Below are 1,022,472 nucleotides of genomic sequence, written 5' to 3'. Positions count from 1 at the left end.
TAGAATCCATCATAGAATCCATCGTAGAATCCATCATAGAATCCATCATAGAATCCATCGTAGAATCCATCATAGAATCCATCATAGAATCCATCGTAGAATCCATCATAGAATCCATCATAGAATCCATCCTAGAATCCATCATAGAATCCATCATAGAATCCATCGTAGAATCCATCATAGAATCCATCGTAGAATCCATCCTAGAATCCATCATAGAATCCATCGTAGAATCCATCATAGAATCCATCATAGAATCCATCCTAGAATCCATCATAGAATCCATCATAGAATCCATCGTAGAATCCATCGTAGAATCCATCATAGAATCCATCATAGAATCCATCATAGAATCCATCGTAGAATCCATCGTAGAATCCATCATAGAATCCATCATAGAATCCATCATAGAATCCATCATAGAATCCATCGTAGAATCCATCGTAGAATCCATCATAGAATCCATCATAGAATCCATCATAGAATCCATCGTAGATTCCATCATAGAATCCATCGTAGAATCCATCGTAGAATCCATCATAGAATCCATCGTAGAATCCATCATAGAATCCATCATAGAATCCATCATAGAATCCATCGTAGAATCCATCGTAGAATCCATCGTAGAATCCATCGTAGAATCCATCATAGAATCCATCATAGAATCCATCATAGAATCCATCATAGAATCCATCATAGAATCCATCGTAGAATCCATCGTAGAATCCATCATAGAATCCATCATAGAATCCATCATAGAATCCATCGTAGAATCCATCGTAGAATCCATCATAGAAACCATCATAGAATCCATCATAGAATCCATCATAGAATCCATCGTAGAATCCATCATAGAATCCATCGTAGAATCCATCGTAGAATCCATCATAGAATCCATCATAGAATCCATCATAGAATCCATCATAGAATCCATCATAGAATCGATCATAGAATCCATCGTAGAATCCATCATAGAATCCATCGTAGAATCCATCATAGAATCCATCATAGAATCCATCGTAGAATCCATCATAGAATCCATCGTAGAATCCATCATAGAATCCATCGTAGAATCCATCGTAGAATCCATCCTAGAATCCATCATAGAATCCATCATAGAATCCATCATAGAATCCATCATAGAATTCATCATAGAATCCATCGTAGAATCCATCATAGAATCCATCATAGAATCCATCATAGAATCCATCATAGAATCCATCATAGAATCGATCATAGAATCCATCGTAGAATCCATCATAGAATCCATCGTAGAATCCATCGTAGAATCCATCATAGAATCCATCGTAGAATCCATCATAGAATCCATCGTAGAATCCATCATAGAATCCATCATAGAATCCATCATAGAATCCATCATAGAATCCATCGTAGAATCCATCATAGAATCCATCGTAGAATCCATCATAGAATCCATCATAGAATCCATCATAGAATCCATCATAGAATCCATCGTAGAATCCATCGTAGAATCCATCATAGAATCCATCGTAGAATCCATCATAGAATCCATCATAGAATCCATCATAGAATCCATCGTAGAATCCATCGTAGAATCCATCATAGAATCCATCCTAGAATCCATCGTAGAATCCATCATAGAATCCATCGTAGAATCCATCATAGAATCCATCATAGAATCCATCCTAGAATCCATCATAGAATCCATCTAGAATCCATCATAGAATCCATCATAGAATCCATCCTAGAATCCATCGTAGAATCCATCATAGAATCCATCCTAGAATCCATCATAGAATCCATCCTAGAATCCATCGTAGAATCCATCATAGAATCCATCATAGAATGCATCGTAGAATCCATCATAGAATCCATCATAGAATCCATCATAGAATCCATCCTAGAATCCATCCTAGAATCCATCGTAGAATCCATCCTAGAATCCATCCTAGAATCCATCATAGAATCCATCCTAGAATCCATCATAGAATCCATCCTAGAATCCATCGTAGAATCCATCGTAGAATCCATCCTAGAATCCATCGTAGAATCCATCATAGAATCCATCCTAGAATCCATCATAGAATCCATCCTAGAATCCATCGTAGAATCCATCATAGAATCCATCATAGAATGCATCGTAGAATCCATCATAGAATCCATCATAGAATCCATCATAGAATCCATCATAGAATCCATCGTAGAATCCATCATAGAATCCATCGTAGAATCCATCATAGAATCCATCATAGAATCCATCGTAGAATCCATCATAGAATCCATCATAGAATCCATCATAGAATCCATCGTAGAATCCATCATAGAATCCATCATAGAATCCATCCTAGAATACATCATAGAATCCATCATAGAATCCATCATAGAATCCATCGTAGAATCCATCCCAGAATCCATCATAGAATCCATCATAGAATCCATCGTAGAATCCATCATAGAATCCATCGTAGAATCCATCATAGAATCCATCATAGAATCCATCATAGAATCCATCATAGAATCCATCATAGAATCCATCGTAGAATCCATCGTAGAATCCATCGTAGAATCCATCATCGAATCCATCATAGAATCCATCGTAGAATCCATCGTAGAATCCATCGTAGAATCCATCATAGAATCCATCGTAGAATCCATCGTAGAATCCATCATAGAATCCATCGTAGAATCCATCATAGAATCCATCATAGAATCCATCATAGAATCCATCATAGAATCCATCATAGAATCCATCGTAGAATCCATCATAGAATCCATCGTAGAATCCATCGTAGAATCCATCATAGAATCCATCGTAGAATCCATCGTAGAATCCATCATAGAATCCATCGTAGAATCCATCATAGAATCCATCATAGAATCCATCGTAGAATCCATCGTAGAATCCATCGTAGAATCCATCATAGAATCCATCATAGAATCCATCATAGAATCCATCATAGAATCCATCATAGAATCCATCATAGAATCCATCGCAGAATCCATCATAGAATCCATCATAGAATCCATCGTAGAATCCATCGTAGAATCCATCGTAGAATCCATCGTAGAATCCATCATAGAATCCATCGTAGAATCCATCATAGAATCCATCCTAGAATCCATCATAGAATCCATCATAGAATCCATCGTAGAATCCATCGTAGAATCCATCACAGAATCCATCATAGAATCCATCATAGAATCCATCATAGAATCCATCATAGAATCCATCATAGAATCCATCGTAGAATCCATCCTAGAATCCATCGTAGAATGCATCGTAGAATCCATCGTAGAATCCATCATAGAATCCATCGTAGAATCCATCATAGAATCCATCGTAGAATCCATCGTAGAATCCATCATAGAATCCATCGTAGAATCCATCGTAGAATCCATCATAGAATCCATCGTAGAATCCATCGTAGAATCCATCATAGAATCCATCATAGAATCCATCATAGAATCCATCATAGAATCCATCATAGAATCCATCATAGAATCCATCATAGAATCCATCGTAGAATCCATCATAGAATCCATCGTAGAATCCATCATAGAATCCATCGTAGAATCCATCATAGAATCCATCATAGAATCCATCATAGAATCCATCATAGAATCCATCGTAGAATCCATCATAGAATCCATCGTAGAATCCATCATAGAATCCATCATAGAATCCATCGTAGAATCCATCGTAGAATCCATCGTAGAATCCATCATAGAATCCATCGTAGAATCCATCGTAGAATCCATCGTAGAATCCATCGTAGAATCCATCGTAGAATCCATCGTAGAATCCATCGTAGAATCCATCATAGAATCCATCATAGAATCCATCGTAGAATCCATCGTAGAATCCATCGTAGAATCCATCATAGAATCCATCGTAGAATCCATCGTAGAATCCATCATAGAATCCATCATAGAATCCATCGTAGAATCCATCGTAGAATCCATCATAGAATCCATCATAGAATCCATCATAGAATCCATCGTAGAATCCATCATAGAATCCATCGTAGAATCCATCATAGAATCCATCATAGAATCCATCGTAGAATCCATCATAGAATCCATCATAGAATCCATCGTAGAATCCATCATAGAATCCATCGTAGAATCCATCATAGAATCCATCATAGAATCCATCGTAGAATCCATCATAGAATCCATCATAGAATCCATCGTAGAATCCATCATAGAATCCATCATAGAATCCATCCTAGAATCCATCATAGAATCCATCATAGAATCCATCGTAGAATCCATCATAGAATCCATCGTAGAATCCATCCTAGAATCCATCATAGAATCCATCGTAGAATCCATCATAGAATCCATCATAGAATCCATCCTAGAATCCATCATAGAATCCATCATAGAATCCATCGTAGAATCCATCGTAGAATCCATCATAGAATCCATCATAGAATCCATCATAGAATCCATCGTAGAATCCATCGTAGAATCCATCATAGAATCCATCATAGAATCCATCATAGAATCCATCATAGAATCCATCGTAGAATCCATCGTAGAATCCATCATAGAATCCATCATAGAATCCATCATAGAATCCATCGTAGATTCCATCATAGAATCCATCGTAGAATCCATCGTAGAATCCATCATAGAATCCATCGTAGAATCCATCATAGAATCCATCATAGAATCCATCATAGAATCCATCGTAGAATCCATCGTAGAATCCATCGTAGAATCCATCGTAGAATCCATCATAGAATCCATCATAGAATCCATCATAGAATCCATCATAGAATCCATCATAGAATCCATCGTAGAATCCATCGTAGAATCCATCATAGAATCCATCATAGAATCCATCATAGAATCCATCGTAGAATCCATCGTAGAATCCATCATAGAAACCATCATAGAATCCATCATAGAATCCATCATAGAATCCATCGTAGAATCCATCATAGAATCCATCGTAGAATCCATCGTAGAATCCATCATAGAATCCATCATAGAATCCATCATAGAATCCATCATAGAATCCATCATAGAATCGATCATAGAATCCATCGTAGAATCCATCATAGAATCCATCGTAGAATCCATCATAGAATCCATCATAGAATCCATCGTAGAATCCATCATAGAATCCATCGTAGAATCCATCATAGAATCCATCGTAGAATCCATCGTAGAATCCATCCTAGAATCCATCATAGAATCCATCATAGAATCCATCATAGAATCCATCATAGAATTCATCATAGAATCCATCGTAGAATCCATCATAGAATCCATCATAGAATCCATCATAGAATCCATCATAGAATCCATCATAGAATCGATCATAGAATCCATCGTAGAATCCATCATAGAATCCATCGTAGAATCCATCGTAGAATCCATCATAGAATCCATCGTAGAATCCATCATAGAATCCATCGTAGAATCCATCATAGAATCCATCATAGAATCCATCATAGAATCCATCATAGAATCCATCGTAGAATCCATCATAGAATCCATCGTAGAATCCATCATAGAATCCATCATAGAATCCATCATAGAATCCATCATAGAATCCATCGTAGAATCCATCATAGAATCCATCATAGAATCCATCGTAGAATCCATCATAGAATCCATCGTAGAATCCATCGTAGAATCCATCGTAGAATCCATCATAGAATCCATCATAGAATCCATCATAGAATCCATCGTAGAATCCATCGTAGAATCCATCATAGAATCCATCATAGAATCCATCGTAGAATCCATCATAGAATCCATCATAGAATCCATCGTAGAATCCATCGTAGAATCCATCATAGAATCCATCGTAGAATCCATCGTAGAATCCATCGTAGAATCCATCCTAGAATCCATCATAGAATCCATCATAGAATCCATCATAGAATCCATCATAGAATCCATCATAGAATCCATCATAGAATCCATCGTAGAATCCATCGTAGAATCCATCGTAGAAGCCATCATAGAATCCATCATAGAATCCATCATAGAGTCCATCGTAGAATCCATCATAGAATCCATCATAGAATCCATCATAGAATCCATCATAGAATCCATCATAGAATCCATCCTAGAATCCATCGTAGAATCCATCATAGAATCCATCGTAGAATCCATCATAGAATCCATCGTAGAATCCATCATAGAATCCATCGGAATCCATCGTAGAATCCATCATAGAATCCATCATAGAATCCATCGTAGAATCCATCGTAGAATCCATCATAGAATCCATCGTAGAATCCATCATAGAATCCATCATAGAATCCATCATAGAATCCATCATAGAATCCATCATAGAATCCATCATAGAATCCATCATAGAATCCATCGTAGAATCCATCATAGAATCCATCATAGAATCCATCGTAGAATCCATCATAGAATCCATCGTAGAATCCATCGTAGAATCCATCATAGAATCCATCATAGAATCCATCAGTAGAATCCATCATAGAATCCATCGTAGAATCCATCATAGAATCCATCGTAGAATCCATCATAGAATCCATCGTAGAATCCATCGTAGAATCCATCATAGAATCCATCATAGAATCCATCGTAGAATCCATCGTAGAATCCATCATAGAATCCATCATAGAATCCATCATAGAATCCATCGTAGAATCCATCGTAGAATCCATCATAGAATCCATCGTAGAATCCATCATAGAATCCATCATAGAATCCATCGTAGAATCCATCGTAGAATCCATCGTAGAATCCATCATAGAATCCATCGTAGAATCCATCGTAGAATCCATCATAGAATCCATCATAGAATCCATCGTAGAATCCATCGTAGAATCCATCGTAGAATCCATCATAGAATCCATCATAGAATCCATCGTAGAATCCATCGTAGAATCCATCATAGAATCCATCGTAGAATCCATCGTAGAATCCATCGTAGAATCCATCGTAGAATCCATCGTAGAATCCATCGTAGAATCCATCGTAGAATCCATCGTAGAATCCATCGTAGAATCCATCATAGAATCCATCGTAGAATCCATCATAGAATCCATCGTAGAATCCATCGTAGAATCCATCATAGAATCCATCGTAGAATCCATCATAGAATCCATCGTAGAATCCATCGTAGAATCCATCATAGAATCCATCATAGAATCCATCGTAGAATCCATCATAGAATCCATCGTAGAATCCATCGTAGAATCCATCGTAGAATCCATCGTAGAATCCATCGTAGAATCCATCATAGAATCCATCGATAGAATCCATCATAGAATCCATCGTAGAATCCATCATAGAATCCATCATAGAATCCATCATAGAATCCATCATAGAATCCATCGTAGAATCCATCGTAGAATCCATCGTAGAATCCATCATAGAATCCATCGTAGAATCCATCATAGAATCCATCGTAGAATCCATCGTAGAATCCATCGATAGAATCCATCATAGAATCCATCATAGAATCCATCATAGAATCCATCGTAGAATCCATCGTAGAATCCATCATAGAATCCATCATAGAATCCATCGTAGAATCCATCGTAGAATCCATCGTAGAATCCATCATAGAATCCATCGTAGAATCCATCGTAGAATCCATCATAGAATCCATCATAGAATCCATCGTAGAATCCATCATAGAATCCATCGTAGAATCCATCGTAGAATCCATCGTAGAATCCATCATAGAATCCATCATAGAATCCATCGTAGAATCCATCATAGAATCCATCGTAGAATCCATCATAGAATCCATCGTAGAATCCATCATAGAATCCATCGTAGAATCCATCATAGAATCCATCATAGAATCCATCATAGAATCCATCATAGAATCCATCATAGAATCCATCATAGAATCCATCGTAGAATCCATCGTAGAATCCATCATAGAATCCATCATAGAATCCATCATAGAATCCATCATAGAATCCATCGTAGAATCCATCATAGAATCCATCATAGAATCCATCATAGAATCCATCATAGAATCCATCATAGAATCCATCATAGAATCCATCGTAGAATCCATCGTAGAATCCATCGTAGAATCCATCGTAGAATCCATCGTAGAATCCATCGTAGAATCCATCGTAGAATCCATCATAGAATCCATCGTAGAATCCATCGTAGAATCCATCGTAGAATCCATCGTAGAATCCATCGTAGAATCCATCGTAGAATCCATCGTAGAATCCATCATAGAATCCATCGTAGAATCCATCATAGAATCCATCGTAGAATCCATCGTAGAATCCATCATAGAATCCATCGTAGAATCCATCAAAGAATCCATCGTAGAATCCATCATAGAATCCATCATAGAATCCATCGTAGAATCCATCGTAGAATCCATCGTAGAATCCATCGTAGAATCCATCATAGAATCCATCATAGAATCCATCGTAGAATCCATCGTAGAATCCATCGTAGAATCCATCGTAGAATCCATCATAGAATCCATCATAGAATCCATCATAGAATCCATCGTAGAATCCATCATAGAATCCATCGTAGAATCCATCATAGAATCCATCGTAGAATCCATCATAGAATCCATCATAGAATCCATCGTAGAATCCATCATAGAATCCATCATAGAATCCATCGTAGAATCCATCATAGAATCCATCGTAGAATCCATCATAGAATCCATCATAGAATCCATCATAGAATCCATCATAGAATCCATCGTAGAATCCATCGTAGAATCCATCGTAGAATCCATCATAGAATCCATCATAGAATCCATCATAGAATCCATCGTAGAATCCATCGTAGAATCCATCATAGAATCCATCGTAGAATCCATCATAGAATCCATCATAGAATCCATCATAGAATCCATCATAGAATCCATCATAGAATCCATCGTAGAATCCATCATAGAATCCATCGTAGAATCCATCATAGAATCCATCATAGAATCCATCGTAGAATCCATCATAGAATCCATCATAGAATCCATCGTAGAATCCATCATAGAATCCATCGTAGAATCCATCATAGAATCCATCGTAGAATCCATCATAGAATCCATCGTAGAATCCATCGTAGAATCCATCGTAGAATCCATCATAGAATCCATCATAGAATCCATCGTAGAATCCATCATAGAATCCATCATAGAATCCATCGTAGAATCCATCATAGAATCCATCATAGAATCCATCGTAGAATCCATCATAGAATCCATCGTAGAATCCATCGTAGAATCCATCATAGAATCCATCGTAGAATCCATCGTAGAATCCATCGTAGAATCCATCGTAGAATCCATCGTAGAATCCATCGTAGAATCCATCGTAGAATCCATCGTAGAATCCATCGTAGAATCCATCGTAGAATCCATCGTAGAATCCATCGTAGAATCCATCGTAGAATCCATCGTAGAATCCATCGTAGAATCCATCGTAGAATCCATCGTAGAATCCATCGTAGAATCCATCGTAGAATCCATCGTAGAATCCATCGTAGAATCCATCGTAGAATCCATCGTAGAATCCATCGTAGAATCCATCGTAGAATCCATCGTAGAATCCATCGTAGAATCCATCGTAGAATCCATCGTAGAATCCATCGTAGAATCCATCATAGAATCCATCATAGAATCCATCATAGAATCCATCATAGAATCCATCGTAGAATCCATCGTAGAATCCATCGTAGAATCCATCATAGAATCCATCGTAGAATCCATCGTAGAATCCATCGTAGAATCCATCATAGAATCCATCGTTAAATCCATCGTAGAATCCATCGTAGAATCCATCGTAGAATCCATCGTAGAATCCATCGTAGAATCCATCATAGAATCCATCATAGAATCCATCATAGAATCCATCGTAGAATCCATCATAGAATCCATCGTAGAATCCATCATAGAATCCATCATAGAATCCATCGTAGAATCCATCATAGAATCCATCATAGAATCCATCGTAGAATCCATCATAGAATCCATCGTAGAATCCATCATAGAATCCATCATAGAATCCATCGTAGAATCCATCGTAGAATCCATCATAGAATCCATCGTAGAATCCATCATAGAATCCATCATAGAATCCATCATAGAATCCATCATAGAATCCATCATAGAATCCATCATAGAATCCATCGTAGAATCCATCGTAGAATCCATCATAGAATCCATCATAGAATCCATCGTAGAATCCATCATAGAATCCATCGTAGAGTCCATCGTAGAATCCATCATAGAATCCATCATAGAATCCATCATAGAATCCATCATAGAATCCATCGTAGAATCCATCATAGAATCCATCGTAGAATCCATCATAGAATCCATCGTAGAATCCATCGTAGAATCCATCATAGAATCCATCATAGAATCCATCGTAGAATCCATCGTAGAATCCATCATAGAATCCATCGTAGAATCCATCATAGAATCCATCGTAGAATCCATCGTAGAATCCATCATAGAATCCATCGTAGAATCCATCATAGAATCCATCATAGAATCCATCGTAGAATCCATCGTAGAATCCATCGTAGAATCCATCATAGAATCCATCGTAGAATCCATCGTAGAATCCATCATAGAATCCATCATAGAATCCATCGTAGAATCCATCGTAGAATCCATCGTAGAATCCATCATAGAATCCATCATAGAATCCATCGTAGAATCCATCGTAGAATCCATCATAGAATCCATCGTAGAATCCATCGTAGAATCCATCGTAGAATCCATCGTAGAATCCATCGTAGAATCCATCGTAGAATCCATCGTAGAATCCATCGTAGAATCCATCGTAGAATCCATCGTAGAATCCATCATAGAATCCATCGTAGAATCCATCGTAGAATCCATCATAGAATCCATCGTAGAATCCATCATAGAATCCATCGTAGAATCCATCGTAGAATCCATCATAGAATCCATCATAGAATCCATCGTAGAATCCATCATAGAATCCATCGTAGAATCCATCGTAGAATCCATCGTAGAATCCATCGTAGAATCCATCGTAGAATCCATCATAGAATCCATCATAGAATCCATCATAGAATCCATCGTAGAATCCATCATAGAATCCATCATAGAATCCATCATAGAAACCATCATAGAATCCATCGTAGAATCCATCGTAGAATCCATCGTAGAATCCATCATAGAATCCATCGTAGAATCCATCATAGAATCCATCGTAGAATCCATCGTAGAATCCATCGTAGAATCCATCGTAGAATCCATCATAGAATCCATCATAGAATCCATCGTAGAATCCATCGTAGAATCCATCATAGAATCCATCATAGAATCCATCGTAGAATCCATCGTAGAATCCATCGTAGAATCCATCATAGAATCCATCGTAGAATCCATCGTAGAATCCATCATAGAATCCATCATAGAATCCATCATAGAATCCATCATAGAATCCATCGTAGAATCCATCGTAGAATCCATCGTAGAATCCATCATAGAATCCATCATAGAATCCATCGTAGAATCCATCGTAGAATCCATCGTAGAATCCATCATAGAATCCATCATAGAATCCATCATAGAATCCATCGTAGAATCCATCGTAGAATCCATCATAGAATCCATCATAGAATCCATCATAGAATCCATCGTAGAATCCATCGTAGAATCCATCGTAGAATCCATCATAGAATCCATCATAGAATCCATCATAGAATCCATCATAGAATCCATCGTAGAATCCATCATAGAATCCATCGTAGAATCCATCATAGAATCCATCATAGAATCCATCGTAGAATCCATCGTAGAATCCATCATAGAATCCATCATAGAATCCATCATAGAATCCATCATAGAATCCATCATAGAATCCATCGTAGAATCCATCATAGAATCCATCATAGAATCCATCATAGAATCCATCGTAGAATCCATCATAGAATCCATCGTAGAATCCATCATAGAATCCATCATAGAATCCATCATAGAATCCATCATAGAATCCATCATAGAATCCATCATAGAATCCATCATAGAATCCATCGTAGAATCCATCGTAGAATCCATCGTAGAATCCATCGTAGAATCCATCGTAGAATCCATCGTAGAATCCATCATAGAATCCATCGTAGAATCCATCGTAGAATCCATCGTAGAATCCATCATAGAATCCATCGTAGAATCCATCGTAGAATCCATCGTAGAATCCATCATAGAATCCATCGTAGAATCCATCGTAGAATCCATCATAGAATCCATCGTAGAATCCATCATAGAATCCATCATAGAATCCATCATAGAATCCATCATAGAATCCATCGTAGAATCCATCGTAGAATCCATCGTAGAATCCATCGTAGAATCCATCATAGAATCCATCATAGAATCCATCGTAGAATCCATCGTAGAATCCATCGTAGAATCCATCATAGAATCCATCGTAGAATCCATCGTAGAATCCATCGTAGAATCCATCGTAGAATCCATCGTAGAATCCATCCTAGAATCCATCATAGAATCCATTGTAGAATCCATCGTAGAATCCATCGTAGAATCCATCGTAGAATCCATCCTAGAATCCATCGTAGAATCCATCGTAGAATCCATCATAGAATCCATCGTAGAATCCATCCTAGAATCCATCATAGAATCCATCCTAGAATTCGTCCTAGAATCCATCCTAGAATCCATCCTAGAACCCATCACAGAACCCATCGTAGAATCCATCGTAGAATCCATCGTAGAATCCATCGTAGAATCCATCGTAGAATCCAACGTAGAATCCATCGTAGAATCCATCGTAGAATCCATCGTAGAATCCATCGTAGAATCCATCGTAGAATCCATCGTAGAATCCATCGTAGAATCCATCGTAGAATCCATCGTAGAATCCATCGTAGAATCCATCCTAGAATCCATCCTAGAATCCATCCTAGAATCCATCCTAGAATCCATCGTAGAATCCATCGTAGAATCCATCGTAGAATCCATCGTAGAATCCATCGTAGAATCCATCGTAGAATCCATCGTAGAATCCATCGTAGAATCCATCCTAGAATCCATCGTAGAATCCATCGTAGAATCCATCGTAGAATCCATCGTAGAATCCATCGTAGAATCCATCGTAGAATCCATCGTAGAATCCAGCGTAGAATCCAGCGTAGAATCCATCGTAGAATCCATCGTAGAATCCATCGTAGAATCCATCGTAGAATCCATCGTAGAATCCATCGTAGAATGCATCGTAGAATGCATCGTAGAATGCATCGTAGAATGCATCGTAGAATGCATCGTAGAATGCATCGTAGAATGCATCGTAGAATCCATCGTAGAATCCATCGTAGAATCCATCGTAGAATCCATCGTAGAATCCATCGTAGAATCCATCGTAGAATCCATCGTAGAATCCATCGTAGAATCCATCGTAGAATCCATCGTAGAATCCATCGTAGAATCCATCGTAGAATCCATCGTAGAATCCATCGTAGAATCCATCGTAGAATCCATCGTAGAATCCATCGTAGAATCCATCGTAGAATCCATCGTAGAATCCATCGTAGAATCCATCGTAGAATCCATCATAGAATCCATCATAGAATCCATCGTAGAATCCATCATAGAATCCATCATAGAATCCATCATAGAAACCATCATAGAATCCATCGTAGAATCCATCGTAGAATCCATCGTAGAATCCATCATAGAATCCATCGTAGAATCCATCATAGAATCCATCGTAGAATCCATCGTAGAATCCATCGTAGAATCCATCATAGAATCCATCATAGAATCCATCATAGAATCCATCGTAGAATCCATCGTAGAATCCATCATAGAATCCATCATAGAATCCATCGTAGAATCCATCGTAGAATCCATCGTAGAATCCATCATAGAATCCATCGTAGAATCCATCGTAGAATCCATCATAGAATCCATCATAGAATCCATCATAGAATCCATCGTAGAATCCATCGTAGAATCCATCGTAGAATCCATCGTAGAATCCATCATAGAATCCATCATAGAATCCATCATAGAATCCATCATAGAATCCATCATAGAATCCATCGTAGAATCCATCATAGAATCCATCATAGAATCCATCATAGAATCCATCGTAGAATCCATCGTAGAATCCATCGTAGAATCCATCATAGAATCCATCATAGAATCCATCATAGAATCCATCATAGAATCCATCATAGAATCCATCATAGAATCCATCGTAGAATCCATCGTAGAATCCATCGTAGAATCCATCGTAGAATCCATCGTAGAATCCATCGTAGAATCCATCGTAGAATCCATCGTAGAATCCATCGTAGAATCCATCGTAGAATCCATCGTAGAATCCATCGTAGAATCCATCATAGAATCCATCGTAGAATCCATCGTAGAATCCATCGTAGAATCCATCATAGAATCCATCGTAGAATCCATCGTAGAATCCATCATAGAATCCATCGTAGAATCCATCATAGAATCCATCATAGAATCCATCATAGAATCCATCATAGAATCCATCGTAGAATCCATCGTAGAATCCATCGTAGAATCCATCGTAGAATCCATCATAGAATCCATCATAGAATCCATCGTAGAATCCATCGTAGAATCCATCGTAGAATCCATCGTAGAATCCATCATAGAATCCATCGTAGAATCCATCGTAGAATCCATCGTAGAATCCATCGTAGAATCCATCGTAGAATCCATCCTAGAATCCATCATAGAATCCATCGTAGAATCCATCGTAGAATCCATCGTAGAATCCATCGTAGAATCCATCCTAGAATCCATCGTAGAATCCATCGTAGAATCCATCATAGAATCCATCGTAGAATCCATCCTAGAATCCATCATAGAATCCATCCTAGAATTCGTCCTAGAATCCATCCTAGAATCCATCCTAGAACCCATCACAGAACCCATCGTAGAATCCATCGTAGAATCCATCGTAGAATCCATCGTAGAATCCATCGTAGAATCCAACGTAGAATCCATCGTAGAATCCATCGTAGAATCCATCGTAGAATCCATCGTAGAATCCATCGTAGAATCCATCGTAGAATCCATCGTAGAATCCATCGTAGAATCCATCCTAGAATCCATCCTAGAATCCATCCTAGAATCCATCCTAGAATCCATCGTAGAATCCATCGTAGAATCCATCCTAGAATCCATCGTAGAATCCATCGTAGAATCCATCGTAGAATCCATCGTAGAATCCATCGTAGAATCCATCGTAGAATCCATCGTAGAATCCATCGTAGAATCCATCGTAGAATCCATCGTAGAATCCATCGTAGAATCCATCGTAGAATCCATCGTAGAATCCAGCGTAGAATCCAGCGTAGAATCCATCGTAGAATCCATCGTAGAATCCATCGTAGAATCCATCGTAGAATCCATCGTAGAATCCATCGTAGAATGCATCGTAGAATGCATCGTAGAATGCATCGTAGAATGCATCGTAGAATGCATCGTAGAATGCATCGTAGAATGCATCGTAGAATGCATCGTAGAATCCATCGTAGAATCCATCGTAGAATCCATCGTAGAATCCATCGTAGAATCCATCGTAGAATCCATCGTAGAATCCATCGTAGAATCCATCGTAGAATCCATCGTAGAATCCATCGTAGAATCCATCGTAGAATCCATCGTAGAATCCATCGTAGAATCCATCGTAGAATCCATCGTAGAATCCATCGTAGAATCCATCGTAGAATCCATCGTAGAATCCATCGTAGAATCCATCGTAGAATCCATCGTAGAATCCATCGTAGAATCCATCGTAGAATCCATCGTAGAATCCATCATAGAATCCATCATAGAATCCATCGTAGAATCCATCATAGAATCCATCGTAGAATCCATCGTAGAATCCATCGTAGAATCCATCGTAGAATCCATCGTAGAATCCTTCATAGAATCCATCGTAGAATCCATCATAGAATCCATCATAGAATCCATCATAGAATCCATCGTAGAATCCATCGTAGAATCCATCATAGAATCCATCATAGAATCCATCATAGAATCCATCGTAGAATCCATCGTAGAATCCATCGTAGAATCCATCGTAGAATCCATCATAGAATCCATCGTAGAATCCATCGTAGAATCCATCGTAGAATCCATCGTAGAATCCATCATAGAATCCATCGTAGAATCCATCATAGAATCCATCATAGAATCCATCATAGAATCCATCGTAGAATCCATCGTAGAATCCATCATAGAATCCATCATAGAATCCATCGTAGAATCCATCGTAGAATCCATCGTAGAATCCATCGTAGAATCCATCGTAGAATCCATCGTAGAATCCATCATAGAATCCATCATAGAATCCATCGTAGAATCCATCGTAGAATCCATCGTAGAATCCATCGTAGAATCCATCGTAGAATCCATCATAGAATCCATCGTAGAATCCATCGTAGAATCCATCGTAGAATCCATCGTAGAATCCATCGTAGAATCCATCGTAGAATCCATCATAGAATCCATCATAGAATCCATCGTAGAATCCATCGTAGAATCCATCATAGAATCCATCATAGAATCCATCATAGAATCCATCATAGAATCCATCGTAGAATCCATCGTAGAATCCATCGTAGAATCCATCATAGAATCCATCATAGAATCCATCGTAGAATCCATCGTAGAATCCATCGTAGAATCCATCGTAGAATCCATCATAGAATCCATCGTAGAATCCATCGTAGAATCCATCATAGAATCCATCATAGAATCCATCATAGAATCCATCATAGAATCCATCATAGAATCCATCATAGAATCCATCGTAGAATCCATCATAGAATCCATCATAGAATCCATCATAGAATCCATCGTAGAATCCATCAGAGAATCCATCGTAGAATCCATCATAGAATCCATCATAGAATCCATCATAGAATCCATCATAGAATCCATCATAGAATCCATCGTAGAATCCATCATAGAATCCATCGTAGAATCCATCATAGAATCCATCGTAGAATCCATCATAGAATCCATCGTAGAATCCATCGTAGAATCCATCATAGAATCCATCATAGAATCCATCATAGAATCCATCGTAGAATCCATCGTAGAATCCATCGTAGAATCCATCATAGAATCCATCGTAGAATCCATCGTAGAATCCATCGTAGAATCCATCATAGAATCCATCGTAGAATCCATCGTAGAATCCATCATAGAATCCATCGTAGAATCCATCATAGAATCCATCATAGAATCCATCATAGAATCCATCATAGAATCCATCGTAGAATCCATCGTAGAATCCATCGTAGAATCCATCGTAGAATCCATCATAGAATCCATCGTAGAATCCATCGTAGAATCCATCGTAGAATCCATCGTAGAATCCATCATAGAATCCATCGTAGAATCCATCGTAGAATCCATCGTAGAATCCATCGTAGAATCCATCGTAGAATCCATCATAGAATCCATCATAGAATCCATCATAGAATCCATCGTAGAATCCATCATAGAATCCATCGTAGAATCCATCCTAGAATCCATCCTAGAATCCATCATAGAATCCATCCTAGAATCCATCGTAGAATCCATCGTAGAATCCATCGTAGAATCCATCCTAGAATCCATCACAGAATCCATCCTAGAATCCATCCTAGAATCCATCCTAGAATCCATCCTAGAATCCATCCTAGAATCCATCCTAGAATCCATCCTAGAATCCATCCTAGAATCCATCCTAGAACCCATCACAGAACCCATCGTAGAATCCATCGTAGAATCCATCGTAGAATCCATCGTAGAATCCATCGTAGAATCCATCGTAGAATCCATCGTAGAATCCATCGTAGAATCCATCCTAGAATCCATCCTAGAATCCATCCTAGAATCCATCCTAGAATCCATCCTAGAATCCATCCTAGAATCCATCACAGAATCCATCACAGAATCCATCACAGAATCCATCACAGAATCCATCGTAGAATCCATCCTAGAATCCATCCTAGAATCCATCCTAGAATCCATCCTAGAATCCATCCTAGAATCCATCGTAGAATCCATCGTAGAATCCATCGTAGAATCCATCGTAGAATCCATCGTAGAATCCATCGTAGAATCCATCCTAGAATCCATCCTAGAATCCATCCTAGAATCCATCCTAGAATCCATCCTAGAATCCATCGTAGAATCCATCCTAGAATCCATCGTAGAATCCAATGTAGAATCCAGCGTAGAATCCAGCGTAGAATCCAGCGTAGAATCCATCGTAGAATCCATCGTAGAATCCATCGTAGAATCCATCGTAGAATCCATCGTAGAATCCATCATAGAATCCATCGTAGAATCCATCGTAGAATGCATCGTAGAATGCATCGTAGAATCCATCGTAGAATCCATCGTAGAATCCATCGTAGAATCCATCGTAGAATCCATCGTAGAATCCATCGTAGAATGCATCGTAGAATGCATCGTAGAATGCATCGTAGAATCCATCGTAGAATCCATCGTAGAATCCATCGTAGAATCCGTCGTAGAATCCATCGTAGAATCCATCGTAGAATGCATCGTAGAATGCATCGTAGAATCCATCGTAGAATGCATCGTAGAATCCATCGTAGAATGCATCGTAGAATCCATCGTAGAATCCATCGTAGAATGCATCGTAGAATGCATCGTAGAATCCATCGTAGAATCCATCGTAGAATCCATCGTAGAATCCATCGTAGAATGCATCGTAGAATGCATCGTAGAATCCATCGTAGAATCCATCGTAGAATGCATCGTAGAATGCATCGTAGAATCCATCGTAGAATCCCTCGTAGAATCCCTCGTAGAAGCCATCGTAGAAGCCATCGTAGAAGCCATCGTAGAAGCCATCGTAGAAGCCATCGTAGAAGCCATCGTGGAAGCCATCGTAGAAGCCATCGTGGAAGCCATCGTGGAAGCCATCGTGGAAGCCATCGTGGAAGCCACCGTGGAAGCCACCGTGGAAGCCACCGTGGAAGCCACCGTGGAAGCCACCGTAGAAGCCACCGTAGAATCCACCGTAGAATCCACCGTAGAATCCACCGTAGAATCCACCGTAGAATCCCCCGTAGAATCCCCCGTAGAATCCCCCGTAGAATCCCTCGTAGAATCCCTCGTAGAATCCCTCGTAGAATCCCTCGTAGAATCCCTCGTAGAATCCATCGTAGAATCCATCGTAGAATCCATCGTAGAATCCATCGTAGAATCCATCGTAGAATCCATCGTAGAATCCATCGTAGAATCCATCCTAGAATCCATCCTAGAATCCATCCTAGAATCCATCCTAGAATCCATCCTAGAATCCATCCTAGAATCCATCGTAGAATCCATCGTAGAATCCATCGTAGAATCCATCGTAGAATCCATCGTAGAATCCATCGTAGAATCCATCGTAGAATCCATCGTAGAATCCATCACAGAATCCATCACAGAATCCATCACAGAATCCATCACAGAATCCATCGTAGAATCCATCACAGAATCCATCACAGAATCCATCACAGAATCCATCGTAGAATCCATCGTAGAATCCATCGTAGAATCCATCGTAGAATCCATCGTAGAATCCATCACAGAATCCATCACAGAATCCATCACAGAATCCATCACAGAATCCATCACAGAATCCATCACAGAATCCATCACAGAATCCATCGTAGAATCCATCGTAGAATCCATCGTAGAATCCATCGTAGAATCCATCGTAGAATCCATCGTAGAATCCATCGTAGAATCCATCACAGAATCCATCACAGAATCCATCTCAGAATCCATCCTAGAATCCATCCTAGAATCCATCCTAGAATCCATTACAGAATCCATCACAGAATCCATCACAGAATCCATCACAGAATCCATCACAGAATCCATCACAGAATCCATCACAGAATCCATCGTAGAATCCATCGTAGAATCCATCGTAGAATCCATCACAGAATCCATCACAGAATCCATCATAGAATCCATCATAGAATCCATCGTAGAATCCATCACAGAATCCATCACAGAATCCATCACAGAATCCATCATAGAATCCATCGTAGAATCCATCGTAGAATCCATCGTAGAATCCATCGTAGAATCCAGCGTAGAATCCATCGTAGAATCCATCCTAGAATCCATCCTAGAATCCATCCTAGAATCCATCCTAGAATCCATCCTAGAATCCATCCTAGAATCCATCGTAGAATCCATCGTAGAATCCATTCTAGAATCCATCCTAGAATCCATCCTAGAATCCATCATAGAATCCATCGTAGAATCCATCGTAGAATCCATCGTAGAATCCATCGTAGAATCCATCGTAGAATCCATCGTAGAATCCATCGTAGAAGCCATCGTAGAAGCCATCGTAGAATCCATCGTAGAAGCCATCGTAGAAGCCATCGTAGAAGCCATCGTAGAAGCCATCGTGGAAGCCATCGTAGAAGCCATCGTGGAAGCCATCGTGGAAGCCATCGTGGAAGCCACCGTGGAAGCCACCGTGGAAGCCACCGTGGAAGCCACCGTGGAAGCCACCGTGGAAGCCACCGTGGAAGCCACCGTAGAAGCCATCGTAGAATCCACCGTAGAATCCACCGTAGAATCCACCGTAGAATCCCCCGTAGAATCCCCCGTAGAATCCCTCGTAGAATCCCTCGTAGAATCCCTCGTAGAATCCCTCGTAGAATCCATCGTAGAATCCATCGTAGAATCCATCGTAGAATCCATCGTAGAATCCATCGTAGAATCCATCGTAGAATCCATCGTAGAATCCATCCTAGAATCCATCCTAGAATCCATCCTAGAATCCATCCTAGAATCCATCCTAGAATCCATCGTAGAATCCATCGTAGAATCCATCGTAGAATCCATCGTAGAATCCATCGTAGAATCCATCGTAGAATCCATCGTAGAATCCATCGTAGAATCCATCACAGAATCCATCACAGAATCCATCACAGAATCCATCACAGAATCCATCACAGAATCCATCGTAGAATCCATCACAGAATCCATCACAGAATCCATCACAGAATCCATCGTAGAATCCATCGTAGAATCCATCGTAGAATCCATCGTAGAATCCATCGTAGAATCCATCACAGAATCCATCACAGAATCCATCACAGAATCCATCACAGAATCCATCACAGAATCCATCACAGAATCCATCACAGAATCCATCGTAGAATCCATCGTAGAATCCATCGTAGAATCCATCACAGAATCCATCGTAGAATCCATCGTAGAATCCATCGTAGAATCCATCGCAGAATCCATCACAGAATCCATCTCAGAATCCATCCTAGAATCCATCCTAGAATCCATCCTAGAATCCATTACAGAATCCATCACAGAATCCATCACAGAATCCATCACAGAATCCATCACAGAATCCATCACAGAATCCATCACAGAATCCATCATAGAATCCATCACAGAATCCATCATAGAATCCATCACAGAATCCATCGTAGAATCCATCACAGAATCCATCACAGAATCCATCATAGAATCCATCATAGAATCCATCGTAGAATCCATCACAGAATCCATCACAGAATCCATCACAGAATCCATCATAGAATCCATCGTAGAATCCATCGTAGAATCCATCGTAGAATCCATCGTAGAATCCATCGTAGAATCCATCGTAGAATCCATCCTAGAATCCATCCTAGAATCCATCCTAGAATCCATCCTAGAATCCATCCTAGAATCCATCCTAGAATCCATCGTAGAATCCATCGTAGAATCCATTCTAGAATCCATCCTAGAATCCATCCTAGAATCCATCGTAGAATCCATCACAGAATCCATCTCAGAATCCATCCTAGAATCCATCCTAGAATCCATCCTAGAATCCATTACAGAATCCATCACAGAATCCATCACAGAATCCATCACAGAATCCATCACAGAATCCATCACAGAATCCATCACAGAATCCATCATAGAATCCATCACAGAATCCATCATAGAATCCATCACAGAATCCATCGTAGAATCCATCACAGAATCCATCACAGAATCCATCATAGAATCCATCATAGAATCCATCGTAGAATCCATCACAGAATCCATCACAGAATCCATCACAGAATCCATCATAGAATCCATCGTAGAATCCATCGTAGAATCCATCGTAGAATCCATCGTAGAATCCATCGTAGAATCCATCGTAGAATCCATCCTAGAATCCATCCTAGAATCCATCCTAGAATCCATCCTAGAATCCATCCTAGAATCCATCCTAGAATCCATCGTAGAATCCATCGTAGAATCCATTCTAGAATCCATCCTAGAATCCATCCTAGAATCCATCGTAGAATCCATCGTAGAATCCATCGTAGAATCCATCGTAGAATCCATCGTAGAATCCATCGTAGAATCCATCGTAGAATCCATCGTAGAATCCATCGTAGAATCCATCGTAGAATCCATCGTAGAATCCATCCTAGAATCCATCTTAGAATCCATCGTAGAATCCATCGTAGAATCCATCGTAGAATCCATCCTAGAATCCATCGTAGAATCCATCGTAGAATCCATCGTAGAATCCATCGTAGAATCCATCGTAGAATCCATCGTAGAATCCATCACAGAATCCATCACAGAATCCATCGTAGAATCCATCATAGAATCCATCGTAGAATCCATCGTAGAATCCATCGTAGAATCCATCCTAGAATCCATCATAGAATCCATCCTAGAATCCATCATAGAATCCATCGTAGAATCCATCGTAGAATCCATCATAGAATCCATCGTAGAATCCATCGTAGAATCCAACATAGAATCCATCATAGAATCCATCGTAGAATCCATCATAGAATCCATCATAGAATCCATCGTAGAATCCATCCTAGAATCCATCCTAGAATCCATCATAGAATCCATCCTAGAATCCATCCTAGAATCCATCATAGAATCCATCGTAGAATCCATCCTAGAATCCATCGTAGAATCCAACATAGAATCCATCGTAGAATCCATCGTAGAATCCATCGTAGAATCCATCGTAGAATCCATCGTAGAATCCATCACAGAATCCATCACAGAATCCATCACAGAATCCATCCTAGAATCCATCCTAGAATCCATCCTAGAATCCATCACAGAATCCATCACAGAATCCATCACAGAATCCATCACAGAATCCATCACAGAATCCATCATAGAATCCATCACAGAATCCATCATAGAATCCATCGTAGAATCCATCGTAGAATCCATCGTAGAATCCATCATAGAATCCATCGTAGAATCCATCGTAGAATCCATCGTAGAATCCATCGTAGAATCCATCCTAGAATCCATCCTAGAATCCATCCTAGAATCCATCCTAGAATCCATCCTAGAATCCATCCTAGAATCCATCGTAGAATCCATCGTAGAATCCATCCTAGAATCCATCCTAGAATCCATCGTAGAATCCATCGTAGAATCCATCGTAGAATCCATCCTAGAATCCATCCTAGAATCCATCCTAGAATCCATCGTAGAATCCATCGTAGAATCCATCGTAGAATCCATCGTAGAATCCATCGTAGAATCCATCGTAGAATCCATCGTAGAATCCATCGTAGAATCCATCGTAGAATCCATCCTAGAATCCATCGTAGAATCCATCCTAGAATCCATCCTAGAATCCATCCTAGAATCCATCGTAGAATCCATCGTAGAATCCATCGTAGAATCCAACATAGAATCCATCATAGAATCCATCGTAGAATCCATCGTAGAATCCATCGTAGAATCCATCGTAGAATCCATCCTAGAATCCATCGTAGAATCCATCGTAGAATCCATCGTAGAATCCATCGTAGAATCCATCGTAGAATCCATCGTAGAATCCATCGTAGAATCCATCCTAGAATCCATCCTAGAATCCATCACAGAATCCATCCTAGAATCCATCCTAGAATCCATCCTAGAATCCATCCTAGAATCCATCCTAGAATCCATCCTAGAATCCATCCTAGAATCCATCCTAGAATCCATCGTAGAATCCATCCTAGAATCCATCCTAGAATCCATCGTAGAATCCATCGTAGAATCCATCGTAGAATCCATCGTAGAATCCATCGTAGAATCCATCGTAGAATCCATCCTAGAATCCATCATAGAATCCATCCTAGAATCCATCCTAGAATCCATCCTAGAATCCATCCTAGAATCCATCCTAGAATCCATCATAAAATCCATCGTAGAATCCATCGTAGAATCCATCGTAGAATCCATCGTAGAATCCATCGTAGAATCCATCGTAGAATCCATCGTAGAATCCATCGTAGAATCCATCACAGAATCCATCGTAGAATCCATCGTAGAATCCATCGTAGAATCCATCGTAGAATCCATCGTAGAATCCATCCTAGAATCCATCGTAGAATCCATCGTAGAATCCATCGTAGAATCCATCGTAGAATCCATCGTAGAATCCATCGTAGAATCCATCGTAGAATCCATCCTAGAATCCATCCTAGAATCCATCGAAGAATCCATCCTAAAATCCATCGTAGAATCCATCATAGAATCCATCCTAGAATCCATCCTAGAATCCATCATAGAATCCATCGTAGAATCCATCGTAGAATCCATCATAGAATCCATCGTAGAATCCATCATAGAATCCATCGTAGAATCCATCGTAGAATCCATCGTAGAATCCATCCTAGAATCCATCCTAGAATCCATCCTAGAATCCATCCTAGAATCCATCCTAGAATCCATCCTAGAATCCATCATAGAATCCATCGTAGAATCCATCGTAGAATCCATCGTAGAATCCATCGTAGAATCCATCGTAGAATCCATCGTAGAATCCATCGTAGAATCCATCGTAGAATCCATCGTAGAATCCATCGTAGAATCCATCGTAGAATCCATCCTAGAATCCATCGTAGAATCCATCGTAGAATCCATCGTAGAATCCATCGTAGAATCCATCATAGAATCCATCGTAGAATCCATCCTAGAATCCATCCTAGAATCCATCCTAGAATCCATGGTAGAATCCATCCTAGAATCCATCATAGAATCCATCGTAGAATCCATCGTAGAATCCATCGTAGAATCCATCGTAGAATCCATCGTAGAATCCATCGCAGAATCCATCGTAGAATCCATCGTAGAATCCATCGTAGAATCCATCGTAGAATCCATCGTAGAATCCATCGTAGAATCCATCACAGAATCCATCGTAGAATCCATCATAGAATCCATCGTAGAATCCATCACAGAATCCATCACAGAATCCATCGTAGAATCCATCGTAGAATCCATCGTAGAATCCATCGTAGAATCCATCACAGAATCCATCGTAGAATCCATCGTAGAATCCATCACAGAATCCATCGTAGAATCCATCGTAGAATCCATCGTAGAATCCATCGTAGAATCCATCGTAGAATCCATCACAGAATCCATCGTAGAATCCATCCTAGAATCCATCGTAGAATCCATCATAGAATCCATCCTAGAATCCATCCTAGAATCCATCGTAGAATCCATCCTAGAATCCATCGTAGAATCCATCGTAGAATCCATCGTAGAATCCATCGTAGAATCCATCGTAGAATCCATCGTAGAATCCATCGTAGAATCCATCGTAGAATCCATCGTAGAATCCATCGTAGAGTCCATCGTAGAGTCCATCGTAGAATCCATCGTAGAATCCATCGTAGAATCCATCGTAGAATCCATCGTAGAATCCATCCTAGAATCCATCCTAGAATCCATCGTAGAATCCATCGTAGAATCCATCGTAGAATCCATCCTAGAATCCATCCTAGAATCCATCGTAGAATCCATCGTAGAATCCATCGTAGAATCCATCGTAGAATCCATCGTAGAATCCATCGTAGAATCCATCGTAGAATCCATCGTAGAATCCATCACAGAATCCATCACAGAATCCATCACAGAATCCATCACAGAATCCATCGTAGAATCCATCGTAGAATCCATCGTAGAATCCATCGTAGAATCCATCGTAGAATCCATCGTAGAATCCATCGTAGAATCCATCGTAGAATCCATCGTAGAATCCATCGTAGAATCCATCACAGAATCCATCACAGAATCCATCGTAGAATCCATCGTAGAATCCATCGTAGAATCCATCCTAGAATCCATCACAGAATCCATCACAGAATCCATCACAGAATCCATCACAGAATCCATCACAGAATCCATCAGAGAATCCATCACAGAATCCATCACAGAATCCATCACAGAATCCATCATAGAATCCATCACAGAATCCATCGTAGAATCCATCGTAGAATCCATCATAGAATCCATCATAGAATCCATCATAGAATCCATCGTAGAATCCATCGTAGAATCCATCGTAGAATCCATCCTAGAATCCATCGTAGAATCCATCGTAGAATCCATCGTAGAATCCATCCTAGAATCCATCCTAGAATCCATCCTAGAATCCATCCTAGAATCCATCCTAGAATCCATCCTAGAATCCATCCTAGAATCCATCCTAGAATCCATCACAGAATCCATCCTAGAATCCATCCTAGAATCCATCCTAGAATCCATCCTAGAATGCATCCTAGAATCCATCCTAGAATCCATCCTAGAATCCATTCTAGAATCCATTCTAGAATCCATCCTAGAATCCATCCTAGAATCCATCCTAGAATCCATCGTAGAATCCATCATAGAATCCATCATAGAATCCATCGTAGAATCCATCATAGAATCCATCATAGAATCCATCGTAGAATCCATCGTAGAATCCATCGTAGAATCCATCGTAGAATCCATCGTAGAATCCATCGTAGAATCCATCATAGAATCCATCGTAGAATCCATCATAGAATCCATCATAGAATCCATCGTAGAATCCATCATAGAATCCATCGTAGAATCCATCGTAGAATCCATCGTAGAATCCATCGTAGAATCCATCATAGAATCCATCATAGAATCCATCATAGAATCCATCGTAGAATCCATCGTAGAATCCATCGTAGAATCCATCCTAGAATCCATCCTAGAATCCATCATAGAATCCATCGTAGAATCCATCGTAGAATCCATCGTAGAATCCATCGTAGAATCCATCCTAGAATCCATCCTAGAATCCATCCTAGAATCCATCCTAGAATCCATCCTAGAATCCATCACAGAATCCATCCTAGAATCCATCGTAGAATCCATCGTAGAATCCATCATAGAATCCATCATAGAATCCATCCTAGAATCCATCCTAGAATCCATTCTAGAATCCATCATAGAATCCATCCTAGAATCCATCCTAGAATCCATCGTAGAATCCATCATAGAATCCATCATAGAATCCATCATAGAATCCATCATAGAATCCATCATAGAATCCATCATAGAATCCATCGTAGAATCCATCATAGAATCCATCGTAGAATCCATCGTAGAATCCATCGTAGAATCCATCATAGAATCCATCATAGAATCCATCGTAGAATCCATCATAGAATCCATCGTAGAATCCATCATAGAATCCATCGTAGAATCCATCATAGAATCCATCATAGAATCCATCATAGAATCCATCGTAGAATCCATCGTAGAATCCATCATAGAATCCATCATAGAATCCATCATAGAATCCATCGTAGAATCCATCGTAGAATCCATCATAGAATCCATCGTAGAATCCATCGTAGAATCCATCGTAGAATCCATCGTAGAATCCATCGTAGAATCCATCGTAGAATCCATCGTAGAATCCATCGTAGAATCCATCGTAGAATCCATCGTAGAATCCATCGTAGAATCCATCGTAGAATCCATCGTAGAATCCATCGTAGAATCCATCGTAGAATCCATCATAGAATCCATCGTAGAATCAATCGTAGAATCCATCGTAGAATCCATCGTAGAATCCATCATAGAATCCATCATAGAATCCATCATAGAATCCATCGTAGAATCCATCGTAGAATCCATCGTAGAATCCATCGTAGAATCCATCCTAGAATCCATCGTAGAATCCATCATAGAATCCATCATAGAATCCATCGTAGAATCCATCGTAGAATCCATCGTAGAATCCATCATAGAATCCATCATAGAATCCATCGTAGAATCCATCGTAGAATCCATCGTAGAATCCATCGTAGAATCCATCGTAGAATCCATCGTAGAATCCATCGTAGAATCCATCGTAGAATCCATCATAGAATCCATCATAGAATCCATCGTAGAATCCATCGTAGAATCCATCATAGAATCCATCGTAGAATCCATCGTAGAATCCATCGTAGAATCCATCGTAGAATCCATCATAGAATCCATCATAGAATCCATCGTAGAATCCATCGTAGAATCCATCGTAGAATCCATCGTAGAATCCATCGTAGAATCCATCGTAGAATCCATCGTAGAATCCATCGTAGAATCCATCGTAGAATCCATCGTAGAATCCATCGTAGAATCCATCATAGAATCCATCGTAGAATCCATCGTAGAATCCATCGTAGAATCCATCGTAGAATCCATCGTAGAATCCATCATAGAATCCATCGTAGAATCCATCGTAGAATCCATCATAGAATCCATCATAGAATCCATCATAGAATCCATCATAGAATCCATCATAGAATCCATCGTAGAATCCATCGTAGAATCCATCGTAGAATCCATCATAGAATCCATCGTAGAATCCATCGTAGAATCCATCGTAGAATCCATCACAGAATCCATCATAGAATCCATCGTAGAATCCATCGTAGAATCCATCGTAGAATCCATCGTAGAATCCATCGTAGAATCCATCGTAGAATCCATCGTAGAATCCATCATAGAATCCATCATAGAATCCATCGTAGAATCCATCATAGAATCCATCGTAGAATCCATCGTAGAATCCATCGTAGAATCCATCGTAGAATCCATCATAGAATCCATCATAGAATCCATCATAGAATCCATCGTAGAATCCATCATAGAATCCATCGTAGAATCCATCATAGAATCCATCGTAGAATCCATCGTAGAATCCATCATAGAATCCATCGTAGAATCCATCATAGAATCCATCGTAGAATCCATCGTAGAATCCATCGTAGAATCCATCGTAGAATCCATCGTAGAATCCATCATAGAATCCATCATAGAATCCATCGTATAATCCATCATAGAATCCATCATAGAATCCATCGTAGAATCCATCGTAGAATCCATCATAGAATCCATCATAGAATCCATCATAGAATCCATCGTAGAATCCATCATAGAATCCATCGTAGAATCCATCGTAGAATCCATCATAGAATCCATCGTAGAATCCATCGTAGAATCCATCGTAGAATCCATCATAGAATCCATCGTAGAATCCATCATAGAATCCATCATAGAATCCATCGTAGAATCCATCATAGAATCCATCGTAGAATCCATCATAGAATCCATCATAGAATCCATCATAGAATCCATCATAGAATCCATCGTATAATCCATCGTAGAATCCATCGTAGAATCCATCGTAGAATCCATCGTAGAATCCATCGTAGAATCCATCGTAGAATCCATCGTAGAATCCATCATAGAATCCATCATAGAATCCATCGTAGAATCCATCATAGAATCCATCGTAGAATCCATCATAGAATCCATCGTAGAATCCATCGTAGAATCCATCATAGAATCCATCGTAGAATCCATCATAGAATCCATCATAGAATCCATAATAGAATCCATCATAGAATCCATCATAGAATCCATCATAGAATCCATCATAGAATCCATCATAGAATCCATCATAGAATCCATCGTAGAATCCCTCATAGAATCCATCATAGAATCCATCGTAGAATCCATCATAGAATCCATCATAGAATCCATCGTAGAATCCCTCATAGAATCCATCATAGAATCCATCGTAGAATCATCATAGAATCCATCGTAGAATCCATCGTAGAATCCATCATAGAATCCATCGTAGAATCCATCGTAGAATCCATCGTAGAATCCATCGTAGAATCCATCGTAGAATCCATCGTAGAATCCATCGTAGAATCCATCGTAGAATCCATCGTAGAATCCATCGTAGAATCCATCGTAGAATCCATCGTAGAATCCATCGTAGAATCCATCGTAGAATCCATCGTAGAATCCATCGTAGAATCCATCGTAGAATCCATCGTAGAATCCATCGTAGAATCCATCGTAGAATCCATCGTAGAATCCATCGTAGAATCCATCGTAGAATCCATCATAGAATCCATCATAGAATCCATCATAGAATCCATCATAGAATCCATCATAGAATCCATCGTAGAATCCATCGTAGAATCCATCGTAGAATCCATCGTAGAATCCATCGTAGAATCCATCGTAGAATCCATCGTAGAATCCATCGTAGAATCCATCATAGAATCCATCGTAGAATCCATCGTGGAATCCATCGTAGAATCCATCGTAGAATCCATCGTAGAATCCATCGTAGAATCCATCGTAGAATCCATCGTAGAATCCATCGTAGAATCCATCATAGAATCCATCATAGAATCCATCATAGAATCCATCATAGAATCCATCGTAGAATCCATCGTAGAATCCATCGTAGAATCCATCGTAGAATCCATCGTAGAATCCATCATAGAATCCATCATAGAATCCATCATAGAATCCATCGTAGAATCCATCGTAGAATCCATCGTAGAATCCATCGTAGAATCCATCGTAGAATCCATCATAGAATCCATCGTAGAATCCATCATAGAATCCATCATAGAATCCATCGTAGAATCCATCATAGAATCCATCGTAGAATCCATCATAGAATCCATCATAGAATCCATCGTAGAATCCATCATAGAATCCATCATAGAATCCATCGTAGAATCCATCATAGAATCCATCGTAGAATCCATCATAGAATCCATCGTAGAATCCATCGTAGAATCCATCGTAGAATCCATCGTAGAATCCATCATAGAATCCATCATAGAATCCATCGTAGAATCCATCATAGAATCCATCATAGAATCCATCATAGAATCCATCATAGAATCCATTATAGAATCCATCGTAGAATCCCTCATAGAATCCATCATAGAATCCATCGTAGAATCCATCATAGAATCCATCATAGAATCCATCGTAGAATCCCTCATAGAATCCATCATAGAATCCATCGTAGAATCCATCATAGAATCCATCGTAGAATCCATCGTAGAATCCCTCATAGAATCCATCATAGAATCCATCGTAGAATCCATCATAGAATCCATCGTAGAATCCATCGTAGAATCCATCGTAGAATCCATCGTAGAATCCATCGTAGAATCCATCGTAGAATCCATCGTAGAATCCATCGTAGAATCCATCGTAGAATCCATCGTAGAATCCATCATAGAATCCATCGTAGAATCCATCGTAGAATCCATCGTAGAATCCATCATAGAATCCATCGTAGAATCCATCGTAGAATCCATCGTAGAATCCATCGTAGAATCCATCGTAGAATCCATCGTAGAATCCATCGTAGAATCCATCGTAGAATCCATCGTAGAATCCATCGTAGAATCCATCGTAGAATCCATCGTAGAATCCATCGTAGAATCCATCGTAGAATCCATCGTAGAATCCATCGTAGAATCCATCGTAGAATCCATCGTAGAATCCATCGTAGAATCCATCGTAGAATCCATCGTAGAATCCATCGTAGAATCCATCGTAGAATCCATCGTAGAATCCATCCTAGAATCCATCGTAGAATCCATCGTAGAATCCATCGTAGAATCCATCGTAGAATCCATCGTAGAATCCATCGTAGAATCCATCGTAGAATCCATCATAGAATCCATCGTAGAATCCATCGTAGAATCCATCGTAGAATCCATCGTAGAATCCATCGTAGAATCCATCGTAGAATCCATCGTAGAATCCATCGTAGAATCCATCGTAGAATCCATCGTAGAATCCATCGTAGAATCCATCGTAGAATCCATCATAGAATCCATCGTAGAATCCATCGTAGAATCCATCGTAGAATCCATCGTAGAATCCATCGTAGAATCCATCATAGAATCCATCATAGAATCCATCGTAGAATCCATCATAGAATCCATCGTAGAATCCATCATAGAATCCATCGTAGAATCCATCATGGAATCCATCATAGAATCCATCATAGAATCCATCATAGAATCCATCATAGAATCCATCGTAGAATCCATCGTAGAATCCATCATAGAATCCATCATAGAAACCATCATAGAATCCATCGTAGAATCCATCATAGAATCCATCGTAGAATCCATCATAGAATCCATCATAGAATCCATCATAGAATCCATCGTAGAATCCATCATAGAATCCATCGTAGAATCCATCACAGAATCCATCATAGAATCCATCATAGAATCCATCATAGAATCCATCATAGAATCCATCGTAGAATCCATCGTAGAATCCATCATAGAATCCATCATAGAATCCATCATAGAATCCATCGTAGAATCCATCGTAGAATCCATCGTAGAATCCATCATAGAATCCATCATAGAATCCATCATAGAATCCATCGTAGAATCCATCGTAGAATCCATCGTAGAATCCATCGTAGAATCCATCGTAGAATCCATCCTAGAATCCATCCTAGAATCCATCGTAGAATCCATCGTAGAATCCATCGTAGAATCCATCGTAGAATCCATCGTAGAATCCATCGTAGAATCCATCCTAGAATCCATCCTAGAATCCATCATAGAATCCATCATAGAATCCATCGTAGAATCCATCGTAGAATCCATCGTAGAATCCATCATAGAATCCATCATAGAATCCATCGTAGAATCCATCGTAGAATCCATCGTAGAATCCATCGTAGAATCCATCATAGAATCCATCGTAGAATCCACCGTAGAATCCATCGTAGAATCCATCGTAGAATCCATCGTAGAATCCATCGTAGAATCCATCGTAGAATCCATCGTAGAATCCATCGTAGAATCCATCGTAGAATCCATCGTAGAATCCATCGTAGAATCCATCGTAGAATCCATCGTAGAATCCATCGTAGAATCCATCGTAGAATCCATCATAGAATCCATCGTAGAATCCATCGTAGAATCCATCGTAGAATCCATCGTAGAATCCATCATAGAATCCATCGTAGAATCCATCGTAGAATCCATCGTAGAATCCATCGTAGAATCCATCGTAGAATCCATCGTAGAATCCATCGTAGAATCCATCATAGAATCCATCATAGAATCCATCGTAGAATCCATCGTAGAATCCATCGTAGAATCCATCATAGAATCCATCATAGAATCCATCATAGAATCCATCGTAGAATCCATCGTAGATTCCATCATAGAATCCATCGTAGAATCCATCGTAGAATCCATCGTAGAATCCATCGTAGAATCCATCATAGAATCCATCATAGAATCCATCATAGAATCCATCATAGAATCCATCGTAGAATCCATCGTAGAATCCATCGTAGAATCCATCATAGAATCCATCATAGAATCCATCATAGAATCCATCGTAGAATCCATCGTAGAATCCATCGTAGAATCCATCGTAGAATCCATCGTAGAATCCATCATAGAATCCATCATAGAATCCATCGTAGAATCCATCGTAGAATCCATCGTAGAAACCATCATAGAAACCATCATAGAATCCATCATAGAATCCATCATAGAATCCATCGTAGAATCCATCGTAGAATCCATCGTAGAATCCATCGTAGAATCCATCGTAGAATCCATCATAGAATCCATCATAGAATCCATCGTAGAATCCATCGTAGAATCCATCGTAGAATCCATCGTAGAATCCATCGTAGAATCCATCGTAGAATCCATCGTAGAATCCATCGTAGAATCCATCATAGAATCCATCGTAGAATCCATCGTAGAATCCATCGTAGAATCCATCGTAGAATCCATCATAGAATCCATCATAGAATCCATCATAGAATCCATCATAGAATCCATCATAGAATCCATCGTAGAATCCATCATAGAATCCATCATAGAATCCATCATAGAATCCATCATAGAATCCATCATAGAATCCATCATAGAATCCATCGTAGAATCCATCATAGAATCCATCGTAGAATCCATCGTAGAATCCATCGTAGAATCCATCGTAGAATCCATCGTAGAATCCATCGTAGAATCCATCATAGAATCCATCATAGAATCCATCATAGAATCCATCATAGAATCCATCGTAGAATCCATCGTAGAATCCATCGTAGAATCCATCGTAGAATCCATCATAGAATCCATCATAGAATCCATCGTAGAATCCATCGTAGAATCCATCATAGAAACCATCATAGAATCCATCATAGAATCCATCATAGAATCCATCGTAGAATCCATCATAGAATCCATCGTAGAATCCATCGTAGAATCCATCATAGAATCCATCATAGAATCCATCATAGAATCCATCATAGAATCCATCGTAGAATCCATCATAGAATCCATCGTAGAATCCATCATAGAATCCATCGTAGAATCCATCATAGAATCCATCGTAGAATCCATCGTAGAATCCATCATAGAATCCATCATAGAATCCATCATAGAATCCATCGTAGAATCCATCATAGAATCCATCATAGAATCCATCGTAGAATCCATCATAGAATCCATCGTAGAATCCATCGTAGAATCCATCATAGAATCCATCATAGAATCCATCATAGAATCCATCATAGAATCCATCGTAGAATCCATCATAGAATCCATCATAGAATCCATCATAGAATCCATCGTAGAATCCACCATAGAATCCATCGTAGAATCCATCGTAGAATCCATCATAGAATCCATCGTAGAATCCATCGTAGAATCCATCATAGAATCCATCGTAGAATCCATCATAGAATCCATCGTAGAATCCATCGTAGAATCCATCATAGAATCCATCATAGAATCCATCATAGAATCCATCGTAGAATCCATCATAGAATCCATCGTAGAATCCATCATAGAATCCATCATAGAATCCATCATAGAATCCATCATAGAATCCATCGTAGAATCCATCGTAGAATCCATCGTAGAATCCATCGTAGAATCCATCATAGAATCCATCGTAGAATCCATCCTAGAATCCATCGTAGAATCCATCGTAGAATCCATCATAGAATCCATCATAGAATCCATCCTAGAATCCATCGTAGAATCCATCGTAGAATCCATCCTAGAATCCATCGTAGAATCCATCATAGAATCCATCATAGAATCCATCATAGAATCCATCATAGAATCCATCGTAGAATCCATCATAGAATCCATCATAGAATGCATCGTAGAATCCATCATAGAATCCATCATAGAATCCATCATAGAATCCATCGTAGAATCCATCATAGAATCCATCATAGAATCCATCATAGAATCCATCATAGAATCCATCGTAGAATCCATCCCAGAATCCATCATAGAATCCATCATAGAATCCATCGTAGAATCCATCATAGAATCCATCGTAGAATCCATCATAGAATCCATCATAGAATCCATCATAGAATCCATCATAGAATACATCATAGAATCCATCGTAGAATCCATCGTAGAATCCATCGTAGAATCCATCATAGAATCCATCATAGAATCCATCATAGAATCCATCATAGAATCCATCATAGAATCCATCGTAGAATCCATCATAGAATCCATCGTAGAATCCATCATGGAATCCATCATAGAATCCATCGTAGAATCCATCGTAGGATCCATCGTAGAATCCATCATAGAATCCATCGTAGAATCCATCGTAGAATCCATCATAGAATCCATCGTAGAATCCATCGTAGAATCCATCATAGAATCCATCATAGAATCCATCATAGAATCCATCATAGAATCCATCGTAGAATCCATCATAGAATCCATCGTAGAATCCATCGTAGAATCCATCATAGAATCCATCGTAGAATCCATCGTAGAATCCATCGTAGAATCCATCGTAGAATCCATCATAGAATCCATCGTAGAATCCATCGTAGAATCCATCGTAGAATCCATCGTAGAATCCATCATAGAATCCATCGTAGAATCCATCATAGAATCCATCATAGAATCCATCATAGAATCCATCATAGAATCCATCATAGAATCCATCGCAGAATCCATCATAGAATCCATCATAGAATCCATCGTAGAATCCATCGTAGAATCCATCGTAGAATCCATCATAGAATCCATCGTAGAATCCATCCTAGAATCCATCCTAGAATCCATCATAGAATCCATCATAGAATCGATCATAGAATCCATCGTAGAATCCATCATAGAATCCATCGTAGAATCCATCGTAGAATCCATCATAGAATCCATCGTAGAATCCATCGTAGAATCCATCGTAGAATCCATCGTAGAATCCATCGTAGAATCCATCATAGAATCCATCATAGAATCCATCGTAGAATCCATCATAGAATCCATCGTAGAATCCATCATAGAATCCATCATAGAATCCATCATAGAATCCATCGTAGAATCCATCGTAGAATCCATCATAGAAACCATCATAGAATCCATCATAGAATCCATCATAGAATCCATCGTAGAATCCATCATAGAATCCATCGTAGAATCCATCGTAGAATCCATCATAGAATCCATCATAGAATCCATCATAGAATCCATCATAGAATCCATCGTAGAATCCATCATAGAATCCATCGTAGAATCCATCATAGAATCCATCGTAGAATCCATCATAGACTCCATCGTAGAATCCATCATAGAATCCATCATAGAATCCATCATAGAATCCATCATAGAATCCATCGTAGAATCCATCATAGAATCCATCATAGAATCCATCGTAGAATCCATCATAGAATCCATCGTAGAATCCATCGTAGAATCCATCGTAGAATCCATCATAGAATCCATCATAGAATCCATCGTAGAATCCATCATAGAATCCATCGTAGAATCCATCATAGAATCCATCGTAGAATCCATCGTAGAATCCATCATAGAATCCATCGTAGAATCCATCGTAGAATCCATCGTAGAATCCATCGTAGAATCCATCATAGAATCCATCATAGAATCCATCGTAGAATCCATCATAGAATCCATCGTAGAATCCATCGTAGAATCCATCATAGAATCCATCATAGAATCCATCATAGAATCCATCATAGAATCCATCGTAGAATCCATCATAGAATCCATCGTAGAATCCATCATAGAATGCATCGTAGAATCCATCGTAGAATCCATCATAGAATCCATCGTAGAATCCATCATAGAATCCATCGTAGAATCCATCGTAGAATCCATCATAGAATCCATCGTAGAATCCATCGTAGAATCCATCATAGAATCCATCATAGAATCCATCGTAGAATCCATCATAGAATCCGTCGTAGAATCCATCATAGAATCCATCATAGAATGCATCGTAGAATCCATCGTAGAATCCATCGTAGAATCCATCGTAGAATCCATCGTAGAATCCATCGTAGAATCCATCGTAGAATCCATCGTAGAATCCATCGTAGAATCCATCGTAGAATCCATCGTAGAATCCATCGTAGAATCCATCGTAGAATCCATCGTAGAATCCATCGTAGAATCCATCGTAGAATCCATCGTAGAATCCATCGTAAAATCCATCGTAGAATCCATCGTAGAATCCATCGTAGAATCCATCGTAGAATCCACCATAGAATCCATCGTAGAATCCATCATAGAATCCATCCTAGAATCCATCGTAGAATCCATCGTAGAATCCATCGTAGAATCCATCGTAGAATCCATCCTAGAATCCATCCTAGAATCCATCACAGAATCCATCATAGAATCCATCGTAGAATCCATCATAGAATCCATCGTAGAATCCATCGTAGAATCCATCATAGAATCCATCATAGAATCCATCGTAGAATCCATCGTAGAATCCATCGTAGAATCCATCGTAGAATCCATCCTAGAATCCATCGTAGAATCCATCGTAGAATCCATCGTAGTATCCATCGTAGAATCCATCGTAGAATCCATCGTAGAATCCATCGTAGAATCCATCGTAGAATCCATCGTAGAATCCATCGTAGAATCCATCATAGAATGCATCGTAGAATCCATCATAGAATGCATCATAGAATCCATCATAGAATCCATCATAGAATCCATCGTAGAATCCATCATAGAATCCATCGTAGAATCCATCATAGAATCCATCGTAGAATCCATCATAGAATCCATCGTAGAATCCATCGTAGAATCCATCGTAGAATCCATCGTAGAATCCATCGTAGAATCCATCGTAGAATCCATCGTAGAATCCATCGTAGAATCCATCGTAGAATCCATCGTAGAATCCATCGTAGAATCCATCGTAGAATCCATCGTAGAATCCATCGTAGAATCCATCGTAGAATCCATCGTAGAATCCATCGTAGAATCCATCGTAGAATCCATCGTAGAATCCATCGTAGAATCCATCGTAGAATCCATCGTAGAATCCATCGTAGAATCCATCGTAGAATCCATCGTAGAATCCATCGTAGAATCCATCGTAGAATCCATCGTAGAATCCATCGTAGAATCCATCGTAGAATCCATCGTAGAATCCATCGTAGAATCCATCGTAGAATCCATCGTAGAATCCATCGTAGAATCCATCGTAGAATCCATCGTAGAATCCATCATAGAATCCATCATAGAATCCATCATAGAATCCATCATAGAATCCATTCTAGAATCCATTCTAGAATCCATCGTGGAATCCATCGTAGAATCCATCGTAGAATCCATCGTAGAATCCATCATAGAATCCATCATAGAATCCATCATAGAATCCATCGTAGAATCCATCGTAGAATCCATCGTAGAATCCATCGTAGAATCCATCATAGAATCCATCGTAGAATCCATCGTAGAATCCATCGTAGAATCCATCGTAGAATCCATCGTAGAATCCATCATAGAATCCATCATAGAATCCATCATAGAATCCATCATAGAATCCATCGTAGAATCCATCGTAGAATCCATCATAGAATCCATCATAGAATCCATCATAGAATCCATCGTAGAATCCATCGTAGAATCCATCCTAGAATCCATCGTAGAATCCATCGTAGAATCCATCCTAGAATCCATCGTAGAATCCATCGTAGAATCCATCATAGAATCCATCGTAGAATCCATCGTAGAATCCATCGTAGAATCCATCGTAGAATCCATCGTAGAATCCATCGTAGAATCCATCGTAGAATCCATCGTAGAATCCATCGTAGAATCCATCGTAGAATCCATCGTAGAATCCATCGTAGAATCCATCGTAGAATCCATCGTAGAATCCATCGTAGAATCCATCGTAGAATCCATCGTAGAATCCATCGTAGAATCCATCGTAGAATCCATCGTAGAATCCATCGTAGAATCCATCGTAGAATCCATCGTAGAATCCATCGTAGAATCCATCGTAGAATCCATCGTAGAATCCATCGTAGAATCCATCGTAGAATCCATCGTAGAATCCATCGTAGAATCCATCGTAGAATCCATCGTAGAATCCATCGTAGAATCCATCGTAGAATCCATCGTAGAATCCATCGTAGAATCCATCGTAGAATCCATCGTAGAATCCATCGTAGAATCCATCGTAGAATCCATCGTAGAATCCATCGTAGAATCCATCGTAGAATCCATCGTAGAATCCATCGTAGAATCCATCGTAGAATCCATCGTAGAATCCATCGTAGAATCCATCGTAGAATCCATCGTAGAATCCATCGTAGAATCCATCGTAGAATCCATCGTAGAATCCATCGTAGAATCCATCGTAGAATCCATCGTAGAATCCATCGTAGAATCCATCGTAGAATCCATCGTAGAATCCATCGTAGAATCCATCCTAGAATCCATCCTAGAATCCATCGTAGAATCCGTCATAGAATCCGTCATAGAATCCGTCGTAGAATCCATCGTAGAATCCATCGTAGAATCCATCGTAGAATCCATCATAGAATCCATCATAGAATCCATCGTAGAATCCATCGTAGAATCCATCGTAGAATCCATCGTAGAATCCATCGTAGAATCCATCGTAGAATCCATCGTAGAATCCATCGTAGAATCCATCGTAGAATCCATCGTAGAATCCATCGTAGAATCCATCGTAGAATCCATCGTAGAATCCATCGTAGAATCCATCGTAGAATCCATCGTAGAATCCATCGTAGAATCCATCGTAGAATCCATCATAGCATCCATCATAGAATCCATCGTAGAATCCATCGTAGAATCCATCGTAGAATCCATCATAGAATCCATCATAGAATCCGTCATAGAATCCATCGTAGAATCCATCGTAGAATCCATCGTAGAATCCATCGTAGAATCCATCGTAGAGTCCATCGTAGAGTCCATCGTAGAGTCCATCGTAGAATCCATCGTAGAATCCATCGTAGAATCCATCGTAGAATCCATCGTAGAATCCATCGTAGAATCCATCGTAGAATCCATCGTAGAATCCATCGTAGAATCCATCGTAGAATGCATCGTAGAATGCATCGTAGAATGCATCGTAGAATGCATCGTAGAATGCATCGTAGAATGCATCGTAGAATGCATCGTAGAATGCATCGTAGAATGCATCGTAGAATCCATCGTAGAATCCATCGTAGAATCCATCGTAGAATCCATCGTAGAATCCATCGTAGAATCCATCGTAGAATCCATCGTAGAATCCATCGTAGAATCCATCGTAGAATCCATCGTAGAATCCATCGTAGAATCCATCGTAGAATCCATCGTCGAATCCATCGTCGAATCCATCGTCGAATCCATCGTCGAATCCATCGTCGAATCCATCGTCGAATCCATCGTCGAATCCATCGTCGAATCCATCGTCGAATCCATCGTCGAATCCATCGTCGAATCCATCGTCGAATCCATCGTCGAATCCATCGTCGAATCCATCGTCGAATCCATCGTCGAATCCATCGTCGAATCCATCGTCGAATCCATCGTCGAATCCATCGTCGAATCCATCGTCGAATCCATCGTCGAATCCATCGTCGAATCCATCGTCGAATCCATCGTCGAATCCATCGTCGAATCCATCGTCGAATCCATCGTCGAATCCATCGTCGAATCCATCGTCGAATCCATCGTCGAATCCATCGTCGAATCCATCGTCGAATCCATCGTCGAATCCATCGTCGAATCCATCGTCGAATCCATCGTCGAATCCATCGTCGAATCCATCGTCGAATCCATCGTCGAATCCATCGTCGAATCCATCGTCGAATCCATCGTCGAATCCATCGTCGAATCCATCGTCGAATCCATCGTCGAATCCATCGTCGAATCCATCGTCGAATCCATCGTCGAATCCATCGTCGAATCCATCGTCGAATCCATCGTCGAATCCATCGTCGAATCCATCGTCGAATCCATCGTAGAATCCATCGTAGAATCCATCGTAGAATCCATCGTAGAATCCATCGTAGAATCCATCGTAGAATCCATCGTAGAATCCATCGTAGAATCCATCGTAGAATCCATCGTAGAATCCATCGTAGAATCCATCGTAGAATCCATCGTAGAATCCATCGTAGAATCCATCGTAGAATCCATCGTAGAATCCATCGTAGAATCCATCGTAGAATCCATCGTAGAATCCATCGTAGAATCCATCGTAGAATCCATCGTAGAATCCATCGTAGAATCCATCGTAGAATCCATCGTAGAATCCATCGTAGAATCCATCGTAGAATCCATCGTGGAATCCATCGTGGAATCCATCGTGGAATCCATCGTGGAATCCATCGTGGAATCCATCGTGGAATCCATCGTAGAATCCATCGTAGAATCCATCGTAGAATCCATCGTGGAATCCATCGTGGAATCCATCGTGGAATCCATCGTAGAATCCATCGTAGAATCCATCGTAGAATCCATCGTGGAATCCATCGTGGAATCCATCGTGGAATCCATCGTGGAATCCATCGTGGAATCCATCGTGGAATCCATCGTGGAATCCATCGTAGAATCCATCGTAGAATCCATCGTGGAATCCATCGTAGAATCCATCGTAGAATCCATCGTAGAATCCATCGTAGAATCCATCGTAGAATCCATCGTAGAATCCATCGTAGAATCCATCGTAGAATCCATCGTAGAATCCATCGTGGAATCCATCGTGGAATCCATCGTGGAATCCATCGTGGAATCCATCGTGGAATCCATCGTGGAATCCATCGTAGAATCCATCGTGGAATCCATCGTGGAATCCATCGTGGAATCCATCGTGGAATCCATCGTAGAATCCATCGTAGAATCCATCGTAGAATCCATCGTAGAATCCATCGTGGAATCCATCGTGGAATCCATCGTGGAATCCATCGTGGAATCCATCGTGGAATCCATCGTAGAATCCATCGTAGAATCCATCGTAGAATCCATCGTGGAATCCATCGTGGAATCCATCGTGGAATCCATCGTGGAATCCATCGTGGAATCCATCGTGGAATCCATCGTAGAATCCATCGTAGAATCCATCGTAGAATCCATCGTAGAATCCATCGTAGAATCCATCGTAGAATCCATCGTAGAATCCATCGTAGAATCCATCGTAGAATCCATCGTAGAATCCATCGTAGAATCCATCGTAGAATCCATCGTAGAATCCATCGTAGAATCCATCGTAGAATCCATCGTAGAATCCATCGTAGAATCCATCGTAGAATCCATCGTAGAATCCATCGTAGAATCCATCGTAGAATCCATCGTAGAATCCATCGTAGAATCCATCGTAGAATCCATCGTAGAATCCATCGTAGAATCCATCGTAGAATCCATCGTAGAATCCATCGTAGAATCCATCGTAGAATCCATCGTAGAATCCATCGTAGAATCCATCGTAGAATCCATCGTAGAATCCATCGTAGAATCCATCGTAGAATCCATCGTAGAATCCATCGTAGAATCCATCGTAGAATCCATCGTAGAATCCATCGTAGAATCCATCGTAGAATCCTTCGTAGAATCCATCGTAGAATCCATCGTAGAATCCATCGTAGAATCCTTCGTAGAATCCATCGTAGAATCCATCGTAGAATCCATCGTAGAATCCATCGTAGAATCCATCGTAGAATCCTTCGTAGAATCCATCGTAGAATCCATCGTAGAATCCATCGTAGAATCCATCGTAGAATCCATCGTAGAATCCATCGTAGAATCCATCGTAGAATCCATCGTAGAATCCATCGTAGAATCCATCGTAGAATCCATCGTAGAATCCATCGTAGAATCCATCGTAGAATCCATCGTAGAATCCATCGTAGAATCCATCGTAGAATCCATCGTAGAATCCATCGTAGAATCCATCGTAGAATCCATCGTAGAATCCATCGTAGAATCCATCGTAGAATCCATCGTAGAATCCATCGTAGAATCCATCGTAGAATCCATCGTAGAATCCATCGTAGAATCCATCGTAGAATCCATCGTAGAATCCATCGTAGAATCCATCGTAGAATCCATCGTAGAATCCATCGTAGAATCCATCGTAGAATCCATCGTAGAATCCATCGTAGAATCCATCGTAGAATCCATCGTAGAATCCATCGTAGAATCCATCGTAGAATCCATCGTAGAATCCATCGTAGAATCCATCGTAGAATCCATCGTAGAATCCATCGTAGAATCCATCGTAGAATCCATCGTAGAATCCATCGTAGAATCCATCGTAGAATCCATCGTAGAATCCATCGTAGAATCCATCGTAGAATCCATCGTAGAATCCATCGTAGAATCCATCGTAGAATCCATCGTAGAATCCATCGTAGAATCCATCGTAGAATCCATCGTAGAATCCATCGTAGAATCCATCGTAGAATCCATCGTAGAATCCATCGTAGAATCCATCGTAGAATCCATCGTAGAATCCATCGTAGAATCCATCGTAGAATCCATCGTAGAATCCATCGTAGAATCCATCGTAGAATCCATCGTAGAATCCATCGTAGAATCCATCGTAGAATCCATCGTAGAATCCATCGTAGAATCCATCGTAGAATCCATCGTAGAATCCATCGTAGAATCCATCGTAGAATCCATCGTAGAATCCATCGTAGAATCCATCGTAGAATCCATCGTAGAATCCATCGTAGAATCCATCGTAGAATCCATCGTAGAATCCATCGTAGAATCCATCGTAGAATCCATCGTAGAATCCATCGTAGAATCCATCGTAGAATCCATCGTAGAATCCATCGTAGAATCCATCGTGGAATCCATCGTGGAATCCATCGTGGAATCCATCGTGGAATCCATCGTGGAATCCATCGTGGAATCCATCGTGGAATCCATCGTGGAATCCATCGTGGAATCCATCGTGGAATCCATCGTAGAATCCATCGTAGAATCCATCGTAGAATCCATCGTAGAATCCATCGTAGAATCCATCGTAGAATCCATCGTAGAATCCATCGTAGAATCCATCGTAGAATCCATCGTAGAATCCATCGTAGAATCCATCGTAGAATCCATCGTAGAATCCATCGTAGAATCCATCGTAGAATCCATCGTAGAATCCATCGTAGAATCCATCGTAGAATCCATCGTAGAATCCATCGTAGAATCCATCGTAGAATCCATCGTAGAATCCATCGTAGAATCCATCGTAGAATCCATCGTAGAATCCATCGTAGAATCCATCGTAGAATCCATCGTAGAATCCATCGTAGAATCCATCGTAGAATCCATCGTAGAATCCATCGTAGAATCCATCGTAGAATCCATCGTAGAATCCATCGTAGAATCCATCGTAGAATCCATCGTAGAATCCATCGTAGAATCCATCGTAGAATCCATCGTAGAATCCATCGTAGAATCCATCGTAGAATCCATCGTAGAATCCATCGTAGAATCCATCGTAGAATCCATCGTAGAATCCATCGTAGAATCCATCGTAGAATCCATCGTAGAATCCATCGTAGAATCCATCGTAGAATCCATCGTAGAATCCATCGTAGAATCCATCGTAGAATCCATCGTAGAATCCATCGTAGAATCCATCGTAGAATCCATCGTAGAATCCATCGTAGAATCCATCGTAGAATCCATCGTAGAATCCATCGTAGAATCCATCGTAGAATCCATCGTAGAATCCATCGTAGAATCCATCGTAGAATCCATCGTAGAATCCATCGTAGAATCCATCGTAGAATCCATCCTAGAACCCATCACAGAACCCATCGTAGAATCCATCGTAGAATCCATCGTAGAATCCATCCTAGAATCCATCGTAGAATCCATCGTAGAACCCATCGTAGAATCCAACGTAGAATCCATCGTAGAATCCATCGTAGAATCCATCGTAGAATCCATCGTAGAATCCATCGTAGAATCCATCGTAGAATCCATCGTAGAATCCATCGTAGAATCCATCCTAGAATCCATCCTAGAATCCATCGTAGAATCCATCGTAGAATCCATCGTAGAATCCATCGTAGAATCCATCGTAGAATCCAGCGTAGAATCCAGCGTAGAATCCATCGTAGAATCCATCGTAGAATCCAGCGTAGAATCCAGCGTAGAATGCATCGTAGAATCCATCGTAGAATGCATCGTAGAATGCATCGTAGAATGCATCGTAGAATGCATCGTAGAATGCATCGTAGAATGCATCGTAGAATGCATCGTAGAATGCATCGTAGAATCCATCGTAGAATCCATCGTAGAATCCATCGTAGAATCCATCGTAGAATCCATCGTAGAATCCATCGTAGAATCCATCGTAGAATCCATCGTAGAATCCATCGTAGAATCCATCGTAGAATCCATCGTAGAATCCATCGTAGAATCCATCGTAGAATCCATCGTAGAATCCATCGTAGAATCCATCGTAGAATCCATCATAGAATCCATCGTAGAATCCATCATAGAATCCATCGTAGAATCCATCATGGAATCCATCGTAGAATCCATCATAGAATCCATCGTAGAAACCATCATAGAATCCATCGTAGAATCCATCATAGAATCCATCGTAGAATCCATCATAGAATCCATCATAGAATCCATCATAGAATCCATCGTAGAATCCATCGTAGAATCCATCGTAGAATCCATCGTAGAATCCATCGTAGAATCCATCGTAGAATCCATCGTAGAATCCATCGTAGAATCCATCGTAGAATCCATCGTAGAATCCATCGTAGAATCCATCGTAGAATCCATCGTAGAATCCATCGTAGAATCCATCGTAGAATCCATCGTAGAATCCATCGTAGAATCCATCGTAGAATCCATCGTAGAATCCATCGTAGAATCCATCGTAGAATCCATCGTAGAATCCATCGTAGAATCCATCGTAGAATCCATCGTAGAATCCATCGTAGAATCCATCGTAGAATCCATCGTAGAATCCATCGTAGAATCCATCGTAGAATCCATCGTAGAATCCATCGTAGAATCCATCATAGAATCCATCGTAGAATCCATCGTAGAATCCATCGTAGAATCCATCGTAGAATCCATCATAGAATCCATCGTAGAATCCATCGTAGAATCCATCGTAGAATCCATCGTAGAATCCATCGTAGAATCCATCATAGAATCCATCATAGAATCCATCGTAGAATCCATCGTAGAATCCATCATAGAATCCATCATAGAATCCATCATAGAATCCATCATAGAATCCATCATAGAATCCATCATAGAATCCATCGTAGAATCCATCATAGAATCCATCATAGAATCCATCGTAGAATCCATCGTAGAATCCATCAGAGAATCCATCGTAGAATCCATCATAGAATCCATCATAGAATCCATCATAGAATCCATCATAGAATCCATCGTAGAATCCATCGTAGAATCCATCATAGAATCCATCGTAGAATCCATCGTAGAATCCATCATAGAATCCATCGTAGAATCCATCGTAGAATCCATCATAGAATCCATCATAGAATCCATCATAGAATCCATCGTAGAATCCATCGTAGAATCCATCGTAGAATCCATCATAGAATCCATCGTAGAATCCATCGTAGAATCCATCGTAGAATCCATCATAGAATCCATCGTAGAATCCATCGTAGAATCCATCATAGAATCCATCGTAGAATCCATCATAGAATCCATCATAGAATCCATCATAGAATCCATCATAGAATCCATCGTAGAATCCATCGTAGAATCCATCGTAGAATCCATCCTAGAATCCATCCTAGAATCCATCCTAGAATCCATCCTAGAATCCATCACAGAATCCATCCTAGAATCCATCCTAGAATCCATCCTAGAATCCATCCTAGAATCCATCCTAGAATCCATCCTAGAATCCATCGTAGAATCCATCGTAGAATCCATCGTAGAATCCATCATAGAATCCATCATAGAATCCATCATAGAATCCATCGTAGAATCCATCATAGAATCCATCGTAGAATCCATCCTAGAATCCATCCTAGAATCCATCATAGAATCCATCATAGAATCCATCCTAGAATCCATCCTAGAATCCATCCTAGAATCCATCCTAGAATCCATCACAGAATCCATCCTAGAATCCATCCTAGAATCCATCCTAGAATCCATCCTAGAATCCATCCTAGAATCCATCCTAGAATCCATCCTAGAATCCATCCTAGAATCCATCATAGAACCCATCACAGAACCCATCGTAGAATCCATCGTAGAATCCATCGTAGAATCCATCGTAGAATCCATCGTAGAATCCATCGTAGAATCCATCGTAGAATCCATCGTAGAATCCATCGTAGAATCCATCCTAGAATCCATCCTAGAATCCATCCTAGAATCCATCCTAGAATCCATCCTAGAATCCATCCTAGAATCCATCACAGAATCCATCACAGAATCCATCACAGAATCCATCACAGAATCCATCGTAGAATCCATCCTAGAATCCATCCTAGAATCCATCCTAGAATCCATCCTAGAATCCATCCTAGAATCCATCGTAGAATCCATCGTAGAATCCATCGTAGAATCCATCGTAGAATCCATCGTAGAATGCATCGTAGAATCCATCCTAGAATCCATCCTAGAATCCATCCTAGAATCCATCCTAGAATCCATCCTAGAATCCATCGTAGAATCCATCCTAGAATCCATCGTAGAATCCATCGTAGAATCCAGCGTAGAATCCATCGTAGAATCCATCGTAGAATCCATCGTAGAATCCATCGTAGAATCCATCGTAGAATCCATCGTAGAATCCATCGTAGAATCCATCGTAGAATGCATCGTAGAATCCATCGTAGAATCCATCGTAGAATCCATCGTAGAATCCATCGTAGAATCCATCGTAGAATCCATCGTAGAATCCATCGTAGAATCCATCGTAGAATCCATCATAGAATGCATCGTAGAATGCATCGTAGAATGCATCGTAGAATGCATCGTAGAATGCATCGTAGAATCCATCGTAGAATCCATCGTAGAATCCATCGTAGAATCCATCGTAGAATGCATCGTAGAATGCATCGTAGAATCCATCGTAGAATGCATCGTAGAATCCATCGTAGAATGCATCGTAGAATCCATCGTAGAATCCATCGTAGAATGCATCGTAGAATGCATCGTAGAATCCATCGTAGAATCCATCGTAGAATCCATCGTAGAATCCATCGTAGAATGCATCGTAGAATGCATCGTAGAATCCATCGTAGAATCCATCGTAGAATGCATCGTAGAATGCATCGTAGAATCCATCGTAGAATCCATCGTAGAATGCATCGTAGAATCCATCGTAGAATGCATCGTAGAATCCATCGTAGAATGCATCGTAGAATGCATCGTAGAATGCATCGTAGAATGCATCGTAGAATGCATCGTAGAATGCATCGTAGAATGCATCGTAGAATCCCTCGTAGAATCCCTCGTAGAAGCCATCGTAGAAGCCATCGTAGAAGCCATCGTAGAAGCCATCGTAGAAGCCATCGTAGAAGCCATCGTGGAAGCCATCGTAGAAGCCATCGTGGAAGCCATCGTGGAAGCCATCGTGGAAGCCACCGTGGAAGCCACCGTGGAAGCCACCGTGGAAGCCACCGTGGAAGCCACCGTGGAAGCCACCGTGGAAGCCACCGTAGAAGCCACCGTAGAATCCACCGTAGAATCCACCGTAGAATCCACCGTAGAATCCCCCGTAGAATCCCCCGTAGAATCCCCCGTAGAATCCCTCGTAGAATCCCTCGTAGAATCCCTCGTAGAATCCATCGTAGAATCCATCGTAGAATCCATCGTAGAATCCATCGTAGAATCCATCGTAGAATCCATCGTAGAATCCATCGTAGAATCCATCGTAGAATCCATCGTAGAATCCATCGTAGAATCCATCCTAGAATCCATCCTAGAATCCATCCTAGAATCCATCCTAGAATCCATCCTAGAATCCATCCTAGAATCCATCCTAGAATCCATCCTAGAATCCATCGTAGAATCCATCGTAGAATCCATCGTAGAATCCATCGTAGAATCCATCGTAGAATCCATCGTAGAATCCATCGTAGAATCCATCACAGAATCCATCACAGAATCCATCACAGAATCCATCACAGAATCCATCGTAGAATCCATCGTAGAATCCATCACAGAATCCATCGTAGAATCCATCACAGAATCCATCGTAGAATCCATCGTAGAATCCATCGTAGAATCCATCGTAGAATCCATCGTAGAATCCATCACAGAATCCATCACAGTATCCATCACAGAATCCATCCTAGAATCCATCCTAGAATCCATCCTAGAATCCATTACAGAATCCATCACAGAATCCATCACAGAATCCATCACAGAATCCATCACAGAATCCATCACAGAATCCATCACAGAATCCATCATAGAATCCATCACAGAATCCATCATAGAATCCATCACAGAATCCATCGTAGAATCCATCGTAGAATCCATCGTAGAATCCATCACAGAATCCATCACAGAATCCATCCTAGAATCCATCGTAGAATCCATCGTAGAATCCATCACAGAATCCATCACAGAATCCATCACAGAATCCATCATAGAATCCATCGTAGAATCCATCGTAGAATCCATCGTAGAATCCATCGTAGAATCCATCGTAGAATCCATCCTAGAATCCATCCTAGAATCCATCCTAGAATCCATCCTAGAATCCATCCTAGAATCCATCCTAGAATCCATCCTAGAATCCATCCTAGAATCCATCGTAGAATCCATCGTAGAATCCATTCTAGAATCCATCCTAGAATCCATCCTAGAATCCATCGTAGAATCCATCGTAGAATCCATCGTAGAATCCATCGTAGAATCCATCGTAGAATCCATCGTAGAATCCATCGTAGAATCCATCGTAGAATCCATCGTAGAATCCATCCTAGAATCCATCGTAGAATCCATCGTAGAATCCATCGTAGAATCCATCGTAGAATCCATCGTAGAATCCATCGTAGAATCCATCGTAGAATCCATCACAGAATCCATCACAGAATCCATCGTAGAATCCATCGTAGAATCCATCGTAGAATCCATCGTAGAATCCATCGTAGAATCCATCCTAGAATCCATCCTAGAATCCATCCTAGAATCCATCATAGAATCCATCGTAGAATCCATCGTAGAATCCATCATAGAATCCATCGTAGAATCCATCGTAGAATCCAACATAGAATCCATCATAGAATCCATCGTAGAATCCATCATAGAATCCATCATAGAATCCATCGTAGAATCCATCCTAGAATCCATCCTAGAATCCATCCTAGAATCCATCCTAGAATCCATCCTAGAATCCATCATAGAATCCATCGTAGAATCCATCCTAGAATCCATCGTAGAATCCAACATAGAATCCATCGTAGAATCCATCGTAGAATCCATCGTAGAATCCATCGTAGAATCCATCGTAGAATCCATCACAGAATCCATCACAGAATCCATCACAGAATCCATCCTAGAATCCATCCTAGAATCCATCCTAGAATCCATCACAGAATCCATCACAGAATCCATCACAGAATCCATCACAGAATCCATCACAGAATCCATCACAGAATCCATCATAGAATCCATCACAGAATCCATCATAGAATCCATCACAGAATCCATCGTAGAATCCATCGTAGAATCCATCGTAGAATCCATCATAGAATCCATCGTAGAATCCATCGTAGAATCCATCGTAGAATCCATCGTAGAATCCATCGTAGAATCCATCGTAGAATCCATCGTAGAATCCATCGTAGAATCCATCGTAGAATCCATCGTAGAATCCATCCTAGAATCCATCCTAGAATCCATCCTAGAATCCATCCTAGAATCCATCGTAGAATCCATCGTAGAATCCATCGTAGAATCCATCGTAGAATCCATCCTAGAATCCATCGTAGAATCCATCGTAGAATCCATCGTAGAATCCATCGTAGAATCCATCGTAGAATCCATCGTAGAATCCATCGTAGAATCCATCGTAGAATCCATCGTAGAATCCATCCTAGAATCCATCCTAGAATCCATCCTAGAATCCATCCTAGAATCCATCGTAGAATCCATCGTAGAATCCATCGTAGAATCCAACATAGAATCCATCATAGAATCCATCGTAGAATCCATCGTAGAATCCATCATAGAATCCATCGTAGAATCCATCGTAGAATCCATCGTAGAATCCATCGTAGAATCCATCGTAGAATCCATCGTAGAATCCATCGTAGAATCCATCGTAGAATCCATCGTAGAATCCATCGTAGAATCCATCGTAGAATCCATCGTAGAATCCATCCTAGAATCCATCCTAGAATCCATCGTAGAATCCATCCTAGAATCCATCCTAGAATCCATCGTAGAATCCATCGTAGAATCCATCGTAGAATCCATCATAGAATCCATCGTAGAATCCATCGTAGAATCCATCCTAGAATCCATCATAGAATCCATCCTAGAATCCATCCTAGAATCCATCCTAGAATCCATCCTAGAATCCATCCTAGAATCCATCATAAAATCCATCGTAGAATCCATCGTAGAATCCATCGTAGAATCCATCGTAGAATCCATCGTAGAATCCATCGTAGAATCCATCGTAGAATCCATCACAGAATCCATCGTAGAATCCATCATAGAATCCATCGTAGAATCCATCGTAGAATCCATCGTAGAATCCATCATAGAATCCATCCTAGAATCCATCGTAGAATCCATCGTAGAATCCATCGTAGAATCCATCGTAGAATCCATCGTAGAATCCATCGTAGAATCCATCGTAGAATCCATCCTAGAATCCATCCTAGAATCCATCGAAGAATCCATCCTAAAATCCATCGTAGAATCCATCATAGAATCAATCCTAGAATCCATCCTAGAATCCATCATAGAATCCATCGTAGAATCCATCGTAGAATCCATCGTAGAATCCATCGTAGAATCCATCGTAGAATCCATCGTAGAATCCATCCTAGAATCCATCGTAGAATCCATCCTAGAATCCATCCTAGAATCCATCCTAGAATCCATCCTAGAATCCATCGTAGAATCCATCGTAGAATCCATCGTAGAATCCATCGTAGAATCCATCGTAGAATCCATCGTAGAATCCATCGTAGAATCCATCGTAGAATCCATCGTAGAATCCATCGTAGAATCCATCCTAGAATCCATCGTAGAATCCATCGTAGAATCCATCGTAGAATCCATCGTAGAATCCATCGTAGAATCCATCCTAGAATCCATCGTAGAATCCATCCTAGAATCCATCGTAGAATCCATCCTAGAATCCATCGTAGAATCCATCGTAGAATCCATCGTAGAATCCATCGTAGAATCCATCGTAGAATCCATCGTAGAATCCATCGTAGAATCCATCGCAGAATCCATCGTAGAATCCATCGTAGAATCCATCGTAGAATCCATCGTAGAATCCATCGTAGAATCCATCACAGAATCCATCGTAGAATCCATCGTAGAATCCATCGTAGAATCCATCACAGAATCCATCACAGAATCCATCGTAGAATCCATCGTAGAATCCATCGTAGAATCCATCGTAGAATCCATCACAGAATCCATCGTAGAATCCATCGTAGAATCCATCACAGAATCCATCGTAGAATCCATCGTAGAATCCATCGTAGAATCCATCGTAGAATCCATCACAGAATCCATCGTAGAATCCATCCTAGAATCCATCGTAGAATCCATCCTAGAATCCATCCTAGAATCCATCCTAGAATCCATCGTAGAATCCATCCTAGAATCCATCGTAGAATCCATCGTAGAATCCATCGTAGAATCCATCGTAGAATCCATCGTAGAATCCATCGTAGAATCCATCGTAGAATCCATCGTAGAATCCATCGTAGAATCCATCGTAGAGTCCGTCGTAGAGTCCATCGTAGAATCCATCGTAGAATCCATCGTAGAATCCATCGTAGAATCCATCGTAGAATCCATCCTAGAATCCATCGTAGAATCCATCGTAGAATCCATCGTAGAATCCATCGTAGAATCCATCCTAGAATCCATCGTAGAATCCATCGTAGAATCCATCGTAGAATCCATCGTAGAATCCATCGTAGAATCCATCGTAGAATCCATCGTAGAATCCATCGTAGAATCCATCACAGAATCCATCACAGAATCCATCACAGAATCCATCACAGAATCCATCACAGAATCCATCACAGAATCCATCGTAGAATCCATCGTGGAATCCATCGTAGAATCCATCGTAGAATCCATCGTAGAATCCATCGTAGAATCCATCGTAGAATCCATCACAGAATCCATCACAGAATCCATCACAGAATCCATCGTAGAATCCATCGTAGAATCCATCGTAGAATCCATCCTAGAATCCATCATAGAATCCATCACAGAATCCATCACAGAATCCATCACAGAATCCATCACAGAATCCATCAGAGAATCCATCACAGAATCCATCACAGAATCCATCACAGAATCCATCGTAGAATCCATCGTAGAATCCATCATAGAATCCATCATAGAATCCATCATAGAATCCATCGTAGAATCCATCGTAGAATCCATCGTAGAATCCATCGTAGAATCCATCGTAGAATCCATCCTAGAATCCATCCTAGAATCCATCCTAGAATCCATCCTAGAATCCATCCTAGAATCCATCCTAGAATCCATCCTAGAATCCATCCTAGAATCCATCACAGAATCCATCCTAGAATCCATCCTAGAATCCATCCTAGAATCCATCCTAGAATCCATCCTAGAATCCATCCTAGAATCCATTCTAGAATCCATCCTAGAATCCATCCTAGAATCCATCCTAGAATCCATCCTAGAATCCATCGTAGAATCCATCATAGAATCCATCATAGAATCCATCGTAGAATCCATCATAGAATCCATCATAGAATCCATCATAGAATCCATCGTAGAATCCATCGTAGAATCCATCGTAGAATCCATCGTAGAATCCATCATAGAATCCATCGTAGAATCCATCGTAGAATCCATCGTAGAATCCATCGTAGAATCCATCCTAGAATCCATCGTAGAATCCATCGTAGAATCCATCGTAGAATCCATCGTAGAATCCATCGTAGAATCCATCGTAGAATCCATCATAGAATCCATCATAGAATCCATCGTAGAATCCATCGTAGAATCCATCATAGAATCCATCGTAGAATCCATCGTAGAATCCATCGTAGAATCCATCGTAGAATCCATCGTAGAATCCATCGTAGAATCCATCGTAGAATCCATCATAGAATCCATCGTAGAATCCATCGTAGAATCCATCGTAGAATCCATCGTAGAATCCATCGTAGAATCCATCGTAGAATCCATCGTAGAATCCATCATAGAATCCATCATAGAATCCATCGTAGAATCCATCGTAGAATCCATCATAGAATCCATCATAGAGTCCATCGTAGAATCCATCGTAGAATCCATCGTAGAATCCATCGTAGAATCCATCGTAGAATCCATCGTAGAATCCATCGTAGAATCCATCGTAGAATCCATCGTAGAATCCATCGTAGAATCCATCGTAGAATCCATCGTAGAATCCATCGTAGAATCCATCGTAGAATCCATCGTAGAATCCATCGTAGAATCCATCGTAGAATCCATCGTAGAATCCATCGTAGAATCCATCGTAGAATCCATCGTAGAATCCATCGTAGAATCCATCGTAGAATCCATCGTAGAATCCATCGTAGAATCCATCGTAGAATCCATCGTAGAATCCATCGTAGAATCCATCGTAGAATCCATCATAGAATCCATAATAGAATCCATCATAGAATCCATCATAGAATCCATCATAGAATCCATCGTAGAATCCATCATAGAATCCATCGTAGAATCCATCGTAGAATCCATCATAGAATCCATCGTAGAATCCATCATAGAATCCATCATAGAATCCATAATAGAATCCATCATAGAATCCATCATAGAATCCATCATAGAATCCATCATAGAATCCATCATAGAATCCATCATAGAATCCATCATAGAATCCATCGTAGAATCCCTCATAGAATCCCTCATAGAATCCATCGTAGAATCCATCGTAGAATCCATCGTAGAATCCATCGTAGAATCCCTCATAGAATCCATCATAGAATCCATCGTAGAATCCATCGTAGAATCCATCGTAGAATCCATCGTAGAATCCATCATAGAATCCATCGTAGAATCCATCATAGAATCCATCGTAGAATCCATCATAGAATCCATCATAGAATCCATCGTAGAATCCATCGTAGAATCCATCGTAGAATCCATCATAGAATCCATCGTAGAATCCATCGTAGAATCCATCGTAGAATCCATCATAGAATCCATCGTAGAATCCATCATAGAATCCATCGTAGAATCCATCATAGAATCCATCGTAGAATCCATCGTAGAATCCATCGTAGAATCCATCGTAGAATCCATCGTAGAATCCATCGTAGAATCCATCGTAGAATCCATCATAGAATCCATCATAGAATCCATCATAGAATCCATCATAGAATCCATCGTAGAATCCATCGTAGAATCCCTCATAGAATCCCTCATAGAATCCATCGTAGAATCCATCGTAGAATCCATCGTAGAATCCATCGTAGAATCCATCGTAGAATCCATCGTAGAATCCATCGTAGAATCCATCGTAGAATCCATCGTAGAATCCATCGTAGAATCCATCGTAGAATCCATCGTAGAATCCATCGTAGAATCCATCGTAGAATCCATCGTAGAATCCATCGTAGAATCCATCGTAGAATCCATCGTAGAATCCATCGTAGAATCCATCGTAGAATCCATCGTAGAATCCATCGTAGAATGCATCGTAGAATGCATCGTAGAATGCATCGTAGAATGCATCGTAGAATGCATCGTAGAATCCATCGTAGAATCCATCGTAGAATCCATCGTAGAATCCATCGTAGAATGCATCGTAGAATGCATCGTAGAATGCATCGTAGAATGCATCGTAGAATGCATCGTAGAATGCATCGTAGAATGCATCGTAGAATCCATCGTAGAATCCATCGTAGAATCCATCGTAGAATCCATCGTAGAATCCATCGTAGAATCCATCGTAGAATCCATCGTAGAATCCATCGTAGAATCCATCGTAGAATCCATCGTAGAATCCATCGTAGAATCCATCGTAGAATCCATCGTAGATTCCATCGTAGAATCCATCGTAGAATCCATCGTAGAATCCATCGTAGAATCCATCGTAGAATCCATCGTAGAATCCATCGTAGAATCCATCGTAGAATCCATCGTAGAATCCATCGTAGAATCCATCGTAGAATCCATCGTAGAATCCATCGTAGAATCCATCGTAGAATCCATCGTAGAATCCATCATAGAATCCATCATAGAATCCATCGTAGAATCCATCGTAGAATCCATCGTAGAATCCATCGTAGAATCCATCGTAGAATCCATCATAGAATACATCGTAGAATCCATCGTAGAATCCATCGTAGAAACCATCGTAGAATCCATCGTAGAATCCATCATAGAATCCATCGTAGAATCCATCGTAGAATCCATCGTAGAATCCATCGTAGAATCCATCGTAGAATCCATCGTAGAATCCATCGTAGAATCCATCGTAGAATCCATCGTAGAATCCATCGTAGAATCCATCGTAGAATCCATCGTAGAATCCATCGTAGAATCCATCATAGAATCCATCGTAGAATCCATCATAGAATCCATCATAGAATCCATCGTAGAATCCATCGTAGAATCCATCGTAGAATCCATCGTAGAATCCATCATAGAATCCATCATAGAATCCATCATAGAATCCATCATAGAATCCATCATAGAATCCATCGTAGAATCCATCGTAGAATCCATCGTAGAATCCATCGTAGAATCCATCGTAGAATCCATCATAGAATCCATCATAGAATCCATCGTAGAATCCATCGTAGAATCCATCGTAGAATCCATCATAGAATCCATCGTAGAATCCATCGTAGAATCCATCGTAGAATCCATCGTAGAATCCATCGTAGAATCCATCATAGAATCCATCATAGAATCCATCATAGAATCCATCGTAGAATCCATCATAGAATCCATCATAGAATCCATCATAGAATCCATCATAGAATCCATCGTAGAATCCATCGTAGAATCCATCGTAGAATCCATCATAGAATCCATCGTAGAATCCATCGTAGAATCCATCGTAGAATCCATCGTAGAATCCATCGTAGAATCCATCATAGAATCCATCATAGAATCCATCGTAGAATCCATCGTAGAATCCATCATAGAATCCATCCTAGAATCCATCCTAGAATCCATCCTAGAATCCATCGTAGAATCCATCCTAGAATCCATCGTAGAATCCATCGTAGAATCCATCGTAGAATCCATCGTAGAATCCATCATAGAATCCATCGTAGAATCCATCATAGAATCCATCGTAGAATCCATCATAGAATCCATCGTAGAATCCATCATAGAATCCATCATAGAATCCATCGTAGAATCCATCGTAGAATCCATCATAGAATCCATCCTAGAATCCATCCTAGAATCCATCCTAGAATCCGTCATAGAATCCATCGTAGAATCCATCGTAGAATCCATCGTAGAATCCATCGTAGAATCCATCGTAGAATCCATCGTAGAATCCATCGTAGAATCCATCCTAGAATCCATCCTAGAATCCATCATAGAATCCATCATAGAATCCATCATAGAATCCATCATAGAATCCATCATAGAATCCATCGTAGAATCCATCATAGAATCCATCGTAGAATCCATCGTAGAATCCATCATAGAATCCATCATAGAATCCATCGTAGAATCCATCGTAGAATCCATCGTAGAATCCATCATAGAATCCATCGTAGAATCCATCATAGAATCCATCGTAGAATCCATCATAGAATCCATCATAGAATCCATCATAGAATCCATCGTAGAATCCATCGTAGAATCCATCATAGAATCCATCATAGAATCCATCCTAGAATCCATCATAGAATCCATCATAGAATCCATCATAGAATCCATCCCAGAATCCATCCCAGAATCCATCATAGAATCCATCGTAGAATCCATCGTAGAATCCATCATAGAATCCATCGTAGAATCCATCATAGAATCCATCATAGAATCCATCATAGAATCCATCATAGAATCCATCGTAGAATCCATCGTAGAATCCATCGTAGAATCCATCGTAGAATCCATCGTAGAATCCATCGTAGAATCCATCATAGAATCCATCATAGAATCCATCATAGAATCCATCGTAGAATCCATCGTAGAATCCATCATGGAATCCATCATAGAATCCATCGTAGAATCCATCGTAGGATCCATCGTAGGATCCATCGTAGAATCCATCGTAGAATCCATCGTAGAATCCATCGTAGAATCCATCGTAGAATCCATCGTAGAATCCATCATAGAATCCATCATAGAATCCATCATAGAATCCATCGTAGAATCCATCGTAGAATCCATCGTAGAATCCATCGTAGAATCCATCGTAGAATCCATCGTAGAATCCATCGTAGAATCCATCGTAGAATCCATCGTAGAATCCATCGTAGAATCCATCGTAGAATCCATCGTAGAATCCATCGTAGAATCCATCGTAGAATCCATCGTAGAATCCATCGTAGAATCCATCGTAGAATCCATCGTAGAATCCATCATAGAATCCATCATAGAATCCATCATAGAATCCATCGCAGAATCCATCGCAGAATCCATCGTAGAATCCATCGTAGAATCCATCGTAGAATCCATCGTAGAATCCATCGTAGAATCCATCGTAGAATCCATCCTAGAATCCATCCTAGAATCCATCCTAGAATCCATCGTAGAATCCATCGTAGAATCCACCGTAGAATCCACCGTAGAATCCACCGTAGAATCCATCATAGAATCCATCATAGAATCCATCGTAGAATCCATCGTAGAATCCATCGTAGAATCCATCATAGAATCCATCATAGAATCCATCATAGAATCGATCATAGAATCCATCGTAGAATCCATCGTAGAATCCATCGTAGAATCCATCGTAGAATCCATCATAGAATCCATCATAGAATCCATCGTAGAATCCATCGTAGAATCCATCATAGAATCCATCATAGAATCCATCGTAGAATCCATCATAGAATCCATCGTAGAATCCATCATAGAATCCATCGTAGAATCCATCGTAGAATCCATCGTAGAATCCATCGTAGAATCCATCGTAGAATCCATCGTAGAATCCCTCGTAGAATCCCTCGTAGAATCCCTCGTAGAATCCCTCGTAGAATCCCTCGTAGAATCCCTCGTAGAATCCCTCGTAGAATCCCTCGTAGAATCCCTCGTAGAATCCCTCGTAGAATCCCTCGTAGAATCCCTCGTAGAATCCCTCGTAGAATCCCTCGTAGAATCCCTCGTAGAATCCCTCGTAGAATCCCTCGTAGAATCCCTCGTAGAATCCATCGTAGAATCCATCGTAGAATCCATCGTAGAATCCATCGTAGAATCCATCGTAGAATCCATCGTAGAATCCATCGTAGAATCCATCGTAGAATCCATCGTAGAATCCATCGTAGAATCCATCGTAGAATCCATCGTAGAATCCATCGTAGAATCCATCGTAGAATCCATCGTAGAATCCATCGTAGAATCCATCGTAGAATCCATCGTAGAATCCATCGTAGAATCCATCGTAGAATCCATCGTAGAATCCATCGTAGAATCCATCGTAGAATCCATCGTAGAATCCATCGTAGAATCCATCGTAGAATCCATCCTAGAATCCATCGTAGAATCCATCGTAGAATCCATCGTAGAATCCATCGTAGAATCCATCGTAGAATCCATCGTAGAATCCATCGTAGAATCCATCGTAGAATCCATCGTAGAATCCATCGTAGAATCCATCGTAGAATCCATCGTAGAATCCATCGTAGAATCCATCGTAGAATCCATCGTAGAATCCATCGTAGAATCCATCGTAGAATCCATCGTAGAATCCATCGTAGAATCCATCGTAGAATCCATCGTAGAATCCATCGTAGAATCCATCGTAGAATCCATCGTAGAATGCATCGTAGAATGCATCGTAGAATGCATCGTAGAATGCATCGTAGAATGCATCGTAGAATGCATCGTAGAATGCATCGTAGAATGCATCGTAGAATGCATCGTAGAATGCATCGTAGAATGCATCGTAGAATGCATCGTAGAATGCATCGTAGAATGCATCGTAGAATGCATCGTAGAATGCATCGTAGAATGCATCGTAGAATGCATCGTAGAATCCATCGTAGAATCCATCGTAGAATCCATCGTAGAATCCATCGTGGAATCCATCGTAGAATCCATCGTGGAATCCATCGTGGAATCCATCGTGGAATCCATCGTGGAATCCATCGTGGAATCCATCGTGGAATCCATCGTGGAATCCATCGTGGAATCCATCGTGGAATCCATCGTGGAATCCATCGTGGAATCCATCGTAGAATCCATCGTAGAATCCATCGTAGAATCCATCGTAGAATCCGTCGTAGAATCCGTCGTAGAATCCGTCGTAGAATCCGTCGTAGAATCCGTCGTAGAATCCGTCGTAGAATCCGTCGTAGAATCCGTCGTAGAATCCGTCGTAGAATCCGTCGTAGAATCCGTCGTAGAATCCGTCGTAGAATCCGTCGTAGAATCCATCGTAGCATCCGTCGTAGCATCCGTCGTAGCATCCGTCGTAGCATCCGTCGTAGCATCCGTCGTAGCATCCGTCGTAGCATCCGTCGTAGAATCCGTCGTAGAATCCGTCGTAGAATCCGTCGTAGAATCCGTCGTAGAATCCGTCGTAGAATCCGTCGTAGAATCCGTCGTAGAATCCGTCGTAGAATCCATCGTAGAATCCATCGTAGAATCCATCGTAGAATCCATCGTAGAATCCATCGTAGAATCCATCGTAGAATCCATCGTAGAATCCATCGTAGAATCCATCGTAGAATCCATCGTGGAATCCATCGTGGAATCCATCGTAGAATCCATCGTAGAATCCATCGTAGAATCCATCGTAGAATCCATCGTAGAATCCATTCTAGAATCCATTCTAGAATCCATCGTGGAATCCATCGTAGAATCCATCGTAGAATCCATCGTAGAATCCATCGTAGAATCCATCGTAGAATCCATTCTAGAATCCATCGTGGAATCCATCGTGGAATCCATCGTGGAATCCATCGTGGAATCCATCGTGGAATCCATCGTGGAATCCATCGTAGAATCCATCGTAGAATCCATCGTAGAATCCATCGTAGAATCCATCGTAGAATCCATCGTAGAATCCATCGTAGAATCCATCGTAGAATCCATCGTAGAATCCATGGTAGAATCCATGGTAGAATCCATCGTAGAATCCATCGTAGAATCCATCGTAGAATCCATCGTAGAATCCATCGTAGAATCCATCGTAGAATCCATCGTAGAATCCATCGTAGAATCCATCGTAGAATCCATCGTAGAATCCATCGTAGAATCCATCGTAGAATCCATCATAGAACCCATCATAGAACCCATCGTAGAACCCATCGTAGAATCCATCGTAGAATCCATCATAGAATCCATCGTAGAATCCATCGTAGAATCCATCGTAGAATCCATCGTAGAATCCATCGTAGAATCCATCGTAGAATCCATCGTAGAATCCATCGTAGAATCCATCATAGAATCCATCGTAGAATCCATCGTAGAATCCATCGTAGAATCCATCGTAGAATCCATCGTAGAATCCATCGTAGAATCCATCCTAGAATCCATCGTAGAATCCATCGTAGAACCCATCGTAGAATCCATCGTAGAATCCATCGTAGAATCCATTCTAGAATCCATTCTAGAATCCATCATAGAATCCATCGTGGAATCCATCGTGGAATCCATCGTGGAATCCATCGTGGAATCCATCGTGGAATCCATCGTAGAATCCATCGTAGAATCCATCGTAGAATCCATCGTAGAATCCATCGTAGAATCCATCGTAGAATCCATCGTAGAATCCATCGTAGAATCCATCGTAGAATCCATCGTAGAATCCATCGTAGAATCCATCGTAGAATCCATCGTAGAATCCATCGTAGAACCCATCGTAGAACCCATCGTAGAACCCATCGTAGAACCCATCGTAGAATCCATCGTAGAATCCATCGTAGAATCCATCGTAGAATCCATCGTAGAATCCATCGTAGAATCCATCGTAGAATCCATCGTAGAATCCATCGTAGAATCCATCGTAGAATCCATCGTAGAGTCCATCGTAGAGTCCATCGTAGAGTCCATCGTAGAGTCCATCGTAGAATCCATCGTAGAATCCATCGTAGAATCCATCGTAGAATCCATCGTAGAATCCATCGTAGAATCCATCCTAGAATCCATCCTAGAATCCATCCTAGAATCCATCCTAGAATCCATCCTAGAATCCATCGTAGAATCCATCGTAGAATCCATCGTAGAATCCATCGTAGAATCCATCGTAGAATCCATCGTAGAATCCATCGTAGAATCCATCGTAGAATCCATCGTAGAATCCATCGTAGAATCCATCGTAGAATCCATCGTAGAGTCCATCGTAGAGTCCATCGTAGAGTCCATCGTAGAGTCCATCGTAGAGTCCATCGTAGAGTCCATCGTAGAGTCCATCGTAGAGTCCATCGTAGAGTCCATCGTAGAGTCCATCGTAGAGTCCATCGTAGAATCCATCGTAGAATCCATCGTAGAATCCATCGTAGAATCCATCGTAGAATCCATCGTAGAATCCATCGTAGAATCCATCGTAGAATCCATCGTAGAATCCATCGTAGAATCCATCGTAGAATCCATCGTGGAATCCATCGTAGAATCCATCGTGGAATCCATCGTGGAATCCATCGTGGAATCCATCGTGGAATCCATCGTGGAATCCATCGTGGAATCCATCGTGGAATCCATCGTGGAATCCATCGTGGAATCCATCGTGGAATCCATCGTGGAATCCATCGTGGAATCCATCGTAGAATCCATCGTAGAATCCATCGTAGAATCCATCGTAGAATCCATCGTAGAATCCATCGTAGAATCCATCGTAGAATCCATCGTAGAATCCATCGTAGAATCCATCGTAGAATCCATCGTAGAATCCATGGTAGAATCCATCGTAGAATCCATGGTAGAATCCATCGTAGAATCCATCGTAGAATCCATCGTAGAATCCATCGTAGAATCCATCGTAGAATCCATCGTAGAATCCATCGTAGAATCCATCGTAGAATCCATCGTAGAATCCATCGTAGAATCCATCGTAGAATCCATCGTAGAATCCATCGTAGAATCCATCGTAGAATCCATCGTAGAATCCATCGTAGAACCCATCGTAGAACCCATCGTAGAATCCATCGTAGAATCCATCGTAGAATCCATCGTAGAATCCATCGTAGAATCCATCGTAGAATCCATCGTAGAATCCATCGTAGAATCCATCGTAGAATCCATCGTAGAATCCATCGTAGAATCCATCGTAGAATCCATCGTAGAATCCATTCTAGAATCCATTCTAGAATCCATTCTAGAATCCATCGTGGAATCCATCGTAGAATCCATCGTAGAATCCATCGTAGAATCCATCGTAGAATCCATCGTAGAATCCATCGTAGAATCCATCGTAGAACCCATCGTAGAACCCATCGTAGAACCCATCGTAGAACCCATCGTAGAACCCATCGTAGAACCCATCGTAGAACCCATCGTAGAACCCATCGTAGAATCCATCGTAGAATCCATCGTAGAATCCATCGTAGAATCCATCGTAGAATCCATCGTAGAATCCATCGTAGAATCCATCGTAGAATCCATCGTAGAATCCATCGTAGAATCCATCGTAGAATCCATCGTAGAATCCATCGTAGAATGCATCGTAGAATGCATCGTAGAATCCATCCTAGAATCCATCGTAGAATCCATCGTAGAATGCATCGTAGAATGCATCGTAGAATCCATCGTAGAATGCATCGTAGAATCCATCGTAGAATCCATCGTAGAATCCATCGTAGAATCCATCGTAGAATCCATCGTAGAATCCATCGTAGAATCCATCGTAGAATCCATCGTAGAATCCATCGTAGAATCCATCGTAGAATCCATCGTAGAATCCATCGTAGAATCCATCGTAGAATCCATCGTAGAATCCATCGTAGAATCCATCGTAGAATGCATCGTAGAATCCATCGTAGAATCCATCGTAGAATCCATCGTAGAATCCATCGTAGAATCCATCGTAGAATCCATCGTAGAATCCATCGTAGAATCCATCGTAGAATCCATCGTAGAATCCATCGTAGAATCCATCGTAGAATCCATCGTAGAATCCATCGTAGAATGCATCGTAGAATGCATCGTAGAATGCATCGTAGAATGCATCGTAGAATGCATCGTAGAATGCATCGTAGAATGCATCGTAGAATGCATCGTAGAATGCATCGTAGAATCCATCGTAGAATCCATCGTAGAATCCATCGTAGAATCCATCGTAGAATGCATCGTAGAATGCATCGTAGAATGCATCGTAGAATGCATCGTAGAATGCATCGTAGAATGCATCGTAGAATCCATCGTAGAATCCATCGTAGAATCCATCGTAGAATCCATCGTAGAATCCATCGTAGAATCCATCGTAGAATCCATCGTAGAATCCATCGTAGAATCCATCGTAGAATCCATCGTAGAATCCATCGTAGAATCCATCGTAGAATCCATCGTAGAATCCATCGTAGAATCCATCGTAGAATCCATCGTAGAATCCATCGTAGAATCCATCGTAGAATCCATCGTAGAATCCATCCTAGAATCCATCGTAGAATCCATCGTAGAATCCATCGTAGAATCCATCGTAGAATCCATCGTAGAATCCATCGTAGAATCCATCGTAGAATCCATCGTAGAATCCATCGTAGAATCCATCGTAGAATCCATCGTAGAATCCATCGTAGAATCCATCGTAGAATCCATCGTAGAACCCATCGTAGAACCCATCGTAGAATCCATCGTAGAATCCATCGTAGAATCCATCGTAGAATCCATCGTAGAATCCATCGTAGAATCCATCGTAGAATCCATCGTAGAATCCATCGTAGAATCCATCGTAGAATCCATCGTAGAATCCATCGTAGAATCCATCGTAGAATCCATTCTAGAATCCATTCTAGAATCCATTCTAGAATCCATCGTGGAATCCATCGTAGAATCCATCGTAGAATCCATCGTAGAATCCATCGTAGAATCCATCGTAGAATCCATCGTAGAATCCATCGTAGAACCCATCGTAGAACCCATCGTAGAACCCATCGTAGAACCCATCGTAGAACCCATCGTAGAACCCATCGTAGAACCCATCGTAGAACCCATCGTAGAATCCATCGTAGAATCCATCGTAGAATCCATCGTAGAATCCATCGTAGAATCCATCGTAGAATCCATCGTAGAATCCATCGTAGAATCCATCGTAGAATCCATCGTAGAATCCATCGTAGAATCCATCGTAGAATCCATCGTAGAATGCATCGTAGAATGCATCGTAGAATCCATCCTAGAATCCATCGTAGAATCCATCGTAGAATGCATCGTAGAATGCATCGTAGAATCCATCGTAGAATGCATCGTAGAATCCATCGTAGAATCCATCGTAGAATCCATCGTAGAATCCATCGTAGAATCCATCGTAGAATCCATCGTAGAATCCATCGTAGAATCCATCGTAGAATCCATCGTAGAATCCATCGTAGAATCCATCGTAGAATCCATCGTAGAATCCATCGTAGAATCCATCGTAGAATCCATCGTAGAATCCATCGTAGAATGCATCGTAGAATCCATCGTAGAATCCATCGTAGAATCCATCGTAGAATCCATCGTAGAATCCATCGTAGAATCCATCGTAGAATCCATCGTAGAATCCATCGTAGAATCCATCGTAGAATCCATCGTAGAATCCATCGTAGAATCCATCGTAGAATGCATCGTAGAATGCATCGTAGAATGCATCGTAGAATGCATCGTAGAATGCATCGTAGAATGCATCGTAGAATGCATCGTAGAATGCATCGTAGAATCCATCGTAGAATCCATCGTAGAATCCATCGTAGAATCCATCGTAGAATGCATCGTAGAATGCATCGTAGAATGCATCGTAGAATGCATCGTAGAATGCATCGTAGAATGCATCGTAGAATCCATCGTAGAATCCATCGTAGAATCCATCGTAGAATCCATCGTAGAATCCATCGTAGAATCCATCGTAGAATCCATCGTAGAATCCATCGTAGAATCCATCGTAGAATCCATCGTAGAATCCATCGTAGAATCCATCGTAGAATCCATCGTAGAATCCATCGTAGAATCCATCGTAGAATCCATCGTAGAATCCATCGTAGAATCCATCGTAGAATCCATCGTAGAATCCATCCTAGAATCCATCGTAGAATCCATCGTAGAATCCATCGTAGAATCCATCGTAGAATCCATCGTAGAATCCATCGTAGAATCCATCGTAGAATCCATCGTAGAATGCATCGTAGAATGCATCGTAGAATGCATCGTAGAATCCACCGTAGAATCCACCGTAGAATCCACCGTAGAATCCACCGTAGAATCCACCGTAGAATCCACCGTAGAATCCACCGTAGAATCCACCGTAGAATCCATCGTAGGATCCATCGTAGGATCCATCGTAGGATCCATCGTAGGATCCATCGTAGGATCCATCGTAGGATCCATCGTAGGATCCGTCGTAGGATCCGTCGTAGGATCCGTCGTAGGATCCGTCGTAGGATCCGTCGTAGGATCCGTCGTAGGATCCGTCGTAGGATCCGTCGTAGGATCCGTCGTAGGATCCGTCGTAGGATCCGTCGTAGAATCCGTCGTAGAATCCGTCGTAGAATCCGTCGTAGAATCCGTCGTAGAATCCGTCGTAGAATGCGTCGTAGAATGCGTCGTAGAATGCGTCGTAGAATGCGTCGCAGAATGCGTCGCAGAATGCGTCGCAGAATGCGTCGCAGAATGCGTCGCAGAATGCGTCGCAGAATGCGTCGCAGAATGCGTCGCAGAATGCGTCGCAGAATGCGTCGCAGAATGCGTCGCAGAATGCGTCGCAGAATGCGTCGCAGAATGCGTCGCAGAATGCGTCGCAGAATCCGTCGCAGAATCCGTCGCAGAATCCGTCGCAGAATCCGTCGCAGAATCCGTCGCAGAATCCATCGTAGAATCCATCGTAGAATCCATCGTAGAATCCATCGTAGAATCCATCGTAGAATCCATCATAGAATCCATTAGAATCCATCATAGAATCCATCGTAGAATCCATCATAGAATCCATCGTAGAATCCATCGTAGAATCCATCGTAGAATCCATCATAGAATCCATCGTAGAATCCATCATAGAATCCATCATAGAATCCATCATAGAATCCATCGTAGAATCCATCGTAGAATCCATCGTAGAATCCATCGTAGAATCCATCGTAGAATCCATCGTAGAATCCATCGTAGAATCCATCGTAGAATCCATCGTAGAATGCATCGTAGAATGCATCGTAGAATGCATCGTAGAATGCATCGTAGAATCCATCGTAGAATCCATCGTAGAATCCATCGTAGAATCCATCGTAGAATCCATCGTAGAATCCATCGTAGAATCCATCGTAGAATCCATCGTAGAATCCATCGTAGAATCCATCGTAGAATCCATCGTAGAATCCATCGTAGAATGCATCGTAGAATGCATCGTAGAATGCATCGTAGAATGCATCGTAGAATCCATCGTAGAATGCATCGTAGAATCCATCGTAGAATCCATCGTAGAATCCATCGTAGAATCCATCGTAGAATCCATCGTAGAATCCATCGTAGAATCCATCGTAGAATCCATCGTAGAATCCATCGTAGAATCCATCGTAGAATCCATCGTAGAATCCATCGTAGAATCCATCGTAGAATCCATCGTAGAATCCATCGTAGAATCCATCGTAGAATCCATCGTAGAATCCATCGTAGAATCCATCGTAGAATCCATCGTAGAATCCATCGTAGAATGCATCGTAGAATGCATCGTAGAATCCATCCTAGAATCCATCCTAGAATCCATCGTAGAATGCATCGTAGAATGCATCGTAGAATGCATCGTAGAATCCATCATAGAATCCATCATAGAATCCATCGTAGAATCCATCGTAGAATCCATCGTAGAATCCATCCTAGAATCCATCCTAGAATCCATCCTAGAATCCATCCTAGAATCCATCGTAGAATCCATCGTAGAATCCATCGTAGAATCCATCGTAGAATCCATCGTAGAATCCATCGTAGAATCCATCGTAGAATCCATCGTAGAATCCATCGTAGAATCCATCGTAGAATCCATCGTAGAATCCATCGTAGAATCCATCGTAGAATCCATCCTAGAATCCATCGTAGAATGCATCGTAGAATCCATCGTAGAATCCATCGTAGAATGCATCGTAGAATGCATCGTAGAATCCATCGTAGAATCCATCGTAGAATCCATCGTAGAATCCATCGTAGAATCCATCGTAGAATCCATCGTAGAATCCATCGTAGAATCCATCGTAGAATCCATCGTAGAATCCATCGTAGAATCCATCGTAGAATCCATCGTAGAATCCATCGTAGAATCCATCGTAGAATCCATCGTAGAATCCATCGTAGAATCCATCGTAGAATCCATCGTAGAATCCATCGTAGAATGCATCGTAGAATGCATCGTAGAATCCATCCTAGAATCCATCGTAGAATCCATCGTAGAATGCATCGTAGAATGCATCGTAGAATCCATCGTAGAATGCATCGTAGAATCCATCGTAGAATCCATCGTAGAATCCATCGTAGAATCCATCGTAGAATCCATCGTAGAATCCATCGTAGAATCCATCGTAGAATCCATCGTAGAATCCATCGTAGAATCCATCGTAGAATCCATCGTAGAATCCATCGTAGAATCCATCGTAGAATCCATCGTAGAATGCATCGTAGAATGCATCGTAGAATGCATCGTAGAATGCATCGTAGAATGCATCGTAGAATGCATCGTAGAATGCATCGTAGAATGCATCCTAGAATCCCTCGTAGAATCCCTCGTAGAATCCCTCGTAGAATCCCTCGTAGAATCCCTCGTAGAATCCCTCGTAGAATCCCTCGTAGAATCCCTCGTAGAATCCCTCGTAGAATCCCTCGTAGAATCCCTCGTAGAATCCCTCGTAGAATCCCTCGTAGAATCCCTCGTAGAATCCCTCGTAGAATCCCTCGTAGAATCCCTCGTAGAATCCCTCGTAGAATCCCTCGTAGAATCCCTCGTAGAATCCCTCGTAGAATCCCTCGTAGAACCCGTCGTAGAACCCGTCGTAGAACCCGTCGTAGAACCCGTCGTAGAACCCGTCGTAGAACCCGTCGTAGAACTCGTCGTAGAACCCGTCGTAGAACCCGTCGTAGAACCCGTCGTAGAACCCGTCGTAGAACCCGTCGTAGAACCCGTCGTAGAACCCGTCGTAGAACTCGTCGTAGAACCCGTCGTAGAACCCGTCGTAGAACCCGTCGTAGAACCCGTCGTAGAACCCGTCGTAGAATGCGTCGTAGAATGCGTCGTAGAATGCGTCGTAGAATGCGTCGTAGAATCCATCCTAGAATCCATCGTAGAATCCATCGTAGAATGCATCGTAGAATGCATCGTAGAATCCATCGTAGAATGCATCGTAGAATCCATCGTAGAATCCATCGTAGAATCCATCGTAGAATCCATCGTAGAATCCATCGTAGAATCCATCGTAGAATCCATCGTAGAATCCATCGTAGAATCCATCGTAGAATCCATCGTAGAATCCATCGTAGAATCCATCGTAGAATCCATCGTAGAATGCATCGTAGAATGCATCGTAGAATGCATCGTAGAATGCATCGTAGAATGCATCGTAGAATGCATCGTAGAATGCATCGTAGAATGCATCGTAGAATGCATCCTAGAATCCCTCGTAGAATCCCTCGTAGAATCCCTCGTAGAATCCCTCGTAGAATCCCTCGTAGAATCCCTCGTAGAATCCCTCGTAGAATCCCTCGTAGAATCCCTCGTAGAATCCCTCGTAGAATCCCTCGTAGAATCCCTCGTAGAATCCCTCGTAGAATCCCTCGTAGAATCCCTCGTAGAATCCCTCGTAGAATCCCTCGTAGAATCCCTCGTAGAATCCCTCGTAGAATCCCTCGTAGAATCCCTCGTAGAACCCGTCGTAGAACCCGTCGTAGAACCCGTCGTAGAACCCGTCGTAGAACCCGTCGTAGAACCCGTCGTAGAACTCGTCGTAGAACCCGTCGTAGAACCCGTCGTAGAACCCGTCGTAGAACCCGTCGTAGAACCCGTCGTAGAACCCGTCGTAGAACCCGTCGTAGAACCCGTCGTAGAACCCGTCGTAGAACCCGTCGTAGAACCCGTCGTAGAACCCGTCGTAGAACCCGTCGTAGAACCCGTCGTAGAATGCGTCGTAGAATGCGTCGTAGAATGCGTCGTAGAATGCGTCGTAGAATGCGTCGTAGAATGCGTCGTAGAATGCGTCGTAGAATGCATCGTAGAATCCCTCGTAGAATCCCTCGTAGAATCCCTCGTAGAATCCCTCGTAGAATCCCTCGTAGAATCCCTCGTAGAATCCCTCGTAGAATCCCTCGTAGAATCCCTCGTAGAATCCATCGTAGAATCCATCGTAGAATCCATCGTAGAATCCATCGTAGAATCCATCGTAGAATCCATCGTAGAATCCATCGTAGAATCCATCGTAGAATCCATCGTAGAATCCATCGTAGAATCCATCGTAGAATCCATCGTAGAATCCATCGTAGAATCCATCGTAGAATCCATCGTAGAATCCATCGTAGAATCCATCATAGAATCCATCATAGAATCCATTAGAATCCATCGTAGAATCCATCGTAGAATCCATCGTAGAATCCATCGTAGAATCCATCGTAGAATCCATCGTAGAATCCATCGTAGAATCCATCGTAGAATCCATCGTAGAATCCATCGTAGAATCCATCGTAGAATCCATCGTAGAATCCATCGTAGAATCCATCGTAGAATCCATCGTAGAATCCATCGTAGAATCCATCGTAGAATCCATCGTAGAATCCATCGTAGAATCCATCGTAGAATGCATCGTAGAATGCATCGTAGAATCCATCGTAGAATCCATCGTAGAATCCATCGTAGAATCCATCGTAGAATCCATCGTAGAATCCATCGTAGAATCCATCGTAGAATCCATCGTAGAATCCATCGTAGAATCCATCGTAGAATCCATCGTAGAATCCATCGTAGAATCCATCGTAGAATCCATCGTAGAATGCATCGTAGAATGCATCGTAGAATGCATCGTAGAATCCATCGTAGAATCCATCGTAGAATCCATCGTAGAATCCATCGTAGAATCCATCGTAGAATCCATCGTAGAATCCATCGTAGAATCCATCGTAGAATCCATCGTAGAATCCATCGTAGAATCCATCGTAGAATCCATCGTAGAATCCATCGTAGAATCCATCGTAGAATCCATCGTAGAATCCATCGTAGAATCCATCGTAGAATCCATCGTAGAATCCATCGTAGAATCCATCGTAGAATCCATCGTAGAATCCATCGTAGAATGCATCGTAGAATGCATCGTAGAATCCATCCTAGAATCCATCGTAGAATGCATCGTAGAATGCATCGTAGAATGCATCGTAGAATCCATCGTAGAATCCATCGTAGAATCCATCGTAGAATCCATCGTAGAATCCATCGTAGAATCCATCGTAGAATCCATCGTAGAATCCATCGTAGAATCCATCCTAGAATCCATCGTAGAATCCATCGTAGAATCCATCGTAGAATCCATCGTAGAATCCATCGTAGAATCCATCGTAGAATCCATCGTAGAATCCATCGTAGAATCCATCGTAGAATCCATCGTAGAATCCATCGTAGAATCCATCGTAGAATCCATCGTAGAATCCATCCTAGAATCCATCCTAGAATCCATCGTAGAATGCATCGTAGAATCCATCGTAGAATGCATCGTAGAATGCATCGTAGAATCCATCGTAGAATCCATCGTAGAATCCATCGTAGAATCCATCGTAGAATCCATCGTAGAATCCATCGTAGAATCCATCGTAGAATCCATCGTAGAATCCATCGTAGAATCCATCGTAGAATCCATCGTAGAATCCATCGTAGAATCCATCGTAGAATCCATCGTAGAATCCATCGTAGAATCCATCGTAGAATCCATCGTAGAATCCATCGTAGAATCCATCGTAGAATCCATCGTAGAATGCATCGTAGAATGCATCGTAGAATCCATCCTAGAATCCATCGTAGAATCCATCGTAGAATGCATCGTAGAATGCATCGTAGAATCCATCGTAGAATGCATCGTAGAATCCATCGTAGAATCCATCGTAGAATCCATCGTAGAATCCATCGTAGAATCCATCGTAGAATCCATCGTAGAATCCATCGTAGAATCCATCGTAGAATCCATCGTAGAATCCATCGTAGAATCCATCGTAGAATCCATCGTAGAATCCATCGTAGAATGCATCGTAGAATGCATCGTAGAATGCATCGTAGAATGCATCCTAGAATGCATCCTAGAATGCATACTAGAATCCATCGTAGAATCCCTCGTAGAATCCCTCGTAGAATCCCTCGTAGAATCCCTCGTAGAATCCCTCGTAGAATCCCTCGTAGAATCCCTCGTAGAATCCCTCGTAGAATCCCTCGTAGAATCCCTCGTAGAATCCCTCGTAGAATCCCTCGTAGAATCCCTCGTAGAATCCCTCGTAGAATCCCTCGTAGAATCCCTCGTAGAATCCCTCGTAGAATCCCTCGTAGAATCCCTCGTAGAACCCGTCGTAGAACCCGTCGTAGAACCCGTCGTAGAACCCGTCGTAGAACCCGTCGTAGAACCCGTCGTAGAACCCGTCGTAGAACCCGTCGTAGAACCCGTCGTAGAACCCGTCGTAGAACCCGTCGTAGAATCCGTCGTAGAATCCGTCGTAGAATGCGTCGTAGAATGCGTCGTAGAATGCGTCGTAGAATGCGTCGTAGAATGCGTCGTAGAATGCGTCGTAGAATGCATCGTAGAATCCCTCGTAGAATCCCTCGTAGAATCCCTCGTAGAATCCCTCGTAGAATCCCTCGTAGAATCCCTCGTAGAATCCCTCGTAGAATCCCTCGTAGAATCCCTCGTAGAATCCCTCGTAGAATCCCTCGTAGAATCCCTCGTAGAATCCCTCGTAGAATCCCTCGTAGAATCCCTCGTAGAATCCCTCGTAGAATCCCTCGTAGAATCCCTCGTAGAACCCATCGTAGAACCCGTCGTAGAACCCGTCGTAGAACCCGTCGTAGAACCCGTCGTAGAACCCGTCGTAGAACCCGTCGTAGAACCCGTCGTAGAATCCGTCGTAGAACCCGTCGTAGAACCCGTCGTAGAATCCGTCGTAGAATCCGTCGTAGAATCCGTCGTAGAATCCGTCGTAGAATCCGTCGTAGAATCCGTCGTAGAATCCGTCGTAGAATCCGTCGTAGAATCCGTCGTAGAATCCGTCGTAGAATCCACCGTAGAATCCGTCGTAGAATCCGTCGTAGAATCCGTCGTAGAATCCGTCGTAGAATCCGTCGTAGAATCCACCGTAGAATCCACCGTAGAATCCACCGTAGAATCCACCGTAGAATCCACCGTAGAATCCACCGTAGAATCCACCGTAGAATCCACCGTAGAATCCACCGTAGAATCCACCGTAGAATCCGTCGCAGAATCCGTCGCAGAATCCGTCGCAGAGTCCGTCGCAGAGTCCGTCGCAGAGTCCGTCGCAGAGTCCGTCGCAGAGTCCGTCGCAGAGTCCGTCGCAGAGTCCGTCGCAGAGTCCGTCGCAGAGTCCGTCGCAGAATGCGTCGCAGAATGCGTCGCAGAATGCGTCGCAGAATGCGTCGCAGAATGCGTCGCAGAATGCGTCGCAGAATGCGTCGCAGAATGCGTCGCAGAATGCGTCGCAGAATGCGTCGCAGAATGCGTCGCAGAATCCGTCGCAGAATGCGTCGCAGAATCCGTCGCAGAATCCGTCGCAGAATCCGTCGCAGAATCCGTCGCAGAATCCGTCGCAGAATCCGTCGTAGAATCCGTCGTAGAATCCGTCGTAGAATCCGTCGTAGAATCCGTCGTAGAATCCGTCGTAGAATCCGTCGTAGAATCCGTCGTAGAATCCGTCGTAGAATCCGTCGTAGAATCCATCGTAGAATCCATCGTAGAATCCATCGTAGAATCCATCGTAGAATCCATCGTAGAATCCATCGTAGAATCCATCGTAGAATCCATCGTAGAATCCATCGTAGAATCCATCGTAGAATCCATCGTAGAATCCATCGTAGAATCCATCGTAGAATCCATCGTAGAATCCATCCTAGAATCCATCCTAGAATCCATCGTAGAATCCATCGTAGAATCCATCGTAGAATCCATCCTAGAATCCATCCTAGAATCCATCCTAGAATCCATCCTAGAATCCATCCTAGAATCCATCGTAGAATCCATCCTAGAATCCATCCTAGAATCCATCGTAGAATCCATCATAGAATCCATCGTAGAATCCATCGTAGAATCCATCGTAGAATCCATCGTAGAATCGATCATAGAATGCATCGTAGAATCCATCGTAGAATCCATCGTAGAATCCATCGTAGAATCCATCGTAGAATGCATCGTAGAATGCGTCGTAGAATGCGTCGTAGAATGCGTCGTAGAATGCGTCGTAGAATGCGTCGTAGAATGCGTCGTAGAATGCGTCGTAGAATCCGTCGTAGAATGCGTCGTAGAATGCGTCGTAGAATGCGTCGTAGAATGCGTCGTAGAATGCGTCGTAGAATGCGTCGTAGAATGCGTCGTAGAATGCGTCGTAGGATCCGTCGTAGGATCCGTCGTAGGATCCGTCGTAGGATCCGTCGTAGGATCCGTCGTAGGATCCGTCGCAGGATCCGTCGCAGGATCCGTCGCAGGATCCGTCGCAGAGTCCATCGCAGAGTCCATCGCAGAGTCCATCGCAGAGTCCATCGCAGAGTCCATCGCAGAGTCCATCGCAGAGTCCATCGTAGAGTCCATCGTAGAGTCCATCGTAGAGTCCATCGTAGAGTCCATCGTAGGGTCCATCGTAGGGTCCATCGTAGGGTCCATCGTAGGGTCCATCGTAGGGTCCATCGTAGGGTCCATCGTAGAGTCCATCGTAGAGTCCATCGTAGAGTCCATCGTGGAATCCATCGTGGAATCCATCGTGGAATCCATCGTGGAATCCATCGTGGAATCCATCGTGGAATCCATCGTGGAATCCATCGTGGAATCCATCGTGGAATCCATCGTGGAATCCATCGTAGAATCCATCGTAGAATCCATCGTAGAATCCATCGTAGAATCCATCGTAGAATCCATCGTGGAATCCATCGTGGAATCCATCGTGGAATCCATCGTGGAATCCATCGTAGAATCCATCGTAGAATCCATCGTAGAATCCATCGTAGAATCCATCGTAGAATCCATCGTAGAATCCATCGTAGAATCCATCATGGAATCCATCGTAGAATCCATCCTAGAATCCATCGTAGAATGCATCGTGGAATGCATCGTGGAATGCATCGTGGAATGCGTCGTGGAATGCGTCGTGGAATGCGTCGTGGAATGCGTCGCGGAATGCGTCGCGGAATGCGTCGCGGAATGCGTCGCGGAATGCGTCGCGGAATGCGTCGCGGAATGCGTCGCGGAATGCGTCGCGGAATGCGTCGCGGAATCCGTCGCGGAATCCGTCGCGGAATCCGTCGCGGAATCCGTCGCGGAATGCGTCGCGGAATGCGTCGCGGAATGCGTCGCGGAATGCGTCGCGGAATGCGTCGCGGAATGCGTCGCGGAATGCGTCGCGGAATGCGTCGCGGAATGCGTCGCGGAATGCGTCGCGGAATGCGTCGCGGAATCCCTCGTGGAATCCCTCGTGGAATCCCTCGTGGAATCCCTCGTAGAATCCCTCGTAGAATCCGTCGTAGAATCCGTCGTAGAATCCGTCGTAGAATCCCTCGTAGAATCCCTCGTAGAATCCCTCGTAGAATCCCTCGTAGAATCCCTCGTAGAATCCCTCGTAGAATCCCTCGTAGAATCCCTCGTAGAATCCCTCGTAGAATCCCTCGTAGAATCCCTCGTAGAATCCCTCGTAGAATCCCTCGTAGAATCCCTCGTAGAACCCGTCGTAGAACCCGTCGTAGAACCCGTCGTAGAACCCGTCGTAGAACCCGTCGTAGAACCCGTCGTAGAACCCGTCGTAGAATCCGTCGTAGAATCCGTCGTAGAATCCGTCGTAGAATCCGTCGTAGAATCCGTCGTAGAATCCGTCGTAGAATCCGTCGTAGAATCCACCGTAGAATCCACCGTAGAATCCACCGTAGAATCCACCGTAGAATCCACCGTAGAATCCACCGTAGAATCCACCGTAGAATCCACCGTAGAATCCACCGTAGAATCCGTCGCAGAGTCCGTCGCAGAGTCCGTCGCAGAGTCCGTCGCAGAGTCCGTCGCAGAGTCCGTCGCAGAGTCCGTCGCAGAGTCCGTCGCAGAGTCCGTCGCAGAGTCCGTCGCAGAGTCCGTCGCAGAATGCGTCGCAGAGTCCGTCGCAGAGTCCGTCGCAGAGTCCGTCGCAGAATGCGTCGCAGAATGCGTCGCAGAATGCGTCGCAGAATGCGTCGCAGAATGCGTCGCAGAATGCGTCGCAGAATCCGTCGCAGAATCCGTCGCAGAATCCGTCGCAGAATCCGTCGCAGAATCCGTCGCAGAATCCGTCGTAGAATCCGTCGTAGAATCCGTCGTAGAATCCGTCGTAGAATCCGTCGTAGAATCCGTCGTAGAATCCGTCGTAGAATCCATCGTAGAATCCATCGTAGAATCCATCGTAGAATCCATCCTAGAATCCATCCTAGAATCCATCGTAGAATCCATCGTAGAATCCATCGTAGAATCCATCGTAGAATCCATCGTAGAATCCATCGTAGAATCCATCCTAGAATCCATCCTAGAATCCATCCTAGAATCCATCCTAGAATCCATCCTAGAATCCATCGTAGAATCCATCGTAGAATCCATCGTAGAATCCATCGTAGAATCCATCCTAGAATCCATCCTAGAATCCATCCTAGAATCCATCCTAGAATCCATCCTAGAATCCATCGTAGAATCCATCGTAGAATCCATCGTAGAATCCATCCTAGAATCCATCCTAGAATCCATCGTAGAATCCATCGTAGAATCCATCGTAGAATCCATCGTAGAATCCATCGTAGAATCCATCGTAGAATCCATGGTAGAATCGATCATAGAATCCATCGTAGAATCCATCGTAGAATCCATCGTAGAATCCATCGTAGAATGCATCGTAGAATGCATCGTAGAATGCATCGTAGAATGCATCGTAGAATGCATCGTAGAATGCGTCGTAGAATGCGTCGTAGAATGCGTCGTAGAATCCGTCGTAGAATCCGTCGTAGAATCCGTCGTAGAATCCGTCGTAGAATCCGTCGTAGAATCCGTCGTAGAATCCGTCGTAGAATGCGTCGTAGAATGCGTCGTAGAATGCGTCGTAGAATGCGTCGTAGAATGCGTCGTAGAATGCGTCGTAGAATGCGTCGTAGAATGCGTCGTAGGATCCGTCGTAGGATCCGTCGCAGGATCCGTCGCAGGATCCGTCGCAGGATCCGTCGCAGGATCCGTCGCAGGATCCGTCGCAGGATCCGTCGCAGAGTCCGTCGCAGAGTCCGTCGCAGAGTCCGTCGCAGAGTCCGTCGCAGAGTCCGTCGCAGAGTCCGTCGCAGAGTCCGTCGCAGAGTCCGTCGTAGAGTCCATCGTAGAATCCATCGTAGAGTCCATCGTAGAGTCCATCGTAGAGTCCATCGTAGAGTCCATCGTAGAGTCCATCGTAGAGTCCATCGTAGGGTCCATCGTAGGGTCCATCGTAGGGTCCATCGTAGGGTCCATCGTAGGGTCCATCGTAGGGTCCATCGTGGAATCCATCGTGGAATCCATCGTGGAATCCATCGTGGAATCCATCGTGGAATCCATCGTGGAATCCATCGTGGAATCCATCGTGGAATCCATCGTGGAATCCATCGTGGAATCCATCGTAGAATCCATCGTAGAATCCATCGTAGAATCCATCGTAGAATCCGTCGTGGAATCCGTCGTGGAATCCGTCGCGGAATCCGTCGCGGAATCCGTCGCGGAATGCGTCGCGGAATGCGTCGCGGAATGCGTCGCGGAATGCGTCGCGGAATGCGTCGCGGAATGCGTCGCGGAATGCGTCGCGGAATCCGTCGCGGAATCCGTCGCGGAATGCGTCGCGGAATGCGTCGCGGAATGCGTCGCGGAATGCGTCGCGGAATGCGTCGCGGAATGCGTCGCGGAATGCGTCGCGGAATCCCTCGCGGAATCCCTCGCGGAATCCCTCGCGGAATCCCTCGCGGAATCCCTCGCGGAATCCCTCGCGGAATCCCTCGCGGAATCCCTCGCGGAATCCGTCGTAGAATCCGTCGTAGAATCCGTCGTAGAATCCGTCGTAGAATCCGTCGTAGAATCCGTCGTAGAATCCGTCGTAGAATCCGTCGTAGAATCCATCGTAGAATCCATCCTAGAATCCATCCTAGAATCCATCCTAGAATCCATCCTAGAATCCATCCTAGAATCCATCCTAGAATCCATCCTAGAATCCATCGTAGAATCCATCGTAGAATCCATCGTAGAATCCATCGTAGAATGCATCGTAGAATGCATCGTAGAATGCATCGTAGAATGCATCGTAGAATCCACCGTAGAATCCACCGTAGAATCCCTCGTAGAATCCCTCGTAGAATCCCTCGTAGAATCCCTCGTAGAATCCCTCGTAGAATCCCTCGTAGAATCCCTCGTAGAATCCCTCGTAGAATCCCTCGTAGAATCCCTCGTAGAATCCCTCCCAGAATCCATCGTAGAATCCGTCGTAGAATCCGTCGTAGAATCCGTCGTAGAATCCGTCGTAGAATCCGTCGTAGAGTCCGTCGCAGAGTCCGTCGCAGAGTCCGTCGCAGAGTCCGTCGCAGAGTCCGTCGCAGAGTCCGTCGCAGAGTCCGTCGCAGAGTCCGTCGCAGAGTCCGTCGCAGAATGCGTCGCAGAATGCGTCGCAGAATGCGTCGCAGAATGCGTCGCAGAATGCGTCGCAGAATCCGTCGCAGAATCCGTCGCAGAATCCGTCGCAGAATCCGTCGTAGAATCCGTCGTAGAATCCGTCGTAGAATCCGTCGTAGAATCCGTCGTAGAATCCGTCGTAGAATCCATCGTAGAATCCATCGTAGAATGCATCGTAGAATGCATCGTAGAATGCATCGTAGAATGCGCCGTAGAATCCGTCGTAGAATCCGTCGTAGAATCCGTCGTAGAATCCGTCGTAGAATCCGTCGTAGAATGCGCCGTAGAATGCGCCGTAGAATGCGCCGTAGAATGCGCCGTAGAATGCGCCGTAGAATGCGCCGTAGAATGCGTCGCAGGATCCGTCGCAGGATCCGTCGCAGGATCCGTCGCAGGATCCGTCGCAGGGTCCGTCGCAGGGTCCGTCGCAGGGTCCGTCGCAGGGTCCGTCGCAGGGTCCGTCGCAGGGTCCGTCGCAGGGTCCGTCGCAGGGTCCGTCGTAGAGTCCGTCGTAGAGTCCGTCGTAGAATCCGTCGTAGAGTCCGTCGTAGAGTCCGTCGTAGAGTCCATCGTAGAGTCCATCGTAGAGTCCATCGTAGGGTCCATCGTAGGGTCCATCGTAGGGTCCATCGTAGGGTCCATCGCGGAATCCGTCGAGGAATCCGTCGCGGAATGCGTCGCGGAATGCGTCGCGGAATGCGTCGCGGAATGCGTCGCGGAATGCGTCGCGGAATGCGTCGCGAAATGCGTCGCGGAATCCGTCGCGGAATCCGTCGCGGAATCCGTCGCGGAATCCGTCGCGGAATCCGTCGCGGAATCCGTCGTGGAATCCGTCGTGGAATCCGTCGTGGAATCCGTCGTGGAATCCGTCGTGGAATCCGTCGTGGAATCCATCGTGGAATCCATCGTGGAATCCATCGTGGAATCCATCGTGGAATCCATCGTGGAATCCATCGTGGAATCCATCGTGGAATCCATCGTGGAATCCATCGTGGAATCCATCGTGGAATCCATCGTGGAATCCATCGTGGAATCCATCGTAGAATCCATCGTAGAATCCATCGTAGAATGCATCGTAGAATGCATCGTAGAATGCATCGTAGAATGCATCGTAGAATGCATCGTAGAATGCATCGCAGAATCCATCGCAGAATCCATCGCAGAATCCATCGCAGAATCCATCGCAGAATCCATCGCAGAATCCATCGCAGAATCCATCGCAGAATCCATCGCAGAATCCATCGCAGAATCCATCGCAGAATCCATCGCAGAATCCATCGCAGAATCCATCGCAGAATCCATCGTAGAATCCATCGCAGAATCCATCGTAGAATCTATCGTAGAATCCATCGTAGAATCCATCGTAGAATCCATCATGGAATCCATCGTAGAATCCATCGTAGAATCCATCGTAGAATCCATCGTAGAATCCATCGTAGAATCCATCGTAGAATCCATCATGGAATCCATCGTAGAATCCATCGTAGAATCCATCGTAGAATCCATCGTAGAATCCATCGTAGAATCCATCGTAGAATCCATCGTAGAATCCATCGTAGAATCCATCGTAGAATCCATCGTAGAATCCATCGTAGAATCCATCATGGAATCCATCGTAGAATCCATCGTGGAATCCATCGTGGAATCCATCGTGGAATCCATCGTGGAATCCATCGTGGAATCCATCGTGGAATCCATCGTGGAATCCATCGTGGAATCCATCGTGGAATCCATCGTGGAATCCATCGTGGAATCCATCGTGGAATCCATCGTAGAATCCATCGTAGAATCCATCGTAGAATCCATCGTAGAATCCATCGTAGAATCCATCGTAGAATCCATCGTAGAATCCATCGTAGAATCCATCGTAGAATCCATCGTAGAATCCATCATGGAATCCATCGTAGAATCCATCGTAGAATCCATCGTAGAATCCATCGTAGAATCCATCGTAGAATCCATCGTAGAATCCATCATGGAATCCATCGTAGAATCCATCGTAGAATCCATCGTAGAATCCATCGTAGAATCCATCGTGGAATCCATCGTGGAATCCATCATGGAATCCATCGTAGAATCCATCGTAGAATCCATCGTAGAATCCATCGTAGAATCCATCGTAGAATCCATCGTAGAATCCATCGTAGAATCCATCGTAGAATCCATCGTAGAATCCATCGTAGAATCCATCGTAGAATGCATCGTAGAATCCATCGTAGAATGCATCGTAGAATGCATCGTAGAATGCATCGTAGAATCCATCGTGGAATCCATCGTGGAATCCATCGTGGAATCCATCGTAGAATCCATCGTGGAATCCATCGTGGAATCCATCGTGGAATCCATCGTGGAATCCATCGTGGAATCCATCGTGGAATCCATCGTGGAATCCATCGTGGAATCCATCGTGGAATCCATCGTGGAATCCATCGTGGAATCCATCGTGGAATCCATCGTAGAATCCATCGTAGAATCCATCGTAGAATCCATCGTAGAATCCATCGTAGAATCCATCGTAGAATCCATCGTAGAATCCATCGTAGAATCCATCATGGAATCCATCGTAGAATCCATCGTAGAATCCATCGTAGAATCCATCGTAGAATCCATCGTAGAATCCATCGTAGAATCCATCGTAGAATCCATCGTAGAATCCATCGTAGAATCCATCGTAGAATCCATCGTAGAATCCATCGTAGAATCCATCGTGGAATCCATCGTGGAATCCATCGTGGAATCCATCGTAGAATGCATCGTAGAATGCATCGTAGAATGCATCGTAGAATGCATCGTAGAATCCATCGTAGAATGCATCGTAGAATCCATCGTAGAATCCATCGTAGAATCCATCGTAGAATGCATCGTAGAATGCATCGTAGAATGCATCGTAGAATGCATCGTAGAATGCATCGTAGAATGCATCGTAGAATGCATCGTAGAATGCATCGTAGAATCCATCGTAGAATGCATCGTAGAATGCATCGTAGAATGCATCGTAGAATGCATCGTAGAATGCATCGTAGAATGCATCGTAGAATCCATCGTAGAATGCATCGTAGAATCCATCGTAGAATGCATCGTAGAATCCATCGTAGAATCCATCGTAGAATCCATGTAGAATCCATCGTAGAATCCATCGTAGAATCCATCGTAGAATCCATCGTAGAATCCATCGTAGAATCCATCGTAGAATCCATCGTGGAATCCATCGTAGAATCCATCGTAGAATCCATCGTAGAATCCATCGTAGAATCCATCGTAGAATCCATCGTAGAATCCATCGTAGAATCCATCGTAGAATCCATCGTAGAATCCATCGTAGAATCCATCGTGGAATCCATCGTAGAATCCATCGTGGAATCCATCGTGGAATCCATCGTAGAATCCATCGTAGAATCCATCGTAGAATGCATCGTAGAATGCATCGTAGAATCCATCGTAGAATGCATCGTAGAATGCATCGTAGAATGCATCGTAGAATGCATCGTAGAATGCATCGTAGAATGCATCGTAGAATGCATCGTAGAATGCATCGTAGAATGCATCGTAGAATGCATCGTAGAATGCATCGTAGAATGCATCGTAGAATCCATCGTAGAATGCATCGTAGAATGCATCGTAGAATGCATCGTAGAATGCATCGTAGAATGCATCGTAGAATGCATCGTAGAATGCATCGTAGAATGCATCGTAGAATGCATCGTAGAATGCATCGTAGAATCCATCGTAGAATCCATCGTAGAATCCATCGTAGAATCCATCGTAGAATCCATCGTAGAATCCATCGTAGAATCCATCGTAGAATCCATCGTAGAATCCATCGTAGAATCCATCGTAGAATCCATCGTAGAATCCATCGTAGAATCCATCGTAGAATCCATCGTAGAATCCATCGTAGAATCCATCGTAGAATCCATCGTAGAATCCATCGTAGAATCCATCGTAGAATCCATCGTAGAATCCATCGTAGAATCCATCGTAGAATCCATCATGGAATCCATCATGGAATCCATCGTAGAATCCATCGTAGAATCCATCGTAGAATCCATCGTAGAATCCATCGTAGAATCCATCGTGGAATCCATCATGGAATCCATCATGGAATCCATCGTAGAATCCATCGTAGAATCCATCGTAGAATCCATCGTAGAATCCATCGTAGAATCCATCGTAGAATCCATCGTAGAATCCATCATGGAATCCATCATGGAATCCATCGTAGAATCCATCGTAGAATCCATCGTAGAATCCATCGTAGAATCCATCGTGGAATCCATCGTGGAATCCATCGTGGAATCCATCATGGAATCCATCGTAGAATCCATCGTAGAATCCATCGTAGAATCCATCGTAGAATCCATCGTAGAATCCATCGTAGAATCCATCGTAGAATCCATCGTAGAATCCATCGTAGAATCCATCATGGAATCCATCATGGAATCCATCGTAGAATCCATCGTAGAATCCATCGTAGAATCCATCGTAGAATCCATCGTAGAATCCATCGTAGAATCCATCGTAGAATCCATCGTAGAATCCATCGTAGAATCCATCGTAGAATCCATCGTAGAATCCATCGTAGAATCCATCGTAGAATCCATCGTAGAATCCATCGTAGAATCCATCATGGAATCCATCATGGAATCCATCGTAGAATCCATCGTAGAATCCATCGTAGAATCCATCGTAGAATCCATCGTAGAATCCATCGTAGAATCCATCGTAGAATCCATCGTAGAATCCATCGTAGAATCCATCGTAGAATCCATCGTAGAATCCATCGTAGAATCCATCGTAGAATCCATCGTAGAATCCATCGTAGAATCCATCGTAGAATCCATCGTAGAATCCATCGTAGAATCCATCGTAGAATCCATCATGGAATCCATCGTAGAATCCATCGTAGAATCCATCGTAGAATCCATCGTAGAATCCATCGTAGAATCCATCGTAGAATCCATCGTAGAATCCATCGTAGAATCCATCATGGAATCCATCAGGGAATCCATCGTAGAATCCATCGTAGAATCCATCGTAGAATCCATCGTAGAATCCATCGTAGAATCCATCGTAGAATCCATCGTAGAATCCATCGTAGAATCCATCGTAGAATCCATCGTAGAATCCATCATGGAATCCATCGTAGAATCCATCGTAGAATCCATCGTAGAATCCATCGTAGAATCCATCGTAGAATCCATCGTAGAATCCATCGTAGAATCCATCGTAGAATCCATCGTAGAATCCATCGTAGAATCCATCATGGAATCCATCGTAGAATCCATCATGGAATCCATCGTAGAATCCATCGTAGAATCCATCGTAGAATCCATCGTAGAATCCATCGTAGAATCCATCATGGAATCCATCGTAGAATCCATCGTAGAATCCATCGTAGAATCCATCGTAGAATCCATCGTAGAATCCATCGTAGAATCCATCGTAGAATCCATCGTAGAATCCATCGTAGAATCCATCGTAGAATCCATCGTAGAATCCATCATGGAATCCATCATGGAATCCATCGTAGAATCCATCGTAGAATCCATCGTAGAATCCATCGTAGAATCCATCGTAGAATCCATCGTAGAATCCATCGTAGAATCCATCGTAGAATCCATCGTGGAATCCATCGTGGAATCCATCGTAGAATCCATCGTAGAATCCATCGTAGAATCCATCGTAGAATCCATCGTAGAATCCATCGTAGAATCCATCGTAGAATCCATCGTAGAATCCATCGTAGAATCCATCGTAGAATCCATCGTAGAATCCATCATGGAATCCATCGTAGAATCCATCGTAGAATCCATCGTAGAATCCATCGTAGAATCCATCGTAGAATCCATCGTAGAATCCATCGTAGAATCCATCGTAGAATCCATCGTAGAATCCATCGTGGAATCCATCGTGGAATCCATCGTGGAATCCATCATGGAATCCATCATGGAATCCATCATGGAATCCATCGTAGAATCCATCGTAGAATCCATCGTAGAATCCATCGTAGAATCCATCATGGAATCCATCGTAGAATCCATCGTAGAATCCATCGTAGAATCCATCGTAGAATCCATCGTAGAATCCATCGTAGAATCCATCGTAGAATCCATCGTAGAATCCATCGTAGAATCCATCGTAGAATCCATCGTAGAATCCATCGTAGAATCCATCGTGGAATCCATCGTGGAATCCATCGTAGAATCCATCGTGGAATCCATCGTGGAATCCATCGTGGAATCCATCGTAGAATCCATCGTAGAATCCATCGTAGAATCCATCGTAGAATCCATCGTAGAATCCATCATGGAATCCATCATGGAATCCATCATGGAATCCATCGTAGAATCCATCGTAGAATCCATCGTAGAATCCATCGTAGAATCCATCGTAGAATCCATCGTAGAATCCATCGTAGAATCCATCGTAGAATCCATCGTAGAATCCATCGTAGAATCCATCGTAGAATCCATCGCAGAATCCATCGCAGAATCCATCGCAGAATCCATCGTAGAATCCATCGTAGAATCCATCGTAGGATCCATCGTAGGATCCATCATAGAATCCATCATAGGATCCATCATAGGATCCATCGTAGAATCCATCGTAGAATCCATCGTAGAATCCATCGTAGAATCCATCGTAGAATCCATCGTAGAATCCATCGTAGAATCCATCGTAGAATCCATCGTAGAATCCATCGTAGAATCCATCGTAGAATCCATCGCAGAATCCATCGCAGAATCCATCGCAGAATCCATCGCAGAATCCATCGCAGAATCCATCGCAGAATCCATCGCAGAATCCATCGCAGAATCCATCGCAGAATCCATCGCAGAATCCATCGTAGAATCCATCGTAGAATCCATCATGGAATCCATCATGGAATCCATCGTAGAATCCATCGTAGAATCCATCGTAGAATCCATCGTAGAATCCATCGTAGAATCCATCGTAGAATCCATCGTAGAATCCATCGTAGAATCCGTCGTAGAATCCGTCGTAGAATCCGTCGTAGAATCCGTCGTAGAATCCGTCGTAGAATCCATCATGGAATCCATCGTAGAATCCATCGTAGAATCCATCGTAGAATCCATCGTGGAATCCATCGTGGAATCCATCGTGGAATCCATCGTGGAATCCATCGTGGAATCCATCGTGGAATCCATCGTGGAATCCATCGTGGAATCCATCGTGGAATCCATTGTAGAATCCATCGTAGAATCCATCGTAGAATCCATCGTAGAATCCATCGTAGAATCCATCGTAGAATCCATCGTAGAATCCATCGTAGAATCCATCGTAGAATCCATCGTGGAATCCATCGTGGAATCCATCGTGGAATCCATCGTAGAATCCATCGTAGAATCCATCGTAGAATCCATCGTAGAATCCATCGTAGAATCCATCGTAGAATCCATCATGGAATCCATCGTAGAATCCATCGTAGAATCCATCGTAGAATCCATCGTGGAATCCATCGTAGAATCCATCGTGGAATCCATCGTAGAATCCATCGTAGAATCCATCGTAGAATCCATCGTAGAATCCATCGTAGAATCCATCGTAGAATCCATCGTAGAATCCATCGTAGAATCCATCGTAGAATCCATCGTAGAATCCATCGTAGAATCCATCGTAGAATCCATCGTAGAATCCATCGTAGAATGCATCGTAGAATCCATCGTAGAATCCATCGTAGAATGCATCGTAGAATGCATCGTAGAATGCATCGTAGAATGCATCGTAGAATCCATCGTAGAATCCATCGTAGAATCCATCGTAGAATGCATCGTAGAATGCATCGTAGAATCCATCGTAGAATCCATCGTAGAATCCATCGTAGAATCCATCGTAGAATCCATCGTAGAATCCATCGTAGAATCCATCGTAGAATCCATCGTAGAATCCATCGTAGAATCCATCGTAGAATCCATCGTAGAATCCATCATGGAATCCATCATGGAATCCATCATGGAATCCATCGTAGAATCCATCGTAGAATCCATCGTAGAATCCATCGTAGAATCCATCGTAGAATCCATCATGGAATCCATCGTAGAATCCATCGTAGAATCCATCGTGGAATCCATCGTGGAATCCATCGTGGAATCCATCGTGGAATCCATCGTGGAATCCATCGTAGAATCCATCGTAGAATCCATCGTAGAATCCATCGTAGAATCCATCGTAGAATCCATCGTAGAATCCATCGTAGAATCCATCGTAGAATCCATCGTAGAATCCATCGTAGAATCCATCGTAGAATCCATCGTAGAATCCATCGTAGAATCCATCGTAGAATGCATCGTAGAATCCATCGTAGAATCCATCGTAGAATCCATCGTAGAATCCATCGTAGAATGCATCGTAGAATGCATCGTAGAATGCATCGTAGAATGCATCGTAGAATCCATCGTAGAATGCATCGTAGAATGCATCGTAGAATGCATCGTAGAATGCATCGTAGAATGCATCGTAGAATGCATCGTAGAATGCATCGTAGAATGCATCGTAGAATGCATCGTAGAATGCATCGTAGAATCCATCGTAGAATCCATCGTAGAATCCATCGTAGAATCCATCGTAGAATGCATCGTAGAATGCATCGTAGAATGCATCGTAGAATGCATCGTAGAATGCATCGTAGAATGCATCGTAGAATCCATCGTAGAATCCATCGTAGAATCCATCGTAGAATCCATCGTAGAATCCATCGTAGAATCCATCGTAGAATCCATCGTAGAATCCATCGTAGAATCCATCGTAGAATCCATCGTAGAATCCATCGTAGAATCCATCGTAGAATCCATCGTAGAATCCATCGTAGAATCCATCGTAGAATCCATCGTAGAATCCATCGTAGAATCCATCGTAGAATCCATCGTAGAATCCATCATGGAATCCATCGTAGATCCATCGTAGAATCCATCGTAGAATCCATCGTAGAAATCCATCGTAGAATCCATCATGGAATCCATCATGGAATCCATCATGGAATCCATCATGGAATCCATCGTAGAATCCATCGTAGAATCCATCGTAGAATCCATCGTAGAATCCATCGTAGAATCCATCGTAGAATCCATCGTAGAATCCATCGTAGAATCCATCGTAGAATCCATCATGGAATCCATCGTAGAATCCATCGTAGAATCCATCGTAGAATCCATCGTAGAATCCATCGTAGAATCCATCATGGAATCCATCGTAGAATCCATCGTAGAATCCATCGTAGAATCCATCGTAGAATCCATCGTAGAATCCATCGTAGAATCCATCGTAGAATCCAACATGGAATCCATCGTAGAATCCATCGTAGAATCCATCGTAGAATCCATCGTAGAATCCATCGTAGAATCCATCGTAGAATCCATCGTAGAATCCATCGTAGAATCCATCGTAGAATCCATCGTAGAATCCATCGTAGAATCCATCGTAGAATCCATCGTAGAATCCATCGTAGAATCCATCGTAGAATCCATCGTAGAATCCATCGTAGAATCCATCGTAGAATCCATCGTAGAATCCATCGTAGAATCCATCATGGAATCCATCGTAGAATCCATCGTAGAATCCATCGTAGAATCCATCGTAGAATCCATCGTAGAATCCATCGTAGAATCCATCATGGAATCCATCATGGAATCCATCATGGAATCCATCGTAGAATCCATCGTAGAATCCATCGTAGAATCCATCGTAGAATCCATCGTAGAATCCATCGTAGAATCCATCGTAGAATCCATCGTAGAATCCATCGTAGAATCCATCATGGAATCCATCATGGAATCCATCATGGAATCCATCGTAGAATCCATCGTAGAATCCATCGTAGAATCCATCGTAGAATCCATCGTAGAATCCATCGTAGAATCCATCGTAGAATCCATCGTAGAATCCATCGTAGAATCCATCGTAGAATCCATCATGGAATCCATCATGGAATCCATCGTAGAATCCATCGTAGAATCCATCGTAGAATCCATCGTAGAATCCATCGTAGAATCCATCGTAGAATCCATCATGGAATCCATCATGGGATCCATCATGGGATCCATCGTAGAATCCATCGTAGAATCCATCGTAGAATCCATCGTAGAATCCATCGTAGAATCCATCGTAGAATCCATCGTAGAATCCATCGTAGAATCCATCGTAGAATCCATCGTAGAATCCATCGTAGAATCCATCGTAGAATCCATCGTAGAATCCATCGTAGAATCCATCGTAGAATCCATCATGGAATCCATCATGGAATCCATCATGGAATCCATCGTAGAATCCATCGTAGAATCCATCGTAGAATCCATCGTAGAATCCATCGTAGAATCCATCGTAGAATCCATCGTAGAATCCATCGTAGAATCCATCATGGAATCCATCATGGAATCCATCGTAGAATCCATCGTAGAATCCATCGTAGAATCCATCGTAGAATCCATCGTAGAATCCATCGTAGAATCCATCGTAGAATCCATCGTAGAATCCATCGTAGAATCCATCGTAGAATCCATCGTAGAATCCATCGTAGAATCCATCGTAGAATCCATCGTAGAATCCATCGTAGAATCCATCATGGAATCCATCATGGAATCCATCATGGAATCCATCGTAGAATCCATCGTAGAATCCATCGTAGAATCCATCGTGGAATCCATCGTGGAATCCATCGTGGAATCCATCGTGGAATCCATCGTGGAATCCATCGTGGAATCCATCGTGGAATCCATCGTGGAATCCATCGTAGAATCCATCGTAGAATCCATCGTAGAATCCATCGTAGAATCCATCGTAGAATCCATCGTAGAATCCATCGTAGAATCCATCGTAGAATCCATCGTAGAATCCATCGTAGAATCCATCGTAGAATCCATCGTAGAATCCATCGTAGAATCCATCGTAGAATCCATCGTAGAATCCATCGTAGAATCCATCGTAGAATCCATCGTAGAATCCATCGTAGAATCCATCGTAGAATCCATCGTAGAATCCATCGTAGAATCCATCGTAGAATCCATCATGGAATCCATCATGGAATCCATCATGGAATCCATCGTAGAATCCATCGTAGAATCCATCGTAGAATCCATCGTAGAATCCATCGTAGAATCCATCGTAGAATCCATCGTAGAATCCATCGTAGAATCCATCGTAGAATCCATCGTAGAATCCATCGTAGAATCCATCGTAGAATCCATCGTAGAATCCATCGTAGAATCCATCGTAGAATCCATCGCAGAATCCATCGCAGAATCCATCGCAGAATCCATCGTAGGATCCATCGTAGGATCCATCGTAGGATCCATCGTAGGATCCATCGTAGGATCCATCGTAGGATCCATCGTAGGATCCATCGTAGGATCCATCGTAGAATCCATCGTAGAATCCATCGTAGAATCCATCGTAGAATCCATCGTAGAATCCATCGTAGAATCCATCGTAGAATCCATCGTAGAATCCATCGTAGAATCCATCGTAGAATCCATCGTAGAATCCATCGTAGAATCCATCGTAGAATCCATCGTAGAATCCATCGTAGAATCCATCATGGAATCCATCATGGAATCCATCATGGAATCCATCCTAGAATCCATCGTAGAATCCATCGTAGAATCCATCGTAGAATCCATCGTAGAATCCATCGTAGAATCCATCGTAGGATCCATCGTAGGATCCATCGTAGGATCCATCGTAGAATCCATCGTAGAATCCATCGTAGAATCCATCGTAGAATCCATCGTAGAATCCATCGTAGAATCCATCGCAGAATCCATCGCAGAATCCATCGCAGAATCCATCGCAGAATCCATCGCAGAATCCATCGCAGAATCCATCGCAGAATCCATCGCAGAATCCATCGCAGAATCCATCGTAGAATCCATCGTAGAATCCATCGTGGAATCCATCGTGGAATCCATCGTGGAATCCATCGTGGAATCCATCGTGGAATCCATCGTGGAATCCATCGTAGAATCCATCGTAGAATCCATCGTAGAATCCATCGTAGAATCCATCGTAGAATCCATCGTAGAATCCATCGTAGAATCCATCGTAGAATCCATCGTAGAATCCATCGTAGAATCCATCGTAGAATCCATCGTAGAATCCATCGTAGAATCCATCGTAGAATCCATCGTAGAATCCATCGTAGAATCCATCGTAGAATCCATCGTAGAATCCATCGTAGAATCCATCGTAGAATCCATCGTAGAATCCATCGTAGAATCCATCGTAGAATCCATCCTAGAATCCATCGTAGAATCCATCGTAGAATCCATCGTAGAATCCATCGTAGAATCCATCGTAGAATCCATCGTAGAATCCATCGTAGAATCCATCGTAGAATCCATCGTAGAATCCATCGTAGAATCCATCGTAGAATCCATCGTAGAATCCATCGTAGAATCCATCGTAGAATCCATCGTAGAATCCATCGTAGAATCCATCGTAGAATCCATCGTAGAATCCATCGTAGAATCCATCGTAGAATCCATCGTAGAATCCATCGTAGAATCCATCGAATAATCCATCGTAGAATCCATCGTAGAATCCATCATAGAATCCATCGTAGAATCCATCGTAGAATCCATCGTAGAATCCATCGTAGAATCCATCGTAGAATCCATCATAGAATCCATCGTAGAATCCATCGTAGAATCCATCGTAGAATCCATCGTAGAATCCATCGTAGAATCCATCGTAGAATCCATCGTAGAATCCATCGTAGAATCCATCGTAGAATCCATCGTAGAATCCATCGTAGAATCCATCGTAGAATCCATCGTAGAATCCATCGTAGAATCCATCGTAGAATCCATCGTAGAATCCATCGTAGAATCCATCGTAGAATCCATCGTAGAATCCATCACAGAATCCATCACAGAATCCATCCTAGAATCCATCCTAGAATCCATCCTAGAATCCATCCTAGAATCCATCCTAGAATCCATCCTAGAATCCATCCTAGAATCCATCCTAGAATCCATCCTAGAATCCATCCTAGAATCCATCACAGAATCCATCACAGAATCCATCACAGAATCCATCACAGAATCCATCCTAGAATCCATCCCAGAATCCATCCCAGAATCCATCCCAGAATCCATCCCAGAATCCATCCCAGAATCCATCCCAGAATCCATCCCAGAATCCATCCCAGAATCCATCGTAGAATCCATCGTAGAATCCATCCTAGAATCCATCCTAGAATCCATCCTAGAATCCATCCTAGAATCCATCCTAGAATCCATCCTAGAATCCATCCTAGAATCCATCCTAGAATCCATCCTAGAATCCATCCTAGAATCCATCCTAGAATCCATCCTAGAATCCATCCTAGAATCCATCACAGAATCCATCCCAGAATCCATCCCAGAATCCATCCCAGAATCCATCCCAGAATCCATCCCAGAATCCATCCCAGAATCCATCGCAGAATCCATCGCAGAATCCATCGCAGAATCCATCGCAGAATCCATCGCAGAATCCATCGCAGAATCCATCGCAGAATCCATCGCAGAATCCATCGTAGAATCCATCGTAGAATCCATCGCAGAATCCATCGTAGAATCCATCGTAGAATCCATCGTAGAATCCATCGTAGAATCCATCGTAGAATCCATCGTAGAATCCATCGTAGAATCCATCGTGGAATCCATCGTGGAATCCATCGTGGAATCCATCGTAGAATCCATCGTAGAATCCATCGTAGAATCCATCGTAGAATCCATCGTAGAATCCATCGTAGAATCCATCGTAGAATCCATCGTAGAATCCATCGTAGAATCCATCGTAGAATCCATCGTAGAATCCATCGTAGAATCCATCGTAGAATCCATCGTAGAATCCATCGTGGAATCCATCGTGGAATCCATCGTGGAATCCATCGTAGAATCCATCGTAGAATCCATCGTAGAATCCATCGTAGAATCCATCATAGAATCCATCATAGAATCCATCGTAGAATCCATCATAGAATCCATCGTAGAATCCATCGTAGAATCCATCGTAGAATCCATCGTAGAATCCATCGTAGAATCCATCGTAGAATCCATCGTAGAATCCATCGTAGAATCCATCGTAGAATCCATCGTAGAATCCATCGTAGAATCCATCGTAGAATCCATCGTAGAATCCATCGTAGAATCCATCGTAGAATCCATCGTAGAATCCATCGTAGAATCCATCGTAGAATCCATCGTAGAATCCATCGTAGAATCCATCGTAGAATCCATCGTAGAATCCATCGTAGAATCCATCGTAGAATCCATCGTAGAATCCATCGTAGAATCCATCGTAGAATCCATCGTAGAATCCATCGTAGAATCCATCGTAGAATCCATCGTAGAATCCATCGTAGAATCCATCGTAGAATCCATCGTAGAATCCATCGTAGAATCCATCGTAGAATCCATCGTAGAATCCATCGTAGAATCCATCGTAGAATCCATCGTAGAATCCATCGTAGAATCCATCATAGAATCCATCGTAGAATCCATCGTAGAATCCATCGTAGAATCCATCCTAGAATCCATCGTAGAATCCATCGTAGAATCCATCATAGAATCCATCATAGAATCCATCGTAGAATCCATCGTAGAATCCATCGTAGAATCCATCGTAGAATCCATCGTAGAATCCATCGTAGAATCCATCGAATAATCCATCATAGAATCCATCATAGAATCCATCGTAGAATCCATCGTAGAATCCATCATAGAATCCATCATAGAATCCATCATAGAATCCATCGTAGAATCCATCGTAGAATCCATCATAGAATCCATCGTAGAATCCATCATAGAATCCATCATAGAATCCATAGAATCCATCGTAGAATCCATCGTAGAATCCATCGTAGAATCCATCGTAGAATCCATCGTAGAATCCATCGTAGAATCCATCGTAGAATCCATCGTAGAATCCATCGTAGAATCCATCACAGAATCCATCACAGAATCCATCACAGAATCCATCACAGAATCCATCACAGAATCCATCACAGAATCCATCACAGAATCCATCACAGAATCCATCCTAGAATCCATCCTAGAATCCATCCTAGAATCCATCCTAGAATCCATCCTAGAATCCATCCTAGAATCCATCACAGAATCCATCACAGAATCCATCACAGAATCCATCCTAGAATCCATCCTAGAATCCATCCTAGAATCCATCCTAGAATCCATCCTAGAATCCATCCTAGAATCCATCCCAGAATCCATCCCAGAATCCATCCCAGAATCCATCCCAGAATCCATCCCAGAATCCATCCCAGAATCCATCCCAGAATCCATCCCAGAATCCATCGTAGAATCCATCGTAGAATCCATCGTAGAATCCATCCTAGAATCCATCCTAGAATCCATCCTAGAATCCATCCTAGAATCCATCCTAGAATCCATCCTAGAATCCATCCTAGAATCCATCCTAGAATCCATCACAGAATCCATCACAGAATCCATCACAGAATCCATCACAGAATCCATCACAGAATCCATCACAGAATCCATCACAGAATCCATCCCAGAATCCATCCCAGAATCCATCCTAGAATCCATCACAGAATCCATCACAGAATCCATCACAGAATCCATCACAGAATCCATCCTAGAATCAATCCTAGAATCCATCCTAGAATCCATCCCAGAATCCATCCCAGAATCCATCCCAGAATCCATCCCAGAATCCATCCCAGAATCCATCCCAGAATCCATCCCAGAATCCATCAGAGAATCCATCACAGAATCCATCACAGAATCCATCACAGAATCCATCACAGAATCCATCACAGAATCCATCCTAGAATCCATCCTAGAATCCATCCCAGAATCCATCCCAGAATCCATCCCAGAATCCATCCCAGAATCCATCCCAGAATCCATCCCAGAATCCATCCCAGAATCCATCACAGAATCCATCCCAGAATCCATCCCAGAATCCATCCCAGAATCCATCCCAGAATCCATCACAGAATCCATCACAGAATCCATCCTAGAATCCATCCTAGAATCCATCCTAGAATCCATCACAGAATCCATCACAGAATCCATCACAGAATCCATCACAGAATCCATCCCAGAATCCATCCTAGAATCCATCACAGAATCCATCCTAGAATCCATCCTAGAATCCATCCTAGAATCCATCCTAGAATCCATCCTAGAATCCATCACAGAATCCATCACAGAATCCATCACAGAATCCATCCTAGAATCCATCCTAGAATCCATCCTAGAATCCATCCTAGAATCCATCCTAGAATCCATCCTAGAATCCATCCTAGAATCCATCACAGAATCCATCACAGAATCCATCACAGAATCCATCGTAGAATCCATCGTAGAATCCATCGTAGAATCCATCGTAGAATCCATCGTAGAATCCATCGTAGAATCCATCGTAGAATCCATCCTAGAATCCATCCTAGAATCCATCCTAGAATCCATCCTAGAATCCATCCTAGAATCCATCCTAGAATCCATCCTAGAATCCATCCTAGAATCCATCACAGAATCCATCACAGAATCCATCCTAGAATCCATCACAGAATCCATCACAGAATCCATCACAGAATCCATCACAGAATCCATCCTAGAATCCATCCTAGAATCCATCCTAGAATCCATCACAGAATCCATCCTAGAATCCATCCTAGAATCCATCCTAGAATCCATCCTAGAATCCATCCTAGAATCCATCCTAGAATCCATCCTAGAATCCATCCTAGAATCCATCACAGAATCCATCACAGAATCCATCACAGAATCCATCACAGAATCCATCACAGAATCCATCACAGAATCCATCACAGAATCCATCACAGAATCCATCACAGAATCCATCACAGAATCCATCACAGAATCCATCACAGAATCCATCCTAGAATCCATCACAGAATCCATCACAGAATCCATCACAGAATCCATCACAGAATCCATCACAGAATCCATCACAGAATCCATCACAGAATCCATCCTAGAATCCATCCTAGAATCCATCCTAGAATCCATCCTCGAATCCATCCTCGAATCCATCCTAGAATCCATCCTCGAATCCATCCTCGAATCCATCCTCGAATCCATCCTAGAATCCATCCTAGAATCCATCACAGAATCCATCACAGAATCCATCCTAGAATCCATCCTAGAATCCATCCTAGAATCCATCCTAGAATCCATCCTAGAATCCATCCTAGAATCCATCACAGAATCCATCACAGAATCCATCACAGAATCCATCACAGAATCCATCACAGAATCCATCCTAGAATCCATCCTAGAATCCATCCTAGAATCCATCCTAGAATCCATCCTAGAATCCATCCTAGAATCCATCCTAGAATCCATCACAGAATCCATCACAGAATCCATCACAGAATCCATCACAGAATCCATCACAGAATCCATCACAGAATCCATCACAGAATCCATCACAGAATCCATCCTAGAATCCATCCTAGAATCCATCCTAGAATCCATCACAGAATCCATCACAGAATCCATCACAGAATCCATCACAGAATCCATCACAGAATCCATCACAGAATCCATCGTAGAATCCATCGTAGAATCCATCGTAGAATCCATCGTAGAATCCATCGTAGAATCCATCGTAGAATCCATCGTAGAATCCATCGTAGAATCCATCGTAGAATCCATCGTAGAATCCATCGTAGAATCCATCGTAGAATCCATCGTAGAATCCATCGTAGAATCCATCACAGAATCCATCACAGAATCCATCACAGAATCCATCACAGAATCCATCACAGAATCCATCACAGAATCCATCACAGAATCCATCACAGAATCCATCACAGAATCCATCACAGAATCCATCCTAGAATCCATCCTAGAATCCATCCTAGAATCCATCCTAGAATCCATCCTAGAATCCATCCTAGAATCCATCACAGAATCCATCACAGAATCCATCACAGAATCCATCCTAGAATCCATCCTAGAATCCATCCTAGAATCCATCCTAGAATCCATCCTAGAATCCATCCTAGAATCCATCCCAGAATCCATCCCAGAATCCATCCCAGAATCCATCCCAGAATCCATCCCAGAATCCATCCCAGAATCCATCCCAGAATCCATCCCAGAATCCATCGTAGAATCCATCGTAGAATCCATCGTAGAATCCATCCTAGAATCCATCCTAGAATCCATCCTAGAATCCATCCTAGAATCCATCCTAGAATCCATCCTAGAATCCATCCTAGAATCCATCCTAGAATCCATCACAGAATCCATCACAGAATCCATCACAGAATCCATCACAGAATCCATCACAGAATCCATCACAGAATCCATCACAGAATCCATCACAGAATCCATCACAGAATCCATCACAGAATCCATCCCAGAATCCATCCTAGAATCCATCACAGAATCCATCACAGAATCCATCACAGAATCCATCACAGAATCCATCCTAGAATCAATCCTAGAATCCATCCTAGAATCCATCCTAGAATCCATCCCAGAATCCATCCCAGAATCCATCCCAGAATCCATCCCAGAATCCATCCCAGAATCCATCCCAGAATCCATCCCAGAATCCATCCCAGAATCCATCCCAGAATCCATCAGAGAATCCATCACAGAATCCATCACAGAATCCATCACAGAATCCATCACAGAATCCATCACAGAATCCATCACAGAATCCATCCTAGAATCCATCCTAGAATCCATCCTAGAATCCATCCCAGAATCCATCCCAGAATCCATCCCAGAATCCATCCCAGAATCCATCCCAGAATCCATCCCAGAATCCATCCCAGAATCCATCCCAGAATCCATCCCAGAATCCATCCCAGAATCCATCACAGAATCCATCACAGAATCCATCCTAGAATCCATCCTAGAATCCATCCTAGAATCCATCACAGAATCCATCACAGAATCCATCACAGAATCCATCACAGAATCCATCCCAGAATCCATCCTAGAATCCATCACAGAATCCATCCTAGAATCCATCCTAGAATCCATCCTAGAATCCATCCTAGAATCCATCCTAGAATCCATCACAGAATCCATCACAGAATCCATCACAGAATCCATCCTAGAATCCATCCTAGAATCCATCCTAGAATCCATCCTAGAATCCATCCTAGAATCCATCCTAGAATCCATCCTAGAATCCATCACAGAATCCATCGTAGAATCCATCGTAGAATCCATCGTAGAATCCATCGTAGAATCCATCGTAGAATCCATCGTAGAATCCATCGTAGAATCCATCGTAGAATCCATCGTAGAATCCATCCTAGAATCCATCCTAGAATCCATCCTAGAATCCATCCTAGAATCCATCCTAGAATCCATCCTAGAATCCATCCTAGAATCCATCCTAGAATCCATCACAGAATCCATCACAGAATCCATCACAGAATCCATCACAGAATCCATCACAGAATCCATCACAGAATCCATCACAGAATCCATCCTAGAATCCATCCTAGAATCCATCCTAGAATCCATCACAGAATCCATCCTAGAATCCATCCTAGAATCCATCCTAGAATCCATCCTAGAATCCATCCTAGAATCCATCCTAGAATCCATCCTAGAATCCATCACAGAATCCATCACAGAATCCATCACAGAATCCATCACAGAATCCATCACAGAATCCATCACAGAATCCATCACAGAATCCATCACAGAATCCATCACAGAATCCATCACAGAATCCATCCTAGAATCCATCACAGAATCCATCACAGAATCCATCACAGAATCCATCACAGAATCCATCACAGAATCCATCACAGAATCCATCACAGAATCCATCCTAGAATCCATCACAGAATCCATCACAGAATCCATCACAGAATCCATCACAGAATCCATCACAGAATCCATCACAGAATCCATCACAGAATCCATCCTAGAATCCATCCTAGAATCCATCCTAGAATCCATCCTCGAATCCATCCTCGAATCCATCCTAGAATCCATCCTCGAATCCATCCTCGAATCCATCCTCGAATCCATCCTAGAATCCATCCTAGAATCCATCACAGAATCCATCACAGAATCCATCCTAGAATCCATCCTAGAATCCATCCTAGAATCCATCCTAGAATCCATCCTAGAATCCATCACAGAATCCATCACAGAATCCATCACAGAATCCATCACAGAATCCATCACAGAATCCATCACAGAATCCATCCTAGAATCCATCCTAGAATCCATCCTAGAATCCATCCTAGAATCCATCCTAGAATCCATCCTAGAATCCATCCTAGAATCCATCACAGAATCCATCACAGAATCCATCACAGAATCCATCACAGAATCCATCACAGAATCCATCACAGAATCCATCACAGAATCCATCACAGAATCCATCCTAGAATCCATCCTAGAATCCATCCTAGAATCCATCACAGAATCCATCACAGAATCCATCACAGAATCCATCACAGAATCCATCACAGAATCCATCACAGAATCCATCACAGAATCCATCCTAGAATCCATCCTAGAATCCATCACAGAATCCATCACAGAATCCATCACAGAATCCATCACAGAATCTATCCTAGAATCCATCCTAGAATCCATCCTAGAATCCATCCTAGAATCCATCCTAGAATCCATCCTAGAATCCATCACAGAATCCATCACAGAATCCATCACAGAATCCATCACAGAATCCATCACAGAATCCATCACAGAATCCATCCTAGAATCCATCCTAGAATCCATCCTAGAATCCATCCTAGAATCCATCCTAGAATCCATCCTAGAATCCATGCTAGAATCCATCCTAGAATCCATCCTAGAATCCAACCTAGAATCCAACCTAGAATCCAACCTAGAATCCATCCTAGAATCCATCCTAGAATCCATCCTAGAATCCATCCTAGAATCCTTCATAGAATCCTTCATAGAATCCTTCATAGAATCCATCATAGAATCCATCATAGAATCCATCACAGAATCCATCACAGAATCCATCACAGAATCCATCACAGAATCCATCACAGAATCCATCACAGAATCCATCACAGAATCCATCACAGAATCCATCCTAGAATCCATCCTAGAATCCATCCTAGAATCCATCCCAGAATCCATCCCAGAATCCATCACAGAATCCATCCCAGAATCCATCACAGAATCCATCCCAGAATCCATCCCAGAATCCATCCCAGAATCCATCCCAGAATCCATCAGAGAATCCATCAGAGAATCCATCACAGAATTCATCACAGAATCCATCCCAGAATCCATCCCAGAATCCATCCCAGAATCCATCCCAGAATCCATCCCAGAATCCATCCCAGAATCCATCCCAGAATCCATCCCAGAATCCATCCTAGAATCCATCCTAGAATCCATCCTAGAATCCATCCTAGAATCCATCCTAGAATCCATCACAGAATCCATCACAGAATCCATCCCAGAATCCATCACAGAATCCATCCTAGAATCCATCCTAGAATCCATCCTAGAATCCATCCTAGAATCCATCACAGAATCCATCACAGAATCCATCACAGAATCCATCCTAGAATCCATCCTAGAATCCATCCTAGAATCCATCCTAGAATCCATCCTAGAATCCATCACAGAATCCATCGTAGAATCCATCGTAGAATCCATCGTAGAATCCATCGTAGAATCCATCGTAGAATCCATCGTAGAATCCATCGTAGAATCCATCGTAGAATCCATCGTAGAATCCATCGTAGAATCCATCCTAGAATCCATCCTAGAATCCATCCTAGAATCCATCCTAGAATCCATCCTAGAATCCATCCTAGAATCCATCCTAGAATCCATCCTAGAATCCATCCTAGAATCCATCACAGAATCCATCACAGAATCCATCACAGAATCCATCACAGAATCCATCCCAGAATCCATCCCAGAATCCATCCCAGAATCCATCACAGAATCCATCACAGAATCCATCACAGAATCCATCACAGAATCCATCCTAGAATCCATCCTAGAATCCATCCTAGAATCCATCCTAGAATCCATCCTAGAATCCATCACAGAATCCATCCTAGAATCCATCCTAGAATCCATCCTAGAATCCATCCTAGAATCCATCCTAGAATCCATCCTAGAATCCATCCTAGAATCCATCCTAGAATCCATCCTAGAATCCATCCTAGAATCCATCACAGAATCCATCCTAGAATCCATCACAGAATCCATCATAGAATCCATCATAGAATCCATCACAGAATCCATCACAGAATCCATCACAGAATCCATCACAGAATCCATCACAGAATCCATCACAGAATCCATCACAGAATCCATCACAGAATCCATCACAGAATCCATCACAGAATCCATCACAGAATCCATCCTAGAATCCATCACAGAATCCATCACAGAATCCATCACAGAATCCATCACAGAATCCATCACAGAATCCATCACAGAATCCATCACAGAATCCATCACAGAATCCATCACAGAATCCATCACAGAATCCATCCTAGAATCCATCCTCGAATCCATCCTCGAATCCATCCTAGAATCCATCCTAGAATCCATCCTAGAATCCATCCTAGAATCCATCACAGAATCCATCACAGAATCCATCACAGAATCCATCGTAGAATCCATCCTAGAATCCATCCTAGAATCCATCCTAGAATCCATCCTAGAATCCATCCTAGAATCCATCACAGAATCCATCACAGAATCCATCCTAGAATCCATCCTAGAATCCATCCTAGAATCCATCCTAGAATCCATCCTAGAATCCATCCTAGAATCCATCACAGAATCCATCACAGAATCCATCCTAGAATCCATCACAGAATCCATCACAGAATCCATCACAGAATCCATCACAGAATTCATCACAGAATCCATCACAGAATCCATCACAGAATCCATCACAGAATCCATCCTAGAATCCATCCTAGAATCCATCCTAGAATCCATCCTAGAATCCATCCTAGAATCCATCCTAGAATCCATCCTAGAATCCATCACAGAATCCATCACAGAATCCATCACAGAATCCATCACAGAATCCATCACAGAATCCATCACAGAATCCATCACAGAATCCATCCTAGAATCCATCCTAGAATCCATCCTAGAATCCATCACAGAATCCATCACAGAATCCATCACAGAATCCATCACAGAATCCATCACAGAATCCATCCTAGAATCCATCCTAGAATCCATCCTAGAATCCATCCTAGAATCCATCCTAGAATCCATCCTAGAATCCATCCTAGAATCCATCACAGAATCCATCACAGAATCCATCACAGAATCCATCACAGAATCCATCACAGAATCCATCACAGAATCCATCACAGAATCCATCACAGAATCCATCCTAGAATCCATCCTAGAATCCATCCTAGAATCCATCCTAGAATCCATCCTAGAATCCATGCTAGAATCCATCCTAGAATCCAACCTAGAATCCAACCTAGAATCCAACCTAGAATCCAACCTAGAATCCATCCTAGAATCCATCCTAGAATCCTTCATAGAATCCTTCATAGAATCCTTCATAGAATCCTTCATAGAATCCTTCATAGAATCCATCATAGAATCCATCACAGAATCCATCACAGAATCCATCACAGAATCCATCACAGAATCCATCACAGAATCCATCACAGAATCCATCACAGAATCCATCACAGAATCCATCCTAGAATCCATCCTAGAATCCATCACAGAATCCATCACAGAATCCATCACAGAATCCATCACAGAATCCATCACAGAATCCATCCTAGAATCCATCCTAGAATCCATCACAGAATCCATCACAGAATCCATCACAGAATCCATCACAGAATCCATCACAGAATCCATCACAGAATCCATCACAGAATCCATCCTAGAATCCATCCTAGAATCCATCCTAGAATCCATCCTAGAATCCATCCTAGAATCCATCCTAGAATCCATCACAGAATCCATCACAGAATCCATCACAGAATCCATCACAGAATCCATCACAGAATCCATCACAGAATCCATCACAGAATCCATCCTAGAATCCATCCTAGAATCCATCCTAGAATCCATCCTAGAATCCATCCTAGAATCCATCCTAGAATCCATCCTAGAATCCATCACAGAATCCATCACAGAATCCATCACAGAATCCATCACAGAATCCATCACAGAATCCATCACAGAATCCACCACAGAATCCATCCTAGAATCCATCCTAGAATCCATCACAGAATCCATCACAGAATCCATCACAGAATCCATCACAGAATCCATCACAGAATCCATCCTAGAATCCATCCTAGAATCCATCGTAGAATCCATCCTAGAATCCATCCTAGAATCCATCCTAGAATCCATCCTAGAATCCATCCTAGAATCCATCACAGAATCCATCACAGAATCCATCCTAGAATCCATCCTAGAATCCATCCTAGAATCCATCCTAGAATCCATCCTAGAATCCATCCTAGAATCCATCACAGAATCCATCACAGAATCCATCACAGAATCCATCCTAGAATCCATCACAGATTCCATCACAGAATCCATCACAGAATCCATCACAGAATCCATCACAGAATCCATCACAGAATCCATCACAGAATCCATCACAGAATCCATCACAGAATCCATCCTAGAATCCATCCTAGAATCCATCCTAGAATCCATCCTAGAATCCATCCTAGAATCCATCACAGAATCCATCACAGAATCCATCACAGAATCCATCACAGAATCCATCACAGAATCCATCCTAGAATCCATCACAGAATCCATCACAGAATCCATCACAGAATCCATCACAGAATCCATCCTAGAATCCATCCTAGAATCCATCCTAGAATCCATCCTAGAATCCATCCTAGAATCCATCACAGAATCCATCACAGAATCCATCACAGAATCCATCACAGAATCCATCACAGAATCCATCCTAGAATCCGTCCTAGAATCCATCCTAGAATCCATCCTAGAATCCATCCTAGAATCCATCCTAGAATCCATCCTAGAATCCATCCTAGAATCCATCCTAGAACCAATCCTAGAATCCATCCTAGAATCCATCCTAGAATCCATCCTAGAATCCATCCTAGAATCCATCGTAGAATCCATCGTAGAATCCATCGTAGAATCCATCGTAGAATCCATCCTAGAATCCATCCTAGAATCCATCCTAGAATCCATCCCAGAATCCATCCCAGAATCCATCCCAGAATCCATCACAGAATCCATCACAGAATCCATCACAGAATCCATCCTAGAATCCATCACAGAATCCATCACAGAATCCATCACAGAATCCATCACAGAATCCATCACAGAATCCATCACAGAATCCATCACAGAATCCATCACAGAATCCATCACAGAATCCATCACAGAATCCATCCTAGAATCCATCACAGAATCCATCACAGAATCCATCACAGAATCCATCACAGAATCCATCACAGAATCCATCACAGAATCCATCACAGAATCCATCACAGAATCCATCACAGAATCCATCACAGAATCCATCACAGAATCCATCACAGAATCCATCACAGAATCCATCACAGAATCCATCCTAGAATCCATCCTAGAATCCATCCTAGAATCCATCCTAGAATCCATCCTAGAATCCATCCTAGAATCCATCACAGAATCCACCACAGAATCCACCACAGAATCCACCACAGAATCCATCCTAGAATCCATCCTAGAATCCATCCTAGAATCCATCCTAGAATCCATCCTAGAATCCATCCTAGAATCCATCCTAGAATCCATCCTAGAATCCATCCTAGAATCCATCCTAGAATCCATCACAGAATCCATCCTAGAATCCATCCTAGAATCCATCATAGAATCCATCACAGAATCCATCACAGAATCCATCACAGAATCCATCACAGAATCCATCACAGAATCCATCACAGAATCCATCACAGAATCCATCATAGAATCCATCACAGAATCCATCATAGAATCCATCATAGAATCCATCCTAGAATCCATCCTAGAATCCATCCTAGAATCCATCCTAGAATCCATCACAGAATCCATCCTAGAATCCATCACAGAATCCATCACAGAATCCATCACAGAATCCATCACAGAATCCATCACAGAATCCATCATAGAATCCATCACAGAATCCATCATAGAATCCATCATAGAATCCATCATAGAATCCATCATAGAATCCATCACAGAATCCATCCTAGAATCCATCCTAGAATCCATCCTAGATTCCATCCTAGAATCCATCCTAGAATCCATCCTAGAATCCATCCTAGAATCCATCCTAGAATCCATCACAGAATCCATCACAGAATCCATCACAGAATCCATCCTAGAATCCATCCTAGAATCCATCCTAGAATCCATCCTAGAATCCATCCTAGAATCCATCCCAGAATCCATCACAGAATCCATCACAGAATCCATCACAGAATCCATCACAGAATCCATCACAGAATCCATCCTAGAATCCATCCTAGAATCCATCCTAGAATCCATCCTAGAATCCATCCTAGAATCCATCACAGAATCCATCACAGAATTCATCACAGAATCCATCACAGAATCCATCACAGAATCCATCACAGAATCCATCACAGAATCCATCCTAGAATCCATCCTAGAATCCATCCTAGAATCCATCCCAGAATCCATCCTAGAATCCATCCCAGAATCCATCCTAGAATCCATCCTAGAATCCATCCTAGAATCCATCCTAGAATCCATCACAGAATCCATCCTAGAATCCATCACAGAATCCATCACAGAATCCATCACAGAATCCATCACAGAATCCATCACAGAATCCATCCTAGAATCCATCCTAGAATCCATCCTAGAATCCATCACAGAATCCATCCTAGAATCCATCACAGAATCCATCCTAGAATCCATCCTAGAATCCATCCTAGAATCCATCCTAGAATCCATCCTAGAATCCATCACAGAATCCATCACAGAATCCATCACAGAATCCATCACAGAATCCATCACAGAATCCATCACAGAATCCATCACAGAATCCATCACAGAATCCATCCTAGAATCCATCCTAGAATCCATCCTAGAATCCATCCTAGAATCCATCCTAGAATCCATCCTAGAATCCAACCTAGAATCCAACCTAGAATCCATCCTAGAATCCATCCTAGAATCCTTCATAGAATCCTTCATAGAATCCTTCATAGAATCCTTCATAGAATCCATCATAGAATCCATCATAGAATCCATCACAGAATCCATCACAGAATCCATCACAGAATCCATCACAGAATCCATCACAGAATCCATCACAGAATCCATCACAGAATCCATCCTAGAATCCATCACAGAATCCATCACAGAATCCATCACAGAATCCATCACAGAATCCATCACAGAATCCATCACAGAATCCATCACAGAATCCATCACAGAATCCATCCTAGAATCCATCCTAGAATCCATCCTAGAATCCATCCTAGAATCCATCCTAGAATCCATCACAGAATCCATCACAGAATCCATCACAGAATCCATCACAGAATCCATCACAGAATCCATCCTAGAATCCATCCTAGAATCCATCCTAGAATCCATCCTAGAATCCATCCTAGAATCCATCCTAGAATCCATCACAGAATCCATCACAGAATCCATCACAGAATTCATCACAGAATCCATCACAGAATCCATCACAGAATCCATCACAGAATCCATCACAGAATCCATCCTAGAATCCATCCCAGAATCCATCCTAGAATCCATCCCAGAATCCATCCTAGAATCCATCCTAGAATCCATCCTAGAATCCATCCTAGAATCCATCCTAGAATCCATCCTAGAATCCATCACAGAATCCATCACAGAATCCATCACAGAATCCATCACAGAATCCATCACAGAATCCATCACAGAATCCATCACAGAATCCATCACAGAATCCATCACAGAATCCATCACAGAATCCATCACAGAATCCATCACAGAATCCATCCTAGAATCCATCCTAGAATCCATCACAGAATCCATCACAGAATCCATCACAGAATCCATCACAGAATCCATCACAGAATCCATCACAGAATCCATCACAGAATCCATCACAGAATCCATCACAGAATCCATCACAGAATCCATCCTAGAATCCATCCTAGAATCCATCCTAGAATCCATCCTAGAATCCATCCTAGAATCCATCCTAGAATCCATCCTAGAATCCATCCTAGAATCCATCCTAGAATCCAACCTAGAATCCAACCTAGAATCCATCCTAGAATCCATCCTAGAATCCATCCTAGAATCCATCACAGAATCCATCACAGAATCCATCACAGAATCCATCCTAGAATCCATCACAGAATCCATCACAGAATCCATCACAGAATCCATCACAGAATCCATCACAGAATCCATCACAGAATCCATCACAGAATCCATCACAGAATCCATCACAGAATCCATCACAGAATCCATCCTAGAATCCATCCTAGAATCCATCACAGAATCCATCACAGAATCCATCACAGAATCCATCACAGAATCCATCACAGAATCCATCACAGAATCCATCACAGAATCCATCACAGAATCCATCACAGAATCCATCCTAGAATCCATCCTAGAATCCATCCTAGAATCCATCCTAGAATCCATCCTAGAATCCATCCTAGAATCCATCCTAGAATCCAACCTAGAATCCAACCTAGAATCCATCCTAGAATCCATCCTAGAATCCATCCTAGAATCCTTCATAGAATCCTTCATAGAATCCTTCATAGAATCCATCATAGAATCCATCATAGAATCCATCACAGAATCCATCACAGAATCCATCACAGAATCCATCACAGAATCCATCACAGAATCCATCACAGAATCCATCCTAGAATCCATCCTAGAATCCATCCTAGAATCCATCCTAGAATCCATCCCAGAATCCATCCCAGAATCCATCACAGAATCCATCACAGAATCCATCACAGAATCCATCACAGAATCCATCCTAGAATCCATCCTAGAATCCATCCTAGAATCCATCCTAGAATCCATCAGAGAATCCATCAGAGAATCCATCACAGAATCCATCACAGAATCCATCACAGAATCCATCCTAGAATCCATCCTAGAATCCATCCTAGAATCCATCCTAGAATCCATCCTAGAATCCATCCTAGAATCCATCACAGAATCCATCACAGAATCCATCACAGAATCCATCACAGAATCCATCACAGAATCCATCACAGAATCCATCACAGAATCCATCCTAGAATCCATCCTAGAATCCATCCTAGAATCCATCCTAGAATCCATCCTAGAATCCATCCTAGAATCCATCCTAGAATCCATCACAGAATCCATCACAGAATCCATCACAGAATCCATCACAGAATCCATCCTAGAATCCATCACAGAATCCATCCTAGAATCCATCACAGAATCCATCACAGAATCCATCCTAGAATCCATCCTAGAATCCATCCTAGAATCCATCCTAGAATCCATCCTAGAATCCATCCTAGAATCCATCACAGAATCCATCACAGAATCCATCACAGAATCCATCACAGAATCCATCACAGAATCCATCCTAGAATCCATCACAGAATCCATCACAGAATCCATCCTAGAATCCATCCTAGAATCCATCCTAGAATCCATCCTAGAATCCATCCTAGAATCCATCCTAGAATCCATCACAGAATCCATCACAGAATCCATCCTAGAATCCATCACAGAATCCATCACAGAATCCATCACAGAATCCATCCTAGAATCCATCCTAGAATCCATCCCAGAATCCATCACAGAATCCATCACAGAATCCATCACAGAATCCATCACAGAATCCATCCTAGAATCCATCCTAGAATCCATCACAGAATCCATCCTAGAATCCATCACAGAATCCATCACAGAATCCATCACAGAATCCATCACAGAATCCATCACAGAATCCATCCTAGAATCCATCCTAGAATCCATCCTAGAATCCATCCTAGAATCCATCCTAGAATCCATCCTAGAATCCATCACAGAATCCATCACAGAATCCATCACAGAATCCATCACAGAATCCATCACAGAATCCATCACAGAATCCATCACAGAATCCATCCTAGAATCCATCCTAGAATCCATCCTAGAATCCATCCTAGAATCCATCCTAGAATCCATCCTAGAATCCATCCTAGAACCAATCCTAGAATCCATCCTAGAATCCATCCTAGAATCCATCCTAGAATCCATCGTAGAATCCATCCTAGAATCCATCCTAGAATCCATCCTAGAATCCATCCTAGAATCCATCCTAGAATCCATCCTAGAATCCATCACAGAATCCATCACAGAATCCATCACAGAATCCATCACAGAATCCATCACAGAATCCATCCTAGAATCCATCCTAGAATCCATCCTAGAATCCATCACAGAATCCATCCTAGAATCCATCACAGAATCCATCACAGAATCCATCACAGAATCCATCACAGAATCCATCACAGAATCCATCACAGAATCCATCACAGAATCCATCACAGAATCCATCCTAGAATCCATCACAGAATCCATCACAGAATCCATCACAGAATCCATCACAGAATCCATCACAGAATCCATCCTAGAATCCATCCTAGAATCCATCCTAGAATCCATCACAGAATCCATCACAGAATCCATCACAGAATCCATCACAGAATCCATCACAGAATCCATCACAGAATCCAACCCAGAATCCATCCTAGAATCCATCCCAGAATCCATCCTAGAATCCATCCTAGAATCCATCCTAGAATCCATCACAGAATCCATCACAGAATCCATCACAGAATCCATCCTAGAATCCATCCTAGAATCCATCCTAGAATCCATCCTAGAATCCATCCTAGAATCCATCCTAGAATCCATCCTAGAATCCATCACAGAATCCATCACAGAATCCATCACAGAATCCATCCTAGAATCCATCCTAGAATCCATCCTAGAATCCATCCTAGAATCCATCCTAGAATCCATCCTAGAATCCATCCTAGAACCAATCCTAGAATCCATCCTAGAATCCATCGTAGAATCCATCGTAGAATCCATCGTAGAATCCATCGTAGAATCCATCGTAGAATCCATCCTAGAATCCATCCTAGAATCCATCCTAGAATCCATCCTAGAATCCATCCTAGAATCCATCACAGAATCCATCCTAGAATCCATCACAGAATCCATCCTAGAATCCATCACAGAATCCATCACAGAATCCATCACAGAATCCATCACAGAATCCATCACAGAATCCATCACAGAATCCATCACAGAATCCATCACAGAATCCATCACAGAATCCATCACAGAATCCATCACAGAATCCATCACAGAATCCATCACAGAATCCATCACAGAATCCATCCTAGAATCCATCCTAGAATCCATCCTAGAATCCATCACAGAATCCATCCTAGAATCCATCCTAGAATCCATCCTAGAATCCATCCTAGAATCCATCCTAGAATCCATCCTAGAATCCATCCTAGAATCCATCCTAGAATCCATCCTAGAATCCATCACAGAATCCATCACAGAATCCATCACAGAATCCATCACAGAATCCATCACAGAATCCATCACAGAATCCATCACAGAATCCATCACAGAATCCATCACAGAATCCATCACAGAATCCATCACAGAATCCATCACAGAATCCATCACAGAATCCATCACAGAATCCATCCTAGAATCCATCACAGAATCCATCACAGAATCCATCACAGAATCCATCACAGAATCCATCACAGAATCCATCACAGAATCCATCACAGAATCCATCCTAGAATCCATCCTAGAATCCATCCTAGAATCCATCCTCGAATCCATCCTCGAATCCATCCTAGAATCCATCCTCGAATCCATCCTCGAATCCATCCTCGAATCCATCCTAGAATCCATCCTAGAATCCATCACAGAATCCATCACAGAATCCATCCTAGAATCCATCCTAGAATCCATCCTAGAATCCATCCTAGAATCCATCCTAGAATCCATCACAGAATCCATCACAGAATCCATCACAGAATCCATCACAGAATCCATCACAGAATCCATCACAGAATCCATCCTAGAATCCATCCTAGAATCCATCCTAGAATCCATCCTAGAATCCATCCTAGAATCCATCCTAGAATCCATCCTAGAATCCATCACAGAATCCATCACAGAATCCATCACAGAATCCATCACAGAATCCATCACAGAATCCATCACAGAATCCATCACAGAATCCATCACAGAATCCATCACAGAATCCATCCTAGAATCCATCCTAGAATCCATCCTAGAATCCATCACAGAATCCATCACAGAATCCATCACAGAATCCATCACAGAATCCATCACAGAATCCATCACAGAATCCATCACAGAATCCATCACAGAATCCATCCTAGAATCCATCCTAGAATCCATCACAGAATCCATCACAGAATCCATCACAGAATCCATCACAGAATCTATCCTAGAATCCATCCTAGAATCCATCCTAGAATCCATCCTAGAATCCATCCTAGAATCCATCCTAGAATCCATCACAGAATCCATCACAGAATCCATCACAGAATCCATCACAGAATCCATCACAGAATCCATCACAGAATCCATCCTAGAATCCATCCTAGAATCCATCCTAGAATCCATCCTAGAATCCATCCTAGAATCCATCCTAGAATCCATGCTAGAATCCATCCTAGAATCCATCCTAGAATCCAACCTAGAATCCAACCTAGAATCCAACCTAGAATCCATCCTAGAATCCATCCTAGAATCCATCCTAGAATCCATCCTAGAATCCTTCATAGAATCCTTCATAGAATCCTTCATAGAATCCATCATAGAATCCATCATAGAATCCATCACAGAATCCATCACAGAATCCATCACAGAATCCATCACAGAATCCATCACAGAATCCATCACAGAATCCATCACAGAATCCATCACAGAATCCATCCTAGAATCCATCCTAGAATCCATCCCAGAATCCATCCCAGAATCCATCACAGAATCCATCACAGAATCCATCCCAGAATCCATCCCAGAATCCATCCCAGAATCCATCCCAGAATCCATCAGAGAATCCATCAGAGAATCCATCACAGAATTCATCACAGAATCCATCCCAGAATCCATCCCAGAATCCATCCCAGAATCCATCCCAGAATCCATCCCAGAATCCATCCCAGAATCCATCCCAGAATCCATCCCAGAATCCATCCCAGAATCCATCCTAGAATCCATCCTAGAATCCATCCTAGAATCCATCACAGAATCCATCACAGAATCCATCACAGAATCCATCACAGAATCCATCCTAGAATCCATCCTAGAATCCATCCTAGAATCCATCCTAGAATCCATCACAGAATCCATCACAGAATCCATCACAGAATCCATCACAGAATCCATCCTAGAATCCATCCTAGAATCCATCCTAGAATCCATCCTAGAATCCATCACAGAATCCATCGTAGAATCCATCGTAGAATCCATCGTAGAATCCATCGTAGAATCCATCGTAGAATCCATCGTAGAATCCATCGTAGAATCCATCGTAGAATCCATCGTAGAATCCATCCTAGAATCCATCCTAGAATCCATCCTAGAATCCATCCTAGAATCCATCCTAGAATCCATCCTAGAATCCATCCTAGAATCCATCCTAGAATCCATCCTAGAATCCATCCTAGAATCCATCACAGAATCCATCACAGAATCCATCACAGAATCCATCACAGAATCCATCCCAGAATCCATCCCAGAATCCATCCCAGAATCCATCACAGAATCCATCACAGAATCCATCACAGAATCCATCACAGAATCCATCCTAGAATCCATCCTAGAATCCATCCTAGAATCCATCCTAGAATCCATCACAGAATCCATCCTAGAATCCATCCTAGAATCCATCCTAGAATCCATCCTAGAATCCATCCTAGAATCCATCCTAGAATCCATCCTAGAATCCATCCTAGAATCCATCCTAGAATCCATCCTAGAATCCATCACAGAATCCATCCTAGAATCCATCACAGAATCCATCATAGAATCCATCATAGAATCCATCACAGAATCCATCACAGAATCCATCACAGAATCCATCACAGAATCCATCACAGAATCCATCACAGAATCCATCACAGAATCCATCACAGAATCCATCACAGAATCCATCACAGAATCCATCACAGAATCCATCACAGAATCCATCCTAGAATCCATCACAGAATCCATCACAGAATCCATCACAGAATCCATCACAGAATCCATCACAGAATCCATCACAGAATCCATCACAGAATCCATCACAGAATCCATCACAGAATCCATCACAGAATCCATCCTAGAATCCATCCTCGAATCCATCCTCGAATCCATCCTAGAATCCATCCTAGAATCCATCCTAGAATCCATCCTAGAATCCATCACAGAATCCATCACAGAATCCATCACAGAATCCATCACAGAATCCATCCTAGAATCCATCCTAGAATCCATCCTAGAATCCATCCTAGAATCCATCCTAGAATCCATCACAGAATCCATCACAGAATCCATCCTAGAATCCATCCTAGAATCCATCCTAGAATCCATCCTAGAATCCATCCTAGAATCCATCACAGAATCCATCACAGAATCCATCCTAGAATCCATCACAGAATCCATCACAGAATCCATCACAGAATCCATCACAGAATTCATCACAGAATCCATCACAGAATCCATCACAGAATCCATCACAGAATCCATCCTAGAATCCATCCTAGAATCCATCCTAGAATCCATCCTAGAATCCATCCTAGAATCCATCCTAGAATCCATCCTAGAATCCATCACAGAATCCATCACAGAATCCATCACAGAATCCATCACAGAATCCATCACAGAATCCATCACAGAATCCATCACAGAATCCATCACAGAATCCATCCTAGAATCCATCCTAGAATCCATCCTAGAATCCATCACAGAATCCATCACAGAATCCATCACAGAATCCATCACAGAATCCATCACAGAATCCATCCTAGAATCCATCCTAGAATCCATCCTAGAATCCATCCTAGAATCCATCCTAGAATCCATCCTAGAATCCATCACAGAATCCATCACAGAATCCATCACAGAATCCATCACAGAATCCATCACAGAATCCATCACAGAATCCATCACAGAATCCATCACAGAATCCATCCTAGAATCCATCCTAGAATCCATCCTAGAATCCATCCTAGAATCCATCCTAGAATCCATGCTAGAATCCATCCTAGAATCCAACCTAGAATCCAACCTAGAATCCAACCTAGAATCCATCCTAGAATCCATCCTAGAATCCATCCTAGAATCCTTCATAGAATCCTTCATAGAATCCTTCATAGAATCCTTCATAGAATCCTTCATAGAATCCATCATAGAATCCATCACAGAATCCATCACAGAATCCATCACAGAATCCATCACAGAATCCATCACAGAATCCATCACAGAATCCATCACAGAATCCATCACAGAATCCATCCTAGAATCCATCCTAGAATCCATCACAGAATCCATCACAGAATCCATCACAGAATCCATCACAGAATCCATCACAGAATCCATCCTAGAATCCATCCTAGAATCCATCACAGAATCCATCACAGAATCCATCACAGAATCCATCACAGAATCCATCACAGAATCCATCACAGAATCCATCACAGAATCCATCCTAGAATCCATCCTAGAATCCATCCTAGAATCCATCCTAGAATCCATCCTAGAATCCATCCTAGAATCCATCACAGAATCCATCACAGAATCCATCACAGAATCCATCACAGAATCCATCACAGAATCCATCACAGAATCCATCACAGAATCCATCCTAGAATCCATCCTAGAATCCATCCTAGAATCCATCCTAGAATCCATCCTAGAATCCATCCTAGAATCCATCCTAGAATCCATCACAGAATCCATCACAGAATCCATCACAGAATCCATCACAGAATCCATCACAGAATCCACCACAGAATCCATCCTAGAATCCATCCTAGAATCCATCACAGAATCCATCACAGAATCCATCACAGAATCCATCACAGAATCCATCACAGAATCCATCCTAGAATCCATCCTAGAATCCATCGTAGAATCCATCCTAGAATCCATCCTAGAATCCATCCTAGAATCCATCCTAGAATCCATCCTAGAATCCATCACAGAATCCATCACAGAATCCATCCTAGAATCCATCCTAGAATCCATCCTAGAATCCATCCTAGAATCCATCACAGAATCCATCACAGAATCCATCACAGAATCCATCCTAGAATCCATCACAGATTCCATCACAGAATCCATCACAGAATCCATCACAGAATCCATCACAGAATCCATCACAGAATCCATCACAGAATCCATCACAGAATCCATCACAGAATCCATCCTAGAATCCATCCTAGAATCCATCCTAGAATCCATCCTAGAATCCATCCTAGAATCCATCACAGAATCCATCACAGAATCCATCACAGAATCCATCACAGAATCCATCACAGAATCCATCCTAGAATCCATCACAGAATCCATCACAGAATCCATCACAGAATCCATCACAGAATCCATCCTAGAATCCATCCTAGAATCCATCCTAGAATCCATCCTAGAATCCATCCTAGAATCCATCACAGAATCCATCACAGAATCCATCACAGAATCCATCACAGAATCCATCACAGAATCCATCCTAGAATCCGTCCTAGAATCCATCCTAGAATCCATCCTAGAATCCATCCTAGAATCCATCCTAGAATCCATCCTAGAATCCATCCTAGAATCCATCCTAGAATCCATCCTAGAATCCATCCTAGAATCCATCCTAGAATCCATCCTAGAATCCATCCTAGAATCCATCGTAGAATCCATCGTAGAATCCATCGTAGAATCCATCGTAGAATCCATCCTAGAATCCATCCTAGAATCCATCCTAGAATCCATCCCAGAATCCATCCCAGAATCCATCACAGAATCCATCACAGAATCCATCACAGAATCCATCCTAGAATCCATCACAGAATCCATCACAGAATCCATCACAGAATCCATCACAGAATCCATCACAGAATCCATCACAGAATCCATCACAGAATCCATCACAGAATCCATCACAGAATCCATCACAGAATCCATCACAGAATCCATCACAGAATCCATCACAGAATCCATCACAGAATCCATCACAGAATCCATCACAGAATCCATCACAGAATCCATCACAGAATCCATCACAGAATCCATCACAGAATCCATCACAGAATCCATCACAGAATCCATCACAGAATCCATCCTAGAATCCATCCTAGAATCCATCCTAGAATCCATCCTAGAATCCATCCTAGAATCCATCCTAGAATCCATCACAGAATCCACCACAGAATCCACCACAGAATCCACCACAGAATCCATCCTAGAATCCATCCTAGAATCCATCCTAGAATCCATCCTAGAATCCATCCTAGAATCCATCCTAGAATCCATCCTAGAATCCATCCTAGAATCCATCCTAGAATCCATCCTAGAATCCATCACAGAATCCATCCTAGAATCCATCCTAGAATCCATCATAGAATCCATCACAGAATCCATCACAGAATCCATCACAGAATCCATCACAGAATCCATCACAGAATCCATCACAGAATCCATCACAGAATCCATCATAGAATCCATCACAGAATCCATCATAGAATCCATCATAGAATCCATCCTAGAATCCATCCTAGAATCCATCCTAGAATCCATCCTAGAATCCATCACAGAATCCATCCTAGAATCCATCACAGAATCCATCACAGAATCCATCACAGAATCCATCACAGAATCCATCACAGAATCCATCATAGAATCCATCACAGAATCCATCATAGAATCCATCATAGAATCCATCATAGAATCCATCATAGAATCCATCACAGAATCCATCCTAGAATCCATCCTAGAATCCATCCTAGATTCCATCCTAGAATCCATCCTAGAATCCATCCTAGAATCCATCCTAGAATCCATCCTAGAATCCATCACAGAATCCATCACAGAATCCATCACAGAATCCATCCTAGAATCCATCCTAGAATCCATCCTAGAATCCATCCTAGAATCCATCCTAGAATCCATCCCAGAATCCATCACAGAATCCATCACAGAATCCATCACAGAATCCATCACAGAATCCATCACAGAATCCATCCTAGAATCCATCCTAGAATCCATCCTAGAATCCATCCTAGAATCCATCCTAGAATCCATCACAGAATCCATCACAGAATCCATCACAGAATTCATCACAGAATCCATCACAGAATCCATCACAGAATCCATCACAGAATCCATCACAGAATCCATCCTAGAATCCATCCTAGAATCCATCCTAGAATCCATCCCAGAATCCATCCTAGAATCCATCCCAGAATCCATCCTAGAATCCATCCTAGAATCCATCCTAGAATCCATCACAGAATCCATCCTAGAATCCATCACAGAATCCATCACAGAATCCATCACAGAATCCATCACAGAATCCATCACAGAATCCATCCTAGAATCCATCCTAGAATCCATCCTAGAATCCATCACAGAATCCATCCTAGAATCCATCACAGAATCCATCCTAGAATCCATCCTAGAATCCATCCTAGAATCCATCCTAGAATCCATCCTAGAATCCATCACAGAATCCATCACAGAATCCATCACAGAATCCATCACAGAATCCATCACAGAATCCATCACAGAATCCATCACAGAATCCATCACAGAATCCATCCTAGAATCCATCCTAGAATCCATCCTAGAATCCATCCTAGAATCCATCCTAGAATCCATCCTAGAATCCAACCTAGAATCCAACCTAGAATCCATCCTAGAATCCATCCTAGAATCCTTCATAGAATCCTTCATAGAATCCTTCATAGAATCCTTCATAGAATCCATCATAGAATCCATCATAGAATCCATCACAGAATCCATCACAGAATCCATCACAGAATCCATCACAGAATCCATCACAGAATCCATCACAGAATCCATCACAGAATCCATCCTAGAATCCATCACAGAATCCATCACAGAATCCATCACAGAATCCATCACAGAATCCATCACAGAATCCATCACAGAATCCATCACAGAATCCATCACAGAATCCATCACAGAATCCATCCTAGAATCCATCCTAGAATCCATCCTAGAATCCATCCTAGAATCCATCACAGAATCCATCACAGAATCCATCACAGAATCCATCACAGAATCCATCACAGAATCCATCACAGAATCCATCCTAGAATCCATCCTAGAATCCATCCTAGAATCCATCCTAGAATCCATCCTAGAATCCATCACAGAATCCATCACAGAATCCATCACAGAATTCATCACAGAATTCATCACAGAATCCATCACAGAATCCATCACAGAATCCATCACAGAATCCATCACAGAATCCATCCTAGAATCCATCCCAGAATCCATCCTAGAATCCATCCCAGAATCCATCCTAGAATCCATCCTAGAATCCATCCTAGAATCCATCCTAGAATCCATCCTAGAATCCATCCTAGAATCCATCACAGAATCCATCACAGAATCCATCACAGAATCCATCACAGAATCCATCACAGAATCCATCACAGAATCCATCACAGAATCCATCACAGAATCCATCACAGAATCCATCACAGAATCCATCACAGAATCCATCACAGAATCCATCACAGAATCCATCCTAGAATCCATCCTAGAATCCATCACAGAATCCATCACAGAATCCATCACAGAATCCATCACAGAATCCATCACAGAATCCATCACAGAATCCATCACAGAATCCATCACAGAATCCATCACAGAATCCATCACAGAATCCATCACAGAATCCATCCTAGAATCCATCCTAGAATCCATCCTAGAATCCATCCTAGAATCCATCCTAGAATCCATCCTAGAATCCATCCTAGAATCCATCCTAGAATCCAACCTAGAATCCAACCTAGAATCCATCCTAGAATCCATCCTAGAATCCATCCTAGAATCCATCACAGAATCCATCACAGAATCCATCACAGAATCCATCCTAGAATCCATCACAGAATCCATCACAGAATCCATCACAGAATCCATCACAGAATCCATCACAGAATCCATCACAGAATCCATCACAGAATCCATCACAGAATCCATCACAGAATCCATCACAGAATCCATCACAGAATCCATCCTAGAATCCATCCTAGAATCCATCCTAGAATCCATCACAGAATCCATCACAGAATCCATCACAGAATCCATCACAGAATCCATCACAGAATCCATCACAGAATCCATCACAGAATCCATCACAGAATCCATCACAGAATCCATCCTAGAATCCATCCTAGAATCCATCCTAGAATCCATCCTAGAATCCATCCTAGAATCCATCCTAGAATCCATCCTAGAATCCAACCTAGAATCCAACCTAGAATCCATCCTAGAATCCATCCTAGAATCCATCCTAGAATCCTTCATAGAATCCTTCATAGAATCCTTCATAGAATCCATCATAGAATCCATCATAGAATCCATCACAGAATCCATCACAGAATCCATCACAGAATCCATCACAGAATCCATCACAGAATCCATCACAGAATCCATCCTAGAATCCATCCTAGAATCCATCCTAGAATCCATCCTAGAATCCATCCCAGAATCCATCCCAGAATCCATCACAGAATCCATCACAGAATCCATCACAGAATCCATCACAGAATCCATCCTAGAATCCATCCTAGAATCCATCCTAGAATCCATCCTAGAATCCATCAGAGAATCCATCACAGAATCCATCACAGAATCCATCACAGAATCCATCACAGAATCCATCCTAGAATCCATCCTAGAATCCATCCTAGAATCCATCCTAGAATCCATCCTAGAATCCATCCTAGAATCCATCCTAGAATCCATCACAGAATCCATCACAGAGTCCATCACAGAATCCATCACAGAATCCATCACAGAATCCATCACAGAATCCATCACAGAATCCATCCTAGAATCCATCCTAGAATCCATCCTAGAATCCATCCTAGAATCCATCCTAGAATCCATCCTAGAATCCATCCTAGAATCCATCACAGAATCCATCACAGAATCCATCACAGAATCCATCACAGAATCCATCCTAGAATCCATCACAGAATCCATCCTAGAATCCATCACAGAATCCATCACAGAATCCATCCTAGAATCCATCCTAGAATCCATCCTAGAATCCATCCTAGAATCCATCCTAGAATCCATCCTAGAATCCATCACAGAATCCATCACAGAATCCATCACAGAATCCATCACAGAATCCATCACAGAATCCATCCTAGAATCCATCACAGAATCCATCACAGAATCCATCCTAGAATCCATCCTAGAATCCATCCTAGAATCCATCCTAGAATCCATCCTAGAATCCATCCTAGAATCCATCACAGAATCCATCACAGAATCCATCCTAGAATCCATCACAGAATCCATCCTAGAATCCATCCTAGAATCCATCCTAGAATCCATCCTAGAATCCATCCCAGAATCCATCACAGAATCCATCACAGAATCCATCACAGAATCCATCACAGAATCCATCCTAGAATCCATCCTAGAATCCATCACAGAATCCATCCTAGAATCCATCACAGAATCCATCACAGAATCCATCACAGAATCCATCACAGAATCCATCACAGAATCCATCCTAGAATCCATCCTAGAATCCATCCTAGAATCCATCCTAGAATCCATCCTAGAATCCATCCTAGAATCCATCACAGAATCCATCACAGAATCCATCACAGAATCCATCACAGAATCCATCACAGAATCCATCACAGAATCCATCCTAGAATCCATCCTAGAATCCATCCTAGAATCCATCCTAGAATCCATCCTAGAATCCATCCTAGAATCCATCCTAGAACCAATCCTAGAATCCATCCTAGAATCCATCCTAGAATCCATCCTAGAATCCATCGTAGAATCCATCCTAGAATCCATCCTAGAATCCATCCTAGAATCCATCCTAGAATCCATCCTAGAATCCATCCTAGAATCCATCCTAGAATCCATCCTAGAATCCATCACAGAATCCATCACAGAATCCATCACAGAATCCATCACAGAATCCATCACAGAATCCATCCTAGAATCCATCCTAGAATCCATCCTAGAATCCATCACAGAATCCATCCTAGAATCCATCACAGAATCCATCACAGAATCCATCACAGAATCCATCACAGAATCCATCACAGAATCCATCACAGAATCCATCACAGAATCCATCACAGAATCCATCCTAGAATCCATCACAGAATCCATCACAGAATCCATCACAGAATCCATCACAGAATCCATCACAGAATCCATCACAGAATCCATCCTAGAATCCATCCTAGAATCCATCCTAGAATCCATCACAGAATCCATCACAGAATCCATCACAGAATCCATCACAGAATCCATCACAGAATCCAACCCAGAATCCATCCTAGAATCCATCCCAGAATCCATCCTAGAATCCATCCTAGAATCCATCCTAGAATCCATCACAGAATCCATCACAGAATCCATCACAGAATCCATCCTAGAATCCATCCTAGAATCCATCCTAGAATCCATCCTAGAATCCATCCTAGAATCCATCCTAGAATCCATCCTAGAATCCATCACAGAATCCATCACAGAATCCATCACAGAATCCATCCTAGAATCCATCCTAGAATCCATCCTAGAATCCATCCTAGAATCCATCCTAGAATCCATCCTAGAATCCATCCTAGAACCAATCCTAGAATCCATCCTAGAATCCATCCTAGAATCCATCGTAGAATCCATCGTAGAATCCATCGTAGAATCCATCGTAGAATCCATCGTAGAATCCATCCTAGAATCCATCCTAGAATCCATCCTAGAATCCATCCTAGAATCCATCACAGAATCCATCCTAGAATCCATCACAGAATCCATCCTAGAATCCATCCTAGAATCCATCACAGAATCCATCACAGAATCCATCACAGAATCCATCACAGAATCCATCACAGAATCCATCACAGAATCCATCACAGAATCCATCACAGAATCCATCACAGAATCCATCACAGAATCCATCACAGAATCCATCACAGAATCCATCACAGAATCCATCACAGAATCCATCCTAGAATCCATCCTAGAATCCATCCTAGAATCCATCCTAGAATCCATCCTAGAATCCATCCTAGAATCCATCCTAGAATCCATCACAGAATCCATCACAGAATCCATCACAGAATCCATCACAGAATCCATCACAGAATCCATCACAGAATCCATCACAGAATCCATCACAGAATCCATCACAGAATCCATCCTAGAATCCATCCTAGAATCCATCCTAGAATCCATCCTAGAATCCATCCTAGAATCCATCCTAGAATCCATCCTAGAATCCATCCTAGAATCCATCACAGAATCCATCACAGAATCCATCACAGAATCCATCACAGAATCCATCACAGAATCCATCACAGAATCCATCACAGAATCCATCACAGAATCCATCCTAGAATCCATCCCAGAATCCATCCCAGAATCCATCACAGAATCCATCACAGAATCCATCACAGAATCCATCCTAGAATCCATCCTAGAATCCATCCTAGAATCCATCACAGAATCCATCACAGAATCCATCACAGAATCCATCACAGAATCCATCACAGAATCCATCACAGAATCCATCACAGAATCCATCACAGAATCCATCCTAGAATCCATCCTAGAATCCATCCTAGAATCCATCCTAGAATCCATCACAGAATCCATCACAGAATCCATCACAGAATCCATCCTAGAATCCATCCTAGAATCCATCCTAGAATCCATCCTAGAATCCATCCTAGAATCCATCCTAGAATCCATCACAGAATCCATCACAGAATCCATCACAGAATCCATCACAGAATCCATCACAGAATCCATCACAGAATCCACCACAGAATCCACCACAGAATCCACCACAGAATCCATCACAGAATCCATCACAGAATCCATCCTAGAATCCATCCTAGAATCCATCCTAGAATCCATCGTAGAATCCATCGTAGAATCCATCGTAGAATCCATCGTAGAATCCATCGTAGAATCCATCGTAGAATCCATCGTAGAATCCATCCTAGAATCCATCCTAGAATCCATCCTAGAATCCATCCTAGAATCCATCCTAGAATCCATCCTAGAATCCATCCTAGAATCCATCACAGAATCCATCACAGAATCCATCACAGAATCCATCACAGAATCCATCACAGAATCCATCACAGAATCCATCACAGAATCCATCACAGAATCCATCCTAGAATCCATCCTAGAATCCATCCTAGAATCCATCCTAGAATCCATCCTAGAATCCATCCTAGAATCCATCCTAGAATCCATCCTAGAATCCATCCTAGAATCCATCCTAGAATCCATCACAGAATCCATCACAGAATCCATCACAGAATCCATCACAGAATCCATCACAGAATCCATCACAGAATCCATCACAGAATCCATCCTAGAATCCATCCTAGAATCCATCCTAGAATCCATCCTAGAATCCATCCTAGAATCCATCACAGAATCCATCACAGAATCCATCACAGAATCCATCACAGAATCCATCACAGAATCCATCACAGAATCCATCACAGAATCCATCCTAGAATCCATCCTAGAATCCATCCTAGAATCCATCACAGAATCCATCACAGAATCCATCACAGAATCCATCACAGAATCCATCACAGAATCCATCCTAGAATCCATCACAGAATCCATCACAGAATCCATCACAGAATCCATCACAGAATCCATCACAGAATCCATCACAGAATCCATCACAGAATCCATCACAGAATCCATCACAGAATCCATCCTAGAATCCATCCTAGAATCCATCCTAGAATCCATCCTAGAATCCACCACAGAATCCACCACAGAATCCACCACAGAATCCACCACAGAATCCACCACAGAATCCATCCTAGAATCCATCCTAGAATCCATCCTAGAATGCATCCAAGAATCCATCCTAGAATCCATCCTAGAATCCATCCTAGAATCCATCCTAGAATCCATCCTAGAATCCATCACAGAATCCATCACAGAATCCATCACAGAATCCATCACAGAATCCATCACAGAATCCATCACAGAATCCATCCTAGAATCCATCACAGAATCCATCACAGAATCCATCACAGAATCCATCACAGAATCCATCACAGAATCCATCCTAGAATCCATCCTAGAATCCATCCTAGAATCCATCACAGAATCCATCACAGAATCCATCACAGAATCCATCCCAGAATCCATCCCAGAATCCATCCCAGAATCCATCCCAGAATCCATCCCAGAATCCATCACAGAATCCATCACAGAATCCATCACAGAATCCATCACAGAATCCATCCTAGAATCCATCCTAGAATCCATCCTAGAATCCATCCTAGAATCCATCCTAGAATCCATCACAGAATCCATCACAGAATCCATCACAGAATCCATCACAGAATCCATCACAGAATCCATCCCAGAATCCATCCCAGAATCCATCCCAGAATCCATCACAGAATCCATCACAGAATCCATCACAGAATCCATCACAGAATCCATCACAGAATCCATCACAGAATCCATCACAGAATCCATCACAGAATCCATCACAGAATCCATCACAGAATCCATCACAGAATCCATCCTAGAATCCATCCTAGAATCCATCCTAGAATCCATCCTAGAATCCATCCTAGAATCCATCCTAGAATCCATCCTAGAATCCATCACAGAATCCATCACAGAATCCATCACAGAATCCATCACAGAATCCATCACAGAATCCATCACAGAATCCATCCTAGAATCCATCACAGAATCCATCACAGAATCCATCACAGAATCCATCACAGAATCCATCACAGAATCCATCCTAGAATCCATCCTAGAATCCATCCTAGAATCCATCCTAGAATCCATCCTAGAATCCATCCTAGAATCCATCACAGAATCCATCACAGAATCCATCACAGAATCCATCACAGAATCCATCACAGAATCCATCCTAGAATCCATCCTAGAATCCATCCTAGAATCCATCACAGAATCCATCCTAGAATCCATCCTAGAATCCATCCTAGAATCCATCACAGAATCCATCCTAGAATCCATCCTAGAATCCATCCTAGAATCCATCCTAGAATCCATCCTAGAATCCATCCTAGAATCCATCCTAGAATCCATCCTAGAATCCATTACAGAATCCATCACAGAATCCATCACAGAATCCATCACAGAATCCATCCTAGAATCCATCCTAGAATCCATCCTAGAATCCATCCTAGAATCCATCCTAGAATCCATCCTAGAATCCATCCTAGAATCCATCACAGAATCCATCCTAGAATCCATCCTAGAATCCATCCTAGAATCCATCCTAGAATCCATCACAGAATCCATCACAGAATCCATCACAGAATCCATCACAGAATCCATCACAGAATCCATCACAGAATCCATCACAGAATCCATCCTAGAATCCATCACAGAATCCATCACAGAATCCATCACAGAATCCATCACAGAATCCATCACAGAATCCATCACAGAATCCATCACAGAATCCATCACAGAATCCATCACAGAATCCATCCTAGAATCCATCCTAGAATCCATCCTAGAATCCATCCTAGAATCCATCCTAGAATCCATCACAGAATCCATCACAGAATCCATCACAGAATCCATCACAGAATCCATCCTAGAATCCATCCTAGAATCCATCCTAGAATCCATCCTAGAATCCATCCTAGAATCCATCCTAGAATCCATCCTAGAATCCATCCTAGAATCCATCCTAGAATCCATCCTAGAATCCATCACAGAATCCATCACAGAATCCATCCCAGAATCCATCCCAGAATCCATCCCAGAATCCATCCCAGAATCCATCACAGAATCCATCACAGAATCCATCACAGAATCCATCACAGAATCCATCCTAGAATCCATCCTAGAATCCATCCTAGAATCCATCCTAGAATCCATCCTAGAATCCATCCTAGAATCCATCCTAGAATCCATCCTAGAATCCATCACAGAATCCATCACAGAATCCATCACAGAATCCATCCTAGAATCCATCCTAGAATCCATCCTAGAATCCATCCTAGAATCCATCCTAGAATCCATCACAGAATCCATCACAGAATCCATCACAGAATCCATCACAGAATCCATCACAGAATCCATCGCAGAATCCATCACAGAATCCATCGCAGAATCCATCGCAGAATCCATCACAGAATCCATCCTAGAATCCATCACAGAATCCATCACAGAATCCATCACAGAATCCATCACAGAATCCATCACAGAATCCATCACAGAATCCATCCTAGAATCCATCCTAGAATCCATCCTAGAATCCATCACAGAATCCATCACAGAATCCATCACAGAATCCATCACAGAATCCATCACAGAATCCATCACAGAATCCATCACAGAATCCATCATAGAATCCATCCTAGAATCCATCCTAGAATCCATCCTAGAATCCATCCTAGAATCCATCACAGAATCCACCACAGAATCCATCACAGAATCCATCCTAGAATCCATCCTAGAATCCATCCTAGAATCCATCCTAGAATCCATCCTAGAATCCATCCTAGAATCCATCCTAGAATCCATCCTAGAATCCATCCTAGAATCCATCCTAGAATCCATCCTAGAATCCATCACAGAATCCATCCTAGAATCCATCACAGAATCCATCATAGAATCCATCATAGAATCCATCATAGAATCCATCACAGAATCCATCACAGAATCCATCACAGAATCCATCATAGAATCCATCACAGAATCCATCACAGAATCCATCATAGAATCCATCCTAGAATCCATCCTAGAATCCATCACAGAATCCATCCTAGAATCCATCCTAGAATCCATCCTAGAATCCATCACAGAATCCATCACAGAATCCATCGCAGAATCCATCGCAGAATCCATCACAGAATCCATCCTAGAATCCATCCTAGAATCCATCACAGAATCCATCACAGAATCCATCACAGAATCCATCACAGAATCCATCACAGAATCCATCACAGAATCCATCACAGAATCCATCACAGAATCCATCCTAGAATCCATCCTAGAATCCATCCTAGAATCCATCACAGAATCCATCACAGAATCCATCACAGAATCCATCACAGAATCCATCACAGAATCCATCACAGAATCCATCACAGAATCCATCCTAGAATCCATCCTAGAATCCATCCTAGAATCCATCACAGAATCCACCACAGAATCCATCACAGAATCCATCCTAGAATCCATCCTAGAATCCATCCTAGAATCCATCCTAGAATCCATCCTAGAATCCATCCTAGAATCCATCCTAGAATCCATCCTAGAATCCATCCTAGAATCCATCCTAGAATCCATCACAGAATCCATCATAGAATCCATCATAGAATCCATCACAGAATCCATCACAGAATCCATCACAGAATCCATCATAGAATCCATCACAGAATCCATCACAGAATCCATCATAGAATCCATCCTAGAATCCATCCTAGAATCCATCACAGAATCCATCCTAGAATCCATCCTAGAATCCATCACAGAATCCATCACAGAATCCATCACAGAATCCATCCTAGAATCCATCACAGAATCCATCACAGAATCCATCACAGAATCCATCACAGAATCCATCACAGAATCCATCACAGAATCCATCACAGAATCCATCACAGAATCCATCATAGAATCCATCATAGAATCCATCACAGAATCCATCCTAGAATCCATCCTAGAATCCATCCTAGAATCCATCCTAGAATCCATCCTAGAATCCATCCTAGAATCCATCACAGAATCCATCACAGAATCCATCACAGAATCCATCACAGAATCCATCACAGAATCCATCACAGAATCCATCACAGAATCCATCACAGAATCCATCCTAGAATCCATCCTAGAATCCATCCTAGAATCCATCCTAGAATCCATCCTAGAATCCATCCTAGAATCCATCACAGAATCCATCACAGAATCCATCACAGAATCCATCACAGAATCCATCACAGAATCCATCCTAGAATCCATCCTAGAATCCATCCTAGAATCCATCCTAGAATCCATCCTAGAATCCATCACAGAATCCATCACAGAATCCATCACAGAATTCATCACAGAATCCATCACAGAATCCATCACAGAATCCATCACAGAATCCATCACAGAATCCATCCTAGAATCCATCCTAGAATCCATCCTAGAATCCATCCCAGAATCCATCCTAGAATCCATCCTAGAATCCATCCTAGAATCCATCACAGAATCCATCACAGAATCCATCACAGAATCCATCACAGAATCCATCACAGAATCCATCACAGAATCCATCACAGAATCCATCACAGAATCCATCCTAGAATCCATCCTAGAATCCATCCTAGAATCCATCACAGAATCCATCACAGAATCCATCACAGAATCCATCACAGAATCCATCACAGAATCCATCCTAGAATCCATCCTAGAATCCATCCTAGAATCCATCCTAGAATCCATCCTAGAATCCATCCTAGAATCCATCACAGAATCCATCACAGAATCCATCACAGAATCCATCACAGAATCCATCACAGAATCCATCACAGAATCCATCCTAGAATCCATCCTAGAATCCATCCTAGAATCCATCCTAGAATCCATCCTAGAATCCATCCTAGAATCCATCCTAGAATCCAACCTAGAATCCATCCTAGAATCCATCCTAGAATCCATCCTAGAATCCTTCATAGAATCCTTCATAGAATCCTTCATAGAATCCATCATAGAATCCATCATAGAATCCATCACAGAATCCATCACAGAATCCATCACAGAATCCATCACAGAATCCATCACAGAATCCATCACAGAATCCATCACAGAATCCATCACAGAATCCATCCTAGAATCCATCCTAGAATCCATCACAGAATCCATCACAGAATCCATCCTAGAATCCATCCTAGAATCCATCCTAGAATCCATCCTAGAATCCATCACAGAATCCATCCTAGAATCCATCCTAGAATCCATCCTAGAATCCATCACAGAATCCATCACAGAATCCATCACAGAATCCATCACAGAATCCATCACAGAATCCATCCTAGAATCCATCCTAGAATCCATCCTAGAATCCATCCTAGAATCCATCCTAGAATCCATCACAGAATCCATCACAGAATCCATCACAGAATTCATCACAGAATCCATCACAGAATCCATCACAGAATCCATCACAGAATCCATCACAGAATCCATCCTAGAATCCATCCCAGAATCCATCCTAGAATCCATCCCAGAATCCATCCCAGAATCCATCCTAGAATCCATCCTAGAATCCATCCTAGAATCCATCCTAGAATCCATCCTAGAATCCATCACAGAATCCATCACAGAATCCATCACAGAATCCATCACAGAATCCATCACAGAATCCATCACAGAATCCATCCTAGAATCCATCACAGAATCCATCACAGAATCCATCACAGAATCCATCACAGAATCCATCACAGAATCCATCACAGAATCCATCCTAGAATCCATCCTAGAATCCATCCTAGAATCCATCCTAGAATCCATCCTAGAATCCATCACAGAATCCATCCTAGAATCCATCCTAGAATCCATCACAGAATCCATCACAGAATCCATCACAGAATCCATTACAGAATCCATCCTAGAATCCATCCTAGAATCCATCCTAGAATCCATCCTAGAATCCATCCTAGAATCCATCCTAGAATCCATCCTAGAATCCATCCTAGAATCCAACCTAGAATCCATCCTAGAATCCAACCTAGAATCCATCCTAGAATCCTTCATAGAATCCTTCATGGAATCCTTCATAGAATCCTTCATAGAATCCATCATAGAATCCATCATAGAATCCATCATAGAATCCATCACAGAATCCATCACAGAATCCATCACAGAATCCATCACAGAATCCATCACAGAATCCATCACAGAATCCATCACAGAATCCATCCTAGAATCCATCCTAGAATCCATCCTAGAATCCATCACAGAATCCATCACAGAATCCATCACAGAATCCATCACAGAATCCATCACAGAATCCATCCTAGAATCCATCCTAGAATCCATCCTAGAATCCATCCTAGAATCCATCACAGAATCCATCACAGAATCCATCACAGAATCCATCACAGAATCCATCACAGAATCCATCCTAGAATCCATCCTAGAATCCATCACAGAATCCATCACAGAATCCATCACAGAATCCATCACAGAATCCATCACAGAATCCATCACAGAATCCATCACAGAATCCATCACAGAATCCATCACAGAATCCATCACAGAATCCATCACAGAATCCATCACAGAATCCATCCTAGAATCCATCCTAGAATCCATCCTAGAATCCATCCTAGAATCCATCCTAGAATCCATCCTAGAATCCATCACAGAATCCATCACAGAATCCATCACAGAATCCATCACAGAATCCATCACAGAATCCATCACAGAATCCATCACAGAATCCATCACAGAATCCATCACAGAATCCATCACAGAATCCATCCTAGAATCCATCCTAGAATCCATCCTAGAATCCATCCTAGAATCCATCCTAGAATCCATCACAGAATCCATCCTAGAATCCATCCTAGAATCCATCACAGAATCCATCACAGAATCCATCACAGAATCCATCACAGAATCCATCCTAGAATCCATCACAGAATCCATCACAGAATCCATCCTAGAATCCATCCTAGAATCCATCCTAGAATCCATCCTAGAATCCATCCTAGAATCCATCCTAGAATCCATCCTAGAATCCATCCTAGAATCCATCCTAGAATCCATCCTAGAATCCATCCTAGAATCCATCCCAGAATCCATCACAGAATCCATCACAGAATCCATCACAGAATCCATCCTAGAATCCATCCTAGAATCCATCACAGAATCCATCCTAGAATCCATCACAGAATCCATCACAGAATCCATCACAGAATCCATCACAGAATCCATCACAGAATCCATCCCAGAATCCATCCCAGAATCCATCCTAGAATCCATCCTAGAATCCATCCTAGAATCCATCACAGAATCCATCACAGAATCCATCACAGAATCCATCACAGAATCCATCCTAGAATCCATCCTAGAATCCATCCTAGAATCCATCCTAGAATCCATCCTAGAATCCATCCTAGAACCAATCCTAGAATCCATCGTAGAATCCATCGTAGAATCCATCCTAGAATCCATCCTAGAATCCATCGTAGAATCCATCGTAGAATCCATCGTAGAATCCATCCTAGAATCCATCCTAGAATCCATCCTAGAATCCATCCTAGAATCCATCCTAGAATCCATCCTAGAATCCATCCTAGAATCCATCACAGAATCCATCACAGAATCCATCACAGAATCCATCACAGAATCCATCACAGAATCCATCACAGAATCCATCCTAGAATCCATCCTAGAATCCATCCTAGAATCCATCACAGAATCCATCACAGAATCCATCACAGAATCCATCACAGAATCCATCACAGAATCCATCACAGAATCCATCCTAGAATCCATCACAGAATCCATCACAGAATCCATCACAGAATCCATCACAGAATCCATCACAGAATCCATCACAGAATCCATCCTAGAATCCATCCTAGAATCCATCACAGAATCCATCACAGAATCCATCACAGAATCCATCACAGAATCCATCACAGAATCCATCACAGAATCCATCACAGAATCCATCCTAGAATCCATCACAGAATCCATCACAGAATCCATCACAGAATCCATCACAGAATCCATCCTAGAATCCATCCTAGAATCCATCCTAGAATCCATCCTAGAATCCATCCTAGAATCCATCCTAGAATCCATCCTAGAATCCATCCTAGAATCCATCACAGAATCCATCACAGAATCCATCACAGAATCCATCACAGAATCCATCACAGAATCCATCCTAGAATCCATCCTAGAATCCATCCTAGAATCCATCCTAGAATCCATCCTAGAATCCATCCTAGAATCCATCCTAGAATCCATCCTAGAATCCATCCTAGAACCAATCCTAGAATCCATCGTAGAATCCATCGTAGAATCCATCGTAGAATCCATCCTAGAATCCATCCTAGAATCCATCCTAGAATCCATCCTAGAATCCATCCTAGAATCCATCCTAGAATCCATCCTAGAATCCATCCTAGAATCCATCCTAGAATCCATCCTAGAATCCATCACAGAATCCATCACAGAATCCATCACAGAATCCATCACAGAATCCATCACAGAATCCATCACAGAATCCATCACAGAATCCATCACAGAATCCATCCTAGAATCCATCACAGAATCCATCACAGAATCCATCACAGAATCCATCACAGAATCCATCACAGAATCCATCATAGAATCCATCATAGAATCCATCACAGAATCCATCACAGAATCCATCACAGAATCCATCCTAGAATCCATCACAGAATCCATCACAGAATCCATCACAGAATCCATCCTAGAATCCATCCTAGAATCCATCACAGAATCCATCCTAGAATCCATCCTAGAATCCATCCTAGAATCCATCCTAGAATCCATCCTAGAATCCATCCTAGAATCCATCCTAGAATCCATCCTAGAATCCATCCTAGAATCCATCCTAGAATCCATCCTAGAATCCATCCTAGAATCCATCCTAGAATCCATCCTAGAATCCATCCTAGAATCCATCACAGAATCCATCCTAGAATCCATCATAGAATCCATCACAGAATCCATCACAGAATCCATCACAGAATCCATCACAGAATCCATCACAGAATCCATCACAGAATCCATCACAGAATCCATCACAGAATCCATCACAGAATCCATCACAGAATCCATCCTAGAATCCATCCTAGAATCCATCACAGAATCCATCACAGAATCCATCACAGAATCCATCACAGAATCCATCACAGAATCCATCACAGAATCCATCACAGAATCCATCATAGAATCCATCCTAGAATCCATCCTAGAATCCATCCTAGAATCCATCCTAGAATCCATCCTAGAATCCACCACAGAATCCATCCCAGAATCCATCCCAGAATCCATCCTAGAATCCATCCTAGAATCCATCCTAGAATCCATCCTAGAATCCATCCTAGAATCCATCCTAGAATCCATCCTAGAATCCATCCTAGAATCCATCCTAGAATCCATCCTAGAATCCATCCTAGAATCCATCACAGAATCCATCATAGAATCCATCATAGAATCCATCATAGAATCCATCACAGAATCCATCACAGAATCCATCACAGAATCCATCATAGAATCCATCACAGAATCCATCACAGAATCCATCACAGAATCCATCATAGAATCCATCCTAGAATCCATCCTAGAATCCATCCTAGAATCCATCCTAGAATCCATCCTAGAATCCATCACAGAATCCATCACAGAATCCATCACAGAATCCATCACAGAATCCATCCTAGAATCCATCACAGAATCCATCACAGAATCCATCACAGAATCCATCACAGAATCCATCACAGAATCCATCACAGAATCCATCACAGAATCCATCCTAGAATCCATCCTAGAATCCATCCTAGAATCCATCACAGAATCCATCCTAGAATCCATCCTAGAATCCATCCTAGAATCCATCCTAGAATCCATCCTAGAATTAATCACAGAATCCATCACAGAATCCATCACAGAATCCATCACAGAATCCATCACAGAATCCATCACAGAATCCATCCTAGAATCCATCCTAGAATCCATCCTAGAATCCATCACAGAATCCATCACAGAATCCATCACAGAATCCATCACAGAATCCATCACAGAATCCATCCTAGAATCCATCCTAGAATCCATCCTAGAATCCATCCTAGAATCCATCCTAGAATCCATCACAGAATCCATCACAGAATCCATCACAGAATTCATCACAGAATCCATCACAGAATCCATCACAGAATCCATCACAGAATCCATCCTAGAATCCATCCTAGAATCCATCCTAGAATCCATCCCAGAATCCATCCCAGAATCCATCCCAGAATCCATCACAGAATCCATCACAGAATCCATCACAGAATCCATCACAGAATCCATCACAGAATCCATCACAGAATCCATCACAGAATCCATCACAGAATCCATCACAGAATCCATCACAGAATCCATCACAGAATCCATCACAGAATCCATCCTAGAATCCATCCTAGAATCCATCCTAGAATCCATCCTATAATCCATCCTAGAATCCATCACAGAATCCATCACAGAATCCATCACAGAATCCATCACAGAATCCATCACAGAATCCATCACAGAATCCATCACAGAATCCATCACAGAATCCATCACAGAATCCATCACAGAATCCATCCTAGAATCCATCCTAGAATCCATCCTAGAATCCATCCTAGAATCCATCCTAGAATCCATCCTAGAATCCATCCTAGAATCCAACCTAGAATCCAACCTAGAATCCATCCTAGAATCCTTCATAGAATCCTTCATAGAATCCTTCATAGAATCCATCATAGAATCCATCATAGAATCCATCATAGAATCCATCACAGAATCCATCACAGAATCCATCACAGAATCCATCACAGAATCCATCACAGAATCCATCACAGAATCCATCACAGAATCCATCACAGAATCCATCACAGAATCCATCCTAGAATCCATCACAGAATCCATCACAGAATCCATCACAGAATCCATCCTAGAATCCATCCTAGAATCCATCCTAGAATCCATCCTAGAATCCATCCTAGAATCCATCCTAGAATCCATCCTAGAATCCATCACAGAATCCATCACAGAATCCATCACAGAATCCATCACAGAATCCATCACAGAATCCATCACAGAATCCATCCTAGAATCCATCCTAGAATCCATCCTAGAATCCATCCTAGAATCCATCACAGAATCCATCACAGAATCCATCACAGAATCCATCACAGAATCCATCACAGAATCCATCACAGAATCCATCACAGAATCCATCACAGAATCCATCCTAGAATCCATCCCAGAATCCATCCTAGAATCCATCCCAGAATCCATCCCAGAATCCATCCTAGAATCCATCCTAGAATCCATCCTAGAATCCATCCTAGAATCCATCCCAGAATCCATCACAGAATCCATCACAGAATCCATCACAGAATCCATCACAGAATCCATCACAGAATCCATCACAGAATCCATCCTAGAATCCATCACAGAATCCATCACAGAATCCATCACAGAATCCATCACAGAATCCATCACAGAATCCATCCTAGAATCCATCCTAGAATCCATCCTAGAATCCATCACAGAATCCATCACAGAATCCATCACAGAATCCATCACAGAATCCATCACAGAATCCATCACAGAATCCATCACAGAATCCATCCTAGAATCCATCCTAGAATCCATCCTAGAATCCATCCTAGAATCCATCCTAGAATCCATCCTAGAATCCATCCTAGAATCCATCCTAGAATCCAACCTAGAATCCAACCTAGAATCCATCCTAGAATCCATCCTAGAATCCATCCTAGAATCCTTCATAGAATCCTTCATAGAATCCTTCATAGAATCCATCATAGAATCCATCATAGAATCCATCATAGAATCCATCACAGAATCCATCACAGAATCCATCACAGAATCCATCACAGAATCCATCACAGAATCCATCACAGAATCCATCCTAGAATCCATCCTAGAATCCATCCTAGAATCCATCCTAGAATCCATCACAGAATCCATCACAGAATCCATCACAGAATCCAGCACAGAATCCATCACAGAATCCATCCTAGAATCCATCCTAGAATCCATCCTAGAATCCATCCTAGAATCCATCCTAGAATCCATCACAGAATCCATCACAGAATCCATCACAGAATCCATCACAGAATCCATCACAGAATCCATCACAGAATCCATCACAGAATCCATCACAGAATCCATCACAGAATCCATCACAGAATCCATCCTAGAATCCATCCTAGAATCCATCCTAGAATCCATCCTAGAATCCATCCTAGAATCCATCACAGAATCCATCACAGAATCCATCACAGAATCCATCACAGAATCCATCACAGAATCCATCCTAGAATCCATCACAGAATCCATCACAGAATCCATCACAGAATCCATCACAGAATCCATCCTAGAATCCATCACAGAATCCATCCTAGAATCCATCACAGAATCCATCACAGAATCCATCACAGAATCCATCACAGAATCCATCCTAGAATCCATCCTAGAATCCATCCTAGAATCCATCCTAGAATCCATCCTAGAATCCATCCTAGAATCCATCCTAGAATCCATCCTAGAATCCATCACAGAATCCATCACAGAATCCATCACAGAATCCATCCTAGAATCCATCCTAGAATCCATCCTAGAATCCATCCTAGAATCCATCCTAGAATCCATCCTAGAATCCATCCTAGAATCCATCCTAGAATCCATCCTAGAATCCATCCTAGAATCCATCACAGAATCCATCACAGAATCCATCACAGAATCCATCCTAGAATCCATCCTAGAATCCATCCCAGAATCCATCACAGAATCCATCACAGAATCCATCACAGAATCCATCACAGAATCCATCACAGAATCCATCACAGAATCCATCCTAGAATCCATCACAGAATCCATCACAGAATCCATCACAGAATCCATCACAGAATCCATCACAGAATCCATCACAGAATCCATCACAGAATCCATCACAGAATCCATCCTAGAATCCATCCTAGAATCCATCCTAGAATCCATCCTAGAATCCATCCTAGAATCCATCCTAGAATCCATCACAGAATCCATCACAGAATCCATCACAGAATCCATCACAGAATCCATCACAGAATCCATCACAGAATCCATCACAGAATCCATCCTAGAATCCATCCTAGAATCCATCCTAGAATCCATCCTAGAATCCATCCTAGAATCCATCCTAGAATCCATCCTAGAATCCATCCTAGAATCCATCCTAGAATCCATCCTAGAATCCATCCTAGAATCCATCCTAGAATCCATCCTAGAATCCATCCTAGAATCCATCCTAGAATCCATCCTAGAATCCATCCTAGAATCCATCCTAGAATCCATCACAGAATCCATCCTAGAATCCATCACAGAATCCATCATAGAATCCATCCTAGAATCCATCCTAGAATCCATCCTAGAATCCATCACAGAATCCATCACAGAATCCATCACAGAATCCATCACAGAATCCATCACAGAATCCATCCTAGAATCCATCCTAGAATCCATCACAGAATCCATCACAGAATCCATCACAGAATCCATCACAGAATCCATCACAGAATCCATCACAGAATCCATCCTAGAATCCATCCTAGAATCCATCCTAGAATCCATCACAGAATCCATCACAGAATCCATCACAGAATCCATCACAGAATCCATCACAGAATCCATCACAGAATCCATCACAGAATCCATCACAGAATCCAACCCAGAATCCATCCCAGAATCCATCCCAGAATCCATCCTAGAATCCATCCTAGAATCCATCCTAGAATCCATCACAGAATCCATCACAGAATCCATCACAGAATCCATCACAGAATCCATCACAGAATCCATCACAGAATCCATCACAGAATCCATCACAGAATCCATCCTAGAATCCATCCTAGAATCCATCCTAGAATCCATCACAGAATCCATCACAGAATCCATCACAGAATCCATCACAGAATCCATCCTAGAATCCATCCTAGAATCCATCCTAGAATCCATCCTAGAATCCATCCTAGAATCCATCCTAGAATCCATCCTAGAATCCATCCTAGAATCCATCCTAGAACCAATCGTAGAATCCATCGTAGAATCCATCGTAGAATCCATCCTAGAATCCATCCTAGAATCCATCCTAGAATCCATCCTAGAATCCATCCTAGAATCCATCCTAGAATCCATCCTAGAATCCATCACAGAATCCATCACAGAATCCATCACAGAATCCATCACAGAATCCATCACAGAATCCATCCTAGAATCCATCACAGAATCCATCACAGAATCCATCACAGAATCCATCACAGAATCCATCACAGAATCCATCATAGAATCCATCACAGAATCCATCACAGAATCCATCACAGAATCCATCACAGAATCCATCACAGAATCCATCACAGAATCCATCACAGAATCCATCACAGAATCCATCACAGAATCCATCACAGAATCCATCACAGAATCCATCACAGAATCCATCACAGAATCCATCACAGAATCCATCATAGAATCCATCCTAGAATCCATCACAGAATCCATCACAGAATCCATCACAGAATCCATCACAGAATCCATCACAGAATCCATCACAGAATCCATCACAGAATCCATCACAGAATCCATCACAGAATCCATCCTAGAATCCATCCTAGAATCCATCCTAGAATCCATCCTAGAATCCATCCTAGAATCCATCCTAGAATCCATCCTAGAATCCATCACAGAATCCATCACAGAATCCATCACAGAATCCATCACAGAATCCATCACAGAATCCATCACAGAATCCATCACAGAATCCATCACAGAATCCATCCTAGAATCCATCCCAGAATCCATCCCAGAATCCATCACAGAATCCATCACAGAATCCATCACAGAATCCATCACAGAATCCATCCTAGAATCCATCCTAGAATCCATCCTAGAATCCATCCTAGAATCCATCCTAGAATCCATCCTAGAATCCATCCTAGAATCCATCCTAGAATCCATCCTAGAATCCATCCTAGAATCCATCACAGAATCCATCACAGAATCCATCACAGAATCCATCACAGAATCCATCACAGAATCCATCACAGAATCCATCCTAGAATCCATCCCAGAATCCATCACAGAATCCATCACAGAATCCATCACAGAATCCATCACAGAATCCATCACAGAATCCATCCTAGAATCCATCCTAGAATCCATCCTAGAATCCATCCTAGAATCCATCCTAGAATCTATCACAGAATCCATCACAGAATCCATCACAGAATCCATCACAGAATCCATCACAGAATCCATCCTAGAATCCATCCTAGAATCCATCACAGAATCCATCACAGAATCCATCACAGAATCCATCACAGAATCCATCACAGAATCCATCACAGAATCCATCACAGAATCCATCACAGAATCCATCCTAGAATCCATCCTAGAATCCATCCTAGAATCCATCCTAGAATCCATCCTAGAATCCATCACAGAATCCATCACAGAATCCATCACAGAATCCATCACAGAATCCATCACAGAATCCATCACAGAATCCATCACAGAATCCATCACAGAATCCATCACAGAATCCATCACAGAATCCACCACAGAATCCACCACAGAATCCATCACAGAATCCATCACAGAATCCATCACAGAATCCATCCTAGAATCCATCCTAGAATCCATCCTAGAATCCATCCTAGAATCCATCGTAGAATCCATCGTAGAATCCATCGTAGAATCCATCGTAGAATCCATCGTAGAATCCATCACAGAATCCATCACAGAATCCATCACAGAATCCATCACAGAATCCATCACAGAATCCATCCTAGAATCCATCCTAGAATCCATCACAGAATCCATCACAGAATCCATCACAGAATCCATCACAGAATCCATCCTAGAATCCATCCTAGAATCCATCCTAGAATCCATCACAGAATCCATCACAGAATCCATCCTAGAATCCATCCTAGAATCCATCCTAGAATCCATCCTAGAATCCATCCTAGAATCCATCCTAGAATCCATCCTAGAATACATCACAGAATCCATCACAGAATCCATCACAGAATCCATCACAGAATCCATCACAGAATCCATCCTAGAATCCATCCTAGAATCCATCCTAGAATCCATCCTAGAATCCATCCTAGAATCCATCCTAGAATCCATCACAGAATCCATCACAGAATCCATCACAGAATCCATCACAGAATCCATCACAGAATCCATCACAGAATCCATCCTAGAATCCATCCTAGAATCCATCACAGAATCCATCACAGAATCCATCACAGAATCCATCACAGAATCCATCACAGAATCCATCCTAGAATCCATCCTAGAATCCATCCTAGAATCCATCCTAGAATCCATCCTAGAATCCATCACAGAATCCATCACAGAATCCATCACAGAATCCATCACAGAATCCATCACAGAATCCATCCTAGAATCCATCCTAGAATCCATCCTAGAATCCATCCTAGAATCCATCATAGAATCCATCATAGAATCCACCACAGAATCCACCACAGAATCCACCACAGAATCCATCCTAGAATCCATCCTAGAATCCATCCTAGAATCCATCCTAGAATGAATCCAAGAATCCATCCAAGAATCCATCCTAGAATCCATCCTAGAATCCATCCTAGAATCCATCCTAGAATCCATCCTAGAATCCATCACAGAATCCATCACAGAATCCATCACAGAATCCATCACAGAATCCATCACAGAATCCATCCTAGAATCCATCCTAGAATCCATCCTAGAATCCATCCTAGAATCCATCACAGAATCCATCACAGAATCCATCACAGAATCCATCCTAGAATCCATCCTAGAATCCATCCTAGAATCCATCCTAGAATCCATCACAGAATCCATCACAGAATCCATCCCAGAATCCATCCCAGAATCCATCCCAGAATCCATCCCAGAATCCATCCCAGAATCCATCCTAGAATCCATCACAGAATCCATCACAGAATCCATCACAGAATCCATCACAGAATCCATCACAGAATCCATCACAGAATCCATCCTAGAATCCATCCTAGAATCCATCCTAGAATCCATCCTAGAATCCATCCTAGAATCCATCACAGAATCCATCACAGAATCCATCCCAGAATCCATCCCAGAATCCATCCCAGAATCCATCCCAGAATCCATCCCAGAATCCATCCCAGAATCCATCACAGAATCCATCACAGAATCCATCACAGAATCCATCCTAGAATCCATCCTAGAATCCATCACAGAATCCATCACAGAATCCATCACAGAATCCATCACAGAATCCATCACAGAATCCATCACAGAATCCATCACAGAATCCATCCTAGAATCCATCCTAGAATCCATCCTAGAATCCATCACAGAATCCATCACAGAATCCATCACAGAATCCATCACAGAATCCATCACAGAATCCATCACAGAATCCATCCTAGAATCCATCACAGAATCCATCACAGAATCCATCACAGAATCCATCACAGAATCCATCACAGAATCCATCCTAGAATCCATCCTAGAATCCATCCTAGAATCCATCCTAGAATCCATCACAGAATCCATCACAGAATCCATCACAGAATCCATCACAGAATCCATCACAGAATCCATCCTAGAATCCATCCTAGAATCCATCCTAGAATCCATCACAGAATCCATCCTAGAATCCATCCTAGAATCCATCACAGAATCCATCACAGAATCCATCCTAGAATCCATCCTAGAATCCATCCTAGAATCCATCCTAGAATCCATCCTAGAATCCATCCTAGAATCCATCCTAGAATCCATCCTAGAATCCATTACAGAATCCATCACAGAATCCATCACAGAATCCATCACAGAATCCATCACAGAATCCATCCTAGAATCCATCCTAGAATCCATCCTAGAATCCATCCTAGAATCCATCCTAGAATCCATCCTAGAATCCATCACAGAATCCATCACAGAATCCATCACAGAATCCATCACAGAATCCATCACAGAATCCATCACAGAATCCATCACAGAATCCATCACAGAATCCATCACAGAATCCATCACAGAATCCATCACAGAATCCATCCTAGAATCCATCCTAGAATCCATCACAGAATCCATCACAGAATCCATCACAGAATCCATCACAGAATCCATCACAGAATCCATCACAGAATCCATCACAGAATCCATCACAGAATCCATCCTAGAATCCATCCTAGAATCCATCCTAGAATCCATCACAGAATCCATCCTAGAATCCATCACAGAATCCATCACAGAATCCATCCTAGAATCCATCCTAGAATCCATCCTAGAATCCATCCTAGAATCCATCCTAGAATCCATCCTAGAATCCATCCTAGAATCCATCACAGAATCCATCACAGAATCCATCACAGAATCCATCACAGAATCCATCCCAGAATCCATCCCAGAATCCATCCCAGAATCCATCCCAGAATCCATCCCAGAATCCATCCCAGAATCCATCACAGAATCCATCACAGAATCCATCACAGAATCCATCACAGAATCCATCCTAGAATCCATCCTAGAATCCATCCTAGAATCCATCACAGAATCCATCACAGAATCCATCACAGAATCCATCACAGAATCCATCACAGAATCCATCACAGAATCCATCACAGAATCCATCCTAGAATCCATCCTAGAATCCATCCTAGAATCCATCCTAGAATCCATCCTAGAATCCATCCTAGAATCCATCACAGAATCCATCACAGAATCCATCACAGAATCCATCACAGAATCCATCACAGAATCCATCACAGAATCCATCCTAGAATCCATCCTAGAATCCATCACAGAATCCATCACAGAATCCATCACAGAATCCATCACAGAATCCATCACAGAATCCATCACAGAATCCATCCTAGAATCCATCCTAGAATCCATCCTAGAATCCATCCTAGAATCCATCCTAGAATCCATCCTAGAATCCATCCTAGAATCCATCCTAGAATCCATCACAGAATCCATCACAGAATCCATCACAGAATCCATCACAGAATCCATCCTAGAATCCATCCTAGAATCCATCCTAGAATCCATCACAGAATCCATCCTAGAATCCATCCTAGAATCCATCCTAGAATCCATCCTAGAATCCATCACAGAATCCATCACAGAATCCATCACAGAATCCATCACAGAATCCATCCTAGAATCCATCCTAGAATCCATCCTAGAATCCATCCTAGAATCCATCCTAGAATCCATCCTAGAATCCATCCTAGAATCCATCACAGAATCCATCACAGAATCCATCACAGAATCCATCACAGAATCCATCCTAGAATCCATCCTAGAATCCATCCTAGAATCCATCCTAGAATCCATCCTAGAATCCATCACAGAATCCATCACAGAATCCATCACAGAATCCATCCTAGAATCCATCCTAGAATCCATCACAGAATCCATCACAGAATCCATCACAGAATCCATCACAGAATCCATCACAGAATCCATCACAGAATCCATCCTAGAATCCATCCTAGAATCCATCCTAGAATCCATCACAGAATCCATCACAGAATCCATCACAGAATCCATCACAGAATCCATCACAGAATCCATCACAGAATCCATCACAGAATCCATCACAGAATCCATCCTAGAATCCATCCTAGAATCCATCCTAGAATCCATCCTAGAATCCATCCTAGAATCCATCCTAGAATCCATCACAGAATCCATCACAGAATCCATCACAGAATCCATCCTAGAATCCATCCTAGAATCCATCCTAGAATCCATCCTAGAATCCATCCCAGAATCCATCCCAGAATCCATCCTAGAATCCATCCTAGAATCCATCACAGAATCCATCACAGAATCCATCACAGAATCCATCACAGAATCCATCACAGAATCCATCACAGAATCCATCACAGAATCCATCCTAGAATCCATCCTAGAATCCATCCTAGAATCCATCCTAGAATCCATCCTAGAATCCATCCTAGAATCCATCCTAGAATCCATCGTAGAATCCATCACAGAATCCATCACAGAATCCATCACAGAATCCATCACAGAATCCATCCTAGAATCCATCCTAGAATCCATCCTAGAATCCATCCTAGAATCCATCCTAGAATCCATCACAGAATCCATCACAGAATCCATCACAGAATCCTTCACAGAATCCATCACAGAATCCATCACAGAATCCATCACAGAATCCATCCTAGAATCCATCCTAGAATCCATCCTAGAATCCATCCTAGAATCCATCACAGAATCCATCACAGAATCCATCACAGAATCCATCACAGAATCCATCCTAGAATCCATCCTAGAATCCATCCTAGAATCCATCACAGAATCCATCACAGAATCCATCACAGAATCCATCACAGAATCCATCACAGAATCCATCACAGAATCCATCACAGAATCCATCCTAGAATCCATCACAGAATCCATCACAGAATCCATCACAGAATCCATCACAGAATCCATCCTAGAATCCATCCTAGAATCCATCCTAGAATCCATCCTAGAATCCATCCTAGAATCCATCCTAGAATCCATCCTAGAATCCATCCTAGAATCCATCACAGAATCCATCACAGAATCCATCACAGAATCCATCACAGAATCCATCACAGAATCCATCACAGAATCCATCACAGAATCCATCCTAGAATCCATCCTAGAATCCATCCTAGAATCCATCACAGAATCCATCCTAGAATCCATCCTAGAATCCATCACAGAATCCATCACAGAATCCATCCTAGAATCCATCCTAGAATCCATCCTAGAATCCATCCTAGAATCCATCCTAGAATCCATCCTAGAATCCATCCTAGAATCCATTACAGAATCCATCACAGAATCCATCACAGAATCCATCACAGAATCCATCACAGAATCCATCACAGAATCCATCCTAGAATCCATCCTAGAATCCATCCTAGAATCCATCCTAGAATCCATCCTAGAATCCATCCTAGAATCCATCACAGAATCCATCACAGAATCCATCCTAGAATCCATCCTAGAATCCATCCTAGAATCCATCCTAGAATCCATCCTAGAATCCATCACAGAATCCATCACAGAATCCATCACAGAATCCATCACAGAATCCATCACAGAATCCATCACAGAATCCATCACAGAATCCATCCTAGAATCCATCCTAGAATCCATCACAGAATCCATCACAGAATCCATCACAGAATCCATCACAGAATCCATCACAGAATCCATCACAGAATCCATCACAGAATCCATCCTAGAATCCATCCTAGAATCCATCCTAGAATCCATCCTAGAATCCATCCTAGAATCCATCACAGAATCCATCCTAGAATCCATCACAGAATCCATCACAGAATCCATCCTAGAATCCATCCTAGAATCCATCCTAGAATCCATCCTAGAATCCATCCTAGAATCCATCCTAGAATCCATCCTAGAATCCATCCTAGAATCCATCACAGAATCCATCACAGAATCCATCACAGAATCCATCACAGAATCCATCCCAGAATCCATCCCAGAATCCATCCCAGAATCCATCACAGAATCCATCACAGAATCCATCACAGAATCCATCCTAGAATCCATCCTAGAATCCATCCTAGAATCCATCCTAGAATCCATCCTAGAATCCATCCTAGAATCCATCCTAGAATCCATCACAGAATCCATCACAGAATCCATCACAGAATCCATCACAGAATCCATCACAGAATCCATCCTAGAATCCATCCTAGAATCCATCCTAGAATCCATCCTAGAATCCATCCTAGAATCCATCCTAGAATCCATCACAGAATCCATCACAGAATCCATCACAGAATCCATCACAGAATCCATCACAGAATCCATCACAGAATCCATCACAGAATCCATCCTAGAATCCATCACAGAATCCATCACAGAATCCATCACAGAATCCATCACAGAATCCATCACAGAATCCATCACAGAATCCATCCTAGAATCCATCCTAGAATCCATCCTAGAATCCATCCTAGAATCCATCCTAGAATCCATCCTAGAATCCATCCTAGAATCCATCACAGAATCCATCACAGAATCCATCACAGAATCCATCCTAGAATCCATCCTAGAATCCATCACAGAATCCATCCTAGAATCCATCCTAGAATCCATCCTAGAATCCATCACAGAATCCATCACAGAATCCATCACAGAATCCATCCTAGAATCCATCCTAGAATCCATCCTAGAATCCATCCTAGAATCCATCCTAGAATCCATCCTAGAATCCATCCTAGAATCCATCACAGAATCCATCACAGAATCCATCACAGAATCCATCACAGAATCCATCACAGAATCCATCCTAGAATCCATCCTAGAATCCATCCTAGAATCCATCCTAGAATCCATCCTAGAATCCATCACAGAATCCATCACAGAATCCATCCTAGAATCCATCACAGAATCCATCACAGAATCCATCACAGAATCCATCACAGAATCCATCACAGAATCCATCACAGAATCCATCACAGAATCCATCACAGAATCCATCACAGAATCCATCCTAGAATCCATCCTAGAATCCATCCTAGAATCCATCCTAGAATCCATCACAGAATCCATCACAGAATCCATCACAGAATCCATCACAGAATCCATCACAGAATCCATCACAGAATCCATCACAGAATCCATCCTAGAATCCATCCTAGAATCCATCCTAGAATCCATCCTAGAATCCATCCTAGAATCCATCCTAGAATCCATCACAGAATCCATCCTAGAATCCATCACAGAATCCATCACAGAATCCATCCTAGAATCCATCCTAGAATCCATCCTAGAATCCATCCTAGAATCCATCCCAGAATCCATCCTAGAATCCATCCTAGAATCCATCCTAGAATCCATCCTAGAATCCATCACAGAATCCATCACAGAATCCATCACAGAATCCATCACAGAATCCATCACAGAATCCATCCTAGAATCCATCCTAGAATCCATCCTAGAATCCATCCTAGAATCCATCACAGAATCCATCACAGAATCCATCACAGAATCCATCACAGAATCCATCACAGAATCCATCCTAGAATCCATCCTAGAATCCATCCTAGAATCCATCCTAGAATCCATCCTAGAATCCATCCTAGAATCCATCCTAGAATCCATCACAGAATCCATCACAGAATCCATCACAGAATCCTTCACAGAATCCATCACAGAATCCATCACAGAATCCATCACAGAATCCATCCTAGAATCCATCCTAGAATCCATCCTAGAATCCATCCTAGAATCCATCCTAGAATCCATCACAGAATCCATCACAGAATCCATCACAGAATCCATCACAGAATCCATCACAGAATCCATCACAGAATCCATCACAGAATCCATCACAGAATCCATCCTAGAATCCATCCTAGAATCCATCACAGAATCCATCCTAGAATCCATCACAGAATCCATCACAGAATCCATCACAGAATCCATCACAGAATCCATCACAGAATCCATCCTAGAATCCATCACAGAATCCATCACAGAATCCATCACAGAATCCATCACAGAATCCATCACAGAATCCATCACAGAATCCATCACAGAATCCATCACAGAATCCATCACAGAATCCATCCCAGAATCCATCACAGAATCCATCACAGAATCCATCCCAGAATCCATCACAGAATCCATCACAGAATCCATCACAGAATCCATCACAGAATCCATCACAGAATCCATCCTAGAATCCATCCTAGAATCCATCACAGAATCCATCACAGAATCCATCACAGAATCCATCACAGAATCCATCACAGAATCCATCACAGAATCCATCACAGAATCCATCCTAGAATCCATCCTAGAATCCATCCTAGAATCCATCCTAGAATCCATCCTAGAATCCATCCTAGAATCCATCACAGAATCCATCACAGAATCCATCACAGAATCCATCACAGAATCCATCCTAGAATCCATCCTAGAATCCATCCTAGAATCCATCCTAGAATCCATCCTAGAATCCATCACAGAATCCATCACAGAATCCATCCTAGAATCCATCCTAGAATCATTCCTAGAATCCATCCTAGAATCCATCCTAGAATCCATCACAGAATCCATCACAGAATCCATCACAGAATCCATCACAGAATCCATCACAGAATCCATCCTAGAATCCATCCTAGAATCCATCACAGAATCCATCACAGAATCCATCACAGAATCCATCACAGAATCCATCACAGAATCCATCACAGAATCCATCACAGAATCCATCCTAGAATCCATCCTAGAATCCATCCTAGAATCCATCACAGAATCCATCACAGAATCCATCCTAGAATCCATCCTAGAATCCATCACAGAATCCATCACAGAATCCATCACAGAATCCATCACAGAATCCATCCTAGAATCCATCCTAGAATCCATCCTAGAATCCATCCTAGAATCCATCCTAGAATCCATCCTAGAATCCATCCTAGAATCCATCACAGAATCCATCACAGAATCCATCACAGAATCCATCACAGAATCCATCACAGAATCCATCACAGAATCCATCCTAGAATCCATCCTAGAATCCATCACAGAATCCATCACAGAATCCATCACAGAATCCATCACAGAATCCATCCTAGAATCCATCCTAGAATCCATCCTAGAATCCATCCTAGAATCCATCCTAGAATCCATCCTAGAATCCATCCTAGAATCCATCCTAGAATCCATCACAGAATCCATCACAGAATCCATCACAGAATCCATCACAGAATCCATCACAGAATCCATCCTAGAATCCATCCTAGAATCCATCCTAGAATCCATCCTAGAATCCATCACAGAATCCATCCTAGAATCCATCCTAGAATCCATCACAGAATCCATCACAGAATCCATCACAGAATCCATCCTAGAATCCATCCTAGAATCCATCCTAGAATCCATCCTAGAATCCATCCTAGAATCCATCCTAGAATCCATCCTAGAATCCATCCTAGAATCCATCCTAGAATCCATCCTAGAATCCATCCTAGAATCCATCACAGAATCCATCCTAGAATCCATCCTAGAATCCATCCTAGAATCCATCCTAGAATCCATCCTAGAATCCATCCTAGAATCCATCCTAGAATCCATCACAGAATCCATCCTAGAATCCATCCTAGAATCCATCACAGAATCCATCACAGAATCCATCACAGAATCCATCACAGAATCCATCACAGAATCCATCACAGAATCCATCACAGAATCCATCACAGAATCCATCACAGAATCCATCACAGAATCCATCCTAGAATCCATCCTAGAATCCATCCTAGAATCCATCCTAGAATCCATCCTAGAATCCATCCTAGAATCCATCACAGAATCCATCCTAGAATCCATCCTAGAATCCATCCTAGAATCCATCCCAGAATCCATCCCAGAATCCATCCCAGAATCCATCCCAGAATCCATCCTAGAATCCATCCTAGAATCCATCACAGAATCCATCCTAGAATCCATCACAGAATCCATCACAGAATCCATCACAGAATCCATCACAGAATCCATCACAGAATCCTTCACAGAATCCATCACAGAATCCATCACAGAATCCATCCTAGAATCCATCCTAGAATCCATCCTAGAATCCATCCTAGAATCCATCACAGAATCCATCACAGAATCCATCACAGAATCCATCACAGAATCCATCACAGAATCCATCACAGAATCCATCCTAGAATCCATCCTAGAATCCATCCTAGAATCCATCCTAGAATCCATCCTAGAATCCATCCTAGAATCCATCCTAGAATCCATCACAGAATCCATCACAGAATCCATCACAGAATCCATCACAGAATCCATCACAGAATCCATCACAGAATCCATCCCAGAATCCATCCCAGAATCCATCCCAGAATCCATCCCAGAATCCATCACAGAATCCATCACAGAATCCATCACAGAATCCATCACAGAATCCATCCTAGAATCCATCCTAGAATCCATCCTAGAATCCATCCTAGAATCCATCCTAGAATCCATCCTAGAATCCATCACAGAATCCATCACAGAATCCATCACAGAATCCATCCTAGAATCCATCCTAGAATCCATCCTAGAATCCATCCTAGAATCCATCCTAGAATCCATCCTAGAATCCATCCTAGAATCCATCACAGAATCCATCCTAGAATCCATCCTAGAATCCATCCTAGAATCCATCACAGAATCCATCACAGAATCCATCACAGAATCCATCACAGAATCCATCACAGAATCCATCACAGAATCCATCACAGAATCCATCCTAGAATCCATCCTAGAATCCATCCTAGAATCCATCCTAGAATCCATCCTAGAATCCATCCTAGAATCCATCACAGAATCCATCACAGAATCCATCCTAGAATCCATCCTAGAATCCATCCCAGAATCCATCCCAGAATCCATCCCAGAATCCATCCCAGAATCCATCCCAGAATCCATCCCAGAATCCATCCCAGAATCCATCCCAGAATCCATCACAGAATCCATCACAGAATCCATCCCAGAATCCATCCCAGAATCCATCCCAGAATCCATCCCAGAATCCATCCCAGAATCCATCCCAGAATCCATCCCAGAATCCATCCCAGAATCCATCGCAGAATCCATCGCAGAATCCATCGCAGAATCCATCGCAGAATCCATCGCAGAATCCATCGCAGAATCCATCGCAGAATCCATCGCAGAATCCATCGCAGAATCCATCGCAGAATCCATCGCAGAATCCATCGCAGAATCCATCGCAGAATCCATCCTAGAATCCATCGCAGAATCCATCGCAGAATCCATCGCAGAATCCATCGCAGAATCCATCGCAGAATCCATCGTAGAATCCATCGTAGAATCCATCGTAGAATCCATCGTAGAATCCATCGTAGAATCCATCGTAGAATCCATCGTAGAATCCATCGTAGAATCCATCGTAGAATCCATCGTAGAATCCATCGTAGAATCCATCGTAGAATCCATCGTAGAATCCATCATGGAATCCATCGTAGAATCCATCGTAGAATCCATCGTAGAATCCATCGTAGAATCCATCGTAGAATCCATCGTAGAATCCATCGTAGAATCCATCGTAGAATCCATCGTAGAATCCATCGTAGAATCCATCGTAGAATCCATCGTAGAATCCATCGTAGAATCCATCGCAGAATCCATCGCGGAATCCATCGCGGAATCCATCGCGGAATCCATCGCGGAATCCATCGCGGAATCCATCGCGGAATCCATCGCGGAATCCATCGCGGAATCCATCGCGGAATCCATCGCGGAATCCATCGCGGAATCCATCGCGGAATCCATCGCGGAATCCATCGCGGAATCCATCGCGGAATCCATCGCGGAATCCATCGCGGAATCCATCGTAGAATCCATCGTAGAATCCATCGTAGAATCCATCGTAGAATCCATCGTAGAATCCATCGTAGAATCCATCGTAGAATCCATCGTAGAATCCATCGTAGAATCCATCGTAGAATCCATCCTAGAATCCATCGTAGAATCCATCCTAGAATCCATCCTAGAATCCATCCTAGAATCCATCCTAGAATCCATCCTAGAATCCATCCTAGAATCCATCCTAGAATCCATCCTAGAATCCATCCTAGAATCCATCCTAGAATCCATCACAGAATCCATCCTAGAATCCATCCTAGAATCCATCCTAGAATCCATCCTAGAATCCATCCCAGAATCCATCCCAGAATCCATCCCAGAATCCATCCCAGAATCCATCCCAGAATCCATCCCAGAATCCATCCCAGAATCCATCCCAGAATCCATCGTAGAATCCATCGTAGAATCCATCGTAGAATCCATCGTAGAATCCATCCTAGAATCCATCCTAGAATCCATCCTAGAATCCATCCTAGAATCCATCCTAGAATCCATCCTAGAATCCATCCTAGAATCCATCCTAGAATCCATCCTAGAATCCATCCTAGAATCCATCACAGAATCCATCACAGAATCCATCCCAGAATCCATCCCAGAATCCATCCCAGAATCCATCCCAGAATCCATCCCAGAATCCATCGCAGAATCCATCGCAGAATCCATCGCAGAATCCATCGCAGAATCCATCGCAGAATCCATCGCAGAATCCATCGTAGAATCCATCCTAGAATCCATCCTAGAATCCATCCTAGAATCCATCCTAGAATCCATCCTAGAATCCATCCTAGAATCCATCCTAGAATCCATCCTAGAATCCATCGCAGAATCCATCGCGGAATCCATCGCGGAATCCATCGCGGAATCCATCGCGGAATCCATCGCGGAATCCATCGCGGAATCCATCGCGGAATCCATCGCGGAATCCATCGCGGAATCCATCGTGGAATCCATCGTGGAATCCATCGTGGAATCCATCGTGGAATCCATCGTGGAATCCATCGTGGAATCCATCGTGGAATCCATCGTGGAATCCATCGTAGAATCCATCGTAGAATCCATCGTAGAATCCATCGTAGAATCCATCGTAGAATCCATCGTAGAATCCATCGTAGAATCCATCGTAGAATCCATCGTAGAATCCATCGTAGAATCCATCGTAGAATCCATCGTAGAATCCATCGTAGAATCCATCGTAGAATCCATCGTAGAATCCATCGTAGAATCCATCGTAGAATCCATCGTAGAATCCATCCTAGAATCCATCCTAGAATCCATCCTAGAATCCATCCTAGAATCCATCACAGAATCCATCACAGAATCCATCACAGAATCCATCACAGAATCCATCACAGAATCCATCACAGAATCCATCACAGAATCCATCCTAGAATCCATCCTAGAATCCATCCTAGAATCCATCCTAGAATCCATCCTAGAATCCATCCTAGAATCCATCCTAGAATCCATCCTAGAATCCATCCTAGAATCCATCCCAGAATCCATCCCAGAATCCATCCCAGAATCCATCCCAGAATCCATCCCAGAATCCATCCCAGAATCCATCCCAGAATCCATCCCAGAATCCATCGTAGAATCCATCCTAGAATCCATCCTAGAATCCATCCTAGAATCCATCCTAGAATCCATCCTAGAATCCATCACAGAATCCATCACAGAATCCATCCTAGAATCCATCACAGAATCCATCACAGAATCCATCACAGAATCCATCACAGAATCCATCCCAGAATCCATCCCAGAATCCATCCCAGAATCCATCCCAGAATCCATCACAGAATCCATCACAGAATCCATCCTAGAATCCATCCCAGAATCCATCCCAGAATCCATCCCAGAATCCATCCCAGAATCCATCCCAGAATCCATCCCAGAATCCATCCCAGAATCCATCACAGAATCCATCACAGAATCCATCCCAGAATCCATCCCAGAATCCATCAGAGAATCCATCACAGAATCCATCACAGAATCCATCACAGAATCCATCACAGAATCCATCACAGAATCCATCCTAGAATCCATTCTAGAATCCATCCCAGAATCCATCCCAGAATCCATCCCAGAATCCATCCCAGAATCCATCCCAGAATCCATCCCAGAATCCATCCCAGAATCCATCCCAGAATCCATCCCAGAATCCATCACAGAATCCATCACAGAATCCATCACAGAATCCATCCTAGAATCCATCCTAGAATCCATCCTAGAATCCATCACAGAATCCATCACAGAATCCATCCCAGAATCCATCACAGAATCCATCACAGAATCCATCCTAGAATCCATCCTAGAATCCATCCTAGAATCCATCCTAGAATCCATCACAGAATCCATCACAGAATCCATCCTAGAATCCATCCTAGAATCCATCCTAGAATCCATCCTAGAATCCATCCTAGAATCCATCCTAGAATCCATCCTAGAATCCATCGTAGAATCCATCGTAGAATCCATCCTAGAATCCATCGTAGAATCCATCGTAGAATCCATCGTAGAATCCATCGTAGAATCCATCGTAGAATCCATCGTAGAATCCATCCTAGAATCCATCCTAGAATCCATCCTAGAATCCATCCTAGAATCCATCCTAGAATCCATCCTAGAATCCATCCTAGAATCCATCCTAGAATCCATCCTAGAATCCATCCTAGAATCCATCCTAGAATCCATCCTAGAATCCATCCTAGAATCCATCCTAGAATCCATCCTAGAATCCATCCTAGAATCCATCACAGAATCCATCCTAGAATCCATCACAGAATCCATCACAGAATCCATCACAGAATCCATCACAGAATCCATCACAGAATCCATCACAGAATCCATCACAGAATCCATCCTAGAATCCATCCTAGAATCCATCCTAGAATCCATCCTAGAATCCATCCTAGAATCCATCCTAGAATCCATCACAGAATCCATCCTAGAATCCATCCTAGAATCCATCCTAGAATCCATCCTAGAATCCATCCTAGAATCCATCCTAGAATCCATCCTAGAATCCATCCTAGAATCCATCCTAGAATCCATCCTAGAATCCATCACAGAATCCATCCTAGAATCCATCACAGAATCCATCATAGAATCCATCACAGAATCCATCACAGAATCCATCACAGAATCCATCACAGAATCCATCACAGAATCCATCACAGAATCCATCACAGAATCCATCACAGAATCCATCCTAGAATCCATCCTAGAATCCATCCTAGAATCCATCACAGAATCCATCACAGAATCCATCACAGAATCCATCACAGAATCCATCACAGAATCCATCACAGAATCCATCACAGAATCCATCACAGAATCCATCACAGAATCCATCACAGAATCCATCACAGAATCCATCACAGAATCCATCACAGAATCCATCACAGAATCCATCATAGAATCCATCACAGAATCCATCACAGAATCCATCACAGAATCCATCCTAGAATCCATCCTAGAATCCATCCTAGAATCCATCCTAGAATCCATCCTCGAATCCATCCTCGAATCCATCCTCGAATCCATCCTAGAATCCATCCTAGAATCCATCCTAGAATCCATCCTAGAATCCATCACAGAATCCATCACAGAATCCATCACAGAATCCATCCTAGAATCCATCACAGAATCCATCCTAGAATCCATCCTAGAATCCATCCTAGAATCCATCACAGAATCCATCCTAGAATCCATCACAGAATCCATCACAGAATCCATCACAGAATCCATCACAGAATCCATCCTAGAATCCATCCTAGAATCCATCCTAGAATCCATCCTAGAATCCATCCTAGAATCCATCACAGAATCCATCACAGAATTCATCACAGAATCCATCACAGAATCCATCACAGAATCCATCCTAGAATCCATCCTAGAATCCATCCTAGAATCCATCCTAGAATCCATCCTAGAATCCATCCTAGAATCCATCACAGAATCCATCACAGAATCCATCACAGAATCCATCACAGAATCCATCACAGAATCCATCACAGAATCCATCACAGAATCCATCACAGAATCCATCACAGAATCCATCCTAGAATCCATCCTAGAATCCATCACAGAATCCATCACAGAATCCATCACAGAATCCATCACAGAATCTATCCTAGAATCCATCCTAGAATCCATCCTAGAATCCATCCTAGAATCCATCCTAGAATCCATCCTAGAATCCATCACAGAATCCATCACAGAATCCATCACAGAATCCATCACAGAATCCATCACAGAATCCATCCTAGAATCCATCCTAGAATCCATCCTAGAATCCATCCTAGAATCCATCCTAGAATCCATGCTAGAATCCATCCTAGAATCCATCCTAGAATCCAACCTAGAATCCAACCTAGAATCCAACCTAGAATCCATCCTAGAATCCATCCTAGAATCCATCCTAGAATCCTTCATAGAATCCTTCATAGAATCCTTCATAGAATCCTTCATAGAATCCATCCTAGAATCCATCCTAGAATCCATCCTAGAATCCATCACAGAATCCATCACAGAATCCATCACAGAATCCATCACAGAATCCATCACAGAATCCATCCTAGAATCCATCCTAGAATCCATCCCAGAATCCATCCCAGAATCCATCCCAGAATCCATCCCAGAATCCATCACAGAATCCATCCCAGAATCCATCCCAGAATCCATCACAGAATCCATCCCAGAATCCATCCCAGAATCCATCCCAGAATCCATCCGAGAATCCATCAGAGAATCCATCACAGAATCCATCACAGAATCCATCACAGAATCCATCACAGAATCCATCACAGAATCCATCCTAGAATCCATCCCAGAATCCATCCCAGAATCCATCCCAGAATCCATCCCAGAATCCATCCCAGAATCCATCCCAGAATCCATCCCAGAATCCATCCTAGAATCCATCCTAGAATCCATCCTAGAATCCATCCTAGAATCCATCCTAGAATCCATCACAGAATCCATCACAGAATCCATCACAGAATCCATCACAGAATCCATCCCAGAATCCATCCCAGAATCCATCACAGAATCCATCCTAGAATCCATCCTAGAATCCATCCTAGAATCCATCCTAGAATCCATCCTAGAATCCATCACAGAATCCATCCTAGAATCCATCCTAGAATCCATCCTAGAATCCATCCTAGAATCCATCCTAGAATCCATCCTAGAATCCATCGTAGAATCCATCGTAGAATCCATCGTAGAATCCATCGTAGAATCCATCACAGAATCCATCGTAGAATCCATCGTAGAATCCATCCTAGAATCCATCCTAGAATCCATCCTAGAATCCATCCTAGAATCCATCCTAGAATCCATCCTAGAATCCATCCTAGAATCCATCACAGAATCCATCACAGAATCCATCACAGAATCCATCACAGAATCCATCCCAGAATCCATCACAGAATCCATCACAGAATCCATCACAGAATCCATCCTAGAATCCATCCTAGAATCCATCCTAGAATCCATCCTAGAATCCATCCTAGAATCCATCCTAGAATCCATCCTAGAATCCATCCTAGAATCCATCACAGAATCCATCACAGAATCCATCACAGAATCCATCCTAGAATCCATCCTAGAATCCATCCTAGAATCCATCCTAGAATCCATCCTAGAATCCATCCTAGAATCCATCCTAGAATCCATCCTAGAATCCATCCTAGAATCCATCCTAGAATCCATCACAGAATCCATCACAGAATCCATCACAGAATCCATCACAGAATCCATCACAGAATCCATCACAGAATCCATCCTAGAATCCATCCTAGAATCCATCCTAGAATCCATCCTAGAATCCATCACAGAATCCATCACAGAATCCATCACAGAATCCATCACAGAATCCATCACAGAATCCATCACAGAATCCATCACAGAATCCATCACAGAATCCATCACAGAATCCATCCTAGAATCCATCCTAGAATCCATCCTCGAATCCATCCTAGAATCCATCCTAGAATCCATCCTAGAATCCATCACAGAATCCATCACAGAATCCATCACAGAATCCATCACAGAATCCATCACAGAATCCATCCTAGAATCCATCCTAGAATCCATCCTAGAATCCATCACAGAATCCATCACAGAATCCATCACAGAATCCATCACAGAATCCATCACAGAATCCATCACAGAATCCATCACAGAATCCATCCTAGAATCCATCCTAGAATCCATCCTAGAATCCATCCTAGAATCCATCCTAGAATCCATCACAGAATCCATCACAGAATCCATCACAGAATCCATCACAGAATCCATCACAGAATCCATCACAGAATCCATCACAGAATCCATCCTAGAATCCATCCTAGAATCCATCACAGAATCCATCCTAGAATCCATCACAGAATCCATCACAGAATCCATCACAGAATCCATCACAGAATCCATCACAGAATCCATCCTAGAATCCATCACAGAATCCATCACAGAATCCATCACAGAATCCATCACAGAATCCATCACAGAATCCATCACAGAATCCATCACAGAATCCATCACAGAATCCATCCCAGAATCCATCACAGAATCCATCACAGAATCCATCACAGAATCCATCACAGAATCCATCACAGAATCCATCCTAGAATCCATCCTAGAATCCATCACAGAATCCATCACAGAATCCATCACAGAATCCATCACAGAATCCATCACAGAATCCATCACAGAATCCATCACAGAATCCATCCTAGAATCCATCCTAGAATCCATCCTAGAATCCATCCTAGAATCCATCCTAGAATCCATCCTAGAATCCATCCTAGAATCCATCACAGAATCCATCACAGAATCCATCACAGAATCCATCCTAGAATCCATCCTAGAATCCATCCTAGAATCCATCCTAGAATCCATCCTAGAATCCATCACAGAATCCATCACAGAATCCATCCTAGAATCCATCCTAGAATCATTCCTAGAATCCATCCTAGAATCCATCCTAGAATCCATCACAGAATCCATCACAGAATCCATCACAGAATCCATCACAGAATCCATCACAGAATCCATCCTAGAATCCATCCTAGAATCCATCACAGAATCCATCACAGAATCCATCACAGAATCCATCACAGAATCCATCACAGAATCCATCACAGAATCCATCACAGAATCCATCCTAGAATCCATCCTAGAATCCATCCTAGAATCCATCACAGAATCCATCACAGAATCCATCCTAGAATCCATCCTAGAATCCATCACAGAATCCATCACAGAATCCATCACAGAATCCATCACAGAATCCATCCTAGAATCCATCCTAGAATCCATCCTAGAATCCATCCTAGAATCCATCCTAGAATCCATCCTAGAATCCATCCTAGAATCCATCACAGAATCCATCACAGAATCCATCACAGAATCCATCACAGAATCCATCACAGAATCCATCACAGAATCCATCCTAGAATCCATCCTAGAATCCATCCTAGAATCCATCCTAGAATCCATCACAGAATCCATCACAGAATCCATCACAGAATCCATCCTAGAATCCATCCTAGAATCCATCCTAGAATCCATCCTAGAATCCATCCTAGAATCCATCCTAGAATCCATCCTAGAATCCATCCTAGAATCCATCACAGAATCCATCACAGAATCCATCACAGAATCCATCACAGAATCCATCACAGAATCCATCCTAGAATCCATCCTAGAATCCATCCTAGAATCCATCCTAGAATCCATCACAGAATCCATCCTAGAATCCATCCTAGAATCCATCACAGAATCCATCACAGAATCCATCACAGAATCCATCCTAGAATCCATCCTAGAATCCATCCTAGAATCCATCCTAGAATCCATCCTAGAATCCATCCTAGAATCCATCCTAGAATCCATCCTAGAATCCATCCTAGAATCCATCCTAGAATCCATCACAGAATCCATCACAGAATCCATCCTAGAATCCATCCTAGAATCCATCCTAGAATCCATCCTAGAATCCATCCTAGAATCCATCCTAGAATCCATCCTAGAATCCATCACAGAATCCATCACAGAATCCATCCTAGAATCCATCACAGAATCCATCACAGAATCCATCACAGAATCCATCACAGAATCCATCACAGAATCCATCACAGAATCCATCACAGAATCCATCACAGAATCCATCCTAGAATCCATCCTAGAATCCATCCTAGAATCCATCCTAGAATCCATCCTAGAATCCATCCTAGAATCCATCACAGAATCCATCCTAGAATCCATCACAGAATCCATCCCAGAATCCATCCCAGAATCCATCCTAGAATCCATCCCAGAATCCATCCCAGAATCCATCCTAGAATCCATCCTAGAATCCATCACAGAATCCATCCTAGAATCCATCACAGAATCCATCACAGAATCCATCACAGAATCCATCACAGAATCCTTCACAGAATCCATCACAGAATCCATCACAGAATCCATCACAGAATCCATCCTAGAATCCATCCTAGAATCCATCCTAGAATCCATCCTAGAATCCATCACAGAATCCATCACAGAATCCATCACAGAATCCATCACAGAATCCATCACAGAATCCATCACAGAATCCATCCTAGAATCCATCCTAGAATCCATCCTAGAATCCATCCTAGAATCCATCCTAGAATCCATCACAGAATCCATCACAGAATCCATCACAGAATCCATCACAGAATCCATCCCAGAATCCATCCCAGAATCCATCCCAGAATCCATCCCAGAATCCATCCCAGAATCCATCCCAGAATCCATCCCAGAATCCATCACAGAATCCATCCTAGAATCCATCCTAGAATCCATCCTAGAATCCATCCTAGAATCCATCCTAGAATCCATCCTAGAATCCATCCTAGAATCCATCCTAGAATCCATCACAGAATCCATCACAGAATCCATCCTAGAATCCATCCTAGAATCCATCCTAGAATCCATCCTAGAATCCATCCTAGAATCCATCCTAGAATCCATCCTAGAATCCATCCTAGAATCCATCCTAGAATCCATCCTAGAATCCATCCTAGAATCCATCCTAGAATCCATCACAGAATCCATCACAGAATCCATCACAGAATCCATCACAGAATCCATCCTAGAATCCATCCTAGAATCCATCCTAGAATCCATCCTAGAATCCATCCTAGAATCCATCCTAGAATCCATCCTAGAATCCATCACAGAATCCATCCCAGAATCCATCCCAGAATCCATCCCAGAATCCATCCCAGAATCCATCCCAGAATCCATCCCAGAATCCATCCCAGAATCCATCCCAGAATCCATCCCAGAATCCATCACAGAATCCATCACAGAATCCATCACAGAATCCATCCTAGAATCCATCCCAGAATCCATCCCAGAATCCATCCCAGAATCCATCCCAGAATCCATCCCAGAATCCATCCCAGAATCCATCGCAGAATCCATCGCAGAATCCATCGCAGAATCCATCGCAGAATCCATCGCAGAATCCATCGCAGAATCCATCGCAGAATCCATCGCAGAATCCATCGCAGAATCCATCGCAGAATCCATCGCAGAATCCATCGCAGAATCCATCGCAGAATCCATCGCAGAATCCATCGCAGAATCCATCGTAGAATCCATCGTAGAATCCATCGTAGAATCCATCGTAGAATCCATCGTAGAATCCATCGTAGAATCCATCGTAGAATCCATCGTAGAATCCATCATGGAATCCATCGTAGAATCCATCGTAGAATCCATCGTAGAATCCATCGTAGAATCCATCGTAGAATCCATCGTAGAATCCATCGTAGAATCCATCGTAGAATCCATCGTAGAATCCATCGTAGAATCCATCGTAGAATCCATCGTAGAATCCATCGTAGAATCCATCGTAGAATCCATCGTAGAATCCATCGTAGAATCCATCGCGGAATCCATCGCGGAATCCATCGCGGAATCCATCGCGGAATCCATCGCGGAATCCATCGCGGAATCCATCGCGGAATCCATCGCGGAATCCATCGCGGAATCCATCGCGGAATCCATCGCGGAATCCATCGCGGAATCCATCGCGGAATCCATCGCGGAATCCATCGCGGAATCCATCGCGGAATCCATCGCGGAATCCATCGCGGAATCCATCGCGGAATCCATCGCGGAATCCATCGCAGAATCCATCGTAGAATCCATCGTAGAATCCATCGTAGAATCCATCGTAGAATCCATCGTAGAATCCATCGTAGAATCCATCGTAGAATCCATCGTAGAATCCATCGTAGAATCCATCGTAGAATCCATCCTAGAATCCATCCTAGAATCCATCCTAGAATCCATCCTAGAATCCATCCTAGAATCCATCCTAGAATCCATCCTAGAATCCATCCTAGAATCCATCCTAGAATCCATCCTAGAATCCATCCTAGAATCCATCGTAGAATCCATCCTAGAATCCATCCTAGAATCCATCCCAGAATCCATCCCAGAATCCATCCCAGAATCCATCCCAGAATCCATCCCAGAATCCATCCCAGAATCCATCCCAGAATCCATCGTAGAATCCATCGTAGAATCCATCGTAGAATCCATCGTAGAATCCATCGTAGAATCCATCGTAGAATCCATCGTAGAATCCATCGTAGAATCCATCCTAGAATCCATCCTAGAATCCATCCTAGAATCCATCCTAGAATCCATCCTAGAATCCATCCTAGAATCCATCCTAGAATCCATCACAGAATCCATCCCAGAATCCATCCCAGAATCCATCCCAGAATCCATCCCAGAATCCATCCCAGAATCCATCCCAGAATCCATCGCAGAATCCATCGCAGAATCCATCGCAGAATCCATCGCAGAATCCATCGTAGAATCCATCCTAGAATCCATCCTAGAATCCATCCTAGAATCCATCCTAGAATCCATCCTAGAATCCATCCTAGAATCCATCGCAGAATCCATCGCAGAATCCATCGCAGAATCCATCGCAGAATCCATCGCAGAATCCATCGCAGAATCCATCGCGGAATCCATCGCGGAATCCATCGCGGAATCCATCGTGGAATCCATCGTGGAATCCATCGTAGAATCCATCGTGGAATCCATCGTGGAATCCATCGTGGAATCCATCGTGGAATCCATCGTAGAATCCATCGTAGAATCCATCGTAGAATCCATCGTAGAATCCATCGTAGAATCCATCGTAGAATCCATCGTAGAATCCATCGTAGAATCCATCGTAGAATCCATCGTAGAATCCATCGTAGAATCCATCGTAGAATCCATCGTAGAATCCATCGTAGAATCCATCGTAGAATCCATCGTAGAATCCATCGTAGAATCCATCGTAGAATCCATCGTAGAATCCATCGTAGAATCCATCGTAGAATCCATCGTAGAATCCATCGTAGAATCCATCCTAGAATCCATCCTAGAATCCATCACAGAATCCATCACAGAATCCATCACAGAATCCATCACAGAATCCATCACAGAATCCATCCTAGAATCCATCCTAGAATCCATCCTAGAATCCATCCTAGAATCCATCCTAGAATCCATCCTAGAATCCATCCTAGAATCCATCCTAGAATCCATCCCAGAATCCATCCCAGAATCCATCCCAGAATCCATCCCAGAATCCATCCCAGAATCCATCCCAGAATCCATCCCAGAATCCATCCCAGAATCCATCCCAGAATCCATCGTAGAATCCATCGTAGAATCCATCGTAGAATCCATCCTAGAATCCATCCTAGAATCCATCCTAGAATCCATCCTAGAATCCATCCTAGAATCCATCACAGAATCCATCACAGAATCCATCACAGAATCCATCACAGAATCCATCACAGAATCCATCACAGAATCCATCACAGAATCCATCCCAGAATCCATCCCAGAATCCATCCCAGAATCCATCACAGAATCCATCCTAGAATCCATCCTAGAATCCATCCCAGAATCCATCCCAGAATCCATCCCAGAATCCATCACAGAATCCATCCCAGAATCCATCACAGAATCCATCCCAGAATCCATCACAGAATCCATCACAGAATCCATCCCAGAATCCATCAGAGAATCCATCACAGAATCCATCACAGAATCCATCACAGAATCCATCACAGAATCCATCACAGAATCCATCCTAGAATCCATCCCAGAATCCATCCCAGAATCCATCCCAGAATCCATCCCAGAATCCATCCCAGAATCCATCCCAGAATCCATCCCAGAATCCATCCCAGAATCCATCCCAGAATCCATCACAGAATCCATCCTAGAATCCATCCTAGAATCCATCCTAGAATCCATCACAGAATCCATCACAGAATCCATCCCAGAATCCATCCCAGAATCCATCACAGAATCCATCACAGAATCCATCCTAGAATCCATCCTAGAATCCATCCTAGAATCCATCACAGAATCCATCACAGAATCCATCCTAGAATCCATCCTAGAATCCATCCTAGAATCCATCCTAGAATCCATCCTAGAATCCATCCTAGAATCCATCACAGAATCCATCACAGAATCCATCGTAGAATCCATCCTAGAATCCATCCTAGAATCCATCGTAGAATCCATCGTAGAATCCATCGTAGAATCCATCGTAGAATCCATCGTAGAATCCATCGTAGAATCCATCCTAGAATCCATCCTAGAATCCATCCTAGAATCCATCCTAGAATCCATCCTAGAATCCATCCTAGAATCCATCCTAGAATCCATCCTAGAATCCATCCTAGAATCCATCCTAGAATCCATCCTAGAATCCATCCTAGAATCCATCCTAGAATCCATCCTAGAATCCATCCTAGAATCCATCACAGAATCCATCCTAGAATCCATCACAGAATCCATCACAGAATCCATCACAGAATCCATCACAGAATCCATCACAGAATCCATCACAGAATCCATCACAGAATCCATCACAGAATCCATCCTAGAATCCATCCTAGAATCCATCCTAGAATCCATCCTAGAATCCATCCTAGAATCCATCCTAGAATCCATCACAGAATCCATCCTAGAATCCATCCTAGAATCCATCCTAGAATCCATCCTAGAATCCATCCTAGAATCCATCCTAGAATCCATCCTAGAATCCATCCTAGAATCCATCCTAGAATCCATCACAGAATCCATCCTAGAATCCATCACAGAATCCATCATAGAATCCATCACAGAATCCATCACAGAATCCATCACAGAATCCATCACAGAATCCATCACAGAATCCATCACAGAATCCATCACAGAATCCATCCTAGAATCCATCCTAGAATCCATCACAGAATCCATCACAGAATCCATCACAGAATCCATCACAGAATCCATCACAGAATCCATCACAGAATCCATCACAGAATCCATCACAGAATCCATCACAGAATCCATCACAGAATCCATCACAGAATCCATCACAGAATCCATCACAGAATCCATCACAGAATCCATCATAGAATCCATCACAGAATCCATCACAGAATCCATCACAGAATCCATCCTAGAATCCATCCTAGAATCCATCCTAGAATCCATCCTCGAATCCATCCTCGAATCCATCCTCGAATCCATCCTCGAATCCATCCTAGAATCCATCCTAGAATCCATCCTAGAATCCATCCTAGAATCCATCACAGAATCCATCACAGAATCCATCCTAGAATCCATCACAGAATCCATCCTAGAATCCATCCTAGAATCCATCCTAGAATCCATCACAGAATCCATCCTAGAATCCATCACAGAATCCATCACAGAATCCATCACAGAATCCATCACAGAATCCATCCTAGAATCCATCCTAGAATCCATCCTAGAATCCATCCTAGAATCCATCCTAGAATCCATCCTAGAATCCATCCTAGAATCCATCACAGAATCCATCACAGAATCCATCACAGAATCCATCACAGAATCCATCACAGAATCCATCCTAGAATCCATCCTAGAATCCATCCTAGAATCCATCACAGAATCCATCACAGAATCCATCACAGAATCCATCACAGAATCCATCACAGAATCCATCACAGAATCCATCACAGAATCCATCACAGAATCCATCACAGAATCCATCACAGAATCCATCCTAGAATCCATCCTAGAATCCATCACAGAATCCATCACAGAATCCATCACAGAATCCATCACAGAATCTATCCTAGAATCCATCCTAGAATCCATCCTAGAATCCATCCTAGAATCCATCCTAGAATCCATCCTAGAATCCATCACAGAATCCATCACAGAATCCATCACAGAATCCATCACAGAATCCATCACAGAATCCATCACAGAATCCATCCTAGAATCCATCCTAGAATCCATCCTAGAATCCATCCTAGAATCCATCCTAGAATCCATGCTAGAATCCATCCTAGAATCCATCCTAGAATCCAACCTAGAATCCAACCTAGAATCCAACCTAGAATCCATCCTAGAATCCATCCTAGAATCCATCCTAGAATCCTTCATAGAATCCTTCATAGAATCCTTCATAGAATCCTTCATAGAATCCTTCATAGAATCCATCACAGAATCCATCACAGAATCCATCACAGAATCCATCACAGAATCCATCACAGAATCCATCACAGAATCCATCACAGAATCCATCCTAGAATCCATCCTAGAATCCATCCCAGAATCCATCCCAGAATCCATCCCAGAATCCATCCCAGAATCCATCACAGAATCCATCCCAGAATCCATCCCAGAATCCATCACAGAATCCATCCCAGAATCCATCCCAGAATCCATCCCAGAATCCATCCGAGAATCCATCAGAGAATCCATCACAGAATCCATCACAGAATCCATCACAGAATCCATCACAGAATCCATCACAGAATCCATCCTAGAATCCATCACAGAATCCATCCTAGAATCCATCCCAGAATCCATCCCAGAATCCATCCCAGAATCCATCCCAGAATCCATCCCAGAATCCATCCCAGAATCCATCCTAGAATCCATCCTAGAATCCATCCTAGAATCCATCACAGAATCCATCACAGAATCCATCCCAGAATCCATCCCAGAATCCATCCCAGAATCCATCACAGAATCCATCCTAGAATCCATCCTAGAATCCATCCTAGAATCCATCCTAGAATCCATCCTAGAATCCATCACAGAATCCATCCTAGAATCCATCCTAGAATCCATCCTAGAATCCATCCTAGAATCCATCCTAGAATCCATCCTAGAATCCATCCTAGAATCCATCGTAGAATCCATCGTAGAATCCATCGTAGAATCCATCGTAGAATCCATCGTAGAATCCATCACAGAATCCATCGTAGAATCCATCCTAGAATCCATCCTAGAATCCATCCTAGAATCCATCCTAGAATCCATCCTAGAATCCATCCTAGAATCCATCCTAGAATCCATCACAGAATCCATCACAGAATCCATCACAGAATCCATCCCAGAATCCATCACAGAATCCATCACAGAATCCATCACAGAATCCATCACAGAATCCATCCTAGAATCCATCCTAGAATCCATCCTAGAATCCATCCTAGAATCCATCCTAGAATCCATCCTAGAATCCATCCTAGAATCCATCACAGAATCCATCACAGAATCCATCACAGAATCCATCCTAGAATCCATCCTAGAATCCATCCTAGAATCCATCCTAGAATCCATCCTAGAATCCATCCTAGAATCCATCCTAGAATCCATCCTAGAATCCATCCTAGAATCCATCACAGAATCCATCACAGAATCCATCACAGAATCCATCACAGAATCCATCACAGAATCCATCCCAGAATCCATCCCAGAATCCATCCTAGAATCCATCCTAGAATCCATCCTAGAATCCATCCTAGAATCCATCACAGAATCCATCACAGAATCCATCACAGAATCCATCACAGAATCCATCACAGAATCCATCACAGAATCCATCACAGAATCCATCACAGAATCCATCCTAGAATCCATCCTAGAATCCATCCTCGAATCCATCCTAGAATCCATCCTAGAATCCATCCTAGAATCCATCACAGAATCCATCACAGAATCCATCACAGAATCCATCACAGAATCCATCACAGAATCCATCCTAGAATCCATCCTAGAATCCATCCTAGAATCCATCACAGAATCCATCACAGAATCCATCACAGAATCCATCACAGAATCCATCACAGAATCCATCACAGAATCCATCACAGAATCCATCCTAGAATCCATCCTAGAATCCATCCTAGAATCCATCCTAGAATCCATCACAGAATCCATCACAGAATCCATCACAGAATCCATCACAGAATCCATCACAGAATCCATCACAGAATCCATCCTAGAATCCATCCTAGAATCCATCCTAGAATCCATCCTAGAATCCATCCTAGAATCCATCCTAGAATCCATCACAGAATCCATCACAGAATCCATCACAGAATCCATCCTAGAATCCATCACAGAATCCATCCTAGAATCCATCCTAGAATCCATCACAGAATCCATCACAGAATCCATCACAGAATCCATCACAGAATCCATCCTAGAATCCATCCTAGAATCCATCCTAGAATCCATCCTAGAATCCATCCTAGAATCCATCCTAGAATCCATCACAGAATCCATCACAGAATCCATCACAGAATCCATCACAGAATCCATCACAGAATCCATCACAGAATCCATCCTAGAATCCATCCTAGAATCCATCCTAGAATCCATCCTAGAATCCATCCTAGAATCCATCCTAGAATCCATCCTAGAATCCAACCTAGAATCCAACCTAGAATCCAACCTAGAATCCATCCTAGAATCCATCCTAGAATCCATCCTAGAATCCATCCTAGAATCCTTCATAGAATCCTTCATAGAATCCTTCATAGAATCCTTCATAGAATCCATCACAGAATCCATCACAGAATCCATCACAGAATCCATCACAGAATCCATCACAGAATCCATCACAGAATCCATCACAGAATCCATCCTAGAATCCATCCTAGAATCCATCCTAGAATCCATCCTAGAATCCATCACAGAATCCATCACAGAATCCATCACAGAATCCATCACAGAATCCATCACAGAATCCATCACAGAATCCATCACAGAATCCATCACAGAATCCATCACAGAATCCATCACAGAATCCATCCTAGAATCCATCCTAGAATCCATCCTAGAATCCATCCTAGAATCCATCCTAGAATCCATCCTAGAATCCATCACAGAATCCATCACAGAATCCATCACAGAATCCATCACAGAATCCATCACAGAATCCATCACAGAATCCATCACAGAATCCATCCCAGAATCCATCCCAGAATCCATCCTAGAATCCATCCTAGAATCCATCCTAGAATCCATCCTAGAATCCATCCTAGAATCCATCACAGAATCCATCACAGAATCCATCACAGAATCCATCACAGAATCCATCCTAGAATCCACCACAGAATCCATCCTAGAATCCATCCTAGAATCCATCACAGAATCCATCACAGAATCCATCACAGAATCCATCACAGAATCCATCACAGAATCCATCACAGAATCCATCCTAGAATCCATCGTAGAATCCATCCTAGAATCCATCCTAGAATCCATCCTAGAATCCATCCTAGAATCCATCCTAGAATCCATCACAGAATCCATCACAGAATCCATCACAGAATCCATCCTAGAATCCATCCTAGAATCCATCCTAGAATCCATCCTAGAATCCATCCTAGAATCCATCACAGAATCCATCACAGAATCCATCACAGAATCCATCCTAGAATCCATCACAGATTCCAACACAGAATCCATCACAGAATCCATCACAGAATCCATCACAGAATCCATCACAGAATCCATCACAGAATCCATCACAGAATCCATCACAGAATCCATCCTAGAATCCATCCTAGAATCCATCCTAGAATCCATCCTAGAATCCATCCTAGAATCCATCACAGAATCCATCACAGAATCCATCACAGAATCCATCACAGAATCCATCACAGAATCCATCCTAGAATCCATCACAGAATCCATCACAGAATCCATCACAGAATCCATCACAGAATCCATCCTAGAATCCATCCTAGAATCCATCCTAGAATCCATCCTAGAATCCATCCTAGAATCCATCCTAGAATCCATCACAGAATCCATCACAGAATCCATCACAGAATCCATCACAGAATCCATCACAGAATCCATCACAGAATCCGTCCTAGAATCCGTCCTAGAATCCGTCCTAGAATCCATCCTAGAATCCATCCTAGAATCCATCCTAGAATCCATCCTAGAATCCATCCTAGAATCCATCCTAGAATCCATCCTAGAATCCATCCTAGAATCCATCGTAGAATCCATCGTAGAATCCATCGTAGAATCCATCCTAGAATCCATCCTAGAATCCATCCCAGAATCCATCCCAGAATCCATCCCAGAATCCATCACAGAATCCATCACAGAATCCATCCTAGAATCCATCCTAGAATCCATCCTAGAATCCATCCTAGAATCCATCACAGAATCCATCACAGAATCCATCACAGAATCCATCACAGAATCCATCACAGAATCCATCACAGAATCCATCACAGAATCCATCCTAGAATCCATCCTAGAATCCATCCTAGAATCCATCACAGAATCCATCACAGAATCCATCACAGAATCCATCACAGAATCCATCACAGAATCCATCACAGAATCCATCACAGAATCCATCACAGAATCCATCACAGAATCCATCACAGAATCCATCACAGAATCCATCACAGAATCCATCACAGAATCCATCACAGAATCCATCCTAGAATCCATCCTAGAATCCATCCTAGAATCCATCCTAGAATCCATCACAGAATCCACCACAGAATCCACCACAGAATCCATCACAGAATCCATCCTAGAATCCATCCTAGAATCCATCCTAGAATCCATCCTAGAATCCATCCTAGAATCCATCCTAGAATCCATCCTAGAATCCATCCTAGAATCCATCCTAGAATCCATCCTAGAATCCATCACAGAATCCATCCTAGAATCCATCACAGAATCCATCACAGAATCCATCATAGAATCCATCACAGAATCCATCACAGAATCCATCACAGAATCCATCACAGAATCCATCACAGAATCCATCACAGAATCCATCATAGAATCCATCATAGAATCCATCCTAGAATCCATCCTAGAATCCATCCTAGAATCCATCCTAGAATCCATCCTAGAATCCATCACAGAATCCATCACAGAATCCATCACAGAATCCATCACAGAATCCATCCTAGAATCCATCACAGAATCCATCACAGAATCCATCACAGAATCCATCACAGAATCCATCACAGAATCCATCACAGAATCCATCACAGAATCCATCACAGAATCCATCACAGAATCCATCCTAGAATCCATCCTAGAATCCATCCTAGAATCCATCCTAGAATCCATCCTAGAATCCATCCTAGAATCCATCACAGAATCCATCACAGAATCCATCACAGAATCCATCACAGAATCCATCACAGAATCCATCCTAGAATCCATCCTAGAATCCATCCTAGAATCCATCCTAGAATCCATCCTAGAATCCATCACAGAATCCATCACAGAATCCATCACAGAATCCATCACAGAATCCATCACAGAATCCATCACAGAATCCATCCTAGAATCCATCCTAGAATCCATCCTAGAATCCATCCTAGAATCCATCCTAGAATCCATCACAGAATCCATCACAGAATCCATCACAGAATCCATCACAGAATCCATCACAGAATCCATCACAGAATCCATCACAGAATCCATCACAGAATCCATCACAGAATCCATCCTAGAATCCATCCTAGAATCCATCCTAGAATCCATCCCAGAATCCATCCCAGAATCCATCCTAGAATCCATCCTAGAATCCATCCTAGAATCCATCCCAGAATCCATCCCAGAATCCATCACAGAATCCATCACAGAATCCATCACAGAATCCATCACAGAATCCATCACAGAATCCATCACAGAATCCATCCTAGAATCCATCCTAGAATCCATCCTAGAATCCATCACAGAATCCATCACAGAATCCATCACAGAATCCATCACAGAATCCATCACAGAATCCATCCTAGAATCCATCCTAGAATCCATCCTAGAATCCATCCTAGAATCCATCCTAGAATCCATCACAGAATCCATCACAGAATCCATCACAGAATCCATCACAGAATCCATCACAGAATCCATCACAGAATCCATCACAGAATCCATCCTAGAATCCATCCTAGAATCCATCCTAGAATCCATCCTAGAATCCATCCTAGAATCCATCCTAGAATCCATCCTAGAATCCATCCTAGAATCCATCCTAGAATCCATCCTAGAATCCATCCTAGAATCCATCCTAGAATCCTTCATAGAATCCTTCATAGAATCCTTCATAGAATCCATCATAGAATCCATCATAGAATCCATCATAGAATCCATCACAGAATCCATCACAGAATCCATCACAGAATCCATCACAGAATCCATCCTAGAATCCATCCTAGAATCCATCCTAGAATCCATCCTAGAATCCATCACAGAATCCATCACAGAATCCATCACAGAATCCATCACAGAATCCATCACAGAATCCATCACAGAATCCATCACAGAATCCATCCTAGAATCCATCCTAGAATCCATCCTAGAATCCATCCTAGAATCCATCCTAGAATCCATCACAGAATCCATCACAGAATCCATCACAGAATCCATCACAGAATCCATCACAGAATCCATCACAGAATCCATCACAGAATCCATCCTAGAATCCATCCTAGAATCCATCCTAGAATCCATCCTAGAATCCATCCTAGAATCCATCACAGAATCCATCACAGAATCCATCACAGAATCCATCACAGAATCCATCCCAGAATCCATCCCAGAATCCATCCCAGAATCCATCCCAGAATCCATCCCAGAATCCATCCTAGAATCCATCCTAGAATCCATCCTAGAATCCATCACAGAATCCATCACAGAATCCATCACAGAATCCATCACAGAATCCATCACAGAATCCATCACAGAATCCATCACAGAATCCATCCTAGAATCCATCACAGAATCCATCACAGAATCCATCACAGAATCCATCACAGAATCCATCACAGAATCCATCACAGAATCCATCCTAGAATCCATCCTAGAATCCATCCTAGAATCCATCCTAGAATCCATCACAGAATCCATCACAGAATCCATCACAGAATCCATCACAGAATCCATCACAGAATCCATCACAGAATCCATCCTAGAATCCATCCTAGAATCCATCCTAGAATCCATCCTAGAATCCATCCTAGAATCCATCCTAGAATCCATCCTAGAATCCATCCTAGAATCCAACCTAGAATCCATCCTAGAATCCATCCTAGAATCCATCCTAGAATCCATCCTAGAATCCTTCATAGAATCCTTCATAGAATCCATCATAGAATCCATCATAGAATCCATCACAGAATCCATCACAGAATCCATCACAGAATCCATCACAGAATCCATCACAGAATCCATCCTAGAATCCATCCTAGAATCCATCCTAGAATCCATCACAGAATCCATCACAGAATCCATCACAGAATCCATCACAGAATCCATCACAGAATCCATCACAGAATCCATCCTAGAATCCATCCTAGAATCCATCCTAGAATCCATCACAGAATCCATCACAGAATCCATCACAGAATCCATCACAGAATCCATCACAGAATCCATCACAGAATCCATCCTAGAATCCATCCTAGAATCCATCCTAGAATCCATCCTAGAATCCATCCTAGAATCCATCACAGAATCCATCACAGAATCCATCACAGAATCCATCACAGAATCCATCACAGAATCCATCACAGAATCCATCACAGAATCCATCCTAGAATCCATCCTAGAATCCATCCTAGAATCCATCCTAGAATCCATCACAGAATCCATCACAGAATCCATCACAGAATCCATCACAGAATCCATCCTAGAATCCATCACAGAATCCATCCTAGAATCCATCACAGAATCCATCACAGAATCCATCACAGAATCCATCCTAGAATCCATCCTAGAATCCATCCTAGAATCCATCCTAGAATCCATCCTAGAATCCATCACAGAATCCATCACAGAATCCATCACAGAATCCATCCTAGAATCCATCACAGAATCCATCACAGAATCCATCCTAGAATCCATCCTAGAATCCATCCTAGAATCCATCCTAGAATCCATCCTAGAATCCATCCTAGAATCCATCCTAGAATCCATCCTAGAATCCATCACAGAATCCATCACAGAATCCATCACAGAATCCATCACAGAATCCATCCTAGAATCCATCACAGAATCCATCCCAGAATCCATCCCAGAATCCACCACAGAATCCATCACAGAATCCATCACAGAATCCATCCTAGAATCCATCACAGAATCCATCACAGAATCCATCACAGAATCCATCACAGAATCCATCACAGAATCCATCACAGAATCCATCACAGAATCCATCACAGAATCCATCCTAGAATCCATCCTAGAATCCATCCTAGAATCCATCCTAGAATCCATCACAGAATCCATCCTAGAATCCATCACAGAATCCATCACAGAATCCATCACAGAATCCATCACAGAATCCATCACAGAATCCATCACAGAATCCATCCTAGAATCCATCCTAGAATCCATCCTAGAATCCATCCTAGAATCCATCCTAGAATCCATCCTAGAATCCATCCTAGAATCCATCCTAGAACCAATCCTAGAATCCATCCTAGAATCCATCCTAGAATCCATCGTAGAATCCATCCTAGAATCCATCCTAGAATCCATCCTAGAATCCATCCTAGAATCCATCCTAGAATCCATCCTAGAATCCATCCTAGAATCCATCCTAGAATCCATCACAGAATCCATCACAGAATCCATCACAGAATCCATCACAGAATCCATCCTAGAATCCATCCTAGAATCCATCCTAGAATCCATCACAGAATCCATCCTAGAATCCATCCTAGAATCCATCACAGAATCCATCACAGAATCCATCACAGAATCCATCACAGAATCCATCACAGAATCCATCACAGAATCCATCACAGAATCCATCACAGAATCCATCCTAGAATCCATCCTAGAATCCATCCTAGAATCCATCCTAGAATCCATCACAGAATCCATCACAGAATCCATCACAGAATCCATCACAGAATCCATCCTAGAATCCATCCTAGAATCCATCACAGAATCCATCACAGAATCCATCACAGAATCCATCACAGAATCCATCACAGAATCCATCACAGAATCCAACCCAGAATCCATCCTAGAATCCATCCTAGAATCCATCCTAGAATCCATCACAGAATCCATCACAGAATCCATCACAGAATCCATCACAGAATCCATCCTAGAATCCATCCTAGAATCCATCCTAGAATCCATCCTAGAATCCATCCTAGAATCCATCCTAGAATCCATCCTAGAATCCATCACAGAATCCATCACAGAATCCATCACAGAATCCATCACAGAATCCATCCTAGAATCCATCCTAGAATCCATCCTAGAATCCATCCTAGAATCCATCCTAGAATCCATCCTAGAATCCATCCTAGAATCCATCCTAGAATCCATCCTAGAACCAATCCTAGAATCCATCGTAGAATCCATCGTAGAATCCATCCTAGAATCCATCCTAGAATCCATCCTAGAATCCATCCTAGAATCCATCCTAGAATCCATCCTAGAATCCATCACAGAATCCATCACAGAATCCATCACAGAATCCATCACAGAATCCATCACAGAATCCATCACAGAATCCATCACAGAATCCATCACAGAATCCATCCTAGAATCCATCACAGAATCCATCACAGAATCCATCACAGAATCCATCACAGAATCCATCACAGAATCCATCACAGAATCCATCACAGAATCCATCACAGAATCCATCACAGAATCCATCACAGAATCCATCACAGAATCCATCACAGAATCCATCACAGAATCCATCACAGAATCCATCACAGAATCCATCACAGAATCCATCACAGAATCCATCACAGAATCCATCACAGAATCCATCCTAGAATCCATCCTAGAATCCATCACAGAATCCATCACAGAATCCATCACAGAATCCATCACAGAATCCATCACAGAATCCATCACAGAATCCATCACAGAATCCATCACAGAATCCATCACAGAATCCATCACAGAATCCATCACAGAATCCATCACAGAATCCATCACAGAATCCATCCTAGAATCCATCCTAGAATCCATCCTAGAATCCATCCTAGAATCCATCCTAGAATCCATCCTAGAATCCATCCTAGAATCCACCACAGAATCCATCACAGAATCCATCACAGAATCCATCACAGAATCCATCACAGAATCCATCACAGAATCCATCACAGAATCCATCACAGAATCCATCCTAGAATCCATCCTAGAATCCATCCCAGAATCCATCCCAGAATCCATCACAGAATCCATCCTAGAATCCATCCTAGAATCCATCCTAGAATCCATCCTAGAATCCATCACAGAATCCATCACAGAATCCATCACAGAATCCATCACAGAATCCATCACAGAATCCATCACAGAATCCATCCTAGAATCCATCCTAGAATCCATCACAGAATCCATCACAGAATCCATCACAGAATCCATCACAGAATCCATCCTAGAATCCATCCTAGAATCCATCCTAGAATCCATCCTAGAATCCATCCTAGAATCCATCACAGAATCCATCACAGAATCCATCACAGAATCCATCACAGAATCCATCACAGAATCCATCACAGAATCCATCACAGAATCCACCACAGAATCCACCACAGAATCCATCACAGAATCCATCCTAGAATCCATCCTAGAATCCATCCTAGAATCCATCCTAGAATCCATCCTAGAATCCATCCTAGAATCCATCCTAGAATCCATCGTAGAATCCATCGTAGAATCCATCGTAGAATCCATCGTAGAATCCATCGTAGAATCCATCGTAGAATCCATCGTAGAATCCATCGTAGAATCCATCACAGAATCCATCACAGAATCCATCACAGAATCCATCACAGAATCCATCACAGAATCCATCCTAGAATCCATCACAGAATCCATCACAGAATCCATCACAGAATCCATCACAGAATCCATCACAGAATCCATCACAGAATCCATCACAGAATCCATCACAGAATCCATCCTAGAATCCATCCTAGAATCCATCCTAGAATCCATCCTAGAATCCATCCTAGAATCCATCCTAGAATCCATCACAGAATCCATCACAGAATCCATCACAGAATCCATCACAGAATCCATCACAGAATCCATCACAGAATCCATCACAGAATCCATCACAGAATCCATCACAGAATCCATCCTAGAATCCATCCTAGAATCCATCACAGAATCCATCACAGAATCCATCACAGAATCCATCACAGAATCCATCACAGAATCCATCACAGAATCCATCACAGAATCCATCACAGAATCCATCACAGAATCCATCCTAGAATCCATCCTAGAATCCATCACAGAATCCATCACAGAATCCATCACAGAATCCATCACAGAATCCATCCTAGAATCCATCACAGAATCCATCACAGAATCCATCACAGAATCCATCCTAGAATCCATCCTAGAATCCATCCTAGAATCCATCACAGAATCCATCCTAGAATCCATCACAGAATCCATCACAGAATCCATCACAGAATCCATCACAGAATCCATCCTAGAATCCATCCTAGAATCCATCCTAGAATCCATCCTAGAATCCACCACAGAATCCACCACAGAATCCACCACAGAATCCACCACAGAATCCACCACAGAATCCATCCTAGAATCCATCCTAGAATCCATCCTAGAATGCATCCAAGAATCCATCCAAGAATCCATCCTAGAATCCATCCTAGAATCCATCCTAGAATCCATCCTAGAATCCATCCTAGAATCCATCACAGAATCCATCACAGAATCCATCACAGAATCCATCACAGAATCCATCACAGAATCCATCACAGAATCCATCCTAGAATCCATCCTAGAATCCATCACAGAATCCATCACAGAATCCATCACAGAATCCATCACAGAATCCATCACAGAATCCATCCTAGAATCCATCCTAGAATCCATCCTAGAATCCATCACAGAATCCATCACAGAATCCATCACAGAATCCATCACAGAATCCATCACAGAATCCATCACAGAATCCATCACAGAATCCATCATAGAATCCATCCCAGAATCCATCCCAGAATCCATCCCAGAATCCATCCCAGAATCCATCCCAGAATCCATCCCAGAATCCATCCCAGAATCCATCCCAGAATCCATCCTAGAATCCATCCTAGAATCCATCCTAGAATCCATCACAGAATCCATCACAGAATCCATCACAGAATCCATCACAGAATCCATCACAGAATCCATCACAGAATCCATCACAGAATCCATCACAGAATCCATCACAGAATCCATCACAGAATCCATCACAGAATCCATCCTAGAATCCATCCTAGAATCCATCCTAGAATCCATCACAGAATCCATCACAGAATCCATCACAGAATCCATCACAGAATCCATCACAGAATCCATCCCAGAATCCATCCCAGAATCCATCCCAGAATCCATCCCAGAATCCATCACAGAATCCATCACAGAATCCATCACAGAATCCATCCTAGAATCCATCCTAGAATCCATCACAGAATCCATCACAGAATCCATCACAGAATCCATCCTAGAATCCATCCTAGAATCCATCCTAGAATCCATCCTAGAATCCATCCTAGAATCCATCCTAGAATCCATCACAGAATCCATCACAGAATCCATCACAGAATCCATCCTAGAATCCATCCTAGAATCCATCCTAGAATCCATCACAGAATCCATCACAGAATCCATCACAGAATCCATCACAGAATCCATCACAGAATCCATCCTAGAATCCATCCTAGAATCCATCCTAGAATCCATCCTAGAATCCATCCTAGAATCCATCCTAGAATCCATCCTAGAATCCATCACAGAATCCATCACAGAATCCATCACAGAATCCATCACAGAATCCATCACAGAATCCATCCTAGAATCCATCCTAGAATCCATCCTAGAATCCATCACAGAATCCATCCTAGAATCCATCCTAGAATCCATCCTAGAATCCATCCTAGAATCCATCCTAGAATCCATCCTAGAATCCATCCTAGAATCCATCCTAGAATCCATCCTAGAATCCATCCTAGAATCCATCACAGAATCCATCACAGAATCCATCACAGAATCCATCACAGAATCCATCCTAGAATCCATCCTAGAATCCATCCTAGAATCCATCCTAGAATCCATCCTAGAATCCATCCTAGAATCCATCCTAGAATCCATCCTAGAATCCATCCTAGAATCCATCCTAGAATCCATCAGAGAATCCATCCTAGAATCCATCCTAGAATCCATCACAGAATCCATCACAGAATCCATCACAGAATCCATCACAGAATCCATCACAGAATCCATCACAGAATCCATCACAGAATCCATCACAGAATCCATCCTAGAATCCATCACAGAATCCATCACAGAATCCATCACAGAATCCATCACAGAATCCATCACAGAATCCATCACAGAATCCATCCTAGAATCCATCCTAGAATCCATCCTAGAATCCATCCTAGAATCCATCCTAGAATCCATCCTAGAATCCATCCTAGAATCCATCCTAGAATCCATCACAGAATCCATCCTAGAATCCATCACAGAATCCATCACAGAATCCATCACAGAATCCATCCTAGAATCCATCCTAGAATCCATCCTAGAATCCATCCTAGAATCCATCCCAGAATCCATCCCAGAATCCATCCCAGAATCCATCCCAGAATCCATCCCAGAATCCATCCCAGAATCCATCCCAGAATCCATCACAGAATCCATCACAGAATCCATCACAGAATCCATCACAGAATCCATCCTAGAATCCATCCTAGAATCCATCCTAGAATCCATCCTAGAATCCATCCTAGAATCCATCCTAGAATCCATCCTAGAATCCATCACAGAATCCATCACAGAATCCATCCTAGAACCCATCCTAGAATCCATCCTAGAATCCATCCTAGAATCCATCCTAGAATCCATCACAGAATCCATCACAGAATCCATCACAGAATCCATCACAGAATCCATCCCAGAATCCATCACAGAATCCATCCTAGAATCCATCCTAGAATCCATCCTAGAATCCATCCTAGAATCCATCCTAGAATCCATCCTAGAATCCATCCTAGAATCCATCCTAGAATCCATCCTAGAATCCAACCTAGAATCCATCCTAGAATCCATCCTAGAATCCATCCTAGAATCCTTCATAGAATCCTTCATAGAATCCATCATAGAATCCATCACAGAATCCATCACAGAATCCATCACAGAATCCATCACAGAATCCATCACAGAATCCATCACAGAATCCATCACAGAATCCATCACAGAATCCATCCTAGAATCCATCACAGAATCCATCACAGAATCCATCACAGAATCCATCACAGAATCCATCACAGAATCCATCACAGAATCCATCACAGAATCCATCACAGAATCCATCCTAGAATCCATCCTAGAATCCATCCTAGAATCCATCACAGAATCCATCACAGAATCCATCACAGAATCCATCACAGAATCCATCACAGAATCCATCCTAGAATCCATCCTAGAATCCATCCTAGAATCCATCCTAGAATCCATCACAGAATCCATCACAGAATCCATCACAGAATCCATCACAGAATCCATCACAGAATCCATCACAGAATCCATCACAGAATCCATCACAGAATCCATCCTAGAATCCATCCTAGAATCCATCCTAGAATCCATCCTAGAATCCATCCTAGAATCCATCCTAGAATCCATCACAGAATCCATCACAGAATCCATCACAGAATCCATCCTAGAATCCATCCTAGAATCCATCACAGAATCCATCACAGAATCCATCACAGAATCCATCACAGAATCCATCACAGAATCCATCCTAGAATCCATCCTAGAATCCATCCTAGAATCCATCCTAGAATCCATCCTAGAATCCATCCTAGAATCCATCACAGAATCCATCACAGAATCCATCACAGAATCCATCACAGAATCCATCACAGAATCCATCCCAGAATCCATCACAGAATCCATCCTAGAATCCATCCTAGAATCCATCCTAGAATCCATCCTAGAATCCATCCTAGAATCCATCCTAGAATCCATCCTAGAATCCATCCTAGAATCCATCCTAGAATCCAACCTAGAATCCATCCTAGAATCCATCCTAGAATCCATCCTAGAATCCTTCATAGAATCCTTCATAGAATCCTTCATAGAATCCATCATAGAATCCATCACAGAATCCATCACAGAATCCATCACAGAATCCATCACAGAATCCATCACAGAATCCATCACAGAATCCATCACAGAATCCATCCTAGAATCCATCACAGAATCCATCACAGAATCCATCACAGAATCCATCACAGAATCCATCACAGAATCCATCACAGAATCCATCACAGAATCCATCACAGAATCCATCCTAGAATCCATCCTAGAATCCATCCTAGAATCCATCACAGAATCCATCACAGAATCCATCACAGAATCCATCACAGAATCCATCACAGAATCCATCCTAGAATCCATCCTAGAATCCATCCTAGAATCCATCACAGAATCCATCACAGAATCCATCACAGAATCCATCACAGAATCCATCACAGAATCCATCACAGAATCCATCACAGAATCCATCACAGAATCCATCACAGAATCCATCCTAGAATCCATCCTAGAATCCATCCTAGAATCCATCCTAGAATCCATCCTAGAATCCATCCTAGAATCCATCACAGAATCCATCACAGAATCCATCACAGAATCCATCCTAGAATCCATCCTAGAATCCATCACAGAATCCATCACAGAATCCATCACAGAATCCATCACAGAATCCATCACAGAATCCATCCTAGAATCCATCCTAGAATCCATCCTAGAATCCATCCTAGAATCCATCCTAGAATCCATCCTAGAATCCATCACAGAATCCATCACAGAATCCATCACAGAATCCATCACAGAATCCATCACAGAATCCATCACAGAATCCATCACAGAATCCATCACAGAATCCATCCTAGAATCCATCCTAGAATCCATCCTAGAATCCATCCTAGAATCCATCCTAGAATCCATCCTAGAATCCATCCTAGAATCCATCCTAGAATCCATCACAGAATCCATCACAGAATCCATCACAGAATCCATCCTAGAATCCATCCCAGAATCCATCCCAGAATCCATCACAGAATCCATCACAGAATCCATCACAGAATCCATCACAGAATCCATCACAGAATCCATCACAGAATCCATCCTAGAATCCATCACAGAATCCATCCTAGAATCCATCACAGAATCCATCACAGAATCCATCACAGAATCCATCACAGAATCCATCACAGAATCCATCACAGAATCCATCACAGAATCCATCCTAGAATCCATCCTAGAATCCATCCTAGAATCCATCCTAGAATCCATCCTAGAATCCATCACAGAATCCATCACAGAATCCATCACAGAATCCATCACAGAATCCATCACAGAATCCATCCTAGAATCCATCCTAGAATCCATCCTAGAATCCATCCTAGAATCCATCCTAGAATCCATCCTAGAATCCATCCTAGAATCCATCCTAGAATCCATCCTAGAATCCATCCTAGAATCCATCGTAGAATCCATCGTAGAATCCATCGTAGAATCCATCCTAGAATCCATCCTAGAATCCATCCTAGAATCCATCCTAGAATCCATCCTAGAATCCATCCTAGAATCCATCCTAGAATCCATCCTAGAATCCATCACAGAATCCATCACAGAATCCATCACAGAATCCATCACAGAATCCATCACAGAATCCATCACAGAATCCATCACAGAATCCATCACAGAATCCATCACAGAATCCATCACAGAATCCATCCTAGAATCCATCACAGAATCCATCACAGAATCCATCACAGAATCCATCACAGAATCCATCATAGAATCCATCCTAGAATCCATCCTAGAATCCATCCTAGAATCCATCCTAGAATCCATCACAGAATCCATCACAGAATCCATCACAGAATCCATCACAGAATCCATCACAGAATCCATCACAGAATCCAACCCAGAATCCATCCCAGAATCCATCCCAGAATCCATCCCAGAATCCATCCTAGAATCCATCACAGAATCCATCACAGAATCCATCACAGAATCCATCACAGAATCCATCACAGAATCCATCACAGAATCCATCACAGAATCCATCCTAGAATCCATCCTAGAATCCATCCTAGAATCCATCCTAGAATCCATCACAGAATCCATCACAGAATCCATCACAGAATCCATCACAGAATCCATCACAGAATCCATCCTAGAATCCATCCTAGAATCCATCCTAGAATCCATCCTAGAATCCATCCTAGAATCCATCCTAGAACCAATCCTAGAATCCATCCTAGAATCCATCGTAGAATCCATCGTAGAATCCATCGTAGAATCCATCGTAGAATCCATCGTAGAATCCATCCTAGAATCCATCCTAGAATCCATCCTAGAATCCATCCTAGAATCCATCCTAGAATCCATCCTAGAATCCATCACAGAATCCATCACAGAATCCATCACAGAATCCATCACAGAATCCATCACAGAATCCATCACAGAATCCATCACAGAATCCATCACAGAATCCATCACAGAATCCATCACAGAATCCATCATAGAATCCATCACAGAATCCATCACAGAATCCATCACAGAATCCATCACAGAATCCATCACAGAATCCATCACAGAATCCATCACAGAATCCATCACAGAATCCATCCTAGAATCCATCACAGAATCCATCCTAGAATCCATCACAGAATCCATCACAGAATCCATCATAGAATCCATCATAGAATCCATCACAGAATCCATCACAGAATCCATCACAGAATCCATCCTAGAATCCATCACAGAATCCATCACAGAATCCATCACAGAATCCATCACAGAATCCATCACAGAATCCATCACAGAATCCATCACAGAATCCATCCTAGAATCCATCCTAGAATCCATCCTAGAATCCATCCTAGAATCCATCCTAGAATCCATCCTAGAATCCATCACAGAATCCATCCTAGAATCCATCCTAGAATCCATCACAGAATCCATCACAGAATCCATCACAGAATCCATCACAGAATCCATCACAGAATCCATCACAGAATCCATCACAGAATCCATCACAGAATCCATCACAGAATCCATCATAGAATCCATCACAGAATCCATCACAGAATCCATCACAGAATCCATCACAGAATCCATCACAGAATCCATCACAGAATCCATCACAGAATCCATCCTAGAATCCATCACAGAATCCATCACAGAATCCATCACAGAATCCATCACAGAATCCATCACAGAATCCATCACAGAATCCATCACAGAATCCATCACAGAATCCATCACAGAATCCATCCTAGAATCCATCCTAGAATCCATCCTAGAATCCATCACAGAATCCATCACAGAATCCACCACAGAATCCATCACAGAATCCATCCTAGAATCCATCCTAGAATCCATCCTAGAATCCATCCTAGAATCCATCCTAGAATCCATCCTAGAATCCATCCTAGAATCCATCCTAGAATCCATCACAGAATCCATCCTAGAATCCATCACAGAATCCATCCTAGAATCCATCACAGAATCCATCATAGAATCCATCATAGAATCCATCATAGAATCCATCCTAGAATCCATCACAGAATCCATCACAGAATCCATCACAGAATCCATCACAGAATCCATCACAGAATCCATCATAGAATCCATCATAGAATCCATCCTAGAATCCATCCTAGAATCCATCCTAGAATCCATCACAGAATCCATCACAGAATCCATCACAGAATCCATCACAGAATCCATCACAGAATCCATCACAGAATCCATCACAGAATCCATCACAGAATCCATCACAGAATCCATCACAGAATCCATCCTAGAATCCATCCTAGAATCCATCACAGAATCCATCACAGAATCCATCCTAGAATCCATCACAGAATCCATCACAGAATCCATCACAGAATCCATCACAGAATCCATCACAGAATCCATCCTAGAATCCATCCTAGAATCCATCCTAGAATCCATCCTAGAATCCATCCTAGAATCCATCCTAGAATCCATCACAGAATCCATCACAGAATCCATCACAGAATCCATCCTAGAATCCATCCTAGAATCCATCCTAGAATCCATCCTAGAATCCATCCTAGAATCCATCACAGAATCCATCACAGAATCCATCACAGAATTCATCACAGAATCCATCACAGAATCCATCACAGAATCCATCACAGAATCCATCACAGAATCCATCCTAGAATCCATCCTAGAATCCATCCTAGAATCCATCCCAGAATCCATCCTAGAATCCATCCTAGAATCCATCCTAGAATCCATCCTAGAATCCATCCTAGAATCCATCACAGAATCCATCACAGAATCCATCACAGAATCCATCACAGAATCCATCACAGAATCCATCCTAGAATCCATCCTAGAATCCATCCTAGAATCCATCACAGAATCCATCACAGAATCCATCACAGAATCCATCACAGAATCCATCCTAGAATCCATCCTAGAATCCATCCTAGAATCCATCCTAGAATCCATCACAGAATCCATCACAGAAACCATCACAGAATCCATCACAGAATCCATCACTGAATCCATCACTGAATCCATCACAGAATCCATCACAGAATCCATCACAGAATCCATCACAGAATCCATCACAGAATCCATCCTAGAATCCATCCTAGAATCCATCCTAGAATCCAACCTAGAATCCAACCTAGAATCCAACCTAGAATCCATCCTAGAATCCATCCTAGAATCCTTCATAGAATCCTTCATAGAATCCATCATAGAATCCATCATAGAATCCATCATAGAATCCATCACAGAATCCATCACAGAATCCATCACAGAATCCATCACAGAATCCATCACAGAATCCATCACAGAATCCATCACAGAATCCATCACAGAATCCATCCTAGAATCCATCACAGAATCCATCACAGAATCCATCACAGAATCCATCACAGAATCCATCACAGAATCCATCACAGAATCCATCACAGAATCCATCACAGAATCCATCACAGAATCCATCCTAGAATCCATCCTAGAATCCATCCTAGAATCCATCCTAGAATCCATCACAGAATCCATCACAGAATCCATCACAGAATCCATCACAGAATCCATCACAGAATCCATCACAGAATCCATCACAGAATCCATCACAGAATCCATCCTAGAATCCATCCTAGAATCCATCCTAGAATCCATCACAGAATCCATCACAGAATCCATCACAGAATCCATCACAGAATCCATCACAGAATCCATCACAGAATCCATCCCAGAATCCATCCCAGAATCCATCCCAGAATCCATCCCAGAATCCATCCCAGAATCCATCCCAGAATCCATCCCAGAATCCATCCTAGAATCCATCCTAGAATCCATCACAGAATCCATCACAGAATCCATCACAGAATCCATCACAGAATCCATCACAGAATCCATCACAGAATCCATCACAGAATCCATCCTAGAATCCATCACAGAATCCATCACAGAATCCATCACAGAATCCATCACAGAATCCATCACAGAATCCATCACAGAATCCATCCTAGAATCCATCCTAGAATCCATCACAGAATCCATCACAGAATCCATCACAGAATCCATCACAGAATCCATCACAGAATCCATCACAGAATCCATCCTAGAATCCATCCTAGAATCCATCCTAGAATCCATCCTAGAATCCATCCTAGAATCCATCCTAGAATCCAACCTAGAATCCATCCTAGAATCCATCCTAGAATCCATCCTAGAATCCTTCATAGAATCCTTCATAGAATCCTTCATAGAATCCATCATAGAATCCATCATAGAATCCATCATAGAATCCATCACAGAATCCATCACAGAATCCATCACAGAATCCATCACAGAATCCATCACAGAATCCATCACAGAATCCATCACAGAATCCATCACAGAATCCATCACAGAATCCATCCTAGAATCCATCCTAGAATCCATCACAGAATCCATCACAGAATCCATCACAGAATCCATCACAGAATCCATCACAGAATCCATCCTAGAATCCATCCTAGAATCCATCCTAGAATCCATCCTAGAATCCATCCTAGAATCCATCCTAGAATCCATCACAGAATCCATCACAGAATCCATCACAGAATCCATCACAGAATCCATCACAGAATCCATCACAGAATCCATCACAGAATCCATCACAGAATCCATCACAGAATCCATCCTAGAATCCATCCTAGAATCCATCACAGAATCCATCACAGAATCCATCACAGAATCCATCACAGAATCCATCACAGAATCCATCACAGAATCCATCCTAGAATCCATCCTAGAATCCATCCTAGAATCCATCACAGAATCCATCACAGAATCCATCACAGAATCCATCACAGAATCCATCACAGAATCCATCACAGAATCCATCCTAGAATCCATCACAGAATCCATCCTAGAATCCATCACAGAATCCATCACAGAATCCATCACAGAATCCATCCTAGAATCCATCCTAGAATCCATCCTAGAATCCATCCTAGAATCCATCCTAGAATCCATCCTAGAATCCATCCTAGAATCCATCACAGAATCCATCACAGAATCCATCACAGAATCCATCACAGAATCCATCACAGAATCCATCACAGAATCCATCCTAGAATCCATCCTAGAATCCATCCTAGAATCCATCCTAGAATCCATCACAGAATCCATCACAGAATCCATCACAGAATCCATCACAGAATCCATCACAGAATCCATCACAGAATCCATCACAGAATCCATCCCAGAATCCATCCCAGAATCCATCACAGAATCCATCACAGAATCCATCACAGAATCCATCACAGAATCCATCACAGAATCCATCCTAGAATCCATCACAGAATCCATCCTAGAATCCATCACAGAATCCATCACAGAATCCATCACAGAATCCATCACAGAATCCATCACAGAATCCATCACAGAATCCATCACAGAATCCATCCTAGAATCCATCCTAGAATCCATCCTAGAATCCATCCTAGAATCCATCATAGAATCCATCACAGAATCCATCACAGAATCCATCACAGAATCCATCACAGAATCCATCACAGAATCCATCACAGAATCCATCCTAGAATCCATCCTAGAATCCATCCTAGAATCCATCCTAGAATCCATCCTAGAATCCATCCTAGAACCAATCCTAGAATCCATCCTAGAATCCATCCTAGAATCCATCCTAGAATCCATCCTAGAATCCATCCTAGAATCCATCCTAGAATCCATCCTAGAATCCATCCTAGAATCCATCCTAGAATCCATCACAGAATCCATCACAGAATCCATCACAGAATCCATCACAGAATCCATCACAGAATCCATCACAGAATCCATCACAGAATCCATCCTAGAATCCATCACAGAATCCATCACAGAATCCATCACAGAATCCATCACAGAATCCATCCTAGAATCCATCCTAGAATCCATCACAGAATCCATCACAGAATCCATCACAGAATCCATCACAGAATCCATCCTAGAATCCATCACAGAATCCATCACAGAATCCATCACAGAATCCATCACAGAATCCATCACAGAATCCATCCTAGAATCCATCCTAGAATCCATCCTAGAATCCATCACAGAATCCATCACAGAATCCATCACAGAATCCATCACAGAATCCATCACAGAATCCATCACAGAATCCATCACAGAATCCAACCCAGAATCCATCCCAGAATCCATCCTAGAATCCATCCTAGAATCCATCACAGAATCCATCACAGAATCCATCACAGAATCCATCCTAGAATCCATCCTAGAATCCATCACAGAATCCATCCTAGAATCCATCCTAGAATCCATCCTAGAATCCATCCTAGAATCCATCCTAGAATCCATCCTAGAATCCATCCTAGAATCCATCCTAGAATCCATCCTAGAATCCATCACAGAATCCATCACAGAATCCATCACAGAATCCATCCTAGAATCCATCCTAGAATCCATCCTAGAATCCATCCTAGAATCCATCCTAGAATCCATCCTAGAATCCATCCTAGAATCCATCCTAGAACCAATCGTAGAATCCATCCTAGAATCCATCGTAGAATCCATCCTAGAATCCATCCTAGAATCCATCCTAGAATCCATCCTAGAATCCATCCTAGAATCCATCCTAGAATCCATCCTAGAATCCATCCTAGAATCCATCCTAGAATCCATCACAGAATCCATCACAGAATCCATCACAGAATCCATCACAGAATCCATCACAGAATCCATCACAGAATCCATCACAGAATCCATCACAGAATCCATCCTAGAATCCATCACAGAATCCATCACAGAATCCATCACAGAATCCATCACAGAATCCATCACAGAATCCATCACAGAATCCATCACAGAATCCATCACAGAATCCATCACAGAATCCATCACAGAATCCATCACAGAATCCATCACAGAATCCATCACAGAATCCATCACAGAATCCATCACAGAATCCATCACAGAATCCATCCTAGAATCCATCCTAGAATCCATCCTAGAATCCATCCTAGAATCCATCCTAGAATCCATCCTAGAATCCATCACAGAATCCATCACAGAATCCATCACAGAATCCATCACAGAATCCATCACAGAATCCATCACAGAATCCATCACAGAATCCATCACAGAATCCATCATAGAATCCATCACAGAATCCATCACAGAATCCATCACAGAATCCATCACAGAATCCATCACAGAATCCATCACAGAATCCATCACAGAATCCATCCTAGAATCCATCCTAGAATCCATCCTAGAATCCATCCTAGAATCCATCCTAGAATCCATCACAGAATCCATCACAGAATCCATCACAGAATCCATCACAGAATCCATCACAGAATCCATCACAGAATCCATCACAGAATCCATCCTAGAATCCATCCCAGAATCCATCCTAGAATCCATCACAGAATCCATCACAGAATCCATCACAGAATCCATCACAGAATCCATCCTAGAATCCATCCTAGAATCCATCCTAGAATCCATCCTAGAATCCATCCTAGAATCCATCCTAGAATCCATCACAGAATCCATCACAGAATCCATCACAGAATCCATCACAGAATCCATCACAGAATCCATCACAGAATCCATCACAGAATCCATCCTAGAATCCATCCTAGAATCCATCCTAGAATCCATCACAGAATCCATCACAGAATCCATCACAGAATCCATCACAGAATCCATCACAGAATCCATCCTAGAATCCATCCTAGAATCCATCCTAGAATCCATCCTAGAATCCATCCTAGAATCCATCCTAGAATCCATCACAGAATCCATCACAGAATCCATCACAGAATCCATCACAGAATCCATCACAGAATCCATCACAGAATCCATCACAGAATCCACCACAGAATCCATCACAGAATCCATCACAGAATCCATCACAGAATCCATCCTAGAATCCATCCTAGAATCCATCCTAGAATCCATCGTAGAATCCATCGTAGAATCCATCGTAGAATCCATCGTAGAATCCATCACAGAATCCATCACAGAATCCATCACAGAATCCATCACAGAATCCATCACAGAATCCATCCTAGAATCCATCACAGAATCCATCACAGAATCCATCACAGAATCCATCACAGAATCCATCACAGAATCCATCCTAGAATCCATCCTAGAATCCATCCTAGAATCCATCCTAGAATCCGTCACAGAATCCGTCACAGAATCCGTCACAGAATCCATCCTAGAATCCATCCTAGAATCCATCCTAGAATCCATCCTAGAATCCATCCTAGAATCCATCCTAGAATCCATCACAGAATCCATCACAGAATCCATCACAGAATCCATCACAGAATCCATCACAGAATCCATCACAGAATCCATCCTAGAATCCATCCTAGAATCCATCCTAGAATCCATCCTAGAATCCATCCTAGAATCCATCACAGAATCCATCACAGAATCCATCACAGAATCCATCACAGAATCCATCACAGAATCCATCACAGAATCCATCACAGAATCCATCCTAGAATCCATCCTAGAATCCATCACAGAATCCATCACAGAATCCATCACAGAATCCATCACAGAATCCATCACAGAATCCATCCTAGAATCCATCCTAGAATCCATCCTAGAATCCATCCTAGAATCCATCACAGAATCCATCACAGAATCCATCACAGAATCCATCACAGAATCCATCACAGAATCCATCACAGAATCCATCCTAGAATCCATCCTAGAATCCATCCTAGAATCCATCCTAGAATCCATCATAGAATCCATCATAGAATCCATCACAGAATCCACCACAGAATCCACCACAGAATCCATCCTAGAATCCATCCTAGAATCCATCCTAGAATCCATCCTAGAATCCATCCTAGAATGCATCCAAGAATCCATCCAAGAATCCATCCAAGAATCCATCCTAGAATCCATCCTAGAATCCATCCTAGAATCCATCCTAGAATCCATCCTAGAATCCATCACAGAATCCATCACAGAATCCATCACAGAATCCATCCTAGAATCCATCCTAGAATCCATCCTAGAATCCATCCTAGAATCCATCCTAGAATCCATCACAGAATCCATCACAGAATCCATCACAGAATCCATCACAGAATCCATCACAGAATCCATCCTAGAATCCATCCTAGAATCCATCACAGAATCCATCACAGAATCCATCCCAGAATCCATCCCAGAATCCATCCCAGAATCCATCCCAGAATCCATCCTAGAATCCATCCTAGAATCCATCACAGAATCCATCACAGAATCCATCACAGAATCCATCACAGAATCCATCACAGAATCCATCACAGAATCCATCACAGAATCCATCCTAGAATCCATCCTAGAATCCATCCTAGAATCCATCCTAGAATCCATCACAGAATCCATCACAGAATCCATCCCAGAATCCATCCCAGAATCCATCCCAGAATCCATCCCAGAATCCATCCCAGAATCCATCCCAGAATCCATCACAGAATCCATCACAGAATTCATCACAGAATCCATCCTAGAATCCATCCTAGAATCCATCCTAGAATCCATCCTAGAATCCATCCTAGAATCCATCACAGAATCCATCACAGAATCCATCACAGAATCCATCACAGAATCCATCCTAGAATCCATCCTAGAATCCATCACAGAATCCATCACAGAATCCATCACAGAATCCATCACAGAATCCATCACAGAATCCATCACAGAATCCATCACAGAATCCATCACAGAATCCATCACAGAATCCATCACAGAATCCATCCTAGAATCCATCCTAGAATCCATCACAGAATCCATCCTAGAATCCATCCTAGAATCCATCCTAGAATCCATCACAGAATCCATCACAGAATCCATCACAGAATCCATCACAGAATCCATCCTAGAATCCATCCTAGAATCCATCACAGAATCCATCACAGAATCCATCCTAGAATCCATCCTAGAATCCATCACAGAATCCATCACAGAATCCATCCTAGAATCCATCCTAGAATCCATCCTAGAATCCATCCTAGAATCCATCCTAGAATCCATCCTAGAATCCATCCTAGAATCCATTACAGAATCCATCACAGAATCCATCACAGAATCCATCACAGAATCCATCCTAGAATCCATCCTAGAATCCATCCTAGAATCCATCCTAGAATCCATCCTAGAATCCATCCTAGAATCCATCCTAGAATCCATCCTAGAATCCATCCTAGAATCCATCCTAGAATCCATCACAGAATCCATCACAGAATCCATCACAGAATCCATCACAGAATCCATCACAGAATCCATCACAGAATCCATCACAGAATCCATCCTAGAATCCATCACAGAATCCATCCTAGAATCCATCCTAGAATCCATCCTAGAATCCATCACAGAATCCATCACAGAATCCATCACAGAATCCATCACAGAATCCATCCTAGAATCCATCACAGAATCCATCCTAGAATCCATCCTAGAATCCATCCTAGAATCCATCCTAGAATCCATCACAGAATCCATCCTAGAATCCATCACAGAATCCATCCTAGAATCCATCCTAGAATCCATCCTAGAATCCATCCTAGAATCCATCCTAGAATCCATCCTAGAATCCATCACAGAATCCATCACAGAATCCATCACAGAATCCATCACAGAATCCATCACAGAATCCATCCCAGAATCCATCCCAGAATCCATCCCAGAATCCATCCCAGAATCCATCCCAGAATCCATCACAGAATCCATCCTAGAATCCATCCTAGAATCCATCCTAGAATCCATCCTAGAATCCATCCTAGAATCCATCCTAGAATCCATCCTAGAATCCATCACAGAATCCATCACAGAATCCATCACAGAATCCATCACAGAATCCATCCTAGAATCCATCCTAGAATCCATCCTAGAATCCATCCTAGAATCCATCCTAGAATCCATCACAGAATCCATCACAGAATCCATCACAGAATCCATCACAGAATCCATCCTAGAATCCATCCTAGAATCCATCACAGAATCCATCACAGAATCCATCACAGAATCCATCACAGAATCCATCACAGAATCCATCACAGAATCCATCCTAGAATCCATCCTAGAATCCATCCTAGAATCCATCCTAGAATCCATCCTAGAATCCATCCTAGAATCCATCCTAGAATCCATCCTAGAATCCATCCTAGAATCCATCCTAGAATCCATCACAGAATCCATCACAGAATCCATCACAGAATCCATCACAGAATCCATCACAGAATCCATCCTAGAATCCATCCTAGAATCCATCCTAGAATCCATCACAGAATCCATCCTAGAATCCATCACAGAATCCATCACAGAATCCATCACAGAATCCATCACAGAATCCATCCTAGAATCCATCCTAGAATCCATCCTAGAATCCATCCTAGAATCCATCCTAGAATCCATCCTAGAATCCATCCTAGAATCCATCCTAGAATCCATCACAGAATCCATCACAGAATCCATCACAGAATCCATCACAGAATCCATCACAGAATCCATCACAGAATCCATCCTAGAATCCATCCTAGAATCCATCCTAGAATCCATCCTAGAATCCATCCTAGAATCCATCACAGAATCCATCACAGAATCCATCACAGAATCCATCCTAGAATCCATCACAGAATCCATCACAGAATCCATCACAGAATCCATCACAGAATCCATCACAGAATCCATCACAGAATCCATCACAGAATCCATCACAGAATCCATCACAGAATCCATCCTAGAATCCATCCTAGGATCCATCCTAGGATCCATCCTAGGATCCATCCTAGAATCCATCACAGAATCCATCACAGAATCCATCACAGAATCCATCACAGAATCCATCACAGAATCCATCCTAGAATCCATCCTAGAATCCATCCTAGAATCCATCCTAGAATCCATCCTAGAATCCATCACAGAATCCATCCTAGAATCCATCACAGAATCCATCCTAGAATCCATCCTAGAATCCATCCTAGAATCCATCCCAGAATCCATCCCAGAATCCATCCTAGAATCCATCCTAGAATCCATCCTAGAATCCATCCTAGAATCCATCACAGAATCCATCACAGAATCCATCACAGAATCCATCACAGAATCCATCACAGAATCCATCACAGAATCCATCACAGAATCCATCCTAGAATCCATCCTAGAATCCATCCTAGAATCCATCCTAGAATCCATCACAGAATCCATCACAGAATCCATCACAGAATCCATCCTAGAATCCATCCTAGAATCCATCCTAGAATCCATCCTAGAATCCATCCTAGAATCCATCCTAGAATCCATCCTAGAATCCATCACAGAATCCATCACAGAATCCATCCTAGAATCCATCCTAGAATCCATCCTAGAATCCATCACAGAATCCATCACAGAATCCATCACAGAATCCATCACAGAATCCATCCTAGAATCCATCCTAGAATCCATCACAGAATCCATCACAGAATCCATCACAGAATCCATCACAGAATCCATCACAGAATCCATCACAGAATCCATCACAGAATCCATCACAGAATCCATCCTAGAATCCATCACAGAATCCATCACAGAATCCATCACAGAATCCATCACAGAATCCATCCTAGAATCCATCACAGAATCCATCACAGAATCCATCACAGAATCCATCACAGAATCCATCACAGAATCCATCACAGAATCCATCCTAGAATCCATCCTAGAATCCATCCTAGAATCCATCCTAGAATCCATCCTAGAATCCATCCTAGAATCCATCACAGAATCCATCACAGAATCCATCACAGAATCCATCACAGAATCCATCACAGAATCCATCACAGAATCCATCACAGAATCCATCCTAGAATCCATCCTAGAATCCATCACAGAATCCATCACAGAATCCATCACAGAATCCATCACAGAATCCATCACAGAATCCATCACAGAATCCATCCTAGAATCCATCCTAGAATCCATCCTAGAATCCATCCTAGAATCCATCCTAGAATCCATCCTAGAATCCATCCTAGAATCCATCCTAGAATCCATCACAGAATCCATCACAGAATCCATCCTAGAATCCATCCTAGAATCCATCCTAGAATCCATCCTAGAATCCATCCTAGAATCCATCCTAGAATCCATCCTAGAATCCATCCTAGAATCCATCACAGAATCCATCACAGAATCCATCACAGAATCCATCACAGAATCCATCCTAGAATCCATCCTAGAATCCATCCTAGAATCCATCCTAGAATCCATCCTAGAATCCATCCTAGAATCCATCCTAGAATCCATCCTAGAATCCATCACAGAATCCATCACAGAATCCATCCTAGAATCCATCCTAGAATCCATCCTAGAATCCATCCTAGAATCCATCCTAGAATCCATCACAGAATCCATCACAGAATCCATCCTAGAATCCATCCTAGAATACATCACAGAATCCATCACAGAATCCATCACAGAATCCATCACAGAATCCATCACAGAATCCATCACAGAATCCATCACAGAATCCATCACAGAATCCATCCTAGAATCCATCCTAGAATCCATCACAGAATCCATCACAGAATCCATCACAGAATCCATCACAGAATCCATCACAGAATCCATCCTAGAATCCATCCTAGAATCCATCCTAGAATCCATCCTAGAATCCATCCTAGAATCCATCCTAGAATCCATCCTAGAATCCATCACAGAATCCATCACAGAATCCATCACAGAATCCATCCTAGAATCCATCACAGAATCCATCCTAGAATCCATCCTAGAATCCATCCTAGAATCCATCCTAGAATCCATCACAGAATCCATCACAGAATCCATCACAGAATCCATCACAGAATCCATCACAGAATCCATCCTAGAATCCATCCTAGAATCCATCCTAGAATCCATCCTAGAATCCATCCTAGAATCCATCCTAGAATCCATCCTAGAATCCATCACAGAATCCATCACAGAATCCATCACAGAATCCATCACAGAATCCATCACAGAATCCATCACAGAATCCATCACAGAATCCATCCTAGAATCCATCCTAGAATCCATCCTAGAATCCATCCTAGAATCCATCCTAGAATCCATCCTAGAATCCATCCTAGAATCCATCCTAGAATCCAACCTAGAATCCAACCTAGAATCCAACCTAGAATCCATCCTAGAATCCATCCTAGAATCCATCCTAGAATCCATCCTAGAATCCTTCATAGAATCCTTCATAGAATCCTTCATAGAATCCATCATAGAATCCATCACAGAATCCATCACAGAATCCATCACAGAATCCATCACAGAATCCATCACAGAATCCATCACAGAATCCATCACAGAATCCATCACAGAATCCATCCTAGAATCCATCCTAGAATCCATCACAGAATCCATCACAGAATCCATCACAGAATCCATCACAGAATCCATCACAGAATCCATCACAGAATCCATCACAGAATCCATCACAGAATCCATCCTAGAATCCATCCTAGAATCCATCACAGAATCCATCACAGAATCCATCACAGAATCCATCACAGAATCCATCACAGAATCCATCACAGAATCCATCCTAGAATCCATCCTAGAATCCATCCCAGAATCCATCCCAGAATCCATCCCAGAATCCATCCCAGAATCCATCACAGAATCCATCACAGAATCCATCACAGAATCCATCACAGAATCCATCACAGAATCCATCACAGAATCCATCACAGAATCCATCCTAGAATCCATCCTAGAATCCATCCTAGAATCCATCCTAGAATCCATCCTAGAATCCATCCTAGAATCCATCCTAGAATCCATCACAGAATCCATCACAGAATCCATCCTAGAATCCATCCTAGAATCCATCCTAGAATCCATCCTAGAATCCATCCTAGAATCCATCCTAGAATCCATCCTAGAATCCATCACAGAATCCATCCTAGAATCCATCCTAGAATCCATCACAGAATCCATCACAGAATCCATCACAGAATCCATCACAGAATCCATCACAGAATCCATCCTAGAATCCATCACAGAATCCATCACAGAATCCATCACAGAATCCATCACAGAATCCATCACAGAATCCATCACAGAATCCATCACAGAATCCATCACAGAATCCATCACAGAATCCATCACAGAATCCATCACAGAATCCATCCTAGAATCCATCCTAGAATCCATCCTAGAATCCATCACAGAATCCATCACAGAATCCATCCTAGAATCCATCCTAGAATCCATCACAGAATCCATCACAGAATCCATCACAGAATCCATCACAGAATCCATCACAGAATCCATCCTAGAATCCATCCTAGAATCCATCACAGAATCCATCACAGAATCCATCACAGAATCCATCACAGAATCCATCACAGAATCCATCACAGAATCCATCACAGAATCCATCACAGAATCCATCCTAGAATCCATCACAGAATCCATCACAGAATCCATCACAGAATCCATCACAGAATCCATCACAGAATCCATCACAGAATCCATCACAGAATCCATCCTAGAATCCATCCTAGAATCCATCCCAGAATCCATCACAGAATCCATCACAGAATCCATCACAGAATCCATCCTAGAATCCATCCTAGAATCCATCACAGAATCCATCACAGAATCCATCACAGAATCCATCACAGAATCCATCACAGAATCCATCACAGAATCCATCCTAGAATCCATCCTAGAATCCATCCTAGAATCCATCCTAGAATCCATCCTAGAATCCATCACAGAATCCATCCTAGAATCCATCCTAGAATCCATCACAGAATCCATCACAGAATCCATCACAGAATCCATCACAGAATCCATCCTAGAATCCATCCTAGAATCCATCCTAGAATCCATCCTAGAATCCATCCTAGAATCCATCCTAGAATCCATCCTAGAATCCATCACAGAATCCATCACAGAATCCATCCTAGAATCCATCCTAGAATCCATCCTAGAATCCATCCTAGAATCCATCCTAGAATCCATCACAGAATCCATCCTAGAATCCATCCTAGAATCCATCCTAGAATCCATCCTAGAATCCATCCTAGAATCCATCACAGAATCCATCACAGAATCCATCACAGAATCCATCACAGAATCCATCACAGAATCCATCCTAGAATCCATCCTAGAATCCATCACAGAATCCATCACAGAATCCATCACAGAATCCATCACAGAATCCATCACAGAATCCATCCTAGAATCCATCCTAGAATCCATCCTAGAATCCATCCTAGAATCCATCCTAGAATCCATCACAGAATCCATCCTAGAATCCATCACAGAATCCATCCTAGAATCCATCACAGAATCCATCACAGAATCCATCCTAGAATCCATCACAGAATCCATCCTAGAATCCATCCTAGAATCCATCCTAGAATCCATCCTAGAATCCATCCTAGAATCCATCCTAGAATCCATCACAGAATCCATCCTAGAATCCATCACAGAATCCATCACAGAATCCATCACAGAATCCATCACAGAATCCATCCTAGAATCCATCCTAGAATCCATCCTAGAATCCATCCTAGAATCCATCCTAGAATCCATCCTAGAATCCATCCTAGAATCCATCCTAGAATCCATCCTAGAATCCATCACAGAATCCATCACAGAATCCATCACAGAATCCATCACAGAATCCATCACAGAATCCATCACAGAATCCATCACAGAATCCATCCTAGAATCCATCCTAGAATCCATCCTAGAATCCATCACAGAATCCATCACAGAATCCATCACAGAATCCATCACAGAATCCTTCACAGAATCCATCACAGAATCCATCACAGAATCCATCACAGAATCCATCACAGAATCCATCCTAGAATCCATCCTAGAATCCATCCTAGAATCCATCACAGAATCCATCACAGAATCCATCACAGAATCCATCACAGAATCCATCACAGAATCCATCACAGAATCCATCACAGAATCCATCACAGAATCCATCACAGAATCCATCACAGAATCCATCACAGAATCCATCACAGAATCCATCACAGAATCCATCACAGAATCCATCACAGAATCCATCCTAGAATCCATCCTAGAATCCATCACAGAATCCATCACAGAATCCATCACAGAATCCATCACAGAATCCATCCTAGAATCCATCCTAGAATCCATCCTAGAATCCATCCTAGAATCCATCCCAGAATCCATCCCAGAATCCATCACAGAATCCATCACAGAATCCATCACAGAATCCATCACAGAATCCATCACAGAATCCATCACAGAATCCATCACAGAATCCATCACAGAATCCATCACAGAATCCATCCTAGAATCCATCCTAGAATCCATCCTAGAATCCATCCTAGAATCCATCCTAGAATCCATCCTAGAATCCATCCTAGAATCCATCCTAGAATCCATCACAGAATCCATCCTAGAATCCATCCTAGAATCCATCCTAGAATCCATCCTAGAATCCATCCTAGAATCCATCCTAGAATCCATCCTAGAATCCATCCTAGAATCCATCACAGAATCCATCCTAGAATCCATCCTAGAATCCATCCTAGAATCCATCACAGAATCCATCACAGAATCCATCACAGAATCCATCACAGAATCCATCACAGAATCCATCCTAGAATCCATCACAGAATCCATCACAGAATCCATCACAGAATCCATCACAGAATCCATCACAGAATCCATCACAGAATCCATCACAGAATCCATCACAGAATCCATCCTAGAATCCATCACAGAATCCATCCTAGAATCCATCCTAGAATCCATCACAGAATCCATCACAGAATCCATCACAGAATCCATCACAGAATCCATCCTAGAATCCATCCTAGAATCCATCCTAGAATCCATCCTAGAATCCATCCTAGAATCCATCCTAGAATCCATCCTAGAATCCATCCTAGAATCCATCCTAGAATCCATCACAGAATCCATCACAGAATCCATCACAGAATCCATCACAGAATCCATCACAGAATCCATCACAGAATCCATCACAGAATCCATCACAGAATCCATCCTAGAATCCATCCTAGAATCCATCCTAGAATCCATCACAGAATCCATCACAGAATCCATCACAGAATCCATCACAGAATCCTTCACAGAATCCATCACAGAATCCATCACAGAATCCATCACAGAATCCATCACAGAATCCATCCTAGAATCCATCACAGAATCCATCACAGAATCCATCACAGAATCCATCACAGAATCCATCACAGAATCCATCACAGAATCCATCACAGAATCCATCACAGAATCCATCACAGAATCCATCACAGAATCCATCACAGAATCCATCACAGAATCCATCACAGAATCCATCACAGAATCCATCACAGAATCCATCACAGAATCCATCACAGAATCCATCCTAGAATCCATCACAGAATCCATCACAGAATCCATCACAGAATCCATCACAGAATCCATCCTAGAATCCATCCTAGAATCCATCCTAGAATCCATCCCAGAATCCATCCCAGAATCCATCACAGAATCCATCACAGAATCCATCACAGAATCCATCACAGAATCCATCACAGAATCCATCACAGAATCCATCACAGAATCCATCACAGAATCCATCCTAGAATCCATCCTAGAATCCATCCTAGAATCCATCCTAGAATCCATCCTAGAATCCATCCTAGAATCCATCACAGAATCCATCACAGAATCCATCCTAGAATCCATCCTAGAATCCATCCTAGAATCCATCCTAGAATCCATCCTAGAATCCATCCTAGAATCCATCCTAGAATCCATCACAGAATCCATCCTAGAATCCATCCTAGAATCCATCCTAGAATCCATCACAGAATCCATCACAGAATCCATCACAGAATCCATCACAGAATCCATCACAGAATCCATCCTAGAATCCATCACAGAATCCATCACAGAATCCATCACAGAATCCATCACAGAATCCATCACAGAATCCATCACAGAATCCATCACAGAATCCATCACAGAATCCATCACAGAATCCATCCTAGAATCCATCCTAGAATCCATCCTAGAATCCATCCTAGAATCCATCCTAGAATCCATCACAGAATCCATCCTAGAATCCATCCTAGAATCCATCACAGAATCCATCACAGAATCCATCACAGAATCCATCACAGAATCCATCACAGAATCCATCCTAGAATCCATCCTAGAATCCATCCTAGAATCCATCCTAGAATCCATCACAGAATCCATCACAGAATCCATCACAGAATCCATCCTAGAATCCATCCTAGAATCCATCACAGAATCCATCACAGAATCCATCACAGAATCCATCACAGAATCCATCACAGAATCCATCACAGAATCCATCACAGAATCCATCCTAGAATCCATCCTAGAATCCATCCCAGAATCCATCACAGAATCCATCACAGAATCCATCACAGAATCCATCATAGAATCCATCACAGAATCCATCACAGAATCCATCCTAGAATCCATCCTAGAATCCATCACAGAATCCATCACAGAATCCATCACAGAATCCATCACAGAATCCATCACAGAATCCATCCTAGAATCCATCCTAGAATCCATCCTAGAATCCATCACAGAATCCATCACAGAATCCATCCTAGAATCCATCCTAGAATCCATCCTAGAATCCATCCTAGAATCCATCCTAGAATCCATCCTAGAATCCATCACAGAATCCATCACAGAATCCATCCTAGAATCCATCCTAGAATCCATCACAGAATCCATCACAGAATCCATCACAGAATCCATCACAGAATCCATCCTAGAATCCATCACAGAATCCATCACAGAATCCATCACAGAATCCATCACAGAATCCATCACAGAATCCATCACAGAATCCATCACAGAATCCATCACAGAATCCATCACAGAATCCATCACAGAATCCATCCTAGAATCCATCCTAGAATCCATCCTAGAATCCATCCTAGAATCCATCCTAGAATCCATCACAGAATCCATCACAGAATCCATCCTAGAATCCATCCTAGAATCCATCCTAGAATCCATCCTAGAATCCATCACAGAATCCATCACAGAATCCATCACAGAATCCATCACAGAATCCATCCTAGAATCCATCCTAGAATCCATCCTAGAATCCATCCTAGAATCCATCCTAGAATCCATCACAGAATCCATCCTAGAATCCATCCTAGAATCCATCCTAGAATCCATCACAGAATCCATCACAGAATCCATCACAGAATCCATCACAGAATCCATCACAGAATCCATCCTAGAATCCATCACAGAATCCATCCTAGAATCCATCCTAGAATCCATCACAGAATCCATCACAGAATCCATCACAGAATCCATCACAGAATCCATCACAGAATCCATCACAGAATCCATCCTAGAATCCATCACAGAATCCATCACAGAATCCATCACAGAATCCATCACAGAATCCATCACAGAATCCATCACAGAATCCATCACAGAATCCATCACAGAATCCATCACAGAATCCATCCTAGAATCCATCCTAGAATCCATCCTAGAATCCATCCCAGAATCCATCCCAGAATCCATCCCAGAATCCATCCCAGAATCCATCACAGAATCCATCCCAGAATCCATCCCAGAATCCATCCCAGAATCCATCACAGAATCCATCACAGAATCCATCACAGAATCCATCACAGAATCCATCACAGAATCCATCACAGAATCCATCACAGAATCCATCACAGAATCCATCCTAGAATCCATCCTAGAATCCATCCTAGAATCCATCACAGAATCCATCACAGAATCCATCACAGAATCCATCACAGAATCCCTCACAGAATCCCTCACAGAATCCCTCACAGAATCCCTCACAGAATCCCTCACAGAATCCATCACAGAATCCATCCTAGAATCCATCCTAGAATCCATCACAGAATCCATCACAGAATCCATCACAGAATCCATCACAGAATCCATCACAGAATCCATCACAGAATCCATCACAGAATCCATCCTAGAATCCATCCTAGAATCCATCCTAGAATCCATCCTAGAATCCATCCTAGAATCCATCACAGAATCCATCACAGAATCCATCACAGAATCCATCCTAGAATCCATCACAGAATCCATCACAGAATCCATCACAGAATCCATCACAGAATCCATCCTAGAATCCATCCTAGAATCCATCCTAGAATCCATCCTAGAATCCATCCTAGAATCCATCCTAGAATCCATCGTAGAATCCATCGTAGAATCCATCCTAGAATCCATCCTAGAATCCATCCTAGAATCCATCCTAGAATCCATCCTAGAATCCATCCTAGAATCCATCCTAGAATCCATCCTAGAATCCATCCTAGAATCCATCCTAGAATCCATCACAGAATCCATCACAGAATCCATCACAGAATCCATCACAGAATCCATCACAGAATCCATCCTAGAATCCATCCTAGAATCCATCCTAGAATCCATCACAGAATCCATCACAGAATCCATCACAGAATCCATCACAGAATCCATCACAGAATCCATCCTAGAATCCATCCTAGAATCCATCCTTGAATCCATCACAGAATCCATCACAGAATCCATCACAGAATCCATCCTAGAATCCATCACAGAATCCATCACAGAATCCATCACAGAATCCATCCTAGAATCCATCCTAGAATCCATCCTAGAATCCATCCTAGAATCCATCCTAGAATCCATCCTAGAATCCATCCTAGAATCCATCCTAGAATCCATCCTAGAATCCATCCTAGAATCCATCCTAGAATCCATCCTAGAATCCATCACAGAATCCATCACAGAATCCATCACAGAATCCATCCTAGAATCCATCACAGAATCCATCCTAGAATCCATCACAGAATCCATCCTAGAATCCATCCTAGAATCCATCCTAGAATCCATCACAGAATCCATCACAGAATCCATCACAGAATCCATCACAGAATCCATCACAGAATCCATCACAGAATCCATCACAGAATCCATCCTAGAATCCATCCTAGAATCCATCCTAGAATCCATCCTAGAATCCATCCTAGAATCCATCCTAGAATCCATCCTAGAATCCATCCTAGAATCCATCCTAGAATCCATCACAGAATCCATCACAGAATCCATCACAGAATCCATCACAGAATCCATCACAGAATCCATCACAGAATCCATCACAGAATCCATCCTAGAATCCATCCTAGAATCCATCCTAGAATCCATCCTAGAATCCATCCTAGAATCCATCCTAGAATCCATCACAGAATCCATCACAGAATCCATCACAGAATCCATCACAGAATCCATCACAGAATCCATCCTAGAATCCATCCTAGAATCCATCACAGAATCCATCACAGAATCCATCACAGAATCCATCACAGAATCCATCACAGAATCCATCACAGAATCCATCCTAGAATCCATCACAGAATCCATCACAGAATCCATCACAGAATCCATCACAGAATCCATCACAGAATCCATCCCAGAATCCATCCCAGAATCCATCCCAGAATCCATCCTAGAATCCATCACAGAATCCATCACAGAATCCATCACAGAATCCATCACAGAATCCATCACAGAATCCATCACAGAATCCATCACAGAATCCACCACAGAATCCATCACAGAATCCATCACAGAATCCATCACAGAATCCATCACAGAATCCATCCTAGAATCCATCCTAGAATCCATCCTAGAATCCACCCTAGAATCCATCCCAGAATCCATCCCAGAATCCATCCCAGAATCCATCCCAGAATCCATCCCAGAATCCATCACAGAATCCATCACAGAATCCATCACAGAATCCATCACAGAATCCATCACAGAATCCATCACAGAATCCATCACAGAATCCATCACAGAATCCATCCTAGAATCCATCCTAGAATCCATCCTAGAATCCATCCTAGAATCCATCCTAGAATCCATCCTAGAATCCATCACAGAATCCATCACAGAATCCATCACAGAATCCATCACAGAATCCATCACAGAATCCATCACAGAATCCATCACAGAATCCATCACAGAATCCACCCTAGAATCCACCCTATAATCCACCCTAGAATCCACCCTAGAATCCATCCTAGAATCCATCCTAGAATCCATCCTAGAATCCATCCTAGAATCCATCCTAGAATCCATCCTAGAATCCATCCTAGAATCCATCACAGAATCCATCACAGAATCCATCACAGAATCCATCACAGAATCCATCACAGAATCCATCACAGAATCCATCACAGAATCCATCACAGAATCCATCCTAGAATCCATCCTAGAATCCATCCTAGAATCCATCACAGAATCCATCACAGAATCCATCACAGAATCCATCACAGAATCCATCACAGAATCCATCACAGAATCCATCACAGAATCCATCACAGAATCCATCCTAGAATCCATCCTAGAATCCATCCCAGAATCCATCCCAGAATCCATCACAGAATCCATCACAGAATCCATCCCAGAATCCATCGCAGAATCCATCCCAGAATCCATCGCAGAATCCATCGCAGAATCCATCGCAGAATCCATCGCAGAATCCATCGCAGAATCCATCCTAGAATCCATCCTAGAATCCATCACAGAATCCATCACAGAATCCATCACAGAATCCATCCTAGAATCCATCCCAGAATCCATCCCAGAATCCATCCCAGAATCCATCCCAGAATCCATCCCAGAATCCATCCCAGAATCCATCCCAGAATCCATCACAGAATCCATCACAGAATCCATCACAGAATCCATCACAGAATCCATCACAGAATCCATCACAGAATCCATCACAGAATCCATCCTAGAATCCATCCTAGAATCCATCCTAGAATCCATCCTAGAATCCATCACAGAATCCATCCTAGAATCCATCACAGAATCCATCACAGAATCCATCACAGAATCCATCACAGAATCCATCACAGAATCCATCACAGAATCCATCACAGAATCCATCACAGAATCCATCACAGAATCCATCCTAGAATCCATCCTAGAATCCATCCTAGAATCCATCCTAGAATCCATCCTAGAATCCATCCTAGAATCCATCACAGAATCCATCACAGAATCCATCACAGAATCCATCACAGAATCCATCACAGAATCCATCACAGAATCCATCACAGAATCCATCACAGAATCCATCACAGAATCCATCACAGAATCCATCCTAGAATCCATCCTAGAATCCATCCTAGAATCCATCCTAGAAACCATCACAGAATCCATCACAGAATCCATCACAGAATCCATCCCAGAATCCATCACAGAATCCATCACAGAATCCATCACAGAATCCATCCTAGAATCCATCCTAGAATCCATCCTAGAATCCATCCTAGAATCCATCCTAGAATCCATCCTAGAATCCATCACAGAATCCATCCTAGAATCCATCGTAGAATCCATCGTAGAATCCATCCTAGAATCCATCCTAGAATCCATCCTAGAATCCATCCTAGAATCCATCCTAGAATCCATCACAGAATCCATCACAGAATCCATCACAGAATCCATCACAGAATCCATCACAGAATCCATCACAGAATCCATCACAGAATCCATCACAGAATCCATCCTAGAATCCATCCTAGAATCCATCACAGAATCCATCACAGAATCCATCACAGAATCCATCACAGAATCCATCCTAGAATCCATCCTAGAATCCATCCTAGAATCCATCCTAGAATCCATCCTAGAATCCATCACAGAATCCATCACAGAATCCATCACAGAATCCATCACAGAATCCATCACAGAATCCATCACAGAATCCATCACAGAATCCATCCTAGAATCCATCCTAGAATCCATCCTAGAATCCATCCTAGAATCCATCACAGAATCCATCACAGAATCCATCCTAGAATCCATCCTAGAATCCATCACAGAATCCATCACAGAATCCATCACAGAATCCATCACAGAATCCATCACAGAATCCATCACAGAATCCATCACAGAATCCATCACAGAATCCATCCTAGAATCCATCCTAGAATCCATCGTAGAATCCATCGTAGAATCCATCGTAGAATCCATCCTAGAATCCATCCTAGAATCCATCCTAGAATCCATCCTAGAATCCATCCTAGAATCCATCCTAGAATCCATCCTAGAATCCATCCTAGAATCCATCCTAGAATCCATCCTAGAATCCATCCTAGAATCCATCCTAGAATCCATCCTAGAATCCATCACAGAATCCATCACAGAATCCATCACAGAATCCATCACAGAATCCATCACAGAATCCATCCCAGAATCCATCCCAGAATCCATCCCAGAATCCATCCCAGAATCCATCCCAGAATCCATCCCAGAATCCATCACAGAATCCATCACAGAATCCATCCTAGAATCCATCGTAGAATCCATCGTAGAATCCATCGTAGAATCCATCGTAGAATCCATCGTAGAATCCATCGTAGAATCCATCGTAGAATCCATCGTAGAATCCATCCTAGAATCCATCCTAGAATCCATCCTAGAATCCATCCTAGAATCCATCCTAGAATCCATCCTAGAATCCATCCTAGAATCCATCACAGAATCCATCACAGAATCCATCACAGAATCCATCACAGAATCCATCCTAGAATCCATCCTAGAATCCATCCTAGAATCCATCCCAGAATCCATCCCAGAATCCATCACAGAATCCATCACAGAATCCATCACAGAATCCATCACAGAATCCATCACAGAATCCATCCTAGAATCCATCCTAGAATCCATCCTAGAATCCATCCTAGAATCCATCCTAGAATCCATCCTAGAATCCATCCTAGAATCCATCCTAGAATCCATCCTAGAATCCATCACAGAATCCATCCTAGAATCCATCACAGAATCCATCACAGAATCCATCACAGAATCCATCACAGAATCCATCACAGAATCCATCCTAGAATCCATCCTAGAATCCATCCTAGAATCCATCCTAGAATCCATCCTAGAATCCATCCTAGAATCCATCCTAGAATCCATCCTAGAATCCATCCTAGAATCCATCCTAGAATCCATCCTAGAATCCATCCTAGAATCCATCCTAGAATCCATCACAGAATCCATCATAGAATCCATCATAGAATCCATCACAGAATCCATCACAGAATCCATCATAGAATCCATCATAGAATCCATCATAGAATCCATCATAGAATCCATCACAGAATCCATCATAGAATCCATCACAGAATCCATCACAGAATCCATCACAGAATCCATCCTAGAATCCATCCTAGAATCCATCCTAGAATCCATCCTAGAATCCATCCTAGAATCCATCCTAGAATCCATCCTAGAATCCATCACAGAATCCATCACAGAATCCATCACAGAATCCATCACAGAATCCATCCTAGAATCCATCCTAGAATCCATCCTAGAATCCATCCTAGAATCCATCCTAGAATCCATCCTAGAATCCATCCTAGAATCCATCCTAGAATCCATCCTAGAATCCATCCTAGAATCCATCCTAGAATCCATCCTAGAATCCATCACAGAATCCATCACAGAATCCATCACAGAATCCATCACAGAATCCATCACGGAATCCATCGTAGAATCCATCGTAGAATCCATCGTAGAATCCATCGTAGAATCCATCGTAGAATCCATCGTAGAATCCATCACAGAATCCATCACAGAATCCATCACAGAATCCATCACAGAATCCATCACAGAATCCATCACAGAATCCATCACAGAATCCATCACAGAATCCATCACAGAATCCATCACAGAATCCATCACAGAATCCATCATAGAATCCATCACAGAATCCATCGCAGAATCCATCGCAGAATCCATTAAGGAATCCATCCTAGAATCCATCCTAGAATCCATCCTAGAATCCATCCTAGAATCCATCCTAGAATCCATCCTAGAATCCATCCTAGAATCCATCCTAGAATCCATCCTAGAATCCATCCTAGAATCCATCCTAGAATCCATCCTAGAATCCATCCTAGAATCCATCCTAGAATCCATCCTAGAATCCATCCTAGAATCCATCCTAGAATCCATCCTAGAATCCATCACAGAATCCATCACAGAATCCATCACAGAATCCATCATAGAATCCATCACAGAATCCATCACAGAATCCATCACAGAATCCATCACAGAATCCATCACAGAATCCATCCTAGAATCCATCACAGAATCCATCACAGAATCCATCACAGAATCCATCACAGAATCCATCACAGAATCCATCATAGAATCCATCATAGAATCCATCATAGAATCCATCCTAGAATCCATCCTAGAATCCATCACAGAATCCATCACAGAATCCATCACAGAATCCATCACAGAATCCATCACAGAATCCATCACAGAATCCATCACAGAATCCATCCTAGAATCCATCCTAGAATCCATCCTAGAATCCATCCTAGAATCCATCCTAGAATCCATCCTAGAATCCATCACAGAATCCATCACAGAATCCATCACAGAATCCATCACAGAATCCATCACAGAATCCATCCTAGAATCCATCCTAGAATCCATCAAAGAATCCATCATAGAATCCATCATAGAATCCATCACAGAATCCATCACAGAATCCATCACAGAATCCATCACAGAATCCATCACAGAATCCATCCTAGAATCCATCCTAGAATCCATCCTAGAATCCATCCTAGAATCCATCCTAGAATCCATCCTAGAATCCATCCTAGAATCCATCACAGAATCCATCATAGAATCCATCAGAGAATCCATCACAGAATCCATCACAGAATCCATCCTAGAATCCATCACAGAATCCATCACAGAATCCATCACAGAATCCATCACAGAATCCATCACAGAATCCATCACAGAATCCATCACAGAATCCATCCTAGAATCCATCCTAGAATCCATCCTAGAATCCATCACAGAATCCATCACAGAATCCATCCCAGAATCCATCCCAGAATCCATCCCAGAATCCATCCCAGAATCCATCCCAGAATCCATCCTAGAATCCATCCTAGAATCCATCACAGAATCCATCACAGAATCCATCACAGAATCCATCACAGAATCCATCACAGAATCCATCACAGAATCCATCCTAGAATCCATCCTAGAATCCATCCTAGAATCCATCCTAGAATCCATCCTAGAATCCATCCTAGAATCCATCCTAGAATCCATCCTAGAATCCATCCTAGAATCCATCCTAGAATCCATCCTAGAATCCATCACAGAATCCATCACAGAATCCATCACAGAATCCATCACAGAATCCATCACAGAATCCATCACAGAATCCATCACAGAATCCATCACAGAATCCATCACAGAATCCATCACAGAATCCATCACAGAATCCATCACAGAATCCATCACAGAATCCATCACAGAATCCATCACAGAATCCATCCTAGAATCCATCCTAGAATCCATCCTAGAATCCGTCATAGAATCCGTCATAGAATCCGTCATAGAATCCGTCACAGAATCCGTCACAGAATCCGTCACAGAATCCGTCACAGAATCCATCACAGAATCCATCACAGAATCCATCACAGAATCCATCACAGAATCCATCACAGAATCCATCACAGAATCCATCACAGAATCCATCACAGAATCCATCACAGAATCCATCACAGAATCCATCACAGAATCCATCACAGAATCCATCACAGAATCCATCCTAGAATCCATCACAGAATCCATCATAGAATCCATCCTAGAATCCATCACAGAATCCATCCTAGAATCCATCCTAGAATCCATCCTAGAATCCATCCTAGAATCCATCCTAGAATCCATCATAGAATCCATCACAGAATCCATCACAGAATCCATCATAGAATCCATCATAGAATCCATCATAGAATCCATCCTAGAATCCATCCTAGAATCCATCACAGAATCCATCACAGAATCCATCCTAGTATCCATCCTAGAATCCATCCTAGAATCCATCCTAGAATCCATCACAGAATCCATCACAGAATCCATCACAGAATCCATCACAGAATCCATCCTAGAATCCATCCTAGAATCCATCCTAGAATCCATCCTAGAATCCATCCTAGAATCCATCCTAGAATCCATCCTAGAATCCATCCTAGAATCCATCACAGAATCCATCACAGAATCCATCACAGAATCCATCACAGAATCCATCACAGAATCCATCCTAGAATCCATCCTAGAATCCATCCTAGAATCCATCCTAGAATCCATCCTAGAATCCATCACAGAATCCATCACAGAATCCATCACAGAATCCATCCTAGAATCCATCCTAGAATCCATCGTAGAATCCATCGTAGAATCCATCGTAGAATCCATCGTAGAATCCATCGTAGAATCCATCGTAGAATCCATCGTAGAATCCATCGTAGAATCCATCGTAGAATCCATCGTAGAATCCATCGTAGAATCCATCCTAGAATCCATCCTAGAATCCATCCTAGAATCCATCCTAGAATCCATCCTAGAATCCATCCTAGAATCCATCCTAGAATCCATCACAGAATCCATCACAGAATCCATCACAGAATCCATCACAGAATCCATCACAGAATCCATCACAGAATCCATCACAGAATCCATCCTAGAATCCATCCTAGAATCCATCCTAGAATCCATCCTAGAATCCATCCTAGAATCCATCCTAGAATCCATCCTAGAATCCATCCTAGAATCCATCCTAGAATCCATCCTAGAATCCATCCCAGAATCCATCCCAGAATCCATCCCAGAATCCATCACAGAATCCATCACAGAATCCATCACAGAATCCATCCTAGAATCCATCCTAGAATCCATCCTAGAATCCATCATAGAAACCATCATAGAATCCATCATAGAATCCATCACAGAATCCATCACAGAATCCATCACAGAATCCATCACAGAATCCATCACAGAATCCATCACAGAATCCATCACAGAATCCATCACAGAATCCATCCTAGAATCCATCCTAGAATCCATCCTAGAATCCATCCTAGAATCCATCCTAGAATCCATCATAGAATCCATCACAGAATCCATCCTAGAATCCATCACAGAATCCATCCTAGAATCCATCCTAGAATCCATCCTAGAATCCATCCTAGAATCCATCACAGAATCCATCACAGAATCCATCACAGAATCCATCACAGAATCCATCCTAGAATCCATCCTAGAATCCATCCTAGAATCCATCCTAGAATCCATCCTAGAATCCATCACAGAATCCATCACAGAATCCATCACAGAATCCATCACAGAATCCATCACAGAATCCATCACAGAATCCATCACAGAATCCATCACAGAATCCATCCTAGAATCCATCCTAGAATCCATCCTAGAATCCATCCTAGAATCCATCCTAGAATCCATCCTAGAATCCATCCTAGAATCCATCACAGAATCCATCACAGAATCCATCATAGAATCCATTACAGAATCCATCCTAGAATCCATCCTAGAATCCATCCTAGAATCCATCCTAGAATCCATCCTAGAATCCATCCTAGAATCCATCCTAGAATCCATCCTAGAATCCATATTAGAATCCATCACAGAATCCATCACAGAATCCATCACAGAATCCATCACAGAATCCATCACAGAATCCATCACAGAATCCATCCTAGAATCCATCCTAGAATCCATCCTAGAATCCATCCTAGAATCCATCCTAGAATCCATCCTAGAATCCATCCTAGAATCCATCCTAGAATCCATCACAGAATCCATCACAGAATCCATCATAGAATCCATCATAGAATCCATCATAGAATCCATCCTAGAATCCATCCTAGAATCCATCCTAGAATCCATCCTAGAATCCATCACAGAATCCATCACAGAATCCATCATAGAATCCATCATAGAATCCATCCTAGAATCCATCCTAGAATCCATCCTAGAATCCATCCTAGAATCCATCCTAGAATCCATCACAGAATCCATCACAGAATCCATCACAGAATCCATCCTAGAATCCATCCTAGAATCCATCCTAGAATCCATCCTAGAATCCATCCTAGAATCCATCCTAGAATCCATCCTAGAATCCATCCTAGAATCCATCCTAGAATCCATCCTAGAATCCATCATAGAAACCATCATAGAATCCATCATAGAATCCATCCTAGAATCCATCCTAGAATCCATCCTAGAATCCATCCTAGAATCCATCATAGAATCCTACACAGAATCCATCCTAGAATCCATCCTAGAATCCATCCTAGAATCCATCCTAGAATCCATCCTAGAATCCATCCTAGAATCCATCCTAGAATCCATCACAGAATCCATCATAGAATCCATCACAGAATCCATCACAGAATCCATCATAGAATCCATCCTAGAATCCATCCTAGAATCCATCACAGAATCCATCACAGAATCCATCACAGAATCCATCACAGAATCCATCACAGAATCCATCACAGAATCCATCACAGAATCCATCCTAGAATCCATCACAGAATCCATCACAGAATCCATCACAGAATCCATCACAGAATCCATCACAGAATCCATCACAGAATCCATCACAGAATCCATCCTAGAATCCATCCTAGAATCCATCCTAGAATCCATCCTAGAATCCATCCTAGAATCCATCACAGAATCCATCACAGAATCCATCACAGAATCCATCACAGAATCCATCACAGAATCCATCCTAGAATCCATCCTAGAATCCATCCTAGAATCCATCACAGAATCCATCACAGAATCCATCACAGAATCCATCACAGAATCCATCACAGAATCCATCACAGAATCCATCCTAGAATCCATCCTAGAATCCATCCTAGAATCCATCCTAGAATCCATCACAGAATCCATCACAGAATCCATCACAGAATCCATCACAGAATCCATCACAGAATCCATCCTAGAATCCATCCTAGAATCCATCCTAGAATCCATCCTAGAATCCATCCTAGAACCCATCCTAGAATCCATCACAGAATCCATCACAGAATCCATCACAGAATCCATCACAGAATCCATCCTAGAATCCATCACAGAATCCATCACAGAATCCATCACAGAATCCATCACAGAATCCATCCTAGAATCCATCCTAGAATCCATCCTAGAATCCATCCTAGAATCCATCCTAGAATCCATCCTAGAATCCATCCTAGAATCCATCCTAGAATCCATCACAGAATCCATCACAGAATCCATCATAGAATCCATTACAGAATCCATCCTAGAATCCATCCTAGAATCCATCCTAGAATCCATCCTAGAATCCATCCTAGAATCCATCCTAGAATCCATCCTAGAATCCATCCTAGAATCCATCCTAGAATCCATCACAGAATCCATCACAGAATCCATCACAGAATCCATCACAGAATCCATCACAGAATCCATCACAGAATCCATCACAGAATCCATCACAGAATCCATCACAGAATCCATCCTAGAATCCATCCTAGAATCCATCCTAGAATCCATCCTAGAATCCATCCTAGAATCCATCCTAGAATCCATCACAGAATCCATCACAGAATCCATCACAGAATCCATCATAGAATCCATCATAGAATCCATCATAGAATCCATCCTAGAATCCATCCTAGAATCCATCCTAGAATCCATCACAGAATCCATCATAGAATCCATCCTAGAATCCATCCTAGAATCCATCCTAGAATCCATCCTAGAATCCATCCTAGAATCCATCCTAGAATCCATCACAGAATCCATCACAGAATCCATCACAGAATCCATCACAGAATCCATCCTAGAATCCATCCTAGAATCCATCCTAGAATCCATCCTAGAATCCATCCTAGAATCCATCCTAGAATCCATCCTAGAATCCATCCTAGAATCCATCCTAGAATCCATCATAGAATCCATCATAGAAACCATCATAGAATCCATCATAGAATCCATCCTAGAATCCATCCTAGAATCCATCCTAGAATCCATCCTAGAATCCTACACAGAATCCATCCTAGAATCCATCCTAGAATCCATCCTAGAATCCATCCTAGAATCCATCCTAGAATCCATCCTAGAATCCATCCTAGAATCCATCCTAGAATCCATCCTAGAATCCATCACAGAATCCATCACAGAATCCATCACAGAATCCATCACAGAATCCATCACAGAATCCATCACAGAATCCATCACAGAATCCATCACAGAATCCATCACAGAATCCATCACAGAATCCATCACAGAATCCATCACAGAATCCATCACAGAATCCATCACAGAATCCATCACAGAATCCATCACAGAATCCATCCTAGAATCCATCACAGAATCCATCCTAGAATCCATCCTAGAATCCATCCTAGAATCCATCCTAGAATCCATCCTAGAATCCATCACAGAATCCATCCTAGAATCCATCACAGAATCCATCACAGAATCCATCACAGAATCCATCACAGAATCCATCACAGAATCCATCCTAGAATCCATCCTAGAATCCATCCTAGAATCCATCCTAGAATCCATCACAGAATCCATCACAGAATCCATCACAGAATCCATCACAGAATCCATCACAGAATCCATCACAGAATCCATCCTAGAATCCATCCTAGAATCCATCCTAGAATCCATCACAGAATCCATCACAGAATCCATCACAGAATCCATCACAGAATCCATCACAGAATCCATCACAGAATCCATCACAGAATCCATCCTAGAATCCATCCTAGAATCCATCCTAGAATCCATCCTAGAATCCATCCTAGAATCCATCCTAGAATCCATCACAGAATCCATCACAGAATCCATCACAGAATCCATCACAGAATCCATCCTAGAATCCATCCTAGAATCCATCCTAGAATCCATCACAGAATCCATCACAGAATCCATCACAGAATCCATCACAGAATCCATCACAGAATCCATCACAGAATCCATCATAGAATCCATCATAGAATCCATCATAGAATCCATCCTAGAATCCATCCTAGAATCCATCCTAGAATCCATCCTAGAATCCATCACAGAATCCATCACAGAATCCATCACAGAATCCATCACAGAATCCATCCTAGAATCCATCCTAGAATCCATCCTAGAATCCATCCTAGAATCCATCCTAGAATCCATCCTAGAATCCATCACAGAATCCATCCTAGAATCCATCCTAGAATCCATCCTAGAATCCATCCTAGAATCCATCCTAGAATCCATCACAGAATCCATCCTAGAATCCATCCTAGAATCCATCCTAGAATCCATCCTAGAATCCATCCTAGAATCCATCCTAGAATCCATCCTAGAATCCATCCTAGAATCCATCACAGAATCCATCAGAGAATCCATCAGAGAATCCATCAGAGAATCCATCAGAGAATCCATCCTAGAATCCATCCTAGAATCCATCCTAGAATCCATCCTAGAATCCATCACAGAATCCATCCTAGAATCCATCCTAGAATCCATCACAGAATCCATCACAGAATCCATCACAGAATCCATCACAGAATCCATCACAGAATCCATCACAGAATCCATCACAGAATCCATCACAGAATCCATCACAGAATCCATCCTAGAATCCATCCTAGAATCCATCCTAGAATCCATCCTAGAATCCATCCTAGAATCCATCCTAGAATCCATCACAGAATCCATCACAGAATCCATCACAGAATCCATCACAGAATCCATCACAGAATCCATCACAGAATCCATCACAGAATCCATCCTAGAATCCATCCTAGAATCCATCACAGAATCCATCACAGAATCCATCACAGAATCCATCACAGAATCCATCACAGAATCCATCACAGAATCCATCACAGAATCCATCACAGAATCCATCCTAGAATCCATCCTAGAATCCATCCTAGAATCCATCCTAGAATCCATCCTAGAATCCATCCTAGAATCCATCCTAGAATCCATCCTAGAATCCATCCTAGAATCCATCCTAGAATCCATCCTAGAATCCATCACAGAATCCATCACAGAATCCATCACAGAATCCATCAGAGAATCCATCAGAGAATCCATCAGAGAATCCATCAGAGAATCCATCAGAGAATCCATCCTAGAATCCATCCTAGAATCCATCCTAGAATCCATCACAGAATCCATCACAGAATCCATCACAGAATCCATCCTAGAATCCATCACAGAATCCATCACAGAATCCATCACAGAATCCATCACAGAATCCATCACAGAATCCATCACAGAATCCATCACAGAATCCATCACAGAATCCATCACAGAATCCATCACAGAATCCATCACAGAATCCATCACAGAATCCATCCTAGAATCCATCCTAGAATCCATCCTAGAATCCATCACAGAATCCATCACAGAATCCATCACAGAATCCATCACAGAATCCATCACAGAATCCATCACAGAATCCATCCTAGAATCCATCCTAGAATCCATCACAGAATCCATCACAGAATCCATCACAGAATCCATCACAGAATCCATCACAGAATCCATCACAGAATCCATCCTAGAATCCATCCTAGAATCCATCCTAGAATCCATCCTAGAATCCATCCTAGAATCCATCACAGAATCCATCACAGAATCCATCACAGAATCCATCACAGAATCCATCACAGAATCCATCACAGAATCCATCCTAGAATCCATCCTAGAATCCATCCTAGAATCCATCCTAGAATCCATCCTAGAATCCATCCTAGAATCCATCCTAGAATCCATCCTAGAATCCATCACAGAATCCATCACAGAATCCATCACAGAATCCATCCTAGAATCCATCCTAGAATCCATCACAGAATCCATCACAGAATCCATCACAGAATCCATCACAGAATCCATCACAGAATCCATCACAGAATCCATCACAGAATCCATCACAGAATCCATCATAGAATCCATCCTAGAATCCATCCTAGAATCCATCCTAGAATCCATCCTAGAATCCATCCTAGAATCCATCACAGAATCCATCACAGAATCCATCATAGAATCCATCCTAGAATCCATCCTAGAATCCATCCTAGAATCCATCACAGAATCCATCACAGAATCCATCACAGAATCCATCACAGAATCCATCCTAGAATCCATCCTAGAATCCATCCTAGAATCCATCACAGAATCCATCACAGAATCCATCACAGAATCCATCCTAGAATCCATCCTAGAATCCATCCTAGAATCCATCCTAGAATCCATCCTAGAATCCATCCTAGAATCCATCCTAGAATCCATCCTAGAATCCATCCTAGAATCCATCCTAGAATCCATCCTAGAATCCATCCTAGAATCCATCCTAGAATCCATCCTAGAATCCATCACAGAATCCATCACAGAATCCATCACAGAATCCATCACAGAATCCATCAGAGAATCCATCCTAGAATCCATCCTAGAATCCATCCTAGAATCCATCACAGAATCCATCCTAGAATCCATCCTAGAATCCATCACAGAATCCATCACAGAATCCATCACAGAATCCATCACAGAATCCATCACAGAATCCATCGTAGAATCCATCGTAGAATCCATCGTAGAATCCATCGTAGAATCCATCGTAGAATCCATCGTAGAATCCATCGTAGAATCCATCGTAGAATCCATCGTAGAATCCATCGTAGAATCCATCGTAGAATCCATCGTAGAATCCATCCTAGAATCCATCCTAGAATCCATCCTAGAATCCATCCTAGAATCCATCCTAGAATCCATCCTAGAATCCATCCCAGAATCCATCCCAGAATCCATCCCAGAATCCATCCCAGAATCCATCACAGAATCCATCACAGAATCCATCACAGAATCCATCACAGAATCCATCCTAGAATCCATCCTAGAATCCATCACAGAATCCATCACAGAATCCATCACAGAATCCATCACAGAATCCATCACAGAATCCATCCTAGAATCCATCCTAGAATCCATCCTAGAATCCATCCTAGAATCCATCCTAGAATCCATCCTAGAATCCATCACAGAATCCATCACAGAATCCATCACAGAATCCATCACAGAATCCATCACAGAATCCATCCTAGAATCCATCCTAGAATCCATCCTAGAATCCATCCTAGAATCCATCCTAGAATCCATCCTAGAATCCATCCTAGAATCCATCCTAGAATCCATCCTAGAATCCATCATAGAATCCATCACAGAATCCATCACAGAATCCATCACAGAATCCATCATAGAATCCATCACAGAATCCATCACAGAATCCATCACAGAATCCATCACAGAATCCATCACAGAATCCATCACAGAATCCATCACAGAATCCATCCTAGAATTCATCATAGAATCCATCCTAGAATCCATCCTAGAATCCATCCTAGAATCCATCCTAGAATCCATCCTAGAATCAATCACAGAATCCATCACAGAATCCATCCTAGAATCCATCCTAGAATCCATCCTAGAATCCATCCTAGAATCCATCCTAGAATCCATCACAGAATCCATCACAGAATCCATCACAGAATCCATCACAGAATCCATCCTAGAATCCATCCTAGAATCCATCACAGAATCCATCCTAGAATCCATCACAGAATCCATCCTAGAATCCATCCTAGAATCCATCCTAGAATCCATCACAGAATCCATCCTAGAATCCATCACAGAATCCATCACAGAATCCATCACAGAATCCATCCTAGAATCCATCCTAGAATCCATCACAGAATCCATCACAGAATCCATCACAGAATCCATCACAGAATCCATCACAGAATCCATCACAGAATCCATCACAGAATCCATCACAGAATCCATCCTAGAATCCATCCTAGAATCCATCCTAGAATCCATCCTAGAATCCATCCTAGAATCCATCACAGAATCCATCACAGAATCCATCACAGAATCCATCACAGAATCCATCATAGAATCCATCACAGAATCCATCATAGAATCCATCCTAGAATCCATCCTAGAATCCATCACAGAATCCATCCTAGAATCCATCCTAGAATCCATCCTAGAATCCATCCTAGAATCCATCCTAGAATCCGTCACAGAATCCACCACAGAATCCATCCTAGAATCCATCACAGAATCCATCACAGAATCCATCACAGAATCCATCACAGAATCCATCCTAGAATCCATCCTAGAATCCATCCTAGAATCCATCCTAGAATCCATCCTAGAATCCATCCTAGAATCCATCCTAGAATCCATCCTAGAATCCATCCTAGAATCCATCCTAGAATCCATCCTAGAATCCATCACAGAATCCATCATAGAATCCATCATAGAATCCATCATAGAATCCATCATAGAATCCATCATAGAATCCATCCTAGAATCCATCCTAGAATCCATCCTAGAATCCATCCTAGAATCCATCCTAGAATCCATCACAGAATCCATCATAGAATCCATCACAGAATCCATCATAGAATCCATCACAGAATCCATCCTAGAATCCATCCTAGAATCCATCCTAGAATCCATCCTAGAATCCATCCTAGAATCCATCACAGAATCCATCACAGAATCCATCACAGAATCCATCACAGAATCCATCCTAGAATCCATCCTAGAATCCATCCTAGAATCCATCCTAGAATCCATCCTAGAATCCATCCTAGAATCCATCATAGAATCCATCATAGAATCCATCATAGAAACCATCACAGAATCCATCATAGAATCCATCACAGAATCCATCACAGAATCCATCACAGAATCCATCCTAGAATCCATCATAGAATCCATCACAGAATCCATCCTAGAATCCATCCTAGAATCCATCCTAGAATCCATCACAGAATCCATCCTAGAATCCATCCTAGAATCCATCATAGAATCCATCACAGAATCCATCATAGAATCCATCACAGAATCCATCATAGAATCCATCCTAGAATCCATCCTAGAATCCATCATAGAATCCATCATAGAATCCATCATAGAATCCATCACAGAATCCATCACAGAATCCATCACAGAATCCATCACAGAATCCATCCTAGAATCCATCACAGAATCCATCACAGAATCCATCACAGAATCCATCACAGAATCCATCACAGAATCCATCACAGAATCCATCACAGAATCCATCCTAGAATCCATCACAGAATCCATCACAGAATCCATCATAGAATTCATCATAGAATCCATCACAGAATCCATCACAGAATCCATCATAGAATCCATCATAGAATCCATCATAGAATCCATCATAGAATCCATCATAGAATCCATCACAGAATCCATCACAGAATCCATCCTAGAATCCATCCTAGAATCCATCCTAGAATCCATCCTAGAATCCATCCTAGAATCCATCCTAGAATCCATCCTAGAATCCATCCTAGAATCCATCCTAGAATCCATCCTAGAATCCATCCTAGAATCCATCCTAGAATCCATCCTAGAATCCATCACAGAATCCATCACAGAATCCATCACAGAATCCATCACAGAATCCATCACAGAATCCATCCTAGAATCCATCACAGAATCCATCACAGAATCCATCACAGAATCCATCACAGAATCCATCACAGAATCCATCACAGAATCCATCACAGAATCCATCACAGAATCCATCACAGAATCCATCACAGAATCCATCCTAGAATCCATCCTAGAATCCATCCTAGAATCCATCCTAGAATCCATCCTAGAATCCATCCTAGAATCCATCCTAGAATCCATCACAGAATCCATCAGAGAATCCATCACAGAATCCATCAGAGAATCCATCACAGAATCCATCATAGAATCCATCAGAGAATCCATCCTAGAATCCATCCTAGAATCCATCACAGAATCCATCATAGAATCCATCCTAGAATCCATCACAGAATCCATCACAGAATCCATCACAGAATCCATCAGAGAATCCATCAGAGAATCCATCAGAGAATCCATCACAGAATCCATCACAGAATCCATCATAGAATCCATCATAGAATCCATCACAGAATCCATCATAGAATCCATCATAGAATCCATCACAGAATCCATCACAGAATCCATCACAGAATCCATCACAGAATCCATCATAGAATCCATCATAGAATCCATCATAGAATCCATCATAGAATCCATCACAGAATCCATCACAGAATCCATCACAGAATCCATCCTAGAATCCATCCTAGAATCCATCACAGAATCCATCACAGAATCCATCACAGAATCCATCACAGAATCCATCCTAGAATCCATCCTAGAATCCATCCTAGAATCCATCCTAGAATCCATCCTAGAATCCATCCTAGAATCCATCACAGAATCCATCATAGAATCCATCATAGAATCCATCATAGAATCCATCCTAGAATCCATCACAGAATCCATCACAGAATCCATCCTAGAATCCATCCTAGAATCCATCCTAGAATCCATCCTAGAATCCATCACAGAATCCATCACAGAATCCATCCTAGAATCCATCATAGAATCCATCACAGAATCCATCACAGAATCCATCACAGAATCCATCACAGAATCCATCACAGAATCCATCACAGAATCCATCACAGAATCCATCCTAGAATCCATCCTAGAATCCATCCTAGAATCCATCCTAGAATCCATCACAGAATCCATCACAGAATCCATCACAGAATCCATCACAGAATCCATCACAGAATCCATCATAGAATCCATCACAGAATCCATCATAGAATCCATCACAGAATCCATCCTAGAATCCATCCTAGAATCCATCGCAGAATCCATCGCAGAACCCATCGCAGAATCCATCCTAGAATCCATCCTAGAATCCATCCTAGAATCCATCCTAGAATCCATCCTAGAATCCATCCTAGAATCCATCCTAGAATCCATCCTAGAATCCATCCTAGAATGCATCCTAGAATCCATCCTAGAATCCATCCTAGAATCCATCCTAGAATCCATCCTAGAATCCATCCTAGAATCCATCCTAGAATCCATCCTAGAATCCATCATAGAATCCATCACAGAATCCATCACAGAATCCATCACAGAATCCATCACAGAATCCATCACAGAATCCATCCTAGAATCCATCCTAGAATCCATCCTAGAATCCATCCTAGAATCCATCCTAGAATCCATCCTAGAATCCATCCTAGAATCCATCATAGAATCCATCATAGAATCCATCACAGAATCCATCATAGAATCCATCACAGAATCCATCACAGAATCCATCACAGAATCCATCATAGAATCCATCATAGAATCCATCACAGAATCCATCACAGAATCCATCACAGAATCCATCATAGAATCCATCACAGAATCCATCCTAGAATCCATCCTAGAATCCATCCTAGAATCCATCCTAGAATCCATCCTAGAATCCATCCTAGAATCCATCACAGAATCCATCACAGAATCCATCACAGAATCCATCACAGAATCCATCCTAGAATCCATCCTAGAATCCATCCTAGAATCCATCCTAGAATCCATCCTAGAATCCATCCTAGAATCCATCCTAGAATCCATCACAGAATCCATCACAGAATCCATCACAGAATCCATCACAGAATCCATCCTAGAATCCATCCTAGAATCCATCACAGAATCCATCACAGAATCCATCACAGAATCCATCACAGAATCCATCCTAGAATCCATCCTAGAATCCATCCTAGAATCCATCACAGAATCCATCACAGAATCCATCCTAGAATCCATCCTAGAATCCATCCTAGAATCCATCACAGAATCCATCCTAGAATCCATCACAGAATCCATCACAGAATCCATCACAGAATCCATCACAGAATCCATCACAGAATCCATCCTAGAATCCATCCTAGAATCCATCCTAGAATCCATCCTAGAATCCATCCTAGAATCCATCCTAGAATCCATCCTAGAATCCATCCTAGAATCCATCCTAGAATCCATCACAGAATCCATCACAGAATCCATCACAGAATCCATCACAGAATCCATCCTAGAATCCATCCTAGAATCCATCACAGAATCCATCACAGAATCCATCACAGAATCCATCACAGAATCCATCCTAGAATCCATCCTAGAATCCATCCTAGAATCCATCCTAGAATCCATCCTAGAATCCATCCTAGAATCCATCCTAGAATCCATCCTAGAATCCATCCTAGAATCCATCACAGAATCCATCACAGAATCCATCACAGAATCCATCACAGAATCCATCACAGAATCCATCACAGAATCCATCCTAGAATCCATCCTAGAATCCATCCTAGAATCCATCCTAGAATCCATCCTAGAATCCATCCTAGAATCCATCCTAGAATCCATCACAGAATCCATCATAGAATCCATCCTAGAATCCATCCTAGAATCCATCCTAGAATCCATCACAGAATCCATCACAGAATCCATCCTAGAATCCATCATAGAATCCATCCTAGAATCCATCCTAGAATCCATCCTAGAATCCATCCTAGAATCCATCCTAGAATCCATCCTAGAATCCATCCTAGAATCCATCACAGAATCCATCACAGAATCCATCACAGAATCCATCACAGAATCCATCACAGAATCCATCCTAGAATCCATCCTAGAATCCATCCTAGAATCCATCCTAGAATCCATCCTAGAATCCATCACAGAATCCATCACAGAATCCATCCTAGAATCCATCCTAGAATCCATCCTAGAATCCATCCTAGAATCCATCCTAGAATCCATCACAGAATCCATCACAGAATCCATCACAGAATCCATCATAGAATCCATCACAGAATCCATCCTAGAATCCATCCTAGAATCCATCATAGAATCCATCACAGAATCCATCCTAGAATCCATCCTAGAATCCATCCTAGAATCCATCCTAGAATCCATCCTAGAATCCATCATAGAATCCATCATAGAATCCATCACAGAATCCATCCTAGAATCCATCCTAGAATCCATCACAGAATCCATCCTAGAATCCATCCTAGAATCCATCCTAGAATCCATCCTAGAATCCATCCTAGAATCCATCCTAGAATCCATCATAGAATCCATCACAGAATCCATCATAGAATCCATCATAGAATCCATCATAGAATCCATCATAGAATCCATCATAGAATCCATCATAGAATCCATCACAGAATCCATCATAGAATCCATCATAGAATCCATCATAGAATCCATCACAGAATCCATCATAGAATCCATCACAGAATCCATCCTAGAATCCATCCTAGAATCCATCCTAGAATCCATCCTAGAATCCATCCTAGAATCCATCCTAGAATCCATCCTAGAATCCATCACAGAATCCATCACAGAATCCATCCTAGAATCCATCCTAGAATCCATCCTAGAATCCATCCTAGAATCCATCCTAGAATCCATCACAGAATCCATCCTAGAATCCATCCTAGAATCCATCATAGAATCCATCATAGAATCCATCATAGAATCCATCATAGAATCCATCACAGAATCCATCACAGAATCCATCACAGAATCCATCCTAGAATCCATCCTAGAATCCATCACAGAATCCATCACAGAATCCATCACAGAATCCATCACAGAATCCATCACAGAATCCATCATAGAATCCATCACAGAATCCATCACAGAATCCATCCTAGAATCCATCATAGAATCCATCACAGAATCCATCCTAGAATCCATCACAGAATCCATCACAGAATCCATCACAGAATCCATCACAGAATCCATCATAGAATCCATCCTAGAATCCATCATAGAATCCATCCTAGAATCCATCCTAGAATCCATCATAGAATCCATCACAGAATCCATCACAGAATCCATCACAGAATCCATCACAGAATCCATCACAGAATCCATCACAGAATCCATCCTAGAATCCATCCTAGAATCCATCACAGAATCCATCATAGAATCCATCATAGAATCCATCACAGAATCCATCACAGAATCCATCACAGAATCCATCCTAGAATCCATCACAGAATCCATCACAGAATCCATCATAGAATTCATCACAGAATCCATCACAGAATCCATCATAGAATCCATCACAGAATCCATCATAGAATCCATCATAGAATCCATCATAGAATCCATCATAGAATCCATCATAGAATCCATCACAGAATCCATCACAGAATCCATCACAGAATCCATCACAGAATCCATCCTAGAATCCATCCTAGAATCCATCATAGAATCCATCATAGAATCCATCCTAGAATCCATCCTAGAATCCATCCTAGAATCCATCCTAGAATCCATCCTAGAATCCAACCTAGAATCCATCCTAGAATCCATCCTAGAATCCATCCTAGAATCCATCACAGAATCCATCACAGAATCCATCACAGAATCCATCACAGAATCCATCACAGAATCCATCACAGAATCCATCACAGAATCCATCACAGAATCCATCACAGAATCCATCATAGAATCCATCACAGAATCCATCATAGAATCCATCACAGAATCCATCACAGAATCCATCACAGAATCCATCACAGAATCCATCACAGAATCCATCATAGAATCCATCCTAGAATCCATCCTAGAATCCATCCTAGAATCCATCACAGAATCCATCACAGAATCCATCATAGAATCCATCACAGAATCCATCACAGAATCCATCCTAGAATCCATCATAGAATCCATCACAGAATCCATCCTAGAATCCATCCTAGAATCCATCCTAGAATCCATCCTAGAATCCATCCTAGAATCCATCCTAGAATCCATCCTAGAATCCATCCTAGAATCCATCACAGAATCCATCACAGAATCCATCACAGAATCCATCACAGAATCCATCCTAGAATCCATCCTAGAATCCATCCTAGAATCCATCCTAGAATCCATCCTAGAATCCATCCTAGAATCCATCACAGAATCCATCACAGAATCCATCCTAGAATCCATCACAGAATCCATCACAGAATCCATCATAGAATCCATCATAGAATCCATCACAGAATCCATCACAGAATCCATCACAGAATCCATCCTAGAATCCATCCTAGAATCCATCCTAGAATCCATCCTAGAATCCATCCTAGAATCCATCCTAGAATCCATCCTAGAATCCATCCTAGAATCCATCCTAGAATCCATCACAGAATCCATCCTAGAATCCATCACAGAATCCATCACAGAATCCATCACAGAATCCATCACAGAATCCATCACAGAATCCATCCTAGAATCCATCCTAGAATCCATCCTAGAATCCATCCTAGAATCCATCCTAGAATCCATCCTAGAATCCATCCTAGAATCCATCCTAGAATCCATCCTAGAATCCATCACAGAATCCATCACAGAATCCATCACAGAATCCATCACAGAATCCATCCTAGAATCCATCCTAGAATCCATCACAGAATCCATCACAGAATCCATCACAGAATCCATCACAGAATCCATCCTAGAATCCATCCTAGAATCCATCCTAGAATCCATCCTAGAATCCATCCTAGAATCCATCCTAGAATCCATCCTAGAATCCATCCTAGAATCCATCCTAGAATCCATCACAGAATCCATCACAGAATCCATCACAGAATCCATCACAGAATCCATCACAGAATCCATCACAGAATCCATCCTAGAATCCATCCTAGAATCCATCCTAGAATCCATCCTAGAATCCATCCTAGAATCCATCCTAGAATCCATCCTAGAATCCATCCTAGAATCCATCACAGAATCCATCATAGAATCCATCCTAGAATCCATCCTAGAATCCATCCTAGAATCCATCACAGAATCCATCACAGAATCCATCCTAGAATCCATCATAGAATCCATCCTAGAATCCATCCTAGAATCCATCCTAGAATCCATCCTAGAATCCATCCTAGAATCCATCCTAGAATCCATCCTAGAATCCATCACAGAATCCATCACAGAATCCATCACAGAATCCATCACAGAATCCATCACAGAATCCATCCTAGAATCCATCCTAGAATCCATCCTAGAATCCATCCTAGAATCCATCCTAGAATCCATCACAGAATCCATCACAGAATCCATCCTAGAATCCATCCTAGAATCCATCCTAGAATCCATCCTAGAATCCATCCTAGAATCCATCACAGAATCCATCACAGAATCCATCACAGAATCCATCATAGAATCCATCACAGAATCCATCCTAGAATCCATCCTAGAATCCATCATAGAATCCATCACAGAATCCATCCTAGAATCCATCCTAGAATCCATCCTAGAATCCATCCTAGAATCCATCCTAGAATCCATCATAGAATCCATCATAGAATCCATCACAGAATCCATCCTAGAATCCATCCTAGAATCCATCACAGAATCCATCCTAGAATCCATCCTAGAATCCATCCTAGAATCCATCCTAGAATCCATCCTAGAATCCATCCTAGAATCCATCATAGAATCCATCACAGAATCCATCATAGAATCCATCATAGAATCCATCATAGAATCCATCATAGAATCCATCATAGAATCCATCATAGAATCCATCACAGAATCCATCATAGAATCCATCATAGAATCCATCATAGAATCCATCACAGAATCCATCATAGAATCCATCACAGAATCCATCCTAGAATCCATCCTAGAATCCATCCTAGAATCCATCCTAGAATCCATCCTAGAATCCATCCTAGAATCCATCCTAGAATCCATCACAGAATCCATCACAGAATCCATCCTAGAATCCATCCTAGAATCCATCCTAGAATCCATCCTAGAATCCATCCTAGAATCCATCACAGAATCCATCCTAGAATCCATCATAGAATCCATCATAGAATCCATCATAGAATCCATCATAGAATCCATCACAGAATCCATCACAGAATCCATCACAGAATCCATCACAGAATCCATCCTAGAATCCATCCTAGAATCCATCACAGAATCCATCACAGAATCCATCACAGAATCCATCACAGAATCCATCACAGAATCCATCATAGAATCCATCACAGAATCCATCACAGAATCCATCCTAGAATCCATCATAGAATCCATCACAGAATCCATCCTAGAATCCATCACAGAATCCATCACAGAATCCATCACAGAATCCATCACAGAATCCATCATAGAATCCATCCTAGAATCCATCATAGAATCCATCCTAGAATCCATCCTAGAATCCATCATAGAATCCATCACAGAATCCATCACAGAATCCATCACAGAATCCATCACAGAATCCATCACAGAATCCATCACAGAATCCATCCTAGAATCCATCCTAGAATCCATCACAGAATCCATCATAGAATCCATCATAGAATCCATCACAGAATCCATCACAGAATCCATCACAGAATCCATCCTAGAATCCATCACAGAATCCATCACAGAATCCATCATAGAATTCATCACAGAATCCATCACAGAATCCATCATAGAATCCATCACAGAATCCATCATAGAATCCATCATAGAATCCATCATAGAATCCATCATAGAATCCATCATAGAATCCATCACAGAATCCATCACAGAATCCATCACAGAATCCATCCTAGAATCCATCCTAGAATCCATCATAGAATCCATCATAGAATCCATCCTAGAATCCATCCTAGAATCCATCCTAGAATCCATCCTAGAATCCATCCTAGAATCCATCCTAGAATCCAACCTAGAATCCATCCTAGAATCCATCCTAGAATCCATCCTAGAATCCATCACAGAATCCATCACAGAATCCATCACAGAATCCATCACAGAATCCATCACAGAATCCATCACAGAATCCATCACAGAATCCATCACAGAATCCATCACAGAATCCATCATAGAATCCATCACAGAATCCATCATAGAATCCATCACAGAATCCATCACAGAATCCATCACAGAATCCATCACAGAATCCATCACAGAATCCATCATAGAATCCATCCTAGAATCCATCCTAGAATCCATCCTAGAATCCATCACAGAATCCATCACAGAATCCATCATAGAATCCATCACAGAATCCATCACAGAATCCATCCTAGAATCCATCATAGAATCCATCACAGAATCCATCCTAGAATCCATCCTAGAATCCATCCTAGAATCCATCCTAGAATCCATCCTAGAATCCATCCTAGAATCCATCCTAGAATCCATCACAGAATCCATCACAGAATCCATCACAGAATCCATCCTAGAATCCATCCTAGAATCCATCCTAGAATCCATCCTAGAATCCATCCTAGAATCCATCCTAGAATCCATCACAGAATCCATCACAGAATCCATCCTAGAATCCATCACAGAATCCATCACAGAATCCATCATAGAATCCATCATAGAATCCATCATAGAATCCATCATAGAATCCATCATAGAATCCATCCTAGAATCCATCCTAGAATCCATCCTAGAATCCATCCTAGAATCCATCACAGAATCCATCATAGAATCCATCACAGAATCCATCGTAGAATCCATCGTAGAATCCATCCTAGAATCCATCCTAGAATCCATCCTAGAATCCATCCTAGAATCCATCCTAGAATCCATCACAGAATCCATCACAGAATCCATCATAGAATCCATCATAGAATCCATCACAGAATCCATCCTAGAATCCATCACAGAATCCATCCTAGAATCCATCCTAGAATCCATCCTAGAATCCATCATAGAATCCATCATAGAAACCATCATAGAATCCATCATAGAATCCATCACAGAATCCATCACAGAATCCATCCTAGAATCCATCCTAGAATCCATCCTAGAATCCATCCTAGAATCCATCACAGAATCCATCATAGAATCCATCACAGAATCCATCATAGAATCCATCATAGAATCCATCCTAGAATCCATCCTAGAATCCATCCTAGAATCCATCATAGAATCCATCACAGAATCCATCACAGAATCCATCACAGAATCCATCACAGAATCCATCCTAGAATCCATCCTAGAATCCATCACAGAATCCATCACAGAATCCATCACGGAATCCATCACAGAATCCATCACAGAATCCATCACAGAATCCATCACAGAATCCATCACAGAATCCATCACAGAATCCATCACAGAATCCATCATAGAATTCATCACAGAATCCATCATAGAATCCATCACAGAATCCATCACAGAATCCATCATAGAATCCATCATAGAATCCATCATAGAATCCATCATAGAATCCATCATAGAATCCATCATAGAATCCATCACAGAATCCATCACAGAATCCATCCTAGAATCCATCCTTTAATCCATCATAGAATCCATCATAGAATCCATCCTAGAATCCATCCTAGAATCCATCCTAGAATCCATCCTAGAATCCATCCTAGAATCCATCCTAGAATCCATCCTAGAATCCATCCTAGAATCCATCCTAGAATCCATCCTAGAATCCATCACAGAATCCATCACAGAATCCATCCTAGAATCCATCCTAGAATCCATCCTAGAATCCATCACAGAATCCATCACAGAATCCATCACAGAATCCATCACAGAATCCCTCACAGAATCCCTCACAGAATCCCTCACAGAATCCCTCACAGAATCCCTCACAGAATCCCTCACAGAATCCCTCACAGAATCCATCACAGAATCCATCACAAAATCCATCACAGAATCCATCACAGAATCCATCACAGAATCCATCCTAGAATCCATCCTAGAATCCATCCTAGAATCCATCCTAGAATCCATCCTAGAATCCATCCTAGAATCCATCCTAGAATCCATCACAGAATCCATCATAGAATCCATCATAGAATCCATCACAGAATCCATCACAGAATCCATCCTAGAATCCATCATAGAATCCATCACAGAATCCATCCTAGAATCCATCCTAGAATCCATCCTAGAATCCATCCTAGAATCCATCCTAGAATCCATCACAGAATCCATCACAGAATCCATCACAGAATCCATTATAGAATCCATCACAGAATCCATCACAGAATCCATCACAGAATCCATCACAGAATCCATCACAGAATCCATCACAGAATCCATCACAGAATCCATCACAGAATCCATCACAGAATCCATCCTAGAATCCATCCTAGAATCCATCCTAGAATCCATCCTAGAATCCATCCTAGAATCCATCCTAGAATCCATCCTAGAATCCATCATAGAATCCATCATAGAATCCATCATAGAATCCATCATAGAATCCATCACAGAATCCATCACAGAATCCATCACAGAATCCATCACAGAATCCATCACAGAATCCATCACAGAATCCATCCTAGAATCCATCCTAGAATCCATCCTAGAATCCATCATAGAATCCATCACAGAATCCATCACAGAATCCATCATAGAATCCATCACAGAATCCATCACAGAATCCATCACAGAATCCATCACAGAATCCATCACAGAATCCATCACAGAATCCATCACAGAATCCATCACAGAATCCATCACAGAATCCATCCTAGAATCCATCCTAGAATCCATCCTAGAATCCATCCTAGAATCCATCCTAGAATCCATCCTAGAATCCATCCTAGATTCCATCCTAGAATCCATCCTAGAATCCATCACAGAATCCATCACAGAATCCATCCTAGAATCCATCACAGAATCCATCCTAGAATCCATCCTAGAATCCATCCTAGAATCCATCCTAGAATCCATCCTAGAATCCATCCTAGAATCCATCACAGAATCCATCACAGAATCCATCACAGAATCCATCACAGAATCCATCCTAGAATCCATCACAGAATCCATCACAGAATCCATCCTAGAATCCATCACAGAATCCATCACAGAATCCATCACAGAATCCATCACAGAATCCATCACAGAATCCATCACAGAATCCATCCTAGAATCCATCCTAGAATCCATCCTAGAATCCATCCTAGAATCCATCCTAGAATCCATCCTAGAATCCATCCTAGAATCCATCACAGAATCCATCACAGAATCCATCACAGAATCCATCCTAGAATCCATCCTAGAATCCATCCTAGAATCCATCACAGAATCCATCACAGAATCCATCACAGAATCCATCATAGAATCCATCACAGAATCCATCCTAGAATCCATCCTAGAATCCATCATAGAATCCATCACAGAATCCATCCTAGAATCCATCCTAGAATCCATCCTAGAATCCATCCTAGAATCCATCCTAGAATCCATCATAGAATCCATCATAGAATCCATCATAGAATCCATCATAGAATCCATCATAGAATCCATCACAGAATCCATCACAGAATCCATCACAGAATCCATCACAGAATCCATCCTAGAATCCATCCTAGAATCCATCTGTTGTGGTTTAACCCGGCTGGCAGCTAAACACCACACAGCCGTTCGCTCACCCTCCCCCCTCCCTCTCTGGGATGGGGGGAGAGAAACGGGAAAGTGAAGCCTGTGAGTTGAGATAAAGACAGTTTATTAAGACAGGAAAATAATAATAACAATAATAATAATAATAGTGATAATGGTAATAGTATTAACAATAATAATGTGTAAGAAAACAAGTGATGCACAATGCAATTGCTCACCACCCGCTGACCGATGCCCAGCCTATTCCCGAGCAGCCGGCCCCCCCACCCCGGCCAGCCACCCCTATATATTGTTTAGCATGACGTCAGATGGTATGGAATACCCCTTTGGCCAGTTTGGGTCAGCTGTCCTGGGTCTGTCCCCTCCCAGCTCCTGCTGCACCCCCAGCCTGCTCGCTGGCAGGACAGAGCAAGAAGCCGAAAAGTCCTTGGCCTGGTGTAAACACTGCTCTGCAACAATTAAAACATCAGCATGTTATCAGCGCTCTTCTCATCCTAATCCAAAACATAGCACCCTACCAGCTACTATGAGCTACTTAACTCTGTCCTAACTGGAACCAGGACAGATATCCACCCCTTATTCCATACCATTTATGTCATGCTCAGGTTACACTCTGTCCAATACATTCTAATTAATCACCATTTTCATCTATGATATATAGCAATCATGGTAGTGATGACATACATTATTATATAATAATTAACATACTACAATTCAACTCATGGGCTATTCTCACCCAGTATCAAATCCCCTTGAGGTACACACCGGACCTCCCCATTCTTTTGCATTACCCACCAAGTGCATCCAGGTCCCTGAGCAAAAGCAATTCCACGAATGGGTTTGCCTTTTCCTGAGGCAGGAGTAGCCCAGACTGTTTTACCCAGCATGTTTCTTACGTGCACTACAGGAACTTTATCCCCTTCTACAGTGCGTAACAGGTTTGATTGGGCAGGTCCAGCTCGGTTGGCAGATCCCCTGGTATTGACTAACCAGGTGGCCTTTGCCAAATGTGTATCCCAATTTTTGAATGTCCCAGCACCCATTGCTTTCAGTGTAGTCTTCAACAGTCCATTGTATCGTTCAACTTTTCCAGAGGCTGGTGCATGATAGGGGATGTGATACACCCACTCAATACCATGTTCTTTGGCCCAAGTGTCTATAAGGTTGTTTCGGAAATGAGTCCCGTTGTCTGACTCAATTCTCTCTGGGGTGCCATGTCGCCATAAGACTTGCTTTTCAAGGCCCAGGATAGTGTTCCGGGCGGTGGCATGGGGCACAGGATATGTTTCCAGCCATCCGGTGGTTGCTTCCACCATTGTAAGTACGTGGCGCTTGCCGTTGCGGGTTTGAGGGAGTGTGATGTAATCAATCTGCCAGGCCTCTCCATATTTATATTTCAGCCATCGTCCTCCATACCAAAGAGGTTTTGACCGTTTGGCTTGCTTGATTGCAGCACATGTTTCACAGTCATGAATAACCTGTGCTATAGTGTCCATGGTCAGGTCCACCCCTCGATCACGAGCCCATCTGTAGGTTGCATCTCTACCTTGATGGCCTGAGGTGTCATGGGCCCATCGGGCTATAAATAATTCACCTTTATGTTGCCAGTCCAGGTCCACCTGAGCCACTTCAATCTTAGCAGCCTGATCCACCTGCTGGTTGTTTTGGTGTTCTTCAGTAGCCCGATTCTTGGGCACATGAGCATCTACATGGCGTACCTTTACAACCAGGTTCTCTACCCGGGCAGCAATATCTTGCCACAATGCCGCAGCCCAGATGGGCTTGCCCCTGCGCTGCCAGTTGTTCTGCTTCCATTGCTGTAACCACCCCCACAGGGCATTTGCTACCATCCATGAATCAGTATAGAGATAGAGAACTGGCCACTTTTCTCGTTCAGCAATATCTAAAGCCAGCTGAATGGCTTTTACTTCTGCAAACTGACTCGATTCACCTTCTCCCTCAGCAGCTTCTGCAACTCGTCGTGTAGGACTCCATACAGCAGCTTTCCATCTCCGATGCTTTCCCACAATACGACAGGACCCGTCAGTGAACAAGGCATATTTCTTCTCATTTTCCGGTAGCTTGTTGTACAGGGGGGCTTCTTCAGCACGAACCACCTCCTCCTCTGGTGATATCCCAAAGTATTTGCCTTCTGGCCAGTCCATAATCACCTCCAAGATTCCTGGGCGACTGGGGTTTCCTATTCGAGCCCGCTGAGTAATCAGTGCAACCCACTTGCTCCATGTAGCATCAGTTGCATGATGCGTAGAGGGGACCCTTCCTTTGAACATCCAGCCTAGTACCGGCAGTCGGGGTGCCAGGAGGAGCTGCGCTTCAGTACCGACCACTTCCGAAGCAGATCGAACTCCTTCATATGCTGCCAATATCTCCTTTTCAGTTGGAGTATAGCGGGCTTCAGATCCTCTGTATCCCCGACTCCAAAACCCCAGGGGTCGACCTCGAGTTTCCCCAGGTTCTTTCTGCCAGAGGCTCCAGGTGGGGCCATTCTCTCCGGCTGCGGTGTAGAGCACATTCTTTACATCTGGTCCTGTTCGGACTGGCCCGAGGGCTACTGCATGAACTATTTCCTGCTTAATTTGTTCAAAGGCTTGTCGTTGCTCAGGGCCCCATTCAAAAGCATTCTTCTTACGGGTTACTTGGTAGAGCGGGTTTACAATCAGACTGTAATTTGGAATATGCATTCTCCAAAACCCCACGACACCTAGGAAAGTTTGTGTTTCTTTTTTGCTAGTTGGTGGAGACATAGCTGTTATTTTGTTGATCACATCCATTGGGATTTGACGGCGTCCATCTTGCCATTTTATTCCTAAAAACTGGATCTCTCGTGCAGGTCCTTTAACTTTATTCTGTTTTATGGCAAAACCGGCCTTCAGAAGGATTTGGACTATTTTCTTCCCTTTCTCGAAAACTTCTTCTGCAGTGTCACCCCACACAATGATGTCATCGATGTACTGCAGGTGTTCAGGAGCTTCCCCCTGCTCCAGCGCAGACTGGATCAGTCCATGGCAAATGGTAGGGCTGTGTTTCCACCCCTGGGGCAGCCGATTCCAAGTATATTGGACTCCCCTCCAAGTGAAAGCAAACTGTGGCCTGCACTGTGCTGCTAGAGGGATGGAGAAAAATGCATTAGCGATATCAATTGTGGCATACCACTTGGCTGCCTTTGATTCCAGTTCATACTGGAGTTCTAGCATGTCCGGCACTGCAGCACTCAGTGGTGGCGTGACTTCGTTCAGGCCACGATAGTCCACTGTTAGTCTCCACTCACCATTAGACTTTCGCACTGGCCATATGGGACTATTAAAAGGTGAATGAGTCTTGCTGATCACTCCTTGGCTCTCCAGTTGACGAATTAGCTTATGGATGGGACTCAGGGAGTCTCGGTTGGTGCGATATTGCCGCCGGTGCACAGTTGTGGTAGCGATCGGCACTTGCTGTTCTTCAACCCTCAGCAACCCCACAACAGAAGGGTCCTCTGAGAGACCAGGCAAGGTAGACAACTGTTTAATGTCCTCTGTCTCCAAAGCAGCTATGCCAAAAGCCCAGCGGAACCCTTTTGGGTCCTTGAAATATCCTCTTCTAAGATAGTCTATGCCAAGGATGCACGGAGCATCTGGGCCAGTCACAATACGGTGCTTTTGCCACTCATTACCGGTTAGACTCACTTCAGCCTCCAATACAGTTAACTGCTGGGATCCCCCCGTCACACCATAAATACAGATGGGCTCTGGCCCTTTATAGCTTGATGGCATTAGAGTACATTGTGCACCGGTGTCTACCAAAGCCTTATACTTCTGTGCGTCTGACGTGCCAGGCCATCGAATCCACACAGTCCAATAAACTCGATTGTCCCTTTCCTCCCCCTGGCTGGAGGCAGGGCCCCTCTAGTCCTGGTCAGAATCTTCATTTCTGTGTTTAAAGGACTGCCTGCTGGAAGTTGGAGCAGCAAACCTTTCAGAGAACTCCTTTTTCCCAATTGTTTTCCTTTGCAATTCACGTACCCGTGCCTCTAGGGTCGCAGTAGATTTTCCATCCCATTTTCTCATGTCCTCTCCATGGTCACGTAGGTAAAACCACAGGGTGGCGCGGTGTGTGTGCCCACCATATTGTCTTCCTTGCATAGATGAACGTTTACCCCTAATAGCTGAGACACTGGTTTGTACAGGTGGGGAGGAAAATAAACTCTCTTTAAGTTGGTGGATCTCTTCAGAAAGTTTCTCCAAGGTATTCTCTTTTAGCTGGTGGACACTAGTTCGTTCAGGTGAAGGGGAAGATAATCTTTCTTCAAGTTGGTGGATCTTTTCAGAAAGTTTCTCCAAAGCATTCTCTTTTAGCTGGTGGACACTGGTTCGTTCAGGTGAAGGGGAAGATAATCTTTCTTCAAGTTGGTGGATCTTTTCAGAAAGTTTCTCCAAAGCATTCTCTTTTAGCTGGTGGACACTGGTTCGTTCAGGTGAAGGGGAAGATAATCTTTCTTCAAGTTGGTGGATCTTTTCAGAAAGTTTCTCTAAAGCATTCTCTTTTAGCTGGTGGACACTGGTTCGTTCAGGTGGAGGGGAAGATAAATTCTCTTTAAGTTGGTGGACCTCTTCAGAGAGTTTCTCCACAGCTGAGACACAGGCCTTTAGGGAAGAGGAGAGATTTCCTTCGTACTGCCGGAGTCTTTTAGTCACTTCATTCACTGTGGGATTCTCCTCCGTTTTCCAGGCTAGTATTGCCAATGAGTTGGCATATGATGATGGGGCACTCCGTACAAACTTCCGCCACATGGGTGGTGTACACTGGACTGCATCTGGATCTGTGGATGTTTGTGCGTCATCTAGGTCCTTATAAATTACTTCCCGTACGGCCAATTCCCTCAGGTACTGAATTCCCTTCTCCATGGTGGTCCATTTGCTTGGTAAACATACAAGTTCTTCCTTGAAGAGATACCTTTCCTTCACAGCTGACAGGAGACGCCTCCAGAGGCTGCGAGATTGTGCTCCATCTCCAATTGCTTTGTCAATGCATGCGTCCCTAGCAAGGGATCCCAGCCGCCTGGCTTCCTTGCCCTCCAATTCCACATAATTGGCTCCCGTGTCCCAGCACCGGAGCAGCCAGGTGACAAGCTGCTCGCCTATACAGCGACCAAAATCTTTTCGCACATCTCGTAGCTCACGCTGGTATAGAGTCCGGGTAATTACTGTTGATTTTCCGACATCCTCATCCTCATCTTCAGTCTCCTGCACCTTTGATGGCTGGTATGGAGTCCGGGTAGTTACTGTTGATTTTTCGCCATCCTCATCCTCATCTTCAGTCTCCTGCACCTTTGATGGCCCAGCCTCGTCTTCACTTCGCCCAGACTTAGCAGAAGACTGTCTGCGTTTTAAACGACCTGAGCCTCTATACCATTTTTTCACCTTGTCTACAGGGGCAACTTGCACTGCTACAGCTCGTTTCTCTGACCCAGCCACAGGGTCTGCCACAGGGGTTGGAATACCCTCTGCGGGGTCAACTTGCACTGCTACAGCTCGTTTCTCTGACCCAGACACAGGGTCTGCCACAGGGCTTGGAATACACTCTGCGGGGTCAACTTGCACTGCTACAGCTCGTTTCTCTGACCCAGCCACAGGAGCGGGAGCAGCTGCACGAGCTGGGGCAGCTGCAGGAGCTGGGGCTGGAGTAGCTGCAGGAGCTGGAACTGGAGCGGCTGCAGGAGCTGGAGCGGCTGCAGGAGCTGGAGCTGGAGTAGCTGCAGGAGCTGGAACTGGAGCGGCTGCAGGAGCTGGAGCTGGAGCTGGAGCGGCTGCAGGAGCTGGAGCTGGAGTAGCTGCAGGAGCTGGAACTGGAGCGGCTGCAGGAGCTGGAGCGGCTGCAGGAGCTGGAGCTGGAGTAGCTGCAGGAGCTGGAACTGGAGCGGCTGCAGGAGCTGGAGCGGCTGCAGGAGCTGCAGCTGGAGTAGCTGCAGGAGCTGGAACTGGAGCGGCTGCAGGAGCTGCAGCTGGAGTAGCTGCAGGAGCTGGAACTGGAGCGGCTGCAGGAGCTGGAACTGGAGCGGCTGCAGGAGCTGCAGCTGGAGTAGCTGCAGGAGCTGGAACTGGAGCGGCTGCAGGAGCTGCAGCTGGAGTAGCTGCAGGAGCTGGAACTGGAGCGGCTGCAGGAGCTGCAGCTGGAGTAGCTGCAGGAGCTGGAACTGGAGCGGCTGCAGGAGCTGCAGCTGGAGTAGCTGCAGGAGCTGGAACTGGAGCGGCTGCAGGAGCTGCAGCTGGAGTAGCTGCAGGAGCTGGAACTGGAGCGGCTGCAGGAGCTGGAGCTGGAGTAGCTGCAGGAGCTGGAACTGGAGCGGCTGCAGGAGCTGCAGCTGGAGCGGCTGCAGGAGCTGGAGCTAGGTTGCTAATAACATCAATTGCAGCTCGATAGGCACAAGCCAGACCCCAGCACGCTACAGTGATTTGTGTCACTTTGGAACTGCCAGAGTCATGACACCTTTTTTTCAAGCATTCTGCCAGCTTTTTAGGATTTTGCAGTTGTTCAGGGGTGAATGTCCAAAACACTGGAGGTGACCACTGCTCTAGAAACCTGCCCATATCCTCCCACACTCCCTGCCACTCGCAACTATCCCGCCTCAAGACAGATCTCCGGATGAGATTCCTAAGTAGTTGTTTAACCCTCCACAAAATCTGAAGCGCATTCAGGAGACATAACAACAAGAGCAGGCTGGTCTGAGTATCCCAAGGATATTCAACATCTCGGAGAACCACCGTAACTAACTCGGGGGATAAGAGGGTGGTGGTGAAGGAGAAAGGGAGAGTGAACAGGTAGGGAAACATGTCTTCCCCTGTCCCCTTCACAGATTGGCTCCCTAACGAAAACAGGCAATAGGTGTAATTGCTAATAGTTTCCGAGATATGGGTTCCAAAGTATAGAGTCGACGTCAGTGCTGAGTACAAATACCAGGTTAAAGTCGTGACCAGATATTTCATCATTTCATAAGCCATTGTTACACCGCACAGTACCATAACAATCTTAAACCAGGGCCCGGAAAGGATAAACAGTGCAACAGGGAGCACATACAGAAAGTAACGCACCATAAAACTCAATTTGGAATACAGGTACAGCAGACTGGAGATTAAGGCAATCAACATCGTGACTAGCAACTATTAAGCAGGTCCAATACTTATACCAATTTTAGTTTAACACACTCTGGTCAGATTTGTCGATATCTCAACCCTTCGGGCCCCACGTTGGGCGCCAAAAAGACTGTTGTGGTTTAACCCGGCTGGCAGCTAAACACCACACAGCCGTTCGCTCACCCTCCCCCCTCCCTCTCTGGGATGGGGGGAGAGAAACGGGAAAGTGAAGCCTGTGAGTTGAGATAAAGACAGTTTATTAAGACAGGAAAATAATAATAACAATAATAATAATAATAGTGATAATGGTAATAGTATTAACAATAATAATGTGTAAGAAAACAAGTGATGCACAATGCAATTGCTCACCACCCGCTGACCGATGCCCAGCCTATTCCCGAGCAGCCGGCCCCCCCACCCCGGCCAGCCACCCCTATATATTGTTTAGCATGACGTCAGATGGTATGGAATACCCCTTTGGCCAGTTTGGGTCAGCTGTCCTGGGTCTGTCCCCTCCCAGCTCCTGCTGCACCCCCAGCCTGCTCGCTGGCAGGACAGAGCAAGAAGCCGAAAAGTCCTTGGCCTGGTGTAAACACTGCTCTGCAACAATTAAAACATCAGCATGTTATCAGCGCTCTTCTCATCCTAATCCAAAACATAGCACCCTACCAGCTACTATGAGCTACTTAACTCTGTCCTAACTGGAACCAGGACACCATCCTAGAATCCATCCTAGAATCCATCCTAGAATCCATCCTAGAATCCATCCTAGAATCCATCCTAGAATCCATCATAGAATCCATCACAGAATCCATCACAGAATCCATCATAGAATCCATCCTAGAATCCATCCTAGAATCCATCATAGAATCCATCACAGAATCCATCACAGAATCCATCATAGAATCCATCATAGAATCCATCATAGAATCCATCACAGAATCCATCCTAGAATCCATCCTAGAATCCATCCTAGAATCCATCCTAGAATCCATCACAGAATCCATCACAGAATCCATCACAGAATCCATCCTAGAATCCATCATAGAATCCATCACAGAATCCATCCTAGAATCCATCCTAGAATCCATCCTAGAATCCATCCTAGAATCCATCCTAGAATCCATCACAGAATCCATCCTAGAATCCATCCTAGAATCCATCCTAGAATCCATCACAGAATCCATCACAGAATCCATCACAGAATCCATCACAGAATCCATCACAGAATCCATCACAGAATCCATCACAGAATCCATCATAGAATCCATCCTAGAATCCATCCTAGAATCCATCATAGAATCCATCACAGAATCCATCACAGAATCCATCCTAGAATCCATCCTAGAATCCATCCTAGAATCCATCATAGAATCCATCATAGAATCCATCACAGAATCCATCATAGAATCCATCATAGAATCCATCACAGAATCCATCACAGAATCCATCACAGAATCCATCCTAGAATCCATCCTAGAATCCATCCTAGAATCCATCCTAGAATCCATCCTAGAATCCATCCTAGAATCCATCCTAGAATCCATCCTAGAATCCATCACAGAATCCATCATAGAATCCGTCATAGAATCCGTCATAGAATCCATCCTAGAATCCATCCTAGAATCCATCCTAGAATCCATCACAGAATCCATCACAGAATCCATCACAGAATCCATCACAGAATCCATCATAGAATCCATCATAGAATCCATCATAGAATCCATCATAGAATCCATCACAGAATCCATCCTAGAATCCATCCTAGAATCCATCCTAGAATCCATCCTAGAATCCATCCTAGAATCCATCCTAGAATCCATCACAGAATCCATCACAGAATCCATCACAGAATCCATCACAGAATCCATCATAGAATCCATCATAGAATCCATCCTAGAATCCATCCTAGAATCCATCCTAGAATCCATCCTAGAATCCATCCTAGAATCCATCCTAGAATCCATCATAGAATCCATCATAGAATCCATCATAGAATCCATCCTAGAATCCATCATAGAATCCATCATAGAATCCATCACAGAATCCATCACAGAATCCATCCTAGAATCCATCCTAGAATCCATCATAGAATCCATCACAGAATCCATCATAGAATCCATCACAGAATCCATCATAGAATCCATCATAGAATCCATCACAGAATCCATCACAGAATCCATCACAGAATCCATCACAGAATCCATCACAGAATCCATCACAGAATCCATCCTAGAATCCATCCTAGAATCCATCCTAGAATCCATCCTAGAATCCATCCTAGAATCCATCCTAGAATCCATCCTAGAATCCATCCTAGAATCCATCACAGAATCCATCACAGAATCCATCACAGAATCCATCACAGAATCCATCCTAGAATCCATCACAGAATCCATCACAGAATCCATCACAGAATCCATCCTAGAATCCATCCTAGAATCCATCCTAGAATCCATCCTAGAATCCATCCTAGAATCCATCCTAGAATCCATCCTAGAATCCATCCTAGAATCCATCCTAGAATCCATCCTAGAATCCATCACAGAATCCATCACAGAATCCATCACAGAATCCATCACAGAATCCATCACAGAATCCATCCTAGAATCCATCCTAGAATCCATCCTAGAATCCATCCTAGAATCCATCCTAGAATCCATCCTAGAATCCATCCTAGAATCCATCCTAGAATCCATCCTAGAATCCATCACAGAATCCATCATAGAATCCATCCTAGAATCCATCCTAGAATCCATCCTAGAATCCATCACAGAATCCATCACAGAATCCATCCTAGAATCCATCATAGAATCCATCCTAGAATCCATCCTAGAATCCATCCTAGAATCCATCCTAGAATCCATCCTAGAATCCATCCTAGAATCCATCCTAGAATCCATCACAGAATCCATCACAGAATCCATCACAGAATCCATCACAGAATCCATCACAGAATCCATCCTAGAATCCATCCTAGAATCCATCCTAGAATCCATCCTAGAATCCATCCTAGAATCCATCACAGAATCCATCACAGAATCCATCCTAGAATCCATCCTAGAATCCATCCTAGAATCCATCCTAGAATCCATCCTAGAATCCATCACAGAATCCATCACAGAATCCATCACAGAATCCATCATAGAATCCATCACAGAATCCATCCTAGAATCCATCCTAGAATCCATCATAGAATCCATCACAGAATCCATCCTAGAATCCATCCTAGAATCCATCCTAGAATCCATCCTAGAATCCATCCTAGAATCCATCATAGAATCCATCATAGAATCCATCACAGAATCCATCCTAGAATCCATCACAGAATCCATCACAGAATCCATCCTAGAATCCATCCTAGAATCCATCCTAGAATCCATCCTAGAATCCATCCTAGAATCCATCCTAGAATCCATCATAGAATCCATCACAGAATCCATCATAGAATCCATCATAGAATCCATCATAGAATCCATCATAGAATCCATCATAGAATCCATCATAGAATCCATCACAGAATCCATCATAGAATCCATCATAGAATCCATCATAGAATCCATCACAGAATCCATCATAGAATCCATCACAGAATCCATCCTAGAATCCATCCTAGAATCCATCCTAGAATCCATCCTAGAATCCATCCTAGAATCCATCCTAGAATCCATCACAGAATCCATCACAGAATCCATCCTAGAATCCATCCTAGAATCCATCCTAGAATCCATCCTAGAATCCATCCTAGAATCCATCACAGAATCCATCCTAGAATCCATCCTAGAATCCATCATAGAATCCATCATAGAATCCATCATAGAATCCATCATAGAATCCATCACAGAATCCATCACAGAATCCATCACAGAATCCATCCTAGAATCCATCCTAGAATCCATCCTAGAATCCATCACAGAATCCATCACAGAATCCATCACAGAATCCATCACAGAATCCATCACAGAATCCATCATAGAATCCATCACAGAATCCATCCTAGAATCCATCCTAGAATCCATCATAGAATCCATCACAGAATCCATCCTAGAATCCATCCTAGAATCCATCACAGAATCCATCACAGAATCCATCACAGAATCCATCATAGAATCCATCCTAGAATCCATCCTAGAATCCATCCTAGAATCCATCCTAGAATCCATCATAGAATCCATCACAGAATCCATCACAGAATCCATCACAGAATCCATCACAGAATCCATCACAGAATCCATCACAGAATCCATCCTAGAATCCATCCTAGAATCCATCACAGAATCCATCATAGAATCCATCATAGAATCCATCACAGAATCCATCACAGAATCCATCACAGAATCCATCCTAGAATCCATCACAGAATCCATCACAGAATCCATCATAGAATTCATCACAGAATCCATCACAGAATCCATCATAGAATCCATCACAGAATCCATCATAGAATCCATCATAGAATCCATCATAGAATCCATCATAGAATCCATCATAGAATCCATCATAGAATCCATCACAGAATCCATCACAGAATCCATCACAGAATCCATCACAGAATCCATCCTAGAATCCATCCTAGAATCCATCCTAGAATCCATCATAGAATCCATCATAGAATCCATCCTAGAATCCATCCTAGAATCCATCCTAGAATCCATCCTAGAATCCATCCTAGAATCCAACCTAGAATCCATCCTAGAATCCATCCTAGAATCCATCCTAGAATCCATCACAGAATCCATCACAGAATCCATCACAGAATCCATCACAGAATCCATCCTAGAATCCATCCTAGAATCCATCCTAGAATCCATCACAGAATCCGTCACAGAATCCATCATAGAATCCATCACAGAATCCATCACAGAATCCATCACAGAATCCATCACAGAATCCATCACAGAATCCATCACAGAATCCATCACAGAATCCATCATAGAATCCATCACAGAATCCATCATAGAATCCATCACAGAATCCATCACAGAATCCATCACAGAATCCATCACAGAATCCATCACAGAATCCATCATAGAATCCATCCTAGAATCCATCCTAGAATCCATCCTAGAATCCATCACAGAATCCATCACAGAATCCATCATAGAATCCATCACAGAATCCATCACAGAATCCATCCTAGAATCCATCATAGAATCCATCACAGAATCCATCCTAGAATCCATCCTAGAATCCATCCTAGAATCCATCCTAGAATCCATCCTAGAATCCATCCTAGAATCCATCCTAGAATCCATCACAGAATCCATCACAGAATCCATCACAGAATCCATCACAGAATCCATCCTAGAATCCATCCTAGAATCCATCCTAGAATCCATCCTAGAATCCATCCTAGAATCCATCCTAGAATCCATCACAGAATCCATCACAGAATCCATCCTAGAATCCATCACAGAATCCATCACAGAATCCATCATAGAATCCATCATAGAATCCATCATAGAATCCATCATAGAATCCATCATAGAATCCATCCTAGAATCCATCCTAGAATCCATCCTAGAATCCATCCTAGAATCCATCACAGAATCCATCATAGAATCCATCACAGAATCCATCGTAGAATCCATCGTAGAATCCATCCTAGAATCCATCCTAGAATCCATCCTAGAATCCATCCTAGAATCCATCCTAGAATCCATCACAGAATCCATCACAGAATCCATCATAGAATCCATCATAGAATCCATCACAGAATCCATCCTAGAATCCATCACAGAATCCATCCTAGAATCCATCCTAGAATCCATCCTAGAATCCATCATAGAATCCATCATAGAAACCATCATAGAATCCATCATAGAATCCATCACAGAATCCATCACAGAATCCATCCTAGAATCCATCCTAGAATCCATCCTAGAATCCATCCTAGAATCCATCACAGAATCCATCATAGAATCCATCACAGAATCCATCATAGAATCCATCATAGAATCCATCCTAGAATCCATCCTAGAATCCATCCTAGAATCCATCATAGAATCCATCACAGAATCCATCACAGAATCCATCACAGAATCCATCACAGAATCCATCACAGAATCCATCCTAGAATCCATCACAGAATCCATCACGGAATCCATCATGGAATCCATCACGGAATCCATCACAGAATCCATCACAGAATCCATCACAGAATCCATCACAGAATCCATCACAGAATCCATCACAGAATCCATCACAGAATCCATCATAGAATTCATCACAGAATCCATCATAGAATCCATCACAGAATCCATCACAGAATCCATCATAGAATCCATCATAGAATCCATCATAGAATCCATCATAGAATCCATCATAGAATCCATCATAGAATCCATCACAGAATCCATCACAGAATCCATCCTAGAATCCATCCTTTAATCCATCATAGAATCCATCATAGAATCCATCCTAGAATCCATCCTAGAATCCATCCTAGAATCCATCCTAGAATCCATCCTAGAATCCATCCTAGAATCCATCCTAGAATCCATCCTAGAATCCATCCTAGAATCCATCCTAGAATCCATCACAGAATCCATCACAGAATCCATCCTAGAATCCATCCTAGAATCCATCACAGAATCCATCACAGAATCCATCACAGAATCCATCACAGAATCCATCACAGAATCCCTCACAGAATCCCTCACAGAATCCCTCACAGAATCCCTCACAGAATCCCTCACAGAATCCCTCACAGAATCCCTCACAGAATCCATCACAGAATCCATCACAAAATCCATCACAGAATCCATCACAGAATCCATCACAGAATCCATCCTAGAATCCATCCTAGAATCCATCCTAGAATCCATCCTAGAATCCATCCTAGAATCCATCCTAGAATCCATCCTAGAATCCATCACAGAATCCATCATAGAATCCATCATAGAATCCATCACAGAATCCATCACAGAATCCATCCTAGAATCCATCATAGAATCCATCCTAGAATCCATCCTAGAATCCATCCTAGAATCCATCCTAGAATCCATCCTAGAATCCATCACAGAATCCATCACAGAATCCATCCTAGAATCCATCACAGAATCCATCACAGAATCCATCATAGAATCCATCATAGAATCCATCATAGAATCCATCATAGAATCCATCATAGAATCCATCCTAGAATCCATCCTAGAATCCATCCTAGAATCCATCCTAGAATCCATCACAGAATCCATCATAGAATCCATCACAGAATCCATCGTAGAATCCATCGTAGAATCCATCCTAGAATCCATCCTAGAATCCATCCTAGAATCCATCCTAGAATCCATCCTAGAATCCATCACAGAATCCATCACAGAATCCATCATAGAATCCATCATAGAATCCATCACAGAATCCATCCTAGAATCCATCACAGAATCCATCCTAGAATCCATCCTAGAATCCATCCTAGAATCCATCATAGAATCCATCATAGAAACCATCATAGAATCCATCATAGAATCCATCACAGAATCCATCACAGAATCCATCCTAGAATCCATCCTAGAATCCATCCTAGAATCCATCCTAGAATCCATCACAGAATCCATCATAGAATCCATCACAGAATCCATCATAGAATCCATCATAGAATCCATCCTAGAATCCATCCTAGAATCCATCCTAGAATCCATCATAGAATCCATCACAGAATCCATCACAGAATCCATCACAGAATCCATCACAGAATCCATCACAGAATCCATCCTAGAATCCATCACAGAATCCATCACGGAATCCATCATGGAATCCATCACGGAATCCATCACAGAATCCATCACAGAATCCATCACAGAATCCATCACAGAATCCATCACAGAATCCATCACAGAATCCATCACAGAATCCATCATAGAATTCATCACAGAATCCATCATAGAATCCATCACAGAATCCATCACAGAATCCATCATAGAATCCATCATAGAATCCATCATAGAATCCATCATAGAATCCATCATAGAATCCATCATAGAATCCATCACAGAATCCATCACAGAATCCATCCTAGAATCCATCCTTTAATCCATCATAGAATCCATCATAGAATCCATCCTAGAATCCATCCTAGAATCCATCCTAGAATCCATCCTAGAATCCATCCTAGAATCCATCCTAGAATCCATCCTAGAATCCATCCTAGAATCCATCCTAGAATCCATCCTAGAATCCATCACAGAATCCATCACAGAATCCATCCTAGAATCCATCCTAGAATCCATCACAGAATCCATCACAGAATCCATCACAGAATCCATCACAGAATCCATCACAGAATCCCTCACAGAATCCCTCACAGAATCCCTCACAGAATCCCTCACAGAATCCCTCACAGAATCCCTCACAGAATCCCTCACAGAATCCATCACAGAATCCATCACAAAATCCATCACAGAATCCATCACAGAATCCATCACAGAATCCATCCTAGAATCCATCCTAGAATCCATCCTAGAATCCATCCTAGAATCCATCCTAGAATCCATCCTAGAATCCATCCTAGAATCCATCACAGAATCCATCATAGAATCCATCATAGAATCCATCACAGAATCCATCACAGAATCCATCCTAGAATCCATCATAGAATCCATCACAGAATCCATCCTAGAATCCATCCTAGAATCCATCCTAGAATCCATCCTAGAATCCATCCTAGAATCCATCACAGAATCCATCACAGAATCCATCACAGAATCCATTATAGAATCCATCACAGAATCCATCACAGAATCCATCACAGAATCCATCACAGAATCCATCACAGAATCCATCACAGAATCCATCACAGAATCCATCACAGAATCCATCACAGAATCCATCCTAGAATCCATCCTAGAATCCATCCTAGAATCCATCCTAGAATCCATCCTAGAATCCATCCTAGAATCCATCACAGAATCCATCACAGAATCCATCACAGAATCCATCACAGAATCCATCAGAGAATCCATCAGAGAATCCATCACAGAATCCATCACAGAATCCATCACAGAATCCATCACAGAATCCATCACAGAATCCATCACAGAATCCATCCTAGAATCCATCCTAGAATCCATCCTAGAATCCATCCTAGAATCCATCCTAGAATCCATCATAGAATCCATCATAGAATCCATCATAGAATCCATCACAGAATCCATCACAGAATCCATCACAGAATCCATCACAGAATCCATCACAGAATCCATCACAGAATCCATCCTAGAATCCATCCTAGAATCCATCCTAGAATCCATCATAGAATCCATCACAGAATCCATCACAGAATCCATCACAGAATCCATCACAGAATCCATCACAGAATCCATCACAGAATCCATCACAGAATCCATCACAGAATCCATCACAGAATCCATCACAGAATCCATCACAGAATCCATCACAGAATCCATCCTAGAATCCATCCTAGAATCCATCCTAGAATCCATCCTAGAATCCATCCTAGAATCCATCCTAGAATCCATCCTAGATTCCATCCTAGAATCCATCCTAGAATCCATCACAGAATCCATCACAGAATCCATCCTAGAATCCATCACAGAATCCATCCTAGAATCCATCCTAGAATCCATCCTAGAATCCATCCTAGAATCCATCCTAGAATCCATCCTAGAATCCATCCTAGAATCCATCACAGAATCCATCACAGAATCCATCACAGAATCCATCACAGAATCCATCCTAGAATCCATCACAGAATCCATCACAGAATCCATCACAGAATCCATCACAGAATCCATCCTAGAATCCATCACAGAATCCATCACAGAATCCATCACAGAATCCATCACAGAATCCATCACAGAATCCATCACAGAATCCATCCTAGAATCCATCCTAGAATCCATCCTAGAATCCATCCTAGAATCCATCCTAGAATCCATCCTAGAATCCATCCTAGAATCCATCACAGAATCCATCACAGAATCCATCACAGAATCCATCCTAGAATCCATCCTAGAATCCATCCTAGAATCCATCACAGAATCCATCACAGAATCCATCACAGAATCCATCATAGAATCCATCACAGAATCCATCCTAGAATCCATCCTAGAATCCATCATAGAATCCATCACAGAATCCATCCTAGAATCCATCCTAGAATCCATCCTAGAATCCATCCTAGAATCCATCCTAGAATCCATCATAGAATCCATCATAGAATCCATCATAGAATCCATCATAGAATCCATCATAGAATCCATCACAGAATCCATCACAGAATCCATCACAGAATCCATCACAGAATCCATCCTAGAATCCATCCTAGAATCCATCTGTTGTGGTTTAACCCGGCTGGCAGCTAAACACCACACAGCCGTTCGCTCACCCTCCCCCCTCCCTCTCTGGGATGGGGGGAGAGAAACGGGAAAGTGAAGCCTGTGAGTTGAGATAAAGACAGTTTATTAAGACAGGAAAATAATAATAACAATAATAATAATAATAGTGATAATGGTAATAGTATTAACAATAATAATGTGTAAGAAAACAAGTGATGCACAATGCAATTGCTCACCACCCGCTGACCGATGCCCAGCCTATTCCCGAGCAGCCGGCCCCCCCACCCCGGCCAGCCACCCCTATATATTGTTTAGCATGACGTCAGATGGTATGGAATACCCCTTTGGCCAGTTTGGGTCAGCTGTCCTGGGTCTGTCCCCTCCCAGCTCCTGCTGCACCCCCAGCCTGCTCGCTGGCAGGACAGAGCAAGAAGCCGAAAAGTCCTTGGCCTGGTGTAAACACTGCTCTGCAACAATTAAAACATCAGCATGTTATCAGCGCTCTTCTCATCCTAATCCAAAACATAGCACCCTACCAGCTACTATGAGCTACTTAACTCTGTCCTAACTGGAACCAGGACAGATATCCACCCCTTATTCCATACCATTTATGTCATGCTCAGGTTACACTCTGTCCAATACATTCTAATTAATCACCATTTTCATCTATGATATATAGCAATCATGGTAGTGATGACATACATTATTATATAATAATTAACATACTACAATTCAACTCATGGGCTATTCTCACCCAGTATCAAATCCCCTTGAGGTACACACCGGACCTCCCCATTCTTTTGCATTACCCACCAAGTGCATCCAGGTCCCTGAGCAAAAGCAATTCCACGAATGGGTTTGCCTTTTCCTGAGGCAGGAGTAGCCCAGACTGTTTTACCCAGCATGTTTCTTACGTGCACTACAGGAACTTTATCCCCTTCTACAGTGCGTAACAGGTTTGATTGGGCAGGTCCAGCTCGGTTGGCAGATCCCCTGGTATTGACTAACCAGGTGGCCTTTGCCAAATGTGTATCCCAATTTTTGAATGTCCCAGCACCCATTGCTTTCAGTGTAGTCTTCAACAGTCCATTGTATCGTTCAACTTTTCCAGAGGCTGGTGCATGATAGGGGATGTGATACACCCACTCAATACCATGTTCTTTGGCCCAAGTGTCTATAAGGTTGTTTCGGAAATGAGTCCCGTTGTCTGACTCAATTCTCTCTGGGGTGCCATGTCGCCATAAGACTTGCTTTTCAAGGCCCAGGATAGTGTTCCGGGCGGTGGCATGGGGCACAGGATATGTTTCCAGCCATCCGGTGGTTGCTTCCACCATTGTAAGTACGTGGCGCTTGCCGTTGCGGGTTTGAGGGAGTGTGATGTAATCAATCTGCCAGGCCTCTCCATATTTATATTTCAGCCATCGTCCTCCATACCAAAGAGGTTTTGACCGTTTGGCTTGCTTGATTGCAGCACATGTTTCACAGTCATGAATAACCTGTGCTATAGTGTCCATGGTCAGGTCCACCCCTCGATCACGAGCCCATCTGTAGGTTGCATCTCTACCTTGATGGCCTGAGGTGTCATGGGCCCATCGGGCTATAAATAATTCACCTTTATGTTGCCAGTCCAGGTCCACCTGAGCCACTTCAATCTTAGCAGCCTGATCCACCTGCTGGTTGTTTTGGTGTTCTTCAGTAGCCCGATTCTTGGGCACATGAGCATCTACATGGCGTACCTTTACAACCAGGTTCTCTACCCGGGCAGCAATATCTTGCCACAATGCCGCAGCCCAGATGGGCTTGCCCCTGCGCTGCCAGTTGTTCTGCTTCCATTGCTGTAACCACCCCCACAGGGCATTTGCTACCATCCATGAATCAGTATAGAGATAGAGAACTGGCCACTTTTCTCGTTCAGCAATATCTAAAGCCAGCTGAATGGCTTTTACTTCTGCAAACTGACTCGATTCACCTTCTCCCTCAGCAGCTTCTGCAACTCGTCGTGTAGGACTCCATACAGCAGCTTTCCATCTCCGATGCTTTCCCACAATACGACAGGACCCGTCAGTGAACAAGGCATATTTCTTCTCATTTTCCGGTAGCTTGTTGTACAGGGGGGCTTCTTCAGCACGAACCACCTCCTCCTCTGGTGATATCCCAAAGTATTTGCCTTCTGGCCAGTCCATAATCACCTCCAAGATTCCTGGGCGACTGGGGTTTCCTATTCGAGCCCGCTGAGTAATCAGTGCAACCCACTTGCTCCATGTAGCATCAGTTGCATGATGCGTAGAGGGGACCCTTCCTTTGAACATCCAGCCTAGTACCGGCAGTCGGGGTGCCAGGAGGAGCTGCGCTTCAGTACCGACCACTTCCGAAGCAGATCGAACTCCTTCATATGCTGCCAATATCTCCTTTTCAGTTGGAGTATAGCGGGCTTCAGATCCTCTGTATCCCCGACTCCAAAACCCCAGGGGTCGACCTCGAGTTTCCCCAGGTTCTTTCTGCCAGAGGCTCCAGGTGGGGCCATTCTCTCCGGCTGCGGTGTAGAGCACATTCTTTACATCTGGTCCTGTTCGGACTGGCCCGAGGGCTACTGCATGAACTATTTCCTGCTTAATTTGTTCAAAGGCTTGTCGTTGCTCAGGGCCCCATTCAAAAGCATTCTTCTTACGGGTTACTTGGTAGAGCGGGTTTACAATCAGACTGTAATTTGGAATATGCATTCTCCAAAACCCCACGACACCTAGGAAAGTTTGTGTTTCTTTTTTGCTAGTTGGTGGAGACATAGCTGTTATTTTGTTGATCACATCCATTGGGATTTGACGGCGTCCATCTTGCCATTTTATTCCTAAAAACTGGATCTCTCGTGCAGGTCCTTTAACTTTATTCTGTTTTATGGCAAAACCGGCCTTCAGAAGGATTTGGACTATTTTCTTCCCTTTCTCGAAAACTTCTTCTGCAGTGTCACCCCACACAATGATGTCATCGATGTACTGCAGGTGTTCAGGAGCTTCCCCCTGCTCCAGCGCAGACTGGATCAGTCCATGGCAAATGGTAGGGCTGTGTTTCCACCCCTGGGGCAGCCGATTCCAAGTATATTGGACTCCCCTCCAAGTGAAAGCAAACTGTGGCCTGCACTGTGCTGCTAGAGGGATGGAGAAAAATGCATTAGCGATATCAATTGTGGCATACCACTTGGCTGCCTTTGATTCCAGTTCATACTGGAGTTCTAGCATGTCCGGCACTGCAGCACTCAGTGGTGGCGTGACTTCGTTCAGGCCACGATAGTCCACTGTTAGTCTCCACTCACCATTAGACTTTCGCACTGGCCATATGGGACTATTAAAAGGTGAATGAGTCTTGCTGATCACTCCTTGGCTCTCCAGTTGACGAATTAGCTTATGGATGGGACTCAGGGAGTCTCGGTTGGTGCGATATTGCCGCCGGTGCACAGTTGTGGTAGCGATCGGCACTTGCTGTTCTTCAACCCTCAGCAACCCCACAACAGAAGGGTCCTCTGAGAGACCAGGCAAGGTAGACAACTGTTTAATGTCCTCTGTCTCCAAAGCAGCTATGCCAAAAGCCCAGCGGAACCCTTTTGGGTCCTTGAAATATCCTCTTCTAAGATAGTCTATGCCAAGGATGCACGGAGCATCTGGGCCAGTCACAATACGGTGCTTTTGCCACTCATTACCGGTTAGACTCACTTCAGCCTCCAATACAGTTAACTGCTGGGATCCCCCCGTCACACCATAAATACAGATGGGCTCTGGCCCTTTATAGCTTGATGGCATTAGAGTACATTGTGCACCGGTGTCTACCAAAGCCTTATACTTCTGTGCGTCTGACGTGCCAGGCCATCGAATCCACACAGTCCAATAAACTCGATTGTCCCTTTCCTCCCCCTGGCTGGAGGCAGGGCCCCTCTAGTCCTGGTCAGAATCTTCATTTCTGTGTTTAAAGGACTGCCTGCTGGAAGTTGGAGCAGCAAACCTTTCAGAGAACTCCTTTTTCCCAATTGTTTTCCTTTGCAATTCACGTACCCGTGCCTCTAGGGTCGCAGTAGATTTTCCATCCCATTTTCTCATGTCCTCTCCATGGTCACGTAGGTAAAACCACAGGGTGGCGCGGTGTGTGTGCCCACCATATTGTCTTCCTTGCATAGATGAACGTTTACCCCTAATAGCTGAGACACTGGTTTGTACAGGTGGGGAGGAAAATAAACTCTCTTTAAGTTGGTGGATCTCTTCAGAAAGTTTCTCCAAGGTATTCTCTTTTAGCTGGTGGACACTAGTTCGTTCAGGTGAAGGGGAAGATAATCTTTCTTCAAGTTGGTGGATCTTTTCAGAAAGTTTCTCCAAAGCATTCTCTTTTAGCTGGTGGACACTGGTTCGTTCAGGTGAAGGGGAAGATAATCTTTCTTCAAGTTGGTGGATCTTTTCAGAAAGTTTCTCCAAAGCATTCTCTTTTAGCTGGTGGACACTGGTTCGTTCAGGTGAAGGGGAAGATAATCTTTCTTCAAGTTGGTGGATCTTTTCAGAAAGTTTCTCTAAAGCATTCTCTTTTAGCTGGTGGACACTGGTTCGTTCAGGTGGAGGGGAAGATAAATTCTCTTTAAGTTGGTGGACCTCTTCAGAGAGTTTCTCCACAGCTGAGACACAGGCCTTTAGGGAAGAGGAGAGATTTCCTTCGTACTGCCGGAGTCTTTTAGTCACTTCATTCACTGTGGGATTCTCCTCCGTTTTCCAGGCTAGTATTGCCAATGAGTTGGCATATGATGATGGGGCACTCCGTACAAACTTCCGCCACATGGGTGGTGTACACTGGACTGCATCTGGATCTGTGGATGTTTGTGCGTCATCTAGGTCCTTATAAATTACTTCCCGTACGGCCAATTCCCTCAGGTACTGAATTCCCTTCTCCATGGTGGTCCATTTGCTTGGTAAACATACAAGTTCTTCCTTGAAGAGATACCTTTCCTTCACAGCTGACAGGAGACGCCTCCAGAGGCTGCGAGATTGTGCTCCATCTCCAATTGCTTTGTCAATGCATGCGTCCCTAGCAAGGGATCCCAGCCGCCTGGCTTCCTTGCCCTCCAATTCCACATAATTGGCTCCCGTGTCCCAGCACCGGAGCAGCCAGGTGACAAGCTGCTCGCCTATACAGCGACCAAAATCTTTTCGCACATCTCGTAGCTCACGCTGGTATAGAGTCCGGGTAATTACTGTTGATTTTCCGACATCCTCATCCTCATCTTCAGTCTCCTGCACCTTTGATGGCTGGTATGGAGTCCGGGTAGTTACTGTTGATTTTTCGCCATCCTCATCCTCATCTTCAGTCTCCTGCACCTTTGATGGCCCAGCCTCGTCTTCACTTCGCCCAGACTTAGCAGAAGACTGTCTGCGTTTTAAACGACCTGAGCCTCTATACCATTTTTTCACCTTGTCTACAGGGGCAACTTGCACTGCTACAGCTCGTTTCTCTGACCCAGCCACAGGGTCTGCCACAGGGGTTGGAATACCCTCTGCGGGGTCAACTTGCACTGCTACAGCTCGTTTCTCTGACCCAGACACAGGGTCTGCCACAGGGCTTGGAATACACTCTGCGGGGTCAACTTGCACTGCTACAGCTCGTTTCTCTGACCCAGCCACAGGAGCGGGAGCAGCTGCACGAGCTGGGGCAGCTGCAGGAGCTGGGGCTGGAGTAGCTGCAGGAGCTGGAACTGGAGCGGCTGCAGGAGCTGGAGCGGCTGCAGGAGCTGGAGCTGGAGTAGCTGCAGGAGCTGGAACTGGAGCGGCTGCAGGAGCTGGAGCTGGAGCTGGAGCGGCTGCAGGAGCTGGAGCTGGAGTAGCTGCAGGAGCTGGAACTGGAGCGGCTGCAGGAGCTGGAGCGGCTGCAGGAGCTGGAGCTGGAGTAGCTGCAGGAGCTGGAACTGGAGCGGCTGCAGGAGCTGGAGCGGCTGCAGGAGCTGCAGCTGGAGTAGCTGCAGGAGCTGGAACTGGAGCGGCTGCAGGAGCTGCAGCTGGAGTAGCTGCAGGAGCTGGAACTGGAGCGGCTGCAGGAGCTGGAACTGGAGCGGCTGCAGGAGCTGCAGCTGGAGTAGCTGCAGGAGCTGGAACTGGAGCGGCTGCAGGAGCTGCAGCTGGAGTAGCTGCAGGAGCTGGAACTGGAGCGGCTGCAGGAGCTGCAGCTGGAGTAGCTGCAGGAGCTGGAACTGGAGCGGCTGCAGGAGCTGCAGCTGGAGTAGCTGCAGGAGCTGGAACTGGAGCGGCTGCAGGAGCTGCAGCTGGAGTAGCTGCAGGAGCTGGAACTGGAGCGGCTGCAGGAGCTGGAGCTGGAGTAGCTGCAGGAGCTGGAACTGGAGCGGCTGCAGGAGCTGCAGCTGGAGCGGCTGCAGGAGCTGGAGCTAGGTTGCTAATAACATCAATTGCAGCTCGATAGGCACAAGCCAGACCCCAGCACGCTACAGTGATTTGTGTCACTTTGGAACTGCCAGAGTCATGACACCTTTTTTTCAAGCATTCTGCCAGCTTTTTAGGATTTTGCAGTTGTTCAGGGGTGAATGTCCAAAACACTGGAGGTGACCACTGCTCTAGAAACCTGCCCATATCCTCCCACACTCCCTGCCACTCGCAACTATCCCGCCTCAAGACAGATCTCCGGATGAGATTCCTAAGTAGTTGTTTAACCCTCCACAAAATCTGAAGCGCATTCAGGAGACATAACAACAAGAGCAGGCTGGTCTGAGTATCCCAAGGATATTCAACATCTCGGAGAACCACCGTAACTAACTCGGGGGATAAGAGGGTGGTGGTGAAGGAGAAAGGGAGAGTGAACAGGTAGGGAAACATGTCTTCCCCTGTCCCCTTCACAGATTGGCTCCCTAACGAAAACAGGCAATAGGTGTAATTGCTAATAGTTTCCGAGATATGGGTTCCAAAGTATAGAGTCGACGTCAGTGCTGAGTACAAATACCAGGTTAAAGTCGTGACCAGATATTTCATCATTTCATAAGCCATTGTTACACCGCACAGTACCATAACAATCTTAAACCAGGGCCCGGAAAGGATAAACAGTGCAACAGGGAGCACATACAGAAAGTAACGCACCATAAAACTCAATTTGGAATACAGGTACAGCAGACTGGAGATTAAGGCAATCAACATCGTGACTAGCAACTATTAAGCAGGTCCAATACTTATACCAATTTTAGTTTAACACACTCTGGTCAGATTTGTCGATATCTCAACCCTTCGGGCCCCACGTTGGGCGCCAAAAAGACTGTTGTGGTTTAACCCGGCTGGCAGCTAAACACCACACAGCCGTTCGCTCACCCTCCCCCCTCCCTCTCTGGGATGGGGGGAGAGAAACGGGAAAGTGAAGCCTGTGAGTTGAGATAAAGACAGTTTATTAAGACAGGAAAATAATAATAACAATAATAATAATAATAGTGATAATGGTAATAGTATTAACAATAATAATGTGTAAGAAAACAAGTGATGCACAATGCAATTGCTCACCACCCGCTGACCGATGCCCAGCCTATTCCCGAGCAGCCGGCCCCCCCACCCCGGCCAGCCACCCCTATATATTGTTTAGCATGACGTCAGATGGTATGGAATACCCCTTTGGCCAGTTTGGGTCAGCTGTCCTGGGTCTGTCCCCTCCCAGCTCCTGCTGCACCCCCAGCCTGCTCGCTGGCAGGACAGAGCAAGAAGCCGAAAAGTCCTTGGCCTGGTGTAAACACTGCTCTGCAACAATTAAAACATCAGCATGTTATCAGCGCTCTTCTCATCCTAATCCAAAACATAGCACCCTACCAGCTACTATGAGCTACTTAACTCTGTCCTAACTGGAACCAGGACACCATCCTAGAATCCATCCTAGAATCCATCCTAGAATCCATCCTAGAATCCATCCTAGAATCCATCCTAGAATCCATCATAGAATCCATCACAGAATCCATCACAGAATCCATCACAGAATCCATCCTAGAATCCATCCTAGAATCCATCACAGAATCCATCACAGAATCCATCATAGAATCCATCATAGAATCCATCATAGAATCCATCACAGAATCCATCCTAGAATCCATCCTAGAATCCATCCTAGAATCCATCCTAGAATCCATCACAGAATCCATCACAGAATCCATCACAGAATCCATCCTAGAATCCATCATAGAATCCATCACAGAATCCATCCTAGAATCCATCCTAGAATCCATCCTAGAATCCATCCTAGAATCCATCCTAGAATCCATCACAGAATCCATCCTAGAATCCATCCTAGAATCCATCCTAGAATCCATCACAGAATCCATCACAGAATCCATCACAGAATCCATCACAGAATCCATCACAGAATCCATCACAGAATCCATCACAGAATCCATCATAGAATCCATCCTAGAATCCATCCTAGAATCCATCACAGAATCCATCACAGAATCCATCCTAGAATCCATCCTAGAATCCATCCTAGAATCCATCCTAGAATCCATCATAGAATCCATCACAGAATCCATCATAGAATCCATCATAGAATCCATCACAGAATCCATCACAGAATCCATCACAGAATCCATCCTAGAATCCATCCTAGAATCCATCCTAGAATCCATCCTAGAATCCATCCTAGAATCCATCCTAGAATCCATCCTAGAATCCATCCTAGAATCCATCACAGAATCCATCATAGAATCCGTCATAGAATCCGTCATAGAATCCATCCTAGAATCCATCCTAGAATCCATCCTAGAATCCATCACAGAATCCATCACAGAATCCATCACAGAATCCATCACAGAATCCATCATAGAATCCATCATAGAATCCATCATAGAATCCATCACAGAATCCATCACAGAATCCATCCTAGAATCCATCCTAGAATCCATCCTAGAATCCATCCTAGAATCCATCCTAGAATCCATCACAGAATCCATCACAGAATCCATCACAGAATCCATCACAGAATCCATCACAGAATCCATCATAGAATCCATCCTAGAATCCATCCTAGAATCCATCCTAGAATCCATCCTAGAATCCATCCTAGAATCCATCCTAGAATCCATCCTAGAATCCATCCTAGAATCCATCATAGAATCCATCCTAGAATCCATCATAGAATCCATCACAGAATCCATCACAGAATCCATCACAGAATCCATCCTAGAATCCATCCTAGAATCCATCATAGAATCCATCACAGAATCCATCACAGAATCCATCACAGAATCCATCATAGAATCCATCATAGAATCCATCATAGAATCCATCATAGAATCCATCCTAGAATCCATCCTAGAATCCATCCTAGAATCCATCCTAGAATCCATCCTAGAATCCATCCTAGAATCCATCACAGAATCCATCCTAGAATCCATCCTAGAATCCATCACAGAATCCATCACAGAATCCATCACAGAATCCATCACAGAATCCATCACAGAATCCATCACAGAATCCATCACAGAATCCATCACAGAATCCATCATAGAATTCATCACAGAATCCATCATAGAATCCATCACAGAATCCATCATAGAATCCATCATAGAATCCATCATAGAATCCATCATAGAATCCATCACAGAATCCATCACAGAATCCATCCTAGAATCCATCCTAGAATCCATCCTAGAATCCATCCTAGAATCCATCCTAGAATCCATCATAGAATCAATCATAGAAACCATCCTAGAATCCATCCTAGAATCCATCCTAGAATCCATCCTAGAATCCATCCTAGAATCCATCCTAGAATCCATCCTAGAATCCATCCTAGAATCCATCCTAGAATCCATCCTAGAATCCATCCTAGAATCCATCACAGAATCCATCACAGAATCCATCACAGAATCCATCACAGAATCCATCCTAGAATCCATCCTAGAATCCATCCTAGAATCCATCCTAGAATCCATCACAGAATCCATCACAGAATCCATCACAGAATCCATCACAGAATCCATCACAGAATCCATCACAGAATCCATCACAGAATCCATCACAGAATCCATCACAGAATCCATCACAGAATCCATCACAGAATCCATCACAGAATCCATCACAGAATCCATCATAGAATCCATCATAGAATCCATCCTAGAATCCATCCTAGAATCCATCCTAGAATCCATCACAGAATCCATCACAGAATCCATCATAGAATCCATCACAGAATCCATCACAAAATCCATCCTAGAATCCATCATAGAATCCATCACAGAATCCATCCTAGAATCCATCCTAGAATCCATCACAGAATCCATCCTAGAATCCATCCTAGAATCCATCACAGAATCCATCACAGAATCCATCATAGAATCCATCACAGAATCCATCACAGAATCCATCACAGAATCCATCACAGAATCCATCACAGAATCCATCCTAGAATCCATCCTAGAATCCATCCTAGAATCCATCCTAGAATCCATCCTAGAATCCATCCTAGAATCCATCCTAGAATCCATCACAGAATCCATTAGAGAATCCATCACAGAATCCATCACAGAATCCATCACAGAATCCATCACAGAATCCATCACAGAATCCATCACAGAATCCATCAGAGAATCCATCAGAGAATCCATCATAGAATCCATCCTAGAATCCATCACAGAATCCATCACAGAATCCATCCTAGAATCCATCACAGAATCCATCACAGAATCCATCACAGAATCCATCACAGAATCCATCACAGAATCCATCACAGAATCCATCACAGAATCCATCATAGAATCCATCCTAGAATCCATCACAGAATCCATCACAGAATCCATCACAGAATCCATCACAGAATCCATCATAGAATCCATCCTAGAATCCATCACAGAATCCATCATAGAATCCATCATAGAATCCAACATAGAATCCATCATAGAATCCATCACAGAATCCATCACAGAATCCATCATAGAATCCATCATAGAATCCATCCTAGAATCCATCCTAGAATCCATCATAGAATCCATCATAGAATCCATCACAGAATCCATCACAGAATCCATCACAGAATCCATCATAGAATCCATCCTAGAATCCATCCTAGAATCCATCCTAGAATCCATCCTAGAATCCATCCTAGAATCCATCACAGAATCCATCACAGAATCCATCCTAGAATCCATCACAGAATCCATCCTAGAATCCATCACAGAATCCATCCTAGAATCCATCCTAGAATCCATCCTAGAATCCATCCTAGAATCCATCCTAGAATCCATCCTAGAATCCATCCTAGAATCCATCCTAGAATCCATCACAGAACCCATCATAGAATCCATCATAGAATCCATCATAGAATCCATCATAGAATCCATCACAGAATCCATCCTAGAATCCATCCTAGAATCCATCACAGAATCCATCACAGAATCCATCATAGAATCCATCACAGAATCCATCACAGAATCCATCACAGAATCCATCATAGAATCCATCCTAGAATCCATCCTAGAATCCATCACAGAATCCATCATAGAATCCATCACAGAATCCATCACAGAATCCATCACAGAATCCATCACAGAATCCATCATAGAATCCATCATAGAATCCATCATAGAATCCATCCTAGAATCCATCCTAGAATCCATCCTAGAATCCATCACAGAATCCATCACAGAATCCATCACAGAATCCATCAGAGAATCCATCACAGAATCCATCACAGAATCCATCACAGAATCCATCATAGAATCCATCACAGAATCCATCACAGAATCCATCACAGAATCCATCCTAGAATCCATCCTAGAATCCATCCTAGAATCCATCCTAGAATCCATCCTAGAATCCATCCTAGAATCCATCCTAGAATCCATCCTACAATCCATCCTAGAATCCATCCTAGAATCCATCCTAGAATCCATCCTAGAATCCATCACAGAATCCATCACAGAATCCATCACAGAATCCATCACAGAATCCATCACAGAATCCATCACAGAATCCATCACAGAATCCATCACAGAATCCATCACAGAATCCATCACAGAATCCATCACAGAATCCATCCTAGAATCCATCCTAGAATCCATCCTAGAATCCATCCTAGAATCCATCACAGAATCCATCACAGAATCCATCACAGAATCCATCACAGAATCCATCACAGAATCCATCACAGAATCCATCCTAGAATCCATCCTAGAATCCATCCTAGAATCCATCCTAGAATCCATCCTAGAATCCATCATAGAATCCATCATAGAATCCATCACAGAATCCATCACAGAATCCATCCTAGAATCCATCCTAGAATCCATCACAGAATCCATCACAGAATCCATCACAGAATCCATCACAGAATCCATCACAGAATCCATCACAGAATCCATCATAGAATCCATCCTAGAATCCATCCTAGAATCCATCCTAGAATCCATCCTAGAATCCATCCTAGAATCCATCCTAGAATCCATCCTAGAATCCATCACAGAATCCATCACAGAATCCATCACAGAATCCATCACAGAATCCATCACAGAATCCATCCTAGAATCCATCCTAGAATCCATCCTAGAATCCATCCTAGAATCCATCACAGAATCCATCACAGAATCCATCACAGAATCCATCACAGAATCCATCACAGAATCCATCACAGAATCCATCACAGAATCCATCACAGAATCCATCACAGAATCCATCACAGAATCCATCACAGAATCCATCCTAGAATCCATCCTAGAATCCATCCTAGAATCCATCACAGAATCCATCACAGAATCCATCACAGAATCCATCACAGAATCCATCACAGAATCCATCACAGAATCCATCACAGAATCCATCCTAGAATCCATCCTAGAATCCATCCTAGAATCCATCCTAGAATCCATCCCAGAATCCATCCCAGAATCCATCCCAGAATCCATCACAGAATCCATCACAGAATCCATCACAGAATCCATCACAGAATCCATCACAGAATCCATCACAGAATCCATCCTAGAATCCATCACAGAATCCATCACAGAATCCATCACAGAATCCATCACAGAATCCATCACAGAATCCATCACAGAATCCATCACAGAATCCATCACAGAATCCATCCTAGAATCCATCCTAGAATCCATCCTAGAATCCATCACAGAATCCATCACAGAATCCATCACAGAATCCATCACAGAATCCATCACAGAATCCATCACAGAATCCATCATAGAATCCATCATAGAATCCATCACAGAATCCATCACAGAATCCATCATAGAATCCATCCTAGAATCCATCCTAGAATCCATCCTAGAATCCATCCTAGAATCCATCCTAGAATCCATCCTAGAATCCATCCTAGAATCCATCCTAGAATCCATCCTAGAATCCATCCTAGAATCCATCCTAGAATCCATCACAGAATCCATCACAGAATCCATCACAGAATCCATCACAGAATCCATCCTAGAATCCATCCTAGAATCCATCACAGAATCCATCACAGAATCCATCACAGAATCCATCACAGAATCCATCACAGAATCCATCCTAGAATCCATCCTAGAATCCATCCTAGAATCCATCCTAGAATCCATCCTAGAATCCATCCTAGAATCCATCACAGAATCCATCACAGAATCCATCACAGAATCCATCACAGAATCCATCACAGAATCCATCACAGAATCCATCACAGAATCCATCACAGAATCCATCACAGAATCCATCCTAGAATCCATCCTAGAATCCATCCTAGAATCCATCCTAGAATCCATCCTAGAATCCATCACAGAATCCATCACAGAATCCATCACAGAATCCATCACAGAATCCATCACAGAATCCATCACAGAATCCATCACAGAATCCATCACAGAATCCATCACAGAATCCATCCTAGAATCCATCCTAGAATCCATCCTAGAATCCATCCTAGAATCCATCACAGAATCCATCACAGAATCCATCACAGAATCCATCACAGAATCCATCACAGAATCCATCACAGAATCCATCACAGAATCCATCACAGAATCCATCACAGAATCCATCACAGAATCCATCACAGAATCCATCACAGAATCCATCCTAGAATCCATCCTAGAATCCATCCTAGAATCCATCCTAGAATCCATCCTAGAATCCATCCTAGAATCCATCCTAGAATCCATCCTAGAATCCATCCTAGAATCCATCCCAGAATCCATCCCAGAATCCATCCCAGAATCCGTCACAGAATCCGTCACAGAATCCGTCACAGAATCCGTCACAGAATCCGTCACAGAATCCGTCACAGAATCCGTCACAGAATCCGTCATAGAATCCGTCATAGAATCCATCACAGAATCCATCACAGAATCCATCACAGAATCCATCATAGAATCCATCATAGAATCCATCACAGAATCCATCACAGAATCCATCACAGAATCCATCACAGAATCCATCACAGAATCCATCACAGAATCCATCCTAGAATCCATCCTAGAATCCATCCTAGAATCCATCACAGAATCCGTCACAGAATCCGTCACAGAATCCGTCATAGAATCCATCATAGAATCCATCACAGAATCCATCACAGAATCCATCCTAGAATCCATCACAGAATCCATCATAGAATCCATCCTAGAATCCATCACAGAATCCATCACAGAATCCATCCTAGAATCCATCCTAGAATCCATCCTAGAATCCATCATACAATCCATCATAGAATCCGTCACAGAATCCGTCACAGAATCCGTCACAGAATCCGTCATAGAATCCGTCATAGAATCCGTCACAGAATCCATCACAGAATCCATCACAGAATCCATCACAGAATCCATCACAGAATCCATCCTAGAATCCATCACAGAATCCATCCTAGAATCCATCCTAGAATCCATCCTAGAATCCATCCTAGAATCCATCACAGAATCCATCATAGAATCCGTCACAGAATCCGTCACAGAATCCGTCACAGAATCCGTCATAGAATCCAACCTAGAATCCATCCTAGAATCCATCATAGAATCCATCACAGAATCCATCACAGAATCCATCACAGAATCCATCACAGAATCCATCACAGAATCCATCCTAGAATCCGTCACAGAATCCGTCACAGAATCCGTCACAGAATCCGTCACAGAATCCGTCACAGAATCCGTCACAGAATCCGTCACAGAATCCGTCACAGAATCCATCCTAGAATCCATCACAGAATCCATCCTAGAATCCATCCTAGAATCCATCACAGAATCCATCATAGAATCCATCCTAGAATCCATCACAGAATCCATCACAGAATCCATCACAGAATCCATCACAGAATCCATCACAGAATCCATCCTAGAATCCATCCTAGAATCCATCCTAGAATCCATCCCAGAATCCATCCCAGAATCCATCACAGAATCCATCACAGAATCCATCACAGAATCCATCACAGAATCCATCACAGAATCCATCACAGAATCCATCACAGAATCCATCCTAGAATCCATCACAGAATCCATCACAGAATCCATCACAGAATCCATCACAGAATCCATCACAGAATCCATCACAGAATCCATCACAGAATCCATCACAGAATCCATCCTAGAATCCATCACAGAATCCATCACAGAATCCATCACAGAATCCATCATAGAATCCATCATAGAATCCATCATAGAATCCATCATAGAATCCATCATAGAATCCATCACAGAATCCATCACAGAATCCATCATAGAATCCATCCTAGAATCCATCCTAGAATCCATCCTAGAATCCATCCTAGAATCCATCCTAGAATCCATCCTAGAATCCATCCTAGAATCCATCCTAGAATCCATCCTAGAATCCATCACAGAATCCATCCTAGAATCCATCCTAGAATCCATCACAGAATCCATCACAGAATCCATCACAGAATCCATCATAGAATCCATCACAGAATCCATCCTAGAATCCATCCTAGAATCCATCCTAGAATCCATCCTAGAATCCATCCTAGAATCCATCCTAGAATCCATCCTAGAATCCATCACAGAATCCATCACAGAATCCATCACAGAATCCATCACAGAATCCATCACAGAATCCATCACAGAATCCATCCTAGAATCCATCCTAGAATCCATCCTAGAATCCATCCTAGAATCCATCCTAGAATCCATCACAGAATCCATCACAGAATCCATCCTAGAATCCATCACAGAATCCATCCTAGAATCCATCACAGAATCCATCCTAGAATCCATCCTAGAATCCATCACAGAATCCATCACAGAATCCATCACAGAATCCATCACAGAATCCATCACAGAATCCATCACAGAATCCATCACAGAATCCATCCTAGAATCCATCACAGAATCCATCACAGAATCCATCACAGAATCCATCACAGAATCCATCACAGAATCCATCACAGAATCCATCACAGAATCCATCCTAGAATCCATCCTAGAATCCATCCTAGAATCCATCCTAGAATCCATCATAGAATCCATCCTAGAATCCATCCTAGAATCCATCCTAGAATCCATCCTAGAATCCATCCTAGAATCCATCATAGAATCCATCATAGAATCCGTCACAGAATCCGTCACAGAATCCGTCACAGAATCCGTCACAGAATCCGTCACAGAATCCGTCACAGAATCCATCACAGAATCCATCACAGAATCCGTCATAGAATCCGTCACAGAATCCATCACAGAATCCATCATAGAATCCATCATAGAATCCATCATAGAATCCATCATAGAATCCATCACAGAATCCATCACAGAATCCATCACAGAATCCATCACAGAATCCATCACAGAATCCATCCTAGAATCCATCCTAGAATCCATCCTAGAATCCATCCTAGAATCCATCACAGAATCCGTCACAGAATCCGTCACAGAATCCGTCATAGAATCCATCATAGAATCCATCACAGAATCCATCCTAGAATCCATCCTAGAATCCATCACAGAATCCATCATAGAATCCATCCTAGAATCCATCACAGAATCCATCACAGAATCCATCCTAGAATCCATCCTAGAATCCATCATAGAATCCATCATAGAATCCGTCACAGAATCCGTCACAGAATCCGTCACAGAATCCGTCACAGAATCCGTCACAGAATCCATCACAGAATCCATCACAGAATCCATCACAGAATCCATCACAGAATCCATCACAGAATCCATCACAGAATCCATCACAGAATCCATCCTAGAATCCATCACAGAATCCATCCTAGAATCCATCCTAGAATCCATCCTAGAATCCATCCTAGAATCCATCCTAGAATCCATCACAGAATCCGTCACAGAATCCGTCACAGAATCCGTCACAGAATCCGTCACAGAATCCGTCACAGAATCCGTCACAGAATCCATCATAGAATCCATCACAGAATCCATCACAGAATCCATCACAGAATCCATCCTAGAATCCATCCTAGAATCCATCCTAGAATCCATCCTAGAATCCATCACAGAATCCGTCACAGAATCCGTCACAGAATCCGTCACAGAATCCGTCACAGAATCCGTCATAGAATCCATCACAGAATCCATCACAGAATCCATCCTAGAATCCATCCTAGAATCCATCACAGAATCCATCATAGAATCCATCCTAGAATCCATCACAGAATCCATCACAGAATCCATCCTAGAATCCATCCTAGAATCCATCCTAGAATCCATCATAGAATCCATCATAGAATCCGTCACAGAATCCGTCACAGAATCCGTCACAGAATCCGTCATAGAATCCGTCATAGAATCCGTCATAGAATCCGTCACAGAATCCATCACAGAATCCGTCACAGAATCCGTCACAGAATCCGTCACAGAATCCGTCACAGAATCCGTCACAGAATCCGTCACAGAATCCGTCATAGAATCCGTCATAGAATCCGTCATAGAATCCGTCATAGAATCCATCCTAGAATCCATCCTAGAATCCATCCTAGAATCCATCCTAGAATCCATCACAGAATCCATCACAGAATCCATCACAGAATCCATCACAGAATCCATCACAGAATCCATCACAGAATCCATCCTAGAATCCATCCTAGAATCCATCCTAGAATCCATCCTAGAATCCGTCACAGAATCCGTCACAGAATCCGTCACAGAATCCGTCACAGAATCCGTCACAGAATCCGTCACAGAATCCGTCACAGAATCCGTCACAGAATCCGTCACAGAATCCATCACAGAATCCATCACAGAATCCATCACAGAATCCATCACAGAATCCATCCTAGAATCCATCCTAGAATCCATCCTAGAATCCATCCTAGAATCCATCCTAGAATCCATCCTAGAATCCATCCTAGAATCCATCCTAGAATCCATCACAGAATCCATCACAGAATCCATCACAGAATCCATCACAGAATCCATCACAGAATCCATCACAGAATCCATCACAGAATCCATCACAGAATCCATCACAGAATCCATCCTAGAATCCATCCTAGAATCCATCCTAGAATCCATCCTAGAATCCATCACAGAATCCATCACAGAATCCATCACAGAATCCATCACAGAATCCATCACAGAATCCATCACAGAATCCATCACAGAATCCATCATAGAATCCATCACAGAATCCATCACAGAATCCATCACAGAATCCATCCTAGAATCCATCCTAGAATCCATCACAGAATCCATCCTAGAATCCATCCTAGAATCCATCCTAGAATCCATCCTAGAATCCATCCTAGAATCCATCACAGAATCCATCACAGAATCCATCACAGAATCCATCCTAGAATCCATCCTAGAATCCATCACAGAATCCATCACAGAATCCATCACAGAATCCATCACAGAATCCATCCTAGAATCCATCCTAGAATCCATCCTAGAATCCATCACAGAATCCATCACAGAATCCATCACAGAATCCATCACAGAATCCATCACAGAATCCATCACAGAATCCATCACAGAATCCATCACAGAATCCATCACAGAATCCATCCTAGAATCCATCCTAGAATCCATCACAGAATCCATCACAGAATCCATCACAGAATCCATCCTAGAATCCATCACAGAATCCATCACAAAATCCATCACAGAATCCATCACAGAATCCATCACAGAATCCATCACAGAATCCATCACAGAATCCATCACAGAATCCATCACAGAATCCATCACAGAATCCATCACAGAATCCATCCCAGAATCCATCCCAGAATCCATCCCAGAATCCATCCCAGAATCCACCCCAGAATCCATCCCAGAATCCATCCCAGAATCCATCACAGAATCCATCACAGAATCCATCACAGAATCCATCACAGAATCCATCACAGAATCCATCCTAGAATCCATCCTAGAATCCATCCTAGAATCCATCCTAGAATCCATCCCAGAATCCATCCCAGAATCCATCCCAGAATCCATCCCAGAATCCATCCCAGAATCCATCCCAGAATCCATCCCAGAATCCATCCCAGAATCCATCCCAGAATCCATCCCAGAATCCATCACAGAATCCATCACAGAATCCATCCTAGAATCCATCCTAGAATCCATCACAGAATCCATCACAGAATCCATCACAGAATCCATCACAGAATCCATCACAGAATCCATCACAGAATCCATCACAGAATCCATCCTAGCATCCATCCCAGAATCCATCCCAGAATCCATCCCAGAATCCATCCCAGAATCCATCCCAGAATCCATCCCAGAATCCATCCCAGAATCCATCCCAGAATCCATCCCAGAATCCATCACAGAATCCATCACAGAATCCATCACAGAATCCATCACAGAATCCATCCTAGAATCCATCCTAGAATCCATCCTAGAATCCATCCTAGAATCCATCACAGAATCCATCACAGAATCCATCACAGAATCCATCACAGAATCCATCACAGAATCCATCACAGAATCCATCACAGAATCCATCACAGAATCCATCCTAGAATCCATCCTAGAATCCATCACAGAATCCATCACAGAATCCATCACAGAATCCATCACAGAATCCATCACAGAATCCATCACAGAATCCATCACAGAATCCATCACAGAATCCATCACAGAATCCATCACAGAATCCATCACAGAATCCATCACAGAATCCATCCTAGAATCCATCCCAGAATCCATCCCAGAATCCATCCCAGAATCCATCCCAGAATCCATCCCAGAATCCATCCCAGAATCCATCCCAGAATCCATCCCAGAATCCATCACAGAATCCATCACAGAATCCACCACAGAATCCACCACAGAATCCATCACAGAATCCATCCTAGAATCCATCCTAGAATCCATCACAGAATCCATCACAGAATCCATCACAGAATCCATCACAGAATCCATCACAGAATCCATCACAGAATCCATCACAGAATCCATCCTAGAATCCATCACAGAATCCATCACAGAATCCATCACAGAATCCATCACAGAATCCATCCTAGAATCCATCCTAGAATCCATCCTAGAATCCATCCTAGAATCCATCCTAGAATCCATCCTAGAATCCATCCTAGAATCCATCCTAGAATCCATCACAGAATCCATCACAGAATCCATCACAGAATCCATCACAGAATCCATCACAGAATCCATCACAGAATCCATCACAGAATCCATCCTAGAATCCATCCCAGAATCCATCCCAGAATCCATCCCAGAATCCATCCCAGAATCCATCCCAGAATCCATCCCAGAATCCATCCCAGAATCCATCCCAGAATCCATCCCAGAATCCATCACAGAATCCATCCTAGAATCCATCCTAGAATCCATCCTAGAATCCATCACAGAATCCATCCTAGAATCCATCACAGAATCCATCACAGAATCCATCACAGAATCCATCACAGAATCCATCACAGAATCCATCCTAGAATCCATCCTAGAATCCATCCTAGAATCCATCCTAGAATCCATCCTAGAATCCATCACAGAATCCATCACAGAATCCATCACAGAATCCATCACAGAATCCATCACAGAATCCATCACAGAATCCATCACAGAATCCATCACAGAATCCATCACAGAATCCATCCTAGAATCCATCACAGAATCCATCCTAGAATCCATCCTAGAATCCATCACAGAATCCATCACAGAATCCATCACAGAATCCATCACAGAATCCATCACAGAATCCATCCTAGAATCCATCCTAGAATCCATCCTAGAATCCATCCTAGAATCCATCCTAGAATCCATCACAGAATCCATCACAGAATCCATCACAGAATCCATCACAGAATCCATCACAGAATCCATCCTAGAATCCATCCTAGAATCCATCACAGAATCCATCACAGAATCCATCACAGAATCCATCACAGAATCCATCACAGAATCCATCACAGAATCCATCCTAGAATCCATCCTAGAATCCATCCTAGAATCCATCCTAGAATCCATCCTAGAATCCATCCTAGAATCCATCACAGAATCCATCCTAGAATCCATCACAGAATCCATCCTAGAATCCATCCCAGAATCCATCCCAGAATCCATCCCAGAATCCATCCCAGAATCCATCCCAGAATCCATCCCAGAATCCATCCCAGAATCCATCCCAGAATCCATCCCAGAATCCATCACAGAATCCATCACAGAATCCATCACAGAATCCATCACAGAATCCATCACAGAATCCATCACAGAATCCATCACAGAATCCATCACAGAATCCATCACAGAATCCATCCTAGAATCCATCCTAGAATCCATCACAGAATCCATCACAGAATCCATCACAGAATCCATCACAGAATCCATCACAGAATCCATCACAGAATCCATCCTAGAATCCATCCTAGAATCCATCCTAGAATCCATCCTAGAATCCATCACAGAATCCATCACAGAATCCATCACAGAATCCATCACAGAATCCATCCTAGAATCCATCCTAGAATCCATCCTAGAATCCATCCTAGAATCCATCACAGAATCCATCACAGAATCCATCACAGAATCCATCCCAGAATCCATCCCAGAATCCATCCCAGAATCCATCCCAGAATCCATCCCAGAATCCATCCCAGAATCCATCCCAGAATCCATCCCAGAATCCATCCTAGAATCCATCACAGAATCCATCACAGAATCCATCACAGAATCCATCACAGAATCCATCACAGAATCCATCACAGAATCCATCACAGAATCCATCCTAGAATCCATCCTAGAATCCATCCCAGAATCCATCCCAGAATCCATCCCAGAATCCATCCCAGAATCCATCCCAGAATCCATCCCAGAATCCATCCCAGAATCCATCGCAGAATCCATCGCAGAATCCATCGCAGAATCCATCGCAGAATCCATCGCAGAATCCATCGCAGAATCCATCCTAGAATCCATCCTAGAATCCATCACAGAATCCATCACAGAATCCATCACAGAATCCATCACAGAATCCATCACAGAATCCATCCTAGAATCCATCCTAGAATCCATCCTAGAATCCATCCTAGAATCCATCACAGAATCCATCACAGAATCCATCACAGAATCCATCACAGAATCCATCACAGAATCCATCACAGAATCCATCACAGAATCCATCACAGAATCCATCACAGAATCCATCACAGAATCCATCACAGAATCCATCCCAGAATCCATCCCAGAATCCATCCCAGAATCCATCCCAGAATCCATCCCAGAATCCATCCCAGAATCCATCCCAGAATCCATCCCAGAATCCATCCCAGAATCCATCCTAGAATCCACCACAGAATCCACCACAGAATCCACCACAGAATCCACCACAGAATCCACCACAGAATCCACCACAGAATCCACCACAGAATCCATCCTAGAATCCATCCTAGAATCCATCCTAGAATCCATCCTAGAATCCATCCTAGAATCCATCCCAGAATCCATCCCAGAATCCATCCCAGAATCCATCCCAGAATCCATCCCAGAATCCATCCCAGAATCCATCCCAGAATCCATCCCAGAATCCATCCCAGAATCCATCACAGAATCCATCACAGAATCCATCACAGAATCCATCACAGAATCCATCACAGAATCCATCCTAGAATTCATCACAGAATCCATCCTAGAATCCATCCTAGAATCCACCACAGAATCCACCACAGAATCCACCACAGAATCCACCACAGAATCCACCACAGAATCCACCACAGAATCCATCCTAGAATCCATCCTAGAATCCATCCTAGAATCCATCCTAGAATCCATCCTAGAATCCATCCTAGAATCCATCCTAGAATCCATCCTAGAATCCATCCTAGAATCCATCCCAGAATCCATCCCAGAATCCATCCCAGAATCCATCCCAGAATCCATCCCAGAATCCATCCCAGAATCCATCCCAGAATCCATCCCAGAATCCATCACAGAATCCATCACAGAATCCATCACAGAATCCATCACAGAATCCATCACAGAATCCATCACAGAATCCATCCTAGAATCCATCACAGAATCCATCACAGAATCCATCCTAGAATCCATCACAGAATCCATCACAGAATCCATCACAGAATCCATCACAGAATCCATCACAGAATCCATCACAGAATCCATCCTAGAATCCATCCTAGAATCCATCCTAGAATCCATCACAGAATCCATCCTAGAATCCATCCTAGAATCCATCCTAGAATCCATCCTAGAATCCATCCTAGAATCCATCCTAGAATCCATCCTAGAATCCATCCTAGAATCCATCCTAGAATCCATCCTAGAATCCATCACAGAATCCATCACAGAATCCATCCTAGAATCCATCCCAGAATCCATCCCAGAATCCATCCCAGAATCCATCCCAGAATCCATCCCAGAATCCATCCCAGAATCCATCCCAGAATCCATCCCAGAATCCATCCCAGAATCCATCCCAGAATCCATCCCAGAATCCATCACAGAATCCATCACAGAATCCATCACAGAATCCATCCTAGAATCCATCCTAGAATCCATCCTAGAATCCATCCTAGAATCCATCCTAGAATCCATCCTAGAATCCATCCTAGAATCCATCCTAGAATCCATCCTAGAATCCATCCTAGAATCCATCACAGAATCCATCACAGAATCCATCACAGAATCCATCACAGAATCCATCACAGAATCCATCACAGAATCCATCACAGAATCCATCGTAGAATCCATCGTAGAATCCATCCTAGAATCCATCCTAGAATCCATCCTAGAATCCATCACAGAATCCATCACAGAATCCATCACAGAATCCATCACAGAATCCATCCCAGAATCCATCCCAGAATCCATCCCAGAATCCATCCCAGAATCCATCCCAGAATCCATCCCAGAATCCATCCTAGAATCCATCCTAGAATCCATCCTAGAATCCATCACAGAATCCATCACAGAATCCATCACAGAATCCATCACAGAATCCATCACAGAATCCATCCCAGAATCCATCCCAGAATCCATCCCAGAATCCATCCCAGAATCCATCCCAGAATCCATCCCAGAATCCATCACAGAATCCATCCTAGAATCCATCCTAGAATCCATCACAGAATCCATCACAGAATCCATCACAGAATCCATCACAGAATCCATCACAGAATCCATCACAGAATCCATCACAGAATCCATCCTAGAATCCATCACAGAATCCATCCTAGAATCCATCCTAGAATCCATCCTAGAATCCATCCTAGAATCCATCCTAGAATCCATCCTAGAATCCATCCTAGAATCCATCCTAGAATCCATCACAGAATCCATCACAGAATCCATCACAGAATCCATCACAGAATCCATCCTAGAATCCATCCTAGAATCCATCCTAGAATCCATCCTAGAATCCATCCTAGAATCCATCCTAGAATCCATCCTAGAATCCATCATAAAATCCATCCTAGAATCCATCCTAGAATCCATCCTAGAATCCATCCTAGAATCCATCCTAGAATCCATCACAGAATCCATCATAGAATCCATCCTAGAATCCATCCTAGAATCCATCATAGAATCCATCATAGAATCCATCCTAGAATCCATCACAGAATCCATCATAGAATCCATCATAGAATCCATCATAGAATCCATCATAGAATCCATCATAGAATCCATCACAGAATCCATCACAGAATCCATCACAGAATCCATCCTAGAATCCATCACAGAATCCATCCTAGAATCCATCCTAGAATCCATCCTAGAATCCATCCTAGAATCCATCCTAGAATCCATCACAGAATCCATCACAGAATCCATCACAGAATCCATCCTAGAATCCATCCTAGAATCCATCCTAGAATCCATCCTAGAATCCATCACAGAATCCATCCTAGAATCCATCACAGAATCCATCACAGAATCCATCACAGAATCCATCACAGAATCCATCATAGAATCCATCACAGAATCCATCACAGAATCCATCCTAGAATCCATCACAGAATCCATCACAGAATCCATCACAGAATCCATCACAGAATCCATCACAGAATCCATCACAGAATCCATCACAGAATCCATCACAGAATCCATCACAGAATCCATCCTAGAATCCATCACAGAATCCATCCTAGAATCCATCCTAGAATCCATCCTAGAATCCATCGTAGAATCCATCGTAGAATCCATCCTAGAATCCATCCTAGAATCCATCACAGAATCCATCACAGAATCCATCATAGAATCCATCCCAGAATCCATCACAGAATCCATCCTAGAATCCATCACAGAATCCATCCTAGAATCCATCACAGAATCCATCACAGAATCCATCACAGAATCCATCACAGAATCCATCACAGAATCCATCACAGAATCCATCACAGAATCCATCCTAGAATCCATCCTAGAATCCATCCTAGAATCCATCCTAGAATCCATCCTAGAATCCATCCTAGAATCCATCCTAGAATCCATCCTAGAATCCATCCTAGAATCCATCACAGAATCCATCACAGAATCCATCACAGAATCCATCACAGAATCCATCACAGAATCCATCACAGAATCCATCACAGAATCCATCACAGAATCCATCACAGAATCCATCACAGAATCCATCCTAGAATCCATCACAGAATCCATCACAGAATCCATCCTAGAATCCATCACAGAATCCATCACAGAATCCATCATAGAATCCATCACAGAATCCATCACAGAATCCATCATAGAATCCATCATAGAATCCATCATAGAATCCATCATAGAATCCATCATAGAATCCATCACAGAATCCATCCCAGAATCCCTCACGGAATCCATCACGGAATCCATCACGGAATCCATCACGGAATCCATCACGGAATCCATCACAGAATCCATCACAGAATCCATCCTAGAATCCATCACAGAATCCATCACAGAATCCATCACAGAATCCATCACAGAATCCATCACAGAATCCATCACAGAATCCATCCTAGAATCCATCCTAGAATCCATCACAGAATCCATCACAGAATCCATCACAGAATCCATCACAGAATCCATCACAGAATCCATCACAGAATCCATCCTAGAATCCATCCTAGAATCCATCCTAGAATCCATCCTAGAATCCATCCTAGAATCCATCCTAGAATCCATCACAGAATCCATCCTAGAATCCATCACAGAATCCATCACAGAATCCATCAGAGAATCCATCACAGAATCCATCACAGAATCCATCATAGAATCCATCATAGAATCCATCCTAGAATCCATCACAGAATCCATCACAGAATCCATCATAGAATCCATCCTAGAATCCATCACAGAATCCATCATAGAGTCCATCATAGAATCCATCACAGAATCCATCACAGAATCCATCCTAGAATCCATCCTAGAATCCATCACAGAATCCATCCTAGAATCCATCCTAGAATCCATCCTAGAATCCATCCTAGAATCCATCACAGAATCCATCCTAGAATCCATCCTAGAATCCATCCTAGAATCCATCCTAGAATCCATCCTAGAATCCATCACAGAATCCATCACAGAATCCATCACAGAATCCATCCTAGAATCCATCCTAGAATCCATCCTAGAATCCATCCTAGAATCCAACCTAGAATCCATCACAGAATCCATCACAGAATCCATCACAGAATCCATCACAGAATCCATCATAGAATCCATCCGAGAATCCATCCGAGAATCCATCCGAGAATCCATCCGAGAATCCATCCGAGAATCCATCCGAGAATCCATCCGAGAATCCATCCCAGAATGCATCCCAGAATCCATCCCAGAATCCATCCCAGAATCCATCCCAGAATCCATCCCAGAATCCATCCTAGAATCCATCCTAGAATCCATCCTAGAATCCATCCTAGAATCCATCCTAGAATCCATCCTAGAATCCATCCTAGAATCCATCCTAGAATCCATCACAGAATCCATCACAGAATCCATCACAGAATCCATCACAGAATCCATCCTAGAATCCATCACAGAATCCATCCTAGAATCCATCACAGAATCCATCACAGAATCCATCACAGAATCCATCACAGAATCCATCACAGAATCCATCACAGAATCCATCACAGAATCCATCACAGAATCCATCACAGAATCCATCACAGAATCCATCACAGAATCCATCCTAGAATCCATCACAGAATCCATCACAGAATCCATCACAGAATCCATCACAGAATCCATCACAGAATCCATCACAGAATCCATCACAGAATCCATCCTAGAATCCATCCTAGAATCCATCCTAGAATCCATCCTAGAATCCATCCTAGAATCCATCCTAGAATCCATCCTAGAATCCATCACAGAATCCATCCTAGAATCCATCACAGAATCCATCCCAGAATCCATCCCAGAATCCATCCCAGAATCCATCCCAGAATCCATCCCAGAATCCATCACAGAATCCATCACAGAATCCATCACAGAATCCATCCTAGAATCCATCCTAGAATCCATCGTAGAATCCATCGTAGAATCCATCGTAGAATCCATCCTAGAATCCATCCTAGAATCCATCCTAGAATCCATCCTAGAATCCATCCTAGAATCCATCCTAGAATCCATCACAGAATCCATCACAGAATCCATCACAGAATCCATCACAGAATCCATCACAGAATCCATCCTAGAATCCATCATAAAATCCATCCTAGAATCCATCCTAGAATCCATCCTAGAATCCATCACAGAATCCATCATAGAATCCATCCTAGAATCCATCATAGAATCCATCATAGAATCCATCATAGAATCCATCCTAGAATCCATCACAGAATCCATCATAGAATCCATCATAGAATCCATCATAGAATCCATCATAGAATCCATCATAGAATCCATCACAGAATCCATCACAGAATCCATCCTAGAATCCATCACAGAATCCATCCTAGAATCCATCCTAGAATCCATCCTAGAATCCATCCTAGAATCCATCCTAGAATCCATCACAGAATCCATCACAGAATCCATCACAGAATCCATCATAGAATCCATCATAGAATCCATCCTAGAATCCATCCTAGAATCCATCCTAGAATCCATCCTAGAATCCATCACAGAATCCATCACAGAATCCATCACAGAATCCATCACAGAATCCATCATAGAATCCATCACAGAATCCATCACAGAATCCATCACAGAATCCATCACAGAATCCATCACAGAATCCATCACAGAATCCATCACAGAATCCATCACAGAATCCATCACAGAATCCATCCTAGAATCCATCCTAGAATCCATCCTAGAATCCATCGTAGAATCCATCGTAGAATCCATCCTAGAATCCATCCTAGAATCCATCACAGAATCCATCATAGAATCCATCCCAGAATCCATCACAGAATCCATCCTAGAATCCATCACAGAATCCATCCTAGAATCCATCACAGAATCCATCACAGAATCCATCACAGAATCCATCACAGAATCCATCACAGAATCCATCACAGAATCCATCCTAGAATCCATCCTAGAATCCATCCTAGAATCCATCCTAGAATCCATCCTAGAATCCATCCTAGAATCCATCCTAGAATCCATCCTAGAATCCATCCTAGAATCCATCCTAGAATCCATCACAGAATCCATCACAGAATCCATCACAGAATCCATCATAGAATCCATCACAGAACCCATCACAGAATCCATCACAGAATCCATCATAGAATCCATCACAGAATCCATCACAGAATCCATCACAGAATCCATCACAGAATCCATCCTAGAATCCATCACAGAATCCATCACAGAATCCATCCTAGAATCCATCACAGAATCCATCACAGAATCCATCATAGAATCCATCACAGAATCCATCACAGAATCCATCATAGAATCCATCATAGAATCCATCATAGAATCCATCCTAGAATCCATCATAGAATCCATCACAGAATCCATCACGGAATCCATCACGGAATCCATCACGGAATCCATCACGGAATCCATCACGGAATCCATCACGGAATCCATCACGGAATCCATCACAGAATCCATCACAGAATCCATCCTAGAATCCATCACAGAATCCATCACAGAATCCATCACAGAATCCATCACAGAATCCATCACAGAATCCATCACAGAATCCATCCTAGAATCCATCACAGAATCCATCACAGAATCCATCACAGAATCCATCACAGAATCCATCACAGAATCCATCACAGAATCCATCACAGAATCCATCACAGAATCCATCACAGAATCCATCCTAGAATCCATCCTAGAATCCATCCTAGAATCCATCCTAGAATCCATCCTAGAATCCATCCTAGAATCCATCACAGAATCCATCACAGAATCCATCCTAGAATCCATCACAGAATCCATCACAGAATCCATCAGAGAATCCATCAGAGAATCCATCACAGAATCCATCATAGAATCCATCATAGAATCCATCCTAGAATCCATCACAGAATCCATCACAGAATCCATCATAGAATCCATCCTAGAATCCATCACAGAATCCATCATAGAGTCCATCATAGAATCCATCACAGAATCCATCACAGAATCCATCCTAGAATCCATCCTAGAATCCATCACAGAATCCATCCTAGAATCCATCCTAGAATCCATCCTAGAATCCATCCTAGAATCCATCACAGAATCCATCCTAGAATCCATCCTAGAATCCATCCTAGAATCCATCCTAGAATCCATCCTAGAATCCATCACAGAATCCATCACAGAATCCATCCTAGAATCCATCCTAGAATCCATCCTAGAATCCATCCTAGAATCCATCCTAGAATCCATCACAGAATCCATCACAGAATCCATCACAGAATCCATCACAGAATCCATCCTAGAATCCATCCTAGAATCCATCCGAGAATCCATCCGAGAATCCATCCGAGAATCCATCCGAGAATCCATCCGAGAATCCATCCGAGAATCCATCCGAGAATCCATCCCAGAATGCATCCCAGAATCCATCCCAGAATCCATCCCAGAATCCATCCCAGAATCCATCCTAGAATCCATCCTAGAATCCATCCTAGAATCCATCCTAGAATCCATCACAGAATCCATCACAGAATCCATCACAGAATCCATCACAGAATCCATCACAGAATCCATCACAGAATCCATCCTAGAATCCATCCTAGAATCCATCCTAGAATCCATCACAGAATCCATCACAGAATCCATCACAGAATCCATCACAGAATCCATCACAGAATCCATCACAGAATCCATCACAGAATCCATCACAGAATCCATCACAGAATCCATCACAGAATCCATCCTAGAATCCATCACAGAATCCATCACAGAATCCATCACAGAATCCATCACAGAATCCATCACAGAATCCATCACAGAATCCATCACAGAATCCATCACAGAATCCATCACAGAATCCATCACAGAATCCATCCTAGAATCCATCCTAGAATCCATCCTAGAATCCATCCTAGAATCCATCCTAGAATCCATCCTAGAATCCATCACAGAATCCATCACAGAATCCATCCTAGAATCCATCACAGAATCCATCCCAGAATCCATCCCAGAATCCATCCCAGAATCCATCCCAGAATCCATCCCAGAATCCATCACAGAATCCATCACAGAATCCATCACAGAATCCATCGTAGAATCCATCGTAGAATCCATCGTAGAATCCATCGTAGAATCCATCGTAGAATCCATCCTAGAATCCATCCTAGAATCCATCCTAGAATCCATCCTAGAATCCATCCTAGAATCCATCCTAGAATCCATCCTAGAATCCATCACAGAATCCATCACAGAATCCATCACAGAATCCATCACAGAATCCATCACAGAATCCATCCTAGAATCCATCCTAGAATCCATCCTAGAATCCATCCTAGAATCCATCACAGAATCCATCACAGAATCCATCCTAGAATCCATCACAGAATCCATCACAGAATCCATCACAGAATCCATCACAGAATCCATCACAGAATCCATCACAGAATCCATCACAGAATCCATCACAGAATCCATCACAGAATCCATCACAGAATCCATCCTAGAATCCATCCTAGAATCCATCCTAGAATCCATCCTAGAATCCATCACAGAATCCATCCTAGAATCCATCACAGAATCCATCACAGAATCCATCACAGAATCCATCACAGAATCCATCACAGAATCCATCACAGAATCCATCACAGAATCCATCACAGAATCCATCCTAGAATCCATCCTAGAATCCATCACAGAATCCATCCTAGAATCCATCACAGAATCCATCACAGAATCCATCATAGAATCCATCCTAGAATCCATCCTAGAATCCATCCTAGAATCCATCCTAGAATCCATCCTAGAATCCATCACAGAATCCATCACAGAATCCATCCTAGAATCCATCACAGAATCCATCACAGAATCCATCCTAGAATCCATCACAGAATCCATCACAGAATCCATCACAGAATCCATCACAGAATCCATCACAGAATCCATCACAGAATCCATCACAGAATCCATCCTAGAATCCATCCTAGAATCCATCACAGAATCCATCACAGAATCCATCACAGAATCCATCACAGAATCCATCACAGAATCCATCCTAGAATCCATCCTAGAATCCATCCTAGAATCCATCCTAGAATCCATCCTAGAATCCATCCTAGAATCCATCCTAGAATCCATCCTAGAATCCATCCTAGAATCCATCCTAGAATCCATCCTAGAATCCATCCTAGAATCCATCACAGAATCCATCACAGAATCCATCACAGAATCCATCACAGAATCCATCACAGAATCCATCACAGAATCCATCCTAGAATCCATCCTAGAATCCATCCTAGAATCCGTCCTAGAATCCGTCCTAGAATCCGTCCTAGAATCCGTCCTAGAATCCGTCCTAGAATCCGTCACAGAATCCGTCACAGAATCCGTCACAGAATCCGTCACAGAATCCGTCACAGAATCCGTCACAGAATCCGTCACAGAATCCGTCACAGAATCCATCACAGAATCCATCACAGAATCCATCACAGAATCCATCCTAGAATCCATCCTAGAATCCATCCTAGAATCCATCCTAGAATCCATCCTAGAATCCATCCTAGAATCCATCCTAGAATCCATCCTAGAATCCATCACAGAATCCATCACAGAATCCATCACAGAATCCATCACAGAATCCATCACAGAATCCATCACAGAATCCATCACAGAATCCATCCTAGAATCCATCCTAGAATCCATCACAGAATCCATCACAGAATCCATCACAGAATCCATCACAGAATCCATCACAGAATCCATCACAGAATCCATCACAGAATCCATCACAGAATCCATCACAGAATCCATCACAGAATCCATCACAGAATCCATCACAGAATCCATCCTAGAATCCATCCTAGAATCCATCCTAGAATCCATCCTAGAATCCATCCTAGAATCCATCCTAGAATCCATCCTAGAATCCATCACAGAATCCATCCTAGAATCCATCCTAGAATCCATCACAGAATCCATCACAGAATCCATCACAGAATCCATCACAGAATCCATCCTAGAATCCATCCTAGAATCCATCACAGAATCCATCACAGAATCCATCACAGAATCCATCACAGAATCCATCACAGAATCCATCACAGAATCCATCACAGAATCCATCACAGAATCCATCACAGAATCCATCACAGAATCCATCCCAGAATCCATCCCAGAATCCATCCCAGAATCCATCCCAGAATCCATCCCAGAATCCATCCTAGAATCCATCCTAGAATCCATCACAGAATCCATCCTAGAATCCATCACAGAATCCATCCTAGAATCCATCACAGAATCCATCACAGAATCCATCACAGAATCCATCCCAGAATCCATCCCAGAATCCATCCCAGAATCCATCCCAGAATCCATCCCAGAATCCATCCCAGAATCCATCACAGAATCCATCCTAGAATCCATCCTAGAATCCATCCCAGAATCCATCACAGAATCCATCACAGAATCCATCACAGAATCCATCCTAGAATCCATCACAGAATCCATCACAGAATCCATCACAGAATCCATCCTAGAATCCATCACAGAATCCATCCTAGAATCCATCCTAGAATCCATCACAGAATCCATCACAGAATCCATCCTAGAATCCATCACAGAATCCATCACAGAATCCATCACAGAATCCATCACAGAATCCATCACAGAATCCATCACAGAATCCATCACAGAATCCATCACAGAATCCATCACAGAATCCATCCTAGAATCCATCCTAGAATCCATCACAGAATCCATCACAGAATCCATCACAGAATCCATCACAGAATCCATCACAGAATCCATCCCAGAATCCATCCCAGAATCCATCCCAGAATCCATCCCAGAATCCATCCCAGAATCCATCCCAGAATCCATCCCAGAATCCATCCCAGAATCCACCACAGAATCCATCCTAGAATCCATCCTAGAATCCATCCTAGAATCCATCCTAGAATCCATCCTAGAATCCATCCTAGAATCCATCCTAGAATCCATCGCAGAATCCATCGCAGAATCCATCGCAGAATCCATCGCAGAATCCATCGCAGAATCCATCGCAGAATCCATCGCAGAATCCATCCTAGAATCCATCCTAGAATCCATCCTAGAATCCATCCTAGAATCCATCACAGAATCCATCACAGAATCCATCCTAGAATCCATCCTAGAATCCATCCTAGAATCCATCACAGAATCCATCACAGAATCCATCACAGAATCCATCACAGAATCCATCACAGAATCCATCACAGAATCCATCACAGAATCCATCACAGAATCCATCCTAGAATCCATCCTAGAATCCATCCTAGAATCCATCCCAGAATCCATCCCAGAATCCATCCCAGAATCCATCCCAGAATCCATCCCAGAATCCATCCCAGAATCCATCACAGAATCCATCCTAGAATCCATCCTAGAATCCATCCTAGAATCCATCCTAGAATCCATCGTAGAATCCATCCTAGAATCCATCCTAGAATCCATCCTAGAATCCATCCTAGAATCCATCACAGAATCCATCACAGAATCCATCACAGAATCCATCACAGAATCCATCACAGAATCCATCCTAGAATCCATCCTAGAATCCATCCTAGAATCCATCCTAGAATCCATCACAGAATCCATCACAGAATCCATCACAGAATCCATCACAGAATCCATCACAGAATCCATCACAGAATCCATCACAGAATCCATCACAGAATCCATCACAGAATCCATCACAGAATCCATCCTAGAATCCATCACAGAATCCATCACAGAATCCATCACAGAATCCATCACAGAATCCATCACAGAATCCATCACAGAATCCATCACAGAATCCATCACAGAATCCATCCTAGAATCCATCACAGAATCCATCACAGAATCCATCACAGAATCCATCACAGAATCCATCACAGAATCCATCACAGAATCCATCACAGAATCCATCACAGAATCCATCCTAGAATCCATCCTAGAATCCATCCTAGAATCCATCCTAGAATCCATCCTAGAATCCATCACAGAATCCATCACAGAATCCATCCTAGAATCCATCCTAGAATCCATCCTAGAATCCATCCTAGAATCCATCCTAGAATCCATCCCAGAATCCATCCCAGAATCCATCCCAGAATCCATCCCAGAATCCATCCCAGAATCCATCCCAGAATCCATCCCAGAATCCATCCCAGAATCCATCCCAGAATCCATCCCAGAATCCATCACAGAATCCATCACAGAATCCATCACAGAATCCATCATAGAATCCATCACAGAATCCATCACAGAATCCATCATAGAATCCATCATAGAATCCATCCTAGAATCCATCATAGAATCCATCACAGAATCCATCACGGAATCCATCACGGAATCCATCACGGAATCCATCACGGAATCCATCACGGAATCCATCACGGAATCCATCACAGAATCCATCACAGAATCCATCCTAGAATCCATCACAGAATCCATCACAGAATCCATCACAGAATCCATCACAGAATCCATCACAGAATCCATCACAGAATCCATCCTAGAATCCATCACAGAATCCATCACAGAATCCATCACAGAATCCATCACAGAATCCATCACAGAATCCATCACAGAATCCATCACAGAATCCATCACAGAATCCATCACAGAATCCATCCTAGAATCCATCCTAGAATCCATCCTAGAATCCATCCTAGAATCCATCCTAGAATCCATCCTAGAATCCATCACAGAATCCATCACAGAATCCATCCTAGAATCCATCACAGAATCCATCACAGAATCCATCAGAGAATCCATCAGAGAATCCATCACAGAATCCATCATAGAATCCATCATAGAATCCATCCTAGAATCCATCACAGAATCCATCACAGAATCCATCATAGAATCCATCCTAGAATCCATCACAGAATCCATCATAGAGTCCATCATAGAATCCATCACAGAATCCATCACAGAATCCATCCTAGAATCCATCCTAGAATCCATCACAGAATCCATCCTAGAATCCATCCTAGAATCCATCCTAGAATCCATCCTAGAATCCATCACAGAATCCATCCTAGAATCCATCCTAGAATCCATCCTAGAATCCATCCTAGAATCCATCCTAGAATCCATCACAGAATCCATCACAGAATCCATCCTAGAATCCATCCTAGAATCCATCCTAGAATCCATCCTAGAATCCATCACAGAATCCATCACAGAATCCATCACAGAATCCATCACAGAATCCATCACAGAATCCATCCTAGAATCCATCCTAGAATCCATCCGAGAATCCATCCGAGAATCCATCCGAGAATCCATCCGAGAATCCATCCGAGAATCCATCCGAGAATCCATCCGAGAATCCATCCCAGAATGCATCCCAGAATCCATCCCAGAATCCATCCCAGAATCCATCCCAGAATCCATCCTAGAATCCATCCTAGAATCCATCCTAGAATCCATCCTAGAATCCATCCTAGAATCCATCCTAGAATCCATCCTAGAATCCATCCTAGAATCCATCACAGAATCCATCACAGAATCCATCACAGAATCCATCACAGAATCCATCACAGAATCCATCCTAGAATCCATCCTAGAATCCATCCTAGAATCCATCCTAGAATCCATCACAGAATCCATCACAGAATCCATCACAGAATCCATCACAGAATCCATCACAGAATCCATCACAGAATCCATCACAGAATCCATCACAGAATCCATCACAGAATCCATCACAGAATCCATCCTAGAATCCATCCTAGAATCCATCACGGAATCCATCACAGAATCCATCACAGAATCCATCACAGAATCCATCACAGAATCCATCACAGAATCCATCACAGAATCCATCACAGAATCCATCACAGAATCCATCCTAGAATCCATCCTAGAATCCATCCTAGAATCCATCCTAGAATCCATCCTAGAATCCATCCTAGAATCCATCCTAGAATCCATCACAGAATCCATCCTAGAATCCATCACAGAATCCATCCCAGAATCCATCCCAGAATCCATCCCAGAATCCATCCCAGAATCCATCCCAGAATCCATCACAGAATCCATCACAGAATCCATCGTAGAATCCATCGTAGAATCCATCGTAGAATCCATCGTAGAATCCATCGTAGAATCCATCGTAGAATCCATCCTAGAATCCATCCTAGAATCCATCCTAGAATCCATCCTAGAATCCATCCTAGAATCCATCCTAGAATCCATCCTAGAATCCATCACAGAATCCATCACAGAATCCATCACAGAATCCATCACAGAATCCATCACAGAATCCATCACAGAATCCATCACAGAATCCATCCTAGAATCCATCCTAGAATCCATCCTAGAATCCATCCTAGAATCCATCACAGAATCCATCACAGAATCCATCCTAGAATCCATCACAGAATCCATCACAGAATCCATCACAGAATCCATCACAGAATCCATCACAGAATCCATCACAGAATCCATCACAGAATCCATCACAGAATCCATCACAGAATCCATCCTAGAATCCATCCTAGAATCCATCCTAGAATCCATCCTAGAATCCATCACAGAATCCATCCTAGAATCCATCACAGAATCCATCACAGAATCCATCACAGAATCCATCACAGAATCCATCACAGAATCCATCACAGAATCCATCACAGAATCCATCACAGAATCCATCCTAGAATCCATCCTAGAATCCATCACAGAATCCATCCTAGAATCCATCACAGAATCCATCACAGAATCCATCATAGAATCCATCCTAGAATCCATCCTAGAATCCATCCTAGAATCCATCCTAGAATCCATCCTAGAATCCATCCTAGAATCCATCACAGAATCCATCCTAGAATCCATCACAGAATCCATCACAGAATCCATCCTAGAATCCATCACAGAATCCATCACAGAATCCATCACAGAATCCATCACAGAATCCATCACAGAATCCATCACAGAATCCATCACAGAATCCATCCTAGAATCCATCCTAGAATCCATCACAGAATCCATCACAGAATCCATCACAGAATCCATCACAGAATCCATCACAGAATCCATCACAGAATCCATCACAGAATCCATCCTAGAATCCATCCTAGAATCCATCCTAGAATCCATCCTAGAATCCATCCTAGAATCCATCCTAGAATCCATCCTAGAATCCATCCTAGAATCCATCCTAGAATCCATCCTAGAATCCATCACAGAATCCATCACAGAATCCATCACAGAATCCATCCTAGAATCCATCACAGAATCCATCACAGAATCCATCCTAGAATCCATCCTAGAATCCATCCTAGAATCCATCCTAGAATCCGTCCTAGAATCCGTCCTAGAATCCGTCACAGAATCCGTCACAGAATCCGTCACAGAATCCGTCACAGAATCCGTCACAGAATCCGTCACAGAATCCGTCACAGAATCCGTCACAGAATCCGTCACAGAATCCGTCACAGAATCCGTCACAGAATCCATCACAGAATCCATCACAGAATCCATCCTAGAATCCATCCTAGAATCCATCCTAGAATCCATCCTAGAATCCATCCTAGAATCCATCCTAGAATCCATCCTAGAATCCATCCTAGAATCCATCATAGAATCCATCACAGAATCCATCACAGAATCCATCACAGAATCCATCACAGAATCCATCACAGAATCCATCACAGAATCCATCACAGAATCCATCCTAGAATCCATCCTAGAATCCATCACAGAATCCATCACAGAATCCATCACAGAATCCATCACAGAATCCATCACAGAATCCATCACAGAATCCATCACAGAATCCATCACAGAATCCATCACAGAATCCATCACAGAATCCATCACAGAATCCATCACAGAATCCATCACAGAATCCATCCTAGAATCCATCCTAGAATCCATCCTAGAATCCATCCTAGAATCCATCCTAGAATCCATCCTAGAATCCATCACAGAATCCATCCTAGAATCCATCCTAGAATCCATCACAGAATCCATCACAGAATCCATCACAGAATCCATCACAGAATCCATCCTAGAATCCATCCTAGAATCCATCCTAGAATCCATCACAGAATCCATCACAGAATCCATCACAGAATCCATCACAGAATCCATCACAGAATCCATCACAGAATCCATCACAGAATCCATCACAGAATCCATCCTAGAATCCATCACAGAATCCATCACAGAATCCATCACAGAATCCATCCCAGAATCCATCCCAGAATCCATCCCAGAATCCATCCCAGAATCCATCCCAGAATCCATCCCAGAATCCATCACAGAATCCATCCTAGAATCCATCCTAGAATCCATCCTAGAATCCATCACAGAATCCATCACAGAATCCATCACAGAATCCATCACAGAATCCATCCCAGAATCCATCCCAGAATCCATCCCAGAATCCATCCCAGAATCCATCCCAGAATCCATCACAGAATCCATCCTAGAATCCATCCTAGAATCCATCCCAGAATCCATCACAGAATCCATCACAGAATCCATCACAGAATCCATCCTAGAATCCATCACAGAATCCATCACAGAATCCATCACAGAATCCATCCTAGAATCCATCACAGAATCCATCCTAGAATCCATCCTAGAATCCATCACAGAATCCATCACAGAATCCATCCTAGAATCCATCACAGAATCCATCACAGAATCCATCACAGAATCCATCACAGAATCCATCACAGAATCCATCACAGAATCCATCACAGAATCCATCACAGAATCCATCACAGAATCCATCCTAGAATCCATCACAGAATCCATCACAGAATCCATCACAGAATCCATCACAGAATCCATCACAGAATCCATCACAGAATCCATCACAGAATCCATCACAGAATCCATCCCAGAATCCATCCCAGAATCCATCCCAGAATCCATCCCAGAATCCATCCCAGAATCCATCCCAGAATCCATCCCAGAATCCACCACAGAATCCATCCTAGAATCCATCCTAGAATCCATCCTAGAATCCATCCTAGAATCCATCCTAGAATCCATCCTAGAATCCATCCTAGAATCCATCGCAGAATCCATCGCAGAATCCATCGCAGAATCCATCGCAGAATCCATCGCAGAATCCATCGCAGAATCCATCACAGAATCCATCACAGAATCCATCACAGAATCCATCCTAGAATCCATCCTAGAATCCATCCTAGAATCCATCACAGAATCCATCACAGAATCCATCACAGAATCCATCACAGAATCCATCCTAGAATCCATCCTAGAATCCATCCTAGAATCCATCACAGAATCCATCACAGAATCCATCACAGAATCCATCACAGAATCCATCACAGAATCCATCACAGAATCCATCACAGAATCCATCACAGAATCCATCCTAGAATCCATCCTAGAATCCATCCTAGAATCCATCCCAGAATCCATCCCAGAATCCATCCCAGAATCCATCCCAGAATCCATCCCAGAATCCATCCCAGAATCCATCACAGAATCCATCCTAGAATCCATCCTAGAATCCATCCTAGAATCCATCCTAGAATCCATCGTAGAATCCATCCTAGAATCCATCCTAGAATCCATCCTAGAATCCATCCTAGAATCCATCACAGAATCCATCACAGAATCCATCACAGAATCCATCACAGAATCCATCACAGAATCCATCCTAGAATCCATCCTAGAATCCATCCTAGAATCCATCCTAGAATCCATCACAGAATCCATCACAGAATCCATCACAGAATCCATCACAGAATCCATCACAGAATCCATCACAGAATCCATCACAGAATCCATCACAGAATCCATCACAGAATCCATCACAGAATCCATCCTAGAATCCATCACAGAATCCATCACAGAATCCATCACAGAATCCATCACAGAATCCATCACAGAATCCATCACAGAATCCATCACAGAATCCATCACAGAATCCATCACAGAATCCATCACAGAATCCATCACAGAATCCATCACAGAATCCATCACAGAATCCATCACAGAATCCATCACAGAATCCATCACAGAATCCATCACAGAATCCATCACAGAATCCATCCTAGAATCCATCCTAGAATCCATCCTAGAATCCATCCTAGAATCCATCCTAGAATCCATCACAGAATCCATCACAGAATCCATCCTAGAATCCATCCTAGAATCCATCCTAGAATCCATCCTAGAATCCATCCTAGAATCCATCCTAGAATCCATCCCAGAATCCATCCCAGAATCCATCCCAGAATCCATCCCAGAATCCATCCCAGAATCCATCCCAGAATCCATCCCAGAATCCATCCCAGAATCCATCCCAGAATCCATCCCAGAATCCATCCCAGAATCCATCACAGAATCCATCACAGAATCCATCACAGAATCCATCACAGAATCCATCCTAGAATCCATCCTAGAATCCATCCTAGAATCCATCCTAGAATCCATCACAGAATCCATCACAGAATCCATCACAGAATCCATCACAGAATCCATCACAGAATCCATCACAGAATCCATCCTAGAATCCATCCTAGAATCCATCCTAGAATCCATCCTAGAATCCATCCTAGAATCCATCCTAGAATCCATCACAGAATCCATCACAGAATCCATCACAGAATCCATCACAGAATCCATCACAGAATCCATCACAGAATCCATCACAGAATCCATCCTAGAATCCATCCTAGAATCCATCACAGAATCCATCACAGAATCCATCACAGAATCCATCACAGAATCCATCACAGAATCCATCACAGAATCCATCCTAGAATCCATCCTAGAATCCATCCCAGAATCCATCCCAGAATCCATCCCAGAATCCATCCCAGAATCCATCCCAGAATCCATCCCAGAATCCATCCCAGAATCCATCCCAGAATCCATCCCAGAATCCATCCCAGAATCCATCCTAGAATCCATCCTAGAATCCATCCCAGAATCCATCCCAGAATCCATCCCAGAATCCATCCCAGAATCCATCCCAGAATCCATCACAGAATCCATCACAGAATCCATCACAGAATCCATCACAGAATCCATCCCAGAATCCATCCCAGAATCCATCCCAGAATCCATCCCAGAATCCATCCCAGAATCCATCCCAGAATCCATCCCAGAATCCATCGCAGAATCCATCGCAGAATCCATCGCAGAATCCATCGCAGAATCCATCGCAGAATCCATCGCAGAATCCATCCTAGAATCCATCACAGAATCCATCACAGAATCCATCACAGAATCCATCACAGAATCCATCCTAGAATCCATCCTAGAATCCATCCTAGAATCCATCCTAGAATCCATCACAGAATCCATCACAGAATCCATCACAGAATCCATCACAGAATCCATCCTAGAATCCATCCTAGAATCCATCCTAGAATCCATCACAGAATCCATCACAGAATCCATCACAGAATCCATCACAGAATCCTTCACAGAATCCTTCACAGAATCCTTCACAGAATCCATCACAGAATCCATCACAGAATCCATCACAGAATCCATCACAGAATCCATCCCAGAATCCATCCCAGAATCCATCCCAGAATCCATCCCAGAATCCATCCCAGAATCCATCCCAGAATCCATCCCAGAATCCATCCCAGAATCCATCCCAGAATCCATCCCAGAATCCATCCCAGAATCCATCCCAGAATCCATCACAGAATCCATCCTAGAATCCATCCTAGAATCCACCACAGAATCCACCACAGAATCCACCACAGAATCCACCACAGAATCCATCCTAGAATCCATCCTAGAATCCATCCTAGAATCCATCCTAGAATCCATCCTAGAATCCATCCTAGAATCCATCCTAGAATCCATCCTAGAATCCATCCTAGAATCCATCCTAGAATCCATCCTAGAATCCATCACAGAATCCATCCCAGAATCCATCCCAGAATCCATCCCAGAATCCATCCCAGAATCCATCCCAGAATCCATCCCAGAATCCATCCCAGAATCCATCCTAGAATCCATCCTAGAATCCACCACAGAATCCACCACAGAATCCACCACAGAATCCACCACAGAATCCACCACAGAATCCACCACAGAATCCACCACAGAATCCACCACAGAATCCACCACAGAATCCATCCTAGAATCCATCCTAGAATCCATCCTAGAATCCATCCTAGAATCCATCCTAGAATCCATCCTAGAATCCATCCTAGAATCCATCACAGAATCCATCACAGAATCCATCCTAGAATCCATCACAGAATCCATCACAGAATCCATCCTAGAATCCATCCTAGAATCCATCCCAGAATCCATCCCAGAATCCATCCCAGAATCCATCCCAGAATCCATCCCAGAATCCATCCCAGAATCCATCACAGAATCCATCCCAGAATCCATCACAGAATCCATCACAGAATCCATCACAGAATCCATCACAGAATCCATCACAGAATCCATCACAGAATCCATCACAGAATCCATCACAGAATCCATCCTAGAATCCATCACAGAATCCATCCTAGAATCCATCCTAGAATCCATCACAGAATCCATCACAGAATCCATCACAGAATCCATCACAGAATCCATCACAGAATCCATCACAGAATCCATCACAGAATCCATCACAGAATCCATCACAGAATCCATCCTAGAATCCATCCTAGAATCCATCCTAGAATCCATCCTAGAATCCATCCTAGAATCCATCCTAGAATCCATCACAGAATCCATCACAGAATCCATCACAGAATCCATCCTAGAATCCATCCTAGAATCCATCCCAGAATCCATCCCAGAATCCATCCCAGAATCCATCCCAGAATCCATCCCAGAATCCATCCCAGAATCCATCCTAGAATCCATCCCAGAATCCATCCCAGAATCCATCCCAGAATCCATCACAGAATCCATCACAGAATCCATCCTAGAATCCATCCTAGAATCCATCACAGAATCCATCACAGAATCCATCACAGAATCCATCACAGAATCCATCACAGAATCCATCACAGAATCCATCACAGAATCCATCACAGAATCCATCACAGAATCCATCACAGAATCCATCACAGAATCCATCACAGAATCCATCACAGAATCCATCACAGAATCCATCACAGAATCCATCACAGAATCCATCACAGAATCCATCCTAGAATCCATCCTAGAATCCATCACAGAATCCATCACAGAATCCATCACAGAATCCATCCCAGAATCCATCCCAGAATCCATCCCAGAATCCATCCCAGAATCCATCCCAGAATCCATCCCAGAATCCATCCCAGAATCCATCCCAGAATCCATCCTAGAATCCATCCTAGAATCCATCCTAGAATCCATCCTAGAATCCATCGTAGAATCCATCCTAGAATCCATCCTAGAATCCATCCTAGAATCCATCACAGAATCCATCACAGAATCCATCCCAGAATCCATCACAGAATCCATCCCAGAATCCATCCCAGAATCCATCCCAGAATCCATCCCAGAATCCATCCCAGAATCCATCCTAGAATCCATCCCAGAATCCATCCCAGAATCCATCCTAGAATCCATCCTAGAATCCATCCTAGAATCCATCACAGAATCCATCACAGAATCCATCACAGAATCCATCACAGAATCCATCACAGAATCCATCACAGAATCCATCACAGAATCCATCCTAGAATCCATCCTAGAATCCATCCTAGAATCCATCCTAGAATCCATCCTAGAATCCATCCTAGAATCCATCCTAGAATCCATCACAGAATCCATCATAGAATCCATCACAGAATCCATCACAGAATCCATCACAGAATCCATCCTAGAATCCATCCTAGAATCCATCCTAGAATCCATCCTAGAATCCATCCTAGAATCCATCCTAGAATCCATCCTAGAATCCATCATAAAATCCATCCTAGAATCCATCCTAGAATCCATCCTAGAATCCATCCTAGAATCCATCCTAGAATCCATCACAGAATCCATCACAGAATCCATCCTAGAATCCATCCTAGAATCCATCATAGAATCCATCATAGAATCCATCATAGAATCCATCCTAGAATCCATCACAGAATCCATCATAGAATCCATCATAGAATCCATCATAGAATCCATCATAGAATCCATCATAGAATCCATCATAGAATCCATCACAGAATCCATCCTAGAATCCATCCCAGAATCCATCACAGAATCCATCCCAGAATCCATCACAGAATCCATCCTAGAATCCATCCTAGAATCCATCCTAGAATCCATCCTAGAATCCATCACAGAATCCATCACAGAATCCATCACAGAATCCATCACAGAATCCATCATAGAATCCATCATAGAATCCATCCTAGAATCCATCCTAGAATCCATCCTAGAATCCATCCTAGAATCCATCACAGAATCCATCATAGAATCCATCACAGAATCCATCACAGAATCCATCATAGAATCCATCACAGAATCCATCCTAGAATCCATCCTAGAATCCATCACAGAATCCATCACAGAATCCATCACAGAATCCATCATAGAATCCATCACAGAATCCATCACAGAATCCATCACAGAATCCATCACAGAATCCATCACAGAATCCATCCTAGAATCCATCCTAGAATCCATCGTAGAATCCATCGTAGAATCCATCGTAGAATCCATCCTAGAATCCATCACAGAATCCATCACAGAATCCATCCCAGAATCCATCCCAGAATCCATCCCAGAATCCATCACAGAATCCATCACAGAATCCATCACAGAATCCATCACAGAATCCATCACAGAATCCATCACAGAGTCCATCCTAGAATCCATCCTAGAATCCATCCTAGAATCCATCCTAGAATCCATCCTAGAATCCATCCTAGAATCCATCCTAGAATCCATCCTAGAATCCATCCTAGAATCCATCCTAGAATCCATCCTAGAATCCATCCTAGAATCCATCACAGAATCCATCACAGAATCCATCACAGAATCCATCATAGAATCCATCACAGAATCCATCACAGAATCCATCACAGAATCCATCCTAGAATCCATCCTAGAATCCATCACAGAATCCATCACAGAACCCATCCTAGAATCCATCACAGAATCCATCATAGAATCCATCACAGAATCCATCACAGAATCCATCACAGAATCCATCATAGAATCCATCATAGAATCCATCCTAGAATCCATCCTAGAATCCATCACAGAATCCATCACGGAATCCATCACGGAATCCATCACGGAATCCATCACGGAATCCATCACGGAATCCATCACGGAATCCATCACGGAATCCATCACGGAATCCATCACGGAATCCATCACGGAATCCATCACGGAATCCATCACGGAATCCATCACAGAATCCATCACAGAATCCATCACAGAATCCATCACAGAATCCATCACAGAATCCATCCTAGAATCCATCACAGAATCCATCACAGAATCCATCACAGAATCCATCACAGAATCCATCACAGAATCCATCACAGAATCCATCACAGAATCCATCCTAGAATCCATCCTAGAATCCATCCTAGAATCCATCCTAGAATCCATCCTAGAATCCATCACAGAATCCATCACAGAATCCATCACAGAATCCATCCTAGAATCCATCACAGAATCCATCACAGAATCCATCATAGAATCCATCAGAGAATCCATCAGAGAATCCATCACAGAATCCATCATAGAATCCATCCTAGAATCCATCACAGAATCCATCACAGAATCCATCATAGAATCCATCCTAGAATCCATCACAGAATCCATCATAGAGTCCATCATAGAATCCATCACAGAATCCATCACAGAATCCATCCTAGAATCCATCCTAGAATCCATCACAGAATCCATCACAGAATCCATCCTAGAATCCATCCTAGAATCCATCCTAGAATCCATCCTAGAATCCATCACAGAATCCATCACAGAATCCATCCTAGAATCCATCCTAGAATCCATCCTAGAATCCATCACAGAATCCATCACAGAATCCATCACAGAATCCATCACAGAATCCATCCTAGAATCCATCCTAGAATCCATCCTAGAATCCATCCTAGAATCCATCATAGAATCCATCATAGAATCCATCACAGAATCCATCACAGAATCCATCACAGAATCCATCACAGAATCCATCCGAGAATCCATCCGAGAATCCATCCGAGAATCCATCCCAGAATCCATCCCAGAATCCATCCCAGAATCCATCCCAGAATCCATCCCAGAATCCATCCCAGAATCCATCCCAGAATCCATCCCAGAATCCATCACAGAATCCATCACAGAATCCATCACAGAATCCATCCTAGAATCCATCCTAGAATCCATCCTAGAATCCATCACAGAATCCATCACAGAATCCATCACAGAATCCATCACAGAATCCATCACAGAATCCATCACAGAATCCATCACAGAATCCATCACAGAATCCATCACAGAATCCATCACAGAATCCATCACAGAATCCATCACAGAATCCATCCTAGAATCCATCCTAGAATCCATCCTAGAATCCATCACAGAATCCATCCTAGAATCCATCACAGAATCCATCACAGAATCCATCACAGAATCCATCACAGAATCCATCACAGAATCCATCACAGAATCCATCACAGAATCCATCACAGAATCCATCCTAGAATCCATCCTAGAATCCATCACAGAATCCATCCCAGAATCCATCCCAGAATCCATCCCAGAATCCATCCCAGAATCCATCCCAGAATCCATCCCAGAATCCATCCCAGAATCCATCCCAGAATCCATCCTAGAATCCATCGTAGAATCCATCGTAGAATCCATCGTAGAATCCATCGTAGAATCCATCGTAGAATCCATCCTAGAATCCATCCTAGAATCCATCCTAGAATCCATCCTAGAATCCATCCTAGAATCCATCCTAGAATCCATCACAGAATCCATCACAGAATCCATCACAGAATCCATCACAGAATCCATCACAGAATCCATCACAGAATCCATCACAGAATCCATCCTAGAATCCATCCTAGAATCCATCCTAGAATCCATCCTAGAATCCATCCTAGAATCCATCACAGAATCCATCCTAGAATCCATCCTAGAATCCATCACAGAATCCATCACAGAATCCATCACAGAATCCATCACAGAATCCATCACAGAATCCATCACAGAATCCATCCTAGAATCCATCCTAGAATCCATCCTAGAATCCATCCTAGAATCCATCCTAGAATCCATCATAGAATCCATCCTAGAATCCATCCTAGAATCCATCACAGAATCCATCACAGAATCCATCACAGAATCCATCACAGAATCCATCACAGAATCCATCACAGAATCCATCCTAGAATCCATCCTAGAATCCATCCTAGAATCCATCCTAGAATCCATCCTAGAATCCATCACAGAATCCATCCTAGAATCCATCACAGAATCCATCACAGAATCCATCATAGAATCCATCCTAGAATCCATCCTAGAATCCATCCTAGAATCCATCCTAGAATCCATCCTAGAATCCATCCTAGAATCCATCATAGAATCCATCACAGAATCCATCACAGAATCCATCCTAGAATCCATCACAGAATCCATCACAGAATCCATCACAGAATCCATCACAGAATCCATCACAGAATCCATCACAGAATCCATCCTAGAATCCATCCTAGAATCCATCCTAGAATCCATCCTAGAATCCATCACAGAATCCATCACAGAATCCATCACAGAATCCATCCTAGAATCCATCCTAGAATCCATCCTAGAATCCATCCTAGAATCCATCCTAGAATCCATCCTAGAATCCATCATAGAATCCATCATAGAATCCATCATAGAATCCATCACAGAATCCATCACAGAATCCATCACAGAATCCATCACAGAATCCATCACAGAATCCATCACAGAATCCATCACAGAATCCATCACAGAATCCATCACAGAATCCATCACAGAATCCATCACAGAATCCATCCTAGAATCCATCCTAGAATCCATCCTAGAATCCATCCTAGAATCCATCCTAGAATCCATCCTAGAATCCATCCTAGAATCCATCCTAGAATCCATCCTAGAATCCATCCTAGAATCCATCCTAGAATCCATCCTAGAATCCATCCTAGAATCCATCCTAGAATCCATCACAGAATCCATCACAGAATCCATCATAGAATCCATCACAGAATCCATCCTAGAATCCATCCTAGAATCCATCCTAGAATCCATCCTAGAATCCATCCTAGAATCCATCATAGAATCCATCATAGAATCCATCACAGAATCCATCACAGAATCCATCACAGAATCCATCCTAGAATCCATCCTAGAATCCATCACAGAATCCATCATAGAATCCATCACAGAATCCATCACAGAATCCATCCTAGAATCCATCACAGAATCCATCCTAGAATCCATCACAGAATCCATCATAGAATTCATCACAGAATCCATCATAGAATCCATCATAGAATCCATCACAGAATCCATCATAGAATCCATCATAGAATCCATCATAGAATCCATCATAGAATCCATCATAGAATCCATCACAGAATCCATCACAGAATCCATCACAGAATCCATCCTAGAATCCATCACAGAATCCATCACAGAATCCATCACAGAATCCATCACAGAATCCATCACAGAATCCATCACAGAATCCATCACAGAATCCATCACAGAATCCATCACAGAATCCATCACAGAATCCATCACAGAATCCATCACAGAATCCATCCTAGAATCCATCACAGAATCCATCCTAGAATCCATCACAGAATCCATCCTAGAATCCATCACAGAATCCATCACAGAATCCATCACAGAATCCATCACAGAATCCATCACAGAATCCATCACAGAATCCATCCTAGAATCCATCACAGAATCCATCCTAGAATCCATCACAGAATCCATCCTAGAATCCATCACAGAATCCATCACAGAATCCATCACAGAATCCATCACAGAATCCATCATAGAATCCATCCTAGAATCCATCCTAGAATCCATCATAGAATCCATCCTAGAATCCATCCTAGAATCCATCCTAGAATCCATCCTAGAATCCATCCTAGAATCCATCACAGAATCCATCATAGAATCCATCATAGAATCCATCACAGAATCCATCACAGAATCCATCCTAGAATCCATCATACAATCCATCACAGAATCCATCATAGAATCCATCCTAGAATCCATCCTAGAATCCATCACAGAATCCATCACAGAATCCATCACAGAATCCATCCTAGAATCCATCATAGAATCCATCATAGAATCCATCATAGAATCCATCATAGAATCCATCCTAGAATCCATCCTAGAATCCATCCTAGAATCCATCACAGAATCCATCCTAGAATCCATCATAGAATCCATCACAGAATCCATCACAGAATCCATCCTAGAATCCATCCTAGAATCCATCCTAGAATCCATCCTAGAATCCATCCTAGAATCCATCATAGAATCCATCACAGAATCCATCATAGAATCCATCATAGAATCCATCACAGAATCCATCCTAGAATCCATCATACAATCCATCATAGAATCCATCATAGAATCCATCATAGAATCCATCCTAGAATCCATCACAGAATCCATCACAGAATCCATCACAGAATCCATCCTAGAATCCATCATAGAATCCATCACAGAATCCATCACAGAATCCATCACAGAATCCATCACAGAATCCATCACAGAATCCATCACAGAATCCATCCTAGAATCCATCCTAGAATCCATCCTAGAATCCATCACAGAATCCATCCTAGAATCCATCCTAGAATCCATCACAGAATCCATCCTAGAATCCATCCTAGAATCCATCATAGAATCCATCCTAGAATCCATCACAGAATCCATCACAGAATCCATCACAGAATCCATCATAGAATCCATCACAGAATCCATCACAGAATCCATCAGAGAATCCATCACAGAATCCATCATAGAATCCATCATAGAATCCATCCTAGAATCCATCATAGAATCCATCACAGAATCCATCATAGAATCCATCCTAGAATCCATCACAGAATCCATCACAGAATCCATCACAGAATCCATCACAGAATCCATCACAGAATCCATCACAGAATCCATCACAGAATCCATCACAGAATCCATCATAGAATCCATCCTAGAATCCATCCCAGAATCCATCCCAGAATCCAACACAGAATCCATCATAGAATCCATCATAGAATCCATCATAGAATCCATCATAGAATCCATCACAGAATCCATCACAGAATCCATCCTAGAATCCATCCTAGAATCCATCCTAGAATCCATCCTAGAATCCATCCTAGAATCCATCACAGAATCCATCACAGAATCCATCACAGAATCCATCATAGAATCCATCCTAGAATCCATCCTAGAATCCATCCTAGAATCCATCCTAGAATCCATCCTAGAATCCATCCTAGAATCCATCACAGAATCCATCACAGAATCCATCACAGAATCCATCACAGAATCCATCCTAGAATCCATCCTAGAATCCATCACAGAATCCATCACAGAATCCATCCTAGAATCCATCCTAGAATCCATCCTAGAATCCATCACAGAATCCATCACAGAATCCATCACAGAATCCATCACAGAATCCATCCCAGAATCCATCCCAGAATCCATCCCAGAATCCATCCCAGAATCCATCCCAGAATCCATCCCAGAATCCATCACAGAATCCATCACAGAATCCATCACAGAATCCATCACAGAATCCATCACAGAATCCATCACAGAATCCATCACAGAATCCATCACAGAATCCATCACAGAATCCATCACAGAATCCATCACAGAATCCATCACAGAATCCATCACAGAATCCATCACAGAATCCATCACAGAATCCATCACAGAATCCATCACAGAATCCATCACAGAATCCATCACAGAATCCATCACAGAATCCATCACAGAATCCATCACAGAATCCATCACAGAATCCATCCTAGAATCCATCCTAGAATCCATCACAGAATCCATCACAGAATCCATCACAGAATCCATCACAGAATCCATCACAGAATCCATCACAGAATCCATCACAGAATCCATCACAGAATCCATCACAGAATCCATCACAGAATCCATCACAGAATCCATCACAGAATCCATCACAGAATCCATCACAGAATCCATCACAGAATCCATCACAGAATCCATCACAGAATCCATCACAGAATCCATCACAGAATCCATCACAGAATCCGTCCCAGAATCCGTCCCAGAATCCGTCCCAGAATCCGTCCCAGAATCCGTCCCAGAATCCGTCCCAGAATCCGTCCCAGAATCCGTCCCAGAATCCGTCCCAGAATCCGTCCCAGAATCCGTCACAGAATCCGTCACAGAATCCGTCACAGAATCCGTCACAGAATCCATCCTAGAATCCATCCCAGAATCCATCCTAGAATCCATCCCAGAATCCATCCCAGAATCCATCCCAGAATCCATCCCAGAATCCATCACAGAATCCATCACAGAATCCATCACAGAATCCATCACAGAATCCATCACAGAATCCATCCTAGAATCCATCACAGAATCCATCACAGAATCCATCACAGAATCCATCCTAGAATCCATCACAGAATCCATCACAGAATCCATCCTAGAATCCATCACAGAATCCATCACAGAATCCATCACAGAATCCATCACAGAATCCATCACAGAATCCATCACAGAATCCATCACAGAATCCATCACAGAATCCATCACAGAATCCATCACAGAATCCATCACAGAATCCATCACAGAATCCATCACAGAATCCATCACAGAATCCATCACAGAATCCATCACAGAATCCATCACAGAATCCATCCTAGAATCCATCCTAGAATCCATCCTAGAATCCATCCTAGAATCCATCCTAGAATCCATCCTAGAATCCATCCTAGAATCCATCCTAGAATCCATCCTAGAATCCATCCTAGAATCCATCCTAGAATCCATCCTAGAATCCATCCTAGAATCCATCCTAGAATCCATCCTAGAATCCATCCTAGAATCCATCCTAGAATCCATCCTAGAATCCATCCTAGAACCCATCCTAGAACCCATCCTAGAACCCATCCTAGAACCCATCCTAGAATCCATCACAGAATCCATCACAGAATCCATCACAGAATCCATCCTAGAATCCATCACAGAATCCATCACAGAATCCATCACAGAATCCATCACAGAATCCATCACAGAATCCATCACAGAATCCATCCTAGAATCCATCCTAGAATCCATCCTAGAATCCATCCTAGAATCCATCCTAGAATCCATCCTAGAATCCATCCTAGAATCCATCCTAGAATCCATCCTAGAATCCATCCTAGAATCCATCCTAGAATCCATCACAGAATCCATCACAGAATCCATCACAGAATCCATCACAGAATCCATCACAGAATCCATCCTAGAATCCATCCTAGAATCCATCCTAGAATCCATCATAGAATCCATCACAGAATCCATCACAGAATCCATCACAGAATCCATCACAGAATCCATCACAGAATCCATCACAGAATCCATCACAGAATCCATCACAGAATCCATCCTAGAATCCATCCTAGAATCCATCACAGAATCCATCATAGAATCCATCACAGAATCCATCACAGAATCCATCACAGAATCCATCACAGAATCCATCACAGAATCCATCACAGAATCCATCCTAGAATCCATCCTAGAATCCATCCTAGAATCCATCCTAGAATCCATCACAGAATCCATCCTAGAATCCATCCTAGAATCCATCATAGAATCCATCACAGAATCCATCACAGAATCCATCACAGAATCCATCCTAGAATCCATCCTAGAATCCATCGTAGAATCCATCGTAGAATCCATCGTAGAATCCATCGTAGAATCCATCGTAGAATCCATCACAGAATCCATCACAGAATCCATCACAGAATCCATCCTAGAATCCATCACAGAATCCATCACAGAATCCATCCTAGAATCCATCCTAGAATCCATCCTAGAATCCATCCTAGAATCCATCCTAGAATCCATCCTAGAATCCATCCTAGAATCCATCCTAGAATCCATCCTAGAATCCATCACAGAATCCATCACAGAATCCATCACAGAATCCATCACAGAATCCATCACAGAATCCATCACAGAATCCATCACAGAATCCATCCTAGAATCCATCCTAGAATCCATCCTAGATTCCATCACAGAATCCATCCTAGAATCCATCCTAGAATCCATCCTAGAATCCATCACAGAATCCATCACAGAATCCATCACAGAATCTATCATAGAATCCATCACAGAATCCATCCTAGAATCCATCCTAGAATCCATCCTAGAATCCATCCTAGAATCCATCCTAGAATCCATCCTAGAATCCATCCTAGAATCCATCCTAGAATCCATCCTAGAATCCATCCTAGAATCCATCCTAGAATCCATCCTAGAATCCATCCTAGAATCCATCCTAGAATCCATCCTAGAATCCAACCTAGAATCCAACCTAGAATCCATCCTAGAATCCATCCTAGAATCCATCACAGAATCCATCATAGAATCCATCACAGAATCCATCACAGAATCCATCCTAGAATCCATCACAGAATCCATCACAGAATCCATCACAGAATCCATCCTAGAATCCATCCTAGAATCCATCCTAGAATCCATCACAGAATCCATCACAGAATCCATCACAGAATCCATCACAGAATCCATCACAGAATCCATCACAGAATCCATCACAGAATCCATCCTAGAATCCATCCTAGAATCCATCCTAGAATCCATCACAGAATCCATCACAGAATCCATCACAGAATCCATCCTAGAATCCATCCTAGAATCCATCACAGAATCCATCATAGAATCCATCACAGAATCCATCATAGAATCCATCCTAGAATCCATCCTAGAATCCATCCTAGAATCCATCCTAGAATCCATCCTAGAATCCATCATAGAATCCATCACAGAATCCATCACAGAATCCATCACAGAATCCATCACAGAATCCATCCTAGAATCCATCACAGAATCCATCATAGAATCCATCACAGAATCCATCACAGAATCCATCACAGAATCCATCACAGAATCCATCCTAGAATCCATCACAGAATCCATCCTAGAATCCATCACAGAATCCATCATAGAATCCATCACAGAATCCATCACAGAATCCATCATAGAATCCATCATAGAATCCATCATAGAATCCATCATAGAATCCATCATAGAATCCATCACAGAATCCATCACAGAATCCATCACAGAATCCATCACAGAATCCATCCTAGAATCCATCCTAGAATCCATCCTAGAATCCATCCTAGAATCCATCCTAGAATCCATCCTAGAATCCATCCTAGAATCCATCACAGAATCCATCACAGAATCCATCACAGAATCCATCACAGAATCCATCACAGAATCCATCACAGAATCCATCACAGAATCCATCACAGAATCCATCACAGAATCCATCACAGAATCCATCACAGAATCCATCACAGAATCCATCACAGAATCCATCACAGAATCCATCACAGAATCCATCACAGAATCCATCACAGAATCCATCACAGAATCCATCACAGAATCCATCACAGAATCCATCATAGAATCCATCCTAGAATCCATCCTAGAATCCATCCTAGAATCCATCCTAGAATCCATCACAGAATCCATCATAGAATCCATCATAGAATCCATCACAGAATCCATCACAGAATCCATCCTAGAATCCATCATACAATCCATCACAGAATCCATCATAGAATCCATCCTAGAATCCATCCTAGAATCCATCACAGAATCCATCACAGAATCCATCACAGAATCCATCCTAGAATCCATCATAGAATCCATCATAGAATCCATCATAGAATCCATCATAGAATCCATCCTAGAATCCATCCTAGAATCCATCACAGAATCCATCCTAGAATCCATCATAGAATCCATCACAGAATCCATCATAGAATCCATCCTAGAATCCATCCTAGAATCCATCCTAGAATCCATCCTAGAATCCATCCTAGAATCCATCCTAGAATCCATCACAGAATCCATCACAGAATCCATCACAGAATCCATCACAGAATCCATCCTAGAATCCATCCTAGAATCCATCATAGAATCCATCCTAGAATCCATCCTAGAATCCATCACAGAATCCATCACAGAATCCATCCTAGAATCCATCATAGAATCCATCATAGAATCCATCACAGAATCCATCACAGAATCCATCACAGAATCCATCACAGAATCCATCACAGAATCCATCACAGAATCCATCACAGAATCCATCACAGAATCCATCACAGAATCCATCCTAGAATCCATCCTAGAATCCATCCTAGAATCCATCCTAGAATCCATCCTAGAATCCATCACAGAATCCATCACAGAATCCATCACAGAATCGATCCTAGAATCCATCCTAGAATCCATCCTAGAATCCATCACAGAATCCATCACAGAATCCATCACAGAATCCATCACAGAATCCATCACAGAATCCATCACAGAATCCATCACAGAATCCATCACAGAATCCATCACAGAATCCATCAGAGAATCCATCACAGAATCCATCACAGAATCCATCACAGAATCCATCACAGAATCCATCACAGAATCCATCACAGAATCCATCACAGAATCCATCACAGAATCCATCACAGAATCCATCACAGAATCCATCACAGAATCCATCACAGAATCCATCACAGAATCCATCACAGAATCCATCACAGAATCCATCACAGAATCCATCACAGAATCCATCACAGAATCCATCACAGAATCCATCACAGAATCCATCACAGAATCCATCACAGAATCCATCACAGAATCCATCACAGAATCCATCACAGAATCCATCCTAGAATCCATCCTAGAATCCATCACAGAATCCATCACAGAATCCATCACAGAATCCATCACAGAATCCATCACAGAATCCATCCCAGAATCCATCCCAGAATCCGTCCCAGAATCCGTCACAGAATCCGTCACAGAATCCGTCACAGAATCCGTCACAGAATCCGTCACAGAATCCGTCACAGAATCCGTCACAGAATCCGTCACAGAATCCGTCACAGAATCCGTCACAGAATCCGTCACAGAAACCATCCTAGAAACCATCCTAGAATCCGTCACAGAATCCGTCACAGAATCCGTCACAGAATCCGTCACAGAATCCGTCACAGAATCCGTCACAGAATCCGTCACAGAATCCGTCACAGAATCCGTCACAGAATCCATCCTAGAATCCATCCTAGAATCCATCCTAGAATCCATCCTAGAATCCATCCTAGAATCCATCACAGAATCCATCACAGAATCCATCACAGAATCCATCACAGAATCCATCACAGAATCCATCACAGAATCCATCACAGAATCCATCCTAGAATCCATCACAGAATCCATCACAGAATCCATCACAGAATCCATCACAGAATCCATCACAGAATCCATCACAGAATCCATCACAGAATCCATCACAGAATCCATCACAGAATCCATCACAGAATCCATCACAGAATCCATCACAGAATCCATCCTAGAATCCATCACAGAATCCATCCTAGAATCCATCCTAGAATCCATCCTAGAATCCATCACAGAATCCATCACAGAATCCATCACAGAATCCATCCTAGAATCCATCACAGAATCCATCACAGAATCCATCCTAGAATCCATCCTAGAATCCATCACAGAATCCATCACAGAATCCATCACAGAATCCATCACAGAATCCATCACAGAATCCATCACAGAATCCATCACAGAATCCATCCTAGAATCCATCCTAGAATCCATCCTAGAATCCATCCTAGAATCCATCCTAGAATCCATCACAGAATCCATCCTAGAATCCATCCTAGAATCCATCACAGAATCCATCACAGAATCCATCGTAGAATCCATCGTAGAATCCATCATAGAATCCATCACAGAATCCATCCTAGAATCCATCCTAGAATCCATCACAGAATCCATCGTAGAGTCCATCGTAGAATCCATCCTAGAATCCATCCTAGAATCCATCCTAGAATCCATCCTAGAATCCATCCTAGAATCCATCCTAGAATCCATCCTAGAATCCAACCTAGAATCCATCCTAGAACCCATCCTAGAACCCATCCTAGAACCCATCCTAGAACCCATCCTAGAACCCATCCTAGAACCCATCCTAGAATCCATCCTAGAATCCATCCTAGAATCCATCACAGAATCCATCACAGAATCCATCACAGAATCCATCACAGAATCCATCACAGAATCCATCACAGAATCCATCACAGAATCCATCACAGAATCCATCACAGAATCCATCACAGAATCCATCCTAGAATCCATCACAGAATCCATCACAGAATCCATCACAGAATCCATCACAGAATCCATCACAGAATCCATCACAGAATCCATCACAGAATCCATCATAGAATCCATCACAGAATCCATCACAGAATCCATCACAGAATCCATCCTAGAATCCATCCTAGAATCCATCCTAGAATCCATCCTAGAATCCATCCTAGAATCCATCACAGAATCCATCCTAGAATCAATCACAGAATCCATCACAGAATCCATCACAGAATCCATCCTAGAATCCATCCTAGAATCCATCCTAGAATCCATCCTAGAATCCATCCTAGAATCCATCCTAGAATCCATCCTAGAATCCATCACAGAATCCATCACAGAATCCATCCTAGAATCCATCCTAGAATCCATCACAGAATCCATCACAGAATCCATCACAGAATCCATCACAGAATCCATCACAGAATCCATCACAGAATCCATCCTAGAATCCATCCTAGAATCCATCCTAGAATCCATCCCAGAATCCATCCCAGAATCCATCCCAGAATCCATCCCAGAATCCATCCTAGAATCCATCCTAGAATCCGTCACAGAATCCGTCACAGAATCCGTCACAGAATCCGTCACAGAATCCGTCACAGAATCCGTCACAGAATCCGTCACAGAATCCGTCACAGAATCCGTCACAGAATCCATCCTAGAATCCATCACAGAATCCATCACAGAATCCATCACAGAATCCATCACAGAATCCATCACAGAATCCATCACAGAATCCATCACAGAATCCATCACAGAATCCATCACAGAATCCATCACAGAATCCATCACAGAATCCATCACAGAATCCATCACAGAATCCATCACAGAATCCATCCTAGAATCCATCACAGAATCCATCCTAGAATCCATCCTAGAATCCATCCTAGAATCCATCCTAGAATCCATCCTAGAATCCATCACAGAATCCATCACAGAATCCATCACAGAATCCATCACAGAATCCATCACAGAATCCATCACAGAATCCATCACAGAATCCATCACAGAATCCATCCTAGAATCCATCCTAGAATCCATCCTAGAATCCATCACAGAATCCATCACAGAATCCATCACAGAATCCATCACAGAATCCATCACAGAATCCATCACAGAATCCATCACAGAATCCATCACAGAATCCATCACAGAATCCATCACAGAATCCATCACAGAATCCATCACAGAATCCATCACAGAATCCATCCTAGAATCCATCCTAGAATCCATCCCAGAATCCATCATAGAATCCATCACAGAATCCATCCTAGAATCCATCCTAGAATCCATCACAGAATCCATCCTAGAATCCATCCTAGAATCCATCCTAGAATCCATCCTAGAATCCATCCTAGAATCCATCCTAGAATCCATCCTAGAATCCATCCTAGAATCCATCACAGAATCCATCACAGAATCCATCACAGAATCCATCACAGAATCCATCACAGAATCCATCCTAGAATCCATCCTAGAATCCATCCTAGAATCCATCCTAGAATCCATCCTAGAATCCATCCTAGAATCCATCCTAGAATCCATCCTAGAATCCATCCTAGAATCCATCCTAGAATCCATCATAGAATCCATCACAGAATCCATCCTAGAATCCATCCTAGAATCCATCACAGAATCCATCACAGAATCCATCACAGAATCCATCCTAGAATCCATCACAGAATCCATCACAGAATCCATCACAGAATCCATCACAGAATCCATCACAGAATCCATCACAGAATCCATCCTAGAATCCATCCTAGAATCCATCCTAGAATCCATCCTAGAATCCATCCTAGAATCCATCCTAGAATCCATCCTAGAATCCATCCCAGAATCCATCACAGAATCCATCACAGAATCCATCACAGAATCCATCACAGAATCCATCACAGAATCCATCCTAGAATCCATCCTAGAATCCATCCTAGAATCCATCCTAGAATCCATCCTAGAATCCATCACAGAATCCATCACAGAATCCATCCTAGAATCCATCCTAGAATCCATCCTAGAATCCATCACAGAATCCATCCTAGAATCCATCACAGAATCCATCCTAGAATCCATCCTAGAATCCATCCTAGAATCCATCCTAGAATCCATCCTAGAATCCATCACAGAATCCATCACAGAATCCATCACAGAATCCATCCTAGAATCCATCCTAGAATCCATCACAGAATCCATCACAGAATCCATCACAGAATCCATCACAGAATCCATCACAGAATCCATCCTAGAATCCATCACAGAATCCATCACAGAATCCATCACAGAATCCATCATAGAATTCATCACAGAATCCATCATAGAATCCATCACAGAATCCATCACAGAATCCATCACAGAATCCATCATAGAATCCATCATAGAATCCATCATAGAATCCATCATAGAATCCATCATAGAATCCATCATAGAATCCATCACAGAATCCATCCTAGAATCCATCCTAGAATCCATCACAGAATCCATCACAGAATCCATCACAGAATCCATCACAGAATCCATCACAGAATCCATCACAGAATCCATCACAGAATCCATCACAGAATCCATCATAGAATCCATCCTAGAATCCATCCTAGAATCCATCCTAGAATCCATCCTAGAATCCATCCTAGAATCCATCCTAGAATCCATCCTAGAATCCATCCTAGAATCCATCCTAGAACCCATCCTAGAACCCATCCTAGAACCCATCCTAGAACCCATCCTAGAACCCATCCTAGAATCCATCCTAGAATCCATCCTAGAATCCATCCTAGAATCCATCCTAGAATCCATCACAGAATCCATCACAGAATCCATCACAGAATCCATCACAGAATCCATCACAGAATCCATCACAGAATCCATCACAGAATCCATCACAGAATCCATCACAGAATCCATCACAGAATCCATCACAGAATCCATCACAGAATCCATCACAGAATCCATCACAGAATCCATCACAGAATCCATCACAGAATCCATCACAGAATCCATCCTAGAATCCATCCTAGAATCCATCCTAGAATCCATCCTAGAATCCATCACAGAATCCATCACAGAATCCATCCTAGAATCCATCCTAGAATCCATCATAGAATCCATCATAGAATCCATCACAGAATCCATCCTAGAATCCATCACAGAATCCATCACAGAATCCATCACAGAATCCATCCTAGAATCCATCCTAGAATCCATCACAGAATCCATCACAGAATCCATCACAGAATCCATCACAGAATCCATCACAGAATCCATCACAGAATCCATCCTAGAATCCATCCTAGAATCCATCATAGAATCCATCCTAGAATCCATCCTAGAATCCATCCTAGAATCCATCCTAGAATCCATCCTAGAATCCATCCCAGAATCCATCACAGAATCCATCACAGAATCCATCACAGAATCCATCACAGAATCCATCACAGAATCCATCACAGAATCCATCCTAGAATCCATCCTAGAATCCATCCTAGAATCCATCCTAGAATCCATCCTAGAATCCATCACAGAATCCATCCTAGAATCCATCCTAGAATCCATCCTAGAATCCATCCTAGAATCCATCACAGAATCCATCCTAGAATCCATCACAGAATCCATCACAGAATCCATCCTAGAATCCATCCTAGAATCCATCCTAGAATCCATCCTAGAATCCATCATAGAATCCATCACAGAATCCATCACAGAATCCATCCTAGAATCCATCCTAGAATCCATCACAGAATCCATCACAGAATCCATCACAGAATCCATCACAGAATCCATCACAGAATCCATCACAGAATCCATCACAGAATCCATCCTAGAATCCATCACAGAATCCATCATAGAATTCATCACAGAATCCATCATAGAATCCATCACAGAATCCATCACAGAATCCATCACAGAATCCATCATAGAATCCATCATAGAATCCATCATAGAATCCATCATAGAATCCATCATAGAATCCATCATAGAATCCATCACAGAATCCATCCTAGAATCCATCCTAGAATCCATCCTAGAATCCATCCTAGAATCCATCACAGAATCCATCACAGAATCCATCACAGAATCCATCACAGAATCCATCACAGAATCCATCACAGAATCCATCACAGAATCCATCCTAGAATCCATCCTAGAATCCATCCTAGAATCCATCCTAGAATCCATCCTAGAATCCATCCTAGAATCCATCCTAGAATCCATCCTAGAATCCATCCTAGAACCCATCCTAGAACCCATCCTAGAACCCATCCTAGAACCCATCCTAGAATCCATCCTAGAATCCATCCTAGAATCCATCCTAGAATCCATCACAGAATCCATCACAGAATCCATCACAGAATCCATCACAGAATCCATCACAGAATCCATCACAGAATCCATCACAGAATCCATCACAGAATCCATCACAGAATCCATCACAGAATCCATCACAGAATCCATCACAGAATCCATCACAGAATCCATCACAGAATCCATCACAGAATCCATCACAGAATCCATCCTAGAATCCATCCTAGAATCCATCCTAGAATCCATCCTAGAATCCATCCTAGAATCCATCCTAGAATCCATCCTAGAATCCAACCTAGAATCCATCCTAGAATCCATCACAGAATCCATCACAGAATCCACCATAGAATCCATCCTAGAATCCATCCTAGAATCCATCCTAGAATCCATCCTAGAATCCATCCTAGAATCCATCCTAGAATCCATCACAGAATCCATCACAGAATCCATCACAGAATCCATCACAGAATCCATCCTAGAATCCATCACAGAATCCATCACAGAATCCATCCTAGAATCCATCCTAGAATCCATCCTAGAATCCATCCTAGAATCCATCCTAGAATCCATCCTAGAATCCATCCTAGAATCCATCACAGAATCCATCACAGAATCCATCACAGAATCCATCACAGAATCCATCCTAGAATCCATCCTAGAATCCATCACAGAATCCATCATAGAATCCATCACAGAATCCATCACAGAATCCATCACAGAATCCATCCTAGAATCCATCCTAGAATCCATCCTAGAATCCATCACAGAATCCATCCTAGAATCCATCACAGAATCCATCACAGAATCCATCACAGAATCCATCACAGAATCCATCCTAGAATCCATCCTAGAATCCATCCTAGAATCCATCCTAGAATCCATCCTAGAATCCATCCTAGAATCCATCCTAGAATCCATCACAGAATCCATCATAGAATCCATCATAGAATCCATCACAGAATCCATCACAGAATCCATCACAGAATCCATCACAGAATCCATCACAGAATCCATCACAGAATCCATCACAGAATCCATCACAGAATCCATCACAGAATCCATCACAGAATCCATCACAGAATCCATCACAGAATCCATCACAGAATCCATCATAGAATCCATCATAGAATCCATCATAGAATCCATCACAGAATCCATCACAGAATCCATCACAGAATCCATCACAGAATCCATCCTAGAATCCATCCTAGAATCCATCCTAGAATCCATCCTAGAATCCATCCTAGAATCCATCCTAGAATCCATCCTAGAATCCATCCTAGAATCCATCACAGAATCCATCACAGAATCCATCACAGAATCCATCACAGAATCCATCACAGAATCCATCACAGAATCCATCCTAGAATCCATCACAGAATCCATCCTAGAATCCATCACAGAATCCATCACAGAATCCATCACAGAATCCATCACAGAATCCATCACAGAATCCATCACAGAATCCATCACAGAATCCATCCTAGAATCCATCCTAGAATCCATCCTAGAATCCATCCTAGAATCCATCACAGAATCCATCCTAGAATCCATCACAGAATCCATCACAGAATCCATCACAGAATCCATCACAGAATCCATCACAGAATCCATCACAGAATCCATCACAGAATCCATCATACAATCCATCACAGAATCCATCACAGAATCCATCCTAGAATCCATCCTAGAATCCATCCTAGAATCCATCCTAGAATCCATCACAGAATCCATCCTAGAATCCATCCTAGAATCCATCATAGAATCCATCCTAGAATCCATCCTAGAATCCATCCTAGAATCCATCCTAGAATCCATCCTAGAATCCATCACAGAATCCATCACAGAATCCATCACAGAATCCATCACAGAATCCATCACAGAATCCATCACAGAATCCATCCTAGAATCCATCATACAATCCATCCTAGAATCCATCCTAGAATCCATCACAGAATCCATCACAGAATCCATCACAGAATCCATCACAGAATCCATCACAGAATCCATCACAGAATCCATCACAGAATCCATCACAGAATCCATCACAGAATCCATCACAGAATCCATCACAGAATCCATCCTAGAATCCATCCTAGAATCCATCCTAGAATCCATCCTAGAATCCATCCTAGAATCCATCCTAGAATCCATCACAGAATCCATCCTAGAATCCATCACAGAATCCATCACAGAATCCATCACAGAATCCATCATAGAATCCATCACAGAATCCATCACAGAATCCATCACAGAATCCATCACAGAATCCATCACAGAATCCATCACAGAATCCATCACAGAATCCATCACAGAATCCATCACAGAATCCATCACAGAATCCATCACAGAATCCATCACAGAATCCATCACAGAATCCATCACAGAATCCATCACAGAATCCATCATAGAATCCATCACAGAATCCATCACAGAATCCATCACAGAATCCATCACAGAATCCATCATAGAATCCATCATAGAATCCATCCTAGAATCCATCCTAGAATCCATCACAGAATCCATCCTAGAATCCATCCTAGAATCCATCACAGAATCCATCACAGAATCCATCCTAGAATCCATCCTAGAATCCATCACAGAATCCATCACAGAATCCATCACAGAATCCATCACAGAATCCATCACAGAATCCATCACAGAATCCATCACAGAATCCATCCTAGAATCCATCCTAGAATCCATCCTAGAATCCATCCTAGAATCCATCCTAGAATCCATCCTAGAATCCATCCTAGAATCCATCCTAGAATCCATCACAGAATCCATCACAGAATCCATCACAGAATCCATCACAGAATCCATCCTAGAATCCATCACAGAATCCATCACAGAATCCATCACAGAATCCATCACAGAATCCATCACAGAATCCATCACAGAATCCATCACAGAATCCATCCTTGAATCCATCCTTGAATCCATCACAGAATCCATCACAGAATCCATCACAGAATCCATCACAGAATCCATCCTAGAATCCATCCTAGAATCCATCCTAGAATCCATCCTAGAATCCATCCTAGAATCCATCCTAGAATCCATCACAGAATCCATCACAGAATCCATCACAGAATCCATCACAGAATCCATCCTAGAATCCATCACAGAATCCATCACAGAATCCATCACAGAATCCATCACAGAATCCATCACAGAATCCATCACAGAATCCATCCTAGGATCCATCCTAGAATCCATCCTAGAATCCGTCCCAGAATCCGTCCCAGAATCCGTCCCAGAATCCGTCCCAGAATCCGTCCCAGAATCCGTCCCAGAATCCGTCCCAGAATCCGTCCCAGAATCCATCACAGAATCCATCACAGAATCCATCACAGAATCCATCACAGAATCCATCCTAGAATCCATCCTAGAATCCATCCTAGAATCCATCCTAGAATCCATCCTAGAATCCATCCTAGAATCCATCCTAGAATCCATCCTAGAATCCATCCTAGAATCCATCCCAGAATCCATCCCAGAATCCATCACAGAATCCATCACAGAATCCATCCTAGAATCCATCACAGAATCCATCCTAGAATCCATCCTAGAATCCATCCTAGAATCCATCCTAGAATCCATCCTAGAATCCATCCTAGAATCCATCCTAGAATCCATCCTAGAATCCATCCTAGAATCCATCCTAGAATCCATCGTAGAATCCATCCCAGAGTCCATCCCAGAGTCCATCCCAGAGTCCATCCCAGAGTCCATCCCAGAGTCCATCCCAGAGTCCATCCCAGAGTCCATCCCGGAGTCCATCCCGGAGTCCATCCCGGAGTCCATCCCGGAGTCCATCCCGGAGTCCATCCCGGAGTCCATCCCGGAATCCATCCCGGAATCCATCCCGGAATCCATCCCGGAATCCATCCCGGAATCCATCGTGGAATCCATCGTGGAATCCATCCTAGACCCCATCCTAGACCCCATCCTAGACCCCATCCTAGACCCCATCCTAGACCCCATCCTAGACCCCATCCTAGACCCCATCCTAGACCCCATCCTAGACCCCATCCTAGACCCCATCCTAGACCCCATCCTAGACCCCATCCTAGACCCCATCCTAGACCCCATCCTAGACCCCATCACAGAATCCATCACAGAATCCATCACAGAATCCATCACAGAATCCATCACAGAATCCATCACAGAATCCATCCCAGAATCCATCCCAGAACCCACCCCAGAACCCACCCCAGAACCCACCCCAGAACCCACCCCAGAACCCACCCCAGAACCCACCCCAGAACCCACCCCAGAACCCACCCCAGGATCCACCCCATGATCCACCCCAGAATCCGTCACAGAATCCGTCACAGAATCCGTCACAGAATCCGTCACAGAATCCGTCACAGAATCCGTCACAGAATCCGTCACAGAATCCGCCCCAGAATCCGCCCCAGAATCCGCCCCAGAATCCGCCCCAGAATCCGCCCCAGAATCCGCCCCAGAATCCGCCCCAGAATCCGCCCCAGAATCCGCCCCAGACCCCGCCCCAGACCCCGCCCCAGACCCCGCCCCAGACCCCGCCCCAGACCCCGCCCCAGACCCCGCCCCAGACCCCGCCCCAGACCCCGCCCCAGACCCCGCCCCAGACCCCGCCCCAGACCCCGCCCCAGACCCCGCCCCAGACCCCGCCCCAGACCCCGCCCCAGACCCCGCCCCAGACCCCGCCCCAGACCCCGCCCCAGACCCCGCCCCAGACCCCGCCCCAGACCCCGCCCCAGACCCCGCCCCAGACCCCGCCCCAGACCCCGCCCCAGACTCCGTCCCAGGATCATAGAATCTATCATAAAATCTAACAGAATGTATCATAGAATCTATTATAATATTATATCTTACATAGAATCTATTATAGAATCATATTATTGATCATAAAATCATAGTTTATAACAGTATCTATCAAAGAATCACAGAGTCTCTCACAGAATCATAGAATCTATCATAGAACCATAGAACATATAACAGAACATATCAGAGATTCCATCAGAGATTCCATCATAGATCCTACCATAGAATGATAGTATCTGTCATAGAATCTATCATAGAATAATATTATTTAACATAGAATCATAGAATTTGTAATAGAATCTATCATAGAATCAAAGAATCCATCACAGACTAATAGAATCTATAACAGAATATATCATGGAATCATAGAATACATCAGAGAATCCATCATAGAATCTATCATAGAGCCATAGAACCTATCACAGAACCTATCATAGAATGATAGTATCTGTCATAGAATCATATTATTTAACATAGAATCACAGAATTTATAACAGAATCTATCACAGAATCATAGAATCCATCATAGAATAATGGAATCTATCATAGAATCTACCATAGATTCATGGAACACATCAAAGAATCCATCACAGAATCTATCATAGAACCTATCATACATTCTATTATAGAATGATAGTATCTGTCATGGAATCTATCATAGAATCATATTACTTAACGTATCATCATAGAATTTATAATAGAATCTCATAGAATCCATCACAGAATAATAGACTCCACCCCAGACTCCACCCCAGACTCCACCCCAGACTCCACCCCAGACTCCACCCCAGACTCCACCCCAGACTCCACCCCAGACTCCACCCCAGACTCCACCCCAGACTCCACCCCAGACTCCACCCCAGACTCCACCCCAGACTCCACCCCAGACTCCACCCCAGACTCCACCCCAGACTCCACCCCAGACTCCACCCCAGACTCCACCCCAGACTCCACCCCAGACTCCACCCCAGACTCCACCCCAGACTCCACCCCAGACTCCACCCCAGACTCCACCCCAGACTCCACCCCAGACTCCACCCCAGACTCCACCCCAGACTCCACCCCAGACTCCACCCCAGACTCCACCCCAGACTCCACCCCAGACTCCACCCCAGACTCCACCCCAGACTCCACCCCAGACTCCACCCCAGACTCCACCCCAGACTCCACCCCAGACTCCACCCCAGACTCCACCCCAGACTCCACCCCAGACTCCACCCCAGACTCCACCCCAGACTCCACCCCAGACTCCACCCCAGACTCCACCCCAGACTCCACCCCAGACTCCACCCCAGACTCCACCCCAGACTCCACCCCAGACTCCACCCCAGACTCCACCCCAGACTCCACCCCAGACTCCACCCCAGACTCCACCCCAGACTCCACCCCAGACTCCACCCCAGACTCCACCCCAGACTCCACCCCAGACTCCACCCCAGACTCCACCCCAGACTCCACCCCAGACTCCACCCCAGACTCCACCCCAGACTCCACCCCAGACTCCACCCCAGACTCCACCCCAGACTCCACCCCAGACTCCACCCCAGACTCCACCCCAGACTCCACCCCAGACTCCACCCCAGACTCCACCCCAGACTCCACCCCAGACTCCACCCCAGACTCCACCCCAGACTCCACCCCAGACTCCACCCCAGACTCCACCCCAGACTCCACCCCAGACTCCACCCCAGACTCCACCCCAGACTCCACCCCAGACTCCACCCCAGACTCCACCCCAGACTCCACCCCAGACTCCACCCCAGACTCCACCCCAGACTCCACCCCAGACTCCACCCCAGACTCCACCCCAGACTCCACCCCAGACTCCACCCCAGACTCCACCCCAGACTCCACCCCAGACTCCACCCCAGACTCCACCCCAGACTCCACCCCAGACTCCACCCCAGACTCCACCCCAGACTCCACCCCAGACTCCACCCCAGACTCCACCCCAGACTCCACCCCAGACTCCACCCCAGACTCCACCCCAGACTCCACCCCAGACTCCACCCCAGACTCCACCCCAGACTCCACCCCAGACTCCACCCCAGACTCCACCCCAGACTCCACCCCAGACTCCACCCCAGACTCCACCCCAGACTCCACCCCAGACTCCACCCCAGACTCCACCCCAGACTCCACCCCAGACTCCACCCCAGACTCCACCCCAGACTCCACCCCAGACTCCACCCCAGACTCCACCCCAGACTCCACCCCAGACTCCACCCCAGACTCCACCCCAGACTCCACCCCAGACTCCACCCCAGACTCCACCCCAGACTCCACCCCAGACTCCACCCCAGACTCCACCCCAGACTCCACCCCAGACTCCACCCCAGACTCCACCCCAGACTCCACCCCAGACTCCACCCCAGACTCCACCCCAGACTCCACCCCAGACTCCACCCCAGACTCCACCCCAGACTCCACCCCAGACTCCACCCCAGACTCCACCCCAGACTCCACCCCAGACTCCACCCCAGACTCCACCCCAGACTCCACCCCAGACTCCACCCCAGACTCCACCCCAGACTCCACCCCAGACTCCACCCCAGACTCCACCCCAGACTCCACCCCAGACTCCACCCCAGACTCCACCCCAGACTCCACCCCAGACTCCACCCCAGACTCCACCCCAGACTCCACCCCAGACTCCACCCCAGACTCCACCCCAGACTCCACCCCAGACTCCACCCCAGACTCCACCCCAGACTCCACCCCAGACTCCACCCCAGACTCCACCCCAGACTCCACCCCAGACTCCACCCCAGACTCCACCCCAGACTCCACCCCAGACTCCACCCCAGACTCCACCCCAGACTCCACCCCAGACTCCACCCCAGACTCCACCCCAGACTCCACCCCAGACTCCACCCCAGACTCCACCCCAGACTCCACCCCAGACTCCACCCCAGACTCCACCCCAGACTCCACCCCAGACTCCACCCCAGACTCCACCCCAGACTCCACCCCAGACTCCACCCCAGACTCCACCCCAGACTCCACCCCAGACTCCACCCCAGACTCCACCCCAGACTCCACCCCAGACTCCACCCCAGACTCCACCCCAGACTCCACCCCAGACTCCACCCCAGACTCCACCCCAGACTCCACCCCAGACTCCACCCCAGACTCCACCCCAGACTCCACCCCAGACTCCACCCCAGACTCCACCCCAGACTCCACCCCAGACTCCACCCCAGACTCCACCCCAGACTCCACCCCAGACTCCACCCCAGACTCCACCCCAGACTCCACCCCAGACTCCACCCCAGACTCCACCCCAGACTCCACCCCAGACTCCACCCCAGACTCCACCCCAGACTCCACCCCAGACTCCACCCCAGACTCCACCCCAGACTCCACCCCAGACTCCACCCCAGACTCCACCCCAGACTCCACCCCAGACTCCACCCCAGACTCCACCCCAGACTCCACCCCAGACTCCACCCCAGACTCCACCCCAGACTCCACCCCAGACTCCACCCCAGACTCCACCCCAGACTCCACCCCAGACTCCACCCCAGACTCCACCCCAGACTCCACCCCAGACTCCACCCCAGACTCCACCCCAGACTCCACCCCAGACTCCACCCCAGACTCCACCCCAGACTCCACCCCAGACTCCACCCCAGACTCCACCCCAGACTCCACCCCAGACTCCACCCCAGACTCCACCCCAGACTCCACCCCAGACTCCACCCCAGACTCCACCCCAGACTCCACCCCAGACTCCACCCCAGACTCCACCCCAGACTCCACCCCAGACTCCACCCCAGACTCCACCCCAGACTCCACCCCAGACTCCACCCCAGACTCCGTCGTAGACTCCGTCGTAGACTCCGTCGTAGACTCCGTCGTAGACTCCGTCGTAGACTCCGTCGTAGACTCCGTCGTAGACTCCGTCGTAGACTCCGTCGTAGACTCCGTCGTAGACTCCGTCGTAGACTCCGTCGTAGACTCCGTCGTAGACTCCGTCGTAGACTCCACCCCAGACTCCGTCGTAGACTCCGTCGTAGACTCCGTCGTAGACTCCGTCGTAGACTCCGTCGTAGACTCCGTCGTAGACTCCGTCGTAGACTCCGTCCCAGGATCCGTCCCAGGATCCGTCCCAGGATCCGTCCCAGGATCCGTCCCAGGATCCGTCCCAGGATCCGTCCCAGGATCCGTCCCAGGATCATAGAATCTATCATAAAATCTAACAGAATGTATCATAGAATCTATTATAATATTATATCTTACATAGAATCTATTATAGAATCATATTATTGATCATAAAATCATAGTTTATAACAGTATCTATCAAAGAATCACAGAATCTCTCACAGAATCATAGAATCTATCATAGAACCATAGAACATATAACAGAACATATCAGAGATTCCATCAGAGATTCCATCATAGATCCTACCATAGAATGATAGTATCTGTCATAGAATCTATCATAGAATAATATTATTTAACATAGAATCATAGAATTTGTAATAGAATCTATCATAGAATCAAAGAATCCATCACAGACTAATAGAATCTATAACAGAATATATCATGGAATCATAGAATACATCAGAGAATCCATCATAGAATCTATCATAGAGCCATAGAACCTATCACAGAACCTATCATAGAATGATAGTATCTGTCATAGAATCATATTATTTAACATAGAATCACAGAATTTATAACAGAATCTATCACAGAATCATAGAATCCATCATAGAATAATGGAATCTATCATAGAATCTACCATAGATTCATGGAACACATCAAAGAATCCATCACAGAATCTATCATAGAACCTATCATACATTCTATTATAGAATGATAGTATCTGTCATGGAATCTATCATAGAATCATATTACTTAACGTATCATCATAGAATTTATAATAGAATCTCATAGAATCCATCACAGAATAATAGAATCTATCATAGAATCTACCATAGAATCATAGAATCCACCCCAGGATCCGTCCCAGGATCCGTCCCAGACTCCGTCCCAGACTCCGTCCCAGAACCCGTCCCAGAACCCGTCCCAGAACCCGTCCCAGAACCCGTCCCAGAACCCGTCCCAGAACCCGTCCCAGAACCCGTCCCAGACCCCGTCCCAGACCCCGTCCCAGACCCCGTCCCAGACCCCGTCCCAGACCCCGTCCCAGACCCCGTCCCAGGATCCATGACAGGATCCATGACAGGATCCATGACAGGATCCATCCCAGGATCCATCCCAGGATCCATGACAGAATCATAGAATCTATCATAAAATCTAACAGAATGTATCATAGAATCTATTATAAAATTATATCTTACATAGAATCTATTATAGAATCATATTATTGATCATAAAATCATAGTTTATAACAGTATCTATCAAAGAATCACAGAATCTCTCACAGAATCATAGAATCTATCATAGAACCATAGAACATATAACAGAACATATCAGAGATTCCATCAGAGATTCCATCATAGATCCTACCATAGAATGATAGTATCTGTCATAGAATCTATCATAGAATAATATTATTTAACATAGAATCATAGAATTTGTAATAGAATCTATCATAGAATCAAAGAATCCATCACAGACTAATAGAATCTATAACAGAATATATCATGGAATCATAGAATACATCAGAGAATCCATCATAGAATCTATCATAGAGCCATAGAACCTATCACAGAACCTATCATAGAATGATAGTATCTGTCATAGAATCATATTATTTAACATAGAATCACAGAATTTATAACAGAATCTATCACAGAATCATAGAATCCATCATAGAATAATGGAATCTATCATAGAATCTACCATAGATTCATGGAACACATCAAAGAATCCATCACAGAATCTATCATAGAACCTATCATACATTCTATTATAGAATGATAGTATCTGTCATGGAATCTATCATAGAATCATATTACTTAACGTATCATCATAGAATTTATAATAGAATCTCATAGAATCCATCACAGAATAATAGAATCTATCATAGAATCTACCATAGAATCATAGAACACATCAGAGAATCCATCAGAGAATCCATCATAGAATCTATCACAGAATCTACCATAGAATCCATCACAGAATCCATCACAGAATCCATCACAGAATCCATCACAGAATCTACCATAGAATCCATCACAGAATCCATCACAGAATCCATCACAGAATCCATCACAGAATCCATCACAGAATCCATCACAGAATCCATCACAGAATCCATCACAGAATCCATCACAGAATCCATCACAGAATCCATCACAGAATCCATCACAGAATCCATCACAGAATCCATCACAGAATCCATCACAGAATCCATCACAGAATCCATCACAGAATCCATCACAGAATCCATCACAGAATCCATCACAGAATCCATCACAGAATCCATCACAGAATCCATCACAGAATCCATCACAGAATCCATCACAGAATCCATCACAGAATCCATCACAGAATCCATCACAGAATCCATCACAGAATCCATCACAGAATCCATCACAGAATCCATCACAGAATCCATCACAGAATCCATCACAGAATCCATCACAGAATCCATCACAGAATCCATCACAGAATCCATCACAGAATCCATCACAGAATCATAGAATCTATCACAGAATACATCATAGAATGAATCATACAATCAATCTATCATTTAATCACAGAATCTATCATCGTATCTATCATAGAATCTATCACAGAATCTGCCAAAGAACCATAGAATATATCATAGAGTCTATCGTAGAATCCATCATAGAATCCATCACAGAATCTGTCATAAAATCTAACATAGAATCTATCATAGAGTCTATCATATAATCTATTATAGAATGATATCTGTCATAGAACCTATCATAGAATCGTATTATTTATCATAGAATCATAGAATTTATCATAGAACCTAGCATAGAATCATAGAATTTAGCATAGAATAAACCATAGAATGAATCATACAACCAAAGAATCTATCATAGAATCAATGAATCTATCATAGTATCTATCATAGAAATTATCACAGAATCTGTCAAAGACTCTGTCAAAGAATCTATCATAGAATGATAATATCTGTCATAGAATCTATCATAGAATCATATTATTTAACATAGAACCATAGAATTTGTAATAGAATCTATCATAGAATCAATCACAGAATAATAGAATCTATAACAGAATATATCATGGAATCATAGAACACAGAGAATCCATCATAGAACCTATCATACATTCTATTATAGAATGATAGTATCTGTCATAGAATCTATCATAGAATCATATTATTTAACATATCATCGCAGATAGATAGAATCCATCGCAGATAGATAGAATCCATCATACAATCAGAATCTATCATTGAATCAATGAATCTATCATAGAATATATTATAGAATGATAGTATCTGTCATAGAATCTATCACAGAATCATAATACTCGCCACAGACCCCGCCACAGACCCCGCCACAGACCCATAGAATCTATTATAGAATGATAGTATCTGTCATAGAATCTATCATGGAATCATAATACTTATCATAGAATCATAGAATTTATAATAGAATCTATCATAGAATCACAGGATCCATCACAGAATCATAGACCCCACCAGAGACCCCACCAGAGACCCCACCAGAGACCCCACCAGAGACCCCACCAGAGACCCCACCAGAGACCCCACCAGAGACCCCACCAGAGACCCCACCAGAGACCCCACCAGAGACCCCACCAGAGACCGAGAGTATCTGTCACAGAATCTATCATAGAATCATATTATTTAACATAGAATGATAGAATTTATAATAGAATCTATCATAGAATTGTAGAATCCATCATAGAATCTGCCATGGATTCATAGAACACATCAGAGAATCCATCATAGAATCTATCATAGAACCATAGAACATATCAGAGAACATATCAGAGAATGATAGTATCTGTCATAGAATCAAATTATTTAACCTAGAATCATAGAATTTGTAATAGAATCTATCATATAATCATAGATTCATCATAGAATCATAGAATCTATCATAGAATGATAATATCTTATGTAGAATCTATTATAGAATCATATTATCGTAGAGTTTATAACAATCTGTCACAGAATCATAGAACACATCATAGAACACAATCTATTACAGAATGACAGTATCCGTCATAGAATCTATCACAGAGTCATAATACTTAATTATAGAATCATAGAATTTGTAATAGAATCTATCACAGAATCATAGAATCCATCATAGAATAGTAGAACCTCCCAGAGAACCTCCCAGAGAACCTCCCAGAGAACCTCCCAGAGAACCTCCCAGAGAACCTCCCAGAGAACCTCCCAGAGAACCTCCCAGAGAACCTCCCAGAGAACCTCCCAGAGAACCTCCCAGAGAACCTCCCAGAGAACCTCCCAGAGAACCTCCCAGAGAACCTCCCAGAGAACCTCCCAGAGAACCTCCCAGAGAACCTCCCAGAGAACCTCCCAGAGAACCTCCCAGAGAACCTCCCAGAGAACCTCCCAGAGAACCTCCCAGAGAACCTCCCAGAGAACCTCCCAGAGAACCTCCCAGAGAACCTCCCAGAGAACCTCCCAGAGAACCTCCCAGAGAACCTCCCAGAGAACCTCCCAGAGAACCTCCCAGAGAACCTCCCAGAGAACCTCCCAGAGAACCTCCCAGAGAACCTCCCAGAGAACCTCCCAGAGAACCTCCCAGAGAACCTCCCAGAGAACCTCCCAGAGAACCTCCCAGAGAACCTCCCAGAGAACCTCCCAGAGAACCTCCCAGAGAACCTCCCAGAGAACCTCCCAGAGAACCTCCCAGAGAACCTCCCAGAGAACCTCCCAGAGAACCTCCCAGAGAACCTCCCAGAGAACCTCCCAGAGAACCTCCCAGAGAACCTCCCAGAGAACCTCCCAGAGAACCTCCCAGAGAACCTCCCAGAGAACCTCCCAGAGAACCTCCCAGAGAACCTCCCAGAGAACCTCCCAGAGAACCTCCCAGAGAACGATAGTATCTGTCATAGAATCTATCACAGAATCATATTATTTAACATAGCATCATAGAATTTATAATAGAATCTATCATAGAACCATAGAATCCGTCATAGAATCTACCCTAGAATCATAGAACCATAGAATCCGTCATAGAATCTACCCTAGAATCATAGAACCATAGAATCCGTCATAGAATCTACCCTAGAATCATAGAACACAGAGAATCCGTCATAGAATCTACCCTAGAACCATAGATCCTATCAGAGATCCTATGATTCTATGATAGATTCTACCATATATTCTAACACAGAACCCACCACACAGAACCCACCACACAGAACCCACCACACAGAACCCACCACACAGAACCCACCACACAGAACCCACCACACAGAACCCACCACACAGAACCCACCACACAGAACCCACCACACAGAACCCACCACACAGAACCCACCACACAGAACCCACCACACAGAACCCACCACACAGAACCCACCACACAGAACCCACCACACAGAACCCACCACACAGAACCCACCACACAGAACCCACCACACAGAACCCACCACACAGAACCCACCACACAGAACCCACCACACAGAACCCACCACACAGAACCCACCACACAGAACCCACCACACAGAACCCACCACACAGAACCCACCACACAGAACCCACCACACAGAACCCACCACACAGAACCCACCACACAGAACCCACCACACAGAACCCACCACACAGAACCCACCACACAGAACCCACCACACAGAACCCACCACACAGAACCCACCACACAGAACCCACCACACAGAACCCACCACACAGAACCCACCACACAGAACCCACCACACAGAACCCACCACACAGAACCCACCACACAGAACCCACCACACAGAACCCACCACACAGAACCCACCACACAGAACCCACCACACAGAACCCACCACACAGAACCCACCACACAGAACCCACCACACAGAACCCACCACACAGAACCCACCACACAGAACCCACCACACAGAACCCACCACACAGAACCCACCACACAGAACCCACCACACAGAACCCACCACACAGAACCCACCACACAGAACCCACCACACAGAACCCACCACACAGAACCCACCACACAGAACCCACCACACAGAACCCACCACACAGAACCCACCACACAGAACCCACCACACAGAACCCACCACACAGAACCCACCACACAGAACCCACCACACAGAACCCACCACACAGAACCCACCACACAGAACCCACCACACAGAACCCACCACACAGAACCCACCACACAGAACCCACCACACAGAACCCACCACACAGAACCCACCACACAGAACCCACCACACAGAACCCACCACACAGAACCCACCACACAGAACCCACCACACAGAACCCACCACACAGAACCCACCACACAGAACCCACCACACAGAACCCACCACACAGAACCCACCACACAGAACCCACCACACAGAACCCACCACACAGAACCCACCACACAGAACCCACCACACAGAACCCACCACACAGAACCCACCACACAGAACCCACCACACAGAACCCACCACACAGAACCCACCACACAGAACCCACCACACAGAACCCACCACACAGAACCCACCACACAGAACCCACCACACAGAACCCACCACACAGAACCCACCACACAGAACCCACCACACAGAACCCACCACACAGAACCCACCACACAGAACCCACCACACAGAACCCACCACACAGAACCCACCACACAGAACCCACCACACAGAACCCACCACACAGAACCCACCACACAGAACCCACCACACAGAACCCACCACACAGAACCCACCACACAGAACCCACCACACAGAACCCACCACACAGAACCCACCACACAGAACCCACCACACAGAACCCACCACACAGAACCCACCACACAGAACCCACCACACAGAACCCACCACACAGAACCCACCACACAGAACCCACCACACAGAACCCACCACACAGAACCCACCACACAGAACCCACCACACAGAACCCACCACACAGAACCCACCACACAGAACCCACCACACAGAACCCACCACACAGAACCCACCACACAGAACCCACCACACAGAACCCACCACACAGAACCCACCACACAGAACCCACCACACAGAACCCACCACACAGAACCCACCACACAGAACCCACCACACAGAACCCACCACACAGAACCCACCACACAGAACCCACCACACAGAACCCACCACACAGAACCCACCACACAGAACCCACCACACAGAACCCACCACACAGAACCCACCACACAGAACCCACCACACAGAACCCACCACACAGAACCCACCACACAGAACCCACCACACAGAACCCACCACACAGAACCCACCACACAGAACCCACCACACAGAACCCACCACACAGAACCCACCACACAGAACCCACCACACAGAACCCACCACACAGAACCCACCACACAGAACCCACCACACAGAACCCACCACACAGAACCCTCTTATGAATATATCATAGAATCTATCATCAAAGAATCCATCATAGAATCTATCATATAACCATAGAACATATCATAGAATCTATCACGGAATCTATCATAGATTCTATAGTAGAAATTATGATTCTATGATAGATTCTATCATATATTCTATCATAGAATCTGTCATAGACTCTATCATAGAATTGCAGAATCTAACATGGAATCTATCATAGAATCGTAGAATGTATCATAGGATCTATAACAGAATGATAGAATCTATCATAGTATCTATCATAAAATCATATTATTTAACATAGAATCATAGAACTTATCATAGTATCTATCATAGAATCATAGAATTTATCATATTATCTATCAGAAAATGCATCATAGAATCATAGAATCCATCACAGAATCCATCACAGAATCATAGAATTTATCACAGAATACATCATAGAATGAATCATAGAATCTATCATGAAATCATAGAACCTGTCACAGAATCTATTATAGAATGATAGAATCTGTCATAGAAGCTATCACAGAATCTATCATTCTATCTATGGTTCTATCATATATTAGAAACTATGGTTCTATTATATATTCTATCATAGAATCTGTCATGGACTCTATCATAGAATTACAGAATCTACCATGGAATCTACCATGGAATCTATCATAGAATCTACCATGGAATCTATCATAGAAAGATAGAATCTATCAGTATCTATCATAAAATCATATTATTTATCACAGAATCATAGAAGTTATCATAGAATCTATCAAAGAATCATAGAATATGTCATAGAATCTATCATAAAATACATCATAGAATCATAAAATCCAAGATAGAATCTATCATAGAATCTGTCACAGAATCTATCATACAATCATATTATATATCATAGACTCATAGAATTTATAATAGAATCTATCCTAGAATCCTAGAATCCATCATAAAACCCATCACAGAACCCATCATAGAATCATAGCATCTATCAGAGAACCTATTATAGAATGATAGTATCTGTCATAGAATCTATTATAAAATCATATTATTTATCATAGAATCATACAATTTATAATAGAATCCATCAAAGAATCACAGAATCTGTCAAAGAATCTATCATAAAACCTAACATAGTATGTATCATAGAATCTATGATAGATTCTATTATTTTATGATAGATTCTGTTACAGAATCATAGCATCTGTCATAGAATCTGTCATAGAATCATATCACAGAATCTATCATAGCATCATAAAATCCATCATAGAATCATAGCTTCTATCCTAGAAGCTATCATAGAATGCATCATAGAACCATAGAATCTATCACAGAATCTATGACAGAATCTTTCACAGAATGATAGAATATATAATAGATTCTTTAATAGAATTATAGGATATACCATAGTATCTATGATAGAATCCTATTATTTATGATTGTATCACAGAACGCATCACAGAATCCATCACAGAAAGATAAAACCTATCACTCTATCAATCATAGAATCACGGACTCTATCAATCATAGAATCACGGACTCTATCAATCATAGAATCACGGACTCTATCAATCATAGAATCACGGACTCTATCAATCATAGAATCACGGACTCTATCAATCATAGAATCACGGAACCTATCAGAATCTATCATGGAATCACGGAATCTATCATAGGATCTCTCATAGGATCTGTCATGGAATCATAGAATCTGTCATAGGATCTCTCATAGGATCATAGGATCTGTCAAATGATCTCTCATAGGAACATAGGATCTGTCAAATGATCTGTCATAGAATCATAGGATCTGTCATAGATTCTTTCATAGAATCTCTCACAGAATCATAGAATCTCTCACAGAATCTACCATAGAATCGCAAATTCTATCACAAAATCCATCAGAGGACCCATCACAGAATCACAGAAATTATCATACAATCTATGATAGAATTACAGAACCTAGCACAGAATCAGAACCCAGCACAGAACCCAGCACAGAATCATAGAATCCATCATAGAGTCCATCTCAGAATCTATCCTAGAATCATAAAATCTATCACAGAATCCATCGTAGAATCCATCAGAGAATCATAGAATCTATCATAGAACCATGGAATCCCTCATAAAATCCGTCATAGAATCACAGAATCCATCATAGAATCTATCATAGAATCACAGAACGCATCACAGAATGATAAAATCTATCATAGTATCTACCATAGAACCTACCATAGAACCTACTGTAGAACCACAGAATCTATTGTTAAAATGTAGAATCCATCATAGAATCATAGAATCCGTCATACAATCCATCACAGAATCCTAGAATCTATCAGAGAATTACAGAGTCTATCATAGAGTCTCTCATGGAATCTATCACGGAATCACAGAATCTATCATGGAATCCATCACCTAATCAGAATCTATCATAGTATCTATCATAGAATCATAAAATCTATCAAAGAATCTGTCATAGAATCATAGAATCTATCAAAGAATCTGTCACAGAATCATAGAATCTATCAAAGAATCATAGACTCTATCATCAAATCTATCACAGATTCATATTATCTATCACAGAATTTATCACAGAACCTATCATAGAATCTATCATAGGATCTCTCATAGGATCTGTCATGGAATCATAGGATCTGCCATAGGATCTCTCATAGGATCATAGGATCTGTCAAATGATCTACCATAGAATCTATCATAGAATCCTAGAATCTATCATAGATTCTATGATTCTATGATAAACACTATGATGATTCTAGGATTCTATGATAAACACTATCATAGAATCTATCATGGAATCACGGAATCTGTCATAGGATGTGTCATGGAATCTGTCATAGAACCATAGAATCTGTCATAGATTCTATGACAAATTCTATGATTCTATCATAGAATCACACAATCATAGAATCTATCACAGAATCTACCATAGAATCATGGAATCTATCAGGGAGTCTTATAATCTGTCACAGAATCATGGACTCTATCCCAGCATCATGGAATCTATCCCGGGATCTGTCAGGGATATCCCAGGATCTATCCCAGCATCATGGAATCTATCCCGGGATCCATCCCGGCATCTATCAGGGATATCTTGGCATACATCCCAGAATCTAGAGGATCAAAGAGGATCTGCTCTCTGATCTTGCCCAGTACAGAGATGAGACTGACTGACCTGTGGTTCTAGCTTTTTTTCCTTTTTTGAAAGGTGGGGTTATATTTCCCTGTTCCCAGTCACTGGGAACTTCACTGGAGCTCAGCATCTTCTCAGATACGATACATAGTGGCTTAACAGTTTTATCTGCCAGTTCCCTCAGTACTTTCAGATACATTTCATCAGGTCCCATGGACTTGTCCACCTTTAGGTTCCTTAGATGGTCTCACACCTGATCCTCTCCTACACTTGGCAGTTCTTAATTCTCCCAATCCCCCTTTGCCTTTGTGACTTGGTCAGTGAATCTTCTCTCACTTTTCCTTGTTCATCCTGAGTGATTTTCAATGTCTTTCTTCCCATGCTATGAAAGCCCATTGAGGGCCTACAGTGAAGAGCCAGACAGACATTTAGGGCCTCTTATCCATTATTTTGAAACAGAGAGACCAGAAATATTTCCTAAGATGGGCACGTTGACAGGAAGAGGAAACTGATTCAAGTTTTTTTTTTAAACGACTTATTGTAGATCTTTCTGATCGCAATGATAGATACATCCAGAGATCAAGTTTCACCCAGAAGACTGCAAACAGCAGCAAGCACAGATCCAGCAAAACCCAGTACACTTGGTGCATGACCATCCCTAACTTTACCACTAGTGGGAGCTCTCCTTTGCCAGATGTGCAAACACCATCAGCAAAACTCATACCAGCACGCAGCAGAGCGCAGCTGCACCTGAGTGATAAGCCTCTCACCAGCTTCCAAAACCAAGAGCAGCAAAGCTGAGAAGAGATTCACATCCAGCACCAAGCCACGCACAAAAGGCTTTCTTTGCCAGCAGCTTACCAAAACTTCCAGAGGACCGAGGAAGCAGCTGGGATACCACACAAGCTAGATAACAGAAGAAGAAAGCAAGCCAAATGCTTCAAGTACAACCAACCGTGACTCACACCAGTTAGCAAATACAGCAATTGGTTTATTTTTGTTCTCAACTGAAACAGGATGCAGTAGGTTCATTACTTGCAACCAAGGTACTCTATTTCCAAAGTGAGCTTCCAGGTGCTGACTCGCAGTAAGAAGTCTTCTGGTGTACAGGGTTCGTATCATACAGAGTACACAATAAATTAATATCTACATGCAACATACCTACAAAAGTTACAAGGTAAAAAAATACAGTATTTTCTGTTCATTTTTTTGTTTTAAATTTTTTTCTGTACATTTTTAATTTACATTTTTATTTACATTTTTTGTAAACTTTTTGTATTTTTATAAAACTGCAATCATGTAACAGTTACGAACTTACAGCACTGCTCATATTCTAAAACAACTCTTCCACCTACAAAACGGCCTCTAGCTTCTTTGCTCCTTCATTTCTACTTTGGCACCACCACGCTTCACACCGTTATTCTGAGTTAATTCCGCTTGCTACCTGCCATAGTCTCAGTACAGAGGAGTGCAAGCATACTTCAGTTCATGTGCTTCGTTACAAAGTTCAGGAAAAACCATTACATTAACTACTTCATCAACATCACATTTACCTGATATTACTGCATAATATCGTTTCCTGCACTAACTGCTTTACATAAGCATGCAAACAAGTCTGATTATGACTCAATCAATAACATGAATATACTGAAATCAACTACAAGGGTTAAATATTCAAAGGAATGTAGACTTCAAGATTTACCATGTCAATAAGCCTAGGCTAACAATATGGACTTAACATGTTAACACTAAGATTTTAAACACACTGAAGCATACATCGTGAGTTTCAGTGTAAGTTCATCTGTATTAAAGAAAAATATGAAAGTAAGCCCTGTCACACTTTATGCTACCACTTTTAGTAAAAGCTCTTATTGACTAGAAATCTCTTACCATGCATACTCCTAATTTGAAACAGGGATTCCTCAAGTGTATGAAAAACTAAGCTTCAAATAAAAACTGCTTGAAAAAACTGCTGAAAAGTAGCCCAGCACATGAAGTGTTAAAGCAGTTACAGTATTAAGAAGGCCCATTTGACAGTAAGTCATCACTTCAGCATGGTACTGTGTGCACATCATGCCACTTAACCCACTCAGCCAATTTGATCTCATCACAAAACGCTGCAGAGCAGAGGGGCTCTCACAGGAGGACTGTGCCAAGCCCCTGCCCAGAGCAGCACCAACACTGAGTTCAGAGAAGCTGCTCAGGGTTTTGTCACACTGAAGCCTGAGAACCTCTTAGGACAAAGATCGTGCAGCCCCTCTTAGTCCATTCCCATGCTCGACTGTCCCCCATGGAGCCCAAGTCTTCCATTACTTTAACTGAAAAACCTCCTATTTCAACTTGTGTGTGACATAGCTCTTTCTTACTCCATGAATTTCAGTCAAGGCCATGAAATAATCATCTCAGCAACCTTCTCTCACATACTGAGAGGCTGCTGTTCGACCCTACTCCCCTTCAAAGCCCTCTGTGCCAAGGTGAGTAACCCCATTTCCCCCAGCCTTTCCTCACAGGCCCCGTACCCCAGACCCCCTGACCATCTTGGCAGCTATGTGTCAGACTTGAACAAGCTGGCCCAAAACTGCACACTGCTCCAGGCAAGAACAAACGTCAAGGGAAGAAAAACAAACCTATTTCCCTCAACCCTGAGCCTGTTCAGGCAGCCCAGTATGCTGTCAGCCTGCCGTGCTGCCAGGGAACACCGCTGCTTATGTTTAGCTGCTAAGCATCGGGGCCACCAGGCACAGGACTGCATTTATCCGCATCGACATCAAAACTATACATCAACTTTTGGCTGAACTGGGACCTGAATGGGAGCTGTTTTTTTCCCTTAAAAGTTAGAAAAGCAAAAACAAGGCAGGCATTCAAAGCATTGTTGTACCACAGCAACTCTTGCCTTAACACAGACGGTTTACAGAATACCACCTCCTCTTATTATTGCCGAGACTGTGGTGCATTAAAAAATCTTAACCTACTACAATCAAGACTTAATGCGAAGACTGAGAGTTAAGAGTTTGCCATTTTGTTTTAGTTTTGAGTTCAAAGAAGAAGGTGCCTTCCAGATCACTGGGAGGAGAACTGCTAAGGCTTTCTTCTCCGCTGCTCATATCTTCACAGGAGTCTTCACTGGAAGGAAGAGTAGGAAAGATTTTAAACATAGCACAACACTGTGGAAGAGGTAAAGTATTCCTCAATCCTGTGTTTTCATGCAAACTGCTCTGCTCCTAGCTAACATTTCAGAACTGAACACTCCTCATCACTAGGGCTTAAGTCATAACAAGGTACGGCTTCCTTTTTCCTAATGCCAAAAAAAGTCCTACCAATCAAGACACCAGTGCTCCACATTTCTAGTGTAAACGATTTTTTAAGACTTTGTAAGCCTCCTTTACCATCTACAAAGAACACATCCCACCCCCCAAAGCTGCCTTGTGCTTCTTGAACATCGCAATGACGGTTCCACAGTTTTTCTTCTGCTAAGATGTATTTTTAAGTCCACTAATCTTTTCAAAGGTAACATTTTCTCAAAGGTTACTGAATAAGCCTCATTATTCGGTGTTACCATTAATATTTCCAGAAAATGAGGACCTCCCCCAAGGTAGCTGCCATTTTTACCAACCTTTCACTTTCATTGAAACAGCCACCCTCTGGTATTGTTGGCAACTCAGGAACACTGTAGTAACTGTTCTGTAGATTCTGGGCTGTCCTTCTTGAAACAATCCAAACTAGCTTTTTATGATCAGGCTTGCAACATTCAGGGGAAGAATAATCTGCCAGGCATTTCGAGACCAGTTCCCTCCAGTAAAGGAGGTCACTATCGCTTATCTGGAAAGTGAAAAAACAACTTTATTATATTAGCAGACAGAAAAGATAACTCCTCCCTCCATTTTACCTTAAAGGAAGTGACTTAATGAAACAGTCAAGAGAAATGATATTCCTAACTGTCACACCTTTGTCAAAGTTCTGCTGCTTTTGAAGGTGAACACCTATACACCCCCTAGAAACACCTGTCTGAGTTTGAGGAACAGCTGCCTGTCAGTGGCTGTTAACATTTTCATTGTTTCCACAGGAAAAATGAGAGAGCATTTTTGAGAGCTTTACTTGTGTGAACACAGCACAACAAGACTAACATAAGACAGTGTACGAGGGTCCTACTTGGAGACGTCCTGCTGCCCTTGTGATAACACCATCTTTTAAAGGTAATGTCATACTTTAAGAACTACTTCCACTCCTCAAGAAACTGGATTAGTTCAGGTTGACTACAACAGTGATAAGTCTGTTTTAGACTATCGCTTGCTACAACACGCAGCTAGAAGCTATAAATTTTATGAGAGCTATTTAGACAAAAAGAATAACTTGCCCTGCAGACAGTTTAGTCATACTAGCAGACAGTAGAAGTCTCTAAAACATGCAGCTAGAACTGTAGAAGTTACATCAGCTGCTTGTTAAAACATGTATCTTGTAGGTATTAGATCAGCAATTCTTCTCATTTTATACATTTAACCCACTTTTTAAGCTATAATCCTTTTGTATGTCGGGTAGGTGCCAAGATGTGCCACTGAGGAGAGACTACTCAACCTCACTCTGTACTAAGGAGTGGTTATTTGCATTTGGCATTCTATCAATGGAGCAGCATAAGAATTTCAGACATGCTTAAAGGCCTGTTTCATGGCTTGTCTCAGCTGATGCCAAGCACTACCTGTGCAGACTGCCTGCTGACAGCAGGTGTCCCTTACATGTAACGCTGCACATCATTAGCTGCACCAGCCCCAGCAACTGCAAAAATAACCTACCAAAAATACTTACCTTTGAATGCTTTTGAACACGCAGAAGTATCTCAAACAGCTCAACAGATTTCAAAGTCTGAACTTCAAGAGTGAGAAGGCACAAGGCCAAGACAGATGGCTAGAAGGACAAAAAACACTGCTCAGCATACATGAATCAAAGCCTACTCAGAAGTCAACGAAAAGCTACTTCGACTTACTTTTGCTTTAGAGAAGACTAGACGACAGTTGCAAGCTTTTAGTTGTGCTTCCAATTTGTCGAGATTCAATACTTCTTTCCTGTAAGACACCCAAGAGAAACAGCATTCATGTCAACAAGCATTGACATGTCAGGAAGTAAGACAAAAGGAGCAGCCTCCTCTCTAGCCAACCCCATAATCATTTTAAGGTGCAGCTGAAGAAAAAAGAGGCCTATGCAGACAGCATCAACATGCAACTCACCTTTCTGAGGTATGACAGAGTACAATAGTATGGTACAAGTGCAAGAAAGTTAAGGCAGTAGTAGCTTTAAATTCAAAGTGCAACTTTTCTGAAATTATCTTTTCCATCCGTTTCAGGTCGGACACAGTGCATTTACATTGGCTGATCCGGATAATCTCATGAGCAGATGGAATATTGCATTCTTCTTCAACTACTCGGGCAGCCAGTTGGAAACAACAAACTCCAATGCAGGATAAATGCTTGGGTTTCACCTAAAAGAGGAAACGCAATGAACACTTCCCGCCTGTACATGTGGTGCTTACCAAACAGGGAAAAACAGCTCACCCAGCCTGAGTGACCAGTTTTGAAATATTTACAGTTCAACAGAAAGACTGAACTTATCTCAATTAGACCTGACATCAGTCCACTCATACACCTGACATCAGTCCACTCATACACCTGATGCAATCATGACTAGTTTCATCACTTCAGTTTCACCAAAACGCAGAGCCAATACGGCAGTATCAACCTGTCACTGCCAAGTTGAAGGACACCGAAGTTCAACAGCCGAGCACCCTCTATTGAAGCTGTTCCACACCACTACGCTATGAAAACATGACAAAGCAAGAGCTGCACTACCTCCCTTCTCCAAGTGGCAGTGCTCACTTACTCTTTTAAAGCCCAACCAAATCCGGCCCGAGCTTGTTCTAGGCAGTCCTACCCCTCAACAAGTTGTCCCTATCTCTGCTGTTCTCTGCCATATACCAGAGAAAATGTTTTGTGCAACCCTGAGTCAGGCCGGAGAACTGATCCAACTCTAGACATTAATATTTCTGCCAGCTCAACAATGTGGAACTGATTTAGGTTGCAACTGTCTGCCACAAAGCAGCACAAACACAACACACCCAGAAAACGATCTTTTGGCATTAGTTCCAGCTCAAAACTAAGCTTCTACCACAGTACTTGTATTTAAGTACTGCCACAGTACCTAGAAGTAGTTTTCAAACTTTTTTTTTTATTTAGTTCTTTATTAAATCATACTTGGTCTTTTGCATCTGCCTGGTAAAGGCTACAGACTTATCGTAAATAAAATAAACCATGCTGCTACTTGCCTTTAAAGGTAAGAAGAGGCCATAAAGTAGTAAATGTATCACCACAATATAAGCTAATGTTTCATGCAAGAACTGTACTCTACTTCCAAGCTTGCCTATGAGCACTTTAGCAACATCACTAACTTAAGAACAATAAATAGCCCATTATCTCCCAGATCACAATCTTCCCCCCCCCCCATTTGTCTGGAAAGAAAGTTCACAGGAAACCTGTATATTCCCAGCTGACACTACAGCAGGTCCCCTTTCCCCCCAAATATACCTTCATAAGAGCCAGGAATCTGTCCAAAATGTTAACAGCCAAAACAAACGTTTCAGTTGAAAAACCAAAAAAGTTGGTCAGACTCCAGAGATCTTCCACCTTGGCATTCCTTTGTCTCGGGCACAGAGTATTTTCATTCTGTCGCAAGAAAAGCAGAGTCAAAATTGATTAACAGTGGACTGTCAATACTCCCAAAGCAATCTTACTTAGACTAAAGGGAAACAATTCTTTGTTTTCCTCTCCTTAAATGCTTCCTGTTGCTGTCTTTTAACCTAGGAAGTTTTCAGTCACATACTTGAGACTCAAAAGACACTCACCAGTGCAATATCCAAATTTTTAAGTGCACACTTACCATACGACAATTCTCACCAAGCGTACACACACAGACACTCCTAACCTTAGGGAAACAGGTGACCAAACCCAGCTTATCATCTGTTCTGCCTGACTGCAAATAACTACACAAGTACAAGTTCTGCTTTCAGAACAAGTGGACCAATTTCACAGAGATTATTCCCATCAAATACTAAGGCAACAACAACAAAACTCACAAGAATCTAACACAACATAAGCTTTCCATGAACTCTGTAAGAAACTCGGGTCATTAACATGGCAGTTTTTATGCTCAGTTTTTTTTTTTTTGCTGATAAATACTCCGTGTCTTGTGGTTCATTTTTCCTAGGCTTCGCTAACGAGAAAGTACCCGCTAGCCCTTTGTTAAGTTGCCTACTTACATCCCAGCCTTCCCGAGGTGGGAAGGAGAGCCAGAGGCTCTCTAGGCGCTGCATGACCCAAGGTGCGAGCAGTAACTATCACACCCCCAGACACCGCGTTCGCCCTGCCCGTCTCCCTTTGACAGCACAACGCCTTCAAACAGCAGCAGCTTGAGGACGGCGTCAGAACAAAAGCCCGGAGCCCCTCGGAGAGAAAAGACTCAACTCTCCCCAGCCGAATCCTCCCAGCTCCGAGGTTTCCCCCTGCCCTGCGGGGACAGCCTCCCTTGCCCCCCGGACGCCTCCCCCCGAGCCTCTCCTCACCTCGGCCGCGCTCTCGATGAGGCTGAGCCCCTTCTCGCGGGGCTGGAAGCGCCCCTCCTGCTCCAGCTGCAGGTTCAGCTGCTTGAACAGCCGCAGCGCCTCGCTGCTCATCTTCGCTCCCCCACCCCCGGAGCCGGGGGGCGCCTCAGGGAGGGAAGGAGGCAGGGGAGGAGCCGGCCGCTGCCAGCTCTCACCTCAGGCGCTGCCGAGGGGGCGCCGGGCCCGCCCCCCCCCGCTCGCTTCCCCCGGCGGCGGCGGGCAGCCCGGTTCCCCTCAGCGCTCGGACGCGGGGCGCCTCCCCCCCGGGCCCCGCATCCAGGCAGGGCCGCCCGAGCCCCGCAGCGAGTCACTGCGATGCCCGCGGCACCGCCGCCATCCCGAACCGCCCCCCACGGGCTCCGCCGCCGCCCCACAGTAAAATGGAGGCGGTGCGGCCCCGCCCCCCCCCCGGTTTTGTTCCGAACGCGGAGTGATTCCTGCTAGGTCCGGCCGGCGGGCGTAAAGTAGTCCGCGCCCAGCCGCGCACCCTAGCGGAGCGCTGAAAGGCGTCGGCGCTCAGGACCCACCGCAGCCATCGGGATAAGCACCCGCCTAGCGGGCAGCAGGACAGAACCGCGCTCCTTCTGACGAGCGCTAAGCTCCGGCGGAGGGACACACTGAAGCCTCATCACTCCTTTAAAGGGCCCCGGGACCTTTGTGGCCCCTCGCTCGTTTCAAAAAGTCCGCCCAAAGCCTTCCGCGTCCTGATTGGCCCGCGCTTCCCGGCCGCTGATTGGCCGGCAGCTTTGCTCCCCCCTCCCCTCGCCCCGCCCCGCTCGTTGTGTTGTTTACCGGCCGCGATTGGCCGCCGGGCAAGGGCGGGTCTCTGCCGATTGGCCGGACGAGTTCTGCCTCTGCCCCGCCCACAGCCGCGGGCCTTAGCAACGGCCACAAGGGGGAGGGTGCGCGCGCGGGCGGCGGGGGCGCGCGGCGGTGGCCGCCAACGGACGTTCCCAGTCGGCGGCCCCACAGCGCACGCCGAGCCGCCGTAAATCCTGTACTCCGGTGCCATAAAGCATAGGGCTCGAGTACCTCAGCTCCCCCAAGACCCGCGTCCCCCTCACGCTGTGTCTCACAGGTTCCGGGCCCCTGTCAGGCTTCAAAACGCCCCTGCGGTGCTTTGTGTCAAGGGCCGGGTCTATTTACCAGGTTTATTTATCGTTGTGTGGCTCAGATTTAAGATGCACGCTTCCAAGCCTCTCATAATCGTGGTGCATTTACGTTTAGGGAGAGGACAGCCAATGCATCAACGGCTGGCAATGGCTGATGGCTACCTATCTACCCGCCAGTCACAGGGTGCATCAAAGGACATCCCTGCAGCTTACCAGGGTCGTAACAACAAAATAAAACAGGATTTCACAAAATAAATCATTGCCTGGGGGATTTGTGGAACAGTTTCAGGGCATTCCATGCTCTGACAGCCTATTTCTCTGTGGACAAACGCACAGGAACAAATGTCGTCGGACAAAACCAATGAAACCACGATGACTCGCGATGTGTACACACTGGAGACAGAAATCTGTGGTGGCAACTTGAGCAGATTAGCATTCAGTTTGATCCAGGGAGGCTCCACAGTTTCAACAAACAGAAAATGTTTATTAAATGTCGCTGTCTGGAAAAATAAGCCGCCTTCTCTACAAAACAGTCAGCAATGTTGCTATGCCAATCTCTATTTCTAGGCACAGTTACTGTCTGCTATGCCAGTGATGATGGCCAACAATTTCTTCAAGTATATTTTGATGATGAGCACTATTGGACTCCCACAAACATGCACAATGTCTCCTTGAGATATTCCTGACGGGACGGCGCTCCTGTGGTACCATTGAGAGAGGGAGTTAGGAGAATCTTATCAAGCAGAGATAGAGCGCTGACAGCATTAAACTAGGATGCTACTTAGTGTCTTTGCTAACTGTTGTGCATTGTGCAAATTAACTAAAGCAAGAAGCCTTGGGCCCCTTACCAAGGTCAGTCTCTTAATAAGAGTGTGAGCCTGTCTTAAGAAACTGGCAGAAACTGGTCCTGCGGATGGACAAGAGCCGAGGAGCAACTGAGTCTGCGCAAAGACAAGAGGTCAACTAGCGTTGATGAGGAAGAGTCAGCAACCTTCATCCCCACGACCCCCGACGACCACCACCAGGAGACACTGTGCAAGCACAGATTGGAGGAGCTTATGGAAATGACTTCTTGAACTAATTTTAATGTGAAGCGGGGATAGGTCATGCGTATGTATAGGCGCATTGTGAAACTTCATGCATGTGTAACTCTTTGCTGCATATAACCAAGGCAAGTTGCTGCATCAGGTGTGCACGACTTTGGTGGCACGACCCTCTGTGCTGCCCAGCGCTGAATAATCATACCTACTTTACAATCTTACTAATTGTGGAGTCCGTTTTCCGCAAGTCACCATCATACATCTCTGAGCAGCCCGAGATATAGCACCCCTCCGAGGGTGCTGTAGAATAAATTGGCACGGCAGCTGACAACTTCTGGCTGAAGCCAAGGGATAATAGTAGTTTTAGGATCTGCAATAGCAGCAGTTCTGCTCCCATTTGAACAACAATGCTTACTGTTAGCGGAGCTGGCTTCAAACTGCCTGCTTGCAGCGACGCCATGTATGTGGTGTGTGCAGGCTGAGGCTCTGAGCTGCAGCCTGACACCAAATCCCCTTGGCAGTTGTCTCTTCTTTCCCCCACATTCTGCAGTGTGTCTTGCCCCCACTGAGAAGCAGCATGGATGTTCTCTGTCTGACTGCTGAACTACACCGCGCAGCAGAACATATGTTCCAGTTTACCTAAATGCCAAAAAAGGTTCGTTTGCTAAACACATGGCATGACAACTAAAAATACTAATTTGGCCATCTACTTGCATTCTCTTTACTAATTTAAACTTAACAGAGCACTCTGCAAAATGATCATTCGTATCTCCTGTAATTGGAGGGGGGGAAATCTGTTATATGCTCAACTGTGCTTTTGTGCAGCTTGGCATCAGATGGGTGCATTTTCTGTGCTAGGAGATGAGGATACCTGCACCTCTTTCCTTCTCCAAAATTAACTGAGCTGTTGCAAAGAGCTAAGCTGGCCTGAAAAACAACAACAACAACAACAACAAAACACAAAGAAAACAGAAGGATCCTTAGTTTAAGCAATGTACTCATCAGCATCTTATTTGGGATTATTAATAGGGAAACTCAGTCTGCTCCCTGTGCTGTCTGGACCTGGCACTACAGTCAAGTGTTGCAGGCAAAGGAGGAGTCACGGTAAGGTCTAGAAATATAATCTGTATTTTTTTTTCCTGTGCAAGGAACAGCTAATTTTCTTTCAATGCGCCATTTAATTGTGATTAAGGGAAGGGGGGGCGGGTAGATAAATGTTTCCAGTATCATGAGAAAACACAATTTATCTATTCTGTGACATGCTGTGCTTTACAGAATAGCAGTTCCTTCCTGACATTCTTTGGGAACCTAAAGATACAGTAAATGAAAAGTTTCAAACTCCTCAGCTACAGATGCTATAGCACTCATTAGGTAGAAACGGTGATGCTAGCCTTGGATGGAGGACTCTTGATTTAGGCTGCACTGGAAGGCTGGTGTGAAATCAACAGAAGAAGGAATTAAACCTGGAGTAAAAACCATCTGAAATCTTTAGGGATCCTAATAAAAGTGAGGATTTATACCAAAGCCTTAACTTAAAAGCTTTGCATTCCGTAAGACAAATTTTAAACTGAACAAGGAAATATTTATTGTTTGTTTGTTGTGATGTGAGACTTTTCAATGCCATCAAATGGCATTAGTAATACCTTACAAAGGTAATATTTTATCTAGTCTTGCTAAACCATCTTCCAGTACAGCTTGGCAAAATGTGCCCTGGCAGGTCTGCACAGCAATTCATCGAGAATAGTTATGGATGGCTAACAGCTGTGTGAGGACTAGCAGATGATATCAGAGATGTTAATTGGGCCTTGTGGCATGAGCACTTCCAAACTGAAATAGGATTACAAACCTTCATGATTAAGGGACACGCGGTAATTAACACTCCAGACACATGGACTCACAGCTCAGCAATTGGTCACCTAGGTAAGAACAATAAGGGTCACTTGGAACAATAGTTTTATTTGAACCACTTAAACAAAGAGCTTCACATGCTTTACAGCCACTAATTAATCTAACTGCCCTATTGCAATCCCATTATACTGGTATGGAGGTTAGTGGCAACAGGAAAGCAGCAGAAGTGCTAAAAACTGGGAGGCAGAAGGCACTGGAGTCACGACTACTTCTCTCTCTAAGACCAAACTGCTGCTATATGATCATTAGGGACTTAGCCTAATTCAAGGGGAAAAAAACATGTGTCCGCTTTGGCCAACACCCATTTTTTCTGCAATGATGCAGGAGACAACAGCTCATGCTGAACTAGCATTTTATTCAAGGATGATTCAAGCTCTTTTAAGAATATGGGTAAAGTATCAAACATCAGGAGAGCCTGCATCAAATGAGATTAGCCCTAGAATCTTTCCCCCCTTTAGAGGCATCATATATATATATATATAAAAAAACAAACTCCATTTTAATTACATGGGGTGATTTGACATTTGTGTGACTTGTTTAACTGAGGGGAGGAAAAGCAGGTGGTGCTTTAAGCAAATAAAATACCCTCAGTGTGTACACTTTTATACATAAAGGCTTTGTGTGTGTGCGTGTGCCCAAAATATTTTTCCGACTCTTGTTTGTAGAAACACTGGGACCAGTCCCTGGTGATAAAAGCTTTCAAAACTGAACCCTTTTCATAGGCTTCTCCTCACTAGGCCCGTTGTAAAGGAACAAGTCTGGGAGATAAAATGATGCATAAGTCTCCTGGAATTTAAAATTTGCCCACCCGCCAGCCCCTACAGGAGAGTGCCACTCGATCCTCTAGTAGCCATAGGAGTCAATGTCCCCACCGGTACAGCTCCTGCCTTCAGTACAGAGGTGTGTAATTTCACACATGTCGCCTTGCGCTAATGGAAGTCGGTCAGGTTCAGAATTCACAAATAAATGAATTTATTCGGATTTATTATGTGCTTCCTAAATGAAGGAAGGGGAGCGAGGCTTGCCGACCAAGGATGAATGCAAATATGAGGTTGGTGCTGAGGAAAAGGTTCTCTGGCAACATGAACTCATCTGGAGACGAGCAATGACAGTGCATGTATGCCCGAGTGACCCCACCCTGAGTTCAAAATAGCTGTTGAAATTAGGAAGGGAGGGTGCAGAAAAAAGAAACCCAGCTTGTTTGCTCGCAAGAAGGGAGCTATACTTAGCAGAAAATATTTTGAGCAGACAAGAACCAAACACAAACCAATGGAGACATAATCAATTTAGGACAGACTGTTAAGTTTTTAGAGATTGGGATTTTGTTTTACTGCTACAACATATGGCAGGACAGTGCAGAAATAACATCTAACAGTATTAATGGCTGGATGAGAAGAATTTCCACAAGAGGAGGAAGCTTACCACCAAGGGAAACGCAAGTTAGTCTACACAAGAACATTTATAATAGCATAGCTATGTTGTTTAGGTGCAATCACTTTGTTTTGCAAAGGTCAGGTTTACCTATTTTTTTGATGTGTGTCCTGAAACGCTTTTCCTGCACATCCGGAGAGTAAACCTGGAGGCGCCGCTTGTTTGTTTGGACCTTTCCTAAGCTGCAAGGCCTGCCCCGCGTGGCTGACTGCAGGGCACCTTCAGCAAAGCAGCTTGCATTTCTGGGACAGGCCAAAGGCAAAGAACCCTGGTTGTACGCAGGGCTGGTTGTATGTACCCTAGGACTCCAACTTTCTGTATGTAGACAGAAAGCATTTATCATTTGTTTATATATTACAGACATTCACGCACACATAAAGTTATGGATGCATTTAAGCTGGTATACAGCTGCCATGTGCTGATACTGCATACTTTGTTTTCTGAAAAAAAGCTACTGTACTTACACCGTATATAAGTACTCCTATACCAGCACAGCTGCACTGAAGTTCTGGGACAAGAGGAAGTGCTCCAGTGTAACTTAAATCACAAAACCTCCCAATACAAACAATGCCTGAGTAATATGCAGTGCTACAGCTCACAACCAAGGCACTACAGCTCACAAGCAAGGCGGCGGTGGCAGACCTTTAGAGATAATGAAATGTTAATGTGAAACACTGAAGATGACTACTTTGGACCTCCATTTTCACTCCATTTTTTCCCTGACTTCCAAGACAAGGTTACTGAAAGAGAGAGATTGAAAAGCCCATGAGAAAACAGGTCTTTGCTAGAAAATGTTTGTATTCCCTGTATGGTAGCTGGCATAACCCTTGCAAAACACAGCGAAAATCTGAATTGCTTGTAACTGGTGCCTAGTGCTAAAATCTTGATTCGTGAAGAAAACCCAAGCCCTCATTGATGACTTTCACTGATGCAAAAGGATTTTGTTTCAGCAACAACATCACGGATAGATAGGGCCTTAGGTATTCTTTCACGGCTCTGAGCATGGCAGTGTGTGGTATGCTGGTAACCACAGAAATCTATCATCCCTAATGCTGACAGAGCGCTAGGAAATGGCTGGAGAGACAGCGAAGCTAGTCATCGAGCCTGATTCTCTCTGCCTGTGCTTTCGTGAAGACATCTCTCTATGCAGGGTTGAAAAGCTCTATACTGGTGTTAAGGAGCTAACTGCCAACCTCACAAGCACAGTGTCCAACGCAACCTACTTCTGCAATGTTATCAAAACTCATTTCCTGGGCCTCGAAAACAGCTCTGACACAAGAAGAGGAAGGTGGAACTGCACCCACACACAAGTGCAAACCCTCACGTAAAGGTGCAAAGAGGAAGGCACTTGTCGATGACTTCACCCACTGTCACGAAGGCAGTATTTGCAGTTTTGCTGCTCCCAGGTTGTTGTTGCCCCACCTTGTTCAAATTCCACTCTCTGTGCAGCAACAGAAAGGAAGGAACCAGGAGAGACTCCAAAACTGTGACTTATTTCATTGCTTACCCAGTTAGTAAAATTATTATTCATGATTCCTGTGCTGGGGGAGTTAGGCGAGCTTTTCATTAGGCCCCTTGCAATTCCTTTGTGAGTCGGCTCAGTCTCACTGATTTCCATTACTGCCATTGTCAGAAATCTATATTGCATCTACAGGTCTATTAAAATATTGCTTCCTGTCTTTTTTAGATAATAATATCAAAAGCATACATCAATTTCCTGCAGGAAAACATTGCAGGGAGCATTTGTAACGGCAACTGAAGATGCAGACCTGAATCTGATCCCGCTGACATTGCTGTGCAGCGAGGGTAATCTTTTAGGAGCAAACAATTACACCAAATGCCTGAGCAACGTGCTTCAGTGCTTTTATGGCAATAATTTGCCTTCAGTGCAAGTTAAATTGGCTGAAAGGAAGCTGTATGTTTCAATAACCTTGTGCTTGTCTAAGCATGACCAGGTAACTAGCAGTTTGCTTAAAGGTCTCTTTTAATAACGATTTGTAACTGGAAGGTGCGTTTCCTTCACTGTATATTTTTGTCACTTATTTCAAGTGGGTTCTTTTATTTAATCGGCAAGATAATTCTAGGCAATGTTGTACTTACGGCTTTTTAAAGTTTTTTGTTTTTTTTTAGAAAGGTAATTGTGCATAATTTCAGAAGGCATTTTCAAAATCACATGGATTCCGCTTAAAAGGAATTTAAATGATTCATTAAAAGTTAAGCCAAGAAAAAAAAAAGAGCAGTCACCTTGCCGGCTGTACAACTGGGCAGCTGTTGAGTAAAATGACTTGCTAGGAGGCATTCAGTTTGAGGACTAGGAACGGATATTTTAAATTTATTTACAGATTTAGCATGGTGCAAATCCATTTTTTATAATTTGGATTAAAGATGAGATGAAAGACCCCTTGCACAAAGTGTCCACAAAGCACTAGGAAGATATTTCCATCTTGATTTCTATTTTTTAATGATGCAATGCAGGTATCATGAGAGAAAATAGGTAAAACAGCGAAGTGTACAGGTTCTGTAACATGGAGCTCACACAAGGCTACTGGGAGATGACACGGTGAGTCACGTATTGCAACTGACACCTCATCGTCTCTTTGCAGGAGCCCTGGCTCAGTAACAGTGACAAATTTCTGGCTACTGGATATCTCGTCTGGTTTCTCATCGTCCCACACTCTGCTGTGTTTCTGAAGGCATTCCCCATTTCTCACACACTTGCTTTTCAAAGATCATCCGGTCTGAGTTCTTGAATACAACAGGCCATTAGAATTCACTTAAGCACATCTTCTAATGACCCAGGCTTAATTTGAAGGCCTAAAGAGATGAAAAAATCCCTTAATTAACTAATGTGCTCTAAACAAAATACTTCTCATAGTCCTTCCAGAGGGTTTCTTAAATATACCTTATTGTATGTCTTTGGCTAGAACTGAATTCTTCGGGGCGATGTCTTTTATGCTTTGCATAGGGACAAGCATTAACCGTAAACAACACATCATGTCAACCTGGATATTCTCCCCTTTATCAGACTATGCAAACACAGACTGTCAGAGATTATCAAAGTCAGAAGCTTTTTTCAAGGCTAAGCGTAAAAAATGTCACGCCTCAAGGCTAGTGGATTGGTTATTCTTACTCAGATAACTAGCACTTGGAGTTCTGGAGGTGTCACAGAGTCTGCTGATCTTGCTCTTTACTGCCTGTGCCAGCAATGAAACACTGGATTTTTTTGCCCCTCTGTTTCCAAACCACTACTGCCTTTATTCATTTCATGTTCATTGGTGCAGAATGTCCTTTTTGTATCTCCAAACAATAATTTATACTTTGTTCCACAAGATCAATTGCTCTGTGCCAGTGTGAACAGAGATGTACAAATGCACAGTACCACAGATGTTTTCCAAGTAACAGCTGCAGGAACATTTCCAGCATAGCTCCATCTTAAGCTACTATATCCAGGCACATTTCACTAACATACTCTTGATACTTGCCAGAAGAAATAAGTCAGATGTACAGTCAGGACATAACTCAGAAATACAGTCAGAAATAATTCAGAATGCACTTTCTCAGACGTACAGTCAGTAGGTAGCTTTGCCGGCCTGGAAATATCTGGGTTTAGCTCAAGAGTTCAAACTGCATAAGCTTGTATTTAGGATCACATACCACATGGTTCCCTAAATACCTACAGGGTGTGCAGAAAATCCTCCAACACCTTGCCTAATCTGTGTCTGCACTCCTGCTGTCACTGCCGTCTGTGGCAAAGCTCCCATCTCCTTCAATGGAAGCAAAGACAGGGCCCAGCAGCAAGGATTCGGGAGCTAGGACAGGAAATGCAGACTGCTGTTTCTAGCAGAGTCGCCAGGTGATTATGTCACTGTTGTAAAATCTGTAAAACCTTCTATCCAAACAAGCATCAGTGAATATACATGATCCTGACCCAATCAGAGGAGCGCAAGTCACCGTGTTACTGGGGAGCAAATTGTCCATTTAAAAAAGTATGTATGCAAGTGTCACAGAAATACTAAAGATCCTGCAGGATGGTTGACAATATAAACTCCTGCAACGCTGACGTGAACTCTCCAGGACATAAAATATCCAATTATAGATGATGTCTAAAGTGAAGTAAAACCCAGCCAGGGTAAATAACATGAACAGAGTTTAGGTAGTCACACGGAAAAGGAAGGAAAATTGCATGTTCTGGAAGGGAAAATGTAAGAAAACCTGTATTACATGAGCCAGAGAGAATGATTTGTTAAGGTGTTGTTACGTTTTCTCCATTTCCAAAGACCACGATGAAGTTGCTTTAACCAACGGTTTGTTTGGAGTGAGTATGCTCAAGTGTACACAGCTGTTGTCGCAGCATCTGGAAGATTTAACAACGTCCTGAGACACGTAATGTTCTCTGCTTTATAAGACAGTTTTGGTTTTCTTTGCCTTTGCATGAACCTGAGAATTTCTTTGAATGCAGCAGGGAGACAGCCCAAGACTTACAAGACACATGAAACCAGGTCCAGTTATGGAAAAATTAATAGATTCAGCTGTTGCTCTTAGGAATCTGTCAACTTTTAAAGTCAAAATCCTTTCTCCCTTTCTTTCTCCTTCTCTATTTTTAGGCAGTGTAGTATGAAAGCAGCATGCTTTCCTTATTGTGTGAAGTCCTAGGAGTCACAAATCAATGTTTAAAGATGGCTTAGTGAGGTTTTTTTAATAGGAATCAGGAAAATGGGGGGTAAAAAAAAAATTTAAGGAGAACCACAATGGTAAAGGTTTCTGCCACAGTCATCTTTCAGAATGAAAAATATCAGGGAAATATGACAGGACTGCTTTTTATGAGAGGATATTAGAAAACCGTTCTGTCTTCATTAATGGCAGTTATGTTATGAACTTCAGCAGCCATATTATGTATGAGAAAGCATTTTAGCCATTTTCAACTTCAGTCCAGCCTGACTCCAACAGTAGCTGGAGACTGAGTGCTTCTCTAACAGGTATGCTGTCAAATTTAAATTATGGCTAAGATTGCCCAGTGATGAGTTGATTTACACTGAGGTCTGTTCCCATGCATTTAAACATTATCTGCATTACACACAATTTGGAAAACTATTCAACCTGATTTAACTTTGAAATTAGTCCTGCTCTGAGCAGGAGTTTGGCCTAGAAAACCTCCAGAGATCCCTCCCACCCTCAGCTATTTTTTGATTTTATGACTATTTATTGCAGTTAACACCTTTGTGTTTATAATGCCCCTTTACTTATTGATCTTTGACTGTGAAAGTAGATTTTTTTCTGCTTCTCCTGTATTGCCTCCAGCACTGTTACAAAAGGCTGTAAGAAGTTATACTGTAGTTTAGAAAGGAATTCAAGAAAATACATCTCTTCAAATCAAATGATGTAAGAATTAATCTTAACATCAGATGACGTTTATTTGAAATGGCTTTTTCCAAAATTGGGCAATGTTTTATCAAGTAGAAGCGTAGGTCAAAAAGGTTTGGATGCAGACAGTTAAGCTGAGAATCGCTTTTTTCCATACAGTAATTTGGATTCAGGCATGTTGATCATATACACAAAACAAAATTAAGCAGAAATGTACATAAAATATTACTATCAGCTGGCTGTTCCACTACACCATTCATGCTACCAATACTAAAAGAGTAAAATTGGAAGTACTGTAAAGAACGACACATTCCTGTCTGCAATTGGCATTCTCACATGTTGCAACAAGCATTTCTGACTAGTCATCTATTTTCTAGGAAGAATGATTGATTTACAGGTGCAGTCCCTAGGGTGACAGACACAGTCTGAAGGCTGTACAATTGCAGACTGAGGTAAATGGAATAGTTGAGAACATTTTCCAAATAGCAAAACAAACCGCAGAAAATAATCTGTTCTGAGTGAGAAAATTGCCTAATACGGGGCTGTTTATTTAGTAAAACTAGCTCTGGTAAGAAGGTTAATTTAGTTCTTGCATTGCTCCCCTCGAAGTACATCACTGAATGAAAGACATACTTAATTTGCTAAACGTAAGCACTTATTTCACTGATCTGAATGAAAGCAGAAGTGTCCTTTGGTGTTCCAGAAGTTCTGTGGTGGAAACAGATAGCAAGAGACCCAATCCTTTTCAGCTCAAATTACAGGGTTTGTTTTTGTAGTAAAAAATGTATATTCCTGCTGTTAGGAAGAAGTTATGTGAGACTGCAGGAAAACAGTGTGGTAACAGCTATGCAGTCCTGAGAGGCCAAAGAGATGTTACACTTCAGTCATCACTCCTGTGATTCAGCTTATAATGATTTCTACTGTCAACAGACTTTTAAGCAAGCGAGCCTCGGTCCTCCAGACTTGCAATCAAAACCAAGTGGCTACATACCTGAGAGTCTGCCTCTCCCTGCATGATAAGGGTGATAGCTTCTGATAAGGGAAAGCACTAAAACTGACAATTGGTCTAAAAGAGGCAAAACAGATTGCACAATTGCAGTTTGTTGACTGCATGTGCTACACATAGCCATGGCTCTTCTTTCTGGAGTCTTTATTAAAAAATGTCTTAGGTACCTGAGACACTTACTGCGCAAGACATTTTTTCTTAAACTTTTTTTTTTTTCCTAAAGCTGAAAAGGCTTTGAACAAAACTCGTGGTGCTTTTTTTCTCGTCTCTTTTAGAAAAAGTAAGCAGACTGCATTAGAAAGGGGTCTTGCTTGCTGCTAGTGTCTCTTAGTGGCCAGATGCTTCTCCCTGTTCCATGCCAGGTCAACAATTTAGCTTCAGTTTCGTGTGTGGAACAGCTTAATTCTTCTTTTAAAACTGGAGCCAGGGTTTGTCCAGCTGCAGTGGAAATCTACATTTTAAGCTGAAAGAAATGGATGAGCCCACATCTAGTTTCCCTTGCCACATATTTCAGGAATATAACATTTTAATTTTTTTTTCAAAGGGTAATTCATTATTGCCTGTAAGAACAAGCATAGCTGGGGTAGTAATAAGACAGAACATAAGAATTGTGCATGCCGCATATTAGAATTTGTATGTACTGACTTCCATCATACTTACTTGGAAAATTAGTATTCCATTGATTGACTTAATGCAGAGAAAGGATCACATTTACAAAAATAACTTTTGTTTTTTGGATAGTTCAGTTTTCACAGAGGTCAAAATCAGTTCAGTCAGTGTTTGAACCCATTTTATTCCTCTTTGAGAACTCCTATGTGCTCATTATTTTTGTTTGATGACCACTTACTCCCAGGGAGCTGGGCAAAGTCTATCAGCTAATTTCACCATAAATCTTTTTTTAGGTTTCCCCTCATTTCCTTGTATTGCTTTTCCCAATGTTCCACAATATGTTTTGAAAACTGGGCCTCCAGACAAAGAAAACAGTGTAACTGTCTTTGCAGCTTTTGAAAATCGCTTCCTGGGAGAATGTTCCGTTCCAGGCATTGAAAAGAGGAGTTTCCCCCAAGAAGAGAAGTCTTTCCGAGCCCCAAGTAAGCCTCGATGTGATATTTCTACAGCGCTATCAGCATACGTATCTCCTGATTGCTTTGATGAGCACTCAAATGCCTCTGCATGGGTTTCCTCCACCAAACAGCCCAAGCTCAGCCTGCCTGCTCCAGGCTCTTCCTCTTTCGTGAGGAACGTGACGTTAGACGACAGCTCTACCGCTCACCAAATTTTATGGCTGAGATCGGTTTGGAAAAGAACGATACGACTTTGTGCACTTTTCTTCAAGCGTCTGTGGGCTTTGTTCTTCAAAACAACATCAATACTGCCTTCTCTATGCTGATCAAAACTTTTCTTTTTCAAAGACCTCAGGTTTGTGATAAATACAGAAAAGCTGTAGTTATTTAACAGCTGGAGTAAAGCACAAACAGAGGAATTACGAGACTCATTATGCCACGTTACACTGAGCTCATCCAGTTAAATCAAAAGAGTAATTATTGTTAAAAGTTTGCATTTCTCTAGCCCCTCGGGATATTCAAATGCTTCACAAATACTTTAATTTTGCCTTACAACCAACCCAGCATGAAGGTAAATTTTCTGAAATTGTTGTCTGCAAACATATTTGAGCTCATCAAACTTGCTTGCCCATGTTGGACTTTGTGTGCACATAGGTTGGGTGGATATGAAAATTAGTATTAACCTTTGCATCTGTAGATTTAACTGACTGGTCAAAAGTCATGCAGTAAATAGCACTTGGGTCTCCAAAGCAGTGCGCAGAGCCAAACCACAAGACCATCTGTTTTGCCTTCTGAGGGGTGTTTATAGAGCGCAGATAGAAGTGTCTGCTGCAAAGATGTATGGCCTTCCCCTTTCCACACAGTGGGATTTGCCTGTGAATCTAGCAGTGCCCTGCTCTTCCTCTCCATTCAGTGGTGGAAAAACAGGTATTTTGTATGCAAACAGGTGCTACAGGAGATGCCTTACGCGTGTGATATTCTTGTTCCGCTAGCGTGGATCTCCCACTGGTCTCGTATTTACTGGTTTGTCACCTCCCTAGAGTCCAGTCTGTGCTCCAGCAGCAGCCACCTGCGCAACAATTCATGCATGCGGCCACGCTGCCTCGGCGCCAGGCTGTGATCCAGAGTGCTGTGAGCCCCCTGCATACCCAGACAGCGAGTCCACGGTACGTGCTGCCGGTGCCAATGCCGTAGTCCCGTCAATCTCCTTAAAACAGACACATCTCGTCTCCCCCGGAGGGATAAAAATGCCTTCTCCCCACCACCAAGCTGCACTCCTTTGGCTGACATGGCGTTTGGGGTCTTTATGCTGTTCCAAGGCAATCAGATTTCTGCACTACGCATCAAGTCCCCGCATGTTGAACACCTGCTTGTAATGGCCTTCTTCCAGGTGTGCCTCGTTGCATTCACCAGGTTACTTTTTTTCTAAGCTTAATATTGCTTCTTTTACTTTCTTTCTGGGCCACAGGCCCAAACACATAAAGTTCTTGCTGGTTGTCTCCGTCTCTTTCTTGGCGCTGTCTCTCTAAATCCCTCGGCCTTGGCAGCCACTTTCTCATGGCAGCCTGCCCACCCTAGCCCTCAGCTGCTCTGGGCACATGCTGTGTCTTTCTTTTCGGAGGGCATGCAGCAGTGCTGCTACTTTGACCCCGGGGTGGCTGTGTCCTGGCTTCGGGCACCTCGTAGAAAAGCTGAAAATGTTTTTGGGAGCCCTCGCCTGTGACTGGCCACCCCGCTAGGACAACCTGCTCTGAGGCCTGTCCAGTGCCAGGTGGCTCACTGCTCAGGCTCCGGGGTTTCCTCCACAAGCAGTCCCGATCTGGTAGCTGGCTGCTTTACTGCACTGCTTCCAGCTCGGCTGGGCGCTGCTTCAGCAGGCCCTTCCTACTGCGACTGAGGACAAAGGACTGTAATCACACGTATCCAGCTGAGGGCATATCCAGCGCGAGAGGAATAAAAGGCGCTCTGTTGCGCTATGCGAGCATGAGAGGTTTCTGCCAAAACATCGATCCCACAGTCTGCTGGGCTGGGGATGTGCCGCACCGCCTCGGGCTCTCTGTGCTGGCATGCGAAACGTTCTGGAAGGGGCCCTGGAAGAAGTCCCCTGAGCAAATATTCACAATGCGCACAAATTGCTGGAGCTGTGGGAGGGGAACAATCTTGGGACAGTGCCGGGCAGACCTCCGGCGAGAATCTCCCAGCTGGGAGCATCAGCTCAGCTATCTTCCCTCGGTCACGGCCAGAAGCTGCCCGCAGACCGGGAGATTTTGGAAAGCCCTAGCAGCTTTACAGGTTCCTGAAGTGCAGTCAGCGAGGCCCTGAAGAATCAGAGGAAAACTGGGACACAGCTAGGTAAAATTCCAGTGGCTCTTGCCATTTCTGCGCTTTCTTATCCCATTACAAAGAGGAAAAGGCAGAACAACGGAGGGGAGCAGCGCGCAGCAGGCTTGGATTCGGCAAGCGAACTGCCTTATACAAAGGCAGGAAAATAGCTTTCATCAGTTACCAGGCTTAAAAAAAGCCTGACACACATTTTTACCAAACCGATTCAGGATTAAGTTGTCAGGAAATAAATAGGAAAGATTCTCAGTGGTCTCTCTCCACATGATTTATATCACTATCTGCGGAGGAGAGCCTTTGTGTGCCATCTGACCGGCTCCTAGCTGCAGGCACTGGAGGAGCGTACAGAAAATGATTTGCCTTTGCTCCAACTTCTCGCTGTTCTCTCTCAGTCTCAACCTCTAGCGGCACGGCCGGGTTTTACCGCTCACCCTCACACCGCCAGGGTTTTGTGCCAGGTACTTGCCGCGGCCACCGCTCCTCACGCCCCCCGGGGAGCGTTTTACCGGCGGCGGGACTCGAACCCGCGGCTCCCGACGCCGCCTCCAGTCAGCGCAGCGGCCCCGCCCGGGGGGCGGGCAGAGCCTGGGGGGAGCCGCCGCGCCGCCCCTTCCCCTGCTCCCCGCCTGGCTGCGGGCTGCCTCTCGCTCCCCTTCCCCTCCTTCCCTTCCCCCCCCCGTTTTATTTTATTTTATTTTTATTTTATTTTTTTTTTCGACCCCCGCGCGGCGGCGGCGGCGGCCCGCCTCTCCCTTCGCAGCCCGTCGCCGCCGCCCCGCCATGGCGACATGAACCCGCCGGCCGCCGCCGCCGCCTCCCTCCTCTTCCTCCCGGCCCCGGCCATGGGGCCCGCCCGGAGCTGAAGAAGCCGCGGAGGAGCCCCCGGCGCCGCCGCCGCCCCGCCATGGGCTGCTGATGGCCGGGCCCCGCCGGGCACCCCGCCGCCGCGCAGGGGAGGTGAGGCCGGGCGGGAGCGGGGGGCGGGGGGCGGGGGCTCCCCTCGCGTCCCCCTCAGGCCCCAGGGTGCCCCTGAGGCAGCGCCCCCCGGGCCCAGCCTTTGTGCGAGTCGCGCCGGGCTGCGCCGGCCCGCTGCCGCCCCTGGGGGCAGGCGGGAGGCTCCATCTGAACGCGCAGCGCCGTGTTTACACGGGGCCGGGCGGCCGGAGCGGCGCGGGACTCGCTGCCAGCCCCCACCGCCTCGCAGGGGGCGGGAGGCCGTGCCCACCTCTCCCCCCGCACACGGGCTCTGCCGGCTGGGCAGCGGTTCGGCTCCAGCAGCGAGCCGCTCCGTCTCCTCCTCTCTTGGGCTCGCTGTCAGAGCCCTGCAGATGACCCAGGTGTGCTCTGACAGGAGCTTGGCCGCCTTGCGGGGCTGGGGGTGGCTCGCCCCCATCCCCAGGGCGTGGGGCTGCACGGCCCCTGGTGCGGGATGTGGGAAGCCGATCTTCTGGCCTCGCCCCAGCAGGAGCTGAACTTCCACATCTATCTATTCTTCAGCTTACCCTGCATCCCTACTCAGAGCTCGCGTATAGTTTGGTATTCGGCAGAACCCATCTCAGACGCTCCTTTCACCACGGCCCTCCTGCCTTCTTCCTGCTCTGTATGTTCTGGTGCATTTAAAGTTTCTCCAAGGTGGCTTCTGTCCCAGCGTTGTTGCACGACTGACAGATGTTGCTCTGTCTTTGCACAAAAGGTGCTGTTGTGAGGATGCCTGCTGGGGCCGGGCTTTCCCGCTGTCCCACGGGGCTGCAGCCGGCCCCCTTGGATGCTCCAGAAGCTCTGCATTAGGGAAGCAGCTGTAGCTCACCCGTCCCTAATCCTGCACCCCAGAGGCTGTGGCACGGCTTTGTATGAGGAAACAGGCAAGCCAGGGGTTGGGACCTAGGTTTTTTGGGGCAGCGTGGCACCCACAGCTATGTGGCTGCCATCTTACATTAACACTGCGGTGCAGTCAACGTTTTCCTTCCGAAATGTGTCATCTCCCTGCTCTCAGATTATTTATCACAACAATTCAGACAGACCTACTGGTTTAAATACACATTAGTCCAAATGTGAGGCCACTTGATGTCTTTGCATATCATTGCCCTGGGATAAACTTTTCAAGTCCATAGCTGGACCCAGGCATTTGCAGCTTGTAGCATCACCCCTGTAATTTCAGTCTCTCATGTTTTCCCCTCTCACCTGCTCCCCAGCTTACCTTGCACAGGCAAAGGAGCAAGAACACGCGCAGCATTGGTGTGGTGCTTCTTTCAGCACACGTCCCCCCCAGGGGCCACACAGAGGGTGCTTTCCTTTGCACATCCACAGCAGCACCCTGCTAAAAAGCAGCAGCTAAACATGACCTCACGCTGAACTGGATTTTCAGGAGCACCTGTATTTGCAGGTTTAATCTTCGTGTTTTTCATGTGGTGCTTTTTAGGAAGTGAGATTTGGTGCAGCTGTCACACAGGTATAAATTATATCTTTAACCTGGGTGACCGAGGAGGCGCACAGCCTGCCGTTTGTTTCGCACTGCTCTGTAGCCTTCTGGAGAGGAGTTCAGTACAGGCTGAGCAGGACTAGTGGCTTCACCAAAACTAGTCACAGCGTTCTCACTGCCGAATGACCACCCTTAGGACTTGGTTGCTTGAGCAAGGAGCAAGTTCCGGTTAGAAATCGTGCGTCTCCAGACGGAGTGAAACCCAACCATGGGACCCAAAGGTCCTCTTGTGACCAGGGACAAACTGCAGCACTCCCCTGAGCTCCCAGGGCTTCCGGTGGGGCCGAGGATGCCACACACCCAGCTGCTGTCACCTGCTCCTACAAAGCAGCAGGAAACACATCAAGGAGGTGGATTTCAAGGGGGTTCTGGTTCACTGACAATAGAGAATAGTTTCTTTCAGCATTCAGGACAATAATAGCTATTTTCAAAGGCCAAAAAAGCAAGATGAAGTCACTCAGATGTAAGGAAAATATCGGGTGTCTCCCTTTTGAGTACAAGGCAGATGCAGTCTCAAATTTTCCCTTCCCGTGTGTTTGCTAACTGCGAACATTACCAACACCGTTTTGGTAGCCATAAAGGGGATTTGCACTCGGTATGCAATAAACTCCCCTACAAGCTCCCTGACGAATAACATGTTACTGCAGATACTCTGTTTTGCTCAGCAGCCCAGACATCAAACGCGCTCTGTGCCGGGATGATGGGAGGTGCCGCACGACCCGTTTGCCAGAGGCTGTGCCTTTTGGTGCGCTGCTGCCGTACACAGATCCTGGCCGTTTGCAGGGGTAGCTCTTGGCTTAACTGGTCTCTTGGCTTGATCCCCCAGATCTTCAACACTTACCTTCCCACTGTAATTTTGACTGTAAACCTTGGGGTTTAACTGCTCATGACGGCTGCCAAGCAGCTGAAAAGCCGGCTTCCTTTAAGGACACAACTGCCGTAACAGCATTGCCATCAAGCGCAGCGCAGCCTCCCTTCAGGGAAGAGCCACAAACGTGCCTGTACGTGTGATAGCAGCGAAGGGGGACTCTGCACAACGTGCTCTGCAGGGGCTGGACATGCTGTTTTCTTCATCAATACCCAGGGTTTCTTCTCTGAGCTTGTTTTGGGCTGAGGATTCTTGGTTTTAGGTCCAGAATCAGGGATACTGAGGCTATTAAATTCATGCTGGTTGGGCAGGAGAGATGAGCCTGTGCCATCCTATTTTGTGGACAACTGGAATTAGGTCCTTTTCTATATTGTCTCAACAAGAAGCTAATTAGACAGCAAGCTTATGCTCCTGGAGGATAATTAAGCTTTATAACTGTGGGTTCTCTTTGGTTAATGAGAAAGAGGAGACAGTACCCTCAGAGCTCAAGAATGCTGCTCCGCAGCTACTGTGCTGTACCTCATAATTGATCTATTGTTTCTACAGCAGATAATTTCTCATTTCCTCATAATTACCTCTTTTTAGTGCCTCGCACTGTATCCTGGTATTAGCTGTAATCACTGATAATTTACCCTGAAGCCAATCAGAGTCTGCAGAGCAAAATATTGGCCTTGGTGAGCACTTATGCTTTCAGATAACATTTTCTTTTGTTGTTGTCGAGGGGAATCGAGCCATTGTAGTTGCATGTTTTTTTGGATGTGGGTGTTGAACTGGGTAAGAACTTGTTTGGTTTTGTTGCTGTTCATTTGTGTTAATGACTGCTTCCAAAAGACAAAGCGCTATCACCGAGTCCTGTTCCAGCCTTTTTGCCCACGGAGGCATTGTATTTATTTGGTTTCGGGGGATTTTATTGTGCAAAAGGTGGTGCGTGATGCCTTGCATCCTGAAAGCCTGTCGGCCCTTGTCTGCAGAGAGTTAGCTTGTATAAGCAGGAAAGCCTCTGGCCCTGTTTTCTGAAGTTGCCGCTCGCTCTTAGACTTTGTGAGCTTGATTTTCCTCAGAGTGACTTCCTCCAGCTCCCTGTGATTTAGAAGAGGTTACGCTGGCAGTGGGAGAAGCGGATCGTGCTCTGCATGTGTTGCCTTTCCTTTGAGGAGGCTAGCAGCGAGACATTACATAATGCCAGGTTTGGTTTGCTGCCCCCCCCCCCCCCCCCCCCTTTTTAAAAGCTTCCTGCTCTGCTTTCAGCATTTGCAGAGGCTGTGTGTGCCTGCAGAACTGATGAGCTGCTCCGGGCACACAGCTGCATCCTCACCACTGCTGAGCCTGAAGCCTACAAAACCCAGGCTGGCTGGGGTGGGCAGGGATCTCTGGAGGCCCAGCTCCCTCTTTTCTGAGAGGAAGGATGCTCCGGTCCCTTCATCACGGTGGTGGCCCTTGGCTGGAAACCCCCCCCAGTAGCTCTGGCCATGGGGGTCCCAAATCTGGGGCCTCACCTGGGGTACACCACTCATTACCACAGTGCCACAGATCACCTGCTGGGCCCAGCTGGTGGCTGGTTTTTAGGCCACCTCACTGCTCTTCCAGCTGCTCCCTCCAGGGTCTTATCCCTTGGGACTCTGCGGAGCAGATCTTTGAGAGGCCAAAGTCTGCTCTCCTGAAATCCCAGGTTGTGAGCTTGCTTCTTCCCCTTCTCCCTGCCCTTAGGATCCTGAGCTCCACCATCTCACGGTCACTGCAGCCAAGGCTGCCTGGGAACTTCATGTCCCCCGTGAGCCCCTCCTTGCTGGGGGACACGAGGTCCAGCAGAGCTCCTCTCCTTGCTGCTTCTCCTGTCACTTGACCAGGAGGTTGTCAGTGCACTCCAGCAACCTCCTGGATTGCTTATTTGCTGCTGTGTCACCTCCCCAGCAGATGTTGGGGTGGTTGAAGTCCCCTCACCTTCCCATCCTGGCCTTCCTAAAGGAACCTGGGTCACTCCGCTGCAGCACTCCAGCCACCCCCACAGGATCACAGCCCCGCAGCAGGGCCCGCATCTCCAGCTCCTCACCTTTATCTCCCATGCTCCATGCATGGAGTACAGGCACCTCCAGGAGGCACCACAGCTTGTTGGTTTCCCAGAAAGGGTTTGGGACATTTCTCCATAAGGGTACCTTGTAGGAACCTCCTCGTTCACATGCTAGTGCTGGAGGTGACTCCACTTCAGGCCCATTTTATTGAAATGCCATCAGAAAGTCACCCATTACGGTCACTCACCTTTTTTCCTGGTGGTCTTGTACAGCCCAGATCCTGCGCTTGACGGCACGCCTGGTTCCCCCACAACCCTGAGGGTGGTGAGCCTGTTTTGTACTTGGGAACCCTTAGGCGGCTGCCAGCAGGAAATCCTGCATCTCCCTTCTGTCCGTGTGCCTGTCCCAAGCTCGGGCTGCTTCGGAGCCTTGGTCCTCACAGGGGCTGCTGCTCCCACACCTGCCGGGGAAGGGCCATACCTGAGCCCCTCCAGTGGTGCAGGGCTAGCAGCCCCCTTCTCCACACTCACCCTACAAAGCGGCTGTGCTCCGCAAGCCGCCCTCTTATATAGGCTTCTCCCAAGCACCGGCTAAGGGGTGCTTGACCCTCCCTAATCAGGGGCAGCTCGTTACGTTCGTTAGAGCTTCCTCTGACCCGCAGCCTTGTGGCTTCTCTCACCTCCTTCCCCAGCAGCAGCAGCCACCTCTGCCTTTCTTACGGGGTCCCTGGGCATTCCCCGATGAGCGGCGGCCTTGTCCCCGCGAGGCCCCACAGTCGGGTGTCACTCGGTGTAGTCACGTCCCTGGCCTGGCAGCGCGTCTCTCCGAGGATGGAGATCTGCGTGCCAGGCAATAGCGGGGCCGATCCCTACCAAAACGTTCGCCTGAGCCCTGGGGCTGACTTTAATAAGCACTGTGAGGAGTTTATGTCTTCAAGAGGCATCTTGCATGCCTATCAGCGGCCAGATGATGAGCCCGCAGTGCTAAAGGAGTATAAAATGTAAGCATTTCTTTTGCAGGCATTCATAAAATGGCATAGAGGGGGTTTGGTTCGCTAGGGTTTTGTTTTTGCTTAATTTAATCCATGCAGGCAAAGAGCCTCCATCAGTTAATAACTTCTCCTTTGATTTTTAGGTTCAAATAAACCAAAATCTCAAAGCAGAACTCATTAAAGTATATTGAGTTTCATCTCCTCTTTGCATCAAACACATACGTTATGCAGCTGGAGCCTCTCTCCTAGGGCTGGATCCTGCATTCACCTTTCATCCGCAGTTGGCTTGGGATGTTGCCACGCGGTGCCTCAGAAGGGGACGGAGCTTGATTGAAGCAGCCTGTTTGCATCACCCGGCGCGCTGTGGCACAGCACAGTTTAAGCCATCGGCTACCAAAGGCCTTTCTGGGCACATGCTGCTCGGACTCTTGGCCGAGACAAAACGGAGCTGCAAACCTCGTCCTGCGTTTTCAGCAGGCGTCATTGGAGAAGGGGTAGGGCAGGAGGGATCTGGAAGCATGCCTGCCTCCCAGGGGAAAGAATGGGGACATTGTCTGCGAGTTCAGGCAGGGGTTCATCTCCTGCCTTGCTTTTCAGAAGTCCCTACCACGGGAAATGTCATTTCAGCGTCCCTTAAATAGGGAAACGCTTGTATCAATCTCGAATCCTCGAGATGTTTGGAGAAGTTCTTAAATTTGGAAAGCCAGCACTAAAATGAGGTCACATTTGTTTACACTCCATGGAAAAATCTGGTTGGAGGAAAAGAAGTGGCGAGTGTGTGATGTACATGAGCTTGCCTGAAAGATGCTGCCAAAATATCTTACAGACTTCCCTTTGTAGCAGGTTGTGGGAGTTAGCTCTGGGTGAGTCATGCAGACAAATGGCAAGGGCCCTCTTCATTTCTAGCCCGAATAAAATCGCCTCTTTCAGAATTTAGGTCTGTTGGCTGCTTACACACAAGCCGACACGCCGCTTGGTAAAGGTGCGCTATCGTATACCTGTGGGATGCCTGCGTTTGAGATCCCTACATTTCTCTGGGGGAAATTAATTTTAATTTTAATTCATTCCATGGAAGTCAGCTCATCACTGCCCATCCACTTGCTTATTGAGATGGTGAAATTTGAAACTGCATCCCCAAACATTTTTCCCCCGGTCACTTAACTTGGAAACGCTCACATATATTGTCTCACATCTCCGTCCAGCTATTTCCACTAACCAGGCTACAGCACGCCTTACTTTCCACAAGTCAAACAGCCGAGTGTTGCTCTTAACCCCTGCCTGTCCTCCGCAGCTATCCCTTGTTGTGCTTTGGCAAGTTGAAAGGACAGAAAGCTGGGCATTGATTTCCAGCAGTGAGGCATTCACGGGAGCGTTGTCCTCTTAGGGTTGTCATCCATGATGAAAAAGATGTAAAGACTGTAAACGACGTGTATGCCTGCTGATTTTTCCCTCTCAGACCTAGGCATCGCTGTAGATATCTCCTCCTGGCTGGAGCAAATTGTGAGGAAGGAGTTAAGCCGAGAGAAAGCCCCAGATGCTAAAATTAACATCCATCCCACCCCCCGCCCACAGCTTTGAAATTTCTAATCACAACTCGCAGGGAGATGGTTCCTTCTAGCAGTGCACACTACGTTTCGATCGCTGGGAATCACAGATGGCCGGCTGGAGCTCGGAGGGGCTCAGTCTCCTTCCTCTCCTCCTTCTGCTTCGCCGTCCTCCCCCACCCCGAAAAGTCTTGTTTTCGGGTCATCTGTAAGATCGTGTTATTGCTCGCTGCAGCCGAAGCAGATTTGGCTGCTGGCTGCTGAAAATACTGACGAGGTCTGCAGAAATGCCCGTGGTGGTTGAGCTCTGTTGGAATAACCCCTTCTGCCCACAATGCCCACCTGGCTTTATATGCAAAATAAAGGCAATAGCTCTTAGGCTGTCTCACATCCTAGAAATCTTGTCCTTTATTATTATTCTTTGTTTCTGAAATGATCTATGACAAAAAAAACCACTGCAAAACAAAAGAGGTTTTCATAATTGCCCTGAACGATTTTGGTGATCCCATTCACAGTGCATGGCTGTTACATTGGCACAGCAGAGCTGCGGCGAGGCAGGGACGATGAGGAGCCGAATGCCGAGCTTGCTCTGCCAGGATAATTCAGGGTAATTCGTTCCTCCGCTGCACCTTTTGTCTGCAAGAGCCGCCTTCTGCTGGCAGTGCAAGCGATCACAAAGCCTGCAGATCAGCTGCGTTGCCTCCTGCACGAGCACCCCCCCCCCCCCAGCCCCAGCCCAAAAAGCGGCTGGGTGGCCGGCTGCCCCAGTTCCAGCGAACACCAAACTGCTTCCGAAAACCGCAGCCTGCAGCGCTCGGCAGCGTGCGGCTCGGGGAGGCTGAAAGCACTCTTCAAGGAACGTCAGCTGGGAGCTTGGATCAAGCAGGGACATCTTCGCGAGATGGGTTACATTCTATGGCCCCGGTCGGCGTGTGTTTAATGGACATGCTGGTGACTTTGATGCCTCTCACAGTGAAAACCTCCTGCCAGAGATTCGACTCTCGAATTTCAGAGCAAGACGCAGCCTGCAGCATGCGGCTTTGCTCACAGGAGACATCAAACTGAAGCCGATGCATTCACTTGGCTCCCTTCCCTCTTCCTAACTTTCCAACTGTTCTTTAAGACATGTGAGTGGAGCCACTTGACCTTCCACTGAGGATTAAGAAACTGAGAGCTCTTTGAACAGTGGCTTCAAAACTCCCAAAGTGACCACAGAAACAAAACCACCCCGGAGCCTGAGTTTTATTTTAAATCAGGTAAACGGAGGCAGAAAGCGGGGGCGAGTTAGTCTGTGGCGGCCTCATCTGACTGTCACAGCTTCTCCTTCTCCTGCAGCTGTGGGGCTCTGGAGCAGGTAGTTGCAGAACTGCATACACGTAGGGCATGCTGTAATTTTTTTTTTTTATTTTAATGATGTGCATTTATCTGATTAAGAGCTATGTAAATTTAGATGCAAACAAGCTTCAGCCCTTGGGGTGCTTGGCGACTTGCCTGGTGTGCTCTCGGTGCTGGAAAAGTCTGTGCACCACTCTCGCTCCAAGGAAAACTTTCAAGCGCGTCACTCTTCTTTTTTTCCTTATAAAGGTTATTGTGCCTCAGCCCTCGCCGGTTTACCTCCCTGCTGCAGAAAGGAAAGGTTATTTTCTCCTCTTTTCCCATTGCCGTCACTGCTTGTGACGCTGACCGGCCACTGCAGCCCAGGGAGAGCCTTGGGAGGGATCGGGGTAGCAAAGGGACGTTTTCTGGAAAGGTCTCTGGAGCCAGCCCCATGGCCCAAACTGGGAAAAAAGACAGGAGCAAGACCAGGATGTGCCCAGAGGACTGGGAAACCCATTTCTGTCGTAATTACGGTGGGACCAACCGTCTGTCACAGCAGAAGAAAGCACCTGAGGACGCTGGCTTTGGCCTGCAGTTTTTCTTGCGAACCTTGAGGAGGGGTTACTTAGTCCGCAGGGATAATTAACTCGCCATTTTGGGGCCGGTGGGGGCGGTTTTGAGACACTGCAGAGCATTTCCAGCTGGTCAGGAGTCCTGATCCAAGGCGTTCCCTCCAGCCAAAAATTCGTGTATGGCCCCATTCACCTCGGGCCCTTACACTGAGGGGCTAGAAAGCTTCTCAGGGCTGGGCCGAGCTAGTGCTGCCTCGCCCATCCTCAAGGAGAAGCATTTTTTTTGTAAAAGCCAAGTAAAGAGGGGTTTCTGTTCAGGACCAAAGGCCTCAAAGTTTATTTTGCCACTTAAAATCTACATGGCTGTGAGTGGGACTCGAGTGCTGCTCTGCGCCTCGTGCAGGTTCCGTGTGAACGTTGACTTCACCTTTGTGAAGTGACAGAAGTGGTAGCTCTGCACGTCCCTTAAACCTGCAGTGACACCGGACCTTCTTTTGTTCAGAGCTGTTGTTGTCATCTACAGCAAGTCAAGTCTCTTTGTTTTCACGGCGAACTTTGCTTATTTTCTCTTTTTCAGCACATTGCCTTATTTCCTGTAAATGCGGCGTAAGCTGTTGCATTAGCAGGCTGCTCTTTATGAAATACCCTGGTTAGGATTTGGCCAATATTCACCTGTTTCAGATTTCATAAGAGCTCACAAAAGGAATTGAAAGTTTAAGTAACTTTCCCATGGATTTACCCTTCAGGGCAGAATTGTTTTGCCTAAGTGATTTAATACCGTCAAGAAATGTGCAGACAGAGTAATGGCAGGAAATATTAGCACAACTTGAATAACCTTTTCAATCGGATCATCTTCTCTCTCTTTAAAAGTACAAGGTGGAATCTTAGAAAAAAACTTCTCTGTGTTTTGTTTTTAATTTCCAAGTTAGAGGTTCATGGTGCATTGTTAATGCTCAGGCAGGCTGATGGGGGGCCAGGAGAGCCCCTTTAGGGGCTCTTCTGTGAGAAACTACAAACTGTACTGCAGAGAGGGAAAACATTGCTCTTTTGGTTGCGCTTCGGCTCATAAATCATTCAAATTCCCAAACAAACGTCGCTCTGTTTTGCACAGGACTTGCCATGGCTGAGGAAAGTAACGAGACTCCGGGGCCAGGATGTCGGACAAACGTGTGAACGTCAGTCACAGCTTCCTGGGCCAACTGGTTTTAACTTAAGGGGGCTGGGGCCAGGGCAGCCAACTCTCTGACATCCCCTTTGGGTTTCCTTGGGAGGGTTTGCCAAGTGCTGGGCTGGTCGCTGTCTGCGTTACAGACGAGCCTCTTCCAGTCCCTGCAGCTTCAGTCACCTTTGTGCTTTCTTTTGCTCTTTTTACCAGGTGGGCACGGCTCCGCATCTCACCAGGCTGTCTTTGGTTTTGCAGGTAGCTGTATCCAGCTGGGTGGCAGGTGGATCCAAGGGTTACCATGAAGTTTTCAGGACCCCTGGAGAGCCAGAGGTTGTCTCTCCTTCTGGAGACGGCAATCTCTAGGGAAGCTCAAATGTGGAAAGCACATGTGCCGAAAATTCAGCCCAATCAGGTAACGTCTCTTCTTCACACCCTTCATCTCGGTAAAGGCATGAATGAGCGTGTCCTCCGGTGTATTTTTGGGGAACAACTTGGGCTGTTGCATGGGGGGTCACCTTCTGCCTGAGACTGGGAAATTCGCCTCTGAAACGAGCGGGTGCTTTTCCCTGCGAGGGACAGACCCGCAGTCGGGGTGCAGGACACGCGGCCTGTGAAAGCACGTACGTGTACTGGTGTAATTAAACTCATTTCACAAAGTGCCTGGATTAATTAACACACATTTCTAGCGGGCACCAGCTCTGCAACGGTTCTGAGAAGCGGCTTCATGCTCTTGGACTGAGTTCACTACTAACAGTGCTGAAGTGCTGGTCGCTTTCCACACGAAGCGACGTCTTGTCCCACGAACCATTGCTGCTTGCCTAGCTCGGGCATCCTCCTGCAGCAGCACATCCATGGGGAAGGCCTGGCTTTGCCACCTTGTCTTTCTCTGCTGCGAGTCAACCTAGGCGTGCGGGGCAGGCTGTAGCTGTACCGACTCGGGCCGGATGAGGGTCCGACTCGGCACGGCACTGCCTACTTCAGGAAGAGCCCTGGTCTGTGGTTCAGCCTCCTGCCCAAATTTTGGGACAAGGCCAGCTAAGAGGTTGGGCCAGGATGCCCACTGCTTTATCCAGCCTGAATTGCATTTGCGCTCCTTGCAGAGCCGGCATCTGTCTGGTGCGTGCACTCAAAAACGCCTGTGAGCTCCATGAGGTTTGTTTAAAACAGAGTGTGAAATGAGAGGACAGTTGATGAGAAATGAGAGTTAACCTCAGTGTTTCTGAGGCACTACTGCTGGTGTGGACAGAAATAACCCCGCTGATCCAGGGTTGCTCGTATTGATTCGCACGAAATGTTCGCACGATCAAGTATGTCAGCCAGCGCTTGTCAAAGCTAATCAGTGCCGCGGTCGGTTTTCCTGCCTGGCAAACAAGACACTGCTGCAGTTCTCTAGGAACAAATACGTTTTTAAAGGCTCAGCGTTAGTTTTGTTAGTCCACAGTTAGGTTTCCAAACACGTGACCTGGTTGTCAGGGGTGTTGAGGACACTATTTGCGGCTGTCTTCAGGCCCCATACGATGTAGGACCCTGGTTTATGGTGAACCAGCGACTATCACGGAAGGAGATAAGATTATAGTACAACGAGACAGCTAGGGACGCACAGAGCGTAACCGAAGCAGATTCTTGGGCAAAGATCTCACAGGGACGAAACCATCCTGCCCTGGTGACGTTGGTGCTGGTGGCCCAGAAGGCACGGCCGGCATCAGGCAGCCATCGCGGGGCCATACTATCACCCCGAGATGAGGGCCCGGCCCACGGCATACTGAGGCCTTTGTGTCCCTGCAGCTGAGTTTCCCCTTGTGCAATTTCACACGATTCCCACCTCCAAAACTGTTGTCGTTGCACTGCCTACATGTCAGTTCAGGTGTCAAGGTAACAGCTAGAATGCCCCAGTATTAAGCGTCTTCTGGCAGTAAATCATTAAATTGCAATGAAATTTCTGGGTGCACGTGTATAAAATACACGGAGGTCAGCTTTAAGGGAGAACATAAACACAGCCGTCAGCTCTGGGGAAATCCTGGCTTGCTACGCCAGTCGTTGAGAACCCTGCCTCTGTAGTCACGTAAAATGCTTCTTTCTGTTCCTCCAGTTCCTGACACCCGGCTTTCCAAATTGTCACGTGTTCCTTCCCTGGTACAGTACACATTTTGGCAACGCTGCAATCACTGACGCTCAGTGTGAATTACCTGTTTTCTGTAGTAGCTGGAAGAAGGTCACAGTCCTTAACATCTATTTCTCTTCTGAGGACTTCTGCAGTAGCCTAAACCCTCACTTGTATGAAGCTGCTGTTTATCTCCCATGACAGTCAAGAGATCCGCGTCCCTGCGTGTATCAGATCTGGCAGCCTGAAGCACGTGTAACTTTCCATTCCTTGCTGCAAAGGTAGACTGACTACGGGCTGAGTTTTAACAGAGTCATCTGGTTTGCAAATGAGAAAACGTGAGTGCCTGTGCAAGTAAACCAGAGATCAGATTGGAGGTACGCCACAAGTATTTTTTCAGGAGGAAGCTTTCTGTTTTGACTCTTTGGGAGACATTTTTTGTTTCTAGTGTTTAAAAACAAAAATTTGGTTTCTAAATATGTGCTAGAGTTGAGATCTTTGAAAGGAAGAAAGAAACCCTTGGGTACAGGAACAGGAAGACACTTTACACTTTTAGTACAGGATGCAGAATCCGTTGCGGACTTCTGTCTTGATAGTGCACATGATTTCTTGTGTTTAGTTTTCAGTTTTTGTCTGAAAGCTCCCATTCCCTAATGGTATGTGTATTTCTTTTAGCTTTCCTCTTTTAGATGTACACTGCTGGCTCCAACTATTTGCAGTATATCAAAGCCAGATGTCACAGGGGCTTTTCAGCCTCAAAAAGCAGGTGGGCTGAGTTTGGAACCCTCCCAGTGCTTCTGAATCTATTTGTTTTTTTTTTTTTTTTTTCTTTTTCTTTTGGGTTATACAATATGCAGATGACATTCAGAAGTTTTCACGTGATTAAAGCTTGGGAAATCAAGCAGTAAAGACTGGTCAAAGGTTGATTTCTGCATGTTACCAAGTAACTTTGCAGCAGAGAGGTGTGTAAGCCAAGATCTTTATTTTTATTTAGAAGTACACTTTTATCGTTTCTCCTTTGCTGCTTGTTCCGTTTCTTTCTGTCCTTTTGTTTGTCCCCTGTACACCCTGAGGAACCAGGAGACCTCAGTTTACTCAGTTTTTCCACCGCCTCACCACGTGCCCTTGGGTAGGTCTTTTAACCTTCTTTCTGGTGCCCGTTTGTCCCGCGGGTGAATCGCAGACTGACTGACCCACCAGTCCGGGGAAACAAGGTGAGCTGACCGCGGTCAGCTCTCCTGGTGCGCTGCGCAGTAACCGCTCCGCCCGGAGTTTGTGCGTTAGCGTGCAGATGAGGGAGGCTGCGCTGCCTGAGCTCCTTGCTGCCCCACTGGGCCTTACGCACACCCTGCAGGTCACCACTTCTGAAACTGGTCAGGAGGAGAGCACCTCGAATTCCCAGCTGGTACGAGCGGGAAGCAACCCAGTGGGCCTGGCTGGGGGTCACTGGTGTCAAACGGGCGCTCCCGAGAGCCAAATAGGCACCGATTTGGCTGTGATGTTTGCTGCTGCCCTTTTCTGAAGCCTCCCAGTCCTGATAAAGGTCACCTACTTGCTCCCAGATGGGCCTGCAGCAGGAACAGGCAGAAACAAGTAGGGGAAAGAGCAAAACGTCTCTGTCTGGGACAGCAGACAGAAAAGAAAAAAAAATTATCAGGTAAGGTGTTTTTCTTAGATTAAGCAGCAATAAAATTGAGTCATGTTTGAGTTCAGAGAGAGTATTTTTTTTAGACTGCATTTTCCAGAAGTCCTGAAGTGTTCTTACAGCCGATTTGTGCTGTGCAAGCACCGTGGAGCCCGAGTCATGACCTCTGGCCCTCCTGTCTCGTACTGCAAGCGTGCGGCAGGCCCTGCCACAAGGAGGTTGGGGTGTCGGTCAGTGGGGAGCAGATCAGCTCTGGGTGCTTCTCGCCATCGCCAAGGCCTCACCAACATCTGATGGTCCTGTTGGGGTCCTCAGCTTTCACGTTTTGATGTGGTGCAGGCAGGGCTCGGTGCATGCAGCAGCCCATCCCTTGCTCCAGCCGATCTCCTGGGGGCCGGAGGTGTTTGCAGGTGGAGGAGCAGAAGGAGCTGCGGAAACCTCGTCATTATTTTATGGCGGTGCCAAGCAGGGGGAAGCTGGATGGAGCCGGAGGAAGGGAGCACAGTTAAAGAGCAGAGCTGAATCCTGCTGCAGGAGCATTCAGCCTGCCACGTTATACAGCACTGTCGGTCCCCAGCACAGGGCAGGTGAAGAGAGAGCCATGAGCAAACGGCTGTAATCATGTGGGGCAGTTTGAAAGCATTATTTTAAGGCAATGCAGCAGCAGCACTGCGCCTCTTCACTCTCAGCACAACCCCGTCGGGCACTTGGCACAAAAGAGTCCTGCCTGTGCGCCACAGGGTTGTCCCTGCAGAGCAAACCGGCGCTGAAATCCCCTGTGTGCCGTGCAGCTGCCTGCTGGCTTCCTGCTGGGGGCGAGCCAAGCGGCGCCTCTGCAAATAGCTGCACAGATATTTGGCCAGAGGAGAACTCTTGGGCACCTGCATGGGCTCGGGCTGCTCTGGGAGAGGGGCTTGTCCTGAGGCCTGGGCCCCCGCCGTTTAATTTTCCCTAATTAAAACTTCTGCGTTAGGTCGTCGTGCTCTTCCACCCTGGAGATACGATCTACAACACAGACTTGTGGTGGCCAGACAAAGAGATGACCAGAGGCAGAGAGTGGCAGAAGATGTCTGTCGGAAAGCACCTCAAAACAAAGAGGAACTTTTGCTTTCCAGCCCAGAGGGACTTTTTTTTTTACTTTCAACCACAGCCCTGTCTCATTTTTGCTTCTAATTTTGTATAACTCAAGGAACAGTGACCTCACAGCTTAATTAATTTTACAGTGCTGTATTTCTTACTCGTGATGCTAGGATGACAGACGTACACCTTTGGGTTAATGACTGATCCATCTGTCTAGGAAACTCAGTGGGAACAGTTCTCATTCCCTTGCCTGTCTCTTAAATCAGGCCGTAATGAACCAGGGAATGGTGCTGATGGGAGGAGGCTGGGCTTCACCACAGCTTTCTGCGGGAAGGAATTCCACCCCCTCGCCTTTAGCACGTAGATACTGGAGCAGAGCAGGGTCCCGCTGGCTGGGCGTCACAGCACAACAGAGCTCAGGGCTCACCTCTTTTCCTTTGCTCCCCCTGACAGCTTTTAAGAAGCCATATTTGGCTTTGAAGCCTTCCCTCTGTCGTGTGCTCCTGGATGGGTTCACCCTGCAGTTGTTCCGTTCAAAGACCGTGGTGCTCCGAGTGGGGCTGTTTGCTGTTTGGTTGAACTTCGTGTCTTGCTTAGAGACGCTCTGTTATTCAGTGGTTTAGGCTAAACATCTTTTTTTTTTCCACAAGGAAAGGACAGCTGCTACCAGGGGCTGGGTGTACATTGCTGTTCTTTCTGTTGTGGCCTCACCACTTAAAGCTAACACCCGAGTCCAGAATTTTGCCTTTTTGCCTCTCAGTGCCCACGAAGAGCGAGGCGACAGAAGGATGGCTCCTGGGAGGACTGAAGACTGGGCAGCAGCACAGCAAGATGATCTGAGGCCTCCTGCCCTGCTTCACAGATGCTGTTTTTAGGAGAAGGCACAACCTTTCGCCTTGGCAGGCAGAAGGAAGGCAGGGCTGAGCCAGGACATACACGGGCTGGAGCTGCTGAAGCCGATGCCTGGTTCTGCCAGCGGGGAGGGGAAGTGGATGGACCCCCCCCCCCAGGGTGCTAGGGCAAGGGGCACGGCTCTGCCGCCCCAGCCAGGAGCAGAAGAGATGCCATTTTCACCCCTGCTGCAGCAGATTCATAGCAAGAGGGGAGTAAGTTGTATAGTGTGTATGTAGTGCATAGGTGTGTATATATATAGTGTATAGCATAGGATATAGTTGTCTAGCAAGTAGGGGAGACAGGCCGGCGTCCTGTTGCTGCAGCAGTGGCGGTGCACCGCTCCCCTCGCTGACAAAGGGCCCAAGCCCGCCCTTGCTTCACCGGTGAAGCTGCTGGGCCAGGGCTGTGATTTAGGAGTCACAGGGAGGTTTTTAAATCATGTTTATTTTGTTCGATGGGATGGTTTCGGTTTGGCTTGTCACCGATAGACACACAGAGCTTACCTCCTGGATTCACCCAGCCACTGCATTTCCAAAATAATCCTTTAAGCTGCTAGAAACCTTTGAAGTCTGCAATACTGTCCAAACCTGGCTGGGGCTGTAAGCCCTATTGTATGGCTTTGTCGCCTTCCTTTTAAAAATAGGTGCAATGAATAGAGTGGAGGGGAAGTTTGTCATAGCCACCACTCCTCGCTTTCCTGACAGTGTCTCAGGTTCACCTGTACAGGCCTCGCTTTGGTACGTGCTAACTGTGTGCTACACGGCCAGCCAGTGTTTCACACACCGGTGTGCCTGTTTTCTCCCCAGAGACATTCTAGGTCCCAATCCCACTGCCCAAAAGAAGATGTTATTAGCAGAGCATTTAATAAACTCCTTACTGCTGTGCAGCGCATTCATTATAGCCCCAGTGAGCTTCCAGCTAGCATTTCTGGACCGAGCACAAGGCCGCAGGAGTTCTGCCCCTGGCAGGGCTCGGATTCTGCCCGTGAGCTGCACTCACGCTTTTAGACTCGTTATTGCTTGGAGTCGAGGACGCCATTCTTCTCCCCTGACAAGTGCCGGGTGCTTTTTTAAAAAAGCCGCAGCAAGCCAGGTGGGTCCAGAGGTCCCAGCTGAGACCAGGGGGACGTTTGGAGCTGGGCACAGTCCTGCTGACGCCGTCGCACAGTCGGGGCTTCGGAAGAGAAAACAAGGCAGGGCTTTGTTCTCCTCGGGAGCACCTGAGGGAGCACGGAAGGCGCGCTGTGCAGGCAGAGGTAGTATCTCTGAGTATGACCAGCCAGTACAGCTGGAAGAAACGGCTTTTGATTACACAACCCTGTGTCTTTAGCCCAGATCACTGCCACAGTAGCAGTGTTACCACTTCAGTTTTTCCAAGGGAACTGTTGTGACCGCCTGTTGGTGGGACCTGTGCCTGTGCCCAGCAGTAACGCGGCCAGAGCCCGGAATTCAGCTCCAGGGCTTGAGCCTGGCTGCCCTCACCCCTTCTGTCCCACGTGGTGGTGGAGGGGAGCTCGGCACCGGTGGGAAATAAAGCACAGCGTGAGGATGGCGTGCTGCAAGCAGTAAGGTGTTAGCAAGGTGTGAAGCTGGTGTCCTTTTGGAGCTCCAGCTCTGCCTCCAGCGCTCTGCTTTCACAGTTCTCTGGGCTCCGAGGGAGTAGCTTCGGCAGAGCTGTGCGAGGCATATGGTAGGGAGCTTGGTGATGGACGGGGCCTGAAGTACTTCCTCTGCGTCAGTGCTGGGTGTTTCAGCTTCTAAAACTGTGCTGCTTTCCAACCCCCCTGCTATTGCTGGGCGGACAGCGACAGCCTGGCCCAGCAGCGATTTCTGTTTGCGCAAGCCCTTCACTTTCTTTTCCACAGTAACCTGGCAGCCAGCGTTTCACTCAGCTCCGTTCTTTTAAGCCATCTCGGCAGCAGCCAAACCGCTGCAGAGAGCATAAGGACCCTGTCGTAGCACTGGAAATTGGTTTGGCTTCGCTTCTTGCTTCTGGACACATCCTGGCTAATCACCCCCAATAATCCCAGCTGCAGCAAGACCAGGCGTGCGCTCGGCTGAACTGAAAGGCTCTGCAGAAGCTGTAGATATTTCAGAGCACAAGCTGGAGAGGTCTGATGTCAGTGACTAGTCTGTCTGTGGCTGGAATTCAGCTGTTGTCCAAAAAGATCAGTGATGGTGACTTAGGCCAAAAAGGAAAAAAAACACAAACCCAACCGTTTTTAGTTGGAATTGTACCTGCTTTGCCCCAGCCCTCAGTTACCTGGACTGCTAAAGGTCTTTTGTGAACTCTGTTTAGAATTTTCTATTTTTAACAGTTTCTGAGCTAAAAATATCCCCACGATATGAAGGAAAACAAACATTTCCTCTCGAAAACACCAACTCGTTTCCCTCCCATCTTCTGTCTGTCAGGAGCTGGGCACCTGCCTGGCTGCCCTGGCATGTCTGCTTTTTTTTTTGAGCTGGGCTTTTCTGTGTATCTGAGTGGTTCTAAGGAGGTTTAAAAAAAGAAATGTCCTAGAGCTGAGCTGCACAATACCCTCAGTACTTGAGAACCTACAAGATGCCCTTCCTCTTTTCCCCAGAGTAACATTTCTGAGCTATGGCTGAGGTTGCTGTGAGAAAAGTTGTCAGGGCAGATTTCTCGGGGTGGGGGTAACAGTGAGAACAACGCAGCAATTCAGGCTGCTTCAGGGCACCACCTTTCCAAAAGGCACTTTTGTTTCTGTGCTGAATAATGCCTGCAGAAGTACAGTGTTTGGTCTTCTCTGCCTCGCTCAGCCTGTGTTTAAGAATAGTTTGTTTTTTTTCTCCAACAGGATGTAGCCATTTCTCCAAAGCAGAGGGATGAGGTCATTCAGTGGCTGGCCAAGCTCAAATACCAGTTCCACCTTTATCCAGAAACGCTCGCCCTGGCCATCAGCCTTTTGGACAGGTTTTTAGCTGTGGTAAAGGTAAATATTTGCAGAGACATAAACTGAAATAGATTCCTAATACCCACTCAGCTATTTCTGTGTGCAGTCCCAGTGGCATGGCTGTGTGGAAATGCTCGCTTCCCCGCTCTGCTCTCACAACCTTTTTTTCTCACACACGTACAGGATGCTGCCTGCACTACTCCGGGCACCAAATTTTGGGTTATGAAACTGACAGCACACACTGCCACACGGCACTTCTGGAGGCTGATTGACAAGCACACGCAGTTCTTGGGGAACTGACCCAGTGCTTTTACCTGCCAAGGCCCTCTTCCCTTTCTCCTCTGTTCTGCCCATTTCCTTCATGTAACGCACCTGATCATTTAAGCATATCTTAACCTAAGAGAAAAGACACGCCCTTCAACTACATGCTCACTTCTAACCTGGTTTGAAGGTTGAATTTGCCATCCCACAGTACCCATCTCCTAAATTACAGCTAGCGATGGCTTATTCAGAAAGTCTGAACAGATGTTATGCCTTAAACGACAAGAGAAGAGTCTCTGCCTTACACTAAACTGACTCATGCAGCTAAAGGAAATGCCCGTGAGGCCGCAGTCAGAAACGTAGGCCCAGTGCCCTCTCCTACAGATAAGTCAGGGCAAGTCCCTGCTCCCATCTCTCAGTTTCTCTGGCGTTTAAACTGTATTTAGTCTCATGTGGATCACCTCAACCTGCTGCGAGCACTGGCTAGCAGTGAACTAGCTGGAGGGCACGTAGAAATGAGGACAGGTTTGGGCCTGGCAAGCGTGCTAGTGCAGGAAACTGAAGAGGTGGGGGAAGATGCAGCCAGAGGTGAGTGCCTTTTGGGAGAGCTGATGTTCGACACTGAGGTGCTCTACAGCCAGCCTGACAGACTGAGAACTGAAGCTCACGTGGGCAGAGGTGAAGGAGACGGGGAGGAAACAAGCGTGGGTGCCAGCCGTGGGAGTGAGGCTGTCCGACCGCTGTACTGAGCAGAGAATGGGCATGGCTGCTTGGTTTAAGATTGGGATGTCACAGAAACTGTTAAAAAAAGGTTAAAAATTAGCATTTGGGATACCTGCAACTGGGGTCTGTTGCTCTTCTGCCTGCCAGCCAGTCATGCTCTAAGCCTGCCATGGTGACAAATAGGAATTGCTGAGCTTGGGGGTGTGTTTTGCACCCATGCAAACGACTGAACAAACTATGGGCCAACCCAAAACCCCTGGCCTTGAGCTGTGAAGTCAGGCTTTGGGTAGCCTTATCTCTTCCCATATTTGCTCAGTTACAGCCTGCGCTTGCAAATCTGCAGCCTCATCTGCACGTGTCTAATCTCATTACTAACACTACCAGGTAGGTAATGCAGCTTAGGAAATCTAAGCTGAAAAACACAGTTGCAGCCTGTGTACTTAATTTCAACGTGACTTGTTTCAGTATAACGCAAATGACATCATCCCTTAACCTACTCTTTAACCTACTCTTTAAATACTATTAAATATTGATAATGTTTAAGTTACAAGTCATAGAAGTATTTATTTTCAAGATCTTAAATTGGCTGATGTACTGAAATACTGAGGTGGGAAAAAGATACTTTAAATCCCCCAACAGTTAATGCCCGTGAGTACAGTTTTTCTTTCAGTTATTTGCAGCAGCCAAAGAGTGTACAAAGAGTATGAGCAAATGAGTAAGAGTTCACTGCATGCTTCAGGCAGTGAGCAGGAATGTGGAAAGGTGTTCTGTCAGGGTTTTTTCAGCTAGTTCTGTGTTCCTTCTGGGTGAGCATTATTCAAACAGCTCAGGGCTTTACACTCCCTGCCCCTGTTTTCTTCTCCCATAAAGTCGTCATTCCACTGATGTAGCTCAACTCTTTTTTTCCTTTTTCTTTCTTTTTTTTTTTTTAAATCCAGGCACTACCATGCAGGATTTTATTATTAAGACAACTTGTCCCTTCCCTTCACTGTGAACATGCTTTGAAATTGCTCAGGCTGGCTGCCCCATGGCTCTTACCATCCCGCTCTGGGGGCCCAGCGGCATTCACTGTAGATGACTGCACAGCACCAGTTAACCCTCAGCTGGCGGCGGTTGCAGCTGTGCACAGCAGCACTCGCCCCTTGTTGAGGAGCAAAGGAGGCAGACAGAGGCTCCTGTAGGAGACCAGGATGGGAGACAGGAGCTTAATGTGCTTTGGGAAAAGACACGGTTATTCTAGAAGGGGCACACTTGGGAAAAAGAGGGTCCGTATTTACTGTTAATGGGAAGAATAAACTTGCCTGATGGTAGGAACCTGCTCTAGACATCTGCTTCTTTTTCCCCTGAACACTGACCTGGAGCCCTTTATTGCTGTAGATTTTTTATGCTCACTTGGTAATTTCCTTCTAACCTGTCTGCGTAGTGAGGAACAAGTTTCAGTCTTGCCCTGAGGGAATTTATTCTCTTTGCTTTCAGTGATTCCTGAACATACATGCAGACACGTGCACATGCACCACCCCCCAAAAGTGGATTCCCTGCAAATATTTAAGTTCAAGTTCAAATGGTGGTAGGAAGCCACAGCTCCAGGCACAGCAAGGTCCCTTTAAGTAGCTGTGGCTAAATATTATTAAACATCTTTAATTTGGAAACAAGCCTGTGTCTTTCCCTTGTGGCTTCCTTGAAACAACCTTCTGGATTTCATGACAGTGATGTGCAGGATCTCCTAAACTACCACGTATCTCTGTTCTGTCTACTACAATGTACCCAGCAAGAACTAATCGTGGCAACAGTTTCGGTTACATTTTTACATTCAGTCCAGGATTTTCACTTACCTTTGCTTTTGGAATCCCATAAGGTATACAGCAGAAGACCAGATGCCAGCAGGCTGTAGGAGGTGGGGGCATGGCTCTGCAGCTGTCTGCCCGCTCAGCTGTAACAGGGTGTAGAAGCAGCGCCCCTCCTTTCCTAGCCCCCAGCCACTAAGAACAGGGGTATTCTTATACTGATGTTGGAAGTGGAGCCCTTTGTCAGAGGAGCCCACGGACAGATTGCTGCTGAGCAAAACCTCCAGCGGTTACGCTGTATTCTGAGCACTTACTTACTCTGGTCCATCACAGGGACTACACAAATACCTACAAGCCCATGCACGCTGCTGGTTTTCTTTTTATTCTCCTACATCAAGGCCCATACTTTTTTTTTTTTTTAATAAATGCATATTAAAAATCACTTTTTCCCCTTAAAATCCAGCTTACCTTGCCTAATGCAACTCACTGTAAAAGGGACCAGCTCTCCCTTAATAATTCCTGGGTCATGGTTTTGAGAACTGCAGTAAGAAATAGCATTAGTGGTATTTTATTTTTTTTAAATGGGTGCTTTAACTTCTATAGACAAAGACAGCATTTTAAAATTCTTTTAATTTTTTTTTGTTTTGTGTCTGACCCCCAGCAGCACTAAATGCTCTGCTGATAGGTGGGATGGCCATGGTTTTATGCCAGATGATAATCTGGCCCTTCTGCTTTTCTCCTTCCCGTTTCTACTCCAACGCCAAAAAATGAGCTCTTTCCACTCCACTGCAGCACCTCAGTGGGTGCCAGTTCTGATCACGGGGCTGGCAGATCTCTGTCCTGCCTGACGTCACGGAGCGTGGCTTTGTGCTCGGCACGGCTTGCCACCGCCGTGGTGCAGCTGGAGGTCAGCCTGCTGATCTAAAACACGGTGCACAGGCAGCTGGGACCCTGCTTCTCAGGATGTCCATGCAGATAGGGCGTGCATCATTTCTGTGCCACACTCACAGGGTGACTTCTCTGCTCTTCTGTGTTGTAGGCCCGTCCAAAGTACTTGAACTGTATTGCAATCAGCTGCTTCTTCCTTGCTGCAAAGACCATTGAGGAAGATGAGGTAACTTTTTTTGGGTTGTTCTCAGTACCTTAACATTGTCTGAATATATGCTCTTCGAGTCCTGTCTTTGCTTGCGTGTGGCAGCTGACGCTTGCCAGGGCAGGAATGAAGCGTTTTCTGTGATTTTTATAATAATAATGGGTTCTCTCTTTTCTTCTTTGTGTTGGCTTTTGCAGAGGATTCCAGTACTGAAGGTGTTGGCTCGGGATAGCTTCTGTGGTTGTTCTCCAGCTGAAATTCGCAGAATGGAGAAGATTATCCTGGATAAACTGAACTGGGATCTTCACATGGCAACGCCACTGGATTTCCTTCACATTGTAAATAAGGGGCTATTTGCACTCTCTCTGGTGGCTGTGGGTGTAAATATTGTATCAAGAGTGTATAAATTGTATCAAGAACGTATAAAAAACCTTACCTGTAGGGTAGTGAGGACCTCAGGATGTGGTTGCAATTCCTCCATATAAGTAGTTTCTGAAGTAAAAATAAAAGCCTTGCCAGAAAATTCCAGAGGAGACTTGTGCCACTTCAGGGGCAGTTTTTGAAATGCAGGCCTGCCATCCAGAAATCTGGCCCTGCCTTGAGGCACGTCAAGCCGCACACTATGACTCACTGCTCCTGAAAACCTTGCCCCTAAATCTTTACTGACAGTGGTTTTGCTCAAAGCTAAGTGCCAGGTGGCAGGGAGAGAGAAAGAAACCAAGGAGAACGCACAGCTGCTGGGCAGTGGGTGTGCTCGGTGCTTGCTGCAGAGAGACATGGCCAGAGAATGAAATTCTTGGATGAAAGATAAAAGGAAGGAAAGTGTCCTGAGGTTCTCTGTTGATTTTCATCCTCTTGGCTTTCTTGAGGAGGATTTTTGTCTGGGACAGCTGAGCTGCCAAACCTGTGTTGTCGAGAAGGGTGGAGGGGGATGGCCTTTTGCAGAGACCCCAAACAGACGATGTGCAGGATGGCAGGCCCTGCCAGAAAGGCTACGCCAAGCTGTTGGTGGGTTCAGCACCTTGCTGCTTTTTCCATGATCTGGAAATTGCCTCGAGGGTTAATCTGCAGGATCCCCACGCATCAGAGATGCGTCAGTTGCCATTCTGGAGGTCTGACCTGACCTCGCGTGGGGGGCTGCCTGTCGGTGACCCCACTGGCCTCACGTGTTTGTTTTCCCTCTCAGTTCCATGCAGTTGCAGTGTCCAGCAGGCCTCAGCTTCTGACCATCCTCCGCAAGCTGAGCCCCTCTCAGCACGTGGCGGTGCTCACCAAGCAGCTGCTGCACTGCATGGCCTGCTACCAGCTGCTGCAGTTCAAGGGCTCCATGCTGGCGCTGGCCATTGTCAGCCTGGAGCTGGAGAAGCTGCTCCCTGACTGGCTGGCTCTCATCATCGAGCTGCTCCAGAAGGCACAGGTGAGGGGTGCTGGCACCCGGCGTCACAGCAGGGAGGGACCGGGTGCCCCAGAGGCTGCATCTCGCTCAGTGCTCCAGGGACACGGCCAGCCGGGGCTGGGATCCGTAGCTGCTGATCCCAGCCTGCAATAACGCGCCTGTGAGGACGGTTGTGCTCCTGGATGGGGGGGGGGCTGGTGCTGGGGCTGTTCCGCAAAAAGTTTGTCTCGACTGTGGCCAGCAGGTGACAAAGGCAGGAGCTGCGTGTCCTAATGCACGTGGTCTCTCCCTGCACCGGAGAGAAAACATCCTGGGGAGAAAGTCCTAGGTCCTGACGCACCGCTGGTCCTCTCCACGGCAGCGGTCCTGCAATGCCAACGTTTTTGCTTGTCTCGTTCCAGATGGATAGCTCACAGCTGATCCACTGCCGGGAGCTCGTGGCACATCACCTTTCCACTCTGCAGTCTTCTCTGCTGCCCAATTCTGTATATGTCTACAGTCCCCTCCAGCACACCCTGGTGACCTGTAACAGAGGAGTGTTCAAATGCCAGCCCTCCTCTGTCCCAGGGCCAGGTTTCTCCAAGGACAACGGCAGGCCAGAAGTGCCAGTCACAGCTACAGCCGCGCTCTACCAGCGTCTGCCAGCTCCCAGCGGTTGCAAACAAGCCTCTGCCAAGCGCAAAGTGGAAGAGATGGAAGTGGACGACTTCTACGACGGTATCAAGCGTCTCTACAACGAAGACACTGCTCCAGAGGTAGTGGCTCTTGAAAACATGGGCTCTGTTTGTAGCGCTGATGTCTCGAGGCAGGAGGGCAACGTTTCCCCTTGTCCACCTTTACAGCCAGTGTCTGTTATGTAGCTGTGAGCGCACACCACCTGCTGCGCCATAGCTACTACTCTAGAAACCATGCAGAACCTGGCATAGTGTTCTCAGAGGGGGGAGAAGGGGCCATACCTTGTCAGGCTGAACTGAAGGGAGCCAAAAAACAGAAAAAATATCCCAACCCCTTTTTTGAATTTTTTTTCTTGTGCGGCTAATTATAGTTCCACTATTTAAGCACTTAAAAACACAAAAAAGTATAAAAAATTAAAAAAGACCCAAAAACTGAACAAAAAAAGTAGCAAAAAATTGTTTCCTCCTAGTGTTGTCAGCTCCACTGTTTTTCTGCTCCTGTGTATTGTAACCCATTCTCCATGTCCAAGAGCTCACATGAGTTGTGCAGAGTTGTCCCAGGTTTCCCAGCCAATTAACACCTCTCTGATCTGATTTCCATCCGCTCCTTGCTCTTCTTTCTGCTTGCTTCTCTTTTAATTCTTTGCAAGTCTCGTGCATGATGTTCTGTACTATCATGACAGGTTTCTTTTTTTCTTTCTAAAGAAAAAGGCCTTTTTTGTTTTGTTAGCACTTTGGTGTTTAAATGTGATAATATTTAAAAACTGGATTTAAATGAAAGGTTAGGAAAAACACAAAAACAATGCTTGCAAACTGTTCCACACTTAATAACCACAGGAGAGTGAACGTACTCTAGAAGAACACTAGGGCAGCCAGCCACCGAGCTCTGTACCTTGCAGTTAAGCAGTAACTGTTTCCAAACACAGAAAGCAGTTAACAGATTTTGTATCACTTCAACAGAAACAGTATTTTTTCTTGTTTGCACCAGGAAATGTTGCACTCAGTGTGGATATTCACCAACACTTGACTCTCTAAATCAAGTGTAAACCTTAAATTCTGCCGAAAAAATTCTGTTTGTTTTCCCATGTGTTTATAAGCTTAGCATGTGCCCAGCACTGTGTGGTGAAGTGCTGGGGCAGCCTGAGGTTTGAAAGGTGTGTAATTATCAGTCACAAAAAAAAAAAAAAAAGAACAAAAAAAAAAAAAACAAGAGACCCTAACCCTGAGTTTTGTGTTCATGTAACTTCTAACCAAGAGTAAAACCTTTAAAAGCTTGTCTCTTTTACATGTTACACCTCTGTTTCTCAGAATGACCTATCCCAATTGTAAGCTCTCTCCACAGCCCTGAGAAAGGTATCGTATTGGAGCCATTGTACTGATGAAAGCCTTCTGGTAGCAATAAAGAAAGTTGTCCTGGATTCCGAGCCTCGTTTCATGCTTTCTACCTGGGTCCAGGATCAGTTTTACCTGGAGGCTGCAGGGGAGCAGCTCCGTGCCAGAGCCATCCTCTCTGTTGTGCTTGGGTCCGCTGCGAGAAGCATGCCTCGGGTTTCAGCTCTCCTCCTGGCCACGTTCTGGAAACCGCCTCCCGAGTCTGCGTTTCTGAACAGGGTGTGTGTCCCTGTCCTCCCTTCCAGGCCCTCCTATCATGCCCGTGGTGGTCTGGTCACTGACCTTTTCTCCTCCTCACAAGTTTTCTCCAGCTAGGCTGCTGGGCAGCCTGTGGGTGCCATCTGCACACCCCTAGCGAAATCCCCCACCGCTGCAGGGTTTCAGCGATAACCGGGACTCGTTATGTCAAACTCACTTCAATGCACATCTTTTTCCTGTTAAATTACCCAGCCTAACAGCTCTAAATAAAACCAGCCCCAATTTCCAGCAGTAGGTAGAACATCAGCACAGGACAGATAGAGCAGGCAATTTACACGCTGTTTGACAGCCAAGCCCAGCACCTGCAGTTTCCACGCAGAAGGGTGTCCACGTGCTGGTGCTTGCTGCCCGTGAGCAGCAGTTGTGATCCAGCGCATCCCGAAGGAGCAGTTGCTCGGAGCTCTGGGGTCTGCGTGGTACAAAACTGTGGAGAGTTTTGTAGGACTGCTGCTTGTTTTAGCTGGCTTCCAGCTGTACCACACATATCGGGGGGAAGAAGAGACGGGGACAGCAGTGCCACAGCATTGTCATCCAGCAATATGCCTCAGCTTATGCTGCCTTCCCCCTCTGCAGACACTCCTCCCCAAGAGCTCTTATGCTCCTGGCTCAGAAACACAGCACTCTCCCAACCCCAGTGTCTTAATAGACTGCAGAGGAGGACACCTTTTCTGTATTGGCACCATGCATGAATTCACGCTGTCTTCTGCTCGGAGCCATGCAACTCCACTAACACAGCACAAGGTCAGGGAGAGGAAACCTGCCCCGGTCGGGGAGACCTACCTGCACAGGGTCCTGCTGGCAGGAGCGTCCTGTCGCCTTTTGCTCTTCCAGATGCAAAAGAATCAAAGCAGCCTCTGCAACTGCACCCCTCAAACTCTTCTCTTCTTGGTACACACTGGTGTTCAACACACTTCAAACCAACAGCAGAGTGCAGACACTCAGGAAGTCAGTTGTGCCAGGGGTACCTCGACACATCCAGCTTTCTGACCGCACCATCAGGATGTACACCAGCGCAGCCACACTGAGGATTAACTTCCAAAACCACACATGATCCCTGTGCAGGTGCCCGGCTCCGCTGTGAGTGACAGCCACGCTTCAGGCACCAGCCTACCTCACGCCCGGGGAGTCGTGCTCTGGGGACTGGCCAGCCTGGCTTCCCTGCGGTGTTCAGCTTTGCAGGGCTCCTGCTGCTGCTCAGCCTCCCTCTGTGCCACAGCCACAGTGCTGCAGGCAGGCTGGGGCTGGTGAGGAGCCCGGGGCATGCAGGCCTGCACTGCTGGCTGCACTGGTGCAGAGATGCATGGCATTTTGTGGCTAAAAAGGTGATGCTCAATGACACAAGCTTGCTTTGAAAACGGGGCAAGTCCCAGCAAGATCAGCTTCTGCAAGCAGCAAGATCCGGCTGATCTGGAAATAACCTGGACTGCCAGACAAAGCCACTTCCCACATTTCCTCCCCACCAAAACCCCCAGGAGATGAAGTTCGATGTGGCCCGTGCCTGTGCCATCGTCTCGCTCCCACAGCAGCGGGCTGGCAGGCGTGCTGGCCCCACTGCCAGAGCACAGGACTGTCCTGGAGCCCTGCCTGGGCTCCCTGCTACCCACAGGAGAAAGCCACCTGATGCTGGTGAGTCCTGGTGTGGTTGCCTCGCAAGCTTCAGGCACCCCAGTCCATCACGCCGTGGATGCTGCCGAGGATGCCGAGCACAGTCTGCCTGCTCTGGCAGGGGCCTGCAGGAGCCCAGCAGAGTACGTGGCTCAGGTGAACAGGCAGCAGGAAGGGAAAGAGCAGTTTCAAACCACTGCCTGATCTCCCTCAAAACCCCTGGGATAAAGCCATTGCTCTCCCAAAACCGCACGTCAGCACCCAGCACAGTGCCCCCAGATCCCAGGTAGCGGCCCTGAGCACACAGCAGCCACATATCCATCCCCCTCTCCCAGCAGAGCTCTGCCACTTGTTTCTAATGCCACCTGTACAATAATCCCAGGTCGCCCTTACATGCTGTGCAACACCTCATCCCTCCTCTATGCCCAAGAGGTGCTTGCCTGGGAGACGTGCTAACAATAACCTCCTGGTAGTTTCCTCCACTATCTCAGTGCTGCCTTAGAGAAGCACTGATCCACCTCCTCCACCCTGCGCAGCCTGGGACCATTCATGAAGTGTTTTTGTCTCTTAAGTGAGACCTGCAGGTACCAAACATGGGGGAAATCCTCATTGCTCAGGTAGCTGGTGGGCTGACAATCCAGACCCCTCCTGCAGGCACGCCGTGACCCAGCCCATGGCAGCACGACACCACAAAACCCCCCTCTGTGCCATGAAGCATGTCTAACCTGGAAGCTGTTCACAGCTCTGGGTTTGGGGAGTTCCTTAAAACCCATTTTTATTCTCCAGCAGCGACAGAAGGGTTAAGCTCATAAGCATGATTTTAAAGTTGGGCACCCGCTTGCTCCTGTGGGTGAAGAGCTTTCCAGCTCTGTTGGGGACGTTTTGTGACACTGAGTGACAAATAACAGCTCTGGGCTGTCCAACAACACATTCCACACTGCCATCCCCTCCCCATGCTGACACCTCCTCCCCTAACAGCTGGGCATGCGGGAGGAAGCGAGCCAAGCAGCACGTTGTCACCCCCCCAGTGTCACCCCCCCAGCTCTGCTCCAGTCCCTCGTCCACACGCGTCTCAGTGCAAACTCTGCCTGCAGTGCCCCTGAACGTCTTCTGCTGTTCGCTCCCCTCCTTCTGCCCCAGTATCCACCACAACCAGACTGGGGATGTCAGAAATTTCATCCTGCTTCATTCCCCTAAAATTCCTTATAGAACTGTTCCTTATGCATTCACCTATTTATTTATTTATTTATTGTCTAAACTCCTGTTGATGCTATCTGCCTCCTTCACCCAAGGCAACAAATTCTGGAAATCTCCCTGCTCTGCAAGAAAATTACTCAATGTTTTGAGCAGATTCCCTCCTCCTTGACCGAGCATCCCCCCGGTTCTAGTCCCGCTGGTTTGGTTACCAGCAGGTAGGAACCGCTGCCAGCACAATCGTGTGGACTTCGTAATGCAAACTCGGAAAAATTTAGGCTGGAAGGGACCTCTAGAGGACATCTGCTGCAACCTCCAGCTCACAGCAGGGCCAATCCTCTCTCATCTCAGCTTTACCCTCTCCAAACTGAGGCCTCCTAGCCTTTGTGGTCTCACCTGGCCGGCTGCTGCTCCATCCCATTTATCATTACAGTGCCCTTCTCTACCTCCACTATGTCCTTCTGGAGACACGAAGGCCAGAGCTGCATGCAGGACTCAAGGCACCAGCACAGCAAGGCTCTAGGAGCTGTAAAATAAAGGCAGTTCATATAAGTGATAGTTATTTGCTTTGCGCCTGTTTCTCTAATCATATAAAGCTTTTGCATATTTTTATCTGGAGTTTAGAAGTCAACAAACAAAAGGGTTTTGTCCCTCTTCAAACCTTCCTGATGCTGCAGCACTAACCAGTGGGTCACTTTGCCCTGAGCAAGGACCTTCCTCCTGTCACACGCAGGCTTTCAGAAGGTCACAGGGCACAGATACATGGGTTAGCAACAGTGGATATCCTCTCCTTTGAGCAAAAACCCCAAAACCCGCCACCTTGTTTTTTCTTTTTACTCATTTGCAGTAAATGATGCCCAGCCACTCATGACCGAGCCCAGGTCCCAAGCTGCCGTCATCTGCACAACGCGGGTGAGCAGACACAGGGCAGGGCGCAAAAAACAGCTCCGTGCCCTGCTAAGAGCATGAGCTACATAGTAAGTGACTGACTACATTTCAGGAGAAAGGCTGTAACACAGCATTGTGGTTTCACGGGCTAGACTCCTACCACAAGATAAACCCAGACCACAAATCTTAAGTAAGAAAAAAGTCCAGGGACTGACAGAAAATTAAGGAGGGAATTCCTTCCTCGAAGCAGGGACACTGAGGAGGGCATCCCTTCAGATTAGGCAGCAGTCTGCAATTCCATTTGTAGAACAAGTAAATTGTTACAGGATACACGCCAGGCCAATATTTAATAATCTTTCCCATTTTATCTATAAAGTCACCTGATCGCAGATGTTTCCAGGACAAACAGTTTTTCTATCACATTAGAAAAATTGCCACCCACGTGGAGGGAGCCTCAGGAGATCTAACCCTTACCACTGAGCAGCGCTGAAAAACATTGTGCTTCTGGACAAAAAGTAGCTGAGTTCGGTGAACACCCCTGGCACCTTGCGCTTCACGCACAAACTGGAAGAGGCAAAACTTAGACAATTTAATAGTACGTTTTCCTTGGCAGGTTAAAGGAGGTTAACTCTTTGATTAAGGTTTGCAGATGAGGAAAATAAATCACCAGTATTTGGTCAGAAGAAAAGCGCACAACCCCATGTGAAGAACATCCAAAGGGGCAAGCTACCTCCTTCCGTCCATCTCCGACCAGCTAGAGCTCACCACACACCAAGCTTGTAAAGCTTTGTTTTTACATTTGAACAATGCTTTGGCACTCTTCAAGCCTTTTGAGTGCATTCACTTCCAAAGTAAACGAGTACCCTACATTCAGGGTAGGAAAAAAAAATAATCACTAATTAGACTTCGTAAAAATGTAAAGAAGTCAATCTAAGCACAAGTCAGTGCAGCTCAACTGCACAAGAAAAGTCACCTACTCTGCTCATACAGAGGCAGATCAACTAGAAAATAACAAAGCCTCGACCGTCCAGAACAGGTCCTTCAGTGCAGCAGGATGCAACAGCAGCCATCTCCGCTTCACGCAGCTTCATGCTAAAAACAAGCAGTCACCCAGGTCTAAGGACGCATTTTCATCACATGTCAGAGCAGCACGGGACGTACTTGTGATGAAGTTGTGGCGTCCGAAGCAGCCAGACTCAAGCTTCAGAGGCAGAAATGAAGCCCTCTGGCTATGCACACTCACCATCATCCAGTCTGTCAGTCTCTTCGTCATCAGTAGCATGTGCACGTTATGGCAAAAGGGAAGAAAACAGGGAAGGGAAAAAATCCCAGAGCAGTATCTCATGTTACAGCCAAGCTCCCTCCTCCAGCCGTTACCTCTGTCATTTTTGGTAGCCTCAATTCTGCTGGCAATGCGCCGGGAGCAGACCGAGCCCGCACAGAGACACACAGCAAAGCGCACCCTCAGACGCACAGGTGGAAAACAAAAAGGGAAGGAGAGGAGGGCGGACGTGATGGAAGAATGAGATGGCTCTCCTCCCGGCGGGGGCCCACGTAGCCACAGGCTCTTCCAGTGCCCTACTGTCCGCTGGGAGAGAGGGTGTGGGGGCTTTGGCAAGATGACGGTTACATAAAGAAGAAGCTACAGGAAGAGAAAAAAAAGAAAAGAAAAGAAACAGAGGTTCAGAATTGAACTGAAAAACAGAAAGTGAGAGACAGACAGAGAGAAAAAAAAAAGGAGGAACAACATTTTAGAGCAAGTAAGCCATGAATGAAAAGAGTGCACTGGGGATGTGTCGTACAAACCAGCTACACGGGAGCAGCAGGGGCCCACACCTCTTCAAGGCACCGCACCTGATTCAGGGAACACGCGAAGGCTCATGACAGTCACACAAAGCGACTGACAAAAAACACCAGCACAAGTCTACAGAGACAGCCTGATGGCACAAAACAATCTGTTGGGGAACCTCAAATTTCCTCATCCCTCCCATCACACTTAGGAAACGGCAGCAGCAAACCAAAGTCACAAAGGCAACTCAAAGACCAAAGCATTTGGGTAAAAAATATATTTCCTCTCCCCACTTCAAGTGTTGGCACTATTTGTGTACGTAGCCTAAAGAATATACAAGAAATAACTGAGCTTATGCTATGAGGTTATTATTCATTTTGTAATTCAAAAAAAAAAAAGAAATACTTTAACATCAAATAAAGTGACAATATCTAACAGATGCATACATATAATTTGCATTAACACTGTATGTAGGTTACACAATTATTTAGTTACAAACATGGGTTATTTTCAAATAGCAAGGTAATAAAGTTCTACATCTATAGTTTAAGGCAATCAGGATATTAAAAATGTATACAAATACAATATTTCTACCGCTGTTCACAGCTTTATTTTCTGTTAATTAAAAAACCCTTCATATTTGTATAGTCCCATGCTGATACACGCTGATGAGAGTGTCATGGATATCGTGTACTGCAAATGCAACCAGGGTCCTTGGAGAAGAGACAGAAACACACGCTTCTAACACCTTAGAAGGGCAAATGGTAACTGGAGTCAAATGGACACATCTGATATGATCACACACAAAAAGACATTTCCATTCTCACTCGGATGTTTTAGGAGAAGCAGAATTAGAACTACCTGGAGAAACACTGGTCATGTTAAATAAGGGCATGCTTAAAGAGACACAGAGATGTAAATCTCCTTGGCACGACTTCGAGCTGCCAGAAGCACATACAGCGAGGGTGCAACACGCATTGCAGGTTTCGAGCTGCAGAGGAGCTGGGGGCAGGCGCCATTTGCTGCTTTCCCCACTCCTCAGCGGCACCACAGGCTGCAGTGCAGCAAGGAGATGCAGTCAGTGACCCTGAGCTTGAAGGGCGCCTTCCTGCCTTCCCAGAGAGCTACTGGGTGATGTCCACCTTCTCAGTGGACTGCCAGACACGTGCACGCCCACCTCTACAGAGCAGTCGTGGCCCCTCTCAACAACCTGGATTTTGTTTCTTTTTCTCTTCTGGGGTTCGTCCCATGCCTAGGGAACATCATCGTCCCAGAAACACACATGCCTGTGTGCTTTCCTGCTAGTTTGTGTTACTCTCAGGTTTGAAATCCACCTTATTAGGGACATGCAGCATCATCAGCTAGTTATCATCGTTGTCTAATGGCACATCAAAGCTTGCAATGCTTCATGAGCAATGCAACCATGCAGCCGTCTAGCCCCAGTTTCACCAGCCGATTTGCAAGATTGAGGCGTGCAGGGAAGCTATGCAGGGTAACTTTAGACATTCAACAGCAGATGGATATCATGTTCCTATGGCTTTTTTTTTTTCCAAAATCTCAGCAAAAGCAGGTTATTACAGGAAGTTTTAAAATAGTTTTAACAATGCCACTTGTACGTAAGTGGACTTAAAAGAAGTCCTCAGCAAAACACACCTGGTTTACTCACATTAGTAGTGAGCAGAAAGGGTGAGTCTCTTACTACTGTACTTACGTGCAAAGGTGAAAGCATATCCAAATAGATTTGAGAGTATCATTTACTCCATGCAGAACCAGGGACTACTGTGAAAAAAGGCATAAGTAAAGGAAAGAAGTGCAGCAATAACCAGCTAAACATGGCCCGGGGTTTTGAGGAGAAAAAAGTCATTATTAACTCCTCCTTTGGAGAAGAAAACAAAACAATACCTTTCACTTTTGCAAGTTTATGGTTATTCCCAGTTTCTCCAAAAGAGCTTGCTTTTTGCTGGAGGAAGAAACCCAATCAAAAATACATTAATGCACTTGGCCATGGCTTTCTGTCAGAAAAGAAAAATGGCTAGACTCAGCTGGTCTCCCCTGCCAAACATCCCTTGGAAAGGCTGTTAAATGAAGCAGGACAAATACACGTTAAAATTAAGTTTTTACTTGGCACAGAATGCTGGTAATTAAAAAGAGGACATGCACAGACACAGCTGAAGCAAAACATATTGCCACAAGCATTCAGGCTTGAGACAGGAGCATATGATGGGATCGTAAAAAATCCATGCCAGCAAACAGATTTCTTCCTTGATAACTCAAGGTTTTAAAGTTAGGTTTGACAGAAGCCACGAGAACCAGTTTTATTTTGCTAAATGACCTTCTAGAAAACCTACTTAACCTGACGGAAGCACATCGTGGTTGATAAGACCAGGAGGTATGATTGGAAGAAAAAAAAAAAAAAAAGACAACTACTTTATTTCCAGCTTGCTCATCTCTGATTTTTGCCATCTATCCAAGACACTGTATTTAGATATCCTCTTCCCAAAGCCATGTTTAGGCAGTGAGGGTTAAAAAGCAGAAAGACCCAAAAGCCAACCCCAAATGCATTTCCCCACCCAAAACTCCAGAAAAGTGATAATTCTGACTTTTTTTTTTTTTTAAAGAACATTCAGAGAGGCAAGAAATTTCATCCCAGAAACAAGCAAAGAACTGCAGTGTGAGACTTAAGTGGAGAGAGCTATTTTTAGGAGTGCTTTAAAGAAAGAAACAGGAGACTACCTAGCTAGGAGCAGTGGAAATGCTGGCAGTACATCAGCAGAAGAGAAAGAAATCCAGCAGTCATAGGGTAAGCATGGCTCGCCACTTCTTGGGTAGGAAGGGAAAGACTCTGTCCGAAAAGCAATGGCATAGAAAATAAAACATTAAACAGACCGATTTCCACACCGTGCTGGCCAAAGAGCGAAGCCTGGCTTACGTTAGATATCTCATTTGCACTTTTCAAGGGATATGTGAAAGGGACACTGTCCCCACGGCAGGAAGGGTGCACAAGGAGTGTGTCCGGGCACCCTCTCTCCCTCCTTGGCTGCTTTGTCCACCCCTGTGAGAAGCCCAAGTCACTTTTAGGTTTAACAAACCTCTGGCCTCTCCTCAACATGAATCCGTGTCTGGAAAAAGCACTTCTCCCAGATTTTAACCTGTTGTGCAAAGCTCCCTGGGGTTCGAGGTGTTATCTTTCTGATGCTTTTCAGGCAATGGGGCAGTCATCCTAGGCATGCAGCACATTTTCTGCCCTGGTTGCTCCAGGGATGGAGATCCTAATTTGAAACTTTCATGTTAACCAGCGTTTGGCCAATAAAATGGGATTACCTTGACTTGAAAACCTGGATGTTGTAAATATGCAGGTCTGTATTTACATGTGTGCAGGAATGCTCCTGAAGGCAGCAAGAGGATGTTGAAGGGTACACGCCTTCCTCTGCCTGGGCATTTGATTCCCTAAGCACTGCTAAGTCTTGCCAAGATCATGCACACTGGAAACTTGGCACTATTTTAAGTGAGGTTTCAGAGGTTATGGTCAGGGAAATAATGCATGGAAAGCAGGAATGAGAAACGGTCCCTGTTCCAGGCACCTGCAGCGCTGTTCGGTTCCCACCGCAGCACTCAGCAAGCAGACACTACACTGACCTGGAAGGGTGGCCGTAAAAATATGCCAGGACGTGACAACAAACCCAGGCCAACAAATATTATCTGGTCAGACAACAAAAACAGTAGCTAATAAAAAAAATAAATCATGCAAATGTAATGGCATGCAAGGTCAGTTAAACTTTTGTTATCTACACACACATACCCCCCTCCCTCCCCAACAGCGGGACAAGTTTTGCTCTAACACACTTGCTCCTGAAGGGATATGGGTCAGACTAAACTTCAGGGTTTAGCCACAGCAGGAACCCAGCTGTAACCCTCAGACAGCAATAAATCCCTGAGGCTGGTTTCTGTGGACCAGGGACCCCTTCAGCACAGGGCTACGGCAGCCGGCCCTCCGAGAGCTGGGTAGGCACAACGACACTCACCCGGAGCTGCTGACCTCCAGCCCTGACTCTCAGTTCAGATCTGGTGCCAAAAAAGATTTATCGCTGCTGGTTTTGCCCAGGAAAATACATGGTATCATTTTGCTTCCACCCCCACCCGCCTGGAATTTCCAGAGGCACACAGTCCTATACCCAACCTTTCTTCCTTCTTGTTCCCACTATGTTATTAGATGAGTTAATAGTTATTCATGTTAAAAAACAAAAACAAAAACAAAAAACAGATGGCAGAGACACATTACTGCAAAAGCAGGTGAATGCAGGAACATCCTTGGCTTGACAGGCTTTATGTGAAGCTTGCACTGCAAGTTAAAAAAAAAAAAAGAGGACAAAAAAAAAGTTAGCAATAATAGAACCCAAAATGGAAAAAAAAAAAGAATTAAGGAAAGCTGGGAGAGCCAACACCAGCAACCTGCTACGGTGGGTGGGCATGCAGATGAATTACAGAACTAAAAAGAAATTGAACCTCCCGACTAAGCTCTGCTCTAGCCTATGTGACAAGCAAAAGCTCAAAAAAAATCTAAGGGGGAAGAAGTATGGAACAACCAACCATGCAAGCATGCAGTTGGAGCCTTAATGCTTTGTTTTTTTTTCAGAAGTAGTATTGCAGGGGGACATGACTGCAGATGTCCAGTTCTCATCACGTGAACATGGTCTCTGTTGCAGAAAGCTGTGCCTGAACTTTTCTGAAATGCAGATAGCTCAAAGCTGAGCACCATGAGGTCTCCCTGCACTTCAGCAAACATGGGTTTTCAAGCCCAAGTCAGATCCTTCAGACATCATGAAAACCTTCTTTTAACAGGGTGTTGGGCCAGGCCCTGACATACATCTTACAGCTGTCTGATAGATCAGGGATCGCTCTGGGACTAAGCATGGCCCATGACAGCCAACATTGGACTGGAAATTATTATATTCAAATGAAGCCAGAAAATGGTTTTTCCATCTGGTTTCCAGAAGAAAGAAACAGAGCCCAAACAGATGGTCCTGGCTCCTAGGCGGGCCGAGGATGAGCGAGTAACCCAACGACACATGTTGAGGCATGCACGTGGTGATCTACCAAACAACAGGCAAGAGGCCATTTGCTGCTCCTATTTTCAAAAGGTTTTTTTGCCAGGAACCAACTCCAGATTGTTCGGGTTTGAAGCATGGTCCCATCCCGAAATCATGGCAGCATGCTCAGAGTTAGGAGAGGACTTGTGTACATGTCTGTACTACGGTCATGTGAGGGTCTGAGGTACACAGACGTGCTGCCCTGAAAACAGCACACTTCTCTGTCATCAGGCAATATCGCCAACAATTTAAGATGAAAAAAGCATAAAAGTACAGGAATCTGAGAAATGGAGTAGAAAAAAATAAGGTAGAAGACAGCTTGTTCCTGCAGAGATAGCCTGGAAGTCAACAGGGCCAAGTTCTCCCTCATGGGATCGGGCCAGCAGCAGATTTGGCCCTGAGCCTTCTCTCCAGCTTGTACAGCACGGTGGAAAGTCTCTGTTGTCCAAGCTGGAGAAATCAGATCCCACCTTGGGAAAGAAGCGTTCCCATGAAATACTTCCTAAGGGAGGTGACAAGCACTGTGCATTGCAAGGATTTCCCGCGGCAACTGCCCGAGCACCACCACAGTGCATGTCAGCACTAAGAAAGGCTGAAAGCCTTGCCTACCCAAACCCCAGCTCGGCACTGGAGCACAAGGAGAAATTTAAAGCTGTGGGGAGGAACGGGCTAAAAGCAGAAGATTGGCAAGGAGTCTGGGTTGAGGTTGGAAGATTGGCAAGGAAGTCCCTGAAAGACTTTAGGGAATTTTTAGAGATCTATCAGCAAAAGAGTGGCGGAAGGCATGCTGGCATGGGTTTTGTGAGCTTGGCATAGCAGTGCTGCATCTATCCTCTTATTTACGGGTGAAAAAGATCTGTTAAGCCCTATAGCCAGTGACGATCAGATACAATAAGGATATGGTCTCTTACAAAATGCCAGGGATCCTGATGGGCAGGATATTACTGCACCTACATTCAGTGGTCATGTGCAGCAGTTTTAATACCATAAGCAGAACCTGCCAAATTCCTATCAGCCCTCAGAAACTGGTGTACAATGGTATTAGTTTAGTGCAGCAGATATGGATGGCTCGTGTGGCAATTATGGGATCCAACCCAGGCAGGGCAGCAGTAACAAAAAGTACCAAAAGGCAGCTTTTGAGAGGGGCAGGGGTGCCTGCTTCACTGAAACCTTAGAAACCTTACTGCTGGTATAATGTAGGCACCCTAGCAATTTCCTTGAGGGAAACTGGGGCTGTAACTTCAGGACCATCGGTGCAGGTGGTGAATAAAGGAAAGGAGGCAAAACTGAAAGGAGTTGCATCACAGGTGATGAGGAAACAAACGTGGGATGATCTTGTGGTGTCCCACCATCAGAAATAATAAATAGGATCACAACATCAGAAATGCTTCACTGATGGCAAAAGTTAGTGGAAAAAAAAAAAAAAAGCCTCCCCTGCACTCTGGACTCCTTTGCCACCTCAGAGCAAAGCACTACCTGTCAAATGCCAAAATAGCAGAAATGAAGTTTTGGCAGGTCCCCCAGAACTGCTGCCACGGCAGCCTCTTATGGTGAAGGGGACTGGCGTCCCTATGTTCCTTTAACTACAAAGTGTAGGTCTGGAGGGGTTTTACATGTGGTAGCTCTGGGGAATACTGGAGCTGTGAATTCACTTACTGTGAATAAGTTCCTGTATTACACAGTAATACTAACAATAAAGAAGCCACACCACAGATCTGCATACTGGGGTGAAATCCCATCCCGTCCCTCTGACCTACTGCTAATTTAACAACTGGATAATACCCATTGCAACAAGGCTGTCAATTGCCCCAATTAAAGAATGTATTTTGGGTATTGATGGGGAGGGTGGGAGAGGGAACTACTCAAACCATTCAGGGGCACTTCAACAAGTGGAAATCATTAAAGAAACCATGCCTGATATTAATATTCCTACATGGCCTGTTTGAAAAATCAGATGGCACTTGGGGAGTGCCTGTAGGTTATAGAGAACTGAATAAAGCCACCCCTCTACTTGCAGTTACAAATCCAGATGCGGTTACTATCATAGAAAAAAATAGCAAAAATTCACAACCCTGCAAGGTGGTGATCGATTCTGCTAATGCTTTCTTTTCAATAGCCATTGCTTCAAACAGCCAAGACCAGTTCGCCTTTATCTGGCAACAAAACCAATATACTTTCTAAATACTGCCTCGGGGATATAAACACAGACCCGCCATTTGCCACTAAAGGACAGTAGCTGATGTAGCACTATGGTTGGTACCAACACTGTTTACCATTATATTAATGATCTATTGATTGTGGCAGTCACAACGAGAAGTCAAAACAGCTGCTGAATCCCTGAAAGAGCACTTACAGGACCAAGGCTGGGCAATGAATCCAAAGAGAATAGAGGACCCTAAAACTATGGTGCAATTTTGGGGAACAGTTTGGCATGGACAGATTAGAGAACTACCAAACAAGGTACAGCAAACAGTTCGGCAATTTCCTGTACCAACCACAGTAAAACAACTGCAGACTTCTCTGGGACTTTTACAGCATCAGAGAATTTTTATTCTATGTCTTGCAGTATCAGTGCGCCCTCTGCAGCAATTGACTAGGAAGAGAGTTGTTTGTCCTATGATCCTATTACAACACCTCAAGTACGAATTGTTTACACTGACAGATTGTCCAAATCTTGTGTCCAAAGAAGGGCAACAAAGCTGGCAAAGGGTCTAGAGAACAAGTCTTATGAGGAGTGGCCAGGGGAGCTGGGACTGTTTAGCTTGGAGAAAAGGCAGCTCAGGGGAGACCGCACTGTTTTGTACAATTACCTTAAAGGAGGTTGTAACATGGTGGGGATTTGTCTCTTCTCCCAAGTGCCAAGTGATAAGACAAGGGGAAATGGCCTCAAGTTGCACCAGGAGAGGTTTAGGTTGGATATTAGGAGAAATTTCTTTACTGAAAGGGTTGTGCGGCATTGGAACAGGCTGCACAGGGAAGTGGTTGAGTCACCATCCCTGGAGGTCTTCAAGAAATGTGTAGATGTGGTGTTTGGTAGCATGGTTTAGTGGTGGTCTTTAATACTAGATTAAATATTGAACTAGACGATCTTAGAGGTCTTTTTCAAGCTGAATGACTCTATGATTGTTCAGCAGGACTGCAACCTGTTAGTCTACACGTAAAGACTCATATAATAAACCCTGAGAATGCAGTACGGTTCAGTACTCCAACTTCTCCCCTTTTTCTACACCCTCTGTTTACATCAGATTCTTGAGTTCTTATATTTCAGGTACCTATGACAAATACCTGTGCCTTGTCTAGGGTAGACAGCAATGAAACAATGTCATTGGTGTTGCAAAAAAAACATTGAACTGAAGTTCAATCTGAAAAAGTACAAGCCATAGCTCTTCAATCTGTGTGGGCGGTTACATCATCTAAAGCCACCAAGGCTAGAAGAATATTGGCTGAAGAATCTGGAGTAACTGTAAATGCATTACTGGAAGGAGATGACACCCCTGTTTTCCTTTCTTATCATGGTTTGGCTCAAGATGCTTTATCGACTTGTACTACAAGCACCTACCCTGGATATATTTCCCCAAGATCAATAGGTAAATATTTGGGTTTGGTTGGCCTTTACTGTAACCAATTCCTCATTGTTATTCTTACCAAGTAGAGAATATAGAGTGCCTGGCATCTGCCCCCACACAAGGTTTAAAATGGACAAGTCAATTGCCTTAAAATTGGAAGTACCTGCTGTATGCCAAGGAACCTCACAGCATCGATTGGTGATGTACTAGCTCCTTCTTCAACATCATTACAGCTGTCACAAGGCTGAAGGCATGTGCTGCTTCAACATAGCCAGCTAGTGTGCAGGATGACATTCAACAGCTCCAGCACTTAATGCACCCAGAGAAACCATCTATTGGCGATGCCTGGCTAGCTGAGTGGTTTAAGTCTCTGACAGGATGTGTGGTGCATCTCATTGAGAACGTTATATGTTTATATGTTAATTCATTTTCCTTTATGTTATTACATGCCTCTGTATGTTACCCTGCCCCACGCTGCCAGCCCCTTCTTGAGCAAAGGGGGTGGAATACAGTAGGAAAAGCGTTAAAAGCAGAAGATTGTCAAGAAGGATTGTAAATAGGTTCAAGTGACCTTGCAGCTGGGAGTACGTACAGCCTGGAGAGCAGTAGCATAGGAATACACCTATCACAACTGTTGCTGTTTATCCTCTACGTGTTTGACAAGTAGCACATGTGTGCGTAGCTAACATAGGTGTTTGGTAGACTTGGAGGTGCCCTACGGGACACCCTTGAGCTCCCTGCACTGGTATGGAGAAGATCAAAGCACACTGAAGATGACAGCAGAGTGGCAAACCCACACCTGTGTGGCCTCTCGATAAGCAGGTGTAAACAGCAGGTCAGCAGTCCTCTAGCATGGACCGAGCTCATCAGCGCCTGCATCCCCACCTGCGTGCCCCTGCCCGGCTGTTGCTCTGGGGATCCCCTGTCTGGCCAGGTAAAGAAAATAAATGCACTCCGAGCTTCTGCCCTGGGCCTGCAGTTGTTCCTGCTGCCTGAGCTGACGCGCACAAAAGCCTTAGAAAAACCAGGATGTGCTACAAGGCAGAAACATCAGCATTTCCCTTTAAAGCTTCCGTTAGTAATTCAGACACTACAGAACCATTGAAGCAGTTGCTGCACCTGGTGTGGAGCGACACTGAAAGGGCACACTGCTTACAGACGTGCGTGTTCCTCATGACTGGACTTCCGTAAATGCATCAGCAAAGCAGAAACTGCGTTGTTTGTCACAGCTGCTAGAAACGTCAATGAATCACACCCACAACATTGTGCTTGTACCAACCAACTTCACAGAAGCAAACAGTAGCTAACCCTGGCTACAAGAAGTTACAAAACTTCCCCAACCATTTCATATTACTCTGGTATCTCAGAGGTGGAAATAATTGATTGCAGAGTTCTTAAAAGATATTTAACTACCGACTCTGTTTGAGATAAGAAAATGGGTCTTGAAATTTTTCTATTGTGTTTAGAAAATGGGCCATCACGTCTGAATTCTCAGGTGAGAGAAGACGGCGTTTCAACCTATCCGATTCACAGGCACCGTCGCAGAATGGCGTGTCAGCATGCTGGGACAACAGCTGCCAGACACTTATTTCCACAGTTTGGCATACCACTGGTCGGTCTGTAATGATTTTGTTAACCGAGCAGAGCATGCAGCACACAATCACTCTACATATCTCAGTGGGTGCCAAAGGCCAAGTTCTCAGTTCGCATAGAGCAGCACGGCTCCATAGGAGCTACTTCAATTTACATCAGCTGAGGAACTAGCCCCAGGCCCACCCCTCCCTCCGCAGAGGAAGGCAGGGGCAGAAGCAATGAATGATGGCCACCGACCCAGTAGTAGAGACAGGGGATGTACAGTAAGCATCTGCATAACTTCCCCAACTATAAAAATATATTGGTTTATATGCAATGCAGCAGAGCCTCACAGGCCCACCCCGGCCTGGCTGAAGTCCTCAGGTTAGCAAGGGAGACAGAAGTGTCTCTATCACATTCCTGCCAGCGTTTTGGTTCTTTCAATGGTTACAGCTTAGTGTTACTCGAGAAGGTTACTCTGCCAGAGTTGACTTAAACACACTTGGTATTGGCTCTTAAGAGAAGCGTGGAACTGTCATTTTTGTGTGTGGATTGAAGAAAGAAGCATTTCCCAATGAGACTGGCTGTATTAGCATCTTTACAGCTTTCCTGATTGCAGTTATCAACTAGCGCCGTTATCACAAATAACCCAGAAAAGACTTGCACAAGTATCCCCTTATTGGGTATGGAAAAAGTGGATGGAATTTACAACAGGAGGCTTCAAAACAGCCTCTGTACAGTAACCTGTTTTGCTTCGCTGTACAAACAAGCTGTGCAGTCTACTTCACCTCTGCAATGTTTATCTGGCTTCACTATACATACCACATCCAAGTAGATGTTGTATTCTGCTTTTTAAAGGATGGTGAAGTAGCCAGTATCATGTAATAAATATGAGACTTTTGCACTAATAAGCAAACTAAACATAACCATCTCCAAGTACAGGCTGCAAGAAAGAGATTACACCAATTTGGATCAATCGAGAGGTTTTCAGCAAAGCTCTGCGGGGACTTAACTCTGAGCCCAAATCAATGGCAATGTTCCTCCAGTTTCAACGGAAGCAGAGTTAGGTCCACGCTGAGCACATCTGAAAATCCTGCCTCCCAGTGCTGACCACGGGAGGGACTGTCCACAGATAAGCTTGGTTTCTACTGAAGTTGCAGAAATCTCAAATAGTGGAGGGTAGAGGATTATACTCCTAGTATACAAATATAAAATAGTAGAAAACAGTGCTATTGTCTTTACTAAAAGGTATTGGGGGTTTCTTAGCTTATAACGTCAACTCGATACAAGTACAAATGCCATTTACCTGCAATTACGGTACCATAGTAGTTGCTTGTTTTTTTAAAAAACAAAGAAAACTTCTCATCTTTAAAGCAAGCTTCCAAGTATTCACTTTTGGCACTAAGATTTCCACGTTAAAATAACATGGCGGTTTTGGTTTCTGATCTACTTCTACTTACAACTATAACCTTAAAGAATGGGAACTGGGGACTACTGTTGGGTGAGAGGAGGAATGGGTTAAGACCCCTTTTTAATTTTGGCTCAGGCAGATAAATCTGCATTCAGAACAACCCAGAGCTATTCCAGAAGATGCTGGACAGATCACGGGTCAAACCTCCACCATCTGATTGCTCTCCCATACCAGTCAGACTTCAGTCAGACTTCGACAAAATTTGAAGGTACTCTTCTGGAAAAAAATTAAGATCATGTCCCTGGCCCACCCTTTAGAAAAAAATATTTTATTTGATCAGGCTGATAAAAGCCCAGTTTCCAGTCTGGTAATGGGGAAAAGCAAATACAGACATGCAGCAAGAAAGAAAAAACAACCCCCCAAACTGTAATAAGCCCTACAAAGGATGTGGGTGACATCCGCTTACTTTTTCTTGTCCTTGTCTTTCTTGGTTTGTTGAGAACCTGCCTGCTGAGCCTGTGACTGTAATAGCTGAGCTGCTGCCTTCTTCTTCTGGAAGTTATTCAGCTCTTCCTCAAGCTCCTTCTTTTTGTCTTCCACCTTTTTCTTCTCTTCTTGGTGAGTCCTCTTTAGATGGTCAAACTTTTCATGGAGCTGGCAGGGCAGAGAAAATAAGAATTAGAGGGGAAGGGAAGAACGTTTTACCCCAATAACAGGAAACAATGCCTGAAGTGGTCCCACTAGCACTGGGGCCTCACTGAGTTGATAAGTCACTGACCTGTCCCCCAAGAAAAATCTGCCCTCGTGAAAAAATGCAATGGACACACACACACAGGAAGGATTTAAGTTGCCATAGGAATACAACAGCTCTCTCTCTGTGTCCAAGCCCCATGTTCCATCCCTCATTGCCTTGTTCCTAGTGGACTCTCTCATGCTCATACAATGCAAAAAAAACCACAGCCAGTCAAGCTGATGCTCTTTACTGGGGCACTTCTCTGTCCCTCCATGAGGCCCGAGAAACAGCTGCCTCCCCCGGCAAGATGTCTGTGTTTTCCCTGGCCCACAGCATCAGCTCATACACACTGAGCAAATCACAGCAGAGCAGCTCTCAGAGAGCTCTGTCACATCCCTCCAGGACTGTGCTGAGCTGGACTTACTGCCCTCTGGGGAGTCTTCACCTACGTGCTGAAAGTCTCTAGACAGGAGTGACTGCTAGTGGGCAGCACTGGTTGCAGCACAACTGGAGATCTGCAAATCAATGTTACTTCAAGAAGCAAACATTCTCTCCTGTGTGTGGGAATGAAGAGATGAGGGAGCAGTGAGAACTATGACGCAGCAAGACTGGCATTTCTGTGGAAGCACACAGCCACAGCAGTTGTTTCTATCACTGCAGCACCTCCCACAGACTTCAAGGTATATATCCTCCTTCAGATCTCAAAACCAGGGAACACTGCTGCCCCATTTTATGGGCACAGTGCTTGTGTGATGAGGTCACACCACAAGCCCATGGCAGGACTGGGAACCAAGTCCATATCTGCTCCCTCAAACTAGTTATGCCTGGCAAGCCCTTTTTCATTCAGGCTTGATGTTGGAATCTAGGTGCCCGCATCCTCAGGGCTCTCTTGGAAAAATCCCAGCTCAAACTCTCATACGCAACCCTCTGAGCTATGATATACTCACATCTTTCTCAGCTTCTTTCAATTCTGCTTCCTTTTCTTTCACTCTCATGACAAACATCTGCCTCATTTCATCCTCCTTCTTCTGGAGTTCACCCAGGAACTCGTTCCTCTTTGCTTCGTAAGTCTCTTGGAGACTGTCAAAACACAGAAAAAAAACAAAGAGTCAGAGCTATGTTTCAAGCAGAGTCATGAGTTTCCAGCCTTTGGTGATCTTACCGCATCGTCCTTTCACAAAACGTCACCAGAGGTCCCTGACTTGCAAGAAAGGCATGAACCCCTCCACAGAAACCTGTCCTATCTTGTTAGATGGCAGCAACAGGGGTGTCAGCGGGGGTACAAACCGGCAAGCAAAAATGAGCACACCGTTAAGGATCCTGTAAATCACTCAGCAGGCAGGATGCCTGTCCTCCAAAATATACAGCCACTGCATAAGCAACCCCTAATGCTAGCACAGCTTGTTACCTGCTTGATTCACACCTTCTTGCTTCTCACGCTGTTTGTCCTGAATCTCTTCATTTGAAGTGCAAGGCTTGTTGAGCAGAGACAGGCATATCAGAGAGCAAAATCTGGTTGTATGTAGTTCATTAAGCATGATGTTGACACAAAGCAAAATTAACTTTCACATTCACTGCTAATGGATTCAGACCAGGAGCTTTATTAAGATAAAGCCACCTTGGGAGACCTCTCCTTTCTCCTTTAGCTCTCAAGGGAGACAGTCTTTGCAAATGACTGGCAGCATTCCTGCTCCAAATAACCACACCACTGGATTCTTTCATTCCTTTATTCCCCCCTCTACTTCTTCACATTCCTTTATTTCCCCAGCACTGAGATATCACAGCAAATATTTGGGACACAAACACGTTGTCCATGCACCTCTGAGATTTTCAGGGCCTCGTAGGAACTCTGGATGCCAAATTCCTTTTTGTTTTATTCCTTACATGGATTTGGGTATTTCAGCCTTTACGATAGTGTGGGAATGATAACTACTTCCCCAAGAAGCTTTTCTGAAACTACATTTTTTAAATGAAAACTCCACTGCTATCAGAGAGATGCGCTGCACGCATGCACCTAAGGAACGCGTTAACCACTGGGCCAGTGGGACATTTTAATCCCATTAAAACCAAGGGTTTGTCTTTCCTAGTCTGTGGCTATATTTTTTTTCTTTGAACTGGGGAACAAAACTGGACACACAGACTCAAGTCTTGGGCTAACACTGCTAATTCATGGGCACTTGGATTTCCTCTTAAGATACTCCACCAAGGAGCCGCCTGAGCTGCTCTTACATTACACAGCACCCGTCAGTGTGAAGTAACTCCATGATTCCAGCTGACCACAGCAGCTTCCTAAACAACAAACCAAAAAGACTCACTGTACAAATTGCAGAAATCTTCTCATGTGAGAACAGAGCGAGAGGCATCTTTGCATTCTCAACTCAATTAAGAACCACTCCAGTCACAGCGGATAGAGATTGGGCCACTCGAATCAAAGCCTCCCTAAAATTCAGTCTTGGACTTAATCCTCTGACTGCGGACATTAAAACCCCCATTTATAAACCCTTCTGAAGGGACTGGCTGGAGCCTAGGAAAACTCTCAGTGCAGATTAGTCTTTGCTGCTCAGTGCCCAGAAATGCAATCTGCAGTTATTGACATCCTGTCCTAGGGAGCAGCAGAGCCTTGCGGACTGAAAGGGAAAGCTCCGCACGCTGTGAGTTGTATCCTGCACTGCAAACCTTTCCTTGCAAAGCTCACTTCCAACACTGCAATGCCAGGCAAGCAGAAAAAGGCTTGCAGGAGCCAGGGCAGAGGCTTGCTGTTAAATTTTCCCAGGTTCAATGCTAATCCCAGCTTCAATCAAACATTTGCCAGAACCCAAAGCCAGAAAGCCTAAATCTCTACCGAAGTGACTCTGACTTCCAGAGAAGCTAAGTTCACAGAGAAACTGGCCTGGCAACTCTAGGCTGCATATGAAAAAACACTTCCAGCCCCAGGGAATAACAGTCCAAACCAACTGGGATCCCTACAGCTTCTCACAGACACAGATGACAAGGGAATTTGCTTTTTAAGTACACAAACATATGAACCTGGGTTACAAGAGCATCTGCATTCCCCAACACACATAACCTCACACACACTGAAGGATGTTCTTCTAAATAATTGTCTTTAAAAAAATATTTTGAGAAAATTAACCAGAACAGAGAAACCAGCCCACAAGGGACGCGGGTCAGCAGAGGGGGCTCTGTACAGTGGAGGACCCCATTTCACACAGCAAAAACCTACGGTTCTGCTCCCCAGGGCTCCCTCTTCCCCTCCTGCAGCCAGGACAAGCTGTGCGGGGTCTCTGCCAGCAAGGTCGGTCTCGCTGCCACCACCAGCTTCCTTTCTGCACACCTCATGCAAATGCCCACACAGCACCAACAGTTTGCTGGGTTCTTTTGCCCAGCTCGCCCCGAGATTTATGAAGGGCTCCCTGGTGCAAACTGGCTGAAGAGCAGTGGTCTCCCAGTACCAGCAGGAAAAGCATGGCTTTGGTTGCTGGTCTCAAGAAGAACAGAGAGAACCAAACCTCCTGTTCCCCTCATTTCAGACATACGTCGGCCTCAGTCAAACAGCTTGGGTTCATGGGTTCTGTTTGTTTACGGGAGAGAGGGAGGGAGGAGGCAGCCAGAGCGAACTGTTCTGAACTAGCACGTACCAGATGGAGAAATTCTGTACATTTTCATTTCCTTTCTACTTATAGCTTGGTCAAAAGAGGCCTCGTGCACAGGAAGCAATGGAAATTCCTCAGATTCCTGGAAGGGAAGGGCTGAGCCCATCTTAAGCCATTGCTCTCCAGAAAGGAAATCCAATAAAGCTTCACACTTGGGCTCAGTAACAGAACTCAGCACAGTTTCTCCACTGCAAAAGAAATGCAGCTGCATAGCCTCAACAAGTCACAAATCAAATCCTGAACTGAAGCAAACTCTGTGTTGTGGCACAGGCCTCGCTCTGCTCTCTGTGGACTGCTGTTTTCCAGAAACAGGAGCACGAGGCCCCCTGCTCAGCCTTCTGCTCTGGAGCCCACCTGGTTTTTCCCCATTGAATATCCAAGATGAATCGCATCTGTGGTGATCTGCACAAGCCAGCTCCATGTCTACCATCTCAAGATTGGCACGTCAATTCCTGACATGCACGTGTGCTACAGAGATATACCACTGTCAATGCAAAGATACTTGAGTAATCCTGACTCCTTTCCCCTGGGGCAGAGAGGAGCGTGGGATGCTGCTAAGGCAGGGGGGGCAATTACTGGAGAAAAGGTGGGGAGGAACAGGAAACGGAGGAAGAAAACAAACATTCACTCCCAAATTCCCACACAGCTGATGTTCCTGGCTAATGACTTGGGCTTTGGACCAATAAAGCTGTCAGAGGCGGCATAAACTTTGTAGTTAGCAGTAAGCCAAACCTCAAGCATCAGACCATAGCACTGTCTTCACACGGCACCTTGCACCAGCTGTGGAAAACCCTAGGAGAGTCAACAAGAACATTTATCTCAGGATCTCCCCTTGGTGACCAACCCCCACCCATGAATCGGCTTCATCTCAGCACAGACACAGCTGCACTGGATGCACTTTTTAAAAACCCAGCTGTTGTACCTGGCAGAGTGAGCTGGCAGCAAAACAGCTGAGTCTACGTTGGAGGAAAGGGGGCACTAACACATCACCTTATGATTGCAAAACCTGCCTCGTTCCAGGGGCAGAAAGCATCAGAAGTTCCTGGGGAATTTGCTTTCCAAAAATCTGCTTTCCAACTCCAACATGAGCTTTATTCCTGATGACTTGGCATTTTTAAGCTGGAGTGTTAACTGATGTTAACTGTTCCCCATCAGGCATGCCTACAAGACCTGATTGCAGACCAACACACCAGCTCTTACCATGTTTTACAAAAACATGCCCCCTTCCATGATGCTGAGAAAACAAAGAAACCTGGAGACAGTAGCAATCCTCCTGGCAGGCTCTGCATCACAGCAGCCTCTCTGCCCAGTGGAGCAGTGGACAGTAAATTCAGTTTGCAAAGACCAGTGAGAAACTGCTTTCCACTGGAGGACTGTTTAGAAATCACTCCTTTGGACACCTTTTAGTATCAGCTGATGGAGAACAGGTAGGAGATAGACTGACAGGCCTTGCAAGAGACAGCCAGCAGCTTACATTTGATGTGACTGAGTACTGGGAGCTCAAAGGGTGCAAAGAAAATTGATAAATATTAAGTAACAGGATGCGGGAAGGTCGGTGGACATGTATTTCTTCCTAAATTCCCAGGTTACAGGTTTTTCTGAAATGGGGCATATCCTGCTCTCAAAAAACATTGCCTTCAAGCACCCTGGTGATATCTTCCAGGCTTTAGAAAGCATGTATAGCCCTCCTACATGGTTGCAGACATTTTCAAAGCATTAAGGCAAGAATTGGCTTTGTCAACCAGCCAAACTTCTCCTGTGTTTTCCCTGTACAAAGCGTAAGTCCTGGGGGCAGGATTGCATTGCACAAAGTCTTACTCCCCAGCCACACTTCAGATCTCGGCTGCTTTAAGTGACCATGGCTATTCCCTCCATGGTCCATGCAAATGCTGGCATCCTGAAGACCTCACAGCTCTCTGGCTGTTCAAGGCCTAAGTTATCTTTTCCTACCTGAAAGGCTTGCTGTCTGGATCCGTGTCCTTGAATCCCATTTCTTCTAGCTTGCAGCGCCTGTACAGCTCGTAGTGTCGGGTGTGTGTCTGCTCTCTCAAGTCCTCCATATTCACTCGGATCAGCATCTCCCGCAGCTTCACAAAGTCACAGTGATTTTCATTTTCGACTGCAAACAAGACAAACCATCCACAAAGAGCACGAAGAAGGGTCCCCCATTTCCCTGGACCCAGGCCCCAATTTAGCAAGCCTGAGAGGTTTTCAAGCTCGCAAGTACAGCTCCAAGACAAGCTGCACCAAAACATCTTGCTGAACTGGGGGTGAAAGCACCCCATGCCAAACACAGGCATCAGTTCAAAGCCTTTCAGTGGAGTTGCACAATTCTCGTGCTTCCCATCTGTCACAGAGCTGCTGCCTCTGTACAGCCCTGCACCAGCAAGGTGATGACGACCCATTTGGACACGGGATTGCAATTCCCACTCCAATCCATTCTAAACGTAAGCCACCAACAGAGGTCCAGGCAGGCAGCAGAAACTCTGCTTGTGGCCATGGTGAAAACAAAGGATATGAGAAGACCCTGGCAGAGATGCTGTAATCATGCTTTCATAACCATTTCTATGCAGAACACAGCTCGGTGTGCCCTGGTCAGCTCCTGGGAGACCAAGCTGTTCAGCCTACAGGAGTCTGTGGCCAGAAGGCTGCACACAGTTTGGGTATGCTTAAAAATAAGGGGTGGAAATTCTCTTTTTAAGATACAACCGCAAGCAGCAGGCAGCTCTGCTGCTAGCAGATAGTTCTGCAGCACGCCCCTGGGGACCCAGCAGAGCACTCCAGCTGCTCCCCCTCAGATCAGAGCAGCTGTCTCAGAGGAAAGAGACAATTCAGGGCCAGATCTTCAAAGTCCCTCTAGTACCCAACTAAATCTCTTACACTATCTGGTCTTAGTTCCTGGGAACAGCAAGAACCCAGCAGGATACATGTCAAGTACAAGACTTAGCAAACATATTAACTTCTTTCCTAACTGCCAGTTATCCCGAGTATTACCCCATGGCGTACACAGCTAAAGACAGAAAGTCTGAAGCTGCTTCAGGGTCAGATTGTATTACTGAGATAAACTGGGTGAGTTTTGCAGAATTGTCCTGTGGACGCTCCCCTGCAGCTTGCTGGGATGTTCTCCAGTTGAATAGTGCAGCTGAAACCACAAACAGACCACCACGGTCTCAAAGTTTGGTTGGGAAGGCGAGGACCAGCCTGTTCTTTGGGAGCTTTGGTACAGCCTGGGCTGCAAACATAGCCCAAGCCAAACTTTGCTCTCCAAAGGTGCTTTTGGTTGACTTTATGAGGGGATTGCATACTCAAGCCACAGGTCCACGTTTTAGGACGCCAGGAAAAGACACACCAAGCAGTCAGTGTTGAATTAGTTCTGCTCCCGCTTCAAGCTGGCAGGGCAGAGCACCTGCTCCCCTCCCCGGAAAAGTCCCCCAGCTACATGTTTGTATGCTGGCTTGTGTGTCAAGTCCAAACCACTCGGCTGCCCCAGCCTTCCCCATTGTTCACACTTTACTGCTGGCAGAAAAGCACATGGAACAGAGAAAGGTTATTATTTTTTAATTAGAGATTCAACAGCTCCTAGTGAGGTTACCCTGGTCTTTCCCAAAGCAAGTGGCCACGCTGAACCCCACCCACCCCCTCCAAAACTAGCGTTAGGTTGCAAAGCCCTGTTTTCACAGAGAAGACAGAGTGGCAATCTTGCTTTCTCAAGACAGATTTTGATAAGGGGCGTTCAGAGATCACTGCACCTTTCATTAGAAAGAGAGAAGATGTCAAGGACTCATTCGTGATTTCAGTAACATACCCTGCACAACGCCCCAGGGGTACTGCCTGGCTTTGGCCATCTTATTGCCAATCTTCACTTCTTCAGTGCTGCCAACTACAGCGAATGGAAGGTGGACCTACAGAGGAAAGGGACAATGAGGTTAGGGATTTCCTTTCTTGCCTTGCCAGGGACTGTTTCTGAAGAGAGCTGTTTATGTGGCAGCTGTGCTGGGTTTAAGTTGCTTAAGTGCCTTTCCAATTCAGCTGGTGTTTTAGAAAGACCAGCAGGACAGCTTGGATTAAAAACCTTCGCAAAGACCAAAATTCTGCAGTCCTAAAAATAAAAGAGATGCACACATTTTACATGTAACTACAATGCACGACTATGTTCAGCACAGAAAAAGGCTTACAAACTTGAACTCCGAGGAAAAATAACTGTCAAACAGTAAAAAAAAGAAAATAAAATACATGCTCCCAAGCAAGGTAGGCTAAAAAATCAGGGAGTTTCTGCTGCTAGAAATAACTGCTAATGTTTCCTCTTAAAAAGGGCAAAACTGTGTGCAAGGGGAAGAGCCGAGTCAACCCAGCCCAGGGCAGACGTGTCTGAGTCACCGAGCTCTGCTATGTCCCGGTCTCCCCGTGGGTGTGGCAGCAACAGTTTGGGATCTGCTCCCAGAACCGCGGCTGCTACCAGGAGGGAGCTCGCCTCTCCCGCCAGCTCACCTCCCCTGGGCTGTCCCCTGCCCAAACGGCACCCGAAAGGGCTGAGCTCAAGCTCTGGGAGTGCACGCCTTGGCCACCAGGTCGTGGTCGCAGGCTGGGCAGGAGGGAAGAAGCCAAGCTGCAGAGAGGACGTGATTAAAACTGGCAAAGTTCCCCAGCAGCCAGGCTGCACCAGAGGAGGGCAAGGCATGCACCGCACATGCAATGCCCTGGCAGGAGCACATCCCTTCCCTGTGCCAGCTTCTCCCTGCTGAGAGCACAACACAGACAGAGAAAAGCAGGAGGCGATACAGAGGTTTGGAGAGGGTCTGATATCCAGCTGGGTATGAAAGTTTCCTGTCTACAAGCAGCTGTGCAGGGAAACTCCCACAAACCTTCAAGTTGCAAGGAAATGGGTTGCAATGCCTCTGCTCCCTGTAAAATGCAGATAACTCAATCTTCTGCTCATTTTACATGAACTTTCTTTGGGACCAGCACATCCTCTTGGGCTACATGACCCACTAAAGCCACCCAAGGGCCCTGAGGGCACCGCAGTGATGCGGGTCACTGCCAGAAACTGTGGGCTCACGCTCTTCCCCTTGCACTGCAAGTCAGGCCCATGGTGAATTGTTGTTACCCAGGGTAAACTCTTGCTCTACCACAGCCTTATTTGCCCCTCAATTCCTGTAGCTATTGCTGGAGGAAGGGGAAGGAGGTGAAAGCCAGAGCCCATGCTGCTGATGGCCGCTGGCCCTCCTGAGAGCTGGAACGCACCGACAGCACCCCTGCTCTCGCCGAAAAGCAAAACAAAGACAAAAGTGATTCACCCCCATGAAGCAACAAGTGGTCGTTTGGGACAGGAAACCCAAACCCCAGCCCCCTGCCTGACCTGCCTCCCGTCCTCTTCCTTTCCTGAGATGGGAATACTGCAAGAGGGGAAGGATATGAAAAATGCCCAGAGGAGAATTGTTTGTCAGACAACGAAGTGTATCAGGCCAGGCAGCCCACGTCTTACAGGTATCTCCAGCTCCAAAAGCCTTCTGGCCAGCCTGATCTCAGTGCTCAGACTGGAGTTTTAAAGCCAAGGGAAACATGGCACAATGTGCCCTGCCCTCAGGGATAGGCCCACAGAAACCAAGGCAAACAAAACTCAAAGGAAAACATACGCTCATTGTGGCATTTATCTCGGCCACTGTCTCTTCATCCGTCGGGAACTGGTAGATCTGGACGCCGTTGCTGACCAGCTCGCTCATGATTTTACTCTTGAACTTGTGCAACTCGTTTTTTGCGATGGTGTCTGCCTTGGCAATGATGGGGATGATGTTCACCTGCAAGACAAGGACAGCACCCTGTGTATAGGGCCATGTTGTGTCACTGGGACAGCACATGGCACGTCCAAAAGCACCGCCAGCCACCACCCAGCCAGCGGAAGGCCTTCCCTGCGGCTGCTTGCTGGCAGCACCCCTGTCACAGCCAGGATATTCAGGCAGCAGCAATGATGGCCTTAAAAAGAAGTCGAATGCAATTTGGCACCACGCTATTTCCTGTCGTATTCCCCTCCTTGTCCGAATCGGCTGGACAGGAAATGCTGTCACAGACCATTACGAGCTGTTCCAAAAAAAGGAAACTACTATCTAGGCATTGCTCTGAGCTGCAGCGGGCTGGAGGGCTGCAGGCAACACGCTCAGACAATAGCCTCCTGCGGGCGTTTGCTCGGGTGCTGTTATCAGGGACATCCAGGTTTGTCCTGACACGGCTCGTAGATGACCAAAGAGAACAGCGTGATGTGGTTAACATAAAAATTAAAGATGGGTTTCTGGTACTCTTCTGTACACACACAGTTTGCAGTGCTGGTAGCAGGATGGCAAACAGCGGCAGCATCTAGAAGCCGGAGCGATATAGCATGGTACTCTCGGTGTAGCTGAATGGATCCATGCTCAGCGAATACCTGCTTTGCTGGGAGAAGGCGAGGACGTGTTAGGAGGAGGAAACCTTTCCTTTCTTTCTCACTCCAGACAGACAATTTCTTCCTTTTATCTTGCAGGATTTACTTTACCCTCACTCTCCTCCCTTGCAATGGTGGGCAATACTGCTAGTGTGGAAGACGTTAATATTGACCTATACGAAGGGATTTTATCTACAGTACTTGAAAATCCCCTTACACTACATCACTTAATTCTGTTTGGAGGATGTCCTGGAGTTATTAAATCCCCTTTTGCCAAAAGACAGAAGACAAATGCCAATTAGCTCATTTTGGGTTAATCTCCATAACCCTGTTTTAAGTTGACTAGAGCAGGGATCCTTCTCCATCACTGCATAAAGCCCAATCGATAGGCTGCTCTAGGAAGTACAGAACCATTGTCATTTATCTTCTGCATAATCAGGATCCAGTGAGCCACAGGTGCAAAGTGGACAGACTTAAATTGCTCAGTCATGGTGCAAAGAAGCACAGGCACCTCATTTGAAATACTTGTTCATTTTACATTTGTACATCGGTTATTTTTCCTGGAAGAAGAGAGGTCAAAACTTCTTAGGTTATCTAGTAAGATATCAGGCTTTAAACCGCAAGTTTGGTTCCTGGTTTTGCTAACAAGGAACAGGAGGGTAACACATTTATTCAGATCCTTGTCGTTTATCAGATCATGGTTACAGCAACACTACAAATGCCTAGAAGATCAAATCACTGTTTGTGTCTAGAGCATGCAGACACAGCATTCTGATCTGTTTTTCATTGATTGGTAATGTGTCCTTAAGTGCTTTAGATGTACTTCTCCCCATCTCACACACACTTATACAAGGTTTTGTACTGAAACCTAATTAATCATTGGACAAAGTGAAATAGAGATGGCAACCATATTTTATAAGTGCTAAACTAGCAGAGTTCAACTTAAACCTCTCATTTTTATTTACGGATTGAAAGAGGAAAACATCCTTTTTTTTCCTTCCAGCAGCCAACTGGTCTTTCAGTTGTGAACAAATTTGCCACTTGTGAACTTGGCTGAGTTAAACCACAGCAAAGCAGCAAGAACAGTGGGCTCCTACAGCATCTTAGCACATAGTTTCATGCTCTCAGACTTAGTTTTACAGTATAGCTGTGGAGCAAAGCAGCCCAGTTTCCTAACTTTTTTAACTTTTTAACATCTCCATTTCCCAGAGATGGGACTGGAAGAGGGTAAGAGCCCACACTCTTATTAAGTCTCTGCAATGTATGAACCAGTGAATTATGAGCTATCCCAGCAGCCAGCCCAAGGTAATAAAATTTTCACACCACATCTCTGCAATCCCCACTGCTAAAAACAGCTGGTGTTTCTCTGTGCAGGTTTAGCCAGGTCTGTGGCAAGGTCATAAACCCATAAAAACCAGCAGTGCCAAGCAACGGTCATAACAAGGGCAGCAAGTACCTTACTGTCAAGCTTCTTCATGGTGACCAAGTCCAGAGACTTCAGCGAGTGTCCAGTTGGTGCAATGAAATACAGGCAGGCGTGAATTCTGGTGTCGTGGTAATTGAACAGGGATCGCTTGATCTTCAGCTCTTCTTGCAAGTAGGCTTCAAACTGTGCATCGATGTATTCTACTATGGGCTTGTAGCTGATGAGAGAGAAGACACAGCACTGAGCAAACCAGGGCGTTCACTGCTGGGACCACACAGGTCACGGACCAGGAAGCTTCACAGGTGCTCTGCACGTTAAGGGGACAAGTGTTGCTCACAGGACCCTCCCTGCCCAAGTTACAGTCCCTTCTGACCAGGTTTGTGTTTCTGCTTGAGGCACAGAGAGGTTATTATGGATTTATTAGCAAGGAAGAGTGGCAGAAACCCTGGAATTTAGGTGCATGGAAACCACACAAGGCTGCTATCCAGAAGAGAAATGTATTATGCAGTCTCTCCCATTAAAGCCTGAACGGCTGCTCTGCCAATGTCATTGAGAATCATCAGAAACAAGAAAATTTAACTATGAAGTCAACACCTACCCTAGCTTGTCCGAAAGCTTATTTGTGATCTAAAAAGAGGAAAGGGAGATTTGTATAAGGGAAAAAAGGGAACTTTTCAGGAATTGAAACTCGTGAGCAATGCTCAAGAATCACTGCATGTTTAAGACTGTTTGGGCAGGATCATCTTGATGGAGAAAATTCGGTCATAATTTAACATGCCCTGATTTAATTTATTGTCCTGCTGGAAAGGAAACTTTTCCATTTGCCCCTTCATACACCTCAGGACCTCCAACACATGGAAGCCCTCTAAGGAGGGCACTGAGACCAGGACAATATTCCCACTGCCTCAAGTACTGGACTCACAGCAGTGTTCATGCTTGCTGAAAAACAGCTGTGAGGAAGAAAGAGGCAACCAGGTGTTTTCAGGTTCTCCAGAAACAACTTTCTGACAGGCAGCCAACAAGGTTTTGGTCCCTTTGCTCCAGATGCCAGTGCAGCTGTTTGAGCAGTTGCTGAAAAGCCTGGATAAGGTAAAAGACCCTTGCTCAATTAACCAAGCAAGAGCTACGGCAGAAGACAGCCAGTACTGCACAATGACCACTGACACCAGAGACCCACGAGACACTGCTGAGCACTGTTTGTTAATTTGCGGGCACAGAATGTTCACAAAATCTCACTAGGCAGGTTTGCAACTTCACCTTACATGGGGCAGATCACATTGAGAAAGACCTGTAGCAAAACAGAGGGGAAAAGGACGGGTAGGACTTGAGCCAGGAGCACAGAGAAACCCCAACTGCTGTGGTGTTGTGTAGGGACACAGCAAAACGAAAGCTGTCCCTAAAAGCTGCCCTGCTGCCCTGTAACTACCCCTCTCCCCAGTGGCCTGAGAGGGAAGCTGTAGGGGCTTCACTACCAATACTGCTGGCTCCTGTCTGCCGAATGAAGCAAATGCAAAGTGACCCGGCAGTAACAAACTGCAGAGCATCCCCGCTCTGAGCACCTGCTCCTCTTCTGAGCAGCTTTTGTTCTCGCCTGAGAGCATATGGCAGTGTCAGATGCGCAGAGCTTCCTCCAGCACACACGCCTGTCTCTCTGCACTGGCTGGGAGCAGGAGCAGCAAAACAGAGGCAACGGTTGCACTTTATTGTCAGGTCAGGAACAGAGGAAGCATTCCAGAAACAAAGCATTGTAAAAATAATAGTAATTTCTAAAAACTGAAGTTTTCATTGTGGAATGGGAAACAGTACTTGTTCCATCAAGTACCTGTTCAATTCCTGTTCTGCTAACAGGAGTCTTGGTGGAGGCTTCCATTTTAAGCTTGCATTGCCAAAGAACTGATGTCACCTACCTACCAAGCACCCTAGCAGCTTTTGCTCAGTGCACATGGTGACGGACAGCATGCCCTCAATTTGTTAGGTGCAGGGAAGAGGGCTGTAAACAACTCTCCAGAGGGAGCTGGGATTACTGTAGTGAGGGAGTATATGGCTCTAAGATGTAGGAAATGCATTAATTAGCTTATTAGCCATGATCACAGAACGACTGGTTTTCACACAACAGAAAAGCCCATATGGATGCACACAAGGGACTGTGTAGGCTGCCCAGAATACAGGCTGTCCAGAGTATTTACTTCATGCGCACACCATGAAAATCAGCACCTAGGCACAAGGTTAAAGTAAAACCCACCCAGACTTTGAGCACTGTGGGATGGTGCGAGCAGGAGCTACGATCTGAGTCCCAGCCCCCTAAGAAACAGCAATGCAATTGCAATTTGAGCACACATTTTCAAATATTTTTATGTTTCAATTCAAGCAGATACTTAAACTAAGCTGCACAGAGACAAGGAGAGCAGAAATGCAGTATCAGTTTTGGAGCCTACTAGGTGATTCGTTTGTTCTTCACTTCACTTTCTTGCCACTCCTACCTGTCTTGCAGGGCCAGCAATGCAGGATCAGGAAACATCCCCAGAACAGCAGGGGACCTACCCTGGTCCCCACAGAGGATCAAGCCCTTCTGACCTCAGAGCACCTCAGCACAAGGATACAAGAAATAAATTTACCTGTCATCTTTGTTAATTTGATCACCAAATCCAACCGTGTCAACGATAGTCAGCTTCAGACGGACATTACTCTCCTGGAGCTCATAACTCCTGGCTTTTAATCTCACGCCAGGCTCGTTGTGTGTCGCAGGCTCACTTTCAAACTTCGTGTTGAACAGAGTGTCCATCAACGTTGACTTGCCGATGCCAGTTTCACCTGGGCACACAAAGGCAGGGTCAGTACAATGCCACCCCTTGTCCCCAGCTCAGTCTCAGGCACATTCACCAGGTTAAGGAATTATTCCGCTTTGGTAGCGGTGGAATTAGGCTACACACACACAGTTAAGCAAAGTAATCCCTGCAGGAACACATCTTTTGAGAAGGTCCCCAATTTTAGCAATCCCCCAGGACCGAACCAGGGACTTGGCAGACATCAGGAGGTGACAGTAGCTCTGGCTTCTGCTGGGCTCTCACCCATTTCCTGTGCAGGTCACACACGTACCCTGCAGACATCCCCAGTCAAAGCACCACACACCGGGGCTGTGAATCCGGAATGAACCCCTGCCAGGCAAAAACTGCTGCTCCGACAGATAGAGAGATAAACCAAATGCCTTCAGAGCTAAAAGCCGTCACCTGCAGGTGAAGAGCCTGGCTGCTGTGCTGGGAACAGCAAGGGAATTAAATAAAAAGACGTAACAGTTTTAAGAACAGTTACTCAGACATTTACTGAGTGAGGCCCCCTGTGTGGAGAAGGGAAGGGACCCCGTCGGCGGTGCACCAGCAAGTGCCTGCTGCTGCCAGAAGCTGGTTACTCGACTTGCTACGCTGGCAGTGCAGGAAAGACAAACGATCATGCCTTTCCCAGGGAGCTATTTGCTTCCAGCAGTGTTCAGCTGTTACCCGTGGTTTTTACGTTGGTATGACCTAACCGGTGCTGCAGGCTCCTTCCTGCTTGGTGGCATGAAGAACCCCAACCCCCCCCGGCTTGCAAGGGACATCTGTATCGAGGACAGCATGAAGCACTTCTACTCAAGAAATACTTTATTCTATTTTAGCAGTGTTGGCCAAGTCCTAGCTCTGACACAACTTTCTTTACAGAATCAAACTGTAAATTCTCTTAACCCTAAGTTTGATTCCCAAGGGGAGATCTGGCTCTCCACGCTTTTACGTTTCTGTTGTTTGTTTTTTTTTTTTTAATCCCAAACTCAATTTTTCTTTTTTCAAGGGAATTACAGAAAAGCCCATAGGGAAACTCAGGCAATGAAAGCTTGAGACAAGTACATAAGAAGTCAAAAAAAAAAAAAAAAGAAATAGCACACTACATAAATACAACTTTTTAAACTATAACAGGTCAGCTAATCCCCTGATGCAATTAGTAACACTGATGAAAGCATTAGCCTAAATCCCATTTTGAAGTCAGAAGTGTCTGCTGAGCATTACCCTCTCCAGCTGCTGTGAGCAGGAGGGGGCTGAGGGGACATCCTGAGGTCGGTCCAGCCCGAGAGAGGCCAGGATTTGGGACAGGGCTCTGCACTGCAGCACGCAGCTCTGGCATTTGCAGGTCAGGCTTGCGAGGGGATCCTACCCCAGTCTCTCTAGTGAGTTATGCTGCCATTCATCACCTCTGACACATGATGACTAGCCAAGATTTCAGAAGAATTTCCTCTCTGCATATTATTTCATGGCAGAAATGTCAAGCTGCATCTCTTCTGGTGAACTGCAAACCACATTCGCTGTGGCACTACAGTTAGCATTGAGGCAAACCACTCGCTTGTGAACAGGACCTCCCCTCCAGAAAATCTTAAATTCAACTGATTGATTAACCAGTGCAAAAACTAAGGTGGGAGAAGGGACCCTGCACCTGGGATGGTCTCCAAGCAGCTCTCTGGGTTGTATGCAGCTTTCCTAGGATGAAAATCTCTCTCTCAAAATGTGCAACCCCCCCAACTTAGAAGACCTCAGCAGTATTTGCATCCACAGAAATGAACTCTGCTATTCAGCAACTTTGCAATACTCGACAGTTCACTTTGCTGGCTTTGACTTTGACCACTTCTGTGCTAGGCTCAGGAAGGTAAGGGATTCTTTACAGACCAATAAAACAAAATCAGCTGCACACATGCCTGTCACAGCTTTCCTGACCTGGGAAGCCACAGGATATAAAGCAAACTTCAAAAGAACAAACAAATGAAAGAAGAGAGGGGGAAGACAGCACCTATGTGCAAGATGTTAGCTCCAAATCCAGGCCCACATAAAACGCAAGCCACTTGAAAAGATCAGCCCTAAGCTGATGGCACAGGCTGTTAAACTCGGCAGCCACAGATTTCAGTGAGCTCCTGATGCAAATGCAACACTGCTGCATGCTGTGCCAGATGGACTTCACAGCATTTCAGCCATTCACCCTACAATTAAAAGCTTCGCATTACCATGGCAAAGTTAATTGTGTCCTTTCTCAAAACACAATTTCTAAAGTTTCTTTTTTAAGGGGGAGGTTTCTCCTCTTTGGAGAACTGCAGCAATTTGTATGAAAACTTAATTTGGGGCTAAAAATGGTTGATCAGCACATTTTATAAGAGAAAGGAGTCGGAGCAAATTGCTGTGTTAATGGAGACATATCAAGTCACACTAAGAGAGGAATATTTACTGCCAGAGAAAAAGGCAATTAATTTATGCCATTTTGATCAAAGGGCTGCCTGCTAATCGGGATGTTCCCTGCTGAATTTTAAATGGTTTCATGCTGCTAGAAGCATCACGTGGTGGCTGATAGCCTGAGCGTGCACAAGCATACTACTCTCTTATCTCGTTCTTCAACATGCAAGGCTACAGAGAAGAGTCAAGTTTGTTCACCAGATTTTTTCAGATGGCTTATCCAGCACTGCAGACAAAGCCTCAGCTTGCCACAGAAAAATCAGAGGGCTGGATTTTTTTCCTAGCTAATTAACGTAACTTGTTAGAGGGGACAATATTGCCTTCTTAAGGGCTTAAGTGAACAATGCACGAACAGATGTTGTTTGTGGACTGCTCTGTCAGATTAGTAGTAAAAGCCAGCTTTTTTGTCTATTTCGTCTCATCACAGGGGACACCTTGAAGGTGTCCACCACCAGGTCAATGCTGTTTTGGCACACAGCTCCCTAGGGCTGAGCGATGGACTTCTATCTGCACAGAGTGCAGTGACAGCCAGTACCTTTCTATATCCACAAGAATCAGGTACCTTCCCGTATTTCACCTCTGAAAAACTGAGGTAAAATAAGACAATAGCTCAGGCTATAAAACCAACTTGCAGCACCCCGATTAAATGCAGCAGAGAACAGGTGACAGGCTTTGTTCTCAAGTACATCATTTGGAGACTAAAAATGGCATCGTTTCCAACTGGAAAAACTAAGACTATAACAAGACAGGCAGACAAAGCCTGGAAGGGAAGGAATGCAATTTATTGAGAAACAGCCTCTGCACCTAACCCCAGGAGAGACAGATTTAAGTTAACATTCTTTTAAAAATTCATTTAGTTCCCAGATCAACTTATTTTCCTTATGGCAGCCTTTGGGAAAAGCAAGATTGCAGAATCATCAAAAGGGCAGATTAATACCTAGAAACTCCGATATTTTAAGCCAAGGGACAGGAGGGGGAAAGGGAAAGAAGAGTAGATTTTACCCTGGAGTAGCTCTGCAAAGGAACAGTAACTTTCAGGCTGCTATGGTCACAAATTGCTGAGGTCTTACCCCCTTGGACAAGGGAGAAGGGGCTAGTTTAGGGACGTGTGTGCACCCCGTGGTGTGAGACGGCTGCCCAGCAGTGCAGGACGACTTACCCACGCAGAGGATGTTGAAGCAGAAGCCCTGTGACGTTGACTTGTTGACCAGCTGATCAGGGAGGCTGTCGAAGCCCACATGGCCGGAGAGGGACAGGTTCCTAAGGTCATCGCTCTGTAGAGCCAAGAAGAAAGGCAAGTAATGGGGACCCTGAGCAGCACATTGCACCCAACACCTGTCAGGGTGACACAGGAGTTCGTCAACACACGTGTGCTGCAACGCTTCAGTATGGCCACAGCGGGACATAGCTGACACTGCAACAACACCTCTGAGGCCAGCTACATCTCTTCCCAGCTTTCACAGGCCTTGGCCAGACGGGGAAAAAAGCACACACGATGCTCTGCGGATGCCTCGGTTTACAAATAGCCTCGTCTGACACGAGGTGGGAAAGCAGGGCACCGTTCCCAGCGCTTCCCACGCAATTTATGAAGCCGTGCCGCTGCTCAGCGCCTCCAGCAGCACGACACCAGGCCAGGCACCCCAGGAACCCCAGCTGCAAGGTGCCCCCAGGACCCATGGGGACCTGACTGCTCATGCCAAAGAGACAGGGCTCTTTCATGGGCGGTAAGGTGGTGGCAGAGGAGGGAGATGTGGAGCGGCTCCAAGATTATATTTAGGACTTCTCCACAACAGTTGTACAGTAATTCACAGACGGGCTTGGAAAAAGCAGCCAGCTGGGTTATCTCTTTCCCCAGCAAATCGCAGTTATGCCAACATCCTCAGCACAAACTGACTCGGCAGCCCTGGAGCAGCTCTGCTGTTATTTCAGACCATCTTTCTCCACACGTTTGTCCCTAACTTAAGGCCTTAACTTAACTCCCTAACTTAAGACCTTTCTCCACTCCCAAACACTTCCAGCAGTCACTCCACCTAAGCTCTACTGCTCAGCTAAATTCCAGCCTCAGCCTGGCTTAAAGGCACTGGCAGCACCAGCTCCTTTTCCCCCAAATCAGCGTGCTTTAGAGCAGACAAAGACACCCTCTGGTTGCTAAAATAAGAATCAAAAGCAGAGGATGACTTGCCGCTTTCTGCATGATGGCTGAGCGTCCCCGCTTCCCTCCTCAAAACACGCAGACCGGCCACTGGCTGCAGTTACAACAGGGCTGGGTGCTGCTGAAAATAACACTCAGACTAAAAAAAGAGAAATTCTTTAAGAAAGACAATGCATAGAACAAAAAAAATCTTAGGTCTGTGCTGTTGCCATATTGAAGATGGATGGAGCAGGGGCACAGGGCTCCTGTTTGCCATGCGCCTGCACTGGACGCCTGAGCCCTCCCTTCTTGGGCACCTGGACCAGGCTCGTCTGAAGGTTTATGGCCAATGTCCTGAGTGTTCACCTCCATCCTTCCCTGCACTGGAGGCTATTCAGCAGCATGGAACCGCAGGAGCTTAAAACGATTAAGAGATGCCACCCCCTTGCTATGGCTGGAAAAAAACAGCACAAAACCACCCTCACCTCATTTACCCACAACAGTGATCTTCTGGGAAAAGCCCCAGACAATGAAAGGACACCCAGGGATTTAGCGCGTTGTGAATGGGTTAAATTGAATATTTGTAACACGAGTATTTTTAAAACACCAGTGGGCTTGGGTTTATGGTTAAGTGAAGGGAGTCGGAGCAGATCCCAGAAAGCAATAGGTGCCCATGACTCACACGCTTCACAGAAAGCCGTGGGTGTTAAACACCCCTCAGCGCGGCACCAGTATCTCCTTCCCCGCTATATTTTGGGAAAGCAAATACTGAAGTACTGCCTCATCATCAGTTACTCAGCAGGAACAGGAGTTAGACTCATCTCCTGCATCTGTGTCAGTTATTTTTTGCTCCATGTTTTTATTATCGTTTGATCCCCATCCCCCTTTCTTTTTCTGCAAGTGGCAAACATCAATAGTGGGAAAACCAAAAGCCAGTATCTGCACACTTTTCAAGGCCAGGTATTTTTCCCAAGCCGCGCCAGGTAACGCGAGGCAGAGGTGTAGTCTGATATCTGCCTGGAACAGCAAAACCCCAGGAAAAGCTCAGGAGCCCAAGGCATGTGCAGAGATGAAACGCAAGCCCACATCACCATCTCCCCGCAGCGGTCTCCAGTCTGCAGCACATCTCACTCAGTAGCGAGGATATAGAAAATACCTCAATTTCTGCAGGAGCGTTGCAGATCTGCATTTTGAACAAGGCAGGAGGACCACAAGGCGCTGGCGTTTATAAATATCCTGCTCCAAACACAAACAGAAGCACGGCAGCCAGCTCCAACACACGCACTTCCAGCACTTTCGGGGGAAGGCTGAGCAAAAGCCTGCCCCTTTCTTGCCGCCCTCCCCGCAGCAGGGCTTTGCCAGCAGGCTGGAAGCTGCAGGACAACCCCGTGGGGCTCCGGCAAAATCACAGCGGTCGAGTTCTGTCTTTCACCTTGACGCCACGATTAGCAGAGGGGGACCCGGAAACTTCCTTCGCAATGAACAGCGTGGGGCTGCCTGCGTGGCCAAAACCACTCTGCAGCCACCGTTTTTCCCTTCGCCACTACCAGTGAGCCTGGAGGCACTGCGCTGTGCTAAAGAAGCTGAACCGCCCGGCAGGCCCCAGCCCTGCAGCTGCCTGGGGCAGCTGGAAGTGAAAGCAGTGAAAGCCAGGGCGGCACACGAGCCCAGGCTGTAGCACCACAGAAAGGAAGCTGCTGGAGAGCCAGTGTGACTGCTCGGCGTATAGTTAGCCGGATGGGAGAGTGATTCACGCGGTCAGTCTGGCAAGGCAGAAGTGTTTTAAAACACCAGGGACAGTAAGTCAGATGCTCACGCTGCTCTGGCTGCGAGCTGCTGCGACAGGCTGCCAAGAGGAGGGTCGGCAGGCTGGGTTTTGGCCCCAAGCGAGGCATCCCGATGCGAACGGGGTGCCTCTCGTTGATGGGCAGTCCGAGGTCGCCCAAGGCAAAGGATCTTTCAGGATCTTTTCCCCACAGATGGGCCCAGAGCCCCCACGTGCACCCAGCAAGCCCAGGCACAGTGCTCAAAGCCCCAAGTTACTCCTCCTGCCGCAGGAAGGCAGCAGTGGCATCTCCCCAGGGGGAAGGCATGCCAGCACCCTGCCCGCCCACCTCTTCCCAAGGGACTTCCTCACTTCCCTTCAGAGATACGTGATCAGCATGCCTTTGAGTTCAGCCCAACACCTCTCTTTCCTCCACGCTGCACCTAAACACACTTGTGGGTTAAACCAACTCATCAGCTGCCCCTCTGCCAGTAACACTGCCCTAGGAGATGCCTCACAAACACCCAGACACGTTGCTGAATCCAGAAGCACTGGCCTCTCGCAAGCACACCAAGAGGATAGCTTCGATGGCTGGGCACCTCCCCCTGCTTGCAGCTTCAAGAGCCGTGGAGGAGATCAGCCTGGGGAAAACGGCAGCTCTCCAGGCCTCCGCAGAGGGCAGCCAGTCTGCACTAGAGACACTGCTGAGCTCAGGTATCTGGCTATTCTCAGAGGGTGGATATTCTCAGATGTCACAGACTTTAAGGCTTTCCAAGAGCAGGCTTTATTTTTAAACTCTTTCTTAGGAGATGGTCATGCCTCTTCTACTGAAGAGGTAAATATATATAGGGCAAACCTTCCCTCCTTCATGCACCATCGACAGGACCAGCAAGCAACTTTAAACCTCTGGAAGCAATTTTAAACCTGCAGAAGCCATCAAGTTATGTGAATAGACAAAGGCTGGTTTAGTGGGAAAGACGCGGAGCACTCAGCCCTGCACCTAACAAGCAGCACACCTAGCAGTTGGCGTTTCTTGGAGCAGCAATGGTCTTTAAGATGTTACAAAGAGACCAATTGTCAGGACCCCATCTCCCAACACTCTTAAAGGAAAAATAAGAGTTCCTTGCAAAAAGACATGAAAGAGTTTACAGTCTCAGAGCCCCGCTAGCTGTACTTCAGATCTGGTTTTCTTCACACGTGGCTGCTGGCGGTAACGTTTTTATAGGTCAGGCAGCGCTATAAGGGATGCTCTACGGCAACCAGGGGGCCTGCCTGGATGTAATTCAGAGAAGCTTTATAAAACAATTTGGCTGACGAGGCACGTGCAAGGAGAGAATCAGCTCATTCCTTCTAAGCCACGGTGGCTTGGCAGAGCTAGCAGGAATAAAGGGAAACAAACTTATTTTTCCCCTCACTGGAGACAGCAGCAGCAGCACGTCTGTGTGAGGAGGGGAGGTGGGTACAGGGGTGGGCTGCACGGTTAGCGGTGTGCCACTTATGCAGACGTGGTACAAAGCGAAACCATGCCCTCATATTTCAGAAGGTGTCCAGTAAGCGATCTGAGAATCACCAAAACCCCTTCCCTTGTGTAGGAAGGAGCATCTCCCAAAGGCCGGCAGAGCAAGGGGCCAGGAAGATCGCTGCATTTATTGCCCCGCTCTCCTCACCCAGCAGCTGTCCCCTCACAGCCCAAGCAGCCTCCTGCCTGAGCCCCTTCTGCTTCAAGGCCGCCGGCAAAATGCTCCCCTTCAGCCCCTCCTGTCCCACCGCTCCTGACAGCTGGGGGTCACTTTCACACGGCCTCTGAAGAGTTAAAGAAAACAAAAACGAGCCTCAAATTCAAGAGGGGAAAAATGCTGGTATGCAAAATATTGAGCTAGACCACAAATATGAAGCAAGTGTTTAGTTATTTGAGACCACACGACTTCGGGGGAACCTTTAAGAAATTCTGAAAGCTTTTATTGTTGTCAGCAGCTCAGGCCAGCTACATTTTTGCCTGATTACTAGGCGCACGTTCCCGTGTTTCTCAACTAGTCTCAGATGCTGCATCCAAAGCCAGGGACCTCAGAGATACTTTAATCTGCTCAGACAACAGGGTGGCTCAGGAGACGGCAGTGAGCACAGAAGCAAAGAGCAGTCAGGACGAGACAGATCTATAGTTCCCTCGCCCCGCGTTAACGTTGAGCGCCAGCGGGGCACTAGGTATTCCCAGTGATGGTTGAACCTCTAATTCTTGGGCGAGGGAACTCAAGTATAATAAAACAGGGGAAAACAAAAGGAAAGAACCACCCCCTCCCTGCCACAGCTAGTGCATCCGTGCCCTGAGCAAACAGCCCGTAGCAATCAGTTAATCAGGAGAGGAAGGACTTGTGTTGTTTCAGGCTAGGATAACCATCAGTGTCACCAGCAGAGGAGGGGGAGTTCCTGTCTCCGTGCTTTGGCTGCTGGCTGGCTGCAGACTCGGGCAGACACATCTGCAAGCTACTGAAGCCTGGGAGGTCTTTTTTTTTTTTTTTGCACGCGGGAACGCAGACCCTTTGGAAGACAGAGCCTTGTTCTGCAGATTACTAGGTCGAGTAAGCCATGCAGATCCATGGGAGAGGTATGCAGGCTGGGCGGCTAACACCCCCCACCATCCTGCCGGGTGACTCACCGCTGCAGCTCCCTGCTGACTGCCCCGAGGGCCAGACCTCAGAAAAACCATCCTCTTCTTCCTAGATAAGAGCTGGCACAGGCTGTAGCTGCTTAGCAGCTTCTTAACACAGCGTGCTTAAGTCCCCTGCCCCAGCCCTCCAGCAATGTCCAAAATTACAGCAAGGATCCAGGTCTTCCGACTGCCAGTAAGAAGAAATACTGTCAACAAAATGTTGTGCCGCAGTTGGCTCCCTCTCTTGGTACCCATGGGGGTCACAGGGAACGCAGAAAGGCTCTCCCCGTGGGGGCTGGTTTTCCTTTTAGTCTTGGAGAATCAGGACAAGAGGTCGCCCTGGGAGGGGGGAGGAAGGCAGGAAGCAGCACCCCGAGCAGGGCAGGGGAGGTGTGGGTCTCATGCTGACCCCTCACATGAGATTGCTGCCCATGGGACAAAGCTAGGGGCTCCCCAGAGGAGATGCCCTCAGGCTGGCTGATGCTGGACAAGCCTGCGTTAGCAGAGGCAAGAACTAGGGAGGGAAATGAAGCCCCCTCTCGCCAAGGCTGGCTTAAAATCCCCTGCTCAAGGAGACCCCAGTTTCCTTCTTAGCCCAAACTCCCTAAATACTCCCTGGCAAACTCCCTGGCTGCTGGAAGGAAATCCACACGGGCAAACCACCTGCCCCCAGCATGGACACAGCTCCCTGAGGCCCAGCACCAAACAACCCAGGGGCTGGGGCCTCGCAGCCCCCGCCACGCGGCAGGGAACTGCATCCCGTGGCCAGTGGCGCTGCCGCCGCTCCCGCGCCTCCAAGCGCGCCGGCGGGGAGCTGCTTACATTGGCAGGCTGCAGCAGCGCAGCAGGAGGATGGAGAAAAAGGATACAGCCGCATTCTTCTGGGAAGAGGGAAGTCAGCAAAATCTGACAATTCCGAAGTGGCTGCAGAGAGTGGGAACGAACATTTATCTTCCAGGCAAAACGCTTGGCTAAAGGTCAGCGCAAGCTCGCAGCAGTAACGGCTGCACTTCTGCCAAGAACTGACATAAAAGACATTTTCCTCCATAGGTTTCCAAAAGCCACGAACCTTTCTATTTGGAGTAAAAGTGACTAATGCCTCTAACGGCCCCTGATGTCACAAATTGCTAACCAGGAAAAAAAAGCTGGACTTTGGGGATGATAAGGACCATATGTGCATTCCAGCAAGACTTGTAAACTCACTGAGGGGAGAAAAAAGGGCTGAGGAAGGAAGGGAAGGAGGAAGGGAGGGGGAAGAAAGACAATGTGACAAACAAGAATGACGACCATCCAAAGGCAGAGCCCAACGAGAACCAGATGCTCCTTGCTCCTCTGGCCAATCTCTCCCAACTGCAGGACAGCACACAACCGTCTTTTTGATCACTTACATGAAGTAAAATGCCAGCTGTTACCAGCACCAGGCTCCCCAGGCTGAAATGCCCCACGATTTATTGCAGTTTCCCTGCCTTTTGTCTTCCAAGATGCTGCGCGGAGAAAGGCGAGTAAACCCCTTTTGGCATCCCCTGCCACCCTCCCAGTGCCAGGCACAGATGAAGTCGCAGCATCCTTCTCAGCAGCTCCCAGCAAAGCGTTTCTGAGGGGGGCTGCAGCCCGACAGCCCACCAGCTGCTACAAGGTGTGTGAGCAGCACTAGGCTGCTCCATACTGGCACCAGAAAAGGCTGAGCTTTTGTTAGACCTGAGAACATTTAGGCTCAGGAATTAAAACCGACTTGGAGCAGCAGGGCAGAAGCTAAGCGCAGATGGCAAGAAGGCATGGCACTACATGGACATCAGAGGCTTTGTTTTTTTTAGTTCTTTTCACACCCCCTGGCTACAGAATCCTGCAGCATCACAGATGTAGCTCTGCAAGACAGCAGAGAGGGAAAAAAAAAAAACAGCCATTTCCTTCTGTGTTCCACTGTCACGCACTTAAAATAGCCCTGAAACAGCTGCTGTTAAATAAGTGGATTTAGACTTGACTAAAAGCCTTTAGCTGGAGGCACCACGCACTATGGGACTCAACACAGGAAAGCCTGATGCGTGAACCCAGCGAGACTCGCGCTAACGCGGGGCCTGCTCGCAGGGAGCTCTCTGGGACACTGACCTTGGGCACGGCAGGGCAGAGCTAACAAACCTGGGAGTGCAGCACCCGATCCCATCGCCAGGTTTTCCTCAAGCCTTCCCCAGGCTTCCACCAGCTCCAGCCCAGCTCGTGGCGGGAACACAACCAGGGCGAAATACAGAGCTTTTTAGAAAGGGGAGCAGCCCACAGGGCTTTCTTACAGAGCTGTAACAAGGCAGCACTGTTCCTATACCTGAATCAAATTAAGGTCCGCTCCAAACACAAAAAGCAGCAGTTCTCCTCACGAGGTGGTGCAGGCACAGGCGAGCGGGGCTGCTTTAGCCATTCCTTAACCTCATGTTTTCTTTCCTGAAAAAAACGCAGCCACACATCAAGGGCACATTTTGTCAGCTCCCATTCAGCATGCTCCAGAACTGAAAGGTGCCCCATACCGTGCTCGGGATAATTAATTAGCTCTGGGACCTATTAGCAGGATCGGCATTAATACCATGCCCTGCTGGCTCGCTTGGAGGTGGGGGGGGCGTCACAGCACAGCGCTGCCCTGCAGACACCAAAAAGTTGTGCTACAGGTCTCTGCATAGACCCGATTTCCAAGTGAGCCCTGCAGAGCTGGGTATATAAAGGCGTACAGCTTCAGAATATTTATTTACTAGTGGTCTTGAGCCTAGGCTACAGAGTTCTAACTCAGCACTCTAATTCTCCTCAAGTGAGAGGAGAACAATATGACATACATACGTGCTGCATGCTTTGTTCATCGCGCAGGTACCACAGTGGTGAGCACCGATGGTCTTGGCTTCAAAGAAATAATTATTCAGCTGCATGAATTCACACAAGTGCGCTGACAACTTGTCTTGGGCTTGGACGTAAATGAAGCAGGCAAATGAACTCTTTACAAAATCCCTACCAGGACTTCTAGGGTCAGGGCAAATGCTAGATAGAGGTTGGGATTCCTCGGTGAAACTTCACTGGCCCAACGCTACCAAAATCCAGCATTGTCTGGATTGAAAGAGAAGAAATTAAACACTTCAGTTGTAGACAAGGCCAGCTTTTGACACTCACAGGTGATGGGTGTACTTGTACGTGGTTCTAACCAAGGAATGAAGATGACAATAACAAAGCAGCAAAACCAGATTTGAACCTGTTCATTCAAATCTACAGGAGGGTGATTTTGGGGTGTGAAGCCACAGCCCTTGCACCTGCTTTAGAAGAGGAAAACAAGAATGTGTAGCCCCTTAGGGCAAATCAAGCTATTTTAGGGCACTACTCAAGTCTTTCGCCATTAATAACAGGTTAGCAATCAAGGAATATGGGAGGCTACAAATGTTCACCTCAGCATGCACTTTTCTTTTCTTTTTTCACCAGAAGCAAGAGTGAAATTAAGTTGAACCAAATCTGCGTGCAGAGAAAAAGGTCAAGGCTTACTGAATTATTTAGCTGACAGTCTTGAAACATTAGTCTTCAAGCTCTCAGCTGACTCAACAGCAATGTTCCCCACTTGCCTTCAGTGGGTCTTTGCTTTCCTGTCTTTAGCAGGGAAAGCCTACACAAAGCTTTTTATAAATAGGCCATAGCTTCAAGGAGCGGTTCCCCATTTTGGCTGAAGTACTTCCTTCCCTCCACTTCATTAACTCTGAATTTTTGTGGTTGCCTTGAAAGACTGTATTTTGTCTTTCCAAAAGCATTAATTGCACAGAGTTCTTCCCCAGGAAAAGCAGATCCCATCCAGGCCTGCAGCACAGCCATAACACTGGTATCGTTCGGAGGAGATAAGACGCGAGGACACATCACAGGCTCCTTATCCCCCTGGTGTCTGGCTGCGCTGACAGACTGCTGCAGAGACCTCACATTTCTGGGCTCGATGGGAAGCACAAGACAAAACATTTTTCTCGCATGCGGACTGCAGACAGGAATGTTCCCACAGCCGTCTCCACATTCATCACTCGCTAAGGGGCAGGATCACAAAGGCGCTGGATGACCACTGCAATCCTGGTGATACTCCAAGTCGTAAAGAATCCCCAGACAGGACACCGGCAGTTGCCCAACACACACTTGAACTGTTTGAGCCCCATAAATGCATTGTAAGAGAGAAGGCTAAACAAACATTCACAGCACCAGAAGAAAGGATTAACTCACTAGTCACAAGGAATCCAAACACGAGCTTTACAGCCCCAGTTTTGGGGCTGTGGCTGAGAAGGTTTTTGTTCCAGAGATCGACACCAACTCCCATCCACGTGGAGAGCCCTGCTCTGCCCCACCTCTATTTTCTGCAATGCATTTTACGCTGAACTCCCCTGCCAGATCCCAATAAATGGGGAAAAAAAAATCTCTTTGCATTCTAGCTGATCACAGATGCTGAACACAGTGTGAAAGATGCTACAGAACTGCAAGTCCCCACCACAGCACAGGCCACCAAAGCCTCTTACCCAGCACAGCCAAACTCTCAACCGAAGCTGAATGTTTCTGCCCTCTGTAACGCATCCTCAGCCTTCACTGCAAACAGATCAGCAATGAAAGCTGGCTCCTGTGACAAAGTATGGCCCACACGCTTCTTTTTTGCCTGGGCCAGAGAAGCCAGCTACAAAACCACGGAGATGCTCCAGCAAATGAATGCCTCCAAGAGAGAAGAGACTTGAAATCACATCTCCCACGGGAACCCCTGCTAGCACTGAAACAGAGAAACATCACGTTTCTCTCCATCCCTCCCCAACCCTCGCATCAGCTCCCCAGGACTGCAGACAGCAAAACCTGGGCACCATCGATTTCATCCGCAAATTAGCTCAGGAGGAGCCCGTGTCAGCAAGCCTGTGAAGACAGCCCAAATTAAAGCGGCTACCTACCATCTGGAACAAGTCAGCCGCAATGAGGCTGTGCAGATGCTGCAGCCGAGGCAGAGAAATGTCGTGCTGCCACTGCACAGGAATTCGAGGGGATCCCCACAGTGCCACAGACCCACGTCAGTGAGAGGCTCCTGCAGCCCCGGCCAGTCCCACATTGCAGGTCGCAGGCTGCTGGTTGTCCACAGACAGGGGTAAAAAGGAGCAGGTTGCTGGCGAGGCTGATCCCCTCTACAGGAGCTAGAGAAGCAGAGGCTTGTTTTGTGTCCCCCCCCATAGAAACCTCTCACCCCTTTCACAGAATACTGACAGCAACCTCCTCCCTCCTCTACGCCCTCCGAGTGCCCTCACCTCACCTCCAAAGGAGGCTCAGGCAGATGCCATCATCCCAAAGGGAGACTGGGGTTTTCCCCACGGGAGACGAGCCTGGGAACGCAGCCCAGCAAGGAGGGATCCTCCCCCAGTTACAGCAACGTTAGGCTCGTCAGACAAGTTTCTTCTGCAGGGACCTATTTTCCAAACACCTCTACTACTGCCACTGGAATTCCTGGGGAATAAAATAAATAGTGTCAGCAGTGCAGGTGGGAATACATTGTAAAGGCAATGAGGCCACACCACAGCTCCCAAGCCGTTCGAGCACAGTTTCATCCCCAGCACTGGATGCAGGGGGTTTGTGGCACATTCCTGGCACAGCTCTGGTCCCTCACCTCCAGGACCCCTGGACACCCCCTTCACAAGGGCACGCAGCATTTGCACAGCTCCAACCTGTATGTGAGCTTGCCGTGCCAGCTGTCCCAACAGGCCAAGCTCGGGGTACATCAGCAGCTTCAGTTTCTGTAGCCACCTCACCTGTCTTTGCTCTTTTAAACAACCTGTGATGATTTCCTTAAATATTTAATAACTTAATGCAGCTTACTTAGCAGCAAGGTGCTCCTTAGCAGGAAAAGCCATGTTTTAGAGCAGCCGCAGAACTTCTGAAAGCTACAATTGCATAACCTCGAGTAAAAGCAACAACCTCGCCTCTTAAGACACGTCTAGGAGGTAAAAGCTGCAAAGGAGAAAGGACCTGGGAAAGCAGATAAGTCCAAGGTGCTCAGGATAAACACCCGCACAATTTGCCTTCATTTTCCTGTGCCTTTACCAGCAGTCAGACAGGAACAGCTATTGAGGCAACCAAAACAACGAAGCCTACCTGAGTTGGGAGGAAATTCAGGCCTTACCTTGTCAGCAAAATGCATGAGCACAGACAAACCTGTCATTTTAAACTGCTGTGGCCATGCACCCACCTGGCTTGAGTGCTAAAAACAGGCCTGGCAATAGTTATGAGATGGCTTGGTACCATGAACTGGTACCTTGGAACAAGTACCCTGGTTTGGTACCATGAACTGATAGCTATGTGACTTGTGGCCTTTGAGCTAAAACTCGTATAACTTTTATCCTTCTTGCATCTACACCCTTTCCCCCTTCCTTGCCAGAGCCCAAAACTTGCTACCAGGCTTCCCCTCAAGACACTACATTTGTAAGCACAGGCTCAGAACAGACCTCACCGCATATTCCCGCAGTCTCCAAGCAAGCACACACACGGCCTTGGACATCTGAAAACTGTCAGCAAGCTCCTGCTTAAAAAAAATCCATGTAACAGCACACCTCAGAAGCACAGATGAATGGCGTTCTGCAGTGGTGGTGCCAAACTACCAAACCATTGCTCTCTTCCACAGTTGTGCTCAGTCCCTCACCCACCAGCCGTTCAGTATTTGGAGAGAAGATGATCGGTCTCTGTGGGAGCAACAACTCGAAGCCTGTGCATAGAGGTGTATGCACCCATCCGGGCTCTCAAGCACTGGCTAGAGCAAGCAGTCCTGTAGCCTTGCACAGTTCAGGGGCAGCGCTGAGAATGGCATTTCCCTAGTCCCCTTGGAAGTGGAGAGAAAGCGACACTGCCTTTGCTGTGGGATTGTGCTCAAAACAAATAACAGTCTGTACAAAAACGCAAGCAAACAGCCTAAGTTTTCCACAGAAACCCGTGCAGGATCTCCAGCTACCACCCATTTTACACCACACACTGTACTGCAGAGATCCCTAAGGCCTGTAATGAAGGCAGATGTCAGCTAACATAAAAGGCCATCACGGATGATAATTCACTAAGAAAGAACAGCAGCACGCGAGCGTGCAGCACGAGCTTCGCAATCTGTCGTGTGGCCCAGGCACCCAGACTGGAGGAAGCCTTCGCTTGGCAATACAGCGCTGGCAAATATCAATTCCCCATTATCTAGAATTTCAAGCAGATTTATTAGTTTAATCTTAATAACACAAATAAAGCCACATGCAGAACTGGCAGAAGTCGCTACACGTGAAAAATCTGCCCGTGCCCCCCTGCTGGATGTCTCTCAAAGCACAAGCCTGCAGTCACCCTTTTCCTCCTTCCCCATCATCTCGCAATTGAGCACGCCCAGGCTGGGCATGCAAGGGGAACAAGGCTGGCAGAGGTGCCATTTCAGACACTGGTTTCTCTCCTTGAAAGGAAAGAACTTGCTCACAAAGCGGATGAAAGGACAACAACTAGTGTCAGCTAAAGGATTCGGGAGGGGGGTTGGCATATGAAAGGAGAGAGCTCGCACAAATCTCAAGCTCAGCAGCGCTGCTGAACATCTACAGCAAGTTTTTCAGAAGCGCATCTGGATTTCAGGGGCAGGAAGCTCATTCTTTCAGAGATGAGACTGATCCCACGTTGAACTTCCCACCAACGCCAGCCATGCTGCGGCAGTCCTCGAAAGGGAAAAAGCCACATGGAATTCCTGGGGGAGGGAAGGGGAAAGTCTCTTCAAGACTGTCCAATGTGAAATGAAAAATAAATAAGTAAAACCTCAAGGTCCCACACTTCCCCTCATGCAAGTTGTTTCAAATGCTACCAGCCCCTGAATCTTCAGCCAACTGTATGTTTTCTTAAGCTCATTTTTTTTCTTTTCCTCTTTTAGGCCAACAATTTTAATTTTTGCTGTAGAAAAAGCCACATATATCCCAAGACACCAAATCAGCACCCCAGAACAGGAGAGCCCAGTGGGAACAGCATATAAAGTACAAGGAAATAAGTGAGAGAACAGTATTTCTTTTAACTGTTAAGTTTTGTGAACACTAGGTATTATTTTGAGCTACCTGTAAAAAAAAAAAAAGAAAAAGAAAAAGCTCCTAAACAAAAATATTAACAGTATTTCTATAAATAAACCCCCATTAGTGGCTAGATTGCAGACACTAATTAAATGTCCTGTAACCATTAAATCCTATTCTCATTTATAAACAATTCTGAGACCTTGATCTAACGCTAACTAGCAACTTGAAAGGGCCTGATGCTCCAACAGCAATGTTTATTACATCAGGAAAAAAGAACAAGAGGCAATCCCTTAAACCACAGAAAACATATTGGACGCTAAGCTGAAGGGGGGAAAAAAAAGGAAAGGAAAACAAAAACCAACACAAAGGTCTTCCAGGACTAAGAGCCCACGGTCAGCGTGTCTGCTCTCAGAAGACAGCCGCAGCCTTCAAGTGCAGGAAAGGAAAAGGCAGTGTCTTGGGGACTTGCTCTCGAGTTCCCCCTCACCTTGGGGCAGGGAATCAGCCCCAGCACCCATCCAACATCACCCATGGAGCGAGGTGAGAGAAGACACCACAGTCACCTAACGGCACAGAAGGGCAAGCTGATTTATAAACCTCGGGGGGAGAACGGCAGCCCTGTGTCACCACCTCCATACAGACAAATTAATTCATGTGACAAATGAATTACCCCTCTGGTGCCTGTACCTAACTCGGCAACAGGATCATTATTATGGCCTATAACCCAATGGACTAGGTCAGAGATTTGGAGCCACTTTCCAGGTGCTAAGAGGAAGGGGTGGCGATAGCCTTGGGCAGCGTAAATCAGCAGGCACAGCTCTCGTTGGGCAGCTCTCCACACTCTGGAAGTCCGCTGGAAGTCCCCTTGAAGTCACTTACGTAATGCTGCATACAGTTCTAAGCCTTTGATCAAATTACGGGGACTTCCATCTCTAAAGAAGAGGAAATGTACTTTCCAACTCATTGGATATTTTCCCATACCTCTTGCCATCAGTCAGGTGGGCTTTTTCCCCTCCCACACAACAGCTCCAGAAAGAGCCTTGCTACAGGGATCTTTTCTAAAGCTCTGTCCCAGCATGTTCCCTAGCAGAGCTGTTCTCACAGCCTTGCTGATCAAGTGAGATCACAAATCAAAGCCCCAGAGCATCTGAGCATTACGGGCATTGCATCCTGCCCCCTAGGAAGCACCGACGCTCGCAGCAGGAGAGGCAGCGAGCAGCCACACACAGGAGCGACGCTCGGCCTGGAAGCCAGCAGGGGAGGAAGCTCCCGTGCCAGGTGGAGGCATAAGCTCCAGCGAGCACTCCAAGGCTGCTGAAAGCACCAGCCAGCCAGCTCTGTGCAGCCCCTGGGAGGAGCAGTGCTCTCCGTTGAGCATGCCAGCTACGGACCCGGCTTATTTTGCCAAAACTCTGGGGGTAGCTACAAAGACAGCTCTGCTCCGCACCCCCCAACCTCTGCTGGCCATTGGCACTTCATCGTGCTTCCCAGCAACACAGCTCTGCTGGGAAAAGGACCCCAGCAAACCTGTTTTGCCTATCAGTGCTGTTCAGAAGGACAAGATGACCCCGTGCATTAGGACCAACGCTTACTTAAAAGATGACTTTTTTGGGAACGCGGGGTCTTTAACCAGAGGACAGTGCCCTTGCACTGGGGCTGGTCACTGACCCTTGTGTGAGCACACAGACGTCCCCGCTGCTCCTGCAGCCAGCTCACGGCACTGCAGAGCTCCCGCAGCCCCCAGGGTTGGGCAGGGGCTGGCCTGGGCTGGGCATTTCCTCCAGGTGACAGCTCCAGACCGAGCTGCAGAACTGCTGAGTGCCCGCCCCCAGGGAATCTCCCAGAGGAGTTTCTGCTTGGTAGGTTCCCACAGCCAAGTGCTCCAACACCCAAGGACAAGACTGACACGGAGGAGTTTCACCCTCCCACTCGGAGGCCGCCACCCCTCCATCCAGCAGCTCTGGCAGCGCACCACAGAGCAGTCCCATGCTCTGCCACCACAGAAAACGCCCCTGCAGGAGGCAGCCACTCCAGCTGCTTGGGTGCCTGTTGCGGGGCCGTGTCTGGATCAGGCAACACAGACTGCAGCAAGTCGCCTTGTAGCCTTCGCTAATTATTGCCTACGAGACGACGATTTTCAGAGCTGCACAAAAGCTGCGCAAAGAACCAGAGTGTCCAGCAAAGGGGCTCCTATCATCTCTGCTGCTCCCTGGGAGCAAGGATGCGCTTTGTTATTAAAAGCGATATGAGGGGAAACCACCAGACTTCAATGGTGCGTTCAGCCCTGCCACGGAGCAAACAACCCACAATTAGTGGGAGGCAGGTGCTGACCCTGCCCTACGCCTTGCCCAAGGCTTCCCAGCCACATACCAGGGCTCCCGAAGGCCTTTGTGAGCTGGACCTTTGGCCACCTGGCTCCGGCTCTGCCTGTGGTGTCGCGACAGTTTAATTAAAAGCAGGAGGCTCGAGAGCTGGAAACACGCAGGCGAGCACTGCTGATTCACATCTGGCTCTCGAGCACGGTGCTGAGGCAAGGCTTTGGTTCCTTCAGCCGCAGGAAAGGTGCCCAGCACCTCGCTCCGAGCCAGAGAGCAGCTCTGAGGTGGTACCAGGACACCCCGGAGCTGTGCTGTGAAGGAACCTGGCACTCGCTCAGACAGCCTGAGTACTTGAAGTGAAGGGATTGCCTTCCCAAGCGGCAGAGGGATTGCAAGGGCTGCTTGGGAAAAGCCTGTAGCTCAAGATCTCTCCCTGTGCTGCTTCCCACATCTTGTTTGATGCATGAGGAACACTTCCAGTTAGTACGCTCCTGCTTACTGCTCTCCTGGCTGAGCACCCAGCCTACAGCCCAGCACTGCTGCACAGAAGGGACAGTCTTTAGGAGCTGAGTGCAATGCTTCCACGCGTTACCCCAAGCTAATCCAATGCTATTTCTCCTGCAGCACTCTCACTGCTCACACGACCACTGGCAGAGTGTTTCGAGGCCCTGGCATTCACCCATGTGCTCGCTGGAATCGTATTCTCCCAAATTCATAAATTATTCCACGCACAGGCTGCTGCAACTTCCATTAGCTGTCAGTGGAGCCTTGCTAAAAGGTTAAACTAGAGCCTGCGCCCACCTCTGCAGATGAATTAACATTGGCCACCGTGTTCTCCTTCGACTGTCCACCCCAGTCATATTGTGCTTCAAAAGAAGGCAGAAGTGGTCAGATCCACACTTGTAATCTCTGCCCTCCTGTCAGGACTTGTGCTGTAACAACCAAGGCCTGCTTGTAACAGACCAGTGTTAGAATGTGTACTTATAATGCTTTTTCCTTGATACACCCCGAAAGAGAAGAAGTTGTGTCCAGCTGCTCACTCTTTCCTCAGACAGTCAAGCTAAACACATACCTGCCAGAATTCAAAGTCTCACAACCTTACAGAAACAGGCAATACATATTCCACTCCACCTCATTGAAATGCGTTGCTCAAGGACAGCTTTTCAAGGGAAGAACAGGATATTTTGTAAGGCTGTTGCTCAGAATGACAGTAATAATAAGCAAGAGGATTTGCCATTACCATGCATCTCCTGCAGTTACTTTATGCTGTAGCCTTGTATTCCCACATAACTCAAATATATCTCAAGACTTTATTTTCCTCTCGAAGGTGTGTGTGTGTGGGGGGGGAGCACAGGTCCCATGCAGGTCACAGGCTGCCCACTCTAGATCCCAATTTTCAGGATGGATCTCCATTCCCTTTTCTTCCCCTAAATGACGGGGACACACAGCAGGGCACGTCAGGTATCCCTGTTTGGCTGCGAACTGCTCAGCTCGGCCAGCTAACCCTGCCAGCACATACCATGTAACAGCTGAGCGCGAGCCGCGAGGAGCAGCGACAGACGAGCCGGGGTGCTGCAGAGCGAGCAGCCTCCACCACCCTGGGCTTCGTCTCGCTGCAGCAGCCAGGATTTAGAAAGCTGACAGAGCAGGTAAATCCAGTCACAACTCCACAGAGCCGAAGCTCAGGATTTGGGAAGACAAACATACCCAAAGGCAAATTGAGCCTGCTCCCAGCAAGTGTTTCCTGCGGAAGACTCGGCAGGAGCAGTTCACACAAAGGAGCTCCCTGCTCTGACACGCTCGACAACTCCAAGTGCCCGAGAGCTGCCTGTCCCAAAACGGGGGCACAATTCCCATGTGCAGCCATGCCAAGCTTTGCATGGGTTGGTTGCTTATGCCCCAGCCCAGAGCAGCTGGGGTCTGACAAGTAAATAATAGCCCTGGGGGTTTGGCAGGACTTCAGAGAGGCAGACTAACACCCAGCTCTTTCTCCTGTCATCTCAGGACTGTCCAGGAGAAAGAGCTGGGTTTGTACTTGTAGCTCCTGGGCTCCCACCCTGTTTGGGCATGCCATGCATGCCTGACCCTGTGGCAGGCCCCAGGAGAGGCAGCGCAGGCAGAAGAGCACCCTTCCATGGGTGGGCATGCGATGCTCATGCCTCCTTGGGCCGCCCAGAGGTGCAAAATGGAGCAGAAGCCTTGAGAGCAGGCTTCCAGTCGTCCTACTCACACAAAAGCCAGAAGGACAGCAGCCATCCTCCCTCCTACCTGCCCAGCACCGCTGAACCCAGGACTCTGGGCTGCGGCCCTCCTGTACAATGCACAGAAACAAAAACACACCAGGTCCCCTGCCTTGATTCAGCGGCCATCTACTTTCAGCACCTAAGAAAAACATCATTTACCACAGGTAGCTTGGGATGGGACAGCACCTGCACTCTTCTCTGGGACTTGTTACCATGTATTTTACACAGGGACCAGCCACCTACTTCACTCCACAAACACCGGCCGTTTTTTAGCCAGCACGGACTTGGTGCTTCCCTTCATCGCACGTAAGCTGTACGACAGCTAGCATGCCTGGATTCATACTCCCAGCTTTCTGGCTTGTTTCACTGGAAGAAGTCATCAGGTTGCTTGGTTAGGCTATAAAAAAATACTGCTTTCCGTAGGTCACATCAAAACCAAGTAAGCACATCCCATGGAAAAACTGCTCTTCTGAGCTCCATTCCTGGCAAGGCCGAGACCCGGGGGGAAGTGTGGCTGCGTTAAATAACAGACAGTAGTCACGCACCAGGCTACAGTTTCAAATAATGTTTTTGTTCAAGCAACAAAACCAAAACACCTCCAGCTTTGATGCTTAAATGGTTCTAGCCTGCAACACAGAAACTCACCATGTCTTAGGAATGCTCTATGTGAAAACTGCCCTCTGCTGCATTTACATAAACTCATAAAAACAAGGTCAGTGGAGTTACTCATATTGCTCACTTCTAATCCCCTCTTCCTTATTGAAATTAGTTGTTAAATCTCCCCGAAAACATAACTTGCATATTACCTCATTTGAATAGTTGTTTTCTTGAAAGCGTTTTTAATTAAAAGCATTTAGTCTGGTAATGCCTCTGTGCCACAAGATCTCACTAGATTTGGTGCTAGGTTTATGAAGCAGCTGTGCTATTAATCCATTCATTATAGCTATGCACCTTAAAAAAAACAAGGAAGGGAATTATCATCTGCCTTACACATGGAGAAAACAAGGGCACAGCAAATTGAAGTCCTTTGCCCAAGACCGCCCAGCAAATCAGGGGCCAAAGCACTTGCAGCATGCCAGCCACACAAGCCCTAATCCCCAGTGCCTCTTGTAATTAAGGATCTAATGATGAATAGCTGCATAACTCCAAATGCAGAACAGCAAGGGTGATTTCCAGCAGGATGAATATTCAACTACCTGGAAACACAAAACCCAAGGCCCCCTTACACTACTACTTTCTGGCCATTACATATCAGAACCCAAGCTAAGTTATTCCTTCTTTGTCCCAGCAACCATCAGCCGGGCATCCCAGAAGGCAGCACACTTCAACAAGTTTGGTTTCAACTTCCAGTCCTGCTTCTTTGCGATTCAGAGCATCGGGAAGGGTTTACAGCTGCCCTGCTGAAGAGCTGAGACTTACAGGCAGGTTTTCCCCAAGTGTAATGCAGCTCCCAGATCCAGCACCAGTTGCCACCTCCACTGGACACCAGGGACTTGTGCTGCAGTCGCCAAACCTCGCTGTGCCACAAAACCGAGCCAGCCCTCAACATTTATACAAGAAAAACAGCAGCATTCAGCAAGAGCTCATGCAAAGCCGCAAAGGAGAGCTGCATCCAGACCTTGACTTGGGATTCATTTTGTTACTTCTGAAACGGGTCCAGCCCACTGGATACACATCTTCCATCTGCAGGAGCAGTACCCTGACCCTTCTCGTGCCTGGTCTCATCGGGGACCCCTTGCACAGAAGCATTGACACCCACCAGGGGAGCACCTTCTGAAAAGCAGGCTGACAACTCTGAAGTCCTGATGACTAACCAACCTCTGAGGGCAGATTTGAGGGGGCAGCAGGAGAAAGAACCACAAATTAGGTCAAATGCTCCTGGAAAATGCCAATTACTTTATATATAGCAGATTGCACTCGCATGTCATTTAATCTCAGCTTGCTGTTGTCAGATATTAGCTGAAATTCTGTGTTTTGCTTCAGCTGCCATATTAGAGCGCCACGTATTCAATATTAATGAGAGAGATGAAATAGAATGAGACTAGGTTGGCATTTTCCAAGATAAAAGAGACTTTGTGACAGGAAAGCATTCCTTTAAAAGCAATCAGGATTTTTCTTGGCTTGGATACTGCATAAAATATACAGGAAGTAAAAAACCATTTTCAAAAGCAATTAAAAATCTTAATCTCTGATTCTATAAACTAACACAAGAGTATTCATTGACTCATTGTTTCTTACGTTAAAAATAAGAAAATCAGCAAGTAGACTTACTTTGCCACAGCCAGGGATAAGTTTGCCACTTTAGAGATAAGTTGCTGACAGGGGATTTGAGAAGTGACTTGGTTTTTAAGAGTCTACATCCTTGTGCTTGCACAAAGGAAAAAATAAAAAAAGTTCAGAGCTCAAATCTCTGAGACCAACCAGGAAAGAAGAGACACGGTGAGACCTACCACTGCTTAACCTGGATGTGAAATAATTTTGAGGGAGAAGAAGGAAGAAACAAATGAATGTGGTGGGTAGGAGGTGTGATTTACTACCAGAACAAGCCACCAGAGGATCTGGCAAAATCCCTGCTCCTCTTGGGGGCTTGACACAGATTTGAAGACGGTGCACACTCAGTCCCAGACAGCTGTGTTAAGCCTTGATCACTGCTGGTTTTTACAGCTAGCAACATACCTGCTCACAGCATGGCAACCTCATCTTTTAGCCATAGAGGCTGCAATAAACGAGAATTGTTTCCAGTGACTTAATTCAGCAATTTCTGAAAAAAAAAATCAGTCTTGACAACATCTCAAGTTATGAGCAAAACAAAACCAGAAGAGACCATTGAAATCTCATCAGTCATGCTGTTTCTAAGTACACTCATTGCACAGACATACGAGAGATTTACTTCTACTGATTAACACGAGACAACGATGAACAGAGAAACCTTCAGTCAAATGTAGAAGTACGAAAAGGATGAGTAGCTACATTGATACACAACCTCCTGATTTGTAATTCTGTATATTTGCTACACAGCTCGGGAGGATCCGGGGTGATGCACATCATTAAGGACACGTGCCAAGAACCAGCGTCAATGATAACCAGACACCTTCACCTTTCCAGGCTGCAGATTCCTTATTTCCAAGCCAGGCCGTTGCCTGCTGGATTTTGTCCTGGAAAAATCAAGCCAGGACTGTCACCCTGGCATTCTCCACTCATCTGAAAGCTGCCAGAAGCTCCCGGGCTGACTCAGATTGGAGGAGATGGGTTTTCACAGGGGTTAAAGGAGATGATTTGCATGCCTTGAAACGCAAAGATTTGGCTGCGGCTACAGACGGGACCCTCTAGTTGAAAGCACAGAAGCAGGCTTGCAGTTTGACCTCTGGGGCAGCCTGGGCTCTTGCACTTCACTAGAAATCACTTGCTGTGCTTCCTCGTGGGAGAGGGAAGTGCAGCTTGCACCGTCACTGGGCAAGCCAAGCGAGCCCTCCACCAAACCCAGCCCTCTCCCACCACCTCAATCTGCGCTTACAGACAGAAACAGAGGCTGGCACCAACTTCATTCAAGCCATGCTAACGTGCTCAGGTAAAGCATTTGGCACACCTGTTGCGGTTAACACACGGCTGGCAAACAGATTCTGTTGAGTCCCTTGCGTACAAAGGGCGACCCGATCAGTGCTGCACCCCGTTCACCCCGGCACAGCGCCCACAGACTGCAGGACGCCACCAGATCTGAGACAGCCCCAAACAGGCAAGTTCTGCAACTCATTTACAAAGATACCCCTCAGGATTACAAGCACAGTTTCTCCCCTTCCACTGCCATCACGCCAGAGAGGTTACTAGTTTCTCGATGAAATCGATGAGATGCCTGCAGATCTCCAGAAACAATTCTCTTTACAGCTACCGCTGTTCATAGCTATCAGTCTGCAGGAGCCGCTGGCAAAACCAAAACCTTCCTAAAATGAGCCTTTTTCGGTTAGCTTGTGCCAAGTATTCATGACTAGATCTGCTAAGAAATAGCCTGCAATTAGGGCATTTCAATAAGCCATACCCCATTTGAAAATAAAACTCAAATGCAGAAAAAGTAGCAGAAGATTCACTTCTAAAATAAAAAGATCTAAAGCAGCTATAAGATAACATTAAAGTATAAAAAAAACAAACAGGTGACGGCTTCTGTTACGTGGGGCAATACTAAGGAGAACAAAAAGCCTAAGCCTGCGAGAAAAGATTCCCTCCTCCAGATTTTTAGCAACTTCAGAAGCACTCAGTGCAAGACCAGGTCCTAAGGCTATCTATCCAGCCACTTTTCAAGAGATGAGAACAGCGCTTTGTTCCATCAGTCCTGCGCTATCTCTGGGGCTCCTTATCAACTGCAGGACTCAAAAATAATTGTGCTACTCCGGAAGCAGCAGTGATAGCCTTTGGACTACGGGGTTCGTGCCAGCAGTGGGTATAACTTCTTTCAGAGAAGCAGGGAGTGCAGACACAGGGAGGAGCTTGCAGAAGGGCTGGGCGCTGCTGATAGGAAACCACAGGGAGCTTCTCCTCGCCGTGGCTCTTCCTCCACTCACACGAGGCCAAGTGGGCCTTGCCTGCTCTTGTGCCAAGTCACACCAGCCTGACCTGTGGATGCAGATGGCAACTCCTGGCCCATCCACCTCTGCACCAGGCCCCAGAGCACAGATGAAGGTGCCCAGACATAACCGAGCAGCCAAGGGACAGCCTCTCCTATGGCTTCCTGCGGAGCGCAACACATAGCAGTGCTCAAACCAGCACTTACTGGGAAAAAGGAGGAACATTTGGAGCAATAGTTGGTTACTGCTGTTCTTCACTAAGACAGCAAGACCCCAGCTTCATTTTCTTTTTTTTGCCTCTGATCTGGAGCACTCTCCAGCAGTATTAACGCTGACTGCTAACGGCACCGTGGCATTTGTCTGAACCATTATCACGCATCACTTATTACAGCAGGCTGGAGAGCTGCTCACAGAGCTGGAAACGAAGGGAGCTGGATAGCGTACCTAAAAAAAGCTCGAGGAACTGCTGCGTTTTTGGTTTGTTTGTTTTTAAATCACCTGGTTGGGCCAACCGTTCTGAGCTCAAACACCTTCACTGCCTTTTCCTACAAGAGCTGCTGCAGCTTACAGGGCCTGAAGCCTAGAGCCAACAGCAAGGTCAGACAAGGCAGAAGCACTCACAAAGCCAGCAGAAGACCCCCTTGTCCTTTGCATCTCTCCTACAAGGCAAGCCACAAGCTGCTTAATCATTGTTTCAGCGCCTTACTCAAGCACTAAAATTGATTCCCTGTGATCCCATCTACCCAAGACAAGGATTTTCTGAGGATCTCCATCAGGCCCTGCCTCCAGGTCAGCTCAAGTCATGCTGGAAGAGCTGGAGGCCCCGAGCTCATGGTGGGCTGGACACAGCCTGCCCAAAATCTGAGGCTGTGTTAAAAACAAGGCAAGGAGGAGCCAGGTTCCCACCATTGTTAACATCAAGAGGAGCGACGCGAATTGTCTGAAAGCATTTCCTACTGCAGACAAGGCACTGAAGTGAATAAAGGAAACGAAGGGTTCACAAACTAAAATATCACCTCATGTGTGCCACACAGCCCTGCTTCCCTGGCACAGGCAACTGAGCCAGGCCAACCCCCAAAAAGCCATGCTTCACAGCGGGCAAGGAAGCCTTCTGTGCTTGTTAGCACAGAAACACCCTCAGAGACATATCCCCTTTCGAAGGGCTCATCTCAGCATCAAAAACAAGCGGTCCTGGTGGCTCTGCTCCACCCACCAACACACGCAGAAGTGGCTCTCCGAAGGTGCTGCCCCCAGCTCTTGTTGATTTCAGCGGGTGCTGCTAGATCCGTTGTTCAGAGGAAGCCAAAAAAACGCCGATTCCTCAGCTCCGCTAGCCCTGCTCTACCTTCTTTCTGCTCTTCCACTCCCTCCCCTCCATGGAAACTGGCAGTCTCTCGTTATGAAGTATTTTTAAAACGGATTGAAGAATACACTATGCTGGTCTTGTCTCTCAGATAACGTATTTCGAGGCCCCCATGTAAGAGTCAGCATTCCAGCTTCATTTTCCATCAATTTCTGTTTGACTGGCTGGGGGAGGAGGCACAGTATTTGTGTGTGTATGCTAGTGTTGCCTTTAACTAGGCCAAGCTGTGATCCTGTAGCCATTTAGGATAAACAAATAAAGAGAAGGGTAGGGAAGCCAGAGCCCCCTTCCACGCTCTGACCTCCTGAGGCACCGTCCAGCACCAGTCAAGATGCTGGGGATTAGCCCAGCGGGAGGTGGGATCCCCATCCAGGGCACTGCAAGCTTCCAGGCTGCAAGTGGCTTATCTCAGAGCGAGCGCAGATACCATCCGCACGCTTCCACCTAGACGCATGTTTAAGCATATGCATGGCTTTCATCAGCTGAGAGGTCCCATGGCAGCTCCCAGCACCAGTGCTGCAAAAGCTTTGCTTATGCATGCCTTTGCATTTACATGCTGAGATCAGCCTCCATTAAGTCAAATGAAATTACAGGCAGTGCATTACACATGTGCCTTCACATCTGTGGGATCGGGGCCTTAAAATGAAAGCCACCCATCCTACCAAAACACGCCCTGCTCAGCTACAATTAAACACAGACACTTCAGAGCAGCTTGCTGAAGTTCGTTTTTTTATGCATGCTTTTACAATTAGCATAATGTTGTATCCTGCCAGGACGTAAAAGGTTGTGACTCAGGAATGTTATCTTGGTTTTTAGAAATCAAACTCACTCATTTCTAGTTTCATTCCTCCCCTTAATTCTACCCCCCTCGCTCCTTCCAATGACACACGCCACTCAGCACCCTTACAAAATCTGGTGATTAGGCTGAGAGAAGCACTCACCACTTCTGCCTCGCTCTCCCATGTAGTTAACTGTTTCTTCAGGTTCCCTGCCACCTCCCCAGCTCCGCAGCAGCAGCAAAGAGGCAGGGGAGAGGATGAGATAAGGTAAAGGAGATGATATGCTCAGCACCTACCGGATGCCAGCCCACTGTCCTTTATTTTGCCATCATCCCAGGGTAAAACAACTCTTTGAGAAGTACCCATCCGGTGCCTGGTCTGCCCACCGGCTGCTCACGAGGAAGCCGAGTCCCCTCGCCCTTCCCTCTCCCACACACATGCTTCCCACCCCAAGGGATGCTTTATTCCGCAGCCGGCCCCACCGGGCTGGACTCAACAGCACATGGTCTGCATTTAGCTGAACCACTACACAAGTCTCTGCAGATGCTGCTCTGGGATTGCGAGGGGACTGCCATTCACCAAAACCAGGAGAGGCTCAGTTTAACGTAACGAAGGAAGAAAAGCAGCACACAGCGCACGCACGAAAAAACAGCAACCACATCTTGCAATAAACCACTCCCAAGCCCATTCACACGCTGAGGTCGCTACTCCACACAAAGCAAAACGGCTCCGCTTCACAGTACCCTTCAGCCTGCCCTGAACACCAGCCGAAGCAGTGATTTCAAGGCATCTTTTTCCACCGAAACAGAAACTGCAGCTTCCAAGCGCATTTTAGACCTCACAATCAAGCAATCATTTCAGAAGCAGCTTTATAAACAGCCGGGATAATTTATAGGTATTCTGCTCACAAACATCAGCTCTCGTTTTGCTTCGCAGCCTAACTTCCCCACCTACAGCCCCACCATTACCACCACCTTCACACATTCCCGTGCCGCATCAGAGGAGCCATACAGCCCGGCAGCACATCGTAAACCCTACGAGAAACCGTCTCGTCCCGGTCCCACCTTGAAGGCAGGCCATTTGCTCGCTGCCAGAAGGAGCCACATTCAAGTCCCCGGCTGGCGGGCAGCGTCTGCTTTGCTCCCAAGCACCGCAAAAGTTACAGGCAGGTCGGTCAAGTCTGTCTCCCTCCCCCGGCCGCCGGGGCACAGGAGCGCGCTCGCCCCGGAGCTCCATCCACGTTTCTGCACGCCCGCTGCAGGACACAGACTTTCCCCCACCCGCACCAGCATCTGTCGGTTTCTGCGTGTGTATGGGGGGGGGGGGGTCTTCTATTTTTTTCCCCCTCTCTACACGGGGGAAACCCTTTGTCCCTCTCGGCAGTGACGTAAAATAGCGAGCCTCCCCTCCCCTCCCGGCCGCGCCGGAGGACGCGAGCCACGCGTGTCCCCGCAGGCTCCCACGCCGGGGGGGCGCCCCGAGCCCCCTCTCCCCCTTCCCGGGGAGCCCCCGAGCGCAGCCCCGGCGGGAGCAGCCCGGGACCCGCCGGGGAGGAGCCGCGGCCCCGAAAAGTTCCGCGCCGAGCGCGGGGCAGGGGCGCTAGCGGGGAGGGGGGACCCCGCGGCGAGCCCGCCCGGCCCCCGCCCGCCCCGCGACCCCATCCCGCACCCACCGCCGGTCTGCCCACGGCCACGGCCATCGCTGCGCTCCCCGGCCCTCCTCCCGGCTGCCTGCTAGGGCTGCAACATGGCCACCCGGCGGGGAGGGCCCATGCGCAATGCGAAGGGGCCGGGCGGCGAGGCGGGCCCCCCCCGGCCCTCCCCCGGGGCCGCCCCGGCCGGCCGCGGCCCCCGGCCGGCCGCTGCCACCCCCCCGAGGGGCTGCTGCCACCCCCGGGTGGGGGACCCCGGCCCCTTCGCCACGTTCCCCCCCCCCAAGCGCGGCGGGGAGGTGCTGGAGGCAGAGCCCCCCCTGCTCCGGGGACCCCTGCGAGGAGGTGGCCGAGCCTGGGAGCGGCCAGGTCCCCCCGGTGCCCTTTGGGGCTAGAGGACGGGGACGTTTCTGGAGGTGAGGCTGTTTGCTAGCAGGAGCCCCCAACACCGTAAAGACCTCCGGAGGGTGAAGCCAGGCACCCCACGCCTCTTGTTTCTCCTTGATCTCACCACAGCACACCTCTACTGGGTTTTTCAACACCAGTAACGAGCTCTTGTTCTGCAGGAAGGGATTTCTGAGCACGAAGCGAAGCGCAGCCATCCCTCTGCTGCTCCTGTGGGCACAGCACGTAGTATCCTCAGCCCACGCCGCTGCATGGTGCCCTCCTGCCTGCACAAGCAGGGCTGAACGCAACACCTATGTCCATAAGTCTTACACCAAACCAGCAGCAAACTGCGGGCCCTGGGTCAGGTCCTAGGGTGTTTTGCAAAGGCATAAAACCCCGAAAGGCAGAGGCCTGATTCTCTGCACGCGTAAAGGGCGTTACAGCTCTACCCGCTTAAGGGAGCATCCGAAGAGCAGAGGCAAAAAGACAAAAGGGTAAAAGCTAAAAGCAGCTCCTGCGAGTAAATCAGCAGTCAGTAAACAGGCCTTAATGGCATGCTTGGTATTCAAACACCCTCTAACCTAAAGGTTTTACCTTGTAACTCCAAAAGTCATCCTTGGACTGCTACAAAGAAGCACAAGGCTGTTTGCAGAGGCTATGAAGCCCAAGAGTTTCCATTCCTCAGCTCTTCTGACCATGTTTTGAAGGATGTGGGGAAGTGATTGTCCCCCTGTACTCGGCTTGGTGAGGCCGCACCTCGAGTACTGTGTTCAGTTTTGGGCCCCTCGCTACAAGAAGGACATGGAGGTGCTCGAGCGAGTCCAGAGAAGGGCGACATACTGGTGAGGGGTCTGAAGAACAAGGCTTACGAGGGGCGGCTGACGGGGCTGGGATTGTTCAGCCTGGAGAAGAGGAGGCTCAGGGGCGACCTCATCGCTCTCTACAGGTACCTTAAAGGAGGCTGTAAAGAGGTGGGGGTTGGTCTGTTCTCCCATGTGCCTGGTGACAGGACGAGGGGGAATGGGCTAAGGTTGTGCCAGGGGAGGTTTAGGTTGGATGTTAGGAAGTACTTCTTTACTGAAAAAGTTGTTAGGCATTGGAATGGGCTGCCCAGGGAGGTGGTTGAGTCACCATCCCTGGAGGTCTTTAAGAGATGTTTAGATGTAGAGCTTAGTGATATGGTTTAGTGGAGGACTGGATAGTGTTAGAGGTTGGACTGGGTGATCTCGGAGGTCTCTTCCAACCTAGATGATTCTGTGGTACTTGAGCATGGCCCTACTGCCTCAAACTGCCCAGCAAAGGAAGGGGATGCAGCACCACCACTCAGCTCCTCTCCCTCCCTCCTTCCCAGCAGGGGTTTGAGGATCTGCACCTGGGCACAGGTGTGCAGCCTTCGTTAGCAAACCAGCTGCACAAAAAGCTAGTGGGCTTTCTCCCAGTAACATGGGTTTGGGGAGCACAGCTGAACAACATTTACACAGCTCATATCCTAAGGAGGCTGCTCTGTTCATCTCATCGTCTCGCTCTTGTAGCAAGTTCCTCCTCCTGCATGCAAGGCTCCAGGAGAGGTGCTGAGCACACCTGTGCTGGGACCAGTGCAGCCTCTAGTGGAAACCTGGTGGTGATTTCCAAAGAGCTGCCCTTGTTGCACCTGTGAGTGAGGCGGACAGCTTCCCCTCCTGTGTGTCAGCGGCTTGCACGATACTCCTCCATCAGCACAACGCAACTAATGCAAAGATCTCCGCGTGTGCAGAACCCCGACGTGACTCACCACCGAGGCCGGGAGAGCTGTGGCCGTTTTCTCCCTGACATCCGTGTGTACAGACCTTCCTGAGCATGGCTGTTCCTGATGAAGGAGTAGGAACTAAACCCCATCAAGTCAAGGAAACGTGCTGCAATCTCTCTAGATCTCAGCTAGCGTAGTTCCTCACATTCCTAGTGTTCAGTGGGAAGAAGCAGACCCCTCGCTCCTACAAGTTTCGTGGCTGCTGCTGACAAACGCGTCCCTGTGCAAAGGGAAACGCCAGCCTTTCATTCTAGAGACCCTGTGGGAACTGACTGAATTTTTCCAAAGCTCTTTTGCATCATTTTGCTGCAGCAGCATGTCATTGCTTTACCGACCTTTTATGTCAGCTGCGGGGCAATTTGTCAGATTACAGGGGATGAGAAAATACACAAGCAGACGCGGAACTCCGGTTAACTTTCCTCCTGTTTAAAATCAACCGCAGGTACATAGCTCCCTAACACCATCTTGTACAGCAGCAGGAGGCTACAAGACGGAGTGGTGAGCTTATAATTTTGAAATACTGCTTGAGCCTGCTCCCACTTTGTGATTAGCACTACTCGTAACTTACTCAAATGTCACCTGAAGAGACCTGTTGTGTCCAGAGCCCCCAAAGATGGCAAGAATGGGGTAAATTCAGTCTTTCTGAAGACTCTTACCCACAACCAAAAGTGACCAATTTACAGACAGCATAAACTGTCACAGGATAAGGGAGACAACAGTCTCTTTAAACCTCTCAGTGTGCAGCAGACAAAGAAGAGACTGCAGGTAGCAGAGCAGCACATCTTCTTGCCGGCATGCAGCATTACACCCCCTTAATCCCCAAATGGGATTTGCAGCCGAGGCTGTAAGGGGAGAGACCTGCACCAGCCTCTGAATCAACACAAGCTACTCATTCAACACTTTTTTGCGGGTGCCTCCCAAGGGTATCCGAGCTACCCAGGAAGCGCGGCGCTCCCAGCCAGTAGGACTGTCAGGCGAGATGCGTTAGCGTAACCCACGTCACTCAAACAAGCTCAGCGAGGTTTTTCCATCCATACAGCATTCAGCGTCAGCCTCAGTCCCGCAGATACTCCAGCAGTCGCTTTGTGCTGCCTGAGCGTGTTCCTCTGCCTTCAAGAACACAGCTTGCAGGGCGAGAGCTGGCATTTCTCAGGAGAAAAGCCTTCCAGTTCACAGCCAGTGCCGGGCTTATGGTAAGTGAGGTAATACTTCCCAGTGGTGCTTAAGTGGAAATGCAATATCAGGGAAAGCTGTAAAATGCCTCCTGCTTACATCTGAGTTCATTAAACCCAAACAACATTTTCATAGTAATGCTGTCATTTGCCACTGTTATTTACTTGGATTTTTTATCTTCACAATCTCTCCTCCTCTCTTGTTTGTGATCACAATTATATCATTATGCTCCGCGCACCGCATCTCAACCACTTCCGCTGAGGGTGTGCTGCCATCAAACACAGAGTTGTGAATGCAATTTAGAGCTCAGGAGGAGGAGAAAGGTGTTTATGCCTTCAAAAGCTGTACCAAAGGCATGTGCAGGATGTTAAAATATTAACTTTTCAGATATCACACCCCCCTTCTCCCAGCACCTGCGCCCTCCTCAGATGAACGCTTCCGATAGGATGTAACCGCACTCTCCTGCTCCGCACCACAGTAAAAACCCCAATCAATATGTGGTGTAGCACAAAAGTGCAGTTCCTCTTGCTGCTGCCACCTAAGCAACCCACAGCTTGGCACACTGCAAAACTCTCCTGATACACTGCCGAAACTGTAACTTCTGCCCCGGAAACTTAGAAGTTTCTTTTGGGGCTGCCCCCACCATTCCAGAGGTTACATTTTAGCAGTCCTGCAGCTCCACAGTGCAATTTATCATGCAAACCAGCATGGTAATGTACTGTGGCAGAAACGAATCGTCCAGAATCAGCAATTCAGAATCAGCGCAGACCTGTGCAGCTTACTTTCTGGAGAGCAAAACCACCACACACATCCGCTCTCGCAACCTCAACTGTTATCCTAAGGTTTTGCGTTACCAAAGCACAACTCGCAAGCCCACGCACAACATCTACTGCAATCTCTGCCTCGGGTTTGCGAAGGTTGTGTGCGCGCTTCTGGGTTTGCAGTTTGCAGCTAAAAATATTTCTGGTCACCTGAGAGCCTGCCATAGAGATGACTTCTGGAGTGTGACTGAGGGCCTGATCCAGACTTCTTCAAAGCCAGAGAGTCTGTACGGAGCTCAGTCCCTCTGTGCCTCTACTCCCTGACTGCAAGACACAAAATAAATAAATAAATAAATAGATAGATGAAACAGGAAAAAACACTCTCTCACACACTTTCCTCCCAAACTCCTTGGGACAGGGCTGTCACTTGTCTGGTGCGTACGGGGCACGTTGCCCACCGGGCCACTGACCTTATCCGTGCTTCTCAGCTGTGATGTACACACGAGCGGTAATAGTATTAGAGACACATAACCAAAATCAGATCCCCAGGCTCTAGTGAAGCCCTGTCCGACCTCCCTCAGCCCCACAGTGAACACGGAGATGATATGAGACGCAACCTGACTCGAGGCACTCGTGGGGCTTGTGTGCAGCTGTCATATGGGGGCACAATGCCCGGCAGGTGTGACAACGGCCACCCTGACCATCGCTGCATCCCGTTCGTCCCCATTCATTGCCAGCTCTCACAAGCCACAGAGTCCCCCAACAGATACAAGGTCCTCTGGCGGTGGCCGGGCCCAGCCCTGCTCAGGGGGGCTCACAGGGAGCTCTGAGGACGGCAGAGGATGGAGACCACCACCAGCTCACCACCGAGACGGATTTCCCCGTGCCTCGGTGGCACTGACAGCTCAGTGTCTAGCTAAAACGACCCGTCTCCCCGGCGCACGCCAGCAAATCGGGGTGGCGTGTCCTCGGCGCACCGCCGAGCCTGCTCCTGCCCCTCGCCTCCTCTTCCTCGCCACCCCGGGCGAGGGCGAGCGGGGGCGGAGAGGCACGGCGGGGCGGGAGGCGGGTTCCCCGGCCGGCCGCGGCTGCGGCAGCGCCCCGCCGTGCAGCGCCGAGCCCCGGGAGCTCGGAGGATGGCTCGGGAGCTGAGCCAGGAGGCCGTGCTGGACTTCTTGTGGGGGGCCGGCGGCCGAGCCCCCAACGCGGCGCTGCTCCGCCACTTCCAGGCTTTCCTCCGCGACCCGGCGCTGACGGACGAGCAGCGGGGGGAGCGCCGGGAGCGCTTCAAGCGCCTCGTCAACTCCGTGGCCACCGTGCACGCCGCCGCCCCCGGCGCCTCCAAGGACATCGTCCTCCGCCGCAGGTACCGCGACCTCCTCGACGAGGAGCTGCCGCCGCCGCAGGAGCACCGGCCGGAGGAAGAGGAGCAGGAGGAGAAGGAGGAGGACGAGGAGAAGCAACCCCCGCCGCCCCCATGCGAGCCCGGCCCGTCGGGGAAGGCGGTGGAGAAGGGGCTGCGGGACGGGGGGCAGCGCCCCCCTGCAGCCGTGGTGGGGGGCTGCGCCTCCCGGGGCCGCGGGGGGCTGTGCTGCGAGTGCCGCCGGGCGCTCCGCGATGCCGCCGCCCGGCCGCCCCCCTACCGGAGCCGGCCGCTGGCTTTGGGGCCGGGGGCGCCGCTCTTCGTGTCCCCGCCGCCCTACCGGCCCCCGCAGCCGGCCCCCGCAGCCGGCCCGGCCCGCTCCCCGGCCCTTCCCGGGGGGCTGCCGCCCTCTGGGGCAGCCCCCGCGGGGTCCCTGCCACCACCGGACCTCAGGGGGCCGCTCCCAGCTCGGTCCCAGCCGCTGCCCCCGGGCCCCAGGCTGTCCCCACCCCAGTCCCCACCGCTGCCCGCCGCCCGCCTGCCCCTACCCAAGGCCCTGCCACCCTCAGCAGGCTCAGGGGTACAACCCCCCACCATGCCGTCCCAGCCCCTGCAGCTGCCCCCGGGCCCCAGGCTGCCCCCGTCCCAGTCCCCACCGCTGCCCACTGCCCGCCTGCCCCCTCCCAAGGCCCCGCCACCCTCAGCAGGCTCAGGGGTACAACCCCCCGCCGGGCCATCCCCGTCCCTGCTGCTCTCACAGAGACCCAGGATGCCACCCCCCGGCAGGCCACCCCAACCCTGGACCCCGCAGCCACCCCGCCGGGAGCCACCCCTGTCACAGGCCCCGCTGTGTCGGTCAGCTCCGGGGACGCTGTCCCTGTCCCAGTCCCAGTCCCTGCAGACACTCACTGCTGAGCGCTCCCCATCCCAGACCCCACTGCCTTCATCGTGCCCAGATGCGTTACCCTCCACCCGGCTGCCCCCGTCCCAGTCCAGGTCCCTGCAGCACCTCCCCACCAGCCCGTCCCCATCCCCACCGCGGCCAGAGGGGCCCAAGGCGCTGGCCCCCGATGGACCAGCACGGTCCCGAGCCCCGCTGCTGCACACCCCCGGACTGCCCTCACCCCTCACCCCGCCACCACCAGCCAGCCCCACGGTGCTGCCCCCCTGCTCCCAATCCCCCCCACTGACCCCCACGGGGCCACCTCCACCCCCGTCCCTGCAGCCACCCCCGTCCCAGGCCCTGCTGCCAGCCCCAGGACCACAAGCCCCGGAGAGCAGCCCCGCAGCCCCGCTGCCTGTCTTCAGGAGCATCAGGTGCCAGCTTGCATTGCTGGAGGTGCAGGGCGTCCCCGCGTCGCTGCTGGACGACAGAGGGGGGCTGCCCCGCACCCTGCCCTCCAAGAGCTCCCCCGTGCATGCCCCAAACCGGGGGCTGGCGGTGCCACTGGGGCGGCGGGAGCACGCCTGGCTCGTGGCGGTGTCGGCGGGGCGCTGGGCCCAGGTGCGGGGGCTTTTCCTGGAGGAGCCGGAGCTGGCCCTGCAGCGGGACTTCATGTCGGGCTTCACGGTGCTGCACTGGCTGGCCAAGCACGGTGACGGGCCGGGCCTGCAGGAGCTGGCGGAAGCGGCGCGCCGGGCCGGGCTGTCCCTGGACGTGGACGTGCGGTCGGGCTGTGGGTACACTCCGCTGCACCTGGCCGCCATACACGGCCACCAGCTCGTCATCAAGGTGCTGGTGCTGCAGCTGGGGTGCCAGGTGCAGGTGAGGGACGGCAGCGGGCGCCGGCCCTGGGAGTACCTGGGCAGCAACACCTCCGGCGAGATCTGGCAGCTCCTGCAGGCGCCCCGGGGCACGATTATGTTCCCCACGCAGCCCCTGGCCCGCAGCGTGTCCTCCGTCAGCAAGGCCTCGCTGCCCGCTGGCAGGGCGACGCTGACCGCCTGCCTCAAGCCGCAGCGCAGCCGCGGGGCAGCGTCCCACCGAACGGGCAGCGAGAGTGACTGAGAAACAGCCCCCCAGCACCCCTGCCACTGGAGACGCACCGAGGGGAAGCCAGGCGGGCACAAAGAGCTGCGAAGCAGGCTGGACCTCTTGAAGAATGTACTCTTAAATTATTGCAATGAAACGTTATCTGAGTCTCTCTGCTCTCCCTCCAATTTCTTGCTTTTCTACGAGTGAGAGGATGTGACTCCTCGCCTGAAAACGCGTCTGAACCTGGGGAGGCAATCTACGGGGCAGGCACCAACTGCTGGGTCCACCAACAACTGCCAGCTTTTGTGGGACTGTGCGTTTGGGGTCTCAAGCTCCGCTGTGATGCTCACAGCCTCCCAACCAGGTCAGAGTGTTCCAGGGACAGCTCGCTGTTAGTCCTGGGGCTTGCAAAACGCTTGCTTACACCACCGAAATTCTGGGGAGTAGCTCTGGCTCCCTTTCTAATCCCGGCAGATTAAGGATGAGCCCCACCATTAAAAATGCGGTTGGTCTAGGTCCGGCCTTCCAGCAAGAGCCCTCAGAGAGCGACTGTGGCAGAGGGCGGCAGCCAGAGAGCCGCGAGGGGAGGAGGGTGTTAACACACCCGCCCCGTTCCTCAGCCCTTCTCGCCCACCAGTCCCCGCAGAAAGGAATGCAGGGCAGCACCGCGGCCCCGCTCCTCCCCACAACTGCCCCGGGCTGCCCGGCAGCGCCGATACTGCCCCTTCTTTCTGTGTGCTGTTCCTCACCCCGCAGGACAGGGAAGTGGCACCCATGTTGTGGCTCCAGAGGCCCATTCCCACACCTCAGGGACACAGGGAATCACCGCAGGGATCCGGGTTGGACGGACAAGGAGCTGTGCCTTGGCGCGGGCCCCAGGCTCGTGGGGGGAAGGCAGCGTTGCAGTCAGAGCTGTGTTTCCCCAGAGACCCCAGTCCTAAATTGCCTCAGAGGTGTTTCGGGGATGAATGGGGGTCCAGGTGCAAGGAAATGACATCCAGCATGGTCATTCTTGAGGGCTTTCAAACCACAAATGGGCTTTAGGAATCCCACTGGATTAAGCGAATTACCTGCGGGAGGTGGGACTGCTTATGTATTTGAGGTTTGTGCCTAAATGTCTGCAGTTTCAGGGAGGAACAGGACCCAGGGCGGCAGAACCTGACCGTTGCATAACATGCGTGCCGGGGAATGCCTCGAGTCCGCGTTCGAGCCATAATTGAGGTCTCCACTCTGCTTGGGGTTTATTTGAGGGAGGAACTCTTTCCTTGCAGAAGGGAAGTTCATCTGTCTGTCTCTGTGGCCACAAAAGGTAGTGGCCTTTTTCCAGCCCAGTTTTCTCCTTTTTGCAAGGGAAAGAGCGAACTCAGCAAACCAAGGCAGCATCCTGTGAACAATCACTCCTTGCTCTGAGAAGAGTTCAATGCTAACTTGAACTCATAAGAAATTCAGCTCTGACATGACCGCTGAGCCATTGGCACGGGCACCCGGAGGGCTCCCCAGGACTCCAGCTGCAGCAGGAGTCCTCGGTGTCTCCCTTCCTCTTACTTCCAGCTGGGGGCTGGAGCCTGGATTAATGCAAATGTGCAAAGCAGCTGTTGCTCGTCGAAGTCTGTTCCACCACATTCAGAGCTGTTGCCACAATTCACATCACACACCAGGCTCCCTTTGGAAAGTGCTCTCTAAAGGCTTCCGTGAGCCTCAGCTAGAAGCCCTAAAAAGCAACCTGCTGATGGGGGGATACCAGGAATGCCACCAGAGGCTTGGCATACAGAGAGCTTCAGGGAAGAAATACAAAAAGAAAGACATTTGTGAAGAGACTAGAACTAGCTGAGGGGACAGGACACACACATTGTGCAATCAGAAACAAGGCTCCTTCCCTGGAGTGGCCATTACCCCTCCTCTGTCTGGTGGAGAGCATCCTTCTGCTTACAGACACCCAAAGCTTCTGAAGCAGATGGTTTTGCCCCCTAATATCTCTGGCATTACTAAGGCAAAGACTGAGAAGGACAATGTTACCTTGGGATTCTCCTTTTACAGTCCTTCCATGACCTTTCTCCATGACGCAAATCTAAGTAACGCTTTTTTTTTTTTTTCCTGCACGCTGTTGCAGACCTTGTCTGTCATCCTTTTAAGAGCAACTTTATCTCCCTAGCAGTATTTCAGTTCAGCAGCCCAACAAAAACCTGGGAAGGCATTTTGCGAACACTGTTTACTCACCTGTGGGGATGACACAGACAAGCTGCATTCCCCAGTTTTTACATTATAAGGCAACCCACAGGAAGCCTGGAACTGCAGAAACCTTTCCCAGTGCACATTCACTCTTTTTCATCCTAGAGTTACTAAGTTCTTAGACCGCTGACACTGGTAATATTGCACACTACACGGTTTTGTAAAGCAGTCAGTCGCTGCTTGTGGGAATTACCATTTGTTCACCCCTCAGAAAGCCTCACCCTCCAGGTTTGCTTTCACAGAAAGGGTGAAATTGATCTCCAGCCCGTTACGGTCAGCAGGCAGCATGATGCAGGCATCCTAGGCTCAGTCCCCCAGGAATAACCCACTCATGGACACACACACGTGCAGCCTGAGCATCTCTGCTTCAGAGTGCCCCTGACCTCCTTGCTACTTACTCGTCAGCCTGCCTGGCCCCTTCCACTTGTGTGCACGCGGCTGTTTCCTCATTACAGGTGGACGTGGCTCCTCTGCTCACGCCCAATCCAGGCATCTGATTTTGCACCACCCTGAAACACAGGACGGCGCGGATTAATGCGCAGCAGGACTCTGCCCTCTCCTCACATCCCTTTTGAAAACACACCTCCCACTTTACAGCCGATGATGATAAAGTCCACCCCGCTGCTCTCCAGTGCTTATCTCTACCCATCTGCTTTGAACTCTGAGAGCCTTGTCCTTTATGGGAAGGGGGGGGACATTCACTCAGTAGCCTTTGCCCACCCCATACCTGTAAAACTCTGGGTCTTACCAAGTTAGCATGAAGGTAACCCTGAAAGTGCAATACCCCCTCTTCTCGTCACCTCCCTGCTGCGGGGCTGCGTGCTGCCATACCCACTCCCGGCATTGCTAAAAGCAAACAGCACAGCAGAGCCGGACATTCACCTGATTCATGGAGCTTCTGGTAAGGTCCCAATTACGTTTCCAGATTGTGACTCTGATTAGACTCATGCTGCAGCCTTTACTAACACAAGTTGCACAGGTGAGCTGGCAGTCCGATGCGACTGCTCAGCTATCAAGCCTTTGTTAGTCACAAACTGTCCTTTGCTCACAGGGTCTTCATCATTTTAGCTTGGTGGAATGACTTCTCAAGCCCCAAGAGTGTGCAAGGCTAGCATTTAAACCAGTAATCATTTATGCTGAGTGGGGTAAACCTCAAGTTGAGTCACATTTTATGGCAGAGCCATTCCTTGAAGATATGAAGCTCCTCCCAGCCAGCAAATGAAAGCTCTCCAGCTCTGAGGGAGCTTCCCATCTACAAACACACCAAACGTATGCGAAGCTTTCCAATCAAAGAGCAGCAGGCTGGTAACAAGCTACCATGCTTCAGGGTGGTTGATTTTTTGCTTTTAAACAAGCCTCTGGACAAGGGCTGAATACAAGAGCAGCTGTCGTACCTCAGCTCATGCACCCCAGAAGACTTTTATGCAATTAAAAGGCATTCTTTGGCAAAGCAGATAAGCAGCACAGCAGAATGCCGGTAACATAAGCTAATGGCAGGACACGCTTTGTACCACAGCACCTTTCTGAAGCAGCGAGGAAGGGAATTTGCAGTCAAAAATGCACGCATCCAGGAATCCATCACACAAGATCTACTTTGTTCTACTGTGACAAACGCCAATGGGTTTAAATTATTTATATACAACTCCAGAGTGAGACGAACGTCTTGCAGATTTTAAACAAGTAATGAAACAAGCCCGATTGCTATTCAATCTTGTTAAAGTTAGCATTTCTGATGACAACATGTCCTGCAAGTAGAACCAGGTGGCGGGTTAGCAGGCTGGGCTTTGCAAGAAGGAAAAACCAATTAACTGTGGAATTTTCTGCAGTAAATATCCCCATTAAAATCAGAGTTGTTAGCCCTTCAGAGGAAACGATATTGTCTCTGGAAGCTAAGTTGCATTGCAAAGCACTGGAAGTTGAATTCTCAGTTTAGCCAAAACAGTACCCTTTATCCCCAACGTAAGCTATATAAGCAGACAAGTAGATTTGTTTTACAGTCAGCAGGGAAATACTTAGAGATATCAGCTTAAACTGATTTAGCAGAAACATTTAATGATGCTATGTTCAGGAAAACTATCCAAAGAACTTATTTGAACTAAAAAATAAAAATAATTTAAAAAAACATTAGCTCAAAATAAACATCTTTAACAATAAAAAAAATACAGTAAACAACAACATTCCCACCTCAAAAATGTCTAAGACTATCTAAAGATATTCTTCCCTGATCTGCATGTCCCAAGTCACATGTATAAGCCCCAAACCTGAACAAAATAATAGTACCTATCCCCTTGTATAGCCTCAGTGGTGGGTATAGTCTGCTTAAAAGGAGGCTGGGGAAGGCTTCATTCCTACCCTTTGCAGGGTTTGCTTCCTGAGGTCTTGTAGTTTGCCTAGAGAGCAGCAGCAGGAAGGGGAATTAGCAAGAAAGAAAAAAAAAACAATTTCATTGGCATCATTTTGCAGTTAGGGAAACATGGTTGTGTCTTAGTTATGCAGATTTTAAAATAAAAGGGACTTTATCTTTTTGTAGGGAGAGTATAAAATGGATATGGGGGAGAGGTAGGAAACCGTTGGAACAGAGCATGTTATTCCTGACTATAAGAAAAGGGTTGTAAAAAGGAGAGTATCTTAATCCTTAGAGGGAGGGAAAAGGAAAAGAAAACACAGGAAAAAGATACAAAAAAAGCAAGCTGTTTTAAGAGGTGTTGGATAGGAAAAATAATGCACTTCCTTGCATAACTGAAGTGCTAGTGTTAGCCAGATCTGGTAGAGAGGTCAGAGACTTAGGTAGCTGAGTGTCTGGGTGCACCGGGTGCTACCAGGTGCTGAGGCACCAGTTACCTGCCTCACCCACCGCAGCAAGTGCCAGGGCAACAGCCTGCCTGCCTCTAAAGATGGAATATCTTGTGAAGGCTTCACTCCCTTCACCAGAGCAGGCAGCCTGACCTGATGGGGCAAACCTGGTTCTGGAGAGCTTAAATAATTCAAAGGGCAGGGTACTTAAAAATATGTATTGGAGCTATGCAAAGCTAGGGTACCCGTGTTCCTAATGTGTGCCAGGGCTCAGGACTGTGCTCCTGTACAGCCTGCTCATAAAGAGCGAGCAAAGCAAGAAAAGCTGTGTTTATTTCTGTCATATATCTTTATTGGGCTTGTTAGCGTCTCTTCAGCCCTGATGGCATTGAAGGGGAACACAAAACAACACGTACCATACTGTTCTGATACAGACTTCCCGTGCTCTTGCCTTTGCGTGGTGGGGTTTGCTAGGCAGGTGCCCTGTGTTGGTTCACATGGGTGTAAGCTGGCTACTTAAAACCAAGGCTTTCTTAGTGTCACGGTTGCTGCTGTGGAGGAAACAACCATCAAACCCATCACAAGTTCCTCCACACAAACACGTCAGTCTGCGGTGGCTGGTCCTTAGTTCGTGTCTGTAATGCTGCTGTGGGAAGCAGTGACCAAGGCTGCTCAAGGTGTGGCACCACAGCTGCCGCTTGCTGCTGGGCCTCTGTCAAGTTGGTTATGGGTTTAAATCTTTTCTTTCATTTCTCCTGAGGCACAGCTATGGCCATGAGGAATAAACCCATGGATGTGATAACAGCAAAGGTGTTTTGTTGTACCTGAGGTAGCCCGGGGTATTTTATTAGAAGTGGGAGCCAGGAGAATTTGCAGCAGTGCCCCACGCCTGGGTTCCTGTAACTCAGCGGGTGACAAATAGCTTTGCACAGCCAAGCACGGGGTGGATGTTATCACAGGTTGTCCAAAGTCCACGTGGCAGTTGCATGCCAACGGGTAAACAGAAAGCACTGCTTAGGGGAAAGGGGAAGGTCTTGAGGCTTGCTTACTGCAAGCACAGAAAACACTTACTGGGGAGCGTGGTGTTGTCACAGGGACGCAGAGCTGGGCTCCCTCCACCAACAAGCACTTCGCCCTCCTTATCTCCCCTGTTTCTCACTGCGCTGGGACAGTATCTGCAGTGCGAGGATTTGGGCTATTCATTCATCAGAGGTAGATGTGTGCGTGGGGCTGCAGCCACTGTCTGGGGGGCCGACAGCACCCTTGCTGTTCTGGCATCCTGTCCTTGCCCGCCAGCAGCCAGCACGGGTCCTTCAGTTTGAGTCTTTTTCTGGCCCTCGAACAAAACAGGGAGCTGATAAGGATGAGGGCAGGGCTTGTCCTCGAAGCCAGGTGGGGCAGGGGAGGGGAGTGGGGCCTTCAGAGCACAACATGCCTCAGCGAACCCAAGGATGAGGGCTGCTGCTCCCCCGGAAGGGCTTTAGCAGGGGCTGTGCAGAGCTCGGGGGCAGCAGTGTTGCCCCCAATGTACTCCACCACTGGCTTCCCTCTTGTAGCTTTGGCCTCCGTGAGGCTTTTCTCCAGGGGAAGCCTGTGTGTCACTGTGCGTTGCTCCATATCCCTGGCTATGCCAGTGCCTCCGGTTCAGCCCACACATGCATCTGTGTACACAGGCTGGGCAACCAGGGTGGGACCCTGCGCTGTGGCCTCGACCTCGCCCTGAGCCCGCACTGTGCCCTGAGTGAGGCGCTGTCCCTTCCCCAGGGGCTGTGCTCCTGCCAACGGGCACCAAGTCACCCCCACGAACTCCCCATGGCACCTGCTGAATACTGTCGGAGAGAGTGAAATGCTAACCTCCCGCACTAGAAGGGGATAAATTCCCTTATAAGAAACGTGTATAAAAGAGTTCAACTGCATTAGAAATTAGTCTTGCTCTTCCCCTACCTGGATAGTCTCTTACATTAAAATACTTCAGCTGGGTTTCAGCTCTGTGCATGAGTCGCAAAATTAGTGACAGTAAAGGTGAAGCTTAAATCTTGATTTAACTTTTTTTTTGCTGGAGGTTCATATGGCACAAGCATGTTATCTTGTATTTGCTCTCCCCATCTCAGTTCTGCTCACTGCAGTACAAAGGCAAAGACAAGACCTGTGCCAGGCAGGAGACACCAGTTTGCAGCAAGCACAAGAAGCTGACAAAACTCTCTGAGATCCCTATGTATAAAGCCTCTTCCAGGAAGGGGCGACTGAGCAAATTTGTTTCATAACACATAGTGTGTATATGTTAAAACACATCTGTTTCCAGAAAAAGACGAGCAACTGCATGGCACTGTACAAAGTTATATATCTCCATGAGTAGATGTGGCTTAAATGATTTAAAAAAAAAAAAAAAAGGCAGTGAAATGCTCTTCCCAAGGCAGGGCAGCTCCTAGGCAAGTGGCTTTAATAAAGACCGTCCAGAGGAGGTCAGCAAGCCTGGCAGCACTGCCTCCAGGTAGAGACACGGATGGGCACAGACAAGGGAACGTACCCATTTTGCTTTGCATAAACCACGGAGCTGGTTTAGTCACCAGCTGAATGGCATGCTGGAGGAAAACCTTCATCTTTCGGTTCAGGCGTTCATTGCATTGCATTTGGATTTTTTCTTTTGCTTTACAAACACCGGGTAGGTGAGCTAAGCAAACAGTTTGCAGTTTTTCGTTGGTTTCTCATGGCTTCTTCACGCCAAGCCCACTCTTCCTGACAGCGCTCACCTACTGATTTCAGGTTGGATGGCTTTGTAGCTGCTGGGGGCCCTTCCTGGCACGGGGGTGACAAAACACCCCCGCACACAGATGCAGCACCTAGATGAGTCCCCTTCCTCCTGCTGGTGGCCGAGGGGAAGGGTGGATGTCACGGTGCTTGCCCTGGATTCTGCTATCGCTAGGATTTTTACAGGTGTGATGCTTGTTTATCCTTGGGCTGACGCTTCTGGAGCTGCTGCGGGATTATGTGCTGGCAAACCTGTCAGAGAGCTGGCTGCTCCTCCAGTGGGGAGCACAGGGTGCTGCCAGCTCCCACATACCAGCGAGGGCAGAGTCTCAGAGCGTGCCTTGGTGGAGTCTGCCACCTCTTGCTGACTAATGTGGTGGCGGCTGCATTAAGTTGTTCTGCTCTCACACTCGGGGCCATGGTGCAACCTGTGCCATGAGTCACGGCTGAGGCTCTCGCACAACTCGCCCTCTCCCAATTTCCTATTTCCTGTTGGTGTGAGAAATCCTGTCTGCCCTCCTTTTTCCTTGCATCCTACAGAGCTCAGGGCTCTCCACTGCTTCATCTCATCACGCTGTGGCCAGTTTCTTTAGGGACCCACCCAAGAGCTCCAAGCAAGAGCACAGCAGCCTTCAAGGGATTTAGGAGCAGGGTTTCTGATCTGCTCACAATGCTCAGTAATGACATTCTTGCTACCAAACAGAGTTTGTTGAACCACCACTTGCAAGTACATTTCTCAAGGTCTTTTTGTGCATGTGTATTTCTAACTGCCTTTCTTCTTCAGCTGTCACCCGAGAAATGGCCTGTCATCAATAACGGAAGACAACCAAAGTGATCTGCCTGCCTTTGATACCGATTTACAGCCTGAGACTTTCCATAAAAAAGGTCCAGCAGCTACCTGGGCGGCTGGCAGCTGTGGAATGGCTGAATACGTGCGCTGCATGTTAGATTACCCAGCCTGGCATTCTCTAACCCTAACCCTAACACCATCCCCAGCCCAGCCCAGTGTCCCTTAAGCCTGTGCTGCTGCAGCCATCCAGCTCTGTGTTGGTGGTTCTGCCTCTCGCCAGGGTCCAAGCCTAGCTTTGCAATGAGATTCCTGGGCTCGGGCACCAAAGCAATAGCCCAAAGTATCTGCAAGCTCTGGTGCTCGTGTTCACTGCAAGGAATATCAGTAGCCCTTGCGCTTAGTCCTGTGCAGAGGAGGTTGATGTGCTGTCTTAATGTTTCTCTGTTCCTCTTCCCACACGATCCCTGGCACCCACTGCAACTCATCAAGTGCTGATGCGCTGGTGCTCGCTCTGCTGGGAGAAGCTGCCCGGAGAACAGCAACCCACAGACACCAGTGAGGGGGTGGCAGCCACCACAGACCTCGTACCCGCACGGCAGCTGAAACAGCCAGTCTTCCTGCTCTCGCTGCTGGGGAGATGCTTGCTGGCCACGAAGCACCCTGGCATGGACGCTTCATGTTTTGAGGGCACTTCCCAGGCATTTTATGTGGGTGTTACTGTGGGTGTCACTGCCCTTGGTCTTGTCTTCTGCCTACTGTCGCAGCACTGCTGCCTCCAGCCTCATACAAATGCCTGGAGCAGCCGCCAGCTGAGGAAAGCTGTGAGGGGATGTTGGCCGAGGTGCCTGGGTGACGTGTGTCACTGCCAGACAGCCGTACGGGAGTCACTCTGGTATAGGTCCGCGGGGGTTGCTCTTCCATGAAGAAGTCTCCATGTTTCTGCCTTGGTGGTTTTAACCACTGCTTTCAGATGACCTCCAAATAAAACTTCTGGTCAGCTTTTTTTATGACCTTCTCAGTGTCATGGCTTCTTGCCAGAACCCCCAGATCATTCCTGTTTAAACATCTTGTTTCTTGGGGCAGTGCCCTGCGTGACAGCCACCCCCAGCAGCTCTCTGTTCTCAGGGAGCTGCAATGTGGCTGCGGAGGGTCCATGCTCCCATTCTGTAAGGCATTATGTTGCAAAATATTGACAGTATTTTATAATGTCAATAGGAGGCTTTTATAGCTCTTCTTAGAATGCTTCCCTGCATTAATTTGATTTAGCAATCAGCTGATGAAACCATTGTACTAAAGGGATCCAATAATGTTGGTCTTATACCTGAGTATATCTTTGGTTGTTGCACTTCAATAAACAGAGAAGGTCGAAGCTTGTTTTTGAAGCAAGGGAGCCCTCGTGACACAAGATTTATTTCAGGTAAACTCTAAATCTGCTTGGAAAACATGTAGCGATGGAGAAGAGGGCAGGAAAGGAAGAAGCTTCACCCCAGGGAGGGTCATTTTGAAGGCATTTTAGTATCTTGGGGATAATGGAGAGGGCTAGTGTTTATTCAAAGTTTGTTGCTACATTTTGTAATCAGCTTGCTCTTTCCAAGGCATTTTTCAAATACTGATTGACATATTTTTTTCTGCCTAAAACTTGAATTTGAAAAATTTGAGCCAGCTTTAATACAATCCTTTCTCACTGTGTGGGTGGCTCAGAGGAGACCAGTTCTGGCACACAAATGCCTTTGTGGGGAAAGAACTCCAGATGGTTTCAGTTTCTAAACCATCCTGGCATGTTGTACGTGCTATGTGACAGGATAGAGAGCTCTGCTTAAGATTCGAGTCCAGCTTAAGATTGCTGAGAAGCTTCAGTGGACAGAAGACCAATGCAGAAGATTAGGTCCCGCTCTATCCCAAGTCAGTGTGAGGTATTTTTATCCTCTGATTTGAGCAAAGTTCCAAACAAAACCATTTTAGGGTCCTTCAGTACTAGGGAGACCTCTGCCTTGCAGGTTTTGCGTAGATGGACACAAAGAAAACCAAGCTTTAGAAAACAGTAGAAAGGAGAAATAAAAGCACCAACAGACATCACTTTTCTCAGCTGCTGAGAGAAAGCAAAGACATAGTTTGTACTGCCTGAATCTGATATATGGGGAAGGTGGGGAGGTTGACTTTGCTACTGCTTTTTTACCAGCAATCCATGTTACACTTGCCCAGGTTCCCCTGCACCTCTCCAGACTACCTGAGGACAAGCAGGCCTGGCAGTGTCTGTACCACGGACCTGTCATCTGCCACATGAGGTGACACAGATAGTCCTTCAACTCTTAGCTGGTACAGATCCAGTCCTTTGCCCTGGAATCAAGCAGATCTACAATTAGCCTTAAGAAAAGCAGCCCAGGTTTATTGCTAAAGCCCGGGAACTTCAGCTTTATGGATGGCACTGAGCGGTGGATGTTCACTTGTGAATGGGGCTAGCCCCCAACCTGTGTGCAGCCACCAGATGAAAGCTGCCCAGAAGGCATGCTCCAGTGGTGATCCCTCTCCACCAAGACACCCTTCTTTCAGCTTTCACTGGGACGGGTTTTGTTGCTTGTAATCTTCCTCCACTCCTACAGGGTCCAGCCCCAGCTAACAAGCTGTGCTGCCCGAGTACCTCAGGGAGGGGAACGCAGGTGCACTCCTTCCAGCTGTCCTCACATCTCGCGTGTTTGTAAACAAGTTCAAGGCCTGTACACATTTCATTCAGCTGGCTAGGGATAGGGGAGGTGTAATGGCCTGTCTCCTCTCACCAAGCCACCTTGCAGGTGATCATGAGTTACGAATTAAACCCATCTTGTCTGGAGCTAGACCACAGGAACATATCGTGCCTGGAAAGTGCTGCTGAGGTATCCCAGGGAAAAGTGTTTCAGGGTGCGCTCCCTGTTGCAGAAGCTTGCAATGTGATCGTAGCTGTCATAAATGTAAAGTTAATATTGTAAATAAATACCAGAAATTGCCAGAGTTGTCAGACCTCTAGAAAATACACAGTTGGAGAGGGGCTGGCAGGTCTGTCCCAGGTGGTGTGCACCTTAGACACTACTGTAGTAAGAAAGGGGGAGGAGGGGTGGTCTAACCGTGCTGCTTTCATAAGTAAGTTGAGAGTAGTGGGCACCTCAAACAGGCAAACGTAAACAGCTCCTTAGAGATGCAGAAATAGACTCTGAGGAGGTGTTTGCCACCTGCACATTTATGAAGTATGGGGATATGCAAAAGTGAGAGAAACTCAAAATAACGAAGCCCCAGTTCTCCTAGGCAGCTAGCAACTTGCTCCCATTGAACCTGCTCCCCTGAGGGAAGAAACACGGGTATTGTCGGCTTGGGTCAGTGTTAATGAGGGATATAAAAATGATGAGGCTTACTTTAAATCCCACTGAAGGGATCAGCAAACTGCTTTCATTGCTCAGTGAGATGGTGCAAGAAGTTCCTTATAATTGACTTTCTAATTAACTTAGAATAGAGGTGCTTCCTTTTTAATAGAGGGGAAGCTGAAATCAGGAAATGCTCTGGGATAAAAATGTAGTGGCATGTGGCCATGCAACCCCAGCTAGCATCCCGAGTGGCCTGGGCCTTCAGACCCTCTTCCTGGCACAAATCCCCCTCTGAAATGGTGCCTGGGGAGGCTCGGTATCCACAGGAGCTGGGAGGGTCTCCCAGCCTCCTGCCAGACTGGGCTGTGGCTCCCAAGTCATGCCTGGTCTTCTCCAGAGCAGCCTCAAGGATTTTCCTTGTGGGGTGTGGGGAGGGCTCCATTTCCTTTCTGGTCTCCAGGCCAGCCCCGAAGCTTTCCCTGTGGATAGCACAGAGCTGGGGACACCATGGTGGTTCCAGGGTTGTAGCCAGCCGTGTAAGGGGTCTTTGGTGCAAAGGGTCCAGAGAAACTGCATTAAAACTCTTCGGGGTTTAGTAGTACTTAACAGGCAAAAAGGTACAAACTTCTGAGAGGAGATCCAAACTAACTTGCCAAAGGAAAAACAGGAAGAATCAGACCAACAGCAGTAGCAGAGGATTAAGTGGAAGTGCCAAATAGCCTTAAATAGGTAACAGCCTTGTAGAAACATTTTCCATTCTAGCAAAATTATTTAGGTTGCAAGAGAAACCAGGGGTTGTTGCTGAGGCCAGGATCCCATCCAGACACTGACACAGATCTTCGCTAAGGAAAGCACAAGAGGAAGGAGCTGTCTGTACTCAGTGAACTGGGCCACGGAGCAACATAGGCTTTGGCTCACTAGAAAAGCGAGGAGTGCTTCTTGTTTCTCCGGTCTAATCCTTGCCCTAGTGAAAACGTACTGGGGAGGTTTCTTGTCCTTCCCTGGCCAGCAGAAGTGACCCTAGTGTGAGTGTTTCTGCTGCTCGGAGCAGCTTTCCCTGTGTTGGCTCTGCAGGCCCTGCCGGCGAGCAGAACTGCTCCTCCTGGTACATACTGAGCCCTGGGAAAAGTGGGGGTCCCTTCCCTGCTCTGGGCCAGGCACCCCTCTACGTGCTGCCTGGGCCATGAGGCAGCAGGTTCTGAATGACGAGAATGGCCACGGCATCCGTGAGAGAGCCAGCAGCAGAGGTGTGTGCTCAGCCCTCCCCAAATCAGAGCTCTCCTGTAGCATGTCATTTCTAGTGACAGGAGTCATTACCAGAGATAAGGCTTGCCAAGGGCTAGGGTGTACCTTCTCCTGCAGAAGATTAAAAAGAGCAATAATCAGCACATTACATCTGCTTGGCATTTATATTTTTAAAAGCAAATCTGCGGCATTTCTGGGGACTGTTAGGAGAAAATCAGACTGGCTGACTGCCTTCCTCCAGTCTGCGCAAATTGAGAGAAAAACTATGGGTTTGGGCTGGGGACCTGGTGCTGGGCAGGGCCTCCTGCCCTCAAGAGTGAGCCCTCAGAGCCAGGTGCTGCGAGGGCACCCTTAACTAACCCCTGGGGAAAATTCCCCTTGGCATCACCCTCTGGAAGAGCAAGATAAGACTCTCCCTGCCTCTGCCAGAGCTGCCTGGCAGGTGCACCACCTCCTGGAAAGCTCGCCAGGCTGCAGGCCCTGAGAGTTACTGCTTGTGCTGGGAGCCAGACAGAAGGAGCACCGGCCCTCCTCCGCACCCCCGCTCCTGTCCTTCATGGGATGAGGCTGGGCAGCGTGGCCTTGCTTTGTAGCCTCTGCCCCTCTACAAACTCCCTGGAAGGGAAGGAGACACACTGGGGAAGTTTCTCCCACTTTTTCCTGCTGGAGGCTGCAAAAGGGAAGACGTCCCTTCTTTTGCCTCCCCACTGTTGCCTTTTTGCTTGGAATAAAGGAGGGCGGTTTGGCATCTTGGCACTGCTGTCTGAGACTAAACACTGCTGATTTTACGGGACCTAAGACCAGGAGCGCTGTAAATCAGGGGCAAGACCAGAGGGTTTGCTGCTAATGCAGCCTGGCTGCCAGTGCGGAGCACTCAAGGAAAACAAACAGTGTGGTCTCCTGTGTGTTACTAGACAGATAGCTCCCTGTCTGGACGAAAGGGTGGGAGGAGGAGATATCAGGCGAAAAAAGCAGCTCACGAGAAATGTGCATTGTGGAAGGGGAGTTGGGGTGCACAACACTATGGCACTGTGTGCCCCCAGCACTACAACCCAACTTGGCAGCAGCTCTGCCTCCAGAAAAAACACTGCAGCACTGAAAGGAGGAGAAATCTCCAGGGGTTTTGCAGAGCTGAATGGAAAACAAACACAAAAACCCAACCGACCAAACAGAATTTGCTCAACCCCTCACACGTGGCAGCAAACAGGGGAACAACTGCAACTAAAGCCTCCAACACGTGATCCCCATTAACATCGTGCCAGAGACTGGGGCAAACTTAAGGTGGAATTTCTTGGGGTTTCTCCACGCTGCCCATGCTGGGGGCTGCTCCTGGTGGCATTCACTATGGGCACAGGGTCTGCTCCTGCAGCTGACTCCTGGCTTCAGCGTGGCCCTCGTGTACACGTGTTATGGCCAGGGAGTGAGCTGGAGGCCAGAGGACGTGTGGGATTTTCCCACCAGTACTTTTAGTCAGCATTTTGCCTTCTTTCACATACCCCAGTCACAGGGCTCCAATTCAGACCTGTGACTTTCTAGTTCAAATGCAGCTCAGCTTTGATTCGCCCGGAAGCATATGGGATGCAGAAATGCCTCGGGAATGTTCAGAAACGGGTGTTGGGGGGAGCTGGGGTGAAGGATGGTGTCAGGAGTCAGGATGCTGTTCGTGTAACAGCGAGCACGGTCTGCTGAAGTGTCAGCAGCCTCCTGCATGGCATGTCTCCTTCTGCTACCTAGCCATAAATTCCTGCACTCGGTGTCATAAACTGCCCCACACAGCCCACCCTAATGTTATCTGCAGATTTGTATCTCACAGGCCAGTCAAGGCTTAACCAACAAGTAACGCGCTGCATTTACACAGCAGCTCTGACCCAAGTTGTACAAGTGGAGCTGTGAAGCTGCAAGTCATTAGTGTCCCTTCATGCACGAGGGAAACTGAGGCACGGAGGCCTGAGGACCCTGCTAAGGCTAATCCAAAGCCACACGCGGCACCCAGCTGACCTGGCCACGCAGACACACATAGCACCACCGCTGCTCCCACCTTCCCCTCCCTGCTCTGCAAAGCCCCTCGGGGCAGGGACAGTGTGCTTGTAAGGGACGCAGCAAAGGTGAACAGCAGGAGTTAGGGACCAGCTGGGAAAACAGCCTCCTTCCTCGCTGCTTGCAGTCAACCCTGCCCAACTTCTCTGTCCGCCAAAAAAGCATTTCTCTTTTCCCTTTGGAGTCTGAGACTGGAATCAATCCAGCGAGATCACACTACTTTTTAAAAGCTGCAGCCTGAATTCTCACATCTAGTAGTGCCTCACACCAACAGCCTTAACTTTCAGGCACTTTTTAAGCGCTGGCACTGAACTCCACAAACTATTGGGTTTTATTGTACTGTAAGCAGTAATGTTTCATACCCTGGGGCTCCCGATAGCCCAGTCTCCTTGCAAGGACGAGGCCAGGCTGAGAGGGTGAGCACACACATATTCTGAGAGGCAGTCGCTTTGCAGCAGTAACACGAGGACTCCAACCCTGATTTTAGGCAGGGATCACTTAACAAAAAGCAGCCACCTCGCTGCAGGCACAGAGCCACACTCGGGCTGCGAGCCAACATACACTGCATAGCAGCTAGAAGAGCTTACAGTAAGGATTTCTAGGATCACGCAGAAGCAAACAATCGCTAGCTTTAAAAAAATCACACACATCCTGCCCACAAAGAACAATATCAATAGAGATCTCCCGCTGCCCACTTTAAATGGCTGGGAAAGCTCCAGCTCCCAAACAGCTGCAACTGATCCCCTTCTTCGCCCCCCCTCCATCATGTGATGGTCCTGCCCGAGTGATTTAAGCTGCTGGAGCCGAGTGCTGAGTCACGCTGGGCTGTGGAGCAGGGGCTCGGGGGCGTCCTGCCTGGTGGGGCTGGGATCTGCAGCATGGAGCAAGTGAGTGCCCTCTTCAAGCTGGATTGGTGTGCCAAGCAGGACTAGGGTTTGCCTGCCTGCCTGCGGGTTTTGGGCTTGGTGCCAAAGGTAGGAGAGGAAAAGGATTAGCTGAGAGGAAATGCTCAACTGATATGTGGCTGTGGGAGGAACAGTTAGGGTTGACCAGACGTTTTTCTTTTCCCCCCTCTTCTCTAGCATGTTATCTAAGTGGGAAAGCTGTTTTAATGCATGTTTGTATCTTTGAGTGCTCTAAAGTTTTGGGACCAGTTTGAATGCCCTTTTTCCCTTAAGCTCCTTATTTTCCTTCTGGAAAAACGCATTTTGGATACAGGATGGGGCTAACAGTATAGCAGCAGCAGCGGAAAGCAGGATGGCAGTGTGTGCTGACTGTGCCCTGAGCTCCCTTTTCCTCCAAAGGTCTGTCCCCTGCTCCACACGGAGGCTGTGTGCCTGTAGGGCTCTAGAAGCAGAGCCAGAAGGCAGTGTTAGTGCCACAGCAATAAGCAGCTTAGCGGCTGCAGGGATCTGACCTCAGCAGGGACTAAGCAGGGAGCAGACATGAGGCTGAGCACCGCTTGGGCTGGGTGGCCATCTGAGGGGGCTCTGGGTGCTGGAGCAGTAGCCCTAGTGGGCAATGGGACCAGCCTGAAGTTAGTCTCCCTGCTTTATCTGCCACGTGGCTAAGTGCAGCTCAGCATTACTGCACCTGGGCCTGGAAGCACAGGCACCAAAGCATGGCTTGAGTTATGCCTAACCTCACCAAACAGCTCCTTCCCCTTTGCTGAGGGAGGCTGGGGGATGTTAAGCCCTCCTTGGGAGGTGTAAGGCTTGGGGACTGAATAATCTGGCTCTGAGGATAGGAACAAGCCCTTGTCTGCCCCATGAGAGCTTCCCTGGGGCTGTTCTGCTTTAGTGGGCTGCAGCCAGAAGTGGCTCCACTGCCCCCTCTCTTTCTGCATGCAGCTCTAAGACAAGTGCACAACCTTTTTTTTTGGTAGCCCCTGTAGGCTGGAGACATGCCTAGGGAGGGGGAAGGATGTAATGTTATAAAAGCTGCGTAACTGCCATTAAACCTGTGCTAGTGCCTGCTGCTGACTTGAAGGCGCAAGCTTGCTTGTGAGGATGTCTTTTGTAGCAGTTGATAAAACAGCTGCTAAATCACCCCCCTGACCTTGCTGCAGTGGGGTGAGCACCTCACTGTCAGCTTGTGGTGCTCAGAGGGGTGGTGGACGCGCCAGGTGGCTGTGAGCCTGGATTCCCTGGTGAAGGTGGCTGGGCTGACTCAATCCCTGCCCTAGCACTAAACTGCAAACGCCCTTGGGTCTGCCAGACCTGGTTTGTGCCTTGGCCCAGGCAGCGCTGGAAGGCTTGCTTTATGACAGACTAACTCCTGTGGTTTGGCCCCACAGGGACTGGTTGTTACTCAGCTGGATGTCGAGCCCGGAGAGTGCATCAAGGTCAAAGGGAAGATCCTGTCTGATGCCAAAGGGTGAGTGAGGAGACAGCAGATGGCTTGATGTGGCACTGCAGGGGGGTTGCAGTCCAGGAGACTCCTACCCTTGCCAGGGGGTAATGGAGCTCCTGCTGGGTTCAGCTTGCTGGCGCAGGGTGGCTGGAGCATCCCCTTGGCACTGCCTCTGTCTCCCCAGGTTTGCTGTGAACGTGGGGAAGGACAGCGGCACCCTCATGCTGCACTTCAACCCTCGCTTCGACTGCCACGGGGACGTCAACACTGTTGTGTGCAACTCGAAGGAGGATGGCACGTGGGGCGAGGAGGACAGGAAGGCTGACTTCCCCTTCCAGCACGGTGACAAGGTTGAGGTGAGACCCCAGGGGCTGTGGAAGGCCCTGGCACAGGGCACTGATGGGCTCAGGGCTCTTAATGCTGCCAGGTTCCCCCAGTGGTGGAGAAGGGGCAGGAGTCGAAAGGGAATTAGGCAGCAGGGGAAGAGTCTTGCTGCTGAAGCTGACCAACTGGACCTGCCCTAAGTCAATGCCCAACAGCTTGGCTATGTGAAGTGCCCCACTCTGGCCCTGTTTGCAAGGTGCATGAGCAAGGGCGATTAAAACACTGACCTGTGGTTCAGACTGGGCCTATCTTATTCCTTTGCAGAAGCTTAGAACTGACCTCAGGCAGAGCAAACCACCTTCTTCTCCACAGCCCTGCTGGGCAGGGAGGGGGCTGAGCTGGTGGGCATGGCCTTGACCGCCAGTGGCCACCTCAAATGTCCTGCACCCAGCCTGGAAGGAGTGGGGAGCCTGGCTTGCGACCAGTGATGCATTAGCCTTCCTTTTTGTGGTTCTCTACAGATCTGTATCTCCTTCGATACAACAGAGGTAAAGGTGAAGCTGCCTGAAGCGGAGTTCGAGTTTCCCAATCGGCTGGGCATGGAGAAAATTCAATACCTGGCTGTGGAGGGTGACTTTAAAGTCAAAGCCATTAAGTTTAGCTAACTGCTATAGCTTGTCTTGTTTTTTTTCCCCCTGCATAGTGAAATAAACCCAAACTTGACATGGCTGCTTTCTCTGCTGTTTCCTGCTCTAATTTGCTTGCTCCTGTGTGTGCTACAGGGGTGGACGGGGGGAAAGGTTATGTATCCACTTACGTGCTTATTTACAGTGCCTTGCAGCTGGTACAGGGCTGGACCACATGGCTGGCAAAGCATGACCTACTGTGACTCAAGCTACCTTAGCAGTAGATGTTCCCTTAACCCTGTTTGCTGCAGTAAGTGGTCTCTGTTTGGTTCCCAAACTCTGGGGCTAGTCCCAGCCAGGCTGCTGTGACAGGGAAGCTCAAACAAGTATCAGGCATGTCTTTTGCCACCTCTGCCCCATCTTCCTCCCCAGGGACAGGGCAGTGGAGGCGGGGTATGGGGCATGGCTTGTGCTCTTACAGAAAGCTTGGCTCTCCACAAGCATGCTCAGTGGCTGGGCATGTTGCAGGCTGGCACCGGTGTACCTGAGCAGCAGAGAAGAGCAGGCAAGTCAGGCTAAATACACATGGGGAAAAGACACAGAGTGAAAGGTGAGACCTGACAGAAAGCTTAGGAGCAGGTCTTGGGAGAGCATCCAGGCTACTTGTGCTGCTTCACAAACTGCAGCCTCTATGCTGTAGGAGACCAGCTCCATGTTACCCCATGAGGCTGTGGGCTCAGCCATGTGACAGGGATGGGTAACAAGGCACGTAACAACTAGAGCTGTTGGATCCCGAGTGCACCAAATACAAGTAGTTGCAGTTAGGCACATAAAAATAAGCTTAGCGAATTGTCTCTTCTGCTTAAAACTTCTTTGCTCTGCTCATGCAATGCCTTGGAGTGTCTGCTACACCTATTCCCGAGCTGCCTGCTAGCCATGCCAAAACAGGGACTGAGTTGGGACTGCTGCAGCGTTTGAGGACCTTATGAAAGGTAATGGAGCCCTGCCTGCTGAGTGGAGTGGGAGCCTGGGCAGGCTGCTTGTCTGTGGGGCCAGCCCTGTGGCTGTCACAGCTGTGCCAGTCCTGACCTCAACTGTGCTGGTGCAAGGTGCTACCTTAGCCAAATGCTGCTGAAGTGGAATTTGACTCCTGTTGGCTAATCTCTGACAGCAGGGCTGCCATAGACCAGGGCTGTAGTTGCTTTGAACAGCTGAGCAGCCAGGCCAGCTGCTGGGGTAGGGGAGTAATCCTCGGTGGAGTATTTCAGACATTTGAATACTTCTTATGGGAAGGCTGACAGGCTGCAGTCCTGCTGCCCTTGTGCCAGCACATGTGCTGTGTGGCAGTAACACTGTCCTGACCTGTACTGCAGCAGCTGCTGTAGAGTTGAGGAATCTGTGAGGTGACTTGATCTGGGGGCAGCTTACGGACACCCTTTTCTCTCTGCTGTTCGGCAGCCCTGCTATGGAGGCCTTCTTGGAGCTCTGCCAGAAGGGCATGGGTTACAGCTGTGTCTTGCCACTCACCTTGTGGGCACAAATACGGAGATGGGGCTATGTTGGTTTCACCTCCAGAGCTGATGCAGCTAATGATGGTGATGGACTTGTGGAGTGCAAATGAACTGGAGGCTTTCTGGGTGCTTGTCTCTCCAGGGGGGTACGTGGGTATGGGGAATGCCAGAGGGCTCAGAGGCTCAGCAAAATTTTCCACTGTGCATGTGCTGGGAAGGGGTTGCTGTAACCCATCTCCTGTGTGGGGGAAAAAGGTGGGGATGGCATGTGCATCCCTGCATTGCAGGAGCCTGGCTATGCTGCAGGACTACCTCATCTGAACTGGACATAGGCACAGATAATGGTGCTTGTAACTCCTGTCCTGTGTATACTGCATTACGTAGAATCACAGAAAGGCTCATGCTTTGCCTTGTCAAGTAAGTCTTGAGGGCTTTTTTTTGAAGGCTATTGAAACTTTGTGGTAGGAGGGGAGAAGATGGCTTTTGGCTTGTTCCCCTCTCTCCCTGTTTTAATGTCTGAAGGTACACTAAATTATAAGGCGTTCTAGTTACTAGAAAGGAGTAGAAAGCCCTTATGTTGCAGAGGAATGTGGAGCTTGCTTCAGGTGCCTGTGCCAGCTACGTGGATTAGATGAAGTATGTGTCTGTCAGCACTGACGGGAGAAAAGTTGATCTCATTTTTGCATGCTAAGCTGGTAGTCCTGACTCCTAGGTAGGCTAGTCACATGTGGTCCTGACCACTATGCTCAGAGCACAAACAGTGCCTTCATGGTGACTGCCCCCCACCCCCCCTTGTACTTTCCACAACAGTTAATTAGGCTTATCCTGCTTCCTAACACTGGCAGCTACCACTAAGGAGACCTCAAAATGGGAGAAAGGGGAGGAAGGAAGCATGCATTTGCCAGCACTTCCTGCCTCTTGAGTCTTGTTCTCCCATGTCCCAGACTTATGAATACTCCTGTTTCTGTAAGTGACACTGTTAAACAGGCAGAGTAAACGTGAAATGCTCTAGCTGGCTCCTGGAGTGATGATGAGACTTCTCTGTTAGACAGATCAGGAAAGCAAGAATGCTAATGCCCTGCTGCAGGCAGAGGGTCACAGAAAATGTAAAAGCAGAGCTTGTTCCCTGCCAAGTATGTCCTCCTTGAAACGCATGGTGACCTTTGCTTTTCAGTATCCTTGGGAGGAACCTGAGCTCTGCTTGCTGTGGGTGGAGCACAAAAGCAGACAGCACAGCCTAAAGGTGTGGGTTTTCTCTTTCTATTTAAATCCTGTCACATCTGTAGAGAGTCTGTCAGTCCAGTAACACTTCCCAGAAAGAATCAAGAACCTACAGGTTGCCCGATCACTGAGACCAGGAGAGGGAGGAAAACAGCACTGATCCCTGTTAACAGGGGGTTGTGTGTACTGAATCCTCTAAGTTTGCTACACCCAAGTCAGCCTTGATTCTTGGTTATTCACCAGGAACCAAAGCTGCAGCACTTTCTTGCCTTACAGCATCATGGGGAGGCATAAGGGGACCTTGAAGACCCTGGAAAGCAGCTGTAAGGCTACAATATGACCACAAACTGTGTTGTATATTATCAACTCACAGTTAGGAAAAGGAGAATAAATGCACAACTGCAGAAGAGGTTAGTAGGGACAAAGTAAAGGTGACAGAGGAATTAAAATCTTATGCAGGACCTGAAAGAGTAGTAATAGGCCAGACAGACCAGCAGCTTTGTCTTCTCAAAAATAACTTCTCCTTGAGCAGTTCACATTAACTTCACTTGACAGAAATAGGCCATCTGAGTGACTGTAGCTACACAAGTATGCATATACCACTCTACAACACAGCCTCAAAAGACAGTTGCAGGACACTGCACCCAGAAACAAGGAATAGTGTAAGTATGAGCAGTGTCTGAAGGAGAAAGCTGTGGAAGCCAATGGGCAATCAAAGTTATGGTGGGGAAGGGGGAGACAGTTGGGTCACCTCCCTCTTAAATCACATATTCACAGGCAAAAAAGATGCAAGAGTATTTCTTTCAAACAACATACTTATAAGAAGGGAATTAGCATGTGTTGTACAAAAGGGTGACCTCCGGTCAGCTTTTTCCAAGAGCACTGGGCGTGCTGACAGCCATGTTCTTTCTTTGTCTGCTCACCTTCTGCTCCCTTGATCTTGGTCTCACTCTTTACAAAGCAATGGGCAATTCTGTCACCCACTCACTTTCCAGAATCTGTCCTCAAACTGTAAGCTGCATTACCTGATAACTGCCCCTACTTTCTGGGACTGTGCACTGGAAACTTCTACTACACACCTCCCCTTGTAGCACAATGGTAGCCTAAGCACAAAGCTGGCTGCAGCTGTGGGACACTAGGCCCTCAGGGTCAGGTGGGTACAGACCATGGGAAGCTGCCTGGTGAAAGGAGCCAAGGGATAAGACAAACACCCGGCTACCACCACTGTGCCTGCACACCATGCTGAGAAAAACCCCAGACAAGCACCATCATGTCTCCCCACTCTGCATCCCTCCCTCTGAGGAAACCCTCATGGAAACCCAACCCCCAGCACACTCGCAGTGGGTGCAAGCAGAGAAATCCAGGCTGCAAAGCCTTCCTATGTAGAGAAAAAATGTATAAAAAATTATATATACTCACCCTTCTTCAGGAGGCTCCCAGCAGCATGCTGTATGTGGGCTCCTGACTGACCATCCTGAGCCTAGCTGTCCCTCGCTGGCCCTGATTACTCACAGGTTCTAATGGTTAAAACACAGTTGGGGGGGGGGGCAAGCCCTGCTAACATTTTTTGGAGATTTTGGTGCTGGGGGGTGGGCACACGGTTGTCTGTGGCATTGCCTTGCTGTGCGCTACTCCCTCCAGTGAGGCAGTGGCAGATGTGAGGCAGCTGGGGAGGCCCTGCCCAGCCCCATCGTGAGGTAAAATGGCGCCCACCTGGCCCCCCTGAGGTAAAATGGCGCCTGCCCACCACCTCCTCTGGCTCAGTGCCTCACCGTACAAAACTGGCTTGCACGACAAACTGATATTTGCAGAAAAGCCATTTTCTCTTTTGAAATCTTCCACGATGGCTTTTCTTTCTCAAATCCTATGCTTTTTAAATTTTTTAAATCGTGGTCTTATTTTAGCTCAACCAAATAGCTACGCTGTGGTGACTTATTAGAAATCTTGGGCAACCCTGACAGAAATACACAGTCTCAAGTTGTGAATCACAAAGGAAGAAAAAAGCTGTCTGGCTCACATTTACCAACTTTTCATTATGGGGTACAGGAAACACATCCTTATTCCTAACCCCCAGAAAAACAGAGAAGATGTGCTGACAGCAGTCAGCCATTCTCCACAAATGGCTCCAGCTCCCAACCCTACAAGGGGACAAGAAAAAGTGGATTTTTTGTTACGATTTTAGTGCTAATAGACAATGTGTTTTATGAAAGCTGGACCTGCAGCTGAGGAGGCTGTGCTGCTGTATGCACATAAGCTGTATGCATGTAAGCATCTGGCAAAAGCCCCAGGCTACTTGTTTTTGCCACCCTGAATCCAGACTATTTCTATAATTTGTATTGCAGAGTGACAGTGGGGTTTGGCCAAATGGGGCGGAAAGGACCAACTCCTAGTCAAAGACCACTCTGGACACATACACATCTTCAGTCACCTAACACAAACAATGTTCAGTAACTTATTGCCAGAAAAGCCCTGTAATTTACAACAAACATACAACACTGAATTTATGTGCCTTGTGGGCTGCAGGGACAAGTGAAAGTCCTGTAGGAACACAGCCTAACCATAAAGCCATGCCACGGTCAACAAAAATCCCCTCTAGAGGGGACATAAAGGAAAAAACAACTCTTAGGTGAATCAAGCCCAGCCAAACCTGGGGAGCAGGTCCCTAGATATGCCCCTAGTCTGCTCACACCGATTTGAAGCATTGGCTCCCTGATGAAAAGCTGTTTCCCGTTTTGCAAACAATGAGTCACTGCCCGTGTTAATATTCAGGATTTGTGTGGAGTGTCTCTGAAATGCCATCCAGGTTTATTTGCATGCTCCTCTTCTTGACCAGTCTAAATGTGTGTGCCAGAAGCTGATGGATGGATCAGTCCTGATGCATGGACTGTTTCGGTGCTCTGCCTTTGATGGATTTTGTAGGTAACCTTCACAAAAGATCTTGTGTATGAACTTACAACTAACAGTCGCTAGTGTCTAAGCACCGCTTGCTAGATTTAGTCTTGAGGAAAGCATCTGACATGAATTCTTTGTGACCATCAATGGCCCAAGGGCTCAGTTAAAAAAAAAAAAAAAAGGGCAAATTGAAAATTCGGATGACTAGATTTTCACAGCGCGTTACATCATGTGGAACAGCACAGCCAAGCAGACTGCAGGGGTAGCATGTTGCTGAAAGCATGTGAGGACATACTGAAAGGTAGGCTAAAGAGACTTGCTTCAATGTCCTGCACTGCACAGACAGCATTGCAATGTGAGTGTATGCCTCCATCTTTTTCCTTTTCCCTGTGCTGGGTCTGGGTGCAATGACAGCAATGCAGTTTGATTGCTTTCAAAGGCCAGGAAAATTGCTGTGGGGCAACATTGACTTATACCTGCTTTTTTTTTTTTTTCCTGACAGGTCCCTCAGAAATTGGCTGGAAATTGAAGGTAACAATTTAAGGAATGCTAACTCAGGAAAAATGTTGCCCCCCTTTCTTTTCTGTGACTTTTCTGATTGTCCTCAAAGGCAAAGCCAGTTACTGCTGGGTAAACTGGAAGTTTCCCCTGCAACTGCGATGTTTACTGAGAGTGAGAATGTAGGGAAGGCAGATCGCACAGTAACATCCCTTTTATACGACTAGCTTTTACCTTGAACTGACCATCTATATCAAAAGAGCTACTGCTTTGTCCTTACTAGGATTTGCCTCAAGCTAGAGAAGCAAGACTGCACGCTTCACTCCATGCCAGGCACCAATTGCAGCCAGTTGAACAGCCCAGGTAGCTGTAGCAGGATCCTTTGACTGTCGATAGTCTGAAGAGAAAGAAAGAGACTTCTACAGAGACCGATTTGGAGAAGGCACCTGACCCAGGTATTCTGAACTGAATTTGGGAAGAATCTCTTCCACCTTCATCTGCAGAGGCTGGCAAACTCACGCAGCACCACCGTCCCCACAGCAGGGTAGAAGGTGGAGTATTCCATTTCAGTACCCCAAATTGATGTTTCATTTATAAAAATAGTGCTCCTTTTTAACTAAAATGCCCACCTGCTGAGAACCACTGTCTGTTGCAAGATGTGTTTTGAATAATTTGCTTTGAACATGCTATAATGCTCAGCCTGTGCTGCAGCTGAAAGGGGAAATACGCCAGATCTGAGATAAGTGAGACACTGCATTTCAGGGAAGGGCTAGCAATGAAAATCACACTCTGTATCTAGCTTGCAGGTTTTTGTCACTGCAGCCACATAGTTACGGGTTCAGATGTGGAAATCTCACATAGCTAGACCCCAAATTCAGATTTGTTTCAGTAAGCATATAAGGACTAGACGATAACTGTAAAGTTCTACCCATGGTATTCCTGTCCCATGAAATTATGCCATCATTCTGTGAAATGAGTTTCCATTATGCTCCAGTTTTAAGAACACAAGAGAAAAACAAAGTAGGATAAGGAGCAATGAATAGGTCTCCCTTTTTTGCTAAAGGCACTGAGAAATAAATCTACTAGGAAATAAATCTACTGGCTTGGCCAATGATTGGTTACCTTCAAATACATGTCAAGATGTGCTTCTGCCAAACTCAGCAAATCCTGCAGTTTGAGGAGCATTTTTTGAAAAAAGTTGTGCAAAGGCTGTTTCCCTAATGATAAAGAAATATAGGCTTTAATTCATTTTTCACCTGAAGATCTCAGCTATTATAAAAACATAAATTACTATCACTTGCCTCATTAACTCATGCTTGTGTGTACAGTGGGAGCACACATTGGACTTTCTTAGCAGGAATCCCCAAACTTGGCGGACTGCAGAGCCATGCCAAACATCTGAATTTCTTGCAAACCACCATGAACCCTTAACCTCAAAATTTTTAGCTGGAAACCCTACAAAAGAAACAGTTTTACACACTACTTAGTAAAGCCTTATATACCACCACCGCAAGGCTGGCCGACTGCCCACCACTTGGAAACACTTGACTTGCAGCGTAATGCCAGCACACTGAGTGAAAATTGGTGTTGCTGCCTGCAGTACACGTGGGCGAGGGTGGCTGGACTTTGCAGCCCACGCAGCCCAGCGTGCTGCCTCTGAAATGGGTGCTGGTTTCTGCTGCACACAGGCAGACCCTGCTTAGCTGGGAGGCTCTTCCTAGCCTGAGGGTAGACTGCAGGGCTTTCTTTCTCAGGAAACAGTAAGTGGAAAAGGCAATGTTGGCCAGTTCCAAATGATTCACAAAAGCCTGCCAATCTGCCAAGTTTTTTTGATTGGTTTCGGTATGTGTAAGATGAAAAGGTGGCTTAAAAAAATCTAAATGAGCACAACTTCCAAATAACTAAAAGAACTGTGAAAGGTTTTTCTTTGTTTGTTTGTTTGTTTTTAGAATAAATTAAATGTTTTGATTGGCTGGAAACAGCTCCCCCTAGGTTTCCTGAAAACATCCTAAACAAAGAATTATTCTTGAGTTACCTCCAAAATACTTTTTCTTCCAATTTTTTGATCCAGCTATTAAGGCATAAAAATGAGTTCTCCTGCTTAGGGTTCTCATGAAATGCTGTATAAACCTGAACAGCATTTCAAGCTCAATAGTAGTGAATAAAATGTTTGCTGTCACGTCATTTGCTGCTTCAAAAAGCATTAAAACATCAAGTAGGTTTTATTTTGGGTATTGGAGAATTGATGCTTGATATGACAAAAGGGCGCTGGTATTTTTTTTCAGCCTGCCAAGCTGCCTGTGGAAGAGCTACGTTAGCTATTCAAAAAAACAAGTGGGGATTTAAAACTAGCACTGAAAGCAATAACTGTTGTAATATTCAGTCATGTGCAGGGCATGAAATTCAAAATGAATGATCTTAAAAACCACATGACTAAAATCTCTGCTCTGGTCCTGGTGGCAAGATAGTATGTAATGAACAATGCAACCCCCTGGAGAAAGGTTGAAACTTGAATTGTTTCCACAGCTGGAAATCTCTGCAAGGTTAGAAGAGAGATGACCCAAGTCTGGCTCATCAATTGCAATGGTGATCTGTTCAGGCAGCTCCTAGCCATTTCGTTTAAATGGCAATGCAGCTCAGTAGAGAGGACAGCAATGTCCCAGACAGAAAAAGGGAGTTTGCCCCAATCTGCTTTGCTGTGTGCAAACTGGCAACAATCATCTAGCACTTGGTAAATTGATACAGCAAAGTTCAGTTGGGCACATTTAGTTATTCCAGGTTGGACTGACTAGGAAATATAGTCCTTATGATAGGATTTCAAGTTAATGCCTCTTCTGGCTTGTAAATCAATTTCTGATGAAGTAGGTTCAGTATCTCAAATGAGATACTACTCTATGAAAAAAGTCCTACTGCACATCATCCCTTCACAAAAACAGGCCTATAAATAATGTCATTAGAGATCCCTTTCTCATCTCACAGAAATGCAAACAGGCTGCAACAGTAACACAGATCATGAGTTTGATTATTTAAAACAAAGACAGACTCCTCCCAAACCTCCACAGTGAGTAAAGAGCAAGATTCATTACTTCATGCTAACCTGGACTCCTGTGATGCAAGTTTTCTTAAAAGCATGTTTAAACTCTAGAATCATTGGATCAAAAGATCCTGAAGAGGAAAGATTGTATTTTCCTGGTCAAAATGTCTTTCATAAGGACACTTACTGGTATATTCAGCATGTGTTAAAACAGGTTGAAGCTTCTTCTTGTAGCCCTTTATTATATTAAAAAACAACAACAACAAAACCACGAAGAGATGTTCCAGGCTAATGCATGACTATCTTTGGGGTTCCCTCTTTTTGTTAATGTTTTCACAAAATACAAAATTAAATGTCTTTTCTACATACAGAACAAAGTAGAATCAAGTAACTGATTAGAGTATGTACAAAAACTTACACGTTGTCTTGTTCTTTAAAAAATATAAATATCATTAATGTTCAGTAGAATGGGCTGGTTTTATTTTTAAGGCTTCATTCTTTTAGATCCTTCATTATTTAATGAGGTGCCAGGTAGGCAGGAAAGGGAGGAAAGAAAGCAGGTGATGTTTTTTATTAAAGGTAACATGTTTATTTCTCATGAGAATTCCTCTTCTCTGGCAGGAGGAGATATAGTTTAGGAGGAGATACAGTTTAGTTCCCTCCAGACTGATTTAAGTTTCCAGGAAGCAGTGGTGGAAGGAAAGGAAAATAAAACCTTTATTATTGCTATTTTTTCCTTCATTGAAATCCTGTTTTAAACCTGTCTCTGTTCATTGTCACTGTAGAGAACCATCTCCAAAGTACTTGGATTAAATAGACTCAAGCAGAAAGACTTTGCCCAGGACCACATGGGAAAGGTTAGAGTGAGGATGAGACCACTGGAAGCGTTTTACCACCGACCCCGGTGGAGGTAGCAAGTGCTGCAGCTAGGGCAGCTGCTGCTGTTGCATCCCTGGGTGTGAAGTCTGTGGGGAGGCTTTCCATCAGGCACTTGAGCTGTTCCTGACCCAGTTTGATTTTATCGTCTAGCTCTCGCTGCTCTATGAGGAGTGCGGACTTCATCTTTACAAAGTGCTGGTAGTCCTGGAGCTGCTCCTCAGAGAGGTAGTTGCCCAGGATCTCCAAGACCACCCGTTCTCGACGGTCAAGGTTTTCCTTCAGTTCCCGGGCGTCTTCGTGCTGGCCAGCCAGCAGTTTCCTCTTCTCGTTCAGAGAACTCTGCACATACCAGAGAGAGCGCTTCAGTATCAGCAGCACCAAACTCATTTATCTCCCCTCTCCTTCCCCCCAGTACTGTGTTTGCCCCCTTTAGGGGAGGAACGACGGCTGCTAAGCTCCGGGACACAGAGTCAGGAGCCTCTGGAAGGAGGATGGATGAATGGGAATCCCGCTGAACAGGACTGCAACTGCTCTAGTCAGCGTGGGGCAGAAAGGACCCCAAGAACGTCAATAAAACTCGCTCAAAAGCAGCAACTACCAGGAAAACCTGGCTTCGTCTTTTACAGCCACCCAAAGAATGTTAAAATGTGGCTGCAACTGAGGTAAAAGGCAGTGGGTTGTTCCACAACACAAACCACTACACAGTCCCTCCTCCACACAGACATGCTGTGCCAAACACAGCCACTGTTTCGAGGTAAAAGCCATAGGATCTGACATACTTGTACAAACTGGGATCAAGATTCCTGGGGACAGAACCGTGTTTGCTACTGCTTACACAAAATCAGTGAGGCACCTGCCTCCCTGTGAGCCTTTGGAGGTCCTAGCTTATACAAGCAGGTTCTTGTGACTGAGAAAGACCAAGACGCTGCAGTTGTGCAGATACGTACCCGCTCTTCACTGTTGGCATTTTCCCCTAAGCTACTCAGAACATTCTCAACCCGGGCCAGGCGTCCTGAGAGGGAGAGCAGGAGGTTCACCACCTTATCTAAATCGCCAATGAACATCTTGTATTTGTCAAACTCGTTTGGTTTGCATAGCTCGCTGATCAACAGCTCCACCTCCTCTCCAAGAGCATTATTCATCTTAATGTCTGCAAGCAGGCCTTCCTTGGCTTCCTTCAGGATTTCCAGTTTGTGGGTCAAGCTCCCGATGAGCTCAGCCTGTCAGAAGGGAAACACATTGCCACATCAGTTATTATCATGATCACACTGCTCATACGGATGACGACAACAAGAGGATATGGCTACAGTCCCTGAGGAGCAGGGTCAAGTCAGCAACGACTGACAAAGGAAACATAAAGAAGACAATAAGCAGGGAACAGAGAAAACTCTGAAATTCCACATTTAGCTGATAATCTGAATCTGATAACCTGATCAGATTACACGAAGATATATTTGTTCCATCATCAATGAACATCTTCAAAAAGAACATCCAATTTGGTTTGCCATATTCTGAGACCCAGATGCATATATCTGAAAGAGGATAACCGTATGCACCTTCCTTCAAAAGGTTCTGTTAAGAGAAGAGTTACAACCATATCTCCTGCATCTTCCCAGCTCTCCGCCCCAGCCTGTGATTCCTTGTTGTGATGTTACATTTTGCATGACCCAGAACTGTATCTAACAACTGGCAGAAAAATTATTTTAAGCCATATTTTAGTGACATGACAGCAGACTGAGCTGGCACTTGGTAGTTACAAAGCTCAGCAGGAAAGAAGGAATTGCCACGTATTTCCCCCTCTTATGGCACCCTGAAAGTACTGACTGCTCCTTACTATGCTGCCTCAGTGTTGAGGTGTAAGCCTCAAGTTCAGCTGTGGCCGATGAGATATCACCAATACTTCCTGGCTGTGCAGACGCTGCCTCATGTGGAGATGCACCAGGCAAGCATTTATACCAAAGATGCTCTAATTTTCTTAGTGACTGATCAAAGACATGGAGACCACACACTCATTGTGCGACAATGCTGGCAACTGTTTCGCTGACAAAGGAGGCCCCCAGGGTTCAGTTACTCCAGAACCACCACTGCTGCACATGTGCTGGAGATCCTAATTTCTGTTAGGATTTAGGGGAAAGACATATACATGCAAAAGCAAAAGTCAGTGGCCTGGGGTTTGCAATTTTTGCTTCCATTCTGTCAGAAGTGAGAGCATAGAGAGTAGAAATAGCTCTTGATACAAGGGTTGGGCTATGTTCAGTCTCTTTTATGTACTCTTCTATGTTCAGTCTCAGTTTATGCACTGATGAGGCACCATTACATGTATGTTAATCTACTCTGCATACCGATGCTGCAGGATTAAATGTAAGTAAATCACAAGCTTGCCTGAAAATATTCTCTCAAAGTTTACTAGCGCAGTCTTCTTTCCATCAAAACTGATGATAATTTCAAGTGGGATTAAAACTGTACTTCAGAGGAAAGAGGATCTTTAAATGCAGGTCAGGCTGGGGGCTGCTCTTGCAGCCAACAAATGAAGAGCACTGTTGAGGCTGACACCACTAGATGGTACACTCTGTGCATGCTCTGGAGCTCATGGTCTTCTGGCTGCACTAGTCCACTGGCAGCTTCCACATATATGCAAAAGCTTAATAAAATATGAGAAATATTTTCTTAAAACAAATGTCGGCTACCAGGTTTAAGCTGGAATGACTGGTAACTCGTGCCATTTCTTAGTAGAGTAGTCGAGGGGGAGAGGAGAGAAAAGGTGATCTTTTACTACATCCCACCTGGTAGGATAAGGGACAGCCAAAACTCCTTTACTTGGATTCTCCCCTCAGTATGACAGGTAGTATCCAGGGACAATAACCAACACTTGTCCTTTCCTTTGCCTGTGATGCTAATGCCACTTCCAAAAGAAAGATCCGAGGTCCTTACCAATTAATTACCAGACCAACTCCTGTGGAGAAGGGATCCAATCTCAACAACTATGATGGCAGGGGAGAAAACCCTATTGCATGGCTCTGTGGGCTGGACACAAAGTCTGGCATTGACCTCTGCAGGTTTTCAGGAGGCCTGAGCTGCTCAGAGGTGGCAGTCACTCCACCTGCTCTGGAAGATCTGCACAAGGTGCAGGCCTGCTCTACGGGACTGCCAGGGGCAAAGTACCTTCGTTCTTGGAGGCCTGGGAGCTGGACAGGAACTGCTTTGTTAATTAATCAGTGACTCTCCTATGATCCCAAACCAACATAACTCTTTTGGACATTTACAATGGAAATGAGCATAGTTTACCCAAATGACCTCTCAGAGTAGCTGCCTTCTCAGATAATGCCTATGCAAATGTTGTTTCACACAGACCATGAACAAACATGCCAGGCAGATCACGCTGTCTGGGCCTAATCACTCCCATCGATTTCTGTTTTTCCATGCCAACGTAACCTTTGAGGCCTGGGACATGTCCTCCAGTGGCAGGCACACATTTACTTGCAAGCCTGTCAGATGCTTGCAGCATGCCCGCTGACTCCTTGGAGCATCCTCCGCCTCGTATTTCATCAGCAGGCAGTCGATTTCAAAGTGAACGGCACCCCAAGAATCAATCAAGTACTGGAGGCATGGTGGGCTGTGATTACCTCCGAAGCTGCACGCTCTACAACCAGCGGCTTGGGCCAGATAAATCAAGCAGCATATGACACACATTATCTGTACATGTGCAGGACCACAGATATTTGTATCGGTGGCAGGCACTGAGTGTCTTTAGACCACTCCAGAGGCAAGGTGTAACAGCTCCTAAAGACCTGACAAGGGCCTACCTGCATCTCAGATGCTCAGAGTTAATCTACTCACTCACTGCTGATAATTTGTGTTATGGAGCACTTCCATGGAGATCTCATTGTTTCTGTCACTGTATTAATGCCTAGTAGGGAGCATACTTTGTTTAGCACGTGAAAGCTGAGAACAGAAATGGTAAGGCAATGTCAAGAAAAGAGGTAAGCTCTCCAAGTCAGAGCTGCAGGACAAACTGCACATTCCCAAACACCACCCAGGCTCCTATCTTCTGCTTTTTTACCCTTGGCATGGGAGTGAGGATCCAGAGAGAAAATGTCGAGCTGTGCTAGAGACACATGAATTCCCTGCACTTTGACAAAAATCCAGTGCAGATTTCAGTGCAGGAGGAATTAAGGACTGTATTTACAGTATATGGGACTTGCACAAGTATTTTTATCCTTCAGTATGTTTAAACTCTGCTGACAAACAGCATGAAACATGGACTATGTTACTCTGTCCATGTCAATGTAGGACTTTTTAGATTTACAGGCAGACATAACTGCTTTTGACGTGAAGGTGATAGGTGTATAAAGAGGCACAGACACGCAAGTAACCTGTCTGAGACTTCTTGAGATTTGTGAGCTTCCCAACTTATCTTTAATTAGCAGGTAACCAATGTGAGACAACGACAGGATCAAATTAGAAGGCCCTGCAAATGCCCTGGAAGACAGAGCATCCAAGCCTACAGCAAGAATTGCGGGGCCATTCCTCAAATATCGCCTCAATACAAGAGGAAAAGGTTTCCTCCTCCCCTGCCCTGCTCTCCCCCTCCCCACCCAAGTCATTGCATCGAGGCTGTGCTGACTGAACTGCTGAGGAGCACAGTTTTCAGTGCATCAGTGAAAACAGTAAGGTGTGAGAAAAAGGAGTAACCAACATTCCTCTGGAGGTGGTGCATGCAGGCAGCAGGTAAAATGGGTAAATTGGTTTTGGTCAGGAGGAAAATCATAAGGTGAAACCTCACGCACCGAGACAGTGCAGTCACCAGCTGGACTCTGTTCCTGTTTCTAAGCCGAGCTTGCTCAAGTGACTCCACCTCTCCCTTTTACTTCCTTGCTATGGGACAGGGACTGTCTCTTACAAGCTGTACGCTCACCATTTGGCACAATACAGGCCAGCCTCAGGGTTGTGCGAGATTTGTACTCAAATGTGCAGTCAGATTAACCCTCTTCACTCAATTTGAGTCACCCCAATGAAGCTTCACAAGCAGCCTAAATGCAGCCAGCCCTCACGCAACTGAGGGCTGTATCAGCCAAACGCTGACATCAAATAGAAATTCACTTTACTTCAGGGTTTATTATTATTTCAGGAATGTAAACAGCAAGTGATGGTGTGTACTTTGAATTTACCTTCTTCTCATTGATGTCCAGCAGCTCCTCTTCCTCCCCTGCTTCATCTGGCAAGTCTTTGATTTTATTCAGCAGTTCTGCTTTGGGTGCTGAAACATTGTAATAAGCAGGGCAGGTGACCAGGGTTACAGGAGCTTCCTTTTCTTCTCTCCTACACCACAGTGAAGAGAAAGGAGGAGGTCAGTCTGGTCAGTCTGAGCCTGGCTTTTCCCATGCCTAGATCCATGCTGTTCCAGCACTCCCTCTTTGGTACCTTCTCAGTGCTGTTAACCACGAAGGAAATGGCTGATTCTCACCATCAGAGGGTGCACGTCAGCCGCTTTCATCTCCCTCCCTGTGCAGAACAGCACAGCCGCTCTGTTTAAGTGTTGACGGGTTAACTGCTCTGACCAGGAACAGATCCTTGCTAGAGAAAAATCAGCACAGTGCAGCTGGTGATGGCTAAACTGATCATTTTATTTGGCATCATCATGCATTACCACTTATTGCTGTGTGGTTCTCCAGCTATCCTTTGGAAGTCTCTACCTTAGAACAGCTACACTGCAGGACTTGGGCTGATCTTTTTGTCTGTCTGTAATAAGAAGGCATCCCCACCCCTCCTTTCGAAACTGGGCCTCTCATTAGCTTTCTGCCCACCACTGGTTTGGTCCTTATTTTACTGTTGTACCTGTGTTCTTTGGACTGAATTGCTTCCAATTACAAAAATTAAGAGAGCAAAATCAAACAACACCTCCAGAGATGGTTCATTTCCTGTCCGGTCACCAAGCTCGGCATCGTTTTCTACATGGTCCAGAGAGGTGAGCTCAAAGGCCATGCACAGTCAAGCTCACGAGAAAGGGCATTCAGAAGCTCCCTGCCAGTCCTCATGCATGGGACCTGAGAAACTCACTCTGCCAGTGAGGAAAAATTTGGCACAGTCTTGTCCTTAAAAGCAAGCAAGCAGTGAGTTCTGCTGTGACATTAACCCACAAGCCAAACAAAGAGTGCTTACGTGTTATCTTCTGCTGCTGTCCTGCTAGATTTCTTCTGTGTCATCTTCCTTTTCATGTTGTTCTCCTTCAGCAAGCTGGTTCCACTAGGGAAAAGCCCTTCCATTAAGTCCATGGTTGTCTTCATTTTGGAGTCTGGATCCAGGATATCAGCCAGAGACTTGTCTTTATGGATGATCTCTTTCGCTAGAGCCTCTGACTTAAGATCCTCTGGGCTCTTTTTCTTTGTCTTCACCGGAGGAACTGTGCTGAGTGTCCCGGAGTCTGGGCTGCCCTTTTCTGACTCTCCGGTGTTAACTGCTGGCTCTCTGTGGTTGCTATCAAGTTGAGTTGTGGGCTGTCTATCAGAGCTTTGAGGCCCTTCAGAAGAAGCAGGTAACTGGTGCTGCTTATCCACAGCAGGTGGAGAACTAGTCCTCTTTGACGCAGGCGATGAGAAGGACCAATTCTTTTCACTGATATTCGTGCCCAACCCTGTTATCTCCCTCTTGGCCAGGGCTTTGGGAAAGCTTCTGAAGCTGCTATGGACAGAAAAGTTCTGTGAGATGAAGGTAAACTTACCACACAGGATTTCTGTGAACAGATGATGAAGGCCTAAGACAAATACGTTTTCTTTCTCTCTCACTCATTTCTGTCTTTGCATTTCAACACAGAAAAGCCCACACTATGAAGCTACGGGTGCCAGATGCACTTCGTTCCCTTACCTGGATGCTGCTGTTTGTCATACCATCACAGAACCAGTGAGTGACAAGTCAGTTTGTTTTCTGCTCATGGGATGGGGACATTGAATCTCAGCACCTTTGAATGACAGCCTGAGCAGCCCACACTTGATTTGTCCTTTTTATGTTGGAAAAGCCCTGGCCAGATTCTTCTCTGATGGAAGGATCCCTCCTCCTTCCTTGGGAGCAAGGGAAGCTGTGCTGATTTAAACCAGCTGGGCACCCAGCCCAAAATCCTATCCTTCAGGAAAAATTCACTATACAGAGTTACTGTGACATATTTGTGTTGTCACTTCTTGGCACGTGTTCCTTGTTTCATAACAGGATTGTTTCATGCCAGGTCTAAAATGTACTCTGGGAAGTCTAACAGTTTGGAAAAAGACAAATTTTCATAGTTCTCTCTCAAAACACAATAACTGGATGGAGTAAGCAGCCATTTTAACTCTTCATGCTGGACTGAGTGAGAAGCAACCCCACTGAAACCCACTAAGGAAGTGCAGGGAGAATGAGACCAGGATATTTCCTCACTCATCACCCTCTTTGCTTTGCCCGCTAAGCACCTCTCAATGCATCTGCTGATGGACCACAAAACTTTTTGTCTTCTTGCTTTCTGCCCTGGTCCGGCCACAACATTTAACAATGCTCTTGGCAGCCAGCAATGCCTAGAGGCAGCGAGTCTGTCTGTCTGTCCCCCTCCCCTTGTAATGCGTGTAATCCTCCGCAAGCTTCCCGCTCAGCTAGCAGCTGCGGGTGGGTTGTGGTGGCACGCGGAGCTGTGGAGGTCAGTCACATTTGGCTGGAGCCCTGCATATCTTACTGTATATGGCCCTGCAACGCCCGAGACGCGGCGTGACAGCTCTCCCTTACCTCACTTTGTCCTCCTCTGGGAGCCTGGTGTATTTGTCTCCAGCTGCCCCATACCCGTCAAGTGCCGCCGGTGGGGGAGGAGCTGGGAATTCCTCTGTGCCGTTCACAGAAGTGCAAGACCTCAGCTCAGGAGGAAGAAGGGGTGGCGGTGGGGGTGAGAAGGGTGGAGGGATGACCCCGGGCTGGGAAGACATGACAAACACCTCGTCGTCTTCATCGTCCTGCAGCAATGGTGGGGGCGTGAGCTGCAGGCACGACTCCGAGATCCGGAGGTGGGTTGTCCCCTGGGGAGAAGGAGTCTCTGGGTCAGAAGAAGTGCTGCTCTGTGTTGGAAGGGACTGCCACCTCTGGAAGACCTTTGGCCCAGCTGCTGGAGGGGACACCATAGCAGGTGGTGAGCTGTTGTCTTTGACTGAATGAGCCCACATCACCTTGGCTGGGAGGGATCTGTGCAGCAGCCCTGCTTTCCTTCTCCACATGATTTCTTCCGCAGGAGACTCAGGGGATCTATCCCGAACAGCATCCGGAGACTGTGCCTGTGTAGTACCACTGCTCTCAGGGGGAAGAGCATCTCGTTTGGCATGGTGCTGTCTCTGAGCCTGGCCATCATCTGCAGTCAGAAAGTCTGAGGGAGTCTGTGTGGGTGTAGTAGGTGAGGACCGGCCGGATGCATATGGATTAAGAGGAAGGAACATGGGTTTAAAGCCTTGCTTTTGCTCTAGATAGTGACTCCTTGCCTCTGTTGGAGATGGGACAAATGCAGAAGTCCTGATATCTTGCCTGGAAGATTCTGAGGTCTTATGGCTCTCGGTCACTGTGGAGGACCTGGTGGCAACCTCGCTACCATGGAGTGGATGGGGATAATAACTTGGAAATGCCGTTTTTTCAGAGTGGCTTCTTTCTTTCTTGCTGAAAGACCTACAGAAAACAAGAGATAAACCACTTTAAGATTAACAATTAATCAATGAGCAGGAAAAGCTATTGTGCATCTCAAAAACCAAGTTAGATGACCGTTTGAGGCCTGTGTCAGTGCCTGCTGATCTAGGTGAGGTGCAGTTGTGATACTGAAGGGAGGGGTAAATGTAGTCTACTAATTCCAGAATTCTAGGGACACGGACCCAGATCCATTCCTACCCACCATCTCACATCACTTTGAGTGTGTGCTATGTCACAGACATGTGCACACACACACACTGAACATCACAGCAATAACTCAGCAGAAAAATATCTTAGGAAAACCTGAGTACCTGGCTTCCCTTCCAGCCATACTTTGAATTCTGTTTATTACAGATGGGGTTGGTACTGACCACAGTTAGGAAGTCTACTTGACATTATCTACCACCAGAGTCTATTCTCAATTGCTGATAACTTTCACAATTTAAGTTTTATGGGCCAAACATTTGCCATTGCATTATCTGTTCCTTTTGGGAAGGTGCAATTGTAATGATTCAACTGTCTTCAAGAACAAAGTGAAGCAAAAAATGCAGTATTTTGACTGTGGAGAAAAAAGAAAAAAAAAAAGCTCATACAACCTTGGGATCCCATTAGGAAAAAGAGCTCCATTTATATATGCAGGTGTTACAAAAAAAAACAAAGCCAAGATACTTCAGCCACAACAGGACGTTACGACTGCAAAGTCAGCAGATTAAATTATTCTTTCCATGTCTTGTAAAGTGTTCTCATGTGAGTCTGAGAAATAGTGTCTGGCCTTTGAACAGAGGATCCTGGTCAGAATATGTTGCCAAACCTACTTGCTCGTATGGCTATTTAGCTGGAAAACAAAGTGAGCTGTAATAATAGCGCTAGCAGATGCGAAAGAAGATGGCCTAAAAACATGAGGCCATACCATAAAACAATAAAATACAATAAAGCTGAATTGCCAATACATTTTCTGTTCTCAAGATGCATTGTTCGAACAATCTAATGCTGCCAGCCCATGATGTTTGAGACTTGGGACCCAAATTTGCTCTCAGGCGTGCTGGTACAAATTAAGAACAACCTTGTCAAACACATGGGTCGTTCTGGCTTTATTCTGGTGTAACTGAGAATAGAATTTGGCAGCCTTTGTCTGGGGGTGGGGAAACTTCCCAGACAGACTGATCTTGGTATTGTCTGTGGTTCCTGGACAGTAGCAATGTGTATTCTTTTCAGATGCTCAGTGTTTGTCAGAAATACCAGATGGTAATTCTCTAATTTAAAGCTCTCTCCTACCGTGGAGGCAACTGTGGGTTCTAAACTGGCAGAAAAACAACCATTCCCAACAGGGCTTATGAGCCAGCTATTGTACGACACCTGTGGAGCAGTGTAAGAGCACAGCACGTGTGGCAAGACCAGATGACTGCTGACCAGGGCTTGTGTAACTTGACCATTTGATGGTTTTCCTTCCTCGATCAAGAGAGGCAGTAGAGATGGTCCCATCTCCTCCCCAGCACATTAAACAGCTGTGTCCCAAGGGAACACAGAAGTATAATTCCTACTGCTTGATACTGCCTCCCTTGAAGGGCCCAGGCATGCAGCATGCTGCAGGCAGAGATAGGATGATAACAGTTATATGTGAGAAGACCGGCTAGAAAATAGCTACTGGGGGCTGACAATCACAGGACAAAGATTTGCATCTCCTGAGAGATGGATTAAAGATGCTGCAATAATCCCACAGCCCAGATGGTGACATACGCACTCACACTGGAGTGGGAGAAGATTCAATGTCACCCAATAGCAGAAATCCTTCTGTGAATCATTGGCACATAGTTAAGGTCCTGGTCTACCCGTCCCTTTCAGTCTGCGGAGGATTCAGATCTTGTTCCCACTCAGAGTTAAATGCAAAACTGCCTATGGCTTCAGGAACGCACAAGCAGAGCCCACTCACTTCCTAAACTCATGCCCACTCTCATTTAGTTCACTCCAAGTACAGCAACACAAAAAACCACTTCATCTAACAGCCAAGGCTCATGGGGAGTGCTCTGCAGCCTTTGTGCTGGGAACCTATGTCCTGAGAGTCAATGGCTTTTTCCTGTCTTCTCCCATCCTTTTTTTCCATCTTTTGGGAAATCCAAATGTGATCAAGAAAGGAAAGCAACGTCACACCTCCCAGGAGAAAAATGCTTGCAGAGCATGCATGATGCACAGCAGAAACATCATAAAACTGTTAGATTAATACCAATAATCTTTCTCCAATGAAGCATGAAAATGAGAAACCTGTATTTCATGCCACAGTAAACTTTTTTCAGTTTGGGTGTTCCATCCCATTACTTGGAAAATAGGTTGGATTAAAAGAAATAAATAAAGTAGAAAATAGTTATTGAGAATGATGAAATGCAAGCTCTAGAACAAATGGGAAGGCAGGATGAACTAAAAGCTGTGCGGTTCTTTCAGGAAGAAAAGGAGAAAGTTGGTCCAAATTTAAGAGAAAGAAGGTGTTTTAAATAATCATAAAAGGGCGTGCCTGAAGGCAAAACGAGTCCCTCTAAAACAACATCTATGTCTTCTTAGGGGCAAAAATTAATAGCCAGTAAGATCCAGCTAGACTAGGAGCCTTCCTCTACTTCCAGCTGTCACTCCCTGACCCAGAGCAGCACGGTGAAACCTTTGGAGACAGCAGTGTTAAATTCCAGTGTGACAACAGAGTGGGACAACATTTACTGAAAGTTTGTAAGAGCTCCTCTGTGAACAATTCTTTTAGTCCCTCTTGGTGGTTTTTACTGTCATATGACTTAGCTGTTCAGGCACTCGGAGCTTAGGGCAAACATCTATTTATTATTTAAAAGTAAATACAGCAAGATCAACTTCAGTCCGAGTGAACTTCAAAACAATCTACTGCTAAGTGGATAGTTACCTAAGTCCTAATATTATGAGTTTTATGATTACACTTTTCTATTTTTAAAAACATTTCTCTCTCCTGTTGCTGAGCAAATGTCCTGCCTGTGCAAAATAAAGCAGCCTAAATACAAAGCTCCCATATAAATGAGATCTCTCCATTTTAGTCCATGCAGATGTTCACTTGCTTTTGCGAGGCAGCACCCTGGACTGGAGAAAGCCAGACAGAGTGGGATGTCACGGTATTTTTTCCTTTAGTATCCTTCAGTTAGGATAACGTCTGGAGGTGAGTTCTAACAGCAGATCAAACACGTTTTGGAAGGTACGTAACTTGCTGCTGCAGAAACATGCTCCAAAATGGCATGATTGCAGAGGAGGAATTTACAGTGAGTTAATGTCTCTAGCGGCCAGAAAAAGCTCACAGCAACTTACTCCTTCTAACTTTGCTGGGCGCAGCACACCCAGAACTGTGTCCACGCAGACATTTGCTCTAGTTTGTCCCTACCCACCTGTTTACGCAGACAACACATCGCAACTGCTGCTGGCAGCAGGGTGACAAGAGCTGGCCCTGCAGCGACCAAGGGGACATTAACGTATACCTACCTGGTTCCTGCACTGATCACGTAGAAAGGATCTCTCACCATGGCGCCAAATTCACTGCTTTCCCTTCTCAGCAGGTCCTGGAGTGCAAAGGTGGTATTAGCAGCAAGCAGGAAACAAAAGGAAGTAACAAAACACTGGTGCTTCCTCGTAAGAAACCACTGCATGTGCCATATAGCGCTGGGTGAAAAACTGTGAACTGATGGACAGACTTATCCAGATGAACATTTTCTGAAAACCTCTCGGCTACTCCTCGCCTCTTCTAAGAGAACTTGCCCAAAGGTATCAGTGGGACCTGTGTGCTCACTGCTGGTTTGTATGCAAGCAAGAAGCTGAGACATCATTAAAGCAGCCTGAAACAGGGAAATTGAACAGTGAACGAACTGTGTCCAGTGCAAAATCAGGACCAAAATGCTGCAGAGAGATGCTGAATGCCACATAAGCTGGAAACTCCAGACACAAGCAGAGGTGCTGAGAAACACCACAAAGGCTGGTACTTGGTTCTTTTAAAAACTGAAGTGCAGGACCTACCTCCTCTTTAGGCATTTATCTCATCTAAAACCAGAAAAATTTTGGATTTGAAATAGCTTTATAAATCGGATTCTCTCTGCCCTAGAGCTCCCGCCATAAGACACCAGACTATTACGAGACATGAAAGCAAATGTTGTGCCTGCTTTTGAAGATGTTGGTATTTTTTCCCGCATGACCTTTTCAGCACAGAGCATTTCAGTGTTTGTTCCCCACACCCTTAGCTGTTTGCTTCTTTGGACAGTGCTGCTGCAGGGCAAGGGTAAGAGCAGATCTTGATTTAGGAGGCCAGGAGCTGGGAGATATGCAGGCTGAGACAGACTAAAAAAGCAGAAGTGAAGGAAGGCTGAGAATCTGCTCTGAAGACTGAGAGCTAATAATTCCACACGGCTATCAATTTCCTTATATCTTTAAACAAATTCCTGCAGTGACATTGCAATGTGATTTATATGCAGCCTGAAAGGAACATTATACACTGTACACAAGGCCCTGAAAAATATACAGTGAGGCAGACAAGTCTGCTGCTAAACTGGAAATAAACATTTCCCACCAAAAAAAAAATCACAAAAGGTCTCCAAAAAATCACCCTGTTGCTTTAGCTTTGTCCCTGACTTTTGTAATTGTTGTTTTGCATTGGAGACAGTTCAGAAACAAACTGAGTGAAGAGAGCACTCAAATATACTTCCTTTACAAACAGACACATATTTTGGTGTATATGTTCGAAGTCAAACGTGCCTTCCTGAATTAGGATTTCAGAACATGATTTTCCTCACTCAGGAAGTGGATACAGACAAATCACTCTGGAAAACTGCAGCAAGGGCTCTACCCTCTTTCTGGACTTGAACTAAGACCCTGTGAGCGGGTCTGCACCGCTGTTTATCATCTTCCTTGAGTCAGCTTCCAACAGGCAGAAACTCTGGTTTGTCTGCTGAATGTATTCAAGATTAAAAATGAGCTGACAGGGGGAACATAAAGATCTCAAGAACCTCCCTGTCTGTTCCCTGCCTGAGACAGCAGGCTGGGGAGACATGAACTAGGGCTGCTTGTTGTCCAACCTGGCATTGAGAAGTACATTGTAGTGGTTTTCCTCTAACTAGATGTTGTTGTTGTTGTTGCTGCTGCTCTGACTGTTGCAGTAGGCAGAGGAGGAGTTGCAGTGTGGCTTTCACCCTAACTCTTTATTGAGGACTGTCCTCTTGCTGAACACAAGGCTTCAGGACTGGCAAGTGCTGCAAAGTTGCCCATAGGAGCCTGTTGCCTGGTCTGGAAAAACACTGGTGATGGGATGTGACAGCAGTGGCTTTGGGAATCCATTCTGGTCGCTTGATAGTCACAAGCTGCTTTTTCATTCTCTTTATTTAAAAATGTAGCAGGGGTTCTGAGGTCTCTCGAGAGAGGACATTTAGAAGGAAGCACTTAATGGGTCTGGGAGGACAGCTCCTTCCCCTGCACCCTGGTCTGGGCTGTGTCCGAGAGCACAGCAGAGCGCTCTCGCTGTAGCCCCCTTTGCATTACTTGACTGCGTGCCGCTTCACTGCACCTCGACAACTTGTTCTGGGCCAGCAACAAGTGTAGGAATAGCAGGAGGTGTCCTGGCTCTCAGCTGTCCCTTAACTATGCGAGACTGTCCAAACACTTGGACTATTTGCAGCGAGAAGCCTGCCCACGCATTTTAGTTGTTTCCTCCCCCTCCCTGTGATGGAGCCCGGCATGGAAACGGGGATGGGGCAGCAGACCCACCACTGCTGCAAATCTCCACAGCTCGCCAGTTGCAAGGACCTAAATAGGTCTGAATAGATTTCAGCCAGCCGAAGAGCTGGCCTGGACAGTTGTTCTTTAAGAAGTCAGCTTGTTTCTACTATTTACTGTCAGCAGAGTCAGTCAAATTCCCCGTTCGTGACATCAGAGCGATGTTCCCAACCACCAAGCAGGGGACATGGAGAGAGCGGCCAGGGTCTGCACGGGGTTTTCTCTGCACTGCTTCCCTCCAGGGCCGGAGGCAAAACATAATGGTTACTTGGCAGTGTCTCTGCCCAGCATTTCCCAGCACTGTCGGCCACAGTGGGAGCTGGGGCAATCTCAAGCAGCCTTTAAGGTTCTCTGCTTTGCACTAGGGAGGTGAGCTAAGAAGAGTGACAGCACCAGCGTGTGACCACCTTCATGGCAAACCCCACCAGAAACATCCCAGCGCCTCTCCAGTGGTGCTGGCAGGTAAACTAGGACACCTCAGATGGGTTGTTAGGGCAGGAAGGCCACAAGCACGTTATCATCAGCACATGCTCTGAAATCCCAGCAGCTCTGAAATCCCTGAAGCAGCCCCAGCAGCAGGAAAGCAGAACAGAAGCAGTACCCCCACTGGCAAGCACTTAAACCAGCATCCCAGTAATGTAAATGGAATAAACGGTCTGTACTTCAACAAGCATTTAACCTCTCTGCAACCAAAGGAGTAACTGCTGTGACAGAACAGCAGTCTGTTCCCTGACATCTCCCCTCTTTCCCTGGTTTGGAGAGCCCTGCTTTCCTGAACATAATCCCATTTCCACCTACCTGGTGTTTCTTATCCGCTGTGGGAGATGATCTGGAACGCGTGTGCACGGGGACACACACCTTCCTCTGCTGATTGTCGTACCTGTCGAGCAAATCTTCCACAGACACTGATTTCCCAGATTTCCTGGTGGAGGGTGTTTTGAAGCCCTGCTCCTGCTTCCCAAAGCAAGGCTGGCCCTGCAGGCCCAGAGGGTCTGTCTGCGTACCTTTGGTGAGCTCCGTTTTGGCCCTGTAATCCCAGCACCTGTCTGTTTTGGGTCGGCTCGTGAGCAAGCCTTCCCGGTGCCCTTTCTTCTGCTCATCTCCGCTCACATCAAAGCAGCCCATGAGCCCGGGAGGAAGGGTAGAAGACATCCGCCCCGTCCTGCCTATCCGCTCTACCGACTCTCTGCGGCGATAGAGGTTCTGGTCCTGGAGGGAATTCATGCTGGAGGCAGAAGAAAGGCTCTGGCTGTCCGGGCCACCTGCCTGCAGGTAGGAGCTGTGGGAGCGCTCCCTGAGCAGCCCAACGTCCTGCGAGGACGGCCGCTTCCCTGTTTTGCGCTCGATGTAGTCAGCGAGGGCGTTCTGCTGGAGCTGCTTGAGCTCCGGCTTGGAGAGGCTGGCCGTGGAAGAAGCTTTGCCCTCCCTTTCAAAGATCTTACGCCTGTCAGCCACTGTGTTCTCTGGGAAGACAAAATGGAGGCTTTTCTTCTGGAAGGAGAAAGGCGATGGTTCCCCATCGGAGATGCCCACCTCGTTCATCTTGTCTGGCTCCGAGTAAGACCGCTTCTTCTGCTCCGCAGTCAGCCGCTTTCGGCCCCCGATGCGCAAGACGTGCTGCGTCTTGGTGTAGTCCAGGGCAGAGAGGCTGCCTTCCGTCGGCGTCACGCTGTGCCTCTCCTTCGGGGTGTGGGGAGACGCTGCTGTGCTCCTCATGCCCACGTGGGCCGAGGCAGGCCGCTGGGTTGTCCTCTTGGGTGTGCTCCCAAAGGGGGGGCTGATGCGGCGGAAGGAGGTGGCCCTCAGCACCCGGGTCTGAGCGTCTTTAATGCTGTTCCTGTAGGCCCTGTTGAACGGTGTGTCCAGCTGCGACCCGTGGGCATCCTGGAGGTTATCCTTCCAGAGGACTTCCTTCTCAGGATCCCCTCCCAGCTGGTACGTACTTTTGCTCCGCGGCAGCTGAGCTGCCCTCGTTTGCAACTCATTTTCAGGAGATGGGCTGTAGTATTCGCTGGACCTCGTCTGCTTCGCCGAAGCTGCCATCTGCAGCTCCACGGAGTGCCAGTGAGCCTCGTCTGAATTCCCATTCCTGACAGAGGGGCTGGAGACCCTGCCCAGCTCCCCGAGCAGCTGGACGGGCTCGCGGGAGCTGAGCTTGCTGCGTGTGTCCTCCAGGCTGTTCAGAGAGCACTTTGTGCCGGAGGGCTGGCTCGCCCTGCTGGGCCCGTAGTGCTGGCCGAAGCTGGGAATGCCGGCACTGTGGGGCCGGTGAGTGCTTTGCTCTCGCTGCTCAAACTTGCTGACCTTCTCCAGTACAGAGCAGCGGGACTTGATGGGGTCTGGTTTTCCGTAGGGAGCGCTCTGGCTGCTTGAACTGAGCCGGCTCCTCCCAAAATCAGAGGTTTTCTGGTGCTGTGGCGAAGAGGGCTCTTCATATTTTGGCTCAGCAGCATGGAACGGGGCCACGCTCGTGCCCTCTTCCTCCTGCCTCGCAAAGGCCTGCGGGTCTGCGTCACTCCACTGTTTGGGCCCCTGTCCCCTCTGATCCTTCTCCTCTTTGCTGCCGCTGTTCAAGAAGGACAGCTTGGTGTTGGAATAACCCTCACCCGGCTGTGTCTCCTTTACCTCAGAGCTGCTTTGCCTCCTGGCGCTCTCTGCGATGTTCTGCAAGGAGGAGAAGCCGTACTGCTTGGCCTTGCTGTGACCCCACTGGTGGTGAGCGGCAGCGTCTCTCTCGTTTATCTGCGTGTTGCCATTTTTGTCCTCCTGGGATTCAGCCACCCAGTCCTCTCTGGGCTGGTAAGGGCTTCTTCTCTCACCAGCATCCCTCGGCTGGGGCTGCGGGGCTTGCAAACTGTGTTTGGAGGCCTGGGCAGTACTTGTGGTGTCTCGGCTGCTGTGTGCCACCTTGTAAGGTGGAAACAACTCTTCCTTCCTCGATGTGCTCAGGTAGACTTCTGGGCCTGCTGTGTTAGGAGGTTTTTGCTGGGCAAGCTTAGCTGTGGCATCGTGCTTTCTCTCAGCGGCCAGGGGCTGGTAGAAGACGGTCGATCTGTTTGCAGTGCTTTGGTTTCCATTCTCATCAAAGCCCAGCGTGCTGCTGGCTGCACCTTTGTCGTATGAGACGGGAAGAGACGGAGAGTAACCACTTTCTTTGGCCAGAGCTGGATAAACCGTCCCGTTATTGCTTGCGGAAGGCTGGGGCACCTGGGCGTAGTGCGGCTCTGGGGAAGGCACCGGGTAGACCCCTGTAGGCAGCAGGGGCTGCCCGGGCTGGGAATAGCTCTGCTTGGGCTTCACTGTGGGGCTGCTTTCCGGGCTCTTCTCCACCACCGTGTGCAAGTGCCCTTCTCCGAAGTGGCTCTTGAGCAGCGGCCCCTGGGAGAGGGTGCTGACAAGCGGAGGCCAGGCCCCTTTTGGCTGGGTTCGGCTGGATTTGTTCAGATCAAGGCCGGAGCATGAGCTGGGCCTCTCGTGATGCCTGATGGCTGCGTAGCTGTCGCTGCGAGCGGGAGGCAAGGGAGGTCCCTTGGGGGGCTGGCTCTCACTGTCCGAGGAGCCCTGGGCTGGCTGCGCCCAGGAGGGAGCCACATTGTTCCGGCTGAAGCCGTGGAGCCTGCTGTGGCCACGACCGTCCAGCGAGGCCCGGGCCTCGCAGCTGGGAAGCAAGGCAGAGGACTTCACCTCGTACTCCTCGGAGATCCCTCGCTGGGCGTCGTAGACTGTCTTGACGTACCTGATGTCAGCCTGCCTCATCCCCTCCTGCAGGCCGCCCCGGGAGTGCATGCTGTCTGTGGAGCAGGAGTGCTCCTTGCTGAACGGCGGAGCGGGGTACTCAGGGATGCTGGAGTTGGTGGAGAAGGAGCTGTAGGCTGAGTCTCTCTTGCTGTGGAGGTGGGAGAGCTGGTCAATGCTGTTGGTGGATTTGGCTGGGGACAGGTGACAAGGGTGGTAGCCAGGGGAGGAGTGCTCCAGGCTTTCCATGCTGCCCCGGGAACTGTATTGGTCAGGACTTCTCCTCAGATAGCCATGCTCGTAACCAGAGAGATCGCTGGTCGAGGAGCTGGGGAAGAGTGAGAGAAGAGTGAAATCCCACTGTTAGCAGAGGAGAGGCACAACAACTTATAAGTGAGCTCAGAAGCAAGATGTTTAGCTTTGAGAAGTGCAGATGAAAACCCATATTTGGGCCTTGCTCCATCCCCTGTTTGCAGTCATCCCAGTTCACAAAGAGGAACTGCTTGACATTGCAACACATGGCTCTTATTTACCACAGAGGGGTGGGAGGAGGGAAGCACAGACAGAAAGACAGTGCAACTCTGGAGACAGGGAGGATCAAACCCACCCATCAAACCTATCCAAAGCACTTGGAAAGCTGAATGAGTGCCGATGCCACCGAGGAGGAGGAGAGGAGTTCGAGAGGCGTTCTGGGGGGAATCTAGTCTCTTCCTTTTTTCCCCATTTCATTCCTTTTTATGGAGATGAAGGCTATGCCCTGGCAGGCTTCCTGGAAATTCAGCTGTCCCAAGGATAGTTTGTTTGCTGCAAAAAGAGTAAGCTGACGAGACAGAGAAGAGATGCATGTGTTGGTGCGTGGAGGCAAGTGGGGGGTGCAACAATATTAATAGTTTGAGAACAGCCCCCTCACCATGTAGCTCCGCAGGTACAGGTGCACCTTGGCACCTGCTCCAAGAAACATATGTGTTGACAGAGGATTTGTGGCCTCCAGAGGAGTGTTCAAAAAGAAGGATATTCAGAGATCTTTCTATCAGCTGGAAGGGAGCTCCTTGTGCTGGATGCAGTTCTTGTATACCTCACATGGGGACGTCACAAATTTCTGTGGAGTTTCCCCCTGGCTAATCTCTCCTCCCAGACTCCAGCAAATGCAGGGAGGATTGTGGAGTGTAGCCTGATGATTTCACTTTCCTTCCCACTGTTCCCAGCTCCCCTCCTTTGCATATGGCTTTGTCTGGTTCCCTGTGCAGCTACAAGTGCCATCCTGGCAGAGCCATTGGAAAGCACCAGGAAAGGAAAGGCTGCTGTCCCACACAGGGCCCCGAGCTGCAAGCAGGAACGGAGCCTGGGGCTGCCAGGGTGCAAGCTGCAGCCTCGGCTGGCAGAGGGAAGGCAAGCTCCATTTCTACGTGCTTCACCATTTCTATGTGCTGCACCCTGCTGGGATAACAAAACCAAACCTGCTTCATGCAGCAGGGGAGCTGGGGATGCACAGCAGCCCTGGGAATTAAGGTGCCTTTTCTGGGAGGCAGCAGGTACGTTTGTAACAGCCCCTTTGCTAACTAACAAGTGTCTGCTGAAGAGCCTGAAGCCTGCTCCAGATCATATCCCAACCACAGTCCCTTCCATGCTGCTGGATTAAGACCCACAAGCCCCAAGGACAGGTAGGGGCAGAAGGCTGCTAAGGACGAGGAAAGGCAGAAGGAAGTCTGCCTGCAAGGGGAAGAAGCAGCAGCTCTGCAGAGATGCAGAGGAGCACAGAGACAGAAATGGATCTGGCAAAACTTAGGATAAAGCTGGTTTACTCATCTGAATGCACCACTAGATGTTTAACAAAATATTTTAAAAATCTCCCTGGCAATGCCCAGTGCAGCTGTGGCCAGCTGGCCACTAGGTGTTCCCCGTGCTCCTCTTCAGGCTCCCAGGAGACACAGCCAGGAGCTGTGGCGGGGAAGCAAAGCCCCTTGGTGGGAAATGAATACGCTACAGGATGATCTGTGCTGAAGGCCAGTCAGGAACATACATTTTTTTTGTAACCACCCGCTCACTTTTTTTAATGCCACGTTTTCTCTTTTCTCCCCTCTGCCGAAGCTGTTTTGCCTGTAGAAGAAATGAGGTTTAAATCCCCGTGGCTGTAAGGAGAATTTCCTCCTCCCCAAACCCTTTCTGCCTTTCCAAGGAAAATGCTCCAAGGGCAGAATTTAAACTTGTCCTCTGCCCCCCCCCCCCCCCAAGCTGGCCCAGGGCTCACCACCAAGTACCTCAGAGGGGCCAAGGGGTTTGTCTGCCCTGGGTGCTCTTCTTCCTGTACTGAGCACTCCTTGCATGAGGACCACATCGCTGCTTCCAGTCTCCCTCTAACACAGTCCAAAGCCAAAACCAGAGGGACCTCACCCAACCTTCGTTTAACAGCACTGAGGTTACTCGTTTAGACTTTTGGGGGCTGACAAACCACCGCACTGACTTCCTAGTCATGATAAAACTGACCCCTGCAGAAAGAGATTGCCAAAAGCAGGAAATCCCTTGCTGAACTTCTCACCCTGGGAGTACTGACAGTGATGCAATGCTGCTGGAGAGAGGCTCGGCGATGCTGATGGGTGCAGCAGCCCTGCTGCCAAACCCTTATCTTCCTTCATAGGTTCGGTTTCATTTTGGATTTCTTTTCCTCTGCTGGGGAAACAACTTTGCTGTGTTTCTGCACAGGGACAGTTTGCAGGACGCAGAGCAGGACTCCGACTCCAGTATCAGTACCCAGAGACAGCTGCCTCAGTGTGCTGGCATCCCATCTTGGCAGGAAGGGGAATTTTTAAAGCAATTGCGTAGGTGTTAACCACCTCACAGAGCACTTAATTGAGGAATACATGTCCACTTTATCTGGGTAACCAAAGAGGAATAGAAGCCCTCCTACCTCTAAACCTAACCCTGGCTGTCTGTAAACCCACCAGCTGTATGGAGGCAGATGGTAACATTTTGCCATCAAATCTTTTGTCCCCTTCCTTCACTCCTGAGCCCGAGATGTAGACTGCAATCTTGCAATCCAAGACAGATCCGTGGGCATGAGGCAGAGCCTCCCCGAAGGCAGTGTGACACTGGAAATGAAGACATAGGATTTGTGTGATGGTTTAGAAGCATGCTAGCTTGGGAGCCTGATTCTACACCCATGTAAGGTATATAAAAAGAGGAAAAATAAGAAATTAAAAGAGCTGGTGGCTCTACGCCTCTGGCTACGTGCAGCACAGGACCACAGCTGTGTATTGCTTACCTGGAGTGGTAGGACTGATGCCAAGGGATGCCAAGCGTGCCCTGAGATATTTGCATCATGCTGGGATCGGGTTGGTTCTCTGCAAGTTTGGTTGAATGCCAGGAGTGAGGTCGGCCTGGAGTTTCACTCCGCCTAGGTAAAAGCAGAAGGATTTTGCATGTAAACAACAGGCCAGCTCCTTCAAGGAAGAGGAATGTGAAGAAACACCGAGAGGCATTTAAAATTGCTAACGCTCATTTCTGTTTCACTGCTACAGTTTTTCTTTTCCGAGCTAATCATGAGCCATTCCCAGCATTCACACAACACGTACCCCCTCATGTTTGCAAACCAAAGAGCACGGGCAGACAAGCATCCCCACAGACCAGTTTAGTCTGGGCTGCATGTGGGACTCTCACACCATGCACCGAGCAGGCTGGCAGCGTGGGATTCCTACGGATTCAGAAGGAGCACTTTTCTCAAAAGGTTCCCTTCATTTTAAAGTGACTGCTGGTGAAGTCATTGAAAGGATCACATGCCACGAGGGGGTGGAAGCCCGGACAATGTTGTTTTGATCTCTCCTGGGTGCTTATAAAAATGCAGGAAGAGATGTGACAGCCAGGTGCCAGCAATGCGTACCCTTCGCAGCCCCCAGGGCCGTGCAGCCAGGCAGCTGTCCTGCTGCTGCGTGTGAGCACGGCACAGCCAGCCGGGGGTTCTTCCAGTCACCAACACTAAGAAGGCTTCCAGCAGCTCTCAGGAGAAAAAAAACACAACCAACAACCTTATTTCAAGTACATAACGGTGCAGTGGAAAGTCGAAGCAGGGGTTTAGCAATCAAGTACCCTGAATATGCCGTGCAGACTCTCCTCTGTCCCAGCCTTTGTGCTTGGCTTTAATCCTCCCTCTGCTTTCCATGGTGATCGCTCCCCTGCTCTAGCATGCATCCCTGCAGTTTCCAACTCTTCCTGCAAGAACGAGGAGCAGTACTGGACCTGTGTACTGCCGAAATCCCAAATGTGACAGCCTGCAGGTCAACCTCGCCTACTCTTATAAAACATGAAGCCAAGAGGAGGAGCTGACACATCTTCAAAGTCCTTGTCTCACCGAAATTTTCATGGTGCAGCATGTCATGAATAATGTAAACAGATTAAAATGCCCTCTGCAGATATAAAACATATGCCAAAAGAGGACTCTTCTAGCACTGCCTGAGATTGTGAAAAGAAAGGGTACGGGAAAATGTCCAAGGCAAAAACTGCTTGTTAGGGTCAGACTGCGTACCGGCACAAACTAACATTTGCAGTGACTGATGTTCTGCTCCATAGAACTGCGTTGGCAGACACTAAGAAGCAGAACCACTTCACCAGGAGGTTTTCCATGCAGATTTCAGATGGGTAAATCATTCCCTCACCATCAGATAGAAGAACAAAAAAGGGACACCTTTTTCCTTTCAACATTTGTTGTGACAGATTGTGTTAAGGAGAGCTGAAGTGGAGGTTTATAGGGGGTGAGCTGAACCAAGCACCCTTTTACCATTTCCTGGGTAGGTGTGTTTCAAACAGAGCTCTCTTGTTACGCTCCTTGCCCAAAGAAACAAGGAAACTTGTTGGCAGGATGGAAAGCTGACAAAACAGTTTATTACAAAAACCCCATGCTTTTGCCTTCTCCGTTGCAGAGATTTAAAGACTCTCTTTGTACTTGGAAGGAGTATGAGCCCCCACCATTAATCTTTTACTTGTGAAAGCACAAGGGATGATCACAAGCAAAGCACATTAGCCCTTGATTTGATCAGTAAAAACTTCAAGAAGTAGCAGAGCCAATCCTCTAAGCCACAGATATTTTAAACCCTTTTGGCCAGTATCCTTGTAACAATACAACACATGGAGAGCGAAGCTGTGAATTGAAGTCAGAAGACATGCCGTACCAGCTCAATGCAGGATAACCTTGCATTGTTTCCACACCTACCTGATCCTGGAAACGTGGACTAAGGGTAACCGAATCTTAGCCCAGCTTAAGCCAAGAGAGGAAGCGCTGCAGTACACATGATCTCCGGCTCATGTTGCAGACTCACGCAGGTGATCTCTGAGGAGGAGGCAGGATGGAGGTACGGGGTGCTTGCGTGCACACGCGTGCACTGAATGGCAGAGACCGAGGGCTTGATCCAGTCCCCGCTGAATCAGTCGAGAGACTGTCCCTGACATGGAGCTTAGAGGACTGGAGAACAGCACAGCCTTGTCTGTGTGGGTGTCTGGGGAATGCCAGAAGTTCCTACCTTCAGCCTCCTGTAACACCTGAAAATAGCACCTTGCTTCACTCTACTTCCTTAAGCTTAGTTTATAATTATTGTTATTATTGCCCAATAAGGGAAAAGGACTAGAACTGGAGCATAATACAGCAGTGAGCAACGCAGTGTCTACACAACAGCTATCTCCCATTAGAGATCTGGGGGGAGCTGAACGTGGTTCGTCTGCCAAGCTTGCAACAGCTTCTGGTTACACTGGTGCTACTGCAGAGCACAACTGTCAGGAAACAATTAAAAGCAGCGCACAATTAAACTCTTCTTGGCAAGTGGGGCAGAACTGCTCTTGTAAAACCCACAGTGTCAGATCCTGATTCATCCCAGACAAACTGGCTGAGTGATAAAACTTGCAAATGCAGCAGTTAATTCCTGACTTGAGTGAAGACATAAATAATTAGACCTTTAATTGGTACAAATTTGGTATAGCTCAGTTGCCTTCAACAAAACCAGGAGCAAGAGCTGACACTGTTGTAAGATACGTAAGATTTCAAAATGCAGAACTTTATTAATAATAATAAACCACCTCATCCCCTTATCCTTTATACCTGTTCCTCAAGGGCTACACCTGTACTATACTTGCAAAAGAGTTTGGACAATCATATTACTAAAAAATTCACTTCAAACGATGCGGGAAGTGATCCCTCAGTTGTAAACGCCCAGGCTGGAAAAGAGACCCCTGGTTCCTCATGGACACCTCCAGTGATCAGATAAGTTGGGCATTCAGGTCAGGCTGGCATCCCGACAGACGCCTTGGAGCGAAGATACTCGGGGCAGTCAGTGGACCTGATGCAACACTGGCAGCTAACAGTTCCCGTGGCAGCTTTAACACTGATGACATACCAGCTACTGCCAAATTCACACCATAAACTGGAAAAATTAAGAGAAAAAGAAAGCCTTTAATCTTGTCCAGCTGGTGTTATCTGGGTGCTCCTTCTTCCTATCCTTGTCACGGCATTTTCAGACAGAAATGTGACCGGCACATTAGCAGTCTCCTCGAACACGGTCTGGCAAAGGCTTGATGCAGTCTGGGCTGTGAGGACTGTACTGACATTTCTGAGGTCCTTAGCACTAATAGCTCTGTAGCTCTCTTTTATTACGAAGAACTGAGTGTGTTCTCCTCTGTAATCTCTGTAGAAGATTCTTTTTATGCTTTGTATGCAAAACAGTTATGGAAGTGCACACTTTATAAAGATAGCTTGGCACCAACTGCAAATGAATCAGCACCTAAAGAACAGCCATCAGAAGCTTTCTTCACAGCGTAACAAAAAGGTTGGGTTATGTTTTTCCCATGCTTACAAACTAAAACCATACAAAACAACACATTCAGTCTAATTTCTGTTCTTTATGTGCTGTTCCTTACCAGTGCCACAGCACATGCACAACCTGAATGCTTTGGTTCAGCCATCCTCCAGCTGTGTCCTCTGAGAGCTTCTACTTCTGTGCATGAAGGCCCACCTTAACTAAAGGAGGCAATTCAGCTTCTTCAAACTGCCATTTTCTTTTTGTCTTGCCTAGAAAAACTTCCATTTTCCTAAACCTCCAAATAGAGCAGCTTTGAGGGAAAAAAAAAAGGACAAAAAGATGTTCAAACAACCCCTACAGACTCTAGATTTCTCACAGCAGCCTTCAGGTCGCCAGCAGCCTGCTGCACACTTTGCCCGAGGCTGAGGAGCAGTGCAGCAATACCAACCACTGCTGTCCCGAGAGCAAGAAGTGCAGGTGGATGACTACTATTATGCCCAGTTCACGGGGACCAGTTTTTATGGTGGGATGAGAAGCAGGAAGGAAGCAGCTTCCTCCCCTGCCTCACACAGACTGACTTAATTTTCTCCTTGCAGACAATAATGGGATGTAATTCAGCCTTTTAGAAAACTAATGACTGATAGCCAGTGAGGGGACGTTGCTGCTGACTGAGTAGCAGCTCTGAGTTCTCCATGCCCCAGTAAACCCACCTATTTTTCCTGCAACTCATCCACAGTGCTTGCAGGAAGTTAAGTTTTCAGCAGTCTCATGCCTGGCAAACACATCATCCAAGATGTGTTTGTGAACAAGTCGTCTTCTTTCTACCACTGACCTTGTGTGCATTTTGTCCCTGTCCCAGCAAGCTTCAAAGTCCTCCTCAGCAGAGAAATGGGCAATGCTGAAGAGAAAGGCATCAAAACTGGTCAAGAAAAGTAGCTTTCCTGGAGGAGCAAAATCAATCTGTGGATGCAGGCAGGGGCAGTGGTCAGTGGAAACCCATTCCCCATGATCAGACAGATGGGAAGAAACAAAGAGATCTAATACCAGCAGGATTGCTCTGTGCCATCGCAACCACTGCGAGCCCTGTGTATGTGTTTTCCCCCAGCAGCTGTGTGACCCAGGTGGCTGTGTGGGAGGTTGCTGGAGCTGGGATAACCATGGCCTGGCACGTTCAGCCAGGTGGGAAGGACTGGGGAACCCAGCAGCAAACCTTCCTCCTGCGGAAGAGACAAAAGATTTGGACACAAGTGCAGAGCTTGTGCCTATCAGATCCAGTCCTGGGCACAGAGTCACAAGAGAGACAGACAGAAAGTCAGGTGCCCATCTTTACCATATCATCCTTGCAGAGGTTAAGATTTCAAGCTAGGGATTTCAAGCTAGGGATCTTTATAAGCTGACAAAAAGTATGTGTCAGAGGTAGCATGTTCTGAGCCGTACCCCACTGCACGGTACTTTCTGTGTGGTGAGACCCTGATCACAGCAATTTCTGTGTAATCTCGCAGGGCAACTGCGTATCTGCATAAAAGACAAAGTACAAACAAGGGTCTGATTTCTCACTGCTGCAGAAATGTCTCCAAGATGGTCGTATCCAGAAGGAGTGCTAGCATAACAAGGATACCTTCTACAGGCAACCTAATGTGTTGCTGCAGTCCCTATGTCCAGCTACTAAGCTGAAAAACTAAAGCACTCAGAAGCCTATTAGGATTTCGACAGAGCGAGGCCACAATCTACTCAAAGCAACGTCGCTCTTAATTAAGGTTCAGTCATGGTTCTAAAAATAAGCATAACAGACGAGGCCAATTAGAAAGAAGTTGGACCATAATGGCATCAGCTTGGTGTGTCTTTCACTGAATCTGTCTTTTTAGGCTCACGGAGCCCTTCTGGTAAATTCAACGGCAGAAGAGATCTGGAGTGCGCTCTGTTCCTTCACAATTTTCACTAAACTCATTAGAAAGACATGAAGTATATGAAATGGTATTTCAAGTCATAAATCTCAAGCAACAGTATCTCCTCACTTATAAAGGAAAGGGAGAGTTGCATCCCCCACACATCTTTATGCTCAGATTAAAACTTTCCCTAAGTAAAATAATAATTAAAAAAAGCATTGAAAAAAACCATCAGGACATTTAGGTCAAACATGTGGACACAAACTTCTTTTCTGCAGTATGTTCCTCTCTGCCCCTTCCAGAGGACGTCCCCAAATAAGGAATCCCCCCAGAGCATATCACAGCTTTTAGCAGTTTCGGTCTTTAACTCACACACAAAAAAGAGAAAACAACTTGAGTAACATATCCCAGCTGAGTTCAGCACCCTACCCCAGATCAGTCTGCTCTCATTCCCCTCTCAGACACCTTTCCCAGTGATGTTGTCTCTGCTTGTTGCTTCCAGCCCACATCAGATGATATTTGTTTTTTTCCCTCTGATGAGCATCACTTGGGATGTCTGGATTGCATCAGACCAGGCCTTGAGCACCATGTCCAAACTGGCAGACAGGCACTGCGGTTCCTGAAGTCTCTCAGGGGCAAGGAAGCAGAGAACCAGAGGCTAATCCTCACATTTCCTACCATTACCATCACCAACTCTTCGGGAAAAGCTCCTTTCCAGACCACCATGAGGAAAAGCCCTGGGTGAAAGGAGAGATGACAACCACATACATGGATGTATGGATGGATTCCTTCTACCATTCTTCTCAGTTCCACATGCAGGAAGCAGCCTGCCTGCCTTCCTCTTCTGCTAGCACCAAAAGCAGAAAAAAAAAAGAGGACAGATTATTTGGTGGAAGGGAACAACCAAGGGTACAGCAACGTCTGTCATGCTGACCCTGGTGAAGGACGAGGTGTGGATGGCTCTGGATACATGACAGCATCAAGTGCTGCAGCAGAGTTTGCAGGAGACAGAAAATAGCTTTTCTTGAAAGAAATGCTCTCCCCTGGGCTGTGGAAAAAAGGCCTGAGATCACTCAGAGGTGATGGCAGCTGCGAGCAACAGTCGCTCCTTGGGTGAACTCATGAACAGTCAAACATTGTAATTAATGATTATTGGTCTTGTACATCACACCTCTGTGTTATCACATTTCTCTGGTAACCCCTAGGCTGTCTTATCCGAGGAAGGGGCATTTATCCCACTTTCCAGAAAAGGAAACAAAGGCCTTAAGAGGTGAAGTGACTTACAGAGAATCACCCAACAGGCCTACCGCAGAGCGCCGCGCCAGGATCTGGGCCATGCGCTGCTGCTTCTTTTTGCCTTTGCCCGAGCATCCATCTGACAAGCAATATTTAGACTGAGGGCTTTGCCCTGCACAACGAAAGGGTCCCACTGACATTCCCTGACACTAACCAGACAGCAGGCTTGAATAGGAACAGCGGGGCTTTGGTTATTAGTGTGAGAGGTGATGTATACAACCTTCATTCTTGTTGATTACTGGGTTCAAGGACTCTGTCCTACTGGGATCTTCTGACAGCTTTCTTTTTTTAAAGAAAGCATTACCAAGCAACATGGTAAGTATGACTTAAACTGCAGAATAAAGAGCATTTCAGATCTCTATCTTGAGAAAATACTTGCCGCCAGGATAGTCTGTCTGTGCTGCTCACACAGGGCTGTGGTTTAGAGGTGGGGGAGCTGCTGCAGTCTCCTGCTCGGTGCTTAGAGCACACAGAGGCTGGAATGAGGAGCTGGTGAGCACTGGCTTAAAGACCCTCTGCAATTTCACTCATCTTGCCCCAGTTTTACTGTTTCCTTCACTAGAAAAAGATGAAGTAAGGACAGACATGGAAAAGAGACAGCTGGCCAACTGACAGAGTCTTTGTTTCAGCTTTCATCTCTGAGAAGGCCCCTGCTATGTGTTCTCCAGGCGTTCCCATCAACTCCCAGAGCATGGGTAGAAAAAATCAGCTGCCAGACCCTAACATGGTTTAACCTGCCTGTGTCTTTGCAGAAGCCACAGTGCTGTGCTGATTTATCGTCGTTGATGAATTGGCCCAATGGGCTTAATTCAAATAATTTTTTCTCATTCTTCTCCAGTCAGTAAATTAGTTAAAAAGACAGAAAAACTAGCATAGTTTAGATTCTTTTGCCCTCTGATATCAAACACACAGCAACTTGCAACACGAGAGACTTAGAAACAATGGAAGGAATGTGTTTTCCCAGTCTCCTTCAGCTCTTAGGAGGAACTCGGGGGCTGGCAGCAGAAATGCTGCCCAGTGAGCCTGATTATCCAAATGTAACGCGGACAATGGGTCGCGGCAGGTAACCAAGGGGATTCTCAGGGCGAGCGTCGCAGATGGTAGCTGGGTTCTGCTCTCAGTTAGAGGGCTACAAATCACAGGCAGCCCTAATACACTCCGCACCAAAATCCTGATGGGGAAATGATCAGCGGGAGAGAAGAAGGTCAAGATGCTCCATTGTGACACCTGAGAGACCGGTCCTGATCTCTGGCTTCCCCCTCTGACTAAGGACGTTCGTTCATCACCCTGAACTTCAGAAACTGCCGACAGCCTTCGTCGCCTTGGGCGTGTTTGCAGAAAGTAAACAAGCAGGAGGACTGCACCCAGTGGTACAGCCGAAGCAGAGGCCGCCGGGGCTGAAATGCCCTCCCACACTCAAATTCTTATACATTAAAGCAACTTCCTGTTTGCAACCAAAGCTTCAACACGAGTTAAGCCACTGAGATAGGCAGACACAGCCTCCGACGCTGCCAGAAAAGGGAAGGAAAACATTGGCACCGCATCCAAAGACAAGCTAATCCAAGTGAAATGCTAAACTCTGGAGCTTCTACAGATATCTGCTAATAGATCGACAGGCCAGCAGGATTTACAGCAGGCATATCCTGAATAACTCACTGCTATAGAAAGGTGGTGGATGCGTGGCAAGCTTCTTTCCCAAATTTGCTGTGGGTCATGTACCTCAGGAAATGCAGAGTCCCACACCCCAGTCACAAATAAATCTGCCCCTGATTAAACTAGCTCGAGGAGAGATTTCAGCCTCTAAAATCTGCTCCATCCAGAGGAGATGCACAGGGTCAGGGTCTGTAAACGACAGCAGTGGCTAAAAGCTGGAGCAACTCCACTAAGGCCAGCGAGTTTGCTCCAGATGTGCATCTTTGCTTATAAGATCGGAATGTGACTTGACATGCATCCCATCCCCTCCTCAGCTGCTCGTTTGGACTTCAAGTAGGTCACGGTCTGGCCCGAATTCAATGCTGCCAATAAAAGTCACTGCTTCATGGTGCGAATCTCAGAAGACTGAGACACAAACATCTATGAGGTCATCCAGATTACCACCTGACCGATACAAAAGGCTCTTTTGATGCAACTAAAAGCTTTGCCTGGGCAAACCCTGTAGGATTTGGCCCTACACTGCACACACAAAGGAAGGAAATCAGGCTCCACCACAACACTTTTTGATGCAGAGCAATTCAGGAAGCAGACTTCTGAAGACATTTACTCATTCAGATAGGCACTCAGCAGGCTTGTCATGAACACCAAACTCCCCTAACACTCACAGACTTGGAAGAAGCAAGGTGGTTTTGGAAAGCCAGGCACCTAAAGCTGGGAAGCCACTGCAGGCTTACATCAGTGCTGTGGAGATGTTTTGGTCCCCCACCTCCTATGGGAGACAAAACTGACTAAGCTTTTGAAAAGGAGGGACACCTCTTCCAGCACCCCTTCCCAGCAAGTCGCCCTCTGCTAAAACAATAACATTTTTATACCCAGCCCTACATAAATGTTACTGACATTGAGCAAAGTTGATCCTTGACTCGAGGCCCAAAATGTCAGTTCCTTTCATTTCCCTGGTACTGTCTTAAGGGCAAGAAAACCACAGGGAAAGGTGGATGTGAGGTTAAGAAACTGTCCTGTACCTCTTCCACCACCTGATGCCATAGGTGCTGGCGATTCACACTGCTCCAGCCCAGCACTGCTGCTGCCCTCGCTCCCACAAAAGGGAAGTGGAGTTTGCCAGCCACTCTCTGAGAACAGCAGCCACCAAACACACGCAGCAGACAGGGACGTGGATGCACGTGCTCTCACCTGGTCTTCAGCCGCAACTTAACTCCCCCTGACCACGCGGTTTTGCTGGGCTGAAAGTCAGTGCTCACGCGGTCTGGCCTGAGTGGGCTGGGAGACAGGTTGGTGCATCCCTTTGCTGCATGCGTGTCCCTGTCAAAAGAAACCAAAGCCAGGTAAGCATCAGCACACAAAAATCTCCATCTTTGTACCCTACATTAAAAAGTGTTTTAAGAAAGAAGACGATAATACACACGCAGAAGGGGTGAGGCAGGGGCATCAGGCTGGATTTTAAAAAGTGCAAAGTAAATGTCACAGAAAGCCACTTGTAGCCTTTTTCTTCTCTCTGTCACTGCTCAGGCAAGCTGTAAGAGCCAGGCTTTGCTCTCCTTTCTACCTAGGCAGCGCTCAGCCCCTGCGAGTGCCCCTCACAAAGCATTCTGGAGGAGCTGCACAATACTCAGCATGCAGGAGGGAACTCAGCTGCAGCATCCATGGCACAAAACTCATTACCCTGCATCTGCATTCTGGGATTCAAAATCCCTGTGCGTGGAGTTCAGGGGCTCCACGGCTGCATGTGCCCTACCCGCACGTAACCACCTTACAAAAGCTCTGAACACACAAGAGAAAAGCTGAGAGAAAGGTCCGCACAGTGACAGCAAGAAAGAAAAGTCTATCCCCACCTCTACGGGTATTTCCACCAATTTAGCAAACAAATATTTACCCCGCTTTACCACGTGCGTGCAGAAGTCACACAGACACCGTGCGCTTCGGCTCCTTTCTTCCCGCAGGCACGCTGCTCCCACTTGCTCCCATTTTTAGCACCGAGACGTGGGCCAGCCTTGCAATTTCTGCCAGCTCGAGGAACCCCCACGCCAAATAAAAGCGCGGCTGAAAGGGCCCCCTCCGTGCCTCCCTCCGTGCCTCCCTCGGCCTGCAGCGGCCGAGTTGCGCCGTAATTTGCCTCTTGTTGTGCGCTTAGCGGGCTGCAGGCTGAGCGCACATGCCGGCATCTGGGGCTTTGGATAGCTGAGATGGCTTGGATGCCATTCCGGTGAGAGGCCGGCCGTCTTTGTGTCCGGCTCGGTCCTCCCCCACGCTCCCTCCCCAAGCCCCACGTGCCAGGCAGGAATGTTAAGCCGCGTGCTGCGGATGAGACAGAGCCGGGGAGCGCGCAGCGGCACTTTCACCTAGATTAGGGAAAGCGACTGGTCCACAACGGCCTTTTTTGCTTACCCTGCTTCTCTTCATCCAAATTTTACCCCAAATCCTGCCTTAGCTGCCTTTCTTCTCCGTGTGCCAAATCCCATTCTGCTTTGTCCTCTGCCACCTGTTCTGCTGTCTGCACAAACCTTGCTGGGTGCGACGTAGATCTGGCTTCAACGTGTTTAATAAAATGAACGCAACAGGTCAGGGACACAGAGAGCAAGGCAGCACTCACTCACTACCTGTGTGTTCCAAAAAACCACATCGAGCCTCTCATCAGACCGTAAAGATGCCCCTTCCTGCTGCAGCACTGGCTGTGGGGCACAGCAGGGGCACAAGCTCCCTTACCGCTCCCCGGGACGTGCTGGGACCACGAACTGCTCCGCTTCTCTTTGCCTACAAAGTTCACTGTAAGAAATCCCCCAAATTTTTAGAGAAGATTTAACTGCAAGACAAAGGACAGGAGAGCTGCTACTGATAAAAGGAGGATCTAAAAGACTCTACACACACAGTTTATGTATACCAATAGGTGTACAGTTTTGCAGGTGAAACCTATTTACTGCTGTAGGGTTCAGAGGACAAAGCCCCGTTTCAGGCTTTGTATGGAACCACACCAGAGATGGTCCCAGCCACAAAGAACAGCACTTGTGCCCCTACAACACCGCTCACAAGAGATTTCCGTGGCAAGGTGCCCCAGGAAGCCCCTGGGAGTGTTTCAGCACAGCTCGGATCCGTGGCGAGGCTGCTGCTCATCGCCCTGACGCCTGACGGGGTGTCTCAGTGACAGCATCGTGGTGGGATCCCCCAGAGGGGACAGGACCTCAGCAGAGGCACTTGTCTTGACCGCAGGGTAAATCCTGGCCTCCCTGCTCAGTTCCCAGGCAGGGAACTACCACTCCTTACCCCTCTCTGGTTTACCAACAGGGTCACTAAGGGAAGGTGCAGGTTACTGGAAGACTCTGCACAGACAGGACCGTGCTGGGGTAACACTGCAGGGAGATGAGTCCCCTGGTCACAACCATGCTGCCTCTTTGATTTGGAGTAACCCTTGCATGAGAAGAGCTGGGGGATCAGTACCAGGGCAGTCTCACTTGCAGAGGGGCTGATGGCTGTGGCTCCTGCTGGTCTGGAGTGCCAATGTGGGTGCTCTTTGGGAAAAGGCACCTGGATGTCCCCCGGTGTTGCCAACTCACCAGGACACAGAAACACCTACAAAGTTGAGGGGATTTCCCTGCGTGCTGTTTCAACCTGTTTAAAGGCAGATACTGACACAGTAGAAGAGGATTTTTGCCATGTTCAAAGGGGGTGGCTTGGGATCAGCAATGAACTTTCCTAACACCTCCGGCAGTGCTAAGTCTTCACCTCTCTGCTCTGCTTTGGCACAGTGGACTTTGGCTCTCCCAGGCTACACGATAGCTGTGCTCCTGCACTAAGTGAAGCTGCTCCCGCCTTCTCTCCAGCCAGCTATCACAGAAGTAGCCAGGAACAACATTTAGGCATTTAGGACTGGGGAATTGCCCCTGTGCCTAATGCAAAAAAAAAAAAAAAAAAAATCAGTAGCTGGAGAAACCGATACAGAGAAGTAAGCGCACACAGCCTCCCCATCCCCACAGCCTAGTGATCTTTCCGCACTCAAGGCTTTTTTTTTTTTTTTATAGCTTTAGAAACACATGAAGAAAGCAAGAGACAACACAGACTCCGTAAGCTCCACTGCAAGCAGAGCTGTCCCAAAGTGCCACCTCCAAGCACTCCCATAGGGATCCAGGTAGACTCAGACCTCACAACCGGCGGCTCCGAGCAGCAGGAGGGTAAGCAGCCTGGGTGTTCCCCCTCACACAGGGAGAAAACCCAGCTTGCCAGCATGCATAACTTCGGGGTTTATTTCAGAGACAAAGAAACGTTAATTAGTGCCTGCATGGGCTCCAGGGTTGTTGTTTGGGAGTAAGAAGGAAATGCAATGGAGTTTCTTCCTGGGCCTCTTAAAAAACCGTAATTACTGAGCTCTGTGTGGAACGATGGGCTCGCTAAGACATTGAAAACTAATCAGGCAGTCTATAAATAACACCATTAATCAAGCCCGGTGGGGAACACAAGCAGTGAGGATCCCTCTGCTAGGGAAGCACATGCAGTGCCAGGTGCTTTGCCACAGAGGATGCAGTGGTGCCTCCAGCAAGAGCCTGGCTGCTGAACAAGGGGCAGGGAAAACACCCGAGGCCAGCGTCAGGACTGCAGCCGCCGAGGGGCAGAGCTCCCCAGAACAGGACCCACAAACCCAGCACCTTTCCTCCACTCACCACTTTCTGCCCCACATTCAACCAAGCGACGCAGCTCTTCAACCCAGATTTCCTAAGATTTCCTAAGGTATTCCCAAATCATTTTCTAAGGCAGCTCAGCCCTGCCATCAGGAGCACACTCATCTCTAGAAAGAGACTGCTTCAGCGGTGACACGAGAGCAGCCACCTCGCTGCAAAGACATCCAGAGCCTACCTTGTGTCTTGACTGTTGCTACTCACCCCTTTTCCTTCGAGCATCCCTTCTCCAAAAGCCTGCGCTGGCAGCAGGACGGCGTGGAGTGCCCCTTCCCTGCAAGGGTGCCCAGCCCACTGGGATTGTCCTTAAGGCTGCATTTTATTTCGGGATGTTGCAAAGCGCCTCACAACTGCATAGCTAAAAAGTCTCCCGGCAAGGAGTGGCCCGCAGTTGTTCTTTGTGTTATCGTGTTGTTTCTAAAGCTCGCAAGCAGGAGACAGGAAAGCTAGCAGTCTATTTAAGTCTCCTTTACCTCCCACCTGAGGCTGGCAGCTGCCTCTGAAATCTTTCCTTTTCTAAAAAATTCTTGTTTAATTACGAATTGTTATTTATACTCACTGCTTCAATAGTGCCCATGGTATTTAATACCACGCATGTTAATGACTGGCTGTACAGAGGCACTCTGCTCAGCTTTTCCCTCATCTAAAAATATGGCCGGGTAGGTTTTTTTTTTCCTATGTTCGACCAACAGCAGATGAATTCACTGCTACAGACTTCAGCCTTTTTTTAAGAAATGCCTACAGTCAGCTGCAGTCCAACGTTACAGGCCACAGGTTTCGTTGTGTCAGGGCGCAGCCACCGCTGTGCTAGCCCGGAGCTGCAGCCAGCAGGAGAAGCAGGCAGTGCCACGCCAGCCAGGCAGCATCTCCCCTGCCCTTCCTGAACTAAGTATCTGCAAAACGTTTCCCTATTTTTCAGCACCTTTTCAAAGCCCTACAAGAAAGTAGAGGTAGCCTTATTTCACGTGGCTCGTTCATTGACTCCCTACAAGACTGGTTTGGCTCTTTCTGCCATCTGACATCTCATGCCCTTCCCAAGCTGTCATGACCCTGTAGAACTTATTCTATATTTTAGGGAGCTGCTCTGCTTTTGACCATAACCAACTGTGACCTCCTCTGGCCGCCCTATCTGCCTCCTGCACTGACCTCCCATTACCTGCATACCTCAAATATTTCCTACCATCTATCTTAACCTTTCAGGCTCTTGGCTTTTCTCTCTCACCTTTCTCAATTTTCCTTATTTCCTAAACCAATGCCCCATCGATAAGTGCGGGTGTGTGCCTCTGCCCAGCAGAGCCCCCAGCAACAGTTGTCTGGACCTGCGGACCAATTTCAGCCGGGCTTTGCAGAGATAATAGTCTCAGAGATTTAAGCTCCAGGTATCATAAAATAGTTGGTTGAGTAACGGGAGTGGCATAAATCATTGCTCTCACCAATGAAACGCTGCAGTGTAAGCTCAGCTCTCTGGCTACAACTCCTGAAGGGGAGAGATTTGACACAGGGAAGGCACACAAAACCAAGCTTCTGAAGCCTTCCTGCTGATAGCTTGCTTTCCAGCACATTAGCCTTACGTTTCTTCTGTCAGCACTAGCATCCTGTACACTGCTTTTCTGCTTAGCTGTCTGTGATTCCAGGTATGGGTCTAGGACAGGGCTGAGATCATCCATAAACAGCACCTGGAACTATATTTAAAACTTATTTATGTGTTTTCTTTTTAAAACTCTTCATAATAGCTATTTTTCTAATGGTTCAACCTCTTGGAGTCATGGTGACTTATATTTTCAACTAATGCCAAATTTCCTGCCGTGGCAATAAAAGACCTAAGCCCTACAGGTTCCAATCCACAAACGATAGGTTTAGTCTTTTTTAATGTCTCCTTATTTCTAAGCCAAGTGTTATTCCTAGAAGAGAGGACGGAGCTCAAATTCTGGTTTTTGTTTTTGTTTTTTAATCATTTGGGATCAACAGGAGAGTTTATAACCTGTATCTGAATTAAAAGCTTTCCTAGAAATCTAATTCACCTGCTGATGCTCCTGAAATCGAGATTAAAGCAAGGAACTCCTCTTCCAGGTTCTACAGTAATTGTTAGGCGTTACCTAATACTTTTTCCCTTTGTCTACAAGGAGAACATACAAGGCAACCCTCCTCCACTACAGAAGCAGCCGACAGCACAGCACAAACACAGAAACGAGGAGAAGCAGCAACAATGCAGGACTCGGCTCCGACAGCCCTGCGAGGAGGGAGGTGAAGGGGTTAAGACCACGGTTTTATCCCGATAGCGTTACATTATGTCACAGGGCGTCCTGAGGTCCCCAGCTCAGCCAAGTGAGGTAAGGACAGTTCGGCAGCTTCACCTCTAGCTATCCTCATCCTGCAGGCTGCGGGCGAGCTCTCGGCAGCTGAGGAGCTGGAATCACGTCTCCTTGCAAACGAAAACACCGCCTCCACGGCAGTTCCCCATCTCTTGGCAAACAGAAAGCCCTTCTGCCTTCTCCACGCTGTTAAAGAGCGGGTTCCCCCGGGTAGTGCTGCAGGATGGGAGGGAGACTGCGCTCATTGCGGGCTCCAACCTTTCTCTCTCCGGTGGGCACGCTGTTTTGCGGATCCTCCTGCTCAGCCTGAAGCGAGAAGACCGGATTGCTTACGTATTTCTTATTTTGTTACCTCCTGTGGCTGGTCCAGAAATAGCCCGTAATCCACATATCCGTCACGCTTACAGAATCTCCTTTAGCTGAAGTGGAAGCGTCCCTGTGTGGCAGAGCACAAAGGCCCAGGTCCTCCCCTGGACAGGGCACGCGTGGCTCTTAGCTGCAGGGAGCTGCAGCATCTGCACAGGTTTGTGAGCCTGCACTCAGGGGACCTGGGAGACAGACAAAGCCATCGCCAGCTGGAAATGCGTGGACAAAACATTTTTTTCCATCAAAAAAAATCTTGCCTGTGGAAGTGAATTTTTTCCTCGAAGAGCAGGCAGTTTGGGCTGAAGCTTTTACTGGGAAAAGTCCTTCAGGCCCTGGGTGAGCTTTCTAACCTGCAAGTCAGAGCACTCACCTGAGATGGAGGACCTGGAGACCCAGCTTCATATCCAGAGTCTAACAAGGTAGAGAAGGAATTGAAGGCTGTTTCACGGGCACCTCAAAATGCACCAGGCTCTGCCTGGGGAAACCCTTGGAAGGACTCAGTTGCATCTTAACACAGAGCAAGGCAGGTCTGAAATCGCAGGACTGCTTACTGAGCATGTAAATCTTGGGACCAAATGATATATTTGTCCCAGAGAGTTCTGCAGCAGTATCTACGTCCCAAGCAGAAACAGTAATGTCCACCCCTTGGATTTCGATGGGTCTGTAAAGCTCACAGAAAAAAATACACGACCCAAAACCACAGAGTTGCTGGCTGCTGCTTCTGAGATACAAATTAATACAAATATTTTTTCTATGCATCGCAGGGACATCCGTGCTGATTATCTGTTAAGATGGGATTAGTAGAGCTGATCCTCATGCCGTAAGCCAATCACCAAAAGGAAAAAGAAGGAATTTTCCAGGAACAGTGGAGAGCAGAGGCGGCTTGTGCTTCTCTAGATGCACGACCACTACTCAAGACAAGCTAAAGGGCTAAGAAATCACTGAGCTGTCATGGGGTGGGAAATTTTACATGAATACATTTCATATTTGAGCGCTCACCATTTTCAATCTAATAGCTCCTATGCAATAATTCTGAGTACACAGTGTGTCAGGCCAAGGGCTGAGAACTCACTCGGAATGAAATCAGACTTAGAGCTTTCCTTCCAGGAGGGCTCATCACTTAACTGCAACTTAACCAACTTCCAATTAAAGGCAGAGAATGAGCACTGACCTCCAGGTCCAGAGTGGAAAAATCTGGAGAACAGAGACTGGATTTTGTCTGTATAATACCATCTATTTCTACTTATCCAATGCTTTTCTGGCTTTCCCTTTTCTCTGAGATTGGATGGGTTTTATTTGACCTGACCTCAATCCCACAATCTGGCCACGCTGTGTTTGCACAGACCCACACAAACACACACAAATAAACTGCTTCTGCACTGTACCTGTTTGCAAGCAGAGATCTGAAAGGAGTATTCACATTCATTCGGGTTCCTCACTTAATTTGGTATTGGCCAAGGCACCTTTGAGAAAATGAACTCCCTCTTTGTCTGTGAGAGAGCCCTAATCCTCGTTTTGCCCTGGAGGATTACTGCGTACTTAGAAAGGCACTCACATGCACATTTTTGGTCTGTGCCAGCTGCATTTGGGTCCACAATATGCAGCGTTCACTTTGGTCTTTAGGTTTGATAATAGGCATTCCTTGCACCCAGACCCCAGCGATTGCCACCCTTTTAAAGACACCCTAAATCGAGGCTTTCTGAAATGTGGGCCTTCCCCTGCTTCGCATGAGTAGCTCTCCCTCAGACAGCATGTGTGAACTGAGTGTGCAGGCAGGCAGCTGGGCACGCCGCCCTGAAGCCCGGAGTCTTTTCTTGTGCTGCTGAGCTGGTGGCTGGAGCGCATGGTTCCCTGCGTGGCCCTGCCAAAAAGACCTGAGCCCTAGCTGGAAGGAAAAACCTGAAGGGCTGGAAAGAAAAGAAAAAAAAAAAAGAGTTTTTATCCCTAGTTATTTCCTGGCTTTTTGTAATAGAAGTTCGTGGTTATACTGAGGTATAGCTTGCTGTTTGTGTTGTGGTACCACCCAGAAAGCCAGTCCAGGCACTGGAGCCCCCCACGCCTCGGTGTACACATGCATATATAATAAAAGGCAACTCCTTCTTACCCAAGAGCTTGCAGTTAAAATAACCCTAACATTCTGGTGATCAGATGCACATTTCCAGGTTCTGGTTTCCATGCACTTTAATTCCAACATCTCTCACTCTCCATCGGAACCAAACTAATGCCAGGAGAGCATCATGGTGCTCTAGGGCAAACTGGGGCACAAGACCATGTCCATACAACTGACGTCTGGCACAGCAATGGCAGGCCCGGCACCGGTACGTGCCCAGTGCTGCAGCACCTTTACATCCTGCTGGTGTTGCCGCACGGACAAAGTGCTCTCTGTGCAGCTTTGACCCAAATCTTTCCAGGATTGTGGCTTAATTCTGTAAAGTAGCATTTCAGGATGTAGTTCAGTGGAAGTATAGGACTCTGGTCTTCTCTGGTGTAAGCGAGTGCTGACTTGAGCAGCACTCTGCCAGCTCAGGGGAGACCTCCCCTTCTCAGGAAGTGAGAAATGAGAGCTTACAACTGCCTCGGTCTGCCAAATAGCATCACAATGGCATCCACAAAAAGCGGACAGCAATCTGCTCTGCACCCCAGCTCTCCCCACAAGTGAAATGCTTTCCTGCACCTTGCACTCACCAAGTTTTAACCACCTTAGAAAACAGGCCTACCCACTTACTCTGTCAAAACAGAAGCAAAATTACAGAGAAATGACATTTTCATTCAATTCTACCCCTGGGACTCTCACAAGCATCCACAGCCTTGCTCTTGACCATTATGAACCACTCACGAGATTTTTGGAGACAGCAAGCCACACTGGCCTCTGGACAAGGTGTGGGATTTGCCTGGGGAAGCAGAGCTTCAACCCTCTTCACAAGGACCAGGATTCATTTAGGAAAAACCTTTTGGACCTGGCCATAACAGATTGGGATCAGCTCTCTCCAGGTGCAGCAGCACTCAGACCTGTTAGTCAGAGGTACCTCAAGTGAGAACGATGTACTGCAGAACGCAGGGAGAAGGTCAGGGACACATCTGTCTGTTTTAGGACCATGACCACTGCACACAGGTAAAACAATGAAGTTATCTGCGCGTGACCTGGGATATTCTGATGCTGAATCATGTTGATCAGAAGTCATTTAATATAAATTAAAACTTTTAACTGTTCTTACACAATACAAAGCAAAGTACAAGCTAGTTGTAAAGGACAAGTGTAAATGAAAAAAAAAAAGTTGCAGTTCCTACAAAGAAAGGTAGCTATGAGAGGGAAGCGAGAGCCATACTCATATACTGTAAGAACCTGTTTCCATTTTAGGGTTATAAAATTCAACCCATTCCACGGGAAAAGACAAGCCTCCATGCTGAAGAAGTGATGTTCACAGCGAGAGATTCACTACCCAGAAAAAGCTTTTCCAGAATTACTTTTTTACGCTCACCCTTCAGAACAGTGATATTTGCCGGATACAGAAGGGCTGTCCTTGGGAGGGGTGGGCATGTCAGGCAGGATGTGTCCCACCTGGGATCCAGCTGTGGGATAGACCTGAGACCTGAAAGGCAGGACCAGCTCCCACTGGGAACCGTTTCCACCAGCATAGGAGCTGGGGCCAGACTCGATCTGCTGGTGCAGTGGTTTGCGTGAGTGTTTCCTAATACGTCGAAGGCAAAACAAACTAGGTCAGTTCAGACCAGCAATTTAAATGGTTTTAAGCTAAAGATTAAGGGAGTGCTTACACGAAGTGTTCCAATGGCAGATGGATGAAATCTCTGGCACTGATGAGCAAGCAACGGCATTAATCTCTTCCGCCAGCACAGCTGGATCTCTCTTCCTGGCCCGAATACACACGCACTCCAAGGAACCTGTCTTTTTACCCTGGCAGCTGTCCTTTGAAAATATGGGCATTACTGAAATGCTAGAATGGTAGCTGAGGTGCTTTTTGAAAAACTGGTCTCAGTGGTTGGTACCAAGCAAGGCGACAATCTGGGCATCTGTTCAGAGGGACAAAAGAAAGCCTCATATTCACGCTTGTCATAGGCACGGTGGATGTTCAGCATCAAGAACCAACTCAAGTCTACAGCTGAGTTTTCTCTCTGCCCTCTAACCTGTCTGCTTTGCAGTGTTTTCTGGTGTGCCAGACTTTAATTGCAGTAACTGGAGGGGTGGAGTGAGTTTTAAAGAGCTAAATCACCTTCATGGGTGTAGCAATGTTTAATCCCCATAATAGGAATTACTTCTTATTGAACTACTTCTCCATCCCACTCACACAACTCTTCTTAGACAAATTACTGAATCCCTTACTCAACACAGTGTGCATTTACTTCCTCAGGATTTCAGCAGGAGATTTGCCTGAGTGAGAAATGAGCAGAGATTGAGTGAGGAGATAAGGATTTGGCCAGCTGCTTTACGAAACACAGAACCTCTGCATTACCTGGAGCATGACTCCGCACAGAATTCAGAGACCTGCAGTTCTCAGGGACTGAAGCACAGAAAAGCAAAGAGAAAAATCCTCATATTACAGAATCCAGCTGTGCTGGTTACTTGTCCATCCATCCCCGAGACAAGAAATGTTGTTGGTTCACTGTACCTGCTCTGTACCAAGGTAACTGGGCAGGTTCAGTGAAAAACTGGCCCAGGGAGGGCACAAAAATAGCCTGGCAACAGCAGGAAGGACTTGAGGTTTTCAGATACATACAGAGTCCAAAGAATAACCACCGAATATACAAGAGCCTGTTGAAGGCAGCTGAGTTGCAATCTGGCTGATCATCTCCTTGCATTTTTCTTTTTAAAGAATACACACTCAAATCATTTTTAGCATCTGCCCGTCCTGCAGGGATGTGAGCTATGTGACAACAGTCTGGATCAGGATGAGGACTGCAGCCAGAGGGGAGGAACCCTTCATCTCCCTCGCCCGGCGTATGCCCCAGTGCATCCCTACTGTGCTCACACGAACCACCTCGAAGGAGGAACCGGCTTTCCCTCCCCAGCAGTGACGGAGGCCCCCTGCACCTGCAGCTCCTAAAACAAAGGCAAAGGCTTTTAACGGGACTTTCATAACAAGCCACTTAAGATGCATTTTAAAAAATCCACCTGAAACCACTGCATGTGAAACAGCACAGAATGCTTTTCCTTAAAGTGGCTCCAAATGCATTAAAAAGCCATGGCAGAGGATGGCCACCCTTTGCAATGCCAACTGGCAGACTGATTTGAGCTCCTCAGGCTACAGACCGTGATCTGATGCACCCCTCCAGAGCTAAATAGAAAAAGGCCATTTACATGCCCCAGTTAACAAAAAATCTATCAAAATTATTATTTGCCAGTGTAAACATCAGCACCATCTCAAAGGAAGTCACATCTTTGCTAGGGACATGCACTGATCCGTAGTCTCAGTCTGGAAATCTTTGTTCTTCATGTCAATACGAAAAAGGGGAGCAACGTATAACCCTAATCACAGCCTCTCCTCATGCAGAGGACATGCTGTGATCATCCTCATTAAAAAAAAAAAAAATCCCTCCAAAATTAAGTCTGGGTGGAGCCAGTCCCAAACACAGAGCGGCTTTTGAGTGAGAAGTGGCAAACTCTTTCACAGGTCGAACAGCAAAAACAAATCCTCTTAAGCAGCCATCAGTGTCAATATTTATTCCTCACAAGTCAGGGACAAGTAGCCTAATAAATGGTGTCAGACAGAGCTTGGTGAGATGGAAGAGGAAGGGGACAGGCTTGGGGAAAGGGCATGACACATTAATCAGCATCACCCCTGCAAAACCCTTGACAGAAACAAGGTAGTAAACTCATTAGCCACTTAGAAACTAAGCTCCTTTTGTACTTCATAGAGTGATAGCTGCCAGGTTCCAGCCTGACAGTTTGCCATCCTCCACAACAAAGCTACCGGGCCCCATAAAATGTTTACTTTTCAATCTACCTCTCAACACACACCTCTCTGGTCTGGAGACACTTTGCTGGCTTTTCTGCTCCCTTTCCTGATGCACGGCAGCATTGTACTGAGGTCTGGACTCCAATGCATTAAGCGCTCAAACCAGCATGGAGTAAGGGGGCTCCCGGGCCAAAGCAATCTGCACGGGAAGACAGACAAATAAAACTATGATTTCAAAAGGCAAAATCCTTAGCCACGAGAGCCACTTCAAATATTGCAGCTTCTCCTTCTCCCTGTGGATCATTCCTGCCCCTGGGTGGTGGTATACACCATCCTGTCGGGCGTGTTAGCAGCACCACGTGTGCAGCCACAAACCAGAGTAGGGAACCAGCCCGTCTTAACTTCACCCAGGTGACTCCGGGTGATGCCTGAAGATGTCTGTATCAGAGCCCAGAAAAGGACCCAGCTTTCATCCGCATTGTCCTCACAAGAAGGAGTTCATGTTGGGTGAAAACACAATGCCGGTGCCAGGTATTTTGACTGATGTAGCTCAGTGAAGCTGTGTGTATTTATGCTTGCCCCTCACTTGAGAAACGTAAGCCACAGGCAAGATTTTGGTTTTGTTAGCATGATATTGCTTAGGTCTTCTTTTAGCAATGTATTTTCTTGTTTCTTGTTAATGCTTGCTACCATGCTCTTCATTCTCTGTGTTTGGGACCTAATAATCTGCTCGAAACAGCCAGGACCAGCACACACCCTTAACACACACTTTGGAGTACAAAGTGTTGGGAAATCCACTTATGACCAGCTTGTGAGCTGTGTAACTACATGGTTCCTTCCTCCCTGCCCAGCTGGGATAATGCTGTGAAGACAAATGGTTTGATCTTTCCATCGGGGCTGTAGCATAGTTTTTAGAGTGATGCCTTACAGCAAAGATTAGATCCCATCTATCCAGGGAAATGTAAACTTTCTCAGCACGACTGGGATGTAGCCATGTTGCACCGGGGGCCCTGTACCCATTATAACTGTGCTGTGCACGGGCCATCAGTTATCATCACGTACTTTACTTAAATTAGCCTGAAATGGAGTCTGTCTCCAGCCTGGAGCCTGTTTGTAACTGCAAAGGAATCTGCGCCCTCCATAGCACACGAGACAGGATCAGGTCACTGCTGGAGAGCACTTGGCCGGCTATTTTTGTTGTCTGGCTGAATACTTTTCTTTGACGCCCGCTTCAAGTTGCTGAAAGAACAGTATAGATGCGTGTTTCTTTTTTTTTTAAAGGGATACACCGATAATCCATAGGAACTGTGTCCTTTTAACTTCAGGACATTTCTCAAATCTTTGCCCTTGTTGCCAGGATGCTGAAGGCATTTTGAAGTCACAACATGATGAAATCTAATCAGGGTGAAGTGGGCTGGTTTCATTTGCATCAGATTCCTCTTTCAAAGGCATAAATTTGCCCTTCTGATCCTCCTCCCTACCACTAGAACAGAGCTAATGCAGCAGCTACTGCTACATCAGAAAAACCCACACCCCTCTTCCCATCAAGAACAACTGATGATTGAAATTCTTCATGTTTCTTTAAACCCAAAGGAGAGCACTGCTAATTCAAGCACTGGTGCAACGAGAACATAAAGGATTGGAGAAGTGGCTCTCATCTGAATACAGGCAAGCATGCATCACATCATGGTTAGCCAAGCTTTTCACTCAAACTCGGTAACAATCCTTCTAAATCATGGCTTTCAGACACAATGTCTTATGTGTCCCTCCTTTCCGCTTGGGTATCACACAGCTTTAGATATTTCTGTTCTCTTGCCACTTTGGGCTCTTTGGACAGAATCGTCTTTTCAACACAGCACTTGCCAAGAGAAAGGAAATGCTTGCAAAGATGTGCATGCAAATTGATCGTACACAACCTTCTCAGCACGGACAACCCCAGGGAACATCCCTGTTGCATCCACGAGACGGGTGGCAGTGGTGACAGAGGAAGGGGCGCACTGGTGGTGACTGCCACTGTCAGAACGAGGGATGCCGCCAGCCTGGAGGCTGACAAACAGGGTGGCTGGGACAGCAGGGGTCTGTGAAATCCTGCTTTTGGAGGGGAGTCGGGTCTTGCCTAAGACTGGTAAAAGCATCAGGGAAACGCTGTCATTGTCCTTCCCCTGGATTACAGGAGTTCAGCCGAGCTCCAGGTAATTGTTCATTCACTTTAACCCCACTGTGCAGCTTGCTCGCACGCCTGGTGGTATAAAGGTAGTCTTTGTGTGGGGAGACTCAAGACTCCCAACTGCACTCTTAGAGCAATCCAGAGCACAAATAGGCTTTCACTTGGGGATGTTCATGAATACGCATTTGTAACGGGCAATTAGTACTTCATTTCAAATGTCTGACCTGTCACGGATTTGGGGCTAGGTCTGCAGCCAGCAGAACAGGCCTTAGTCCATTGCCATGTCACTAACAGGTTTCCTTCCTAGTGTCCTGAGCACCTGATACGCTGGTATTGCATTACCCAGGCTAGAAACTCTGGTGGGAATTGGGCATGGGTAGGGAACAGTGGCATTATATAGAACACCCCCTTTGATTCATATCCTGCTTTTTTATTTATTTACGCTGCCACTGAGGTGGGGAAGCCCAGGAATTGACCTGGCCCCACCGTGCCAGGTGCTCTGCAAACACCAAGATGAAGAATGATTGCTCACCCAGAGGATTTACCATTAGAGTCCTCCCTAACTAAACAAACGAGGGAAGGATCTTTTCCGGTCACTGCTGCTCACTCAGCACTCTTCTCAGATCCCTCTGCTCTCTGCCACTGACCGCATCCTACAGCAGGGAGCACGGTTTTTCTCCCGGTGCTGCCAAGAGCTCAGGCTCTACGCAGCGGGAGAAGGGCTCTGCACCACAGTGCTTTTCTCCTCACCACAAACACAGCATTCGTTCATTTGCAGTCTGCTGAACACGGGGACATCTGAGACGTTTTGGCTGCAGTGGCATCACAACCTGCCTGTCTCCCAGTGGCAGGACTCCCACCTGCTGCAGCCCTCTCTGCAGGGCTGTGCCAAGGAGGCTGGAGCCGACTGCTGCGTGCTCAGTCATTAGCTTTTTAGCCATGTCTTGTACCTAAACTGATCTCTGGAAGAAAAACCCCCGTGATTATTAAATGACAGCTTGAACTTTCCCATAAAAAATACAGTAATCTGTATTTCAATCAAACTGAACTTCTCTCTTCCATGTTAAGCACACAGCACCACTCATTACGAACCAAGCAGCTCTCGACCCCCTGAATTCCCACATCATGGATCTGCAGGAGCATCCCCCTCTCTCCCTTGTGCACACTGGCCTGAGCTTCACCTCTCTCAGGAGGGAGGCTTAGGAGGCCATGATTTTTTCTTGTTGTTGTTCCTGCTGGAATCATCACAAGCCTTCAAGACCTAGCAGGACTTGAGTCAGGTCTCTGCTGCTGAGAAAAGAGAGCGGCTGCTGCGACTCACCCACCACTTGCTGGGCAAAGGAGAGGCAAAACACGGCTGAGGTTTGGAGCAAAAATCCACGTGCTTGAACAGGTGCTGCTGGTGTGACTGCATGGGCAGGGAGTGCTGAACGGACAGGAAACAGAAGGCTGGGTGTAGGCAGGAGAACATGCAGAGAGCGCTCTCAAAAAGGAATTATCGCAGAGAATGGGAAAAAGGGACGTTTTGATCTTCTGGGCAGGAGAAGCAGAGGAGAAAATTGCAGTGAAGATAAATGGATGGATGAGGTCTACGGGTCACATTCCTTCCAAATGCACAAGGAAAGACGTCGTCTGGTAATGTTACACTTGAATGTAATTCTGTTCTTAGCTGCTTTAAAGGGTCTGTGGGCCACTCCAAGCAGGTGATAACATTTCTCAGGCTACGTCCCTGGATCTCATTGCAAGGCACCTGCCAGCCACGCTAGCTCCCAGAACATTACACTGCCCGCTGAAACATGCAGCCGCCACGCGGAGCGTGCACACAAGAAACCTGCTGCTGCTGCTAGGATGCCTGGCGACTACCTCCAGGGAAAGTGCTGCAACAGGACCCTTCAAACACCACAGCCCTCACCTGTTTGCTCTCTGGATGGATGAGACAGTTCAGTGCCGTGGTCCTAGAAGCGTGCGTGCAGCCGTAGCAAAAAGGTGGCTTTTCAATCACATCTGGAGAATCCTTCTGGGGAGGGAGCATTCACATGCAGAGAGCGAAGCGCAGCAAGGCAGGGTCCACTCCTACACCCCTTCCCTCCCTCTCCGGTGCCTCACAGAGGCCCCAGAAACACCAAACATGAAGCTCGCCCATCAAACAGCCAGGGAGGCTCTGCAAAACTCCTCCACTGCTGGCCAAGCCCCAGGGCTGCCCTTTGCTCGCCTGCCCCAGCCCTACCCCAGCTCCCATCGCAGCCCAGCTCGGCACCCTGGGAGCCCCTGCACTCACCCTGCCCTGGGCCACCAGCTCCTGGTGGCACTGCGCTGCCAGCCCCGGGGACAGCCAGCATGGGCAGCCCGCTAGCTCTTCTTGCCGCGGGTACTCAGCCAGCGAGCCGCGCTCAAAGCGCTTACAAGCTGCGCCAAGCTGACCCAGAGAGACACATTCTTTTCGACCCCAAGCAGGTGACTTATTTTCATCACAATGTATCTGGCCTGTAACTGATCTTTTAGCCAGGAATATCCAAGAGTCCTCCACAAGTATGCCTGTCTGACAGAGGCAGAAATTCTTGTTTTACAGAGGGAGGAGATGTGCCTGTAATTTGAGGCTGTAAGAGCAGCGAGAGGATCCCACTCCCCAGTACGCTCTTCATAAGACAGAGGCTCTGGCTTCACCTCACCTTCCGTTAAGTAATCATAAACGGCTGCACGGATAACTTTATTTCAGTTCATAAGTAACTTATTTTGTCTTAGCTTAAAATGGTCCTGCCGGCCTTACTTGAACAAATATATTCTACTCTCAAGATAAAATAAAAGTGACGTAATGGCCTTTTGCACCGGTGCATCTGTATCAGGAGACACAGTGTTCTGCCAGTGCTACTTCTCATGCTGACATCTCTTCCTCTATCTGCTAACTCATAATGTAACACAATGCTTAATGTTTAACGAGACGCATAAATCAAAGAGCCTGTGACAAACACACTGGGAGATGTGGAAGAGCAATGGCAGGTGATGTTTTAAAGGACGTAAAATGTTAGCTGTGAGTCTTATTTATGAAACCCACCATCTGACACGGTACCTCTCACAGCAGAGTACCATGTCCTGTGTTTTTTCCACTTTTGCTTCCTAGAGAAAAATATTTTTTTCTATAAAACCTGGCATGCTATCACATGCCTCAGAAAATGATTTGGAACATGCCACGCAGTCCACACGGCCGTCAACGCCAGGTTTCCAGCCGGGGTCATCAACGTACTCCTCCCATGCACATCTTAGAGGGTGCACCATCTAAACAGGTTAAACACTTAACAGCCCTAAATTGCTGTCTTGGACATGAAAGGTAAGGTTTGGGGTTTTGGGGCCACAGGATTAAACAGCCTGGTAAGAATAGTGAGGACAGGTTACTGTGACACCTGCCCTTCAGTTTGCTTTGCAGGCAAGGGTCCCTTTCCGACCTGAACCAAAGACACCCGTTGCCCAGCTAAAAAGCTGATCACGTTATCAGGCATGATTATCTGCTGCCTGCAGAGCTCTTGCTTGGAAATATCATTTTGCTATCACATCTCCTGCGCAGGATTTCACTCTCTAGCTGGAAGGCTATGTGGCACACAGGTTTTCCATATCAGTCTATGTCACCCGCTCAGGATCACTCACTTCATTAGGCGCCAAATGGGCTCACAATCATTTCCTTCATAAAATGATTCCAAATGGTTTTATTGAGATTTGAAAGAGTTTAAGTGTACTTTGCATCTTGGCCAGCAACTCTGAGAGATACCAAGCGGTAAACAGTTTCCAAGAAGTTACCAGGCAATGAAACAAAGTCCTTTTTGGGGATGTAACCATAAAAGCTCATGATCATTTGTCCTTCTGTGATAAAAACAACAACAAATTACCACCCGTAACATAAACCCGAGGCTTCCCATAACCTGAGAATATGTATTTAGGCATTATGTACTTATGATAGCACAGGTACTCACCCTGAGGCAGATGACAGGCAGCCAGTCCAAGTGGAAATTAACCATGTGTGATCATAGGAAGCACACAGAGCTGACAAAAGGAAACCTTCAACCAACTTCCAGCCCTATCACCCTGGAGCGATGACCACAGCTTCCCTTCCAGACAAAACAGGCGTAGGTCGGGCCAACATCCACGCTGGGGAGTGGCGGTGCTGCGGGGAGCTCTGGGTGATGGACAGCCACATGGAGGAGGTGCTCACTGTCCAGAGCTCACCTTTGGCCTCTCCTGCACCAGTGACACTTCTTCCACTTTGTGTTAGGTGGCAGGATCTTCCCAAAATGCACAGACATTGCCTTGCAGAATACAGCCAACCTGTACACAACCTGTATCATCACTGGCCCTGCAGAGTGGTGGTGGTGGTGTCTCAGCTAAGATGCCTCACTGACCTTACCGGGAAAAAAAACATTGTGCTCACATCTAAAGCCATGTTGACATCTTGCTGGGTGATACTTGCTCCTCCTGCCAAGTGTCAGCTTTTAAAACCTCACTTTTGCCTTTGTGCGATTCTCTCCTGCTGCTGCTTCAACAGAAAAGCGAATTTTCACCGTTTGTTTGGAGCAGCCCTGGGGGGTCACGCTGTCCTGTACGTGCTTAAGCTTTGCATCGCAGAGCGGTCTGCCCGTAGTCAGAACACCAACTGTCCTGCATGCTGAGCAGGGCCACATCTCTGACACCGCTTGGCTCAAACTGAGCCACCTCCACGCCTTCATCCCGCAGGGAATAGGCTGGATGCGAGCGCTTATTCTGAAAAGAAAAGTCCTTCCATACAAATCAGTGAAACACTAGGGTATATATAGCAAAGTGTGATTTCCCCATCAGGTGGCTCTGGTGCTGCTAGTATCGAATGATATATTCTGCAAAGAGAAAGGCTTAGCAGGAGGGCTCCAAGGGTTGTTCCTAACATTTTTTGCAGGGTTTTGGTTTCTTGCTTGGTGTTTTCTTTTGATGGCAGTGAAATCCTATTTAAACACAAGAGTAGAGGTCATGCAACAAGAAACCTCAGCAAACTGCAATCATTGGTATAGTGGATTTTCCTCAGTCCTGTTCACGTTTGCACTACCTCTGAAAATGTACGTCCTTTGACTCAAAAGAAAAATGGAAGAAACTAGAGCTGGCCTCTCCAGTGCCCCGATGGCTTTCCCATGTGCTTCTCCCAACTGCTGCAAGTTGAATTAGAAGCTGACTGAAATACAGCAGAGATGGATGAGACTAACAGTGCTCAATGAGTGCAAGGAAGATCTTGCCCATCGCACTGCCCCTTCTCATCCGGCAATAACGGCAGTCAGACTGAAAGCTGGCAAACAATTTGCTTTTAGCTCCCAGGTCACAGGGAACATCAGCCCTGAAGCTCTGCATGCCATCAGTTTGCTCACTGCCAGTGGCCACTCTGAAATAAAATGTAGCGTTTTGGTCACCGGACCACACAACATTAGCTGTGCACCTTGTCAGTGCAGACTAGGGGATTTTCTGAGGGTTGTGGAGGCTTTCAAGCTATTAGCTGCTTCAGTTCATGTCGCTGATGGACTTGGTAATGGAGATGGAGGAATAAACACAGCGTGCTTCTTCGAGCTGAGGCCAGTGCCTATTAGCAGGATCAATGCATGTACGTGCTAAGTGGGTACAATTGCCCTAGACCTGCAGAGCACTCAAGCACATTTTTCAATTTAATGTCATGAATAACTCCAAATACCTCCCTTCCCCATATATTTCACCGTGAATGACAGGAATAACTGTGTTGTGGGGAGACAAAGGACTCAGACGTTTGTCTGGGAGTTTTTTCTCTCTTGCATTTTTCTGGTCGCCACAAAGAAACCTCCAAACCCCCACATCAACAGCAAAAAAACAAAGGGAAATAAATATTAAAAGACTTGTCAGAGGTTCAAAAGCAAATTAAAGAAAAATATAGGCTATCCGGTGGAATGAGAAAGCCCAGGTGTTGCAGAGAACGTGAATACTGAGTGCATTTTTAGGACGCTGCATTCACCCCGATGCTCCTGGACCTTGCCCCTCAGCGACATTCAGCAGCGCTGGAGGCAGCAGGATCCAGGGCTGCTGTTCTCCAGGTCCCTGGCCGCAGGCTGCCTGGCGCCTGGCTGCCAGGTACTGCCATGCTCAACAAGCAGCACACTCCCAGGGAGCTGGATAGCTGAGAAAACTTCCTTCTTCCTCTTTGAATAAAGCGCTGCGTGCCCGCGTGCCCCGGCGATGACACTGGGAGAGCAGCTCGGTCCTGCTGCGGCACAGAGCGCTGGCGCACCGTGCTGCCCCTCACCTGCACTCCCCCTCCTCCCGTCCTCTGCTTTCTGGCAAGCTGCTGGACGCAGAGCTGGGCTACAGCTGCTTCACAGAGATGGAAAAAAAGGTCGTGTTTGGAGGATGAAAGGACAATGCCAACTGCCCCTAAAGGAAACTGTCTTGTGCTTGTAATTTATGTCACCGGTTATGTCACTTTCTGGTCAATGCAGATGCCAGGCCACAGTAAATTTGGGCCAGTTTGTGCATTTGCTTGGGCAGCTGGTGTGAAATGCGAGCCCTGTGTCACGTTTGCTGGTGGAGGAAGGGGAGGCGTGGGACGGATGGAGGAAATTAGTTTTTGAAATAAGACATGGGCTGCATTTAAGAAGGATGATTTCCTTTGAGGAGTTGTTTGCAGTGCTGACCTATCCACAGACCATGAAGAGCAGGAGCCAGGAAGGGCTGGAGCCAGGACTATCAATCAGAGGAGAGCAAAACTCCAGGGGAGTTTCAGGTTTTGCAAAACTCGCTCAGTTGCCTTTGGACTCTGCAAAGCTGAACCAAAAGCTGGTTGGTGCCAGGACCATTTGAAGCCAAGCCCATAAAAGCCTGGGGAAATTTAGAGAAACTCCCCATCTTGGCTCATCTCCAATTCAAATTAACTCCTGCAAGATGAGGAGGTGTTCAGATAAATCTCAGAAACTGCTCTCTAATGGGTCAAGGCAATTTTCTCCAGCGTACAAAAGCGATTTTTCTTGGCTCTGTCTTTGCACTGCATATCTCAGAGTGTACTTAAGATATCTGTGAAAGAAATAAAGAAGTGAGGAAGTCTAAAGCCTGTAGCAATCAACAAAATCCATTACTGAATTTTCTCACAGACACCGCTCCCAAATAACACCAGTGAAAAATTGGTTCAAATTTGCAATAAATCTGACTGCCAAGTGCTTTGTAAGGAAGTTCACTGTTATCTGACGGGGAATTTGGGAAGAAATCATATTTTCACGTGTGCTGGCTCAGGCAAGATAATTCTTAATGTTTTTAACCAATTATCCTGTCCTCAAGCATTGAAGCTTTCTAGATTACATCCCCACCCTTTTCCCAGGATCCTGGTACAGAGGTGACTCTGAGCACCACTCTGTGGGAGTGCAGATACTGCTAAGATATAAGATACTGCTGATATATATATAAACGAATATAAACGATGATAATTACAAAAGCATAAAAAGGAAATGGAGGAAGGCTTCTTAAACATATCAAGGAGAGGAATGGAGGAAAAATAGATGTGTAGCTCTATTTTTCTCTAGCTTCCCGGAGAGGAAGGCAGCCAGGATGGCCGTTTTCTCTTGCTGTGAAAAAGCTCTTCTCTTCTGCTTAGCTACTGACAAGAAGATTTAGGGAAAAAGAGGAAAAAAGGACATTTGTACACCAAAGAAACAAATGGAGGTGGCTTTTGAAGACCTAATTAACAGACTCTGTCCCAAGTCATTTCAGTTCAGCTGCAACACAAAAGTCTGACAGAGATCCATGGGACCGCAACAACCTGCCTAAGAGAGTAAGACCCCTGTAAACAAAACCAGTCCCTCCAAAAACCCACCCCCCTCCAAATTCATGGGGCTGGGAAGGGGAGGATGCTGCAGCTGAAGGCCTGTTTTCCTGCTCACTAATAAATTTAGTTTACAGAACCCTTTGTGGGTCCCTTTTAAGGTTGTTTGTTGATTAAAGCGGCAAACAACAAACTTAGCCTTAATTTATGCTTCTTTTAACATTTCAAGCTTGGGGAGGATGCTTTTTATAGGAGTTAATGAGGCAGAATAGGTTCTTTATGGGGAAGATATTTTCTCACCAAATTAAAACCTGTATTGAAAATAAAATAATGAGATGAAGGTGGCTTTTCTTTCAGAAGTAAATAAATCTCAGACTAGGAAACTTCTCACGCACTTGGAACTGTCCTTATCGGAGAGATCTGAGAACAGCAGGTTCATAAGATGTTCTCTCTCTCTTTTAATTTTGCCTTCCTCCTTTCACCAAGACAGTAATAATGCATTGTTTGCTGAAAACGAGCGAGCAGCTCTGCTGTGTGAAGGCCCAGAAGCACTGGGACCTCAGCAAAGGAGAAAATGTCCATCTCCTCCCCTTTGCTACAGTGAAAGCCCATGGCACCGAATCATCCGGGCACCCTGGGTACCCGTGGGGGTACACAGGCAGGGCAGAGAAATGGGCCACCCCGTGCCACATTATACACCTGTGCGGGTCATAAAGTATCTCCTGACAGAACCCCACGCAGGAGATCATTTTCCACATTAAAACCTCCCTGCTGCCCCAAATCTGCTGCGTTTTGCCAGTTCGGTGGAGTGGCGAAGCAAAACGAGGTACCTGAGAGTGCAGTACTGGAAGCTCCTGTATGACAGGAGTAGTCGGCACAGGATGCTATTAATTAGGGACAAACAGAACAACGTCCCTATGTGACAGGAGAGCACTAACCCTGGTTCCTCTTAGCACTGGGAAAGAAAGCCTTCCTTTCATCCCAGGCCACGAGCACACTTGAAGTGATAACCCTGCTTGTCTTCACCGGAAAGGCTGCAAAAATGCAGGTCTCGTAGGTGTAAGATCAGGCTGGGGCACTCTTTGCTGTGCATGGTGCCATACACGCAACTGCACTTTTGAGCTATCCTGTTTTCCGATGAAATGTCAATACTCTCTATAGGAAAAAAATAAAATAAAAAAACAAAACCACCTTTTGGCTTGCTTGTTACCGAAAGGCATTTCAAATGTTTTTCTTCCTAAATCATCCCGAGTTTACAGGTGAGAATGGGGCTAAGCCTGCTCTGGAGCATGACGACAGTATTTTCTTGTCCATCTTTTGACATCTGCAGATGAGACACGCGTTTCCCTGGGATTGCAGGAGCTTTGCAGCAGCAGTAGGAATCCTGCCCCTGCCCTCCCGCTGCTGGCAGGCCGACGCAGCACAGATAAGGCCGGTGCACCTGCGGCCTGAGGAAAGCTGTGGAAGTGCCGGTTGCCTTATGCAATCAAGCAACAACCCACCTCAAATTTCAAAGCAGTTGCAGCCATCCAGCCCCGTCACAGAAGGGTATGAATGGGGCTGTTTTCATATCTCTTATGCAAATGTCTGGTAGGACAACAATGTTATCCATTGTTAGCCACAAACAGCAGGATTTTATCTGGCGCTGGGTCCTGGTTCCTGACCACAGAAAATGTATACAAAGTATAGTTAAAGAAACTTGAGCCAATAGACGGCCACTCCCCGTGAAACCACATGCTGTAGGAATGAGAAAAAGAACTCAAGAGGCAAAAAGAAGTCAAAACCTAGGGAAATTCCAGCATTTGGTAATGGCTGGGGAAGATCAGCTCCTGCAAACCCCAATGCTGTATGCAGCTCGCCTGCAGAGCAAGGGTGTGAGAGAGACAAATCGGCCACAGAATGGGTAAGAGCTGAAAAAAGAAATTATATGCTTTCCTTCCAGCCCAGGAAAATGTAACAATAGTGCACATCTACAGACATCTGTCCACTGAGCGGCAGGAAAGCAAGGAGAGCAGAGAAGTCCTCAAAGTCAGGCAGGGAGAAGACAGGATATCAAAAGGGTAGAGGCTGTCTGGAGTGAGCTGTGTAAGGTGACAGTATCTCAAATATCCAGCAGAAAGATTTGCAAGCTGTGTGACTACGGAATTGGCAATGTGAGAGACATGCTGGTGAAGGAAAGACTCTGATGTCACATAAGGTGGATGAACACATTTCCAGCAGGTTGAAGTTTAGAGGGTCAGGAAGCTAAGCATCTTCATTAGATTCCCTCCTGCTTGCCATCCGTGCACCCACAAAGTGCAGCCTGAAGTCCTTCAGTACACTGAGCATCACTTAAATATGTTTCCAAGGCTGTCCTGCTGGAAATAATAATCTAAATGAAGAGAAGATCCTTCATCTCAGGTGCTGTGGACACAATGACTGACACAAAGCTGCTGAAATGAAGGGAAGACCTTATGTTCAGTACCTACAGCTACCCTCAGTTATGACTGCTCTGAAGAAGGACCACAGCACTTATCATTTCCTTTCTAATTAAGAGGTATGAACTAGACTCCAAGTCAGACTGCACGAACCAGCGTATCTCCATTTTTCTTCTATCTCTGGTGATGCTGGAAGGGAAAAACCCTGTGCTGACCTTGCCGGCTAAAGTTCCAGTTGCCCCAGTCACGAGGGAGAGGCTGCACCTTGTTGCAGATACAAACTGCAACAACCACACCGTGCTGTGGGGCAATGACAATGGGCTCACAGACTTACTTGTAGGTTCAGTCCTGCTTCTCAGATGGACTCCCTTGCAGACACGGGTTGTTTCATCTTGGAATGGGATTGAAACGACAGCTGGTCAAAAACGTACAACAGACGCCGGGTCTGTTCAATGAAAGGCCTGCAGGAAATGTCTACTGGTTTACTTATACAGTTCAAAATAAATTGAACTCTTCGGGGTTTTTTTGAATGAAATCAGAATCCTCCAGATTCATCCTCCAGATGAGTATTTTTTGTGCATGTCACTGAATCCTCTAATTATTTCATACTTTGAATCATTTGCTCACTTCTTTTAAAGAACCCTCCTGCTGTCAGTTCCTCTCCTGCATGTCCTAGTCCCTTCCAATTCTCTCTGAAGCGGTGCTTCCAAACTCTCTTGTCTTCAAGAAAGGATGCAGCAGTTAAAATCAAGCAGATTGTAATTTTTGGAATTGGTGATACTAAACTACATCTTAAAAAGCATGTTTTCACCCTAACAGGGATGAAGAGTCAGTATCTGAAACGAGAACGCAAACAGGTTGCTACAGAAGGAGCGGGGAAAGCAAGCAGCTGGTATTTACATGAGAAACCATGGTGCTGGAGGCCTCCAGCACAGCCCTCCACCTTGAGTAAATACTTGGTGGTGTTTGTACAGCACTTCTGATCAGCTTAATAGGCCAATGGATGTCACTGTTGCTCTACATAAACCAAAATGGGAAAGCAAAAAAAAGATAATTAAAACAAAATAAGCTTACAAGAGAGGGTTCCCAAGGGCTTCCATTTAGTACCCTCTAACCTGGTGTGCTGGTTAGGCTGGACAGCTTCATCAGGGGCTTCATAAGGACACATGTAATGTATCGTATTGTTAACTGCAGAGATAAGGTCATGCTAACAGCTACGTGTAAAAAAGGAAGGCTATTGCCAAGGCTAACAGAGATGCAGAATGGAAATCAGAGACATATGTGTACAGACAAGTAGGGCTTCCAGAGCAGGCAGGATACCAGTTTCCAGAAGTGAGAGGAAACATTGAGAAATTGCCCCAAAGGCTGAAAATTGGGCTAGTTTTTGTTTGTCCCTCTGCATCTGAAAAACCTACAATACATACTCATACATTTGGGATCTGAAAACGGGGAGTTGGTCATTCAAATCTGAAGCAGCCGTTCAGATACTTTGAAAATCTGCACTCACAACTGAACGATTCTTGTCTTCGAGGCTTAAATAAAGCCAGATTTTCCCAAGCAGTTATCAGCATCACGGTTCCTCCCCTTTCACCAGTTCATTTGAGACTTCTCTGAAAACTCAGCATCAAGAAGCATTTGTAGATAAGTTTACTAAGGAAGATTCGGGCTCGTGCAGCATGACGCTCACTGCTAGGAGAAATTAGGTCACTGAGAGGCTACTGCAGTGACTGCCAGAGATGCAGCTGCCGTATTTCTAGGTCAGTGGTCACTTCCACGTTAACGGCTTTATGAAGGTTTAACCAACAAATTCAGTTTTTGCTTGCATGTCCATGTGCAAGTCAGTAGCCTAACATAATAAGAGGCAGCTTTCAGCTGTTTCTCGCTGTTTAAATGTGGGGTACTTTACACTGAATTACTCAAAAAGCTCGGGGAAACCAGTGAAGAGGGGCAAACCCACCAGAGCACAGAACAAAAGAAAGTATGCCCCATCTTTACGCATTTGCTGTTCTAACACCTCCAGGGAAAGGTACAGGTCCACAAACAGCCCCATAAACGCAGTACCTGGTCTCCAACTGTTTTAAATTTCAGCTGCTTTTTTGGGGTAGCTGCAGAGCGAGCCAGCCATAGGGAAAGCTGCTTCTTACAACCTGTTGGTGAGTCCATGGCTTCTGTCCTGTGGCCAAACCTTCTGAAATGTTAACCTATCCAATAAAGCTGTGAGTGCATTCCCCACAGCTCAGGTTCTTTCAGGATGCACTTCTAAATTGCATCATAACCTCTTTGGGCTCAGTCTCATATTTATTACACGCACCGTGTCATGCCTACAAGCTCATGTTCCAGGTTTAACGTGCTGTCTTGGTTTGTTCTGCTTCAGAGTTGTTCTACTTTGTGTGTTTTTGCTGCTGTTCTCTCTCCCACCCTCTCCATCAAACACACTAAAAGGCATTTAGCTTAATACCAAGTGAGGAGCACTCTCGTAATCTGCAGCTAAGTACTGCTTGCACAACTCTGACGTAAACTCACGATGATGAGCGCCCCACCGCTTCTGTAGCTTTTGGCAGGATCCCAGTTCCCAGTACCCTGACCACCAGACATACAGTCACCATGAAGTCACCCAAAAATGGAGACACAAGTTTTGAACGGTGCCTGAGAAAACAAAGAAAAAGGCATCGAAATATAGCATGAGCGTGAAGCTTCAGATCCAGATCTAACTCTGCCAGAAGGTGGGAGCCGTGATCTCAGTTCCTGCTGTGTACACGGACCCTACCTCTGTGACAGGGGCTCAGGCCTACTGCAATTTGTTCCCTGAAAGGAAGAACACTATTTAAACAACAGGGAAAGGCAAGTGCCTGAGACTTGCCTGAATTTAACAGGTCTGGGAGCCAAAATGTACTTGCTACCCCTCAAAATCTTCTAGAGAGACTGTGTGATATGAAGGACAATCCATGTTCTCTCACACACAGTTTCACAAACAACTACAGTGCAAATCAACAAAACAGAAAAGGGAACCTCAACTACACTAATTCAGCAATGGGAACGTAGTGCAGCTACTAACCACGGAAGTGAAAATCTCTAAGCTAGCAAAGGTAGATTCAGATCAGCATATTATCATCACCAGGTCTGCAGGCCAAGTATGTTCTTAAAATAAATCTGATGTGCCACCGACCAGCTGTGCAGAACCATGGAATCGCATTACCCTGGTCTGCTCTCCAGCAATGAACCCGGTCTGAGACATTTTCAGGATGCTCATGAAATTATTTTTTTTGTTATCCTATGAGATCCCTTAGGAAAGTCTTCTTGCTCTCTCTTAGAATAGGCCGAGCTCTTTGAACTCTCTCCCGTGAATAGGAATCCTGTGGGTTGCCTGTTTGTAATGAACAGGAACAAGCCTTTGGGAATGTCCGTGTCATGCACTGCTGCTAGTTACTGTTTATACACACTCGGAGGACACAGAGTATTCCACAGAATGATGACTCTGTCTTCTCCGCCCTGTTATTAGTCCTCTGTGAGACATCTCACCAATTACTTCCTAAGATGAGAAGTACACTTATCATAAATGTAAAGGCACACTTAAATTAACCTCTATTTTTTTAACTTTCAAAACCTCCAGACCTAAATTTTAAGTCTCTACATTCCCTTATACAATTGAATAAAGTTTTGCTTCTCCTGTAAGAACCATGTCAATATCTGCAAGTTAACAGGTCTCGAAAGCCTTCCTCTGGCACTTATGAATGCAGTGCCATGTAAAATCTCCCTGTGGTTTACACAACTGAACATCATGGATTTCACTGTTGCTGAAATTATGGAGAGAACCACTGGTTCAGCTACGTCTCCAGACTCTACTCCTGCAACATGTATTATAAGGGCTTGTTCTTGCTCCTAGTTAGGTCAACATTACTTTGCCTGGTTTGGATGCTTTCTTCCCACCAGTGCTGTCCCAGGTGGTGCAACAAAGTCTGGCTGCAGACAATTTCCTTCTCTTCTTCCTAGGCATCCTTTGTAAGAGCTGGCCCCAAGCTCTGAGCACTGTGCAGGTGTGCAGCCTTACGTGGTTTCCATTGGGTAACTATCCTTCCTGGGCTGTTTGGTCTGCAGGTGCTACTGGGAGCCGTGAGCTCAAAATCACCAAAGAAAAACAAAGACATGGCTAACACCCTGTAAAAAAAGGCCAAGGCTCAGTTCAGTGGAAGGCAACAGTTTCCTTTAGCATCAATCTCTCAGGAGCATTGACAGATCTTGCCACTTCGTGCTGACTGATTTGCTCAGCCATTTTGCAGCAACACATTCCGAACCTGCCCTGCCATTTCCCATGGCTGTTATTCAGCCCCGTGGTCTGACAGCTCTGACAGAGGCAAAGCCCTCTGCTATGGTTGCCCCAGGAGCAGCTCAGCATCACAGCACTGATGCTGCGATGCCATGATGTCAGGTGCGCAGCGCTGTCATGCAATTAAACTCTTGTTAGTTTCCATCGTTAACAGAAATTGTGGTTTGTTTGCATTGCAACGGGCCAGGCACAGGAACTCACACTTAACACATAAGGTAAATAACAAAAATGAAACACTCGAATCTCTAAGTGGTGGAGAATGACTCAATCTAGAGTCAAGTAGAACACCAAAAATCTTAGACATCTAAATGAAAATGCCTGGTTTTATGTATGTCTACGCTGCAATTCGTGATGATTTCCTTGGGATTGTCATAAATATTATGTACATCTGAGAGCATAGCCAGTTGTATGTCAATTCCCAAATACTTGGACCCCAAGAAAAGTAGCGTACTTAACCAATTATCTAAAATGCTCTACGTCTTCAGGAATCACACAGCAATTCAAAACTATGTGGCAATACAGCACTGAAAGAGTGACCACGTAATGGCTGCTCCCCAGCCACTGAAAACAGACCCATGCCCTCAATGCACTCTCAAGAAGGAAAGCGTCCACCCTACAAAATACCACAGAGCAATTTGCACTAAGGCACGGGCAAGCAGATTGCCCTGGCAGAAAGGAAGGTGCCCTGTCATTTTGTAAGGTCAAGACTGAATTATAAGCTATGGCATTGCTATAATGCAAGGCTGCTCCACGCCTGGCATCACTGGGTCCTAACTGCTGCTGGGTGGAAACATGTAGCACCACCATGGTCATTTCTGCATCTATGGGAAAGACAAGCAGATCATTTTCTAGAAGAAAGACCGCAAAGAAGACCCAGCTGTGCTCCCTGCTGCTTCTCATGCCTCAACAAGCTACTGAGCCACATGCCCCCTGAACAAACACACCAACAGCAAGGGAGCAAATATTGCGCACTTCAGATGACTGCTGGTCAAACACTCAAAACAAGTGAACACAGGACTCGTCTGAGTGATACCGTGCCCACCTGCTGTTCTCATCACTGTCTTACCATCCGTGACAAGTTATTTGACAACAGAAACACACCACCACAATATGGAGACTACAAAGTCTTTGCAGGACTGTGCATAAGATAAATGAAGAAAGCAAACTGGCACATTGGCAGGACCATTCACATGTTGCTGCTAGTGGACTGGGGTAGGCTGGAACAGCTTCACAGAAAAATGCCATTTCTTATGCACCGCTGGCTGCCTCAGCCCAACAGATTTAAACCTGTGCTCACCTATACAGCTTCATGCTTAGAAGAAGAAGAAAATAACACAAACCTGGATGAGAGGCGACTGCAAAATTCAACGTCCCAGCTCACCACATCTCTGAGTGCCCAGTCCCTCACAAAACAAGACAGAGAGACAGAAGTAGCAGCAGAGAAATACCCGCAACGGGCACCAAAGGGAGCAATAGATGAGGAAGCCATAGCACAAGGCCTGCCAGGGAGCGCTCTGCAAAAGAACTGGTGTGCTCATGTGGGGCGCAAAACTCCAAATAAGATGTAAAAATCACCAAAAAACAAGCTCACTACACCCGCGGAGCTGGGGTACGCACCGTCGCGACGCAGTCCAGAAGGCCAGGATCTTCTTAAGTGCGTGCAGATTCGACTGCATCGTGAGGCTGCTGTCAGCGAGGAGGGTGAACGAAGTACCTTCACCATCAGCGCTGCAGGTTGTGACGGGGAAGGTGAGGCTGCGCATGAGAAGGCAGGCCAGGGGCAGGAAGGAGAAGGAGCCAGCCTTGCTCACCCTTTTAACAGGCAGTCGCTAATGACAGAGCTCCAGTGGCTAGGAGTCAGACAGCCATAGCTTGTATGCTCACACTGCACTAATTGCCATTGCTGCAGGCACTGAGCTGGTGAGATGAGAGTAAAAGAGAGCAAGGTGACTAAAACAGGGAAGGAAAAGCAGGAGGCATGTAAGAGTGAGCAGTTCACTTGTTTGTTCCCCCTTACAAATGCACTGCCACCCGTTATGAAGCTAACGGTAGGCCCCCGTGTTTTAGGGATCCTGAGCTGGCAGGTGCTCCAGCAGATCAGTGCAGCCTCGCAGACTTGCACAGAAGAATGAAGATTTATTCCAGCCCCGTACTGACAATTTCTTCAAGGCCTGAAATGTTCTAATTAATACCTAATTTTAAAAGCTGCTATTTCAGTTTCACGGCAGAGTCGCGGCTCCTCAGGAAATTATAATAAAAACAAATGGGGCAAGACAGCAGTTCTCACACCTTTTCTGGTTTTGATCAGCCAACCTGTGTGATCTCTTGATACTCACAAAGAGAGATTGGAAACAGATTTTACTGCCAGTTTCACAACCACACCTACAGGTGCTCCCAACCCAGCCCTTACGTTGGGAACTATAGGCTGGAGTTGGGTAAGAGCCTGGTCGTTCCTGGCTCCGATACTGCCTTCTCTGATATTGCCTTTTTCCTCTAGCAATGACAACCAGTCCTGGGAAAGCCCTTTCCCTCCCTGCACAGAGCGATAGTGCAGTGCTGACGACTGCGGAAAAGCTGTTGTAACTCTGGTCCCCGTTCTCCTTTTCTGATGCTGCTTCTCACCTACACCAGAGGGGAAGAGAAAGAGATGGAAAAGGCAAGGACCAGTATGTGAAAACTCATAAGGGAAAACTACCCCCCCCCCCAAAAAAAAAAAAGAGAATCCACAAAGAAGAAATCCAGAGAAAGGAGGACTAGGGAATCCTTATGAGAAAAGGTCACCTTACTGAATCACATATGATAACCTTTCTGTGCATATTTTGTACCATCCTATCAAATTAAATCATTAATTTTCTCACCAGGGAAACCATAAAGTGTTTATGAAAATGATTTCATTCCTTATTCAATTCTGAAGGTCACTGGCTCAGTTAGGGCCATCATGTACCCATCCACATTTAATCAAATGAGATTTTCCTGTAAGATGGGCGTTTTCCCCACTCCCCCGTTCCATAATCTGAAGCAAGCACAAATTATTGGACATACAGGTCTTATAGACAGGCAAGTAGAAGCACTGCAAAATGTATAAAGATCTTCGGAAGGCAGGTGCCTAAATTCACAACCTGAGTTTCAAATTGTAAAGCGGTCTGCAGAACCCACTAACTTCAAGGAGCCCTGTTAAGGCTTTCAGGAATTTTGGAAAAGGAAAACAGATAAGGATCCCTTTTTTTACTGAAAGCTTGGCCTGTAGGGCTGGGCTGGGCTGGGCTGAGCTGGGCAATAGGGCTGAGCAAAATGAAAGTGCAAGCACATTGCAGGCTCGGCGCCAGAGCTTGCTGTAATCCGCCAGTTTAAAGTAATCCGCTGTGCTTGCTCGGGGGACCTTGCTCTGGGACAAGCGTGCTATTTTCCCCAAGTAAGCTCTGCCCTGCCCTCTCGCTGTCCTGCTACACCGTGTATTTGCTAATTCATGGTTATTTTCCCCTCCCCATGCAAGGGCACTGTATCTGCTCACTACTTGAGTAACAGGAGATAGGTCCACTCTGAGCCTAATTAATGATGTGCTGAAATCCAAAATGCTTTCTTTAAAGAGCATACAAGCAGCAGGGCAGTGCGCTCCTTTGATCTCCAACCTGCTCACACAGCTTCCTGCTCTCCTCCTTCCCTGATCACTGCTGATAGTAACCTCCTTTGGACATCACAAAGAACAGGCCATCATAAAACAGGAGGACCAGAAGCAAGGAAGGTACCAATAACCAAGGTACCAATAATCCCACCCCAGAAACAATATATCTGCTCAACACCCCTAATTACAGCCAGCCAGGACACATTCAGAAGCCTGGTGCTGGAGACAGGAATGTTTTTAATTACATTGATCCCTTGCCTGCCAGGTAGCCAGTTGCTCTGTCAAGTTACCCAGGTATGGTCCCTCGTCTTCATCGTATACATCTCTGAAGTTGCTAATGCCGAAAGCATCTGGATTAAAGATCACTGGGGACGCTAACCATGGCCTTGCTAATAGTGCCCAACAAGACGGTTCGCTGGACGGGAAGGGGAACGAAATGTGCTCTGGTTCTTGGTTCCATGGTTGGAATTTGCCAGCTCCCATAAAACATGGGAGAAGAAGCAGGATCTGCCTCTGCCACGGGTTCAGTTCAGGTAAGCAGTGATGCCAGTACTGGGCATTTCCAAGCACATGCTGTTCTTCAAAGCTAACCAAGCCATCATTTCTATTATAGCAGAGAAATCCTAAGAAGCAGTTGCAAAGGTAACCGTGATGTTGAAAATAAAGTGTGGGTCTCGACACACACAATGTGACTAGTTACATTGTGTAACTCCAAGGAATTAAAGAAAGCCAGCTAACAATGAATGAAGCAGAAGCACTCCAGCAGCTGGGAAGGCAGCACAATATTTTAAGGCAACGTAAACTTCATTTCACTGCAACATAAAAGTTGTGCTTGGCTTCTTAACCTGAATTATTCTGCGTACTGAAAACATGAGCAAGCTCTGATTCAAACACTTTTCATGGTAAGAAAGAGTCCATGATCTACCACACATGCTGTGACATCTCTTTTTTAAGAGTGCATCCTACTCAGTGAGCACCTCGACCAGTATTTTTCACCCAGCTGAGACTTTTTTATTGTTTTATGGATAAAGCATGGATTATTATAAATACTGACAGTGTTCAAGTTATGTGAGCAAGCAGAAGACACAAGTTGTATGGAAACTGTGGCCAGCTGTGAAATGAAGCTGCATTAATTAAAACACTATCAGCCACCCCCTTACTTTTAATCCTAAAGCAAAAGCATTCTCTATACAGACTGAGAGCCACCTGGGATAAACACATCTTGGGTTACCAGTGCCTTCCAGCGGGGCCCAAGTCCCCTGGAAATGCCTTTCATCTTGATCACCAGCCTTTCACATCCACGGGACTCACTGCAGAAACAGCTCATCTCGGAGGATTTCACCAAAGATACTGACTTAGTGGCTTGATAACCAGAGAACTTAAAGGGAAACTCAAATTATGCAACCTGTCATAGTTGACAATCTCCGTATTTCTAAAGAAAGCAGCATTTCTTGACTTTTTGATATGATGACCTACTTCCAACACAACTTTTCACTCAGTTATCCTACAGGCAAAGTAGTTCACTCTCGTGCCAGCACTTAGGATCCTTGTGCAGGTCAGACCCGTTCCTACCTTTGATGCAGAACAGGAGCATGATCTTTCTCGCCAACCTTCTCCTACACCCTATCAGCCTGAAAATGGAAAGAGCTATCAGCTTCTACTGCTGAATCCTAATTCAAGAGGGTGCTTGAAGCCGGTACTGGCTGTTAAGCACGTGTCTGTGTTCTGTATGTGTGCTTCATTTGCAGCACAGTCTGAAGTCCACAATAACAAGACACACACACAGGCTCAGAGTGACAGAGAGGCTTACGTGCTTTCCTGAACGCAGGAGGCTGAGGTGCCTGTCTGATGAGAGGCTGAACAAGACTGTGACTCTACTGTCTTGTACACAAATCTGCTCAGCAAATTGGGTTCGGCAGCCTCACAAACCATAACCAGACGGAAAAACATATTTTTCCTTCCAACAGATAATCAGATGCTTGCTGAGGGCACTGAAGTTTCCATCAAACAGCTTATTTTCTTCCTTCTGTGTCACTGCAAAACCCTGATTCTGTGGAGGCAAAATGGTTTGTGAGAGGAGGGCATCTCAGGGGCAAGCATCTTGTTACGTCCGAAGATCAAAAACAGAGTTTTCTTTGGTCATTAGACCCCACATAAATCTTTCTCCTATAGAAGTGTCTACCTGGGTGATGCATTTTGTTTAAAGCAGTGGTAGTGACAGATCTCCACAAGCTCCTTCTCCTCTTGGAGAGGTTTAGCAATAAAATGTGAAGCCTCACAATATCACATCAAAGAAATTCCCAACAAGTTCATAGGGTAGCACAGCATGCGACTGCTGCTAAGCTTTCTTTAGCGGCTTTCTTCAGCCTGCTTACTGTCATTGTGACAACGTTTACACCTGGTAAGTTTCTGAGTTACCTGTCACAGACATTTTTCCTTATTTTTAAAGCTAGTTTGGGGGAAAACGAAGGCAACATGGCATTCATTGCTTCCAAGACAACTCAAGAAGGCACTTGTCCTCATGCTAATTCTGAACTGCATGCCCAAAAGCTTCGCTCAAAGCGAGACTGTGATTCCTTCTGCAAGTATTCATACATAACTGATGCTGCATTAAAACCCCGACTGTTAATTTGGCGTAATGTTAGCTATGAGCCTTCCTGTTTCCTGATGGCAGAGATGAAAGGCAAAGTCAATGTGTACGATAGGAGCCTGGCTGCTAAACGATCCTGGTCCAAAGTTTTCATGTGTTTCTATGAGGAAATGAAGTTTCCATCTCAAAAGAAACGTTTTGTTTGAGCAGATAATGATTACTGTTTTCATGAAGACAGCCAGCACCGCCCTATCACTACACTGAGGCTGGGAAATGACCCCACGCTGTCCAGTAAGGATCGCTATTCACTTGTTGGCAATATTCAGGGGCCTGGAAGACCTGGAAGTTTGCCCAGACAACACCTCTGATGATGTCCTACTTCTTCTCTCAGGCAGGTAAACTGTGGTGAATGTGTGATATATCTATCCTGAAATCCACCCTTCAAAAGGTAGTAGGACAGCAAGTTACTAAGATTGGAAATATTTTGGCTTTTAGTCTTCAAAACTCCTCATTTTTTTTCTTTTCTTTCCTTCCAAAAGGGTCGAGGGAACAGTTTTCACTAGGTCTGTCACAGAGATCCACATGTGCTTTCTTGTTTTGCTGGTTGAGTCCTGGGCTGCCAGGAAGACCCAGCAACGTAACCACTGATGCACTGTCAGTTATAGGAATACAATGTTTTCAAGAGTACAGATGTGTGAAAATGTAAGTTCCCAGAGCCTCACTGAGGAAAACAGCCCATCTCCAAGTCTGAGGATTTTCAGAACCAGGGTTTTGGTTCCGTTCCAGTATTTTCTGTAAGCCATTAAAGAAATGTGCCATGTTTGGAATAGTTTTGAAAAGGACCCGTGACAAAATATTTCTGAAGTTCAGAACTGAGGCCACTGTCTGAAGCTTTTTCATTTCTTCTGGAAGTGATGCTGGTCTTGGGAGCTGGGGTTGGGAGCACAAATGTTGCGTGTCCTCACTGAAGCCAGCGGATTGATGCTAGGAGATCTTTCTGCACAAGAAGTGCAACAAAAACTATAAAAATTAACAGGAGAGTATTTGGAGTGGCCTGGATCTCCAAAGTCCAGATCAAGACCTTTTCAGAGGTCAGACATTCAAGGTCTTATTATTCCCTAGTGTATACTGAATTAGGGGAAATACACATGCTGTGCATACAGTTATTTCCCATTTACTCCAGAATAAATGAGAACAGAATCAGACTCCAAAGTAATTGCTTGAGAACTGTTAGTAAACACTCTCTGTAAGGCTCTGTAAAGCCCTGAGCCACCCATCGTGCATGTGGTATTTATTTTAAGGGGATAAATAATGCTAGGCAGAAGAAAAAAATCCCACGCAGTCAATTCACAGCATTCCAGAGTTATTTACCAGTGGCTTTTTTGTTTCTGTTGCCTTTTTTTTTTTTTTTAACAGTTTTAAATACTGTCCTGCTTGATTCATTAGTTTGGTCTCCAGTGAATAACTGGAGGTTTTTACAAGTGTAGCAAACACCCCAGTATTTTATCATTCTATCCCGAGATGTAATTGTAGGGATTTATGTCACTTTGATAGCTGCTGTATGTATAGAGCTGGGACTTGGATTTTTTCCCTTTTTTTTTCATTTTTTTTCCCTGTTGGTGAGAACCGAGGGAAAGCAGCGACAACCAATCTCCTCACATGCTCATTTGTTCTGCTGGTGTCTCTCACCCTCCAATGCGTCAGATGTATTTTTCAGCACATGCTAAAAAACTCATCAGACCAATCCTGCGGCGCGCAAGGTGCAGGCAGCGACTTTCCGACACTTTTCAGGAATTGCCATCGCAGGGAATTCTCATGCCCCACCACCCACCCTGAGTAACCTTCATAACAAAACAGGGCTGAATGCCTTCAGAAACGATTCAGGTCAGAGCAAATGTTGCACATGTTTTATCACCCGGGAAACTCAGAAACTTTCCAAGAATGAAGTTACGGGAGCCCAGCAAGCCAAGGAGCTGCAATGCACTGTCTCTCGCAGACAACAAGGCCTCAGTGTCAAAGCAACAAGACCAAGGGCAGAGAGAGAGGAGAAGAAAGACGCCCTGAGAACCTGCAGGACACTGGTTACAAACAGGTGGCTGAATACTAAAGAAGGAGACACAGAGAGAACAAGCAGCAAGACACAGGCATGAATGGAATATATCTTACAGGCTGGTATGAGGAATTTAAGGAATTAAGAAGGTTCTTTCTTGTTTCCCAGCCTAGAAGAAATGTTCAGTCTTTAATTATCGCTCATCTCGTTGATGGAACATAAATCCTCAAGAATTCCCTTCTGGGGGACTCTGCAGTCTTTGACTTACCTGACACTTAGAAAGAATTTGATTTTGTGCCTGATGCTGCTGTCAGCAAATAAGAGAAACTGCTGTTAGAGGTTTTAGCCTCCTTTGTTAATCTCAGTTTGAACAGTTTGAGGACTTCAGGCGGATTGGCATTAAACAAAAAGGTCCAGTGTGCTTTTGCCCTAAATTCCAGGGTGCTACGCTATGACAGGAGTGCTGGCTGTCACCTCTCTCTCCCCCTTCCTCCAGGACGTGGCCTCTCTAGCCAAGGGCTTGATCCTGCAGGGCTGTGTGTCCTGTCCCCCCTTGGGTAATCCAGATCACTTCGGTGGATCTACTCACATTCTCAAAGCTGATCATGATCTTAAAAGCGTGGCTGGATCAAACCAGAATGTTTGGCGGGGCACAGGACTGAGCCACTGGGGAACCAGTGATTTCAGTAAGCCTTCCAATTGGGTCTGCTGCTCACCTTCATGGCAGCACTGCAAGCAAACGGCACATCTGAAGCGATCTGCCTGCACTTTGCACTGCATTATAAACTCCTGATTGCAGGCAACGTGCCCTTTTACTTGGGCAGCCCAACAGAAATCCCCAGTAAGCAACAAAGGTGGTGAAACTATGAGTGGAGCAATTTCCAGACTCTGGGACAGGTCAGAGCCAGACTGAAGTATAAATCATGCATTTCTGGCTTACCTTTAACTATGCCAGTGCTAGTGAATAAGGAAACCCTCATGACCTCCACACTTGGAGCAGCTCACGCTGAACTTACGGGGACTTGCCACAGAAGGAATTTTGTAGGTCTGAGCTCAAAGTGAGCACTAACATCTTCAAGACTCTTTAGCCTGGGTTTCAAGAAAAATCTCCTTCTAATTCACCCTCGTTTCTGTTAGAGAAACCCAAATGGGTTTAAAGACAATGTCAGGTGGAAGATCTGTGGGGAGTTAAAGTCCCTATTGTTTGTCTGCCTGCCTTTTATCTCCAGCAGTGCAGAATGTGTTTTGGTTTCTGCTCTGGACCTCTAGCTATTCTAACAAAATGCATGGGCTGGATTCTGCCCCATTTGCTCTGCCTGTTTCCTGCACCAGGGCCACAGGAATGTGACTGAGAATAAATCTATCAGCTGGAGAGGAGCCCTCTCTTTACATCTCTAAGGCCTAATGCAGTTTATGCACAGGATTTAAAGCAACTCATCCTGTTGTTCCTGTGCCCTCCGGCAATCCACATTCAATGCAGGAGCCAAGTTTTATAGCATAAACAAAGCAGGTTGCTAAATAATTGACCTGACAAACTGGTTGGAACGGTTGTGCTTCCAATATGGCAAAGAGGCAAGCTGGTCCCTTGACCTCAGGAACATATCCTGGCCCTGGTTTCAGGGAACAGACATCACCTAAGGCTCTGGTCCTACCAACATGCCAGGTGATAAAGGTAGGTGGTCAATACGTATGGCTCTTAGAGATAGGCCCTGGGACATCAGGAACCCTGCTTGGCTTAGCCTTAAAACACATAGGATAGCAGTCAAGTAATTGTTTCTTCTTCTTTTTTTTTTCTTTTTTGAGGCATGGGCATGAGATGTGGTAGCAATTCCCACGGATCTTCTTTCCAGCCTCTACCCCATTCCCCTCCATTTCTCCAGAACAGGAACTAACAGGATGCTGGGTATCTGCCTAAAGGAGACGGGGAGTCACTAGAGCCAGCACCACAGCTGCACGTCATAGTGAAATCTTCCCAAAGGTAACCAGTGAACACATTTCCCAGAATAATCACGTAAACTTTACCTAGTCCTGCCTTACAGAAACACAAAGTGATGTACCACCTCCTTCCAGCACGAGTTACATTTGCTTTGGTCAGCCAGCAAGCAACCACAACAGCTATTATACCGCACTCTTCATCTCCCTGAGGGGAAGCCAGAGTGGCAGTGCACTGAAAAACAAAAGTCTGTTCATCAAGCAGTTTTTTTTCCTTGGTGAATCTGTCTTTGAACACTAGCCCCTGAGAGAGAATGTGTGTAAGGAACCTGAAATGTGACAGCATGAACTCAGGGCTCACAGAAGGTTTACAGTGGAGCTGTTTTCATTAAAAAGATAAGATCCTTCAGAATTCCTAGGCAGCTTATGGTAACGATGAACCCTTATTCATTCTTAAAAAAAGCAGTTTGTTACAAAATCTCATAAGCACACACACACAAGGGCAAGTTAGATGAAAGATGTCTGCCTGTTAAGTTCCATGACAGAAGATATTTTAATGACTCTGAAATTAAAGTGAGATCCTCTTACATACACTTTAATGATGAAAAAATAATGCTTTGCTCTTGCACTAGTCTTTTCTTTAGGAAAAGGCAAAGCACACAGCCAGTGCCATCCAGGAGATGCATGGCAGAGCTGAGAATAGAATGGGATCTCACGTCTGATCCTAAGGAAATGGCACATAACCAGTGTATAGCAGAGGGAAGCTGCAAGGATCAGTTATGCCACCTCTGGCCATTGCAGAACCGTAGCTACTGGTGTTTGTCACATAACAACACTTATCACAAAATTTCCATTTTCAGAAGTGTTATTAATAATAGCTAGAGCTAGCTTATGTCCTGCTGATGAAAAAACAATCTCGAAAGAAATTACTTTTTTCTCAAAAGCAAATGCTTTCTTCATACCACCAACCTGTTGATGCAGATGGGATTAAGAGAAAGCAGCTCAGTGCATAGAAACACAAGAAAGCACATGACTTTCTGCCGAGTGTTGCTTTGAGATCTAACCTCACATCCCCGATAGGCACAAGTGATATCGTGCCTTCAAAAAGAGCTGCATTCCTCCTTAGTGAGATTATGGAAGTGGCATCTCTTTATTTATTTGTGAATTCTTTGTAAATCTTCGGAAATGACATGAAAAGTGTGATTGTCATAAAAACGTGAACATCTCATTTGCTTCTTGTCACAGTAGAGAAACAGGAAGAATCTCACAGAGGATGGAAAACATTTGGTACAGCCCTTCTATTGCACAAGACAAATCTCTTCAACAGTTCATGACTGCAATGGCCTCTTTCAGAGCAGCTCATGGGTCAGTACTGCTGCTCTGCCACACAGCGCTTCTCAAATCCAAACACAAATACTCCACACTAAATGTCACTACTAAAATGAATGTATTTGGGCCAAGTAACTGCGCACTCTAACTTCATGGGCAAGACACTTGTAGAGCAAATAAACATGACCTACTCAATCAGCCCTGAAGGCTGCAGGGCCACAAGGATGGCCGTAATGCCCTTTGGCCTGATGAGGACTGCCTGATACCACGGGGCATACCTGGAGACTTCTGCTGCCTCAAGGCCTGACTCTGCCTTTTGCTCTGCTTTTATGGCAGTAAGCACCCTTGGTTCCTAACGCACAGCAGGGCTCATTGGAAGTACAATAATGTAGGTAACAACTAGCAATAATTACAAGCCGGTGTCACGATTCCAAGGCCAGTGCAGTATCCAGCACTTTACTGCCTCCAGCTCACACAAAGGGGATTGCTTGTTTATTTTTTAAAAAGTGTTGTCTTAGTTCCCTCATTTGAGCTACCTGTTTTCAACAAAGCATTGCAGGACTAGAACTGATCAAGCGTCCACTGGATAGGGATCATGTTATGAAGATGACCACGAGACTTTTGGAAAAAAAAAGATATAGGACACTGCAAAGGAGCTGATCCAACCTACTATCTGCTAAAGCAGAAATTCAGGATCAGTCATTAATGCCAAATAAAGCTGACATTGCAGGGCCTTTCTCCATTATTTGAACAGCAAGTTAGCTCCTCAAAATGTCCGTTTGTCAGAGGCTCAGACAAAACTGGGACAAGGAACAAAGCACCTTTCACCCCAGAGCATGTTGTGGGTCAGAAGGTCGGAAGACAGCTCACATTAACCTTGTGACTGCTGCTAAAAAGCTCAGGGCCCTGAAAAATACTCCTCTGCCCATCTCCCAGGCTGGGAGATGGCTGTGTCAAGGCTGGGAAGAACAAACCTGAATATGGGCAGCACTGAGCAGTTTAGGCCTGCAAGCTTTACTCACATGGGTAATCCTTATTGTCTGATTAGTCCCACTGCAGTCATGAGGGGAAGGGGTGCCCATGTAAACCTGCAGAAGGAGGAGAAGAGGCCTTAGCAATGGAAAATGTGCTGAGACATACGCGGCGGTTCTTCCATTGTGCCTATTCTGCTTTCCCCGGTCTATGCCTTTGTTTTTCCCCTCGTGTCCTTGTCAGTAAGGCAAAAGCCCTTGGAAAGAATTGCCGGTGGCTTCCTGGTGGCCCACATGCATCGCAGGCTGGATGTGCTGTGTGCAATATGTGCACACAAGGGATGTAAAGAAACAGAAACACCATTTGGAGAGGCTGGGAGGAACACATTACAGGAAAACCTGTCTTCATGAGATGTCCCAGCTTGGTGTTACAGATCCATCAGCCACTCAGGCTGTTCAGCACTCTCAGGGTCGGTCCAGCAATTAATGTTGTCTCCCTAAACAACACGTGTAGAAGAGGCTCTTAATTCCCTACTTTCATCGAAGTCTTACCTGCAGCCTGCTTTAAGTGACCAGCTGCACTTCTGCATGTAAAGCATGCAGCATACAAAAAGTATTAAAGTTTTGGACATCGTTGCAGAGCAAACCCAAACTCCCTCTTGTTCCTCAGAGTTTCTTTCCCTTTTCTTGTCTCCTTAAAGAAGCGCACAAAACAACCAGGGCTTTCTTTTGGCTTACTCTGAAGCAATGCATGCGCGCACGCCCACACACACCCATTCCCATACCATGAGCTGTAAAATGGCTTCCGGCCCTGTGCCTTATGATTTATCTTCAACTTCAAACAAACAGAGATATATACAGAGGATGATACAAGGCTGTGGTTCCCTGGGATCTCCTCCATGGCAGAAATGCTTCGTGGTTGAGCAGCAGGCCAACCCTGTAGTGTATTCCTCACTTCTCATGAACCCCACAAGAGCTGAAGCACTGCAGAATCCTCATGGAAAGAAAATCACAGACTCATAGAATGGCTCGGGCTGGAAGGGACCTTAAACATCACCTAGGTCTGACCCCCAGGACTAATAGGAAATAAGTGTAATAGTGATTTTCAAGAGACCCTGACTTGAGGAGCAGGATGTTCAGTAGATGACATGACCTACTGCGGTGGCAGGGAGCAGACCATGGCTGGTGTCAGCTTCACTTGTAAAATCCTCTTTCTTATGCTTATGGAGAGCTACAGGTGCGAGTGCACTCTGGTATGCATACTTTCAGAGGCTCTGGAAGTACAAGCCCAGTTTGTAGCGCTCACGGCGCTACCCTTCGCAAAGACGGAACGACAAGTTAGCCAGTCAGGAAGAGGGGAGGCAGAAAGGTGAAGACCATACACCAGCCCTGTGTGATCACGGCCCCCCTTTCCCACACCCTGAAATGACACACAGCTACCTGCCTGGCACTGCAGTGACAGCATCCTGCCAGCTACACGGAGTTTGAACGCTGCATCTCACCACCGACAGCAATGTCCTGCTATACAAGGCACCCTCCCTTATAACCGGTGTCCTGCTCCTTGGCGTGCAGGACTGAACAGAGCTGGGGGCTTCCACAGCCTGGATGGGTAGGAGAAGAATGGAGCATTTGATCCTGTTTTTAGCCTCAAAGTACTCATTCCTGGGTGACCGAGGCTGAGGAAGGCAGTATTTTTCTCTTGCCAAGGAGCATTTCTTCTCACCACCTACTTAGCAGGAAAATCTTCTGGGTTGGGGTTACAACAACCAGGTCAAAGTACAAAGACATTCCTCTGAAAATTAGAGACAAAGACTTCATTTTTTCCTTTTAATTGACATTTCATACCTTCAGCAGTGCAGTGTATTTTGCAAAGTGCTTTGCACATGGTAATTAAGCCTCATAACATCCCTCACCTGTAGGAAGGCCTGCCACATACACTGCACAGATGGAGAAATGCAAATACACAAAAGTAAACATCTTGCCTCTCATCTCACACTGGTTACGTGGCACAGCCAGAAAGGAAACCCAGGCATCCTGGCCCCTAACACTTGAGCTGATCTCCCCCTAACAACTGTGAAAAAAGAAAACTCATTTCTGCTCAGTGGTGACAATCTGGTTCCTACCCTGCTGCTCTCTTACCAGCCAGCCCTGCAAGCACAGAGGCAGAGAGCAGAGGGCACAGAAACCACTGTCCCTTCAGCTCTGCAGGTCTATATTAGATTGATAAGAGAAAGAGGCTGTCAGTTTGCAGGCTGGCCAGCCTGCTGGGTAAGATGCAGGTTCCTCTGCAACTCTAGGGCCCACTTACCATCACAAGCTTGTTTATGTACTAAGCAAGTGCTTTTCTGAGCAGTGGATTCCTTTTTAGTCATGGCACTTGACTGCGAGCAATGGGAACTTCTACAGGTCTTCCTTTTTTGTGAGGAGCCACCATTTATCTTTCTCCTTCAGTAGTTTCACATAGCCTCACACAGACCAAACGGGCTCATGCTTTCTCTGAGCGCTAAGCTCTTACGTTATTTCGATGAAAAATGCAGTACAGAAGGGAGAATGCTGACTTGTATTTTCCTCCAGGTTAAATGGACATCACTTCACCGAAGTCACAACATTTCCATCCCTTTTTCTGTAAGAGGACCGGCCCAGTGGCGTATCTTTGCATTGCTAAGCTGCACTCACTCGATCTTTGCTTCTAGCCAATGCCTACACAAAGCAAAACACCAAGTTGCACAAAGTTGCCCCAAGAGAAAGCAGCTACCCATCATTATAGCAATCCAACAAGAGTCTGAAATGGCACACCTAGTAATCAGACTTTATACACCGCAACTACAGGCTTTTATTTTAATGCTTTATATTGGGGAAGGACATACTGCTGACTTTTTAAAAGTAGATAAAGTAGGTTAATTATTCTTTCCTTAAGCTTCCAAGGTGATTAGAGCTGGGTAAACAGTGAAAAATAATACTAGCTGTCTTAGTCCTAGATTGAAATGATGTTAAGTGCTGATGGCTCATGTTTTTCTTTGCCCCTGAACAGTCACAGAAAGGCTCGCTTTCTCTTTGCAAAGCACCAAATACAAGATTGGGGGGGGGGGGGGGGGGGGGGGGGGGGGGAGACATTCCCTGATGTCTTCGTATGCACCTTGCTAGCAATCCAGGAAGCAAAATGGGACAAAGTCCCAGTCCCCATGCCTCTCCAAGTCTGCTAACCCAGAAGCAACAGTGCCCAGAGATCTAAGAGACCGTGCCCCAGCTAACAACCTGAAAACAGTCATGGTCTGAAAAAGGTTAGTCCAGAATATCTGTTAGGATCTCTTAAAAAAATAGATCATTTTATGAAATATCAGCATCTGCTTCCATGTTGTTGAAGGGACGAGACGAAAGGCAACAATCACTGAACGCATTTGGTTGTTCTGAAATTGCTTATTCAGCTCTAAGAGGTTTAATTCCTTCAACACACGTTCTTAAACCAGTTCAGCGAATTCCGCCTCTTCTACGCAGACATGACCATCTTTCCTTCCTGATAAATTGATATCTCACGTCAGTTTGTATTTATGGTCAATAAATATCCAGAGCTGAAGTTGCTGGTATTTGTTTCTAGACAGGGAGGACCCTTGCTGCCTCAACTCCAGACCTACAGCAATATCACTTGCTCTTGTATTTAACAATATCAAGAAGCTTGTGCCCGTAAAACATTTATCTGCAGAAAAAAAGAAGGGAAAAAAAAAAACTAGGAGGTTCCAAAACAGTGTGTCTGAAGGCTTAACGGGTTGATTTATGAGTCTGGGTCCCTCCCACTGTGGCTCAAAGTAAATGTTCAGTTATGATTTTGTCAAGGGCTGGCTGATCATTTCCTACTTTTGTCAGCTTTCCAAAAAGGAGCAGCCGCTGTTCCTCTTCCAGAAGCACAACCTCTCTGATAAGAATAACTTGAAAAAACAAGATGAGTTCAAACTCCACTTGCACTAATTCATCATTAGGCCCAAACTCCTTTTTGTTAGATCATGTAAAAAGGCAAGGGCAACAGAGCTAAACAGCATGGAATAAAAATGTTTGGAATTGAATATGAGAAGTGCTGTGTTTGCATTCGATCTGCAAAAAGCTCGACTCTGACCTGACACTAGCAGCCAATCTGGCAGTCTTCAGTAAGGTCGTGGCATGGGGACTTCTCAGGTATGCTAGGAGCTGAGGAGAAACATCAGGCACCTTGGAGGTTTTAGCATGTGAAAGCAGCAAAATGCCTTTGTTCTCTCTATAAGTTTCTTGGCGATGGTAAGAGAGCAGCTCTAGTTCCAGAGTGTGGGAGACCATAACCTGTGAATAAAATTTTTCCTACTCTCAGTTGGACATAAGGGAGGCATATCCTGGGATGGGACAGTTGTAAAAAGCCAAAGGACAACTGGTTGCAAGCTCTAAATGGTTAAAGGAAGGAATGAGAAATGTCATAATGGCTGAGCCAAGATGCATTTGTGCAAGACCTTCCAGCACGAAAGCTGCTTTTAGATGTGCTAGGGAACCTCGAACGTCCACAAATTTACCAGCATCGTCCAAGAGGCACTTAGATGTGTAAATAAAGTAACTGCACTTAGCCCTGGGTCCCAGCATGTAAGCCCTGCACAGGAACAAACTTTGTCAGCTCTGATAAGGACATAGGCTGGTTACACAAAGGCAAGTGTTTTGTGGCCCCACAGATGGCATGTTATGAACAGCAACAAAAATCTGTATGTGGTTTAAGGGCACTAACCTGGTGTGGTAGATAGCAGGTCTGAGGTGGGTAATCTGACCCTAAGGCAATCCTAATCTACCATCACCTAAATTTGGTTTGGATATGCTGGATGTGCACATGAGTATTTGGGGGGAACCTACTGTTGACTTTTAAGAATTCCTGCTAGTTAGTACAGAAACATCCTTGGAAATTGTTATGTGTAGTGTTCCTCAACGAAAGATGACAAAACCAACGTATAGCCTCTAAAAACAGGAGAGAAATTAAGCCAGTACTCATTTATGAGTCACGGAAAATACTGCATATGACAAACAATATAAGAACAAAAATCACAGCTGAAGTGACACCAATAGAGCATAAGGAATACAAAGAGATGAATAAATTAGGACAAATGACCTGAGACATAAGAGATGTTGCAGAAGTGTGAGAAATGGTACAGACCAAGCTGGTATAGCTATTGCTAACCTTTCCAAAGAGAAATCACTATAAGTAAAATTTGAAAGAAAAAAAAAAAACTCTTTTTTTCTATGATCCCCAAGTATCCAAACAAACAGAACTTGCCACTGCGCGACAATATTGGGAAAAAAATCCTAAAAAAATAATGCAAGACTGAAATAAGACTCAAAGAACTAGTCTTCAGGGCACACTGTTTGCCAGGTACATTACCGAACAGAGCCAGTGCTGTGTACTCTGCAGCTCATTTTGTTAAGTGACACCAGAGACAAAATACTAGATTAAAAGGAACGCTGACTTTTTCAGAAAGGGTCATTCATATGTTGCTAAAATACTATCAACCTTCAAAATGGTTTGTGCTTTAGATGCTCTCTGTTATGCAAATTCAGTGAAGACATTTTTCAGAAGCCAGGCCCAGCCTGAGGTTGTTTCAGATTAATCAGCTGCTATGTCGGGAAGAAACAAAGGCTGTAAGGGAACTGGGAGAGGAGGTACTAAGTGTTATCTCAAGGTGTCCCATGATAACATCCAAGGTATCACAAAACCTGCTGTTCATCATCTGGCTTGATGTGATGGTGTAAACCATATCCCTGGGCTCTCCTACGGAGATAGGAGCTCGGTGCAAATGGAGAGCATGCCGTAGGGTGCCACTGCCCGCGGTGACCACACCGAGGGGACGCCTGTCACAAGGGCTCTGGAGAGCTGGGGTCACACACTGCATGGCTTCAGTGGCAAAACTTATGTTGTTCCAGCTGGTTGATGTTATTAAGGTGAGAAATGTCTACTCAATGTCATCGCATCCCCATTGCTGCAGTATCTGACACGGACAGCACAAGGAGCAAGGACACGTCCATTCAGTTCCCTTCCAGACAAGAAGAGACAGTACCTAGGCTGACAACAATTTATATTTTTGTTAAATAACATGCCACGAACTATGTAATTCCCTGCATCTAGGCTCACCTCTTTAATGAAGTAATTCACACACAAGTCTGTCCCCACGTGAGAAATGGGACCATTTACTCTTAGCCTACATGAAGCTCAAATGATACCTTGAATTTATAACAGTCGCTTCCTCTGCTAATGTCTTCCTCAACGCATTGGAAAGATGAGGTCTCCAGAGCAGCAGTCTATGTGAGCTACCTTATGGCTTGCCCTCTCTTTCAGGCTTGCTCTTGCTCATTTATTTGCATGTATGCACCGTTTTTTCCTCTCTGGCCCAAATACACCTCCTTTGCAGGAGACACACCTGCTAGTGTAGACCTTGCTGTGTTCTTTACCAGACCAAGTTCAACTGACCCTGATGGAAAAAATCATATGGAGTGTAACCACACTTAGAAGGAAGCTTAAAACACACTACTGGGCAATCCTCATGTCTCTGAAATTTGAACGAACGTTTCTGCCAGCAGGTTTTGCTGACCAAAACTTCTCACTCAGCCTACAGAAAACTGCAGAGTCATATGATCAAAGGGTCCTTGCTCCCCAGAAGAATTTGGACTGCCAGAGCTGTCCTATTAAGGAAATGCCATAAAAAGCAGAAAGCTGGGTGTGTCTGGGCAGCTATCTGCCTCTTTTCATGCTATCATGCCTGCATGTAAGCGGGAGACAAAGGGGAAATCTGCAAGTCCACAATGCAAGGATTAGACTCTTTCTTTGCTAAGTCCAGGGCTGGTTTTCTCTGGAAACAGAAAGAACAGGTGGAGAGACTGACTGCCGCTGAGTGCTCAGAGCTGTACTATGCCTCTGGGGTGAAATGGCAGCCCTGAACAGAAAGGGCAGGCAGGGAGGGAAGGAAAACCTGTCACTTGTTCGCCTACGAGTTGGCCCCCTTCTTAATGACAACTATAAGTAAAATATACCTTCAAAATAGGCTAAGAATGAGATTTTTGCTGAAGCATCCACATTTTTTTCATATGACAACAGCTGTTTTTATGGCACATTTTCTCTGAATGTTTCCTGCTCCTGTGGCATGTGGGTACCTCCAAGTTTGACATTGTTTGTAACACTAACATGCCTTTGGACAATGGGATTTATTTACCAGCGTGCTGTCTGATCCTGCCTCGGAGATGCCCAGGCAGGCAGATAAAGACAAAGCAGACTGCTCCATGCCACAAAGCTTATGGCATGTGTGGAGAAAGCTAGCTGTGCTAGCACTAGGCTTTTTTGGGAAGGCTCAAGAGGAGTCCAGGCTAACACATCACCGTGATGGCTGTAAGCCCACAGCAACTTCACCATGATGTTTTCTATGCTCTCAAGGGACAGCTGGGCCAGAGGATAAGATAGATAGTGAGGCAGAGTGAGCTAATAGGTTTGGAGAGCACAGTTCACTCAGGGTTCATAGCCGCTCTCTAATATTTTTAGTGTCCCCAACCCCCCTGAATCTCAAAGCATCCATCATGCTTTGAAAAACCCAAGTTCTCACTTGGCCTGTGCTGGCTGCAACTCAAAGGACCACGTCACATTGCTCTCCCCAAGGTGCTCCAGGGGAACTGGAAAAGCAGCGAAGAAATGGCAACATGAAATCAAAAGATGAGAATTATTCACACTGCTTCGTCTCCCTTCACTTGTCACCCCCAACCTCCTGCTCCAGCAAAGCAGAGTCAAAAACTGCACTGGACACAAAGCCTTCCCTTTGTTCTCTAAAGACTAGAAGTCTTTTTATATTTAAATGAAAATCTGTCAAACTAATTAAGTGAAGATGTAATGGTCTCATTTTGTACTCATTAGAGAACATCGTAATGGCCATAAATTCCTCTGACGGAGCATGTATGTGTGAACATGAATGTCTGGTAATGTCTCATAAACTTCAGGCTGGACTACATCTTTTGTCTTTACATTAGGACTTCTAAGACAAACAAAAGCCCCAGTATTGCTTAAATTAGATGCAAAGTGCTATGTTACAGCAATATTATAAGCATGCTTCTTGTGCACACAAACAAACCAGGGGACTCAAGTGATGGTTCCCACCGTGACTGCAATGTGGCCCTTGTGTAGGTCTGTAATGTGATGCATTGTTCTAGACAGTGTACGATTTTCTGCTTGGAGATCTATGGGCAATACAGCTGTTGCTGTGGGTTGCTCTGAATATACTGCCAGTGTATCCTCAATAGGATGAGACATTCTTGGCATTTCTTTGCTTTTTGATACCCACAGACAAAAGAAAGAAAAAGAAAGAAATATGGATAACTAGCACACTGAAACAAATATGTATATACTGTATTATTATTGTATTATATGTATATATTGTATTATTGTATTATTTGTATTATTGTATTATTGTAACGTATATATTGTATTACATACATATATTATGCATATTCTTATCTCATGTATAACATCTCACACTCTTTTTCGCTCCTTTGTTTTCAGCAAAGAAACTTTCCTTGTGCACTAAGGATGGATAACTTTTGAAACAGAACTGTGTTGGAATTAAAACAGATTCCAGTCTGAATTAAACAAATGCAGGGAAATAAATCAGCATCAAAGACCGTCTATTGCTGCATGTTGGAGCTGAGGCAAAAAATATTCAGGAGCAATATGGGTTTAATGGTGGATTTGGCAGTTAGAGGTCTTCTCCAGCCAAAATGACTCTATGATTCTGGAGACCTGCTGTGGTGCAGGAACAGCAACAGCAGCTGAATTTCACGTAGAGAAATGGACGCCGGGACAACATGAGACAGAGGACACAGAGAGCTTGTTTTCTCACCAGGCACACTGGCTGCATTTAAATACAGATGGTGGATAAACTCTTGGATGGGACCAGGTTGCTAGAGGAAGACTAACACAGACCTGGCGATCGTTAATGTCCCCAGCATCTCCAGCTTCACCGGCTAGGAAAGACTGGACCAGCAGTTCTCCTGTCCTGGGGCCAGCCACCACGTGGAGTCACGATGACATTTGCTGTCACAAGGGTTTTGTCCGAGCAGGTGCAGCAAGAGGCTGTTTGCTGAACTGCCTGCACTGGCCACGGGATGAAGCAAGATCTGAAATCAGGGGAATTGCTGAGATAGTCCAGAATTACACGATGTCTTGTGATGCTAGGAATGGGAAAGCATTTCTGGGGCTCAAGAAAGAGGCAGCTTCTGTTTGAACCTATCAGTAGCTGTTCCCCCAACAAAGCAGACTAGAGGCTTCAATTTTCTTGTGATTTAACAACTTCTGTGGCCAGCTCCTTGTTGTGTGAACAAAGGCAGACTGACCGTGAGGGAGAACTCCCCCTTCAGCAGGGGGCTTCATTAGACAGTTATTCTTCTGCTGCCGTTTCTCTTCTCTACTCCTGAAACTTTGATGCTTTTCAGAATGGAAGAGTGTAATGAAATGATGCCACAGGAAACGATTCATTTCCCATCCTCCCCCACCCCCAGAGAAGTTATTATAATGCAATGATAAATGTTGCCGTACTATTGCAAAAAGACAGATTTCTGCCGAAGTACTCTCATGCAAAGCTGTGAGATGAATGGATTTCATCTTTATGCCATGGGCTGGATTTTCAGGAGTAACAGGGTGCCAGGAAAAGCCATGGGAGAGAGCGATCTTTACAGGGAAGAGAAATCTGAGTATCATAAAAACACTCTGCCTCCTGCATTATGCTGAGGCATTATGCTCTGTATAAAAGCATGAGCAGGCCTCCAAAACCATGTGTAGAATGAAAGTAATCTACTTCTCACAATTAGTATATGCAGAATTTTGACTTATCTTCTAAGTTTTGGATCATGAGATCAAGAAAGCTGAAAAGCAAATAGCTTCACAGATCTCCTGAGTCAGAAGGCGGTCCTTTAAAGCATTTATTGTACATCACATGAACTGGCGATAGCACTCTGTCTCGGTAAAGAACCAAGGCAGCGTTCCTGGTTTCATCTTAAAACGTTCCTCAAAATGGAGCAAAGTACAAAACACTGTAATAAATGCTGAAGAGAGTAAATGAGTTTGAACCTTAATAGAGCCTCCAACTCTCCTTTACTGATCCCACTGCCAAAAAAACAAAGCACTCCAACTCCTCTTCTGTACTTACTGTGGGAGTGTCTGTGCATGGCAGAATGATTTTATTTTATATTTACCATAGCCTTCAAGTAAATAACACAGCAAACCAAATAAATAAAGAGAATACCTTGATGCTAAAGTACAGTTAAGATCGGTTGTTCTAAATTGTTTTAAATTTGACCAGATTTGGTGTCTACTCAGTGCAGCTCATAACATCCATCAAGGCTTGCTCTTGTTCTTCACTATTTCCAGCAAGACCAGAAATGCTAACAGCCTGTGCTTGTAGTTCAAGCTTGCAACTATCAGACCACAGTCCCCATCTGCTGAAAAAAAGTTTCTGGGGAAGAAGAAGAGATGAAGGGAGCACTGCAGAGCCTATAAAAATATCCATATGAGCTCAGTGAAGAGAGAAGAATGACTAGGGACACAAAGTGCTTGATTTTATGTGTTGTTTTCTATGCCTTACTCCCCTAGTTCTTCTACAGGTCACTTACTGGAAAGGCAAGGCTGTAAGAGCACGGTTACGACCCAGTAAGCTGCTGATTAAAGCTAAAGCCTAAATCTCTTGTTGCAGAAGCACTGCCATTTTCCCTGAAAGAGATCAAAAAGTAAAAGAAAAAACATATGAGGAGGTGAAAGGCTAATGGCTCCTGAAGATAGTTCTGTGTTGATAGGGCTGGGATCGTTTCTTCGAACAACGTTTCTCTCATTAAAAGCAGGTAGGTATCAGATTTTAATGACTTGTTTTTTCCCATCTCGGTAGGTCCAGAAAGACTTTACTTCCCTGTTCTCCGCAGCCGTCTTGCAGAAGAAATGCTTTACCTGCCTTCTTATCACAGTTAAATGATACCTGCACTTGAAAGCAGGATTTTTACCCTTCTCTACAACCTTAGGCAAATATACCCAGTTCTCAGAGAGCTGACAGGAAGGCAAATCACCTACTGCAAACTGACAGCTGTCAAGTGATAATAAATACCTGTAACAGGGAGTATTTCATCCCCCTCCATGCAGCTATCAGCTTTCACTGAAATTATACTCTCCTCCCTGTGATCAAGCCACTATAGCTGTGTGCCCAGCTTCAAACACAGCCTTGGGCTCTGGGAAGAAGGGGGGGCTACTGTTTTTCCTTCCCTCATTTCTAGCATGACAGATCTTCCCGAATGGCATGAAATGTCTGTGAGGTTTCTTTCAGTCTGCAAGTTCCCTGACCACCCCCATCTTGTCTAGGGGGGTTTCTCTGCAAGTTTCTGTATTTATTGCAAGAAATATAGAAGCAGGAACCAGTAAAGAAATCGATATGCTGTTTGGAAAAGTTCAATAGCCCTCACTTCTTAATGCCTCACCTCAAACCTTTTGAAACCCTGAAGTAAAATTACAGCATAGGATTCCTTGTCTTAAAGGAATCAGAACACTTGGTTGAAAACAATCCACTTTGCTGAGTCACGGTAAGCAGTTGAGCAATTTGCAGGAACGGGGCCACAGTCACTTGCCAGCAGGAAAAAATGTTAAGGTGTGGGGAGAAAAGAAGTCTGCATTTCAGAAGTGAACTTCCAGGGAAAAGGAAGGAGTAAAACCATTTGCTTGGACACACACAGCTGATTCCTATCCCCGCTGCTTGAATAAAGGCTCGGTCAGCATTAACCCTTCCCGGTGGCATGGTATCAGAAAGCTGTTGTCATTAGGAGATGTGGTTCTTACGTGGCAAAATCTTTCCTGGTATAAAAATCTGCATCTCTCAGAAAGACTGGTGATGCTGAGCTATCTATAGCCTCCAAGAATCCGACCCCATCACTTGACTTTGTAGCAAAGCCCTTTAAGAAGAACATAACTGCTGTGGGGCCTCAGGAAAATTACACATACAACAAATCAGTAAGCTGGGGTAATTTGTGCCAGTTGTAACCTTGGAATGTGTAATAATAAGGCAAAAGAGGTCTGTGTTTTACCAAGATGGACAAACGAGTGGCTATACATCTACTGAAAATACCTCATAGCAAATACGGACCTGCTACTGATTTGAACAAAATGAGATTTTGGCAATTACCAACAAATTACACACATCGGCTCATGTTCCTAGAACGTCACGGCTCAGAAAAGCAAAACGCCTCCCCACACCAACCACAAGCCGAGCTCTGTAAGACCCTTTTCTCCTCTAGTACGCATCACTCCGCAGCAGGAATCCCAGCCCCGCTCCCACTTATTCATGAGGATGCGTATGCAGGAGTGGGGAAGGGGGCAACGAAGAATTTCTTTATGAAAAAAAACAAGAAAGAAAAAAAAAGCAGCCCCATTCCTGAGACGCCGTTGCTATGGGCCTGCGGGGTTCACAACAGATGGCAGCGAGAGCCATCCCGCGCCTGGCTCTGAAGCTGTCCACTCAAGCATACCATTCGCATTCCCCACATACCTCCGGCCCCGCCGCTCAGCGCAGGGCAGCCCGTCCCCAAGACGCAGGGCTGGGATGCGAGCAGAGGGATGACATTCAGGCCTTCCACCTCCTCTGCCTTTCGCCTTCCCTCACGGGCTCTGCGTTTTCCCACAGTTGGGTTGCGATATCTGATTTCAACGCTTAGCTTTTCAGGGTTTCAATCACCGGGAGAAAGTGATTTGTTAATTGGAGTCTCTGTCCTGGAGGCCGCTGATTCCCGCATCCTTACGCTGGTCTGGGTCAGGGTGAGAGGCAAATGAGCCCCTGAGGGCCTGATCCAGAGCAGGGCTGTGCACCTTCCTGCTCCCCTGGGTGGAGCAGGCAGCACCCCTCAGGACCCCTGCCTGAGGTGAGGAAGACTGGAGCGAGGCAGAGATCCTCTTTGCTACAGAGGACACGATCACATCCAAATCGCTTTAGGGGAGCACAGTTCAGAGCCAAGGTCACTGCCATAAGTTCTGCTGCCTAATGGATGTTATTAACAGCTAAAAAGTGTAGCAAAATGAGGGAAAACGATGTCAAGAAGTAAAAGAAGTACCAGGTGGGGAAAAACGTGATTTACACAGCCTAAATGCCCAGGCATACAGAAGAGAGACACCAGAAGCAGCAGCAATGAACTCCAGGCACAGAATTCTCCCCTGCTGCTCCATCTAGTCTTGCATGGGGCAAGATTATCAGCCAGAGCACCCGAAACATGCAGGGACCAGTTGAGAAACCCGCTGCCATCCCTGCTGCTGGGGAGTCTGTGGTCTCAGCCTCGCTCTCGGCACCCTGCAAAACCTTGCCAAGGAACCAAAGCGTGGCTCCGGCTGCACAGCAAAATCTTCCCAGGTCCCAGGTGTGGGAATAGAAATGTTGTTTTTGCAGTGTTACATTGTATAGAAGGAAGGAATGTGGTATTGAGATATGCTTACAGTGATAAGAAAGCTCAGCAGGTGTCCTCCTAAAATGCAGACAACCAGACTCCTTAGAGCAATCAGGTGAAAATCACTATGTTAAGTCAAGCCAGATAAGGGGAGAAAACATTACCATCTCAAAAACAGGCCGGCAACTGAAGGCCAGGCATTGTCTGTGAAGCATCAGGTAGATTGTGAACCTGGATTACCCACTCCAGTGGGGAAACAGGGGAGGGTCCTGTCATCAAGAAGTATATAAACTGTGTTTTTGGAACTAGTAGGTGCGCTCTCCTGCTTGTGGGGCGCCCGCCATTGCAATCGCGAATAAATTACTACTTCACTGAGATCCTCGCCTGAGCCTAAGTTATTGGCTACTGAGTGTTTCCCACAATTGGGGGCTCGTCCGGGATCCGGTCACCTACCAGGGAGCCCCACCGCCGCAGCAGCAGGAAGGCATGCCCCGCTGATTTCAGCGGTCCTGTGCATCGACGGTGGCGGCTCTGCGGAGAGCTGACAGAGGGCCCGAGACTGATGAAAGAGGCAGGATCCGTGAAGTAGTGGGGAAAAGGAAGAAGGTAGGCACTCAGGGTTTTAAGAATTGATCCGGTAACTCTGTGCACAGACCAAGGTAAGAAATATTAAGTATTGCCTCGGGGGTCGGGTGAGACTCTGTGTGATGTGTGATTGAGACGTACTTTTGTACGAAGTGAGTGTGGAGTCCTGATCCGCGGTTCCGTAGCTCCGCGAGGGGCGCGGCCGGAGACGGACGAAGCGTGAGATAAGGGAGAGAAAGGAAGAGTCTCGGGAAATTTGGTGTGCGGTAAGCCTTGCACGGGGTAGTGCTTGGCAGTACACCAGGGAAATTTGGTGTGCGGTAATCCTTGCACGGGGTAGTGCTTGGAGTACACCAGGGAAATTTGGTGTGCGGTAAGCCTTGCACGGGGTAGTGCTTGGAGTACACCAGGGAAATTTGGTGTGCGGTAATCCTTGCACGGGGTAGTGCTTGGAGTACACCAGGGAAATTTGGTGTGCGGTAATCCTTGCACGGGGTAGTGCTTGGAGTACACCAGGGAAATTTGGTGTGCGGTAAGCCTTGCACGGGGTAGTGCTTGGCAGTACACCAGGGAAATTTGGTGTGCGGTAATCCTTGCACGGGGTAGTGCTTGGAGTACACCAGGGAAATTTGGTGTGCGGTAATCCTTGCACGGGGTAGTGCTTGGAGTACACCAGGGAAATTTGGTGTGCGGTAATCCTTGCACGGGGTAGTGCTTGGAGTACACCAGGGAAATTTGGTGTGCGGTAAGCCTTGCACGGGGTAGTGCTTGGCAGTACACCAGGGAAATTTGGTGTGCGGTAATCCTTGCACGGGGTAGTGCTTGGAGTACACCAGGGAAATTTGGTGTGCGGTAAGCCTTGCACGGGGTAGTGCTTGGCAGTACACCAGGGAAATTTGGTGTGCGGTAATCCTTGCACGGGGTAGTGCTTGGAGTACACCAGGGAAATTTGGTGTGCGGTAATCCTTGCACGGGGTAGTGCTTGGAGTACACCAGGGAAATTTGGTGTGCGGTAATCCTTGCACGGGGTAGTGCTTGGAGTACACCAGGGAAATTTGGTGTGCGGTAATCCTTGCACGGGGTAGTGCTTGGAGTACACCAGGGAAATTTGGTGTGCGGTAATCCTTGCACGGGGTAGTGCTTGGAGTACACCAGGGAAATTTGGTGTGCGGTAAGCCTTGCACGGGGTAGTGCTTGGCAGTACACCAGGGAAATTTGGTGTGCGGTAATCCTTGCACGGGGTAGTGCTTGGAGTACACCAGGGAAATTTGGTGTGCGGTAAGCCTTGCACGGGGTAGTGCTTGGAGTACACCAGGGAAATTTGGTGTGCGGTAATCCTTGCACGGGGTAGTGCTTGGAGTACACCAGGGAAATTTGGTGTGCGGTAATCCTTGCACGGGGTAGTGCTTGGAGTACACCAGGGAAATTTGGTGTGCGGTAAGCCTTGCACGGGGTAGTGCTTGGCAGTACACCAGGGAAATTTGGTGTGCGGTAATCCTTGCACGGGGTAGTGCTTGGAGTACACCAGGGAAATTTGGTGTGCGGTAATCCTTGCACGGGGTAGTGCTTGGAGTACACCAGGGAAATTTGGTGTGCGGTAATCCTTGCACGGGGTAGTGCTTGGAGTACACCAGGGAAATTTGGTGTGCGGTAAGCCTTGCACGGGGTAGTGCTTGGCAGTACACCAGGGAAATTTGGTGTGCGGTAATCCTTGCACGGGGTAGTGCTTGGAGTACACCAGGGAAATTTGGTGTGCGGTAAGCCTTGCACGGGGTAGTGCTTGGCAGTACACCAGGGAAATTTGGTGTGCGGTAATCCTTGCACGGGGTAGTGCTTGGAGTACACCAGGGAAATTTGGTGTGCGGTAATCCTTGCACGGGGTAGTGCTTGGAGTACACCAGGGAAATTTGGTGTGCGGTAATCCTTGCACGGGGTAGTGCTTGGAGTACACCAGGGAAATTTGGTGTGCGGTAATCCTTGCACGGGGTAGTGCTTGGAGTACACCAGGGAAATTTGGTGTGCGGTAATCCTTGCACGGGGTAGTGCTTGGAGTACACCAGGGAAATTTGGTGTGCGGTAAGCCTTGCACGGGGTAGTGCTTGGCAGTACACCAGGGAAATTTGGTGTGCGGTAATCCTTGCACGGGGTAGTGCTTGGAGTACACCAGGGAAATTTGGTGTGCGGTAAGCCTTGCACGGGGTAGTGCTTGGCAGTACACCAGGGAAATTTGGTGTGCGGTAATCCTTGCACGGGGTAGTGCTTGGAGTACACCAGGGAATTTTGGTGTGCGGTAATCCTTGCACGGGGTAGTGCTTGGAGTACACCAGGGAAATTTGGTGTGCGGTAAGCCTTGCACGGGGTAGTGCTTGGCAGTACACCAGGGAAATTTGGTGTGCGGTAATCCTTGCACGGGGTAGTGCTTGGAGTACACCAGGGAATTTTGGTGTGCGGTAATCCTTGCACGGGCTAGTGCTCGGAGTACACCAGGGAAATTTGGTGTGCGGTAAGCCTTGCACGGGGTAGTGCTTGGCAGTACACCAGGGAAATTTGGTGTGCGGTAATCCTTGCATGGGGTAGTGCTCGGAGTACACCAGGGAAATTTGGTAACTTATAGGTGTGCGGTAGCCCTTGCACGGGGAAGTGCTTGGCAGTACACCCCCATTTTCCAGGATAGGAAAAATGGGAAATATGAGTTCCAAGGGACAGGGAGATATCCCTGGGGGAGTGCCTCCCGACTGTCCTTTAGGAAGGATGTTGAGAAATTGGAAGAATAACCCCAAAACTAAGGAAAAAGATAGGGAGAAAATGGTTAAATATTGTGTATCAGTCTGGACGAAAGAACCAATTAAAGGAGCTGCAGTATTTTGGCCAAAATACGGGTCTGACAAAGATTGGGTATGCCAGGCCTTAAATTTTTATGTTAATAACAAATTTCCATTTTCGGAAGAAGAATCGGAGTATGCAGCTTGTTGGATACAAGGAATAAATTTGGTTTTGAGCAAAAATCAGAATAAAGAGGGAAAGAAAAAGGAAGAGACAAGTGATAAATGGGACCTTCTGGATAACTTACCTCCTCCTTATAACCCCCAAGTTGCTGCAGCAGCAGCGGCTGCTGTAGCAGTTCCTCCGAAAGAAGAGACAGGAACTATAGATAACATTAGCTCTGGGAACAGGAGGTACCCCAAACTGGTAAAAGAATTAGAACAAGGTAGAAGAGGTACTGAGAATTTTGCCTTCCCTGATACTAACAGCACTAACACTATCTGTGTATCCTCTTAAGTGAACTTCCCCCCCTCCTTACCAGCAGAGAGGTTAGGAGTTTCCTAGGACCTAACTTATACTCTTGGGGAGGGGGAATTATGTATATAAATATGTTGTTTACAGGGAAAGAAATGGGAATGATCAGGAGGAGAGCTGCAATACAAAAATGGGAAAGAACTCATCCTCCAGGACCAGGGGTAATACCGGCAGGGCAGAAATAACCACTTGCCGATCCTGGCTGGAAGAATAATAGTGTGCAACACAGAAATCATATGAGAGACTTGGGGTCAGAATGAGAAAGTACTTGGGGATGAATCCTGAGGACCCGGTATCCCAAGGGCTCTTGAAAGTTCATTTTGTGATTGAAGCCTGGCAAGATGCACAGAAAAATGCTCCAGAAGGTGGGGGGGATGTAGTGAACAGTCACTGGGGGGCCCTCCTGTGGGAGGCCCTGAACGTGTGTGTCAAGAGGGGAGATGAGAAGGAAAAGCAGAGAGTGAAACTAATGGTATTGACAGTGTAGCAGGTAGTGAGGCAGAGGGTTGGAGAAAGAGGAAGAAAATCTTCAGGGGGAGTCAGGGCCAGGATGGAAAAGAGGGGAAGAGAGATGAAGGAATGGCAGGCAAGGAAAGCTACCCGTGTTGTGACCTGAATCTTAGCAGGGACAGGCTTTGATAGGATGTTTTAAGTGTGGGCAGGCTGGCCACTTCAGGTAGGAATATCCGGAGTGGAAGAAGGAGGAGAGAAGGAAAATGGGATGAGGGAGAAAGGTATGGAATTAAGTTGGCTAATGACTGAGACTTTGGAGAAAGTACAGGCTGGAGAAAGATAGGAAGAAGTGTTAAAAAGGGTTATTAAAGGTGTTAAAGGTGTGGTATGTAATGTTTGACAGAGCTGTTTTTTTGAATGAGTTGGGAAAGTTGAATGAGCAGGGAAAGAGGATGTAGGCATTATCTAAGTAACCGTCTAGAAGTTTTGGTATATTTGCTGTGGTGTTTGGTCAGGTTCCCAAGTATCGAGAAGGGGGGGGGCAGGGGGGGCAGCCTGCTCCACCAGGGGCCTCTCCACAGGCCGCAGGGGGCTTCGGCTCCGGCGCCTGGAGCGCCTCCACCCCCTCCGTCTGTGCTGACTTTGGTGTCTGCGGGGAGGTTTCTCACTCCTCGCTCTCCCAGCTGCTGTTGAGCAGCAGGTTTTTGTTTGTTTGTTTGTTTTCGTGGATGTGCTCTCACAGAGGCACGGACTGTGTTGCTCATGGCTTGGCTCTGGGCAGCGGTGGGCCCCTCTGGGGCCGGATGAAATTGTCCCTTATCTGCTACGGGGTGGTTTCTGGATTCTCCTCGTGGGGGCTGCCACTGCAGCCCCCTCCCGAACCTTGCCATCAAACACAATACACAGGGGCAGCTAGGTCATTACTGGCCTGTAAAGTATCAGGGATTAAATTAACTAATGAAACCCTAACAAGTGATGGGGGTAGAAGGGGCTGGGGTAACAGTGCCACCTTTGGGGGGTACCAAGCTGAGACTAGGGGATAAAATGATCTCTGGGCAATTATTGTATGTACCCAAGGCAGGGACTAACTTGTTGGGAAGGGATTTGATGATGAAATTGGGCATTCAAATAGTAAATTGTTAGACTGGAATAACAGTGGTATTAATGGAGTGCTCTCAGGCCCTGAGAGCAAAGATATATTCACCTCTGACTGGAAAGACTCTGAAGTGGGGGCGGAAGCAACAATACATATGGACAGTTTTACCTCAGGGGTTTACAGGGCCACCGATTTATTTGGGCAAGTTCTAGAACAGATTTTGGAGCAATTCCAACCTCCCAAGGAGGAATTTCTGTTACAAAATGTGTATGATTGTTTATTGTCAGGACAGGAGAAAACAGTTGTGAAGGAAGCTACTAACAAGCTATTCAACTTTCTGGGAAAGCAGGGCTTGGGAGTATTGAAAAATAAATTACAATACGTAGAAAGAGAAGTCAGGTATTTAAGGCATCTAATGTCTGAGGGAAAACTGAGAATAAATCCAGAGAGGATTCAGGGAATTGTTGAAAACTAAGAAAGAACTAAAAAGTTTTTAAGAGAGATTTCTGTAAGGAATCAGGAGCCACGAAGCCTGAGGGAAAATGGATACTCCCTGATGGGAGAGAAATGCTGAATAAAGCACCAATGAGGCAAATATGATGTTTTACATCAAGAGAGTCATTGGGAGATGCAAGCAATGTGTGATGTTGTGCTAAGAAAGTATGTCTGTGTAGGAATATACACTTTAGTGAAGCAAATATGCAGAGGATGTACCATATGTCAAAAGGCAAATAAAAAGGTCATTTGTAACTAACCTAGAGGGGGACGGGAGCCAGGGATTCGACCTTTACAAAGTATACAGGTAGACTTTACTGAGTTACGTAAAGGAGGGAGATTTAAGTACTTGTTTGTCCTAATTGGCCACGTGACTGGATGGGTGTAAGCTTTCCCCTCTTATCTGCCACTGCAAACACGGTGGCTAAGGTATCACCGGAGCAAATAGTCCCTAGATATGGGATAGCTGAAAACATTGATTCAGATCAAGGAAATAATTTCACTTCACAAGTACTGCAAGGGTTAATGCAGGCCTTAGAGATTGAGTGGGCTTTTCACACCCCCTGGCACCCCTCCTCTTCTGGGAAGGCAAAGCGAATGAACCAGACATTAAAGAAGCAATTAACTAAATTAGTGTTAAAAACCCAACTTCCTTGGGTAAAATGTTTACTTTTAGCACTCCTCCAGGTTCAAACAGCACCAAGAAACAATATAGGAATTTCACCGTATGAGATGCTGTTCGGATTACCCTGTCTGGGCAGAAGGGATGAGATACCACAATTCGAAACAAGAGAGTTTTCTTAAGAACTGTGTTCTGGGGTTGTCCTCTTCTTTGTCATTTCTCAGGACCCGTGGGAAATTGGGTCCTGATTCAGACCTGGAAAGGATCAACTCCGGCCCGAATGGGAAGGACACTTCCAAGTACTACTAACCACTGAAACAGCCATAGGAACTGCGGAAAAAGGTTGGACTCACTATACTCGAGTGAAGGCATCCGTCGACCCTAGTACCTGGGAAGCTGTTCCTACAGAAGACTTGTTGGAAGCTGAAATCGAAGAGAAAAATCTCATAGTGGACTCTGAGCGGGATAAGAGCTTGCGATTGTAAACTAACCTTTTATTTTCACAGGTAACTAATGAGTGTGACTTGTGATTGAGAGAAAGGACTGGCCTATAGTGAATTGAAGTGTTCCCAAGGGGGGTTTGTTATGGTAGTAGTGTATATCTTATTCTTTGTATTGATAATTATTTGGAAACCTAAGGTTTAAAAATAATGACAGGGAAAAATCAATTATTAATTTTGTTTTTAGTGATTATAGGCCTCAGAGAAAGCCTTGGTCAATTGGCAACTTGGAAAAGGCATGACCAGATAATAGTAAGATGGGATACCCCATAAAAATATGGGTGAATGTGACAGAGGGTTATGTACCACAATCTGTCATGTTTGATGTTTGTGAGGTGTTAGCTTGTGGAGATTTAAATGCCCAATGACAACTGAGCAGAGACAACAAATAACTGGGAGAGGCCCAACAGCCAGATTGAGAATAGCTGTATGGAAACAATCCTCTATTGCCATCAGAGAAAGGGAGAAACTCAAGGAGAAAACAGGAGAGAAAACAGGAGGCCCTCTTTGAAATGCGGCAGTTCAAACATTTGAGATTGAAACAGGGTATGGGGTTGTGAATGCCTGGATAGAATGGGTCAAATATACTGTCCAGAGTCTCAACCATAGCAATTGCTATGCTTGTGCCTCGGGATGACCGATTGCCCAGATAGTGCCCTGCCCATTGGGGTGGACCAAGGATTCCCAGGGAATGCGATGTATGATTGCATTGTACCAAGAAAAGACTGCCTGGGGAAATGAGGCCTGTAAGTCTCTCTCTTTGCTGTTCCCTTCCTTGCATGATAGCAGTATCAGGGCTCCCCCTGTATTCTCCACAGCTATAGGTAACCATACAGCTTGCCTCTCACGGCAGGGTGTGAGTGCTACCTGGCATCTGGGAGAATTTGCCTTGTGCACGAGGACCTTGAATGCTACCGAGGACTTGATGGGAAACTATTCAAGATTTGAGATCCCCAGGGCAGATCTCTGGTGGTACTGTGGAGGGAAGATCTTACGGTCCACCCTACCATCTAACTGGGGAGGCACTTGTGCACTTGTTCAATTAGCTATACCCTTCACCCTGGCATTTGAAAGAGAAACATCACAAATACCCAGAAGAAGTAAAAGAAGCTTAGGAGTATCATTTGATGATAGAGCGTACGTAGATTCTATTGGGGTGCCTAGAGGAGTTCCCGATGAACAGGAAGCCAGGAATCAAATTGCTGCAGGGTTTGAGTCACTGTTCTGGTGGGTAACAATCAATAAGAATGTGGATTGGATTACTTATATTTATTATAATCAGCAGAGATTCATAAATTATACAAGGGATGCGATACGAGGAATCGCTGAACAACTAGATGCCACCAGCAAAATGGCTTGGGAAAACAGAATAACATTAGATATGATTCTTGCGGAGAGAGGTGGTGTGTGCATGATGCTGGGCAACCGTTGTTGTACTTTTATCCCTAACAATACTGCCCCGGATGGCACAGTAACTAGAGCATTGCAAGGGCTTACCACCCTTGCCAATGAATTGGCAGAAAACTCAGGAGCAGACACTTCCATCACAGGATGGTTGGAATCTTGGTTTGGTAAATGGAAAGGGATGGTAGTGTCCATATTTACATCCTTGATTGTAGTAGCAGGAGTTTTGACAGCCATTGGTTGTCGCATTATCCCCTGTGTAAGGGGACTTGTCCAGCGGTTAATTGAAACTGCACTTTTGAAACAAATGACCATGGATCCACCACCCTACTCAGATAAGATGATGATATTAGAGGAAATGGAAAGCAAAGAAAGTAAAGAAGAGGAAGACATCTACCAGATTACATCTTAGAGAAAAATTTTGCAAAAATCAACAAATTATAAAAAGAGAAAAGGGGGGAATTGTGGGAATAGAAATGTTGTTTTTGCAGTGTTACATTGTATAGAAGGAAGGAATGTGGTATTGAGATATGCTTACAGTGATAAGAAAGCTCAGCAGGTGTCCTCCTAAAATGCAGACAACCAGACTCCTTAGAGCAATCAGGTGAAAATCACTATGTTAAGTCAAGCCAGATAAGGGGAGAAAACATTACCATCTCAAAAACAGGCCGGCAACTGAAGGCCAGGCATTGTCTGTGAAGCATCAGGTAGATTGTGAACCTGGATTACCCACTCCAGTGGGGAAACAGGGGAGGGTCCTGTCATCAAGAAGTATATAAACTGTGTTTTTGGAACTAGTAGGTGCGCTCTCCTGCTTGTGGGGCGCCCGCCATTGCAATCGCGAATAAATTACTACTTCACTGAGATCCTCGCCTGAGCCTAAGTTATTGGCTACTGAGTGTTTCTCACACAGGGCACAACCAGGCTAACGAAAAGTCAACCCGCCATCGCTCCCCAACACGTTTGACACTTAATCGTACCGTTCTGGTCTCCTAAACCCAAACAACAGCCGTGTTGGCTCTGCAGCAAGGAATTTGAATGCGGTTTGCCTGTCACTTGCTGATCACACAGAAGAGGGCTCTTTGGAGCTTATTTGCATTTGGCTGCTGGAGTCACTTTTTTCTTTTTTTTTCTTTTTTTTTTTTTTCCCGGGGTTAGGATGAGGATGGAGACAAAGCGGCAGATGCTGGAGGCTGACCACGAAGCGCGGTGCCAGCCGTGTGCAGCTGGCCATGGGCATTGTGCGGAGCGGCAGGGCTGCTCCGAGGCAGCCTGGGAAACGTGCTCGCTGCTCATCGGCGGGTTCAGCCCAAACCCTTCACCCCTCTCCTTTATGGCAGGGACTCCTGAAGGCTGTCGTTGCAAAGCACCGGGGGATAAAGTTGTTTTCTGCTTCCTTTTTTCCTGATGCAGACAAGGAGCAAGTGTTAAGTTTGAGAAAAGAGCATGACTTTTGCTAAAAGTCAGTTTGTGAGGCCGCATGTGCAGGCTTTTCTGTGCAGGCATGCAGGAAATTTTCCCTCCCTCTCTCACACACAATGGTTTAGATTTGGTATTTATGAGCTTAAGTTAGAAATAAAGGAGGAATGAAGTTTCCAGGTGGCTCTTTCTTTCTTTAATCTTTCCTACATTTCTCCCTCTCTTTTCTATCAGTCTTTAATCAAATTCCTGCTGTTACTTTTATTGAACAAAGGAGATGCTGGCACAGCCCTTAAGTGCCTATGCACATGGGTTGCCCTCTAACAGCCAAGTTGCTACGATTTCTTGTTAAATGGTCCCTGCAGGCTCTAATTTCTAAAAAGCAGAAAGAAATGTCCAGGCTTTGGCAACTGAAGCAAATGTTAATATCTGGTGTTTCTTCAGCCACTTGGGTTTCTGTGAGGCACTGCCTTTAACCCTTTGAAGGCTTTGGAAAGGCTTGTCTTTAAGAGACCATAAAACTGACCATCTAGAGCGCTAACATCACCCCTAGGTGATTTTTATTCCATATCACTTAAAGGAAGTGACGACCAAATCTCTGTAATTCAGGCCACTAAGGCATCTCTTCAGATCTCAGAAGCACATTCACCTTCCTTCACGTTATATGGTACAGAGCATCGAATCACACTGCTCAAATCATTCCCAGGACAGAGAAGAAATATGCATCTGGCTCATCTACAACCCAATACGAAGAACACGGGAGATGTCAAATCACTCAAGCGGGCAGTGGATTAGGGCCCAAACTAATCCGCTGCCTGTACAAGACTGTCCACACTAATTTGTAGCTGAACTCTTGGCTTGCGATATGGTCTGCACGCAGCTCCCCTCAGGAGAGAGTCACAGCACGTGGGCGACGCAAGCAGGGAAGAGCTGGTGCCCTCCTTTGCAGAGCCCCCGGCAGCCTTGCGGTGCATGGGTCCTCCAGAGGAGGGCAGGAGGTTCCCCATGTCACTGCAGCCTGGGAACATGCCCCTCTGTGCGGGCAGCAGGCTGTACCGCAGGGTGATGGGATCTGTGCTTCAGAACAGCCTCTTCCCACATGCTGTGGGTCTCTGCCAGCCTTGAGTATCTCTGCAGCTATTCGTGCAGAGCAGGTTTGCCCTTAAGAGCGTGTACTTAAGCAAATGTGTGCTCCTGAGAGCAGGCAGATGCACGCAGGTGGGAGCATACCTGTGCCCACCACGCACACGTCTTCCTCAGGCTGGGCAGTCGGCTTGCGAGAGGGCAGTGGGGGCTGAGGACGGACAGCACGTGGTCAGTCCTTCCCCAGCCACACGTTTCTTTGAATTTGGTTTTAAAGAGCTGGCTCATAAGCAAGGCAAAAGGAGGGAATTTGGGGCAATCCAGAGTGATTGGGAATTTGCCACTGCAAGCAGTTCTAGTTTTACTGACAAAATCTCATTGCTCTTTAAATACTGGAATAATGAATGCATATTTGGCAAGGCAGCGTGCTGTACTCACAAGATGCTGCTGCTTCTGTGACTTGAGAACACACTGTTTCAAGTTGCTTTTCTTAAGCAGATAACCTACAGCACAAAAATACCCCTCTTCACATAGACAGGGACCCAGACCCCACTATTCCACTAGAACCACTTCGATTGCACTGCCAACCTTCACTACATGGGCTGGATCACCAAACTGTGAAAAAATAAGGCACAGCGATTTCAGCAGCTAAAGATTTGGTCCATATTCACCCACAAAAAAACACAGACAAAGGAAACCTAAACTTTAACTTTAAAGATACCTTAGTAGCAATGAAAGAGGTAATTAGTTTAAAGATTAGTTAATGAGTTTACTAAAGGAGTTAATGTCTCAGGAGATAATCAAAATCAAAGTTCAATGAACTTAGTGTTATGATTCACATCCAACCTAACAGGGCGTATAGCTGTGTATAATACAGTACAGATCTTGAACAAACGTAAATTAGTGCAGGCCTATACAGGAGCTATACTCATTGCCATCTCATCAGCCTCTTCCACATTCTCTTTCTGCTACCTGCAATGTGACTGCACGGATCAAACATCAATATATCCCACCCTGTCTGGCTAGGCTGCCTATATCAAACATTGTCGCAAAGTACCAGTCTGGTTTGACACCCACTTTAAACAACTTAACTGATAAAAGGTGAAGGCCAAAAAGAGCACCACTCACTTGAGCAGAGACCCTTCTGGTCTGTAAAACTGGAAAATGTGCCTGACACATCACAGCGTGTATGTGAGTCTGATCCTCCGCTCATGAGACTCAGTGTCTTAAAAGCAGGGTATTATTTTTACCCACTGACACCAGGGGAGGTAATGGCCTTAAACATCCCCTACAACTCTGGAGGCTCTCACACGTTCACCTCCCCTGCCAGCTTCGGGCACTTTTCTAGCAACAGATCCACTTACACCACTGCACGCCGTAGCCAGTGACAGCACCTGAGCAGCGGCACAGCACTGGCTCCCCATCTGCTCGCTGTGAGCTTGCTCGCTCACCACAGCAGCTGAATCACCCCCACAGCACCGCCTGGCCACTCGTCTGCCCTGAAGGTTGCGATGCTCGTGATGCTTAGCACCAACAGGATCCTTAAGGCTCCAGTCCTCCCTCTCCCAAAGCCCTGCCGTGAGGTCTGGCTGCCTCCGCAGGCACAAAGCCGAGCCCGGCTTGCTCTGCTGTCGCCGGCGAGAGGCTGCTTACCTTGCGGGACAGCCGACCGGGGCTCAGGTATTCCCATCCCGGCGGTGGAGGCAGCCTGCCATTTGGTGAGCGCAGCCCTAGGAGGAGGGAATGGCACTGCCGCCTCGGGAAGCGGAGCAACGAGAGCACGGCGAGTAAGATAACAGGGCGCGGGTACAGGTGCTGTGCACAGAGGCACCTCGGCACTAATCCCGCAGTAAAAAGCAGGAGGTTTGCTCAGCAGAGGCAGCTCAGATTACTGCCCTCCTACCAAGCAGTCGTCAGCAGGCCTGACAGACAGGAGCAGAGAGCGTGAGGAAAGGGGAAATTTGCTGAGTGAAAGTGCCGGGCAGCTCTGTCCTGACTGCCGCAGATCCGTGGCTGGCCCCCTCTTATAATTAACACTGGGCATTTTGGGGGGAGAAGGGAGAAAAGAAACTACATTTACTAACTGTTTTCGGCCACCCAAAAATTATTTAGTGTTTCTTTTGAAACTCACCACCCTAATTTCGTTTGAAGAAAGCGTGAGTGAGGGTTGGGGATAAAATCCTGTAGTGGAGGAGAGGGGTAGCAGGGCCACCAGGCTCTGTTTCTCACTGCTCCACACGGCAGGGCAGAGTAATTCAGCTGCAGGTTCAGGGTTGAAAACGATGCCCACAACGGTTCCCTTCTGCCAGCTGGCAGCTCTGTGGGTCCCCCTGCACGTAGCTCTCTGTATGATGCCCATGGATGTCCAGCAGAAAACCTGCCACGCTGGACATATCTTGAATATGAGGACATCGGCCTGACACTGCCAGGCTGCAGGAGGCTCGGCTACCCTCTACCTGGCCAGGCTGGCTGAACATCCAGGAGAACGCTGAAAACAGACATTAAATAGATGTTACATAGTGCGCTCAGTTTGGGGCCCCTTACTACAAGAAGGATACTGAGTTGTTCGAGCACGTCCAGCGAAGAGCAGTGGATCTGGTGAAGGGAGGAGAAAACAAGGCTTAGGAGTGACTGAGGGAATTGGGGCTGTTTAGTCCTGAGGAGGCTGAGGGCAGACCTCATTGTGCTCCACAGCCTGAAAGGAGGCTGCAATGAGGAGGGTGCCGGCCTCTTTTCTCAGGTGACAAGCGATAGGACCTGAGGAAACTGTCTCAAGTTGCACCAGGGAGGTTTAGATTGGACATTAGAAAGAATTTCTTCATGGGGAGGGTGGTCAAGCATTGGACCGGGCTGCCCAGGAAAGTGATGGAGTCCCCATCCCTGGAGGTGTTCAAGAAATGTGTGGATGTGGCACTAAGGGACATGGTTTAGTGATGGGACTCAGTAGGTTAGACTTGATGATCCGGAAGGTCTTTTCCAACCCAGGCAATTCTATGATTCTATAGATTAAATTAACCTGTTTTTCCTAAAGGGACAAAATGTTTTATTCCAGGCCAAACAGAACACACTGTTTCACTTCCACTTCACTCTAAATATTTTTTCCAGTTCAGCTGTTAGATCAAAACATATATTATTCATCATCTTGCCCATAATTTTTGCCATTTTTTCTCTGCTGCAATCCCTCTTCCATGCAGTTAAGTTCCTGACACCCTACAGGGAAGGAGAGCTGTATCTCCCGTTTATAAAGGAGATGAGTGAGGAGTAATGCCACATAAAAATATCTATCGGAAAGAGGAACTGAACCCAATTCCCCAGGGAAAACATCAGCATACTGGCAGAATTTCCCATCCCGCCAAGACAGAGAGAGGATGGCTCTTGCTGCCTCCATTCTCCTCTTGCAACTCCACCTCAAAACAGCAGTAATCTTAAAAGGCCTGGTAAACAGCAGACTCAGAAGTAACCCTGAGAAGAGTTAACTGGCTCTTTTCAGCCCGGAAAGATGTATTTTTTTAACCAATATTTCTGATTTTAATTAGCTTAGGCATTGTTTAATAGAAAACAAATGTTATGGCGTATTTATGCAGCTATAACCTCCCCGAGAATGCTTTACATACATGTTCTGAAGGCTGATGCCATCTCGCCTCTAATGCCGAAGTCAAAGCAAGCAGAAAGCTGAAGAAAGGGGTTTTGAAAGAAATTGTTCTATATTCACTGATGCAGCCAATGTTTGGGCCAGGCGCATACATGTGACTACCCTTTGTCCAACTGCATTTGTGCAAGGGAGAGAGGCTGCCTTTCGCTACGAACAGGAAGACCTGTGCATATAAAAGACCAAACGATACTGCCCGTGCAGTTTCTCTTCTTCATTATTCTTTTGACTGAGATACTCCATTCATCCAGCCACAAGGGAGAAACAATACCATAGGATTCGGATGACCCATACAAGCCCATTCATTAAAACACGTGAAGTAGTTACAGCGACCACTTCACCCCAACGTCTGTTTTACAGCAGTAAATCCAGGCAAACTCCACTTGTAACAGGAGGATTACGTTAGCTTTCATTAGCCTTTCCTGACCCTATCTCTCTTCCAAAGGAAACCTTGGATCAAGCAGTAAAAGCATGGACAAGTTTTTGAGAAATTGTTTTATATTCCAGGGTAATTATCTCAGCTGAGAAAAGTAAATATTTAACCCAGCTAAGGATATGTATACATCAACGCATATCCATGTCACGCAACTTACAAATCCCTTACAAACCAACCATATTTATAGTCAGCTCTTGAAATCAAAGCCAAGCAACTGGAGCTTCTCAAAATAAAGATGACAAAACGTGTTTATTCTCACTGCTCCCCCAGCAGCTGCGCTGTGAAGCTGTCATCCTACAGTCCCGTGCACCTGGACGGATAACCAAAACCTTGTGCAAGTCCAGGTGTTTGCCCCATCGACTAAAGGTCAGCCTAGACACAGTCCCAGGTACAGAAGAGAGGCGCAGATCAGTCAGAGAACACATGCTTGCTTGTTTGCATTTCCATACTATCGTGATCTGATCCAGCTCCAACTTAATCCTCAGGAAATTCCAAAAGAAGGGGACTCACACCCTAAAATGCACTTCGTCCAGCACTGGCAGAGATTTCCCAGCTTTTCCAGTGTCACTTTCTGACAAATCAAACCCCAGCCTGATTACTGCCTGAAGAAGGCAAAGTAATCCAAATGCACTTGGTGAAAGAGGCAGCTAATGCAGAGTGGCAGTGGCTAGAAATTGTTGTGTTTCTAAAACAGGCTCAGGCGAGGGGTCAGCCTTTAATGTCGTATACAGGCTAACACGTTATGGTGGCCGGCATCTTTTTTTTTCAAGGCATTTTCCCACTGTCCCCATCAGAAGCCTAGATCTTTTTTTCAAAAATCGTATCTAGATCTTCTCCACATTTACCATGTTTCACTGTGGGAAATTTCCTAAAAGCCTGGCAGCCCTAAGCTGTAGCTAATTAAATCCTAGACAGTAAGCCCGTTGCCAGTGATTTCAAAATTACATTCTGTGCATCTCTTAGCTGTCTGCCCTGTGTTTCATATTGACCTTTCCTAATGATATAGGGACTGCAAACATTTTGATGAATGAAGATAAAACTCCTCTAATGAAAACAGTGATGCTTGACATAGTTAAAAACTTGACAGTTTGACCCAACACACGGACAAATTTTAAAGCCTTTACTTAGCTGGGAACTTGCTGTGCAGATCTCAGAAATGCTGTATAAATGACACATCAGGGCTTTGGCTGATGGCACCCATGTGCATCACCTGAGGACCTGTCTCATCACGTAAGACTCCACTGAAGGCTCATTTTTATGTGTGTTTAAAAGATGAACTGTAAAAGAGCCCCTGCCCAAAGACTTTATGCAACAGAGCCTCGGCAACACCTGGCAAACAGGAGACGGGACCAGGGGCAGAGTGGAAAGCTGTGGAGGAGTTCACAACTGAACATACAACAGCGCGAGTCACAAGACCACCCTGCCAGCCCTTTACCAGTGCTAATGCCAGCTTTGGCCTCCCCAGCTGTCAGTCTTACAACTTCCATGTGCACCAAACCTCCCTTTCTCCTGTTCCCCAGTCATCATCGCTGAGCAAAAACTAACCCCAGCGCAGAGCAGCTCTTTGGAAACATGCTCCTACATTGCTGAAGAGCGGGGAGGGAGCCAATGCCTGTTCTAACTAAATTTCATTCACAAAACTTGGATTATTTGATGCAATTTTTTGGCGTGCTGTCAAATACGACACAAAATTACATTAGTGTCATAAGAGGAAAGGATTAGTCCAAAGAGTTCTTTGAAGAACTGTGTTGGCACTTGGCATTTTGTAAAAATGCCAGCAGCTTCCCCTCTCTCTAGGAACAGCCCATTTTCTCCTGGTCAATGAGGGAAATCACTGCTCAGTGAGGGTCTGAGCCAAAGCCTTTTTGAGTCTGTGGGAATCTTTCCACCAATTTCCACAGGCTCCAACCGGCCCTGAGCCTCAGATGTCAGTCGTACTGACATCTTCCTCCCACACTTCGATACTTCCCTATGGTCATTTATCAGGTAGAGTGAAAGAGTGAAAGTCTGTTTTGTTTTGTTTTTTGTTTGTTTGTTTTTACATTTTTTAAAGAAAGTCTTAGTTATAGCAATTGGCTGCTGAAAGAAAAATCACTTTATAGCTATGGCATGGGTATAAGTGTTAGAAGATGGCTGAGTTTAATTCCTAATCTTGCCACAGAGGTCTTAAAATGAGTTAACTGGGACCACATTTGTCTGAGAACACATCACTGGCCATGCCATGGTAGAACAGAGGCCCACATATCCCAGCATCTTCTCCCTGACAGTGCCCAAAAGCAGACACATCACGAAGAGAGAGGAGCAGAACAAATATAAAAGTGTGCTCGATGTCCTGCCAGCCCCGGGAGGCAGCCCCTGCCATGGGACTGGTGTTTGCAGGGGGTGTATTCCTGGTGAATACACCTCGTGGGTGAGCTCTGCACCCGCTCAGTGCCTGAATTAGCCATCTTCCTCTGACGCCCTGGTCTCAGTGCCATGCTGTGTTTCTCCTCCCAGCATCTCTCCCACAGCTCATTGTTCAGACAAGGGGGCACGGGAACAGGGTTGTGCCAAGAGAATAAGCTGAAAAACCCAAGTCCTGGGGGGGATCTGCAGAGAAGTCTGAAAACGAACACACAGATTACAGTTATAGCCATGGATAAGCTTAATCCTTTCTTTTTGTACAGTTTTTAGCACAAAAGGAAAACGAGGATAGTGTTTTCTGTCACTACTCCTCCTTTACACGACTTGCATATTTAGCCTGAAGGCACTGTGAGATGGGAACAGATTGCAGGCACTGTTTGGGGCAGACCCAAACTACCACAGTTACTGAAAGCAGAACATAACTGTCTTGAATACTGATCTTTGCTATGTCTTTATCTCTGTGTTTAGTGTTTACTTACACCTCACTATAAAACTGCCCCAGAAAGTGAGAAATGCAGACAAATGTCTTCCACTCTACATAGAACATGCAATGAGAAGTGGGTAGGCATGCACCTGTGGTACAGCTGGAATCAGGAGCAGCAGCAGCCAGGTACTTTATTTGCCAAATCTGTCTCAGCAGTGACGGCCAGCACCGAGCCCCCAGCACCAGCTCCCCACTCAAGTTATCACTGATTCACGTGAGCAGAGGATTCACTCATGGGTTGCTGCCAAGGACAAGGCTGATGGAGGGCTCCTACCTCAGCAGTCTCGGAGGTGCTATGCCTGTGTGCCATCAGGTCCCACGCTGAGCCTCAGGAGCACAAGATTTTATGGCAACTACATGCTTCAGAAACTGAATGTGCTTCATCTTTGATACAATACTATATATGCTACCTACATAATACTTGAACAGACTTCCTACAGTAGCTTGTATCTGTGTGATAGGACATTTGCTAAAAACACGTTTCACATCTTGGAGGTGTGCAGCACGTTTTGCTGAAGACCATGGATATTTGAGATTTTTGCTTCATGCAGTCTCACTAGCTCTGCAGATGCAAGTATCATCATCGGAGCCCCTCACATCCCAGGTCAGTCAGAGCCTACCAACACCTGAGGAGAGCTCTACAGGACTTGAGCATGTCAGCGTGTACTGAGTACGGGCCTACAACACAATTTCTGCAGAGAAATTTTTCCACTAACAAATTTTAATAGAGCTTTGCATTCATTAACCAAGACCAATGCTAGATCCACAAGTTTAGAGAATCACAGGGCCAAATACTGACCTGAGGTAACTCATCTGAACGCCACTCAAGCCAACGGTTTACGCCCACTGAGAGCGCAGACCAAACTGCCCGTGGCAAGCTGACTTCACGACACACTGATGTCTCAACAAGAACAACTTCACGTTTTCACCTCTGCCCTCCCTGCACCAGGCAATAGCGAACACCACAGCAACTCGAAGGAATGGCTTGTAGGAGGCCCTAGTTCAAACAGCACTTGTGCTCGAAAGGGTGTTAGAAAGGAGAGCTGTTGTCCCTGTGGCTGCTGTTGCCTTCAGCATGATATTCGCAGAGCAGCTACATTTGCCATCATGCCTCACTGATCTAATTGCTGCTGTTATGAACACGTTGAATGTAAAACTATGTAAACAGTGTGACGCTCTGACAGCCATTCTTGCTTACTGACCTGTGGAAAAGTCTATTTTTGGCAGCTGCTGTAGGCCACTGTGGTCATTGTAAAGCAGACAAGGCAGTGCACGCATTTTGAGCCTTACCTTCAGCCAACATAAGTGTGCACGGCAGAGTTAGATTGAACTGAAACAGCTGAAAAGGTCTGGGACTTTTTAAATTGCACCCAACTTGCTTAGGTACTCAAGTTGGAGAGGAAGCAACAGAAGAAACCAAACTGGAAAAAAAAAACAAACACCTTCCACAATTAAACTGAGCATTATTTCTATGGCTTGTAGCTTTAGCTTTCAAACCCTCAGTCTCCTCCGGCTGGTTAAAGATCAACTGAGTATCAAAAACTATCTAAGGCGGTTTGCTGAGGACAGTACGCAAGATTCCTCCTATGAAATGAAACAAACTGGTCTCTTCAGTTCCTCATAGTGATTCACACTGACTGTTGCCAATCTGGCAAGCCATGAGCAAAAAGATCTCCCCAGCATCAACCTGTGGATTCCTCAGGCTCGACGGAGCTGGTTCTGCTCACACCTGCAGTCAGAGTCATTTGTCACCAGCAGTGATATAAATATACTGAAGACTATCATGGGAAATACTTGTGGAGAGCTTAGCTTCTTGGCTCACTCCTGTAGTCTGTCAGCAGTGGAGGGACAGTTCCTTCTTCCCTGTAGCACGCTGCTATCTTGTCTCTTTGCCCAGTGATAATTTTTAAGGCTGTTCCCCTCACTCATTGTTTATCCATGGCAGTTTGATCTGGCTAGCAGGACTGAGTGCTCAAAACAGCAATATTCTTTTTGTCTGATTGCTTGGGTCTGAAACGTATCAGAAGGAAATGGATGTGCTTTGTCTTGAGCCAGCAGGCAGAAATGTCCTGAAAAGCCCTCGTATTAAGAAGTGGGGAAGGGGAAGGAGAAGCAGGTGATTTTGCTGTGCAGTTCTAAACATCTTAAGAATCACACCTCAGAAAAAGGACTAGAATAGACCACCAAGCTGAATCCACCTTGCCAGCAGCAAGCACACAAATTACTTATTATAGCAGCAGGGTATGTGAGGCAGGAAACTGTAACTCGGTGTAGCAGGGAGTGGAAAGTGCACCTAAGGCGCACTCACTAAGGCTCTGTAACTCTCTGACATGCAAAGCACTTCACTCTGGCTTATTCAGGCTTCAGCACAATAAACGTGAAGCATCAGCAAGTTTCTCCAGGGCACAGCAGTTGCAGACCTGAGGTCTACAGGAATACACAAATACATACTTATCTGAGTCTGCTGTCCTGAACGAATGGGCAAAACAAGTACAGGGAAGAAGCAAGAAATGGGCATAAAGAAACAAATGGGCTTCGGGAATAGCCTCTTAGATGAGTTAATTTACAAGCAGCCCTGTTAGAGAAGCAAGGGAAAGCTGAACATGCTCACAAACTGCCATCGAGGGCTCCTGAGCTGACAATGATACACAGAAAATGCAACTAGAGAGCATCCTTAAAAAAACATTCACCAGACATCTCCCAAATAAGGATCATCTCACGGATTAAGCACAGTATTTACTTAACACTAGGGTTCAATTTCTGCTTCTGTGGAGATCTTCTGTGTCATATCAAGCAAATCATTCAATCATTCTCTGCCTCAGCTTCTCATCTGCAAATGGACCGATTATACTTTATCTGGCTGCTAAAGGTTGTTAACGGTCCAGAAGAGGAATTGCCATTTAGTAGGAGTTTGCCAAGAGGCAGCACAAAAGGCTCCTTTCCAGCTCCACGGAAGAGATGTAGCAAAGCTGAAATGCAGTTATTCTGACCGCTAAGTCTAAGTCTCCTGCAGTATGTGGCAGCTCTCACACACGCCAATGCAAACCCACCCAGTCTGTTGATCTTTACATTGCAACATCATATGCTAACAACTTGAAGATATTTACAAAAGGATGTCTTGGGTGGCCTAATCAACGTGGCTTTGCCACATCCCTGTCCCATGACTGCAACGTAACTGCTTTTGGTACCATCTGCACAGGAAAGAAATTCAACTGGCAGTTAAGAGTATAGGTTTACTTACTTTCTATAGTGGTGAAGGGTAGATTTTAGTAACCCTTTTCACTGCCATTTTTTCAGTCACATATTGATACATTTACACTACTCCCTTCAGTGCTGATCAATTTACTTTTGGTTCGGAAAGAATCAGCTCACCGCATCTTTCAACAGCTTGGGATCACTGTGGTCTTGTCTGCTCTGGGTTTCCAGACACTTACTCTGATCTCACTGACACAGATGTTACAGAGGCAAACACTGTGTTTAACGACAGTTTACTTCTCTGCAAGACTGTAAAACATCTTTCTCTGACAATTCGTCTCTTGTGCTGGGGAAGCACGGGGTGGCACTAACGTCTGGAAAAGGCTGTAATTTTTATGTTGAAGCAATGGACTAGATACCTCTCTTTCAAAACCAGATCTAGAGCCTATGAAGTGTTTGTAATGGGTAAGGTGCTTCTTCTTCTGAATTATTCTTCACAGATTTGAATTAAAAAGATGTTAGCAAAGCCAAACTTTCCTAAGTTGTCATGGTTCCAAGTCTACATTAAGCTTATAAGCAAGGAAGTAGAAAGCTCATAAATTCACAACTTCATGTGTGTCTCCTTCTGCAAGTTCCTCCCCAGCATCAGCAGGATGTTTGCACAGAAGTGAAAGGCAGACTAAGGCCCTCATGCCCTAGCTACTCTGGTACTGCTCATTTGTTCATAACCATTCATTTACATTAAGTATCGCTGTGAGCTAAGTCATTTTTCTCATTTCCATTTATTCTCCTCTTTCATCTCAGACTGAATTTTCTCTGGTTTTCTCTTCACATTCCCATTGTTGCAAATGTTACCACTCTTTTCTTTCACTAAAGTGTCCAATAACAAAACGGTGACTACAGATGCTGATGGGTAAGTACCAAGCTTTGCAGATGACATTCCAAGGAAAATAACAGGTTATTGCATCAAACTGTCGGCAGACGCAGCAAGGTTTTGTAACATTAATTTTTGTTTAATAACATGTAAAGGTGCACACTACTGCAATAGGCACTAAAAGCTTACCTTCGTCCTAGAATAAAAACTGAGATTAAACAGCAATCTGCGTATGCTATGCAGGCTACACAAATATATGGAGTGGTTCAAATGTACTCTGTATGCCCTTGATGTTCTTCCTACAAAACATCTGAATAAAAAATCCAAGCTTTCTGTCTGTTGTGATGTCTCATGTCTTCATCACACTGCTACAGACTGCTCCTGAGGTTTTTAATATGAGAAACAAAAAATCAAACCTTCAAAAACATGCTGACCTTGAATATGCTTTGGAGAGAACCAAAAAGACAGACAACAAGCAGACTTTGCTATTGTTTGTGTATGACTTTCAAGGGGTAAAGTCCGTGTCAGTATGCGTTTGTGTCACTCCCTAAGCAAGAGTACTCATGAATACTGAAATCACATACTAAAAATTCACGTCACAGATGACCGTTCAGAGAGTGTTAGGACTGCTGGTATTTGCAGTAAGCAAACCTAACCCACTTGAGTTAAATTGTCACGAGCAACTTACAAAAAACAGTATCTTATGCACTCCAAACATAATTTATTTTCAGACAATGTAGTACTGCAAAACATTTTCTTTTTGCCCACATAACAAAAAACAATCCCAGATGAGGTTGTTGAAGCACATTAGTGCTTCCTTTACCAGTCCTAATGGCTAAACACATTAGGTCTGGTGTAAAGATAACCTGCACATATTTGGTGCTGGAGCTTTATCTCAAGTCTGGCTTGCAAACCTTTGTTTGTTCGCATTTTATCACATAGATAGCAGCCTGCCCAGCAGCATCCCGCTACGTGAGATGAAGGCATCATGTGGCTGATACTCTGTAATGATTTGCTTTCCTTAATTTCTTTTGCATCTAGCTACATTTCATTTAATATTGTTGGAAGCTTTTATTAAATGTAGAAGCTCACTTTCCTCTCGCTGCTTTCCTATTTCCCACCATTCTCCTCTGGGATCTTTCTTTTATCCCTTCTCTTGCACTGGAGACAAAATCTTTGTCTTTTACCTTGTCAACAGCTGGCCAAAGAGCAGACACCTGCCACCTTTGGGGACTGGGAGAATTCCGACAACTTCTAACTGACTACCCACAAAGCAGTCAGACCTCACATTTTTTTCTTTTGCTACTTTCTCAGCCCATGCCAGCACTGCAGGGGCAGCTGGGACTGTGTTGAATCACCTGAACTGAAGGATGGGCTCTTAGCTCTTAATTGTAATTTTTCAGTTTTAAGTTTATGGATTTACTGAGCTTTAAATGTGCATGAAGCGTTTGAAGAACCTTGGCAAGAGGATATTATGTGAATGTAATACCTCTAAAAGTAAGCGTGATATAGTATTCCAAAAAAGGAAAACATCAAATACCCCTGCAAATTCCTTTTAAAAGGAGAAGAAAAGCTGAAAAGGCCTTAGGAACTTAAAAATTATGGAGAGAGAAACCATTAAGCTACACTGTGAAGTATAATTTTGAAACATATAAAACACTGGTGGCTGATTCTTAATCTTTTCTGAGGTCAATCACTTCCTCCTTCAATAATTGATCACCTTCGATAAGAGTAATGTGACCAATGTCCATTAGGATTGCCTACATGAACTAGGTGTCTCGTGATTCCTACTGCATGTGAAAAAACAGTCATGGAAGTGAAGAAGTGGCTCATTTTCTCTTTTAGCTTGAGAGACCTCTAAACTTTGTAAGAAATGTCTTCCACTGATTCAGGCATTTCCCAAGGAAATATTAGGAACAGTTGAATTTTGGCCTCGCTATGACACTGCTAACCTTGAGTACGTCACTTCTGCTGTTAAACACATACATATGCATACATAGATATCAATGTTTTTATATACATGTACATGTGTGCATACGTTTATGTGTGTGCATACATACCCAGAGTATTTATCACTCCTGCTCTCCTGACAGAGTATTTATCACTCCCCGGGACTCCAAGGTCTGCAAACTTGATTTTTCTTGTCTCCTTTTCTCATTACTTTTATTTTTTTCCTCTTAAGTAGACAGTATAAATCCAAGAAAAAAAAATCACTTTAGACCAAACAGAACCAGTAACTTCACTATTTCACATTAGCAAAACTAAATTGAGATGTGACAGAAGGGTTCTCTATTCAGTTTTACGAAGTTAGCTTGAAGTGAACATTTTGTTCAGTCAGTACTGATTACAATTTACATGGGTCTTAAGCAAAAGCCATTTGTTTTTGGAAAACACTCAAGTTGCAATCAACTGCATTTGCAAATATCCTCCCAGTGGATACAAATGATCTACCAGTTCGGTATTTGAAGATCCAGATTTTGTCATAAGGCCATTGTCAGTACCTGAAGACACTTCATGTAAACAACACAATACAGCCAGCAGAGCATGAAATATACTCCAGAAAACAGAAGGGTGTCTGAGCCCTTCATGCCTGCCCTATTCAGACATTACCCCTCGGATGTTAGCCAGTTGTTCCAACTTAGTGACTCATGCTGACACCTTTTGTTTGGCTAATGACAGCTCCTCAGCTATGCTGATCTTGACCCAGATTCCTCTCTGGCTGAGCATGGAAATTCAGGACAGAGCACTCCATAAAGTGATACCAGCTATCACCTAACTGGCACAGAAAAAAACTGTTCGGACATGCCAGCACTGGAAAACATACAGGATGCATCTCTATTAAGGTCTTAAGTAAGACCAAAATTTTAGATCCAAATGTCTGTGATTCAAAGTGGGCATAAAGTTCTGTGGCTTGACCCTAACACAAACATTTATTCTTCATGCCTCCAAAGGGTATTGGCAGATTTTGTTTTGCCGAGTTAAGCTCAGCACACCACCAGACCCAGCATGCAGGCATTGCTACTCATTACCATTTTACAAGGCCTTTGACAGCCAGGGAAATGGACATGTGAGGAGAGATCACTCATTCAGTGATAACACAGAGGTTGCTGCTAAAAAGATGCAGGTGAGGTGACTGCTCTTCCCCCTAGATCACACCCTGAGTGCAATACTGATCAGGCTGCTCTCTGTCAGCATGGGGACTCTATCACTTACCTGAAGAACATTAAACAGCTCCAAATCCTGCTGAGGCCAGTGGAAATCTTTGTGCTGTCACAGCGACAGTGATAATACAGAGCAAATGAGGCAGGAGCTATATACAGAATTGCCACCCTTTCAAAGGGAGCCCCAGGCACTTTAAAGGATGAAGGGGGACTGCCTGTAAATCTGAACAGGATTCCTGGATTGCCATGTGGCAGGATAGCAGTGGAAGACATCTGGATAAGTAGTTCACATACTTGGATGCAACAGTGACAAAGGAGTCATAGAAATGTTTGCAGAAAGGAACAAACGTTCGCCCTCGGGCTCATGCCTGTGTGCTTAAAACAAGGCTACTGCCAAGATCAGGCCATAGGCATTCAGCTGGAGTTGTGAGGGGGGGTGGTTGTGGTACCCCGCAGGGCAGGAGGAAGGGAGTGTTGTGTCTTGCCTACCTGCGGACGACTAGCTTCAGTTTCTTGTAGGACCCTTTCACCAGGGAGATGGCCTCTCTTCTGGAGCTGCTCAGTTCCACCTCATTGATGTTCACCACCTCGTCACCAGCCTGCAGCTTGGAAGGCAGGGAGTCTGCTTTACCTCCCTCTTCGATCTGCACAGGAAAGAGAGAAAGCGATGGTGAGGCACGCCTGTCAGTTTGGCTGTCACATGCAGAGCTCAGCGTGCACTTCTGTCCAAGAGGCAAGGTCTACCAGCCCCAAACTCAGCTCTCAGACTAAGAAACGTTGCCTCCCTTTGCCAGCCAGCTTTCTCAAAGGACAATGCTTGCCTCCCCTGTATTGTGTGTATGGAAGATGGGGATCAGCAGCCAAACAAATTTTGCCAAGAAACATTGTTTTGAATAAGCCAGAAAATTTTTTGGTATTTGGAAGCAGTAATTGCCAGCAAAACGGTTATGGAACATCTCCTGATAAGAGCACCCCGGCACGAGCCCAAGGGCCAAGCCTGGATTAGAAGACTTTTGATGTGATTTTCAGGTTCAGGCTCCTCTGCATGATCTAACTGCCTGGTTAACAACAGCTTGCTGCTTACAGGCCAGCAACAGAGCAGATGCACACAGGTGTATGCAGTTAGTAACATGCAGCAGCTCTGCAGGGTTTTTCAGCTAGGGATTTCAAAGAACAGTATAAAAGGAAGTAGAAAATTATTTTAATTTTATGAGAAGGTAAGTAGCTTGCCCAAGGCTATGCAGTGGCAAATCCAGAAGGAGAATCCTAGGGCACTTTCCTCTCGGTTTTGTATAGTCCACTGCGTACATTGTGTAGTCTTCAATGCCCATTGATTCTCCATCAGTGTGCCAGCAGCAATGCACCAAGTCTGCACAGAAGTGAGAGACAGAGCAGAGGAGAAGGAAACAGGGCCCAGAATCTCGGACTCACGGCCTTGTGCAAAGCGAGAGGTGCATACCAGCATAGCGATACTGAATATTAGCAGAGGGCAAGGTTACATACGTATTAACACACTGAATCCTGAGCTTCTGGAGAATGAAATGCAACCAAAATAGCTTTTATTGCAAAACTTGACACCACAGAATCTGATATTCAAAGCACCCGGCAGTCTACGTTCAACAGAAGCTGTAACTGGTGTTAGCAATTGTCCCGTGGCCCACAATTAATTACAACATCTTATGGCACCCTGGAAGTATAACCTCTTTTGTCAGTCCTTCACCTTCCCAGACATCACACCAAAACAAAAACTGGATTCAGACTCCGATCTAGTGAGCAGAACTAGTATTTGCAGGGGTGCCACTTTCTGAGAAGTGAAACTGCACACAGACTTCTACAAGTTACTTTTACTTCAAGCCATGTCGAGTAAGGTGTAATTGAGCCACAACTCAAACATGAAACTCAGCACATGCAGACACATTACCCGGACTTCTTACTAGTACATTAGTTTCAGTGTAAATGGTGATTTCTCACAGGCAAAGCCAGTCTGTTCTTCTGAACAACAGTACTCCAGCTCGTGTATTTTGTAACACTTAAAATCTGATTTCCACAAACATTAGCTAATCAGTTCTCCTACCTCCCTACACAGGTAGGTAAAAATCATTGGTATTCATCCTACCAGGAAGTCCTTCCACTGATGAATGATTTTTTTCTTTTCTTTGTGAGAATGGATAAAACCACAGGAATGAGACTTCATATAAAGAGTCTTGTATCACAATTACCAGGAAGGGCGAGAGATGAAACATTAGACCTTGCTGCCAGCATAAATAAATAACAAACTAAAAAATGCAGTGCAGTATTGCTCCAGTTTGTTGCTGCTGTAAAGAAACACAGGTGGGTAGCGTTTAAACTAAGTATAACAGACTGGGACAATACAGGTTAGATTAACCTGCAATACAGGAAACAGAAAGGAGTTAGTTTTTTGTCCTTTTTTTTTGTTATGTTAGATCACATACAATAGAAAAAAGGCGTTCTTGGACCAGTACAAATTTGTACTTGTACCTTGTAACAAATATCATCTACTTCAAAGGCTGAGACACTCATCAGAAGCATTTGTATTAACTTCTGCCTTGAGGAACTTTGGCCTTAAAAAACCGCCAGTCCAAAAATCATGATCTGTGCTTTATTCTCTACCAAGTCCCAATTTTATTTTTTTATTCTAGTTTTTGAACTCCACAGGATCACTGTTTTAGGGTTCTCTTTGGAACCATGGGGGCTAGATTTTTGTTTTCCTCTCTTTTTATAGTGAAAATGGGTATTTGGATTCTTCCATAATTACCATTATAAATAACCTGAAATCAAAGGCCTTAACGAAACACTAAAATCCACAATACTCCTGGTAAGGTTGCTAACATTATGAACAGCTCTAAAATAAATCTGTCTTTGATAACTGACGTGTTCCAGCTTATGCTTATGCCAGGGGCTCTTAAACTGCAGTTTGCAAGGCCATGTAGCCAGCCACAGCAGTATATTAAAGAATGTCTTCAAGGAGAGTTTGCTAGCCTGAGTACAGTCATCTGCAAGTAATGCTGAGGTTCAGAATGATCTGCTTTCCTCCTGTATAACTATCTACAAACAAGACCTAAAACACGACACACTTTTTGTGACTAGACGCTTTTGATGGTAGCATCAAAACTAAATTACCTGTGTACCTAGACAGAATATAAGTGGAGATATGGATTGATTTTTTCATTTGATTGCATAGCTATCTCATCTCTTAATAATGTTAGCCTCCTCTCTTGCTTAGGCACAGTTGTCTCATTTAATCAGCTGGGATTCCCTGGATGCAAGTTCCCTAGAGGTCCTGGAGGAAAATACTCACAACAGCCCTGTGACCTGGCAATACCACTCAGAGAGTCAAAAGGGTCAAAAAGACTCCAGGGTTTCCAGCAGAAGTCCAGAAACAAGACACTGTCTCCCAAAGCAAAGTTCAGATGCTCCATGTTCTAACCTGGTCACTTCCTCTCTCTCTGAATGCCTCTGAAAATATTTGTGTATAAGGAGTGGTAATAATTCAAGGAAAGAACTGAATAACTCAAACAAAACACGCTGCACTATAAACACAAAGCTCTGTCTCTAGTCAGTGTAACAATTATCAACAAAAGCAAACAAACCTCAATGCACATGTAACCTATTTAAACGATCACCTGCTTCACTGGCCAAGTCAAGGATGGGACCCTGCGGGTCTGTGATGCACTGAGCAGCTGAGGACCACATGACAGAGTATGCTTGCTAAGCTTTGTGTGCCAAACCAGACAGATAAATCTGCAGGCAGGCCACTTGTGCGTGTGGCTACCCTCTCTGAACAACGTCTTGTTCTGTGGACCAGGTCCCAAGTGAGAGGAAAAGAGAAGTCTTCAGCTGTCCCCTAAACCTCAAGTGGCTCTAAGTGCCATCAGTCAGCAATGGCAGAGCTAGCAGCACACTCTATTGTTTTCAGTGTGTAAGTTGCATTGGAGTAGTTTGAACAGCCACAGTATTGTCAAAATCACCCTCAGCCAAAAATCACCCTTGTGCCAAAAATGTGATCCCTGTGAGCTACATGATCTAGCGTAAGGGGTCAACCAATAGGCAGTAAGACCTCTTATGGCTTATTTAAGCAGAAAGAAACAAGGTGATTTGGAGCCAGCAAACTTACTTGGGCATAGGATCATCGCTAAAACTATCAGGAACAGGAGGAGCCAGCAGGAGCCAGCTGGGGATGATGATTTTTGGCTGGAATGAGACAACCACTCTGCCAAGCCAAGTTATGAGAGAAGACCGACAAGCAGAGGGGGAAGGAATACCTAAGACACAGGTGGGCTGGATTTCATGCCTGGTTTCACTGTGTATGTTGTGAGTAGAGCCAGATGCCCAGGTATGGCCACGTGGGGAGTAGAAACCCTCTCTTTGAAGTCAGTAAGAGCATCTGTACAGCAAAACATTCATCAATAGCAGAAAGACTCATGGTTTCTGTGCCTCAGTTTCCCAACTGTGAAATGGACACAACTGTTCCTACCTTTATCTGTCCCCTCTGTTCAACATGTGATCTCTCTGTGGGCGGCGATGATCCAAATCTTGGCTCTCATTCCAGGGGCTGCCTCTGAATCTCCAGCTCACAAGCCCTAACCTGGGGAAGAGTCTTTGCCTCCTGAACCATGCAACAGAAAACTATCCCCTTCCAGAGGGTGCTCCAGCAACCATCTCTGACAGTTCCTATTTCCTGTGAAACCCCATCCAAGTCCTCCATAAAGGCTGTGATTTCAGCCATCTCCTCCACACCTCACTCTTTCTTCTGCTTTCCACAAACATATCTAGCCAGTGCTTTCAGGTTCTTTCAGGAGGAGAAAACAAGATCTTCCCTGCCAAGCTGGCCTCCCCACCCGCTTCAAAAAGTCTCAATAATCTTCTCAGGCTGACACAAACCCAAGCCCGTTCAGTTGTCTTTACTGCAGTAAAGCCTACCATGCCCGCTGCCCTTTCCTGAAAATCCCAAAGGCCACCCCTGGTTCCGGCTTTGCATTAACACTCCAGTCCATTTTCTTCTACTAGAGGAGGCTTCTTGTCACTCAATAGATCGTAGAGCAGACTTTGAACTCATCTGTTCTCCCTTTTTTTGGCTTACTGTAAAAGCAAGATGTTGCTTAAGCAGATCACCAAGGATACATAAGACTTATTACTACTGTCTTTTGTTTGGTTCACTATGGTTACTGTACGTTCAGAGAATGCTGTCTAACTGAGATCCTTTCTTGATTATTTTAAAGAGGTTTTCTTTATTTATTCCTCTTTTCTCTTCCCTTGCTTTGAGGAGCTTTTGTAACAACAAATTCTGTGTAGCTTTTAAGATGGATCATTCCATCTTTGTGTCTTTTGTATGAAGAACGGTGCATGTGACTCCTAAACTGTAAACTTACTGGCCGAAGTTTCTTCATAAAAAAGAAGCAAATATGTACACACACACACTGTATGCAGTTACACAAGCAAAGCTGTGCCACGCAGCAGGTTAGTACAACTGCTGAGTGACACTGGGAGATGCTCTGGAAAAAAACAGTAAGTCAGCTTAGCCGGGTGTTGACAGAAGCAGCCGCAATCGCAGTGACAAACTACTGCCCTTTTTGTGTCACACACAATAACGATGGGAAGGGAAGCATCACAAATGAACTGCTGGAGATGGCTGTCCAGAATTCCTGAGCTGCAGAAAGAAGTCTTATAGGAACCGATGGGGTGGGAGAGGAAGAAATTTCGCTCCCTGGAGGAGCTGAGAGAGGAAGCTTTCTCCGCTGCAAGGTGTCCATGACTCACCCAGGAGCAGCATTACAGAAAAATGTTCTCTGCTTCAGAGCCCTTGAAAATCCTCCTTCTTGGCCCCATTACTGACCCATTTTCATCTCCACATCTCCACTGCTAAAGTATTTGTAATGGTCTAAAATCTTTTACTAGAATTGTTTTTATTCCTTCCAGTGGGATGATGCATCCCAGTGCATCTGGGACTCACCTCTGCCTTGTCCCTCACTAGGCTATCAGCACTGGTACACCAAATTTGGCTTGCTCAGTAAACTTGTTGAGTAGTTGATTAATACCGGTTTTATGCTGGAGATGAGTTTTTTAAGCCCCCATGGAGTTCAGACAGGGTTCTCAAACCTAAAAGTAGAGTTGCAGAGCTACTGAAAGACTCCAGAGAATACGCTGCTCCCATCACTCAGACTTAATGCCGTGTCACAGTTTGGGGGCAGTGCGTGTTTCCCATGCAGCAGAGAGAAATTCTTCCCCATTGTCCCCAGCCTCTGTGTCAGCGTGACAAAGCAGTTAATACGATTCAATCAAAAAACAGTTAAGCCAAAGGTCTCCCCCTGGAGCCGTATCTCTGCTGGGTTTCCCCATCCCTGATGCAGACATGCATCGAGAGAGAATTTAGCTACTGATGTTTACTTGAAACCAAAGAAAGTGTTTCCAAATTAGTTATTGTTTTATCCTTCAGGGAAGAAAGGAAGAGGTTCTTTTCTCACAGTGCTCTGGATTGTTCTGCAGTAACATTACTGCTCCCAAGTAAAAGGTTTAGTGGTGGAGAGACTCATTTATTCCAGATAGCTGTACAAGGTTCACGCAGAATGAATTCATCTCGAGAGCCTGAATTTTACTCAGTGGAAGAACAAGTTAAACTACATGGTTCTGAAGGGTTAACGGTGCTAAGAAATCTTTCTGGCACTTCCCAAGAAAATCTGTTATTTAACACAAGCAAAACAACGTATTTTCTCCCACACTCAGTCTGAACCACGTTAATGAATACATTTACTTGGCTTGGAGCAAGACGCCTAGCAAGGAGAACTCCAGCCCTTGCCATTCACAACTCCAACACTTCTGGGATCCTCAGGCTTATTTTCCAGATACTACATCAGAGAGGCACCACGGTAAACCCAGAGGGACCTCTGCTCACTGTGTTGGCAGTGGCAGACACCAGCTCTGATTTTAGCACTGCAGCCACCATCAGAGCAGTATTTGACACCGTAAAGAGAAGAGTCACGAGCTCAGGACTGCACCTGACCGTCACAGCTGGTGGCTTCTTTGCAGTGTGTGTTTGTGTGGGAAGGGACAGACAGCCCCATTTTTTCCTGTCTGTCAGGACTGAAGACAGTTTGCCTGCCCCTCCACTGAATTCATCTGCTCACTAAGGACATATATAATATTCTGCTTTGATTCTCAGGAGTGGCAAAATCAAGCGTCAAGGTTGTGGCAGAGAGCTTTGCCCAGTGCTGTGCTCTTCCCGGGTAGTTCAGGAGACCAACACAGCAGGAACTTGGTGTTCCTTCTCAGCTCTTTCACCAGCACTGGCTGACCAAGTGGTGCAGCCAACCCAGAGGAAAGCAGGGTCCCAGGGAGCACAGTCCCTCGCCTCTCCCCTTCCCACTGTGGGTGCACTTCTGCTGCCAAAGCTGCTTTCCCACTGCTGGGTGGCCAAAGGTAGGCACTGCTCAGAGAGCAAGGCCACCCGTCCCTCAGTGGGACAGAGGAGCTTCCCTCAAGACAATGTCACTGGAGAAATTGCTCCTCGTCCCTGTGGCTTTACTCCTCTCGTAGTCCCGTGCTCTGCTGCCTGAGGCAATCCTTATTTTGTCCATGTCTAAGGCTAGCCCTAGGAACGCTGAAAAGAACAGCAACCACACATCCTTTTTTCAGAAGAGGGATTTCAAGCAAGCAGGTTGTATTTACCAAAACTGAAATTTGTCCAGGATGCTGAGTGAAAATGTTATTATGTATTAGAGCCTCTAGTACAAAGGGGACCAGAACCTCACTTTTTATGGATATTCCCCAAAGCCAAAATGAAGCAGCAGTGTTGCTGCTTCCCCTCCAAGTGCTACAGATCCAGGCGGAAACCTGCTACGCCTTGCTGACTGAGCACCACGCCTCCTCTACAGCCCCATCTGCACGCGGCAGGAAGCATCACTGCCCCTGTGCCACCTGGCTGTCCCCAAACCTGGCCCAGGAGTAAGGCAGTATCTGGGCTGCCTTCCCCTTGTCCTTGAACCTGGATGGTCTGGAGACGGGACTGCAGGCGAAATGCTGGGATGCTCCTGCTCCAGCGCAGACAGGCGCTCCCTGAAGGACCAAGACCTTTCCCAGTATAATTACGGAGCGAAAATTGGCTGTGGGGACCAAAGCAGTGACCCAGCTGCGGAAATGCCATGGTGCTCCAAGCAGGCTGGATGCAAGTTACTGACAAGTGGCCAGGATTCAAGGTCATTCCTCTGACTACCCTGCAGGCTCCAACATTTCCACACCTTCCCATTTCCTGTGTGATTGTTTCCTGTCCTGGAAGCAAGGTTAATCTCAGCAGTCAGCCCCTCAGCAAAAAGTGGCAAGAAGTGAATGGAAAACAGATTGCTGGCTTCAGCTGCAAGAGATAAGAAGACATGCGTGGATGAGTCTGTGTCTGCCTCCTCTCAGTGATTCTAAATTCCTAAGCCAGCAGAGGAAAGAAAGCTTAGCTCTTAGATAATTTTGTACCTTCTTAAGCATAGAGCAGCAAAAATCAAGTTTTCTTTCAGCTAGTGCACAAAGACAGACGGAACTCCAGTACAGCTTTGACTTCAGACCTTCAAGAAGCCTCCAGGATCCTTTTTTTTTTTTTTTTTTTGTAATGGGAGGCAAAACTAACAATAAATCTTCTCCACACCCATCCATATATACAAGACAAGGAACTAATCTGTGTTTGCTCTATGGTAACACGCACAGCCCTGTCAGGTCCCTCTGCTAGAGGCATGGTGCAAACACATTAGCATGGACAGTTCCTGCCCCAAGCCTTACAGTGCGAATGGACAGGTTAGACAAAGAGAGGGACAGGAAACAGAGATGCGGAAAAGCTGTGTCAACAGCAAAGCCCACTCACAGCTACAGGGAGACATCTGCAACACATGGACTTAGCCTAGAGGTGAGGAAAAGCAAGGGCACCTGCAGAAGAGGGGAAAAATCAGCTCATTTTCAGCCAGCATAAAGCCAGCTGCAACATGCCTATGAAATGACATTCTGACATGCTTCGCTTTGGCAGCAAACAGCCCATCTCCTGCTAACCCAGAGAGACAGGAAAAAGGAGGCCAGAGGACAGGAGATGGCTCCTCTCCTGGCTCTCCCGCCACTTGGCTGCTCTGTGTCAGGGTGTTCAGAGAGCTCTCAGTGCTTCTTCAGACCTCTTCAGTGCTTCTTCCTACCTTTCTCTCCTCTTGCTCAAAGAATGCAACAACCGGGCAAGGCACGGAAACAAAGCACTGATGTGTGTCTCAGTAACAGCCACCACAGCAAGGCACACCTGTGCAGGTGCAGAGAACCGCTCGCTCCATTCCAGTGTTAAAACCTGAGGGATTGCTTTCTCCTGCTCCTTCTCTGCTTCCTGCGTGAGGCCAGCTTTTATCCCAGGAGGGTGTTGCCTGCAGAACACACCCTGCCCGTGCACATGGCAAGCAGAGAGAGCCTTACTTCTTTGTTCGCTGTTTGGTTTTTGCAAACAATCCATTCCATGCATTCCACAGAGGGTATATTACAAATACTGGGGCCTGGCGCACGCTAACTTGATCCTGTTTGGTCTGCAGCAATTATCAGGGCGATATCAGCTCAAGGGGCTATGAGAACTCCTTCCCTGTTAACTCTCTTGCAGCTGACACAGTTTGCCCCTCTCCAGTGACTGCACGTTATCTGGGAGTTAATGTTTGCTCCACCATGTGAGAGGTAAAAATAGCCGTCTGTCAAAGAGTCTGTTGGAAAGGTCTTCTCCTTTGCTCCTAAACACACCCAAGGTTTCCACAGTCAGGAGTCCTTTCCTCATCCTGCTTTGCCATCCTGTCCCCAGTTTCACAGCCATTTCTCACACGTCCCACCACCTAGCAAGGTTTCAATGATCAACCCCCCAGCTCCCATGGTATTTTGATAGTGACTGTAGGTGGCGGTGCCATCAAACACAGGCCCACCCAACACAGGAGCTCATTTTTGGCTGTTTGCAGTTTCTTTGGCTTTGCATACTCTCTTCTCACAGCATCACCTTACGTACCCTCCCTCCTCCTGTTCCTGCCATCTAGGAAAACCAACCAGTTGAAGATGTGTCTGCAAAATTATTTTTGCTACTTACTCTATTCCAAGGACATTTTGAGCTCCAACCCTGGCATCACGGGAACTGCCATAGCAGGAAATTGAGTTATTTCTTTAATCTCCCACCTGTGTGTTCTAAATACAAGGAGCAAATGACAACATTTGGAACTTGCCTTTGAGTTCTTGTTACGTATCACTGCCTCGTGTGCTTTTTAGAAGATGCTTTACACATCTTGCCAGGATTTTGTATTCTTTGGCTTGTGCCTTTCTGGGGTAACTAGGTAACACTTCCATGTGAAAAAGGATGGCTAGGATGTATGCACGAGTGATCAGTTCAGAGAAGTCACCAACAGCAGGCTCTAGAAGTACAGTTGATGATACATATATATTTTTTTTCACTCCATGATTAGACAGGGAATTTCCTGCCTTGATATTTCGCTGGTGTGAATTCAAAGCAGAAACTCTAAGAAGATCTGCCCTGTAATTGGGTAATTCTAGAAATCATGTAAACCTGAAATTACATGACTTTCTGGCTACTGGAACATGTAGTATTAGTCTCTCCTGGGGACAGGTTGTTGGACCCAGCATGGCCAATTATTGCTTTTGACACTTCCCACTTCTCTTCCCCTTATTTCCATTCCCTAATATTTAACGCTTTCATTACACCTGTTACTATAAATAGCAGTAATAATAGTAATGACAACAGAAATAATGAGAACCTTCCTTCCATTAGTTCATTTGACCTTCCGACAGCATGGAAAGACAGCACAAAGTATTGCTTCTAAATTAGGGAGAAATAAAAACAGAAGCAATGTTTGCGTAACTTTTTCAGGGTCACAGAAAGAATCACACATTAGTGCTGGAGCTGCAGTCTGTGCTGACTGCCAGGTCACGCCATACAGAGGCCAAATGAGACTCTCCCCCTTAATATTTATACCATGTCCCCAGCATTAAGCTGCTTTCCCTCACGGCAATTTTCCCTTCCTACAATCAAGAGGAACTGCTTTTGGACATCCTGTCTCCTGTACCTCTGGCTCCTCTCATCTCTTTTGTCTTCATTCTTCTCTATTTGCTGTGGCTGTCCCCTCTCCCATTGTGCTACCATTTTCCTTTCTTTTGCCCTATATTCCCTTACCATGCTCCTCCTTTCTCCCCAAGCCTATCAAATGCAAACTAATACCCACTAAATTGTCTGTATGCAAGAGAAAAAAAAGATGCAGCACAGCCTGATGAACTGACTGGAGTTCTAGCAACACATTCAATAGCTGCCTAAGGAATTTAGGTATTCATTTCTCACTCATTTCAGCAAGAATCAAACAAAAATTTTCAGAAACACTTTGAACATCGAAGCTGGGAGCAGACAGCAGCAATTAAAACACAGCTCGACACTGAGAGCCGTGTCCTTTAGGGCAAGAGAGCAGCACTGGCATCCCTAGGTAATGAGAAGGAAATGCTAACGCGCTCTCCCTAAGTATCTGGGCAAGTTCATCCCAGCTTGCTGCTTTTTGACTCGATGCCAGGTCACACACACTCCACAATAACACAGCAAGAACTCCCCTCAGACCAGATAATGGCAACAGCGCACGGCTCAGAGTGACGGTGCCGGTACAAAAGAGGAATTTTACGGTCCAAGCTATTGTCATCACATCACACTTGGCAAACCCTTTCTTTATTCCCCCAGCCTCCTATAATTATTAAAAAGTCTTCTCAAGTGAATTTAGTGCCCATGAGAGATGCCAGGCTCATAGCCCTGGAGATTCTTTTTCTTTGCCTACAGATCAGCTTCTCACCCTTCCTCCCTGATGCCTTCTCTCCTCTGCATCTCCAGCGTGTTTTAGTGCTTCCTGGAAGGAAAAGCCTCCTGGAAGCAAAAGGAAGACTACGTTTCTGAGACCCTAAGCACTGCTGCTGAGATGGCCAGCCCCAGAAATCCAAGTGCAGCAGCTATTTTTTAAAAATGGGCATTCATGAGGCAGAATGGATTGCTTCTGGTCCCCCATGCACTGAAGCACAGGAGCATGTCAGACACAGGCACGGCTATCTGTGGGATCGGTGCCCATGTCAGGGGGGTCTAAGCAGGCAGCACCTGGTGGCACCATCAACCAGAGTCCCCTCACACCACATCGACCCATGAAAAGAAATCCCTGGCAGCATTTTCCATGACACTATCATAACTCCAAATAGTAAAGAATTGCCATAACATACTTGGAAACAACTGACAGCAAAGGAGGGAGGAGAGTGATGAGTTCTTCATGCTGGAACAACAAATACCTTGAATTTCAAACTGAGCACATACTTCTGACAGCCAACCCCGTTCTGCCAGGACAGGCAGGCTGAGTGTTTGAGAACTTCTCCCTATGAACTCATGTGAAAGTGTGCAGTCTTAGCTGTGCATGTCTTCCTAACACGGTCCTAATGAGCTGTCCAAATGGAAAAGAGCGCAAGAAACTCAGAACTGAAAAGCCTCTCGTTGCTTAGGTCTTGTGGGTGTCTTGCAGGTTGTTTTTTTTTTTTGTTTTGTTTCTTCTCTTTTTTTTCTGTATGTTCTTACCGGGAGCACCAGGGAGACAGAGGAATAAACTGAAGGGGAGATGCACAGCTTCGGTTGGTTTGTTCACATCGCTCCCCCTGCAGCCACTATCCTTGTCCCCTGCTGCCACCCCGCGGCAGTTCAAAATTCAAAGGACAATTGCTTTTCTCCGTGCTATCTCGTTTGCAGCTGGTGGGACTCAAACTGTGAGGGATGCTTTGCTAATGATGGGCTAAAGCAGCAGCTCACATAGTGTTAGTGAGAAGAGGAATGAAACGCTGTCAGGTCAAATCCAAGCCTAAGTCTGAATTTCACCCTCCAGACCTGTGGGTAGTTCTGTTTTCAGTAACATGAGTTATGCAGTAGCTGAAAGCTCATCTGAAAGGTCAATTACTGCTGTTGTCATGGAAATAGAGCAGTCGCTGCACTTAAGCCGGGCTGAGTATCTCAAAGATTTCAAAGGCAGGTGCATAAATGAAGTTTATGGTGTGAAAAAGTAAGAAAAAAAAATGTTCAACAGTGGCATTTGGGGTTACTTCTTAATTTAGACCTTGAAGAAGCAGACTCACCAGTGAATGTTGCAGTCTTCTGTTAAGTTACAAAAGGAGACAGAAGGGTACTGACCACCTCAGCCTGTCTGCCTGATACCTCCTTATCCTACCCACTCCTTCAGCCATGACCTCCGCAGTCTCTCTGCTCTGCAGCTCTCTACCATTTTTGCTGATAGGAAATGGTTGAGAGCATGTTCCCTGTCAATGTGTCCTCAGAACACCTCAGGCTGCCCAATTTTGCATAACAGTCAAGTTAATAAGCACTGAAATCATTTTGTTTGGGCTCCGTGTCAATTCTTCAACCAGCGGCCAAGAGGCCAAAGGCACCACCAAATCCCCTGCCCACGTGTCAGCCTAAATGTCTTCAACCTGCACATGCAGGGTCTCTTGCCAGCTCAAGAAAAATTTAGAGCAATTTTGAAAACAAGATGATAAGAGCAGGCTTAGCTGGTGATTACCAAGGCCACATTTAAACACAGCAATGTGGGAACCTTCTTGCTAATTTTATACTGCAGAAGTGGACCTTAATGATCCAAAAGCTCCTGGGGTATGCAAGGAATACCTTTTTTTAGGAGAGGTGATTTATGGCTGAGTTTTGGAGCTTACCTATTTATCAAGCCAAACACTTTTTGGTAAAACTATTTTTAGTTGCAGTAGACACATAAATGAATTTAGGTGGAGTTCAGGTTGAGGCAGGTCTAAGTTTCCAGCGCTAAGTTTCTAAGTTTCCAGATGCTGTCAGGTGGCATGGAGATGGACGAGGTAAACATACCTGTATAAACACAAGGGACATTGCCCACTGTCTTCTTCCTGCATGCTGGAGAGCTCTCACTTTTATGTTTCTCTTCTGAAACTTTTCTGTGAGACAAACCTCAACACATGCTCCAAATGGCTGCTAACTTTGCAGAAGCTTATATTTGCACTTTGCCCTGCACCTCAAAACGCAAAGGTTAGACCCAGCAGTTTGACACGTAAATGCCTTTCCAGAGCAAGGGTTTCAAATCCTTGTTCTGCCACGTGTGCCACTGAAAAGTCCACTGCAACTGTTTCAGAAACACAAACTGAAAATGTGCATCCTCTTCCTGCCTTTTCCGCCGCTTGGTATGATTTCCTGGTTTCTCACAGTCCTCTCAATTTTTTTTGCTGCTTTTCTGTTTCCAAAAATGTCCTTGAAAATAAACTGACAGGACAAACAAGTACAAGATTCCCATTAACAAGGGCAATGTGGAATGACCTGTTTAGACATCAGCAGTGGAAGATGCTTGATCCCAGGAAAGAATTGGATTACAAGGGCATGTCCTCCATGAGTACTTTTAGGCTTACTCAAGTTTTACACCTAAATTAGAACAGTACGCAAAAAGTGACTTAGCTCCTGCACCGCGAGAATGCCACTTTGACTTGCTGGCCTCTTATCACATGTACGTCCCGAAGGTATCAGCACTAAAGACATGAGGTGACTCTGAATGCAGATGAGCTTAGCTAGTCTGGGCACAGGGAACACTTTATCTCAGTATTGCACAACCTTTTCCATTTCAGTCTTAAGCACTGAAGAACCGTATTTCTGCTTCATGCACAATGGGAACAGCACCCCAACGCTACCTGAACAGAGCACAGGGGCTCGCTGCCTGTGTAGTTTATGCAGTACACTGGAAACTTTACTCTTGCATTTTGGGGACGGGAAAGAGAACAAAGGGTGAGGAGAGCAGAAGTAACTAGATTGGAAAGGAACGTGCCTGCTAAATCCAGTCGTTACACATTGGCTAAATCGCCTTTCTTTGACTGCCATAGCTCCAGGGGCTAAGGCAGCAGGCACATGTTTTTATAAGCTGAATCATACATTAATGAAAATCCCAGGACATTCCTACAAGAGCAGAGGCATTAGTGGTAGCTGGGATGCTGGCCAAATTCCAGTGAAGGTAACTACATTCTGTTTCCCTCTGGTCTCCCTGCCGTTTCAATGAATGTGGTCAATTGTTTCAGCTCCAAGTCACTCCGCAGCGTCCCCGAGATCAGCTGCCATACCCACAGCATCCTGTACAGCTCTCTGGGATATCATTCTCACTTAAGCAATCTTTGAGGAGCTTAAAAATAGATCCTGTGAATGATGAAAACGTCCCTTCTGAGAAACAAGCCTGCAACAACAGCTGAGTCAAGTGAGCTGCAGAAAAAGTTAAGATTGCGTAAAAGTTCTAAGAGGACAAAACAAAAAGTACACTTGAAACCTCAAGGCAGAAACACTGTGGCAGGCACTGTTTGGGCTGTTTGAAATTAGGTTGACTAACACCCTTATGGGGACTTGACCAAGCATTGCAGAACTCAGTATACGCCTTTTCCATTTGATGGCATTCGGATGAAGCCTATACTGAAGTATTTTTCAGAGAACAGCTCCTGCTACTGTAAGAAAGCAATATCCATGCAGCACCGCCCTGAAAGGCCTTGGAATAGGTATTTCACTGTGCTATGACTAAAGAAGGCCAGTACCAGCCCCTTCACAAGGCTTCCAGATTCAATGCAAGCCCATTTTTTTGAGCCCTCAAACTTGCAGCCCCCTCTCTGCAGCAGCTTGATCCGCTGCCTGTGGTAGACCTGGCTTAATCCAAGAAGCAGTGAGTGATGATTCATGAGACAAACTGCACTGTCATCAGTTGTGCCGCTGACCCTAACATTACAGACCTCTAGAATCTAAACAGGGGCCTAAATTTTGGGCAGGATTTTTCCCAGCTTTCTTCACGCCAAGCACCACTACAGCCCTTCAGCAGTTCATCCACCAGCACTACGTGGACAGCAAGGGACTGCACAGAATGACAGCAGCAAGGCCCACGACGTGGCTCCGGACCCACATCCACCAGGCTGACATTTTAAGGATATTCCTTCTTGTAGAGGGAGTGTCCTTAACCTAGTAAGTTAAAAACAGGTCATGTCTAGACTGCATTGAATATGTGAAAAGCTTGGGTGAGCTTAAAGAATTCAGATCACATTCAAAGGGCCTGGCAGGAGAAGAGTAAAACCAGAGGGAAATGAGACGACAAACTTTAGGGCTGCAAGTCTGACTTTGCAGCTGTCCCAGCAGAAACTTTTGTGAACACTCATATTGAACTGCTGCTGTTTTCTTTCACACTTGCCAGCATAGTAATTAAAAATGTACAAAGCTCACCCTTTGAAGAGCTGCACAGAGCAACAGTTGCAGCAGAAGTCCCAGCATCTGTTCCTCAAGTGGAATTATCACTGGAGCCAGATTACCCTCTTTTTGTTGAATCTCTCTTTTGCTGGTTGGACAGCCCTCCAGATCTGAACAGAGGCTTAGCAGCTTGATTCTGTCCTGCGTTATTGCCCTTACTGGATTTTCCCTCTAATGTATGAAAACAGTGCAGTGGTGGTGGCCTCTTGACCATTTTTGTTGGCACAGAAGTGCACTCTGGTGATCCCTCCCGAAAGTGCAGCTGCAATGCTATGTTTGTGTTCAAGTGCCTTCCTCCTCTAAAGAAGCCACACAAAAAGATGAAGTGCTATGCTTTCCATTTCACAGGTGAAAGCATGGGCAGATTGAGGGATTTGCTAACTGCATAAAACAGCTTGCACCTGACCCCAAAATCAAACCAAGGCATCCCTCTGTGCCAGCCTGTTTAACTTCCCGGCTGTCCTTCTGCACATATTTGCCTTAAAAACACACACACAAAGCCCAGTCGTGGTAACTCAGAAGCTAGATTTAATAAAGCTGCCTTCCTCTCTTCCTTACTAGCATTCCTCCTCAAATCAAAGAGACAAAGAAATGCAGTTTAATAGGCCCTGTTGCACCCACCACAGTGAGCCAGGCTCATTTACCTAGCAGCTGTGGGGACAAGGAGTTAAGTTTCTTACAAGTGCTTGTGCTTTCCACTGCCATGAGCTCACGATGGCTGTAAAGAGACAGGTGGTGCAGCGATGTTTACCTGAATGCCAAACAGAGGCACGAGACAATGTGTGCTACAGTGCTCAGCTCTGCACTGTTCATTGGGGTGACATCCTTGCCATTTGTACTGTCACCGCTTGTCATGAGAACTGCCTTCCCTTTGGAAGAAGGCAGTAGATATCCATCTACCAGGCAGATGGCTTCAACTCCTGGTAAAAATGATGCACATAGACACTACAGCGAAGACGTGGCTTTCAGAGGAGCCCTGGTGATTCTGGCCAGTGTTTCAACTCAGCCCATCTATCAGAGGAAGAGGCGTCTGTCACTCAGCCATCTGCCTGAAATGCGAATCATCACTCAGTGTCCTGATTGATTAACTAAGTGGGGGCAGAAAGAACAGCATGCAATACTTAGCTAATTACACTGGCTGAGATCTTTTGTTCTGCTACCTCAATTGGATCGCCTCAATTGATTCTTTCAGTCCCTAAACAGCTTTGCGGGCTGTATGCCTGGGCAGAATAGGGTCTTTTGTCATACTTTAATGAACAAAAATGTTTTAAATCCGCTGCTCCTCCCTCCACTCCAAGTAGCAGCAAAGGTAACCTTGGTACAACTTCTTCTAGAAGCAAGATAGCCTCTAGCAGCTAAAATTGCTTTAAATCTCAAGGCCAGGCCAGATGGGTCTTTGAGCAACCTGGTCTAATGGGAGGTGTCTCTGCCCATGGCAAGGGGTTGGAACTGGACGGTCTTTAAGGTCTTTTACAAGCATTCTATGATTAAAAGCAATTATAGCTATTTCTATTGGCCCTCAAACAAATAAAAAATTCTTTGGTATCTGCAGAGTATTGTACAGTCCAGCTGTAAAACCTTTGGCAACTTCCTCTAGCCCAGACCCCTGAATCTGAACGCTGGTATGTGTAACACCATTTGTAACTGGATCATCTAGAGGCTATGACTTTGGAATCAGTATCAAATGGGCTCTGTTACAAACCAGAGCTTTCTGGTTACTTCCTGTGCTTTTCTCCTCCATCCCTTTGGTTAAGGGATATATTCTCTGTGACCAGGACTGTTTCTTGCTGTGTGTATAGCTCATGCCCAGAGCAAGATGCTCCTGAGAGCAAGTTATGCTCCCTTCTGCTCTCCCGAGAGAAAATGTTCTCTTAGCACTAACACATTCAGAGCATTCAATACAACCACCCTGACAATGCACTACTAGTTTTATCAATTAAATGTGAATGTGCAATTTTTTTTAAATGTCTGATTTTACTTCTCAAACAGATTAACACCTTGATTCCTGATTTTACCTTCTCGTCTGCAAGATACTGGGAGCAGGCATTAGCAATCCCAGGATAGCTGGAGGGATGCTAGGAAGCCAAAATCTGTTTCAGTTTCTATGAACACATACTTTATAACAGGTTTTGTCAGAAAAAGGAAAACCATATCTTGCAGTGCTAAGCACAGAATCCTGTTGCTGAATTCTCAGAAGGGCTCATCACCTTCCTGCCCAGAAGGCCTAGTGACGTGGGTGCTGAGCAACTCTTAGAAAATCTTGTGAGCATGCAAATCACTTGCAAGTACAAATCACTTGAAAATTTGTCTGCTGAAAGCTTTTGAAATGTTGGTTTTGCTACGATTTTAAGAACTGTGACCATGAGAAAGTAGTTGTAGGCCCACATATACTTTGTGAGCTTGTACCAACTTCTGGTAGGATATAAATGATTCCTGTAACTTTCCTGCAGTTTATGAGGTAAGTTTGTAAACCCCATACACGTTCTGAGATAAATTTCTAGTGTATGCTGCCACAAAAAGCGGTTGCAACCAATCAGCATATTAACACAGGTTAATGATTAATTCCCACATAAATTGATACAAAATACATATTTTTTTAAAAAAAATGCCATCTTCAGTTTAAAGTTTCCAAGGATAAAGAAACTACTGTAGTAGCCTCTTGGTAAATTGTTTCACTGATAAAGGTCCCTTTCACAACTAAAAAGCTCCCATTTGTTCCTAATCTCATCTTTTAGCTTCAGCATTAAGCCACTGGTTATTTTTTGTAGGTAAACTGAAAGCACTTGCTATGCAATTTAAAACATAAAGTACCAGGATTGGCCATGATCCACTGAAGTTCTCCACGGAATGTCGCCTACTCAGCTAATCTAATAAACTTCCGCATAGAATGAACATTTTCTCAGCATTGTCCAGAGCCATTAAACCTGGCAAAGCTTCCTGAAGTACAGGTAGTAAAATGCAGATGTCGGGACCAAGCTATGAGCTGACTGTGTTCTGCTCCACGAGTCTGTTCTCCAGAGCTGGTTGCTTTTCAGCTGGCTGAGTTTCAGATGTGAACTAAAGTGATTAATAACTGAAAAGGCTCTTATCATCCATTCATGTACTCACACTCCCTAAACGATTTTGTCCTGTTACTTGCCAATGAAGTTGTAATAGCTCATAATGCATGCTTCAGCACTTACTGAGCTCCCTGATCAAAACTCATAATTTCAGTAGTAAGGGCAAGACCCATTTCTTTTCCAAAATAAATGGACTTGGGGAAGGAAACAACACTTTGGGCCTAACAATCAGTTATTAACCTATAGTGATCAGAAAATAAAGGCATATTGCAGTTTGGTAGCTGCTATTTATACTCCATTCTGTTAGAGTAAGCTGGTCTGAGTGCCAGCCTGGCGTGTCTGAAAAGCTAATTGTCTTATTTCCATTTCACATATCATCACCACAATAACATTTCTGGAACTGGAAGACAAATGCCAGTTTGAGTGATAAGGTACACTGAAATACAGCCGGATCACCTTCAGGTTCACTCCAACTTCATGAGAGATTATTACTCTGTGGCAAGGAGATTACTACTCTGTGGAAAAATTGTAAACCTACTGCTTCGCTTTAAAATTTATTGTTTAAAACCATGGCTTCTGCCCCAATACAGTAAGTTTAGATGTTTTCCTCCTTTTGGGATACTCTAGCATCTCATATTCTCATAAATGCTTCTGTCATTCAGGAATTACAAAGAAACCAATGCACCAAAGTATAAAGGCCCAGCTCTCCAAATGCATGCAGGTGAAACCGGTCTAGCATTAGGTACCAAAACACTAAACGTGTATGTAAAATCCTTACGGATTTTAAGGTACTTCCAGAACAGAACATATTTCTAAATTAAAAACTTGACTATTTGATTTACAAGAAAGAAATAAATGCATCCAGATCACTCAGTATGATAGGAAAGTGCAATAAATGCAGTTAACGCAACATTTTACTTACCAGTACAAAGATATCGACCATATTTTAAAATCTAGTGGTTCTTAGCTTGTCTAGCTTCATTACCCTCAGACGAAGGTTTAGAAGTTGGCCACAGTATTCACTGAATTCACCTGGATCAGACAACTGAAACCACGTAGCATAGTCAAGCTCCCCAGGTCAAGTAAACTGGACTTTGAAGTCAGTGGAGTTACTCTGACTCCCTCAGGCTGGAAATCTATCTCTACATGACCACACAGCTCCTTTTGTTGTTTTATTTCAATGTCACATATAAAAACAATCACAACTACTTTCAGCACAACAGATTTTTGCCAAAGACTATGGCAAAAGAGCAAACATCACAGGAGCTTTTTATGTCCTTGATAGCTTGCAACCAGCAAAGAAATCCAACAGCAGCCAAATTGGTGTGAAAAAGAACCTAAACAGAGCTTGCCAGCTCCAGTGGTCTTGGTTACCCAGCAAACTATCTCCTTCTCTTGTCAGAAAGCATGAGCTCACGCTGGCTTCATTCTCCCACTGTTATTCTCTGAGATCATGACTTAGAAGTATCTTTTGTGGAGCTCATACTCTGCTTCTCCCAGATGATATTTACTCAGTTGCTCTCACAAATGCTCAAGGACAAAGAGGAGGTGCTAAGGAACATCCCATGACTGCCATTTCACCCCCACACTCACTCATTCCTGACTATGTGCTTTCTGCACGTCTCTCCACCAGCTGCCCTTCCAGCATTTAAAGGCTTCAGGAGAAGGTGACGCATTTGGCAATTCCATCTTTTTGTCCAAAGTGGCAGGCTAAGACATATGGTAGCTACGATAAATGGTAACACCTACGTGACACTGCATGTTCATCTTCTCTCATGGAAGAGAAAAAATCATAGAGGAATACTGTCTGCTAATAAAGCAGGCCATGGGCAATTACTACAATGCGGGTTCAAATATTCAGTTAAGTATCCTACAAAATTGCATATACACAAACAGTGAATGGCCTTAACACAGAAGCATACACAAATGTGAGATTTACGTGGCCAAACTGTCCTTTGTTATGAAAAAAATCAGATGCAAGCAGAAGTGAGAGACTGAGAGTCCCTACAAATTATCTTAGGCATTCAGAATCAATACAGCAGGAAAGAGGACAGAGTTGAAATATGTAACCTATTGTTTTCTTCCTTCAACTTTAAGAATAAAGAGTGCATGAAACAGCAAAAGACAAAAAGCACAAGAATCAACTTCAATTATCATGTCTTGTTATGCATACCAGAATCTCAGCTCACTCCATAGCACTGAATCTTACAAAATACTCTTGTCTTACAGCAGCTTTGTGTACTGTATAGACATCCCAGCCATAATAGTCTTTACATTTTCAGTTTGGGAATCGCTTTTCCAACCATGCAAATAACCACACTGTTGCTTAATCAACTCCTTTTGTGATCCCCTCCAATCTCACAAGCAAACATGGAAGTGGTTGCTCTCTAAGCAAATGTCAGCCAACAGATATTTCTCCTCTCTCACTCGGGATGATGGTGAGAAGTGCTCTGTGCCAAACTAGCCTTTCTGAAGGAAAGACTCCTCTTAGAACAAAATCTGCATGGCTCTTTCTTTGGGCAGCAAAAGAACTCGCTCAGCTGAATGACCTGATGCATTTATTAGTTTCTCTGCAGTCATTTTCCTACTGACTCTTCCTCTCTGAAAGGTCAGTTCAGAGGCTGAGTGCACTGCTGAGGCAGTACATGAAATACTGCTACAAGATGGCGTCACTCCTAATCTTGTTTTCCTTCTGCTGAATTTACGTCCACACAAGCAAGCTTTCTGAGAACAAATACAACGGGACATCCCACTCTACTCTCGCTGGCAGCATCCCTCAGCAAGCAGGGCAAGGCACTAAACTCCCGCTGCAACCAGGCAAGTAAAGTTTCCAAAGGACCTGGTTCAAAAAGACAGCTAGATTATTTTTTTCCCGTATTTCGCTGAACATTATTCCTGAGCTTTAGATCTAACACTGCCTACCCGAATTTCTGAGCCTTTCCTTTTTCAGACAGCAATATGCCTACAATAATTAGTTTTGTACCTTAGGGACACATTACTCACTCCAAAGAAATAAAGGATGAAAGAAAAACACAGGCCTATTTCTCAGGGGAGAGCCTCGTGTCATTCCACTAGCATCAATGTGTTGATTTACATCAGCTAAAGCTCTGCCCTCTGGAAATCATTCCTACCTGGATTATATTTGATGAATTTGATTAATCAGGAAGGTTTCATGGGAGCGATGAAGGAGGCAAAAATGACCCAGGTTCTAAGAAAAGGTCACATGATTATTCAGCATCAGATGTGCTTCTCTTCTGTACTCACAGGAAAAGACTCTCATTTTTTATTTCTGTGAGCAGAAATGAATTCCACTTTATCAATACCTTCCCACACCCCCCAGACAGCATGATCCAGTGAGCCTCTCACTGCCTGTGAACCAGCCCAGCCTAGCTGACAGTGGCAGTCTGTCAGCTTCCCTGTTTCCAACCCAAACCACTTTGCTCCAGTTCCCACCTACCCATTCAGGGCTCTGTCTTCATCTGGGGAAAGAACAGTCTCAGCGTGCTGAAATAAGCTCAAACCATCTCCTCCTAACCCAAGAAGGAGCAGGGTCATTCAGATCCAACCCCATAGAGAGACAGACCTTTTCCCAAGGTCTGGCCTCTGTGTTCTATGAAAAATCCCCTCTTTGTAGCTCAGCCACAGCTCTCACTTCTCTTTCCTCCATCAGCAGCTAATTCAAAGTACAGCTGTGGCCTGGAAAAGACAGGGGAGGCAGAAGTGAAGGTGTGTCAGGCGGGGAAGAGGTCATTCTCCTGCTGCTGGGAGAGAAGCAGCTCAGATGAAAAAATGCCGTCTTTTGCTGCCATAGCACAGATTTGGGATGTTGGCCAAATCCCAAGGGCTGTCCTCAGATGACTTTGCCATCTCCAGGCAGATAACAATGCTCATCCATCACAGACAGCTAGAACCAAATTCCGCTTCAGTTACGTCAGTGCGCCGCAGAAGAAACGCGACTGACATTTCACTGACTCTTTCCAGGTTCACCACAGGACAGTTTCAAGAGATTTCCATCACCCTGAGGGCTCTTCATGCCCCTCACAGATGCACTGAGCAGCCCTACCTCTAAAGCCCCTGTTGTGCAAGGAGGAGCAATAAATAGTAAATGCCTTAAAAGATCAAAACAAGAACTCAGGGCAGAGGACAGCAGGTTTAGGTTATCTTCAGCAAAACCCAGCATCCTGTATGCAATGAAGGTGACCAGGTTAGACTAAAGACTTCAAACAAAGACAGATTTAGGTAAATACTTGCCTCAGGCAGAGAATAAAAGCTGCCTCTTTAGAGCAGTGCAAAGATTTAGTCTGTGGGAGTGCAAAGAGCCCCCTCCCCCAGGCCCTGCCAGCGAGCTGGAGGAAGCTGTGCAGGGGAAGGAGGCAGCCTCACAGCCAGTGCTGCCGCCAGGGGGAAGGAAGGGCTACTGCTACACTTGACTCACTCTCCGTTAAAATATTGTCACTGTTCTCCACTTTTGTTTGGACCACGACCCTGGTAGGTCTGGGGAACTCAACCATGCTCACAAGAAACACTTCAAAAAGTCCTGTGTTCATTTCAGTCTCAGGACCCACCACCTACAACCATCACCTTATCACCTCCTGCCCCTGGAAGTGTCTGCAGTTGTCATGCACCTCCCACGTGTCAGCAGACCCTGGTGGTGTAACGCTGGGGGCTCAGCAGTGTTTCGCACGAGAATGATGCTATATAAACAGAAGGTTATTGCAAGACCTGACCCTATAATTTACACACCTTACATAGCCAATGTTAAAGACAGAAAGGTTGTCGTGGCAAACCTTCACATTTTCTTTGATCCTTTACAGCTTGCTGGAGTCTCTTCCAGCCCCAAAAGAGAAGTAAGACAGAAGATGGTGTGAGAGGGGACAAGAGGTGTATCCAGATTTGGGTAACAGGCTCCACGGGGCACATTCCCTTGAACCCATTCTGCTCAGGAATTAAACTGCACAAAACCACAGTGGGGAAAGGATCAGGCCTACAACCTGGTTTCACTTTTATTATTTGTTCCTTGTGTCCCTTCAGTTCCCACACAGTTTTGAAGTATCAATCACCTTGCAGGAAAAGCTTAAAATGAACAATGGTTCCATGGTTAATGAGTTTCAGCAACTCCGTCCATCTCACTTGAGCCCTTGGGGTGAGAAAGTTAAGTGCTACTGTAGAAGCTCAAGTGACTTCTCACAACTTCCTTAATATTTCATCTCTTTGTATTTTGTGGTTTGCCTTCTTCTGAGCTGATGTTTGTTTTTCCAAGAGCGGTTATTGTAGTAAACTGATATCAGACCAGAAGTGTGGGAAATGAGATTTCAGTACGTTCATCTCCTGTACTTAATACTTCATTCAGGAAGGTAAGGTGGACAGAAAAGAGTCGATCTAAGTGCTTTTTCCTCCCAAAGAAGGACGACACCTTGTTCCTAGTGCAATGACGACCTCCCCCAAATCAGGGGGCTACTTAACCCCAGCAGCATTTCTGACTAAACTAAGGAATGAGCATCACTCAGCTGCAACATGAGCTGGAGGATGGTGTTAATCGTAAGAAAAAGGTGACCCAGCAACATGCATGAGGGTTAGCCTCCTGATGTCAGTGAAACCATGCTGATTTACACCAGCTCAGGCCTGAAACAGCCTGTTCATCCCACCTGAGCGGGGAATTCTTCTGCCTTTGGTATGTGAATTTTAGCCAAAGTAAATAGAAAGCGACCCAATGAAAAGGAAGTCTGCGCAGTTTGGGTTCAAGTTTTCTTTTCTCCTTTTTTAGCATTATCCTGATCCCAAAACTCTTTTCATTCCTAGGTGCCACTTCTTTCCATTTTCCCTCCTTGATGCCATTGAGCCTCTCTCAACAATGATCTTCTGTGGAAGGAATGATTTTGCTTCCAGCAGTTTTCTTCAGTTGAGAAGAAGCCACGTTTTTTCTGTCACTTCAGTGTGAGCACCCCATGGGTACATCAGTATCTTCTGGTGTTGTTCGGTGTACCTGGACACCAAGACATCTATGAACATGATTCTCTTCTGTTTGCTCACCCCATCCCTGCCCTTAAACATACTATACTTACCCACATGAGTAATACTTTAGAGAAGATAATGGGATTTTTGAGCTGAGAACAGACTAGGTCCCATTTGTGCGTTTGTTGAAATCTACCATCCAAAACTGTGGAAGAAAAATCTGTTTTTGCTTTTGCAGTGGTAGAGAGCAGATGGTTCTTTATGGTTAATATAACTCTCTAAGAATGTTTTCTAATCTTGCTGACTAATCTTTCTTCTTCTAAAGTTTTAATCTTGCTTTAGGAATAAATGTGTGATATTGTGTTAGAAAAGCCAATCAACTGCTCAGGCTCTAGCTGGGAAGCAACATGAGTTCCCCTTTGTACAAGTTCTTCTTGCATGTGATTGTTTCCCCAGTGTCAAATTCCACAGATTTTAGCAGCTGAAGGGGTACAAAATTTGACATGGTCAGAAACGTGTGCTTCTAAAAACTTATTATCGTTGAATAGCTGGTGCATTCTTGGTGCACTCATGTGCAAACCGCACTTTGAGAGAGCTGGCTGGCATCACCTCTGGGCCTCATTAGCACACACACGCACAGCTCCCTGAGAGGTCTGGCTTGCAGTCCCATCCTCCTCTCAAACATCCCTCTGACTGTTGCCATGTTTCCCGGGGAGGAGACGCACGAGGCCACAGTGGAGCAGACCAACGTCCTGTATGCAGCAGCTGTCCTCAGTTAACCTTAGAGCTGGCCGAGTCTGTTAAACGCGATGAGCCCTCAGCCACGTTGAGCCCTGCGGAGGTACGCAGCCCTTGCGGGTGATAACTCACCTGCCTGGAATTAATTACAGCCATCTCAACATTTAGCTGAGAAGGTTCAGCAGAAACACCAAGTCTCACCACCTTCTGGCTGACACTGCTGCGCGCTGCTGGAGGGACTTGTGGAGTGCCAGCACCCAGGTAGCTCCTACTTCCAAAGCAGGCTCTGCCAGGGTGACAGAAACCAGCAGCACCCAGCTGCTGAGCACAAAGTGCACAGTGCAGCCACACACAGAGCTATGTGGCTGCGGAGCAGGTCACACAAAACTGACCAAAGAATGGCAAAACACATGGCAAGAGCCAGCATGGGTCCTCAGCTCTCTCGTCTTCTACCTCAGCCAGGGGAGAGACGAGGGATGCCTGCGCCACTCTCACACACATACAGCACCAGTGCAGGTGGAGTGCACGTGCGTGAACCTAGTGCAAAGGCAAAAGCTTATACTGGCACAGAAGTACTAGGTGGTTATAAATACGCCAGCTTTAAGAAAAGCTGCTTCACTCCCACAAGCTGCTCTGACAAGGCCTAACGCTACCAAAACCTCTTTCCCTGGATTAGTGCTACCCCTAGATTTAGAGAGAAGTCTTAGCAGTTACTTGGGATAATATTTGGAATAGCTGAAATAGCAAGGTTGAAATAACATGACAAAACAGCTCCCCCCAAACACTATCAAGTTCATTATTTTTAAAACATTTCAGTTTTTCAGCTTAAATTCAATTTTTATTATTTGCTTTGATTTACTAGCTCAAGTTATTTTTGTGAATCATCACAGCTAAGGGGATGTTATTGAAACAAAGCATCTGGATCAACTGCGAGTATTTCTTTAACATCCAGTGACCTGAAAATCCATTTTTCACTTAGCTCCAGTTACCAATAGAAATAAGGAAAGAGAAATACCTTCTTCCTCTATCTTTCTTCCCTGTAGATTTTTGGCAGTTCAATACATGGGTACAATATTATTGGCAATGCAACACAGAGATAGAATAGGCATCTTAACTGGTCAGTGTTTTATGGATGGCCAAGGAGAGCCTCAGATGACTATGCTACAGAAAATATTTCATGGATTTGTCTCAGACAACGGCTGCTAAAAATTGTTTTGCACAGTTGCTTTGCAGTGTTGTGTTTGCATGATCATTCCCAAGCATGCCTTGACAATGCCGCACTGTTTACAGCCAAATGATTTAGATAGGTACGTATAAGACAGTGTACGTTTATCTTCCTTAATCTGGTTATGGAAAGAAAGGGGTAGCAGGACACACAGATCTTTGTTGCAGTGTGTGCCCCAAAGATGCACTCTGGGGAGTCAGAAATGTAGAAAGCAACCCCCTTTAGGTATGATAATACAAAGCTATGAAGACTGTAGGCCTTTGCCAATATTTAAATCCCTATGTGGCAACAGAATCTCCATTGACTTCAAATAAATGATGGAACATGTAAGAATTACTTTCATAAGTAATCTTCCTCTTTCCATACCTGTGGTTCATCTAAGACTTCACACAATAGGTACTATGCTGTTAAGAAGTATGAGAAATCCCAGAGGAAGCTGACTAGATTCCCCAGTTTGGATCACAGAAAGGACTTGTACAATAACAGCAAGTCTATTCGACTTGCTAAGCAGCCAAACATGCCCAACACACGAGGACAGAAAGCACATCAATCCTCTATTTAGATGGCAATGCTTTTTTGGGTTGTGCAACAGATCGTTTTGTACATCCCACTATCACAATCCTCTCCATCAGAGACTGCCACAGTCTCCAAAAACTCACTGAGTATTTACTCGCTTGTCCCAACACCCACTGTTATTTTCAGAGATGTCTTCCAGGGTACACATGAAGGGAAAATTGCAAGCCACTGGTGCTCAATAAAAGAAAAATAATTATCTCCTGCACTAGAGTTGATACTCTAAACAGGGGTTTGGTGCATAGATCTCTGCCAGCAGGTACTCAATTGCAAACAAGTCTAAAGATTAGAGAAGGTGACACTGACTGTTTCGACACTGAACAAGTCATTTCCAGTCCTCGGCTTGCAAGGTGTACATCAAGCAGAGAGAATAATGCCTACCAGTGTAGAATGTTTTTCTACACAGCACACAGCGTACACATCCAAAATGTAAATCAGTCAATATTTATCCTGTGAATATTATCTATCAGTACCGGCTGTTCATGAGGCCCCCACTCACATGGAGATCCCTGTTCTTTCAAGTAACATGCCACTTGGAAGAGCCCAAACTGCCTTTTTTTTTAGTATCACTGGTAATTGAAAAATATTAAAAGTCAGTTTCTCCTTAATATGAGCGGTGCCTCACAAATAAAGCTACACAACTGCAAAAATATCAAAGGATTCATTCACCTGTATCCCTGACCTGTTGACTAATCCCTGTTTGATTCATATTACTTCACAGACTACAGTGGATAAAGGGGCCCATAAAACATTTTTTGTTATCCATTGTAAAAGTGTGTCAGTAGCCAAGGATGAAATGAATCAGTATTTCTTGCAAGCAGAAATATGATGCTCTCAGGGGAAAAAAAAAAAGGAAAAAAAAAAAAAAAAGCTCTTTGTATGAAACCAGGAAACAATAACCTGCAATCCTGAATGACTTTGTGTTTTCAGATTCTTCTGCTGACACCTCTCACACTGGAATAACGCTAACAATGCTGCATAACGAAACCAAGTCTACATTTGTCAGCCAGTGTTGATTTTCCTGACTGCCATTATCCCTCCTATTATTAATTTAATATAGCCGTTGGCCACAGGCCACATGTCACTGGCCAATATCTGAGTGCTCCTCATGGCCTCACAGCAATGCTGTGCTTGGAGGAGATACAGCGAGCTGCAGGGGGAGCAGAACCCAGGCAGGATGTGCTGTGCCAGTTCTTGAGGCGTTTGTGAACATGTTTGAGAACTACTGATCTGAGACACACTTCCTCAAGGTCATAGCCCAGAAACTACTGTTGTCAGCTCCATCTATACATAGGGCGATTCCCAGCCATCATTATTGCTCCTATACACAACACAATTGTTGTTGTTGTTGCTTTTTGTTTTGTTTTTTAAAAAAAGAGTAACCACATAAACCAGTGGATGTCATTACATGCCCAGATAAAAGATGTGTTTTGAAGCATCACAACTGCATCAGAAATATAAAATGCACTGGAATAATATCCAGGGATATTACCACATCCACTCCTTCCTGACAATTCTACCTCATTACCTACATTTTCCTAGGAGCATAATATATCCCTTGCACGTCTAAGCAGGTTTTGAAAGAGGATCCTGGCAAGTTTCAGCTCTTTTTCACTAGAAGACAAAATATCAAAATAAGCCACAAAGATAGCAAGGAATGTCATTCACAGGTTCTATGAAGTCTAAATTCATCCATGTTCAAGCCGTGCTTTACTTTGAAAGTCATTTTGACAAGAGCAGGGCATCACCACTTAGCAAGTAACAACAGTGCTGAGTCTGAGCGGCAAGAACAAGGCTGCTTCCACAAGCAGGCTAAATGCAGTCCATGGTGTTGATCCCTGCAAGGCAGGGATGACAGGTTATTTTGAAAGGGTTGAAACATTTAACGTGGACATTTTTATAGCAGCTTATTTCAGTTTTGTTTTCAGTTGTTGTTTTCATCTCAAATTCACCTGTCATTTGTTTTAAAGGGTCAGGCAAAGCTTTACAGTTCAACACCAACATCCAAGATTTTTCTTTTCTTTTTGTCTTGCCATAGATTTTGTTCAGGGTATATAAGAATTAGCCTCTTTATATGGGCCACGAAATCAAAAAGATTTCATAGTTCTATGTTCTTTAAGCTTTATGCATATCAGAGATTATTTTTCACCCCATGGTTAACATGCTGTGACTAAATAAAAACTATAAAACTGAGTAAACAACCAAACTCATAACACCACCTTCTCCAAATACGTGTCTCCCCATACGCTCTCCCTCACCCAAGCAACACACATGTACACAGATAAACAAAATGATAAAGGAATTTTGAAATCTTCAGGCCAAAAGAATTCCTCCTCTGGTCTCTTCCTGATCAGGCCCTTTGGGTTTTCAGCATTTTTCTTCTTGGCTTCTTGTTTTGGCAAGAGCAGTAATGCCACTAAGAATTTACAGACCCTCTGTTCTACTCCAAAACCAAAATAGCTAACTTGAACCAGGAGAAAAAAAAGCAAATAAACCCACAAAAAATCTAGCTCTTTGTCAGCTGGAATTTCCACTAGTGCCTGAGGGACAGGGGAAACCAGAGAGCACACTACAAGCCAGCAGGAAATATTTCTGACCATGATTAATGCTTCCTTTAACAGTGCAACAGAATCTTTCCAGATTTTTGTGGATCTTTGGAAAAGTTCCACCACTACTCTCCAGGCCATATTTTGCTGTGAAAACCTTATTACATAACAGAAGCATTAATTAATTCAGAGCAAAATAAGAAAAGATGTATTATCCTAAAGATTTGGTGAACAGGGGGGGAGGAAGTTAAGAAAGGCACATGCCTTTCCTTTCATTTCATGTGATTATGTTGTGATAATGCCCTCTACAGACCTGTCCATCACTTGTGGGCTCAGGTCAGAGAAGCTCTCTGACCCGACCAGCTGGGTGACACAGGGCAAACAATGATGAATTCAGCCTCAGTTGATCTTGCCAGAAGGATCTCAGACTTGCCTGTTGAGCAGCTATGAGACAACCACATTTTCCTTTTGTCCATCTTCTTCTTTTTGTTTTGGATGGGGAGTCTGTGGGAATATGCAGAGTTTGGAAAGGCGCCATCTCTCATGTGCATACAGGTGTCTTTCTACCCCTGGGCCTCCTTACCTAGCTCCCAGATTACCAACTTTTAGAAAGTGTATTCGTTCACACCTTGAACTGCTCGAACACCCCCTCTGGCACAATAAACTTGCTTTGCAAATTTCTAGGTACTGCTACAGAAGACGGCCAATGATACCCCACAGATGTAGGGAGCTGTACAACACTGGCACTTGGATTAAATTCCATTCACCATTTTCAAATTATGCTAAAGAAAGCAGACAGACTCACTGTTGTATTGAGCTTGGCCTACAACAGGTTGCAAAAAAGCACAAGGGCAGGCTGCAGCTTCCTGTGAATTACAAAGAAGGTTTAAAATTGAGATGACCGATGCTTGGGGCAGCCCTCCTAACTAAGCTCCAACTGTATGCTGTCACTATCCAAATGTTGTGAGCACACTAAACCAGCATGAAGTCTTTTCTTTAGCCCTTTCCCCCTAACTCTCACATTTCTATTTTGTGTGCTAGCAGCTAGCTTGCTCTATCGCTATTAAGCACTGATTTAAGTGAAGAGCATGCAATTGTTCTGTGCAGACCCCTCTAAATCCAGTTAAGTATTACCTTTCAATTCTATATTCCAAAGTTTATTCTGACTGAACTCTGAAATTTTTGTTTGTTGGTTTGTTTATTGCATCCTGGCACTTCATGGGATTACAAACTATAAGCACACTCAGCAGATAGACCCCTCCATATATATATATATAAATATACCAATTGCACCACAAGCACTGCCATCTGCAACCAAAATATCTCACAACAGCCAACTGCCATCACCCTTACCTGCTCTAGATGAAGGAAAAATAAGAAGATGGCGCTGCAGTTGGTATACAATTTATCCCAACAACACTTTGGCTCGTGGGATCACACCTTTGTTCTACTAAAATATGCCACTGACTGACCTTCTATTATATCTCATCTCCAAAAGCCTGAACGTCTCACAGAGCACGACTATCACACCCTCTCCACCTCAAAGTCTGACGGGTCAGTGGCTCAGCAGTGACTCAGAGGGCACAGGCTATGCACTGAACCACTCTGTGTCATTTCCCATTGCTTTCAAAGTCTCCCGTCCAAGGACTGACACAGTCCAGCCTGTTAAGTTAATGCGAGCTGACAAGATCACAGCTCAAGAACAATAAAATATATAGAACAATAGATGCTTACCCTGGTTCTCTTCAGCTCCAACCAGCAGAGGAACCTTTTGTTTAAGCAGCTGATGAGATACACAAGAAGTCACAGAGATGCAGAGTCACTCAAGTGCACTTTTGTTTCTGCTTCTCCTCCTAACTCTCCCAGTTCTATTGATGTGCCAGTGGCTCACTCTCTATCAATCCCCATTAAACACTGATATAAGCCACAAAAAGATTTTGTCATTGGTGGACAGGGAAACTTCCAAACACAGTTCATTATTAATGTCTGATAACTGATTAAATAACAGCCAGCCTTCAGGAAAACACACATTAAGGTTCTCCCTAATCATTTTTCTGTATGCTGCCAGTCTTCCCTTTTTAAAAAACCATTATATGTACAAGTTTCTCAACTCGTACAGAGTACGGTCTCCATCCAGTCTTGCTGCCTTTCAACACCAGCCACCAGGACCTAGAGAAAGAAGCACTTCCAGGTCTTTTGTTCACAGCGTGCAACCCCAGGGGACTAGACTGCATCTTACCCTTAGTCTTTATGTGGGTCACGAGAGGAAGTCAGACTGCAGCTGACTCCCTAGCCTTAGTGAAAACTCTGTACAACAACAAAGCTATGACGTGCATGGGAAGAACAATTTTTAGATCTACTCCTTGCTAATAGATGGGGACATAGGTGCTGCCTGCTAGAGTAAATTAGAGACAGACTTGTGAAGAAGTGCAAGGACTCCTTTTCCCAAAGTAGAAAAAAGTGTCAGTAAATCACAAATATGAAGTTTTCTGGCAAGCAGCCTTGGGGAGGTGTACTACTCTTTGCATCCCCTGCAGAACAGCACAGAAGGGTGCCTGGGTCCCTTGGCCAAACCCAATTGCCACTGACTACGGCTGGAGCAAGAAGAGGACCTTGGTTTGGAAAAAGCGGCTGCTTTGCACAGTGGGGCAGGGATAGGCGGGGATACCCCGCTGTGCCTGTGGCTGACAAAGAGGTTAAGTTGCTGCTCATGAAGCTGTGAGGGCAACTTAATCCTCTACAACAACAGCCTGGTGCTAAGAAGCATCCACAGGCCTGGGGATAAGAGAAAGTGAAAGCCCCTTCCAAGGGCATTCATTTCTACACCAGTCTTGTGTTTTTCCCCCTCACCCACCTCCTTCCCAGCCTAGTCACTCCAGCATTAGTTTGCATGGGCTGTCTGCAGAGACATAACAACAAGAGGTGTACTTGGAAAGCCTGCAGAAACTTCTTAGCTTGAAATCAGAACTGTGCTGAATCCCAGAAGAACAAAAAATGTTTGAACTTGCCTCCCCAAAAGTGTTGTATTCATTGACTTGCAAGCATGGGGGAACAGTGGTAGTAATTTAACCTAGGGAAGAGTGCCAACAACTTATTTAATTGCAGAGTTTGTGCCAACACCACCACAATACAACTATTAATACAAGTCTGCAGTACAAGACTAATTCTACTAACCTTTTGCTGTTGCCTTATAGTCAGGTCAGTGGCTGCATCCCTTCTGTGCTGACGCTATTCAGCAAACACTGGCAACTGATTTCAGGCAAACATGAAATGAAGCAGGGCAGGAGGGAGGAGGGGGCATCATTGATAAAATGAAGATCCCCCCCAAGACCCCACCCTTCTCTGTCCAAATGTTTCTCATTTCTTTCTCTGTTTCAAGTCTCTCTCTTGAAACTAGAAACGTGTTCTGCCATGTATTTGCTCCTGGAAAACAGCCAGATCTTTGGTCTGAATTCCATCAGCTCATTTCCCAGTTTCTATGAGACTGCATTTGAGTAATGTGGCTCTCTCTCAGTCCACTGGCAAGTTAGGTCATTGATCAATACATAAAAATCTGAGCTCTGACATTAGGGAGAAATCCACTTTTCTGAACAAAGCATTCATTTAAATAATGCATATTTTAACAGAAGAAAAAAATAGTAATAACAGATCCAGCACTACCACAAGTTTCCAGGAATACAGTTATTCTGACAATTACGTGCCACTGCAAACATCTCTAAGTCCAACGTTACATAACAAAATTCCAAGCAACAATTATTGAGGCAGTAAAGTCACTGATGCATTTGCAGATCCACTCACCCTTGCTTCACCCTTCACCCATTACTGTATTTATTTTTCTCATATTTGCGTCTTGTGACTGTATTATAACTATACATTTGGAATCCCCTGAGTTAATTTTTATTGCACTTATAAATAGCACAAAGGGGTCCTAGTTGTCAACTGTGGCTTGCTGGCACTGGTAGAAAAAAATAAATATTGATTACAAGCTGAACAGAACACAAAGAAAAATACTTCTGTATGACTATGTTAACACCTCATCAGAAATCAGTAGTTCTCAGTAGGTGTTAGGAATTATTTTGCAACATGCAGTGGACTGCATGCTCTTTCAATTCTTCTGAAATAAACATGCCACAACACGTCATCTTCACGGATCCTGGAGGCCCTTCTTGCCTCTTTCTGCTCCATGAAACTGTTTCTGCTTTGCACACTGAAATCGATCTGTTTGCCATTTCTTCAGCAGGTATTTCCATAATACTCTTATCTCTGTTTCATGTGATTTGACATTTTGCATTTATCTATGCTTCTAAAAGCAAAAAGTCATGAAAACCCTTCTAAGTAATTGCAAATGTGAAGATTTGGCATATTTTCTATGATTTTCAGGAAGTAGACTTCACTGGAAAGGCAAAAAAAACCTATAACAGTGCTAACAAGAGCTGACCCCACGGATAATAAAGACCAATTGCCTGAAGACTTCAGCATCATAAGTCATAATGACAAGGTCAGAAAATGATGCAGTGCTGCTAATAACTATTGAAAAACAGCATCTCTTCTATCCCTATTGCCTGGTACTTGAAACATTTTAACTGTGAAGACGGACAGGACAAAACTGCTTAGGGCAGCACTGCAGAATGTGTGACTGAAACCCTGTAGATCATGGAACTATGACATTTGTCAGCCAAACCCGTCATTCGCCGGCACGTCAGAAAATCCCCATTCTTGAGTGAGAATAGGGAATGGCTTTCAGGCCGGCAGATTATCTGGAGGGGTCTGTGGGAACTGCAGAACACTGCACCTGCCTGAAAAATGGCACCAACTCAGCACAAGATGTTTCCAGAGGGGAAAGTTAATATATGGGAGGAATGCACATAAATCCTGTTATTTCTTAATGGGATTTGGGAGCTTATTTCTCACCCTGTGCTTTGAAATGTATCCCACAGCCTATTCTATTAATGAATTTAAGCACAGTGATTTTCTTATCAGCAGGAATCATTCTTCACTGAGGTTTGAATTATTTTTTTCAGCGGGATTTTTTAATGCAAGTGTGAAAAATTAGTATTATGCTTGAATACCAGTTAGGATGTTAACAAGCTGTGTCCTGGATAAGCTGGTCTTGTCTGTTCCTGTTGTCCTTTTCCTAATTTCAATTGACCGAGAAACCTGGAATCATTTATTTATTTATTTTAAGCTCATGGCAAAGTAACAAGACTTGTGGAAACAGAGTTAGGCAGTGCGTGGCTGAAAACGGGAAGACCAGAAATCTCTTCCCAGCTCAGCCACATGAACGAATCTCCACTACACAACATACACTCCACTACATACTCCTCTCTTACATAAAACAAACTTAATTAAGAAGGTGTTTTTTCACTAGGAGTGCAAAATATGATACACAGATATAGACTGTATTTTCACAGGGGGAAGATGCTTCCCAGCATTTAACAACTTCTGAACTGTCTCTTTAAAGAGCTGGGGTTCTGGCAAGTCCATCTGAAGTCATGCAGCCCGTACCTCCTTCAAAAACAAGGACCTGGTAAGTGAGCCAAATCTGAGGGTTTTAAGTGGACATATGGAGACAGGAAGCCTTTGGGTGAGACACGAACACAGGCATGACAGCCTATGTGAGTCGAGATTATAAGGAAAAAGAAAAACATATGTAGTGCATTTAAAGTGTACACTTCCTAAATTCTGTTCATCTGGCACACAGACACAAGCATCCTGCTCCAACAATGCAAAGTTTTCAGGGAAGCTCCAACTATCTAGCAACACGTAGCTCCGTCACTAGTGTGTGGTAGTCTGGGCCACGCAAGGCTCCAATTTCCTCATCTCACACGGACTAAGCAGGCTTTGTCCTCTTCAGTCCCCACACTGGCAGGCATTCACAGTGCAGAGCACACTGTTGACTTCATAGAAGAAATCCATGATGTGAGGTTGATAGGGCTGGGTGCTGGGCAGCTGGAGGATGACAAGATCTTCCTACGGACAAGCTAGTCCTGATGCTGAATTGTGTTTTTGTATTATTAACTGGATATTCCTTGTTCCACACATAAAGGCAAGTAGGTTCAGATCAAAAACGAAAGCCTCCCCTAAGCAGGACCAGAAATGTAGCCTGCAGCCTCCAGATTGATGGCAGAACGCCCACCAGTTCCTCTTGTTTGTGCTCAAATCCAAAGCCTACTGACTCAACTCTCAAGTGAGAAAGAGAGATTTGCCTCCTGGGTTGACAGACACCAACACATTTTAGGATTATCTGACACAGGTCTTGGCTGTTCTTTGCTGCCATCAGATGGTGATCTCCTCAAGGCTTTGGCTAGACAAAAGTAAGTGGCAAAGATTTTGTGGTTCAGCAGTGTATTTCCAAAGGACTCTGTACATTTTTTCTTTGATTTCCAATGTTTGTTGGCAAGCCGATTACAGTTCAACTTATTGTCACGTTCAATGATCCCACCCCCCCCCAAGTTTGAGCACTTTCTACAAAACAGATCCATGCTGGATTCATGCTTCACAGTTTGGAGATTTATCAAAAGATCCTGAAAGGAAGTACTGATGAAATTTGAGATTAGCTCAGCTCCAGCCATGTCATTGATGATGGATTTTCCTTCTATGCCTTGAGCTCCCAAGAAACGTGGGAAAGGTTGAGTTTAGTGAAGCCTTTCACAAGCAACCATCTGTTCTGCCCAAACACCGCTTTAAAGAGTGCATTCTCTGGTTCTCATTCTAGGATCAGTGTAAACTTTAACTCTGATTATACCTGCTACAGCTAAGCGAACAAGGATATATGGCATTTTTCTGACTAATCTCTTTCAGGTAAGCTAAAGCCAGGGCAGGACTGATGAAGGCTCTATTTACTGACCCGAAGGATTACATGTTGTGTTTAATTACACGTGATTCCTCTCTGTCCAGGAACCTGAGAAGAAAATATATTGTCTCTCACACTTTGTTATGACTTTGAAGGATGTTACACTACACAGTCTTCCGCAACTCACAAAGTTGCGATACAGTAGTGCAAACTTGGTCTTTTTGAGGAGGGATTTCTGTGGGCTTGGGCTGAAACTATGCAGAATGGGTTCATCTCTGGTAAGGAGGTAACCTAAAGCAAGACTGGCCAAGTGGAAACAGACACCTGTCAGTCTGTCTCTACTCTGCATGCAAGTGTGACATTTCCAAGGGTAATTTTATTCTGCATGCATGTTCATGAAAGTCACATGGCTGAGTTGCCTGTGAACCTCAGAACTCATCTGTGCTGATCTTTGTTAATCAGGACAGCCAAGGTAGTCCCAGCAGATGGGGTCACCGTGATGAATCACAGACCAACTGGCCCCATCAGACAGCAGATCTGCAGTCTGAAAAGCTCCTACTGCCTTGGCTGGGGCAGCACCAGTGCCTAGCAAGCCACTGCTCCCATCAGTCAGTCGGTTTGTCTGCAATTGCTAATTCAGTGCTGTGGCATTGAACAGAAGTCTTTTTGTGCTAGGGAACGATTGGCAGCCTAATGGAGGGGGCTAACAATAGAAGCCTTTTCATCGAGCAATTCCCTAGCTTTAAGAAAAGGTAGATGATCCTGTCCCCAGTGCTGGCATCAGCAGTCTTTGGTGAGGCCCTAATCTGAGCCCTGAGAAACAGGGAAGAGTAGTGAGGAATTGCCTTCTGCTTTCTGGAACAATTACAGCATCGGTTCCCCTCTTCTCTGAAAGCAAACACCCACCCATCCACATTTCCCTGTCATCCGGGATCAGGCACCTGTCTTGTCTATTACCAGCCTGGCAGAAGGATTATTTTGCACAACAAGCTCACCAGCAGACCATCACACCTTTCTCCAATGCAAAATGTAAAGGATATGCCGGGGGTACAGGGAGAAGGAAATTGGGAAGCAGTCAATTCTGTTGTCCAAGCTGATTTGGTCCTTAATGTTTTTACTACAATCCAGAGAGGACGCCAGGCAGAGCTGCTTTCTGCTCACAGGACACCCTCCTGCCTGCCTCTGGACTAAGACCAAGCACAAGCAATCACATTACGGTTTAGTCCTAGGCAAACCACTGCCCACTGACTGCTTTCCCCCTTGAAAACAAGAACTGAAGGAATAACATGCCAGCTCTCCATGCCCTGTCAACTGATGTAGTTAAGAACCACCTGAGTGCTGGTCTCTTGCTTTTTACATACCATTCTTGTTCTGTCCTTACGCATGAAGAACACATTTATAAGGACTTGCCATATTATACACAGCATCCTTATCTACGGTCCTAAACGCTCTGCAAGAAGGCATGAGTGCAACAAGCTGCTTATGGCTTTGAAATGGATCTGTTCATCAACCCACTTGTAGCACATTGGAAGATAAATAATGAAAAGGAGCATTTTTAAATATTAACAACACAGAGGCCCTAATCTATTCTAGGGCAGTAATGAGAAAAATAAAGTCTTATGTCTAGCCCAAAGAGAATAAACACGGAAAGTTTCAAACAAACAAATCAAAAAATGGCCTTTTGGGTTTTGTTTTGTCAAGACTGCTGGAATGATTCTCGTTGTGTGTCACTAAATGCTCTATGAGCTCACTCAGGTGAGGTGAGCAAGGCATCACCAACAAAAATATTATAGGAGCAGCACAGGCATGGGGGCCTTGTGGAGGACAGTCTGATCCAGCTGCTGTATGCACTGACTGCTAGAGGGCTATTCATTTCCCCAGAAGCTGGATCGGGCTCTTAACAAGGTCTAAACACCTTACAAGAATTCAGGACTATTTCCCAGGCTCTGTCCCAAGCTATTCCTATTATTATTAAACTTTTTTTGCTTCCTACATCCCTGCTGAGAGGTAAACCTCAGAGTTTGTGTCATGCTTCTGGCATGAGGTCCCTGTAAATGACCTATCCTTTTGAGTTCAGGGAACCGATGAACTGCAGCACAGCATGTGAAAAGTGTTCCCACATAGCTGCTATCCGAGAAAGGAGGCTTTAGATGCCTTAATTCTTAGGCAAGAGAAACAACTCTTTTGTTAATATCATCAACATGGAGCTCAAAATAAAAGCACATTTCAGAGGCCTGTAACAACCAAAGCTATTCCAAAGGTTTGTGTGTAGCAATGAGAAAGTGACCACTGAAATAGATCGCCTGGCCCCAGAACAGTTGATACTGAATAATGTTTATTACCTTGAAAATTCTCACAGCAAACCAAGAGGGAACGAACACTTCTGTTCCCAGATTGCCTTTGCTGCCTAAAACAGTTGGCACTTTCATTTTAGTAATATTGCTCTTACTGCAAAAGATGAACCAAAACAGTAATATGCACGTTTTCATCTGTGCGTGCTTATGGTTTTGAGACCAAAGGAAATCAGGTTCCAATTCAGCATTCGGTATCAACAGCAATCACTTGTGCATTTCTCACGATATTCCTGGTTCCAGGTTAAGACACCATTTATTTAACAAGATTTCCACTGTGAGCAAATCTCCTCAAATCGGAGCCAAAATTACATGGTTCTAAACTACAAAACTGGCACAATCAAAAAAGAAAAGAAAAAGGAAGATGAGCAATATGAACCATGATCTGAAAACAGAGAAGTGGAGCTCATTACTAGGGATTTCATTTCTACTGTTTCTGAAGTATTAGTGACATTTTTATATAATCTCATGTTACCTTTTAAACACTAAAGTATAGAAGAAGAAAACTGTGATTTTACATAAAGGAAAGTAATAAAAACCTGACAATCTTCTTGCCAAAGTAATATTTGATAACCACAAGTAGCAAATTTTCTTGAGATTTAGGCTAGATTCTTTGAGGTCTACAAATTTGCAGAGTTCACTCAGCTGGGAAAAATTTAACATAACATGCTCATTCTGGAGTCTCTTTCCTCCTCCCACCAAAGCCTTTTTCCTCTTCACCTCAGGAGGACATTTATTTCTTTCAAAACATGGGGAGAAACTGTGAACAGTTCTAAGTAAAGAATTTGATTGACAGCTATTCTCTAAGCTCATATAAATGAGAAATTCTTCCCTAGGAGGAATGTAAGACCATAGTTCCCTTTCAAATTCTCACCTACACAATTCCCTGATAATGTGTTTAATTCCACAGAATCAATACAAGAGGCAAATCACATTTTGTTAATTTTCATCCTCTGCTCCATCTTTTTGGATGCTGTCCCACTGCTAACCATTAACATTCTCGTGCTGATTTACGTACTGATTTTTGGACATGCACTTGGGAAAAAGAATATCCAGCTGACATTTTTTGCTCATTCTTCTAACTTTTCCTGGCACAAAATAAAATGTTGGGGAAATTCCACAAAGCTTGTTTCTGAGGATCCCTCACAACCTTGTGCTTAGGTGGCACATCAGGAATACCACGCACAATCCTAAAGCACTGCGGCCCGATCAGCAGCTCCAGAAAACAAAGCGAACTTCCTTAGGCTCCCAGGACGGCAAAGTGCTGTTCTAGGCCAGTCAACACCATGAATCTCCATCTCGCTGACAGCGTTAGCATTTCCAAATTTCTTTTTATTGAAAATGAGCATGTTCTTTTAAATGCCCTACACAGCCAGAATCATAAAGTACTATGATTCTGCAGCCTTTGCGTGAAGAGTTGTTTATAGTCAGCCAAGAAACAAGACAGGAAAACAAAGGGACTGTCAAAGCACCTTCCTACATGGAGAGGGGAAAATGCAGGTCAGTTGTAATAAGTTTATTTATGGTCTGTCCTCTACCTCCGGCAAAACACATTCAGAAAAGGCCTGTGCTGAGGACTTTGAAGTAACCATCATGAGACTTACAGGCTTGTCTTTCCACAGGGAAAAAAGAAGAGCGTTAGCTTATACAGGTCATCTGTTTTAACTACCTAAATTCATGATAGCTGCACAACCAACATTTCTGACAAGTTGATTAAGTCTTGGTTCCATGATGTGCTGAGCATCACGGCTGATTCAGCAAAGCATTTACTAGCGTGTTTAACTCTATGTGTGCTTGTCTGTGCACTCAACCACATACACAACAAGCAGTCGAGCTGCCTTGTTGCACAGGAGCACTGCAACACATCTATATAGCAAGGTGACTTTTGCTGAGAGGCTGTAGGTAATTTGCTCTTACTTGAAAGAGCTGCCAGAAGTATAGTAAGCAGACTAAAACTGTTGTTTTAAGTCACGTTGCAAGCTTTCAAAGGTACCAACTTTAATATTTACTTTAATCTAAATTTTTTTTAACACTAAGGTCATTTAACACCACTTTGTCAATGCAAATAGATCCTTAAGCAGATGTAAATATTATTTATTCGCCAGAACAGAAAAGAAACCTGAAGCGAATAAAATTCCTACCTTAATTCTGAATAATCAGAAATGAAAATCTGACATCCACCTTTTTTATATTTATAGGTAACATTATTTAGAATTGTTGTTGGATCACTCCTAGAGCTGTACCTGCATATGTACTGCTAGTACTCTTGCGTAAGTACAAGAGGATCTGACCTGTAGTATGGTTCAATTTTTTGTTTCCCGCAGTTCCTCATTACTTCCCAGAAGAATACTGAATTAGCTTAATTACTGATATGCGATTTGATTCTTCCTGAAGAGTGCATAGTGAATTCACACACAAGAATTCAAACACAAGAAGAAATGAGTTTTCCAGCTGAAACTGGAAACCTAAAAGCAGCTACAGGTGCTGCGCATATTCTAGAGTGCACAGCTTCTACTCACAAGCTTTTCTTCAGCTGTCACCAATGCATGAGCAAAGCAACATAATGTCAACATTGACAGCACAAACCTAGCATCAGCTACAAGTTTTAAAAAAATACACATTTTTGCAGTGCTTTTCACAGAAGGCAGGCACAAGTCAGAGAGCTCCCAGTGGCGCCACGCACACTCCAGGCATGTTTGACATTAAGGGGCCTCGTTGTTGTGGAAACCAAATCCCATAGATTAATTAATGTTCAGCAGCCAGAGCCATCTCTCTTCCTCTCTCCTCCCTGCCCCCAATTAAAAAAAGGGAGGGTGGCACTTTTTACACTGCAAAAGAATGTCAAAGTCAAAAGAAACTCTCAGTTTCCTCACAAATGTAGAATGCTACCAAAAAGAATGAAAAATCTGACAGAAGTATTAGTCCCTCATGTTTACAAAATGAAAAATATAAGACCATTTCAGAGAGGCTAGTTTTGCTTCCTGTGGCTATGCCAATCTCCAATGAAGTCCTGCAAGAAAGACAAATATGTGAAATTTCTAAAATTCCTTTATGATGAAAGAACTTTCATTGGAAGTCCTTTTTTTCTTTCAACATGCAGATGGCACAAACTACAAGTAATTTATTTCAGGTGAACTATTCAAGTGACTGACAATTTACATGCGAGTGTGTTTGCACAGTCAGTTGCAGGATTTGAATAAAATTGAGTATCAGCATTTTCTTCCAGTTGACATCAGTTCTGATCCTTTGAATTCCCCACGTGTCCCAGTTTACATGAGGGAATGAGATCAGATGAGAGTGCATATGCACCTAGCAGCTCACCACATAAATGTGTACTATAAACAAGAAGAATGCACCAGACAGATAACATAAAAGCGAAACGTAACAGCCACTAGAGGTTAAATTTCAGTATTACCAAAATCCTATTTTCAAAACAGTTTTAGGGCCATAGGTAAAACCTATTTCAGTATTCATAGATTCAATTTCATGCTTTTGAAAACCCATTGTCTTAAAGATATGCATCTTCAGGTACCTGATTACTTTTTAAAGCTCAGTTCTGACGAGAATGAGGAACTTTCTCTCATTTGTTTCTCAAAATATCCTTGTCAGCTAGAACACAAATCTTGAAGGCGTACCACTCTTATAAGATAGTAAGTAGAAAGTACATAGCATAAGTAAACTGCTAACATAACGTATATGCATACCAGATAGGAATAAGTATTCATTATTATTATTCTGTTTCTCCACACAAAGTTCTTATTAGCTGACATCACATCATGTGATGAGAAGCGTTTATTTTCTTTTCTATTCAGAAGAGGCTGTTATGGATTACCAAGTGTGCTCAGATATGCTATGATTTCATGACATGAGATGACTGCATCACCTCAAGAAAAGGAAATCCCCTTCTCCCATTCATAAAGAGAGTGTAGTGAAATAAATAGAGCCAATTTCTAAAAGCAAAAATATTTCCTGTGGGACAAAATCTGTACTTTGATAGTTAAACAATGCTGAGAGCTCTCACGTGCTGCTCAAATAGGTAGCTCCTGATACTGACTTCACTAGGTGCTCGAGATATTTGAAAACCAAGCCAAACACAGTGCCAAACCATTTCAGGGCTATTTTACAACTCTTGCTCTTTAAATCAGGCACAGCTCCTAACTTGTTAGCCTTTTATTTAAAATAAAAAATATATATGTACCTTTGAGATGATTAATGGCTCCCCATGCTCCAGTCCGCCTTTCAGTGTGAATCCCCATGGAGCGCCTCCCTGAAGCAGTGCCTCCAGGTAGATGTATCTTCCTTTACGGGCAATGCCGGACTCTGAAGATGATATGCCAGTGTTAATGTTGTCTAACATCCTCATCTGTCCTATCACATACTCAGTCAAATACAAAACCCACTCGGGCAATCACAGATTAATGAAGTTGCAAACTAAACTCCTCAGAAGCCCACCACAAGTCATCCCTAAACATGCGAAACAAGAAGCGGCTGAGATGGATAGTTTTTCTTCAGAGCTGGAGTCCAAGGTGATGGGCTAGAGACGTTTCCCACCAACATTCCAGCATGCTGCTTCTCCTTCAGAACCACAACTTTTTACTGCTGTTTCAGCACTGTGCTTTTCCCATTCCCAAGTATTCCGGTCATGATAGCTTCGTTAAGATTTATCTTCCTGTCCTCAGTATATCAAACTTAAGTTTTTTAATACATGGGCAAAATTAGAAAAAAAAATGGTTAGACATTTAAAAGCCATTGGCCAGCAAATTGCCAAAATCCAAACGAATGCTTCATTTGTGATTGATTATCAGTCTTTTCTTCCTTTCTGTGTGCAATTTACCATTACAATGGCCTTTTTGCCTCAGCCCACTGCACTAAAAGAATGGAAGCGTCTTCTCCCTCTCACGCTCTCAGTTACTCTGTCCGCTTACTTCACAATTTACTGACTTGTCATAAAAAAGGCTGGGGGAGGAGGAGAGAAAAAGTCCATCCCGAAAACTATTTAGAGGGGTTTCAAATGTGAAATAACCCCACATTTATTGGATTGAAAAATGCAAAAAGTCTATCAGCAAAACTGGAGAAGCAGGTGAAATTAATCCTTTGGGGAAAATGTTAAGAGGATAGCTGAGCTCTTTTCATTTTCTGTGCTCTCTCCGATGATCTGCCAGAGCTGCAGCAGCTACTGCTGCTATGAGAGAGGGTGAGGAAGTGTGTGTGTGTGTGTGTAAGAGCGAGAGAGAGAGAGAGAGAAGGCAATGGATTAAGGCAAGAAAAGCAGCGCTGCCCAATTGTGCACATCAAGCATGCAACTATAAAATGCAGTGTGCAAAGGCTGGGGCTCACTCTTTTATCATGCCTCCGGAAACCACCATCTTTCCATTGTACTTGTCAAGGAATTGCAACAATGCAAACTGCCAGTTGCTGAAAATACAGTGGACCTGTTCCAAATCAACACAGTGGAGCAGTGCAAATAATTTTATTCTCATCAAGTGCTTTTCTTCCACGTGGTACCCACCAATTTCAATGGACTTATTTGCTTTCCTCCAAACACTATGTTGACCGTGTTTTCCCAATATGTGGAATAAGAACCAGTGGCAAGAAGTTAGGATATTGTTATGAATGGCGGCAGTAACCATTACGTAGAATTTACGACTGTGGATGTGTCTATTAATGTGCACGTAGGCTCAGGCATTTGTCTCATCGCTTCAGCAGGTGTTGACTTCACTCCTAAAACACATCACTAGAGGTGTTCACAAAAACTTCCACTTTGTATCCGCACTTGAACAGGCTGATGGAGAGGGCAGCCCACAGCCCACTCCCTTTCCTGCTTCTGTAACTGAGTAAACAAATACAGGCAGTGCCTCAAAGGTGCCCACACTTTTGTTCTCGCAGCCCCTGGGATGTGCTCGGGGTTTGAAAGCAGTGAAGATCTTGTGTTAACAAACTCATAATGAATGCTACTGTGTTCAGGCTCTGGCCATGGGGAAAGAGCTTTGCAGCTTTAAATCTAAAACCAAAACTCTCCACATTAGTTCACACCCTTCATACTGCCCTATTCCAAACCCCTTTAGAATGCAAGAGTTTCCCCACAGCCTTTTATTTGTCCCACGTGTCCCAGCTCTCATTCCCAATCGCCAAGAGGAAGAACACAGAAAAGAGGCCCCCTCCCTTATTTTTCATGGTAGATGATCCTCAATCTTTGCTTATCTTGAGCTCAGTTGTTCCCTCTGCTTCCCTCCCGGGTGCTGATTTTTCATTAGCTTCACATCATGGTCAGTCTCACAGATTGCTTTTATCCAGAACTCACCCTTTAGCCTGCCTCAAATCAGATTTCTGTAGTTTCAAACACTCCTAATGTTTCAATGTAAAAACCTTCATTTCAAGTCTCTACAATGAGCAATTCATTTCTGTCCCTCCACAGGCCCTGCAGAGACAGGCTAAGGCTCCAAAAACTGCCTCTTGAGGCCATACATCCTCCTATCCGTAACCATCACGACTATTTAAGACTGTGTGAGAACATGTCAGTCTATTAACAGGCTAAGGTAGTCTGGGTTGTATCCATTTCCAAGAAAAGATATTGTCAGTACGCATAATGTTTGCAGACGCCAGGATTCCAACAGGAGCTGTAGTATGGTGCTGACAGTGGTTGGTGTGTTACCATCATCTTTTCTGAGTTATCATCATATTCTGCTCAAGTACTGCAATTCATTTTGGGTGCTGAATACAACAACCAAAATACAACATTTTTGTCAATAGCACCATGAAATTTCCATAATTTACCATAATTTTCCATAACTTACCATAATAAATCAAATTGCTGCTGTATTACTAGAACCGTGTGTTTACTGTCTCCTGAGGCACCCCTACTGCTTCCACATTTGCTAGTCCCTTCAGTCCTACATAATGCTATTTCAGTTCTAAAAAGGTTAACACACATTTGCTTACATAGATCAGGAACTCATGAGCAGCTAAAAAAAAGGTTTGATCAACAACCCAAAAAGGGCTGCCAGACACTGGTCTGCTTTCTCAGCAGTCTCTCATTCACAAAGGAGTTAAAAATTGTCAAGTGCTCGTAGAAACCAATTCCCATCTATGACATCCATACATTTCTTACTGAGAAAATTACCTGGGCTGTTTTCACAATGCTTACCTCGCTGGGAACACCCAAAGAAATCAAGAAGAAGCAAGGGATTTTTGGAATGCTAGAGACTGTGGCAATTCCACCCCCACGCTCCAATTTAACTTTTTGCCAGACTCAGTACACAGAGCAGTTCTGTGCATGAACCTAGAGCTAATTCTTCTGAGAAAAAGATTTCAGTGTTGAGCATAATTAAAGCAATATTCAATATTCACCTGCATATAATCATTTCAAAGTCTTAAATACAAACCTTTTTTCCCCCCGTCTTGCCTTTGGCAAGAACCTCACATTGCCCAAGTATTAAGGAATTCTTCTCTGAGAAGTCTCTCTCAGAACACTGTTGTCACAGTGCAATATATAGACGTGGATTCAGGAAAGTGCTGCCCACACAAAATAAAATGCGAATTAAAATTCTGAAGGTTTTCGATGTAAGAGAAAATAAATTTGGTATAGAGTCATGTCAGAACCCTTTTGCTTAACTGTCAAGTATTACTCTGGTAAAGCAGGAGAAATTGCCATTGATTTCACTTCTCACAGTTCAAGATCACACCCTATAGTTACCATCAATAAAGGTATTGCCTCTTTACTGATGGCTGCCCTCACTTTTCCTAAATTTCTCCTAATATTGCAAGTTTCTTTTGCAAATGAAAAAGTTCATTGGAGCAACACTGCCCCCATCCGCTGGCCCCTAGCTAACACACTGGTTTTTAGTTGAGTTATGAGAGTTTAAATTGTCTTTATCGATTTACATGCAGACATTTCACAAATTAGTTAGCAAGCATTTACTTTTCGGAAAGGAAGCAAAATTCCTACAAAGTATTCAGGGAAGGGCTATTAATCCTACCTGGGTCCATCAGCTGGCGTGTCATCAGCTTAAGCATAAACCTAGAAATAAAAAAAAAAAAGTAAATTTAGCTCCCAGTCTTTGTACATATGTTACTTTTTGGCTGCAGAATTAAACAGTATGCTTTCTTCAAATCTACTTTCTGTTTAATTTAGAGGAAGGGTGAAGGTAACTCAAGATTCACCTCTCAAGACTTGTTTCATAAAATAAAGCAGCCATCATCCATAATGAAGGGACTTCTGAAGAGAATTAACATGCCAAACCGGCTTTGAGTTGGACATCTGAAGAGCAGAAGTGTAACTGATTACACAACAAGATGTATTTGGCAGAAAATCATCAATACAAGCAGGTCGACGAGTTCGGAATGAGCTGCATCTTTCTCCTCGTGTTCATGTTTTACTCCAGTGTAATTCCACTGGCCAGACAGAAGTGAGCCTGTAAAGGATAAAGGGCCCACAGCGTTTTACCAAGCACAAACCAATTTTGATTATTTCTTTACTTTTTATTTCTAGCCCTTTTATGCAAAGAAGTGAACAAATATCTAGGTACACAACCACATGTCAGTGGAAACAGGATTTCTGTGAAAGTTCTGTGAAGGCAAAGGCGGGGGCTTGCCTTCCCAGTGGCCTTTCTTAGAACCTTTTCTAGATATGGGAGCTGGTGCACCCACATTCTGCCAGGCCAGCACGAGTCCCTAGGGTTAGAGTAGTCTTTTGTATCTCTAGCTGTATACAAACTGCTTCTGAGCAAGTAAAAGCCTTGCAACAGCCCTTTTCGACATAATTTGTAATTTAAATTGGCAAGGCAGACAAAAGGGGGTAGAAATGTGGATCTTCTTACCTTTCACAGATGCAAACAGAGGGTGACTTACTGATGGTCACACATGAAGTATGAAAAGGCTGAAAACTGAAAGCAAGCCTTCTTTTTCCTAGCTCACTGCTTTTTACCACAGTATAGCTTTTCTTTTACTTCCAGATAGGGCTCTGTATAAACTGAAGAGCTTCAGGAATTTTAAATGATAATAGATGGCCTTCAAGCACCAGTGGCCATCCCGGCCTCTTCTTTATCCTGAGTCTTGAAGATGCGGAGGACCTAAATCTGCAGGACTGAACAAAACAAATGTTAAAAGACACAACTCTCCTGAATCAACCCAGGATCCCTTAAGAAGCAAGTCATGTCTTCCTGGAGTAACGGTTCTCTTGAAGGTTAGGTAAATTAATAAATTAGAAACATCTTACTAGAAAATACTGCTTTTCTACACTTATCTCCCATCAACCTGAGCCGATCCCATAGCACATCCATCCACTCAACTCCGTAAAATATTTGTTTGGCATCTGAAAGGAGAAATGATGGGATGGACCATAAGTTAAGCCTCTGTACGGCCAAAAAAGGGGGATTACAATCAACTACAAATGTCAAAAGCTTGTTTCTGGAGAGACATTCCTGGAGCTAAATGGAGAAGCTCTGCTCACACTGCAGGCTGGATTTGAGTCCAGCTCCCTCCCAAGCTACAGAATAAGCCTGTTTTTCTGGGCAGGCCTAACATAGAATATAAAAATCAAAGAGTGAAAGGAAAGAACAAGGCTGAGAAACAGAAGGAAGCTGCAGAGTACGTCAATCCACATAGATCTTATGTTGGAAAAGATACCTGCCTTTGAAGACTGGAAAAAAACAAAAAAAAAAAGAAAGAAAAAAAAAGATTTTTCTTTGGTGAACAAAAAAAGTCTTTCCAGATAACACTGTCTCTGGCACAAAACAGTTTGAGGTCCCTCTGTTACTCAAAGAAAACTGAAAAGCAAGTATAAGGAATGAAGAATAATTCTGCTCCTCCAAGGGGAGCACAACTGCCATCACAAGTGAAGAAGATGAACTCAGGGTATCTAAATTCAAAACCGCTGATTTTTCTCTCTGCATCTGAATTTTCACCTATCTGATGTAATGGCTTTATCAATGACCTTGATGAAATAACTGCTTGAATCAGGAACCAATAATCAATAAAAAAGGCTAATCACAATATAGCACCAAAAATTTGCAACATGTAAGTTGTTGTTATGTATGGCATTATAACTGTAACACCCCTGAGGACATTTCAGCAGTAGCAAGCCCTGAATTTCTATATAGTACCATAAGGTTTTCCAGAAAAACAGGCTCAGTTTGCACTCTGAATGCAATAATTTATCAGGATGCACAGAAGTAGGCACATCATAGATGTCTTCATTCTAACACTAAATTACAATCAGATTACATGAATATACGGAATTATCCAGTATTATTAGCAATGGCTAAAGGGGTTTCCCTTATTGTGGCTCAGTTACAGACTTTCCAAATAAAAAGAAGGAAGCATAAAAGGCTTGGGGAAACCATCACCTCATTTAACTGAGCAATTGTGTGGTGCTTATCTGTATTGTGGCAGACTGCAGGCACAATCAGACAATTTCAACACATGCCCACCTTCTGGGATAAGAGATCTTTGTGCCAAACTATTTCTTGCAACTGCTTCTTGCAAAATGGATTACAGCTGAAGTCGCCCAAGGCATCAGAGCACATCACAGCAAGTTGTGGTAACGTGGTCCTCTACCTGAGCTCATCATGTGAAGTGCTGGCAAAATTCTGCAGATATTTACATTTGATATATGGGATATGAAAAAACACAGCAGGTAGGTATTCTTTTTCTAGCTATTTTTTTCTCCTCAAAAATAATTTTATTATTTAACAAATAATGCCTTGAACCCCATCTGAAATGGCTGGTGGGTATAGCCCAGGTATTTTAGGGTAAGAGCCTCAGCTAGCATAAATTACTCAAATACTTTCCTCTGAAGCTTTATACCTCAGTCACAGTTCCTAGTCCCTTTGGGGGGGGGAATTATTTTAAACACCAGAATTATACATTTGCAGCTTACTAACAAACCTGTGATTATTCTTAATTTTCTTTTTTTTTTTAAAAAAAAAAGAAAAAAAAAAAGGGAGAAGTATTTCAGGAATTGTAACCTAACAAGGTTACCTACTCCCTATGCGTAAGCAGTGTTTCAGGGGTGGTAGGGGGAAGCGGCAGGACCACAAGGCTGGGGTGCTCAGGACCTCATTTTGCACAAAATGACTAAGGGGAAGAAGGAAAAAAAAAAAAAAAAAGGCACCTGCACTCAGGAGAGGTGCTGCTCCACAGAAAGCCAAAGCCCTATTGGGGAAAAGCTATCAAGTTCCCCACCGAAGCTGGGAACGTTTTGAAGGATACTTTGTGGAGAACCTAAAGGCTGGATGGGGCATTTATTGGCTGCCCTTCCTGCACAAGACCGCCTCCAGAGGAGGAGTTTGTGCCCTAGGCTACAGACTCGGGCCAAGGGGTTGGGGTAAGGGGCAGGTGGCTTCCGAAGCTCCTGCTGACTTGTGGAAAACGGACTCCACAATCAGTAAGATTGTAAAGTAGGTATGTTTCCTCAGCACTGGGTAGCATGAGGGTTAGTCCCACCAAAGTCGTGCATGCCTGACGCAGCAACTTGCCTTGGTTATATGCAGCAAAGAGTTACATATGCTTGAAGTTTCACAATATGCCTATACATATTCATAACCTGCCCCTGCTTCATATTAAAATTAGTTTGAAGGAGTCATTTCCATAAGCTCCTCCCATCTGCGCTTGCACAGTGTCTCCTGGTGGTGGTCGTTGGGGGTCATGGGGATGAAGGTTGCTGACTCTTCCTCATCAACGCTAGTTGACCTCTTGTCTTTGCGCAGACTCAGTTGCTCCTCGGCTCTTGTCCATCCGCAGGACCAGTTTCTGACAGTTTCTTAAGATAGGCTCACACTCTTATTAAGAGACTGACCTTGGTAAGGGGCCCAAGGCTTCTTGCTTTAGTTAATTTGCACAATGCACCGTAGTTAGCAAAGACACTAAGTAGCATCCTAGTTTAATGCTGTCAGCGCTCTATCTCTGCTTGATAAGATTCTCCTAACTCCCTCACTCACTGCAAGCATGGGAGGGGCTCAGGAACCGGACCCAGACCCAGGCAAAACAGTCGTCGTGAGTTCAGGGTCCCCCTCCTTTGCCAGCCCCCCAGCAGGGAGCAAAACTTCAGCACACTGACCCTGGAGGAGCAGCCCTCAGCAGGAGGTGTCATACGGAGCAGTACGACCTTAGCAAGCTGGACGAAGAGTTGGCAAAACACAAGAGAAACAAACCTCACCAATGTCTGTTAGAGGTAGGTGCAGCATCCTTTGCCTTTCAGTCTCAGGCTCTTCGCATTGATTGAACAGCTTTCTTCTCTCTTAAATTAAAATGGGATTATTTCCCTTTGAGAAATGGTTATGTGTTTTTCTTCATAGTCAGGTATTTAAATACAGGAATATAAATAAGCTTATACCCAGAGTTTTCTCTGACACCGGTACTCTGGTGTTTCTTCTGGACCCGGTTCACATGTGGGTTTCTCGAGAGGTGTAACATGAGGCCTCTGTTGTAAACTGTTGTCTGTTACTTTGAGTAACTTGGTAAGAGTTATATGGTCTGTTGAAATCTGTATGTGCGCTCCAAAAACTGAGATCCAAAATAGGACAATTGGCGACCTGATTTCCCTTACTGATCATGTGGTGGCTGTGCACCCGTTCTCCCAGCAAGAATGGAAAATACCAGTCAGGCCATTACCTTCAGGAACTGAAAACCATTTTATCTCTGAAAAGTCTGGTGCATAAGTCAGAAGATTTTGATTTTACTCCTGACCTAGCTTTTTGGTGGGATGCTTTTGGCTCTCCGAGCTTTTCTCTGGCGGGAAGAAGGTTCCTCACTGACTTCTCCCTTCAAGGTCATAGCCAGCCCCCACACCGCGATGTCCCAGGCCCCCCCCGCCCCTTCGATTGAGAGGATTTTTACCTTCAGCCTCGAGCATGGGGCCATTAAACCTTCCTTCACCATCCAGTGGCCATGAAGGCGGCTTGGCTGCTCCAGTGCCCCCACAGCAGGAGAGAACCCGCCGCCTGGGGCCAGGGGGCTGCTGCACACGAGCAGCCATTTTGTGGTGGCTGGACGAGGCGCTGGCCTGGAGATCTCCTCATGGTGGCCAGATGTTGCAGCCCCTCTGTCACTGAGGTGAGGTGGGTGTAGTGCAATTGCTCAAAGGGCAGACTCCTTCCTGGGGAGGAGGCAGAAGAAGGGCAAGCTGACTGTCTTCACTGTGAGGATGTGGTCTTTCTGAAAGGACGTAGCCAGCACCTGCACTGATGAGGTTGAGGAAGAAAAAAAAAAAAAAAAAAAAAAAACCTTGGAGGGGGTGTGTGCACAGATAGGAAGGGCTGGAGGGTTACAAGAGTGGCCGGATAGCTCTGGGTCTCCCTCATTGCTCGGCAGGGAAGGGGCAGGTGGTAGCCTGGGGCGGCCATTTTGTGTGTGCTCGCCCCCCTCCCCGCCAAAATGGCACCACCCGTAGCTGCTCCTGGCTTCCGTCCTCACCACACAGAAAACACGGGGAGCTGTGACGGGTCTCTCTGGTTTAGGAGAAACTGACCTGGCAGGAGCTGTTAATCACAATCCCAAAACTCTAGATACACAAATTGAGACTGTGTGCTGCGGTCTTCCACCAGACCTCAGTTTTTATTCTGGACATACCTGCAAAGCAGTTACGTGAGGAAAAAGATTGTCTTGAGGCAAGCAGGTTGGGATAAATTACATTTGGAGATGAGATGAGGGCAGATATTTATAGAAATGTGGTCTTCGCTTTTTCTTGCAGAAAAAGTACCTGGAAATCTTATAAGAAGGTGACAGTATATATGATTTACCACTTAATTGTTGAAAAACTTAACAGAAGATGATACCAAGTATTTATAAAACTGTGCATCTGTGCATTCATCCAGACAAAACAAAGCCTAAGACTTTATGAAGGAGAGGAATTATCTACCTCAATATCCTTTAATTTCTCCTAGTTAAAAGTAGAGGAAAGATTTCATTTTTATGATAGAAGGTTGGTTCTTAACGTACTAGGAATTAATATATTGATAAATATATTAGAAAATAAGGAGAATTATTTTTTCTTCACGGGTGCTGTTAATATGAGTGAGAATATCCAAGAATTAAGGTAGCATACTTTTTTTTTTCTTTTAATTAGAGAAATCCTGTATCTGATATCCATCATTATGGTCAACACCATTCTTAAAGAAAATGGAAACAAACAGATGCTGAAGCTGTAGTCCTTAATGCTAATGTGACAGGAAAGGTGTGAACACAAAATTTAAGGATATGGGTCCCCAAGGCAATCTACTGTGAGGGGTGAATTGCACTGATGATTGTAGTTTGTGTACTTTGTTTCTGTCCACAGTGGAAGGAGTTCTTCCATATGTCAGCAGGATTTCTGCAAAAATATCAGGATACAGTAAGGCCTAATGATAATGAATTTGCAGGAGCCCAGAATTATGTTTACTGGTAGATTCAGAGTCATTCAGCAATGGAAAAGTGATATTTGTGATATTCAGTGATTTTACTGTTTTGGGGTGGGTTGAAGATGGTGATTAGATTTAGTGATTTTTATTTACACATTTGCATACCTACTATTGGAAATTTTTTATCAAAGAGGGATCGTTAATGAGTTTCAGAGTTAATGGTCAACTGAGAAGGATAAGGATGATATTTTTCTTTTCTAAAGCCTTGATTTACTGATTCACTCCGATGGATCAAATGAAAGTGTCATCTATCCAATGAGTTGATTCCAGAAGCATCTAGTGGCAGATACACATTAAAATGGTCAGGAAAAAGTGATACGTTCCTTGGTATGCGTCTGTATCTTAGTGTTCAAGGACTTAAAATGTAAAGACTTTCTGAGTCTGGATGTCTGTCCCAACAGTCAAGTTCATTAGCCCAGAGTTTTTTTCTTTTAACCTGCTTATGCTTTTAGGTTAAACTCCAAAATAACTGAGCAGTGTTGATAGAATATCCACCCCTCCTAGAATATAGATAGAATATCCACCCCTCCCTGAAGCTGGTGCACCTTCTTCCTGCTTTAAAGTTAAGAGCCTCCTCAGGGTGCATTTCCCCATGCTTTGCAGCTCTGTTTCCATGTAATCTTTCTCTCTAGTAGTGTTATGGAATGAAAACCGAGATTTCTCAGGATGTGTTGGTACAGACACAGAGAAGCAGCATAACAAGTGAAGTGCACAGACACAGGGACTTGTTGCGTTGTGGGGGGTTAGGAAAAGCTCTATGTGGACAGAAATCAACCATGCATGTTGTAATTGGGTCGTTTGTGAATGTCACAGTCCTGCTATGCAATCACAGACCCCTCACCAGCTTTGTTGCCTTTCTGTGGACTCGCTCGAGCACCTCGATATCCATTACATAGCCAATGAGACTACAGCACCTTGGTTTAGAAAACAGCTTATGATCTAGTTGTGAAAAACAGTAGTTAATCAATAAAAGCATTATCCTTTTTTGTCAGGATGAAAGTTGACATTGTGAATCCTGTCTTCTAAATTGTTTCTTTGATTTCTACATTCAGACAGAGGAAGTCCCAGAGCCAAGAGAGTGTAAAAATACAGCTGAAAACTACTACTGAAGAAATGGAAGCTGCTAACCACCTGCAGGAGGAGATACTGAGGGAGGCTAACAGCCAAAATGAGCATCGGAAAAAGATGGTCCACAGTCATGAGGAAGTAATTCTAGAACTAAGTGGTATCCTAATGTATTCCGAAGACAGTACAGGCAAGAAACTCTACGAGCATGGGAATATTACCAGCTTGCACATCCACAAAGTAAGCACAGCATTTCTTGACATCCTGCAGGATTTAGACTCAGAGTTGTCATATCTCAAAGAAAAGGTGGTTCTGGTATGTGGAAAAAGTGCTGTGTTTCCTTCCAGTACTCATTCTACATTTTTGTTTTTTAAACTGGCCTAAGCAAATGGTTCATAGCTGTCCAGAAATGGGAGTTAGCTCTAGCTTCTTCAGTCTTAATTAGGGCTATCATGCAGCTGATGCAAGTGGCACGTCCTGGATAAGCTAGAATCTGTACCAGGCAGAGAGAGGCATGAAAGCCATTTTGTAGTTAAGATAACAGGTGCAGGTGTGCCATGTTGCACTAGCACATTCATACCTGTCTCCAACCTGAGAGGGGTATTTTGCTAGAATTTAACCTCTGCTTTGTAGTTTTTTACGGTTCAAGTTGGACGCGGAAAGAAAGGAATTACACTTTGAAAACTACTATTTAGTCTGTGCTTTCTTTAGAGGTTAGCATTGTCATCTTTTAAAATAGGTGGAAGAAGAACTGGAGTCATTGAAAAAAGATTCAAAGACCCAAAAAGAACTTCTGCTTCAGCAACATCAATCCAGATATCTGTTTTTCAATTACTTATTCATAAAGCTATTTAAGTAGGCAGTTTTTCACATGTACCACACATCATTTTATTCTGATGATCTAAATATCCCAGCTATATACCTGAGTTATACAGTAGCATGTTCAAAATAAATGGGTGAATAACTTAATGCAATGTATTTCATTTACAATAAAACATCAAAACAATTAGATTTCTGACTACTGAACAATATGATTACCTGTTCAGTGGAGAGGTTATTTTTTGCCAAGACTAAAATTTTAACCAGTATTTTCTTTTTAAAACAGGATTGAGGAAGTAATAAATGAACATGAACAGGAGGTGGCAGCACTAACTGCTAAAGCTAAGAGTGCTCGCAGCTATGCAAATAGTATCCAAAGCCAGATGGAGAACGTTCAGTATGTTTGTTTGATTATAGTACAGAAAATATTAAGAAAAACCTTAATTTGAGAGAGCTTATTCTTAGAGTGTACTAGCTTATGCTGCTGGTATACTCTATGCCCTACTCTTCTTTTTTTTTTTTTTTTTTTTTTTAATGTCTGAAACTTAGGCAGACCTTGCATAAACTGTAGAATGAAGAGAAAAAAGAAAAATGAAGAAATAGGGAATCACGCTATATAGAGGCAAAAAGTAATGCATTAGGCAAACTTTAAGAATTGGCACACTCAGGGACTGGTTCGGTCGCTGTGGTTCTGAAGCAGCACCAGCAAAGTGGGTGGAAGTTCAAATTGTGGCTCTAGCTGTCAGCTCTGTTTTTGCCACCAGCTTTTTGAATGATGTATCTCCAGTATCGGAGTTGTGAACAGTTTTTGCAGAGTACCTGGCTACAGTTAAGAGCTGTGGTTGTGTGCAGTTTTAGGTGTCTGTATTGCACCACGGGCTTTGTCTTCTATACATTCAGTGGATTCAGATACAAAATTAATTGCCAGTAACATTATCTGTTGAGTCACAGACAAGACTGAGTAAACAGTTGGGCTGTTTGCATAAAGGTACAAATAAATAGTAATGAGGGGTAATTTTAAATGTTTTTCATTTGGGGGGAGAAAAAGATATGTTGGTACTGTTGACTTTGGCAATAATTGAAAGAGAAGAAAATGACACTGATTCTCACCAGCTACTTGGTGACTTAGAAAACAGTGTTCAACAATTAAAAATCGAGGACATGCCATGCAGTGCTGCAAACTTAAGATGAGACTTAAACATCAGTATATATATTATGACTGACCTGCGTAGTTGAAAGGGAATAGCTGATAGCAAAATGCCCCTGAGTTCAGCTTATGGAATAGTTGGGGTGCATTTGAAAGCAGACTTAGCTTTTTTACAATTTGGTTGAGGATAAAAGAGTCATCATCAGCAATAAAAATCATTAAGACTTGAGTCTCTGATTTCGTGTGAGAACTCTCAGACAGCAAATCTGGACAATAAGACAGTATATTTTAAATGTGGAATGATAATCGACTGTGAATGATAATCGTACTTTAAAGTAGTAAGTTTTAGTGTTCTTACTGATTACAGCAAAAACAACCACAAATGTTTCATGCTTTCATGAACCTAATTTCTCCATTTGAAACATTTCTTAGAGAGCAAACAAGAAAGCAAAATTCAGTGCTTGCGCATCAAGTCAGTCACCTGGGATCTATAGTTTCTCAGCTGTGTTCTGAATTACAAGAATCTAGGAGGTTGTATGAAGACAAGGTGTGTATAGATTCGTGTGTTACAAGTAGTACCAGGTAAACTGGATATTTGGATGTGTAAAGTTTTTTGGACAGATTGGGAAAATCTTTTGGTAAGGGTTTGCTTCAGAAGAACTGAGTGGATAAGATAAATGATATTATCTCCAGCACTATTTGTATTATTTTTAGGAACAAGTTATATTTCTCTAACAAAAACAGTTTTGCAGAATGCATTGAGAGCATACCAAAAATGATGCCTACTGGAAATATGTAAAGTAATTTTGTGCTACAATCATCACTTGTATGTGCAGGACAAGAACATTCTTCCACTGTACCACTAGAGAATATACCAACAAGAAAGAAAGTGGGCAGTAAAAATAGTTACTTATTTGAGTTGTACTGCCCAGAAAAGTTCTCTGGCAATTTTTTTCTTGGGAAGTGCAAGAACAAGAGAGCATGGGGATTAGGGCAGCTCTTGAGAAGCATTCAGCTGTCCAGAAGTGCCCCAGTGTAAGTTAAGAATCCTAAAATTCATTGCAAAGCTTCATATCAACAGAACATAATGCAGGCAAAAAAAAGACAGCTAGCCAGCCCCTCTGTCTTCAAGCCAATTTTTAGATCCCATTATAAAACAATTTTGACAAGTTACTTGCCTCCACAAAGAAGTGCAATTAGATCATTTTTTTCCAGATTGTTCCACAGAGAATTACTGCATACTGATGGAGAGAACTTCATACAGTCCTACCACAGAATCTCTGCCATTTCACAAACCACAGCATTTTAAGTGCCCTTTCCAGATTATGTCCATTGCTTCATTCATTTACTTTGCTGCTTTGGATTCTAGTTTTATAAACCATCAGAATACCTTTAAATTCATAGTTATTTTTGGTAAAATGTAATTCATGTTTTCCATAGAAAATGACCTGAAAACAGTTGCTCTCCACTTCTTTAAAAATTAGTAGAGCTGACCCATGCAGAAATGCTTGCTGGATCCAAATCCAGCTTAGATTACAAGTCATGAAGATTCAGGTATCCTTCTCCTACATGCTACTGGAAAGGGAAAGTACAGGTCACAGGAGTGCTATGAAATTTGGCACAGTTGATATTCTCTGATCCAAAAACAGTCTGAGGATGGAATGACAGGGATGTGTCACGTCAAGCCTGTGGAGCCATGACAGATGTGCAGAGCAGGAATGACATTGTGTTTTACCATTTCTGTAGATTTTCACTTTTATCAGTTCCATTTGATTCACATGTATCAAAACTCACGCTAGGCAATTCCGAAAGTGACTGTTTACAGCATCACAAGTGAACTATGGTGAACTGTAAATTAGTCTCAGTTACTATCTTTCATGCTCAAGGAAGAGTACAATTTACAGTGTGCTTTTCGGGTAGGTCTGTGTACCTACATTTTGTTTGTTGTATTTTTGTTTTGTTTTGTTTTTACCTAAATCATGCAGTGTACATCATAAGATCATATCCAGTAAAAAACTCTAACTGTAGTGTGTATTCCTTAAAATATATTCTCTTTCAGAATATCTATCTTATATATAACATGTAAAATTGGAAATACTGCATCAATTTCAGGCTATTTTTTGCAGTCTACAGATGGCATAAAATGTTGATTTCATTTACCTATAAAACAATAGACTACTGGTCCATGAATAAAAACCGCTTTTCAATAGGAAGTGCAATATCATTAAGTATTATTAGGTAGACTTCAGTGAAAGACAAGTTGATCATTTGATCTCAGGCTGTTATGTGGAGTTATGTCCAGGAAGGAGTGGGGCAGAATCTAAATAAAGCTTTTACAACTGTCTATCTGTTTTAGAACAAGCATTTCTCCACAGCTTCTCTCATAGGAAAACGCCTTCGCAAGTAAAGTTTTCGAGGTAGTAGGTGCAAGCCAGTGTAAGTTGTTGATATCAGATACTTTTCAGCAGTCAGGAAATTTGGTGGTTAGGTTTTGGATATAAATGTAAATATGTAAGTGTTCTGTTTGGATAAGCCTATGTTAATATCTTTCCCTTTATTAAAAAGGGCTGTAGACTGGCCTGCCATCTCATACCCTGCCAAAAGTTGCATCCTTCCACAGGAACTGTGTGACTGTCGTTTGGAGCAATACATGTTTGCCTGTAGATTTCTTGATGTATTTGTAGTGAGGGAATTATGCCTCACTGTCTCAGTTGCATAAAACCTGCCCTTGGGCCTAAGCGCTTCTGAAAAACTTCGCTGTAACTTTAAACACAAGGTGAACACATCTGGATAGCCTTGGAACCAAATTCTCCCTTAATTAGGAGGGCCCTGTCTGAGGAGGACTTTTTCTGTCACTGCCTGTGGGAGCCCTCTTGATAATGCCATACGCAGTCCTTGAGCTCTGTAGAGGACATGCTTCAGGCTTAGGTTTTCTGGGGAAATGCAAAGTAGTTGTGTAGGGAGGGTTCAAGGGAGAAATATCTAGGGCTTACTGTAATTTCTTCTGATGGAGGATTCCAGAGGATCAGAGAAGCCCTTTTCTCAAAAAGGATTTCAGGCAAGTAGGGGAAGAAAAGTCCCTGATGCTCTCTGCTGCTGCTTAGAATTTGTAGCTCCAGGAAGTCGAAGATTACTCGTTTTATAGGTAATGAATTTTTGGAGAGTTGCAGATCAGGGTGGAATCCAATTAATTCTCAGGAACCTGAGCGAACTCTACAAGGTAATTGAGCTTAGTTATTAGGGAAAAAAAATGCTATTGTGCATACACCTAGGGAAAAACTCTGTTCCATCAAAAGATGACATTTAGACTTGTTTAGAGTAGAAGCTAGAAGAAAACTAAAAGAAAGCCAGTATGCTTCTTAAAGTAGAATATATTAAGATAATTCTTCATGAATTTGCTTTTCATTTAGGTGGAGGATCTAGAGAAGCAGTTGCACCTAGCTCATTCTGAGGTAGCAAAAGTTCAGAATGAACTGGATCGATACAACCAAGAATGTGGAAATCTGAATGACCAGATTCATCAATTGTTGGTGCAAGAAGTGATAGTGTTGAAAAAAAACCCTTGCTTTCTAAAAGTGTCACCTTACTGCAGGTTTTCTCATTTGCACATTGTTTGTTTCCAAAGTGTGACAGCCCCTTTATATATATAGTTAATTTTGAGGATTATTTTTTATTAGAAATTTGGATTGACTGTTATGACTATTTCCCAAAGGCCTTTGACATTCAGAATTAAGGTTAACTTTGTCATAATTTCAAAATGCTTGAAAGTGTGGAACCTCACACTTCGGATCGCTGTGTTAAGGAACTTTAGTCCCTTTAACACATATTTTGTAAGACATGCCCAGGATTTTTGTAACAGCGCTAAATGTTCCTTTTTGATCTACTGAGAATATTCACAAAATGAAACGCAGTTAAAAATTTTGCCACAAAGCATTGGTTTCATAAAAACTGGCTTCATGCTCTGTAATTACCCTTTTTTTTAAATATAAGATTACTCTTTAAAAACTGAATTTTGGGAGGTGAATTTACATGGTTTCATTAGTTTTGTTTGCCTAATTGGTGTTACAGTCCTTCTGAAGGAGATGTTGAAATTATTTCATTCAGTATGGTGTTCTCCTATTCAAGAATATGTTAAGTAAATCTTTTCCTGCAGTTTGCTGGAGGAGAAGACTGAAGCCAGCATAATGATTGCATAGTTGAATGTTAAGATACTTTTCTAATCCTTCTTTTTCCCTTTGTTTTTAGTTTGTATTTCCATTCTGCCATTCTCCGAGCTTGCTGCTTTGTTCTCTACTTCAGCTTTAACAATATACACGTAGTCCTAGCTTCCGAAATAATAGCAAAAGTCCTTGCTAATAGAAATGTATATTGATAATTCAGTTTGGCTACATTTTTAATTCATATTTTTGACATTTGTAGCTAAGAAATGTGGATGTCAGTATTTTTAATATTATTTACATTTTACATTTATAATTTTAGGTATGTACTATTAGTATTATGTTTGAGGGAGAAAAAAGTTAAGCTCTGGAGAATATGTAATAAATTACTGCAGGAAATGAAACAAGCAATGAACAGTTCTCATTAGTGGTAAGGATGGATATTTATCACAGAAGCCTTCCTTGGTATGTAGCGTAGTGCTTTATTGTTTTTCATTTGAAGTTGGCACAATATAATCTCTTTTCACTTTGCTGCTTATATTGATTTTAGGATAGACATAAATGGTATCAAAGACTTCAGTGTTGAGATTGTACATAATGGAAAATAATTACAGAAGCAATATGTAAAGTTGAAAGTTATTGTTTTGTTGGGAGAAAACACGTAGGAGGTGCCAGACTAGTTTAGCCAATATTCCTGTCCTCTGTTAGGTGTAAATCCATGTCGTAGTTGCCATTCAGATATGTAACCATGTAATTGGAAGTTGCTAATGGTAAGAAAATAACAAAAAATCCAAAACATGATTCAAGGTGGGAAATGAATAATTTCTTGTAGACTGAACTTCATGGAAAAGAGGTAGAACTAAGTCTAGAAAAGGAGCAGAACAAGAGATTTTGGGATCGGAACACTGACAACAGCATGACCGTTGATAATCTAAGGACAGAACTAGATGAGAAAAACATGGAGTTGCAGCTCATTAAAAACATGGTGAAGGAAATGAGGATTGAACGTCAGGGACAAATGGAGCGACAGGTGGGTGAGCCACAGCACCGCGATAGCATTCAGGATGGAAAGTGCACTGACTGCAGACTGCACCAAAATTTTCCTTCTAAAGTTGCAGGTACAACATAGAACCTGCAACTTTCTCTGTTACTCTGTCCAGTCCAGCCTTCATTTCTCTTTCTTAATGGGATACTGGAAGCATTAATTTTACATTTGATTTTTGGCAGTGACATAAGCCTTAGGAGAAAAATGAATGTTCTGTCGATAGTGTGGTTTTGATTGTAAACTACCAGAGTAACATTTTGCAAATGTTCAAAAATATGGTGCTGGAAGAAGAAACAAACTGTTGAAGGCTGTATTTTTGGTAGTAAGCTCTGTTGTAAGAATAATTAGTAAATTAAAGGCCTTCATAATGCCTTACTTTATATAGTTCTTAATGAAAGCATAATGACATTCTGTGCTCTTGACTCAAAATCTAAGCTGAATGCATTGCAGTGTTAGGCAGAACTACTACTGATAAAGTAGACTCTTAGACATTGAGCTAAGACTCAACACATTGAGCTTCAAGACATCAGCCTGTCAAAAATGAGCTGTAATTAATTAACCCGCTGCCCACTGGCAGCTCAGCTGGTTATTTTACATTATGAGTAAAGATGAAGTAGAGTTGGTTCCCTTATGTGCTTTTTTTTTTTTTTAACCAAACCATAGGCTTGTGCTACCTCACATATCTTTCTACATTTTCCCAGTCCGTTTCTTCTCCTTAACATCGTCCTACCAGGAGGTTCATTCTTTCCTTCTGTTTCTATTCTGTACTGCTGGCAATTCCTGAGTCACAGTACTTAATGCTATATCTGGTGAAAGTCTTGTGAACATTGCTTCCTGCAGGAATAAAATCAGCAATATTTTTTTCATGTGTATTTTTTTTTTCAATTTACAGTGCAATTGGTCAATTTTTAACACTTACGTTTTTTTAGCCCCAGCTACTCTAAATTTTAAAGTAACGTTTTTTTCTTTTTTTTTAATCACAGAAAATTAAACATACTAGACTGATGCAAAACAAAACAACAAAAAAAACAACAGTATTCCAATTAGTACTTTATCAAATGGGGAATTAGTAATGAAAACCAAAAAAACTCATATAGTCATTGTAGATCTGACCACACTGATGTAATTTTCCTCTGAAACTCACAGATGTTTAAGATGTACTGTAGAAAACCAGAAAGTGACATGAAGTTGTGAAGGTAGAAATAAACATTTCTCTTGGTCACTCCTTTTATTGCTATTGTTCAGAGGGCTGCAGTTAAGGAAAAAATTGAAACTATTGTAAGAATCTCCTCCTTGACTTTCCAACTGGAGTCAACCAAGGAAAGACTCGGTAAAGTTAAAGAAGATCTTAGAGCCAAACAGATGGATTTGGTGACTGCTGAGAGAACAGTGTCAAATTTTACAGCATGTCTGAAGGAGAAGGAAACAGCCCTCGAGGATTACCAATAAGGAAATCAAGAAGCTGCATTCACATGTTGGCAGTAAGATGCAGGAGCTTGAGCATCTAAAGAACAAAGAGGGCCATTTACACGATGTGCAGTCAGAGGGTGAAACACTGAAGCTGCAGGTGGTAGAGAAGGAAAGGATTATTGAGATCTGGCAAAAGCAAATTGATATCATGATCCAGGTTGTAGACCAGCAGTATCAAACTGCTGGAGTGATGGAAGTCGAGAAGTCACAGCTTTTAAAAGAAATTGGTGACTGGAAACTTCAAGTGCAAGAACATAAGGTCTGTAAATGATGGTGTATTTATGCCTGTAAGACAGTTAATATTTTCTTCTTGTAAATCTGCACCTTAATATTCCAACACTGTCTGGTTTTAAAGTGAATATGAGACTGCCCTTCGAATCCTAACAACACTGGAAGAGTTGGTGAATAGAGAAGAATAATATGAGCACATTCCCACCAAAAATGAGTATTTCATTGGTGCAAAAGCAGTCTCCAAAAGGCTTGTCACAGCTGGAATGTAACATGGTGTTCTCAGTGATAGAATCGTCCACATGAGTAGCAGAACAAGAAATACAGTGTTACTGAGAAATAGCAGACAGTGAGCACTCAGAGTTCCAAGCCGGGAACACTGTGTATAACTGGCAATTTCTCAGACAAAAAATATGCGATATGGTAGTCTTACTCAGGTTGGCAGCTTCTGAAAAATGTGCTGCAGATAGGGAATTTCATGCACTTCTATGAGAGGACAGTTGAGTATTAAAGAATATGGAGGTAGCGGTGTAAAAGGATGGAAATAATTTTGATATCGTACACCTGGTCAGGTTAAACATGCTGGAAAGCCATCAGATCAGACTCTGTAGTACCCTTTTGGCGTGGATTAGTCATTTTCACATAACTGCTTTTCTACTCCATTTTTCTTTCATGCTCCAAATTGTTATCTGACAAATGAGAATTAAGGTAATGATGATGTTTTCATATTTTTGTGGTTAATTTATATATACATATATATATATATTACACAATGAGTAGATTGCAAAGGAGGAGGAAGAAGTGAGAATACACAAGTTGGAGGCCATGCTGAGCAAGCTGGAATTGGAAAAGGTTAAGCTTGTAAACACATGCACTGAGAGACTCCGTGCAATTAATGATATGAAACTGGAAAAAGACGAACTAATGAGCAAACTGAAAGCCATTCGGATTGAGCTAGCTGGCCTTGCAGGTAGGGAGCTTCAGATTAGCTCAGCTCAGATAGCTGCTAAATTGGGCTAATGTTAAAAATAGAAGGGCAGCTTGCTTCATGGATCCAAATATGGCCGCTGGCACAGCTTAAAGTTCCCTGCCAGCATGGGATGGTCACGTTGCTCAGGGAGTAATGGTTTGGGTTTCTGGTGCAGAATGATGGACATACAATCTTTATGGCAGTCTCTTGCTACCCTGAGCAAAAAAACTTCCTGACTCTAGAGACCAAAGAAGCAGATCTAGTTAAACATAGTGCAGGAATGTGACCGCTTTTCCCCATGTGTTAATTAAGGGGTCTAATGGATCCTAGTAGCCATCTATGGTCAAGTTACAGTAGAACTTATTTCTGTTTTGTTTTGGATGCAATGTTATTTAAAAGCTTATGTCCTGACTCCAAGCACTGTCTTCACAGCAAAAGTATGGGGAAGCAGATCAAGATAATAAAAACTGAAAAACTAAAAAAAATGAGGTGCTGGACCCAAGCAAGCCACTAAAACTCAGGGAGCTCCTCTGTTAAATCTGCATTGCAGCCTGGTAGGTGTTCACATGCTTTGCTCTCTGCACAACCCTGTACTCTCATAGAATACCCGCTGGTAAAATCTTTTTCTTCACAACCCTGCTCAGTACTCAGCCATACTTCTAAACTCATTAATTTTTGTAAGAACTAAACAGATACTTCAATCTTACATTGGGGAGTAACCAAAGAACACTTTGGTTTTTGGTGGTGGTGAAACAAGCTTTTACTAACATAGAGGACGATAAACAACTACTTCTTCCTTTGTAAGCAGTGGATGTTCTTTTGCTTTATGTCTTAGCATCTGAATATCTAATATTCCTCTACGTAATATGAATGTATTCCTCTATGTAATATGAATATCTAATATTCCTCTGTGTAATATCTAATATTCCTCTAAAGGGAGTAGGTGACAGATTGGTAATGTTTGTCTAGAAGAATGATGATTTTTTGTCAGTATAATTTTAATCTTTACTTTAATGCTCTAGAGGGATTTGAAGATTTGAAGAGGGATTGCCAGGATAAAGTCAAGGAAATGGAAAATAATGCAAACAGACTGAAAATGCAGTTGAGATCTTCTCAAGCCCAACTGGAACAAACCAGGAAAGCTCTAAAGACTGTAGAGGGATCTGATGGCCATGGTAATTATGGAATGAACATCCCCAAAATCCCACACATTTGTTTTCTAGCAGGAAGGTTTTTGTAATTATTGATCCTTCAATAGATGTTGTTAATATTATTCCAGATATTTTGTGAAATAAATAAATAACATTGCAGATGAAGACACTTTAATTTTACTGGTTACTTTATATTGTAAAACTGGAGTTGAGTTTCCTCGGCTGATCTTTATGGAGATTTCCAGGGAATACTCTCTTCTTGTCCTGTGCATATAATGGGTCTGGTACCACCACTACCTTTGACAAAACTCCCACTAATCCTAGTGGGTGATTTGCACACGTACATGATTGTAGGATGCCAGTTGAACTTAACTGTTCTAGCATATTGCTGGTAACTGACTTACAGAATCTTTTATCAGAACTCAGAATGCATAATTGATGTTGTTCATTGAGAACTAACACTTGGGAACCTTGTTCTTTACAGCTATGAAGGTTGCAGTGGGAATGCAAAGGGAGATCACGGCCAAGAGAGGACAGATAGATGCATTGCAGAGCAAGATTAAGTTATTGGAAGAAGCAATGGCAAATGCAGCTAAGGTCATTAGTGCGCCACGTAAAAGTTATTAACTATGTTTACAGAAGTTTTTCTTTGGAGAAGTACATGGCCAAAATCACAACAGACCCAAGAAGGACCAACGAGAATTTTACCTGATGTAACGGGCACCTTCCATAGCCTTCTGCTAGCATATGACATATCAGGGAATATCTCTACCACAAACATCAGCCTTTTGTATAGAGCCAGGTTCTCATTATCTTTGTTTTCAGGGAAGAAAAAAAAAAAACATAAAAAAAACAGTATAGGTGTCACTGAGTATCAAGCTCTCAGATATCAATTCTTTTTCAAACTTTGCACTAATGTACTCCATATCCTTCTGCATTTGCCCTACAGTGCTTCCCTTTTCGTCTTCTGAAGCAGTTCTTTGCAGTTGTGTTTGTAAACTCTGTACCTTAATATCTGTCTAGCATATTGAGGTCTTTCTGACATATTACGTGACAAAGAAATCATGTAGTTATCAATAGCTGAAGTTCATGAATGACCATATATGTCTGTTCACTACGATCCGTCCTCCCTGTTTACTGGCTTTGGCTTCTGTGACTTGAATGTTGCTGGCCAGGTGTGGCAGTGGCACCTTGAGGTGTACAATGGACCACATCGTGTCATTGTAATACTTAGACTGTGATAGATTCCTTGCAGCCTCAAGTTGGAAGAGGTCATAAAAGCATAAAGCGGAACATCAATCTGCTCATGGATAAAACTCTGGATTCTGAAGCTTAAAATTCCAGTTTCAAAATAGATCTGAAGTTTAAGGATTCAATTTATAAGGGTTCCTCAGAACCAGTAAATTCTACTTTTCTTTTTAAGTCCTCATCTTGTTGAAAGACCTTGTCTTTCTGCGAGATGTAATAGCTAAACTTCTGAAAGGGTTAATACAGATCCTTCAAAGAGCAAAAAATGTGCAGAAAAATAAGTATGTATAACGTTGGTTGTTATAAATTCTTGAATTGTACTTAGTTGTCCTCCTCTCCTTTAATTCAGGAAACGCATTACCTCAGAGAAGAGAACAGTAAACTAAGTCAGGAACTGAGCTGTATCGCAACAGAAAATAACAAGATTGCTGGGCAACTAGAGATCCTGAGATCACAAGAGAAATGTCTCAAAGAAAAACTATCTAAGATGGAGACAGCCCATGATAAGGTAGCTTAATACAGCTTTCCAGTTCAGTGAGACTGCTGAGTGCTGTCTGGTACAGTCGTGTGGGAGGAGAAGGTGTCTGACCTTTTGCCTAGGTTGCGTTTATTTTGTCCTATTTGCCTGTCCTCTAAGGTACTTACCTGAAGAAATAATTGTAGTTAAGACTGTCTTTTGTTTTGTTTTGCTTTTCTCTTAAAAGTCTTCTGTTTTCCTAAAAGGCAAATAATAACTGCAGGGAATTTAAATCAGATTGACCTTCCAGGCAGTAGCACCGTCTCTTGCATGGCTCCTTTGCTTGACTGTCCTGTAAGAGAGGCCTGTTGATTTGTGCCAGGGCTCCACTGGAACCGAGCATGGGCACACACTGACTCAACATAGTTGGCTGGGTTCATTATTTTCTGGGGCCTGAGTAAGCCAGCTGTGTGTCCCTCAGGTGAGGGGACTTTTTAAAAATAGGTTGTTACATTTGCCTTTTTTATTTGGGCATTCTGATGCTGATCTGCCTCTTAAGGCTATGTTCTACCTTTTGGTCTGGCTAACATGTAAGTCCGAGGTGCCTTACAGGTGAGCTGCTGCTCCTCCAGAAGGAAGAGTAATTTTCAGCTGCTCAGAGTTCTGGCTCTTTAGGATGCAAATTTCCACGTAAGGTGTTTTTTTCAAACAGGGGAGAAAAAAGCATACAGGATATGTGGGATAGTTTAGTATTGTGGTAGCCCTGAGATGTCCTCCACTTGAGAGAATCCTGAGCATATGTTAAAATTCCGAAAGCAATGAAGTGATCACTGTTGTATCCAGTTATAATAAATACTAGAAAGCGTTTTGAGAATTGAGTGCTGCATATTGTGAAAGCTGTGACTAAAAGTGATCTGCTGTTGCTTAGGGCTTGCTGTCTGGTACCTGCTTCTTGTGCTTGGCACATGATTAATGTTCTTCCGTAGGAGCTGCAGGGCCCAGGGTACTCATCAGCTTCTGCTTCAGGCAAGCCACGGCACGTGGTGCCTCTTCCCTGCCTGTACTCTGCTGCTATGCCACTTTCCCTGAACTTGGCCAGCTGTACCCCTCACATGAGTACCTGATTCATAGAGTGGAAGTGTACTGACACAAGGATGTTCCAAAGATTAAAAATAACATGGAGATTCTGAACGGGAAAGCATCCACTAGAAACATCCAAGAGCAGATTCTTAGCACCAAAGACAAAACCATTGTTTATAGCTTCTCATTCATTGTGGAGTCTCAGATTTTATTTATTTCTGCTTGTGAAATACATGAAAAAAACAACCAGACAATAAAAAAAAAACACAACTATAGATTGTAATAGCAGTTTATCTTACTTGCATCACCAATAACTTCATTTTTTACTTTTTTGTTTGATGGTACTTGTTGTCAACCACATATATTTGGTAGTGAAAATAGACTTGTACATAGTTCCTGATACATTTTACCATCTGATTGACCTTCTAAAAGTTACTGCTTGTCATACTTAAATCTTTCTCCAAGCTGGCTTTCACTGATTTTTGACCAAATTTATCGTAGTAGATAAAACACCGCCCTTACTTCCTTTTGGGTTTGTACATTTACATTAGATTTAAATCGGATTATAGTGCTATTTTGATTTTTCATTATAGAAAACATCAACTCAAATCTATTTTGAGGAAAAAAAATCTTTTGCTATTTTTTGTATAGATTTTGTATAATTGTCCAAAATGGACCTGATGTTTTTCAATAAAAATGCGTCAGCAAAAAGTGCCAGTTCCATGCACAGACAAAGGTTAAGTTGGTGGGAGCAATGCTTTGAGTATGTAATGTGCTGAGTACTTTGGAAAATCCAGTTCCTCATAGGAAGGAATGGTTTCATTTGAATGATGTTGCACTTCATCTCAGAGTAGGGCTGTGACAGTCAAGTAGTTCATAATTGCAGACAACTCAGCTGTTAGAGAAACAAGTGCCTAGAAAGCACCCTGAGATACTAGTATTACTACCTTCCAAGCTGTTTGCTCTCTGTACTGTAAGACCTGGAATCACAGGTTAAAAAGGTAACAGGGTTGTCTTGAAAAAGCTTGTGGTTGTGTGGGAAAAAATACTCTTATAATTAAAAGCTTATTTTTTGTTTTTGACCTTGGGACAATAGTAGTAACCTTTTTACAATGTTTATTTAAAACATAGTTATGTCAGCTATGTTCTCCTTTAATTTTATTTTATTTCTTTACATATTTTGGTCAGATAACTTTCCAGAGTGTAGTCACATTTAGAAAGTGTTTTGACGGTTTTCAAGTTATCATGATCTAGCCTCCACCACTTTTTAATTAGAACTACCAAAACCCACTTTTTTTCTAACTGGTACGACAAGAAAAGAGGTGGAAAAACATGTCACTTTGGATGAGTTTTGAAAAGTTGTGTGTCTTTATTAAAATACATGTAACAGAATGATTTTATTTCAGTTGCTTTCCAAGCTAAGCATTTTGAAGGAGGAACCACTGCAGGACTTAAAGAGGACTCCTCAAAAATTAACAAGCTCAGATGATAACATCTCCTCTGTAGATCTTGGCAAGAATGACAGCGATGGTGGGAAAACATCACCTTTAGCAACCATAAGGAACACTGTGTAAGATCAGTAAACTGTTATTTCTGTCATGTGTGGTATACCTCTGTTGTCTTCTAAAACTAGAATTTGGACATTCATGTATTTTGGGAGCAGTATAGGATATCTTTGTGCAAGAAAGGTAGTCTTAGGAATAAAGGTGAGATGGCCAAAAGCTTCCACGGCTTCTGTTGTATGCCTGGTTCCTCAGATACATCATATGGCAGGGAAATAGGAAGTGACTACACCATTTACCTTTATTGCTTTATTTTGGGCATATGTGTTTTTATTTTCACGTAGAATTCCTTCTTTCTCTTCTTTCTTGGTTTTAAACAAGTGAGAATGACTACTAAAAGGCATTCAGCACTTCACCCTTTTTTGTAAAGAAAAAGGTGACGATATCCCCCATAGAACAAATTTCCTTTTAAATAAATATTTTGTTAATTAAATAGTGGACTTCCACCAAAAGAAACACAAATGTTAAGTGGAAAGCTGGAACAAGATGCCTCAAGGTAGCTTTGGCAGAGGAGAGATGTTATTGATTATCTCGTATGAAAATTGAGATGAAGCTTGATTTTTGTTTTTATTTCTATTTTTACTTTCATTCTCAGTGCCTTAGTTAAGAGTTGTGCTGTATCCAAAGTTACCATATCAGAAAAAGATGTCAAACAGCAAGTATTTAGGGACAAGAAAAACTTTTTTTTTTTGTCTATTCACAACTTGAGGTTGTTGCAAAAAACCTGACAGGGGAAGAAGGTTTTACGTGATAAAGATAGCACTTTGTATGCTTGAAGCAGGCTTAGCAGGGTGTATTTGGCATAGATACAGGTACAACAGCAGAGCTGCTGGAGGAAAGGGAGCATTTCTACAAAAGGTCAACACTAAGTTCAGCAGGATTTTACTTCTTTGGAACAATTCTAAGTGTCTCTCAATGCCAGTACTTAAAGTCAGTCTGTCTGTTGCTTGGATGTAAATAAGTGATCTGTTTCGTTCTCTCATCAAATATCGCTGTACTCTAAGAATGTACTGTGCCTGAGAAAATGCATAGGACAAAACTGGAAAAGGCATGAATATATGATGGTACTTATCTGATGTTGTTAGGTGAAATATGGGCTAGAAAGCACATTCCTAATAAGTGGAAGCTGGTTTGAAGAAGCTAGATCGAAGCTCTGTCATGTGGGTAACAAGAAAGAAGATAACAGTGGCAGTAGTTGTCAAAATTAGAAGTTTGTTATATTTTTTTCCATTTCCATGACTACACGTTATTTGTACAAACTGTAGTCCTTTATTTCGCAAAGATAGCCCTTAGTTCAGTGATCTAAATTCACTACCACTCTAATAGACTTTCAGTGAACGTGTGTAACAATTTTACTATTATTTTTCTTCACCCTTAGGATATAGCTGTGTGCAATTTTACTCTGCTTAAAAAAACAGCTCATCTTCTAATAAAGTAAAATGTAGCAAACCTAATAGCAAGGCTTTTGCTGTGACATTGACAGCCCTATGTCTTTTCCATGCAGGGAGGCTCCAACTATAGATTCTGCCACTGAAAGCAGCATGGAACAGGATTCTTTTGTCCGGTGAGAAGTGATCTCACTTAGCTGAGCTACCTGCTTCTCAAAGTACTCATTCAAAATTCATTTTCTAAGGCTTTTTTAAAACTGCATTAGTTGTGAGTGTGTTTCTTTTGTTTTATTCATAATGCTAAAAGCTTCCTGGGAACTACAAAACAAAGCTGTGATGTTTCTTTCATCCCTCTAAGAGCTCTGGAACTTAATTGCATTGTTTGCCTTTAATATACATGTAGAAGAGGTGGGGATTACATATGAGAACTTTATGTTCTCACTGTGGAGGCTAGCTAGCATTACCAAAACTTAGCACAATATTTACAGAATATTGCAAGTTTTTGGCATCATCTTGCTTGCAGGGATCCTTTATGCTTACGAACTGCAGCCCTTCAATCCCAAGGCACGACCCAGCCCTTCACATCCCCTGTTAAGTTTTCAATGGCTGCATTTGAGGATGAGTGCTCCATGTGGATGTGGAACTGGAACGTTACTGAGTATTATTCAGAAAAACAAACACACACACCTTGCTGCAAAATCCGTGTTTTGTTGCAAACAAGCTCCATGGAGGCTGATACCAGAACACTTAAAATGGGTTTCTTCTGTGACAGTTATTCATGAATAGCAATAGCCTTGTGTAATTAGTACGGATAATACTTTCAAATTTTGGTGCCTAAGTTTAGGCCTTTAAGAGCCTATATTCTGTATTCAAGTATCTAAATATTGATATGCTTTTGAGAGGGATCAAGTCATTGAGGATTCCCCTGATTTTATTGAAAGTGCTGCATGGTCAGTACCTTTTAAAATGCAGTGACATTAATTTAGTAACCTAAATAGGAATATTAAGGGTATGGCTTTGAGCATCGAGGTTGGAAGATAGTAGGCCTAGCCACCTTCTCTTTTACTGCGCATAGATTTTACGTTCTGTGAATTTTCTGTGAAAATTGCCTACAGATGCTGAAAATTTGTTATCTCTTAGTATTTAGGTCAATGCTGTTTGTTTTTTTCAGAGACAGCTTAGATCTCCTCTGTCTGTCCTGAGGAGTAACTGCTATGAATCTTCTTTTTACACTTCTAAATAGTATAGAAAGTAGATACTGTCAGCATTTTATTAAACCATCTACAACATCCAGGGATTTCCCTAGCTTCCAAAATACCTACAGGTATCACTTTTTACATAGAAGACTCTCCAGTCTTCTGCAGAGTAGTTGAAGGAGGGGATTTTGTGAGAAAACCCCAGAATTCTTTTCAAGATGTCCCAGGAGGAGAGTTAGGAGTAAGGAAACAGACTATAGGAAGAAACAGAGAAGATTTGTAGCAAGTCTTCCCCTCATTAGTTGCATGTGACCTTTATTTACACATACTCAGTGTATCATACACATGACATTACCTTGCTTAATCTGCTGATTGCATGTTTCTGTGTATAGCTTGCCTCTTTCCTTATGACTCTCTTTCTGCCAGGAATTTGAAGCACATCGATCATTTCATGCAGAGGGGGGAAATGGCAGACCGGTGTATGCAACATTATCTTTTCTGTTTGTTTATATCTAAGTGATGTTAGCAGTAACATGTGAAGGAAACCAGGTAGCTGGCACCTGTGATATTGCCATTAGGCTTTGCTGAAGTGAACCTTAAGTGAGTAGCCAGCAGAGAAAAGCAGGCACTACTTTCTCTGAGCAAGGTTTCCTGGCCATTTTGCAGGACGATCGATTTAACAGTAGCAAGCATGTTTTTGCAACAGGGCTATAGTCTCCTGCTAGCTTGCCTACTGATGGAAGGGATCACAGCATGCATAAAGGGAACCCATGCCTTTAATTGTTACAGAGACAGCGTAAACACTGGGAACAGGGTTGGTGTTTAGGTGTGTTCTTACTGCTCTTTGCTTGGCCGTCTCCTAGAAGGTGCATCCATCTTCTCAGCAGCTCCACGTTACACATCCAGACCTAAGAAGGTCTGTCCAGCCAAGAGGTGCAGAGAAAGGTCTCTGGTACACTTGCTGTTAACTGCTCCACCAGACAACCTTGCAGCTGGGCCCAGCACCTCACCAGAGCACAGACCTTCTGTGAGGAAGAGTGATTCTCCAGACATTGCAGCCACAGTCCCCTGGATAAGTAAGTCCAGTCCCATTTACTGATCCAAAGATCTTGGCTGGGTCTCTTCCCAGCCAGTACAGTAAGTGAGTTACAAACAGCAGGTTAAATTCTGCTCCTATTGTTCTGTAAAAACCTGTGGAATCCCACCATCATTCACTGATCCAGTCTTTGGCGATTTATGATTGTGGTACCTTTACTTAATACTGCATTTGATTTTTTAATATATGTTTGTAATGCATAGCTAACAGAACCCAGTCACATTGCCAAACATACACACCACTGTTTCTGAAGTGTACAGGGCTGATACAGGATTGATCTTGATCTTGATCTGTTGTTCCAGAAAGTATAACTACCGCCTGCAAATTTATTGAAAGATAACTTATCAGTGGTTCATTTTAAAACACAGGAGTTCTGGCCCGCTTACCTGAAACTGCTTTGTTTTTGCTTGCATCAGACTGCCTTTGATACAAGGTAGAGGCGTCTATCTCGTGAAAGCTAAGCCCTGTCACAGATGTGTTTAAGTAGAGGTGTTTTTTCTGCGATGAATGAATTGTGAGTAAAATATAGCAGCTAGTCAATGTGCTATACAAAGGGAAGAGAACATACATGCCACATGCCACTAAATTTAAGAACTGGTGAATTTCTTTATTCAGGTAAATATGTAGCATGTAGGGTTGCTTAATATTTGCAATAACAGGCAACAAAGTTGTCTAATACTCATATTTTTCATAGTTGATACTGTCTCTGTAACACATCTAAAAATGTTCTGGGGTTTACTGAAACTACTGATGTAAGACTGTGTCTTTGTAGCCTTTAAGTGGCAGAAAAATAAGTGTTCCAGAACCACAAGATGTGTGAGGATGATGAGCATTCCAGGTAGTCTATTAATTAATTACTGATGAGCCAGGCTGTCGGGTCTGCTTTATTACTTCACTTTGCAGAAAGACCCCAATGTGAGTAGGTACAAAAGGAAAAGCAGGTAAGCTACTGACTTTTCACATGATACTTAATTACCAAATAACATTTTTTAAAAATTTTTCTCTTCCTCTTTCTTAAAATCTGAAAATAACCACTTCTCTTAGCAGGCAAATAAGCACTGCAGGTAGCAGTGTAATAGAAATGTAGCCCACCTAGCTCTAAGCTAGTTGTAGTACGGGCAGAAATCTAACCAAAAGAGACTAATTTGTCTTGCTTCTCATCTGGAAATTGTTTTTTCTGTATTTTCAGCGTAACTGTAGCATGTTTATATTGCACTGCTATCACATAAATGCAAGCTTCTCGGTTACTTCATTTTTCAGTACTTTAAAAACATCAGGATCCTCTCTCTGTCTGTAGAAAGGTGTCTAAAAGAGCTGGGCTGAGCAATCAGCCTGACTGGAACATGAACAGTATTGCTCATTGACCTTTGCTTTGCTGGCTGGCTGTGCAAAGGCGAAGTGTGTATTTGTTAGCTCACCTGTATTTTCAGTGCATATCCAACAACTGAGAAATGCCTGTTCATAAGCAGAGTGCAAAGGTGTGTGGCATTTCCCAGTCTACGTGCTGCACTGGCCAAATGGGTACCTGCAAATTTCTGTACCTGTAGAGCAGCACAACCTTCCTCTTTAGTGTGTCTCAGCTCTGGATTTCACTTGTTTTAGGGAACGTAAGCATAATGCCAGGCTTTGTGGTATGGTTATCTTCACAACTATAAATGGAATTAAACTCCTGATTGTTTCTATGTAGACCATGGGAGATCTAGCAAGTCGAAGTCACAGCTATGACTTTCTGTCAGTTGCCAATCAATGCTCAGTTTATTCCTTGTTTCAGTAAGTTGCATCTTTCTGTACCTTAGTTTTCCCATTGGTAAAATGAAAATGACACTACTACTTTCCTTTGTGCAATCACTGTAAATTTACTGGCAAAGTGTTATTTATAAGTTGTGGGCATAAATATTACTTAAGTAACATAAATCATTTTTTCCCATTCCCAAGCACGTTTATAGGCAATCTAGAAATTCAGTTGCATTCTCCCCTGAAAATAAATGTGATAAAATACAAAATTCTTTTAATAACCTTGTCTTCTCACTCATTTTCTTTGCTACTGGAAATTTTGTTTGACGTTTTCTAGGAACTTTACTTTAGATGGAATGATTAAATAATTTATCTTATGATGACTTTTTTGTCATAACATGCTGACAAGTAATTTTTTCAATAGCTTCTCAGTCTGTGGAAACTAGTGAGAACACATCTAAGAAGCTACAGAACAAGATGGAAAGCCTGCAAAACCAGGTGGAAACGTTACAGAGAAGAAGCCAAGGTGCCAGTATTTACCAAATATATTCCTATTTAATTTAAAATACACTCCCCAGAAACTGTGTTACCTGCCAAAGCACTACCTGTGTTTCTGTGTTTTACATGATGTCAGTTTATTTGTTCCTGTTTTACCAGTACCTACTTCTACTTTATCCTGCTCCTCGGAGAGTAATTAGATTAACTACACAATGCGTTGTTTCTCAGCCCCTTAACTCTTAAGAAGCTTCAAGATCCTTAACATTTCAAACATGGCAGCTGGTCAGGGGTGCCTTCATGTGCTATCATGTCAAATTAAATTTTTAAAGAGCTGATGACTCTTATAGAAACTGGATGATACTGTGACGGCAATTGACTCCAAAAACAGAGCTTCCCAGCAGTGGTCTTACAAGCATATCCTTTCCTCCTCAACACTTTCTTTTTTTTTTTTAATCTGAGATGACCACAGTCGTAGACAACCTTTTTGAACTGTTCTTGCTCCCTTTGAAGTCACTGATAAGACTACCATGAACCCTGCCTGTGATGGCAGAATGCTAGATGAGATGGAATATCTTTTCTCTGCACTTTTTCTGAATTCACATTCCAATAACTCCACCTTTTCTCTTTTAAGTCTCCTTACATGGCTATGGGAAACAATTATTTCCCTACATCATACAGTTCACACATCAAGGACATTCAAGTAACCTGATTTGCTTAAAAAATGATCATATATAGAGTATAAGGTAATTGTTCTCATTTTTATTCTTGGCCATTGCTAACATCTTCAGGTAGTCTGTTTTCTGTATGCTACATAAAAATCTATATACAAATCTGTAATGTGTCAACTGTAAGTATATCAAAGAGATTATTTTGAAAAAAAAGTCTTTTATATGCACAATAAGTAAACTGGTTGTCATGAGCACTGGGCTGAACGTTAATTTAATGTTGCCCTGTAAGAGAGATTCTAAAATCAGTAGCATTTTTCCACTACTCTACCATTTGGCACTTAGACACCAGAAAGCAGATTACGTGTTGTCTGTTCACAACTAGGTCCATCTTTACTGCATCTGAAGAAGTGCAAATCAAAGTTGTACATAGAAGGGCGTGATAAATGCAGAGTGTAACATGTGGGAGGATATTACAAAGCTTGAGGAGTCTGCACCTGAGGTGTCAATCATTTTCACATAAGCTGGTGTTCAGATAATCTGTTCCTTTTGCTACTTTCAGCTATGTCATCAATGATCAGAACTCAGGAAATGAAGACAGAGAAAGCAAAGGAGAAGGAGAAGAAGCTGTCAAAGTGAAGACTTGTGTGCATTAGTGATTACTTTCATGTATGTATGTTGTGTTTAAAATAAACTGTGATAATAAGGGTTCTCATAGTTTTGCAATTCTTGCCTTGAACCAGGACATTCTTTACAGGTTTTTACTTTTAAATGAATGGGAAGTACAGAGGAGTAAATACATCCTAATAATATCTAAATACAGACTTTCACTGGCACACATTGTCAGTAGCTATGTGCTGTGGGTGACACTGGCCACAGGGCATTGCTGATTGCTTCAAGTTCCAGTAAGAGCTTTCTTCCATGTGTTCTGGATCTTGCACATGATTTCGGGTCCTTTTTTTAGAAATTTACTTTTGAAGTGTTGTGTATTCCACATTCTAAAAGAAATCCTTTTCCCCCCATGCTTTGTGTTACTAGTTCAGTAAGTTCCAATTCATGTGGATGTCCCAGAGCTACCAAGTATTTCCAGTTGAAGCAGGAAACCTGGATGTGGCTCCTGTTAACACTGAGATATCAAAATGTTTTGAACCACATGCCTACAACTGCAAGACTGAACAGATTTCATCCTATACCATAATTCCTTCAAGCAAAATGGACTCGTCAAATGGTATTTTTGGTGTAATTTTCATTACATGTTATCATCCTTGGTTTGATTTGTAGTACAGATGGAGTCCACAATCTGCCCTGGGCTTAAGTTTGTAAGCATAGCACTCATATTTTGACTCAGAGCCATGTATGTGTATGTTCCTGGCTTGTTTGGGACTTTTTATCCTTCCTCCGTCCATGTCCCTCTTATAAAAACTGAAATAGGTGAAGTTTAGGTGGGAAAAAATGCATTTTGAAACTACACTGACTTTTTTTTTAATAGTCTAGTATAACTTAGTTTGCTAAAATAGCTGGGGATATTACTTCCACTTGCTCTCCAAAATATTCTGCAGTTGAGTCACCAAAACACACATCCTTCCTTTAGTATGTGTCTACGAATGGTGTTTCTGAAGGCCATTCCTAGTATAAGATTTAGTAATAAACAGGAAGGAATATTTAGCACATCTGGCATACGTGAATTTATTTTAAAACTTTCTATCAAGTGGCATTTAAGGACTGTGCAGCAGTGGGCAAATGACTTATTACACTTAATTAACAGAATGGGTGACACTAAAAATAGTTTGAAAGTAGTAAGATCATTAAAATATCAGATTTATTCTTCAAAGTTTTGTTAGTATTTGACAATAACTCAGGAAAAAAGATAGCTCTATAAAAGGTGAGCAAGAACTTTGTACTCATCCTAAATTGAGTACTTTTCCAGAATTTGCCATTGTTTTTTTGTTGGCAGACTGCTCATGAATAGCAGATTAATAGTGCTTCCCTTTCAGAGTTGAGCAAGGCTGTCTGAGAAGTCGGTTGTGGAAGCCGCTGGCTTGTTATCAGGGGAGTTCTTGCTATGAATGCTCTAGACAGTACTAACAAAACACGTGGCAGGATATCCCTTGAAATAAATTGGTGCCGAAACACAGAAGAGGGGGCTGAGCAGCTGTACCTGGGTCAGCAGGAGGTGGCAGTGAGGCAGGTTCTCTAGCCTTAGCATTTTTCCTCGCCTGATTTTTCAAAAGTTGTGATTGCCTTAGATTTATGGCAATGTGGAATTCTGTGCTTGGATTTGAGGGACTTACAGTAAGTACGGTGATTTTGTCCAAATCATGACTAGTATCTGTGGCTCTGCAAAAGCTGTTCATTAGCACACACCCATCCAGATACAAGCTTAGTTTTGTTGGCTTTAAAGCCATGGAACTATATCCGGAGGAGATCAAACCTCTGAGTTTTAGTTTGAGGCATTATTGTGTGGGGAAAGAGATTAGTGAGTTGTTCTGAAGTTTTCTTCAGTCACTGTCAACTGTATTTTTATTTAATTCAAGTAATTTTCTGGATTTCTCAATCACTTTTTTACATTTATTTACTTTTTTTTTGCAACAGTGTTGCAAGCTTTAGTCAGAATGTTAATAAAGGCACCTCCCTTTTCCTGTAAATGGGTTGTATTGAAAGGATCACTTGTTTCAGATGGCTTGTGCATTACAGTTTGCCTATATTTGACAGCTCCACCACAGATTTACTAAGAAAAAGGTGAGGTGTAGAAAATAAGAGCATGTATTCACCCCGTAGTCTGGCAGCTTGTAAAAGGTCACCGAAAAGCGCATTCTCAGTTGCGTTCAAGGAGCCAAGCTAAAAGGAATTTCAAAAGACTGCAGACCTGGGAGAATGGAAGGGAGCAGGTGGAGAGGTACAAATAGCCAGAGAGAAGAGAGATCTATCAAGCGAAAAGGCAGCTCAACATCCTCATGCTGAAATCCAGCAGTTAGGAACAGGTCTGAGCTTCCAGCAGAAGGGAAAGATTGTCCTGGGGGAGGTAAAGGGCTGTATATGTGAGCCCAAGTCCAGCTATGCACACCCTGGACTTTGCAGCATGAATAGCGCTGTGTTATTCCATGTTGTACAGGTGGATAACAGGAGGACTGTTAGGCAAATGTTGACCACAGCAGGACACCACAGACGGCAACCAACACCCTACAGATAAAACCTTACACCAGTCTAATACATTTGAATGGATCGTGTGGAGAGACTCCCAACAGTAAGTTTAACTCCCAGAGAAAATGTGGGTCAGCTATGGTTTTTGCAAAGGCAACTGCAAAATAAATAGGAAGCAGACAAGATGCAATGCAAGTTTCTGTATGTGACTTAAAACTAGTTCATGTCCAACAGGAGCCCAGTCCCCATTCCAAACCTCAGGCTGTCTGCTCAGCTTACCATCCAGGCACACCAGTAAGCACCAAACTACTTCACAAATGAGACTAGATGGTATTTCACCTAAAAGTAATGAAATTGTCTAATAGTTTGTTGTAAACAGTCTGAGCTGGTCAGCTTAAACTGTGGGTCTTTGGCTGCACTTTCTTTGCCAAGCTGCGAGCAAGGCATTTTATTATTTGCTTTTAGAAATCCTGAGCTGTTGGCTGCTAGATCCATGTAGAAATGTCAACAAGAACTTGTTTCTCACACGTAGGTTCACTAGTCTCACAGTCAAGACAGTCTATTAGACAGGTATTGGGCCAGTCTAGCATAACCATTTTTATGTAGCGAGACAACTTTTTTCAAATCTACCTTTTGGTTTAACCCAGCAGGCAGCTGAACACCATACAGCCCCCAGGAAGGGGAAGAAAATTGAAACATGCAAGAAGTAGTGGTTTGAGATGAGGACAGTTTAATAAGAAAGAAAAGAAGGAAGGAAAAGAAAAAAATAGCAAAAAGAATAACCAAAGGAAGTGATGCACAAGGCAATTGCTCACCACCAGCTGACCGATGCCCAGCCAGTCCCTGAGCAATGGCAGCTCCCCTGGATAAGCCCCCAGTTTTATTTTTCAGCATGACACCCAGCGTTAATGGAATATCCCTTTGGCCAGTTTGGATCAGCTGTCCTGGTTGTGTCCCCTCCCAACTTCTTGTGCACTGCCAGCCTCCTCAGTGGCAGGGCAGTATGAGAAGCTGAAACTCCTTGGCTTAGTTAGTGTAAGCACTGCTCTGCAACAACTAAAACATCAGCGTGCTATCAACGTTATTGTTCTCCTGAATCCAAAACACAGCACCATACCAGCTACTAGGAAAAAAACAAAGTCTGATCATTGAGCAAGATGATGAAATCATGAGGACTGCATGTGCAGTCTGTAGGATCAAAGTGCAGGGTGTTTAATCAAAAAAAAAAAAGCCCTCAATTTGAGAGACTTCTTGGAGTTAGCCTGTTTGAAACATGTTCATTATTGCATTAGGGAATCTATTCTAGTGTGGGTTAAGTGGCTTTCTAGTGAATACTTTAATCTAATACCACAGCTAATCATCTCAGATAAGCCTGCAACGTGTGTATAAATACACTCGAATGGCAGTGGTTATTAAAAAAGTGCTTAAAGTTGACAGTACCTCACTATTTGAAGCACTGTCAGCAGTGGGAGAAAGAATTTTAGACCTTTTGAAATAACATGTTTTGCTTGGGTATCCATGATTCCTGAAGATCAGCTTCTATTTCAGCTACATACCTGTGTATATTGGGTATATTGTTCTCTTTAATTTATTAGGGAAGTGCAAAAAATACAAAGAGCTTACCAGCTTTCTGTTGACACAAAGAAAGCAGTCATAATTAAATGGGAGAAGTATTTATTACAGCAAAGCAGTAGCTCCTTAGATGAAAGGAGCCTGATGTTAGTATTAATTTTTCAGCCCAGGTAAGTCCTAATCCCTTTGAACTTGGGTAGTAAGTAATTAAGTCCCACATTAGTATTCTGTTGAGAGAGGTCAGGACTAGCGTGTGCACATGCACACTCCTAAAAGACCACTGAAATAGCAGCAACCACCTACTGAATTGTCAGCTCCTTCCTCTCCCTTTTGCATCCAGTTGCCCAAAGTGATCCCACATACCTTGCAGACCTGCAGCACTTCCACACAGAAATAAAGGTGCTTTTCATCCTAGACAAGCAGTAAACAGAAAGCTTGCAGTCAGTCTTGAATTTTAACTCCCACCCCCATTTCCTACCTTGTTCTTTCTGATGTATGAAAGCTCCCCTGAGTAAGGAAATCAAGCTTTCTCACCTGAATCTTTAAGTTGCTTGAGACAAACAGCAAGCAAAGCTAACATTATCTGCAAAATTAACTGACCCACAGAGCAAGTTGTGCTGTCATGTGACAATTGGGAGGGGGTTGTTTTCCCTGAGAACACAAACTAGCACTCAAAACTAGTCTAGTTCATGTACTGAGACTGCTCCACCATGTGAAGCAGAAAAAATAAGCAGAGAAAATTAGCTTTGCAACGTGCATGTCTCCCAAGCTGAAATGTTGATGTCTACGCTTCCAGACCTCACACAAAAGTACGCTCTGCAGAGCAAGTTTGTTCTAGTGACATGAGATTTGCAAATAGGTTCCTTGCTATAGGAAGAAGAGCTTGCTGGAAGTGGCATATCATGTATTTGGAACCAAAAATATGAGAGGCAGACAAATAGAACAGCTCTCTGCTTCTGTTTTATAAAAATAACAACTGATTGATGCTGGAAGCATTGTGTATGATCTGGCTTACTTGGAAGGCTTCAAGTTAGCAAGAACAAATTCACATGGAAGAGACTGGTCTTGAAACAAGCTCAAGGTAAGTACTTTGTAACAGTACTGTAGTGTTTTCACAGGCAGAATATGCCACATATTTCAGGGAGAATCCTGTCCTCTGACTATCACAGCAGCCTAGTTTTGGTGGTGGTGGTTTTTTGTTTGTTTGTTTTAAAAAAAAAAAAAAAGGAAAAGCCAGCTCCCTCCCTGAAAAGTAATTTATTAAGCCCGGACAGTTGTTTCTGACCTTTGCTCTCCTTTCAGGGGAATGATTTGACTAAAAAAGGATGCATCTGCCAAGCCTTTGCTTGAGCTGAGGTCCTTCCTAGAGAGCAGTGAGCAGAAAAATGAAGTACTTAGCAGTTAGACCTTTGTTATTCTAAAGAGTGCCTGTTACTTTTCAGGAATCCTTTAGCACTAAGATTTCTGGTCAAGAAACCCAACTCTATCCACGTTAATTAAGAGACAGTTCACAGGTTATGTTATAAAGGACTGTCAGTCTGAAAGTGTTTATTGCTTACTTAATACATTACATAAGTTAAAACACTTAAGTTCCTATTGCAGTGTAGGTAACCACACTTCCTAGAATGCTTTTAAAGCCCTAAGCCGTCAGCACAAAGATACATCCCACAGCCCCACTCACAGCAGCACAAACTCAAGTCCAGGGTCCAGATTTATCCAGACAGGCAGCTGCTCGGAATGCTGCTCATGCCTTCAGACCCTACCTTGCACATCTTCAGACCGTGAGGTTGATTTTTCAGGATGCCAGATGATCTCCTAAAGGGGAGGACTGAGACCTGCTGCTCATACAGTTTAACCAGGTTTGATATGGGACTTACAGAACTGTGCAGCTGAGAAGGTCTCCTACTGAAGAGAGAGAAATTACAGGGGCTCTGTGCTTAATCTAAGCAGGTTTGCCATTAGATAAGCAGCTTCCAAAATCCAGTCAGTGGTGTCCCCACCACTGGTGAGCGATTCGATCTTCGTGTTCGGTCACTAGGGTCCTGTTACCGCATTCTTCCCAACGTGTGACCTTCCCATTCTCAACCAAGATAAATTTCCACTCTACTTTGGTGTCTACTGGCAAGACAACGGATTCAGACCAGAAGCCATCCTTGTCGTACTTGAGGGGAACATAGCTGTGCCACTGGCCAAGACACTCGTGGTCACCGGTAACACCGATCAGCTGAGCGTCAGAGTGCGTGATGTAGTGCACGCGGAAAGTCACGTGGATATTCTGAAACATCGGGGGCACCGCTGCAACTCGCTTTGCTTTCAGGTCCCCATCGGGGCAGTCTCCTTGTTCCCATTCCTTGCTGTCCGAGTCTTCCACGCTGCCATTCTTGCCGGCCTCCCCCCAGTCCAGGTGCTCAGACACCACTTCCCACTCTTCCTGGTCCAGGTCCCGAACCTGGGCTGGCTCACCCAGCTGCTCCTCGCTTCCGTCCTTACAAACACCGCCAGAGCTCCTCATGCACCATCCATCACCGCTCACCTGTCCCACCTGGGGTTTCGGTTGCCCGGCCTGGCCATCGCACACATCGGCTGGATGCTCCCCGGCGTGGGGCTCGGAGGCAGCGGCACACGGCTTTGGCAGCAGCTGCTCCCTCTCCGGAGCTCCGCGGGCCGCTCTGCTGCTCTCAGCGTGGTTATGCTGCGGTGCATCCTCCCCTGCTTCCCGAGGGCTCGACAGAGCAGCAGCCTTGGCCTGCTGCAGCACTTGCTCGCCGCTCGCCAGAAGATCCTCTAAGCACAAAAATCAAAAAAGAATAGTTAAGGTCAGCAGCAAGCCCAAACGCCCGCAGGTGGGGCAGGGCAAATCCCCCCCCCCAACCACCCCCAGCAGCAGCAGCCCCCCGCTCGCTACCTGTGCCCTCCGCTTCGCCCCTCGCCCGCGGGGCCTCCCCGGCCGCCTCCCCGCCGCTCTCCTCGCCTCGCCCGTCGCCGCTGCCGTACCAGAGCCAGGCGACGAGTGCGGCCAGCAGCCCCACCACCAGCGCCGGCCACAGCCCCGCTCCCAGCCAGCCCCAGCCGCGGCTCTCGGCGGGCAGAGCGGCGGGCGGGCGCGGGGGGCCGGGCGGCTGCCGCAGCACCGGGGGGCCGCGGTCGCGGGCCATGGCCGGGCGCTGGCACCGGCGCTGGCACCGGGGGCTGGCACCGGGGGCTACCCCCGGCCCGCCCCCGCCGCCCCGCTTTAAGCCGGGTGCCGGAGCCAGCCCCGGGAGGGAGCCGCCCCCGGGGCGGGCCGCAGCTCCCCTGGGTGTGCTGGCAGGAGGGAGGAGGCAGGCAGCGAGACTCAGAATGAGCTGGGTGAGGAAAAAGTTGCGAGGCTTGCTGCCTCTCCCCTCCCTTTTCTGTCATCTCCCCCTTTTTTCTGCTTCTCCGCGTGCAAATCTGCACGAGGTAGCCGTGCTGCAAGTGTTTTGTGTCACAGGTAACTGAAGAAGTGAGCAGAGCTCACACGCAAAAGTTGGGGAGTGAATGCTTGGTTTGCTTTCCTCTTTTTAAATAAAAAGCGTTCATGGTCAATGAACTTGTACCTGTAGTAACCACAGAAGTTTGCGCAGTTTAATTTGAGCAGTGCTGGTGGTGAAAAAAAGCCATGCTTTCTCTGCTGTCCCTGAGAACTGAGTTAAATTTACTCCTAAGTTTGTAACGCCCGTATCATACTCTAATGCTTACAATTGGATTTCTTAGCACCGTCCTGCTCTTCCATCTTCTGCATTGTTAAGCTCAGGAAGCTTTTTTGGACTACCAGGACTTCAGATTCCATTAGCGCAGAGGACGTTTAACAGTTGTTTTAATTTAACTTCATGTTACTACCCAGTTCTGTTCCTCTTGAAGTGAGGATGTCAAATTTTGATTCAAAATGTAAGGGCTATATAGATAAACCTTACACTAGGTAATCAGAAATTTGCATAAATGCGATTTATGGCTTGCACTGTGTTTCAAATCAGTAATCCTGGAGTGACAAGCTGTGAAAATGTTTGTCAGTCCAGCAAGGGTCAGGCTACTAACACTAAAGTTTAACACCAGAGGAAGAATTACAGGAGGCAGTTCCAGTCCTTTTTACCACTGTTTTTTTAATATCCTTTATCTAAGCAAAGGCGTTGGTTTCTAAATCCCACTGATGAGCTTTTATCATCTATCTCATTAGAAAAAAGAATGGCTAAGTGGATGTCCAAATAAGTCTATTTCCAGAGTGTGAACTTCCTAATCTTTCGGTGTCACTAGGAGCAGTGCTACGTTAACTTAACAGGACAGTAAATGTCATCCAAATTTATGGAAGCACAAGTGTGCAGCCTTCAGAGTGAAGTTCCCTGGCTCATGTGGTATACGGTGGCCTATGTGAATACACAGAATTCATCATCTAAATATTTCTCCTTTTGTTGCTTACCACAGTAAGCCTTCTCTGGAGCCCTACTCCAACAAAGTATGGAGCTTGTGCGTGGGTATAAATATCCACTTTGATGTGTGGGATGGGTTCAGACATGTTAAACATGCACTGCTCAGATCTCCTGTCCAATAATACAGTGAAAGAAAAGAGCTGAGAAGCTCGGACCTGCCTGGGCACTTCCTCAGTGAATCTGGTTTTGGGTGCACTCTCTTTTACCACTGTTGATGCTTCAAGGGGAGATAGGTACCTTCAGTTTAGCCTTGCTACGTAAAACAGCTGGTTGCCTGTAATAAGTTAACTATTGAGACTTCTTGCATAGCAGATTATATTTTGGTAGCTTACTTAAATCCCTTTTCCTAGCCTTCATTGCAGAGACATTCCCATGTATTTATACACCACGTCGCCCAGCTGGGATTCTCAGGGCACAACAAGCTACCGACTGTCAGGCAGTGTGTACTGCAGTTTAAAATTCCTGATCATCTTACTGAAGCAGAGCAGACCGAAATCAATAATTGACCTGTCTTTACAATAGAAGAGCATCCTTCTGCCAGCCCTCAGCAAAGCCAAAGAGGTGGTTTGGAGCTGCTAACCATTTCCTTTCTTAGCTGGTCAAGTGGCTTAGAAAGGAAGAGGCACCAAACTAGCACAGCTAAGAAGTGACTGCTGCAGAAATCCTTAAGGAACAGTGTATTTTGAAGACACAGAAGTGGAAGTGATGAAAGGCAAAGGGACAACCTAAAAGCAGGGTGCTTCTTTAATAAGGGCATAGTTTTCCTCTGGTTCTACTCATCTTCCATGCTCATACAAGTCTCCTCTGTTGCTCAGTCTCCTTTTCACCCAGTGTCTGAAGAAGAAACTAAAACAGAGCACACAGAGTGCTTTGAGTGCTCAGGGAGTAATTGTTGCTTAATGTAATGCATTTGAATGACTAGGAAGAGTCACAAAGGACCAAGGTGCCACCAGAGACAAGCTTCCTCTTCTCCCAGGCAGGGAAGGACAGTTCTGTAACCCAGTTTCCTGAGGAAGACCTGTGTAGTCCCCAGAAGACAGCAGCTATTTTTGCTCAGTTGCTTCCAGGTGCCATGAGCATCCACTGATATAAATCCACTTTGAGTACTGTTGTCTCCTAGACCTGGGCCTTCCCTATAATCTGCCGTGGAACGACCACTTCTGATGAACTGCCACAGTTCAGAGGTGAGGGAGGTCTTGGTGAGCAAGAGGTTCAGTAGAAAACACAGTTCTAACCATGATTACTTGCTTGTGGTGGCTGCAGTGGGTGGCAGGACTGGAAAGGGCTTCATAATTTGCAAACCACCCGGTAGGATTACACGTGAGCCCAGCCTAAATCAACGCTGTTGCAGAAAGGAATTGTCTGGCCTTTCAGCTCCTCTGTCCTCACCGCCTGTTTTGTGCAGGCCTTTGCTTTCATGTGGCCATTAAAATGGGTCAGATTAAGTAACTGATTCAGCTGAAAATTAACTCAGAAATTTAAAAAAAAATAATAAAAAATAAATCCTTTTCATCCATACAAGTGCATGTGCCAACAGAGGGAAGAAAACAAGAATGGGTGGCTAAAGGAAAGGTGCCCTTTCTTCTGAGGCTGTGTGGATTTATGCTGGATATAACTATAGTTCTAGGTGGTTCAGTCACGGTTGTAACAAAGGTCCAGGTGGCAGAGAATTTGTGCTTTGGAAATGCTCTTAGGCTGTCTATAATTTATGTCATATCATAAAAAAAAAAAAAAAAAAGGTTGTCTGCAAATGCAAAGGCTGAAATTCCTGAGCCCCTGATGACTTACAGAGAGTTACAAGCAGAAATGCTTGACAGGAGAGAAGTGAGAGAAGGGTCATGGCCCAAGAGCTCCCACGATGCTGAGGGATGAGGTTCCTGCTGTGAAGCAAAGGTACAGATCGTTGCAGTCAGTAACTTGCCCCTGGTTTGGTAGTCTTACCTCTATAGGAATTCCTGAAATTTGGGATGTGGGGACATCTGCCTCCTGGGAGAATTTCCAAAGCAGATTAACAGATGTGCTCCATAATGCATCTTGCATTTTTTAAAGCTTTCATTGAACCAAACAAAGCAATAGTACAGTAAATGGGCAAGGAGGCAGTCTCTCAAGTTCTCAGGGACACTGTCAGTTCTGTTTCTAATTTAGGTTGTTCATGGGATTGTTTCTGATGCGGCGTTAATTTGGAACTGTGTGCTCTGTGAACACCAAGGCTTTGTTGCATCGTTGTCCACTCAGTCGATGCGGTAGCAGTTGCTGAAACATATTTTGAAAAGCTACACGTGACTTTGCAGAATTACCAGCCAGCTGAATGGGGTAAGATCAGGAGCCTCAAACTTGCCACCTCTTCACATCTCAGAACCACAGCAGCAGGGTGGATATTTAGTGTTACAATTCTATAACCAGCCATACAGCCATAGCTGTTAGGAAGCCCTAGCCCACGTGCAGTCGCTCAGATGAACTTTCTGAATTTTATACTGCAAGCTGTGCCATCTAGTGTGGTGACAAGGAATCTCAGCTGGAGCTTCAGAGCATGTGAGAAGTGCCCTGCTGAAATCAGAGCAGTGGTGCATCTATCAGGCTGCTCTGGCGCCGACAGGGGCAGTAGGATGCTATTTAGGGAGCACTCAGGAGCCTGGCTGTGTTCCACTGTTATACTCCTGGTATAGAGTTGCTGTTTTGAGGACGTCGGAGAGTACTGCTCTCAAATCACCGCTGTGTGTGTACAAAGCTTCTTCCAATTTTGTAATAGAACAAAATAGAAACATGAACAAGTAGAGGAGAAATAAAAAATATGGAGCCCTGTTTCGTCCTTTAGCTGTACTTCTGGGGCATCGAGAAGTTCCACAGACATCTTGAGAATGAGAGTTTGGCCCAGGAAGCTTTATGGAGGTTTGCAGGGACCTCTTCCTGAGCACAACAGGAGCATGCCTAAAAACCCAGTGGCAGTTTCGTGAAGCTCAGTTGAGCTGGAAAAGGAGAACGGGTCGTAGGTGAGGTTGGTGCCAGGTAGCAGACTGCCTAAAATGAATGAGGGCTGTCGGTGTTTGCACACTGCCGGACCTTACGCTGTGGCTTCTTGGTGTCACAGAATGAAAACCAAGCAATCTTTGTCAGGTGAATAGTAAGAGACATCCTTCTACTATCGCTGCACTGCAAAAGGAACAACATCATCTTGTAGATACCTTAATAAGAGCTCACAAAGCTTAGTCTAAAGTATCTTTCACCAGAAACCAAGTTAAAATCTCAGGAGTCATGGTGCCTTTCTGCTGCCATGGGGGTTTTCTTGGAAGTTGTTTGAATCTTTTTGCATTGGGTCCCCACCCAACCAAGTAGAAAAATGGGAAGGGTAAAGTATTAATATACCTTGGACATGCTCCACAGTCCTGGAAGAAGCTGTAACCCTGACTGTCTTTCTGTACCACCCCTTCCCCAAATTAATTGCGAGTGTCTTGGCTATGAGCACCTGACCCTCTTCTCTGTGCAGTATTTGGCAGTAGCCAGCAGGTGGCACGTGAGGAGAAAGCCTGGCTGTGAAAGCTCTCCCAGTGCACAGGTGGTTTCTCAAAACTCCTGCTAGCTTTGGAAGAGCAAGGTTTTACGTATCTTCTGTCAAAGAAGGCGTTTTCTGCAAGAACACACTGAAAATTCGAATATTTGCAGTTCTAATTGTAAAACTGAGGTTTTCTAAGACAGTAAAGCTTAGCTGTATGCTAAGGACTTTGTTCTTCATACCCACCAAAAGAGTTGTAAAATACAAGAGGGACTGTGAATTCTCTTCCAAAAACTTTTGATCTTAACAGTCAAGCAGCACTGGTCTGTTTTACCTTTCTGCCTTAAGACAGCATTAACCTGCTGATGATTAGGTAACCTGATATTGAAAGACAGAGAAACCAGAGCCTTCAGGACAATGTATTTCATTATTTAACTTTCCCTTCTATTAAAAAATTGTTGCTAGTTTTTAATGTGCTCTCCCTCAGCTCACTTCCCCTGTCCCCAAAAAATGTGGGGTGGAAAGTATTTCCAGTTGGTTTGTATCACCCTTCTGCTTTATTGGAACTTCTTAGGCGTGTCCTCAATTATTGCTTATCTGTACTCCGTAACTCAGTTTGCTCCAAAAACCTGGAGTGACAAAACCTGGACACTGATGTCATCCCCTGAGGTGGTCTTACCCAGGCTGAGAAGAGCAAAGGATTATTTCACATTCATCTTTGTTCTCACGATAGGGTGCTTCCCTTTTTCTGCATGACTTGGGTTTTGCTGACGTTTACAGTCTTCTGAAATCCCTATATCCTTCTCTGCTGAACTTCAGCCTAGCCAGTTGTTCCTCATTCAGTATTGGCACAGCTGAGAAGTTCCGATTGGGGGAAGTAATTTGGCCCTGGTTTTGTAGTCTCTTTTTTTTTTCCAGGTGTTGTATGACATGCTGGGATCATTGTAAATCCATTTGAAGCCCTTCATCATCATTGTTGTGTTTTCTAGCTGGGTGTCATTGGCAAATTGGATAGGTTCTTTGGAAATGCACTCTTTTTCCATGGATTTTCAAGGAAACAGCTAGTGACTGTGTTTGTTCTACCATTTTTTCCATAGCACAACACATTTCATCTTTGCATAGCTGACTTAAACAATTAACAGGTTTAATTACTATGCAAACCGTTCTATCCCTGTTGCATCCTGATATCTTCATCCTTTCTCACTACTGGTAATAGTCTTAGCTGTTTGACTGTAGTTGAGCTTTCTGGTAGCAGGAGGCAGAGAAAGTGTTGAAGTTTTGTCGATTTAAGCATCATTTGTTGTTAGCTTTGTTCTCCACTGAAAAAAATACCTCCCTTGGTGTTTTGCTCATTAGAAATGTACATAAGGAATGACTCCTTATCTAATGTCACTTGCTAGTTGCATCTCACTCAGTGTTACTTTTCTTAGTTTTCCCTAGGTACTTATGCTGCTCTTTCCTAATTTTCCTTAGTGGTCTGTCTTGGAATTCCTTCTTGGGTTTGAGGGAGAGCAGTGGCTTATCAGGCCAGTCTCTTACTGCATATCCTGTGCTTCCTCTAAATATGTGTACAATGCCAGTAATATCAAGGAATACCAGCTTTCCCTAAATCACTTTTCCTTTCCTTTTTGTTTCCCATGAGCCATTTTAGCCAGTTTTCTCTGTTTGTTAGTCACCCACTTTGAAAGTCATGCTTTCTGTTCTGTTGTTCTCTGTTCTCCTTTTTCCCTAGCTGGTACAATATCATTTCATAAGCCACTTCATAGTTGGTCCCTGATGCTTTTTACCTCCCCCTAAATTAGAATCAAATCCCACCTAAGGATTTGAAAGAGGAGGGAGGAAACATGAGGCACTCTAAAACAGAGAAGACACAGTGAAAATCTCCTCTTGGAGCCCAGTAAAAGGGGATCAAAGTTGAAGACATATAAATTTTGCTCAATTTAGTCTTTTCCTGTGCACAATATTTTAATCTCTGCACTCTTTAGAGACATAATGAGAAATGCTAACAAAATGACTTTGTTCTTCAGTGGAAGTTCTACGTGCAGCAGAATGGCAGGGTCATTTTACAGTACAGGAATAAAATGGAACAATAATAAGACATCATTCGGTTCTGGTTTTTTGTTTGTTTGTTTGTTTGTTTGTTTGTTTGTTTGTTTGTTTTTAGAGGGATGGGCAGCAGCTAAGCCCCCAAAGTATATAATATAGTATAATTTATTTGGCTAAATTCTGTGAAATGTTTAGCGTGTCAAGCTCACTCCAAGGTTCACTGAAGCTGCGGTACTCAGTAGATTCAATCATATAGATTGAATCATAATTAAAATGTTCCAGCAAATTCATGCTGATAGACCCTCATGGTCATCTAAAGTCCTGTAGACATTATGCTTCGACTTCCATGTGGATTCTTTACACTGTCAGGCCCACAGAAAATTGCAGCATAAAAGACAGCCAAATATTTATTTTCAAACAACTTTTAACACAGAAATTTATCAAAGTCCAAAGTCTGAAGAGCGCTGAGAAAATAAACACAGGCTTGAGTTTTGTGAAAAAAAAACAACATGTGCATCTGTATTTGTAGCTGACAGTATAATCTGGCAGTAAAAACTGGCAGAAAAAGTTGATTCTGAGAAAATATCAGAAGTGCTTTTTTTAGATGCTGAGAAAAAACAGTTCCTAGGAGGACTCTCAATAGGATGCTGGTATAGGGTGTGGTATCATTTTATGGTTTTTCTTACAGCGTGCTACCTGTGTTGGCAAGCTTTACAGGCAAATGTCTTGTTTCCTCTGCAGCATCCCATGTGTATTCTCTTAGCCTAGCTGTGATGTTATTTACTGCGAAGTAAAGCTGTGTATCATAATTGAAGGAGGCTTTAGAGCATGCCACTGGTGTCTTCACCTGGCTGATGGAAATACATTCTTTACACCGTCTTAAGAATTCCCTTGGATTTTTCAGGTGCCCGGCCTAATTTAATCTGCCTTTCTCAGGAAGGACTTTGCTAAGCTTTGTCTGAAGTTGGTCTAAATGAAGTATCATGTGAGCCAAGGACATGCAGAGGAGAGGACCAAAATAAGTTACAGAGGGCCATAAGTAAGCTTGCTTTCTTTTGACAAGCACTCTTCCCACCCCTAGACTGCCTATATATTCTTTTAAACTTTTTCATACATCACTGACTGCAAGTATTTCATTTGCAGGAGGTTAAGTTACTTTTAATCTTCAGGAGCTAACTTATGCTAAACCTTTATAAAATTTCTGAATATGATTGCTCATGCCCCCTTGGAGAAGATAATGCTTGCCTGAAAGCTGTAAGCCATTAGATCATTTTATAAATCATGTGTCTGAATTCTAAACAAAGCTCCCATCTCCCTGGCTCTGCCTTTTTTCTGTGTACCTTTTTTCTGCTCACCTTACAAGGACTTTTGACAGCTCTCTTAGGGAAAGGATTCTCCCAAAGACTCTGTAAGCTCTGGAGGTGAAGTGTTTATCTCCACCACCCGAACAGACTTGATCTGGTAGCACGCAGTTGCCTTGGGGTTATCTTCATTGCTGTTATTTATTTCTCTTCCCTGAAATAAGCAGCCAGGGATATAAATAAGGCAGCAGTAGGAATCTTTACCATGCCTTGAAATACAGTTTTGCTGACATCAAATCTGCATGCCCTAATCTGAAATTGTTCCTGCAAGTTCCTCTTTCCTGAGTGTAATGATTGCAGGAGGATGTCTCTGGTCACTTACTCATGCGCTGCTTTGCTCTGACGGCAGGAGAAAGCATAATGTCCTTTCCCACCCAGTCACATTAGAGGAAAAGGCGAGATGTGACCCCGTAATTTTTGCTTAACAAGCCAGCACGTGATGCAGTGACTCTGTCCTAAGACCCACGTCACATGGCTGGAATCGAGGGTGTGATTTTTTGCCTCACCCAATATTCCGTGCTTTACGCTTCCTGTGGTGTCAGGGCATACAGCTAACCTATACAAGCTATCGCAGCCTGCACTGAAGTTCTAGCTTAACGGTTCCCATCCTATGGCCCAGCAGTGCTTGTGGCCACGAGATAGTAGGTACTCAATATTGAGGCACAACAAAGTGCAGCATTGCTCTGGGGCTGACAGGGAGCTAGGTTCTGAAGATGCATGGGCCTAGGAGCAGCAAGAACGCCGTGGTGCTTGCCTTCCTGAACTGCTGCAGGTGGACAGGCGGTCCAGTAGGTTCTCAGGCATCCTCCTCACCCCCTTTTTTTTTTTTTCTCAGTGGCACTTTTGTGTTGAAAAGCCGCCGCAAATAATTGAACCCAGCAGCGCCATGAACAGCTGTGACCAGTTGTACTGTGGGAGGCAAGCTGGAGACCTGCCCGCCCGAACAGCTGATGAACTTTGTTTATTGTACCACAATAAAATCCCGCTAAGTGTGGGTGCTCATCACATCCCAGTGCCAAAGCTCACAGCAGGAGGACAGAGGGGAGGTGAATCTGAGTCACTGACCTTCTGCAGCAAGTCTCCGCGCCTCCTCTTCTCCAGCACAGATCACTTAAGACCTCTGTCATCTGGCACGTTTCCAGGGAAGCAAGTGCTTCTCATGCCTTTTGCTGGTGTTGCCCTGCCCCGAGGCAGGAGCTGGAGGGCTGTGACATGCAGAACCTCACTGTATAAGCTGGTAGACACAAGCTATTTGTTTCAAGGCTGGCAGACAAAACATTTGTTTACTAATGGCTGCCACAGACTAGCCAGGAATCTGAGGGGCTAGCAAGGGGCTAAGAATGAGTAATTCTGGCCTTATTTCTTGGCCTGTTGAGGTGTATCAGGCACTGGGAGTCAGGAGGAGACCGCTGATGAGAACCATTTCGGTCTCTTTCCTCCTGTGTAAGGTCTGTGCGCTTAAGGGCTGAGACTGCAGAAATCGTATTTACTGGGATTCCAGAGAGCTCAGCTGTGCTGCTCTCACTGGTACTGCCTGCTTAAAGGTGCTACTTACCTATCAGAATTTTAACAGTTGATTGCCTGAGTGAATAATAACATAACTCAGGCTAGCAAAATAATCTAACTGCAGCCTCTAGTTACCTACGTGTGTTTGAGGAACAAGGGAAGAGATCAGCTTTTGACATAGACAGACTCAAAGCAGACACCGATTGCAGGTCTGCAGTTTCACACAAAAACACAGGCCAAGTAAACTGCAGTTAGCAGAGATTGTAAAAGTTCTTTGCTTGCTGTGCAAGACATCTATTTTCACCCAATAAGATAGTAGGTAGAGATGGAAGACATCTAGCTTGTGATGCAGCAGCATACGTTTTCAGCTCCAGAACTGATCTGTGAATTCTTTTCAAGTCAGTAAGAAGTTGAGCAAAGGCTAACAAAATTAAAAACAAACAAAACAAACAAACAAAAACAGGATTCCTAGAGCATTGCAGTACATTATAACATAAGACAGCACATTTCAAATTTGCTTCCCCAGAGTCTGTCCTATCATACTCCAGGGGAGCATCCTTAACCTTCGAAAGGTTGAAGTGGCATTCATGTGGAATGGGACTCACAGGTCAGGAAAACGTGTGTCACTGGCTTGCTAATTTTAAGCATGCCCTTTGTAGGTACAGTTCACTTAGAATGGCACACGGACTGCTTGAACTGTAGTCAGTCAGGTTGAATCCAAAATGGGGCAAATACACACAACAAGCCTCTCTCTCTGTCCCCTCTCTTCATGCCAGCGAATGCTGAAGTAAACAGAGGCACTTGGCAGCATTACAGAATAAACTGACTTGTGATTTGCTCTGCACTTTGGCACTGTCTATGTACAAAGAGACTGAAATCAAAGGGCTTGTGTCAGGGGCCAGGGTTTGCATCCACTCCTGTGGGATTCGGGCCCTGAATTCCCACTGACTCTAACGCTAACATTTTAGGTGGCGTATGTTTCATAATACAGGAAAAAGTATGTGATCACCAATTATTCTGTTTGAATGAGAGATTCTTTATTATTCATGGCATGTCCAGGGTTATCCAAAGATGTTTCCAAGGCTGGAGGGCAAAGCGTCTTCTCTCCAGTGTCTTATATTGATGGGAAAGTGTGAGCCTGGTTCAGTAACTGACCTGGGTGACTTATATCACCATGTCAGCAAGGTGTCTCAGAGACCTGCCAGCTCCTTATATATATCTCTCTCTATGGTAAGAACAGAGATACATTGTAATGTGGAGATGTGGACTTTGTTGGCTTCCTGTTTGTAATTAATAATGAGGGGGAGGGGGCTTATAAAGCAAGAGGGAACACAATCCTGGACTGTTTTTGCATTTCAAGTACTGCACAGGTGTTTACTTCAAGGAAGAACAGCAGCAACTATGTTGTCTTTACTTCTGGAAGGGTGCCATCTTTCAAATGAGAGTGAAATAACTGAGGGTCGTGGCTTGGGTGACGGTCAGTCTCCTTTGTGAACTTCTTCCCAGCTTCCAGCTCTGACCTGAGCTTGCACTTGGGTTTAGCTGGTGTCTTCTGTGCCTTTTGTTGAGCCAGGTGGGATCGGCTCTGCAGCAGGACGGGAGAAAGCCCCTTTGTGCCCTGGATGATGATGTTATCACATGGAGGAGGGAAGCCACTTCTGAAATCATCCAGACCACTTTTTAAGAACCTCCAGCGCTGGCTGTTAAGCGAGTCGGAGAACCTCTGCTTGGTGTGCGTGGGCAAGAACCTTGACGACAGCTTTTCTTTGTACCTGAAATCAAAGACCTCCAGTTACTGCAGGAAATATTGACTGTATAAGGAGGTGTAAGCAGGCAAAGAGGGCTAACCACATCTGGCCTGTGCTGTGACACTTCAGCTCCACTGAACATGGCAGTGGAGTTCAGTGGCTGGCGCCCAAGCTGAATAACAAACATGCAGGGACATTCAGGCTCCGAGGGCTCAGGGTGTGAGAGAGGAGCAGTGCTAGATGCCGACATTCAGAAGCCAAAGTACTAGGTTACAAGCTGGAGGCTGAGGAAAGTGAGTTGCTTACATTCCCTATTTTCCCACAGACCTGTTTCCCAGGGAAAAACTCTTGTTCAAACCCCACAGACTCTGATGGGCACAGGTCTACTTCAGCTGGAGCTTCTGGAGGCAGGAGTGAACAGGCCAGAAAGAGATGAAAGCTAATGAAGGACCGCAGGGTCCTCACCGGACCTCGCTGGCTGCCTTGATCCCACTCACCACGGGGCTGCACTCATCCCAGCAGCTCCACACCGTGAGGCCCTGGCTGCCCGGCACGGAAGGTCAGAGCACGGGAGCTCCGGGTCACTAGGAGACTGCGTCCAGCGGCGCCTGCAGGGCAGGGAGAGGCTCTCGGTCATGTAACTCCTCCCCAGGCTCTTTCTGGCTTCTCTGCCCTGTCTTTGGGACACGTGTCTCACACACTCCTCTTCCCCATTCCCACGTTTGCCAGGTCTGCCAGGAGCCCTGCCAGGTGACACAGTGCCTTCCCAGCTGTTGCAGATCAGAAAGCTGAGCTCTGAATTGTGGCTGGCTTCTTTCTGCGTGGGCACAGCAGGTTCTCTTTGCTCTACGACTGTGAACAGCACGGGCACGTCTCATCTGAGCTCTTGGTTTCTCCCTGGGTGCTGCTGCACTTGTGCCTGTCACTTGGTGTGCAGAAGGTCCTCCTGGCAGCTCCAGGCTGTTTGCAGTGCTCAGCAGTAACAGAACAAGCAAACCTTGTTGGTCCTGCCGCTGCTTCAGGACCGACAGAATATCTGTGGTCTTGAAGGAGATCTGTCAGCCTCCATGGGCTCTAATCTACAGAGCTACAGTGACTCTTCCCATGACCTGAGGTGTCCTTGGGGAAGAAAGCGGGTGGAGAGTAGGGCTTACTGCCTAAGAGTGTGAGATCAAGCACTTGGGAAGCTTTGATGATAGTGTTCTTGACTGTTGCAACCTGCATTGGAGGAACATGCAGTCTAACAGCTATAACTTGATTTAAGGCAGTGAAGCTCTGGCAGTAGATTTACAGATTACATTGGCCTGACACTGAAAGCCGGGTCCTCAGCAAACTTGTTAGTTCATTTAGGTTGCCCCAACAGTGCCAAAAAACAGGGTCTCCCATACTCCCAGTGCATCTCCCCAAGCTCCTTCTCCTTCCTTTCCTAGCAAGATCTGTTTCACAGCTTCATGCCAGGTCACAGCCCGGCACGAGCAGCACAGGCTACGCATCCAGTAGCAGCATTCTCCCACCCCACAACGTATTTCCCCCTAGCATGGCCATGGTCAGCTTGAGAGTGCCCTAGTTCAGCAGCGAGGGCTCTAGCATTGCTGTGGCAGCAGCTAAAAGCGGATGTGTAACTGAGAGAAGAGGACAGAGCATGGGCAGGTGGTCCACGTGGTAGGGAGAAGAGGATGGGGGCTGATTAATTGTGGTCTAGAAGGGAGTGAAGCTGAGTGGGGAGAGAAATCTGTGTGAAGAGGAAAAGGTGGCCTGAGGCAATGCTCCGTCCTCCTCCGCAGGTGGCCCAGCTTGTCATCTCTGAGTCATGTGGACTTCTATGCAGAAGCGTTTAAGTTATATGCAGAAGCAGCTGATGAGTCAGGGAAGCAGCAAACCAGAGGAGAAGTAGCTGATGGGTGTGAGTAGTTGTACTTGCTAATTTTGGTAAAACTCAAATCATGAGGAATATGGCCATGTGCATGTGTTTTAAAAGGTACTACATGATCTGTATCCCAATTATCAGGTGCCTGTAGAGGGATGTGTTTGTAAGTCTGGCTTACAGTTCATGAGGTCTGTGCTTATTTGGCTGAAGAGCGTCAAATACATGAGAGTCAGGAAGGACCAAACTTCAGAACGAAGGATGTTTCTGCTGCTGCTCTCATAACAGTAAGTATTAATTTCCTCAGAAGAAACGTGCTGTAGCTAAATCTCTTGTCTCTTAAAAAGTCCTAGTCCCATATCTGGAAGTCAGTGCCTGGTCTGTCTGGTGCATTCGCTTCTTGCGCATCCATGTGCAGCTAAACCAGGAGCAAAGTTACTGCCCACAGAAAGCAGCTCTGCTCACAGACCTTTCCAAGGTCTCTGCTGAACCTAATAATTGCAGGGTGGTTCTGCCCTATAGTGAACTGCCTTCCTGCCAGCAGTTTGTTGTGCGTGGGAGTAATGAGGTAAAGCTTGAGTACAGGGAAATGTGATCGCTACCAACTTAGAAGCCTTTCAGAAATTTCTCAACTCTCAGCTGAAAACAGTATCTTATAATTACATTATTATTTTACTAATTATGCATACAGTGCCAGACACATACATAATATGTGTAAATTCATTGATGACAAGCACGTAGATTAGCTGGGCTTGAAAGGCAGATGAGCTGTCTCTGAAAGCATTTTCCTTGTATAATCCTGATCCACTTGGGTGTTTCCCAAGAGCTGCTCCTCTAAGACTGGGAGTGTACTGCATGTAAACCTTCTGCTATTCTTCTTGGCCCACGCTGGGAAACATCCAACCAGCAGGGGCTCTTTGTGGTGAGCTGTCAGGAAAATTGAAATGTTAAGGACCTGCAAGTTACCTGTAATATGATTTATGGTCTGCTGGCGAGCTGGGCTGAGTTAAATGGCAGCGAGTGGTTAAACTCCTGGCAGTATGCAAAAGAGGGGGATGTTCCACCATCATAAAAACATCGTTCTTGATAACTAGATCTCAGTCCCTACAATCTTTACCCCTGATCTTCTTCTATTGAACATCCCAAAGGAAAATAAAGGTAGGATTCAGTAACACAGTGGTGGAGGTAAAAGTAAATGGAGCACCACAGATACACAGATGAAAGCAGGCTGTAAACATCACCCAGCAGGAGGAGACGGGTGGAAAAGCATACAGAAGTTTTAGATTGGACAGAAACGAGTAGAGTATTTGTTGAGTTAAACACTTTTCTAGTTACAATTACATTCTCACTGTTGAGATGAAAAAACTCTTGGTTCTGGAAAGGCTGTTTTAAGTCTCTGCCTTCAGGTCACAGCTCCTAAAGGAAGAAAAGCAAGCTTTGGATCCAGTTAGACTTGGTGTGAACAGGTCTGTCAGCAGTGGCAGATGATTACAGCACCCAATTCTGAAATTAGGACAAGCATGATTCCTATCTTGGGTGGAAAAGACCAGAGATCCATGAAGTGACATGAATGCAAATGAAGAGGAAACCAAAAGTACCCTACCCCTCCTATCCACTGCCTCCACCCCTCCATTGTGGCTAACATAAAACGTTCATTAAAGAATTATCTAGTAGTTATTAAATAACAGGAATTGGAGTAAGGATTTCTGGGATCTATCCTGATTTGGCTGACACCATACTATACGATTCCCTACTTTCTTCTTTGACATGCTCTTTCCTTCCTTATATAGACCCCAAGGAGCTGGTGTTACACAGAGCTGAAGAAGACACTTGACTATCTAAGTAAGTAGTGACTTTTATTTCTGAAAGATTCTCCCAGTGCATGGGACGGGAATATTCCATCCATGATTTAGTTTTAAAACAAGGTTTCTCATATCATTTTTCCACATGGAAATCTTGCCCTTTTCATCATGAGACACTGCAAAATTTAGGGGAGCCTGGCAGTATATGTGGATGATGGCAGTGGAAGAAGAGACAGTGACTTTTTGTGGCACGCTGTGATAAAAATTGAAAGGAGTGGGGAGACAGAGGAATAATGGAAGGGGCTAAGAAAGAAAAAAGAATGATGACATGAAGACTTTCCTATAAGCATGTTTAAACATTTTTCTGAATATGGGCCGTATCTGCCTTTTCCCTTTGCAATATCATTGGGATTTTGGAAAGGGAAGATATGCCTCTGCTTGTTTCAGGGGTTTGTAATTATGACACAGTGTTGTGCCTGGAGCCAGCAGTGCACCCACTGCATTCCCATGCTGCACTTCAGAGGCGGAGTCACTGTTCACGGGGCTATTTTAAATAAAACTGCTAGTACGCAGTTTCTTGACTTCCAGAGGTAAAATAGTTTGTCAAAAAAAATAATAATAATAATAATCCACACTGGGAATCAAGAAAATCTGTATGGAGAAACAGCATAGTTTTGTGCATCACATGGGTAGATTTTTACAAACAAATAAAATCCAAACACTGAATTAAGCAAAAACAAAATTCTGCAGGAATCATTGCTTGATCTTAATGCATTTGTGCCATTGCAATGGCAAAGCAAATTTACATTTTTAAAAAAACGTTTGCATAAACCAGCATCCTCCTTAACATTATTAATAGAAATGCCTCATGGCTGTGATACATAGTTATGAAAAAAATGGCCTTGCATAAGTAGAAAAGTGTTTTCTCCTCTGTATTTATCTTGTTTTTCTTGCCTCTCTCTCTGATTTGGAGACAGTGGGCCTGATGACATACTTCTGAGTGCACGCATCAGGACATCCTCAATAGAAAATACAAGTCACGGAGCAGCTGAAATACTTTAGGTGAGAAAAGAACGAGGTCTCCACTCCACTGCTTCAGTAGCCACAGAGAATATTTAATGTTCTATGGGAAGAGACACCTGCTTATAAAAGTCATCATTACATCATACATCCCACCAAGGACAATGTGGCATAAGGGATGGTTTATGGTTTCAGAAGGGGAATTCCCATTGAAGATTATGCCAGGGGGACAATTCTATTGGTGTAGTTAAATTAACCTTCAAAAAGGGATTCTTTTATTTACTTTGTTGCTTGCTTTTTGGGGAGATGGTGAAGAAACTGAGTGAAAATCACCACTTGAGAGTGGGAATCTAAATAAACACTTGCTGGAAGAACAATCCTTCTTCTACCATGTGGGGGGAACCACAGTCATTCTCGTTTCCCAAACAGTTGTGAAAGGTGACCTCATAAACTTTCATAAGCAAATAAACGACACAGTAACATAACAGTGTCCCCAGCAACTAAAATGATAGGAAATAATGTTTATAAAGGACAATTCAGTCGATTTTAACAGGAAATCCATCTGATGGTCTACTTGCTTGCTTCTAGGGAAGGCATAACTTGAACCGGGCTGATGATGGCAAGCTGCTAGCCTCACGATTTGGCAGTGCGGGAGGAGAGGGAACTGGCTCATGGCTTCAGAAATGAAAGCGCTGGTAGCATCAGGACTGTGGCTATGGGCCAGGAGTCCTGTATCACTGGGGCTTTCCTTCCTTGTGTGAAATACAAAGGCTGTGACGGAGGGCAAATAGCAAAGAGGTGCTGGGAAAGCCGCTGCTGTGGGTATTTTTCCCTCCCGCTAGCAGTACTCCAGGAAGCAGTTACGGGTGGGAAGCTGGAGCAGCAGTGCCCACTGTCTTTTAAAGGAGAAAGGGATCCATCAATTTATTTCTTATGATAGGCTTAACTGATCTGTATTGAATTAGGGTAGAAGCTGATCCCTATGAAGCCTAATTCACTCTCGAGGCAGTTTCTGTTCCCTACAAGTTTTCCCCTAACCATCTTCCTGAAGGGCAGCTGTTTTTCTGCTCGATTTCCAGAAAACCTTTGAAGCACTCCTGCTGCATCCAGAGACGCCCACTGGCAGGTCCATCCCGAGCAGGCAGGAGGAATTCCTGCCAGCAGGAACGAACAAATGCCTTTTGGGACACACTTCCCCCTTCCCTGACCAGCAGAGCGTGGTGCAGCGACCGAGGAGGTCCCCGCACCACAAAGCCTCCCGCGGGCAGGGGCACGGCCGCTCCCCTCGCTCCCAGCCCACCGCCGAGGCCCTCCCGGCCTTGAGGAGCCGAAGCGCGGATCGGGAGGCCCCGGGGAAGGCCCGGGGAGGCCCGGGGGCTCCTCCCGGCCCGTCGGCAGGCGTGGCGAGGCAGCCGCCCGCCCCTTGCGCCCGGCCCGGGGCCTGGCGGCGGCTGTGGCAGCGGCGGCGGCAGCGGCGGCGGCGGCTGTGTCCCTGTTCGTCGGGCGGCGGCCATGAAGTCGCTGTGCCTCGTCACGGCGGGGGTCCTGGCCCTGACGCTGCTCATCGCCAGCATCTCCTTGCTGGTGGCGCACGTCTTCCAGTCCGTGGTGGACCTGCAGGTGAAGCAGGTGAGAGCACGGCCCGATCGCCGCCTTCCCCCCCCGTCCCTCCTGACGGGTTTATTCCCTCCGCAGATTAACCCCGGGAGGAGAAGGAGGGAGGGAAGGGGCTGGTGGGTGGCGCTGCCAGGCTCCCTCCTCGCCCCAGCCGCGCTCGGTGAGGGCCGGAGCATCCCCGGGGAGCGAAGCTCCCGGCCCCGCACCGCCTGGCCAGGTGGGGGCTCGGGCTGGGCTGGGCAAAAATCCAGTAAATATGAGTAAAAATCAGTTCTCTCGAGGCAGCTTTGCTGGCTGTGAGGCAGCTGCTGTAATGAGGGGCCCGCTCCAGAGCAGCAACACGTAGGGAGAGCAGGGAACACCTAAAGCACCCCTCCTGCCTCCTGTTCTGCCATGTCTATCATAAATTTCTTGCAGCTTTCAGAGAGTGGCTTGTTCTGCTGCTCCATTATTGCTGCCTGTACGGCGCCAGGTGTGCTCTGGGCTGAAACGCGCGGTAGTTCCCCAGGCTGGGTGGTGACAGCGGGGCATTTCACCCTGCTGCTCAAAGCTGCTTGCAGCAAACTTTGGGAGCACCCATCCTGGTATTGTTACGACTGCAGAGCCCTCATTGTTCATGGTCTGCCTTAGCTGTTGTTCCTCTCTCATGCTGGCCCTTTGGGTTTATATGGTGGTCCACTGAAAAGGGTCAATTGCAATGGTGTTAGAAACTCCCCTACTTGAAGCACTTTTCATTAGCTATTCCCTTTAAAATGTCTGTGAAGCATGTAAATTATTACTAATCTGCCTAGTCTGAGGGATATTGTCTCTTATTCAGACAGGGAAACCAAGAGTGCTAACAAATGATGTGATGTAACCACTGCTATTGTCTAACTGGTGACAGAAGTCTGCTCATCCCCTGTAATGTCCTAACTGATGCACTGTGCTTTTCCTCAAGGTATTGACAGCAAGCATTTCCTAACAGAGAAGCTGTGTTGTGTTATCTTACACCAATTTGGCTTAACGAGGGCATTTTTAGGTTGACAGTCAGTTTAAAACAAGTTGCACTTTGAAATGTATCCCTAAGGTTTAGGGGATAGACAAAACCAGGCCTCCCTAGGTGTCATGCAGCCTGCCAGGGTGTCAGCTGCTCTTCGGGAACTACTCGTGCAGCTGCTCCTGCAGTGTTTGTCCCCAGGTAAGTGCTTCTGCCCTGCTGGAGCACAGCATGGGGAATGGGTGGTTTATCCTGAAGTCATCCGACTGTCAGCTCATGCCTTCTCCAGGCAGTCTGAAAGGCAGATGTGAACTGATGTGAACGTCTGTGTGTGCAAAGCTGTGTGCAAAGCAAGCCAAACAGTGCAGCTTTGCGTAGACATCTACAGTTCCATCTCCTATATTGCAGGAAAGGAGTCTGTCAGCCTCTGTATCACAGCAGAAGTTAGGGCTTCAAGTCTATTTCATGCTCTTACCACAGGAGCAGTGGGGTAAAAAGAAATAGTTTGGCAGCAGCGTAGGACTGTCAGGAATTAGGTGTGATCCTCCTTACGCGTATTATCTCTTAGCTACACAACTCCTTACCCTTAACAGTTGATTATGTAAGAGTAACTTCGTAGTTACTCTGCAGAGCTTTCAGTAATGCAGGATGCAGTTCCTAGAGCTCAGTCTTTTCCTGCTTAGTGTTTTTCAGCTCGCGCTAGCATGCATCTCCGTTGCACAGGATCAAGCATCTTGCTCCCCGTGCTTCCCAGTGACACCCTCCTGAACAGCTCTCAGCCCCAAAGCAGTGTGCTCCCTCCCAGCCACTCTGCTGATTCTGCTGCTTTCCACGTGCTTTATCCCACATGAGCTTCTTCTCATTTGTGTGTGGCCTAGGAAGTTGCTGTCTCTTGTGTAACCATGTGTGCAGCTTAGAAAATCTTGTGCAAATAGACAAATCTCAGTTTTGCCTTTGCAGTGTGGCAAGACTAGAGCTTTCTGAGCTCTCTGATTGCTCTGAAGTACAAGGCGGTGGACAAGAAATGTCATCTGTGCTCATGAGTTTCATGCTGGCCCCTCTTAGCCTCCACACCCTCTCTGCAGAAAGAGGTTGTCCTTTACATGGGGTAGTTCATGCTCCTTTGAAGGCTTTCCAGCAGTGCTGACTGACAGTAAAGTAAATTTAAATAAATGACTGCATTATGGACCAGCTGAAGCACCTGTGTGTCCAAACCCAGCACCTACGCAGCCTTGAGGATGCGTCGACTTGACCCAGGGGATTTGTGTGATGCATCCTTTCCAGGCAAAGCAAAGTCTGTTCGGGAAGACAGCAGGTGTATCAGGAGGCTGGGGAATCCAGCAGGGCGTCAACTTTGCACCCCCTGGAAAGTCAGTAGGCAGATGTGTGGTGACAAGGACAGTGGGAGCACCCTTTCCAGAAAGGATTCAAATCTTGCCGATTTATTCTCTGTCTTACGTGTCAGCCTTACTGGCTTTTTGTGAACTCGAGCACCACTGGTCCATCTTGTCCAGTATCTGTTAGTTACCAGAGGTAGCAGCTGAAATTCCAGCAAATAATGGGAAAAAAACCTGGAATGAACAAGAGTAAAATTGCTGCCCACAGGTGAAAAGCCTTCCTAGCTGCAAGCAGTGTTTGCTTTATGCTCTATATTTGTTATATGGTTATGGATTTTACTGCCATAAGCATGCAGTGTATGACTATAACAACCCTTGAGCTATGCACCTAATGCGAAACTTGGGCAATCAGCCCTTGTGCCTTTACCTCAAGTGTTCTGTTTATGCCACATGCCTCACACTGATAAATTTAGAAAATGGTTAGTCTTCTAACCCCTTGAAATTTCAATGGGCTTTTGTTGCCAGCTGTCCACAGCTGGATTGTCAGGAGTATTTGGGGCCCAAAAGGTCGGGGAAGATATTTTATCCCTTGATTTATTTTATGTATTGATCATTTTTAGGTTTTGTTTAATGTGAAATACTAGACTGTGGAGGCTTAGAAAAATGACAAGTTGAGATGCTTCTTTTGAACAGACAGTTCCCAAAGTGCAGGGTCAGAAAAGTCTGCTGTTGTTGGTCTGAAGGTTTACCCTACTGCTCCTTTTAAGAAGCTGCAATTTATTTCTGTCACAGATGGATGTATAAAACTATGTCCTAGAACCAGATCATTTTGCAGTTCCAGGAAAAAAAAAAAAGTATATGTATATATTTAATTTTCTGTACAAGTTCCAAAAAAGTTCAGCATCATTTTCCACTCCAGTGAACACCACCAACTGCAATTACATTTGGGAGCATAAACTGCCTTTTTTATTCCTCTTTGTAAAGACATGGAATCACCAGAGAATGCGACTGGTGCAAATTCAGGCCTGGCATGATAAATAAGTCAGCAGGACAGATGTTTTCGTACACTTGAGATGAATGTGGACTCCACTTGGAAACGACAGCCTCTGCTGTGCTGCTGAGTGAGGACACAGCATGATGTTATCTACTGGTTTTGGGTGGTGATCTTGCAGTTGGTGCACCTTTGCATCTCCGTGAGACAGGATCTCTGAGTCTGAGGCCTCTCTGGGCTACTGCCTGCAGGACTAGTGTCTGACTTGGGGTTTCTGAATACTCTGCGTGTCTTGTTCCTGCATGTAAATGTCTCAAGAGAAAAGGCCTTGTTCAGTACAGCAACAATAACTGCAGTGGGGCTGTATCTTTTACATATTTCAGATTAAGCAGCAGTCCTATGATCTAGTATTTTGAAGCCTTCCTAACCTACCAGTGACCACAGCCTCTGACAAAAAAATGATCGGTAACATCAGATCCTACTCTTCTGTGAATCAGTCAGCAGAGCTAAACAGGATACCATCAGCTGAGGGACATGGACATATGTTTTGTTTAAAAAAACCATGCTCATATTTTTCTTTTAGGCCCAGGCTGTTTAATATCATGTGGCAGACCCAAATGCCCCTGATACCATTTGGTGAAAAATTGAAGAAAAGAGCTTGCCATATTTTATTATTTGAGAATTTCATGGCAGTGTATCTGAGTCCTGCTCAGAAGTTTGTGAATCTGGGTTTACAACTGGTGTTGTCACTGTACAGAGCTAAAAATACACTGTCATTGCTGTGGGAGATCCAAACAGTGTTACGCAGATCCAGCAAATAAATCACCAGATGGCTTGGTTTCACTACCCTTTTGCTCTGTAGCCATCTCCCAGGGGATCACTTAAGATTTCAAAATCTCAGGGACCTGCATTTATTTATTTATTCCAGAGGAAAACTCCTTCATTCCCTTCCTGTTAATGCTCTTTGCATGTAGTCTGGTGCATGTGTATATGTATATAGCACGAGAGAAACTGATGTTACGTTTAGCAATTCATCATCAAGGTGGGAAGCTTCTTGTTTTCGGTCTAGCTTAGGAGAGTGGCATGGGGCAGTGACCTCCCTGCACCTGGTAAATGTCATCCCTCTCATAAAGGATAGACTGGAGCCTAAAACTGGAATTAATATGCCTGGGGCGCGCTTGTATTTTTTAAATGTTGACAATTTAGAGGGAGTAATAATCTTTCACTTTAATTGCCTCATATGAGAGCAATTTGAGCAGCAAACAGATGCCCTGAATACGCTTACTAGTTGTTGGGGAATAGTACAAATTCCTAGATGGGGAGAGTTAAGGTCAAGACAGGCAAGAGTTAGTCTTTTTATCAGTGTCAAGCTTATGCTCAAATGTATTTCATGCACATGAGAAATGTGAGCTGTACACAACTTATGAAAGGAGCAGACATCAGACCTCTGAAACCCCTGACTTTGTACTGTGGTTATTTGTGTATGGGGAAAAGCTATCTCAGTTATCTCTAGGTATCTTAAATACATTGCTGTGTCACTCCCAGCCCTTTCTGGTAGTGTCATGGAAACAGTATGCCTGATTTAGGGAGATTTTCTGTTCCTGATCCTACAAACCAGCTTCATGCAGGCTCTGTCTGAATACAAACGTGAGCTTCCTTGGCATAAGATTGCAAGAAAACAGGGTCAAAAGCATTGATTTGTGTAGGAAATGGTGTATACGAGATGCTGATAGTTCCAAAGAAATGCGCGAAGCACCTGAAACATGCCTAACATTATTTTTGGTGGTGTTCACAGAATACAGGGTTTGCGATTCTCAGAGGAAAGCAGTCTGCAACTGCAGAGTACTACCAGCTGGGTTGGCTTTCACTGCCATTCAGGAATACTGCTGCCATTCCAAGCTCCTGCCAATACGTTTTTCTTTTAAAAGGTCTTCTCTTTATCTAATCATTCAAAATTAAAATCTGCATGCAGAGAAAACAACTCCTTCAGTGGGAAGGCCAAGGATGAGTCCTGAGGCTGTAGCTGATAATCCTGTGGCTGATAAAGTTAAGACCCCATAAACAGTAACCAAGACATGGCAGCTGGCCAGTTTGCCCTGCCTTTGATTTTGTACTTACAATATTTGACTTGTTTTCTCAGAAGAATAAAAAGAGCAAGTGTTGACGAGACCCATTTAATTGCAAATTATCCCCCCCTCCCTTCTTCCGCCTACTAGTGTTATGATTTTCGAAGATACAGTTTTGTTTGTACTTATTCCTGAAAATTCCACTCTGCAAGCCATTTTTTTTCTTAACTCTAACACTGGCAGTAACAGTGTTAAAAACGTGAAAAGCTTTGATTTTGGTGGCGGTGGTGACGCTTCTATAGTTGCAGTAAATTTTATATAAAATTAAATGATAATAAAATAAGGAATTGAGATCTGTGTTAAGTATTCCTAATAGAGCCACATGCAGGTACATTTGTGACTTTCCTTATAACATGGGGTGGGTAAAGGAATTATTGAATCGTTATTTAAGTGCTTCTGTAATAAAATAATGATTTGCAGCTCCTGTTTTGTAGGCCCACGTTGTGTTGAATACAAAGAATCTCTGCCCTATTCAGAGACCTCAGAAAAGCGTGAATCCCAGTCTGCCTAAATGAAAGAAATTTCTATCACTTACAGGTTTTCCTCCCAGGCCACTGAGAAATGAAGTCCAATTGCTTTGGAGACAATCTTACAGGTGTACTGGAATGTGACATTCTTAGGCAAAGAAATCATAAACACAATGAATCTAAGCTTCTTTTCTGACCTTGTTCCTCCTAAGATGTCTCTTAGGACTTCTTGGCCTCACGTTGTTGGTTTCCACTTCTTCTATCTGTAATGTGGGTATGTTTTGTGGTGTTTCACACCAGGTTAGGTTTTTGCTCATATAGAAAGTGCAAGAGGATCATTGTATAACAGCTGATAAGTCTTCATTCTGAAAAATGTCAGGCAGAAGTGTTTGTAGGAAGAAGCAGAAAAACAATCCCAACAGAAGTATGCCCCTAGGCTGCAAGCATTGTAGCATATGCCTGATTTTGTTGGTATTTAGTGAGGTGCTTCAAAGTAAAGCACAAAGTATTTGTAGAGTTGGGGTCTCCAATCGTGTTGCTTGCCCTTGTTCTGAGGACAGAGAATTCCTCTCTTTCCTGTAAATATTATCCAGCGTCTATCACTAACAGCTGATTTGTCTTTCTCATGTTTCAGGGAACAGTATTAAAAAATGGCACAGAAACCTTTGAAGCCTGGGAAGATCCTCCTCCACCAGTCTACATGCAGTTCTACTTTTTTAATGTGACAAATCCGTTAGAAGTGCTTCAAGGAGCTACTCCTCTTGTAGAGGAAAAAGGGCCTTACACCTACCGGTAGGACCATTTCACTGTATTCACATTTCACTGAACCTGTTGTGTGTAAGGAGGCAAAGAAGTGAGATCCAGAATGTTTGGGATCCCATTCTAGGAGAAAACCTAGCTGCTAATGTGTGCTTGAAAATTTATTCTACTGAGAATGGTCATATACCACCTGCACAGTGCAACTAGGCTGATACATCAACAGCCTGCAAGCAGTTTCAGATTCAGCCAGGGTCTTCTGTTAGATTTAGTGCAAGATTTTGCTCGTGTGCTGCTGCTCCTCAGGTGCTGAACACAGAGGAAGTTCTCTGCATCGTGGCCTGCTGTCTTGTGAGGGAAAAGGCAGTGACTGGTTGAGATGTAAGCAGAGAGGAGTGTTGCATAAAAATGTGATTCACTCAGAAACTAGTTCCTAGTTGAAATTGCACAACTCATATCATTAAAAATGTGGACAGAAAACTAGTTAGTGTGGAACTAAAGGGAACTCCCCTAACCAGCCCTCACTATGAAACCTACTTAGATTCAGAAATACCTACTGTTCTTACAGATGGCAGGACTCAGTAAGGCCACGTGCAGTGTTGGAGCTTATCTAGCCTCCATGACTCTCCTTCTGCATGGTATGGCTCCACACTGAGCAGTCTGAGTCTGCTGCATGTGGAGAGGTTTCAGTCCCCTTACAAACAAGTTTTCCTTTGGAGCTTCATCCTGCTCCACTGCATGCAGCAGTGTAAAACCAGGAGCAGTCCTGTGGCAGGAGGTGTTACAGTCTTTGAACTCATGGAGGTAGGGGAACCATGGCAAAAATGTTGATTTCTTATTGGCAGTCTCACTGGTCAGACATTCATTCAGACCAGTTTCAGTGCCAGAAGGAGTTGTCGCTACCTAAGCTGCAGAATGATCAGGATCTGGTTGTCAGTATTTTTAAAAATATTGTAGAGTAAAAGGGAGAGCCTTTCGGGCTGCCTCAGTCTCTGCAGTATGTCTTCCCGCTCTGTTGCTCTCCTCCTACAGCTCAGTTTTGTTTCACCCTCTGCCCTCAATCTTTTCCCATCTCTGTTTTTCATTACTGTGTCTGTTTAGCTTTGGCAAACTACATGTGCTACTCTGGCAAAATACCTTTTATTAGATAAACTCGTAGAGGTGGGGAAAAGATAGAGAAGCTTTCAAGTTCCCAAGCTTTCCTTCAGGTCTTTGTAGTATAATGCTGATAATTAGCAGGAGGATAAACAGGGCTGCTTCTAGATGTAAAAGACCTACACGAAACCTCATAGGCCCTTGCTTTTCTGCACTCCCATTCTCTAGCTCCTTTTTTCCCCTTTCCTCAGCATCTTCCAGGCGTCACACACAGCCTGCTTTGTGAAGCTGCACCTTACCCATGGAGGAGTTCCGTGGGATGGCTTGGTCCATGCCCGAGGGGAGGCCCAGCCTGAGCTGCTGTTTTGTGGCTCGCTGCGAGCCTTCCCCTGCAGCACACGCCACAGGCTGGCTGCATGTGATCGGGCTGGGGCGGGCGACGCAGGCGCTCCCCGACTTGTTTATTGCTGAAGGAGGCAGGCTGCTCCTTCCAGCGCTGCGTGGTTCTGTTGCTCCTGCCTCGCTTGGTTTGCCCGCTTCTGACGTGTCCGAACAGGATTCGACTGTGCTGCGCTCTGCCTGGCGGAAGAAATAGATTCTTTAATCCTTGCTTGGCTGCTGCTGCTGCTGTACCAGGCTGTCGGCGGTGGGTGGGGAAAGAGAGGAGGCGCATGGGAGGAGAGGGAGAAGGGAGGGATGTTGCGAACATACTGCATGCTAGAGCCACAGAATGAATACCAGATTAGTATGTAGCACAACATCCAAAATGCTCTAAAATGAAGTGCATGGCTCAGTGTTTTATAAAATGGGCTACTGGGGAGAAAGGCTGGAAGGGAACCATCCCTGACAGGCAGGGAAAAAAGTCTAAGAGTGGCAGAGAGGAGGTGGGACAGCTAAATACAGTCTCATCCTGCATGGTTAAGCTTCAAACAGTTCATAGGTTTGACCCATATAAATTGCAAACCCAGTTAGTGCAGACATAGTTTCTGTACCTAAAATGCAGTAGTGCTTGTCTTTTTAAATCCTGGAAGTTATATTTGCAATATATAAAATAATTCATTCTGAAGTGCACACTGCTTGCCTGCCAAGCCCCAAAGAACACTTGAATATTATCCGGTCTTGGACACATTAACAGTTTTTTATCTTTAACGTCTCAGATCCTCCTCCTTGTGTCCCTAATCGGGGAGTATTATTTTCCTCTGCAGACTTTTTAGAGTTGGAGAGGCTTCTCAGGCTAACTCTGGCCTATTTTAGGTAAGGCACTTCACAACTGCCCATTCCCATCCCCTCTGTTCAAGCCCTAGGCTATCGAGTAGATTGATGTGAAAGAGACTCTCCAAATCAAGCTGAAAGTGTAGCCTGACCAAAAAGTTCCTAGGAGGTAGGGATGCTAAGAGCAGTAGATACACTATAGTTTCTGTAGGGGAGGTGGGAAATGGTTGATTTCTAAGAAGAATAATTTCATGGGCCTTCCCAGTTTGCTTTAAGTTAGAAAGACGGAACCAGAGTGATACAGCCTGTCATGAAGCTGCATTAATTAGATCTAGTGCAGCCAGGATAGCATCTAGGATCTGAAATGAGCAAAGAACATCACAGCACAGGCTCTTGCAGAATAATTCACCTTTGCGTCTTGGGATTTAAAATTTACTCCGGAGGCAAAGCAATGTAGAAGTCAACAAACTCTTGATTGAATGTGGACTGATGAAATATGGTCTATTTCACCTCCGTCCTATGCTGAAAGGATCACACCATGAGAAGACGACCTGCCACTGCTGTTTTCTGGATTGCTGAAGATTGATATGCGTCTCATTGCGAACCTAAGCCTGCCAGTTCTGCAGAATTGTGGTTCTTGTTTGGAAAATGGTCCTGGCCATGCACTGAATTATGGTTATGACATGTGCTTCAGGGTGATTAAGATCTGACTCCCTTACTAGGCCAGCAGGTAGCATTTGATGTTTCTTGCCAATTCGACTTGTTTGTCAGCAATCCTGAGCTTTTTGTTGCTCGTTTGTAGCTCGTCTGTTTTGTTGCTTAGACAGTACCAGCAGTTCAGGGCAAAAAAAAAATCAGTTGAATTTCTGCTGCATCCAGGATTGCTACCTCACAATTAAAGGAGAAGAGCTAAAACGAGGCTTGTTCTGTTGTTGTGTCACACATAAGCCCAGAAGCCCTATTGCAAAGTACGTGGACACCAGCAGAAAGATTCTGGTAGGTTCTTAGGTCAGGTTAATGAGACTTAGGTGAAGCCTACATCTTATTTTGCCTGGGAGCAAATTTTGCCTGCAGCAAAGAGGCAAAAGCCTTATATATAGTGTCTCTAAATCCTTCTGTACTGTCTGAAATTGTTCTCTTTCCTTGGAGGTATTTCAAGACAAGGTAAAAATATGAAGTGCAATTAGGGCGTGGGGTGGCATTTTTGGAAGTACCCTGTGAGGTCTAATTCAGCTCACGTAGACACAAAGGGGAGTTGTGTTGCTGACAGCAGCAGCAGCAAAAACGGACCAACTGCCAGCGATCTGAAAATCCTACCCTTCGTGTGCTTAGAGCAGTAGAATGGCCACAAGTTGCAATTAATGTCATTTGTACATGTTTAACTTGCTTACAGAGCAAACTTTCTTGTTTCTCAGAGAATACAGGCCAAGAGTGCGTGTTCAGTTTTTGGACAATGGCACCAAAGTATCTGCTCTGAATCCAAAGACATACGTATTTGAGCCTCAGAAGTCAGTTGGAGACCCTGAAGTGGATCTCATCAGAACAATTAATGTTCCTGCAGTGGTGAGTTTTCCTCCGTTTCTGCTTGGAAATCATCCTAACTCACTTTACACCTACAGCTTGTCACTCCGTACTGTCTCTCCCTTTGTGGTAGATAAAGGTGATTGAAGAACTAGAGAGGTAGCTTATGTCTGAGGCAGATACTGCATTCAGTTTTGGTGTGGAATGTTGTGGGATTTTTTTTTATTATGTTCTTCCTTCCCCATAGACCTCTGAGTGTTAGTACCACATTCCTGCGCTGAGAGCTGACACACTTAAGAGATGAGCTTAAGATGAGCTTAAGATCAGGCTTGTTGGGTTTTCGTGACCAAGTGAAATTAGGGAGTTAGTGATCTCAAATACGTGGGAGGAACTCAGACATTTGAAAGAGAAGGCTTGGAATATTTGTTTGGTTGGGGTTATTTTAGTCAAAATGGCAGAAATTGCCTCCAGCCCTGCATCACAAACTGAAGGAAAAAAAAAAAAGGTAGTAGAAGGGTTTCAGATAACAAAGAATGAAAAGGTGCTGCGAGAATAAAGTTACAATTAAGACAGGCACCCCTGATCTGTATTAGGTGAGACAACCTTGCAAAGGCAGTCTCATTCTGGTGATGAGAGGCAGACCATTATTTTTGGTCTCGCACAGGGGTAGCATGAGAACAGGCAGGTACAAAGCTGTCATACCTTGCAAAGAAAATGAGACAGTACCAAAATACTTGCTGGTTGTGTAACTAAGCCTTTACTCCCCATACTAGTTTAATTGACTTCAATTACAGGGTGCATTCAATTTTGCCTGGCATTTCTAACAATGTCTGTCTGATTTTATGAATGAATACATAAATTCTCTCTATATGGCATTAGATAGAACGCAGTTTACTACGAGTTGCAAACAATACAGTCACTGTATTTACAGTTCCTCCCAGGCATTTGAGTGGTAGCAAGTATTATCTCTCGTTCAGATTTTTGACTGTGATGTACTGTAACAGGCTGTACTAGAAGAACTACAGCTTGGCTCACCCAAGGAATATTTTTTTTTCTTTTGTTTTTGCCTTTTTTTTAAATACATGTTGTAAAATTACTACGAAGGGAATAAATTCTGGTATTGTTTGCATTTTAGAGAAATGCCCATCTTTACAGGCTTTGCTTTTCAAAATGTAAACAATAATTTCCTAAGGCTGAAATTCAAAGCGCATCTCCAGCTGTAATACACCTGTGAAATTCAAGCTGCTTAGAAAGCAGTTTTGCACGTTTCACTTTAAATGCATTCTTAAGCCTACAGAATTCAGTCGCACAGAACCAAACTGATTGTGTGCCCATGCTTAGCTGAACAGGAGTCTGCAGGAGCACATCCCTGGAGGAGAATAGCTGAAGAACCTGTTAGCCAGCACATTACTAGCCGCAAGTGGAAATAGTGAAACTGAAAATACAATTCAAATGTGTGCAATGCTGAAATGTGTGTGTCTGTGTTTGTATGCAGCTGTAATTATTTATTCTACATGAAATCTGACCATTTTTCCCTGATTCTAATCCCCTGACAGACTGCAATGGAGTGGACCAGGGCAACCTCTCTTCAGTTTGCCACAGAGGTGCTGTTGCTCCTATACCAAGAATCCCTGTTTACAGTTCGCACAGTGCATGAATTACTGTGGGGCTACAAGGACAGGCTGCTGTCAACCATTCATCTTCTGCATCCCGAGATCGATCCAGTGTTTGGTTTCTTTAATAAGGTAACTGGCGTAAGAGACTTTCGGATGCTTTAAATTAGGGGTGATGTCATTCCTACAGAGTTGGGACTGTCATCACCCGCCAGTGGAGAAGGTTGCTCCCAGGCTGAGGCCAGGAGGCAGGCTGCAGAGCAAAAGGATGTTCCCTGTTCAATTTGGCTGTGCTTACGCACTGGCCTGTGGCACAGCTGCGAGTGTTTTATCTCACTTCCCTTTGTCAAATACACATAAGCTTTCCAAGAGTGGATGTAAACAATTCCACTGTTGATTGTGCTCACTTTGAATAACATGGCCTTTTTGGCACCACTTGTGCAAACTATCAGAAAATTTCCTGACCAATTTCCTTCGCAGTAATTAATTGAGATCACATTAGTTCTGTGCTGTAGCCATTCCTGGCTTCCACAGTGTCTCTGTAAGTCACCTTGGACCGGGAGGACTCCTTGTTTCTCAAAAATATCTACAGCACACATCTTCTGTGGGTTTATTTTGTTAAAGACTGCTTTTTCAGTGGCAAATTTCAAAGGGTTAAAAAGGCTAACCTAATGTTGCATTCCCTTCACTTGGGAGGGGTGGGAATTTAGCACAGTCATGTCCACCTCACTTATATTCAAGGTGAAGTTTAATGATTTGCACTTACCTCAGGGGAGTCCATCACTCCTGTGGTGGATTTGTAGTGATGGCAGCTCAGTCTCCTGTCACCCTGTTGTTACCAGTCAGGTGTTAAAGAACAAGTGGAGTGATTAAAAACTTACGTATCTGTTTGCAGATGAATGGAACTGATGATGGAGAATATGTTTTCCTAAGCGGGGAAAGGAACTACCTTAACTTCTCAAGGATTGTGGAATGGAAAGGAAAAGAGTAAGTTTTTCACTGTGGTTAGGCCTCTGTCAAAATCTGCCACTTTTCACATTTTTGTTGAACAAGAATGTTCACCTTTACATTCTTTACAAAAAAAAAAAAATCAATTTATTTTGTGGTTGTTGGTAGTTCTTAGCAGCTCTTAGCTCAGACCAGGCCTCCAGTATTTTGGTATGGGTCATATAATTATGAAAAGAAGACAGCCCCTGTCCCTAGAGAACAAACTGCTGTGAGCACTCACCTCTGAACCCCTGACTGCACAGGTTACCCTCCCTGACACCCCTCCCTGGATTCTTACTTGCCTGGTGCCAGTTTAAAGAGAAGACAAATGCAATTTAAACCCATTTTAATGCCCCTTGTTGTTAGCAGAGCTGAGGCAATAGGACTTAGCACTGTACAGGTCTGATTCTTGTTTGCCCAGACCATAAGCTGGCCTGACCACTGCTCAGAGGTCTTTTAACCCGTATTCTCTTTGCTTCGTTTTCTTCAGGTCATTGAATTGGTGGACAACAAAGTCATGTAACATGATCAACGGAACAGATGGGACATCCTTTCACCCACTGATTAGCAAAGATGAGAACATTTATATCTTCTCCTCTGATTTCTGCAGGTAAGAAAAGGAAAACGTCATCACTCAGACTTTACAGCAGAGCATTTATGTCCATTGATGTTGAGGTTTTATGTTAGGCTAATATTTTTCCTTCCATCGTTTTATTTAGCAGGGTTAGCATTCAGTATTCATTTGTGCTATGAAGGATGAGAGAGATAAACCAAAAAATAAAATAAATAAAGTAATAATAATAATAAAATCTGTATCAAATTAAGGATGTGTTATTTGTAAAGAAGGATAGAGTGAAAATTTGAAAGATGACTGGAAAGACAGGCTGGACTGTCTGGCAAGGCTTGTAATGAGGGGAAGAGGATTTCTATGAACCTTGCCTGAAATTTATTTGTCTCCAAAATCTTCTCTTGTTCTGCTTTTTAGAGAACCCAGATTGCCTTCTTCAGAGATGTGTGACTTGAAGCAGTGCTATTTAAAATGCAACAATATTCAGAAAAAAAGCATGGTGTTTCCTTCTTTATCTTCCTCCTGCTGGTCTCCTCCCTTCCAAGTTTCCCTGTCTGTGGAGAATGAGAATGATCTGAAATTCTCTATTTAAGTCAATACGGATGTGTGTTATGCTAAATTCAGGACTCGCCAAATTTGTGCCTCCCCTCTGTTCTGTCTTGCCCAACCGTGTGCCTTGCCTTGTCCCTCCCAGTGGCACACACCAGCACTGCCTCACACAACGCATAATAGGAACACGGGGACATGGCCGAAGCCCCAAAATGCTAAAGTCAGGTGTCAGTATCCCTGGAGCAGCACAGTTAGCACAGGATCGTCCATTTCTTGCAGCAGCAGAATGATGAGGTGTGTATGTGATGATCAAAAGCCTGTTAAATTTAACAGAAGATCATTGGAATGGGCTTCGGCCAAGGCCACAGCTTACTGTAAACTGAAGTAGATAAGTAGGCATCAACAAAGAGACATCTGCAGCAGATATTAGCATATTCTCAAGACTAACAAATCTGAGTCTGGCTTCTCTTTCTTGCAGATCTTTTTACCTGGTGTATGACAGCTCAGGAAGCGTTGCAGGCATCCCAACCTACCGCTTTGTGCCCTCTCCTATGGTGTTTGCCAACACCACCATTAACCCAGACAATGCTGGATTCTGTGTGCCTCCAGGAAACTGCCCTGGCACTGGGGTCCTCAACGTCAGCATCTGCAAGCAAGGTATGTTACCAGGCGGTGGAAGCAGACTGGGAGGACATCAGCAGCAACATATTTCTCCTTTCTGACTGAAATAAATGAGGACAGTTTGGTGAGGCCTGTAGGGATGTGACTGTACTCAGTGGAACTGGTCACCAGCAAGTGGTTGGTTAGTGTTAAACTGCAGTAATGAAGAAATGTATCTGAGGGGAGATGTTCTTGTGAGATGTCATCAGCTCCAGCAATGATATAAATCAAAGAAATCAGAAGGAAGTACCAGGATCCATACTGAACAAGTATGGGCATTTGTAGTCTGCTCTTATCCAGGTAGCTGTCACATCTGCATAGTTGGATGACCAGTGAAAAGACCAGCATGCAAGCCATGAAGCCGTGCTGATGCTGCACAAGGGAACATCTGGGTTCTTCTAAGGACTGGGCATCAGTGTTAATTTTGCAGCCCCAGAATGGACTTGCCTTTACTGTGTAAATAGCACAGTGCAAAGAGTTTTGAGGTCCTCAAAGACTTTCTCAAATCCTGTTCTTTTCTTAAATGGTGATTTTCTATGTTTTCATATTCCAGGTGCTCCCATATTTCTATCAGCTCCACATTTTTACCAGGCAGAGCAAAAGTTTATAGAGGACATAGAGGGCATGCACCCGACCAAAGAATATCATGAGACATTTGTGGACATCAATCCTGTAAGTACAGCCTTTTTTAAAGGGTCTTTTTTAAAATGCAGTCAAATCCAAGCTCATAGGTATAGGTCACCTTCTTGGATGATGTGTATCAATGTAGCCTCATTGACTTCAGCAAAGCTGTGTTATTTTATGTGGAACTATTCAAATGTGCGTGTATGGAGCAAATTTTTCTGGATAACGGGAATTAAAATGCTCTTCCTGTCATGCCTGCGCAATTAGAGATGCCAACAGGCTGGTATTGATGAAATGAAGAGGCTAAAATATTTCTGAGAAGCAGATGAGGCTACTTTTCCAGCTCACCCTGCCATCCCAGCCACTGGGGTATTGTCCTGACTGTATTTTCCCCAAGCTGAAGAAGCTGGGTATGTGGACTAAGAGAGCAGATCAATACTCAGTGGATGCTGGACTCAATTTTGATAGCATGGAGCCATGGAAGGAGAGATGCAGAAGCATGGTGATTATGTCTTTCATGGAAGTTTGTGGGGTTTTTGGTAATCTCACTGTGAGATGTCAGAAATAAAGGAGCTTGCAGCTGATGGTCTGTGGTTTTACACTGTACTCTAGATCCACACATCTGAAGGTAGGTCAAGGGACAGAGCAAGATCATTACCTCCCCAGTTTACAGAAAGAGAGGAGTCTGACTCATCAAGCTGCTATGGAGGAAATTGCATAGTTTCTCTCAACATCTAGTGCAGATGCTGCTTGACATCTGATTTGGTGCCAAGCTCTTTCTGTTATGCAGCTCTTTTGAAGTATTAGTGTAAAATGAGCTCTGCGACTCCTCGCTTCCATCCACCCCCACAGACTAAATTTGGCTTCTTGAGCAAGGAACATTATTTCTGTGCACCCATTTGCAACCTTTACTATAGCAGTGGCAATACTGTGAGAAGTGTTTCGTTCTCATCACCTTTGTGACCGTATGCTCCCATTCATTGTGGCCGGTATCTCTCAGTCACCCTTCAAACAGAAAGGTTTCTTTTGTGTGAGATTGCAGGGTCTTCGCACAGTATTCAGAGACCAGAACAAGCAGCAGTAGGTGATAGCCTTTTTCAAAACTACAGCTAGATCTGAAAGAAGGGGGATCACTCTGTAGCTTAAGTGTGGGTTACCCTGTTTCTGTTGTAGCCTCTTCACATCTACTTAATTCAGAGGCAGACTGAAATCTGGGCATATGAGATACAAGAGTATCTTGCAAGATTACCTTCCCTTGGTGAAGGGAAATAAATAATAACCCTAAGTGGGTCTTATATTGCCTTGTCAAGTCCACACCAGTGTAACTGTTACATTGTATTCTCCTAATGCCTATTATTTCATGCTTACTCTTTAAAAATAATAACATTAATAATAATTCACTGCTTTCTTCTATTCCCCAGCTGACAGGGCTTGTCCTTCGAGCAGCCAAGCGGATGCAGATCAATGTTCATGTCAGAAAACTACCTGAATTTTTGTAAGTGCTGCAGGGTGGATATCTCAGACCTGATTTAATATTCAAAGTGAAGTTGTCTGCAGTGTTCAGATGGAATATTGGTTGGAGAGAGAAAGTGAGAGAGAGAAATCTAGTCAAATCTTAATTGCAAATGGCAGTACGCTCTTCAGTCACAGACCAAGTGGCTATTGCAGTTCCTTCTGCAGAGTAAAGATAGTATTCAAGAAAAGAAGTTGCTGGAGACAAGTTACACATGATGCTTGTGGTGGCATCAGTCATATTACACTGATGCAACTCCAAGAGAGGGTCTGCCACAAGGGAGTGGGGCTAGAGCTCGGAGAGCTGCTGCTCACTGCAGCGAGGACATGCCATCCTATTCTTCACAGCTTTTAGAAAAAAATACTGCAGATGCCATCACTTCTCAGCAGTATCCACGTGAAAACCAAATGAAAAGGAATAACCCCTTCAAAGTAGAAGATCAAGTGGTGTGTCTCAAAACAGCCAGCAAGTCCTACCCAAAACTCAGGAGGGAGGGCTTAGGTCAGGCAGAGAGAAAGACCTTGCCTTGGTGACTGCGTTGGTATGATAACAAGAAACCTTTGTCCTGAGACTCAGGCAGTCCTTACAGCAATCCTTGCTACTCAGCTTATTGGCACAGCTTTGCCACATATTATAACTAAAAAAGAAGTGTTTTAATTACCCCAATCCCTATGGGATGGTCAGTGTTTCTTCACCTTGTTTTCTAGTGGCCAGGAGCTGTTGCATTAAAACAACTTAGGAGCAAGCTGTTATTTCATGTGTGCCAAACTATTTTTATTTTTTTTTACTGTTCTGTGCATGTTGTGTGGACAATAGTTTCTGTGTTTTACAAGTATGAGTAACCTTCAACATCGGCTTAGCTTAGCATTCCTTTTGACTGGCACAAATCTGTCATTCAGTAAGTTATTAATGAGCCTCTTATGGATCCCTTTTTTTTTTTCTTTCGCCACCAAATCCCAAAACAGAAATTATTTAGCATTTTGAAGATTGAGATTGTTCTGCTCGAGTGGGGAGGTGAAAATCAAGTCCAGAGTTTCTCTGAGGACAGTTTCCTTGTTCATTGTTCTATTATAATCTGTCTTCAGAACCCTCAAGTTGAAAAGTGGGAAAAACATAATATCTTGTTGTTGTTTTTTTACACAGTGAAACAGGCAACATCCGAACACTAATCTTCCCAGTGATGTATCTAAATGAGGTAAATATGTTATTTCTTTGCAGCATTGTGGCATGTTTATTCTTGCTAAAATACCGTCTTTGAGCTAGCCAGGAAAGAAATGCATGTTTTCCTGTTGCTTTGTATAGTGATAGGTAGGAAGCTGTTGTTGTTTCTTACTAATACCCTCTTATTGTTTGTTGACCGTTGCATTAAGTTTAGTTCTGGAAAACACTGTCAGATAGGCTTTGTAATTGCAGAGTACTTGCCACGAGGAAGAGGCAGAAGGCTTGCAGGATCACATCTTTTTGTGTGGAGACTTCTATGAATGCAGTAGTAGCACAGTCTGTGCTGTAGTTGGATCACTGCCTTCACTGGATTCAGGAAACACTAGCTTTGATGATTCATGCCATTACTCCAGGTCTATATTATTGCTTTCCTAAACTGAGCATTCAGAGTCACTACTTCCTTTAGAAATGCAGAGCAGATTATCCCTCCGGCTACAGAAGGAGAGCTAAGGATTCTTAGAGGGAAGGTATATCAAGAAGCAATGAAGCAGAGGTGGAGAACTGTGGAACTGTTGTTACCCTACACCTCACAAAAGTAAAATGGCCTAATATAAAGACGAACAGAAATCAGTCTTTCTTCTTTCTTCGTCTTTCTCTGCTCCAGAGTGTTCTGATTGATGAAGCATCTGCCAGCAAACTCAAGCACGTCTTGCTGGAAGCTAGTGTTGTAACTGGAATCCCCTTTGTAATCATGGCTATCGGAATTGTTTTTGGGATTGTTTTTACTGTGCTCGTGTGCAGGTCCAGGGGAATAAGTGAAGAGGTAAGTAGCATATGAATTCAACTTTGCTTACTGTGTGTTAGTCTGTGTTTGATTTTCTTTTGGTTGATTTTATTTCTTCAGTATCTTTTTGTACACAAACATTTTTATGTGTTGTTTTTGTTTAAAATGACCTTTCTAGGGAGGGGAAGTTTTAATAGACTCAGAATAAATGCATGAAAACAAAGGAATGCAGCTAATATACGAAACGTGGTAAGGCAGGTCCTATCTTCTGTGCCTAACTCCCTTGCTGATAGTAGTAAAAAAATAAAAAATCAGCCTGTCTAGAGGACCCCGAAGGGTAAGATGTAAAAAGTTCACCGTATTTGCTGGGCATTAAATCACAGGCAATTGGACAGTGTTCTCAATAGAAACAATTGCCTTAACACCGGTTGATTATTTTTCTGAATCGCTATGCAAATTCATGACCAAAGAACAGATGACTTTTACAGACAACAGCACGCAGATAGTTTTATCCAGACAATGCTAGTTTGTACATCTATTTATGAAAAGTTCTGTCACAAAATGACATGCTGGCATTAAGGCTGTTAGTTAGCAATGCTGAAAACTCAAACTTCACCCTGACAGTTAAGGCAGTAGGGTTCAGATGAGACAAACTGGGTACTCTAGTTGGCTGTTTTCTCCCTGTAGCTGCTGTCGTCTTAGTGTGGTCTTGCTTGTATGATGTTGGCTAAGTACCTTCTTAAAACCACTTGAGAAAGCACCATTATGCCTACTTCCAGAGCTCCCAGCTGCGCTGTGTCTGTGCTTCATCTTAGTCCGTGGGACCCAGTGCTGGTTAGGGGTGTGATGGTGGTGGCAGCAGTAGCGGAGAGTCCTCAGCCTTCCTTCCTCGAGCTTTGAAGAACTGATCTCTGTCTCGCTTGCTTCACTCTTGCAGTTCTCTCTGGGCACCCAGGAAGCATTTCATGAGCAGGGGTTCTCAGGACCATACTTCAGGTTCCTTTACAGCAGATCCTCGTCCTTTTTCCTTGTTCCTTTCTTCCTTTTTCTTTTGCCCATATTTCTGGCAGGCTCAACTAGAAAATCAAAACTGTCCCATTGCCTGAGGCCCCTGTCCCAGCCATTCCTTCCCCTCCCTATGTGCTGGCTTCATACCAGCCCTCTTGCATGTTCCTGGATGCTACACAGTGATTAAAATGACCAAGTGACACCTCAATTTCATGATTTCTCTGTTACTTTTGTTGCTTTTCCTGCAGACGTAAGAGTAACTCAGCCAGTTACAGGTCTGTTTGCGATGCGCCTCCCACCAGGGTGGTTATGGTCTTTCATCATCTGGAATGTGCTACGGGGAACCGAGCAATCAGGCCTTTTCTTTGCCTGTGAATGAGCACATCTGCCATGCTGAGTCCTTGCTGAAATCCCTCTGGCTGGGGGATGTCCCTGACAGTTCAGTGAGACAGTGCCCAGAACTGAGCACACCACACCTCCAGATACACAGATTCCCTCCTCCCTTTCATCGCTTTCCCAACTTGCTCCACAGCCCTGCAAAGATGCGGCCTGAGCCTTCCCATTTATTTTGCATCCTTAATATCCTACTAATCAACGACTTTCCCCATCACTGCCTCATATCTCCCAGCTTCCAGGAGGACTGCTTTCTCTGCAGGATGTGTCTCGCTGTATTTCTTGCCCATTACCCACTGTTCACACCGTGAATCCTGCAGTGTGAGCCTTCTCTGGCCCAACTGGCATGCAAAGCATGATCTTGGTAGGCCTAATCCCTGCTTCACCTCACTCACTGTCCTTAGAGAAGGCAGCATCCTGCCCTCCAGTGGGAGCAAGGAGAACATTCTGGCCCTTCCACTCGCCCCAATCCTCTCCATCCCCTGGAGTAAGCAAATCTGGGACAGCTCTTTGTACCCCAGTGCCAGCCCCTGCCAAAGCTGCCGTCCACCCTCCAGCACCTCCCCAGCACAGCGGTGGTTCTCCTCCATGAAACTGCACGTAGAAGTAGGAGACGAGCTTTTTCCTTTCCTGCCTGGAGTTTCAGAAATCCAGCTTCCCCACCGTGGAAGCTCTGTGATATGCCACATTTAACTTTCCTGTGTTAAAATTTCTTTCTTGCAGAGTACTGAAGAAGAAAGGTCCCCACTCATCAGGACATAGTAGTAGATTTTCTTTAACATGTGAGCTTGGAGAATAAATTATTAGAGCTGACCTAATAGCAACTACCACTACCCACCGTTGTCCACCGTGGAGAAACAATCGTGTCAAGTGTAAGTTTTTGTGGTATAGAGATGGAAGAGAATCTGGACTGTCATCAAGGAAGGAGACTTTTCTTACCAGCTAAGTTACAACTTTAAAACTACATTTTAAAACTGCTCAAGATCCTGCTTTTTCAGCTCTGCACTCTCTTGTCCCTGCACTGACACCCATAGACGATCATAACCACTATATCAGTGAAAAGAAAAAAGGCCTGATTCATCACAGAAATGACAGGGGTAAATTTTGCAAATGGCCTTAGGAGCGTGGGCTGCAACGTACCCTTGTAAAGACACCCGTATCACCCAGGAAGACCTGTCATTTTTCCTTGATTAGGGAAGCTGAGGCGATTCCAGATAAGAAAGGGTTAAGAATGAAACTATTAAAGGAGAACAGAACATTAGGTGTAGGGCAGGAAGCAGATGTACGGACAATGTATCTCAAAATAGGACATACGGGCAATATATCTCGAACAAGACATTGGAATCCAAGATAAGAAAATAATGAGCAGAAGATTCGAAGAAAAAACAGTCCTTGCGGTTAGGAAGAAAGCTAATTCAGCAGAATCCTGACCAAGGGTGAAAAGTACACTGTGAGGAAGACTTATGGCCTTCCTCTCTGAGACCACCGACCACAGCTCGACGACCCCTGCCCAAGGCCACTGAGAGGATCTGCGCAGGCGCAGGACACAAAAAACTGATTAGCATGAGAAGCGAGAGTAGGCGGGGTTAGATAATGAATATGTATAGGCGTTAATAAAATATTAATCACTGTGATGTATAAATTTGGGACGGCTTTTCACTTCGGGATGCACGATAGGCGGAAAGATCCCCCGTGCATCCGGCGCCGTCAATAAAGAATAAATCACTTAAAGAAATTGGATTTATGATCTTTGAATCAATCTGGCACCCCAGATGGGACTTCTTCTCTGTCGGACCGCAGGACCCGCTGGGAACAGGACTCCCTAGGGTACCCCCGGGATTTCCCGGAGGGACTCCTCGACTCAACGGATCACTGCGGAGGCAGACACGGACCCCATCATTGTAAGTGATTATATTCTTTATTTTGGTTTATTTGGTTGACCGGTCAGTTGGGGTCGTCTGTAAGTCGGAAAGTAAAAGTTTTCTGCAAGACGGCATTTGGTTTTTTGGAAAGCACTCAGTTGCTGTTGGGAAACAAATAACCTTTGCATGCGAGGTTGGTATTACGTTGTGTTTAAATGTGGAACTTGACCTTGGCTATTGTCTTTGGGATTTTGATTATACTCTTTATAACGTTACTAGGATCTTGGTGTTATTGTGGAAAGCTGCCGGCTTGTATTGTGTAACAAGAAACATTCTGAACTGTAACATGGGGGGGCAGCAGAGTAGTGGGATTCCAAAGAAAAGCCCGTTGGGATGTATCTTGAGTCATTGGAAAGATATAGGGGGATCCCCCGGTGGAACTGAAAATAAGAAAACGTTGATAAAATATTGTAATCAATGGTGGCCACTTTATAAGTTGGATTGTGAGGGAAATGGCCACTGAATGGAACCTTAAATTATAATACTTTACTACAGTTAATGTTGTTTCTAAGGAGAGAAGGAAAGTGGGATGAGGTGTCATACGCAGATATGTTTTTCACTTTGAGAAACCACCTGGAATGGCAGAAGGAGTGTGGAATTAACTTAGCCCCACAGGATCCTTTGATCCTGGCAATAGAAAAGGATATGAAGAAGGAAGGGGCAGGAAAAATGAAAAGATGTTGTTCGGCGTGCAGTATCGGGCAGAGATGTTTGAAATTGAATGAGTCAGAGGAGAGAATGGAGGATTATGTCCTCCCGCCCCAGATAATAGAACGAGGCTTGGGGGCGAGCCCAGGAAACGGCAGAATAGATAAGAAAAATGAGAGTTGGGGGAATGGAGACTTTACCCCGATCACGGCTCGAACCTGAAGTAAGGTCGGGCCCATTATTCAAGCCCCGTTACGACAGGCTATGGGGGCTAACGGACCAGCTCGGATAAAAGTACCTTTCACAACTGCTGAGTTAGATTCATGGAAGGAAGCTGTGAAAGGATACCGGGATGATCCAGAATCAGTGGCCCGGAGGTTTGAGCTGATTGTAAAGAATTTAGATCCCGATTGGAAAGATATAGAGATAATGCTGGCAGCATTATCGGAAACGGAAAAGCAACTGGTAATTAAGAATGCACAAACTCAAGTACAGACCCAGGTAACGTCAGGAATTTTACCTGGAACTGTGGAGGTATATGTGCCCAGAGTGGACCCAAACTGGGACTATAATGATGAGGGTGATTATAGGTTATTAAAAAGATATCAGGAATGGATTAGGATCGCCTTGGAAAGTGCGATACCAAAGTCTGTAAACTGGTCTAGGTTATATACCATAAAACAGGGGCAAACTGAGACCCCGTCAGAATTTCTCGATTGACTAAGGACAGCAATGCAAAAATTTACAACGATAGACCCCTCTTCTGAGGAAGGTAAAGTCCAGCTAGTATCACTGTTCTTGGGTCAGTCTGCGGACGATATAAGGCGGAAGCTTCAGAAAATGAAGGAGCCGGATGTGAGAGATTTAGAAAGGCTGGTGGAAGAGGCATGGAGGGTATTTAGGAATCGAGAAGGGAATGAGAAACAAAGGCTGGGTAGGGCTATTGCTGCGGCAACTGTTGCGGCCTTACAGAGGCAAGAAGAACCTTTTCGGGGAAAAGGAAGAGGGAATGGGATAAGGGGAAGGTCAGTAAAGCCTCCCCTGAGACCGAATCAGTGTGCATATTGTAGGGAAGTGGGTCATTGGAGAAGGGAATGTCCGAAACAATGGGAGAAGAACAGGTTGATGGTAGCTAGTGTATCTCCCGACCAATGAAGTGGACCGGGGGATTCTACCCTAGCAGATCCGCTGGTTAAAATTAAGCTAGGGAAATCAGGACAGGAAGTGGAGTTTTTAATTGACACAGGAGCGACTTATTCTGTGTTAAACCAGAAATTGATACCAGAGGATGAGGATTTTGTGACGGTGATAGGAGCTACAGGCCAGCACGAGAAAGCCTTTTTCCTAAGGCCTTTAAAATATAAGTTAGGGAAACAGATGGCAATACATAGGTTTTTATATTTACCAGGATCCCCGAAGTCTTTGCTGGGGCGAGATTTACTAGAACAATTAGAAGCGGAAATTGTCTTTGAAAAAGGGAAGGTGGGGTTAAAGGTGAGAGAAGAAAAGCTGATAACCGCGCTAAGCTTAATGCTGATACAAGCAGACCCCATCGGTAAAGTACCTTCGGAGATTTTAGACCAAGTTTACCCAGGAGTCTGGGCTACTGACATCCCTGGGCGAGCCAAAAATGCAGCCCCGATAGTGGTGAGATTAAAGCCAGGGGAAAGGCCAGTTAAGATTAAGCAATATCCCCTAAGATTAGAAGACAGGAAAGGAATTAAGGGGATAGTGGATAAGTTTTTAAAACATGGACTGCTGGTTGAGTGTGAATCTGAATATAATACTCCTATACTACCAATTAAGAAGCCAGATGGGAAGAACTATAGATTAGTGCAGGATTTAAGAGCTATAAATAAGATCACTGAAGATATACACCCTGTGGTAGCCAACCCGTACACATTACTGACTAAATTAAAAGATAATTTAGTTTGGTTTACCGTACTGGATTTAAAAGATGCCTTCTTCTGCCTGACTTTAGCCCTAGAAAGTCAGAAGCTTTTTGCTTTTGAATGGGAAAAATCCAGACTCAGGACGAAAGGCTCAATTGACCTGGACCATATTGCCGCAGGGATTCAAAAACAGCCCCACGATTTTTGGGAATCAACTAGCAAAAGAGCTTGAGGTTTGGGAGGCCCCAAACACCGAAGGAGTTCTGCTGCAATACGTTGATGACCTTTTGATAGCCACTGAGAATAGGAGCAGCTGCATGCAATGGACGATAAGTCTCCTTAATTTTCTGGGTTTGAATGGGTATCGAGTCTCTCAACAGAAGGCTCAGCTGATTCAGTCACGTGTAACTTACTTGGGGTTTGAGATTTCAGGGGGACAAAGGGAGTTAGGAACAGAACGGAAAGAAACTATCTGCCGTACCCCAGAACCACAGACCATTAAGGAATTACGAACTTTTCTAGGGATGACAGGTTGGTGCCGTCTATGGATTAATAATTATGGACTAATTGTAAAACCCCTATATGACCTCATCAAGAATAACCAATCAAAATTGGTCTGGACGGGGGAAGCACGGGCTGCCTTTAAGAAGCTTAAATTGGAGTTAATACGAGCACCAGCTTTGGGTCTACCGGACTTGTCTAAACCCTTTTGGTTGTACTCCTATGAGAGACAAGGGATGGCTCTGGGGGTGCTGGCACAGAAGCTGGGCCCCTACAGGAGAGCTGTGGCCTACTTCTCTAAACAACTGGATGAAGTAAGTAAAGGTTGGCCGGGTTGCCTTCGAGCGGTGGCCGCTGTCATCATGAATATACAGGAGGCTCGGAAGTTCACTGTGGGACAGAAGATAACCGTGCTGGTATCACACACTGTCTCGGCAGTCTTGGAGCAGAAAGGGGCACACTGGTTATCCCCTCAAAGATTTTTAAAATACCAAGCAATACTGGTGGAGCAAGATGACGTAGAAATTGTGGTTACTAACATTGTGAACCCAGCTTCTTTCCTTAGTAACGCTCCTGACGAGCCAGTGGTCCACGATTGTATCGAAACTATGGAAACTGTGTATTCTAGCCGACCAGATCTCAAGGAGGAGCCCTTGGAAGACGCGGACGAATCATGGTATACTGATGGAAGCAGCTTTGTGAAACAAGGACAACGCAAAGCAGGGTATGCGGTGACGACCACTCAACAGGTAATTGAGTCGAAACCATTACCCCCTGGGACGTCTGCTCAGAAAGCAGAAATAGTTGCCCTTACGCGGGCATTGGAACTAGCAGCAGGAAAGAAAGTAAATATCTGGACAGACTCTAAGTATGCATTTGGTGTGGTGCATGCACATGGGGCTATCTGGAAGGAACGAGGATTATTAACGGCCCAAGGAAAACAAATAAAATATGCTGAGGAGATTTTGAAGTTGTTGGAAGCGGTAAAGCACCCAGAGAAGGTGGCTGTTATACATTGCCGGGGACACCAAAAAGGAACCGCTGACTTCGAGGTAGGGAACCGATTGGCTGACCAAGAAGCAAAAAGGGTGGCCGGATTGGCTGAGGCAGAAGCGCTCACTTTAATACCAGACGGTAAAATACAAACTTTAGGTGAAGGACAGGAACCTAGGTACACACAGGAAGATCAAAAGTTAATTGGGGACCTGGGAGGAAAAGCAAGGAGTGATGGATGGGTATACCTGAAAGATAATAGGGTTGTACTACCCTCTAATTTAATATGGCCTACGGTCATGGCAGAACATAATAAGACTCATTGGGGAGCAGACACCTTATATAAAAATCTGAGTCGAGTCTTGGTGGGAAGAAATCTGTATACTACGGTAAAACAAGTAACCCAGCAATGCAGTATTTGTTTGCATCATAACCCTAATACAGAAAATAGGGTAAAGTTCGGAATAATCAGTAAAGGAAACTATCCAGGACAACAATGGCAGATAGATTTTTCAGAACTGCCAAGAAAAGGGGGGTATCGATACTTGTTGGTTTTGACAGATACTTTTTCCGGGTGGCCGGAGGCTTTTCCCTGTCGAACCAACAAGGCAAGAGAAGTGGTTAAGGTTTTACTGAATGAGATAATACCGCGTTTCGGAATTCCGGCAGCAATGTCCTCAGATAGAGGCTCTCATTTTTGTGCGCAAATAGTTCAAGAAGTAAGTAAGGTCTTAGGGGTAGACTGGCAACTCCATACCCCTTACAGACCACAGGCAAGCGGACAAGTGGAAAAGATGAATCATCTAATCAAACAACAAATAGCCAAAATAGGACAAGAGACTAATTTATCATGGCCTCAGTCTCTCCCTTTGGCTTTACTTAGAATTAGAGTAAAACCACAGACAAAGGAAAATCTAAGCCCTTTTGAAATATTATACGGAAGACCCTATCAGTTTTTGTTCAGCGGGGAGGACCTGACGCAACTGGGGTCGGGATACTTGTATAATTATTTAATAGGACTCCAAAAACAGTTGGATCAAATATCTAAAGTTGTCTCAGGAACCAGGGCTAGAGGGCTGGACCAACCAATCCACCCCTTTAAACCTGGGGATTATGTGTATGTAAAAGCATTTGCAGGTCGGCCTTTGGAAGAAAAGTGGACGGGACTATACCAGGTGCTGCTGACAACACATACCGCCATCAAGATTAAGGAGCAAACGGCCTGGATCCATTATTCGAGAGTGAAGAAAGCTCCAAAAGCCCCCTGGAAAGTAACGCTGGGTGACGGTGAACTGAAACTAAAGTTCAGTCAAGCAAAATGAAGACACTATGGTCAGGAGTATTTAGTAATGTAGCTAGCAGAAATTTAGTTAACAGAATTGTTTTATTTCTGTGGCTTATAGTTGTAATTGTGATTCAAGAATTGGAAGGTGCTTCTATGATGATAGAGAATGGTGGGTGGCCTTGGTCTGAAGCCGTAACCACAGAGGATAAGAGCATTAATGGAAAGTTAGCTGTTGTGGTTATTTGGCGAACAAATGGTGATCATTTCTCAAGCGTGTTGAATTGCTAATACAGATTAACATCTCAGCAGTTCAACCAGCCTGTTCTCCTTTCTTCCCATATGTAGTAAGGAACACAGGCCAACAACAATCTGGAACACAAAACTAAAACAGCCCCTGCAATCATCCTTACTGGCATTGGGAACTAGCCAATGGCAAGTTTCAAAGGTGTTACCAATATGGGAAAAGGCTGAAGACCAGGACCACAGACTAATAATAGATGCACTTAGTATGGCGCAAGATAATGTATCTTTAGCTCTTAGTTGTATACAGGTACAGTTATGGATGCAGGCAACGGCTACCTTGATCATTAGGGAAGGAAGTGAAGGCATTTTTCCGGCTGAAGTCCGAAAGATTGTTTGGGACAATGCCAATGATTTTGAAAAGAAGTTCCAATCTTGGTGGACTCTGGATTAAATCATGACGAAACAGTGCTCTATCCTTCGGAGCATAGAACCTGGGCCCGGATGAAGAACGGGAAATGGCAGTCTGTGAATCTAGAATCATGTGCTACCCGGGAACAACAAGGATTTATTTGTGAGAGCAACACAATTGATGCTCAGGATGTCTGTCTTGACACTGAGCAAGGTGTTTGCCACTTTGAAATTCATCCAAATACTAGTCAAAAGACTGTGCTTGTATATATTGGTCAAGGCTGTGTGTGTTTAAGAACTGCTTGTGCTTTTGTAGAAGTAGATAAGGAAAACATAACTCTACCTAGCAAAAATCATTCTAACTTTTGTATTTGTAACTTTGTTAGAATCATCGGGTGTGATTTTTTATATTCAGCACCAGTGGTATCCCACCAGTTGATCAAGTCCAACAACACAATGTATCACAAGTTATTACCCACACCTATTGGGATGAACCTCACGCTAGTGAAGCAATTACTTAAACACCAAGACCTGATCAAAATTTTAAAAGGCATTCAGGAAGATGGAGAGAAGACTTTAATCACTGTCCACCATGATACAAAAGAAATAAACAGAGTTTTGCAAAGAGTAAAACAAGACACAAATCATAGCTGGTGGGACAAACTCTTTGGATGGTCGCCAACTGCAACTGGGATTTTGAACACATTGTGTCACCCAATTATTGTTCTATTGATGTTAGTTGGTATAAGTTTAATATTGTCTTTTGTAATACTTGTTTGGAATTGGAAATTGTTACAACGAATGGCAATATTAGCTTCCCTGACGAAAGTACATGGCAAGGTATTGAGGGATACATATTGTAGAGGCTGGGAAGAAGAATTTTTGTATTCGGAAAGGTCTCTACTGACATAGCGGAAATATAGAAACAAACAAAGGTTCTGTATAAGATTAGTAAGGATAACATTTCATGGGGCTTTGAGGAAATATGGAATAAGTTAACCTCATGGTTACCCAACTTTCAATAGTTAGAACAAGTTTTTACTGATCTGGTTATGTTATTGGTAGTAGGAATATTTGTATGTATGTCACTGCGATACTGCTAATGATAAGGGCATGCACTGCAAAAGAATTTGCATGGGGAAAAGAAAAGGGGGGATTGATTAGGGAAGCTGAGGCGATTCCAGATAAGAAAGGGTTAAGAATGAAACTATTAAAGGAGAACAGAACATTAGGTGTAGGGCAGGAAGCAGATGTACGGACAATGTATCTCAAAATAGGACATACGGGCAATATATCTCGAACAAGACATTGGAATCCAAGATAAGAAAATAATGAGCAGAAGATTCGAAGAAAAAACAGTCCTTGCGGTTAGGAAGAAAGCTAATTCAGCAGAATCCTGACCAAGGGTGAAAAGTACACTGTGAGGAAGACTTATGGCCTTCCTCTCTGAGACCACCGACCACAGCTCGACGACCCCTGCCCAAGGCCACTGAGAGGATCTGCGCAGGCGCAGGACACAAAAAACTGATTAGCATGAGAAGCGAGAGTAGGCGGGGTTAGATAATGAATATGTATAGGCGTTAATAAAATATTAATCACTGTGATGTATAAATTTGGGACGGCTTTTCACTTCGGGATGCACGATAGGCGGAAAGATCCCCCGTGCATCCGGCGCCGTCAATAAAGAATAAATCACTTAAAGAAATTGGATTTATGATCTTTGAATCATCCTGTAGGCCTAGTATTGTTTTTTCTGTAAAGTATTGCGCGCTGCTTACTACCAGTATGCACTGACTGTTTACTATTAATGTCATTGGTCTTTCCACAGAACTGATTTGTACGACTAATCCAAAATATCGCGTGAAACGTTTTAAGTATCTGTAGTTATTGGGGAGAAGGAATCCAGTGACTGGAAATGCTTTTACGTACAGACCTCGTAACTGTTCTAACTCTGCACACAATCCTATTGCATGTTAGTGTTACATTTATCCTTAAGATTTGGATTTTTTTCCCTTCAACTTGAAAAAAACGAAGAAAACAAAACAAAACACAACATTTGTCATGACGGTGGAAGGCACAAAAACGGTGTTCTTTTTTCTCTGGTGTTTGTGTCACGGTTCTCAGCTGTGTAGTTTAATATGAATGCAGATTTGGCGGTTACGTTTATTGTTCAGGATAAAAGCACACCTCCGTATTAAGGTATGTGTAGGGCCTTGAAAAGCTGTAACAGTTTTTTACTTGCCAAGTGGAAACTTGTTTTCAGAAATTACAAAAGTATTTTTCCCGTGGCGAAAGGGATATTCTAATTGGGAAGTATTTCCATTGGATCTAGATAGCAAAACATATTTTAAAATGTATTATTTTCTTCTAAATAGAGGTATTGTTTTTTCCATTGTTTTGGTTTGTTGCTTTTTTGCCTAGCTGGTGCTTTGTTCAACAATTTTGTTCATCTGCAGCTGGTTCCAACCAGGACGTTTGAAGGTAATTGCAATTACTTATTATCTGTATTAGCTAGAAGCACTCACTGCAGCCCATGGTGCTCACAGCACTGCGGTTGCAGCTTTGCCTGCTCCACTGAGGCAGACTTTGCCTCAGCAGAAGGCCTGAGTTTAACAAATCAGTATCCTAAGCCTTGGCCAAGGAACAGGACGTCGCTAGGACATTTACCTGCCTGTTGCCTCGTGGACTGCAAGCACGCACCAGGGAAGGAGGGACTCATTGCCACTTTCTGGAGACGGTCATTTCTGGAGCAATTTCACATCGCGAGCAGAAACTGTCCCCTCTTCTCTGCGCCCCTGCCTCAAATGTTGTTATTTGGGTGGCCAGCCTGGAAAGAAGCACTCAGTGAAAACACTTTGGGAACTTTCTTTGCTCTGTTTTCACTCAGAAGTTGCTCTTGCCACACACAGGACGCCAGCCATGTTGCTGGAGTTAGTCACCTCCACGTTTTTGTGGTATTCCCCTCCTTCCCTGGCCAGTGGCTGGAAAGAGCATACTATTTAGGGAAAGTCCGGAGGATTTTAGCTCCCCGCAGGGAAACCCTGACCCCTACGAGATTTCCTTCGGCCTCAGATAAGAGTTTCTCCCCCACCCCGCCCTTTCCCCCCGCCCCCCACAGTGGTACAGCCCGAGCGCGGGCAGAGCGGGCGGGGCTCCGCCGGGCGCTACCACCCGGAAAGCCTGCCGGGGGGGGTGGAGGTGCCGGAAGCACCGCCTGTTCTCCCCGGCAGGACCCACACGCCTCTTCCCCTCATGGCTTTCAACTTCGGGGCGGCGGCGGGCACCGGGGCCGCCAACCCCACGGGTGAGTGAGGGAAGGCGTCCGTCCGGCCGCTCCTTTCCTATCTCCCTTCTCCCTTCCCGGCCCCCGCTAACCTACCCCCCGACACGCGCAGCCCGCCAACGGCCGCCAACGATCGCGCCCCTCCGTGAGGCGGCCGCTGAGGGGCCGCCGGGAGCCGCCCTCGGAGCGGCCCCGGGTTAAAAATCGTGAGGGGAGAAAAATTATCCACGGCCTCCCCGCCTCGCTGCCGGCCTCTGGGGGAATGAAACGTGCTTAGCGGGTCCTGTTCCTGCAGGCTGGCAGGGTCTGGGCTTCTTCCCGGCGGTCAGCACAGGTTTGGGCGCCCGCCGGGCTGCAGGAACGGACCTCGTGTTTCGTAAGAACATCTTAACGGGAAAAATCGCCTCGTGCTGTTTCATAAGCACACCTTGAGGTTTTATCCTGAGGGGAGAAATCGCCTCACGCTGCTTGGGCTCAGGCCTGGCATGCCCCCCGAGCACCGCTAGCTGGGGATCCCAGCTCCTAGGTGATCAGAGCCGCCCTACCATCCTCTTTTTCCTAGCACTAAAAACCTTCATCAGGAAAGACACCAGCGAGCGTAGAGCATATTTGCAAATACAAAGTGAAAAAACCCGCAGTACTTACTGTTGGGCTTGCTACTGCAGCGGAGAGGTCAGTAGCAGCGCGTGGTGCTCCTCAGACACGCTTGCACAGATGCAGCTCTATTTAGCAGTCTTGGGTAAAATTGCTCGTAATGGGAATCTCAAATTGCTTGGTTATTTTCGCATATAGATCTTCAATAAGTTGGGAAAAGTGTGAGGTGCTTGCTGTGCAGAATAGCCAAAAAGTAATCCCATTGCAGTATTGATAGAGTGAGTTAAACAGAATGCTTTCAACTGTTCTGCTTGTGTTCGGTAAACAATGCTTAATGCCAGTTAATATCTTCCTCTTGTTCTAACTATGCCTGTCTTGTCTCTGGGGATGGAAAAATATTTCAGCTTTTACTTCCTGAACCTACCTTTTACTTAGAACTAATGCTACCTTGCTCTTTTTCTGCTTCACGCTTGCCAGGATTTGGTGGGCTTGAAACTACAAACTCCACTGCCAGTGGGTTTAATTTTGGGGGTTTCGGATTAACTGCTAATCCTGCAGTGAATTTTAATATTGGGAATTTCGGTGTTTCCACTACCTCAACTCCACCATTCAATTTTGGTAACAGTCTGGCAAGTGCAGGTAGATAATGCATAAATACTTGTTTTGTAATCAATGTTAATAGCAGGGGTCCAAGAATTACATTCCTGAGAATCTGTATTTAGTACTAATCTTACTTCATATCCAGTGAAGACTGGAGATAAAAGCTCTGAAGGTGGTACAGGTTGGAGAGCCATAGACTTGTAGGGGTTTTTTATTGCCTGTTAAATTATTCAAAAATAGCTGTTGAGGAAAAATAACCGTGTATGAAATGCTCAGTCTCTGGACCACCAGATCGTGGTACCCTGCCAGTCTTACCCAGTCTAAAATCGAGCCTCAATTACCTAGCAGAACAGAAATGTTAATTCTCCTTTTAACCCAGGCAACCACGAGCAATCGCAGAGTTGGTCCTAACACCAAGTTTCCTGACATGAGATTCTTGGACTACTGCAGTCATGTTTTTCATCCTCCTTGTCTCATTGGCCTTCCGTTGGTTATCATGAATGCACTGCACCTCAGTAGTTTCTGTGGAGAAACACATTTTATACGATCAGCACAAAAAGACGAACAGCCCTCGCTGTTACCTCTTTTTCCAAAATGCCGTTTTGTACCTTGACATGGCATGCACCCCAGGCTGTCCTCAAACAATTCTCTGCGAGGGTCCTGGCATGATGTGTGCGCTGGGTGCTGGTTAAGAACACCCTTCCTGGCCCCATGTAGATCCATCAATTCTGAGTGATCAGATGATAAATTTCAAGGTAATCTCCATTTCATTAAAAAAAAAAGTGTGCTACATGGATACCTCATGCTTTTTCTCATAGAATTAGCACATGGGGTCTCATTGCCGCTGCTCGTATAGGAATTACGTTCATTCCACAGCATCATTGCTCCCTGTGTTAGAGTAATCTTACCGGTTTTGTGCGCTCAAGGGATCTTTTATTTTATTTTATTTTTTGGATGAATGCTATTGGACTGTATTTCTGTAGCTGAATTTGAACTCTAATACGTAATTTGTTTAGTATTTTGCACTTTCAGATCTCTTTTTTTAAGAAAAGATGTTAAATTGCTGTAAATACCAATCTACCTAAAAACTGTGCCATCTGATGGTACTCCTGCTAGGGTTGCTCACTCGCTGCTAGGACTGAAACTTGAATGTTACTGGGAACATCTCTACATCCAGTTGCATTAAGATGTTTGCTGAACGAAAATAAAATGTGGTTGCACGACAGCTTTCGTTTAAGCTTTTTATTTCATATGTATACAAGACAGTAAGTGCAGTAGGTTTACAGAGACAATTTGTGGGTGTTTTTTTTTTCTGGTGGTAACATGGATGAGCAGTGGCAGCATCTTTTTGACGCATCCTATATCCTAGGCTTTCTTTCTTCATTTGAACACACAAAAGCTGCCCCAGACACAGAGATTTGGTATTCTAGGGCTAGTCAGATCAGATGTCCACAGGCTGCACCTTGAATCAGATGGTGCGTTAGGATCCAAAAGAGGTGGTGCAGTGGCTTCTGGCACACCTCTGCCATGAGGACAAATGGGAAGGTATCTGGAGGGAGCTTTATCTGGCATGGTGGAGCTCAGGCTCTCACTTGGATTTCCTTCTGCTAGCCAGCACCTGGTTTTCCTGAAAATCTGTGTGAGGCGGATGGCTTTTGCATCTGTTTTCCTCTGGATAATGGTTGAACCTCAAAAAGAAGTTGGATGGAGAGGCTGTCAAATTGGGAAACTAGCCTTGGGGAAAAGGCCGTGTAGAAAGAAAGAGTTGCTGTGACAGTACTCACGTGTAGGCATAGCATTTGTGCCCCCTAGCCTCAGACTTGAGTTGATTCATTTCTGGTTTTGCTTTTAAGACTTTAGAAATGTCGACCAAGCTCATAAAACATCAGATCACTTTTTAAACATGTAGCAACAACATTTATTCTTAGGAATACTTCCAGTCAGTGTAAGAAATACTGCTGCAAGTTGTGTCCGTCACCAAGGAAAGCACGTCCTGGTGAAGGAACAGAGCATTTGTTACCTGTTGCTTTTTTATTTGCGTTCCTGGCGCACCATAAATGTATTGGCTTTCTGGTTCATGTTTTCTCCCCCATTTCCTTGGACAATGAACTCGGTACCCATGGTCAGTGTCAACCACGTGCTTGTAACATAATACATGCATCTGTCAACATCTCATAACACCCCTTGAAGCGTGCTGTTCATTGTCACATTATGCACAGCTGCCTCTCGCAACATGCAGCCTGCCTTATTTGCAAACTTCGTTTGTTAGGTGCGTTTGGAGGATTCGGGACAACCACCACCACTGCGGCACCAGCGTTCAGTTTTTCTGCTCCCACCAATACAGGCACGGGCGGTAAGAGAGCACAAATCTCAAAGCATTTACTTTAGAATGAAGCATACCGTCAGCCCTTCACAATGTTTTGCAGTCCACAGGTACTTTTCTCCTATTACTCTCAATAATTCTGTGCTTGTTTTCCCAGGACTCTTTGGTGCTACCCAGAACAAAGGCTTTGGATTTGGTACTAGTTTTGGCACGGGAACCGGAACTGGCTTGGGTACTGGGTTGGGAACTGGGTTAGGCTTTGGAGGCTTCGGTACCCAGCAGCAACAGACGAGTAAGTATGGCTTTCTCTCAGCTTATGCTTCGGCTGCTGAGGACAGGGTAAGACTGACAGTGGTGCTTGAGTGATGGGACTGAAGTACATCACAGAAGGAGCCTGTTACAGTCTTTGGCTGGATGGAGACGTGTCAGAAATTTGGTTTTTGGAACGCCTACGTTTGCAGCCCTTGCCTTTTTCTTAAATAAGAGCTCAAGCAAGTTTCTGAACTTAATACCCTTGAGTTTCCAGTGATGGTATTTGCCGCTTTGGTTTAGCAGTTACAGAATTGATGTTGGCAGCCATAGCCTTGTTAGAAATGGGAGGGAAACAGCGTTCGATTTAGTTTAACCGTAAGTTGGATCATGAACAACTGCAGGCTCCGAGTCCACTTAATTTATAATAACCAAGATTGACATGAGGATATTGAGGTACCAGATCATGTCGTGAGTGAATATAGATGTCTCTTTTAAGAAAAAAAGAGTAATTCTTTTCTTTCAACTCAGCCTTCACGGACTTCTTTTGCTGATAAAGATTGGATGTAAAGAGACACTTTTTGAAAAAGTGTTACCTGACATTTATTTATTCTTTGCATTTATTTTGCTTCTGAAATGAGTAAAGAAGAGATACTAATGATACGCAGATGGTATGCGTTAGCAAGCAAGTCTGTTTGTTGGTAAAGGAGTTAAATTTGTTTTACTTCATCTGATAATAGCACTAGGAAGCGGCTTGTTCAGCCAGCCTACTCAGACACCTGCCCAATCGAACCAGCTCATCAATACAGCCAGTGCCCTCTCGGCGCCGACGCTCTTAGGAGATGAGAGAGATGCCATTTTGGCAAAATGGAACCAGCTGCAGGCCTTCTGGGGATCAGGCAAAGGGTACTTCAACAATAACATTGCTCCGGTGGAGTTCACCCAGGAAAACCCATTTTGCAGATTTAAGGTATGAGTTCGTTACCTGCACACACACACACAGTTCTGAGGCAGCTACTCTCCTTGCTGGTTGTGTGTCTTAAATGTCCCGTGAATGTTAAATTACTCTTAATAGTAACAAAATCAAATCTGAAACTTTTTTTTTCCAGGTAATGTAAACAATTCTGATAAATATTAATAAAAGGTTTGAAGATGTATAGATACTAGAAATCTGTGTGTTGCTGAGGTACTAGTTAATAGGTGCATTTATGTGGATCATGAAACATTTTGTGGTCGTGCAATTTGCTTCTTCTTTGACAGCATTGAGATCAGTGTACAGAAACTATTTGAAATAATCCTTCACACCTGAGAGAAGCTTTCAGTATGTGGAATAGGAACTTCACAGTCTTTTTTCATTGTTTCACATACTTTAGAAAAACTCTTTATGAAGCTGGCCATCTGAAATATATTGACTTTCAAAGGTTTCTTCTGCCTTTATCCTTGCAAGTGCTAAAGCTGGCTCCATTCTCTGTATGGCATTGTCAGCAGTACCAGCTCTTGCTTACCATGTTAACAAAGAACACATACGTCTTCATCCTCTGCAAATCTCACACCTGCTGACTTTCTTGCTGAGCTTTAGACTTGTGGATTCAGGTCAGGCAGGGCATGGTGGTACCTCCCTACTTTTCCTTTCATGTGGGCAAGATGAGGTGAAAACTGCTCATTCTGCTTTTGCTTATAATGAGTAATCAGCTTAAATCTTTCATACAAGATCTGGAGTTAATTTTGGAGCCAACAGAGGTTTGGTGGTTGTTTTGTTTGTTGTTTGTTTGTTTTGTTTTTTTCAATACAGAAAATACACTGCTTAGCACAGGTAGCAGAAAGTGTTCCTAGACTGGATTATGATGCAGCTTTATCACAGCAAGGATAAAGACAACATTAAGTTTCATAAGCAATTGTATAAACATCACACTTACTGTGAGGAAGATTTGGCTGTCCCAAATTGTGTGAACCTTACTTGATACATGTCTTAGCTAGTAAAAATATTTCATGTCTGTGTTTTGTCTTGTACTGTCAGGCAAACTGCCTAGATATACAGGATTAGAAATACGAAGAAATCCAGAAAGATTTGTGGCTGGCGTATCTTTCAATTAGGTTATGTCAGTAACTGTCTTTTATTGAGATACTTGGAAATTTAATATTGTAAAACCCTTCTGTAAGTCTCTAGCAATCTTTCTGTATTGGATTCTGGTTTCACGGTTCCTTTTGCAACTTAAAAGAAGTTTTAAGTTTGTAAAATATTTTGATTGATAGCAGCTCTGAAATACCGCAAATATTCGGCAAAGTTGCCATCTGCTCATCCATGGTTCTGATTGTTTGAAGATGGGGTATGGACTTTTAAGAACTTTTATTGTGAAAATTCTGAATGGTTTCAAAAGCTACTCTACTGGTGGCCCTGTGAGTGTAGTTTTTAAAGTGAGATTGATTTTATATTTCTGCATCTCTAAGTTTGTTGTGAGATATTTTGAACCAGCTGCTCAAAAGTTGAGGGGTTTATCTCGGTTTAGTCCCTCCCCTTCATGCCACATAGATAAACTTTTTGCTGAGTAACGTATCCCTTTTTTTTGTTTGTTCTTCTGCAGGCTGTGGGTTACAGTTTAATGCCCAACAACAAAGACGAAGATGGCCTTGTTGTCTTGGTCTTTAATAGAAAAGAAATAGATATTCGAAGCCAGCAGCAGCAGCTCGTAGAATCACTGCACAAAATTCTGGGAGGAAACCAGACCCTCACTGTCAACATAGAAGGTGTTAAAACGATGCCAGATGACCAGTATGTGAACTTGACACAATTTTGCTTTTTTCTTCAGGATTGCATGTTATAAAAAGGGTTGGCACCTGGTCTGCTCACTAAATGGTGGTGGATGCATCTTCCACTCGACTTGATTGTAGATCTGTTCATCCTGAGTTGAATGTCTTTAGTTTCTTCTTGCTTTTCCTTAAGGCATTAAGACCAGTATCTTTCCTGTATATGTTATTGTTTTTGCTGGAGTGCACAGCTGAAGACCTCAGCTCAGTTTGGGAAACAGGCTTCTCCAGACCCTGCTTAGCAGAAAAAATTGGAGATGACACTGACATTTCTACTTGTTACTTTACTGCAGTTTATTAATTTTTTTAAAGGACCAAAGCTTTTAGGTTATTCCTAATGCAGTACTAGTATCAGTACCTAGTATGGCTGTTAAAATCAGGGGGAACTGTGCTTTTGTAGGCTATTTACAGTGTTTCTCTTTGTGCTGTGTTAAACCCTAGATTTAGATTTACTGGTACCTTATATCTCAACTAAAGTAAGTTAAGTCAGCTGGGAGAAGCTGTAACTTCGATTTAGATTTGTTCTTCATTGTGTTAGTCTCTGCACGCTGCTGCCTTGTCTCACAGTACGTGTTTGTCTTGCTCAGGACAGAAGTGATCATTTACGTTGTTGAGCGTTCACCCAACGGCACCTCGAGGAGAGTTCCAGCAACGACCCTGTATGCCCACTTTGAACAAGCCAACATAAAATCGTCCCTGCAGCAGCTGGGAGTCAGTCTCTCCATGGCCAGAACGGAGCTTTCCCCGGCCCAAGTCAAACAGCTCCTTCAGAATCCTCCTGCTGGTACGTGGTCTGGGGCTGTGCAGAGGCATGACTGGGGCTCTGCTGGGTGGTTTTTAGGTTCTCTAGGAAAAACTCAGGTGTTGGTCCACTGGGAAAAAAAAACATTTAAAAATGCAGGTGGTTCCAAGGCATTCTGATGTGACGACGTGTTTTTAATTAGAGCCAGTTTGCCCACTGAAGCACAACATAATCTATTAAGATAGTTGTGCAAAAACTTTTTTTATCAGTATCAGTAATTATTCACAGCAGTGGACTGTGTGATTTGGCCATCATCAATCACTTTGATTTGTCTGATGGAGGAAAAAAAAAGCTACATATCAGAATAATCACGTCCTTTATCTGCTTCCTAGTTTTCTGGGGGGAGGATCTGTTAGCCTGTATCCATACATTACGTGGCCACAGGTAGCAAGCAAACAGCTTTGTTCGAGTTTGCTGTTCATGCCGTGTTTGCTGTCTGTGCCAGACATGTCTGTCTCCAGTCAGAAAGACCTCCTTATATGTATTGCTTTTTTTTTTTTCCCCAGCATGTGCATTTTTCCTAGATGTGCGTTTTATACACTGATGTGATTTGCAGTGAGGTTTGGAGAATGTAATAATCGTGATGTTGAATTACTAGTACAATTATATTGCTTTTAGTGTGTTTACATGATGAAGCGGTTCATGGCAAAATACACAACTGCTCTGTAAACAGATGAAATCCTCAGATGCGTTTTGCTAGGAGCCATGATAATTCCTACTGGGATCACCTTGGCAACTGGTTGGGTCCTTAGATCGCTTAATTACTGATTTTATTTTATTTGTTGCATACAATAAGCAACTTGAAGGGGAACGATGGCCAAACTGTGGCATACAGTGGAAGCAAAAAGGAATTTTTCTTCTTTAAGCATGGATTGTCTGATTTGATAATCTGTTGGTTGTTCCTTCCCTGCCATTTCAAACCAATACAAGTTACGACTGCCTTCGGGACTGGGCTTTCTGTCACAGCCTAGGACTGAGATTTTAAGAACTACCCTTATTTAATTAACCTTATATTTATACAACAGTCATTAAGCATAGTTCTTGTGGTTTGTTTATTTCCTGGTGTTTTTCCTGCTGCAGCTGCAAGATGTATTATCTATTCAGATTTGTCCATGCATTTTTTTTTTTCTTTTTAAGGTGTTGATCCTATTATATGGGAACAAGCCAAAGTTGATAATCCAGATCCTGATAAGTAAGTGTAATAGTTTGTCCTACTGTTACAAAAACACTTGGAAGGGGGGGAAAAAAGCAGAATATTGAGTAGTAACCTTCAGGTAATGGGTAAGAAACTGAGTAGAGAATAACTTTGTCCAGTGCTGATATAATATAAAGCAATAAGGCTAACTAGACATACCTCCCTAATCCCTTTACCCATTTAGGTGCTTAAGAGAAGTCAGGATGAAGAGCCTAACTTGTGTTACTTGGAATTGCAGTGGTCTCTATTTTATGGCCTAGCTATTGTGACTTTTTTGACTTTTTTTTTTTGCAATCATTATGTGTTGGGTTTTTTTCCTCTTTATCCCTGAAGCTGAAATTATATTCTTGTACCTTCCAGTGGTTACAGACAGCTTAGGCTGATTTCCTTCTGAAAAAGGAAAAGGTTATTAGGAATAGAGAGGATTCTAGAACTTACCAAAACATATCTTAATTTATCAAAAGCCAAGATCACTTATATCACCATTAGATTATATTTGTAATTATTAATCAATACTACATGTCTCATACAAAAAAAACATTTCGTAAGAAATATTTCTATTCTTGTAGGCTTATTCCTGTACCAATGGTGGGTTTCAAAGAACTGTTGAGAAGATTGAAGGTCCAAGATCAGATGACCAAACAGCATCAAACTCGATTAGATGTAAGGTTTCTCATCTTTATTGTGACTGCTTGCTGCTGATGAAGGAGGTGCTATTAAATGAGCCTCTCTTCTGTGTGCTGAAAACTGGTGGTGGAGCCATGTGCATGGGGCTGTGACTTTTTTTTTTCTTCTCATTCCTTAATATATTAATTAATATCTTTTGGCCCAAAATCTGACTAGTGTGTTTTTTGTTTTTGTTTTTTTTTTAGGCTCAAGTTTAGTATGTTGTTATAGGCTAAATCAAACAGCTGTATTAAGTTGCATTGACATGGACTCTAATTTGGGCACACATTATGCCTTCTGGAAGTCCCACTTGCATATAAAAATAAACAGCGACCAAAATTGTAAAGGTCCAGCAAAAAGCTTTTTGAAAGCATCTTTTGCGAGGACCTTAGGTTGCTGGACTGAGTACTCCTTTGAAACTCGTGGTTTCAAATGAGGACAAATGTGCTTTGTTATCAGATACTTTTATGACTTCCAACTTATTCATGTCATCTGCAGATAATATCAGAAGATATCAGTGAGCTACAGAAAAACCAGACAACCACTATGGCAAAAATTGCACAGTACAAAAGGAAACTGATGGCGCTTTCTCACAGAACGTTACAGGTAACACGGATATGCAAAGTAACTCATTCTGATGCACAGGCTGGTGCCAGAAAGCAAGTTGAAAGGGGATGGGATCCCCAGTATAACCTCTGCAGTTGTGTGCACGGCCAGTGTTGAAAATGAAATTCTGACTTCATCTAAAGGTATTCATTGAATTAACATGCAGGGCTGTCAGGGAAAGCTTCAAACACGTGTCTCTGCTTTGGAGACTTTCTCACTTACCCAGAAGCTGTGGGACTGCCCTGGAGACTCAGAGCAGCAGAGTGAATGACAGAACAAATCTTATGAAAGAGTTGCCAGAGGAAAGGCAAAAAAAGATGTGACGGGGCTGGTGGAGAAAGAGAGGAGCGAAGTCTTCTCTAATGAACCTCAAAGGCTTCTTTTGCAGGTGTTAATAAAGCAGGAGATCCAAAGAAAAAGTGGTTATGCCATTCAAGCAGATGAAGAGCAGCTTCGTGTACAATTAGATACTATTCAGTGTGAACTTAATGCACCTACACAGTTCAAGGTGAGTCGTTAATAGAACTTGGCCCAGAACTTTAACAACCCATTTTTTCTCCACACAAAACAATGTAAATTTTCCAAAGCATGCGCATGTGTTTCTTGTGGAAGGCTTTCAGAAGAGAAGTCCAGCAGTGTTACTAGGTTGCAGCATCATGTTTTCTGCTGCATGTCTGATAGGTCTAAGTATTTTTGAGTTAAAAGTATCAATGTTGCTTGCTCCTTGTGTGCCTTCCACAAGAAAAAAAAAGTGAGCCAAAACTAGCATAATCAGTAATGCTTCCTGCCTTGGTGATTCGGAGTGATGTGTGCTGGAGCTCCAACAGATGTAAATGAGTTGTTTAATTTAAGCCTCTCTCTTCTCTCTCTTCCCAGGGCAGACTGAATGAGCTTATGTCCCAAATCAGGATGCAAAACCACTTTGGAGCAGTGAGGGCTGAAGAGCGCTATTACATAGATGCAGACCTCTTAAGGGAAATCAAGCAAGTAAGTACTACCCAGTAGACTGCTGGGATACTCACAACTTGGTCATTTAAGCCTGCTGGGCACTAATCTGGGAGATATATTGAATATTTTATATGGCTTTTGTTTGAGGATAGTCCTTTTTAGAGTTCTCAGTGACGGTGCCTCAAGTTTGTATACAGTTATGCTATGCAATTAAGGTATTAGTGCAGAAAATGATACTTTTCTTCTTACAAAGAAATTATGCTGGACTTTTCAATTTGCCAAGGCCACCAGCCATGTGACTGCTTTGAGAAATGTTACTTAAAATCTATGCAGTTAAAGTACACTCATGTTGTTTTTTGTAAATACCTGCAGCATCTGAAGCAGCAGCAGGAAGGCCTTAGTCACTTAATTAGCATTATAAAGGATGACTTGGAGGACATCAAACTAATAGAACATGGGCTGAACGAGAGCATTCCCATCAGAGGAGGAGTCTTCAGTTGACGGGTCGCTTGCTGCTGGGCTTGCACGGAACATATTATTCAAGTTCATGGTTCACCTTCCAAGGCTAAAACTGGTGAGGTAAAATGAAATGTGTATCTTCTAGGAGTAATGGTATGTTGTCTGTTATCTTTAGAATTAGCAAAGCCTCTTCTAAGCTTTTGAACTTGACCTTTGGAAGGTTTATATTTTATAAAGCTGTATATGCTTTAATAAAAGAAGGAAAACTGAATCTGTTCAGATACTGGTTTACTATAAAACTATATGTACTATTGTACATTTTTCCTTTTTTTTTTTTTTTTACAATATTGTTGTCTTAGAAAATACAGTGGTGAGGGCATTGTTCTACTTGTGACTTGGTTTGTGGAAAGCTTAGCCTGCTTCCATGGTTTTGTCAAAACAAGTAACAGCATTATGTAAAGAGCTAATCTAAATCATTACAGAATTACAGATATGTATGTTGCTGTAACTATGTTGGTCTTCACAATACTGGTAGTTTTCTGGGGGCAATCTGCAGGAATTTGACTTTTCCAGTGTCTGTCTTTCCTTTGGACTGTTTACATATGTGAATTCTAAGAAGCTTTTCTGTCCCTCAACTAACAACAAGATGGGTAGATGATGTCTTCCTTTTTTTTTTTTTAATTTCTGGAGAGTAATAAATTCAGTCTGACTTTATAATAACTTGTGCATGGTGTTGGCTCCTTTTCAGCTCTGTCAGTAAAGCCGCGAAGCTGTCAACAAGTCCAGGTTAATGCACTTCACCTTCCTCTAGGCGCTGAATGTAACAAGCTACCCAGCCAGATGCTACAGAGCTCCTGAGTAGCCTCGGTCCCCAAACTAAAACACAGTGTCACATCCCTTAGATCTTACAGCTGCGTGCACTGGAGAAACAGCTAGAATGACGATGCTGTAGGTATGAGAGAGAGGCTGCTTTTTTCTTTGCAAACACTTTATTTAAAAATTCCCCCATGCTTTTTATGCTGCAGTTGTATTGTGCTTTGAATGTAAACTAATCTCGAGCCTGCAACAGAATCGCTGCAGCTGGGAGCTACCTCGTCCATTCCTATGACCCTTGACAAAAACTATAGCTTCAGCAGATTTCTTAAGACCCCCCCCCATGTGAGAGACTCTTTTGCATGCTTGAGATAGTTTATTTTTCAAAGTGTTGCTCAACTGAACATATGTAGTAGCTGCAAACTTACTGAAGCAAAGGAACAACAGGGGAGAGAGGTATCATCACAGAAATAGCAGTGGTGCTAGCACAGCTGAGAAGGCCCAGAACCAGCCAACTGAGAAGAAATGTTTCATAAAAGGAAGACTGCAGTAGCAGTTGCTATTTGGTTAAAACACTGCCCCCAAGAAATACCTTTAATTCCATTTTACTAAACTGGAATAGATCTTTAAGATTTCATCACGTGCATTGACGAGAAATTAAATTGTAGCTCCCTTGGAGCACGGACTTCTACTTAGAACAGAGCTCTTCTTTAAATGTGGTCATAACTGAAGTGCAGCTTATCTATTGTACTGTTACCTTCCCAAAACGGAGCACAGCTGTTGGCTGGGGTGGTCCCTGTTTTCAGCTTTTGTAGTAGTGCTACAGGTCCCTGCTTTCCCTTTCCCTGTTTTGCAGCTGCAAGCGTGCTCTGCAGTTAGGTAGGAAGGAGTCCTGGCTTTGCAGACAAGGCATTGGACGTGGCAATCCCCTCCGAGTTCTCACTACTGTGTCTGTTTGACAAGGCGGAAGGCTTCGAGGAACTCATTGAAGTCGATGTTTCCATCTTTATTGAAGTCAATGCTGCGAACTAAGTCGTTGATGCCGTCGTCTGTGAGTTCAATGTTCATGTGGGAGCTGAACAGTTTCCAGGTTTGGTGGAATTCCTCAAATGAGATGAGACCTGCGGGGCAGAAAGGCACAGCCACCTTAGCACCAAGCTGCCAGCTCCTGCTCTGTGTGCAGGGACATACCCCTGCTCAGATTCACTACCTGCTTACCCTAAAGGAAGGAAATGACTTTCACATGCTGCAACTAAACTTTCTAGGGTGGAGAACAGCGGATAAAATACAACTTAGAAGCAGCAAAGAGACATAATATAATTTGCAAGAACCAAAAAAACAGTGCAGCAAGGAAGGTAATGCGTGCCCTAAACCATTAAATAAAATGCTTTTGAAGATAATAAAGACCAAAAGTAAAATGGAATACAACACAGTGACCAACACCCCCTGCACCCCTCCTTACCTGAATGATCTCTGTCAATGATCCTGAATATGGTCTCCAAGTTGGATCTGTTCCGATAAATGACTTCCAACAAGCTCGACTGGATGTGCTGAAAGACAACGTGGACACTCCTTCTACCCATTCCAACAGCTCTGTTTTCTCCGAGCAGTTACTGCAGACCTTCCCATACATAAAAATATGTGCTGTGTTCAAGAGTTAGCCAGCAGTGCACTTGGCATTATGTGTGCCTCCTGAAATGGGTTTGTGGTGGCTGGACCGACTGTGCAACTCTGCGTTACAGGAACCATCCACTCCTAGCCTTTCCTGCCTGTCCCACACTGAGATCTTGTGAACTGCTCTGCAGCACACTTTGGCAGACGTGAGTCCTTACCTCTTGGCTCCGCTGCTCCATGGCTAAATCATCGAGCCAGGACTTGTACTCCAGCATGCCATCCGCCGTGGTGCGCACCAGCTGTGGTCTCAGCATTCGCCACGGCAGTCCCAGGTGCAAGACTGACTCCACAGCCGTTGCCCAGTTGCTCAGCGTGATCCTTCCTGCAAGGAGAAGAGAAAGCCATGGAGACCTCTGAGAGGTTGGTGGCTGAAAGCACGTAAAGATGGCTGGTGCGTTGCTTGTTTCACCTGCTCCACCCCTGTCACCTCTAGCTGCTGCACAGGGCCACCTCCAGAAGATCCATTACACCAAGCCGCAGTGCAGCTGGCTCTCAAAGTAAAAATCCTAGGCTACTGTGCTGCTGACAGCAGCGGCTCCATTTCTCCATGGTACACTTGAGCACTTGGGTACAGGTAAAAACCCTACATGGCCATACAGCCTGCAACAGCTGCTGCAGGGCACAAGCACGTGCTGCCCCCTCCAGCCTCAGCCAGCTTTTGACCACCATAACAAATCAGGACTGTGGCACTGCAAACCTCTGAACACTGTGAAGACTGACTTTGGATATTCCTTCATAAATTTGTGGCTGACAGCCAAGTGTGCCCTGCAGGTTGTGAGCTGTGCAACTGCACTAGTTGTTCCTCGGTGGCCCGGGAATGTAGCAAAGCCCCAAGTTTAACAGCTGCTCTAACAGCTAAACTGGACTTTGTTGAATGATTTTGCTGCTAGGGAAGGTATACGCACAACGAAGTTGTTCTGCTGACTGCCCTGTCCCTGTTTCCCCCCTAAGCACATGCAGAGAGATCTCTTCAGCACCATGACTCAGTTGCCGTACCAGCAGAGCTCTCCTAGCTGGCACAAAAGCAGCCTGAGGATTATGACATGCACCCAACTTAGCCTCTTCAACCCTGTCCCACCAGGAGATTAATTTAGCAGCTCGTGGCTCAAATTTACCTGTATTGTCCTTATCGTATGCCTTGAATGCGCTGATGAGAGCGGAGGTGTGAGCAAACAGCTTCTCCCGCAAGGCTCGAAAGGCTGACTCCTCTACTCTGCTGATTCTGAAGGATGCAGAAAAGAGAGAAGTATGTTCCCAGTCCTCTGCATTGTCCGTGGATTGCCCAGACCCTCGCACAACTGTCCTGCACGTGTCTGGAGCAGTATTTCCCCCAGCTGATCCAGTGAATCCCTGCCATAGCACAGAAACTGTTGCCCTTCCTCTACAAGCTGTCAGCAGTCAGCTCAAGTTCAGGGAAAAACAATCCATCCCAGCCAACTTCTGCAGTTTGTGTTTACCCCTTTTTGTTTCAATGGTTCTACCATGCCAGTCACAGGGGTTTTTAACAGCTGTGCAATTTGTGAAGTAACAAAGGGTCACAAATTGAAACGTGGCATTGGAAAGAGAAGCTGGAAAATCAGCAGCCAGTAATGAAAAGCCCCCTTCTGATCTTGTAACGCTTCCTCCTTGTCCCCCTGAACCTCCCTCAGTAATTTCTGCACAAAGCTTGAATCCTCCTTTAGGGCTATTTATTTGGTAAATCAAGCTGTGAAAGTTCAGCTCTGCGGCCAAACTTTCTCAAAGCTCCCAAAGTTTTCCCTTTGGGAATTTTGACTTGGTAAATACTCAGCAACAAAAGCCTTGCCTTTGGGTCATGGTGAGAGTGTGGGCTGTCTTGTTGGCTTGGTACTGAACAAAATGGGGGACCAGGTCCGGCCCCAGCTTCACGTAGGCTCCCCTGTTGCTGCCAATCTCATAGTAGTTTGAGGCTGAAAATATGGTCAGTACCTAATCCCAAAAAGAGAGGCATTTACAGTCAGTACATGCATCCTCCATTATACGTATATATGCATCAGTAAAAACTCCCATCCCATCTGGAGTCAACAGATGGTGAAAGTAAAATGTTTTACATGGAAAAGGAAAAGTGAGGTGAGAGTTCCTAGAGGGTGGCACTGGCCTTGTGTGGTTCTGGCCATGTGCTGGACTTCTGTGATTTCTCTGCACTCTCCTGACAAATTTCCACTCTCCATTGCAGTGAGCAGAGTCCAGGTGCCTCAGCTGAGGTCACTGAAGTCACCCTGAGTCTTCTGAGAGCCAAACTTTGCTGCATCAGCTTATTTAATGCTCTTTTTGTATTTCATCTTCAGAAACAGCTGCTTAAAGCAGGGGCAACAGCACAAATGGGTTCAGATCTTTTCTCAGCTACAATGCACAGGAATATGTTTTGCCTGCATAACAGCCCCCCTGACTTCAGACTGCCCTGACCTCACATCTCAGCTGAGAGCACATTTCAGTAAGTCCTGATAGGGCCTCTCAAGGATTTTGTATGTATTTAACAAAACCCTACTGGAAGAAATGAAGAGCTGAGGTGAAACACCTCAGAAACCCTGCCCTGGCAGGATGGAAACCCAAGCATCCTTCACAGCATGCCCCTCACCAACCTTGCGGTTGTGACAGAACTCATAGCCCTCTTGCTTGCACTCATGGGAGCGGATGAGGAACTGCAAGTTGTACTTCTCAAGGATCTTCCCTGTCACGTCAGGCCCAAAGTAGCAGCCACCACCTCGCACCGTATTTTCTCTGCAGCCCTCCTGAGGCATGGGGTCACTCCAGAGAATGTCCAAAATCTGAAAGGATTGGAAAAGTTCACTGAATAATGTGTATTTGGCAACCACTGCCCATCAACTAAGCAAGTACAGCACCATCTCTGCATGCCTGGACTTCTGCTGTTAGCATAGCGCAGAGATGTTTCCTGAATCCCCGCTGAACCTCCTTATTGCTTTGCAGGACTCTCACAGACCTGAGCCACCACAGAGGTGACAACACTGTTGGCCTGGAACTACAGCCACTCTCAAAAGTGCCTGGGGGAGAGAGTTGTTCACAAATCAGGCCTGAAACAAGCTTTCCCTTTGACCCCGGTAGATTTCAAAAAGCCTTTCCTGTCTTCCTCGAGTCCAAAACATGTCCCAGGGCAAGAACGCCTGGCAGATCCTGGGGCCACGAGTGGACTTAGTGTTAGACTCCTTTGCTTCCCGGTCAGGATGTTCAGCAGCCTCCACTAATGTAAGTGCTGACTCAGTAACCCACTACAAGGATTAAAGTCTAATCTCTTTAACCCTGACCTCAATATACAGCTTTACGCTGATAAGGTGTGTGATGCCAGGATGCCATAGGCAGTGTGTGGTAAGGAATGATGGTTTCACAGCACACAGGCACACAAAGAGACTGATCCAACAGAAAGAGGAAATCGAGTTTCCAGGCTCCGATTCACCTAGTGGTCTCACTGTACAGCCTGGATAAAACCAGAAGCCCATTAGTACTCCTAGTGCTCCTAGCATCCAAGACCATGACTCCCTCATAGGCAAAAGACACGCTCATTCATTAGCTGCAGAGCTGACCTCAGATACCCCACGCACACAGCAAGGGATATAACCACTGGGCTCTACAGTCAGTCGTCTGTTATTTCTCTCCCTTGCAGTGAATCAAAAAAAACCTGTCACCCCACTGCGCTTGAGCAGCAGTTTGATTTATCCAACAGATGAATGCTGTGCTGGTGGCAAACGCTGGAACAAAGCCTCGAGTGCAGAAAGCCAAAAGCCCAGTGAAGAGACTGACTTGCAAGGCTAAGAGAAAGGCACCAACAGAACACAGCTAGCACCAGTCCTCCTCTGGCACCTCTGCACTGACTTTCTCCTTAACTCCAGTTTACAGAGCAGCAAAAATATCTTTGCAGAGAGGTCTGGGCACTGACTCACACATTTTATAGCAAGATTCCTCATTAGAACAGAGAACAAAGCTGTGGGAGGCACCCACCAAAGCTGGGGCCCCGTTTACACCACTCACCTGCTTCCACTCTTCCTGGCGAGTCCAGCACGGCCCATCCAAATCCGCTAAGGAGACCATGCTGGAGTAGGTGAGCTCCTCGTCCTCCGACTCACTGATGTCCACCAGCCGGCGGCACCACTCGATTTGCTCCTGCACCGTCTGCCGGACCCACCTGGAGAACTCCAGCCTGTTGGCCATGCTGGGAGCCTGCGCTGGTCGGGGCTGCGAGGGTAAACTGGGCGTTGCTTCGTTCCCTGTAGGGTCAGCCTCTGCGTTGCTCTCCCCATTTACCTCCTGTATTTCCACGTTCCTGTTTGACTCCTTCCTTTTCTTCCCTCTCAAGACAGAAATAAACTGAAAGAGGTAGGAGAGGAAACAGAGATGGTCAAACCGCTTGGAAAGCTGGATCTCTAGCTCTAACATCTTCCACTGGCAGTCTGTCAAGTGACACGGGCCTCTGAAACTCAATTGCCTTTGCTGCCATCAAATGGTGTTTAATTGTAGGAGGTTACTAGTGCCACCCTCTCAGGTGTACCATTCTTGGTTTACACCTGGGGCCACACATCCATCCTGACTACGGATCCATCTCTTCTTCATTGACTTTGTACTGCTCAGACATTCATGGAAGACAGATTACATGGATTTAATCTGCAATGGGAACTAGGCAGCAGAATGAGGGAAAGACTAATTGCTAAAGCAGGTGCTTGTCATTAGATTTGGTGAAGGGAAGTAGTATTTGTCAACTAAAAAGAGAGGCAGACACAAGCTAATGACTTGTCACAATCCCTCTAGAAATCTAGCAGGGAAATAAAAAGTTAAACAAGCTAAAGAACTATGGGACAAAATCCTGTCATTGCTATGTGTTTACTGTCAGCACCAGCACATGTTTACCCAATGCCATTGTCCACCACTTACGTGGCTATAACCAATCCTCTCAAGTTCCAGAAATTGACAACTCTTTTTCCCTTCACACCTCCTGCGCACACCCTATTAAACCAAAGCAGTGCACCCCGAGCCTGTACCTGAACACACTTTTTGGCTAGGAAGACCATCCTTTACATTTGTCAACAGCCAAGCTGACACAGAGGAATAAGCTCTCCAACCACAAATCAGCAACACCGTTGTCTCTAGGAAATAAAACCTACTTTGTTCCTTTGAATTTTCTCCAGCATGTCCAGATCAGTGGTATCAGAGACGCCTCCATGTATAATGAGGACTTTCTGATCAATGAGGGTGGCCAGGGGTAGCCAGCAGAAGACATTCTGAATCATCTTCAAGATTTTCTTCCCATGCACCTAGGAGGACAGGGCAGAAAGGAAAAGATGAAGCATCGAACCTTCAAAGCCTGTGTCTCATGTGCTGAAGCAGACACAAACATAGGCCTACCTTGTATTTCTGCATTACTTCCTTGGCGAAACCATACCTGTAGGAACAGAAGAAAGGAAGTTCAGTGAGATTTTGCAGCGACACCATTGACATTGTGATCAGCCCCACACAGAACCCATACCGTAAGTTGACCATGTGATCTTCATGGTTCCCACGGTTGAGATGAACCTCTTTTGGATAGATCAAGAGGAAGGTGAAGAGGATGATAAGGATCTCGAGGGACTGTTTGCCTCTGTCTACAAAGTCCCCATTGAACACGTAGGACTTGGAAGGGGAAGGAAGGCCATTCTGCAAAAAACAAGGGACAGGCAGATGTTACTAGAGAGGCCTCCCCATGACACACAAGTACACCCCCCCACTAGCTGCACACTCACTCTTACCCCAAGTTACCTTCTACAATAGATCCTAACTCTTATTTTTATCCTGTAGGCTCCCAGTAGTAAATGCACTGAACAGTGAAAACGGAGTCGGGAGGTGGAGCCATTGGTGTCAGGACTTACAAAAATATCCATTAGCACTTGCCAAATGTACATGTGTACCATAACAGTTCTCACAGATTTAAAAGTCAGCAAGAGAATAAGCTTTTGCTTTGTGAAGCCATTTAAAACTGATCAAAATAGCTGGACAATTACATCTCAAGGGCCCAGTTTTGCAAATGCTTCTCAGCATGACCCGTGTGATCCCTCTTACAATGCCTGGGCAGTCTCACCAAGTATGGAGCCTACCTTATAGAATATGAGGAACAAGTCATCCAGCTGGCCATGCAAATCTCCTAACAGGCACAAAAAGACAAGTCACAGTATGCTTACTTTTAACTTAAAAAGACACCAATAAATAACTTTCTATAAAGTATCTCTATAAATTTATGACCACTGAAATACTTAAGGAAGTTCAAGGTCCAGAGTAAAGTAATACATTCCTGACGCTGAGGCAGCATGCCCAGAGCAAAAGGACATGATATAAAGGCTTGAGCTGAAGTCTGAGTGAGAACAAACTGCTTCAGAAGCTTTGTTCATCTCTCTTATGATGACACAGGATGGCACAAGAAATTGTTTGACTTTGATCATTACACAGGAGAAAGGTTTGCATACAAAATAAACTAAAATTTCATTTAACGTGTTATTGACTGCACACAAAATTCTGTGCATAATACATGGTTTTCAGAAATATCTCAAAGTTTTAACATTAGAGTAGGAAAATAATGGTGAAAAGTTTTGTCTCTTTCAAATGTATCTGATACAACTCAAAGACTTGTGAGTATCCTGGATCTGAACGCACACACTGCCAATTATGAAGACTCAACCAAAACAGCTCCAGGACTTGGTTGCTTAAATAATTCCAGGGCACAGAGCAGGACAAAAAATGAGCCTTGAGGCCAGTCCTTGACTGGGTGCAGTTTCTGTGCTTTAGAACAGGGATCCCAAGTTCTGGGTTACAGAACAAAGACAAAATTGAATCCAGTTGAAAAAAAATCTCAATTTATGTGGTAATGAATAACAATTCTAACAGCCACGGGCCATCATTAGCACCCTTCATTTTATGCTAAGACAAATGTATATCCTTATCCTTTCCTTTCATACCTCCTCCTCTCTTTGCATTTTTAGAATTGCCATGACAACACTGCTGCTACAGCAGGCTATGGCAAGCTAAACGCTGCCATCAAGGGGCAGTTATCAAACCATCCTATTCCAGACCAAGCAGAAATGAGGCCACAATGGAGAATTGCTCCCTCCAATGTTCAGGCCAGTCTCGACAGCAGCTCAAATACAGCACCATAAGGTATTTTACCAGATATTTTAAAGGCAGCATCAGCTGACTCTCAACACACATTTTACATACAGACTGCATTTCTATTCCACATTTGAACAGTACCAATTTATATCTTTTACATCCCTTCCACCTAAGCACTCTCCCTCCAGAGACTCCAAAGACCCTCCAAAGGGTGCAGTGCCCTCCCACCCAGACGTACCGCACACGGTGACCTCCTCGCTATAGCAGGTGGAGACATGACTGATGTTTGGCAACTGCTTGAGGTGCTTCCTGGTCTCATGCAGAAGGTTTAAGACATAGCGAGCGTGGAGCTGCTACTAGGAGAAAGCGAAGGAATTAAAGCTCTGAGCAGCAACACAGCTGCCTGCGATGGCCCCAAGGACCCATCACAACAGTCGGAGCTGACCTACAAGCTTGCAAAAAAGACAGCACAAATACCAGGCAAAGGCAGAATGGAAGAGACTTGTCCAAAGCAGCACTGCCTTGGCATCAGCACAGCTGGCAGCAAAATCCAAAAGACCTGTGGTCAAAGCTATATCCACTATGCAACTCCATCCCCTAGAGCAGAAGCTCCAGCCTGGCATCACAGGTAAGAAGCTGCTATCTTCTACATCTTTCTTTGCATTCTCCACATAAGGCCAGATTCTGAGCTGCCATGTGACCTGCATAAATATGTTCCCTTGAAGCCAGTGAGGGAGAATTTAACGTTAGTCAGGGCTCTAGAGGCTTTGCTTTACAAGTCTGGATTTGTTTGGGGAAGGGAGGTTTTGACCTGTTTTGACCTATTTTGCTGTTCAGCACCTCATCTGAGGGATGGAAGCAGAACAATTGTACAAGGACTCCTCTTGTTAGGTTTGCTGAATTGGTAATGGACTTCCTAATCAAAAAAAAAAACCCCACAATTCTATCTTAAAATATATTTTTTCCTCATGAATCGGATATGCACAGCACAAAACATAATTTTGATCACTTCTTTCCTCCTGGGCCATCCTATACATTCCTACCAATAGAGGCATTGCAACAAAAAATGACAAAAGAATGTTTCAACATGGACTGTTCTGTGTTTTTTTTTCCCTTTTGAAATGAAATTAAGGTTAACACTGGCACATTAACTACAAAAATTTTGTGGTTTTGTTAGAACTGTGTTTTCTGAAAAGAAGAAAGTTTGCCCTGGGAAATACCTACCAGATCATTTCTACCCTCTTTGCTTAACAGCCTGCCAGCTGCTCATATTCAAATCAGTTTAGTTGCTAGGAAGTTTAAAAACAAATCATCTGTCCCACTCCTCTACATGCAGAAGGGGAAAGCGTGGTTCCTTTTGGGATCCTTACTTGTTTCTGTTTGAAAGCTTCCAGCAAGGCAGTCGCATGGTCAGGAAGGAGGGGGAAAGAGAGATGGGGTCCAGTGTAGGAGTCTGGCACCTCCATGGATTCGTAGTCACAGTACTTTTCCAGCTCTGCCTCTTTGAAGCTTTCCCCACTTATGAACATGCGACTGATAAAATCCCCTGGATGACAGATTGGTTGGTTGGATTGTTTATTTAAAAAGAGAAAGAGACAAGAAAAAGTTAATACACCATTCTTGTTTTTTTGCTAAGGAAAAGCTGTTTCTTTAGGCAAGAGCAAAAAGCATGCAAAATTATAATGAGGAGCTGTCTCCTATGTTACCCTGTTTTTTTCTAAGCCTGCACCCACATTCTCAGTGTTGTGCTTTTTTTTTTTAATTGCTGTAACATCTTATAACCAGATTTCGGACCTAAATTCATTAGCAAGTTCCCAGCACTAAGAAATAATACATAGTGCTCTCTGCAGGTTCAGAAAGATACCCTATTCCCACCGCATTTCTTTCCCCCCACCATTATAGGTGAGAGACTAAATAATGTAGATAATCTGAAGCATCTCTGGTTCCCTAGAGATGGATCCTCTGTAGCTTTGGAAATGGACTCTGGAGCGCTGGTTACCAGGGATGACAGCAAAAAGGGCAGATCTCTAATAGTGCTCTTAGAAAACATGCTGAGGTTTTTATTCCCCCTTCTAGCTCCTAAGGAGTAGGAATTACCCCACATTCCTTGCACAGCTCTGACAGTCTCCTTGTAATTCAGTCCCTATTCAGATTTGTAGGGAGTCTACAAAAGACACAAACAAGCTTACTCTCTTTACTGCTGCTTGGCGTGAAGTGGTCCATGAGGTAGCTGAAGAAGTTGTGAAGCTGCAAGAAGAGACAAAGCCCATCATCATTCACCCTGGAACATCCCCAATGCCCACTTGAAATTCTGTAGAGTGGGAAGCTGACAAGATCTTCTTTTTATAAGTATTACCTACCCATGCCCTTCTCATGTTTTCTGGCATGTACAACAAATCACACTGTACTTATTTGGTTTGATATTTCTTGTAATGAAGTAAAAGTAGTAGCTTTCCCTTCAGCCATACAAACAGAACACCCATAAACCCTCTCCCTGCTCAACAACAAGGCAACCACATAAGAGAACATCAAGCAAAGTTCAAACAAAACTAGGATTGCCTCTTGAGTTCAGACTCAGGAAAGGGCTGATGATGTTAAATGCTCCTTATAACTTTATTTCAAGATTTATTTCTTGGCATTTCATCACACACACAAGCATGCAGGAAATCGATAGGCAGAAAAGAAGCAGGAAACCCAGTCTTTGGTCCACCGAAGCACTTGCAGGCTTACTAGCCAGTAGACAGAAACAAATGCATCTGTGGCAGAGAAAGCATCCTCCTATTTGAGAATTCACAGAAGGGGCCCTGCCTCCCAGAATGGCAAATAATGGCAGGCCACAATGTTCTCCAAGAGGGAAGAGGGACTAGGCTCTAAAGGAGACAAGAGTTCATTAAATCAAAACCAAAACCCAAACAAATAAAACCCCACACTCACAAATAACAACCCTCTCTAAATTTAACACAAAGTTGTGAAGTTCCTGACACATGGAGGCACAAGGTTACGCAGCTTCCCCAATAAACGATGCTCTTTCCTCCCCAGGCTACTCTACTACTGCCACTTTTACAGCAGCAGTCCTTGCAAACCCTCAGGCAGAGGCTTATTTCTCTCCCTCCATAAATTAGGGTCCTAAAAATCATGATACATCTTACACACCCACATAGGAAGAAGCTGCCTGCTTCTGCCCTAAAAATAGTTTACCGTTAGCTAGCTTCAGCACAGAGAGGCTGCGTTCAGACAGAAAGCTAGGAAGTAAGCTTCAGCCAGTACCGAAATCACCAAACGAGGATCTCTCTTCCCACTTACTCTTTTCCTTAGCACCTTACCTTGATCTGATCCTGCTCACAGGCATACTCAATGGATTGAAAGATTCTCCAAGTGCAACGTCGGCGCATTTCCAGCCGAGCAACATAGCGCCGATACCACCTTTGGATCAAAACAGCTGCCTTGAAAGCTAGGGGACAAAAACAGAACCAGCCTGGTGAGCTGCAGTGGCCACACCAGCTGAGACACCCCGCTTCTTCTCCTTTCCTGACCCTGAAAACTCAAGAGGGACCTTTCTCTTCCAAGAGCAAGTTTTCAAACAATGTGTTCTGATGCCTAAATATTAGGAATAACAGAACACCCACTTCTTTCACCCTGTTGCAAGAGGTGACCTGACTCTGCTCTGAAGAGTTTCTAACCATCACTGCCATCTCTTCAGCACCTGCGTTAACAACTTGTTGTGGCCTAAAGGTCCAAACAGATTCTTCAGTGTTAATGCACAATTACATCCCTTTCCATCCGCCGTCATCATTTTCATGTCCCCCTTACAGTCTAGGTACTGGGGCTTCAGGGAACCAGACATTTGACTGAGGCCACACAAGATGTTACAAGGAAAAACAAGACACTGAGGTCTACAGAACCTCAAAAACACACGTTTTATCTCCCTTCCTTTATGCCAAATAAATGCCTCAGCTTCTGTAGTTCTGGGCAAACCTCAGGTGTGATTTGTTCTAGTGTAAATGTTAAGGTGTTGTTACCTTGGACTAAAATAACACACGCAGTGAAAAGAGGGAAACAGCCCTTCATCCACTTAATGATGCAGAAGGAGTGAAATGCCAGGAATTCATAGGTCTCTCTGGTCATGGGTCAATCTACAGCCAGCACTGGCACCAGGCTCTTCCCTCCAAATGATGGCCATATGGCCTGGTGTTCAAAACATAGTAATTCCTCCATATTTCCCCAGTTCCAGTGATTTAAGATAAAGCAGTGTACTGCAAATAAAGCAAAGTGGTACCGTTTTCCATTTACTTTTTCAAATTCTGCAGCAGAACTTTATGTACCTCTGGAAACTCGTACATCCTCCTTAGCTGGTCTTGACCCCATTTGGACTGCCTGGTTACTGTACATCACCTAGCCAACCAGCTTTGCTACTTGGTCTCTCCCTTTTTATTAGGCTCAGTGCTCTTTCTTTTGCTCTTAGAGCCCTGTGTTTAAAACATTTTCTAAAAGCACTTCTCTGTGTCAGCTTCAGCTGGGAGAGGGACAACTGCTCTATCTAGAGGCTGGCCCCAAATTCAAATGAAGATGAGGGAGTTAGCCCTGCTGCAGAAGCTTGTGTTCCCTTGGCATAATGGTTTGTGAGAGAGCGCTGCTGTGTTCACCAGAGCAGGCAGAGCAATTAATTGGGTGTGTGGAATGAAAAAGCTTGATTAAAAAAAAAATCCCCCCACCCCTACCCCAAAGGCTGCTAAGTGCTGGCAAGAGACAAAGAGATCATATTAATTCAATTAGCTTGTATTAATTATGTAAAAACCCGACGTACTTCAGCAGGAACCACTACTTGACCTTTACCTAAAGAAGATATCCCGATGGCTTATGTATTGAAAATAATAATCCTTCTAATCTATTTTACTGTAAAACCACCAGGAGGTGCAGAGCATGGAAGAGCTATTGCTGTTGAGCAGACGGGGAACTGAGTCACAGTGAAGTCATGGGCAAGAAGGTAAGATTGGTTACCCTTAATTTGAGAATAACTTACGTTAGACTTTGCCTGGGCCTTATATCTTGCTGAGAAAATGCTTTCTGATCTGCTGGGCCATGAGAAAGTTTTAAAAAGCTAACTTTGTTTTCTGCCGTTTGTGCTCCTCATGCTACTTCTTCAAGCCTCTTTTCTGTCTTTCACACTAGCTGCCTTACTCCCTGTACAGCAATTTGGCTGGCAAGTAGCCAGAATCAGTCCCAATCACTCTAAAATAAATAACTTCTGAACGTGTTGCATTCCTCTAACAGCAGATATAACGTCCAATTACTGCAACAGGAGCCAGATATACTTCAAGTGAATCCCGAGAAGAAATTTATAGCTATGACTGCACATATACCAATGAAAACCGGATCCTTTTACAGATTAAAAAATAAAATCAATGGAAGATTGGTCACCAAGCCCACACTGAGCACATATACCACCATCCACAGCATTTTAAGCTCCAGATGGGCAAGGCATCATTTTTTTTTAATACTACTTTTACATAGACTGACTCTGCAACTGAAAAATCCAGGTATTCTAATTTACCAGCTTACCTGGGTGAGTTGCATCTGGCAGTGTTTGTACTAGTTTAGAAAAAAATAATAAAAAAGAAAGAAAAAGAGATTTATCCACATTTTATGAGGATCCAAGAAGTAAACTGAATCATACATCAACACATAAGCTACTGCATGCGTGCCGAAGTGGCAGCACCCAAACTCAGCTACGCCTTTTCATGCTAGCTGTATAGTTCACAAATCAGCTGTGAACAAATATTGCCTTTATACTCTGCAACCATTTATAACCAAACCAATTGCCTGAAAGTGAGTGTCCCACAAGTATCCTTTCAGGTCTCTTGCAAGACAAGTGCCAGCAGAGTACGATTTCCTGAGAAGGCACTGCAGAAATACAAGTAGATAGTTACAAGCTGATTTTAACAACAGCTCCAGCAAAAAAAGGAGACCCTGTTCTAAGAAATGGAAAGCCTATTATAAGAAATTATTTTTTATCTACATTTTAACTTCTAATTAATGAGAATTCAAGCCAGAAAACATTCTTTTTAACCTGACAGATACTTATACAGCCCAAGTTCTCCCCATCATACAGGTTTATTTAATGAAAATTAAATTAAGTTGCGCATCTATGCAGGGAAATGGCAACATTTACACCATGGGTATGTTCTACCATGTCTCCACAACCTACGCAAGAGAGCCAGAGGCCTCACAGAAGACAGAGGCAGCTGATGCCCTGTCAGCACAGCCCTGCTCTGTGCCAGCTGGTACCAGCTCAAGGTTTGGCCTGCTCCCTCATCACAACTTGTGCAGAGCTCCAGCCTCAACTGGCAGGGCAGAGCCCAGTGGTTACATTGGAAACTCCTGAGCAGGTAGCTCCACTTCAGCAGATCACCAAATCTGAAGGATTTTTAAAATGAGAGGCAAGAAATTGACAAAGATTTTACTGCCATTGGAAATTGTTGATGAGGTATCAGATTTAATGGAGGGTTTCAAATCAGTAACTAGTTTTATGTTATGCTTTCTATGTTACGAACAAGCCACTGTCATAAAATCACCCTGAACTGCCTGAGAAACTCCTTAGTTCTCTGAGGCTACTGGCAGTAGACAACTCTAACTTAAAGAAAAGGTGGAGATTTTTAATAAACAAAAATTACAGACAAATAATGCTGAGTCACAGCAGTACCTCCACTCTCCTAATTTCTAAAATTAATCACTGGTTTTGCTTTCAAAACGTTTGCAAATAGTTTGTACCATACTGCTGTTCTGCTACTGCCAATGACTGAATGAACCAATAAAATTAGTCTTTTTCTTTTTTTCTTCACGCTTTGGCTTTTAGCTTTTCTTAACCACAGCATCTTGCCTTCTTTAGAACCACGTTTATTTTGGCTTTGCTATTGTTTCTGCTTTATCAGTCTTACATCCCTAGCACAGTCTTTGAAGAGGAAGCCCACCAGAAGTGGCAGGGTGTTTTCATCTTTCACCCTGTCAGCACGAGGTTCCAACACATACAAATTAGGCAGAAATTGATTAATTAATCTGACGTTAGTTCCAACAAAACTGCTTTTTGCTGCTTCACTTCTGGTCAGGTTTTGATTGATTTTAATCTAATCCTGGGTCTAGATAGCTGTTACTTTCTAAGTCTAGTGTTGGTATTCTGCATGACATCTGAAATTCCTCATCATAGGACATGACTGAAAGATATAACCTCACGTCAGTACTATCAAGAAAAAGGAGTAACGTGGAAAAGAAGCCCATCCACCACAACCTTCCAACAGCATGTGCAGGAGCAGACAGGAAAAGATTACATTTCAGAGAATCACTCACCATTTTCAGACTTCTGCAGAGAGTACTTGTAGTTGGCATTTACAGAACTACCAGATCCCATGTTTTCCAACCAGTACTAGAATGCTGCTGACTGGCCCAGTATCATCAAAACCATGCGAGAGATGCAGGAAAGCATTCGATCAGAATCAAAACTGCTGCAACATGCCCCACAGTGCTGAGTCTATAATTAAATACATTAACACTTGTTAAGATCAACAAGCAGATGTCCTGTCTTGTGCCCAAGTACATCTTCTACTACCACGTTCCTCAAGCTACTTTGTTGTCTTCTAGACAATCTGAGATGAGGATTTCTGTCTTGCTGTTTGAAATTTCAACTCAGCTGTATGAACAGGAATAATTCCAGCACCTTTGCCAATTGGATAAAAATATCAGGCATTACATATCTAGGTACTGTAATTGTACAGTAGATGTATAAACCAGGCATTCATGTACTCACACAATATTTCACATACCTAATTTCAGGCTCCTATACTTTTAATAATAGGGCTCTTTGATGTGAACCTTCATTTCAAATGGTACAATAAAATATGCTTGATTGCCACTAAGAGCAGACCACATCTCCAAGTCCTCATGCTACCACCCCCATTACTCACGCACAGCTGAAGCACCCAGATGAAGTAAAAGGTGCTAAAATACTACATGACTGCATATTTGAGGCATTTGCCATACAGAAAAAAATCAAGATTTTTTATACTGATCTGGAAGCATTAAAGTAATTAATTTGATTCAGTAACAGTATATGCAAATATATTTATGCATATACCATCTCTGAAGGATAACTCTCATTACAAGGGACGAACATACATATGGTATTTAAATCTATTTGCAGTTCCACAGCTAGAGGGGAGATAAGTCTAAAATAACAATTAGCTATCATAAGAAAATAATCAGCTTTGTGAAATAAATACTGCTTTTCTTCACCTCATGGATCTGCTTGAGTGCGGGGGCATATTATGCCATCAATTTCTCAGATCCTGGGCAGCATAAAAGGACAGGACAGCCAGACTTTTGTTCACCTCACTGCTGCAGAAAGCTCTGCTCAGAGCAAAAGGATCCTGTTTCAAGAATAAGGCAAATTCTGAAACTTCTCACTTTGAGGACAATCAGAATGCCTTTTGTGGTCAGACACACTTCCTCTTGGGGAAATAAAAAAATGTTGGAAAAATAAAACTCCATGTACGACTGCCACAGTAGTCTCAGGCTGCATCACATAAGATTTATAAAGATTTTTATTCTGCCCCATAATTGGAGAGAGGGAGAAAGCTGAGAAAGGTAAGGAAGGAAAAAAACACCTTTAACAATATTAGGTCTGGTGCTAGCACAACATTTAAAAGCTTTTGAAGGGTCAGGACAGCAGAGGCACTTCTTTTCAGCAGGGGAGGGAAAACCCCTTCCCTTCTCCTTCTCTCACTTCCTGCAGCCCTTTTGCCTACAGACCTGCAGAAAGGCTAATGGAAGGAACGTGTCCAGTGTTGTATAAGGTACATGTGCACAGCGCTTGCTCAGGGGGATGATCCATGCTAAACAAAATGTCAGCGCAGGAAGTTTTTACATAAAAGAAATGCTGAAATTCTCTGTCTTGCCCAGAATGCTGAAATGCACAAAGGCATCTTCACATTAATCGGATGATGCAACAGGAATATAATTTACAATATTCTTAACAAAATACCAGTCACTCTAGTTTTAATCTAACAACATTATTGCATATCAGTGTCAAAAATGGCCTGAAATCACCGCAAATTATGCCCAAATACACCTGGTGCTTTATGGTCTTTTTTTCATAATGCAGGAACTCAAATGGACAATTGCACAGAAAAAAAAAATCAGAATCTCTAGCATTTAAGGCTCTTACTTGTCACCTCCTGTACAGGGCAAATCCTATTGCAGGAAAAACAGATTTTCAAGTTCAGAAACTCTGTGTGTAGACAGATAATTTCCATATGGATTTTCACATAAAAACGTCTTTTCAAAGAGAAATACCTGAAGATTTCAACAAATATTAGCTACCCAGAGAAGCAATGATACGAATGATTCGTTCTGTATCAGCAGCTTGCTTTAGAAACAAACATCCCCAATCACCTCCACTTAGTGCGTTCTGGTATACCTGGCAGAGCAGTCCGAAACAGCATGACACGGGTTCCTTTCAGATGAAAGACACCAGAGGACACACTCCGGCTACTAAATAGGAGCTCAGTCCACAGGAGCAGGTTCAAGCCAGGCCCAAGAAAAAACCCTGAAACATGGCTAGTGTGGACAGCTGTTCCTCCATAGTGGAGGTCAACACAGACTGCGTGCCTAGCTTCAAAACCTGATACTACCAGCCTCAAAGGAAGCCGGATGCTTGAACTTTTCAGAAGAGGTGAGCACCTTTAAAGATACCTTTAAAAATGGCTGCCTGAGAAAAAATCCTTTTTCAGGAACTAGAACACTGCCAGATGACTTTTAAAAACCAAAGAACATATTTTAAACATGTGCTCAGGTACAGAGATAGGTACCTTGCTTGCCCACAGTGTGTTCAGGGGTACTACCTACATGTTTTGATAAAACACGATCTTGGATTTGAGATCACTTTTGAAGAAACAAAATAAAACTTTTCCCCTGGGGAAAAAAAAAGGCAAAAAATACCACCACCACCACCACCACAAGCATTTGTTGTTTGGACAGCCCTACTTTAAATATGAATTTTGGCCATCTGTACAGAGGTGTAGTCTGTGTTAGCGTACCCTAGGAGCACCTGCAGAAAGCAAGCACAGGCACTAGCACTTACCTACATCTCTTATCTGGTTAACAGGTCTCTCCCAAGCAATCCCTGCAGCTGCAAACTTTTTGACTTTGTTACCCACAGATTCTTCTGAGGGTCACAGCCAGAGTAAAGTCGTGCAAAGCAATAAACCAGAGAATCCAAAGGAATGAAACCTGCTTCAAGGGTGGGATGAGTGAAGAAGAAATGGAGCTAACCCAACTGCTCAGCACTTCTGATCCTTCCTCATCCACCCCACAGTGAAATACAACCCTCCCATACCTAAAACCCTGTTTGCAAGGAAAAGTTGCAGTCTAGGAGTCCATAAGGATGCAGCCTGAATGACATGACGAAGTTCAGTGGTGGCATCACCTCAAACACAGGCTGTATTAAACAACTAGCTGAGAAAAAACAGTGCATTTGTGGAACAACTGTCTGCCTACTCCTTTCTCACCCAAAACACCACTGAACAAGGCATAGACTTGAGAGCTGTGCATAGATATAGGCAACTAACAGATCAGTAAAGCTCAGTGCCTCAGCAGAAGACCACAAACATGTATTGATGCATATTCCCTGTTCACCAGTTAGCGCTGAAAGGCAGAAGAAACTTCTACAGCCATACTCCACATACACCTCCCCAGACATGGGATAACATACTTCCTTTTGCAACACAGGCTGCTGATCTGTTTAATACTACCCCATGATAAAATAACACATAAAACCCAGTAAAGGAAAACTTGCATAAATCCCTCTGCGTCAACAAGAAGGAAAGAAAGAAGGAAGGAAAGAAGGAAGGAAAGAAGGAAGGAAAGAAGGAAGGAAAGAAGGAAGGAAAGAAGGAAGGAAAGAAGGAAGGAAAGAGAAAAATAAAAGAAAGAAATGAAAGAAAGAGAGAGAGAGAGAAAGGAAACGCTCCAAAACAGCAAAAACAAAAGCCTAGGTTTTTCCAGGTTTTTCCTAGTTTTTTTCTAGGTTTTTTCCAGGCTTACTGCAAGTATTAACTCTTAAAAAATGAAAACAGTGACATCATTTTGAATCAAATTCTACACACACTGTCACATCACTGAGCTCATCCAGATTACAGATCTGTGCAGAATTTGGGGCTCCACCTACTTGAATCAAAGGCCTGAAAGGAGCAACAAACTACTCCGCCATGCAAAGTTAACTCTAAAACAATGCATTTCCTAAGAAAGACGACACATTCACATGTCATATGCACAACAGAATCCCCACTAGCTTGTAAGTTTTACAGACGTTTGGATGACCAAGGGAAGAGATGAACAGAATCTAAAAGGCATCAAGAGGATAAAACACACTTACTGAATGTTTACTAGGAAGAAAACAGTGAAAGAGAGATGCAAAATTGAAACAAATTTTAAGTTCTGCTAGTAGAAAAACAGCAACAGGTCATTTAAGAGCCATCAATGAATTAAAACAAATAAGAAAATAATTTTGACAAGAATAAAAATGCTCGTTAGCACCAGGGAAAGTGATGATCCTTCCTTTCCCTCCTAGAGTAAATACCCCTGTTCCACGTGTACAACAGACTAAGCTTTGCTCATAGCTGGAAACAAGACAGTGAAACTTGGTTAATTTTACACATGCACTGAACTCTGCACCTGCACAGTTACTGCAGTGCCAAAAAGGAGAATTTCAGAAAAAGTGATATATAGAAAGGACATTTCACCTCAAACTATGGGTACCGACTAACTACTGAAGACAAAACAGTTGCAGAGAAAAGAAAAATAAAACTTACCTTGCCACCAATCTCTAGCTTAAGGACTTATTAAAATAAACACAAAAGAAGCTCTCCACTTCTTAAATATTTGTTTGTTTGCTTGTACAACCAGCATTCAGTACCCAAAGTGATCAATAATCTCTGAAGTGATTTACTTGATTACAGATTAGAAACTCCTCCTGAGATCTAGAAGATCAAGTAGGCTGTTCCCTTGGGCATGCAGCAGAAATTGCCATTGCTTTCAGCACCTGCAGTACACAACATACGCGCTGCTCTGCAACAAGCACAGACCCTTCGATTTACTTACTGCACCATTCTGAGCAGCCTTAAGAATCCTCTCCCATGTGATGCTTAAGAAAGGTTACAGGTCTGAAATGGATTAGGATTACTGAAGAGGATTAGGAATGAGAAAGATGGTACATTGGCTCCTCTCATCTTAAAAGGACCAGTTTGTAAACAGTTTCAAGTTGCCTTTTGTTAAATGCAAATTTCTCAAAGAAAAAAGAAATAAACATTTCACCCGCTCCCTATAGTGGACTGAAAAATCTTTTGGGCTTTATAGCTAGGGAGTCTGGACTGCAGAAACAAAACAATGGACAAAGCAAGGCTAACGTAACTTAGTTCTAGTTAATTACTTATCAATTCTAAGTCATGAAGCTGACTGGGCTTGAGAAAGCAGAAAAGCTGTTTTATTTCCCAGTCTCTAAAATGTGAACACACAAAGCAGATGAAACGTCAAACAGAAGGATGACCAGTGAGCAATTCCAGTAACTATGAATGATCCTTCTTTTTTTAAAGAACAAACAAACCAGATGCCACACACACACACAAAAAAAAACCTCTCAAAACAACCAGTGCTACATTAATTGTTTCCTTATATATCCAGCATTGTTTTATTTAAACTGTTTAAAAACCTCTCTGCGTTTATATCAGATTTCAATTCTTAGCCAAAAGAAACTCAACACGTTCCACAGATTAAATCATCTAGTTTGTAATATGTCATTTAACACTTTGTTTGTATTTTTAACATGTAATTAAACTAAGACCAAAAAGTTATACATATCCTTCTGCTTAGCAAAATACATATGCCTATATCTTTATAGGCATAAAGGCTTCATTTTATTGGCAGAGTGTCTGAATGTTTGTTTATAAACTGATAAAACACAAGGCTTTCAGAAAATATTTTAAAGGAACAAAAGGAAAAAAAACAGATTACTTCAAATCTAGCTTCCCATTTAAAATTCAAATTTTTTTTTTCACTAATGTGTTCTGTGGCTGAGCCTTACCGATTTCTGATCAGCTGATGAGACAATACAGGAGTGGACAACTGTTTGCTGAATATTCATGGATACCAAATATTTACACACTCCAGATCTGTTTGTACACTTGGAAGCAAACATATTTGATTCATTTTATAAAGGACTGAGAATCTGGGCACACCGCTGGCAGAAGATAATCAGCCTAACACTGCTGAGGTCAAGAAGACTATGCAAAATTATTCCTGTGAGGATTGTTTTGCCTTTACTTGTGGGTGGCAGTTACATAAGGAAAACCTGGTGGAATGAGGAGTCAGTGTCTGCTCTGTGGATTAAAGCAACGTCATCCTGGTATCTCAAAGATATTGTAACTTCCATTATTCACATCCTCTTCCAGAAAACCTCTATTTTTCAGCTTTATCAGTTCTGGTATATGACTACTAACATCATTGTACAAACTGGGTCAAGGCAAAGCTGGCAGCGCATTTATCCAGGCAGAAGTAGAGGATGCAGGTAAGTAGGTTAGCCAGACTCAGCGCAAGGAGATAAAGGGACCACATCTCCAGAAGGCTCACTCGGGAACAGTTTGCATAACTGGCGCACCAACACTGCGGATGGCATTGCACGTATCTGGAAATGGCTCTCTCACCTAGCGCTATGATCATACCTTCTTCTCCTAGGTAAAATTTTTACAGGCACTCACCTGAATTTTGTCTGGTAAAGAACCAGACCTCTAAGCTTAATGTGAAAGTATCCATTGCTCGACTCCTTAAATCCTGTATTTCTGGGGTGCTTGCAAGAAGTGCCTGAATTCACAGTATGCAGTCATGACACAACTAGACAAAACAAAACAAAAAACACCTCTGCACTAGAAAAGTGAGTTGTAAAGTTTCTATTGAAGACAGCTTTCAAATATTAAAAAGGAAAACAATCCATTTTCTAATCTCACAACTATTCCACCACAAACTTCTATCATCTATTGTGGAGAATAAGTCTGTATCATCATATCTCCTTAAATAACTCTTGATTTCTGATGAGTAGACATATTTCCTCACCTTACGCTAAATAGACAGTCCTTAGACAGAATGAAAATCTCCATTTATGGTCCACTACTTTATCTACTGCTGTAAGTCAAGTGCTTTCCATATCACCTGGGAACCATCTTAAGACTATATACCTCTCAGTCATCTTTCATAAGCCTAATAAAAACAGCTGAAGAACCTGTGCACTGGAGAACCATAGCTGAAGAAGAAAGATACAGCCTGCAGTGGTATTCACACAGTGTAGTCACATTCCTGATGCAGTAATTTTTGTCTTGAGGAAGGTCTACAGAGCGCCTCAGGACTGGATGGCCACAGTGATGCAGCTGAACGAAGGCTGAGACAGTCTCAGGACCTGTGGCAACCCTGTTCTCTAACTCTGCCAGCTTCCCCAGCACTCAGACCAGTTCTTGCTGGGCACTTGGCCCTGCTGGGCTCACACTCACAGGCCCCATACAAGTCAGAAACAGATGATGACAGTGGTAGTATCACCACAGGTCTTCATAAATCAAGCAATCAGCTGCATATTTTTATTTAATTATGTTCAGACCTACATCCCACACAAAATATATTTAGTTTTTATTTACTAGTAAGTACATGAGTACAATCAAATTGCACAACTCTTTCCAAAAACGATAAAAACAATTTTTAGTCATCAACATCTGCTAGAACATGAATTTAATTAAAATAAAATCAATCTTCCTTTACAGTTCATTAACAGTATCATCTGCAACACTTCAAAGAACTAACAAGTCATTATTTCCTGAATGGTTTGCACAATTAGTAAGCCAAAATAACTGTTCTGCTTTTGAGTATGATTTTAAAAGCTTATGCCAGTCTTGGAAAGCTTCAGCTTTTCGCCGATTTGGTCTGCTGAAATAAACAGATACACAAGTAAATAAGAGAGTATAGGTTTGTATGAAGTTAAAAAAGAAACAAATACTTTAGAATCTCTAAAAGAAAGTCCTGCTAAAATCTAATGTCCGATATTAACTGCTACGAATATAATACTAATAATGGTTTAAAAAACTATTCAAACTGAAATGCAATTTCTTATGGTCCTGCCAAGCCCCCACACACAACCAGAGTTTCTTGGAATATAAATATCTGTAACTTAATATTTTCCTTTGAACACAGTAAAGCCACCACCTGCAGCTCTGTGGGAGTTCAATCACTTTGACTTTTTCTGCAAGACCACTGGACAAAACCTTCTGAGGATGCTAATGTTCAGCTGGTTGTGAAGGGCTGTTACAAGCCAAGCTTGATCTTTCTTTGTGCCAAGTGCACCGACTTCACCTGCTAGGGTTCACCACTGGCAGGGCTTCCTGTCAAAGTCAGCCACTGGAAGGCATGTGAAATATATCACAGTAGTGGAAATGGTAAAAATAATAGGTAAAACGTTCATATAGCCAACAACTACCCGTAGCTCACCACACCCACCCTTTCCGATAAAGTACTTTTCCTCAAATAATCTCCAAGGGTTTTGCAAAGAAAGTCAATACTTAACTCTTATCTCTGAATCAACTAAGGGAAGGTATTTACCCAAGGTCAATAAGCAAACCAAGGGAATCAGGAATTCAGACTAGGTCGCTTGAGTGCCATTGCAGTGCTTTGCCCCTCAATGACCCTTCAGTTGAAATTTTATTTAAGTACAAGTAGCTAGGAGTACCAGCACGTTACTTACACCTCTTCACTTCATAGTTCTGATCCGTGTCTGGTACTTCTCTGGAAATGCAGCGCTCATTACTGTCGTATACACTGTGTTACTGGTAGGGAAAGAAGAAAACAGTGAGTGAAAAATCATTCCAAGATGAGAAGAATAATTTATAAAACTAGCAAAGCAGCAGGACAAATTTTAGTGGAAACAAACATTCTGCTTAGGTACAGAAGTGTTAGGAAGAGAGCAAAAGAGACTGATAAAAATGATGGCTGCTGGCACAAGTTTTCAAATTTTTCTTTCCATTTAATACAGCAAAGAAACAGTATTTCTACATTGGTTTGGATCACTGTAATAAAAAAACAGCATTGCTAATCTTAACAGTCACACAGATATAATCTTCTCCTTTCCAAATTTCCTCACGTTTATAAGAAAGAGGAGAGGAAGTCCTCATACTGACTTTGAAGAAGCCATTGCCAAGCTGTAATGTGAGTGACTGATCTAGAGAAGGTACTGAGTTCCATGTAAAAGTAAAGCAAAACAGGATAACCTGCAAAGGTGCAACCTGTGGAACTATGCAGAACCATAATGTTATATTGAAATTAGTCTGTTTTAAAAAGCCAGTAAATGGTACCTAAAAGCTATGTCCCCATTTACGACTTCTTTATTTTTCACACATCAAGCAGAGCGAAATCAGAAGCACCAGAGTCTAGTGTTAACACAAATCCAGCCTTTCCAAAAGTCAAAGGTACAAATGAGTTGGCAAAAAGAACTGTAGAAAGTACTGCTGTTCATGTAAGCAGTTACTTGTTTCACTACTACAAAGGAGCTTCCCTTTACCAGACTAAGCCTAACAAAGCACAGTTCCATGGCTAGAGAGACAGACAGAGTTCTGTGAAAGTCTTCAGCACCATGTGCACAAGCAGAAATCTATGCTGGGAAACAACAAGATACTCAAACAGATGTACAGGAAATTCCTGAGGAAATTTGTGATGGCCTTTTAAGTGGCCCAAGGCATGGTAGGAGGCACTGATTGACATCTCTGAATCTAATACTTACTCATTTAAGACTGGCTTCACTGACAACACCTGTACAGAAAGTTTGAAAAGGTGTCATTTTGGTGAAAAGGGAATTAAAACGCTATTTAGAAACAGCAGTAGGATGAAGTTATAAACATAAATAATACAGAATCAAGAATTACTCTTGCTGTGTTTTATTTTTAAGTATTGGACCATTTAACAAAAAAATTACATAAAAATTCTGAAATATACAAAATTGAAGTTCTCAAAACTAAGTGGTAAATATCACTCTTGTCTAACACTTTAGCTGCCTGCTGTAGTATTTCTCACTGCGCTTGAACGAGGGAACTGCACGGAGATGGTGGTGATGGGATTCATTGCTTACCCTTTCAACTTGGATCGGCAGACTATTATGAAATGACTACACAGGGAGTTCAGAACCATTTTAATGCACAAACTTGTCAGCCTTAAACTCTCCAGAGGTGGCTGCATGGCACATCCTTTTCACCATGCCTTCCTTGCATAGCTTTAAAATCACTGACAACCACATAACCACTTCTGCTTTGAAAGAGTTTCAAGTGAAAGTCTACGTGCCACAATACAGAATTTAAAAGAAATACCTGAAAGAGCGTATCAAAATTGATATTCTGCTGTCCAGTAGCATTGAGAGCTTTCATGGCTGGAGTTCTGTGGGAGAACAATGCAATATCATTAAACACAGTTTATTGTTCCAAAGGCTACAAACCACCACTGTGAAGAATTTCCTCAGTGAATGCCTTTAATTTTAAAATGCCTGTTTTGGTCTAAAATTATCCACAATTCTGTGTGACTTAATCTAGACTCACACTGCTGAAGTTACTGAGTTACTACACTGTGAATTCAGAACAACAGGGAATCTGCCAGCAGCTTTTTGCAGACCACACATCCTAAAGATTGCGTGACGTCTGCAAGTCTCTCAATAGTGCCATCAAATACAGGATTTAGATTCACAGTGAAAATGTAATTTTTACTAAACTTTATACGGAAATTTTTGATACGCAATATATCCTTGCTACTTCTCACCTTGCATGCCATTCAATGCCATACAGACTTACTTTCCTCTGGCACATGTCATTGTCACTCCTTAGCTTATCTGTTCCCATTTGAGTGGCATTCCAGAAACTGAACAAACTGCCTGCCCAGCAAGCTAACACCTACTCACAGAAGAAAACACCCAAGTCTCTAAGCTTTTTAAAAATGGAAGCGATATCTCACTACAGAGGTCTAAACTAAATTTACCTTCGGTCATCAAAAGGAGGAGGGGTAGTCCAATGGTCATAATTCGTCTCTACACGAAACCACCTGTCATGTAACACACAAGAAAGCAAACAAAAGATGCATCAGTAGGTAATAAAAACCAAGAATCAGTATTTCTGTTCTGCCCAAAGGAAAAAAAGTTCCCTCAAAAACCTCTTCCCTGTGTCTCTTGCAAATCCAAGGGATCCTATACATATAGCAGCCTTTACCATAAGCTACTGAACACAAATGAAAAAGGAGTGACCTCTTGAACTGCTAATGGCAAAACTACTACTGATTAGGGAAAAAGTAAGATTAGACCTTTAAAGAGATAATTAGAGAAAGGATTATGGGTACACACTGTAGCCTGCAGCATTCCACTTGGAGTACACAGAGCCAACAGGCCATCTGGCTGTTGCCAAGCCAGCACTTACTGACTGACAGCAATCATTCAGTTCCATTTTGTCACTGCAGGGCAACTATTAAGGATCTCCTTCATTTATCAAGTAGCTGATTTCACAAAAATCATAGAGACAATTATGTTTGAGCCTTCAACCCTTCTACCATGCTGTGCGAAAACTAACTTGGGAGCACTGAATTTAATCATGCAATACTTGGCAGACAACCAGGATGTGCCCTCAAATCTTGTCTCCTTTGAAATCTATCTAAAAAATGAATACATACAGATGCTTTTTTGATGCTCTGGACTGCCCCAATCTGACAAGGTGGTGTGATGCCTTCCCAGGAAGGAACTGGTGTTCTTTTCTGAGGCTCCAAGCTTTCCCTTCTCAACACTGGTAAGAGATGGGCCTGGATCTCTGAAGAAAGCTGTCCCACTATCCTTGCCTATCACTTAAGATGGAGCATGAAAAAACAAAACATTTTGTGTACTTACGCTCCACTTAAAGGATCAAGAGGCCAGAGGTCAGCTGGCCCTCTTCTATTCCTCGTTATGACCATGCCTTCTTTGGGTGATACACCTCCTACAATATAGTAAACTTCAGCAATGATGGGAATGTCAGCTAGTCTGAGAACAGCTGACTGAAAGTCCTCTGCTCTGCTCAGGGTCTAGTGCAAAAAGGAGAGCACAATGAAAAAAAATTCACAAAGCACAGTCAAGCACAAAGTAAGCACTGGGACACCTGAAAAAGCACAACAGTCGCAGCTTTATTGCAAACTGCAATCAACTATAAGGTGCTATTTGAAAATACTTCTTGGAAAGCACTTCTGTGATTTCAGCTTGTGATTTTAGCACAAGAACATAAAATGAGTGACTAGCAACAGACCTCATTAATGCCAGCTTTGCAAATACTCGAAGTAAATATACATACATGTATATACACGTGTACACATACGTACACACACAGATGTATATGGTGAAAAAAGATGAAAAATCTGCCATTAAAGAGATAAAGGCATGTCCACACTCTGCCAGTTCAATCCTCAAAGTCTTTCAGCTTGCAAAACGAGACAGAAATGGGATGAGAAGGAGAAAAAAAAACACTCTGCATCCTTGCCTTGCCTTTAGTTTAAGAGGATTTTGGTAACAATGGAGAAGCACTGGCATTGCTCACAGCAAGCCTTCCTTTTCTTGCCATAACCACATGACTAACTTAGTATGAACTGGTAACTCCACCACAGCCAGTGAAGCTACTGTTTACAGGCATAGGGCCACCATCTACCGAAGTACTTCTTTAAAAATAAGTGCTATGCAGGAACTAAAGACAAATATGGAGAACAAACATAAAACAAAATTGCTCTCAGTTGTTTTAAACAATTAATTATTTCTGACAGCAACACTGCAGCTAGTAGTAGGCAAGTCACAGCCTCAGCTCACACCTCAAATTCAAAAAATGTCAACAATGAGGTCTCCAGTAAACATTCCAGTTCTTCAGGGAGGTTTTTAATTACAAAAGATACAATTCATGTTTGCTATAATTCATAAATTGGAGAAGCAGCAAACCTATTTTATCTTAGCAGTTATACTAACACAACACTATTCATAAAAAGTGCTATACAAAACACCAGTCTAACTCCTGCCACTCACCAGTAAGCTCTCTGTCTTTAATATGGGAACATATCAAATGTAATAAAACAACTATGGGTTCATATGTTTACTATCTGATAGTACAGCTGCTCAATTTGCTAAATTACTATATCCCTCACAGCTAGCTGAGATCCTCCCTTCGAAGGAAGTCTTTGCACAGATACTCATAGATTTTTGGCAGTGATCAGAGATTGTCCCCCTGAAGGGCTGGAATTGCCTTTATCAAACACGTTGCTGATGATTTGGGGATAATACCTATCTGCCCTTATAAAATATAATCTTAACAATTTATTGAATTTTCTGTGAAAAAAGTCAAATTTACTAGGAGTCTGTAAATTGAAATGACATCACTGAAATCTGAGAATATAACGTAGTGCACTTACATCTCGGACAAGCCAGCTGACAGGGTAATTTCGATTCAGAAAAGCAGCTATTGCATTTTCCCACCAGCTACCACCCGCTGGAAAAAAAATACAAAAAAAACCTATTGCACATACATGTTACTTACACTCTGTAAAATCTATCCTCCTTGTCTTCCTTTCTTCTCCAGGTCCCATCTCTAGCTCTACAATCTTACCCTCTACTAGATTAAAAAGTCTTAATCTGTAGATTAAAAGATTTACAGCAACAGAATTCTCAACCAGTCTGAAAGGTTTCAGTCAGGAAACATGCTCAGAAGTTAAAGATCTCTGTTTCAGTGCCACTGTCAGTACTTTAGGACTCCCTTTCTTTCAGCCTATAGTGATTCCAGCAACAGCTTCAACAATTTCACTTCCAAGAATCCAACAAAGAGCTACAGAGAGATCACGCTGCTGAGAAGGGCCACAGTAAACAGAACATCTGTTTACTGTGCTCTTTGCTTAACTTAGAACAGAAGTTCTCAGGCAAATCACTGTAGGAACCATAATGTGAATGAGAAGCAGAGGATCTAATATCAGCATTAACAAAAGTGAAAAAGGTATTTAGCTCTTTAGAGAAAATATGCAGTACCTCTCAGAACTTGCAAGTGCTAGCAATTTAAATCAAAAACTCAGTATTGATAATTTACTAGCTTCTCGATTTTTCATCATTTTTTATTCATAGCTGAATGCTGAGCACAGAAGAGTCAAAGGTTACCCTAACAGGAAGAAGCACTTTGCAACACACATTGCCAAAAAGACTGCAGGTCTATTGATATGATTTGTTAGTCTACATCTGTCAGCTCATATATTAGCATAAATCATCTCATTGTTCATCTTACTGAACTCTTACAACAAGAAGAATTACACTGAAATCTTAAAGTAGCTAAAAAAGGAAAAAAAAAAAAAAAGAGGTAGTAATAGTGATTGTGTGTTTCTGGGGAAAATTAGGAGAACCAAGAAAAACAGAAGGACAACTTTATACTTATTTTTATGCCCAAACGAGAAAAAGGCAACAGAAATAATGTCTGTTATTTGAGAGACCTTCACCCTAATTTAAAGTCATCTCCCTTTCCAGCCAGAGTGCACAAGTTTATTTCCCCAAATTTTATTTCAGTTGTATGGTGACAGATAAGACAAGCAAGCAGTCAGTAACAACTGATTTACAGGAGTGCAGCATGTGTTGAGTGAATTACTATTGTTTATAGTAAAAAAGCAACTGAAACAAAGGCATGCAGGTGGATGACAGCACATCAGCTCCTAACGGACAAGAGGGGCCCATCTCACACAAACGTTTGCAGCACTTGATTCCAGTATCAAAATCAGGAAAAAATAACGGGCTTGTGCGTGGACTAACCCATCTCACCGTGGTCTCAGATGATCTTTGCACGCTGCTGAGATACATTAGAGAGAACAGAACAGCACTGGTTTTGTCCCCAGGTTATGCCCATTCAGACTTTGGTCTTCAAGACTTTCTAAATCAAGCCTTTTGCAAAGATCCAATACATTTAAGACTCTATGTCCTAGTTGATTTTAGTACAAATTAAGAGCATTTTGCACCTCTCAGTATTGGCCCAAGATGATCCAGTTTTGAAAGGATTAAATAATTACACTAGCATCAGAAGCAGGCTTTTAAAAAATATGAATATCAACTATAGAAAGAATCTAGAGAATCTTAATATTGCAAGAAAGCAATATTAACAAAGGAAGCAGGAGTCAAAAGGCACATGTGCTCCACACCAGAGTCCCTAATTACGGAGATAATGAATATGTATATAATTCTCTCAGTCTTACTCTTCTCTTCTGATCCTTTCATCCAAGCTGTCTTATGGGGACAGAGAAAAACGGGATATAGGGAAAGGAAGAGAGAACTAGGAAAGTGACAGTTTATCTGCTATACAAAGCTCCCTTTTTGTCTCAGCATCAACTCTGTCATCTCTCATTGTGTCTCTCAGACAGATCACAAGATTTTTCTCTTACTGCCTCCTCCTCCTCCGTCTCCTCTGACACTTTTCAAGATCAGATGACACTGCTGATAAACAAATGCCTCTCCCCTCAGTAGCAGCCAAAAACTGGCAGCATGTGTGCTTTCATCTCCCGAGGGCCAGAGAAGTCATTCAGTTTCATCTCCTTTCTGGCAGACCTAACAGTATTTTTCCCTCTTGGAGAATGTGACAGAAGAGCTGGAAGAGGCAACAATCAACTGAAATAGTATACATGATGTCAAGTGTGGAAGACTGATTTTTTTTACCTCGTTCATCACCAGAGACTGTGAACTTGTGTGGACTTTGTCCAGTCCATAAGCCTACGTAACCAAGAAATGTGGTTCCTTGATATGCTATCTGAAACCAGGAAACATACAGTATTTTAGCATTCTGGAACTAAGCACTTTTTGAAATATAAGCAACATTCCAAAACGGCATCCTGTACTTTTTCCTGTGACTTTCATATATTGTTTTGGAAATCCCTTTAAAACCCTTTGCCTTAAATTATAGTAAACCTTGCAAAGTAAATGATAAAAAGACTCTGGGGACCACAATACACTGTATTTCATTTGTTAATGATCACCAACTGCTACAAAAATTTTGCTCAAGTTAGCAAGGGACCAAGTAAGAAACAAAGAATTCTGTATTTGCAAAAAGGACAAATGAATATTAAGAAAATGAAACTAACGAGGACTGCACTAGCAACTAGTTCATTTTAGACAATATTCAGCTAAAACATAAACATTGGTCAATAAAATTAACAAGACCTTAGAAAGGGCCAAAAAATTGGTCCCTGCCAAAACTGATCTCTTTTCTACATTGTGTAGTATTTCCTTTTTTTTTATGCCTTGGCATTTTCTTCTTTTACCATCTCCTTCCAAATAATGATCTTGACACACTAGATTACACTGTTTTATTTGTTCCAGTTTTTCACCACTAACTGCATGTCCAGAAAACAAAAAAAAATAGCACTCATCCAACATTCCTAGAAAGAGGGACTGTGGTGCTCTGATAATTCAGTAAACCTGGGTTGGGAACCATATTCCCAGATTAAATGCTGCTGCCTGTGCAGCTGTACAACCACACACCATTGCTTCACAGAATACCACCCAGCCACACCAACCACAGTTCATACCTGTCCACTTTTTATAAACTGCACATCAATTGTAATTTTACTTAATATATCTACAAAGTCATAGTCCAGGTTCCGACCGTGGTAAATGTTTCCTTTTTCATCCTGAGCAACAATACTAGTACAGAACCTTAAAAAAAAAAAAAAAAGGATAAAATTATTTTTGAAATATAAGACAACATTATGACAACACTTTCAACATTACAGTCTAGTTGAACTAGCACAGCACTTCGGGAGTAACTGAGTTTATTTTCTTCTAAGTACTTTACACATGGAAGCATACAAATAAGAGCTCACATTACATCATTAACACTTGCAATTCACAACCTGAAAGAATAGTCTCACCTTATACTTTTTCATATAATTTCACACAGCCTTTACTTTCAATTTAAAGGAAAAAGAAAAGTACGAGAAAGTTTGACAGTGTCCTGTACAAGTCATGCACAATATCCACAAGGTAAAGACTTTCCAGAGAGCCTGGCATACAAAACTGTACAATATTTAACTTACGACATCCCACCTGACTTAGAAAGTCAAAATCCCTGCTACTGTCTGTACCAGGTCAGATATAACAGACCAAGCAGGAATCATGATTTCCACTTAGGAAAAATTTCATTATTTCAAAACTTACTTTTTCTAAATCAAGTTGAAAAGCCAACATCAAAAAATGTCCACAAAGTATCAGTTTGAAACTTTTTTGATTTCCTTTTTTTAAATTATAGATTGTTTCATTTCTATCTGGACCCTGATTATATTTTGATTACAGTTAGCTTAAATGTTCAAACAAAATCTTTTCAGTTTGGAAACTGACTACTTTCAAAGCGTTGACCATTTCAACAGCAGTCTAACTTCTCTGGGACAGGAAGTGTGCTGAAACTCATTTTTCAGTAATAGTTTCACTTTCATGGAAACAATTTTTAGTAAGTATGTTGTTCAAGAAGTATGCTGTTGCACAATGATCTTAAGATATATGTTTTATCACTTAGGTTGCCCTGTGTGGAATCGAGAGTCGGATTCAATGACCCACGTGGATCCCTTCCAACTCAGGATACTCCATAATTCTGTAATTGAATTAGCAGGTAATTCACAACTTATTTTCTCTGGAGTTGTAAGTTTGTCATCCCAGTGATGCACAGCACTGTCTGTTAAAATTGTAAAGGTAAAGAAAAGTTGCAGACCGGTAGTTTGCTCCTGGTTGCTGTTCATTCTGGAGCATTGTTAGAGTCGAGAAACTTAAAATTTCATAGGTCTTATGGGGGCTCAGGATGATGAGCATGCTCTGTGAAATATGAAGAACTAGCATTTAAAAGACTATCTTATTGGGTATGCTGCTCTGTACCTCATTCAAATAAGCATGCAAACTGCCTCCCAGCTGAACATCAGAAATGGTATCAGATCGAACAGCGTGATTTATCTGCCATATCTTTATCTGCCTTGTCAGATACTACGCTAAAATGAATCTGTGTCCACGTCCGTCAGATTTCCATTACTCTCAGTCACTTACGCAGTGGATTCATAGGCGAAGTTAAGCAGAACTCCGTCGCCCAAACTGATTCCCAGGGCTTTGCACAGCCCCAGGATTTCCCCTGCGAAGGGCTGTGGCATGAAGGACTCCAGCTCTGCTGCAATTGGCTCAATAACTTCGTGGACCCATTTTGGTACAGTTTCACTGCAAAACACGCTCAAGGCATTAGCTACCTATTAGCTGAGAAAGAGACAAAGAGGCTTGCAACTTATGCTCCACTGAGTGCCTGTCCCAAACCGGGACCAGCCGTGCCGGTTGACACCGACCACTTAGCACCCTCGCCCCGCATCCCAGCCCTCGCTACACCTCATCACCTTTCTACGCATCCCTCGAGCACCCTGCACGACCCAGCCATAAGCCACAGCCCAGGCGACCTGGGGACAATTCAGAGCCCTTCAGCCCCTGCACAGCTGGCCCCGCCACCCCACCCCGTCCCAAGGAGGGTCCCCCCGCCGCCCCACACTCACTCGATGACCCGGGCGACGGCGGCGCGCAGGAAGGCGGGCTCGAAGTGCCGCAGCACCGGCAGCCACCGCTCCCCGGCGGGGCTGTCCAGGCTTACGTTGCACAGCAGCGGGGCCGCCCCGGGGCCGGCTGCCGCCGCCGTCCCGCACAGCACCACCACCACCACCAGCCCCCACAGCCGGGAGCCCCACGCCGCTGCCTGCCCCATGCTGCTGGAAGTGGCCGCTGCGGCCCCAGCCGTGCCCGCAGCCCCACGCCCCCGAGGGGCGGCTCAGGGGGAAGGGCCACGATATGGCGGCGGCGCCGCGGGCCCCAACGGGAGCCTCGCCTCAGGGAGAAGGCGGACGGTCACGGCCTCGCCTCTCCCGCCCCGAGCTTCCCCACTGGCAGCAAACGAGTAAAGGAGAGGTTAGTGCCTGTGTTTCGTTTCCCCTAGCGCTGGTTGATAAATACCTGAGAGAAAGAGGGTCTACGCCCTCGGTTTTAAAAGGAGGGTAGAGGGGAAACTCGAGAAAGGGAGCACAGCTTGTGAAATTGGCTCTTGGGCACGTTGTGAAACTGGGCACAGCTCCTCCTGCCACACATATACCCGGGAAACTGTGCACAGCTGTTCAGCGAAGAGAGAATAGTGCAAGGGGGTTTCCTACAAATGTATATGGCATTCCTACTGTTCTCCCCTACCTGTGGTCTCCAGACCCTGCCAAGTCCTCCGCCAGCACCCAGTTACTTGCCCCATTCCCTAGAGAAGAGGAGTTATCCCCATCTTTCCCTTAGGAGAAGCCTTAATTTTCATTTACAGCCTCCAATAGAAAGTTGACTTTCATTCTGTACAAGCTCCCTCTCCCTCAAGCTTGTGTTTTTTTCTTTAGGATACAGGATGTGACCAAGAAAACCCAGCCACAAGCAAGACAAATGGTAATTAAAAGTGATACAATTGTGTATTCAATGTAAATATACCTATGTTGAGTGAATGGTGGTACAGGATATAAACATTAAGCTGGTTTCTTGAAAATTGAAAACAAGAAAAAACACCCCACCATATGTTCTATTACACTGTGCATATGTCACCTGTTTCTCCTCCCCAAGGAAATGAAACAAAACTTGACAAAGGGTAGTATAAGTAAGCTATCAGGGAAACAGGTGACTAGGTAAGGGGCAGAAAGGCCATTAGCAATCCCAGGTGAGGTAAAGGCTGAAACAGGAGTTGAACCTTTACTTTAAGGTAAAGAATGCATAGACCAATGTTTTTCTCACACATTCTCACAAAAAATCAAACACAAGCAAGTATTACCAAACAACGCATGGATATGGGAGAACAAGACTGCATATTTCTCCTGCATGTGACATTACCCTTCTATTTAAATGGGAATATGGATTAATTTTATTTTTGTTACCTTCATAGACTAAGCTGTTCTTTCCCTCCGTGTGGCTTTATTAGTAGTAAACGTCCTAAAAACAACCACTTACTAAGTCTGTGAAATCACAGCGGTAAGACAGGTATAAAGTGTATACGTTATGTTTAAGGGTTGAGCTGGAATATTCATTTTCCTTCCAGTTATCTATTCATTAATTGAATCAAGTCAAATAGTTTTTACAGTGAGGTTGTATGTTTTAATTAATACTTACACATACAAAAACAGCTGTAAATAAATTATATTCAATAAAAGACAACTGCCTTATTTCCTAGAATGCTTTAAAAACCAAAAGCCTGCAAGGATTAAGGCCTCTTTGGTCTGTCCTATAGATGCAATATCCAACTTCGCAGCAGCCTTCAATTTATAATTCTGAACAGAGTAGAGATGAATCCATAAGGCAATTCAGTACTTTTTTCTTCTTTAAGAGAGTGGAAGATAAGCATTTCTAGGTTTCCTGTTTCTTCAAGGATGATTAACTATTCTTCTCCTTTACCATTTTATTTCAGCAGCCGTTTTCTCTGTCTCAGAAGTGCATCTCTAAGAGCCAGCTGGAATATGAAACAAGAGGGATATTCAGGTATTTCAAACTCTTAGCTTTAACTATTACGGAAACAGTATCACATTGACAATCCTCTTCAATATGCCCATCGTACACATCCCATTGGTATTGTAGGAACCAGACATTTGCAGATAAGATCACCAAACTTTTAAAGAGAATGCTACAGCTAACAGCTTCCATCATCTATGCTGAGATAGACATTTATAGAGGCTTTTATGTATTACAGATAAGTAAGACTGCAAGATGAGAAATTAACCTGAATTGTCTTTAAACCAGTTGACTCAGGTGCTAGTAACACTAACTACACCAGCATTGAGTAGGCAGATCACAGACAAAGGAGCTAGCCACACAGCTCCTTCCTACTGCTGTTTTATGACTACCTATACTCAAGTTCAAAAGCCACTCAAACCTGGCTGTGAATATAGACAACCTGAATCTGACGCAAGAAGCTGGAAGGTAGTAAAATATCAGAATGCAGTTGAGAAATTGTTTATAGATTTCTACAGAAAACAGGAGTACAGCATTACCTTCAGCTGTAAAATTAAGAACTTTTGGTAGCACTTACACAGACAGATCTAATTGATGGTAAGTCTCGTTAAGCTATTTTCATTAAGTAAGCATAATACTAAGGAAGACTCCTAAAATTTATTCAATCTCAGAGAAATACTAATAATCGATCAGCTAAAACTGGGAGCAGTAACTGGCAAGTGCTAACACATTGGCAGAAATGCTGTGGTTGCTTAGTTAAACAGTATAGTTAAGGAAAGAGTAGGGCTTCAAAAAATAAAACATTCATCAATGCATCAGATCATCATTTAAGATCCTACATAGTTAGGAAAAGGATTGAGTAACAAGTTGTTCTTCTACAGACTTGTTTGGCAAGAAGAGATGAGAAAAAAAAACTTCAGTCCAACTGAGAGCTAAGTAGGATTAACAGGAATTTTTTGAGATTATTACAAAGCTGCTTTTCAAGGGTAGGAAGGAGATGCTGCAATTTTTAATGAGTGCCATACACAGTCTCTTTAAAGTGATATATTATACACGTTTTTGTTGGTAAAGGGATTTAGATCTTGACTATAGACAACATTCCATTTTATTCTACCACTGAGGAGGGCAGCAGAAGGAATTATCTTAAAAACTACAGTACTCCAACCCACTTTTATTTTTACAGTACTTCCCAATCACCGTCAACAGGACTGATGCTGTGGTCTAACTTAAATTAGAAGAAAGTAGAAGGGTACTTTCATTTCACTGTTTAGCTGTTACACTGGAACTCAAAACATTGAATCAGGAGTAAGGACTGAAAACATTCAAGATGACTTTATAAAAACAGGGAACCAAGTTTAAGAGTCAGTATAATCTCAAAAAAAAAAAGATTAAAGGCACTACACTACAATGGAGATGTTTTTGAGCACATGGACACCTGCTTTTTACATATATTTTTTAAAAGAACAAACTGCTAAGAATCCTATCTCAGCAGCTAATCCAAAACTCTTGGGCTAAAATTACACCCAACTTCTCAAGAGAAGGACAGAGAATTAACAGTAGTTTCCTAAAAGCACATGGACTGTTGATTTGCTACATTGTCTGTGTTTTAAGTACTGGGCTAAGGTGTCAGCCTTATACAAGGCAAAACAGAATGATAAAAAACAAAAAACTATACAGGATATTAGTCCAAGTCTTCTTCTTGAAGAAGACTTGTTGAGTCTATAAACTTTTTCAGTATTGTTGCTGTTAAGACAACAAATGGCCAACAAATACACATCAACTTATTATGATCCTGGAAACAGCTCACAAGGACAGAGGAGGGTTTGTGAAAGCAGCACCTGAACATGCCCTACCACAAGACAACACTTAAGTAAACACAAATCAGTAACACAAAAAAAGAAGCCAGCACACTTGGATTCTTATAGAAGTTTTTCCTCAGAACACCTTCAAAGTAGTTCAGTTTTGTAACACCCTGTAACACTCCTGACTGGCCACCTGCCAGGTTAGATAAAGGGATTTTAAGGCCGATTTTTGTTGTTAACACAGATCTACCCTGCCAAGGTGAAACACAGTAGGGCAAAACAATATGCCTGTATTAACACCAGCAACAGCTGCCACAGTTTAGGCATTAACCCCAGCTGTGAAGCATCACAGAAGTGAGGGGGCTCTGTCCACACTCCATGTCTGCCACTTCATCTAACCCCAGCTGTGTGGGGAAGCTACATGGGCTCCCTGGCCAGTGCCCTCAGGGACGAAGTTATCAACCTTAAGTTTCTGCCTCACCTTTTAGTTATCCCTTCAGCTACCCTGGCACAGCTGCCTGTGGGAATACACGGTAACTGGACTACCAAACAGATGCATTTTTAACTTACATGTGATTTTGGGAAGACTGTTTTGAATCCTGCATCAGCCCCATAGCTAAGCTCGTAACTGAGGAAGCAGTAGAAGGCATGGGCATCGCCACTGAGAACAGAGTATTGCCAAACTATGGCAGCAGGCTAAGCCAAGGAAGCGACTTATTTTTCTGATTAGCTTTAAAAAGTTCTAAAGAGCAACTGCATCTGAGCCTTAAGTGCATTTGTATCAAGCATTCAGATGACCTCAAGCCAGGACAGCTGAGTCCATAATATGACAGTAATAAGAGAAAGGTCAAAGACAGACTATGGGAGTAAAGAAACACACACTAGAAGCCTGTCCTGAAGACCAACTCCACTGTATCGTGGGAAAGATTTCTTCTATCACAATATTAGTTTGAACATGATCTGTTATTGCTTAAAGGGAAAAAAGAAATCAAACCACATTTTAATCATCTTGCTAGCCTACCCATGATTTTGCAACAGTGCATGGTTCTTTGTGCATAGTCACGAGCAGATTCTGACAAAGCATTCTCCTCCACCCCCACAGTCTCTGATATACTTCCTCTGGGTAGGTTTCATGGGAAGCAACCTAGCTCACAACTTCTTCCAGTGATTAATCCATCAAATTAAACACCAAAATCTTAGGGTATAGGATAGACAGCACTTCACCAACATTACAAGTTTATTACTCAGACTGCCCCACCTAATTTCAACATTAAACGTTACCTGTTTTTCCCTGAAAGAACGCTTATTTTTGGTCCGGACATTATGGCTGTATCTCATCATCATAAAGTTCTTCTGCTTTTTCTTCTCTTTATTGGTAGAGCTGGCAAATGGGTTAATTCTTGTTTTCTTTTTCACAAATTCTTTTCTATCCGTTTTTCCAGCCTAGAATAGACAACACACCATAATAAGAGAAGGCCATTTGTCCTTCCCTACAGTAAACGTCAGCTGCTAGGGTGACAGGTTCTAGAGCAGCAAGCATACATCCAGATTCAGTATGACTTCCTGTGTGTATTAACTGCATTCCTCCATGCTGGCTGTATTAAGTGTCAGTGAAAATGGGGGTGTCTGTATTTTCATCTTCACCTGCGACCAGCAAGAGGTTGCTTATCAGTTACAGCCACGATGCAACAGTAAAAAATAACTTAATCAAAACACAGATGGCAGCTGGGCATCTGTCTTACAGATTCAACACCACCTCCTTATTCCACAGGAGACAAGAACACAAACCCCACAAATGTCTAAAAAGAGGATATGAAACAGCCCAGTTCCTCACCATTGCAGTTGCCAATCTTGTCTCCTTATCTGACCTCGGCTTCTTATGTAGATGTTCGATATCTCTGAGTGAAAGCAACTCGCCCCTACGCACACAGAAATCCAACAGAAGGCTGTCAAACACAAAACATCATCTGGCCAGAACACCAAAATGTCCTCCTGACCTTTTGTCTCTCACCCATCTCTTAGGCCATTGTTCCCCTATACACATTCACACAGGCACTTTTTGTTCTTCCTCTCAGGCTAATCCTCATGCTTGGGACAACCCATACAAAATTCTCTCATGACTGTTTTTTGAGTCCAGCTTGAACCACAACATTTAAGAAACTCTGGAGATACAGACTTGCAAGTACTGCTAAAAAAATAACACAATTTAAAAAATAAAATTCCTCTGAACAAACAAACTAGTCCCAGTTTCCATTGGCCCCCCCTTGCTTTTTTCTCCCAGGTATAAATAAATCCCCCAGGCCAGGATCCATTCTAGGCCATGTGGCTGTTTGCCACCTGCCACCATGGGATAACAGCCAAAAGCAGAGCTCTGTACCCTACGGCAATTAAAAATTTTATCACCAAACTGTGGGGAAAAAAATGTGCTTGACAATATTTCACATCCTACCTGCTCTCCTCTTCATCATCTATTTCAATATTTTTCCTCTTTGCAGCTTTGCCTGGTGCAGAATTAAGCTCTTTGGAGAGCTGAGCAAGACGTATTTTGTGGAAGTCTTCTTGAGTTAGCAGCCTGCTTGTACTGACTGCTGCAGCTTTAGCTTTCCGTTCCTCTATAGGCATGCTTTTCATCTTCTCTGCCTTCGAAACAAGTACAAAAGGACAATCATCCAGAGCTCTGCAAACCATTTGTTCTACAATCCATGACACTCTTGCCTCCCAAATATCCACACAGGGGGAACAACGCTGGGGAACGCTATAAACAGTTATTAGGATTCTTAAGAGTCATATCTAACATGTGGTATTAAAAAAAAAAAAAAGAGTACTTTATTTCCTCTGAAATACTAAGGAGTTGAAAGTTACCATTGCTTTGAAGGAGCTTAGCACTGGAAGAGAATTCCCCAACTCTCCCCCCTCACCCTGACAGCAAACATATTTCAGCACAGGTGCAAAAACATACTTCAACTCACTGATTTTGGTCAAGTTACCATGCAGGTAAGGTAGTTATGAGCAGCCATGAGAAGGTAGAACATGAGAATGTGGACTGCTATTAACAAGTCCCTTTTCTATTTGGGGGTAGAACACGCTTGGAACTCACCACTTCTTGCTGCTCCTCATCTGAAGAGTGGTGGACGTCAATCCACTCTCCATCTTCATCATCTTCCCCCTCACTCATACTAGCACTTTCCCATCCATCTGCTCAAGGGAACAAATGCACAGAGCTGCTAGTACAGAGCTGGTTGAACTTTTTGCATTTCAAATTATTTCAGAGCAGATCCTAAGCTCTCACTGCCTTTTACTACCTAACTACATTTGTGCCCAGGGACACACTCAAAACTGTAGGATCTCAGCATCCCAGCCTCAGAACTACATAGACGTTCATAAGACTTAAGATACTTCACACATTTGATCATTAGTTGGGAGTAATATTTCTAGACATCCACGGTTGAACAAACCAATAGCTCTCATGCTGTCCCACTGGCAAGTTCAGCTACCAAATTCTACCTGGCCTGCAAAGTCAAAGCATCACACGGGTATAACTCTAAAAGCAACTGATTCAGAGCTGTACAAAGACATCTCAGCCTTCATTTCTTAGCGCACCTACATCGTGTGCAGCTATGGACAGCTATTGTGGACAGCTAAGCGTACAGCTATGGACACCAATTTTTAGTGATAACCACATACGGCAGCGTAAGATATTTGAACACACACAACAGGCTTGTTAAAACCTGTTCTATCTTGTCATTACTGTGAGCTGCAGTCCCTTTAAAACATTTTTGTTATGAACTTAAATAAACCTGCAACAATGGTGAACAAAGCCTTTACAGGAAATGCATTTACATACATTTCTTTCATTCTAAAGAATGCCAACCATAGAGGATAGCTAATCAGTTTGCAGCAAGTCACTGTTGCAGCAAATTGTACCAAAACCCTATGCTTTGTAAAGCGTAACTCTCAAGTTATGTTCAAGGCCCTCAAAACAAGCAGCTGCATTTAGGAGAATCTCTGAAGAAACACTAGTTTACAAATGCTAATCCTTACCACACTGCATTCAGCAACATTTCCGGCCCCCTCCACTTTATATAACCCAAGGAAGGAAGCAATGCAATTTAAAGCAAAGTTGCTCTCTATGACCTATTTTGCTTCTCTCTGCTGTTCAAAATCCCTCTTTCCTCTCTCTCCTCTCTTTCATCTCTTTATTATATGAAGCAATGCAGTGACTATCAGATCTCTCAGGATAAATTGCACTTAACTCGAGGACAGTATCCATGCTTCTTAATGGATAAATATGGACACATACAAACCATGCAGCATGTGACAGCAGCAAATGAAATGCATGAACGCCAAGTCCAAATAAAATCTTAGCAGCAATGATGCACAACATGGAAGTAATAAAGAAAAAAGGCCAACCTTCCCCTTGGTTTTCTCCTTTTTCCTCTTCATTCACAACCTCCAGTACTTCTGCTCCTGGAATATAGTCTTTGGCATCCAGTTCTCCATATTCATGAATCCTGGCTTCCACCGAGGCTTCAGTAGGTTTACCCTGTAAGTAAATAAAACACATATTAAGCAGGCTGCCATCTTAACTCACACAAGCCTATAAAAATAGGGGGTGGAGTTGTAGGAAAGAAATTCCGCCTGATGAAACATGAAAAGATCTTGAATTACTATAGAGAAGTTGAACAAACTGCAGGAAGACAGACTTCTGCAGCATGAAGCTTCTGTCAATAAGTTTGATGAGTCTGAACTAAAGAAGCCTTGAAACAAGAGAAAGCCATGTCAAAATGCAGCAAGGGAAAAGGCCTGGAGAGAAAAAAAATGTGTGATTCCATCACATTCTCAAGAGGCTCTGAGAGTAGTTATTATTTTTGAGCACATAAGCTTACATTTATAGTGAACGCAATGCAGAGGAAACACTTACTCTGTATTTCTTCTGTAGCATCTCTGGGTTCAGCGAACGGAAGAGGTGTATCAGAGTTCTTGCAGACATCGTCACATCTAGCCAGAAAAATAGAGTCAGGACTAAGTATAGTAGAGCAGAATCCTGAGCAAACCAAAGTGTACTGAGATAAACAGTATTACAGCCTATTCATGTATTTTCTGAAATACTAGCTCCCACTGATTTCTCCAATGCAGGATCCAGCTCTCAGGGCCAAATCTTTGTTAACAAGCAGCTGCCCTTCTCCAGTTCTGCCAGCTGTTTCCCTTGCCATAACTACCCATGACTGTTTGACTAAGTATATGCATAGAAATGCAACAGACATTAAAAATGGTATCTCTCAGCCCACCAGAAAATGCAGTACTATTATGAAGGCTGTAACAGAGGACCAGATGACAAGAAAAAAGGAAGAAAGATCTAAGAGTCATATCCATATAACATACTCACTTTTATTTTTATGAGTCTTGTAGTGAGCAAGGTCATGGAGCAGATCTTCAGTCATGGCTAGTGGACATCTCGCTGTGATTTCTTTTATTGCATTGATTCTAAAAATTAAAAGTGAAATATTTTCCTGAATAACATGGTTGGGAGAGACACTCACTGGCCCAGTAATAGACTGAATTATCTCAAACTTGATGAATCTTCTGAAGCGTTAGGTGTAACAGAGGGGAACATAACAGGATGCTCTCTGCCATAGTTCTCCAAAACTTCTCCCAAAACTTCCATCTTTGGTCCATACTCTACGCTCTCCACCTACTATTTCGTAGGATTTTGGACCTCAGGATTCTGCAACTAAAAGCTAGGTCCAACCATACATATTTGCAAAAAGCTGTCAAACAATCACCAGGCCTAGGCAAGGCCAAAATCAAGAAATAATTCTCCTGTCAAGCATGGGCAGACAAACAACACTATAAAGGAAACCTGTGTGCTTACACCAAGTTTCTTTTTATCATCTTCATGCACACACACAGTACACTAAACTTGTTGCTAGACTATAACCATGTTAAGAGGAAAAAAGTAGTTCATGAAAATATTCAAAACATAGCTGCCCATAGTAGCTTCCCCTGCCAACTACTTCATCTTCTTCAGGCACAGCTCAGCTCTCTCCTACATTTACTGGTCATATTCTACTCTGCCTACACCAGACCTATTACAAAAGCATACTTTCTTCAACAGAGATAGCAAGCAATTTATAGTTTCACTAACAGCAACACTTGAATTTGTTGTCAGTAAGAAAATTTAATCTACTAGACAGTAAAAGTCTAGAATTACGATGCTGTCTACTCACTGTGTGTATACAAATCAAAGTTATTTTGATTCAAACACAAGAGGGTGTACCCTCAAACTAGAAATAACATAGTACTTGGGAAGGAAGAAAAACACAAGACCAAACAAGAAATCAAAAAAGGCCATCACAAAATCCAAAAGAGTTAAGTCACAGCACTGGCTAAATACAGAAACCCATTGCGCTGAGGAATTTACAACACTGACAAGAAAATTAAGGAAAGTTTATGTTTACTGTCTTGTTTTTATTCAAGCTGGTTCTTAAAAGCAAAGATGAATGACAGGAATAGGCTGAAGGTCATTTCAAAAAATGGAAAATATTTTTCCACATTCAGAGTTTTACGGTTGTAATAAAATTCTGTACTCACCCTACAGTCATGACTTCCCCAGAATTCTTGTCAGTGACAAAGTTGTTGGCGATGGTCATCAACACTGACTGGATAATCTGAAAATACAGAAGAAAGGGTAAATATACTTACTATTTAATATAATTGTGAGGTGATTACATCTTATTAACAGAGCTCTTTTCACAGAAAGGCAGAGCTTGTGACTTAACACTATAGCCTGCAAATAACTTCTAGACAAATTCTCCTGCAGAAATTGAAGACCTTGAGCATTGGGGCTGTATCCCTTTACAAAAAACAACAACCTGTAACTTGCAGAAGTTGTCAAAGAGCAAAAATTCCCACGTGGTTTTCAAGAAAAAGGGTCTGACCGGATTCCTTGTCCCCCATCCCCAGTGAATGCACTTAACACTTCCAGCTTGCACACTGTCCATTTTAACATCACCAAAAGTTTATGGAATACTGACCTCGGGTGGTACTAGCTGATGCGAAGCTTGTGCCGCAAACAGAAGAATCTTTGTCACTTCTGGAAGTAAAAATAAAAAGGAAGGGGGAGAAGTTGTCCAAGTACATCAGTGCAACTTATTTTGGCCATTACCCACATCCACCAATACAGCTAAGTCAATGAGATCCTAAGCTTCTAAGCATCAAAGCCATTCGAGGCTGAAGTTATTTGAGACATCTTGTACTTCTCTCTCACAAAGCATTAGGAACACATCTGGATCTCTACCCCAGCAGCAGTGCAGACCCTTTATAGCCAGCTACACCAAAATACATGTTTCCATTCTAGAGTGAAACAGAAGGAAAAAAGCAGCAAAAGGCAGTCACAGCTTTGCTCAACAAGTCAGGTTCTGCAAGGAACTAGGAACTCACTTGATCCCATTGCTGAAGTTTCTCAAGCACTTAAGAGCATCAAGTGGACACAGCTTCCAGGAAAGTCCAGTTTTGGACAACTGGAGCCTTTTGCCTCCTTCATCCACAATCCCTGGACTATTCTTGCTTCCAACTTTGCTACTGCTACCTGCTCACAGCACCACTTAGGAAGTGACTGTACATGTGAAATGACAGACCAACACTGTTATCAACTAGTAGCTGCTTACCTCTCTGATGGGGCTGTAGAAATCTCTGAATGAAGGGGTAGAAATTAAAAAGAAAAAGCTGCAGGGAAGATAAAAGTTGTAACAGGTTAGTCGCTTCTCTTTTGAGACCACTTTTATAACCTGACATGCTGTAAACAATCAACAAACCTACACAGCCTGCTCTGAAAATGCCTCAGATTTTATTGTGTAACACATTTCACCTGTCTTGAACTTGAAATACATAGAGGTGAGGAAGGGACTTTTTCCAACGAAATTAAGATTCAATGCCAAAATCTGAAATCCACAGTGGTTCTTGTTTGACTGCACAGAAATCCAGTTGGGTGGTCTGCTGCACAATGATGTGCCACTTCTTCCCATAGCTTCAGGAACATAGTCCTCTCAAAACAGAGACTGTCCCTAAATTCATGCTCATTTAGCATCTGAGTCCCTTCACTAACTTCTCCAGCAAGCCTAAATGAATATTTGATGCTGAAGCAGCCTAACACCTGGACACACACCTCCCAAGTGACAAGTACTTCATATTCCTCCTGGACTTACACATGGTAAGTTCTACTTAAGCTTTATGCAATGAGGAAATAGCATGGGCTCAGGTTTGACACCACTGCAACACTGGGGTCTCCGTGATGTGCGAGACCTGACAATTCAGATGCCCTGGTCACTGGGAGGAATGCTTTGGGCAGAGACCAAAGCACAAAGTAGCAGCTCTATGTGCCTAGGTGTGAACCCAGTAGTGTCAAAAAAAACAACTGGACTTTCTTATGCTCCCTATATTCAAGAGTGCTCATACAGCCACAGTGAGCATTTCCACCTTTTTGTTAGCCTTGAGGATACCCACAAGGACTAGTATTTCCCTCGCCCCACAGAGCCCGGCCCCAAGAGGAACAGATTCTTAAGGAAGTCTGATCACACTTTGGTTATACCTCAGAGTGCTGTTCTTAAGCTATTGTTAGACTCAATTAAAAAACTACACTGAAGACACAAGTTTTTAAATAGGCATTTTCCCCTCTAGTCACGACATCCCAGCTATTACACACCACCAGCCTTCTCAAGCTGAATTCACTTAGTACCATACAAGCCTACATCACTGTGCCATACCATAAAGCCCACTGGCAACTCCATGGGTATACTCAGCTTCATTTTTCAACATACAGGAAAATTAACTCACTTTCCAGAGGCACAAGGCCAGAGCACACCACCACCCAACTGTCAGGTCATTACAGAATTATTATGTACCTCATGGATTCCAACTAGCCTAGATATTAGGTCCATGAGCATCATCTTCACTTCAAATCGTTCCTTACAGTTCTCCAGCTGCTTCAGCAGTTTCTCTGCAAAGTCTAGAAGAAGCAATAATAGGTTTGTGGTAGTCTCAAAAGGCACTGTGCCAAACTCAGCTGAGACTGGGTTAAAAAAAGATAGTGAAGTTCTGTTGTTGTTTAGTTTTTCTTTAAAGCTCCATTGTCCTTGCACAGAAGAAACTTAAGGTGCTCAAAGCACTGCTCCCAGTTCTTTATTTTTCCTCTCACATGCCTAGAAAATCTAAAGCTGTGCATAGGACCAAAAGAAAGGACACAAAGCAGAAGCTCTGCAACATCATAAATACAGGGTCGGTATTTAAAGCTAGTTTGTTTGTTTGTTTTAAAAAGATGCATTTCAACCCATCTGAAAAACAAAATCCCCAGAGTTTCACTACATGAGACTGTGAATGAGTCAAGTGGTATTAGACAAATGGCAGACTGATAATAGGAATACAATTCTACAAAGGCATAAGCTAAAAAAGCTGCAGAAGATGAGCTACTTCCCCTTCGCACAAACTATGGCCTTCACACATACAAGATATAAGCTGAAAGACACATCCTGATTTGTAGCAACCCGAAGCAGATGGTGCAGTATAGCTCCTTCCTTGTCTGGCCACCTACACGTGTTCCACTATGACAAGTGCAACAAGATTGGTCTCACATTTTAAGTGTTTTAAGTGTAAAAAAGCATCCTATTATCACATTTGTGTCTACTTTCATTCTCCTTGCAGAGTTTTGTCTAAATTTTAGTATCTGGGAAAAACAGTTTGAAAAACAGAATACGATGCATGCTTACCCTGGGGATCATGAATCAAATGAATAGCAGAGAAGTTGAACACCTCTGGCTTGCTCTTCTTTTTGTGTTTCTGCATGGCAAAAAAAAGTAAAGGAGACATTTTTCTTTCTATGAAATAGCTGCAGGTGCTTCAGTTTCAGGCTGCCATTGGAAGCTGCTATTCCTCATTATTCTCTTCAAAAAGAGGTGCTTTGGTTTTTAGCAAGTAAACTACCATTCTTTTCAATTGCATTAGCTTTTCAACCACCTGACCTAACAGGCAACAGGAACCACATCAAAAAGTTGCTTCTCAAGACACAGTATGCTCTAAGTAACGGACCACAAAAAGGGCACCCAAGAGCAGAACCAGTCCACAACTCAGACAAGTGTGTTTCAGAAAACTGCCCGACCAGTGGATGCTAGTATGCTCTAGAAGCCTCACCTAAATTAGATGACAAAAGATAACTATGACGACTGTGGAAACAAAAAGATTTCTGCATGTGAAGGATTAAGTTAAAACACCAGCAAGTCAAAACACCGTTCTCCTCACCCTAAGAACCTTCATCGCTTTTTCCAGTTTCTTCTTGCGCTTGGTTGTTTTCTTGTTTGTTGCATACCGCACCATCAGATCTCTGGCAGTGGGGCCATCGTCCTTCAGAAGGAACACAACGAAAACAAGACTCAGGTGAAATCAGGCTTCAAACAGGAAGCAGAAATACAAAAAGTATCAATGTACTACATTTGAAAACGGTCTCTTCCCACCTAAGTTTCATCATACAGAGATAGTAGCCTTTAAAATCACAATTCCATAAAACCATTTATATCAGAGAGATAGCTGTAATCTTTACAGCTGGGTAATCACAGGGTACTAGACAGTCACACACAATAATGGCCGTGTATTAGGAGGTTCTAAACTATAATTGTGGCAGGTTGTCAGCCTTCTCAGGGTAACTGGATTATTTCATTTGTACATAAATGGGAAATGCAGTTTGAGAGGCAGAACTGAAGGGATATCTAAAAAATTAAACCTGCCTCTTAAAAACCAAGTTAAAATCTCTTCCCACAACTCTAAAGTTACATATCTACGAATTCATTAGCTTAAAAAAAAAAAAAAGGGGGATTGGCCAGCCCTCACTTATCTCTTACAAGTGAAGAACTTCCTTCACAATGAGTATAGGAAAGCAAGGGAGCCCTTAGGCTGTAGACAGATAGTAAAGGTAACCTGCTATCAACTGGGACCAGGTGGCAAAAAATTAAACATTTTTGTGAGGTGGATCAACAACTGGAGGAAACAAAACAGAAAATTCTGTAGCACAACAGTAGATGCATTGGTGTAGTCAAAAGTCTGCAGGATAACAGAACTTTGTGAAGATTTAATCACAACACTCACCTCAGATTCTGAGTCACTCTCTTGATTCTCACTTTCATCCTTCCCAAGGAAGAACTTCAAACCAGCAACTAATACCTGAGAAATTAAGTGAAATGTAGGACATGACAAACAGACAAGAGTATTTACAACAGCCAAGCATCCTGATCTTAAGTTATGCTAAAACATTTCCAATTATTGGTAGAAAAGAATAGATAAAGAAAGCAAACAATCAGACTGAAAGCATTCTGAACAAAGTCAATTTTTGCTGCTAACCCTCATCAGCCAGAGGCACATAAAGGATCAAAAAACAGCTGGGCTTCTCAGTGACAGGAGCAAATCCAGAGACTGAAATCTTCCTAGCTTTCTGCAAAGCAATGTAATTGCTCCATGCGAATATTATTGATAACTCCTGCACAGCCGATACCTGATCAGCTGTGCTAAGCACTCCAAGCTTTCATTAGTTTATATGGGTTTGTTGGTTGTTGGGTTTTGATTGTTTGTTTTGGTTTTTAATCAACTGGAACAGCTTTTGGACTTTCACTGTGAAAGAACGTATCTCAAACCATAACATGCATTTTTAGAGCATCTAGCATTGGAAAACCTACAAAGATGACAGGCAGCCTCAGATCCACTCAAATCCCAGGCAAGATATCAGCTCTCTCCACATTTAAAAAGTAAATGCCTTAATGATGCTGATTATAAGGTCGCAATATCCTGACAGTTTCTTCTGAGTAGCAAGGGAAAGTACATCCACCCTCCCCACTCCAGCCTGCACTTGCAACAAGACAAGCATCCCATTCTGCTGCTCTGCACCTAAGCACCAAATGTGTCCTACTCCCAGAACACAAGTGGCATTTTGAAATTAAACAACAAAAGACTAATAATCAGTGAAGCTTGTTAGCAGTTTGGGTACTGAAATAAGAAACTGCATCCCCAGGATAACGGTAGCTTAGATTAAATCCAGTTTCATCAAATGACTTCTGTCCTCACCTTTGTCACTCTGGAAAAGCAAGCAGTTGTGATGACATTGACCGTTTTGGCATCATTCCTGGAATAAAACAAAACATTGCCTTTTACTTCAAGTTTTACAATCCCAAGTTATTCTCAGAAAATTAAGTTGCATGAACTAGGACTCCTAAAAATATTTTGAGTTTATATCAAGTCTTAGGTACTTAAAAGTCTACTCATTAAAACTGCAAGAAGTCTTATCTTTTCAGGAACACTAATATTTTTTTCAGCTATCCTAATTTTCCCTTTGTTATAGTAATTCTCAACCTACCACTACACCAACAAAAATCTTAACAAAGCTGCTGTGACCTTGTGCATACCATGGAATAGACTGTTTCCCTGAACACTACATATCAAAACTCCTCATGACAAATACCACCTGGCACCGCATCCTGCCTGCCAGCTGAGGCTTCTCCTAATGCCGAGGTAAAGCAGTGTTGCCATTCACCTCCCCGCATGCTGGAAACTGCTGGGAATAAGCAATACAAGAACTGCACTGTTAAGGCTCTGTCACTAACTTATCTCAGAAATACATAAAAAGCAGCAGATACATTGCACACCAGCAGCATTCCTTGTTGTATTCACACATCTCCGCAGTTTATCTCTGTACGAGAACTGGGAAGAACAACGGAATTAGAAACTGAAGGGCTTAAAAAAAACACTTTGTTTTTACAGTCAAAAAGTTGAGTGAAAAAACTACCATCTTCTCATGCAATTTTCCATTGGGTAACATCTGCTCTGGCATTTTAGAACACAAGAGGAAGATTGAGCAACATATCAGACATCAACTAGCACTAAGACAGCAACTGAACACTCAGTGCACTTTTTCTGCTTTCAGTATTTCTCTAAGCAATAATTTTTCAAGCTGGTGTCTGCTAAAAATAAAAGCTGCATTACAGCTTCACCTAAAAACAACAAAAAGCCCTCAAAGCACTTATTAGATCAGTCATCTAGAATTACCCTAGTGACTTTACGGAATAAGAAGAAACAAAATTCATTTTTTCACCGTACATCACAGACTGTATGGCAATACCAACAGCTGTATATGCAAACGTTCAAACAAGTGAGCTGCACAAGGCTTGTTTCAACTGCAATACACACAACTTGTGTATTTTCAACTAAAATGTGAAAGATTCAACTTAAGTAACTCTGAGACTTTAAGGAGGACAGCATTTCTTCCCAACTAGACCATGCTCCATAAAATCCAGCCACTGGAACACAAAGAAGATAAATATACTGAAAGTCAGAGGCCCTCCACATCACATTTTGCACAACATGCCACAAGTGATGTCAAGATGGCTGCCCTACATTAAATAGGGAAGAAGCATGGGCCTGCCAAACCTACCAAATATTCCTTCTGTAAAGTTCAATCATCACATCCAGAGAGATCTTGGCAGCAGTGGGATTGCTGTCCCTCAGCATGCTGTACATGAAGTTCTGTAGTGTCTAAGAAAAAAGTTGGGAAACATTTGTTACCAATCTTCAATAAACACAGTAGTAAAACAAAGTGCACCTGAAAACTAGAATACTTACTGTGTTTATTTTATTGTTTTTGTGCTTAGCATTTACATTCTTGATGTCTGTCACAATGTGAGTATACAGAGTCTGTACGAGAAAGAAAAAGTAACATTTGCAAGTCACACAGGGAACACTGCACATGCACCGTAATTTCCCCAAAGCCTCCAAGTACCAAAACGAGAGGCCTGATCCCTTTTAATTTGTAGTTAGAAAAACAACACGTTACCTTGTAAATCCTCATATATGCTTGATTTTCATGGATTTGAAAAAAACGTACTTAATTTACAGCACAGTGAGGAAGGAAAACAAAGAGCATGAAGCTTAACTCAAAAAATCCCACTACTGTTTCATATGTACATTCTGAGAGCAAGTTTAGTAATCCTGGTCACAGAAAGCAACTATCTCACGCTTATTGCAGAAAACACGAAATAAAGCTTTTACTAGCAACTTTTTTTTTTAAACTTAAAAATTTTCACATAGAATTCAGTAATTCCTGCTCTGACATCAACGTGCTTATGGTTTTTATGTGCAGACACATTCAAGCTGCTCAACTGCAAATGCAGGACAGGCTTACAAGCTGTTGCATGTAAAAGTGTTTACAGCGGCATGCTTCATTACTAAGAAGATATACAAATCGAGTCTTGCCTTTGGCACTTTCAGTTTCTGAAGGAGCAGACCCATGTCCCACTTATTTCACAAACATGAACAGTGGAACTGTCTACTATTTCTTCTGTTAGGCGGGTCAAAACCCACTGGAAGTCAAGCCCAGCTTTTGTAATCACAGCTTACTTTTCGTAGAAGTTTATCGTGACATCGCAGCAGCTGAAAGAAGAGCTCCAGCAAACTTGTTGGATTTATCAGATTCCTGTTTCTTAACAACATCAAAGCCTTACAGAAGGTCTGTATGGGAGAAGCAGAGATCAGAATCACAATTTCACAGCACCCCCCAGTTTCCATCTTTATTAAAAGATGCAAAAGCAAACTTGAAGCGCTGAATTCCCACAGGTATACTTGAACCAGAGGCCGTGGTCTGCCCCAAACACGTTTTGGTGGCAGCCTTACCATTCGAAGGTCTGCGTCCAGCACTGTATGGTGGTACGAGAGCATCTCTTTGAGCTGCTGCGGGAAGTTGGCCATTTGGTCTGGGTAGCAGTGGGCAACCTGGGCAAAGACAGGCTGGAGTGAGCTCGCTACTAAAAACCTTGAGTTACCAGTCAACTGCAGGAATGTGAGATGTTACAATCAACTAATAAAATTATTCATACAATAGCAGTTTATCTACACCAAAAGAAAAGTTATCAGTGAAACACTGATGTGAAACACGTGGTGCAGTTACAAGATCCTTTTTAAAACTGAACCAAAGCCTCAAAAGAAAAACTTGCCTCCCTGAGAAATGGCTAGTAACACGGAAATTTTGGTAAACACAGCTTTACAGCAGCTCGGGGAGGGCTCTGACAACAAGATGACACGAAATACAACCTCTCACAACCCCAGCAGTCGGGGGGAGGCCGCCGTGCCCGGCGAGGGGCTCGAGCCCAGCTCTGACGTTTTCCTCCGGGACAAGAGCAGCTCACCTGCGCCAGGAACATGACCAGCTCCGCCAGCTCCTTGCTGGGCTTGTCGGGCTGGAAGGTGAAGATCTCCACATGGGACTGGTAGTGGTGGTACTGCTGCAGGAACTGCAAGCACAGGAAGCGTTACTGAGGCACAAGGAACCGCGGCAGCCCCTGTTACCGTCTCCCTCGAATTATTAACCCTTTTTTCCCCCTTTTTTCCCCCCCATGCGCCACGGGGGCTTCGGAGACGCCTCACCTCCTCGGTGTAGGAGGTCGGGTCGCGCTTGATGAGGTTCTGCAGCTGGGGCAGGTTGCTGGGCAGCTTGTTGCCCTGCCGGCCCGACATGGCGGCGCCCACGTGACTGCCGCCGGGGCGCCGCCATCTTAGAGTCCCCGCCCCGCCACGGCAGCCGCCCAGGGACAAAGCTGGGCGCTTTGACAAAGCTCACCGCTTTTCCCGGCTCACTGGGGGTTAGGCACCAGGGCTTTTGCCCACCGCTGTCTCATTTGGGTGGTTTAGCCTACCAAACGTTCACAACATTAAAGCTTTCTCACTGTACAAATGACTTTCTTCACCCGTAGTATCAACATACTACTCCAGCCTGGTTAGTAAGATCCATATACTTGATCAAAGCATGATAGCACATAACATTTTGTCATGTGGAAGAGAAAAAGCTGTTGTATTCATCCAGTCTCATCTGCTAAAAGGGCTAAAATGACAGGAATGAAAACAGCCCCACTGCATACATATATGTTCAATAACACTGTTGTAGTTTAGCTGTTGTTAATCTTACTCATGACTCTTTCATGTTATAAAGGCATTCATTGCCTCTAAGTTCCCTTATAGACTTTTTGGACAGTGTCCTCTTATTCAAGGATTACTAGCACATGCAATTTATGCACCAGAATGAAGTGACTTAGGCATTCCCTATGTCACTTTAGTGAAACACCTGACAATCAAAAAACATTTACAATATAGATATTAAACATTATACATCTATACAATATAAATAAGTACAATTTAGGCTTTGTTAGTAGTACAAACAGTAAATTCTCTTTCCTTACCTAGGATTTCAATTAAAATGACAAGCATGGAACAGAACAAATATTTATTCATGATGTTCAAAATGGAAGTTTTTCCTGTAATATTCTTGAATAATACCTCCTGGAGTCTGGAAAAAAAAAATCACTAGGGAAATATTTCCCAACATATAGTTATACTCAAGGCTTTTTCCTTTTTCCCCACCCCATACTTATTGGTCTGTAGTAACATCCTATTGTCTAAAGAGTAGGGACTTAACAGTCTGAAGGGAAAACCTAGTAGGCAGCTGACCTCATGGATTCCCTTTTCAAAGGAGCTGCTCAACTGTCATAAGAAAACGGGCTAAAACATTAGTTCAGTAGTTCCAGGGGAAAGGTTTGGCAGAAGCATGCAGATGAGATTGTTTCCCCCCATGCAGCCTGCTCCCTGCCCTCTGGAAAATGGTGGAAGGATTTGGGCAAGGAGGGGGGGCTAACTCTAACAGACCATATTTGAGTCAAGTCGGTCTCAGTTTAAGTAGAGCAAGAATAATTATTCTTCTGTATCAGTAGCACTCAGTTAAGACGCGAGGGCTCAGAACAGCTGATGACAGCTACAAACCCCAATTAATTTAACCAAACTAGGAGCAATAGGACATAGCTAAAAATCATGCGTGATCAAGTGCTGCTTATTCCCCACAGATCTTGCCTTTTCTTCTTCATCTGCCTGACTGGTCATACATGGACAATTATAGGCAGCTACCTAATCAGAGTGGAGTGAGTACTTGCTTACATTTCCTCCCTTTGCAGTAGCTGTTGGATTCAGGACTGCAGCCTGTAGGTGTGAGTCATTGCCCTTATGTTGTAGGGTAAGAGAGGACTCCTTAGGAGTGATACTGTCCCCTCCTGCACTAAGGAAGATTTTCTGCCATACAGCCACAATGTGTGCACAGAAGTGGTCAGCACTAAGTTGAGGCTTCACCCGAGGAAATGCATCATTTCAGTTCACCTTTTAAACAGTATAATAGGAACCTTAAGTTGTATTGCTATTTTTTCTTTCTATAACTATTTACACTGTAGTGCATTTATACTTACTTTACATAGTATCATTCACTTCCAAATTATGAAAGCATTTGTTTATGAAAGAACTGGTATCCAATAATTACTCTCATTATATACAAATAGATGTAAATTAATGACATGCATTTAGGGCTTAAACATGCCATTGTTAGGGCATCCAAAAGTATTGTTTCTTCTCCTTCAGAGTAACCCAAGGCTTTCTCAGTAAAAGGCTTTTAAGCATAGTGGTACCAATACAGCAGCCAGCTGTAGCCACTTAAGCATAGACTTACTAGTTAACAGAAGCCAGTGCTTAAGGTTACACCTGTCTTCCCTGAAACCTTTAGAACAAGGGGATTTCAGTAGGAAGGACATCCATGCACAATGCCTGTTGGGACATGCAAGATGTAGCAGGCATCCCCAAGAGCCCAAATACTGAAAGTAAGGTAAAGTCCCAGCATTTGGTCAGAGAACCGTACAGAGCTGATGGGGAATTACATCCTAACTTCCTCTTGGCACAAGCACTAGACCTCCATAATGGTGGTCTAACAGGCCTCTTCTAGTTACTCATAGGAAGTCCCTCCACAAAGATAGCAAAGCATACACACCAGAAATAGAGTCCTTTTTTCCAATTAGGATTTACAGGACAATTTGTGTATCTCCTTCACTTACAACAAGTACAGATACTTGCTAGAGTATAGTCCAAGCCTGAAAGACTGGATGTTACCACCAGATACAGGGTAGTAGAGGTTAACTATCAAGTTTTTTTTGTTGCTCTAGCATGCTGACTAGAGCATAAGCAATGTGTTCTTCTTTTATGACAGCTGTCAAGAAATTTGTCTGCATCCAGGAGCTCTGAGTGAGCGTAGAAATAAGAATATAATCCACATGTGATCTGTTATCAGCTTTTGGAATAAACCAAGCTGCTTGTTATTCAGAAGTTACTAAATGCAATAATATTTCAAAAATGAAACTTATCTTTATTTTACTATTTTGTAATTAGCTTGATTATACCTTGATATGTTTAGTTTTCAGGTTCAGGCATCTTTGTGAGTTAAGATAGTGTTGTACTGAAATGGATGTGCTAGAGATGATTTTATCCTGCACCTTTGCTTACATGTTTTAGTCTCAATACTTTTAATCCATAGCTCATTAAGGATACAGAGTCCTCAAAAACAAAGTGAAGTTACATAGCTGTTCTAGAGGCTAGTAACTAGAAAGTCAGGAAGATTTAGTCTAATGTGGTCAGGGACAAGAGACATAGTTGAGTAAAACATAGCACCTTCTGCAAGTGTTAAGAACAACCCAATCAAGACAGTGCTTTACTTATACTCTCAGCATTCACAGAACAAGCTCTGAAAAACCACTTTTCTTTTTTCAGTATTTTTCAAAAAATAGTGTTATATCAAGAAGAAAGATATAATCTCTATAAAGAGCTCAAAATGCTGAAAAGCAACACAAGTTATTAGTTTAAGAACAGTATATTCACCTAACAAATACAGTACTGCATTTAAGAAATTGTTCTTTATAGATGAAGTGATTTTTATGCAAGAAAAATCTTGTTTCTTACATTTACTGTGTACTATTGTAAAGACAAAGAACTAATGCATAATTGCAACATCTTTAACAAAGCAACAGCCTGTTGATATTTTTTCTTAGAATTTTAACATTATGTTCATAGAGAACTTTATTATTATGCTCAGGATTTTCATAATAATAAAGTGAAAATTATTCTAGATATTTGACTTATATAGCAATTAAAAATAGAAATATTAAAAAATGCAAATTTTAAATGAAAAATAAAAGACCATTCCTTACTACTACTCCAAAATAACAACAACCACACACACACAGACAGACAGACACACACAAAGACCACAGTGAGAGTATTTATAATCCAAGCCCTTTCCCTCTTGCATGCTGATTGGTCTGATTTTCATCACCTAATCAAGGCAGGAATTATTAAATTCACATGCGAAAACCCTCATCAGTTTGGCTAGTTTTTTTTTCTAGGAGAAAAAAAGTTTTTTTGTTTGAGGAAAGAAACAACAGTTTTATTTTCAGTATCTTTCAGGAGGTGGTTAGGGAGGTTATTATATGTATAATGTAAAGTAGGTTTACTTTAGTTAATTGTTACTTAGAAAATTCTGCTACATAAACTATTTGCTATTGTTAGAGGGAGAACTATTCACGTTATCTTTGTTCTGTGTTATACTTTCTAAACTGTGTACTTCTAAGCTCTATAGTTTTTTCATTTGAGCACTATGAGCTAAAATCTTTATTGCTATCTATTTTCTACAAGGTGGAGACTTTTTCTGTTTTTGAAAATACATTTTTTCATTTCTATGCAGAGCACGTGTGGATGAGTAGCTTTTAGCTCTGTTTTGCCCAGACCTAGATTTTTCTATTTTAGTGGGTTATTTAGGTCAGTACTCAACTATGTAAGAAATGCTTGTTTTCAATGCTGTATAAAAAACATTTCTGTACTGGGCTGCAACAACTGGCAAAGTAGAAAAACATTGCTGTCCTTGCTGTAGTCAGTCTACAAATTTTCATATCCCATAGGATTTGTAGGGTTTAAGTAGTGTTCGTTGAAAATCTGGGAGGTTTCACTTAAACAAAATACTATAGTACTTTTGCTATTATATTTCATATTATATTTCAATGACATTTAAATTTATGGTGTTCAGTTCTTGCAGGGACCTTGTCTTCCTGGTCTTGGGTTTGTCTTTTTGTTTTAATTGAGAACAGCAGCCACAAATGAGTTTGTACTAATCACAGTTCATTGTCTTGAAACTGCAGTTGGTCAGGCTGTGCTTCCCAGGGACTCTGCTTCTCAGCTGTACCATATGCTTCTGAAAAAGTTTCTACTCTTCACCTGATGGATGGACAGGAGAGAAGCAAAGTCCTTGTAAGATGACAGGAGTAACATAAAAATTATATTGGACCTTTTAATAGAGGGAGAGTTAATTTAGGAATTCTGTCTTGCAGTACCTGCACTTTGGTCATCTGTGATTACAATACACCTGTTAAAATAAACTAGTGAACTTAGAGCATCAGGCTATAGATAAAGCCTTCAAAAGCCATACTAGTGGTACCTGTATCTATAAAGGAGAGATGTATGTTGCATGCATAGGTAGGTACATCAGACGTTTGCCAGACAAAATGTGCCAGGTGTTTTCTTCAGTGGGGTTCAGTCACTTTGGGATACACATTCAGCTAGTATTAGCCCATTATTATAATAGACCATTGGTGCAGAGTGAAAAGGAGGCTTAGTAACATTAAGTACAGACAAAGAAATAGGATTTGTTGTTGAACGGAAACTGTACCAACACGGTAGCTAAAATCAAACTTTAACAAATACGTTGAAAGTGATCTATAGCATAGCAGGACAAGCTACTGTTGTTTGTATTCAAACCAAAATGATAGTCTGGCTTTAATATTGAGTGAGCGCTCCAGAAACAGAGGTCTGCTTGAGAAAACATTTCTTAGTCCATTAACTAATATTATGTTACTGTTTTACTGTCTCCTCATACAGCATCTGTCTGCATTTTAAAAGATATCCTAGCAGTATCTTAAAGACATGGATCCAGCACAAATTTTTTTCCTGTTATTGTCTCAAACTAGAAAATGAAGAAAGATGTAAATGCATTGTTCCAGTAGCAAGAGCCAAAACCCCTCACACAATATTTGCAAAGGCAGCTACATCTGTTGCATGCTTCCCTGACAGGAGCTTCCAAGTTCTTCCTGCCCCAATACTGCCCCTTCACTACTGCTGGGTGGGAGAATAATCCAGCTAAATACCACTTGGCCAGGAGCTAAGTATGGCTGTGAGAGAGATGGCAGTGTTGTGGAATGGGGCTTTGTCATGATTTGGGTGCACAGCTGGGAGGATGTTTTCACTTGGCTTCTGATTTTTTTTGTAGATTAAAGGGACACTGGCTGAAAGTGAGTACAACCTTGAGAGCAGCAGCAGGAGCACCTGCTCACTGTGCAGTTGGACTTTGATTTTTACTGGCCCTGTCTCTGTACTTATCCAAACTTACAGGCAAAGGTGAGTCTGAAGGCTGAGCTATGTTTAATGACATTGGCCAGGCTTGATTCTGTACATGTCTTGAAAGTGTCTCTAGATATCAGCAGAATTCTCTGGGAAACGTGTATTTTACAAGATGTATAATCTGTGTCTTTACTCAAAAGCACAAGAAGTTAAGTGACACACTTGGCTCACGTTTGCTTCTTATGTTTTTCTTGAAGAACAAAGTTAATGAACACTTAAGTAAAGGCACACTGAACAGTGTATTGTATCATGTTTCATCAGCAGTAAAGACTTTTGACTGTTCCATTCCTGAATAAGTACTGGTGTTAAAAAGATCAAGATATATGTTGTGACAAAACTCAATTTTGCTTTAATTCAAGTTTTTCCTCTAAAGTCCCTAGTAGCTCTGTATATCTCTCTGTGAAAAAAATCTTTGTTGTAGGCAGACAGTCGTGGATCTGGTTTCCGCAACAACCATCTTGAAACATGCCTAGGGTATTATGCCAGCAGGGGCTTGAAACTAGTGCCTCATCTGATGTAATACTACAGAAGTCTTAACTTTTGCATGTTTTCATGTAGGTTTTTAAGATTTTCTGGAGATTTCCTTGCAGAGTGATGTTGAATTAGCCTACTTTACACCTTGTATTGCAGAGGAAGATGCCATTTTTGCCTAGGGTATCTTCACAGTCAGAGCTGTAAAATATCAGGTATGTGCTTTTCTCTTTACAGTTCTTGTAATACTTAATGGTACTTTCTTAGAACACGTTTTGTACAGGGTTACTCAGGGGTTTCTTTGTCTAGAGGCATTTGCTATCACAAGTGAATAGCACTGATTATCTCTGAAGCAAACTTTTTATGGCGTTCTGTACTGTTATGCTTTAGCAAGCAAGGACAGTATTGCTAAGGCACTGAAAGTAGCCATTTAAATAGTTTGTCATTTGCTACTGACACAATCATTGAAGCAAGCCAATACAGGTAAGCATGAAACTAACCACATGAGTACAATGAGCAGTTTGACCTGGTAGCACCATGTACGGTTTAAAACGTGAAATCTAGGTGAAAAAAAGATTTCTGTAGACATGAAAGCAAGACAAGAGTGAATTACAGCCCATCAAAACATGGGCAGGCTGGGCTGAAGGAATAGATTATTTTGTCTTAGAAATCCAGTGTGGTCTCCATGTCTCAACTCTACAGCTGCTGGAAGAAAGTGAAGTAGGAGTGCAATGACCTTCTTTGGTCTGACTGCTCCTGTGGAGGTAGCTGGGGTGGCATTTTCTCTGGCAGCATTTGGAGGCTCTGTTTAGCACTTTGACCTGGAGCAACTGTGAAAACTGCTCATCTGTGCAGTACAGCTGAAAATGTTTGGATCTGGCTTTGTATCACTAGAAGCATCCAAACTAGCTCATGCATGGCTTTGTGGTGGCACTTGAATATTTGCTGTAAATAGACATCCTTCCCAGCTGCTGAATGATTTGGCAGAGGAAAAAAAATGCCCTGCTAGCATCCAGAGAGTAAGTAAAACCAAGAGCAAAGCATAATGAGGATGTATTTTGTGTGACATAGTGAAACTGAAGTAGCATCAACACCTGTACCAATACCTGGTACGTGCAGAATGCTGGAGGTTTAGTGATGCTTATCTTGTTTTATTCCATTTGCTTTGGAGCAGTCTTTACCATAGTGCAGACAATGTTTTTCTTGTGAAGACAGACGGTAAAGACTATGTCACTACTTTATTGTGCTCAATTTAATCCCTGATTAAAAAGGATTAAAATGTTTCATAATGCTGAATCACCTTGTTACTGTGGTTGTAAAGTTCAAAAAGTATTTGAAGAAGTGAACTGCTGCTACCTGGCAGCTAATGCAGCTTCTGACCCTTGTAGCAAACAGTCAGGGACTCCCAATCCAGTTTGCTTGTTCAGTGCTGGCATGATTCCCCTCCTGCAACAACCCAAACCTCCTCGGAAACTGCAGGTTGGGCAATTGAAAATGTGGATTGGTTTAGCCACCAACTTCTACCTCTCTGAAACTGCCAAAACTATTTTGCTCAAAATATTCATTTAGTAGGCCACCAATGAGAGATTTCATGTGGAATGGATGAAAGTTGGAAAAGTTAGTGATCTGAAATGAGGCAGAATAAGGGCATTCTCTACTGGACATTTGGCTACAAATGCTTGCTGGAAGGATCTGCTGTCAGAAAATGCTGTCCTGGATCATGTCTTAATCATGACAGTTTTATCAAAACCTTATTTTGGCTATGATTCTGACTACATACACGGTATAACACAATTTACAGTGTAATGGTGGGAACAGTCAAAACTAAGCTTTAAAATATTTTCATGTTGATGGTGTTGAAGTAAGCTCTATAACATCATGACTTTTTTTATTTAAAAATAAATTTCTGAAATGCCAGAAATTTCTGTGAGTGGGCAACTCTGTTGTTTGACAGTTGTTCAGTTATACAGAATAAGTCAGTGTTTTATAAGCTTTTTTCCAAAGCTGAATAGTAACAAAAAGATGGCTAGTATGGGTAAGCATGCTTGGAGCAGAATATCCCTTTTTACTTTCAGTGTACTCCTGTCTTTTTCATTAGAACCCAGCCTCTGTAAGCTGGATTCTTTGTAAGCAAATGCAATTTGCTTACAGAAAGGAGAAATGTCTTACAACAACTTCCGAGAAAGCAGACTGTGGCTCTCAGACTCCCTTAATGGCCAGCGCTGGATATTCCTGAGAAAAGGCCTAGATGACTTCCGAGATGGCTTTACCCCTTCATCTGATAACATGATTGTGTATGGTAAAAAGCGTCCTGTCTCAATTATCGTGAAAAACAGCACAGGGAACTCTTCATACACAGCTCCAGGGAAGAAAAGCAAGAAGTGCACCAAAACACAGATTTATCTTTCCAAGCTCAGCCCTCTGCAGCAAGCCAGGAGGGATTACGTTGCACAGATAGAGCACTGCCTGAAACGGCATCCCGCAGTGCTCTGCCCACATTTGGAAAAAAGTAGTTCCCCAAAGGTAATGATTTTTGTAACCGTGGTTATACAGATTCTTCAGAAAATTGAAACGGGAAAATAATCTAACTGATGACTATTTTCAATTAACAACAACAAAAATAAATCCACCACCTCTTTCTTTCCATAGTAAAAACAAAGCAAGTGATATCAAAGGTAGCTTAGATTTAGACATTAGGTCCAGATTGTCAGCAAGTAATTCGCAGAACACTATTATAAACAGGCTGAGAAATTGAGTGCCTGCCTTCACAGATTACAGAACATCTTATCTGTTAGGCTATCACCAGGCACTGACACAAATGGATGCTATGGGGCAGGAAGCAAGTCTAATCAAAATTGAAAAGTTATCTGTGCTCAAGATAGTTGGGTATAATCTCATTACTTTTATTTTTCAGCCTGTTTACAGAAGCTTATCTCTTTTCCCAGCCTCTGGTTCTTCAAATTTCTCTCCTTCATGCAAGCAAAAGGCAGCAGATAGTTCTCTTGTCTGTCTCGGAGTTTTCAGAACTTGGTTATTTGGATATTGCAAACAGAGGACTGTGACCAAACACAGTGGGAGAATTGGGCTTTTCACTTCTAGTACTTCACAAAAGGAACAGGGGAGAGCTGGGAGACTGTGTTGGAAAGGGCAGACTTCATACTACAGTACAAGGGGACACTGGGTATCGAGCACCTTTGTCTGTATTGCTGTTTAGGCTGTTCCAGGGGTTTATACTAACCTAAGCTTGGATGCGGTACGATGCTGAAGGATGGATTCATTGAGAGAAACCTTAGAGTTTAGAAAAGGGAATTGGGTCTCTGTTCTGTAAGATTATGCAACAGCAGAGCTCTCCCTGATCCCTGGCTGCTATTACCGGGGGAATGGAACATGAAACACGGGGTTGTCCTGAAGGGAAGAAACTTAAAATCAGCTGAAATAAAATCTTATATGTAGTACAGCAGATTGCCATAGGAGATGGCCGAGACCAGAAATTCAGCATGATTCAGAGGTTTGGCAAGCAGCCTGAGTTGCAATTAATACTTTAGAGATTTTGAAGAAAAAAAAAAAAAAAGTCTCTTAACTTGAAGCTTCCGCACTATGAACAGCCTTAACTGCTAGAAAGCTTCCAGAGACTTGTATGTTGCACAGTCCTTCACACAGCCCCCAAGAGCAATTCATCCAATGAGGTTTTTTTGTACAGATACTCTCCCTTTGCTTGGCTTGCAGCTCTTCAAAGAGGTTGCTGGTGTCCTAGGTCCTGAAATCCTTTTTAAGAGTAAGGCTGGATACAATGACTATCAATGGGAGACCCAAACTCAGGAGGTGCAGCATCATATGGAGGACAAGCAAATGAAAGTAACGGGTTGCAAGAAGCTAGTACAGTGAGTATAGGACAAGATGAAAAGAGCAATACAAATGGCTCTGGATATTCCTTATCTGAAATCAGATGTGTGGAAAGAGGAAACTCAGGTGCCTATGAACAGGCTCGTTTACAATTTGAACCAGACAGAGACAAACTCACTATAGCAAGCCTTCTCAGCTAGTGCTGATGAACTTAACATACAATAATTTGCTCGCTGTTTCTGTCTTAGATTCAGTGTTCCTATGAGCATTTTCTAAAAATTTTCCTCTTCACCCAGCCCTTTTGCCCAAAATCTGTCATGGGGGTGGTTTCCATCAAGATAGGTTCCTTTGTCTTCCTCAGTGATAGTAATGATAAATTGATATCTCACAACCTGTTCAGAGACTGGTCAGGATTAGTTCTGGGTGTTAAACTGTAAGGAGTCAGCCTCACTGCTGGTTAATTTTTACAGTCTGAGTCAGCTGAGAAAAAATATAATCAGTCTCATTTTATGCTTCCCCAGGCCCTTTTAGTGATGACATAAAGGCATGTGATGGGCACCATATAGAGCTGTACGCTTCCATTTTTAAGAGTTTTCTATTTTGAAAATGGCAAATTATTTCCCAAGTCTTGCTTCCAAACCTTGACTGTCTTGCTAGACATATCAGGTGTGGCCAAACTGATCTTTACAACTAGTTCAAGTTGCTCAGACTATTCCTGGCCAAAATCATGTCATGTCTGGTGGTAAACTGCACCGTTTGTGATTCAAAGGCATATGCCTGTTGTCTACAGCTATTGCTGCAGCTAATCAAAGGATGTTTCACATGTTATTGCTTTAGTACTGCAGCAGCAAGGAGTCTCTGGGCAAAAAAGCATGTACCTCGCTTTCTAAGAAGGTGGTAACAGAAGGAGGAAAAGTCACACAGAGTCACTTAGCTCCATTTGATGAACACACAAAGCGAGTAACCAAGCATTTTTGTGACTGGCTTATGTCTTTGGTAAGTAAAAAGAAACTGCCACCATCTGTTCTCTTTCATACTAAAAACCTAATTACTGTGTTCAGGGCAAACGTCTTTAGATTTGAAAAGTAAAAATATGACTCAGGGTATGTGCATACAGGAGCCAAAGTCAGAAACAAGAAATCTTGTTTCTGACTCCCAGCTCTGTTGTGTCATGCCTACCAGGGCTCAGTCCTTTGAAATTTAAAGCAAAGAATGAGTATCTTCATACAAAAATACTGTTAAGTTAAGCTTGCTTCAGAAAGATTTTCCAGGGGATCCATCTCTGTTCAAGCTACTATTTAACTGTCTCACCTGGGAGAAGTCCCTATATATCTGAAATGGATACAGTAATTCATGTCTTTGCTCCTAACTGACTTTGTGCTTGCATCGTCACAGTGATGCAAATAGCAAGTGTATGTGTAGATAAGCTGAAACTAACCCTGGTTTTAATTGTACTTATAGATAGGAATGGTGGCAGGAAGGAAATACATGGAAGAAAAAAATATTTCCCCCCTGCCACTCTGAGATTGTTTTGATTTCGTTGTGCCAGGGAGGTGGGAACTGCGGTATTGATGAAGATGCACTTAAGAGTTTGCTCCACCCCAGCAGTGAAAGTAAGGAGGCCAGCCTCCTTACACCTTTCTGTGCAGCGAAACTCAATGATGGGCAAGCAGACCAGTCGGGAAAACAGGAGATTTCACCTCTCAAGTTTGCTGTCAGGAGTTCTCATCATCTAGGTTGCCTGCCCTGCCAAGTTAAGGTAAAAGAGCCCACATTTACATTTGATAGAATCATAATCATAGAATGGTTTGGGTTGGAAGGGACATTAAAGATCATCCAGTTGCAATCCCCTGCCACGGGCAGGGATGCTACCTGCTAAATCAGGTTGTCCAGGGTCTCATCCAACCTAGTCTTGAACCTCTCCAAGGGTGGGGCATCCACAGCTTCTCTGGGCAATCTGTTCCAGTGCCTCACCACCCTCAGAGTAAAGAATTTCCTCCTAACATCTAATCTAGTTTAAAGTTTAGTTTAAAACCATTCCCCCTCGTTATTTCACTGAGCAAAAAGTCTTTGCAAAAGTCTGTTTGGGATGGCTTGTGGTGGAGACTGCTGGAGTTGAGGATGGAGTTTTGTTTTCACAAGTACTGATAATTCTCTATACGCTTATCTCAAGAACTCAGAGTGTAGTTAAAAATGAGCTCTTTAATAGCAGTTACTTCTTGCAAGCAGCAGGGAAGTAAAATAGGAGAATGAGAACTAAGAGTACTATTTAAGGCCTGACCTTTTTGCTGGTCAAACTGTAGAGAATTCTCAGCAGTTTTGCTTATACCCAAAGTCAGTGAAATCAATGGAAGAACACAGCTTGGATCAAGTTAAGCAGGCCATGCCCGATACACCTCAGAAGCAGTTTGTTAGGTGTTAGTTACACTTGGAACCCCTAATCTTTTCATGGTGGAGGTGTAAACAATTGGAGGAAACTAGCTAAGTACAATGATCTTCCAGTCCCTACCTTTCCTGTTACCTGCTTTTCTTGCTGTACTTTCTTTTAATCATTATTAACAGACAAGGGCTATATGCAGCTGAGGTAAAAACTTGAGGAGGATCTAAGGGAAAGCCTCTGCTGGGGGATTTTAGGTAAGTGGTTGAAATTGGACCAATTTTGTCTTAAACTGAAAGCTTGCCATTTCTCTAACCTTATAGTTAGTTTGGTCACCGTGTTCAGAAATTCTGTTTTGAAATAGAAAAAGAATTTATCATACTCTGACTCCCAAAGTCTAAACCTCACAGACCTCCTTCCCAAGTTTTCCACAAAACAAATCAGTTAAATAAACAAGTAGTGGCCAGGTGACTTGAGGCTAGTGATTCCCAGTAGCAGCTTGTAATACTGTTTACCTTTGTGGGGAAAAAGAAAAAAAAAAAAGCTAGTCAGGTTTTGTCATCAGCCATCAAAATTTGTATTACAGAGTTTAGGGTATGGGATTATCCCTGGTAGACTCTTCAGAGATGGTATGCAGGTTCTGGGACAGTGATAGTGTCTTTACTTCCTGTGGCTTAAGGGAAAAATGTCAATGTGATGAAACAAAACCGCATTAGTATTTTTGCAGATCCCTTACCAACCGAAAAGGGAGAAGATCAGATACGGAGCGTGGTATCTTGACCCCAAAACATGGAGAAAAGAGATAGTGAATAAACCATTAGAAGCTCCAGAGGAAGCAATAAATAACCTCAGGAATGCAAAGCATCATTTGAGTAAAAAGGTACCATGAATGTAAAACTGATGGCTTTCTTTTGTGACATTGCTACAAGAGAGCTTACGTTATGATGGGAACATCTCTGAATAATGTGGAACAAATGTGGAACAGACCATATTATCCAAGCAGAGATAACTGTGGTTCAAACAGGCTCATTGATGTGAATGATTAGGCTGTAACTTTATGGCACCTACATGTGGGCAATAGCTCTAGAAGGTGAATGAGCACAGATCAGGATTTTGTTGAAGGATTTTCTTTTTAGGTCTAGTTCCTTCAATACAGTTGATGCACATGCATACATTTTGGCCACATATGGCAGAAGACAATGAATTGGCATTCTAGAGCAATGGAGGGTGTTTTTATCTTTGTTTTGTAATAGCGAAATACCTGCCTTTACAAAGGAGCTGGATTCAGCTGTGGTAGTTTGCCTACCCAAAATATTTTATGGAGGGATGGGACATAAAGGTTACTAGCATTCTGCTTTGGGATTTTCAGGTTATAGGAGGAGTAGGAAGAGCAGGCAGGCTTTTTTTTTTTTTCACCAATTGCTACGTTTATCTAGATGTAGGTTTAGTTTCCTCTGTTTAAAAAAACAAGTCTATTCCATCTCCATTCTTGCTGCATGCACAAAGGGAAGACATTGTTCATGCTCTAGAGGGCACTCCTTCCAAAGGTAAAGCTGAGTTGTACATGACTAACACCATGCCCTGTGCAAGGGGCTGGTGAGCTGGATGACAAGTGCCGCTACTGTTGTCTTATGAAGAAATGCTGTCTGTAAGACAAAGGAGAGTTTTCGCAGAAAGGATGCCTGGGAACAGCTGAGTCAAAAGAACACCAAGACAAAGGTCATAGTTTTGTTAATACTGTCTAAAATTAAAGGTCAACTTTATGGTTGGATGGGTGACCACCTCATTTTGTCCAGGTACTCCTGGGAATGTATCAACGACCACTGAAAGTAGGTGTATTTATTGCATTATAGAGTAACTCTTGCTGCCTTCATTCGCAAAAATGCTGAGGGGAAATGGCTTTATGTAGCATGGGACATCTGATTTACAGGATCACAGGTTATAACTTACTAAAAACCACTTCAAATTCATGAAGCAACCTCATTTCTTTCAAAAGAACAAAGATATAGCTCTTGGTAGATAAAATATTTATTGGTTAGATTAGCTATAACAGCTGGAGGGATGCACACTGTAGTTTATTTAGAATAGTGGAACCTAGACTTAAAAATGAATTTTGAATGTTTTTTAATCTACTTTGGAAATTAATTTAGGAGATGGAAGTTGCACAGCTCCACAGCACACAGGCCTTTAAGGAGTTCCTGGAGAGAAAGGGCTACCAAAAGCCTCAGGTGAGTTATGAGAATCTGTTAATGTCTGTGCCTCCATTTTATTGTGCTTGTGGTTATTGCTGTGTCATCCCAAGGTCCTGGCTGTAAAACTACCTAGATCAGGGCCTCGTGGTTCCCCTCTCTCCTGTGTGCTGGAGCTTTTGGAGGGGAGGGACTCACAGACAGCAGAATGCAGCCAGGGGCTCAGTTCAGCAGGGGAACTTTAAAGTGGTGCTGGGATCCCCCCGTTTAGGCTTAGCCCGAAGGACCCTGTAGCAGGACTCAGTGCTATGTCAGCAGCAGGTGAACAGTTATTTTGATGTACAATTGTAACTCACATAGCTTTTCAGCTTAATGTGGCTGAGGCACTTTCAAAGGTGCCATCAGCAGCATGTGCAGAAGCCAATGATTTGTGTTAAGTGTGGGAATGAAAAAGGCTTTTAATTCTCTGAAGGCCCAATAAGGGATTTCACAGCATTTGGTTTAATACTGTAAGCAACAGCTGCAGCTATGAGCAATGTGTTCACTGGCTTTTTGACTCTTTCCCTTTACATGTTTTTACCTTTTTTTTCAGTTTCTCTCCAGTAAGTGTTGCTTCAGTCTGTTAATCATGCATACGTGCTTAATCTTTTGTTTCAGTTCCTTCTGAAAATGCTGGCTGGGGGAAATGATAGTGGAGCTCAGGAGAAGACATCCAAATCTTCCAAGAAATGGTGTCCAGAGAGAAACGACAAAATCAGAGAAAGTTCTTCCACTACTGTTAATACAGATTTCTAAATTCTCTTAAAATGAACAAGCTAGTAGCTGAGCTGTTCCTAAAAATGTTCTTATATTAGAGTAAACTTAAAGATAGCTTTGAGTTTCTTCTGAAGTGGCCAGATTGAAGATCTTATTTGTTCTACCGAATTGTAAGCATAAACTACATAGCGAGCTTGGTAGTGCTTCAGCCTGCCTAAAAGGCACTCGAGATGTCTTGTGTGCTTTAACATACTGGCTTTATTAAAGATCCTGGGCTACAATCGAATTTTTGGTTTTTAATTATCCACATTGTGCCTACTGCTTTACAGAATATAAGTAAATAATTTCTGTGAAATCTTTAAATTATATCTGGCAGCAATCTTTTTAACCACTGAAAAAAAACACAAGCCTTCCATCTGAGAGAACGGTACTGCTTTGTACACTGCAGAATGATTCCTGCATGAACGAACCTTGCACTAACAAAAGCAGTGTTAATATAGGAAGGCTGCTAAAAATCGTAGCCTGTCATCTGTTTGTATACCACAAATACCTAATAAAGACAACTCAAACCCATTCTTGCATAGAACCATTAATTCCTGGTTCATCCTGTATACCCTAGGGGAGGAGAGAAAACACTTCTTTCAGCAGGGATGACCAGACCTCACTTTTATTTTACTGTCCTCATCTTTCAGGTAAGAATATAGAGCCTGACTGTTTATTGCTTTGAGCTATCACTTAAAATTTGTCTAACACAATTGAGTAACAAAGGGTGAGCAAGGCTGTCAGTTTTGGACTCTCCCTCTCAGAAAATATGTGGAGAATTAATCCTGCTTTATTAGAAAGCTCAGTAGCATGTGGACTCTGCTGCCTTTTTTCTTATTTCCCACTGACTGCTCTGAGATCATCAAAGCAAGTATTTGTTCACAGCTGCTTAGACCATGTTCTGTGCTTTGATTTCCTTTTCCTTGAATGCCTTTTGTGAGTCTCTTCTGCTGCCATTGTTGGACTCCCAAGATGTGCTGCAGCGTGATTTCCAGTGGTCCGTCCTGTTGTAAGTAAATATCTATCTCCTACAGCCTCTACAAGGTCAGCACCGGGCTGTTTGCTAGTGAGCAGGAGTTCCAGGTGCATGGGTTTGAAGGACCAGTGGCTAATACCCATTGACTAATATGCGAAGTATTCGAGGGAGGTTAACTAGTTATCTCAAATACTTCTGTCCATTAGGTATTTGTAGGATACTACATGCTGGAGGATTTTTCGACATGTTTGATGTAGTTGTGTCCTGGTGTGACAAGACCTGCTTCTGTGTTGACAAAGTGCTTCACCAGCTCTGGGCCACGTAGATCTAAAGTCTGTTAACACAAGCCAACTTCTGAATATATCTGCTATGGTTCTGTGTCCATGTGTTACACATAATTTTCCTTAGAGGCAAATGTTATGTGTGTTCATTTTCTTCATGGCAGTCTTTTGGACTTTGTTACAACAGTATTTGAGCATTTTGATGCCTTAAATCTATTTACGAGCAGCCCTATGAGAATGAATTGTATGTTCAGCTCTGTTTTAGCAAAGAAAAGCTAGTCCTACAAAGGAGATGACGTTGGTGTCTGTTCATTGTGCTAGGGAACTCCATGTCTAAAGGATCTTGCAACACTAGATGTACAGGCTGAGTCACTTGCTGGGTGGGTACCTGTGAGAGGGGTTTCATACCACAGGCTTTCCATTGCATACGTGGCAGTTTCACAATTCAGCTGAGGCTTCGGGGCTCAGAGCACTAGCAACTGAGGCTTCAGCTGGTGTCTGCTAATCTGCCAACTATGGTAAAAGCTAGATAGGAGGCCCGCTTCACTCACCCAGGTGTGACTCCTGCTGTATCTGAGCCCAAGGTGTACACCACACAGCCACTTGAAGGCAGCTTGCAGCAAGGCCAAGAGCTGAACTTGGTCTCCCAAACTCTGGACTGTTACCTGCTCTAGCAGCCTTCTCCCCCTGCTCAGGCTGAACTTGGCCCACAACCCAAACCTGAATGATTTCCAAGTCATTTACCTACACCTTACTCAGAATTGGAAATTTCACTTTTAGGCAGATAACTCCTGTGGCAGAGCCCCAAGGGCTGTCAAGAGTACCCCAAAAGGTGCATTTTTCAGTAGTGTGGTAAAATTCCTATCTGCAGTTTAAAATGTTGAGAGGGATTTAGGTGTTAATTGGATTTTTTTAATTCCAATCCTGTGCAGAATCACAGCACCTTCAAAGAGCTCAATTATGCAGAACTGATGGTAAAATAAATCAATTCAGCCTCTGTCTATCATAGGTTCCACAAGTGCATCGTAATGTTTCTATCTCAGTATTTCAGGAGGGTTCTCCTGTAAGTAAAACAGTTGCTTAGTGAGAGCTTCCTGTGAAGTAGGCAAGAACATCATTATGGACTTGGCTTCTTATGAACACCACTGGAACATAACAGTGCTGCAGAAAAAATTTATTTAATGCCTCATTGATAAAACAAACTATGGTAATAAGGATTTTGCTGTTTTTTCATTATTGCAATAATGTGTGATGCCAGATGTGACCTTTTCAGAACAGGCTAAGCCTTTACAATCAACTTCTGACAACACTGAGAAACATACCAGCCATCCCAAATGCAATGCTAGACACCTTATGCACTTGCGTACATGATGTGTATATGGAAAACACCAGGTGTAATACATTTAAATGTAATGTACAGTACAGAATCAACTTTAATTGGGGAAAGTTTCTTGTATGAACAGAAAGAAGACTTGTGAAAAAGGGAATTAATCCCTAACTACGACCCTGCCCTTGCAATTGTGGCAGCTTCGTAGGATTTTTTGCAGCTCTAAATGCAAAATCAGGAACAAGAAATTCAAGCCAACTTGATTTTTTTTTTTTATCCTCGATTGAACTGGGAATGCATCATTATCAGTTAGTAAATGTGGAAAGTGAAGTACCTAACATGTCCTAAAGAAGTTTACTACTGCAAGAAGAGCTGAGGTCCTGTTGGCTTTGCACAGCATTTCAGGGTGGCAACATTTTCACTATATCTATGTGAAAACAGGAAGCTTATCATTACCAAAGCACTAAAAGGATCCTAAATGCCTAATTACAAAAAAGAAGTTGAAATGTGAATTCAGTCTCACCTGATTTTTTCTCAAATGTGATTGTACAATAGACTTCTAATAATGGCAAAAATTATGCTAATATAATCAAAGGGTATTGTGGAATGTTTATGAAGAGGTTTGTTTTAGATTGCTCAGGAAACAATCAGGAAACATGGACATTGCTGCTGATGTCCATGATAGCCTTGCTGAGATAGACTGATGGAAGATGGTCAGGAAAGATTCTCTACTGTTGTAAACTAATGTAGTTCCTTTGGTTTCTAAGGGAATTACTGATTTACAGCTGTTTGAGGATCTGGTCTAGCTGGTGATAGTGTCTAAGACATATAATGGTGTCGCAGATACGTGCCAGGGATAAGAGAACAGAATCTGACAACCAGCGAGTATTCAAGGGGGTGGTATTCTTGATATGAAGCACAAGAAGTAAGCTTGCATTATTCTGGGAGCTGATACTTTGGACACTGTTGTCCAGGTACTATGGTGCTATACATGTATGGGTGATAGGAAAAGAGAAAGCAACAAGGTGTTAGGATAGCAGTGGGTTGAGCTAATCAGCATAGCAGGATGCTGGTGTCAGAGCTGCTTGAATGTGTTTGGTCTCCCCGTGGTAGATGAATGGGAAGGTTGTGGTGTAGCACTTTTCCCTGTTGTAGGTGTAGCAGGTTTCTGGCTCGTTGCAGGAGGTGCTCTGCTGGGCCTCGTATATCTCACCACCCAGCTCAACTTCTACAGGATCACATTTTTTGCAGCTGGAAGAGATGAGGAACAGAAAGTATTCAGAGCTGTGATTAAAACATCCCTGACAAAACTCTACTCTTTCTCACTGATCTGGCAGCAGTGGCGACTTGGGTTCTGTGGCTTTTCCAGGCCATGTATTTTTCACAGGCACTCCCAGACAGATGCTCTCATTTTTTTTCAAACTGCTATTCACATGACTGGCCCCCTAAAAGGGAGGCTTGATATTTCAGACATTCAAGATCAACAGGGGTCAGCATGAAACCATACCTGCAAATGTGAGGCCTTTTTATCCAACTTAATCATGGAGATAATTTATTGGTTTGCAACAGAATAGAAAAAACAGGCTGAAAAAGAACAACTTCACTCTGTGATGTTGCCTCATTTTATCTACTATCCTTCAAGATGTTTGCGAACCATTGGGGGCAGTGCTGCAGGGTAGGGTGTTAGGAAATTAATTTAGTGAAGAAAAATACTTACAGTTCGGCCATGCGGTAGACAAAAGTGGTTCTGAGCGGGGATGTCGGGTCAGAGATGTTCTGTCGGCTCCTGAGTGGGACACTGGAAAGGAAGGGAGAGAATTCCTCTTGTGAAAACTGCTTGTTAAACAGGGGACTACTCTGCTGTAATGAATTCCCAACTCTGATCTTGTTCTTTGTTCAGGTTATTTCCTTTCTGACCCTTCTCCAAGAACAGCAAGTCTTAGCCTTTCTGTGCCCCTGAAGGCAATGAGATATTTTTTGCCTGGTTTCTAGGCATCTCTAGAAAGACTGTAAAATTCACCCCAAGAATAATGTAGCAACTTCTGAAAGTGCTGTCTTTCACTAATGATATTTTCAAGCTATCAGTTCTGATATTCCTTTTTTCTTTAAATAAATAAATAAATAAATCTGAGCTGGCAGAGGCCTGTGAGACTTGCAAGACTGACAGAGGTATTTAATGATTATTTCTTCTGTTGTGAGCTTTGCCAGAACTCCTGCAGGTCTGAGCCTGTGTTGTCCAGGAGAGATACATGTGCACTTCTCTGTCAGGTTTATGCGAATAAAGAGGACAAAGTCCTGAACTGAAATCTGCCTCATAGGATCAACCTTTTCTGATAGTTTTGGCATTAACTAGTTTTCCCAGCCTATAAAATCGCAGGCTTGTTACAAAGATCAAATCTGGATATTAGGGTTCAGTGTCACCAACCCAGTTTTGTTTCAGACGAGATGAACTGTAAGAAATGTTATGCTCTACTTCCACGGTCTATTTTGTGAAGCTGCTACTAGACCTCTTAAAACATTGCAATGCTTCTTGTACCTGAAGGGACAAACACCACACAGCTGCATGTGAGCTAGGAAAACATCATTAGGCTCTGGATGGAAGCAAAAGGAGTTAGTCCAGGATAGCACAGAAAGTGGTCCATGGGAAAAACAGGTCTAAATTCTCAACAGCAGGACGTGTGAAAAAATGCAAGCAAAAAGGAAAAGGGGAACCCCTGCAACACAGTCTCCTGCTCACCATCTCCATGTAAGACTTGTCTGCCACTTACGTGATGCGTATGTTTCTTTCCAGGATTTCTTCATTAGGATTTTCTTTGGAGGGGACGAACTTTGAGGTCACTGTTGTGCATTTACACTTGTTGTTCACCAGCACGCGCTCCTCACCATAATACTCATGTAGAGTACCTGCAGACACAGGATATGCCATCTCAAGGTTAGAAAAGAAAAACCTTGTGACATGCTCTGTCAGAAAGCGAAGAAATGAGAATCTTAGCGATGCCCCATTGTGGCATCTATATTGATTGAAGTTGAGGTCACAACAAGTAGAAATGAGATGACTGACAAAGATTAGTTCAGTGCTCTTGCCTGCTCAGCCTACAGCCCATTTCTATATGTGGAGGAGATGCAAGTGGCAGGGAGAAAATGATGAACCTGAGCATTGTGTTGCTGATAAGTGAGGCAAAACAAGTAGGGATCTCTCATGAAACGCAAGCCTCCAGCTATACCTGGCAGCTAGAGTGCTGTTTTTACACTTGCCTCTGCTAGGAGGTTACCTGATTGCTGTATCATGCACAAGGACTGGCCTAGCAGTCCAAACCCTAGTTGGGATCTGGGCTTTCTAAACATGTATGACCATGCCAACACGGCAGATGTGTCAGCTTTCTGTCAGTGTTATTTTTCCTTCCAGGTCCTTGAGGGAATCAATGCCAAAAAGCACTAGAGGATGAAGCAGGAAGGCAGCCTGATGAACTGGTACTGGAAGGCAAGCGGCCCTTACAATCCCATGGTTTGCAAAGAAAACTCCAGTCCTGAATTTCTGATCTTCTGTTCCTAATGAAACTGAGTTTGGCAGCTGTGGAGCTGAGTCAAATAGAGAAGAGCCAGCTTTGGGTATGTTTGTATCCTGCACTTCTAGTATATTATTCAATATGAAACTCAGTCAAAACAACTGGGTAAAACTTCCCATCTGTCACCCAGAGGCTTTTTGAATGTTCCTGTTGGCATGCAATGCCTGCTTCCTCTCTGAACATGCAAATGGATTTGAAATAATTTGTTCTCTCCTAGCTGTCTTTCCCTAGCAGCCTCTGGTCTCCTCACCTATAACAAGTTGGCTTTGCTTTTACATGCACATAGTCACACCCTTCTTAAATGGTCATTTTCACATTCCTTTATCTCCTAATGCTGCTATATAATCACAGCCATCACTTTGCTACATCACTCTTCCAACAGTACCTTCAGCCTGCATAGAAGTATGAGAAAACTCTGAGAGTTTGTAAGATAGGAATAGTTTATATTGGGCTCAGACAGACCTCAGTTCTGAGGACTTGCTTACTTCTAACCCATTAGTTTAACCACAGGGGGAAAGAAATAGTCTAAAAATGTGTTCGTCATGTCAGTGGGGGATTTGAGAGTCACTTAAAAGCTTTGGTCCTAATAGGTGGATTCTTCTGGGTCACTGAAGAATGGCTCACTAAGGAAGTAGCTGCCCCGGCTGCATAAGCTCACGGCTGCTTTTTCATTTTCATGTCCAATGCTGCTGGCTTGTATGAACAGCAGATCCTGTTGCTACAGGGTGAAATGGATAGCGCTCAAAGCCTGTGGGAGCACTAGGAAAGCTGGGATCCAGGAGAAGCACGTGGAGTTACACCGTGAGGTTTCTAATTGTTAGATGCTATTAGCGGCAGCTTAACTGTCAGGTAAAGCTGTCTGCAAGACTGAATGGGAACAAGTCCTCTGCAGCGCTGATCAGGAGACCTTACTTTATGTCCCAAGAGTATGTAGTCCATACAATGCCATGTAAATAGCACTCTAGGTTTTCTATGTAACGTTTCTTGGAGCTTCACTCCTGTCCCTACAATATGCTGGTCCCATCTGCTTGCATTGCACTGGGTTATTTACTAAGATCCTTAGAGGCCTCATATTGATGAAAAAGGCACTAAAACATTTTGAAATCATGCCTCAGAGTGATCTTAAAATTCAGTGACTGGTAGGAATGCTGCTTCTGTGACAACTGGCAGCAAAATACCTTCTAAAGAAGGTTCAGTGGGGCTGTTCTCAGTTGGGAAAGAAGCTTCTGCAGTCCCTCGCTTTGTCCAATAGAGCAAACCACTACAGGCATGGGGGAGATGCTGCCTTTGCTGCTGCTCTCGGGGATATCTTTGTCCCTCTAGAGCATATGCTGCTTTAGCCCTTTTACACCATTGGCTGGCATTTAGCATTTGTCTGTATTGCACCTAGCACAACTAGCCGTCTATACAAATGCAGAATGCAAGTCCGGTTTCACGTCTGATTGTGCTGTACCAAGGCAGAAATCCAAAACGTGACACAGATAAATATTCACAATTTAGTGGTACTTATCTGTCATTGCACACCTTCTTCCATTCTCTATTGCTTTGTATGTTTCCTTGCTGCCAACTCATCATATAACACGAACACTGCCCTCTGAAGCAGAAGCTAACTAGTGAAGTCTCTTTAGTCTCTGCCTCTTTGAGTCTTGGTCTTTTTTCTTATAGAAAAACTCTGTGAAGAACAAGAAGCTAGAGATCTTCCTCTGTTGTCTGTCACTGTATTTTCTATGCAATGTTGTGTGTGATTCTTCTAAGACATTTATCAAAACCCAACATTTAAGTTGTCCCCAAACCTGTGGGAGCGGACTTTAATTTATCTTAATCATAAAATGCTATTAACAATTTTTTTTAATAAATATGTGGGGATTTTTAGATTGTACTCTAAAACCACTGTCCTGAATTTAATTCCTTGTGTAATACTACTGGCATCAGTAACCATAAAAGTTACAGGTGCTCCATATTTTTAAAGTAAAATTACAAAGCTGCAAATAAGACTTTTTTTTTTTTTAGATTTATCAGCAATGATTCCATGAATTGACCTGTAAAGTTCCTTTAAAGAGAAGGTAGTTAAATGCAAAAGTTCTTAATGCTGTTCTAAATGTTTGCAGGGTTGGATCTTCTGGTGCATGACTTACTGCAATGTGGTGTTCCTTCCCTGATGAGTACTCATGCAGAGATTTTGATAACATTTCTCATATTTGAAAATGTCCTGTAATATGATATATGGAGACAAAGCTCAACAAAATCCCGCTGCTGCACATTGAAGAAGCAAAGTAATTCCAAAAATACCTGTTCAAACTCTGCTGCATGTGAAGGTGGCTACTTCATTAAAGGAAGAAAAGGCTCAGTTAGGCCAGAAAGATATTTTGATGAAAGTAGTACAGATGTCACTCCTGTAGCTGTACACAACTAAATTTTGACTTCCCTGCAGTTATAACACACTTGACAGAAAGCAGGGCTTTTCATGGACCTGACTGGCTCTGCAGTGAGATGCCACTTTCCAAAAGCTGGAGGAAATGCATGGATGCTGTTATCCATGCTGCTAGGGTAGTTCTTCTTAAGCATGGGTTTAGTCCTGTGGACCGGATCCGCTGTGTGAATGAGGATGACTTTAAACTGTTCTATAGAGATCTGGCAGTAGGATAGTCAGAATCCATTACCTGTGAACCACACTGAATAATGTGCTGGGATGAGAGTCTGATCTCAGTACCGATTGTAAAAGTCAAGAGTCCTTCCACAAAATGCAGTGGAGTTAAATAACAGTTTAATCAGAAATGGCCACAGCCATGTGACAGGATCAGCAACAGGACTTTAGAAGCCTCAAAACCTAGCAGCTAAGTTTTTCAAGCTTCCTAGGGCTGCATAAAAACAGGCTGCATTTTTGTGGTTTGTTGCTTCAGAAACATGATTAAGAATGGCTAATTATAAAAGCTTGAATTTGCTGCCATTCATCACTCTTTTAGGCTTTATTAAAATAAAAAAATAAAATATATTAAAATAAACGGGAATTAAAAACACATTGCTCTGTGTGGTGCAGGAACACACCGAGGTGTCCAAGCACCACCAAAGCAAGACTTCTTCAGCAGGCATCAAGGTTTGATTTACACTGTTAAAATTATTAACAGACACCTACACAGCACACATCCCTCATAAAGCAAATTTTTCCATGGTTTTCATTTCTCACCTACCTGCCACAAGGACGAACTCCAAGGAGACGGCGAAGGCCACCCACGGCAACAAAGAGCTCTTCATCTTGCCTTCACTTCTTTTGAAGAATGTGAGTGGAGAGCGTGTGTCTGCCTATAAGGGTGTGTGCAAATGATACAGCTATTTGTTTCCTAAAATAAACAGCCCAGCCGGCTACCACTGACACTGCGAAAGATGTGGCTTGGAGACTGAAACCAGGCATGTTCAATGTACAGAGACTTCTGCCTTTCAAAGGTGATTGGGGGCAGGGGGTTGCACTATTACTGTGCACTTTTATTCTGTTCATCACCAACATGCAACAAAGTTGCTGGGTACAAGGGAGTGAAAAAAAGCCCTGAGCTTGAGGGACTAATTTATCAGTAGGGTCACTGGCACTCTCCCACTTCAAGCTCAGGAGTGTAATGTAAGAAAGTGTCCAGGTAGCCAAGAGGTCACAGTTCTTACTCTCGAGTTTTGAGAAATCAGATCTTTGTGGGGATAGTTTGACCCATACTATAAGAACATGCTAGGCTTCAGAATCAGAATCCTTTTTGCACCAGATGCTATGCAACATATATTAAGGACTTGACCGGCCCCCAAGGAGTTTTCAGTCAAAGCAGACAAAAGGAGAGGTGGGAGGGGTAAAAGAGGTAAAGCAACAGTATGGCAGTGGCAAAGCTGAGCTCTTCCTCCAGTGCTCTGCCTGTGGCATCAAGGAGTTTCTTTCCCTATGAATAGAGAAGGGACTCCATGGGATGCGTGATATATGAAAGGCTCCGTGTAAGGTCCAAGGCAACCATTCCCCAGTGAATGCAGACATTTTAATTTCTTTGAGGTATTTGTCACACAGACTTTCCTTAATATGCTTGGTTCACTCTGGAAGAAAAAGAGTAGTGGAGACGATTTATTTATTTTTTTTAATTGTCCCAGGGTTTGTGTTCACCTGTGTAACTCTGGGAAGAAATAATAATAATAATAATAATAATATTAATACCACATTGCAATATAGCTTGCAATGACTGGGGTTTTCTTTGGAGTGTATGCCTATATATTGCACAGGAAAGGCCACTTTGTAAGGGATGTTGAATCTCTAATAACACCTTTTACCAGGTGCTATTAGAGACACCTACGATGGAATAAAATCTTGTAATTTTATTTAAGGCAGATGGGAGGCAGAGCAAGGTATGATGCTAGCAGGCCCGTTGCAGTATTAGTGTTTCCTGAATTTCTGCCAGCTGCAAGGATAGTTTATTCTTGATTAACAATAGCAGCACACAGCAAATCTCCCTGTGCTGCTCCAGCTGCTTCTTACGCAGCAGGGCAGCAGCCCCATGATGCTATACAAGCTTTTCACACTGCACGTGCCACCCTTGGCTCCCCAGGGCTGGTCATTCTTGCCAGGTTCTCAAGAGGCTGATGTTATTAGTAACGTTGCCAACATCCCAGACCCTGAAATAGCAGCCTGTCGCCTTACAGGTTGTTTTCCCTTTCTTTGGACCTTGCTAGCTGGGTTCCTAAAGGTTGAGCTGTTTGAAGACCCTGGCATTTGTGTCCTGAACTTTCTCCTGCCAGCACAAGCATCTCATCAGGCAGTCGCATGATGCAAAAAGCTTTTGTGTTGCATCAGCAGCACTGACACGAGGGGCTTTCCCCAGGGAGGTAGCAGGTGACGATGGGTGCAAGCCCAGCTCCAAGCAGGGCATCAGGCTATTCCATGACTCTTTGGTACAAACCCTGATCTCTCAGCAAGGCTGCAGCCTTATGACAGCAAAATTTGCTTTTCTTTCATCTCCCTCCTCCCCAGAAAGTATTGCCAACAGAGTTTAACGTGGAGCTTCCTTCTGAAGCAGGAAGGTGCCCATCTAGTGCATAAGGTTAAAAATAAACCTGGCTAACCGTGGTGGGGATGAAGGGGGGAAGGAATATCTACCTAAAGCACTATTTGTTTCAGTCACCTTTTGTAGTCACTTTTTGTAATCAAAGAAGAGATTTTTTAAAAATAAGAAGGATGAATGAATGCAGCAAAACAGAGCACATTCTGCATATCTACATTGATAAAAATACAAAACCAATAAAATCCAAGCAAAGGCATCTATGAATTTTTAAAAAGAAAATGAGTGGAGAGACTGTGCAGAATGATACTCTGTGTGATTCTGTTGATTTCGGTGGATTCCCTGACTGCTGGTGCTCAGCATAGCTGAATTTCAGTTGCTAAATCTGTGTGTCTGCATGTGCAGTCCCTTGGTCATTACGTGGTGGCGTGAGAGCCATTTTTAGTCACCCTCAGCCACCTGCATCTCTCTGAGGCTTTCTGTCTAGATTTCAAACTCTTTAGAGTAGAGTTTGTTTTGCGGGCTGTTACTTTTAAGGACTATCCCCTTTTTACTGTGTGACACGTTAGATAACCATAAAATTATCTGGGCGAGCAGGCATTAAAAAAATGGAGGCAGTTTGTCAAGGGGCTGGCAAACCATCATCTCAGGCTTGAATTCTGGGCTGAGTGGGGAGCTACCCAAGGCAGAGACTACTGGAAGAATAACTGAGAATTTGAAAAGAAGTATGAACCAGCCTTGTGGTCTCAGCCTCGCTGTGCCTCCAGTTAGCCGGGACACATGAATTAGGCTTTTCCAGATTAGAAACCGGGCAGATGCCTGGATGAGGTGAGGCAAAATAGTTGGGTCATTGTGTGCCCTTGCTATGCTGGAGAGAAGGCTATCCATACCATTGCGCAGGGTATCTCCAAATTACATTCTATCCACTCACAGTCTGTCCCACAGCTTTCTTTTCTCCTTGCTTCTCACTCAGAAGCAGAGAAAATGGTGGATTAAAAACAGACCTGCAGCAGTCACCAGTTGCCATCTGAGGAGCAGTGATTGCCTACATCAAAGCAGTGTGCTTCAGCTTGGCAGGTCCTGAAAACTGGGTAAACTAACTTAAACTGGAGGTTGGCTCCAGTTTCACTTGAAGTTTTCAGCAAATCCTGAAGGAGATGAAATGTTTCTAAGTAACACTTCTTTTCTGCTCATAAAAAAATAAATAATAACCTTACATTGAGAGATAAGGTAGCATTAAATCAATGAGAGTCTAAGTGGAAGTTGGTCTGCTGTTACAGCCCTGAATTTTGGAAGGGCAGACTTTTAAGAAACTGAGGGCATTACATTGCTAGGGCGGTTGAATGAAAATATTCAGGGTCTGGGACATGAGGAAGGCCTGGATTTCCATAAGACACACTTGCAAAAGTAATCTAGAATTTTAACCATGTGGCTGCAGACTGCTCTGGATGGGCTTCACAAAAAATGGTAAGATTAAGCAGGCAGATTACAAAGTCTGATCAGCAAAGACGGTTGTATTTTAGTGGCCAATAGTACAAAGTAAGAATTTCTACCAATGTGTGAGTAACAAGCTATGCGAATATTATGTCTCACTTATCAAAACCAAGTCATTTTTATTGCTGTCTCTGACACAGGCCTGTATCCAGAGGAGGTGATATCTGAAAATTGGCACTGATGGATTTGGATAAGGTGTCTTTGTCTGAGGCAAAACATATCTTCTGTGTGCGAGCAAGGATGGAAAATTTTGACCCAGAGGTGACTAGGTGGAAAAGCTGAGCATGTCAGGACAAAGGCTCATAACTGAGCTTGGTCTGCCATCAAATCTGTCAGAATCCAAGTGAAGCACCAAAAAGTGAGTGAAGTTGCACCCCATCCTCTTGTTTTAGTTAACGTCAATATTTGCCCAGTGTGACTTTTTCCACAGGAAGTTGGACACGACTATTTATAAATAAAACTGCACCTGTTCTGTGGCTAGAAAAAAGCACCTGCGCTGCTTCTGCACAGAACTTCTCTTCCTGGGATTGTGTGGCTGCCAAATTTATCAGACTCGGGGCGGGGGGGGTGTCAGATCATACTGAACTCTTTACCGCAAACTCTTTACTTACTCCCTCTACTCTTGTGACGTGGCTGTCCGCATTACTTCCAAACAGACCGCTTCCATGTGGCTTGGTATTAATTCGATTTTCCCAGTGGAAAGCTGGGGGAGGCCGGGCCAGGCCCTCCATGCCTGATGCCAGAAACAAACAGGCAGCCATCCAGGACGTGAATGTAAGTTTGAAGGAGTATAGACAACCTGAAAAACCCTCCTGATGAGGGCTTCCCTGCTGCTGAAAATCCACACTGCTCCTTTACTGATGCCCTGCTTGGATTCGCTGGCATATGAAGGGTGATCCAAGGAGCATGGGTGCTGCTCAAACAGCCCCAGCAATGCTTACTACCAGGAGATGCCCAAATTCTGGCAGAGAAGCAATTTAGTAAGGGTGAAGAGCTGGAGAGATAATACACATAGCTCAGGGGAGGTTTTCAAGCACTTCTCCCTGAAACTTTGGCCTGGCTGTGGGGAAGTAACGAGAAATTTCCGTTAATAAGCGCGCAGATGGCACAATAAGCTCACATCTGGCACCATTTCGCGTACCCATCAGCTAAGCTAAAAAAAAAACCAAACACTTTTGGACGGCCAGCTGCGTTCAAACCCACGCGAGCGCGCACAGGCCGAGGGGGAACCACCGCGCCGGGGGCCGAGGAGCGGAGGGGAACGGGAGCGGCAGCGGAGCGGAAGGGGCGGTGGAGGCCGGGCCTGAGCCGGCAGCGGCGGCGCCATGAGGACGCGGCGCGGCACCGTCCTGCGGCCCCCGCCGCAACCCGCCGGCCGCGATGGAGGCGAGGAGGAGGAGGACGAGGAGGAGGAGGTGGTGGTGCCCCGCGGGGACGTAGGGCCCGAGGGGCTGGGGGACGAGGTGGAGGATTTCCACGAGGCGCAGTTCCAGGCGGTGATGGCGGCCTTGGAGAGCGGGGAGGAGGCCGGGGAGAGCGAGGAGGAGGAGGAGGAGGTGCTGGGGCTGCAGCTGCCGGAGGAGGACGAGGAGGAGGAGGAGAAGGAGGTGCTGGGGCTGCAGCTGCCGGAGGAGGACGAGGAGGAGGAGGAGGAAGAGGAGGAAGAAGTGCTGGGGCTGCAGCTGGAGGAGGAGGAGGAGGGTGACGGTGGTGAGGAAGAGAAGGAGGGAGCTGAGTTCTATGTGGATCGCAGCGCAGAGGAGGATGAGGAGGATGAAGATGAGGACCTGTCCATGGAAAGCGACTTGGAAGAGCGCAGCAAGGACACCAAGCTCCCCCACGAGCTGTCCTGGGGCCGCCGCAAGCAGCTCTACTACGACACGGACTATGGGAGCGACGGCCAGGCCAAGGGCAAGCGTAGCCAGCAAGAGGTCGATGCTGAGGAGGAGGAAGAGGAGCAGGAGGCTCAAGTCATCCAGAGGCGGTTGGTGCAGGACCTGGGGGAGGATGATTATGGGCTGGATGTGATCCAGGGCTACGTGGCGGGGCAGCAGAAAACCCACGACAGCAAGGGGCAGAAGATTGCCAAGGATTTGCAGGCCCTTTCCAAGAAGGAGCAGCTGAAGCTACTGAAGCAGGAGTCCCCTGAGCTCCTGCATCTGATTGAGGACTTTGAAGTCAAGCTGATGGAGCTCAAAGATGAGCTGCAGCCACTGCTGGAAATGGTCAGAAGCGGCGTTATCCCTCAGGGGAAGGGCAGCCGCTATCTGCAGATGAAGTATCGGATCTACCTGAATTACTGCGCCAATATCAGTTTCTATTTGGTTTTAAAGTCAAAGAGAATGCCAGCTCACAGTCACCCCGTCATTGAGCGGTTGGTCGCTTACAGAAATATCATCAATGACCTGGCTGTGATAGACCAGAGGTTATCCTCGCAGGTTCGCCTGCTCCTGAGGAACTATTACGATAAGAAGGAAGAAAAACTGCGAGAGCAGAAGAAGTTTCCGGCGCTTCTATATCTGGCTGCCAGGAAAAACAAACCAAAACGTGCTTCTGCACTTGCTAACGGCCGTCTTGCTGCTGAGGAACAGGCAGACAAGTCTGACCTGGATGAAGAGGCTGCCCTGAAATACTATAAGCTGATGGAGGATAAGCTGAAACTCAAGAGGAAGAGAACGGAAGACCAGGACATGCTCGAAGAAGAACCGTTGGAGGAGGAGGATCCAAATAAAAAGAGAGGCGTGACCTATCAGATGATCAAGAACAAAGGCCTCACCCCCAGGAGGAAGAAGATTGATCGCAACCCCAGGGTCAAGCACCGGGAGAAGTTTCGGCGGGCCAAGATTCGCCGGAAGGGCCAGGTCCGTGAAGTTCGGACAGAGATGCACCGATACGGCGGGGAGCTGTCCGGCATTCGTGCCGGGGTTAAGAAAAGCAGAAAGCTTCAGTGAAATTTATTTTTCTCTGTTTCAGAGAGCTGCAAGTAACAGTTTTGAATGCAATAAAATTTTTGTTAAAGAATGTGTGGTTTTCATCTTTAAGTGGGATTTTTTTCTTTGATTTTTTTTTTTGTTTGCTTGTTTTTCTGTGCTGTAAATACCGGCTTTGAGAGGCTACAAGGGGTGTGTCAGGTGAGGGGAAGGGAATGGGCCAGGTGGGATGAGAGCAGAGGGGGAAGGAAGGGGGCATCCTGCCGAGGGTGGGGTGAGAATGGGATTTGTGCAGCTGTCACCACCACCTCCTCCTTATGGCCTTGTCCTCTTACTTTCTTTTTACTGTGTAGGGTTACAGATACATGGTTATGGTATTTCCTCTAGTTCGTGCTCTGATTAACTCATCCTTGTGTTCATACATGTAAGAATCAACTGTTCTTACCCTCCTAAATCATTTTAATTTAGTAGCAAAGCAGGAAGCTGTTAGCTAAATCCCAGATGGCTGAGATGCTATTTCACCTGCTCCTGAATTCAGTGAGAGGCAAAGCAAGGACACTTCTGGATTGCATAGTTACTTACCTATGATGAATACATTAACTTCATCTATGATAAATTTCCTAACTGTTACACAGTTGTATGTTTAACATGGCATTGCTGCAGGACAAGTTGGTAAGACATAACGTAGCCTGCACTTTGAAGGTAAATTTTCAACATGTTTTGATTACTTCCCTCTGGTGGGAAAACACATCTAACCTGGCACTGAAATAAATTCTTGCTGGGAACTGATGGGGGCACTTTCAGTTCACATGAAGGAGGAGTGACTGGTTTCTTGCTCGTGAAGCTTACAAGTGTCACACTGTCTTGAGGTAAGACGTGCATATGTGGCTGCGATCTGCTTCAGTGAGCCCGCATCTTATTTGGGTACCAGTACCACTTGAGAGGCACTCTTGTCTGTTTGCCACGTGAACTCCCTTAAGGGGGACAGTTGTCTAGTTAGTAACAACCATTTCCTGTCATGGAAGCACCAGTGTAGCTAGTGTTTATTGCGATAGTCTCAGGGAAGCCAAAATATGAATGTGTAGTGGTGAACCTGCAACAGGCTAGGCACTTTACTTAAAACATGCAGACACTGCTTGTTTTCTGCACATGAAAAGTGCTTCCATAGCATTTGTTGCAAACCTTTCCATCCTAAGCCTTTTCCTGCTAGGAACATTCTTGATTGCTGACTGGAGACAGTTTTGTTAACTTTTAAAGCTGATTCTTAAAGGGAGAGGTGAAAAAAGAACAAACATAGGCTGGACAGATGGGAATTGAAGTAGGGAGGCTTTTTGTAGCCTTTGTATGTCCCAATTTCGGAAAGAACTCAGTTCAGCATAAGAATGCACCCGGCTAAATGTTGAAATGACAAGTTCTGCTGACTTTAATGGTCCTGTACTCGTTTGCCCCCTGCTGTTCGTAGGCAAAACAGCAGTTAAACACTGCTTTAAAAAAATACGGAAAGCAATAAACCCCTGCTCCGTAGAAACCAGCTCACTGTGAATTGATCCCCTCCATGCAATTGACCGGGAGGTCTTTGCCTGCCTGCAGAGCCAAGGCATTTTGCACGGCAAGGGGTAGTAGAAACTACTGTAAGCGCCTGAGGAGTGTTGATGGCAGCAGAGAAGAAGAATTTGGTGTTTCTGGTCAGTGCTGGTCTTGTCTGTGCTGGTAGGAGGTCTCTACATGGGGAGAGGAAAGGGTGGAGGTGATTGCAAGGGTAAGGATTCATTTCTCACATCCCAAAGTCCCAGCATCGACTGCTAGAAGGTGAAAATTGTTGTCTGAGGCCCTGCGGCTGGCTTCTCTGGGGAAGCTGGGTCTAAGAGGCACATGTCAAACCCTTGTTCTGCAAGAGCATCACACAGGCAAATGCATGGCTTGCTTGAAGAGGTCACTGAAAATGCCTTTTCATTTGAGCGATGCCCTGTCTGACCAGATGGCCTCAGGCGAGAAGTGTAACCTGTTGGCCTTGGGGATGAAGACATTCTTCCCGGGTGCTTGCTCTCTCGTACTGTGAGCTGCAATCAACAGCATTCGCTGCTTGCTGCTCCCAGAGAAAAATGCATGGCTATGAGTGGGTAGTCATGTGAAACATAACAAGTCTGCTCCAAAATGAGAAACTAGCCTAAGCCTTACCAAGGAGGGAACTGGTGCTTTTCCCAAAACGAAACCATTTCTATTAATTCTGCACTGGGATCATGATGGAGGCCACTAGTGATGATGCTGAGCTACGCTTTTGGCCAGTGAAAGCTTATGTGCTGGGGAAAAAGCAGCTCAGGTGGTTTTTCAAGAGAGGAGCGGTGTTTCCTGGCAGGCATCACACGGGATGTGAAAAACATCCCGCAGAGATGCTAACTGATCTCATTACTACAGCATCTGCTCGTGCACGTTTCGCACTTTGTGCAAAAATGAGGGACTGACGCGCTTCCGCAGACAGGCAGGCAAGCTGCAAGTATCCGAGGTGGTTTTGTGTTCCCTCGAAAAGCTTTAGGCAGCTGGCAAGCAAAATTCTGGCAGCTTCCATCTGAGCAATAAATAAGGGATATATGTTATGGTGCAATTACAGGCTCGCTTTCCAGAAACGTCGAGATTAAAGCTAAAAGCAAGGGCAAGTGCGGCGTGTCAGCGTGCCCACCGCAGGCAGCCAGCAGATGGCCCAGCTCATCTCCCAGGTCTGCGGCACCAACTCGTTTTAATGAAGATTAAACATGGCATTTTGTTCAGTTGGTTGGTTCAGAAACTGGACGAAGCCATAAATAGTTCTTTCCAGTATGGTTTTATGTATGAGTAATCATGAGAAGGCTGTGATTATAAATGCCATGGGAGGGGGAACACCGTAGCATTGCTCTAAGAAATGTTTAGTAGATGTTTAGTGCTGAAAGGAAATCCCTGATGGTAAATAGTTTTTGAAGACCCCTGTTAAAACAGATGCATGTGAAAGATGGGGAGGTATCACGGATCATGGTTAGGAAAATAAGTGGGGCAAGTTCATGGCTAACACTGTTTTGTGTTTTGTTTTTCCTTCTTCCAGTAGTTGCATCCAGAGTAAGCCTGGCTTGCCTTTGGAAGCTGGAACTGAAAAAATCCAAGGGCAGAGAGTTGGACAGTGCTTTCTGTGTCACAACGTAAAATTTCTGTTTGTGCAGGGTAAGGAAAATGTATTCAATAACTCAGAAGGAAGTACATTTGCTACTGCTTTAATTTTGTCAAGGCTTTCATAGTTGTCTCCCATTGTTTGCTATCAGCAACAGTTTGGACATGATTTTGCTCTTGCTAGCACTGGCAAATACAAATCTCAAAACCAAACGTTTGGATTTCTGAAAGGGATTAAAGCATCTGTTAAATTAGCTGCAACATATTGCATGACTTGGGGCAGCGCTACAGAAAAGTCTCCAGCAATCAGTTGCCTTTTCAGCTTCGGTTTTGCAACTGTTATGTGAGATTAAAAAAAAAAAAAAAAAAAAAAAAAAAAGCAGCCTATTTCAGTCTGACCTAAGTATACTGAATAAACAGGATATTCTTTAAAAACTGGCAGATTGGCATTCTCCCTCTGCTGACAACACTGTGGTCCGCATTTAAAGCCCTGCCTGAATGAAAATTCTTTATTGCTGCCTTTCTAAAGGCTGTCTTTGAGGTGAGATTCCTATGGGGTACCACCAATGTGTTTGTTTTAATGGTAAAGACTGTATTTGGAGTTTGTGTTGTCACCTCTTGTCAAAGGATCTGAAAATGCTGTTGTCAGTGAGATCTTGCACTCCGGAAAGCGAGGGGGAGGCAAGAGGTAGGGGAATGGCTTGACTTTACAGATAAGTTAACACATGTGGGTACCTGACTTCCTGGAGATTGTTTCCCCAGATTAAAATGTGCATTTCCACAGATTAAAATCCACGTTTCCCCATGAAGCTCGTAGCCCAGTGAACTGCAGCAGCTGAGGCAGCCCCGCACCTCCCCAGGCTGCTTTCTCCATTCTTTGCCGCTCACTTGCCAGCTACATGGGGAATGCAGGTGGAAGGGGCAGTGGCTCGTTTTGAACCACAGCTGTCCCTAGCAGGGCAGTGGTGTTTTATCTGGGAGGCTGGGGCTGCCTGCTTCGTGCCATAGCCACAGCCTGGCTTCTGTGACCGCCTCCTGTGGTGGGGACGTGGGGATTTAGAATCACAGAGTCATTAACATTGGAAAAGCCCTCCAAGATCTTCTGGTCCAACAGTCCCCTCACTACCACTGTCACCCACTAAACCATGTCCCCAGGCACCACGTCCAACCTTTCCTTAAACACCCGTAAGGACAGTGACTCCACCACCTCCCTGGGCAACCCGTTCCAGTGCCTGACTGCTCTTTGTGAGAGGAAATGTCTCCTCATTTCCACCCTGAACCTCCCCTGGCGCAACTTGAGGCCGTTCCCCCTACTCCTAGGCCATTCCCCCTACCCCTACTCGAGGGGAAAGGGGGCGGCACAGCAGCCGGGCTCGCCGCCACCACCCGCCGGGCCCGGTCGTGGGCGGAGGCCGGAGGCCGGCACAGGCCCAGCTTCCCCACCGGGGCGGAGCCGCGGCCCGGGGCGGCGATGGCGGAGGCGGAGCGGGCGCCGCTTGTGGCCGAAAGTTGCCGGGACGGGGGCGGCGGGGAGCTGCCCCCCGCCATGGAGCAGCGGGACGAGCCCGGCCCGGCGGCGGCAGAAGAGGACGAGGCGCCCCCAGCCTCGCCGCCCCCAGCCTCGCCGCCTTTCTTCCTCCTCTACCCCGGCCATGGAGGCGCCGCCGCGCCGCCCAGCGTGTGGAGACCCCCGGCGCCCCGCGGCGGGGCCGCCCTGCCCGTGCTGCTGCTGAGCTACCCGGGGCCGGAGGGAGCCGCCGGCGCCCGTGAGTAGCCTCGGGGCCGGGAGCCTCCCTTTTGCCCTCCTCCCTCCCGAGCCGGCGTGGATCGGGGTGCTGGGGGTGTAGGGAGCGGGGGGTCCCCCCCTGAGCGCCCCCTGAGCTGGCGGGGTTGCGGGGAGTGGGGTTGGGGAGGTGCCGTCGTGGCATCGCCGCTCCCCAGGCAGCACACGTGTGTGCCTCCGGTTAGGGGAGGTGTGCTGCACCCCAAACGCAGCCAGAGCACTGCTCTGGAGACACGTTCGTGGGGTCTTCTCTCCTTTCGGGACCGTTCCTCTGAGAGCTGTGCAGCCGTGGGGAGCCTCTTCTCACAGGTAACCAGCGACAGGGCTAAAGGGAATGGCCTCAAGTTGCGCCAGGGGAGGTTCAGGTTGGAAATGAGGAGACATTTCTTCTCAGGAAGAGCAGTCAGGCGTTGGGACGGGTTGCCCAGGGAGGTGGTGGAGTCACCGTCCCTGGGGGTGTTCAAGGAAAGGTTGGACGTGGTGCTCGGGGACATGGTTTAGTGGGTGACAGTGGTGGTAGGGGGGTGGTTGGACCAGATGATCTTGGAGGTCTTTTCCAATGTTAATAGTTCTTTGAAGCCTAACAGCCCAGCCCTGCCTCACGATGTGGTTAGGAGATGGAAAACACCCACTGGGGCTTCCTCCTTGTGCTGGGGCAGAGGGTATTTGTTCTGGGTGCCAGGCGAGGCCAAAGTGTTTTGCTACGTGTGCTCTCTCCTGTGGGGTGTGCTGGGTGGGAAGCTGTTTTCAGCTTCACGGTGATCTTTATGATGTTCTTGCAGTGCATTTGAATAAACTGAAATAGTGCGAAATGGGTGTGTTTTAGAAACAAAAACTATGCATAGGGGTGCGTATAGCAGAGATTTTCCCTTATCCATCCATCTTGAAAATTGCCTGTAGCTTTGTCATCTTCTGGGCTTGTGCCTGGGCACGGGTGACAGCTTTTTACCTTTGTTTTATTTTCTTCTGGCTGCATCTCAGGTGTGTATTCACTCACACAATAGCTGATGATTTGGGGGAAGGTATCTTCGTTGGGTTTTACTCCTTCTGAAGGTAATGTACATTATTTAAACTATTAGTCAGCAAAGCTATAACCAGTGAGATAAATTAATTTCTGTAATGTAAAGAGCAGGTGAAGTGACCCACCTTTGTTCTTAGTTATATGAAGGGCTCTCTCTGGTCGCAGATCTCTTTCTGCGGACTAAGTATCCCTCCCTCCTGACTCGTCATTTTCAACTGTTAACTTCCTCTCAAAACCAAGATATTTTTAAAAAGTGTCTACTAATCAGGAAATCTTCACACTCTGTAGCTGTGTGATGTGCGTGCAAGGGAGTGAGCTATTCGTGACAGAGAAAAGAATTCTCTGAAGGGTTTAAAAATATTTATTTAGTCTTTGCTATCGTGCTTGTACTGTTCAAACTGCTTAATTGTTCTAGTACCTTTCTAGGAGGGGTTCTGCGTAGATGTGGTGAGGCTGAGGCACGTTTGTTCAAGATCACAAGGAGTTAGTGTACACACTCATCAGCTGAGCAATGCTTTATCCCTTGTGTTGGTGTTACTCTGCAGCGGATATTCATATAGACTATGTGGAAAAAAGCATTGTAAAATATATCTGGAGTCTCCCTTGCTCATTCTTATCTCAGAGGTAATATCTGCCTGTGCAATATCGTGTCGAAGCCTGCTCAGTGACTGACACAGCTGGGTATGAAGGGAACAGGAATCATAAGCCATTTGCACAGTGTCATGGACTCTGATCTGTTTCTCCCGGGGGGTGTCCTGTCTGCAAATCAACTTTTTCATCATGCCTGTTGTTCTGTGGGTGGTTTTTTTTTTTTTTTTTTTGGTTCTCATGTCTCTGAAACAGCAGCTCTCATTTGCTCATCGCTGAGCAGCAGGAGCAATGGATCCTGCTGCAGAGTTTCGCTTGTTTGCTTGCTGCTTCGGGACTGATGTTAAAGCAGTGGGTAGAGCTCAGCTCTGCAACAGAAAGCATTTTGTGTGTTTGAGTGCTGAACTGAGTCTCAGCTACCTGTAGAGTACCTGGCCTTGCAGGTGTCATCGCTTGCTGCATCTGCTCTAGATGGCTGTTACTCTGCAGCCTTGAGGTGTGGTGTCATTAGTGATGGCCGGGCTATCAAGATTGTCCTGCTTGTGTTACTGGGGAAACCCGTTGGCCTGTTTCACGGGCTCTTCTCAAACTTTGTGAGTTCATGTTGCAATAGCATGTGACTGCTTAGCATCGACTATTTTTGGTCTGCTTTTCTTTGCTCTGCAATAGTACCTGAAGTGATTGTTCATGTCTGCTTCCCTTGATTCTTCAGTGCTTTAGTTATTTTTGGAGTTGAGATAAACCGGGGAGTGTGAAGAAATTTTTTTTTGCATGATGTGCCTGTGTTACGAAAACGTGATGTACTCTGTGAATGCTTAATCCCTCCCTACATAGCTGTAAAGTGAAAGGAGAGTTTTAAGTGAAAGACGGTTCCTGCCAGATCATGAGTTCCTTCCTTCAGTGCCCTGAAGCCTGTCATTTCCACAAATAGTAATGAAAGTAATTACTCTTTATTGACATTAGCCTCTTACAGTGAAGGCAGTGATCAACTCCCTGAAAAGTCAGTAGTGCAGGATGTTTTGGAGGTTTATTTGAGGTAGTCTTTTTATTTCCTGTCATGACGCAGTCATGTAACTGTTCTCTTGAGAGAGGTATCTCTGCAGGGTAGAAGGGGCCTGTAGAGCTGTTTAATTCCATACTTGAAAATTTTAGAAGAGCATATTTGCTATTGGTGAAGTAGCTGCAGCCTTTGTAGCTCCGTTAGGGTTCTCGTGGGGAGCGGTGGCCTCACGGGATTCTGTGTACGACTGTTGCTTCCATGGGTAGAAACCAACTAAAGCATTATTCGTGCCCAGGCAGCAGCATCACCCTCGTGCTACCAGGGCGGTGGAGCAAGCTGTGTGGTGCCGGTGATGTGAAGCCCAGCAACTAACATTTGTGGTGACAAAGAATGAACTTGTAAGAGTAGTTATCACTCTTACTGTTATAACTATTATTTTCTGTATCAGCTTTGTCTCGTGCTTTCTTTTTTTTCCTGTTTTTCCAGGACTGATTTTTCTCCTTCTTATCCAAGTTTTATTTACAAGGTGAGAGGGGTGAGATGATGGCAAATGTCAGGTCAAGATGAGAGCTGCTAAGGGAAGGAGACTGCAAAAGCTTTTAATGCCAGCAGCACCTGCTTTTTTTGATACAGATGGTTCCAGACAGAGAACAAGAGGGAGACTTACTTAAACATGCTGAGCTGTAGTGAATCCTCGGAAGACTTAAATGCTATAAAAGCAACTTGATCGTGCTGTCTTTGAGGAGGGAAAAAAACAACAAAGTTCCTTGCTCCCACTCAAAGCCCGACAGATACAATACTTCAAGTAGACTTTTCTTTCCTGTTACTTAATTGTACCCTCAGCTATGTCAAGTATTTAAATCCTTAAATATCTCTACTTCCCAGTAGGTAGAAAACAAAGTTTATCGCGTGTTCAGGGAGCTGAGAAATTCTGTTGCTGGTTTCCAGCTCATTACATTGTCTTTTGCCTGTTTGTGTTTTTTTGGCATGCAGCGTTCAAAGTGCCACAGTTAGGTGAGGTATGCGTGTGTGTCTGTGCTGGCAGAAGTGTCAGAAACAGCCTGAAAGAGAGGTGGCACGAGAGGAGGAGTCATGTTCATAGGTCTGCCAGGAAGAGGTTTCTGCGTATCAGGAAAGAGCATGGGCAGAAAATAGGAAGACCAGATTTTTTTCACTTAGATGTGTGGGAGCTGCCTTGCTGGACCAGACTGACAGGCTGTCTGATGTGTGCAGCAGCCACAAAGAGGTTACAGGCTTTTGGAGAAACTTGCACGAACTTGCTCATGATTCACGCTCGTCTTACACTGTGATACAAAAGCTTGTGTTTCATCATAATTTGTATCCTTTTTGCGTGAAGTTACCTCTGATATGGTACTCTTTCGAGATGCTCTGAGCAGCTATTTTAGAGCTCAGTGGTGCATCTGAGCTGTTACCAACAGTTTCCTTCAGAAGTGGTTCCCATTTGCATAGTACTATTGGCTTTTTTATGGTTCTGTGGTCTCCTGCAATCTTAAATAACCAGAAATAGTGCAGTCATCTGAAGCAGTAATCTCATTGCCAACTTTGCCTCTTTGTTGTATGGCTGCTGTGCAATCTCTACGCAGCAATCAGGGAAAGGTTTCTCGTAAGGATGCTAAGTCAGCTTGGTTGCAGGCTGGATTTCCTGGCATTGGCAGTAAAACTCCACCCAAAGGTGCCCCCTGGAGTCCAAAAGGTGCTTTGGGGATTTGTTTGTTTTTTATTGCTTAGATCATTTTCATTTCAAAAGCTGAATAAATTAGGAATATTTTCTAGTACAACTGAGATATGAAATGCTTCTGGCTGGTGGAATCGTTTGCTTTCAGATGGTTAAGTCCTAAAACACAAACGTTTTTGTAAACTGCTGCATTTTGTCACCTGTTAAAGCCTCTATTCTGCTTTGCCATCACGTAGTTAATATTAGAATTTTGTAAGACCAGTCAAAGCCGCCTGACTTGTCTGAGATTCAGAAAGTGGTTGTGTGTTACTAACCTCCTCTTCATTTATACTTACCCTTGGTCCTCTTCTGTCTTTTGACCACTCTTTGAACCTTCCTGAAGCTTGAGCGCTCAGCATGGAGTTGCAGGGGATTTTTATCAAATGCTTTATGAAGCCTACAAATATTTGACACTGTTGCTTTATAAGATTCTTTGTTGATTTGTAGCTTTGAAGCACAGGATGGGGTGGGGGTGTAGGTTTAGTATCCTGATTTCCAGGTGGGGTAAAAGGCTGTCAGGTCAGTAAATCACGGGATAGTTCATGTGAGATTTTTGCTTGTTGCTGTTAGTGGTGGGGTGGGGGACATTGTTTGCTTGTTTCATGAGTATATCCTTCATTTTCCAACAGTGCTGTAACTGACATATAGACTTTTTTTTTTTTAAAGCATTCTTGATACTTGTTTTAGCCTACCCTGAAAGTGGTGTTTGAAAGCGAAGTTCTCTGTTTTCATTCTGTGGGTGTGAATTCAGTCGTGCTAAAACTTGGAGATTGCTATCTTCTCAGGGCAGGTGAGGAGTTCTTAGCTATTCAAATACCCATATCAGAACTCCGTAAGGAAAAAAAAAATCAACTTGAAAAAGAAATTCTGTACTTGTCTTTAAAAAAAAAAAATCAGTTTTTAGGTATCTGCATAGATGATAATGATTTTGTGCCTTAAGGAGTAGAAGTTTTATATAGGTGAAGTAGCTCTGTTTCTTTTAAGCTGGCAGTTGTTCAAAATCTGCTAGGTGGTATGCTCTGTCCAAAGCTCTGCTTTATGTAAGAGATACTAATACACTGAAAATTTTCAGAGCTGGGCAATACTTGGAATTACTTCCGTTTTCTTTAATAAAATATCCCTATGCAGTCTCTACAGCAGGAACATTGATTGCATAAGGGAGCCTGAAAATGCAACTGAGCTGAAAGGGACAGACTGGCTTCTTTTATTTCTTCGTGCTAAGAAGCAGCAAATGGCATGAAAGAAAACAAATAGAGCAGTTGGTTAATTTTTAAACAAACTTCAACTGTGGTCCCACTATATGGGTCACTTGTCAATGCTGAATCAGTGGAAGACCTTTGTTGTGAAATGGGAGCTGCAGGGTTACACCTGATGTTGTTTGTGTTGTTTTTTTTTTTCCCAAAGGAAAATAGTTAGACTGTCAGTTAGATATGTCAGATAATAGCTTATGGAATAGCTTATGGTATTTGGTTGATTTTCAAGGGTTTAATTTATTTGCTGTTTGTTCAGGTCCTTTCAAAAGGTAGCAAGAGTGAAGTGAACAGCTGTTCTCCTGTACCTGTTTGCATATGGCAACTTTCACTGGTTTTAAAAGTATTAAAATGTGACTGCTGAAACCAGAGATTGTTGTTGAAAGGATTTATAAATACAATCCGAGTTAAAATGCTGTCAGCGTGGATTATAAAACCCATTCTTTCCTAGGGAGAAGGAACAATAGGGACTGTTGTCATTTGTGAAATAATTCTCCTTTGCATCGCTGTAATAACATGCTGCATGGCTCTTTGTTCTAGTCTAATGGGGAGAAAGAGTTGCTGAGTCAAAATGCTCTGCACCAAGCAGGAAGTTTTCACGGAAAGCAACTGCTTCCTCTTGACTGTTAGAAATAGCAACCATGATTCCTGTTTTTTGCCAGTTTTATGAGTTTTTGGCAGAATAGGTGCTTTTTTTCAAAAGTCTGTGTGTGTTGGCATTCTGAATTCTGCATCAGGCGATCAATTATTGTGATCAATTATTGTATTTCATATTGCTAAGAAATAGACACGCATCCTTTTGAGCGTTTCTTAAGGAAAAACCATACGGCCAATAACTAAGTTCTCCTGAGTTAATCGTTCACGTGTTTCTATCAATTTGTTTTTTTGGTGAACAGTCAGCTTTCACCAGATTTGTGTGGTGGGGGAGAACGAGGCATCCATTTCAGATGCTACCCAGCTGCTCTCCACAATATCCTCGAGCCACACGGGAATAAGATAAAGTAATTTATTACTGCCTCATATCGCAGTTCAAGTGGGTGACGGTGCTGTGTCAGGAGCCTTGGTTAATCAGTGACCTTAGGAATAAGAAGGGTGCCTGCTGACTCGGGGCCAGCGCAGCTCCTTGTGCCCTAGAGGTGGGGCTGGGGGCACCGAGGGGACTGGGCCGGCAGGACGACGCAGTGCTCTCACCTGGTTCGTGAGAAACTGGAAGCCCCTTCCTCTACCTGCTGAGAGGTAATGCCTCTTCGCGGGCCTCACCTGAGCAAGATACCCATTTTCAGATGAGGTTTTTAAGTGTAAGATTGAGTCGAGTGCCTCTCTTTGTGCTGTTCTTCCTCATTGTTCTTCCGTGTGCATGTGCCCTTCTAGAAGAGCTTAATCCTACAGCGCTGGAATGCTTAGCTCTGGGTCTTTTTTTTCCCCCCATTGTTTCCCTGAGATGACAAATCCATCCTAAAAATACTTTTATATGTCAGGAATCTTAGTTCCCTTTGAGAATGTTGCGTGACCAAAAATTAAAATGAAGCTGCGACTTGCGCGCCTCCTGTGAAAACAAAGGTGCTTATTTTTCATTCACCCGGTGCCATCGGGGCGCGTGAAAGGAATACAAACGCCTCTTTGTGTGCCTCGCGCCGCGGGTCTGCGCCTCTCCGTAGCGTGTGGCGTGTCGCGCTGGCTCCCGGATGGACTGGCAGAGCCCGGCGAGGAGGTGCTGCGGATGATGAGCGCCTAATTGCCGTCCCTGCATCAGCAGCCTCTACGAAGCATCCTGGGAATTGCTCGCCCTGCGCTCGGAGCAGCTGATCACATGAGCCTGAATTTTCAGTTCAGTTCATTAGTCAGCCATTTTGGTCAACACCCTGCTTACTGCGCACAACCAATCCTATCAGCACTTGCTGCCCTGGCTTATCTGGGAAGAAAGGAACCTGCAGCTTGATTTCAGCAAACCTGGATATCCTCCTCTCTGTGCTTCCTTTGTTTTTGTTTGTGTGGTCGTCAGAGGAAGCCCTTCTTTTTCTTCCTCCTGCTTATTTTCTTCTGTTTATAATTTTTTTCATGTTTGATGCGGAAGTCAGGTTTTCTGTGGCTGCTTAGGATCAATAGCCTTCAGCATATCTGAAGACAACGACAGTGGTGGAAAGGAGGGAGGAAGAGTCGAGCGTGAAGGAGCAGCGTTTTTACCTTGCTTTATATATGAAAAGGCCAAAGCAGTCTGTGCGATCCTGAGCATATCTGTCCTATACTAGCAAGGTATTTCTCCTTTTCTTCTTCAGAAAGCTTTTCTTTTTATTTTTTTTTCCCCCCCTGTTGTTGTTGTACCAGCTGAGTCATCATGTCTGCTCTGACGCCTCAAAGCGACATGCCAACCCCCACCACAGACAAGATCACTCAGGCTGCCATGGAGACCATCTATCTTTGCAAATTCCGAGTGTCGATGGATGGAGAATGGCTCTGCTTGCGCGAGCTGGACGACATCTCACTGACACCCGACCCAGAGCCTACCCACGAAGGTACGGTCCGGTTCCCTGCCTCGGGATCCCCGCAGCCGCCGCATTGTTACGGCCGCTGCACAGGTTGGGAGGGGGTGTCTCTGGGATGAGATGCTCTTGGCCTGCCTGGAGAACCTGGACACCATCTAACATATCAAAAAGCCGACTCGGTGCTTCAGATTGCTGTTGGAATTTGGTGTGTCCTTTGTAATCCACCCTTTAACAGAGACAGACTTGTGTGGTTTTTCTTTAAGGTGTATCAGGAAAGATCAGGTTTGTGTCTCAGGAAGGAACATACCATGTCGTATATTCAATAACATCTGTAATCACAACTTTAATCTTATAGCTGTATTTGTCAAATGTCAGCTTCTACAGCTGGAGCACACTGTCAAAATACTGCCTTCTGTCTGTACATGGCCGGTGGGTAGTTTTTGGAAAGCCCCAAGTGATTACGCAGCTATGCTGATTGTCAAGTGATAACACCATCACAAGTCTTGCAGCTCACTTCTGCTGGCCGTGCTGTTGTTTGTTATGGCTTAGAAGCCTGAAATGTGCAGGTGTAACACATCTTGCTTTTTGTTGGAAAAGGATTTGTGATCTGGGTTGATGGTGAAAGCAGTTTAATACCAGGTCAGGTGAAACAAGGACTGAAAGCTTTGTGAAAACTGAGAGGAGGAAAAAAACACACCAAGAGGACGGCGACGCATTGCCCTATCAGTAAAGAAGCGGGGAAGGAGGAGATGCAAAATTCCTGCAGAAATTCACTGTAAGGTAGCTAGTGCTTCCATGGTCACTTAGCACCAATACTGCTGGGTTCAGAGTGCCCCTTGCCAGATGCTGAGCATCTTTCGGTCATACAGCGAGGGAACTCCATCTTTCATCCCTTTTCCAGCAACTAGTGAAGTGTGTAGTCCCACCAAGTAGTCCTGCTTGACCTATTTGATGCTGGCTTAGCAACTCAGTAACTTCTTACTGTATCGCTGTCTTGCTGGATGAGGCAGCTTAAATTGTGGGGAGGACTCGAGCTTTAAACTTAATTCTGTGGTAGCAGCCCTCTGGTTCATATTTGCTTGCCAAATATGTGGTAGTGGAGAGAGATTTAAACAGCAGAGACTGACGTTCCCTTTGAAGCACATCCCAGCCTTTCAGAGAGCTGCTGTAGGCTCAGGAAAATGGAGCCAGAGCAGTCAGTACAGGGTGAGCCAAGGGTGCAGTAATTCAGCTGACTTCCCATTTCTATGGTCTTGTGTGTGGCATAGACGTAGTCTTGTGTGGCTTTGGACTTCCGATTTTTGGGTTGTTTTAGCAGCATCATCTTGTGTTGGTGGATTGATTGTTACTCTTTGTCCTTCTCCCTCCCTCTCTGATAAACAGTAACTGCCCTTTTGGTTTGTCACACTGTGATTAGTAAATAATCAAAGCAGTCTAGGGCTCTTGGTATAGCCTAGAAAATCTTTCTGTAGCACTGTGAGTTCGTTATTTAGGTCCTTGTTCTTGTATGCATCTTTTCTTTCTTCGTCTTCTCGCTCTGGCCAAACTCGGGGGGAAGGTAGGCTTAGATGAATCCAATTCCTGTAATAAAGCTTCTCTGCATTACCTTTCTCAAATATGTTGAAAGCGTGTCCCTGTAGACTACAGATTGCACTCTTGCATGTTTCTGTAAACAAGGCAAAGGCTAGAATAACCCGTCCCCAAACTACAAAAATAATTGCTTTTTAAACTGTAATTATAGTCACTCTCTTGCAGGTACCAGAGAGAGTTGAAAAATAGCATTTGCTCATTTCACTGCAACATTATTTCATTTGCATGTCAAAAATTAGTAAAAAGAGTGCTCTGTCATAATGACCTTGATGCAGCTATTTATACATTCATAACTTAAAGTTGCTTGTTGGGAGGGAGAGACTTTTTTTTTTTTTCGATCCAAGTTATGTTTTTAGTAGAGATAAGCTCAGGGAGAAGTGTTCATAATAAGAAAGCTGACACAGCTTGATCCCTTGTGTTGAAACTGCAGTTACTGCATCAGCACTGCTTTGGTGTCCTCGGTGCGTGCCAGGGTTGAGGGGACGGGATGACGGGGCTTGCAAACACCAAGTGCTTGTCTGAGAGGAAAAGCAGCGGAGCTGGGGCTGGCTTGTTCTGAAATAGCTCTATAACACTGATGCAGAAATGTAGGGACTGTGAAGAAAAAAAAGCCCTAGGGTTCTGCCAAAGGCATAACAAGAAGTAGCATTTTTTTCCTACGAAGCAAGACGTGTAAAATAACAAATAAAAAGAATATATTGCAGTTGCACATCCAACATCCTGCTTGAAAGAAGGATTTGAAGCCCCAGGTTACTGTCCTTCAGTTCATGCTGCTCCCAGAGAGGTTTTGCCTCCAGCCTCTCTCTGCTCTGCGACCTGCTGTGCCCCCTTCCCCTGCCCACAAGCAGCCATCCCGCCATCCTCCTCCTCCTCCTCCCACATCGTTGTGCTGGGGATGAGCAGAAGCCGTGCTCCTGGCCTTGCATCACAGCCGTCTGCACCCAGAACTGCCCGCCCGTCACGTCACAGCGAGAGGAGGACCTGGGAATGAGGGAGACGGCAGCTCTGGGCAGTGGAAAAGTAAGGAGACAAGACAGAGGGTCACGAACAGAACAGCAGAGAGGATGGGGAAGGCTGAAAATGTGATGGGAAAATAAGAGTTGAGTCTCACGAATTTGGACTCGTCGGGGCTGCTCTCATGAGGTGCCCTGTGATGACTCAGTGAATTCCATGGGAGACCGGGGGGTCTCCCGTTGCACCTTCTGGGTTCCCTTATTTTGTTTTTAAACCAATAACTCTTACAGACCTTACACCTTCAAGCTTTGCTCCCAATTTTTGGCTATGGTGTGAGATTCAATTTCTGTATTTTTAAAGATTTTGTCGTTGTTGTGGTTATACCAAAGGCAGGGCTAAACAAGTAAAGTAACAGAAAACTGGATTGCTGCTAAACAAGTAGCTGCAGGTTTTTTTTTTCCTCTCCCATGAAAGGAGACTTGTTAGCTGTTACTTTTATTACTGCTTTTTTATTGATGCTTTAGAGCAGATGACTTAGGAAATAGGGTTTAAATGTACAAGAGGAAGCTAAAGGAAGTGATTCTTGTTCACTCTGGTTTGATATCCCTCATCAAACCCCTGCATTTCGATTTCAGTAAGAGAGAGACATTGGAAGACAAGTTTAAATAGTGCCAGATTGTGGAAATATGGTGTTAGGGGGAGCTAGAGGCAGGTTGCTGTGCTTCCTGATCTTGCTTTGAAAGTTCCCTAAGCAGAGAGGCAGCTGGCGCTTATTTTTGAGGCCAAACCTGCTGCCAGCCCTTTCCTCAGGAATCTGTTGGCCTTAGCCCTCGCTGGAGTAATCCAACTTGAGGCCAGTTTTCTGCTTGGAGTTGGAGGGGCAGGGAGGGAGCTAGTAATTTCAGGACCTAGTGGTAAACACAGTTGTATTCACTGATGTTAAAAAACAGTAGGCATCTTCCTGTAGTGATGTTGATTTCCAGTAAAACCAAGCCCAGTTGTGCTGGGAGATGGGTTCTGGTCTGAGAAGAAAATCTGGGGCTGTTTCATTTCTTGCCATAGAGTTGGAGTTTGATAGCATAATGCAGAGCAAAACTGAGTTGTTCCTCAAGTTGGGTAGCAGTAATGTAGATTCATCAGTACAGTTAGGGAGTTTCTTGCAACTGTATGTGTTCAAGATACCATGTAATAGGAATGCTGCAGTTTAACAATGAAAGCATTTCCTTTTCTTTTGAAACAGTTCTTTGGACGTGAAATAAGCTTGTTTTGCTATAAAGTATAAGTCTGCTTGGCCTAGAAATACCCATATTTTTAAACAATGGGTCTTAAGTAGGAAGTCAAAACTTTTGTTCTATACCAAAGTGATGAGGTGTGGCACTGGTGGCTATTAGACTCTTGTTTGTTTGCAATATATATAACAGTTTAGGCATCCTTAGGGACAGAGGTGTGGAAAAACATCTTATATTTTCTGTTGCTCATTCAAGCATGCATGCAGAGATAAGAGTCAACACAGATCTGAACTTTTGGGCCAACGTAGTAAGTGCAAAATGGTCTTGTATTGTTTTACAGCATGGCAAATTTCTGCTTTGAATAATCATTCTTTACGAGGAGCTTCACGTTAGAGCAATGGAAATTTTAATCCTCATGAGAGCAGCTTGTAATTGAGAGCAGAAGGAATACATGTGATAGCTGTATGATCTGAATTGATGTGCAGCTATTACAGTATCACTTTTAAAAAAAATCCTATTGTATTTGCTCTAAAATGGGGAATTAGAGCAGTATGTTCATAACATGCAAAGATTAAATCATTTTTTCCATAGTATATTTTTTGCTAGCTAAAATTGGCTTTTTCTTTACTTTTTTTCACCACTTGTTTAAAAGTCTTACTTTCAGCTGCATGTTTGTGTGAGATGCCATGAGCAGAAGTTGAGGATTTGCTGTTACTGACAAGTTGTACTTCTATGTGCTCAAATACCTCTTGCCTATTAATCTGTTATTCTGCTTATTAGGTTGTCCTTTAGATTCTACCTCTTTTCTCTGTTTTCTCTTTAACTATTTTCCCATCTTTCTTGCACAAGCAGCATGACCTTATGTTTTCGTTTTGCAAATAAGCAGATTCTCAGCACGGAAGTTTGCGTGCTGGGGGCTGTGAGAATCGCCTCATTTTCGGTGGGGGAGCTACAAAGCCATTTGGTTTTGTCCAAATCGTGTGCCATAAGGGGCTTGTGCCAGACTGGGCCGTGTGAGTGGGGAGGCTGGGGGCCTGGTGGAAATCATTGGTTTGCAGAGGACAAAAGGCACCTAGGAAGAAACCCTGTGGACTCTTAGTTGGTTTTAGGTTTTCTGTGGTGTGGAATAGGAAGAGCAAACTGTTGAGAGAGGTGGAATTGCCCCACGAATTGTGCCTTTCAGACTCCAAACCAAATCTGGTGTAAGCATCCTACTGAGAGTAGCAGCGACCTTTCACTCACTGGCAGAAACCGCGTGAGATTTATTCTTTTGTCATAAAAGTACTCTCCTAATCTGTGAATGGTGGCAGTAAACCTCTAAACAGGGCAGAAGTTTGAAGGAGCTTAAAAAAGCATGTGGCTTGCCAGATTGGCAGTTGTGGTACTCTTAGGTCATGCGCCCTCCTGACAGGCGTGAGCTGGAGACTGGATTTAATAGAACAAATGCGAAGTCGATTATGTGTGAGATACATGAATTAGTCTGTTAGTAATCCTAGGTCTTTGGAATAGCAGTTAGGTCATGTAATCCAGACAGCACATACTGAAAAGCAACGTGATAAAGATTGTCATCCTCCTGGAGAGGAGGAAGGAGATGCCCTGCTTACTGTATTTGCACTGAATCCCATCACAAGCCGGCAAGAGAGCTGTGAAGAAAGAGAAATGACCGACAGAAGATTTGACCCTGAACCAGTGGGGAAGGAAGATGAAGCTTTAAAAAGCTCCTCGGGACGATTGGTATTGTTCAGCAGCCCTCAAGTTAATTGGAAAAGAGAATGTCCTGTTAGGTGAGGATGAGATGGATGTCACAACAGCACTTCTCTAGTTTGGGTTTGTTTTAAAGGTTAAACTTCTATAAATATTTTCAACATTGTAATTAAGAAATTGCAATCAAGAGTTGTTTGCTCTCCTAAGCTTGCTCACTCTAAATGAAGACAGACGAGCCTGGGAAATGTGGAGAAGGTTTACTTCCCTCAGAAATAATGATTCAGAAGTTGCAGAGAAACCCCTTAGGTGTTAACCAAGATGGGAAGTGAAAGACGGAGGAAAAGAAGTAGGGTGGTTTTTCTCTTGTTTGTGTGTGTGAACTGTCAAGTGCCAAAATAAAATCAAAAGTTTCCCATAGTAGTTATTCATGGCCTTAACAATGGCCTTTAAAAGAACCTCATAAGTGTAAATTTTTTCACTAAAAACACGTAATTGTTACAATTGGTGGAAGCACAAACTGTTGGTGCTGCAACATGAGGTAAAGAAAGAAATTCTGGACAGCTGGATGCCAGGTAAGGTTGCACTGGCTGAGGGGACGAGGATAGGAGGTGCAGCGTAGCAGCGCAGGGATTGGGGCAACGTGTGATGTGCGGTCAGAGGAAATAGGTAAAATTAACTGTTATCTGCAGAGAGCAGGCTGCGCCAGCATCAGTTGCGTCAGCAAAGTACAGCTCTGGGCAGTGAGGGGAAGCAGCGGTACCCGTGCGCTCGGTGTTCTCCCTGCTGTGCTCGCTGGAAGGATAGCCGGCACTTGCAAGCGGGCATGTGCTGGTGCAGCAGGACGGGATGATGTGTGTGTTAAGTGTTTTTAGTATCTGTTTTTTTTTTTTTAACTTTCCCCTTCTGGGAATAGCTTGCCCAGGCAGAAATTGCGGGCTGAAGTGAATGGACTTTTTTTCTGCTGTACGTAAGGCACTCGTTCTCTCTCCCCTCATTTTTATGTAGAGAGTTTAATTTTTTTTTTCTCTTTAAACCACTTGCTAAGTTTTTAATAAATAGTTGCTGTCATTGGGGTCTGCAGACTGTCTGGTCGCTTCTTGAATTCTGTGGATTTCTTTCAATATGATGCTTAATCTCTTTTTGGCTCTTCCCTTTTCTTCGTTGACTCTGTGAGCCACCTGATTTGCAAAGCTCATATGAAGAAGTTATTTATTACATACCTACACACATACCTTTCTTGACCAGCTTATTTTTTCCTTCTTAAACATATTATCATACCTAAGGCATTAAATATGGGATAATGCAATTTAAGTAAACATAAGAACATGACTAAAGGTTTCCTTTTAATGGTAAAAGTATTAGTTGCCCATACAATGAAGGACAATGTTAGCCTTAAAGAAAAGAAAGACTCAAGTGCGATTTGTCGTGCATATTCAGTACTTCTGAGAAAACTCTTCCAACTTCCCCTTATGGGATGCTTTGGCCCAGAAAAGACGAGCAAGTGGTTAGAGCAGCAGACTAAAAACTAATTATAGGACTATTTGTCTGATTTTAGCCTTCTAATGAGCGCATGTGTCATCATTTCTTCCATTAGCAGCCCTCTGTAGGACGTGGCTAGTACTTCTCTTCAGGGCACAATGAGACATGACTGACAGTGAAAATATCTGTAACTTACGGTTATATTTATGGTTGCTGTAGAATTTCACTTGCTCTTTGAAGTACCTTTAAGTGAATCTGAGAAGTGCTGTAGTTAGGCTCACGCCTGTTAATAAGGCGTGGAGGAGTGGTCTTTTCTTTCCTTTCTGAAGGAAAAAGAAAGATCTTAGCTTTGAATATAGGGTCTTAGATGAAAGGTAGATGTCTGTATTTAGAGGAAGAAGGGGAGTCAGGAGAGAGCTACCCTTGTTGCTTGGCGTTTTTGTTTGCAGTTTAGTTAGGTTCAGTTCATTTCATCATTGTCCTGATTCCTGCCTATGTTGTTTGGTCATAACCAACTAGTCAGCACTTCTGTAGGTCTTACTTTAAATACGTTGGCTGTCCTTGCTTCTCTCCTCAGAACTGTTGTCAGTCACAGCAAATCACCAGCAGGAGCAGAGGGGATTCGAGACAGAAGTGCATCGAGACCGCCTGAGTGCAATCTGGTTGTCTCTCTGGTCTTGGCCCTTAGCTGCTGGTGTGTGTAGTATGTGTCACAAGCCTGTAAGTGCCTGTGCAAAAACCAGCAGATCCGGGTCAGGTCTTTTCATAGCCAAAGAGGTATGATTCACATTTCACTGTTGCTGAGTACTTTCTGGACCAGCCTCTGTTTTCACTTCCCAAAATTGATGCTGTTTTTTTTTTTTTTTTTGGCTAATAACTGACTTCTCAGCTTCTCCTTATGCAGTTTTAAGGACTTCTGTGCTTACAAAAAAAAAAAAATCCTGACCTATTTAGTCTGCATTTGAAGGAACTTGATTTTCATATTATGCTTGGAAGCTGTTTTTTAAAAAAAGCGTGGATTCACTGCTTTGTTCTGTGCATCTTTCTTTACACAGGAAAAAATGCTGTAGCTATATATAAAGTTCTGGTTTCTCCATCCTGCTAGTTGTACTCGCAAGGTGTTTACTAATAAAAGTACAGAGGACATGGGCAGAAAACGGATGGGTGGGATGGACTGGGAAACCGTGTGGTGGGGAACTTGCAGTTCCACTTCTAGGCTCACGGTGAATTGTGGGAGTCTGCTTGTAGGTGGTATCCCAGCATAGTCTGAGACGCTGTTGGAGCTGGTAACACGCATTTCACACTTTCTTAATGAACGCATTCTGTAAAAACAGTTTGAAGGAAATAGGTAAGTTTTTGTGCAGTGCAGGTCTTTGGGAACTTGCTCAGCATTTATTAAAGGCCACATGTTCAGCACTTGTTTAGGTTTGTTTAAAATACCCCACAGATGCTTCTACGTATTTGGGAACTCTAGCTGTTTCCTTCTTGTGTGCCACCGGTTCAAAAACCCTGTAAATTGAATCTGGTGCTTTTTTTTATCCCTGACCTGCCCACGATGTAAGAAGCCACAATTTGACTTCCCCTTCATGTAGTCAGCTTCAGCATGTAGCGTGTTTTCTTGGCTTTGTGTAGTAGTGTGGCAAATCGCTGCTGAGCAGTGTTGCCTTTGGACTTCAACTTTTTCATGAAATTAATTTTATACTGGTACATTCTTCCAGGGCTTAATTATAAAAACTTTTGTTTTCTGGGGAAGCATATCTGCTGGCAATATCTGTTATTCCTGCATGACTTGTTACAAGTTTCAATGCAGCTGTTAGGTATTGCATGTGTCTTTAAGAAATACTAAAACAAACATTGAGATGTGAACAAATTCAGGAAGATAAGGTTAGGAGGGGAAGATTTTTTTGTTGTTACTGTTTTCATACTGTACGCATCATTCATTAATTGACACCTTCTTAAACATCATTGTTAGGAGAAGCGAAGTGGTAGCAGCTGCTTCTTCCTGTACATTAGTTTCCCTGCTCATTGAGATCTGCTTGTATTACTATTATTTTTACATTGCTAGCAAAGGATAAAAATGTCCTGAAAAACCTCATTTGACGTGGGATTTGGTAGGCTTTGTGACTGGTTCTAAAAGCGTGGCTAAACTCGTGCTGCTCCGCTGCTGCTGGAGCAATCTTACTGGGGCTGCGAGGGCTTTCTCACCCCACTGTGAAGATGGGTCCATCCCAGTGGATGGATCAGCCCAAAGTGGATCTCCTCCTGCTGCTTGATCCAGACTGTCTCTTGTATTCAAACCAGTTAAGATAACTGCTGATGTGTCGGCCAAGCAGAGAAGAAAATAACTTTACAAAGGAATCAAAGCACTCTTATGATTAACATATTAATCATAAGAAACCCATCCATTATTTTAGCAATAAAGTTTTGTAAAGAGCAGGGCTGTGTATTTATTCCAGCGTAATACTCTATTCCATAATGCTAATCTTCCTGAGAGTCTGGCTGGAATGAGGCAGCTCTTCTACGGAGACATAGTCTTGGTCAGCCTGTTTTCTAAATGTGGTCTATGTCAGTTATAACTGATACGTTATTGCTATCAGTTTTGCAGAAAAATCAAAGATATTGAATTTATCTTGGATTTACTGTGAGGAGGACCGTGGAAACTATCTATTTGCAGTTCTTTGTTACTATTTTTTGTCTTAAGAAGAATTTTTTCCTTGTTAGGGGAAAATTCCAAACAAGTAGAGAAAGCTGTGCAGTGTAAAAGAGGAGATGAAATGTATGCAAACCCTCTGCTAGATGCACAACGAAATGAACAGAAAATATGAAAGGAGGTGCTAATTAAATGTGTTCCTTTTCCTCTAAATCTGTACAGGTCCCATAGTCCCTCAGTGCCAATGTAAATTCATGCAATTCTCAGGAGCATTTCTCATTAGAAAGAGGCTGAGATTATTGTCTGCAGGGATGTAATAGGAAAAAATATTTGAGACTGCACTGGACACTTGTTTGCAAGCTTTACGTGGACTACTTGGTAAGGGTTTAAATTAAAAACAAAACAAACAAACAAAAAACCACCCTTCGTCTTTTAATGCGATTTAGGTGGCAATGGTCCAGATGTAGCCAGCTCAGCTGGAAGGTTTCTTGCACCTTTCTGTGAAACACTGAGCCCCAATGTGATGGTGGAGGGGGATTGGACTGCTTGGAATTTGCTGACCGGACATAGTTCAGTTATTTCCCACGTTGGTTAAGAATAATTCCAAGTGATGAGAGTTCAAAACCTGTGTTTTCAGTGTGCAAGCCTCAGTGCCCTTTGCTAACAGCTGTCTTAGTAAGATGGAGGACCAGGGTGGTGTCTGGATACGGAGCTGAGCAAAGACAGGCTTAGAGGAGTAGAGATGTTAAATATTTGGCTTATGCGTGGCCCATGCAGTGCATGTATGTATGTATAGATGGATTTTTATTTTTTATTTTTTGATTATGAGATTTTCTTCACCGTTTACACTTTAGATAAAGAAAAAAGCCCTCAATATTTGGTGAGAGACCATTCACTGGGGATGTTTGTCTGTCCTTGATCTCAGTGTGCAGGTAGGGATTATGGGACGGTTAGAATCTGGTTCTGATCTTTGTGCGTGGTGGAAAATGCTATTAAATTAATGGTTGGATGAGCAGCTAGATTTTGGCCTCATTTAATTTTAGAAATACCTAGAAATACAGGTAGAAAATACTAGTTGTATTAACCTGTTTGTGTAGATGTGTTATGAAAAACATTTTCCCCGATACTGAATACTTGAAGCACACTACTATCTGCATTATATGTACTAAAAAAAGGGGGGGGGGGGGGGCATGGCACTCCAAGGAGCGAGCGCAGTGGAGTCCAGAAAAGCGCAAGAGAAATGTCCGTCCACTGCTGCACTAAGCTACGGAAAGTTTACTTTAACTTTGAACTCCGGGAAGCCTTTGGGACTATGTTAACACCTGTAATAAACGACCAAAAGCCATGCGTGGAGCGGAAGCAGGTGCGGGGAGTGGGGGGGGACACCATGGGTGCCTTGCTGCTGCAATTGCAGGGAATTTCTCAAGCGAAACTCCCAGCCGCACCTGGGGAGCGGAGGTAGGTAGGTCTGATTTGGTTGCTCTCATCCTCCCTCTCTGCTCACCCATAAGTAGGATGGGAGAAAATCCCCGCCGAATCCAAAGCGGTTGGTCAGTTCGGTGTGGGGATATGGGTAAGACACAGTGAGTGGTGGTGTTCTGCCGTTGTCGTTGTTGCAGTAATGCTCAGCCATAGGGGAGGAAGTGAATTTATGCTTTATGGAGAAAACTGATTTCTAAAAACCATCTGCTGGAATAAAAGTTTGTAAGGATACGGTGACTGTTGCTATTGCAGCCCAAGAAGCTTTTGGGGATCAGCTGAATTACTGGTCATAGTGGTATTTATATTTTTTTTTTCTCCAAATGCAGCCAGCATGAATGTGCCGTTTGTTAGCCAGCGCTGGGTCCCAGGGCAGGAGGAGGCTGGCGGTAACTTTTCCGTGGGAGGGAGGAGGTCCTAGCAGTATGTGAACTTTGCTCAGGACTCTGGCACGGCTGGCGTGTGAAGGGGAATAGAGCCTGCCCTGTGCTTCAGCGGGCTGCAAATCAGTGCTGGGGAGAGCGGGCATGTAAGTAGGGAGCTGAAAATCACACGGGGCGCAGACCGTCCGGGGCTTCATCAGGCTTTGTTTTGTGGGTTCAAACCCAGGGAATTAGTGGGTGTGCTGAAACGAGTTTTCCCTGTCCTGCCTGCTCCTCTGCCAGGATATACCTACCTCCTCCCTGTGCCTGCCAGCCCTCTGCAGGCTCCCAGCGAGGAGAAGAGTGTTTTCTGGTTGAGGTCTTAGTGAATCAACATCAGAATGACGACGTGAAACCTGTGACCCGAGTCCAGGCGAAGCTGGATCACCTCTACACTGTTTTTCTTTTGAATTGATGGTTGTAACAGAGTTAGACCTTCGTTGAAGCCTGTTCAAAAAGTCCTCAGTATGTAATTTGCCTGAAATGTGCAAAGCTTGTCATGCTTGATTTTCATGTATAGTTGCATTTCCCTGTTATTTTGGGGGTTCTTTTGGGGGCTGGGTAGGAGGGAATTGAAACAAATGCTGACGTTGCGTAAACGCCAAACGTTTAGTGCTTTGGCCTTACAAACAAAATAACGTATTTCTTGCTTTTCTTTTTAGGATGTGCTTTACTAAAATATTGATTGTCTTAATGCAAAAAAAGCAACAGAGTTTCTCAAGCTTTATTAAAGCTTACCTTAATTCGCCTCTCAAGGAGGAAAAAATAAGCTTTGCTGTATTGCTTTGTGCAGACTAACAAACCCTTTCGACTTGCAAATTCCTTGCCAATATGAATTGAATCTTGTATTATGCGAATCTCCCTTTCAGTTATCCTTCCCTCGTACCTTGATTTTGAATCTTTCCTTTAGATCTTGGCTTGCATGACATTTTCTTTCTTTTCCTTTCTTTTTGCTGTTTGCAAAGACTCTTGGGAGGATTTGACAGATGTGGTGGAGCAATTGCGTGATGATACTGAAGGTGCGTGCCACACCAACATCTTTCAGCTATTATTTCCACTAATGATTGGCTTTTGACTTATGATTTAGAGCCTGAGCGCAAAATGCGGTTCTCCTTTCCAGTGCTAATAGCTTTGGCTTTCTGAACATGCTTGTCTGGTTGCGCCAGGTTCACAGCCAGAACGTGCTGTACTTGTTGCACTGTGGATGGATGTTTGGTTTCTGCTGTTAGCGTGTTAAAGACAATGCCTTTGATCACTCTCATTTATGTATTACTCCTTCAATTGTATTAATTTGCCTTTAAAATGGGTATTGTGAAGGCTTTTCTGCTAAATTTTACCAATGCCTTCATGGGCTCTGCGTGATCAATTTTGGTTTCTAAATTCTAACTGATCTCTTTTAGAAAATATGGGGATACTCTATCAATGTTTCCTTTTTTTTTAAAAAAAAAAAAAGGGAAGAAAAAAACCTGCTACTAATTTTGAGCCTTGCAGTGAAAGTAGAAAAAGTGAACAAAGAGGGGCTAGTTTTCTTACATTAAATAGATTCTGGGATGATTGTTTTCCTGAGCCTGATATAAACACAACTTAAAAGATCCAGCAATATTTAGAAGCTAAATTTTAAATAAGGTTTCAGAAATAACCCCAAAGTTTCAGTTTTTCTGAGGTACTTATTTCTATTTATCAAGTCAAGACTTGGCAAAAATGGCTCTAAAACTTGTTTTGCAAATTTTGATTAAAACTTGTACTAAATGAGAGTTTTTAGTATTGCACCGCTTGATTCTTAAAGCGGGGCAGGCGTGAAATACGTGAATCCCAGTTCAGCATGCACTGAAGTAAATTTGTAGCCTGGCTAAAAACAGCTGTGCGTGGCTGGGATGGAAGTGTTTGCAGCACAGAAGGTGGACGTGCCTTCTAGAGACAAGAGCATTTTCCCCTTGAGGCTGAGAAGTTTGCGTTCATCCTTTACAAGAATATAAAATACAATGTAAAAGTATGATTAGGGGCATACATATTTGAAAGGCCAAATTCTTTGAAAGTGGTGATCTCAAATTGGAAGCCAACACTAGGGCTGTTGAAATGTAGAAGTCTTGAGAGCACAAGTCCTGTTATTCCTGTACTGATAACCATGAAGGAATAAAACCAGCAGATGTGTTTTGGCTCCTTTTGCCAATTTGTGAGTTGAGCCAACACAGTGGCTTTTTTTTCTTACCAGTGCTTTGTTCAGTTTTGGTCTCATTCCCACTGGAAGAATCTTAATCAGAAACTTCATTTGTTGCTTTATAGTACAGATAAGCAATTTAAACCTAAACTCGGCAAAGCAAAATGGTAAAATTAAGCAAAGTGTGATTATATGATAGACTCAGGGTTCTAAACAGAAGGTCAAGTCTGAGCGACAGCATGAAGGGTACATCTGTCTTAAAATATGTAGTAAATATTACCAGAGTAATATCTGATAAATATGGAGGCAAAACAATGCAGCAGGTATGAGACTTGCTAGAAAAAAAAACCTTCCCATGCAAGGAATTTGAAGCATATTTCTGGCTGAAGAAAAAAGCAAAAGCAACCATGACATAGCAAAAATACATTTTTATTTATGTTTGGAAGTTGAAATGGTACAAATCTTTCTAAAGAGGGTGTGTTGTGCGCGAGAAATTGGTCTGATGTATTAACTACATGGAGGGCTTGCTGGTCAGCTTCTGTGGGTGCTGCTTTCCCTAACTGTTGTGCTTGGGCTTCTGCCTGGTGGACACAGCCAGCTTTCCTCAGCCCGGGGAGATGTGCTCTCTCCCGACACAGCAGCTAATTCTGCCCCAGCAGCACCAGCCGAGAGATTTCCGAGGTAGTCTTTAAGGAAGAAAAGGGGTTGATTCTTTTCTTCTGTAAAACATTGTCCAGATTTTTTTGCACTTATTTTTGTGGGATGGTGATGAAATGTATTTCAAAGATACATTTGAAATGTCTGACCTGTCTGTTTTCCCTTGCATCTGTTTCCCCGTGCCTACCACCCTATTCTGTTTTTGCTGAAACTCTTGTATGCTTGCTTGTTGGGAACTTGTCCTCCCTACTAATAGAGTGTAATAGAGTGTGCCTTCCCCCTCGAGGCGAAGATGAAGAGCGTAATAGCAAGAACAAATGAGGCAACCATTGAAACTCTATAAAAATGCTGCTTCTCTCAGGAAATGAGATGCATGTTTGTAATGTGGTGTTGGTACATCTCCTTTCCAGTTTATCCACAGTCCCTTAGAGTAGGGAGGCTGAGTTTGGAATACAGAAGCAAAAAACTAGAGAAAAACATTCTTCTGTAGAAACAGACATGCCTCTACTTTTCATTTGTGAGCGTTCATTCATTTTTATTTTAATTGCTGCTTACCTCTGAGGGAGCGAGTTGGCGATAAGCAAAAGGTGTGTATCACCTTCTTGGCTGTGGTAGGCAGGGAAGTGTGCTGCTAGAAGGCAGATGAGGACTTTGGATATAAGGGAGTGTCAGGAAAGCTCCAGCTGAGATAGAAGCTTAAAAGATACACACGGATGTTCAACTCCTGTTTGCTTTTGCAGCATTGAAGTAGCCTGAGCTTGCTTGAACTTATTTGTCCATCGGGACTGAAGGACTCTGGATCAGATGCCAAAAGCAAACAGCTCAGGTTGCAGGTACTCCCCTGGCTCCCAGCTCACTGTGCGAGCCACTCAGCTGGAAACAGCTGCCACTAAAGCTGGGGTGGCAAAGAGGAGATGGCCACGGCGTGGTTACCTTGACCATAAGTCAGTCTGTTAGCACAGGCCCCTGCTGTCAGCCTGAATTCGGGTGCCAGGCCCTGCCCTGGGGCAGCTGGCTTGTAGGTAGGTGCCTGTACCCTCTGCGGCTTTGACCACAAGGATGGCAATTCCTGATGTCCTCAGGCTCGTGGCAAGGGAGGTTATTTGACTCCCTGTCAGTAATATGCAGAGAGACAGCTTCAGCTTTCTGAGAGGAGTGTTCTCACCTTCCGCATCATGTAGTGTGGCAGAACAGAGGCAGGGAAAAAGTCATTTCAAGCCCTTAATTTATCTAGGGATTTGCTTCAAATTTATTTCATTTGCATTTATTTCAAATTATACATGTGTTTTTGATTTCAGAGCCTGAACAGCTAGAACTAATGTCTTTCCTAATGTGAATTTGCTTAACTGAAACTCAGTGCTGACTGGTTTCCTGTGAAAGCCAGTGCTTCATCATTGCCATGTATCTCAGTTAATCTGAGTGCAGCATGAGCTGATCACAAGTTGTTATTCCTCTGCTGTGCACAGCAGTAGCCTTTATAATTTCAGATTGCTGGAAATTTGCATTCTTGACTTTTAAAATGGGTTCAGTATGTGGACAACCTTGCTAATCAATAGGCACTACTTTGAGCAGACATGTTCACACTTAGAGTATTTCATGAGTCCCTGCGTTTGATCAAAGTTCTGGCTTTATTTTCTTCTTAAATCTGTTATAGGAATTTAGTATGAGGAGTGATAAAATTTGTTGTCGCTAGGAGGGAAGTCCCTAGAAGCACAGTCATGGCTTAATCTTTTGAGATCCAATATTGTGTTGACTTTTCCCTTGACTTTTTATGTTCCTAGTTGTATATTTTACCTTCTAAAAAATGATGGGGTTCCTGAGGTTCTTGGATGCTTTTGAAAGTTTCTTTTTTTTTTCCTGGAAACTTCTCAGGAATGCTTTGCTTTTCATGCAGTTTGCATGTGAATGATTATGGCAGAGTTACACATCTTCAAAAACCTGAGAGTATAGTGTTTTAGGGAAACAGTAGGATGAGCAGATTATTTAATACCTGCCATTTTAATGGGATGCAAGCCCGGTGCAATCATGACCACTGCATGGTCGCGGCTAGGTCTGTTCTGCAGAAGCTACAATTTTTAAATAGCAAAATTGTCTGGAGAATTTCAGATTACTTGAATTGAAATCCAGACCACATTGAAAGGCCAAGCGTAAGGACCAAGGCTTTACTCTTAAAGTTCACAATGTGACATTTATGGTCAACGCAGGTTGAGCTTTCTGCAGTTAATGGCAGAGAGAGAAAGTCGGAGAAGGTATTGGCATGAAGTGAGAATCTCAGCTTGATGTCAGGTTCAGGTTGTCAGAGCAGAAAATGGCTGGGTTGACTTGAAGCTGCCTGGACAGTCTTAGTGTATGAAAGTCGTTTTTACTTGCTTGCTCTGCACTTTTAGACTCAAATTCAATGTTGTGTATGTTGCAACATTACAAACAAGGGTATACATTATTTAGGATTTTATTTTTGGAATAAGTCTTGGGGATTTTATGCACTTTTATACCATGTGACAGTTGATTTATTTACAGGATGAAAATCTTGGATAAGATGCATACACAGAGCACCATCATTCACAACAGACTAATGAAGAAGCTGCCTTTAATTAGTCAATGTGATTAAAACATTTTTCAGTGATGTGGTATTATAGTTCTTCAGAGCATGACTGTGTTTTAGTCTTAAATCTGTAGCCCAGCTTTCCCTTTTTTTTTTAACTAAGTCCTTTCATCAGCTCGCATCTTCATTAGCTCTTATCCTTTAAAGGTGTTGAAAGAACGTAGTTACCTTGAACGTGCTTCATACACATATCCATATCCATTTTTTTCTTTTTTAATTAGTGTCACATTGATGCCAGTTGATACACGGCAGACCTCTGACTCACGGAAAACCAGGCATCTTGCCTCAGAAAAACATAGCATACCCTTGACCTTAGCGTAGGTCTGCATGAGGCAGCAACTCTTGATACTGGAAGAAATGTATATGGTTTCCTGTGAGTGCACAGTGGAATAGCACCTGAATTCTGAACAGTGTAGCTGGAATCGATCCTAATTCAAATAAGCTGATAGCCATAGCCTAAGTAACGTTTTCTGTGTAGGTATCTTGTAAGGTTTCTTTAATTTTGCATTAGCCATTGATTTGCCACTTGAGCAGAATCACTTTGGATGCCTGCCCCGCTACTGATGTGATCGAAGAGTCGCTCCCGCAGCTCGGTAATGCAGCAGGGCTCCGTTACTTACAGGCACGCCTTGGCCAGTGGGGGAAAAATGTTGGTAGGAAAGGATAGAAGCTCTCTCCATCTTCCTGTATCTTGCTGTTTCCCCGATAGGAAAGAAGAACTAGAAGCTGTGGTTATTGACAAGATTTAAGTCTAGTCTGCTGTAGATGGAGTAAAACTATACCAGAAGTACTGCGGGAGGGAGCTGGCTGTTTCTTTGTAGATGAGGTGGTTCTGAATGGGCTTTGAACCATGGAGCCAAAGCAAAACGTAATTTTGTGCCTACAGCCCGCTGTGGTAGAAGCAAACGCTGCAGTGACAGTCGTGTGCTCTTAGAAGGCAACTGTGATGGCTATAGTCAGAGGTGGCATTCGTTAGCATCATCCAGAAGTGCACAGAAGGGAATACTCAGGAGTGCTGAATGTATTTTTAACTGCACGTACAAAAATTATGTTTTTGCAATCAATTTGGTGTTATATTACATCTGATTTTTTAGTTTTCCTGGGCCTGCATTTCTAGTAATGGTGACTGTTCTCTTAGCTACATAGAAAATCATAAAATGGATTGCAAATCATAAAACAGGTATTCTGCTCAATTTAAGTGCCAAATCTATCAGTTTAAAATAATAGTAGTTCTGCAAAAGCAATAGAATTCACTCACTAAATTACATCTTTCTACAGTCCAATGCTCCTGCAAGAGTTCTGTTGCTAAATGAATAGTTTAAGTTACCTAAACGGTGAAAATAAATTGCAAATGCCTTGTCCCAGACTTCTTATAAGCTGGGAGCCAAGACAATCAGTGCTTTAAGAGTGTAGAGTTAAAACATAACTCACCAGGAGTCTTGATCGCTCTGTCCCTCAGCAGTAGAAGACTGGGTGGAGACACAGGAACAGCTGAACTTGTCTGGTGCTTCTCTGAAAAAGAAGACACTCCTGTGGCAGCAGATGTGGCCTGGAGTGAAATTAGATGCGTGGCTGTCAATCAATGGCGATTTCAGTTGGCATTGCTTAGCACTGGCTCCATGCTCTCCTTCTCTGTTGGATGGCTTCACTGCTTGAGCTGCTCTGTGCAGGACCTGCCAGGATGGTTCCAGTGAAATTTAGAGAAGACAGCTTCGGGTACTGCTTGATCCTGGAGAAGAAAAGGGAGAAGAGAGAGGCCTTGTCCTGACACACTTGAAGAGACGAAACAAAAGCAGTTGCGGTACCACGTTTGAGTGGTGGCAGCTGCCCTGATGGGTCCCTCTCCCTGGACTGTGGATTTTTTCACACCCCTTAACAGTAACGGGGGCTATTCAACTGTTGCTAGCTCAGTTGCCACAGAGCTAGGTCTGAGTATTTCTTGGGCCATCAGCATCCCTGATAAAAGCAGCCCATCCGCTAGCAGACAGGCCATGCAAAACTAAGCAGCAATACCCAGACATTACCACGTGGAGTGCCAACTAGCTTTGGAGCCGTGGGAACCTGAATATGGAATGCTTCAGAGGCAGATTCGGCTTGTTCCCAGGTTTTGCTGGCTCCTAGGCTTCACAAATAGTCTCTTTTGATCCCCTTGTATAACTTCTCTGGTTCTTTGATTGGGGATGGTTGTCTGCGCTTGAGTAGTTGCTTTTCCTCTCCTAGCCCCGAGGTGCCTTTCACTGCCTCCTTCGTCTGGCATAGGAAGTCTCAATCACACAGTAGCAGCTGCTGCTCTTGTTGCTTATTTTGTATTCAGTCATAGGGCACTAAAATTAAATATTGCTCATATCAGCTAAGGGCAGTTGGGCCTACAGTGCTTTTCAACCCGCATGATGTGGCCAAAATTGAAAGCGGGATCAATGTGATTTCTAATTTCTAATAGTTCTGTGAAGTTTTGCTCCTTGCTTTGTTTCTGGATGGTGGGTACTGACAAGATGCCTCGTCGCAGTGGTAGGATGTTTGAGATGACAAGGAGGCTGTAGTCACCCACACATGAGCAACTGGGCTCATCAGTATCGGCACCGTGATGAAGCAGGATGATGCCTTTCATCAGCAGAACAGGTGCTACAGGAGGCGGCAGTAGTCTGAGAAAAACATACCCCTTTGGGCTAGGTTGTTACATCTTAGATTATGAGAAATCGTCCCTCACATTGCTATGGACAGGAGGATATGGGAGCTGTTACAAACCCAGACAGCTCAAGTCTACGTGTCTGGCAGAGGTTTGCTGTCTAGTCAGTGGCAAACGTGCTGAAGACAAACCCAGGCTTCTGCAAGAGTTTACCTGGGGAGTAGATCCATTGAGGATGGGGGTTGCATCTCTTCCTCAGCAATGACAGATGTTTCAAGGCGAGACATGGGAACCTGTCTAAGCTGTCTGAGTGTTAAGGAGAGGTAATCTCTGAGCAGCCAAAAAGAGCTTGAGGAACCCCCCCAGTGGCAGTGAGAGTCACTTTGTGGGTGTAAGTGGTAGTGCTGGGTGGTAGCAGCAACAGCCATGTCAATTCTTCCACTGCTTAGGTTTATAGTTAGCTTCATGGCTTCTTCCATCAAACTTACCCATGCTTTCCTCTGCATTCTCTGCAACAGAAATACAGTTCTTCTTGAAATCCTTCAAGGATTTCAGTCTCGAGTATTTACTTGTTTTAATTGCTTGCTGAGCACAAGCATGTTTTGTTAGTACAGTGGATGACACATCTAAGCACTGGGTACGCATCCAGTCTTAGATGCTCTGTGGTCACCTTTTTTCTGCTAAGTGTAATAAACGCACTGGTGGAGGTGGTAAATCAGTGTTCAAAGGTCTGCGGCTGTCTACAGCACCATAGAATAAATGGGCCTTACACGGATGGAGCTGCTGCTTGTGCTGAGGAACCTGAGCTCAAAAATTGGGTATGAGATTGCAGGTGGAGCAGAGGCAAACAGAAGACTTGCAGCTGATGCAACTCTGTATTTTAACAGCAAGGATTTGTCTCTGTTACTGTGTGTCTCCAGGCCTAAAGCTTGAGCAAGCTGTATTGTGGGCGTATGACAATTTCACTCTAGTTACAGGACAGTAATGCTGTGAAAAAAACTGTTTCTCGAGGTGTTGGGAAGTAAGGTGTTTGGGAAAAGAGGCATTTTGTGTTGGCATTGGCATGTTGTGCTGTGTCAGAGACAGGTCGGGGGGCAGGAGGCCTGTAGGCAAGGTGAATTAGCTCTGTTACACCCAAATTAAAAAAAAAAAAAAGTCACGAAAGATGCAAAACTTGATAGAGAGGAACACTGATGGATTAAGTGTGTGAGGATTCATGGTTGGCTGTAGGTTGAAGAAAAAATCACCGCTGCAGAGTTCTTACTGGATTGTAGATGATGGATATAGCTGGGGATTTGAGCTAGAGCAAGTGACGGCCATAACATTCAGTAACACCTTGTCAAGATGGAAAGCACAATGTTATCATCTGCCTTCAAATTGTGATTTCTTGAAAAATTAAGGATTTTGTAGTGAAAGTATTGAGGAAACCCTTAATATATCACCTACTCCCACGTCAGTATGGCTTTCATCATAAAGTGCTAGATAATTTTGATTTTTCTCAAGAAAAGACCTGCAGAGAGCACCTCTCATCAAACTGTTACTGCCATTAAAAATATCTTCAAGCTGGGGGACAAAAAGAGGGAGATGGGATATCTTATTGTACTGAAAATAACTTCTGTTACTCAACAGTATTTTTCTTCTATTTTCTGTAGATCCTAATTATCTCATGGCTAATGAACGCATGAACCTGATGAACATGGCAAAACTGAGTATCAAGGGGTTGATCGAATCTGCACTTAATCTGGGCAGGACGCTGGACTCTGACTATGCACCTCTTCAGCAGTTCTTCGTTGTGATGGAACATTGCCTTAAACATGGCTTGAAAGGTAACCTTCCTTGAGAGGAGTCCTCCCAGGCTGTTGGTCATAGCATAGGAGCGAGAGAGAGCAATCTCGTTTTAGGGTCTGGTTTGGTATTCAACAGCAGGCTAAGGAGAGCAGGATGTCTGTTATGATCACAGGTGACTTGACAGAAAGAAGAAAATGTCTGCTGAAGATGTAATACCGCAGGTGAAAAGTTCAGTTGTTGATGTTGCTTGTCACTTGTTATAACAGCATTGCAGATGTGACTCAAATATGAGTAAGTCATCAGGAATAAAATTGTCTCCTCAGCAAGATCATGACTCCGCTTTCTTTTTTTTGCATGTCTTCACGGTTCAGAGGGGCAATGGTCCTCTTGCTGGAAGTGGGGATGTAATGCTGAGATTGTTTCTCAGTTCTCTCAAAATTGAGGATTTGGGCTGTGTGCAGCTACTGTCGTGTAAGCTGCTTTTTAAAATGGCAGGCAGAGCATATGTTTATATTTACAATATGGAGTCACAACTTAAACTGCCCGGTATCATGCTACTTCTCTTGATTTGCTGCCCTTGCTTGATAGTAGCTTGGGATGAAAAGCAGGGGATATTAAACTCCCTCTCAGCACCTGTACATACATCCTGCAGTGCTGCTTTAGTGGTTGAGTTCGGCATTACGCACTGATAAAGCGATTCCTGTGCTGGGTAAGGTAACATTGTGCAAGGGAGAAGTGTTCATACTCCTCAGTTTTGTTTATCTGTTTGCTGGTGTCCCTACTGCAGGTTTTAAGTTAACTGAGTTCTCAGTTTCCTTACAGCTGCTGCAAAGTAGCAGTAAAACTACGGAAGAAGCAAATTAATTTCCAGTGTTAAAATGTAGGGGTTATTAGAAACCTTTCCTGAAGGAGGAAAGGATGTACAGAGAAGCCCCTGGAAGCTGTGGCAAAAGAGTGGATTCAAAGTGATGCAATTCTCTTCCGTGTAATGTGATGGACAGTGAGGGAAAATTACTGTGCATGCAACATGTAACTTGGACAGTGAGAGCAGCCTTTGCCACTAGCACTGAATCTCAGTTGGTGGTTATCACTGGATGTTGTTTTGCAGTATCTGGGATGTATAAAATTATTTCTGGCATCCATCTCAAGCTCCTGTTGCTTTATTTGAATGATGCCAGTAATCGCCACACTTGTTCATAAAAAGTAATCTATTGTACTTGCCCAGTAGAATCTCTTTGTCAACTGTTCATTCGCTTCTGACCTTGTTTGAGAATGCAGATAGTCAACAGAGGCTTAATGGACTAATTTTATACCTTTTCCTTTTCTAGCCAAAAAGACTTTTCTTGGGCAAAATAAGTCATTTTGGGGACCTCTAGAACTAGTAGAAAAACTTGTTCCTGAAGCTGCAGAGATTACAGCAAGTGTTAAGGATCTCCCAGGTCTGAAGTAAGTATAGTCTTTTACTGCACAAATATGTTTTTTTTTTTTAATTGTAAGAAAGATCCTGAAGAAGAGAAGGGTGGACAAACATAATCAGGAATCTGTCTGCCATGTTCTGTTGATACAAATGGTTCTTCAGTCTTTTTTTTCCTTAAGAAACTACAGAAGGAGAGGAAAGGATATGTTATTTCTTATATTAAGCTCAAGGGATCTTATGGACAATAGTACATTGCTTGTCACTCATTTATGGTTAGCAATGTGTGCTTAGAATGTGTCAGTCTTTACTGACTCCCTGACTGTAGAGGAAGGGAATTGGAAGGAAAGTGATAGAGGTCATTTTCCTTTTTAAATAAATTCGGATGAACTTGTAAAGTTTGTGTAAAAGGGAGGCTCACGGAGGTGGAGAAGATGCTAGTGTATGCTGAAGAAACCACTTTGAGGATATATTGCTCTTAAAAATTGCATAGTCATTTCAGATATCACATTCAGGTTTGCTTATTCCATTGCTAAAAAAAATTGTTAGTGTGAAGGCTTTCAGTCTAGAAAATAGCTAAAAGGTTTGAGGAAACTTTTGTATGAGCGTCATGGCTAAGAATCAGATCTTCATTGCTTAAAGAAAGGGTGAATAGATTCAATAACAGCTTCTCTTGGGTTAGTAACTAGCGAAGTATATATGGACAGGTGCTTGTACTGGAGGACTGTGCAGGATTCTGCCTGGAACAGCTTACAAGATCAGCATGGAGCGCTAGGAGTGTCATGCCAGAGCTCCTGTTACCTTTTCCTGTTGTAACAGAAAACTGCAACATGACGTAAAATAAAGGACAGACAGATTTGGAAGAGGTCTCTAAAACACAGTCCTATATACATACTAACCCTTGGGTTATGAAGCATCATGCGTTAGTGAGGTCAAGACCACAACAGGCAATAAAGAAGATGATTTCCATGGGCAATTGCTACTTATACTGGTTAAGATTGGAAAATAAAGCGCCCCACATGCTGCTTTCTATAAGACAGCTGACTGCTGGAGACTGAAAAGAAATTTCCTTCTAATCAGGGTACTGCTCAACACGGGGGGATTTAACACCTTCCTTTAGAGCATCTGATACTGGCTCCTGGCCAATATGCCGGGGTAGAGGAGCCAGAGCTGTGATGCAGCATATCAGTTCTCATATTTTTAAAGCTGTGTGCTTCAGATTGTCAGGAGAAATGGGGGGGAAGGGCTGTGACTATACACTATTGCATCCTGTGAGTGCGTTCATGAGCAAAATACTTGAAGAGAACAGTGGTGAATTTGTGATTTTGTTGTCTTTGTGGATTCTGAGCAGGCTTAACACCTACCTGAAGAAGTGATGCTTGGGCATCACTGTTGAGCTGAATATATACGTGTTCTTCTGATTTGCTGTATACAAAACTGTATATGAACTAGAGTTCATCTGCTTCAGTAAATCACCTATGTAGTACCATGCAGCATCAGTGAAGTCAGGAAAATACTGTTAATATAGTAACAAATACAGAATTAGGAGAGAAGCAGTGATAATTATTTAGATAATTGTTTACATAATTACTTGCACTATATGATCTCTATAAAGGCCCCTTCCAACCCAAACCATTCTATGATTATATGATAAACTTGTCTGTAACAATTCATGCTTAAATACCTTGTATATCCCTCTTGTCATCAATGGCAGCTGTAACTTCAAGGTGCAGAAACTTCAGACACAATGGGATTATTAAAGCTGTCTGTGAATGTGTATTGCAGTTTGTGTGTAACTGTTTTGTTTCTTGCCTTTGTAGGACACCTGTGGGTAGAGGAAGAGCTTGGCTTCGCCTGGCTCTAATGCAGAAGAAGCTTTCAGAATACATGAAAGCCTTGATTAACAGAAAGGATCTTCTCAGGTGAGTGGTGAACTCTCTCTCAGATTAGATAAGGTTCCCTTCTGCCCTATTGTAAGGTGGTTTTTTTTTAAGATCTTTTACACCCAAAAGGTAAGGGTGTGTGTACTCTTCCTGATGTGATAGTACTGTTTGTGAAATGTAGAGCTTCCTTTGAAGGAATAAAAATGCTTAATATTCTTTCTTTAGTCAGGAGCTGCCATTTTGCCACCCTTATTGTCTCAAGTGCCTGTCTGTTAGAATAAACAAAAATTTTGTTTCCAAAGAGGTGACTTGGGTGAAATATTTGTATAGGTGGGATGCAGCATTCTCGTTTGTGAGATCTTGGCCCTGGACTTGTTTCTGACCTTGTCACTTCATCAGCATCTGACTCAGAACAAGTCATTTCGCTTCTCTCTGTCTACTTCCCCATTCATAAAACAGCAGTTAGTTTTTAGGCTAATTGCAAGTCCACAGATTTGAACTGCTATGATTACGTTAAGTAGTAGGATTTAATAAATATGTTAATGTTTCTTTACTTAAGCAAGTAGGGTTTTTTTGTTGTTGTCGTCTGTCCATGCAAATCCATAGCTGACTTGGGGCTGGAAAGGAGAACTTCCTATTGTCCACTGGAAAGTGTGGTGGTGTCTTATGTTAGAGAAGTATTTAATGGAGCAGTAAAAGTATGCTATTTGTAAAACTCTAATATTAAGCCTCAGTCTTGAATCTTCACTGTGCTCTGATATTGCTCAACTTTCATGCTTACTTTGAATCACCTTCTAACAGCTGAGAGCCCAGATCTCCTACTTACTGGGTCTTTGCCTCACCCCAAGATGTACTGTGCTGGCAGATATTTGGTCAGAGCATCAGTTTATTAATAGGACTACACTTCTGTGTAGTTTATGTTATTGCCTGTTTTTTATTAAGCCTGAGCTTGTGTTTTATTATTGTGTGAAATACCAGAAAAGCCATTCTAGTTGACCTTGTTCTGGTCGAATTTTAAAAGATGCAACACTTGTTTTCTCCTGTTGTCCATCCTGCAGTGAATTTTACGAGCCTAATGCACTAATGATGGAAGAAGAAGGTGCGATCATTGCTGGCCTGCTAGTAGGTTTGAATGTCATTGATGCAAATTTCTGCATGAAAGGAGAAGACCTGGATTCACAGGTACTGGGTGTTCCATTAATATTTTTTCTGCTCATTTAAATTGGACCAATTTTCTGTTGTAGAGGACTTTGTTTATCTGAGATTCAAATCTTTTTCTATGAGTAATTTAAGACTCATACAAGCTTGCTACCGTTACAGTGTTCATCGGTTAACTGGCAGCACTGAGATCAGAGATTCAAGATTTTGGTTTTCTCTTTGTTATGCTTTCATGCGGTCTGCATTTGGATTGCTGTGGTGTGAAATGTAGAAGAAGATAAAGGAGAATGCTGGGATGGACTTTCCCAAAAAGGGGGGGAGAAGTGAACTGATCTTGTAATTCACTCATGCCATATGACTAGATCAATGTAGCCATTAAACAAAAGAGAAAAGGCCCACGAGCACTTACGTTACAGCTTGCATAAGTAATGTATGTATAGTTCTAGTGATGATAATGTTTGTCCTTATCTGCTAAGACTTGCTTGCTAACTTGCTGTTTCTGCTAGCATATTCTTGCTTGAACGAGGACATGTTTTCCTTCATTTTGGCTAGATTACTGGTATAACGAATCTGTTATAATACAACATGTGCTGATGTTCCAACTGAACCACCCTGAACTTCCATAGCTATGAACAGTGTTTCTTAAGAGAAGCATTTAATGTAAAATGCAATTTTTTTCCCTAGGTTGGAGTTATTGATTTCTCAATGTATTTGAAAGATGGGAACAGCACAAAAGGCAGTGAAGGGTAAGCACACGCATGAGAGTCCTGCTTGTCATCTCCTGATAACTTTTCGAGTTTTCAGGATAAATTGTCGAGTTATCCCTTGATGACTTTTCAAGTATTTCAAGTTGCCCTGCAAGCTGTTAATTTTTTCACTAAAACATTTCTTAAAGTGAATTGCTCTTCTGTGAAAAAACAATGTATAAATAAGACACTGGAAGTATTGGGAGGTGGCAGGGGAAGGGAAGGTGTCCCAGGAATTCTGTGTGTTCTTTATTAACTGGCAATTTAAGATGATGAAAATACCTTAAAAGTGACCCTTTGCTGAGTTAGGTCTGCCGTTCTTGAAAACCTTTTCGGTAAGCAGCTTAGTAGCCTTTACCAGTCGTGCAGCTAGCAGGATAGCAGTTGATTTTTGGCACCATACCATCCCTAAATAAATTCTCCACTTGGAACTGATCATAAGTGTAATAGTTCTGAATACCTGTGCCAGTGTACACAAATGTAGCTATGCAACTTTCAGAGCAAGATCTTGAAAAGTAGTGTGGGCACACTGACACACAGATCCAGTCTTGTGGTTTTCTGAGACTTTTGAGACTCTTTCTTCATATTTAAGAGGTTCTGCCATTTTGAATTCAAGTACGTGTTTAATTATTGTACCTCAGGGTCCGGTGTTTTGATTGCCTTTATTTTATCTGTAGTTTCATTTCTAGATCTCTCCTTTAGTTAGGATTTCCTGCTGGAAATGCATGCAAAAAGCACATTTGTTGATGGTTTTCCTTGAATGAATTTTGGTGAGATAACTCTTGTCCAATATACAAGTAGCGCAAAGTCGTTTTTTAATTCAAAATTTTATACTCACTAAAACGTTTTCTGCCTTAATCCTTCCGTTTCTTGTGTCACAAAATGCCTGAATGTTGTCCAGTTGAACATATAACAGTTGGCCGCATTTCATCTTAGACCTTTAATGGTGTCTCTTAGGTCTATTAATACAAATATTGAGGTTTAGGATCAAAGAGAAACTGTGCTATTTCCTCTTCAGCTTGTCTTTCTGTTCTGACTTGGAATTGGCTCCTCTCTGTCTCGTCATCTTTTGGCTTGGCGGAGAAGGCCTTCTGGTCTGCTTGGGGCCTCCACAAACATGCCGCACAGTCATTGGCTTTAGATATGAAAGGGCTATGCTCTGGCTGAGCTGAATGATTTTTTTTTTCCAGAGATGGTCAAATAACTGCTATTTTGGACCAGAAGAACTATGTAGAAGAACTCAACAGACACTTAAGGTAATACATGATGTATTTATTCTTTATTATATAGCACAATAGAAATGAGACTACTAAAAAAGAAGGAATTAATGTAGGCTTTTTTCTTTTCACCAGTGCTACAGTGAACAACCTACAGGCAAAAGTGGATGCTTTAGAAAAATCCAACACTAAACTGACAGAGGAGGTAAGTGTAATAGGGAAGCATCTGATGCTTTGGCCTTATGGAATTAAGCGTAGAAACGGTTAGGAAGGATTTATTTTCAGAGTTGTGGTGTAAGTGATGATGTCGGTTTAATAATGGAACTGGAATAACTGAGCTGCCAAGGAATTACACTGACTGTTGCTGCTAACTAAATATGATGTAGAAAACAGCTAAATCTTTGTTAAAAATCCAAACCTAATTGAATCCGCTTTTTCCTTCTGAAGTCTTATGAATACTTTCTGATTTTTGCCAAGTGTCTTAGAGTAAATTGTACAATGGATATGGTTTCAAATACCATACAGCTGACATGTCTTGAGACATCAAGATGGTATGAAAAACTTTATAAACTTCTGTTTATTTTTGACAGATGCAGAAGTTTACTACTATGTTAAGATACTATTTGAAATATAGCAATAACTTTTCCTCTAGCCTGTCATGATTTGTAAGAAGTCAAGTCCTTCTGGATAAAACGTTGTTCAGTCTGAGCATGGAAGGTGGTTGGCACACGAGTTGTAGGTGTAATCTGTGTCTTGAAATTGGTTTTGCAGTTTATTAATAATGGAATATATGTAATAAAATCGTCATAGGTCAATTCCCCTGACAAACGGGTGAAAGTAATTCTCATCTTAAAGGTTTTACAGTGTCTCTGTCAGCATGTCACTTAGCTCAGCGGAATGACTTTGGTTAGGACATCCCAGTGCCCTGGCAGTACAAATATGAAATAGAAATTCTTTCTTGCTTGTTCATCCTCATCAGAGGTCTGTGTGTCTGATTCTTGAACACCTTCTCTAATGGATGATGCCAAATGATGAGAAGCTTTAGTAGTGGAAGTTAGTGTATCCAGTCTCAGTTAGAGTTAGAATTAACTTTCACAGTTAAAAATGACTAACTTTTAATCCTCTTTAATTTTGAAAAGGTGGTCTACAGTACGCTTCAGTTCTTAGTGCTAATATAATATATGGCTTTTGATTTATTACCTGCAGTGTATGAATGCTGTGTCCATTAAGCATGGTACCCATGAAATTAATTACAATAATGACTCAAGTATATGTTGAGTTTTAGTACCTTGCTTGTCTCTTAGTGAAGTCTCTCTTGGAATGTAACTGATCTTTTCTTGCGTGCAAGACTTACAGAAGTTACAATTTACCAAGCCAGAAGGAGTTTTCTGAAGTTGTTTTGGACTTTGACCACACACTCAGAGTAGTCTGTTAGTCTGCAGGGATGTTTTTATGGGGAATTATTCTGAGGCAATGTCTCGTCTTGTAAGGGTGGTGTGTGCTGCTGACCCTCAGTTTCCAGTTAAGTCTTCCTCCTGTAATGAGGAGCACTTTTAGTAGCACTTCTCCTGCCCAAATGCTTAAATGCTCAGAGCATCTGAAGTGCATGTTTAAATCTTGCACTTCAGATGCTCTGAGTAGCAATGTATCCAAACTAGCAAAGCTATAGCAAATCCACACAAGTACTACTTCTCTGGTTGTTTATTTCCATTGCTAAAGTTCTGTTTTTTTTAAAGCTATTTTTTTATGTTCACTTTTTTATTTTTTTGTTAATGCCTGTCAAAGGAAGAGGAATAGAGTGAGGATTTACATTGAATTGTGCTAACCATGGGTTATGTAGAGTCTAGCAGGTAGTAACCCTTAGAACTGAATAACTTTACTGAAAGACATGAACAGAAATGGTTTGGAAAGTCTGTTTTAGTTACCAGTGTGACAGACTTCCACTGTTAGCTAACCGATACTCTTTCAGATGGTCTGTCTTCATGACAGGGGTTAAACTGTCTTTTGTCACGTCAACTATTTGTTTTTCTCACTTGGAATATGAACAAATTAATACAGGAAATCTATCTAGAGGGGAAAAAAACCTGCCAAGTGTGTGTTTGATATATTTACTGTTGTTCTGTTTTGTTCACAGCTTGCTGTTGCAAACAACAGGATTATTACACTGCAGGAAGAGATGGAGCGGGTTAAAGAAGAAAGTTCTTACATCTTGGAGTCCAATCGTAAGGTTGGTGTGTGTAGATGATTCTGGAACCCTTTGGGCAGTTCCAGCCCAAATTTGATGCAGAGTAGGTGTTTTGAAGAGACTTAATTTCCTTATGTATCTCACAGAAATCTGTAATAAGTAAAGGTAACTCCAGGTGGGCCTTCTGCAGAGGGTAACAGATGGACCCTGGCCACAGTAAATCCTGCCTGGCAGTAGCTGATGAAACAGTGAGCATGTGCAGAGCTGAAAGCTAACACAGCATGCTCGTGGCTTGATGGGTGGAGGTGTCAGAAGGGACAGGAAGAAGGATGATTTAATTAAGGGGTGGCAAAAAAAAATTTGAAAGTAGGAGTTCTGCTTTTTTGGCCTGAAACGCTACCCTTTTCAGAAATAAAGGGGCAGGAAAGGATGTTGAAATACTCTATCATCTTTTCTTTGATTTGTTTAAAGTACTCGTAACTCTGACAGAATCTGTTAGGGGTTTTAAACCCCATCAGATATTTGTCTGAGACTTTGTAACCATACGTAGTAGATCGTCTAAGATCTGAAAATAGTGTCCATTTTATTCATATTCATTGAATTGCACTGAGCAACTTGGGGAAATGGGGAAATAGTCGCTTCACGTAAGCTGCATGCTGCATTAACTGAGTAGAGCTGCTGAGTTTTGATACTTGCAGAATTTGTTTTCAAAGTGGGAAAAGCAAATGATCACCAAATGTGAGGATTACTGGTGTATATAATGACAAGTTAATTGGGTTTCTTCCTTAGGTCACTAAAGACAGAACTGCAGATGGACATGCACTGACTGAGGCACGAAAACAGTTAAAGGAAGAGACTCAGCTGCGGCTGGTAAGGACAGCGTAAGGTTGAAGCTCACTACAAATGGCTTTTTCACATAATTACTCCATACTAGATGATCACTTTTCAACATGTTTGGTCAGGGGCTTACTGTCATTTCTGCCTGCCTACCTCACCCTGATCTGAGACAGTCTTGTCAGAATTAATGTTAATTTTGTGACTATTTATCAGTTCAAGGTCTCTTTCTTAAAATGAGCAGTGCAGTTGCTTTTCTAGGTCTAACACATCCCCCTTGCAGGTAAGGGTATTGCCACTATCTGAACTGTTACTCAGTACCTTGTGTTCAGCTGGTGCAAAATAAAATGCCCGAGCAGAACCTTTTAAGGAAATTGTCTGCCAGCTTTTTCACTAGTCCCCTCCATCAGAAGGATGGACTCAGGTAGTGCTTTCTGACTCTTTGCTAGTAATGCTGGTTACGTTGCTTTAATATTGGATTGAAATAGCATATTTGTTGTCCTTAATTGTTTTTGATGTGTCAGATCTGTAACTGTGATGCTGTGGCAATGCAGCACACTTCGGAGTTGTGACTCCATTGCCAAGACCACCAGTGAAGGGTGGTTACTTCATTGATGGTGAAGAAAGCTGGCGAGTAGTGCTGACTGAGCTGTGTATTTCAGGATGTGGAAAAGGAGCTGGAGGTCCAGATTGGGATGAGACAGGAAATGGAGTTAGCCATGAAGATGCTGGAGAAAGATGTCTGCGAGAAGCAAGATGCTCTGGTGGCACTCAGACAGCAACTGGATGATCTCAGGGCCCTAAAGCATGAACTATCTTTCAAGCTGCAGGTAGGAAAATAATTAAATCAAATGTAATGAATTCCAGGTAAAAGTTTTTTTAGGGCCTTTGTTTCCACACCCCACCTTGTTTTAAAAGTACTGGGTGTGGAAGGGTGACAGGCAGTATACCATACTTCTGTCTTGCTCCCGTTTAAACCTTCTCCCTACCTGTATATTGTTTTTCTACATTTGTTTCTGTTTGCTGCTTTCATTAGGGCTGGCATTCTTCAGGTTAAAGTTGATTTGTGCAAAAAACTTCAAGGAAAATATTTCTATAATGACGTATGCACTGATAGTCTTTTTGCCTTTTTTAAATTTATAAACCAAGTGAAGATTGAAAAAATAAAAAATGTCTTAAGTGAAAGGAACATTTCCCTGTGTAGGTTACCTTCACAAGTGTCTGGTAGAGTACTTTATCTGTGGTTGGTAAGGATGGGATTTTCCCCAGCGTAGCAAAGTGCACACACTGTAGTTATGATTTGGGGGAGGGTATCTTAGTAGTGGGCCACTCTTCAGTTGAGCATGTTTTTCAGGTGTTTGCATGGTTGATCTATGTTCAGTAGTTCCGTGCTGGTTTCTTTCCTTGCAGGGTAGAAAACAGATTTTTAGCTTTACCAGTTCTCTGGGATGATCTCCCTTTATGCCTTGTTTTACTTTTTTGTCAGTGCAGATACTCACTTCTAGAGCCCACAGGCTTTTTTTCTCCAGGGTCAAGCCAAGAATTTAAACAGCAGGAATCATGAGGTTTGGTTCAGACTGCTTTCCAGCCTGTGGATGTGCTCTGTAATCCCAGTGATGTTTATTCAGTTTAGTAAAGAGGATGTGAGCTGCTGAGGGGCAAGACAGAAAGCTGTAGTGTTTTAAGCGATTGACCATGTTGGGAATTAAAGGAAAATGCTGTTTGTTGTGAAGATAGACTGGCAGTGATTTGGAAATGTGTGTGTTTCAGTGGGGAAAGCATCTTCTGGCTTTTGTGCTGTAAAAACTAAACCATGACAGCTTCTGTTCCAATACGATCTCATATTTGAAAGTATATGGTATCTTTACATACATTACTGCATAATGGCAAAGAGCAGCACATAATGCTCAGAAGTAAACAATAAAATAAATTTTAGAATAGCAAAGTGTTGCTTTTGTGCTCCTTGAGCCAATCATTCCATGCACAGCAGTTGAGTGATCTTAGCAGCTGCTGCATCACTACATATACTACATATTATACAGACAGCAGAACTGATTATGGTATTGCCTTTCTGTGGGGTCCCCAGATATAGCCTGCACCTGTAGGGCAAGGTGCTTGGCCTTACGATATTGACCTGGCATTTGCTTTTTGAGCACCTTCTGTCTGTTTGGGTTCTGCCTCTTTCACTTCAGTTGTCACATGATATGTCCTGGCTTATTTTGGTTTTACCCATACTTACAGAAAGCATGTTGCTATTTTTTCCAGAGTTCAGATATGGGAGTGAAACAGAAGAGTGAATTAAACAGCCGTTTGGAAGAAAAAACAAATCAGATGGCTGCTACCATTAAACAGCTTGAACAAAGGTAAAAAATGAAACTTTTACAATTATTATAATTGTATTCATTATAGTGACAGTGTCAAACTGAAATGAATGAAGTAGGTGAGTCCAAATGCAGTGCTTAGTCACCTCTAAATAGCTCTACATGAAGCGAGTAGGATTCAGTCTCAGTGATAATTTTGAGATACTGTTAGGAGAAGTGTTTTGCATATTTTTTAGGAGGGCTTCCATTAAAAAATATACTGCTAGAACAGTAATAAACATAGCAGCTTTGTTTATCTATGTCAGCTGCATATTTGTATGTTACGCAGTCAGTTACCATCTCTGATAGCACTGATACATCTGATAGCACAGTCGCGCAGTTAAAGAAGTGTTTGACTTTTGGTAACTATTGCCATGGGAGCAGGGAGAACAAACATACAACAGAGACCAGTTTTACAGATGCTTGGTTATTCCAGATCTCTCTGGTACTGTTTTGAAGAAAAAAAAACAAAACACACCACCAAATTTGAACCATTCTCCTTATGAACTGACAAATGCTCTGATTCTTATACTTTCTGAGAAAAAAAAGCTTGAAAAAAATCTCACGTGAAAGTACATCAAGGAAGATGATAGGGCAGCCTGATCATCACTAAAGGTTGATAGAGAGAGCCTGTAGGAATGACATCCATCTAGTCTAGGACAAGCTCCAACCTCATGGCTGTGTTGCTTCCATGTTATTAAACCTCATGTAATTAAGAGGGCCTCTTAATTACCCAGTGAAGCTGGGTTGATATGGCAAGGAGCAGTGCTCCTTTTCCCCTTTTTTCTTGTTTGGCCAAAGGTTCAGAAGTTCGATCTCTGTGAATTGATTTGACTGCTAGCTCTGAGCAAAACCGGGGGAAACCGTAGGTCATGGCAAGATGTATTGTATGAGACTTATTTAATAAATAGTTCATTGCACTAAATTAATGTTCTTATTTTTTGGGTTTATGACTCTTAATGACATAGGTCAGTTTGCTTGTAGAAAAATTGTATTTTAAAATGTATTATATCTTCTCAGCTAATTGACTTGCTCTTTTTCTCTTGCTGTTCTTATTTTTTTCCATTTCCTCCTCATCCTCATTCTGACTTACTTATACAGTGAAAAGGATTTGGTGAAACAGGCAAAAACCTTAAATAGTGCAGCAAACAAACTGATCCAGAAGCATCATTAAACGTTTTTATGTCTGGTCACCTCACAGCTCTGACATCAGAACTCATTTATGAGGGAAGAACTTGAGAATTGCTAAAAATCAACTGTTAAATTGTTAATTGTCATCTGAAGTTGATTTGGAATTTGCTGAGTTTTTAAAATCAGTGAGTTTTTCTTCAGAGATTTAGTCGGATATAAAAATCCCCAACTTTGCCATTTAAACTGTGTTAAAAGTACCAATGAGTTGGCCAATAAACACACCAGAAAAGCGTAAGGAATGTGGCTCTGTACATCCCGGTGATGCATGCCGTATACAGCAGCACAAGTCTTCAACATGTATGGATACTAGGCGTGTTGGCCAAGCCAATATTGCATTGGCCAGCTCTGGAAAGTCAACTAGTTTTCTGTGTTTCCCTTTTTGTGAAGTAGAGGAGAAAATGCATCCCTGGAAGTTGTTGAAAGTAGTTGTGTGCGTACCCCAAGCCGTTTACCCATTCATTTCTGTTCCGTGGGTTCAGCCCCAAGTCAAGGACAGATGGGCGCGACTCGATAGCTCATCGCGGCGAAGACCAGCCCTCTTGTAACCAAGACTGCTTGCAACGATTTTGCCTTAGTGACTTGGTGGGAGGGTAGGGACTTATCCTTATTCCTTTAAACTTCATGTGTCCAGAATTAGTAGCTAGGTGTCTTAGAGTAACATGATAGAGTGGTAAGTTCAGTGAAAACCTCCTTATCTCTGCATTGCCTTCTACCTCTGCCATGAATCCCTCTAGACATACCTTGCTGTTCTTCCTGACTGAAGGAACCTGAGGAGAGGTGTTTTTTGATAGGTCTCTCCTCTCCCTAGAAAGGGAAGTTACATGTTTTACAAAAAAAAAAATAAAAATAAATCTGATCTTTATACTCTAGTGTTTGAAACAAACAAAATAAAAAGAAAAACATGCAGTGGTGGGGAGTGGAAATGGTAATTTGATACTTGACCACTCCTTGTCTGAGTAGTTAGTGGTTTAAAAGGAAGAGTTGCCTTTTACTGTTACACTTCTTTCATTTGCTTCTAAGTTTCTGTTGCTCAATACAAACATGGAATTTGCTAGTGAAAGAACAGCTAAAGCTTGGAAACATCTCCGGATAGGAAAAATAATTGTCATTGTAACATCCTAGTGCAAAACTGTAAGCAACTGTACCTTGGACTATTATAAATTAATATCCTCTTCCCCGTGGCCAAAGAAGTTCAATATGCTGGCCCTTTACAGCCTTTACCTTATAAGTGCTCCTAGAGATGTTTTTCTCTCAAGAAAATGATATTTGAGAGGTTTGAGTCAAATAAGGCTTTTTTTGCTCTGGTGAGATGGTTGTAAAAATTCTTTGGTGCCAGTTCCCCCTTTGTGCTGTTGGATAGCGCTCCGTGGGGCAGCAGGAGGCAGATGTGACTGAAACACAACTGGGAAAAAATACCTATTGACTCTCGCTAGGTACATTTAAAAATCCGTGAGGCTCAGCCTAGTCCTCCTATGCACAAGCGTGTACCACTGCTTAGCTTGTTCAATGGACTCCTGCACACAAGCAGACGTGGAGACCAGGTCTCAATCTTTAAGCGATGTCCAAGTCTCATGCTTGAAAGTATAAACTTAACCTTCAGTAATCTTTTACTAGAAATACATTTTAACTACCTGTGGGGGGGGGGCAAAAAAAATGGTGAAAGCTTTCATCAAGGTGTATCCGAGTAGCGAGTTAGAACTATTAACGCCCCTGCCTCTCCTCAAATTTCTTCTGTAGGAATAGGGGATTGGGCTGGTTTTGTTTGCTGTCACAACAATGTTAAAATCAGACAGTTACGCATCTGGCAATTTCTGATGTCAGGCCCAAAGCAGAGATGCTTTGGTGTGCTAATGCCTGGGTACTTGAGTCAGTGTGACAGTCTGTGGAAGAAACCAGGAAAATGCACTAATTCTAAATATAGTAGCTAACCTATGTTGCAAGTTCCAGTTACGTGCATAAAGCTGAGATGTAACATACATTAAAATCAAATTTGACTTAAAATTCTGTGTACTTGAGGTTTGCTTTGAATCTGGATAAAAGTGATGTTTTATGTTTTTCATCTAATGGCTGTAAACTGTAGTAATAGAATAAAAAAAATTGAAAATCAGCGCTTCTGCCTGGTTCACCTACATTTTGCTTTTCTTTAAAACATTCCCCTCCTTCCCATTGCTTTTACCATCCCTTTTTTTGGCTTTACCTTTTCACTGGGTTTTTTTAATTTGTTGTTTAAACTTGGTCTTCCTCCCCACCATGGCTTTTGTTTTTTATCACAAGTTCATGTGGCTCAAATCCAGATTGCGACAGGCAGAGAAGGACCGTCAGTTGGCCCAGCAGGACAACCGTCTCTTCAAGCAGGAGTTTGGGGACAAAATCAACAGCCTCCAGCTAGAAGTGGAAGAGCTCTCCAGGCAGCGGTGAAGAGATCCTTTTCTAATTTATTTTCTGGGTTGTTCTTACTGTGTCTAGACAAAAGCAGGCAGGGCAGTTCTAAAAGGAGGAAGGGGCTGCAGGCGGAGGGACGAGGTGTTTTTGATTCTAGGTGATATTAACAGTGGGGAAGTGAAATGCTTTGTGAGACAGCAAGGCTTTTAACATGGGTATCTTTAAAGTGTCGAAAATGTGATTGGAAGGAAATGCAAAAAAAACTGAGGGGTCAGCAGAACTCACAAGCAAAAGCACAAATCTTTGTGGTGATGAAATATCAGAAACAGGCTGCAGAACATCTCTTGGGTGGAAATGAACTGTCAGGATATTCTTTTTGAATACAGAAATTTCCATGGATGCTTTCTGCACTTTGGGCATCTGCCCAGAACCACCTCTTTTGGGAACTGGCAGTGCTAGTGAGGGTAGGAGGATGGAGATCACTGCAAAGTACAAAACGTGTTTGGGAAGCTTGGTTGATCCTTGATGTGCACCAAGATCCTGTTGCAGGTTAGCCTGCTCTAGGGAGCTTGAGTTAGTTGGTTGTATGCTTCAACGTGCAGTCAGGCCTCTGACAGCCACACAGACCTCTCCAAAATCTAGTATTACACTAGACTTCTCACTTGTAGCAGCATAACCTGGAACCTAAAGGGAACCTGAAGCAAACAAGAAAAGCAAACAATTTGCTGCTCATAGTCAGAGATGTAGCTCAAAGATGCCTTTGCCTAGAGCTATCATGGAAGCGTTAAGGAGCAAGGGAGGGAGCAAGGGAAGCGATCTTGACGGTCAGTCCGACAAAGTGCTATGATTTTTCTAGTTGAAACCCTGCCATCACATGTATTTATATATATATATATATATATATTCATATAAAGCGACTATCACCATATTGATAAACATTCTTTGGAACCACTATGGCAGGGGTTTCAGTTTTGCTGGGTGACAACTAAAAAGCTGGAAGCCAAATACAGAAAACTTAACGAGAGCTGTCAGCTTTCCCCCCCTGCAGTGTCATCAGTTTACCAACAAGAGGGAAACAGGGAAATCCTCTTATCTTAAAATAGCAGAGCATCTTTCTATCTGCAGCCATGACGCTTCCTCTCTTCTGCAGCAAGGTCACTGGAGTGAATGGTGTGGAAGCACCACTGGGTGCATTTTTTCGTCCCTAATCATGGCATGGCTTCTTTTGTTTCCTGTTTTAAAAAGTTACCGAGGCTGCCCACAAAGCCAGCAAATGGCTTTTATCAGAAACTTGTGCTAGTCCCAGGTGTGCGTGGGTGAGTTCAGTGATATTATTAGGTATATGCAGGGAATATATCTTCGCACATGCAATTCACACTAAGTCAGTTTAACTGAATTAGTGTAGCATCTGGGGAGGATGTTTTCAAACTGGTATATTTTGGCATCAGTCCACCCCTTTCTGAATATGGTATTGCTCATGCTAAATCGAGGTGGCAGTATGAAAATGATTGTGCCTCCTTTAGCAGGAGGCTGTACTGATAGATTTAAGTGAGGCTGGCAGGTAGTCTTGCTTGAATTGTGTCCTTTTGAGAGGAAATGCGGAATTTTGTGTTAATCAAATTGTAAGCAAGATTTCCCCTGGATGGTTTGTTTTTGAATGTCCACGTGGATAAGGATTCGTTTCTGGATCTAAGCTTCCACCAGCTTTACTCATTTCAGTTAGGCTTTGTAATTAATGAGGACGCAGTCAAATAAGTTACTTAAAAGAAGCTGTTTGAGCATTGAGACTGGTGAGGTTAATAACGGACATATTTTTTCTTAACAGAAATGAGGATTATGAGTGTTTTGTAGTACAAATCCTGCCAATGTGTTTACCAGCATGTACGTTATTCAATTTCTAGCCTTTGCTTTTGGAGCAGGAGTTGTTCTTCACTGTATTACTGTCCAAATAACTTGTAAAGATTTCAGAAAATGGGATTTCTGGTGCTTCAGTCCCCAGTTCTGTGTGCTCCAACAGCTTTGTTGCTGCTGTGTGCTGGCAGGCCGCGGTTGTGGAGCTTTCCGGTGCCCCAGAGTAAAGGGTGTGTGACCCACGGCTGGATTTGGAGTTGTGCTTTTCTTCAGGCTGTATTGGGGACCTCAGATGTGCTTGCTCATCTGTCCTTGACCCGCTGATCAGCTGTCATCCCGAATACAAATGTGCTGCACTCAGCCTCGCCTTTGTTCCCTCCGGCTCGATGTACCGTAGCATGCCCCGCATGAGGTGACACAAAAGCCTCGTCGGGGTTGCAGTGCAGAGCAGCGGCCTGGCTGCTTAGCAGTCTCGAAGGAGCGTGCGTCACCCCGTGGTTACCGATAAGGCTAGGCCAGTGAGGTAACTGCAGGCTCTAAAACAGCACACACGGCCTGCTTTCAGCCCAGGGGCTCGTTTCTCCTGTTCAAGTCTACACAAGGGCTTGAAGGATTGCCACAGCTCAGAGGGAGGAGGAGTCTATCCGTCATGTCCGGATGGCTTTGAGAAGTGGTTGAGGATATTGCCTTGGGTTTCACAGCCTGTCATGTAGCAGGTCATCTGCTGAAGAATGTCTTGAACAGGGCACTGATTAACAGTGCTAGAGTGAATGAATAGATTGGTATTTTTTAAGGACTTGCAGACATAGTCAACAGGCTTATTTCCGGCAAATTTGTGCTAGAATTACATGAAGAACATTTAGATTCTCCATCCTGGCCTTTTGTGGCTTCACACATGTGAAACAGCCTTTTACTGAGAGGCAGTTTTTAGCTCTGGAATTGAGCTTCAATTGCTTTAGGATAAAGAGAGTTAATTAGTTTTTATAATGTAATGGCTCTTGATGTTGAGTGTTATAAAACCATAGCCTTTATTCATAATTCCACCTTGATATTACAGGAGCCACCTTGAACTGGAACTGAAGCGGGAAAGAGACAGATGGTCACAGAATCACCAAAGCAGCCAAGGAAACAAAAAAGTCCCAAAGAATTGGTTAAAACCGGTAGGTAACATGACTTATTTTTTCCTCTTGGCTTAAATTTGAAATAAGGTTTCGTTATGCTCATTCTCTTTTCTGAAGCTTTATTAGGCAATAAATAAGTACTGTTAATGCGTCACAACAAGATAAGCTTTGGAACACTTCTTGCATGTGGTAAATAGGCATTTTATTTGGTTGAGACTCAAAAGAAAGATTTTACACGTTACATTGAATTGCAGAACACAGAATTGCTCTTCCAGGCTGGGTACCTGACAAAATCTTGAGAGTGATTATGATTTCCTTCAGTAGTTTATGAAAACCAAATGTAATACAGCAGGAGAGATGCTGTATGTATTACATGTAGTGAAAAGCAAGCTTGCTCACTCTACTTTTTTGCATCATAATAAGGGAAATTCTCCCGAAAAACAGTACAACTTGGAAAACAAAATTATCTTTTAAGGGAATCACAAATCACTTTCAGTGTTCTTTCAGTGCTGTGCATTAGTGAATTCAGTGTTTTTTAAAGTAAAATGCAATGTTAATCTCCAGAGTAAAACTGATAGTCCCCGAGTGAAACTCCCTTTTTAGAAGTAATTTGCCTTTGAAAGTGAAAATCTGCTCTACAGGTTTTTCTATAAAACAAAACAGGCTCTCTTGCTGGAAATTGGCAGTTGTTTTGGAGAGCAAAACTCATAAATATGAGAACTGTGAAAAAAGAGGTGGTTTCTGAAATTCATATGTGGGTTGCTGCACTTGAGAGTTGCCTTCACTGGGCTCCCCTGGGTTGCTTTAAGCTTCCTCTTTTTCTCCCTGATATTACACACAATTCCTGCGAAGTTACTTATGCATCACGATTCATTTATCAAAATGTCATGTTGCTCTAGTGGAACAGCTATAATTCAACAGAAAGAATTGAGATCTAACTGCAGTGCTGTTGGCCAGTAAAAACAAACCAAAATGGGACAGTCTAACCTCCTAAGCAGAAGCTGGCTAGCTATCTGGAAGGCAGAATTGTTGCTTTTCTTTACTGCTTGTGTGCCAGCTTGTCACTGGGTGTGAGAACGGGTGGTGGCCTGTGGTTAGTCTCCTTTACTCAGCAAGCCTCAGTAGGGTGCTCCTGCTAAGAGCAAATGGGCCAATTTGGAGGGGGGGGAAAAAGACGAACATGTTTCAGAGTGGACTTCTTTTGCCACAAAACTTGTAGGTGGTTCCCGGTCTAATGGAAGTTTGCATTTTCAGGAATTTAAGGGCTGCACTGCAATGATGGCTGCAACTTGAGAGCCATGCATGCATGCTATATAGTGAGCAGGCGAATTCTGACAGTCACGTTTCAAAGAGTTGTTCCGTACATATATGGCTCAGGCTATGACCCAGTTATCAGATAGGGAGTAGGAGGGGATCTTTCTTTACTGGTTGAGAAGATTTGTCACCCTGATCAGTTCTCAAAAAGCCTGTAGAGCCTATTTACCTTTTCAACCTCTGCCGTACAGAAAAATTAAAAAAAAAATAAAGTGGCCAAAGTTTCTTGTCCTCTAGTAAAAGGATACCATTGGACATCTTTAAGAGTCCAGCTCTAAAATGTGAAATCAACTGTGTTCATAGCAAAAGAAAAGCATGCAGAGCTGCTCTTAGGGTGGACTGGTGATTGTATGTTTTCGAGCGTCCAAACACACCTCCATGTCAAGAGTGGGTCAGTGAGATCAGTGTTCCCTAAATATCAGTGTAAAGTCTCCTTTTGCAGTGTGGCAGAGGTGAAGTGGGAGCTGTTAACATGATTTGACTGACGGATAAATGTTTCCTTTTGGCAGGATGGGAAGCTCAAAATCCAGGAAGAAAATGCGAAACTGAAACAGCCTCTGAGAGAGGAAAACTGTGTCCTGACATACAAGTATGGAAGAAATCTCATTTTTGCCTTCTCTTTTTCTAATTCCTGTCAAAGGGAAGAAGCAGGTTCTACTGCTTGCCATCAAGGTTTCTGGATGCGAAAAGCACTGTCTCTCTCTCTCTCTCTCTCTCTCTCCTATTTACCTTTGAACTTGTTTCTATATAAATCTAGTGTTTCCTAATTTTTCATATTTAATGAAGCCTCATAAACCAAATCCGGCACAGAGCTGGACCTTTGATGCTAGCGTCCAAAGAAGGTATCTTTTGTTGGTGGGGGACAGGAGAAGGGTTGGTGAACCTGTGACACCTGCAGTTAATAAATAGTGGCTTCTGGATGAAAATAGAAGCTGTTTGAGAAGAACTTAAAATAGTGATTCAAGAATGTGGCCATATTTAAAGAAAAAAAAAAAGTACTTCAGGTAGCATGTTTCTAAACAGAATATTAATGAGGATTGTTGTCACAGGGTTTGTTTAGCCTTTGAAAGTTAAGCTTAAGATTTAGGTTTAAATGTAAGTTTTAAAAACTGATAGGGAAGGGCTCTGTAATGAGGATGTTGCTCAGAGATGATAACAGCCTTTTCTCTGAATAACTCTCTGAAATAACTCTCTGAAAGTGAGTGGAAATACACAGTGCTCTGACACGGTGCGCTGAATGCTAATATAAAGGTGATTGGAAAAGTATCGTCTTAAAAATAGCACAAGCTCTACTCAAATCTTCTTTACTAGATATTAAAACCTTCCAGGCCTCTGATGCTTTTTGCCCGTTTCACCTTGAGCACATTAGCAATATTAGCATCGGTCTGCCAATTTGTCTGGAAGGCTTTTTAATATAATGTTATCATTGCCTGTTCACAGATCTGTGGGATCAATCATTTTGCAATAATAAGTTTAATGTTAATTTTGAACTATGTGTATATTGTCTAAACTGTTCTTCCATGTTTGGGCTCCCTTTTTTCTGCTTTTCAGGAGTCATTTTATAAGTTTTTCCATTTAGCCAGGAGTGTGCTGCATGTCTAACGTTTATTCTACAACACCAGTGACGTGCTGCCTCTTTGCTTCTCTGTTTGATGAAGTTTATGAATGCCTCAGCTCTCGTGTGAGCAGACTTGGCAGTGTGGTTTAGAAGAAACAAAACCAGAAATCACTGTGGGTGGGATGTTAATAACAGGATGGAGGAATCCTCTGATTGTCCAGATGTTAGTCACTGCACCAAGCCTGTCTGAATTTAAGAAGCGTTTGGACTGTGCTCTTAGTCACATGGTCTAAAATTTTGGGTAGACCTGTGTGGTGCCAGGAGTTGGACTCGATGATCCTTGTGGGTCCCTTCCAACTCGGGATATTCTGTGATTCTGATTCTGTGTTTTTCTTAACAGTAGCAGTGACTGAAGTGCCGGCTCAAAGTGATGATGTTTTTCTCTTGTAGGTTGCAGAGTGACACACAGGAAGAGCAGGTTGGTGATTCCTTTTCTAGCACTGAAATACTGAACAGCAAGCGTGCTGAGGGAGCTCCTGGGTTACTGCAGTATTTTTCTTGGCCCAAATACCCTGGAGTTTGTGCTTTGGGTTTTTTGCCTTTATGAGGATTTATGTTTGTAGAGCGTGCAGCAACAATCTGGTTCCCTAGTGGAAAAGTGCTGTTTATCTCAGTAGGAAGGCTTTTAGTTGTCGGTGCTACATTTACGTGGGTTCATTTTGCCTACTCAGCAAAACTGTATTAACCTCTTTTATGGTTCCTTTCCTAGGTCGGTGTCTTTAAAAAGAACAATGAAAGAATAATTTAATATTTGTGAAAATGGCAGTCCTTGGTCTGGGTTAGGGTTTTGCCAGTTCCTGTGTAGGCTAGAGGGAAGGGTTATTTGTTTCTGTTTGGTTGGTTGCTTCTGTGCATGTCAAATTGACCAGAGCCTGTTCTTTCTCCTGAGTGCCCGGCAAAGCACAGCTAGAGCCGTGGTGTAGCCAGGGCAACTGTCCTGCAGATAAATGCACATAGGTCCAGCATGGCTGCCTGGTGGGTGGTGAATTGAGAGGGGCTAAAAACACAACAGTGTGAAATCTTCATCCCGGTTTTAAAATAAGGATCAACGCAGGGGTCTACTACAGGACCCAAGTAAAGCAAAATGTCTTGGGTTTCATCACGGGTTTAGGAACAGCCATCAGGACCTGGAAACGCCCAGATCTGCCAGCTCTGCCAGGAAGAAAGCAGCCGAAACAAGAAAAAGGTAACTGAGGGCTGGTATTGTCACCTCGGCCATGTGGTGAATGTGCATTTCCTCCGATTTCTTTCTTCAAGTAGCGCAGATTTCCTACTAGTGACCTGGGACAAAGAAATTAACCTTTTTCTGATTGTGTATTTGACCCATAAGATGTAGTTGTTAGATAGTGGCCACTTGAGGGTTCCCAGCTTGCGCTGTGCTCCATGGTTTGCTTTTCCTTCTCCTTTGCAGCACATTTCCTTTTTAACTAGATGATTTTCTCTGGGATCAATCAGAAGTGAGAAGAGGGTGTTAATGCTTGTTACTTCTCCACTTCAGCCACTATACCTTTTTCTCTTGCCTTTTTTTCCACAAACATCACTTTTTTATCCTTCTTTGTGGCCAGCAGTCAAGGCACCGATACCAACTGCTGTCAGTGCAGCAGCCACCCTGGCCGTACTGCTGCACGTACTTTAGTGGCAAGCTAGGTGTCGTTTTGCTGTTTTCCCCTATTTTTCCTAACAAGACCCCCACCAGAAAGCTCTGGTGGGGATCTGGGGACAGACCAGAGCAGGAAGGAGTCTTTAGCTCCCGGCACAAGGCTCTGACCTCCACCCCAGGTTGAAGATGAACCAGTACCATGGTTCCAAATATTTCCTTGGAAATTTTTTTGGGGGAGGCTAGTGAGCACAGCGAGGTTACCTGACCAGGGAGCTTTCAAGTAAGACTTGTCATTCCTGTATGTTTGTCTGACTATAAAATAATAATGTCCATCTCATGACAAAATGCTCTAGCTGTAAGTTGAGACTGAACTGAGTCAAAACTTAAATGGTTTGTTACCGATTACTCGTACCACTTCACTACAAGTCCTCACCTGCTCTTCTCTGATGTTATAAGCACAAGAAAAACTTCTGGTCTTCAGAGGGGGCAAGAGTGCAATTTTGAGCATCTTTCTCTAGTCCAGTAGAGGATGTGATTTGACTGAAGGTTAATGAGAAAAAACTCAAGTGTCTTTAGCATCCCTTAATTTTTCTCTTCTCTTCCTGTTTCAGAATATCTGCAAGAACTGTGGCGGTATCTTCTGCGAAGCCTGTTCAGCAAATGAGCTGCCCCTCCCGTCCAGTATTAACCCGGAGTCCGTCTGCAATCCCTGTCACAAGCAACTCATCCAGCAGTATTCAACCAGTCCCTTGTAGGAGCCGGGCTGCAGAGAGTGGTGACTGTAAAAATTGTTGTAGCTAATCAATGTCTCTGGGGTTGTTCAAGAGGAATTTGAAGAGAAGATGCTTGCCTGTGTTCTTGGGAAGTCAGAGGGGGAAGCAGCTTTGATGGTATTTAGTCTCTTGCGACTAAAACGAAGTCTGAGCCTTCCCTGTAGAAAAATCTGCCAGTTCTCAGACCTGCGCTTGTGCCAGGGAGAACTGCTTGGGGAATTTCACATCGAGTAGCCACAAGGTGTGACCGAGCAGCCTCGGGACGCTGTGAGAACAGAGCCCCCACCCCCAAAAAGAGCCTTGTGTCTGTGTGTACAGGTCAGGAATGTTGTCATCCCCAAGCGTGTCATGTGAGGGCATGCTGCTGCTAAGCAATGGCTCACTGAAAGCAAAACAGGAGCATTTTTTAATCCTCATGTCTGGCTGCACTTGAAATACCATTTCCCCTTTCCTTGCTGCCTTTGACAATCTGGCTCAACCGTGCTACTTCAGTGCCAGGTGAAAGAGACCAGGTAACACGCCAAAAAAAAAGTTTTCTGGCTTAGTTTCTTCAGTCCTCTGGCCGTGGGCTTGCTATGCAAATCAGTATCAAACAGAGCTGTGAAATTATCCTTTTTTAGGGACTTTGGAGGGGGGGCTAAGGTTGTTTGTTTTTTTTTTTTAAAGGTATGTGTGATGTGAGAGCTCACCTGCACTGATCTAGCAGGGAAGTGCTTTAAGGCATCTCTGACCTTCCTACCAGAGACCCTCACTGTGACTTCACGGCCACAAAATGGTGGTCAGTCCTAAGGGCTGCAACTCTGCTTCCTATCTTGATACAGCATCTGGGGGAATTTGAGTCACAAATATTTAAATACAAAATACTGTTACACAGAGGTTTTAGGGCCATGTCTGTGCACCTCTCTTCTCTCCATTGTGCATGTGAAAGAGTGGTTGTAATACAGCTCATATTTCACTGGTTTTGCTTCAGATCAAAATGAAGGTGATATGAAGTCAAAGTACTTTGCACCTGTAAGAAATCCTGATCCAAACCCAGTTTAGAGTTTTTGTGATTCATGCTACATCTATCTTTGTTGCTGTTAAAAGGAATTGCATGTTATCAAAAAGCAGTGGTGGCTTCCTCGTAAAGCACGCAGTATGTCATAGTTTATTTGGTCTATTCTGTACTGGGAGACTTCAGACTTTAGGGCCACAGTATGTTTTGTAATCTGGAGAAAACTGATGTATTTATATGTGACAAATGTATTTGGTTTTGTAGAAATTTTATTGGGGGTAGTGGTTTAACGCCCCAGAGAGGATTTTCCATTCACTAGACTGGCTGGAACTGCACTAAAAAGCACGTCAAGAGTTGAGGTTCTTTATGTGCTTGGTGCTAGAGTTTGTACCAAAAACTTCCCCTTTCCTACTTTGCCGTAGGCCTCAGTGTGTTCAGCCACCCAAGTTCTCCAACTCCTCTTAGTGCCCTTCATAGAGCACTAAACAGAGGGGAGCAACTTCCAACTTTCCCTTTATCTGCTCTTTAGTCCCCCTGTGGTAGTTACCACATGCATTTCCTTGCTGCTATCCCTTGAAGTAGGTAAAAAAAAATTGTAAATAGCGTTGAAATTGGAAAAGCCTAGAATTTAAGTGTGAGCAAACACTGCTTTGAAGGGGTGAGACACCATAGATAATGCACGAGATACTGAATTTATTGTTAGTAGCTTTGTGTACATGTTGTACACACTTGGGATAGCAAATTCCTGCACCCAACCCACAGTGACTCATCCCCCAGGAGAAAGTCTGACCCATGCAACTTCAGTGCTGGAGAATTAAACTGGAAACCAGGCACTCACTGTGAAGTGACTTTATTGCTGGGGCGTCCGAGCAATTTTGCAGCTCTGGAATCACAGCTTATCTGTGACCTGTATGTAGCTTTCTGCTGCTTCACCAGGAGTGGCTGCCGCTCCGCTTGCTTGTAGTGAACGTTGTGATCATCTTCGTGTAAAAAGCAGGACAGTTCTTGAGCAGGTCCTTTATCGTTACACGAGATCTCTATGAACAAGCAGCCCTTTACGGAGGCAGCTGAAAACCCTTCAAAATACTGCTCCGGCTGCTGTAACAGAAACTGGCGTTCAGAAAGACCAGAGCACAACCAAGTTGGCTGTCAGTCATGTCAACAGTTGCTGCCTCCCTGGTTTATCTTGGTGAAAGGCTCTGCTTTTAAGTACTGGATGTTACACCTGGTGATGCTGCAAATGTTAAAGGCATGTTTGCTCAGGTAATGCTGGATTTTTGGGTTCGTACCTGGACATTTGGATGGGGCGGAGCAGAAGGCTGTTTTTCTGTTGTTAATTTTGTTCCACATGCAACAATAAAAACTTTCTCCTCTGTATCCTGCGTCCTGAATGGGCTTTCCCTTCTGCTTTGGCTGTGGGTATGAAAGCATTTCAAAACCAGTAACAGATGCCAACGCAGAAACGAGAGAAGCATGGCAGGAGGGACGAGGTATTAGCTATACTACACAGCACACCTGCTGCATTCTGTGTACTGGGATCTTCAATCGCTTGGGTGGTGTTAATGGCCCATACTGGTGTTTTATTAATGCTTTGTACACCAGTACACAGCTGGAGACCAGAACCGCTCCATCCTGCAGCACTTGCTGTTCCTCCAGTACAGCTTTTTCTACTTTGGGGACAGACAACCTTCCTACAGTATGTCAACACGGTTTATTACATGCTTTTTACATAAATCCAAACTAAATTTTATAGTTTGTCCTTGTAATTGAGCGGTGACACTCGTACTCAATCTTTATGCTTGTACCCAAGGAATGTGTTCGCTCGGGCCTAAAAAGAAAGGGGTGGGGGAGAGAAATAAAAACCATCACTACCTCACTGCAGCTTACTAGTGTCCCCCTTTTTTTTTTTTTTAAATGTACCACTGCATCTTATTCTTAATTATGGTCACCAATAATGGAACTGTAGAATTCAGCAGTGGTGAAGTATGTCAGCAAAAAGGTAAGATGAGACAGCCAGCCTCCAAGAGGTGAGTAACTTTCACGTGGTGCTCAAGCTGATCTTACACACGGGGAGCTGATTCTGCTGGGACCAAGTCCCAGCACAAAAGCCAGGAACGGTTCTGGGCGTTCCTGCGCCAATGGGACACTGCGACTGTAAAAAATACTTAGCCATTCCTTGGTGTCTGTGCCAGGGAATATGGCCCCATCAGAACCTTGAACAGATGAAAAGTAGGACAGCTTCAAGGGGAGGAGGAAAAAGGCAGGGGAAGAAGCACTGTTGCACATTCCAGCAGGCCTCAGCTACAACATGGCACGTTTCTGTGTGGTGCTGCAGTGCCAGGATAGTGCAACAACCGCTGGCTGCGACCTCGGACAAGGGCTGCTGCCCCTCTGCCACAAGAATTTATCCCTGGGGATTCTGGCTTCAAGGGCCAGCGTGTGAGGCATGAAGCCTGCCCTCAGATTAGCTGTGATGATCGGCCTCAGCCACTTGCTCTCAATTTTAGCCTGGAAGCTATGTGAAATGCAAAATATCAAGCATGCTAGCAGTAGAACAGGAGCAACAGAATAGAAGGATGTGCTCACCGAAGCTGTGATCTTGCCCCGTCACTAGCAGTCCTGTTTTGCCTTTGGATGTTCATTCAGGAATAATTCAATGGTACCGCACTCTAGGGAACAATATAAGAGGTAATTTGTGTTCAGTGACTTGTAGCTGCTGCATTTTTTTCTCTCCCAGAAAGCTAATTTAACATTTTAGGGTAATTTGGAATTCTAGTTCCAAGACAATCCTGTTGCACAGGATGCTACAAGTAGTTATACAAGAAGTAGTGCTTGAGGAGGGGGGAGTCTCAGCATTGTAGGTTCCCCCTTCCTCTTACTCACGCAGCTGTGTCCCCTCCTTTGCCATTGCAGTGACTGCATCATCGTGGCTCTCAAAATGCACATCTGCTTCTCCTGTGACATCTCCATGGGAGTTGTATTCCACCATGATCCTTGTGGGCTTCAGTGGAGCAAAAAACTGGAAGGGGGGGGAGGAAAGCGTTACCAGAAAAAACTCTTACCAGAAACCATCGTGTTTTTACTCGCAAAGCTTGTCCAACCCTAGGGACTGAGCGCTTGAGCAGCTCAAGTCCCCTCCCAGCTGGGTGAGGCTGATGCGCACACACCTGCCCCATGGTGTGCAGCCTCCTGCCCTCTGCACCTGCCTGGCAGGGTAACTCCTGACAGAAAGAAATAGCCTCACACAGCACCCTTCTGTACAATGACCAAAGGCATCAAATGCGGGTGCAGTCGCTCTGTGACCATACACTATTAAAATGAAATATATTTGATATTAAAAGGACAGGGAAATTTATTTCTGTACAGTCAGTTATGCAGAAATTCAGCTAAGGGTACAAAAGGACGCTCAATTCACACTGGTGACCATTCAGCACAGCCCTGCAAGCTGTCACCTTCCCCAGGTACCACCGCTGCACCCGTGAGGCCAGGGCACATGGGGGAGCCTGCAACCCTTCTACTGTCCCTCAGCAATGCAATGTTGGTTCAAGTTTCCCAACGCTCAGTGCCACGCAGCACTGAGGGCTGACGTAGAGAATAGAGAAAGCAAAAATTTTCAGTCATTTCAGCCGGACAGATTGAGCAGCTTTACATCAGTAGTTACAACTGAACTCAATGCGTACTTTTACTGCTACTCACGTTTATTATGTCTTGGGCTCTAGTTTGGGTAGGGAAACCCCTCATGTGGACAACGTGTGATGATGATGAGGTGCTCCCAGGTTCTGAACAGTGCCCGGAGCTTTCCGTTTCTTCGTTACCTAGTTCTGTTGGATCAAGGGAAAACATCATTAACACTTGCAATTATCACCTTCCTCATCTGAAAGCTGTAGACACACAGGGCTGTGCCCACAGCAGCAATGAGGGTAAAAACAAAGGGGCCTCAAAGAACACATGCCACAAGGTGCGACTCACGGTTCTGTCTCTTGGCATTGGAGCTTCCACTGTCACTCAACCTCCTTCCTTCAGAAATCAATTCAAGCTCCCTTCTCAGTCTGGGGACGGTCGCTATCTGCTTGTGATAAGGCACATGCCTTTGCATTTGCTGCTTTCTACTTATGTATACTTCTATATATCTAAAATTACAAGGAAAAGATTACATGGCACTTCTTGGCCCACCACAAAGACAACAAGGATTTCAGAAAGTACCATTAATTCCGGATGTTTTCCCAGCTCAGCTGTGCTCACAAACTAAGTACGAGAGCCATGGTACATAGTCTGGCTTAGCTGGCAAGCAAAGGTGTTGAAGAATTCATTTAAATTGTACAGTTATGTCTATGAACGCCCTTTTCAACGCACAATGAGAGTCACCATCCTGTCTAAACCCACATAGTGTGAGCCAGTTTGTTCTAGACAAGGTCTTTAGTTTATGGCCTTACCCAAAATTCTTATAGCAGTACTAGGTTTACAAGCCAAAGCTATGTTTTGCTGCAGAAATACAGCGTTACTCAAAAACCACGATCTCTTTCCTGCAGTAGCATGCATCCTTTTTGAGGCTGTTTTCCCCAATACACCTCTGCAAACTGCTTTATCTCAAACCCTCCAAATCCCCAATTTAAAAAAAAATAATTCAACCCCAAAGCAGATAAAAGCATTAACAGGGTAGTATCTTGCATCTCTAGCCACCCACCCCAGAACCCCTTGTTCAGACTCTCCTATGAGGACCTTTTAGAGCCGGCAGCAGCACCCAGCTGGGCCTCAAGCAGGTTTAACTACCAGTGCCCAAGCAGGTGGCTTCCAGAGCACGGAAGAAACAATGCGATGGAGAAGAGAACGTGCACATCCAAGTGAGGCGGCCTTCCTCCCTGCCTACGGAGAGCAGCCTCAGGAAGAGAAGTCACCCCACGTACAGCCAGCCAGAGCTTACAGCTCAGCACCCGCTTGCCCAGGCTCAGCACAGTGTCTGTTTCTGGACAAAACTGATGACCCAGGAAGAACGAGAGCAAACTGGCAGCAGGTTTGGAAACTACTCAGTTCCTTGGCTAGTCATGCAGAAAGAAAGGTTAAAAAAAAACCCTAATGGCAGACTGGGAATTAATTAATCCCTCCTGGAGGGTAGGGAATTGTGTCAAGCTGCGACACCTATTGAATTATTGAGCACACCTGCAGAGCAGCTGTTTTCTTTTAATATGGGTGGGGGGACAAACACAAGGAAATAGTCTTGAAACAGGAAGTAAAGAAATAGAAGGGAAGTAAGCCCTTTGTAGGGTTTGCGAGAAGAAAAGGTTGGGAGAGGTTTCTTGTAATCTGGCAGTCAGAAAAGTAAATCAGTGAGTTATCAGAGAGCACTCTAAAAGCCAACCAGGGTAAAACCAAGTGGTTTTTTTTTGATTGTACTTTGGGATGGTGGGGAAAAAAAGCTGCAAATACTTCTGCTTAAGGCAAGGGAAGTTCTCAGGTGGGAAGTACGTAGTGTGGGGCCTCGGCATGTTGGAGAATGGCCCTTAAATGCAATGTGCTGAGGAAGGAGGACAGCCCAGGCAGATGCTGTCACCAAGGAGGCTGGTACCTGACCGCAGTCAGCCGAGGCAATGGATTCAAGCCAGAGGTGCGGTGAGTCGAGCTCTGTACGACATGCTATCCACGGGGAAACACTGACTGTACTTAGCGCTGGGAACTAGAAGGGAAGGGCTGCCTGTATTGTGGGCCCCATCACAGAAGCCTGGGCAACAGCAAACCTTGCAGGAGGTGCAGGATCCCTGTGCGCTTGTGACTGGGCAGGCGGGATCTACCCCTGTGTAACTCTTCCCCACCCTGAATGCTGTCACCCAATTTGGGCCAGGGTGAGACTGGCTTCAGGAGAACTTCAAAAGAACACTCTTTGACAGAGCCCCAAATTTGCTTAAGCTGTAAGCGGTGAAGGGGCTTCTGCAACGCACAAAGCTTTCTGTTTTCATCCCCATCTTTGTCAAGGCTCCTCAGAAAACCTCACCAGAGGAGGTAACACTTAGGAAACACAGAGTTCTTCAGAAGACGGTATTAAAAAAGGATACGTTCCAAGTCATAAAGCAACAGTATGACACACTCTGAGAGATTTTACTGTGATTCCTTCTGGAATTTGATACTAAAAACTGGGTTCTACGCATGCTTCAATAAAACTATGCGCATGATACCTTAAGCTAAGAGGCAAGCTGTAAGTCACACCGCGTGGTTCATGTCAAGTTGTCCTACTCTGTTAACTCCAGCAGAGCACCTACCTACTCCCCATGTATTCCTTATGCTTTAAGAGGGCTTTAGCTGCCATTTCAGGAGCTGCAAACTGCACATAAGCTTCTCCTGATTTTCTTTCTCCACGGTAAACAAAAGCTACGTCAGTTATCCTCAAACCTAAAGGAGGAAAAAAAGTATTTACAATGTTAGGAACTTGTGCTCAAACTTGTGCCCTTTCACTTCTGTTTTTTGACAAATTAATCCAGTAGCCCCTAGTCCTGCAACAACTGGTCATGTTGGCCTAAGTATACCTGTATTTTTCTCCTGTTTTTTTAAAACTCTGGTTTATAGGACTTGTGCTAGTTTTCACAGAAGCCTTAATTGCTAATAACAAACCCACTTCAGGCTTCAAGTAACTACAAAAACAACAAATGAATGGAAGTTCTACACAAAAGGAGGTCCAGAGCACAAATGCTCTTGAAATGTTCTCTTATTCGGGTTGTGTTTCCTTTCTCTTTAAAATCCAGATGAAATCTAGCTTACTTAACTTTTTTTTTTAAATGTGTAGTATCTTTCTGGGGAGCCTGTAAACCATTAAGTTGTTGTATCTGACACAATACAGACCAAGAGCTGCAAGTTCTATCTTAATCAGTGATTATACCAGTGCATACTGGGCTGGGCTCCTACACTTGTGAACTTTTGAAAGCACACATTTGTGATTGTGGTTGGTTTTGTAATCTTTTATTGTTTTTTTTCTGACCTTCTGGAATGGTCTCACCAGCTCCCAAAGAAACAGCAACTTCAAAATGCTTTCCTAGGTACCTCATTGTGATAGCTCTGCACTAGATTGATTTTAAACATTATTTAACTGCTGGCAATCAGTTCAAAAATCTACTATCAGCAGCCTTTGCTTTTGGCATCGTTGACTATCATGAGCCTTAATGCTGGAGAACTGTATGCATGCCTACCTGGAGTGGCAGAAACATGAGGAACAAGTGTTTTTGGTTTACTCTACAGTCTAATCTTTTGTCTAAAAAAGGTAAACTCTACAAACACCAGGAAGGCTTCTTTCCTAGTAAGTGTACGTAGCAGCCACCTGGCCTGCTCCAGCCCTGAGGGCAGGGGGAAACATACTGTCCGGTAGCTGATTGGCTGAGAAATTGTGCAGTAACTATTCACAACCACGAATAAGCCATTATTTAAAACAAAACAAAAAAAAATTAGCTGAGTTCTAAACATTGGCATACGTGATCTATTACTATTATACTGTTGAAAGGCTCCATGCTGCACTCACTTGTGCTTTATCTGTAATACAGGCATACTTTTTCCTCTATGGCAAATTATGAGCTGGTAGCAGTCCAGGAGAAGTAAATTGAACCTAGATTACTCCCTTCACTTATTTTTCCCCTAAAATGAGTGCTGCAAGTACCAAAACTAGGTTAGACCTGCAGAAAGTCAAAGGTAGCTGATAATCTTGAAGGTTGTTCAATAAAGCTTTAGTTGCCTTCTAACTGCAGGGGGATAGCAACCTGTTACACTGCTACGGTGTTCATGGCTGCACGTGCTCTTGTAGCTCTCCTTTAGAGGAATGACTGGCTGACCAAGCATGAACTTGGAGCACAGAACACCTTATAAACAAGAGTAAAAACTATATTGAGTTACCTGAGAAAAAATCTGCAATGTCATCCTCAGTGGAGCTGAACGGGAGGCCTCTGAGTAGTACGACTCCATCACTGATGGCTTGCGACTCATTCTGCAGACTCTGCAGTAAGCCCTCTACATCTCTATCATGTACTTCAAAAACTGCAAGGAATATAGGCACAAAACACATTTTCCTTCATGGTACACAGAAGGTAGCACTTTGCAGGCATCTTCTTCTAAGGCACCATTTCCCTCCATGCATGCACCTTCATTCCCGTTCTCCCCATGCAATCAAGGGTCCCCCCAGTGCTGCCCCTCATGCCACAAGGTGCTTTGCTTTTTCTGCCTGGCCCAAGCAGCTTTGACTCCATGATGCTTTGTTCGCTAGTTTTGTCCCTGACTGTCCCCCTGGCACAAGCACGTTCTGGTATTCATGCAGCTCTTATTCAGTCCACCGTCTTTCCTTCAAGTCAACCTCTGTTTCAAACTCACCTTTCACGTAGCGTGGGCCCATGTATCTCAGGTTTTTTTCCAAGGCTTTCTGGACATCTGCTTTTGACTCCAGCTCAATCAATGCATCTCCCCTGCGTCTCCCATCCCTGTTTAAGAGGAAGTGTATGCCGTTCTCACCATTCCGAATTCTACAGCCTAGAAATCAGGGAACACGTGATACAGAAACATACGCAACTGTATCAAACATGGGGGGTCTTTTGATTCCAGACTAAAACAGCAAATTCTGCATGGAGCCATTCACCTGTCTTGAAGCACAGGTTAAGAAACTCACACTCCTACCACTCTCTTTAATATGCAATGCTTCTCACTGAGAAGAAAGTGATCTGGCATCCCATAGCATCCACAGCTGTATAACTGGGTAATAAATATCCTCATATTGCTGGTAAACTTTGTTTTTGAGGTACTTGAAATCTTGAACAAATGCTATAGCGCCTTTCAATCATTTATGCTCTGCCTGTTCTACGTTCCTTTCTCTAGGAGTTCAAAGAGACTGAATTTAGTTCATCAGGTTATTAACCATTTAAAAACTTGATCACCTAACTTACACTGAAGGGATGCATCTTAATATTACAGTATGGGGGCATCAGCTCCACAAAGCTGAGCAAAAGCCTATTGATCAGCATTGGCAAGCAACTCTGAAGTTTCACCCAGTAAGCATCACTTTTTGATTAAAAAGAGAGGAGGGGGGAGGAAAGCCAACCACAATGGTATTCCAGTCAAGCGTTTAGATGTGGATCAGTGTAACTTTATTACTGAAACACTGACCAAGAAGGGGAAGATGTGCTCAATTAAATGTAAAACACTTTGCTGGAAGATGACTAGAAACTTGACAGTAGCCTGGAAGCTGATTATTGGCTTTATATGTGTGAACTGCTGTGATGTAACTGAAAACCCATCTTGCTTTGAGCAGTGGTCTGTATGTTTTTTGTTTTCCTTCTTCACTAATTATCAGGTATTAGCTTCAATAACACCACACTGAACCATCACTCAGGTAAATGATCTTCCTTACCATCAAAAAAGGTAAGCACATCTTCCTCGGAGCACGAGAAGGGGAATCCCTGCGCCCTGATAAGGAAGACGGCGTCTTCATTTTCTCCCTTGGTTAGCTCCGCGTCCTGCTCCGAGAGCTGACCCTCCTGGGACGGCGAGCCTACAACCTGACCCCAAAAACACCTTTTAAAAAAAAATATCTAAGAAGGAGAGAGGCGAGCGCCTGTCACCCGCGGTACCCTTGGCAGCCCGGGCGGTTGGCGCCCCTTCCCCCCCCCCACGCTTCACCCATGGCCGCCGCCATTTTAGGCCCGCTCCCGCCCGCCCCTACCTGGCTGCAGCGGCGGGCGGCGGCGCGGAGCGGCCGGAGGGAGGCGGCGGCGGCGCTGAGGAGGAGGCGGCGGGCGGGCAGCGGGGACGGGCAGGGCAGGAGGCGGCGGCGGCCCAGCAGCAGCACCGCGGCCAGGCCGCGTCGAGCGACGGCGGTGGCGGCCATGGGCAGGCGGGGCGAGGGCCGGGGGGCTCCGCCTTCCCTTCCCAGGAGGCGCCGGCCGCGGGGGGCGGGAGCCGGGCCACGCTCGGCGGCGTGAGGGGAGAGGGGTCACCGTCAGTGTGGTGGTGTCACAATAGCAAACGCACGGCAGGAAGGGAAAACCAAAAAAAAAAAAAATGGGTACATGCGCTCGTTGTCTCTTCTTGAGCGCAGTGGTTGGACCAGGTGACCTCCACAGGTCCCTTCCAACCTTAACCATTTTGTGGAAGAGAGCGGGAACGTAAAAGATTAGCCAAGGGAAAGAAAAATAGGTGTGGAGACCGAGGTCCGGGGGACCTGAGGGATCTGAGCAGTATGTCGGGAAGACAACGTGCCAAACCTTCCTGTCGTGTGGTCAGGAAGGCAGCGATGGATGGCCGTGACAGGGAAGATGGTCCTGTGCTGTCCTGCATCCTCTACTTCCAGTCTTGGCATCCTCAAGTGTTGTGTTATCAAGCTGTCACGAGCTATCAATCCAAGTGTCTCAGGATTTCAACAGAAGTCTTTCACCTTGTAGTACTGCCAACCCATTAATATCTCAGAAGCCTTGAACATTTCTTATCAGTGTTTTGAAATTGTAAACAACCTATCCTAAGTCATCTCATTGTTGACAGCTGCTGCTTTTATAAACTATTTCATGCAGTAAACTCTTTTAGAGACTCTTATAGATTATTAAACAATATTAAAATATTAAAAGAATTAAAACATGATCTCTTGGCAATAGCATTCAATTTTTTACTCTTAATTTTCAAGGTGAATCATATACTTATTTTCCAAGTAATGTCTATTCCTTTAGTGGTACTGAAGTGTTTCACCTTCAAGATTTTTCATATTCTAAATGTCAGGCTTCTCTTTAAAACCTTCTTTAAATGAGAAAACTTTACTGGTGCAAAAATTAATTACTGTAATTCCTCTCAAACACTTCTTTTTCTAGGCTAGCTGTCATGCTGTAAATTGTCACTGAATAAGCAGATTAGTGAGTCATACACGTCAAGTGAATGCTATGTGCATTCCTCGTTCATGCAGATTAATTGTTCTTGAAGGTTTGTGATCCAGACAAGGTGTAAGGCTGATTCTCCTCAACGGGGATACGAGTCTTCTACTCACTTTACCTCCAAAGCACCTGCCTCCCAAGTTCAGTGAAACATAGCCCACTGCTGAGTGTCCCGTAGCTTGTCAGTGTGTGCAAGTTACCTTTAGAGGGCACCATTTTGTTGGGCATCTGTCGACAGCGAAGTTTTCCAGGAATGTCCGAGCTTCAGCAAGCCTGAGGGAGCAAAACCCCTGCACTTCTGATAACAGGAACTGGAGGAAAAAAAAAAAAAGAAAATCATCCTACGACGATAGAACTTGCATTTATTCACTCTTCGGTAGTGATGTTGAGTGAATCTTACTTACCAGAGGAAATCAGTTACACTAAGTAAAAATAAAGAGGCTAAGAAGATGCCCCTTCCATGCTGCTTGTTGACCAAGCAGCCTTTTCCAGCCTTGTAAGATACTATTTTTCTTAATACCCACCATTAAAAAGATTATTGTTAAAAATAACTTATACTAGCTATTCTTTTGTTTGGTCAGCTCATACTAAAATATTTAGTGTTGGGATGCATTATTTATCAATGCAATCTGTCATCAAGTAAAATTGACTTTATATTCTGTTGGAGTGTATTCTGAAATTGTTATTTTAAGTTATTCAAGCAGTGGGCCTTCCCTCGCTTTCTATGAAAGATGGGCCCATTACAGAGTTGTACAAGTACAACCCTCTCAGCGTTCAGCAGGAGATAACGAGCTTAGCCTGAGTGAGGCCGCTGACTGGAAAAGAGGAAGAGCATATTTTGCATGGAGAAGTTAAAGTACTGTGAACCTTCTGCAGATGGTGTCCATGCTCTATATGCTGTTGAAATTTCTAGAGAAGGTTCTCCACAAATCATTGATTTCTGAGACAACTGTGTACAAACGTTGCATCAGGAATTGTATACATGTGAGTACTGTAACAGTGTGGAATGCCACGGAGTGCTGTATTTATTTCTCTTTCTGCAGTCCAGCAGTAACAAAGCTGATGGGATATACTATTGCAGCTTCAGGATTATGGCAGCTCCAGGATTATGGCAACTCTCAGGACTGCTGTGTAATACCACATAGTTCCTGCAATTTTTTCATGTGTTGTGGTTTTTGTAGAGTTACAAGTACATATCACAGGTTCAATCTGATATTTATACTTAAATGCTTCACTACATTTCTGTAGTTGGTCCTCTAGGTATTGCTTGTACACAAATTAAATCCCTTACTTTAATGCACAGACAAGTATCTGATTTGAAAAACTGTCCGATGCTAGACAAGTTTAATCTAGAATATGGATAGAATGCTTACAGAGTTCAGTATGTGGACACTTTTTACATTTCAAAATAAAATTGTTTCCCTTTTTGTAGTCCATATACAGTAAGGATTCAGCTCTTAATTTTAGAACTTTTTTTTCACCCTGAATGTTCTGTGTTTACTGAGCTGTGTTATAATCTTTGCTACAAACTTCAGTTCAGGACCAAAGCCCTTTTTCAGCTTGAGGGCCTTTTCAGAGTAATTCTTTAAGCTCTACATTATAATGGATAAACCAAAATGACAGACGTCAGGGCTTGGGTACATTCACTGTGTCTTGAATCACTGAGCAGTTTGATCCTTACGTAAGACTGCAGCATGCTGCCAGTCCCTTGTATCGGCAGCGTCTGAAGTGAGCACTTCACGTGGCCCTTAGCCATCGTGAGCAGACCAATACTAATTTGAGACATCAACTGTACAAGTTATGTAACCATTTCTTCTTTCAGCCACACGGGCAAAGTGTTTCCTACTGACTGTGGCAGTAACAGACATTTAATTTTAACTTGCCGCTAAAATAAAATGTTCTGTGGGTAGAAGGAAGCGTATGGGTGGATAAAGAGAATGCAGGTTATTCGTGTCCCAACGTGAATGTGTCAGAAAGGTCAGCACTGTGTTTTTGAGTTGGATTTACGTGGACAACTTAGTCTGACAAAGTCTGCTAAAAAGTGCCCCAAGCCCCATTTCATGCCTGCTTTTACTAATGTGGCCAAAAGGAAAATTGCAAACATTGGGAACTGGTTTTTAATTAAGCCTCTGCTGCTGCCCAGTAAAACACTTGGTTTTAAAAGAGTCCTAAAACACTAGTGTAATTTTCATTCACTTAGAAATATACTGACCTGGCATTTTGGACCTGGTCAGGAGGATGGAGCCAGGATGTGGAAAATGCAGTTTCAGCTTTTAAAAGCACAAGAGAATATGACAACTCTCAATGTTACCACGTAAGGCATTCTACCTGAGAGAAACCCATGATGTGCCAACAGAAACTTAACGCTGTGTGGGATTATAGTATGTTTGGATGTACTGAATTTACCCCGTAATGAATCCAAAAGCAGATTTTCCTCTGGCCTACCTGCAGCCGTAGTCTTTGTGGGGTAGCCTGCAGCCACACAATCCTCTTGGGGCAGGAGGGAACCTCACAGACAGCCAGGCCGTCTGTCTTGTCACCTCTCCAAAATCCATCTGGCTTCTTACTGACCTATAAAGAAGCAGGTTTTCATGTGAAACAACCTCCTGGGATTGTCATTTCTTCTGTCAAGAGGTGCCACTTGGATGTGGCCAAGTCTGTAGTGGGATGTGTGGCCCTTGTTGGGTTTGAATATAAGGTTTTACTTTAAAGCATTCTGGATGCTGCTCTGTTTCCTCTGGAGCTTATAAAGCAGCTGAGACAAGCCCAAGACCAAAGAGCATCATTCCTGGTTTGGGAGTGGGAGCGCAGTCCCAGACCCCAAAAACACAGCCTGCAGCTGTCATCTGGTGTCAAATGAACTGTGGGCTGTCTTTTGCAATGCGCTGTGCTCCCTTGGTTTGCATTTGGTGGAACAATGCCAGTGAAGATGCAGTTGCATTTATTCTGAAAGCGTCTCATACTGGAATCATACTGTGACCGTGCTGTAGGTAAAATATCTGCGTATGGGAGGATGTGTGGGTTTTAACCCACACCTGCGCAGGGTGAGGCAGGTCAGGGCAGAGACTGGGTGAAGGCGGTGTTGATGACCTGCCAAGAGTTTGAAGGCAGGACTGGATTTTTTTTTATTTTTTTTTACTTCGGGAGTTTGCAGCTGCCCATATCTTCAGTTTTGAGGTGTGTCATTCCTTAGCTGATTGCTGGCCCCAGCCAGCTTAGTTAAAGATTGTTTGAAAATCAAACACTGATACTTCTGAAATATTGGAAGCCATTTTGGTACATTTGTTTAGTCACAGCTGTTAGTGAAGAGGGCAGAGATGCAGAAGTTTATGATCTCCCTGTTCCTTTTATGACCTTGGTGACTACTTGTGGGTTTAGGTAGCTGCACCCTTTTGTGGCAAGGTGAGGATAATGAGGATAATGTCATTTACTGACCTTTTAGGGCAATCTGGATAAGTAATTCTGTTGTAATGTGACACGACATGCTAACGTAAAGCATGCTACTTTGTTCCTGCATCCCATAGGCTCGCTCCACAGGATGTTGGGGAAACAATTTGGAGTAGAAAAGGGGTACGGGCAGGCCATAGCGCTTCAGCAGTTTTCACAGTTCTTCCACAGCACTTGGTAAGTAACTGTGGGGCTCTTATATGCTGCCCAGAGGCTACTACCACAAGCATATCTCCACAAAAAACAGGGGGCTGCCCTGCTGAGGGTTCACTGTCAGAAATGTCAACATTTCCACCGCGTACAGGTGTGACAGGCCACACAAATTTGTCAGGGAATGCTCGATTTCTGACACAGGACAGGGTACATGAGGCAGGGGACAGAGCAGAAAGGATTTCACTTGCCAAGGCTGTCACAACATCTATGCTCTGCCCGTGCCCTGAAGTATTGCCCGGTGCCATCTAGGTCCCCCGGGGCTGCGGGGGGACAGAGCCTGGCGGGGTCCGTTTTGTGTGAGGGGAGAGGTGTGAGGGGCACTGGAGACGGTGTCGTTCGGCGGCGGGGGGGGGGTCACACGAACAACCGAAAGGGGACAGCAGCGACGGCCCGGGCTGTGAGGGGAGGCGGTGTCGCCGTGTCCCCGCCCCGCGGCGCTCTCCCCGCAGCCGCCCGCCCTGCGCCGCCGCCGCCGCTGCCATTGGGAGCCGCGCCGAGCCCAGCCCAGCCGCCGGTCCCGCTCCGCCGCCATCGCCATGAGCTTCTTGTTGTGAGTAACCGCGGCCGGGGGGGGCGAGGGGCGGCTGCCCCCGGCCCCTCTCCGCGCCTTCCTTCGTCCCCTCCCGCTTCCCCAGCCCCTGCCGCCCGCTGCCTTTGTGCCCCCCTAACGGCGGCCGCGGGCCCCTCCCGGCCGGGCGGCCCCGAGGCAGCGGCAGGAAGGCGAGGGCAGCCTTCGTGGGGAAAACACCCATCTTCCGGAGCCTGTTCGGTCTTTAATTTTAACCTTTACGTCGTTATTTGTACTCAAAAGAGCGGTTCAAAGTTAATTCCGGGCTCAGGCTGCCCGGCGAAGGACCGCTGGCAGGGTGGATGGCGCTAATGGGGAGGCGATCGTTTGCTGCGGCCTTAAAAAGCTCCCCGAGGAACGAGGGGCAATTGAGGTGCGCGCAGAACCTGGCATTTTGCAATTTCGCTTCGTAGACAACAACTGAATGAAGTTCGGTCCCTCCCCTTGGGGACAAAGACGAGGTACTTCTGACAATTAACATAAGCCGGTTCAGTGACCTATTAATTAAGGAGAAGATGCGCTCTAGGGAAAGCAGGGAAACGCAAGCGGCTGAAAAGGGATCCCTCGCGGAGCGAAGCTCGCCCAAGGCCCTTGCCCCACCGAGCGCGCGGCCAGAGTTACGTGTGAGCAGCGAGTGGGACTGCTGCCATAATCTCTGACAGTTGTTAAAGGCTTATATTGATAACCACCAGATGTACGTGCAGCCTGCTTCCCGAGGAGACACTTCATCAGGGGAACGGGAGGGTTTTAGCGAGTGGGGTTTGTGTGGAGACGGGTAACACCGACGCTAGCTAACGTCCTCCGAACCTCCGCGTTGCCTTTCTCTTTTAACCCTGCTGTACCACAGCAGCTTGCCTGTAATTGCACTCGTGCTGCCTTGCCCCAAGAGGGATTTGAAAGACACCTATCAGCTGCAGGGTCGGGGCTGCGAGTCAGAGGTGGGCACAAATGACTGTCCGCAGATTCAGGAGCGCTGCTCCTAATGAGAAGCCCAGCTGTCCCCCTCCTTCATAATTCTCAGCTGCTGCAATGGAGAAGGGGGACAGGGTTTCTCGTACGACGGTGTCCTGGGAGTCTGGTTTGCAAATTAGACAGCCTCACGCTCCGTGGCATTTGGCTAACTGGTAACGGAAAAGCATGAAACCCTCCACCCTCTGTCACAGGCAATAATGAGATTTTTGTTTCTTTTTCCAGACCCTTCTGAAACCTAGGAAAGTGAACCTTCCCCCCGTTCCCCCCGCCTCCATTGTTTCCAGTAGTCCTGCTGGTTGAAAAATAGAAATGGAAACTGAAGTTGTTGCATGGCAAAGCTAGAAATGCTGGCAAAGCTGTCACAGCTGTTGTTGGCAGAGCGTGGTCAGTGACACCTCATTTGCTCATCTGCAGTTTAGAAATGGATTTTTAAAAAACAATTTCCTGAGATGCCCAGTAGGCCTTGGGGAGACCAGGAAAGCTGTGTGTTACTTGCTAGTACTGATTATTTTTTTTTTTGGTATCCAGGAAGTCAGCATCACCTTTTTTCCAACTTCATGTTTTCTTGATAGAGCTATTCAGTCATAGCAGTTGGACATCTTTACACTTTTACTGATGTAGTAGTTCAAACTTTTGTGTTGCAAAACCCTCACATTTTCATAGTACTTCTAAAACAGATTTTCAGAGCATTTTTTCTCCCCCTTTTTCACCACAAGTTTCCTTGGTATGGAGGTAACAAAGTTGTATTTTGTCTGTGTGGTCCCGTTCTCTTTTTGTGAACAGGCTCGCAATTTTGAACGCGCAGTAGAAGTGCAGCAGCTCAGGGTTGTCAGTGTTTAGAAACACTTTATCTGAATTACGATGAACCTGTCACGCAGGTTTATCATCAGCAACTTGGCTGCAGTTTGTCAGTTTGACACTCAAGTACGGTATCAAAAGCCACGTTCTGCTTGCAGACTTTGTTTGCTGTCAAATAGCAGGGTGATTGTGCTTGGATAACACAGGGTGCTTGGGGCCCCCCTCGCAAGCCCGTTGCATGGTCCTTGTCCACTGACGAATCCGTTGCTATTCTTCTCTGTTGCTAGGGCCAGTGACATACAAAGCTACATGGGGAGAAAAATCAAGGGAAACCATTGTCTTCTCTCACTATGGATAACATTATAAAAAGAGTGTCTTTTGAGACGAGTCACTGAATTAATACAACTTGGTTTTGACAGCAATTGTTATTCTCAGCTTCACCATCTCCTCTTTCTGATCAGTTTCTTCCTTTCTGAAAACGCTTCTTACAGACTTCTGCAATGGTTAATAGGTCATCCCATTAAAAAATAAATAATTAAAAAAAGGGAATTGAACTAGAAAATATCTTTAGTTCCAAAAAAATTCAACTTGACAAGTTCTCTCTAAAAGAAATTACAGCTTAGTTGCAGGTACTGTAGCTTACATCTCCACAAAAAAAAATTAAAGATAGTTCTGGTAGGCGTGCCATATGGTAACACGCTTGTGTTATCCTACGCTGGCAAAACTTATGTAAAAAAAGCAGCTAGATAAAAGTAATTTATTTTTAAAAGGAAAGTGTTTTTATTATTGATATTAAGAAACCGTATTTTTTATTGATTTTTTTATATAAAAGCTGTCTGCATAGTCTGTAAATCCCTCTCAGAAAATTCCAATGTATGGTGTTCCAGGAGTTTCTTAATACTGGATTTGTATAAGCAGTCATAAGTGGTGAGACTTTGGCAGACCAAGAGCTGATGGAAACGCCACGTAATGGTGGGGATGAGTAGCCGTTGTTTGAGGGGGGAATTGGTTTATGAATCAAAATGAAGTTAACTTGTAAACCAAAGAGGGGAAAGATGTACTCTTCGCTACCTAACACGGTATGGTAGAGCCTCTAGCAGTTTGTTCTGTGTGGGGGTTGTTGTGGTGCTTTTTTGTTTTTTGAAGTCAGAGTTTCTGTGTGTATGAATATGTGGGGAAGGTGCAGTGGGACATTCCTCTTTCCCTTACATTTCTTGTGGAGCAGCATCAAAATCAGAGCTGGTGGTTTTGTTTCTGGATTTAAGAGCGTTATGGCCCTTCCGATTTCCCTGCCTGCTCCTGCTCTTGAACATCATGGCTATTTCCTTCTCCTTTAGTTTTCCTGGATGCTCAGTTGCTGCTACTTAACCTGTTGGAAAAGCTGTTTAAAGTGGGCAGAGTTTCTCAGCTTACTCTAGTCCAACAGAGCAGCTGAGTGCTTCGTGAGTGCTCCTTCTGTAATTAAAAGCTGGAGAAGTGGTGTTTCTCTCCTCTTTAGCAAGGACTCCCACAGCAGACTGTTAGGCACTTCTGAACTGGAATCTCAGTCGTTGAAAATCAATGTGTAGGCATTCACAAACTGTTAGAAATGGCACATGTGCTTGTCCAACGTTAGATGATTTTGTTCTCTTTATTTTAAAATACAGGTTTTACAGGAGAGAGTATGACCCATTCTTTGCTTTGACTAATGTGATACTGCTGTGCTGGCTGGGTTCCTAGAGAAGAGATCAGGGTAAAGGCTTTGGACACATGAATATGTTGCCTTACCACAAAATCGATGCATTCAGTTCCTTTATTTTTTTTTTTTGAAGAGTACTGGGAATGAAAGGTTTGAGTTTGCCTATAAGTAAATCAGAGAGGGGATTGCAAAACTTATTGCCAAGTTTTTAAAGATTTGTTTTCGTTAAGTCTTAATAACTGTAATTTTGAGTTTTGAGGAACCCGGAAGGATTCTTTAGAGGTAGAGTTCATATGGATTCAGCTGTGACCCTGAACTACACAGGAAGTAGTTTTTCTACTTTTTTTTTTTTTTTTTTTCCTCTTTTTTTAGCTGCTTATAGTTTTCATTGAATGGTTGGCTGTTGAAGTATACACTCTCATCTGAAGTTGGTGTGTCATGTTGTTCAAGTACATAGTTCCAATTGCAGTGTTAACTCTGTGTTTAATTCCTGTTCTGAAAGGCTTGCTGTCAAGAGATTTGCCCCTTGGCTGGCAGCTCGTCGCTTTTAAGGAAGGGAGAACCAAAGAACAGCAAGCTTCCAGAAACCATGGTGATGAATAAGGCATTACAACTCATACAGAAGTGTCCGTGTTCCCCTTGCACTACCTGTAGTATAAGTCATTTTCCAACTCTCAGACCATTGAAAAACACTACTTAAAGTGCGCTTCCCTCCTCACTTGTCTTTGCTGAAGAACCTAAACCAGTTTATTAGGGTGCAGTGTGCTGATGCACTTGTCATCCTTCTTACGAGCTGGTTGAGGAAGCTAAACAGCAGAAAACTATGAATTCCTTTTTGGCAGCACTAGTTTTTTGCTAATTTAGCTACTTGGGGTCATGGTGTAGTGAGACTGAGGGATGGTGCTAGAGTAACGGAAGCAGCAGGAGTGTGTGAAAATGGCAAAAGCCAGGGAGGAGGATTCTTTCTTTTCTGTGCAAACTGGCAATTGAATTAGCTTGGGTGTATGATCAGGCCTGTCCTCAGACTTCATCCGGCTCTGTGTGCATTGCTGCCTTCTGAGACAGTCGAGTCCTTGCCGTTCCCTTGTCACTGATTTTGTTCTTTCTTGATGAGTTTGGTGAAATGTCTGCTTGTCACGGTAAGCTAATGTATGCTTTTTAAAAGCGGCTGACCAAATTTGCATACCATGAAACGCAAATAAATTGGAGCCAGCAGTGCTCGAGTGCTGCTGCCTTATCGTTAAGGGCGGCGGTAGAGGACTGCAGAGCTCAGTTTACGCAGGCGCTGGCTTCGTTTCGGAAAGAATGAGTCTGCCTCTGAGTAACAGAGCTGGGCAGACCCCACTCAGCCTGCAAGGTGTCGGAGCTTTGAATTGGGCTTGAAAAGAAGTCTTGCCACTAATAGGCTGTTTTGGGGCACATCTCGTTGGTGAAATGAAGGATTGACACTTGCAGATGTTCTCGGATGCTTCTCTCTCCACGTGGAAGCATCAGTTTAAAGTGAAGAAACAGACATGCCAAAGGTGGCATTGTTCAGTGTGAAAGTTGTGTATACTGCATGGCAGTGGATGTCCGGTCTTAATTGCTTCCTAATTGTTTGTTTTTATGCCACAAGTGTTTTCCCTTGCTTGTTCTTCTCTCTTTGTGTTTGCAATGTAAGTGGAGCTATGCAATTAGCTGTTTACATTTGTCAGATGAGAACGGTGATGGAACAAGGATCGCTTTTAGGGGAGGATTTGTGCAGGTGTGATGTAGCTTGGCTTTTAATCCGGAAGAGGTGTCTAATGCAGTGGATAATTTTCTGTCAAGTCTTTGAATTTAGGATCTCTTTGTGTCAACAGGGAATGGTGGTAAGGATAGCCCGGGGGTCCCACTTATAACTTAGGCTGTAGGTGTCCTGCAAGATACGTCTTTTTTGATTGAAAAAGGATGAAATAATAGAAACGTCTGGTTTAAGAGTCACAAGTATGATAATATCATGCCCAAGGCTGGCAGAGCGAAGCTGCTTGTTTGTCTTAGAGAAGTAAATTGCTGCATTTAATTATGCCACCTTAAGTCTTATGTAGTAAGCAGTAACAGAGCTTCTGCTGCCAAAGCTATCAATAAGCCTTCGACCCACAAATCAACTTAAACCACGGAATATGCTTTGAACGGCTTTTAGCATTTGTAAACTAAGCCATTTCCTATTAAAATCGAGGCACAGTGAACTTACTGTTTGTTTTTTGTCTTTTTTTCAAATGTGCAGAGAGGGAGGTTGTGGGTTGTCTGTACTGAAATGCTGTAGAATCTGGTTTTGGCTATAGCCAAATATAACTTAATTGCTTTTCACAGATTTTTTTTATTCCTCTAGTCTTTAAATGTAATGAGGTGGGACTATAAGTGTCCAGTGCTTTGTCATATCTGTGCGTGTTGCTTTTTTAACCGTGGCATTTCCTTCCCTTTCACTTCCATAGCACTTCTGTGGCACTAGTGTAGTGCTGGCTGTCATTCTTGTAACTTCACCGGCTGCACAGCGTGCCAGAGTCACTGAAGAGAAGTTGCAGAGGACGTATTGGCAGCCGTGTGAAGTGCTGTGCTTTAGGAAGGGTGACACAGGTGAATGATGACGAAAGTGGGAGGAAAAACTGGAAAAGTCCTTTTTGAAAGTGTCTCTGTGGGACAACTATGGACAAGAAAATTACTGTTCTTGGAGTGTGCAGGGGGATCTCTTACAGAGGAAGACCTCTCTTCCGGAGGAAGAGATCTGTTCTGTTTTCATCTTCTGGGATGAAACACACCGAATGTTAAAATTGAGCAGGGTGCTACAGAATTCCCTACAGAGCTGTCGTGTATTCTGACTAGGTTATCTGAATCCGTGTGTGCGCAGCTTTGCTGGATCAGTTTGAAGCAGGTCCTAAAGAAATAACCACAAAGTTACACAGCTTTGTGCACTGTAGCAAAATGGTTTGTGCATCTCAGAAGTGTTCTTTTATATTCAGGTCTTGGCTTCTCATTTCCAATAAATAGCCTGAGTCAGCAGACACCAAATTCATGCGTACGAGATGGTAATTTTGTGTTAATAAATAGGCAGTCCCCCACAGTGAATTCACGAAGGTAAAAGCAGTTTATCCTCGCAAATGCATTTTTGAAACATTGAAAAGCAGTGAATTGCTGATGACTTGGAAGTTAATTCATTCACTCTTCACTGGACTTTTTTTTCAGTTTTTCTTCGGATAAGGTGCACCTTCTTGGTCCTCTTAGGCCCTTCAAATCACTGACTTCTGTTGCACTGCTGTAACTTGCGGATTTAAGGGGACTTTCTCCCTCCCTCCTCCAGCTCACAGCTGTTCCTTGGCAGGAATCCATTCCTTTTGTTATTCTTACATACCTCCTGTGATCCTTGCCATATTTCAGTTTAGTTTTATTTGAAGCTTGCTCCCTTCCCACCTTCTTGTTTTGCTTGCCTATCATTGCATATTATCTTTTCATTTGGTAGCTTACCTACAGAGTTAGTTACTTGTGTCCTAGGGATATGAGCACTGCTGACGTACAAAATCTTTCTCCCTTTTTCGGTGAAGAACGTGTTGCAGACTAGAACTGCGAACGCCTGAATTTGTTGTCCGCATCACAAGTCGAATTCCTTTCTTTATGGCAGAGAGAATAAATGATTTTAATTAAGCTTTGGTAAATTCCTCTTTTGCAAAAAAGTGAGACATCTGACTTCTGATAGAAAAACAGTTTGAATCCAGATAACGACTAGGCGGCCTTCCCTTTTTGACCTCAATCAAGTAACCCATTAGTTGGTAGCTGATATTTTTATTGCATTTTTGCCAACTCCAGTGGTACAGTCCTGGTTTCACTTGAATGCAGCAATTGTTTTAGGGACTTGCTGAGTGCTCTAGATCCAGGGATCCAAATGGCATTACAGTGTCTTTTACTCGTCATACAACAGAACTTTTTTTTCCTAATGCTGAAGTGTAATGTAAAATCTAACTTTCACCAAAAAAAAAATCTTGAAGTTATTTTTATATAAAAGTTGGTTTCTTTCTCTCTCTTTTTTTTTTTTCCTTTAAATTCAAGTGCTGTTACTAATTGTTGTGGTTGACAGCTCTTAAAATTTCTTGTTGCAGTGTGAGTGGACAAGAGGAAACTGTATACAAGTTCATGGGAGAACAGTTAAACTGACTGTGGACTCAATTGTCAGATGCACAAGCTGAACTAATGCCAAGAGATGTGTTCTGTGGAGGTAGGAGCAATTGTTCCACCTCAGATGTTGTGGACAGGTGGATATTCTTGCTATGGTACTTCGCAAGGTACAGGCAGCTTTTACTGAAGGTACACACACCACATACAAGATTGTATTAAATACGGGGGATGTGTAAGAAATACTTGGTGATAACGCAGTGTATTTTTGGAAAGCTGTTAGATTATTCATTACTGCCTCCTGTCCGTTTCTTCCTGTTGTTCTCTTGTTATTTCTTGTCTCTCTTGTTCTGGTACTTCCTGAATCCAGACCCCATTTTACCAATTAATCAAGGTGGAAGTGTAACCTTAAGTATATGCTCTGAGGTTTCTGCTAGGAAATTGACAGCTATTTTTTATTCACCGTAGTTGTATCGTCAGCCTGTTCAGCTTGAGGGTTAAAATAAAATACAGCCTTTTAAGAAGTGCTGAAGTGATTTCTCTTCCATTAAAATTCAGTTAAGTTTCTCCTTTTTTCTTGCTGCCTTTTTCCTAAACGCATTACCAGATTATTCTTTTTACTGAGTTTAAAAGCACTGAAGACTTTCCTTTTAAACTAAACAGTTGTTAGTCATTTTTTTTCTTGGATGCCCTGCTGTGCTTTCGTAGGTTGTATGACTAGATTTGCTTTAGTCATTCATAAAGCATTGGTTTGCAAAAGCACTGATCAGCGTTTTGGGAAACCATCCATGTTCTGAGGCATGTTCTTCAAGAACTATATTTGGTGTATAAGTCAGGATCTAATTTGATATTAGAGCCAACTTTTATTACTGTAATTCATCATCCTCAACAGCGTGTAGATTGCGTTCTGAAAAGCTGTGCTTGCTACCTTCTTAAATGTATTTAAAGGGTGTGACTGTTGGCAGCAGATGTGGTTTAGGATGGGATGCAGAGGGCATTGGTAACGTAAAGACATACAGAGAATTGAGCTGAATATAAGGAAATCTCTGTAACAGAATAGCTTGCCGTGCAAAGTAGCTTATTCCTTTGGTAAGGGGCACTTTTGTCTTTGTTCTATGAAATTGAAAGAGTGCTACAGTAAAGAAATCACAGATGGGCAAGTGCTGTTAATCACAAGCTTTATTAATCGCCTTCTCAACCTCCTTTCCTTGTCTCCTGCTCCACAATCAGGATGCTGCTGTTGGGCAGTGAGGCTGCCTGAAGCAAGCTGGAGCTCTCCAGACCACTTCATGATGTTTTCGGTTACTTGTTGAAAGATCTTGAACTCCTTCACACCTACTTAAATGGTTTAGTAAACCGTCTTTCTTTGTTAGCGTTCCAGTAGCTTTTCCTTAAACACAATCAGTTGAGTTACAAAACGAAATAACTTACTCACAGATTTTTAATTCTTTAGGAGTTTCCTCAGTTGTGTCTTCTGTAACGGTACCTTCTAGTTTACATTTCTGATCATTTGTGGTGCTCACATTCTGTGGTTGATTTGTTTCTCTCTCCTGTTGGTATTCACTTTGACTGCCAGGCAAGGACTTCAGCATTGCTCTGCTTCCCTCAAAAAAAGTTGTTCTGTTCCCTTTTGCTCCGCATGACGTTCAAGTTCCTCATTCTGCTTTTTATGTTTCCATGTGTCTGCGTAACATGTGCAGTATCGTTCTCACTCCCACATCTGTTACCAAGCATCTTCCCTCTGTCTAATTGATTTTCTTTGGAGCATAACATTTTCTTGGAAACAGCTGAGTGACGGGTTCTAAGAGTTTCTCTAAAACCAGAAAATGTTCTGCCTGCATTTGCTCTCTGGTCTTTGTCTTCATCATGCACAACGTACAGAGAGAAGTGCTCTGAGATGGTTCAGGTGGCAGACTTCTCCGGGTGGAGTCCTCCTGCAGGTGTCATTGCTCTGGAGCAGGGCGGCGTTACCATTTGTTAACACGATGTATTATAATCTGTATAATCTGTCGCAGGCACCTGGCTCTTGATTCCGAATTTGCTTGCCACTGGGCAGGACTGCACCCTCTGTGGCTTTAGTTTTCATGCAGCAGTCCTTGCTGCAGGGTATGTATGTACAGCACCCTTTTAGGAGCCTTTCAGCCTCTTGCAGTAATCTGCCATTTACAGCTTTATTGAGTCCTCTTTCTTCAAAGGAAAATGCGCCCCATACATTCATGTACAGTAGAAATAAGTGTTCGGATGGCTTTTTAGTGCTGAGTTTTATGTATGGAAAAGGGTTGGTTTTACAAAAGAAGCGTAGTTCTTCTGTCTGCTGAATGATTTATTAGGCACGTTCATTCAGTAAGCTGAGGTTTGAACCTTTGTGGAAACTGAACTTTGAAGCATAACTGGGTGAAGTTGTGACTTTTGTTTGAATTCATGCTGTGCCCTCCCTTTTAAGTGAGCTAATGCTAATTGACAGAATTAAGGATTTCCTGGGAAAAGAGGGGAACATTAGTAGGAGAAAAAAAGCGCTATTTAGTTTGCAGAGAACTTAATTAGTGACTGAAATGATAAAGATACTGAACTCCCGCTCAGTGGTCCTTGGGGGAAAAAAAATAAGTAGTTGGGGAGGAGGGAATACTTTATGTTTGCCTCTTTCAAAGTTGCTTGTTCTTTTAAAGAAGGAGTACGTGAATATTAGGATATTAGAATATGTAGAAATAAATCTGGTTTTGGTTTTGCCCTACAATTCCAAGATATGTTGTGCCTGTGTGTGTATGTACACTGTAAATGCCCATATTCAACTATTAAAGGAAACTGGATCTAATTGAAAGAACCCAACAAAACAGCCCGCTCTTCAGCCTTCTTTGAAAGCCAACTTTGGTCTGCCCTACAACAAACTCTGTGAGTGACGACAGCATTGTGTTTGCGTCGAGGCAGGCAGTAGATGCCGGGAATGTGCAGCAAAACATTCTGGATAATCTCGATTCCTTCTTGCAGCAGGTTTTCAAATGTATGACAGAGGAGAATGTGTGGAGATCCTTGGGTCTCTTGCTGCTCCTGTAGAAATCTTTGCTTGTAGCACTGGTTAAAGGTTTTGGGTGTTTTGCATGATGTGCTTTTCCTCTCTCCTTTAAACCAAAGAACACGGTACTGTTGTTCTGTCTAGCCATAAAGAAAATTTCAGTGATGATAATAGCTCCTGGTAGATTTCTAATCATAAAATATATGGGATTTCTTTTTATTACAGTGATCTTAAAATTACCAATGTTACCGTGGCTTTGAGGGGAGAAAAATGAGGGCAGAAGACTCTTGGGAGGCTGCAATTTTTATACCATGTGCATATTTCAATTGCTCTGCTGTCTTCATGTCAGTGTGCCTGTCCCCGCAAGTCAAAAGGACACACGTGGCTGAATGTGTACTGCTTTTTTCCCCCCAAGTTTCTCTCCAGTGGATTCTCTTTCATTCTTCTTCTTGCCTCTGTGCCCTGTCCCTCTCCTTGCTTTGTCCAGCACTGCTGTCGGTCCTGCAGAGGACAAGGCTTTCGAAGCTGAGTCACTTCCGCAACTGTTGGCTGCTCTGGGAATTAGTTTGTGTTTTTGAGTGCGCACACAGAGCTCCAGTAGTATCCAGTGAACGCAACTCTGGCTTGCTTTGTTTATTTTGAGGGTTTTCCAGGAGATGAAAGTGTATTAGATGACCGTGCTGTAAGTCAGACAAGGGAATTTATTTCGTGTGCAAGCATAGCAAACAGATGATGACTTCTGGTTACGGGATGGTGTTCTGGATGCTTGCCTCTTTCTTGTGTTAGGAATTGTGCTTACTTCGGAGAAAGGCTGCATCCCACTGGGTAAAGAGCCGGAACACCAGTGCCACCTACCCGGGTGGGGTTGCAGAAGACTTCAGCGTTGTAGCACAACGCCTCCCCTTCGCTCATCCTGGGAACCAGAGGCGGAGAGACGCAGAGGGGTGTAGATGCCTGCCTCTCTCAGGAAACTGTCCATGGCCACTGAACACCTCGGGGGATTTGGCACCAAGTGTGCTGCTGCAGGGCACGCAAGTGTCTTGAGGGCAGAACGAAATGCCAGCCCCGCGGGGCCAGTCCCCTTCCCCCAGTTCTCCCGCTGAGCCTCTGCCTCCCCGAGGGCTGGGCTGCCTAGGAATAATGGCAAGAGCTTGTTTTCAGCTCTGTTCTGCTGCAACAGCATCCAACTTAGGCTAGGCGAACCCTGAATTTGCTTGATTTCACTGCCTAAAATGTGTATGCATAGAAAGGGAAAAAAAAAGTAGTTTAAAAATGTGGAAGTGTACATGTTATGACAGCTTGCAACACTGGGTGTTGATGGTTGGGACAAGCAAAAGCAAAAACATTCCTTAAGGCTACCCTAAGTAACTTTTTCCTTACTGGATGTGAATCATCTGATTAACTTCTTTTAACATGTAGAGTCTTGCATATTGTGTTTTTTAAGAACCCCTGATAAGATTATGACATTTTAATCTGCCTCTTCTCATACCATCCTGTGTGAAACACTAATCTACGAAGACGGTTAATTTTCCAAGAAAGGGAAGCCAGATTTTTGTTCTCAATCTCTATCCATTAACAGGATAAAGAGAGATTTAAAATCTCCTTAAAATACCTATTTCACAGTCAGAAAGCAGTATTTTCTCCTTTGGTAGAAGGAGGCACTATTTCAAATCAGTTTTAAAAACCAGTGGTCATTATAGCCCTTGGAGAATTTATTCAGGTTGAAAAGCATGTGGGAAGCTTAACTTACTCCATGTTGTAGCAAAGATAAAAGGTAGGATGGGGAAGGACAGGTACTAGTACTTCACTGAAGAAATGGGGTGTGGAATTTTCTCTGGCTTTACCCCTTTTCTAGACATCTGAAGAAGCATTTCTTTTAGGAATAACCCGTGTTATTTTGCAAGCGTTGCCAATTCCATGTGCTGGAAAATCAGGTTTTAAATCCCCTAGGTCTGTGCTGGATTATTTTTAGATGAGGAAACTTTTAGATGCATGTTTGCTGGTGGCTTTTTTTTAAGCATGGCTTTCAGCGCTTAAAGAAATGGTGTTTGAAATTAAACTTCTTCCTTCCTTTTTCTTCCAGAAGGCCCCTTGCCTTTGTGTTTTGTAACTGTTAACCTTGGCTTGGTTTTTTTTTTTTTTTTTTTTGGATCTCCTTGCCTGCATGTCACCAGGAGGTGGGAACACAGCCCCACACCTGCAGGGTGAAGCCTCTGGAAGGAAAGCTGCGTTTAGGAAGCAGTCCTGTTCCGGAGCGAGCAGGAGCACCTCGGGGAACATGGCAGGGGTGGTTTTGCACGGAAAAGCTGTGAGCCCAGCTGGTGCCTTGGCAGAGTCCGGTACTTATTCCTGAAGGTGCTCCACGGAGCTTTTCTACGTACAGTTTCCTACAGTAGAGTGTATAAGTAATAAACACCACGTATCTTGTACTTGGAGGAACGACCCTCTGTCTGTGGAAGTATTAACTGATTTTTCTTTTAAAACAAAGAAACAGAACCAGCAACAAAACCCTGGGCTTGGAATTACTTTCTAAACCCTGCCTTGCATTTTGGGAGAGCAGGTGTGTTGTGCAAGGAGTTGGCAGCTCTTAACTCTTGCCCAGACAGACTGCTTCGATTTCCTTAGTGATCTTGGTGGAGTTTGTGTTTCCATACGAGGGAAGAGAATTATGCTATTTACAGCTTAATGTTTAGGAAAGTTATTTTTGTTAGGCGGCAGCGCTCTCTAGAAGTGTGTTGCTTTTCTTAGTGTTCAGAATAATACAGCGATGGTGGCTGAAGAATTTACACAAAGGGACATTTTTCTGGGTGAGAGCTATCAGCTTGTGCGCTGCCAGTCTCTGCTGGCTTTTAACTCTTCTGCTGCATTGAATGACCTTCAAATACCGATTAATGTTGAGTTGTAACTCAGTATTGCACTGTCTTAGAGCAATTCCAGCACCACGTCTCATTTCAAGCCATTAGCTTGCTCTGCTCAAGGGGTCTCGTGGTCATCTTCATGGAACGTAGTCGGGTGGGAGAACAGCATTTCCAAAACTGCCTGTAGCTCTTGCAGAGCTGGCCTCTGAAGTTTCTTGTCCTGCCCCAGAGCCCAACAGGAATGCTCTTAGCACACGCAGCATCTGACCACGGGGCTGAAGCTCCTCGCTGTCTTTCTCAGTCATAGGCTGGTGGTTGTTTTATCTGTCTTTAGACCTGCTGCATGCTGGAACATCAAAGGAGTGTAAGGTTGTGAAATACTTGCTTCCTGAATTCTGATGGTGGATTTGATACCTCCAAACAGGTGAACGATGAGACGGGCTTATTTTAATGAGTGGAATCAGGCTGGAAAATAATTGACTTTTTGGTATTATAAGAGCTGAAGAAAGTAATGCCTGGCTCGCACACCTTCTGTCTTCAGAACAGAAATGTTGTGACTACTCAGTTTTATAAATAGAAATGCTCAAGTTACATCTTGTCAGTGCAGATTTCGAGCATGTATGATTTAATTTACCTGCTCTGCTTCTGCTGCTGCGATTGTCACAGAGAATAAGCTTTTACATGCTGAAACTATTGATTTGCTTTCCAAAAAGTAGCTTAAGCTTTTATTTTAATTTCTATGTTGACATCTTGGCTATTGGAAACTAACACGCTCCTACTCTGATGTGTCTGTTCTTAGCAGCACGTTACAATTTGAAGCCCATTGTTATTGTTTGAAGGCCTGAAATGCTTGCTTTTCTGGAATTTAGCTCTCTCCTTCCAGTGTCTCTGTGTCTTGGAGTTGAAAAAGAGGCGTGGCGGGAGAAAGGAGACAAGGAGGCACAGAAGGAAAACGTGGGGACTTCTCTGATAAATTCACTCCTTGGCCTGCGGCAGTGAGTCTCTGCCTCAGTTTCCCTATGTCTAACAAGACGCTAATGATGCCTACTTCAAAGATACTTTGTGAGGATTAATTAATGCCTGCAAAGGCCTTTGAAGATGAAGAAGCAGGATTTGAAATATGGAAAGTTTCCATGCCCCAGGTAAATGTTCTGTGTGCTGACTTGAGTTCAGCTTTTTCCAAATCTCTCGAGCTCCTCCAAATATTTTGAGGGGCTTACTTCAGCTGGGCCCTGGTAGTGGATGCTTTTGGGAGACATCGAGTCTTGTAGCTATACATGTAAAATTTAGTTGCTTGGAGGTTCCGTGAGGAAAGAAAGATGATATCCCTTGGCCTCAGCAATATGTACAGGCCAGAAGAATACAGGCGGCGGGTTTATCCTGAAAAAGGTGCAGCATTTTCTAATTATTTTTCCCCAGGGCAAGCTTCTGCCCTTTCCAATGTTTGATAAAACAGTCCGCTGATGAGCCCCGTGTGAAATGATTTAAGGTAATTGCAGCACTGTGTTCTTGAGCCGACAGGTAGCCCGAAACAGATGGGAGGAGCAATGCTGTCTTTACTTTCCATGGAAGTTGAATACTTGTGGTATTTTAAAAATAAGATGTTAATTACTTGAAAAACGTGTCAGTTCTGTATGCTATGTGTGATCAGGTGTGCGAGGGGGGGAAAAAAGAGTTTTCGGATTGTTCTGTGTCTTCTCCAGGGTGGTGTTTCCTCTTCTCCTTCTTCCATTTTGCCAGTGACGTAGTGATTGCATGTTTTGTAAGCACTGGGCTAGCTTAAGATGCTTTAATGAAGTGTTAGTGAATTAGGGGATAACGCCGTCTGGACTTTTTCACCGGAGAGGAATTTGGAGAAGATGTTGGAGCACTGTCAGTATTTCAGAGCTTCAGGATGTGGTACTGCAGCAAAACAGATATGTTGGCAGCCTGGATAGAGGCAGGATTTGGGCCTCCATCCGCATCCACAGGACTTGCGGCAGGGTTTTTGCTTGTCAGTTTGAACCGTCTTGGACACAACAGTAGGTAAGAATTTGACATTAATGGTAAGAACAAACTGTGAAGCCTTAAGTTTTCTGCATAAGGATGCTAACTTTTCTGTTTTAATTCAGGTTTCCATGGAGATGCAGCAGACCTTGTAGAAATAGGTAAAAAGCTCTAGCAAAAGACTCGAGTGCACAAATCCCTTGGGTATGAGGAGGTGTAAGCCAGGTCAGCCAGAGTGCTTCCAGCAGGACCGTGAAGGTTTAAGTGGCTCCTTTCCCCCAGTTAAAAAGAAATGAACCAGGAGGTTAGGCTGGTTTTTTAACTGCTTGGATTATAAAAGATTTGCCAATGCTGCATTTGAGGCTGGAGTGGGCTGTGAGGCAGGGTGCGAAGTGTGGTGCAAGTAGGATGCCTGAGAATTTTCTTTTCTTCTGGAAGCATCATCCTGCAAACCTACGACAGACCAGGCAGCAGGATCCGCCTGATTAAAAACCCTCCCTGTCAGCAGATGGCTAGATAAAATTACAGCTTTGGAGGAAATGTTGTATTCTTGCTCGTAAGCACGTTGTGACGTCTTTGTGAGGCCAAGCAGCGTGTGGGCTTCTGACAGTGGGAAGCGCTCCTTGCGGCTCAGAGGTGCGGCTTCCTCGGCAGGCTTCGAGACTCGTCCTGGCACAATGAGTCAATGGCTTTGAACACGTTTCCTCATTTAGTGCTAGGTTGAGCTGCATCTGGCACTGCTGTAGCTGCACTTACCTATAAAAATAGAAGGGCATAATTTGCTCGAAATGTTGGACGTGGGAGTAAAGGCAGCAAAACGTCCTCGGATTTGGAAGAAATTCTTGAGAAGTCAGCTCTTTCAGGAAGACTAGAAATTGGTGGTGACAAATACTGGGTCTGATGCAACATTTCCCCATTTTGTGACCTTTTTATGCACAAGGATCCTCAGTGGGGTATTTGTGAGACTTTTCTGTTCCCTTTCACGACTTCATTAATGCAATGTACGTTTTTGAAACTGAAGGAGAGTTCAGAAAGTCTAAACAGGGAAAGGTGGCTGCAACCTGCCAGCTCGGGGTGTTTTTAAGTTCTCAGGAGAACAGGTTCACAGATGCAGCTGATTCTATTATGACAAACACGTCGTACTTGACCAAGCCTTGTATTACTGCTTGTATTATTGGTCACCAGACGGAACTTTCAGAAGTTAACTTTTCTAGTTTATGCCCAAGAACGTGGGGAAATAGATGTGGAACAGGAGGACTTTATAAATCTGCCACAGGTAAGGGATTAACGTAATAGGAAGAATGAAAAGATACTTTTTTTTTTTTTAAGGCATTTACATCTCAGTGTTGGGAATCATAATGCAGGAAGAAGATGCTGCCATGTGCTGGATTTGGGGAATAAGCAGGATTACTCAATAAGGGAGCCTTTTGAAGGGGTATTCAACTGATGGTGCTAAGACATAAATAAATGAGGATGGTTTTGATTAAAGAACAGGAGAGCTACCGAACTAGTAAGCTGAAACCGTGTTTGCAGCACCATTTACAACTAGACTGCCCATGAGCAAACTTGTCTGTGAGCGGTTTGGCTGAGGAAAGCTGTGCTGGGCTGTTGTGTCCCTGAACTCTGTAATAAGGAGCGTGTGACTGCGTGTGCAGATAACTGGCTTCGCATATGGCCAACTGCACAAGTGCATGGAATTCTGATAATGTATTGCCAAAATTGCAGATATTTCCATAGCATGGGATTGCTAGCAGCCTGCATTTATCCTAATTACTTTTCCTTTGGGATGCCTGCCTGCCTTTCGCATGAGACAATTTCCTGCTGTCTTAGGTTGGCTGTGCTGAATTAGAAAAGCAGGGGTCCGAAAGGTAAAGGAGCCAAAGGTAGATACACGAATACGAGGTGGCTTATCTGGGGGAGTTGACGAGATCAAGCATTGTGTATCCTCTCAGAAATTTTGCCAGCTTGTGGAAAGAAAACCCCTGGATATGGGAAGGGGATAGCAGAGATGAAGCAATACCTGTTTCCGACTTGTGTTTTTTCTGCTGCCTTGACCATAGAAGATCTCTGCTGACTGTTCACCTGACCGGCGATGACTTGGTTTGTTATCTCGCAAGCTCATGGTCTGGGGTGTGAATTCTTACCCAGAGTTTGCTCAAAATAGACTGGGCTATTTAGGGAGTTCCCTCACCATACTTTCCCTTGTGCTTGGTTCTCAAACCCTCACTCCTTCTGGTGGCTTAACCTCTGATAACATCCAAACAAACAGTTTCTTGGTTGAGTTACGAAGTAACTTTCTTATAGCTACTGCTTTGTATTTTCCCCTACTGTCTCCTCCCCAAACAAAGGTTTTCAGCTGAAGCTGGAAGTGGGGTACTGCTCTTGATAATCTGAATCCCTCCGGTAAGTGCTCCCTCTGTCTGGATGGAGCTTTCCTCACCACACTCGGGGAGCTCCATGCACCCAGTAGTAGTCTCTGTGATGAGGCTGTGGATCTTGCCTCGGGCAACGACACCAGACCAGTTACAGCGGTTAAGTTCTTCAGTCTTCATCTCTTTATAAAATGACAGCGTTGTGGAAGAGAAGCTGATGTATGTTAGGTTTTGAAACAGGGAGAGGGAAGGAGGGCTTAAGTTTTAAGAATTAGGGAATCTGTGTACATCGAGGGGGAAGGGAATATCTTATTTTCCTTTCTGTTTTATGATGATTGATGAATGGATGACCTGAGCTTTGGAGCGGTGGTAAGTCTTTGGGAACCTTTGGTTTGAATTTCTTGCAAGTATCAGGACTTGGATTCCCTCGTTGTCATATTACGATGCAGAAGGCAAAATCTTCTGAGCAGGTCAGGAAGTGCCGTGCTTGTCTTCATCTTGTGCTGCTTTTTCTTCTGCTTACACTGACACACGTGGGAAGATAAAAATACCAGTCGCTCTCGGTCTTCAGTTGCTGTGGGTATTGCTTTGTGCCAGCCCTGTTCTGCAGACATACACCAAGGCAATTGCCAGATGTTCCAAGTTGTATTTTTATTCCCTTGTTGGCATTGTGGCTGTGTGTTCCCGAGGAGGAAAACCCTGCATCTCTAAACAGTCAGTTAAAAGTGTTCTCTATTTTTTTTCATGTATATATTTTTTATTTCAACAGGTGCTCTTTCTTCTGAGTGAGTTTGAGCGTGGCCTGGCAACAAATGCAGGTGGCTGGGGTGGGGTGGGAGGGGAAGGGAACTCCCTGAGCCGCAGTAGCTTCTCACTCCCACTGGGAGGCAATTATTTTATTTAAGATTTGAATCTGGTATCCTTGCTTAGGGTGTAATGCAAATGACTGGGTGCACATTAGAAGTGTCGTGTAGCAGAAGAGATGGGAGCTATACGCATCCTCTTCCTAATTCTGGATCTTAGCTGCTTTTTGCAGCTGACTGCATTAGATACTCCTTGGTATTACTCTAACATGTGTATGAATGGGCATGGCCTGTTCAGCTCTACCATCCCACGGTCCCCTTTAGTCCAGCAAAGAGCTTCTTTATGAGGCTTAGGAAGCAGGATGACCCTGAGAGCCTGTGGGATGGGGGCGGATGCTGCTGCTGCATTGTGCCAAGGGAGAGTAATACCCAGGGATGTTCCTGCAAAGATGATGTTACTTGCCTAAAAGAAATGGAAAACTCATATATCTCCAGTTTCTGCGTGTTTTCTTCTCCCCCTACTCTTGTTTTAAGTTTAGATTTAACCAAACTGTGGAGATTTTTGTCGTACATTTGGTGTATGATGTATTCTCGATCACCTGTCGTCTTTTGGAAAGAAGAAATGTTGTTGCCTTCTTTGGTGTGCATTGCATCTCTGCCAGAGCTGTTGGCGTGTAGGATTGTAGAAACAAATGATCTCCTTTGTTAGTTTTCTGTTCATGGCTGTAGTGTGGTGTGGTGGGGAAACTGAAATGCCAGAAACAAGTTTGTTGCAGCGCTTCTGTGTAACAAGGTGGCTAGGGTAGAATTGCCTCAAAGGTGAGCTACAACTCCTGGACGTTCAGACGTGTGGTGAGCCTGAGAGCATCCTTACCCTTCACCAACAAAAATTTCTGTTCTGTCCTATGGAGAGCTGGGGAAAAAACGGCAGACTTGGTTAAAGAAATGAGAACTGGTCAGTGCTTGTAATGAAAATTCAGCTGCCTGGATTTCACCTCTTTGCACTTACTTTCGTTGGAATCAAGAGATCAATTTTCTTTTTCCAACCCTTTTTTTCCTCAGCCCATACACTGAAACATTCACAAGTGTTGGCTCATTTGACACTTCTTCAAATATTTACTTTTGCACGTCATGTTTCTGACTTGCTAGGGGCTTACCTGCTATCCAGGCTCACTACCATCATTTGAAATGTAGGTATCTAAACTTTTTTCTTGAGTCAGTCCATGTTTTTTAAACAAAATTATAGGCAGGAAAATGATCTATATGAAAGTTGTAAAAGTTGCCATCTGTATTTCTTGACAGACTAAAAGGTCTGTGTGCTGTGAAACAAGGGGAAAATGATGTAGAAAGCTTGTGGAAAATGTGGAATTATACCAGAATTCAGCTAAAGCAGTTGCATATTTTTGAGCAACAGTGTCTTGAAAAGTTTCTAAACAATACCAGATGCTTGGAAAGTGTATTTTATGTTGGCATTTTAAGCCCCTAACCCCCTCTAGATGTGGATGTTTTGATCTAATACACTGCTGGTGAATTGAGGTAGCAAAGATACTATTCTGAATCAGCTGGGCCTGCAGAAAATATGCTTTTGTAAATAACAGCAGCTTAATTCGTAGTAACTACTTAACACACCATACATGATTTGAAAAGATGAGGGTCTGAACAGGCTCCTGAAGGTGGATGTTGGATTTATCTGTTATTTGTTATCTTTTTTTACCATGAGAAGATTCATGACTGTTTAGAATAAAGAAGATTTCTGTTTGGCTGGGCTGCTATCCTTTACGTGTGGCTGTACAACTTCTGGGGAAGGAAATAGTTCTGGTCACGTCTTGCCTAGGATCCTACTTGCTGAGGGGATGAAGGGAGGCTGAGCATTCCGAAATGTCCAGCTGGCTTAGTGGTAAGGTGAACAGATGAGAAGGCAGGGTAGCAGAGAAGAATATATTTTATTTTATTTTAAAAGCCAAAGCACCTGTTACTTTTGTATCCCAGTTTTTGTTAAATATCCTTTTGGACATGAAAATATGGGAGTGGAAGAAGTGTTTTTGATGCTAATCCTGTGCTTGCGCGCGACTTCTTGCCTCCTCCCTTTCTGTAAGTTCTCTAAACGTTTCCTCTCCCTTTCACAGCGGCAGTCGCTCTTCCAAAACCTTCAAACCAAAGAAGAATATTCCAGAGGGTTCTCACCAGTACGAGCTGCTCAAACATGCCGAGGCCACGCTTGGAAGTGGTAACCTCCGGATGGCTGTTATGCTTCCAGAGGGTGAAGACTTAAATGAATGGGTTGCAGTTAACAGTAAGTCAGCTAACAGTTTTTTTGTGAGGGGGTGTTAAATGTGGGCTGACACTTGTGGGAAAACAACTGTGTGCTCCTTTCTAGTGGGGTGGGCTCCTTTGTCGTACATGCACCACTCTGCGCTGTGCTGAAGTGGGGAGAGGTGAATGTCATATCATTTAGTGCTGGTGTATGCAGAATGGCTCACTGAGACAAAACTCCTTAAGCTCCCCGTGCCAAAAATATGTTCCTGTTAACAAAATAATTCTTATTCTGAGTGGTTAAAATCTGAGCGCTTGATCGCAAACAAGTGCTGAGGTAGAAATGCCACTGCTGTTTTTAGAAAAGAGCCCGTCAGTGCCATCTTAATATGTTTAAGCTAGCTCTTTTGCAGCTAGGGTGGTTACTCAACAGTATAGGCAAGCCTCTGCATGCGAAGCGTAGTACCTTAATTTAGGTAAGTGTGAGGACCAGGTCTAAAGGATATTAAGATGTGAGTCACATGTCGCTTGTCTTTCCTTTTGCCCATTACAAACCCAGAGATAATCTTTGCAATGTTCCTAAAGTTAGTCCTTTCCTTTTGTTTCTACCAAGTAGTGAGCCCTTGCTCTGGTAAGTCTCTGATTTTGTTTGTTTAACTTCTCTAAAGCTGTTTTTCCTAGCTCTCTTTTTTTATGCTAGACTAGGCCAAACAACGATGCCCAAATTCTGATTGCTTGACCATATTTCTTTCTCCCTCTCCTTGCAGCATGATTTGCTGCCTTCCTTCTACCCTTAGAGAATGGATTAACCCAAACTCTATCATGCTCTATAGCCGTGCAGGATTTTGGCTGCCACAGACTCTGTGCCTTGTCTCGGTATTTCCTTGTCTTTTGTGTCTTTGAATTGGCCTGCAAGTAGAGTACTGATTGTGCACTGCAGAGCAGTATAGATTACGCTTAGGATAAATGTCTTCTAATTGCTTATTTTCAGTACTTCTATTTCTTTTTGCTCTTTGACATATTTGGGATGTGAACTGTCATACTGACACCATTCTTTATACAAGTTTGTTCATGCTGCATTGCAAAACTGTCTAGAAAAAGAGCCAGCCCGTTCTTACGAGTAAGCATTACTAACAGTGCTTGATATATTGCTTGCATCCTTCCCTTTTGGTGGTTCCCCCACTCCATGTCTCCTCTTTTTTTCAGCTCCCAAATGATATAACCACTAAATTAGCTGGCTGGCAAAACACAGTGAAACGTTTGACAAGACTGGCTCGTGGTAACAGCTGCATTTTGTAACGAAATGGTCTTTTTTCATGCCTCCTTGCAGCAAAGTGAGGTTTTAGTGTTTTTTTTGTTGTTGTTGTTTGTTTTTTAAAAGTGAGAAGCTCATTAGATGCTCCCTTGATTTACAACATCTGTCTACCACACCTCGTACCAGTTAATGGTAGCTGTGAGCCTCTTCTATTGATCAAAAAACTTAACAAGTAAATGATGTAAATGACTTAATGTCATTGGTTTTGCCCTTCATAACAGTAAGAGCAGAGGAAGAATGTGCTCTGCTCTGCCAGTTCTTGCTTGACTCTTAGCCTTGCTGGTGTCTTATGGTAATGAGTTGACTTGTAAATTGACATGTAAATTTTTGAAGTATATTTTCAAAATAAAAAATGAAAAGGTGAGAAGTGTGTGATGAGTTTATTTTCAGTTTTATGTACAGTTTTTGATGAGTTCACAAGTCCAATTCATCCTTATCTTTGTAGTAATAAAAACTTACACCAGACAATGTGTGCTTCAAGTAGAAAAGCATGCGCGAAAAGTAACCTAAACCCTTAAAACTTAACCATGAGTAAAAAGAGGAAATGAAAATGTGCAAAGGCACTGTATTGCTTTATAGATGTTGGAAAGGAGGATCTTGCATTTTTCTTGTTTGTCAGGCGCTGCTGGCTGTGGTGGCTGGGTGGTGTGTCTCATGGCCTTCTGAGACTTGCAAGTGTGGGATTCACAATAATCAGTCATCTTGTCGAAGTCTGTGTGGGTTTTTTGAACATGCTTGCCTCGAAGCAAACACTGGGCTGTGGTTTCTACTGGGAGCAGGGAATGGAAACTTAATTAGCTGTTCTTGTGTACACTTATGAAACAAGGGCTGCATATACCCACTTCTTGCTGCCTTTGCAGTGTTAAATACCTCTCCCCTGCCCACCGAAACAAGCTTTGCAGCCCTTCTTGTCCTCTCTAACTTTATCAACCCTTCCCAAAGTTGTCTTGCCATTTTCTGCTGGTGCTTTGTAAGGGAGAAAAACGTTTTTTGTTGCTGGAGATGAACTGCGCTAGGTGCATGCCATACCAGTTTTTATCTGCTTCCCTTTTTAGATACCTGGGAAGTTGTGTGACACAGCTGTAGCTTGGATCTTGCGTCTGCTGAGCAGTAGCTGTAATTTGCTGCCAGGATGTGCATGTAATCTTTGTTTATACTCCTGAATATTCAGTGAGGATAGTTACAGTATTTAACCCTCCTATTCCCGTAGCCATCAGTTACTTTAATAGTATACTATATTTCCTATTGCTTACATTGAGGATGTCAACCTCCATTGCATTACAGTGTAATTGTAATTCTCTCTAGACTTAAGCAAAGAGCACCAATTTGGTCTGGCTACAAAGTAATGCACTGACTTTTCTTTGGCATAGCAGCAGGCTGAGAGGAGCATGTTGTTGTTGGTCATTCCACAGGGTCCTGCAGATTGGTTGTATGAGTGTTCACTGTTGGAACTGATGACTCTAAAAAGGTCAATTTTGAAGCGAAGACACACACATTTGTTTAACTACTGCAGAGGCCGGTTTCAGAAAAACAATCCCATTTGTTCAGAATGAAGAGCTTTGTCACCTCAGCACTAAATTGGATAGCGCATGTCTATTTAATGATATAAGCGGTTTTAGCTGAGTATTCCTGAAATCCGTCTCAATAAAGGAACGGTCTGTCACTGATGCCTTGAGTTGTGGGTATCACGCAGGTAACACTTAAATAAAGTAAGTCTTACGTGGTGCTGATCTCAGACAGACTACGTACTGGTTTCTCGTGAGGACTAGCCTCGCATGATGACGAAATTTGAGCTGTAAAAGCTCCTGTTGTCAGAGATGGGAGGCCTGATGCTCCTAGCAGGAGAAATGGTAGAGTGTGGACTGGGCACTGGGACATTAAGTCTATTTTTACTTTGTATATGGCTGAATTGCTGAATTTCATGCACGCATATGATGAAAACATGGGATAGATGAGTAAGGACACCAAAGCTACTCCCACAAGTCTTAAGTTCTTGTATGCTTGTATTGCTCGGGTTCATCCAGAAGCACAAGTTACAGTAGTTGTTGCTGGATAAGGAAGGTAGGAGTATTGAGTAAAATGTTACACTGGAACCATGTTATGCTCTTAGTGGTAAGAATTTAACCCTGCCTAATTGAAATTTTGCTTCCTGCTGCTTAATATAAGTCCCCTTTCAATTGTAACCCATGTTATCCATTGTCTGAAAGTTACTTTGAAAAGATAAACTTACATATTGATACCTTGGGAATGTGCTGCGCTCCCCAGTAGATGCAAGGGGGACTAGGCATTGAAAGTGGATTTTATAAATTGATCACAGTGACCATGGTTGCTAAAAACTGAACCTGCTCTTAGGTTATTGAAGAAGAGCCTTGCTTTCAAAGAGTTCTAAGTGCTTGAGCATCCATTTAAAGTAGTTAGGGCAATGGGAATAGCTAGATATGTTAACTTTGGGTCTTTTATTTATTTCAGTGATTCAGCAGTAAACTGTTTAAAAAGAATGTCTAAGAACATTTATCGCAAACTTGCAACCAAACTTAAGGAATAACTCCCCAAAAGAAATATCCAAGGATAGTTTGTAAAAGAGGAAACATATTGGACAAAATATTAACTGGTGGTGATTAATTAATAATCAAAGGAACAGAAGTCACTTGACTGTATGCCTTGTCTAACTCCCACCTCCCTTCCCATTTATTGTTTGAACACAGCATAAATATTCTTTGGAAAGATAGTCTTTTGGATGCAAAGCTTGGGGGACCTCAGCTAATATCTAACAGTTCTCTCTGCTTTGAAAGTTTACACTGGAATTATTTTTTTTTTTTTTACAGCCTTGCCAGTAGAATTTGGGGTTCTAATGAAATGCACCAAACATTTAGAAAAATAAATAACAGCTTTCTTTTACCTTTTTTTTTTTTTTCAAATTAAAGTTTTGCTACAGTGAATGGTTATGTAGTTCTTGCTAGAGGGCAGTCTAGAAAGTTGTTGGTTGCATTCTGCATCTTCTTTATAACATATCTTAAAAAGCAATAACAATGAGGTTTTATCATGAAAAATATTCCAGGTCCCTCACTAGCAGCGTGCATTTTAGTTTAGACTGTAGGAAGCTTGTGTTGCAGTTAAACTGCAGAGTGATAATGGATGGTTTAAATGCTTTACAGCCGTCGACTTTTTCAACCAGATCAATATGCTTTATGGAACCATCACGGACTTCTGCACGGAGGAGAGTTGCCCAGTGATGTCTGCTGGCCCAAAGTAAGATTATTTTTACTCATTGCTGCGTGTGTACATAAATTTTTGAGATGCTTTTGCGTTTGAAAGAGACTAACTCACCTGAGTGCCAAAGAAAAGATAACCTCTGTGGGTGGAAGGGGTGTCTTCTTTTGTTACCTGTGGGGGAAAAAGCCATGGCCCTTTGTAAGGGAGTGGGGAATGGAAAGGTACTCTCTATTTTTTTATTTTTATTTAGTCTGGGAGGTAGCCTGACTATCAAAACTGTTTTCTCTTTTTTTGTTCTGAAATGTTAATGAGGACTTTTAAAATGAAGACTGGAAGCTTTTATCTGTCAGCATTCGATTAAGATTTAGCAAAATCTTTCTTTTAGGTGTTTGACTAGGTACTGCAGAAAGAAACTTGGCTGTAGGTTTGAGTACTCTGAGTTAGAATCCCCTACGCTGTCACTCAGTTAAGTTTCACTTCCTTGATTGTTGCTTACGCTTTTGTACGGCTACCCAATGTGATGTTTGTGCTTGCTCTCTCTCCGTCTGCTTCATGTCCTCCAAAAAGGAAAATAACTGCATTTCTGAGCAAGTGGAGAGGGAAGGCACTGCTTCCTTTTTACCTTAAAATCTTAAATAAACAGCAAAGGAAACCGATCCTCTCTTCCACTTTTTCCTCCTCTCTAATGACATTTGTTGTTAATGTCTGAAGCCAGTAACTGCCAGCCAGTGAGGTGGGGAGCCTAGGTCGAGCAAAGTGGTGCTGCTGGGAGGGAGAGCTGGTGAGGCGGGAGGGTACGAGCTCTGCAAGGCGAAAGCAGCCAGACTGACTGAGAAGAGGGTTGGTGCTACGTTGTTAAACTAACAATGGATGCTGCTGAATGCCAAAACCAGCGTGGGCAGGCAGACCTGCTGCTGCAAAGCGGGGAAGGGGGGTGAAAATACAAAAGAAATAAAGTTTACTATTATACAAAAGATCTTTGGAATAGGCTTGTGCAATAACTTAGCCCATTGTCTGCTTTGTGCTTTGGCATGCAGAACAGGCCCTTGGTTATTAAATAAGAGCATGAAAATATTTGTTTGCTTTGTTTGTCTGAATGACAAGCGGTTACTTGGGGACGGAGGTTAATTATTAAAGGCTTAGCTTTCTGGTTGCCAGTCTAAACAATTTATTTCTTTCCAAAGACACTGATAACCATTGACGGAAATTGATGTAGTACTCAAGCAGTTATGAAGCAGGGTAGGAGAGAGTCGCTAGAGGCCAAGAAAAGCATTCTGCCAACTTTTTAATTAGGTGACCTTGTCCCTAGGATTTGCACAGCATTCCCCGAACTCTGCAGGCCCCACCTGTGCTCAGGGATGGGGTTTGTGAAAGAGGGTCAGAAATGTGCCTGTGTCTGAGGGGCCAGGGCCAGGCAGGCACAGGAACAGGTGATTTGTTTGGCTGGCGGTGACTGGCAGCAGAGCATGTATTGTGGTTCTGGTTTGAGTGAGCGTGGCCTTTCTTTAAGTTAAAGGTGACCTGCAAAATATTTTTAGGGAAGTACTGGTAGAAAACCTATTAGAGCAACAGCTCTGATATTTACAGTTGTTGTTTTTTCTTATCTCTGTTTCCTGTTATCTTCTGGCTCAAGCTGTACTAGTTGAGGAGGCATTGAGTCTTACGAGCTCTTTCGTGCTTCTAGGGTGAAGGTTGCTGTCTGCTTACAAGCATGGCTGAGCCGCCACCGTTACTGCATACTCCTCTCTTTCAGATAAAAGAGTGTGAGTTAGCTGAAACAATTTGTATAAGGTCATTTGAAACAGGTTAGGCAGCAGTAGCATGAGTAGCTGGGGAGAACTAAAACCAGCAAGCACGCCGTGGCTTTACAGTCTGATTTCCTTTTATTTATTAATTTTCTGTGCAAGTTAAGTCATGTAAGTTACTTGCAAGCTAGTATAATTACATCCACACTTGGGGTTTTCTCTTTATTTTAATAACTCAGAGTTTGGAGTGCGTTGGTATTGTACAGACACAGGCCTACATGTTCCCAGTGGAAAAACATTTATGGCCCCTGTATTAAAAAAGGGTTGTAAGCTGCTGGTGCATACATAGGTAGCTGTTTGGAACTCATAGTGGCTCAGTCACAATTTTTGTAGCACAACTGACAAGTCTGAAGCAGACGATGGAAAAACAGGCAGCTCACCTGGGTTTGTGTGTGGGCTTTGTGTATTTATTTTTGATGTTGGGGTGGTTTCCTCCTCTCAAGGGCTACCTTCAGTGATAAGCAAATGCCTGGGGCTGGGTAGGTACCGCCTGGGTCGTCTGGTTTTTCTTGGTAGTGATCTTGACCAGGAAGCCTTGGCTGAGGCAAGTCAATTTTTGGGACCCACCAAAGCTTCCTGGTCTGAATGGGTGGGAGTTGGGGAGCTGAACGCTGCTTTTAGGTTAGGAATGATAAAATCCAACTGAAATCCAGTTTGGCCATTCTGTTAACATGAGGCATGTGTGCTGTGAGATCACTTACATTTATTTTAGACTTGTCTTTGCTGGAAGGATTGCTGAATTAGTCTAACAGGGCATTAGTACCTTGAGTTAGTTAAGGATTGGCATAAACATCAAGAACAGATCTCTTTCCTGCTGCACAGCTCATTGTCTAATAATTTGAGAAAATTATCTGATTTCTTCCAAAATATATGCTTTCTCATAGTAATATTCCATTCTTTTCATGTCTGCAAAGACAAGCCATTTTTTACCCAAACAAACCCTAGCTGATTTTCACTTCCTTACTGTTCATGTATCAGTTTAGTCATCGTCAATGCAACAGGCATGATAACACATTAAGAACCTGCGTAAAAGTAATATGTTTATTGACCAGTATGGGATGAGGGGAGTTTTCTTTATTTTCCTCTGTGGTTTTACAACCATGCCTTAAATAAGAACACAAAGGAAGGACGTGTCTGCTGCATTTTTCAAAACTGGATGTCTGAACTGAGGTTCTCAAATCCATATTTAGGCATTTGAGTGAGTGAACTAAGCTCACTGTTAGTGGTGGTGAGACCCTTTTGATTTTCATGAGGCTTCAGGTCCACAGTGCTTCTAAGTTTAGATGTCAAATATGAGTAGCGTGACACTCGGAAGTGGACAGCCTCCCATAAATCCCACACTGGTGTAATACACTGTAGCTGAATGTTCATGTGCTATCTTCCATCCAGTGTGTCCATAGCAGTAAATAAAGAAATAACCAGTTAATCACGTCCTTGAAATACCCTGCATCTCTCAGCAATGTCGGTCCTTTTGCCTTGTTTTGGCACTCCATTTTGCACCTGTATTCCTTGATGACTGAGACACAAAACAGAATATGGCACTTTCCAGCTCTCTGATTTAATAGAATTTTACTGAGATTTAGAAACGATAGGTCCAAATATATGTCCCAGAGTCTTTTAAAAGACGTTACTGAACCACGGTATCTTATTGCTCTTGGAAAAGGTAACAACTTTAATTTTACTTTAAACCTTTTTTTCTCCAAGCCAAGTACTTTTAATTGGCTGATAGAGAAGCTGGTTCTATAAATGTTTATAGTTAGACATGTGTGAGAAGCACAATTGGGTTATCTATTTATAGATGGCAAATAACTTGCATTTATTAGTATTAGAAAAATTTCTCACAGTCATTAGGGTTTCCTAGGTTTTCCCCTGCACTTGCTAATGTGAACTCTGTATTTCTTGCTCTATCATACGTTGTTGTCCATAAAACCTATACTCTATTGTAAAAAATTCTTTAAATTTATTTCCCCTACAGGAGCCCCTTATCACAATAAAATCAGCTTGTATCTATCATCAGAGCTGTAGGTGTTCGCTCAAAAACTTGAGTTAGGGAGTTAATGTGTCTTTTTTTTTTTTACCTCTCGTATCCTGTAGCTGTTGAAATAATTCCATAATGTGTGGATTTTTTTTTGGTTGATTTTGGTTTTATGTTTAAGAATTCTTTTTTTTTTCCTCTTTTGCTAAAATTCTTGATTTTTTGGGGTTTTTTTTGGTGATGTTTTTAAGGTTGTCAGAAGAATTCATTTTCCCCTCCCTTGCTGACCCCAAGCCCTTTGACAGTGTAGGGACAACCATGAACATTACATACCAACTGTGTGGAGCCTGGGGAGTTTGACTTCATTTTTGTCAAGGCACATCTTTTATGTTTCTTAAGAGCTGTGTTATTTAAAGGTAATTCTACGGCGCTCCTTTCTCTAAAAAATGCAGAACTAATGCATAGTCTTGGGAGGAGGAGCTGTCTTGGGGATATATGCTATTTGGATGAGATTTAGCATGTAATTTAGATTTTTTCTTCTTATTCTATTTGCCTCTAGATTGAATCTGGCACCTTAGCTAAGAGCTGGCATTTGTCCTATGTTAATACCACTTAAATCTCAGTGTTTGGGTAATACTGGGTGGTGAGGAATACCGATTTTGTTCATGCTAGAAATACTGTGGTCTATTCACTGCATATGGAATTTCCTTGTGTATTTTGAGAGATGATTTCAAAATGCTTTCAGACCTTCTAATTTCTTACCATTCTAAAAATAGTGTCCTTTTATAGCATTGTTAGCTGCACACTCGGAATCACTCATAAAATTTGTTTGTTGTGAAAATGTTCCTCCGGTTACTGTTCTGACAAAAGTAAACATGTTAAACAGAATTTGAAGCCAAATGGATCAGATACGGTTAAGCCTTGTGTGAAATGATGTGTATGATCTTTAAAATAGAAAACTTTCCCAAATGTCCTCACAATATTAATTGCAGATAGCAAGAGAAAGTTCAGATGGTGCTGTTTGCAGCCCAAACAGTGTGGTATGCTACCGCTGTACTGAAAACCTAACAGCTGAGCATGTTTTCCTCCATGAAAAGAAGAAACATTAGCTGTTAATAACATCTCTTCAAATTCTTCTCAAGAGAACTGGGATAGAACTTGTAGATGTGGTGGGTATGTTTCCTGTAAAAGCACGAGTGAGCTGACAGTACTACCCTTGTGGTTGTTTTTTAATAAGAGGAGTGGTTGGTGCAGCTAGTCTGAGCCATTATTCATTCATTTCTTTGGGAGGATTTCAGAGCTGCAGAGCTCAGCAGTCGTCTTCATTTCTGGCTGGGTAGCAGGCTTGCCCCGCAGATAGCCACTCTGCAGCAATGCTCTTTGGCCGCTTGGCTGAGCAAGGCTGGACGATCTAAAACAGACGTGGGGAATTATGCTGCTTTTAGATCTAAGAGATGGCTACGCGTGGCTGTGCTGATGAGGGGAAAAGAAAAAACAAAAACAAAAAAAACCTGCTCAGATGTTAACAGATTGGCAGGGAATACTGAGGTATATGCATTTGTACTCAGCAAGAAACAGAAAGGAACACTGTGGTTCACTTGAAAGCTGGTATTGTCAGACTCCCAGGGTTAAACACAGGTTGTTTTTGTGTTGTCATCTTTTTTTTTCTTTCTCTCTCTCTTTCTTTTTTCCAGCTATATGTTCCCATGGTAAGCTGTTTTCTCTTCTGTCTGGGCTTGTGTGCAATGTGCACCCCAAGCCAGCCAAAAAAATCTGTTCTAATTTCATGAGGACTTATTTCTGGTTGTGCATGCAAATGGATGCTGTTTAATACAGCTTTCCATGGTTTTATAATTGCTCAGGTTAAAGTGGCAACTGTGAAATGAATGAAGCTGCAATCTACTCCTTATGTGCCATGTAAAAGATGTCAATGCCATTAGCCCTATGAATAGAAAAGGATGAAAAGAGTGCATGTTTTATTGCTCTATAGTGACATCAGGGCTTTGTTGAAGGTGTGATGTCACCTTATTTACAGATAGAAAAACTAAGGTAAAAGACTGCAGCTATCCAGTGAGTCAGTGGTAGAGCTGGAAACTGAGACTTTGTGCATCTTGGGCTAGTTCTGGGTGCTGCATGGTAATACTAGACCATCCGATACGAACATAAAGATGACTATTTAATCTAGAAGCTTTCTTCTAACTGTTGGATGAAATGCACTTTGCACCAGCTTCTGGTTTTTTAGTAGTATTCCTTGGCATTAACTTACCTCTGAATCTTTTCCATGCCTTTAATCCAATCATAATTTGGGATCTCTGGCAAGAACCAATGTAGTTCGGTCTTCAGTTCTGCAAAACCTTTAAGTCTGTTTTCAGGTGGAAAGAAATTCAAAAAATATTTGGGGTGGCTTTGGCAGCTAATATAGCTGTTGAGCAGTGTCACTTGCTTTGCGGCTCTCTGCAGGCAGAGGTGAAGAACCAACAGCTACCAGGGCCGACTGCATGAAGCACCCTTTGAAATCAGTTGGCTGCGCTCACTTTTTTGAGCCCTGAAGCTTAGCTTTTTCTCGGGAGAATATAATGTAAATTTTTGATGTTTCATATCAACAGCTCGTAATTTATTTTGTTTACTATGGGGAGGTTCGGTACCGAGCAGTTGCAGATGATGTTGGGAGCATTTGGACCCTTGTTTCAAGGAAGGGCTGTGGGAGGGTGTGGGAGTACAGGGAGTGGTGCAGGAAGAGCCACCTTCTAGGCCTTGTTATAAATGATTCACTTGTGTTAAGAAATGTCTTGCTGTCATCCCACCCCAGATACGAGTACCACTGGGCAGATGGGACAAACATAAAGAAGCCAATCAAGTGCTCCGCACCAAAGTACATAGATTACCTGATGACTTGGGTCCAGGATCAGCTGGATGATGAAACGCTATTTCCTTCTAAAATAGGTAATGTAAATAAAGTAAAATTGAACAATGTGTTTGGATTACAGTTGTACAGGAATATTCAAGTCTTGTAGCATTGTAAGGTCTCCTAAATGACTATCCTGGAGTAGGGCAACTCTAAAAGGTAACATTATATATAGAAAGACACTTGGATCTGTTAAGATAAACTTCATGTGGTAGTACATGAGCTCTGATCCATGTGTTAATATTTTTAGTAAATATCTAACAATTATGAATGCAGGAAGCTTTGTTTCTACTTAACTGTCTTTTTTGATCAAATCTGATTTTTTTTTTGTTTTTAGTTTTGAAAGGTGGGTTGTTTCCTTAAAAATATGTAGGAGGTTCTCTAAATCTTATAACCAATAAATTGGAGCAAACTAGCAGATTTTTGATAAAGGAAAGACACTAGGTCCTCATCAGGAACTTCTAGACCTTACTTCCAAGGAAGCTGAACTGCATCTTTCATCCTAATTGCATGATTTTTTTTCTTTTCAAATGAAGATGGAAGACATATTTTTAAGAGGGTTTCTTGCAGAAATGGAGGAGGAAAATAACGAACAACCACTGTTCCTGAAATGAAAAGGAGAAGAAAATCCTGCTGGAGGCACGGAGGACAATTTGTTCTAAAGCTCCAAACTGGCAGTTTTCCAATACACTACCACTCATAGGGCTATGAGCCATTGTAGAAAAAGGAAGGGAGATCTCTTAATTGCTTGTATTTTGTCCGTAGCTTCTGAGGCATTTGACACATTTTCAATAAGCCTATTCAGAGTTACAGGGCCACCTGTCAGAATCAAGTGGCATTTGTTTTTACTTATGTTAAGCAGATATGCAAAGAAGATTGGTTAGTTTGAGAAGAGTGACAAAAATCTAAATCTTCCCTGCTTGGTAGATGTGAACATAGTATCTTCACATACTGTGACACTTGTTTTAGTGTTTCAGGGTAGAGTTCAGAGCTGGGGTAGAAGTCTTGTTACTAAAAGGAGTGATATTAAATACTTACAGCTTATATTAAAGCGGTGCTTAAAAGACTACGTCAGAAATGGATCTTTTTTTCACTTCAGCATATACTTTTTAAGATTGTAAGTATGAATGAAAATAAGTGAAGATTTATTTTTTAATAGGATATATTTTTGAAATGCAGTGATGCCAAAAGGGACTTAAAGCCACAGTGGATAAGCAATTAAATATGAACTTTGCATGTGATGCAGTAGCCGATGAAGGAAATGTGATGTATATATAAGCAGGACAAGCTGAAGTGAAGTGTGGAAATTTTATTTCTAGAATTTTAAAGCGTTATTAAAATCATGATTGGCCACCAGCATCCAGCTTTGGCCACTGGCCGCCTGACAGGACTTCACAAGCTGGAAGGACTGCAAAAGAACTAAGGTGTCTGGGAAATCTGTTATGTGATGAGAAGCTAGACAAGTTTCATCTACTTAGATGGTCAATAATTGTGCGTTGTTTTTTTTTTAAACTTGTGTTGGCTAAATAGATTATTGCTCCCAGTGGCTGGTTGCAATTTCCTAACCAATATTAATAGAACTTGTACACTGACAGAGATTGGCTGTTGAAACTGATTTTACATGTCCTGCGTCATTTTCACTGCAAAGAGTGAAAGGAGCATGTGTCAGTTCCTCAGCAGGCAGGTAAGAAAGCAGTAGCCCCAGGCAAAGGGATGATGATGAGCTAGATGGAAACTGAATCTCTTCACAGAGCACGAGACAGCTGGGAGAGAGCATCTTTTCTTACTTCACTGTAGCCAAACGAACAGTAAAATGTGATTGATATTGAAGGGGATTTCAGCTACCAACACAAATGTATCTGGTGTGTTCAGCATAGAAATGTAGTTGAATTTGTCTTGGGGTGAATTTGTAAGCCACTGAACTACTGGAGGGAGAGAAACCTCCCCTGCGGTCTTCTAATGAGCTTGTCCTTGTGCGTTGGTCTAAGTGCATTGTGTGATTTACAGACAGAATTGCTGAGTGAAATGAATCACAGAATCACAGAATCGTCTAGGTTGGAAGAGACCTCCAAGATTACCCAGTCCAATCTCTTACCTAATACTAACAAGTCCTCCACTAAACCATATCACTAAGCTCCACATCTAAACGTCTCTTAAAGACCTCCAGGGATGGTGACTCAACCACTTCCCTGGGCAGCCCATTCCAGTGCCTAACAACCCTTTCAGTAAAGAAGTTCTTCCTAATATCCAACCTAAACCTCCCCTGGCACAACTTTAGCCCATTCCCCCTCATCTTGTCACCAGGCACGTGGGAGAATAGACCAACCCGCACCTCGCTACAGCCTCCTTTAAGGTACCTATAGAGAGCCATAAGGTCTCCCCTGAGCCTCCTCTTCTCCAGGCTGAAATGAAGCAGCCCTTCTTGTGAAGGAAGCAGTTGGGTGCAAGAGATAAGGTTGGGTTATTGTGGGTTTTAACATAAATGAGCATGGCATGGGTGTTTAAAAATAAGCCATCCATTTTCTTATTTGTAGGTGTACCGTTCCCAAAGAATTTCATGTCAGTGGCAAAGACGATTTTAAAGCGTCTCTTCAGAGTTTACGCTCACATTTATCACCAGCACTTTGATCCAGTTATCCAGCTACAGGAAGAGGCACATCTTAACACTTCTTTCAAGCACTTTATATTTTTTGTTCAGGTAAGTGTGGCAGGAACGTTACAGTTATGATTACTATCTTGAAAAGTACTGTATCAAAGCAACACCCATTCAGTTTCATAACAGCGGGTATGTTTGTGGATGAGTCAACACTTCCAAGGCTCTAAGAGTATCTCTCATGGTATTTGTATGTATATTTACTGCTAGAAATATTCAAGGAATTGAAACATTTTCAGTGAGGTATTCATTTGCTACCAAATTGAATAGAAAGAACTGTTTCCTAGCAAAAAAAAATTAAATAGAATAGTAACTTCTTACGAAAGAAAGAGGAAGGACAGTCTCTGAAACTATTGATTAAAGATTACAAAGAGAGTGTTTGCTACAAGACTACATTTTTCTCCCTTCCCAGCCCAACAAAGGGCATCTTCTTGGCATGTTTCCTCCCCTTAAATGGGGAAAAAATCTTTAGGCTGTTAACTTTACTGTTTAGGTAATGGCAGACAGGCAGAAAACAATGTAGTGGCTACGCCTGGACTGGAAGAGCCTACTACCAAATGACTTCTATCGGAATAAGACTTCTTACTTGAGCTGCACAGATATAACACTGTTTGTCTTTCCCCTCATCCCTGTTACAGGAATTCAACCTTATTGATAGAAGAGAGCTTGCACCACTTCAAGAACTGATTGAAAAACTCACCTCTAAGGACAGATAAAAGGAAGAGAATTTTTTCGAAGTCACTTGTTTCTTTAAGCGAGCGTGTGGTATATGTTTTTTGTTCATTTGTTTTTTAAAAACAAAACCCTGCGCTGTTATTCCTGACAGCCAAGTTCTACTCTCTGTGCTTTTATTAGGGGAAATCTTTTGTCTGTTAGTGACATGCAGTAAATAGCCTTTTTTTTTTTTGATAGTTGTTATTCATTGTGGAATTTTAGCAGGTGCTGACTGTTTGTAAAGGAAACATGCTTGGTTGGGGGATTGACTCTGCTGGTGGATGGGTTCTTTATTGTGTCAATGGTAGCCCATTCTCATGAAGTCCCTTAAAGACTTCCTTACATTCTCTAAGTGCCTTGGCAAACTCGCTTCTGAGGTGCAAAGCACATACAATACTCAACATTGCTGGAAACAGAAAATACGAACTAACACCCAAGACACTTACTGATACTTGTTTTAGAAAAAAAAAATATATATACTTACACTAAAAAAGCCATAACTTACTTAAATCGATGATCTCCAGCTTTTAATACGAATATTTGTCTTATTTTTTTAGAGATTAATATAGGATTTTTCAAAAGTAGCTATTTCTTATAATGAGAAGTGATATGAACCTCTAGTCGCCAAATCAAAATGATGAAGGAGGTGTCAAAATTACAGAGAACTTGTGGTTAGCAAATACTTACACGTCTGTTGCACTGTTTTTTGCTTTTTGTGGTTACTTTTTTGTAACAGGTGAGTACAATACCAAGTTGGGTAGGGCACTTCTGTTAAGTTTCCTAGCATTTGCCAAGTGAACCGTCAGTTTGCACAAATACAGTTAGGGAAGATAGTTAATAGCAAAACTACACTGGAGTAATACTAAGAAAATCCTACCTTTAAAAATAACTAATGAGATGGTGTTTGTAAGTTAGGAATAAAAAGCCCAGCTCCATGGAGGAGTTCTGATGGCCAGTGTTTTCTGTAATAGGGAACATAGCTTGAAGGGAAGATAATTTTGTGAACCGTTTAGGATTTACATTAGCACAACAGTGTTCTCCCCCATTTAAAATTGCTGCCCATCTCCAAAGAACTACAGAAGTTGGGAAAAGTAATGGGAACATACTGGTGATTTTTAGTGGTTTGTAATTTGGTAAGTGCATCTGTTGTTTCTGAGAAAACCTAACTGAAATGTGTCCTTCCCCCACCTGTGTTAGTCTCTCTGCCTCTCTAGCTTTCTCTTGACTCAAACCAGACATGAGAATCACCTGTGACAAGTTAACTTCTGGGGCTGTTGCAGACAATGGCTTGGAAATCTCTGATGCAACTTTATCAGTTGGGTTTCCCATTGCAGAAGCCCATATGACTCTCTTCTCTGGTTCATTTATGGGTCATGTCAATGCTGCTGCATTTGGGCTTCAAATAAATATGCATTAGGGTCTGCAATGTGCTATCCCATGATATCACTAGTTGCCAGATCTAATACAATAGGTGGTTAAGGTTGGCAGACTTTGCTAGGTTGTGACTTTCCTAAAACACCATTTTTAGATCTGAGTAATGTGTATGTATCAACTGACCCACGTATACTACATTGACTCTCAAACCTCAGAAATTTACAGGTAAAGTCATGACAGAAAAGTTGAGCTTTTGTTTTGGGCACCTCTGCTTGACTGAAAGCGTTGAGTAAAGGAGAAAATGCTGTGCAGCAGCCTGCAAAATATCTAAGTGGCCATTAGTATAGACAGCTAAGAAGTATTTAAGCACAATAACAAATATATGTTCATTTTGGAGACAAGAATCATTGATTTTGAGTTAAAATACTGTACTTCAAAATCATCAGAAACTTATTTTAAGAGCAATGTTGTTCCTCAATGGAGTTAAATTACCTAGTCATCATGAAAAGCAGTTTAAACTTTTGTTACTTCTGTCTCTTTTTTTCTTACCAGACTGGAGAACAGTTGAGAAGACCTAGTACTGAACAAGAAAAATGGCCTTGTGTGCTTTTTTTCACAGCTTTTCATTTAGAAATGGAAACTGTTCTTCTTGTAGAGTAGTAAAGAGTAGTCATGCAGTAGTGTTCATAGTGAATTTAGGTTTGGTTACGGTAAAGTTAGATACAGAGACTGCTTGCAAAACACCTGGAGTTTAGCATAGGTAATTCAGACAGCCTTGGCTTCAGTAGAAGCTTTGCTAAAGTTCAAAAAAACATAGAATACATTTTGTCTCCTTTGCAGGTCAAGGTCAATGTCCAGTAGAAGCTGCTTATAAGTTAAGGACAAGGGAAAATTTCAGTTACTCTGTTTCAGCTTGTGTCTACACAGAATGAAGACATTTTCCTAATATGTAACTATCAAGGGAAAGGGCTTCTTTACTGTGATTTTTGTTAACTTGAGAATTGGGATTGGATTAGATTGATCCCAGTCCACGCTGGAAAGATGAAGTAGGTCAAGCTGATGATGCAAAGAGAGCTTTCCCTCAAATGTTTTGACAGACTCCTAGCTTAAAAACGATAGACTAGGGTCATACCATTTTGCAGCCAGTCACAATATTGACTCTCCCCTGTGTGTACGTGCACATGGGAGGAAAAGAGGAGAGGTACCCCATTTGTTCTCTCTTCAGTGAGTTGGAGGTCAGAAAAAAATGTGCAAGGTAAAAGAAAACTGAAGGCAAGAGTACATAAGAGACACAAGCACAATTTCCTTCCCTTTGTCAAGACACCTATGACTGCAGTATTCACCCCAATGCTTTTGTCAGTCTTCCTGTTCAGAAGACATACATGGTCTGACAGGCATCCCCATGAAATTTTGTTGGCCCGTGGAAGAGTCAGTCAGTGGTGTAACATCTAAATCCTGCTGTCAGGGGTTGAGTAATGTGCTAGTAAGAAAGGAGCTCCCATAGGCAGAACATCCCATGTGTTGGATTGGGCAAGTACCATCCTTTTTAATAGTTGCAAAAACAGTTCTCCTCCCATGCACTACCTTTTATTTTATTTTATTATTTTATTTTATTTTATTTTATTTTATTTTATTTTATTTTATTTTATTTTATTTTATTTTATTTTATTTTATTTTATTTTATTTTATTTTATTTTATTTTATTTTATTTTATTTTATTTTATTTTATTTTTTGTGCTGTATGGTACATTCAGCAAGGTACCTGGGAATCAGTCCTTGTAGGGACTGTGCATGATTCATGATGTCTTTGCAGCTGCAGAATTGTTTTGAACTGAGTAGCATGCCTGACATCTGATCTGGATGTGACTCTGAGCCTAGTTAGGCTGCTGCTAGCTCTGGGTGGAGGTTTGGAGGGCTCTTTTAGTTCAGGACTAAACAATGCAGAAGACTAGCATCTTTGCAGAGCTATGGGGGTGGAGAGCACCCACGTGACTATGCAAAAGCAGCTTAGCTCCTGAATTCGAAGTGCAGTATTTTAAATGGACTTCAGTCATGCAGGAAGCTCAATTTAGAACAGGATCTTGCACACACAGCCTTCTATGCATACTTCTATCCAATAAGTGTTTAATGACTGAAACTTCTAAGCTTGAGGGAGATAGGCGTTCAGCTACAGAGGCGTGAAGAGTGCTGCGGATGCAGTTTAAAATTAAAAATCCTATAAACTTGCCAATGAAAACTGCTTTACTGAGTTGAGTCACTACAGCTCAATAGGCTGCACGTATATATTCACCGTGCTGATAAAGCTTACTGGAGCCTTTCAACTAGTGCTAGAGTTTGTGTTATCACATTGCAACAAGACGTGACAGTGGCACAAGTCTGCACCAAGGGGAGATACCCTCTATTAGATTTAAAGGTTTTTTGTTGGTTTGGTGGCATATACAAGAAAGAAGTTAAAGAGAAGAATACTTAGAAGTGAGGATTTGCTGTGACTGGTAACCATTGCAGTTGCTCTCCTCATTTTTCGCAAACTTGCACTCTGAAATTTTTTTTTTCCTTTTTTTTGAACACCCAGTTCTAGAAATTCAGAGGCATTCACTGCAGTTCAGCAAATCAGAATTTGGATGTATTACTTAAAATATTATTCTTATGGAGATAGTGTATTTTTTTGCATTTAGGATCTGGCAGTAGAAAACACTTCTACAGAATAGTTTCTAGGCATGTAATAAAAGCTTGGAGATCTTGATTTGCCTGACAACTGTATGAACACATTGTTTAATTATACAACACTTGAAAATAACATTAAAGATAAGCATGCAGTGTTTGGGATTCAATATCCCTATGCTGTTTATATTTGCAGCTTTTAATTATTTTTTCCTTTTTTGCTTCAAAAAGATGTGGGACCAGAAATTCATGTGTGTTTACACTTGTGAAGTAAGGGCACATCAAAATGCTACACAAAAGTTGTCATGTTTTACAAGCCAAATCTGGGTAGAGTGAATATGTTTATAAAATAGTGCATTGGTTGGGGGGTGGCAACCCCCTAAATAAAACCCAGAGAAATGAACCCTGAACAAATGTGCTGCTTTAGGCCTGTGTTACAAACAGTCTCTGTTACGTGTCATGAGATCTTTGAAACAAAACCTTTCTGCTTTGTGGCTATTGGGAGCAGAAGGTGCCGATGGGGCTAAATCAGGCTGGGTGCCGCCAGTGGTTGCTGAGGCCTTCCAGTCTACTGATGTCCTTAAATTCTGCTGTTTGGGGTGTTCTTCAGCTACCAGCATATTTGAACATGTCAGTGATGTGGGTGGTAACTTCAGGAGGTCATCTACCTCAAGCCGGGATGGGACAAACTGTTAGTTAAGCACGTTTGGCCACCTTTGCCAGTGTTGACACTGTTGAGATGGTGTTGGGTATGTTATGCTTGCAGTCTTTCAAATTCAAGTCAGGGATACAAGTTAATTGTGCAAATAGAAAAGAAAAATGCCACATTCTGCTGTTGCAGGTAGCTGAATGGTAGGTGAGGGGAGAAAACAGGTTTCAAGGGGCTGACGGCCCGTCTGCAAGCATCAAGTTTCTTTTACTGCTTACTATGCAATGTAGAGCTTTGAACTTTAGCTTTTACTTCAAGCTGCAGAGGAGCACTGTCCTTCTTCAGTATTTAGGAACTGAACACTCTCCCAGTCTCCCTGACACTCACTTAACAGGTAAAGGATACCTATTTGCTGCTATGGACTTTACGTACCTTTCAGATTGTTCCTTTCTGCTTCTTGTCCCCCTTTCTCTTGAACCACAAGACACAGTTTTATTATAAACATATCCTTTTTGGGTAGTTTTCCTTTTTCTTACCAGCCTTTCCCCCCTTCCTACCTGCCAGAGTGCTATATTACTGTATATAAAACACCCCCTTTTAGTTGGACTATTTAAAGAGGTGCAGCATGAATACAGATTCCTTGCTTTTTTTTCACTAAAAGATTCACCGTTACTCTGAATCTTATTTCCTTCACTGCTAGTTTCAGTTGGTTTTTCCCAAACTGCACTAAAACCACTAGTAGTTTTATGAATGTCTGTTGTCTTTTCCTGGATATCTTATCTTATAAGATGAGGCTAATATCGGTCATTTTAAGTGTTAAACCTTTCTACTTTCATGCTTTTCTTACAATTTCCTTTTACCAGGTTAAGATTGCAGTCTAGGTAAATACCAGATTACGTTTTTGTTTTAGAAACAAATTCCCTGAATTGTTCATAGAATATTGTATTTTTAGGGGAAATTAATTTTTATAGCCACTAAACTATACTCATTATTTTTGTACGTTTGCAACTTCTGACATTTTTCAGAGATGTCGCAGAGGGAACTCTTATTTACATTGCTGTTTTATTACTTCCGTGTGCTGTAGTCATGTTGCTTCATACCACAGAAGCACATACCTTGCTGGGCAATGGGAGAAAAGAATGCAGTAGGAGTGAACGAGGTTTCAATATAAGGTCATTTCTGAAGGCAAAATATATATATATATTACAGAAGCAACACTAACCTTTCCTCCTCTTAAAATCTTAATAACATATGGGAGAAAATATGGTGTAAAATGCAAGACGAGAACCCTTACTGTAAGCTAACTGTGCCAATATTGCTTCAGTTTGTAGTCACCGATTGTTCCTTAGTTTTAAATGACAGCTTTTGATTTACAAAAAGAAAAAAAAAAAGTTGAATGTCTGAAAATTTGCAACATGTTTATTTGAGAGTTGTAAATAATGTATACAGATCGTTGTCTGTGATGGGACAAAATATTTAAATTCTAGGGTTTTTTTTTTTTTTTTCAACAAGGAGCTGAAGGCTGTTTATAAGAGGAAAATAAATAGCTTATGTTTGACCACGGTTGTCTTATTTATTTTGCCCGTCCCCCCTCCGCTTCCCCTTCTCGTCCCCTCAGGGCGCCGCCGCCCCTGAGGCGGGGGCCGGCGCGCGCCAAATTCGAAAGGCGGGCGCGAGCGCGGCGGCGGAAGGGGCGACGGTTATTTCCGTTGCGGCCGTTGGCGGCTCGCGCGGTTGCTGTGCGCGCGCGGCTCCCTCACACTGCGCCCCCCCCCACACCCCCCTCGGTGCCGTCACCTCATGGCGACTCCCCCCAAGCGCGGGCGGCTGGAGGGCAGGGTGAAGAAGATCGCCGTGGAGGGCAATATCGGTGAGTCGGGGGGCTGAGGGGGGCGCCCCGCCGCCGCCGCCGCCGCCGCGGTTGGTGCCTGAGGACGGCTTTTCCCTCCGGTTCCGTCCCCAGAACCGGAGTCGCAGCGCGATAGCGAGCCGGGGGATAACGTGAGGAGAACGTCGGTGCTGGGAAAGCTGCGGGGGTTTTGAGGGAGAAAGAAAGCTTCCCGGGATGGTTTTTAATTTGTTCGCCTTTCTAAGGATTTATTTTTAAAGCACTACTATCTCCTGCCTTTCCTATAAAGATTTATTCTTTCCTGACTGCAGCATAAGACACCTGTGTAAATGCAGGCTGTCAGGTTAAACTTGTAGTATTCAATACCTCCCTCAGCAAACGAGAGAAACCCGTTTAACTGTTGTGAAGAGCAGGAAGTTCATTCATAATAAGATGCTCTTTTTTTTCCAAGAGGCTGAGCTCAAAATTGAGGGTAGGAGTTGTAAGGAGTAGGTACCAGTTTGCTAACTGGTGCCTACTCCTGCACTTGAGAACCAACTGCTTGGCATCTCTCAGGTCTAAGTACCCCTTTTAAAATCTAAGCGTATTTTTCAATTGGTGGTGGACTTGCATGCTGTATCTTTGAGAAAACATCCCTTCTGCTCTACGTTTCTTCTTTGCTATTCCTTTTTTTTTTTTTGCCTAAAATATAAACTGCAGCAACTTTGAGCCCAAGAGTGGACCGCCAAGCAAATGTAACTTTCCAGATAATTGACAGGCTTGCTGTCGTTAATGCTTTGATATGAGTGTTGTAAGGTTTTTAAAAACACAAAAAATGGTGTTTCAGTTCCTTGATAATTTGTGGTGCGCTACGGTCTCTGAAACATACCTGCATGAAGTCAAAAGGGTGGGGGACACTCGTTTATGATACTTGAAAATAGTTGTTCCTTTGTTAAAGAATGATAGCATTCTTGACTACTGTTCTTCCTCAATGCTTTTCTACAGCTGCAGGGAAATCAACGTTTGTGAATATCCTCAAACAAGCTGATGAAGAATGGGAAGTTGTTCATGAGCCTGTAGCTAGGTGGTGCAATGTTCAGCAAAATTCGGAAGATGATTGTGAGGTATGATAAACTAAGATGAAACTTTATTTTTCTCAAAACCAGTTCAGTGCTCTTCTAATATGAGAGGTAGTGGTCTTCTGAAAAAAACAGGTATGTTTAGAAAATACATGTGATATCTTTTTCACTGACATCATAGAACAGTTTGGGTTGGAAGGGATCTTAAAAGCCATCCAGTTCTGTTAGAATCCCTGCCATGGGCAGGGACACCTCCCACCTTACCAAGTTGCCCAAAGCCCCATCCAGCCTGGCCTTGGGCAATTCCAGGGATGGAGCATCCACAGCTTCTCTGGGCAGCCTGTTGCAGTGCCTCACCACCCTCAGAGTAGAGTACAGATTTTTTTCCTAATGTCTGATCTAAACCTACCATCTTTTAGTTTAAAGCCTTTCCAAAGCAAGAAAACTCCTGAGTCAAGATGAAGACTTTTTATTGAGGGAAAAAAAAAAAAAAGGAAGAGGGGGAAGATAACAAGTAATGGGAAGGCAATCACTGACTTCCTCCTAGAAGCAGACCGATGCCCTGGCAGCCTCTGAGCACCACTACCCTGCAAATCAAACCCCTCCCCTCCTCCTCCTCCAGCTACCTGAGCTAATTGCTGAGCGTGATGTCCTTATGGCATGGAATATCACTTTGGCCTGTCTGAGTCACCTGTCCCAGCTGCGTCCATCCCAACTTCTTGTGCACCCCCAGCCTGCTTGTTGCGGTCAGAGTGGGAAATGGAGAAAGCCTTTATGTTGTGCAAGCGCTGTTCAGTAATAGCCAGAACGTTAGTCTGGGATTAACTGTTCTAGCCTCAAAAACATAATGCATCACACTATGGGCTCTTCTGTAACAACTCCATCGCGGCTGGGTCCAGCATACTTGCACGAAATTTCAAATCCGTCATAATAACCCCTTGAGGCTAGCCTTAAAAATGGCACTTTTCTGCAGTTGCTTTGTCTGGTTTGAAGAAACATGATGTTATATATAACTCCTAGAATTAGTCAGGAAACACTTAAAAAAAAAAAATATATATATATATATATAAAGACAAGACTACTGTGTGTTAAGCTGTTTGTTCCAGTTTTGTTCTAGAATTTCAGTTGAGCTCAAACACTAAGTCCAAATACTGAGATATTTTCAAACATCTAGAGGTAATGTGGCAAAAAGATTCAGACAGAAGCAATCATATTTGATAGATTATGTTTTCTAGTAAAGCTGAGGCACGCAGCTTTCAGTTTTGATGGCTTTAGTGGCTGCCTCAAGGTGTTTGAGCAACGTTCTGTGGGCTGAGGGATATTTTTGGCCTGGAGTCTGTTCTGAACCTCTCAGGTATGATGAGAACATCTTAAGGTGCTGTATCAGTAGCTGTTGTAATCATAGTGTTATTACTGAACTGGAATGCACGGAAAAACAAAAGTAGCTCAACTTCATAATTAAACATAGGCTTGTCAGAGTGAAAGGAGCATGGATTTTTTCACAATGTTGTTGACTTCTTGTACTGATAGAATGTTGTTCTTTCATTAAAGTTTGTAAATACTGATCAAAGTGGTTTTTTTTTTTGTACTTGAGCATTTTGACACTGTAGAGTATTCAGCGCTAGGGGAAGTAATGTTACTGCTATTTATGCTTTGTGTACAAATAGGGCTGAGAGGTAAATGATGCAATTACAAACCTGAAAGAAAAGCTGGATGGAGTTGTAGTTCAATGTAGTAGAGCAATTCTGTTTTAGCTTAATACTCTACCTTCCCAACTTTTAAAGGGTCGCCTTATCTATTTAAAAACAGGAGCTGACTACATCACAGAAGAGCGGTGGAAATGTGCTTCGGATGATGTATGATAAACCAGAGAGGTGGTCTTTCACTTTCCAGACGTACGCCTGCCTCAGCAGGATTCGGGCTCAGATCAAATCCCTTGAAGGCAAACTCAGAGAGGCAGAGAATCCTGTGGTCTTCTTCGAACGATCTGTCTACAGCGACAGGTATGTTGGATGTGAAGTCCTTCGAGTGAAGAGCAAAATCCTCCTAAATACAGCCCAGAAACAAATAACAGGTGGAGCAGGCCTGAGCTTTGTCACTTCCTTCATCTTAACTTTGATGCAGGTGAATCACAAGGATAGCAATAAGAGGCTTGTTAGCATTCTCTCATTGGTGTCGACAGTGAAATAATTTTACTGAGTTGAGGGTTTATACTTTTGTTGAATAACTTTGAAATCATAGAATTGAATCATTTAGATGGGAAAAGACCATTAAGATCATTAAGTCCAGTCATTAGCCTTGCACTGCCAAGTGGTAGCGCTACAACTAGACCCTGTCCCTAAGCACCATACCTACACGTTTCTTGAAGACCTACAGGGATGGTGACTCAACCACTTCCCTGGGCAGCCTGTTCCAATGCCTCACAACCCTTTCAGTGAAGGCATTTTTCCTAATACCCAACAGAAACCTTCCCTGGTGCAACTTGAGGACATTTCTTCCTGTCCTTTCACTTCTTGCTTGGGAGAAGAGACCGACCCCCACCTCACTACAGTCTCCTTTGAGGTACTAGTGGTAGTTGTAGAGAATTATAAGGTTGCCCCCAAGCCTTGATAAACTATTTGTAGTTTCTTACTCTTTCTGGGTACCTTTTTATGGTTTGTGCATACATATTTCCTTTTAAACAAAAGGGGAGTAGGCAAAAAGAAGAACAAATAGCAGTTTCTTTGTTGCTTGCTCTTGTTTTCTTTTATGCTTCATGAAAGAGGTCTAACTGTTCTATATTGCTGTACCTCTCCGTGTGTAGTTGCAGAAGGTTAGGTTTGATCACTGAATTCCATCACAGAATCCTTAATCCTGGTTTACTGTGTTCTAATAGATTGTAAACAAATTGCCACAGTGTTTCAGTGGCTTGTAAATTACTCCTGAACAGATACCTGAGCTGCAATTTTTACTGTTCCTTGTGGATGCTCCTATTGGCAACTGCAATAGACAGAGGTACAGAATGAGGAAACCAGCTGTTTATTTCCTGGCCAAATATTCATGAAAGTTACACAGTTACTATGTTGCTTCTTTTCCTAGTTGCTGCCCAGTAGTTCAGGCAAAGAACTTGATAACCGTATACAAGCTTAGTTTTGTTTACAGAACTATTTTGTTTTCACAGATACATCTTTGCAGCTAATTTATATGAGTCTGATTGCATGAATGAAACAGAATGGACTATTTACCAAGACTGGCATGACTGGATGAATAAGCAGTTCGGTCAAAGCCTAGCGCTGGATGGGATCATTTATCTCAGAGCTACTCCTGAGGTAAGGAGTAAAAAATTATGACAACAGAGAAAATTAGTACCTGTTCCATGCCTTGCTGTTAAAATGTGGTCTTTGTGTGTACTCCCACGGTATCTTTTTCTGCTAAAAATGCAGGTTTCAACTACGATTCTAGGACTTTATGATTGAAGAATAATGTAAGCAACTCTACTAAGGTCACAGTTCTGTGTCGTTACATCTCACCATTTCTTTGTTTTACGGGTGGTTTTGAATGTCTAAGACAAGGAAACAGTTGAAAAACTTGCCTTGAAATGTAATCTCTTCAAAATATTGAGCTATCCTTAACCTTCACCATAAGAATCCTGATGATTAGAGTTCAGTTTAGATTGTAGTATTCCCCCAGAGACTATAATACTTGAGTTATTACTAATACTGTCTGGAAGTACTTAACACAAGAATGTTCTTTCAAATGTAGCCTGCGTATTTGTAAATAAAATGTGAAGATAATGGTTTTCTAATCATAAAAGCCGGTTGTTTATGTGACAAGCAAACCAGAAAATACCATTGGTAATAAAATAAGTGAAAAGTGCAATATTAGCTATAGGATCTTTGCTGTGACAGAATAATTTATAGTTAACGCCTCAGAGGATATGGGGTGTGTGTTTGTGAAGCCCTTTCACCTGGAGCAATGGAGCTAAGCCAGAAGAATGCATTTGGTTGATGCAGTGCTTCAGCACAATGCTTTGATGGCTGGGTGTCCAATGTATTTTAAAAGAAGGTAACAACATAAATACCACTCTTGAGTATGAAAGTTGCACAAGAGGATAAAAAATAAGAAGAGTTTTAAAAGGCTCCGATTTTAGTAACTAACTGACTTGTAGGTCACTTCCATACTTCTCTACTTTGACCTTTTGTTTTTGTGCTTAACAACTCAGTAATGTAACATGCTAGATAGAGTTTCTGTGAGGGCTTTTTTCCTAGGCTTACTGTCAAGGGATTTTTTTCCTCCTTTAGTTTGAGAATGTACACTTACAAAACTAAGCAGTTTTAAAGAGTTTTGATCATCTTATACTGGAGGTTTTGGATGTGTTTAGGACTGAAATGAAGTATGGCATTCAAAAACAGAGCTCTTTAGACCCAGAAATACATAAGGAGATTTTGAAATGCCAGTCTGTAATGTTGTAAGGGTGTTTCTATTCTCTTTCCATTCAATACACCGGTCCCCTTGTTCTTTTAATAAAAAAGCTTATATGAGACATTCCTTGTAGTGGAGAAACAATGCAATGAATTTCCTTGAGTCCTTCTTTGATTTTGAAGATAGTCAGTAGGCTCCATCAGCTGGAAATGGAGCAATGTTTCTATGTTCCTAAGATAGGAAGCAAGTTGAACATTCATTTTTGACATATTTAGCACAGTAGAAAGGGTTGTCAGGGAAAAAAACAAACAAACAAAAAAAAACAACACAAAACTCAGCAAACTAGACTTCCTCTGTATGTCTGCCAAAAAAACGATCTTTTCTCTTTTCAATTTTGCATTTAGAAATGCTTAAATAGGATTTACTTGCGTGGACGAGATGAAGAACAAGAAATTCCCATTGAATATCTGGAGAAGCTTCACTACAAACATGAAAGCTGGCTTCAGCATAGGACACTGCGGTAAGATCTGTTTAACAATTACTTTAGGGTGGATAAATGCTCTAAGGACGTTCTATAACGCTTTTTCTACCAGTGAAACTTCAGCTTTTCCTTTGATATATCAAGTCAAACCCCAGGAATCTATCTATATATACATCCTTAGTGGTATTGACTTTATGATGTGTTAGTTATTGCTAGGACATGCAATGTGCTTTCAGTTCTTTTCACATAGAGCTCTGAAGAGCAGATGGTTCAGCTGAACTCATTCTAATATATGGCTGAATTGATCGTTGGGTGCTGGGGGAGCAGTGTGTTCAAGGATCAATAATGTATCGTGGGAGCTACACTGTCAATGTAAGCTTTTTTGTTTATATTCAGAATTCATGGCTGTGATTTAAATGTGCAGCTCTTGTCATGGGTTTCTTAATAACAAAAACCAATGGATACATGCTTTTTTTTTTTTAGCTACTAATATTTTATTTGTTTCTATTCCAATACAGAACGGATTTTGAATATCTACAGGAAATACCTATCTTAACATTAGATGTTAATGAGGACTTCAAAGGCAAAAAGGACAGATATGATCACATGACTGAAAAGGTAAAAAAAATCTTGTGAACAGAACAAACTGATTATTTAGATTAATTGACAACCTGTCAAAATGATTTCAGGATGATACTTGCATCAAAAAGTGCTGTTCTTCGAAGTCAGACTGATCTTCAAAATTGTGTCTCTTGATGTAACTTCTGACCTAAGTTTTTGATTTAAAAATAAATAAAAAAGGAAATATTCCAGGCTTATTTGAGAAAACTTTGACAATTAGTTTTGTTTGCAAATATAATGCCGACTTTAAACCCTCAAATGTTTAAAGGAACTGTTATTTGCTTGTCATGCTTATAACATCATGCAGCTGTCCTAAGAAATGTGATGAAATGGGAGAGGATGAGAAAGGCTAGCTGATGAGAGGAAGAGAGAGAGAGGCTACACAGGTCAGGTGTTTGGGTTAAGGTCTTCCCTGTAATATGTGTGAAGAAGTCTAACCTAGAGTGCTAGTCAGTGGAGGAATTTGGTTCCAGGTGCTGTGAAAACAGAGTACAAAACCATTTAAACAGACAACGGAAGGATGAGTTTACTGAACCTGCAGCTGAGTTTTGATGCAAAGCAGTGAGTCAATGGAAAAATGTTTTAGGTTTTGTAGATTTTTCTAACTAAATGGAAGAGAGTAAGGCTATCCTTCTGTCTTCTGGTAAGTCTGCTACAATAAGGGACTCTATACCAAAGCTAATGAAAAGAGATTCTCTAAAAATAATATATTTACTTATTTAATCATCCAAAAATATTTAAAGCATGGAGTTACGTTCAGATACTGAACAGCCTTATAGCTTGCTGCAATACCGCTTAGTTGGGATCACGTTTGCTAAATTGGCAGTATCACTAAAGCTTTTCCTTTCAGTTGTATTTGATAGTGTTATTCAAAATCCTTCTCAAAAGCAGTGATCTTAACACTCAGGGAGTACTCTTTGAATATGGCTTATTTTATTTGAGAAGTAATGCAGGATCTGAATCAGAATTACTCTTTTATTTGAAGGCATGGAAAAAAATATTGGTATGAAAGGAATTCAAGCTGAGATTTTTGTTTGCATTGAGAAAATCTAAATCTTAGCACCAACTGGTATAACGCACACACAAATTTTAATAACTCAAGTGTCTGGTAGTTGAATCATGATGGGATTCAGCTGAGGACAACCTGATGTGTTTGAGCAGTTGCAATGAGTTCCAGGCCTTAGCGATGTTAAGTGTGTGCTTTTCCTTCCTTTGGCAATTGCTTATTTACCCTCAAGGAAAGCGGCTCTGTACTTTGGAATCAGTTTAGCCACTGAGAAGTGGAACTGTTCAACTGATTAAAACCAGCATTCATCATATTTGCTCCTTTAAAGCTTGTCAGTTGATGGAAAGACTGATCATCCTGGCTGAGAGTTGATTTTCTTTCTGCCTGCACAGAGAGTGAAGACCAGGCTCAGGCAGCTAAGTAGGGATTTCAGTGGAGTTTTCTCCTGTGTTGCTGTGACGCTACCTGCGAACAACCTAAGCCCTGTGTTGGCCTTATTTTTTGGTGTATATATATATATATATACATATACATATATATATATATATATATCCCAGGTGGTGATACTGCTATGCTCTTCTTGAGGCTGGGTGCTTTTGCCTTTAATATGTGCTTATGGCTGATGTCGATCCAAAACCCACGTTTCCTGCTCGCCTCTGTTGCAATGTTCGCTTTCAAAGATCAGTCCTGAAACTAGTGCCTAAATCATTTTTATAAATTTCCTCATGCAGCATTATTTTTGCTACATTCTAAAATGGAGGATGGCTGTCTTATGAGTGCCATTACTCTGACTAGAAGACTCAGTTCCCTTCACTACATGAAAGGATTTGACCTCTTTATTTCTGCTTCCTTGAGCCCTGAAATAGCAAAGGAATGGTCACGATTTGAGAAAGTGATCCAAGATCTGTTTCCATTTCACATCAGGAATTTAGACAAAACATTTACAGATGTGTCCCATGTATGAGAGCTTCTGCCAGTGGAATAACGCCGTGTTCTCTAGTGAATTGTGCATGCTTTTCTATGCAGTAGTCTCTCTTGAGTGGAAGGAGAGGAAAACTCTCCTAGTTCTGATTGTATCACAGTGTAGTTGCTAGGATTATCTGGAATCCTTTGAAAAAGAGGAGTTTTGTCCCTAGACACTGGATTCCTTGGGTCCTGTAGTGATAAGGTTTTAAATATTTTAAAGAAGGGTGCCTGGGCCTCACTGCCACCTCTTGCTACCTCTGTGCTTTAAAGGAATTTCCTCTTGGGGAGAGGGAGTGGCAGGGGCGCAACAAAAAGGCTGCGTACCTGTGATAAGAGCATTCTCAATACATTGTCTTCCTGCAGCCTTTGGTAGTGACCTGAATTGAGGATGTTGTCTGAAGGGATTGCACCTTAAAGCATGGTGCTACTCTACTGCTTGGCACACTGTCTCTTTTGGAGTCATTTCTCGTGCAATTGTAAGGATTATTTGAAGTGCTGTACTGGGTCTTGGTGCTCTAAGTAGAACATGTAGACCTCTGGGTTCTAGGTACCGTTCTGTGGGCCAGAACTTCAGTATTAATTTTTAGGTAACATTTGATCCATTCTTCAACCACAGGACGTGGAGTTTAACAGTACCTGGAATATTTATGACATTGTCCTACAGTATCAGATCTCTTTGAAGGACTGTGGTTTTGCTAGGTGTTGTTTTATTACTTATTTGCCAACCTCAAATTATGAGGAACCCATTAAATGGATTAAAAGAGCATTGGGCTCTTCGTTAACATAAAATATGAGCAGTGTTGTGGTAGTGGGTGTGGCCTGATGTTTTCCAAATGACAGATTTTTTTGAGGTGGTCATTATCTTCCTTGTGGTTATGTTAGACCTGCTTTTAAAGGAATTCATTTGTGATGTAGGGTTGTAGTTTAGGAGCGTGGGAGGAACAAGCGTCATTCCAAGGTGTTGCTCTTCGCACCTGCTAAATTACAGGCACTGTGGCTGGAATAAAGGTCTCAGTGGACAAGAAATGGCATGGACAATCCTAAGTTTATTTTTCCCGGTTCCTGCGTCCTGTAGTACGGCATAAAGCAATGGAGAGGTAAATGTAGTTGCTGTGTATTTGTGTTGATAAATTCTTTTTTGGTTGACAGTATGTGTTTCTTTTTGCAGGTGAAGGAATTTTTGAGCACATTATAATCCTCTTTGAAGCACAGACGGAGCCAAACTGTTCCAAACATCTGTGTGATCAAAGTCTGAAGTACATTTTCTGCTTTTATAGAAGGCCTCTGGAGAGGCAGGACTCAACCCTGTTGATTTAATTGTGAGGAACAAACAAACTCTGTGAATAGAGAAATTATTAAATAAATCGCTAGGTCTGAGGATTATACAAAGTAATACGGACAAATTCTGAAGATACTAGAATCCTGCGAGTTCCTGAATATTCTGCCTGTTTCTGATCAGATAAATAACTTCTTCTGGAGTATTTTATAGCATTTCTTAATTTATTTTATGACCAATAGCTATTTAATTTTCAAGGAAGTAGTGGGTTTTTTTTAGCTCTCATGAAGTTTTCTAGTGGAGTTGACTTGTTACTGGTGTCTTACCGTTCTGAGGAAGAAAACATAAACGCTTATGCTGGTGAGGAAATTTTAATATATCCAGGAGTTTTATATTTACAAGATATACAAAAAGTCATCTGATAATTTTGACAGGTGAAGTTGTTTTCAGAATACACTGAATTGAAACAAATCGAGATGTTACAAACTCTGGAGATAGTATCTTAGTTTTTAACCTGTTTTTATTGTGCACTGCAAGATAGAACATTAAGAGGCTTTCATTTCTCTAGCATGTATTGTGTTGTTTTGTTTGTTTGTTTTTTACCCTGAACTCTCCGTAATACAGAGCTGGTTTTGGCTGTTATTAAGTCCTTTTTTTCCTGTAGAGAAGCGTGTTTGTTTGATAGGTACTGTAAAGGGAAGAAGAAAATCTTGCGAATCATGTTCCGCTCTAAATTACATGTTTCTAAACGTTTACTTAGCTATGTTTTGGATGTCAGAGGCAGCTTCCTGCTTTTGTTAGAGCTTCTTCATTTTTTAACTGAGCCTTCTGGGTGTTCATGTGTAATACTGCAATATTTGGAGTAGGCTGTCCTTAACCATCATCTTGTAGTAAGAAGGGGAAAACTCTGTGGAGTAGCTGCTGTTTCAGTGCATTTTGTTCCATTATCGGAGCCACTTTTGTTTCAGGTGCAGAAAATATAAACTCTACAGGGTGCATGTCTTTACATACTGTTTTATGTGCTGTTTTGTTCAGCTTTAAGCACTTCTGAATGATTGCACAGTTGGCTTTTGAATGCAAAAATTTCATTGTAAAGTATTTTATTGTCTACTATGGTGCCTGTGTAACTTGCTAATTTGAGATGAAATTTCCTCATTTGTTATTGGAATTGTGCTGGTGTTCTCTAGCATTGACTGAAAAATAAAAATGGTTGGAAAGACTTCTTTGATGCTTAGTATTGTTAGCTCGCTTATCTTGTAAGACAAATAATGTAGATCGTTGGTTTGTAATATTGGTACAACGGATGAATTCAAGATGATGTATCCTTGGAGTGTTTGGAGTGTGTGTTAACTAATATTTCTGATGCACTGAGATGTGTCAGATGTCACTAGCTTCAGTTTTTTTCATATATGGGTATTGCCTTTATGGGATAGAGACAAAGGATTATATAAAATATATCTGTAACTTCCTGATCAGTAGGAGTGTTTTGTGTAATACTTGTGTTACAGTGGAATATAGCAGTATTATGGTAGAACTAATTGTTTTGGACTTCCAGATTGCCTGGTAAAAGGCAAGATTAAGATTTTAGCTCCAGAAATGGAGTGAGGTGGATGAAGGTTCAGTTCAGATTTACTTGAAACAAAGCAGAACCTTTCAAGCATTCTTGGCAACAGTCAGAACAGTAACAACTTATTTTGACTGACTGTGCAATTATTCCTACTGTTTCAGCTGTCAAAATCAAGGATTTAATTACAGGAATTGGAATGACAGTGCTCATTTCAAGCAGTAAACAAGTCTGTGTTCTTATAAAGACTTCTTTTCAAACCCATCACAGAACACACACACATTCTGTGGCAGATTATCTCCATCCTGTTCCAGAAAGCTTTACATAATCTCTGCCAAGTTTGGGTTTGAGAAAGCAAAGTCCTGACCAATTACTAGAATGTTTTTAATTGCTGTAAACAACAACAAAAAACACAACCACAACAAAACAAGGAAATTTTTCAGGGCTTTGACACTAGCTGTGTTGAAGTGCAAGAAGCTTTTTGTATGTAGGCCAGATGCAGGATGAACAGAAGTGGCAATGTCCTTATGCTTTTCTGTCTCCGCTTAAACCTCACAGCTCTACCTGTATCTCAGGCTTTCAAATTTATCCATATTCTTTTCTTTCTTTAAATCTACTACCAGCCTACCACACACAACAGGATTTTTGTTTTTTTGTTTTTTTTTGTCTGTTAGAGATATGGAGGGTTTCTGAACTGATACTTATGTTTGGTGATGTTTTTTCAGTCTGAGCACTGCGTCCTTTCTTTTCCCTTGGGTAAGAGACACCTTGATAGAACTGGCTAGAAACGCTTGCTTCTTTTAACCAAGTGTCATCGTAATTGGGGAAAAAAAATTGGTATGCAGGTTCTCTTATGTTTTGTCTGGTTAGAATACAGATTAAAATATTGATTGGTAGCATTATAATTGCTGTGTAAGTACACATATGAGTAATGGACATAGTATTGCCTCATTTTATTTTTGGTCCTTGTAATTGTTTTTTGTGTAGTGGATTTGAACTTGAAATGAACACTGCTTAGAACAGCAATCAGTTTTATAGGTAGAACTTTATTTTTTTATATTTACATGCCAGTTAACTGTTTCTACTGTTTTTCATTATTTATGCAGATGTCATCATAATGGGATTGTATATAAAATGTGGTTAGTATAGAGATGATTACATTTTTCTTCCAGCAATTAAAGACACCAGAAATCTACTTGTGAACTAGAAATATCACAGGAGAACTTTCCTGTAAGCTAATAAGCAAAGAAGAATGTAGTAACGAGTAAGTCATACCTTAGTAGGGAAAAGTCTTACAAGTCTTACGAGGAGCGGCTGAGGGAGCTGGGCTTGTTCAGCCTGGAGAAGAGGAGGCTCAGGGGCGACCTCATCGCTCTCTACAGTTACCTTAAAGGAGGCTGTAAAGAGGTGGGGGTTGGTCTGTTCTCCTATGTGCCTGGTGACAGGACGAGGGGGAATGGGCGAAAGTTGCGACAGGGGAGTTTTAGGTTGGATGTTAGGAAGTACTTCTTTACCGAAAGGGTTATTAAGCATTGGAACGGGCTGCCCAGGGAGGTGGTGGAGTCACCATCCCTGGAGGTCTTTAAAAGACGTTTAGATGTAGAGCTTAGCGATATGGTTTAGTGGAGTACTTAGTGTTAGGTCGGAGGTTGGACTCGATGATCTTGAGGTCTCTTCCAACCTAGAAATCTGTGATACTGTGAAAAGCGCATTTGCTATTTCCAGGTTGTTTCAGCAAGCCTAGGCATAGAAACTCCAAGGCTGCTTTTAGACTCACTGCATGATCTAGAGAAAATCACTCTACCTCATTTTTTTCATCTTTAAAATATTGGTATCTCCCTATCTCTTCAGAAGACTGGATTAGTTAATATTGATGTGCTGCTTTGTAGGTCTAAAGTGCTCTATTAAATAATTAAGAAAGAAGGTGGACCTAGTTTTAGAATTTTTCAGTGGGATGTTTTGCGTTCGTAAAAGGGGCCAGTAGAAATTATTTATTTGTTTTGAATCATATTAAAAGCCATTAGTGCAATGTCACTTGTGTTGAAATTGGTTCACTAAAAATATACTGGCACCCTTTGCAAGGAAAAGAAGCTGTTACTACAAATATAATCTTGAAATAAAAACAGCTGGCAAAATCTGTGCTGTAGTCCGTGTAGCTAGTGGTAGTGATGAAGCCATTGTGCAGTTATGTGCAGAATTTGCCACATGAGGTCATTGTATCCTCAGTTCTCCTGCTGAGCTGGCTGCAAGTAGAGCATTAGCGTTTTAACTTTGAATGGCTCTGGAAAAGTTCAAGAAGGAAGAGACTGCTTCCTGGCATTGCCAGAGCAAAAACATTAAACTGATGAATAAATACTCTACTGAATGAGATAAATCCTGATCTCTGGAAGGAGGGGAATAAAGCAAGCCTCTGATGGATTAAGTAAAGGACTAAAAGGCTGAGCTGACGGGCAGGGTTTTAACACCAGAAGGTCTTCCGTGCAGCCACCAGCTGTTTCTGCTCTGTGAGTGAACATTAGCACACGGATAACACTAATCCTGGTGTGCCTGAGCAATAACAATCTTTTAGACCCGAACCATCAGGCCCAAACACAGGCAGTGAGCAATACTAACGTTGGCAGCGTGCTGGGGAAAATAAAGCAATTGAGAATTGTACTGAAGCCGTGCTTAGTACTTAATGTATCAAATATAAGCCTGAAATGAGAATGGCTCTGAAATTGTGGCTGAAAGCAAGTAGTGACAAGGAGTGTAGATTCTGGACATAAGTGGTCAAGTGATTTATTTTACCTTAGGTCAGAATTCAGTGGGGGCATGCAGTGAATATAATGCACAGAGGCTAAAACCTAGACTGTTGTGTGTAGGTGACTTGTTCTTAGGTCAAGGTTTCAAGCCATGGCTATAAGCAATATGACAGTATAAATAAGAATTTAGTGCATGCTAAAATAATACATAGGATAGTGCTTATTTACTGGATTTCTGTGGATTGCTTTTCTCAGTGTCCTACACAGGGTGTACATTAGATCTATGTATCTGCAGAATGTTGAGTTAGTCCAGCTCTTACCACGTATGTTTGCTGGCTAATAATACCGACAGGCTTTGGAAAAGGAGGTGGCTGCTGCAGTTTGTTCAGAACACGTTGCTTTGCTTTGTCCACATTTTTCCTTTCTGCACTTCATGCTTCTCTCTCCAATTTCCTTCCAAGTTGTTGTGACTTGTCTTCTAATAAATACCAAAGACATTATCTTGCACAAGCTTTAACAGACTCGTTAAAGCCAAAATTTCAGTAGCATGCAGGCTACTTGTAGATGTGGGTTCTGCTGCTTTTCTAGTTTTCTGTCTTAGGAATCCTAGTTGTTTTCTCTGAGCAATTCTCTTGTTAGTCTGGTTGATTGCTGGGGCTCTTAGTACTTCTTTGTGGCTTCAGCCCTGTCCATAGATGTGTGCTCTTTTTTAACCATAATTATCTTCAGATTTGCCTCCACTAGTTTCTTAAAATTGCCCTCTGATAAGTTTCCACTGCACCTTTGGCTTTGTCCTGTCCATGGAGCTAGCTCATGGCCTTTACCCTGACCCTCTCGGCTGTGTACAGCAGCCTCAGGTCGTTGACTGCGTTGTTGCAGCAGGCTGCTGGTCGGGGTTGGCTGCCTGTGTCCTGTCTGTGCTGTGCCTTGGAAGACCTGTGGTAACAGAGAGCAGGACTTTACTTTTTGGTATCTGTTCCAGATCTGCTCCAGTGCTTGCTTCATGAGGGCTTATTGCAGTGGTCCAGCGTAGTCAGGTAGGTATTTCAGGTGTGTTTTTCCTTGTCAACAGTTCTTCCTGTCTCTGTCTTATCGTCTAGGGAGAAGATAAGTCCACCGACTTCCAGCTTGTTTCAAGTGGGGTTTCTATTGCGGTGTGCTGTTGCTGTGGCCTGATGATAGCATTTTAGGATGCCGTAGTTTTGTGGTCTGCCTTGGCTGCAGCTCTTGCTGCAGCATGCTTTAAATACTTTGTATTTTGAAAGGAAGGCTAGCTATCTGTTTTGACGAAGAAATATAGCTCTGTTCTGTGCAATTAAGCAATTTTATGTATTGGAGAGTTAACTGAGATTCCTTAAGTTAGGGAATTTTCCTTTTCTTGAACAGTCTGTTTTCAGTGTGCCTCATGCTATTGTGCATACACTTACAATTGGCTTTTCATAGCTAATGAGTGCCCCTACTATGCTTACACACTCAGGTGTGAAGTACATATTGATCTCCAAGTTTTGCTTCTTACCTGCTGTGATGGACTCTCTGTCCTCTTTGGACTTAATCACAGCTTATGCACAAGACTTGCTTTTTCCCCAGAGAGGACAGCATGATCCTTGTGGTCTAGAGGACGATTGTTTTGCTTGTGGCATTCCATCCTCTACAGCATTTTACTGTGGGACAGGAGTGACCATTGATGCTGTGAAGATGCTATTGCATGGTGCACTCTAAAATTTATTTCTAAATGCATCTGCGAAGTCTTATGGGTGTATCACTCATTTAGACTTGTATGATAGTGCTAGAATCTTGATGGTATTTGTAGCTATTTAGCTTATTTCAGTAATGGCTTCTCGTGTTATCTTTTGATGACACAATTAGTCTTTGCATCCAGTGAGGCAGACAGAATTGGTCCATGCCAGAGATGAATCACTCAATCTTTGCCTGAAAGTTTCCTTTTCTTCCAGGGTTGTTCACCCATGATAGACTCTAAGTGATAATGCATCTTAGTTTTATGTTTTATTGACGGCCTGCACTTGCCCATTGCTCTCAGATGAGGACATCTCCAGCATCTGGTTGCACTTTTGTCTTTAAATGCTGCTTTACCATTGCTTCTGGGATTGCCTTTACAATCCAACTGGAATCATGTTGGCAGTAGGTCAGAAAGCGTTGCTGAAAATGTAGCAATTCTCTGTCAGCTTTCTGGGAGCGTGGACTGAAGGTCTCCATATCTGCTGCAGACCCTCTGCAGACCCTTTCTTTTTGTTGCTTTTTTTTTTTTGTCAGGAGTGTTCTCTCTCTGCCTTTGAGTTTTTTGTTGTTGTTGTTTGCTTGTTTTTCTGTGGACTGAGTCCTTTGCATCCCACATACCTACAGCAGCATATACACTGGATGCGATACTGTGCTTCTCTGTCCCTTTACCTCATGAACTCCTGCAGTGAGAGCCTGTGTACCCAGGGTGAACAACTGACCGTCACCATATTGATCCTTGTCTTGGATATCTGTAACTGCTGTAGATCTTGGAAGTTATTTCTGTAGGGGATTAGACCTTTTCCTACATTTCTTGCAGGTTGGCATAGTACGTCCATTGAATGAGCTTGTCTTTCTTTTGGAAATACTTAAGGTCTTGAAATTGCATTTAGGCACCTGAATTCTCAGTCTCTTAATGTAAGTACTGATTTCCACTTGTGCTTCTTCATGTCAGGGTGCTGTGTGTTTTTTGGGAGGTGGGGTATGTGTGTTTTCCTAAAAGTCTTTACAGTCTGTTTTTAAGGGGAGTATGGTGTTCATCAAAAAGCCAAGACAAGTAATTTGAGTATATCATGTGTTACTCTATGCAAAAGCATCATTTTTTTTACCCCCTTTTATTTGTGATAGAAGGCTTTATTTCTTCAATTCGATCTCCTGTGCCTCACCTGGTGTACAGATATCTAGATAAGAAAGGCTGGCATGTAATGTTCCAAGCAGGGCTTTTTCCTCGTGTCCCACCTTTCTGATGCATTTCCAGATCTGAATCCCATGAATGCAGTGAGCTGCTGGTATATCTCCTATATCGTACACTCAATAATGTGAAAGAACGCTGTATAAAATGCAGTCGGCTTTCCTGTTTTTTTTTTTAAAGGGGACTGTGTGCTGTCTATAGAGTTCACTTTAATCTGAAATAACAAAAAATGTTAGTATTCAAAAATCCTTGCTTCTTGTAGTGGCTCTGTTGCTGACGTTATGTGGTCTTGGCTAGGTCGCTTTTCTGAAAACGAGTCATTAGTAGCACCAGTACTGCTGATAGCCTTAAGTTTTATTTATTTTTGACCTTTAATTGTGATATGAATGGTCGGAGAAGAAGGAAGGAGTTGGAGGGAAGTTCTTAGTTGATCTTTAAAGCAGAGAGAGAATTGAGACAGATGTTAAGAGAAAGAAATCTTGTTATGAGTCTTGACATAACGAATGTGTAGCTATGCCTGAAATGAAGAGTAAGACATAAACAGATAGTAGAATGTAGCTTTTTAGCTGAGTAGGATATGATGTTAGCAGGAGCAGGGATGTTTTCTCTGAAAACAATGCCTGATGCTGCAAAACGTACACATCTGGGAAACGCGAAAGGTAGAAATAACTTGAATATTTGCACATGAGTTGTCAAAGGATATGGGAAAAGTTATACCGATAAAGTTTCTGCAAACTTTTGTCTGTATCGATGGAGGCAGTAGAGAAATTTAAGAACCCTGAGAGATAAGAAACTGCCTCAAAAAGCAATGTAGTTGGTCAGCCCTGGTAGCTCAGATAACAACAACCAGGTGCTCTGCATCTGTACTCAAGAGAAGTGGTGACCAGGAGATGTTTACTGCTGATGTGTGGTTGATAATCTCTGCCCCCTCACAAAGAAAGGTGAGGATGAAGAGTGTATGAATGGACAAATAACTTCTGGGTTAAGGGTTTTGGTGCAGCATAAACAAGGCGGGTAATATAAAGACTGGTAACCATTTAACAGGACAAATGGGGTGAGAGAGTGGTGGGTGTAAGGACAAGGCAAACAAAGCCTTTAATCTGCTGTACTGGATGTTGCTAAAGATAAATCAGAAAATGAGTCTGGTTCAGGCTGAAGTTAAATATGTTAGCAAAGAAACACGCTGGATTTACAGCTTTTTGTGATGAGTCCAATTTTGTCCTAACTTGTTTTAAGTCCGGACTATTTCCGTGGAGTTCAGTAAATCATAGAATCATGTACTATCCATGTACTCTCTAGGTACAGCTCTGATTGTTAGGCAAGGTATTTTATGTATAGATTCCTGTTTAAAAATCTGTAGGCCTTGAGAGATGAGTGGTTTGCTAATATCATAGACAAATTATTGCAAAAGGACAGTCTTGCTAAAAGTGCTCGTGTTTGATCTCACAGGCTGGAGAGGCAGACACGTGTTGGAAAGGGAGAGCTGATTCCCTTCTTATTGACGTGCTTTTCACAGTTTCGCTCATTTGGCAGTATATGATGGAAGTAAGAACAAGATGCCCCAGACTAAATCTTTGGCTTATGCTCATCCTCATTTTAAAAGAGCTTTGCCAAAATCAAATCAAGAAACAGACACAGAGGTGGAAAGGCTTTCTGTCCTTACAGGAAATAACTGCTGTAATACAGGGTTGAGAAAAATTGAGATATTTGTAGGCTAGCTTTGAAGTAGAGTATTGCTAAATGGAAGCCATTAAGATCTCTGTAGCATGCAAAATGCATCTGGCTTCTTAGGAAATAATTCTCACGTGACTTCTGCACACTAGCTGGGGCTAGTGGGGCTATGCTGTCAGTAGTAAAACAAGCATAGTTTCTGCTTTAGCTGTAGTCTGTGTGCCATGCACAATCTTTTTGTTGAACAGGGTTTCATCAAATTGCTTCTGTTTTGCACGGGTGGTATGAGAGGAGAATTGCATCCCCAGGATCATGTTTTCTTCTCATTCAATGACCAAAATGAGGGCTCTAATTTTTTGAAGCCCATGACATTGGGCAGTTGTGACGTTTGTGGACTAGCAGTTCTTAGCAGTGGCTTACACTGTGTAAAACGTAGCTAGATGTTATTATATATTACGCTTTTATGAAACAAATGTAAGCATCCTTAGAGAAGGCTTGTTTTCTCTGTAACCTTTTACCAAGTCCTTTAGAAAGAGGAGTAGCCTTAGTCTCAGGAGGTTGCAGCCTACAGACAGGAGTTACCACTGTAGACAATTATGACTAGTTTCTCTTTTTTGGGGGGAGGAGGGGAACTAAGCAGGAAGTAATGGAATTACTAGTAATTTTTATTGTGCATGTGTAATATTTTATGACCCTTAAACAGGATATGCAGCAAGTGAAGAGTTTAGGAACTTCTTATTTCAATGCCCCAAAGGGGTTCTAGGCAGCAATGGTGCAGCTCAAGTAAGCCAAGTGTAGCATCTATATGTAACCCATATATATTACCAGTGAAACCTGCAGTATACTAACTTAAAGATTTGCAGTACTTGTAAAGGGAGCACAACAGCTCATTACAGTAACAAAGAGCTTGAAAATGGTTTTGAAAACCTATAAAGGGTTTTTTTGAAACTTATATCAAGGCATTAACTAAGACTGTCACCTGCTATCATGGCTGGGCACGACAAATAGCAGTGTTACCCCTCTTCTTAGAGAGGACTAAATAGAGGCAGTGTAGAGTGGATTTTTCATTTCCTGTGTGACCTCGGATATCAGAGAACGGAACAAAACCTGTTTTGGACTTGGCTATTGCTTTGGACTATACTGTGTCCCTCACTGAAGCCACAGAGCAAGGGGTGGGAATGGGCAATGACCTGAATAAAGCAGAAAGTGCCAAGTAACATGCAGAGTGAATGAATCCAGCATAGTCTAGCCCAAGTCGGTGAGTAGATGTTAGAAGGAAATTGATTTATGGAATTTTACTGCCGGGTTTGGAACTGGAATGCTGAAAGGTCTGTTCAGTTGTGATTTCTTCTTGTTCTTGCTAAAGAAGAGAAGGATAAAATGGACCTTCTTTTCTGCAGAAAAGACAGGTGTTCAAAGAAGCGGAAAGTGCCCCTCTAAAGGCATGTTTGCAGAGCTATTGCAATATTTCAGGTGTGCATCCTGTACCTCGTAGAAGGAAATGGGAACAGGTGGCTAATTACGGTACTCCCACTCATGTAATGTACAGCTAGTGTTCTGTGCCATTAACCTGTATTACCTTGAGCTATTGCCAAAGCTTTGGCTTTCAGAGAGCAGGTGAGTGCTGAGTTCCTGCCTTGCCAGTGATAGAGCAAAAACTCTTGTTCTGGATCCTGTGTGCTAGGCAATTGAGGGAGCTAGAACAGGAGGCAGAAGATTAAAGGGACTGTAAACCCTTGAGAAGCTTCCATGTCCTTGCTTCTCTCTCTCCTCAGAATTCTGTGTCCTGGGCCACCTATAAAGGCAAGTGTGCTGTGTTTAGCTCCTTGTAGGTGATGGTTGATGGAGCTAAGGAGACTTGCTGCAAGCCTACTGGGGCCAGAAAGTCAGTCACGCTCTGCTACATCAGTTCCATTTCTAGACACTGGATGTAAGAGGACAATGCTGCCACAAGAGGGAAGAGGGAGTTTTAAAGGGGTGAGAAGCTCCAGTAGTGGGAGTAGAGTCACCCATGATATAGATAGTGATTGAGAGCTGCTTTGAAGGGGTTTTACTGGTGCTTTTGTTCTGCCACATCAGCATAGGTTAAAGAATGAAGAAGGCCTTTACAAATCTGTCATTATGTCTTCTGCTGGCACAGTAGCTTTGGTCAAAAAGTTATTACTGTCAGTGCAGGTTTTGCCTGGGGAGACTGGAGGAAGTTTTGGCAAAAATGCTCTTTTGCTAGAGAAGGCCCTAGTTGTCTCATAAGCCCTTTGCTGGTGTACAGCAAGATATAGCTGTACTGACAGCTCACAACATAGCTTTGGCCTCAGTGTAAAGGTCTGGGCAAAGCTCTTTATTTGAACTAGGACTTAGTTAAAGAACATGTTGTAAGAGAATGAGAATTTCCCACCCCCCTGGCTCTGGCATGTAGCAAGGGCTACATTTATTTTTTTTAAATAGCATCTCCAAATTAGAAGAATGTGCTCAGAAAGGATTGAGAAAAGTCATTTTCAATCCCAAAGTTCACAGTGGTTTTGAGACTCTTATCTCAGTTTCATTTTTCTTTTTGGGGGCGAGGGGGAAAGCAATGTCCAATCCAGCTAGGCACACCTGACTCCAAACTTGGGTTTGTTTGCTTGAGATTCAGATATGCAGACAAGCTCTCTGTAAATATTTAATGAAAGTGGTTACAGTGGTGTTTTGCTCTGACACTTGTACAGTTTGAAGTGCTTGTACTTTGCATGTGAGTTTGCTTTTTTCCTTTTCTTGGTATTTTAATTCTGCTGAGTTTGAAAATAAGTGTGTTCAGTTTAAAAGTCATTGATGGGAGTTGGAGGAACGAGGTACTAATGCACAGTGTGGCGTTCAGAAGAGAGCACGTGTCTGAGCTCCTGTTTTGTGAGAAGGTTAATTTTTCCAAAGCAGCCTCTGCTTCAGCAGAAGTGACATCACAAGGGGCAAATCTAGGCTGACTCTTACTGGAAAATTTTACTTTAGGAATATAAAAACAGCATTTTGGAGATACTAAGATGAAAAATATACTGCAAATATAAGTAACATGGAGACCGCCTTTGTTTCTGAAATGTGCATTGCTATAATACTCAGATATGTCTCATTCTAGAGCTGAGTTTGCTATTAATCTGTACGCAATTGGTTATGGTGAAATGTTACTGAAAAAGGAAAAGGGTGTTATGACTTCCCTGTAATTAATGGCTTTGTTTATAATTCACATAGAGTGGGAAATTCCTTTAGAAGCTAATGAAAATCTACACCCCCCCCTCATTTCTGATTTCCTCTTTCTTTAACTACTGTTACAAATTTCTTACCACACCAGTATGCTCATTGCCCCTGGCATAACATTGCACAACCCTCATTTCCAGTGATTTGCAGCAAATATACTAATTAAATTGTTTATTGGTGCTCATCAATTTGTTTGTTTAAAGCTGAGTGCTGTATGAGTTAGATAAATGTCTTTCAAGTGGCTGAATGAAGTTCAGAGGCCGTAGATGGTCATTAAGAGGCTTTAAGACCTTAAAAATAGCTTTGCTGAACTGTGAATTTTTATTTTTGTAGAAGAGGCTCCATTGAAGTAGTCACTAATAGTATTTTGGCCTAGTAAGGACTGGCTTAGGTGAGCTAGTTTCTTACATGCTTGTAGCACCGAATTTCCCATTTGCACATAGTTGCGTTTGCTAGGAAGCTCAAATGTCCCCTTTCTTTTTCATTACAAAGGCAGCCTCCAGCCTTTGCAGCCTTCTGAACCCTTCAGCATTTTCTTGGTTTTCCTTGACTTTGCTTCTTTGCTCAACATCTTCATGGAATTTGACCTTCTGGAATTGAAGTGGTTTTGTCTAAATATTTGATGGTTTCAAGTGGGGATTCTGCTGAGAACCTTTCTGAGCCCTTCCTTGCAAAAGATTTTTCTTCCTTTTACCTGCCACAGCTGAAATGGTGTAATCAATGACTCAGGTAACTCTGAAGAACTCTACTAGATGACTGGGTACCAATTAGGGGCGTAGTGAAAACAGCTTCCTTCTTTTCATCAAGTTTTCCATCTCACTTAAGGTTTGTTGGGGAGCTCATGTTTTCATATGCCTTATTGTTGTTTTTCCATAATGATTTGGGAATGTTGATTATTTTGTCCTCCCAGTCCAGGAAAAATTGCTCATCTTTTCCCATCACTACAGCAGCTGGTTGGAAACAGGCAGATTTCACAACTCTTAGAAGGCAACTGTATTCTTTCCCCTCTGGGAGCCCTCTAGCACTCCCCTTATCAGTCTCAAGAGAGAGATGCAGCCTGTGTTAACATGTTTCGTTTCATTTCAGTCTGACTCCACCTAACCTAGCACAGTCCAGGATCTTCCTTTATTCCTTCCCGAGGAGGATGTGATTGGGCTTAATCCTGTGTCACTTCATCATTGAGGAATGTCACCTGACTCAGCACCTCTCTACATAAGCTGTCAGGCTGTTTTCTCAGTGATGCTTAAATCAAAGGAGCATAGCTTCTGTGGGAGCACATCAGGTGAAGTTGCCTGGGCTTTCAGAAATGCTTCCTGCCCAGCAGGGCCGGTTAAGCCCCTTACAGATGACACATTCTGCAGGGGCTTTGTAAGTTGCTGCTAGGTACTGAAGCATTTTTTAAAAACCTGTGCCTGCAGCCTCTAGCCAGTTTGTACTCATTCATTGACTCCAAATGTGGATTATTGCTCTGTAACCACACAACATAGTTTCTACTCAATAATCCTAGCAGCTAATTATGGTTTCAGTTTATCCTGTCTCATGGTTGCCTTTCCTGTAATCTCTTACTACATGGGGTTTGGTTTTTGGTTTTCTTATGTAGGAAGATTCTCTGAACATTTACTTCATAAAAGTCTGGCCTATTTGTATCCGTCCAAGATCACTGAGAACCCGTGGGTGTCATTGTACCTGTCTGCTCTCTGCGTTGCGCCTCTCCTGCTGGGCTATGAAGCAGCCCTGAATTTTCTACAAGGCCACCAACATCTGCGCACCAGGGTACCCCAAGATAAGCAGAAGTATGGCTATATACCCAGGCCTACGGGTCATTTCAGCAGGAGATGACATAAGTAATTCCAGGGTGATTCAGATATTTGGAGTTTACCAAACTGAGTTTGAGGTATGCAAAAGTGAAAAGGAGAAATGGAGAACAAGCTGAGCTGTTTATCCCAGGCCCCCTGAGTTGAAAGCCTCAAGAGTGCTCAGCATTATTACGTGATTGTTCACTGTGCTGACTGTGGAGGGTGAGAGCACTGCCCTGGGCCCTTTGCAACTACCTGGCCCTGCTGCGTGGGCTATGAATTTCTCCATTCACTTGCCATGTGAATAGATGGGCAAGCTTTGGAGCTGAGCTGCTCAAAGCTAAGGAGGCTGGATCTGCGTGTTCCTGTAAACCAGAGCCAGACCTAACTTAAGATATCAATCTTCTGGGTGTGTTTTTTCTTTTTATTTTTATTGTTGGAGTGTTTGCTGTTTGTCTCTATAGTAGTAATGCCATACACTTTCCATTTGTCATCTGTGCTGAGCTACAATGGCATGCGGCACTTTTTTTGGTTCAGAAAGGACACTGGAATAATGGCTATATGCTCACATCCCCTTTTTACCCTCTATGTATGCTGTAAAGCTTCAGGCATTGAACAAAAAAAAAACACAACAAAACAAGGAAGGATGCAAGGTAGCTGGAGCTTACCAGGCAGCCTTCACCGGATGTTGCAGGCAGGAGTAGAGAATTTCAGCTTTGGAAGAGGGAGTTTGACTAAGGCAGTGAGATGTGGAAGCCCAGCACTAACTCTGAGCCAGTAGATCACTCCTGGTTTTGGCTGGTGTTTGCTCCTTAAGCAAACATCTGACATACCCAGCAAAATGAGCCCTACAGAAAAATCCTGTTTGTATGAAGAAGCTACTAGAGATGGGTGATGGGATGGATGCTCTTGCTCCCTGTGGTCTTGGAGAGATGAACTGTGTGTGGAAGGTCTGTCAGTGCACTTGAGGTGGAAGGAGACTAACTACTGAAAATCATTCCCATACTGATCCTTCTGATGATTGTCCTTGCTCCCAGATTACCTACCTCTGGCTGCAGGTTACAGTTTCCTAGTGTGTATATAGTGTTTTTTTTCCTATTTCTTTCTTTCATTTTTTTTCCTCCTCTCTACTAATTGGCTACTGGGCCCTAGGTCTTGTGTGCTAATGTTTATTTTTCCCCTTTTCCAGTGAGTGTGCCTTAGGAACAGACTGGTTAATCTGATGCATTAATGACTGCCACAATAGCCCCAGTTACTTGGGAAGTGATAGCAGCACAAATCACCCGATTTCATCTATTTCTTTGAGATTCCCTTGCTTCTTTCCTACTTTTGAAGAAAGAGGAGACGTTTGCTGTATAGGCAAGGAAAGGTAGGAGAAACCCAGTGCTTGTGATACAGTAACAGTCTGACTGCCTTCATTAAGTCCCACAGTGGCTTGCCTTGGCCACAGAGAGAAAAAAGCTGCTTGTTGCTCCGTGTTAAGCTGGTCTGGTGTCCTGGTGGGAATTCACCTTCAGCAGAGCCCCAGGGCCTGCACAGCTAATTGAGAAGAGTTTTAAGCTGAAGCCTGGATCAGCCGGGCTGCTGACTGTTTCACCTGGCAACGGACAGTCCTGTTTTGCTGCAGTTTGGCCCTGGGCCCTTTCAGAGGCCTCTGAGCACAAGATAAATAATCTCTTTTATTTGTCCTAGGCACCTGTACAGCTCCTGGTATGGCTGGCCATGTCTGAGACTCTTGCAGTCCTCCGGTGTATGCTGCTGTAAAGCTGCAAGGTGACTTATTCCAGTTGTACAAGGAAAGATCAGAAATGCATCAAAGGTAAAGGAAGTCCACAGCCATGGTTGTGGTCATCGGTTTCTGACCAATCTGTAACCATTGTATGCTTCAGCTGTACACATGACTTAATTTTTTGGCTGGGCACATCCATCTTTTAGTTATGTGACGGGAAGAGAGGAAAAACAGACTGGTTCTCTAGTGTTAAGGTAAACAGACATCCTCCGGTATGTTTGGGGCAGTGCCTGTGGGCTGAGCAAGTATGCCCTGGGTTGCAGCCTGGTGGGGAAAAAGTCCTGAGGGCAGAATCTCTGTAGCCCTGTGACTCTGAAAGAAAGTAGGGTTAGAATTTCGGGTTGTGCCGTGCCTGAGTAATGTCACAGAAGGAACTCAGGTCCCTTCAGGGTTTAAAACATGGTCTTAACAATGGGACACTGTGTCCGTGCTACTGTTACAAAAGGTTTAAGTTCAAAGACCTGTCAGCATTTAATTACAGTTGACTTTCAGAATAGTCTTTTGTAGGTAAAAGAGCATTTTATTACTAAATCTGAACTTACCTTCACAGACTCAGGAATTCTGGGTTTTTAAATTGACTGCAGAGTCAATTAAGCACCTAAATCCCTTTTGAGATGAGATCATGCTAGTTCTTTTCATAACAAGAGTGTACAGTGTTTATTCCTCCTTTTCACAGAACTGCCATTTATGGTATTTTTTCTCTCCTCTACTCTCTCTTCTCTCATAGAATCATAGAATATTCTGAGTTGGAAGGGACCCATAAGGATCATCAAGTCCAACTCCTGGCACTGCACAGGTTTACCCAAAATTTTAGACCATGTGACTAAGTGCACAGTCCAAATGCTTCTTAAATTCAGACAGGCTTGGTGCAGTGACTACTTCACTGGGGAGCCTGTTCCAGTGCGTGACCACCCTCTTGGTGAAGAACCTCCTCCTGATGTCCAGCCTAAATCTCCCCTGCCTCAGCTTGACACTCTTTTTTCGCCCCTCCCTTTTTTCACCTCCCCCTTCCCCTCCCCCCCCCCTTTTTTAGCCCCCCCTTTTTTCGCCCCCCCCTTCTTTTCTCATTGTCCTTTGGCTCAGATAACTAAAGGTAATGTCTCTTGTTTTATTATGTTCACTGAGGAACCATTCCGTTCTTAGATATAAGGGCTTTTCCCTAGAATGACTGTATTAAATAATGTTTTGAATGTGTAAACCACAGGAAAATATACAAGGGATATCTCTGGCAAGCAAACCCGATGCTGTCTGAAAACAAGGGACTCACAAGATTTCAGAAATGGCCACTGTTTGTGGTTATCTGTCCTGTAAGGGATCTGTCCTGTTAGGGGTTGCTCCTTTTAGAATCAAGTTCCACTTTGTCTGAGAAATCACCTGCGCAATTGAAACAGAGGGAGTTCATGTAACTTTTTATTTCTGAAAAATCTTTAACCTCATGCTCCATAGTTCTTCCAAACGCTGTCTGAAGAAAGGGCCACTGGGTGGTGCTGTTGTCTTGTGGTTGGCCAGCATAAAAACCGTGGTACTTCAGAGAAATGACCTAAAACGTTAAGGTATTCCACTAGAAAACCTGTCTTGTTATAAGGTGATGATCTGGGATTCAACACTGACAAGCATGGTAGTGATGACAGCATTTTACAAGCAATTAATGTCACCTGAACAAGAAGGGAAGGTTAAAGTTGCCTGGTTAGTCAGGAGCATCTGAGAAGTCAGATTCATAAAACTATGGAAGGATTGGCAAACAAAGAAGCAACACCACCAGTTTGGATGAAAACCCCAAGCCTCTAAGGCAGTAGGTAAGTAAGGATTTAGTCTAAACAGATGCTTTTGAGTTGTATGTATTTTTTTGAGTAAGTTGCTCACCTGAAAATCAAAAGGCCAATGAGAAGTTAAAAAGGAAGAAGTCAGAAGTTGTTTTGGGAAGGCCATTTATCCCAGGCCATTCATTTTTGTTCTAAAAATGTTTGGTGGTATTGAATATCACTGCTTTCAGGTGCACAACCTGAGATTTTATTTTTTTGTCCCCTTTCTAGCAGTGAAGAAGGGGAAGACAGTTGTTGGAAATCTTCCACTGTTTAAAAAAAAAAAAAAAAGCAGGGCAGCCAATCAAGTGTGTCACTGGACTTTACCACAGGACTTTCTAGAGCTCAGTCATGCCACTTAATGTTTTAGCATCTGTCTTTTACCATCTGCTTAAAATGGAGCTATTGATAGTTATCTGTCTCGTTAGGAGGTTAGAAGAAGTAATGTTTATGGCATACTGTTTAAGGCATGGAATTCCTTCAGAGGAAGAGATTGGAACTGGACTGCTTCCAAACTGCAATTTTAATGAACTATGTGACACTTCAGAAAAGGAATAGTTTCTTCATTTTTAATAGCTGTTGTAATTTAAAAAAAAAAAACAGTGTGTGTGTGTGTATATATATATATATATATATGCATACATACAGACACGAACGTTTCGTCACTGCTTTCCGCAAAGTTTTAGGATACGGAACTCTGTGACCTCTGGGTTGTAAAAATCAAGCAGCAGAATGAATTGTTTTAAGGGCTGGCTTGCCACCTGTTCTTTTGAATTTTCTTTTATTTATTTATATATTTTTTAAAATCCACCATTTTGGGCCAACTATTTGCAAATGACCTGAATCCAAAGAGTGAAAGTGTGAAAGCTGAGAATACAGAGGGTTAAGTGTTTACTTCATGAATTCAGGGCTAGCTCATTGCCTGAGATAGTGTTTCAAATGCAGTCATGCTTCCAGTGCTTTGTTTTCTCAGCAAAAGCTATGGAGGATGTCATTTGTGGCTGTTTCCCCCCCGGCATTCAGGGAAGGGCTAACTCTGCCTCTTCAGCTCACAGCCATGACATTTCTAATGAAAATTTCTTAACTCTGATTACTCAAAGCTTTCCCTGTTTTGTGTCTGTGCAAAGGTTTAAGAAAGTTTTTAGGTGCTAGTGATAGTCAGAGGGCTGAGAATGTAGCTGAAACTAAATGCTTAGATGGTGTGAGGTGTTACTCTCCTTGTGCTTGTCACAGTGTGCTGCCAGCTACTTTGTCTGCTTGGTGTTGTTTGGACCGAACATGGCTTTACTCCTCTTTGAGAGGAATGCTTGTTGGCAAAAGCAGCAACTAGTTTTGATTTCTCAAATGAGAAACTACAGCTACTGCTTTCTTTTCACTAAGTCTTCTGTGACCTTGTAGGTGAAGTCAGCATTTAAATATGAGAGAATGCCTTAAAGTTGCTGTAGGAGCAAGTTTGATGTATATGGTGTGTTCAGAGTGGCAGTTGATGATAGAGATTGCGCTCAGTGAGGCAGAAATGCTGACTTCACATCAGGGTGGGCTTGAATATTAGCGGTGAGCTCACTGTAGCATCTATTGACCAAATTGCAAGTTGTCTCACGTTTAGTTAATTTTGAACTTGGTGCGTGGAAGATAACCCTAAGAAAATAAACCTGCTTTGCTTGCCCCACTCCTTTTCCCTTCTCAGCCGGAGTGCATCATGATTCACTGGTGACTGGGCACACATTTCTATCCCGCTGTCCCAGCAGCGGGGAGCATCTGTGCCGCACCATATGGTTCCCAAAGCCACTTGGGTTGCTGTGTGGGTGAGGCGCTGCTGGTGAAGGAAGGAATTGAAAGAGGATGTGGGTCACTTTTTAATTTTTTTTTTTTTAATTCTTGATCACATATGGGTTATGGCACAATGCCAGTTAAAAAGTAGACAGCATTTCAAGTTGAGTCATGCCCTGTGCTTATTATAGTTCGGTTGTGGGATTCCAACAGCTTGCCAAACACGGGTGCCTGTCATTAGACAGTCATCCCAGCAGCAAAGCAATCTGCCTTGTGGGTGGGAAGAGCCCCTGACAGCTGGCTTGGGAAGAGCTGATGCCCAGACAAATGGCATGCTGATCCTGAGTAGGAAAGGGCTGAGATGCCAGCCACACAGGACAGGAATTGTCACCAGGCAGGTGTCCCCAGACCCAGTGTCTACCCAGAACAGGCATTTCTCTGCTTTGGCAAGTGCTGGCTATCCCAAGACAGTAAACACCTGGGCAAAACATCAATAGAACTGATGTAGGTAGGAATGTAACTCTGTTAAGCCTGGGTGCCTATGAGCATAGCTGGGGAGGTTAATGAAGGCGTCTCTGCAATGTAAGCTGCATACAGGAAAATTCTGCCACCCAAAGTTGCTGCTTGCTTGCTGAGCTTTGACCGCAAGAATAGCTAATAACTGAGAGAGAGAGTTAGAGAGCTCTCCAGGAAATGAGCAGTAGGATGGAAGCACTGTGCTGGAGGTTGCATTTCAGCAGTTGGTATTTTCTAATCTGAGGTTACAGCGCAACATTTAAACAAATAATAAAAAAATACAGTTGCAAAAATGATTTGGAATGCTGAAGGCTAGTTTTGCTTTCTGGTTTTCATTTAGCTCAGAACTGACTTTGAACGTACTTATGTGATGAAGACATCATAGCTGCACAGTTGTTCAGAATGAGGCGTGCATTTTAACACAAGCCTAAGCTGATGTAAACATCACACAGAGTGTTCTCAGCACACTGTTAGAACTTTCTGGTAATTGCATTGGTTAATTTATGGCCAACTGCATTGAAGAATGACCTCTTTCTGAAGTGGTATTTAGTGAGTTTCTTTACTATGGTTTTAGCAAATAATCTCCCAGACTTGGCAGTATGAAAAGTGGTCTCATTGCACAATAATCTAAAATCTCATTAAAACCAAAAGAAGCCTATAAGTTAATGCAATAACTTTGATTTATTAACTTGGGGTAGTTATAAACTTTTTCCGTCTGGATCTTGACAATGTTTGTCATTAAATGGAGATGCCTGTCGGTACACATTTACAGGAGGCCTGGGATCTGTAATAAATATTGTAGGCTTCTTTCAGCCAAGTCAACCTCTGATGCATCCTTTAGTACCGTTAAGCTGAAACTAACTGAAAACCCATCTAGGTAAATGGCTGAAAACAACTCAGATATGCTGTTACAGAAATAGACAGGAGGCTCTGAGGTGTTGCTAACTCTCTCGGTGTTGGAGGCCTGGCTTACCAGCAGACGCTTCCAACTGGGTTGCGTCGAAGGGCCGCGTGGAAGGACCTGGCCTCTGCCCGCTTTCGCCCCTGGGTGCCGGGCTCCAGCGCTGGCCGTGGTGCTGAAGGGCAGAGGCGCCTGGGGCAGCTGCCCAGGCCCTGTGGGCAACCTGTTCCTGCTGGGGGCAGCCGGGAGGCCAGACGGCTGCCTGGTGGTGGGTGTGTGGGGCACAGCTGTCTCTCCCTCCCTCTGACGTGTTTGGAAGTTCTGGAGCTGTGTTGGGAATGCCCTTGCCTTCTTTCTTCATTCTGCAAGAGTGGCAGATCGTCCTGGAGGGATTTCAAATGGAGTGTGGTTTACCAAAAAGTGCAGCGTTCCTGCTGGGTCTTATTTAAACCAGCTGAAGGTTTGGAATGCAGTTGGTGTTTATTCTCAAAATGTAGAAAAATGGGTATCTGAAAGACCTTGTGAGCAGATGTGCAATTGCTTGCTTGCCTGGAAATTGTGTCTCTTCTAAGAGTTGCTTTGGGACTTCAGAGCGAAGTCTTTTAATGGGAGGGATGATGCAACCCACATAGCCTTAGCCCCAGAACTGCATTTCTGTGCTAGAAATTTTTACCTGTATAGAGTGGAGAAGAAAATTCATCTTGTTTCCTTATGCTTATTTGTTTGAATGACTGAATGTGTTCAGGATAGCTATTACATTATGTGGCAAGAAGGATCACTGACACATCCAAAGCAAGTTTTTCCAAGGCTTAGGCTTCTGCCACTGTAGACTGTGGGGGTGCAGGCTTAGCTAGTAGTACTAACAACAGTGTTTTCAGATGGTTCATCTTTGGTCTTCTTCCAGCCTTCATTTCTGTGTAAAAAGTTGTCATACAAAACACCTTGCAAGGGCTGATCCCTACAACAATAAGCAATTAAAAGGAAGAGCTGGATCCTCATTTTGGTAGAAAAGTGAAGCCAGAGGCTGAGCTTCTAAGGAACTGTGTTTCTTTGATGCCCTTGATAAGAGTAATAACAGTAAAGGTCATGATGGCTCTGCCATCCTGAGTCGTGCTGTTGTTTGCTTAGAACAGTGAACCCTGCTGAGACTCAGATCAGGTACATCTGATAAGGGTGGCAGAACCAATGTGTTTATTTCCAGAATGTGTCAGAGAACCTGTTTCTGGTCCTTGCTCTTTTATAAAAGGCAGGTATTTGTTTACATGGTCTGAGACTCAAAGGCTTCTTCCGTAAAAGGGAGTTAATACATTAGAGCAGTTATTACTTTTCCTTCCTCTGCTGCGTGTTGATGGCATGAGATTTTAGTAAGAAGAAGGGGAATTGGATGTTGGGAAGTTCCTGATCTAAGATTCTACTGTTACCAAGAAAAGCAGTTTCACCCTGACCCTATTTGCACGTTCCTGTCCCTTTCCCCACTGTGCTGGGGGAGCAGGGTAAGTTGGGATTAAGCCCCAGAGTTCTAGTTACTTTCCTTCTTGCTCTCAGCATAGTTTAGAGAGGTTATTTTTTCCATGGTAGGTGACTGAATCTGAGGTCCAGTACATCTATGGATATATTGCTTTAGACAGCAGTTGGTTACCTCTCAAGCAATGAAATTGGAAATTCTGGTGTTTTAAAGTATTATTTTGCACTGATATTGTGTATTATAAAGTATTATGCAATGGGCACAGAAATATAACAAATTATTTGTAAACAGTCAACAGTGTGTTTTTGCTTTGCGTGCTAATCAACCCTGAGGAAAACAAAAGAAATCAAGCATTTCATTGATAGTCTTACACTGAAGAGAGAGCAAGTTGAAAAACTTTAAATGAATTAAACATGGATCTGTGCCTGGGTATTTCATATGTCTAGGATATTTATATATTAAAAATATCTGCAGCAGCTTTGAAAATGCATTGAGAACACTACATTTCCATTCAAAATATAGATAATATGGATTAGAAATCTTTGAGCTGTTCAAGCAAGTAAAAACTAAACAGCAGGAAATCTGGATGCGCTAACACAGGCTGTTGTTGCAAAACCATTACTTCTCCAGTTGGAAATAAGAAAGCACTAATAATGTGTAAACTGGGAAAGGTCTTTATTTTAGAAATCTGATTTCACATTCTGTTGGTGGTGGTTGTTTTGTCTTATTTGTTTTTAATGGAAATGTCTGTACAGCCATAAATTTGTTATACAGATTTTTGTTACTTCTGTCCTCAGTGGGTTCAAACAAGGTGGGACACAACTTACAAGTGCAATAAAACTCTTTTGTGCTAATGAAGATAGTCTTTCCTTAGCAGAAGGATAGCTGAACATAACCTGAGGTTACTGATAGACACTTGTCTGTTGTTATCGCCAGGACTATGTGACTGTGACACATTTTTGGTCATTGCAATTACACCCTCTGCAGTACCATGCTGTAAAGCAAGGTGATAAATGCTGAAGGCTGGTGACTGGTACTCTGTACAGTGTCCATATGGGGTACCCTGTATGAGTTGGGCACTGCTCTGTAACTGAGGCGAGTCCTTTCTGTGCTGCTGCTGTTTCCACTGTCTCTTTTTATAGAAGGTCCACAGCATAATTACTGTCTTGCAGCTGGTAACAGAGGGAGGTAACATAACTGTGGATGCAGGCAAATGTGTCCTCTTAAGATATTTAGTGTGTTACCTATTCAATTCCATATGGCTGAGGAAAGCCGTATGGACTTCTTTAAGAGACACAACAGGAATGAATGAGCAACTTGTATTTTTCTTCTTCTGTTTCCTATACTGCAGATAAATCATATTTATGTTACTGATAGGATGCTGAAAGAGGAAAAAGTAGGCCAACTTTTTCATGTCCCAGGTTGTGTGAGATTTCAATCTGATTTCAGACCCTGCAAGCAGTACTTAAAGTCGGTGTGCACAACGATGGTAGAAGCTTTAAAGAACACACAGGTAAAAGAAGTTAGTCTGTTAGGACTGAAAACTGTTTTCCTCTTGCTGTCTCTTCCATTAAGTCACCATTCATTTATTAACTAGGAGAGGAAAGGGGGTAGATCTGGTGTTCATGGAAAAGATGCTGCACCAGATGCTGCAGATCACTGCTTGTTCATTGTAAAGTTTCCTTGTCTGGCGCTGCATGTGTGATAACTGTTAGGTTGTGATGAGTGATTGAATAAGGATGACGAATGACCAAGAGTGAGAGGAAGTGTATTCTTAGGAGTTCAATATCAGAAGAGCCGGACAGGTGAGCAGAGCAGAGCACTGTGGAAAACAAGATATGGTGGATGAGAATATGTTTCTGTAGTACTGGAGTTTAATGATCTCACCAGACGAAGGCAGATAGGGAAAGGTTAAAGCCTGAATAGAATAGTCAGCTTTTCCTGCCAGACCACACTTGTCCAGGGTAGGCAGAGAAGTGAGTAAGAAGAGGCAGATGTAAGTGGGCCCTTCCAAAAAAGGGAGAACATGGTATTATGAAGCCAACCCTTGAAATCTGTCCTAGAGCCTGCAGGAGAGATCCTGGGACTATTTCTGTAAGCAGAGACTCTCGCAAGGATCATGGAGAATGTGTTTCAATTGCCAAGTGAGCAGGAATATGCTACTTAGTAGATGAGGGATTTTACCAACAAAGGTTAGAAAACTGTGCAAGATCTGGATACTTTTGTAGTTTTAGGCACTTCTCTATACAGATCCAAGACAGGCTGTTTAAAGACTTCCAGGAATGCTTGGTCACAAAATAAATGTGGATGCTAAACATTTCTTAAATATTATATTTTCCTGGCTGCTTTGGTAAGAAATGCCTGAATTGTTCTGCTTGCCACTAGAATGCAGCCTATTCTGGGAGACAGGCTAAAGCTCAGTCAGCAGCTATGAAAAGTACAGTAGCTTGGGACTTAAGTGGAGGAATTTGTATAGCTGCAGTGCAGTCCTCTATATAAGATTGTCACTCCAGTATTACACCATTGTACATAGGAAAAGATGTGTTATGTCCACAGGAGCTGTGTCGAGTGCTATTTTCTGACACAGCACCTTCAGCAGCAAAAGAAAAGACCGTGTTTGGTTGGTGATCAAAGCTACCTTTGGGGAAATTTAGCTACCCGAGGAGTTTAACAAGACTCACATAAACTCTATGGCATTGTCTGATGACACCAGGAATATTTGAAGTGACTCAACAGAACACAGGGCTGTTGCACTATAAAAGTTGCTTTCTCTTTTTGCTTGATATTTTGAGAACTCCTTCCTTGCACTCGACTGAAACTTACTTCTCTTGTAAGTTGACTGATAGTTAGCACAAGGTTGGAAATGGATATGCAGGATGATGATGGGGATGAGAAAACTCTTCCAAAGAGATGCCCAGAATTGTTTTCCATTTCAATAGTCTGATTAGGTTCAGGTGACTTTATTAAGCATATGGGAGAAGATATCTATAACTCTTGAACCTGTAAGGTTAGTAACCTCTGAAAAGTATGGGATCATCGTTGGGATCTCAAAGGACAATTTTAGTCCTCCTGTTGTAGAACAGCGCGGCATCACCAAGTGACTAAGAAGCGAGAATCAACCCGCCCTGCTCCAGCAATATTAAGTTCCCTTTGGTTTTATTTATATGTTAAACTGCCACTTTTCACGCTTATACACTTCTGTTAGCATTTCAGGTTAGTTGTGCTGTATTCATAACAGCAATTTTTATAAGGTTTTAAGAGGTCTTGATACTTGTATTATCCTTACACCTGTGGCAAGGATGCTGCAACGCAGAAGGTAGCTTGTCTTATAAATACCAATCTTTGTGAGAGGGCTGCATATAAGTGGTGGTGTCGTTTTTATCAAAATAATTAGGGACAGGAAAGAATGGTTATGTTTTCCTGTAGTACTCTGGGGATCTTTGTTGGAACACATTTTTCCTAAAGGTTATGTAGACTCAGAGAAACTCTTCTGAATCCATATCTGAAGGTTTTTGAACTTTCTTTTCTAAATGTGTTTAGACAAACGAATAGGTTAAGCACATTGAGATTTTATTGTGTGTGGTTGTCATGTAGGTTTTTGTTCTGACTGTTCAGATTTGCAAGCAGTATTGTGTGAATGTCATAGATGAAATGCTGTGGGCTGCAATGGTGGTAACACATTCTTGCTGCTTCCTGGTACTCAATAAAACCGGTGGACTTAAAATAAATCATGTTCAACTGCTTTAATTTTAGTGTAAAATTAAGATAACTTGTTGACTTAGCTTTATTGTTCCAAAGAATACAGCATTACCCAAGAAACCAGCAGGACGCATAGATGTGTTCTGCTGGAGAGGGTTCACACAGTATTCACCATAAATTGTTGTCTGTTGCTATGATACAATCAGAAAAGATCAAATGGTACATAAACATTGCGCAAGTCATCAAAGAGATCAAGTAATGTATATAGATAAGGGATGGAAGTAATTGTGGCATTGGTAGAGACGAGGGGAGAGAGGCTCTTGACTTGAAGAACAGTATCAAAATGCCATGTGCTAGAGAGCAAAACAGAGGTAGATTAAGAACCTTGATGATAGAGGAAAAAGAGAGGATGCCACGTAGGCAGGAAGGAATAGGCATCCTGGTTAAAATGCTAGCAAAAATTCTTGTAGGAATCTCTACCCACAGTGCTTTTTTTGGCCTGCAGTATCTTAGAAGGATTCCTCTTTCTTCCCATACAGGGTAGTCTAGACAGCTTCCTAAGGACACCTTCCTACAAAAATATTTATGGCAGATGTTTAAAAAATTCAGAATAAAATAAGAAAAAAAAAATCAATTTTGTTGATTAGTTAGATGGTTCTTCATCTTAATAAGATGACCACTGTCTTTGCGATGACTGCTTTTACTAATGTGATTTTTTTCATTGTGACAGAGCAGCTAGGTAACAACAGAGTTGTCTTCCCAGATCACCCCAGATTCCTGCTAGCTGTTTCTTTCTTTCATGTATTTATGCAGATTTATTATGTCCATTCTTGTCTTCCCTTAGCACAAGAGATGAAACAGAAGATAAACCACTCATGCCTGCAGCAGCACTCCCTAGTTGCCTAACTGCCTATTCTTCTAGACGCACCTTACTCCATCCCACACTGGGGAAAGTGCTTTGGTGAATAGCCTGGCTTTGTACTGTGTTCTCAGGGTCAACGAATGGAGAGTCTGGCAGGTTGGCAGAAGAGGGAGGATTTTCTAGGCAGCCATTAAATCACTGCTGAAAATGCCTTGCCACTCAAACTCAAATAAGAGGGAGTACTCTAAACTCTTCGGTTGACTAGCTGAAAATAACAAAACAAAAAAAACAGATACTGCAGGGTCCATTTTAGAGCTCTTGTTTTTGGTGAGCTTTTAACAATGCACAGCAGGACTGGAGTTAGCAGTGATCAAGTTCTCTGGCTTTAGAAAAATGAAACCTATTTTCAGAAGCTGGACTACTTTGTCCAGTGATATCTGTGGCATGTGACATTTTACAGCATTCCAGTGACAACAAATGTGTCAACTAGGTGTCAGCATGGAGAGGAAGAAGCTTTTCTTACATCTTTGCATCACATAAATTCCCTCATGTTTTGAGTTGTGGTGTCTTTGTTGATTAGTCATGCACAAGTGTGAGAAGAAATACTACAGAGCTAATTATAATCACTTTTAGATCTTGCAGCAACTCCAACAATGATTTTAAGGATATGAAAAAATATAACAGCAAGGATAGAGTGAAACTTTGTATATCTGGTTGGAAGGGAAGAGAAAAATGAAGATGGAAAAAAATAATACTTGGATGTAGAGCACCACAAGAATCGTATCTGAACGGTATGCCCAGAAGACAGGGGTCTGGCTACTAGTTAACAACCAAGGAGGTACCCAGGTTCCTGTCCAGCTTTTCCTCCAAAATCACATATGTGCCCTGCTTAATAATGAGGAGCACATCAATTCAAGAGAGATTCCCTGTCTGACCAGCTTGAAAGTTTCCATCCATTCCCTGGAGATGAGGACTGAATAGGCAGAATCACTGACATGGGAAAAAGCAGGGAGGGGCCTGCAGCTTTCATAGTTGAATTCTTTTACACTGGCTTGAAAAGGAAGGTCATTCCTTGCAGGTTATTTTCATGGCTGTGTTCTTCTCCCCCTTGCCCCTCCATCTCCAATTCTAAGGCCCACTTAACAAATGCTTTTTACCAGATAGACCTGGTAGTCTAGTAGGCTTTTTCTGCTCCTGCCTTTGCAATAAGGCTGTCAAAATTAGAAAGAAGGAATTTCTTGCAGGGAGAAGAAACAGGATTTAGGCTTCCTTTTTATCCCACTTCTATGCCAGCAACTGGGAGATGAGAACAGAAAGTTATTCAAGTGGTGATCAAGTCCTTTAGTGGTGGAAGGCAGATGGGAGAGGGTAGATGACGCTATTGGGAAGGTACTACTAGCTTAGTAAAGCAAATCTTGATTTATTTATTTTTTTTCATATTGGAGAGCAAAGGTTTACTGAACCAGGGAGAGAGATTGATAGGGATTGATTGCTGTTTAAACAGCATTTGGGTGTGTTGAGAATTTTTCAGGATTTGGAAATTTAATTTGAATATTTTCTCTATGGAGCAATATATGATGCACACATTTTTGGAGTTTGGTGCTGTTTTGGAACTGAAATGCAAAATGCCGCAGGTCTCTGTGGTAGTGAGCTTGTAGATGCAGCACTCAAGCCATAATGCCCTCCTGCAAAGCTATGTGCAAAGAAGTGTTGGAATAGAAAGGCCTGTAAATATTCTGCTGATATTTGGGAACTTGGAAAAGTAGCTAACACAGGATGAATTTCTGATGAAATTTCTGGTTGCGCAGGAGTGTGAACTATTTCTAACTACCTTGCTATGTCCTGAATGTGAAATAGGCCTTAGAAAACTGTTACATAAAAAGGTCTCACAGAATTATCTGCTTAAACCATGTGCTCTTATACCCCACCTGTAGTATTAGCAACAGGAATTGTTGTGTTATCCTGTGAAAGGCAGGTCTTGTACGTTACGTATTGCAATATGGGTAGCTGTAAGTCTCCTGTGTCTCTTCTATCTGTGATTCTCATCAAAAATACAAGTGCATAAAAATTCTTCCCCTAAGTGCATGATTTATCACTGTTGTTGGATAAACCACGTTGTAGTTCGGTTTGCCATGTGTCAAAAGAGTGAACAGCAAAAGATAAATAGAAATCCCAGGAGAGTAATAGAAATTTGTAAGAGCTCTCAAGAGGCAAAAGAATTGGATACTCTGTGGTCTGATGGACAGTGTGCTGACTGAAGAATAATTAGGGGCTCTGATCTTTTTGGAACAGTCAAGCTCCTACACATGAAAAAGGACATGTTGCTTTATTCCTCCTTGTCTTTGTTTGCTTTCCTGTCACTTCCCTGTTGAGACCTAATTTGTCTATAAGCTCCTCAAGCCAGGGATTCTTCCACCAAAGGCACAACAGGACTGCGAGTTCTACTCGGGCTGTCCTATAATAGTCCAACAAATGATGATAAAACACTTGTTGCCTCCCTGGCAGCCAGAGCCTTGTGTCTGCACAGCCGATTTCTTTGAACCGGTGCCTTCCTCCTCCTCTTGAGAAAGCAAGCTCAAAGGTTTTCAAAACCTGAGTTTTGCTATTTTTAACTTGATGCATTAGGTGTGTCAAGTTGTGTCTATCTGCTGTGCACTGTAGCTTATTTAAAATCTGTAGAGACAATAATATGCTGACAAACATTATGCTTTTTGCTTCTGACTTAAAAAACAAATACAAACTTAAGTTTTTAATTTTGTTTACTACTCAGTGCCTCAGACTATTCAAGTATTTTAAAAAACAAAGCAAGGAGAGGAAAAAATGTTAACAGGAAAAGTCCTTAAGGAGTTCCTTAGGAAATCCTTGAACTTGTAAATTGGTGTATAACTTCAAACATTCCAGAAAAATAAACCTGTACTTTTAAGGAGGATATGCCCTACTTTTCTTCCAGGATGGCTGAAATGCATGGCTGAGAATACTCTCCCTTCACTTCAGGGCCTTTGCTCTTTTGTGTTCCTTAATTCTCAGACTCTTCAGAGAAGGCAGTTATCCTTGGTGTTTGTGCAATGGGAGTTAAGGCATAGAGAAGTTAAAGAAACTTTGCCAGCGTTTCTGGGCAAGTCAGCAGTTTTTTCTGAAATTCATGTCAGGGCCTCTGACTGAAAACCTGGTCCCAGTAGCAAAATAACTGAGAGGGGCAAGTTTCTGCACTTCTTTTCTGCTAATAATGCACATAAATGAATTTCTACTGATGTTCTCAAAGTGCGTTATAGAAGGAGTCAAGGATCTTTATTCCGATTGTAAGGACAGGGAAAGTCAGACCATGTGCAACAGCACAGCATTGCTCATGCTGTTTCAGCAGGGCAGTGGCATCCTCAGGAATAAAATCTACGTTCTCTGTGTTCCAGGTGAGTGCCCCAGCCACTAGGTGCCTCTGCCATCCCCTGCTACACAACGCTTGTGCAAGCAGCTTGTCATCTCTAGGCAGGATCTGAGAGGAATAAATGGCAGCACTGGTAGCATGCTAGCCAGGCAGAGTCATTTTCCTCAGTGCACTGCCTGCACGTAACCTGAGATGGTGGAAGCAATGCGTGCAATGTTATACAAGAACCAGTGCGGTGAGGACAACGCATTTCTATAAATACAAGCTGCTAGAGCAATCTAGATGGTGTAATTCCTCTCACAGATACAGGATTTCGTTGTTTCTGAAGGGCAGGGACAACTACCCTCCTTAGGCAAGCAGAAGCTATGGCTTAGAGCATAGATCATAGAATCATAGAATATCCTGAGTTGGAAGGGACCCTTAAGGATCATCAAGTCCAACTCTTGATACCGCACAGGTCTACCCAAAAGTTCAGACCATGTGACTAAGTGCACAGTCCAATCTCTTCTTAAATTCAGACAGGCTCGGTGCAGTGACCACTTCCCTGGGGAGCCTGTTCCAGTGTGCAACCACCCTCTCTGTGAAGAACCCCCTCCTGATGTCAAGCCTAAATTTCCCCTGCCTCAGCTTAACCCCGTTCCCGCGGGTCCTGTCACTGGTGTTAATGGAGAAAAGGTCTCCTGCCTCTCGACACCCCCTTACGAGGAAGTTGTAGACTGTGATGAGGTCTCCCCTCAGCCTCCTCTTCTCCAGGCTGAACAGGCCCAGTGACCTCAGCCGTTCCTCGTACGTCTTCCCCTCCAGGCCTTTCACCATCTTCGTAGCCCTCCTCTGTACACTCTCCAACAGTTTCATGTCCTTTTTATACTGTGGTGCCCAGAACTGCACACAGTACTCGAGGTGAGGCCGCACCAGCGCAGAGTAGAGCGGGACAATCACCTCCCTTGACCTACTAGCGATGCCGTGCTTGATGCACCCCAGGACACGGTTGGCCCTCCTGGCCGCCAGGGCACACTGCTGGCTCATATTCAACTTGCTGTCTACCACGACCCCCAGATCCCTCTCTTCTAGGCTGCTCTCCAGCGTCTCATCGCCCAGTCTGTACGTGCAGCCAGGGTTTCCCCGTCCCAGGTGCAGGACCCGGCACTTGCTCTTATTGAACTTCATGCGGTTGGTGATCGCCCAGCTCTCCAACCTATCCAGATCCCTCTGCAAGGCCTTTCCACCCTCATTCGAGTCCACAACTCCTCCAAGTTTGGTGTCATCAGCAAACTTGCTCAAAATACCTTCTATTCCTACATCCAGATCGTTTATAAAAATATTGAAAAGTACCGGCCCTAAAATGGAGCCTTGAGGGACCCCACTGGTGACCACCCGCCAGCCTGACGCAGCCCCATTTACCATAACCCTTTGGGCCCTGCCCGTTAGCCAATTGCTCACCCATCGTATGATGTTTTTATTTAGCTGTATGGTGGACATTTTGTCCAGTACGATTCTATGGGAAACCGTGTCAAAAGCCTTGCTGAAGTCCAAAAAAATCACATCAGCTGGTTTCCCTTGGTCCATCATACGGGTGATCTTATCATAAAAGGAAATCAGGTTAGTTAGCCAGGACCTACCCTTCACAAACCCATGCTGGCTGGGACCAATGACTGCTTTGTCCCCCAGGTGCGCCTCAGTAAGTTCGAGAACCATCTTCTCCATGATTTTACCAGGCACTGACGTGAGACTGACAAGGCCTGTAATTGCTAGGGTCTTCTTTCTGACCCTTCTTGTAAATCGGCACATTTGCCAGCTTCCAGTCTACCGGGACCTCTCCAAATTCCCAGGATCGTTGAAAAATAATTGAGAGAGGTTCCGCGATGACGTCCGCCAGCTCTTTCAGCACCCAGGGATGAATCCCATCCGGACCCATGGACTTGTAGGGATCCAGGTGGAGTAGCAAATCCCGCACACGTTCAGGGTCGATTGGGAGTTTGTCATCCCCACCGTCCCGGTCCTCCAGCTCAGGGCACCCTGGGTCCCGAAGCCCATCATCGGCATTGAAGACAGAGGCAAAGAAGGCGTTAAGCGTCTCTGCTTTGCCTATGTCATCCTCTGTGAGGAGACTTTCCCTATCAAGGAGCGGCCCTATGTATTCTTTAGTTCTCCTTTTTCCATTCACATATCTGAAAAAGCCCTTTTTATTTTCTCTCACAGACACAGCCAGCTTCAACTCTAGGTGTGCTTTGGCCACACGAATTTTCTGCCTACAAACACGAACAGCATCCCTGTATTCTTTCCATGACACCTGGCCCTCCTTCCAGTAGCGAAACACTCTCTGTTTCCGCCTAATCTCCATTAGAATGTTCCTGGTCAGCCATGCCGGCCTCCTGCCCCGCATGCCTGACTTGCGATATTTAGGAATTGCCTGATCTTGTGCTTCTAGGAGGCATTGCTTAAAGAATGACCAGCACTGGTGGACATCGAGGCCTTCAAGAGCAGTTTCCCAGGGGACCTTGCTGACTAGTTCCCTGAGCAGCCTGAAGTCCGCTTTCCCCATATCTAGGGATGAGGTTTTGGTGGCACTTTTCCTTCTGTCACCGTAAATTTTGAACTCAACCACTTCATGGTCGCTATGACCAAGGCGGCCACCAATCACCACATCTCCCACCAGACCCTCTCTGTTTTCTAGCAACAGGTCTAGGAGGGCACCTTTCCTAGTTGGCTCCGTTAGCACCTGCACCAAGAAGTTATCATCTAGGTGCTTCATGAACCTCCTGGACTTGCTCGTGTCAGCCATGTGGCACTCCCAGTTAACGTCTGGCAAGTTGAAGTCCCCCATAAGGACAAGGGGAGTTAATCTCGAGGCCTCTCTTAGTTCTGTAAAGAATAATTTATCGGCGCTATCGTCCTGGCCAGGCGGTCTGTAATAGACTCCCACAACGACATCCCCTTTATTCGTTCGTCCCTTGATCCTTACCCAGAGGCTCTCAACTTTGCCATCGCCGACCTGAAGTTCCACACAGTCCAGCCCCTGCTTCACATACATCGCCACCCCACCACCTCGCCTACACTGCCTGTCCCTCCTGAAGAGCCTGTAACCATCTATCGCAACACCCCAGTCACAGGACTCATCCCACCAGGTTTCGCTTATGCCGATGATGTCGTAGTTGCAGGACTGGGCCAGGACTTCTAGCTCATCCATTTTATTCCTCATACTGCGTGCGTTCGTGTAGAAGCACTTCAGGTGCGTCTCCTTACACTCAGCACCTTGTGGATCTGCCCGAAGGACCTCACTGGCACGCAGCCCCTCTGATTCTAGCGTACCTTCCCTTAGGTCTTCACCGGCGTGCCTGGTTTTAGCCCCTTCCCCCTTCGACTCTAGTTTAAAGCCCTATCTATCAGCCCTGCTAACTCCTGACCAAAGATCCTTACCCCTCTCCGAGAGAGGCACATCCCATCCGGTGCCATAGATGAACATAGATGTTCCTCTTCTGTTTCTTTGAATGCTATTTTTCCCTTCCTTCCATCAGTAGTCTTAATTTTGGGCCATTTACATCCCTGCTTTCTCTTCTCCCTATTGTTTCCTTTCTATTTTCTCCACTGCTGTGGTGGGACTGTGGGGGGCCTCTGAGTAATCTCTGCAGGTCTAACTCTGCACTTCAGGGTCACTTTAAGTCAACTGTGTTTGATTGAGCAAGAATGGTGACAGGCCCTCACTAGGGCTCTTGACAATCCTTCCCCTAATACTAACTAAAAATCAGAGGAATACAACATGTTGAGAAAGCACGTGGTACAAGTCTTCGTTCCTGACAGGGTATATGTAAACTAGTAATAATATAACATACAGATGTAATGAGACTTTTTAAAGAGATCCACGCTGGTACCTCGACAACAGATAAAACAGGTTCATCAACTTTTATTATTAATGTTTTAAACACCTTAGAATAAATGTGTTTGGGACTGAATTTGTAAGTTTTCCAAGAGAGCGTGTTGCTTTTAGTAGGGATTTAGAGGGCAGTACTGATACACACATGCACAAAAGCTAGTAGAATGGGATGGAGCTGGCCTGAGCAGTGATCTGACTCCAGTCTGGCATCCCTGTGAGGTTACAAGCCCTCAGTTGGGTGCCCAGAGGTTTGGCAAGAAGAATTGGTGCAAACAGCTTCCTTCTCTCTAGCCAAAGGGCCTTGCAGGAAGGAGCACAGAGCTGGGCACGGAGCTCGGATAGAGGCTAGCACTGCTTGGTACCTAGGGGCTGGGCAGGCTTCTCAGTTCTCTGGCTTCTCAGCCGGGTGGGAGTGTTGGACCTCTGATGTCGAAAGGAGCAGAAAAAAGTGACTTGCAAAGAGAGGTAGCCAAGAGAGAGGCTGAGGACAGCTTTTTTCTGGCATCTGCTATGGCTGAACACAGGTGGCTGAGCTGGGAGAGAGCTTACGTGTGTGTCTCAGAAAAGGAATGCCTGGTACCTCTTCTCTTCTTGTCACTTGCAGGTAAAGAGAAACTGATACCAATGTCTTGAATTTACATAAGGGAGAGCAGGTGAGCTGCTATGCAAGGAGCTCTACCTCAGCTTTCAAACACATCTTTTCAGGATCAACTCCCTGCATTGAGTGCATTCCTACCTCAGCTTTACACCAATTTCCTGGCACCTGGTGTATTCCTCACCTCAGCAGCTGCAGGTTTTGTATGTCCTGTGCTGCAAAGCAGGCTCTCAAGAGAAGGAATTGGCTTTCACGTAACCTTTGCATATTGTTCTGTGATTTATTTTTAAAGATGCTTCCCAAGTGCTCAGTGCCACAATACGCTGTGGTATGCCCTATTACTTGTCTGAAAATTGTTCTAGCTGTAGCAGCCAGAAACGTACATTTTAATACTCAGTTAAAAATAGCTTTGTTTGTTTTAAAGCACCCTCCCCTACTTGGTATTAATTTCCATGGAGTTGAAGAATTAGAAATTCTCTTGGTTTCTGTGATGGCTGCAGACTGAATTTGGAATAGCACCTCTTCCAAGCCGAGTTTTAATGACATCAACAGTAAGTTTCTTCCAATATACCAAAATCCTTACCATGATATGCCTTAAAGGAGACATAACTAATAAATACTCTTCAGTATTCTTCTATGTTTTCTCACTCTTCTTTTCTGTCCTTTCTTTTACGTTTGGGTTGAATGCAATTCAATTCTTTATTAGGTGTTCTTGGACTGGTAGCAGTACTGCTTTGGCTTTCTTCCTAAGCAAAAGTTAATGTAAGGGTGCCATTCCAGCTTCGCAAAGGAAGAGGAGAAAAACACACACACACACACATAAAAAAAAAAAAAAAAAAAAGAAAACCCTAACCAAAAACGGTATAACCTGACAGGCTAGTTACCAGACTGTGGTTACATATTGAGGTGTATCAGACTTGTATGTTATCAGATAGTTTGGCAGTATCAGCTTCTTTTGAACCAGGCATGACAACACAGTCATGTTTCTATTTCGTAAACCAGAATACATAAGAGCACATGGTAGCTGAGCTGGCTGCGAGAGAAAAGATGATAATCTAGTCAGTCTTGAACATTGTTGCATAAAACATGCATTGGTATGGTGAGGTTGTGCAGCCTGGTGCTTTCTTTTTTGCCATGTGGCCATGGAGTTCTTGTTCTGCTGCAATGCCCCCCAGAATCAGGCTTGCTGTTTTCTGGCACTACAACTTGTATTCCTTATTTGTGTTGCTAAGTTTGGTGAGTTACTTGGAGAGCTTTGAGTGGGAAGATGTAGTGACAGGGTTGGGAGAAATCTTGTTGAAGGACCTGCATGTTAAGAGCTACATTAGAGCTGAGATAAGTGGAAGGTCCCTGGTAAACTTTGTTACTTTAGTGGGCATCAGAAATGCTTTTGAGATGCTGCAGCTGTATATCCAGGTTTGAAAGGGAGCTGGAATACTCAGAGAGCATACGTCGTGAGCAGCTTAAGAAATTGCTGAAATGAGGCAATAGGAGGGTTGGAACTGCCTGTGAACAGGAGAGGAAAAATACTAGTGTAACAAAGGGAGAAAGCAGTTGGAAGGCGATGTGCTTGGAGATGGGTCAGGTGGTCATGTGAGGTAGAGAAGGAAGGCTTCTCTGCATCAGGTACTCTCTGAAAGACACCGGAGGCCGCAAGCCCAGAACCTATTGAGTTTTATTTGATTCCACCACTGCTTAAGGGAGCAATACCTTGGGTAGCTTTGTAAAGAAAAGGCCTTGTATCACAGTGTTCAAACCTGCTGAATTTTTCTTTTCCTGTAGAAACTCTCAATTAGTTAATTTTCAGAGTCAAAAAACAGATGATGCTTTTTGCATTACATTGCTATCTTGCTGGTCTGAATGTTCTTTCTGTTCCATATTACCATTCTTTAAATCACAGATCTTTGGTTTTAAAACTTATTTTCTCTACTTCCCCAAAACTTCTAGAAAAATGTTAGCAAGAAAAAGTAAACGTTATGAAGAGTTAATTATAGAAGGAAAATCTCCTCTGAGCCTTAACTGGGGGCTAATAATGAGTTTCCATTGCCTAGAAGCATGTTCCCATATCATAGAGAAGAAACTGGGTGAGGCGCTGGAGTGGGGCTGAAGTTGGTTTTGTTCCATCCATGCTGCAGATGAATAAATCAGTTCTTTGTACCTCCATCTGTAAATGACAGATGATAGCACTTCCTTAGCATGCCTGGTCAACTTAGATACTAAACATTTTGGAGCAGAGGCTGTCTGTGAGTCTTTGTACAGCACAGCAGGGTCTCAGTCAGAGCAGGGTGCTGGCAAGGTCCATGCAATAACATCCAAATGTTATAGTCAATGCTGATGTTTCCACAGCTACACATGCCACAGCAACTTTTTTTAAAAAAAAAAAAAAGTACTTGAGCCATACATGATCTGAGCTGATTCATGTTGGAAATGAGACTATTTTCAGAAGACTTACGGTGTCCAAGATGGAGGGGAGATAGGAATTCCTTGGAAAGAGCTTTCAAGTTTTGTGTTTTATCTTGTATGCAAATGTGCTCTGTTTGCTCGTCTGCCCAGAGAAATCACTGTGAAGTTAGGTACAGCTTACTTCTGGCTACCATACCCCACCACGGAGAGAGGTGGGTGGGATGGCTAAAACCGATGGCCAGAATGGCCTCCAAGCCACTTCTTCCTCCCTCAGGGTCAGGGCTAGCAAGCTCAGCTCTCTGCCTCTCTATCCCAGTTCTGTCGCTTGCCCTTTTTTCCATTTTGTTGGCTAGGTGTGATCTGGCTGTCTTCTGCAGCTTAGATGCAGCTCTCCTTTCTCAGCATGCAAAATTTATTATTGTTTATGCTTCTTGGCAGCCTGAAGCTAACGGTGATCATGTCTGCGTCCGTATATATGTGGGCATGCAGCAGTAAGGTGATGGGGTCCCAAGAAAGGAATAGGGGATTAGAAGTTTAGCTGGTTTGTGGAGGGAATGCATTTCCAGGAGCAATACATGAGGGAAGGGATTAAATGAAGTGAGTGGGGTGGAAGGTCAGGTGGTTGGAGAAGGCCTCCTGGGGGCAGGGGAGAAGGCCAGTCCAGCTCCCATCAGCCCCAAGAAGTTTGGACCCCAGACAGATAGCTGACACGTATTAGTTTCAATGTCACTAGGTGAAGGGCTCAGCTTACACGTAAGGGATACGCAAGGCAAATTGTAGTAGTGGGATATTCCTGTTTGTTCTGGACCCCATGTCCTGTTTCCTGGCAGTAGAAAGTTTAGGTTTTTCTCAATGTTGCCCCTACTACATGTGCTCACCCCCGTGCTGGCTGGCGTTGCTGCTCCTGACTGGCCTTCAGTGGCTTTAACAGAGACACTCCCACAGTTGATTGGTCAAATGCAGCAAAATGTCACAGGGGGAGACTATTTTGATCCCTTTCACTGGGGGGGCAGCGGGGAGGGAAGCAGGGGGCCAGAATAAATGTCATAACAGACCTGAAGTTTAAAAAGTGTTCCTCTGCACGTGGACAATGCTTGCTGGGCTCTGACTCCCTGTGAGCTGGAGCGAATGTGGAAGGTGACCACCGGTGAACGACCGTTTCTCCTCCTGCTAAGGGAACCCAATGGAACAGCTGGATGTGTGGGTGGACTGGAGGTAGGTCTGGGCAGCCTCGTTTGGGACTGCATGCTGAGAGGCAGGATCCCTCGGGAGGGATGCACCAACTTCCAGTCAGAACTCCCGATGCTTCCTTTTCTTTCTGTGGCAGACTTTATATTTCATGGAGTCTCCCTTGCTGATATAGGATGCAAGCAGTACAAGATTTTCTCAGGAGCAAGCTCTTTTGCACCAGGTTCTGTTGTTTTAATTCAGGAGAGCTTTCTAGACAGTCTTAGGAGCTAGAGAATCCTCTGAAAGCAAGCTCTGGAGTTTCCTCAAGTAGCTGCTAAACCTTGTGCCTTGTAATACACTTGAAAGAGTACAAACATCCAGTGGAAACCTGTCCATTTTGTCTTGTGTTACTGCTTGCTTAGGAGATGCTATGTTGATGATTACAGAGTGATTTCATGAAAATTCATTTTTATCCCATGTATGATCTGTCTAGCCCGTGCTAGCATATTACAGTTACTTCTTGGATAACATCAGTGTTTGTGGTTTGTTGTCAGTGGCAAATGCTCTCGGTGAGCCAACTTTTTGATCTGTTTAAATCATTAGGATGAGTAGCATAACATCTCCCTGGAACCCTGTGATAGCAAGATAAAGTGTGTTCAGTGTTAGGAAAAGAAGGGTTGTATGTCTGTCTATACCTCTCAGAAACTGTTGAATGTTTTTAGCCTTAATCTGCAGCCTTAACTACCCAACTCTACCCTGCAATTATTAATTGGGAGCAGAGCCAGCAAACACTGCAGCACTGGAATTGATATTCTGAGAAGTGTGGAAAACAAAGCTGGGGAGCAGAGCAGCAAAGGCAATTGGTTTGTGTTATCTGCACATACAGGAGACGTATAATGGGCTCTGTTTCTCGTAGAGACCTAGTCAGAAAGATGTGGAATAAATATATCTTTGAGTCATTCTCCTTTCCATATTTGAAAGGCTCCTAAACATGTCGTCACAAACCATCTGCATGCTGAAGATGTGCAATTTGATAAGGTATGATAGATTGTGTTATAAGTGTGACAATAAGGGCATGTCTAAACACACAGCAAATATTTTCCTTCTCTGGAAAATGTTTACACATGAAAGCAGAGTTTAGGTTTTGTCAGCCAAAGGAGGAGATGATGACACCAACAGCAGATGCCTCTAGTAAAGCTGATTTGTTTCAATAACTAAGTGTATAGCTGATTTGTGCAAACTTCAGGGTGAGGGGAAGAATGCTGGGAGTCCATTTATATTTCTGCAAAAAGAATGTAAAATGCTAGTACAAGAAGGTGAATGACTTTCCGAAGTGCCAAGCGGCAAGGAACGAAGTCACATAGGAAAGAGTCAATGGTTAGTTCTTGACGTGAGAAGGCCCTTTTTTCTCTTTGGGACCAGCCTATGTTCCTCAGTGAGTTCCTAACCTGAGTTAGTGTGATGTGTTGCTCCTGCCACAGGAAAGGAAAGGATGGGGATGGCAAGCTGGGGGAGAGATCTGGAGAGGAAACCTAGTTCCTCCTCTGCGGGAACTGCTGCCCCACTCTCTGGGTCTTCCCGTGCCAACCCCCCCCCTCCCCCCCCCCCCCCCGCCAGCTGCATGTTGTGCCCACTGCCATTCTCCAGTGCAGATGTGAGGGCATGGGTGGCTGGGATCTGGCCAGAAAACACTGCGTTAGGACAAAACATTCTCTTTCATGATGTCTGTGCTGTGAAACAACTTGTGGGAGTGCTCAGGGCTGCTTTAGGCTGCAGCACAGGTGAGAATGCAAGGAGCATAAAGCTGGCTTACAGCCAATGGTATTTCTTCTTACCATTCTTCCTCCTTCTATTTTCTTTCTCCACCCCGAAGCATGGGAATGTAGTAATTGAATTTTGACCCAGTTTCCAGATTCACTGTAGCATAGCCATTGCAGGGAGAAAAAAAAAAAAGACTTAAGAATGAGAAACAGCCATTAACCAGTACCAGTGGGGCAGGAATGTCAGCACGCTGTTGGAAGTATGCTCTAACAGGCTTGTAGAACAACTGTTATCCTGCATGTTTTTGTTGAAGAAAAAAACGTATTTGCATTTACATTTTTTGATATTTGATCACTGATACACAAACCTTATGAGACTGATTTCAGGTTGACTTCAGATGAAGCACTCTAAGCATAGGTGCTTGTGTAAAGTGCCTGGATTTTCAAAACTTGGCCGGAGATTTCATGGCAGCCTTTCTTGTGGTTATTTCTGGCACCTCTGGCTGCCAGTTGGAACGCAGGGCCGTAGATATGTGTGGAAGTGGAAAGGCATGGGTGTGAGCCCTTGTGTGGAGTAGAAGCCTTTTAATAGAAGCAGGCTTGATTTAAGATGGGTATTTTTAAATGAGCAAAGATTTGGGGAGCAGATGCAAGTATGAAATCCAAACCAATTTCCTCATTCCGGCTATTAATACAAGAGGGGAAAAAGGTCCTTTGAAGTGATTTCAAACGGCAATTAATATCCCTTGGAATCTCCCCATCAACTCTGTAAGAAGGCTTGATAGGAGGAGGAAGCCAGAGCTTAACCTCGTGAACTAAGGCAGGAAAGAAGAAAGAAACAGTCAGAAGACTGTCTCGAGTGCTGGGAATACCATTTCCCTTGACTTGTGCTACATCTGTGTCCTCGCTGCCTCTGATGCTGTCCTGAATCAGTCGGCTGCCTGGCCCAAGTAACAATGCCTATTCCTTTTGGGGCAGGGAACTGTAAAATCCTCACCGAGGGATGGCAGGAGGCAGCCGAGCGCTGATAGGAGAGGTTAATCATGAATTCCTGATGGTGCTTATTTGGGACCTGCTTTCTGCAAGCTCTGATCCCCTGCCTTCCTTGTTGAACCCTGTGATGGGCTCACAACCTGGTATCATCTCGGCTCTCCCTGCTCCCTATGTGCTTTACCCTGGCTTTGGCTGGGGTGGCCTGTCCTGTTCATTGGATCGTGTCAGGGAGGGCATCACAGAAACGGGTGCTGCAGGTGGAGAATTTGTTTCCGTGCCTTGAACTGCAGCAGGACGTTCACCCTTCTAGGAAATTGCCATAAAATGCATTAAATGTTAATACATTTCAGGGGGGAAAAAAGGTTGAGCTAATGCTGATTCTAGTGCTTAGGTGGCACCTGGAATAGTTGCCAAATAGGTGTAGGGATACCACTGGTGCTTGAACGTATTATGCTGTCTGCTGCAGGGGAGAAACAGAGGGTGTTAGTGCCCTGGGCCGCATTTTCCCACCAAAAGGAAGAGCGAAAGTGAAGAAAAGATTGTGCCCTGGAAGGCAACTCTTTGTTGCTCCACTGCAACCAAGATCTTCGTAAGAAAACGGTCCAGTCTCAGAGGACTGAGGAGGTGCCTTGAAGATGCCCTCTCCTGTGGTGGGGAAGGATGGGAGCTGTGAGATGAGACCGAGATGGTGGGAGGGGAAACACAGGTGAAAAGTTCATGGCTCTGAAAGATGGAGATAGTCCTCTTCTGTTTATACTAATAAAATGAAGTGTGAGATACTCCAAAGGAAATATTTTATTCGGGTGTTTTGTAAGCATAAAATGAAAGCTTGCCCTTTGACAGCACTACTATTTTCTTAAAATGCTCCACCAGAACATGCTGTCCCTTCATATCTGTCAATACTCTGTCATGCCCCGAGTCCCATAAAGCACACAGAACAGAATGTTGACACAAGACAGTCATCTCCCGTTGCTACATAAATGTTGAGGCGAAGCCCAAGTTTATTAGTTTTTAAGGCAGAAGATATTGTTTCTGCATATTTTTACTTCATACAGTGCCTTAATTTCCGTTAGTCTTAGGCTGATATGCCTTGAATGTATTTTGCTTAGCAGAAGGTAGTAGATGTTGAGGCCAACTGCGTGCTTCATCCCTAATTTGTATGTGGCAGCTTGGCCATGTAGGCAGTTCTTGCAGATGGGTGGTTTCTGAGGTACTTCTCAACAACACGCTGCTGTTACGTGCAGGGCACCAGGCAGTCCTTGCCCTTCCCTTCCACTCAGAGAATTGCCTCCTTCCCCTGGAGAGAGGTGGGTTTCGCTCTTATGTGGTTTCCTCGCTGCAGCCTTCTTCGGGGACTGCTGCTGCAGGTATAAGCAAGGGGTATTTAAAGAGGTGTATTCAGCAGCAGGTTGTGTGGGTGGATTTGTCCCCATTGCAGTGTCTCTGAACTCTCACTGGTTTTGCCTTTTGTCAAGCACACAGCTCTGCCATCATTCCTCTTGGGCCTCGACTTGGGAACAAGTCGGAAGAAAAGGCAGGTTCAACAAGGGAGGCTTCTATATCTAAAGGTGTCTAGCTGTGGGACTCAGGTCTTTGAGTGGAGTGTGCTGCCGTTAGGGGATTTCAGCTCAAGTTGCTTCTTTGTGTTGGGTCCCTAGGGTTTGGAGCTACGTGCTCCTGAGCCCCATCTGCACAAGCTTGCAGAAGCGGCTGTGGCAGAAGGCTGTGGGGCCAGGACAAATGTTGAAGGAGCAGCCAACTCACTGCGGTACCTCTTCCCTTGAAGTCTCGAGGCTTTTGAGCAGTCACCCTGCAGGCAGCATTGCAGCATCTCCCTTTCCTCATCTTTGCATTTCTTAGTGCATTTTGATATGAGAAGGGCTCCAACAGCTGTGCTGCTCCCTCAGGAAATATTGTGATGAGAGGGGGACAGCTGTTGGTAGTGTTTCTGCCAGGATTTTTCCATTGCAAAGATAGTTGCTTAGCACCTGCAACTTGCATGAACACTGCTTGCAACAAAGCAGTAGCAAAGGTGTCTCCGTGGCTGCTGGGGTGCTGCATTTGCTTACAGGAGAGGGAGAGAGCAAACCCTTTGTTAATAACACGATCGCTTCTCTTGAGATTGCATGTAATTCCTGAGCGAATAAGAGCAAAAGCTCTTTCTGCTGGGTTTGATTTTTGCCTTGCTTTGGCTTGAAGAACACATTTATACAGTTCTGCTTTTACTCTGCATTTTTTTCATAGGACACTTTTTCAAGCTCTCTTGAAGCAGCAAAAACCTTTGGGAGTTGCATGGGCTGCTGAAAAATTGTTGTTTGCTTTAAAATATTCAGTTTCTATTGGAATTACCAAGCAAAACATTTCAAAATCATTATGTCCTTAAAGTTTTATTTATATAACATACATTTCTGGCTAGATTTGACCTGAAAATGTTTGCTTTAAGTGTTTTATTTAGCATATGTTTACTTAAGAAAGTAAAGAAGGAGCAAGAGATGTGAAAATCCAAAATAGTGAATGATAATGCTGTTATTTAATTCTTTGGAAAGCAAAGCCAACTTTTACGATGACCCAGATTAGACAACGGGGTCACACACTGAAGCCCTTCCCAAAAGAAAAAAAGCAACCACCTTTGGTATGTAGCATTATAAATTGTCTGGCATAAAAATGACTTGGAGTTCAAAAATGAAATGACAGAACGGAAACTGTGAGTGAGTTACTGTATTAACTTTATTGTACCACTTGCTCCAACGTAGCCTTCTTTTTGGTATCAGAAGAGGGCACCCAAGGGAAAAAGAGGCAATACTTTAAGAGCTAAGCAATGGAAACCCTGTTGTTCACTGGGAATCACAAGTGTGCCTTATTATATTAGGAGAAATGTTAAAAAGCTGAACTGAGAAGGTGATGAGGTAATGTTTAGATGAATGTCTGTTGTTTAAAGCAGCTAAGTAAGGAAAAATGGTGTTCTAAGAACATTAACCTAAACAGTTCTGGAAATCAAATAATAGTTAATTGTCTGGAGGTAGGTAATACTGAGAAGGATACTCAGGTATATGTATATGGCTGTGGAGAAGTGGAGAATCTCAGAATTTAACAGTACGGTACCTGTGGAAGTGATGCTGCGTTAGAACAAGAGGAAGCCACCAATGCCCTGACTCTGGTTGTGGAGATAAGCGTTTCTATCCAAGGCATTTCCTATAAATATTCAGTCTGTGGCTTATTCCACCAAACAATTGTTGTTCTGTTTCATAAGATTCACCCATATACAAAGTCTTCCAGTTCTGGCAGCGTAGCTCTGGGTGGGTTTGCCTTGTGAGGACGGAGCATTCCCCAGGAAGTGGGATTTCACAAGGAAGTTGCATTTTCCTGTGGCACACTGCATTTCACATTTCTTCCTGCTGCCATTTGGCATCTCCAAACCTCGGGGGGTGGTGGGGGTGGCTGCAGAATATTTTGTCTTGATGGAGGCTCAGATATAGGGCACATTTTGGAGAAGACCGTAATAGCTGGAAGTTAGCAGCTGGAAAGCTGTTAGGTTTGAATCCCTTAGCTGAGCCTAGAGCTACCCTGTGTGTGTCTTGTCAGTAACTGCATCAGAAGGAAAGTTTTGTTTCAGAGGCAGCTTACCATGTCCCACCTTTCAGGCCTTGGCACCGTTATGTATCCAGCTGGGATTTTTTTCCTGTCCGGAAAAAGATGTGGTCTTGGATTAGAAGGATAGCAGTGAGCTGGCATTCCAGTTACTCTTTCCTACAGGATACTCTGTGCTCAAGACCAGATGCTATCAGTGTAGGAGAAGCAAGGGTTTGGTCTGAGAGGAGCAGGCAGAGTTTGTTTTACTGATATCCGCTGGTCCCTAACACTGCCTGTCGCCATCTGCTTGCTGGAGGGGATCTTCAGCCAGGGGACAAGGAAGCTGGTTAAGGGGGCTGCTGTTTTTTGGCAGCTTTGTGCTAGGTATGGTGGGCTTGGCCTGACACAGAGTGGGTAGAATGTCTCCATATTCTTCCAGTCAATGCTAAAATATGAGAAGTTTTCCTAAGCAGGTGCACAGTGAGAAGGATTTTGCTCAAGTTTGTGGTTAACACTTTGTAAGGAGTTGGTGCTCAGAGGGATTGGTCTGGACCACAGTGCAGGTGCTGTACAAGCGGATGGAGGACATGCTGGTCCCCGCGTCGCAGCTTTTGTGCTTTTGGCCCAGGATGCCATGAGCTGAGCAATGAGGAAGAGAAAAACTCATCAAAGTGACAGCTAAAGAATAAATCCTCCTGACATAAATACTGTTGCTCTCATCAGCCCTTTTCCATCGCACAGCACCAACTGTTTCCAGTTCTGTTCCCTATATCCGTGCAGGTCCAGTTTGCCTTGTGCTCAGGGGGGCTGGCTCTACCCTCATGCTTCTCACATTTCAGGATGGGGAGAAAAACCTGTGTCCCTCCTGAGCTGCTGGCTGCACGTCCTGGCTCCACAGCAGAGGAGAGACGACGTGTCAAAGCACTTCACTCGGCTGGGCTGCCCTATTCCTTTTTAGCCCCTCTCCTGTTTCCCTCATTCTAGAGGGGGAGAGGATGTGTTGTTTCACTATCCCAACACTTGTAGGTGGTGGAAGCGTGTGTTTCAGCATCCTATGCCCTGGTGGTTTCTGTGGGTGTAGAAACAACCGCACTTTTACTGTAACAAAGCCCTGCGTTTTTGGCTCTCTGACCAAAAGCTGCCTTGGCTTCGCGCCCTCCAGCAGCGAGCACCAGAGAGCGGCCAGGGCGCTTGGGGAAACCCACAGAAAGCTGCTCTCGCTCGCAGGGAAAGGCAAAAACGGCACGGAAAGACGGGGGCCGGGGCTGGGGTTTCGTCCCGGGGGCAGCTTTCCAGCAGAGGGCCCCAGCGCAGCGCCGCCGGGCCGGCAGCCTCGCAGCCCCTTGGCGTGGGGAGCCTCTCCAAAGGTGTGGCATCATGTACGGCTATCGTAGCGGCAGGATCGCTCACATCTCTCAAGCAGACACGATGTATTATTAATTATAATCGCATCAAGTACCCGTAGCAAAACTGTAAGTCTTTGGCTTTCAATTCTGTTTCGCTTCAGCTAGATGTTTTCCATCACCACTTGCTTCTGCCTCCTTCGAAAGATGAAAGTGTGACCCTGTGCAGGGGAAGTCAGCAGGAATGTGACAATTTGCTGCTTTGGCCCTGTCTGCGGTTGCACGGTGAGTGGGCAGAAGCTCAGTCAGGATGCTGAATTAGGACTAATGGACATGGAAAAGTCAACTCCGCATTGAACGGTGTTTTCATGGCTAACTGAGGCAGGACTATCAGAAAATGCAGAACCTGCTAATCAGGTTTCAAAAGCCAACAGGTTTACTTGCATTATACCTTTACCAACCAGTTATCAGCAATCCTTGCTGAGATGTGACCTATCTAGAGTTCCTGGGAAGTGGCTTGGTGACTTAACACCAAACTTGAAGCCACTTTGGTGACTTGAAGTGGGGAATACAAATATTGGAGCTACAGAATTGTTTTTCATGCTCGCCCTTAGAAATTGACGTTATTGGACTAATTCAGCTCTAATACTGAGCTCATTGTGTAATGGAGGAACTCATTCTGCAGAGTTCAACAGCTAGAGCAAGCTGCATACCTGTATCTTTTTTTTAAAAACAAAACAAAACAGAAAAACCCAACCCCAACATCCTTAGGAGCAGCCATGACCACGAGCTGAGTCCTGACGACACGCCTGACTGCTATTGCTCATATAAAGAGGATTGCCTGCACGCACAAGTGTTTTCAGGGTTCAGCCTGCTTTTGTCAATGATGACTTAGCAATGACCATTTGACAACAAAGTAAAGACACAAAAAGCCTCATAGGCAAGTGTAGCTGTAGTGTCTCTGCACCTAGTTCTTTCTATTGAAATGGTTTTATCCTGTGAAACTCCTTGATTTGCTCAGAATTACTCCTGACTTAATCCAGTGCAAATATTTTTTCACGCAGTAGTCTCCACAAAACCCTGGAAATACAGGAGCTGCCAGTTTCCATCTAGTTCAGCATTGTCTGACATGCTGTGGTCAGCACGAGCGGCTTCCTAGAAATCTACCAGAAATTCTGCAAGATATATTTATGGAATAACCTGCTCACTGGCAAAGGTTTTTGTTCTTTCCAATTGCGCTGAGCACGTGCGTTTATGTACTTTCTGCTTTTTACTATTGCAACTTTGGCCATTCTCATTATACATACAAATATCAAATATATACATAAAAATGTCAAATGCTGTCATTGATGTGCATTTTTCTAACATTCTCAGAAAAATTGTGTGCTGGACAAGAAGGCAGAGGCATAACTTGTGTATATCAGTGGGCATTTAGCTGAATGTGGCAGCCTGTCCTGTGCAGTTGTTTATGCAGGCTGTATCACCTTTGTCGTGACTTGGAGGCTTGGTTTAGTGATGGCTAGGCATCAGAAGGCCATTGGGCACACCTTGGCTTTGCTACGTCTTTGTGTGCAGGGCTTAAGCCAGTGGACTGAGAAGGTGTGTTTAAACAGCCAGCTGGAGACTTCACAGATCCAACTGCTTCTTCAGTGCCCGTTCTGTGAATGGGAAGTTGGCAGGCTTTAATCCGGAGCGACGAGCACATCTGAGTTTATTAAATCAAACAAACAAAAAACCACACTGGAAACAGCTGGATGATTTGTTAAGAGGGAATATGTGGGCCAGAGTGTCAAGTCCTGTCAAAATCTGCATGCACACTGTCATACGAGCCGGGTGCAGCTAGTGGCTTTTGAGTTTGCCCATTGCACTGGTGGCTGGGACTGTTAGGTCATTTTACTTGGGCGTTTCTGTGTATGTAGAGTGCGCTCATTTTCAAAATTGGCTGAGATAGCTGTCTTGGCTCTTGATGTAAGGACTCCTGGAAATGGTTTTGGTAGGGTTTTAGATCATTATGTGTAGTGATGGTGTATTTAAAAGACCGGCTGAAAATCATGCATCGTAGCACCAAAACACTTTTTTTTAGCCAGAAAAATAAATGCGTAGGTTTAAAATGACAGTATTTGAAGGTATAACGAATCATGAGGAAATGTAATTGCAACAGGAGTTATTGAGATTTGTTACTGAAATAGTGAGCTGAGAGCCAGCTGCCCAAGGCAAGCAACAAGAGGGGCTTTACCGAGGGAGCTCAACGCTGTGTATGGGGGAAGAATTTGCTAAGTAGAAAGAAACAACACCGATCTTCTGCAGTAGCTAACATCTTTTCTTTGGGACCTTTCCCTTTCATTTGTAGGTATAAGTGAAGTTGTAAGTGTGCAAACTGATGAGAATATCACTAAAAGTTAAACCAGGGAGAGAGTAAACCTTGGCGCTGAGCTGCTGGCACGGGGCAGGATGTATTGTGGTGTGGGTTGGAGCTTGGCTCTGGAAAGCTTCTCAATGCAGTTAGTGCCTTTCTTTGTTAACACAGGGCTGTCACTGGCTGGAATGAAACATCGCTCAGAAAGACTTGGATGTCACAGACAGCTGAAAGCCTTTGCTATGCTGTCAGCGACCTACTGGAAACCCACTGCTGGCTTAGAAACAGCTACTTAAAGGCCATGAGTTCTTAAAGTGGAGTTGTGCTCTCCACACCTCCAGGAGTCCCCTTTTCTGGCCGTGTCCCTTGATGTTCTGCCGCGAGCCTCGGCGCTTGGAACTATCTCAGGGCTCTCTCACCTTCACCTGCCCCCGAAGCTTTGGGGTACAGCGATGAGCGCAGTCTTGCTGCAAGCTGCTCTTGCTCGCAAACCGCTAACTGCGCCGCGCCCGGCTGCGAGGGGCCGCGGGCAGCCCCCGGCACCTGCCCGGGGCCGGGAACGGGAACCGGGGCTGGGGCTGGGGGCCGGCCGAGCCTTCCCCGGCCGGGCAGCAGGCGGGGAAGGCTCGGCCGGCCCCCGGCCCCATCCCCGGCCCCGCAGACTCCTCCTCCGGGCTCCCCGCCCCGGGGCCCCGTGACGCCGCGCCGCTGCCCGAGCGGCCGGGGAGGGAGCGGGGGCTGGGATGGGACGGGATGGGAGCGGGCGAGGGGACGGCCGAGCCCGCGGGCGCCTTTAAAAGCGGCTCTGGCCGGCCACCGCCACCACAGCCGCTTCTGCCGGCGGCGGCTCCGTTCCCCCTGCCCTCCCGCTAGCAGCCCCCGGCCCGGCCGCTGCGCGGCAGGCGGCTGTGCGCGCCCCCGGGCGCACGGGTGCGGGTGGCCATGCCCCGCAGCGCCTGCTGAAGCCTCCCCGCCGTCGCTTTCTGCTCGCAGCTTGCCTCTCTCCGCTCCGCCGCCGCCCTGCGGCCCCCGCCCGCCGCCAAGCTGGAGGAACGCCGCAAGCCCGAGCCCCGCAGGTGAGGCCCCAGCATCCGCTCTCCTGCCCCCAGCCGGGCTGGGCTCGCACCCACCCGCAGCCCCCCGGCGCTCGGAGCGACGCAGAGGAGCGATCCCCCCTTGCCCTGCTTCCTACAGGTCCCTAACACACCCAGCTCGCCGTGCCGGTGGGTTAGACACAGCGCTTTTTTTCTGCTTTCAATTTATCTGCGCTTTAAGAAGTTGTCAGCAGCGCCCGCTCCGAGGAAATGGTGTTTCCTCGCAAGTTTTCAGTGCTCCAGCTGGAGGCTGGCCGTACGGCGGTATTTTCCCTGCCCTAAACCGGCAGAGGAGAGCTCCTCGCTTCTTGTCTTCCCTTTTGTGAGCTTCCTGCTGCGAGCAGCACTCGAGGTGCTCCGCTTGAGAGCAAACATGGAAATGGGAATTTAATCATTCTTTCGCTCACACATACTTCTGTCGGGTTTTTACGCCAATGTTAATTATTAATGCCTTTCCCCTCTGGTAGGAGCGCATCCTTTGAGTACTTGCTTCCAAAAGAAGCTGGCATACTTACACCGGCTTCCTGGGGTGCCCAGTTCTGGGGGACAGAAGAGGTGGCCGGGGTCCTGCAGGTGCTTTTGGGCCCCCAAAGTCTTCGAGCTCAGGGAGCCCCAGGCACGAGTTGCCGTGCAGCCATCCGTACGTGCAGGAGGGGCTCCATTTATTCCTTCCGCAGAAGTGCTCCTGGAAGGAAAGTTAGGTGCATGGAGTTAACGAGGCTGGGCCCTAAGGCAAACAATAACAGCTCCCTCGGAAAACTCTTCCACTAGTGGAGATAGTTACACTCTTTTGTTTCACAGAGACACAGTTTACTTTGCATCTAAAATGGCATTGTGCTTGTAGGCTGCTAGCTGCTTGGTGGCTTTGTTGTTCTGGATATTCCTGAAATGTACAAATTTACTATTAAAAAAAAAAAGGCTAGCTGCATTTAACAAAATGCAAGAATTGCATATTGTGTGCAGGAACAGAATTTGCCACTTGCTAATTGCTGATGTGATAGTCTGCAGGAATATGCCTGGTTCTTACTTTGGCTGGTGTTCAAAAGGAAATTATTTGTGCATTAAGAGCGAGGTACAGACACCTCCCCCCTCCAGCAACAACAAGAAACCCTGAAGGCTCCCAAACCCCAGCAACTATTTCATGGTAGAATTAGTTTTGTCGTAATAATTTCCAGTCATATGCTGAATGTTTAAATGGGGTTGTTTGCATCGCCGTGTGCGCTTGTCTGCGTGCTTGCTTGCGTGAACTAACCAATTTGTATTGGTCTCTGTTCATCCTTCTCTCGCCCGTGATCCAGTGCTGGAGCAAGTGCCGAAACAGTTTTCCTAGTGACTTCTATCATGCCAGAAGATCGTAGGGTCTAGTTTTTGCAAGGCTTTATTTCAGCTACTGACTTCAGTTCTCAGTAAACGAAACAGGATGGCACTTTGCCTGCCTGTGAGCCTCAGTATCATCTGAGGGGTGAATGTTAGTGCAATCTGCCGTGATGCTTTTTATGTGCTCCCCCCGTTCAGGTGCAAATGAGAAGTAAAATTACTCTTACGTTTCTAAAGAAATATGATGGGAGGCATTTGCTTGTTAAATTTCCTTCACTCCTGGAAGATGGGAATTTCACATTTGTAAAAGCAGTGCCTGGACTTCAGGGAGGAGACTACGCTAAGCTGCATTTCCAAGCTTTCTATGAGCTGACAACTGTAGAGGAATTACTGATTGCTTAGAAGGAGTTGACAGCTTTGTGCCTTGCTGTCGTCCAGAGGTGAAAGTGGGGTGAGAAGGAAATTTGGCTTTTTTTTTTCTTTTTCTTTTTTTTTTATTTTTTTCAGTGGGAGGAGAGGAAGGATGAACTTTTCATTTGTGTGCACAGGGCATTCCTAGCAAGTTAACACCTTGTGCACATATCCATTCAGCTCCTAGCAAGGTCCAGCAGTGTTTCCTGCAGCTGATAACCATGAAGACTTTTTCCTTTAACCTTCCATGTTATGGTTTTAAATCTTGAGATGGGTGTGCAGTCAGAAAAATCCCTCATATACTTGTGTTGCATTGTGATATTTTGTTCATAGGAGGGTTTTAAAAGGAATTCAGTAAGGGAACTTTCAATGTGCTTTTGCAATCCTACTGTCTGAGTAGGGCAAATGCTTCAGTTACTGATGTCTTATGCTGATAAGAAAAGGTCGAATTTGTACACAAAGTGCACTTCAAAGGACATCATCCCTGTGAGAAGGGAAAATCTGTAACTCCTGTTCTCTGATCTACCTACTTATCAGAGAGGGCGCCTTACTCACGTACAGACGTGTTCTTTCAGCAGTGGTGGAGAAGCAGTTTTGTGTTTCCGTCTGAAGGATTTTTAACTATACTGCCACCTTGAAGACCTGCAATAAATAACAAGCTGGAAGGTGCTTTGGGCAGGGTTGTGAATGAAAATTACCATCTGTGAGCATCGAGAGGAAAACCTACGTTTCTTTTTCTGCCAATAAGTTTGCTAGCCTGTATTTTCAGGTAGCACTTGTTAGAGTCAGAGATTTTGTCCTGCAAAAGACAGGCAATTGTGAAAGCGAGATGTTTCCTTGATAGAGGAAGGATTTCCTGGGTGAAAGCAAGGTGGTTCTGTGACAATGCTTATTTGTGTGGGTACAGAAAGTGATGCTCCTCCTGCATGCTTATGTGCCAGTCTGGTGGAGTGGATTTTGTAGTCTTTTGCCTGTTATTACACTGTTATATGGAGCATGCGTCCCTGTCAAGAAAGCAATTAAAATTCTGGTTAGTGCCTGAGTTCCTTCTTACAGGTTGGGAACACCAGAGGACTTCAGACTGGGTTTAGAGATGCCTTGCTGAAAACAATATTTGCAGCGTTCTAACTCTGATGCTGTGGCATTGGGCCATGACTTCTGTCGCACTGGTAAAAATGACTTCATTGCCTCAGCGAGATAGCATCCATGTCTCTCTTCAGCAACCTGCTTTACATGTATTTTCTTTGTGCGTTAGGTTTAGAATTTGGAGCCTTGCTTTGAGGGAATTAAAAGAGTTCTTATAACTGCTATCAGGTTTTCTCGTTCCAAGTCAATTAGCTGCTTCCAGCTTCAAATCCATTTAGAAGGCTCCAAAGGAGTGCTCTTTGAAAATCCAGTAATAGCAGTTTCCAGTTAATATTGATAAAGGAGTGTGTCTCTGTGGGTAGCCTGATGTCATTGTGCTAGTCTGGTGAAAAGGAAAGCTTTTCTTTTGCGCTGCTTGTAAACAACTCGAATGGGAAGGTAGAGGTATTTCTCTTTAAGTATCTTTAACTGTATGGCTTGAAATGAAAATACAGCAATAATATTATTATCAGGGTTCTGGCGAAGTCCTGCTACCATTCAAAGCAGTGCTTCCGCCCTGCCCTTGAACTTTGAGTTGCTGCAGCATCTCATTTCTACTGACTTTGCTCAGGGTTATATGTTGTTTGTGGCAGGAATGCTTTTTATTGCTGTTGGACAGCATTGAAGACGGTTATGGCACCCAGTTACATGATAAAACCGCGTATGGCCAAAGTTAAAAACCAGGGAATGTAAAGATACCTAGTTGAATCTGTTCCACAGCCTCTCTTGGTTAGAGCTGTGCCATTGTCTCCCTAGACCTTCACGACTCGATATTGAATAGCAGCTTCGAGCAGTGGCCACAGTCTTTCAGGTCAGAGCTTGCATGGAAATGGAGCTCAAAGATGATATAACGTGGAATTAACCATTAATGTTAGCCTTGGAAATTAGTGCAAGGCATGCCTTATGATGAGTATACTTCCTGTGAAATAAAGTGCTCGGTACAGTGTCTAGTACCTGTTTACCTGGATATTCCGTTGCTTGGAAGTGCTCTTGCCTTCTGGGTCTGGGAGAAGCCCATCTAAATGCAGCCTGTGTATTGCATCGGGCGTTTCTTAACTCTGATGCCCTGCCGAGCCAGGAAAAGCACATGGTATCATCCGTCTTCTTGGTTTTCGTTAAGAGAAAAGAAAAGATAGAAATGTCTTTCAATTTAGTCTCCTGCAATTACTAGTTTTTCACATAACTTTTGAAGTTGCCGCAGGAACTACCAGTGGAGGGAATAGCCATTTGTGTGGGTTTTATGGGACTAGCAGAAACCTGAGAAATACAGCTCTCAGTTTTGTTTGGATTGGTATTGCAGATTTCTGTCCAAATTTATAGCTGTGTAAGTAAATGGAGAGTAAGGCTCGTAGCAGATGATGGTCAATCTGTGAACCACACTGCTGTGTGAGTATGACTGATCCTCCTGGGGTCATCGAAGGTGAGTGCCAACAACCCTATTTTCAACAGCATTTCTCACCAGAAGCGTCAGAAGAGGCAATCTGACTTCACCAATACCAGAATCCTTTTCATTTGGGGCTCAAATGAACTTTCAATATCAGAATTGCAGAAGTGTGGGCTGTTAGCAGAGCTAATCCTGCTTGAGAAATAAGAGGAAGACGGAAGGGGGAAATGTGTGTGTATATATATATATATAAGTATGAGAGAGGACCAGTTAAGGTTGTTGGTGGTAGTGTCTTCCAAGCCACAGCATTTCAACTCCTAGTTGTATTATACAACTGCACTTACAGGGAGACAGTTCGTACATCTATTTTGCTACTATATAATATATGCTGGCTAAATACTATGTATTTAACACAATTTGAAGTACGTTTTAGTTGTCCTTAAATAAGCCCTGATCCGTATGTCTCTCACCTTGAAGTGAGTCTTGAACGTTTGAACTCGATGATGGGAACTGTTCAAATGACTTTTTTCAGAGTGAGGTTTACTAAAACAGCTTTATTCCCCCATTAAACATAGGTTTAAAAAAATGCTTCATTTAATTCTAATGTTACCATGATAACTGAAAATACTTAAAGATATTCTGAAATTTAAAATGCTGTCTTAATGCTTTATACAGCATTTGTCTCCTAGTAAACAAATCCATACCTGCAAGGTACAGTCCACAGTGAATATTTCCTCTGGGTTTCAGAGGAGAAAGAGATGATCCATCCAGAAACTATGAAACAAATAGCATTTATTTATAAATCAGAGCAGGTTTGTCTGTGCTGCTGCTTTTTAGGCTTATTCAAGGACTGCTTTTTCAGCTTCTCAGTTACTATTTTCACTTCCATTAGCTACAGATTTCTTTGCCTTAGGATTTCTGGGGGTGGTTTTGAACTTTATTTTTTGATCAGTTTGAGTGTTCATACTGCTAAGCTGGGAACTTGGATGTTTTCATGATCTGCCTAGCTATGGACACAAATAACTGGGTGGCAAACTGTGCTCTGAATTATGAGGGCCACGGTGGGAATAACTCTTTCTGACCTGTGAAAGGTGACAGCTGCTCATCTGCCGAATTAATGAAACAGGCTGAAATTTTGTGTGGTTGTTCTCCAGCAGAGATGTAATTTTGTGTTATTTTTCAAAGCATCACAAAGAGCTGGTGTGACGCCAAAAATCCTAGTGGGTTTGCATGTGCAACAACTTTTTAAAATATATATATTAATTCACTTCAAGTTGACTCCTCTGGTTTATCTTATCTTTTTCTGCTATGATTTTCTGAACAAAACATGCAAATCTTTTTAAATTGAAGTCTATGTCTAAGTACAAGTTTAGTCAAAGAAGAGGAACGGAGTCTTGCATGTCAGATAATGACCTTTATTAAAATATTCATGTTTTGTCCATTTTGTATAGTAGGTGCAGAAACAGAACTTGCCTGTCATCGTATGTGGTGTGTGCAACTTTGAGATTAGAATACTTCCGCCTTAAGTTTCTTTATGCTTTTACTTTATTTTAATCACCTCTTGAAGTTTACTGATCTCAGTCTCTAGTCTCACCTCTTAACCTTGAACAAAAGGTTGCAGTTAACTGCTTTTATTGTACCTGTGACTATATAACGCTTCAGACACATCATCAACCTTTATCTGTAAGCATGGAGATTTTTCATCAAGGTTGCTAAATATAATAAGACTTTGTGTTTAGATTTGAAGTTGGGAAATAGTTACTCAATAGCTCAAGGAAAAGTAGCGTTTGAGCATATTAAACCTGCTTCATTGCACTAGAATTGAATGCAAGTATATGGGAGCTGTACATGTAAATCTTACTTAGGTCTCATAGTTGGCAAATTTTGTGCTAATGAAGTGAATTTTACCCAAATTGTTGTGAAATTTCAATAGTCTGATATCATTTCCACGTCTGACAGTTCCTGCTTTCAGCAGACAAACAGAACAGCTAAAGAACAGTAGCACTGTTAAATAGCCCAGCTTGTGTGTCTTTCAAGGCAGAAACAATAATAGCAATGAAGAAATAGATGGGTGCTTTGTTCTCTTCTGTCCCCAATGAAGCTTCGTTCCAAAGCCTTAATGGCACAACAATACAGCGTGTAGTGCCCTGTGAGTAGTTTCACATAAATCGTTTATCATCTCATGATCTATTAGGCCTGGGTTGTGAATAATAACTGAGTTTGAGAAGCAGTGTCCTGGGTGAAGGGTCAATGTGGTGGGCTGTGGAAGTGGTGCCGGATGCCCTTGTAATGCTGCTAATACACGTGCTTAAAACAGCGCTGAGCTGGATGGAGCTGTGGTCAGCGTCTGTATCGGTGCACAGAGAAGGTTTGGAAATCCAGAGCCTCAGAACAATGGCTCTGATTTTCATACCTTCCTTATGGTTCATGGTATGGATCATGGGATGTTGATTTCCGTGGGGCTGTTCCCTTAATCCCACTAAGCACTTCGCCACAGGTGACTTCTGCCCTTGGAGCAATTGAACTGATGGAACTTCAAGGCCAGCCTAAGTGCTTTGCTGGACTGAGGTCTGTGTAAACAGCTCCAGTGCTATGAGCGAGAGAAACGTGTAGTAAGATAGTGCAGTGAGTGAAGAGAACTGGCAGAACTGGGCCTGAAGGGTGAATGCCAACCTTCCCTTTATTCGGTATATGGACAAAGTCTGGATGCAACCATAAATTGCTTTTGAGGTAAGGTTGGAAATTGGTTGAAGATCTGTGCAAAGTATTCAGTGCATCCTTGACTGGGACTTTAACGGTGGTGGTAGAGTTTCTGTTTCAAGTTACAGAGTTCACCTGTAGTACTGTCAGATAGTATCACTAATTTTGCTGAGAAAACATCTTGAATAGACAGATGGTGTTAGCAGAGTATTAGGCTTAAATGGTTTCTGTTCCAGAGTGAGTTTATGTCTCCAGTGTGTTATTGACACATACGTCACCAAATGTGCTCAGAAGAAAAGATCATTCTTCCTAAAGAGCAAGTACATCTTCTGAAGGAATATGATAGATGCAAAGTTTTTCCTGTTGCTGTGTAAATGCTTCTTACTCAGGTGAAAATAGTATTGGCCTTTTTATGAACAGTATGTGATAGGTTTACTTATTGGATGGCTACCGTTGGGGTTTTAGAAGGAAAGGCAGCGTAGCTCCCACAACCTCTGCCTTCCCTGGCATAAAAGCTTTGAGGGTGCTTTCTGTGGCCTATTTTACACCCAACTGTGCCTAGAGAAGTGGATTTTGACATTGTGATAGGATGAATCTGAGTCCTGAATATGGTGTCATGTCAGACAAAAGAGGGTTTGGGTTAATGTAGTAGAGGAAAAGGTGAGCATGTGACTTTTCTGTGTTTTGAAATTGGAAAACACTTCCTTCGATTAACATCTTAATCTGCCTGACACTTTACTCTGTTGAACTTCCATAGCTTGTGTAACTGTAGAAGGACTTAAAGTTTTAACATTTAAATGGAAAATAGATCCATTCAGAAAGAGAGTGCTTTTAAAAATCGTGTTACATGGGTGAAGGAAGCGTCTGAAGTAAATTTAGCTAAGCCTTGAATGCAGAATGAAGGAAGGCTGAGTACTCAAGGAGATTCAGTAGGTTACTTGTGTCCCTCGGATACTTGACTGAAAATGCGGAGGTCCCCTCTTGTTCCTGTTGCGGTGAGAATGACTGTCCCAGAGGGCTGCAGGAGAAAGGACCAACCTGTGGTGCACCGAATTCTGTCTCTGGCAGTGTCACTCTTTTGCTTGGAGCTTGAGTCTACGAGTAGGTGTAAGCATGTGAAGGCCAACGGCGCAGCTTCCCTTGCTCAAAGCCTTGCTTTGCAGGTGGAGCATCCACGCACCGTGCCTACGCAGAGGCTGGCTCGCGGCGCCTGCTGCTGTGCCACAGTGTACTGGCTTGTACGTGTGTGTGGCCTTGCTGGTGGCATGAAGGAAAAGTTGGGTCTGCTGGGCTTTGTGGTAGGCCTCAAATTTTCCTTTGGAGAAGTGCTTGGAAGCTAAGACTGAGCGCCTGCTCGCGTGGAAGGAATGTCAGCAAGCCTGGGCTTGAGTGCAGGCTTGGGCCCGTGCTTCGCTGACAATGTAGGCAAGCCCAGGCACCCTTCCTTCACTTCTGTGGGCACTGAACTGCAACTGTGATGCTCTGGCTGCTCAGTTCCATGGGTTATCCCTGTTGGCAGTATAAATTAAAGGAGTGGGCATGTAACCATTTCATGTTATTACGGTGTAAATGTTTCACAGAAGCAATGAAATTGTTGCAAAAGAGAAACCTTCTTATTTTTAAAGTTTGATTTGGATCACCCATCTCTTCTCTTTGCCAAAAATGCACTGTATATTTTTTGTTGAAAGGGAATACGCCGCAAAACAACTCTGTGGAAATCCCAGCTGTGTCTTACAGTGTCAGAATTCTCTCTGGACAATGAGTAAAGGGAGATCATGTCTCCAGCTTTTACAATAATTACTCAAACGAAAGATCAAACTAGAGGAGCCCAGAGCCTGTGCAATTCGTTGAAGGTTAGGTACAGAACTTAATTTATAAAAAAGCACTGCAAAACCCTCTTATGGTCATCATGCTGAAAATCTGCTGGCAAGTAACGTGAAGGTCCTTTGAGCCTTCAGTGCAGAGAAAAGCAGGAGTGCATAAAGGCTTTGGTGAACTCTGCAAACTTCTGTAATTACTTTTCAACAAATAAAGCCATCTTTTTTAAACCTCTTTCTGCCTTTTTAATTCCAAATTATGAGTAAGACACCTTTGCATTAAGTATTCCTGGTATGGTGATGCCTTGGCTTGCAAACAACCTAGTATTTTTCTGGGGAGGCTTGCTTCGTAACTCGGGAAGGGTACCTAATCTTTTCCAGGAGGAGTTCAGTACTGTCCTGGATTTGACCTGTAATTTGAAATTCTCAGAATTGCGTATGTAGTCGTGAACTGTGGTATCAACCGAATTTCTCTGGCTTTGTTCCTCGACCAGTCATTCCACTCAGCAGGGCAATAAAAAATGCAAGATAATGGTGTAGATAACTGGAACTTAATATTATCATGGACTATTTTCCTTTTACCTTTAAACAGTCATATTGCAATTAGGTGCTGGGCATAAAGCAGTTCTTTGTTAACAGATGTCTCCATGAAATTTGTGACTACGTCAAGTTTTACAGGCTTGGTTCAGCAGTAGGTGGGTCTGCTCTGCATTTAAGAAAGTATTAGCAGCTGGTGGTTAAGGTGTGTGTGATTTGGCCAGAGTCACCAAGAAGTATCTTTTATCTCTTTTGCTTATTGAGGACCTTATCTCTGGAAGGACAAAAGGCAGCTTCGCATCCAAACTCTGTTGAAAATTATCTGGAGTTAGGAACAGCTGCACCCTCTTTTGATGTGAGGATTTCTAGTTAAAGATGACCAGTGAGGTTTGCAGGTGTATGAGACTTGTGCAAGTATAGTACGCAGGACTGCAGGTAGAATGTTTTAGGCCTGTCTGGGAAGTTTGTGCATAGGGACTAAGAATCCTGTTATGTTACTGGAGTCAGAAAGAGTATCAGCCACTGATATGTAGAGAGAGGAACTCACTCTAGTGACAGACCTGCTTGAGAGGCTGTGAAAGTGCTACAAGAGCCTGTGTAATGTGGATAGCCTTCCTTTCGCCCAGAAAGATGCAAATGGTCTTAACTTTTGTTGCTCTCTTCACAGGAAAAAAAAATATTTTTTTCAAAGGCCATTCCTAGAGTGGATGAAGATGTATGAAAGAAATAGCTGTGGTAGAGTCACATTTTCTCTGCTCTTCCAGAAGTCCCCTTGCCCTTCTTAGACAAGCCTGTTAGGCACTGCACTAGTTTCTGGGTTACTGTGGAGGACCCGGGACCTCCTGCAACAGTGCTGCTTGTCAGCATCACTGCTGCTACCGGTTTCTTTCCACAAGTGGCTCTTCATGGCAATGATCACTAGAATGGAGTTCATAAGAAGTAGCCATGAATGCTTTCTGGCAAGGAACTAGTTTTCAGCTCTGGGTTATTGTTTCATTCTCTGTCTTGTTTTAAGCTGACATGAGTAAGTCTATTTTGGGCTGCCCTTAAATGGATGTCATCTAGAGGACAGTCTTGTTAAAACTTGGATGTTGCCTGCTCAGCAGTTCAGTTATGTGCTCTTGGCTGTGGTTGGAGGATACAGTAAATCCAGCTTTAGGGCACTTAGAACCAAATGAAGAATATTACTCTCCCATGAAGCAAAACGTCAATCCAGCAGCAAACTCATTTTGCTGGTAAAGTGAGTTTACCATTTTAAATGGGTTGACTTTATGCAGGATCATGTGTTGTCTGCCTATACCACTCTACTTTTATGCTGTGTCATGTTCCTCCTGTTCTGGTGGCAAAAAAAATCCCCTATCGCTTTGTTTGCTGACTAATACAGCAGAAATGCAGTCATGTGCCCCTGCGTGGTCGGGGCAAACTCACTTCTGGCTGATTGATAGTCTGCAGGTCCAAGATTAAAGATTATGGGCTTGGTATGTTCTTGACCAGCACCACACTTGAAAGTCAAGGTAGCAGGTCACTATGGCGTATCACTCTTCATCACTCTATCAGCTAAGCACGCAGGAGGGCAAGGAGCGTTGTGTTAACGTCAGTGGCTTGCTCACTCTTGTCCCCTGCTGGGAATTTGGTTGAGAAGCGTACAAAATCTCTGCTTGCTTTCTTTGCAGGAGCAGTCAAGGGAGTGAATATGTGGATGAGCTCTTCTGTGAGGCTAGTGGTCATGGCAGTGAGGTTCCTCCAGACTGTGTTTTATCCTAACTGTTGGTGCTCCGTGACAGATATTTTTTATAATCACACTGGAAAAACCATGCATATACATGCCCCTCTGATATCACCATATAAAATGTTGAGCAACAGAAAGGTTTCCCTGCCTGTGGGTGCAAGTCTGGTTAGCGATAGCTGGGGATCAACCATACTTGATTCTGTCTGATCCTACCTCCTAGAAACACACTGGAACAGTCACAACTCTGCTGTGGTGATGCAGAATGGATTGTCACTTGCAGTCACATTTCCCATGAATGATTCTTGTGGGTGTCGTTCATAAAGGACCTGCATCCTTTGGGTGCTGGGGCTTATGCTGGCATAATCAGTATTTTGTTAAATAATTGGCGCAGTTAAGAGACAGAATGGCTCCTCGGGTTCATGATGCTGTGGGCTGTGATTTGTTTTTTTTTTTTCTGTTGTTCTGACAGGAGCTTAAATTGGTGGAAGTGAGGAAATTCTTCTTTATTTCAGTTGCTTCCCAAACAGCTCTGAAATGACTTGCTTTTGCTTTGCTCTTCTCTCTGGCAATGTTTCTTCAGCAAATTTGTACAGTGTCTTGTTTTATTTTACTATTCTCTTGCAGGTGGTGGAGGCAAAAAAGGGCATTTAGCTTGAAATTTGGCTGTTTGCATTTCTAGCTATTAGGTCTGCATCAATTTTGATTGACTGTTATTAAATTAGCATCTTTATGCATGCACTGGGAATGATGCGAGTGTCCTTCTTCAGAAGAGATTTAATCTCCCTTGGGGAGCAGTCTCTATAAAATGTGGACAAGTAGTTGTCGCCAGGTGAAGGTGAGGTTGGCTTTTAGTACTTTGGTCACTGAACCCCCTGGTTTTCGTTGCTCGTCTAATACTTTTGGAGAAGTTTTCTTTCCTCTGTCTGGGTTGTGCACACACTGATACTCAGATCTGGTGACTCTGCCTTGTCTGTCTTATTCTTACATCTGTGTGCTCTGATCACAATCTTTTTGATGCGATCTCAAATGTTATCACATCCTGCAGTGTTGAGTAACTGTTGTCTAATTTGTAGAAATGACTTATTCTTCCAGAGACTTGCATCTAGTCACCAGTTCCAGGTTGCAGAGGTCCGTTTCCCCCCATCGTTGCAGGAGGATTTCAGTGATGAGCAGTTCAAGAAGTTCCTGCCCATGGCATATGGTTCTGTGCTGCTCAGTTGTGCCACATGGCGTGCGTGTAAGGTTGACTATTGAAGCAGATTACTGAAATCATTCCTGTTAAAAATATCCTTTATGCTGGATTATATTTTTGAGACCAGCATATCATGAAACCTCCTATTGCTTCGGCGTGCCGAGTATTGGATCAGAGATGCTGCAGCTGCACTTTGTGAAGTGCTGAATGCGCATTAGCTCCCTTGGCTGCTTTGGATGTGTCCAAAACATTTAATACAACCAGGCTTTCTGCCTGGTAGCGGCTGCCTCTGCCAGAGCAGTTTTGTGCTGGATCAGGTATTATCTGTCCTCCTCGTAGCAGAAAGCTGGTTTGTCTCAGACCTAGTATTAGTGTTGGGGCCCAAAGTTTTGTGATGCTTTTCTGCACCTCAGAGATGCTTGGGGAGGCGATGGGGAGGAAAGCGCGCAGCTCTAGGAGCTGTGCATTTGCGACTGTGAAACTTGAAGGAAAGGAAAAGCTCCAACCTGTAATTGCAGAAGTGAAATTAAGATATAAGCTGATTTCATGCATTTAGTGGGGTTCTTGCTATGGAGAGAAGACTTTCCTCCCAAATAGTCACATGGGAGGACCAGTGCAGGAGCTGCTTGCTGGGAAGCCGCGACTGAAAGCACTTGATTGTTTTCCCTGGAGAAAACCAGATCTGGGTTAATGGTGTCACTTGGTGTGCTGCTCCACCCCACATTGTACACACTGCCTGTTCTTTCGCTGAATGGGAAATGGACGTAAACCGAGGAACTCCCATTCCAGATAATGTTTTTCTTTCAAAAGGCAGTCTGGCAAGACCGAGAGACCTACTTTAATATCCCTGTCTATGGGTAGAAAACCCTGTATTAGATCCATGCTGTCCATACATTGATTTTGACACTCTGTGTAGGTATATTCAGCAGATGCTGGAAAGATTTCCCACAGTTGCTGTTTCCTTGTCTAGGTTTATATATCCATGTCTATTTATATATAGGTGTATACAGGTGCCCTGTTTTATTTGCGCTTTTAAAGTCTGCACTCAGTTTAAACTTCTTTGCTGAGCTGATGTAAAGTACATGCTTACGATGTTGCAGGCAGTTCTTAGTCCACCATACCTAGTCTTATGACATGATATACTTCTTTAAAAGAGCTCTTACATGAGGCTTGTACAAAGAGCAGCTACTCTATAAAACAGGGTTGGTTTTCAATAGATCCTGATTTGGTTGAAGAGCACATGAAAATGCTCTCATAAATCAGCCCACTGGAGCACTTTCGTGTAAGGGTTACTGAACCTCAAGTCATGTACTATGTTATGAACTTGTTGTACACACTGCCTAATCTTCTTTAAGTGGAGCAAACAAAAAATATGGGCATCCAATTAGGCATGCAAAACATAGTCAAATAAGAAGTTGCCTATAAGGCAAAAACCAGTAAGAAATCTATTGCAGGACATGGCATTGTCACAGTAATAAGTGGCAGAAAAAAACCAATCAGATCCTGCAGGCTGTCTTGAAGTAATTTTTATGTGAAATCTGCTGCAGCTTGTGGCTTTAAAAACTGACACCATTCTGTCTCCAGAGAAAACTTTTTTGTTTTATATTTCATGCTTCACAGAAAGTTAAGCAACAAAAGTGCCTGGTTTACATTAGCTTCACGCAGATACATTCATAATATTTGTAGTCAGAAATCACTGCTTCCTGTTGAAAGGGACATCCCATAAAACTCCTATGTAAGCACAGTCTTGAATTCCTCTCACAGTGTTTCATTACCCTCTCCTGGCTCCGGCTACGTTCAGTATAGCAGGTGTACGTGGAAGACAACAGGAACCAGCACCTCAGCTCCAAGAGGTTGCCCTGGTCAGCCGAAGGGAGTGCTTTACCTGAGGTGCTACCAGTTAAAAGGTATGGTTGGATGAAATATGGGCTTCTTGCTGGCTTCGTTTCAAGTTACCAATCCACGAGTCTCTTTAAGAGAAGGAAAGGAAAACAAACAGGCAGCTGACTTGTTTAGTTTTTGGAGTTGTGTCATTTTACGGTAAGCAATCTAAACATAATAAAACAATGGCTTCAGCTGCTGCACCTACCCTAGGATCCACTGCCAATCCTCCCCCCCACCCCATTGTATTTCCCTGTATTTTGATAACATTACTTTCTTGTCTGTGCAGAAGAAAGCTCTTCTCTCACTAACGTTATGAGAGTTCTTCATGAACACAAAAGAAAAAGATTCAATTTCGCTCACTCCTAATTATTATTATTTTTTTCTGGTAGTTATTTTTGTGATGTATCTAAATTGAAGAGTTTTCTGCAGCTGACAGATTTAAGTTGAAATCCAAATGATATAATTTATTTTGTCAAAGTAAATTTAGACAATTCTTACCCTGCTCTCATAGGCTTTACCTGTGAGTTGAGATAGACCTTTAGAATTCCTGATGTTTCAGTCATAAGGGTTTTTAAAAACAAGAACTGAGACTTCTATTTAGATCCTGTAATGGGACTTGGGTAGATTTAAATATGCTGAAGGATTTCAGCAAACAGGGGCCCAGCCATTGTTCCTCTTTAACATCCTAAGAAATCTTGCCTGTTTCAGAATTACCACAGAGCTTATTCCTTCTCAGAGTAAAAGCAGCAGAACTTCACTCTGGATATGAAAAACAAAACCAAAAGCAAAAACATGCAACCAAATAATAATAATAATAAAAAAGACACCCCAACAACAAAACAAAAGCTGTAGGAGTACAACTGATCAGAATAAAGCACCTGGAGAAATGCAGTTGTTTACTGACTTTGTTGACTTAAGAGTTTGGGATGATATCCCAATGAGATGATATCAATTAAAAATCATGACAGATTCTGTAATTTATAATTGCATTATTCTACAATAGTGTGTTCCAAATCACTCCTGTCTAAATATGTCAGGATTTATACTTAAAAAATAGGCTAATGATCTATTTTAAATCTCAGATTCAATCCCTGAAAACACCTCTAGAGAGTGAAATATTTCATGTAACAATGAGGGGACTTACTTGGGCATTTAAAAGAACAAACAAATAATACCTCCCCCACCCCAATTTTCAAAAATGTCTCATTAATACTAAAATCACTGAGTAATCTAAATAGCATGGCACAGGGATACTGAACAAATGGGCTGCATTTTCCTGGGTGGAATCCATGTAACTGAGAAATTTCTGATAAATAACTTGTATAGGGGTGCTGTATTCTACTTGATGCCGCGTGTTTGATCAGAGACACCCAGTAGCCTTGCTGGTGTTTTTTGCTAGGTCCTCACAACCAGCTGGCAGCACGGTGTAAGTGGACGGGGAAAATATTTAACAGAATGAACAGGCAGCAGTGTAAAGGTGAATGGCTGCTGCAGCACACACACCTGGAGCACTGCTGGGGAGGCAGCCTCTGAAGAACAAGTTTTTGGAGGGACGAAGAAGCACTGAGAGAATGTGCCTCATTAAATGATGTTCTCAAGAGTATCATTGGACTTCCAAGGAAGGACCTGGAGCAAAGGGAAGGGAAGGAGCATAACCTCAGTGATTTACATTGACTGTTGAGGAGCATTCTTACCCTGTGTTTGGTTCTCCTTTTTCCAAAGCCCCTTTAACAAGTGCACGTCGGTGTCAATAAATGAAAGGCTTATGTCACTGTAGTGATTGAGAGATGTTAGTGAGCAGCAGAGAACCTTTGAAAAGACAAGTAACTAGAATATGCAGTTGTAAGATGATAAAGTTGCAAAGCTGTCTTGCTCTTTGCTTCCTCCATCTTTCCCTCTAGCATGCACAAGTAACAAGCAAGCATGTCACCTGCATCGTGGTCCAATGCATGCAGCCAGTCATTGAAACGAGGAAACTGGTGGAAATACTGCAAGCAGTAAAGCACGGCCAAAACCAAATGAACAGTCTGTGCTCCTTTGAGGTTGTATGTTCCAGTCTTTTCCTACGTGTCCCACACTTTTAGAAAAAACGGGTGCTTTAGCACCTTCTATGTGTTCACAGATTTTAGTCTTGCAGCACCTGTAGTGCTGGTGTTTTTATCTCCTGATTACTCAGAGACTGGCAGTGCTCTGGAGAAGGGAAATGGTGTTCTCCATTCAGACAAGTCTGCTGGAGAGGGAGGAGATGAGATCAGTCCTTCTGCATCTGATGGCACTGTGCAAAGCAGTCACTTTGAGCATTTGTTCCCTGTTGGAACGTTCTTATTTTAAAAGAAGCTGGGTTTGAGTTTGGGTTTAAAACTACGTTAGTGCAAGTTAATTGTGCAGAAGGAGGAGGAGGCTTCTGTCCTCATGGTGAGTGCAACCTTTTGCTGAGAGAGCATGTAAATAAATGCTGGTTTCAAACTGACAAGGGGAAATGCATCCAAGATAAATATGGCAATCTGTTCTGTGAGTGCATCAACCAGACTGTGCTGAGTATAGTCAGAAGCTAATTTTTCTGTGCACTAGAGCACAAGTGCAGGTATTTGAGGAAAAAAACAAACAAACAAACAACAATGTAGCCCCTAAAGATGAATTGCTCGTATTAGGTCTGTTAACTCAAACATTTGCTTATGGGCTGTAGGGGAATCAATTGGGACCAAGTCTCCTTTGTGGTTTCCTGTTTACTTAACCACTGCCGTCACAGTAGCTGAATGCTTCACAGGTTGCAGAGAAGGTAAATAACATCTTAGTCTCCTCGGTCTCTTGATAGAAGAAGCTTGTTTAACTTTTTGATTCATTATCTTTGAGATAGGTGTAAGCATACACCCTCGGCATCCACCTTCAGCTGCTTGGTGAAGGCACCAGTTGGCACTGCCAGCAGGGAAGCTGTTGGCGGCTTTTCTCCACCTAGATCCAGGCCCTGCTCATCCTGTCTGTATGAGCCTCCAGGTCTGGTTGACACTGGTGTTGTTCAACCTGCTGCTGAAGGTTGACTGATGCTGTTCATCCAAAGTGGCAGGCCTGCCTCAGTTGGACTGAAGGCCAGCTTGGTTGTCATGAGCAGGCCTTTTAAACCTCATCATGAGCAGTGCAGAATGGTGCTGTGGCTGGATCTGTGGCTCTTTCTCATGAGCCACATCATGTTTCTCTCCAGGCACTCTGGTCGTGATTTCTAGTAGCAAAAGTGCAGCCTATGGGTATGTGCCTGTGACTCTCTCTGTCTGCTCCTAGCAACGCCGAGGAATCACAGAGCTAGAGGAGTGCTTTGTAGTGGCTCTTGGAGTGTCCAAACAGATCAAGCTGTCAATGGCAGGTGTCTCTTCTGCTGGGAGATACCGAGGCTCCTCATCTGAAACCTGTCTTCTTTTCGCTCCTGAGAGGAAAAAAGGGCTCTGTGATGGACAGAATCTTCCTTCTGTGTTTGGGAATTAAAAGGGGTGTGGGGATGGTTGTGTATGTGCAGACTTAAGTGTAATCCTTGCAGGACTGTGAGACCTGCCAAACAGCTTAGCAAGCAATGCCTGTTACTTTACTTGTTTTTGTCTTTTTTTTTTTCTTGCCCAGTGTCCCCATCCCCAGTACTCCGGCTTCATTGTACGGATGGCAATTTTCTGGGGAAAAAATCCTGACGGATAAATGATGGTAGGCTTTGAGAAGCTCCAGGAGCTGTTTGATTGTGTGTGCTCATGAAGATCTTATTTCATTTGCCTTGCCCACGAATGACCACAGCTTCCACACACCTGGGTGTGAGCTGTAGTGAGGAGCAGGAGCTGCAGTGCTGGGGAGGCACGTTTCCGTCAGCGGGGCTGCTCTGAGCCCCATCAGAGCCCTGCCATCAGGGCTTCTGGTTTGGCTGGCCAGCGCTGTGGCTGTGTGACCCGACGGTAACAAGCCTCTCTCCTCCCTGAAGCCCTTTACGCGCTCTGCACCCTGGCTTATTCCAAAAGGATTGCTCTTTAAATGTGACTTTCACATGGGTTATGTGTTTTGCTATCCGTTCCAGTCACAGAGCTGGCTCGGTTTTTCCTTTATGCAGTCCAGAGTTTGCTCTGGTTTCTTCCTGATTGCAAAACGTGTTTGAAACGGACTGGATCATAAAAACTTATCAGCAAGTAATAACTCTCATTTCTTACTCTCCAGCTTTGTTATGTATTATTCACTTGGGTGAGTTGTATCTCCAGACAACAGCTAGCATTGCCACATCAGCCGTGCTGCTTTCTTTCAGCCAAACGTGACATTTACTCTTCCCATGTCATAAATCGTGAAGTTATAAAAAGTGCGAGTGATGATGACAGCGGGAAGGTGCCGATGGTCTTTGTCCATACAGCTTGTTCAAGCTCGCAGGAGCTTGGCTTGGTCCCTGCTGCTGTGCGAAGGCTGCGTGGCCAAAAGGTGGCAGCACTCCATCTGCTTAGCTCGTCGGCGTTTGGGGGAGAAAAGAGGTATTTCTGCAGGTCGCTGGTGCAGAAGGCTCTGCTGTCCCATTGTAGGCTCTCGTGTTGGTAAGAGAGGACCCTTCTGCACCCTGACCATTTCCATGTGCTGTAAGGAAGTTTTCATAGGCTTCCAAATGCAGGTTTTTGTGCAGAAACAAACTTTAATCAGATCATCTGTAGGTTGTGGTTTGTTTTTTTGCCTTATTTTTGTTTGTTTAGAGACTGCTTCTAGTGCTGTAAACTCAGCAGAGACTTCTATTAGGTACACCTAAAACATGAGAAGCAGTGGAAAGAGCACAAAGTAGAGTCATGGCGTTATTTTTCCTCGCAAGTCTAGTGGCTTTCACATAACGATCTCAAAATAAACCTGGAGCCTTGCTACATCTATGCAAATAAGGCCTGAGTTATCTCATCTCAGTAATGGCTGGGGACAATAAAGCTAAGGTTACTTGCTACCTTACACCGCTTTGAAGATGTTGCAAGTGTTTGGTGCTATAACAAGGGGACCTGCAGGAAAGATTTATAATGTGATGACAAAAACAGAGGCTGCAAGATAAGCATAGCCAAGGGGAAGGAATCGAGGAGTTTTGTGGTAGGTTAAAAGAAAACACTAAACTTAAGTAATTTGGTCTTGAGCCACAGTTGTTTCCTTTGGAAGCCAAATCAGGTTTGCTCTTAACATGGAGCGTTCGAGAAGTTTTCACCTCAAAAGTGGTCCCGGATCACACACATATGAGAGGCAATCTTATGTGCTCGTTTCTTAGGGAGTGCTCTGCTCATTGTGGAATAGCTGGCAAATAGGCTTTTCATCTTCTTTTCTGCTCTATGCTACTTAATTCCCTTCACTTTTGCCCATCTATACTGACCTCTCTCTAGATCCCAAATTCTGGAACTCTTTTGGGGTATTAAATTGGTCTTGTTCGTTCTTCTTTGTCTGGCAGGCTGTTTCTGGGAGCTGTAGTTGAGAGTGACCTGCAGTTTTAGGTGTGAATTGCATGCTGTGTTGGGTTGGCTATGTGAGACCTTTGTCTAAATCCTATTGATGTACAGTGTCGTTTCAAGAAACGTTGGATATTGATCTAATTATGTACCCAGAGAGGCCAATTACTTGAGCAGCTTGTATTTCTTTTTACTGAAGCATATTGTGTTGGAGTGCGTGACTTGCTCAGATCTAGGCCCTGAAAATAGAAAGCCATTATTTTTAATTATTTTGGGGGTTTGTTTCCAAAGCACTGTCATAACAATAATGAGGATGTCAGACTAGATAAAAAAGTGTCTAGGTGTCCCGTCCTTTTACCTTACTCAAAGGAGCTAGTAAGCCGAGCTTCAAAGTAAGGCACATTTCTGTTCAGAGGCCCTAAAAACATTTCTGCCCTTTCTCACTTGTATCCCTTTCTCTTCCTTGGGGTAGTGAAAATGCCATTTCTTGCTGCAGTGCTGCACTGCTAGGACTCTGCCACTGAAGATTTTCTGCTCTTTCCTGTAACATATTTTTTTTTTTCCTGCAACTCTCATTTAATGTTATTTGAAAAAGTCCAAGGGGTTGGTTGAAATATTCCCCCTGTGCGTGTTCATAAAGAATGGTTCTTGCTAGGTTTTGGCCTGAAGAAATCCCGCAGTAATCTGAGAAGGGCAGAAAAGACCAAGTCAAGGGAGGTGGTGCTTCGGGGTCTAATCACTAAACTCCTGCGGATTAGAGTCGGGGCGCCGCGCCAAGGCGGCCCAGGCTCTATTCCTGGCCCTTTAAACCCCCTAGCTCCTTCGGATCTGCCCTGGGCACGTTTCAGGGAAAGCATCGGGCTTGTGATGTGTTGTCAGCAGTTTTTGAGCCCTTTGCAAGCTAGGAAGTGCGGCCCTTAAATGTGATGAACTGCCCCAGGGGAAGAGAGGTGCTGGCAGTGGGGGACAGGGTTTTGGCAGGGGTGGGGATGGCATTGGGGGCTTCACAGGGCACCAGCAGGACCCCATCTGCCTGCCATTTGAGCTGATCTGAGCAGACATTTTAGTAGCACCTGGTGAATCCTCGGCACTGTGCACTAGAATTTGCTCCTCTCCTCCCTTTGCCCTCTTCTCCCTCTCTCCCAATGCGATGTGACTGTTCATTTGCAGCTGCTGTGCACTTGGACCGATGCTGCCAAAGTTGGAGCGGAGAAACCAAGCTGGAAACGGGCGTTTGGGCTGGGGCTGTGGGATGTGCAGGTATGGTTGCACGCATACACGCGTGCTGAACGGCCTGGGTGTGTTGGTGCACAGGGAGCGGAGGTGAATGCCAGCACGCTGGGAGTGAAACGAAGAACTTTGTGGAGTAATAAAGCGCGTGCGGTTTGTGTTTGGTCTGGAAACCCAGCCCTATCTGTTCCAGATGTTTTCAGTTGTGTTTATAGCAAGTAGCTACTGTGCTACTCTGGGAAAAAAACGTAATTGGGGTGTGCCTACACAACCGTTGCATGCAGGCAAGAGCGGCATTAACAGCGTTGAATAATGTAATGGAGAACTTGAGCTTTCAGGAAGGCTTCTGTGTGTGCGTACCTGTGTGCTGGCTTGGTGTGTTTTGTTGGGAAGAAGCATGTCCTACCCCTCCACGCAGGGCAGCAGCTGCTTGTGAAATGGTGCCTTTCTCAAGTCAGAGAAATTTGCTCTTCCATTCTTCCAGCTCTCTTACATACAGTGCAGGAAGAAACAGCCAGCGAATGAGAGGTGGGCCTTGCTTCAAACTTCTGGGTTGGATCTGAACTTAGTCAGGAGCTGAGGCTCGTGTTCGTTTCTGGGTACGGTGCTGTAGTATTGCTGCCGTCTGGTAATCCAGATGAAACGTGTATTTCCATATGCATGGTCAGTGGTTTTCAGTCTGAGCTTTTTTGCTTCTTCCTTACCTGCAAAATATCTGGGAGTCATTCACGTGAGCTGAGCTGCAGGCTACGAGTCAAAGAGGAGGCCGATGGGCTGTGTTGGTCAAGGTGCTTGAGGTGGGGACAGGGTGTCACAGGTGGGAGAACTGCTGCCTGGGGACTGCTTTTAGAAAACGAGGGCTCTGCTGCTCTTGTGGCTGAACGCTTCTTTGTTCGGGTAGACATTGACATGCAGTTGCAAGGTAGATATCCTAGGATGTATTCATTGCTTCGTATTTACCTGTTTGGGTTTTATACTGTCCTGAATTTGAATGCGCCTCTGAAAATCTCTTTTAAGCATTTGCTGCTACTGTGCTTGAAGCATCTTGTGGAATCCTAAATGGAATATAGATGTGAAGAAGGTTGAAGCGTCTTTTTTTTTTTTTCTGTATGAGGCTTGTCCTTATTCCATCTACAGAATAAAAGGAAAAGGTATTGTTTTTCAGTTGTTACCCAAACATGCCAGTTTCTTACCTTTGGTAGGAAAAGAGGTTACAAACAGAGCCTGCAGTTCTATTGAGAATTATACTGCTATTAAGCTTACACAGCTCATTGTCTAGCAATGAGCAGCAAATATATGCTTAGCCTCCAAGCGATATATAAGTAGATTATTTAAAATAACTAGAAATGTTTTCTTTGTTATTTTGCCATTTTTATATTTGCCGGTCAAAAATGAGCTTGTGGATGAGCCCTTGGAAAGCATGCAGGGTCTTTATTTTGTGCATGAAATAGAGCAGGGCAAGTTCTGGGCAGTGCCAGAGGAGGACTTCATGGCGGAGGTGTAGAATTTGGAGTCTCCTCTGTACAGAGGAGCCGGTAAGAGGTAGAGAGAGAAAGGGAGGGGAAAGAAAGCAACTACTAAAATCAGTCCCCAGATGGATGAATGAATGGGTGGCACACATACATGACTGCTGTGATGGCCTGACTTACTGTAGCTTGGTCTCTGGATAATCCTCGTATGTCAGATTTCTGTAAGGCCAACATGTGACACAAAGCTTGCCTCTCGACAGACAAGTGTGCTTTGCTGGTATTAAGAGGCTGGCTGAAGCCGAGTCTCCCACTGTGCATGCGAACGCGTGTGTGTGTCTGTGTACAGTATGCGTGCTTGCTTGTATACGTGGCTCTGCAGCCAACATCTTTTAGAAGAACTTTAAAGGGAAACAGGAATTCCACAAACTCTTGGCTCTCGCATAGACAGTCCCAAACTTGCCTGTGTGTGTATGTCCTTGTTAGAAAAAAAGAAAAAAGGAGGAAAAAAAAGAAAGAAACAGGAAAAAGAAACAAGGGAAAAAAAAAACAACAACAAAGACTTCTAGCCGGGATTACCTTTCTCACACCTGTCAGCACTGATGTCCTCTCAAGGTTAGAATTCGAACGACGTGAGGCCAGCTTATACCAAACGCCATTTGAAAGGAGCTCTATGAAGGAAGAGCAGGCACTGGAAGGAGAACGGGAGTGCCCACAATAACATGAACAACAGCTTGCAAGTTAACCTGCCCAGGACCTGGGCTGTTTCAAATAGCTCGCTCCAGGAGAAGTCTGAGCATTCCTTTTTTCTTTTCTATTACTATAGGATGGAGGACGAGGCAGTACTGGATAGAGGGGCTTCCTTCCTTAAACATGTATGTGATGAAGAAGAAGTGGAAGGTAAGAGACTGTGGACTGCTGGGGAGAAAGGGTATCTTCACAGTTCGTATTTGTATATAAAATTGCCAGTCGGATAGCAGAGAAAAAGGGCACCTTTGTTTTGGCTGAGTAATTAATCCTAAAATTGACTGAAACACCGATAAGCTTAACCAGAGCGAAACTGACTTTTAAATTTAAAGACATTCTCTTTTTCAGTTCGAGAGTGAACGTTGTTGTGTGCTCCTGGCATGTTTCCACTTCCCGCAGAATCGCGTTCACTGTCTCTTGCACAATGGCTGTGAAACATTGGGGCTTTTTGTTTTTCTTTCCCGTATGAGCCTTCCAGCAACACTTGCATATCACCACTGCACCTTGGAGTGCTGGAATACGGTGGCAGGTGTCGCAGATGGCGAAGCAAACTGGAAAGACCGGCAGAATATGTAGCGAGTGTTGGGGGTGGGCATAAGGCAGCAAGTGGATGTTTTCCTGGGTTATTTTTTTAGCTTAGGAGGTAGAAAAATAAGGTTTTAGCCTTGGGAGAAGTAACTTTTTTAAGACAGCAAAAAGTTTCCTCGCT

General features: G+C 44.0%; 21 protein-coding genes and 4 long non-coding RNA genes across 71 annotated transcripts in view; 14 read left to right on the top strand and 11 right to left on the bottom strand.

Moving 5' to 3' along the window:
• Positions 1-258,081: 258,081 nt before the first annotated feature.
• On the top strand, positions 258,082-576,896 carry LOC308193986. The gene is made up of 3 exons (XR_013950146.1): positions 258,082-259,495; positions 567,630-568,315; positions 574,259-576,896. It is a non-coding gene; the product is annotated as an uncharacterized lncRNA (long non-coding RNA).
• On the bottom strand, positions 334,881-342,205 carry CCNG2 (cyclin G2). 2 transcript variants are annotated; one of them, XM_080589258.1, is made up of 7 exons: positions 341,514-342,205; positions 340,480-340,617; positions 339,130-339,380; positions 338,889-338,967; positions 338,711-338,809; positions 337,524-337,729; positions 334,881-337,074 (listed from the first exon to the last, which is right to left on the bottom strand). In XM_080589258.1, the coding sequence occupies exons 1-7, from the start codon at positions 341,622-341,624 to the stop codon at positions 337,011-337,013; spliced, it is 948 nt and encodes a 315-aa protein (XP_080445384.1). In that variant the 5' UTR covers positions 341,625-342,205; the 3' UTR covers positions 334,881-337,010. The 2 variants fall into 2 exon arrangements, with proteins under 2 accessions (XP_080445384.1, XP_080445383.1); XM_080589257.1 differs by having other exon boundaries at positions 334,881-337,033; positions 341,514-341,944.
• On the top strand, positions 357,385-383,742 carry CCNI (cyclin I). 2 transcript variants are annotated; one of them, XM_080589240.1, is made up of 7 exons: positions 357,385-357,771; positions 368,015-368,171; positions 376,298-376,432; positions 380,201-380,275; positions 380,452-380,592; positions 381,441-381,671; positions 382,052-383,742. In XM_080589240.1, the coding sequence occupies exons 2-7, from the start codon at positions 368,058-368,060 to the stop codon at positions 382,508-382,510; spliced, it is 1,155 nt and encodes a 384-aa protein (XP_080445366.1). In that variant the 5' UTR covers positions 357,385-357,771; positions 368,015-368,057; the 3' UTR covers positions 382,511-383,742. The 2 variants fall into 2 exon arrangements, with proteins under 2 accessions (XP_080445366.1, XP_080445367.1); XM_080589241.1 differs by lacking the exon at positions 376,298-376,432.
• Positions 359,442-368,008, bottom strand: LOC308193988. Its single transcript, XR_013950148.1, has 2 exons — positions 362,418-368,008; positions 359,442-361,241 (listed from the first exon to the last, which is right to left on the bottom strand). It is a non-coding gene; the product is annotated as an uncharacterized lncRNA (long non-coding RNA).
• Positions 379,775-446,193, bottom strand: SEPTIN11 (septin 11). Of its 2 annotated transcripts, none has more exons than XM_080589235.1 (10): positions 446,052-446,193; positions 419,710-419,824; positions 415,926-416,121; positions 413,341-413,527; positions 411,106-411,267; positions 409,278-409,374; positions 407,423-407,591; positions 402,767-402,899; positions 401,553-401,740; positions 379,775-389,303 (listed from the first exon to the last, which is right to left on the bottom strand). In XM_080589235.1, the coding sequence occupies exons 1-10, from the start codon at positions 446,076-446,078 to the stop codon at positions 389,288-389,290; spliced, it is 1,290 nt and encodes a 429-aa protein (XP_080445361.1). In that variant the 5' UTR covers positions 446,079-446,193; the 3' UTR covers positions 379,775-389,287. The 2 variants fall into 2 exon arrangements, with proteins under 2 accessions (XP_080445361.1, XP_080445360.1); XM_080589234.1 differs by lacking the exon at positions 379,775-389,303 and adding an exon at positions 389,713-393,789 and having other exon boundaries at positions 446,052-446,192.
• Positions 451,009-453,642, top strand: SOWAHB (sosondowah ankyrin repeat domain family member B). Its single transcript, XM_080589207.1, has one exon. The coding sequence runs from the start codon at positions 451,274-451,276 to the stop codon at positions 453,506-453,508; it is 2,235 nt and encodes a 744-aa protein (XP_080445333.1). The 5' UTR covers positions 451,009-451,273; the 3' UTR covers positions 453,509-453,642.
• Positions 462,640-478,071, bottom strand: LOC308193985. Its single transcript, XR_013950145.1, has 2 exons — positions 476,103-478,071; positions 462,640-464,969 (listed from the first exon to the last, which is right to left on the bottom strand). It is a non-coding gene; the product is annotated as an uncharacterized lncRNA (long non-coding RNA).
• On the top strand, positions 469,391-472,054 carry LOC308193984 (16 kDa beta-galactoside-binding lectin). The gene is made up of 4 exons (XM_080589264.1): positions 469,391-469,536; positions 470,946-471,025; positions 471,186-471,357; positions 471,847-472,054. The coding sequence occupies exons 1-4, from the start codon at positions 469,528-469,530 to the stop codon at positions 471,988-471,990; spliced, it is 405 nt and encodes a 134-aa protein (XP_080445390.1). The 5' UTR covers positions 469,391-469,527; the 3' UTR covers positions 471,991-472,054.
• On the bottom strand, positions 481,333-641,299 carry SHROOM3 (shroom family member 3). Of its 12 annotated transcripts, XM_080589194.1 has the most exons (14): positions 641,175-641,299; positions 640,519-640,769; positions 640,335-640,375; positions 636,557-636,678; positions 593,302-593,456; positions 512,957-513,085; positions 503,414-503,545; positions 497,218-500,482; positions 494,146-494,222; positions 489,730-490,647; positions 488,146-488,664; positions 487,155-487,305; positions 482,934-483,206; positions 481,333-482,325 (listed from the first exon to the last, which is right to left on the bottom strand). In XM_080589194.1, exons 2-14 carry the CDS (start codon positions 640,554-640,556, stop codon positions 481,966-481,968), a joined length of 6,180 nt encoding a protein of 2,059 aa, XP_080445320.1. In that variant the 5' UTR covers positions 640,557-640,769; positions 641,175-641,299; the 3' UTR covers positions 481,333-481,965. The 12 variants fall into 12 exon arrangements, with proteins under 12 accessions (XP_080445320.1, XP_080445321.1, XP_080445322.1 ...); XM_080589195.1 differs by lacking the exons at positions 640,335-640,375; positions 640,519-640,769; positions 641,175-641,299 and having other exon boundaries at positions 488,146-488,661; positions 636,557-637,725; XM_080589196.1 differs by lacking the exons at positions 636,557-636,678; positions 640,335-640,375; positions 640,519-640,769; positions 641,175-641,299 and adding an exon at positions 609,098-609,353.
• A 182-nt stretch (positions 641,300-641,481) lies between these two features.
• Positions 641,482-694,726, top strand: CCDC158 (coiled-coil domain containing 158). Its single transcript, XM_080590916.1, is given in 22 exon segments — positions 641,482-642,991; positions 647,804-648,197; positions 648,556-648,671; positions 648,922-649,032; positions 652,981-653,002; positions 653,193-653,414; positions 654,772-654,969; positions 656,230-656,421; positions 656,423-656,713; positions 657,463-657,697; positions 658,675-658,827; positions 659,288-659,400; positions 660,401-660,559; positions 662,995-663,158; positions 665,062-665,303; positions 666,252-666,283; positions 666,561-666,810; positions 668,989-669,090; positions 670,290-672,971; positions 691,045-691,187; positions 692,691-692,742; positions 693,680-694,726. Coding segments are annotated over 19 exon segments (3,090 nt in total). The 5' UTR covers positions 641,482-642,974; the 3' UTR covers positions 670,367-672,971; positions 691,045-691,187; positions 692,691-692,742; positions 693,680-694,726.
• On the bottom strand, positions 675,956-677,683 carry STBD1 (starch binding domain 1). Its single transcript, XM_080589256.1, has 2 exons — positions 677,346-677,683; positions 675,956-677,224 (listed from the first exon to the last, which is right to left on the bottom strand). The coding sequence occupies exons 1-2, from the start codon at positions 677,593-677,595 to the stop codon at positions 676,425-676,427; spliced, it is 1,050 nt and encodes a 349-aa protein (XP_080445382.1). The 5' UTR covers positions 677,596-677,683; the 3' UTR covers positions 675,956-676,424.
• A 352-nt stretch (positions 694,727-695,078) lies between the features above and the next one.
• On the top strand, positions 695,079-725,967 carry SCARB2 (scavenger receptor class B member 2). Its single transcript, XM_080589233.1, has 13 exons — positions 695,079-695,351; positions 701,871-702,028; positions 705,715-705,862; positions 707,377-707,565; positions 708,329-708,420; positions 708,911-709,030; positions 710,016-710,194; positions 710,751-710,869; positions 712,243-712,316; positions 713,478-713,529; positions 714,160-714,318; positions 716,404-716,878; positions 725,309-725,967. Exons 1-12 carry the CDS (start codon positions 695,235-695,237, stop codon positions 716,440-716,442), a joined length of 1,446 nt encoding a protein of 481 aa, XP_080445359.1. The 5' UTR covers positions 695,079-695,234; the 3' UTR covers positions 716,443-716,878; positions 725,309-725,967.
• Positions 725,968-726,685: 718 nt separating this feature from the next.
• Positions 726,686-738,822, top strand: NUP54 (nucleoporin 54). Of its 3 annotated transcripts, XM_080589232.1 has the most exons (13): positions 726,686-726,876; positions 727,927-728,088; positions 730,319-730,402; positions 730,530-730,664; positions 731,362-731,591; positions 733,204-733,391; positions 734,014-734,210; positions 735,366-735,420; positions 735,993-736,086; positions 736,588-736,695; positions 737,084-737,203; positions 737,572-737,682; positions 738,016-738,822. In XM_080589232.1, exons 1-13 carry the CDS (start codon positions 726,825-726,827, stop codon positions 738,142-738,144), a joined length of 1,665 nt encoding a protein of 554 aa, XP_080445358.1. In that variant the 5' UTR covers positions 726,686-726,824; the 3' UTR covers positions 738,145-738,822. The 3 variants fall into 3 exon arrangements, with proteins under 3 accessions (XP_080445358.1, XP_080445357.1, XP_080445356.1); XM_080589231.1 differs by lacking the exon at positions 727,927-728,088 and having other exon boundaries at positions 730,530-730,568; XM_080589230.1 differs by lacking the exon at positions 727,927-728,088.
• PPEF2 (protein phosphatase with EF-hand domain 2) lies at positions 738,421-762,185 on the bottom strand. 2 transcript variants are annotated; one of them, XM_080589209.1, is made up of 16 exons: positions 755,032-762,185; positions 751,014-751,141; positions 749,880-749,937; positions 749,061-749,236; positions 747,929-748,043; positions 746,685-746,731; positions 746,081-746,247; positions 745,960-745,996; positions 745,719-745,868; positions 744,592-744,927; positions 743,190-743,375; positions 742,394-742,536; positions 741,705-741,811; positions 740,748-740,911; positions 740,378-740,465; positions 738,421-740,036 (listed from the first exon to the last, which is right to left on the bottom strand). In XM_080589209.1, the coding sequence occupies exons 1-16, from the start codon at positions 755,090-755,092 to the stop codon at positions 739,858-739,860; spliced, it is 2,142 nt and encodes a 713-aa protein (XP_080445335.1). In that variant the 5' UTR covers positions 755,093-762,185; the 3' UTR covers positions 738,421-739,857. The 2 variants fall into 2 exon arrangements, with proteins under 2 accessions (XP_080445335.1, XP_080445334.1); XM_080589208.1 differs by having other exon boundaries at positions 745,960-746,247; positions 755,032-755,212; positions 757,820-762,185.
• LOC308193989 lies at positions 747,915-775,098 on the top strand. 2 transcript variants are annotated; one of them, XR_013950149.1, is made up of 4 exons: positions 747,915-748,318; positions 752,599-752,674; positions 772,326-772,418; positions 774,199-775,098. It is a non-coding gene; the product is annotated as an uncharacterized lncRNA (long non-coding RNA). The 2 variants fall into 2 exon arrangements; XR_013950150.1 differs by lacking the exons at positions 747,915-748,318; positions 752,599-752,674; positions 772,326-772,418 and adding an exon at positions 773,600-773,737.
• NAAA (N-acylethanolamine acid amidase) lies at positions 762,384-773,726 on the bottom strand. Of its 3 annotated transcripts, none has more exons than XM_080589253.1 (11): positions 773,332-773,726; positions 772,844-773,008; positions 771,343-771,469; positions 770,474-770,564; positions 768,208-768,284; positions 766,673-766,845; positions 765,781-765,843; positions 765,123-765,189; positions 764,543-764,571; positions 763,511-763,592; positions 762,384-762,699 (listed from the first exon to the last, which is right to left on the bottom strand). In XM_080589253.1, exons 1-10 carry the CDS (start codon positions 773,535-773,537, stop codon positions 763,517-763,519), a joined length of 1,074 nt encoding a protein of 357 aa, XP_080445379.1. In that variant the 5' UTR covers positions 773,538-773,726; the 3' UTR covers positions 762,384-762,699; positions 763,511-763,516. The 3 variants fall into 3 exon arrangements, with proteins under 3 accessions (XP_080445379.1, XP_080445380.1, XP_080445381.1); XM_080589254.1 differs by having other exon boundaries at positions 762,384-762,696; XM_080589255.1 differs by lacking the exon at positions 772,844-773,008.
• Positions 774,918-792,698, bottom strand: SDAD1 (SDA1 domain containing 1). The gene is made up of 22 exons (XM_080589223.1): positions 792,541-792,698; positions 792,303-792,407; positions 791,791-791,889; positions 791,518-791,628; positions 790,744-790,815; positions 790,556-790,656; positions 789,193-789,250; positions 788,224-788,298; positions 787,384-787,485; positions 786,855-786,924; positions 785,994-786,097; positions 784,761-784,818; positions 784,128-784,186; positions 783,685-783,761; positions 782,480-782,577; positions 782,015-782,091; positions 781,504-781,636; positions 780,191-780,288; positions 779,543-779,733; positions 778,928-779,012; positions 778,375-778,536; positions 774,918-775,292 (listed from the first exon to the last, which is right to left on the bottom strand). The coding sequence occupies exons 1-22, from the start codon at positions 792,628-792,630 to the stop codon at positions 775,242-775,244; spliced, it is 2,076 nt and encodes a 691-aa protein (XP_080445349.1). The 5' UTR covers positions 792,631-792,698; the 3' UTR covers positions 774,918-775,241.
• Positions 792,699-796,326: 3,628 nt separating this feature from the next.
• On the top strand, positions 796,327-811,181 carry LOC308193977 (protein FAM47E-like). Of its 11 annotated transcripts, XM_080589247.1 has the most exons (13): positions 796,349-796,474; positions 796,715-796,788; positions 797,166-797,274; positions 797,355-797,499; positions 798,290-798,417; positions 798,979-799,106; positions 801,043-801,414; positions 803,572-803,730; positions 804,284-804,493; positions 805,839-805,991; positions 806,908-806,940; positions 807,262-807,339; positions 807,958-808,342. In XM_080589247.1, the coding sequence occupies exons 7-13, from the start codon at positions 801,052-801,054 to the stop codon at positions 808,093-808,095; spliced, it is 1,134 nt and encodes a 377-aa protein (XP_080445373.1). In that variant the 5' UTR covers positions 796,349-796,474; positions 796,715-796,788; positions 797,166-797,274; positions 797,355-797,499; positions 798,290-798,417; positions 798,979-799,106; positions 801,043-801,051; the 3' UTR covers positions 808,096-808,342. The 11 variants fall into 11 exon arrangements, with proteins under 11 accessions (XP_080445368.1, XP_080445371.1, XP_080445374.1 ...); XM_080589242.1 differs by lacking the exon at positions 796,715-796,788 and having other exon boundaries at positions 796,327-796,474; positions 807,958-811,181; XM_080589245.1 differs by lacking the exon at positions 796,715-796,788 and having other exon boundaries at positions 796,327-796,474; positions 799,051-799,106.
• On the bottom strand, positions 810,515-817,611 carry JCHAIN (joining chain of multimeric IgA and IgM). The gene is made up of 4 exons (XM_080589263.1): positions 817,437-817,611; positions 813,451-813,586; positions 812,400-812,480; positions 810,515-811,933 (listed from the first exon to the last, which is right to left on the bottom strand). The coding sequence occupies exons 1-4, from the start codon at positions 817,498-817,500 to the stop codon at positions 811,732-811,734; spliced, it is 483 nt and encodes a 160-aa protein (XP_080445389.1). The 5' UTR covers positions 817,501-817,611; the 3' UTR covers positions 810,515-811,731.
• Positions 817,612-822,033: 4,422 nt separating this feature from the next.
• Positions 822,034-823,783, top strand: UTP3 (UTP3 small subunit processome component). 2 transcript variants are annotated; one of them, XM_080589225.1, is made up of 2 exons: positions 822,034-822,316; positions 822,365-823,783. In XM_080589225.1, the coding sequence occupies exons 1-2, from the start codon at positions 822,086-822,088 to the stop codon at positions 823,709-823,711; spliced, it is 1,578 nt and encodes a 525-aa protein (XP_080445351.1). In that variant the 5' UTR covers positions 822,034-822,085; the 3' UTR covers positions 823,712-823,783. The 2 variants fall into 2 exon arrangements, with proteins under 2 accessions (XP_080445351.1, XP_080445350.1); XM_080589224.1 differs by having other exon boundaries at positions 822,034-823,783.
• A 4,402-nt stretch (positions 823,784-828,185) lies between these two features.
• RUFY3 (RUN and FYVE domain containing 3) lies at positions 828,186-884,041 on the top strand. 8 transcript variants are annotated; one of them, XM_080589211.1, is made up of 19 exons: positions 835,774-836,715; positions 849,158-849,211; positions 857,888-858,061; positions 859,352-859,469; positions 861,258-861,359; positions 862,379-862,502; positions 863,163-863,224; positions 864,415-864,480; positions 864,577-864,646; positions 866,576-866,668; positions 867,416-867,496; positions 868,123-868,290; positions 869,726-869,823; positions 873,306-873,425; positions 876,302-876,404; positions 878,189-878,268; positions 879,688-879,715; positions 880,409-880,483; positions 881,509-884,041. In XM_080589211.1, exons 1-19 carry the CDS (start codon positions 836,538-836,540, stop codon positions 881,650-881,652), a joined length of 1,938 nt encoding a protein of 645 aa, XP_080445337.1. In that variant the 5' UTR covers positions 835,774-836,537; the 3' UTR covers positions 881,653-884,041. The 8 variants fall into 8 exon arrangements, with proteins under 8 accessions (XP_080445339.1, XP_080445340.1, XP_080445336.1 ...); XM_080589210.1 differs by lacking the exons at positions 835,774-836,715; positions 849,158-849,211 and adding an exon at positions 828,190-828,591; XM_080589215.1 differs by lacking the exons at positions 835,774-836,715; positions 849,158-849,211 and adding an exon at positions 828,712-828,917.
• GRSF1 (G-rich RNA sequence binding factor 1) lies at positions 883,499-892,546 on the bottom strand. 4 transcript variants are annotated; one of them, XM_080589236.1, is made up of 10 exons: positions 892,344-892,546; positions 892,032-892,179; positions 891,002-891,157; positions 890,531-890,671; positions 888,916-889,045; positions 886,634-886,794; positions 886,361-886,485; positions 885,548-885,683; positions 885,251-885,333; positions 883,499-884,492 (listed from the first exon to the last, which is right to left on the bottom strand). In XM_080589236.1, the coding sequence occupies exons 1-9, from the start codon at positions 892,506-892,508 to the stop codon at positions 885,275-885,277; spliced, it is 1,221 nt and encodes a 406-aa protein (XP_080445362.1). In that variant the 5' UTR covers positions 892,509-892,546; the 3' UTR covers positions 883,499-884,492; positions 885,251-885,274. The 4 variants fall into 4 exon arrangements, with proteins under 4 accessions (XP_080445362.1, XP_080445363.1, XP_080445364.1 ...); XM_080589237.1 differs by having other exon boundaries at positions 883,499-884,077; XM_080589238.1 differs by having other exon boundaries at positions 883,499-883,898.
• Positions 892,547-897,043: 4,497 nt separating this feature from the next.
• Positions 897,044-939,438, top strand: MOB1B (MOB kinase activator 1B). 3 transcript variants are annotated; one of them, XM_080589260.1, is made up of 6 exons: positions 897,044-897,162; positions 918,492-918,658; positions 923,089-923,182; positions 929,736-929,869; positions 932,366-932,529; positions 933,123-939,438. In XM_080589260.1, the coding sequence occupies exons 1-6, from the start codon at positions 897,077-897,079 to the stop codon at positions 933,198-933,200; spliced, it is 723 nt and encodes a 240-aa protein (XP_080445386.1). In that variant the 5' UTR covers positions 897,044-897,076; the 3' UTR covers positions 933,201-939,438. The 3 variants fall into 3 exon arrangements, with proteins under 3 accessions (XP_080445386.1, XP_080445387.1, XP_080445388.1); XM_080589261.1 differs by lacking the exon at positions 897,044-897,162 and adding an exon at positions 897,613-897,748; XM_080589262.1 differs by lacking the exon at positions 897,044-897,162 and adding an exon at positions 897,772-898,227.
• A 66-nt stretch (positions 939,439-939,504) lies between these two features.
• On the top strand, positions 939,505-950,760 carry DCK (deoxycytidine kinase). The gene is made up of 7 exons (XM_080589259.1): positions 939,505-939,752; positions 940,716-940,834; positions 942,599-942,792; positions 943,950-944,097; positions 945,595-945,710; positions 946,190-946,289; positions 949,433-950,760. The coding sequence occupies exons 1-7, from the start codon at positions 939,683-939,685 to the stop codon at positions 949,457-949,459; spliced, it is 774 nt and encodes a 257-aa protein (XP_080445385.1). The 5' UTR covers positions 939,505-939,682; the 3' UTR covers positions 949,460-950,760.
• A 14,449-nt stretch (positions 950,761-965,209) lies between these two features.
• SLC4A4 (solute carrier family 4 member 4) overlaps positions 965,210-1,022,472 on the top strand; it is a 231,176-nt gene continuing 173,913 nt past the window's right edge. Inside the window, exons 1-2 of one of the 4 annotated variants that reach the window (XM_080589204.1) lie at positions 965,210-965,282; positions 1,021,843-1,021,916. In XM_080589204.1, the coding sequence (XP_080445330.1) occupies positions 965,272-965,282; positions 1,021,843-1,021,916 (85 nt within the window). In that variant the 5' untranslated portion in view covers positions 965,210-965,271. Of the gene's footprint in view, positions 965,283-998,409; positions 998,787-998,914; positions 998,934-1,021,842; positions 1,021,917-1,022,472 lie in introns of those variants that run through there. The other 3 variants (XM_080589201.1, XM_080589202.1, XM_080589203.1) reach the window with 3 other exon arrangements.

This window comes from Anser brachyrhynchus (assembly GCF_964034855.1).
Source record: "Anser brachyrhynchus genome assembly, chromosome: 4".
NCBI classification, from domain to species: Eukaryota; Metazoa; Chordata; class Aves; order Anseriformes; family Anatidae; genus Anser; species Anser brachyrhynchus.
The sequence above is the reverse complement of the archived record's forward strand: the minus strand, read 5'-3'. Positions and strand labels throughout refer to the sequence as shown.

Bases quoted from the DNA above. Each gene is read 5' to 3' on its own strand.
- SDAD1 (XM_080589223.1), bottom strand. From the start codon at position 792,630: ATGTCGGGCCGGCAGGGCAACAAGCTGCCCAGCAACCTGCCCCAGCTG. The intron at 791,629-791,790 runs GTAAGGCTGCCA...TCTCCCATACAG, and splicing joins TGGACGCAGACCTTCGAATG to ACCTTCTGTAAGGCTTTGAT. The intron at 782,578-783,684 runs GTGAGTACAGAA...TTTAATTTTTAG, and splicing joins GGGGAAGTCATGACTGTAGG to AATCAATGCAATAAAAGAAA.
- CCNG2 (XM_080589257.1), bottom strand. From the start codon at position 341,624: ATGAGCAGCGAGGCGCTGCGGCTGTTCAAGCAGCTGAACCTGCAGCTG. The intron at 340,618-341,513 runs GTGAGGAGAGGC...TTCTTGCGACAG, and splicing joins TCATCGAGAGCGCGGCCGAG to AATGAAAATACTCTGTGCCC. The intron at 339,381-340,479 runs GTATATTTGGGG...TTCCTCTTTTAG, and splicing joins GATTCCTGGCTCTTATGAAG to GTGAAACCCAAGCATTTATC.
- STBD1 (XM_080589256.1), bottom strand. From the start codon at position 677,595: ATGGCCCGCGACCGCGGCCCCCCGGTGCTGCGGCAGCCGCCCGGCCCC. The intron at 677,225-677,345 runs GTAGCGAGCGGG...TTTTGTGCTTAG, and splicing joins GGGCGAAGCGGAGGGCACAG to AGGATCTTCTGGCGAGCGGC.
- GRSF1 (XM_080589236.1), bottom strand. From the start codon at position 892,508: ATGGCCGCCACCGCCGTCGCTCGACGCGGCCTGGCCGCGGTGCTGCTG. The intron at 891,158-892,031 runs GTAAGGAAGATC...CCTGATTTCTAG, and splicing joins TGTGCTTACCTTTTTTGATG to GCTGTAGAATTCGGAATGGT. The intron at 889,046-890,530 runs GTAACTCAATAT...TTCCTCCTTTAG, and splicing joins CATTGCAGATTTTTTCTCAG to GTTTGAGGATAACTGACGTA.
- LOC308193977 (XM_080589242.1), top strand. From the start codon at position 801,052: ATGTCTTACAACAACTTCCGAGAAAGCAGACTGTGGCTCTCAGACTCC. The intron at 803,731-804,283 runs GTAAGTAAAAAG...TCGTTGTGCCAG, and splicing joins GTGACTGGCTTATGTCTTTG to GGAGGTGGGAACTGCGGTAT. The intron at 806,941-807,261 runs GTAGGTGTATTT...AAATTAATTTAG, and splicing joins TGTATCAACGACCACTGAAA to GAGATGGAAGTTGCACAGCT.
- JCHAIN (XM_080589263.1), bottom strand. From the start codon at position 817,500: ATGAAGAGCTCTTTGTTGCCGTGGGTGGCCTTCGCCGTCTCCTTGGAG. The intron at 813,587-817,436 runs GTAGGTGAGAAA...CTGTGTCTGCAG, and splicing joins GGAGTTCGTCCTTGTGGCAG to GTACTCTACATGAGTATTAT. The intron at 812,481-813,450 runs GTAAGTGGCAGA...CTTCCTTTCCAG, and splicing joins GAAAGAAACATACGCATCAC to TGTCCCACTCAGGAGCCGAC.
- DCK (XM_080589259.1), top strand. From the start codon at position 939,683: ATGGCGACTCCCCCCAAGCGCGGGCGGCTGGAGGGCAGGGTGAAGAAG. The intron at 942,793-943,949 runs GTATGTTGGATG...TTGTTTTCACAG, and splicing joins CGATCTGTCTACAGCGACAG to ATACATCTTTGCAGCTAATT. The intron at 945,711-946,189 runs GTAAGATCTGTT...ATTCCAATACAG, and splicing joins CTTCAGCATAGGACACTGCG to AACGGATTTTGAATATCTAC.
- NAAA (XM_080589253.1), bottom strand. From the start codon at position 773,537: ATGGGGCAGGCAGCGGCGTGGGGCTCCCGGCTGTGGGGGCTGGTGGTG. The intron at 773,009-773,331 runs GTGAGTGTGGGG...CGTGTTTTGCAG, and splicing joins GCCGTCGCCCGGGTCATCGA to TGAAACTGTACCAAAATGGG. The intron at 765,190-765,780 runs GTAAATTTAGTT...GTTCTCCCACAG, and splicing joins CCTCCTTTTGATGACCGAAG to AACTCCAGCCATGAAAGCTC.
- CCNI (XM_080589240.1), top strand. From the start codon at position 368,058: ATGAAGTTTTCAGGACCCCTGGAGAGCCAGAGGTTGTCTCTCCTTCTG. The intron at 380,276-380,451 runs GTAACTTTTTTT...TGGCTTTTGCAG, and splicing joins AGACCATTGAGGAAGATGAG to AGGATTCCAGTACTGAAGGT. The intron at 381,672-382,051 runs GTGAGGGGTGCT...GTCTCGTTCCAG, and splicing joins AGCTGCTCCAGAAGGCACAG to ATGGATAGCTCACAGCTGAT.
- SCARB2 (XM_080589233.1), top strand. From the start codon at position 695,235: ATGAAGTCGCTGTGCCTCGTCACGGCGGGGGTCCTGGCCCTGACGCTG. The intron at 705,863-707,376 runs GTGAGTTTTCCT...ATCCCCTGACAG, and splicing joins CAATTAATGTTCCTGCAGTG to ACTGCAATGGAGTGGACCAG. The intron at 713,530-714,159 runs GTAAATATGTTA...TCTCTGCTCCAG, and splicing joins CAGTGATGTATCTAAATGAG to AGTGTTCTGATTGATGAAGC.
- SOWAHB (XM_080589207.1), top strand. From the start codon at position 451,274: ATGGCTCGGGAGCTGAGCCAGGAGGCCGTGCTGGACTTCTTGTGGGGG.
- MOB1B (XM_080589260.1), top strand. From the start codon at position 897,077: ATGTTGGGGAAACAATTTGGAGTAGAAAAGGGGTACGGGCAGGCCATA. The intron at 918,659-923,088 runs GTAAGTCAGCTA...AATGCTTTACAG, and splicing joins TGAATGGGTTGCAGTTAACA to CCGTCGACTTTTTCAACCAG. The intron at 923,183-929,735 runs GTAAGATTATTT...ATCCCACCCCAG, and splicing joins GTGATGTCTGCTGGCCCAAA to ATACGAGTACCACTGGGCAG.
- UTP3 (XM_080589224.1), top strand. From the start codon at position 822,086: ATGAGGACGCGGCGCGGCACCGTCCTGCGGCCCCCGCCGCAACCCGCC.
- SEPTIN11 (XM_080589235.1), bottom strand. From the start codon at position 446,078: ATGGCCGTGGCCGTGGGCAGACCGGCG. The intron at 419,825-446,051 runs GTGGGTGCGGGA...TTGGCTCTACAG, and splicing joins TGGCCGTGGGCAGACCGGCG to AGCGATGACCTTAGGAACCT. The intron at 401,741-402,766 runs GTGAGTATATCA...CTGCCCTGCCAG, and splicing joins TGAAAGAAGCTGAGAAAGAT to CTCCATGAAAAGTTTGACCA.
- PPEF2 (XM_080589208.1), bottom strand. From the start codon at position 755,092: ATGGGATCTGGTAGTTCTGTAAATGCCAACTACAAGTACTCTCTGCAG. The intron at 745,869-745,959 runs GTAGGCCTATGT...CTGTCCTCCTAG, and splicing joins AAGTAATGCAGAAATACAAG to GTGCATGGGAAGAAAATCTT. The intron at 741,812-742,393 runs GCAAGGCTTTTG...TGCATCCTTCAG, and splicing joins ACTCTCACCATGACCCAAAG to AATCAGCAGAGTAGAGGAGT.
- NUP54 (XM_080589232.1), top strand. From the start codon at position 726,825: ATGGCTTTCAACTTCGGGGCGGCGGCGGGCACCGGGGCCGCCAACCCC. The intron at 728,089-730,318 runs GTAGATAATGCA...TTCGTTTGTTAG, and splicing joins TAACAGTCTGGCAAGTGCAG to GTGCGTTTGGAGGATTCGGG. The intron at 736,696-737,083 runs GTAACACGGATA...CTTCTTTTGCAG, and splicing joins TTTCTCACAGAACGTTACAG to GTGTTAATAAAGCAGGAGAT.
- RUFY3 (XM_080589210.1), top strand. From the start codon at position 828,297: ATGGCGGAGGCGGAGCGGGCGCCGCTTGTGGCCGAAAGTTGCCGGGAC. The intron at 859,470-861,257 runs GTAAGTATAGTC...TTGCCTTTGTAG, and splicing joins AAGGATCTCCCAGGTCTGAA to GACACCTGTGGGTAGAGGAA. The intron at 866,669-867,415 runs GTTGGTGTGTGT...TTTCTTCCTTAG, and splicing joins TCTTGGAGTCCAATCGTAAG to GTCACTAAAGACAGAACTGC.
- LOC308193984 (XM_080589264.1), top strand. The intron at 471,026-471,185 runs GTGAGTGAGGAG...CTGTCTCCCCAG, and splicing joins ATCCTGTCTGATGCCAAAGG to GTTTGCTGTGAACGTGGGGA. The intron at 471,358-471,846 runs GTGAGACCCCAG...GGTTCTCTACAG, and splicing joins AGCACGGTGACAAGGTTGAG to ATCTGTATCTCCTTCGATAC.
- SHROOM3 (XM_080589189.1), bottom strand. From the start codon at position 602,302: ATGCATGGAATGGATTGTTTGCAAAAACCAAACAGCGAACAAAGAAGT. The intron at 593,457-602,089 runs GTGTGCCTTGCT...TTTCCTGTGCAG, and splicing joins GGTTCTCTGCACCTGCACAG to ATCGAAGAGGGAGGTAAAGC. The intron at 494,223-497,217 runs GTAGGTGGAAAT...TTTGCACTCCAG, and splicing joins CAGCGGATAAGAAACACCAG to GACCTGCTGAGAAGGGAAAG.